Raw genomic sequence first — 1153433 nt, 5'->3', positions numbered from 1 at the left:
CTCTGATGAACAAAACGGGACCTGCTCCCTTCATCCCTGGCTAAACTGAATGAGGCCAAGGGCCAGTTGACTGATCCCTGTTCTGAGCTACAGGGACACAAGTTCCAGAGGTCTCCCCGCAACTGCCCAGCTGACCTGCTGTAACTGGACCTGCAACTGGACTTACGGGCTTGAGCCCTTATGACCTGTTAGAGGGAGTCCCTTACCACAAGAGGTGGCTCTCCAGGTCCTGGACCCTTGGCTGGCATCAGAGTTCACTCCTCCACAAGACAAGGAGAACTTTCCAACATTTTGGGCTCTTTGAGATTGCAAATGGGGCAGTTCATGCCGAGACTGGTGTGAAGCTCTGGTGAACCCTAATCTTCATGCTACAGCGCCCACCAGCGATGAGTGGCAATGTGACATTTGCAATTTGCTGTACAGCAATGACAACCAGAGGTGATTGCCAACGCAAAGCTTTAGCAATAGCTGTCTGGAACGGCTGACCCGATCTTCGTCCTACAGCGGCAAACTGTCTTCAATGCCAGTCCTGCTCTTCACGCTCTAGCAATGACCATGCTCCTCGTGGCCTCATCCACAGTAGTTTGAGAAGGTAACTATTTCTTTATTTTTCTAAATTGATTTGGGATTTTTCTTGTGTTGTTTTTTTTTGCTTTATCACTTTTGATGTGCTCCGTAAATACTTTACACCTTCCCTCTAAGTTAAGCCTGACTGATTTTTTGCTGATCTACCAGAGGGTTAAGCACAGGTTAATTTAGTGATGTTTGTGGTTTACCCTGACTTGGATTGTGCTTGTTGTTTGAATAGGGGTCATCCTCCTCAGCCAACAACCCAGTTTCTCACATACAGACCTATAATTGATGATGCCTTTGCATAGAGAAACTCCTGGTTGTAGTTGCAAAGCATTTTTGGAGGGTGGAATACGAAAATTCTCAAAGTTAACTTGGTCATTATTCATCCGAGTCTGTCATCTCAAATATTTCTATAGTCAAAGGTGCCTCATGGTGATGACAATGATTAAGGTGTTGATCAAAAGTTTGATAATGGTTCATTCAAGAAGTCGTGAAGAGGGTGGAAGGCAAGAAGTGTTTCAATTAATTAATGTGCAGCTGTCATAGTTGGGCAATAAATAGCACTAGAAACAGGAATTCAACAAGAATTTAAATGCATTTGTCTGTCTTAGCGTAACTAAACCAAGTTACTGCCTTATTTTCTACCTCATGCTAACTTGGCATTACCGGATGTGCCTGTCCTCCTGCCACAGATGTACTGCATCTTGACAACTGAGACATGAACGTTTGAAAACAAGCTTGCTTCACTAAAACTGTTTACATATCTTTTGCATATAAAAGCCATATACTAATTCTCGTGAGCTCAACCAGGCACCTGCTTGTTCTTTTGATGCAACTTATGTCACATGATTGTTACCAAAACTGTGTATGCAGTGAGGTATATATTTGAGCTCAGCCTTGTATCAGAGATCCATGCTCCACTGTTGATTTATGGGTTAATACATTCTCCGTGCTATCACACAAGCTATTGATGTTTCTCAATACACAATTTGGTCTTTATACAGGTCTTTACCTAAAGTTATTTTAAAATTTATTTTATTTTTTGTTATTTTCATGCATCAGAGATAAAAAGCAAATAAAAACAGTTAGTCGTGCACGATAACATCACCATGTCGAACCATGGAACAGTGGCATTTCTCAATAGTAGATTGGTAACAAAATGGCATGCTGGCAAGAGAATAGAGCACAGCTAGCAGGTCAGTAGGGATAAGCCTTATTGACATATTGGAGCCATCTGTAACCAAATATTGAAAAAGTGTGAGCTATGAGGCTCCATGAGGGTGGATCCAACTGTGGTGTAGCTACAGGGAAGGTGTTGAGAGAACATATGCCCTTACTATACCCTAGGTTTCACGCGGGCAGGATTAAAATAGTCGCAGTTCTGCTCATTCATGTGACGGAGTCTGTCAGCCAGGCTTTATCTCTTGGTGGGGAAACCTGCATCCAGCAGCGGTACAGACATTTGCTGGCCAATAATAGCAGAACTCCTATCAGCCTTCCAGTCAGTTGTGGGAGGTTTTTGGGCTATCCCAGTAATGAAAATAAGGGAGTGTTTTCTATAGGGATATATCTTCAATGATATGGAAGACTTCCTCCTAATAGGATATTGTAGGTGGACACCCCCAAGCAAAATAAAAGATACCGGGAGGGCTCACATGGGCATCTAGTGCTTGCGCGGGTTTTCCTGGGTCAACTCAGTGGGGAGTTATATTATCTGTAAAGGGATTTAAAGTGAAGGAGTTTGTGCCTGTAATTGATGGAAATCAGTTTGGTCTGACCACAGCAGTATTTTCAAATGTCTGGAGTATTGTCACAGTTTAGATTTAGCTGACATTTTCACAAGGCTCTATGGTTCGTGTATAGGCTAATCTCAGTGTATTCTTTGTACAATATAGAGACCCAGCCTTGTTGCCCCAATTTTTGGATTAGTTGGGTAAGAGGTGTGAATTCTGTTGGCTCCTCTGGGAATTATGGCTAAATCGACTTAGCTGCGTGGCACAGCTGCATATGATCAAATGTGTCCAAATGAGCAAGGATCCAGTCTTCACCAAAGGGTTCTAGGGTGAAGAACTCTCTGTCTACAAACAACTGCCTTCCTGAGGTTGGGGGCAGAGTAGGAATTCAGGAGAGGAATAAGTGGCAAGTATGCCTGCCTGAGCCCAGCTAGAGACAGCTCATGCCATAGAGTTCAGATTGAACAGTGGATGGTTTGGATGGAATGTTTCAGTTTTAGGGGTTTGATTGTTATGTCAGTACAAAGATCCCCTGGGAGCAACAGATTTTTTTCTATGGCGTTAGGATGGGCACCACCCGTTAGACCGTGCCAAAATGAAATGTAGCTGGATTGTGGAGCATAGCAGTGTTGTTCCATGTTGGGGACCGCAAAGCCTCCCCGTCAAAGGGCAGTGTGAATATCTCCCAATTGAGTCTGGAGTTGCGTCCTGTATAAATTAACTTGATAAGCAGGGATCATAGTAGAAAATAAAGGTATGGTTTGGCGGAATTTGAATGTTATAAAAGGGTATCAACATTTTGTCTGGGCTACCATTTTTATTAGAGATATTCATCACGCCTTGGAGAGGGGTAACAGTATCCATCTCTCCACTTGGTCTTGCGTCTTGGTCAGGGCCGTGCCGTAGTTATCCAGTGTAGCTTGGGATCTATGCCTATCCAGCTGTCGCACCAATGCAATGGAAACGCCATCCCTGGATTACTTGCAGGGTCCGTCAGTAGAAGAATTCCAGATTTGGATCAGTTTATTCGAACCCCAGACATATCACCATATTACATTTTGTATGCCATCAGTGGGGTGATTCATGATATCATCCACGTATAATGAAAACAATATTTTCTTATTCAGAAATGTCAGTCCTCTAGGAGAGGTGGCATCCCTGTCGTGCACCCCTATATATTTGAAATGGTTTGGATAGGCAGCCATTGATACAGATTAAAGCCATCAGATACGTGTAAAGTAACTTAATAATATTCAGCATTTTAAATGGTAGGCCGTTGTTACATAAAACTGCAAACGGAGAGGGCCATTTAGGAGACTCAAATGCCTTCTCAGCATCCAGAAGGACCGCTATGGCATTTTGGTCTGATTTGTGGAATGCGCAAATTGTTCGACGTGGCCCTCCATGGGTTGAATCCTGAATGCTCAGATAGCACCAACCCAATCATTAAGGGTACCAACCTATTTGTAATGACACGCACTAAGATCATATTGTCTATATTGAAGAGCGACAATGGCCTGTATGATTAACAAAGTTGGTCATCCTTGCCTGGCTAGCAGTCGGAGGGTGCTTACGACTCTCAATGGCCTACTGGTAGTGGGAGCCAGATGCAGTGCCAGCAGTAGTTTGCGTGTTATATAAAATGTGACTGTTAGGCCATCACTGCCCAGAGATTTTTCCCCCACCAGTCCATCAATTGCCTCGAGTAGTTCTTCTATGGTGATGGGTTTAAGTAGGTACTCCCTGGGTCCACCCTCTATCCAGGCCAGGGCAACATCCCCCAAATATTGATGTATGTCAGTGCCTGGGGGTGTGTAGTTTACTAGTGTATTGGTGGTATAATGGGATTGGAACTCCTGGAGGACTCTTGCTCTCCCCCAGTCATTTCCGCTGCATCCTGTTTAAAGGAGTGAATAGTGTCATTGGTACGCACCTTCTTTACCAGTCAGGTCAGGATATGGCTTGGCCGTTTGCCCTCTCCATCATGTTTGTCTTCTGCATCTTTAGCTAAGAAACTGGCTTCGCTATCTGGGAGATCCCTTCACTTCCTCATGGCATCTCTCAGTTGGGAAAGTGTGTGAGTGTCATGCGTCGAAGCATGTCTTTTCTCTAGCTGAGTTATATTTTCCTCCAAATGGATTAACTGTGTTTATATTGGTTTCAAAATTGTGACAAAATAACTCAGTATGTACCCCTGATGTATAATTTGAAGGTCTCCCATATGATTGAAAAGCGGGGGACTTAGCCAATGTTACTCTCAAAGAATTTGTAGATGGTCTCTCGTAACTCTTTGGCAAAAGCCTCATCTCTCAGAGTTCCATTTGGGAAGCTCCAAGGACCATAATGGAAATGTCCACATTTGTAACAGGAGTGACTCTGCGTAATAACAGTACACACACTATGAAAGAATGATTAAAAAGTGTATGGGGCAGGTGTTTGAGCTCTGTGATCCATGAGAGAACCTCCTCAGAGGAAAGCCAGAAGTCTGTGGGAGTTTGAATCATGTACTGTTGTGTAACACGAGTAAACCCTATCTCCCCTGTATTTTGCCCTCCATACATCACTTAAGCTATTCATGTCTAGGACATGTCTGAGCACCTTGATGGATCTTGGCTGATCCACACATGTGGGATTGACGCTGTCGACTGTGGAGTTTAGAGCCAGTTAAAAATCCCCACCCCAAAGTATATTGCGAGCAGCTCGACATTTGCATAATGTGAGTACGTTTTCAAAGAATTCAAGGGTATCAACATTGGGGGCATAGCAATGAATCAGGGTGAACTGCATCCCATTAAGTAGGCTCTCTTAATATATGTATATCTACCTTCAGGTTTGCTATGGAAGAATATAAGGTGAAAATGTAAAGATTTCTTAAGGATGTAGCTACACTTCTGCCATATATACTGTAGGATGCATAGGAGACAGAATGTCCCCACGTTCGAGCGCACAGGTTAACGGCTGTTGACCCAAGGTTTGTCTCATGTAGGTATCATCTTTCCACATTATGGCTGTCCATATACATCAACATTTGGTGATTCTCTTTAGTGTTACCAAGTCCTCAAATGTTCTATGTGATTGCTTTAATCCTACCCATCAATAGTGTTACAAAATGTGGGCGATATGAGTCGATGTATGTCAGCTGGTGCCCATGTCATCAGTAGGTATGTCATATTTATCTCTGTCAACAAATGATAATTTAACAAAAAGATCACTCTACCCCTCACCCCCACCCCACACTGAGGTCCTCGACTATCAGTGTAACATCATTTAACCCAAAAACAACTCCCAGAAAAAAACATGAAGCACGTTGCTCTGGGGGTGTACAGTGCCAACCATCCCCCGCTCCTTATCTGATAAAGTATACCTCGAGTCAATAACAGACAATGGTAGTGTTGCAGGAAGTGGGGGACATTCAAGAGAGTGAGGGACCACCAAAAGATCAACAAAGTATACAGTGCATACAAAGGGAAGGCCAGAACAGTGCCCTGAGATGGGCTGACATTTCAGAGACAGCACTGTAAAGGATATGACTTGGTCCATGAAGTCCAATGAGGTTGAGTCGCCCAAGGTGGGGTCCATATTAGGGCTTCGACTAGTATTGGCAAAATTGTCACGGACCGTCACCCAGGGATTCCTTGTGCCTTTCAGTTGAGTGTTTTTAGCGCCTTCTTATAGTTGGTGAAAAAAAATGTTGATCCACCAGTCAAACTGGACAGAGCATTGCGTATTTAATGTTTTTAGGACATAAGATCTGTTTGTATCCCGAAATGCTCTTCAAGCCTCCTGCTAGGTCAAGGTGATGTCAGGGTAGATGGATATAGTAGAGCCCTAGTAGCGCAAAGCGCCCTTCTCATGTGCTAAGCTAGCGCAGCATTTCAGTTGTGGTCATTGAACAATCTAGCAATGAGTGTCCTTGGTGGAGCCCCCACCGGGGGAGCAAGGGCCTAGAGATCTGTGGGACCTTTACACAAAAAAGATATCAGAGAAGCTCTTCCTGCCCAGAAGCTCAGACAGAAAGGATTCAATGAAATGTTCAGGCTTACCCATGGCAGGGGTCTCTTGGAGGCAAATAATGCGTATATTGTTTATGCATAATCTGTATTCCAAATCCTCATTTTTTACCATCACCTTCAGAAGGTCTCGTGTCTTTGATGTTGAGATTCTCATTGTAAGAAATTGGGTTATTGGTTGATGGAAGTGAAACCCTACTCAAGCAGGAACCACAATCCTTGTCAAGGTGACGTCACAAGCAAACCCTAAATTAACCTGCGCTCAACCCTTGAGTAGCTTGGCACAGAGCAGTCAGACTTAACTCAGTGGCAATGTGTAAAGTATTTATGCAACACTGCAAAGAGTATCACAGTTAAAACACACCACAAAAGGATCCCACACAACATTAGAAAAATTGAGTCAATTTTCATAAATAAAATAAGACCAAAATTCCAAAATCCAATCAGTAGAACTCTGGATATGCAATTTTATATATTTCAGTAAAAATAGTAACAAAAAGCACAGAGAGCCAACTGTCGATGTCTGGTTGCGCTGGACTGGGACAAAGTTAAAAATTCAATCCAATCACAATGGAGCGGGGACTGGCAAAAGGGACCCAGTATGACCTGCTGAAAAAGAGTGCCTTAAATTCTGGTTGCTGATTGTTGTGAGGTCCTGTGTCAAGGATATGTTGAGTAGCCAAGGTGACGCGTTGTTCCTGATGAGCTGTGAAACTACGATGCGAGATCCTGCATCGTTGTCGAGGACCCCGTTGATGAGGGCTTGCGATGCGAAGTCTGGCATTGAGGATGTGTCACGTATACGAGGCGATGCGTCAATTCTGAAGAGCTGTGAGGCGAGAACCTGTGTCATCATCAAGGCTGTGGGGTGGAAGCGGAGTCCTTACACTGGAAGAATCCTCGTAGTAGAGGTGATGCGTCGGTTCTGCTCCGGGTTGCGCCACGCAGCAGAAGAGATGTATTGGTTCTGCTGGATCCTCAGATGGGCTGACAAGCCCCTTCAGGCCCACTTTCAAGGGTCCAGGAGTTGAGTGGCACCACTTGGTAGGGTATAACTCACAGTTGCAGGGTCCATGTGCTGGTTACAAGAGACTAGCCCTTGGAGTCACACTGGTGCTCCTGGGTACAGGCTGCAGGTCCCGTCCTCACTCAGGCAAGAGGGCAGCAAGCAGCAGCTCAGCACAGCAGGCAACAGTCCTTCAGGGCAGTAGTGTGGCAGTCCTTTCAGCAGCACATCAGTCCTTCTGGCTGAGTCTTCCACAGGTCCAGAAGTAAACTGAAGAGTTGGTGTCTGAGGTCCAATATTTATAACAGATGCCTCCTTTGAAGTGGGAGTAGGTTCTAGAGGTTTCCCTATGAAGTTTACACGTTTCCTGCCTACCCTGCCCAGGCGCCAATCTAAGTACAGGGGGTATTCAGCCCTTTGTGCGGAGGCAGGGCACAGTCTATTCAAGTGTAAGTAGGGCTGTGTCCAGCTCTGCCCTCCCATCCTCCCAGTGGTGGCCCACCAGGAAAACCTAAGCTATCTATTGTGTGTGGATGTCTAGGGAGAATAAACAACACCCACCTGTCAGCTACACACAGTCATGTGACCCAGAGACAGTCTGCAAGCAGTAAATGGCTAAGGTAAGAAAATGCCAACTTTCTTAAAGTTGCTTTTCCAAAATTGCAATTTAAAATTCGACTTTACCATGAGAGAGGGTTTTTCTTACATTTCCAAAGACACCTAACATGAACTGGTTATCTATTCCCATTTTGAAGTTACAGCTTATTAGCTGTAATAAGGTCATTTCAATGTGATCCTACGGGAGAGGTGGGCCTTGCAGTAATGAAACATGACTTTAAGAGTTTTTCACTACCAGAACATGTAAAACTTAGAAGCACATGTCCAACTTTTTAAATGCTCTGCACCCTGCCCCCTGGGCTGTCCAGGCCCTACCATCGGGGTGACTTATATGTATTAAAAAGGATTGTTTGGGTCTGGTAAAAGATTTATTTTGTTAGGTTGACATGGTAGTTTAAAACTGCAAATGCAGGCTGCAATGGTAGGTTTGTGACATGTTTAAAGGGCTACTGAAGTGGGTGGTAAAATAAGTAATGCAGACCCACTTGTAACATTGAATTTACGGGCCCTGGGTACATGTACTATCAATTTACTAGGGACTTATATGTAAACCAAATATGCCTATTGCGATAAGCGAATATTACCATGTTTTGAATGGTGAACACATGCACTTTAGCACTGGTTAGCAGTGTAGAGTGCACAGAGTCCTATGGTAAACAAAAACAAGATCAGCAAAATTGGTGGAGGAAGACAAAGTGTGGGGGTTGACCACCCTAAGGCTGACAGGTCTAGAACACACCCAGTGTTAAGATCCTGGTTTCTGCTGAATTTAGGCATTCGCCATGTTTGTCCAGTCTGTTCTTTATGAATTCCATCCTTGCATTTAGCGGGCCCCTTTTTGTGTCTATTCCCTTAGACTGAATCTCATTTCCAGTGGAAGTGCTTTAATATATCGCCCTCATCGACTATCGCTATTATCAGGTGGCCTGTCGGGATCATGTCTCAGTCTGTTGCCTCTGCTCAAATGGCAGTTTGCCTTGTCTGAGAATCGACTTCCCCATATAGGCAATGGTGTGACACAAGCAGAGTTTGGCAGGTGGAAGGGGTGTATAAGCTCTTGGCGTGTCCTCTTAGGGAAGTGCGTGTGAATCGCCGTTCAGGTGGCCACAATGCGACCAGGAAAGGGGCCGGCTGGGTCTTGCTGTCAGTCTCCACACAATATTCAATGAGCAATGCCACTGTGGTCTCAGAGTTCAGGTTATATCCAAACGAGCACTCCGGGTGGGTCAGCGATTAGTTAGCACCCTCAGTTGTAACGCTCTCAAGGCATCCAGTATGCTCCCCGCATCACAGGCAGGCTAGAGGTCTCCCAAGAGATGTACCAGCAAAGTGGGGGGCACCACCACAGGCGAAAACACATACCTCAGACAGTTCAAACCTCAGTATGGACCCCATTGCCTCCATCAAGCAGCAGTAGGTCTTGGTGCTGATTGGGCAATGCCTCCCCTCTTCGTTTTTTGTGGCCTCCCAGGTCATCCAGGCCTCCATGAAGCATTCTAGACCCCATCAAGAGTGTGTTGCCAGCCATCAGTGTCCTCTGAGTGAGCGTGACACGTCACTGCTCCTACGGCGTCAATCAAGGGATCTGGTGGCTCGACAGTGCAGATGTAGTCTGGGTGTGGCATGAACCTCATCCGAGCAGTACCGGTATCATGGGGAGCAATGGGCAGTAGGTTGCGCAGTGTCTGGAGCCCTGGTGTGTGTGCTAACTAGGGGCATCACCACAGGAGCGTCCCAGAGCAGGAAACAGCTGTGTAATCCAACAAATGGAATGAGTGGGAGAGAGCTCCACTCCATACGGCTATCTTGGCCAGCGGCTGGTCCTACTCCCACTCCTTCCCCAGCATTGCAAATATATATTACTGCACTGATGCGACTTCAGCAGGAATCTTGGGATGATGACACAGCTTGTCCTTTGCTAACCATCTTAGGGAAGGCCTCAATTAATCAATCAATCAGGGGTTTATAAAGCACGCTACTCAAGGCGCTGGGGGGGGGGAGTGGGGAGAGGCTCCGGATCAGTCTAAAAGCCTGGTCTTGAGGTCCATCCTGAACATGTGCAGGGTCGGGGATCGTCTGATTTTCACAAAGAGCTTGTTCCAGGTCTTGGCTACGATGTAGGTGAAGGCTCTCCCACCTGTCCTGTTTCTGCGGATGCGGGGGACCTCTGCCAGGGTGAGGTCGGCGGAGCAGAGGTCCCTCTTGGTATGTGGAAGGATACTATCTCGTTGAGGTATTTGGGTCTGATGATGTTGAGGGATTTTTAGACGTGGGTGAGGAGTTTGAAGGTGACCCTCTTCTCGACGGGGAGCCAGTGGAGGTTACGTCGGTGTTGGGTCATGTGCCCAACACAGTGTCCCGAGGAAGATTCTGGCTGCGGTGTTCTGGATGGTTTGCAGTCTGTGTAGAAGAGTTCTGTTGATTCCAGTGTATAGGGTGTGTCCGTAGTCCAGTCTGCTGGTTATGAGCGCGTCGGTGATGGTTCTTCTGCAGTCGGGTGGATCCATTTGTAGGTCTTACGGAGGATGCGCAGGCAGGTTAAACTAGTGGACACGACGGCGTTGATCTGGAGCTTCATGGAGAGGGAGGAGTCGAGGATGATGCCGAGGTTTTGTGCGTAGTCTATAGGGGTGGGTGTGTTTCCAAGGGCGGGGGGCCACCAGGTGTTATCCCAGGCGGAGGTGCAGGTTCCAAGGATGAGGACCTCGGTCTTTTCTGAGCTGAGCTTCAAGCAGCTGTCTTTCATCTAGGTTGCTACGTTCTTCATTCCTTCCTGGAAGCAGAGTCTGGTGTCTTCGGGATTCTTCGTGAGTGAGAGGATGAGCTGGGTGTCATTGGCGTAGGATACAATGCTGAACCCATGCTGTCAGACGATGGTGGCGATTGGGGCCAGGTAGATGTTGAAGAGCATGGGGCTGAGCGATAATCCTTGGGGTACTCCGCAGTTGATATCGGTGGGTTCGGAGAGGAAAGGAGGGAGTCTGATCCTCTGGGTTTTGCCGGATAGAAAGTATTGGGTCCAGTCGAGCGCAGTTCCTAGTATCCCTGCATTGTGAAGTCTGGCTGCGAGAGTGCAATGTGAAACAGCGTTGAAGGCTGCGGAGAGGTCTAGAAGGATGAGGGCCGCAGTGTGTCCGTGGTCGAGTAGCATGCGGATGTCGTCAGTGGCGGCGAGAAGGGCAGTCTCGGTGCTGTGGTTGCTGTGGAATACAGACTGAGAGGCGTCTAGGATGGAGTTCTCTTCGATGAAGGTGGTAGGCTGGACATTTACGAGTCTCTAGGTGACTGACAGTAAACTCCTCTTTTTCAACCGGTCACTTTTCAGTGTTAAGAATCTTCACATGAAGACTACTGCCGGTTATGACTGAACCTCAAATCACTCCAATATACTGGTGATTTGAGTTTGAGCGAATTGTGTTTTTCCTATCGTGGTGACCAGTGTTTTCAGAGATGGAGCTATAGAAATAAACAAGGCTTTTTCTCCAATAATTATTAGTCAATAATTATTTTTTTGCCGTAGGCGTAGAATATGGTGATAGGGTACTATCAGATCCCGTCTATCAAGGAATCCGTTGCCCGCCTCAGTCACATTGATCCAGTCGCCATTCCGGCATTCCTCTCCAACCACACTAGACCTGCCTTGGCATTGTGAACCGGATCCAAATTTGCCCCCAGCTGGTAGTTTCCAGCGATTGTGAGATTATCTGCTCAGCGGGACTCCGCCGGAATGGAGAGCGAAGCCGACAGAATTAGCTATTACCACGAAAGGGCATTTTAAAAGAAGCGATTGTAGGGCTCCCGACGGGCCAGCGCGCGGTGCTGGCCCGTGACTGAGTCCATTACCAGCCAGCTAGGCCTCGCGCGCATTACTACGGGCTGCGTCCCTGGTGCCGGTCCTCGGCACAATAGCCTGCAGTGGAGAATTAAAAGCGACATAAACAGAGCAATATGCCAATAACAAATTACCGAGTGCTATAGGACAATGCGAACTATATGAGTCTCCTGTGGCAGATGAGGAAAAGACGTTGCAATTGAAAGAGAAATGGCTGAGTTTCTGCAAAGACGAGACAGCGGGGAGACGGACTGGCGTCGGCGAGGGATGCTGCAGAGATGAGTGATGGGGAATTCACTGAGAGGGCGCCTTTCAGTGCACACGGGATGCATTATTATCATATCCCCAATGCAACAGAGAGATAAATCCAACTACACAGTGGATAGTCTGACAAGGAGCTAATTAGCAAAGCAATAATACATTTGCATGCATAGACCCCGGAAGGAACACACTGTACACAGCCAGGTTATGAGTCTGTTCCGGTTTTCCACTTGAATCGTTGTAGGGCAGGCTGACTCCCTGCGTAGCTTAGTTTGTGCTTTAAAAAAACATAACAATCACAAATTTAAATATGATGCTAAATAGACACCACTGCAATCACAGGGAGATGAGCGCATCCAATCCCGAGCACGACTTGCCCCATAGCACAAACTCAGAGACAACAATTTACCTGCATGTCAGTCCACCTTCACTGGACATCGGAGTATTGTCTTGTAAATAAATAAAAAATGGAGCCATACACGAAGAGACATGGTTATGAGTGATTAATAAATGGGAAGAAGACTCCTACACTGCTATGAACATATTCTAGGCTGTGTTAAGACAAGCAGCTTTAGTTACAAAAGGAACGCCTCTAAAAATGGTCACATGCGGTTTCTAGGCTAGTTATGTTACTCAGGGCTTAATTAGCAAGGATATAGCGCACCCCATAACATACTGATACCCCAGGGATTAGAATTTGTTGCGGGCTACACAAATTTCCCATTTTTATAACTTATGCAATGCAAAAATGGGGCATAACATGCAGATTTTGTTACATTCCAAACAAAAATCAGCATATCACACTATGTACAGTGCCCCCCTCCCCCACCATTAAATTGCAGTCGGCGTGACCTACCTACAGAAATGTATTGAAGGTGAAAATCCGAAGATGCGTCATAATAGCGCATGGTAATTATGACGTATGGCCAGTACATGGGGGCACCGCAGAGGTAGCGTACTGACTTCTATGAGTGGGAGGCGACAGTGCAGCAAAAGCTTCACTTTTACATCACATCAAAGACGCTTTTTTCTGCCCACACGCCCCCACCGAGCTAAGGCCAGTTGGTTCAAAAAATCCAGTGTAGCTCGTCATTCATGTTACAGCGTCATTCAGACGAAATAACCAAACCACGTCGTGCCTGTGGCAGCCATTGCTTCAGTGTAAATTATGTTTTATTTCTGTAGCATTCACCTAATACAGAACCTTACAGATACCCGCTTTCCAGGAACCCGACAGCCTCCTGTATATTCAACCTGTGTTTTTTTATTTTGCTTATTTTTTGGTTTTGGAGCATGACAGCTCCTCCTGTAAATCCTGCAGCCTCCGTCAGGGGCTAAAATCTCCCTTCGCTGCCAAGGTTACCCCCCTGGCCGGTGACAGATCTGAAGGATTAGATGCACAACAATTTTGGTCCCCAATCAAACCGGCAGCTGTAATTCAATCAGTGGACGCGGCCGATGTGATAAATTTGCAGGAAAGTGCAGCCGCAGCGTTTGTGAACAACAGCTGAGCAGCACAATTGAATTACAGCGGTAGGGTATTGTTATTAATGACATCAAGTGAACGATCACTTACGGTCTTAATGAAATTGAATTTTAATTTATAGCGCTGCCCGAGAAAGAGTCGGCCCGTGACACCATAGATGGGAACTTTGACCCGGGGCCGGAAGTGGAAGGCGGAAATGCGTCGCTCGCTGCCTGGGCTCTCGATGGAGGCGCGAGACAGGCCGATAAATAACTATCTCTGATGCTTGGGCTGTCCAAGAGGTACCTGCAAAGCAGACGAGTGTGGGGATTAAAGCCGAGTTCTAGGAGAGAGGTACTCCCAGTGGCCACGGATGAGCGAGTGGAACACAACATTTCTAGACATGGGGTTAGGAGAGATGTGATAAAATGGTACTTTACGCGCGGGGTAATTGGATTGTAGAGGCCTAGTGATGTGAAGTGTGTAAGAGCCGAGCATTAAGGGCTGCTCTGAGGGACAAGGCGGAGACATAAAAACGACCTACCAAAGCTGCAGCTATTGGAATGGCTTTTTTACCCATTTTATTTTGCAGATTCCAATTTTTGCAGAAAGTGCTTCAGGTGAATATTTGACAATTGATTGGGACAGTGGATGAGGCCCCAATGCTGAGAGGTTTCCCGGGAGTAGAAGTAGGATTTTGCAAAAAAAACAAAACCGATTTTCAAGGTTTCTATTCTGATTGCACCCACCTGTGTATGCAGAGTTGCGCTTTCATGTGCAATACAGTCAATTTGATATTCTTTTTTAATTTACCCTTATATGCACTGAAACCCCCTAGGGTCGTTTTCCAGCCGGCAGTAGGATTTCTCCTCACGAGCCCCTTTAACAGGATTACTCCACCCCTTTGCCTGCCCTACTTAAGAATTTCCATCGAGTAATGGCACAATGGTAGTTTATACACCCCTCATCTTTCTTTGCAGTATTTAGGGCCTTGGAAACAATAAAACTATGAGTTCAGCATTCAAATTGAAAACTATGGGAAATTGACTAAAATATGAGGCAAAGCTGCTCAGCAACAAGTTGCTGTGATACGTTGTGTCAAAGAGGGAGTGAAAAACAGCACTCTATATGCTGAAACATGGCAAACCTCCTCTCTCGACCAGCAGTAGAGCACATTATTCTGTTATGCTCCAGTGCTCCCACCCTTTCACCACAGTGCACGTGCATGCGCCAGTGGCGTAACAAAACCTTGAGTGGCACCCCTGCAAGGTACGTTTAAGGGTCCTATAGTGAGCCACCCATCTCGTTCGTACCGTAGATTGTCACAGCCTGTATCATTCCTCTGGGCGGGCTCGCCCCAACGAGATAAAGGGGCGCATGACTGCTCTGGGTCTTCTTCCGCACATACCACTACTGTGTGCTTGAATCAATTATTGGAAGGCTGGGTAGGTCCCAAGCACTGCACCTCCATGCTCATGCCCTACGACCTGGGGCACCACACTGGCGACGAGGTGGTTCTTACCTGCACCGTCCACGGCTCGACTCTGCTGCTGATGAGCCCAGCTCATTCAAGGGTGCGGTTAGTGTTATTGCGCCGGCTAATTCTCAGAAAGCTGGGGATGTCACTCAACGACATCCTCATACTTGCAATGTCTCATGAACTATCAAAAGCACGAGATGGAAGCAGCCCTCAATAAGCACTCAACCACATCTAGAGCTCCTTGTCAAACCCAAATCATAGAGTAGAGGGTGGACGCCATCCAGAGGCATCCAAACCCAACCCAGGCCACCCCGAAAATGCCAGTGGGTGGACCATGCGGAAACTGAGGCTCGAGCACCCACCAACTGGCCTCTACTACTCAAAAGGAAAAACATGCCCCCATTGTGGCAAACAGAACCATTTAGCAAAGGTCTGCAGGAGCACCAGATCCATAGCTACTTTCAACAGGCCGCGCGGAATGCCAGACAACATCAAGCAGTTGTCCCTCGACGACCTGCTGGGGCAGGAAGACGTCACCCCACAAGACCCGGGTTTCAACATGGAAGGGGATGATGACAATGTATTCATGGTGTCTTTTGCCAGCTGCAATGATCGGCGCCAGCGACCGCTTCCCCCATGTGTTCAATCCTAGTTGCCGGCTCCACGGTGTTGGTGCTCGTCAACACAGGAGCGTCCGTAAACTTCTGAACAGTATAAGCGTCCCTCACCTTTCCCCCCCCTCTCTCTCCCACCAAGGCAAAGATCTACACCTAAGGCGGGACAGGGCCACTCCTTCTACGAGGAGTGATCGAGGGGGAGAAGTGGCCAGCGAGAGACATGTTACTCAAGCAAAGTTCCATGTGACAGATGGGAAGAAAGACACCCTCCTCAGCTGGCACACGACGGAAGACCTGGATCTAGTCTTCTTAGCCAACCAAATCCATGACTCTCACGCAGATGCCATCCCTCACGAATTCCTAAAGCTTTTTGAGGGTCGCAGAAACAAACAATTCAAGACAAAAGACAAACAATTCAAGCTGAACATTGACTCCTCGATCCGGCTGACAGCACTGAGGCACAGAATGGTGCCCTTCCACTTGCGCCTGCAAGTGGAGGAAGAGTAAAGGAAACTGAAAGAATTGGGTGTCATCGAAAGAGTCACAGGCCCGACCCTGTGGGTGTCACTACTGGTCATCGCTCCAAAGCCTAAACAGCCGGGAACCATCAGGCTGTGCATTGACATGCACCTCCCCAACCAGTCAGTGAAGAGGGAGCGCCATCTAACGCTCACTATGGACAATATCGTGGCAGAACTCAATGGGGTTAAGTGGTTTTGAACTTGCAACCGAGAGCAGGTACATCACCACTTTCTCCACTCATGTGGGCTTGAGAAGATACAAGCAGCTGAGTTTTGGAGTGTCATCAGTCATGGGAGTCTTCAAGAACACGATCCGAGAGACGTTGTTGGGCCTGCAGGGAGTCATAAACCTCAGCGACAACATCCTAATATTCTCTGGCAGCCTGGAGGAACATCATGTGCACCTGGGGAATACTCTCTAGCGCTTGACAAGTAGTGGCCTCACCCTCAACAAAACAAAATGCTTGCTCTACTGAGAGTCGGGTGACTTATTTCGGGTACATTTCCCCCCGCATGGGTTCCAGGTAGATCCAAAGAAAGTTATCGCAAACCGCACAGTGCAAATCCCCACCACCTCGACAGAAGTCAGCAGGTTTCTGGGGATGGCCACTTCCTGTGGCCACTTCATAACAAACCTCGCCTCGCTGTCAGAACCTCTGCGAGCTCTCATGAAAAACGGGGCACCCTGGGACTGGACTGGGGAGGCTAATGCATCATTCCATGCCATCAAGGCGCTGATGGACAAGACAGTCATGGCATACTTTCATCCAGGGTGGTGCACCGAGTTGGTCGTAGATACAACCCCGATCAGTCTCGGGGCTGTCCTCCTCCAAGAGAGAATTCAAATACAGACTGGACACCAGTGGCGTACACCAGCAGGGCGCTTTCCGAGACAGAGACGAGGTATGCCCAGATTAAGAGAGAGCCCCTTGCTATCAAATGGCCCTGCCCGCACTTCCACCTCTATCAGTATGGACATGAATTCCAAGTAGAGACTGATCATAAGCCGCTGACCCCCCTCTTCACAGGAACCACGTGGTTAACCCCTCCTAGGATAGAATGTTGGGCAGTGCAACTCCAGGCGTATTGTTTTGAGGTGGGTTTTTGGCAAGGGGCCAGCAACCCTCTCGACTATCTGTCACACTACTCCATCACGACAGACACACCACATTCACACACTGATGAAGAACACACTGAGGAGTTTGTGAAAATGGCCACCCAAGAGGCATCCCCGAAGCACTGATGCTGGAGGAGATAGAGGCAGTGACTGCCCAAGATGGAAACCTGACAAAGGTTAAGGAGGTGCTGGCTCACCAGATGTGGCAACATTTCTTAGACAATGCTCGCTCACTGAATACAGAGGACAAAGCATGGGACAACTGTGGAGAGTTTGCAGCGAAATCATTGTAGGCATTTGCGAGGTGGTGCTTCAAGGCCAAGCAATCGTGATCCCAAGCAGGCTACAGCATCAGGTCATTTTCTAAGCCCATGTCAGACACCAGGGGTATCCTAGATAAAGGCCTACCTCCGCAGCAAGGTGTGGTTCCCTGGAATGGACACCATGGTAGATGAAATGATTCATCAGTGCCACTCTTGCATGATTACTGTGAGCGACCCAGCACCAGCACCCATCCTCACAGAAGAGCCATGCGGCGAACCGTGGTAGAAGGTCAGCATCGAATTTGAGTGTTTTCCCGACGGCCGCAACACCATGATCATTATGGATTTACACTCAAAGTTTCCTATCATGGAGGTCATCTCATCAAGGGCATTCCCTCACATCAAGGCTGTCTTTGACAGGACATTTGCGATTATGAGCCTCCCTGATGAAATGAAGTCTGACAACGGACCCGTTTCAAGGGTCGAGAATTCCTAGAATATCTGGTGGCTCATGCTATTCAACACCAGAAAATCACCACGCAATGGCCGCAGGCCACTGGTGAGGTGGAGCGCTTCATGTGGACCCTCAACCAGGTGTTGAGGATTGGAGTGGAGAAAGGAGAAGATGCAGAGGTGTGCCTCCACCTGTTTCTGATTGTGCACTGCCAGACCCAACATAATATCACTCACTGTGCCTCATCTCATCTGCTCTTATGATGCGCGACGCGGAACAACATCCCTGCGGATCCTGCCTGGCAATCAGCTGCATTGGACACCAAAGCCACCCAAGCCAGCAGAGAGGCCAACAACCGGAAAGCAAGCGTTGTTTGAAGAGCGAAGTCATCCTTGTGCGTGTGGGACTACGCTGTAATCAAAGACAGACTCACGGGGTGGAAGTTCCGGACACCCTACGAGCCAGAAGAGTGGAAGGTCATTGACATGCACCGTACCATGATCTCCTTCAGGAGGGCTGCGCGAGTGGTGACCAGAAATGTATCTTGGTTCAAAAAAGTGGTCGGACCCCAGTCTGGGCAGGAGTGGGGTGCAAATTAACAGATGGAGGATGACACAGCTGAGGATTTAGTGCATTCTCCTGCGGCAGGCAGAGACTATCGCGTGCCAATGGAAACAAGCAGAGTGGTCCCAACAGAGGTTCTGTAACCCCTGGCCTAGTGAAGTGTACCTCTCTCAAACAGCCCGGCTGGAGCAGGACTCCGCTCCAACTCCTGGAGCCAGAAGTATGGTCTCCGGCCAAATCCTTCCCCCAGCCAACGACTCCGAGACTTTATATGTTCCGTGCCTCAGGGGCGGCTGATAAGTGGAAAGCAAGCACCTAAAGAAAAGGAGGGATGTAGTGAGCTATCCGGCTTGTACCGTACATTGTCTCACCCTGTACCACTCCTCTGGGCGGGCTTGCCTGAGGAGATACATAAAGGGGCGCATGACTGCTCGTGATCATCACCCGCGCATACCAATACTGTGCTGTCAGGCCTCTGCCCTATGACCCGGCACACCATATGCCCCATTACATTCTCAACATATCAAATATCATGTCAGCTTCTGTTTGAGTAGGGCCGGTGGTCCCGGGTGATAGCGCAACAAACTCGGCCTGATTACGAATTTATCGGAAGGACCGCCAGCTGCTACCAGGGCAGTTGGAATACGCCACCAAGCTGGCGACATCCAGACATCCGCATTATGATACTAGAGAGGGGCTGGCGGTGTGTTGGTGGCACACCCATGGCGGCGGCATGCTTTGGCTCTAGGAGAGAGACTGAAGCCAATGCCGCCCACGCTGCTGTGCCTCATACAAGTCAGATGCACTTTTTCCATGCACCATGTTGTGCGTGGCAAAGAGTGAGAGCACCAACAGTGTAGGCATTGGGGGGCACATCATGGGCCCCGGCCACAGTCCACATGGGCTTATGCCCCAGGGGCCTTTTTGTGGCCTTTTACCTGCCTTTCCGCCAACCTTTTCATGGCAGTGTCACCTCCATTAAAAGGTCGGTGATAAGGCAGGTCATATTTTCCATGATAGTGCCCATGCCGGCACTGCCAACATTGACTGTCGCTGTCCCCACCGCTGCGGGAGCTCGGTTCTTAGCGGTGGCAGCGGTCTGGGGCGGTCCCCACACTCAAAACTGGCAGTCGGACCATCAGGTAGGCAGGCGGACCACCAAAAAGCAATGGCGGTTCTCCGACCCCCAGCGTTGTAATCAGGCCCCAAGTTTTTACAATGCAACTTGGTAGTAGTGGTTTACAATCGCACCTCTGTTTACATATGTATATGTGGGTATTGTGTGATATTTAACACATTGAGATATTTTGGGTTGGTGGTCTGTAGGTATCCAACACTACCAGGCTTGCAAGATCTCTTTGGACCGCAGGATCCACTGTGTATACTGAACAACAAAAGATACCACAGCACTCAATCGGAAGTGCAGGAATATTGAAAGTCCATAAAGTAAGGATTCGTATTGATGATTCAATTGTACAGCTTATTGAAGAGAGAAGGAGTCAGTAGGCTTCAGTACATTTATTATTGGACAACAGCCAATCTTCGGTATATAATCTTTATTTAACAACAGCCAACATGCGTTTCATCAAAAAGTGACTTTTTCAAAGCTAACACTGAGTTAGGATGGTTATAAATGTGAAGGCTCCAATGATAGAAGACCTATAGTCAGATGATGTATCTAAGATGAGCCAAGCAGGAAATAACTGCTGGTTGTGATGTCCATCTAAATATATTGATGCATTAGTAGTAAAATATGTAGTGAGTAAAGCAGTGAGCTTATCGTACGTTAGGGTCTGCTATTCAAAGTATATGTCGACATCTTTTTGTAAGAGATCCAGAGAGTAAAATCTCTAGCCTGCATATCCGCTGGAGGGTGAATAATCAATATGTCATATGAGGGAACATCTTGTGTATGGAGAAGGATTCCTATCAATGAGCTGTATCTTTAGTTTGGAAGGTAAAGAGGATTCCAGCAGGGTGGTGCAGCACCCCACTGCAGGTGGTGAAAGTATAAACAGGTAGTAAGACACTGAATAGCTATCCCAAGTTTTCTGTGTTAGTTGGAGATAGAAAAACACTGTCAGGTGTCGAACTCTTGATTTGAACAACAGTATTTATGTTGGCGGCTATGGACTGCGGGAGATGTTTCTCATTTCTGGGGCACCGTGTTGCTGCATTGAAGACTGCTTAACAGGTGGAGCTTATTAAGGTCTGCACACAATAACCATTTGATACTTTGACTCATACCTGTGCACGGTCCTTTAGCAGTGGCATACCGTAACTTGAGGGGGCCACTCTGCAAAGTGCAGGGAGGGCCCCCACTCCGGAGTCAGTCAGGAGCTCTGAGGCCAGGGTACTGTGCTGAGGGGGCCCCCTGGAGCTTGGTCCAGGGGCCTATGTCTCCTCTAGGTAGGAACTTGACTAAGTTTCCACCAATAACTACTAGACGTGGTACGTCCTGGACCATTTAACTTTACTCCACGGTACTTAGACACCTTTTCTTTACTGCTCCATCCCTCTCCTATTCCCCACACTCCATATCTCTGCCCTCATCCCACACAGAGGCCCCTGTATACATGAAACCCTATGGAATTGGTAATTCTGTTAGATTTTATATCTAGTAAATCTGGTTCCATAAAGTAATTCCTCATTCCATGGGGTTCAACTTGTAACTGCATGGAACTGGTGCAGTGTTACCTCAAGGTAATATAAATTGTGTATGCAGATTTACCACCCGGCAGTGCTGTGTAACTCATAAAAAACCTTACTGTGTAAGTGAAAGGCAACCTATTTGAGATCAACATGTTCTGCAGTCAAAGTGAAAATATGACACGTAAAACATTTTTGGTGTTTTTATTTAAAAAATAAAGCATATTGTGTATGTTCGTGCATCTACTTACTGCAATACAAAGCATGATTGCTTTGAAAGGCCAAATTTAATGCAGTTATTCTCTGATGGATGGCTCTATTTTTGAAACTGTATGAGCTAACCAAATAAGTTCTGATCATTGACCATACCTAGTGCTTGGCTATCTGCAGCACTGAATATGTCTGTTTTAAAAGTTTTTGAACATATATTTATAAGTTTTTTTAATCTTTATGGTGCACATTGGTATTCGGAACTGGGGTCTGGAAAGTTGCTTCAGTGGTTGCAATTCATTGAAATAAAGTAAAAAAATCAGACCTTACTGAAGGTGTACTGTCAGGATCTTCATGGACATTGTACAGCTGAACCGGAGGGCAGTCCACGAAGGTCTCCCTTCCAGTGGTAGTGGTGGTTGGTGGCCCACAAAAATGGTGAGTCGACGTCAATACAATTAAAACAACACAAATACAATAAAAAAATGCAAAAAAACATTTAAAAATGAGAAAAAAATGTTCACTTCCCTTAGACTGCAGCACGTCATTGGTGTTCTTTGGCCCCGGCTCCAGACTCCTCCAAGCGCGATTTCCCATGGGTCCTTATCCAATCCAGACACTGCTCTCATGCTGCATGAGAGAAGTGTCTGAATTGGCTGGAGCAGGCTGCCTCAGTGCTCCAAAGAGCTCTTAATGCCTGTACCGCTCTCCAACCCAGCTGTGTATGACAGCCTGGTTGGAGAGGTTAAATTGTGCGCATGTCTGTTTGGCTGTAATAATGTAGCTGGGCAAACGGCTGTGCGCAATTCATACTGAAGGTGCCTCTCATCATTGCTGCCAATCACTGGCCCCGCCCTGCCCTCACCGGCAGAAAGTTGGAATCATAAAGTGGTAATAAAATCCTTTTTTTATTTTTCCAGCTTCCTGTACTGCACTGTGGGGGTTTGGGGGGTGGCGCTCCTCCGCTCCCATGGAGGAACCACCACTGACTCAAGGTAGAAGGGCAAGCGGGGGAAATTGATGGAGAGACAATTGCACAGGGCCCACTGGGAGGCATGGTGGAGCCACAGCAAAGAAACCCAACAGAGTGGGGCAATATTATTTTCCATTATTGTGTTGGTGCTCATGGCAACTATGCAGGGGGCCCCACACCTTCCCCCTGCAAAGCAAATTATATCGGTGAAGGGGCCCAACCTACCCTGCCTTCTTAAGCAGACTCAGCTGAACCCTGCTTCCATTTGAAGTGCTCTTATTTTGATTTCAATTAAGGCCTATCCCCTCTACCCCCAGGTACTGTGGGATTGGAGGGGTGTTTATTAAGCCCCTGCACCTCTTCCTCTTGTCCCTTTCTTCTCACTTGGTTACACTGAGAGACACAGGTAAACCTTTTGACCATGGGCCTCTCTCCAGCTGCAACAATAAAGCAATAACTTTGAAAGTTTGTTGCTTTATGTTCCGCCAAGGCCCTGCATTAGCACTTTCAAAGCAGCACGCTCTGTCTAACAGCGGATGCTACTTGTTGCCTAGAACAGTGCTTCCTAAACGTTTTAGAACCACAACCCAGTTTTTAAAACAACAAACTATAACAACGCAACTTGCATTATCGGACATCCGGGTTTTTTTTTTAATGTAGCTAAAGCATCGTGCGGTAGCCACTGTCATTTCCAGACAGTACTTGTTTCATTAAAATAGCTACTAAATTTGCACAGGCAAACAAGTTTACTGCTAAAACTATATTGCACACACATGATAATGTATAGAAATCGGGTTTCAGTGAATATTTATCATTTGTGCATCACCAAGTAAAGTGTTTTGATTTGTTTTGCTCCTGTTAACACCTTTGTTACTGTCACACTTCAGAATGACTAAAAATGTTCTTTGTTTTCCTAATTGCTGCATATGAACAGGTCATTTACAGGTATTTACATTGTCTTGGGTGTTATAAAGAAAAAAGACACCATACAGCCTTTCCTTCCATACTCCCTGTACTAAAGCAAGATTGTCACATCATTCACTTTACATTTCTTTCTTTGACTGCAAAGTGAGAAGAGTTTGTAAACACCAATCCCCATGTTAAGAAACTTAAGCATCAGTTTGTCAGAAGACATAGCCTGATATTTGACTTTCGTCTTTGAAGCGCAGCAAATGTGACAAGATAAATACAGAATTTAGAGGTATCTTTATTTCTTGGACTTTTGCGACCAACCAATAATAGGCTTGTGACAACCTGCAGTTTGGGAAACACTGGCGTAACATCCATGCCAGGATTCCAATCACAATGCTAAGGTCGATAATGGGGACCCATATTAGGATGAGGAAACCTCGGGACCCCACACACTGCGGGGGCTGTGAGGACTTGTATTATACCCTAGTATTTATGTTCTGTTAAGCATATGCCTTGTACTAGAAAGGGATCCTTCCAGTTCAAAAATTAAGCTTTAATACTTTTCCAACTTTAATAATAAGCAGCAAACAATGGCGGACCATAATAGCCACACCCCACTGCTATGTTCCTCTTGTAATTATCCGAAAGAGATGAGAGCTGGTGTGCACATACAACACCTGCACCTGCCGTTGTTAGGTGCCACCTGCCAAGCAGAATAGAAACTGTATGAGCGTGGAAAGGCGCACTCCCTAAGTGTCTTTTCCAATAAGGAAGACTGACCAATTCCTTTATGTAAGGCAAACCTTTATTTTAAACGCCATCAGACAACAGGAGCTGATTCAATCACCCGTCTGCAAACAAGAGCCCTGAAGAAGTTAATTCCTAAAAGAACGAAACGCGTTGGCTGGAGCTCATGTTGTCTGATGACTTTTAAAATAAAGGATTGCCTTACATAAAGAAATTGGTCAGTCTTACTTATTGGAAGAAACACTTTGGGAGTGTGCCTATCCACGTTCGTACTTTTCCAACTTTGCATATGTGCCTACAATGCAGCAAACATGGCAAGTTTAAAAAGTATGGAGAAATTAAAACAGATCTCCATTATGCCCAATGGTGGCTGGTATTGGGACGCAAGACCAAAAAATGTATGTATATACACATGAGAGAAGTGAGCAAGCCTGACGTTTCTCAGGGGGTTTCGGGAGGGTTCTCTCACTGAGAAAATGTTAAAAAAAAATTAAAAGTGGAGTTTATAGATGCAATTTTCAGCACTTTTGTCTGTGAGAAATGCACCAAAATACTGTTGTTAGAGGCATTTATGAAGGAAACCTCATAATGTTTTTTACCTTTTGTTTGAGTAGCATATTACTCTTGCAAGTGTTTATAACCTGCCATGACTGAGAGCTGTGGAGTTGAGGCTGAAGGCAGTGTGAGGTTCTCACAATGCCTGTGAGTGTCAGAAAAGTGTTCAGAATACTCGTTCATCCAATCCTTGGACTCTTTTTTAGAGTGCACAGAGCAGTGGTCACACATTCCAGTTTCAATTGTGTTTCTGTGAAAATGCGCATAAAGGAAGTATACAGCTGCCAAAAATATTAATAAGGTGAAAGTAAAAGCCAAAGTAGGGCTTCAATTCAGTCAATATTAATACTTTATTCGTTCAGATATACGACCATAAAAGCTCATAAAAAAAGACAATGTATATACCGCAGAGTATAGAAATATAAGACGTTCGATTAAATATCAGATAAAATCATAACATTTCACACCACTAGTTTAAATTTATAATACATACATGTTTCTCAGACTCAGCAACTTAAAATAAAAGGATAGAAAAAATACAATTACATATCCAATCAAAGCAAATCATGTGAACTCACATCTCCAATTTAGCTTTATGACAGGTACCTTTTTTTCAGGCTCAAGGCCTGAATAATAAAATGTAAAACAGCGAAACAGATCAATGGGGACTCTAAGCACTGCAAGAAAGTCAAGCCTTCAAGATATGATTTAAAAGACCTAGCTTCAAGGATTGGCCGTAAGAATCAGGCTCTATAGGCTGCGTAAAATTGGTAGAATAATATAAAGTGCTTAGTAGTTTGGCAGGAAATTCCTTCACAATGACAAGGTGGCGAGCCATGAACCTGTGGTCTGGAAAGTGGAGTGTCAAATTTATAATTACGCCGATGACACACAGATTATCATACAAATTGAGGAGTCATCTGATACCCAGGCTAGGTTACATAACATCTTAAAATACATGACTAACTGGATGTCTTCCAACTCCTTGAAGATTAATCCAGAGAAGACCGAAGTATTGCCCATTACCATCTCGAGCAATCCCTGGAACGATCTTCTCTGGCCTCAGGAGTTGGGTAGGACTCCGATACCTGCAAGAGTGGTGAAAAGCCTGGGCATCCATATTGATGGTAATCTATCCATGAAAAATCAAGTGTCATCGGTGGTTGGCACATGCGTTGGCCTCCTAAGGCAACTCCGGAAAATCTTCCCAAGGCTCTCATTCTCTACATGAAGGACGGTGGTGTCTGCAATGATTTTAGGACATCTCGACTATGGGAATGCCCTCTATGTTGGGCTTCCCCAGCAGCAACTTTCGAGACTGCAAATAGTGATGAACGATGCAGCTAGACTGATTTTTGGAAAACCTAGAAACACCCATGCCTCTCCTCTTTTACGCCAATTACATTGGCTTCCTATTAGGCAGAGGATTTTATTTAAAGGTCTGTGCATCGCTCATAAAGCGGTTTACGGCAATGCACCCAACTATATTAAAGCTAGGTTGGTGCAGTACACCCCTAGAAGGAGCCTGCGCTCAACTGAGGACGCTCTTCTGGTAAATCTGCGCCATCGTTTGACCACCTTAGGTGGACGGGCTTTCTCAACCACTGTTCCCGCAGCCTGGAACAAGCTACCATCAAGTCTCAGGAAGGAACCAAATGTAATGCCCTTTAGGCGATCTTTAAAAACAGTGCTCTTTCGAGAAGCGTGGGGTGTGATATAACTGGGTTGTCCGCTCTCTGAAAGGACTAGTTTCTCAATTACAAGCGCTTAGAGACCAATCGGTGATAATGCGCTATACAAATGTAATAAATAAATAAATAAATAAAAACCCCTAAATGATGAATCATATTCCTGTGAAAACGTGAAAGATAAAATCAACATTTGGGAGTTCTAATCCACAAAAGATGGGGCTCCAGACCAATGCACGTGGAAAGAGCTATATTCCTGGACTATTATCAAGCCAATAGCTTTTTCCATTCTTAGATTTTCCTTGCGTTCTAAGAATTTCAACTTAATCTGCGCGTTGGTAAGAATGCTAACGTTTCCTGTATTTGACCACAGATCTGCCAGCCCCAATTCTTGCAAGGATAACTTGACATAATTTAACCTTGGAATGGCCTGTGCATTCCTCTGTTTTAAACAATATCACACATGAATTTCAAATCCGGAGACAGACATATTTTTACCCATAGCATGATAGGAGCTAGTCTCACTAAATCTTCCAGGAAACCTAGCCACATTTAATTATGTGTAATCAGGCACGTTATGGATCTTAGGAGTCCTAAATGTTTGGACAGAAATGTATTCTCTGCGTTTGTAAGGACAACACAGGCACATATCCCCATACTCCCGCTCCATACCCAACCATTGACAGACATTTGCTTTTACATAACATCACTATTTCTTTCTGGGATTTATGTCCCAATTTTTTAGCGAATATATAAAGTGCCTCGCCTGCTGCTTCAGTTTTCATTTTTGGCATACCTCCCACAAAAACCTCCTAGAGTGGATGTTTTTGGGGCCACCAATCAGAAAATACTCTTTTTCCTTTTTTTTTTTGATAAACATATTCATATTGTTTTATACAAAAAACTGGTGCGACACGTCATATTGAACTGACACAGAGCCTCAATTGAGGTAGACATTTGAGGATTACAGTAGCAACAATTTGCATCATCTCGACATATGTATAACAATATTCACATATCCCCACTTCAAAGCAGGTCTACGTCCATCGCCCCGTACCATTTTCGCTATAATTTTGCATGCTTAGCCAGGCATCCCCATGCTTCATAGATTGGCTTCTTCTGTTGGACAAAACCAGCCACCCAGCACTTCAACTGTGCCAGCGTTAGGGGCTTGGAGTTCTTCCAGTGGGTGGCGATATTGCATTTGTCTACCAGCATGCCGCTCGATCTGAACAGGTCCCTCCCTCACCCTCAATACTCCCAATAGGATTAATAGTGGGGAGAGGTCTATGTCAAGGGTTAAAACATCAGAGAGATCAGATACCACCTTCTCCGAGTAGCGGATGATCACTGGACAGGACCACACCACGGCAAAAAAAATTAACTGGAGTTTGGGAGCAGCGGAAACATGATGTGTTGGAAAGTAACCCAGCTCTGTGTAGCCTTTCTGGGGAGAGATAAGCGGTATGTAGGTAATATATTTGCACTAGACGTAATCGTGAGGATATGGTAAGTACCTTGGGGGCCATCAACGTATCTTGCCAGTATGAGTCATACAACAGGGCCATCCAACCCTCCCAACGCGTCCCCCCACAGGATTTAAACATGTGGCCATGAGATCAAAATCAGATAACTGGAGTGGATGCAATAATCCTCTGAACCGCTGCACCCAGCATTAGTTTGCTTTCCAGAAAACAGAGACATGCTTGAGATCAAGTTAAGGAAGTGGAACACTGAATGGTTAGCCAGGGTATTAGATGGGAAACCCAGGTTTGTTCGGCGTTGACCTTTTGACTAACACTGCATCTGTAACACTGATACATCAGGAGTTTTTCAGGTTGAGGGAGTCACATGAGCATCACTTGTTGCTTCTGCTTATCTTACTTACCTTGCTTATGGTATTGCCCAGACACCACCAGGGCTACATGGATCGTACTGCCAAGTTGCTGAGTAAACTCAAAGAGCTAAAAAAAAAAATCAGCCACTCACCTTATCATTGGTCTGAGGCACATGTAGACCCGATAAAACAAGTCCAAAATGCATCCGCGTTTTCGGATGTTCCTATTGGGACGGGATATACTTTGCAGTTTGGGCTGCAATGCTTGTTTTAGGATGGGCAGGCTGATTTGCATATGGTTGGTGCACTTCTGCAATGCTGCAGAAAAGTTGAAAATGATAGAATGCTGCCCAGTGGGATTTACATTGTTTAAGTATTTCAGTCCATCACGGTTTGTCTGCCTAAGTGAGCCTGTCCCCCTCCCTTTGTTTGTCTCCCCTCACTCCTTTGTCTCCCCCCACATGCAGACTTTACAACTCACACCAAATATTCAGATTCACAAGCAGTACTGGAAAGTAGGGGATCCTGTCGGATCTAGTTTCCAGCAGCTATTTTTGGCTAAGGGAAACAGCTAATTCTGACACAGAGACAGATGCTGAATTTGTCCTGATGTAGTTTTCCGACACAGGGACATGATTTAGCAACATTGTCTGTTCTGACCCGCAGGCAGTGAGGGGGGCTTTATTTGAACACCCAACCTAGCACAAACAAAGGTCTGATTTAAAGTGCCATCAGCCATCCTTTTATTCGACCATCATCCTGGCTGGAAGCCATCTGGAACCGAACACCTAAATGTCAATGTAATGGAGGGGAGCAAAGATGCACAGCTTGTTACCATTTCACAAGTACTTAAGGGAAACTATTGGAGGCAGTTTTTTTTTAACTTTGTTCAGCTCCCTCTGTAATAAGTGTGTTTGAACTGTAGGAATGCAAGATTTACCTGTCTGTATGAGTAATTACACAAATATCAATTTAAATGGCACCAAATATTTTTATTTAATTATTTTATAGCGCTACCCTTCCCAGTGTACGGTGCCAGAGTTCTTTATATCACACACAGATGAGCAATAAATCATACAAATGTTTAAATCAATGTAAAGGAAATGTTAGATAAGGCAATGAGGGATATAAGGTGTAGGAATCACATGTCATCTATACTTGGAGACATTATATCTTTCCGACCTACATTGTAGGTTTAAAATCCGACCACCGTATTACAATGACGGTGGCCAGAGTTTAAACCAGCCGGGGACTCTGACTCTGTTCCGATGGGCTCAAGAAGCCCGTCCGCCAGCCGGAAAGACCTCATAATCACTAGACGGCAGCGTTTCAAACACCGGGAATATGATGGCACTTTCCGACAGCAGTTCCATGTCGGGTTACTGCCACGGAACTGCTGTAAGAAAGGGTCTTTATGAGCCCCTAGCAGGGCCCCTTCCCTCCTGGCCCTCCGCATGTGGCCCTGGGGGCACCTACGGAGCCCCCCTTCACATACACCTGTATAAAACTTCCATTTTTCAATGGGAGCTTGTGCTCTGTTTTCGGCCCGCTGCACAAGCTCTTATTGAAAAATGGAAGTTTGCAACCGCACCATGTGCGGCTGCATCCTAATTGTAGTGTCGGAACTGCCAACCTGAGGCGGTCGGTCCCCCATTCGCAGCAATGTCGGTCAGAGGCAACTCCGACCAACATCGTAATCAGGGCCTATATGTTAGAAAAGAATGGTCAGGAGAAACACAATCAGGGTATAATATGTAAGCGATTGTTGTTGTCTTTACTAACAATACTTCAGTACTTCTCCAAAAATCCTTTCTTTGCAATCTAAGAATAACTATAGATTGACAAAAAATAAGGGTCTTAACCCATAATTGACAGTTTGCATGTAGCACTTTGATTAAGGTTGAATAGATCACTGTGCTAAAGAAGGCTTACTGTTTTGAAATGAAATTAGCCAAATTATCCCAGTGTCAAAAGCAGTAGCCCACTTACCTCCCCAAATAAAATACAAATGCATGATCTGCATGTTACACAATTATCAGGCACATTAACTCTCTATGTTACTTTGAGTCAAAACTGTGACTGGACAAAACACAGAACCGAGTTAACCCCCAGAGTTATCTAACCACTAATATAATCCCTTTAAAATAGCGAGTACACAATGATATGTATTGCAGGTATCTTAACCCTGCACAATATTTTAAAATGCAGCCTCTTGCTGCCCAAATATGTAATCTAGAGCAGATTTACTGTCACACATGTCCTGGTTGCAAATTTCTTTGCAGTAGATTTTTGCACTTTCCTTCCAGGATTCCGCGCCAGGATACTCCGGCAGTAATTGAGCGCGTTATAAAACTGCATATAACATAACATAACATTACATAGTCTGTTTTTCAAACTCTTACCCTCGTGACTCCACTCCCTTTCCTCTGCCATACTTTGACACCCAATTTATGGGTTCCTGGAGTACTTTTTTCCAATTCCAGCACTGTTCCCAAGCTACTCAGCTAGCACCGGATGTTGACTCACTTCCTCTTAAGGTCTTCCTTTCTTGATCTTTTTTTCCTCTCTTCTGTACCATTCCTCCTTACTTCTCTATTCACCCCAATCCAGCAGCAACCTCAATCTAGCTTGCCAGACTCCTAATAACACTCACTGCTGTCTCAGACTTCTTTTGGCTACGTCTGCTTTTTCCCCACCTCCCTGCATGCGCGAAATTTCCAAAACGCTGGCTCAATTTGTGCAGATTCACTTTACTCACTTAGATAAAATATTAGAACTCCAGCATGGCATTTCTCTGCGGTTGACTGAATTGAGCAGAAACTGTTTCGTAACAGACAGATTCAAGCACAAAACGTGTTGTGAGAAACATTTTCTCCCCAAATCAGTCCCCTTGTTGCCCCTCGTGTGACTTTCGAAAGAGAGGCACGCTCTTTCATTCAGTTTTCATGCGTTATATTTTCTATTTGCATAATTTACACATCATTTCACTTACTTTTCCTGACATTTTTCTAATTTAAAAAATAAAATGTGCATGATTTCACACACACATACTCCCTACGCCCTCCCGTTGCAGGTTTCAGTGGTAGACTTGGGTAAGGCCCCTATAATCTTAGCCTCCGTCTTTGGAAGAATAACCTAAAATAGTTTATTATGCAATTTATTTGTTATTAAAGCCTGTGATGTTTTGATAGTTATTCTGTATCACTATTGATCCTTTGTTAGCAATAGAATGGCAAACAGAATTCATATCCCTGCATTGTGCCTCACACCTGCAGGGATGTGGAATTCCTATAGCCAGACACCTGGGCCCTTATTTATGAGGCCTTGCGTCAGTTTTGCGCCGCCGGTGCGTAAAAAATGCGCCTTGTTGCGCCATATTTAAAAAGTGACGCATCTAGGTAGATGCGTCACTTTTTAAACCCCTGCGCCACATTATACCTGCGTCTGGTATAATGTATGCAGAAGGGGCGTTCCCCCGCAAAAAGCCTCGTAATAGTGACGCAGTGAAATCTATGAGATTTCACTGCGTCACTTTTAGGATGCTGTTGCGTCAAAATCTTGCGCCTGCCTCACAGCAGGCGTAAGACTGACGCAAGCCCTTTCACATGGGGCTTTCCCCATGTGAAAGGACGCATTGCTGGAGTTGCGTCACTTTTGTGACACACTCCAGCAATGCGTCACTTTTGCGCTTACAGATACGTCAGAAATACTGACGTATCTGTAAGTCCTTGCGACATGATGCGTCATACATTAAATAGGACGCATCATTGGTGTCGCAAGGAGTGCGCAGTGAAAAGTGACGCATCGCTGTTTTCACGCAGCGATGCGTCACTTTTCATAAATGAGGCCCCTAGGACATATTGTTTGGGGTAAAGGGCAACACATATATGTATTGTATTCTCGGGACAAGTATGCCCAACCCCCTGCAGCCCAAACCCTTTGGCTGCCAGTTTGCAGTACCACATTATGGATCATAAAAGGGAACTGGCTGCTGTTAAGGTAATATTTTTGTCCAATGATGTTCAAATTTGTATTTATGGTTCATTAATTGAGGGCCTTTATTATTAGGGTGAGCACTCTAAGTAAATGTTGTAAGCTCTGACGGCACTACTGAGAGTGGTTCCAGTATAAAAATGTGTACACACGTTTTCAAAGTTTAGCAATATGAGGCTATGTATAATTCTCTCAGAATGCTCTCTAATTTGATGCAAATATTTGCAGAAGCCGGAAAGCAAGATTGATGATTCTATTCTTTCAAAATAAAATGTTCAAAAAAAATGAAAGCAGGAAAAAAACATTTTCATAACTGTAAAATTTCACGTACCATTTCTTTGCAGCATCATTTAGTAGCATGTGTTGATGCATGCTAGTATTTCCCAAAAATATTTATAATGGAAAATCAGTGTAACCAGTTTCAATATGATTATGGGAAACACAAATAAACAAGCATTGGCAAAGCCAGTAGGTCTAAAATTGGTGGTTCAGCTTTTAGTTTTGCCAATGTGTGACTTGTTTTGGCTTGGTTTTTGTAAAACCTTATTAGTGTGGGAGCTGCCGGGTCCTCACCATTATCACAAACATTGGCAAAAGCAAAAATTGTTTTTGGTCTCAAAAAGCACACACGGCCACAGTAGTTACGTGCACCACCACTGCTGCTGCTGCCTTCGCAAGAGGGGGCTACACGGGGACTACACACCCCAGAATCCAATGCTCCCAGGAGGAAGGGGCAGCAAAGTGCTCAAAAGCACCAACTGACTCCTGCAACGTGGGACACCACCACTGCTGCTGCTACCTTCACAAGAGGGTGCTACATGGGGACTAGATGCCACATAATCCAATGCTCCCAGGAGGGAGGGGCCGCAAATGTGCTCAAAACCGCCAACTGACTCCCACGACGCAGGACGCACCCGGGAGAAGCCTGGACCAAGGGGTGGGCCCGTCCTTGCCCGGAAGAGGCAGGGCAGGACCAACCCCTTTCGTTTGGTTGTCTGCAGTCTTGCGCAGGTCTATCCTTGGCTTCCGAGTTACTGTGCTCTTTCGATTTTCTACATTCACCGGCCCCGGCCAAGGGTTGGGGTCGGATTATTTGTTCAGCAAGCAAGCTGGTACTGTCCATTGACTCATTTTACAATATTTTTAAGGACCCCTGATACTGGCTACCTGCTTCTGCCAAGACCCTGGACCTTGCACGTCAAATTAGTTACCTCTTCTTGCGGCAGTTGTTCCCTGGAGTTTGCATTGGTTTTACCCACCGTTCTTGTTGCAGGGGGAAAGTCACCTAGACAGCCTATGTTTTGTGTTGCCTGGAGAGCACCTCCCTTCACCTTGTTCGAATTATTTTGCGGGTTGGGTTACAGTCCTTTATTGTTTAGGCCAATTGTCAGGCTGGGTGCCATTATCATCACCCCTCTGCTCTAACATCTTGTTATAATGAGTGGAAAAAGGTTTAGATCATAGTCGTTTTTTTATCCATCAAGGGCTGTGTCATCCGAGGTCTTTGGGATTGAGAAAATCTATGGAGGACACGGGTGGCGGGCAAGCTGGGAAAGGGAAAACGGTCAGGAAATCTCTTAAACATCCAGTCACCAGTTGCGTATTAGATCGCATTGATAGCCTGATTAGTATGTGAAAATATTTTAGATGTAGAATCATCCGTTTCTCCAAGCACTCTCACCGGCAAACCCTCTCCCAGAACTACTGGCTCCAGCTGCCTACCCGCCATCCCAGCTATGTTTAAAAAGTCACTTCTTAAGGAGGACATTGCACATATCCAGGAGGCCTCATTCAAAACTGCGAGGGCTCACTCTCACTCTCACTCGCCCCCTTCTAATTTCCCTAATTCCCCTAATCCCCCCTGTAGCACACCACCTCTGTTAGAACCTATCATCTCTTGTGCCAACAGGTTCCCCCTTCTCCTGGACCTGCCCGATGAGCCTAAGGAAGATTGTCTCCAACAGTCTCCTGAGCTTTCAGATGTGACTACACCCTCTCCAAACCCAGAGCCTCTGAACTCGAACACCCACCAGCTTATCATTGATCTCAGGACCAAATTTGGGTCACTGAGAGTAATGATTGATAGTCTCACCACACTAGTCAAATCATTACTACAGAATGGCTTACCTTCTGCATTGTCCGCCAAACCCACATCGGGAGACGACTCACAATCCAATTGTAATCGTCCCATGCCCTTCCAGTTAAATTCACGCCAAAGGGACACTCCCATCCGTGGGCCCCTCCAATTACATCCTGTTACTATTTCCTGTACACAAACACTCTCTAACCCCATTGCCAATCGAGTCAACTATCCCTTTAATTCATGGTTGTGTGCGGCCCCTGTGATCAACCAGGGACTAGCAACATCAACCTGCCTCAGGGGCAACCATTGCCTCATTATGGCTGGAACCATTCAACACAACCAGTCTTCTCTTGCTTACCATCCGCCCAGAAAATCTTTATGGTTAACGTCCCTAAACTTGGCACAGGGAAGTTACAGGAGGGGGAAGACTCCTTGATTAATAAAGCGATCCAATGGATCCGCCACGTTGGGGACTGCCGCTCGGTGATTTGTGATGACATCATCAGGGTGCGTAGACGCACATTAACAGCTCAACCATCGGACTGTATGGAACTCACATTAAAAGGGCTAGATTTGGCCGAAAATCTCCTCACCCTAAAATACCGAACCTGCTCCCCTGACGCCTCTTCTATTCAGTTCAAGCGCTCTATACCCCTCAAGCTAACCCCATCTCCATCTCTGGGCGGAAGACCTAGTGGTTCCACCTTAGAACTTAATGTTTGACTCCTGAAGGAAGATTACCCGCCCCCTAGGTCATGCCCCACACCCTCTCTCCACATAGATACCCGCCCTAGCAACAAGACCCCACAGAAGGTGCCACACCGAAGAGAGGACGGCCCTCTGGAAGTAGGTGCAAGCAGTGCCTCTACCAAATCTAGTGGGACGGAGGGTGCATTCTCCCTATAGATTTCAATGCTCAATTACCAACTCAGGCCCTGACTACCCATTGCCCCTTCATCCGAAACGCTGTGCTGTCTTCTAGCTTGGATTCCCATCGGCAGCTTAGGGTAATATCATGGAATGTGGCTGGGCTAAACAGTAAAATGTCACTCCCTCATTGGAATGCTCTAATTGAGGGATATGACATTTGAATTTTTCAAGAGACTTGGAGTTTGGTTCCACTATTCAAACCAGGCTATGTGTGCTACTGTTCACCAGCAACAACAATAGGGAGAGGGCATCCAGCAGAGGGGTTGATCATGGGGGGGAGGGGGGGGGGGCATTGCACTGGGGTGCCAGATTACCCTCCATTCTAGCTCCAGCCGAGATATTTTAAGGATTGGCATTAAGGGACCCATGGGCGGAGACCCCATTGATTTGTTCAATTTTTATGTTGGGAACTAAAGGGGGCAGAGTTTCACCTACTCTCATCCTATTGGAAGAAAGCCTATCTAGCTGTTCATCTTGCTCAAGAGTAATAGTAGCAGGCAATTTCAATAGCACTTTTGAGCCCCTTGATAGAGAAGACCCACTAGGCAACAAGGACGACAACCACAAATGACTGTCCCCCGTCTAAACTTATCCCCAGTCAAAAGATGGACCCAGATGGTGCTCCACCTTAATGCCCTTAATGTTGAGTTTGGGTTAAAGTCAGCGAATGGTAGAACCCCATCGAACAGGCATGGCGCACACACGTACAACAGAGTTAGTTATTCATCCCGCATCGATTACATCCTTCTCGATGTGAGGCTTCGGAGAGGTGTGGTTGACATGAAAGTGGGTACAACAACAGAGAGTGACTACAATCCACTTTCCCTAAGCTTGAACTCTTTGTGGAAAGTATCTTATCACTCTGAGAGCAATCTACCCCTGGCCTACACTAAAGAGGTCCTCCCCGCAAACGACAGGAGATCCTTAAAATGGCAAAAGATGGCTCTTCAAGAAAACAAGTTTAAAGGCCTAATGCACAACCTATTAATAGGAACCTCCGAGCTCTAGTCCCTGGTTGCTAGCAAACGTGGAATGGTCAATATCTGGCTCACTCGCAAACTTTCGACGACTTAGCTCACATTGTTTAGTTCCTAGGTCTGATTGAAAATCTAGCATCTCTCCAGGGGGAACATACACGTGGTATACAAAGGACTCTAGGCCCGAGCTACTTCTTCTAGCATCAGCAACCAAAGCCAAGAACGACCCTCTGATCAAAGCATCTAGGAAGCGTTACAAGGCTACTTTGCACTCAGCAAAAATAGCTTGGGATGAATCCCGCTGGCAGCAGCTTAAGGAGGCCAGCACAGTGAAGGACCCTAAGTCATTCTAGCCCCCAGTCACCTGGGTAAATAGTTTGGTAACCCCAATCCCCCCCCCTAACTTTATCACAGGCCAGGATTGGTATGAGTATTTCCAGAAGCTCTATACAATCCCTGGAGACACGCCCAGAGTCAAGGCGGTTGATTTCTACAGCGTCCCTGCAGATGATGTTTTTTTTACCCTGGGAGAAATAGAGGCCGCAATAGGTAGAATAGTGCAGTTCAAAGCTGCAGGCCAATATGGAATCCCGGGGGGTCTATGTATAGCTGACATTCCAAACTGGGCCCGCTACATTCTAATCCTGTCTAATGCAATAGCTAGCGGTGCCCCAGTCTCAGAGTCTTGGAAGGGCGCAGAGGTGGTCCCAATTTATAAGAAAGGAGCTAGAGATGAACCCTCCACTATAGGCCCATTAGCCTGATCAACTTCCTACAGAAGGTCTTCTGTAGAGCTGTGCTGCAGAAGATCCAACTATGGGCGGCTGAGAATGCAATCTTATCCCAGTACCAGGCTGGTTTTAGGGTAAAGACGGGGACTATTGATCAGGCATTTTGGCTTCTGCTCCTTTTTTGGAAAGTGGTAACAATCGGCAAGGGCAGTCTTTATTTAGCTTTCACCGATTTAAAGACATCCTTTGATCTAGTCCCCAGGGGCAAACTATGGCTGGTGCTACAAGATATGGACATTCCACCACCTATTCCTAATTTGGTAATTCAGTTACACAATGGGAACTACACACAAAGCAGATGGGGAGCAGGGGCAACTGGCCAATAACATCCCAGGAAGGAATATGCAATGTTGCAACGCATGCGATACAACGCATGGCATTACAATGCGGTCATTACAGCTACCGCGTTGTTACATCGCATACCCTTACAATGCAAGTCATTACAACAACTTGCTGTAGAGGATGCTGGATGTTGGAATAGTATAATTTATTATTCCAACTCCAGCCTGTGCAACAGTAGGGAAGGCGTTGGATTTTAAATCCAACACCTTCTGCCCCCTACAGTAAGTCATTGTAACGACTTGCGTTGTAATTGTTTGCGATGTAACAATGCGGTCGTTGCAGCAACTGCGTTGTAATGGCATGCGATGTATAGTGTAGAAAGACAAACCTTTTTAGGTGTTCACTGATGTACCTGGTCCTTAAACCAACAAAGAAGAGATTGGCACGGAAGCTGGAATATCAAAATAACAATTTTATTAACCTCACATGAGGGAAACTGCGTCAATACAGTACCCTCAGGCCACTGTATGAGGCAGTCCAAAGAGTAGAGAAACCAATGGCCTTTTATGGCCAGTTTATTGCTGAGTTAGCATGAAGACTCAAAAATAGGCAGTACAAGTGTGCACACAAATAGTTATTACACATATAAGGACTAGCAGAAAATACTTAGTGTACAAAGTAGGAGGAGTAACAGAGTTGTTGACATCAGGTAAAATAGCCTGACAGTTATACACTAAGCAAACAAAACAGGTGATGGACCGAATGTGGATCAATGTCACACACTCAACCCAGTCCAAAGATCTGGGCCCAAATCCATCGTTTTTTTGCACTCCACACCACCCTGGGTTAGACAATGGCGATATGCAAATCAGCTCTGACCCTGTGCCCCATGGGAACAGTCCAGTCCGAACTACAAAAGCCATGTCCTTCCCAGAACGGAATCAAGCATCCGAGGACCGGACCGGTTTCGAGGTAACACCTCTCATCAGCCCGGCTAGCTTGACTCCAGTGGTGTGGAGTGCCTGGGACCCACGTCTGGGCATCCCCAGCGCACTTAGGGCGGAATATGCAAACAAAACAGGTGATGGACCGAATGTGGATCAATGTCACACACTCAACCCAGTCCAAAGATCTGGGCCCAAATCCATCGTTTTTTTGCACTCCACACCACCCTGGGTTAGACAATGGCGATATGCAAATCAGCTCTGACCCTGTGCCCCATGGGAATAGTCCAGTCCGAACTACAAAAGTCATGTCCTTCCCAGAACGGAATCAAGCATCCGAGGACCGGACCGGTTTCGAGGTAACACCTCTCATCAGCCCGGCTAGCTTGACTCCAGTGGTGTGGAGTGCCTGGGACCCACGTCTGGGCATCCCCAGCGCACTTAGGGCGGAATATGCAAACAAAACAGGTGATGGACCGAATGTGGATCAATGTCACACACTCAACCCAGTCCAAAGATCTGGGCCCAAATCCATCGTTTTTTTGCACTCCACACCACCCTGGGTTAGACAATGGCGATATGCAAATCAGCTCTGACCCTGTACCCCATGGGAACAGCCCAGTCCGAACTACAAAAGCCATGTCCTTCCCAGAACGGAATGCCATTATCTGACCCAGGGTGGTCTGGAGTGCAAAAAACGATGGATTTAGGCCCAGATCCTTGTACTGGGGTGAATGTAAGACATTGATCTACATTCTGCCCATCAAATTGTTTTTTGTAATTTTCTCCCTGAGTGTACTGGGGTAGCTCAGACGTGGGTCCCAGAGCCTCCACACCACTGGAGTCAAGCTAGCCGGGCTGATGAGAGGTGTTACCTCGAAACCGGTCCGGTCCTCGGATGCTTGATTCCGGTCTGGGAAAGATATGGCTGTTGTAGTTCTGACTGGACTGTTCCCATGGGGCACAGGGTCAGAGCTGATTTGCATAAAGCCATTATCTGACCCAGGGTGGTGTGGAGTGCAAAAAACGATGGATTTAGGCCCAGATCCTTGTACTGGGGTGAATGTAAGACATTGATCTACATTCTGTCCATCAAATTGTTTTTTGTAAAGTTATACACTAAGATCAGGTGCATTCTACCAGCTAGGCCTTTCTGAGCACATGCAGTGCTCTGGCTCAGTACTGAAGGAGGAGTTAACTGTAACTGATAACTTAAGCAGAATACAAGGGCAGGCAATAGTGAAGAGGGAGAAAGCACATGGTGAGCACATGGCTAAAATGGCTGTCAAAAAGCAAAATGGCTTCAGCTGATGCTAACAGCCATTTCAGCTAGCTTCCACAGAAGGCCGTTTTAACACCTTCAGCGCGGCGCAAATTTTCGCGCTGTGCTGAAGGTTCTAAGAAACTGGCGTGGCCGTGACGGAACGGTTCCGTCATAAGCACAGCCCAACCGGCGCTTGTGACGGATCAATTCCGTCACAAGCATCGAAGGGGTTAACATTAGCTGAAGACATCCACTATGAATTAATAGAAACATGGAAGTTATCCTGCACATCTATCTTCATAATCCATTAATATCCTGATCCATTGCTAGGTAGGCATTTACATTTGAACATTTTGTTTAACTGGTGAGATACAAGTAGGAATACATGGGGAACAGAGCATTGGGTCATAATGAACACACAGATAGCAGGAGAGAATAATGACTATTATTACAAACAGAACTATTAATATTTTCCAACTACAAGCAGAAAATAAATCCCCAAACCATCCAGTCCAATTCTCATCTAACAGCCATTTCAGCTAGTTTCCAAAATCGCATGCGATGTAAAGGATGTCTCCCCCAGTAAGTAGGGGCATTCGACAAGGCTGTGTCCTGGCTCCTACTCTATTCCCTCTTCATATGAACGGAGGGGTGAGCTTCCTGCAAGAAGAACCTGTAAATGTATGACCTTGCATGGCCAATAGGTCTGACCCTCTTGTTCTCAGATGACATCCTGCTGGTGTCGAAGACCTCAGCGGGTTTTGCTGTGGTTACTTAACAGATTCCACTCCTTCTGCGATACTAGGGGGTCGGTTATCAACACGTCTTAAACCAAATTCATAGCCCCATATGACCTATAAAGGCTGCCCCTTGCTAGATGGGACTCCCCTCGAAGGAGTTGGCACATTTGACTATCTCGGTGTCTGACTCTCAGACAAAATGTTGTGGAAGCCCCACCCAAACAAGATGCTGCTGGGTCACAAGAGTAATGGGTTCACTAGGAAAGGAGCATCACGCTTCACATAGCAGAATGGTAGCTCAAGTGCTTCCGGTGTATGACACAAAGGCTGTTAGCACAGCTCTGTGCGGTGCAGAGCTGTGGGGATTTGACAAGATCCATGATCTGTGCAGATCCGAGCATAAATTCTTAAGGGATTTAGTGATGCTGCCCTCTAACATTCCGCTCACTCCCTTAATGTTCGATATGGGTAGGCGTTCCATTAGTGATATAGCGAGACTTCACCAGCTGCTTTTTTGGGGCCTCATTAGGCGGTCCCCAGAACTCCTACCCTACGTGGAAGCCCTGTCTGAGGTTATACTCCTAGATACAAGTAACAAGGTAGGCTGTTTCACCAATGCCTGAAAGTTGATGTCCGCACTAGGACTCCAAACGCAGTGGGCTAACCAGAATCCACCAAGGAAAGATGTGCTCAAATGACACTACTGAGAATGGGTGGATCAACAAGAGTCTAGCAAACCTACTTTGGGGAGGCTAACCACAGAATTCCATCTCCACAAACAGAACAGACACCTGGAAACCTACCTAGATATAATCCAGGTCCCTCGGGACAGGATGTTGTACATCCATTTTAGGTTTGAAACACTTTGTGGTTGTGAAGTAACTTCTAATTGGCACCCACGCAACTCAACATTAAAGGATTATCCATGCTGCAAGAACCCGGTGGAAAGTGTTGCCCATGTTATGTTTGCATGTCCGGCATTTGCGAAACTGAGGTTGAGATCGCTTACACCCATTTGCGGCAACTGGGCACATGGAACCATCGGATTGCCTTGCGTATTTTAAGGTCTGATTATAGACCACTTTTTGCTTGTGGAGTGGCCAAATTCTCAAGCCACACATGGCTTATAATACGTGAGGCTCAAATAGGAACGTCATAGCACCCTCCAGGTTTGGGACCATACACAGCCGCACAAGGACTAACTGGACGGCATTTTATGCTTTTACCCATATGCACTTGCACTTTGGCTCTTCTAGCCTCCTTGCAATACTGTCCCGAGGAGGGTCAGAAAAACCAATATTTAGGCAGCCTGTGTTTTTGGAACTGGGACCAGTTGTGAAGGACTAAATTGCGAAAACCCCTTGTTGTTCCTTTCCCTCCTTCATATTGTTTCAACATACATTTTTATTACCATATTGTTATTTTTAAATTGCATTTTATTATTGACGTGTTAAATTTCACATTGCTCCTCTGTTGCAGCCATGCAAAAGATTCATTGTTTGTATGTTCTTACATGTAATAAGCTGTTGCAAGAGCTGTCTACTCTTTTATATTGTTTTTACTATTATATTTGGTGTTTTTACAGCTTTTATGACACGAGTTGTCAAAATAAAGCGTATACAACAAGTTACTGGCACTGAACAAAACTACTTTGGGGGGCGATAGGCTCCTTGTGAAAGAGCAGAATGCTATCACTCACAGTGAAACCAGCAGATACAGAGAGAGACAGAATTTTAATAAACACAAAAGGTCACGGTCAGCACCAGATAAAATTAGGGGCCCAATTATTTAAAAAAGTATAAAAAGTACACCCATGGTATATGTCATTGCATTAAGTGCAACTATATGGTTTTTGTGAATTCCCAAGAATTTACAGAAGTTGGACAAGAAATACCTAACCCAGGCAGACAGCGCCCCAGGAGGGCCACCTGGTTTACTGCTTACCTCCAAGAATCCAGACTCACCTGCAGACGTCTCGAGAAGAACTGGGAAAACAGCAAAACGCCAGAATATCGCACCACCTACAAGAACACCATGACAAAATACCACCACTGCATCAGATCCCCCATAGGAACCTTCATCTGAAAACAAGATCCTCTCCAACTCCAGCAACTTCAAGGAACTCTTCAGCATCATCCAGGAATTCACCAAGTCCCCCAGCGAAACCCCGGACATCACCTCTTCCCAGGACCTCTGCAACAAGCTCAGAGCCTACTTCCATCGGAAAATCAAGGGCCTCTACGACAACTGCAACGACCAGACACCTGACTCCGAAACAACTTCCTTCTCCAGCAACACCAGACAGCCCACCATCTCCTCATGGACCCCAGTCACCACCGAAGACACCACTTCAACCACGAAAGGCATCCAGTCAGGAGCCCCACGGACCCCTGCCCACTGCACATCTTCCACAGAGCTGCCACTGCCATAGTTCCAGAACTACGAAGCACCATCAACGCCACTTTCAATATGGGCATCTTTCCTGACGACTGGAAAGGCACAGAAGCCAAACCCCTGCTCAAGAAGCCCTCAGCAGATCCCACGGACCTCAACAACTACTGACCCCTCTCCCTCCTCCCCTTCGTGGCCAAATTCACTGAGAAGACCGTGAATGCCCAACTAACAACATTTATCGAAGAAAACCCCATCCCGCAGCAACCACAGTAACGAGACCTCTCTACTTGCCACCACAGACAATATCCGCACCCTCCTCGACCAAGAACACATCGCAGCCCTGATCCTACTAGACCTCTCTGCAGTGTTTGACACCGTCTCCCACCGCACACTTAACGCCAGACTCCATGACGCCGGCAAATAGGGAACCGCCCTCGACTGGATCTGCTCCTTCTTCACCGGCAGATCCCAAAGAATCAGACTACCACCCTTCTTCTCCGAACCCACGGAAATCTACTGCGGAGTACCCCAAGGATCATCGCTCTACCCCACACTCTTCAACATCTACAAGGTCTCCCTTGGTGCCATTGTCAGACAGCACTGATTCCACATAATAACCTACGCCGACAACACCCAACTCATCCTCTCCCTTACCAAGGACCCCATCACCACCAGACTTAACTTCCAGGAAGGAATGAAGGACGTCACATCCTGGATGAGCAGCAGCTGCCTGAAGCTCAACTCGGAGAAGACAGAGGTCCTCATCCTTGGACCCTCCCCCTCTGCATGGGACAACACCTAGTGGCCCACGGCCTTCTGCAGTCCTCCCACCCCCACGGACCAAACCCAAAACCTAGGCATTATACCCGACTCATCCCTCTCCATGACCCGAGAGGTCAACGCCGTCTGCATCCTCCAAAAGACCTTGAAATGGATCCCCCCCAAATCAAGGAAGACCGTCACCCAAACACTCATAACCAGCAGACTGGACTACGGAATCGCTCTCTACGCAGGGATCAACAAGTCTCTGCTCTGCAAACTCCAACCTTTCAGAACACAGCAGCCCGACTCGTTCTCAGCATCCCTCTACACAAACACATCACCCAACACCTGCAGAACCTCCACTGGCTCCCAATTGAGAATAGTTACTTTCAAGATACTCACCCACGCCTTCAAATGCCTCCACAACACCTGTCCTCAATACCTCAATGAGAGAATCTCCTTCCACGTACCCAAGAGGATAATCCTATCCACCGACCTCACCCTCGCCAAAACCCCACGCATCCGCAGAGCCAGAACAGGTGGAAGAACCTTCTCGTACATCGCAGCCAAAACCTGGAACGAGCTCCCGTTCGACATCAGACGTGCCCCTCCCTGAACATCTTCAGGAAGACACTCAAGACCTGGCTCTTCGACCGAACGGAGCTGCTTACCCCTCGCCCCCCTCCCCCAGCACCTTGAGACCCTCACGGGTGAGTAGCACGCTTACAATTCCTCTGATTGATTGATTGATTAGTACTGCTAGAAAATATTTATGAACTGCATTTTATCATGAGCAAATAGGCACATGTAGATTTGCTCATAGGATAATCTAAGTGTTTGCAGGTTCACTTTCCCTTCAACCACTTTTTTCCCCAACTCTGGAAGAAGGTTTACATCTGCCATTGTCAGGCGTAAATTTCCAACATTTCTCAGTATGGGAAAAGATTAGGGAAAAGTTGTTGACAACCCTTAAAACATGCAAGTTAGTAGGTTTGCTCAGACCCAAAAGGGCATTCTAATCCTGAAACTATTGCTTACCACTACTTTCAGCCCCAGTATGTAGATCTGTGGAAACGTGGCAACATAAAGGGATTGCAAGTGTTCAAACACTACTGTGGTATGAGCCCTGGCATAATCAGAGAGGCTATATCAGAGCTCTTATATAATGAGACTGCTGCCATAATTTGTCACCCCCTACATGGCACCAAAAGGACAAGTAGATTTTGTTACTGGACAAGTCGATTTATTAAGCAACCTGCCCTATGGACAAGTCGATATTTTTATTAAATTCCACACCGCTGTACCTGTATCATTTTCATGCTTAATTCCCTCGAACATCCTAGAAATGAATACTGACTCTTCACATGTTTTTATTATTCACTGTAATTTAATATAAAAATGAAAATTCCAGTCGCCGAGTGACATTCTGAAGGATGAGCACCAGATGCCTTTGCTGTGGAACAGTTGCGAGGATGTCAGTCACACACTGCAGGATATGCGGAGCTGGTCACATTTCCTCAGAACTGCAGCAAATAATGCAGGATTTTTTTCAAAAGATGTCAGGTATTTTCTTTATTGTATTTTTTTTATTTTTTCACCTATGCTAATGCTCTAATACTAATTGCACTGTTCTCTTGACATTATACTACAGTAAAGCAGTGCATAATAAAGATGGGCCCCTACCATATCGTCATGTTCCTTGACTTTTCAGAAGTAAAGTGTAAGGTCCCACTTAATAATACTCCGCTAGGTTTTCTGCAGATGTGTGCAGTATCCTTACTGACATTAACTTATCTAATATTGCACAGGTAAGTCAGTGAGACACATTTCTGCCTGCCACAGGCTCACAAGGTATGGACACAGGTTTGGGGGTAAAAAGAGGGCTACCAGGAGGGCTAAAATCTTTGGCTCAACTCTTACATCAGACAGTAAATCTGAGCTCTTGACTCATCCCATCACAAGGCTTGTCCTTTGCCTTTCCTGTACCCCATTTCCTTTGTACTTACCCACCAATTTTCAAAGTCACTCCGATGTTCTGTCTAACAACAAAGTCCGGCCAGTCAGCCCCAAATATTCACTCAAACCCTCTGACAATTTACTCCACCGAGGCGTTCCATTCAACTTACTACCCAATTGGTAATTTGCATGAGCATCATGCAGGCAAAATTGTTGGCCCTATATCTCAAGGCTCGTCCTCTTTGCTGCTACAGAAATATCAAAATTGGAAGGATGTGGCAAAACATGGTTCTTCAGCTTGCTGTTCCATAGGGACTCTAAATGCATCTCACTGATAACGATCAACAAGGCTGAAACTCAACGGGTTGCTTGTGTTCGGGTTCAGAGGGTAAGTGGCCTAGTACTAAAATAGTTAAAGATAGTTTTATTTGGAGTACAGGTCCAGGCCCAACCCTTCAGATCGCCACACAGGTCACAGACAGCAAGTCCAGTCAACTTCTGTATCACCACAGGTCCAGAAAAAGTGTTGAGGTGCTGCTTTTGTTCAGTAAACTAGCCGATGTGTGGTGGTGACTCCTCGACACACCATGGATAATGGCAGAAACGTTCCCAAGAGCAAACCTTCTCACTTTTGCAGCACATCCTGTTTGCCTCAATGCAGACTACCTCATAGTGCACCATTCTCTGTAAAATCCAGCATGGCAGAACCTTTCTACCTCTTGTACAAGTTTGTGGTACACCTAGAGGGGTGTCCAAGGTAATGAGCAGCCTCTCCAACCAAACCACTCAAAACTAGTTCTGGGGCCAGCTGTCTCCTCCACTGAGAGTAAAGCAAAAGGCTAAAGTGTATTTTGGGATCAAAATAGGCATCTTCTTCATGTTTCTGTTATCATTAAACTATACAAAAAATATATAGATCTCCCACTGGTCTCTTTCAAGGTACCATTCAACTGCTCATTAAATACAGCACTGATTTTTTATAAGTTACTTTTCCCTGTATATTTACCAAAAATTCTACTCTAGGATTGAATTTTATTTGTAATAAATACATAACTGGTTGAATCTTTTCTGGAGCTTATCTCTAACCTAAAAATAGCAAAGTTAGTATCTTAATTGCACTTTATACTCATAGGAACAGCTTTATCCAAATACAGTGAAAATAGCTTTTGAAGTCTACATCATATCCAACTTCGCAGGTTGATTAGTATTTCAAAGTTGAACATAGGAGAGTTTATTGTTGGCAGATTCCCACAATGACTAATCCTCAAAAACTATTTTCTCTGTAAAGGTTTCTTATGAAAAAAGCTAAAGTACAATTAAAATGCAATTTTTGTAACTTTGCTTTGGAAAAAGTTCTGAGTTTCTTCAACCAGTGTAACAACAAGAATGGCAACCAGGTATAGATTTGGGCGCTCTACTGCCTTATCTAGGCTCGTTTTTAAGGATTTTTAAAGTCATTACGTGCTACCAAGGGTGGAGCGATCGGTTACCAGACAATCCCACAAGTCCCCACATAATGGGCTCTACCAAACTATATGACACTTCCTCCCTGAGCACTGTAAATAAAATCATCAAACATTCAAGTGTACAATTTTAACAATGCAGGTCATCCAAATAAATTTGCTTCAAAGTGCCAAAATAAACATCAAAATATTAGATTATCAATTCAAATTACAAGTCTTGTGGGTGTCTATTGGTTATTTACCGATTCTCGACAGATACCACTCCGTATCAAGTTCTGCTCGTAATCCGCGTACTCGGATTACGAGCAGAACTTGATACGGAGTGGTATCTGTCGAGAATCGGTCATGTACTCGTGGACTGAATAATTACTCACAGATAAAGATTTGCAGAATTATACTTACTAAGGAACTTTCGTAAAGACAGTTCCCTCAGAAATTTACACAGAACGAGATCAAGATTTACAGAACTATATTTACTACAGAGTGGTATCCGAATGTGGGACATTGTTGACCAGGGAATTCAGACCTGAGGAGTAAATAATACAATAACAACGGTGGAATAGATTTTTGAGATGGTTGAATTGATTGAGCATTTACACAGATGATTATACAAGTACCATATAGCATGGTGAAGCAGTGTTAAAGCCCTGATGAAGTCATGATGCAATAGGATTTGCATGATGAAACACGTGTTGGCTGCCCTTCTGGAGTTTTCAGTATCACCCTGATTTGGACAATAAATCCTTGTAAAGAAGATTTTGTTAAAATTGGAGAAATTTTTGACTTGTGATTAATAAATGGTTTTGCGACCAACGGACACCCACAAGACTTGTAATTTGAATTGATAATCTAATATTTTTATATTTTTTGGGGGGACTTTGAAGCAAATATATTTGGATGACCTGCAATTTGAATAATACTGCATTGTTAAAATTGTACACTTGAATGTTTGATGATTGTATTTATAGTGCTCAGGGAGGAAGTGTCATATAGTTTCTTCAAGCAGTGCTTTTAACATTTAAGAAACAAATAATTCAATAGTACAGTGGGAGTTTTGATGAATATACAGGAACCCTGACCTTAGAAAGTTATACTTTTCCTTCTTGAAGCAGCGCAAGGCTAATTAGCATTGGCCTGCTCGGTCTGCCCTCACTGCAAGTGCTTCACCTTTGAGTAGGTGTGAAAACTGCTACTAAAGCTGGGACATTGGCTTGGACCTTTTGACATGATAGCCTGGGTTTAGGTATGTGAATCCGCTTATCTCAGGAAGGGCCTTGGGAGGGTATAGGAACATCATTAACTTGAATGGGACTAGAGTGAGGCCTGCTCATTCATAGTTTAGTGTAAAGTGAGCCCTTAGCAAGAGAGGCATTTTGATTCCAAGGTACTCTCCAGTTTTCCTAACTCAATTTACAGGGGAATGGAATCTGGTTCCAGAACAAGCCCTGGGTGGACCACACGCCCTGCTATGGAAAGAAAATATCTGCCATCTTGATTTTCCCTGTGAATGGTGCACTGTGGGATAGTTTACAGGAAGGCAAACAGGGTGCTATTCAAAAGGGGAAAGGTTTACCTTTGAGAAAATTTTACCCTTTAATTACAGAGTGGACAGGAGTCATCCCCACCCACTGGCTAGTGAATAGCACAAACGTGGAACATCAGCCTCAGCTCCTCGGAACACATATGTACCTAAGGAACATCAGAAGTGGAAGAATTCTGCTGGGGCAGATTTACAAGCCCCTTGCACCAAATTTGCGTCACTTTTCCCAAGTTAAAAGTGATGCAAAAGTGGCGCAAGGGACTTGTAAATCTGCCCCCAGGAATCCTCCATGCACACCGACTCTGAGGCCTTCTCCAGGTGAGGCAAAGTACACAAGAGATACAGTGCCATCCGGTCTGTTGATGCAGGACCAGTTGACCATCCTGCCGCCGGTGAGTTGTTTGCAGGTGGAACACAGTACTTGTTAAAAGACAATGCAGAATTATTTTGCGACAAGTATACTGTGGTTGTGTTGAAAGGGTGTGCAACACTGTCACTCACCCATGATTCCAAGGGGTTTAGATATCGAAGTGCTCCCAGTTCTCTGTCATTTAGAATATCAAATAGATACATGTAAAAGACGTATGGTTACTTACAATCTAGTTTACAAATTAAGCATATGTAGGGATGCTCATCTTTCTTCAACTTTACTCACAGAGGCCAACCTGCACTTTATGCATTTAGGACTATATTTATGACATTGCCTTGGGATCATTTAGAGTTTGGCAGAGGGCGTGCCACAGTAAAACAATGTGAAAAAACAGAGAACCCCCTGAAAATGATGATGATTCCAAGAGCAAGGGAAACAAGCAATAAATGTAAATAAAGACCCCTTGGCAACCTGAATTGAATAAATAATAATCAACACACCTGCAGAACATGTGAAAACAATAAATATGTACTTTTATTAAGTTGATACAAACATGTAATATTAAATTAATGGGGTTTGGAACCCTAACAATTACAAATAATCATACATATATCAGTAAAAGCACAATATTAAAAAAAGGGAAACAACGTAAAAAGACAAAATACAAGACAAAAATGTGAAAAATGAATGAAAAGACAATATATACAAGTTAAGAAATGTGCAAATATAGTGCACAACAGAGAAGTGTGGACTCCCTGAATGATCTATTACTCAACTTTATATTAGTATTGCGCCAAGTGGCACATGATACAGAATGTTACATAATCTATAGACGTGGCAACAAATTCATCTTGTTCTACTCGCGTTTCGGCGAACTGGGGCGCCTTCTTCAGGAAAAGAGCCGCAACAGACTTTGTACCTGTAAAGTTTCACATGTTCAACGGGAGAACGTACTGCAGTAAAACTGCAGTACTCCGGCTCTGCCTAACTTGATGCTCCTATGTCTTACATAGAGAGAAGAGCTCGTTTACACAGGGTTTTTTTCTTTAGACCTCTCTGGCACGCTGAAAAAAATTGATTATGATTCCCCAAATTGTTTAATTGTGGAAAGGCAAATTTGCCCATCAAAAAGCATTCTGTTTATCAATTTCTACAACTCTGTCAATAAGGAGTTTGGGGGCAATAACATCACCCAACTGGATGCATTTTTAACTGCTTTTATCCAAAATTCCCCCTCCAGTCATGAACTAGTGTTAATGGGAGATTTTAATATTCACCCCTGTAATCTGGGTTGCACCACTTTAGGAGTCACGGAGGCCTGGGAACAGGAGGGCCCACACTTCGAACATACCAGGCGTGGTGAGGATCTGGAGGATTTTCTGGCCAAATTTAACCTCCTTGAATTTATACCAGGAGAAGGGGTACCTAGAGCATCAACGTTCAAGGGCTCCCCCATGGGTTCTATTATTGACTATATTTTTGTGACCTCTGCCATTTTTAACTGTATTATTTCCTATTGTACTGTGTTTTCACCTTTTAGCGATCATAATCCTGTTTTCCTGTTCATCCGTTGGGGGGGTGCTTTGGGTCCCATGCCAGGGCATCCTAAACAGGGCTTTACCCTTCGTACAACAGACCAAGGCAGGCGCTTGAAATGGGGGAATGTGGTAGCAGATGAGTTTTACACTAATATCGGCCAAAAGATTGAAGAGCACATTAAAATCTGTCAAGATTCGACTGTGCCAGGTAATGACACCATGGCCGCCTTTCAATCCATATGCCATATAGTGGCTGAGAATCTTACGGTATCAAGGGGCAGGGGTGAACAAAAGCTGCATAAATGGTTTGATCCTGCTTGCACCAGGGCCCTTAGAGACTTAAAAATGGCCCTTAAAGCACAACCGAGGGACAGGGCTTTGGTTTCAGCATTAAGAAAAGAGTATAGGGCCGCTACTAAGTCCACAAGGGATAGTATCAAGCAGGAGGCATGGGACCAACTAAATGATATTAACATCTTGAGAGACAGCAGGCAATTCTGGGCTGTAGTAAATCACCCTTATTTTTCAGATTCTCCAAATCTAGATACCGATTGTGTAATACCCGATGAGAAGTGGCTGGCCCACTTCAGCTCTGTTTATGGTGAGTCTAGTGCCTGTTCGCCGCCAAAAAAGGGTGCAGGTTCTGTGGCCACACCTATACAATTTAACAGCGGGGAAGTGGAAAACGCAATCTGTGCCACATCAAAGAATAAAGCCCCCGGCCCAGACGGGGTACCAGCCGATTTTTATTTACACTCCCCCAAACTCTGGGCTGGTATCCTGGCTAAAGTGTTCACAGCCGCAAACACCACGTCCCCCCCAAATACATGGGCTACGTCCACCATAGTGCCTATATTTAAAAAGGGCAGAAGGGATGATCCAGGGTGCTACCGGCCCATTTCTCTCCTGGACTCTGCTATTAAGATCCTGGGCAGAGTCCTTTTAGTGAGATTAAGAGATAGCCTGGAGGATTGCGGTGGCCTGGCTGACATACAGTATGGTTTTAGGGAAAAAAGGGGCACGATAGAGCAGTGCTCAAACCTGCACCTTCTGATTTCCAAATATACTGTGGCCAAGGAGGGGACCTTGTACTTAGCATTTATGGACCTCTCCTCGGCCTTCGACTTGGTCAACAGATCGAAACTGTGGGAAATCCTAACTAATATGGGAATTGACGCCGACTTGGTGGCTTTTATAGCTTCTTTGCATCAGGATTTATTCGCTGCTGTAAGAGTAACCAAAGAGGGAAGATGCACGTCGAGTTTTAGATCTCTTCGGGGCGTTAGGCAGGGATGCATATTGGCCCCCCTGTTGTTCACTATCTATATAAATGATCTAGGCAACCATTTACTTGAGGCAGCATGTGACGTACCGCGTGTAGGAGAAGTTAAGATCCCTGCTCTCCTATACGCGGACGATGCTGTACTCATTGCACGTACAGGGGTATGTCTCCAAAAATTGCTGGATGCTTTTGGGACTTTTATGGACCGACTGGACCTGAAGGTTAATGCATCCAAATCGCATACCATGGTTGTAGGGACACAAGGGAAAAGTGGCAAGAGAGGATCTAAAACCTTCTTTTGTAAAGGGGAGATTGTGTCAGGAGTCCCTGTGTTTCCATACCTGGGAGTGCTTTTCGATAGCAGGGGTACCTGGGGCCCACAGATACGTGCAAAAAGCCTAGCGGTTACAAGAACATCTAGGGCCATCTTAAGTTTTGCTAAAAGGCTGGGACATCGACCCATGAAGGCAATCATCCAGGTCTATAACAGTAAATCCCTTCCCGTGGCTCTGTATGGTGCGTCCCTATGGGGGTACGCACGACTAGAAGAAATCCAGGTAGCCGAAAATAGTTTTTTACGTTCAGTCCTGTCCCTCCCCCAATCCTCCCCGGTTTTCTCCATTCACACAGAACTTGGTTTGGATTACATTCAGGACAAACTGAGATTGGCCCCATTAATATATTGGCTTAAGACCTGGTTAAACCCTGAACTTCTGTTAAATCACACGATCATGAGGGACGTGATGAGTTTAGAGTACAGTCACAAGATACCATGGATGGCGTATTTGCACAAATCTTTTAATGAACTAGGACGTCCAGATTTATTCGCCTCCCCCTCGTGTATCACAAAGCAGGATGTGAGTCTTATAAAAAAACAGTTTTTGTCTAGGGCATATATGTTGCGAGAAGAAGTCGAATTATCAAAACCATCTGTTCGAATGCATTATTTGTCACTCCAGTCATCTGCAATTGAACCCTATTTATGTTTTGTTACTAAACCGTTCCATAGATTTTTGTTAACAAAATTTAGATTTAACATTATTCATTTTTATTTGGGCCATTTTAATACCTGGATGAAACCTGAGTTAGCTCCCCCATGCACTTGTGACAATTTTTCTGTTCAGGACAGTTTACATTTTGTTATGTTTTGCGATTTCTTCTCCGACCAAAGGAAAAAATACCTGCTACCAGTCTTAAGAGAAGCGGGCTTCTCCCAGGTCAGACCAGCCATGTTATATTTAAAATCAATGGGTAACATCTGTATCACCTTCGCCATGGCCAATTTCCTTGTGGCAGCAACCAGAGCCAGAAGGGGCATGAATTTGGAAATTGGATGTACATAATGTGTTTCTTAAAATATCTTAACGTACTGATTTTTCGTCTCATTAACTTGCTCATAAATGAAATTGTTTAATTCCTTTTTAAATTGCACATAATACTGTTTTTATGTACTTTGTATGATTTTAACAAATCGAATAAAGTTAATTTGACTGACTGACTGACTGACACAGGGGTGTGGGCTGCATCAGCCATCTTAAATCTTTAAACTACTGGACTGTCTACCAAGACATAGTGACAGTTGCCCTACTGCCTTTACAACAGGGTGATATCACTAGATTTCTCTGTGCTGTACAATTTTGCAAGGCATGGCAGTCCCAGGAAGAGAAATCGTTCAAGAACCCATGGCGCAGGGAGAACGCTCGCCACATTAGGCCACTTCTTTTTTGTTTTGCAGGACAAAGTTTGGTCTTTGGGAGTTAATTCTTGACCAACAAAGAGGTTTACACAATGAGGGGAACAAACCTGGCTTTCGCTCCTTTAACTCTTTAGCCATCACAGCAACTTGCGCACCAGCACTCCACTCTGAAGGCTTTAGAAATCCCTAGCAGGTAGACAGGGATGATTTGCTCCCTTAGACTTTGCCTTACCAATGGTGAACATTAGAGGTGACCTTCTGCAGCCGTACTGCACATCTTCTGTGTTGCAGTGCCTCTATCGTGCCGTGTGAAGATTGCCCTGCTGCTGTAATGCTGTACCTGTTCTTTGTATAGCCGAAGCTTGCACTGCTGCTGCCGTACTGTACATCTTCTGTGAGGTAGGAGAGTTTGCATCTCTTCCACTGTGCTGTGGGACGGTTGCCCTGCTGCTGTAATGCTGTACCTGTTCTTTGTATGACTGAAGCTTGCACTACTGCTGCCGTACTGCACATCTTCTGTGCGGTGGGAGAGTTTGCACTGCCGCTACCGTGCCGTGTGAAGGTTGCCCTGCTGCTGTAATGCTGTACCTGTTCTTTGTATGACTGAAGCTTGCACTGCTGCTGCCGTACTGTACATCTTCTGTGAGGTAGGGGAGTTCGCACTGTTTCTATTGTGCCATGTGAAGGTTGCCCTGCTGCTGTAATGCTGTACCTGTTCTTTGTATGACCAAAGCTTGCACTGCTGCTGCCATACTGTATATCTTCTATGAGGTACAGGAGTTCGCACAGCTTCTACCGTGCGGTGTGAAGGTTGCCCTGCTGCTGTAATGCTGTACCTGTTCTTTGTATGACCGAAGCTTGTACTGCTGCTGCCGTACTGTACATCTTTTGTGAGGTAGGGGAGTTCGCACTGCTTCTACCGAGCCATGTGAAGGTTGCCCTGCTGCTGTAATGCTGTACCTGTTCTTTGTATGATGAAGCTTGCACTGCTGCTCCCATACTGTACATCTTCTATAAGGTACAGGAGTTCGCACAGCTTCTACCGTGCGGTGTGAAGGTTGCCCTGCTGCTGTAATGCTGTACCTGTTCTTTGTCTGACTGATGGTTGCACTGTGCGGCAGTACTGTACATTTTCTGTGAGATTGGGGAGTTTGCACTGCTTCTGCCGTGCTGTGTGAAGGTTGCCCTGTTGCTATAATGCTGTACCTTTTCTTTGAAGGACGAAGCTTGTACTTTTGCCACCACACTGCTGATCTTCTGCGAGGAGTGGCGTTTGCACAGTTAGTGCCCTGCTAAGCCAATTCATTAAGTAGGGAAGCTTGCACTTCTGTTGCTGTTCTTTGCATTTTTTGGGTGGTTGAGGAGTTTGCCCAGTTAGCATCATGCTATGCCAGTTCTGTGAGGAGGGAAACTTGCACTGCTTCTGCTGTGTTTTACGTGCTGTGAGGTAGGGGCGTTTGCACTGCTTCTGCTGTGCTTTACTCACTGTGAGGATGGCAGCTTGCCACTGTCTGACATGCTGCGCTATTCTTTGAGTGAGAGAAACCTACACTTCTACTGCTATACTGTGCATCCTCTGTGAGGAGTGGAGTTTGAAATGCTAGGGCCCTGCTAAGCCTCTTCTTTAAGTGAAGGAAGCTTGCACTTCTGCTGCAGTTCTGTACATCTTTTCAGTGAACTGCTTCCCATCCCGCACAGCTCCGCCTAGGTAGCTGCTGCCCCTGACCCTTGCTGATCCTAGTTTAATGCCCTCCTCCATCTGCAGGCACCCGCCTGAGCCTCAGCCCTGGTGGTCCAGTGGGAGCTTCTCTGCTCTGCCGCTGCTTTGCCCTCTGTCTCTTTTTCTCTCCTTTCATTTTTCTTAGCTTTTTTCTCTTTTTTCACTTTTCTCCTCTCTTGACTTTTTCCTCTTTGATGCCTTTTCCCTCCATGTCCCTGCCACTGCTTGTCCCGCATGGCCCTGCCCCCCTGCAGTGCCTCTTCCCACTTTCCCACCTCCCAGCTGTCCAGCCCTCCACTCCTTCTACTTATGGCAGCTGCTGCACTGTGAAGGGAGCAATCTCACTGACCTTGCCAGTGAACTGCTTCCCTTCCAGCACAGCTCCTCCTAGGTAGCTGCTGCACCTGACTCTTGCTGGTCTGAGTTCAAGATCCTTCTCCACCCTCAGGTACCCACCTGCACCTCATCCCTGCTGGTCCAGTGGGGAGCTTCCCTGCTCTGCCCCTTTAATTTTTCTTTGCTTTTTTCACTTTTCTCCTCTCTTGCCTCTTTCCTTTTTTTGCACTTTTTCCCTCTGTGTCCCTGCCACTGCTCGGCCCCGCCCTCCTTCAGCGCCACTTCCTGCCTTCCCGTCTCCTAGCTGTCTAGCCCTGCCCTTCACACTACTTATGGTAGCATCCCCAACATCCCCCACCACAGCCACATCACTTGCTCCCAGTCAACAAAAGAATCACCTTCAAGCTCCTCACACACACCTACAAAGCCCTACACGATATAGGACCTGCCTACCTTAACCACTGCCTTGCATTTCACGCACCCACCAGAGACCTCAGCTCTGCCCATCTGGCCCTGACTACCGTCCCAAGCATCTGCAAGACCATGGCCGGAAGAGGGTCCTTCTCCTACCTTGCAGCAAAGACCTGGAACACCCTGCCTCTTCACCTCAGGCAATCACCGACACTACCTCAATTCGGAAGGACCTCAAGACCGGGTTATTTGACTGAACCACAGCGCCTACGATAGACCAGCAGTCTCCACCCCTCCCAAACTCCCTCAGGGCCTTTAGACCCTTACGGGTGAGTAGTCGGCTTTATAAGCCACCTGATTGTTTGATCTCTTTCACCATGCATACCAAGGAATGTGTCTAAGAAATTGTATGTTCTCCTGCACACTGCATTCTAAGGAGTACATGTAGTGGTTGATGCACATCAAGGGGACATTTCAGAGCAAACTTAGCACCTTGCCCACCAAGAAGTACTAAACCCATTTGCTAAGCTCGTGCACACAAAGAGCTAAGTCACAGAGGATCGGCTGTCCTGCAGCTTGCACTGCTATTTTGTAATTGCTAGGGCTGGACTGACCATTTATCTCATTGGTATTTCCCTAGAAATGGAGGGGTGGGGTGGGAACTAGATCTACCAGAGGCTGGTTATCGTCTGGCTTGACAGAGCAGCAGTTATCAGACAATTATGTGAGCAGCACCAAGGGAGGAGTATTAGCTTCACTCAAATGATGGGAGCCACAGCGAGTAAATTTTTGATTGGGCAGAAGTTGTGTGCTTCCGCAAAAAAAGCGCTTGCTCTTTACACAGCTGTGATGATTTCATTTATTCATCCAGCTGCCTGAGATTGAACTTTCAGGGGCACACACGTGACTGTCAGGCCCGGTATCTCAGAAGCAATGCTCTCAAGATGCCCTCCTTCTGGCAGCGGCCCTGAATTTTATATTCCACCAGAGTATTTATATGGCCAAACGGGGTAAAGTGAAGTTAGAGTAGGAACTGCAGGAAAAGAGACCGGGAAAGAAAAAGGTTATAGTCAACAATTTTTAGTTTTACTTTCAATAATGATTGTTTTTACATTTCACACAAGGAAACGCTGGTTGTTTCCACTAAGAGAGCAATGTCCAGAATTACAGTTTATGATGTTAAATAATACAAAGTTCTTGATATTCCTGAATCAAAAACCCTAACAGCTATTTTCACGGTCAATTGTAATGTAATGTAATGTAAATGTAATGTAAAAAGGATTTGTAGAGCGCTGCGTTCACCGGACGGTTTCTTGGCGCTGAGAGGTGGCATTTCTTATAGGGGTTAAGAAGTGTCTAAAATTGGAAGTACAGGGTCTTCTGAAAATGTTTGTACAAATCTGCATGGCACAAGGCGTGTGCGGTTTCATGTGCGGTTTCATGCTTTGAAAGTAAAGAAAATGCGGCATGAAGTCCAGGCTCTATATCCAACCAGGAAGTGCATGCCTGGTTACACACACAGCATGGAAAGTATTGCAAGTTGTTTTTACATGCAGACTGATAACCCCAAATCGCTCCAACCAAACTGTCTACAAAAGGAATTTAAGCAGAGAGGAGTCTCTTTAAATGTCTCTTTGATCGACTATAAGATGCATCAGCCCTGGTTAGAACAACTGCACCAAAATGCTTGGATCCAGTGCCTCCTTCAGTCGATGTCGTTGTATGTCTAGATGCCACCTATCCTGACTACCCTTTTGCTGGGGTCCAGCCCCAACGGGCTGCAAGTAATCCTATAGCATCACACCAACCAAAGTATGCACACCGAGAGAAGCAAAATCCTTCCAGAAAATCAATAAAGAGAACTCGAACACAAAGAAGAGACTGCAACCAAGACTGACGAGCAAATGAAACATGCATGATCTGCCAAAAACACTTTGAAACTGCCTTCACATAATTCTAACCTGTGCTTACAAGGCTAAAAATACCTGAAGGGCGGGAGTGGGTGATTGAAATGTTAGGAGAGGTGTCATCATTGGTCAAAAGAAAGTTTTGATGACTTGGACTACGTCACAGTGTGAATATTGTGTCCACTTCCGGAGATCACAATTGAGGAGGCACTATTCAACAGTGCCTGCCTACCCTAAATTAGCTCCATCGAGAAATCAAAGTAGATGGTTTACAAACTGAGTTTTTAATTCGACTTATCTGACATTTTGATGCCATGGGCTGTGACTGCAGAGTCGCCCCAAAGTATTGGTAATCAAGTTATGGTTTTAGTTTTTGAGGACTAAAGAATGTCAGTCAAACTCACAACCTAGATTCACACTGGTCGTTTTATTTTGGACTGGGCGAAAAATCAAACCCGAGTATAAATACAGTGAAGGGATTTGAAGACTTTCAGGTGGTAGATAAGTGTGCTTATTTGTTGTGCTGTCTTCTATTTGGTTTTGTTTTACATGAAACAAAACCTATCACAAAGCATTTTCCCAAACAACAATGATATTTAGAACATGCCCTATGGCTTACAGACTGACATCAACTAACAGCCACTAAGAGACCTACTGCCAGCAGTAGATGTCATTGCCAGCAGTAATTGCAAGAGCTACGAAGAGTGACTAAACCACTCAGGCTGCTCCACCTCTTTATGTAGTCCATTTCAATCCACACACGTTGGATGGTGGTGTCACTCTATAAAAGCGACAATAAATGGTGCATCCTTCCCAGCTATCCAGTATGAAATTATTAGGTAATATTTATCCAGCAAGGAACTAAATGAAAAGTCTCCGGATTTATTTCAACTGCACTCTATCCCTTGCCAAAATTGATTGTCAATGTCTGCATGAGTGACCCTAGGGCAGAGAATACCTTCATTTCTCCAACTACTCCAGACTGTGGACAGTGACACAATTGTATATGGTCACAATATTCAATAAGTGATCGTCTCCCAATGAAGACGAAAAATGGGTCTCTACTACAATACAGAGAAAGCAACCACTGGTTGAGAATACAGAGTTCGCTTCATTTGATTGTTAGTGGTCTCAGCTGTTTCCCAGTTTGGGAGTGAGTAAATACATTGGACACGATTTCATAGTCGATGCTGGAGAGGGCGCTCAAATCACAGTCAATTGCCAATCAGACAGTCCTGATCCTTTAGTACATGAATGCTAGTGACATTAAGGGCTGTGTATGACCGGTGTTCACTAAACATCCGTACATACAGAACCTTCTTCTATGCCACTACAACCATACCTGCCTTAAACAGACATTGCCTAATCATATTCTCTCAAATTGTGAGGTCACAAAAAAAGCCACTATGTTTCCAAAGACAATTCTCTGCTGAGGTGGGAACAAGGAGTTAGTTCCCAATGTGTCTCTCATGGTATGGTTGGTTGATCCCCACTCACCAACCTCTGGTGCAGACCTAAATGCACCCCCTAACTCGCCACCTTGCCGGAGTGCTGTTTTTTCCCAATTTGCCAGAAGAATTTCTGCTTAGGCGCCAGAAGGCGTTACCACATCAGAACGTCTACAGAGGGTGAGAAGGGACTGAAAATTCGCAGTTAGAGAGCAGGATGTGTCAGGAAACACGCGCACCCTTGATATGCAGGAAGACCAGAACAGCTCTCTGAAATCAAGAAAAACCTCTTGGGTGTTTGACTCTTAGCTGTTATAAATGTGTGTACACAACCTGTGTACACATCCCAGTATTTGGGCACTCCCTCTGGTTCATCAAGTATGAATAGACTCCATTGGGTTTTCAAAATTTCTTTAATTTGAATATGCTGTTTTAGCCTTTCATTAGTAGATTGGTTTCATCGACTTTAAATGGCTTTATTATAGATCATGGTCGCTCCAATGCATTTCGGGCCAGGTGCCCTTTCTCAAGGAGCTCTGAAAATAAGAACGATCTGCATTTGTATCAAATTGCAAAAGAATAGCTATGTACAATGTAAAGGTCATAACAACTATTTCCCAGTGATGGTGACGGAAACAAAGTAACAATATAAACGGTGTGTGTGTTGTGGGTTGAAATACCAGGAGGATAGATTGGATAGATAGTGCAGGGCTGTTAAGGGGTGCACCCAGGGGGAGTGAAAGCGGGTCGTTTATCTGGTCAGAGGACGAGGGATAAAAGAAAGAACAATAGAAAGCGCTCACGTGTAGTTTCAGCTGTCATTGAAAGCTGAAAAAAACAAGATGCAAAAAGTCAGCGTTTAACATAACGGTAAACGCGGTGAGTTTTGAACAAAAAAATCGACTAGCAAGGATGGAGTTACGCGCTTACCGAAAGGGGTTTGGAGGTGGGACCGCCGAGGTCTCCGTGTCCGCTCGCTGCTCAGCGACGCTGCCGAGCCGGTGAGTGTGTAGGTCGCGGTGAAGTCAATGGGTAAAGATAAACTAAGGACTTGCCAGCGTTTGGAGGGGAAAATCAAAAATCGAAAAAGGACAAACCTGAAGCAAAACTGAAGGGGCCATCTTGGAATGGGCAAAGTGAAAAACGGGATGAAGGAGAAAGAAAGGGAAAAGACGTATGGAACAGAGAGCAAAGACTTGGAAATTAGTGAAAACCTAAAATGATAAGTGTTAGCATAAATATGAAATGCAAAAAATAAACATGGATAATAAATGACATTATCATGGAAGTAGTATATGACATTATCATGAATGCGCACAAGAGGTATGTGTCCTTAGATACCACAGTGGGTATTTATAGAAAGCAACTTAGTTCAATACGGTCATTGAGACCAAATGGTTTGCAAGATTGCAAACGATAAATCCATGCAGTTTCTCTTTGTAGAAGGAACTTATTGTTGTCCCTTCCTTCTTTCTTCTCGACGGTTTCCAGGACCATGAACTTCAGCTGTGCCACGGTGTGATTGTGTTCCATAAAGTGTGTGGCCACACTGGATTTTGTTTGTTTAGTCCTGATGTTAGATTTATGTTCATTCAACCTGACTTTTATTTTTCTCTCTGTTTTTCCTACGTAGATTTTTCCACAAGGACATTTAAGTAAGTATATGAGGTTGGATGAATCACACGTTGCGTTGACTTTCACTTTAATTTCTGTGCCTCTCATTGGATGGTTGACTTTATTGCCAGTGATGATGTTATTGCAATTATTGCAGTTGAAGCAAGGTTTCGTGCCTTTGTATATGATTGGACTTGGTGTTTCTCTAGATAGAATCTCCTTTAGATTGTTTGCTCTGGTGTAGGCGAATATAGGGGGATTCTTAAACATGTCTTTGAAATCAGGTTCGGATGCTAGGATTCTCCAATGTCCTAGAATGATTTTTTTGTATCTCCCACTCAATGTGGAATATTTAGAAACGACTACCATCCTGTTTTCTTCATTCTTAGTTGTTTTTTTCAAGGCCGTTTCGCGTTGGATTAGGGAGACTTTCTTCATTGCTTCATTTGTCGTTTCTGGCGGATATCCTCTCTCGATGAATCTTAAGTTCATTTCATCTATTCTTTGTGTGCAAGTTTTTGGATTGGAAACTATGCGCTTGACTCGCAGCATCTGACTGAAAGGGAGATGACGTTTAAGTGAATGTTGGTGGAAGCTTGCAAAGTGCAACGTGTTGTTGCGGTCAGTGGGTTTCTTGTAGAGGTCCGTTACAAGGCCAGTGCTTGACCTGGTGATGGATACATCCAAGAAGTTGATATGAAACTCATTCAGATTCCACATGAATTGGATTCGATGGTCTTTTGTGTTTAAGATATTCAGTTCTTTTCCAGCATCATTTTTGTACCCTTCCACAAGAAGAATAAATCGTCAATGTACCTTACGTACATCAACAGGTTGTTGGTCCAGTCAGGATTGTCATAAATGTGGATTTGTTCAAAGTCAGACATGTAAATATTAGCGTACGCTGGCGCGGCGCAATTGCCCATGGACATGCCAGATAATTGTTGAAACCATTTGTTTTTGTGGCAGAAATAACTGTGGTAGAGAGTAAAAATCATAAGCTCCATAAGGAAAATTTGCATTGGTTCAGGGATATCACTGTGTGACAAGGTTTTTTCGATGGCTTCAATGCCTCCTCCATGTGGTATTGATGTGTATAAGCTATTTACATCTGCTGCTCGGCGGTCCCACCCCCAAACCCCTTTCGGTAAGCGCGTAACTCCATCCTTGCTAGTCGATTTTTTTGTTCAAAACTCACCGCGTTTACCGTTATGTTAAACGCTGACTTTTTGCATCTTGTTTTTTTCAGCTTTCAATGACAGCTGAAACTACACGTGAGCGCTTTCTATTGTTCTTTCTTTTATCCCTCGTCCTCTGACCAGATAAACGACCCGCTTTCACTCCCCCTGGGTGCACCCCCTAACAGCCCTGCACTATCTATCCAATCTATCCTCCTGGTATTTCAACCCGCAACACACGCACCGTTTATAGTGTTACTTTGTTTCCGTCACCATCACTGGGAAATAGTTGTTATGACCTTTACATTGTACATAGCTATTCTTTTGCAATTTGATACAAATGCAGATCGTTCTTATTTTCAGAGCTCCTTGAGAAAGGGCACCTGGCCCGAAATGCATTGGAGCGACCATGATCTATAATAAAGCCATTTAAAGTTGATGAAACCAATCTACTAATGAAAGGCTAAAACAGCATATTCAAATTAAAGAAATTTTGAAAACCCAATGGAGTCTATTCATACTTGATGAACCAGAGGGAGTGCCCAAATACTGGGATGTGTACACAGGTTGTGTACACACATTTATAAGGTCTACATTTTGGCGCAAACGGACGGTTACGCCACCAGTTGGTGCACCTTTAAAAATAACTACCGATTAAAACGTTCCACCAAAAACCTCCTTATCAAAACGCAGTGCATTGCCTACACCATTTTTTTTTTGACTCTTAGCTGTGGCAGCTCCTTTCAAAACCAACGATGAATAGCAAGCGCAACTGAAAGGACACAATCTCTTTAAAAAAAGGTGCCATTTCTGAAGGTGGTGCCCTCAAGCATGTTCCAGAGCTTAGACCTGCTGCCAAATGGAAATAACAATGAAGTCTTCAGAGTCAGTACAAACAAAAGAGTAATCGGGGTCAGCGGGTCATTTGAGCATGAACCAGAACGTACACCTGCTGCCAAAGGGACACCACAATGAAGTCACCAGAGTCAGCACAAACAAATAAGTCATCAGTATCAGCAGGTTATTTGAGCATGTTCCAGAACTGATACCTGCTGCCAAAGGGAAACAAAGAATGAGTCAACAGAATCAGCACAGACAAATGAGTCATATAGGGAAGCCCCTTACTGGCATGAGTGTTCAAGCACATAAAATAATAACAACAAATATATTACAGTAATGCAACATATCAGGCTGTTTAAGCATTGGAAGCTACTGGTTCAAACATGCTATTGAGGTGGCCTTTTAATACTTGTTTTAATTCGTGCGGCAAGGAGTTTGTGACAGTGACACTGTAATTATATAAAAGTGTCTTAACTAAATAGAAGATGCATGCCTTTTATCTCTGGCAGCAGCACAGATAGGAGTAGGTAGTCATTAACGTAAATGAATTTTTAGGTCTGACTTAACAGTACATTCATAAGAACTATTGGCATTGCTAATACTTGTTTTTGACAATAAAGGGACACTGCTGGTACTTTCTTCACTTTCTCAAACTGCCTGAGGTTAATTACAGCAGGCACAGTGGGCATGAGAGATCAGGCAGAGTGAAGAGAGAGATGAGAGACACAGAAAATGTATTAAAAAAAACAGAGGGAGAAGGAAGGAAGGGGGCAGGTCTAGTTTGGGCATTTTTGCCAAGTTTGCTTTTGATTTCCAGTCCAGCCCTGGTATCTCCATATTTATAATGGGTATTTAGTAGCCTTGTACAACGTATGCCAGTCCATACATCAAAATGGTGCCCGTCTCTCTCTGAGCTTAGCAGAACCCACTAGCTGGAGCATTCAGCGTTCCTGAACCTGGTACCACGCGTGCATACATAAACACCGCCTGGGTCCCTGTGCACCTTTACATCTTCATACTTTGTCAGCCTCTCCTAGATTGGCGTGGACTGTTTATCTCTTTACAATTTTTCCCTGACAGCATGTTACCAAATGGAATAGGCTGGATTATACTGTTTGACCCCACAAGCATTTTTTTTTAACAAACTATATGTGCCCTGTCTTCCAAGTTCTCCCTTCTGAGAATCGTAAATGGGATAATAAAACATTCCTTGCCTCTCATTAATTGCCCCTTCCATAAACTATGCTGACAGCTTCCCTTAGTGCAGCCACTCTCTGAGCTCTCTCGTTCCAGGGTGGCAGGCAAAGGCTGGGCGGGAACGCTTGAGCCTGTCTCACCGCAGTTCCTACCACGTTGCCACATCTTAGAGGCTGGAGACAGCTTGTAGGAAATACGGGCGGAAAACAGCTCAGCTTGAAAGGCAGTGACAGAACGTGTCCATAAACAAGTAAATCGAAGGCCCTCATTATACATTAAGAAATGTAATTCCTTGTAAGCCTAAGTGAATGTTGCTATGTTAACACAGCATTAACAGCATAAGACGTGCTGTGAATATACTCCAACCAGGGTTCTTCAGAATAGTTTCCTTACACAATGATTTTTTTTTTTTAACTCTCTTAAAATACTTTTATGAACCATTATCTCGTGACAGCTAGAGAAGAAGGATTGCTGGAAAAGAACTGTGTATTTTCAATCCTTTCTACAGAGTTTTGATTAAGGCATTTCTCAATGCCATGCACCAGGTAGGGTAAAAACTAGTGTTCTGAGTATTCTGGGGTGCAGATATTTAAGCAACAATAGCAACGAGATGCCTTTTATGTCCCCTCCATTTCTACGGTTTTCTACGACCCATCCCTTAAAGTAAGGTGACTGCATCTCCCGAGGTGGTGGCAGTGCTTGCCTTGCAATCAAATAAGTATACTATACAAATAACTTCAGTACTCTCTCCTCAGTGGATATCAGTAAACCCACGCACCCAACTTTCCTTATGTGTATAAGACAGCTTTTCGGGCCATATGTACAAAAGCAGTTTGTGCAGCCAGAAAATGCCTGTTTCGCAGTATCGTGCCGCTTCCAACCGCAAAAATGCTTTTGTACATATGTACTGACCACCAGTCACAATTCTGTAACATGTTAACAAATTGCAATTTGTGTTTAGCGATTTGGTATTTGGAAGAGGCTTAATTTGTAAAATATGAAGTCCAGGTGCTCAAATGTTTGTTGGAGGCCACACCTACTTTTCTCTGGCTCCACCCAGTTCCTCCACTGGCCCCACCCACTTCCTCTATTGACTCCACCTACATCGTCAAATAGCACAGCAAAAAGTCAGATGGAATTTCCGATCTGAATTTCAACAAGGGAGCATTCCTTATAGTAAGGTTATGAGAGAGGGTTACCCTGCCCTGTGAAAATTTTGAAAAAGATTACATCGCAAGTGCATTTAAAGCACAATTTTGAAATAAATTAGCTAAAATTACTAATGCATTGAAAAGGGACACTTGAAATATTCCAGTGCTCTATGTGCCGATTTGGGGTCAATAGGGTATGCCATCTTTAATGAGTTCAAAGATACAACTTTTACATAGCTTATGTGACAAAATAACCCAAAATGTACATTGCATACAACTTTGTACATAAATACTGCTGCACTAAACAACACTTCAGCGTTCTATTTACAGACTACAAACACACTCATGCTTGGCTGATGCCACCAGGATAGAATTACATTAACTCATCAACTGGGCTGGAGTGGGAATTTGTATTCTTTGAAGAAAGGATTACAACTTTGTATACGTAATTGGGGTGGTTACTTGCTTCTATTTTTCTCTCTAAATCTCTCTCCCCGCCCCCTGTCTACCTCTAACTCTGATTGTCTTTCTCTACCTATCTCTCCCCTCAAAACGCTGTCTTTCTATATATCTTCCCTTCTCTCCTATCTCTTGCTCTGTCATCTCTCTCGGTATCTGACCTCACCCCTCTTTACCCCCGTCTCTCTCTGCTTCCTTCCTACCCTTCCTCCCTACCCTCTTCTAAGTTATTCTTCACCTCCTCACCTCCCTCTTGCTACCATGCTTTGGCCTCTCCTTCTGCCCCACCTTTCTCTATGCACAACCTCAATCTTTAACTCTGGCTTGTTCTACTTCACAAATCAAATTAGTAAATACTCACCCTTCTCTCAGCTCATTTCTCTATTGCGGTCTCTGACTGCTTCCAGTTCTATGGCACTTTTCTGTACCACCCTCCACCTTTTTGTGCCCTGCTGCTGCTTTATGTATCATGTATGTATCCTTTCTTCCCTTCACCTTTCACTTTTCTTCTCTAGGTTTGTATGTACCCGAGTAACTCCCTCCTCTCTTAGCTCAACTCTCTCAGCCTCACTCCTCTCTCGCAGACACATCTTTCAAGCGAGCCTCTCTCACGTGCTCACTTCTCGGCCAGTCTCTGTGCCCATCTCTTCTCTCTTCCTCACCTGTCACCTCCCTCTCTGTTCTCCACCCTTCAGTGTGCACCACACTGCACTCTCGCCATCATCTCCCTATCTAGTATCCACTTTCCATCAACCTCACCCCTTTCTCTCAACTGTATATCGCTCTTTTCCACACCTATCTTTACCTTTCTGTACCTCAACTCTTAAATGTTCTCACTTATCTAGCTACCCACTCTTACTCACCATTGCCCCTACCTCATTTCTCTATGTCACATCTCACTCACTCATTTATTTCTACACAGTCTACTCTACTCTCTCTTTCTCCTATCCTCTTGATTTACATCACCTTTCATTGTGTACCTCTCCTCTCCCATCTCTCACGGTCTTACTTCTTTCTTACTACACCTCTCCTTCTATACCTCTTTTTTTCTGTCCCTCTCTCATCTTTCTGTGCTCTTTTCCCAGTATCAACCCACTCTCCCTTCCTCACCGACACAACACCCATTCCCTCTACTTCTCCCCAGTACTCTCTCTCTCTACTTATGAACCTTTGCATATCACCTTTTACACTCTTCCTCTTTACCTCAACCGAGTATTCTCTAGCTTTTTTTCACAGGCTTCAGATCTCTTTCACTACCTCACCTGCGTTTTTTTTTCTGCACCTCTTTTCTCTCAACATCTTCTCTTTCTGCCCTTGCCTTGCTCTAACTTTCTTTCTACCTCTCTTCTATTGAGGGCACTCTTTTACATGTTCCAGACCCTAATCATACAGGCAACCTATGAAACATACAGCATTTAATGGCAGCACATTCATGATTTCGTTTTGGAACCTCATGCGATCACTGCTCGTCACTCTGTGATGAACTGTGAAGTGAATCACAGAGTGACGATTCCAAGGCCTGCCCTGAGCAATCATGCCTGCGGCGTCGGGCACCATGTGCAAAAGTTGTACAATGGCATTGATTTGTTGGCAACTTGCCCATGCTGCTAAAGTCTGGGGTTAAGTTAAAGGCCCGGCACGATCCCTGCCCTTCTTCCAGCCTTCTCCTGGCACGGGCAATGGCACTGTAACCCAAGCATTAGAAGTTGGTATCTGCAGCTACGATCTGTGTGACGTTATGCTTTAAGTGTGTGTTTTAAATAACATTTCTATGTAAGTAAAACACTGATTTGGGCATTTTGTTATTGCACTGCTGGGTTGGTGGTGATTTCAGAGTTAATGCACCCTAATCTACATCATTCAGTGGGAAGACTGTGACTGCAAGGACAACTGAGACTCAAATTCTGGAGGAGTTGAACTTGGCACATATTACTGAACCACAGTACAAAGGATCTTGGGACATCAGAAGCAATGGACCGCAGCTCCCACTGCTGAGCTCAGCAGTCTCCTGCATGCCCGTGCTACCCCCCAAATGGAGTATTAAGTTACAAAGTACCTCTCAAAACCCTTGCTGACGTAAGGGCCGATCTAAAGCATCTGAAGTGTAGGCAGCTGCTCAGGGTCCCACCCTAAGATAAACACCATGGGGCCTCACCCCAATGTGCCATAGATTCTCTCTTTTTCACTCTTCCATCAGCTGGGAGGCCCAGCAGAGTGAGTGGAAAAGAGGCTTTCTTCGGGACTTCAATGCGCTAGATCATGAATGCGAGGGCCAGGGGAGGGGATCCCTCTTCACTGGGTCTCACAGTGCTAAACCTAGTAGGACGGCTCCACTAGGCTTGACAAAACTTTGTTATAGCTGTGTGACTCGTGGCAGGGGGCTCTCAACCCCTGTGCCTCAAAGTTCTAGCCCATGGCTGTGAGGCACAGGGTAAGGGGTTGTGTGCCTCACAGCACAAGCCCATCACTGAGAGGAGCAGGATAGGAAATCCCTCTCCCCTGAGCATTAAAGCATCCAAACATGGCTCCTTCCCTTCACTTGCTCTCCTCTCCCCTGGACCTGGCAGCACTCACTGAGTTATAGCTACCAGGTCCTGGCTCAGCAAAGAAAGCAGGGTCTCATAGGGCTTGCCTTCGGCTGCAAGGCCCAGTGTAGGGTAGGGCTTACGCAAATCTAAACCCGCTCCTGTAATATAAGACTGTGTGAACTGTGTGTTTGCTCCGAAGGGTCGAAATGAGGGCCTTTTAGGGAGAAATGAAAGTGACACTTTGCACAATCTCCTCTGCTGACTATTAATGAGTCTTTAGCATTGTCAGCCCCCAAAGAGCCGAAATGGGGATGAGCTAGGGAATGATTGCAAATATATTTTTTTAATCTACTCTACCTATATGCCTCGCAACCAGGTTTTACTTTTACTGCGGTACCGCTGAAAAGTCCGGGAGGAGGGGCCCTAGCCTCGCAGACATGACATAACGCTGGGAGGCCCAGGTCAGGTGAGGGAAACATGCCAAATTCTACGGCCACTGCCCGGAGAAGGCTGGATGAAGGGCAGCAGTGGCCGGTGCAGCGCCTTTAAACTTTAATCCGGTTACTAGACTTCATCGCTCAGCGGGGGCCGGAGCAAACCTACCACGCCAGAGACTGTCTCAGACAGTGTCACGTCACCCACCACGCTAAAATAAAATAAAAAAGCAGCGCTGCTGGTACTTACAGTTACTGCTGGGGGTGGGCGGCCGGGCACTGGCCTGCCTGCCTTTATTCAATAGGCTGCCGCCCTAGGCCTGATGATGCATGCATTCGCCGGGGCGTGGCATTTTTGAAACAAATTCTACCCACGCTGCCTGCCGCACAGCAAAGCCCTACCCCCGCAGAACCATCTCCAGGCCCCTGTCCAATCAGTGGTCCACGGCCCGCCTATCAGCAGCTAGTCTGAAAGGCACAGCCCGCCACGTACAGCAAATTTGAAATGCCCATTGTAAATAAATAAAATGAGTCTGACGGTCTGCACTAGACATTCAGTAATACATCATATTTGATGTGCGCGCCGAGTCTGAGCTAATTAAATTGTATATACTTAGTGTATTAGTCTGTAGTCTACACCACATTCACATCGCCGGATATATAACATGCAGGGTCAAAGTTGCACACGGCTGGTGTTATGTAGACCCGGCCCTGATAAATAAGTGCCGGTGCTAAGCACCGGAAAGCACCGGCACAAATTAAGCACTTAGGGTGTTCCTTCCAAATACCGGATTGCATTGCTATATATGAATGTTTTGTGATCGAATTATGGTTGCAAAACATTCACATTTTACTGACACCTGAAAGGTGGTGGTAACAATTTGCAAATGGAAAGGGGTCTCCATGGGACTACTTCCCCCTCGGTGATTGTTGAAAAATATATTTTTTAAATGCAGGCATCAGTCCAAAGAACCAAGGCCTGCTCTTAAAAAACATACAGCTTAAATGTTTTTGAAACGCACCCCATTTACGCATCCCATTTTGCTCAAGGAAATCGAGCTGCATTAAAAAAATTAAATAAAAAAAATAAAACAAAAAGATTGCTTTATTAAAAAACAATCACAGACATGGTGGTCTGCTGATCCCTGTAGGCCACCGTCCTTGTGATGGATGTAACTCCTAATGGGTCGCAAATTTCGACCTACCTCATTAATATTCAAGAGGAAGGTCTATTTGTGACCCCATTGAGAATAGCTATTAACTTGTACATTTTTGCTCATTAGGAATTGCAATTTCTAAATCGCAATTAGGATTTGCAATCCCTAAATCATGTACCTATAGCCATGTGTTATCTGTTTTCGAAAATACCTATTCTGGATATTATGAAAACTTGCAGTGGGCATTGGCTCTGCCCATTGCTTAAAATTATTTGGCCTTCGCATTAATTTACTTGCTTCTTACTTAATGTCCTTCCTTCCTGTACTCATGATTGTCCCTCCCTTCTTGCGTAGCTTCCAGATCATCCTTTTGATTGGATGACTTGTATCCTTCTACTTCTCATATTCATGGAACTATTCTTTTCTTTTCATTACTGCACTCCCCTAGAGTGCATGTTTTCTTGCTGTCTTCCTCATGTGCTGCTTCTCCCGCAAATTTCTGTTCTCCGCACTTCATGTTGCTTCCTTCTCCCCCCTCCAGCTCATAGTTTGCTTTCCTCAAATCTGCTTTGATTTTTTATTTCCTTTATTACGTTGCTCCCCAACCCTTCCTTTTTACTTATCCAGAAATACATTTTCCCCCAACCGCTCCCCCATCCACACCTTTGTTGCTCCAATACTCCCCTTTTTTCCATTTTATTTGGTTTGTCTGCACCGTTTGCTATCAGACCTCTCTGTTTTTACTAAGTGCTTTTGCGCATGTTGCATTCATTTTTTCCCCTTTATCATTCCAAATAGCATTCACCATCTTACAACAGGTGAGCTAAAAAAATACACAAAATGGCAGCTACTTATGCGTGGCGATGCTGCCTACCCATACATCATCATGCCCGGCTAACCGGTCAAGACATGTATGCATGCATTCCAAAAAGACACAATTGTGCTTTTTTACTTTCTTTTTTATTTTATTTTTCTGGTGCTTCACATTGGCAAAGCATTGTCTTGTTTCTCCCCCTGTACCAAGGCAGCCAACTTTATTTTGTTTATTCATGTTTTTGACATAGATAGCCCCTCTGAAAAGGTCCCTCACTTCAGGTGTGGTCCAACTCTCCTTCTGGCTCCTGGTTGTGCCAAGGAATAGTGGCCTTTGCCAGATTTGGCTGATAGCAGAAGAAGATTTGGCAGCTAGCCAGAGATGTCCCCACAGCGCCACATAATATGACTCTCAGAAGGCATTCGGCTGAAATTCTATTAGTACCACTATGTTATGTTCTACATCATACATTATCTTTGTATTGGTTGTTCTATGTTCCCCTGGTCTTGTGCCTGCCTTGCGCTGCTTCTCCTGCCGCGTGCCCATGCCCTCTATGACGTTTGATGGTTCCACAGTAGAATCTTGGGCATGGGTGACGGTTGGAGTGGGAGTTGCCGTTACCTGCAGCCCTTTTGAAGACGTGCTCTCTGGTGTCAGTGGCATTCTTACAATAAAGACTTTTGAACTTACCTCCTGCCTCCGGTGAGTCTTTATAGACTACCACTACCTTCAGGAGGGCTGAGTGGAGGGGACAGAGCTGTTGCTGTGTTCGGCGGGTGGGAGGTTTGACAGAGGAACACAGAAGAGATGTAGCTTTGTGGATGTTTTTTGCCAGTGACCCAGATTCTAGAGAAGGTGAGCTTTGAGTGTTAGTGTTACAATTGAAGATCCCTTCTTGATAAGCAGTAGTCAGGTAGCCAGTTCTTGTATAGGTTAACAAGTTGTGGGTTTATTGAAGAGGAAACTGGTTACTTAGTAGAACACCCCACCATGAGCAGAATCCTCTCTGCTCAGCCCACTCTCTCTAACTCCATCCATACTTCCAGTCACCCACCAGCATTCTATGACATCATAAGCTTGGCTGAGCAGAGCGGGGAAACAGAAGAGTGGAGCAGGGAACGCATTACAAACACAGCAGGTCATAACACATCTCCTTCAATTAGAAATAATAAAAATACAAGCAGAACTGTAAAAGACTCTAGGTTGGATAAGACAGATACATTAGTCACACAGAGGTTGCATCCAACGCCATCCACACAAATCTGAAATCACACCTGTACACATGTCACAGAGAACCAATCCAAACGAAACCTCCACCATGTACGGTCCCAGGGAAACAATATTTTCACACCAAGGAGATACATACACAGCACTTCTACTATGTACTCTTGCAGGCCCAGGGACACTTTCTTCACATACCCTCTATTGCGTACTCTTACAGAAACAGGGACATAAATCATTCACTTTCCTTCTACTCCTCGTTTGTACAAGACTAGGGACATAGGTAGCTTACCCTGTACTGGGCACTCTCAAAGGACTTGGGAAATCTGCTATATACTCACGCTTTACTGCACACTCTTGCAGGGTTAGGGACAAACACATACACACACACTCTATGGCAAATTTTTGCAGGACTAGGGACAAACACTACACTAACCCTCTACTGCATACTTTTACCGGACTAGGGCCGTATACTCAATATATACGCTACTGCGTAGTCTCGATGGACTGAAAACACCTGCAGCACACACCCTCTACTTTGCACTCTCACAGGACCATGAACTTAAATGGGACAATACATCTATTGTATGAGTACCAAACTTCCTCTGAGAAGAGGGGTAAGAACATTACTTTCCCCAATAAAAAACTATTTGTAGCTCCTGCTATAACTGCTAACTCCTATCAGGACTCTTGCATGCACAACAATTATAAAATAACTTTTCCTGGCCATTCCACTCAACATAAGATTCAAATGAACAGGAATGTTCGATACAACTGACATCACATGTAAAAATGCAGCACAGCGTTGAAAAATATGTTTGGGCAGCAAACCCAAATGTGGTCGTCCTCCTCTCCGGTGAGAGACATCTCACCCGAACATTCACATAATACAGTACCTGTAGATCCAAAATCATACAGTACCTTCAAAATGCTGTTCAGCATGTCCCATACAAACTGTCCAACAGTTTATAAACAAACAGTGGATCGTCACGCCAACCTGTCAGCAACCGAACTCTTCTGTAAAAACAATTCACTCTTCTACTTCGTAACAACTGCCCCTCTTTACTTTTGGTGCACAGATCGATTGAAAACGAGGCATGAAACGCATGTGCAAGTCCTTTCTCTTTTTCTCTCATGATATATCTTGATGGTTACAACACTTTGTATTTGTTATATCAGCAGCCACGCACTTCAGAAAAGGTAAGCACTCCCCATCTTTATATGGCAGCTACCAAGGAATGTTCTAAAAGTGAATGTTTGTTTAACAGGTCACTGCACACTGCCAAGGCCAAAGATAAATAATATGTATGCTGCACTTATCCATTGTTGAAAACACTTATTTTTTTCAAAATTGATTTGTGTGGATTGCTGCAAACACATCACAGTCTGATTTACCACATTGATTATGAATTCCTGAAGCAGCAGCAGACTCTTCTCTCTTTTGTTTGGTCACATAAATCCACAGGGTTCAAACTTCATTTACAAACAGCTCCAACAAGGCTCCTTTTCTCAAGTTATTTTCCTGCTGTAGGAATAATATGACTAATCATTAACCTATGACTGCCTTTCCGTGCATCCAAATAAATCTGCTTTTGGCATAATTCCAATAGCGTCTTCCCAGCCTGGGCACCCGCCAATGACCACACCACACACAAAACTTAGTATTACGCGTCTTTATACTGCTGCATGTAACTGAGAACTCAACATTCTAAAACAAACGTTCATGGCATTGTGCTCTGACACCTACGTCACAGCTCTACGGAGCCTCTTAGGAGCCAAAAGGGTTCCGTCATAAAATATTGCAACACACTACAGTTCCTACCAGCCACAGAAGGTCTGATCCAAAAGTCAAGTCAAGTCAAGTCAAAGGATTTATATAGCGCGCTAACATACCCGGAGGGTCTCAAGGCGCTTGAAGAGGGTGGGGAATTACTTGTCGAATATCCAAGTTTTAAGTTGCTTTCTGAATGCTAGGTGGTTCTGAGTGAGACGAAGGTGAGTGGGGAGTGAGTTCCAGGTTTTAGCTGCGAGGTAGGAGAAGGATCTACCTCCCATGGTGGTTCTGTTGATGCGATGTACGGTAGCAAGGGCTTGGTTGGAGGATCGTAGGTGGCGGGAGGGGGTGTAGAAGGAAAGTCGTGTGTTGAGGCATTCGGGTCCAAGTTCGTAAAGTGCACAGCTCTCCAGTCTAAAAGATGGTAGCCAGCATTTGATATGAATTTGAAGCCATAAAACTCTATTATTGGCAGTGGTTAGACGATCATCTTTGTTCATCACATTAATAGTTCAGTAGTCCACCCTCTTCAGCTGTCAATTTGTGGGTTCTTTTTCTGCAAGCTATCTGTTGGAAGAGAAACTGGTGAGGTGATCACGGATTCTCTTTTTCTCTTCTTATGTCTTTAATCTACCTTTCTCTTTTTTGTTTTGGTTAGTTCCTCATCACATATAGGTATGCATCCCATCCTGGTCGCCAGTGTTATAATTGAAGACTCCTGCTTTGTAAGTTCATGTAGGGTAACAGGTTTATTGAAGAGAAAACAAGTTACTTAGTAGAACACCCCACCAGGAGCAGAATCCTCTGCTCAGCCCACTCTCTCTAACACCATCCATTCTTCAGGTCACTAACCAACATTCTATGATAGAAAAAGTTTTGCTGAGTAGAGCGAGGAAACAGAGAAGTGTGGCTCAGGGGTTAGAGGCGGCAGACCCAGAAGCTGAGATCGGTCCTGGACCAGGGTTCAATTCCCCGCCTCGGCGGGTCTTGGGCTAAAAATTCCACGGACTCGATAATTCTCGCTCCGGTGCCTTCTCGACTCACGGGTTCACACTCTGCAACTCTGGGCAATAGCTTGCTTAATCTCCACAACGGCCCCTCGCGGCGGGATGCCTGACTTTCACCTTGTGGATACCCACTGGGGCTATCACACAGGGGAATATCAGGACGGGTTCCCTAAGCAAGCGCTGGGACACCCACTGCAGGTAGCTGTGCGCTATATAAGCTCAACTACATTTACAGGGAAGTGGAGTAGGGAACGCATTACAAACACAGCAGAGTATAAAAGTTAGCTTATGGGCAGTATCAACTCAGTCACAGACTGTGATGCTGCCTAGCGACTTCTCAGGTCTGGGTATTTACTTTTTGGACAATTCCTATGTCCTTTGACTCTGTCCTGGAAACATATATTGTGTGTGACTGACAGAGCATACAAATGAACCAGGAAGGGAATAATCAATTAGTCTGATTATGGATTGGCAAAAGCTCAAAAATGTCAGCTCCACCCCAAACTTGAATTAAGAAGTGATATATTTCTGACCTACACTCCATTGATACGTGGTTGAGGGGAATATAGGTAGGTATAGAATCATCCAGGTCCTTTGACTCCCCGCTCATACGTGAAATGTCCCAGTCCTGATTAAAAAGACCAAGAAAGGCTACTCTGACTGTCATTGTGAAAAAGCAACAGCCCTCTGGGAAAAGGGCTTGATATAAGAGACGAAAGAGGGACTCTCGATGTGATATTTCACTGTATGGTCTTTTCATGACATCTGCTTGTGAATAATGACCAGAGTAAAGAAGCCACATTGCAGAAGCATTTTAAGCTGGCAGTGAAATCTGCCATAGTGCCGGAGGACAGCCAATTCATTTACTCTGCTGACAGAAATGGGAAGGTTGCTCTGAACAAAAGCATGCTCTGGCTGTATCCTGATTTCGTGGCTGGCAGGTACTTCATAAATCCTTTAAGCCCTTGGTGAAAGATTTCCAAGCCCTTTCTAGTGTCTTGAAAGAAGTAATAGGTTCAAAACTGCTGCTCTGCTGAGATGGATCTTGTAATCCAGGTCTCATCAGGCAGTTGGCTTCATGTTATTAGTGGATCTACCCTTGCAGCAAGTGCTTCTGTATTGGCTTGTCAGCAGGTCCTGATAAGAGAGATCTAGGTAGAAAGGCTACATATGACCAACCTGATGAATCTGCCTTTCATGAGAAAGCAAGTGCATAGACCGAACTGCTGGAAGGCCATTCACTTTGCTTTGTAGGATAGAAACCGTGTTCTTCCATGTCTGGATAAACTATAATCCTCTTTGTGCAAATGGACTTTTTTTCCTACCTGTCATCACTGTGTTGTTTTTGGTGAGACAGTTCTGAATAATACAAAAGAAGGTTTTTATGCCAGATGGTTTAAATTTGCTAAGGGAAACCCCATTGTGTAGCTTGCGGCATATCCGCTCACCCATCGTGACTATGTTCAGCGGATCTTTCCGAAATACTGGAAAGCTTGGGAACGCTAATTTGAGTTACCTGGGTGCTGGTGTTCCTGTAGGATGGCTGCACGGTAAATATCTGCTTGCTGCTCATCTCTTCAGACATATTGGCCACTCCTGGGCTCCAAACAAACCAACCAATGGATTCTTTGAGAGTATCAGTTTGTCTTAAAGAAGTGAGCTATTTCCTGGGTGCCAGTTTAGGAACAGGTGGGGACTTTCCTCTCACATCTACCTAGTTCATAGCTTCACAGGGGTTTTTAGATTGCTCATCAATCCGTAAAGGACCATGCTATTTGTCCAAATATTAGAATTCAACTTAAGAGAAAATGATGTCCCTTGTCTGCCCAGGATAGTTTATGTGCCATTAGATTTAAATGACATATACCTGTACATTCCATGTTGAATGTCCATCCACCCTTCCTGAGGTGTTCCATCTGGAACTACTACTTTCAGTTTTGTTTCCTCATATTATGGTTGCAGTCTCTGTCTTAAATGGCACTTCACTTGCCAGGGATAGTTTGAATCCCTACTGAAAAATGGATAATGAATGCCCCTTCCTTTGAGAAGATACAGTCAGACTGGGATGCTGGTGCACTATTTCATCATCATATTGAACAAGTCCCACCTCCATCTCAGGGAAAAGAAGTTCGGCTGAGGCTGAAACTTTTTGCCCCTTTTGTTGGCCTGCTCCATCAGGCAAGGCCCTGCTTCAAGTCTCCCCTTCATGGCATTCATGGAAAAAGAGTTATACACTTAAGCTGGTGGTCTCTTGGGTATGCAACGGTTACCACGCATTTTTTACAACGCAGTACCGTTAGCACGCTACTTTTACCACGCAGGTCACTACAACAAAATGCGCTGGGGGGCGCTCCAGGATAGTAAATACTTTAATTTACTATCCAACTCCTTTCCCTAGAGTCCACGGGGACTGGAGTTGGAATAGTAAATTAAATAATTTACTATCCAGCGCCCCTCCACGCAAGTCGTTGTAACGACTTGCGTGGTAAAAGTAGCGTGGTAACGGTACGCGTTGTAAAAGTATGCGTGGTACCGTCATACATCCGGTCTCTTGTTGTTTGTGTCTTTTCTGCTTGTGCTGCAGATCTTTGTATTGACTTGGGCGACACTTAATTTGGGCCTCTACTGATTCATTGGCTAAGTTCTAGGAACCCAAGTTTCAAGCAGTACAGGACTCAGATCATGATGTCCCCATCTGTTCTGGAGGTTCTTCAACAAAGGCTGGCATCTGCATATCTGGTACAGCTGTGCCGGTAATGTTCAGTTCTGGTTGTATTTTCAGAGAAGGCCTCAGACTGTCGCCGAAGAGCATCTCTGTGACTCGTTCATGTTTCTTGCCCTAAACTGTGCCCTCAGGGCAGCAGTGGGCATGGAGGATGCTGGAAGGCTAACATTACTTTTCTAACTCCAGTCCTAGAATATTTGGGGAAAGAACAACTGCCCCCCCAAACATTCCAGGTGGCTTTTTTAGTGTCCCAACTCCAGTCCTGTAATATTTTGAGTAAAGTTATACAGTCCCCAAGTATTTTTAGGAATGGTTGAAAAGTAGTAATTTCGAATGGCAGAAAGTGTTGTCCTGAGGGTGCAGCTAGGGGCAAAAAACGAGGAATGCCATCTCTATGGCCCTCGCCACGCAGGTTGTGCGATGTCAGTTAAAGAAGAAAACTTGTCAAGTTGGAACAAAGTCAGTAGTGAACCTTGCGCCTCAACATTTTATCAGTAGGCCCAATGCCAAGGCAGTGGTTGGCAACGTGGACTGCATCATTGATTGGAAGGGAGCACCTGAACAAGCAGAGTGGGTGTGCTCAAGAGCATTACCAGAATTGGTTATTGAGATGTGGTGTGAGCAGAGGAGAACCTTCTGTTACCAGCAACTATCCACTCCAGTGTGGAACATCCATGAATGCACAGACATGGCTCCCCTCAAACTCTTAAAGCATCTGTCTGTTTAAAACACTTGCTTGACTTGACATATTTACATTCATGTTGAAAGTGTTGCATTTGTTCTAGAGGCAACAGAGTTCTGTTCTGACTTTGTTCTGCTTCTATTTCCCCGACAGGGGCAAGTGAAACTCACGCACTACTCTTGTCTCCTTGCTCCTTTTCACCACTTCAAGTATAAAGCTATGCTCTCAAGGGGTTCACATTTAAAAAAAAAATTAAATCAGGTTTATTTAAGTAAATTTGTGTTCATTTTTCTTAACTATCTGGAGTTGTTTTGTTATTTTCGAGTAATCTCTATTTCTACTCACTTATCTTTTCCCTTGATTCTTTGATGTCCTAGAAATGAATTTCTGTAATTTCGGTTATTTATGAATATCGATAGATCAAAAATGTAGGACTGTGGTGTCAAGCGTGGGTCCATGAGAGACAGAGACAAGCCGCCTTCTCAGGATAAATACTGTTTATGTATTGTGTTGCATTTCGATTCCTTGGTGTGTGGTTATCCTGAAAACATGACTTGAATCTGGTGCTGCTGGACCCTTTATCTGACATGCCTGATTTAGGATCTTTGGTGGTCTTAAGGGTTTTCCTGGAAGGAGTATTCTCAGCTGATGCTCAAGGTTTGGCCCTAGAGAAGGAGCCTCCTTCCATTGAGACCAGGAGATTGTCTATTTTGGATGGTGTAGCCAAAGATCACTATTCTGTGGTGGTAAATGAAGTGAAATGTATACAGCTGAGGAAGGCAATGAAGTATGCAGGACTCGCCAGTTTAAACTGGCCAACTGGGGAGGCAGGAGTTTCATTGGCTGTACCGCTAAGGTATGGAACAGCCTTCCACTATATGTAAAATCCCAGACCGCCCTGCTTAGGTTTGGGAAAGACGTAAAAACTTGTTTTTTTTTTCAAATTCATCTCAGCACTGATCTCTGTAATTTCATTTTTTTTTTTTTTTACAGCAATGCAAGTCCAATGGCTCTGGATCGTCAAGATGCCTTATGGCATTTGCATGCTTTACAAAATTAACAAAAAAACAAATGTGAAATCAGGTGTGCCGGAGAAAAACATTGAAATGAAGGAGTGCACATCAGTCGATGCTTCTACAACAGAATGTTTAACTTTAGTACACGGCCCAATGTAAGCGGAGATATCTCCTTATGCATCCTCAATCATGCAAATTTGGGAGAAAAAAAACCAAAGGTTTCTGGATAAATGCTGGTTGGGCAGGGGCAGTGAACACCGTATTACATGAATTTATATATGTATATCAGGGCCGGACTGGGATACCCGTGGGGGGTGGTTGCATTGGCGGGACCACTGCTGCTGCACTTTTGTTACAAGGGGCAGATTTTGCGTTGCAAAACCTGCCTCCAGTTACAAAAACGGCCCCCACTGGTCAAAACCGCCATCGCTTCCCTTTGGCCCACCGTGGAAACGCTCGGTGCCCGCTACGGCCAGTCGGGCCCTGAGTATGTGTCATTTGCATAGTGCATACCTAGCCAGATGGCAGAGCAGTGCTGTACAGGATGAAAGGAAAAGATTCATCCAACAAACTATTGAAGAGATAGCTGTGTTCCAAGAGAGTTAGTAGATAAAGACCCTGGATTAACTGCATGGTCAGCCATCGAATTTGTCTATGCCCGGAAGGCTTGCAGAAGACACTGTCTGCTTCTTCCGGGATCAACCAGTGCAGAAGACCGTGGTATGTAAATCACTATGCCAGCACTAAAAGTTGATTTCACTTGCCCCTATTGTATTCATTTCCACATCAAATGTAAATCTAACATAGTTCCACATTTTCTCAAGATGACCCCCCTGTTAACACCCTTGTGTACTGACATCACTGTTGTTAACCTGCTCCAGCAAATGCCGACCACCCCCCCATTCTCCTAGCCTGCATCTCCATGTCAGCATTTGCCCAAACAACTCTACTTAGCGGGTCTCATTTATGAAAAGTGACGCATCGCAGCGTGAAAACAGCAATGCCTCAATTTTCAATGCGCCGTCCTTGCGACCTGCTGGATGCGTCATATTCACAGTATGGCACGTCATGTCACAAGGAGTTGCAGATACGTCAGTATTTCTGACGTATCTGAAGGTGCAAAAATTATGCATTCCTGGAGTATGTCACAAAAGTAACGCAACTCCAGCAATGGGTCATTTCAAATGGGCAAGTCCCATTTCAAATGTGCTTGTGTCAGTCTTACGCCTGCTGTGAGGCAGGCATAAGATATTGACGATTTGCGTCCTAAAAGTGGGGCAGTGAAATCTCGTAGATTTCACTGCATCACATCTACGACCATTTCTTGCGACAGAACGCCCACCGTGCATACATTTTACCTGACGCAGGTATAATGTGGTGCAGGGGTTTACAAAATAACGCATCTCGGCTGAAAGTAAAAAAGCGATGTGCATGGAAAACCTTAAAAAAATAGTTCCACAACAGCGGGTGGAATACTTTGCCAATGGGAAACTAATACGAGAAGCACACGAATAACAAGCATTGGTAAATGCAGGGAAAATATGCTAAGGCTAATAGAAATGAAGGAAGAGTAAGTGGCAAGCACAGGAACCAATTAAAAGCAAGGAAAGCATGGAGGCGGTATGTAAATCAGAAACCGGTCCTAGGATGCTTGATTCCTGTCCAGGTAGGACCCGGCTTGGCAGTTCGGACTGGACTGTTCCCATGAGGCACAAGGTCAAGACTTATTTGCATATGGCCAGGTCTAAACTGGGGTGGCATGATGAGCAAAAAAATGAGAGATTTAACCCAGATCTATTGACTGGGGGTGAATGTTTTGATTTGTTCTGCATTCCGTCCATTAACTGTGTGTCTTACGAAATAGAGGTAGGGCAGATCAAGCATCCGGCGCCATCTAGTGGTATTAGCAGTGTCATGGACAACTCGAAGGGACAGGTTTGCTTTTACTATGTGTTTCATAACGAGTGCGGGGCCCTGAAAAAGTGCAGGGCATGTGGATTATGCCCCGCCTGTCTCCCTTTTTGACGTGCTGCTCATACCAACAAGTGCTTAAAGCTGAAACACGTTTGTCTTTGCAATGTTAAGATTCATCGGTGACTAAAGTTGTATAGATTCATGACAAGCTGAAAAGTACTAATAGGATAGTGCAGTGAAGCATGCAAGATCATTCGAATTACACTACTCCAAAATACCGCCACGCTGCAGAAAGCATTAACTAAATCCTATAGCTATCAAGGAGCTTAACTTAGAAGCCGTTTCAGCTTCTTTCTCTCGTTGCAGTGCGGATGCGACCCGTCTTCCTGTGGTACAACTCCCCATGGCGCGGGGGCGGGGTGAGTTTGCCAGAAACGACCTCTACGCCTCGTCTAATAGAGCGGGTGCAGCAGTTCACAGTGCGTACCTGAAGGTGGCGCTGTCCCATTTTAATAGTCTGGAAGCTACGGTGAAACATACGGTTTCACCGTATACAGCAACTGTACTGTATAAATTAAATTTTCTCACATTTGGGAACAATACTAAAGCAGAACCAATTAAAAAAAATTCCAATTGCTTTATTCAAGGACCTTGTCCATAATAATTCCTTTCTAGCACACCTATGCACAATTATTGAACCGTTCCTTATTATGGTCGGTCACATTACAGCATTGTGTATCCGCATGGCAAGAGAATTGCATCCCACTCATTCAAATAATTAAACGGTCAAGGGTTTTAATTTTTTTCTTAACAAAGTAGAAAGGTCAAAAACGTAGCAGGTATTCATAAGTGTCAAATAGAAAGACGTTTAGGTTCAAATATACATGCAAAGAGGACCAAAATCAAGAAAAAGCCTTTTAATTGTGTCAAATTGTTGATAGCGTTAGGGCATTAATTGAGTGCATGTTCAAATATGATTAACGTGTGAGTATGAATAGTCTGGAACATGGGGGGACCCAGGGGGAGCTGTGCGCAAGCCGGTCTCCCCCTGGCTTGTTCGCGCAAGGGAAAATGGCCACCAGGTGCGGGCGGGGGGGGGAAATTAGGTGATTGAGGAGGCGCGTGGACGCGAAGTTATATATAGGAGTTAGAAGGGCGGGAAGGTCACTGTGCCCGGGGGTAGGGGGAGGCGGAGGTCGTGCATTTTGTCCCACCCATCCTTCTCTCTTTTTTTGTTTTCCTTTTTCTAAGGCCCTGTTTTTTCCGGTTTTGTTGGTTTGCTTTGGTTAATGCCAGGGCTGTTTTTTTTTTTCACTGTTTGCCACTCTAAGACAGGTCTAGCCTTCTAGTGTATTTTGGTAGGTGGGTTTTTCTGGGGGTTGGGCAGCCTGGAGTGGGTTTGTCCATCCTCAAAGGGGGGGTGGGGTACTCAGTAAAAGGAAATGAGGGGGATATCAACAGGAGTCAGTTCCTTCTAGGTTGGTTGGGTTAACTTTGCTAGGGATCAGCTTTCATAGGGATGCTAACCTAAGATGTGGGGATTTTGGTTTATTTAAATGAATGGTAAAATGTTTTGGAAAAAGATTGTATTTAGCACTGTCTTAATAAAGTGGCCTTTCTTGCTAATAAAGAAGTTGTGGACAGTGAGTTATTGCGCGAGTTATGCACACGAACTGTAAAACACGTGTGCTCTTTCTCACGGTTTTAAGTGGGATGAAAAAAGTGGGGGGTGTCTAAGAGAGATTTGGCCTAAGAAGGGTAAAGAGGAATTCTTTACGAGAGGCATAGGCTCTATGATTAAGGATCTGACTTAAAACATGTAAATTTATATCCCATAGCGAAACACCGGAACAGTGGTGCCTCTGTCAGCTTTCATTCTGACATATCACGCCGTAGCCAACATCAGAGGCGCAACTAGTGATAAATTTCGAAGGGGTCTACTAAAAATTTCGGCAGAAGCTAATTCTTACAGCAATAGGTAGAGTAGAGATGCAGGGGCTCTAAGAAGGGGTAAAAAACAACAAAGCCTCATTAACAAGGAAATGGTCTTTTAAAGATTTGTAAAGTACTCGGGTGCGGCTGCATTAAGACGGACGCCAGCGAGGCTACAGCAGCTCAAAAACTGTCTGTGTGTGTGCCCAGGAACCTTATTCAGCCTGGGCAGACACTCACAACGGGGGACGGGGGTGAGGGGGAGAGAACCCCCTTTGAGCCCTATGGGTGTTGCACACCTGGCCAACATACACCTAAACAAAACCGATTGGCTTTGCCAATGCTTGATACCAGTGTCAGATAAAGGAGTAACAGTGATTTGTAGTGAGAATTTAGAATTGAAAATTCTTTAAATTTTGAAAATATGAGACTGGGAACTAAGTACTATAAGGGAGAGGATGTGGCCTTATGGCTAGTGCGGTCAACCTAAAATCTGGGGAACCGGGTTTGAGTCTCGGCAACAACGCTCAACATCCTGTGATTCAGGACAAATCACTTAATCGCCCCATGCTGAACAAAAAAATAAATGAATGTGTCCTTATGTAACGCAACTGGTGCTCATGTAAAGCGCTCTGATACCTGATATCTTCGCGTCAAGTTCACGCTATATAAAACTCCATCAAAAAAGGTCTCTGGGAGGGAGTACTACTTTTCGAAGTGTCCCTCACTCCAGTATTTGCCATCCCATGACTTTCCTCTGTGGTCTCTCTTAGACAATAATGCCCTTTTCCACCACATCTTTCTTAAATCCTCTATCACCTTATCTCACACCTCATCCGCTTCTTTCCACAGCCCCCTCACACAGACGACGCACTGTTAGAGATGACCAATATATTTAAAGTCATATATTGTCTGGGCTTAGTACATAAGAACATTCAGACCAAATACACACTATGGACAATGTTTTGTGACATATATTTACATATGTAGGAATGTGCCTCAAAATGATACAGGTGCTATGACAATAGACAATAAAAGACAATCAACACAATCAACATATATACACATAAGTTTGTCTTAGTGTCCAAATACAGTTGATGCCCTTAAAAAAGACATGTATATTCCATCCTGTCTTATGTATGTCTGGTTAGGTATAGTACACTTTTTTTCACATCACGTCGACATGTCGACCCCCCAGAAAAGGGTGTAAGTGGGTAACATCACAATGGGGTCTTCCTCAGGACTAATAACACGTTGGTGCACAGCCTGTAAGGTTAACTTCTCAGGATAAGGAAAACGCAAATGATCCCTTCTCATAAATTCGATCCTTAAAATACGGATGCAAACTTCCAAATCCGTTATTGTAAATAAGCCAGTTAATGTGCTTCCTCATGGATAGAGTAAGTACATAAATGGACCTTCCAGGTAAGGTAACTCGAAGTGCTTCCCAAATACCACTGGGAGCTGAAAAATCAGTGTTGCTCGGTCTTGAAGAACATTGAAGCCCAACTGGCGTACGCTACCTGTGGTTCCAGTTTGAAGTGGAGTATGAATTTTCTTAATGCCAAAGATTGTTGGAAATCATTAATCAAAGCTAAGCAATCTGAGTTTATCAAAACCGGGGAAGAGGTTTCCAGCTTTGTACATGGACTAGGTTTGCGAGTGCCAAGGGACCTTTAAAAAAATTATCAAGCTAAATGCGTATCACAACTTCGGTATGGTAGTGAGGTTTCGGGATATGTAAACTTGCATAAGATTCAAGGGGCAGAGAATAAATTCCTTAGACAGATGGTACAGGTTCCACCTTCTACACCACCATTTTTGGTGCAGGCGGGGCTAGGCCTTGGACAAGTGACATATTTGGTGTCCTTAAGTCCTTTCTTGTGCTGGATAAAGAAATGGAGAAGGGAAGATTTAAAACCAAATCAGCTGATCCTTGTGGACTGCCTGAGTCTTGATAGTTGCAAAAATAACAGATGGACAGAATGCTGAATAAATCAAACATTCACCCCCAGTCACAGTTATGGATATAATTCAGAGTTTGTTTGTACCCCATGCCATTCCAGTTTAGATCCAGTTATATGCAAATCAGTCTTGACTCTGCTTCCCATGGTAATAGTCCAGCCAAAACTGCCAAGCCAGGTCCTCGCCCTACCTGAAACAAGCATCCTGAGACTGGTTTCAGGGTATCACCCCACATAAGCCAAGCTAGCTGGAATCTGGTGGTGTAGAGAGCACGGGACCTGCGACTGGTCAAACCCTTCCCACTTAGGGCGATAAATGCAAAAAAGAACAGGTGATGGACAGAATGCTAAACAAATCAAACATCCACCCCCAGTCGCAGATCTGAGTTAAATCCATCTTTGTTTGCATGCCACACCATTCCAGTTGAGACCCAACCATATGCAAATAAGTCTTGACCCTGCTCCCCATAGAAACAGTCCAGCAAGAACTGCGAGGCTAGGTCCTCTCTGGACCAGAAACAAGCATCCTGGGACCATTTCGAGGTATCACCCCAGCTAGATTCAATATGTTGGCATAGTGAGCACAAGTCCCACGTCTGGGCATTCCCTTCCCACTTTGCACCCCATGCCATTCCAGTTTAAATCCAGTTATATGCAAATCAGTCTTGACTCTGCTTCCCATGGTAATAGTCCAGCTCAAACTGCCAAGCCAGGTCCTTGCCCTACCAGAACCAAGCATCCTGGTACCGGTTTCAGGATATCACCCCTCATCAGCCAGCCCAGCTTGAATCTCGTGGTATAGCGAGCACAGGACCCACATCTGGGCCTATCCTTCCCACTTAGGGCTACAAATGCAACAAAAAAACAACAGATGATGGACAGAATGCTGAACAAATCAAACATTCACCCTCATTCTCAGATCTGGATTAAATCCATTGAATATTTGCACTGCATGCCATTCCAGTTTAGACCCAGCCATATGCAAATCAGTCAGGACCCTGCTCCCCATGGGAATGGTCCAGCCCGAACTGCCAGGCCAAGTACCCTCTGGACCAGAAGCAAGCATCTTGGAAACAGTTTTGGGAAATCGCTTCCCTTCTCCATCAATGTCTTTGCTAACTTTAAAGTAGTTAAGGCAACAAATCAAAATGCACAACTGTTGTATTTGCTTGTGTTTATTAGGTTCCTTCTCTGGAACCTCCCTGTTGTCATGGGGCTCATGATGTTCTAGTTCTGTAATATGCCAGTTGGTGTCTCTCTGAGCCAGTGTATGGTGCGGTGGCTCGTTGCTCTTACAATAAACTCACCAACCAACTTATATCCTGTTTCCAGTGAATTATTTGACACCCACAACATAGTTTTGGCGACGAGGACTTCGGGTAAATTGAAAACGAGCCACTGCTTCGAGATTTATCTTCTTTTTGCTGTCTTTTGTGAAAAAAGAAGTTTCACTGGGGCTCTGATTATTTCTTCTGACCCTACCACCTTCTCCAGCGGCTGTAAGTTCAAAAAGGGAATTTATTTCTCCAGCGGCAGTTTGTCAACATCATTTTCTAAAGGTGAGGAGGTCGTAGGGTGGGTCGTGTCAAAGAAAGTGGAGTGGAATAACTGAGCTGATGAATTACATTTATCTGCGATAAAGTATGCTGAAAAACTTTATGTTTTGAACTTAAAACACTTCAAATGCTGTTATTACTGACCTCTTGGCGCTGATCTCTACCGTGTACCAACGGTCCAGTGAGATTGTTTCCTCTTGAGCGCTTGCTGCAACTGATGATGTTGTGGAATGTGCATTGGCACTCAGTGATTTTCAGCACGTCATTATTGCAAGTCAGGAGATTCCAATAGCAAAATTCTAGCAGCGTTCTGCGCAGCGGCGTTCTTCCGGCATTCTATGTTTTAATACAGAGAGTCGGCGTGTGTGCAGATCATCGAGACTCAGCGTGAATGCAGAGCGTCGTCTCACTACCAACGAGTTGGTGCAGAGTGTTGTCTCAGTATCAACGAGTCTCACGGAGTTGGCTCATCTCTACAGTGTCTTTTGTTTATCGGAAAATCTTTCTAGTCAGAGTGCCATCGCATGTCACGGTCTTTCAGTTTCTTATTGATTTTATGTAAGACTTTACATTTTTCTTGTTTTACATGTACGCTGGCAACTCAAGGAAGCATCTGAAGAAATTGATCCGGAGCAAATGACCTATCAGCTATAATTTTGTTTTGGAGATCAAAGCAAAGTCTACTTCAGTGGTAGTAAGATTACTTTTTTTTGCTACACTGGTATTTCTACGATTATTTCTACCAAGAAACTTTCTCATTTTATTCTGCTTGTATATTTAGACCTTAAATTGTGTTTTATCTTTAGGTTGACTATTGTTATTTTTCTTTTAAAATGCAATCTGTCAATCAACCTCCCCCTTTCTTGGAAAGCCCTGGTACGCCACAAATTCAGTGGAGGCAGTGGTTTGATGCCTTTGAGACATACATTGGTGCCATTGGTGCTTCCAGATACAGAGCAGAAAGAAAGAAATTCTTACTTTTAAACTGTTTGGGATTTGAGGGAAGGGAGGTTTACAAGCACTTACCTGATTTGGTCCTTGCTGAGGGGGAGGTAATCGATGAATACCAAGAAACAATCAAAAAACTTGTTATCAAATTCGATGTACAACCTAGTCTAGTTGTTTTAAGACACAAGTTTTTTAAAAGAGCGCAACTCCAGAGTGAGGATGTTGATTCCTATCTAAGTGCCTTACGAAAACTTTGTGCTGAGTGCCAGTTTGGTGATTTTAGGGACCAACTGGTTAGGGATCAGTTCATCGCACACTGTATCGATAAACATATTTAGCAGAAGTTACTTACAATGGGAAACCCAACTTTGGAGGAAATTATAAAAGTAGCAAAAAGTCTAGAGCTGGCTCAAACTTCTATTAAAGAATTGAGCAAAACTGAGGTGCAAAAACAAAGTGTAAATGTTGTTGTTGCTCAAACCAACAAGTCTAGTTTTCCAAGGGAAGATAAGTCCAACGAAAAAGGTCCTTTAAAAAAAAAATATGTGTTATAGATGTGGTTATCCTCCACACTCTAAAGAAAATAGTTTTTGTCCTGGGAAAAATGCAAAGTGTTATAAGTGTGGAAAATTTGGCCATTTGGCCAAAGTTTGTCAAGCCACTTTGAGTAAAACTGAAAAAGTCAGTTGTGTGTTGGAAGATGAACATCTTTCAGAGTGTGAAATGGTGAAAGAATTCAAAGATATGATTGTCACTGTTACTGATGATGGTGTTGTGACTGGAGATCCTGCAGAATGTGTAGATCCATATGTGGATATTCTTGTGGGGGATGTTTGTTTAAAGCTTCTTGCGGACTCTGGGGAGAGAATAACCATGATTTCTTTGGATTTGTTCAAGCAATCTTGTGCAGACAGGGAGTTATTTACGCCTGACAGGGCACCTGTTTCCTATGAGGGGCGCAAGATAGTTTTGGAGGGTTATATTGAAGACATCTTGCATTTCAAAGACAGGAGGATACAAGGTAAAATTTATGTTGCTGTACGGGGCCTGAACATTTTAAGTTGGTACCATCAGGGTTTATTTGGTATGTTACTGAGACCAGGTGCAAAAGAACAAGTACTGGTTGTGCTGGATATGCCTGATTCCTTGTCTCTTGAGAAAGAATTTCTAAGAGTTTTTGCTGGTTCACTTGGTGAAATTTCTGGGTTCAAGCATAGAATCAAAGTTAAAAGTGATGCTGTACCGGTGAAACATAAAGTAAGATCTGTACCTTTCAGTTTGAGATCGGATCTCAAAGCTTAACTCGAGAGACTAGAGAAAAATGGTATTATAGAGCCCATTGAATCTAGTTTGTGGCTTAGTCCTTTAGTGGTTGCACGCAAACGGAATGGGGAGATTCGTCTCTGTTGTGATCTCAGGAGTCTCAATAAGGAGATCTGGGTGAATGCCCATCCACTTCCTAAGATTGGGGATTTACTGGAAGATGAGTCCAGACACTACACTGCTTTTAATTCTCCCTCTGGGACTTTTCAATTTTGTAGAATGCCGTTTGGGCTAGCCTCTGCGGCTTCAGTATTTCAAAGGATTATGCAGAGTGTGCTCAAAGATGTCAAGGGTGTAGTCATTTTTCAGGATGATGTTTTGATTTTTGATAATTTCTTAGATCAACATGATCATATTCTCAGGTCTGTTCTGAAGAGGTTTGATGAAAAAGGGATTGTTGTCAAAAAGACCAAATGTGAATTTTGGAAGAAGGAAGTTGAATTTCTGGGTCATTAGGATTCATGTTTGGGAGTTTCTCCTAGGCCTGGTTCGGTTAAAGCTGTTGTTGATTGTCCTGCACCCAAGAACAAAGATGAATTGCGTTCATTTTTGGGCTTATGTGAATTCTTTCCACGTTTTATCCCAGATTATGCCAGTAAAATGAAGTCTCTTTCAAACATGCTTAGATCCAGTGTTACCTTTGTATGGGATCAGGTTTGTCAGTCCACCTTTGATTTGGTTAAATCCGAATTGGTGAATGCTAAGGTTTTGAAGGCGTATGACCCAAGTCTCAGTTGTATTATTACAGTTGACGCAAGCAATTATGGTCTAGGAGCTGTGCTCAATCAGGTAGTTGATGGAAAGGAAGTAACTATTAGCTATGCTTCAAGGGTTCTCAGGGATCCTGAAATCAATTACTCTGTCATGAGAAAGAGTTACTAGCATGCTATTGGGCACGTGAAAAGTTTCGGACATATGTTTGGGGAAGAAAGTTTATTATTCAGACAGATCATAAGCCGTTGATCTACATTTTGTCTGGTGATCGTATTAAGTATGCCACACCTCGCATTGCTTGTCTCACTACCAAGCTGTTGCAATATCAGTTTGTTGCAAAACAAATCCATTGAAAAGACAATTGTACAGCAGACATGCTCTCTAGACTACCTTTGGTGGATAACGATGGTCCTGATTTGGAGGAGGATAGAGAAGATTGTTTTATCGCCTCTTTGGATGCTGTTGACAATGTTGCTTGTTCTGAAAGAGAATGGTTTGACGCCATGATTGCTGATGTAACTTTGTCAAAAGTTAAAGATTACATTGTTGCTGGTTGGCCTAAGGACAAAAGTTTGCCTCATCATATTCAACCTTTTTGGAAGGTTTCTGATGAACTTTCTATAGAAGATGGGGTTGTTATGAGGGATGACAGATGTATTCCTCCTCTGAAATTACGTGTGAATCTGATAGACAAAGAGACGGTTGAGGTTGCATTACTGGTGGCCTTCAATGGATGGTGATATGGAAGAAAGGGTCAAGCTATGTTGTGTATGTGCTACCGCTGAGAAAGGTTTGAAGGTTGTTGTTCCTCCTTTGCACCCCATTACCTTTCCTTCTAAACCATGGCTGAAAATTGGTATTGATCTTGTTGGACCTTTTAATTTTCTCCCATCTCATCTTAGATTTGCCTTTGTGCTGATGGATTTTCATAGCAAATGGCCTGAGGTTAAATTTTGTGCCAATCCTACTACTAGTTGTGCCATTCTTTTTCTAAGGGAAATTTTCATGAGGGAAGGTTTTCCTCGGAGTCTTGTCTCTGACAATGGCGTGCAATTTGTTAATGCTGACATGCGTGTCTTTTTGGAAGAATCTGGAGTTAAGCACTTAAAAAGTTCTGTTGGGCATCCTCAAACTAATGGTCAGGTTGAGAAAATGAACCGTGTGCTTGTGGAGTGTATAAAGTGGGCCAAGGGGAATAGTTTCAATGTGGAGAACGCTGTGAGATCTATGATTTGGTTTTATCGCACCACACCGCACTCTGTCACAAAAGTTGCTCCGTTTGTTTCTCTCAGAGGAAGATTACCCACTTCTACTCTTTACCCTGCCTGGCTTTTGAGAACTGTGGGCCACAAGTTTTCTTTTCACACTACTAATAATGATGAAGTGCAGGTGCGTGTTAAATGTGCTCAAGAAAAAATGGCAAACAGGTACAATGACAAGAAATGTGTTAAATCTTTAAATATTTCTCCTGGTGACAGGGTGCGTGTAAAGAATTACAGGACGGTTAAGAAAGATTGTGAATCTTTCGGTGAGCCTGTTCGTGTTGAGAAAGTGTGTGGGAATGCTGTCATGGTGGAGGGTGGACATTGGTGGAATCTTTGCAAAGTTATCAAAGCAAAAATGGGTGACCTTGGCGCTTGTTCTGCGCAGTCTCAACTTGTGTCCTCTGATTCTGCACAAAAAAATTTACTTTCTTCCCCGAGTTCTTCATCTGCATTGTGTCCCTTGGATGGTGGTTCTGTCAGAAAATCTTCTCGTCTTCCTTGGACACTTCGTTAATAGTTATTTTATTTTGCTTGCTTCACTTTTGTTTTTTTGTTTGTTGTTTTCTTTTTCTTTTCTTTGGAAAAAAAGAGATAATGTTGTATTTCCTTGTATTTATTAGGTTCCTTCTCCGGAACCTCCCTGTTGTCATGGGGCTCATGATGTTCTAGTTCTGTAATATGCCAGTTGGTGTCTCTCTGAGCCAGTGTATGGTGCGGTGGCTCGTTGCTCTTACAATAAACTCACCAACCAACTTATATCCTGTTTCCAGTGGATTATTTGACACCCACAACAACAACCTTGGAGTTGCCGTCGCTAGATATGTAAGTTTGCTGAAGGTTTGTTGGTGGTTGCTGTAGGAAATTTGGTTTTTGGTTGAGAAGGTGTTAACCATTCTCAGGCAACAGCCATAATCCCTGTCAGGGGAAACACAAACAGTCACTAAATGAACCTGTGCTTAACCCTCTGATAATTTTGCACAAAGCAGTCAGGCAATTTGTAAAGTATTTGTGCTGCCCACAAACAGTGATGAAGTGAAAACACAAGAAAAATATGACATCAATTTAGAAAAATAGAGAAAAGTATAATATATAAAAGGACATCAACATGAATGAAATCCAATAAGTAGAATTTCAGTTCTGAATGCTGAAAAATAGAGCCTAAAAATTATAACTGCAGGCATCTAGTTGCGAGAAACCAGGGAAAAGTCAAAAGCTATGGCCGACCTTGATGGACTGCAGTCAGCATGCACAAAGTGGGTTGAGCCCTGTCTCGGCTTACCTTCTGACTTAAAAGAAATTTTGAAGAAAAATGTCTGAGAAGGTAAAGTTCAGCAGAGCAATGTGGTTGGTGGTGTCTGAGGATGAGGATGAGGCACCCTCATCGAGGAGCTGCTGGATGAAGATTTTTACATTCAGACTTTGTCACTTTTTTGGAAGTAAAAATTTCCAGTGGGACAACGCTGTCGCGGATGCTGGAAGCCCTTCCAAAGCGACCCCAGTGAACAGGACTTGGTGCTATGGAGAAGAATGTGGCGGGGCTATGCAAAGTCAGGCCGACAGGGGATGCTCCTTGGGCAGATCGGTGAGCAGGTAGGTCCTGGTCTCTTATTGTTTCTCAGTCTTAAGTTTTGATTGTTGGCAGTTTGGGCACCTTTAGCGCCCCTTCCAAGGACACAGGACTGGTTGGGTACCAATTGGAGGATAGGACTCGTTTTAGTTAGGGTTCAGATGCAGGGTTCAAGTTGTTTGGAGCTTTTTATGTCCCTGTAGATCAGAACAGGAGGTCAGCTATCTAGCCCTTGAAGTCACTATGGAAGTCCTGAGTTTAAGCAGCAAGTCTGGCCTCAAGCCACAGGGCAGGCCTCTAAATGTGCAAGGTAGGCTTCAATCAGCAGGACAGTCCTCGAAAGTACGTAGCATGCCTCAAGTTGCTGGGCAGTCTTCTGCAGCAAAAGCATGAGTGTCCTCCTCAGGTCCAGTACTGTACTGAATAATTAGTCTGAGGGTCTAATATTTATACCTTTGCCAACATTTAAAGTGGGAGAAACTTCTAGACCTCCTCCACATCATGTTCTGGAATTTTACCTTTCTCCCATGCCCTGGCTCCAAGAGGTCTATCGTGACAAAGGACTGGTGTCAAGTTGTTTGCTAGTGCATTGAGGCAGCCCCTTTAAAATGTAAGTGAGGCAGGGAATAGATTCATCCCTCCAATCCAGCCATCACCAAGTCCCCCTTTACCTCACTGTCTGGGAGGGATACACAAAGGCCAACTGCCAACTATTTACAGTCATGTGACCCAGAACACAGGCACCAAAAGGTTAGAACAAGAAAATGGCAACTTTCCAAAAGTGACTTTACCATTAAAGCGGATTTTAAATTACAATTCTTTTGAGATCAAACATGATATTGATATTTGTTTCCAAATAAAAGTTATCACTTATTAAATGCAATATGGTAACCCAATGTTATTCTATGGGAGAGGTTGGCCTCACAGTAGTGAAAAACGAATTTGGGAGTTTTTTTACTTCTATGACATGCAAAACATAAAAGTGCATGCCCAACTTTTAAAATACACTGCACCCTGCCCTATGGGCTCTTTAGGGCCTACCTTGGCTGTGACATATGTATTAAAAAGGTAGGTTTAGGCATGGCAAAAGGTTTACTATACGAGGTTGAATTTGAAGCTCAACACTGCAAACAGGCTGCAATGGCCTGAGACTTTTTAAGGTTTACTTAAGTGGGTGGCATAAAAAGTGCTGCAGGCTCATTACTAGCGTTTAATTTACAGGTCTTGGGTACATGCTATTCCACTTTAAAGGGTCTTATAAGTAAATTAAATGTGCCAATCAGGTATAGGTCAATTTTACCATGTTTTAAGGAGTGAGCACAAGCATGTTTGCACTGGTTAGCAGTGGTAAAGTCCTAAAGCCAACAAAAACAAATTTCAGGAACAGGAGGGAAGAACGCAAAAAGTTGGGGGAAGATTACCCTAACGTCTGTCAGGTCTAACAGTTGGCAAGTCCCCCCAATGGATTGTAGAACACCTCCTGATTACAGCAGAGGTGTGTCTGCACCTGTTGGGTTAGCCCGTTAATGGTTGGTGGACAAATCTGGTTCATTATCTTTCATTTTAGTTGTGTGTTTTTCTGATACTGGGTATTGGTAGTTTCCTGCACTGACTTGAGTTTTATATTGTGGGAGTTAGTGGGCATAATGCGTGTATGTGACCTTTTGTGGTCCACTCGGTATGCTCCCTCTTTGTCCCCTTTTTTTAAATATATATATGTGTGTGCACTTATTTTGTGGGATGAATTATTTTTTCTCCTCTCTTTTAGAATTGTCCACTGTTGCTATTATTCTTTTTTTATGATTTGAGTTGAGTCGCTGTGCCTCTTGAAATTCATTGTTTCTTTCTCTCAAGGGACCAGGTATTTTGAGCAGCGGAGAGTGTGCGTTTCTTAACAGGTGTTACTCTAAGGTGAGCAGTGAGAGATAACAGTGCCCCCTAGCTGCTGAACACAGGCACTATTCTGTGTGTGTGCTTCTTTTTTTAAATGTAACCCACTGAGGGGGATGGAGCAGTGATGATCGCAGGCGCCACCCAGCTATTTTGTACTATCATAAATATGTTCTAGAGTTGTGGCCTGTTTCACAGGAGCACCTTTGTGAGCACCGATGGAGTAGGAAAGGCCATTGGCCCAATTACTTTTTGGGCCTCGATGCTACAGTGAATGATCCAGTCAACCACGACAGTATTGTTGGGGGTGGCGCAGTCTGGACAGAGACATCAGTACTCTGTTGGAGAGTATGTGGAGTCCAGTTTTTATAGTCTGGCTTGACAGCACAGCTGTCACCAGACAATTGTGTAAGAATCACCAAGAAATTAACTTTGGCTCTACCCACACATTGAGAGTCAGGAGTAAATGTTTTGATTGGGCAGAAGTTGTGTGATCCAACAAAAAATTGCTTGCCCTCCACATAGCTGTGATCATTTTGTTTATTTATCCACCTGCTGGGTTTCAGGGGCACACACACATGACATTGCAATGCTATTAAAATGTCTTAGATAACTAGATAATGTATGGTGTTTTTCTCTGACTGCAGCACAGATGGGAGGAGGGCAGTCATTAACCTACAAGGATTTTTAGCTCCGGCTAGTGCAACTCTCACCTGACTTTAAATCTACTACAATATCTTTCTACAATTCTTTTCTTCCACAAAATACATATCAATTCCCATGATATCTACTTATAATGCTGCACATTACTATGCAACATTCCGAAAAGCCACACCAATTGCTATCGCCAATGCTTGTTCCACTCCGTATGCCCGGATGTATAGATGTGTGGCAGACAAACGTACAAATAGAGTGGCTCATCAGTGACCTTTGACCCCAATAACACAAAAGTAGTGAACATATAAAGGACAACTGTGTATTACATCCCAATAATGCCATCAAGGGCCACTGTAATTCACCACCAGGCCGAAGGTTTAGTTGTCGGAAAATATAACCAAAATCCATTGAATGCTTTGTTGAGTGATAATTGACATTACCAGTTAGGGATTTTTTTTGTATTATGTGATTTGCCGCAGTTAGCATGAAAAGTGAGATTTTTTTTTCAAACAGGTGAAATGCTATTGAAAACATTAAGTGAAATACTTGACCCTAACTCAGCATCATTTCTGCTGGGATTTATCCAGATGTTCGCTTGTAGACGACGCTACACGCTCTTAGAAATTAATTTCTCTAGTCTCCCCTGATGATAGAGAGCAATACTAGATTTGATGGAGGCTTGTTTCCAAATGCGTCGCTTCAGCATCAGGGAGGATCCTGTGGTTTTTCAGTATATCTGGTTCTCATTGCTAACACTGGGCTGCTGACTGCGCCTCGGGTAAGGCCATTGGAGCCGAAAGAACAGTGCTGAATATTTCAGGTCTTTTCCAGCAGGGCTAGAAAAAAATGTCTACACCTTCAAACTCAGAATATTGTCATTTCTGGAGGACTGGCGCAAGGTGCCAAGTCTACCCCAAAAAGATGCAATCTTAATAGCTTCTTCCTTGCAGTTTTTCCTTCTTTGAGGTTTTTTTGAGTGAAGTTCAAAGGAGAGAGCAGGACCACATAACAAAGGTGCACAACTACATGTAAATGGGAAACAGCCTTTACAACCTGGTCATTACCACGCGATACTTTTACAATGCTTTCATTTCAACACATATCCCTTTACCTCGCAAATTTTTACCACGCATGCCTTTACAACTAAGTGTATATATATATATATTCACTGAAAAAACCATAGGTTTCACACCAGTTATAGTTAGGAATTAGCATTTAAAAAACCTATTAAATTCACTGAAAAAACCATAGGTTTCACACCAGTTATAGTTAGCTGGAAATTTTACTGATATAAAACCATTGAAATTCCCACGTTATAGTTAGATGGACTCACTATAACTTGCGCGTGCAATGCACTGCTGCTGATGTCACATATTACATCACTCATGACATGGTCAGTGACATCACTCATGACATCACTGATGACACCATCCAGTGAATGTGTGTCTTTCTGAAAAATAAATATATTTTATATATGTATATGTAAAAGTTGATGGAAGAATAAATGTTTAAATAAGTGTCTAAATGGATGGTTTTTAAAAATTGATTGGTTAACTGGCTTAATAAGACATCATCAGCAGTGCATTGCACGCGCAAGTTATAGTGAGTCCATCTAACTATAACGTGGGAATTTCAATGGTTTTATATCAGTAAAATTTCCAGCTAACTATAACTGGTGTGAAACCTATGGTTTTTTCAGTGAATTTAATAGGTTTTTTAAATGCTAATTCCTAACTATAACTGGTGTGAAACCTATGGTTTTTTCAGTGAATTTCATAGGTTTTTTAAATGCTAATTCCTAACTATAACTGGTGTGAAACCTATGGTTTTTTCAGTGAATTTCATAGTTATTTAAATGCTAATTCCTTTGTATATCGAGTTTCTAACCTTTTTTTTTTTTACAATTTGCTGTTTTTTTTTAAGTATTCATTTTTTTAATAATTTTTTTCTTTTGCGCTCTGGGTGCGCGCTCCGGGAAGCTTTCAGCTAAGCTCTCCTGTAAGCTTCTCCGAGAGCTCATCTGAAAGCGCACCCAGAGCGCAACTGTCGTTCGTGAAAAAAAAATATGAATGAAAAGTTAATAATAATGCAAAACATTTCGTACCATACAAATAAAATTTGTTTTTTTTAATATGGAAAATGATTATGCATTTCTATTAAAGATTGATGACGTCACTTCGGCGCGCAACGTACGTGCCCTCGGAAGCGCCTACGTGCGCGGCGCCTAAACGCACGCAAAAGCGCCTACGATCGCGCCACGTTTGCGCCCCGGAAGCGCCTACGATCGCGCTGCGTAAACGCACCCGGAAGTGCACCGGAGCGCGCAGCGTAAACGCGTCGGGTCATGTGACCCTATAATAACACTTTTCATTGGTTGCTAACAGTTTTTTTTTACAATGAATGAAATCCCCACCCATTTCCTTCACTTCTTCTTTCACTTTTGTGACTGAAAGACCTGCCTTTTTTGCTGCTCCATATTCCTGGATTCATCATGGCTGCCAGACCATCCAGCAGTGAAGATGACTCCAATGATTTCATTGATGAAGAGCCTCCTACCCCAAAGGTGAAGGAACATTTCATCTGGAAATTTTTTACGTTTCCAGCAGACCAGAAGAAGGTGAATGCACCAAAAGTAGAGTGCAGGATCTGCAAAAAGGTCCTGTCACGGGGTAACCCCCTAAAAAAATACTCTTTTGGCAACTTCACCATGATTCGCCATGTGGAGACCAGGCACCCCCAGAATTTTGCCCGGGAAAGTGTCAGGGCTCTGGCACAGGAGGTTCCCAGAGATGGGGCCTCTACATCAACAGGAGGAGCAACTTCTTCCAGAAGAGAACAATCTCAGGGGCAGGTAGCAAACATTCAACCTGCATTCAACCATGGGGTCGTCAGATGCAGATACTGCAATCAACTCCTCACCTATGGGGAGCAAAGTGTCCTGCTCATGGTTCGGGCATTAGAGAACCATCACTGCCCTTCCCACCCCTAATTTTTTTCTTTTCTTTTTGCTCCTGTTGAGCAGTTTCTATTCCCTGTTTTTGTTCCTCTTCAGTTAAAAGAAGAAAACCAAAAGTTCTTTTCAGAACTACCTCCAATTCTCATCAAAGAGCTATAATCTTAAAAAATGAAGAGTAAGTGAAATATAGTGCATTGATAATTGAAAGGAGAATGAGTAAGAAAGAACAGAAAGGTATGAGAGGTGAAAGGAAGTGAAGTAGGAGGACTGAAAGAAGGTGAGTGTTAGAAAAGAAAGTTATGACACAGTGAATAAACTGGAGGCCTCATTTCTGAAAAGTGACGCATCGCTACGTGAAAATAGCGATGCGTCACTTATCTGGACGCACTCCTTATGACATTCCACATATGTCATATTTAATATATGACTAATCAATTCGCAAGGAGTTACAGATATGTCAGTATTTCTGACATATCTGTAAACACAAAAGTAACGCATTGCAGGAGTGCGTCACAAAAGTGACGCAACTCCAGTAATGTGTCCTTTCACATGGAAAAAGCACCATGTGAAAGGTTTGCTGTGAAGCAGGCGCAAGATTTTGGCGCAACTGCATCCTAAAAGTGACGCACTGCGTCATTATTACCAAGCTTTTTGCAAGGAACACCCCCTCTGCATGCATTATACCTGACACTATTTTTTAAAAAGTGACGCATCTAGGTACATGGGTCACTTTTTAAAACTCTGCGCCATATTGTATCTGCATCAGGTATAATGTATGCAGAGGGGGCAATCCCTCGCAAAAAGCTTGGTAATAACAACGTACTGAAATCTATGAGATTTCCCTGCGTCACTTTTAGGATGCTATTGCGTCAAAATTTTGCGCCGGCCTCGCATCACTTTTATGTTTACACATATGTCAGAAATACTGACGTATCTGTAACTCCTTGCAACATGATTCGTCATACATTAAATATGACACATCTGGAATGTCATAAGGACTGTGTACAGAAAAGTGACGCATCACACCAGCAGTGTAATAAAATGTGCCTCGTTGCACTATATTTAAAGGATGCAACAGCATCCTAAAAGTGACGCAGTGAAATCTCAAACATTTCACTGCGTCGCTATTACAAAGCTTTTTGTGGGGGAACACCCCCTCTGCATGCATTATACCTCACGCAGATATAATGTGGCGCTTGATTTTAAAAAGTGACCCATCTACCTAGATACCTCACTTTTTAAATATAACGCAACGCAACACATTTTTTTACACTACTGGTGCAATGCGTCACTTTTCTGTGCGCACTCCTTATGACATTCCAAGTAACGCATTGCTGGAGTGCGTCACAAAAGTGACGCAACTCCAGTAATGTGTCCTTTCAAATGGGGAAAGCAGCATATGAAAGGTCTTGCCTCAGTCTAACACCTGCTGTAAAGCAGGCACAAGATTTTGACGCAACAGCATCCTAAAACTGACGCAGTGAAATCTCAAAGATTTCACTGCGTCGCTATTACAAAGCTTTTTGCGGGAGAACACCCCCTCTGCATACATTATACCTGACGCTATTTTTAAAAAGTGACGCATCTAGGTACATGGGTCACTTTTTAAAACTCTGCGCCATATTGTATCTGCAACATGATTCGTCATACATTAAATATGACACATCTGGAATGTCATAAGGAGTACGCACAGAAAAGTGACGCATAACACCAGCAGTGTAATAAAATGTACCTCGTTGCACTATATTTAAAAAGTGACGCATCTAGATAGATGCGTCACTTTTTAAATATTGCATAACAATGCGCATTTTTTTACACCGCTGGTGCGTCACAAAAATTGACGCACAGGAAGCGCAAAACTAACAGCGCAAGGCCTTCATAAATATGGTCCTGGATTTTCCCCGTGCTTCCGGTGCGCGTACCATGCGCTTCCCCCGCGCAAAACGAAAAAAATTTTTTAATGCCCTGCAGGACCCTATTTTAGTCCCTACATCAAACCTAGGGGGTCAGAGGGGGTCTACTCTTCCCCCTTATGGTCATTTGCCCCTTTTTTTTTCAAACCCCTTGTGTCTCGATTTTACCGAGACACAAGATGGCGGCCGCTCCGCACTGTTTAGAATGTTTACAGACAACTGAGATCCAATCAGCTTCCTGCGCGCAAGTCGCGTGTCGCGCCTGGAGCGCACTCCGGTGCGCGCACGGGAGAGCGCCTATAGATATATATATTTTTTTGAACCTAAATTACTCAAAATCCACTGGAGCACATATCTTGAGACATAGCAAAGGCACATCGGGCTACCAGTCCCTACAATTTTGCCAAGTTTGGTGGAAATCCATTCAGCCGTTCGGGCTAAAAGTGAAATCGACCGCCCTATGGAAATTAACATGGGGAAAACGCGTTTTGGGACCCCCCTTTTATCTCGGCCCCCGCTTGACGAATCCCCCCCAAACTTTCAGGGAAGGACCGGACCGCCATGAGACCATTTTCCTGAAAATTTCAGGCAGATTCGTCAACCGGCGCCAAAGTTATTCAAAATAGAATGTTGAGATTTAACATTGAAAATTATCCTAACTATAACTACCTACTGGCGACCGCCAGTAGGTAATATAGATATATATATATATATATATAGATATATATCTCTATCTATAAATCCATATATATATATATAGGAAGAGGTGTATACCTCAAAACGTGTCGGTCACAAGACTTTTGAAAGAGCTGGAATAATTCTGTTGGTCTGCCGTACAAATAAACCGGACGGTTTTCAACAGCTGTGTGTGCATCCAGAAATGCATTGGGGCGTTTTGTGTTGAAATACTTATGCGGCTGCCCTTGCCGCGCTGGATGGCACTATCCCATACTTGAAGGAGAGGCTGCATGGTGGGAACTATACCACACCCGATGTGCAGTACAGCTGCTGTGGCACAAAGGGACCAACGTCTCGTCTGGAGTCCTATTTAGGAATTAAAACAAGCTGCAAAGAATGCCTGCAGAACCCACTGAGGGCCGAAATACTTTCATAAACGGACTACATACCCCAGCATGCACAAAGGGCAAAGCACTAAGCAATGCCCACTGGGGCCGGTTAAAATACAAGCATGCCTAATTGAAAGCCTTCTGCAATGGCATTCGTTAAGCCGCCCATGAGGAAGGGGTGTATACCTCGAAACGCGTCGGGCACAAGACTTTTGAAAGAGCTGGAATGATTCTGTTGGTCTGCCGTACAAATAAACCGGATGGTTTTCAACAGCTGTGTATGCATCCAGAAATGCTTTGGGGCGTTTTGTGTTGATATATATATTTATATACATATATATATCTCGTTATAGGGCATTATAATTAGGAAATATAATTTTTTAAAAACATAGAAACTCACTGAAAAAAGCAAAGGTTACAGAAACTTTATAGTTAGGTTGATATTTCACTCATACAAACCCAGAGAAATTCAGCAGTTATAGTTAGTTGAGCTAACTATAACTCGCGCCCTGCAATGCACTGCTTAAAACCTCACATATTACATCACACATGAAATGGTCAGTGACATCACATGCTTTTTAAAAGCTAATTCCTAACTCGTTCTACTCATGAGGACAACATTGCCCCCTTTGTCTGACGACTGCCAATAGGTAATAAATATATTATGTATACGTACTGGTGGTCTCCAGTAGGTAGTAAGAGTTATGATCAGGTTTACATAGGAAAAACATTTTATGTTTTGATAATCACTTTGGTGCTGTTTGATGAATCTTCAGAAAATGTTCAAAACAGGTTTGCCTCTCACTTCAGCTGCCGTTTGGAAAGTTTTGGGGTGATTCGTCAAGCGGAGGCCAACAAAAAGGAGGGGTCCAAAATGAAGTTTTCCCCATGCAATGTCCCGTAGGGATTTTGAACGTGACTACAGCCCGAACAACTGAGCAGAATTACACCAAATTTGCCAGAAAGCTAGCTCTCAGTCCAGAAAAAGCTCTTTTTGTAATTTGGTGTAAATCCGAACAGTAGTTTTAGAGTTATTAAAGAAAAGAGATTTCTAGATATCTAGGGTTCCGGACCTGACAGATCTCTTGGTGAGATCTGATCGGCTGCCAACACTTTAACCAGGAAGTGTTGGCAGCCATTTTGGGACTTGGACTTGTCAGAATCCCAAGGCAAAACAACAACAAACATAAGGGGCAGAGAAGGGATACCCTTACCCCTAGTTCCACAGGGACCCTGCTCAGGGGTAAGAATCCCACAAATTCGAGGATTTGAGAGAAAATGAAACATTTGAAAAGCAAGCACATTTAGTCGGCGGGGATTACCGCCAATGAAGGAATGACAGAGGGCTAGTCGGGGCTACAGTTAACCGGGGGACACGCGCAGCGGACACCACACTTGAAATCTTGCCGAGTGCAATTCACGATTCTGCAAAGCAGGGGAATGACAAGAGATGGAGACATGTGGGGACGGGGGAGGACACCAGTGTGGGAGGAGAGAGGGGGAGAGGGAGGCCGGGGGGGATTCCGGAAGCGAGGGGGGGACAACATTGACTGTATGCTCAGGAACTTGTCATACTGTGCTTGGTTGCATTAGCAAAGTTAAGAGTTTACTGTTTGAAATATAACTCATTTCTGTACCTGGAGCTGGGTCGCATAGACCCCCCTTTTCGAATTTGGATGCACTCGGGCACAATTGCTAACTACGGGAATATTTGCACAATGCAATGCAGTACCTAAGAGACATAATGTATTCACATATTTGACAGTCGAAATGTACCTGCAGTATGTATTGGATGAATATTTATGTGCATTGTACTGTTTGTGAAAAATTAAAATGCCAATAAACAAATTTGACAAAAAAAAAAGCAAGCACATTTGCCTGTTGCCTGCACTTGCCTTTTCTTGCCCCCTCAGGTGGGCTAGGTCCCAGGGGGAATGTATCTATTTATGGGGGGGTTCAGATAGCCCCTCTCCCCAGGCCAAATATTGCCCCGTGGATCCCATCCCTGGGGTCCAGCTGCATGTATAAATGGGCAGGGGACCCGTGTGGCCCTGGGGACCCCACCCCCTGGGTCTGGCTGATTTTGGCCCCATGGACCCCATCCCCCAAGGCCCAGCTTTAAATGGAATGAGGTCCCCGGGCCAAAGTCCTTCACTAATTTTAGTCAGGCCTGGGGGGATGGGGTCCTTTGGGCTGAAATTGGCCCAGGGATGGCAGCTACGTGCCCCCATTCCCCTTTTTACTTGACCAGGATCTGGGGGTGGGGCCTCCGGGCCAATATTGGTGCCCCTATCAGCTGAACATGAGCACCACATTTCCAGGAGGCTGTGTGGTGCACTCTTCTGTGTCTGTTCTTCTTTTTTTTAAATGTAACCGACTGCAGGGGATTGCGCAGTGATGATCACAGGCACCACCCAGCTATTTTTTACCATTACAAATGTGTTCTGGATTCAGGGCCTGTTTCGCAGGAGCACGTTTGTGAGCACAGATGGAGTAGGAGAGGCCATTTACATTACCATCACTAAACAATTATGTAAGAATCCCCAGGAAATTAACTTTGGCTCTACCCACATGTTGGGAGTCAGGGGTCCATGTTTTGAATGGGCAGAAGTTGTGTGATTCCACAAAAAAGTGCTTGCCCTCCACATAGCTGCCATCATTTTGTTTATTTATTCACCAGCTTGGCTGTTCAGGGGCACACACATGACATTGCAATGCTATTAAAGTGTCTTAGATAACTAGATAATTCATGGTGTTTTTCTCTGGCAGCAGCACAGATGGGAGGAGGGCAGTCATTAACCTACATGGATTTTTAGCTCCGCTTGACGGTAAAACTGTCACCTGACTTTAAATCTACTCCAATATCACTCCACAGTTCTTTTCTTCTGAAAAATACATATCCATTTCCAGGATATCTACTTTATAATGCTGCACATTACAGAACAACATTACGTTAAAGCCACACCTATTGCCATCGCCAATGCTTGTTTCACTCTGTATGCACAGAGTCTGGATGCATAGATGCGTGTCAGATGAACGTACAAAGTGGCTTATCAGTGACCTTCGACCCCAGTAACACAACATGAGCAGTCTAAACATAAAGGACAACTGTATATTACATTCCAACAAGCCTTGTGACATAATTAACCACGAGGCCGAAGGCTGAGTTGTCGGAAAACATAACCAAAATCCCTTGAAGACTTTGTTGAGCCATAATTGACATTACCAGTTAGGGTTTTTTTTCTATACATTATATGATTTCCTGCAGGTAGCATGAAAAGGGAGATTTTTTTCAAACAGGTGAAATGCTATTGAAAACATTAAGTGAAATACTTGACCCTAGCTCAGCATCAACTCTGCGGGGGTTTCTCCAGATGTTCGCTTGTAGACGAAGTTGCAAGCTCTTAGAAATTAATTTCTCTAGTCTCCCCTGGTGATAGAGAACAATATTATATTTGATTGAGGCATGTTTCCAAATGCTTCGCTTCAGCATCACGGAAGGCCCTTTGCTTTTTCAGTGTATCTGGTTCTCATTGCTAACACTTGGCTGCTGACTGCGCCTCGGGTAAGGCCATTGGAGTCTGAAAGAACAGTGCTGAATATTTCAGGTCTTTTCCAGCAGGGCTAGAAAATAAACAATTCTACACGTTCGAACGCAGAATTTTGTCATTTCTGGAGGACTGACTCAAAGCGCCAAGTCTACCCCGAAATTATGCAATCTTAATAGCTTCTTCTTTGCAGTTTTTCATGCTCTGAGTTTTTTTTGAGTGAAGTTCAAGGAGACAGTAGGACCACATAACAAAGATGCACAGCTACATGTAAATGGGAAACAGCCTTTACAACCTGGTCATTACCACGCAATACTTTTACAATGCATCCATTTCCACAAACATTCCTTTACCAAGTACATCTTTACCTCGTTTCACTTTACAATGAAAGTTTAGGTATTTCACAGGTAAGTGTGTGTGTATATATATATATATATATATATATATATATATATATATATATATATATATATATATATATATATATATATATATATATATATATATTACCTACTGGCTGTCGCCAGTAGGTATATATAGTTAGGATTATTTGTCTATGGAACTTTTGAAAATTCTATGTCTAATAACTTTGGCGTTTGTGGACGGAATCGGCTGAAATTTTCAGGAAAATGGCACATTTTGTTTCTGAGCAGCCCCCGAAAATTTGGGGGGGTTTCATCAAGGGGGGGCCGAGAAAAAAGGGGGGTCCCAAAACGCGTTTTTCCCATGTTAATTTCCATAGGGCCTTTGGCCTCACTTTTAGCTCGAACGGCTGAATGGATTTGCACGAAACTTGGCAAAATTGTAGGGACTGTTAGCCCGATGTGCCTTTGCTAGGTCTCAATATATGTGCTCCAGTGGATTTTGAGAAATTAACGTTCAAAACAAGATATATATCTGTAACAGCGCTCCGGGCTGCGCTCCGGTCCGCTTACTTTTCGCGAAACGGAACTTTGCGCGCAGAAAGCTGATTGGCTCTCCGGTGTCTGTCAACATTCTAAACAGTCCGGAGAGGCCGCCATCTTATCTCTCAGTAGGATCGAGAGAGAAGAAGAGGTGAAAAACGAAGGGGGAATTTAATGAAAGGGGGCAAGGTATACCTCTCTTGACCCCCTAGGAATGATGTTGGGGTTATTAAAGGTGTGTTTTGATGAACAAGGGAACCCCACTCAGTAGAACCTGGGGTGGAATGATGTTTTTTAAGTCACAATGGTTCAGTTTTTGGCCTGATTAGGTCCTGGAGAAAAAGGTATATGAAGCGAGTATTTAATAAACGCTGGGGAGCAGAGACTGTAGGTGTAGGTAGAAAAATTACTTTAATCTTTTCTTTTTTATATACATAAATATTTATACTGTATTTCAGGTGCTCAGGTGAGTGATACGGTGCAGGACGTGACAAAAGTGAACAAAGTGAACGAACTGTCACACAACAACAACAAGGTTAAAAAACAATTATATACAATAGAATGAGTAAAAAATCCTTGGTTATGTCGACGGCGTTTCGATCTATATTGCTTTAGATCATCATCAGGACTGATGAGCTTCCTGAAACTGTAAGAGTTGGTATTTTAGTTACATATTTTTAACCTACATATTTATTTGTTTAGGCTTGTATTTAATAGTGCTCCCCGGGAGTGATAAAATAACATGCACATGTTTGTGTTTCATCACATGCGCATTGAAGATGAATTATCAAAGGTGAAGGGGTATAATTTCTTCACCTAGGAGTGTAGCATTTATATCATATATACAACCAAGGCTAAGTTGTGGCTGTACATGGACGCATATTCGGATGCATGCATTTACTAAGATCATTGCAAACATTTAATGATTAATTTATTTTAGTTACCTTGCCAAGGCATTCGCAGGCAAGGATGATATTTTGATGTTGAAACTGATTTGGAGGTTGCTTTCTAGAGAGAATATGATGATAATATAAAATTTCACAAAAGTTTATGACTTTGTCCATATTTTTGCAAGCATAGAGTTGAGAGTAAATGCTGTAGTAGGGCTTAGATATATTCGAAGGCAGCGTCAGCAAGTCAAGCTGTTTGTCAAAAGATGAGGTGGGCATTTTATTAAAACCAAGGATACATAATTAGAGCTACATAAGTAAGGAGTGGAGGAACTTACATAATAATTAATCAAAAGTGCCTCTCAATTTGGATGATCCAGGTAGCGCTCTGTCACTGTAAATTAGAAGAGGGTCCTACTTGGACTTGATTTTAAAGAAAACATAAAACATGATGATTAGAGCCTGTATCATAATTTGGTAAATAATTCTACTTAGTTATGCCAGCTGGATGGGCACGCGCCGCCCTAGCCACGCTATTGTGGACCTGCGCGCGCATAAACAACACGCTATTAATGGCGGCTGCCCCTTCCAGTAAGCTGTGAGCACCGGCTGGTGATCTACTCGGACCCCGTTCGTGCTTCGCCCTAACGCCAGAATTAAGGTAAGCGCAACCGCTAGACCTAGACTTCCCCCTCGAAACATGTTATTTTATCGCCTCACTAAAAACACGCTACTTTGTAGTTCCAGGCACAAGTAACTCTAACGCTGATAGCGACGAACACGCTTAATCAGACGTGCTGAATCAGACCCCCTACCCACATTCAAGAAAGTGACAGATCCCACGTAAGTGTACCACTTAGAAAGAGGTCTCACTAGTGCACCGCTTTATTGTAACTGTTTAAATGTTGAATTTTACCGCCTTACTAAATACATGCCTTACAGTTTTAGGCGCCCGAAATTTTCACAGCGAGGAACACGCACAAGCAGATCCCCTCGCTCTGTGTAAAAAAACTCTTCAAGTAAGTTCTTCTGCCCCATCCAGCTGGCATAACTAAGTAGAATTATTTACCAAATTATGATACAGGCTCTAATCATCATGTTTTATGTTTTCTTTAAAATCAAGTCCAAGTAGGACCCTCTTCTAATTTACAGTGACAGAGCGCTACCTGGATCATCCAAATTGAGAGGCACTTTTGATTAATTATTATGTAAGTTCCTCCACTCCTTACTTATGTAGCTCTAATTATGTATCCTTGGTTTTAATAAAATGCCCACCTCATCTTTTGACAAACAGCTTGACTTGCTGACGCTGCCTTCGAATATATCTAAGCCCTACTACAGCATTTACTCTCAACTCTATGCTTGCAAAAATATGGACAAAGTCATAAACTTTTGTGAAATTTTATATTATCATCATATTCTCTCTAGAAAGCAACCTCCAAATCAGTTTCAACATCAAAATATCATCCTTGCCTGCGAATGCCTTGGCAAGGTAACTAAAATAAATTAATCATTAAATGTTTGCAATGATCTTAGTAAATGCATGCATCCGAATATGCGTCCATGTACAGCCACAACTTAGCCTTGGTTGTATATATGATATAAATGCTACACTCCTAGGTGAAGAAATTATACCCCTTCACCTTTGATAATTCATCTTCAATGCGCATGTGATGAAACACAAACATGTGCATGTTATTTTATCACTCCCGGGGAGCACTATTAAATACAAGCCTAAACAAATAAATATGTAGGTTAAAAATATGTAACTAAAATACCAACTCTTACAGTTTCAGGAAGCTCATCAGTCCTGATGATGATCCAAAGCAATATAGATCGAAACGCCGTCGACATAACCAAGGATTTTTTACTCATTCTATTGTATATAATTGTTTTTTAACCTTGTTGTTGTTGTGTGACAGTTCGTTCACTTTGTTCACTTTTGTCACGTCCTGCACCGTATCACTCACCTGAGCACCTGAAATACAGTATAAATATTTATGTATATAAAAAAGAAAAGATTAAAGTAATTTTTCTACCTACACCTACAGTCTCTGCTCCCCAGCGTTTATTAAATACTCGCTTCATATACCTTTTTCTCCAGGACCTAATCAGGCCAAAAACTGAACCATTGTGACTTAAAAAACATCATTCCACCCCAGGTTCTACTGAGTGGGGTTCCCTTGTTCATCAAAACATTCCATGCGCAGTGGCTACACTGCAAGGGTATCACTCATTGAGTGTTTTTTTTCTTTCCCAACACCTAGAAACTCGGTGCTCTCCTCTAGATAATGTCTACAAATACAGCCATTACCTACACAGAGGAATATATTGCCACTAAACTTGCCGGCCCATCGCTGTTTAAAGGTCCTGTAACCAACCCTGGGGCTACCACAGACACAGCTAGTGATAAACTTGCTCAATTAGAACACCTCAAGAAAAAACATATACGAACAGAACTTCATGCTCGCATGCTAACAGATTATCTGAGAGCAGAGGTCATCCCAATAGGTCTCCAGGTGCGTAACGTACCTGCAATCTTTATTCAAGACCCCAAATTCAAACTAGGCTTCTCCCACATCGGTACAACGTGCTCACGCCACTGGATGGTCTTGGGTATCGATACCGCACTTGAACATAGCAAAAAAGAACTAGAAGAGATCGCAGCTTTAGAACAAGCAATCCGAGACTTAGACAGCTTAGCGGATGCAAAATCAGCATTAGAGAAAATAGACCGCACCATAAAGGACTTCGAGAATTTTGAGCACCATAAGAAAACCACAAAAGTCTCTAAAGACATTAACCAGTATAATAAAGAAAAAACCTACCCATACCTTAGGGAAGATTATTTCACTGCAGGTCCCCCCGACCAACAAAGAGCCCCAACTGGATCGTGGGGTCGGTTCAGAAACCGAGCACCTGTAACATTCTCAGAATCCTCTGCAGAATCAGAGGGCTCAGAGGGATCAGAAGGCCCCAGTACTTCCACTGGCAACAATACCCATTTTTTAGGAAGAGGCCAACAGAGGAACACAGACCCTCCTCGGGGGAGGGGGAGAGGGAGAGGGAACACACAACCCAAACCCAGGTACAACTTCCCCCCAGGAGAACGTCAAACCAGGAACAGATATTACCAATGGGGATACCAATATTAGACCCTGAACCCATAACCAATACTGACCAGGAAACAATACCAATTTTCAATCTATCCCAACATCAACTGAATTCAACAGATGTAGCACTTCTTAGCAGAGGTCTATCGTTTGTAATTGCTGAGAAACCGAACTGGTTCAACATCCAAGCTGAGATCATGCAATTTTTTAGAAAAGTACGTCTACAGACGTTCTTCAAAAACCGGGAAGGCCCAAATAAAACTGATACCACAGGCCTACGCCCCCCTTCCACATTCAATCCCTCTAGTGGAACCATGCCACCAGAAGTGCTCACTTTCGAACACCTGGTGTTACGTGATCTAGGTAAAATAAAAGAGGAATACAGATTCACACCCTACAACATCAGCAAAGAGGAGAAAAACAGCCTTCTAGAATTAAAACAAAACGATGACATTGTCATAAAACCATGCGGCAAGGGTGGCGGTATAGCCATCCAAGACCGCATCTCCTATGAAAATGAAATCATGCGTCAGATCAACAACAAAGACCATTATGAGCAATTAAGAGGCAACCCCATCAAGAATATAAGTGAAACAATTCTCTCTGTAACACAGGAAGCACTCGAATTAGGTTTTCTAAGTAAAAACGAATTCCTATTCCTGAATAATAAAAACGCTCGCACCCCAGTACTCTACACATTGCCTAAAGTTCACAAGGACACAGAACGTCCTCCTGGAAGACCAATACTCTCAGGCTGTGGGTCGGTTGTAGAACCCCTAGGCAAATATATAGATTTTTTCATCCGTGACCTGGTCCAAGACACTGCTACATATGTCAAAGACACCACACACCTCATCAATCTCATTGAGTCACATCCGTTCCATCCAGATAGTGAAATCTTGGTGACTCTAGACATCGAATCACTTTACACCAACATCCCCCAGGCTAAAGGAATCAATGTAATAAAGAAACACCTAAACAACCGTCCTGCACCACATCAAGTTCCTACAGAATTCATAATAAACCTTCTGGAAATAGCCCTAACCAAGAACTATTTCCTATTCAAAGACACCTACTATAGACAATGTAAGGGGACTTCTATGGGGGCGATTTTTGCCCCCAACTTTGCGATTCTTTTTGTGGACGACATGGAAACAAACGTCATCCTCAACACAACAAATCCCTTCTGCAACCAAATAAAATCATGGCACAGGTACATCGACGATGTCCTGATGATCTGGAACGGTGATGAAGAAGCACTTAACAATTTCTGTACATGGTTGAACTCCAATCAAACAGACCTGAGATTTACCTACTCACATAACAGACACCAAATTGACTACCTAGACGTGACCATTAAATGTGAAGAAAATAAACTTTACACCACACTGTTCCGAAAACCCACGGAACGCAATACTCTTTTACAATACCAAAGTGCACACCCCAGGGCTCTGAGGGATGGCTTACCCTATGGTCAATTTCTAAGAATTAGAAGAAATTGCAAATATAAGAATGATTTCTTTACCGAAGCAGAGGTTCTCTGCAAAAAACTAACTGCCAGAGGCTATCCTCGAAAATTGGTAAGAAGGGCCATGAAAAGGGCGTGGTATACACACAGAGAATACTTGCTTGAACCCCGGCCCAAAAAAACTCTATCCAAAATTACATGTGTCACCACTTTCAATACAGCTAGCAACAAACTAACAAAAATGATCAAAAAACATTGGAATGTACTAGACCCTCTAGAACTAAATACCGGGCTTCCCTTATTTTCATTCAAAAGAGGTCGTAACTTAAAGGACCACCTTGTGAGAGCAGCAAGCCGTCCAACCGACCATAATACTATTGAAACAAGACTGAATATGCCTCGTGTTTTAGGGCACTTTAAATGTAATAAGTGCATGGCATGCGAATTCACCACGAACACCAAAATATTCGAGTATGGAAGTTGTAAACACACTCTACACTTTTTCACAAATTGTAATTCAAAAAATGTTATTTATTGTATTGAGTGCCCTTGCAAATTGCTCTACATCGGACAGACGACTCAACAAATAAAGACAAGGATATCCCAACACAGAAGCAGGATACGATGTAAAGTGACGACGGCACCCTTGGTTGAACACTTCCTCGAACTAGGTCACACTGAAAATGACCTGAAGTGGCAAGTAATAGACAAACTAGTGCCAAATGCCAGAGGTGGCAATCAACAGACAATTCTAAATCGCCTGGAATGTAAATGGATTTTCTACTGTAAAACCATTGAGCATGGACTCAACTCACTTGACGAATGGAATATGTGCATATGAACTACCTCGAAAGTTTCTTTGACTGAAGCCTTATGTAGTCATGTGCTTTCCTGACAAATATTCAAAGCTCGAATATATTGGCTACAATAGTGCTACCTAAAGACAATAATACTGCTTTCCAGAATAGGCAGCAGAAAATGGACCCTGGAAAATGTTGTATGATTTATATGGCTGTCTGTATACATGTTTATAATTAAGAAATTGTGCAGATTGTTATATACCAATTATTGTACCAAAACACCTTGGCCGATAAAATCATTTAGATGTCCAGTAGGGCTTCATAAACCTTCCCTGCATATAAAATAATGCCTTCCATTTCTTAATCCGCCCTTTCCTGGCCGCGCTCCAACATCTATTAGCGCTTGTGCCACTCAGTAACGCTAATCCCCGTGAGAGACCAGCAGGATTTCTCTGCGCACGCGCCGCCCTAGCCACGCTATTGTGGACCTGCGCGCGCATAAACAACACGCTATTAATGGCGGCTGCCCCTTCCAGTAAGCTGTGAGCACCGGCTGGTGATCTACTCGGACCCCGTTCGTGCTTCGCCCTAACGCCAGAATTAAGGTAAGCGCAACCGCTAGACCTAGACTTCCCCCTCGAAACATGTTATTTTATCGCCTCACTAAAAACACGCTACTTTGTAGTTCCAGGCACAAGTAACTCTAACGCTGATAGCGACGAACGCGCTTAATCAGACGCGCTGAATCAGACCCCCTACCCACATTCAAGAAAGTGACAGATCCCACGTAAGTGTACCACTTAGAAAGAGGTCTCACTAGTGCACCGCTTTATTGTAACTGTTTAAATGTTGAATTTTACCGCCTTACTAAATACATGCCTTACAGTTTTAGGCGCCCGAAATTTTCACAGCGAGGAACACGCACAAGCAGATCCCCTCGCTCTGTGTAAAAAACTCTTCAAGTAAGTTCTTCTGCCCCATCCAGCTGGCATAACTAAGTAGAATTATTTACCAAATTATGATACAGGCTCTAATCATCATGTTTTATGTTTTCTTTAAAATCAAGTCCAAGTAGGACCCTCTTCTAATTTACAGTGACAGAGCGCTACCTGGATCATCCAAATTGAGAGGCACTTTTGATTAATTATTATGTAAGTTCCTCCACTCCTTACTTATGTAGCTCTAATTATGTATCCTTGGTTTTAATAAAATGCCCACCTCATCTTTTGACAAACAGCTTGACTTGCTGACGCTGCCTTCGAATATATCTAAGCCCTACTACAGCATTTACTCTCAACTCTATGCTTGCAAAAATATGGACAAAGTCATAAACTTTTGTGAAATTTTATATTATCATCATATTCTCTCTAGAAAGCAACCTCCAAATCAGTTTCAACATCAAAATATCATCCTTGCCTGCGAATGCCTTGGCAAGGTAACTAAAATAAATTAATCATTAAATGTTTGCAATGATCTTAGTAAATGCATGCATCCGAATATGCGTCCATGTACAGCCACAACTTAGCCTTGGTTGTATATATGATATAAATGCTACACTCCTAGGTGAAGAAATTATACCCCTTCACCTTTGATAATTCATCTTCAATGCGCATGTGATGAAACACAAACATGTGCATGTTATTTTATCACTCCCGGGGAGCACTATTAAATACAAGCCTAAACAAATAAATATGTAGGTTAAAAATATGTAACTAAAATACCAACTCTTACAGTTTCAGGAAGCTCATCAGTCCTGATGATGATCTAAAGCAATATAGATCGAAACGCCGTCGACATAACCAAGGATTTTTTACTCATTCTATTGTATATAATTGTTTTTTAACCTTGTTGTTGTTGTGTGACAGTTCGTTCACTTTGTTCACTTTTGTCACGTCCTGCACCGTATCACTCACCTGAGCACCTGAAATACAGTATAAATATTTATGTATATAAAAAAGAAAAGATTAAAGTAATTTTTCTACCTACACCTACAGTCTCTGCTCCCCAGCGTTTATTAAATACTCGCTTCATATACCTTTTTCTCCAGGACCTAATCAGGCCAAAAACTGAACCATTGTGACTTAAAAAACAGGGGTTATTAAAGGGTCCCGTGGGGAAAATAAAAAAATATATATTTTTCACGGTAGAAGCGCTTCCCGGGCCGCGAACTGGGCCGCAAACTGGTAGCGAAACGGGAATTCGCCATTTTGTGTTTCGTTTTAATTAAATTACTAGGTATAAGGGGGTGCGGGAGACGTATCCTGACCCCTTATGTTTTCTGAGGGTGGCTGAGGAGGCTCATATATGTTGATACATGTCTTCCAGCGGCTGTGCGTGAGCTTTATTTTTTTTTTTTGCTGCGTGACGTCTGTTAACGTTCGATTCGATGGAAATCAGGAAGTGTTGACCGCCATTTTGACACTGCGAGTAAATATATTGTTAAAAATAATTGTTATAAATTAATTCGTATTGATAAACATTGTGTGCGCCATCTTGCTTTTTTTCCAATGCCACACTTTTGTCGTGCACGGCAGCCATTTTAGATGCCTTGACCAGACCCACTCTCTGCACGCTGTCGATTCTCAGCACGGCTCCCCAGCCTCGCAAGCATCTCCCCCACGCACTGGTCACCCACGCTCTCTCTCTCATGCATGAGCCATATACTTCTCCCCATCTGCGCTGCTCTTCCCTGAGAATCACACCCTGTGCCCGCCCGACACCTCCCTTTCACCCTATTCACTACCGCACCCTCTGACACTCCTCTTCCTCTGTGTCCGATTGTCCAGGCCGGACCCAGGCTATCACCTAGCCCTGCGGATGTAGTTTATGGCCCCAGCTGTAGAGAATCCAGACATACCAACCCTCCCGATTCAGGCGTGAGACTACTGATTTCAGTGCTAGTCTCCCGCCTCCCGATTTCTGCAAGCAAAAACCCGGGGGCATATTACCAACAACTAGCGATCATTTTTGTCTCTAACTTGTTTAGAGACAAAAATTATCGCCGCACATCGGCGATTTTTATCGCAGATAAACCTTGCTATTAGCAAGGTTTATCGCAAATGCGATAAAAAACGGCCGCAATGCATGAATATCGCTGAAAAGTCAGCGATATTCATGCATTATCGAGCAAATGCTCTTAGCCATGTTATCCACCTCCCATTGGATAACTAGGCTAAGAACTGCTCAGGTCAGGTGTTAGCTTTTGGAGATATTCGCGCTTAGCGCGAATATCTCCAAAAGTTGGTAATAGGAGATAGCAATGTTAGGGACTGTTTCCAGTCGGTAACATCTTGGCACGCCCACTTTGCATGTCATTAGTGATAAATATCACTGACATGCAAAGCGGGGCCCAAGATGGTCGCTATCTCCTTTTAGCTGTCACTAACTGGTGTTAGCGACAGCTTGGTAATAGGGAGATAATTTTATCTCCGCTTTCTTGGCTTTTAAAGCCAAAAAAGCGGAGATAAACCCCCTTGATAATATGCCCCACGATTCCTCGGGGGTTTCAGCTGACAGGGCTTGGTATTGTGTTACGTGGTAATTTTTCCAGGAAACGTCAGAGGGTCGATGCAGGGGTTCTAGAAGGGGTGATAAACCATTTAAGCCTCATGAACAAGCGCATGGTCTTTTAATGATCTGTGAAGTACTCGGGGCGGCGGTGTGTGTGTGTCCTCTTTCAGGAGCGGGCGGGGGGGGGGGGGCACTGCCAGCAACTTCCAGGCCAGGCAGTGTTCAACACTTGCATCACCCTTTCTCTGCCTGCTATTGCGCTCCATGCTTCGGAAAGGTAAGAAAAAGAACGTGCATTTGAGTTTGAAATGTCCGATCCTGTAGCAGTACACTTGCAAAGCCCACACATGACAATAACCCGATTCAAGGCCCCATTCACCCGATTTTTTAAAAATATATAGCACTCCAACAAAGTGGGATTATAAAACTTTATTAACTTTTAAATATAACGAACGGAACAAAAACTGTAACAAACATTTAAACATTTTTGACAAAAAAAGCAACAATGGTCAGAAGCTGTCTTTTGTGCGAATAGTCCCAAGGCAGCACAACGTGCTGAGTTCTGGACGGCACCCAGGTGATGTCACCTGGGTGCCGCACTGGTTTTTGGGATCCTACAATGCAGCAAAGAAAAACAGCGTGGGGCGTCCCGGGTGGTGCGGAGGAGGCCTCGTCAGTAGCGGTCTGTTGTGCGAATAGTTCCAAGGCAGCAGAACGCGCTGAGATGTTGATGGCACCCAGGTGATGTCCAGTAAACTGCTGCACTGGTTTTGGTATCCTACAATGCTGCTCCGAAAATTGGCGTGGGGCGGCCCGGGGGGGGGGGCGTGGGGGAGGCGGCGTGAACGGGCCTCCCCAGGTGGCGGCCATCCAGCTGAGTTGCGCCCGCTCTTGCGGCTACAGCGTCTCGCTCACCATGTTGTTGAGTTGCTCCCACTCTTGCAGTGCAGCGATAGGCGGCTGCCACATGACTCTTAAAATGGCGGACGGCTCTTCGGTTTTGGGCCTGGTCCACTAAAATGGCCCTGGGACACCTTGGAACTCGGACGCTTGCCTGCTAGGGCTTGGGCTCCATTCTCGAAAGCGTCCCCTCAGCCGTGAAGATTCTACAAAAGTCTTGGGGGCCCTCGACTCCTGCAGGCTTCCGGTGGGGAGCGGCTGCCATGATTGCTCGCGGAATGACCACGACGGAGCCACGAGATGGTGGTGCTCTCATGCTGATGCCAGCTTCAGTCTGAATCATCCAGAAACAAGGTGGGGCTTTCATCGTTTGGGAAAAAAAAATGTTCTAAACCAATGAAAAGTGTTATTTTTAGGTCATATGACCAAGCCTTCCATCTTTAGGAAGCCAAAAGTAAAATGAACCAATGAAAAGTTTTATAAACAAGTCACATGACCTGTTATGCGGCATAGGGCTACAAAAAGTGTAGAAAATCCGTTGGCACGTGAGGCGGCGTCAGTAGCGGACCGATGTGCGAATAGGCCGAAGGCAGCACAACGCGCCGAGATCCGGATGGCACCGAGTTAGTGTCCAGCAAGTTGCTGCACTGGTGTGGCTATCCTACAATGCTGCGCCGAAAGTCGGCATGGGGCGCCCCGTTGGCCTGTGAGGTCGCGTCAGTCAGTGGGGGCTGTGCGTCTCCCCCAAGATGGAGGCTCCTCGGCTGCAGTGCGGCGCCCCTTAGCGTTTCACTCGCCGTCCAACTGAGTTGCGTCCGCACTTGCGGCTACAGTAGGCCAAAGGCAGCACAACGCGCCGAGATCCGGATGGCACCGAGGTGGTGTCCAGCAAATTGCCGCACTGGTGTGGCCATCCTACAATGCTGCGCCGAAAGACGGCGTGTCCAGCTGAGTTGCGGTCACTCTTGCGGTACAGTGACTCGAACGCGCAGAGATCCGGATGGCACCGAGGTGGTGTCCAGCAAATTGCCGCACTGGTGTGGCCATCCTACAATGCTGCGCCGAAAGACGGCGTGTCCAGCTGAGTTGCGGTCACTCTTGCGGTACAGTGACTCGAACGCGCCGAGATCCGGATGGCACCGAGGTGGTGTCCAGCAAGTTGCCGCACTGGTGTGGCCATCCTACAATGCTGCGCCGAAAGTCGGCGCGGGGTGCCCCGTTGGCTTATGAGGTGATGTCAATAGTGGACCGATGTGTGAATAGGTCGGAACCAGCACAAGGCGCCAAGATCCGAATGGCAAGTCCTGGATGTTCAGTGCCATAGTTGAGAGTTCTGAGCAGTGCTTGTAAGACTGTCTGAAGCTTATTTGCACCTGCTGCAGCTTCACTATTGCCCTGGTGTGGCCAAAGGTCGCATATGACATAGGCGGCCGGCTCCCGAGGTCCGACTGAACTTTTTTCCTTTTCCTTTTTGTTTCTTGTCCCACAATCCGTTTCATCTGAAGACATGACCAGGTCCCTGAATGTGTGCAGGGGGACGTTATTGATTGAATCAAAATGGCGGCTTGACACAAAGCTGACTCAAGCGTTGCTGTTGATGCTATACAGACAAAAATTGGTTTTCAGTTTGTACATTCTTCAGGATTTTTTTTTCCATCCAAGGCTGATTGAGAGTTTGTAGAAAAATGGCTTCAGATTTTCCACATACTACTCTTCAACATTCTTCCTAAATGTAACAATGTGAGACTCACTAGGAGAACGGCTGTTTATGTTTCCTTTCAAAATGCTGCCAACAATATTTTCTGAATGGAAGACACCATCTTGTAGCATAAAGGGCCGAAAGGGGTTCTGGTCTGGCCGATGGTTGGTGGAGACATTTTGACTATATCTTGGACCTGCCCGGCCTCGCCCAAAATGGCGCCGGTATAAATGGGACTCGTAACTCATTGTTGTGTACTGGTTGAACAACCTTGATATCACGAGATATGAATGCAGTTTTGATGCTCATGGCGGGCGGGGACGAGAATTGATTGAATATTTCGACATCCCTATTGATATTAAGTTCTGATGTGTTATTGATTACTGTACTATTGAAAGTTCGAATTAACGTCACCCATGGTTTTTGCACGCAAATGTATATCTAGATAACTTTTTTGTAAGTGGCCCTGTCGTATTTTAATTACAAAATGTACGTCCACCGATTCCGCAACTGTTATACACCTTAGTTCTTGCAACCTAATGGCTCGTTCATTACGTTCCTCTATAATGTAAATGTCTCCTCATCATATACGATTTCAGTTTGCTCCGTGGCCGGTCCACGTGGTTATAGGCCCGTATTTGTATACTGACATTTTCACAATAAAGGTTTTTAAAACAAAACATGGTAGTAGTATTTACATTGGTAAAGTTTTTACTTTTAGTCACTGTTTTCGAATCAGTAAAAGGCAAGTGAAATAAAGCAGTCCAATTACATGACGGATAAAAGGTATAATATGTAGGAACGCAGTAAAGATAAATGGTCAAGGGCAGTTGTGTTTTCCACTCCTGCAACATAAAGTGATCGATAAGAATCTGATAATCAGGCGTATCGGCGACTAAGACAGCAGGCCGAGTCTCTTTTACTCAACGGCTCCGTCATGGAACGAAGAAACGCCCTTTTTCTCGAAAAAGGAATATATTTTACTTGCAGGACAGTTGTAAAATTTCGGGGAAAGTACATTAGCCTGGAATATTATAACATATATGTTTTTAAAAAAAAAGTTCGAAATCAATAAAAAGCGTATTTTTTAGGTCATATGACCAAGCTTTTCATTATTAAAATAACAAAAGTAAAATGAACCAATAAAAAGTTTTATTAACAAGTCACATGACCTGTTATGCTTACGTTACGCGCTGCGCGCCGCGCCCCGGATCACTTCCGGGTGCGCTAACGCGGCGTGTCATATAACGCATTACGCGACAACGTAGGTCAAGAATATAGTCAAAATGTCTCCACCAACGTTCGGAACACAACCCCTTTCAGCAGTCCAAAAAGTTCTGTAAAATGACAACAGAGGGGACAGGCAACAAGAACCATCAGTCAAAGAGGGGAGGGCAAGTTCTTCTCTACCGGGTCATGTTGGGGCGCTACCGGAACTGATCGAATTGGTAGTCTACAGTGTTTCTGGATGTTTCAGACTAAAGCTGGCGTCAGCATGAGAGCACTACCATCTCGTAGGTCCGTCGTGGCCATTCCACGAGCAAACATGGCAGCCGCTCCCCACCAGAAGCCTGCGGGAGTCGGGGGCCCCCAAGACTTTTGTAAATCTTCACGGCTGAGGGGACGCTTTCGAGAATGGGACCCAAGCCCTATCAGGGAAGCGTCCGAGTTCCAAGGTGTCCCAGGGCCATTTTAGTGGACCACGCCCAAATCTGAAGAGCCGGCCGCCATTTTGAGAGTCCTGTGGCAGTCGCTTATCGTTGCATCGCAAGAGCGGGAGCAACTCAACTACATGGTGAGCGAGACGCTGTAGTTGCAAGAGCGGGCGGTAAACAGCTGAATGGCGGAAGAGGCACAGTGTAGCAAAAGCGGGCGGAATGGCAACTAAAACGGTAAAGGGGCGCCCCACTACAGCGTGTCTTCAGGTCAACCGGATTGTGGGACAAGGTCCAGAATAGAAGAGTCATCAAAAGGCAAAAAGTTCCGCCGGACCCCGGGTGCCGGCCGCCTATTTCGGGGGCGATCTCAGGCTACACCGGTGCTATAAGACTTGGGGAGGGGGTCGGAGCCAAGCGTCTTCTCCGAGTCCATGGCCATCACACCGCCCCTCGGGGGCCTCCGTCAAGCGGTTTAGGAAGGTAACATATCACATTGTTTTCAAATGCAGTCAGGTCCACAAACGACACTCACTTACTTTGAGAATAGTGAAGCTGCAGTAGGTGGAAATAAGCTTCAGACAGTGTTACAAGCGCTGCTCAGAACTCTGAACTATGGCACCCAACATCCAGAACTTATGCCATTTGAGAATGGCAGTGACATTGAAGCAACTCAGGGACCAAAACCATTAACGTACTTTCACGTATGAAAATCTTACTTGGGGAGGGGGCAGGAGCGAAGCGCCCCCTCCCAGTCCGCGCCACCACACCGTATGTTGAAAATCTGAAGCCATCGTTCTACAAAGTCAACCAACCTTGGATGGAAAAATCTAGAAAAATGTACAAACTGAAAACCAGTTTTGGTCTGCATAGCATCAGTAGCAACGCTTGCTATCAGAGTGCATGAGTTTCATGCTCGATCGATTGAGCTAGCCGGATCGGGCAATAAAAAGTATAAAATAGTTATGTAAATAGTTATTTAATAAAATGTTTTACCCTGTTTCTTTGCTGGTGTGAGTGTCTATATTTTTAATATTTGCATAGGGTTTGTCGTTATTTTGGGCGGGGTGGGTGACGGAGCCGAGCTGTCTTGCAGCCCTCATGGTGTGGAGCTCAGTTCATCTCACTATTTTCGTATTTCTCATGAAGGGTTGTTCCTAATATTTCTATTTTAGCGAGGTCAAAAAGAGATCCAATTAGTGGCCTACTGATTTTGCTCGATTACTTTTATTTTTTTACACGATTTTTCACGATTTTTCACTATCTGCAAAGACTAAACAGAGTATTGCGACTTTGTGCTTGTTTGTAAATAGAGAATGAACCAAAGAGAATCAATTGTAAAACAGTAAATGCTTGGATAACAATCAATCAAATGGAGAGACAAGCAGGCACGACGGATTACAACGGGGGTAAAGGCCTGCGTTAACTACTCTTCACTATCTGCAAAGAGAGAGTACTACTAAGAGAAAAGAGGGGAGGGGGGCAGCGTTCAAAGCACATCAGCGTGCATAAACACGAAAACGTTTTTACCTATCACGTACTTGACATTTTACAGCTTTTGATATTTGCTATTAAAAAACCAATGAAATTCACTGAAAAACCCATAGGTTATAGGCCATATATAGTTAGGAATTTGCATTTACAAAACCTTGAAAATTCAATGAAAAAACCATTGGTTATAGAACATATATAGTTAGGAATTTGCATTTACAAAACCTTATTTTACTCGCATAAAACCATTGAAATTCCATATATAGTTAGATGCGCTAACTATATATCGCGCACCCGCAATCCACTGCTGATGATGTCACATATTACATCATTCATGACATGGTCAGTGACATCACTGATGACATCACTGATGACATCTCAAATGACATCACTGATGACAACATCCAGTGACTGTATGTTTCTGTAAAGTTAAAATATGTCTTACATATTGAAGAATGAGTGGATGTTTAAAATGTCTGAATGAAGGATTTAGTAGGTGCATGACTGATTGTATGAGGGAGTGATTAAATGTGTCTCACTGAGTGCATGGGTTAGTGATTAAACTGTATTAATTTGTGCATCATTATATCTGTTGTTCTGTAAACTGCTGCATGTGTTGATCAGTAGCTATATGAGTAACTATATGGGTTATTGATTGGTTGCCCAAGTATTTGTATGGGAGACTGAGTATGTGTGTGAGTGGCTGGGAGGTTGTGGGACTCTGTGCATAGATGTGTGAACAGCTGATTCACTAGATGTATGGGTTCAAAATTGCATGTGGAAACAGCTGTATGGGTTGTTGACTGTGTGCATGAGTGTATTGGTGAGTGAATGGATATCTCAGTGCTACATGTCAAAGTAAGTACATATGTAAAACACAGTACATGTGAGAGTTGACATATATAAATAACTGTATAAGAGCTAGTGAATGTGTCAGTGGTTGCATGGATCATTGACAACTTGTATCAGTGATTGTATAAGAGAGAAAATATGTGTTAGTATATGTTTGAATAAGTAAAGTTTGTATAACTGTATAGTTAAGGAAATGGAGGTGTGATTGATTGTTTGCATGACTGACTAGTTGTGTGAGTAACTCCATAAATGAGTGACAGTCTGTGAGTGTCTGTTTACACTGATTGTATCTAAGGTTATATTAGAGTCTGAAGAGGTTCATCGTATTATCACATGAATGATATCATCAGTGATGTCATTTGATATGTCATCAGTGATGTCATCAGTGATGTCATTTGAGATGTCATCAGTGATGTCATCAGTGATGTCACTGACCATGTCATGAATGATGTAATATGTGACATCATCAGCAGTGGATTGCGGGTGCGCGATATATAGTTAGCGCATCTAACTATATATGGAATTTCAATGGTTTTATGCGAGTAAAATAAGGTTTTGTAAATGCAAATTCCTAACTATATATGTTCTATAACCAATGGTTTTTTCATTGTATATATATACATGTATCGAACACCATTCAGGAATTGAAGGAATCAAACATTTCCTGGGACATAAGTCTTGTGCCTACTACAGCCACAACAAAATGATTTGCAATTTAGTATTGTGGTGTTTGAACAATAACTTTTTCTTGTTTGGCAAGGATATATGGAAGCAAATACGTGGTGTAGCCATGGGTTCCTGCTTCTCTCCCAGCTACGCGTGCTTGCACGTGGGGCTGTGGGAGGAGCAGGAACTTCCTGGCATTGCAGGATTTGAAAATGTCAAATATTGGATGCGGTTCATTGATGACATTTTTTGTGTGTGGGAGGGCGATATCAGCAGTGCTCAGATTTTTGTTAATGCACTCAACAAAAATCGATTTAACCTATTTTTCACTTCTAGCATTAGTGAATGCGCTGCTGAATTTCTCGATGTGTCGATCAATGTTATCAATGATCAAATCATTACTGCCCTCCACAGAAAGTCCACTGCTGGAAACAGTATCCTTCATGCCAGCAGTGGCCACCCCAAACATGTCATTATGAGCATCCCATTGGGGGAACTGCTACGCCTTAAACGAATATGTAACACCCAGGCGAAATTTGAAGAAGGGGCGTCTGCAATGCTCGCGAGACTAGAAGCAAGAGGTTACAGTAAATCTTGTCTTGCTACTGCATTGAGAAAGAGTGGGGAAAGAACCAGAGACTCTTTGTTAGTACCCAAACCCCCCGAGAGTTATACAACCTCTAATCCTAGCAGGCTTATAACAACCTACAGCCAACAGCACCGCAAAATTAAAGCCATTATAAACAAACATTGGGCAGTCCTTAAAACTGATGCAGTGCTACGTGAGTTAACTCCTGATAAGCCTACCATTACATTTAGGCCCGCTTTCAGCATGCGTAGCAAATTATCACGATCCAGTCCTGAACTACCTATAATGGATCAGTGGTTTGGGAGAAAGGGCTTTCATAAATGTTCCTCCTGTCGGGCATGCAAGTTCGGCCAAAATACCACCCATTACCGCACTCCGTTTTCTGACACCGATTTTTCCATCCAAGGCAACTACAATTGCCGCACGGAGTTTGCGGTATATGTCCTAACTTGCACATGTGGCCTACGTTATGTGGGCAGCACCGGTGCACAGGTGCATGTCAGAATACTGCAGCACCTCAGAGCTATAGTTAACCACGATGGAGCATATCCAGTGGCGCGTCACTTTAACAGCAGGCACAATAGGCACAATAGGGATTTGGCATGTCTTACCTATTATGTCATTGACGCCGTGGCGTCCCTCAGACGAGGAGGTGACCGTGAAAAACCATTGCGCAGGTTGGAAACACAATACATTATTAAGCTCGACAGCAAACAACCAAATGGGTTGAATGCAACGGAGGACCTGCATAACTTCCTGTAGGAATGTACAATTTGCACACACATTCTGTATGATTATGTACATAGTGGTTAGAACGTGAGCATAACAAATACAATTGTATATAGGGTGTATATATATGAAATCCTGAATAACAGCACCTACTTTTAGGTATCCTGTAGCCCTGTTTCCTAAAAGGTCTGGCTGTTGTAATTTGTTTGAACAGCACAGTTTTTTAAACAAACACTTGAAACTTTTTTCTTTTTTGGTGATTTCTTTTGACACTGGTTATTCATTCGAGCACTCTTATTCTTTTTGTCGATACACAACATTTGATGTAAATAGTTCCTATATAAATATGATTTTGGACATATAAATAATGTATAAATGTATATACACTTTGTCTTATATAGGAAATAGGGACGACATTATGTTTATATATTGTATAGTACACTTAGGTGCTGTTTTGGTGTTTTTAGTTAACATGTGTGATGGTTACCACATCAAACTGCAGTGCAGTGCTGTGATTTAATGAAACATTATATGTTGCTTTGATACATTTTCTTGTGAAGTTACATGTATTTCAAACTGCATTTGTACATATTATTATTTTCTGGTTATCCCCAGTACAATGGTTTGTAACGCATTCATGCGGCAATACCTGAATCCGCAGATACAATGATGCGGTTTTCACATAATACCTATATAACACAAAACATTGCAACAGATGCGCACATTATCAAGCATTCATGCAGATTATGTTTGTCAGTTAACTTTCATAAGAAAATGTTCACGCATTCATGCGGTTATTTAAAATGTTCAGTTAAATTGCTACTGCATATTTAACGATTTAAACAGAGCGAGCCATGTAAATATGTCGATAGACTAATACAAATAGTTGTACTCTGTATTGCAACATTGTTACATCAATATGGCGCTGCATTGCACTGTGCCTTTAATCAAGGCTCCGTTGTTTAATGCTTTACCATGTGACTCACGTGTGGAGGTGGGACCCAGATGGGTGGGTCTTCACTGCAAATGATATAAAAAAAGTTTCCACTTTGTGCAATGTGGTGTGTGAACAAGACTACGTCAGTAGTCGAAATGTTGCATTTGGAAGGCACAAGAACAAAATAAAACATCTTGCCTGGAAAGCGTGGGGTCTGTCTCTTCTCTCGCCGCTGTGCAGTGGAGGTTTGAAGATTTGTGCTGATATATATATATATATATATATATATATATATATATATATATATATATATATATATATAAAGATGCTCGCGCCCCCGCGATGCACTGCTTATGACCTGACATATTACATCAATGGGCAGTGACATCACATGTTTTTTAAATGCTAATTCCTAACTAAAACGTTCCTGTAACCTTAGTTTTTTCAGTGAATTTCTATTGTTTTTAAAATAGTAGTCACATTTGCAGAGTGGTGGAAAAAGGAGGCTGGGTCTCTGACCACCTCTCAGGAATGTCACTGTGTAGGACTTACATGAGCCACTATGAGGACCTCTTGGCCCCCAAGGTCTCTAAGGAGTATAGTGGGCTTCATCCCGTAACCAGAAATGCTCCACTAGCCGCGTTTGCAGAGTGGTGGAGAAAGGGGGCGTGGCCTCCAAAGACCTCCTAGGAATCCCACTGAGTGGGACTTATGGGAGATAACAGGAGGCATAGTTGACCCCAAAGGACGTCCTTGGGGGCCAACTACCGCTTACCTCCAGAAAGTCCCACACAGCAGGATAGCTTAGACCTGTTAGGAAGCCACACCCCATTTCTCCAACACTCTGCAAATGCACCTTCTGGTGCACTACTAGTAGTGGGATGAAGTCCCCTTGGCTATTGAGGGTCCTCTGGGGCCAACTACCCCTTCTGTTACCTCTAGCAAGTCCCACACAGTGGGTTTGCTAAGAGGTTTTTGGTCGCTACCCTAGTTTCTCCACCACTCTGCAAACACGTCTCCTGTCGCACTACTTGTTGGGGGATGAAGTCCCCTTGGCTCTTGAGGTTCCTTGGGGACCAACTAGCCCTCTTGGTACCTCCAGTATCACCCACACAGCAGGATTGCTGGGAGGTCATCAGAGCCACGCCCCCTTTCTTCACCACCCTGAAAACGTGCCTCCTGGCACTCTCCTACTTGGAGGATGAAGTCCAAACAAAGCAGAGTTTGCAATGATGGGGAGGGAGCCGCGTGGCTCCCGCCCTGTCATTGCAAATGGCTATGTACTGGGGGTAGGCACCCCAGGACATTGCAGGAGCCAGCCCTGGGAAGTGGCGGTTCCCAGGGCCATCAAGGGCTCCAGGAGGGGGGTAGCGCGGCCCCCCTCCCAATGTTTGTAAAGCCACGGGGAGGTGATGGTCCCCCGGGCCCGGGGGTCAATAACGGACCACCATATTTAAATATAGAGTTCCCCGGGGCAGTGTGGGGGGCTTGAGCCCCTCCCCCACATTAAATTACTTATTAGAGCTCTGGGGAGGTGGCGGTCCCCGGGCCTTATGGGGGCCCGCAAGGCCACCCACCCTTATTTAAATGAAGCCCCGGGAAGGTGTTGGTCCCCAGGGCTCCAGGAGGGAGGTAGCACAGCCCCCTCCCAACGTTTGTAAAGCCCCGGGGAGGTGGTGGTCGTCGGGGCCCAGGAGCCCATAATGGACCCTCGTATTTAAATATTTAGTGCCATGGGGCAGTCTGGGGGGGCTCGAGCCCCCCACACTAATTACTTATTAGAGCTCCGGGGAGGTGGTGGTCCCCAGGGCTGCAAGGGGGCCGTGTGCCCCCATGAATAAATTATCAAGTGCCAGGGAGGTGGTGGTCCCCAGGGCTGCAGGGGCCCCACGGGCCCCAGCTACATAAATTAAAAAAACATTTTATTTTTATTTTTGGGCCTGGGGGTCAGGATGTTTTTACCCTGCCCCCTTTTCTTGTTTTGAATGTATCTCTCACCTTTTTCCATCTCCCTCCATACTGAGTCACAAGATGGCTGCAAACACTTCCTGGTTTGAAGTGTTGGCAGCCAATCAGAGGCAAGCTCATGCTCAGGAGGCCTCAGCCAATCAGATCTCACAATTTTCAAATATCGATATCTGTAACTCTTTACGTCTCTATAAAACTACTGAACAGATTTACACTATTTAAAATAAAGCGTGCTTTCTGGACTAAGAGCTATCTCTCTGCCAAATTAGGTGTAATTCCGTTCAGCAGTTTAGGCTGTAGCCGTGTCTAAACCGGTTTTGGGACCCCCCTTTTTTCTCAGCCCACCCTTGATGAATCACTCCCAATCTTTCAACACAGGAGCTGGCCTGAGTGAACAAATAATTTTGAAAATTTAGGGAAGATTCGTCAAACGGTGCCAAAGTTATTTGTAAATCAAAAAAGGCTTTTACTATGGAAATTAGGTTCTAACTATGACTACCTACTGGCGAGCTCCAATAGGTAATATATATATATATAAATATTCACTGAAAAAACCATAGGTTTCAGACACGTTATTGTTACAAATTAGCATTTAAAAAACCTTAGAAATTCACTGAAAAAACCATAGGTTTCAGGGGAGTTATAGTTAGTTGGACATTTCAATCATACAAAACCATAGAAATTCCTCCGTTATAGTTAGTCCTGCTAACTATAACTCGTGCCCCCGCAATGCACTGCTGATGACGTAACATATTACATCACTCATGACATGGTCAGTGACATCACTGATGACATCACCGATGACATCTCAAATGACATCACTGATGACATCATCCATGTGATAAATTGAGGCATCTTCTCACACCCTAATATAACCTTTGATATACCCACTCTAAATGACAGACTGCCACCTCCAGTAAGCGCCATTGCAGAGAGGTGTAAAAAGGGACACGTCCTGGACCACCTCTCTACAACGCAGCGCAGTGGCACTTACTGAAAGCACCTGGTGGCTTAGTTGGCCCCCAGGGGCCCTCAGGATTGAAGGGGAATTATTTCCCCAACTTAAAACACGCCACAGGGCATGTTTGCACATGTCACCTCAGGCCCGCCCCCTCCCTTCACCACTGTGTAAACACACCCTGTGGCCGTTTTAAGTTGTAAGATTCAGTCCCCTTGACTCCGGAGGGTCGCTAGGGTCCAACTAGCCCTCCTCCCACTTAATGCAAAGCCCCGGGCGGGTGGCGGTCCTTGGGGCGTGTGGGGGGCTCGAGCCCCCCCACACAGGTTAGATTAATTTTTTTAAAAAGGCCCAAGGGTGGCGGTCCCCAGGGCTTGGGGGGTCTTAGAGGCCCCCCCAACTATAACCTAACAAGCCCTGGGGGTGGCGGTGCCCGGGGCTGCGGGGGGCCGTGTGCCTCCCGTATATATTCATGCTTTGCCCCCGGGGGTGGTGGTCCCCAGGGCAGTGTGGGGGGATTGGGCCCCCCACACTTTTTTTCACATGCCCCCGGGACCTGGCCGACTCGGGGGCTTCAATTAAACAAAGCGCAGGAGCCCCCGCTTCATTTTTTTAAATTTTCATCTGGATCTGCGGATCCTCCGCGGATTTGGCCAATTTAAAAAAAATAACATTGTTTTGGGACCCCATAAGCAGGCCTAGGGGATCAGGGTGTTTCTACCCAAACTTTCAGGATAGGAGCTGACCTGGATAGACTGTTTTTTGGGAGAATTTCGCAAACATTCGTCAAACGACGCCAAAGTTATTAGCAAATCAAAAAATGCTTTTCCTATGGAAACTAGATTCTAACCATAACTACCTACTGGCGATCGCCAGTAGGTAATATTTTTTTTTTAAGGGGAGTGGTCTCTCCTGCATTAATAATGCAAAAGTGCCCTGGGGAGGTGGCAGTCCCCAGGACATTGATGTTACCTAGCAAGGGGGCCCCTTCGGCCCCTCGACTATATTTATTACATACCCCTGGGACCTGGCCCACCTGGGGGTTATTTAAAAGTAAGCGCGGGAGCCCGCACTTGCTTTTAAAAAAATAATTGCAGCGAATTCGCAAATATTGCAATTTTGCAGCAAATTGATTTTTTTTATTGCTTTTATTCTGTTGCGAGGACCCAGGAGGACCCCAAGACCATTGTTTGGGGGTTAGGGTATTCCTACCCTGCCCCTTTTCTTTATTTCCACTTATTTTGGGTGGCTGCCCACACTTTCTGGTTGAAGTGTTGGCAGCCAATCAGAGCAGTGTACTTCCCTGCACAAGCTCATCTGTGTTCACGAAGGCTTTGCAACCAGAGATATCACTATAATTTTCAGCTTAAATTTCTCAAAATCTACTAAACAGAATTGTTTAAAGGGACATAAAAAGATTTATGCAGAAAAAGGGTGGCTGGAGGCATTTATATTGTTAAAGATGTGAATGTAATTCCTTGTCATTATTCATTGCTTACAGGAAAGTGGAGTCCACTTGCAAAATTAATTGAGATTCTAGTCTCTGTAAGGTGGAGAGACGGTCACCTCCTCAGGGGTGTTTTTGTTTCGAGTCCAGGCCAAAACTACATGGCCTTGGTCTAGTCGCTCTAGTAAGTTTCCTGAAAGTGTCTGGCTGGGTTGTATGTACGGTAATTGCTAGTAATGACTCTCCAGTGTTCTAGGATCCGCTTCTTTACTGGAAACGTTGTTCATCCAATATACCATTTGCAGCATGGGCATGTGATGTTGTAGTCCACCAAATGCGTATTGTAGTTAATTAACTTTGGAATCCGCCATTTCTTGCTAGCGGGTTCTAGGGTAACGTCTTTAATGTTCTCACTATGCATGCAGGCTTTGCTTCCTCCACATTTAAAAAGAAGCCCTTACTTGATCTCAACCAGTTTGATTTACTGGGTGTTAAGTGGCTGTTAACCAGCATGTCTTTGAACAACACATTCTTTTGGAATATGATGGAGGGTGCCTGTCCATTCTTGTCTTTTAGGATAGGCTCTTGTTTCAAAATGCCCCATCTACGGTTAAGAATTCTTCTGAGATCATTGTCCTGACTGCTGAATTTTTTCATCAGATTTTTGATAAATCTGATGGGATTGTTAGCACCTTTGATTTTCTCGTTCTTATGATGTCAAGGTTGGAAAAGGGTGTCTACTCTGTTTATGTTATATATCCTTTGTTCTGCTTGTTTTAACACCTTCCCTGGGTACTTCCTTCTCTTTAATCTCTCAGTCATTCTTCCTTTGGTTTTCTGATACGATTCCTCAGAGCTGCAATTTCTTTTAGACCTGAGGAATTCGCTGAAGGCAATGCTCCATTTAAGGTTGGTAACTGGCTGAATTACCTGTGTAGCTCAGAAGTAAGGATTCCATTCACTACAGTAAGCCTAAAACTAGAAATTCTATATTCTTCTGACTTCGTTGCATAGTGAATTTGAGATTTAAGTTATTTTTATTCAGCTCAGAAAAAAAAAATCTTTCTCACTGCCTTGCCACACAAAAAAAATATTGTCAACATACTTCAGCCATTGACTTATTTGGTTAGTCCATTGTTCAAATTTACTACTCCAGAGTACTTGCTTTTCCCACCAGCCCACCAGGATATTGGCATAACTGGGTCAAAACAAGTACCCAAGGAAGTCCCTTGAATTTGTTTGTAATATTGATTATCAAACATTTGCAGAACCATATGTGTATGTTCCTATTTATGGATGTTTCTTGCTTCAAGGAAATGTTTAACTGCCATTTATCCATCAGTCTGTCTTATGCATGTGTGTAGACTCTCTACATCTAAGGTGACCATCCATGATTCACTCCCCCAAAACAGATTCTCAATTTTTTGTAAGGAATCTTTAGTATCTTTGATGTACAAATTTAGGGTTTGCACATAAGTAAACAAGAAATGATCAACAAAGATGGAGGTACTCTCAAATAAGCTGTTTCAGACAATACAATTGGTCGCCCTGGTGGATCGGTGGGGTTTTGATGTATCTTAGGTACGAGGTAGAATGTCGGTTTCATGGGGGGTCTCATTTGTGAGAAATTGTTGTTTGTCCCAATTTAAAAGTTGTTTATCATACCAACTTTGTAGTAGGCTACAATAATTCTCTTCTAGACTTTTGAGATACAACACTTCTACTCTCATGTAACATGCTCTGTCATTGAGTTGGCGGAGTGCTTCTTTGACATAATTCATTCTACACATGAGGACAACATTGCCCCCTTTGTCTGACGACTGCCAGTAGGTAATAAATATATTATGTTAGCCTATTGGTCGTCTCCAGTAGGTAGTTACAGTTAGGATCAGGTTTCCATCGGAAAAGCATTTTTTTTTATTTTGCTAATCACTTTGGAGCCGTTTGTTGAATCTTCAGAAAATTTTCAAAACAAGTTTGCCACTCACTTCAGCTGCCATTTGGAAAGTTTTGGGGTGATTTGTCAAGTGGAAGTCAACAAAAAAGGGGGTCCGAAAACAAGTTTTCCTCATTCAGTTTCCCGTAGGGATTTGGCACATGACTGCAGCCCGAACCACTGAACGGAATTACACCAAATTTGCCAGAAAGCTAGCTCTCACCCCAGAAAAAGCCCTTTTTGTAATTTAGTGTAAATAGGTTCAGTAGTTTGGGAGTTATTAAAGACAAAAGATTTCTAGCTATCTAGTGTTCCGGACCTGACAGATCTCTTGGTGAGATCTGATCAGCTTCGAACACTTTAACCAGGAAGTGTAGACAGCCATTTTGGGTACTTGGACAGAATCCCAAGGCAAAACAACTACAAACATAAGGGGCAGAGTAAGGATACTCTTACCCCTAGTCCCACAGTGAACTTGCTGGGGGGGCAACATTAAAAAAAAAATTAATAATAACTTGCCATACATTCAAGGAGGATTTGAGAGGAAATAAAAGAATAAAAAAGCAAGCACATTTGCCTGCACTTGCCTTTTCTTGCGCTCCCGGTTGGGCCAGGTCACAGGGGGGATTTATTTATATATTCAGGGAGGGGGGGGGTCCCACATGGCCCCTGTTGCCAGACCGAATATTGCCGCAGTGACCCCATCCCCCGGGCTCCAGCAGCATGTATAAATGGGCAGGGGGGCCGTGTGGTGATGTGACCCTCCGCCCCAGGAACCCCATCCAATGGCCCAGCTTTAATTGAAATGGGTCCCCAGTGCTGAAATCCTTCACTAATTTTGGGGGATGGGGTCCTTGGGGCTGAAATCGGTCCAGGGAGGGGTGTCATGCGCCCTCTTCCCCATCCTGCAGAGGGGTCTCAGGGGCCAATATTAGCACACGGAGTGGGGCTACATGCCCCCTCCACTTCAAAATGTGGCTGGACCTCTGGAGATGGGGTTCCCGGGGCCACAATCAGCCCGGGCAGGAGGGGCTGCATGCCCCCTACCCTTTCTTAATATGTCCCAGCACCACGAAATGGGGTCTCCGGGGCCAGAAATTGGTCTGGGGAGAGGGCTGTATTTGTGGTCTGGCACTAGATCATGGGAACCCCTGGGTCTGAAATTGATCCGGGGAGGGGGGGGGGCTACGTAGCCCTCCTCTAAAGAAATATGGTGGGGCCCAGGGGATGGAATTTCCGGACCAAAAACTGCCCGGGGAGGGGGACTGCATGTCCCCCTACCCAGATGGGGGACTTTGGGGGGTGGCCAAGCCTGTGACCCTGTGGCCAACCCCCTGCCTGCACTGCCGAGTTATTGCTCAAGTAAGTAACTATAACTTGTGCTCTAAGGTAACTATAACTCTTGCCCTCGCCATGCGCTGCTAATTACCCTATGTATTACATCACTCATTAGATCTTCTATGACATCATTGATAATATCAGTGCAACATTTGCTGTAAAATTATTGATGAGAAAACTGCATGTTGGGGGCACTAGTTATAGTTACCTTAGGGCATGAGTTATAGCTACTTGAGCTAACTCTAACTATAACTGCTAAATTTCTCTGTTTTTGTGGGTGTAAAATCTGAATCTAACTATAATGGCCTTGTAACCTATTTTTTAGTGAAAACAAATAATACATATTCCTTAAAAAAAAGAAGATATTAAGGTAAGGTTTTTTTTAGGGTTTAGGGGTGGGTGAGGTTATTAGGTGGCTAGGATATTTAATAGGGTTTTTGGTAGGTGAGGGTGTTTGGGTGGTAAGAGTATTTTTAGGATGTAGGGTAGATAAAGTCATTTGGGTGGCAAGGGTATTTTTAGGGTTTAGGGTGTATTAGGGTATTGGGGTGACTAAGGTGTTTTTAGGGTTTTCGTTGGATGGGGTCCTTGGGTGTCAAGAGTATCTTTAGAGTTTAGTGTGGGTAAGGGAATTTGGGTGGCAAGATTGATATTCGGGTTTAGGGTGGGAAATTGGGTGGCAAGAGTGATGTTAGGGTTTAGGGTGGGTACTGGTGTTTTGGTGATAAGGGTGTTTTAGGGGTTAGGTTAGGTAAGGGTATTTTGGTGGCAAGTCATTTTAAGAGTTTAGGGTGGGTAGGAGTATTGGGTGCTAAGGGTATATTTAGGGTTTAGAGTGGGTAAGAGAATTTGGGCGGCAAGGTTTTTATGGTTTATGGTGGGTAAGAATATTTGGGTGGCAAGGGTGTTTTTAGGGTAGGTAAAGTCATTTGGGTGGCAAATGAGTTTTTAGGGTTTAAGGGTATTTGTGTGTGTGTATATATATATATATCCGCACACATATACACATATATATATCCCTACATATGTATCCACACACACACACACAGTAGTGGACATGTGGTAATGGACATGTGGTGATGGTAGGCATGGTTCCACCATACATCCCATGAAAATGCTCTCGCTACTGCTTCCTAGCTTGTCCTGCTGTAGATTTTTGATCTGCATTGAAGTATTTTAGTATGGAAGATAAAACTTTTGATTAGGAAACATCCTGAGTTTTTTCCTGGCCGTTCTTGAGTCTGCTGTAAAAAGTGCGTCAGTCCCAGTTTATAAAACTTCAAAGTCTATTCCAGGATTTTTGAGTTTGTATTGTTATTAGCTTTTAGTTTGGCTCCAGATTGGTTTAGCTCTTAATATTTCCTCATGTCAGCATATAAAATATAGACTGGGGCATAGGACCGGACCGCTTGAGGAATTGATTGGATGGGCTGTCCATCAGGTTTTGGATCAGGCCATATATACAAAAATAACAAGATTCCCCCATGGTCTACTCTTAGTCTTTTTTTGGCATTGCTCTCAAAATTTTAGCAGTCAACTTTTAGTTTGGTACAGGAAACGACAATGTTTTTACTTTCATTAAATATCTTTTATTTCTTTTTTGAGTGATTTTATCAAAATTATTTAAAACAACTTTTTTCTTATTTTAAGTCCTTTTTTTTAATGTAGTGAACATCAATTAATTAGCATTGGTTTAAATCCAAGTGGTTTTAAAAGTGCAAAAATGAATGACATGATTTGTACAAAATATCGTAATAACTTTCCAAATTAAGTGAAAACAACAACAATTACCCTATTGCACACACTACATACACACCACACATACCATACCACATGGTGGTATGGTATGTGTGGTGTGTATGTAGTGTGTGCAATAGGGTAATTGTTGTTGTTTTCACTTAATTTGGAAAGTTATTACGATATTTTGTACAAATCATGTCATTCATTTTTGCACTTTTAAAACCACTTGGATTTAAACCAATGCTAATTAATTGATGTTCACTACATTAAAAAAAAGGACTTAAAATAAGAAAAAAGTTGTTTTAAATAATTTTGATAAAATCACTCAAAAAAGAAATAAAAGATATTTAATGAAAGTAAAAACATTGTCGTTTCCTGTACCAAACTAAAAGTTGACTGCTAAAATTTTGAGAGCAATGCCAAAAAAAGACTAAGAGTAGACCATGGGGGAATCTTGTTATTTTTGTATATATGTGTAGTCCCCTCTTTTCCCTGGTCACATAAGCAATTATAGAGGGGGTCCCAAACTTTATGCTAATACATTTTGGATCAGGCCATGCCATTTAGAGAATGTGGACGTTTGTTTCCTACGCTTGTAACTTGAAGGTGATGATGCAATTAAATTATTCCTTCATGTATTTTTTTATTGTACTTTTGCAGCATGACTCATTTTATTTTTTTGGGGCTCACAAACAGTCCTTTTCTTATACTGCCACTTGCTTGATGTTGTTGGCAGTAGTAGCATGGTATATTTTCAGACACGCTTTTGCAAAGTGTTAAGGGCTGAGGTTTTTTCAGCAGCATTGAAATTTCGAAGGCATCTTCCACTATGATGAGGTCAACTGGTTGACCAAACTAAACACAGCTCATTTCCCTGTGATGCTGATGGCCTGCACTAGCTTTCTCGCCCACTGCATGACTGGAATATAATGCTTGATGAGATGCCAGGGTCCCTCTAGGCAGTACACATCCTTAGTGGCTGGGGAGGAGTGCACGCTGAGATGTAACAGCAGTGGTGGCTGCTGCCAATTGAAACTGGTAGGGAGGGGTGGGGAGGAGGGGTTGGTAAATAAAAAAAATCACTTACCTGCCGCTCCGTTCCGGATCCGGTCCCACTGCTGGCCAACTCGTTTCTCTTGCTCCTCTCCTCCTCCGCAAGTGGATGGGCCTAAAAGCACAGACTCCCCACCCAATCCAGAAGCTGCATAAGAGCATCGCCAGGATTGGTCTGAGCAGCCTCGTTTTCCACTCAAACAGTGAGTGGGAGCCTGTGACATTTCTCCAACCCGGCTGAGGAACACAGCCGGATTGGAGACACATAAGTGGGCATGTCAGTTTGGCCGGCTTAAGACGGCTGGCCAAACTGACACGCACACTTATAAGTGCACACTATTCATTCCTGCCATGGCTGGGCCCCACCCACCCAACTCCTCCCACTCTCACATAAGCAGCAAAGACAGAAATAAATAAAATGATAATACAAATGTTTTATTATCATTTTATTTACCATCAGCTGGCAGTGGGGCAACGCTCCTCCGCCATAACGGAGGAGCCGCCCCTGTGTAACAGGGGTATACTTACAGGGACTTCAGGGGCTGTGCTCCTACTATGGGCATTCTTGGCTGTGTCAGACCATAATACTTAGCTGGGACCCACCTGACTTGCACCACTGATTTCTCTTTGCTACATGACATCACACAAGGCACACTTTCTCTTGGAGAGCTCCTAAATGTAAAATAAAGTGACTCCAACTTTATAACTAAAGCATTTTAAGATGGTCGGGGAGGGGGCGGCACCATGAGGGAGCTCAGTATAGGCGAATACCTGCAAGCGCAAAGCCAGAGTCAGCCTGTGTCATGAGGGGTCTCTCCGGCCAGTGAACTGAGCAAAGACATTCAAATGAAAGCAACAGTGTTTCATCCAGCTGCCAAGCTGGTGGGGTGTGCTGTTTCCCATGCAGATCCTGCGTGGATGTTGAAGTTGTCAACACTGAAGATCTGCTTCAAATCCTGCATGAAGGGTGCAACTTCAGAAGCCAAGCACCCATCAGTACCTGGCCTGCCAAAGAAGAGCATCCACTATGTAGACATGCCACCTTGATCCCTGTCCAGTGATCCATGACCACAGTGAGGCTGCGGTCCTGCTCATGCCTAATCATAGTTTCTGGTGCAGGAATGGGTTCACAGAATGCACCCACCAGTGTTTCAACAGCTCCATCTCCACCTAGCAGGTAAAACAAGGCTTAGCTGTGGAAGGCTGAAACCCAGAACGTCCACATGTACATATGCCATAGGAACACTAGTCCTACCCCAGTCTGACTTCATTGTGGCAAAAACTGTTGAACTGATCTATGCATTGACCAGGGAGTAACCCATAGTTTCTTACACCTGTGCCTAATTAATTTAGACCCTAGTTCTTCGTAGCAGTCACTGCAGGCAGTAGGAGAAGAAGGCAGTGGGAGAAGTCCTAAAATGGCGAGAGGGTGGTGTAGCACTTCATTGAGGAGGAAAGAGGAGTGTGCACCCCTGAAACTATATCCCTATTGAACTGAGTAGTATGTCTTTTTTGCTGTGAGATTAATGTACTTTCTTTTCACTGAGATAGGCACCGGCTTGAACTATACGGTATTGTCTCTGTTGTCTGACTTTCGATATCTGAGCTGCTGAAACAGCATTATGCCCTCAGGAGCCTTTGACTACTCACCCTAATTACCCTGAGAGTTGGGTGTGGAATGGGAGAAGGATGGACTCCCAGGATTCCAGAGGTAAATTACCACAGCCACTCCAGTGTGTACTAGCAGTCCCTTTCTGCTCCGTGGCACCCCAAATAGTGTCCGACACGTACCATTTCTAGTTCCTCTAATGACAATCCTCATTGCTTATGCTGATAGACCAAGGGTAAGGCAGGGATTCCTTGCAGACCTAAGGACATTTCTTGGGTGGCAGACAGTGTGGGCATTTCCCAGGGCAAAGACACAGTTCACATTGAGCTTTCCCTCCCATAGCTGAGCTCTCTGATTTCCTTCTGTAGGGCGTTGAAAGTTGAAGGTCTGTCACTGCTTGTGCACTATGGCTCCATGACTCCCCTCTTCTTACATGTTTTCGTAAAGCCTTGAAAACATGACTTTTTCCCTAGCAGGGTGCTTCCTGTTTTTTGTTTCGATGCTCGCTCTGTTTTTGTCTTTTCTTAGCCGGTTCTTATGCTGCAAGCGCCTTGAGACCTTGCGGTGACAAGTTGCGCTCTATAAAAACCTATGACATTGACATTGACATGTCACAGTGAACAAATCCTTCCTATTTCCCTTGCAGTTAGTGCTTCCACAGATCTTGCTTTGCATCCTTGGAACTGTGATACAAGGGTTGGGATACGTCGTTTGTACTTCTCCATCTATGACAGAATCAGACTGTGCGCATGTCAGGTGAATACCACCTTGCGGTGTTGCTGTTTTTTAGCATCCTCTGTTGCCTAGTTGCAACTACCATAATGCAACAACATAAAGAGCAGTCCTCCCACCCTTCCACCTAGAGAGCAGTGTCCTCCTATGCCTCACCACTCATACCATGGTTCATCACCTCCTGAGGCTGGGACAAGGGCACATCATGCTGCAAGCCAACTGTTTTCCAAACTGTTGCTGAATTCTAGGAATAGTCCTTTTTCCATTGTCCTCCTATTTTCGAAACAGATCATTTATGTTTTTCGTGCAAATAAAAGGTCATTTACATGGTGCTATCCCCATTTGTTCCAAAATCATATTATTATTCCCGTGTTGCTCCTGACTGAGAAGTGTCTGTCTCTCCCTTGCGTTGCTGAGCAACTGCCTCTGTGACAGTGGAGCTGATTCACTCATTCACATGGCATGAACACACCCTCAGGGACTGCTGCAGGACAAGGCTGAGTTCCATTGTGCCTAGAGCGTGCACAGCTTCCCGCCTGCAATCTGTGTCTTAGCCCCCACAATATCACAGAGAGCTGCGTCAGCCCCCTTTTCACTTCCAACACTGGATCACTACAGAACACGTCACAGAACACCTGCTTGGGTGTATGCCAAGGCTTGCCCCTTCTCTAGATTAACATCAACCACACAAAAGAGCAAACTCTCTTTTTTTTGTCCTCATTTGTCAGTGTATGCTAGGAGGTCAAAGAAGATCTTTTTTGACTATGACATGGAGTACCCGGTCTCTCCACAAGGAGGGGATGTAGTGAACATCCCTGGCTAGCCACAAAAACTCCTGCCCAGTCAAAAGAACTGACTCCTCTGAACAGGTGCAAGTAGGTGACCCCGGAAACCAATGCAACCTGTATAGAATATTGCTAATCATTGGACCGTGGTTTTCCCCGATGTAAACAGGAGACGAGAAAAAGAAGAGAAGAGGAAAGGACAGGAGAAAAGGAAAAGGCAGTGCAAGAGGAATATTTCAAAACTAGGGAATTAGATCAATAGAAACCAGTCGTCTCACAGTTCCCAAAAGCAGTTTAAAAATAGTGAAGGGGGAATATTTTAAAACTGAGGGGTTGGATAGATAACGTGTGCCTGAAACCAGTCATCCCACAATTCCCCAAATTTTGTTCTCTTAACTGGCTCAGTAGCCCGATCAAGAGTTGCTATTTTTGTATTGATCGGATCCATTCTCCCTCTATGGGGGGGGGGGGGGGGGCAGGGGAGGATTCACTTAATGCACAACTCCCTCCGTGCAAGGAGAATAAAACAAATATTATGTCTTTGTGATTTTTAAGAAGGCTCGCATTTTCCTCCCCTCCCCACACCACCATAAAAATACCAAAGCAGTTGAGTTTTCTCGACCCAGGACTCCCGAAATGGTCTTACCCACTTTGTGCCAAAAGAGATGGGTCAAGGGACACTGCCAGGACATATGGACATTGCTCTCATTTTCTTCTCCACACTTGGGACATTTCTTCGCTGCCCGATTTACCATCTTTGATAATTTCCATGGCGTCCAGTAGACCTTATGGGCAGTAAAAAGATGGTTCTTCCTCGGTGGAGCAGATTTCACATACGACCATAAGTAAGACATAGATACTTGCCATAACGATTCAAGATCCTGGTCTGGCAGCTCCCTCTTCCAAATCTCCATTGGCACATTTTGTACTTCTTCCTCAACCTGGATTAACATCAGTACCATTCTGTGACTTCTTTCCGCAGAACGGGTCGTAAGCGTATTATAGCCTCCAATTCCGGGTTCCCTTTACCCTCTTTGCCCAGTATGTTTGCCCAGCTTGCCAGTTGGTAATATTTAAATTTAGAGACCAAGTCCCTGGTGATCTCCGACAGTCAATGCCATGAGATTAGCTCGGTATCTTCTAAAAGCTGTCCCCAGTGATAGATACAGCACTCTTGCAAAGGGATTGCTAGTGAATCCAGAAGCTAGTCCGGGGTACCAGGGGAATCCCAGATGGGGGCAGAGTCGCTATAATATGGTATTTGCAAAGAAAGTCTTACTTGATGCCAGATCTTAGCTGCGCCTAAAAGAATCTTTAACCTAACTTTAAAAGAAAATAGAAATTTGGGAAGACCAAATTTGAGAAGGAAAGATTCTGCGTAGACTGGGGGGTCTGCAATAAGAGCCCTAAAGAACGGGGACAAACAAGCGCTACCCATTAGAAGCTGAGGAAGTTTTTAAGGTGAAAGGCACATTAGTATTCATAAAGATCTGGGGTGGCAATACCGCCATGTTCTTTCTTTCTTCGTAGCTTTTTCCAGGAAATTCTAGGTCTTTTATTTCCCCAGCTAAAGCTAGTAAACTCCCCTTGCACTCTCTTGAACCAAACTTTCTTTAATTCTAGTGGGATAGCATTAAACAGAAAAGTGAACTTCGGAACAATCAACATTTTTAAAAGGTTAGATCTGCCTAGGAACGACAGTGGAATTGCTCCCAAGCCTGTAGTTGTTTTTTGACCGCTATAACTAACTTATCGATGTTCACCTGAGCAAGCTTCTCCAGTTTATGAACTATTTGGACTCCCAAATATTTTATTTCTTGTTTTATTAGGTTGCTCCTATAATAGGTGTTCCATTTCATTGACTCCGTTTTTTGGTGGAGTACCCAGATACTTTTCCAAATCGTCCCAGAATCTCCCAGATTGCTGAAAGAGAGTTGGGCAAGTCTCCAGTAAAAATCATCAGATCGTCGGCGTGCAACCCAATTTTTTTTGACCAGCCATTGCAAGTAAAGGGATAGATGTTCCGATTTGTCCTTAATTTGTAGGCCAAAGGCTCAATATAGATGTTAAACAGGAGGGGGAGAAGGGAGATCCCTGTCTGACCCCCCTATCAATATTTATTCGTTTAGTGGGGTTCCCATTGCCCATGACCTTCGCCGATGGATTTTTATTTACTGCTTTAATTTCTGCCAAGAAAACCTCTCCTAGGTTGAAACGTTCGATCGTCTTATACAGGAACGGCCAACTAACCCTATCAAAGGCCTTGGCAGCGTCTAGGGTCATTCTTTGTCGAAGGATTTCCATATTCCCTCATTAGGTCAGACCGATTAATTCATGAGTTAACTCATGAAGTTGTCTCCCCTTCATAAAGCCTTTTTGGTCAGTGTAAATTAAAGTTCCCACCACCTTGTCCAGTCGTTTTGTTTAGATCAGAATATATATTTTCTAATCACTCTTAAGGAGGGAGATGGGTCTGTATGATTCACGGGCCCTCGGATTCTTATTTTGTTAAGAAGTATAGTTATGTTGGCTACATCCCAAGACAACAGGAGATTCTGCCCGCAGATAAAAGTAGAGTTAAGGAGTTGTAATAGTATTGGGGCAAGCTCGTCCCTCTGTATGGTGTAAATCTCGTTTGGGAGGGAATCCGGCCAGCAGCTTTATCATTTGTTAGACCCCTAATAATTTGAGGAGTTTCTTCAAGACTAATGGGGCCATTTAGATTGTCTTTATCCATCCCCTGGAGGGATGGAAGCTCTAAGTCCTGAAGTAAGTCCTCAATTTGTTCAGCACCAACCCTCACATCCTCTGTATAAAGGTCTTGGAAAAACTGGGCAAACGCATTCTCCATCTCACCATCATCGTGAAGATTATACCTCCCGAGTTTTGGCATCTAAGATCTTTAATCTGATTTCTTGTTTGATTGGCTTTGGTTTTCCAAGCAAGCAGTTTGCCACACCCCTCTATATTTGTGGTGCCACAGCCTGCTGGACTCCCATTTTTGCCTAATAATTACTTTCAAAATAATCAGTAAGCTCAGATTTTGCTGTTTGCAACGTTTGCTTAGTTTGTGACACATTTGGGCCTCCAGGGTTTTGTTCAAGTTCTAGCTGGTGATTATGTACTATAGCTTCCAGCTTTTTAGTATCATCCCTGACTTTCCTGTTTTGTGCAACAGAGAGGCCTGTTAGAATGCCTCTTAAATAGGCCTTAAATCTTTTGTGGCGGTTTTCAGTTTATCCACTACCTGAGGCTCTAAAAGCGGAGAGCGATTCAAGGTCCACCTGTGAGAGAGAGGCCTACTTCTTAAGAGCAATCTCTAAAGTGACTACAAAGTAGTGGGAAAGATGTTCTGGGTCATGGGTGACTTTAGTGGTGCTTTTGCTAATAAATGAGTCCACAATGAAGAAATCGATCCTAGATCGGTGGCCGCATTTTTTTATTATGAAAGGCAAAGTTTCCTCCTACCATCCCTGCATACTCTCTTTATGTGGACGCATACTTCTGTAGGGTCCGTCCCACCCAGGAACATGTAATAGACCATGGCACACATGGAGCTCTGGCTTGCACGCCGCTGCAGTCCGTGCAGGTAACAGCAGTCGGGCGGCGGAGCCGCGTTGGGGGAGATTTTGAGGGACGATGCAGAGGGAAAATTAATTATTTATTTGATTTTCCCTCAGCATCTTCCCTCAAAATTTCCCCTCATGCGGCCTAACTGCTATTACCTGCACAGACCGCGGCAGCTTGCACGTCTTTATTCTTCACTGTGCAACCGTTAACTGAACACACTGCTTCACAACCCTTATTAATCTTTCCCAGTTACACCCACCAGATTACGTAACACTTGTAAGGAGTCTGCAGGGGGCCACTAGAGGCATCATATACACAAACACAGGACACAACATCTCCCCCTTTATTAAATAAAAAATACAAACAAATATATACAAATATACACATTATAACTCCTCAATGAGTTGTGAAGGTGAATAGTCTTCCAAATCTAGTTGTATTAAATAGAAGAGGGGCGCCTTTATCTGGCGTCTCTGGAGAAGAGACGGATGCTTGACTTGGGCACTCAGGTGGACTTGCCTCACTCATGAGGTGTGGAGTCAATGAATATCGAGCAAAGGCTTAAAGTGTGACGAGTCTCTGGATATGGATTTTCCAGGTCGTTGGGCATTTATCATACGTCCTTTGCTCTCCACAACCCTTAGCAGTTCAGCATCAAACGGAGCGTCAGTCTTTCGTGTTCGCTGTTGGTTGACAAGAACTTGGTCTCCTTTCTCAAAGGTTGTGTCTCAAACGCATTGGCGCTTATCAGCGTGAGCCCTCATTTTGCATTTTGCAAGAGGTATCAGTGACACGAGTCTTATCAGTGTCCATTGATGATCTGGTGTTCTATTGTAAGACCTTCATTCCAAGAGCTCTCCCAAACCGCAAGGTGGCAGGACTTTCTCCTGTCGTGGAAAGAGGAGTGGAACACAGGCCACGGAGGGCTGTGCATAAAGCTGATTTGAGGTCGATTCCTTCCAGTGCAGCACGCTGAACCACCCTTTTTAAAGTACTCATAAATCATTCAAAAAGACCATTTGACTGTGACCTAAGAGTTGTGCTTTTCTGATGATTGATGTTCAAATGATTAATAAAGTCTTTGAAAGGTGGACCAGTGTCAGATTTAAGAATGGAAGGAACACCCATGCTGCAAAAATGTCATCCAATCTCTTGATGACTTTGTCAGGTGTGGTTGATGATAAGACTTCCACCAGAGGAAAACGTGAGTACTCATCGAGAACTACCATGAAACGATGTCCATTACTGAGGGGTCCAAGGAAGTCAACCCCAATCCTCTTCTGCGTAGGAAGACCAGACATGTTCAGTGGGTGCTGAGTCATTTTGAGAGAAAGACAGTTGGACAGATGACAATATTTCAATTGCATTTCAACTCCCTAATTAATGTGGAGGAACCACACTCCACACCTGAGGGCTCTTTTAGTTGCAGCAATGCCACAATGTCCTTCATGTGCCAGTTTAATAACTTGCTGCCTCAGGCTTGCAGGGATCACTTATCTTGCCCCAATTAGTATGACACCATCATGTGTAACAGAACGTTCTTCCCGAACATTCTGGAATTTGTCGTCCTCAAAATCATCTGCAAGAGGGCTAGTGCGTTTCCTCCATGATGACTTTGTCAGTATTAATAGCTGTCAGAATCTGTTCAATAGAAAGAGATGCAGGTGCACTTGACTTTGCTTTGAAATTGATATCAGCCTCAGCCACTTTGGACGTTGTACGATGACCCTGAGGAGGCACACATGAAAACACGTTTTCAGGGTTTTGATCCTTCTTTGGTTTGTGCACAGGAGTGTAATCATACTCCTGCAGATGCCGCCCCACCTCTCATTGTAAGAGGGCATCATGGCTTTCGGATTTCCAAAAATAGTGAGCAACGTCTGATAATTGGTGACAAGGGTGAAATGCTTTCCATACAGAAACACATGGACATGTTCACACGCCCATACTACAGCTAAGCTCTCTCTCTCAGGTTGAGTATAAGCATGTTCAGTCTGAGATGGACTCTGGTTAGCATAGGCCACAATGTGTCTCTGAGCATCGGGCTGTCCATTGTGTTGAACAAGGATCATTCCCAACCCTACCGGGCTTGCATCTACCACAATCTCTGTATGCAATTTTAGATCAAAGTAAGCCATTTCAGTTGCAAGTTCAATTGAATGTTTTACTTTCTCGAAACGTTGGTCACATTCAGATGACCATTCAAATGGAACATCTCTTATAGGGGCACTCAAAGTAGCTGACTATGCATAAGAAGGTTTGCAGCATTGTCACGTCTTATGGAGGGCAAGTAGACGACAATGCTTGTACCTTTTCAGGGTCAGCAGCCATTCCTATTTTGGAGAAAATATGCCCAAAGAATGTGTGTGTTTTTGTGAAACTCACACTTTTTTGCATTTAGTGTGAGACCTGCAACAACAAGCATTCAGCATACTTGTGGGAATTTGAATTTGAATAGAATTTGTTGGGCGCCCAGCTACCCCGAGGGGTTTTCCTGCATGCGAGTGCTTTATCATGTTCCTTTTGTGTAGCCCCAAACCTCAGTATATCATCAACGTAATTAAACGGGTGTGTGACAGGCTGAATTATTCGACGAATCACATCTTGAAAGATTTCTGCTGCTGATGAAACACCACAACTAAGTCTTTTATATCTGAACAAACCAAGATGAGTTGAAAAAGTAGTAATGTACCTACAATTTTCTTCCCTTTCAAGTTGGTGGTAGTCTTTTTTCAAATCAAGGCAGGCGGAAGCATGTGGCGCCATTCAGCTTGGTGATAATCTTTGCAACCTTGATGTCTTTCTCTTTTGCTTGCTTTGTTGGCATGTCGCATATCAACACAAATGCGCACTGAGCCTGTAATGTCCTTTATTGGCACCACCACAATGAGGGAAGCCCATAGCGTCGAACCAGTAGAGCACTAAATGATGTCCTCCTTTAACCGTGTTTCTAGTTCTTTCTCAACAGCTTCCTGTAAGTGAAAAGCAATTTGACAGTGTCCCTGTGCAGCAGGGTGAATATCTTCATTTATGTGAAGCTGCACCTTCATTTTCTTAAGATTCCCAAGCCCATGAATTAACGTCTGGAATTGACTCACTATTTCAGAATGGGCATTCAAGAAGTAGTTAATAGAGATCAGTCCCATGTCAGCAGCCATATCAAAACAAAATAGGCATGCATTTGACAGCGTACCTTGGAGGACATGAAGTGGCGCTTGCCGTGTTGTTTTCTTGTGCCGCATGGTTGCTACAAAGGATCCTTTATTCTACAAGGGCTTAGAAGCTGCCCAAGTAAACACCTTTGTTGTCGGGGGTGTGAGACATGGTATCGGAGATAGTTCTTTGTAGTTTCTTGCTAGTATGATGTTTATCAACGCACCACTGTCTATAGTAAAGGTTGTACAGCAATCATTCTCCCTGAGTCTGATTTTAGGACAATATCCAAATAAACTTTGTTTTTCGTGTGGCGATTCTCTTTAGATTTGTACATGCGCACGTCCGTTTGTGACTGACATCACTATCTCACATCCATCTTTCTCACTGTCACTCTGTCACTCTGTCACAATGATGACATTAACAAACCTTTGGAAGAGGAATTTGATAAGATTGACTTTGTTTTGTTTCCAATTGCCTTAGTTGATGTTGCTGTATGGCCTTGTGGAAGTGGCTAGAGTGCTACTGGAACTTTTTGGCGTCTATCTTATTGGCTGACCATGAAACACTTAATTTCTCTTTCACTTTACAAACCATTGCAAACCATTAGGAAATGGCTGTCTTTCATATCTTTTTGAGAGTGTCAGAGCTTGAAGATATTTTGAGTTGCGTTGAGTGCTACCAGCCACCTTTGTGATTGCTTCTGAGCAAACCAATGACTTTGTAAGTGCAAACCCAGTGCCTACGCCTGGGTTGTCATGGATGCCATGTGAGAGCATCGCCATCTGTCCAAATTTGGATTGTAGGTCAAGTGGCGCTTTTCCTATTCTCTCCGGTGGGCACCGTTGTACTTTCTGTACCTGGTTATCTTTGCCTTTAGCGTTTCGCTGTGCCTGGTAATCTTTTGTCTTTATTGCTTTCCTGCTCCTGGCTGTCACTGCCTCTAGCACGTCTTCGTATCTGATTGTCATTGTCTTTAGAAGTATGCTTTGTATCCGTGCTGGCTCTGTATTATGCTGTGGTGCAGTATCTATTCTTTCTGCCATACCAGTAGTTTATTGGCAGGCTAACTGACTCTGCTCCTCCGTAGGGCCTTCACCTTCTTTGAGGGCTCTCAAAAGTTAAAGTTGCGCTTTGATTTTGCATGCACCAACTGCTTCTTGGGGCACACATGGCATGCACAAGCAGGTTGCTGGACCACAGCAAACTCTCAGGGAGAGCAGTCTTGTGTCCTTGGGGGCACGTTTCCCTTATCTCGTCGCCAGTTGTAGGGTCTTCCTCAGCCCGGGAGCATGTAACAGCCCACGCCACATACAGAGCTCTGGTTTGCATGTGTTTCTTTATTCTTCAGCATGCAACCATTAACTGAATGCATTGCATCACAAACTTTATTAACCACACCCAGCCACACCCATCAGATTACATAATACTTGTCAGTAGTCTGCTAAGGGCCTCTAGAGGCCTCATATATAAATACACAGGACATGACAACTGCTGCTATGCCAACGAAATGGCTGGTTACAAAGAAAACTCGAAAAGTCACGAATGACAACCAATGGATTTAGTGTACACTGAACAATATGTAACAAACACATTAGCCATTGATTTTCATGACTATCTACTGTTTTGTATGTTGATGGTTTAAAATGTGAGATACTGAAATTAAAACTTTAAAAGGGTCCAAATGGGTTCTTATCTTAATAATGTATTGCTCTTCATCCATTCACAACATTTGTAGCAGAGACATTTAAGCTTGTCTGAATCGGGGGTGACTTCCAGTTACCTCAAAATAAAATTGGGTGCCTGAGTAGAAATTTGTTGACCCATTTTCAGATGATTTAATATTAAAGTATAAACTGACCAACATTTTAAAACAGAAGAGAATACCTAAACGTTTACAAAATAAGCTTTTGAATTTTAATTCAGAAGTTAGGACTAGATGTAGAAACCGATTTTATGGTTGCAAAATCTCTCATTCAGAGTTTGCAATTGGTAAATTGATTTTTCCTATGTGTCAATCTCATTTTAGAACTCATATCTTTTTTCTAACCCCTAAAATGGGATTGAGATTTTACATCAGTTTGCTATTAGGACGGTGCATGTTGTAGGTGTCCCTTCCAAATACCAAATAGGTATCAATGTTTTGCAAATGTAATCCATTTGCAAAACATTGAAAAGTTACTGACAGGCAATTTCGGGTGGCGTCCCATTGCCAATACTGTAACATCAATACCCTGGAGATTAACATCGCCAAAACGAAGGTTATGACAGTCTCATCCTTGAAAACAAGAAAAAGCACTTGGTTCATCGAGGGCAAGGCACTGTAATCAGTCTCTACATACAAATATTTGGGTGTCTGGATAGACCATAAGGGGAGATCGGCCGCTCACATTACTGCAATGCAGAGTGTCTCCCGAAGTTTGGAGGGAGCCTTCATTAGAACAAAGAGCGCGCTCCACTCTCCAGATCTCACCCCACTAATAAGACTGATAGGCACAATACTTCTGCCGACGATAGCTTTCGGTGCTATAACCTATAAAGACAAAATGTCCTGCTGGCTAGATAGAGCTCAATCAGCATGCTACCGCAGAGTGTTTTTATTACCAAATTCAACCTCTCATGCTCAAATCCGAATGGAATTTTCTTTGTCCTCCCAACACGGGGTCATGAGTGCAAGGTTTATTGCATATAGCCTAAAGACAAAACTAGCTCGCCACCATACTTTAAAGAGCACTATATGGTCATTATTCTGCAATCCGGATACATCTTGGAACAAATATCTGTCATACTGCTTAAATTTGCTAAAAGCCCAAGACATATGGTCAGCATTGCTACCCTTAGAGACGACATTAAAACTTCCGACTAAGCAAGCAAAAATGTTGTCCTATGAAAACGATGCCCTATCAGTATCAAAGCTCTTCCACGGCAGTTGGGCCTCTAAACTCTACGCTCTAAACACTACCGCTCTACCTTTCATCATCAATGAAACCATACATTTAGCACCAATTAATGCGGTTCCGGTTTGGCCTAATCCCACTAACGGCGTACAAATATGGACACAAATATAAAAAAGGAATTTCTACAAATTGTCGTTTTTGCAACCTAGCGGTGAAAATCTACTTTACATTCTATGCATTTGCCGATCTGTGATTGCCCTACGAGTCTTCTGGCTTCGTCCGATCTGGCTTTCTTTCAACATTAGGACATGTCATGAAGCTTTAGAACTGTGTATAAGGGGCGACTCACCTCAGATGGCCACCCGCTTTGTAAAATGTATGTTAGGAATCAAAAATTTACTACCCCAAGAAGGAACTTTATTCCCTAAAATTATCTCCCTTTTCTTTTATGTGCTGCTTACAGGTTTCTTTTTTTAATCGCAATTACTGTCTGTACAAATTGCAATGATTTTAAATAATTATGCAAATAAAAATATTTGCTTAGTTACTTACTTTGTACAAACAAAAATAAAAAATCTTATGGTGTAGGCAGTGGTAACGGGGACCGCTGCCAACTCTCAGACATTTTGAGAGAAAAAACTTTTTTTTAATGGAAAGTAGGCTGAACGTGAAAAAAAGTTTACTTTTTTCAAAGGTGATCACAGACATGGTGGTCTGCTGACCTTAGAAACCTTATCTCTCTGACGTCCACTGTGGGAAATTGCACTTTTTAGCATGCTCACCACCATTTTGTTTGGACTGATTCTTCTTGTTTTTTGGCATGCCTAGTGAGGCCCAGTGCATGTATTCTGACCCCTAAAAACGGATAAATTTGTCTTAATACCTAATGGGCTTGTTTAACCTCCCTATAAGGGTAAAAACGCCCATGGCAGGGAATGTTAAATATCGCATGTGGATTGCAACACTATTGTGTCATTCATTAGGGTGACAAAGAAAAGAATGGCTTGAGACCTGCTGTTGTAGACTGACTGCTAAAGTTTAAACCTGCAGCCCGAATTACGAACTATCCATTGTGAAAAGAATTCTCATGCGTGCTGATGTTAGCATTCCACCATTGAGTATTCATGACAAACTTATTGAAGCTGCTCACGAAGGCCATTTAGGAGTGGGTGGAACTTGCAGAAATAAAAAAAAAAAATTGGTGGCATTCAATGAATGCTCAGGTTTCAAATTGGTTAGACAGCTGTAATATCTGTCTACTTCTGACAAACATTGAAAAACCAGCCACACTCCATTGCAAGTTGTGTCCCCACCAAATGATGCTTGATGTAAGGTCGCAATAGATTTTGCTGGGCCCTTCAATCTCTTACCCACTGACAAATAATATCTAATTGTAATGATTGATTACTCTTCCATGTGGGTTTAATTTAAATTCACATCAGCTCCCACCACATTGGCGGTTATACCATTTTTTAGCAAAATGTTTAGTATTGAAGGCACTCCCAAAGAATTAGGGACCGATAACGGCACACACTTTTCATCTGCACAAATGAATAATGTTCTTGTGCCACATCACATCAAACATCCCGGAGCAGCTCTTTATTTCCAGTCTTTAAATTGTCTTGTGGAACATATGAATACATTTTTGAATGAGGGAATACAAACAGCTTTGGCCATCAATACTCCAGTGGAAGATTTTTTTAAAAGGAAATTATGGTCTTATTTGATCACCCCACATTCTACCACAGGAATCTCTCCATTTCACACGTTGCGGAAAAGGAATCCTATGTCCAATGTGTGTTCAGATTGGATCAAAACTTGATTTAGTAGGTGATCCTGGTGGGCTGTGTGCTTCCTGCTGCTGGAGATGAGAAGAGGATGGCGTTATGTTTCTTATAGGTACCCCAATATAGGCTCAGGTAGTCACCTAACCTTCCACCTATATTCTCCCCTACCATTACACTACGTACCGGTTCTTGGGACTGACCTTGTACCTAGTCAAGGTGCTGCTTAGAGGACATAGGGTTTTCCCAGGAAACTGGCCTAATCCATTATGCATGAGGATTCTTGGAAACTCAGTAGGACTACCATCTCCTGCATAATAAATATGTTTGAGGGTCATTCCTTCTGGCATCCTAGGTCCGACATGCCACAGCAAGGTAGAACCCCTGAGGGTATCACTTTGGGTATATAAACACCATATCTTGCTGGTGTAAGGCAGAGGAGAAAAGGACTTCCATGCTGACACACTGACGTGAGACGCTGAGGTTCCTGCACGCAGACACTCCAGCTCGCAGTGGTCTGACATCCCTTGCGGGGTGTCCATCTCAAGGCCAGGATGGGGTCTCACAGTCTCTCACTTCAGGTAATGGGGATGACTTTATCCTTGAGGGATTCTTGTCTACACACCTACATACATGCTAGGTACACTTAGGTACATCTAGTTAGGGTTGCATCGTTGGAGTATGCATTTTATTGTCATGTATTTTAATACCTGCCTGTATTTATTGTTTTAGCACTATGGTTGAAATCTACCATCCTTTTATTCTGTTGGTGCTTATAATGATTTATATATTTTTCTGTCTAATGGTTGTTTCAGCACACCTATTTTACACTAGAATGAGGCTGGTTCAACAAATGCGTATTGGAAATATCCCCACTGTTTATTCGGTGTACCTCTCTGAGACAAAGTGAGCACGAGTGACTGTGCGAAAAGTATCGCACTGTTTCCAAGATCCCTGATGGGACAGAGTTGTCATGTTCGGTAATTGCCAAGAACTATTCTCTCCTTGGTAAAAGGGGTTTCTAGTGGCACTGTGTAGCTGGTATACCGACTAACATACCTGGTGGGGGTGTCTAGAATCAGTCTGGACACCAACCCCACAGTGGATGTTGTCTAAACGCGCAGATCCTATATAGGACTACACAACAACAGAATTGAGGCGGCAGACAGCGGTATCCAGGTAAATGCTTTTCATTTAATTTATTCCCCCCTACGCACCCCCCTTCCCCACCATCCTCATCCGGTAGCAGCTGCTACTGCACGCAATGCCTCTATACCTGCAAAGTGCAAAGACTTTTTTCTTCAAATGGTATGTGTGCAAAGTTTCTTCTTTTATAAAGGGGAAAAAGATGTAATTGTTTTTACATTCAACATAATTACTTGTGTTTGTAAGCCCTCACATGCAATGCCCGATGTAGAATGTTTTCCCTTGATGTATGGCCCGTGGCTGCTCCCTCGATCTGTGGGTTTCAAATGCGACTGCTAGTCAGTTGTGCCTGGAAACCATAGGACGTGGAAGCAACGTGTGGGCTCTTGCTATTTATAATAAATCTCTAACAGAAAAGAAACTCTTTTGTTTCTGTGAGTTTATTCAACATTACAGGAGTGTTAGTATATTTTCCTCAACATTCTTTCATTGCAGATATCTACGTGGGCCAAAGTATACAGATTGCACTTTATCAGCACAAATCTGTATCAAAATTTCCGGGTGCTATAGATTGGCGCTAAAGCCAGTGCATTTTTGCATGCACTTTAAAAGATCCTACAGGTCTTATTTATGAAGGCCTTACACCATTGTTGCCTCATATTTTGTGACGCTGCGGCAGCATAAAATATGTGCAACACTGCATCATATTTACAAAGTGACACATCTAGGCCGATGCATCACTTTATAAACCCCTGTGCCACATAATACCTGTGGCAGGTACAATGTATGCAGGGCGGGCATTCCCCCGTAAAAATGGCTCGTAGAAGTGGCGTAGCCAAATCTATGAGAGTTCACTGCAACACTTCTAGGAGCTCACAGCGTCAAATGCTTTCGCCTGCTTCACAGCAGGTGTAAGGACTGACGCAGGCCCTTTTACAGGGAGCTCGCCCATGTGTAATAACATTGCTGGAGTTGCGTCTGTTTTGCGACACACTCCAGACATGTGTCATTACTATGCCATCAGATACGCCAGGATTCCTGACATATCTGGTCAATCCTTGCAATATGGAGCGCCATACTGTAAATACGGCGCATCGAAGGTGTCGCAAGGAGGGTGCAATGAAAAGTGTTGCATCGATGTCTTTACCCAGCGATGCAACACTTTTCATTAAAGAGGCCTCTATATGTTTTAAGTGCACTGGTCAGTGAGGATGAATGTTGCACAAATGTAGCGCAAACCTTGACTAGCATCAGTGCAATTAATGTAATTGAGAAATATCACTTCAAAACTGTATAAGTGCAAGTTAGTATTGGTTCGATCGGTAACAATTGAGCAGCAACCGAAACCTATTTAATTTATTTAATGTAGTTTTATTCGAAGTGGTCAACTCTCGGGCCTCATTTATGAGGCTGTGCGTCACTTGTACGCCACCGGTGCGTCACTTTTTGTGACGCACCAGTGGCGTAAAAAATGTGCCTTGTTGCGCAATATTTACAAAGTGACGCATCTAGGTAGATGCGTCACTTTGTAAACCCCTGCGCCATATTATACCTGCGCCAGGTATAATGTATGCAAGGGGGGCGTATTGACGCAAGGAAGGGTCGTAGAAGTGACGCAGTGAAATCTATGAGATTTCACTGCGTCACTTCAAGGACGCCGTTGCGTCAAAATCTTGCGCCTGCCTCACAGCAGGCAGAAGACTGACGCAGACCCTTTCACATGGGGCTTGCCCCATGTGAAAGGACGCATTGCTGGAGTTGCGTCACTTTTGTGACACACTCCAGCAATGCGTCACTTTTGCGCTTACAGATACGTCAGAAATACTGACGTATCTGAAACTCCTTGCGACATGATGCGTCATACATTAAATATGACGCATCAGGAATGTCGCAAGGAGTGCGCACTGAGAAGTGACGCATCGCTGCTTTCACGCAGCGATGCGTCATTTCTCATAAATGAGGCCCTATTTGCTTACTCGAGCTCGGCGGGGACGGGTAGGTCACGTAACCTGGATACAGGCAGGATGAGCCTCACCTAAGGGCCCTCCTGATATCTTTTCCCGCCGACCCTCATGTGGCATGTAGTCCCCAACCTAATGGCATAGGATACTCCACAGAGGTAACACACATTACATACATGACATGAGCATGTTCCCTCTTTTGACACTCCTTTCACTTGTTATATGGTCCTGAAGAATCGCGGGTAACTTGTCCCACTGCGAGAAACATGTCGACCACTTATGACCTCTAGTCTTTACCAGCGTCACTCAACCTAATTGTGTTGACACCTAGTAAGCTAGTTCCACGTTTTAATTGTAGCCAGGGGACCCCCAGAATAAAGTAAATTCCGGTACCCCCAGTTACATTTTAGCTCTCAGCTTATCACCTTACACCTTCTTGCCCACATACCCCCACTTCACCATAAGGCTGTTGGATAAAAGATCTCCGCCAAAGAGCCCCTCTTGAGGTGAGCCCGTCGGGGATTGCACCGCCTCCCCGACGAGGAGCAAACGCCGATGATGAAGCATGACATCCCTCGGGGTGAGTGAGGCAAAAACATCCAACACAATGGATGCCCCAAGGTGCCACTTTTACACCTTTGGTCATGCCAGCTAAACCTCCCTCGATTCTACATAGGAACAGTACAGCAATCCCCCTCTTGTAGCCCTATTTGCTTACTCATTAACCAAGGACTAGAACAGTATCTTATTTTTTTCACTTCTCTGCCTGTAATACTGTGGTAGAAAGCCCGTAATGCTGAACTCCATCTCAAGACGAGATAAACATAAAGAAAACTGCCTCCAACTTTGAGATGTCTGATACACATCGCTGGAATTTCTCTCCACTTCCCCTGTCCCTGGGGCGTCAGTAATTAATTGAGGTGGCATTGGCCTTCCTTTTAATCTGGGGTTCTTGGCGCGCTCCGCCGCGACCGCCTGGCTCCTCCATGCAAAATCGGAAATTGAAAATCTCCCGCTCCATTAGTCCAGGGGCAGAGCGCGTGGCCGGATGTATAAACTGGATTAGCCTCGAGCTCCCGCAGTGCGCTTCCTGACAGAGTCCGTCAGGTTTTAAGATGTTTGTGGCTGCCTCTCCCTCCCTCGGGGCCCAGAACTGTCTTCTGCTGGTCTGAGATGCTGCAGCCTTGTTCTGGGTCGCTGTCGGTAAATGTATAATTAGTAACATATGCAATTTACTAAACCGTAACAGAGCATGCATCTTTTCCCTGTTAGGATTTCCGTTCCATGCTTGAGTATTAATGTACATATTGTGGTTTGGAACATGGGGACAGATGTACTAAGACATGTCACACACCCTGTGATTTGCTGAATCACAAGATTTGTCTTTTTACTGGGTACTAAACTCAAATATTTGTATTCGGTAAATGGTTACCGAATTGGAAAATGGGTATAGAGGATCATTCCGAATTAAATGTTTGAAAGGGATTTGTTAAGGGGTATTTTCAACATTGTGGGGCATATTTACAAGCCCCTATTGTCACAGGAACGTCACTTTTAAAGGGCGTTCCTGTGGCGATAAGGGATTTGTCTTATTTACAAGGCACCCTTTCAAGCTACACATAGGGGCCGATTCTGATGTCGGACGGACCTGAGTCCGTCCGACATCGGCCAGGAGCTGTAACCGACCGGCCTGCTGTAGTCGGTTACAGCCTGCTACTTTGCAATACAAGCATGCATTCCGAGCGGAATGCATGCCTGCATTGCTGAAAGCAGGGGTGCAGTTCATCCCTGCACCCTGTGGCTGGCACCTCAAGGTGCCTGCCACCGGGTGCAGGGATCAACTGAGGGGCACCATAGCTGCCCCAGGCTGCCATCGAACAGCCTCACACCCATGGGGCCCTGCTGGGGGCCCCCAAAGACAGCTTCCGACTTCCTTTTCGTGCCGGACACACCGGCACGAAAAGGCAGTGAAAAGCTGCCATCGTACTCCCTCGGTCGTAAAGAGGCGACCGGGGGAGTACTGAGGGATTTCCGGACTGCGGACAGGCTGCCTGTCGTCTGCAATCTGGAAATCCAAGTCAGATTCCTTTCCGACTGAGCCCATCAGAATGGATCGGTCGGAAAGGATTTCGGCCCACACATTCTGGGTTAGTCGGAAGGGCTCCGACCGTCATTCGGAGCCCTTCCGGACAAAATCGGAATTGGCCCCTTAGTGTGAAAGGGGTAGGCAATGGGTATTGCGGTGGGCGTTCCATGGCAACACACATTGATTTCTATGCTGCCCCCTATTTACAAGGGTGGTGTAAATAGGAGGCAGCGCCAAAATTAGGACCAAAAAAAAACCTGGCCTTAACATGGTAAAACGAGGAGAATTGCTTTATTTCTCCTTGCTTTTCTGTTTCTATGTGTTCTGCATTGTGCAGCACACACAGTAACAGCAAAACACTATTGATTATCTACGTACAGGAAGGTGTCCCTTCCTGGACATAAACAATCATTTTAAAAATGACGATTTGCAACTTCTGTGTCCTGACAAAGCAGCACACATAGAAGTTACAAATCACCATTTACGATTCTTTATGTGCAGGAAGGGACACCCTCCTGCACATAAACAATCATTCCCCCCAATGCAGGTACCCTTGCACTATGGTTCAAAGGTGCCTGGCCTTGCGCTATGGTGCAAGGGTGCCTGTGTTGTCGCTAGGCAGCTTCAATTAGCCCATGAACAGGGAGAAACACAGGGCTGCACCGTATAGTTGTAAATATGGTGCAGCCCTGCCTTTCAGATGTGGCAGAGCGTGGCGGTAAGCCAAGGAGGCTAACGTTACGCCACGCGCTGTCCCTTCTTTGTAAATATGCCCCTGTGATTCCTAATGCAATGTAGCAGTGGTTTGTGACACCAATTTCGGGCACAAACCATTGATAAGTAGCAGAATGATCAAAGGAAGTTGTGACCCATTCACAAAGGGGAAAGTGTGGGATTAGGCATCTGTCCAGAGGGCCACAACCAACATTTAAGCATACTTCTTAAAATATATAATTATGGAGCCAGATGTACTAGTGCATTTTCTTGTTGCAAACCCTGTGATTCAGTAAATTGCAGTGTTTGACAAGAAAATGTGTTTTCGATTGTACTAAACCCATTTAGCGATTCAGTAACTTGTCACAGAATCACTAAATGGGTTTAAGACATCATCAGGAATCACTATTTGAAAGGAGCGTGTTTAGGGGTTCCCGTCCAAAAGAGTGTTACCTTATGGTATGTGTTAATGCATTACGACTGAAATGTGGCTGCAAGCATTCATATTTTACTGACACCTCAGAGGTGGTAGCCCAATCAGAAATGGGAAGGGGGCCCCAGGTGGCCCCTCTCTGAATTGTAAAAAATTTTTTTTAGGAGTAGGCATTTGCCCATTACAAACTTTTCTCTTTTCTATTGTAAATGCATCCAGTTTTCCCTTGAGTCACAGACTTGGTGGTCTGCTGAACATAGCAGGCCACAATTTCTGTGATGGCAGCAAATGATAATGGGTCTCAATTTGAGTCCCACCTAATTAATATTAATACATTTGGTTCAATTGCAATCCACTGCCGTTTCGAATTTTATGATCCGATCTATAAATACCCAGGCCATGTTGCAAAATATGGGTGGATTCACTAAAAGTTGGTGCAGAAATTGCGACCACTTGTAGCGCATCCATGTAGGTACCTCTAGCCCATATTCTTTTAAACTCTATGGAGTCCATTAGGATGACGGGCGGACTTTGCCCGCCCGCCATCCCATCGTAAATCGGGACCGCCCGCCATAAGGGTGGGGGTCCCGGGGGTGCAATTAGGATGTGCCCGCCACAGTGGCGGGCACATCCTGTATTTTCAGCATTGTGGCGGGCGGTGCTCTCTGCACTGCCCGCCACAATGCTGAAAATGCACTTTAACATTGTCATTTGCAAAGCGGCAGGCACCGCGCGGGGGCCCCCAGAGGGAAGACCGCATGCCTTTCCGTGGCGGCATCGCTGCCGCGGAAAGGCACTGCACACCACACATCATAATATATCTGGCGGTGTCTATTAGACACCGCCACCATATTATTCCTTTTCCGCCCCGGCCGCAAGGCGACCGGGGCGGAAAAGTGGCGGGAGGTGTTTCCCTCCGTTGCGGCCCCCCCCGCCATTGTAATGTTGCGGGGGGAAAGGGTGGCGGGCGGGCATTACTGTCGGGTGGATCGCCACCGCCACCATGGCGGTGGCGATCTGCCCGACATCGTAATGGAGCCCTGAGTGTGTCCTTTAAGGAAAACTTGCTGCATTTAAAAAACAAAACGTTTTCTTATTCAAATGCCATTGCAGACATGGTGGTCTGCTAGCCCCAGCAGGTCACTCTCCCTGTGAAGGCCTCAAATCACATGGAGCCATAATTTTCCAGTACCTCATGAATAATCATGAGGTAGGCCAGATTGCAACCCACTTCGAAACATGATTTGGTGAACTAACCGAATTGTACATAGGTTGGTTCGCAAAATCTAATTGATTTGTAAAAAAGTCTTTGCACAATTTCTGACCACTCTTTGCAAATCCAATGTTAGACTTTCGAATTCGGCCTGATTGATCCTCCTGTAAAATGACTCACACGTATTTGTAACTTTAACCTGCAAACATGTGGGTTGTCTGCAAATATTTGCAAATACATTTTGGTTTTCAAGTTCCACCACGTTTTTGATGGAATTGAAAGCCCATTCAAAACTCCTGTGCAAGCTCCTGAGCATTTGCCAGAAAAGTTTTTGAAAAATGCTGCTAAATTGTGCACTTTACTAAGTAATTTTCCTGAGAAAATGGCTTAATGGGGAGAAATCAGAAGTATAATGAGGACATCTTTTAGAAGGTGGGTGCCGCTGAAAGGCCAGAAGTACTGTGGTAGCTGTGTGCTAGGTTCTGAATGACTGTCCCAGACCAGCTACCACACGTTTGAAGGACATGGCTACCATGTCAGTAAATGAACTGATTTGGGCCAGCCCACACCTCACATTATGCTGTAAATGCTCAGTGAGCCACATATGCTGAATGAATACTGAAAACAACACACAGAGGCAGGCTGATGTACAGGTAAAGCCACTGAATTTCACTGTTACCATTAATATCGCCATCATTAACATAATTCCACCACCCTTACCACTACCATTATTATTATCATTATCACCACCGCTACAATTACTGCCACCACCATTCTCACCACCACTCTCCCCATTGACACCACCACAAAAACACTGCCACAGTTACCGCCACCATCATAATAAATAAGCACTTGAGTTGCAAGTAACTCTAGTGATTCCCGTCTTCAACATTATCATCACAAACATGCTCCACCAAAAACACCACCTCCATAATCACCATCAATAAAATTACCGCCATTAACATCACCACCATCATCTTTACACCAACTATAATGCGACCACCAGCACCACCATTACATACATAATTATATCATGATCACCACTATTACCACCCCCCCATTGCCACTGTTACCACCAGAATCATCACCACTACCAACATAACCACAAAAACACCACATTAATGACCACTGCCACCATCACATCCGAATCGAGTGAATAAGCGCCGGAGATACATTCAAGACAAATGTGATGGCAATAAAATAGATTCAAAAATGAAAACCAACTGTTAGATGTTTTCAGGAAGGAGGACACAACATATATTTTGCCAAAATCCTGGCTATTTAGAGCCATTGAGCAATGTTGTAAGCAAACATGCACTTTTTTTCCTTTAATCACAAACTCTGATTTATACCATATAGATGATCAATAAACTTCCAATGCAGTGCAAAGCTACGTTATTGTGGCAGCATTGTATCCATTCTTGCTAAATGAATCTCTATTTTTACTGTCTTTCTGGTTGCATTCGTTTGCAGAGAAAGACTGCCACAATCGTGGGCCAGTTCTCAGCTTTGAGTGAAGCAGCTGCTCCTCTTATGCCTTTCTGAGGTACAGCTCCTCCTCTCACCAGCCAGATCTAATCCTGAAAATGAGTACATTGTTACGATTGGTAACACTTCATTCGGAAGTGGGTTTGGTTTGGATCTGCTTCCTTCAGCCATTGTACCGTTGCCATGTCATTGACTTTTATTCAGCCTGCAGAACAGCTGCTCAGAGTGGGAAGACAGTGCCAGGCCCTTTCAGCCATTGGCTGGCAGGCATTGTCAATCAAATCTTTTATTTGGCTCGTGCGCAGTGTGAGAGAGGGTAGGCAGTTGCCTGTTTACTGTCTGCTTTCGCATCCAGAAAGACCAGCCAGAAACAGACAAAACCAGTTCTCATCAATATCTCTTGATGTGTCAGAACACTTTCTTCTGAATTTGTACAGCTGTGTTTTCCCTGCATGGGTATGTTATTGGATGCATTGTATGTGTGAGTGCTTTACACTGCAAAACAGTACCTCAAGTAGCCAGCTCTGGGTTGTTTGTATCTACTACGCATTGCAATGTTACATCCAAATGTACGGGTCCAAGTTAGTGTAAGTTCATTTTTAACCTCTTCAAAAGCTTTCTCTGTCATATACCACAGATATGGCACAGTCGTATGTCATATATCAACGTTGTTAATAACGACCTAAAATGATATCACATCCACTGCATTCACCTACCACTATATGGTCAGGTGAGTATTTATTTATTTTTCGCAACTGTACTCCAAAGTACCTGTTTAAGGTAAGATTAAGTTAAAAATAGCAAACATATTATTAAAATGCAATCGCCGGTCAATGACTAGCGATATTACTGCCATGCAGTGTCGGACTCGGACAAAAAATAGGACCTGGCACCGAAATAAAAGTGGCCCCCATTAGAGGATTAGAAAGCTAAAAAAAAGTGCCCCATGTTTCCAAGTTGAGGAAGTTTTGAGCTTGTGAAGACACACTGTATAGGTATTTTCAAGGCATGGAAGACTTTATGAATTTGATCTTGCGGCAGGCAATGTTTGTTTTAATATCAAGGAAATCCACAAGAAAAAGCGGCCCAGCAGACCATAAAACAGGCCCACAAACAGCCAGAAAGCAAGCATTTGCAATGCAATAGGTCTTGCATTTACGAGAGTTTGAGCTATTGGCATTGTAAATGACAATAGCTTAAGTTCTCGGAAATGCGAGACCTATTGCATTGCAAATATTTTGTTTCTAAGTGCCCCATGCCACTCTTGCACGTAGATAGAGGCCTTTTACCATAAAGCATTTGTTTGAAAAACAAATACTTTTTTATTAAAAAATGCCCCTAACAGATCTTTTATTTTAAAAGTGGCTGCTCCCCTTTCTTTAGGCGTGCCTTGTCTAAAGAAAGGGACGTGGCCTCTATTAACATGCAAGTGTGGATTGGGGCGCTTGGAAACAACCCCAAAAAAAGTTAAGAAATATATTTCTTTTTAATCTTGCGGCTGCGTTCGGCATTGCAAATAAACCAAAGGCATGGCCGCATCTGTGGCGTGCCGTGCGTGCCATAACAAAATAAAGCATTAGTAGCTAGCGTGTACTGCCTGCAAGAGAAGGTAGGCGAAAACAATTTAAACCAAATAGTGCTAGAAGGTTGTAATTAAAGCCTAACGAGTAACAAAACATGTAAGATGGCCAGTGTTTATGGGAGGTTACAAGATGAAACAAGACGGTACTAAGCCTATTGACCAATGAAGAGCCAGAGTTTACAAAGGACAATGACACATGCCAATGAAAAGTATGGGTGGTGAGTGGGCGGAGCTTCAAGTCCATACCTGAATACACCATGCCTTGCAGGGCAGCGCATGCGCTGCCCAGGCTCGACCTAATAAACCGTTTCACACTCTGACCTGACAGATCAACCTTTTGGACGCTGTCTGTTTGTCCTAAGCAAGTCCGAACCTGCTGCCATACAAGATATGTTAGATATTGGGAGACCTAACAAATGACACTACTTTCCTGTTTAGTCTGGTGAATGGATACATATTACCTGATAAATGAAGCACTAATTAATGTTAATTCGCTTTATTTTTGCCAGTTTAATGACCCATTTACTTGTTAACGGGGCCTTATGTCTATTGTTTATTTAGTTTATATGAAAATATATAAATATATTCATATCAATCAAGGTCGGTGTGTAGTATCAATGCGTATTTCCGGTACTCAATACATTTTCTATTTCCTTGCACAAAATGTAAATAAGCTAATAGTCATTATTAATACATCAGTGCTAAACTAATGACTGCATTAATCAAGGCAAAATTACCAAACTCCCTCCATAAAATGTAATTTACTGTAAAACAAAATTTAAAAATCTAAATCAAATGATAAATAGGTTTACATTCATTAACAAACATATCATTCATTAACTTGCGTTAGCATTTGGGACTTCATTCGTCCTGCCAAGCATCCTGTGATCGAAACAGTTAAACAGAGATTCAGTATAAATCCCTAACGAAAATAAACAGCACAGTTTTGCAAGCTTTATTACAAAGTGGCACAAACTCTCAAGTAATTGAGGTTCACATAAGAGTCAGATGAAAGTTTTAAATAAGGCTACTCATCTCCAAGTACAGAACAACCAGCGTTAAAGCAACTCTCTTTTCTTTTAGTTAAAAACAAGACACCAAGAGACACATACTTTCACCAGCTCCTTTGGAGAAGATCTATTCACACGTCTATGCAGGCACAAAAGGATCAAAAAGATACAATTAAGTAAAGAACCATGAAACACAGTTTAAACAGGCTTTAGCAAATGCAACTTGTCTAGCTTGCATTCTGAATGTATACCTGTAATACAATTAGTTGGCCAAACAGATGTGCTATCACTTTATGCAAATTGTAGGAACTACTTTATGTCATGAAAAAGCTATAATGTTAAGTCAATTTCACACTGTGTAACCATTCGTGATGTGCCCACGCGCTGATGGATGACTTTAGCTGTCTGTAGCAAGATGATAAAAATTATCACAAGACAAGACTTGTGTAAGCATCACTTTGGACCCAGTTAGTTCTAAGATATCTGCTGCAGCCTGATGCAAGTCAAATAACCAAAGAATTAGTATGGGAATGAGCAGAAAGCACTTCACAAGTTGATTAGAGAGCCAGCTCCAATCTGATCAGTTCAAAAGGGATGGTGTTCCAGAAAAAAGACAATGTCTCCAAAAAGAGGCTATAATTTAATCAACATGGACAGCACCTCCATTAAGGCGGAGGAGTGTCGCCCGGCGGCTTTCTCACAGTGTGAGAAGCAGAAACATAAAAATTGTAAAACTACCATTTTATGTTTCTGCTTCTCGCACTGCGAGAAAGAAGAAGGGTTTGTTTGGGGGTTGGCAGTTCTGCTCTAGGGCAGGGGAGGAGTGTCTTGCCCAAAGCTGTGGGCCCTGGCTGTTTTGTCGGCCCTCTGGGGCCGCCCAAACCAGTCATGCACACTCTACCTTTTCTCCATGTAGGCTGCATGCAGCCTACATGGAGAAAATGGCCTCCCAATTGACGCCTGGCTGGTCGGCGTCCCTACCAATCACAACTCTGCCATTACATTGTTGTGATTGATTTAGGGAAGGGGAGGGAGGTTGCCTGTTTCCTGTTCCTACCGGAGGCAGGAGAGTAGGAAAACGCCAGACCCGGCCAGGATCTGAGACGGCGCAGCACCCTGGAAGGTAAGTTTATTTTTTTAAATCAACCCCCTGTGCGAAACCCCGCTCGAATCAAGGGAGTTCTCTCTATATCCTAAAAACATATATCTACTGGTATACACCCACTGTGTCGTACATCAGCAATATTGCATCCTTACATTAATTCAACCTCTACATAACAAAGTAATTATAGGTGGGCGCATTCCTTAGGCACTGACATTGGGGGTGCAAGTCTGCAATTGTCCGACAAGCAATGTGATGTACCCAACTGAAAAGGATGAGGGTTCGCCAATCGAGTGGTGATGGGTTGATGTGTAGTTGTATTATGGAAAACCAGGGAAAAGGAACCCAGCAGTAACCTGGGTCAAAGCAAAATAAGACCACAAGAGCAAGGTGAGCAGACCTAATACTATCTCAAGTCTAGCAACAGAAGACCTATAATTACTAACGTCCAATGGCATAACAGGCTAGGGTGAGGGAGTAAAGATCAGGGCAAGAATGGGAACAAAAAGCGGTGCAGCAAAATGCTTATCAGAGCCTCCCTTTGAACTGTGTGAGTAAGCAAAATGATCTAGTCTGAGTTTGTACATGAGCAAAGTACTTTTGAGAAAACTGAGGACAAATGGTGAGTTTTGCAATGTAGCGTTTCAAATAGATGAGCTAAAAATCCCAAGGTTGTCCAAGCTGTTCAGAAGTAGAACTCCTTATATATTCCAATTCGGTACTGTATAAGCAGCAGCAGAGCAAAAACACATATTTAGGGGAGGGAGTTGTGGCCTCTAAGTGGCCCGAGGACCCTATTGCCTGTCCCCAAACTTTAATCAAAGGGGAGAAGAGGCGCACAAGCCCCCCCTCACCTGAAAAGACCCCGGAGACCACATCCCCTGGGGAGGTTTAAAATATAGCGGAGGGAGTGCGCTGTCCCCCTCTTTGAGTCTCAATAAGCCCCAGGGACGCCATCCCTGGGGCCAAACTTTAATTAAAGGAGAGTGTGATGCGCGGCTGCCCTCCCTAAGCCTGAAAAAGCCCAGAGGACCCCATCCTCCAGGGTCAAGCTTAAATTAGAGAATAAAAGGTGCGTGGTGCCCCTCCCCAAGCCTTGAAAGCCCCCTGGGACCCACACCCATTCTTGGGGCCGGTTTATTGGCTTTCTTGTAGAGCCCACCCTTGGAACACAGTAGTTTCTCATGTCTACTCCCACATGGCATGAGCTGTAAAAATGCTCCAGCTGGGTGAGAGCCTAAACATGTTTCCCTGCCTAACTCATATTGCTCCTGCCTGGTGGGAGTATGAACTGCATGCAGGGAACTGGCTGGGCTGTGGTGGCCCTGGGGCAACCCGTGGGCTCCAATATCGTGTTTTGATGGGTGCCCTGGGTGGGCACCCACCCTAAGGCTCTGGGAAGGGAGAACCCAGGGTCACTATTGGCTCAAGGAGTGGGGCTGCATGCACCCACCTCTTAAAAAACATCCCCCAAGGCATGGCGTCCCCATGACCATTATTGGCTCATGGGAGAGGTGCGCGCGCCACTCTCCAGTTAATAAATAAGAAAGGCCCAGAGGGATGCGGGCCTTGGGGCCCATAGTGGATCGGGGATGGGGGGTGAACTCCCCTGTTAGACCTGACCTCCTTAGGGTGGTGTTTCTCCAGACATTTGGCCTTTTACCTGCTGTTTTTGCTGATTCTTATTGCTGTCCTTAGGACTCTGAGCACTTTACCACTGCTAATCAGTGCTAAAGTGAATGTGCTTCTTCCCTAAACATTTGTGTAATTTGTGTATACATGATTGGCATATTAAATTTATTGGTACGTCCCTTGTTAAGTGGTATACCATATACCCAGAACCTTTAATTTAAATGCTACTAGTGGGCTGCAGCACTGATTGGGCCACCTTCAGAAGTAGCCTTTCAAACCTGTCTCAGGCCTGCCACTGCAGGCCTGTATGTGCAGTTTACTGCCACTTCGACTTGCCATTTAAAACAACTTGCCAAGCCTTAAACTCCGCTTTTATTACATTTAAGTTAGCCCTTAGATAAGTCCAAAGTTACCATAAGGGCAGGGTGCTATGTAAGTAAAAGATTGGACATGTACCATTATATTTTACATTTCCTGGTAGTGACAAACAGCCTATTTCGTGTTTTCACTACTGTACCCCTCTCATAGGTTAGCATTGGGAAATCCCTTATACCTTTTTAAGTGGTCAGTCCTGATCAGAGAGGAGTTGCTGTTTCGTGCCTTTTGTCATGGATTATAATGACACATCCTCCTTACTGGTGTAGTTACTTTTAACCCTACTATTTTAGAATTGCCACTTTTAGAAAGAGGACATTTCTCTGCACTTACTGCTCTATGTGCCTGACTGCCTGTCTCCAACACACGTTTGTGCTGGGCTGGGTGACAGCTACATTTGTGCATTCTTTCTAGACTGCCACACCACAGGACACTCAACTGCATCTGCATTCATCTGCATTCTGATGGGTCTCCCTGGGCAGGGAAGAATGGGAGGGGCTGACACTTATACTTCAATATGTAGTGTCCTGTCCGCAAACAAAGGGCTGATTACCCCCACAGATAGCCTGGCAGACAGGACTGGGTTGAAAGGGATCCTTGTTCACTTTGAAGTCTCCCCTATATCAAAGGAACTTTTGATTATAAGTACTGCGTCTCTGACCCCTTAAAATCAGTCACTCTTTGGACCTGTAACCAAATACTGTTGGGTGTACTTCTGCACATTGCCAGAAGGACTGCTGTGATGCTCATTTGCCGATCCCCGACTGGGATTGTTACAACTGCGCTCAATTTGCCGTAAAGAGCCTCATCAAAGTGTATGTGTACAGATCTGTATTTACCTTTATACAGCATGCACTCGAAAAGTACTTAATTGGATCTTTATTGTTTTTGGTCTTGTTTGGTTATGATATACTAAGTTATTTTTATAAACCTGTGTGGAGGGGCATGGGACTGCAAGGCTCTAAGACTCTCCCCTGCAGCCCCTTGTGGTTAGTTGTGGGCAGGCCCTGTGTCCAGCCCCATCCCAGAAATGGACGTTATATTTAGGTGGAAATGTCAGTTAAAAAATACAGTTTTAAACAAAACCACTGAAACTCATCAGTTAAAAACTATAGCTCATGCCCTAAGGTAACTATAACTCATGCCCTCCCCACGCACATGTTCTATGACATCATTGATAATATCACTGCAACATTTGCAGTACCATTATTTAGGTGAAAACTGTGCATGGTGGGTGCAACAGTTATGGTTACCTAGGGAACGAGTTATAATTAATGAGATAACTATAACCGCTGAATTTCCGTGATTTTGTTTGTTTAAAAATGCATATTTTAAGTCACACAATTTTGTTGACTTTAAGATCATAACTACACTGCAAATAAAACAAGCATTTGCAAAGGTCGAGCCACTGTGATGTTTGTTTTGCCTGAGCATGTTTGTTTTGCAGTTCCAAGATAGCCAATGCATTAAGGAGCAATGTGTCTTTCACGATGGATCAGTAATAAATAATATAACATGCAAAAGCATACCAAGATTGACTGTCTTTGTCCTGAAAGGGATTTTATAAAGTATTTCGAAAGCAAGCACACATATCGGTGAGCATCTTGAAATGGTGTTTGCATTTTTCAATACCAATAAGAATTGCGGAAGCCCATTTCAAGATGGCTGCCACTATCAGTGGTTTAGTGGGATGTGGTGTGCTGCAAGTGGGAGCAGAGGTCAAGTAAAAAAAAAATTATGTTGGAACCAAATAATTTGTTTTCTTTCTAAAGCACACCTTGATCGAAGAGCTCTGCCAGTGAACAGGAAAAGATTTTTTGTGGCAGATGGGCACTTTGTCAACAAGCACAATGCCGTCACACAAGTAGGCTGACCCATTTTCCCATGCTGCATCTGGTGGGTAGAACCAAAGGGTGAATAACAATGTAACAGACCAATGCATGAAGACTGTGAGCATAAGCCACTGTATGTAAGTATAGTATTTTCTTAAGAACTATAGTCAGACAAGCTAAAGCTGTTTTAGAGTTCAGACTTAAAAAGACTACACTGTTCAAAGCCTCAAAAGTATCACAGGGATAACACTGAAATAAGGGATTAGATTTTGTCACAAGCGAACAGAGGGCTAGTAACTTGAATAGGGTCTTGCATCTTGCAGGTCTCCTAAAATTTGGTATAATTTCTCCAACAGCAGTCTCAAAGGATCCAGATGCTATAACTTTTACAACATACGACTAGTAAATAAAAGGAATATTTTTTATACAATTTAGCAGCCAATGATTACTATTTTAAAACTAAACTAAATTATGTATAGCATAAGCAACACAAACACAACAAGATGATGGACGGGGTCCGGAACCTTTCAACCACTCACCCCCAATCAAGAGATCTTGGTGTAATTCATTGTTCTTTTGCTCACTATGCCACCCCAGTGAAGACCCAGCCATATGCAAATCAGTCTTGGCCCTGCTCCTCATGGAAACAGTCCAGCCCAAACTGCCAGGCCAGGTCCTCCCTGGACCGAAAAAAAGCTTCCTTGGACCGGTTTCGGAGTATCACCCCTCATCAGCCAGACTAGCTTTGATCCAGTGGCACAGCAAGCAAGGGACCCATGTCTGGGCATACCCTTGGCCACTTAGGGCAAACATAGCAAACACCACAAGATGATTGACAGAGTGCGAAACATTTCAACCCCTCTCCCCCAGTCAAGAGATCGGGGTTTAACCCATCATTCTTTTTCTCAGTATGCACCCCAATTTGGACCCAACCGTATGCAAATCAGTCTTGACTTAGAATTTGAGTTAGAAATGTATAGAGCGCACAATCACCTGAGGGCATCAAGGCGCTGAAGATCAGCCGTCCAGAAGAGGTCCACCATACACCCACACCAGATAGGGAATTACCTGGAGAATAGCCATGTCTTACGAGACTTCCTAAAGGGCAGGAGCTGAGGGATGGCCCTAAAATTTAGAGGAAGGGAATTCCAGAGTTTGCCTGCCGCCACAGAAAATGCTCTATTGGGCCATTTCTTATTTTTGGTTCTTGGCACTGCGAGCAGCAGTTGGAGAGATGAGTGGAGGGGTCAGCCAGGGGAGTGCCAACTGAACATGGTTTTTAATCTTGTATGATAAGGAAGATGAAGCGCCTTATGTACCACACAGAGTGATTTAAAGCTAATTCGTTTATTGATAGGGAGCCAGTGCAAGGCTTCTAATCCCTTCCCAGCAGACTGTCTTCTGGGAATGTCCAGAACAAGCCTTGCTAATGCATTCTACACCATCTGGAGTTTGTGCTGCATATTCTTGTTCGAGTCCAGGTACAGCGAGTTACAGTTGTCCAGTCTAGATATTACATGGGCAAGAGCTACATGCTTACGTGCCCGCCTCTGGATGAGATGGAAGTGGAACAGGCCAGCCGAAACTGCCAGGCCAGGTCCGCCCTCAACTCGCTCACCAACCAGGCTAGCTTGAATCAAGTGGCACATCAAACAAGGGACCCACGTCAGGGCATGGCCTTGGACACTTAGGGCAAACATAGCAAACACAACAAGATGATGGACGGAGGGCTGAAACTTTTAAACCCCTCACACCCAGTCAAGAGATTCGGGTTTAATCCATTGTTCTTTTGCTCACTATGTCACCCCACTTTGGACCTATCCATATGCAAATTAGTCCTGACCCTGCTTCTCATGGGAACAGTCCATCCTGAACTGCAAGGCCAGGTCCCCCCTGGACCGGAAACAAGCATCCTGGGACCGGTTTCGAAGTATCACCCATCATCAGCTAGGCTAGCTTGAATCCAGTGGCACGACCTATGTGCATATGGCTGGGTCCAAACTGGGGTGGCTTAGTGGGGCAAAAAATGATGGATTAAACCCAGATCTGTTGGTTGGGGGTCAATGTTTGCATTGTTCAGCATTCCGTTCATCATCTGTTCTTTTGGCGAAAGCAATACCTAAAAACATTTTATTTAAGTGCTTATTTGATAGACATATTTGATCCTAAGTGCCACTGAACTGGTTCAAAGCATCAATGAGAAAGTAATACCAAAAGAGTGTCTGATGCAGTAGGCAAGAGAAGGATAGATGGAAGGGGAGATCCGGAATGGTGAACAAAGAAATAAAGCAGTTCTATACATTGCAGTTACATGCTAGGCAAATTTAATAAGTAAATATTATTTATAACATCCAAAAATGTTTTTTATGTAATTTTTCAGGCTTTAATCTAGAAAATCAATTTTTTTGTGATTTAGCTCTTTGCAATTTTCATAAGTTAAGAATGTAACCAATGAAAAAATTATAATGATATTTGCGAATTTTGTTGAGCTAGTTCCTGAAATTTGGGATGCAATGTTGCAGATTTGGTATGTTAACCCTATCTCCTTCTGTTTTAGGAAAATGTGCAACCTTCTTAAATTTCAAATGTCGGGACCAAGCAATTGCAGCTTGATGGGCAGATATCTGGAGCTGAATAGCCACTAAGTTTGTCTTACATTGAATTTTTTTTTTACATATTGCTAAGTATCACTTCTTCAGTCACATGTGTAGCATTAAATCCTAAAGTGACGGAATAGCTGTTCCTCAAACTTGCATATGATAGGGATCCATATGTTCACATTGCAGGGACATGCCGTCAATGTCCGGATTGGATGCAAGTGTGAACTCTATGGATGATCTCAAAACAAGTAAAAAGCAGGAAAGATTGTTCACACTCCACTTACCAACATTGATGTCAAAACACTTGTGAGGCGGTTGAGAATCACTACATGAACAAAGGTAGGCACAAAGAATTGATGCCGCTCTGCTGATCAAAGAGACCTGGATAACCTGTGTTTTATGGAGGTAATTTGAGTTTTGGTCAGTGGCGTCACTAGGGGGGTGCGGGGGGTGCGGACCGCACCGGGTGTCACCCCATCATGGGGTGACACCAAACTGTTTAATTATGCTGCCTGGCTCCAGCGCTGACTTGGTGTGGGGGCACCATGTTCAACGCTTTAAAAGCACCGGATGCCGCATACTTAGTTTGTCCCTGCAATAAAAATGACGACTCCAGTGATTAATGTTCTTCCTGGAGAGAGTCCGGAGCCTTTTCTACTGAAAGTATTTACAGATCGTAGGGCAGAGGTTTAACATGCCTGCTGCAAAGTGCGTATTCCATTAACATCACAAAGTGCATATAATAAAAAAAATAGGTCAATGGGTTACCAGTTTGGTCTGAGATCCTTTTCTTACTTTCAGTTTATAAGTTAAAATCTTAATATAGAGCAGTGAGCTATTAGCTGCCATCACAACCTGCAGGCAAACGGCATGGAAAATATTAAAGCAATATCATTTTTGCCCAGACTTTCTTTGTCATAATATTGCAAAAGGGTGTCATTTGGGTAAAAATCACTACTTTTTATTAATGAAAACCCCTAAATGGTTTTAAATTTTAAATTCTGAATTTGTGCTTTTCCAGTCCAAGGACTCTTAAACTATACTGCCTACCAGTATAGATGACATGTGACTCCTACCCCTTGCAGGTCTCTGTCTTATGTAACATTTCCTATATACTGATTTTCACAGTGATGATTGTCCCTGTGCAATGCATGTGTGATGTAAAAATTTTTGACATCTTAAACTGGCATGAGTGGTGCGTGCCATAAAACGAAATTAATCTAAGAGATAGTGGTTATGGAGAGTTGAGAGGCACTATCAAATGGTGGTATTATTATTATTATTATTATTAATAAGTAATTTTATAGAGCGCACAGCTGCCCCAGCAAAGGGGCGTCCTGGCGCTGGAGGCAAAAAGCAGCGGCAGCAAGACTATCATATTTGGAACAGAAACGTTTTGATGGCCCTACTGAAGGGAAGAAGCCCATCCAGACGGCGAATCTGTGCAGAAAGAGAGTTCCACAGCTTGGCGGCCAAAAGGCCAAAAGACCTCCCCCCAGCTCTAGCGCGTTTTACACGAGGGACCACAGCCAACAGCTGCTCCACAGAACGTAATTGGCAGTTGGGAACATATGGGATCAGTAGCTTAGATAAAATTTCAGGGGATGATAGTTTAAATATTTTAAAAGCTAAGCAAAGCGCTTTAAACTCAATCCTTCTCGGCACGGGCAGCCAATGGAGTCGATTAATGGCGTCCGACGTAGGGCAAGATCTAGGGAGCCTAAGCAAGACCCGTGCAGCAGCATTTTGGACTCTCTGCAAGCGGTTCACATCCGCCTTGATAGCCCCTAACAAAAGTGAGTTATCGTAGTCTATGCGAGACAGAATGGTGGCCTAAACGATCAGCTGGCGTGTGGCCGGATCAAAAAACCCCAGGATAGGTCTAAGGCCGTGTAGGGGCCCGAAACAGGTGCCAGCCACAGAAATATTTGTAGAAATAAGTCCTTGGTGTGTTTATGAAGGGGTACATTTTTCAGAAAAGGTAGTGATATCTGGACCGTTATGCACTAAAAATTAAAAATTACTTGCTGAGGGAGCATTTTTTCCAGTCATTCAATGGGGTACTGCAAAACCTGGTATGGTACTGCTGTAATTGACATTCTGATTGGCCAGCCATAACTTTTTATGAAAATGCTGTGGTGGTCATGTCAGTACTCTGGGAATTTGCCATCTGTGTCCACTGGCGGACTCGGAGCGGAGGAGGTCCATGCGATAAGTCGTGAGGGGGTGACACCATGAGTTACCCGCACCGGGTGACACCAACCCTAGTGACGCCACTGGTTTTGGTTACAGGGATCGAAGACTAACCAGTAAATTCAACAGCACTAACGGACTGAGATGCTGGCATCTACATACAGGACAATATGGTTTTATATTCATCCGGCAAAGGACCAGGTGAACATCAATTTTGGAGGGTGAGGCCAGGCAATAAAGAGTTGAATTGCATTGAGATGTTGAGGTGGTGTCAGAAACACCTATTTGAGCATGAAAGGTCACATTGTGATACATTTTAATCCAGGAGAAGGAAAAAGGACAGTGTCCTCAACAAAATCTGTTGTATAGGAGCTCATCAGGTAAAAGCTTGCCAAAGGGCGGTGGCAATGGTGAATTCTCTCATCCTCGCATACATTTGTTGAGCAGATTGATGTCAGGTTTGTAACCACAAGCAAATGGCAAGGTAGGACAGAATCTCAAGTCACAGGGAGCGGTTGAGCATCACTGATTATAGACCGCCCCCTTTCATTCTTCCCAATGACCTAATCAGAGCTGCCATTTGAGTCTAAAAGTCTCCCTCTCTCTCTCTTGCTCTTCTTCATAGGGGCCGGTTTGTGACCCAGAGGATGAATTCTGAGTCTGTGTCGTCCCCTGGTGGAAAGAAAACGCTGGAGCAGTCTTGATGATACAGTGCAGAGACCTTGGGAGATTATTTGAAAACCTGAGCAGTAATGAGCAGGCGTAAGGATGCACGTGACGTGGCCCTAGTATGACGCTATCACCAGAGCATGTCTCACAAGTTGTCCCACCTGAATGTACTGCTCAGTGGTTTGGGGAGATGTGGAAATCTCTGTCTGGCGCCCAGGAGGTGTGGCAAATCTCTTCTACTTGATAAGGAGACTTAAGCAGGATATCTCAGAGGCCGCCCCGAAGGGGGTCTAGAAGGCCGGCGCCATAACCGACGCGAGCCCTACAAGGAACCGGTTCTGGGCAGCCGTGAGTGCCAGGAAGCGGAAAAGAGGTAGCCCCGCACCCTCCTCACAGGCGACAAAGTGGCACCAGGCTCCCGTCCAATGGGGGGCCTGGCAAGATACAAACCCTCCAATGGGGGAGCACCAACGGTTTGGCCGGAAAGTGTGGGGGGATATAAGCTGCCACTCCCCTAGGTAGCTCCTATCATTGGGGAGCAGGGGAGCGGCGCACCAAGGAAATTTTATGCTGAGGAACCCAAACACAGCTGAGGCAGGGCAGCAGAGAGAAGGGGAATAGAGCTAGTTGTGCTATATAAGTGCATTTTGTCAAATGAAGCAAAGAGAAGGAGGGTTGACCTTCACTTGTAAAGATGTTCATTAAGAATTTGTAAACTCTTATTCCTGGTTTTTAGAAGCCATTCAGGGCAAGATTCACACAAGCCGTAGCTCACATCCCTGCTGTACTTTTTTCACAGATCTGACGTGTGCTCGTTCCATATTAACAAACGGGGCCTGCACATTGGCTCCCACCTGTGAGATGGTAACCAAGGAAACACACCAGTGACCATGCATAAAATGCGCTGTGCCTTTGTTGAAAAAAAAAAAATACTATGAATGGGTCCTCCTGCGAACGAGGCCGGCTGATGTTCAGGGCCCACCCCTCCCATGAAAGGTGCACATTTCAGATGCCTTGCTTCAGAGGCCCTTAGTTAGACAACTCTGTGCAGCAAAGCCCCTGCATGACATGTTTGATGGTGTTCGATGCTCGAGAAAAGTTAACATAAACATTATCCTGTCGCTTAACCCCTTCTATGCTCGTGACGGAACCACTCTGTCACCAGCCACGGGCGAGCTGTGCTAATGACGGAGCGGTTCCGTCACGGCCCGGCCGACATACCTGCGCGGCAGCGATTTCGCGCTTGCGCTCAGCGTCCTATTGAGCGGGCGGGGCCGTGATGGAACCACTCCGTCTCAAGCACAGCGCGCCCGAGGCTCGTGATGGAGCGGTTCCGTCACAAGCATGGGAGCGCCGCGCGGCCCCCCTCCCCCCTAGCGCTGCGGCCAAATTACCGCCGCAGCCAAGGGGTTAAGTAACGCTCTAGTCTAAATAGTATTACCCAATATATATCTCATTTTACTGACCTTGGAAGGTTCGAAGGCTGAGTCATCTCTGCTTAGATTCCGCCCTGTGATCTGCATTTCATACACAAATCTCAAAAGCGAGCGCTCAACTCACTGAGCTATCTCACCGACAAGGGTACCCTGGCACCTATCCTGCACAGTCGAAGGGGAAGTGTGACAGTGGGCCTACTGAAATGGAAACGCATCCTATGGAAAGTAGGGGAAGTTCTGCCACATGGGATAGACTTCCAACTTAGCCCACCTTAACATGGACAGCAGTGCTTGCTCTCACGATTGCACACATGGTTATCCTTTGTGGATTGGGAAATCCTTGCACACTATTTTCAGTGTGCTTTGTGCAAGAACAAGCACAAACCTATGTACAACCCTCAAAGAATTTAAGTAAGTTTGCTTCTGTCCCTTTCCTTGGGTATCCGAATCAATAAAAACTTCAGAGTTCTTTGTGTTCTGCATTCTACCCTGCTTGCAAAGCTTTTATAACTTTTACTTTTAAATGTGCGCCCTGCCTTTGAAGCTTGATTCCCTTTGACATTAGTTTACCTGCAGTATTGACTTGGATATGTAATTTACTTTTAAATAGGCTCCGAGGTAATGCAGATCTCTCTGCAGAATGTAATCTTAAATTGGGCCGGGTTTCTTGAATGCCAATAAGTTGGTCTCATATTGAGGCTGTTGATATCTGTCTTAACATCTAATCCATTTTTTATTTAACTCGTGTTTTCACCAAGAAGTTTTCTTTTTGCCTATAGCATACAAGACTATACATCTTCTAGAGAAGGCCTTTGCTGTTTCCTATTTTTTTTCTGATTTTGGTAATATGCCTTATTTACTTTCAGGTTACAATTACAAAATAGTCCCTGACAGGGGAGATTCACACAGAAAACAATGAATATAGGCCTGAAATCAGTGCTATATTAAAGCTGTCCAGCCGGACAGAATATTTAATAATGTATCAAATCACATAAAAAACACAAGAATAAAGTGGGACATAGTCCTGTGTCCAACGCAACATATACAACAAAGACACAAATGAACAGAAATTCACAAATTCAGAAAAAGGCTCAGGCAGGACAAAAATGCTTGTAATTTGTATAAAGAAATGCAACAAGCAAACAATATGTAGAGACACCGTTCCACATCAGTAATTAATTAAATTGCATTTGCGGTGCATACAAGGTCGACAACGCTTCAATCCTGTTGAAACAATATTGGGATTATCATCAGGACGTTAAAATTACATGCCTGAGGGAATTTTAGCCAAGCGTAATAGTGGGGGGCAAGCAATGAGGCAATTGCGAAAATGCCAGGAAGGGATTACTGCGGTCGCACGGAGGTACGTTAGATCACTCAGGCGTCTTGGCGCATAGCAAAGGAGGTAGGGGGAGATTGGGGCAATTCCCAATTGAGGGTACTGGTATGGAGGGGCTCGGTAACCTAATTACATGAATAGCGGCAACTAATCCAATTTGGAAATATATGAAAGGTGCTGTGAGTCACTCAACAATGATACGAGTACTCATGAGCCGGTACAATGACCTGTGTGTTTTTCGGTATTCCGGTGTGTCAGGAGCACACCAGAATACCGAAGGACACACAGGTTATTGTACCGGCTCAGAAGTACTCCACACCAGTTTAGAAACATAGTCAAAATTATCTGAGTAAAACAAGAACAAAAAAACAACATAGACAAGTCAAGATAACAAGTCAAGATATGCATTTTCAAAGATTAAATCAAAGTGCAGTGCTTAGAAGTTTATAGTTCCAACTGGGGCTCTCTGGTCACGCACGACCGGGGCAAATCCAAATGTTCAGTCTGACCACAATGGAGCACAGGTCGGGTGCAGGAGTCACACAGACACCCTTACAGTACCGAGAATAAGTCAGAAATCAAACATGATGCGTCACGCAGTAGTACAGCGCCCAGAGTCCTAAAACCAGCGAAAGCGAAGTTCCGCACACAGTCAAAAGCAGGAGGTCAGAAGCAAAAAGATGTCAGGTCTAACAGTATGGCAACTGTCCAGTGGTGAGCCACTGGTAGGCATAGATGACACAATCCTCTTCATCAGGCAGAGGAGGAAGAGGAGTCACTGGACCCACCAACTCCTTTATAGGAAGTAAGTGACCAATATGCTGTAGATCACCACTGGCAGGGCTACCAACCTCATTGGGTGAGATTTAGGGCACAAGATGGGTGGATTCCAACTTCACTGCCTGCAGGTAGGGCCCGCTTCAGGTACTGGCCCACAGTCACATCAACATTTTGTGATCAGCCAACAATTGTCTGTATTTTAGATGTTCATTTAGAGGGCCCAGGAGGAATAGACATCCCACTGGCAGGCCTGTTCCCATGAATAAACTATTTCTATAGTATGCATCTGTCAAAAAGATGTCCTGTGCCATCTCAGATTGTTCTACTATGGACCAGGGTAGGATGCCCTCTCCTTCATGGGTTAGCACTAAACCTAGATAAGCTGGCTAGGAAAGTGGGCGTATCACATAAGGGTAAACCAGGCACATAAGGGTAAACCAGGGATAAATATGATATGGCAAATACTATTTACATTTTTTACATTGGCTGTGCAGGTTAAGAAGCTTCTGCTGCCCCAGTTAGATCTTTTGAATTTGGGTACCACAAGGTTCAGAGCTGCGGATGATCAAAGTACTCTATTGGGGGTGTACCATTGGAAGCGTTGTTTAAAATACTTAAGTCCTACATCGTGCATAGTTTTGAGGGCAATGCAGAGGGCTTTGAAGTGTATACTTTTTCTATGCGAAGCCGACGGAGCTGGGAGAGGCCGTGTGAGGCAGACTGACATTTGGGAATTCCCAAAAGTAACCGGGCAGCAGCATTTTGTAGGATTTGCAGTTTATGTAAGCATCTTTTTTTAATGTTGATGAATAGACCATTACAGTAATCAATTTTGGAGATGATAAGAGTGGAGATAACATTTTTCCATAGATTGCATCGGTTGAAGGGAAGAACTTTCCTAAGCCGTGTTTTAGCAGGTAAAAGGAGGAGAAGGTGATCGCGTTGACATGGCCATCCAAAGACATATTAGTGTAGAAGAGAACACCTATGTTCTTGGCTTTGGAGACAGGACAAGGGAGCGCCCCAAAATAATGTGGCCACCCTGTGTGAGACAAAAATTACATGTTCAGGCTGAAGAATAGCACTTCGGTTGTATCCGAGTTAAGTTTCAGATCGCTAAGGGCTATTTAATTTCCAATCTGAAGTATACAGTCATGGGACAGTTACTACCAACTGATAGTTGCCACTATCTGGGTGTCGCCGGCGTAGGACACCTGAGCGAATCTGAACAATTTGATCCATTGGGCCAGGGGGGTCACATAGAGGTTGAAAAGAGTAGGCCTCAACAAAAGTCCAATGGGACCCCACCTGGTAAAGAGAAAGAGGGGGACTTGAACTCATTCAAGGCAACAAACTGCTCTCGATCTGAGAGTAAGGACTTCAGTTGAATCGCTTTTCCCCTGATTCTTAGCATAGCAAGATGGTTGATTAGCAAGTCATGGTTAACCGTGTCGAATACTGCTGAGTGGTCTAATAGAATCAGGGCAGCATTTCTACCTGCATCTAGTGTTTGTCTGAGTACGTCTATGGCAGTGATCAGAGCGAGTCCAGTACTATGCTGGCTTCTGAAGCAAAATTGGGTTTCATCAAGATGCCCATTGTTACTGATGAAAGAGGAGAGTTCCACAATTATGGCCTTCTCCATGATCTTTGCCAGAAAGGGAAGACGAGAAATGGGTTGGTAGTTGTTAGGATCGTTAACATTCAAGGTAGGTGTTTTAGAAGGGGGAAGATGGAGACTATTTTCCACTCTTTTGGAAAGTTGTCAGTCATAAATATCCAATTGAAGATGTGAGTGAGGTGTTTCGATATAATATCAGGTGCAAGATGAAGAATTCTGTCCGGGCAAGGGTCAGGGGTGAGCCTTACTGAATCCAGCTGAGAAGAGACTGGACAACAGAGGTGGATTAAGTAGAAAATGAGGTTAGAACTACATTGCTTTACGGCCGGAGTTCCTGCAATTGAGGTAGAATGCGGGGAGGAGATATTGTCTGACTGGGTAGTGGTGCTGACTGAATTCGCTACATTTGAATCCAAAAGACTCGAAGTGTTCATTTTATCTGCAGGACAGGTGGATGGCGAGTTCAACGAGAGCAGATTGTAGATAAGTTCTACCTTCTTGTTGAAGAACGGGGCTAGGGAGTTACAGAATGCTTTATCGGCAGGACAATTTTTGGAATTTGGAAGCTTTGTTAATTGTTTCATTACATCAAAACATTCTTTGGAACAGTTAAGCGTGGATTGAATTTTAGATGGGAAATAAGTGGATTTTACTTTCAGAATCATTTCCTTATAGGCTGAGATAGCGGATCTTTATTTTCTAAAGGATCATATGCGGTGCACCATTTCCTTTCCAGTTTATGAAAGGCTTGTTTTTGTAACCTAAGTTTGTTGTTAAGCCAAGTTTCTGATGGTGATGTTCTCTGGTTTTTATATATTTTAACTTGGGCAAGAAAATTTGGAGCGGAATTAATCCACAGATGGTAATTGCTTGAAGCGGTGTCGATATCCATACAGGTTGTTGGCATTGAAAAGGCTACAGTTCTATTTAGAGTGTTAGGGCTAATTTTATGCCAAGGACAGCATAACAAACAAGAAGGTCTGTGTCAGGCGCTTGAGTTTTTTGCTTCTGGTTTTAGGTAAAACATGACCCAGAGTGGTCAAACCAGACATGAGGAATAGAAGCCAATATAGAAAGTTTGGGGTTGTCTGAACAAATGCCATCTAGGGAATGGCCTGCTGAGTACGTGGGTCCCATTAAAGGTTGGGCTAAGCTCAGGCTCACCAGAAAATCAAATAGATAAGATGTGCCATTATCTAGGGTGTTTTCAAGCTGGAAATTAAAATCACCAAGAGAGCTGTGACTGGATCCAGGTGCGTATGTGTACACCGAGGATGAGATCCCTGTGTTCAAAATTCGTACCCTATATAGGCACAGGTAGCACTGCAACGTTTCACCTATATCCTTCCCTACATTACATACATAAGAGTTCATAGGGACAGACCTTTAACCTACATACAACACTGCATTCAGAACACATGTTTTCCCTAGTTCATTATGCATGAGGCTTCTTGGAAGCACAGCAGGACTGACAGCAGGACTAACATCTCCTGTATAATATCTATGTATATAGTGTAAGCCCAATGTCATCCTTTAGCCCGACACTGTAACACAGCAAGGTAGGACCCCTGGGGAGACTTGTGGATATATATACATAATGTCTTGCTTAGACAGACAGAGGAGACCGTGACTTCCCGGCTGACACACTGACCAGAGACGCTGAGGTTCTTGCATGCAGAACCTCCAGCTCGCAGTGGTCTAATATCCCTCGTGAGGTGTCAAACTCGAGACCAGGAAGGGGTCCCATATTCTCTCTTTCTCAGGTAATGGGGTTGACTAGACCTTAGAGGGATTCTTGGCATAACATCTACACAGATGGTAGGTACATTTAGGTACATCTAGTTAGGGAGGCATCGTAGGAGTAGGCACTCTCTTATCATGTGTTTTATGTACTTGTATATATTCATGATTACTGCAAAATGGTAGAACTGTACCATCCCTTTACTTTTGTAGTACTGCTCATCATATATCTCTGTTAATGTCTGATGGTTGTTACACCACATCAATTTTACACTAGAATAACAACTGTTCAATAAATCTTTATTGAAACCCTCAGACTGTTTATTCTGTGTATCTCTGAGACAAACTAAGTGAGCACGAGAGACTGAGCGAAAAGTATTATATTGTTTCCAGGATCCTGGGGGATCAGGGTTGTCATGTTCTAAGGTTGCCAGAAATTATTCTCTTCCCGATAAGAGGAGAGAATAAAGTAGCTTATGCAAACAGGCTAACATATCCGGTGGGGGTGCTCGGAACCAGTCTGCCACCAAACCCACAGTTTATGTTATCCGAACGCATAGATCCTGTATAGGATATATAGGAACTACACAACACCACCATGCATCATAAGATCAAATGGTCCTGAGCTCGGACCATTTGATCTTATGATGCATGGTGGTTCCATGTAGTGCTTAATTTGTGATGGTGGTTGCAGTGCAGGAGGGGGTACAGTCCTTCTGGGCCCCACTCAACTCTTCAGGGGGTCCCAGATTAATCCAAGGTCCATGAATACCTGTGAGTTAAGGGACACTCAGGGGCCACTTCATACATTCTGGAGGGCCCGCCGTTTTACTGTAGGCCACTAAGTTAAACGGCTGCTTTTTGTTTTTTCATAAACTTTAGGAGATCTCCTTGACAACTGAGCAATGAGTGTTTGTTTGTAATTGTCATCTGTGCCTGATTGGAGACTGATTACAGACAGCTACAGCTGAGTGGCTACATACATCCTTTAATTTTCCAACTCTGTTGCACAGTTTCTGCCGGTGCTTTACGACTGTGCTGCATTATAACTGTCTGGTCTGTTCTATTCCTCAAGTCAAACTGTGCTCTAATTGGTTAATACAGGTCATTTTAAATAAAATTAGGTATTGATTAACAAAAAGCCGAATGAAACAACATTTTACATTGTTCTTACATGCAAACCACTCTCATACAAGACCAAATCAATTTTACAATTAAAATAAATAAAATAATTTTCTGTTGCACTTTAAGTGCAGTTAGTAAGGATAAACATTGCCTGCTCGCATTTAAGTGCTCCGGTATGCTAACAACATCACTTCAACTAATAAACTAATAAAGAAGGAAACATTTCATGAAACAATTTACTAAGTAGTTGCTAAAGAGCTCTGTAGGCAGACAAAAATTGAAGCAAATTTGTTTTTCTTGCCATGTAATGTAAAAGTTCATTTGGCCCTTTACTGCAGGCGTGTTTACCTTCAGAAATTAAGTGTATTCGTAGCAAATTAAAAGCTTCTGCATAAATAAACCTAGTATGAATACATGAGTTGACTTGACTTTTACAAAGCTTGCATATTCCTTTGTCTTTAGGGCCTTTGGCTGCACAAGAATCCACGGTTTCCTCTACAAGTAGATGTATTAACCAAAGGCCCAAGAAAGCAGCCTGTATCAGATAAAGCTAACACTTTAAGGGCTCGTTTAAGACAGGTCTCTGCCAAGGTTTTAGGCTGACTCGTGCTTAAGTAGTTGATTGTTTGATGGGCTGTATTTTACTACCTTAGATAGAAATACATGTTTGTTTGTAATTGGAACTATAATGGCATGTGCTGCTCTAGCATCGAAAAGTAGAACCACTTTGGCATATCCACGGTTATTATATAAACAGATCAACTTAACTCAAATCCAAAACCAGCACATTATATACATAAGATGGCACCATATAACAAAGGAGAACTTAACACAACAAGCAGAGAACACAACAATAATGTAATGCAAAAATAGAGTCCAAAAACATAACAGTACAAAAAAAACACACCACCAACACAATAAAATACAAGTTACCACTGCAACAAATCTGCTTTCATGACATGGTAAAGGCTATTTTGTTCAAAGTGCTATCCTACTTACTGCATAGGACACGCCATAGGGCCAGTCGAAAATGTTTTGGGGTTTGGCCTAGGATGTCTGATATTTCACTCTACAGCTTTAGTTAAAATGTCTTTGTGGAATCAAGATCACCACACGTTTTCCAGCTTAACCCCTTCACTGCGGCGGCTATTCCGCCGCAGTGCTAAGGGGGCGGGGCGGAAGAGCGGAGGGCGCTTGCTGGTGATGGAACCGCTCCGTCACCAGCGTCGGTTGCGCTTTGCTTATGACGGAGCGGTTCCGTCATGGCCCTGCCCGCTCAATAGAACGCTCAGCGCAGGCGCGGAATTCGCGCCCGCATGAGCGGCGGGCGGGCCATGATGGAACCGCTCCGTCATCAGCACAGCGCCACCGCAGCTGATGACGGAGCGGTTCCGTCATCAGCACACAAGGGGTTAATAGCAAGTGTTCAATGATTGTTAAAACTGATCTTGATTGTCAATTTTCACACAGATTTACTGCATGATCTAGTGGCAAAAAAAAGTTGGAAAAAGTGTTACATCTTAAATAAAATCCCCTGGTGGAATTCTCCATTGGGGATAGGATGGTGGGCGGAATGTCATCGGTGGCATATCCTCCACATTTAGAACGTCATCCGGAAAAAGAGATTATTATCTCACCCCTGTGGATTGACTATTGAAATGTTGAATGCACTACATTCTTTTGCAGCAATGCAGAACTTTAGAATGAAACATAATTATAGGTTGCTTGAGGTTGATGAGTCTAATTAATTGAATAGATGCACTGTTATACAGACGAATCCTAAAAATAAATCCCAGGTGTTGGCTCTATTGAAGATGCTGCTGTTGATATTTGGTAGAATTGTTCTTGTGTCTTGATTACATGTTATAGTTATACAAACTTTTCTCAGCCTTTATAAGTGTTCATTTGTGGATATATGGTTAGTTTCAACAATGAATACTTAAGAAGTTTTCATAAATATAGTTGGTTTGATTGCATCCCATATTTAACAACTTTTATTCCAGAACTCTTATACACACACTTCTAATTTAAGATTAAAATACATACAAAGGGAGAACAGGCTGTTCCAGTGCACAGGTAATGCAGTTAGAAAGAAACCAAAAAAAGATGATGGCCAATCAAAGAAAGAATCATGCATTCTAAAAGTAAAGACATGAAAACTAGGGGCCTTGTTATGAGTTTCGCGGTCCTAGAGCGTGCGGCATGCCACTGTTCTGCTCCAGGACAGTCGAAACTCACCGATGCCCGTCCGCCAGATTACAATTCATTTTGTGGTCTGGTGGGTGGGCAGCAGGGCGGTCCTGCAGCAGTGTTGTTTAAAGGCTCATTGTGAAGGAATGCACCATGTTGTACATTCCTTCCCGTGCAGGAACTGGGGATGCAAAACTACCCGGGGGCACAACATGTGCCACCTTGCATGCACCCCCTGTGCAGAGAGGAACAAGGGGGCCCTGCAGGCCCCCTTAGTTGCCTCACTACCACCCTTTTCTTGACTGTGCGACTGCCATAAAAAGGGTGTTGGTGAGGCAACTCAAAATATGCTCTGCGGCACCGCCAGCATATTTTGTTCTCGAACCGCTGCTAGACTGCGACAGGATCCTTGATCCGCACCAGTAGCAGCGGTTCAGTGTCAGTTGGACCCCAACACTTGTAAAACCGCGGGCGGTCCCACAGTATGGTGGTGGTCGGGCTGCCACCATGACTATGGTGATCCCATAGTCTTAATAAGGCCCTGACACTTTCCAGTGGGTCACTGGTGCAGGAAAGGCAGCAAACTCAGGCCATAGTGGCACCACCAAGCCATGTACAGAAGAAAGACTGTCTGTAGACCCCAGAAGACAAAGAACTGTTTCATTTTCCAATTTCTTCAGGGAACCCAAAAGTATTGTGCCAAATAATCTGCCCCTTAGTCCAGTGACCTATGTTTCTTGTTGATAAAACATGCTGTGATTTGGTAGCACATACCTATAATAATTAAAGCAAAACTGCAAATTCCAAAATGCAAATGTATTTCTCTAACAACATGGAGCTATCTGAATATGTTACATATGACGTTGAGAAATAACAGCTATGCACATGGACCGATATATACATGATAAGAAAAAGAAAAGCCCTTCACCACACCCGATAATATAACTTGTTATACATTTTCAGAAATGCACATCAACTTTATAACAGTTTGCAGTTTTTTGCAGCTCTAGAGTCTTCTCCTGGTTTTTAGTGTCCCACATTCGTAACAAAAAAGTGTATTATTGGTAACACGTTCACATATTTTCATTGCCTCAATCCACACACAAATAATCCGATGCAACAACCTGTTGATGTGTGAAAGGTAATGGGCCTGCTGAATATAACTCGTTTCCACTGAGCAAAATCCTGCTTTGCAAGAAAGATTTTTTGAAGACCATATTTCTTTTGCATCAGTGCACAACCAATCAGAACAGAAAATGCTGTTAAACTAATACAGTGAAGAAGCAAATATCTATTCCTGAAGAATAACAGTGGAAGGTCGACCAACCACAAGGGTATACTTTTCATGTCTTGCAGCCTGGCCTGTCGACGTAGAAATCGCTTCCTTTAGGGGGCGTGGCTTGGCACCCATCAAAGATGGCCACTTGCTGACGGAGCTCTATGGTGGTCAACAAGGAAAGGCGGACCTCATTTATTGCCTCACTACAGTACACCTAAAACTTCATAAACCTGATGTGGGAGACAGATCTTCTTCATTGGTGGCGATTTTTACTGCAGTAGAACTGGTAGCAGAGTTATTATTTATCATAGAGGGTAAGTATCTGTGTAGAATCGCGGCCGCCATTTTGGACTCTTTGTTGTGAGGTACTTCTTTCACACACAACAGCAGAATTGTGCCAAAGTTTTTAACAATTATAATAATACTTTAAAAAAAAATGTTTTATTGATTTTCAGAAGAACTTCTACATCATACAATGCATTGTAGTCAAAAGAGAACAAATTGAACAGAGTATCAAAAGTACATCTCCATGCACTGCATCCTCATCTAGATAGTCTCTAATCAAACAAAACCGTCTAATCTATTGACACGTGACTGCTTCCGAATTACACACCAGGGAAAAAAAAAGTTAAAAGAATAAGCCCACATAAATCAGCATTACTACATATTGTTATGTTATGTTATTTTATGTTATGTTATTTTATTTTGTAAAGCGCACGGATGCCGCAGCCAAGAGGCGTCCCGGCGCTTGGGAGAAGGTAAAAAACACAACACGGGAGCTAGTGGCTAAAAAAGACTAAGCAGTAGAAAATAAAAAGGTCTTCAAGGCTTTTCTGAACGGGAGCAGATCAGGAATGGAGCGAAGAGAGGCAGGCAGGGAATTCCAGAGAGCTGCTGCCATCACAGCAAAAGAGCGTCCGCCCATCCTTGCTTTTTTAAAACGTGGCACTACAGCAAGGTTGGTCCCTGAGGATCGGAGGGTTCTGGATGGCTCATAATGACCGATTAATTGGGACAGAATAGGGGGGGAAGCCAACTTCAAGATTTTAAAAGTTAGGCAAAGAGTTTTAAATTTAATTCTTTGCCCCACAGGCAGCCAGTGAAGATCCTGAATAGTGCGACGCACAGAAACAAACTTCGGAAGACCAACCAACATCCTGGCGGCCGCATTTTGCACCCGCTGGAGGCGCACTAGTTCTGCTTGATTGACGCCTAGGAATAAAGAGCTGGCGTAATCTAGTCTAGCCAAGACTGTGGCCTGGACAATGATCTGTCTCGTGTCAGCATCAAAAAACTTAAAAATGGGTCGCAGACACCTCAGGGCACCAAAACAGGTTCCAGCAACCCGTTTGGTGTGGGCGGTGAATGAAAGTTTATCGTCCAACCACATGACATATTTGCTTATATAGAAACAGAAAACAATAATATGGGGCTCCCTTATATCGCTAGGCCTGGACGTTGGAGGTAGTTTCTCCATGTATAGTACTACATTTTCTCTACAGAGGAACAGATCCTTCAGCCACTGTTCCACCTTAGGGCTTAGTTTGCTGTCCCACACCATTGCCACTCGCCGCTTGGTTACAAGTAGTGCTACTCGTACCAGCCTCTACACAGCGCCTTTCAGAAATGGCACAAAACCCAATAAACATATCTGTGGAGTGCACTGCAATGGAGCTCCAATAATCTTTGCTAGATAATTGATCACAGCTATCACATGTCCACGCCAAGTGCCAGAAATCTGCCCCCCTCGCCCCACATCTCCTACAGACATCCGTGTCTCGGAGCCCATATTTAAAAAGTTTATGTGGAGTATATTACATGTGATGCAGATATTTAAAATGTATAATTCATAAATTCCAGTTAGATGTTGTGGCACTAGTGAGTTGGAAGCAGATCGCCCATTCTCGCTGTGTAAGTGGTAGGTCAAGGTATTCATTCAAGCCGCCTAGGCTCTTGCTATATGTGAGTGGTCTGTCTTCCTGCACAGCGCAAAATAACTTTGTAATCATCTTGTGATGAGTGGGGGCCAAAGTAAGTGTGCGCAGCGCCAATGTCTCCTGCGGTTCCGCAGGGAATGTAGGATAGTGAATCTGCAACACATATAGAACACAAAAAGTGGTGTCTTATTCTGAATGTAATCCATCTCCGTATCTGTCAGAAAAGTTGCAATTTTAATAATACTTTGTGGTTGAGTCAATATTTGGAGTTGAGTGACATTACCATTAAACTCTAGTAGTAATTTGCTAAGACTCTGAGGCTGTATCGGTGTGGACTTGGGTGTCATTCCAACCAATTCAAAGGAATTGTTGGAGGAGAACAAAGAGTCGCCCGTTATCATATTAGGCGATTGAGGAACTTTCCTCCTACAGAGCTTCCACTACATTGGGATAGTAAGTAAGAATTCTTTAATGCTTCATTAATTAAAATCATTGCAATATACATAATCACAAGTTTTGATGACCACGATTTCAACTAAAATAACCGACGAATTCAAAGCATAAAGTGCAAGGGCATAGACATAAACGACTTATACGGTTGCGCTCTATTTCTCATTATACACAAAGTGCAATACTTCGAAATTTACATATTCGCTCACAAGTGCAAGCATGATGAAAAATATAGTGTAAAAGGCCATAATGAATCATAAAAATGGTAAAGTGAGAATGGAAAGGGAAGACCACTTGGTCCCCCCGAACGTATGGATGGGTGCCCCGATCCCCCCGGGAAACCGTTGTGGGCGGGGGGCGTGTCTCGGCTGGTATGCCCAAAGCGGCGTAGCCAGAGCACGCCCTTCCCGCCCAGAAGGGGCTGTCCTAGACACCTGCCCGGAAGTCCGTGCACGGATGGGCTTACCTGAGGCGGGCCCCCGCCCTCCCGCAGATGGATAAATGGAGCGGGAATTCAACAAAGCTTCCTCTTGTTCCAGTGCTCTGAAGGCTGCACCACTCGTCGCTCGTGAGCCCTCGAAGGAACAAGCGGCAATTTTGAGAACTTGTAATCTTTCTTGTTTCTTTTTCAGTGTCAGGCGTGTGGAAGATCTAGACCGAGGGCATGTCTGGCAAGAAAGCGGGAAAGAGCTCCGAGATGGAGAAGATGCTATGCACCTTGGTAAACTTGGTAGCGGGGATCGACCGAAAAATGGGTAAAGTGGACATAATCGGTCGAGGCTTAGCGGACGTCAAGAAGCAGTTGGCAGCCCAGAACACCCCCTCGGGACGGCCAAAAAAGGTAATAGGGCCGGCCTTGCCGGATGTCGCCCCGAAGGGTATGGGTAAGAAAAGTAAGGGGAGGGCAGGTTCTAGGGAGGCCCCAGTCCCAGAGATGCCTCCACCGAGCCCAGTCGCGCCGGTGGATAGCCCGGTACCAGGTCCGGATGTGGGTTTACCAATTCCCCTTTAGTAATAACGCCAGTCGGGGATGACCAAATGCCCCCAGAATTGGCCCTTCAGTTAGCGGCAGTACTACCTTGGCTAAAGAAGGGAGCAGGGGGAACAGTGGCTGCGGGTGATCCGACTGAGGAAGCCAGACTAATAATTGAGCAGTTGCGGCAGTCAAGGGATGCCGGAACAGCGAATGTACCTTGTATTTCCCCACAGGTGGCGACGGGGGTCACGACGGATGATGGTCGAACGAAGACAACGGACACGGCGGCCGAACCCGGTAAGAGACCATTGCCATTGGCAGGGGAGAGTTCAGTGCCTTCGAGGCGGGAACGTTTGTCTCAGCACATTCCGGCGGCCACGAAGGAAATGATATGGGGGGACAAATACATCAATATGTTTTCCCTTTTGACTGACCATCGAGAGATGGAATATGCAAAGACCCAGAAGGATTTATGGCACCCCAGCGTATGGCGGGCCAAGATGGCGGAATTCAGGGTCGACGTGACCATGGTGAACTGGGTCAGGGCCTTTTCTGTTTTCACTGCAGTTATGGGGGAGCGTAGACCTGAAGTATCAGAACAGGATCATGAATTTCTATGCAATGTACGGGGGATGACGTTAATTTTAGAAAGGCGAAGGAGTTTAACGAGGCTTTAACATGGGATTGTCTGGACACGGTGTCCTGGCATAATCAACTGTTGCCGGGACCCGCGGGGACGTCAGTGCAGAGCATGAGCGTCTCTGGGACATTCCAACAGAAGCCGGCACACTCCTTTCGGACGAACGCCGGGGGGGAGCCGCATCCCAGGTCCGGCGGGAATGGAGGCAAGCGGGGGGTTTGTTGGGGATTCAACAAAGGAACCTGTACCAGGCCTCAAGGAACGTGTAGGTTCCGGCACGCTTGTTCGGGCTGTGGGAATTCCTCACACCCTGAAAATGGCTGCCGCTCCAAGTCCAATGGGGCGGAAGGAAGGGGGGATCCAAGCAGGATTGAGGTGGTGCCTTGGAAGCAAACATCTTCGCCCATCGATATCTTGGCTTTGACCCCCTGGCTGAACCGATACCCAGATAATGTATCCGCCGGGATTTTGAGGAATGGCTTTCTGTATGGCTTCAGAATCCCGGCGGGAAATTTTTGGGGGAGCCCCGTCTGTAAGAACCAACTGTCTATTCAACATAACCCGGCGGTGGCCGCCAAGAAAATAGCGAAAGAGGTCAGCTTGGGACGGGTGGCAGGGCCATTTGCAAGCCCACCAGTGGCCGAATTTGTGTGTTCACCTCTAGGAGTGGTCCCGAAGAAGGACCCGGGGGAGTATAGACTCATTCACAATCTGTCGGCCCCGAAGGGGGCCTCGGTGAATGAGGCCATTGACCCTGAAGTGTGCTCAGTTCGATACGCATCGTTCGATGATGTCGTCGTTCTGCTGAATCGCCTGGGCCCCGGTGCACTGTTGGCAAAATCAGACATCGAATCGGCATTCAGGTTGCTCCCGGTACATCCTCAGGACCAGCTCTTGTTGGGATTCACGTTTCAAGGGAAGTATTTCATGGATACATGTATGCCCATGGGTTGTTCAATTTCATGTGCCTATTTTGAGATGTTCAGCTCCTTTTTGGAATGGGCGTTCATCGAGGCCATGGGGCATAGACGGGTGATGCATTATCTTGATGACTTCCTTTTTATAGGTCCGGCGGACACTGCGGAATGTGCGCAAACACTACGGGACTTCTGCACGCTCATGCGTGAGTTTGGGGTCCCATTAGCGCCAGGTAAGACGGTGGGGCCATCTACCTCACTAGAGTTTTTGGGGATTGAGCTCGACTCAGTGGAAGGATGTTTCCGTCTGCCAATTGAAAAGGTGGCCAAGTTCAGGGCTTCCTTGATACACTGTCTCAGTAAGGACAAGGTGACCCTACACCAGTTGCAACAGACAGTGGGCCAGCTTAATTTTGCCTTGAAAGTGATACCGATGGCTCGCCCGTTCTCACGTTCCATTGCGCAAGCTATGGTAGGCCTCAAGGAGGGTCACCACTGCACTAGACTGTCGGCAGAGTTTCGCCAGGACATGCGCATTTGGTTGGCATTCCTGGCGGATTTCAACGGTCGAGTGGCATGGAACAAACCCCCGGCATCGTCTGATGAATTGGGTTTGTGGACCGACTCGGCTGGGAGCGTGGGATTTGGCGCAATTTTTGGTAACCGGTGGTCGGCGCAAACATGGCCGTCGTGGTGGCACTCAAGTGGCCTAACAGGTAACATTGGGTTCTTGGAGCTATTCCCCATCTGGGTGGCTCTGCTGGCATGGCCGGAAGACTTTAGGAACCGCTCAGTGGTGTTCTGGTCGGACAACATGACGGTGGTCGAGTGCATTAATCACCAGGCAGCACGCTGCGAGTGGATATTGAGATTGTTGAAGGAAATTGTATTGCGATGCATGAGATTGAATGTACAGTTCAGGGCAAAACATGTGCCGGGTGTACTGAATAATGCAGCTGATGCACTCTCTCGTTCACACATGCAGGCTTTCAGGGGTTATCTACCCACAGCGGAACTAGTAGCGGCACCATTCCCCGAAGCACTATGGCAGATCGGTGCCCCGGATTACAAGACCTCGTGGCAGCCAGCTTAGCGCCCAGGACGAGGAAAGCTTATGAGGGAGCGTTTCGTTCATACTGCGCCTCTGGGCCGGTGGGGAGCCATAGCTGGGGGCGGGAAGAATCCTTCCTCGCGTTTTTGGTGGCACTTCATAAGGAAGGCCGATCGGCGGCAACTGCCAACAGATATAGGGCAGCCATATCATTCATGGCGCAACTCCATGGGATACGGGACCCAACAGGTTCCTTCTTAGTCAGGAAAGCGGTCCGCGGTTGGCAGCGCCTGGAGGGTCGCAGACAAGATACAAGGCACCCGATTGGGCTAGACAGGTTGTCCCTGCTTCTAGCAAAGCTGGATGAAACATGCTCCTAGCCCTGCGAGGTAATTCTGTTCCGAGCGGCTTTCGCATTGGCATTCCACGGGGCCATGCGGGTAAGTGAACTCGTAGCAAGGAACAAGAAGGATGTTGAGGGAGGTCTATGCAGGGATCATGTTCAAGTACGAGGTGATTCTCTGCTGATCTCGATAGCCAGGTCCAAGACAGACCAGGAGGCATTGGGGAATAGTGTGGTTTTGCAGCGCGCCCAAAGGAGCTCCTGTTGTCCCATAATGTACTTAGAGGACTACCTGGCTCAGAGGTCGACAACATGGGGGGGGACTCTGCTTAGACAGAAGGATGGCACCCCACTGACGAGATTTCAGTTCCGGAGGGTGCTGGCAATGAAGATTGCTGCGGCGGGCTTGAACCCGTGCAATTTTGGGACCCACGCATTCAGAATAGGGGCCGCTACTGAGGCTACGGCTCGGGGTCTGGGTGCTGAGGAAGTGAAGCAGTTAGGCCGTTGGTCCTCGAACTGTTTCAAGAGGTATATGCGACTGCACATGTTGTAAAAGACTGATGAAATGCACTCACGCTTGTTGTCTTTTGTTTGGATTACAGTTTCGCGAGCCTGTGACGCGGGCGGAAATTGGGATCGACCCAACATCAGAGGACCAGCGGTCAAGGATCACCGACTGGAGATCAAGTGGTATGGGTCATGGGCCACTCATATGTGAGGCGTGCCGGGGACGTATTCAAGGCAGGTGACGCGATTCACGCATCTGGGGAATACGGGTTCAGAGTGACATTCCATGGGAAGGGAGGCCTCTGTTTTGACCAATTTCAAACCTTTGTGGAGGAACTCTTAGGGCGGCAAAGGTCACCGCCATCTGTAATCATAGTGCACCTGGGGGGCAATGACTTGGTAAGACTGGGAAGACGGGTGTTAGTTGAACACATCTTGTCGGCAGTCAGCTGGTTGGCTAGGAGGCTCCCGGGGTGTACGATTGCATGGTCCCACATGATCCCCAGAAGAATCTGGTGGGGGGGTATCTCTGTGACGGCGTTGAACCACTCGGTAAAGAGGGTCAACAACAAAATTGAGAAATTGTTTCGCTCCACGTATTTGCGAAGCATTCCCCATGGGTGCATTCGGGGTGATCACTGTTACTTGAATGATGGAGTTCACCTGTCCAGGGCTGGGAATGATTTACTCATAGGAGACTTCATAGCATGGCTAGTGGCATTGAGGAGACATGACCTTTAGGAGGTGTGGGGGGGCCGGATAGTCGGTCAACTATCCGGCCTGTGGCGGTAAGGTCATGATCGGTGAGCAGTGATTTCAAGGTCCCTAGGGGGGGCGCCACCCAGTACGGATGGGAGTGCTCGGGGGGAGGCGGCCATTGGCCCCTCCCACGGGGAGGGGGCACCCACTACGGATGGGTCGCCTAGGGGGAGACGGCCATAGGCCCCTCCCAGGGGGAGACAGCTATATGCCCCTCCTACGAATTTCCCGGGGGCCGGATATCCGGGAAACCGTTGTGGGCGGGGGGCGTGTCTCGGCTGGTATGCCCAAAGCGGCGTAGCCGGAGCACGCCCTTCCCGCGCAGAAGGGGTTGTCCTAGACACCTGCCCGGAAGTCCGTGCACGGATGGGCGTACCTGAGGCGGGCCCCCGCCCTCCCGCAGATGGATAAATGGAGCGGGAATTCAACGAAGCTTCCTCTTGTTCCAGTGCTCTGAAGGCTGCACCACTCGTCGCTCGTGAGCCCTCGAAGGAACAAGCGGCAATTTTGACCCACCCACCAGCCCCTTTTTGCAATGTTTTTGAATAAAGTAATTGTTGGTGATATTCGAATGTATTAAAAAGGTACAGTCACTTTTGCATCATGGATGTATGCCTTTGATTGAATAAATGTTTGTAGGACTTTTTTCCTTTGTAGAAACGTAGTGGAATGGATCAAATAATAAAAATTGTCTTGTTCTTTAGGACTTTTTTCCCTTTGTAGCAATGTCAAAGTGATGAATTGTCAAGCTATTGCTGGTTAGGCGTATTTTCTTTCCTTTTAGTAGGTAAAACAACTGTCGTATTTATTCTGGTCGGGCGGTAAGGTCATGATCGGTGAGCAGTGATTTCAAGGTCCCCAGGGGGGGCGCCACCCAGTACGGATGGGAGCGCCCGGGGGGAGGCGGCCATTGGCCCCTCCCACGGGGAGGCGGCACCCACTACGGATGGGTCGCCTAGGGGGAGACGGCCATAGGCCCCTCCCAGGGGGAGACAGCTATATGCCCCTCCTACGAATTTCCCGGGGGCCGGATATCCGCTCCGGCAGAAGAGAGTGTGGGGAAGGGGGGAGTCCACGCTGTCCTTCTTACGGATACCTCGCACGAGAACTCGGACGACCTTTAAGATGGCGTCGAGTGAAAGGGGGCCCCCACGACAAGGGAAGTTACAGTTGGCAGCGAGGGTAAAGTCCTCTGCGCATGCGCCACTCACACCGTGAGGGCGGGAATTTGGTAGTAGGGATCTGACACCGGTTAAGACCTTGCCGTTGGCCCTTAATGCTAGGATGTACAATTTTATTTTAGAATGTTATGCATTTTCAGGATGCTAGACTCGGCTAGGAAACCTTTGTATTAGAGATTTGTTAAGGTTAGCCAAAGAACTTGTCTTCATCAAAATGTAATGGAAGTAAAATTGTACATGATTCATGAAACGTTTTTAATTTAAAGTTTTAAATTTTGTTTCATATTTTAATAAATACGGCCGGGGGGGTAACTCCCCCCCGCCTTCCAAAAGTTCAAACCTGTGTCTGTCTCCTCCCATGGGGAATTGGTGTTGGGAGGGGGTGGCGGGCATCCCGGCCCATATGCATGTCAGGTGAAGACACAACCAACAAAGTCATAGAAAGTGCTAATGCAAGAATATGCAGATCAGGGTATATTTCATGTCTGCACAAATGTGAGCAGTCAAATATGGTTGTGGCCACAAACGGCATATGATGAGAAGAACGCATGATGTTTGTGTGCAAATTCTGCTCTAACAAGTGTTCGTGGTGAAAGCTTGAAGGCTCTATTAGCAACACTCTTAAAGGCAGTGTAATCCATGGGTGTGTTCCCAGGCGTCCTCTGGTTTTAAAGCTTTGATCGATTTTTGTAAAACAGAGAGCCAAGAGGCCTCTTGATTGGGCTGTTTTCCCATCACAACACAAGCGAGCCACTGTGTCAGGTTGTGAAGATCTCAGCCTCGAGTATAATTTTACTAGGGCCCCTTTTCTTGCCTGGCCATGGTTTCGCAGGCCAAACTCTAGCCTGACTTGGACTTGCGAGACATGCTGTGGTATCCCAAACGTGGTACAAAAGGGGGTGGTGATGGACCACCCCCTTTTGTACCGTGGTATCCCAAAGAGCTTTTTGAAAAGGCTCAACGGAAGTCAATTTAGTGTAGCCACGTCTTTACCCTGTGGCAGTTTTAAACTATAGGTGAGAGATGCCATGAACCTTGCATTGATGACATGTAGTAAATGATCAGTCGCTGTATTACATGTCTTTGTGTGTATTGTTTTGAAAGCAAACAGAAGTTTAGTTGCTCTTGTTGTTTGGTTGGCAAGATGATCCTTAAATGCAAGATGGGAATCCATATTGACGCTGAGGTACTTATAAACTTTACAGCACTTGGCCATTTACCCGCCAAGTAAATCTAGACTTTGGTTTAGTGGAAGAACTCAAAAAACAAAACACCTTAGTTTTATGGTAATTAAGTTCTAAGCACTGGTTTTGAATATATCCACCCAATTGGTCAATTAGGAGCTGCAGTCCTATCAGCGTTTGGCTGAGCAGGACGATGCCGCCTGCATATTTGAGACAACTTAGTTGTTCTTGACCTAACTAGAATGGTCGCACATCACTTGGGCCAGGTGACTGTCGAGTCCGGCCATGTAGCTGTTGAATACAGATGGGGCTAAGACACATCCCTGTTTCAGGTCTACTTTGGCACTAATCTTGGGTGAAGTCCTCTGAACATCACCAACCTTGAGTTGTACCCTAGTGTGAAGGTATAAGGTAATAATAGCATCCAATAGTTTCATAGACACCTCCAACTGGCATTATGTCCACAAGTCTTTCTCTCAGGACCTTGTCGCAGGTGGACTTCAGATTGATGAAGCAGGCAAACAGCTTGTGTGATCTCACCTTTACTTGTTCTACAAGCAGAGTAACTGACAAAAGATTTGTTATGGTGCTCATACCTACTCTGAAGCCGGCCTTTGCAATGATATTGCCTGGTCAACCCAGACCTCCAGGTCTAAGAGCAATTTTGAGGCATATAATATAGAGTCTATGTCAGTTCAAGCATTTAGACTATAATTTGCTGGTTTTGAATGAGCACCTGATTTATAAATAGGGTGGAGAATACTGCTGCGCCAAGATTTTGAGATGGAATTTGTTAAATATGGATAGTTGAAAAGCAGTGTTAAGTGAGTGACCAAAAATTAAGGATCTTTTTTGAATAAGGCGTTCGGGAGGCCCTGGTACCCCCTCAGACCTGAGCTTTTTTAGCAAGAGTAGTGTCTGAATAATTCAGTGTGGAGTGAGGAGTCTCTAAGATTGGTGAAATAGGGGAAATGTAGCATTTGGGGCTATTATGCACCGAGTGATTAAGATGATGATGTTCTGCTTGAAAAGTAGCTAGCTGGTTCTGTTCTGCTAAAAGATATACTGGCGCTATGGGCATTGACCACTCAGATTCTGTAATATCAGCATTATGATGTCGCTAAGTTCCGTTGACTAATTTATTTATTTTCGCCCAAAACGGTTTGGAGTTTTTTTATTTACTCGCATGCAGCAGTCCAGATGCCCATCAGAAAATTAGATTTGTCTGACCGGATTGCTTTTTTATAAGCTTGCCTAATTTTAGTGATTTTAATTTTGGTTTCTTTGTTGGGCTGAGGAGCTGAGGTTAATATCCGTCTGATCTCTCTGTTGAGTTGCCTTTTCATTATTAAAAACTGAGTGGAGAACTATTCAGCTCCTTGGGGTCCTCAGCTAGTCTTAGAACAAGGTTTGGTTGGGAATGCCAAGGTAAGGGCATAGACAAAGACCTCCCACAATTGTATGGGGCATCGGATGGCAGTCATTCTTGTTTTCAGGTAGAAAGTAGCAAAGTCTATGATCTTTGTAACTGCTGAGTTTTTCCAAAAGAGGTGTCTTAGATTGAACTAATGAGACAATGAAGATAGGGAATAGCCACTGGTGCCATCGGGATGACGATGTTAACTACAAACATTTGGAAAGAGTGATTACTCTCCATTCTGCGATTTATACAGAAGTTGTTAATCCAGGGAAATAGATCCCAATCTACCAGAGTGTAATTGAAAATGAAGTTTGCTCTGTTTGTCATTCTAGCGAATGTAGCGTGCTGATCCCAAGAAAACCACCCATTTAACGTGTACAGTCCTATGGCTTCCAGTAATCTATTGCACTCCTTTTCATTGTGATCTGTTCTGACATACTTTGGATTGTTTGTGGGATATGACGAAGAAGAGTTATCTAATGTGAGGCTTGTAATAGATCCATATTGAAGTCTCCAGACAGCACTATGTGAGCGTGTGGATGGATGCATTGGAGATTATTGAGCAAGCCTGTCAGGCAGTGGCAGCTGCTCACAGGACAAAGTGGTGAGTTAGCTCGGGGGACATAAAAAATATATGAAAATAAAACTTGCCCGCCGCATTGTCGCGTTTTCAGTGCCCGAAGATACACACACAGGGTCCAAGACTCCCCGGCGCCAATCCAGATGCTGCTCACATGCTGGTATTCCCCAGCATGAGAGAAGTGTGGGGATTGGGTGGAGCGGGCTGGGTTCATGCTCCAGCAGGGACTGGGAGTCTTTGCTCCTGAGCCCTGCTGGTATCTCCAAGCAACAGCCTGGAAATATCCAAGTGCGCATGTCAGTTTGGCAGGCCTCAGACAGCAAGCACAACTGCAACGTGGACTTGCAGTGTCCTGTGCCCACCACTCCTCCTGCTGCTGTGCTTCAGAGGATGGCCCCACCCACAAGATTCGGCTCTCGCCCCGGTGTAAAATAAAACAATAATAAATCAGTTTTATTAATTGCTATTTTTTTGTTTTTGTTTACATGCAACTGCTGGTTCCAGAAGTGGGGAAACACTCCTCTGTCATAAAGGTGGAACCGCCCCTGCTGTCCGGATCACAACTTTAGAGGTATTCTCTTCTGCATGGGTGAATATATAAATTTAGAATTAACAATGTGAAATTCTGCTCTTTGGGGGGGGGGGGATAAGAGTTTCACACATTGAATCCAGGATGAACCCATGATTATAGGTTCTTGGTCCCACTGCAGGTCCATGGCGATGTAAAGAGAAATACCCCCTTGCACTCTTCCCAAGTTGCTAACTTTGCTAGCTTAATTTTGATATTCTTTAAAATCCACTGGGGAGTCTTGTCTGCTTCCACGTTTCCTGTAGAAGCATGACATCAAAGTGTTGTAGAACGGTAATAAATCCACTCCCCCCCTCCTCCCCAACTTGCTACTGAGGCCATTCACATTGACATTGGGATAATGACATAATGTCTACTGTCCAGGCCCTAGTATTTATAACAAGCCTGTCTTATTGACAGGATTTGATTGATGCCAAACAGTATATCTAATGTGAAGTCACGTTGTTCCTGATCCATTTCTGTGATTAACACCCTCTTATTTGTGCATTTTCAGTGGTCCATTGGCCCTTATAGGAGGTAGCGTTATTGATGCCTTTTCTTCAACTCTCCAAGGTATATAATTTGTGCATATAAATAAGCTATTCGTATACTGGACTGCAGGCATTTTATTTTCTGGCATATAATAATAAGAACATGCACTTGCATATGTATATGTTCATCCTTATATGGGAAGAACCAAAAAGCTCAGGATAAAGTATAAATCCAATGCTAAAGTTTCAACACCCATAGTCCACTCCTTAACTAATATGGCACATAAGGTAGACATGATTCCCACTCAGCACAATTCTAATGCTGAAAATGTGGCATTATCAAAAACACCTACAACTAAGGGAGGATCCTAAACTGGTATGAAGAGCAATGCATCTCATCACTTCAAATCATAAAAGAGTTAAAAAGCTCCACCTTTACCAGCAAAATTCTCTTCTCCAATTTCAATGGAGATTCTACAGGATGAAAGTAGGGTTCTTAAACCATACATGATGTTACATTATTTAAGTACACGTTCTCTACAATCTTTTAGCAATTGCTATACGCACTATTAGCATATTTCTTTATATATTGATGGCATCCATTTTCTTGCCATTTGGTCTGGTTTCCCTTGAGACCTGCCCTGGACCCTGATGGTGTCCTCATCCTGTGGTTCCACCATCCCTACTTATTTGTTTGTTAGTAGGTGTGTTTTATCTGTATTTCTGTTTTCATATGTTTTATTCTATACCTTTCTCTTTTCTACTTTTTGTTATATCAGTTTTCATTCTTTCTATATTATCTCTTTTCCTCTACGATCTTTACTACCTTTCCGTCCCTACTCATTATCTACATAGCCTTTTGAATTATCTAAAATCACACAATTTTTCCTTTATCTTTATATAACTTTTAATTGTATCATCAACAGTGTGCATACATGGCAATGTCTTTACAAATAACTACTCAGAATGATAGGGGGCTAGGTTCTCCTATTAAAAGACAGAGAGTTGTATCACCTTTGGGTACATTTAAAAATGATGTGGCTCTCTTACAAGAAACCCAATATGTTACAATCTGAAATTAACAAGCCGGTATGAAAATAGGTGGGATATGTGTTTTCTTATCTAACCTTTGTAGAAAGATGTTCACTGAATATCTCAGGATTGTGATACAAAAGGGAGGTGGCTTACTATAAAATTGATAATTAATAACATCCTTTTTACTAGTTTCAGTATTAATGCATCTATTAATCCTGATAAATACTTTTGGCCTGACATTTCACATGAATTAATGTCCATTGCAGATGACTATTTGACTCTTGGAGTGGACTGCAATCTTTTAATGGACCCTTTAATTGATCATAACTCTAAGGTTACATTTATTCCATCCACTGGTCACAAACAATTTAGCTCAGCCATAGGACATATATGTCGGGTGGATGCATGGAAGCTTTGTATTCTGACATTATGGGAATATACTTTCTATTCTCTGGTACACTCTTTTCAGTCTGGATAGATCATTTATTTATTTCTAAATCTTTATCTCCACAACTCTTGAAATTCAGTGATAGGCTCAAAATTGATCTTTGACCATGTGCCAGTCATTACAGGTTTGGATCTTCTTCCTGTTTCCCGAGGAAATAGAAAGTGGCGGTTTAAGAACTCTCTCCAAACAAGATAAGCAGTTTACTCGCAGTTTTAAAACTTTTGTTCAAGCATCTTTTCTTTTCAATGATACTTCATATATATTTCATCAAATTCCTTGGGATTCGTTTAATGGGACAGCCAGGGACTTTATAATCTCACATGTTTAAAAAAAACGAAAGATTAATAAACAAAAATCAGCTGAAATCAAGAAAAAATTATTAAAAAAACTAGAACACATACTATATAATGAAGCCCACGTCTAGTCATGATGAGTTTATTAAGGCAAAATTTTGAATTAATAAGCTTTCTACTGAAGATGTGCCTGAAATTTGCATAAATCTAGTGCTGAATATTATGGAGGTCAAAGTAAGGCATGTAAATGTTAGTCAACTATTTTAATATTAAAACAGTAAGGAATACAATTGAAACTATTGCAAAGGTTAAACATATGTCTCTTTTTAAAGATACTGAGCTCTTGTAAAAATTATTAATCTAATTTGTACACACCAAATTGAATTTCTACTTCTGATTTTTTACACAGTATTTTGCTGACACTAAAAAACAACATGATACCTCTGTTGATTTATATTCTCTGGGGAATTGGATTATCACACATTCGAACTTCTAAAGTCAATGACATTGGTTCATTGGAGTATAACATTTTTGCAAAATATATTAATGTTTGTCATGGCCCATTATTACCCAAACTGATAGGATGTGAACAGCCAGGGTTTTTAGAGGCAGGAACCTGTCAGGCAATACAAGACTTTTCTTTAATTCATTAAGTATGTCTAATACAAATAAGCATCCCTTAGCTGCTATTTCCCTGGACGCTAAGAATGCATTTGATCGCATGAGTTGCTCTTTTATCTTTCAAGCAATTAAATGCTCTGGCTCTGGTCTGAGTTTTCTTAGTTAAGTTTCTCTTTTATATTTCTCACTGTCAACATCTATATATGTAAATGGTCTGACATCAATCTTCTTATCACACAAAGGAGTTAGACGTGGTTGCCCTCTGTCACCTCTACTCTTTTTTCTAGCATTAGAATCTTCCTTACATAAAATTCAGCAAAACTCACCCATCAAGGGATTTCATTATGGTGAAAGGCAGGTAAAATAGGTTGCATATGCGTGAACTGTTTTGATGTTTATATCTAACCCAATCTCTTCTCTACCGACAATCCTTAATGAAGTAGATAACCTTTCTATGGCCTCAGGATATAAACATAATGCAGATAAATGTGAAATCCTACCACTTAATACATTTTGCTTCAGACAGCATTTTGTTTGCACCAGAGAAAGAGAAGAAGAAGAAACTTTATTGTATAGTTAATTAAAACCATTACAAAAATACAGATATGATAATATACTAAAAACACACTGATGTGAGAATAATAAAATTTAGAATTGGTAATAAAAACAAGTGTCTTTCTAGAGTAAAGAATAACAATTTCCATGTTCAAGATTTTGCCTATAATCTTTGTTTTTTCTCAAAATGTTCGATAAATTTGATTGATCTACAAATAAATTGGGGGTCTGTGGTGCATAATGTTTTTATAATCGCAGATCTACAGGTACGTGTTCCAAACTGGTTGAACTTGGCTTTCAACCAATTCCGACGTTCCTCTATGAGAGCCGGGCAGATGCAAATTAGGTGGATAAAGTCTTGCCTTGCTGCACCGCATAGACCACACCCTTCACTTTCTTGGGGCTTCCACTTAGGACGCTCGGCGTTGGTTGGCAAACTACCCAGCCTTATATTAAGATATTTATGTTTGATATAAGGCGAGAAGGTCAGGTCCAGGTAGTGTGCCGGCACTAGTTTTTTGTATGATTGGATAGTCATCCAGGCATGTGACCTGAGACTGAAAGCTATTTTGTCATCCAACAATGAGTGTTTGATGGCTGCCTTCCTGACCACCTGTTTGAATAAAGGTACTTGGAGCTTGGTTTCTCAGAGTTCAATCAGGTTTGTTGTTTCCAATGAAGTTTTGAGGTACTTGGCGTAATTTGAGTTTGGACATTTGATGATGGTTTCCCACATAGCACGATAGATCATGATCTCTTGGTGCATCCAGACATTATACCAGAATTTTATGGTCTCATACTTCCTCAGTAGCACTTGAGATTTCAGGCCCAGTTCCAGTCTTACCTGGGCCGGGGATGCTTCACTTGGTAGCGCAAAGATGCGCTTGTAAATTCTCATTTGCACCTTATCCAAAAGTTGTGCACTCTTGCCATGGTGCAGTATGCTCCCGTAAGCTATCGTGGGAATAAGTTTGGCTTTCATTATTGTTAGCAGTGGCGAGACCAAAGGACCCTTGAGTTCAGTAGCTAAGCTCGTGAAGGCGTGCATTAGGGCCATGCCCTTCTTTTCCATGCTGGTGAACTGTGCCTGGAAGTTAAGACGCTTATCCAGCAGTATTCCGAGATACTTGTAACTTCCCACCGCTTCAAGTTTGACATTGTCTATGGTAAATGTTTGTGGCGGTTTATGGCGTCGGGTTATGACCATGATTTTTGTTTTTGCGCAATTTATTTCCATCATATTCTGTTTTGTGTAGCGGGTCAGCTCCTGTAGTAGCCGATGCAGGCCTATTCGTGTCTGGCTTAATAGGACCACATCATCGGCGTAAGATAGGTGGGTTACACGAAGCGTGCCCAGCCGAGGCGGATGGGCATTGACCAAATCGAGCCTTGATGTTAAATCGGCCATGAATAAATTAAAAAGGTGGGGAGCCAGCACACAACCTTGCTTCAACCCGTCAAAGGTGTGTATCTTCCTGGTTAGCCTTTGCCCATTGTTGATTTTTACCTGCATCCAGGTGTTGCTATACAGGTCGATAATCGGCATTAGGATTGACTCCGGCAGGCCCTGCTTTTTCAGTTTGGCCCATAGCAAATTCCTATTGACACGGTCGAATGCCGCTTTAAAGTCAACAAAACAGGTATACAGTTCCCGATGGTTAAGTAGACTGCTTTCGCCAATCATGCACAGCGCCATTGCATTAGCCATTGTACCAGTTCCGCGACGGAACCCGGTCTGATTTAACGGAACCTTGCTATTCATATCAGACCACTGTACCAGATCGGCTAGCACCAGGGATGCATAGTATTTTGCCTCTGCATCAATCAGGGCAATTAAGCGGTAATTTGATGGATTTTTCCGATCTCCGCCTTTATAGATGGGGTTGATGATGGCACCCCTCCAACTTTCAGGCACCCGACCTGAGTTTGCACCAATTTTGCATGGACACCCCAAAAACAAATATCTGGGGTTATGGTTTTCAAACAGCATCAAAGAGACAGTTTCCCTCAACATGAATTCAGTAGCTACTAAATTCACCTCTCTAACATCTAGATGGAATCCACTGTTCTGATCATGGTGGGACAGATAGGATTCAATTAAAATGCTGATTGTACCTATTATTCTTATTACTGTAACTAATATACCTGTTCAAATTCCAGGACATTATTTTAAATCCATATACTGTGCCTCATGGAATAATAAAACAAACTCGTGGAGTTAAGTTTTCCACTTGTACATCCTATCACACTGTTTTTTTCTTAAATCACCTCAAATATTTGATTATGAAAGACATGACTGAGCTCCCCCTTAATGAACAGAACTTAAACTTTCTTTTATAGTTCCATGTTTAGTTGATGAATTTTTGGCCTGTACTCACAAACCTCTGAGCCTTTCTTTTCCTAAATTTTAAACACATTATCAAACATGTGTCCAATCTTAGATCTACATTTAACCGACAAAGACACATTTTTAGAATCATCCTTGTGGTAGAATACATTGATTTAGAATAAAGGCAGAACTATTCTGTGGAAATCCTGAAGATACAAGGGACTCTTGTGTGTTATATTTGTAGATAATGATGAGTGTATATCCTTCCAAAAAGCAAAACTTCTCTTTCACTTATCAGACTCTTTTGGTCATACCATGCAATAATAAATATATAATTTCACAAATATTGCAGTCCCTTACTTCCACAAATGGATTTGAAGCCTCTAAAGTGCAAATACACAAGTCATATCATTCTCTTCATCAGCATCCACAATTTACAGGGCCCTCAATGCATCCAGTGAGTTAAGAGAAAGTCCTTCAATTGACCTCCAACAGGAGTTGGAATTTCATATTTCATGGCCAATACAATACAGAATACAATTTATACCTAACCACACAAATATTCTAGATTAGCAAACATTATCGAAACACTATTGTTTATATATATTAGACTCCTCTTCATGCCCATTTCTTTAAATAGATGAATTCCGCCACCTCCCCTGATTGCTGGTCCTGGACCTTTGTCATAATCTTTTCTCCTGCCCTCATACACCTCAGTTGCGGTTGAATGTATGGAAACAAATTAATGATATTTTTCATATAATTGATCTTTTTCCATACGCAAATGTATTTTTGGTAGTTTATTAGAAGACTGGAACATTTCTGCTTGCACTTTTGATATTAACAAAAAACAAAAAACTGGAAAGCATCATCATCTATTTCCTTTCAAGCATGGTGGTATGGTATTTGCTAAAGTCATTGACTAGACAGAGTATATGTTCAACCTATTACTTTAGCTATACAATGAGAAACTTTCTGTTCACTAACTACAGTTTTTGTAGACTAATCGTCTCAAATCTCTCAAACGCATCAGCCATCAGTTGAAGAAGTCAAGAAGCCTCCTTGAATATTCCTGTACAATATTTTAAATCTTACCTTACAGAAATGTATTGCATTGCTCCTGTTATAGTTTATGATGTTTAGTAATTGTAGCTAGTTATAGATGTCTCATTTAATATTCTTGCTTTTCTTGTACGGCTAACTTCATACATTATCTACTTATATATTATTTCTTAATTTCTTGTTTCTTTCATTCGTTCTCTTTTTCATTTGCTCCAATATTTTTAAATATTAACTATTGTTTTGTCATAATTTTATAATCTATTGGCAATCATTTAACTGTTTAATGAGATGGCTTATTATTTATTGCTTTTTATTCTTTAATAAAATATTTTAAACTTAAATAAATTAATTAAAAAAAGATATTGCCTCCTTCATGCTTTATGCTTTAGGATATTCATGGCACCATGAATCCAATCATAACTATAAGGTCTGTTTTGTAGAACGTGCAGCCTTGCACTGCTTTGTTTTATGTTTTAATGGTTCCTACTTAGATGAAGCTGGTGGCTAGACTGCAGGGTGAAATGTTAATGTATAAACTATATGGCACTATGGCCCAGGCAAAGAGAAGCACCATTTCAACAGCCATCAATACATCTTGGTAATTGTAGGGCATTATTTCCTTAAATCATAACGGATAGATAGAATTTAGCCTCTGTCTCATATCCACGGTTGGTCATCCGCTTTAGTATCACGTATGCCATATTTTTAAACTTAGTTAATGGAGTTTTTTAGTTCGAGTCTTTTCTTATCATGTCATCAGGGGAAAAGGTTGCATAACTGATCCTGTGGTGTAGTCAGTGGCCAAAGGCTATGCAACGATTATGTCATGTTAGCACTTCCTATGATGTCATCAGCGGTGAAAGGGCATATTATGTCACTTCCTCTACCATTTATTTTGGTGACCGGATGCCCATGCACTGGGGTATTGGTATCTACAATCAGGGCCTAATCCACAATATTTCAGTCACACATTTGGAAGAAGCATTTTTCTCCACACAAATGATTGGGTACATTTTCTCTGCACAAAAGTCCTTATTCATAACTAAACTTTCATGAACACCCTTCTTCCCTTCCTGTACCTTGGTATTGCATCACATTTCAGCCATTTCTAGCCACTTCATAGAAGTTGGAAATATGACAGTCTCAATCAGTGAGGGATTTAGATAGCTCAGCGCTTTTTCTTTTGCCTTATTTTTTGTGGTATAACTCCTTCAATCATTTTGTTGGTTTTAGCGCCTCGACTTCCAGTTTGAAGTTGTTAACACACACCTTGTCCTATACATTGTCCTGTTCACTCAGCAACTTGTTTCACTTGATTCCTATAAACGCGCAAACCTCTCATAGGATTGTCTGTCATTTCATAATAATGCATTGGTGTACCTATATTTCTGTGATAGCTCAACATAAGGATCAATATATTGGGTCCTATGGGAGCGGTATTACCCCGAGTGACTCAGCATGGTAGTCCTTAAATGGTTATGCTTTATTAGCCACACACCAAAACTTCAATGTTCCATGTGATTGAAATCTTTCTGCTCTCAAATGTGTAGTACATTCATCTCATCTGTGTAATAAAAGTACTTTTCCTTTTTAAAAGAAAAAGCACTGACTGGACCACAACTTAAGAGCGTTGTTGCGAGCCAGCGAATTGGAATTGCTAGCCCACATCACCCCCCCTGAGTAGGCCTTTGACTACTCTGCTTCGGTACCCTGTAAAAAGACATTGCAGACTTATTACTTGAGCAGGACTCACATCTTTTGCAACTAATCACTATGGGGCATATTATCAAGGGGGTTTATCTCCGCTTTTTTAGCTATAAAAGCCAAGAAAGCGGAGATAAAATTATCTCCCTATTACCTAGCTGTCGCTAACACCAGTTAGCGACAGCTAGTAGGAGAAAGCGACCATCTTGGGCCCCGCTTTGCATGCCAGTGATATTTATCACTAATGACATGCAAAGTGGGCGTGCCAAGATGTTAGCGACTGGAAACAGTCGCTTACATTGCTATCTCCTATTACCAACTTTTGGAGATATTCGCGCTAAGTGCGAATATCTCCAAAAGCTAACACCTGCCCTGAGCAGTTCTTAGCCATGTTATCCAATGGGAGGTGGATAACATGGCTAAGAGCATTAGCTCGATAATGCATGAATATCGCTGACTTTTCAGCGATATTCATGCATTGCGGACGATTTTTATCGCATTTGCGATAAACCTTGGTAATACCAAGGTTTATCTGCGATAAAAATCGCCGGAGCTCAGCGGTAATATATTGTCTCTAACCAAGCAATAGCGATAATTATCGCTATTGCTTGGTAATATGCCCCCCAATTTCTTACAACTATCCTTCTGGATTTACTCTGAGAAACCATGATGTATGCCACTTCTCACACTCACCAGCCAGTCATGTAAAGTAATCTGTTCAGTCCAAAATGTGACATGTAGCATGATTCTAAAAGTTTAATGGATCTTGGTAGACCCACCAACGTGTGGCTACTCCAGGGTCTGCCTCTTAGCCATTTGAGGTATCATGAGAAGTGACCGCATATTGTAGTATGCTGGGAGGCCAGGGGATCCCCACACAGAGGGGACATTGGGAACTCTAGGAGTACTTTATTGTTAATAAAAGTCTAACTTTATTGGTAAGCATCCTCTTCTGTGGCCTGAGTGACTTTTGTCCTGTTATGTTCAATTGCATTTGTCAACTCCTACTTCCAATTACCACTATACACAGCTCTCGTTATACTTAACTACATCATCCAATCAGAACTGTTAGTTTTCAGGCATTGCAACATGGTCCACCTAAGTTATTACCCCAGCTTATCAATAACTACAAACAGTGCAGACTCTGGTACCAAACCAAGCAAAGTCTTCATCATATCTCCAGTAATATTGGGTTCCCATAATGCATCTGCAACAGCTACTCCTAACTAGTCACCACACACTGCATCATGGAAGCTACAAAGAGAGCACAGTGTCTACTGCCTTTTCATGATGTGCACTCCATAAATAGTAGAACACTTGGAATGTGCCGCTTGTTTGCTATTCATTGTGTTCCATGTGCGGGGTGGTGACATTTTTCTGGTGATGAGAGCATTCTTCATATATCCATGTTAATCATCATGAGCTCATTCAGTACTCAAATTTTAAGAGCCTGACAGCCAGCGGTGGTTGGTGCAAGTAAGCGCAGTGGGGGCGGTGGGGTGGGAGGGGCGAGGGCGGATGTCGACAGGTGACAGAATAGGATTTATTTATTTCTTTTATATATTTAATTGGTTTATTTAATTTTCCCTACCAGCACCGACCGCCTGTGCTGGCAGCGTTAATACACTTGTTGAGAATGCATTTTTCCTGAATCAGGCCCAGTCTGTCTCCCTTGAGGCTTTGAGCGAACGCTATCTGGCAAAAACTATGAGTCCTATTTACAAAGAAATTGTGCAGCCCTACAAGCAATTTCGCAGCCCTGCGCCATTTAGAAAATGCAGGGATGCGTCGTATTCACAAGAATATGGTGCACCCATGTTTTCTCTTCCTCAGGCGCTAAAAAAAGCTGCCTAGCGCCAGCACAGACACTTTTGCGCAATGGTGCAAGGGTGCCTGCGTTGGAGGAATGATTGTTTATGAGCAGCAAAGGACACCTACCTGCACATAAACAATCATTAAAGGTACTTTTCTCCTTCGATTTGTGCTGCAGAATGCATCACACATAGAAAGAGCAAAATCAAGGAGAAATAAAAGAATTTCTCCTCGTTGCGCGAAGCTAACGCCTGATTTTAAGTGGCGTTAGTTTTTGGACTGCCTCAGATTTACAGATCCTTGTAAATCTGAGGCAGCTTCAAAAAGCAATGGGTGTTGCAGTGGAATGCCAACAGCAGCACCCATTGCACGCCCCTTCCACGCAGATTCCTGCATGAAACTGTATGATATTTATAAAGCAGCGTTAACCCACACAAAGTGGCTTAGTGCTGCTTTGTAAATATGCGCCGGGCATTGTGCCACCAGAGTATCGTAAGAAGTGATGCTTCAGTGGTGCAATGCCCTTGTAAATATGCCCCTCAGTTTGACTAGTAAATGCATGAACACACAAAGAAAAAACCCTACCAGTAGTAAAGGCTATATTTTCCCAAGTACATCCAATGAAAGAACAGAACTGCACCAAAAAGATAAATAATGCTGTTTTATGCAGGAAAACCTGTTGTTTTTTACATGTTATCCGTGATCTTCTAAGGATAGTCAATTTATTGTCCAGTTGAAAGAGTGATCAGCTTAGCCATCTGGGCTTTTCTAACACCTCTGCTCCTTAGAGCAAAACAAGGAGCTAGCTGTAGGTAATTGTAAATTACCGATTCGAAAATACCGAATTTTACCTATTCGGTATTTTCAAATCAGTAACTGCAATGTAGATAATAATTCGGTAAAAAATACCGAAACGGTAAGATTCGGTATTTACCGATTCGGTATTTGCCATTGATTCCTATGGGCCTTGAGGCCCATAGGAATGAATGAATGTCAATTACCAAATCGGTAATAACGAATTCTTAAAGCCCAGAAGCTCTTTTAAGTGCTTCCTACATCTCATTTACCGATTCGGTAAATACTGGATCAGTAAATTATGATTCGGTAAATACCGACCGATTTTGGCCGTTACCGACCGGTAAAAGCCTACCTACATCTGGCCCAAGGTCTCCACATCTCTTTGCATGCACTATCATGCCCTGCATTTCCAGTTGAGAGGAGCAAGCAAAATCAGGTCAGATTGCCTCAGTTCAGCGATTGACTGAAGAGCAAATACTAGCAGTTCAGTTCATCTAAAGCAGAGTTCTCCAAAGTTGGTCCTGGAAGACCACATCCATGCCAGATTTTTAGCATATCCCCATTTAGATAAATGTAGTGATCTTACAATTCTGGCATGGATCCGGCCCTCCTTGACCGACTTTGGAGAACTCTAATCTACAAAAAAAGATTTGTGTGTAATGCTGAACAGGTGTTTTTGGTGATCAGAAATTATGGATATGTCCTCCTCATCTAAGCCTTCATTACAATTCTCAAAAAAGCTTTCTGATGCCATTATGACATTGATGGAAGTCGAAATTCTGCAACAGCAAATAAGAAATATGCCTACTGTCAAACCATCCATATCCCTGGTCAACTTTCTTGATCATCATAACTAAAAAATAGTGGCTTGATGCCATTGGACATTGGTCTAAAAAGATCAGTACTGGGAGTCTTTCAAGTGCAGTGGTACTGAAGCCGAAACCATTTGTCATTGTTATGCGACTTCACAGTGAATTATACTCTGCGCTTTTGGCGACACGGTACAAGGAAAGGTTGCATTTGAAATACAGTAATTTATACCGTTGTCAATCCTCCGGGGCGCCATTATAAAGAAGCTACTTGCCAGCTGCACATTTTTGATTCATTATTTTTTCCACAAGCCTTTTTCCTCTTGGGTATTTATTTAACGGAGATTTGCACGAATCTGAAACATGGCCCAGAGACAATCATAGGGCATATATTATGCTGTATGCAAAGGTATCACACTTACTATAAATTGTTTATACTGCTAAAAAATGCACCTTTTCTTTTTGTTACTCAGCTACATTATAGAGATCTGAGCATTAAACTGGGGTCTAGAATATCATATATGCGCATTATGACCGACTCTCCCTCCTTAAAAACAAAGCTTATATTATAACAATACGGGGGCATATTACCAAGCAATAGCGATAACTATCGCTATTGTTTGGTTTGAGACAAAAATTTAACGCAGAGCTGAGGCGATTTTTATCGCAAATAAACCTTGGTATTACCAAGGTTTATCGCAAATGCGATAAAAATCGGCCGCAATGCATGAATATCACAGAAAAGTCAGCGATATTCATGCATTACCGAGCTAATGCTCTTAGCCATGTTATCCACCTCCCATTGGATAACATGGCTAAGAACTGCTCAGGGCAGGTGTTAGCTTTTGGAGATATTCGCGCTTAGCGCAAATATCTCCAAAAGTTGGTAATAGGAGATAGCGATGTTAGCGACTGTTTCCAGTCGCTAACATCTTGGCACGCCCACTTTGCATGTCATTAGTGATAAATATCACTGACATGCAAAGTGGGGCCCAAGATGGTCTCTATCTCCTACTAGCTGTCGCTAACTGGTGTTAGCGACAGCTAGGTAATAGGGAGATAATTTTATCTCCGCTGTCTTGGCTTTTAAAGCCAAAAAAGCGGAGATAAACCCCCTTGATAATATGCCCCACGATTCGGCTCACTACCTTCTAATGCAGATCAACCTAGCTGGAAATACAATCGCCCCAAATCATGTGGCCTCTGTGGTGCATTAAAGCAGGACTTTATTTACCTAACAAGCATCTGGCGAGGTTTAAAACAATATTGATGTTTATTGTTAAAAAACCTTTTTAACATTAGGGGTATCCGTACCTGCAGTTCTGCAATACTAAGATGTCTCGATCCTGGATGACCCACAGCTTAATTGTAATCTGGCGAAATTTCTACTTTAATGCGAAAAACTAGTAGGAAATAGATTGAAGGGGAAACCACAATAGAACTTTAAGGGGCAGATGTACGACCATGCCATTTTGCGAGTGTAAAATGACATGTACAACAGTGTCAGAGACACTGTTAGCGATTCTCAATGGGGTTGCGACTGCATTACCACCCTCTTGAAGAGGACGATAAATTGCGAGTGTTTGGCGAGCGCAATTGCAGTCGCAAAACTTTCATACATAGGGCTGCGAGTCGCAATTAGGAAGGGACGCCCTTGGAAAGCCCCTCCTAATTGCGAGTCGCTAAACACCATATTTTGCGAGTAGCAATTTTTTTGTGTTATTACATGACCCACAGTGATTTTGCATGCGCAAACGGGTCGCAAACCCGTTTGCGCATGCAAAATCCCATAGTACATCTGGCCCTAAGTCAATGCCGCACTAAATGGATGCTGCACAATTTTTTTAACTTATAGACTTTCGGGATCTTAAACCGTTTTTTTAATAAGTATATTAAGTAGGTATAACTCACTTCGTTTAATTGGTATATTGATATGGTTTTAATTAATTTAAACAATAAAGATTAAATCTGAATCTATATGTGTATTAAAACTAAGATTCAATATATTATTGATGGAGAGACCAATGGTTGCCATTCTTATAATACCGCGTGCGTGCAGTAGAGTGATGCTTTGCCATAGGTGTCATTTAGATGCACCCCGGGCAGCGGTTACCTCCACTACGTTGCTACTGGTAACCCCTGTACACATTGAGATTTGGCACATCTATTTTCTAATTTGGTGTCTGATTTATCAGGAAAGACTGGCTTTAAAAGATGGTTTATTATGGCCAGTCCCGGTATATCTTTTCACATCCAGGACCAGCCAGGAACTTACTCCATGAGAACCTACCCTGCAAGAATCCGTTGGAATGGAGTTAAAGGAAAGGTTCTACGAGGGAACCTACCACATATGTGCAGATCCACTGGAATTGGGAGGACCAGTTTATGCAGAAGGGTTGACTAAATTATGTGGACAGTAAAAGACAAATTATGTGGCCTAATTTTCCACATTTTATAGCAGCCTTACTTCACTATTTCACCAGTTTATATTTTAACACTATTTAACCCCTTGCATGCTGATGACGGAGCGGTTCCGTCATCAGCTACGGGTGAGCTGTGCTGATGACGGAACCGTTCCGTCATGACTCCGCCCGCGCAAGGCGGAGTCAGCATGGGCGGGGAATTCCCGCCGCACGCAAGGGGTTAAGCAAACGCTGTGGGTCATTTGAACCAGTTTACCCCCTAAATACAGCAATCATCAACTGATAGATCACCAGATAACTTTTATAACTTTTTCAAAGGATCTGCCTCTCTGTGCCAACACATGTTGAAGACATTGTAATAATTTTTGATCAGTTTGAGCGAGAAACTAGGTTTTGTTAAAATCTGCAAATTATACAGCACATGATGCATTATGTGGCAAGTGCAGCAAATGCATTACTATGAGGCAAACGCTGTCGCCACAGAATCCCAAACTTCCTGTGGCTCTGCGTATATGCATTATGCACGTACTTCTAAATAATAAAACCTATTGAATATAAACAATATCAGTCATATTCTCTCACATTTTCTCCTTTCTACTATCACGTTCTGGTGAAAAAACTCTGTTGCATTCCTTCCTCTCTTATATCCCTTCTACTCATTCAGTGTTCCTCTTCTACATCTTAGTGCTCCATCAACAAGTCATTCTGTATCAATGAATCATTACTAACTTGTTTTTGCTTCATCACGTTAACTTCATCATCCATCTCTTATATGCCAACCTCTTCATCTTCCCTCACAGTGACTTTTGCCTTCCCCAACCTTTCTTTGAATCTCGTTTACCCCTACCCAGGGATCGTATTATTAAAAGGTGCGCCCAGTACAAACAATGAAAATGTGCCACAATCTGGTGAATTTTGTGAATTTTTGTGAAAAATGGAGCGACTGCTTTGAAGCCGCTCTGTGTTTTCACAGTGCTGGCCGCAACCCGCTGCACTTTTATAGGGGGATTGGAGATCCGCTTGTGGGTGTAGTGAGTGACAGCACCCGCCTGCAAGCAGATGTCTGGGGGGCCCAAGGGACCCCCTTCCTCCCCCTCCAGATGGCTGCCATCCACTGAGTGTGCCACCTTCTAGGTGGCGCACTGTCAATGCGCCTCCTGATAGCTTTTTTGCCTCTGCGTCTGTAATACGACGCGAGTGCAGAGGCAAAGGGATTCTCTCATTTGCATGGGGCCACGCCCCCATGCAAATGAGGGAACACCCTCAGAAGATAGCGCTGGCACTTTATGTGTGCCAGCACTATCAGTATTACAGAAGGGGACGCACAACCGTCGACAGCACCTTATTTAATACCGGCGCAAATGACATTGTGCCCCCGGGGCACTTCTATATTAGGACCCCAAGTTGCGCCCATCAGTACAAGAAATGAATGGCACAAGTGCCAACACTACCACTGCAACTTGACTGAGGTGAAACTTATCTCTGTTATCTATATGGTGTCAGTAAACTGTGCTTCTCCTTTTTGTAACATAAAGCTTATCTTAGGACCAGATGTAGAAAGCCATTGGAAAAGGTCTGAGCTAGAGAAATATGTATTTCCCACCTGCCAAGGTCCAGCCGTCGACTGGATACTTTTTGAGCCTTCAACTGGTCAAGATTTTCTCGTTGGGGCTTAGTCACTGAAAAGAAAGTCCTAATGTTCAAGCAGGATGAGAAAGCAGGCTGTGTGCGATGAGGGTTCTCAGCGACAGTCCGCTAAAACAAATTTGTTGCTGCAGAGAAGCTCTAAGCGGGATGAACCTGTTTCTTCAGTCCAGTGAAGTCCCCCGCCACACTGGATCAGCTCTGGTGTTTGGTTTAGGTCTCTTGAGGGTAGAAGTTAGAATTTCTCCTTAACCTCTTTATCCAAGGCTCCCATACTTTGGGGAAGAGTCTTAAGACTTTAGTGCTTAATACAGTAAAAGTTTTGAACAGTATCCAGTGCAGGTCCAGTTTTGACTGGGTAACTGGGAATCCAGAAAAAGTGTTTTTTTCCAGTTTTTGTGTCTGTAAACTACACTAGATATCGACCCATTGAACATTGGAGTTTAGTTCTTTATTCTGGGCTCAAGAGGGAGCAGACCCAGCCCTTTTGGCTTCTTCCTTTTATACCTTGAAGCTTCTCAAAAAAGATTATTCCCAAGGATGTTCTAGAGTTCTTTTTTTCTCTTGTGCACAGATCCCACTCTAGAATAGATTACATATTTTGCACACTACCCACTCTTCAATATTTGACGCACGCTAAAATGTGTTCAATACTTATCTCAGATCACACTCTGGTCATAGTCGATCTGGATTATCCTACTCCTATTCTCACTTCACGCAGATGGAGATTTAATATTGCTCGATAATCAGTTTGCAGAGCAGTTTACAGCATTTTTTCAAGAATTTTAAAATAATAACCTTGCCTCGGACTCACAGATGAATTTTATTTGGGATGTATTTAAGGCAACTGGCAGGGGTTTCATAATTGATTTTGTTGCAACAAAAAGAAGAAGTCACTCAAGGAATCAAGGCTACTCATTAAAAAAATGAAATCTTTAAAACATGAATATTTTTCTCTAAATCACAATTACGCTCTGTCTAAACTCATCAAGGCGAAAATGCAATATAATAAACAGGCCTGGGAAAACGCTTGTGACAGCCTGCTTAAGTTCAATGCGAAAATGTATGGGGGTCGGTTTAAGGCTGGCAAATCTCTGGCTAACTATCTTAAAATTAAAAAGCAAAAGTCTAGGATTGTTGCTATAACAGATATAGCTGGGATCAAGCAAGTTAGTAACGCCAAAATATTAGAATGCTTCACAGATTACTACACCAATTTATATGTCACTGAATCCTCTCCTTCTGTGGACAGATAGATGTTTTCTTTCAATCTATCCCTAAGTCCCCTGAAAATACAACTGATCTATCCTCTTTGGATATTTCAATTTCTGAGCAAGAGATTTCAAATGCCTTCAATCACCTCCCAAAAGATAAAACCCCTGGGTCTGATGGATTTTCTGTGTACTTCTTTTTACATTTTAAACAACTTTTGGTTCCTAAGCTGCTGCTTCTTATTACTCCTTTTTTAACTATGGGAAAGACACAGGGCTCAATTTATCAGGCAATGCTTTGTCTGATCCCTAAGAAAGGTAAAGATCTCTCTTAATGCAGGATTTACAGACCTATCTCACTGCTTAACACAGATTGTAAGATTTTTGTCAAATTATAGGCACTTCATGGTACTCAGGTTGTCACTGACCTAACTGCTATACATCAATCAGGGTTCGTAAAGGGTCGTTCCATCACGGATAACTCCAGAACCTTCCTTAATATTATTCATTTGACTTCCTAGTTGAATTTCCCTGTGGAAGCCATATCTCTGGATGCAGAACAGGCATTAGATCGTGTGAATTGGGAGTTCATTTTTGGAGCATTGAAATGTCATGGTTTCAGTCCGCATATCTTTCAATAATTATGTTAATATATTCTGATCCCTCGACCTCTGTCTGGGTCAATGGTCTTCAATCTAGCTATTTTTTCCTCCACAGGGGGCATAGACAAGGTTGTCCTTTATCTCCACTTTTATTAATTGTTTTGTAGTTACATCTTAGTAAGTTCCAATGTAAGTCTTAACGTAAGCCCCACCAGGAGCACCAGTGACCCTGACAACGGTCGCCCTAAATAATTTTAGGTGCCAGATCCACCTGTGTATGAAACTGTAAAGTGTATCTGCAGTCCTGTTTTGAAACTGTGAAGCCCAATGAAGAGGTATGTGCTAAATCAAACTCAAAGTGTTGAAATGCACTGTGATGTAGTGATGTCGGGGGCACACATCGAGCCCCGGTAGGGGCGAAGGTCATGCCACGGTGTTGAATACTGACAAGGCTCTGGTGTGCCCTGATGAGAAGTGGCTGCACATGCTAGAAAATAATTGGGGGCAGATGCTTTTAAAGAATCATCAAGCCCCACTGTTAAAAATGTGACAGAGAACAAATGTGGAGAAAACTGCAGTCAACAACAATTTACAGTTTTATACACAGGTGGATCTGGCACCGAAAATTATTTAGGACGACCATTGTCAGGGTCACTGGTGGGGCAGGTGCCAGAAAGGTTAAATAGTTCAATGTCTTTAGTAATATTAGTACCTTAAGTTCCAGTAGCCATCAAATAGCCTTCTTTTCTCCACGCGTAAGTTCTTTTCCTTTTAAATCGTCGCCAATGTAGAAATCAATAAAGTCTGGTAGACAGCTCTTGTAGTTGTAGTTTATTCTTCAAGTTACAGCTTAGTAAGTTCCAATGTAAGTCTTAATATAAGCCCCACCAGGAGCAGCCTCCTGGCTGCTCAGCCCATCTTCTCCAACAGCTCCACCTTCAAGTACAAACATCCATAACATTCCAAATGACATCATATAGCTAGAGCATCAGGCAGAAAACCAGGGCCAGGGAGATGCATACATGAGAAGCAGATTACTACACTTATCTCTAGAAACCTTCTTGGAAAAAAATTGTCATTCCTCACAATTCACAGTCTTCCAATTTAAAGATATAGCCATTAAATGTACTGCTTATGCAGATGATATCTTACTTAATTTAATTAACCCAAGCACGTCTATACCTGAGTTTTTCTCATTATTACACAAATATTCTAAAGTTTTTGGGTATAAACTCAAAGTAGACAAATCAGTGGTCCTACCCTTAATTAAATATTGTCTTCCAGATATGTTTACGGACACGGTGTTTACAAGGAATTCAACAAGTATAACATGTTTAGGTATCTTATCTACAAACAACATTAAAGAAACCATTCAAATGAACCTTAAGGAAATCATTACAAAAATGACAGCGTTGATCGAGGGATGGTCCCAGTTATTTCTGTCGTGGTGGGGTAGATTATCAACTATTAAAATGATGTTGCACCCAATAATTAATTTTTACTCATCAGTGTTGACAGTTTCCCTCCCACTTTCTTTCTTAAAAATTATTAACCGTTCTTTGATCAAATTTTTGGGGAATAATTGCAAGCCCAGAATTTCACTAATTTGTCTTCAACAGTCAAAGGATACTGAAGGGTTTAATTTCCCTAATCTTAGGCAATATCACTCTGCCTTTACACTGAAACAAATTTGGACTTCCCTTTTGGCAAACTCGCAAGTAGCATCAACAACTTGGCGTCAACTGGAACTGGCCCAATGTACACCATTCTCTTTAAACGTGGCGGTTCATATCTCTCAACCCCAAGGGCCTTTTTCTCTCCAATTCTTACCCATTCCGTAGCTGTTGCTAAACCTTTAATTGCCTCCTCTAACTCCTGTATGGACATTATTTCACAAACCCCTATTTGGTACAACAGGCACCTACAATTGAATATTAGAGTTCTCTCATGGAGAGGGTGGATTAACAAAGGAATTATTACCATTGGCCATATACTCATAGATGGCTCTTTTATTGATTTTTCTGAGATTCAGGAAAAATATGACATATCTTCTTATCATGCTACTCATTACTTACATCTCAAGACTCTTCTTCATTCTCTTCTCTCTCAGTACTCCACCTCTGTCCCAGCAGGTCACCCACCTCCCTCACATTAGATTTCTCCTCTCAAATGAAAGCATCTGGTTTTTACAAAATGCTGCTCCATCCCTCCGGTTTGAGAACTAAGTCCAAGGTGGAGCTCTTGTGGGAATCAGACCTTCACCAAGAGTTCTCTTTTCAAACATTTGGGCTAAAATTCATACTTCATCTCGCTCAGAAAGTACAACGCAAACTTTATATTATTTTTACAATAGGCTATTCCTGACCCCTACGGGCCTTCACAGATTTAAGCTGACCAATAATACAAAATGCTGGTCTTGCTAGCATGAGAAGAGTGATTTTCTACACATGTTTTTCCTTTGCCCTTTGGTAAGAAGCTTTGGCTGCTCATATGGGAGAAGCTGAATGACATTTTGTCCATAACTTTTTCTTTTGATATTTTGCACATTATTTTAGGAGGTTCCTCCCCCATTAGTCACTCTCAGGGTGTGGTAGGAAAGTTTATAGATTTGAATATTGCTAGAACCCTGCAGATCATCACCACGGACTGGAAGGATACCATTAATATTTCCTTTACGGGTTGGTGAAATCTAGTATGTCATCATCATAGATTGGACCGGGCACATGCTTCTTCTTTAATCAAAAAAGATTTATTATGGTCACCACTTCTCATCCAGGCAATCTGTTCAATCTACATCCATTGTTATCAGTTATGAACCACCATAAATGTTGGATAAGACTTTAATAGGCTTAAACCATTATTTATACAATGCTGCTGTTATTGCTTGTTATATGCTCTCCCTCTTTTCCCCTCTCTTCCCCTTCTTCACTTTTTCTCTCTATCCTTCTTCTTCTTTTCACAAAAATATTAAAATGCATTTAGTTTGGTAAATTGAATATATTTTTCAATTCAAGCTCTCTATTTGTTTTATTTATCAGTTTATGCATTATTAATTTCTGCAGTTTTTTCTTTCTGAAACTTGTACTTTTCTTGTTTATAGAACTGAGGAGTGTTCTTATTTCATTTTTCCATTCATTTTGCTTGGATTGACTTGTTTGAGTATTATGTTTAATTGTTGTATCTATATAATCTTAATAAAGCATTCTAAACTAAAACCAAAGATTTTCCCCTTTATCCAGCTGAATCTACAGAAAACGTGATATCAGCCCCCATTCTTTAAAAAATCGATTATTGCAGTGCCTTATTTGATGAGATCCGAAAAAAGTGTCCCAATAAAATTCAGATTCCCCAAAACACGGCTGCTCACCTACTCTTAGACTTTTCTAAGCATGAATCCACATCCTCTGCACTCCCCCATCTCCATTGGCTTCCTGCCAAGAAGCACGTCGATTTTAAGGCCCTGTGTAATCCTTTCAGGGCACTCCACTGCACTGGCCCCGCCTACCTCAAGCAAAGTTTCCATTGGTACACCCTGCTGAAGTTGCTCTGCTCTGCTGCAGCCTACAATCCTGTAGTCCCCAAATTTTAAAAATCCCAGTGAGGCGGAAGGAGCTTTGTGGGAGGCACAACCAGACTCTGGAACTCCTTCCCCCTTGAACTGAATAGTAGGCCTGGTCGGGAAATTCTGTTCCGCTCGCGGAATTCGCAGAATTTGCGCAATTTGGCGTTCCGCGGAGAACACGAAATTGCCCAAAATTCTGCATTCCGCTGCTTCGCGGATTTTTTTGCTTGTTCGCGTTCTCAAAATGTGTGTTCGCGAACAAGCTATTCCGTGTGTTCGCAGAATTTCTGCGTGTCCGCGGAGATTTTTTACCATTTCACTGAACTTTGCGTAGCACGATTACGCAAATTCCACCCACCCCTACTGAATAGAAAGACTGATCTGCTAGCTTTTTGGAGGTCCCTCAAAACCTGGCTTTTTGCTTTATTGTTCCTTCTTTCCCCGTAGGCCCCTCCACTCCAGTAGGCTACCTTTCTTCAGAGCTTAGTGCCTAGACACGCCAGGATATTAGTGCGCTCTATAAATCACATTTTCATTTCATTTAATCTCAGATTACAGCAAGCATGACCCTGTTCTGAACTACGACAGATCTAAAATGTTCTGCGGAGGGTTCCTTGATGCCACATTTATGGGTTGCACTGGACAGTGGGTGTTGGTGACTTCTTGCTCCTCCCTAACCTATGGGGTAAATGTTCCCAGGGATAACCGTGTAACAAATGTCAGCAGTTAATTTTTGTCTTATTATAATCAATCACAAAGTGCACCTATTTGTAAAATCCAAGATGGGAGAACCCTTCCTCCCTTGAGCAGAGACTCCCGGGGTGTGGCCAACAAAATGAGCAGTCTGATCTCCTGTGTCCTCTCCATGTCAGTTTTGGGGGCAGCTTCCCTCACACTGGATTTGGAACAGCCTGGCAGGTGTGGTCCTGGGGAAGAAAGGCTTGGCTTCACCTTACATATCCTTGTGAAAAGACGTATCTCACCTTGGTCCTTTCATGACAATGACATCTTGGGCAAACAACAGCTGTCCTTCCTGAAAAGAAAGAAAAACAGCACCCCACATCCAGGCTATTGTCGCTGTGGTGGGAGCAGTATTAACACCTCATTGTCAGGGAGGCACTGCCAGGCCTGCTGTACATGGGTAATGCTGAGCCTAACTGGGGCTCAGGGAGGAAAAGTATAATTTTGTAACAGTTACTTTTCTTACGTATTCAATAGAAATCTGACTGCACTAAGGAATTTGATTTTTTAATAAATATGAAGAATAGACTTTGAATGAATATTCTATCTGCCTACTGTCAATAGTTAGATGTTAAAGTCTATAATCTCTACTTTAACATTTTACACAACCCAGATACAGCCCAGCCAGTGAAAGTAGCTTATTGGGCCTAGCTACTGGAGGAATACATGACAACTTTGGGCCGATTCATGAAGGAACTTACGTGTAGTAAAGTTATGAGTGTGGAGTTTTCACACTCGGGTGGAATCTCTGCATTGCAGTTCATTGCGGAGATTCGTCCATGAGTGCGGAGACGCCATGCTTGTAACTTTACTACCCGGAAGTACCTTTGTGAACCGAGCCCTGTAATTTCACAAATTTCCATTTTTGAATAACAGGCACCCTCCTCTGTTGGCAATAAGGGGTGGCTTATTAACATTTAATATTAGGGTTTTCAACCTGTGAGAAAGTGGCATTTCTGACAGGTTTGACTGAATGCTTTTAGTCTGATTCCTGAAGCCATGTTTTGCTACCCAACTATATGAATGGCACAATAGGTGCTGCGGCCCGCTGGTGGCATTTAACGTCTCGGCCTAGGATGCATTTTCTACACAAAATGCTAGGGGCTAGCAGGCAAGTTAGATATGTCAATCAGTGGTAAGCCAATTTAAGGATGTTTGAAGTGGGCGCAAAACCACTTTACTCTCGTCTAACAGGGGTAAAGTGCACATGGTTTGAAGTCCAGCAAAACAGATATGGCAACAATTGGGGGAAATCACTTCTTACAGCCAGCAAGAGGTTAAAAGTCACAAAATGACCATTTCTTATTAGTTGGCCAGCCCAGAAATGTGCTCTAGAAGGACAAATATTGCTGAAAATGTATCTCTTAGCTGAATTCTGTATCAGCCTAGGCTCTTTCAATTCACTTTCCAACCACAAAAGTGTACGGAAGCTGTGTTGCTTGGAATCCTCCATAGCTACTCGAATAAAGTATGTGTGTCATAAACACAAATCTCTCTGTTTGTTTGATTATTGCACATTAAGTCATTATGCCATTTATTTTTTTAATAAAGCAGTATTTCACTGGGGCCAATGCAAGTGCAAATTTAAATTAGTGGAATGTTTCAATTTCGATTTTCAAATGTCTCCAGCGCATTCGTTTACTAAGCATTGAAAAATACTGTTATAGGAACCATTGTTCAGATAAGTGCATTTAAAATCGATTTCCCGGCATCTCCTATTCAAGTGCTGTTTTCTGTGCCATGTCAAATACTTTCTGTATCCATACAGTTGTTCAAAATAATTATTTCCCCGAACGTTTAAAGAACTATTAATAAAAATGCATTTGACATACTTCTATTTCCCTCAAGAAAAACATACGTTCTAATGTAATTTGGTCCCATTTGCAGTAATTGTCATACCATAATTAAGGATAAATTGAGGGCATATTAAGTGGTATTTTTATACTATTAGCCTAATTTTGTTAAAAATGCACACTCCTCGGTAAACTTTAAGTACAAAACCTGCTATCTGTGCTTCTCGTGTTGTGAGCTAGGGGCGAATTCTCCAATTTCTGAAACGCAGATGGAGAATAACTTTTGTACCTGCTCACTAAGAATCCTTTGCTCACCGCTACATCTGTCCTTTATTGTGGCGTAGCAAGAGGGGGGTGCCCCCCACCCCTGCGCGCTCTTACCTTTGGCTGTCTTGGGGCAGCAAAGTGCAGGGACCGCTGCAGCAGTCATTTTACTTAATGTAACATTTGTGTACTGTCAATTCAGGAAATGTGAAATTTCTCCACAAGTATTTTCCCTACTGCAATCCTGTGTTTCAGTCAGAAAGTCCAGCATTATTCTGGGTGTTGGATGAGTTTAGTCATAGCTAGGGTCTTCCATGGCAGACGATTCCTATTAATTATTTAAACATCTGTTGTACTTTTTATCTAATGTATCCATTGATTCATTTTTGCTGCTTAATTATGCATAGAAGAAAAATGTTGCCAATGTTGGGCCTCGATTATCCGATCTACAATTTAAAACCAAGGGGCATATTATCAAGAACAGGCGATAAAATTATCGCCGCTTTATTGGCAGGACACTGCTGCTAAAGCGGCGATAATGGGCTTGATAATATGTCCTTTGTGAATTCCCATAGCAGCCCAGGTTAACACCTGAACCTGGGCTGCTATGGGAATTCACAAGGGCATATTGTCAAGCCCATTATTGCCGCTTTAGCGGCAGTTTCCTGCCGATAAAGCGGCAATAATTTTATCGCCTGTTCTTGTTAATATGCCCCTAAATTTATAAATAATAAGCAATCTGAAGCAAAGCAGCAGTGGTTACTTTGCATCCATTTTTAGAAGCAGTTTATATTCTATTGTGATAAATAACGTTGGCATATTTACACAATGGAAAATATCAAGGGGCCGATTATGATAGCGGTTTTCCCGAATCCTCCGGGCCGGCGGCAGCCACCGCCAGCCCGGAGGAAGCGGGAAAACCGCTGCGGAGCCTTGAAAGACCCACCGCCATTTTAGGATGGCGATGGGTCTTGAAATCCGTCTGCAGCCTTTCCGCAGCGGTCGCCTTCCGACCGCGGCGGAAAAGCTTTAACATGGCTGGCGGTGTCTATCAGACACCGCCAGCCATATTAGGATGGTGTAAAATTTATGCTTTTCCGCGGCGGCTTTTCCGTTGCGGGCCCCCTGGGTGAAGGGGGGGTGGGGGGTGCACATGGGGGGTACCTATGGTACCCCCCTGCATATGCGTGAACAAAGCAGCAGGCACCACGCAGTGCCTGCCGCTTTGTGCACGTAATTGCGGTGCATGCATTTTTAACATTGCGGGGGGGGTGCAGCTTGAAGCTGCACCGGCCGCAATGTTAAAGATAGAGGATGTGACCGCCACCCTGGTGGTCACATCCTAATCTGCACGGAGGGAACGCCGCAGCCCATGCGGATGTTCCCTCCTATTCTGGGGTCGCGGATGGACTCAAGTCCGTCCGCGATCCTAATGACCCCCTAAGTCGTACTGCATAAACATCCTCACCAGGACAACATTAGCCAATGCCTTATTTACACCAACAGAACCTTAACGTATCTAACAACATAATCAGATTTCAGGTAATAATATAATTTAGCCTCTAATCCCGAAATAATGACGGATGCAATTCTTTATTCATTCCTGTGCGGGAAACTGCAGATAGACCCATATAGACTTTTCCGGCTAACTTGCAGTTTCTTGTTAAAATCCTGATTTTATGTGAAACCATTCCCTAATCCAGCAATACCAGACTTTTTCTACTCCCAGCATGCTATTTGACACAATGCTGGGCAGTTGCATATGTAAGTACACTTTTTCAAAAGCTCTAAATTGTTGACTAATGCGTTTTATAGTATTGACCATATGTAGATTTTTTACAATGGAATCCAGTAATATATATCACAAAGTGTGAAAAATGGTTCAAGAAACCCATACTATAATATTTATTGTTCAATTATCCATCATAGTTGAAATACTATTGTAAAATTAAATGTAAGATTGCAGGCCTAGCAATGACCACAACTGAAGAAGCTATTACGTAATCAGTAAGGCAGGGTATCTTATTTTCCACTTTTGTGGTTACTTTTGAGCACTTCACCCAAGTTGGATGTATTCTTTGTTGTAATATTTGCCTAGTGTAATATGTTTACCTGTAAATCTGGATGCTGGTGTTCAGTCGAAGAGCCAGGTCTTGAGATCCTTTCTGAATTGGGTCACTGGCGGGTATTGCCTGAGGTGGAGAGGCAGGGTGTTCCAGGTCTTGGCGGCGAGGTAGGAGAAGAATCTTCCTCTTGTTCTAATCTTTTGAATCCAAGGGACAGTGGCCTGGGCCAGTTGGGCAGAGCGGAGCGGCGGTATCTGGTGGGTATGTGGAATGAGAGGCGGTGGTTCAGATATGCTGGTCCGGCATCGTGGAGGGCTTTGTAGGCGTGTGTGAGGGGCTTTAAAGTGATTCTTTTGTTGCCAGGAAGCCAGTGAAGTTCTTGAAGGTGTTTGGTTGTGTTGCTGCGGCAGGAGATGTTGAGAACCAGTCTGGCTGCTCCATTTTGAACGTTCTGTAGCTTCCTGAGGAGTTTCTGGATGACACCAGCATAGAGTGCATTTCCATAGTCGAGTCTGCTGCTGATGAGTGTGTGGGTGACCGTCTTTCTGGATGTGGTGGGGATCCATCTGAATGTCTTTCACAGCAGGCAAAGCGTGTGGAAGAATGATGAGGACATGGCGTTGATCTGGGGGCCTGATTACAAGTTTAGGTGTTATTTAACACACCTGATAAATAACAATACAACGTGGTATATTATTTGTCAGGTGCTGTAAATAACACCTATTACGAGGCTGTGGGGAATAACATGTGGTGTTTAATGCTGCAAAATCTGCATGACACAGTAAATACCTCCAAGTTTGATCTGTCGAAATTTTACGGAGGTTGAGTTATTTAACGCATTAGATGATTATCAGATGCCTAATATATCATCAAACTTGTAATTCCGAAACATACATAAACAAGGGTTTACGCATGGGTCGGAATAAGCAAACCCACTCATAATCAGGTCCTCAGGGCCTCATTTACGAGATTTTGGCGCAGGGCAGCACCATAAGGAATCTTGTTGTGCTGCCCTGCGTCAAAAGAAAAGGGCAGGAATGTGCTGTATCTCTGAGATACAGTGCCTTCCTGTCCTTTTCCCCTGCACTGGCACACAATGGACTGCCATGCGGCAATGCAGGCGTCATGTTGCAAGGGTGCTTGCATTGCGGGAATGATTGTTTTTGTGCAGGAAGGGGCAACTTCCTGCACAAAAGCAATCATTGATGGCACTTTCCTATTTCTATGCATGCTGCAAAATGCAGCATGCATAGAAATAGGAAAAATGAGGAGAAATAAAAGTATTTCTCCTTGTTGTGCCACTGGGGAGGCATAGGATTCCAATGCATGCCCAGCTTTACAAAACATTGTAAACCGGGGAATGTGTCAGGATCTATGAATGTTACGTGGGAACACCCACACCAACACCCATGGAACGCCCTTCCACATTGAGTAATGCGTGAAAGGGGCCCATATTTACAAGACCTTGAAAAGTCAGGTTGAGTGACTTTACGTGGCCTAGTAAATATGGGCAAGTCCATTGCAGTGCCGATGCGTAAAAAAAAGTGACAACTGGCAACGCAATGGGCTTGTAAATGAGGCCATTTGGTTTTATTGAAGTGTATTGTGTGGTTAAAAACTCTGAACAGCAGCAGAGTAAGTGGAGCACAGACTCTCTCCTGTAATCACAAAATATGCAAACGCCAATGCCAGTTTTTGTTGCCCAATGAAAATGAAAATCATTAATGGGAAGTACCATGAGTCTGACTCAAAGAAGAGAAAGCCTCGTCTCCTTACCCAATGCTGCCTTTTGAGAGGATTGTATTTTTGTTTCTCCATATAATTTTAGAATTGGGGCAGCATAAGTGATTGTGTGAACAATTTCAAGGTCAGCTTTCCTTGAGAGTAACACAAAGTGTTTCTTCAAGATGGTTTTTATGCTTAAGTATGGGACTGTAGGGGCAGCTAAGGTGTCCATATGAATGTTTATGTCTTTGTCTGCCTTTCTTAGGTACTAAGTCCATGGATTGCAAAAATCTCCTGAAGGGCCTTTTTTAGTGTGTTTCGTTTGGCTTGTTGAATTTAGTGATAGTATTTGAGAAAGGAGGACTTGCAACCAAACTCTGAGCTAAAGCAGCGAGTGACTGGTGCATTTTGGGAGAAGGAACAGTGATGTTCATCTAGTAGAGGGGAACATTTCCATGGGTAGTGGTGTTGCCCGTATACGAGATTTAGAAGTACCTTGGCTCACATGAGTCGAAGAATAGCCTCACCTGGTGGCAAGTATATTTGGGAATTTAATTTACACAAGGCAAATGTGACTGACAAAGACTTTGTGGTAACATGTTTTAAATGTAAGCAGAACTTGCCTTTTTCAGGGAATCATACTTTTAAATAGTTGTATTTAAATGTTTGGGAAATGGTTAAGTGCCCCAGCCTCCGGCTTAGTTTTGACTTGTTCTTGTATGTACCAAGTGTAATCATGTTAGTGTTTTCGGTGTTGGCCACCAGCTTATTCTCCTTGATGTATCTGTTTAGCTCGATAAGGGCGTGCCGAAAGCCATTTTTGTGTGGTCAAGAATAAGCAAATTGGCAGCCCAGTTTACAACGGTGAATCACTGGGTCCACCTCCCCTAGGATGAAACCGTCTATCAGCTGTATCGGCTAAATATGCAGCCGGGGGGTAACCATAGAGCTCTCTACGGGGGGGTGGGGGGGGGGGGGGGGGGGAGCAAAATAAATTATTGCCCAATCCAACTTCTCTGCCATTTCATCATCCACTGTGTGAAGGGCCAGCTGGGCCAAAAAAGCACAGAGCTCCTCCTGTGAGGTACCCTGTGGGATGGTGTATAAGTGTTCATACCTCTGGAAGAGACCATTAATCTTACTCGGGTCAAATTCAGTTGTGCCTGTGTCAGTCTTGATGTCAGTTATTTGGGAACCACAGGACTCTGGCCTGATTAGCCACGCCAGTAGACGTCTAGCCTTCCTTTCTCATTCTGCACTCTGTCCATATACGCCCTATAGTCGTGGGAGCGAAGTCGCTCCAGAGCCTCTTCATATTGTTTCTGAGTGGCCAACAACCGTGCATGTGCCTGTATCCCCTGACCCTACATATTAACCAGTGTGCGCAGTTCTCCCTCCATGGCCAGAAGCTCCCGGTTCAAACCCCTCTGTATTCCAGTCGTCTGCCCCATGCAGTGCCCCCTCACAACCACCTTGAATGCCTACCATTCCACTAATGCTGAAGACGCTGAATTTGCGATCTCTGTAAAATATGTATCTACTAAGGAGTGCAGAGATTCCGCAAATGGTGCTTCCTCCAACGATATGGGGTTAAGCCTCCACCTAGGAATTGGGGGTCTTTCCCCATAGGGCTCTGTTAGATCTGGTGGTCTCTAGTTGGCAGAGGTAGGTACCAATGTCCAAATGGGGCCCTTGCTTCTAGTCAGGGCAAGGGGGATACACTCTTTAGATAACCCCTGCTCACCCCCTTGGTAGCTTGGCACGAGCAGACAGGCTTATCAAAGGCAATGTGTAAAGTATTTGTACCAACACTCACAGTAACACTGTGAAAACACCACAAATGGACTCCACACCAGTTTAGAAAAATAAAGTATCTTTATCTAAACTACACAAGACAAAAACAACAAAAATCCAACAGACAGTTCAAGAATATGATTTTAAAAGAGTTCTAGGGTTTGCATTAAAATAATCAGCAGTTGCGTCACGTTTAGCCCAAAGTAACTGAGTATGCAACAAAAGTTCCAAATGGAAACTGCAGCGTTGAAAAACAAGCGATGCGTCTCTCCTGAGACCCTGGGAGGTGATGCGATAGCCCCGCTGGACGCATTCGGCGATTTGCGACGAATCCGATCTGTATGGGGAGGAATGTGATACCTTGTTTGGATTCCTGTGCTCAGGTTCGTTAGGATTCGTGAAATCTCCAATGGGGTCAACCCAGTATCCCTAAGAACCTGGGCCGTGAATCAATAATATAACAATTGGTTCCTTCGGGTGTACCACATTTCTTTTTACTTACTCATAATTGTATGTAGTATATAAGGTAAAGATCAGAATCCGACACCAATCATGTATTTATGCACTATTTTATGAATTATAGTCATTCATAAATACTCTTTGTAAATTTCAAGATAGGCTGTACAATAAGTGATAAAAAGTGCAAGTTTGTGACATTTAGTGCTCAGTGCTGGCGGTGCAAAGGTGAATAAAGAACTATACAATAATTATATACAAGAAAAAATGCACAGTAATTCAACTTGGTCTGCACAGTTTCAAATATACCACTGTATACTACATTTGTCAGTTTTCGGTACAGGATATTGATAAGACAGATCCAACTATTCGTCGACGTTTCGACCCTCTACAAGCGCACATGCGGCGTCAGGTTCGTTAGGAAGCGTCTCGCACAGGCACGATGCTCCGATGTTCGGGACGGCGATGATCTCAGGTGCGGCGGCCATGAACAGCGTCTCTCTTCTCTTGCAGCCCCTAGATGCGATGGTTCTGCGACGATGTTCGTAGCGACGTGATGCGGTCCGCAAGCAAGCGTTGTGGCAATCTTACCCAGCGATGACTGGCGCTGCAACGATCTCAATCCTCGCGGCGGCAGAAATTTCCTCGCACTGTCGGGGATGCGCTCCGCAAGCGAGCAATGCGTGAAAATTGCAGATTGTCTTAGTTTCTCCTTGTCCAGCTTTCCAAACAGCAGGCACAACTTCCAGAGGCCCCACAATTGGATCAAGCACTCTAGGAAGGGCAGAACTCTCTCAGCAAAGTTCAGGGGGAAAGCTGGGGGTGAAGTCCTTTTGTTCCTGGGACTTCTTAACAGGAGGCCAGCTTTAAGGCAATGCAGAACCGGGCAGGGAACATAAGAGAGTACTGGAGGCCCTCCTCTCCAAGGGCTCTCTCTACTTCCAGGAAAGAGGCACATTTCCGTTGGACCTCCAGGGTGTAATCAGGGAGCATCAAGACTTTGGCATTGTCTACCACAAAGGGGCCATTTGTACAAGCTTTCTGTAGCAGGATATCTCTGTCTCTGTAATGCAATATTCTGGCAACCACCGGCCGCGGGGGCCCAGCACTGGGTGCGGGTTGGCGCCCAGTGTGCTCTTTCCAGAGTATAGAATGGTGTCAGGGCCCCCGGGGCCACCACCTACCTGAGCCACTGCTCCAAGTATGCCATCATGTTCCATTCTCGATCCCTTCTGGTAGGCTCTGGATCCGTATGTTATTATGACGACTACGTCCTTCTCCATCCTCCGCTCGACGTTTTAGGATCCATACCCTGTCAGTGAGTTCCTCTACCTGTAGCGTGAATGGCTTTTACGAAGGGAATAGCTCCTCAATTTCTCACTCCCCTACCTTCACTCTTTCATTTAACTGTTGATGTTCCGCTCGGAGGAGCCCGAGACCCACCGACACCGTGCTGATGTCCTGATGGATTGTACCTTTTGTGTCCGAGATAGCCTCTAATATCTTAGACAATTGCTGTTAAATAGGTCTATGTTTTGGTGGGTTTCAAGGCTGCCCCATGCCTGTTCATGAAGATCCTCCTTGTGCTCTGGGATATTCCCTGTGTGCGTCACCTGTGCTTTGCCCATTGCCATGACTGCAGAGGAACTCAGCTCACCTGGGGCCGCCCGACAGAACTCTATGTGCGCACTCCAACCAGGTCCAGGGGTCTGCTCGGGGAGCTGGAGTGGCTAACACAGCTGCTTCAGCTCCCCGAGGCCTGCCCCACTGACTCAGACCGTCCAGGATATTCTGTGCCCCGATAATGGACAGATAAGTGGCAGGCTACTGCGGAGCTCGTTGCTCATGAACACGCCATCTTTGGTTAGCACGCTACGCCCCTGGGGGTAAGATCTATTGTGGTAGGAAACCAAAAGTCTATAGAACTCTCACTGAGTAGTCATGAGCTGATTGATGTATGGAGGGAACATTTCACCCTCGGTTCACTTTTTTTCTGCTCCTTATAGGGTCTATGTTAGATTAGATCATTTTTTTGCTTCAAAACGTCTGGTGCCAAAGTCACAAATCTCAAAGTTTCTCCGGGTAATGTCTGATCACAATCCTTTTGTGCTCAAGATCGAAATGACCCCGCATTCTAAAGTGGACCGGTCTTGGTCATTTGAAAGGATACTCCTTTTGGACGCACAGTATTAGAGTCATATCCAGGCTTAGATCCTTCAGTTTATGTTGTACAACCATGGCAGTGCTTTAATCAGTAGGGCCCATTAGGATGTCGGGCAGATCGCCACCGCCATGCAGGCGGTGGCGATCTGCCTGACATCCTTGCCCGCCTGCCACCCATTTCCCCCTGCCATATTACTATGGCGGGGGGCCACGGCGGACAGAAACACCATTCGCCGCTTTTCCGCCCCAGTCACCTTGCGTTTATATGTTGGTGGTGTCTGCTAGACACCGCCATCCATATATGGATGCAGGCGGGAGGGTGCCTTTCCGTGGCGGCAACGGGCATGCGGTCTTTCAGTTTGGGGGCCCGTTGTGGGCCCCCAGGATGAAGGGGGTGGGGGAGGCACAATGGGGGTAACTATGGTACCCCTCTACATGTGCATTCACAACATGGCAGGCACCGCGTGGTGCCTGCCACGTTGTGCATGCACATGCACAACATGCATTTTTAGCATTGTGGCAGGCGGTGCTGAGAGCACCGCCCGCCACAATGTTAAAAATGCAGCATGCGCCCGCCCCATGTGCGGCGGGCGCATCCTAATACCCCCCATGGGACCCCCGCCCTTATGGCGGGCGGTCCCGTTATCCGATGGGATGGCGGGTGGACAAAGTCCGCCTGTCATCGATTCATTCAAGGCTTGTTTGCAGGGCGAGACATTGAGGTATAGCCTAGAGAAGCAGAAAAGAGAAAAACTGCTAATCGAGGGGTTATATGCAAACTTAGCCAGAGCTGAGTTAAAATTGATAGATATGATCTCATCGGGGTGTGGAGCTGAGGTTGCTCTTTTGGAAATAGCCACTACTAAGGCAAAGATTATCGATATATCTGTCAAAAAAGTCGAGTACAATGAGAAGGTGGGGAGACAACTCGCTTTTAGAGCAAGGCGGACGGCAGTGGGGTGGGATTAGGGAAATTGGGGATCCACTATTTGGCGTGAAATCTGACCCAGCTGATTTGAGGTCTGCATTACAGCGTTTTACCAGAAAATTTATTCCAAAGCGAGAAATGATTTAACTACAATAATGGGAGAATTTCTAGTGGATATATGTGGAGAAGCCCTTGAGGTAGATGATAGGCAGGTGCTGGAGCAGCCCATCTCAGCAGAAGAAATAGGATTGCCTATTAGAATTTAAAATCAGGGAAAGCCACTGGTAGGGATTTTAATCCTGGAGAATTTTATAAAGTCTTCTCCGGTGTGCTCAAAGAGTATTTGGCTGAGCTGTTTCAGGTGTTTCAAAAAGGGAGCACCTACCCCCCCCCCCCCCCCCCCCCCCTAAGGGGCTGGGCTATGGCTAAGATAGCGGTTTTTCAAAAGAAGAATAAATCACCTGAGGAACTGGGCTCATATTGGCCATTCACGCTTATCAATAGCGACTCTAAGATTTACTCAAAAAATTTGGCCACACGTCTCTTGGTGGTTATCAGTTGGCTTACGTCCCCTGTTCAGCATGGTTTTCTCCCGGGTAAGGGAACTACTGATCATGTTCGTCGAGTCATCACCCTCTTAGATGCAGGCAGAATAACACAAGATCCTATGGCATTAATTTTGTTGGACGTGGAAAAAGCTTTCACTAAGGTCTCATTGCCGTATCTCTGGGCTGTGATGTTGAAGAAGGGGTTCTGACAGGGATTCATTAGCTCAGTGAAGGCCCTCTACATTAATCCCAGAGCAAAGATCTCTTTAATGGGAGGCATGTCAGATGAAGTAGTTATAGAGCGGGGTCCCAGGCAGGGCTCCCCATGCTCCCCCCTTTTATTCGTGTTATGTTGTATTGACCCGCTAATCAGGCAAATTCAATGAAATGTGGCAATTATACCAATGAAGTCGGTGGGGGGAGGCAAAAATCCTGGCTTATGCCAATGATTTGGCTATCATTACCCCCGAACCCAGTAGTGCCCTTCTGGAAATTGAAAGGAAGCTAAGCTATTTGGGTTATTTTCTGGTTTTCTATTAAACCAAGAGAAAACTCAGATCCTAATTATCGAAGAGAAGCTCATCTTGGATGGGCGGGTTACTGAAGAAGCATTATACGTCGGTGTGATTATTAAGTCAGAGGTCGGAAAAATAGAAAAAAACAACCTGATACCCTTAATACAGAAGACTAAGCAGGACTTTGGGAGATGGAATAACCTGAGACTCTCGCTGATTGGGTAGAGTAATTTGATTAAAATGATATTTCTACCCAAGTACTGTATCTCTTTAGGGCTATCTTGTTGGAGTTTAGTAATAATTGGTTCAAAATACTCGATGTGATATTAACGTGATTTCCTTTGGCTTATGCTAACCCTAGGAGAGCTTTAAGATATATGACCCTACCAAGAGAAAGCGGTGGGTTAGCAGTGTCCAGTCTTAAACTATACTGCTGGGCTACTGCCCTACAGCAATTTGCTGACTTTTATATAAGAAGGAGGCCACTTCTGGACAGGATATTCTGATCCCATCTATTTATGAGCTTTTGTTTGGAGAAAAAAGCCAGGGATGCCTGCTTCGGAAAATTGAATTTGGGTACTGCAAGAGTTCGGTTTAAGGTTTTTATGGCGGCATTTAGTACATGGTGTAAACTCCGCAAAAAAGACTAGGCCTGAGAAGACTTAACCACTATACTCTAATACAGAATTATAGTCTCTTACCTGAATTTTATCAATATTTATATATTAGTAAATGGGTGACGCACAGAGTTTCTACACTGGGTGACTTTTTCTGTACAAGTTCGATAAAGACATTTGATATCATTCGTCAAAACCTTCGGCTTGACCATAAGGATTTTTTTTTAAATATCTACAGATAAGGGATTTTTTAAGGGAGACAGGTTGGGGGGGGGGGGGATCACTGAAACAATATCGAGGACAAAAATATAGAACTACCATAATATCGAGTAAAAAATATAGAATGCCAAAATATCGACTTCCTATCTCCAAACAGGTAAGTACAAAAATATCGAATCAAAAATATTGTTGTAAAAAATATAGAGGCCGATTAGGATTGTGGTGATTCCGCATCCTCCGGCCCGGAGGATGCGGAATCACCGCAGCAGTGCCTCCAAACACCCCCCGCCAGATTAGGACGGCTGAGGGGTCATCGGCGGACGGGAAAACCGCCTGCCGCTTTTCTGCCTCGGTCGCCTTCTGACCGTGGCGGAAAAGCTCTAATATGGTGGCGGTGTCTATCAGACACTGCCAGCCATATTAGGAGGGGGCAGGAAACATGCTTTTCCACAGCGGCTTTTGCGCCGTGGAAAAGCATGTGGTATTTTCAGTTTGGGGGCCCGTTGCGGGCTCCCAGGGTGTCAGGGGTGGGGGGTGCACATGGCGGGTACCTATGGTACTCCCCTGCATTTACATGAACAAAGCGGCAGGCACCGCGCGGTGCCTGCCGCTTTGTGCATGTAGATGCAATACATGCATTTTTAACCTTGCTTGAAGCAGCACCCGCCGCAAGGTTAAAGATATGGGATGTGACCGCCAGGGTGGCGGTCACATCCTAATTTGCATGGAGGGACCGCCGCTGCCCATGCGGACGGTCCCTCTACCTCTGGGGTGGCGGACGGACGCAGGTCTGTCCGCCATCCTAATGACCCAAATAGTAGTCAAAATATCGAATTTTTTTAAATGCTTAAAAGTAATTAAAAATTCATTAAATAATAAAAATAATTAACTTAAACATACTTAAAATACTTAAATAACCTTAAAATTAATAAATAATTAATGTAAGTTAAAAAATCCATACAAATTGATTTATAAATAAAAAAAAAATATATATATATATATATATATATGTATATGAATGTAATATTAATAAAAAATATAAAATATTTTTACCGTAGGATAGCGGAAAGGGTAAAATTTACTATTACCACTCCAGTGAGTGCAACAGTAGAGAAAGCATTGGATAGCGTAGGTGTAAAAATTATTATTCACACTCCAGTGAGTGCAACAGTAGGGAAAACGTTGGATAGCGGGAGGGTAAAAATTACTATTCCCACTCCAGAGAGTGCAACAGTAGGGTAAGCGTTGGATAGCGTAGGGGAAAAAATTACTATTCCCACTCCTGAGAGGGCAACAGTAGGTAAAGCATTGGATAGCGGGAGGGTAAAAATTACTATTCCCACTCCAGTGAGTGCAACAGTAGGAAAAGCGTTGGGTAGCGTAGGGGTAAACAGAGAGTGCAACAGTAGGGAAAGCGTTGGATAGCGCTGGGGTAAAAATTGCTATACCCACTCCAGAGAGTGCAACCGTAGGGAAAGCATTGGATAGCGGGAGGGCAAAAATTACTATTCCCACTCCAGAGAGTGCAACAGTAGTAGGGAAAGCATTGGATAGCGTAGAGGTCAAAATTACTATTCCCACTCCAGAGAGTGCAATAGTAGGGAAAGCGTTGGATAGCGGGAGGGTAAAAATTACTATTCCCACTCCAGCGAGTGCAACAGAAGGGAAAACGTTGGATAGCGTAGGGGTAAAAATTACTATTCCCACTCCAGAGAGTGCAACAGTAGGGAAAGCGTTGGATAGCGTAGGGGTAAAAATTATTATTCCCACTCCAGTGAGTGCAACAGTAGGGAAAGCGTTGGATAGCGTAGGGGTCAAAATTACTATTCCCACTCCAGAGAGTGCAACAGTAGGGAAAGCGTTGGATAGCGTAGGGGTAAAAATTACTATTCCCATCCCAGAGAGTGCATCAGTAGGGAAAGCGTTGGATAGCGTAGGGGTAAAAATTACTATTCCCACTCCAGAGAGTACAACAGTAGGGAAGGCGTTGGATAGTGGGAGGGTAAAAATGACTATTCCCACTCCAGTGAGTGCAACAGTAGGGAAAGCGTTGGATAGCGTAGAGGTAAAAATTACTATTCCCACTCCAGAGAGTGCAACAGTAGGGAAAGCGTTGGATAGCATAGGGGTAAAAATTACTATTCCCACTCCAGAGAGTGCAACAGTAGGGAAGGCGTTGGATAGTGGGAGGGTAAAAATTACTATTCCCACTCCAGTGAGTGCAACAGTAGGGAAAGCGTTGGATAGCGTAGGGGTAAAAATTACTAATCCAACTCCAGAGAGTGCAACAGTAGGGAAAGCGTTGGATAGCGTAGGGGTAAAAATTACTATTCCCACTCCAGTAGGGAAAGTAAATACTTCATATATTAATTTAAAATATATATATATCAATACCAATTACAAATTAATGACAAATAATTACCAATTTAATAGAATATAATAATTAATCAATTAAAAACACAAATACAAAAATATTTATTAAAAATCACTACCTATTATTACAAATTAATTACCAATTTACAATGAATTAATTAGCAATTGGAAAATAATTAACAATTAATTAAAAATAAATACCAATAAATATATTTAAAAATTGAATTAATTAAAATTAACTTACTTCCCACCCTATTCCCCTATAAACCCACAACCCACTACAGAAAATAAATTAATAAAATTAACATAATTATCAATTAGTCAATTAATAAAAATGTATTACCAATTATAATATAATTAATTACCAATTAAAAAGTAATTAACAATTAATTCAAGATAAATACCAATAAATAAAATAAATCATTTAATAAATTATAGTTGAATTACTTCCCACCCTATTCCCCTATAAACCCACAACCCGCTACAGAATTAAATTACACAAAAATTAAATACCATAAAATTCATTGCTTAAAATAAATTATAAAATAAATATACACTTTTCACACATATACTAACATAAAAAACACTTATTAAAAAATCGATATATTTAACATCTATATTATATACGTCAATATTTTGACTTTCTATATTTATGTAAATCGATATTAACTTACTTACCTCAAAATCGATATTTTTGTTGTCTATATTCTGTCCATTCGATATTTTGTCCAATCTATTCGATAGTTTTGTTGTCTATATTCTGTCCATTCGATATTCTGTCCATTCTATATTTTTTACTCAATATTAACGCAATTCTATATTTTTTACTTGATATTTTGACCGTATAACGGGGGGTTGCGTGGGATTTGAAAAGATAGAGGCTATTGAGTTGATGGTCGCAGATAATTCCCCAATAGGCGCTTTATATAGAGTTATGAATAAAACAGTGCCAAATGATTTGTCTAAACACTCAAAGGGCTGGGAAGATAAAATTAATGCTTAACCTAGAGACTTGGCTAGGTCACTAGAAAGTGTTCAGATATATTTAATATCGGCTAACCTACAGGCTCAACATTTTAAAACCTGTTTTAATCTATATATAACCTCGGGGAAAATAGCTAAATGGGGCGGGACCACAGGGACAAGACGCCCAAAGTGCAAGGAATTTGGGTGGACATAGTTCACATGCTGGCCCCCTGTCCAGCATTAAACTGGCTTGAAGCTGGGATTATTGAGTTTTGAGTAAACAAATTAATTTAGGCTACAGAGGCCAGCATTTTTTCAGCAATTGTTAATAATTTTATCATTTGACAAATCAATGGTATCGACACACCCGATAAACATAGAATAAGGGCCTGACGAGCAGATCTTACCCCAGCATTAAGAAATAAAGGTTTTAGTAACGCACAAAGTGGTTTAAGTAATTTTGGACACACACTCACATTGTGTAGTAAAGTTTCACGTGGCCACCGGCACAATCTACATTCACTAGTTAGCCATTGTTGTATCCAAGTTGGCTTGCCCTCCTTAGTGGGGTATCTGCCAAGTCTTAATTGAAAATTGTATCAGTCATATGGGCCGAAAAAAAGCAGTCGAATAGCGCTGAATTTGCAAAGAGTGATGGGACCTAATCACAGACCAAGTATGTATTTTTGCCACTAAAGCCTCCTTATCCGCAATGAGTGAACTAATTTTAATCTTTTTATTTAAGAAATGTCTGAAGCTGTGCTTCATCATTTCTGGAAACCCTGATTGCAAATAATCAAAACTCTTAAAGCATGTTGAAATATGAGATCTTCAAGCGTCTGGCGGTGGCGATTCGCCTGAGATCCTTTCCCATCCGCCACCCATTTCCCCCGCCATATTACTATGGTGGGGGGGACAGCGGCGGAGGGAAAGACCGTCCGGCGCTTTTTCACCCCGTCAACAAGTTGACCGGGCGGAAAAGAGTTTAATATGGTGGCGTTATTAGGATGGGGGCGGATACATTTCTTTCTGTGGTGGCAATGAGGCATGCAGGGATTGCTTGCAGGGGCCCGTTGCGGGCCCCCAGGGACTCTGGGGGTTTGGGTGCACATGGGGGGTACCTATGGTACCTCCCTGCAGTTCCATGCACAACATGGCAGGCTCTGTGCGGTGCCTGCCATGTTGTGCATTGAAGTGCACGACATGCCTTCCTGGCATTGTGGCGGGCGGGGCTTAGTGCACCGCCCACCACAATGACAGGAATGCAGGATGCACCGCCACTGTGGCGGGCGCATCCTAATGGCCCCCACCGGACCCCCGCCCTTATGGCGGGCGGTCCCATTTCACAATATGATGGCGGACGGACAAAGTCCATCTGCCATCCTAATGGGCCCCTTAGTGCAGCCAGATGTATATTAAAATCTCCAGAGATATTCAAGCCAGCTGTTGGATACCAGAGTGCTAATGTTCTTATAATATCGCCACAAGGTAAATAGCTGAGGTGTCTTATTATTTTTCCTTGTACTTAAATAGACATTCAACATTAGAATTTGAGAGTTGATACAGAGCATTCAGATTTGGGGTACATTGGATAAATGGGAGGACAAGTGTTCAAGGAAGAAGAATCCCAAAAAGTTCATGGGGGAACTGCCTCCGGTAGGAGAAAAGGGAGCGAGTAACACAGGTTTCCTCCTACGGGAAGTGCCTAGCAAAAGTTATGTTCATGTGCATTGGTGTAGAAGTGATCTTGTGTCATTTAAAAATGACTTTCCACAGTTGAGAAAGAAGCCTGTGGAGTGGTACAAAAAAGTTGATAGATTTCTGAAAATTTCTATGGTGTGGACTGATATGAATACCTTGTTTGACATTGTTGTTCCAAGTGATTTGTGGTCTGCATGCAAGATAGCTAAAGATTGGTTCGAGAGGGAGATGGATAGAAATGCAGTGACACATGATCCATCAGCTATTGCAATGAAAAGGTATGATCAGGTGATGACTTGGCTAAAAGCTAAGGTGCCGCCACAGGATATTGATTAGGTTAAACTTGATAGGATGACTCAGAAACCTAAAGAGATGGTTCATGCTTTAAATGAGAGATTGTTACACGCTATTAGCAGTATAGCGGGATGGAAATGTTGGAACTGGAACAGTTTGTGTGCAGGTTTGTGACAGGAATTTGTTGGTAGTCATAAGTCCATTAATGAGATTTTGTGTTATGCCAAGTACTGTCATCACGAGACTGAGATGAAACAGAGGAGGATTAAGGAGAAGTTGACGACTGTGCAGATGAAGGCTGCTCAGAGGGGTAACCTGAATCAGCCCTACACGGGAAATGTGGCCCCCTGTGCAGGGTGTTTCTCAGCAGTGAGCACCTATTATGCAAGGTGAAGGAGGCTTCCAGTTGCAGGGTCGAGGTTGAGGTATTCCTATTGACCTGAGTATTGGCATTGATGGAGCCACCTCGAAAAAGTCTAATCTATGTCTATACTGTAATAGGTTGGGGCATTGGAACCGAGAATGCCATCTTAATCCAGCTAATCAAGGACAAAATGTATGGTTTGCTCAGCCTTCAAATAATAACCCCTTGCAATTGCCAAATAGACCAAGGCTGAAGTCCCAAAATTTCATTGCGCAACCAGGGTCAGATGATGCAAGTCCCACAACCCCTATGCAACAGCAGAATTCTAATAATCCTAGGTACAATTCAAATGAGATCCCAAACATGAAATTATTTCCAGAACCAAACTGTAGCTCAGCAGTTTCCTGTGTTCAAGCCAGCAGAAAGCTATGGTTCAGACCAGTCCTTCTGACTTACAGTGCCTGAGAAGGGAGGAAGATTGCACACTTGGCGTAGTCCTAGACGTAGACCAGAGTGGACCATTTGTAGATGCTGAAGTAGATGGCCACCCGTCCAATTTTCAATTGACACATGTGCTACCCGCTCTACTGTGAGAATAGTGGAGGTTCAAAACCTACCCCTCTCAGGAAGACAAATCCAAGTTGTAGGAGTAGTCAATAAGCAAATATTGAGTCTCTTGACAGAAGCAGTTCTAGTAAAAATTGGATTTTTGCTGAAAATCATCAATTTGTGTTCTGTGATACCAGCCCTGTGTGTTTGTTGGGACTTGATTTGTTGTGCAAGTTAAATTGCATAATTACGTGCAAGCCATAGGGCATAGAAATCCAGACTAATGATGGCGATATTGCATTTAAGATAGCAAATCAGAATTTATTGTTACAGTGTTCCCCGTGATGACAGTTGAGGAGTTGCCCTTAGATCTCAGTGATGCTGTAAGCATGGAAGTTTCTCTGGGAACGACATTGGTCTCATCAAAGGAGTTAAGCCTGACCATTTACAAGTAAAGTCGAATGATGAGTACCCAGACACACAACAGTACAATTTGACCGCAAAACGGTTGCTGGTATAACTCCGGTAATTGCAAACATGATCCAGCAGAGGCTCTTGAAAGAAATAATGGGGAGTGCCTGTAATTCACCCATTATGGAACTGCAGAAACCAAGCGGTAAGTACTGCATTGTGTAGGACTTGAGGAACATAAATAGCACTGTAGTTCCTTGTTCCTTGGTTCTGAATCCAGCTGTGATATTATTTCAAATTGAAGCAGAATAGTTCACCGTCACTGATCTTTGTCAGGCATTTTTCTCCATACCAAAGCACGAGCGCAGCCAGTTCCTTTTCACTTTCCGGCTCAGCAGCTGTTGTTTGGGCAATGTGCTGAGTTCCTCAAGGGTATATGGAGAGTCCTTCCATCTTCAACCAGATCTTGAAATAGAATCTAGGAGCCAGATGTATGAATCCCATTGGGCCATTGGAGACTGGTAAAATGTATTTTTTTAAGTACAAACCCTATTTTGCGAGTGAGTAACCTATTACTGACTCACAAAATAGGGTTTGCGAGTCACTATTTGGAAGGCCCCTGGAGAAGGGAGAATGCTGGAACAATGAATATAGACTCAGTCGTTACTATATTGAATTGACATGTCCAGCCGGACACAGAACAATACAAGAAGTGGGACACAAGCCTGTGCCCTACTTAACACATAGAAAACAATACCAAGCAGGGGAGAACGACAAACAGGGGGCTTTAGGCAAAGCTTTACTGTTTGTTGTACTTGGGAAATAAGCAATGTCAAAAGACAACAAGGGTGCCCCTTCTTAATAGCGAGTAACAGTGGGGATGTACAATTATTTTGCGAACAGAATCTGGTCACAAAACAATCACAGTTTACCACCCACTTCAAGTAGGTGGTAAGCGAGTCACAAACAGGAATGAGTCTCCAAGGTACCCCCTTCACCTTTGTGAATGGTTGCGAAAGCATTTTTTTAAAGCAGGCAGCGGTGCCATGGACCATTGCCTACACTTAAAAAATTAAACAGAAACATTTCATTTTTCTTTTTGAAATGTGGGCTGCATTTAAAATGAAAAAGCTGCTTTATTTAAAAGCAAGCAAAGACATGGTGGTCTGCAGCCCCCATGAGGCCACCACCCCTGTGGGTGCACAGACAGAATATCGAGTTTTAAATGTCGACATACAAAAATATCGAATTGGAAATATCGTGATGCAGAAATATCGACAGCAAGAATATTGTGGTCAAGAATATTGACTTGGAGGTAAGAAATATAGTTTTTGAAAATATATTAATATTGTTTGTAAAAATATAGTTTTTCAAAGTATTGATGTTTAAATTAGTGTTATGTATTTTAGTATGTACTTTAAAAGTATGTGAACTATTTTTTTGAATAAATATTGCTTTTATTTTTTAATACATGTGTTAAATTTTTAGGAGTTATTAATTTTATTTTAATCAAATTTTGCGTTTTTTAGTTCTGTAGCAGGTTGTGGGTTTATAGGGGAATAGGGAGGGAAGTAATTTAATTTTAATAATATTTTTTTCTTTTTCTTTATTAGTATTTATTGAATTTAGATTTTAAAGTGTTAATTGTGGAAATTAATTTATTATTAATCAATTAATAATTGTCTGTTAATTATTATGAATCAATTGGTAATTATGTTAATTGTGTCATTTTTTTAGAAGTTGGTTGTGGGTTTATAGGAGAAATGAGTTGGAAGTAATTTAATTATAATACATTTATTAACATTTCTTACTTATTTATATATTTTTTATATTTTATAGTGTTAATCGTGGGAATTCATTTATTATTTATTATTTATTAATTGCTTGCTAATTATTAATAATTAATTAATTGGTAAATATTTATGTTAATTGTGTTATGTTGTTTAAGAGCGGGTGGTGGGGTTGATAGGGAAAGTCATTTTTTTATAACTAATTAGTAATTATGTGTTAATTAATGCTAATTGATTAATTAAAATATAAATATGGCATTTGTGTAATTCTTTTTGGATATGAGTTCTGGGGTTTATAGTGGTAAAGGGTGGGAAGTATTATCATTTTAATTATTTAATACGTTGTTAATTGATATTAATTTATTAATGTTAAATTAGTTATGGAAATTGTGAAATGATTTTTAGGTGTGCATTGTGATGTTTATTGAGTAAGAGGGTGGAAAGTTATTTATGTTTAATTAATTAATAATTTGTGGATCATTAATATTAATTAATCAATTCATACATATTTATGGTAATTGTTTATTTTTAATTTTTGGGGGGGTTTCTGTTTTATAGGGGTAACAATTGGGGAGTAAATTCATTTTTTTTAAATTAATTATATTTCTTTAATTGATAATTAATTATGTTAATCATGGACGTACTTTTTTTAAATTTAGTTGTGTGTTGTGAATTGTATGGTGTTATAGGGAATGAAATAAAAAAGATTACATTTATGTAATAAAATAATTTCTATTAAAATAGTTATTTGTTTGTACATTATTTTTAAATAAAAAAACATCTTTCTAGGTATTTTTTTAGATCTTTTTAACATTATATGTTTTTATGCTATGTAATTTTTTTTATATTTTCATATGTTTTATTTTTTTGTTTTTTAAAATCTTTTGTGTTGTAGTTGAGATTTTGTATGTTTTGAATTTTGAACTGACTCCAAATGGGATTATTAATTTTTACCCCTCTGCTATCCAATACTTTCCCTACCATTGCACTCACTGGAGTGGGAATAGTATTTTTAGCCCTCCGCTATCCAACACTTTCCCTACTGTTGCACTCACTGGAGTAGGAATAGTAATTTTTACCTCTCTGCTATCCAAAACTTTCCCTACTGTTGCACTCACTGGAGTGGGAATAGTAAGTTTTACCTCTCCACTATCCCTCACTTTCCCTGCTGTTTCACTCACTGGAGTGGGAATATTAAGTTTACCCCTCCACTATCCAACACTTTCCCTACTGTTGCACTCACTGGAGATGGAATAGGAATTTTTACCCCTCTGATATCCAAGATTTTCCCTACTATTGCACTCACTGGAGTGGGAATAATAAATTGTTACCCCTCAGTTATCCACCACTTTCTCTACTGTTGCACTCACTGGAGCAAGAATAGTAATTTTTACCTCTCCGCTATCCAACACTTTTCCTACTGTTGCACTCACTGGAGTGGGAACAGTACTTTTTACCCCTCCGTTATCCAACACTTTCTGCACTGTTGCACTCACTGGAGTGGGAATAGTATTTTATACCCCTTCGCAATCCAACACTTTCCCTAGTGTTGCACTCAATAGAGTGCAAAATTTAAGTTTAAAGATTATTAAATATTTTATTGTTTTAATTTATAATATAATGTATTGTTTATTAGATTTTATGTTATAGGTGTATATATATATATATATATATATAGATATATATATATATATATCTATATATATATATATATATATATATATATTTATATGAAATGCAAAACGGCGTTCCAAGCGCGCACTCAGGTACAGCAATAATCCACACCAGAATTGCAGGTCTGTCAAACAAGTAGGGTTTATTCACGCCATAAGCCCTACGTGACGTGCTTTGAGATTAAGACAAAGAGAGTCGAGATATATTATTGGTCTCTGCACCCGCTTTCCGAAAGGACATAACCTCGATGAGGAATATAATGTACATTTACATCATGAATGATTTTTGTTATGATTTGACTTCAAAGGTACATTAGTCCTCATATGTTTTTTCAACAGGTTGAAAGGGTGGGACTCAGTCTCAGGCCTGTGATATCAGCACCCCAGTCCTTTCAACGCTGGCCTTCTCCATTCTTCGCTACAAGTATGTCTCTTATTTGTTGAATCACAGTGCACTTTATCACTTTCTGGTATTTGGAACTGGGTTTTTTCACTGCAGATCCTCAACGTAGTGCTCTAATCTGCTGTTTTCGTGTGTATGCTCAACCATTGTGTTAGTTGAAATGGCCAGGACACTCATGACTATTTATTTTCTGTTACCTCCCCCACTAACAAGGGGACTGCAAGTACGCGATCCTGACTAAACAGTTGTAGCTTTACTGGTTAGTCCTCACATACCCACTATTCAGGGGATATTCGTGTATCTGTGAGCTTTACCTCAGGGTGCCCAGCGGGCAAACGAGACTACAATGCACTTGTATTTGTTTACAGTTAAGCCATTTTGTCACCAAGGGAACCGCAAGGCGTTCCATTGGCCAATCACGTGCTAACAGACCAAGTAAGTGATTGGATGACTAAGACACATGGCCCACAATATATGTCGGCGTGGGCCAGCTTAATAATAGTACTATCTAGGGCAGTACCCCTCGTATCAACTTTTTATATACACAAGATACGATACAAGTCCAGGTCGATGTACAATATCAATTACCAATGTTTAAGTTGTCTGACGATATTATTTTGTGAATTTTTGCACATGTATATTAATTTGGCTATACATACTAGGTAATTGATTTATGTTATGATTACAGAGGATAATCTGTACAATTGTCGTGATTACCATTCTGTCAGACCCACTCTAAGATGGCGCCTTTAATATTGTGTTTAGGCGTGTTAGTCCATCATTGATGTTTAGCATGAACACACGGTAAATACAGCAAATGTTAGGAGCACTATTGTGTGAACAAGCACTCACGGAGTGCGAAACGCGTCACGTAGGGCTTATGGCGTGAATAAACCCTACTTGTTTAACAGACCTGCAATTCTGGTGTGGATTATTGCTGTACCTGAGTGCGCGCTTGGAACGCCGTTTTGCATTTCATATTGAATACCGGATACCTCACCGGCAGCGCGCCACCCCCACTGGACGAAGGATGTCCCACTGAGGTGATCTTTGGACTAATATATATATATATATACATATTTATTTGTAATTTTTTATATATAAATCAAATTTTAAAATACATTAAAATGAATTGTTTATTATTTATTTTAAAGTATATATATATATATACATATATATTACGTATTACATTTTGGGGCTGATTCTGATGTTGGACGGACCTGAGTCCGTCCAACATCGGTCAGGAGCCGTAACAGACCGTCCTGCTGTGGTCGGTTACGGCCCTGCTAGTACGATGCAACCGAACCCTGTTCGGTCGCATTTGTATGGTTCACAATGCAAGCATGCTTTCTGACCAGAAGGCATGCTTACAATGTGAAATATAGGGGTGCAGTTCATCCCTGCACTCTGTGGCGGGCACCCCAAGAGGCCTGCCACTGGGTGCAGGGATCCACGGAGGGGCACCATAGGTGCCCCCAGGCCTCCATTCGGCAGCCTCACACCCATGGGGCCCTCCTGGGGGCTGCCAGAGACAGTTTCCGACTGCCTTTTCAAAACACTGGCACAAAAAGGACTCAGCTTCCGCACACCCTCCTGCCAGCTCTGCTCTGCCAGCCTCGCCACCATCCCCCGCATACAGCGTACTACCTCCGGCGGCAGATACTTCCCCCACCTCGCCGCCAAAACCTGGAACACCCTACCTACCCACCTACGTCAGACTGAAGACCTACTCGCCTTCAGAAAACGCTCAAGACCTGGCTGTTCGAGCAGTAACGGCCCCCCCTCTCCTCCTCCCCCCAGCGCCTTGAGACCCTCACGGGTATGTAGCACACTATACAAGTCCTCTGATTGATTGATTGATTGAAAAGGCAGTGAAAAACTGCCATTGTACTCCCTCGGTCGTAAAAAAGGCAACCGGGGGAGTACTGGAGGATTTCCGGATGGCAGACGGGCTCTCCGAGCCTGTCGTAAGCCATCCGGAAATCCGAGTTGGATTCCTTTCCGACCTAGTCCATCGGAATGGCTCAGTCGGAAAGAAATCTGTCCAACACGTACCGATTTGGTCGGAGCCCTTCCGACCCGAATCGGAATCGCACCTAAATGTATGTATGTTAAAAAAAAAAAATTAAATTACATTGATTTCTTAAATTTGTTAAAATGTATATTAAATCCAAATCATTTTTTTAAGTTAATTTTATTATTTAATATATTTAACATTATTTTTTACATATATGAAAAAATCGATGTTTTGTACATCAATATTATTTACATCTATATTTATGACTTGATATTTGTGTATGGGGATATATTGGGCGTCAAAATTCTAGCAGTGAACCATCCCTGTGTTATTTTCCATTCTCAATGGGTCACAAATGCGACCTGCCTCATTAATTTTAATGAGGCAGGTCAATTGTGGCTCCATTGGGAATTGCTAATGTGTCAGAGATACATTAATACATTTCATGAAGTGAGTCTCGAATTGTGAGTCGCAAAAAAACGCAATTAGAGACTTAGAAAATAAAATGGTTGTACATCTGGCCCTTGAACCTTTGCCCTGCAATTTAGTGTTGGTGCAGTATTTTGATGATCTACTGATTGAGTCAAAAACTCGAGAAGCTGGTCAAAATTGATACTATTGCTTTGATGAACCATTTAGCAGATAAAGGACATAAATGAATGAAATGAAAACGGGAATTTGATAAAGCGCACAGCTACTCATACAAGAGTGTCCTGACACTTGTGAAGCGATAAGAGAAAAGTGAAGGGCCGGTTACTGAAACAACCATGTCTTAAGGTTCTTTCTAAAATAAAGTAATTTAGGGTCAAGCCTCAAAGATTCCGGCAGGTTGTTCTATCATTTTGCCCCCAGAAAACCAAAAGATCTGCCATGTGTACAAGTGAGACTTATTTTGGGAAGAGTGGCCAAATTAGTATTGGAGGACCATAAGGGTCTGGACGTAGAATACCAGTTGACACGTTTATTGAGATAAACCACACCAACCCTGTGAAAAGCTTTAAAAAAGATGGTCAAGGCCTTAAAGTCAAACCGCTCTTTAATGTGGAGCCAGTCCAAAGATTTAAGAACCGGAGTTATACAGGTTTGAAGACTCGGTCGTGTGATAGCTCTGGCAGCTGCATTTTGGACTACTTGCAGACACTGGGTCAGAGATTTTGGGATACCAAGGTACAGACAATTGACGTAATCGAGCTTAGAAGCCTGCACAATGATGAGCGGCAAGAATTTTTTCAGCATTCTGAGTACACCGAAAGTGTCCCCAGACTAATTGCAGTACTGTTTGACAGTGGTCCTGTGTTTAGGACCTCACATTGTGAGACGTGCAAGGAAAATGTCACAGGAAAGAATATCGGCGATCATGCAGATGAATCCGCCAACAAATCAGAAAAAAGTCAGGATGTTTTGGGGAATGGTTGGCTACTGTTGCCAGTGGATACCTAACTTTTAACGAGTGGCTAAGTCTTTATAGAGACTGACATCCAAGGATGTGTCGGATCTAGTGCCCTAGGACAATGACTGTTTGGTTGCATTCCTAGCATTGAGAGAAAGCCTCTGATGTGCCCCGGCACTTGGAATGCCAGATTACAACAAAGTGTTTTTGCTTTTCTGCAGCGAAAGGGAGGATTGCACTTTCTCAGTGCTGACACGGAACCATGGGGACACTAGGAGACCTGTTGCCTATTTTTCAGCTACATTAGACCCCATAGTCGCAGCGTTGCCTGTATGTTTGACACAGGTGTCAGTATTGAAAGGTATAAAAACATTGTGTAAAAACATTGTGATGGGTCACCAGTTGACTGTCTACGTTCTTCATTTTGTTGAAATTTTGTTGACTAGAACATGTACACAGCACCTGACGAATAGCCGCCTCACTAGTCGTGAGCAAGTTATCCAAGTTACGGAGAACGTCACATTAAAATGGTGTGCTGTTTTGAACCCTGACACTTTGATGCCTCTCCTTGATAGTGATGTTGATTGTGACGAAGTACATCATGACTTTCTCGATATTACTGAACTGTGCACCAAACCAAGACTAGATATACAAGATGAACCACTACCTGAATCTGACTATGCACTGTTTGTGTATGTCTTATGTTTGCAAGACCAAGAGGGAACTCCAAAGCTGCTTATGCATTCTTTACTGTCTCTGGGGTAGTGGAAGCTGCCTGGTTACATGGAGTATTCTCCACCCAGGTAGCTGAACTGATTGCCCTTACTATAGCATATTGCGTTTCGGGTCAACTGAAGGTGCCAATTTTTACAGATAGAATGGGGTTGGTGTGGTGCACAACTTCAGACAGTTATGGTCTCAGAGGGTGTTCATGACCTCGTCAGTTTTCCCATTCAGAATGGAGAACAAGTATGTAAGCTCTTAGAGGCTTTGCAGTTGCCTGCCCTAGTTGTGGTCGTGAAATGCTCTGCACATTGCAAGGGAGATGATTATGTGACTGTTCGCAACAGGTATGCTGATGATGTCGCAAAATATTGTGCTCATAAGGCATGTACCTTTAATGGAGAGTATACCAATGAGGGAACAGACAAAACTGAATACAACCCTTTGCAAACAGTTGCAGATACTTGGGAAGAGATTAAGAGGTTGCAAGAGGAAGTGACAGAGACTGAAGAGCAGAGTTGGGTAAGGGCAGTTTGTGTAAAAAGAGAGGATGACATTTTGGTTTCTAGAGATGGAAGACCTGTGTTGCCTAATAGCTTGTTGCCACCCATGGCTAGGCACTACAATGGACCGAAACATGTAGGAAGAGATGACATGGTTAAGTTGTTTGGTAGACGTGGTTCAATCCCAAGTTCAGGTTGAAGGCTGATGTGTCATAGGTGTGTTATTTGCCAACAGATGAATGTGGGGGAAAGGACTGCATTACACTGAGTCACACAGGGAGGTCCCTTAAACAGGTTGCAGCTGTACTTTATTGAGATTGCCTGTGTGCAATGGGCTGGGATACGTCTTGGTGGTGTTGTGCATTTTTTCCTGTTGGGTTGCAGATTACCCTGCTAGGAGGTATGATAGTCTCACTGAATCTAAGCTCTAAGTGAGGGAACTCTTCCCCAGGTTTGGATTTCTGACTTCTTTGGAGTCAGACTGAGGAACTCATTATAATAATGAAGTCCTGAAAATGCTGTGCGTAGCAGAGACAACACTGCAGTTATCAGCCTGAGGCCTCTGGCATTGTGGAGCATATCAATAGAATGCTGAAGTCCAGATTGGCTGAAGTGTGTGCTTCAACATCTCTGAAATGGCCTGATGCTTTGCCCCTTGTGTTGATGAGACTTTGCGGGGCCCCTGATCGGAGAACAGGATTGTCACCTCATAAAAATTATTATGGGGAGGGCTATGCGATTAAAAGCTGTGTCTGCAAATGTTCTTGTGCATATCACAGATGATCTGATCTTAGACTACTGTAAGGGATTGGTTGATGTGGGGCGTTCTGTGTCTCATCAGATTGAAGCAGCCACAGTCTCTCCTCATCAGGAGCAGTGCCATGACCTCCGTCCCGGTGACTGGGTCTTGGGGAAGAAACATGTTCTGAGGAGTTGACTGGAACCTCATTGGCGTGGCCTCTACCAGGTGATTCTTGTCACCACAGCTGCAGTGGTCTCCCTAAGTTCAGTGTCCCCATCATAAAATTACAGCACCTCTCCCAGAAGCGCCAGTGGTGGTCAAGAAGTCACAGGAGCAGGTTAGTCAAGCTGTAGGTAACAGCCAGAGCTTAACACAATACTTGATCAGTCTGATGGGTGTCTTGATGAGTCAACAGGTGGTGTTGGTGTTGAAGGAGCCTCTCCTGTGGTGGTGAACGAGGCAGAGTTAGACACTAACGAAGGACCTAGTGTTGTAGAACCATCAGTGGCATCAAAGGAACATTGGCCCACAAGGCAAGAAAGAGAGAGGCTGAGTTTTTCACTGAACGTCGACTCCCAGTTATTTCTGAAACTTCTGAAGAATCTGACCTGAGTGGTGAGGAAGATGGAGGGCCTGCTTTGAGGAGGTCGAAGAGATTTAGGGTGCATTGTTGGAAATATTATTTTCCCGTGTGGACATAGCTTGCTGCAAATGATCAAGAGAGAGAGTTTGGAGAATTCTGGGACAGTATTGGAGGCACAGCTGCTATTGCCTGACTTTCTGTATCAATTATACCTACTAATAGACCTTGCTATTCTGACAAGAGCTGGCCATGTGAGACATGTTGTCCTGGATATGATCGACTTTTTCGATGTTAGATCCAAGAGAACTTCTTGTGGAATTGAATGAGCTGTGTCGTTCCCTTTTGGAAATAATTTCTAATAGACTGTTTGTCACTGGAACATTTTGGGACTAAATGCTAGTGATAAGAGACTTTTATAGGTTGTTTGAAAGAAAAAAAAGATTACCTAGGCCTGAGAGGAAGAAGAATAAAAATAGGGTTTTTCTGAGGAGAATGTGGTGTAGGGCTCGGGAAGTCTCATGAAGATTTGTATACAGCGCTGTTGCATATTACAAACTTGATTTTCCTTTTGCACAGGTGAAGACTCTGCTGCTGCTATTCTCTAACCATTAGTCTGACTTTAGTGAAGGTATGGAAACTAACTCATATCATCATAGGCGTAGGTACATACAAGGGGTTACCTTGATTATTGAAGTTGTAGTATTAATTCAGTTACTCGTAGGGTTTTATTCCTCTGTATCTAATGCTGTAGAGGATCACTAGGCACCATCCCATGGATCCACAGGACCAGAACCAGAGGAAGATCCTTCTCTTGCCTCACTACCAAAACCTGGAACACCCCCCTCCACCTCAGGCAATCCGCATCGCTGTCCCAATTAAGAAAGGACCTCAAGACCTGGATCTTCACATGAACCCAGCTCCCAGACAGATCTGCAGCACCCCCCTCCCTTTGCCTTGAGAACCTCATGGGTGAATAGAGATGCTTTACAAACCCCTGATTGATTGATTGATTGATTGAGGATAAAAGTCAGTCTAAACCCAAATCATAGCATGTAAAAACTTTTATTTATTAGGTGATTCAGACTTACATACTGTCTTATCTAGAGGAGATTACACATTAAACACATACACTAGATTGCTTTATGAATATATCAACACCATGGATGCAAAGGATTGCTATGCGTCTATACAATTGCTGGTGTCAGTGACTGAAGGCATCACTTGCCACAGTATACCTTTATTGTATGGTGTTTCTTGTAGTATGATACTGAGTCTTTTCTATAGACAGAGCCATTTCCAGTATTAATATTCAAATTATGATTTAGTTCTTTCAGAAGTCCCTATGTTTGAACAGTTGAATCAAAATGCATATTCCTAAGTGATATTGTTGGAAGATTTTTTGTCCCTGTCAAAACCTTAGACACAGCTTATGCCCATTGACATAATTTAACTTGTTTGTTGATGGATTTGGAGAAGAAGTTTATAGATTTAGTAAAAGATAGGTTCCGAGCGGTATTAGCTAATATCACTGGATTAACAAGAATACCCAATTGGTCACAAGAGAAGGTGGATCGTCAAATGGCAGGAAGTACAGGAGCATTATCCTTAGATTGGCAGCATACAGGGAACTTATGTATAAAGAATGATAAGAATGAGTTGGACTCTTTGTTTGTGGAGAAGAGTGACTGTGACCATACTTTTGAAACTAGAGCACAATGGGAATTATACCTAGATGGAGACGATCCAGCAATTCCTGGAGTTTACTAAATTTGTGGCAAAAAATACATATTTCAAATTCCTTAGAAAAGGGTATGCTAGGTGTAGTTTTCCCTAAGATATGTAATGTAGAGAATGTTGATCATCCTGTGTAGGAAAAGAAAAAAAAGACTCAAAAGAGAAGGAGCTAGTGCTGGAGAAAATGTTGGCGGCATATGTGGTACAATCATTTCCAATGTAAGGGTGATATTGAATGATATTAAGATTAGAAAGTTGTCTACTGTCGTTGTTAAGCTGTCTACTAGTATGGCAGGAGCTTTGTTGCTCATAGATACTTAAATGATTGCTGTTAGGCCCATGGTTTTGAAGAATAGACTTAGACATCCTACTTGCGAAGGAAAGCAGAGTCTGCAGAATGTTGAAAGTTCAGCAATGTTGTACTTATATCCATGATAATAGCAAGAATTTACAGAAATATATTAGGAATATTACTGATTTACTGTGAGATTTGACTGCATTGACAGTGACGGGTGCCTGGGAGAAATTGACAATGGCTTGAGTGCATTAGGAAACTGGGTTGGAAATTTTGGAAGCGGAATAGTGGGTTCTATCTTGAAGTCTATTGTGATTATTGCACTTTGTGGAATAGTTGTAGTGGTGTCTTTTAAGGCGTATACGAGGGTGGGGGCACACTAACTATTAAAAAACAAGGGGGATTTTGAATGAATTACTGAAATGCTCCATGATAACCCTTAATAAAATCATTTAATGATTGCATATTAATGTTGAAGATTTTTTTTAGAAATGTAGCTCTAACTCTCAAGCTTACGGATTATTTTAATGTAACACACAATTATATGTAACCGTGATTTAGTCTGCTTCATATTTAATGCATGTATTCATTTGAATACGCGTTCACATTTATTCAAACTTCAGCGTGCACTCTAATTGCAGTCGTAACTTAGCGTAACCAAATGCCCCAAGCTTCTGAATATCAATGTTTAAATTTCACATGAGAATTGTTCTGCTTGAATGTTCTCTACTCTGCAGGTGTAGATACAAGACTTCAATAGTTAGAGCAAGCCATTGTTTATTTATAGTGATATTAAGGTATGGGGAATGTCTTGGCAAGAAGAAGATGTGTCATTGTAGTGGGAGATGACTTCTTATGGCAGAGAAAGGATGTTAAAGAACAATCAAATGTGCTCCATTGAGGGTATGGGAGAAGAGTTGGATATTGCAAATTTCTACATCAGATGGTGGAAATATACATGAAAATGCCTGGAGGGACTACGGCTTTGTCTGATTATACTTGTGCCCCCAACACTGTGTAACTACAAGGGTCACCCCCACTGAGCTTCCATGTTATGGGGGAGTACCGCATAACAAGTATGTAGTTCAAGATAATCACTAGCCTTAATGCACTCATAACGCTAAGGCAATGCTATGGTTCTCCAAACCACCATTATTGTAGACCTGTTCATGTAAACTTTAAGCCTGAACGTTTTCATGAGAATCATGTTTCACACATCTCACTGCCAATAAGAGTTTTGCATATTGACTTAATGTGCAAACACGCCTGCATTCTGCATTGTCAGTATTATATAATTAAACTCACTACATGAAATTTATTGTGGTGGGGAAGTAAGAAAGTCTATGAGATACTTCTCAAAGGAACGCAGATATTCCAGCATGTCGGGAATGCAGTGCATGATTTAAACACGTTGCAAGTGCATGGGCCATACTCCACATATCAAACGACTACCATATAACTACGTCTTTTTCATTTACCACATAAACTCTAGAAAAGTGACACAACAATCGTAATTTACAAACTTTCATTTAAATATGGCATGCCTTAGTCTGCATGCGTTAATGGTCCTGAAGAAAGTCATACACGACCTACTGGCATTCAAACTAAAATGGCTGAAACATGTAGACCTGGGAAGTGAGAGATCATCACCGTCCCTAACCACATCCACCACAGTTTTTATACCTTGCCCTAGGTTACCATCATTAAAATTACCTTCATTGGTGGGTAACCTAGAGGCAATTTCAAAAACACTTTTCTCCCTCAATTGAGACTCACCAAACAAAATCAGCTCTGCTTTAATCAGGCGTTGCAGCACACCCAGACACACTAGGCATCTAGGGTGGGAACCCTATGATAAAGCATGCCGCTAACTAGAGTTAGTGGGTGAAGGTTCTTTTAAAAAACCTAAGAGTTTTTTTCCAAACACAGATGTGAGACGGGCAACTAAAATAAGGCATGGATCATGCTAGTGAGCTTGTTTTTCATTGTTATTGTAAGATCTCATCAACACACAGGCTTGCTCTGTGAGCAGAAGACACCCTGTGTGATTTGGTTGCTAATCTCTGGTCTTATTCCATACATAAAGGATGTAAGGATCCTTCCCATGTTGTCACCCAGCGGATCATTCATCCCACTATGTTCTCTATACGCCTGCATCAGTCTTTCAAAATATGCATGTACTGATTCCTTTGGTTCTTGAGACATTTGGAAAATCTTAGGTCACTTCATTCCCTACTGGGGAACCTTGGTCTTCTGGTCTTTTTGACCTAATCCTACTTGGTTTTGACAATGGGTGAAGGGGCATCGGTCCCTGCCACCTGGGGCAGTTTCTGTGTAGGCCAATCGATTGCCCTCTTACACTCTGCCCACATATCTTTTGGGACTGCCACCTCAAATAACATATTCAGGTCTTCCACAAAACCTTGGAAATAGTCACAATCTGTTCCATCTGAGTGCACCATTTATCAGAATTCTCTCTAAGCTTTGGAAGAATGTTTGCAAAACAGAAAAGTTCTGATCATGACCACAGGACATGTATGTAGGCTCCTCCCTGCACTTCATGCAAGGGGAATTCTTTCAGCACTTTTCCCTGTATATCCTGCCTCCTTCTCTTTTGACCCTTCTTCCTTTTGTTTTAATTTGACCTTCTCTTTCAGCAACCATAATTCCCCAAAAATATCTCGATCATTCAATTCTCTGATGTTTTTAATCAGTTCACACACATGGGTCCTCAGCACTCCCAACATCAACAATTGTAGCTCCTTTTCAGTCACTGCTATTCTAGCATTTTTCCCCAACTTCTTCCTTAGGGTTAGGTCCATTTCACATTCATCCGCTACCTTCACCATCCTTGCTTGCGCTTCTCTTGCCACTCTTGTGGCTTCCCTGCTCCCCATAATATCCTAGAAAATCCATTCCCACATTTCCCTTCAGCATTTCTTCAAATTCTGTCTTCAGCTGCACCAGTATTATTCGCTGTGAGTACTGCCCTACGCCTGGCGAAAGCTAGCAGTTTGGTGCACATATTTTGATCCTCTATCCTGCCACAAACTGAGTTATCTTCTTGTAGAGGAACGAATGCCATTCCTCCAGGCCTTTGTGCTGAGTCCTGAGGTATACTTGAGATAGTTCAACTTGGGATGGTACTAATAAATGCCTCAGCAGGGGGAGTGATCAGAGAAGGTGACAAAGGCAGGGTGCTTACTGCGATAGACACAGGGATCCGGGTAACAGGAGAAACAGCACTTTCCAAATAATTTGCGGTGCGCTAGCCTCAGTTGAGGGTTCCGCAACCATTCCAGTCTCGATCGATACCAGGACAGTGGCACATGGTACAGGGGCTGCCATATTATATGGTGGTGGTCTCATGCTATGCTAAGGAGCTCATCTATGAAGGCGTCTTCCTTGTCAGTCTCTGTTTCTGTCTCCTTTGACTTTTACTTTTCCTTCTCTTTACTTTCTAGTGGGGGGTAGACCCACAACGGTCTCTATAACTTCCTCTGCCTTTTCTCAACCTGTGCACTTCTCTAAGAATGAGCTCTACTCTGAATTTGTAGTTCAAACTTATTTATTTTCTTTTCTTTTCAAGTGAAATCTGTTCCCAAAGGTTAAGGGCTTCAAATTGACTGGGCCTAGGCTGTGGTTTCAAATCGTACATCCTCCTTCTCAAATTCTCTATTCAGGAGATGAGGAAAGCACCATTCAATGGAATTCGTTGTTCCTCATCTTTTGATGTATGTGTGTGCCTTTGGTTAAGGCACATATACGTGTGTAACCCTTTCTTTGCCGGCATTACCCTACCTGGAATGCCTTCAGGAGTATATTTTTCTTTCTTACTAATGTCTTTCAACCTTCTTTGACAAGGAATTCTGTATTCTAGCATCATCTCACTCACTCCTCACTTCAATCTCTTGCTCTGTCCACACTAACAAGCTTGTGATCAATCCACCAATACTAGCGCATCTCTGTTAAAGGTCACCCTATCACAGCCCTATAAGGGTGTCTACCAGCCACCCTGTGCAGCACCTTAGTGATGCAACACTCTAATACCTCAAGATCGCTTCTGAACCACTTTTAAGATTGTTTTTATTGTTGGCTTGCTTTGACTACACAATGGTTTCCATACTAATAAGAAAGCTACCTACTTTTATGCAAAATGAGCTCTTCTTGACCTGTGAAAGTTACTATACTCTACCTGCCTACTCCCTGTGCACTAAGGAACAAACCTTACAATGCTCAATTCATGCACCCAGGAAAGAAGATTTTCATCTCTAATTTGGTGTAACTGATAACTCCTCACAGTACACCTCACCGAGCAGGCAAGTTCAGCAACTGACCGTTCTGAGGGTCCTTGCTTCAAAATTCCACAAATACCATCAGGAATGCAATAATTATTACATCAACAAATCTGACTATCAAAGAGGTATAAGAATTGCTCTCAAATATCGTCCACTGCATCTCACCTCGACACCCCTACTACAACTCCCAACATGCACCGTTCCTGGACAGCTTCATTTTTGTGTGCAAACTCTATTTATACTCATGTCGTCATTTTACTTCTGCCCCCTTGACTCTCCATGACCTGGATCAGTTTGGGGCTGAGTCAGTTTAGCTCTCAGGCAAACAAGCTGGACCATTAAGGTGCAGTACTTGGTTCTATGGCCAATTAGTTTGTAAATGTTGTTGGCTCCCATGGGAACCATCACCTCTGCTACCAGATCTGTCATGCAGAATATATTACTTGAAACCCAGCACGTGGGAGCACCAACAACTAGGACCAGGAGCGGTGCTGCGGTTCAATCCATTTAGTGTAGTAGTAGATGTTAAACATTCTTTTAAGAATGGCAGATGAGGATTGAAGTTTCAAAGTTTTATATAAGAAATTATAGGCAGATTAAAGAGCATGTGCCATTTGCGAATCTAGTGGTAAAGCATATAAATCAGAAGTACAAAGAATTCAGTACAGTTCTACGTGAAATCTGGCATAGATTAGCCTTCTAAGAGTGGGGAAAGGGGTCTCTTCCATAGAACTCTTCGTGACCTTTTATAGGACTTTAGACAAGGCATTCATACATTCTACATGGGTACATGATTCTCATGAAATGCACCAATAGGGAACAAGCAATAAGACATTTACCACAGAATACAATTGAAAATTCTCTCATAGACGTACTACAGTACAGTTCCAGACATTCTCACAGTTAGTTCGATAATCCAATTGATACTTTCCATGATGATAGCCTGGAACAGTGGAACGTTCTTGGTTGGGTACAGAGAGAAAAAGGCCCCTGGAAACATCTCTCAGTTGGTTAATGGGGGCTTTACAGTTCTTTATTTGGAACACGAAGAACAAGAACAATTACCAAGTGATATTGATGACATTAATATAAAATAGACATTGTAAACACAAATCTAATTAGTGTAAGCATTAATTTGCAATGCGTTTTAGGTGAAAGCAAATCAGTTATCGCAGAATTCAATATTCAAGCATATTACTAAGTTAGCATAAAAGAGAAAGAAGGGTCAAGGCACATAGGGGCACATGCATCAATGGAAATTGCATTCGCAAATGGTGCGAATCGCAAAATTCAACCGTTTGCGAATGCAATTCCAATTTTTGGGATGTATTATCATTTTTGTAATTTCACAATTTAAGAAATCGCAAAATTGCGATTTCTTAAATTGTGATTGCATTTAAGGAATCTCAAATTGAGATTCCTTAAATGCAATGCATCAAACTTTAAAAATTTGCGAATTCGCAAATAAGGGGAGCAAATTACCATGAAGTTGACCTTCATGGTAATTTGCGAAAACTTTGAAAAATGTACTAAAATGCATTTTTCAAAGTTCCATTTTACACACACACATGCCCTTGGGGCATGTGTGTGTGCAAAATGTACTAATAGGCAGATTTCAGGGGTGCAACAGGGTGTTCTTTGGACACCCCTGCACCCTTGAAATTGCATTCTCAATTTGCAAATTTCTATTGGTGAATCGCAAATTAAGAATGTTTTCCCATACATTCCTATGGGCCTCTAGGCCCATAGGAATGGATGGGGAGGTATTCCTTAATTGCGATTCTCAATTAGAGAATCGCAATTAAGGAATTTTAAGACATCGCTATTTTTTTAGCGATGTCTTGATGCATTGCAGTTTGCAATTCCTTAATTGCGATTCCTTATTTTTTGCAATTAAGGAATTGCAAAATGCAATATTGATGCATGTGCTCCTAAATTCCCGCACCTTGCAACAGAGGTAAAAAAAAAAAATGTTCTTGGTTGTGCAATGAACCAAGAGTACAACCCTTCTATAGTCTTAAATAGAAAGAACTTTCCAAAACAGACTAACAGAGTAGTGGTTCAGCACCCAAAAATTAGTGGAGACATGTGTTGAAATGCATCTATTTTATGCATAAGTTTCTATGTTAGACAAGATTACTATGTTAAGCTACAGTCATAAATGAGGACTTTCACCTGTTTCACTAGCTGTGTAGAAGAGAGTTTGTTGTACTGAAGAACAGTGAGAGAAAAAAAATAGTCATGACATTTTACCTCGTGTAAACTAATCTATGGTACTTTCTCCTGTGCTGTTTGTCACCACCTTTGGCCCAATTTATCCTGAGAGTACATGGCAGCCACTCGGACCACCTACGCCCTGCACTCACAAGGCACTTAATATAAATTGCCCCTCATTCTGAAAAGGTTAGACACCGTTGGCATTTAATTTTTCAATCACAGCATCATTTTAGGTGATTTGAGTTTACAAAACTGCAGAATTCACAGTCAGCACCTGTATTCTTTCAACTTAACAATGATGAATAAATTAAAACTATGAAAAACACAGGCATTGGTAAAACTTTGATTGATGAAGGTTTTCCTTTTACATTTTGATGTTCTTCAAGATAATAAAGGGTACATGGGTCAAATGTTGCCAACTTCAGAGTTACTACAAACGTGAGGATTTGTAATGTTTTATATGACCTACAAGTCCTTTCCTTTAGCTCTGACACAATAAACTCCCACACTTAGAGACACAAAGGGGCATATATACAAGGGGATTGTCACTTTTTAACGACGTTCTGTTGGCGCAATGCCCTGCACCATATTTACAAAGTGGCGTTAAGCCACTCAGGGCCAGATGTAGGTAGGCAAACACCGGTCGGTAACGGCCGAAATTCGTTAATTTCGGCCGTTACCAACCGGTATTTGGAAAATGAGATGCAGGTGGGCATTTTACTGATTCGGTAATTTACCGAATCTGTATTTTAAGGAATCAGTAAATTACCGATTCCTTAAAATTCCCGAATTCAAATGAGTGCTTTTCCCATTTTAGGATTCGATATTTACCACCAACTACAAGTTGGTGGTAAATAATGAAAACCTTGGAAAAAGCATTTTTTTTTTGCTTTTCCAACAGTGCCATGTTGCAGACATACATGCCCTTAGGGCATGTATGTATGCAACATGTGCACCCATACACAATTGAGGGGTGCAACAGGGTGTCAAAGTGACACCCTGCCACCCTTCAATGTTTCCCCCTTTTACTGAATCAGTAAATACGATTTGGTAATTGCCATTCATTCCTATGGGCCTCCAGGCCAGGCCCATAGGAATGAATGGCAATTACCAAATCGGTATTTACCGATTCGGTAATTACCGAAATTTACCGATTCGGTAATTTTTTTGGTAAAAATACCTACATCCCATTTGCCTGTTCTTAAATACCGAATCGGTATGATTCGGTATTTAAGAATCGGTAATCTGGAATTACCTACATCGGGCCCTCAGTGTGGCATAACGCCTCTTTGTAAATATGGTACCCTTTCACGCAGTTTTTTGCATGAAAGGGGCGTGCAATGGGTGTTGCTGTGGGTGTTTCTGTGAAACACCCATTGCTTTTTGATGCTGCCCTAGGCTTACAAGGGTCTGTAAGTCTGAGGGATCGCCAAAAGCTGGCATTAGATTGTTGCAACGAGGAGAAATACTATTATCTCCCTATGTTTATGTTTTTTTTATGTGTGTTGCATTCTGCAACACACATAAAAAGCGCAAAACGCCTTTCATATGCAGGAGTTGTGCCTTCATGCACATAAACACTCATTCCCTGCAACGCAGTTACTCTTGCACTTTGGCGCAAGGGCGTCTGTGTTGGCGCTAGGCAGCTATTTTTGGCAGAAGAGTAAACACAGGAGTGCACCGTATTGTTATAAATACAGCGCAGCCCTGTGTTTTATAATTGACGCAATGCAGCGCTGCAAAATTTGCTGCGTGCCGCGCCATTTCCTTGTAGACATGCCCCATTAAGACCTAAAACGTGGCTCAAAGTTGCTGTTATTTCTGAATCTGACTGGGAGGGTTTCAATGGAGAATATTTGAAACCAGTGCTATATTTTGATGTATTTTAACCCCTCCCCTGCTGGTGACGGAACCGCGCCGTCATCAGCCGCGGTTCTGCTGTGCTGATGACGGAGCGGTCCGTCAAGGCCCGCTCGGCAAGCCTGCGCGGCGCGGATTCCGCGCCTGCGCTGAGCGTTCCATTAAGCAGTCGGGCCGTGACGGAATCGCACCGTCATGAGCACAGGGCGACCATGGCTGGTGACAGAGCGGTCCCGTCACCAGCATGGGGGCGCCGCACGCCCCCCCGCCCGCTGCGGCAGAATAGCCGCCGCAGCGAAGGTATTAAACACCCTCATAACTTGCTGAGATAAGAGAGACAGTATATGGGCTCGTGTGAATGCTTTTGTGGGACGTTTTTAAAATCAAATTGAAGACCAACTAGCATTTTGGTCAAGATATTTATTTCCTTGTGCACTTGACAAATAGAATTCAGAACTTAAAAAAAAAACAAAAAAACTTCTCCTTTAATAAATAAAAATACCGCGCCTGATTTTAATCTTTTACAACCGCAAGGGACAAAACTAAGGCCACAAACCACCATGCTGGTTAACATATGTGTGCCCGCATGCTCAAGTTTACATAAGCTTGCCATTTTGCATCCCATTTTAAATTTAAAGGGACGTTTGACAGTGCGTCTTTGAACATAATTAAACATGCAGCAATTACATGCATTTTGAAGATTTGTAAGGCTTTCTTACTAAGAAAATATTCAGTGGGATGGGGCATCTACTATACGACATAGCACAATTCTGGGTAGCACAGTCCTCAATCGGTGCATCAGCCTGTGTCGCCATCTCGCAGGAGGCTCGTCTCCCTCACATCCTCCTGTTCATCGCCCCGCCCCTTCACTACGTCACCCCAGGCCTCGCGGACCTTACCTAAGCAGCCTGTTCGCTGAGCCCATTATTAATACCATATTAGACGGAGTCACAGTCGGCAGAGGTGAGCAGCTCGGGGATAGTTCAGATGAATATTAATTTAAACGCTGACACTTAGCGCCGGTGAAATAAAGAGCCTCTGTTCCCCCAGGACCCGGCCATCTGGTCGCAGCGTCCGCGAGCCACACGCAGCGCGAGCCCGTCCATCCTTTCCTCCTTGAGAGGACGCTGAACCTCCGCCAGGTGCTGTCAGAAGATAGCGTGCTGTTCAATCCCCTGCTGCCGTCTGATTTAGAGATTTCTGAAAGGCCAGTTTTAATGGCTGCCCACGGCTTGGTGAGCTTTCCACCTGACATATCGAACGCGACTGCAGCTCAGTTTACCGAGCTACAAAGGAGACATTTCAGATTGAAACCAGTCAGGCAAGACCTGGGGAGAGGATGCGCGCCGGAGCTCAGCGCTGCCGAATTTGGATTCGAGTCTTGGGGTGGGCTCAACAGCCTGTGATTCTGGGCAAATCACGTAATCTCCTCGTGCCTACCAAAAAATGATAGTGCTCTTCTGTAATGTAACTGGTGCTCATGTAAAGCGCTCCAATACCTTCTGGTCGAGTTTGCGCTAGATAAAACTGGAAAAATATAACAAAAAAAAAAACCCACTATGCAGAGGATTATTAACGGGGAGCATCCTTTACAACGCAACTTTTACCACGCAGTGCTGTTACAACGCAGGTTTTACAACGAAAACCATTACAACGCATTACACTGGGGGGCGCTCTGGGATAAGGAATACATTTAATTTACTATCTAACACCTTCCCTAGTGTCCACGGGGCCTGGAGTTGGAATAGTAAATCAAACTATTCACTATCCAGCACCCCCAAGTGTAATGCGTTGTAATGGTATGCGTGGTAAAACCTGCGTTGTAACAGCATGCGTGGTAAAAACATGTGTTGTAACATCATACATCCATTATTGACGACTAAGGGGCTCCTTCAACCCAGATAGACTTTCAGGGCAAAGCTCAGGGGGCGGGGCTCTGTGATACGACAGAGGCGTAGTGAACAGAATCAACAAAAGTACAAACAGCACACCCATAGAGCACTCCTGTAAACAACGGAGGAAATTTAGGGGCAGATTTACAAGAAAGTGATGCATCAGTAGAGATGCGTCACCTTCCCTGCGCCACCCTGAGAAACCCTTGTGCCACCATGGATGCGCGTTATTTACAGCACAGCGCACCATGGCGCAAGGATTGACAGATGCGTCACAAATTCTGACGCATTTGTTGGTGCAAAAGTCACGCATTGCTGGAATCGTGTCGCAAGCGCAACGCAACTCCAGCAATTCATGTTGAGGCCTATCCTCATTGTGCTGCGTCAGTCCTTATGCCTGCTTGAAGCAGGTGTAAGGTTTTGACGCAGTGGCGTAGTGAAATCTTGCAGATTTTACTGCATCACTTTCACAAGGCTTTCCTACGTGGGAACACCCACCCTGCATTCATTATACCTTACGGAAGTATAATGTGACGCAGGGCTTTACAACGTGACGCATCTCCCTAGATGTGTTACTTTGTAAATGGTCTGTATTTTTACGCTGCTGCTGTGTCACAAAAAGTGACGCAACTGGGCTTGTAAATCTGCCCCTTAGTAATCAAGAGGAAGTGCATTCCTGTTACCAACACAGTGTGCCCTGTTGTAATTATAAGGGGGTCCTTTAATGAGACAGCTGTGGGTTCCATAAAGGATCTTCCTATCCGAGTGCCATTGGACTTCCGCTTTCCTTGTGGACTGCATTGTTGGGAATTCCCCTAGCTCTGTAGAGACTGATTGAACGTAGGTGGTTGACCCCATCGTGAAGTCTGAACCTTGTACCTCTTGCCTGAGTAAGATGAAAAAGGGAATAAGAGTAACCCAGGGCAGAGTTTGAGGAGTAGAGCTACACAAAATACCGCAAAGTGGAAAAAAAACTCGGCCGCGCCACGCGGAGCTCCGCAAGCAGCGGAGTCTGATAGAAAAATGCAGTTTGCAGTGATTTTCAGTGCTGGATGCTTGTCCCCACTGTGCAATTATCGTGAACGAGTAGATTTTTACTCGAGCTGCAGCTTTCTCGATGCGAGAATACGCGACCACTCGCAATGAGAAATCTGACCCCCCGCATTGAAAAATCTTGTCGGGAGGTTTATTTTCCATGCATGCACTCACCAACTTGATGTTGAAGATCGCGAACAAGGAAAAATCTTGCCGGGTGGTGGATTTTCCTCACTCGTGCTCACCAACTTGCAATTGACGAACACGAGCGAGGAAAAAAACTCCGCTTTGCTATGCGCAGCTGAGTTTTTCGGAACTCCACGAGCTCCGTATAACGAAGAGTGCAGAAAAGTCCGCAAACTTTGCGAGCAGAGTGGAGCTCATCACCCAGGCTAATATGATTCTGACCACAATACCAGAGGGCAGGTCAGGCCGGCTGGTCATTTTGAGCTTCCATGGGACCAGTAAGTGACTACCTTAGGGGGTAGCACCAGGGTTTTAAGTGGGATGAAAAAACTGGAGGGGCTCTTAAAGGGACGTGGCCGATTTAATTAAGGGCGTGGCTTAATACACGTCAGCTAAAAATCTGTGCTTTCTCATAGTGTGCTGCCCCACTGATATCCTGCTGCTTCTGTAATTGCAGCCAGATATATAATGTAACAAGTAACATTATACTGACAATGAGCCCGGACTCTTGGCTTTGTCAATGGTTGTTAGTTGCATAAGGTAACAAAGCAACATCTATGGCTTTGTTGTATAGAATAATGAAATGCTTCAGATTTGAAATGATTCCGAAAAAACTATAGCGAGTCTCTTTGAAGTTACATCACATGCAGCAAAGGGTGGTACTGCTGCAGTTTAAGATTTTTTTTCTACCCTGATGGTGAAGGCAAAAACGGAGACCCCGATAGGAACCCATCTCAGCATCTACTTTTTAGAACTGCTGGTGCTAAGCACCGCCAGGACCCAGCCAACTTAAAGCCATGGGTAGCCCTATGGATGGTTTGAAAGATCAACTTGAAGTGGCTTCCTGGAAGGCCCAACAAAGGGCAGGCTTCACCTGGACCTAAGCACAGAAAAAAAGACAGGGCTGTGTTGAAAGTGAGCTAAAGACTGTTGTTCATGTTGAACACGTAGAATTGAGGAAACCTCCTACTACATGACCCACACAGGGCCCACTGCTGTAATGAAACCAAGCGCACTGTGCATCTCATGCAACACATTTGTAATCAAGAGAAGGGACATTGCTCTTAGGACCCAGTAGGCACTTCTATATTTAGGACACACACACATGGAGGTAATGCACATTGCCCTGCATAATACACCTCCTTATTCTGCACGTTTTTAATAGCGCCAGCCCGGGGGCCCATTAAAATTGTTTCTGACCCCACGAGCCAGGCTCTTTTTAAACATCACTTGCCGTATAACCCCACCACTCACACACAAGTAACCCTCACATACACCACACATAGTCATCAGTTGAAAGTGCTCCCGCGTACTCGTAGGTCGAAGCACGCCGCATTCCGTAGAGGGGTGCGAAGACCCCAATGATGAAGCATGACACCAAGGGTCCTTTTGGTGTGTGAGGGGTATTTTACAAACATAGGGTGCTCCCAACCAGAGTAGGGAAACCCTTCCATTGTAACAGTGGATTCTTTTTGTTTATATACGACTGACTAGGGAGAACGAATCCATCTATATACTCTCTCTCCCCCCTTTGTTATTTTTGTTATATTTAAGACCAGACACCCTTCTTGTCAACACTAGACTGTCCTATAACAGATGCAATATACTTAGTGGTGGATTCCAGCGAAGACGCTGTTGCAACCAACCCTCGCGGAGCTCAACACCAGTGACGCCACCACTGTAATCGTCAAGTTGCCACTGTCTTAAACAACCCATATAATCCACACAGGCATTACTTCTGCGACCGCCCCAATAAGAGACTCTCTTGATATCGCAGGGGTGTCCTCTGAAGTCATCATAAAAGGCAGAGATAGGAAGCACAGATGGGATTGCTGTATTCAGCAGTGTAAGCAAACATCTGGACAAACATGTGGGGGGAATGCTTTATTCAACACAGAAGACTTAACTGGTACCGACCCAGAGTCACTGATGTAAGCAACAGAAATATCCCATTTATTTTTTTGTATTTATTGCCAAGTATTATAGACCACTACAAATCATCCAGGCCATATGAGAGGCTGCTTTAGAGTATGTTACTTTTCAGATGGACAGAGGCTGATATATATATATATTTTTAATAATCTCTTACAAAAAAACTCACGCTGATACTAGTAAATTGGCAAACTAACATATTTTTCCTTATTGTTTGCCTCAAAATGTTGGTGTGTATGTATCAGAGATGCACTGTTTTAAATAACACAGTGGTTACTGTTGTAATCAAACCAAAGGGAACTATAAAGAAACCAGCATTGGCAAAACCAATAGGTCACATGTAAATGTGTGTGTCTTGTAAAGCGCACTGCTACACGGAGGCGTCCTGGCGCTATAGACCACTGGGGAACCCGTCCTGGCTTTCCCTGTGAGATGTTCCCTCCTGGGTATCTCCAAGGTGAAACCAGGCATCCCCGGCGTTTGTGGGGGGCCGTTGTGGAGATGAGGCAAGCTAATGCCCAGAGTTGCCGAGTGTGATCCCTGGTTAGAGTAGGCACCGAGGCGAGAATTATCGAGTCCGCTGACCCTGGTTCACGACCCTGCCGCGTCGGGAATTGAACCCTGGTCCCGGGCCGTCCTCTGCTTCCGGGTCTGCCGCCTCTAACCAGTGAGCCACACCACTCCGATTTCCAATGCCTGTTTGTAAAGCATTGCTAAGAAAAAGTAAAAAAAAAAGCATTTTAAAGTGTCCTCCAGTGCGTATTGATACGTACACATAAAGTGGGCCAAAAACATTAAACAAAACACGTGCACAAATAAAAGAGAAGAAAAAACACATGCAGTCCCGTAGAATGCTGAAATAAAGAAAACTTAGTTCCCTGATTGTAAGCGGTGAAAGGATGCAAATCATACAATCAGAAATGCTGTAAAACAGTTTTGATCCAGGGGAGCGACAAATACAAGAAAGTCATAGAATGTAGGGGTGACTCCTCCGTTAAGGTGGAGGAGCGTCGCCCCACTAATTTAAATGCACCCAGATGAAAAATAAAATGGTAAAAAACATTATTACCATTTTATTTTTCATTAACTTTGCAAACTTGCATCACAAGCCGAGTGTCTGGATGAGATGGGGCCACTGCTGAGCGGCAGCAGTAGAGGGGAGTGATGGGCTACGCACTTACATTTTAAAATGCGCATGTCTCTTTGGCCGGCTCTCTTGTGATGGCCAGCCAGACATGTGCACTTTAAACATTTCAACCCAGCTGTCTTGGACAGCTCGGTTGAGAACAAGCACGGGTCTCACTCTCCAGTGCCCTTGGGAATGCTCAGAGAACACGCTCTATCCAAACCTGGCGCTTCTCTCATACTGGTTAACAGCAGGATTGGTTAGAGGACTTTGCTGGGCCGGTGCTGGAGGAGAGAAGAACACTGGTACCGGAGCGGGAATGTGCAGCAAGGTAAGTGACTTATATCCTTTATGTATTTTTTGTGTGTGTATGCATGCCCTAAATAGCCGACATGCATTACATTACCGTTTTAAAGTTAAACATTTTATCTTTAAAACAGTAATGTAATGCATGTCAGCATGAATTTGGTTAATATAGTTTTGTGCGTGCTTGCACCCACCACCCATTTACCCTACCCCACAACTCTCCATAGCTGGGAGCCACCACTCATAGAAACATGAAAGCCAACCAATGATAAGCGGTATACTGCCCCAGAGCCCCCTCTTAGTATTGGTATTGTACACAGTAGGGGGCCACATCAGTAGCGGTCGGTAGTAGGAGTGCTGTCGGGCGGTGACGTGGGGAGGGGCAAGGTGGGGGTTAGAAAACTATGGAATCTGGACAAACGCAGGTAAGTAAACATTAAAAAAAAATGAAGTTAGTTGTGTGCACTGCTTTGCCAAATGCAATGCAGTGCACACAACAAAATTCGTTTTATTTCTTTTTAATGTTTACTCACCTATATTTATCCATATTCCGTAGTTTACTACCCCCCACTCTGCCCCTCCCCCTCCCCACGTCATCGCCTGGCAGCACTCCTACTACCAACTGCTACTGGGCCACATTTATCATGTGGTTGTGTTGAGCAAGCACCATGCAACAGGGTGCATTTACGACCCAACTATTAAGCGCAATTTATCAAGCAACACAACCTTGCGTGTTCCTGAGCGGCTCGATCAATCTGGAGAACGAAGCGCAAATCACGTCATTGCGGTACTCTGCCGCAGAGAGGCGTTCCACGGGTGGCACATGGGTGTTCCCTGGCAACACCCATGGATTTAGATGCATTCCCAGATTTACCATTACTGGTAGACCTGGGAATGTGCCAACATTCTATGCCTCCCCAGGTGAGGCGTAACGAGGAGAAATATATTTATTTCTTCTTGTTTCTTCCTCTTTCTATGCGTGCTGCATTGTGCAGCTCACATAGAATGTGGAAAATGCCTCAAGGGATTTTTTTTTTGGGCAGGAAGATGTCCCTTCCTGCACAAAAACAATCCTGCCTACAAAGTGAAATGAAATGATGAAATGATTACGCACTTGTATAGAGCTCGACTACCCGTAGGCATCTCGGCGCTTGTACGAATACCACTGAGAAACCCTTCCTGACCTTTCCCTGTGAGGAGCCCACTCCTGGGCACCCCCAAGGTGAAGTCGGTCATCCTCAGTGTTGTTGGGGCCGTTGTGGAGATTAAGCAAGCTATTGCCCAGAGGTGCAGAGTAGGACCCATGATTAGATTAGGCGCCGAGGCGAGATTTATCAGGTCCGAGGAAATTGATCCTGAGACCCGCTGAGGCGGGAATTGAACCCTGGTCCCGGCCAGACTACTGCATCAGGGTCTGCCGCTCTAACCATTGAGCCATCCTGCATCATGGTGCGAGGGTGCATGGGTTGGCACTAGGCCAGGTGGCTTGCTGCGCTGCATGACTATTTCATAAATATGCCCCTAGGACTTTCGACAGCTGGGGTCAGATCTAAAAAAAATGACACTGCTGTAACCAACACAATGCCCCAGATGGATCAACTCAGGGGTACCCCTGTAATGACCGTATGAGGGTTTTTGTAAAGACGGCAGGAGGCAACGCTGTGATCAACTTAAACAATACTGCTATGGACACTACAAGATGCTGCTACAATGACCAAAGGCTGACAGGTGAAATCAACACACAAACACTGATATAATCAACACAATATGCAGCACCACGGTAATAACTACTAGGTGATAGGGAGCACTGCTGAAATCACACAAAAGACATTCATAGCAAGCTACTTTGGGTCACATATGTTTTTCAATTTGGACTGTTAGATTTTGAAATTCGGGGATGTTTTGAGGAATCCATATCCCTTCACTAACAGTACAGCTTCTTATGTGTGAAATGGCAGAGTCAGGACATTGTGTTGACACCTGGAGTGGCAAAATATTCAAAACTAGCATATTGTGAGTTACAGCAGCCCTTAATCATCCATTGATCCATAACCAGAGAAGTACCTGGATTGCTTGATTGTCTCTGAAAAAACAGAGATTGATGGAACACAGTATTGATCATCAATCAATACAATGCATATATTTAACTGATTTGTATTGACCGTGTTAAAACAGTGCAACATCTATGGTAGCCTTAGACAAAATGCCATAATATGTGCCATGCACAGAGTTAAAGAAGTTTTGGAAAATAAATATGGGGTACAGGTGGGACTATGCTATGCTTTATTGACATAAAATGAATGCACCATAGTTGACATCAAAACAGAATGCTGAGTGAGCGGGTCTCAAGTCAATTTTATGTCAGAATATCAATCATAAAATTATTGTGCTACCAAAATACTTTCATTTGAATATTGACTTTGAAAATATTGAGAAAGTAAGTATATATAGGCCATTTTACTATTATTATCTCCACTGCGTCCCTTAGAATTAAGGGGCGGCCCTCTGGGTGCAACTTTTATAAAAGATCGCCTCTGCGATACTTTAGAAAGGTTATACTTTTAAATCCAGTCTTTGTATTCCATAAAATTACACCATCTGGTATCAGTTGCACGATAGATTATAAACTGGGGGAGGTCTATTCATGGGCTGAAGTATATGCTAGGAGACGCCAAAATAAACCTCAAACGAATACCTCTGAGACTGAAACATCATCATCTGAAGGCGATACACGCCCTATTCAACCAAGATCAACCATAGCAACATCAGCCACACGCTCGACTACTCAAACTCCTACAACCGAGCCTTTTTTAGAATCAGGCCAAAAAGACACCGCACACCCAGGCGGGGCAAAAGGAGACAAACCTTCAACATCTGTAACAAAGGAACCAACAACCAAGCCCAAACGAAAGAACAGATAATGGAAGAAAACGATTTGGTGATTAATATTTCCACATATCAGCTCACTAAACAAGAGAAACAGGTATTACAGAAAGGAACATCTTTTGTCCCTACATACAACGTTAATAAACTGGAGCTACATATCAGTCTTTTTAAATTGACACGCAACTTGAAATTACGACACTTCTTCGAAAATGTGCTTACACCTAATACTGAGAAAGAACTTGACACTCAATTGAAACATTTGAGACCTAAAAGCACTTACCAGGCACCTATAAGCCACAAGTCAATCGATACGTTTAAGACTTTGGTTAAACAGGAAATTAATCGAATTGATTACAAACATGGTACTAAATTCCACAAATTGTGTAAGAAAGAACTTAATGTCCTTAAGAATATTGTCAATAATCCTAAAATCACAGTGCAGAGTGCTGATACTGATGTTTATATAACTGAAGTAGACGCTCATGTTACGGACCAATCTACATATGCTCCTTTAGGGTTTAATCCCACAACTAAATTTCAGGAGTTCCTGCAATCTATTTTGGAGAAAGCATGTAACGATGGCGTCATCACAGAGAAAACAAAACAATTTCTAACAGTTACCTTTCCTAGGACACCTACAATTTACATGCTTCCCAAAGTTCATAAAAATTTGTTACATCCACCTCTTCGCCCCATTGTCAACACCAGAGAGAGTATACATGAACTGATAGGACAGTTTTTAGACTTGCATTTGAAAGACTTTGTAACCAAAGCCCCATCGTACGTAAAGGACACTACAGACACTTTGAAAAAATGGCTCAAATCACGCTCCAGGAAGGTCAAGAAGTATGGCTATGCACCATAGAAGCGAAAACCCTTTATACGTCCATTCCACACTACTTAGGCATTGAAGCAGTAGAATCTATGTTATTACAATCTGACAATGATCATGACTTTCAAGTGTTTTTGATACAATTATTGAATTTTTCATTATATCAGAGTTACTTCAAATGGAAAGAAGAGTACTATTTACAACTCAGTGGTACTTCAATGGGGAATTGCATGGCTCCCAGCTATGCAAATATATTTATGAATAACTTTGAAACCAATCACATACTGAATGGAGAACAGTGGAAAAAATACGCACAGACTTATCTACGATTCATCGATGATATTTTCGTACTATGGCAGGGTCCTTACGTTGTTTTGATTCAGGAATTGGATAATCTAAATAAAATCAATGATCGGATACAATTTACATACCAGGCTGATAAAACAACGATAGCCTATCTGGATGTTCTATTGAAGATGAACAGAATGAAATTACTACCACGTTGTACAAGAAGGCCACTGACCGCAATAATCTGCTACACTATCGAAGCTTCCATCAATAATCGTTGAAAAATAATCTTCCTATTTCACAAATATATAGGACCAAAAGGATTGTTTCAGATTCAACAGAATCAGACAGACAAATAAAGATAATGTTGGAAAGATTCCATGACCGAGGGTACCCTCCTGAAATTCTACAAAAAGCAGAAACCAAATGTGCAACAAAAACACGGAGTGATCGCCTACAACCTGTTCATAAAGTGGAAACCAAAAGGATGGTGGTGGTCTCAAAATATTCCACAAAGAGTCATGTGTACAAAAAACAATATTGAAACATTGGCAGATTCTGGCGAATGAACCAGACTTTAAAGGCATTTTTGAAGAGAACCCCAGATTTGCTTTTTCCAGAAGCAGAAACATTCTAGATCTTCTAAAGAATCCAAACATAAGTGAACCCATTATTCAATTTAAAGGCACACAGCCTTGTTTGAACTGTAACAATTGTAACGCTATTATCAAAGGAACTAAAATAAACCACCCAAGGAGTGGGAAAGCCATAGATCTGAAAGTGACAGCCACGTGTGACTCCAAAAACTTAATTTATCTGTTGAAGTGCCCATGTGGCTTAGTCTATGTTGGGAAAACTATTAGAAAGATCAAAACCAGACTATTCGAACATAAGAGCAGTATCAGAAGGAATGATGAAAAATCCACAGTGGCATTACACTTCAACGAACGGAGACACAATGTCTCACAATTGAAATTCTTAGTGTTAGAGACACTTGATAAAGATTTCCATTTTGATCTGAATCGTAAATTACTGCAGAAAGAAAATGAGTGGATTTTTAAATTGGACGCTTTAAAGCCTCATGGGCTAAATGACCGCACGGAATTCTCGTGCTATCTGTGACATGCATTTATCATCTAACAATGGTTAAAAATAGTAAACACTGCATGATGAATCGTGAAATTGTTTAATTTAAGTCACATGTATGTTTTAATCCAGTTTAATGAAGCACGGTTATTTACAAATGTCACTTATTCATGAGTATGAATATAATGATGTCTTTGATTCATATGTTTATTGATTTATACTTTGATTATGAACCGTTTTTCATATTATAATAGTTTGTTCCTTATACCTTCCAATATGGCCGCTACAGTTACACCTTTTCACATTGATTAGCATGACATCGTTTATTTCTAAATTTTAAGTCTAAACGCTTATAATGGCGGAAAGCTAACACCACGCTTCGGCGTTGCGAGACACTTTTGGCATCTACGCAACAGTTTTGCGGCACTATCGGTAAGCGTTAAGCGTCTTTGTGGTTTCGTCATGAAACCGTGGCATGATTTGAGAAAATACACACCACCCTTCAGCGCTCTAAGAAACTCCTGATATTTATGCGGTGGACCTGCGGGTTCAGCAGTGAGGTTAAACGTGTTTGTGGTTTCGCTATGAAACCTAGGTATGCTTTGAAAAATAAAACGTAGGTGACACTATTTTATTTTTCACATTAGATAGTTTGATTGTTGTTTTAGAACAGCTTGATATTTGCGTAATGCATCCATTTTAAGGAAACATTAATTTTGTTTTTTCTGGAACACTATCAGGATTTAGCAACTAGAAAGCCTCATTATTGCTGTCGATCATGTATTATACCTAACTTTGAAGATAGTTTGACTATTTCACGAATAGAGATTTTATTTTTAAGATTTTGGCATGCAGACAAAACGCATTTATTTGAAAAGGTTTACTATTACCCCTCTGGTTGGTTTGTAAACATACCATATATTGATGACATGCATTATTGTAAACATACTTATAAGAAGGGCTTCCATGATGACTGAAATGAATTGTTCTAGCTTCTGTTACATATGATGTTTAAGTGTGGATCCTCATCTTATATATTAATTTACAGATTCCCCATATGAAGTGCCAGATGGCACAAAATGCATTGGGACCTTGTGAAAATTTAATTTATGGATATAAATTGTATGTGATGTACAACATATTAATTTTAAATTTAAGAAGATGGAATAAATTAACCATATGCAACTGATACCGGATGGTGTAGTTTTATGGAATACAAAGACTGGATTTAAAAGTATAACCTTTCTAAAGTATCGCAGAGGCGATCTTATATAAAAGTTGCGCCCAGAAGGCCGCCCCTTAATTCTAAGGGATGCAGTGGTGATTGTTTATACTTAACACCTCAAGGACGACGAGGTGATACCTCCGTGGCACACTACACTATATTCAATTGAAATCAACCCTTGTGCGCAGTCCAAAAAGTTTTTTGACTATTATTATCTCCACATCTACCTACCTTGATTGGTGACCATGATGGTGCTAGGGAGGATGCTGATTGTGAGAGATCCACTCTGAGTCAGGAGATGGTTTTAAAAGTGTATTCAGTTCATCACTTTGATTGATGGTAGTGACAACTGATAAGTACCTGCAACTTGGTCATCCAGGAGGTTGCCAGTAAAAGAAAGTGCAGTACCTCATCCGAGCTCAGTAAGACCATGAAGGTAATTTGGACAGGTAGGGTCCTATGAATGGTTAATGGCAGAGTGCCACATTTGTAGAATGCTCTCCTAGATGCCCAGGTAACAATGGAACCACCAAAGCCAGCTTGCATGCTGGAGGCATGTGACAAGCATAAGACGCAGACCGGGATAAGCCTAAAAGATGGTAAGACTGTCAACAATGTGAGGAAAATTCTGCACATGTCAAAGGGCATGTGCATGGCTTTTAATAAGCTGAATTATTATGCCAAAGTTTGAAGGGCTGAAGGGGGATTGTGAGCAGCAGATAATATGTGTAATACCCAGGGCACAAGTCCTAAAGAAAGAAGTGGGGGACTGACCAAGTTAGGCGGTATGCACGTGACATCATGACGCATGCCATCACAGCACATGACGTCATGACGTGTGATATTCCACGTGGCATCACAGTATGTGACCTCACTGGAAGTGACATCACAAGAAGTGACATCAGATACAAAGATATTTAACAAATTACATTTTGAGTCGGGGTTGTGCCAAAAAAGTGTCGCAATCCTGACGTAAAATCTGGGCCTCAACTAATATATTTATTTTTTAAACCCTACCACAAAGAAATTGGCAACAAGGAGAAGCATGGCAGTAGATCTGTTCTGCTTAATTGGTTGCAAAGTCTGCATAAAAAAATATTTTATTGGGCTTAGGCACCTGCTGCAAAGGTGCTCAGTAAATCTCAGAGAATACTAATAATGGTGAGATAACTCTGTAGGTTAACACATTTGTTGGAGAGATCTGTGTTTTTTGTGTAGTCCCAGATTTTCATCAAAGTAGTACAGAAGATTAAGTTGTCCCCTGCAAACCATAATTATCCACTGATCTTGGGAGGTGGGACGGGGCGTTTGGGGATTGTTGAGCCTCTATTTTGTTGCTTCCTTCTTCGGGTTTGTTATTCATGATATCGCAACACACATGGTGTTCATCTTATACAATGTTGGGAGCATAAATGTACCACTTAATTATGCAATAGTGCTCCTATACATGTATGTTATATCATAAGCCTACTGAAAAAGCAATAAAATACGTTTAAAAAGTTGTCTCCTGCAAAGCACATCATGTAACATGCAAATCACAGATTTTTATTTTATGTAGATAGGTAAGCGTATAACTGCTTTGATCACAAAGATCCTTTTGTTACTTGCAGTTCATAAATTGTAATTCTTGTAGTAGACCACAGAGAGCTATGAAAGGCATTTGACTCCTATGCCTTGTAACCCTGTCTCATGTAACACATCTTGTATGCTGATTTGCACAATTACATGATTTATTTTGAATAGATAATGTGTATGTTATGTAAAGCTCTCTAACACTGCGTTAGGTTGAGTAGTGCTATACAAGAAATAAAATAGTGCTATTTAAATTGTTATTTGTGTAATTACTGGGACAGAAAAAACCCATCAGACATTCTTACGGTGCTTGCATGCACTTATATACAGGGACTGAACAAAGTAAAAGGCATGCACCTCTTAAGTACCTGTGAAGAGGTAACACGCTGTGTGATTTTATTTCCTCTCAGTTGCATTTGCATGTAAGTGTGAGGTTCTAGGCCGCCTCTAGACTGATACTCGATCAAAACGAGGCCTCATGGCCCTTCAACTACTGCCTTTATCTTTGGCCCAGCTGTCAGAAAATTACATTGGGACAAGTTCAACATATTTCTGTGGGGCCTAACTTCTTGGGGTAATCAAAAGGGGGAGGAGGAATACATGTCCATTTATTTCCCCAAATAATGTCAAGGTTAATCAAGTGAAAAAATGGACACTAGTTACAATTCTAGACCATTGGTTAGAAAAACTATGGTATCCTCAAAAGACCCAATGTGAACAGGTATTGCGGTATATTTCGATTCATCCGCCCCTACATTGTGGTTAGTTGGCAGTTATCATTGGATACCATAGAGAGTGTGGGTGCCTGCCTCATCCAGAGGCTCCTCTGGTCTAGGTTGCAGTGTCCAGAGATGAAAAAATTAGTGCAAAGATAAGATCCAAAAAAGCTGTTAAAAATAAGGTCTACACCAATAATAATTTTAATGGAATGGTGGGGAACTTATAGTAAAAACAAGTGGGTACTTGTCCTAGATCAAGTTATGAGATCTAGAAGTACAAATTTGCAAGAGTGTCGACATGTTTCAGCCCCCTTTGGCTCAACGGAGTCTATGGGGCTTTCGTCAGGACATAAAGACAGACAAACATAGAATTTACTCACACTCTTTTTGTGGAGTTCATTAGAAGTAGTGAGGGTCAACTTTAAGCCTCTCAAATCTTAATAACCTGAAAAAGACAATACACACAAGCGCATTGTGCAGGGTGGTATACATTCTCACAGTATTGCTGGAATGAAGGTAGGCACATATAGTAAGCATTAGTCTCAGTTATCACATAGATGTAAATTTTACACGTATAGTAAGCATTAGTCTCAACTATCACATAGATGCAAATTTTACACATGAATTCTAAACAGTGGAGCCTCCCCTTGTAGAGTAGAGGAGAGAGGGAAAGGGTAAGAGCGAGTAAGAAGGCTGCATTGTTGTGTATACTGCCAATTTAAAGTAATTCATGCAAAAAAGGAGGGGGGGGCGGGGGAAAAGCCCCTAGGGTACCGGTCATTCGACAGGGTTGTGAACTCTATGATAACTTAAGAGTGCTCCCTAAGTATGGTCAGGATGGGCTGATAAGTCCAGATAAATTAGGATACATGCAAAACATTGTAGCGCTCCAAAGGGAACAAGCGGAGTCATTGACTTCAACGCGGTAAATAGCGTGAGCTATGACAGTCAGCAGTCGGACTTACCCCTATTGCGGAGTCTCCAGGAGTCATCGGGTAGGCCCCAGAGCTGAGGGGAAGAGGTAAAAAAGGTCAGAGAGACCTTACCTCGCGGCGAGTGAAAGATTCCCAAAGGACTAACTTCTTGGCAGGGTGGAGAGCGTCACTCTGTGAAAATAGTATGTGGACGCCGTGTACCTGTGTGCAGGCCCGGACTGGCCGTTGAGGGCACCGGGCAATCCCCCGGTGGGCCGCATGGTTGGGGGCCGGTTTTGGGCCCCTGGGGCCGTTTTTGTTACAGGGCCGTTATGCTGCAAAAACGGCCCTGTAACAAAAACGGCCGAAAACCGGCCCTGTCACAGAGCGCGGTCGCACCTCTCCCCCCTCCCCTCTCCTCCCGGAGGGGGAGAGGGGGGCCGGCCGAGCACTTTGCCAGGGCCGGTTCTGGTTCCCAGTCTGGCCCTGCCTGTGTGTACCCCCAACTCGTGCCCTGGAAATACCCCAAAGCATGAGCGGGCCCCCAATGAAGGTGAAATAATGACAGCTCCCAATATCAATGATGAAGAGGAGCCAGGGGAGAACCTGGTACGATCTATAGCAGGGACAGAGGTGGAAAGGCACCCATCCTAACCTAAGTGCTGGGCAAAGGTTATGTATCACAAAAGGTTCACTCACCAGGGTTTACAGTGCCTTCCAGTGCTCAAAGGCGAAGACACACATATAAGTATAAAATATGTTGTGTGGTTATGTCACTCCCCCAACAAGAAAGTCTTGCAAAGCCCACAACCAAACAAAAAAACAAGCATTGACAAAGTCCAAAGGCTGACAGCCAGTGCCAACCTATTGAGTTTGCAAATGCTTGTTTTGGTTTAGTAATGACGCACCTGGTCTTCTTCTGCGCTGTGAGGGTGTGAGGTGGAACAAACCATAGTCTTGCACAGCTGTGGCAATTAGGACCCTGAAGGTTTTTGGCTGCTGGCGGAATATGGCACTTTCATCTTTCGACAGACGTCACACTAGAGGGTATCACCCTGCATTCAGTTAACCCCTTCGCAATTCTGCCGCAGCGCTAGGGGGGAGGGGGGGGCCGAGCGGCACTCACATGCTCGTGACGGAACCGCTCCGTCACGAACCTCGGTTGAGCTGTGCTCATGACGGAGCAGTTCCGTCATGGCCCCGCCCGCTCAATAGAACGCGCCGCGCAGGCGCGAAATCAGCACCGCGCAGGCGCGCCGAGCGGGCCATGACGGAACCGCTCTGTCATGAGCACAGCTCAACCGAGGCTCGGGACGGAGCTGTTCCGTCACGAGCATGGAAGCGGTTGAATCATAAGATCCGCAATGCCCGTTAGAGTATACTGACAGACTTTACTGAATTTTAATTATAGTTCTGCAACAGTATCCAGTGTGGGATATCGACTTCCACTATAGTGTGAAAACTATATAGGTTTTGTTCATATAGATTTATTAGTCATTAGCTTCACTTCAAATTCCCCTGACAATATGTACATCTTTAAGGTATGTAGATGTGTAGTTAGGAATAGTAAATCTGTCTCCACCTGCACATACTCTCCTTCCCAGTACCAAGATAGTCAATATTCTGCATCTTTCGGATATTTCAGATGTGTGTCAGAATATCAACACCAATTTTCTGACACATCTACATGTGACAAAGAAAGAACTTCATAATTTAGGAGTATCACTATAACATCTGGACACAATTCCTGGGTACATAAAAAAATAGAATGGCCTTTGGAGGAAGAAGTGGACTATAGGACCTTCCCTATACAGAAGATTGATCCTACTGAGGCCTCCCCTGCGAACTCTGGGGAAGGCCCCTGAAATGCCACTTAGAGTGGTCACCTCACAGATATTCATGAGCCTTAGTCAGAAGAGGATGGTGTGAGGGTTAGAGTTCACCCTCGACGATGGAGTGGCTAAAAATAATCAGCTAGCCCCCCTAAACTTCTCAGCAAGCACTGCATGGAACAAAAACCTCCACTACAGAAGGCTTACATGTTTTCATTTGATACCACTCTTGGTGGTCTCAAAAGCAAACAATTATCAACTGTATCCTCCAAGTGTTTTAATTTGAGCCGGCGGTTGCAGGTGGGGACCACTGACACTCATTTTTTTGGGGACCGGAATGTTTTTTCATCATCAGACTTTGATCGAGAACGGGAGGGAAGAAGGACAAATAGAAAGGCTGGAAGAAGTGATAAAGGGAGAAAACAGGCATTAAAAGGAACTTGCATGAGTGAGATAAAGTGACATGGGGTTGAATCAAGACTAGAGCGCCCTGGTATTTGGCAACTCCGACCTTCGGCAGCAGATGTGGCGGGCTTCTCCGGAAAACTTTAGTGCTTATTTACAAGCAGCTGCGGCCCGTGCAGGTAAGAAGAGCGTGGGGTGGTGGGGCCGGGTGGGGGGATTTCGACAGACGACTATGAAGAAAAATCTATTTTTTATTTAGTTTTCCCTCACGATCTGTCGAATCCCCCCAACCCGGCCCCACCGCTCTCACCTGCATGAGCCACGGCTGTTTACAAGTCACTTGCGCCACTGATGCGTCACATTTGATATGAGAAAATGTAGGGGCAAATTTACAATTACTGGTGCATCCCTGCATATCGGCAGGGATGCAACAGTAATTGTGCGCCGCAGCTCTGCCACCCTTGATGCGCCGCATTTACAATGCGGCGCATGCACTAAGGGGCAAAAACGGCACAGATGCGTCACGCACGCACTATGGGGCAAAAACGGCACAGATACGGCACAGATTGCTGGAGTTGCTTCGCAAGCGCGACGCAGCTCCAGCAATGATCAGGGGGGGCCCTATGTGCACAATGCTGCATCAATCCTTACGCCTGCTTCAAGCAGGTGCAGGGTTTTGATGCAGCATGGACCCAAAAGTGACTGAGTGATGGGAGGCGTTCCTGCGCCGGAACGCCTCCCTCTGCGATGGTACGCCTCTTCTGGCGCAGGGCTTTACAACGTGACGCGTCTGGGAGATGAGTCACGTTGTAAATATCCTGCACCATGGCGCATCTTTTGCGCCTCCGCTGCATCACAAAAGTGACGCAACGGCGGCGTAAAAGCGGCGCACGGGGCTTGTAAATCTGCCCCGTAGTATACCTGTGGCGCAAGTGTCTTGTAAATAAGCCCCTGTGTCCCCAGCACTTGTCCTGTCACAAATTAAGAATTGTGGATACCTAAGGGTCAGATTTCTCTGGATAGCCCCTATCGATCTGCAGGCAGTAGCCTTCAGGGTTGGTGATAAAATAGGTGCAAAAGAGTTTAGTTTACCGAGCAATTTCACACTGGCAGATAAGCCTCTGGACAGGCCTGCTGGGGACGTACAAGACGGCCGCTTCCTTGACATGTTTGCAACCTTGCCTCTTCCCACCACAGTGCTTATTTGTGCATCAAGTGTCTAAAAGAAGGAGAAAACAAAAGGCAGAAACTGGCTGCCATGAAAATAGATATCCTGCGATAACATCCAATCTGTTTCACATTGGCTGTTTAATGTTTTCCAACTCGCCTCTGAACGGTGTCCTGAAAAAATACAGGTAATAACAAAGTGGGAGAAAAACAGAATTCATCTGTCCTTCAAGAGAGCCGCTCTCAAAGAAAAGCAATCAGCAAAAGAACAAAGAAGAGACAGGAAGAAAGCAGTGGTGTGACACTTAGACAGCAGGACAAGTGTTTGAGCAGCTATTGTTTAAAGAAGTAACTTGAGGCCACAGCACAATGTTAAGAAGAAGAACAGTTTGTAAAGCAATGTTGGCAATCTCATCCAGACAAGGAAATGACTCTTTTTCATGTTAACACACAAACACATTACATGAAACAATCTCTAGTGTGGATGTTCAAGCAAATACGTACAATAACTCATCCTGCAATGTGCTTGCACAAACACACACATACAGACACACAACCTTTATCTAAAGTTAATGCGAGAGCAATCATATACAGACACAGGTGTACACACACCAACACACGCGTGTCAACACACACACGACAACACACACACAAGCACACACTGGCACCATTACACACACACACGTCAACACACACACACACACACCCACACACACACACCCATAATGCCCATGACACTGATTGGCCTTCTACCATGACTGGCATACTCAAAAGTGTCAGAATAGTAGGACTTCTCATCCTTAGATTGCGTTGTCTCTCCGGTTTGCACAATTCGAGTCAAAGTGAGCAGAATAAATAGGTTAATTTCCAGTTGACTGTAAAGTTTATTTTCCCTCATATATTGGCTTTGATTTGATGTCTGGTCAGCCATACAGATTGCAAGCTTTCTACATGAACCACTGTTTGGCTTGAGGGAAGCGGCACCACTGTCCGCTCCGGATCCACATCTTGAGCACATTCTGCCGTCAGTTTGTATTTCACCAACATGTATGGCTTTTTGTGAGTACCATGGACCTACCATACTGGAATAGTCAAAAGCCTACACAGGTAGCGGCAATTTTACACCTCTGTCTTCTCTCTGTGGTTCACTGGTCCTGAGTACTAGGACAGTCCATAGTTTTTTTGTTTTTTAAACCCCAGACTGGCAGCTCTATTACTGCTTACTGTTACTGCTGCTCTTGATTGTCCGCATTATTTACTCATTCACTTTGCCTCACAGTTGGTCTTCATCTATCCAGACGATCTTACGCTGCTCTTCCCCTATCTTCTCCTTGATAATTCTTATAAGATCGTCAATATTGCCCCAAGACTCCACTTCCACTGAAGCGTAAAGACATGGTAGAGCCTCCAACTCCTTTTCCTTCTGTCGGCACAGACGTAGTAACTCGTCCTCGCTATCCATCTTAGGTAAAAGCCTCCTACGATAGAACATAGATACACATTAGACAGGTCCATACATTACTCCATTATTACGGCACTCGATGATTGTTGAACAGTAGGCCAGAAATTTGGGTGTGAAGCAGCAACTACACCTTGGAGGCATGGAATGTTTAGTAGGGAATATCGAGGTAGAAGAATATCGGGCAAAATTATATAATATATGTAATATATATATATATATATATATATATATATATATATATATATATATATATATATATATATATATATATATATATATATATATATATATATATATATATATATATATATATATATATATATATATATATATATATATGCAAAACACTCGATATCCTTCTTCGCTTGCTCTGCGCTCGGGACCCACGCCTCCACGCCAACAAAGAAAAGGAACGGACCACAGGAAATCAGCAAGATGTAGTTTTATTTAGTCTCTCACGGAACCATCAGCGACGCGTTTCGAGTACAAGTACCCTTGATCACGCTGCGACTAACTAAACATTCACTGTCTTTTTTTATGCATTACTACTCCTCCGTTACCACCCCCTGGTGGTAACCTCCAGTATTGTGTCAAGAATAAAAAGTGAGGAAAGTCTATTGCTGACACATAAGAAAATAAGCATAATGCACATGAAAAATACAGTTTTTGGTTAAAAATCCAACAATGATGAGAGTAATGACTAAAAACACTCTTACCACACTACAATACAACTAGGTTAAAATCCAGAAGTAAAATTAGGTCAATAAATCCTAGTAGTGCAAAATAGCATAATGCCTGAAGGTTGGAGTGATTTAAGATCAAAAAACCATCATATCACAATAGAAGGAATTAAGTTATCATGTGCAAAATAGCAAAATTGAAATAGCAGCAATAGATCGAAAAAGTGCAAATAATTATATAAAGTGCAAAAAGTGAATACGAGGAATTATATTTCTCTTATGCAGGAAGAAGCGCATTATCATATGGTTAGAATATACTAAACAGAATATAAATGCATCCTAAACTCAGATCCCTGAGCTAGTAAGCAATATATATCATAAATAGTAACGATGTAAAAATCCCATATAATAAAAACTAGTATCAAAAAGAATTGCTATGTAAACATTAAAAATGGGTATATATCTAAAAAGCATTATATCCCATATGTAAATTCATATATGGCACCATACAAAAAACACACGAAACATACAAAACATTTAGAGCAAAATTGATAAAGGACAGCAAGATACAATATACTATGAAAATATACTATCAGCATAAACTCCTAAGACCAAAGCATTGTAATGATGCAGATCGCAAATAGGGAACCTAACTTGCGAACTGCTGCTGTGGTACAAATACATATTAATGTAATGAAGGTAGACCGGTGGCTTTGCGTTGGAAGGGCTCTAATGTGTTACTCTAGGAAATGATGTAACTCTTCAATGTTGTTGAGCCCGTTGGGCCAACGACTATCGAGCTCTAAAATGAACCGTGATTCCAACTTTCTAAGTGCCAACTCTCTATTGCCACCTTTTCTCAACACTGGAACAGATCCGATCACGAAATAATTAAGGCAAGATAAGTCTTTGTTATGGAATAAATTAAAATGCCTTGCGACTGGATAAGTTGAATCATTATGCAGTATAGCCCGCAAATGTTGTAAAATGCGGACATGCACCTGGAGCTTGGTACTGCCCACGTACCTAAGCCCACAGGTGCAAGTTAAAACATAAACTGCATAATCAGTTTTACATGAAAAATTACCTTGGATGGTTTTAGGTAAAGTGCTGAAAGGAGTGTTGTAACGTGTCGTGGAAATGCCAAAGTTACAAGCCCTACAACTCGAACATTTGAAGAAACCTCTGGTGGGTCTTAACCAGGGTACTTTGGCTTTCAGCTCAGGGGCAGGTGTGTCAAGTGAGTTCCCCATTGTTTTAGCTCTCCTGAAGGTAACAGATGGGGCTACAGGTAATTTAGTACTCAACACGTGATCACTCAGCACAATGGGCCAATTTTTGTTGAGGATGGCTCTAATCTTCCTTTCCTCCTTGCTGTAAGTAGTGATCATGCGTGGACAAGTAGTGGGGAGCTCAGATGTAGGAGTGATCAATGTTTCATGAATGTTGTCTGTGAACAGACTCTCCCTCGGCCGAGAGAGAGATTTAGTGTAGGCAGATTTAATGACCGCTTCAGAATAGCCCCTAGCTTTTAAGCGTGTAGTAAGTTCCCTAAGGCAAGATTCAAAATCAGATGCAGAGCTGCAGATTCTTTTTAATCTCAACATCTCGCCATAGGGAATACCTGCTATTGTGTGTCTGGGATGCATACTAGTAGCATGCAAAGTGGCATTGCCTGACGTGGGTTTTCTATGCAAGGTGGTATTAATTTTGTTGTTCTCAATATAAAGTTCAACAACATATATATATAATACAAGTTTAGCTTTACTATTCTTAACTCCATATCTGCATACTTTGAAGATATATCTATATATCTACTGTCAAGGTGCATACATATGGAGGTATTCTTTACTTCACATCTTCATCCATTGAAAATATACTATACATATATATATATATATATATATATATATATATATATATATATATATATATATATATATATATACATATATATATACACATTTATATATATATCACACTTGAGGTAAGTATATATAGGTAAGTATAGATTTACTATTCTTAACTCCACATCCACATACTTTGAAAATATATATTTTAGCAAGGTACATACATCTCGAAGTAAGTATGTATAGGTAAGTATAGCTTTACTATTCTTAACTCCACATCTGCATATTTAAAAAAATATATCTATATATCTATATCTATATCTATATATATATATATATATATATATATATATCTATATCTATATCTATATATATATATATATATATATCTATATATATATATATATATATATATATATATATATATTGTCAAGGTACAAACATGAGGAGCTAAGTATAGGAAGCCTATCCTACTATCTCAGTATTCCCTACTTTGATATTCCAGGCTACAACCAACAACACACCACACTGTGTTATCTCATCAGCACACTCCTTAAGGAATGGGTTTCTTCAGCTGCTCATTAAAGTGAGCAAGCGCATACTGAATAGATGCCATTGTAATATGTCTCTCACACAAATTTAACATTTTGATGTACAGCAGAACCATGCAGTCATTCACATGCAATGCCTTAACAACATAAGTCTTTACCACACTTATTCCTTCCACGGACACCTTTACAACAAAAATAGAAGTATACATCAAGTAAGTGAAACACTTTTTTTATTATAAGTGTATATATTAAATATCTATTTATAAATGTGTGTATATAAATTACTCACTGATGGTCGCCAATAGCTAGTTATAGTGACAACCTAGTTTCTTTAGGAAAAGCATTTTTTGTTTTGCTAATACCCTTAGCTCCGTTTGATGCACCTTCACAACATTTTCAAAACTAGTTTGCCACTCATTGCAGCTGCTGTCTGGAAACTGTGATTAGTCAAGCATGGGCTTAGAAAAATTCTACATATATCTTATCACCCACTACTCTTACCCTCATAAACCTTAAAAACACCTTCGCCAACCACCCCAAACCATAAAAATAACCTTATCACCCAATATCCCTACCACCCCAAAACTCAAAAAATACCCTTACCACCCAATACCCTCACCCCCAAACCCTAAAAAAAACCTTACCACCCAATGCCCTCGCCCACCCAATAAACCCAAAATCCCTTACCATCCAATTCCCTTACCCAACTCTAAACCCTAAAAACATCCTTACCAAACAATACCCCAACCAACCGTAATACACCATCCAGTACCCTTACCCACACCTAAACCCTAGAAATATGCTTACCACCCAATACCCTTACCCAACCTAAACCTTAAAAATACCCTTACCACCCAATACTCTTACATATCCCTAAACCATAAGAACAGCCTCACCACCCAACACCTTTACTCACCCCCAGACCCGTAAAATATCCGTACTACCCAGTACTCTTACCCACCCCTAAACTCTAAAAACACCCTTACCCCTGTACCCTTACCCACCCTAAACTCTAAAGATCCCCTACCACTCACTGCCCTTACTGACTCATAAATTCTAAAATACCCTTACCACCCAATGCCCTTACCTACTCCTAAAAATAACCTCACTACCCATAACCACCGCTAAACCTTAACAACACCCTTACCACTTAATACCTCTATCCACCCTAAACACTAAAATACCCTTACCAACTAATACTCTTACCCATCCCTAAACCCTAAAAATACCCTTACCACCCAATACTCTATTCCACCCCACTCCTTAAAAACATCCATCCCACCCAATGTCCCTTCCACACTAAACCCTAAAAACACCCTTACTGCCCAATACCCCTACCCACCTAAGCCCTAAAAATACCCTTACCACACCATACCTTTACCCACCCTTAAACCCTAAAAAACACTTACCACCCAATACCCTTACCCACCCTTTCTCTAAAAACATACTTACCTCCCAATACCCCTACTCACCTTTAACCCTAAAAATACCATTACCACCCAATATTCTAATCCACCCTAAACCCTAAAAACACCCTTATCACCCAATACCCACCCTAAACTCTAAAAACACCCTTACCATCCAATACTCTTACCCACTCCGAAACCCTAAAAATCCCCTTACCACCCAATACCCTTACCCACCCGTGAACCCTAAAAGTACCCTTACCATCCAGTATTCGTACCCACCCTATACCCCTACCAACAGTAAACCCTAAAAACTCCCTTACCACCCAATACCCCAACACACCATTAGCTTTAAAAGTACCCTTACCACCCAATACCCTTACCCAAAACTAAACCTTAAAAATACACTTACCTCCCAATACCCGAACCAACCTTAACCTAAAAATAGCCTTAACGTCCAATACCCTTACCCACTCAAACCCTATAATTACCCTTACCAGCTTGTTCCCTTACCAACCCCTAAACCCTTAAAATGCCCGTACCCTAATAGAACAAATCTTTTACCAACTGGCGGTCGCCAGTAGGTAGTTATAGTTAGGACCTAGTTTCCATAGAAAAAGCGTTTTTTGATTTGCCAATAACTTTGGCATAGTTTGGCGAATCTTCACGAAATGTTCAAAACTAATGGCCTGCTCAGGTCAGCTGCTGTCTTGAAAGTTTCAGGGTGATTCATGAAGCGGAGGGCTGAGAAAAAAGGGGGGTCCCAAAACATGTTTTCTCCATGTTAATTTTCATAGGAAACTTTAGACACAGCTACAGTCCGTACTGCTGAACGGAATTACACCAAATGTGTCCAAAAAGTAGCTTTTAACCCAGAACACACGCTTTTTTTAAATGGTGTAAATGCACTCAGTAGTTTTTGAGATATTTAAATATTTACAGATATCAATATTTGAGAATTGTGAAATCTGATTGGCTGAACCCTCCAGATCACGAGCTTGTTTCTGATTGGCTGCCAACAATCAAACCAAAGAGTGTTGACAGACATCTTGTGACTCAGTAGAACCAAGTCACAAGAAAAAAGGTTAAAAAAAAGAAAAGGTGGCAGGGTAGAAACACACCGACCCCCTAGGCCTATGGGACCCCAGGGCCAAAAAAAGCATTTTTGTAAAAAATATTTCGGTAGGATTCCGGAATCCTGCTGAAAAACAAATGAAGCGGGGTCTTCCACTCTTTATTTTAATGAGCCACTGGGTTGGCCAGGTCCTGGGGGCAATATGCCAAATATATGCGTCGGCCACCGCAGCCTCAGGGACCGCCACCTCCTTGGGGCTTTTAATAAAATGCATGGTGGAGGCTCCTGCCTCCCCCAAGTTACCCCGGGGAAGGCCACCTCCCCGGGGCATTCAGTTATTGTGGGGGCCTCATGGGCCCTTCCAAGCCCAGGGACCGTTATCTTCCCGGTGCTTCAAATATTAATATTAAGTGTGGGGGGATCCTACCCCTCCACACTGCCCCGGGGACCACCACCTCCCCGGGCTTTAAATAAGTTGGGAAAGGGCAGCGTGGTCCCACTCCAGGAGCCCTAGATGGCCCTGGGGACCGCCACTTCCAGAGCCGGCTCCAGCAATGTCACAGGGGGAGCTGCATGTCATGAGCTCCCCTTGTCCAAAGGCAATGCCGGCTCCCGCAGGAGACTAGGAGCCGTCTGGAGCCGCGGGGTCATTAAGGCTCCCCCCGCAGTCCTCAAAATGGGGCCAGACCCCGGGGGATGGGTCCCCGGGGGAACAATTGGCCCAGGGAAGGGGGGCCATGTGGCCCCCTCCCGTGTAAATAAAAGAAAAAGAGGCAATGCCCCAGATGATGGGGTCCCTGGGGCCAATAATGGCCTCAGGAGGGAGGCCGACCGGCCCGGCCCTAAAAATATTTTTTTAAATAAAAAACCCAATATGTGGCAATGCCCCAGGGGATGGGGTCCCCAGGGCCAAAATTGGCCTCGGGAGTGGGGCAGTTCGGCCTCCTTCCAGTTTTTTTTCCATAAATGTCATACACCCTGGGGGATGGGGTCCCCAGGGCCCACAAAATATTGAAAGAAGGGTGGCCACACAGCCCCCTTCTAACAAAAAAAGCTGCCATCTCGCTGAGGCTCCGCCCCCTCCCTGCACCACTCTACAAACACACCTCCTGGCACATTCTGGGCTGGGGGATTAAGTCCCCTTGAATTCTAAGGGTCCTTAGGGGCCAACTAGCCCACTAGGTACCTCCAGTAAGCCCCACACAGTGGGATTGCTGAGAGGTGGTCCTAGGCCATGCCCCTTTTTACACCACTCTGCAAACGGGCCTCTTGGCACACTGCTAGTGGGGCGAAGAGGTCCTCTTTTGTCCTGAGGACCTTAGGACTAATGTGGACTTTATCTCTCAAGCACCAGTGCGCCAGGAGGCGCGTTTGCACAGTGGTGTAAAAAGGGGGTATGGCCTCAGACCACTCTCATCAATCCAGCTGTGTGAAGCTTACTGGAGGTACATGGTGGGCTAGTTGGCCCCCAAAGACCCTCAGGGTTCAAGGGGACTTAATTCCCCACCCAAGAACGTGTCAGGAGGTGTGTTTGCAGAGTGGTGGAGAAAGGGGACGTGGCATGGTGCCAAATCATTTATATTATGGAAAGGGGAACACACAGCTGCCTCTTGACTCCTAATTGGCCCTGGGGATGCCATCCTCTGGAGCCAGTTTCAATAAAAAGGGGAGTGTGCAACATCCCTCCTTTCGAAGCCTTCTTGGGCCCGGAGATCTTATCCACCGAATACAAAATCTAAGGGGTGAGGTAGTGCAGCCTCCTTCCCAAGCCTTAGTAGGACCCCGGTACCCCATCTCCTGAGGGCAAATATAATTAAAAAAGGGAGGGGCTGCACTCCCCGAGCCTTCATAGGCATCTGGGACCTTGACCCTGGAACTGTTTTCTATATAAAAGGGGATGGGGTGCATGGCCCCCACCCCAAGACTTATCGAGCCCCGGGGACCTCCTCCCCGATCCAAAGCCAATTAAAAAGGGAAGGGGGAATGTATCACCCCTCTGCAATCCTTTTTGGGCCCCGGAAATCTTATTCATCCCCGCGGACCAAATTTGATTTTTAAAAAGGGAAAGATTGTGCAGCTGCCCCCCCAAGCCTTACTAGGACCCGGAAACCCCATTATCTAGGGCGGAGTAATTGACAAACAGAGGGGGGCCACTTCCCCCTCACTCTGCCTAATTAGGATCCTGGGACACTGGGGCTGCAATTTAAATAAAAGGGGAGGGAGGCTGTGGGCACCTCACCCCAAGTCTTTATAGGCCCTGGGACCCCATACTCTGGGGTCGTACCTTTTTTAAAACGATAGGGGGCTTGCCAGCCCCCCTCCTCAAGCCTTCTCAGGACCTTGAGACCCCATCCCCAGGTCTGGCCTTTTTTGAAAGGGGACGGGAGCCTCGCGCTAGTTATCCCTTGGCTGGAGTATGGAAGTGCATCTCTGTGTGGCCTTCCTAAAGCTACAACAGCACCCCTAAGTGCCTCAATAAATGCAGCAGCGAGATTCATCACTGGTTCGAAAAGAAGTTCACATATCTCCCCAGACTTAAAAGCCTTGAACTGGCTACCACTTGAAGCCAGAATTCACCTAAAAATAGCGTGCATGACCCATAAGGCCTCACACCACAAAGCACCCAGCTACCTTGCACAGAAATTGACGATCTCTGGTGGGACAAGAGCCTCAAGAAGTGCTGAGAACCTGCTACTGAAACCTCAAATATTCAACAGGAAGAACACATATAAACAAACCTTCTCTGGGATGGCACCTAGGATATGGAATTCACTTCCCCCAGAAACCAGACTGAATGCTTTCCTCATGGCAAAAATCACTTAATCATAGACTAATGAATCTTGGAGACTAATCATTCCCTTACCATTAACCCATACTTCGACAAGGGGCCTTCTAGACTTTCTAGGCACGCTATCTGACCGCAACCTAACTCAACGGTTATATGTTGTTCCTGTACTCTACTGCCTCACTTTGCACTATTTGTCATGTATTTTTGAGGTGCCTACATTTATTCGTTTGGATATCCAGCCTGACGTAATGTAAAGCGCTCTGATATCCGCAAGGATCTTGTTCACGCTATATAAGACCTTCAAAATAAATACATATTTTTGGCCCGATTACCACATCCCCAGGTCCTGCATTTTAAATAGGTGGATGCATCGGTGCCCACCTGGGGCACCCCCCACGCTCTACATTGGGAGCCATGGTGGGAGCCCCAGGGCACCCACAGCCCCATCCGACTCCCTGCAGGGTGCACGACCCGGAGGGAGCAGTTATTTAAGCTGCTCCCTCTAGGAAAGAGCAATATATGGTTCTGTTTACCTGCCTGCATCATTGCAAGCAGGAAAACAGGTCACAAGTTTGTTGCCAAGCAGCAGGAGCATTTGTAAATCTCATTAAACTTCTGTAGTATCTTAATATATATCTTTAACACTCAGAAACGTTTGGGAAAAAGCCACAATCACTGGATGATGTCATCAGTGATGTCATTTGAGATGTTATCAGTGATATCACTGACCATGTCATGAGTGATGTAATATGTGAGGTCAAAAGCAGTGCATTACAGGGGCGCAAGATATAGTTAGATCAGGTAAATATAACTGCTGAATTTCTATTGTTTTGTATGAGTGAAATCTGGGCTTAACTATAACATCCCTCTAACCTTTGTTTTTTCAGTGAATTTCTAAGGTTGTTTTAATTCTATTTCCTAACTGTAACGTCCCTGTAACCTTTGGTTTTTCCAGTGAATTTCAATGGAGTTTTAATGTTATTTGATAACTATAATGCCCCTGTGACCTTAGGCTTTTTGTACAGAATTTCTATGGTTTTTAAATGTTATTTTCTAACTATAAAGTCCCTGTAACATTTGCTTCTTTAAGTAAATTTCAAAGTTTTTTAAATGTTATGTTGTAACTGTAACCTCTAACCTTTGTGAGTGAGTGTCTCAGTGGGTGTGTGAGTAAGTGTCTGAGTGTCTCAATGGGTGTGTGATTGTCTGATTGTATCTGGGAGTGGCTGTTTAAGTGCCTCACTGGGTGGGTGTGTGAGTGAGTGCGTGAGTCTGTGAGTGGGCGTCTGAGCATTTTAGTGGGTTTGAAAGTGCCTTCATGAATATGTAAGTGAGTGCATGAGTGAGTCTGTGAGTGGGTGTGTGAGTCTCTGAATGGGTCTGTGAGTGGGTGCATGAATCTCTGAGTGGGTCTGTTAGTAGGTGTGTGAGTTTCTGAGTGGGTCTGTGAGTGGGTGTGTGAGTGTCTGATTTAGTCTGTGAGTGAGTTGAGTGCATGAGTCTATGAGTGGTTGTATGAGTGTTCTAGTGGGTCTGTGAGTGGGTGCGTGAGTCTCTGAGTGGATCTGTGAGTGGGTGTGTAAGTGTCTGAATGTCGTCTGTTTTGTCCTCTTCTGCTCTGTTTTGCTTTTCTGCTAGTTTTTCTGCCCTCTGTTTTGCCTTTACTGCTAGTTTTTCTGCACGCCGTTTTGCCTTTCTGCTTGTTTTTCTTCCCACTCTTTTAGCCTCTTCTGCTCTGTTTTGCCCTTTGTGTTCTTATTTTTCTGCCTTCTGTTTTGCTTTTTTCTGGTCGCTCTTGTGCCCTACATTTTTACTTTTCTGCATGTTTTTTTGCTCCCTCTTTGGCCTTTTCAGCTAGTTTTTCTGCCCTCTGTTTTGTCTTTCATGCTTATTTTTCTGCCCTCTGTTTTGCCTTTCCTGCTTGTTTTTCTACTATCCGTTTTGCCTTTTCTGCTAGTTCTTCTGCCATCTGTTTCCCCATTTTTACAATGAAGAAGGGATACCTTGCATACCCCCTCCCTGGGCAGCCCTGCCAAGTACTACGCATCTTGTATTAATCTAACACATTTTAATATGGTGTCCGGATCCCCACAGGGTGTGACATTTCTAAACGTACATCACCTTACCAGTCCAACTGAAAGCATGCTGCATAGTGGAAGGAAAACAAAGCGTGCACTCACTGACACTTCTGTATTAATCTGACTACTGTGAGTATTGCTGTAGTAGGTTTAAGAAGGGGCAGACTTTCCGTCAGCTTTCACTTGCAGTATAGTCTTCCACATTTCTTTGGAGATCTGGGGGCAGATTTACAAGCCCCTTGCGCCACTTTTGCGTCACTTTTCCCATGTTAAAAGTGACGCAAAAGTGGCGCAAGGGGCTTGTAAATCTGCCTTGTGGTGTTTAGACTGATTGTGCATATATCGTCCCGATATCACAATTTGACACTTTATATGCATTGTAGTATGCATGACCATGAGTGCGCCCACCCGCCCCCGCCACTACTTTTGTCCTGGGTTTCAAGAAATTCCATGGTTTGTACAGTACACATTGCATGTAAACTGCCTCTGATGTATCAGGCTTACCTCCTCAGCTGCCAAGTGCCTGTTACTGGACTTGAGTTTGCATACGCTGAGGAAGCCACCAAAGCTATATGGTTTTTAAGCAATTACTTTTTGCTATATGCCGAGGTGTTCAAAGAGATTGTGGGGTTGGTTTCCTGATACAGCAGAAATAACACCCATAGCATTGAAGTAGGCTTTTCTTTCCACCTGAGAAGGAGCAGTAAGCTGCAAGAACCAGGTAGGAGGGTAGGGCGATTAAACTCTTTTATAACTATTGACTGCCACCTATGGAACCTCTCCCTATTTCCTGTCGCTAGACTGGTGACATTTCTCTCTGATCACTGGGCGGTTTGGTGGTTCTGATTCAGGTGTCATTTAACACAAAGCAGCATCACTAAATAATTGATACTTTCCTCCAAAAAGAACTAGTGCTGCAGCTAGTCAGAGTGATTCAATCAACACTTTGGACTTGGTGTAGGGAGGCCCTTTAGGAGACATCATGGCAGTGCATTATTGCATATTATCAGCGCGTTCAATCCCTGAAGAGGTCCTGAAGGGCTTTTAGTAAATCCTGGTGTACCTCCCAGCTCTAGCACTTCTGCTGGGCGTGGGTGTCGTGGCAAGGACTAGTGGATATGCACAATTAGACATGTCATATACACCCGCTGGCGGGCCTCTCCCAGTGACACCACTGCCACGAGTGGTGTTGGGAGTCGCAGTGTTAGCGGTTTGGCCTCTGTGGATCCTGGATGATGAGGTCTCCTTGTAGGCCCTATAGATTGTCGTAATCCTGCTCAGCTTTGATGCAGTTGTGGACCCTGGTGAGCCTGGTGAAGCAAGCACTGATGGTTTGTGAGACACCTTCTTCTGCAAGCATTAAAAATGTTAACTCGCCTAATGACTAGAGCGGTCAACCTTGAAGCTGGGAAACCGGGTTTGAGTGTCAGCAGGGAAGCTCAATATCCTGTGAGTCTAGGCAAATCACTTAGGGCCAGATGTAGGAAAATAGTATTTACTGATTCTAAAATACCAAATGTTATTGATTCGGTATTTTAGGATCGGAAAATGCTATGTGGAAAACAATTCTGTAAAAATTACCGAATCAGTAAGATTCAGTATTTACCAAATCGGTATTTACGCCTGGAGGCCCATAGGAATGAATGGCAATTACCGAATCAGTAAATACCGATTCAGTAAAATGGGAGACACATTCTAGGGTGCCAGGGTGTCACTTTGACACCCTGTTGCACCCCTGAATCGTGCTTGTGTGCAGATGTGGCACACATACATGCCCTAAGGGCATATATGTCTGCCACATGGCACAGTTGAAAATGCACTGATTTGCATTTTCAAAGGTATTCCTTATTTACCACCAACTTATAGTTGGTGGTAAATAACGAATCCTAAAATGGGAAAAACACTCATTTAAGTGCTCCCTACATTGCAAATTCGGTAATTTACCGATTCGGTATTTTAGGGAATCGGTAATTTACAGATTCCTTAAAATACCGATTCGGTTAATTACTGATTTTGCAATTTAGGCCACCTACATCCCAAGTGCCCAATACCGATCGGTCACGGCCGAAATTCGGTAATTTCGGCTGTTACCGACCGGAATTAAGCTTCCTACATCTGGCCCTTAATCTCATTGTGAATAGCAAAATTAATGTGTCTGTATGTAACTCAAATGGTGTTCATGTAAAGCGCTCTGATACCTTCGGGTCGAGTTTGAGCTATTTACGCCCCCCAATGGAAATGATCACATAAAGTGAATTTATTAAAAAACGATGCATATGTTATGATGCATTTCTAGAGAGGAGACATAATCTTGTTTTTGAAAATCATTAGCAGGTGCTGGCTCACTCCCAGCACCCCCCACCATTGTTGTTTCGCTAAACAAGTTCGTTTTATATATGCTGAGGAAAATGTGACAATTTCAGCAGATGCTGGTGTTTAAGTCTGCAGCTCCTATTAAACCCGGTAATAAGCACCAGAATGAAATGTACACAGTGTTCCTGGAAGCTATCCCACATTATGACGTGGACTAGTGTTTTACTGGGCAGCCAGGCAGGACAGCAACATATCCCAGTCCTGCACAGACCTGTCATAATGCAACAGACAGCCGTTTTAACTGCATGCAATGCAGTGGAAGAGGTGAATTGTACATGTTATGACAATGGTCATATAATGATATGATTGCAATACAGAGTGAATATAAATGGCTGCAGGTTCAATGTATTATAACATCTTTGTGCAGAATGCAGTATCTGTATTTCTGGAGGGTGGTGGCCTCATGAGGTGTGTGTTAAGTGGCATTTTCTTGTCTGACCAACACCTTTGGCCTGTCCTGGATCATTAACCACGATTCTTGTGCTTTCTAGGACTTGTAGTAGCATTTTATCACTGGCAGGCTGTTTCTTAACCTTACCAGGATAGTTACCATTTGGTAAGTTTCAAGATAGCTGCCTGCTGGTTAAGGGCGGCCCCACTAAATGTCATTACATTCCTTATTAGCATCAACAAAATGAATGTTTCTAAAGATGGACTATGCTTTACACTTTCTGTGCTGCAGCTCTTGCCTGTAATACCCTGTACTATCCCAAATACATACATGATGACCGTTCATATGCATTTATGCACACATTCTGTACAAAGTGTGAACTGGAATTGCTTGTGCCACCCAACTCGATGCCTGGCTTTTTCCATTAATAAATAACGTATGGGTTTAAAAGTCCCAGAATAGGGGGGGCGTGGCTAGCAGCCGATCATGGCGGCAGCATAAGGGACGAGCTCCGCGGCTGAAGCGGCCTCTTCGTCGATCCGACACAAAATCCGTTACAACTTCAAGCCCCAAAGGCAGGCACCGGATCCCAGGACCGGGCGGAGTGAGCAGCGACAAGCAGCAAGAAAATCCGACGTCAGTAGCCAAAGATACGTCGAAGCCTCCGACCGGCCTGCCAACACCTCCAGAGCCGGGACCTTCCTTGGCTTTTCACCCCGCCGGAAGTGCATCCTGACCGGAGAACTTGGACCGGAAGTGCCCGCGCGGTGGTGGCCTCAACAATTCGACCAAACCTCAGGAGGTCGGAGACGGCGGCTCAGGCAAATCAAGGAAGCAGTGCCCAAGGGGGGGACCGCTGGAATCCTGACAGCATCGGAGGTTGTCTCCTAAAGTGCCGGGAGCCTGGGCATCGACAACGGAGTGAGTACCCGCCATCTTGTGACCTGATCGTCGCTACGCACTTGGCGACCTACGGAGCACCTCCCGCCCCGAAGAAGCTCGCCCGACCTGTTCGCTGCTGTATCGGACTGGTCCCTACATCCTGGCGCGTAGGGGCACGAGGAGCACAACCTTCGGCGGCATGGCGGGGAAGGGCCCTAAGGGCGGCGTCACACAGACTCGCATAGATCGCTTCACCTCCGACAAGCCCACCGGATCCCCGGCAGGGAAGGAACAGACCGGTAAAACAGCCGACTCCCCTGGGGGGAAAAAGGCCACGCTGGACGACGTCATGGTAGCATTGGCACAACTGCAAACAACTGTTGGTGGAATCTCCACGGACGTCACCCTACTTAGAGCAGACCTCCACAAAATGTCGGAGAAGGTCAAGAGTATGGAGGTGATCACAAAATCACTGGTGGAAGACGTCGCGGAACTCCAGCGAGAAATGGGGAAGATGGCGCAGGACAATAGAATGCTCAGGGAGAAGCTGGATGAGCAGGAGGGGCGTTCCAGGCGCAACAATATCCGCATTATAGGGGTACCGGAATCGGAAGGCGTGAAGGCGATGGATCTCTTTGTAGAGAACCTGATCACCAACGAACTAAAGCCAAAGGGACTGTCCAACTTCTTTTCGGTGGAGAGGGCCCATCGAGTCCCGGGTGGCCAACCGAAGCCAGGGGCTAACCCGCGACCCATAGTGGCACGTCTGTTTAACTTCCGTGACCGGGACACAATCCTACAGGCAGCCAGGTCCTCCCCTCCCCTCAAGATCCAGAACGCCACCATTGCCATCTTCCCCGACTACACCGCGGAAGTCGCCCGTCGGCGACGCACGTTTTTCGACGTGAAAAAGGAACTGAGGTCCAGGGAATTGCCGTATTCCATGTTATTCCCCGCAAGACTACGGGTGGTAGCGGAGAACAAAACCTGGTTCTTCGACTGCCCCGAAAACGTGCAAGAATGGCTCGAGGGATGGAGACCGGGTCAGAACCGCAGACGGACGAATCGCTCCAGAAAGGATCGGGCCGACGGCCATCGCAGAGACTCGCAGGCCTCCGGCGGGAGGCCGGACAACAGTGACTCTTTGGGAGCTGAGGGCGGCGTGGACGAGACTGAGGAACAATGAAAGCTTGGGGACAATTCATTCATACTTCAGTATTGAGACTATTAAGCTGTGAAGCGCTTCCCGCCATTGGACACTGGGTGAAGGGCCTCCGGGGGTGTGAATGAGAGACTGCCGGCTGCGGAGAGTCCCTCACCCCAACGCTCAAGTACACTGGTTTGGGGATGGGATATGCACTCTGCTAAGTTGGGGGGGCGGGCAGTTTTGAGTCCGTGTAGCAGGGGGGCAGGGAGGGGGGAAGAGTTGAAAAAGTTTTTTCTATGGGACTTTTTGGTCCTACAAGTTTATGTTCTATGCACACTTAAGTATCTAGGCATGTTCTATGTAACCAAGAAATACTGGCACACTCGGGGCGCAGGGAGGTCTGATTGGGAGACTAGCAATGGCTGCAACAGATAGCCCAACCACGAAGAACTCACTGATTGTCATGTCCTGGAACGTGAGGGGCCTGGGGGATAAGATCAAGCGAGGGCTAGTGCTACAGGGGATAAGGAGACGGGGCCCGGCTCTCATTCTCCTGCAGGAGACACACTTGTCGGGAGCGGCCACGAAGGCCCTGGATAGGAGAGGCTATCATATGGTAGTGCATGCGGAGTTCACCTCGGGGTCCCGTGGTACCGGCATCCTGCAGAAAAAATCTTCCAAGTTCATCGTCAAGTCTACAGCAACGGATGACCATGGCAGATTCGCGGCAGTGCATGGCCAGTGGGAGGGGAAGCTCTTTAATATAGTTTCTGTCTATATCCCACCAGCACTACACTCTGAGGCCTTGCCGGATCTGGGCAAATTCCTGCTAACACTCCCTGATGGGGAACTACTACTAGGTGGGGATTTCAACATGGCACTCACAAACTCAGAAGACCGCTTTCCCCCACGTGCGCACGCAGGTGGGCCCAACAGGCTCCAGACATTCTTGACTGCACAGGGGTTGGTGGATGTCTGGCGCGCTCTGCACCCTACTCAGCAACAATACACATACTACTCGGCCACACACAATAGCCTGTCCAGGATAGACTACATCTTCACTTTGATTAATGGTCACCTTACGATAGCCGAAGCCGAGATACTACCACGGGGGGTCTCCGATCACTCGCCACTCACATTGACACTCACCACCTCGACCATGGCGCGGCGCAGATTATTCCCGATTTTCCCGGGCTACCTCAAAGTGCCCCGGATTAACAGGGATCTTAAGAAGGTAACCCAACAGTACTTCGAAGAAAACCAATCCTCGGTGGCCTCCCCCTCCATACTGTGGGAGGCGTATAAAACAGTGTTCCGGGGTCAGGCCATAGCAGTGATAGCGAATCACAAAAAGACGCACAGGCGGGAGGCCCTCGAGATAGAACTAGGCCTAGAGCGGGCCAACACGGCCCATATGGCGAACCCCTCTGACGACACGCTTCACGAACTCCAGATCCACCAGCACCGCCTCACAGATCACATGCGCAGGGTCACGATGTCGGACATTGCGGCTACACAGCACAGGGTATACGATATTGGAGACAAGGCCAGTAAATTGCTGGCATGGTTAGACAAAAGACAGGGGAGGGGGAAGAACATCTTGCAGATTATGGACCCACAGGGCAACAACCACACCCGCCCCGATGAGATAGTAAACGTCCTCGCCGATTATTTCACCTCAGTCTACACCCCAGAGATAGTGGTAGAGGAGGGGGAGGTGCAGACTGCCCTTGACCATGTTCCCTTGCCAGAGCTGACACCTGAGATGTCCGAGGACATAGACGCACCTCTCACGGTGGAGGAGATCCAGATGGCCATAGGCGCCCTTCATCCAGGCAAAGCGATGGGCCCCAGCGGGATACCCATTGAGTGGTTGAAAGTCATGGCCGAATCCTTAAGCACACCCCTACTCAATATGTACGAGGAATCTAGAACACAGGGAACGCTGCCGCTCGATCAGCGGATGGCTACTATTGTGGCGATACCGAAGCCAGGTAAGCCCCCCAACGAATGCACCTCATATAGGCCGATCTCCCTTTTGAACCCGGAGGCCAAAATTATTGCCAAAGTGTTGGCGAACAGGATCTTGCCAACTCTGTCACACCTGATCCACCCGGACCAGTCCGGATTCATGCCACACCGCAGCACTGCTTTAAATCTCCGCAGGGTGCATGGCGTGTTGGCGCGAGTTCCACTACTGCAAGAACCGGCTGCCATCCTCTCCTTGGACGCCAAGATGGCGTTTGATATGGTGGAATGGAGCTACCTCTTTGCAGTACTCACGCGTATGGGTTTTGGCCCGGTGTTCCTTTCCTGGATCCGAATGCTGTACAAGGACCCGGTGGCGCAGGTGACGGCCAACGGCCATATTTCAAACACCTTCCCCCTAGGCAGAGGCACTCGACAGGGCTGCCCGCTTTCACCCCTGCTCTTCGCCTTAGTTTTAGAACCACTGGCGGTTACGATTCGTACCACCCAACTCCTGAAAGGGATACAATGGACCCCGTTATGGGAGGACAGAGTGTCCCTCTACGCAGACGACATGCTGATCTATCTCACAGACCTGGAAGAGAGTCTCCCTAACCTCCTGGCTCTATGTACGGCTCATGGGCGAATCTCGGGTTACACCATCAACTGGGCTAAGTCCACCATTTTTGAACTGCGAGGCCCACTCCCGCCTCTCCCGGATTCCTGCCCACTGGAACTGGCCCACACGTCGTTTAAATACCTGGGGATTCATATCACCCGTAAAGAGGCAGATTTCTCACGCCTCAACCTACTACCCCCCTTAGCTCGTCTCCGAGGAGACGTGCGACATTGGAAGGATCTCCCCCTAACACTCCTTGGCCGTGCAGCACTATTTAAAATGATGGCTCTGCCGCGCTTCCTATATGTGCTGGAGAACGCCCCGTATCTGGTGCCGGATGGCTACCTCCAGAAAATAACGGCGCAAATCTCGGGCCTGTTATGGGGCAACCAGCCAGCCCGCATTTCCCACACTAAACTGAACAGGGGGTGGTACGACGGGGGCATCGCCCTCCCGAATGTACAGTTGTACTACTGGGCGGCCCAACTCAAAATCCTTAACCAATGGATACATGCCCCGCAGGAAGACCCAGCGTACAAGGCCGACAGGGCACAACTGGGTGCCAACACCTTATTGGCCCCACTGTATCACCGTGGAGTGGCGGCAAAACTCACGGGGCCTACGAAACACACAGTCCGCATATGGTACAAGGCGCAGGCAAAGTTGAAGTGGGATGGAGTCATAACGAAACTTACACCCCTGTGGGACACAAAGGCGTTGGGCCATTTGCGGCGCTCCAAGGGCTTCGCACAATGGGACAGCATCGGCATCTCCACGGTGGGGGACATGTGGACGAGGGAAGGAGTGATCTCATTTGCCACTTTGCAGGACCAATATGAGTTGGGGAACACAGAGCTCTACAGATACATCCAGGTCCGACACGCACTACAGGCAGCGATCTCACCAGACGCACCCCTGCCCGAATCCTCCCCTCTGGAGGATCGGCTACTTACTGACTTCATGCAAGAAGGGGCGACATCGCTGACATACCGCAAGCTGATTAACAATATGCCTGATCCACTGGGGAAACTGAAGGACAAATGGATGGCGGAAGTGGGTAACCTGGATGACAATGACTGGAACGCAGCCATGGCATCCCCCCGTGAAGCAGGCATATCATCTAAATTTCGCCTAGTGCAGCTAAAATTTCTTCACAGAATCTACTACACCCGTACATTACTTCACAAGCTGCACAGGGCGGATCATCCATATTGCCTTAGGGGCTGCGGGGCAGAAGGGACCTTCATACACACGGTGTGGGAATGTCCATTGTTAGTCGGCTACTGGCAACGGGTAATACGCACGATGGCCCAAGCTCTTCATACCACCCTCACCCTAGACGCACGGCTCTGTCTGCTAAACATCTGGGAGCCGACAGACCTCACCTTTCATGCAAGAACCTGGGTCACAGTGGGGATGGTAACAGCGAAACGGGACATAGCACAGAAGTGGGGGTCGGCTGATCTCCCCACGCTACCCCAATGGCTCCGCAACATGGACATGCTCATGTTGACTGAAAGGGCGGTGTACAAATTGAGGGGTAACCCACGTAAATGGAACGGGGTGTGGCAATCCTGGAACGCATACAGGGGGGATATCTGCGAACCATTGGAGGAAGATGATGACGGAGGGTCAGAGAGTGACGAGGAGCGTTGATTGGGTTGTAACTAGGTGAACGGGGCGAGCGCAACGGAGGTGGGTGGGTGCAGCCGTGGGAGGTGGCATGGGAGGGAGTGGGAACTAGGGGGCTATGCAACAATACACTGCTCTCTTTACAGATGGACTGTGCCACGAGTGCCGAAAGCTACTACTTCAAATACGTGCCGGACTAAAGTGTGCTGTTTTTACTGTTTTATGTTTATTGCAAGGTGCGAACGGCAAGACTCAGACGGATAGTAGCCAACAAAACACAAAATTGCAAACTGTATTTTTTCGACACAAGTATTTTCCTATTCATCACATCGTCAACGAAACTCGCAATGCTATATACTACTGTGGATGTTATAAGTTTTGCCTTTGTGAATACTGTATCACCTCATTCACCTAGTAACTTATGTATGGAAATGCGATGGATGACAATGTACCTACTATCTTTGTTTTGCACCAAAAATAAAAATTTAAAAAAAAAAAAAGTCCCAGAATAAAAGGATTAGTTAAACTCTGTGCTGGTTGAAGCACCACACTTGTGACATGGATCCACTTGATAGATATAATGTGCAAATCCTAAATATTGGTCTTTAATTATTTCACAGTGCTCTGGGGGTGTGAAGTTTCTCATCTGACTTTGGTTAACCGAGGCGACTCTGCTGTAAATTTGATTGGATGTCCTGTGTTTCTGCCCCTGGAGGAAACCAGACAGAGTTGCATTTATTATAAAGTTACATATATAGCCTTGCGTTACACATAAGGGGCCGTTTTAAATCCTATCTTGTTACATGAGCATGATTTCTTGACTCTCCTTACAAGAAAGTGTCACTGAGTGTGTCACACATAAGACAATGTAATGTCACACATAAGCAAACTGAAAACATGGACGTGTCACGCTTAGGAACTTGGCAGCTTTGCCTGGGCCATTTTCCTGCCTACTTGACTGTTGGCAGGGAAACAGACTAAAACTCCACACCCAGCAAGTGGGAGCAGTTTCACAGCATCTGCTTGCTGAGTGCAGACTTGGGCCCCAATAGGATGGCGGGCGGATCGCCCCCGCCGGGCTGGCATAGCCACCGCCGGTCCGGCAGGGGCGATTCACCCGCCATCCAAGCAGAAATGACCCCTCGCCATATTATAATGGCTGGGCGATAAAGACCGTCCGCCACTTTTCCGCCCGGTCGACATGTCGACCGGGCGGAAAAGGGTTCTATATGGTGGCGGTGTCTAATAGACACCACCAGCCATATTAGAATGTGTCTTAACAAATGCCTTTCCGTAGCGGCATTGCCGCCACGGAAAGGCGTGCAGAGTCTGCTTGTGGGGCCCGTTGCCGGCTCCCAGGGACTCCGGGGAGTGGGGGTGCACATGGGGGGTACCTATGGTACCCCCTGCAGTTCCATGAACAACGGCAGGCACCGTGCGGTGCCTGCCATGTTGTACATGGAAGTGCACAACATGCCTCCCTGGCATTGTGGCAACCTGTGCTGAGTGCACCGACCGCCACAATGTTAGGGATGCAGGATGCGCCCGCCACAGTGGCGGGCGCATCCTAATGGCACACACGGGACCCCCGCCCTTATGGCGGGCGGTCCCTTGTTACGACAGTGTCCGCCCACCATCCTTATGTGCCCCTTAGTGTTTGCTTCGACTTGGCAGGAGCTGTTACAGCTCCTGCCAAGTCAGAGAAAACAGCTATGTCCTGGGGTGGGCAACTCAGGACCTAGCAGGAGCCGGCCATGGGGGGTGGTGGTCCCCAGGGCCATTATTGGCTCTAGAAGGGGGGCTGTGCAGCCCCCATCCTTCTGTATTGATGGGTTGGCCCCAGGGAGGTGGTGGTCCACTGGGCCTTATATGGCCCAGGAGGGGGACGGAGCGCCCCCTCCCATTGTTTAATATGTTTTTGGCCCCAGGGAGGTTGTAGTCCCCGGGGTCTGGGGTGGTCAGTGCAGCCCCCTCAAATTGTTTTAACTGCCCTAGGGGAGTGGTGGCTTCTAGAAGCCCAGGAGGGGGGTGCACACGGCCCCCTCCATTATTAAAAACATAACCCAGGGAGGTAGTGGTCTCCGGGGCTTCTAGGATGCCCAGGAAGGGGGTCTGACCAGCCCCACTCCATTATGTATAATAACGCCCCGGGGAGGTGGTGGTCCCCAGGGCTCAAAAAGCCTCAGGAGGGGGGGCCCTCCTTTCATTATAAAATGCCCCCAGGTCCTGGCCCACACAGAGGCTTCTTGATAAACAGGCACGGGAGACAGCACTTTTTTTTCTTACATTTTTGGCCATGAATTGGCAAACTCCGTGAATTTTCTGCAATTTTTAAGAAAAAAGGATTCGCTTTTTTGCCCGGGCGGGGTCCCTCTGGGATGCCAGCACCAGAGCTGGAGAGTTAGGATATTCCTACCATTCCCCCTTTTCTTTTTTAGTGGCTATTTTGAGGACTCGGCTGAAGCAGAGTCCCAAGATGGCTGCCTAGACATTCTGGTTGAAGTGTTGGCAGCCAATTAGAGCTCTGCAGATTTCTACACAAGCTCGTTAGTATTCGAGAATTATTCGAGGTCACTCACAGATAACCAAATTTGGTTTCCTTAGATCTCTTGACAACTACTAAACAGATTTACACCAAATAACTGAAAGTATGATCTGCAGAACAAAATCTTCATTTTGCCATGTTTGGTATAGTTCTGTCCAATGATTTGGGCTGTAGTTGTGTTCAAAATTACTATGGAAATAAACATGGGTAACACACTTTTTTTGACCCCCCCCTTTTTCTAGTCTCCCGCTTGACAGATCACCCCGAAACTTTCCATGCACAGCAAGAATCACCAGCCCACTTTATTTGGAAAATGTCATGAACATACGTCAAGCGGCACGAAAGTTATTGGCAAAACAAAAAACGCTTTTCCTATGGAAACGTTGATCCTAACTATATATATACTTATTTATGTGCCACTAGATGGTGCCAAATGTTATGTTTACATAGAACATAGAAACAACTGCTTTGGGGGCACATGGTAAAAATGGAAGTGTCTTGAGGGACTGCATTAAGTTTTGGCCCATGCCTCACAAACTGTTCTGAGAAGCCAGTGTACATCAGCAATCTGGGACAAGACGACTCAAAAGGCACTGCCACAGCTATGAATCTAAGGATATGGAAAAATGCTATACATAAAGGTACCGCAATAAACACGCAAAGTCAGCAAATAGGAAGTTTGGCACACGCACAGTTTACATTTTTCCCACATTCGGGCACATGTCCATGTGACTCAAGCAAAATGCACTTCAAGGAATTTTCAGATGTTTCCGGCAATCACATGCAATGCTGTCTCACACCCTTTTGTTTGTAACATATGTGTAGTGTATATTATCAGTGTATTACAAATGTGAAGGATTAGGATTTTGGCAAACGTTGAACTGTTTCTGAATGCATTGTGCATATTCAGGCTAAATCACTATTTTTAGTGTGCTTAACAAGATTTTATACACTCTTAGGGGCTGATTATGATGGAGGATTTTCCGCATCCTCCGGGCCGGCGGAAGCCACCGCCGACCCGGAGGATGCGGGAAATCCTGTGCGGACCCACCAAAGACCCACCACTACATTAGGATGGCTGGTAGGTCCTGGTTTCAGTCCGCCGCTTTTCCGCTGCGGTTGGCTTACAACCGCGGCGGAAAAGGCCTAATATGGTGGCGGTGTCTCTCACACACTGCCAGACATATTAGGATGGCTGTGAAAAGATGCTTTTCCGCGGCGGCTTCTCTGCCGAGGAAAAGCACGTGGATCTTCACCTCGGGGGCCCGTAGCGGACCCCCTGGGTGAAGGGGGGGAGGGGGTGCACATGCGGGGTACCCATGGTACCCCCTCTGCATTTGTATGCAGAAATCGGCAGGCACCGCACAGTGCCTGCCGCTTTCTGCATACAAATGAAATGTATGCATTTTTAACATTGCGGCGGGTGCAGCTTGAAGCCGCACCCGCTGCAATGTTAAATATAGAGGATGTGACCGCCAGGGTGGTGGTCACATCCTAATTGCACAGGAGGGAATGCCGCAGCACATGCGGACGTGCCCTCCTACTCAGGGCTCGCGGACGGACGCAAGTCCGTCCGCGATCGTAATGAGCCCCTTATTTCGGGAACTGGACTAATCATTTCACTTCACTACTCCTCCAGGATATTTTGCCAGACATCCATTGAAATGTGAATAAAGTGCACAGGAAAGAATAGTAAGTGTATAGGCATATGTAAGTTAATGCCCTAAAACATTACTACCTTGAACTGCATGTCCTTAGCAACTTCTCTGACATTCTCTTAAATATACCCAACCTCCTAAAGCCAGTCAGAATTTACACCTACTGTACGTGTGCATGCATTACATACTCTAATATTCCATTGTTTTGAAACATTGTAATAACTTTTAGTGACCCATTGGCACTGTTGGGTCTTAAATTATGCTCAGACATGTGTAGACTACATTCTAGTTCATTTAAGTGGATAATGTATAATGTATTGATGTACATATTATAGCTTTTCTATCTTTAATTTTTCATTTTATGCAGTGGTTAATTTATAAAACAAAAATTAAGTGCCAGGATTCAAACACTTTGCAGGGGTCCACTGCAGCTGGCAATACCAATAGCTGCAGACACTGGTGCAGAAAGTCAGTGCCAGCATCATCCATGTGCTAGATCCATCATTTAAAATAAATGCTACACTGATGAATTCTGCTAAAAAATACACAAACAGTGCCATAATGTGGTATAATCCATTAAATATGTGCCGGTATTTGGAAATAAGTGGCAGTGCTGAGCACCGGCAAACACTGGCACTAATTAAGCACTGGTTTTATGCCTCAACAATACTCCACCTTGCAGCAACTTTGGTGTGACAAACAAACAATAGTGCAAATTTATGGAGGAAGCTGTTGGGTGGCCATACCCTGTTAGTGACAAAAGTATGGCATACCTACCAATTCACAAGGTGCCACTGTGTGACACAATACAACATCAATATCCAAGGCCCAGTCTCCTCCTCACATGGTAAGATATTTGTTCAGGTTGACAGGAAGGGTATGGTCATAGTAGAAGCTAGTGATATCTCATACCTTTATCTGAATTTCACCATCAATACGCTTGGTAATTCGGACCCCTGAGTTTGTATAGGATCATTACCTGAATCTCTTGATGTTTTTCTCTGTGACCTTAACAAAAATCACAATAGGGTAGATCTTCAATTTGATTAAGTCCTTTGCAATGCTCAGTTCAGCTTCCAGCAGACAGTGCTTATTCTGAAAAAATACAAGCATGAAAACAGATTACAATCCTGAGAGTGTGCATCTGAAGCATCCGAGATGACGCATGCGCGGATGGTTCATGTAAGGAGCATCCATTGATGTGAAGCAGGCAATGGAACATGGAGGTCCAATTACATGCGCACATTCCTAAGGGGAACAAATAGCATCCCAGAGGCATTAAGCACTGCTAACAAGAGTGCAGAATGGATACTGCAGTGAATTTGAAAGAAAATGCATATGTTTTCACATTATAATGTATATTTATTGTAAGCTACAAGGTAGCTACAGGAGCATGTAATTTACACATTTTTTCAGTTTTTTTTATGCAGGCTTTCTCTCTCTGAACTAACATGGCATTTAGATAGACCTTAGACAAAGGAGGGGAAAGGAGCATATTAGGAGTAATGCAAAACTGAAAATAAAAAAAACGTTTTGGTGCTATGGAGACATTTTCACAGACCTTGCCACACACATTGGTATTGAGAAATACATGCGAGTGGAGTTGAGTTTTAATCATTCTCTCATCACTCCATTGCACTGTAGCCTTCTTAGTGGTGGGGCTGGATGCTGAATCATGTGAGGATCCTCTTTACAAAAAAGTTAGGGGCAGATTTACTAGCACCTCATTTACGCCGCCGTTGCGTCACTTTTGTGACACAGCGGTGGCGCAAATCCAGCGCCATGGTGCGGGATACTTACAACTTGACGCATTTGGGAGATGCATCGTGTTGTAAAGCCCTGCGCCACCTGTAGGCGTTCCTGCGCAGGGGGGGGGGGGCGTTCCGGCGCAGGAATGCCTCCTAAAAGTGGCTGAGTGAAATATACAAGATTTCACTCAGTAACTTTTAGGCCCATGCTGCGTCAAAACCCTACGCCTGCCTAAAGCAGGCGTAAGGATTGACGCAGCATTAACTAGATAGGGCCCCCAGAGCATTGCTTGAAGCAGGCGTAAGGCTTGACGCAGCATTGGACAGTTAGGGCACCCCTGAGCATTGCTGGAGCTGCGTCGCGCTTGCGACGCTACTCCAGCAATGCACCACTTATACGGCACAGATGCATCACGCATCTTTGCCAGTTTTCCCCTATGGTGCGCCACATTGTAAATGCGGCGCATCCATGATGGCGGAGCTGTGGCGCACAATAACTGGCGCATCCCTGCTGATATGCAGGGATTCGCCTGTTATTGTAAATCTGCCCCTTATTTTTCCAACGGGCCACCCTACATGAGAACGTACAATATAGCATTATGCTTTTGATTTAGGAGTCTGTTTTGCTGTTGTTTAAAAATGTTCTCATGGGGCAGGAATTGCATTTTTAAAAATGTAAAATCATTAAACCATATACACATTCTTATAATCCACACTCACTGCAGAAAATGTGTCTTCAGAAATCAAATCATGTTCCACTGCTAATTTCAGTCGCCTCATGCATATTTCAGACTTATCACAGTACTGTGATTTCATAAAAATGCTTTTGCTGATGCAAAAATAATATCACAGTGAATACTTATATTTTTGAATCTATTATTATTTTGTTCACATTTTAACAGTGGTGGTATTGATGTGGGTTTTCCTTTCCTTACTGCTGTGGTACCTCTACTTTTTCACTGTCCACTCCTGTGGGGGAGGCACTGTGGAAGGGGGGCTAGGTAAGAGAACACTTTTGTGTCTGGGTGACAGACTCCTGGCAGCTTCCCACACTGAAGCAGGAGGAGGCTTAGCAGAGGCAGAACTGTGGAGTAAAGCTTCCCTTCTCTCTCCCTTGTCAGTATCCACACCCACAGGCTCAAAACCATTGACCACTTATGCATTAGTAAAGAGAAAATCGAGACAGTGAGAAGGGCAGCGGTATTTGGGCTAAGTATGGGCGGAAAATCCGTTTCGCTCGCGGATTTTGCGGATTTTCGGTAAATTCGCAATCCGCGAGATTCGCGAATCTCCCGCAAAATCCGCAAATCCGCGAGCAGCGGATTTTATGGCTTGCTCGCACTGTTCGCGTGAGTTCGCGGCTTCCCAGTACAACTTCGCGCCCCGCGAATAAGCGCTAAATTGCAGAAATACGATCTTAGCAAAACTGAAACTACTTACCAGGTTCAAAAGTTCAGGCTCATCATTAGTAGCCATTTCCTGTAGTGCTTCCTGAGGGGCCCCTCCAGAGTTCAGTTGCCTACTTGCAACTATTATGTGACCCTGCTCTGAACCTCAGAATAGTTACACATATGCCACAAAGGTCCTGAATTACAGCTAAGGGAGACAAGCAGGAGCCAGGCTGGAAGTTCAAATCCATTAATCAGCCCCTAATTCATTATTGTCAGTTGGGGCAGGGCAGGTGTTGTAACTAATTTTGCAACAATGAAAGCACTTAGCAAGTGCAAAAGATCACTAATCAGGAAGCACTAAGGAAGCAGGTGCCAGCTAAAAAAATATTCTGTGACACATTAATCAGCCCCAAATTAATTCAGGTCACTTGAGGCAGGGAAGGTGTGCTTTGCTTTGCCACAATAATGTACACTGACTGGACAACCAGAGGGTGCTGTGATGAAACAGAGGGTGGCATGGGTGGGCCAGAGGGTGGCATGAGTAGTCAGAGAGTGGCAGTGGTGACAGAGAGTGGCAGTGATGAAGAAGAGTGTCCCAAACAGGCTGGACACGTAGAAACAACAAGTTCGCAAAACTTGCGACCCGACAGGTAAGTTCGCGTTTGCGAAATTGTACAAAACCCTCGCGAACTGGCAGAAACCCGCGCGAACACAAAAAAAAAATCCGCAAATTCGCGAGAATTCGCGGATTTTGCGGATTGCGAGTTCGCAAATCTGCAAAATTCGCGAACGCGAGATTCGCAAAATTCACCCATGGCAAAATATCGGAAACACAAATATCGTGGGAGAGAAAATCATGTAAAAAATATGGAGGACAAGAATATTGTGTAGGTAATTTTCTATGGGTAAGTTAAGTTTTACTATATATAACAAAAGAGTGTCAGAGGGTCTGGCTAATCTATGTGTGGGTCATTAAACTAACATAACCGTGTCAAATCATCTAACCAAAACAGAATTGTTGGATACCAGTGATCACTTACAGGTTATCCATCAGTCACCACACGGAACCGCCCTTCATCATTTGGCATTCCTGTTGTTCACAATCATTGGTACGTCACTGGCTCAGGCAAGGGGAGGTCAGTTGGTATAACCTCCTGAGAGCCAAGTGGCGGCCAAATAGTGGTAGAGTGTCACAAACTACCCATCAATTCGTTTGGTGGGTGACTGATTTGCAGTGCTGTGAAAAGGGGTGTGTGGATAGGGTGAGTGAAGATGTATAAAATTGGGTGAGTGAGCAATAATAAGAAAACTTTATTAGGTCATATGCTCGCTCCGCCAACATTAAAAAGCAGCATAGGTAGTTTTAACAAATATCTACCTTGATATTAAATTGGTCGACATGTTTCAGCAAACTTCTGGGGACTAACGAGTCCATTGCTTTCATCATGACCGAAAAACGTATAAATGCTACTGCAAAAAGTGAAGTGAAGTGAAAGAATTAAATTAAACGTGACTTAATACTTATATTTCTTCCAACATGAAAAAAGATCACCTGATATGTGAGGTGTATTCTTTAGTTTGTAGAAAGTATGTTCGTCACTGTGAGGGAGAGAAAAAATGACACAGAGTAATTCATGGATAATGACCACTTACATACAAATCAAGCATCATGTTATATTGTACATTGAGCTAATGAGCAAGTGTGAAATTCACACATTGATCTCCTCGATATTACAATATAAGTAGAAGGCTCCACCCCACAAAATCGTCTGTTTGTTTGTTTTTTGTTTCCTATATTAGTGCAGTGCTTCCCTCGACCCCTGAGCCGTTGCCAGGCGGGGTGGAGCCTTCTACTCCTACTACCATGGTAAAAGGGAGTTATTGAACGATATACTTCTATGTCTCATATCGTAATATCGAGGAGATCAATGTGTGAATTTCACACTTGCTCATTAGCTCAATGTACAATAAACATGATGCTTGATTTGTATGTAAGTGGTCATTATCCATGAATTAGTCTGTGTCATTTTTTCTCTCCCTCACAGTGACGAACATACTTTCTACAAACTAAAGAATACACCTCACATATCAGGTGATCTTTTTTCATGTTGGAAGAAATATAAGTATTAAGTCACGTTTAATTTAATTCTTTCACTTCACTTCACTTTTTGCAGTAGCATTTATACGTTTTTCGGTCCTGATGAAAGCAATGGACTCGTTAGTCCCCAGAAGTTTGCTGAAACATGTCGACCAATTTAATATCAAGGTAGATATTTGTTAAAACTACCTATGCTGCTTTGTAATGTTGGCGGAGCGAGCATATGACCTAATAAAGTTTTCTTATTATTGCTCACTCACCCAATTTTATACATCTTCACTCACCCTATCCACACACCCCTTTTCACAGCACTGCAAATCAGTCACCCACCAAACGAATTGATGGGTAGTTTGTGACACTCTACCACTATTTGGCCGCCACTTGGCTCTCAGGAGGTTATACCAACTGACCTCCCCTTGCCTGAGCCAGTGACGTACCAATGATTGTGAACAACAGGAATGTCAAATGATGAAGGGCGGTTCCGTGTGGTGACTGATGGATAACCTGTAAGTGATCACTGGTATCCAACAATTCTGTTTTGGTTAGATGATTTGACACGGTTATGTTAGTTTAATGACCCACACATAGATTAGCCAGACCCTCTGACACTCTTTTGTTTTTCTACATGTAGCTAGGGAATGTGTCTTGGTCTTTAAAATCCCTCAGGCCCTCCTCCTACCTTTCTGTGTCCGTTTTACTATATATAACTCCACATATATGTAACTTGACGATATATATATCTTCAAGTAATGTAAATCCGGAGTCAAGAATATTAAAGTTAAACTTCCCTATTTGCACTCACCGTCTCGATATTTTTTTCCTCAATATTTTTGACACGATAATCTGTCCACTTGATATTTATGTTTCCGATATTCTGTCACTAATCCAGGGGCAGCAGATGTTGTAGTGTGCTGAACGTTATGAGGCCAGATGTTTGGTTAATGAGAGTGTACTGGGGTTGGTCATATGAGGCAATTCATGTAAACATGCGACTACACTGTCCATATGATGCTGCACTGTCATACAAGGCGCTCACTGGATATTTTAGACTGCACTAAGCACTTGAAGCTGCAATGGGCATCAAAGGCACCATATGTCATATGATTCTATACTTAGCATGAGAGGATGTTTCTGGATGGGAGAATGGACTTTGCATATGCAAGCTGTAGGAAGAGGCAGTTGGCATGTGTGGCTGTAGCTGAACATAAAGGATAGTGTTAGACCTGGCATCCTTGCCATGGTTTTCACCCTAATATATTGCCTTAAACCCTCATGTTTGATTATTTCATTTTTGCTGGCTTGAGGATTCTGCACACTTTACCACTGCTAACCAGAACTTAAGGTCTTATGGTCTCTCCTTAAAACATGCTAAAATTGGCTCATAGCCTATTGGTATCTTTAATTCACTTGTAAGCCCCTAGTAAAGTAGCCAAGGGCCTGTCAATTCGATGCTACTAGTGGGCATGCAGCCCAGATTGTGTCACCCACCGAAGTAGCCCTTCACAGATGTCTAGGTCTGGTATTTCGACCTGGAAAAATAAACCTTCCTTTTTCAAACATATAATCATCCCTAGGGTAGGCCTTGGATAGCCTATACGGCAGAGGACAATGTTTTTTAAAAGCAGGACATGTACGTTTAAGTTGTACATGTCCTGGTAGTGAAACACTCTACTGTAAGGCTTGCCTCTCCTATAGAATAAATTTGGAGTTGCCTTATTACATTTGACAATCTATAACAACCAAATGGCAACAGGTAGCTCATTCATGTTTGGTGTCTTTGGAATTTTAATGAAAAAAATCCTTCCTTGTGGTAAACCCAGATTTTAAAATACCATTCTGAAAATGCAATGAAATTCAGAAAGTTTGTATTTTTCTGCCTTTGTGCCTACTGCCTGTCTCTGGATCACGTGACTGGGTTCAGATAACATTTGGGCTTTGTTTATTCCTCCTAGACAGCCTCACACAATATAGAGCATAGGTGTGCCTGGATGGGCCATCACTGGTAGGATGGGAGGGTGGAGCTGGGCACATCCCCAGTTATACTTCAATATGGTGTGTCCTGCTTCCACAGAAAAGGCAAAAAGAAAAAAAGAACTATTATTGGACAGAATGCAGAACAATGTCATACATTCACCCCAGTACTGAGATCTGGGCCTAAATCCATTGTTTTTTTGCTCAGCATGCCATTCCAATCTGGACCCAGCCATATGCAAATCAGTCTTGACCCTGCACCCAATGGGAACAGTCCAGCCCGAACTGCCAGGCCAGGTCTTCCCTGGACTGTAAACAAGCATCCTAGGGCCGTTTTCGGGGTTTCACCCCTCTTCAGCCAGGATAGCTTGATTCCAGTGGCATGGAGAGCACGGGGCCCACGTCTGAGCATACCCATCCCACTTGGGCTGACAAATGCAAAAAGAACTATTGATGAATAGAATGCAGAACAATGTCATACATTCCGTCCAACAATTGCGTGTCTTTTCCACACAAAAGTCAGCATACTCCCTTGTAGTTAGCCTGGAGCCAGGACAGGGAAGGCAGAATGCCTGCCGACTTCAATGGAAAACCTCTAAAAGCTGCTCCCACTTCAAAAGAAGGCCCAGGGATAAACAGTAGACTTCAGACACCAACTCTTCAATACACTTCTGGACCTGTGGATACCTTGACAATGAAGAAGGACTGCGGTGCTGCTGAAATGATGCCACTCTGCTGCACTGCTGCTTCGAAGGACTGCGGCCCTGCTTTGCTGACCTGCTGCCTGCTGTTCTCTTACCTGGGTGAGGACGGAACCTGTATCTGTTGATCCAAGGTCCACAGAGTAATTTCAAGGGCTAGTTGGCTGGCCTCCTGACTTGAGCCTCAGCGATAGAAGCCTCCATCAGCTTTGACCTCATCACCTGAACTCTGCCATCTGTGAGTCTACTCTGCCAAGTGAAGCCATCCCAGTCCAGAACCCTTGAAAGTGGGCCTAAGATGTTCTGCCAGCCTCAGTGCATCCAGGAGAACCTACGCTTCTCGTCTGTTTACGTCGCAACCCCAAGCAGAACCGACTCATTGTCACTGCTGCATCTTCCCTATCGCAAAGACCTGCATCGCATTGCAGCCCGCCGTCTCATCGGAACCACCGCTGCACACACATCCTCGGTACAGGCCCCTGCATCCCTTGTTGATGGCAGTCTTGACAATGACATCGGGCTCCACATCGCACCTCCTCAGAACTGACGCACTGCCCTGACTGGGCGACGCATCCTTGATAGCGGACTTTTGAGCGCCGTCCCTCATTGATAGGGTCCTTTATGACGATGCAGGACTTCGCATCACATCAGAACTGATGCATAGCTGTGGCTGCGCAATCAACTTTGACATAGACTCTCACATCGCTCCACAATCCAGGATTTATGGCACTTTGTTCAGCTAACCGAACTGGGTCTTTGTTGCTGGTCTGCACTCCATCACGGGCAGCCTAAACTTGTGACTTTGTCCCGAGCCAGTGAGACCATATATTCACAGTTGCTCTTCATGTTTTTTGATGCTTTTTTCACTGAAATATTTAAACCTGCATTTCTCTGGTTCAATATATTGAATTTATGTTGTTTTGGTCTTGTTTTAGCTATTAACAGTTACTCAATTGCTCTAATCTGGTGTGGGATCCTTTTTGTGTGGTGTCTTCACTTTATTACTGTTTGGAGTCTTGAACAAAACTTTACACATTGCCTCTTTAAGCCAGACTGTTCTGTGCTAAGCCACCAGAGATTTTGAGCACAGGTTAAATTAGGGTTGGCTAGTGCCTCACCCTGACAAGAATTGTGGTTGCTGCTTGACCAGGGTTCACACCCCAGTCAACAAACAACCTAATTTCTTGCAGATGTGAAGGATAATTGAGGCACCGCTGTACATTGGAGGTTGAGGCACTTATAGGGTGTTTCTGAAATTATAAGGCTGTTACTGGTCATGTGAGGCTGGACTAGGTAAATAAGACAGTTGATGCATATATTACACACAGCAGCTAAACACATAAGGAAGCAGCTGGACATCTGAATTGCTACTGGGGATCTGAAGCCACCGTACACAGGTATTTGTACATATGGGCTGTAATGTGATTAGGATGATGTAGATTGGGATTCATTTAAATTGTACTCAGCCAGGGCAAATTCGTCTATAGGAGCGCTTGTGATATTGGAGCTGTATACTGGGAACAGAAGGTGACTCTTTGAGATGGTAGGATCTTCTAGGGCATAGCCATTTGTTTCTCAGCAAAACAGTCTGTACCTATGTGTAATGTATACCAGTATTTCCATTGCATACATTTACGTCAGGATCCTACAATGGAACCACTGTTGGCGATTTACTGAAATGTACTTTAAAATATGTAATTAAATATAGAGTTTTATAGAGAACTTGCGCAGGACTGAGTAAAGGCGTAACTCTCCAAGCCCTGTCACACATCAAGGGCCTTGTTCAGAGTTTGGGGAGCAGGATCTCATAATAGAACTCCAGCACCTTGCCAATTTGTGTTCTGCTGCCTCATTTAAAGTTGAGGAAGTGCTGGATTCCCGATGGTGGCGCCTGAGTTGGCTCTGCCATCAGAGACCCTTCATCGATCTGCTTGCTCACCACAGGGCCACCAGCTCACAGCAGCAGTAGCACCATCCTAGTGAGTGGGGGCTGCCACATTGATATTCTTGGCATGTGTCTGACAAGTAAAGTATAGCAGAAGAGGCTGTGAAAAGGCCTAAAACACAGGAAGAAAAATCACTGCATTTCAGGGCCCTTAATGTTTGTTTTTTCTCAAACAACAATTCCTCTTTAGGGGCTTGTGTCAGAAAAACAAATATACCCTCTGCCTGGAATTCATCTGTGTCTTTAGTACATCTGATGTACTGGGAGAAGCATGAATGCACAGACTGGCTATCAGGCATAAACAAGACAAGTGTCATCCTTTGGAGCAAAGATGTGAGGCAGGGCTTCAGTTGACTGGCCGCCAAACAGTAAATAAACCTCTAAGTATCCTTTGGAGAGATTTACTTGGAACAGCTATTGTCAGAAAGCCATGTTTATGTAGAGTGCCAAATGTGCACCTATTCAAATTCCTGGAAATGACCATGGATCATTAGCAAATGACAAATTAATACTGACGTTCCTAGATAAAAGTTCAGCCACACACTGGGCTTTTGAAAGTCTATGTGGCTGTTCAGGTATTCTGGTCCTGTGTTGTGTAAGGCTTTGTATGTGTGTGAGAAGTTCACGTTGGCTGCGTTTGTAAATGGGGAGCCAGTGAAGCTACCTGATGAGTGGTGTGATGTTGTGCGGCATGGGAGGTCAAGTATGAATCTTGCAGCTGCTTTTTGGATGGTCTGCGTAGGAGATTAGAGAGTGCCGCCATAGTCCAGCCTGCTAGTGATGGGTGCTTGTGTGATGGTCCATCAGGTGTTTGGAGGCAACCATTTGAAGATCGTTCGCAGCATTCATAGGATGTGGAAGCAGGAGGTCCACACTGCATATACAGGATGGGTCCAACGGATGTATGACGTTACAACGCATACTTTTACAACGCATACCTTTACAACACATTTTTTACAACTCAACATCCATTACAACGCATTCCATTACAACGCATGCCATTACAACGAATTTTAAAAAACTACCTTTACAACGCATTCCATTACAATGCATACAACCTTTACAGCGCATACCATTACAACGCATAACATTACATTGCATGTATGGTAAGTATTGGATAGTGTAGGGGTAAAAATTACTATTCTAACTCCAGGGGGGTGCAACAGTAGGGTAAGTGTTGGATAGTGTAGGGGTAAAATTTACTATTCTAACTCCAGGGGGTGCAACTGTAGGGTAAGTGTTGGATAGTGTAGGGGTAAAAATTACTATTCTAACTCCAGGGGTGCAACAGTAGGGTAAGTGTTGGATAGTGTAAGGGTACTATGTGTTGTAATGGTATACGTTGTAATGGTATGTGTTGTAATGACTGCGTTGTAATGACATGCGTTGTAGTGGTACGCGTTGTAGTGTCATGCATTGTAATAGTTGCCTTGTAATGGCATGCGATGTAATGGATGTTGTGTTGTAAAATTTTCGTTGTAATGGTAGTGCGTTGTAAAGGTTGTTTCCCGGTCCGACAGGACTATAAGCTCCAGAATACAAAGAACTAGATAACCTATTCCGCAAGAGCAATTTCCTATTGTGATAACCAAAATTATTCTTTTGTTGTCTTATATATTTAAATCAGGATTTTGATGCCATTGTGTATGTAATTGTCTTTTATTTCAAGGTACATGAATGCTGTAAGAGGCAATCTCAGTGGCATGTGGTGGCCAAACAAGAACAGGATGATTTCTCTAACTAAAGTGCTTTAGTGTGTAATAATTAATAAAAAAGCATACCCAGTGTATATGTTCATGGCAAATGCTCTGTGATATGTTGATCACTGCTATATTTAAACAATACAGTGATGGAATATTCAGAAAATGCAATGTTTTGACACAGATTTGTGGCGGGAGAGATGCAAGTCCAGCTGCACTCATATAATCAGGGCAATCTTTCTCTTGTTCTGCCTTCGCACCAAAGACATGGCACAACCTCCCTCAACACATCAGAGCCTCCTCCTCACTTACTGAGTTCTGCAAGAAGCTGAAGACCTTCATATAAGCAACTTGAGACCACACACCTACACACCTTGCCCAGTACCTGGATACTCTCTTGGGTGCTTAGTGCACTATACAAATCAAAAACCCAGACTGAATGAACAGCAAATGTATGGACATGTGTAGCTTGAGAGCTTTAAAACTCTATGTACAACGTGTGCTGCAGGGTAGGTTATACAAAGGGCTGCAAGTCTTGTTTTCCATGCAGTAAGAAATTGGGTTGTTTATTAATTGGGGTGGGAGCCCTGGTCAAGCAGAAACCACATTTCTTCTCAGGGTGAAGTCACAAGCAACCCTAAAGTAACCTGTGTTTAATCTCAGGTAAAATGGCACAGAGCAGTCAAGCTTAACTCAGAAGCAATGTGTAAAGTATTTGTGCAACACCTCAAACAGTAACACAGTGAAAACACAACACAAAAGGATCTCACACCAGTTTAGAAAAATAGAGCAACATTTAATAAATAAAACTAGACCTAAAGGACAAAAATCAAACCAGTAGAACCAGAGTTATGAATATTTAAAGATGTTATGTGAAAATAGTGCCGAAAAGTACAAAGCACCAACTATGGATATGTGGTCGCACTGGACCGAGTCAAAATAACACGTTCAGGCCGACCACAATGGAGTGCAGATTGGCTACAGTCACCCGGTTAATCCAGCTGAAGTTTACCTTCTCAAATCCATGCGAAGAGTTCCATTAGCGGTGGAGGGTACAGCGAGGAGCAGGAAGAGTGTAAGAGGAGGCTGCCGAAGAAGCGCGAATAGCAAGCCATGTATCATGGATGGATGTTGTTTGAGCTTCGCTTTGGCAACCCCCGCCAAGAGGTTGATGCTGTTGCGTGAAGAGGTTACCGCCAGATCTTCACAGAGATTCGCAGTACGAGTAGTGAGGTCTCAGTGTGAACAGCCCCATCGTGGTCACGAAGAGCCCATACATGTGAATAGAGCTCCCTGAGTTACACCAAGGGTCCAGGACCTGAGATGTATATTCCAGGGGTTTGAAATTCACATCAGTTAGGTCCAGGGGCTGGTGCAGGATGTTGGGAGCCTTTTATGTCCCTGAGGCTCAGATCAGGAGGCCAGCAGACTAGCCCCTGGAGTCACTCTGTTGTCTTGGGTTCTAGGGTGAAGTTGCAAGTCCAGTTCTCTTCTCACCCAGGTAAGAGAGCAGAAGACAGAAAGTCAGCACAGCAGGGCTGACGTTCCTTCAGAGCAGCAGTCCAGCAAAGTGTCAGCCCTACCAGCAGCACAGCAGTCCTTCTTTCTGGCAGAGTATCCACAGGCCCGGGAGTATACTGAAGAGTTGGTGTCTGAAGTCAAATATTTATAATAATGCTACTAGTGGGGCTGATGCACGAATTGTGCCACCCACATGAGTAGCCTTTCAGGCATGTCTCAGACTACCACTGCAGAGGCGGTGTGTGCACTTTTAAACTGCCAGGTTGACCTGGCAAGTAAACTTACTTGCCATTGCCAAACCTTCCCTTTTAGTACATATAAGGTACCCCTAAGGTAGGCCCAAGGTAGACTCATGGGCAGAGTGCAGTGTATTTAAATTTTCTTTTTAGTGAAGTTGGGTTTTCAAATGCAGGTCTGAAAATGCCACTTTTAAAAAGTTGGAATTTTCTTACTTTAACCATTCTGTGCCTCTGTCTGTCTTTAGAATACATGTCTTGGTTGGATAACAGTTGGGCTTTGTGACTTTACTCTAGAGAGGCACACACAAAGGGAACTGAGTGGTACCCTGCATATCCTGATGGCCCATCACCAGGCTGATGGGCCTTCCTAAGCTAGAATGGTGGGAGAAGTTGACACTTGCACCTGAATAGGGCTTTGCCTGTCCCAACACACAGAGCTGTAGTGTATATGGACCCAGGGCAAGGAAGGGCAGGGTCTTGTGCACTGCAAAGACCTTTCTTTTATGTCTCCCCTTTTCAAAGGCTACAATAGGTATAAGTACTGTCCCTCTGACACCATACACTCAGAACAGTTTTTGGACTGACGACTTTCTGTTAGGAAGGAGTGCTGCTGTATTGCCAGGAGGGACTGCCACTTTGCCGCTTGCTTTGCTGTGTTTGCCTGCTGTCTGCTGCTTCTTGCCTGGCAGTAAGAGGACTGGACATTGGTCTCTGCCTCCTGCTTTCTAAAGTTTCTCCAAGGGCTTGATTTGAGCTTGCCTCCTGTTGGAAGTCTCAGGCCATCAAAAACATCAACTGCATCGTGCTATCAGCACCTGGGTTTCTCTGCTGTGAGTCCTACTTTTTCAAGTGGAGCCAAACCTAGTTCCGGGCCATTGGAGGTGGTTCTGGTTTTGCAACCAAGAAATTGATGTATTGACTCCAAGTATTACTTTGGAACCGGTGCATCCTGCGAAATCGCTACATTCTGCACCGATGCCGTAATACCCACTCACCAAGGGCGCGGCGCAATGGAATGACATTCACGTTCAATGCAAGCCCCAACTTTGCCGCATTGCGTCCAAAGTACCTCTGCTGCATGAGTCTCGAATCCCGCTTCACTGAAGTCTGTGACGCACCGCTTCAACTCCGACGCAGCACATGTGGTCTGGTGGTTCGACATCAACACTGTGATATCGATACACCACACTGTGACATTACTTCATCATTGACACGCCGTTGCATTAAGGACACGAGGTCTTGATCCTGCAACCAACACCTCACCTTCTCTGCTTCCGCATTGCATTATCCCCGGGCGTTAGTGGCTCAATGTCCCTGCACTGCCTCCAGGAACCGATGCATCACTTTTCTACAGTGACCTCTCACCTCTTTTACACAATGCAACATCCCGAGCACCAACGTCTCAACGACCTGCTTAGCAGTAAGGAGCCGGCGCATCACCTGCCTTAGCGACGCCTCACCACCTCTGCGCATCACACTGTCTTTGACTTTTGACACATTCAAGGTATGTTAGAGTATGTGTGACTCCTGTAATCGGCCTGCGCTCTATCGCAGTCAGACTGAACTTGTGGATTTGTTCTAGTCAAGTGCAACGAGATAGCCCTAGTTGGAGCTATTGTTCTCTAAGCACTGTGTTCTGATTTAATCTTTAAAAATTCAAACCTTAACTTGTGTACGCAGTATTTTTGTCATTTTGGTCTTGTTTTACTCAGAAATATAATGTCTATTTTTCTAAAGTGGTATGGAGTAATTTTGTTACTGTGGGTGTGTGCACAAATACTTTACACATAGCCTCTTTAGTTTAGCCTGACTGCTCTGAGCCAAGCTACCAGAGGGTGAACAAAGGTAAACGTGGTGTGTACTACACTTACCCTGTGTCGAGCGTGGGTCCCTACTTGAACAGGGTGTAAACCACTGTCAACTAGAGACCCCATTTCTTACTACCATCCTAAGGCTGACAGGTCTAACACACGCCCACAACCCTTGAACCATTGGAGGTTTTCAAGGCAGTTTCACTGTCTGATGGGAAACAAAGCACAGACATATTTGTGCAGCAGGGGTAAGATTACAAATGGTCTGTTTATGCTTCTGGTGACATTGGTTGGTTTGACACACATAAAGTATCCCAAATGATAGATTATGGAAAAATAAATATTTAATCGCATCACTGAGGAATTCTGCATAAAACAATAGACACATAACACCTCCATGTGGTGGATAAATATGTGCTGGTGTATAGAAAAATGTGCTGGTGCTGAACACTAGCAAAAACCAGCACAAAATTAAGCGCTAGCAGTCCTTAATTTGTTTAACAATAAGTGCTGGGTTCCAAAATTTTCTTCAGAAGCACCTCTCTGGTGCTGCTGATTGTTGGGATTTGCGAATACCAAGACTATCTCGTCTGGATTTTCCTCATGTCTCTTTTTTGCCACCACTATTCACTCCCTGCCCTTTTATATCACTCTTTCAGATTCTTTCTCATCTACGGTTTCCCCATTTGTCACTGTTTTCTTATATTTCCCTTGTTCCGTCTTCCTCTCTTTTCTGGCTTTCTCGTTCTTGTCCTGCGCCAGTCTGAATATGAAAAATAAGCCCCAGTCCCCAAAAATGGGCGCCCGTGGGCCACTTTAGCAACCACCAGCTCAAATTTAGCACTGGAGACAAGTGGTGGGGGTTTTGACCCCTTGTTCCACCATTTTCCTCTCAACACCCCTTATTTGCTGCTGAGAGCTACCAGTAGACCTAGGAGTTGGAACTCACAGAAGACAAGCATGGCTCAAGAAGATGTTTACCTCCTGTTTGTTCGGCTTCCTTACATTTTCTCAACAAAGAGAAATTGAATGATTCAACAAAATAAATATGGCCCTTCGAATTTTGGAGACATTGCGCATGCCCTAAAATATAAGCAGTATTCACTAGGACTCGAGCAATGACTGTAAACAGTGGATGAGGGTAGGTAAGGTATAGAAAGAAATGTCTATGTGGGGAAGGTATCAATAACACCTTAACTATTCAATATGCTTGAAAATGTTTCCTAAACTCTGCTTCAGACTCCAGCCTGCCTTTGAAGTGCTTTACAAGTTTCCTTTCAGATTTTTTTACTGTGACCATCAGCTTTTTTAATCTTGGAAAGTGAATAAGTAGTTGACAGATATGTGGACATCATGAGTCTTAAATCAGCAGCCTGAGCGGGAGCCAAGGTCTGAGAACTCATCACTAAGAAGCAGGTAAGACAAGGTACCTCTGGCATACACTTCCAGAGCCGGACGTGGTGGATAATTTATATTGCAGCTGGGGACAAAGTTTCAAGAGAGCTTTTTGTCTTACAGTCTAACTAAAAAAAGAGTCAATCTAACTCCGCCCAATGACGTACGAATGTCCGTCTCCGGAGAATGATTTAGAGTTCAGTGGTACAAGCGTAATCCTCCAATTTCTGGAAAAAAACAGGCGTGACTGGCACAGGTAAGAGCAGTGGGGCGGTGGGGTGGGGCAGCTGGGGGGGGGCAAGTGGACAGACAACAGGATAGGTAAAATTGAATAATAAAATAAATAAAACCACTGACCTTCGCTAGTAGCATCGCCGAATCGGCTATGCGGCGAGCGCAAGATAAGTGGTTTTATTTATTTGTTTTATTTAATTTTACCTATCACATCTTCTGTCCATTTCCCCTGATGGAGCAAGGTTTTATACGCAAAGAAACTTGCTTGGATTCAATCCTCTCAAAATAACATGTAACTTATTAATCAACATGTTTGTATTACTAATAATTGCACTACACAACATTTTTATTATCTAGGGGAAGCTTTCCTATGTGCTTTTACTAACAGTAAAATGGTCGCTGAAAATGCGGGGACTCATCTGCGCATGCGTCTATCACATCTACGTGGTGTGACGTCTTTCTGCTTTTGGTGGGAAATCTTTGCAGTTGCGCACTAGTGCCAAAATGGTCGCTTCATGTTTCACACCCTAATGCACCTGCTACTGCTTGAACTAAACTTTGTACGTTCTGCTTAACTATTAATGCTATAGGTAAAATAAAGTAATGGGGCTAGAGTAGAAATAAGTGGTATACAGTGCATTCATTTATTTTCGCATTCTAATGTGTTTCTCTTTGACTTTATTAATAGCTCGTCATTTGGGCCTGAAAGATGACTTGTAATGCCATATTGAAACTGCACTGTGCACGAACCAAAAGTGATGAGAAACATCGAGCAGTGGCTTTGAACTAATGCCAATGACAGTCTTGCCTGCGATGTACCTGGGAATTCGACCCCATGAACTGCCAAGAGAGAGAGACTAAATAATTTGTTATACTTTGTATATGATTTTACAACACTAATGCTGGGTGGAATAAACTCATGGGAAAATAATTTGTGGGCGAGAACATTGATCAACTTTATTGAATAGAAGTGACTTCATACTGATATGGTGTGATGACCCCTCCTCACCTTTCTAACCAATCAAATGAAGAAAATACTCAATTTTGCAACACTGGGGGGGTGGTACATTGCCCTGGAAAATAGTATAACTAAAGTAGGCTTAGTCAGTTAGATTGTCCGACTTGTCACAGACCTGTCACTGACCCAGCGTATGCTGAAGGAGAACCGAGAGCAGGGTCTAAGTCGAGCACTCTGTCAGAAAAATCGGGAGTTCGCTGGGGGAGAAGAATCAGTGACCCAGTCGGGGTCAGAGTGTTATCCGCAGAGAGGGGTGTGACGCTGACGTTGCACTTAGCCGAGGGTACCTGTCCTGACCTGCACCTGTCCTGTCCTGTTGGCACCTGACTGTTAGGAGCCCTATTTCTCTTTGTCCCAGCCCATGGCCAGGGTTGGTCTCTTCACACCATTCTAGGTAAATATAATCTGTGTGGGTATGTCCTTGTGCCGTTTTCCTTTCTCACCCTTCCCAGGTACCAATGTCTAAAGGTTCATCTCTAAAGTCTTGTAGACTATTGCTTTGATAATTATTTTCTTACTTGAAAGAATTTTTATCTCATTTGTATGATTCAGGATTTACAAAATATTGCATAGATAAAGTGTTTTAAACTTTTCTCCTGAGTCAGTGGTTATTTCATGAAGGTAAATGTTATTTGCTACCTATTATGCTAAATCCCTTTGATCCCTTAGGACTTTAAACACAGCGGACAAGGATTGGTAAGTCAAGGTGTACAGGTAAAAGTCCTAAAGTAAAATAAAATTCTGACAGGCAGGAAGTTAAGCCAGGATTACCGGTTCAAAGTGTGAATTTTTTATGGACCTAGGTGAGTATGGTAAACTGAGCTGGTAATTCTGTGTGCGCCATCCCCCCCACCTGCCCCCCGCCGCCCCACCACTCTTACCTGTGCTGGCCGTGCCTGGACAAAACCCCAAATGTGGAGTACAATTCAACGATTTACTTTACTCAACAGAATATTCCTTTGATGGAGAGAATTCAATTGGTGTATTCTCCTAGGTATGTAACATTTCCTCCAGAAATAGGAGGATTTTCAAGTACCATCAGACACTAAATTAGACTAAAATTATAATTGGGGCACGAGGATATTGGGGATGTAGAAGAGGGGCTGTTCTAAAAAATACATGTTTCAGTACACAAAAAAACAAAGAACAAGGGATAGTATGATGAACAGCACATAAATGCAATGCCACTGAGAGGCAAATTGCTTTTTCAGCTTCATTCTGCGGTTTACAGATTCCAGGATATCACAGAAGGACTTTCAACCAACTTAGGTGCGACTTTCACTCTGCACAAGTTGTCCTTGAGCTGCCATTAGTCTTGTCAGTATGCTAACACCACCAGGGATGCAAATTGCTTTGAGATGTAAACAGTCCCAGGCAGTGTTACCGTTTGCACAAAGACTTCAGGTACAACTGCATTACAAGGCAAAGAAAGCTCTGTGTGGGGGAAACATAGGAACATTTAAAAAATATGCACTATGGAGCCTACCTACAAAGGCATTTATGAGTATGTGAAGTAGTGCTACAAGAGTACTACTTTACCTGTAGTATAGTGGTTACAGGGTTTTCCTAAATGCATCGGTGGCTAAGGCGGGGGCAGGGTCAGACTGGCCGTAGCGTGCACCGGTTGTTTCCCGAGGGGGCAGATAGGGTGGGGGCCGTGTTGGACCCCTGGGGGGCAGTTTTTGTTACTGGGGGCTGGTGGTGCAGCATTGCTGAAACATCGGTCTTCTGCAACAAAAGCAGCAGCGGTGTGTGGTTCTGAAAATTATGGACCCTGCTATAATGTGGTACCGAAGCCCAACACTCGTGTCACAGAATATCATCGAATCATGACGAATTTGGTATCGGCAGACCGGTAATGATCAGGACATTATGCCTGTGCATTTGTGTCACGATTGAGTGACGCAAACACCCTTAAATAGTAGTTTCTGTATTGAACCCTCGGGTTCCATTTTGTGAGCGGCATCCATCTTGTGGTTGCCCTTACATAGTCAATTGACCAAGGCCAAATTCGAGCTGAAAGGACACGTCCGCCTTTCCTGACTCCTCTCTGACCTAGGCGAGCTGCCTTCACTGCCTCCAGCCAAACCTGTTCGGGCAGTCCCCAACCCACTGGCCGAGCGAGATTAGCATCAAGGCACAACATGTCATAAACCATTTACCGCATACAAACCGCGCTTTATCATACACACACCTGTCTCTGTTTCTTCTTTATGGCTAGTTTTACAAGGAGGAGGTGCCCGATTTTATTGGGGTTTCATCGATATCTGATGGAAGTTCTGGGCCTGGCCGGGTAATCAATCATGAACCGGACATACGAAAATGTGGGCTTGCCATCATGACTTTGCTTTTTCTTTATTGTGAAAATATGTTTATGGTCGAATTGTAAAACCAAGAATTTTGCCTGAAGTGTAATATCATGCATAAAAGGAGAAGGCTGGCTCCTGAGAATATACACACCGTGCTGTTGTACTTCTAGGACGCTTGTTACTTGGTTGCAGCCAATAAAACTCTATCCTTGACATCACCTAGAAGACTCTGTGTTTCTGTGGTCCAGAACAGGAAGAACTCAAGAGGTCTCTGGGTGTTCCCCCTGGCACCACCGGGTTCCTAAAAACCCGGCACCTCAGGTGAGACGGGAGTGGTGCTTTCCATTAGCACTCCCCACCCCCCTGGGGGCCGGCCAAGCTATTTGCCAGGGGCGGTTTCGGTTCCCGGTCTGGCCCTGGGTGGAGAAGCATTTCCCCTCTGCTCTAAGAGCTGTGCAAGGGAACAATAAAATTATAACAGAACATTATTTTCACTTTACATTTAGTCTGGCTGCAAGCTCCATGCTGGGGTGGGGCGAGGCTGTGCTCGTGTGATGTTAAAGGGAGGACGAGTGGTTTCTGCACCATAAGTGCGCATCATGGTTTGGACCATCATGCACACTTAGAGCTCTCCACCGGCTATAGTGCACAGCCTGGGTGGAGAACATGCACAGTCTCCCACTCCCTGTCTGAGTGCCGAACCACAGCACCCAGACCAATCACAGCGCTGCTGTCATGCTGATGAAAGCAGCGTTGTGATTGCCGAGGGGCGTCTGGGTGCTTCTGGGAGGCAGGTAAACAGCAAGGAAAGAGGAGAACCGCCGCTACTGCATGCCTTTGTATTTTGGCCTGAAACTTCCAACTCCCTATTATTCAAGTATAGAGGGCACATTTCTTTCTATTAGTACTAACTGTATTTAAATGATCCCAGCATAAGTACATGAAATAGTTATACAGGAGTATAAACTGAACCAGCCACTGCCCGTGGAGGGAGTTGCCGTGGGGCAGAGAGGCGGGACGGGGGAGGGGCAGGGTGGGGGGTGCTAAAAACCGGCATGTGGATAATTGGAGGTAAGTAAACAATTTAATTAATAAAACGAATTTCGTAGTGTGCCCTGCATCACAAAATGCGATGCAGCGTGCGCTACGAAATTACCCTGCCCCTCCCCCGCCCCGCCTCTCTGCCCCACCCCAACTCCCTCCACGGGCCGCGGCTGAACTGAACATACCTATCAATGCCTTTGGGAATTAGTTCTACAAGGAGAGAGAGAGGGAGAGAGAGAGAGAGGGAGAGAGAGAGAGAGAGAGAGAAATTCACGGAAGAAAGTTCAAAAGTGACCAGGATTACTCGGGGAAATGGCAAGTCTGTTTAGGAGATGGTTATATTAAATTAAGACTATTTAACTGGAATTATTAATAATTTGGGTGTCTCTAGGCCAGAATGGAAACCTGAGCCTCTAAGTCAACAGGTATAAAACTAGACTAAGGTGTGCCCATGAAATATTAGACACAGGGAAATATACTACAAGAACAGCAAATACCACAATTGCTGCTTGGTGCTAAGGGTGGGTCAAGTGGTCAACCATGTGATGTCATGGTGACGTTACAGGCATTTTGATGCTACATACCTAGTTCTGGAAGTTCGGTGAAAGCATTGCCATGCATCGGCTGTAGGATTCATGGCATAGTAAATAAAAGCTGCCCTGTGGATTAAAGGGTGTAACGATTTTTAATAATATGAGCTTGTCTGGTGTATGTCCCACCAGCCTGCAGAGTTGTATACGACATGGTGGAAAAATTCAGTGTGCAATTTTGCTGGATACAAAGCACTATCTCAGAGAGTGGGAGAAGCATCTCCCAGTATTCAGGCAGCCATGTTCAGCAAACACTGGACATCCTATACTAGGCCTTGAGTAACATCTGTAGAAAGGCTGTATCATAAGCCACATGTGCCAAAACAGGCTTTACATCTAAAATATTTCATTTGCAATTACCCTTGGCTTAGTGGCCCTTCTGCATTCCTGCTGACCACTGACTGGCCTTGTGGCAATCAGTAGGATGTTTTTTTTTGAGCTTGTAAAGCGCACTGCTACCCGTAGGTTTCCTAGCGCTGTATATCGCTGGGGAACCCATCCTGGCTTTCCCTGTGGAATGGTCCCTGCTGGGAGTCCCCAAGGTGGAGCCAGGCATCCCCGACATTGATGGGGCCGTTGTGGAGATTAGGCAAGCTGATGCCCAGAGTTGCAGAGTGGGACCCCTGATTAGAGTAGGCACCGAAGCAAGAATTAGAGTCCGCTGACCCAGGTCCACGACCCTGCCGCGTCGGGAATTGAACCCTTGTCGACTTCTGCTCCCGGGTTTGCCGCCTCTAACCAGTGAGCCACACCACTCCACTACATTGGAAATTATAATCCAATGTACGGATACCATTCTGTGAGGAGCAGTGTATACTACATACAAAACAAATATTTATAATACTATATGATGCCATCAGCAGGATAAATGGTGCTTTTTCAAATGTGGAGCCAGATTAAATGCTCCCTCACTATGCTGAATGTTATTATAGAATGTGGACAATAGGGTGCATTTTGACTCTGATAGCAGGTGTTGTGATGCGTTTCCTTTATCATCAGAATTCTGAGCAAGGGAGGGAGATTTTTTTTTAAACAGGCCTAAATGAACTATACGCCAACAGGATGTTGTGCTGCAATGAAAATGGCCCATAATTATACAATTACACATTTATGTAATTATATCATTATACATAAACAAGGCCTCTTGAAAGAATGTTACAGGGCAAGTACCACTAATCCCAATATTTTACAATTAACAATTAGTTGAGATGCTACTACCACTGCTTCTGCTGGCCTATGATGTGGCACTTCTTAGCTTAAAAGAGGTGGGTGTGTGAAGGAGAGATCTTTGCCTGAACCACATAGCTCAGCCCCACATTATCTTCTAATATCTAAAAGCTACAGATATTTAACTTCCTCCATAAGGACTTTTTTGAAAATTTGCCAAATATGTCCTGATGTCTTTCTGATGCATGCTCAAGGCTTGGCAGCCCAATGCCTACCTCTTAGCAGCGTTTATCTAGAGAACCTAGATCAGTTCTCATCAATATGCAATGCTCTGTAATTGCCGTCAGTCAGTATATTTTGGTCCACGTTCTTACTTCTACAACTCAATTAGAAAATGAGGACCTTGAAGGAGGTGGATTGGAGTAGATTGTGAATCCCTTGCCTATGTTGATCTAAACGACTTAGGTGTAAATCCTTTGAAGAAGTGGGAGGGCAAAAGGGGGCAACATGCCTGGACCACAGGTGGTATCCTAGTGGTGTCACACATCACTAACAACACTGTATCCCACTTGAAAATGTTTTCCCAAAAGAGTGTAATTCTAAGGCATGTAGGTGTATATTCATGTGTGAAGTGTAAATCTATGAACACAACCAATGGGAAATGATTTGAATGCAGATGAAAAATGTTTATAAGTTATGTTTGTAATGTGATAGTTGGGAATTTGACCGTTGTGGTTTTATCAATATGACGTTGGGTAAAATAATGTAATTTTCATGTGTCTTGGTTGAGGTATGTATCATTAAGTGCGTGTGTATATAATTGGGACATGTAATATGCCACACAGTCAGTGTAAACTTGTTTATTTCTTTGATTTTTAAAGACATATATATGTTCTTTTCTAACCATTTGCATATGTTATATATACATTTTTAGGACATACTTTGTATTGGTGTCTGGTGTATGTAAAGAAACGAATATTTAATTAATATATATTTTAATGTGCTCTGTATGGGTGTCTGCAATGTGCATGTGTTTAAGTATTTGTGCTGGTAATGTTATTTCGGGCCCATATTTATTTCTGTGGGATTTTACTGCAGAACTTGTGAGTTGTGTTGTATGCGACTTACTCCAAGGCATGGCTGGAGTACATTTGAGACTTGCGCTGGCTGTACCACTACCAGGGTATATGTGGGTGTAGCTCTGCTAAATCTTTCTTAAATTGTAACCTTCCAGACCTACTCTTTTATAGATGAGTTTTTATATTTGCATGTCCCTCTGTGCCCCTCAATAATAATTTTCTACTTGCTCCTCACTTGTAGTAAATATCACTCATCTCCTGCGATTATCCCTTGCTAATCCCACATTTGTACCTGAATTCTAGAGCTACATTTGTAAGGTTCCAAGCATTTTTGGCAGAGAACTCCACATGTATTGTACAAGACTGGCGTAAACTGGAATTCTTATCTGTACCTATATGAATTGTAATTATGTGTACATGAAGTAGTACTATATGAGTGCTATTACACATGTTGGTAAATGTTTTAGTGAATTGAACCCAGAGTATCCATACCCATTTAAAGTAATTTAGGTACTGCAGTGTGGGCTAGGCCTGGTTTGCACACATTGCTATGTTAGCATGGCTTATTGGAAGCCTAAACACCATTTTACCTTTTGCTGCCTTTTGCACACAACACTGCATATAGCTGTTTTAGTAAGTTAGGCTGTGCGAATATCTTCACATGAGAAAGGCTTGTTTTCGAAATCCCTGGACTTACATCGTGACCCTAGTCTGCACAGTGAGTGCTGAAGCCGTCAAGGTTATCATAACAAGGTAGCTGTTGTTTGAACTGATTGGCTAACGTTTTTAGACACAACAAATGACAGCTGCGAGCCAACTGAGATTCTTGCGCCTTTATTATTGCACAGTAGTCATGATTTCACACACTTGGAAGATTTTCCGTTTCCAGGGATGCAGAGAGTTTTTGCTGATCCTGATGTGATTCCCTCTTGCTGAGCTGAGAGGTTATGGGGTCCACCGTACAAGCCTAAGCGACCTTCTTTAGTTTATAAAATGTAGTTCCTAGATAGGGAGGGTGTTGTAACTAGGCGCTATAAGACCTGTTTTCACCATCATTGTAAGATGCTTTCTCCCTTTGTATTTTATGGAATTGTAACAATGCTGATCATATTATTTCTAATCATATGTCTGCTTATGTTGGCAAGGAAACTGCACCTGAGAGCACCTCGTTAAAATACATATGTTAACCTTGCCCGTGTCTCTTATTTACTCCTGTTGTGGACTGATATGAATGTATAGCAAAAGAGTGTTCTCCCTTTCCACCATTCCTGAGTTTGTCCTAAGTCGCTTGTTCTAGGTTGTCTAATCATTGGTTACTTTGCTATGGGACGAAGAGCTAATGTGACACTGATGCTAGCTGGTTGGGGTTTGACGTAAATAATTAATTTACTCTCTTAATTTCTATGCAAGGTAAGTACTTAATCAATAATAACTCAGATCGGAAGAAAAAGACAGAGTCCGTGGTGTTAGAGTTCTTAGGGGTTTTATTCCTTAAAAAGGAATGGTCATGACTAGGATATCATGTTCTGACCACCACAGGGGTGTCAGAAGGGATAGAGCGCTACATTTTATTAACAGTACATAGCTTATATACTTAATTCATGCCATAAGCAACAGTGCAGAAGGCGTAACAGCTGAGAGAAGACAAGATAACAGTATACACGTGGTACAAGTGCGTAATCAAGAGGCGTGAACTAGAGGTGTGTGCTAGAAACGTCACTGATAGGTGTCACAAAAGGGGTGGCACTAACAGAAATGTTGTAATGTCAGCAGAAATCGGAAGCTTGGATGCGCGCGCAGCTGCATGACGTGTGATTGACGTGAAGCTGGAGGGTGCAGGGGACTTGACATTTACACTGACGGAAAGAGACAGAAGTCTGGCATGTCAGATCAACTTGTGCTTCTATCATATCTGGTATCTGATGTTTAGGAACTAAGCTATCTGGACGGAAAGGTCTCTAGGGCAGAAGCTATTCTATACTTGCTGTGAGTGCGTGTATAAGCGCCTGAGTGTCTGTATGAGAAGCGTGGGGGCATGGGCCTTCCATGGGAGCATGGCAACAAGGGTTATGAATTACTTGAATTAATTGCATAGAGACAGGCCGGCCCTTTGGCTCTGCAGCTGAGGGGAATGTTTACTGAAACTGGCAGGCAGGAATGTATTTTCGGGGGGCGGAACAGATAACTCGAAGGTTATAGTCAATCTTGGCAGGCAGCAGGCTGAGCTGAGCGCGAGGGGCCGCGCTGAAAGTAAGTCAGAGTTCACGAGTACAGGGGCAGCCTGGGCAGAGGCCCTTGGAGTCAGAAGCCAGAAAAGAGGCTCGGTGGCAGAAATTCAGGGCCTACTCAGCCAGAGCTGAAAAACGTAGAAGTACACTACAAAAAGACGTTGGCATAGCATACTTAGGAACGGACCATTCAACCCATTCATGGTGGGTCTGAAAGAGGACATGTTAACGTTGGACGCAAATGTATTTGCGTCTTCATAGCTGGTACAGGAGGGAAGTTACATGCACTTTAACTCGTACATGGAGACGGTGGGGTACGCGCTAGGGAACACATCTTGACCATAAAATTTATATTTCCTCATTCCCTCCTTGTTCCCTACGGACCCTTCATGATATATTAATCATCATAAATTGATCAGTTTGTTCTTGCAACATCATTTGCTCATCTTTCTTTCTTTGACGGTTTGAGAGGAAACTGGAATGTTCAATGCATGATGTGGCACACAGTCCACATATCGCCGGCCCACACTGTAGGCACAGGCAGCAGCTGAATACTATGACAAGGCCGAAACCTAGGAAGGATAGGATCTTCCATCCCCAGGCAGTTAACGTTGTCCAGAACCAACCGGACCAAGTCCAGGTGCCTGGATTCTGATGTATCTGGCAATATAACAGGTACCATCCCAATCTGGAGGCAAACGTATGTATGCGGTATGACCACAAACAAAATAGGAATGATTGATAGCTTTAAAGGACGATTTACCATGATCACTGAATTCGACCACAGTAGTGCATTTACTATGACCTAAGTGTACTGAACCTTTCTTGCTAACACATAGTTCACCGGTGACTGGTAATACTGACATATGGGGCAGAGCTGGTGCGGCTTCGGATTCTACAGTAAGAATCATAAGGCTAATTGTGTAATTACCTAATCCATATACTTCATTTTCTAGATCAGTTCCTATTCGAGTGGGGAGTCCCTCTTTATCAGGGTAACAGACGTTGAGCAGAACTAAGTTCAGGTTTCCCCAAACCCAGCTCCCATCGAAAACAGCAATATCAGGATCTAAGGAATTAATTATTTTAAACCATGCCCCACAGGAGCCATTGTGAGTGAACGGGTACGGAAAGAGGGGCAGAGCTCCCTTGTAATTCTGGTAGGGAGGGAGTCGGCCACATATCCAGCAGTCTGTAGCATTGTTCGTCTGATGGGAGTGGTGTAACATACTAATGAATGTATTGTTGCGCAGCGCAAGTCTGTAAGAGAGTTCGTGTGCAGGTAATTCACTAAAAGTGTGTTCAGCAGAGACATTGTAAACAGATTGTTCACGCTTGAAAATAGGCCATTAGATAGGTAGCAGAAGGCTAGCAACAATAACTAAAATACTTAGAATAAACATGATTAATAGTGTCACTATACAGTGACTACGGAGTGATTTACAATATGCACCTTTTTTAACTTGTCTCTCTCTCTCTCTATCTCGATCTAGGGGATACATGTCAGAAACTATTTAACCGATTCACCTAGGGGAGGACTTAAACAATTAAACTGTCTGACTTGCTAGATCGGAGTTTCATACGGTACTCTTCTTGGGGAGTTTTTTCTCGTTCGGATACTGTAAAGTCTTTTTTCTCAACACAGTCTTTGGTGGGGGTGGACGAGTCTCGATCAGGTTTCAGTCCACAACATTTTTTCACATGACTCGTGTGGACCCACCCCTTTCTCCCCTCAATCTTCACGGCGGTCCTCGTGGTGAGAAGGACGGTCTTCGGAGATTTCCAGCGGGGCTCCAGCGGACTTTTCCGGTCGAAATTCCGGACGAGAACTATGTCCCCCGGACGGACCTCATGTGGCTTTACATCAGTGTTGTCAGGAAAGGCTGCGGCAACCTGTGAACGACATGATTGGAGTGCAGACATCAAGGAGGCAAGGTAATCTGTCAACATGTTACAATCAACATCAGTAATTTTTTTCGGAATGGGCGTCCCCCACATATTCGGTGGTCTGCCAAAGACCACTTCGTACGGGGATAGCCCTGATCTCGAGTGGGCGACCATCCTCATGTAGAATAGTGCCACTGGCAGGGCGACTATCCAGTCGACCCCTTTCTCCTGACATATCTTTGCAAGGCGGATTTTTAGTGTCTGGTTATGCCTTTCTACAAGGCCTGCTGCTTCAGGATGTCGGACACAATGGAATTTCCACTGGTAACCTAACAGTAAAGAAACCTGCTTCATTAACTCGGACGAGAAGGGTTGTCCATTATCTGAGTATACGACACGAGGCAAACCGTATCGTGGGAAGAATTCACGAACCAACTGCCTGGCAGTGGTCGGAGCAGTGTAGTCTGGAACTGGGTATGCTTCGGTCCAACGGGACAGAGCACAAACAATTACAAGGACATACTTGAATCCTCGACAACTGTTCATCTGGATATAATCCATCTGGAGGACTTCAAAAGGGTGATCGGGAGGATGAAATCCACCTTGCTCTACAGGGACGCTTTTACCTGGATTGAACTGACAACAGATCATGCAAGTACGCACTTTCTGTTTCGCTGCTGCTCGTAAGTGTTTGTTGTACCAGAGATTCTGCAAACAATCTATCATGGCTTTCTCTCCTAGATGTGCAGGACTATGTGCTGTATTTATCATGCTTTGGACCATTGAGTCGGGGAGAAACCATGTAGATTTTCCCTTCGTCATCCAACCTTGATCTGTCTGAATCCCTCCTAGTTCAGTCCATTTCTTTATTTCATCTGGAGTAGCGTGTGTCTGGATATCGATTACGTCTAGGGTGGGATCTCTAACTGCCATACACTTTGTCGGTACTATTGTCTTTGTCACATCAGTAATCTGGGTGTGAGTCAGTGCTGTATGTTTTGCTGTCTGGTCTGCCAGGTCGTTACCCTGGGAAACAGAATCTGTAACTTTAGTATGTGCTTTACACTTCATGACTGATATGCCCGAGGGCAAATGTATTGCTTCTAGCAGGGCTTGAATGAGGGGACCATGTTGTATCTTGGCCCCATGAGAGGTCAGGAAACCTCGTTCTTGCCAGAGGACTCCGAAGTCGTGTACAACTCCGAATGCATAACGGGAATCAGTGTATATGTTAACATTTCTGTTCTTGGCTAGAATACAGGCTCGGGTCAGAGCGATAAGCTCTGCTGCTTGAGCAGACAGTGTGTCAATACGATGTGTTTCTTTAACTTCAGTGTCAGTGGTCACGGCATACGCAGCCACTAATTCTCCTGTACTTGTTCTCATGCATGAACCGTCCACATAAAGTGTTAGGTCTGGATTTGTCAATGGGACATCTGTTAAGTCTCGTCGTGGCTTTGTTACTGCATTAATGATTTCTATACAATCATGCTGGACTGAATCTGTCATAATTGTAGGTAACAGTGTTGCGGGGTTCAGAATACTGCAACGTCTGATTTCTATGTGTGGCTGGAATAGCGTTAATTCATAACCTGTCAGTCGTGCTATAGTCAAGTGCTGAGTCTGGGTTCTGTTTAACAGAACCTCTACAGAGTGTGGAACTTGTACTGTTAATTGATGACCTAAAACAATTGAATCACTTTGTCTTATTGCTAACGCTGTTGCTGCTACTGACTTCAAGCACGCAGGGAGTGCCTGGGCTACTGAATCCAATGTACTTGAGAAATAAGCGCAAGGCTTATGTGAACCTGCTTGATCTTGGGTGAGGACAGACAACGCTGTACCATCACGTTCTGTAACAAAAAGTGTAAACGGTTTGCTGTAACATGGTGTCGCTAAAACTGGTGCTTGGCATAATGCTTTCTTTAATTCTTCAAAAGCTTGTGTGTGTTCCTGAGTCCAAGGGAGGGCAGTCGAAGTCGCTGCCTCCTGTGTCGTTAACTGGATGAGTGGTTTAGCTAGAAATGCATATTGAGGAATCCATTGTCTGCAGTACGAGGTGAGGCCTATGAAGGCCCGCACTTCCTTTTGTGTCTGGGGTTGCGGCATATTTACAATTAACTGAATGCGATCGGGAGTGAGCTGTCTCCCCACTTTGGACAGCAAGTGACCCAAGTACACAACTTGCTGAACACAGAATTGTAACTTCGAAGGGGACACCTTGTGTCCCTTGTCGGCCAGGAAATGTAAAACTGTCAGCGATGCTCGTTCACATTCGGGCTCACTTCGTGCGGTGATCAGTAGATCATCGACGTATTGCAGTAAAGCGGTGTTAACTGGCATTTGAATACAATCTAGTTGTCTTTTCAGTGCTTGACTGTAGATGCTGGGGCTTTCTGTGAATCCTTGAGGTGCGCGTGAAAATTTGAAGCTGCGTCCATTTAAACTGAATCCGAAGAGATATTGGCTCTCTGGATCAATAGGCACGCTGAAGAAGGCGTTCTTGAGATCAATTACGGTAAAGAACGTTGCTTCTGAATCAATGGCAGTCAATAAGGAAGAGATGTCGGGGACCACAGGGAACTGTGGTATAATGCATTTATTTAATTCTCGAAGATCAATCACCAGCCGATATACTGGCGGTGCATTGGGATCAGTACGTTTAAGAATCGGAATGATGGGTGAATTACAGACATTGGAGTCGGTCTCGACGACCACTCCTTGGGCAATGAGCTCGTCAATGATTTTCAGTAAAGCCACTACAGCATCGGGTGGTAACTTGTATTGTCTGATTCGGGGTAATACAACACCTGCCTTGAGTGTAACGCGGTATGGTGTAATGTGCATGCAACCTACATCAGTTGGGCCTTTTGCCCACAAGTAATCTGGTACATTTTTCAATCTGACATCGAATTCTCGCAAAACATAATGACCCTTGAAATCCCGTAGAAAGAGTCTAACTCCCTCCGGGGAACAGCATATTATAGCTCCTAGAGCTTTCAATGTTTTAATTCCTAACAGATTTTCTGGACACGATTTTGTAAGTAACAAGTCTGTAACACGTGATAATGGACCCACAGCCAGGGGGACTGGTTCTGATACCTCATTTACAATAGGCTGTCCTGAAAAACCCAAGGAAACATTTTGTGAGCCTGAGAGGGGTGCCCCTGGGACTTCATCATGGCTGATCGTAGTGCGACTTGCCCCTGTGTCAATTAAAAACTTTCTGTCTTTTCCCAATACTTGACTGTGTACATAAGGACCTTCTTGATCTACAGGAATCTCAATAAGAGGCAAGCCACCTTCCCTCTCTAGGCTGTTTCATGTATATCGGGGATAATCTGGATATGCGGACTGGGCATACTGATACATCTGCTGTGAAACTTGCTGAGACGCGGCAATGGGCTGTGGCTGTGGTACCGCTACTGTCTGTGCTGGAGTCGAAGAAGCATGCATAGGCTGTGTATTCTGTGTATTCTGTGAAGACTGATGCTGGTTATGGTCTTGTCTAGGCGGATGCGGTCTTTCTTTTGTTTTACCTGTCGCTATATTATGTTTCAGGACCGGGCATTCATGTACGTAATGACCTGGCTGCTTGCAGTAATTACATGTCCCTTTAACGGGAGCTGTAGGGTGACTTGTCTGGGCCCCACCTTTTCTCTGACCATCGGCTGGGACCGTCTGTGCTACTAACATTTTCATCTTCGTGTCTTTCATACGTTTCTGTTCCTGATCTTGTTCTTCTCTAATTCTGTTCTGGTGATATTGTAACATTTGTAACATCTGGGATGGCGTATTTGCCTGCCATGTACTCTCGACCTTGTACACTCTGTTTTTAACTAATGGTAGAGAATTCTCGACTAGTTTTGATACAAAAAGATGCGGATATGACTCGCTACTTGGTTTGAGGCCGCTATTAATAATAAAACATTTCTCGAATCTTGAATAGAAGTCACTAGTATCTTCATCATGTTTCTGTTTACAGGACGAGATGGCGTCCCAATCTTCCTTTCTAGTCGTCAATAATCTTGGCAGGACCTGTACTATCAAACCTGGTAATGCTTTAGTTTTGTCCCCAAGGCCTACCCCTGGGACCCGTTTTCTCTCTTCGTCCTCTATTTCTGCCCATGCAATCTTTGTGTCCCCCACCTCCCATTCCTTTTCCTTCAATTTCTCGAAGATACCCGTGGGCAACAGTACCTTTAACATTTTCATAATGTCATCATATGTGTAATCCCCCATCAGTAACATGTCTTTAAGCTCTCTGTGAAAACCTGCAGGGTCTTTATCATGGCACGGGACTAATTTCTTCATTTCTAACAGTTCTAATTTAGTCAGAGGCGTGTGTACATACACGCGTTTCAAGACACGATCCTCACCCATAACAGGGTGCACTTCTCGTAAGGGGTTCTGACTTTCAACGCCACTCAGGCGTTGCATGTGATACATTTTCCTTTCTGGGGGCGGGGCGGGAACATATTCGGAGCTGATGAACGTGTCATATCTACGGCGTTGTTCTAGAATTATTTGTATTAACTTGGTACTTAAGCCTCTCCATCTATCCATGAGTAGTGCTTCTAGTGTTTCGTGTAAGGGACCTGGATCAGAATAATGTTTTCTGTATTTGATGAGAAGGTGCTGAATCATGTATACACCTGCTAATTTCTGTTCGTCGGGGGAGAGGTTCAGAAATGTCTGCGCCACCGTGTCATCATTATATATGTCTGCATTTTCGGCCCATGATACAGCTGATCGGGCTAGTTCTTGTTCATCCATAGAATTGAGTACGTGGTACCCAACTCGATCTCGAAGCCTTTTATCAGTTTCCTGGAACTGATGCTCAGCAGAATTCGGATTTGTCAAGGCAGAGAAGAAAACTCTCTTGCTTTCTGGACGGATGCCCTTCCTAAGGTAAGTTCCCTTACCTACATATGCGATAGTATCTGCAGTCTTTTCTGGTTCTTCAGATTCTTCTTCCTCCTCGGAGGAAGCTTTGTCTTTCTCTTTTTGGTGTACCTCTAGCACTGCTTTCCTAATTTTCCTATACATTGTGGCTATGCAGGTCCCTTTGTCATGTTTTCCTTCAGCTATATTTTGACCCCACTTGTTCAGTGCATCTAATTCACTCTGATCTGTTCCAGGCCTATCTCGTTCTCTTATTAGACAATTTATGAAAAATCGTAGTATCTGTGCTTGAATGTCAACTTTCTGTTTCTCCATGGCATCCATGATGCTGTCAGGGTCTTTTCCTGTCTGAACAAACTCATATATTCTATCTAGACGATCCTTCATACCTACATAACATAGCAACATATCAGTAGCAGATCTTAACCGTAGTGATGCCAATATCATTAGATCGTCCTTTCCGGGTACTGGATCGTATCTGCAAACTGAAATGTTTTCTTTAAATGCGTCGAAGCGGGGTGACCTGAAAGTGAGAGGACTCTGTATATCCCTGAGATTTAATCTATGAGTCAATGGCGGGGTCCGAGGACCCGCGGTCGCACCTCCTGACGCGGATGCTTGTCCGTTATCTCCCTGTGGAGTCTGTTTTTGAACTTGAATTTGTCGTTTTGTTAGATCAGGTAAACGTGGTTTCGGTAGATCTGTTTTGAGTGCAGGAAGTGGCGGGGCTGGCGGAACGGGGGAGGTCTGTCGTGGTACTGGCGAAGCATGATCTGGGGGCGGGGTGCCACCCCCGTCCCTGTCAGTAGGCAGGGCACGAACAGGCAGATTGGTGTAAGCTGGCGCTACATCTTCTAGATAGGAATTCAGGAATATATCTTTAGTGGCCCTATGAGTTACTTTAGTTGGAACCAGTGGTGGCGGCAGATTTTTCGGTATTTCTGAAATGGCGTCAGGTGTACCCTCGGCCATAAGATACATGCCGTTTACTTGGCTATTTCGGATGCGATCTATTTGTTCTGTTTTTACTCGGATTCCTTCGGTAACTAGTTCGTTTTCTTGAGCTTTATCTGATTCTTTAAGTCTGTCTTCTCTACGGAGTGCTCTTTCAGCACGTTTATGTGATTCCTTACACCAAAATTCTATGGCGTCTTTCTGAGATTGTCTGGCTTTCTTTTTCCGTAGTGCTTCCTCGACCTTCATGATGCACTCGGCATCCCATGTTCCATTAACTGGCCATCTGTGTCTTTCGTCTAGGTGTTTAGTATAGTCAGTCCATAAGTCTAGATACAATATGGCGTCTATGCCATGTTTATGGTACATAAAGTTACCTGGAGTGTCCCTAGGGGGGATAGGAATTTCTTCCTCTAGTATCTCTTTCCTAGTTCCTATCTGCTTTAACTTGTTGAAAAACGGCATTTTGCCTACTTGATACTGAATGCGCGATCCTTGATACTTAATTCTGAATATAACTAGTTATACAAGAAAACACAATAATGCACATAAAACGGTCACATTCATACCACAACATTAATCACATGAAAAGACATTGGAGACATAGATGACTACCCCCTATACCGGATGTACTGCTAAACAGTACAGATACACTGGTGTAACAGTGCAGAAATTCAGAAATTCAGAATACTAGATATACTGCTAAACAGTACAGATACACTGCCTAAAAACAGTGCAGACCGGACTTGTGTACCCAAACCCGTCTAGATACGTCCCAGCAATGGTACTCACCGGGAAGCACGGAAAACAGAAGGCCTCGGAAAACTCGACTGGACTCGACTCGAAACTTCGGAAAACTTCGGGAAATTTCGGAAAACTTCGGAAACCTGGTGGGCCTCTTGACACCTCGGACCTTGTTTCTTTCGGCTAGGCTCTGGTCGGGATCCTCCGCACTCCTCACCGCCTCGTCTGGGCACTGATCGCAGTCTTCGTCACCTCCGTGGGTCAGAGGGAGATGCAGGAAATCCTGCCGGTACGCGTATGGTCCATCTAACTGATGGCAGGGGACAGAGCTTGCAATGCGCCAACCGGCGCGTGAGGTGGGGGAGGGGTTCCTGTTCGGGCGCCAAATGACGTAAATAATTAATTTACTCTCTTAATTTCTATGCAAGGTAAGTACTTAATCAATAATAACTCAGATCGGAAGAAAAAGACAGAGTCCGTGGTGTTAGAGTTCTTAGGGGTTTTATTCCTTAAAAAGGAATGGTCATGACTAGGATATCATGTTCTGACCACCACAGGGGTGTCAGAAGGGATAGAGCGCTACATTTTATTAACAGTACATAGCTTATATACTTAATTCATGCCATAAGCAACAGTGCAGAAGGCGTAACAGCTGAGAGAAGACAAGATAACAGTATACACGTGGTACAAGTGCGTAATCAAGAGGCGTGAACTAGAGGTGTGTGCTAGAAACGTCACTGATAGGTGTCACAAAAGGGGTGGCACTAACAGAAATGTTGTAATGTCAGCAGAAATCGGAAGCTTGGATGCGCGCGCAGCTGCATGACGTGTGATTGACGTGAAGCTGGAGGGTGCAGGGGACTTGACATTTACACTGACGGAAAGAGACAGAAGTCTGGCATGTCAGATCAACTTGTGCTTCTATCATATCTGGTATCTGATGTTTAGGAACTAAGCTATCTGGACGGAAAGGTCTCTAGGGCAGAAGCTATTCTATACTTGCTGTGAGTGCGTGTATAAGCACCTGAGTGTCTGTATGAGAAGCGTGGGGGCATGGGCCTTCCATGGGAGCAATGCAACAAGGGTTATGAATTACTTGAATTAATTGCATAGAGACAGGCCGGCCCTTTGGCTCTGCAGCTGAGGGGAATGTTTACTGAAACTGGCAGGCAGGAATGTATTTTCGGGGGGCGGAACAGATAACTCGAAGGTTATAGTCAATCTTGGCAGGCAGCAGGCTGAGCTGAGCGCGAGGGGCCGCGCTGAAAGTAAGTCAGAGTTCACGAGTACAGGGGCAGCATGGGCAGAGGCCCTTGGAGTCAGAAGCCAGAAAAGAGGCTCGGTGGCAGAAATTCAGGGCCTACTCAGCCAGAGCTGAAAAACGTATAAGTACACTACAAAAAGACGTTGGCATAGCATACTTAGGAACGGACCATTCAACCCATTCATGGTGGGTCTGAAAGAGGACATGTTAACGTTGGACGCAAATGTATTTGCGTCTTCATAGCTGGTACAGGAGGGAAGTTACATGCACTTTAACTCGTACATGGAGACGGTGGGGTACGCGCTAGGGAACACATCTTGACCATAAAATTTATATTTCCTCAGGTTTTCTAGGTACTGAGGTAAGTTTCTGGTACACCACAATTCACTGATGTCCTGGGTCTCTGTGCACAATTCTGTGTAGGAGCAGGATGCTTGCAACAGTACTTTATGTCCCAATATTAGTGAGGGCTTTTAATATTCTAAAATGATCCTCACTTATTGTATTGGTAGGTCAGATTTCAAAATGCCTAAGCTTTGCTGCAGTCAATATCAACTCATCTTCTCCACTGACTGAAAGTTCACTTTTAACTTGGAAATAACATTCACATACTATTAATTCATAATCTACAAACCATATGATCATTTTCATAGCAGCCTTGTGAATGAACTCTAGTTTTGCATGAGTTACACATTACCTTTTCAGCGATAGACTCAATATTTGCTGACGTAATGCATTCATAGGTTTTTGCATTTTGTTCTCGAAAGGAGATAATGACTTCTGCTTTCTGCTTTCGTTGGAACTCTTCTTTACTTACAATGTCTAAAGAGGAAACAAACTTTTTTTCATAAAACTGCATGCCAAATTCTTTGTATGAATACGAATATGAATATTGAACAAGTTTGAAAAAACAACCTACTGATATATTGAAGGAACATTTAGCTGTATTTGGTACTGCATAGTAACAAATGGATTACCAAGAGAAAACACCACACAAAAAGATGTACATTCCCCAATGCAATTTCTGCAGGAAAACTCAAACCCTTTTCTTCTTCAAAAGCACCTCGGGGAAATGTCTTGAGTGGGCTTTAAAAGGTTAAAAAAGTTAAAGATATGTTGATGGCTGAAACATTTGTTTTCATTGACCCATAACTTTAGTGCTGTTTGATTAATTTGCTTACAATTTGGCTGATACTTAGCATGTTTAGTTTTCTTTTTGTAGTTTGAAATTTGTGAGAATATGTCAAGGGGTGCACAGTTGAAAGAGGTGCCAACAAAGTGTTAATTTGCTAATAAATGTGGCATCATTTAACAAATCAGCATGAAACTGGTAGGCATTTAGTATGTTTAATATTTTATGTGTGTAGCCAGTTTCGGGCAAATCAATGAAAGGGGGGAGGGGCAAAGTAACAAAGAAGCAAAAAGTTTCTTTTGATGTGCTACGTTTGGTGCGGTTTAAGAAATCCAGATAAAGGTTTTCAGTCTATTAAGTCCCAAACATTTCACTGGTTACTCTCTTTTAAGAAGAAAACTAATTATATTAAGGTGTTCCACTAACATGGTCTGGATTTAACTGGGAGCTTAGGAGAGGATGTGGTCCGTCAGCTAGACTGTCGACTTTGGTGCTGGAAACCAGGGTTTGAGCCTCGGGGTCGCGTCCACGTCCTGTGATTCTCGGCAAAATCACTTCATCTCCCCGTGCCTGAATGTGTACTGTAAATAAGGTGCTCATGTAAACCGCTCCAATACCTTCGGGTTGAGATTGTGCTATATAAATATGCAACACAAAAACAACTATCTAAAGTCTCATCTTTGGCTGTGCACAAGCCGCGGGCATACCACAAAGTAAAATAAGAGGGTTTTTTTAGATGATCTGGAAGAAGCCTGGTTGGCATTTAATTTTATGGTGGAAAAGGTAGAAGATCTAACTGAACTACGCAATACCTGGATTAGTAGGGCTTTGGATGTAATCGCCTCAATGAGAAAGCTATAGCCATTGCAGGCCAGACTTCCGGCAGCTTGCCTTTCTGAGGATCTTTTGCAACCCAAGAGAAGTTGCAAAAGATTTGAGAGGGTTTGGAGGAAAGGCTACAATGGTGAAGATAAAATGAAGCACTCAAATTCTCTGCATTGCTATAGACAATTGATCAGAGCAGCCAAGATAAATTATTGGGCAGCAGGGATCACAGCATCAAATAATGATTCAAAGAAGATTTTTAATATTGTGAATTATTTCATGAATCCTTAGTGCCTCTCATTGATTATTGCAGATTCCAAGAAAATCAATAGCTAGCTGGCATCCTTCTTCTTTCAGAAAATAATAAACCTCACTCCACCCTGGTGGAGTCTTTTGTCAATGTGACTTGGGCAAACATATTCTAGTACGGCCCCAGATCAGATTCTGCTGTTGGAGCCAATATCTTTCAGCTCTGTAAACAAGTTGTATCTAACCATTAAATTAGACTCCCCTCTAAATCTCTGTTTAGCGAAAATGAGACATTTGATAGTTAGTAAGTTTGGACCCATTTTCACTAGGTTATGTAACGCCACACTGAGTTCAGCGGCATTTCCATGTAGCTGGAAAGAGGTGGTTTCTGCACCAACTTTAAAGAAACCTTTGGTGAGTCCTATTGTTCTAGACAATTCTCAGCCTGTTTTATAATCACTTGTCCCCTTTAAGATTCTAGATAAATATGTGAATGTCACTTTGTCATCACTTTTGGGATCCATGTAGGCTTCCGGCCTGGCTCAATCGGACTTCAAACCGACCCATAATATGAAGTCGGCTTTGTTAGCCGTGGCTGATGAGTTGAGATGGGTCCTAGATCTGGGTGACTGTGCAGCCGTGATCCTGTTAGACCCACTGACCACTTACACCATCATCTTCCTTCTCTCCAATAACATTGGGGGCTTGGCCTTACAAGAGCTAGCTTCCTTTCTCAATGACCACCATTAGAAAGATACAATCACTTCCTTGATGCAGGATGAGTTTCCCGTAGGGTCTGGAGATCATCAGAGCTCACCTCTGATTCCTGCTCTTTTTAATGTTCATGTTACTCCTTTGGCTAAACTTATTTGAGCTTATGGGTTTCATTTTATGATAAATGCTGATAACACCCAAATCATTATCTGCCTTTGCAGAAAACAAAATCAAAACTGCACCGCATTTAATGCCTGCTATTTGTGATGGCCAATGAATGAAGCAGAATGCCTTGATGCTTAACACCGAGAAGACCGAGGTCCTGGTATTAGGTAAAGAACAAAGCTAGCTCGTCAGATGCCTGGGGGCAGATTTAAGTTGGACTTGCGTCACGTTTGCATCATGCAACGGCGACGTAAACGTGGTGCATCCCTGCGACCTATTTACAACGTGACGCATCTAGGCAGATGCGTCACGTTGTAAAGCCCTGCGCCACATGTGGGCGTTCCGGCGCAGGATGGGCGTTCAGGGACAGGTGCGCCTCGCAAAAATGGCTGAGTGAAATCTACAAGATTTCACTCAGTCACTTTTAGGCCAATGCTGCGTCAAAATCCTGCGCCTGCTTGAAGCAGGCGTAAGGCTTGACGCAGCATTGGACAGTTAGGGCACCCCTGAGCCTTGCTGGAGCTGCGTCGCGCTTGCGACGCAACTCCATCAATGCGTCACCTTTATGGCACAGATGCGTCACGCATCTGTGCCGTTTTTGCCCCATGGTACGCCGCATTGTAAATGCGGCGCACCATGGGTGGCGGAGCTGCGGCGCAGAATAACTGGCGCATCCCTGGGGATGCGCCAGTTATTGTAAATCTGCCCCCTGGTATCTATTGGATTTGTCCCCACCCCTGCACCTACAATGGGATTCACGAATTTAGGGGTGTGTTTGGAATCTGTCATTTGTATAGCAAATCAGCAGGGAGGTAGTTTCCTATTTTTTAATTATAAATTGCTGAAGGGAATCTTTCCCTTTCTCTCTTTTGAGGGTCCCAGGCTATCAGCACAAGTTCTTCTTTCATTCAGGATAAACTACTGTAGCAATTTATGTTTAAGGGCTCCCAAGTCTGGTCCTCAGAAGCTCTAACTGCTTCAGAACCTAATAGTGCGTTTGATTTTCAACCTTAAAAGGCAGATGTACATTTCCCCTTAGTACTTACACTTGCTACAGAACAGATACTTCTGTTCAGATCTCTCTGCGTGGTTTACTATTCCGTGTACAAAAGAGGCCTTCCCTGTCTTCAAGATAAGTTTCATGAATACTGTTTAGCTCATTGTCTTCGTTCAGCTAAAGAGCATAACCTAAGGTCACCCCATTCAGGAAATCCCACTGTGGAGGCAGAGCTATTTGCTTCTTTTAATATCAAGTTATGAAATAACCTCCCTCACTCCCTATAATAAATGTATCTGCATGCTCCTTTTAAGAGGGCTTAAAAACAGTCCTATTTAAATAGCATGCACCATTGGGCAACATATGCTCTTTACAAATAATTGAAGATAACATAACATAACAAGTTAAACACATTGAAGAAATTCAGATTTCACCCAGATGAGACAGTTCTTTGATTTGCTAATATCTTTGGCAAATTTTTATGGATCTGCACCACACTTGACAGACATTTACTCTTTTAGATTGCTTTTAATGTTTCCAGTTTCATGCAAATCTGTGATGGGTATTAAAAAACAGAAGTGTTTTCAGTAGTGGGTGGCAGGGAATGAGGGTGGAGGGGCAGGAGGGGGAAGGGGTGAGTTGCAGGGGGGACAAAATAAACAATAAATTCACTTACCTCTTCCGACGGCCGCGTCTCTCCTCCGCTTCTTGCGAGTCCCGGAACAAGGAGGCACTCAGGCTCCCCATAGCCAATCACAACGCTGCAATGCAGCATTGTGGTTGGTCTGAGCTTCGTCGATTGGCGCTCAGGTGTCGACTGGTGGTCTGGGCATGTTCCCCAACAGGCTGTATAATGTAGCCTGGTGGAGAACATGCAAAGTGCGTAGGACTTTTTGGCCAGGCCAAGACGGCCGGCCAATCAGTCATTGGTACTTGGAGTGTGCAAAGCTCTTAACCCTTTCGATGCTGATGACGAGCTCAGCTCGTCATCACCCACGGGTGTCGTGTGCTGATGACGAGCTGAGCTCGTCATGGTGCCACTAAAATGGCATTTTCCAGCACAGGGGGGGAAAACGCCCAGCAGCCATGTGGTTAAACTACTGAATAGGATTAGACTAAACTTGGCATATAACTAGAACTTTACTCAGGGAAAAGTCTTTGCTTGGTTAGGTGTAAATCTATTCAGTACTTTGCAATAAATTAGCATTATAAAAATTAAAAATTAGACCACAGCCAGAACCCACGTTTGTGGAATGTTCGCAGGACTAACATTTAAAAAAACTCATAAAAGGCTACATTTGGACGAGGGAGCTTTTTGCTCCCATTGTCTATTTTGAGTACACAGTCTAAAGTCTGGTCTGCAGACCTGGAGCCTCTCATTGGCTTGCCACAACAGAAACTTTTCAGTTGAAATGGCCATCACAGGGCGCACACATGGCCGGATTTTAATCTGTTTATTGAATTATCTAAAGCTACACAAGCCAGTTACTTGCAAGTGAAAATGTTAGCATCAAAGGTTCACACTATTTAGAAAAAAAAGCTTTGTATCTCAGCAAATTTCTCTGTATTGATTTAGACATTTTCTACTTTTTATTAGAAATCATATTTGTTATTCTTTCACTGTGTGTACATTTTAGTGATACATCCAATTTCTTTCCTCCATTTGTTCCTCTGGATATTTTATATACAATATAAAGTATACATTAAAAAAGCTTGACATTTTTACTTTGAATGTTCTTTGTATTTTGTACTCTCAAACATTTTTTAAATTGTGATAAATGCCTGTAAACTGAAATCTACATATGGCAATTCAAATTAAAACATACCAGCTATTTTATACATAAAATTTAAACAAAACATTTCACCCACCTATAGCAGTGTTGACTGCAGGGCATGTGCGGCGATACATTGCATAACACCGGTTGCCCTACACTCAGTAGCGGCCAATGCTGGTAAGAGCGGTGGGCGTCGGGTGGGGTGTGTAATTTCGACAGACGACGACTAGGGAAAATGAATCATTTATATCATTTTCCCTCATTGTCGTCGGTCAAATTCCCCCCCCCCGCCCCCAACCCTGCCCACCGTTCTTACCTGAACAGGCCGCTGCTGCCTACACTTATTTCAAAGAAAGAAGTACTTTTCTGTATTCTGTCAGTCCTATCAGTTTTTGGGGAGCCTGATATTCAAGACTGATATTTATTCAAATAGTGCAATACAGCAGTTCATCTTTTACTTTTAATTGTCTTGCCAGGTTTTTGTTCTGAGCATACTGGACATCACAATGGTTGGAGGAGGTGAGGGAATCAGAGATAATAAATATTGTTTGGAAAATAAAAGAGAATGTATGCTCCATATTGTGCCAGTGGTGGGGCACCTCCCCCTAAGTGTTTTATTAAGGAGAGGAATACGAAAAGCATCTGAGGGATGACAACACACTTCTTCTCTGATAAAGGCATTGATGTAGTTTCTAGCATCCTAGACCCCAAAGGGGATCAAAAGCCTTGTTTTAATTTCTTGACCTGGTAGCTAGATGTATTTAGGCATATCGGCCTATACCCTCTCCTCTGATGGATGGCAAACAGTGATAATTATCTACATATCTGTCTATCTCTCACCCTCTTGTCCCCTGGGGTATTTGGTAGTGGAATAGTAGGAAAACTTAAGGGGCACTGCAGCCTGTCAAGAATTATGGAACTGGTATATCTCATTGGTAAGGGAACACTGTATTTTCTCTACCTATCTAGAATGATATTTGATGTGCCTGAGAATGCCTTCATTCTTTCCATTAGGGGCCGAGCACCAGCATGCTTTGCAATTTCCAAATCTATAAATGGTTACCTTGTCTAGTTACCCACACAAACCATATAGTTATGTGCCTTTTAGCACTTAAAATTCCTTTTAATATAAAACCATGAAAAGAAAAATGAAACCCCATAAAATTGCAGATTACTGGGATAGGAACAGTTAGCTCATTCTTCTTTTCACAGAATCTAGGACTAATCTGTGACTCATTGCTCCCACCTTCTTACTATCCCCAGTGCATACAGGTATCATCTGAATATAAATTGGAAAATATGTTCTATGATCAAATTTTAGGCAATGAAAACTCTTCTTACATTTAAATGTGCTTATTTCACCTCTGGGATCTTTCAATCTATTTTCACTAACCACATTTGTCCCTCTATTACACCTAATCAGACTTATAGCCAGCATACCATTATTAGCCCACATACCTCCCTCATCAGTTTTTCTACCTAAGCTTTCCTTTCGTTTTCTCAACCAATACTACTTCTTATATTATTTAAAAGTAAGCATGGCTTCTAAACCCTTTTCTTCATTTTCTTCTCAAATGATATGACCTTTCTCATATTCCCAAATTCTTTCATCCTACCCCTGAGCTCCTCATATTTTAGATCTATGTCTTTAAATGGCCATCATAATTGGAACAAATTTCCTTTTCTAGCTGCTCTACTTCCATCCTTTTCTCCTCACACTTGTCCTAAAGTCATCACCTCATCTTAGTGACCCCTTCTAGCAAACTAGCCCTACATCTACACAACCTACACAAAGTACTTTTTTGCTTTCTTATTGCAAACTCTTTCAGCCACCTGATTTTTTTGCAAAGCATTTTGAGAAAAGACCTATATGAACAATATAAAATAAGTGCAATATACACCATCCAACAGGGACCAAAAAACATATTGTGATCTTTACATCTCATCATTACCTATCCGAAACAGCAATGCCCGCTCTAAGGTACTCTTCCCTTATGATGGACTGAACATTACATGATAGAAGAAACAAAATCGCTATATAACTGGCTCTGTGTTATGTCTTATTCATACATATATACATTGGTATAGCAAATAACTGCATGTATATCAAAGGATGCCGTAAAGTATGTACAGTTCTCTCCTCCCTTACCCGGCTTGCAAATGTTAAACTCCTGAGCACCAACAGAATTGAGTAGTTTCTGTATTACGGTCTTCGTCAGCATGCAAGGTGTGAAGATGATGGGTCGCCGGCGTGCTGAATGGAATGGGTGTACCAGACTATAAGGTATGAGATTCAGGCTCCTATTGATGTCACTGTCTGGGTCAAGATCTGCAAGGACAATATGGATATGAGAGAGCAGGACCATGAATTAGAAATCAATCAATTCCTCCACAATAGGAAGGAAGCTTATGTTACATTTGGTGCAATACGGGCAGGGCGAAACTGTAGTTTTTTCTATGAAGGTTTATGAAGGTGTCAAACTTTGCATCATTATCTAGCTGCACAGTTTGGCAGCTCTACAAAATGCCACTGGTGGGAGAATTTCCAGAAAAAGCAATTATGATTTAGGTTGCTCCTGCAAAGAAAGTTAGATTGAGGGTGGCATTTTGTCCCTCTAATTCTACCTTTTGCATGATATTTCACATGCTATTTATATTTTAAAACTTATCATGACATTTTCAAAGTGGGCATAGTTTAAAAAAATAAGTTACACATTTGTTAAAGTCTAATTTCTCGATCATTGCACATTCCTAATAGTGACACTTGAGGCAACCTATACTGTAGTAAAATGGGAGTGAACCTAAACTAGGAACAAGCAACTCATTATTATTCTTAACTGGAAGTATAAACTGATTATGTGAGATTTCAAAGATGCCCAAAAACATATCGAATGGGATTGAAATTGGGAATAATTATAAAAAGTAAACTGTGATTGTAGTTAACTCTCAGCATGGGGTCGGAGCTTCAGAAAATTGCAGAAGTTTTTAATACCTCCACATAGAGAGTCTTTAACATTTCTTTCCACCCTTAACTGTTAACCTGAAAGGGGTAGAAATGCTGGACAGACACTGTGCCAGCGTGGAAAGCTCTTCTTGATGGATGGGGAAGGCTGTTTTGGTAGGTAAGATTCTTCCTGCTGCAATCAATTCTGATGATTTAGGAATAGAAGTAGAAAGTGATTAGCAAAGAGAGTGAGAAATGAGACTTCAATATTTAAAAAGGGAATTGGAATGCATATATTATTCTTCACATCAAACTGAAATTGAAATTTGGAACATAAATATTCAGAATTTTGTAACAGACAAAATCTCAGTAGCAGAATTCCATATGCTATTTTTTTTAGAATAATACCATTTACCTGCCTAAATCACAATCCTTCTTTTTAACTTTCTGAGTAATAAATACTTATAATTGGATTTTAAATTTCTTTATGGATAATTTTGATATTTTTCCAAACCTTTTATATATTGACTATTTAAGGTTGTATCCACCAACCAAAACTTTGAAACTCCACTGCATTCTGCAGTAGGTTGAATTTATCGTAGATTATTATGCATAATCTTAAATTGGAGCTCGGTCGCCAACCTATGATATTTAAAATTTGTTTCTTTTCTTCCTCACTTCTTTTCCCCTCAACAAACAAGATGGGTATTTTATAGTGGACTGTATGAGTACTGTCAAATGACCCTTGTGTTACTTAACCTAAAAGGTATTTTTGTACAGCATAAGCTCAACCAAGAGGAAGGGATATCTATGCATTATTGAGAGTTAATTGGTATTTATTGTTACTCAACCATATTGTATTCATGTTATCTATCTTGGAAGTACTAAAGCTCGGGGGTCCCACTAAGGTCAAACACAGATGCCTACAGTCAATACATTTTTACTCAACTAAACCACCAGACCCGGCCTTACAGCCATTCTTGACCCATCGATCAACTGCTGTCATTGGATCCTGATATTCATCTGACAAAAAAGGACAATGATTCCCATCATTTATCTGAAAGGCACTTCAAGAACAGACCTACTCTCATTGTTTATTCTACTTCCTCAATCACATTTGGCTTTTTTGGACGACACAATTTAGCCAATGAATCGGAAGTTTTGAAAACTTATGGTTGTCTAAAAGTTGCATAAAATATGTTCTGAGCAACCAACACTCTTTAGAATTTAGACTTTCTAAGAAATCCAGTAAATGTCTTTTCTTCTAATAGTGCATTCTACAGTCATATAATGATATATTCTATGTTTAATTTAGGATTAGTTGTTCTTTTCAGAACTCCAGTAATTAATTAACAGTCGGGAATTAGTTAACAGTGATCCTTTAATCCTCAGGTCCTGGGGAAGCCTGTGCTTCATCTATGGCATCCATGTTTGACCTATTCTAGTCAGTGCTTTGATTTAAAAAAAAAAGTGACTGTCTACAAATTCCACATTATGACTCTCCACTAAATTGGATATAGATGAGCCATACTGGATGACATGGCCCATTACTAAATCAAGCTTTGACAATACCACTTCTATATCTAACTTGAGTTCCACCCACAACTATATGGCCTTACAAGATTGTAAACATGTGTCTTTGGGAAAAGGGCTGACTATCTTAAGCACCTTTAGAAACATTACTGTTTATTCTTTCAGAGGTGTGACATTCAGTGGAGCAGTCTTTTGCTTTGCTATCATACAAGTTGGCCAGGCAATAACTTCAGAATTTGTTCACAGGAAGACCTTAAAGGTTCAAAAAAGAAAACAAAATGGCGTCTGGAAAGTCCACAATCAAGTACCTCCACAAGTAGCAACAAATGTTTCTCTGAAATTTTAAACCAGTATTTTTCTGGATCATTTTATATTCCAGATGAAACTATGGAAAAATCTAAAAGGGATTATCAATGCCTTTCTTTCAGATAAATTTAGAGTGCATTAATAAATGCTCTAGATTATCATGAGGTAAATGCCCACCTCCCCTGTTATGCATAGTGAGCCAAAGGTGAAGGAATATAACTGGGTACAAGGGAAATGATCAAAATGTCAATGTCTTTAAAGAAGTTCATTAATCTCATTAGAACATGTGCACTGGGACCGCTGGTGCTTAGAAAATTCCTTAAGGTTACAAAAGCTAGTATGAACTTTTCAATGCCAATTGCCAAGCAGCATCAGAATAGCTCCAAGCCACATTCTGACTGAGTAATTGAGAATTCAAATCAAATCAAATACACTTTTTTCGGTTTCACAGAAATAATACCATAAAAGTTACAAAACATCCAAATTACATCAAAATATATGATTCCACGAAATAACAAGCCTAATAAAACATAATTAAAATACATAGCACAACCTCCCATGACAATCTCTGACAATAAAGTGCAAAGTTCAAAGTCAAATAGTATCCCCTTTTAATCTGTACTTCCCCGTAAAATGATCCTAACCCTCTGAAACATTTATCCCATCTGTGTGGACTAAAATCTTCATCCTAAGTGAATATTAGTCAAGACAAGCCCTGGTCTTCCCCTTGGATTTCAGATAGCCAACAATAAAAAAAGTACAATCATCCTTCAGCAGTTGGAGGTACAGGAGAGCTGGATGAGCCTGTTTAAAATTAATTTCTTTAAAATGGGGACTAAAAACTACTTCCGGGGAACCTCATAAAATCTACATAAAATGTAGCAGATCCTGTGTGGACTCTCTGTCGCAGACACAGGGTGCTAACAACTGACCTCTATTGCTCCTCTGTGAAGGACAAGCAGGAGGTGAAAAATATCCAGGCCAAACCTGGTCAATAAAAACCGCTCATACGTGGATACAAAATCCAGAAGATAAGGCTCAGCTGATGGAATTGTCTTTAACATTAATAATTTGCGGACACTAGGGGCTCGATTCTGATCTGGTAAAAAAATCCACCGTACGATTCGTATTCGTAGCCCTTTCCGTACGAATCGTACCCGTCCGTCCGAGTCGCGTAGTACGATCCGCATTCCGTGAATCCGTCCGAATCGCCGCGATCCGTACGTATTGCAAGGCTGAGACTGTGAACCGTACGACTCGTACACATGCCGTACGACCCGACGAGTACGATCCGGACCGGGGTATCAGGACGCGATTCGTACGGTCCACGTCAGGTAAGGGCGATTAGTACGGAAAAGCGCACGATTACATACACCCTGTACAGTGCGTACCCCCCCATGATTGCAGGGGTACGGCACGTACCCCTGCGATCATGGGGTGTACGAGCCGTACCCCCATTGTACCATCGGTGTACGAGCTGTACCCCCATTGTACGATCGGTGTACGAGCTGTACCCCCATCGTACATGGGGTACGGCTCGTACACCGATCGTACAATTGGGGTACGGCTCGTACACCGATCACCGATCGTACAATGGGGGTACGGCTCGTACACCGATCGTACAATGGGGGTACGGCTCGTACACCGATCGTACAATGGGGGTACGGCACGTACACCGATCGTACAATGGGGGTACGGCTCGTATACCGATCGTACAATGGGGGTACGGCTCGTACACCGATCGTACACCGATCACCGATCGTACAATTGGGGTACGGCTCGTACACTCCATGATCGCAGGGGTACGGTGCATACCCCTGCGATCATGGGGGGTACGCACCGTACCCGGGGGGGACGTTCCGTACCTGTTTCGGCACGAACTCTGCTTTTACGGCTGTTTTTAGCTCTCGTAGAAAAAGGGTCGTACGGTGTGTACCCGACACGTATCGTACTTGCTGGGTCGTAAAAACCAGCCGCGAACTGTACAGATGTCGCGTACAGCAGGTTCCGAGGGAGAATCGTACAGAGATTAGAGTCATACGGTGTCTTGTACAACTCGTACGGAGTACGGCTCCTGGTACGAATCGTACTTCGTCGTACGTACGGGGGACGTTGCAGGGTACGATTCGTACGAGAAAAACGCTCCGAACAGCTATTCGGAGCGGTTTTTCCCGAATCGGAATCGACCCCTTAATGTATCTAAGCCAAGGTATGCTGAGCGCGTTGTCAAGGTTCATGCACTCTTTTAAAATCAGCTGATTAAGAGTTAATTCTTTGTTCAGCCAACTGTTTAGCCAAAACATAAGGGTCGAAGTGCCACAATATCACTTAGGTAGGGCACCCCCAGTTCCTTGTGAACCACCAAATTAGACAGACCACAGGGAAGACCTAACAGGCGCTTCAAAAAAGTGTTCTCAACCACCTGTAAAACATCTGGGGAGACATGCCCCCATATTTCGCGCCCATAGCAGGCGAGAGCTACACTTTTTGCTTGATAAACCTTCAGCAGGGCGGCAAAAGGTCTCTTACCTAGTTTAGAAACAAAATAAAAAATGGCTGCAGAAAAGTTGGAAAAGGCATCTAGCAGAGATTGGAGACCCCTAGCAGTCCTGGATATAAGGACTGCGTCATCTGCATATAGTAGGACGGGGGGACCACGTCGCCCTGCATACGGATAATCTACCCCTGTAGCTGTTAAAGCTCTATCTAGATCGTTGATGTAGAGGTTAATCAGAAATGGGGCCAAAATGCAACCTTGGCGTACGCCCCTCTTTATATCAAAGTTCCATGACCTGCGAAGGTCCTGTGAAAATCTCACGTTGGCCTTGGTTGCCCTGTGAAGGTCCTCTAGGAAATTGACGATGTTACTGTCAACCCCAATGTCCTTCATGGACTGCCACAGTTTTGCCCTGTACACGCAATCAAACGCGGAGGACAAGGTCATGAAGGCTAGGTAGATGGTACCAGAACGCGCAACCGTATATTTTTACCTGATTAGCATGGTTAATTTAAGGCATTGGGCCCTGGTTGACCCGCCTGGACAAAATCCAAACTCAACGTCAGAAATTATATTGTGTTCCTCTGCCCAGGTGGAAAATTTTCCAGTAAGAAATGTCCCACTACCTTGACCACCGAGTCCAGGAGTGAAATCGGCCTGTAGCAGTGTGTGCTGTCCCGATCACCCTTTTTAAAAACGGGTGCTCAGGACTCAGGGCATCCATTCCTGGCTGCTGTATTGAATACTGCCACAAGGACCGGGGCCCAAAAAAGTGGGTCAGATTTAAAGCAATCCAGGGGAATACCGTCCGGTCCCGGTGCTTTGTTGCTAGTTAACCCGGCAATACTATCTAAATTTGCTCAAGCGGGATTTCGAACATGGTTTTAAAATGGAACACCCTTTCATCCTCAGTGATGTGCATACCTAGCTCACTACCTTCTTATTGATGCTCCAAAATGGTCTATTACCAATACTCCAAAACCTAGAGCTATTCCTCAGGGTACTTGACTCAATCAGCTCCCTCCAAGCCTCCTCCTTCAGGACACACTTGCGTTTTGCCAATATCAGTTTATACTCTTTACAGCAAGCTCTAGCCAAGGTTTGATCTCTCGGGTTACCATTAAGGGCTTCACTCAACTTTATCGCCGTCTGTGAACAGGTCGAGTCAAACCATATAGGGGTCGTGATGGCAGTTTTACATGTCGGGGCACTTAAAAGTTCACCCACTTTAGTGGAAATAGTGTTAAAAGGGCTGATAACCTCCCTCGGGGATAAACCTGAAGAGGTACGCAGCGCTAATTCAGTGGCACAGGATTCTTTTACTGCAATATAAAAAGCATCTGGGGAGAACTGCGTGCATCTGAGCCATCGTCTGCCATTTTTTGGTCTTATCGTCCCATTATGCTCCACTCTTCTTTTTTTGTCATTAATGGTCCACACATTTGGACACAGAACGGGTTATGGTCGCTGTAGGTACTTTCCAGAATAGTAAAACCACAGAATAAAGAATAAAGACTGTAAAAAAGATGAAATTATAAAAGAATCTATAAAAGAACCACTACCTCTCCCTTTGAAGGAGGAGACAGGTGCCTTGCTGTATGGGTCAGATAATGACATGAGGGACATTAAGTCAAATTCATGTAGTAGATTATTCAATACTTACCCCTGGGCAGAATGTTCGAAAAGGATCCTCCTCACCCAAGGGCAGCCTAAGTGCGCTGTGCGGTGGTCCTTGGGTCTCCGCAAGGATGTATGTTAAAATCCGCCAAGACCATGAGATTTTGTAATTTGACAGTACAAAACTGCCTTATGAAAAAACCCAACAATGTGATATTACAACCATCTGGGGCACATGCCACAGAGTTATAAAATTTGTTTAGCCCCCTGTATTAAAACTAAAGACTGTAGACCTGGGCTTGATGAAGGCAAAACCTGGATCTGGCAGTCTATTGCCAGGGATATATATATATATGTATATAACAAGGCCTCCCTTAGGTCTACCAACCATAGAAGGAGAGGCTGGAACAAAGAAAGCCTTATAACCTTCCAGAAATAAGCTACAATCCACCAACCATGTTTCTTGCAAACAGATCACACTATATTGTTTCACAAATTGCATCCAAATAGGATCAGAGAACTAGTTAGCCAGACCTGCAATATTCCACAATATTATATTATTATTAGAGAATTACTAAATCTCAAGTTTCAGAGTTATGCAAAGTGGGCCTTTATTGTCAGTTTATGCTCTACTATATACAAATTGACAGGTTAACACTGCCTGATCATTCCATTGCACATTCTAATTTAAGTTATTTAAGTCTGGAAAAGCCAGATTTAATAACTGTCTTTCACATTGATGATGCTCATATAATACAAAATACAACTCCTAGCACTCACATAATACATCTGTCACTTCTTGATGTTCGGAATGATGCTTCATGTCTATTACTCACACAGGGCCAGATTTCCAAAGCTATTTGTTAACCAAAAAGTAACTTAGGTGCACGAAGAGCGGCACTGCAGAGGGTCCAATCGAGCTTCCTATTGAGATTGACCCCCTATAAATAGATTTACTCACACTCAAAATTCTGCAAGTATGGCAAACTTTTATACATGGGTAAATCTGCTAACAGGGTAGGTTGTGGATGTACGATGGTGTGGTCAATTAAAAGAAATGAACACCCAAACACCTCCCACATTTGGGGGCATTCACAAATTTTTTTGCAGAACAATTCTCGCCCAGGAAATTGGTTGAGATTTACTTATGTCAGGGGCAGGAGTAACTCAATTTCCAAGAAGGGGCAAATGTTGACAGCAAAGGTAGTGGAAAGGGTTTCTAAATGAGAAAAAATATATCCAAGGTGACAAAGAAAACAAAAGTTGAGCGTGATACTTTGGTATACCAACATGCTGACAAGGTTAAGTGCTTAAGCACATCTGCAACAGTTGGCGAATTTTAGAGCTAATCCTGACAATACTTAAGAATTCCAAGCAAGTCAAAGATGTGAGTAACCCAGCAGAAGCATATTTCAAATGTTCTCAGCAACCTCTTCAATCTAGTCTTGTTTTGTCTTCCCATCTTGACAAGATTAAGCCTTTTCTTTAATTACATTTGACATACTGATTTTATGACACCTATGTACAGCGTTTTAACTTAATTAATTGGAAGTTGATATAGAGGGGATATATGTGTACCGCCAGTTGCCGAGGTCCTTGTTGTCCCACTCTCCCCCTGACCCTCTCACTTTATTGTGTATTTTTGATGTTCCTCTGTGTCCTCTCCCCCCCTTAATGTTTCGTTCACTTGTACCATTTGAAGATATAATGCTCTACCCTCGTACAGTCTTCACTTTCCTATGTATCGTATTTGCCTTGCTTGTTTTTCTTAAATAAAAAGAAATATAAAAAAAAAAATTTGAAAGTTCACTGATGAAAGAACCTCTGAGAAACAATGCATTCCATGAAGTGCACATGACACGTACCTTCCTGCTTGTCTGGTAAATTCCGTGCAGCCTCGCTGGGTGATCTCACAGGCCCGAAAGCACCACTTGTGACAATGCGGACTCGCTCGTTGCTGTTCATGCGCTTGTACTTATTCTCAGCACGGCTGACGAACTGTAAGGGAACACAGGTTTTAAACACCGCTTTGAACTGTATGCTGAGGTTTACCAAAAGTAGTATGTGCAGTGCTTAATTTGATATGGTGATTTTGGTGCTCGGCATCAGCACTTAATTGTCAACACCGGCGCTTGTGACTGTCTGCCGCAAGGTGGCGCTGTTTGGCTAATTTAGTGATGACCATATCAACAGTCAATTATTAATTCAATATACATAAAAGAAAATACTATTACCATCTGCCCAAGCCATCCTTATAGCTTTAGGGGCTGCAAATAGTCTGAATTGTCACACTTGTAGGATGTGTGATAATTAGTAGTTGTGTTTGTACTGGCATTGGCAGCGCTAGCAGGGGCAATGAGTGGTGCAAGCTGCAGTGGCCTCCTGACGAGAGCCCTGGTACTTATTTGTTTGCAAATTAAGCACTGGCTGGTGTGTGCACTGTCAAGGGATGAGACCAGTGTCTTTGGAGACCTTTCATTCTATTGTACACAACATTGGCAGATGTACTATTCAATCCTAAAAAACCCAATCTATATCAGAAATCAATGATTGACTATTGAAGCCAATTTAATGTAGCAAGAATTGGTATAGCATTTCAGTGACTGGTTGCAGGATGTGGCTGCTCTGGGTCTCTCTCCTTTTACACTCCTTGGATACTGACTGTAGCACATGCCCCCCCCTTGAACTCCTGTTACACTCTTCCCATACTAACTGCAGAATGTGGCAACTCTGGCTCTTTTGTTACACTCCTCTTATACTGCTCCAATAACATGGCCACTTCAGCTCTCTCCGCTCTTGCACTGCTCTTACAGTTACTGAAGAGTGTAGCCGCTGACTCACTCACTCACTCAGTTCAGTTCAGTTCATACGTCTTTATTACGAAATGTTCCATCATAAAAGACATTCATAAAACACTCTACTCTAACTAATTACAGCGTGTATCCTACATAATAAAAAGCATTAAGACTTAGCTAAAAAAGTTGATTTCTGAACACAATTCTCACCAAATGATGGATTAGACCTGTCATACAGTCTAATTAAATAAGATACATAAAACATATTTAAATTTACAATTAAAGACGTACCAGAAGTATATTACAATTTAAAACAATCAATAGATCAACTAACAGGTGTCAAGTGGGTGCCTTGCTCTAATAATCCATGTCCAACCCAAAAATGTTGCTACAGCTATGGCCACAGGATCAGATGTGTTTGTCCTCAAAAGCCATAGAGCCTCCTGACCCACCCGTGTTCTCAGGTTGTTACAGATTGGTTTTAACTATTTTCTCCGGGGGGCTAGGTAAGCAGGGCAGACAAAGAAAACATGGCCAAATGACTCTTTCTGGTCCCTACACCAGGGACAAAACTCTTTGGACTGACCCCGCCACTTATTTGTAAAAGATCTTAATGGTAGCGACCTGACCCTAAACTGGTGATATAGCTTCCTATCGCTACTCACTCACTCTCGTTACATTCTATATACCGAAATCAGGACATGGACGCTCTGGCTCTCCTGTTACATTCCTCGTATACCGAATGCAGAACATGGACAATCTACCTAGTCCTCCTGTTGCACTATTCTTACACTGATTGCAGAACGTGGCCACTCTAACTCTTTGCCTCTTACGCTCCTGTCATACACACTGCAGAACCATAGTCATTCTGACTCTCTCTTTTGTTACATTGCTGCAGAATGTAGTCACTCTGACTACCTCTCCTCTTCTGCTGGCTGCAGAACATTGTAGTTCTACCTCTCCCTTTACACTCCTCTAACAATACCTACAGAACAAAGGCACTGTGGCTCACTCTCCTCTTACACTACACACTACTAGCTGCACATGGCGGCCACTCAGGGCCTGATTCATAAAGAGTCCTCGCTCTTGTTGGGGAGTCTCCTCACTCAGACGAAGTCCCTGCAAAGATTGTGGAGTATCTGCCCTGAGTGCAGAGGCTCCCGCACGACTGCGTGACCTGCGCCGCGAGTATGGACGCCGTTTGTGAATCAGACCCTCAGTCTCTTTCCTGTAAAACTCCTCTTATAGTGGCTGCCGAACATGACAACAAGTGGCGGATGGTAAGTACAACTTAGAGTTGAGCGGGAGGGCCCACATACATGCATACTCACATACACTGATGCATTCATATGCAGACATGTGCACACACATACCCATTCACAACACTCACTCACAAATACACATACGTTCATATATACACGCATGGACCAAACAGTCAGTAAAAACACTACACTTACCTGCTGCAGCCCTTGGTGAGGGAGGCCTCTGAGGTGCCAGGAGGGTTGGGACTGCTGCCTCCCCGCTTTAGGTTATATAGTGGGGTGAGTGTGGCAAGAAGCCGGGTTGAGTGTAGCTTACAGAGAGTGAATGAGGCAAGTGGCAAAGATAAATGCAGTGGTAATTGAGTGAGTGAGGCATGCAGCAGGGATAAATGAACACATCAAGAAAATGCCTCTTGGACATTATATAAATTCATTAGTTGTTTGAACAAATACACTTATCTTTTTTCAATGCAGGAAAACAACTCCCAAAAATATTTTATATTTTACATACAGAAAAAGAAAATATCAACATACCCCGGAAATACCTTAAATGCACCCCACAAAGGGAGTCACAGTAACCCCATTACACATCCTTTTTAAAAAACATTATAGAGTACATATAACACCATTTAAAAACAAGGAAAGCATGCTCAGGGGCAAAGGGTCCAAACTGTAGGGAGAAACATCCTCCTCGTGTTTCAATATAATGACCCACTTTGCTTTTGATAATAACTGTAAAATGCCCCAGGGAGCTTCTAAACTGTCTACATTTCGATCCCACTCATATTTCAAGGGCCATCCTCAGGACTTGATGAGGGTTATGTATTTAGAGGGTACTGTGAAAGAACACAGCAACAAATTATTCATAGAGCTCTCTTAGATCATCATCTGATTTTCTCTTCAAGTATCAATATTTCAATTCATTATGCTCATCTCTGCAACACACACTAAAGCTACTTTGACTTCTAATCAATAGACATTTCACAATTGAAACCTCTTGACTGACAGCTTACAAGGTTTACAGATCAAGTTGAAATGTGTGTGAATGCCATACATTTACAAAGCAGGCTCCTGTGGCTTAGTGGGCTAATGTGCCCATTGTAGGGTACTGTGTTTGAACTCATAGTCACAGGTTCACATAATGGTGGGTCCACTCAGCCTTTCATCCTTCTGAGGTCGATACAATGAGTACCTTTGGGCTGCAATAAAAATCTGTTATTCAGCGCCAATATACACTTCTGGGTGAACGTGTGCTTTACAAATACACATTATGTTAAGCTTCTGCTGATTTGAGAAGTTTGATATATTTGATGCTTACAAATAAACATAAAGCCTCTTTGTTTACATCCAATACTCCTGTTTAAGATGTATGCGTCGGAGTAACAGTCTGGGAACAGTACCTGTGTGTAAACATGTGTAAACACGCACACTCGGTTGGGCTTAACAAGATGCATTGCGTTAACTAAATGCCATTGGAAGTGACATTTTCATTCTGGATGTATCGTTTGGTTGTTTTGGGTTATAATTGGTTTATTTTCATCTTTATTGCTATTTTCAATTTAGTTTTTCCATTTTTTTTTGTAAATTAGGTTCGTTGCGTGGTGGCAGCTTTATCGATCGGTGTTTTTTCCCCTTTTTTCAGTCACTCACCCCTCTGTAGACTTTTGCCAGTGGTAAGCATTTCTCAGGTGGTTTAGTTGTAGGTAGGCCAACCTGATAGGTCACCGGTTGCTTGAAAAACAATGTTTTTGGGTCTAGTGTGGTATCCTTCGTTCAGTGTGTGGATGGGGTTGTGGTAACGCGCAAACCAGTTGGAGCACTGGGGGAATAGGTATCCATAGAGGTCTTGGGCAGTCATGATCATGCTGGTTTAACCCTACCTTGTTTGCTCACGAGTTGGTTTTGCTGTTTTGGTTAGGTTCCTAGGGGCCATATTATCAAGAAAGGGTGATACATTATCGCCACTTTTATCTTCAGGAAATTGCAACTAAAGCGTCGATAATGGGCTTGATAATATGCCCTTGTGAACTCCCATAGAAGCTCAGGTTCTGGTATTACAAAAGTTAAAGAATTCGCGAATCAGAACCTTTGTTACCGAGCACGGGACATTTTGATTCATTCGCCTTTAAGAATATGGCTTGGAATGAGGCTTCCTGGAACAAGTCGCACTTGAAAGTTTTAGTTCTATATAGTTTGAGTGCATTGATAAATTGTGGATGTGTAATGATGTGTTTGCTATTGACTTACACAGAATACTGCCGCTGACGACTCTCTTGGGCTATTTTTGCCATTGACCCCATTGAGCTACTGTGTGCGTTCCTGAATAAATCATGATTGATTATTCCAGGTCACATCATGATTTAGGTAGTGCTTTGAACTGATCCATATGACTAGTCAGGGAGTTTCGACAAAACTGTGATGTGTAGCCTTGTGTGTAGTGATTGATGACGTGTTACATGACTTTTGGTATAGATATTTTTTTCCTTTTTTTTCTATTCTTTTCTTTTTCCTTCATTTGCATAAAATGTTTGGCTTGAGGCTCGTTGTTGGTTGCCAACTATTCAAAGGTCCTTGATTATGTAATTTGTGAGAATATAGTTTTATGGTTGCTAAATGGGTACAACAATCTTAAAGTCACTGTGATTAGTTTTCACTGAGAAAATTAGAAATTTGATTTTTTTTCCAAATATAATCAAGATATGATAACATGATGACTAACTTCTTGTCATAGGTTGAATTGGTCCTGTAGAAATGATGGTGCCAAATGTTGTTTGTTTTTTGATTCACGCAATGGGTGTTTAATAGGTTGTATACTGTTAATAGTCAGGATTTGTTTTGGTCTCACAAATGTTAACTCCCATTGAAATGATATATAATCCATCTAAATGTAGCCAACGAATGACAGTATAATTATTGTATCTATTACATTTTCGGACTTATGCCTGAAATAGGGGATATATGTGCTCCCTAGAAATTAAGGTTTAAATTTAGAAATGTATATTTATTACAAGTCAAAGTAACTTTAGTGTGAGTTGTAGAGATTTGCATATTGAATTGAAATATTGATAATTGAAGATAAAATAAGATGACAAATAATGTATTGCTATGTTCTTTTACAGACCCCATAAATACATAACCCTCATCAAGTCCTGAAGATGGCCCTTGAAATATGAGTGGGACCGAAACGCAGGAGTTTTAGAAGCTCCATGGGGCATTGCACAGTTGTTAATTAACCCCTTAAGTGCGGGGAACGTTCAGCGGTCGTCGCGCGCACTACCTCGCTAGTGCTGTGCACGTCCGCTGAATGTTCCATTCCCGTTAGCGCAATCGAACGTCCGCACTGGGGCGGAATTTTCGGCGCGCTTAACGGGTTAAAGCAGAGTGGGTCATTATATTGAAACTCAAGGATGGCTTTTCTACATCCTCTTTGGACCTTTCGGACCTTGAGCTTACTTCCCTTGTTTTCAAATAGTGTTATGTGTACTGTATGAAGGGATGTGAGATAGGTTTACATTGACCTTCTATGTCTCCTTTTGACTTTGGCTCATATAGGCCTCGTTCTGGGTGTTTTTGGTATTTTTTTGTATATAAAATAAAAAAAGTTTTTTTGTATTAAGTTGCACTTTTCTGATCGTGCCTCGAAAAAAAATATTCAGTGTGATTGTTCAACCCACTAATGAATTTATGTAATGTCCAAGGGGCATTTTCATGATGTGTTGATTTCACTGGTCAACCCAGAATCTTTGCAATAATATTGAGCAGGGTACACCCTACTAAGCGTGTGTATTCAAAGCAGCGGTAAATGTGGAATAAATGGTGAGAAGCAGTAGTAAGGCTTAATTTATCATAAAGGGAGTGAATGGGATGTGCATAAGAGATGGGTGTTGTGGGCTGCGAGTGAGCTTATGTCACAGTCACAGAGGCAAATGTGCCATAAATGGAGATAGTGAGGTACATAGCTATAGTATAGTATGTAGCAGGAAGGGAGTAAGGCATGAAGTACGGATGAATATGGCATAAAGGGGTTGAGTGAGGCGTGCAGCATGAATAATTGAGGGTGTTTCTACATTCTTCTCTTTGTGCTCTGAAACCCGTCCTTCCCGACAAGCTCTGAACACTCTTTTGTTGTTGTTAATGATGATCAGTGGGGAATAAGAGTGTTCCCTTCTCCCTACCTCTCTCCTTGTTGATATGCATGAATAATTGTGCCATAAAGAGGATGAGTTAAATGTGCATCCAGGAAGTGGGAGAGACATGCTGCAGGGCTGAATGTGGCATCCTGGGAGTCGGGCGGGGCTCTCAACAGGGCCGAATATGGCGTAAAGAGAGTGAGTGAGGCATGCATCAGGGGTGAATATGGCAGGAAGAGAGTGAGGCGTGCAGCAGGAGACAATGTAACAAGAAGGAAGTGAATGAGGTGTGCATTACTGATGAATGTGATGGGATAAGTGTGAGTGAGTGAGGCCTGCCGCAAGGGTCGGAGGGGGCATAAGGGGAGCTGGAGAGGCACGCAGCAGTGGTAAATGTGCAGGGAGGGAGTGGGGCATTCATCAGTGGTGAATGTGACATAAAAAGAGGGTCGCGAGATCAGCAGCAGGAGTGAATGTTGAAAAAAGGGAGATAGTGAGGCATGCAGCAGCGGTGATTGTGGCCAGGTGAGTGTAGGGATGGAGAAGGAGTGAATGTGGTATGAGGGGAGTGATTGAAACATGCTGCATAAAGAGAGTGGTGTGCAGCAAGAGTGAACTGGGCATAAAGGGAGCGATCCATGAATGGAGTCCCCAATGGGTTAGTAGGGCATAGAGTGGGCCATGATGTAGGTGGAGTAAAGGGAGTGAGTAAGGTGGGCAGCATTAATGAATGTGGTATACAGAAAATGAATGAGTCAGCCAGCAAGGGTAACTATGGTGGGAAGGAAGGAGATGGACTCCACTGATGAATGTGGTGTAAAGTGTATGAGCGAGGGTTCCAGAAGGGTTGACTGTAACATGAAGGGGGTGATGCTCACAGCAGGGTTGAATGTGACAGGAATGGGATGAGTGAGGTGTGCAGCAGTGATTAACCGCTTCGCTGCAGCCAGAATTCCTCTGCGGTACTGAGGAATTTGACACGTGGGCAGTTCGGAAGGGCCCGGCTGTCCTCCGCACACGCCCACCGTGACGTTAGACGGGCAGAGGCTGTCCGACACAGGGAAGAGGTTAATGAGATGTGAAGGGAACCAGGTGTGCAGCAGAGATGAAGGCATCAGAAAAGAAGAGAGTGGGCCACTAATAAGGTTTGCAGTTGGTGTGTAGGGTATAGAGAGGAGTACTGCATGCAGAATTGGGTAAATGCAGTCTATCCCCCAGATGCATCAAAGTTATGTTTTGCGAGTCCTTAATAGTGAATTTTAAGGAATCGCTATTAAAGACTCGCAAAACGGGATGCATGTAGGAATCGCAATGTTATTTGCGATTCCTACTGATTCCTTATTTGCGATTCGCTAATTGCTAATCGCAAATAAGGAATGGCTTTCCCATTCATTCCTATGGGCCTAAAAGGCCGATAATAAATAATTCTGGACTGATGCTACCCCCATTCCGGATCTAACTGCATTAAACTTAAAATTGGTGTAGTAATACCACAACTTGCCCTCAAGTGAGCTTGCTTTGTGGAATTTGTGCTGCAAAAATACTGTGCATTCCAAGATGGAACAAGTAAAACACTTTGTATTATCAGCTTAACCCAATTCCAAAGTGCGGAATTCAGAATAGAGATATGATCGCGCACGCTGCAGTTGTCCGCATTGGTATTTACTGGGTATGAGATTACCTGGAATGAAGCCCTACATTGGAAGGGAATGCAATAAAAAGCAAATAAACTCAAGTGAACAAGCCAACATCTACACATTTTGCCATTAACTGTGAGCTGCAAAGATTAAAGCAAACATATACACGTCTATACCATAACGTTAAGTCGAAATATATTCACGTATCCACTGCAGGGAAATAGCTATTTCGACAATTATCTGCTGTGGCACAGATGGGAGATTTGACTACATGACTGAAATACATCTAAGCGGCTCTGGCTCCCTGCAGTAAGTCATGCAGGAAAAAAGCAATACCATTATTCATGAAAAAAAGTGAAGGGAAGGGGAAATTTGTGCAGCAAAGAATAAATTCAGTGACCTCTGCTGCCTATGAATATTTAAAAAGAGTCTGTTAATTCCTACTTTGCGGGCAACCACTTAATCTTCATTATGAGTTTAATGTCCTAGTTTGGGCCCGACAACAAATCCTTTTGGGACGATAATTTAGGGTAATTTAAATAAATGAATGATAAAAGCTTTACTCCTATGACCCATTTACTAATTTTGCCAATTCACATACATTTCCTTGTGGTGTATGGAATGCTTGAACTAATCTCAGCCACCGGCATTTACTCGGGGTTGCATCAGTCCACTGATGTTTATGCCATTTCAGAGTAGAACATTGGATTGTTGAGAGCTCCACTGAAGACAATGGAGTGCTCTAGGGATTTCAACTACCTCGGGCTCTGTGAAGCCTTTGTTTTACAATTTAGAACATTCTGCATTCTAGTGTCAGAATGTTCTAATAGCCTTATAACCCTTCGTGGCTGGGCTATACCACCTATTAAAATCCCGCTCCCTTGTTAAGGGAGCGAGTCTTCAATATAGCCTTATAGCCACCGTAGCAGGCTATACCGGCTATTAAAGCGAACCGAAGGCGAGGGCCTTTAACAAGGGAGTGGGACTTTATTAGTCGTATAGCCCAGCTACGAAGGGCTTTAATGCTATTAGAACATTCTGCCACTAGAGGGCAGAATGTTCTAACAAATAAAAACAAAAGCCCCTCGGAGCCCGAGGCCTCAGAGAGGCCTTTGTTTAAACAACATTGGAATGTTGGTCTGCGGGACTTTACCGGCCCGTAGAAGCACGGAGCACTCCATTGTATTCAATGAAGTGCTCTACATTCCAATATTCTAATAGCCAGTACAGCCCACAATGGTGGCTCTAAAGCTATATTAGATCCGGCGCTATGCGGTGCAGTATTGCCACTACAGCCCCAATTACCAAGCCAGATCCTCTCTAAACCAAAGCACAAGCAACCCATGACCAGGTTTACCCCGATTGGGGCTCTTCAGTCTGGTGCAGTTTATTCCAGTGACAAATTCAGCATCAGACCCATGTATGGGCATACACGTTTCACATTGGGCGTCACATTGAGGTAAACAAAGAAAGTGATGGGTGGCATGCTTGAATTAGTCTCAGCCACTGTTAATCACTCAGGCTTCATTGCCAGTCCATTTCTTTTTTGCCCACACTGCCATCTCAGATTAGACTCAGCCATATGCAAATCAGACGTGACCCTGCTCCAATCCGAACCATCCCACCCAAAACGCCAGGCCAGGTCCTCACTGAACCGGAGCACAACCAACCCAAGACCGATTTTCTGTCACATCCACATAGGTTTTGGCGAAGTACACATAGGAGTAAATTCTCTTTTTGAGAATCGGCCACATGAACAATGTAACTATCTAAGTGCTTTTATCCACAGTGCTTTACATAGGGCTTCTCTTTATTTCCCTTATAGCTTTAAAATTCATAGACGGCAGAAAAGCATTTGCAACACAGGCCCCTGGCAGCTGAGGTCAAACTAATGCATGCTAAGTGCCCAGACTGAAAGTGGCACTTTAAAATCAAAAACAGAGATGTGCTGTTCTGGTGGCGCTGCTGTCTTATTCCACTGCAACACTGCAGCATCCAGCCTGCTGCAGGGCACCCGAGGAGATGAAGACGAGGGGAGACTCGCAGTGTAGCTGTCCGGCCCCACTCTGCTCATTTAAGATTTGCCCTTTTTGATTCGACAGGAGTGAATGTCAGTCAGATTACCTGCATGATCTGTACAAACAAGAAGCTTGCGCGCGAGAGGCGGGGACTCAGCTTGGGGTCAGTCTGCGGCGATGCCTCCTCCGGCTGCAGCGTGTTCTGAAATGAATTACAGAAGACTTCGTATTACTCTTCCAAACGCTTATAGTCAACTTTCAAATAGGCAAACAAAATGGTACACGAGTGCCTTATTTAAAATAACAAAAGCTTGTGTAGAATGTTGAGATTCCTCGGCCAATTGGAAGTCTGAGAATTATTAATTTTAGTACTGTTAACAACCGCATTCGCGGGCAATAACACTTAATAATGCTCTGAATGGAATTTTCAAACTGGCTCAGATAATCAAAAATGTCTACAAGGCAGGCAGGCACAGATCTCCATTTCTCTTAGGGTACCCAGCACGCTGCCATGCCGCCAACCCCTCCACCCCCAATCCCGTAGAGATATGTTAACCATAACATCTGATTGCCAGAGAAAGTCACCAACCTGCATGCACCGATTTTCACCATTGTACGAGTGTAGATTTATGTCTTTCTAGAATTCACAAAATATTCCCAAGAATTCACATGGGAAGCTGTCCCATATGCAGGGTACCATGCATATTCCCGAGAAGGTCATGTGACATTCCCAGGGACATCAATCATATTCCCACTATGCAAAGTTCTCCATGGTGGAGAACTCCACATAGGGGGAAAAAGGAACTCCTGTGCAAATGTTATTGTTCTTTTTACCACAGCAAACATATTTTTCCCGTACACCCCCACCGAATCTTGGAGTGGTCTGTTCCCCTTTCCACCCTGGAACTGGAAATACACCAGCCCTTGGATGCAGTAAAACTCTGACTCTTTCTACAGATGGAAGGAGTAAAAGAGAGGTTTATGAAGGCCAATAAACAGTCAGGTGTGTTGGCGATCACAAATGTCCATGGCAGACCATGCCTTGGAATGCAGAGTCAGATTAACCAGTGTCTGGAACAATGCCCCCATAGTGAGGATTGCTGAGCATCAGCACATGTAAATGGACGTATACCTATCAGGAGTTCCCTTTGGGCATTTTGTTGTAAATGTTATATGTACAGTCAAATTAGCATATTAATAGGGAACATAGGGGCTGATTCACTGAACAAACTTAAGACAACATCCTAAATTTACTACTTTTGGTATTCACAGAAGTTAGGATTTTGTCTTAAGACAGATTTAAGACAAACTTAAGACAGAATCCTAACTTAAGTCTGTCTTAAGTCTTTCTTAAGACAAAATCCTAACTTCTGTGAATACCAAAAGTAGTAAGTTTAGGATTTTGTCAAGTTAGTTCTGTGAATCGGACCCACAAAGTCTGTCTAAGGTGCAGACAGTCCTAAATAATCAGATGCCAGGCTCTGAACATGCCCTCTCATAGAAGTGATCACGGAAGTACCCCATTGGAGGTACCATGCCTCTCTTTTATGCTTCACTGTGTGTATTTAGAAAGAGTTGTAATGTCTGTCTAAAGAACAGGGGCATCTTCCTGATCTGAAAACCACAGGCAAAACTATATTTAGTGCTACTGGTGCGGTGAGCCACACACTTAGGGTGTGGGGGGCCCTCTGCACCTCAAGGGATGTATGACGTTACAACGCATACATTCACAACGCATACCATTACAACAAAACTTTTACAACGCAGGATCCATTACAACGCATGCCATTACAACGCAGCTGCTATTACAAAGCATGCCATTACAACGTAAGTATGGTTAAGTATTTTTTTTTATTAATTTGAATGCAATAATAGTGTAAGTGTTGGATAGTGTAGGGGTTAAAATTACTATTCTAACTCCAGGGGGGTGTAATAGTAGGGTAAGTGTTGGATAGTGTAGGGGTTAAAATTACTATTCTAACTCCAGGGGGTGTAATAGTAGGGTAAGTGTTGGATAGTGTAGGGGTTAAAATTACTATTCTAACTCCAGGGGGTGTAATAGTAGGGTAAGTGTTGGATAGTGTAGGGGTTAAAATTACTATTCTAACTCCAGGGGGTGTAATAGTAGGGTAAGTGTTGGATAGTGTAGGGGTTAAAATTACTATTCTAACTCCAGGGGGGTGTAATAGTAGGGTAAGTGTTGGATAGTGTACGGGTTAAAATTACTATTCTAACTCCAGGGGGTGTAATAGTAGGGTAAGTGTTGGATAGTGTAGGGGTTAAAATTACTATTCTAACTCCAGGGGGCGTAATAGTAGGGTAAGTGTTGGATGGTGTAGGTGTTCAAATTTAATTAAATACTTACCTATACTTACGTTGTAATGGCATGCGTTGTAATAGCAGCTGCGTTGTAATGGCATGCATTGTAATGGATCCTGTGTTGTAAAAGTTTCGTTGTAATGGTAGTGCGTTGTTTTAGTTGCGTTGTAATGGCTTTTACCTCCCAGCTCTGAGGTTCCGTGACGATTTGAACCCGTGTTTTCAAGTTTGTCGGAAATACATAATATTAGTATCAGCGAACCGCAAATGATCCATTTAGCATATCCTGGTGTTTTCGCTACGATACGAGCAAGAGTACTCCTGTTATAAACACATTTCTGATCTACCCACGGCATCCATCTTAGATCATGGCCGCCATTTTGTGTTTCCTTGCCCTCACATATGCAATAGCCTCTGATCACTTCATTCACTCCACTTTGATTAAGGACACGTAGCCTTAGCCGGAGATTCACCTCTTACATGACACGTACACCTTAAACCAGATCACGCTGAAGCTGCATGACTCAACAAAGGCTGCCTCCTCTGCCCGAGGCCAGCCCACCTGAACTGGTTTTCCTGTCCATTGTCCTGATCAGGATTAGGCGGCCGAAGCTGGTAGCCTTGCCCATTTACAACCCACAAACATCTCTTATCCCGTTTTTCTATCTTCTGCACCTGGCTCTGCTCCTTTCCTTCTGGGCCTTTATTAGGGGGAGGTAACGAACTTTACGATGAGGCGGTCCGGCTCTTGAATGCAATATTGACAAGGGATTGTGATGGACTAGTGGGAACCCCTCTTCGTGATGTTTGGCATCAGATATTATCGACAGTTCCTGTGTAACGCCAAATATTTATTGTTTAAGACACAAAGGTTTGGGAATGTACTGACATGTGAAATATTTGCCTGAAGCACAAGTTTTGGTATATAAGGAGCAACCCTCAATGTACAAATCGAACAGTCTCCTAGTCTCTGCCCGTGTGTAGATTCTGTGATTTCTGTGTCCCTGCAGTAATAAACCTTTGGTCTTTGACGCCACCATCGAGAAGCCCGTGTTTCTGTTCATTTGCGCACCAAGGCAGGTGGAACTCCGGGGTCTTTGGGTGTTGTTCCCTGACACCTCTGGACGGAACCAAAAAGTCCAGAACTCCAATTGGCGCCCAACGTTGGGCGACGTCATTCGGTACCGGTCCAAAAGCCTGAAGAGTTCGAGAAGCTTCGTGTGAAGATTCCTGAGGGAGGCGCCCCACTTCATCGATCCCGGCATATCGCAAAAGTGGCCCTGAAGTTCTCTTCCACGAGGGTTCCCGTTCAGGACGGCTGCAGTGGGCCGTTGCCTTGACCGTCGCCCTGTCTTGGACCCGAGGTGCAGCCTTAGTACAGCGAAACGTGACGGGTTTCTCCTTGGTGACGTCTTCAGTGCCTCAGTTAAGTATTTAGTGATAGCTAGCTGGTTACTTTGTGAGGATTGTTAAAAATCCTTGATCGGTTCTTGGTTTGGTTTGGTTTCGTAAGATTATCACTAGTTGTTCTGGTTACGATAATCTATTTGGTTCAGTTTGGGTATCGATACATTAGTTTGGTTTTGGTAGGCCTAAGTTCTTTGTTCAAGTGCACATATCTGTTTCGTGTTTTGTTTGTTTTGTGTTCCAGACTGATAATGGTAAGTCGGAAAATGTTGTCTTGTTTCGGTTGCAACCATGACTCACGATTGGAGGATTCTTGTCTGGTTCCTCCAATTGGGACTCCCCTTTATGACCTATATTGCAAGTATGGAGTGGGTCCTATATCTTATAATGAGATATGGGTCCGTTATTGTAAGAAAGATGGTGTCCTTAGTTGGCCACTACATGGTAGTTTTGAACCCGAGATCCTTGATAATTTAGAAACGAAATTGTTTAGTAAGAAAGCCCGGCCGGCAATGTTTGATTCTTTCCGTTATTGGCGAAAAGAATCTAAACAGAGAGAAATGAAAAGGTTGAAGAAAGAACAAAAAGAGCAAGAAGAGTTAACTCTAGAGCAAGCAACTAAACAACTACAAGATAATGAGTGCGAAAAGGCTATAGACGTAGCAATTAGAGAGCATAATTTAGCGATTGACAAGTGCTACCCTGCCTTGCCATCGAAAACAGCTAAGATACTGGAGGATCCCGAAAACGATCCTCTGTTGTCTTATCTGTTACGTTCACCTCCACCGTACGCACAAGGTGCTGCGGCTCAACTTGTACCGAATGTTCAATTGCCGGTTGCTGGACAACCTGGTGTTCTTGTTCCTCAGAATCTAGTTCCTGTACCTCCTATGGTTAATGTGAATGTTCCTACGGCTCCTCCTTTTCCTGGGTTGCCGACTTCTATACCTGTATCTGTCTCGCTTACACCTACTACTTCACAAACTATTTTCATCGATACTCCTACTGCTTCGCAATCTGTTCCTACCTCTACTGTGTTCTCTACGTCTGCAAGTGTATTAACTCCACTTTCTGTACGTCGAAAAATAACTGATTCTGTTGCTAATATTCTGTCTCCTTTATATAAATCCTTAATTAAGACTCCTACTTCTGATTCAGTTCAGAGACGTAGTCAGCTACCAAGTACTGAAGAACGGGGAGTTTTAGATTCCACGGCTCTCAGATGGATTACGAAAGTTAGAAGATATAATACGAGAGATGTATTAGATACGTTTATGCAGTGGAAGGAACCAACACAACGATACGTCTTTGATGAGATGTGCTCGTTGTTACGTGAGGAAATAGAGGAAGATGATGTTGAATCAGACTTGGAGGATTTAATTAAGGTGCAAAAAGAGTTTGCTGCAGGAATGATAGTGGGTGATAATATAAAAGAAGCGATGGAACTTATTTTGAGTTTTAGGAATGATCCATCTCTTCGTTCGCCGAGAGAATTAGAGAAAGGTAATATGAAGCGAAGTCGCCAATATCCTATGAGGGAGGTTCCTCCAATCTGGCGCGAAGCAATACAACGTGATGATAATGCAGGTATTGCAGCTGCTCCAGCACAGTTCCAACGAGTGTGGATACACATTCCATGGAAGCGAGCAGAAGTACTAGCAGTGAAACAGGCCTTACCAGATCCGCGTAAGAATCCGGCCGGATATTACAAGGAATTGACACAGACAGTTGAAGCTTGTATAATGAATTTGGCAGACATTGACATGCTATTTGGCAATGTAGTTCCACAACCAGTGTGGGCTAAAATCCGTAGAGAGGATCATCAGGCAGCTTTAGGTGGTGATTGGGCAGCTATCACTGCAGCGGATGGTCAGCAAACGGGTGGTGCAAAACCCGAACCCCTAATTGCTAATCTTCCTGGTAGAATAATTGACTTAATGAAGACTCTGATGCCTGCGTTGCGTGTTAATTGGGATAAATTATCCGCATGCAAGCAAAAGAAAGACGAAAGTGTCTCCGACTTCTTCACGAGGTTCGAAGAGACTTTTGTAGACCATAGTGGTCAGGATATGAGCACTGAAGGAGGACAGAGATTGTTTGTCGATAAATTTGTGCATAATTTGTTACCTGAATTATGCAATAAATTAAAGGATTCAGAGAGTGCGTGGGCTGTTTCCACGACTGCGCAAATACTTGCGACTGCGCAGTACTACGAAAATAGGGACAAAGAGGAAAAGGAGAAATCAGAGAAGAAAACGAAAGATTTAAAGACTAAAGTTCTTTTACAGCAGGCGTATCCGCCTCGCACGAACCAGACTAATATGCAACAGAATTCATATCAGAGGACAGATTATAGTTCAACCAGGCCTCAATATCAGTGGAATCAGTGTGCGTACTGTAAGAAAGAGGGTCACTACAAGAATGAATGTCCGATTTTAGCACAAAATAATGCGGCAGCAGCTCAGAGAGGTCGTGGTGGTTTTGCGCAGAATTCTAGAGGTCGAGGGCGAGGTGCTATGCCTCCGCAAACGAATGATCGTCCCTCTAATCACTTTGATCAACGAAACGTACAGTCAGCTCAACAGAATAGATCTCAGCAATATCTTGTTGAGGATTATTGTGAAGTTGATGAGGGATTCCAGCAAAATGGGTACTAGGACAGCCATGGACAGAGAGAGGGAGTAGTATCAGTTCCAGTGGATCAGAGTGGGCCTTATGTCGCCGTAGCAACATCAGGTGTAGTCGAACCGTTTCTGTTGGATACTGGTGCCGCAAAAAGTTCTATAATTCATGCGAAACTCCCTGGCGCACCTTTGTCTGGCTCAACAAATGTTTCCGTAGGTTTTTCAGGCGCCCCTGTTTACAACCCGATATCTAATCCTTTGTCTATTTCTGTTGGACCATGCCAATTGAAAGCACCCTTGATTTTGACGACAGGTTGTAATGAAAATCTGCTTGGTTTAGATTTGTTAAAACGACTATATGCGACATTGTACTGTTCTCCGGATGGAGTACAGCTTACTTTGGGTAAAAGACTCACTTCTCCGATGTACTTGTCAATGGACGCACTCCCGCCAGAGCTGCGCTCACTCCCTAATTCTCTTTGGGCGACTGGTCCTAATGATGTAGGCCTTTTGGAAATACCACCGTATGTAGTAACTTTGAAAGCAAATGTAAAATTTCCCAGAATTCCCCAATATAAAATATCGAGTGAAGGAGAACGTGCACTTTTATTGATTGTGCAAGATTTGATTAAGAAAGGTGTGGTTGAAGAAACTCGAGGAAATGTTTGTAATAGTCCTGTATTGCCAATTCTGAAACGAACTGATCCTACGAAGCCTCCAGTATATAGGTTTGTCATAGATCTTAGAGAAGTTAATAAGATTGTGGTTCCGCAGTTTCCTGTGGTTCCAGACATTACTGCCTTGTTAACATTGATTCCTGCTACAGCCAATTGGTTCTCAGTCATCGACTTGAAGAATGCCTTTTTCAGCATTCCGATAGCCGAGGAAAGCAGGGATATTTTTGGCTTCTGTCTAGGAGGTCGAAGCTTCAGATTTAAACGCGCTCCACAAGGCTACTGTGAGAGTCCATCTATTTACAGTCAAGCATTAAAAAGTCAGCTAGATTCTTTTGTCCTTCCTCCAGGTTCTGCCCTAGTACAGTACGTAGATGATCTTTTAGTGGCTGCCGATGACAAGGAAACTTGCAAAGCAGCTACAGTATCGTTGTTATATCATTTGTCTGATTTGAATCACAAAGTATCACCTTCCAAGATGCAATACTGCTGCCAAGAAGTGACCTACCTAGGTCATCTCTTGTCAAAGGAGGGAAGGAAGTTGACCCCAGAAAGAATAAAAGCAATTACGCAAATGAGTGTTCCAGGCACACAGAGAGAAGTACGTGCCTTTTTAGGTATTACCTCCTACTGTAGGCAGTGGATCCCAAATTTTTCTCTTTTAGCGAAACCATTGGTAGCTTTGACTAGGAAAAATGTTCCGAGTCCGGTGCCATGGTCTGATGAATGTCAAGAGAGTTTTACTGAATTACGAAAAGCCTTGTGTTCAGCTCCTGTATTGGGTACACCTGATTACAGTAAACCATTCACGCTCTACGTTCACGAGAGAGAAGGTTGCGCGTTGAGTGTCCTGACACAGAAGTTTGGTGATAAACAACGCCCTTGTGCGTATTTCTCATCAACATTAGATCCGGTAGCCAGAGCGTTGCCTAGTTGTTTGAGGGCTACAGCGGCAGCTGCGGCTTCCATTCGGCAATCTGCTGGTTTGGTGATGAACAACATGCTAGTGGTCATGGTTCCTCATGCAGTGGATACACTCATGAACCAAACGAAGACACAACACCTTACCAGTGCGAGATTATCTGGTTACGAACTGACACTACTAGCGAGTCATATTCAGATCAAAAGGTGTAATGTATTGAATCCAGCAACGCTGTTGCCGACTGATCAAGAGTCGAGTGATTCTGAGCCACATGACTGCTATTTTAAAACGGAGGAAGAGACAAAAGGACGCATTGACCTGAAAGATACTCCGTTACCCGATCCGGATGGTACGCTATATGTGGACGGGTCATGTTTTAAATTGGAGAATGGTGATGTGACTGCTGCTTACGCGGTGACGACTTTGAAGACGATTGTGGAGACTGCAAGAGTGAGTCAGAATTCTGCCCAAGCTGCAGAATTAATAGCTCTAACGAGAGCATGTGTTTTAGCTGAGGGAAAGAGAGTGAATGTGTTCACAGATAGTCAGTACGCATTTGGCGTGGCCCATAGTTTTGGCCGGTTGTGGAGAGAAAGAGGTTTCATTACGTCCCATGGGACTAAGATTCAACATGGTCAGCTAGTTAACGACTTGTTGGAATCTTTAACCTTGCCGACTGAAGTTGCGATTGTGAAGTGCAGTGCTCATAAAGCAATCACGGATGATGTTGGGCGTGGGAATGCTTTTGCTGATGAAATTGCTAAACAGACAGCTAGAGATGTGATGAGTAGAATGTATGTTGCAACATCTGCAAGATGGATCGCTGAGTCTGGGATGTGTGAAGATACAATGGAAAGTGTGAAAGAGATTCAGAGAGAAGCGACTGAGGAAGAGAAACGTGTATGGAGAGAGGGTACGGGCAAGTTGGACTCGAATGGATGTTGGATTGATTTGACAGAGCAGCAACGTTGGATGTTGCCGGATGCGTATGTGCTTGCAGTAGTGACAATGGCGCACGGAGTAGCGCATATAAGTTCTAAAGGGATATGTAAGATGTTGGCTCCGGTCTGGAAGAATGATGGGATCAGTAAATGTGCAGAGAGAGTGGTGAAAAATTGTATGGTGTGCTTGATGCATAACCCTGGCAAGGGAACTCCAACTCCAGCTGGTCATTTCGCTCCTCCTTCCTGTCCCTTTGAAGTGATTCAGTTAGATTTCATTCACATGGAACGCTGTAATAATTTGAAATACGTCTTGGTGGTGGTTTGTGCTTTTTCCAGGTGGATAGAAGCATACCCACTGAAGGACAATACCGCCTTATCAACTGCCAAAATTCTTCTCAAAGAATATTTCCCTAGATTTGGAATGCCACGGATTGTATGGTCAGATAACGGAAGTGAGTTTATAGGGAAAGTTATGCAGAGTGTATGTGCAGGCCTAGGTTTGAAACAAAAATTTCATAGTGCGAACCATCCCCAGTCAGCTGGTCTAGTGGAGGGTTATAATGGTACCCTCAAGCTGAAGATAGCCTAAATTCAAGCATCCACAGGTTTGGCTTGGCCAGACGCACTTCCTTTGGCCTTGTTATCAACGAGAGCAACAGTGCATTCTAGAATAGGGCTTTCTCCATACGAGATTGTGTTTGGCCGCCCGGCAAATGTCTGGGGTGTGCCAAGGCCTAAACAATTTTGCTCCATTGAATATCCTATGTTGATAGACTACCTTTACGACTTGACTGCTAAATTGAGTCTTATTCATCAACAGGTTTTCGATGCACTACCAAAGCCTCCGGAGAGTCCAGGGCATCAACTGAAACCCGGCGACCAAGTGGTGGTCAGAAACTTCGCAAGGACAAAGAATCTTCAGCCTCGCTACATCGGCCCCTTCCAGGTCCTGCTGGCAACGAGGACAGCCGTACGTGTTGCTGGCCGCAAGCACTGGATTCACGCTTCTCACGTAAAGCGTGTTCCGTTGCCGCTGCCTTACGACGACTGGGTGAAGAAGGGAATTGGTGCCTCCGAATCTGAAATCACCCCGAAATTTATCCCTTTCAGTGATGCCGATTTGATTACTGACACTTTGAAACCTGACTCTCCTCCTGAGAAAACTCCTTCGAACATTGAACATTTGTCTCCAGCATCAGAAGAAACTTTGTTATCTGCGAACTTAAACTCTGCAACAGCTGCTAGTGATACACTATTTTCCGATCAGACAGTACCAGCGAAGAAGAGATACAACCTTAGAAGCCATAAAAAGGACTAATAAAGCAGGCAACTGCATATTGTGATTTTGATATATATATATATATATTGAACTTTTGCTTTTCAGCCAGGAAGTTTGCTATTGTTTATTGTTTTTAAATTGCCTTGCCGTCTGGGTAGCCGTAGGGTCGTGGCTGTGTGCCTAGTTTGAATTTGCAGGGGTCTGACACAAGGTCGATCTTTCTGTTGGTTCTGGGAACTCCCAGGGCTGACAGAGGCATTTTCATCTACGTACACATCATCAGTGGTCGCGAGCGGATTGTAGAAGATGGAGCTTCCTGCGCTGCAACGAGAAAATGTGATTTATGTTCGCAGAAACAGACTGTACAAAATTCTTCGTAGCAAATGCTTTTTGATGCAATGTGCCGTTACATTTTTGATTATTTTAGCAACATTGGTGGGTGGAATAGTCTTTAGTATAAATCTGATTTTTGTGCCAGTTACTACAGTACCTCCCCTTGATCCTGTTACTTCTACTGTTTCTTCTATACACTCTTTTCACTCGTTTCCTGAACATGAGCAAGCACGACGTACAGAGTTCATTAACAACACTTTTGTACAGCTCTTGCACCAACACCAACTGGTAGTTAACACTACAGACTGCTGGGTGTGTGGCTTGATACCCCACACTATGGATAAAGGTATTCCCTATCTGGTTTTGCCTTTCAGCTACAATGGATCATTTCAGGCCCTTCAAACCATCTTTGCTTATGCCCTTGAGACCTATCCTCCGCGTCCACCACGTTCCACTAAATATAACTCTGCCAACAAAGCTTTAGTCCAGGGAATTATTGACATGATCAAGGATGTCAATAATACTCCATCATACCCTAGAGACGAACTACGAGTGTATTTAAGTTGGAATACTTCAGAGTATCGCCTTAGTTTAGGAGAAAGCAAGCGTAAAAGCTCAACTCCAATCTGGGTCGTACCTCACCGAGGTCAGGTCTGTTTGCAAGGTAATGGGAGAAATCCGAGAGCTCAGCTAGGGAGGAGTGAGTGCGTTGAGACTTATGTGTTTCCGGCTAACTCTTCCCCTGCCTTCCTTACTGCTAGGGGTACCTATTTCATTTGTCGAGACCGAGCTTATACATGGTTGCCTGCTGACTTTTCAGGTTCATGTTATATTGCTCGATTGTTGCCTCCAACATACACTGCTTCATCTGATTACCACAGAACAAGAGTAGCGAGAGGTGTCTTCAGCAAAGAAGATACCGCTGGTCAGGAAGCTGGAGACTTTTTCAAAGGCTTCCTTCCGTTCTGGGGACCTATGGCCAATAGTAGAAACATACGTCAGCTAACACGGGTAGTTGAATCTACTATTACCGAAACTGCTGGTGCCCTTAGCAATCTAACAGCTGAGCTTCAGGCGGATAGACTCATGACGTTGCAAAACCGTATGGTTTTAGACGTTATCCTTGCAGACCGAGGTGGGGTATGCAGAATGATCCAATCGAGCTGCTGTGTCTTTATTCCTAATAATGCTCCAACAGTCTATGAGGCGATCTCTAAGCTACACAAGATTTCCGACTCTATACATGTAGACAAGGGAAACTGGTCCTTTATGGAGTGGGTTTGGACTCTGATCTCAGCGTGGGGATGGAAGGTTCTAATGGTCATTGGTGTCATCTTAGTATTCCTCTTATCATGCTGCCTGATTATCCAGTGTGGTCCAGCCCTGTGTGGCCTTTGTGCTGCAACCTGTTTTAGGAAACCACCTGCGTTTGGAGAAAAGGCACGAGAAAGGATGATGATACAACAACATGTCACTGACCTGATGAGTATAGAACTAGACTCTGATATAGACTGAGTAATTGCCTATGTAAGGGCAAAAGGAGGGTCTGAGGTTCCGTGACGATTTGAACCCGTGTTTTCAAGTTTGTCGGAAATACATAATATTAGTATCAGCGAACCGCAAATGATCCATTTAGCATATCCTGGTGTTTTCGCTACGATACGAGCAAGAGTACTCCTGTTATAAACACATTTCTGATCTACCCACGGCATCCATCTTAGATCATGGCCGCCATTTTGTGTTTCCTTGCCCTCACATATGCAATAGCCTCTGATCACTTCATTCACTCCACTTTGATTAAGGACACGTAGCCTTAGCCGGAGATTCACCTCTTACATGACACGTACACCTTAAACCAGATCACGCTGAAGCTGCATGACTCAACAAAGGCTGCCTCCTCTGCCCGAGGCCAGCCCACCTGAACTGGTTTTCCTGTCCATTGTCCTGATCAGGATTAGGCGGCCGAAGCTGGTAGCCTTGCCCATTTACAACCCACAAACATCTCTTATCCCGTTTTTCTATCTTCTGCACCTGGCTCTGCTCCTTTCCTTCTGGGCCTTTATTAGGGGGAGGTAACGAACTTTACGATGAGGCGGTCCGGCTCTTGAATGCAATATTGACAAGGGATTGTGATGGACTAGTGGGAACCCCTCTTCGTGATGTTTGGCATCAGATATTATCGACAGTTCCTGTGTAACGCCAAATATTTATTGTTTAAGACACAAAGGTTTGGGAATGTACTGACATGTGAAATATTTGCCTGAAGCACAAGTTTTGGTATATAAGGAGCAACCCTCAATGTACAAATCGAACAGTCTCCTAGTCTCTGCCCGTGTGTAGATTCTGTGATTTCTGTGTCCCTGCAGTAATAAACCTTTGGTCTTTGACGCCACCATCGAGAAGCCCGTGTTTCTGTTCATTTGCGCACCAAGGCAGGTGGAACTCCGGGGTCTTTGGGTGTTGTTCCCTGACACCTCTGGACGGAACCAAAAAGTCCAGAACTCCAGCTCGATGGAGGGACCCATTTTCCATGTTTACACTGGTTCCTATTGCACTTTTTCTACCTCACTCCTGAGAATGTTGGGATGGGGATGTGATCACAGAAGAAGCCCTGTGCTACAGGCAGGCCCTCCATTTCTCCAACATGTACTCCATGCATTTTAGTGAGTCAGCAGACAGATGTGATGTCAGAGTAGGTTTGGGCAGATGGATGGGGGTGTGTTCAATATAGATTGAGGTTGAATATATATCGTCAATTTGCAGGGGTATAAGTGCAAATTCCTCCTGGGTGTATGCCTGGGGTAAAATTTCCATGGAGCGAGTGTATGAGAGTGTGTCTGGGTGTGAATATGTGGGTGCCATTTTCAGTTTTTTTGTTAGTGTTTTCATTTCATTCAGTGGGTCCCTTTGATATGGGTATGGGGCACCATGTTCACATTTGCATTTAGATGACAATGGTTTCCTACATGTGCATTAATTTCCTCGACTTTAGAAGATCATTGTCTTTTGTAGCTGATTTCCCAGTGAAAGTGGTCAATTTTATTCAATGGCGCTCAGATGCAGCAGGAGATGTGAGCATGGTGCTGGATAATACATTCTTATGATAATGTATATGTGTGTGCCTTGGTGTCCTTATGTATTTGTATGTGCATGTTAAGCACAAACCCAGTTAGGGAAAAACTGGAGCACTGAATATATGCAAGAGCCCAGAGATGTGGTTTAAAAGGATGTAGAATATTCGTGGGTGGTGAAACCCATCATGTGAAGCGGCTTTAATTAGAGTTTTGTGGGACAGGATCTCTGCCATACATTGGCAAGGCTTCAGCTTCACCAAACATGTTGTCCTGCCCCTCCCCCTCAGTAACAATGACTACTGGAATTATAGGGGAAAGGGAGGACCAATTTACGCTCTGGGTTTTCTAAATTATGACTCATGAAAAGGCAAATTTTAAGTGTCGAAATGCATCACATTTTGTGATAGTAATACAATTATTATTTTACATTTCTACACATGCAAACTCCATCTGGTCAAATGTTTCACCCAAATACAGCAATAAGCAACAGAAAGATGACCAGTCAAGCTGAGCACAGGGTCTTACATTTTGCAATTACACTTGTTACTGAGTTTTAGTAACTTTTGATTAGGCCTGGGCGGTGAAATTTGCTCTGTTGGCGGAGTTTGCAGAGTTTGCTGCACTCCGCGAAGTTCGCTGAGTGCAGAAAACTCTGCTTCGCGTTGTACAGCAAAGTTTTTTCCCTGCTCGCGAATGGTATGTTTGCAATTGCGAGCGGTAAGTTTGCAAGTGCGAGCTGCCACTCAGGTAGAATGGCTCTACCTTTGAAAACACCTAGCCAGTGACACAACAGGGAACCACTGTGGCACAAGTCATGACCTTTTCAGTGCATGGACTGCACCACTGACTATTTTCCGCATGGGACCACTGTGCAAGCTATGCAGAATGCAGTCAGAATAAGAGAAAAATGTCACCTAGAAACACTCCTTGACTTTCTTCTGTAGGAAGAAACCCAACTTTAAGGTTTCTTTCAGTAGAACAAAAAGTAACGCACAGGAGGCCTCCATTACATGGTAGCTCACTCTGCATGCATTTCGTTTTGTTCTGAAACATTATTATGAATATTTTCAGTAAACCCCGGGTGACTCGGCTCTGGGCTGACTGCTACCTCTGTCATCCCAGCAGAATCGAAGAACTGAAAAGTAAAAATCGCCTTCATAATGTAATCTAAAGAAGTGAGTCTTAAGACATGCTTCCCGAAGTGCTGGATGGATGGGTGCATTCTGATCATAATGTTCTTCATTCTGAGAGTGTAGATGGAAAAGGTCTGCCTTTTTTTGTAGTTGCTAGTCTAGTGAAGACCAGGTTGCAGTGTTAGTGCTTAATTTGAGCCAGTGGTTTCTGGTGCTCGGCACCGGCACTTAATTGTCGGCTCTGGCCCTTAGTTTTCGACACTGACACTCATGGCAGCTGCCACATGGTGGTGCTGTTTGTATAATCTAGAGATGAGCAGAACAGCAATTGTTTATTGATTCAGTTGGCATTAAAAACAACTAGTACATGCTGCCCAAGCTATTTTTATATAGCTTTGGGGGCCTGGAATAGTCTGAGTTGTCACACTTGTAGCAGCGTGCTGGTTAGCCGTTGTGTAGGTACTGTCATTAGCAACGCTGGCAGTGGCAATGGGTGATGCAAGCTGCAGAGGCCTCCTGGCTAGAGAACTGGCACTTATTTTTTCAGAAATTAAGCACTGTCAGGGTGTCTTTTCTGGTGGCGTTGTATGTGATACAATGACAAATGAAGTGGGCTTCAAGAGATAGCCAGCCTGATTCCATTTGAGTTGGGGTGATGTAGTCAAAGTTCTTTGTTGAGATGTGTTGCAGTGTGAAAGATGCCTTTCAGGGGAGTCAGTGCGGTTTTAGGGAGACCATGGATCCTGGCACTCCTTTCTGCAGGTGTAATGTTCCATCTTCACCTGGATTTGTTTTTAGTTTCTTCATTCTACTTGTCATGAGTGTTCATACACCTGCTTATTCACTTATTTATTAAACATTTTCAGGAATGATGTGCAATGCTTTGTGTTAACTTCAGAGCACTTTTTGCTTCACTCCATGGCCTAAAGGGCAATCAGGCAATGCCTGAAACGCTGGTCTGACAGGTCTGTCTCTGGGCCATTTTTATGGTCTGGCTCGACGGCGCAGCTGTTGCCAGACAATTTTGTGAGTACTGAGTACCACTGGAGAGAGACTTTGGCTCCACCCACATGTTGGGAGCCAGGAATATCTGTTTTCATTGGGTACAAGTTGTGTGCTTCTCCAAAAAAGTGCTTGCCCTCCACCAGCTGTTTGAGCTTAAACTTTCAGGGGCATCCATAACAGTCTAGATAATTTATGGTGTGTGTCTTTCTCTGGCAGCAGCACAGATGGAAGGAGGGCAGTCAATAACCCACATACATTTTCAGGTCTGGCTTGCCAGTACAACTATTACCTGACCTTTTAACCTACAGCAATATTGTTCTACAGTCCAACGATTCCACATATGCTAATTACCTGCAATGCTTCGCATTACCATACAAATAGGATCGGCACATTGACTTTTTTTCGCCTTACCATACATCTTTAAAGCCGGACCTATAGGCTTTGCCTAAGCTTGTAGTGGCTGTTTGTGGGCCTGTATTATGGTTTGATGGGCCAGGTTTTATGGTCTGGCTTGACAGCGCAGTTGAAGTGTGATTTTAACTAGGAATGGGCATTGGCTCCGCCCACATGTTGAGAGTCAGGAGTACATGTTTCCATTGGGCAGTAGTTGTGTGCTTCCAAAAAAAAGGGCTTGGCCTCCACACAGCTGTGATTATTTTACGTATTTTTCCAGTTCCCTGAGGTTCAACTTTCAGGGCCACACACATGACACTGTAATGCTATTAAAGATCCTTAGGTAACTAGATAATTTATGGTGGTTTTCTCTAGCAGCAGCAGAGATGGGCAGAAGGCAGTAATTAACCCGTATGGATTTTTAGGTCTGGCTTGACAGTGCATTCATATATCAGACCTATAGGCATTGCCAATGGTTTTTACAGTTGATTTCCCTGATATTACTACAAACCTTGGCACAAATCCATGTAGTCTTACATACCTTGTAAGTTGTAAGGCACTTATAGAGCGCGTCTTAACAAGTTCAAAACTACCCCAATTTGCAAACATGGGCCACTTTTTAGTAGATGTGGGTGGAATTTCAATTACGCAGGAGTAATTTCGGTAATTCCGTGTTCATCTATGACGCTGAATTATAAATCATTATGCGATTACTTCTTGCATAATAAGGAGTAATTTGAGGAAAAAAAATACTACTGCGAAGACACATTTAGCACAATTTGTGTTCTGCTGCATTTAGCACTGCTTCTTAGTGTAAAATGCATCCTTGCTTCCGTTTTGGACGCAAGGGAGCATTTTGTGCTAAGAAATAGCACTACAAGCAGAATTACTCTTCTTGCGTGATCTAGCAGAATTTCTGGGTAACACACAGAATTACGCGAGTTATGCCTAACCCTACTTTTTAGCTATCTGATTTGCTAGGGGGCCACTTTTATTTTAGTGCCTGGGCCTATTTTCTGTCCCAGTCCAGCAATCACTGACTCAAGTGTGTTTTTTTTCTTTTCCCATGCTTTCATAATTGGTCCTCAAACCTTGTTAATCATCTGCTGTATTGAAAAGTAGACCCTGTTGTAACTGGAGGACAGAACCTTAACAGGGATAATGACTTGTCAGTACTAGCTGTAAAGTTAGAACTGGGAAGAAAATCGTTTGTGAGATGTGATTGATTTCAGACGTACTCACCCTGAGCGCTTTCAAAGTGTTACTCGAGCTGTCCGTCTCATCCCGGCTGCCTCTGTGCATTAACCGGTTCAGCTTGACCAACAAAAGCTGCTGGGCCCTGCAGTAAATAGGACAAGACAAGATAGACATGTTGTTTTTCAGCTGGTCCCTGCCCCATGTGTGCAGTTCTTGCAAACAAGATCAGAGACACAGGGTTAGTCAATATCAATTCAGGATTTCATATTCTGGTGTTCGATAAACTCTCTGAGAGCCAACTGGGCATTATCAGCTTAATAACGGCCCTTTTACAGAAGAAGTGCACAAGGGAAGGATAGATGGAAGACGCAGGGAGAACACAAGTCAGATGTTAAAGAAAACTGATGGCGTTGTTTGCATTTTACCAAGAACTGGACAATAGCACAACACAGGCAGCATAAATATCACGCAATTGAGAAACTGACCAAGCCACATCATAGCGAAGAAACAAAAATTAGCAAAGCCAACTGCTCTAGCTTTTAACTTTATGTGTTAACTTTTGACTTGGTGTATTTGCTCGGGTTTATTTGTTGTTTTTTTGTATGGGTTTTGAGGGTTTACTCATGTTTGGATGTATGAATAAATGTATGCATGGCACAAGTGATTGTATGTACCATTCGCCAGCGTTGCTGTTTAAATATGTTGCCAGATGTCAAGAAACTCCCATCACAAGGACGGAAATTCTAATCATGTGCCAAATAGTAACTTAATTTACCCATGCACTCCAACTCCTCACATTATGTGCTATGCATTGCTCAAGCCCAGGCAGGACAGTGATGCCTCTGCTGGCAGGAGCTGGCTCCTTCAGGGAAATGTGGGGATATTTTCTTATTACATACTCCTTCCAGTGAAGACAGCTCCCCATAAGGGAATGCTAGTTAAGTCTGAATGCTGTGAATGGGAGGGAATCCCTTGCCCTTTTTACAGGTCTAGTTGAGGTTGCAGATTTTGGGATTTCACAATTGATCCATACTGTCTCTGTGGCTGTAGCTAGACTGTCATTATATTAAGCTTAAATAGAACACAAACAATCAAAGTACTGTTTAAGGAACATTCTAAGGCAACAGCTTTGAATAGATGAAGAGCTTAGGAGAGGGGAGTGAGTGAGACCAGAGACCATGAGGCGGAAACTGCAGGGCAATGCCAGACCAGAGGGTATGGGGAGAATAGTGTTCAGAGGAAGAGTGGTGCAGAGGCAAGAGGAAAGCAAGGGGGGATGGATCAGGCCGGACATGAGATCAGGAGTCACATGACTGATGACAGGTGGGAGGGGTCAATGCCTTGCCTAGGGATAGAGTAGTATAGATGGCCCGAGTTGTCACGCCAACTTCTAGTGCACACCACTGGACATCAGATATGTGCCAAACTCCTCTCTTGCTCAGCAAATAATGTCCAAGGTGTCTCTCAAGAGCAAGAGTAGGAATAGCAGAAGTGATGATCCACAGGAACGAAAAGGGTCACAAAACTAGGAGGAGTGTAGGCTGGAGTTTGAAAATAAGGATGGCAGGGGTGCAGTGGAGAAACCAAAGGTAAATGGATGGGAAAGTGATCAAGCTGACGCTCCCCAGGGAGTTTGGGGGTTGGGGGGAGGGAGGGCAAGTGACATAGAACAGAGCAGACCAAAAGTAACATTGCCTAATTTAAAAAAGTGTCAGGAGTTAATGATTTTGTTGGGAAGATATAACTTATATAAATATAAATGTCACTCTCTCAGAGCTCGGTACCTTGTGGTACTACCTCATCTGAATCACTAGTTCGACTACAACTACTTTGACAAGGTAGTTTTTAAATAATTTATCACTTCCTCAAGCCACAACCTAGGCCCTACATTACTGTCGACCCAACATTAAAGCTGATCCTACATTAAAGGTAAATGAATTACATTACATTGTATTACCCTCAACGTAACCTTGACCCTAAACCAAATCAAATTAGATTTACCTGCTTCCCATTCACAAACCCTTATGTTCACCCTCACCATATTCTCAAATTATGTTTATTTCAAGAAAATGAAACAATAAACCTAACCAAAACCTAATCCTAATGCCGACAATAAACAATAATTAATTTAAAATAAATTAAAGGAGTAAGAAGCCTTAATCTAATTCTGTTGAAAGCCCTAACTCGCTTCTTAAATTCATTTTATCTCAGTTACATTAATTAGAAACTAACCTTACTCTAACGCCAATCCGTACAATTAAATTAATTAAATTCCCTTGAATTAATTTAAATTAACTTGAATTGAATTACATGCCTCTGAACCTATTTTATTCAAAATAGTGTTAGTGTAGTGTTAATTATGTTGTAGTGAACCTGAAGTAGTGGGGTTGAACATTCAGTAATTCCCAGGTTAGCCCATCCCATTGTGCAGCCCCCCCCCCCATTGGCCCCTACTAGATTTTCACAGCAATATTAAAATACCAGTCTATGTATTCCTTCTTGCCATATGTTTCAAATGAAGAGTCTTCCACATCTATGAAGCGATAGATTGATCAAGGGATGGTCCATGTCTGGTGTCAATGGAGGGCCCAGTGCTGTTTTCCTTTACATTGCATTTTTGGGAAATATAATGGAAAGAGTGAGATAATCACTGGAGAGAGCGAGGGTTTAGGGGGCAAGTCCTCTCCCCGAATATATGATAATGAAAACAACTTGGACTGGCCCACTGTGTGGAAGTAGTGGAATATTGATTGATATTCCAGGTCACTTGTAGCATGAGCTTGTGAGCTGGGCACAATAAAGTTTGTTTATAAACCCCTCACACACCAACCTGGTTGGTGTCATGCTTCATCATTGGGGTCCAACCAGGCAGCCGAATGCCGCCTGGTTGTGCGTCAACGCCTGACTACAGCGGAGCGGGTGTGGTGCAGTAGTGTGATGAGGATGAAGGTGAGTAGTAAAATACGGAAAAGATAACTGTGGGTCTAGAATTATGAGAAAGCTATGTGTGTGGAAATGGCTGTATATAGGCTTCCAAATGTAAGCAGACTACTGGACAATTACCGTTTGTGAGTAAGTGTCCATCAGTTACTCTTCCTATACCGCCCAATTCATCATGTGGTCTACTTCACAGTAGGTAGTCCAGGTTAACCAACTCCAGGGTTGTTATTAGGAGATGGTTGATGATGTTGAAGTAATATGCAGGGTGATAGGTGAATGTTTTAGGTAACTGGCTACCAGATTAACAAATCATTTCATAGAAGTGGGACACAAACCAACTGCATTCGAATGGACTGTTTTGGAGCAACCTAATATCCCGGCACACATAACTGATGTGTCCAAACACCTGTTTATGATAGAGAAAAAATGGGTGTACAAGTTGAACTGTGACAAGGCTGGCCTTAATGAAGATATCCCCTGGATGTCATTATGAAACAACTGTTCCTTGGATTCTGCCCCTTTAATTGAACATAACATAACCCAAATGCCTATGCTAGCCTCTGGCCTCATGATCGTAAAATGTCAGACCCCCACGGGCATCAACTTAGCTGCCATCTCCCCGAACTGTTAAACCTGTCTACTACTTCATACAATAATAGATATTGGCTAAATTACTGTACACAACTTTTTCTGCACCATCAATATATGCATATGCCATATCCTTTTTTGACATATGCATAATCTGCAATTTAATTTGAACTTTCTACTCTTTAATTCATAATTTATTTATGTGCTGAGTAGCTATAGGGCATTAATATAATCTGAGGTACTAGTCACTCCTGATTATGTAATTAATTCAACACATAGATGGCTCTTCTTAATTCAAGTGGGGTATAACTAGGGACTACATTCCCATAACCAACAGTGGTGGGATCACGTGGTCCACTCCATCCAATAGGAACTGAGTTACAGTCAACTAGGAAGTAGCAAGCCACCCCCGCGGTACCTCCCCAAACAGCCCAGAAGGCTGCTAGGAGTACCGACGGAGAGGTAAGGGTGAGAATATATGTAGAGGGTAGTGGTGGTACATATGTAAATAAGATGAGCGCTAGCACTTTCTGAACGGAGGTCTTAATGTAATCTTTACTTTAACTATTGTCATGAACCACCGGTAGGTGAATCAAAGGATGCACGATTCGTGTTACGATTTAACCACAACAGTAATGACATACACGATGAGGTAATGCGCGCTCAAGCCTAAGAAACTGTGATCAGGGTAACGCGCGTAAAAGATAAACAACGGCTGCGTGTTTTTAATATGCGAGCTGGTACTATGGCCGTAAACACCGAGGTCTGTCTGGAATAAGGCGCTAAATTGATGAATATGCAAAAACTACCACGATGACCGAAATGCGTGAAAGAAAAAAACAACTGCATCGGGTCTTTAATATCCATGGTATTCAACACAGAGGATTTGTTTTGTTTTGAGCAAAGTAAATGAAACTTGAGTCTGAACAAACGTGTTAAACGTGCTAGCCTTAATTGAGGAATAGAACAACTGCACCGCGCACAAGGTCATAATAATGAGACGAATGCACTAAACTAATTAATTGAACAGTCGTGTGAATTGTGCTACCGTACAAGTGAGAATATCGCACATTAAGTTTCAACTAGGATATGCGCGTATTAACATGTTAGTAAACTGGCCCTCCTGACGAATATTAACCATTCTATTGGGTGAAGAGAGAGCTTTGTTCACCTACAGGATGTTTGCCATTATACTCTATCAGCCTGATTCATGAACGGGCCGTTTTGCGAGGCTCAAATAGCGAATCATAAGGAATCGCTATTTGAGACTCGCAAAACGGTATTCATGTAGGAATCGAAATAGTAATTGCGATTCCCACTGATTCCTTATTTGCGATTAGCTAATTGCTAATCGCAAATAAGGAATAACTCCCCATGCATTCCTATGAGCCAAAAGGCCCATAGGAATACATGGGGAGTCATTCCTCATTTGCGATTAGCAATTAGCTAATCGCAAATGAGATTGCGAGTACAGGGGTGCCAGGGGTGTCCAAAGGACACCCTGTAGCACCCCTGCATGGAAATTAACACAGGTGTTGCACACACACATGTCCAAAGGACATGTGTGTGTGTAACGTGCAACTCAGAAAAATGCATTTAAATGCATGTTTCTGAGTTTTCGCAATTTACCGCGAGGTTTGACCTCGCGGTAAATTGCGGGCCGAAATTGCGATTTCGCAATTGTAAAATGGATGATGAATTACATTTAAGGAATCTCAAATAGAGATTCCTTAAATGTAAATCCTCGCAAATATGCGAATTAGCAAATAGCGATTTTTGCATTTGGGATGTTGAATCCCAAATGCAAAAATCGCACTCGCAAAGGGCCAGATTCTGAGAATCTGGCCCTTTGCGAGCCGATTCGGCCTTGATGAATAAGGCTGTATATTTCTTTTAAATAACAGGCACCTGTTTTAATTAAGATCTAAATGAATCAACTACAGGCTGAATTTTGTAATTCTGTTGAAGTATTTGACCTGAATAAGTATCTAGCTGCTGAGTGGTCGCACAGGTTATCACAAGCTGTTTAAATTTTCTGCACTATAGAGCGGTGCTCCATTGTCCTGAGCTGCTTGCCAGGTGAGGAGAAACACTTTCCCCTTTAATTGAAGGTGAGCGAAAGACATTTTTGTTAATTATTTAAAATGCTGTATAAGAACAACATTCCTGTAATTATGGTGGTAACCCATACTAACGATGGCATGTTATCCTATTTTTGTTCTTATGTCTGTCTATGTGTGATTGTTATGGCGATACAACATCTGGGACTCTTCCACTTTCCTAGGAGGAAAACCAGAAGTGAACAGGTGACATTTACCAATTTTGTTCACTCATGTTTGTTTTATTTTTTCACAAGAGCAGTAGCAATTAAGTTTATGGGTCCTGAGGAAGCGGCAGGTACCAACGTGGACCTTTGAATGTCCGCAGAAACATGTCGACCAGATAACCCAGTCAGTAGTTATTTGTTTAAACCATCTGACTTTTTTGCACTCTAGTTGTTTTTATAGTTGGAAGTGCACGACTCCAGAATAAAGTTATATTGCGTTCACTATCCAATTTTATTACAAACACATTTCTTTATCACGATTCACATCTCACTTTTGCACTGCTTTCAGTTACCTAAAACATTCACCTATCACCCTGCATATTACTTCAACATCATCAACCATCTCCTAATAACAACTCTGGAGTTGGTTAACCTGGACTACCTACTGTGAAGTAGACCACATGATGAATTGGGCGGTATAGGAAGAGTAACTGATGGACACTTACTCACAAACGGTAATTATCCAGTAGTCTGCTTACATTTGAAAGCCTACATACAGCCATTTCCACACACATAGCTTTCTCATAATTCTAGACCCACAGTTACCTTTTCTGTTTTTCATAGTTTGCAAGGGGGGGTCATAACTGTGCTGAGGTCGGTAAATATTCCCCCGGACCCTCTTCCCATCCTTTTGTTTGTTGGAGTAGTAAAATACACCTCTGGGGATCCTTGCCCAATGTTTTATTCGTGGCGGCCCAGGGTGTGAGATAAAAGTATGTGATGCAACTACAAGTAGAAAAATTATGACTACTTATTTGGCTTAAGTGTTGGCGGGCTACATGTTTCAGTGCCACGTGTGATTATTATCCTACACACGCGCTAAGGTGTGTGGAAAAGGGTAAAAGCACAGTTGTTCAACTTACAAATACTGCAGGAAAGCGAGAAAAATCTTCGCTAGGGGTTCTAGTCCAGAGGATCGGGGCGCGGGGAGAGGTTCTCCCGTGTAATATTTGGTTGTGTGGTGTCCTCTGCGGCAAACCTAGTCTGATTTTTCTCGCTTTCCTGCAGGATTTGTAAGTTGAACAACTGCACTTTTACCCTTTTCCACACACCTTAGCGCGTGTGTAGGATAATAATCACACGTGGCACTATTTTTTGCCACTCACTACCTGGTCCTGACGAAAGTCCTGCACACTTTTTCCTGGGACTGAAACATGTAGACCGCCAACACTTAAGCCAACTAAGTAGTCATAATTTTTCTACTTGTAGTTGCATCACATACTTTTATCTCACACCCTGGGCCGCCACGAATAAAACATTGGGCAAGGATCCCCAGAGGTGTATTTTACTACTCACCTTCATCCTCATAACACTATTGCACCACACCCGCTCCGCTGTAGTCAGGCGTTGAAGCACAAACAGGCGGCATTCGGCTGCCTGGTTGGACCCCAATGATGAAGCATGACACCAACCAGGTTGGTGTGTGAGGGGTTTATAAACAAACTTTATTGTGCCCAGCTCACAAGCTCATGCTACAAGTGACCTGGAATATCAATCAATATTCCACTACTTCCACACAGTGGGCCAGTCCAAATATAATGGAAAACAGTCTAATTGTACCAGAATTGAATGAAAATGCGACTTGATAAGCTATTAGCCTGCCATAGGAGCAGATTAAGAGCTCCTTTTTGTTTGAGCATGGTAACTAGATCAAACCTTTTCTGTGCGAGACCAGCCATGGCATGATATGATGGCATGGTTTAGGGGGAGGTACACAGGAAGTATAGGACTGGCCTTGACCTCCCAGGAGCGAATCAGATAATGAGCTGCACACCATTGGCTCCTAGCCATTGAGCCTCTTGATCAAAGGTGTGGCATAGCTTTGGAAAGGTCTTCTAGGCCTTTGAGTTCACTGTCTTTTTTTTTGTGGTAAGAATGCCACTCCTGAAATAAAGAAGTACGTGTGTCTCTCACAATTATAAATGCTGCAGAAACATCACTGATCCCTTTGTGCAAAATGTACAACTTTCTGACCACTGCATACACAGTACAATCTTTAATTTGAGTACCTCAATTAAGTAACAACGTTCTAAGATGATTTCAGGTGCTGAGCTCTGGCAAACACCAGCTCAAAATAAGCATTGGTAGTGTTCTTTACTAGGCTATGGGGCATGTAGAAGTATCAAGCAAGAAAGGGGCTTAATGTGAGACCAAGCAGGTGCAGGGCACAGGATGAAAAAGCAGGGATCCAGCATATTATTTGGGGTTGACTAAGAAGTATGGCTGTAGTACCATCTGGGAGAGATAAGGTGATCTTCAAATGAATGGAGTAGGAAAATGATCCTAAGAATGTATGAACGACACACAGAACAGGTCAGCAGATACAAATTCTCAAACATTGTGCATTAACTGGATTGCATTGCAACAAACGTCACTGACATCTCCCTTTGCAAAAGGCTGTGTTCTAAAATATTGGACCTGGCCCTCTCTGCAGGGTCACCCTCAAACATTTTGCCTTTTACCCTCAACTTTTTGCTGAATTAGTTTTTGCTGGTCTTAGGACGCTGTGCACGTTATCACTCTTTGGCTCACTCCCCTAAAACATGGTTACATTGCTTTATAATCAATTGGCATATCACATTTACTTATAAGTCCCTTGTAAACTGATTTACCATATACCCAAGGCCTGTAAACTAAATGCGTCCAGTGGTCCTGCATATCTGCATAACAATGGCTCAGACATTGGAAAATAATTATAAATGACAACATAGACATACAGTGACATCTATTCTTGTATGACAAAAGGTATTATTTATATTTCAATACATACAATTTAACAAAAACATCAAAATATATACAGTGGGGCAATTTTCAACACACAAAAAGAAACAAGAATTGCCAAACTCAGGCATTAAGAAAGTTGGCTGAAGAACAACTGAGCAAGGTAGGCCACGTAATATACATATTAACACTGTTGGACTGTGAAATGGCTGTACATTTTTGGGAGTGTCAAGGGCCTTTGGTCAACACCGCTTCGATCCCTTTAGCTGGATAACCCTCTGACATCTATTTCTTGTGATTTGATTCACGTGCCTCTCGTTAGTGCATGCTCTATCTTGATAAACATGTCACTCACCACTGCACATGTTACCATGCTATGTCTTGCCCTTTCTTTGCTGCCTTTGTTGAATTTTGGTTCACCCTTTTTGTCTTTTTACTTTCTTGCCTTTTAGCGGATATTATTCTCAGGCATCTATCACAAATGTTCTGAAGATGATACAGTTATCTAGCTAAAGGGATTGAAAAGTCATCAACCTAATCACCTTGACACTCCCAAAATTGTACAGTCATTTCAAAGTGTAACAGTGTTGATATGTATGTTACACAGCCTACTTTGCTCAGTTGCACTTCCGCCAACTTGCTTAATGCCCGAGTCTGGAAATTCTTGTTTGTGTGTGTTGAAATTTGTCCCACTATATATGTTTTGATGCTTTTGTTAAATTATATGTTGTAATTTATCATTATTTTCCAATTGGGGACCTTTGTTCCTAGATAGATACTCAGACCCAAGTTCCCTTCCATATACTTGGGTAACCTTGTCTCTTCATAGTACGAACAGTGGCCCTGCAGCACTTAATGCGCCTCCCACTTCCGTAGTACCTTAAAATATGTACCAGGCCTGCCACTGCAGCCTGAAAGCATGTCAACTTAGCAATACATCCACATTGGCAAGAAATAAATGCCCCCTTTATTACATATAAGCCACCACTAAGGTAGGCCCTGGGTAGATCATAGGGCAGGGTGCATTGTAATTAAAAGGTTGGACAGGTACTTTTAAGTTTTATATGTCCTGGAAGTGAAACACTATAAATCAGTTTTTCCACTACTGTGAGGCCTACCCCTTCAATATGATAATATTGGGGATTCCTTGTTACATTTATTAACCTGTAAATTCCAATTGGGACCAGGTGGCTTTATCAGGTTTGGTGCCTTATTGGAAATGTAATGTAAACCCCTATTTAATGATAAAGTTGGGTTTTGGATTACAATTTTGAAAAGGCCACTTTTGGAAAGTTGTCATTGTTCTTGCCCTTAGCCCATTTGTGCCTGATTCCTGTCTTGGGTCACATGACTGGGTGTAAATTACAGACTTTGCGAATTCTTCCCATGTAGTCACACAATAGAGGGTCTTTCCTAATGGGCACAGCTCCACTTGCCACTGAGAAGGGAGTGCTTTGCTCTCACACAAAGGACCTATCACCTTCACATTGTCACTGCAGCCCGCTTGGAGCCAGGGCAGGGTGTCATGACATTCCAAGCAATTCAAAGCCTCTGTCTAGAAGCTTATCCCACCATCCAGGTGGAGGGCATCAGAATTTAACAAAGGGGACCACAGCCACCTAATCATCAGTATACTTCTAGACCTGTGGACTCTGCCAGGAAGAAGGAGTGTTGTGCTGCTGAAATGACTGCTACTCTGCTGGACTGCTGGTCTACTGACTGCTGCCCTGCTGTATTCTTCCCTGGGAGAGGAGAACTTGATCTGCAACTTCATCTTGAACCCAGGGCTACCAGAATGACTCCTGAGGCGAGTCTGCTGGCCTCCTGATCTGAGCCTCATGGACATAAAAAGGCTCTCCAACATGCTGCAACAGCACCTGGACCAGGCTGGAGTACGCTTCTAATCCTAAATTGTGCCCCTCAGGTACTGGACCCTTGATGTTGCCTCGGAGAGCTGTAATGAAGTTTGTGGGCTCTTTGCGATCGCACACCGGCCTGTTCATGCCAAGACCTTGCCTTCCGTACTGACAGGCAACACAAAGTTCCGGCACCTGACTCTCCATGGTAGAGCATTGACAGCTCGAGAGGACCACCAACGTAAAGCTACAGCAACTTTGCACTACTCTGTCGGCCTCATCAAAGCTCTCCCTACACCTTGTGGGCCCCCCAACTACGAAAAGGACTCTTGGCCCTGATTTGAGAAGGTAAAAAGTTCAATTGTACTAATCTGGTGACTGCAGCCGACCTGTGCCCCATTGCGGTTGGCCTGAACTTGTGACTTTGACCTGGTACGGATATCCATAGCTGGCACTTTGTTTTTTGGCGCTATTTTCGAAGAACAGTTTTAAAAACTCATAACGTCGGTGCTACTGATTGGATTTTTGTCATATTGGTGTCTAATAATTTATTAAAATGTACTATATTTTACTAATTTGGTGTGGTATTTTTCATGTAGTGTTTTTCTACTTTATTACTGTTTGTGTGCTGCATACATATTTTACACATATCCTCTAAATTAAGCCTGACCCTTTTGTGCCATGCTACTCAGCGTTAACCACAGGTTTATTTAGTAACTTTTTGTGGTTCACCCTGCAAAGGGTTGTGGCTGTTGCTTGACCATGGCTCACACCATAGTCAACCAACAACCCAACTTCTCACAAAAAAAAAGTTTCTGTTTCCGGTGTGGCCAACAACTAAAACCAACAGCTTTCTCATCAAAATACTACCAGGAGGAAACTGTAGCTGACAGAAATGAGCTCTGAAACAAATGTTTATTTTTTTGCCTATTTGTTTTGCCTGTGACCTGCAGCATGTAAATCGAGGCAAAGGGCTTGAGAGAGAGAATTAGTGATGATTTTTCAGTTAAACCAATAAGTTCTTGAGTTCTATTTCAAATAGGAAACAACACTTACAACGCAACTTTTACAACGCACTACCTTTACAACAAAACCTTTACAACTCAACATCCATTACAACGCATGCCATTACAACGCAACCATTACAACGCATGTCACTACAACGCATACCACTACAACGCATGTCATTACAATGCAGTCATTACAACGCATACCATTACAACACATACCTACACTATTCAACACTTACCCTACTGTTGCACCCCTTGGAGTTAGAATAATAATGTTTACCCCCACACTATCCAATACTTACCCTACTGTTGCACCCCCTTGAGTTAGAATAGTAATTTTTACCCCTACACTATCCAACACTTACCCTAATGTTGCACCCCCTGGAGTCAGAATAGTAATTTTTACCCCTACACTATCCAGTACTTACCATACATGCAATGTAATGGTATGCGTTGTAATGGTATGCGTTGTAAATGTAGTATGCGTTGTAGTGAAATGTGTTGTAAAGGTAGTTTCATAGAATTTGTTGTAAGGGCATGCGTTGTAATGGAATGCGTTGTAATGGATGTTGCGGTGTAAAAAATGCGTTGTAAAGGTATGCCTTGTAAAAGTATCCGTTGTAACAACATACATCCATTTCAAATAGTTATTTGCATTTTTAATTTAACTTACATCTGCAAATACCCCTTTTCCAAGCGTAAAACGCTTGGAATTCTCAAAGTTTTGCCTTATATTCTTAAAAGGATTTCCTCTCATGAAGATTTTCATGTGAAAAAATCTACTCCTTTAAGTAGGAAATAGGAGTTCAAGGGCGTGACTAGCTCATGAGTTTGTGAACACCCACAAACTTGCACGTTTATGGAGTTTGGTGTTGATGTGGGGTATTCACAAGGTCTTAACTGGCTCCAACAATGGAAAAGGCTTGACATTTTCTTTACTTCTTACTTCTGACATTAGTAGGAGTAAATCCATTTCCTGGGCGGGAAGGAGAATGTAATACCTTGCCAAAATTGTCTGGAGCATAGAGAAAGGGAAAAAAGTATTCTCTAGAGGGGAAAATAATAGGAAAAAGTAATTGCACAAATGTTATGGCAAGTCACTAGAAAATGCCTCCACACAGTAGCAACTGCAAATTCTCAAATGTATTCCAAAAGTAAGGCAGAAAATTTGCAACCTTGCATAATTTCCAGGCATGGCCCGGGAAAACTTTCCTATACAAAGTTGTACATATTCAATTGTAGATGTACGCTTATTTGATTTCAGATTTCAGTAATTGATGCCTAGTCTTACACCTACATATGGGGGTCTTTTCCAACTTGGTGTGAACCAATCAGCTCATCTTCTGCTGTCTACACAAGAAGATATGTAATTTTGTGAATTATGATATTGGCTCAGCACAGGGTTTATCTTTTGCGCTTTAATTTAGACCTCAGTACACAGAAAAAAACTGAGAATGTGGCAGAGCCAGGAGTGTCTTAGGTGATACCACATCAGTAATCATATTCTATTATCGTAAACATATGCACCAAATCATTACTGAAGCATCTTTAGGATTCATGTGAACAAATCCATGATTTGTGTTTACACAAAACCATATCAAGGATGCCCTATGCGTCTGCTAGGGTACCCTTGTATAAAACCCTGTGAATACGTTCAAATATGATTGTTATAAATTAGGGTTGATGGCTAAAGTCTAGCAAGCCGCAAAGGTGGGCCAATTTGGATAGATTTGCACTGTGTGAAAAAAATGAACCCGTACTTGTTTTTCCTGACCATTCCAGGCAGTTGGATCCCCCTCCCAACACTGACAGGACATCAGCCTATCAGCTCTGCCAAGGTTCCCAGGTTCATTTGTCATGTGCTGCTCCAGTTCAGGCTTTTTCATTGAATTCTGGGTCTTGAGGTTTTGCTTACTCCTTTACATAACAAAACTACAAGTCCCAGAATTCAAAGAAAAACACATGGATTGGAGTAGCACATCACGCATGGACCTGGGAAACATGGCAGCTTTGGATATGGAATTGTGTTTTCCAGCTTCCACATAGGGCTTCTTTTCCCTCGGTGAGAGACGGAAACATAACAGGAGTCACTCATCAGCCCTGCCCTATCCTTTCCCTGCTGCCGGAAGTCCTGCCCTGACTTCTCCTTTTAAACATTGTGAGAAGAAGAGATAAACACATCAGCTGCTGAACATAATTTAGATGGTGCTTCATCCCTTAATCAAAATCTGTGTGACTTACAGTTACACCTGCAGGTTTTATCTATGCCCTCCACTAAGGAAACCTCTGTTTTAATTTATTTTGTGGTCAACATTGTACTTACCTGCTGTAGCTGGGGATGGTTCCTTTATCCAGGTCCTTGTCGCTGAATGGATCCACCCGGGCACAGAACCACTCATACTTCCCTTGATGCATGGTGTCCAAGACGTGCACGATCTCATCACACCTCAGCGACAGGGAGCAGCAGTCCAGCTGGCTGGAGATATTCAGATTCAGACGGATGTAGAACGAGTCCCCGGAGACCACTTGTCCAGTCTCCATTTCCTTCAGGAGCCTACTGTAACCTGCAGAGAGTAAGGCATGTATGTGACGAAATGGGAGAAGAAAATTGATCATTTGCCTGGGTTGTTGCCTACCTGGAGTAATCTGTATGGGGGTATGAAGTAATATGTATCTATGAAGAAGTAACTCTATAGTGCAAATATAGCTAGAGAGAATGTTAATTTAAGAACTCTGGCTCAGATTTACTAAGATTTTGACACAGGGTGCACCACTTTTGTGGCATAGCCCTGTCACAAATCAATTTTAGGATTTTCCATACATGGCAAATCAAGATTTGCGTGACTTTGCGTGGGATTTTATAGCAAATGTAATGCAAGGCAGCACAAGCCACCGCCTTGGATACCTTGTGTCGGGTAGGCATTAAATAGGTGAAGCATGGGCGGTCCTTTCCATCCACCCATGTATTTTGACACAATCCCATATTTTCTAAAGCCAGTAAATATGGGTTTGTGTCAAAATGGTGGGCCTGCCCGAAGCTGCCAGACAAGGAGAAATATCTTTATTTCTCATTGTTACTTCCTCTTTGCATTCTGCTGTAAACATAATAGGTTTGGTGGTTTTCGAGCGGGGCGCTGGTACGGTGGCCCACTCCAAGTCCGCCAAACTCATAATAAGCCCCCAAGTGTCTTATAATGGACGGAGCTTGCCCACAATGCCACTTAACATGACCTTGCCTACCCATTAACAATGCCACAGGCTCCCTTTGCCAGCCCACATCATATTCAAAGTAGTAAACCCTGAAATTCTATCATATCTGGCAAGCGGGCTTAAGACGGAATGTGTGCTTCGTAACACTCACAGGAGCAAAATAATCATGCTCCTGATAAAAATGCAGGAAGATGAGACCAAGCATCTAAACTTTCCCCACTAAAATCTGATAAGCTTTGTCACACTGCTTTTCAGAAAGGAATGGAAGACTGGATTCTTCAAACAACATCTCACTTCTGTGTAGCGCCCAGGAATGATTCATCCCTGCTGGTAATAAACCTAAGTAATTTTAGAAGGTTAAAGACTACTGAACAGCCAAGTTGTTCTATTGCAGCAAGGTGAGATTTGCATCCAAGCTTAATCAGAGCTTCTTCAGAATTGAAACAAATACTAAGGGGCATATTATCAAGGGATTTATCTCCGCTTTTTGGCTTTAAAAGCCAAGAAAGCGGAGATAAAATTATCTCCCTATTACCTAGCTGTCGCTAACACCAGTTAGCGACAGCTAGTAGGAGATAGCGACCATCTTGGGCCCCGCTTTGCATGTCAGAAAAATGTATCACTAATGACATGCAAAGTGGGCGTGCCAAGATGTCAGCGACTGGAAACAGTCGCTAACATCGCTATCTCCTATTACCAACTTTTGGAGATATTCGCGCTAAGCGCGAATATCTCCAAAAGCTAACACCTGCCCAGGAGCAGTTCTTAGCCATGTTATCCAATGGGAGGTGGATAACATGGCTAAAAGCATTAGCTCGGTAATGCCTGAATATCGCTGATTTTTCAGCGATATTCATGCATTATTGCCGATTTTTATCACATTTGCGATAAACCTTGGTAATACCAAGGTTTATCTGCGATAAAAATTGCTGCGGCTCGGCGATAATTTTTTCTCGCTAACCAAGCAATAGCCATAATTATCGCTATTGCTTGGTAATATGCCCCTAAGTTCTAATGGGAGCTGACGAGTGGGATTAAAAGGTGAATGACCAAAAAGCGGGATAAAAAATATTGTATGACATGAATGTCATATCATGTCAAAAATAATGTAATTTATTTGTTATATTGTTTTTAAGACTATCAATGCATCTTGTAGTGTTTACTTTTATGTAGTTGATATGAATATTTACTTTTATTATTTTTATATATGTATATATCTTAATTTTAACTGGTATCATGCTAGTACAATCGGTATTCATTTTTTAAAAATATGGCTTGTAATTCTAAATGTGTCATTTATTTAAATATAATTAGTAATTTATGTACTAGTAGGTTATATGATTTGTAGTGGAATTGGATGAAAAGTTAATGAAATTATATTTTATCTAATTTTAATGTAATCTATTTTTACTGTTAATTAAATAGCTAATTGATTATAAATGATTTAAATTGTTTATTTGCTCTTTTATTTGATTGTTTAATATGTTCTTTTTAAAAATGTATGTTAGTGATTTATATTTTAGAATTTTTGGGCGGATTTGTAGGACAACAGGGTAGAATGTTTATTGAATTATAATTAATTAAATGTATATGTACATTTGTATTGCAAATTACATATTTAATTGGTAATAATTTTAAAATTGTTTAACTATTTCATTATTTTGTTTATTTGGTGACATTTGTAAATTACAATCCATATTTTAATTATTATAGGTTTGCAATTTATATTTTATAAGCAGGTTGTTGGTTGTATGGGAATAGGATGGGAAATTATTAAAATGATATTTTTTTTATTCATTTTTAAATTTTTATTTATTTATAATGAATTAGGTATATTTTAAATTGTTTATAAATGTTATTTGTTTTTTTTATTTATTAATTTATTGTTACATGTTTTCAATATTAATATTTGTACATTTTAATTTGAAACTTTAATTGATTCAGTTATGTAATATTTTTATTTAAAAAAATGTATTTCAATTTGTTTGGGTGTATGCAGTTTTTGTAGGTTGTGGGGGTGAATTTAATTTCAATTGTATGCAATTTTTTATCAAATATGATTTAAAAAGGCAGTATTTCAATGTTTTCTAGAAACTAATTATGAGTTTTAATGGTATATCTAGTCCTTATCAATTTCAACCCTTTCCCTAATGTTGCCTACATTGGAGTGGGAATAGTCAATGTAACCCCTCAAAGTCCAACACTTTCCTTACTATTGCTTGGATTGGAGAGTAAATAGTAAATCTAACTCCTCTGAAGTCCAACACTTTCCCTACTGTTGTGTAGACTGGAGTGGGAATAGTAAGTTCAAAACTTCCGAAGTCCAAAACTTTCCCTACCTTTGCTTGGACTAGAATAGGAATAGTAAATCTAACCCCTCTGAAGATCAACACTATCCATACTGTTGCTTACACTAGAGTGAGAATCGTAAATCTAAAAATGCATAGTTCAACATTTCACTACTGTTTCTTTAGACTGTAATGGGAATAGTAAATCTTACCCTTCCAAAGTTCAAAACTTTCCCTACTGTTGTTTAAAGTAGAGTGGGTATAGTAAATGTAATCCCTCCAAAGTCCAACACTTTCTCTACTGTTACTTAGACTGGAGTGAGATTAGTAAATTGAACCCCTCAGAAGTCCAACAGTTTCTCTACTATTGCTAAGACTGGAGTGAGTCAAGTATGTTTAACCCCTCTGAAGTCCAAAGCGTTACCTACTGCTAGGTGAATTGTAATAGGAATAGAAAATCAAGCCCTCCAAATTTGATAGTTTTCCTAATGTCCGTTTGAGTGAATTTATGTAATTTGTAGTATTGTTGTTTAATTTTTCTTTTTTTATATTTTATTTAAAAAAAATTTATATCACTTCTAAAAAAAGTCTTTAGTTTTTCTATTTTTTTTTCTTTTAATAGTTTTGTCAACTTTTTAAATTGTTGAAGTATTGTTATATTTTAAATATATGGGAATATTATTTCTAAATGTAGTATATAGTATTAAATAAAAGTATTTTATATGTTTATTTTAATATTTAAACTAGGTTACATATTGTGTTGTTTGTACATATTGTTAATTTTCATTTCATTTTACTGTGTATGTGTGTTATATATGTGTTTTATGTATTCATAATTTATATATATATATATAATACGTTCATCCTGAGGGACGGTGGCAGAACGACCGGGGACCCGAGGAAGACTCCAATAATTTTAATTTGCACGAACTCACCAAGGACTTTCCAAAACCCCACTCCACCTCGGTACTTACCGAACTGTTGCACTATGGGAGCTGTGGTCATCACACACGGAACCACAGCTGCATGCGATTTGGAGGAGTAGCTGACTTCCTGACTACAAAGGCTGCAGCGTGAATCATGAAGGGGTGGTGCAGTTCTTAACTTTGGCATGGACGTCTGAGGAAGGCACGCTGGTGCCGAAATGCATTATGTCCACATACAATTAAATGGAAGCTTCCAACAGACCCCGCTGTGTCCTCTGATCCTTCCTTACCTGGAGTGGTCGTTCTTCGATGTTTTCACGCGGTAGCTGGCAACCGCGTTTGGAGGACCCGTTCTATAAGCAGGGCTGCGTCTTTGCTGGTTCCAGTGGCAACGCTGGGCTCTTTCCTTGCACCGAGTTATCGGTACGCCGCAGTCCCGCCACAAGACTTCAGGCTGACCTGTGTCCACCGCACGAGCGGCTCGTGACTGCACGGGGCAGCAGGGTCACAGTATCCGAAGCTGCATGGCTACGTTCATCCTGAGGGACGGTGGCAGAACGACCGGGGACCCGAGGAAGACTCCAATAATTTTAATTTGCACGAACTCACCAAGGACTTTCCAAAACCCCACTCCACCTCGGTACTTACCGAACTGTTGCACTATGGGAGCTGTGGTCATCACACACGGAACCACAGCTGCATGCGATTTGGAGGAGTAGCTGACTTCCTGACTACAAAGGCTGCAGCGTGAATCATGAAGGGGTGGTGCAGTTCTTAACTTTGGCATGGACGTCTGAGGAAGGCACGCTGGTGCCGAAATGCATTATGTCCACATACAATTAAATGGAAGCTTCCAACAGACCCCGCTGTGTCCTCTGATCCTTCCTTACCTGGAGTGGTCGTTCTTCGATATATATATATATATATATATATATATATACATATCTTTATTACTTACTGGCGGTCGCCAGTAGGTATATATAGTTAGGACCTAGTTACCATAGGAAATTCCGAACATTCTATTGGGAATAACTTTGGCGCCGATTGAGGGATCTGCCTGTAATGTTCCTTAAATTTGCCTCGCTGCGCTCCGCCCCTGAAAGTTTCAGGGGCATTCGTCAAGCTGGGGCTGAGAAAAAAGGGGGTCCCAAAAACGTGTTTTCCCCATGTTAATTTCCATAGGGACATTCTGACAAGGCTACACCTCGAACGGCTGAACGGAATTACACCAGATTTGGAAAAATGGTAGGGACTGGTATGCAGCAGTGCCTTTTGTATGTTTGGTGTAAATCCCTGCAGTAGTTTTTGAAAAAATTGAATGTGAAATGTAGCCCAATGCAATTTTCCATAGGACCTTTAGACACGGCTACAGCCCGAATGGCTGAATGGAATTACACCAAACTTGGCAAAATGGTAGGGACTGGTATGCAGTAGTGCCTTTTTTATATTTGGTGAAAATCGCTCCAGTAGTTAAGAAAATTGAATTTTCCCAAATTATATATCTATATGTTGGACACCGTGAGTGCACGTATGCTTACCGTACTCTGTCCCTTCCCGAGTATGAGCTGCATGCTGATTGGCTGCCACTGTCTGTCAACACTCCAAAACAGAAATTGTTGGCAGCCATCTTGTGCCTCGGTAGACTGATAGACTGAGGCACAGGAAAGCAGAAAAACAAACGTGTAGAACTCAAAAAGGGGGCAGGGTAGAAGCACCCTGACCCCCTAGGCCTGCTCAGGGGGTCCCACAAGGCCCCCCCCAATTTTATTTTCCGGAAAATCGCAGGGGTACGTGCACCATACAGAGTACAGTAAGCTCACAGTAAGCTTACTGTAAACTTACTGTACTCTGTACGGTGCGCGTACCCCCGCGATTTTCTGAAAAAAGAATTTGGGGGGCCGGAGGGGCCTTGTGGGACCCCCTGAGCAGGCCTAGGGGGGTCAGGATGCTTCTACCCTGCCCCCTTTTTGAGTTCTACACGTTTGTTTTTCTGCTTTCCTGTGCCTCAGTACTTACTTGGAAATGCAGCACTGAGATATCCATTCACTCACCAACACACACATGCACACAGTCAACCGCCCATACACCTGTTTCCACATGCACTCTTGAACCCATACAACTAGTGAATCAACTGCTCAACTGCTTTTATTCTTTTAGGGACCTCGCCAGCGCCATGAAACTCACTCAGTGTACGTGCGCTCTATAAGTTCTTTTTAAATTAAATTAAATTAAAAAAAAAAAACTGCTCACACATCTATGCACAGTCACACACCTCCCAGCCACCCACACACACACACTCAGTCTCCCATACAAATACTTGGGCAACCAATCAATAACCCATATAGCCACTCATATAGCTACTGATCAACACATGCAGCAGCTTACACAACAACAGACATACTGATGCACACATTCAGAGAGTTTAGTCACTAACCCATGCATTCAGTAAGACAAAATTAATCACTCACTCATACAGTCAGTCACGCACCTACTAAATCCTTCATCCAGACACTTATACATCCACTCATTCTTCAATATGTAAAACATATTTAAACTTTACAGAAACATACAGTCACTCGATGATGTCATCAGTGATGTCATCAGTGATGTCATTTGAGATGTCATCAGTGATGTCATCAGTGATGTCACTGACCATGTCATGAATGATGTAATATGTGACATCATCAGCAGTGGATTGCGGGTGCGCAAAATATAGTTAGTACAACTAACTATATAGGAGCAATTTCAATGTTTTTTTAAATGCTAATTCCTAACTATATAAGGCCTGAAACCTATGGCTTTTCAGTGAATTTCAAAGGTTTTTTATATGCTAATTCCTAACTATATAAGGCCTGAAACCTATGGTTTTTTCAGTGAATATATATATATATATGATTATAACTATTTGACATTATTTAATTTTTAAATAATTTGCTTCTTTAAATAAACTACTTTAATATCGATATTTATTGAAAAACAATATTCTTAACTATTTCCTGGTTGATGTTCTGTTCCAGGATATTTGTGGCTAAGTATTTTGGCTGTTTCCGATATAAGTGTGGGGACACCATATTATAGTAAAAGATATTTTTGACAAAATATTTGTCTCTCTCAGTACTTTTGTTCAGGATATTCTGTCAGACAACCAACTGGACAACTTCCAGGACTTTGGTTTTGTTGATATTTAGCTTTAGACAGGACTTGGACACCCATTAATTAGCTGCATTACAAAATGCTGAGGTATAGTGTGCAGGCATTTGAATGAATTGTTGTTCTGCTATCAGGTTGACCTGTTTGACATCTATGTACTTTTAGTAGATCAATACAAAGAAATGAATCAAGTTGGGAAGGGGGCTGATGTAGATGTTGAGCAGTAGAGGTACTACAGTGATCCGATGAGTTACACAATAAAGAACAGGGTGATTGAGAGAAAGGTAAGAGGAACAAGAGATCTAGTCCATTGTTCTATCTTGAAGAACCTTGTCTCAGAGATCCATTGAAGGAGATTTGGATGATGTACCATGCTGAAGAATAAGAGTGGCAGTACAATTTCTATTTGCCTGTTTTTTATCAATAAGAAATTAATCTGTCCTGTAACGAAGTTGGACACCACTGCTCTTAAAGCAGTGAAAAAGGGAAAAATGAAATGATAATAACACCGTTATAATCAATTTATTTATCGCTAAAGCGAGGCTGTGTTAGGGCAGGTGGGACTGGTGGCTCAGCGAGGAGGAGGAGTTTGTGCACACTTAAGTGGCCCGGCCAAACAGTCATGCGCACTTTGCATATTCCCCACCAGGTTATAATGCGCAGCCTGGTGGGGAATATGCACAGGCTCCCTGTCCCAGTCTGAGCGCTTATCCATGGTGCGCAGACCAATCAAAACGCTGCATTGCAGTGTTGTGATTGGCTCAGAGGAGACTGTGTGCCTGGGTGCTTCCTACAGCTTCTTCCGGACTGGTGTCAGGAAGCGAAGAGAAGCGGAGATGGAGGAGAGGCGGCGGAAAACGTAAGTGTTTTTTAAAATCCTCTCTGCCTCACCTCCCCTGTTCCCTACAAGCCGCCACTACAGCTTTGGAAGTCATCTGTATTGATGTACTCCGTTAAGTTACTGATATGATATTCATTCAATTAGTATGGTCATTCGGTAACTGTTTCTGATAAATCTATAATTGTTGTGGTCCCTAATGGAATATTTCAGACTTCTTAAGTGAAACTTTGATATAAGACACTTTGAAGTCATTGGGGAAGGTTCCAGAGTCAAATTCTGCATTGAGAATTGTTTTAGACAATGGGAAAGTATAGGCAGAGTTTAGGTTATTGGGGCTTCATTTATAAAAAGTGACGCATCGCTGCGTGAAAACAGCGATGCCTCACTTTTCATTACGCCCTCCTTGCGACATACTGGATGCGTCATATTTACTGTATGACTCATCATGTCGCAAGGAGTTACAGATACCTCAGTATTTCTGACGTATCTGTATGGCGCAAAAGTGACGCATTGCTGGAGTGTGTTGCAAAAGTAACGCAACTCCAGCAATGTGTCCTTTCACATGGGGCAAGCCCTTGAAGTGACGCAGTGAAATTTCATAGATTTCACTGCATCACTTTTACAAGGCTTACTTGCATGGGACTGCCCCCCCTGCATACATTATACCTGACGTAGGTATAATGTGACGCAGGGTTTTACAAAGTGACACAGGTACCTAGATGCGTCACTTTGTAAATACGGTGCAACAAGGCACTTTTTTTAGTCCGCTGGCGCGTCACAAAAAGTGACGCACCGGCGGCATGAAAGTGACACAAGGGCTCATAAATAAGCCACCTAGTGTTTCCAATTAGAGGGGATTCTGCGTTTTACCCTGGGCACATTCAATTTCAGCCATGTGTTTGCTGCCTTTTAACAATCTGTGTGTGATCTCCCAATTGTTGAAGAATCTGTGGTAAGGTAAAACAAGTCCTAGCCCATATAGATGTTTGGCAGCTACTGACTGTGCATTTCTCCTGAGAAGTGTCGGTATTTTTCAGAGCACTAGCGTATTGAGTTTATGGTGTGACGTAAACTTTGATAGTCCTTGACATAACTGTTTATTTCTTATCAACTACTTGACATAGGTAAAAAATGTTGTCTGACAATTTCTTCGCACCTATCATCCAATATCTTTTTGACAACATTAGTTCAACAGGCCCTCCTCACCTTTGACAAAAAATCCCATGTGTTATTTGATTCCACTATTTCTATGAGATTCCCTTCTACATTTACCTTTTATGCCTTGCTGGGAGCATTATGGTCAATTTCTTGCTCCAGGCCATACCGACATTATCAAATGTGTGCAATCTACTGCTCTCAGCAAAATGTAATCAATCACTGGCAAACATCCTCACGCATCATATGTCAGGGTATTGTGATCTTGGGTGTCATAAGAACTGCAGCAGACAATTAGGCCTTCATTTAGATACAAGGAACTCAGACATTTACCACGAGGTTCAATTTTGTGAAAATTATCCATTAATGCGGGGATACCAAGGGCATTTTTCCACTTGAGCAGGGCTCCCTCTGCCCTCCCCATTTGCCACGTTTGAGTTCGAAATCCCCGGAAATCAGAATCGTTGGGTTTATATTCTGCTGGCAGTTTTATTGTGCCACTGATATTCTGAAGCACAGATGCAAAACCTGTCACTGGGCAGAAGTATTTACTAACAAGCCTTAATAGTGAAACATTCAAAAGTTTGCTGACATGTGAATATAGATGTAGGAGAGCTGGTTCCAGTTACATGCTGTTAGGGACAGTGTATTGTTCTTTTTCTCCCCTCTTGCATATAATAAACAAACCTAGAAAAGGGCCAGTTAGTGGTAAAGAATAACAGCCAGTTAGAGCTAAAGACCTGAAGAATGCAAATTACCTTTTTAGGAAAAAAAGTGTCAGAAACATGTCGACTCTTTATTTAGACATGTAGGGGAAGAGAATAAGACCCTTTTTGTTTCGTTTTTACCATGTGAGAGGGCATAAAGAGTAGAAATAAAGAGGAATATAGTTACCCACCATTAACCTAATTTATTTTACCTACAACTCAGCCCTAAAAAGTATAAAGCAATCATACGTTGCTTACATTGCTCTTGACCCTCCATACAAGAGCCTTATTTTTTAAAGTCAGCTGCAAACAAAATGTCAGCAGCGAAGAGCAGACCGAGCGTCCTTTCTAGGAAAGACCAAGCAAGCAATTTAAACACAAAATTAGTAAGTCCTGGACACAGGCATAACATCGCTTTTGATAGATTCACCTCAGAGAATCTATCTATTTGTATTTAAACATTCACAGGCAGAAATGTACTCTGGTATTTGGTCTCTTGCTTGGCAATGAGCTGTACTTAGACTGGGAGGTGCTATTCTTTGGTGTTCTTTCATACAAAAGTGAGCAATCTCCTACTTCTTCTTGGAACATGGCACTTCTGACACAGATTTTTCGTAAAGTGGTGAATTTGTTTTGATAGATGTTCATGCTGAAACATTCTCATTCGTCTAGTTATTGTGAGAAAATGCCTTGATGCTGGGTTCCTCCATAAACATGCTCTATCCAAGATTTTCTGACTCTCTTGGTGATCAAATCAAGTTGGTCCAAAATGCTGCAATGTGCAAGATGTTCAATCTAAAGAAAATCAGCATATAAATAAGTCTGTCTTAAGTCTGTTTTAAGAATAACTTAAGACAAAACCCTAACTTCTGTGAATACCAAAAGTAGTAAGTTCATTCTGTGAATGCCAAAAAGTAGTAAGTGCATTCTGTGAATACCAAAATAGTAGTAAATTTAGGATTGAGTCTTAAGTTCATTCTGTGAATCGGGCCTTTAGTCATCCAAAGCTTTGTCAGAAAACTGAAATGATGTGTGCACATAAGTGTTTTACATTCAAATTGCCAAACATAATATTAATGCCAATTAGACCAAATATGCTGGAGGGAAATTGTAGGCAAGATGTGTGGAAAGGAATGGGACACCAACGAGAGAAAGTTGATAAGCAATGGTGGTTGGTGCAATTACATGTGGAAAAGCCAACATCATACGAAAGTTTGTCAGTCATTTTTATTAATGGCATTTATTTAGTGTAGTTCTAGACCTGGAGGCCAAATATTTGCTTTACATTTGGGAAGAACATATGTGCCACAGTGTGTGAAGTTCTGAAATCTGCTGACTGGCAACTCTGAAAAGTTCTTTGTAAACTTCTTAGTATTTGTGAACCATGCATAATCAAAAAGGGGGTAGTTCAGTGATTCCCCACCACCAAGAGCTCTACACTGGGAGAACCTCAGAGTTTGGCGAACCACTGAGCAAGTCTGCCAAGTGGAAACTGTATTAGCCCAGCGGCAGCCCCCTCATTAGGTCAGAGGTGCGTTGTCCCCTCCTGCTGCCAGTGCATCAAAATTGAAAAATAAAACGGTAATGAAATTAATTATCATTTTATTTGTCACTGGTCCCAGCCTGAGCAGTGTTTGGGGGCGGGGCTGCTGCTGACTGGCAAGTCACTTTGGCCGGCTGTCTTGTGACAGCCAGCTGACTAGCGAAGTGTAAACCTCTCCACATAGCTGTCTCAGACAGCTGGGTGGAGAGCAGGAAGAGGCCTCCTGTGCCCACTAGAGCGTTGAGGCAGCCTGCTCCAGCCAATCCTGGCACTTCTCTCATGCTGCTCATCTGCAGCATGAGGGCAGCGTTGAGATTTTCAGAAGGGGGTTGCCTGAGGATCCATGAATTGCCATGGAGCTGACTTCAGACGATAGGAGAAAACGTAGAGCACAACGCATCTTTGCCCCCCACTGGGTTTGTCTCTCTGTCCCCCGACACCCGTCAAGTGTTGAGGGTCATGACCCGCCACTGCTTTAGCCACTATCGCTTAGGAGTATAGGACTTCCTAAGCTACAGTGGTTAAATAAAATTCCAATGGTAAGTGCCCCTCCAGACTCCTCTCAGCCCCTGGAACCATTGACATCTGGTGTATTCTGACTGGCCACAATTTCCTGACTCTCCTCTTCATGGACTCAGGTTCCCCCAAAATACTGCAATGTACAAGATTTTCAACCTAAGAAAAGAGAACACCAGCTCTACAAGTGAATCTACAACGAGTCCATGCGACTGCCATGGGAGAGGATTTGTTCTAGGGTAGCCACAATAGCATTCCCATTATTTCATTATTTTGCACCACAGAATGTTCAATGAAAATCTTTCTCAAAAAACGTTTTTGTGAGTCATATTATAACCCCCCTTCGAAAAAGCGTAAATGGCTTCAGGGTTAGGAAGTTAGCGAGAGAGTTGGCAGTATGGTAGATTATTTCGACTTTTTGGGATGCTTGTGATGAGGTCAAGTGTCATTGCGTTTTAGTTTTTGTATTTTTGCCTGGAGGTAGTGGTCGAGGTTTGCTTTGTCTTTCATTGTGTCAGGGTTTTAAGTGCGATGTTTGAGGATAGTGGGTAGTGGTTGGTCCATTTAAGATGGACAGGCTGGAGGAATGAAGAGGGAAACATGATATACAGGATGATAGGGGAAACATCCATTACAACGCAACTGTCCTTACATCCATGCCATTACACGCATGTTATTACAATGCATATCACTACAATGCATGCCATTACAATGCATGGCACTACAATGCATGCCCTTACAACGCATTATAAGGTAAGTATTGGAGTATGTTAAGTTTTAGGGGGGTATGGGTTTTTGGGTATTTGAAAATAGTAATTTTTACCCCAGTGCTATCCAACACTTTCCCTACTGTTGCACTCACTGGAGTGGGAATAGTAATTTTAACCCCTATGCTATCCAACACTTTCCCTACTGTTGCACTCACTGGAGAGGGAATAGTAGTTTTTACCCCTATGCTATCCAACACTTTCCCTACTCTTGCAATCACTGGAGGGGGAATAGTAATTTTTACCCCTACGCTATCCAACACTTACCCTACTGTTGCACTACAAGTATTATGCATTGTAATGGTATGCGTTGTAATAAAATGCATTGTAATGGTGGTTTAAAAAAATGCTTTGTAATGGCATGCGTTGTAAAATCATGCGCTGTAATGGTAGTTGCCATGTAAAAACCACGTTGTAAAAGCATGCGTTGTAATTGTTTGCGTTGTAACGTCATATATTCGGATGATATTCATGTTTCTCCCAAGACTTAAGGTGGGTGCAGAGATGTGGGAGTTGAGGGAGGAGGAAAGGTCCATGTAGATCTTATCATTAGTAGTGGTGAAAGTGGATGGAATGAGATTAGCAAAGCTATCCAGGACGTTTGCTACAGTGTCCAGGTAGTCAGTAAATTAAGTATGGTTGGATGGGTGGGTGGAGATGAAAAGTGCTCAGAGACTTTTTGAATGTGGATGGGAGAAAGTGAAAAGACCAGGGACAATGTGGTATGTTTTTGGATGATAAAACTGGTGAATGGTACTGCGGTCATTAGAGATCAGCTGATGTGAATGTTCAAATGTGAATAGAGGTGGTGTGAGCCTTGTCTGTGTGCTGATGAAGTTGTCCTAATTGTGTAGGTAACAGATGCCAGAAATATGGGTGTTTGCAAAACATATGTTTGTGAGTATGAGAGAGGGGGCAAGGAAGGTGGTGTTTGTGTTAAGAGTGGATAAGTTTGGAGTAAGTGTGTTTGTGGAGTGTGAGGTTGAGGAATTGGTATGCGGTATTACCATGCAGTATTGTTAATTCTGGGTTCAGTATTACCACATAATTGTACTGGCACAATTGGTATGACCTCCTCAAGCAACAAACCTGCCTTTAGTGCAGGGTGTAACCGGTAGCTTTACCTTCATAGTTGAATTTGTAGTGCAGAATGACCCATCCGCTGCACCTCTGGATTGTCCAGTGGGCCTCTTCCTTTGTGCAGGAGTCCAGGGGGACGGTTTGCTTCTCACCTTTGATGCAACCTTCCAGCTGCGGGGATGAAAGGCATGGTGTATTTTATCACATTTTCAGGAAGACATGCAGCACCATGATTAGGGCACATTAGAAGGGCCTGCGGGGCATGGGCTAATCAGACCATTGCTCTTGCAATGAACCCTTCACTTTAGCTGAAGTAATTTGCCTATTTGCATTTCTTCTGTGTTTTTTGTGCCTATTAAAGTACCAGAGCTCTGCAAGATTCCATTTCAAGCTGAAAAAAATAATGAAAGAGAAGAGGGATTGAAGGAGCTTTAGATGTAGCATGTGTGGTGTATATTCACCAGCATGGGTGCACATGGAACGTGACAGCATCAAGGGCTACCTGTATCAAAATTCTACATTGCGAATACCTAGTTGCGCATTTCTGAGAATCGCAATTAGGTAATCGCGATATACAATGTATGGAACTGAAAGAGTTTCATATAGCGATTCCTACGGGGGTACCAAATCACCATACCTCATTAACATTAAAGAGGTAGATCGCAATTTGCGACTCCCTAGGAATCGCTAAAATCACCAGTATGGTGGCCTGCTTGCCCATGATTGCTTTTAAATAAAGCAATCTTTTTTTTCTTTAAATACAAATGGGTTTCCTTAAAGGAAAATGGGATGCGTTTCAAAAACAAAAATGAAAAGTTTTTTTTTAATTTTCTAAGAGTAGGCAGTGGTCCTTGGTACCACTGCCTGCTCATAAGAAATGCTGTAACAAACATTCACAAAGGGGAAGGGGTCCCTTGGGGACCTCTTCCCATTTGCGAATAGGTTACCAGCTACTTGCAGCAGGTGGTAAAATGCAAATGTCTTGCAACTGCATTTCGGTCACAAAACATTCCTACATAGTGATGCGATTCAGTATTAGGGAGGGATGCCCTAAACACGCTCCTTCCTAATAGCCAATCGCAAACCCATTTTGCGATTCAGAAACAGGTTACCAAATCGCAGAATGGGTTTTGATACATGTAAAAAGCCTTTTTTGCGTTCGCGAACACAAAATACTTTGATACATGAAGCCCTTTATATTTTAGTTTGCACATGTAGGCCACACAAATGTATATTTTTGCTCTTCTGTCCACCCCCCAAGCCAGCCTCTCTGTCCCTCCATCCTTCTACTTGGTTTCTAACTTTAGAGCATTGGGAATGTATTCCAATTGCAGATTTTAATGCTTCAACAAACATTGGATAGATGCATACATACAGATTATAAACTTTTTTTCCTTGCTGTTTTTATATAGCGCAAACTCAATGCTTTACATGAGCACCAGTTGCATTATAGACGGACACATTTATTTCTAGGCATGGAGGGCCCGATTCACATAATGAACTTAAGACTCAATCCTAAACTTACTACTATTTTGATATTCACAGAATGCACTTACTACTTTTGGCATTCACAGAATGCACTTACTACTTTTGGTATTCACAGAATGAACTTACTACTTTTGGTATTCACAGAAGTTAGGATTTTGTCTTAAGTTTGTCTTAAGACAAACTTAAGACAGACTTAAGACAGACTTAAGTTAAGATTTTGTCTTAAGTCTATCTTGTCTGTCTTAAGTCTGTCTTAAGTTTGTCTTAAGTCTGTCTTAAGTTTGTCTTAAGTTTGTCTTAAGACAAACTTAAGACAAAATCCTAACTTCTGTGAATACCAAAAGTAGTAAGTTCATTCTGTGAATGCCAAAAGTAGTAAGTGCATTTTGTGAATACCAAAATAGTAGTAAGTTTAGGATTGAGTCTAAAATTCATTCCGTGAATCGGGCCCGGAGAGATTAAGTGATTTTCCCAGAATCACAGGATGTTTGAGCCTACCACCAGACTCGAACCTAGCTTCCCAGCTTCAAAGTCGGCCGCTCTAGCCAATTAGCCACATCCTCTCTGGTTGACGGGCACATCGAGTGCTCACAGAGAAGGATTACCCAAACTGTAATCCGTAATTGTGTATTTACATTTTAATGGTGGTTTTCCACAGGTTGGTGGATGTCAATAATTGGAATTTCCATTTAGTCAGTTTGAGGAGATCCCTCCATGTTTGACTTGGATTAGTGATCTTTTTTGGCATTTAAGGGTCTATTTAGTCCTGGGTGGTAGTTTAACCTTCACCTAGACCTAATTCTTGGCACTACTCTGCCAGGCTCCTGCTCGGCTGGTGGCAGAAGTTTGTCCGGCCATGACAGGGCAGTGGTATAGCCATGCCCACGTCCCATTTGTGTCTGGTAGACCAGCTGCCTCATTGAAGCCATAGATGTGCAAATCTTGAAGAATCTCCAGGACTCCCCACACACACTGCTGTGCTTGCAAGGCAGTGTGTGGGGGATCCCTGCACTGTCACCAAGACTCTGGTTACCACACTAATCCTTAGGACTAACTTCAGTGGAATACACAAGTACCTCTGGGCAAACTGCAAGTCCAGAGATACAAGCTGGATAGTTCCTTGGATTCTTCTATTGTCAAGGGGTGTTTTTACACTCAAGGAAGGTAACCCTAAGAATCACCGTGGTCAATTGATGGTATGGTCTCCTTGTGTCGGGATTAGTCTCACGAACGTTGCCAAAAAGAAAAAACACATTTGAGATTTAGAACCAATAAAAATGAGAGGGTCATCAAAGTCATTTGCATGCTCCTAAATATTTGTCCCTATAATAATATTAATAAACAAACCATCACAAGGTTTTGCAATGTCATAAAGTACAGATTTCAGTAATTGAAATGCATACAAATGTTCCATTTACATGTAATACAATACTAAATATTGGGCACTGTGAATTATTATGCAGTAAACCCATTCAGGGATTCTAATAGCACGATAACAAATATTCACGGTATGTAAATCTTAAGAGTACTTCATGGTAAGCTGAAAAATAGCTTGATTTTTTTCTAATGTATATATCGTGTAGATAGTGTGCACAATTTTTTTTTTTAATAGAAACGTATAGTAAATTATTGGCCTGTCTGTAGTTTACAGAGCTTCCTACTTTTTCTACTTCTATACAAGTGCATAGCAAGTGCATAGTTTTGCTTTCAATTTTGTACTGTTTTCTTGCTGGTGCCAATATTTCTACTTCGGGCTCAGCTGCGGCCCATACGTTCAGGTGGAGGAACTCATCTTTCTCCAGAAAAGAAGACTGTCAGTGAGGCTGAGCAAAGGTTAGCCTGGCAGGCCCTCTTCTTGTTCCGGTCGGGCAGCTAGGAGCTGGACATGTGCTGAATGCGCATGCATTGACCTGCCGGAGCTAAACTTTGCCAGTCTGAGGATTTCACAGCTCTGTGGGCGTGACCTCCTCAGCCTGGAAAAAGTGCCTCAAGGCCCTCCCCTCCTGACGAGCAGGATCATCCCTGATTGCCTCGGACCCCGGCACTGGTTTTAAGCCACCCTGGGCTGTGTGTCATTCAGTAACACCTTGTCACAGAGTGTGGTGGTGTCAACAGTCTCGCTGACGCCCCCATCCAACTCTTTGGCGAATGAGCAACTGCTGCCTCTTCTCATTGGCCAATGAGAAGAGGCAGCAGTTCCAACTCTCCTCGGATCTCCGCGGATTTCCTCCCTGGGAAGTGTAGGGCGGGTAAGTTTTATGTTTTGAATGTTTGATGCATGTGTGTGTGTACATATAAATGTATGAATTTGTTGTCAATGGGTGTGTGTGTGTGCGCGTTTGTGAATGCATGGGTGTGAGTGAGTGAGTGCATATGTGTGCGTATGTGGCCCGCTCAACCCCCTCCCTGGCAAAATCTCCAGCCGCCACTATTAGGGCTTAACATGGATGTACCGTATTCTTGCAAGTCATCATTAGCACCGTTTTCATTGCACCTGTAAAACTGGCTGAAGTTTACCACTTTAAATTGGTGTGAAAGTCCAGTATCTGAGTAATTGCAGTATTCATAAGAATTGTGGGAAGTTCATGTAATTATAACTGTAAATTGTATTTATATAGTGCTTACCACCCCATACAAGGCATTGAAGTGCTTTGATGCGAGTGGCTTTAACCAAAGATTAGAGATAAAAGTTAACAGATTAGTGGCCATTTTTTTTCCTGAGTGGATTCATTGTGGAGTGTGGGTTAAATTCTTAAAATCTCATACGTTTACTGTATAATTTTGAGATGGGTAGATTAATGGTAGTGGATTAGTAAAGGGAAGAAGTAAGTAGCTATTGGGAGATGTGGTTATGTGTGCCTGTTAGCTGGATAATTTGGATAAAGTAGGGAAGAGTTTGGAAAGGGAATTTTAGAGGCCAGTGAAGTCTGAGATGTTTGGTATGAGTCAGAGAGTGGTGGTATGGGCAGAAATTGAAGGGGGAGCTTTTTATCTACATGAATTGTTAAACCCTTAGACATGCCTTCCCTATAATCACATTTACGTACTGTGATATATATGTACTATCATAGAAAAAACACAAAGCTAACAGCCCCCAGTTCTCATTTAGTGGTGATCTTTACCACTGGACAAGTACTCACTGGTCCTGCTTTGAGACAGAGGCGAGCAACAAGTAGAAGATTTAGGGAACGACTCACCTGTAAGAGCTGATGTCCCTCCTGCAGACCAGCCTTTTCTGCCATTGATTCTTGCTTCACAGAGTTGATAAAGATTCCTTTTTCATTGCCACCCACCAGGGTGATATCCTGTATTAGTATGTCTCCATTCAGTGTGGTGTGCTGTACAGGGTGACTGGTGCTTCTAATGCGTCCGACGGATGTAACAGAGAGCCGGAAAGGTCTGATGGGAGAATTGGACATAGAAGAACATGACACCCTCATACATGTGGCCAAACCAAACACTGCAATTTGCAAAAATCACCAACTTTTCTTAAAAGTGTACAATGGTAACCTATAGTAGTGTGTTGACTGAAATGCAAATTATATTCTTTTTGTGTTATCTATATTCTTACATCTGTTATATGGAATCCTAAAGGATTTACTATTATTTTTTTCCAAGCCATCTTTATCGAATTGTATTGTCAATGGAACAACGGTTATATCACTGCATACAATCTTTTCAGTACCATCTTTACAGACAGTAACAAGAGCCCCATATCCTTGGCAGTAATCAGCAAATACATGTTCTACAGATTCAATAAACATTTCAAACAATGAGCCAGTTCAATTTCAGGCGTGAAGAATAAAAAGGAAGATGGAGAAGATATTCAACATACAGCCATAGTAGGCAGGCCGCCCATGGCGCCCATCCAGATGTGGCGGGCCCTGCATCAAATCCCAACGTTAAAGCTTCATCCTTATTCCACTTAACTGTTGCTGCCTGCCAATGCCCCCCCCCCCCGGGCATTGAACTAGTCTTCCAGGGCATAGCGAGCAATCTATGCAACAGTAGTAGTAGTGCCAAATCGATAAAGTGGTTCATGGGTTCCATGCACTTCTGCATCTCTAAAGCCCTAGCACACTGCTAGTCACACAGTTGAGTTCAGTTCGGATCTTTTTTCTGGCAAGGGTGTCTGTTCCACCTAGCCAGAGGTTGCTGACCAGTGGGCAGCTCCAAAACATGTGCAACATGTCCACTCTGGCCATGTTGCAACGAGGGCAGTATGATGGAGACACAGGGAAGATGTTGTGGTGCCTGGCTGGGGTGAAAAATGCCCTATGTAGGATTTTGTGGTGTATTTACTGGAACCGAGAATTGCAGGAGACCTTCCACGGGAACTCTGTCCCACATCTTCTGGGTTAACCTGTGGCCTCTGTCACCCTCCCAGGACCTTCTAAGGGAGACTAAGTGGTCTTGCAATGTGGGGGAGAGGGCCCTAGTCAGCAAAGGTTATCAGTTGGTGACCATCCCCCAACCCCTCCCCACTGGTCCGCTCTCTAAATGCTTGTATGGCACTCAGTCGGATCCCAGGGGCCTATTGAGTCATGTCCATCATGAGCTGCAGGCTCCTCCCAAAGCTATCATTGGCCATCCGCAACAAGCCACAAATCGGCGGGGGTGTTCCTTGAGGGAGAAACACCTCCGACACCATCCGCTGTGCTCTGTGCCTGGGGGCAATCCCCAGCTCCTCGGTGTCCCACAAGCCAGCAGGTGGGCTATTGCTCTGCCAAGCAGTGATGCTCAATGTTTGGGGCACCAAGCCCATCTTTCTCCGCAGGGGGTTGCAACTTGTTCAGGGCTACTCTTCCTCTACACTTGTGCCATAGAAAGCATTGTGTGCAGAATGTGCTAGAGGGAATGTTCACCAGAAAATTATGAAAATAATAAAATAGACGCTGGAGTATCACCATCTTTGATAGGGACACTAAAAGAATTAACTACTAATGTAGTGTATGGAAAGCTATAACCCAACTTGTGCGAGCCAACAATACTGAGCAAAAATACCCTGTAACCAAAAAGTAATGCTGTACCCAGAAGATTCAGCTGTGGTGGACCTCTTCACTGTCCCAGCAAAAGGCTATCATTAACTTACCATCTCCTACTAGTACCTGCACATTTCAGAAAATGGTCATGGAATTTTATGAAATGTTGCAAAGTTTGTGCAAAGGAATCAATTCTCCTGGCTGATTTTTAGTAAATTGTGTCCCAGATTACATTTTTGTAGCAAACATTTTGCAGATAACTTTTAATGTAAGAAAAGGTTTAGTGAGAATTTGTTGAGATTAATTTGCTGCATATATTTTTTCCAGGTATGCCCTCCCATTTAAACTTCAAAAACTACTATCCCCCTTTAGATCAGTGCACAAATACTCTACAAAACTGAAAAACAATAACTTTAAAACTGCGGTGGCATAGCACTGATCCAAAGCAGTCAAAGGTAATTCTAAATTATCTGCCTATATCACAGGACTTTCGTGCTCAATGCTTGCTTTTTCGTCAAACCAAGCACACTGTGTAAACATATTGAACAAGTCCCCAATTCTGCTGTGTGGAATGTTTGGCATTGGTATACTGAAGGAATCTCGCAAAATAGATGGGGAACTTTACGCATATGGTCAGCCTCTTTTTGGGTGGTTGCTTTGAACCAACCTTTTTATTTATATAGAATATAGGGGCATATTTCCAACAACTAGCGATATTTATCGCTAAATGGGCTTAACAAGTTTTTTTTATCGCCAAGCATCGCCGGATATTATCGCAGAGATAACGTGCTATTAGCAACGTTTATCTCTAAAGCGATAAAATATCCGGCGATAGCGGCGAAATGCGTGAATATCGCTGAGAATACAGCGATATTCACGCATTAACGCCAATAGGGTGTTAGCAATAATATCCACCTCCCATTGCATATAATGGATAAGAACTGGTCTGAGCAGACGTTAGCTTTTGGAGATATTCGCGCTTAGCGCGAATATTTCCATCTAAGCACGAATATCTCCTTCGCTACGCCTGAGTTGATAATAGGTGATAGCGATGTTAGCAACAGTTTTTAGTTGCGAACAGGTTGGGGACGCCCACTTTGCAAGTCATTAGCGATAAATATCGCTGATATGCAAAGCGGGGCTAAACCCCTCGCTATCGCCTACAAGCTGTCGCTAACTGCTGTTAGACAGCTTGCTAATAGGGCGATAGAATATTCGCCGATTAGTGGCCGAAAACGGCCGCTAAAGCGGCGATAATCTCTTATCGCCCTCCTTGATAATATGCCCCATAGATTTTTAGTTTGCATGTTAATTTTATAATTGTTTTTTTTTTTACTTTATAGCTTCCTCTTTCTCGCTGAGCAGAGAATAAACCACTTCTCACCTTGCAACTTTAGCCCTGCTCAGTTTCTATTTTGTTCGAAAGGGGAGTAGCCAATGCAACTCAGCACGGAGGACCTAATTATTACTATGTAAGAAAGATCTCCCCACCTTGTTGTGAATCAATGTAATTTGCTAATTTGTCAAATTGTATGTCTATCTGACCCTGTTTTCCCAAAGTTACATTTCTTTCGCACATTTATCTTTGTGTGTAATTGTCTTCAACGTTATCTTTCAGAAACAGAACAGGAAGTCGAAAAAAATAGTAACACAGCTAATTATTTCTCATTCACATATGGATATCTATCGCATATTACATGTCATCTTAGACTTAAATTCGACCCTTACGTGAGGGAAAGTAACAACACCTCGTGAGATGTATTATGAATACTTTCATGTTAACATTCATAATGTAGTTGCTTTCAATGCAGTCCCACTGGTGTGAACTGAGGCTACTCTCTTTATATAATGCTAAAGTCAATACCTCAATGTGTGCATATGATATATCAAGCATGGGGGGGGAGGCTTGATGTCCCCTGTTTCTTACATATAATATCCTATCGATTTCCCCCCCTTAGAATGTGTACGTGTTTTGACCCATGGTCAGCATTTTTGGGTCATCATCAGGATTATGGATGTTGTGGGTTCACACTCTTAATTTATGTTTGGAAGGGAAAGTTGCTTTCTCTTTATTACTACCCATTCTCGTTAATCTAACATTGCAGTATGTCATTAGTGTACAGATTAGGCTCCCTCACACAGTTTAAATTTGCCCTCCTTCATTAGCTTGCCCAGTGTTTGGTGTAAGATTGCTCTTCTTGTGTGTGTTGGCAGCATTTTATTTTTATTATGATTAAAACCGTTCTCGTGGCAGTGTAGCGTCAGTCTTTTGAGGCGCCAGAAGGCATTGTCTAGCCAGCTTCTGGAATGAGCAGAGAATGAGCCCCTTCTTACCTTGCAATTTTAGCCCTGTTGATTTTAAGATTTGTAACAAAGCGATGTAGACAATGTAACCCGGCATCGAAGATCTAGTTACTTGTATGTAAGAAAGATCTCCCCACCTTGTTGTGAATCAATATTATTTGCTCATTAGTCAAAGATAGAGCTTGTCTGTCTGATCCTTTGTTCCTTAACCCCTTGCGTGCTGCGGTTGGCCGTTGCCCGACGGGAGCACTACCTCGCTAGTGCTGCCGTCAGCCAATGGCCGACGCAGCCCCGCCCACCTAATAGAACGTCCGCACCGCAACAGAAAAACCACTGCGGTTAAGGCGTTAAATTGAATTTCTTTAACACATTAATAATTTCTGTATCATTGTCTTCAACAATATCTTTCAGAAACAGAACATGAAATAGAAGAAAATAGTAACATTACTTATTATTTCCCTTTCACATACGGATTTCTTTTATACATTACGTTATCTTACATATAAATTAGACTTTTGTTTGAGTGAAAGTGGCAACATCTTGTGAGAGCTATTATGAATAATTTCATAAAAAACACTGTTAAAATTAAAAATGTAGCTGCATTTAAGGCAGCCCCCTTGGAGTGCATTGAGGCCAGTGTCTTTAAAAAACTCTTAATTCAATACCCTAAAGTATGCATATAATAGTTAGGGGTGGGCGTAACTCACAGAGTTTTTCTCTGTGGATTTCCATGGAGTTACCTAAAAACTCTGCAGGTTTCTACTGAGTCCCGTGATTTTTTTGCACCAGGAGCTTGCCCCGTGCTGTAAAATCAGCTCGAACAGCCTCATGCAGCACACCAGAGGGTGCTGCTTATTTCTACCGCTCGAGAAGATTTCCTACTCGAGTGACAGCTTTCGCAACGTGAGCGGCAACTTTCACAATGCGAGTGGTAGCGACCTGCCATGACTGCCAGCATGGAGAAATCTTGCCAGGAGGTAGTCTAGCAATGTTTTTTTCTCACTTGCGAACTTAATGTCGGTGAGCCGTGTGCAACAAAAACTCCATAACGCATGGTTGGCGGAGTTTTTGCCAAACTCTGCGCTCTGGGCAATTCTCTGCAAACTCAGCCAGAGGAGCGAAGTTTACCGCCCTGTCCTAAAAATAATATAGCAGGCATCAGTAGGAGATAATCTTGGTGTCTCCTATTTCTCATATACATTGTCCTATTTATCCCTCTCTCTCTGTTTAGAATATCCACATGTTTTGACCCTTGGTCGCCATTCTTGTGGTCATCATCAGGACTCTAGCTGTTGCAGGTTCACACTCTTAATTTATGTTTGGAAGGGAAAGTTGCCTTCTCTGTGTTACTCCCCATTTTCTTTAATCTGACATTACAGTATGTCATTACTGTACAGGTTGGGGTCCCTCCCACATTCAAGGTTTTCCCTACTTTATTAGTTTGCCCAGTACAAAATATTAGATTGTTCTCCTTTAGTGTGTTGGGGGTATTTTTATTAAGAATAAAACCGTTCTTGTGGCAATGTAGCTTCTGTCTTTTGGGGAGGCAGAAGGCTTTTTCTAGCCAGCTCAGGGAAGAGTGTGTGGCCACATGTTTAAGGAATAAGCAGCGTCTTATATATGCACCGGCCTCAATACACTTTCCTATGGAACTACAATGACCCACACTCAGCTAGACGCGTGTGATGATGAAATTGAGATGAACTAGTGAATTCTTGATGGTGTCTCAGAAGATAGATGATACACTGCCCCGTTGACCAATAGAAACAGAAACCACTCTAGTCTTGTCCTGATTATGACCCCCTACATAACATGACAGGGTCAAAACATCAACATAGTTCCCTTTTTCGCACTGAAATTCTTGGAATGGAATTGCCCTTCCCAAGAACTTTTATTGTACTTAGCACAAGCTACGTCTCAATTTACACATTACCTCTGCGTCGCGTGCCCGAAGCACAACTGTTGCTATAATACAATGTATCCCACAATTTGCCCCTCAACGATATCCAATGCTCCTATAGTACACTGAATGCCTTGCTCTCACATGTGCCTCAGTTATCTCATTTCAAATATGCATTCATATCTTATTGACATGAGAAAGTGTGTGTTTGACCTACTGAGGCAACGAGGAGCTCGTTGGGTGCAATTATCTAAACAAAAACATTATTTTCTTCTAAAAGAATTGTTGTGGAAGCCATATTCGCAAGGGTTCTAGGATTATGAATACACCTTAACACTATGTTTGCCCTGAATCAATTGTAAACATGTATTTATTAGCAGGGACATTAGCGTTACCAGTTGATAAAGTTGTATTATCAGTAGTCAGTTCATTCTCCTACTTTTCTTAAAGTCATAAGCATGATCGTTTCATGCAGCAGCATCAGCTAAAACAACTTTTCCCCCAGACCTGTGCACCTTGGGCACACTAAAATAAGGTATAGCTTAGATACTTTGATCTGTTTATTGCAGTGGCATGCACATTATTTCAAACATCTCTGCAGCCACCCACACCAGTTCATAACTTAAATTGATAAAAAAAATACTCGATGATCCAATTTGCTCCCATGATTAAAATAATATTTCCACTCCTCTGGAGTTAGACCAGGGAAATAATGTTGACATTTGCATTCTCGACCCTGGTTTCCTTTTCCTGCTTTTTACATGAGCCATAAACTTATGTTTCTCCAGAACATGGTCATTCTTTACCTTTGATCCAAGCCATTTTATCAGTTTGCTGGGCCACACGTTAATAGCGAGTTTTATGTCTAGCCACTGTCTCACCAGCCTCGTTATTTCCATAACATTTATAATAAAACTGCAAACATGTAGACATACAGGGACTTTGTGTTAGACCTCTTTGTGCACTGGGCTCTTTGCTTCAACACAGAGTAAACAGCATGTGACACGTCTTGAACTGTGATTGACTGTACTTTGCCTGATCACATCTGCACAGCTGCCTGAAAAAGGAGTTCTCCTTTATTTTTTTGAAATTTTGTTAGTTTAGATTTTTTTTGCAATATCGTATGTGTTTATTTAAAAAAAAAACACATTGCTTGTATGCCAAGGCCAGGCCGATTGACTTTGCCAATGCTTGTTTTAACAGTGGAAGATCAAAGGGCCTCATGTATGAGAAATGACTCACCGCAGCGATGCGTCACTTCTCAGTGCGCACTCTTTGCGACATTCCTGATGCGTCATATTTAATGTATGACGCATCATGTCGCAAGGAGTTACAGATACGTCAGTATTTCTGACGTATCTGTAAGCGCAAAAGTGACGCATTGCTGGAGTGTGTCACAAAAGTGACGCAACTCCAGCAATGCGTCCTTTCACATGGGGAAAGCCCCATGTGAAAGGGCCTGCGTCAGTCTTTGGCCTGCTGTGAGGCAGGCGCAAGATTTTGACGCAACGGCGTCCTAAAAGTGACGCAGTGAAATCTCATAGATTTCACTGCGTCACTTCTACGACCCTTCCTTGCGTCAATACGCCCCCCTTGCATACATTATACCTGGCGCAGGTATAATGTGGCGCAGGGGTTTACAAAGTGACGCATCTACCTAGATGCGTCACTTTGTAAATATGTGAAGAGAGGGGGGGCAACCCAATAAACCCTTGCGAGCTTGGGCGGATAATGTATCAAAAACAAATTGCCAGCAAGGGATTTGTTTCACACTTTACTAAGCAGCGTTAAGAATCTCTGTTGAAAAGAGTTTTGTATCCTAGCTGTAAACATCAGTTGCTGTGTTATTTAGACAAGTCCAACTACTCGGGACAGTTTCGAAAATCACAATATAAGGCTACCACACTAGCCAAACAAATAAAGAAAAGCAACACAAGGAGATTATGTATCAAAAATTGTTATAATTCAGAAACAGTTCATAAGAGTTATTCATCAGTTAATAGAATCAAACATAAAAATTCTGATGTACAAGGAAAACATTCATTGGTCCAACAGTACATGAGAATACGTCCCAGCTATTAAATAAAGTACAATGGCTACTGCTAAATTCACAGTAAGGCACTGAACGCAAGATGTCGGCAATAGCAGAAGTGGACGTGAAGGTCGACGTTTCGGTCTTATCAAAATTAATTACAAGACCATCATCAGGACAAATTGTTGGGTATGAGCCGATGACCCCTAGAAAGTAACATAATACATCAGTCAATGACAATGTTCGATATGTGTTGCAACATAATTAACAGGAAAGGCATTCTAATTTGATTACTGTTTATGTTTCCAGAAATGGTTTAAGCCAGGAGAGATACTGGCCAATACTCAGCTCTCAATTTTGACAAGGACGGTGTGGCGTCGCTTATATGTATGGAATTCACAAAACATTTTCTTTCAAAGACATTTGAATTACAGTTTACTATTCATGTTCACTTTAGCATGCCTACAAATACATATTACCTCCTAATTGTACAGTATAATGCATGGACTCTAGGGTAACTCAAATAAATACCATAGGGTTTCTCTGGCATTCCAGTGTTTGACTATACACATGGTCAGACTTACTTGGAAAGAGAAGAGGGAAAGCCTGCTGTATCCCACATTCACATTTGGGGGAATTCCTTAATTTGATATCCTAGATGACAGGTTTTCACTATGAGAGACAGAGTAATCGAAATTGGAAATCCTCCAAAAAACAACATAGTGCAAAAACAGTTGTCTGAAACCAAGATGTTATTTACCTGATTGATTTCAAGTAAGTATTCGGGATCAAGTTATTTCATTTCTAGGATGCCCTTTAAATTCATAAAGAACTTCCAGAATATCTGTGGGTGCAAAAAGGAGGATGGCTTACTATGAATGTATGAACACGGTAGTGAGCATTACTCTGTGAGATAACCTAGTCAGATTTGGGTTTTAACCAAGCAGAGCACTAGGTACATCGTGCATGTCGAAGGAAGCCGTTATCCTTCGTCCCATGACAAGAAATACACTGTGCGATACCTTGACGCACTTTCCGTTCATTGAACGCTAAGGACAAATAGTAAGACTAAGTCATGCCAATGACGGACTACGTTTTACATATCATAAGTTCTATTCTGTTCCGTCACGAAAATTGCAGTGTACAGATTCTTAATTAAACGATACAGGCAGCTTATTGGACTAAATCACATCGTTAAATAGTGCACTGCACGGCATAAATGCACTGCATAATTGCAAGTGATTACTCGAGTTGTTTGGCGGCTGGGTATAAATGGAGCCGAGTTTAGTGGTAAAGTTACACCAGCTTCCTCGTTATTACTAACATGTATAGACTACCAGATTATGGAGACATAGTTTTCAGATGGCCGTGTACTCATACTAGCAAAATAACATCATCGCGTTATTACCAAATAGATAGATGTCGATATTCCCGACGTGCAGGTACTTACTCGTATATCTGTACCCAGGGGTCACAGGAAACGTGCTTATGCCGGTCAAATCACGGAAAAGCGATCAAGCCGATATGCCCCGGGACATTTCTTTTAAAAAGGGTCAAGACTGGCCATTGGTCAACTAAATCACCTGACTTTGTAGTCGAAATAGAAGGCGCATCAAAGCGACGCCATTTTAGGAGTAAAGTTCAACATGCCGCATAATAAGCAAACACGGATGAGTAGTAAATGTCAGTTTAAAAATAAAGGAGTTCCCATGTTATGGTAAAACGCCTTATTCATACTCCATGAATTGCAACCAATAGATAATGGTGCTCTATACTCGTCACCTTATCAATCTTCAATGAAACTGCAATACGTCCAGATGGATCATAGAGTCGCATGACCTGCGAAATATAACGTGCGCCGTTGGCGCCATGTTGGAGATGTAAAAACGAAATTGTGCGCAATGGTCGTATGTAGGTATAATGGTGTCCTGCATGAATACTAAGGGCACACAGTAGTTTAAACAATAATCTCAACGAGTCACTGCGAGTTAATCTATATACACGCTAATAGACGTGGTTGGATTACAAAGACTGCGTATTGAAGCACTTGATCGGTAACATATAAAGTGTATTACATCGTTGTGCTCTTCATCGCCAGGTGTGTTTATACCACCTCCGTCCTGGAATTACAAATCATCAGACAATCATATTGAGCACATACATCATAATTCAATTGATATAGATTTTTTTCTTGGAAACCTGTCGCCTGCTTGGGCGCGCACATTCTGATACAGAACTCATCAACGAGAACATGTCACGTTCTCAGTGCAGTGGTTAATACATATCAATGCAATAAATGGTCACAACTAGCATAGCTAAACAGTGTCAACATTCATGTTGGTATACATAGATCAAAATGCAAGTCATACATATTGCAATGAGATGAACAATCATATATCTGAGCCCAGATCAATGAAGACAAGCAATACTTCTACTGACAGTGAAACAGCATTGTTTAAACCTAGCTAATGAAATTCTCCTGAAGCGCCAGTCTAGTTAAGGCATGCTAAAGAATGCCATTCAGTAGAGGAGTTCAATCCCTTCTTAACACTGTTGACTGTTTCTATCCACCTATTTTTTTTCATCGTCAACGCTTTATCAGTGTTTTTTTGCCTAATAGTGGGTTTAACCACCCCTAGGACCCACCATTTCATGTCTTTCTCAGTATGTTTGAATTCCACATAATGGTCAACTAGAGGAGCATTCTCCACCTTACATCTGATCCTGGATTGGTGTTGCAGAATTCTCTGCTTCACCATCTGTGTAGTCTTACCTATATATAATAGGTTGCATGGGCACTGAATGCAGTACACCACATTGTGGGTTCTGCAATTGGAGAAGTGTCTCATCTGGATTTTTCTTCCATTTATGGTGTAGTCTTTCATGTTGGAAGTTGAGCCACACGCAGCACAGTTATTACTTCTATAGTGGGCAGTGATAGGTACATATTGTCTCATGTTGTCAACCAGAGTAGACTCCTGTTTTTCATACGTATGGACCAGCTTGTCTCTTAAGTTAGGGCCACGTTTGAAAGCAAAAAGCGGCTTATCTCTGAGTTCCGGGCAACCTGAAAGCAATGGCCAATGCTTGATAATCATTTTCTTCAATTGATTACGGATTGTGCCGTATGTCGTAACACAAACCAGGGGATTATTATCCTGTTTAGATCTCCTTTTAAGGAGTAGTTCACGGTTATTGTACCAGGCTCTTTTCAAAGAGACTTTAAGTAATTTGTTCGGATAGCCTCTATCACTCAGTTTGTTTTTGAGGATTCGTGCTTCCCTGAAATAGTCTGTGCGTTTGGAACAATTCCTCCTCAGGCGGAGGAATCGACCGAAAGGCAATCCCTCTCGTAACGCTCTGGGATGATGGCTGTTAAATTTCAAGAGAGTATTCCTTGCTGTGGGCTTGGTATATAACGTTGTGTAGAGCAGGTTGTCATCATCCACTTTAATGGTGATATCAAGAAAGTTAATTGCACAATTGTTACTCTCCAAAGTGAATTTAAGGTTGTTATTCAGACCATTGAGCCAACCATGAAATTCACAGAGTAACTCGTTACTGCCTCTCCAGATTAAAAAGATATCATCAATATATCTTAGCCAACAGGAAATGTTGGCCAGATATGGGTTGAGATGGTGATAGATATATTGTTGCTCAAAGTCAGAGACATAGATATTAGCTATGTCTGGGGCGTATACTGCCCCCATAGCAACTCCTTTCAGTTGCTGATAGTAGTTTTTTTCAAACAGAAAGAAATTCTCACATAAAGAAATGCGTATACAATCAATAATGAAGTCTGTGGGTACATTATCAGGCCTGATGCGTGAATCTAATAAATCCTCAATTATTAGTAATTTTTGGGGGATGTTCGTATAGAGACTTTCAATGTCCATTGAAACTAAAAGTTCTTCCTCTGGGTCAAAGTGATGATTTTCAAGTTTGTTGATTACAGAAGTGGTGTCTCTAATATATGTTTCTGATTCAACTACAAAAGGTCTAATGAAGAAGTCCGAATATTGAGCCAAAGGCTTAAGAATGGAATTACAGCCTGACACTATAGGCCTCCCTGGTGGTACTGTGGCATGTTTGTGCATCTTTGGAAGGATGTAGATAGCTGGCACAGTTGGCGATTTATTGATGAGAAAGAGTGCCTCCTTGTCGCTGAGCCAGCCACCTATATGTCCTTTTTGACTCAGGGATAGTATCTCTGATTCAAGTCTAAAGGTGGGATTACTAGATAGTTGTCTTTGAAAGAAAATGTTTTGTGAATTCCATACATATAAGCGACGCCACACCGTCCTGGTCAAAATTGAGAGCTGAGTATTGGCCAGTATCTCTTCTGGCGTAAACCATTTCTGGAAACATAAACAGTAATCAAATTAGAATGCCTTTCCTGTTAATTATGTTGCAACACATATCGAACATTGTCATTGACTGATATATTATGTTACTTTCTAGGGGTCATCAGCTCATACCCAACAATTTGTCCTGATGATGGTCTTGTAATTAATTTTGATAAGACCAAAACGTCGGCCTTCACGTCCACTTCTGCTATTGCCGACATCTTGCGTTCAGTGCCTTACTGTGAATTTAGCAGTAGCCATTGTACTTTATTTAATAGCTGGGACGTATTCTCGTGTACTTTTGGACCAATTAATGTTTTCCTTGTACATCAGAATTTTTATGTTTGATTCTATTAACTGATGAATAACCCTTATGAACTGTTTCTAAATAATAACAATTTTTGCAACATAATCTCCTTGTGTTGCTTTTCTTTATTTGTTTGGCTAGTGTGGTAGCCTTACATTGTGATTTTGTATACTGTCCCGAGTAGTTGGACTTGTCTAAATAACACAGCAACTGATGTTTGCAGCTAGGATACAAAACTCTTTTCAATAGAGATCCTTAACGCTGCTTAGTAAAGTGTGAAACAAATCCCTTGCTGGCAATTTGTTTTTGATACTTTGTAAATATGGCGCAACAAGGCACATTGTTTACACCACTGGTGCGTCACGAAAAGTGACGCGCCGGCAGCGTAACAGTGACGCGCAGCCTCATAAATGAGGCCCATAGTGTCTAGTGGCAAATCCCTCAACATAAGGCAACAACAACATTTGAATGTACATTATTTGAATCTCAGAAACTGAGCAATCAAGGGACTATTTACAATCTGCTGTAAATTAATTTAATCTTTATCTTTCACTGTTTATGAAAGAAGAAATGACAAGCATACATTTTAATCAGATAAAGTATTCGGATCATTTTATAGGGAGCGTTTCCTATTTACTGTTCCATTTCACTGCGATGAATGTGTGTGCACCGTTGAATAGAAGCTCTGCATTGAAGTTTTATGGCTTAAGACTATTTTTGCATGTTTTGAGGATAAATAGTTGAACTATTTCTCAAAACAGGCTACCTCTGCTATCACGGATTTGTAATAATAGGCATGGAAGCTTTTACCACGGTGTTAAGCGAGGCACCGTCGAGTCCATGGTTCAGACATGACATTGCGCCACTCGTTTGGATTGAGAACAACTCGGGGCATATTTACAAGGAAACTGTCGGAGCATGACGTTAAACTAGATTGCTAATGCCCCGGTCTGACAGTTTCCAAACTCAGGGATACTAAGGGGCAGATTTACAATTACTGGCGCATCCCTGCATATCGGCAGGGATGCGCCAGTAATTGTGCGCCGCAACTCCGTCACCCTGGATGCGCCACATTTACAATGCGGTGCACCATGGGGCAAAAATGGCACAGATGCGTCACGCATCTGTGCCATAAAAGCGGCGCATTGCTGGAGATGCGTCTCAAGCACGACGCAGCTCCAGCAATGCTGTGGGGGGCTCTATCTCCACAATGCTGTGACAAACGCCAAAACGCCTTTCCCCCCCCTGCGATGGAACGCCTCCTTCTGGCGCAGGGCTTTACAAAGTGACGCATCTGGGAGGTGCGTAATGTTGTAAATACCCCGCACCATGGCGCATCTTTTGTGCCACCGCTGCGTCACAAAAGTGACGCACCGGCAGCGTAAAAGAGGCGGAAAGGGCTTGCAAATGTGCCCCGTAGTATTTACAACAATGCGGCGAACCCCTGCATTTCCCCTAGCGCTGGCGCTAAATTGTGCCGCTTAGCGCCAATGCAGGCACCCTTGCACCATAGTGAAAGGGTGCCTGCGTAGCGGGGAATGGTTGTTCATGTGCAGGAAGGTGTCCCTTCCTGCACATAAACAATGACAAATGGCAATTTCAAACTTCTATGTGTGCTGTTTTGTGCAGCACTCATAGAAGTTGCAACTCAGCATGTTTTAATGATTGTTTATGTGCAGGAAGGGACACCTTCCTGCACATGAAACAATTGATTGGCGATATCCTATAAAGATGAGTGACTGTGCCTCTACTCTGTATTCGAAGTGATATGTTAATTGATATTTTCACATGATTTACACTCATCTTTATAGGATATCGCCCCTGATGAAGGGACTAGCTCCCGAAATGCATTGGGCATCGGCCTCAGAATAGGATCCTCATGAAGATAAAGATTCTTCTGGAATCGTCTTTTTGTAAATAGGTCTATTGAGAAAACAACGTGACATGCTATGAAATGTAATAGCGTTAATTAGAACACATTTACGAACATAGAAAATGTTAAAATGTATGTTGAACTATTATGAAATATGAATGAAATATGGAACTATGTAACATACATAGGATTTATGTAAAGTTTGAAATAAATGTTAACGATGTGTTAAAACTTTAAAAATCATTAAAATACTGTGGAAATAATCTTCTTTCCAAGGGAACAGTGCTCATTACTTGCAGAATTGTCTGCGTCTTTAAGTTTCACACCAATGTTACACCCATTTAACGTCTTCCCAGTGCAAAGTATGTGCTGTCTTGAGTGACTTTGCATTAACTAAACTAAGCAAAACCACTAAAGTGGCTTTGCGAGGCTTAGTAAATGCCGAAAATAATCTTGCGTCAGAGCAGCGCCATAAAAGTGGCACAGCCCTGATGCTGGTTTTTTCCGGTTTCTGCTGAAAGTACATTTTCGTTTTGGGGTGTTTTATCAGTTGTTAATTATTTTTAAAAGCATACCAGAAACCCTGCCCATGATTTTGAACATTTCATGTATGCACTTATGCCCCTTGGCATTATGTTGTTTCATTGAAGATGTGGCTTGATGTTTAAACCTGCAAAACACATTTCAAATGAGAAGCCCACAGTTGCATTCTGATCTGATCAGAGTTGTTTTGAGGCCACAGTTTGGTAACCTTGGAGTTCTAACAGAGGTAGTACCGTGTCTCACGCAGGCGGCATGCACCTTTGAGGCCTACTACATTCCAAGTAACAAGTCTCATTGTGGAGTAAGAGAATGATCGTAGTTAAAAAAAACGAGTCCTTGGCCTATCATTGGCTTCCCCATCTGGGGACAAGAACCTCTTTGCCCCATGCCTTGGAAATCACACGGGACTCAGCAATACAACTGCTTCTGTCACTGGGATGCAGAATAGATCTCTGCAGAGTTTGTGTAGAAACTCTATCTTTCAGTGATGCAATTCATCTTCACAGCTAGTGGGACTAGTTAGTCCAGATACAATAGTGATTAACCAATTTGGAATGCACAACCTAACGCACTGCCAATGCAGGGACTGATTATTAGCCGTATGGACTACGGCAATTCTTTACTTGCCTCCATAAATGTAGGACTCCTAGCTAAGCTCCAAGTCGTGCAAAATTAAATACGGCAGCCAGGCTGGTCCTCAACCTGCCCGCGTGCTCCCCATCCGGACCTAGTCTGAAGACACTACACTGGCTCCCAATCAAAAAAAGAATCCATTTTAAATTGTGCTGCCTGGTGCATAAGACACTCACTATATAAAGGACCCCTCTACCTAGCTAAAAAACTCACTATATACCAACAGGCTAGATCTCTCAGGTCCAACAGCAAATTTCTTCTGACAGTGCCAAAGATCTGGACCACCAGAAATGGGGGTAGATCCTTCTCCTGGGTGGCACCAGAAACCTGGAACACCTTGCGTCTGGAGACGGATCACAAGACGTTTCGTAAACAACTCAAAACTTGGCTGCTTAGCTCAGTCAAGTAAATGTCCTGCCGTGAACACTGGCAAGCGCTATGAGATCTTCTGGTGATATATGCGCTTTACAAATACCAAATACAAATACAAATACAAATACAATGTGAATTCACTCTGCCCTTCTATTGACTCTGATATGACCTTCAAAGCTAATGTTACCAAGAAAACTAAAAAAGGTTGAGATCAACTGCTCAGCTACTAAAAAGTTAAACCTTTACTGCCAGGAAGCAAAAAACAAAGTCTCTTTTTTTTTTAACTAGTAATCGCGATTGCAGTGTGGTGGAGAAAGGAGGTGGGGCTTCCGACCAACTTGCAGCAATCACGCATTCAAGCTGTGTGGGACATACTGGATGTAACAGGAGGGGTTCTTGGCTCCGAAGGACCCTCAACATCGAAAAGGACTTCATCCCCTAACTAGAGCATCCTCGTGTGTTGTTTTTACCATTCTATTTTTTATGTGTATTTGTTTATACAAAAGATATTTAAACATACCAGGATACCAGAGATTAAAATATGTGCAGCAAGTTAAAACTGCATTGAAAGGGCTTCCTGACTATAAGAAGAGTTGTTTCTCCATGTAAAGTAATTGTTACCTTTGTCAATGTAAATTAAGAATTAACAAATAAAGTTTGTTCAGTTAACATGAATTGGTTGTAAATGACATAATGAAACTGTATTTAACATAGAAAAGTGTTCAAGCTGCTATGACCAGGCCTCAAATCCATTTCATTTGTTGTACTTTGCACATTGGACATGGTTTCTCGCCCCTCTGTGCAGCTCTACTTAAAAATGCGTCCTTCAGCATTTTGCACAGTACACTAAATTCAAGTACTTTTACAGTCTTGTTTTTGCTGCATCTTTAAAAATAAGCTTTCTTCCTGTACCTGAGGTCCTGTGGGAAGTAGCAAAGCTTAGCTGTATCTTTACAAGTCCACTTTGTGTGGTTAGTGGAGGCTTTCTCTATAACTTTAAATGTGCCCTTGCCTTCTTTCAGATGCATGGCACAAGGACTTTCAACCTTGTCTTGTGTAAGTTTGATTTGACTTGGATTATCTCTATTTTAGGGGTCATGTACTTTTGGACTCACACATGGCCCCCAATCCCGAAAATTTGCATTTAAGAATAATAATTGTATATCAACAGTTTTTGGGAGAACAAACGAGAGTCAAAAGATATAATCTGTGAGGCACTAGACAGTTGTTTTCTCATGTCAGTTTTGCTGCATTGTGGTAATACAATGGAGTTTGTAGTAATAAGTGTGTGAATGTACCTTTATTAGAGCTCTAAATATCATGTGCTATGGAGCCATATTTATTGTAATAACCATGACGTGTATATGCATAACCATCTGCTCCGATAACATTCTTTCCCAGGTAATAGCAGTATGAACAACCCGCAGAACTAAGAGGGGCAGGTTTACAAGCCCCTTGTGCTGCCAGTGCGTCACTTTTTGTGACGCACCGGCAGCGCTTTTCGTGCCCCATATTTACAAGGACAGGAAAAGCCACCCTGCGTGGCTTTTCCTGTCCTTGTAAATACAGCCACTTTGCACGCAGCACTTTGTGTGAAGGGGCGTTCCATGGGTGTTGCTGGGGCTGTTCCTACACAACACCCATGGAACCAGACACATTTCCAGATTTACGAGAAATTGTAAATCTAAAAATGTGTCTGAATGCTACGCCTCCCCAAGGGACGCGTAGGGAGGCGCAACAAGGAGAAATGTATTCTTTTCTCCTCGTTGTTTTCCTCTTCCTATGCGTGCTGCATTCTGCAGCACCCATAGAAAGAGGAAATCCCCTCTGGTGATTGTTTATGTACTGGAAGGTCTCCCTTCGTGCACATAAACAATCCGTTAAATAAAGACGTTTTAAAAGTTCCATGTGTGCTAGTGCAGCGCACATAGAAGTTGTAAAACACAAATTTCTGATTGTTTATGTGCAGGAAGGGAACCCTTCCTGCACATAAACAATCATCCCAGTGACGCAGGGATCCTTGCACCATGGTGCAAGTGTGCCTGCGTGGGTGCACGGCAGCAGTTTGTGCGCCAGCCCAGAGTGAAACATCGAGATAAAATATATTGTTGTAAATATGTCGCATCCCTGTGCTTCCAAACTAACGCAGCGTGGCGCAGCACAATGACTTGCGGTACCGCATTGTGTTAGTTTGTTGTAAATCTGCCCCTTAACCCCTTCGATGCTGATGAAGAGCTCAGCTCGTCATCAGCTACGGCGCTCGTATGCTGCTGACGAGCTGAGCTCGTCATGTAACGCAGTATTTTAAAAAACGCCGCACACAGCGGGAAAAGCCTCCGCAGCGATGCGGTTAAAGTGCTCAACCTGCATTCTGAGATCATAAGAGTGAGGCTAGGACAGAATCCTTCAGTTGACAATACCCTTATAGTTTGAAGCGTTTGGTGCATATAAGAAATACCTTTGCAGAGAGAACTTCTTGACCATGAAGTTAAATTGATCAATATCAAAGCTGTCCAAGCTCTCCGACTGATGAGAAGATGAGGAAGAGTTCAGCGACGGGGGTCCGCAAGAGTAACTATCATCTAAAGAAAAAGCACAGAGAATAAATCAATAAACACTGCAAAGGGCGTGATGGTTCAATAGAAACAGAAGATCTTTATGATCAATACTGTACACTGCTGATTATGGGTGGTAGGGAGCAACCACTGTCACTCAATTGGAAAGCCCCACATCATCTTCACCACTCATGTTCTCTCTCCCAACACAGCAAAAGCCTCACACATCAAAAGGTGAGACAGCAAAGTAGAACCTCTTTTAGTAGAGCTAAAACAACTGTCTGCAGATAATCAATAAGATCATGGTGCCCGATTCACAGAACTAACTTAAGACAAAATCCTAAACTTACTACTTTTGGTATTCACAGAAGGTAGAATTTTGTCTTAAATTTGTCTTAAGACAGACTTAAGACAGACTCAAGACAAAATCCTAACTTAAGTCTGTCTTACGTCTGTCTTAAAACAAACTTGAGACAAAATCCTAACTTCTGTGAATACCAAAAGTAGTAAGTTTAGGATTTTGTCTTAAGTTAGTTCTGTGAATCGGGCCCATGGTGTTTACTCATCCAAACAGCCGTCAAATACCTCCATCCCTTCTCCGCCTATAGAAACAAGCATTTGCAATGCAATAGGTCTCGCATTAGGAAAGTTTGAGCTCTTGGTATTGAAAATGACATTTTTTATTTAGGTGTTGGTTTTGAAAATAGCGGAATTAATAGCTTTGTCATTTACAATGCCAATAGTTATAACTTTCGCAAATGTGACACCTACAGCATTTGTAATGCAATATGTGTTGTTTCTACGTGAGTTAGATGTATTAATATTACAAATAACAATGTCTTTTCTTTTAATTTTTCTAAATTATTAATACTTAAATAAAAGTTATTGTTATTTATAATGGCAATAGCTTAATCTTCACAAAAGTTATTTACAAAAGTTTGTTCAGTGTATTTTATTGTGATGAAAATCCAAGAACAGAAGTGAAATATTAACATCTTTTTGTGACATTTGTAATAAAGTTGAAACATTGATAGAACATATTTGAACCAGTTGTTGTTGAATGGATGCATAGATTGATACTGTGGTAGCACATAGTGATGCTGCGGTGCCCCGAAGTGATGCTGTGGTGCCCCTGAGTGATGCTGTGGTGCCCCTGAGTGATGCTGTGGTGATGCGATAGATAGATAGATAGAGTGAGTGCGGGCGATAGATAGATAAAGTGAGGGCGATAGATAGAGTGATGGCGATAGATAGAGTGAGTGCGATAGATAGACAGATAGAGTGAAGTCAACAGATAGATAGAGTGAGGGGGCGATAGATAGCTAGATAGATAGAGGGCGATAGAGTGAGGGTGATAGATAGATTAATAGAGTGAGGGATGATAGATAGATAGTTTGAGGGTATAGATAGAATGAGGGCAATAGAGGTAGGGCTATAGATAGAGTGAGGGCGATAGAGTGAGGGGGCGATAGATAGCTAGATAGAGGGCGATAGAGTGAGGGTGATAGATAGATTAATAGAGTGAGGGATGATAGATAGATTGATAGAGTGAGGGTATAGATAGAGTGAGGGCGATAGATAGATATAGTAATTATTTGGCATGTAAATATGTGGCACTTAGTGGTATTTGCAGTGTATGTTGCGTTGAGCGCAGTGTAATTATGAGCATATAATTATGTGGCACTGAGGGGTATTATGAAGAGTGTATGTTGTATTCAGTTGAGTGTAATTGTGTGCCGTTTAATTATAATTATGTGACATTGAGTGGTATTTGCAGTGTATGTTGCATTGAGCGCAGTGTAATTATGTAGCTTATAATTAGGTGGCACTGAGGGGTATTATGAGGAGTGTATGTTGTATTCAGTAGAGTGTAATTGTGTGGCATGTAATTATGTGGCACAGAGTGGTATTTGGGGTGTATGTTGCATTGTAATTATGTAGCATATAATTATGAGGCACTGAGTGGTATTGTGTGGAGTGTGTGTTGCATTCAGTAGGGTGTAATTATGTGGTGTGTAATTATGTGTCACAGAGTGGCATTTGGAGTGTATGTTGCATTGAGCGCAGTGTAATTATGTAGCATATAATTATGTGGCACTGAGTGGTACTGTGTGGAGTGTATGTTGGATTCAATAGAGTGCAATTGTGTGGTTGGGTGTAATTATGTGGCACTGAGTGGTATTTGGAGTGTATGTTGCATTGAGTGCAGTGCAGTTATGTAGCATATACTTATGTGGCAATGAGTGGCATTGCGCGGAGTGTGTGTTGCATTCAGTAGAGTGTAATTATGTGGCATGTAACTATGTGTCACTGTGTGGTATTTGGAGTGTATATTGCATTGAGTGCAGTGTAATTATGTGGCGTGTAGTAATGTGGCACTGATCGGTATTTGGAGAGTATGTTGCATTGAGTGCAGTGTAAATATGTGGCGTGTAATTATGTGGCACTGAGTGCTATTTGGAGTGTATGTTGCGTTGAGCGCATTGTAATTATGTAGCATATAATTATGTGGCACTGAGTGGTATTGTCTGGAGTGTATGTTGTATTCAGTAGAGTGTAATTATTTGGTGTGTAATTATGTGGCACTGAGTGGTATTGTTTAGAGTGTATGTTGCATGGAGTGCAGTGTAATTATGTAGCATATAATTATGTGGCACTGAGTGGTATTGTGTGTAGTGTGTGTTGCCCACTTCTCAACAATAACTTTAATCAGCGAGTCTAGGTCTGTAAGAACAGCTAGTACCAACTCAGTGAATGTTATTATCACCTCAATTAATAAAATACAAACTATCTACCAGATTACATCACAAATGTTTCTTATTCAGAATGTCATACGAGCAGTTGGATAATTCTCATGAGCAGTGCTTTAAATGGGCCTGTACTGCCCGGTACGGAGTTTAATTGGAGAGTACCAGCGCTTCTCAGAAACAAACAGGTACTCTGGTTCAGAGTACCTGCACTTCTATTTCTCTATTTCAAGCACTGCTCACTAGTCAGATATGCTCATTGGCTCATTGAAGTGTTTTGACATAGATCCAAAGAGTTCTTAAGATGTAGCTGCAAAGCGACGCGTTAGAGAGCTAAATACATTTCGGATACATTAACAAGTGGCAAAAAAGAGTAAATGGTTATGCGTGTTGCATAAATGCGCCAGTGCCGAGTAAATGATGCACCACCATTTGCACTGACCAGTGGGAGCACTAACGAATTGGCACGGGTTTGCCACTTAAAAAAAACGCCTGCATCCATCGTCGGAACCAAACGCATTTACGCACCGGCTGGTCGACGAGTGTCGTTCTTGCACTGTTCAGTTGGTGTAAAAATCGGTGCAAACTTCCTACGACAGTTGTGCAAATATTTGTATTCTTGCCCATTCAGGGTCTGAAGTTGGCGGCATGTCCACTATTTTGCATATAAACATCCTAGAACCAATACACATATTTTCACAACGGTATTTTAAGAGCAAGCTAATCATTATATCACCTGTGCACTTAGTGTGTGATCATAATGAAAATATGTGAATGTGCGCCCGCGCTCTCTCTCTAGGAAGGAAACACACGCAACAGTAAGTAGGCATGCGCTGTGGCTCTCTAAATATCAGCCATGCACGGTGCAGTTTGAGTGTGGGGAGGTTTCGCTGGCTTCCCCCGGGGCAAAGAGTGCAGCTACAAAGATAGGAAATAACCAATATTATGTCGCAAACTTTACGGGCAGAGTTCCTGGCCAAATACATATATAATACACACAATAATTCCACTTAACGCATCAAAATGTACCCATTTCTAAAAGTAGCAACACATAATTAAAAGTTAACAACTGCACACAAAGTGTTAAACAAAAGTTGCGAGAGAGATTGAAATCTGCAGAAGGCACTATATATTCAATCGTTCCCTTGTTCAAATAAGGTACCACCATTACTGCTTCTAACTCAGGGCCACCGCAAAGCGCACGCTGGGCAAAAACGAGAGTTTCCATCAATAGAGGCATCGGACAGAGACTTCTGCCAGTGATGGACAATTGCTGCGCCTTTGTCACAACATACTGACCTGTTGCTGAAAGCTTGGGCGCTCTTTGCTGAATGCAAGAAAGTGATCTGGAGAAAGTGAGCGATAACAGGGCCGTCTCGTACGTCATTACTTGGGCGCTGAGCACCAAAGATACACTTGTTGGTTGGGCCTGTGTATTTTACACTGACTCAGAAGCTACATTATTTGTATCTTAAGATAGTCAGGTAACGACGAAAGCTCACTGTGCTCACACGAGTATCTCAAGCTTCAAAAGCATCACGTTCTCCACACTCAGCAAGCAGGGTCCGTTGCACAGACTTTGCTCAGTGAGGCGGAGAAGGACGGTTGACGAAATAGATAACGTGTTAGACTTACCCGCGAGCAGATCCCCTAGTCTTATTGCCTGAGAAGATTTAACTCCCCCTACTGTTTGCCTTTGAGGCTCGTGCACAGCAAGCAAGCTACTGAATGTCCTGAGCTGCGCCTGTGGCTCTGAGATAAAGATAGCTGTAAACTCTGGAAATAAAAAAATGTGAAGCATTGCTGTGGGGAGGTTGGGGGGGAGGAGAAATGTGAGACATGGCCTGGCGGCCGTGAAGTGTGAAGCAGGGGGCGGGGGACTGGATGCCTTTGAAGTGAAGCTCTTGGAGGCAGGCGGGAGCAAATGGCAAGCGTGTGCAGGAGCACATGCACTCAACAAAATCCACGATGGTTTAGACCTTGGTTTGCTCCCAATACTCTCGTCTATTTATTCCTTGCGGAATATAATAGACGAGACCTAAGAACACCATATAGAATGGTAGTAGTCTTTGATTGCGTGCAGTCAGTTGACACCTGGCACGTTTGACAACGCTAATGCTAATCAGTGCCCTGTAGCCACCGTGAGGAATAGAAACCGGTCTTTTTTTCGCCAGCCATTTCTCAGCACTTCGTGAAACGAAAGTAGATCTCGGGCTAGACACCGCCCACAGATGTTTCCTGTTACCAGTGAAAGAGCGTTGGGTCTGGGAACGTAATTCCCCAGTCAGTGGTCCTATGGACTTGTTGTTGGTTGACATGAAGCATGGAAAGGGAGAAGATCTCAAAACTGCCTTCTAACCTGGGAAGCCAATGTGACGCCACAATAAAAACAAGCACCGCCTCTCCCCTACCTGCTCCACCGCCGAGGAAACAGGATACTGAATCCCGCCCCTCCAGGACTCCCTGCCCTGCCTCATGGTTGCCAAGGCAATATTTCTGAAAATATTGTCGTGCTACCGTAAGGCAGGTCATGGAGTCCTCGAGAGGTGGGATCCAGAGCAGACAAATCTGCTAAACAGGAGCTTTTTCCAATGGCAGGCCTCCATTTCGAGAGGCCTGCCAATAGAAAAAGGGGGCGTGGTTTGACGCTGTACTGAAATTCTCCTTTTCACAATAGGTCTTTGCCTTCAGCAGGGCCATGCCCTGCAATGGAGGCTTCGACCTAAAAAGGGACCCTTCTATAAAAAGAGTAGATGGACTATGTTAACGTGAATTCACTCCTCTCTGGTGCCCAGATTTTACTTCACTCCTCATCAATTTTAAGCCAATTAAGGCAAATTTGTGCCACTGATAATGCATCTTTTGGTAATCTGTATGTATCCTACTGGTGTACAGAACCGACTGTATTTAGCCTATATCTTCCAGGTATATAGATGCGGAGTGAGGAATAGTGGGCCTGATTCACAGAACTAACTTAAGCCAAAATCCTAAACTTACTACTTTTGGTATTCACAGAAGTTAGGATTTTGTCTTAAGTTTGTCTTAAAACAGACTTAAGTTAGGATTTTGTCTTAAGTCTGTCTTAAGACAAACTTAAGACAAAATCCTAACTTCTGTGAATACCAAAAGTAGTAAGTTTAGGATTTTGTCTTAAGTTAGTTCTGTGACTCGGGCCCACAATATCGATACAAACTTATAAATACTTACCCTCATGATGTTATTGTGATCCATAATCTGGACATGATATTTTGGCAGGATATTATTAAGCACGATATCCTGACATACAACCACTTGACATGTGCTAACAACCTGAATCTGGCCTACTCCACTCTCTCCTCAAACACCAGTAGGAAGCACTTACGGATCCCAGATAAATTTGGGGGATTCAGGGCTAGAAGCTCGACATTGTCCACCCCGGCTATCTGAGCATGCTCTAATGGGGCACTTTCAAAATCAAAGATTACATTTGTTTTCTAATAAGATCTGTAAATGCTGCCTTTCCAATGGGTATTACAAGCTGATGCAGCCCATTCTTCATGATTTTGGACTATATTTCATGAAAGGTTTTTTTTGTCCGTCGCTGTAATATCATGTAGAAGAATTTGAGTTTCTTTTAGCAATTTCTATGGGATTATGGGAACAATTCAGCAAATTAGAAGAACATTAACTTGGGTCATACATTTTGTGAAAATGTGGCGAGGTGTGGCGCAGCGGCCAGAGTGGCTGATTCCAGAGCATGGGGCTCACGGTTCGATCCCCAGCTGCAGCTCAACATCATGTGACTCTGGACAATAGCTCACTTAATCTCCCCGACAACTCAAAGCGCCTTGAAACCCTTAAGTGGGTGATATGTTTGCACTTTACAACTAAGAATTATTATTATTATTAAAATGTGGAGTTGGATCACAAGGGAAACCATGGCAGTCAGAATGTGTGCCCGTATGCAGAGATGAGGTTGGAGAACAGATGCAAATAGCCTCATTATACATCTTTTAGCCAGCAACACCTGCCCTTCACCAATGTGTGCCCTCACTTTAGGCAGGGTCCATAAATTCAGTGCAGGCAATTAACAGCACTTAACACCCTGAGCAGAATAGAAAAATACTTCTTAAGGATCAGAGCCAACAGGGTGAGGATATTCAGTAAATTACTGGCACAAATTCTCTACCAGATAAAAAGTAGAACAGCAAAGACTTTCCTAAAAGGACCTGCACCTGAAATGAAGTTGGGTGTCACAGAACATTTCCCAAGTAAGCAGCCGAAGAAGTGCTCTGTTTTAGCAAGGTCAACCTGACACCCGCTGGCCCACTGGCTCCCGTGCGAGGATGCCTCATTAAATCACATTTGTTGTGCAGTCATCAGAACTAGATCGGCGCCATCATCGCCCATTACAACCGAGGCACGTCTGCTGACTCAGCATTCCCTTGGAAGCTTCCTGTGACCTGTGCTCTTGACAGATTTATCGAGAATGAGATTCTTAAACAAGATCAGTAATTCAAAATCCATTGGTGCTGTAATGGGGTATTGGTTTTAGTAAAGTGTTCTTCAATTCCATTAACACCTTGTCAAGGTGATGTCCTTTCCCATTCAGGGGAAACAGGCAGATTTCATTCAGCAGAGAATTTCCTACAGGGCATGGAAACAGGTGTAATCTCAATGCAGAATGAGGCTGTGCATTTAGGGCGCAGGTACGAGGGAACTTGATACTAAAGTACTTCAGCACAGGCTAAGCAATATAGCAATGCATGCCATCGTTCCATTCGTCCTTGGCCTCTCTGCTGAGACTGTCAACTATGTGCTATTTCAGCTAGGAGGGAGGTGATTGTTTGCAGGCTGGGGTCCCTAAATAACTTGGAAGCGTTCTGAGTTAGCCTATATTAAATAGATAGGCTTCCAGCAAAAGATGTAGGTAGGGCCTGATTCACAAAGGCAACTTACACTTTGGAGTAAGTTTACACTTCTGAGTAAGTTTACTGCTCTTCGGTATTCACAAACTGCACGTCTGGAGTAACTTGCACTTTTGGAGTGAGTCCAGCAATACACAAAGCCAATCACCTGTGCTGCAATACCCTCCCATAGAAAATAATAGAGGTAGAAACTTGCTACATGAAGGGCAGAGGCTCACACCCAAGGAGGGCATAGAGGGGCCAGTGGAGTAAACCATGCCAAGGCCCGGAATGTGGTGGGTCCGGAGGGGGCAGAAAAAGAGGCCAGATATGACACTCCTCAGGGGCGGCTCTAGGCTCATGGTGGCCTTGGGCAGGGAGCGTAGGTAGGGGGCCCCAGAAGTGGGGGTCCAGGCGGGGCGGCGGGGGGTCAGGGTGTTTGGAAGTGTAATAGAGCCGGAGGCCGCCATATCCCTGCCTGGGGCCACCACACAAATATGTATCCGTCCTCACAGGATTATTATATTAAGGATATATATTGGCGTGGTGGCCCCTGGGGTATGGTGGCCCTGTGCAGGTGCACTGCTTGCACATGCCTAAGGCCGCCCCTGCACCCCTACCCACAACAAGGGGGAGGCATGGGGTAAAGATGTTCCAAAAAGTACGAAAAAGGCAAGAATCCTGCCAGCCAATGGTAGGGTGGAGCGGAATTCAAAATTACCCCTGAGGGTAAGTGAAGCCCGTTCAAGATGCCCCCGTGTCCGGAGTCCCTCACTGTTGGAATGAGTGGCACGGTGACGAGAAGGAAGAGGAGCATCGAACAAGGCAGGCCAAGACCAGAGCTGCACACCTGGAGCACCGGACAGAGCAAGCAGGTCAGGGGATGGGAGCATGCTGCAGAGGGGGCAAGAAAGCTATCGACAGGAAGGAGGCCAAGGAGCCTAGGACAGCTGCCTTGATGGTGATACCTAGTACCAGCAAGAGAAACAAAACGGCAAAAAGTGAGCAGATAAGTGCGATTATACCGTCATGGTTGAAATCGCTTGTGCCACTGCTGTTCTCCAATTCTGGGGAGGCAGACGCAAATGGAGGGAGCAGGTCCATGGGTTCCGGAGGAACGGGAACTGAATTAGGGGGCCAGGCAAGCGCAGCAAGCACACCCCTGCAGGACCCACTCAGAAGGCGGCCCACACCTGTCCTATTAGAAACACCAACCACAAGCAATACAACCTCTGCCCCCACTAAAGCATGGGAAGCACGCCGGAGTGGCCGGTGCAGGTAAGCGTGGTGGGATGAGGGCGGGGCGGGGGAGTCGACAGACAACGATGTGGGAAAATGACATTTTTGGCCTACCGGGTCATCATTGTGAGGAAACGTGGTGTGTTTAACCCCTTCGTTGCGGCCGCAATTTTTCCGCTGTGCAGTAGACAAAAGAACAGGGCGGGGCCGTGACGAACCCCAGCCGTCATCCGCACAAGAGCACTGCGGAGCGTGACGGCTGGGGTTCGTCACCAGCATGGGTGTGTTTAAAGGCATTGACATGTTTGCCTAGGATTCTCAGAAATTACATAATTCTGATGGTGAAAGAGTGTGTGAACCAGACGCGGCATGTAGTAATGCACGAGGAGCCAGAGGCAGTGTGCTGGCATCACTGGGCCGCCCCTACATGTGCATGAATCATGCGATTCAGTTTTTGACAGCCAAACATCTTCTTTTGTACCTTGGTGGTCAATCAGCTTAGAGAGACTAATAGGCATCACCCAGGGACATTCTAGACAGGTCGCCGAGAAGCCTAAAATTGCTACTGTGCTATACATATGATAAAATGACAATACATATCACAACGTTGTGGACACAAGGAAAAAAGAGAACCGTTCCATAGTAAAAAGGTGATGAATATGACCAATTTAGTTGTGCATCTTACCTCACTGCTCCACTGCATAAGCAAAGAGTAAATGCTACACGTACGCTTGAAAGAAATCCGGAGCAGCAAGCACATGACTCAGTTGCACTTGCTGGGACATTACAACCAATGAACTACTGGCAAGTCTTCTCCGAGTCAATGGAAAACTATTGTGGTAGTTACTGATGGCCCAATAAACCAATAAAGATGGAGAATTCCCATAGCCAATTCCATGCTAAGACTAAGAGATCCTCCCACTTATCCAAGTTTATCTCGCTCTCCCACCACTGATAGAATCTAGTTTCTCTTGAGTGATTGGTTGTGACCAAGGGGGTGTGTGCCCTGTGCTCGGGGGTTTCTCGCCCTGTGACGGGACTGAACCCACTTGGTAAACAGTAATAAGTAATAACAGTAGTGCGCCTGTAAACTCTGCTCTGTCAGCGGTTGGTGAGGTTTTTGCCAAACTCCGCACTCCAAGCAAAGCATGGAGTGGCTAAACTCTGTGAACTACATAGGCAAAGAGGATTTTACCTCCCACCTTTACTTAATATTCCGTGGGAGTGGGGGCAGTAAATGATGGGATCAACCAAGAAGATTGCACAGTAGGGTATGCCTCAGTGGATGATGCAATCGATCTATTGCACACGTCAAGGTGGGGGGCCTGGATTGCAAAGAAGGAAATTGAATCTGCGTTCAGGCTCCTACTAGTGTGCCCAGAATGCTACCACCTTCAGGGTTTCATGTTTGAAGGAGAAAGATATTTTGACAAGGCCCTCCCAATGAGGTGCTACATATTATGCATATACTTTGAACGATTCAGTACATTCTTCGAATGCACACTTCACAAGAGGAACCCTGAAGGGGGCAAGCTCCATTACCTGGACGATTTCTTCTTAGAGGGTAGGCTGAGGGGTGGAGTGGAGAAGTCTTCTATACCCCTTCCAGCGACTACCGGACAAGCTGAGTGTCCCACTGGCCGCATACAAACACTGGGGTTCGCAACACAGATGGTTTTCCTGGGCATAGAGTTAAATTCCACTGCCAGCACATGGCTAATACTGGAGGACAAGGTTTAGGACATATCAAGAGGGATCAAGGCGCTGGTAGGCAAAGAGAAAGCTATGGTGGGGGAGCTACAAGAGCTTATAGGAAGGTTGAATTTTGCAGCAGAGGTGATCCCAGCGGGCAGACTATTTGCCAGGCACCTCACCCAACTGACTAGGGGGTTACAGAAGAAGCACCACCATACAAAATTACGGTCCGGGGCAAAGCAGGACCTCAAAACCTGGTTGACCTTCCTAGAAGACTACAATGGTGTGCTCATATAGAAGGAAGTTTGGGTGTCAGACAGGCAAATCTCACTGTGCATGGACGCATCAGGCAGCTTTGACGTTGGGGTAATCTTTGGGGACAGCTGGTGCACCAAGAAGTGGCCCCAGGAATGAGCCACAATGAGACTAACCAGGAACATACCATTCCTAGAACTATTCCCCATATTAGTGGCAAGACATGAAGCTGATGCTATGGTCAGATAACCAGGCTGTGGTACACACAACTGTAGTGTAGTTCCTATTTTCCCAATAGGCTCTGCGCATTGGAATAACATAAACGATAGTTTAGACGTAGGACTGAGGTCGACTAGGTCTCTATTGAATATGTTAGACTTAATTAGGTTTGCCAGCTAGCTCAGATGTCACTGGAAACTTTCTCGAATGAACAGGGAGGAGTGAACTTCCCTGATTAGACAAGAAGGGATTCAGCTTCTGACAACAGCATAAACATGACAACTTTGCTCCCCCAGAATAAGGAGTATATCTCCAGAGTCGTGTGAAAACAATAGATAGCTATTTAACTCAGTCAATCGTGCATACTTAGTTTCATCAGTGGGGAAGCTATGTGCCTGAAGGTGCTGAAGTTCTTAAGGTACATGGTAAAGCTGCAGTTAACAATCAACCTGGAGTTGAAGGTGAGGCATTTCCAGGTGGCCAATATTTCTCAAGCAGATGGGCTCTCTCAAATTCAAGAGGCTGTCCACAATGGAAGACTGTTACCCTTTCCCAGACAAACTCTGGTGCCTGGCAGATGTGACCTGTCTTAGCTGATAGAGCACACTGTAGCCCCCAAAATAGCACAGTGGTATGCAACATACGCAAAAACAATGCAGAGGATCACCGGGCTAGAATCTTTCATGGACCCCAGAAGAACTGCAGGGGCAGCAGAACTGTTTGTGAGATGGCCTTTTGAAAAGAAAAAGACAAAATCATGGCCTCAGGCCCCCCCCCCCCCCCTAGGAACAATGGCACATGTTTTTTCAAAGCTTGCCACCGGGGAGGAACCCACTGGCTCTCTTTACCTTAGTGCAGCGTTGAAATGTTGGCAGTGACCAGAAGGTAAAAGGCAAGAAAAAATGCTGCCAGTGAATTCAACACACTAGCATGACTGGTAGGGGTCCTGGCTGCAACTTGTGCAGATACCTTCGAACTTACAATATTTAAATCAGCATTTACATTGGCATTTTTGGGGCATTGAGGGTTAGCGAGCTGGTAGCCCCATCCAAAAACGAGGCACAGGAGGACTGCCTTCAGGCGCAGGACATGCGGCTAGGCGCATGGCAAGTCGAGATACTACTGAGGAGGTCCAAGACAGACCAGCAAACCAGGGGAACCTGGATAAAGCTTCAGTGCCTGTCCAACCAGAGCCTATGTACGGTACGCTGGATGCGTGAGTACTAGGCAATACGCCCGCAGGGGAAGGCCCACCTTTCAGTCACAGCAATGGGGAATGCTTAAGCAAATTTCGATTCTGGAAAGTGATGAAGAATGCGCTGGGCAAGGCAGAGCTGCCAGATCAAAGTTCAGCACACATTCCTTCCCCATTGGGGCAGCGACGACAGCAGCAAGTCTGGGTGTCCCAATAGAGAGCATCCAGGGGCTAGGGAGTTGGCATTCCATGGCATACAAAAGCTATGTAAGGATCCCACAAGAAAGAGGCTCTTAACACACCCCTCTACCACCCCACCTGGGCGCCGGGAACCAACAAACATGCAAGGGACAGTGGAGCAGCAAAACAAGCTGACATTGTTTGTCTTAGCAGGAGCCAAGCACACAATGGTGTTGGCTGTAGGACATTTGTTTGTTCAGAGGACCCAAGCCTGGTGGAGCCAAGGGGGGTGCCGACCTCCCCAGGCTGGACAGGTAGGATATTATGAGTTGCCTGGAATGCGTCGGGACCAGGAGGGGGCTACATTGGAGAAGCTGCACAAAGAATGGGGCGCATCAGAAGAAACCTAACAATGGTTACAGATTATTCAGCAGCACCAGTCTGATATGGTCAGAAAATATTCCCAGGCAAAGATGGAGGGGAGCCTGGTCAACCAGGACCCTGGGCAAATCCTGCAAAAAGCTCAACATAGTAGTTGCCATGTTCTGCAGTGCTAATGGGTGGGAAGCCATCTGGCAGGCCTGATTAACCTGAGGCACCCCGAATACTTTAGCAGCAATGGGGTGCACCTACCAGGTGCCAGACCAGAGGTTTTTTGGGCCAACCTATAGGCTGCTATGGCACTGGCGGTGTGCAATTGACAGCAACATAACATATCTAGGAGTTATCCAAGGACATAAACCCGCGGACAGTGTGGCAGTAAAGGAGCTAAAAGAGATGAGCTTAAGGAGGATTTAAAAGGCCACACCCGACCTGGGCAGGGTGGCAGACCAGGTTACGTACCTTAGGATGCCTTGTGGCTGGATAAGGCAGTCTGGGGGGTACATGAAACACTGTACTCACAGCCCAGGTCTGCAGGATAGCAGACCACACCAAGCAGGTAAAGGTAGCGAGTTAAGTCTAAAATAGGCTGTGGCATTACCCCCACACTGAAAACAAACTCCAACTCAAAGGCTCCAATCTCATTGGTAAACATCACAATGATTTACAACATGACTTATGACTGCATGACAAGCCAGCAATGTTCCTGCCTACCTGATTTATGGCATGGTTTATGTTGACATGATTAGCTTTATGGCGTGATTTATGCTGATGCTTAAACATTGATGACATTTTCAATGACAGTGATTGATTTATGATACACAAACAGGCTGAATGATTTATGACCCCAAACAAAGCTTTTGTGGGGCTTATGTTGTTAATCCAGTGGAACAATAAAGCTGTGGACAATTACTTCCAACCGCATACAAAGGGTGTAGTCCTTGTGGGAGTGGCAGCGTGCGAGGTTTAGTGTAAGTCACTACAAACGTGCAGTTTGTGAATACATAAAAGTAGTAAACTCACTCAAAAGTGCAAAACCAACTAAACTGACCCCACATTCAGGAAAACAGAGCAAAGGCAGTGTGATATCCGTGGGCTCCAGGCCTACATGCTGAGGAAAGGAGCAGACACCAACACCGTGATCGTAGTTACTGGTAATGTCCGCGAGTACATGCGCTCGGACTCCTTTATTAGCAGGGCCCCTAATAGGTAGCACCTGTGTTGGATGGTTGTAGGTGAGTGTGTAGGCCAGCCCTCGAGGGAGTGGCTAGCAAAGCATTCAACTGTGTCCAACAGGACACAATATTCCTCCTAAATCATATGAAAAACAAAAACAACAAACGAAAGCCCAACCTATGGGAAGGAATGGAAAAACAAGTAAAAACAACTAAATGTCTCACAGTGCAAGACAGCGGTGGAATGCTGCAGCTGTAAGCACCCGGGCATCTTGGCACGTGTCCTTATTTTAACCAAGTACATCTGGACACAGACCGTGCTGATGAAGTCCGGCCCTCCAGCTTTGCATCAGTTAACTGACAGTTCCCCAACATTATGTTAGTCAGTCCAGCGTACTCTTGCTGTGAGACGATTGATGTTGTCAAGTTCTTACATCGGTGCATCGAGAGGCTGAGTGAAACTTATTGTAAGCACATGAATCCATTGATGACAACCTCGGAAATCCGCCGGTGGGGCAAAGTAAAATCCATCACTCACGCTTGGGGAGGCCCTTGCAATGAGTTGCCACGGGACTGCCTATGGGCTGCACTGGGTCTGCACCTGTCCGCATCTAGACAGCCGCAAGACCACCTCAGAGCCTCCGCCTAGTCACTCGCACAACTTCAAGGGTAGATGTAACCTGGACAAACATGCACACACCACCAGGACAGGATGTATGCCAGCTAGACAACTGGATCGGTACATGGTGCAGGATTCCACTCATGTCATTTAACAACCCCTAGATGATATTGATGCACATGGCCAATGATGGGATGGCAGCCATGAAGTAACTCGTAAAAAGGGGCGACAGGCCACGCAATGCATTCCCTTCATATACATGCCCTAAAATGTGGCGACAGGCCACGGAAACTCACAGGGGACTCCTGCTCACTCCGTCACATCCTCAGGACTCCGCATCTTCTCCCGTCACAGACCACTCCCCGGTCTGGTCCTGTCAATAGGACTGGGAGGCTTCCAAGATGCGCCAGCCAGCTCAAAGAAGACAGTGCAAATAGGATCCATTCTGTAGTGCCGTCCATACCCATCATCCCATCGATAAAGTATCCCGGCAACTCGGGACCAGGACTCGCTTCTCATTTACAGGTGTGGCAAACTGCCACCAAGATCATGGGAATCTCCATGGCTCTCTTTCAGCGGTGGCCACGTGCCACCAGAGGCATATGCCCACATCCTCAACAATCCGGCGATGTCAGAAAGTAAATGAATTAATTCCGCATGCACCAATCCAGGCCCTTGTGTACCTTACTATGTACTCATAAAGTGAAAACCCCATCAGAAGTAATCCATTCTTTTCCAGGCACGAGCTGATTGGTTGAATCACGTAATACAAGGAACTGGCATCCCTTTTAAACAGTCCTCAAACAAAACATTCTTTTCCAGCCTTTCCCCTCCTGGAGTCACTTTGCCAATATATAATCTCCACAATTCCCACCTACATCTGAACCATATGCCAGGCAGCTTTCACCTAGACCAGCAAGCTGTGTATCTCCTTGAAATTGGAGGCTGTAACAAATGGTCTTTACCATTGTGCCTTTCTCAGCAGCCTTTCACAACACCCTTCTCATCCGTTAGTGGCTGTGTAGGACCTCTCAGTAGTAATACATACAGATTACAAACGGTGTACAGAAACATGCGCCACTCACTACTAGGTGGCGCCGCTCGTACTGCCGTAGGCCACAACATCATTTGGGAGGAGTAAATGGTCACGGCAGTAAAAAAACATTCCAACAGTCATGTAAGAGTGTACTGACAGGTACACAAAGGGTGTGGCTCACACAGAATGTAGCAGGGGATCGTCCTCCTCTGCAGGTAGCCAACACACCTGTTGGCACTTGTTGTCTCTTCATCTACTACTCATGCACAAGTCCATAGGCGCAAGATTAAAGCTAGTCCCTTCAGCCTGTTCCCTTAACACTACTGCCATCACAGGTATGCAAAGCTTCTGGGGACAAGTATGTATATCTCACAGAAAGACATTGATGATCATATAGAAAACAGCATGGCACCGTCACCTCCAGCTGACATAATGGCATTGTTCTACGAGCTGCACATTACTGCCCCCACTCCATGAACTTTAAACATGCTGCACCTTGCTTTGCATGAATGGCCAGCATAAAACATTTCCAGAAACTAGTGCCAGAGCTGGACATGTTGGAAGTGAAGGCTCTTCTAAGAGCAGTTCTTCATCGAAGCACAACACAGAGACTGGCTGTGGTGCAGAGTGGACACATATAGGTACGTGGCTCATGCTAGGGATGCTCCGTAGCTTTTGGTGCAACGGTGCAGTGCGAGCGGATCAAAGTCTGCTTCAACTGTTCAACCTCTCATCGAGCTCATTGACATTGTTGATGAAACTCAGGCTACTGCATTTTTTTGATTCGAGATTTCCCCCCAGCATATATATCATCAAGTTTGCCAATAAAATACAAAAAACTGTTCAGTCCGTTGACATGTTTTCTTAATCCACTACCCGGATGCCATCTCAACGCCGATAGACGCACTTATTTCGTGCGCTCTTCCTCCATAACCCAGCCGCCTTCCCAGGACGCCACTTGGCCCTGCTAATTTTGGCCAACCCGGCAACCACTCTTTGGCGTTTCATCGCCCTTTTTGCTCAGGCGGACGGGCCACTTCGCCGCCGCTCCTTAGCCACATGCCCTGATGAGTCACATCTCCCTCACGGTGTGACGAAACACGTGTCGGCTGGCTACTTCCTTACTGTACTGTCCATTGTTTGACTTATAATAAATGTATTCACACGAATCTTGACATTTCACGCTTCTTATTTCAAGCATTTACTCTGCATGAGTAGAAAACTTAGTCCTTACACTCAGGACTATCAATCCAGTCATTTGTCTACGAGCACTTACGGGGAGTGTAGCAAAGTAAAACAGCAACTAGGTGGAACTTCAATCACCTCTCCGTTGTCCGGGCTACAGCAGCTCTCATCCTGCCACGGTCCCATCCCCTCATCACCGCACCCAGCACGCGGCCCTAGCCCTGCCACCTCAGCACCGCCCAGGAGACTCGAACCACAGCAAGAGGGTGGGGCTCGAACAACTGAGGGTGTGGTGCAAAGAGGAACAGCCGGCAAGTCTTCACAGGTAGCCACCGGCATACAAGATAGAAATGAGGGTGCAGGAGTGATTGGTGCTCTTGGTAACCACACACTACCAGAACACGCAGTCCTCACGAGACAAGGTAACAATACTGGACACTGCAGTTCATACACCGATGCAGGGACAATTGGTAGCTCTCTCGGGCCGCTTCACACCCTACAGCGGCATGGCTTGCACAGGTGAGGCTGCTTTCTCCGGCATGGGCGAATAGGTGCACCAGCTGTCAGTGCCTGGTATGGCAGCCACGTTACAAGTGCACTAACTTCACCGCACACAAAGCAGGGCCCTCAGAGAAGTCGGCACAGGGACGGCAACCACTCACACATTCATGGCAGGCAGAAAGACATGACCCCTGCACGGCGACCGCCGGAAGCAAGGCTGTGGAGGCGCTTCAAGCCATCGTGCATCGGCGCCAGCCAGTACTCTGAGCTGCACTTTACAGGTGGCACGGCAGCTCCACTGCACATGACGCAGGGACAGCACGCCTCTCCTCCACGGCAGAGGTCCGCAGTGGCAGCACAGAGCCCACGATCACCTCGGGGCCGGCCCCGCGAGCCGTCACTCCGCTCCCGCCAGCAGAAAAACCGCCAGCTGCAGGCAATCACAGGCACCCTCCCCAGCAGCAGACCGCCGCAGGCAGCATGGTGGAAGCACGGCCACAGACCGCCCAGCAGGAATGCCGCAGGCCCCCACAGCAGGCACACGGGGACAGACCCGCTTCGTCGCCAGTGTGATATCCGTGGGCTCTAGGCCCACATGCTGAGGAAATGAGCAGACACCAACACCGTGATCGTAGTTACTGGTAATGGCCACGAGTACATGCACTCAGACTCCTTTATTAGCCGGGCCCCTAATTGGTAGCACCTGTGTTGGATGGGTGTAGGTGAGTGTGTGGGCCAGCCCTCGAGGGAGTGGCTAGCAAAGCATTCAACTGTGTCCAACAGGACACAACAGGCAGTTTGCCAACTTTCTATCAAAAATATGTCTAGTTTAAGAACATTAAAGCGAAACAGGTAATGAATTCCATAAGCGTATGACACAGGGTAGCTTCTTCCCTCCAATTATCCTTCCCAGCTGTGACAAGTGGCAGGTCTGAGCACTCGTTTTGTGTGTGAAAATGAGCTGTAAAGACTGACATCTCAAGGCCGAAGACCGCTATGAGGTGTCAGTCAATGGAAGTACAGGTGCAGGTCTCCTTGGAGGGCGCCACATGTATCGGATTTCAGCTGAGGTGGCGGAGTTCAGGTCGGAGGAGCTCTGCTTCACAGCCCGTCCCTGTCACATCAGAGCCGCGTCACCTCAGATGGCGTAGCCGTCTAACGGGAGGGCTTGAGGGCAGCAGGCATGAGTCAGCCATCGCTGCTGTGCCCCTGGGACCCGGCCTGACCTGAGCATTATACAGGAGCACTGACACGCTTTCATCCGCTTGGCTTCACCCTCCGGTGACGCGCTCAGCGGGACTTCCGGTAATGAGTCCTACGCAGACTGCCTTTCGGCACGTCTGAGGAAACTCACCGCTGTCACCCTTCACTCTCTTTTAAATCTGTTTTTACATTAGCACCCTCAAGGGAAAGGGTAAAAAGAGCAAAAATAGAATACTGGAAAGAAATATACCGAACACTACTTCTTTAAAACAAAAAAAAAATATTCCACATCCCTCTTTCGCCACTAACTGGCACATGCATCAAGGTAGGCTTTTGCGATTCCTTAATTGCGATTATTAAGGAATCCCCTTTAAGGAATTGCAAAAGTCTATGCATGTAGGAATCGCTATACAAATAGCTATTCCTAAACATTACTTAATTACGACTCCCAAATTGCGAGTGCCTTGACCCTTCATGCATCTCAAATGCCCTTTTTGCGGGCGCAAACGGCCGATTTCTGCGAATGGCACAGCTTGCGCTTGCAAAAATTATTGATGCATGTACCTGTAAAGGATTACATACATCCAGCTATGGGTGCACCAAGACTGACTGTACCTCTGGAGCCATAGGGACCTGAGAATATTTAAAGAAACATACATTAGACAGGCAGAAAGGGATTGCCACATATCTTTTTCTTTCTTTCATACGCTTCCAACGGGACTGTTTTCCATAATGTATTATTCTGTGAATTAAACCTTGGGAAAAGTTAATTTAAACAGATAAAGAACCCGCACAATTCTTTTTCTGACACATTATAACTGCAGTTAGCAACCCACTGTTAGCATGCAATATGTGTCAGCTCAGTGGGAGAGAAACAAAATTCATTAGCATGGAATCTGGAAATAATCTTCCACAGAACAGAAGAGAAAAGAGTTGATATGCTTGGTGCTATATCTACGCTGAACAGCACGTTTATTGTTAACCAACCCTGAGCGGCGTTGTATCATTCGCCAATGAGGATATTTATGGGCAGAGCGCTTCACTAACGCCTCAAGGCGCTTGGAAAAGCGAGACAAACCAATGTTTCAAATGACTAACAGCCTGATTCATCAAGCTGAAATCGGCTCGCAAAGGGTCAGATTCTGAGAATCTGGCCCTTTGCGAGCGCTATTTTTGCATTTGGGATTCATCATCCCAAATGCAAAAATCGGTAATTGCTAATTCGCTAAATTGCGAGGAATTACATTTAAGGAATCTCTATTTGAGATTCCTTAAATGAAATTCATCAACCATTTTTAAATTGCTAATTCGCAATTTCGGGCCGCTATTTACCGAGAGGTCAGACCTCTCGGTAAATAGCAAAAACTTAGAAAAATGCTTTTAAATGCATTTTTCTAAGTTGCATGTTGCGCACACACATGTCCTATGTCCTTTGGACATGTGTGTGTGCAACACCTGTGTGAAATTTCATTTGAGGGGTGCTACAGGGTGTCCTGTGGACACCCCTGGCACCCTTCAAATCGCAATCTTATTTGCGATTAGCTAATTGCTAATCGCAAATAAGGAATACTCCCCATTCATTCCTATGGGCCTTTTGGCCCATAGGAATGAATGGCGAGTTATTCCTTATTTGCGATTAGCAATTAGCTAATCGCAAATAAGGAATTGTAAGGAATCGCATTTTTATTGCATATTCCTACATGAATACCGTTTTGCGAGTCCTTAATAGTGATTCGCTATGAATCGCTATTAGGGCCTCGCAAAACGGAGCATGATGAATCAGGCGGTAAGTATCCAGGTAGAGAATATTTCTTTATTTTGGGATTTTTTTTTAAAAAAGCGCTTGCAATCACCAGACGGTTTCTTTGTGCTGGCTTTCAGGTTGCAGATGAAACAGGAGTACCAGGATGCATAGCACCACGCCTATACAGTGACAGGGAAAAGCCACGTTTTCAAGAGTTTGGTAAAATTAGGAATATTGTTAATGCTTTTTAGTTTTAGAGGTAGGACATTTTAATGTTTAGCAGTGAATATAGAGACAACCCCGCAGCAGATAGTGACATATTGAAGCACAAAAGAATCTCTGTGCTGATGCCACAGAAAAAGTCTTGTTACAACAGAGGACCGAACATCATATAAAGCCTTATAAACAAGGCAGACAGCGATTCACCAAAACACCAGGGGTGACGGAAGTGACATTACATACCGGTTCACTTTAATGACATCACAGGAAGTGACATCACCCGACCACAGGCCATGATTTTTTTTCCAGGAAGGCCTGAGGATTTGCATTGGATAGTATCACAAAGTAACACAAGGTTGCATTTGGAAACCATCAAAAAAGAAAAACAAAGTTTCACTTTGCGCTGCTTTACATTCTTTTTTTTATCAAGGGGGTGTTCCAGGCATGGTGCTTGGAAGCCTTAAAAGTGAAGAGATTTTAAAAATTGAATTTATTCGGCAACTTTCTCTTTTTACGATCAATTTTCTGGTCATTGCATTCTAATTTTATTTTGTGCTCTGTTATGTTCTACTGTGGTTATGTTGCATTAAATGCTGTGCTATAACAAACTATTTACAGTATGACATGTAATGCAACATTAATCTCTGGCATATTCAGCTATGCTAGTCTATGTTTTGCTGCTGTGCTATGTTATTTTACATGTAATACTAGGCTATTTTATGTAATATTATGCCACCAGGCACAATACTCTGCTACGCTATTCTACGCAGTGCTATTTGTTATGGTACAATGCACGTTTATGCCTTATCATGCTAACTTATGCTGTGCTAGTAGAAATGTGGAAAAATTGCATAAATCTTGTTTTGCAAAATTGACAAAATTATGCAAACTTACATGAATAAGACAAAATATAATTTGCCAGTAACGTGCATTAAAGCTTCATGTTAGGGCATATTTTGCTTAAATGCCTTATCTGGGATGGCAGGGGACATGTTTCAACCAGTTTCCAGCAAGTAAAAAATTCACATCGTGCGAAATTACGTGAAGCTTGCAAAGTGACAAATTTGTAAATTTCGAAAATAGCATCATTAAAATGTAGCCCTGCTTATCGCTATGGTATAATATACATCACTGTGTTTATATTTCTCAAGTGTGGTACTAGAATGGCTATGTTAGAACTCCTCACTGTAAATAAGAGAAAAAAATTCGTAGGCGTTTACATAGTACAAATAAACACAAAACATTACGTTGAGTTACTTGCCATTAAAAAATTGCGAAATTCTCATGGCCACGCGAGTGTCCACCATACTTACTAAATCTAGGCCTTCAGGGTGAATGAATATCTAGAGAGAACACACGCAGCCTCATGGAATCTGCGATTAAGCCTGTTTTGTCTTTTTTTTACCTCTACTTGTTGGCAATTGTGTATTTATGTACTTCCTTCATCCTATTGTAAAGCCCTCTGATATCCTTCAGGTTCTTGTTCGCGCTATATAAAACTTTATAAAGAAATGAATGCATCACACTTCTATTTACTCCTAAGATTACTGACATCAGACAGCAAAAGACAAGCTGGAAACCAACATACCATCAAACTCCAAGCCATCACAATACGTGCTGGTGTTGTCCTCTTCGGTTAGGCTGCACAAAAAGTGAGAAAATATTAGCAATTCTACTGCTCTTGCTTGAAAGCGAACTGTCAAGCATCACTGTGTTAGCAAATCAAATGTACTGTTATTACATTTTAACCCCTCCCCTGCTGATGACGGAACCGCTCCGTCATCAGACGCGGTCGCGCTGTGCTGATGAGGGAGGGGTTCCGTCACGGTCCACTCGGCACGCCTGCACGGCGCGGATTCCGAGCCTGCTCTGAGCATTCTATTGAGCGGGCGGGGCCGTGACGGAACCGCTCTGTCATGAGCGCAGCGCAACCGACGCTGGTGACGGAGCGGTTCCGTCACCAGCATGCGCCCGCCACTCGGAATAGCCGCCACAGTGAAGGGGTTAAAGACACTCTCTGATGTGATAGAACATTGACAGATACACAAGCATATATTACAGGAACGAGGTCATCTGCACGACTAGGAGCCACAGCTCTAGAGCGGGCTTCTAGGTGCCCTTGAAATGTGGGGCCACTTCATTAAAAAAGTAGTAGATCTGCGCATGTAAAACCACTTGTACGATCGAGAGCAGATTTTCTACTTTCGAGAATTCACAACTATTCCCAGTGTTGCTCACCTGCAAAGCTGGCCCAGACTCAATATACAGACCTACTAATGGAGATGTCATGGGACATCTTTTAAGGGATCCTAGTCTAGCTATAAGCAATTTTATATAGAATAAAAACCAGTTGAAGCTAGTGCAGGGCAGAGTAGCGGGATGGGCGACGAGAAAATAGGACAAGCATTTACAATGCAATAGGTCTCGCAGCATTAAAGTTTGAATTACTGGCATTGTGTGTGACAATGCGTTGCATCAATTTTTTTTCAAACTTTGAATTGGTGTATAAATGAACACCTGGTGGTGCATAGCATGGCGAGAAGGGACAATATGATGTTACTTGGTGTGCTAATATAGCTTGCATAAGTCCTAAATCCGCCTTTGGGCGCTAAGTGACAACAATATGTGGAGGAAAGGAATGACAAGTTTTAGCTATTGGCATTGTAATTGTCCATGCTTTTTATTTAAAATTTAAAAACCAATACATAAATAAAAGGCATTGTCATTTACAATGGCAACAGCTCAAACTTGCATAAATGCGAGATCTATTGCATTGGAAATGCTTGTTTCGAGTTGGGTGAGCTGTGTGTCTCATTAAGCGGGCCAGCCATTATTAAGCATGTAAATAAAAAAATTAAAAAACAACGACCCGTCTGCTTCCTTAACATATTTCCGACATTGGACAATGGGAACCACTTTTGTGGCTACGGCCTACCTCCTTGACATCTGTCCATCCGGCAAAAATGTCCCTCGTGTGCTGAAAGACGCTGTTCAGATCTTCTGCGAGAGTGTGCAGGCATTTTCGTGTACTTATGTGCATCAAAAAAAAAAGTCAGTATAAACTGACTTTTTTGTGGGTATTTACATGAAATGAATTTTAAAAATGGGGGAAATCCTAAGGTGTCAATACCATCACGTTTTCAACATCTAAATATCACAACTGCACGCCACGAGTTTTAATCCCGACTGGCTTGAGTCAGACTTTCATCCTTCTGTGCTCGGTGAGCCTTTCATGGTGGCAAACAAACACCATAGGATAAACTGGAGGAGGCACAATATTGAGACTGCCAGGAATGGATAGAGGAGCATCAAGAAATACAGGAGATCACATTATTGCCAAAATAGAGGGTATCGGGGCGAGACAAGCAGCGCATGGAGTCGGACATGTGGGTCTATTGCTCCGGCGCTGGCCCGTATTTTCCCTGCTCCGCGGCGGCTATTGATGACAGGTCATCATCGCTGAAAGCTGCCAGCGACTGTAGGCCCTGTGGAGTAGTGGGAGCCCGTATTTAAAGACCAAAGAGGCGACCGCGTTGCAAGATGAAGGGGCCCATCGGATTGTAGAGGTCCAGCTGTGGTGATTGCCCCCAGAACTGCCAAATTTGGGCAGCGGTGCATTTTTCTTCGGTTCAGTTCAGCGGCGTGAAGTATGATCACCGGGGGACACAGCACCTGTACGAGGCCGAGACAGCGCACCCGCTCACCGCGCCCCAAATAACAGCAAATATGTTGGAAGCCGCCTGAGCATTGTATCCGCGAATGTATTCCTGTGTCTCTCAGACATCACTGAGAAATCAATGCAGGGTCTTGCTTCAAAAGCACTTCTTTACACCACAGAACAACAGAAGTAATGGAAACTGTGCAGACTAGAAACTCCCCCCAGCAATATGCGTAGTGACTCAAACCAATAAAAGTAAATAAATAGCAAAAAACGTAAGTTTTCAACATACGCTCGGCCTGAAATTCGGTAAAAAATTTAAAGCATGTGACATTCAGAATGGCTCACACACACCTAATCCGAAAAAGAAAAGAACAAGCAACGACAAGGAAAGCTAGATGTCGGCCAAAGAACAAGCAGGACGAGTGGACACATCGGAATATATATGAAATTAAAGCAAAGTCCAAACTTCACACCATCACAAAAAAAAGCCGGAGTATGTTTATCATGAGCCTGGTCCGTCTTCGTCAGCTTCTTGCTGGAAGGCTCCTAGAAGAACAAGCCGTGAGCGAAACCAAAACCTTCCGTGGGGCGGGACTTCCGTCTTCAGAAGCCCGCGCACGCGCCCACGGAGAGAAGCAGTGCTGGTGATGCAGGGCTCCCATGCCCGAGGGAGAGCCCCGCGGTGGCGGCTGAAATCCGGAGTGGCGGTAAGTGGGCCTTTCATGTGGGGGGGGTGCGCTTGTGTGTGTGTGTGTACGCGCTCGTGTGTGGGGGGGCTCTGTATGTGTGTGTGCGTGTGTGTAGGTGCGCTTGTGTGTGTGTCTCTGTGTGTGCGGCGGGGGGTGGGCGGGGGTCTCTGTATGTGTGTGTGCGTGTGCCTAGGTGCGCTTGTGTGTGTGTGTCTCTGTTTAACGCACATGCAGGCAGGGGGAGGTGTGGCTGTGTGGCAGCTTTCCAGGAGAGGAGACAGGAGCTGGCCACAGCGAGCGCGTTCACGTGCGCGTGGCCCGCTCAATTCCGAGTGCGCGGCCAGCTCCTGTCCCCTCTCCTGGAAAGCAGAATCCCTAACAATAGATCTCTGGTGAAACAGCGCTTTGCGCGGTTCAATGCCACGAGACCTAAAAACAAACAAACAAAAGTAAGTTACCTGCTGCATCGCCACTCTTTTGCTCCTCTCTGGCTCCACTGCAGCACGGGCTCCCAGACTCCCCTGCACGCACTGCATCACATTTGGTAATGCAGTGCACTCAACGCAATTCGTCTTATTTATATATATGTTTACTTACCTGTTAAGGTCTGTAATCCATACATTAATAACCCCCACCCTGCCCCTCCCCGTCCCCACGTCACCGCCTGGCCGGCCGGTGCTCCCACTACCGGCAGCGGCTGCATGCGCACTGACAGCAGTGCCCGCCACTCCCCCTCTGTGAGTGGCCCCACGATGGCCCCGCCCCCAAGACTCGACCCTTAGAACTTGAAAATAAAAAAATGATAATAAACCTGTTTTATTTTCATTTTATTTTTCACCTTTTGAGGCTGCTGGCAGGGGAAAGGGTGACGCCATAGCAGAGGAGCTGCCACTGATAGAAACACATGAGTAATGAAGCCCGCTGTGTAAATGCACATTTTGGGGCAAAAATATCAAGGGGGGCAATAGGCAATTTTCGCCGCTTTAGCAGCCGTTTTTGGCCATTAAGCGGCGAAAATTCTATCGCCCTATTAGCAAGCTGTCGCTAACAGCAGTTAGCGATAGCTTGTAGGCGATAGCCAGCGGTGTGGGGCCCGCTTTGCATGGTAGCGATAATTATCGCTAATGACATGCAAAGTGGGCGTTTCCAACCCGTTAGCGACTGAAAGCAGTCGCTAACGCCTATTTGCAAGGCAGGCATAGCGATGGCAATATTCGCGCTAAGCGCGAATATCGCCAAAAACTAACACCTGCCCAGACCAGTTCTTAGCCATGTTATTCAATGGGAGGTGGATAACATGGCTAAGAACATTTAGTCGCTAATGCGTGAATATCACTGTATTCTCAGCGATATTCACGCTATCGCCGGAAAAATTATCGCTTTGGAGATAATTGTAGCTAATAGCACGTTATCTCAGCGATAATTTCAGGCGATGCTTAGCGATAAAAAAATTGTTGCTAAGCCTAGTTAGCGATAAATATCGCTAATCGTTGGTAATATGCCCCTTTGTTTTTGGTTTTTTTATGTATTATTTTTCCCTGTGAAGAAATCCCTTCCTCTACACGCTCAGTAAACCTTGGGGTGATCTGTCCCCCAGTCCATCTGGGAAGAAGAGCTAGTACACCTATGACTATTTTCAGGGTTGTAACGACAGGAGTTTTTGAGAATACCAAAAATTGCCCTAGTTTCTTCACTCGCCTCCCAGCCCTTGCCAGGACTTACCACTATGGCTTTATCTGCACTCCTGGGAAATGTAAGTCACAAAAGCAGTTAAGCCTGCCAGGAAACCCTTTGTGAATTCCTGGCTGGTGTAAATACTGTCATTTTTCAGATGTAAACAGACAGGACACATGGTGTTTCTTTTCTGTTTATATATTTTTTTTAAAGAAAAAAAAATACATAAAATAAGTCTTCTTTTGAGCGTCGCCCCACGTTGCCTTTCATGACTGCCAGAGCAATGTCTGTGCCTGGGGAGTTAAATAGCGATGGGATTTTTTTTTAACAATAACTACTGTATTGGAAATGTGATTATACTGTAATGCTAATGTTCTTGTGTAAGTATTGCTGCATTATACGTGGCTGCCTTTAATGTGCGCCTCAACAGGCGTCCAAGCAAGTGACCATTTAGTGGGTTGGTAAAGTATTTACTCTTTCTTATAGCGTTTTTATGGAAAGCACTGAACAGAACAAAACAAAGTGATCAACAGCAAGGGGTCAGCTTTGCTTATATGGCGCCAGGAGAAGTTCTCTCAGATGTCTATTAAAAGAAGATAATGCAAAGGCACTTTACACAGCAAGAGGAGGTTTTTTCGACAATTTTGGGGCATAGGGCAGACGCACAACTCAGAAAAACTGGGACACAGCACATGGAGCATGAGGAACAGGCACTTTAAACACATGTGCATTAAAGAAGGAGTCCAGAAACCAATAAGTGAGCAAAACACAACAAGCATTGGCCAAGCCTATAGGTCTCGCCTATTCTTTTTAGTCATTCAGCGCGGCATTCCCAATGCCCTGCAGCATGGTTAAAATAAGAGAAAAAAAGTTGTTTAATAAATGCACGCACCAAATGTGCTCACACCTGCAAATTAAAACAAGTGTTTTTTGGCTTTTTGTTTAAAGAAACTATTTGGATCAGTGAATTAAAAAAAAAAAGTAGCATGAGCGTATGGGGATGCAACATGAGTGGGGGAAGCAACACAGATGTGGGTTGTGATCGCAGAGGGAGAGGTGGTGAAGCAGCAGCAGAGTGGAGGAATCAGCATTGGAGGCAGGCGGAAGCAACATGCAGGAAGCTGGTGAGGAAGCAACACAGAGGGTGAGGGAAAGGACACAAACAGAGAGAGAGGAACATGGAGCTGGAAACCAACAGACCAGAGAGAGAGCAATGTAGAGCTTTCGCAGGGGAAGCGTATGTGCAAAAAAGCAACCCATGGGAGGAGAAGCAGATGAAGGCGAGTGCACATGGGGACGGGGAAAAACACAGACAGGGAAAGAGCAGCATGAGTGCAGCAGAGAAGGAGAGTACTTGAGGGATACTGCTGGAAAACTCATGCACTCAGGAGGAGTGCTGAAAAAAAACTGTAGCATCAAAAAGGTGAGCATGGAAGGAATGAGTGATAACCTTGGGGAGTGACAAACACATGAAGGTGAAATAAAGGTCACTCAAGTTGACAAATAAGAAGCAAGCAAAAGAGAATGACTACGAGACCAACCAGTATTAAGCAAAGGGTGGGCTCTAAACTCACTTTAAGATGACAATAGATTTTTCAACCGACAGCGCATGCATGGTCTAGTATGCAAGACCTAAAACGAAGAATCTGCATTGGGAAGGTATGGGTAGGCAGTGAATGAAAATTAGGAAAGATATAGAGAAGTATGCCTGATCTCGACGGGTGATCTTGGGTTGCAATCACAAGGACCAATGAACAATGAGGTAAACTAAGAGGAAGCTATTGTCATGGGGAATCAGAAAGGCAGAAAACAACAAGGTGCACATGGGAATAAATGAGTGCAAACTAAAAGTAACCATGGAAGCGCTCAGCCTTACCTGGAAATGGGGATGCCAAGTGAAATCTGTCCTGGTCAGTGTGGTACCTGCATGATCCCAGTCTCCCATACTTTATATGTCTTCCCAACCCTGTGAGTGATTCAATGTCTATTATATTTCAGAATATTGGCAAAGGTATAGATTCCAAGTGTCTACTTCAGTCTCTTCCATTTGGAGTAGGGCTTCTTTCAACAACTGAATTGCATAACATATTTTTGGGAAACGTCCAAGATTCCAAAAAACTCTGCTTCCTTTTTGAAAATGGGACGTGAGCTCTTCTTGATTTTGACATTTTTATGTGTAAGTATTTGCACATGCTGTTCAAATTGGAATCACTGAGATGAATCAGTTTAACATAACTTGTGTGTCAGAAGTGATGCAACAAGTTGGTCTTCAGGCCTATGGTGCAAACTTCAACCTGCCAACATATTTCATGAAATTTAAATCTTGAATATGATGAGAAGATCCTCCACTCAGGGGTACACTTTATCACTAAAAAGATCTAAAATCAAAACGGGATAAGTCCATTTTACCACTATTGAGAACTCTGAGGCTCCAACAAGAGATAATAACAGTCGCGCGGAAAAAGGACGAAAAAGGGTTTCGCAAGCTAGCTCATTCATACAGATCAGGGGCGTTTGATACATTTGAGAAGCTTGAGAGAAAATGCACAATGACGTTTTGGGGGTGTGTTTTAACCTCTTGCATGCCCATGACGAGCTCAGCTCGTCATGAGCTACAGTGCTCCGGTGCTCATGACGAGCTGAGCTCGTCATGGCCATTAGAACGCTCGCATGCTGGGATAATTCCCCTGCTGTGCTGAACGTTCTATTAAAACGGGTGTGGACGTGACAAGCTCAGCCCGTCATGAGCACAGGAGCACTGTAGCTCATGACGAGCTGAGCTCGTCATGAGCACCGGGGCGCTGTGCGTGCCGCCCCTCAGCACAGCAGGAAATTTTCCCCAGCAGCCAAGGGGTTAACATTCCTACATCTCACAAGTCATCTTGTAGGCTATTCATGTGGGGAAAAGTTAAGGTTGCTCGAGGAGGCATTTTGCCACCAGCCTAGCATTTAATAGTTAGTTTAAAAAACACGGTTGAATGAGTCCCACTATTTGGCAAGCGTAGACAGACATTAATGGGGGCCTTGGGGTTTGAACAATCGAAATGACACTAGGAAGCTATTAATAAAGATATTCCAAAATTATTGATTCCCATCTGCGTCCCAGGCTTGCGCAATATGTGCTCTGTTTCCCTGCCTGCATCAGTATGGGCAGGGAAACAGAATACAAGTCTGCTCCCAACTGACTGGAGCAATTTCGTAGCTCCTGTTTAAAAAAACAAAATCCTTTAAAAAAACAGACAGTCTTGGGGGATAGGTTCCTTGGGGCTAAATGAGGCTCATGGAGGGAGGCTGCGTGGCCCCCTCCCTTTTTAAAAGTGGATGACCCTGGGAGGTTGGGGGCCCCGGCGCCCGAGAAAGCTCGGGAAGGGAGGTCACCCAGCCATTTTCTTCTTTTAATAGAATGAACAGCTCCAGGGATGGGGTACCCTGGGCCTATAAAGGCTGGGGAGTGGGTTGCACACCCTCCTCCCCTGTTTTATTGTATTTGCTCCCAGGGCCCTTTAAGTCTTTGGGAGGGAGGCCACACCGCCCCGCTTCCTTTTTTAATAAACTGGCCCGGGGCTGGGCTCCCCAGGGCCAATTAGGGGTCGAGGAGGAGGCTGCCCACCCTTCTCCTTAATATATATGTTTTGCTCCAGGGGTTGCGGTCGTCAGGGCCCGAAGGCCAACTCTCTACTGTGCACGCCAAAGGCTGTGCATGGTGTGGGGTAAGCAGCCTGCTAGAGGTTTGGCAACAGAGCCTGGCAACAGGTCAAGCCCTGTGGCAAACACCCACGGCACTGAAGAGTCTGTGCAGCATGCTGTTGGATGCCTTTGGGAAGTCGGACACAGCTGGCAGGCCCTGTGGCCAATCCCACTCTGCATGTGACAAACCGCTGTGCGCAGTGTCAGGTTGGCTGTCTGTAGGGAGGTTGGCTGCTTTCGGGTAGGGTGGCCACAGGGCCTGGGCAAAGGCTATGAGCAGCGTGGTGTTGTCTGCCTGTGGTGAAGGGTTTGCCGCAGGGCCTGGACTGTGGTCAGGCCCTGTGCCCAACCCTTCGCTGCACATGAGCGAAGGCCGAGCGCTGCAGGTGTTGACTTTACATATAGTAGTAAAATTTGAGATTACATTAAAAAAAACTAGAAATTCAAAGTTAACAACTATGGATAAAGAGATGTTATAGTTAGGTCTGATAAATAGATCTGTTTGTGCTTAAAAAAAAACTTATAATTTCCCCGCAATAAACAAAGGTTAAAGTACCATTATAGTTAGGTGAATATGCCAGTGATAATATTAACATTTTGAACTACAAAAAACACAGAAAGTCTTCAGTTATACTTCGAACAGATAACTATAACTTGCACCCCGCCATGCACTTCTTATGATCTCACATATTACATCACTCATGACATATCCTATGACATAATTTATGACATCACTCATGACATCACAAATGACATAATTGATGACATCACTGATGATATTATCCATACTTCATTTGTACACATTGCTCTATAAACCGGTATAGCATTAGAGCTATGACAGTTTAAGTGCAAAATAGCTCAGAATAATGTGAAGCATCACTACTGCTATCATACATATAACCCGCATAGGTAAAGCAAGCTTGTTTTATGTGCAGCATTGACCCTACATCATATTTTCATGGGTAGCCGAGGTCATGTTCACTATGAACCATAACCTATCCTGCACACGGTGTTCAATTTGTATACAACTGTTCAGAAAAAACCAAGGGGCTCATTGCGATGGCGGACGGACTTCCGTCTGTCCGCCATCATACCGGGTCATGGGACCGGCCAACTGTAATACGGCAGTCCTGCACATGAGATTACGATGTAACCACCACCGTGGCGGTCACATTGTGTATCTCTGACATTGCGGCGGGTGCTGCTGGCTGCAGCACCCGCCACAATGTCCGAAATGCACTGTTTGCATTTCCCTGAACTACGTGGCAGACACCATGCGGTGCCTGCCACCTGGACCCCCAGTGCACACCTTCCTCCCCAAGACAAGGGGGGCCCTCAACAGGCCCCAAAGGCAGTCCCCGGTAGACTGTGAATGGCAGTTGAACCACCATACACAGGCTGGCGGGGATGCAGCATCCTAATCTGGGGGACGGTGCCTGCTAGGCATCCCCACCATTTTAGAGATGCTTGGTGGGTCCACCAAGCAATCGTAATGATTTCCTGTGGCGGACCCTTGGCAGACGGATTTTGTGTCTGCTAGCACACCGCCTGCCATCGTAATATGGCAGGTGGAGAAGTGCTTTGAGATGACAGTGAAACAGCCACCTACAGGCTGCGGGCGCCATCGTAATCACCCCCCAAGTTCCTCCAGATACCGAGGGGAGAGTGCAGCAGGAGGACGGGAGCCCACCCTGCCTCCACCCGACGCGGCAAGAGCCTCGCCAGCAACTCGGTGAACTCCTGCCCGGTCCCAGAAGAGGGACCGGGTGAAAGAGGAGCTGCCGGCAAACTGCGAGCTAAGACGGAGGTGGGGCCCGAGGTACATTGTCGGTACCTGCCCCGCCAACAGTGAGTGCAGTTTGTTTATTTAGAGCCCACGAGGCTCAGGGGACATTTTTGTTATTTAGAGCCCCCAAGGCTCAGGGGGCATTTTTGTATTTCGAGTCCCCAGAGGGGGACTCCAACGATCCTGGGGCACAGTTATTTCGAGCCCCTGATGCTCTGGAGGCCCCCAGTTGTTCCCTCACAGCCTAGGAGGCACGAGCATCGTCAGGGGTATCTTTGTCATTTGGGAGCTCACAGAGGAGGCTCAGAAGGCACGCTGGTGCCCATACGCAGTCCAACAGCTGCCCAGCACTTGGTGGGCCGCTGCTATGTTTAGGCCCCCCAAGGAACCCTTGCACAACCTTCTTTGGCTGCCTGCGCAGCCTTCCCTGACTTTTCTGGACACAGGGCGTTTCAGCCCCTGAGAGGCCAGTTGGCCTGGGGGACAGTTCTGGTGTTGTGCCCTTGCGTGGAGTACATGTTTTTGGCCCTTTGTGATCTCTGCACAATTTGTGACTACCTGCTTTTTTGTAATGCCTTCTTACCTACACCTTTAAAATGTATGTTTATGCTTAGGAGGTTGTTTTTCCTAGTATAGTTATACTAGTGAGTTCATGGTTCCCTGCGTGATATTTTCCTGAGGTGATTAGGGTTGCGTAGGTGGTACTTACCTCTTACCAGTGGTTACTGGTTGCATGCTACATTTGTTATTGGTGCTTTAGTTATTATATGTTCTATGTTCTAAGCGTTATTCCTACAAAGTGCTAATTCTACCAAGTGCTAGTTCTAAAAGTACTTATTCCTGACTGTGGTCCCTGTGGCCCTGTCCTGTATATATAATCCCCTGTAAATTCTGCCCGTGCCTATGGCACATTGTAAAGTGTGTATTTATTACCTAATGTGCTTGGTATAATTCAAAGGCTATTTTTATATATAACCTTGTGTGGAGTTTCCTTTGTGGTGGGCCTTTGGTGTTGTTGGGTGCGCACGCAAGCGCTTTACACCTTGCCTCCGGGATAAGCCTGACTGCTCGTGCCAAGCTACCAAGGGGGTGAGCAGGGGTTATTTTGGCGGGTGACTTCCTTACCCTGACTTAGAATGGTGGTTTCTGCCTGGCTTTGGCGTAAGCCTTAGCCAACCGGATATCGCCATTTCTAACAACACTGTAAATATGGCGGATGGGGTGTCTGCTGCTATGTAACGAATGTTCTGTATCTGCCAAGCTCTCAACAGGAACCTTAGTCACCAGCACTCACTGGAAATTAATTTAACCTGGGGAGAGTAAAAAGAAATTTGCCTTTGTTAGGGCGGATCTAAGTCTTTTATTTATTAGCTATGGTCTAATATGGCTTAACAAGGCCGAACAGTCCTCAGTCAGTTTGACTTCATATATTCTCCTACTTTGCTCAACAATATCTGCTGGAGGGGTAGTCTTTTTGTATCTCCTACTGTATTAATTATTAAACTGCCTGATGGTTTAATGGTACTTCTAATAAGTAGGGTGTAAACACTGCTGGGAAGAATCCATATATACCACCACACTCCACCAATACACATGAACAGACTCATTGCTTAATTTGTTAAAAGAATTAATGCCGGGGCTCTCGTCGGAAGACCACTGCCGCTTGCACCACACATTGTCCCTGCCAACTGCCAATGACAGTACAAACACAGCTACTAACCATCACACTCTTATAAGGGTGACAATTCACACTATTCCAGGCCCCCAGAGGTATAAGAATGGCCTAGGAAGGAGGTATTAGTCATTGTAAATGTAAACAGAGCTAATAAACAGCTGTGTTTGTGCTCATAACTAAATTAGCCAGACAGCACCATTATGTGGCAGGCTGTCATAAGCCCCGGTGCTGGCAATTTGGTACCAGTGTCGAGCACCGGAAACCACCGGCTTACATTAAGCACTGTGAACAGCGCTTTTAGCATACATGTCCAATCTGTAGATGACATGTACCTGCATGTAAAACTGCCTCTGTTTCCTACACACGTTGCATATCTCACGCTCATGCGCAGGTGCAGCATGCTTCCACTACATTGATCGAATCGCATGTGCCTTACCAACATGTTCCATACAGGCCACTCTACAAACAACAACCTTTCAACCACAGACTCCGAAGAGTACTGTGGAATACAGTACAAACTGGAATACTTCACAACCTTATCAGGAAAATTAAGTGCTATATAAATAATAAAAACGAGTGCGAATGGACGGCTGCTCTTTCGCTCAGCTGGCTCCGGCCTTATGGAATTCGCTCCCTCTTCCACTGTGGCTGGAACCGAGCTATATAAAATTCTGAAAAGGCATCAAGACCTGGTTATTCAATCAGTAAGCCCTTACTGGATTCAACAGTCTAGTGTCCCTTCCTAATTGAGTGCAGATCGAAGGCGCTGGGAAACCCTCTGGGTAGCTGTTGCGCCATATAAATTCAATAAATAAATAAACAAAGCATAGCACTGAGAATCCATGTTATGCCTCGGAGAGGGTCGCTGAAAGTACTATACTGATATCAGTAGAATACAGTCAGGCCCAGACTGGCCATAGTGGGCACCGGGCAATCCCCCGGTGCGCCGCAAGGGTGGGGGCCGGTTTTGATCCTCTGGGGGCCGATTTTGTTGCAGGGCCCTAGCAAAGCACTCGGCGGCACCTCCAACCCCCCCGAGTGGGGAGGGGGGGCCAGCCGAGCACTTTGCCTGGGCCGGTTTTGGTTCCCAGTCCGGCCCTGAATACAGTACAGTACCATCCCATATTCATTGAGACCAGTACAGTCCATTGATCACCCAACCATTTTAGAGACCCTGGCTTCATCATGTAGCTTTTTTCACAGTCTTTGAATGGAGTAATTGCTCTCTTGTTTATAACCTGTAAGTTGAACCTTGGGTCGAGACTGCCCTTCTGATGAACCACACATATAAGTCATGCCTGTGATTTAGGTGCTCTGTTCCCTTTGCGGTGTCCTACCTGCGTGGGGTGGCATATTCCATGTGACGCCGAAGAATGGAATCACTTCCTGGAGGCTCTGGGTTTGTAGACCTGACGCTGATGTTGCGGCTTTTTCCAGACTGCATGGAAATAAAAATGTAAATATATAAGGAAAATAGGGAGCCTAGCCTAAAGACATTTTACCGTATGTAAAGTAGTATTCTTTTACGTACTCTTACACAGTGTTTAGCTTCTGAAAGAAAAAATGCTGGTGCCCGAAGTTCTGCTCGGAAGCCTACAGGAATGGCACTAAAACATTGGTGGGTCATATATAAAGGCTGGTAGCTCTAAATCCAGCTCATGCCTTTATAGACCTACATGGACACTCTCTGCCCCTTTATCTCACTCTTGCAGGTTCCTGCTTTCTCCGTTTTTGATGGTTTTGCTGTCTTTCTCTTCCTCCATCTTTCCAATCTTTGTGTTTTTCCCTCTCTTGCACTCGGTAAACCTCAGATGTGGAAAAATAAGTGCTGGTGGCCTCCACCGGCAACAACTGGCTCAAATTAAGCACTGCACTTACATGTCTGTGTGAATTAGCTCCACAACATTTAACAGGAGAATAAAATTGGTATATTCTGGGAAGATTCCTATATAACTAGAGCAAATCGAAAGGACTTTGCGCTGTTTTCACTCTTACTAATAGGGAGTTGAAAGTTTGAGGACTGATTCACAAATGTATATATCAGTACGTAGAAGAATGGTTCTCTAGAACTATTTCCTATACTCAGAAATGCTCTTGTGAATCTACTCCACAGACTTCTATTTTGTGCAATGTGAGGCAAAATACATTGTCAATTTACTAGCCATCATAAAGACCTGGGCCTCATTTATGAGGCTGTGCGTCACTTTTACGCCGCCGGTGCGTCACTTTTTGTGACGCACCAGTGGCGTAAAAATTGTGCCTCGTTGCGCCATATTTACAAAGTAACGCATCTAGGTAGATGTGTCACTTTGTAAACCCCTGCGCCACATTATACCTGCGCCAGGTATAATGTATGCAAGGTGGGCGTATTGACGCAAGGAAGGGTCGTAGAAGTGATGCAGTGAAATCTATGAGATTTCTCTGCGTCACTTTTAGGACGCAGTTGCGTCAAAATCTTGCGCCTGCCTCACAGCAGGCGTAAGACTGATGCAGGCCCTTTCACATGGGGCTTGCCCCATGTGAAAGGACGCATTGCAGGAGTTGCGTCACTTTTGTGACACACTCCAGCAATGCGTCACTTTTGCGCTTACAGATACGTCAGAAATACTGACGTATCCGTAACTCCTTGCGACATGATGCGTTATACATTAAATATGACGCATCAGGAATGTCGCAAGGAGTACGCACTGAGAAGTGACGCATCGCTGCTTTCACGCAGCGATGCGTCATTTCTCATAAATGAGGCCCCTGGTGAATCCTGTGGGCCAAAAATGGCTAGTAAACAGATGCAGTATTTTGCCTCATATTGGGTTTCATTAGTGCCCACATCAATCTTTATTAAATAAGTGCCTATGTTGTGTATGTTTCCCTTCCACTGTTGATGCCCCTAAGAGCAAGTGTGGGCACGTGCCATCTTCTGCATCATTGTGTTCACCAGCATCCGCACAACCTTAATTAAATAGGGACCTTTATTCCCAGTGGTATTTAGAGATCCCCAGCTACCATGGAAATAGCGCAGGCCCTCTGCCAGCTTCAGCACCACTGCGATTGTGCACCCTGTGCAAAACCAAACATTCCACTCTCTCCTTTTATTATTATTATTATGTTTCTTATATAGTGCCTGAATCAACCCCCGAAGGGGTATCTCCGCGCTTGCCTTGGGAACCCATCCTGGCTTTTCCCTGTGAGATAGCCCCTACAGGGCATCCCCAAGGTGAAAGCCAGGCATTCCGCCGTGGGGGGGCCGTTGTGGAGATTAAGCAAGCTTAATGCCCAGAGTTGCAGAGTATGAACCCATGATTAGGTCAGGCACCGAAGCGAGAATTATCGAGTCCATGGACATTTAAGCTCAAGACCCTGCCGTGTCGGGAATTGAACCCTGGTCCCGGGTCTGACCTTTGCTTCAGGGTCTGCGTGCTCTAACCAGTGAGCCACACTTCTCCACTTCTTTTAGATCCTAAACAGTGGCTAATGCGCCTCGACCATCAAATGGAGCCAAGTCGCTGAATGCCGCAAGAGTGCAGGAATGGAGATGATAAAACAAGTTCTCAACATCTTATTAATGCAACATGAAAAGAGGTTTTCCAGAAACATACAAAAATCACAAACTGCCCATATCCAATCTTGGAGCATTAGAGGATCAGGCGCAGCTTAAGGTCTGGTCCCTCTAGTGCAGTGATGCTCAAAGTACGGCCCGGGGGCCGCATGCGGCCTTCCTGACCTTTTCATGCGGCCCCCTGGTCATCAGAAGCACTGGACTGCTGTTTCTTTACTCAGCACTAGCATTGAGAAATATTTACAGCTTAACTGAAGTTAAAGGAAGTAATTATGCTGTTTTGCACCACTTAATTTTATGAACACCTCCATTTGTAAAGACATGTTGCAACTGCAAACATCTGATAGTCTTTACAAAACTAAAAAAGTGCATTTCATTACCATCCAGAAGCATTTGGTCTTGGAACATTTGATTATATCAGTGCATTGAGATTTTTTTATCTTTAAATTGATAGTTTGCAAAGATGAATTTAGAAATATGCATGCTTCCCCTCCACCCTAGCAACATCGCAAATAGTAAACTAAGAGGCAAGTCAGTTGCTATGTTTACCATCTGAGTTGTCAGGGTTCCTATTGTACATGGATAACATTATAGTTTAGCAAATAAAACACAAGAGAAGCTTTCTTACAGTGCTTACCCTCAGGCCCTGTAGCTCGATGCTCTCTTATATGTGATAATAAAGAAAAAGAAAGTAAAGTGAAATAAAACAATTGCCTAGGATCACACAATTTGGTCAAGTGGGGAAGCCGGGATTGATCCCAGGATTTCTTGCTTCACAATGTGCAATTCAGCCTTTTATGTACAGGCTTTGCTTCCCTTATGCCCACCTTACACCCCCCCCCCCCACACACACACTCCACCTGCCATCAATGCCACCCTCGATCACACTACAGGCAAACTTTTTGGCCCCCTGGAAAATGTTTGCGAGAACCAATGCTCTAGAGAGACATCTAAGGGCATAGGTCAAGAGGCCAGCAAGCCTCTATAACTCGGGTACTCATAGTACGGCCCGCGGGCCTCCAGCGGCCCGGCAAGCCTTCCCTGGCGGTCCGCGGACCAAGCAGACATCGTACCCGTGTTTGAATTTTTTTTTTCAAAAGAGTGTCAGCAAGCACCTTGGCAGAGTGACTCAGAGAATCTGCTGCTCTGTGGGGGCCGTGCGATTCCTGCCATAGTCAGAGTGGGGCTGCAGGGGTGCTAAGAGGTGAAAAAAGCCTCATTAACATGTGAATGGTCTTTTAAAGACCTGCGAAGTGCTGGGATGTGGCAGTGTAAGTATGCCTGGAAGCTGCACACACAGGCAGGGTAAAATGAAGAGGGTGACAGAGGAAGAGGGATGGAGGTAGAGGGAAGGAAAGGGAGGGAGACAGAGTCAGACAGAGGGAGAGCGAGGCAGAGAGAGGGAGGCAGACAGAGTCAGAGCGAGGGATGCAGGCAGAGCGAGGGAGAGCGAGGGAGGGAGACAGAGGCAGAGCGAGGGAGAGCGAGGGAGACAGAGGCAGACAGAGGGAGAGCGAGGGAGAGGGAGAGAGGGAGACAGAAGCAGACAGAGGGAGAGCGAGGGAGGGAGACAGAGCGAGGGCGGAGACCTCAGAGTGAGGGAGACCGCAGTGTGTGGGAGACCTCTGAGTGAGGGAGGGGGAAGGAGAGAGAGGGAGACAGAGGAAAGGAGGGAGAGGGAAGGAGAGAGAGGGAGAGGGAAACAGTGAGTGAGAGGGAGACAGAGAGAGTTTGAGACAGTCAGAGTGAGTGAGACAGAGGGAGTGAGACAGTTAGAGTGAGTGAGACAGAGAGACAGAGGGAGAGAGAGGTAGAGAGAGGTAGAAAGAGGGAGGGAGAGGGAGAGAGAGAGAGAGAGACAGATAGAGAGAGAGAGAGAGAGAGAGAGAGAGAGAGAGAGAGAGAGAGAGAGAGAGAGAGAGAGAAAGAACAAGAGAGAGAGAGAGAGAGACAGAGAAAGAACGAGAGAGAGAGAGATATGTGTGTATGCCGGGTCTGGTGGCTCAGCGGACGAAGGCGTCCGCTGCAGGGACCTGTGATCAACTTCATGGTCACAGTTTTTTTTGTTGCTCTACCCCCGTCCCCTCCCCCAGATACCCTGCCCCCAACGGTGTGGCCCTCGGACACAAACCACACTGTAAATTTGCCCCCCGAGAGAAAGTTTGTGAGTACCCATGCTCTAGAACAAGGACCCCACAGGTCACAAAATAAGGAGCCAGCGAGTCTTTCCAATGCCAGGCAGCAAGGCACTGACCGCATCATTACGCCTACGTTGGTCGATGCATATTGAGAAATTACGTAAACAGGCCAATCCATTGTTTCGATGTCAAAGATAGGGCCAAGTCTGCGCAGCAGACCGTTTTCCCTGTTCTCTCGTCGCCAAACATTTACAAAAATAGGGCAATGCCCAGATGGCAGAATCTAAGCCAATACTTGGCAAGCAGCCTGCTTCCTCCATCTGAAACTTCTCTTCCGCTTTAAGTCAGCCCACAGCCCCTGGGCCCAATTGACACCGGCCTCTGCCCGCAGGAAGCCTCTGCATTGACCGGAAGGATACTTACACACTTGGTGACGTCCCCGCTGCCGTCGGAGGTTCCGGAGTTATTGACCGACACTGTGTGGGAGGAGGTGGTGTCCGTGTGGCTGCTGCTGACTTCGACCCTGTCCTCTTCATGCTCCCGGACAGCTGCAGACACAAGAGAGAGAGAAATGCTATTTATTTTTCTAAAGGATCATTTTTCTCCTGTACTACATCTGAGGGAGATATATGAAACATTGGAATTAGGGGCTTGACTAGCACAGAACCAGGGTACATCAATGATACACAGCATGTATTACAAGTGAAATATTGGCCCTGAAATAGATATCATGGTACAGATTTACAAGCCCTGTACGGCACATTTGCGTCGCTGTTGCATCACTTTTGTGATGCAGCGGCAATGAAAAGCCAGCGTCTTGCAGTAGGGTATTTACAACGTGACGCGTCTGGGAGATGCATCATGTTGTAAAGCCCTGCGCCACTTGTGGGCTTTCCGGCACAAAGGGGGGGGGCGTTCCGGCGCAGGAACGCCTCGGAAAAGTGGCGGAGTGAAATGTATAAGATTTCACTGAGTCACTTTTACTGCCATGCTGCGTCAAAACCCTGCGCCTGCTTGAAGAGGGCATAAGGATTGATGCAGCATGTTAAACACAGGGGCACCCCGAGCCTTGATGGAGCTGCATCGCGCTAGCAACGCAACTCCAGGTATGCACCGCCTTTCCGCTGGGGAATGCGACACGCATCTACCCCTCCGTGCGTCACGGTGCGCCGCATTATAAATGCAAAAACCACAGTTGATGGACAGAATGCAGAACAATGTCATGCATTCACCCCAGTACAGAGATCTGGGCCTAAATCCATGTTTTTTTTTGCACTCCATACCACCCCAGTTCAGACATGGCCATATGCAAATCAGGCTGACCCTGTGCCTCATGGGAACAGTCCAGCCCGAACTGCCAAGCCATGCCTTCCCTGGACTGGAAACAAGCTTCCGAGGACCGGTTTCTGGCATTCCAGCCGTCTTCAGCCCGACTTGCTTGAATCCAGTGGTGTGGAGAGCATGGGACTCACGTCTGAGCATACCCATCCCACTCGGGGTGACAAATGCAAAAACCACAGTTGATGGACAGAATGCAGAACAATGTCAAACATTGGATTTAGGCCCAGATCTCTGTACTGGGGTGAATGTATGACATTGTTCTGCATTCTGTCCATCAACTGTGGTTTTTGCATTATAAATGCGGCGCATCAGTGGTGGGGCACGGGTGGTTTGGCGTGTCGCAACTGTTCTGGCGCATCCCTGCTGATTAGCAGAGATGCACCAGCAGTTGTAAATCTGCCCCTATGGACTCAGTGCCAATTTTGTCTTTAGGAGTGATTCTTAGGAGGGGGAACATAAAACAGGTGGGCCCACCCATAACTGACTGCACGCTATTTCTTTACAGATATATTGCTAGAATCACATATACGCATACATATGAAGCCATATTTAAGCATTATTAATTTTGTAAGCTGCTATTGCCTCAAACAATGAATGCTTTGGAGTCAAAGGTTCTTGTGCCCGTGATTGTGTGTGGCTTGGTTAGTTTCTTCCACTGACATGGTTGTGAAGGCCAAGCCATGCACGTGAGCACAGGCCCCATCTGCATCGCCCCAAACCCCTAGGAAAGCCAGTGGGTAGAGCTTAACTTGTACTGGTGGGTAGCAACACTCATTTTTTGAGGACTGGCACTTCATCATCACTCTGACCCAGAGCAAGATAGAGAAAGAGAGAAAGAAGAGAAAGATTGGAAAATACAGGCAAAGTGATGAACTAGACACCAGAGTATGAGAGAAAACAAGCATTAGCATAGCCAAAAGGTTTCGCCTTTGGGACCTTATAAGTGTTTAGCCAGAGCTATTGGCTTTGCCAGTGTCTTTTTCTTTGATAAACAGACTTTAATGAAGTTTTTCACAGAAAGTACAAGACACACACATTGGTTCAGTCGAAAGTGATACAGCATTTAACCATGGTACAGGTCATGAAGTTGCATGATATCTTAGTACAAAGGAAACACCAACAGACTTATCGATGGGCGTGGCCGCAAGGTAATTGTCCCAGCTACTTCCCCCATACTCAACCATGCTTCAAGAGACAACCCGGACCTTGTAGATCGGCCTTTCTTGCTGTGCACACCAGTCCACCCGCCCAAGCAGGGGAAGCGGGTTTTTGCCAATGTCTTTAAACTATGTTGTAAAGCAGTGTGGCTGCTTTTCAGCATGTTGAAAAGTTATAATAGAAAAGTGTTATAAGCATTTTTGTTACCTTATTTATAACCAAGAAGACATTATGCACAACTGAACTAACCAATTAAAAAAATGATTAACATAAAAAATGACTTCTAGTTTTTTTGTCTTTGTAATGCTGCCAACTTCTTCCTGCCTGTTCTATGGCTTGTTTGTTATAGCTGTTTTTGTTATGGAGGGACATAAACAACAGGAGGGTGAAGGTTGGGAAATAGTACCTGAATTACAACACAAGCAGCGGATACACACTAGGGGAGAATCAAATGATGCCAGATTCCTAGTGCACACTGAGAAGGTGCTGAGTGATACGGAGGTGGTGCTGAGTAATGGTGTGCTGGTGCAGAGGCGATGCTCAGGTGACACTGAATGATACTCAGGTTGTGCTGAGTAATGCAGCGGTGGTGCTGAGGTGATGCTTTGCTAGTGCGAAGGTTATGCCTAAGTGATGCTGAGTGATACTGAGGTGGGCCTGAGTGCTGCTGTGGTGCTCAGGTGGGCTGCGCTGGTGCTAGGTGGGTCTGAGCTGATGCTCAGGTGACGCTGAGTGATGCTGAGTTGGTGCTGTGCTGAAGTGATGCTTAAATGATGCTGAGGTGGTGCTGCACTGAAGCTGAATTAGTTCTGTGTGTGTGCTGAATTGCTGTTGAAGTGGGGCTGTGCTGGTGCGGAGGTGGGGCTGCAATTGTGGAGGCACACTGGTGCGAAGGTGGTGCTGCGCTGATGCTGAGATGGTGCTGCGCTGATGTTGAGGTGGTGCATGCTGGTGCTGATGTGATGCTGTGCTGGTGTCGAGGGGTTGCTGTGCTGATGCTGAAGTGGTGTTGAACTGGTGGTGGTGCACCAATGAGGAGGTGGTGCTGTGCTGAGGCTGAGGTGGTTCTGTGGTGGCGCTCAGGTGATGCTGAGTGATTTTGAGGTGGTGCTGAGTGATGCTGAGGTGATGGTGCTCTGCTGGTGCTCAGGTGATGCTGAGTGATATTGATTTGGTGCTGAGTGATGCTGAGGTGGTGCTGCATCATGCTGAGGTGTGATGAGACATGCTGTGGTGATGGTGCTGCGCTGGTGCTCAGGTGGTACTGGGTTGGTGTTGTGCTGAGGTGATGATGTTCTAATTCTGAGGTGGTGCTGTGTTGGTGCTGCATTGGTCCTGAATTGTTGCTGAGGTGGGGTTCTGCTGGTGCTGAGGTGGGTCAGTGCTGGTGGTGGTGCACTGATGCAGAGGTGGTGCTGTGCCGATACTGAGGTGGTGCTGTGCTGATGCTGAGTTGGTGCTGCACTGGTAACAGTGTACTGATAAGGAGGTGGTGCTGTGCTGATGCTGAGATGTTGCTGTTCTGATGCTGAGGTGGTGCTGCGCAAATGCTCATGTGGTGCTTCACTGATGCTGTGACCATGCTGAGGTGGTGCTGCACTGGTGCTGATGTGGCGCTGACTGATACTGAGGTGGTGCTGAGGTGGTGGTGTGCTTGTGCGGAGGTGGTGCTGAGGTGGTGCTGAGTGATACTGAGGTGATGCTTTGGTGGTGCTCAAGTGGTGCTGTGCTGGTGCTCAGCTGGTGCTGAGTGATGCTGAGTTGGTGCTTCACTGGTGCAGAGGTGATGCTGCACTGGTGCTGAGGTGGTTCTGTGCTAATGCTGAAGAGGTACTGTGATGGTGCTGAGTTGCTGTGAGGTGGCGCTATGCTAGTGCTGAGGTGGAGCTGCACTGATGCTGTGGTGGGGCTGTTCTGGTGCTGAGGTGGGGTTGTGCTGGTGCACTGAAGGGGAGATGGTGCTGTGCTGATGTTGATATTCTGTGCTGATGCGGAGGTGGAGCTGCGCTGATGCGCAGGTGGTGCTGCGCTGATGCTCAGATGGTGGTGCGCTGATGCTCAGATGGTGCTGAGGTGGTGCTGCACTGGTGCTGAGGTGGCACTGAATGAAACTGAGGTGGTGGTGTGCTTCTGCAGAGGTGGTGCTCAGGTGGTGCTGACTGATTCCGAGGTGGTGCTGAGGCAGTGGTGTGCTTGTGCTGAGGTGGTTCTGAGTGATACTGAGGTGGTGCTGAGCCATGCTGAGGTGGGGCAGAGTCATGCTGAGGTGATGGCCCTGCGCTGTGCTCAGGTGATGCTGAGTGATATTGAGGTGGCGCTGAGCCATGCTGTGGTGGTGCTGAGTCATTCTGAGGTGATGGTGCTGCTGAGCCGGTGCTCAGGTGGTACTGAGTATGTGCTGTGCGCTGATGCTGAGGTGGTGCTGTGTTGATGCTGAAGTGGTGCTTCAATGGTCCTGAATTGTTGCTGAGGTGGGGTTGTGCTGGTGCTGAGGTGGGGCTGAGTGATGCTGAGTTGATGCTTCACTGGTGGAGAGGTGATGCTGCACTGGTGCTGAGGTGGTTCTGTGCTAATGATGTAGAGGTACTGTGCTGGTGCTGAGTTGCTGTGAGTTAGCGCTGTGCTAGTGCTGAGGTGGTGCTGCACTGATGCTGTGGTGAGGATGTGCTGGTGCTGAGGTGGGGCAGTGCTGGTGGTTGTGCCTGATGTGGAGGTGGTGCTGTGCTGATGTTGAGGTGGTTATTCACGGGTGCTGAGGTGGTGCTTCGCGGGTGCTGAGATGATGTTGCGCTGATGCTGAGTTGGTGCTGCACTGGTGGTGGTGCACTGATAAGGAGGTGGTGCTGTGCTGATGTTGATATGGTGCTTTGCTGATGCTGAGGTGGTGCTGTGCTGTTGCTCAGATGGTGGTGCGCTGATGCTGTGCTGGTGCTGAGGTGGCACTGAATGATACTGAAGTGGTGGTGTGCTTGTGTGAAGGTGGTGCTCAGGTGGTGCTGACTGATACTGAGGTGGTGGTGTGCTTGTGCTGAGTGGTTCTGAGTGATACTGAGGTGGTGCTGAGTCATTCTGAGGTGGTGCTGAGTCATGCTGAGGTGGCGCACAGTGATACTGAGGTGGTGCTCATGTGGTGAAGTGTTTGAGCAGAGGTGGTGCTGAGTGATACTGAGGTGATGCTGAGTGATGCTTTCGTGGTAAATACGTGGTGCTGAGTGATGCTGAGTTGGTGCTGCGCTGGTGCTGAGGTGGTGCTGTGTTGATGCTGAAGTGGTGCTTCAATGGTCCTGAATTGTAGCTGAGGTGGGGTTGTGCTGGTGCTGAGGTGGGGCTGAGTGATGCTGAGTTGATGCTTCACTGGTGGAGAGGTGATGCTGCACTGGTGCTGAGGTGGTTCTGTGCTAATGATGTAGAGGTACTGTGCTGGTGCTGAGTTGCTGTGAGTTAGCGCTGTGCTAGTGCTGAGGTGGTGCTGCACTGATGCTGTGGTGGGGATGTGCTGGTGCTGAGGTGGGGCAGTGCTGGTGGTTGTGCCTGATGTGGAGGTGGTGCTGTGCTGATGTTGAGGTGGTTATTCACGGGTGCTGAGGTGGTGCTTCGTGGGTGCTGAGATGATGTTGCGCTGATGCTGAGTTGGTGCTGCACTGGTGGTGGTGCACTGATAAGGAGGTGGTGCTGTGCTGATGTTGATATGGTGCTTTGCTGATGCTGAGGTGGTGCTGTGCTGTTGCTCAGATGGTGGTGCGCTGATGCTGTGTTGGTGCTGAGGTGGCACTGAATGATACTGAAGTGGTGGTGTGCTTGTGTGAAGGTGGTGCTCAGGTGGTGCTGACTGATACTGAGGTGGTGGTGTGCTTGTGCTGAGGTGGTTCTGAGTGATACTGAGGTGGTGCTGAGACATTCTGAGGTGGTGCTGAGTCATGCTGAGGTGGCGCACAGTGATACTGAGGTGGTCCTCATGTGGTGAAGTGTTTGAGCAGAGGTGGTGCTGAGTGATGCTGAGTGATGCTTTCGTGGTAAATACGTGGTGCTGAGTGATGCTGAGTTGGTGCTGCACTGGTGCTGAGGTGGCACTGCACTAGCGCTGAGGTGGTTCTTTGCTAATGCTGTAGAGGTGCTACATTGGTGCTGAGTTGCTACTTAGGCAGTGCTGTACTGATGCTGAAGAGGTACTGTGATGGTGCTGAGTTGCTGTGAGGTGGCGCTGTGCTAGTGCTGAGGTGGAGCTGCACTGATGCTGTGGTGGGGCTGTTCTGGTGCTGAGGTGGGGTTGTGCTGGTGCACTGAAGGGGAGATGGTGCTGTGCTGATGTTGATATTCTGTGCTGATGCGGAGGTGGAGCTGCGCTGATGCGCAGGTGGTGCTGCGCTGATGCTCAGATGGTGGTGCGCTGATGCTGTGCTGGTGCTGAGGTGGTGCTGCACTGGTGCTGAGGTGGCACTGAATGAAACTGAGGTGGTGGTGTGCTTCTGCAGAGGTGGTGCTCAGGTGGTGCTGACTGATTCCGAGGTGGTGCTGAGGCGGTGGTGTGCTTGTGCTGAGGTGGTTCTGAGTGATACTGAGGTGGTGCTGAGCCATGCTGAGGTGGGGCAGAGTCATGCTGAGGTGATGGCCCTGCGCTGTGCTCAGGTGATGCTGAGTGATATTGAGGTGGCGCTGAGCCAAGCTGTGGTGGTGCTGAGTCATTCTGAGGTGATGGTGCTGCTGAGCCGGTGCTCAGGTGGTACTGAGTATGTGCTGTGCGCTGATGCTGAGGTGGTGCTGTGTTGATGCTGAAGTGGTGCTTCAATGGTCCTGAATTGTTGCTGAGGTGGGGTTGTGCTGGTGCTGAGGTGGGGCTGAGTGATGCTGAGTTGATGCTTCACTGGTGGAGAGGTGATGCTGCACTGGTGCTGAGGTGGTTCTGTGCTAATGATGTAGAGGTACTGTGCTGGTGCTGAGTTGCTGTGAGTTAGCGCTGTGCTAGTGCTGAGGTGGTGCTGCACTGATGCTGTGGTGGGGATGTGCTGGTGCTGAGGTGGGGCAGTGCTGGTGGTTGTGCCTGATGTGGAGGTGGTGCTGTGCTGATGTTGAGGTGGTTATTCACGGGTGCTGAGGTGGTGCTTCGCGGGTGCTGAGATGATGTTGCGCTGATGCTGAGTTGGTGCTGCACTGGTGGTGGTGCACTGATAAGGAGGTGGTGCTGTGCTGATGTTGATATGGTGCTTTGCTGATGCTGAGGTGGTGCTGTGCTGTTGCTCAGATGGTGGTGCGCTGATGCTGTGCTGGTGCTGAGGTGGCACTGAATGATACTGAAGTGGTGGTGTGCTTGTGTGAAGGTGGTGCTCAGGTGGTGCTGACTGATACTGAGGTGGTGGTGTGCTTGTGCTGAGGTGGTTCTGAGTGATACTGAGGTGGTGCTGAGTCATTCTGAGGTGGTGCTGAGTCATGCTGAGGTGGCGCACAGTGATACTGAGGTGGTCCTCATGTGGTGAAGTGTTTGAGCAGAGGTGGTGCTGAGTGATGCCTGGTGATGCTTTCGTGGTAAATACGTGGTGCTGAGTGATGCTGAGTTGGTGCTGCACTGGTGCTGAGGTGGCACTGCACTAGCGCTGAGGTGGTTCTTTGCTAATGCTGTAGAGGTGCTACATTGGTGCTGAGTTGCTACTTAGGCAGTGCTGTACTGATGCTGAAGAGGTACTCTACTGGTGCTGAGTTGCTGTGAGGCAGTGCTGTGCTAGTGCAGAGGTGGTGCTCACTGATGCTGTGGTGGGGCTGTGCTCGTGCTGAGGTGGGGCTGTGCTGGTGGTGGTGCACTGATGTGGAGGTGATGCTGTTGCTGAGATGGTGATGTGTTGAGGTGGTGCTGCATAGGTGCTGAAGTGGTGCTTCGCTGATGCAGAGTTGGTGTTGCACTGGTAGGGGTGCACTGATAAGGAGGTGGTGCTTGTCTGATGTTGATATGGTGCTTTGCTGATGCTGAGTGCTGTTTCTGAGTCATGCTGTGGTGGTGCTATGTTATGCTAAGGTGGTGCTGCTGCGTTGGAGCTCAGATTGTGTTGAGCTGGTGTTCAGGTGGTGCTGAGTGATGCTGAGTTGCTTCTATGCTGAGGTGATGCTGAGCTGATGCTGAGAAGGTGCTGTGCTGGTGCTGATGCAGGGCTGCACTGGTGGTGGTGCACTGACGAGGGGGAGGTGCTGTGCCAATTCTGAGATGGTGCTCTGCTGATGTTGAAGTGGTGCTGTGATGATGCTGAGGTGGTGCTGCGTAGGTGCTGAGGTGGCGCCTAGTTGATGCCTAGTTGGTCTGTCACTGGTGGTGGTGCACTGATGAGGAGGTGGTGCTGTGCTAAGGTGGTGCTGAGCGATGCTGAGGTGGTGCTGAGTCGTGCTGAGATGGCTGCACTGCACTGGTGCTCAGGTGGTGCTGAACTGGTGCTCAGTTGGTGCTGAGTGATGCTGAGTTGGTGCTGTGCTGAGTAGAATCTGCACTGATGCTGAGGTGGTGCTGCTTTGGTGTTGAGGAGGTGCAGCACTGATGCTGAGGTGGTGCTGTGCTGGTGCTGGGGCTGAGGTGGTGCTGCACTGGTGCTGAGGTGGTATTGAACGATACTGAGGTGATGGTGAAGTGGTGGTGTGATTATGCAGAGGTGGCGCTCAGGCGTTGTTGAGTGACTCCTAGGGGTGCTGAGTGATGCTGAGTTGGTGGTAAGTGATGCTTTGGTGGTTTTCCGGTGGTGCTGTGCTGGTGCGCAGGTAATGCTGAGTGATGCTGTATTGGTGCTGCACTGGTGCTGAGGCAGTACTGCGCTAATGCTGATGTGGTGTTGTGTTGATGCTGCACTGGTGGGTTTGCGCAGGTGCTGAGGTGGGGCTGCACTGATGCAGAGGTGGTGCTGTGCTGATGTCGAGATGTTACTGTGTTGATGTTGAGGTGGTGCTGTACTGGTGCTGAGGTGGTGCTGAGTTGTTGCTACACTGGTGGCAGTGCACTGATAAGGAGGTGGTGCTGTGCTGAGATGGTGCTGTGTTGATGCTAAGGTGCTGCTGTGCTGAGTACTGGTGCTCCTCTAATGCTCAGGTGGTACTTCGCTCATGCTGTGACCATGCTGAGGTGGTGCTGCACTGGTGCTGAAGTGGCGCTGAGTGATACTGAGGTGGGGATGTGCTTGTGTGGATGTGGTGACCATGTGGTGCTGAGGGATACTGAGGTGGCGCTCAGGTCGTGAAGTGCTTGAGCAGAGGTGGTGCTCAGTGATACTGAGGTGGTGCTCATGTGGTGAAGTGCTTGAGCGGAGGTGGTGCTCAGGTGGTGCTGAGGGATACTGAGGTGATGCTGAGTGATGCTTTCGTGGTGAACATGTGGTGCTGTGCTCAGGTGATGCTGAGTGATGCTGAGTTGGTGCTACACTGGTGCTGAGGTGGTACTGCACTAGTGCTGAGGTGGTTCTGTGCTAATGCTGAAGAGGTGCTACATTGGTGCTGAGTTGCTACTGAGGCATGCTGCACTGGTGCTGAGGTGGTGCTGGGCTGATGCTGAAGAGGTACTGTGCTGGTGCTGAGCTGCTGTGAGGCAGTGTTGTGCTAGTGCAGAGGTGGTGCTGCACTGATGCTGTGGTGGGGCTGTGCTGAGGTGGGGCTGTGCTGGTGGGGGTACCCTGATGTGGAGGTGGTGCTGATGCTGTTGCTGAGATGGTGGTGTGCTGATGTTGTGGTGGTGCTGCGCAGGTGCTGAGTTGGTGCTTCGCTCCTGCAGAGGTGATGTCACGCTGATGCTGAGTTGGAGGTGCACTGGTAGTGGTGCACTGATAAGGAGGTGGTGCTGTGCTGATGTTGATATGGTGCTTTGCTGATGCTGAGGTGGTCATGTTGTGGTGCTCAGGTGCTGTGCTGGTGCTGAGGTGGTGCTGCACTGGTGCTGAGGTGGTGCTGAATGATACTCAGGGGGTGGTGTGCTTGTGCGGAGGTGGTACTCATGGGGTGCAGACTGATACTGAGGTAGTGCTGAGGTTATGCTGCGCTAATGCTGAAGTGGTGTTGCGTTTGTGCTGCACTGATGGGTTTGCTCAGGTGCTGAGGTGGGGCTCCACTGATGCGAAGGTGGTGCTGTGCTAATGTTGAGATGGTGCTGTGTTGATGTTGAGGTGGTGCTGTACTGGTGCTGAGGTGGTGCTGCGCTGGTGCTCATGTGGTGCTGAGTGATGCTGAGTTGTTGCTTGCTAAGGTGATGCTGCACTGATGCTGAGGTGGAGTTGCCCTGATGCTAAAGTGATGCTGCGTTGGTGCTGCGGTGGTGCTGCTCTGGTGGTGGTGCACTCATGCGGAGGTGGTGCCGTGCTGAGATGGTGCTGTGCTGAATTTGAGGTGGTGCAGCAGTGGTGGTGCAGTGATGAGGTGGTGCTGTGCTGAGGTGGTGCTATGCTGGTGCTCAAGTGGTGCTGTGCTGATGCTGAGGTGGTGCCGTGCTGATGCTGAGGTGGTGTTGCACTGATGCTGTGCTGGTGGTGAGGTGGTGCTGCACTGGTGCTGAGGTGATGAGTGATACTGAGGTGGTGCTGAGGTAGGGGTGTGCTTGTGTGGAGGTGGTGCTCAGATGATGCTGTGCTGGTGCTCAGGTGGTGTTGAGTGATGCTGAGTTGGTGCACCACTGGTGCACAGGTGATGCTGCACTGGTGCTAGGGTAGTGGTGCACTAATGCTGAAGTAATGCTGTATTGGTGTTGATGTGCTGCTGAGTTTGTGCTGCACTGCTGCTGAGGTGGTGCCCTTATGTTGTGGTAAGGCTGGGCTGGTGCTGATTTGGTGCTGCGCTGGTGGTGGTGCACTGATGCTGAGGTGGTGCTGTGGTGGTGTTGAGTGATGCTGACGAGGTGCTGCACTGGTGCTGATTGATAATGTGATGGTGCTGAGTGATGCTGTGATGGTGCTGCGCTGATGCTGAGGTGGTAGTGTTGCACTGATTCCGAGGTAGTGCTGCGCTGGTAGTGAGGTGATGCTGCACTGGTGCATAGGAGGTGTTGTGCTGGTGCTGAGATGGTGTACATGTGCTGAGGTGGTGCTGCACTGGTGTTGAGGTGGTGCTGTGCTGGGGCTGAGTGATGCTGAGGTGATGCTGTGCTGTTGTGGTGGTTCTCAGGTGCTGCTGAGTCATGCTCCGGTGGTGATGCTGAAGTTGTGCTGAGTCACGCTGACCGGTAGTGAAGTGGTGCTGCACTGATGCTGAGGTGGGGCTGAGGTGGTGTTGTACTGTCTACTTGCAGGATATATTGTTAAGTAACCTGGCATTACATACAGGAGAGCACGGAGAGGCATCTCTTGATATTGGCTTTATTTCATCAACAATTGAAACCTAAAAGAAAGCATCCCAATTTGAGAGCGCGCAACTTAAAGCTGCTTTCAATTTCATAAAATGGAGCAATACCAACATGTGTACCCTCTTTAATCGTATCCAAATAATCACGCTGTCAATTGTAATTAGGTTGATCCTACTGTCAGCAATCGTCTCCAGCTACACTTCCATTAAATAAGTATATTATTTAAGGTTTATACATTTGAACTAATAAAACCAAAAATGTTCTAGGATGAAAAACAACATAGCCTTGGCTGAAAAAGTGCTTGTGAAACGAAAGAAAGTGGAAAACAAGATAAGGACATGATTTGCAGTCATCAGCTGAGCGTATTTGGAAAGCCAAACAAGCCCAGGCAAAAGTAGTGCGTAGTGCGCCGAAACTAACATATATGGGCAATAATGAAATGATCAATGTAACTGGGCCAGTCTCCATGGCATGCCCATAAAAGTAAAAGGAGGGACAAATGTAAACTTTTCACCAACGAAAGAAATGTCAAAAGGCACATGAACAAACAAATGAAAATGGATGGGCATGCTGAAAGCCCATACAGTAGATAGAGCATGCCTCGACAGACAGTGCATGTGCTGTCTAGGTGAGACCTAAAAAGATTGAAAGTGTAAGATAGTGAAAGAAGGAACTCACACTGAAATTGAGACTAGACAGCCTGTGTATTCGATGAAGTGCCAGTGGTGGACTTCCAAAAAAACAATTCCCCAGCACATATATGATTTTTTACACAAATTAGGCATTGTACATAGAGCGTATGAAGGTAAAAATAATATATTCTATTGTGTTCTTCTGTCGCTAGTTCCAAGGGCCAGTCTTCCACTCAGTGGCACATGGCACATTCAACATTCTACCATGCATCACACATTCCAGGCCAAGGAGAAGAGACAGGGAAGACAAAAAAGAAGATAAGGTAAAATACATCAACATCTTGTGGGAAAACAAGAAATACATGGCATGACAAGAAACACAGAGGAAGACAAGTTCAACACCTCTCACTTTAAACTATATTAAGAAAGCAGTAGATGCATCTAAGTCAATACATTCACACAGCAACCGGGTTGCACACAAGCACGGAGACACACCATTCAATATGAACACGATAAAGACTCATAAAAAGGCATAATCAGCATTACCAGGGTATCTTTCCAACTGCAGACTCAAGCCACATACACATCATGGTAATATTGGATATTTGGAACATAAGGGCTTCTTCCAATATAATGTTCAATAATGTGAAAACTGTAGTTGTTGGTTGAATGGTGGAGGGGTGACCCCTGTTCAAGCACCAGCCACAATCCCTGTCATGGTGAACCACAAAATTTCATTAAATCAACCAGTGCCTAACACTCTGGTAGTTTGGCACAAAAATAATCAGGCTTAACTTAAGAGGCAATGTATAAAGTATTTATGCTGCACACAAACAATAATAAAGTGAAAACACAACACAACAAAAATCTCACACCAATTTAGAAAACTAGAGTAAAATTTAATAAATTATTTGACACCAAAACGCCCCAAATCCAATCAGTAGAACTAGAGTTATGAAATGTTAAAGTTTTTTGCTAAATTTAGTGCTAAAAGATCAAAGCGCCAACCGTGGACATCTAGTCATGCGAGACCGGGTCAAAGTTGAAAAATATGGGTGACCACGATGGACCATGGGTCAGATACAAGAAGTGGATTGGGCCCGGTCGGTGAATGAAGGTTTGGAGAAACATTTGTGAGAAGGTAAAGTTCAGCAGGGCCAAGCTGCAGGTGGGGTCTCTGGAGGAGGCATCATCATCAGCGAGCTGCCGGACGAAGATGGAGAGAACATTTCTACATTTGGAATTAGTCTCTTTATTGGAAGTCAAAAATCTCCAGCAAGGACGGCTTCACAGGATTTGTTGCTGAGTAGAAGAACCTAGCAGAAGCTACCTCAAAGTCAGGCCAACCGGCAATGCACTGTGGGCAGATAGACGAGCAGGTTGGCCCCAGTCTTCCATCAGTTCTTAGATCAGTTTTTACCCCAAAAGTGTTTAGTCCCAAGAAATGTTCCCTCTAAATATTTTCCTGTGTGCAGCAGTTTAAGGTGTCTGTGCACTACAGCCAATGTTATGTGTGCCAAGAAACCAACAATGCATGTGATAGGTACATGGGGTTGTAGTTTAGGCCTAAGAGGTATGTTCTCACATGTTTCCTTATTAGCATTCAATAAATTGGTTTAACCTGCACAGCACGCCTGTCTCTCCAGTGGTTTATAAGCAATGTGAAAATTATGCATGAAGAGTTAAAAACAAAGCATTAACAAATTAGGATAAAGGGAGAGAATAAAAGATACTCGTTTATTGACTGGTTTTTTGAAAGGGAGACCTAAAAAGCTGAGATTATTCCTGTCCTCCCCCTTAACCAAACAGTGTGACATTAGGCAAATATTGCATTACAGCAATCCTCCATTTTCTTCATTATCGCATATAAAGCACTTTCAAATAGGTTAGTTCGGAATACGAGGCAGCCATTTTGTTTGATTTAATAGACAGTAATGCAGATGCGGTTGCTCCGTTTCAGTGCAGAAGAGTCACCCCACTAACCAATATTCCCAAAAATGCCCCCTCCCGAACCGAGTGTCAGGATGGGGCGAGGCTTGCTTCATGGTAGCAGCAGGGAGGAGGGTGTGCTGCCTGATCACTTTTCAAAGTGCGCATGTCCCTTTAGCCGGCCATCTTTTAATTGCTAACCAGACATGCACACTTTGAAAGCTCTAACCCAGCTGTCTTAAGACAGCTGGATTTGAGCAATTGCAGGGCTCCAGTGTCCTTGGGAGCGGCGAGAGAGGCCGCCCCTCCAACCCTGGTGCTGCTCTCATGCAGAATTGGTTAGGGGAGTTGTTGAGGGTCCCGCGCTGGTAGAGAAAATGACAAGATGACAAACGGACCAGAGCCCGGAGGATGTTCGAGCAGGTAAGTATTTTTTTCAATATTTCTTATTTTCTTTATTTAGTGTGTCCCCCACCCACCACACATTTGCCCGCATCACCACTCTCTAGTGGCGCCAGCCTTGACTGCTATAATGTTGCTCTATTTATAAGAATGTGGGCCACATACAGGGTGCATATGACAAATTATTTTCCTCTCAGTTCACAAACACGTTGCCAGGGTGAGGGAGAGGCAAGAATGCTTCTACGTTCACATTTAAAAACTCACTTTTGTAGTGAAATGCTTTAATGTACCATATTCTTTTCAAACTTCTGCATGCTAAAGAAAGGTACATTTTTTATATTTTGAAGGGACTGCATCATATGTTAGGTGATGTTTGCTGCATGATTTAGATGGCACACATTTCAGGGCTCAGTGTGTACAAGGACTAAAATTGCAGAGACAGAGGGGCATGGGCACTGATGCAAGAAGAGTAAGCTAGCTGGCTCATCTTTATCTTTTTAATTATCACCCCAGAAGTGGAATAGTAGGCCAAGAATAGCAGAAGCAATCTCTGCGGCATTACCTATCCGCTGTTAAACATTACCAATGTCTATAGCAGACTTTAAAGGAAAGATTAGTACAAGTTATACTCAGTCGAACAATTGAATGAAGCAAACCGCACACCATGCCCTTGGACGCCAAGTAATACTAATTAGTGCAAGGACCTAAAAAAATACATTCATCAGAGACACCGCTGATGTTCACACCGCTCCTGCTACCTAGGCAGCAAGCGGCCTGTACGAGAGCCACTTGCTACCTCTTTGTGACTCTCTGCAACCCCCAGGCAGGGCTGTGGAAGAGGAATTCATAACTGCTTCTCCCATCTTTCAAGGTGGCCTGCTTCTTCACATGAGATCACCGAAGCTGCTCTTTTGTTGGTGCTACTCCCTTTTTATGGAATAAAATTATGCGAACAGTCTTGCGTGTGATATGTAAAGCATGCACACTTCACACTCATGATTGTGCACTCGGAGAAGTTACGGTGCACACGTGCGCACCCTGCAGGGACCACTAATTTGCCTATCTGGGAACTTTTACCACTACCACTTAGGGTCTAGGACTGTAGGGGCACAACTTGAGGGTTTAGGACTCACTGAGGCTGGGTCCAGGTGTGGGTTCATGATGATGGGCACTGTTATGTCCCTTTGGTTCTGAATAGGAGGCCAGAAAACTAGTCCTTGGAGTCACTTTAGTAGCCCTGGGTTTGAGTGCTGAAACAGGGCTCCAGCAGCAGGACTGGCCTCTGAGGTTTCAAAACTGGCTCCAGGCATCAAAGTCCTGCCAGGTGCAGCAAAGCAGTCTTGTGGAAACCACAGTAGCAACAGGCTGGCAGCTGAGAGTTCTTCAGCAGGTCCAGAAACTGAACTGAAGAGTGGGTCTGCAAGTCTCTTTATTCATGGTGCCTTCTTTGAGGTAGGAGAAGTTTCTAGAGGATTCCCTTCGAAGTCGTTGACGTTTCCTGACTTCCCTACCCTGGCTCCAAGCTGCATGCATGAACAAAGCAGTGATGACAAGAACTTTGTGTGAAGGCAGGGCACAACCTATTTAGTTGCAAGTGGGGCTATGCCCAGCTCAGCCACCCATCTCTCTATTGTGTGACTGTCATGGAGGAATTAACAAAGTCCAACTACACCCAGTCACTACGCCCAGTCATGTGACCTAGAATAGGCTACAAGCACCAAATAGCAAGAAAATGGCAACTTTCCAAAGTTACAATTTCAAAATTGTAATTTAGAATTCAACTTTACCATTAAAGAGGATTTCTAACTACAATTTCATAGATAACAAACATGAAATGCCTATCTGTCTCCAATCAAAAGTTAACACATATTAAATGGAATAAGCCCATCCAATGTTATCCTATGGGACAGGTAGGACTCACAGTAGTAAAAAAAGAATTTTAGGAGTGTTTCACTACTAGGACATATAAAACTTCAGAGGACATGCCCAACCTTTTAATTCCAATGCGCCCTGTCCTATTTGCTATCTAGGGCCTGCCTTGGGGGTGTTTAAGGCTTGGCAAAGGAGTAATTTTGCCAAGTCAAATAGCTTTTGTAAAACTGCCTTCAGGCTGCAATAGCAGGTATAGAACATTTTTTAAGGGGCAAGTTAAGTGAGTGGCACAATAAGTGCAGCAGGACCACTAGAAGCATTTAATTTACAGGCCCTGGGTATATGGTATACCACTCTACAAGAGACTCATAAGTAAATTAAATATGTGAATTGGATCTATGCCAATTATATCATGTTGAGGGGAGTGAACCCAAGCATTTTAGTGCTGGTTAGCTGTAGTAAAGTGCACAGAGTTCTAAGGCCAACAAAACAACAAAAACAAATTCTTCAAAAATGGATGGAAAAAAGCAAAACATTAGGCTGACCGTAGAGACAGATCCAGGTCCAACAAACATCTATTCTTCGGTATGCACCAATGACAAACCAAAGAACTGACAGGAAAAAACATCATGCCCCTTTGTTTCCACACTGGGATACTCAAGCTGTAACTCAACAAGCTCTAACCACATAACCTTACATAAAACATATACAGCTGCCTGCGTTGCACCAGGGCAACAACATGGACAAGCAGTAGTTTAGTGCAGAATTCCCCTTTCAGGTTGGACACCTTCACCATTTGCTTCTTCCCCTTCATGGCGTGATGGGGTTGGGGGAGCAAAGCTACATGACTCCAATTATGTCACTTCCAGGGAGAGGGTCTTTCAATAAATATCCAGTGGGTCCAAGCTTTATCCTCATTAAGAGATCCTCTCCAGTTAAACTCACCCTAACACTTGCCCTTATTAAAATGTTGGTGATTCCCAATGTAATGCAAGAATTGTACTGGCTTATTTTCTCTTATTATGTGTTTCATGTTGACTTACAGGTCGATCTAAAAGACGTTGATGCGAAAAGCACCCACAAGAAAGAGCCCATAGGGGCTTCATGCCAATACCCGAGGAGTCATATTGGCATGGCCCCGGGATGAAAATAACAGTGCCCCATTATTTCCATGGGCAGTTGTAAGACTAAGCTACTGGTGCCTTGCCTGGTAATGCTCCACCTATGCGCATGAGTTCTGTTCCTGGACTATGAGACCCAGATATGGGGTGAACTCCCTTTGTTCAGGAACAGATGTTTTGTATTCCTGGCCCTTATTGGCTAATCAGGCAGGCAGTCAGCTTGGGTCATATGATCACTGGCTGCCCTGAGATCACCCATAAGTTAACCCATTACCTTTCCAAATAAATCTGCAACAAAACTTTCTCCAAACTCAAATGGTGAGGGCTCAGTCATTTTGCTTGTGGACTTTATCTATTCTTACAAGCATTCTTTGTGATCCAATTCGGATGTGTGTACACCTGGCTATGGGACATTGGCTTTAAGACTTCTTTCTCCCCTCAAAGCAGAAAGGCACCGCAGAGTGGAGTAAGAGCTTTGGAAACTCTTGTCCCTGGCAAACTGACACAGAAACGCCAATGTATCCACTGATCAAAAGCTCTTACCCTTTTCCCACATAGTCTATCCCAGTCCCTTACCCACACAGCACATACACCTAAAACTTGAAAAGTGAGAACATGTGAAACCAGGTAATACACCCATCCAAACAGAGATACCACTGAAAATAACCTCTAGGTGCCAGATGTAGGTGGCCCAATACCGGTCGGTAATGGCCGAAATTACCGAATTTCGGCCGTTACTGACCGGTATTGGGCATTTGGGATGTAGGTAGGGAGCACTCAAATGAGTGCTTTTCCCAATCGCTTCTCGGCCTTTTGGCCAAGATCAAGTGTAGTATCTGTTCTTATCAGTTTAATGAGTGCTTTTCCCATTTTGGGATTCGTTATTTACCACCAACTAAATTGGCAGTAAATAAGGAATACCTTTGAAAATGCTAATCAGTGCATTTTCAACTGTGCCATGTGGCAGACATACATGCAGGGCATGTATGTGTGCCACATCTGCACACAAGCACGATTCATGGGTGCAACAGGGTGTCAAAGTGACACCCTTGCACCCTTGAATGTGTCCCCCATTTTATTGACTCAATATTTACCGATTCGGAAATTGCCATTCATTCTTATGGGATTCCAGGCCCATAGGAATGAATGGGAATTACCGAATCGGTAAATGCCGATTCTGTAAATACCGAATCTTACCGATTCTGTAATTTTTACAGAATTTTTTGCTACCTAGCATTTACCGATTCTAAAATACCGAATCGGTAAAATTCGGTATTTTAGAATCGGTAAATACTATTTACCTACATCTGGCACTAGGTGTGATCAGGTACCCTGCTCAAACAACAGTGTTAATTCTACATACAGAAATGTGTTCCTCGCCAACCCTCGAAAGGTCTGGTTGGCAACTTTACCAAATGTGTGTGCATCTTTGTGATTGTGCATGTGAGGATACATGCAAACACAATTAGGCTGAACCATTGTACCCTCTTTCTGTTTCTTTTCGGAAGATTTGGGTGACTTTTGTCGTGATGAAGTGTGAAAAAAGGATATGAACAAGATTTAAGTTATGCCATTGAGTCTTGCTCGAGCACACTTATTTCAACGGCATACGCGGTCCTTTTTTGACAGCGGACTTGCATTTATTACTGAAATAAACTTTGAACGGCTTTCATGTTCCTAGTAAATTTATTTTAGTTTAAAGACTACTAAAACAAGAAATCATTCCTTGTTTTGCAAAATTAAAACACAAAGTATATATATATATCATACATAACATCACTTTTGTAAAGCAAATGAGTGAGGGGGCATGCAATTAAGACAAATAAAATATGTAATTTCAGGAATTATAGGAAATAAAAGTATCGGTGTGAAAACTGATTGTTTGAACAAAACTGTAATTAAATTAATTGTGTTAGAGAATGCTCACCCTTAACAATCACATCATTAATGGGGGTGTGTGAAATTTGTGTAATTTGCAATTAATTTCAGGACAATAACATGTTCTTAAGTATAATTATGCAAATTGCAAATCCATCATTTAACAGGAGTTACCGGATTCATCAGCATTATGTGCTTGATTCACAAAGGTAACTTATACTTTTGAGTTATTTACACTTTTGAGTATGTTTACTACTTTTTGCTTATTCTCAAAATCTGAGTCTGGGCAGGGTTTCCGGTACTCTCTTAGGTTGTCAACTGCCCCATTATTTAATCATCAGGTAAGAGCGCATTGTTTCTATGTAGTTACCAACAAGCTCACATATTTGTGAGAATATCTTAATATATGTTATCTGTGCTTCATTTAAGAGTACTACTCTTGAGAACCATAGTATTGACCTGGGGTTGAGAGTTGAATATGCACTGATAAAAGACCAGAATGGTGGAACCAACACTAGTGTTTTTCTCTGTCACTTGCTTTCCTCCTTAACCCCATTTTTCCTGGGCTGAGAACAAACGTGGATGTTACCAGTCTGCTTGCACGACTTTTCTTCAGTCAGGCAGGTGGTGGATTAGCATCAGAGATAAGTGCCACAATCTTGCCCCACAACAGTAGGCTCCTGACATTGTTCTTCAACAAAAGGTTTTCATTAACATTAGTCTTTTTAGAATAAATATTTTAAAATCTTTGTAAATGTAAGTATTTGAGCTCAGTTGGTGGATACTTCTATGATGTGATTTTCTGGATTTTATTTACATTTAAAAAAAACTAAATAATGTAACACAAAAAAATCATTATAGTTTCTCCTAAGTGTGAAGAATATTTATTAGGCAAAGTGTTGTATAGAAAATATGAAATTACTCTGAAATAATTTACCCGAACTCAATCCTAGACACAGACTTGAAGGCCCATTTTGGGCTTGCAAAGTAGCATGTCAGCCTGCAAGTTGAGTATCGGTTTTGACCTAGACTCCACTAGGACACCGGCAGAGGACAGCCTGCCGTTATCTCACTGCCTTCAAGCCGCCACAATTGTGGAAGTTGCTCGGAAGACAGAAGAGTTTGCCAACCTAGAGTCTGTTTTTGAAAAATGAACAGCCCTAAACAATAGTGAAATTACTCCCTGTGTATCGCGAGTCATTGTTTGATTTCCCTGCCTGGGGCTGTGGGACCGCCTGGCATGCCGGTAGGCAATCGGATGCTAGGTCAAGGGTCTCCTCTAGGGATGGTCCCGCCAATGGAAGCCTTGCAGCCCCCCGCACCTGTAAATAAGGCAGTGGAAGTGCAAATGTTCTGGGGCAGCTAAAATGCCAATTAATGGCAATTCTCCAACTTAATAAAACTCTTAATGACCCTATAATTGTTATTATTTCCACTCATAGATTTTTCATGTATAGCAAGACAGAGGACCTCAGACAACTTTTATATGAAATGAACCAAAAAAACCTTCAGTCAAGTTATGAAATATCAATTGGAGGAGGTGCCATTGGTGGAGGTGTAATTGCAAAGGCTGTTCTTGAGTGATTTGCATATCACATGAAATGGTGACTCCAGTGACCCCAGTGGGTGAGTTCTTTGGTGTTATCAGACAAGCAACATCGGATTGACTCTTCGGGGCAATGAATGATCAGAATGTAAATTGGGAAAAGATGGAAGTAACATTCAACACCAATGGGAGTTTGTCAAATCTCATAGCAGCCCAGTAAATATATCAATGTCATAACATCCTCACAACCTCTGATGCCTCTAATGATTTATCTTTTGTATATTCTAAATGTCAAAGACATTGGTAAAGTCAAATACCATCAGTTCTTGAAGAAATGCTTGCAGGAGCCTATGTTAGGTTATAGTAAGTACATTTCTTAAGTGCACAATTACCAAGGATGGTGCCAAAGAATTATCTGCTGCAACACACTTTGACACAAGTTTAAGTATCCTTCACAAATTTAGTAGTATCTTTCGGATAAGCCTAGTCTTCAATCGTCTCATAAAAATAATGTTATCTTAGGTGGCATACATTTACATCGTTGAGGGTTCCCCCAGTATGAACCATCTTTGTCTTTGGAATTTTTAGTAGCAAATAGTTGGAGGATCCAATAACTCTGTTGAGATCCATTTTTACTCCATCTGCCACTGAAGTCTCCAAGAATATAACAAATTGCAGGTGATAAATAACAAGAAATTTCTTAGGTTGATCCATCTAGCACATAATAGAGGATATCAGTTACTTTGTTGCCCTTCTTTTATTGCATGTAAAATTGACCCTTAAAGAAATCTACACAATCATACCTTCTGAAAGAACTGGGAACTAAATGGGAACAGAATTACTGCTTGCACTTATAGGGGTGTACAGTGTTTCTACTTCAGGACTTTTTTTCAAACTTCACAAGCTTTGCCAGTTTTGCATAGGATGCAAAATGTACATTTCAAGAAAAGAAAGTCTGAAAGTATGTTTTATGTGAAAAACCTTAGTAAAATCCACTTTCAGTCCAAGAAATCTCTCGCACTAAGGTTTGTGTGGAACAATTTCTTAGCAGAAATTCATTTGTGTGAGTTTTGACACAAGTAAAAGCTTCAAGTGCGGACATTGATATAGTACTCGTAAATGCTCTTTGTGTATTCCATAACTCATAAACTTAGACGTCTAAGTTTACCTTTGTGAATCGGGCCCATTGTATCACATCCTACTTACTGTTATGAAACAGCAGATGCATGTATGTTTTCAGATATGCATCATGCTGTTTTGTTTGCATGCATGTATATGGGTATCTCTATAGCGTACACCCAGCCGAAAGGCAACATACAGTTCCATAGCTAGAATTTGGACACCAGATGTCAACTTTAGGGGGCATCCTTTTTCAACATTTTAAGTAATGGGTGTGCAAGATTGTTGATTTCATATGTGTTCTATAAAGTTTTAATATTATCTACCTCTTGATGGTTTTCATACAAAGTCAGGAAGGACCGTCTGTCGATTTCTCTCAGAGTTTCACATCCTGGCATGTGTGACAGAACAAGCAAATAGGAGACCCATAAAGATGCTCTTAAAAGGGTCCTATGAAAGAGTGATGATTCACAGCATGTTTAAATTGGCCCAGAGAGCATTATCTCAGCACAGAAGATCAATGAAATTGAAAGGCTCACTGTCAGCCTCATCTGCCCCAGCGGTAAGTGCTCTTCTTAGGATGAAATGTGGTTTACTTGACTTGACCGGTGCATTGCCATTAGTTCAGGCTCCAAGGCTTTCATGCAATATTTCAAGGCGGTTCTGGCATGGACACCCTCTTGCATCCAAGAGCACCCGCATGTCTGCAGCACCATGGACACGGTCTCAATGATGTGCCAAAATTAATGTCAATTCCCTGAGGTGTACCTCACCTGCTTGATGTTTGCAAGTCCAAACCATTTGAACTAAATCCATGTTTTTCTGCCACAAACCAAGTCAAATGTGGCTCCTTTTGCTCCTATGTAACTGATTATTGTGGACATGGACTTCATAAGGCATGTACAGAATCAGTTTTTTTCCAGAGCTTTATAGGGCAGACGACCGACAAAGAGGTCGCATGCTGGGCTGCAGGGGCATAAGTACCCGGCCCGCCCCCAATGCGCCCTCCCCCGGATGCACGACACTGGTGCACCCGGCCGGGGGAGGGGCAGGTGAACTGCCCGAGCCTCCCCCTCTACAAGGACTGACGGAGGGCGAGGGGCTCTGACTAATGGGACTAAGGGGGCTGCCCTGCTGATGTCCCCCTGTGGGGGACGCGGGCAGCGGCATTACACAAGGGCGTATTTAGATTTCTGTTAGGCACAAGAAGATTAAGAGATTTGCCTAGAATCACAGGATGTTGTGCGTCGTTGCCGAGACTCGAGCCCGGCTCCCCAGATTTGAGGTCGACCACCCTAGTTGTTAGGCCACATCCTCTACCCTTACGTGTATGTAATACATATAGCGTGCTATTGTAAGTAACGAAGGGACATGCAAAGGGCCAGTAAAGAATGGCGCCTGGAATGCACAGTACCATATGACATATGGCATAGCTGCCAAGCCATGGAGCTTGACACGGATCATAGTACACCACATGGTCAGCAAGGCCTGAAGCACGACATGGATCACAGTACATGAAATATGACCTGGTTAATAATGTAGGCAGCATTTCATGGGCCAGTCAATTTCGAAGCATTCGATGGTCAGAGATATATGAATCATGCTATTGTCAGAAACCTCTGAGTGATGGCAGCTTTCTCCCAACTTCTGCACCTTAGCTGCTGGAAAATGAAACCGTCGACAGAGGATGAATAGAGCATTTCAAAGCTCTTCTTAAACGTGGCTTCAATTGCTGGAAGCAAAAGGGGCTTGGGAATAAAAAGGAAATTCGCATCACACTGAGATATTGAAAGCAGCATGCTTAAAAATAAAATCCAGATTAAAGAGCAATCGCCTTAAAGACTCTGCAACGAGCAAGGATATATTCAAAAAGCCTGGAAGGAGGTTAGGTATTAATATAGATATATCATTTGGTTTACATGGCATGCTAAAGAGAATAAAAAGGCTTTACTTGGAGTGGAATGTTTTAGGATTACATTGTCAGAATGTAACCTTAAATGGCTTGCGCAACTTTCAAACAGGCGCTGTACATAAGACCATCATACCTAACACCCATTTCCTAAACGAGCTCAAACGGGCAACAGAAAAATGTTACTCCATAAATATTGCAGTGGGTGTTTTTATTGGGTAAAATAAAGTGGGATAAAGACTCTATATTTCACAGCGAACAGAGAAATATGAGTTTTTATAGTTGCCCTTTGAAATATCGTTTATATAACAAGTAACCAAGGGCCATATGTATCAAGGCAAAATGGGTTCGCAAACGCCGAAATTCGCAGAATTCCGGCGTTTGCAAACCCTTTTCCGCTAAATGGTATGTATGAAACATTTTTGGTGCAAAATAAGGAATCGCTAAATTTGCCATTTCTTATTTTGCGATTGCATTTAAGGAATTGCAAATTTTGCGATTCCTTAAATGCAATGTATCAAGAAAAAAACATTCCAAAATGCCATTAAGGAATCGCAAATTACCACCAACTTCTAGTTGGTGGTAAGTTGCAAATTCTTTTAAAAAAGCATTTTTTTTTAAATCAAAAGGTGCCATGTGACGCTCATACATGCCCTTAGGGCATGTATGTGCGCCATATGCGCACACATGTCATTTTCAGGGGTGCAGCAGGGTGTTCTTGAGACACCCCTGCACCCTTGAAAATATTCACAATTTGAGATCAACAAATTGCGATTCGCAATTTCCCCTTCATTCCTATGGGCCTCCTGGCCCATAGAAATGAATGGGAAATTATTTCTTAATTGCGATTAGCAATTTGCTAATCGCAATGATGGAATTTTAAGGAATCGCTAAAAAGAAGCGATTTTCTACATGCATACCATTTTGCGATTTCTAAATAGCAATTCCATAAAAATCGCTATTTAGGAATCGCAAAACGGAATGTTGATACATATGGCCCCAAGAGTCCCCCAAACCTCTGTGCACACTTTAGAGGCCATGAAAATGGAGAGGTCCCAGAGTTACCATTATGCCTTCTAAATCCAATAGGATAGTTTGCTCTTTGATACAGAAAAAAACAGCTGAACGGAATCACCCCAAATTTAGCGAGAAAATCAAGGAATGTGTTTTTCTTTGGTTGGTCTAAATCTGTTTAAACGAGTGTGCGGGTTAGGCATGAAGAGGTTAACATTTAGTACTATCTGGCCTTTTAAATCACAGAGGATTTGTGGTACTGGAACAATCTCATTGGCTGGCCACAGTATTGGGAAAAATATTGGGGTCGCCATTACAGGACATGGGGACTGTGTCCCACCCCATCCTGAAAATCAGTGAAAATGGGCAGATAAGGGGGCACAGTGAGCACATCCAGACCCTAAGGGACTTGTGGGGGGATCCCAAAGAAACCTCCTCATAGCAGAAATTTTGAAAAAATCAGACTTCGGTATTCGCAGATCCGCTGTAGGTTCCAGCACGCCACCCGCCAGTCGAGCCAATCGAGCCATAAATGCACAAAACCAACAAGCTTCATCAGTCTTGTGCTGCAAAATGAGGGCAAGCTTCACTGTTGCATGTTAGCCTGTAATATGAATCTGTGGCTTTGGTCCCAGAGCCATGAATCCTGTATTAGTCGTTCAAAACGTACCCAAGGCCTGATCCCTCAGTGTCCTCGATGGCAAGGAGCACTGGGTATCGAGCACCCGTGGAAGGTGGTGTGCAAACCCACACTAGCCATGCACAGTCGGGGTAAGATGTTTGCAAGGATTGGTGGGCAGGGCCTGGCTCCATCCTCATTTTGCATGCCAAGGGGTTGGCTCTTGCTGCTTGTGGGATTGGTAAAAGACTAAATTTCTTTGGCGTTTGTATGATCTATGGTTACTTTGTGAACCTATAATGCAAGTGACGGGAAACCCATGCGGTAAATTGGTGGTTTGAATCTGTACCACAGAGGATTACAATTAAAAAAAAAGTTTGGAAAAAAAACAAAATACATTGGCGACTCTGAAAATAACCTTTATATTTTCTCCAGAATTATAGAAAGAATTGCATAGATTCTCTCACGTTTCTAAGGAAGATCCAACTTCCTTTGTCTAGCAAATGTACTATGAAATGTTTTGTGTGCAGCAAATCCAGTTGAGCAAAACTAATGGCCATACAAATCCGAGGCCCTGCGGCTCAACTTTACTGCGCACACCTGAAGGTCAGATGCCTGTCAATGGTGAGGCACAGCCCACCACTTATATATATATATATATATATATATATATATGGATATATGGACAAACACGGTGTGCAGTTGGGGGTAGGGCCCGCCAAGAGTGGGTTGCTGGGACAGGCTGGAAGCCAGCTGTGCAATGTACAAGGGTTGTGCAGATGAGGTTGGATGCCAGGAACCTGCCCCACCTTCACTGCACATGGCTGGGGAGCAGGCAGGACACGTATGGAGGGTTGGGGGGCAAGGTTTGTCCGAAGGACATGCACAGTGGCGTTTGGCTACAACAGCGGTTAAGGAACAGGGTCTGGCTACGCAACCACAAGTACAGCCAGGGTACAGGGCCTGACTATAGTCATGATCTGCAGCCACTTCCAGCTTCACATGGCTAAACCCAATGTGCAGTATGGGTAAGCTGCCTTCTACAGGTTATGCGCAGGTGTAGCCATTCCCTACTATGCACAGTCAAAATGTCTAACTTAAGTGAGGATTAGCTGTGAACAGAGATTGAGCTCTAAAAAAACAGGTTCATGTGGAATATGGTTGGAAAAACAAAATATTCACTGAAAAAAACAAAAGGTTAAAGTGAAATCATGGTTATGTTTGCTTACGGCACCATCATTTAGGCTTCAATAATCTCTAAAATGTACTGAAATAAACAAATTTAAAGTGCAACTAAGTTCACAGAACAAAACCTAGAAAACACTGACATTTTTCAGTTATGGTTCAGTAAGCTAACCATAATTTGCGTGTCAGTTTTTACTGCTTAAGGTCTCACATATTACATCACGCATGACATGTTAAATGACATCATTGATGGTGTAAATTCATTCAGGGTTTTCAAGAAATTATTGCTAGAAAAGTGACTTCTATGGGCCCCATATTTAGACAACCATTCAGTTAAACTGTTGAATTACGTATTACGAATGCGATCGTATTACGAATGCGGTGCACTTTCATTGTTCGAGCTAGGAAGCACCTTTCAAAAGGGGCGTCCTGCGCAAACAAGTAAAGTATGCCATATTAGAATGAATGCACTGACCCCAGGGCAGTCATGGGCTTGCACTGCCCTGGGTGGAGCACATTCAAGTGAAATATAGAGCAGCTTCTCAAAAGCTGTTCCATTATTTAGTGTGCAAGCAGCAACCCTCCTGCACTTTTAAGGAGGATTAGTGAACTCTTTGCTGAAGGGTGTAGTGAATACCTTCACCAGCCTTCAGGGAGATATCTGACATCAACCCTCTGTGTTTCTCCACGCATAGGGCTGCCTTTAGGATGTGCACTGAAAGTGCGCCAACTTTTGTGGTGCACTTTCAGTGGGCTCCTAAAGGCACGCTGGTCTCTGTAGCAAATGCAACAAGATGATGGATGGAGTGCTGAAAACAACATTTCAACCACTCACCCCAGTCGCAGATCTGGGTTTAATCAATTATTTTTTTGTTCACTATTCCACCCCAGTTCGGTCCCAGCCATATTCAAATCAATCTTGACCCTGTTCCTCATGAATACAGTCCAGCCCGCACTGCCAGGCCAGGTCCTCACAGGACCAGAAACAGGAATCCTGGGACCGGTTTCTGGGTTTCATCCCTCACCAGCCAGGCTATCTTGAATCCAGTGGCACAGCGATTAAGGGACCCACGTCTGGGCATACCCAGCAAAGAGGTGGAGGTGTGTGGTGCAGCAGCCAGGACAGCTGACTTCAGAGCACAGGGCTCAACTCAGCACCATGTGACTCTGGGCAATAACGGACTTAATTTCCACAACAGCTCCCAGCACCATAAGACCCATAAGGGTGAGTAGTTCGCGCTTTACAAATACGGATTTACATTTACTTAGGGCGAAGGCAGCAAACACAACAAGATGATGGACGGAGTGCTGGGACTATTCTTGGCGCACATGCCCTTTGTGCCCCAGGGGCACAATGTATAAGACGGGCCCTGAATTTTAGTTCACTAATGAGTGTGGGCCATCTGCAAACCCCAATTTAAATTAAAAAAATTTGAATTTTAAACGAGAAGAGGGAGTTTTTTCTCCCATTGACTATTTCAAGCCTGCAGACCTAGGCCAGGTTTGCAGGTATGAAGCTTCCTGAGTGGCTCAACAAATCTGAACAAAAAATGGACTTTATTACAATACATGGGTTTGATTCCTTAATTTAGAAAAACAATGAAGGAGTGAGAATGCAGGGGGAGTATCCTTGACCCAGTGGCTCAGGTGAGGTGGCCCCAATGTTACAATTTGAAACAAAAAAAGGCAGATTTACTGCAGGGTTCAGGGACAGTGAGGCTGGTTTTCTGGTTGACAAAGCAGCTCCTCAAGGCCTGGGAACCTAAGTGAAGGGTCTGCGAATACCTATCAACGGATTTTGGACTCTTTTCCGACCTGCAGCTGGTTTATGGATCTGCTCCAGTGTCCAAGGAACAGTAGAAAAATAATTAAAAAAACACACAAGATCTGGCCATAAGTCGGGTCTTGTGGCTCAACCCTTGCTCTGCAAGTGCAAGAAGTATTTTGTGGCCGACAGCAATAGCAGCACGCGGGGGCTAGTTGCCCACTGTGGTGAGGCAAAAAGCATGTCCAAAGGCCAAGCCTGCGGCCAACTCCCCTTTAGCTACCCGAGATGGGTTGAGCACAGGGAACTGTTGCATGTTGTACATTAAAAAAAGAAATCACTAGAAAAACACAAAGGTTAACGTGAAGTATAGCTAGCTAAAAATCCACAGTTCATATTGAGTTGTGGTTGTGAATCAAAAACATAGACCCACTGAAACTAGCAATTTATGTTTAGTTACATAATCCATAACTCGCACGACCACCTTGCAAACCATGTATTGCACAGCAAGCAGTCTCTATCTATATATTTATCTGTCTGTCTGTCTAGCTCTCTATCAATCTATCAGCATAGTGGCGAGCTGGTGCTATTGGCAGCCCCAGCAGTCTCTTATGTTCTGACATTGATGGCAAATAAATTAATAGGGCAACCATTGCCCCAAGTGCTTGCCATCATTTAAGTTTAGTTTAGTAAGGTAATTGTGCAAAAATTATTACCCAAAGCTCTTTTTGTTTTTGTTTGATTTTGTGGGGAACAACAAGAAAAAGAACAGCGAAACAATGACTACATATTTAACATAGTAATAATGAGGGAAAAAGAATATACAAAGGTTCTAACTGTCAAGCTGTGTATAAAGAGAAAAACATGCGTACTATATAAACAAGAAAAGGTAAGGGATAAAGGGGGGCTATATATAATTACTCTATTATGTAAAAATTAGAACATGAGTAATAAACTACTAATAAAGTAAGAACCTGAATGATAAATTATCTATACTGTAAGCATAACAATCAGGAAAGAATAATACACTTGGAAGAGATGTGAGTGTACAATGTATACTAAGCATCTAGAAAAAAGACAAAGGGTGAGGTTAAGGTGGTTTATGTATATCATCAGAAACAGTAATAACTTTAAGAACAGAAGAGGCTGATAAAGATTAGTATCTGGTTTTTGGAAGCCATAAAAATCTCTTTTAATCGCTAAACATGTGGGAAAGACATCATTAGTGAAAACATACAGCATTCCACCAGGATCTAAAAGTAACTTTATCAACTTGTTTCCAATGTGAAGTTATTAAATGAAAAGCAACAGCTAACAATAGATCTAGCAACTTAAAATGTGATGGTGACTGTGGCCATTGGGGTGACAAGGTGCCTAAAAATATATTGATTAAAGAAAAGGGGACATTAACTTTGAAAATGTTCTTAATTTGTATCCAAACTAGCAGCCAAAAATGATGAATAGGGGGGCATTCAAATAACATGTGTTTTAAATCAGCTTTAGAGCAGGGACAGGACCAACAAGTAGAGGAAGTTTTTGAGGAAAATGATGCTAACGTCATTGGAGTAAATAACACTTGTTGGTAAACAAAATAAAGAGTTTGTGTGGTCTTAGCATCTCAAGACGTTTTGGGAAGCTTAGACCATAAGTCTAACTTATCCCAAGTTTCAGTTGGCCAACATTGCGAGAAAACGTTTCCCAGGCTAGTTTGGTCTTTGATTTTAGTCTATCTGAGGGTAATTGTAAAGTCTTATAAATAATGCAGAAGGGGAGGTATCTAATAGTGAAGAAAGCGCACAACATTTTGCAGGGGGATTGGAAATATTTGGTAGCATAAGCAAGTTTTGATTGAGAGAGGGTTATAAAAGATCGTACTGTGATATAAATTAACTGGTAAGGAAAATCTTTTTTGAAGGTCAGTAAACGAAAGGGGTTCATTGTCGAGTAGAAGTTGAGAGATCCATTGAGAACCCCAATAATGCAATTTTTTCCAATAAATGTTGCGAATCTTGATTCGGAATGATTTATTGTGCTAAATGGGTTGTCGTTGATAGGAATTAAGTGAGGGATATGATAATGGTAGGAGAGGAACCACAAGTTTACACAGTGAGAAATAGTAGGAGAAGGAAATAATGAGATATTAGTAGTGAGAGCAAGAATCTCCTGAAAATCAAAGGGGGAAATAAAAGATTTTTCTATTTGTATCCACAAGGGGATGTGGAGAGATCAGAGGAGAGCCAGCGGTTAGCTTGTTTTAAGGAAAAGGCAGAATGGTATGTTATGAAATCTGGGAATCTAAGATCTCCGTTGGATTTATCCTTTTCTAAGGAGGTTAAAGCAATGTGAGGGTTTTTTTTCCATAGAAATTTTGTTTAGCACCCCCAGCTCTTCAACACACACACAGCGTGCACACACACACACACACACACACACACACACACACACACACACACACACACATACACGTGTTACCATCCTTGTGGGGACTATGTGTTTTCACCAGCCTTGTGGGGACTAACCCTTCCCAATGTTTTAAAAATATACCAATAACAGAAAAATGTTAAGAAAAAATTCATAATACAGGATCCTGCTTCAATTTTACAAATATGTTGTTATTTAGTCACGCGCACAGAACCATCATTGTGGGGACTTGGACATGTGTTACCATCCTTGTGGGGACCTACTCAATAATTCTCATTTCTGATTGAATACACTCATTATCTAATAGATGAATGCTATTTTTCAGTGCCATACATACACAACATGATACTTTAGTCAGATTTGAATAGGTCACTATGTCCTAGGTGCACCTAGAACAGAGATTTGTCTAATAATGCAATAAACAGTGGAAAATGATCTTATATATAAAGTGCATGGACAGGGATTCACAGATGTTTAGCCTATTACTGAGTGCACACAAACATTAAGGAATATGAAAACAACACATAGTTAAATAAATTTAGAGGCTTAAGATCCTGCAATGGGGTCAGATGGCAAAACCAAGTTGCCATTTGACCACCTAGTTGTTTTTCATCAACCTCACCAATTGGCACCATCTACGTATGGCTGTGCATTAATAGTCCCCAAAGAGATGGCATGATATTAAAATAATATTCTAGAGCTGACAGAGTAAGTGTATGATGATGATAATTTTCAAGCCCCCACAGAGTTATTGCATGATTAGATTGATGCCTAAGTCCCTACAGATATTGTGGTTTTGGTGTACGATGATAGTCATGCTGCAGTTCATGCAGAAATAACACTATTACAGTAATGCACACATCCCACAGAGATAGTTTCTGATTATAGGAATGCCCAGGTCTCCACAGAGATAGTGTGGTATTATAGCCATGTTCAAGTCCCCACAAAGATAGTGTGTGATCATATTCACGTTCAAGTCCCCACAGAGATAGTGTGTGATCATAGTAATGTTCAAGTCCCCACAGAGATAGTGTGTGATCATAGTAATGTTCAAGTCCCCACAGAGATAGTGTGTGATCATAGTAATGTTCAAGTCCCCACAGAGATAGTGTGTGATCATAGTAATGTTCAAGTCCCCACAGAGATAGTGTGTGATCATAGTAATGTTCAAGGCCCCACAGAGATAGTGTGTGATAATAGTCATGTTCCAGTCCCCACTGAGATAGTGTGTTACTATAGGAATGCCCGGACCCCCACAGAGATAGTGTGTGATTATAACCATATTAAAGTCCCACATAGAGAGCATTACGATAGTGTTGTTCAAGTGTTGTAGAGAAAGTGTACGATGAGTCATTCTGACATTCATTCAGAATTCGTATAGCGCTTAATTATAGTCACTCTCATGACCCCGTTGACAAAATGTGTGATTATATTCATGTTCAAGTCCCATCAGAGATAGTGTGTGATTATTGTTATGTTACATCTCCGCAGAGATAGTATGTGATTACAGTCATGTTCAGGGCCCCACATAGAGAGTGTTATAACAATGATGCTGAGGTGCTTGCTGTTATAACAGTCATGCTGAGGCTCCTGCAGAGGTAGTATGTGATTATAATGATGCCTAGGTGCCTGCTCAGGTAGTGTGTAGTTACAGTCATGTTCAAGTGATGTTGAGATATGTTGTGATTATACTGAAGCTTAGGTCCCCAAAGCGATAGTGCATGATTAGGGAATCCCACTAAGATGGTGATTATTGACCTATAGAGAAAGTGTGTGATGCATGTAAAGTTCCAGTCCCTCTAAAGACAGTCTGTTATGATATACATGTTGATGTCCCTGAAGAGATAGTATGTGATGACAGTCATATTCAAGTCCCACAAAGTTAAAGTATATGAACCCCCGTCCCCACAGAGATAGAGTGTAATTATAGACATGCCAGGTCCCCATAGAGATATGTGTGATGAAATTCATGTTCAATTACTAAAATATAGCACTTGATTGATTATATTGATGCCCAGGTCCCCACAGATATAGTGTGTGATTATAGTGATGTGCAGGTCCCCACAGAGATAGTGTGTAATTATAGGGATGCCCAGGTCCTCACAGAGATAGTGTGTGACTACAGGGATGCCGGGTCCCCACAGAGATAGTGTGTGTTTATAGGGATGGCAGTTCCCCAACGAGATAGTGTGTGATTATAGGGGTGCCAGGCCCCCACAGAGATAGTGTGTGATTATAAGGGAGCCAGGCCCCCACAGAGATAGTGTGTGTTTATAGGGGTTCCAGGCCCCCACAGAGATAGTGTGTGTTTATAGGGGTGCCAGGCCCCCACAGAGATAGTGTGTGTTTATAGGGGTGCCAGGCCCCCACAGAGATAGTGTGTGTTTATAGGGATGGCAGGTCCCCATGGAGATATGTGTGATGATAGTCATGTTCAATTACTCAAAGATAGCATTTGATTGGTTATATTGATGCCCAGGTCCCCACAGAGATAGTGTGTGATTATAGGGGTGCTAGGTCCCCACAGAAATAGTCTATAATTATAGAGATGTCAAGCTCCCCACAGTGGTAGTGTGTAATTATAGAAATATCCAGGTCCTCACAGAGTTGGTGTGTGATTATAGCGTTACCACAGTCCCCGCAGAAATAGTGTGTGATGACAGTCATGTTCAATTCCCCACAAAGGTAGTGTTTGATTGATTATATTGATACCCAATGACCCCACTGAGATAGTGTGTGATTATAGACTTGTTCAAGTCCCCACAGAGATAGCATGTCTCCACAGTGATGTTTGTGATTATAGCCCACACATGGCACTTATCTCTGAAACCCATATTGGGTTTCAAGATCGTAAACTTTTATCTCAAATGGGCTACGATCTTGTCGTTTGTTCAACACTAGGGGCATCAATCCGGGGAGTAGCCATTTTGAAACAGAAGCATATAAGAATGGTTATTACTAAAACCGCTGCTGACGATAGGGGAAGGTGGGTAATTGCTCAGGTGCAAATTGCAGAAAAATACTATATATTTTGTTTGGTTTATGGCCCTAATGTTGACGAACCCAAACTATATGAGAAACTAAGCATCAAATTACTTGAGTGGGAGGGGGAACTACTTATAATGGGAGATTTCAACTGCGTTATGAATTATAAGAAGGATTCCACAAGTAAAATTAACACGATAAGGATGCGCAGAGTTAGAGCAGCTATAGTAGAATTGGGTAGGCTACATAATTTGAAAGATGTTTGGCGCATTAAACATCCTACCATAGCAGGATATACATATTATTCGGCCCCCCACAGAGTTTGCTCCAGAATCGATATGGTATGGGCAACAGATAGAATTGTGGATAATTGTAATATAGAACTCTGCCCGAGAGTCACATCAGACCATAATCCCATACTATTCGAATTCAAAACCCTTACCAAAGAGCAATCCCCCCGACAGTTTACATTCCCTAGGTATCTATTTACAGACGCCGAATTTATCATGGGTATCAAAGGACATATAAATGAATTTATAACACTTGTCACTCAACCTCAGTTAATTTCGTGTGGGACGCATGTAAATGCAGCATCAGAGGCTATGTGCAACAATACATTCTAAGGAAAAATGCTGAAAGACGGAGGGCAGATAAGCTAACTTTATCTAATATTCTTTTAGCTGAACAACAATTGATCGATGCTGCTACAGAAGGGAGGACAAATATAGAAGAACTGAGATTAGGATTGGTCTCATTGAGGTCGGCATTAAAAAAGACTCTCAGGGAGAAATTTAGCTCTAAAATTCATAGATATAAACTAGCCCAATATGAAGGGGGCGATAGAATCGGTAAAATTTTGGCCTAAAAGGTAGCAGATAAAAAAGCTAAAACAATTATAAAATCAATAAAAGGGTCAGACTCAACTGAATATAATAAACCAGAGCAATTTGCTAAATACTATAGTCACTTATATACTCCAGATCACCTACCCTCTCAAGAAGAAATTATAAACTATTTAAGTACATTTTTGCCCAATCGATTTCCAATGGAAACAATCGAGCAACTTGGTGTTAAGATCTCCACTACTGAAATAAAAGCAACCATCCAAGCACTGCCCTCAGGCAAGGCAGCGGGAGAAGACTGTTTGCCTATAGAACTATACAAAATATGCGAGAAAGATCTTATACCGCTATTTCACTTGGTGATAGATTCTGTAGGTCAAACAGGAAGTGCTCCAATATCTTGGACAACTGCTAAAATAATTTTTTTTCTAAAAAAAGGTAAACCACCAGATGACCGAGGTTCATACAGGCCCATCTCATTAATAAACACTGATGCCAAGATTTTTGCCAAAATTCTCGCTAATCGTCTAGCCCCTATTATGCCTGATTTAGTGAACTGCCAACAACATGGGTTTGTGGTGGGGAGAGACACCACTACTCACATTAATACTGCTGTGACTGCATTTGATGTAGCCTCGACTGCCCCCACCCCACTCGGAATGGTTATGCTAGACGCGGAGAAAGCGTTCAATTCCCCACAAAGGTAGTGTTTGATTGATTATATTGATACCCATGACCCCACTGAGACAGTGTGTGATTATAGACTTGTTCAAGTCCCCACAGAGATAGCATGTCTCCACAGTGATGTTTGTGATTATAGGTATTATGAAGACTTAAACAGATAGTCTTAGTCTGGTGGCTTAGAAAACTAGTGTAGCCACTTCAACAGTGGCAGCTGCTCCGCTAAGGCATCATCGGCATCATAAATCTGAAGCACTGGTGCTAAGGTTAAGTGTCAGTAGTTCCACCTGGGGTTTCCGTGAGAGGTTGGAAGATAGAGTATCACTTAAATAATTGATAACATCTACCCTCTCGAGTGGTAAACCCCACAGCTCTAATCTGCCTCTGAATGACTTATGTTTTTTAAAGGACAAATAAATAGTCTTAACAGAATTGATCTCTAGATATGAGCAGAGAAAAAATTCCTTGAAACTGGATAATGTGTGCTGGAGTGTCTCAGAGATCAATAAGGTGTTGTCCACAAATGGCAGTATAGCTGTCTTTGTACCAGCCAGAGAAGGGGCATCAATTTGTGAACTAGAAATAAAAATTAACAATATCATTAAGAAATAGAGAAAACAAGGTGGCACCAGAACGCAGCCTTGCAGACTCTTTTATTAATGAGGAGCCAGTCAGATACTTGGCCCTGGCTACCCCTGGGCATAATTTTCCTCATGTATACGAATCAGTAAACTCAGGTGGTTCTTAGGAATACCCATGTCAGCCAGCACTTGCCATAGCTTTTGTGCGTGGGACCAAGTCAAAAGATGATTTAAGATCGACAAAAGCAACATAAATACTTCCCTCACCGATCTCCACAGTCCTCCAATACAGAAGGAGAAAGCAAAAAACCTGGTCCATCATGGATATTTTTTTCGAAAACCTGCCTCGAATTATGATGTCATTTTCTATAGCCCACTCCTGTATTTTGCCCAAAACTAACAAGCAAAAATATTTGTATGCAGTTGATCAGACTGATTGGCCTGTAATTACACTGGAGCGATCTATCACCTTTCTATTGGGATGACCTCCGCTTCTTTTCAGGAGTCAGGTATTGGGGCTCTGTGTGCAATAGAGATTGACAGAGAGAGGCTATACCAGCACCAGTTTGCTCTTTCCTGATTAAATTTGTCTGCAGGAATGCCATCTGGTCCTGGTGCCCTGCTTCTGGCAACTGCATCCAAAGCAAGGGAAACATCAGCTAGATCAAATCAAAGGTCAGATATGTCTGTACTCACAGTAAAAAACTAAAACTAAAGTGATGTTATTAACTCTAAAAACACTGAAATTCAAACTGAAATAGTTAACTAAAGAAACTGTAACTCACATTTCATCATGCAGAATTTTGGCACCAATTATGTCATTTCACATGTCATCCATCATTGATTTTATCAAGGATGTCACAGAACATTTCATAAGTGATATAATATGTGAGGTACGTAACACATGACGAGGGAACTATTAATTCCAAATTAAGTTGATAGCGATATGAGTTTTTTATATTGCTCTAAATTTAAAAAATATAAATAAATTTAATGTATATTAATTTCTAACAAAGATATGTTATACATTTTTTTAAACCTTGATAAACTTTTTACATGTTCATTATATACTTTACCACAGGGAGAGCACCGCCCCATTTCATCCTCAAACAAAAGTGATGCAGATGTGGTGCAAAGTGTTGTGTTGGAATTTACTTTCCAGTTCAAACCCAATTTCTGTTGAAAAGTTGCCAAAAGTAATGAAAATTAGCGCTCCCTGCCAATTTGCGCTACCTTGTGGTAAGGTAGCATTCCATGGGTGATATAGTGGCATTCCCATGGAACCACCCATGGGTTTTGGTGCAAATCCATATCTAATATCATTTGTAGATAGTGTTTCGGGTGTGTATGAGATAAACATGGACTTTTCCTGCATGTACTGTGAGAGACAGAGAGAAAAGCTTTCTCTGCTGAGTATAACTAAGCTTGCACTGCCACTGCCCAAGCTTTATATTTGTTTTGTGCGTGAAAGAAGTAACAATTCTTTAACCTGTGCTGTACATATTCTGTCTATACAAGAAAGAAGTTTGCAGTTCTACCAATGGTGGTACAACCTTTCAGTGTGTTTGGAGCATGCATTGGTGTAAACTGAATAGTACCTATTGTATATGTGTGAGAGAAATGTACAGTTTATTTACAATCCCCTGTTCTGTACACGAATATATGACATTACAATGCAAACAATTACAACGCATGCTTTTACAACGCGGTTTTTACAGCAAAACTACCATTTCATCACATGATTGTACAATGCATGCCAATAAACGCATTTTTAAAACTACCATTACAATGAATTCCATTACAACGCATACCTTTACAACGCATACGGTTACAACACATAATACTTTTAGGGCAACAGTAGGGTAAGTGTTGGATAGTGTGGGGGTAAAAATGTATATTCCCACTCCAGTGAGTGCAACAGTCGGGTAAGTGTTGGATAGTGTCAGGGTAAACATTGCTATTCCCACTCCAGAGTGCAACAGTACTGAAAGTGTTAGATAGTGTAGGGTTAAATATTACAATTCCCATCTTCCCCAAAACCTATACCCACCCTAAAACAAAAAAAATCTCCATTACTTACCTTATATTGGGTTGTAATGCATGAGTTGTAGCGACATGCGTTGTAATGGATGTTTCCCGTGAGAGAATACTGCATTGTGTTGTACCTGTCCTGTAAGTGAAGTGACACTTGCAACACTAATGTCTAAAATGTTCTTTCTCTGTATTTTTGGAAGCTTGTTCTATACCTGTTAAAATAACTAAGATTATCTAGGACTCTTGATGATCTATGCTGCACCTATTGTATAGCCCTTAATATAGGTTCAGCAGTGAGGGTAAAATACTGTTCTACCTAATCGCAACTGGCCTCGTGTTCTCAGACTCAGATTTCCTTGCTGCAGGAACACAAGTATAGGAACACAAGACCCAAATTTACCCGTAGTGAATTAACCCACCAGAATGTCTGTCTGGTACAAAGAAAACTGAGGCTGAGCTGCAAGACTATCCTCACCTCACCCCTAAATCCCCACCCAAATTAGCACATCCTATTGTACTTAGGGGGAGCAGGTAATGTTGACAACATATTTGTTCCCTTTCCCTTGCCCCATTCCCTTCCCGAATTCCTCACTGGCCCTGCATGCCGCATCAGAGCAGGTGCTAAATGTGAGTATTATTCCACATAGAACTTGAAATTCTATGTAGAATTTCCACCTGACTAAATGGGTTTACAAATTATTCGCCATACTGTAGTCATGAACTTGTAATTGAATGGTATTGGCAGCTTGTAGCTTCACTGTGCTTACAGGTGCAGAGTATCCACTCCATGAGTACAGTGCAATATGTAACCAGGCACTATGTGTTAAAGAAGATTCAGAAAACCCATATAATTCCTTTAAAAGCCAAGAAAACTCACTTTGTCAGTGTAGCATATCTTTGTTTGTACAACACCATGTGCAGTGTTGAAGGTGGAAAAGACATAGGAACAAACATATTCCTACGAACTATCTATGCATTGGAAAAATATATGTTTATATTTGCATATTTTGTTGTTGTGGATATGCATGGAATTATAACAAAACCATGTGAAAATATCCAAAGTTTTGCATTATATTTTAGCATGTAATGCATCCTTCCATCAATTTTTGGACCAGGATAGATAGCATTTAAACATAAGCTCCGCAAACAACACCCAATTGTGTTCTGCTGTTCTTGTCCTTAGGTAATAGTTTTTTACAACAAATTGCGCCATTTGCAGTAAATGCTTACCACGAACGGTGTATAATTATGCAAAGTGGCTTTTGGCCGCCATAAGTGTGGCAGGGTATGCTCAGAAGTGAGTCCCTTGCTCACTTTGCCCCTGGATTCAAGCAAGCCGGGGTGAAGACGGCTGGAATGCCAGAAACCGGTCCTCGGAAGCTTGTTTCCGGTCCAGGGAATGCATGGCTTGGCAGTTCGGGCTGGACTGTTCCCATGAGGCACAGGGTCAGACTGTATGCATAGAGCCATGTCTGAACTGGGGAGGCAGAGTGGGCTAAAGAACGGTGATGGATTAAACCCAGATCTTTTGACTGGGTGTGAGTGTTTGATTGGTTCAGATGCTCCGTCCATTACCACCCCCTTTTGTACCGCTTTTGGCCGCCATAAGTGTGGCATGGTATGCTCAGACGTGAGTCCCTTGCTCACTTTGCCACTGGATTCAAGCAAGCCGGGCTGAAGACGGCTGGAATGCCAGAGACCGGTCCTCGGAAGCTTGTTTCCGGTCCAGAGAAGGCATGGTTTGGCAGTTCGGGCTGGACTGTTCCCATGAGGCACAGGGTCAGACTGATTTGCATATAGCCATGTCTGAACTGGGGTGGCTGAGTGAGCTAAAGAACGGTGATGGATTAAACCCAGATCTTTTGACTGGGTGTGAGTGTTTGATTGGTTCAGATGCTCCGTCCATTACCACCCCCTTTTGTACCGCAAGTGGCGTAATGGCATCATTTTGGGAATCTCAAGCAAGAAATGTGGCCCGAAATTCCCAAATTTATGTGAATTATGCCAGTGTAATTTAAATTTCACCCTGGTGAATGCTTTATGGCAGAGTAGCTGCATCAAAAAGACACTGTTTTCTCTGTGAAAAAAAAATAGTTTTAGTAATGATAATATTCCTTACCATGACGTGCACAGCCCAAGTTAAACAGATCACGTTTAGGGGCCATCATTACCTAATTACATTGTACGGATCAGGATTTTACCCATCAGTGATCCCCCAGTGTAGTCTGGCTCTCAGCCTAGTAAGTTATCTTTTTGGCCTATCCCCACTGCAGGATAAAGCAAAGCATCATTTCAAACTAATTTGCCTCATGCTTATATAGAGCTGGTGTTTTAGTTACTGTCATATTTGTGTGTGCTATTTTTTCACAGTGTGCCTTTTTGGGAGCTACACTATGCTAGTCCAGGAATGAGATACAGACAGTGCTCTGCAGCGATACTCTAGTATCGTGGCCTGCAGACATCATCAAATAATTTGAATACGATGCACTTGTATCATAATTAAAGTTTTTGCCAGTTTCCCTAGACTTTGGCCCCCAGTGGAATGAGTGTGTGCTCAGTGCACTTCATGGGGGTTGAAGGCTGCCCGAGTGCCCCAAACCATGGCGTTTTTTTTATTGTCTTGAGATTCTTGTGGTTGTGTCACTTATTTCACACTAAGCACTGTCCCACCCGAACGGAATGCAGCATTCCCCCTTCTATCTCTTCCCGGCTAAAAAATGAGAAAGGCTTTAGCTGCCCAGATCAGAAAAACGTAAAGAAAACATTTCAGAATGTTAGGAACTCCCCTCGTTTCTTATTTTGTCTGTAATACGACAAAAAACAAAGCTGTGAGACACGAAGGACAAACAAGTTACTTTTACTAAACAAGGACATAGGCAGGTCCTGCAAGTTGGCTTTTACAAAAGAAAGACATTCAAAGTCCCACTGCCGTCAGTAGCTGTTGGAGCAGAAGCGCCGCATTAACAATACAAAGGTTTCTATGGAAGCACCTTAAGTGACCGGCATTCAGGTGTGAATGTATGCAGATTGCATCCTTTGACTTCTCGGCCTGGAGGCAGAGGTCACATTCAAAGCGCTGAACTACGAGCTGTGGAATGAAAGGAGCACCTCTCCCCTCCCCCACCCCCATCCCTTAAAAGCACGTTTTGGTTTTGGACTTGAAAGTGCAACGGAAAGGAACATTCAGCAAAAAAAAAAAAGAAAGATGGGGTTCTACATATGTTTCACATTATGTCTGCACTGTATTTATTTCAGCGTCCACGGAATTTACATGTATGTGACAATTGTACACACCCAATGATCAGCCAAAACTTACGATTTCAAATTGCAAAGTGCTAATTTCATTGCAACCTGTAAATGAATACATGAAATATGTAACACATTCTACTACCGTTAATTATTGCCATTCTAAGTTGAATATTTTTAAACAAATAGGATTAGGGAAAGAAACCAAACGATTTGGTACTATTAACCAAATCATTTCTTTAAAGTATGTTCTATGAAGAGACACGGCACCAGCATATTACATGTTGCTACATATTTGGGGTGCACTGCAGCTACTTACCAGTGCAGGAAAAGGGTTTCTAGACCGGAATAAGTGTTTCTGATCTCTCTAGAAGAAAATGTAGTAGCTATAGGCAGATTCACACTTGCTGTATATGCTGGCTTGAACTTTACATTGAATATATATATTGGGAACGCAGTGTTTAAAGCAAAATAATTGAACCTGGAGTGTAATGAAGCCAGAAATGTAGTTTATGTTGGCAGTAGAAAGCTTTTTGGATTCTTAAAGAAACACACAGGACTTACTATCAATAATGCAGCAGGTGAAGTGACCTAATGGACCAGGGGCTTACTAGACTCATTGTTACTATTATTCTACCACCATTGCAATGATTGGCAGACCTATTTTCTCTGCTTACATTAGGGCTCAGCACAACCTTGCTACTTTAATTAAACACTATCACTGGTGGGGCCTACAGCTCAAAACAGCACGGAAATCAGGCTAGCTTTGGGCAAAAGTTAAATTACAGTGGCATAATTCCTGTAATTTCTGGATTTTCACATTATGCTTGTTGTGCAAATTTGCCAAAATGACACCATTATTTCACTTTGCATATTTAAACATCATATGTCTATGAGGACATATTTCAAACTAAAATATAGCATGAAATGACAGATTTGCATTTTGCGAAATACATTTTCTATGTACAATTTTGGGGGACAGAATCATAATGAAGGCAATTTATCATACCTAATGAATTCCAAATCTGAGGTACTGAATTTACTGGTGGGGAAGGCTATAAATAGCACCCCACCTTCCAGGACACTCATCTAACTTAAATGGATAGGAGGAAGTGTGATTCTGTAATGTGACTAAAGCATCTTACAGTAGCATGGTGTCATTTACAGACAGCCCATTTTCCATTGAAATGACCACTAAATTTGCACACACATACAGTTTTACTGATAAAACCATATGCACACAAATGATACTGTGCGGGAATTGGGTATATGTGAATCATTTGAGAATGGCCAATTAAGTGTCTTGGTTTGTTTTAATCCTATTAAAATCTCTGTTTCCCGCACACTTCATAATTACAATACAGTGCTTAATTTCTGCTTTCCTAACTGCAAGATGTATACAGTTAATTTACAGGTATTTACATGTTGTTGTGTATTGCAAAAAACAACATTCTACATTGTCACATAATTCACTTTAAAAACTCCTTTTACTGTCCAGTCAGAGCAAACACAAGGAGATGATGGACGGAGCGCTGAAACTTTTCAGACACTCACCCCAGTCACATATCTGGGTTGAATCCATCATGGTTCTTTAACTCACTTCGCCACCAAAGTTCAGACATAGCTATCTGCAAATTAGTCTTGACCCTGCCCCTCATGGGAACAGTACAGCCTGAACTGCCAAGCCATGTCTTCCCTGGACCGGAAACAAGCATCCTGGGACCGGTGTCGGGCTAACACCCCTCATCAGCCAGGCTAGCTTGAATCCAGTGGTAAAGTGAGCAAGGGACCCATGTCTGGGCATACCCTGCCACACTTAGGGCAAACAAAGCAAACACAAGGAGATGATCGACGGAGCGCTGAAACGTTTCAGACGCTCCCCCCCAGTTACAGATCAGGGTTGAATCCATCATCGTTCTTTAGCTCACTTTGCCACCACACTTCAGAATCAGCTATATGCAATTCAATCTTAACTCTATGCCTCATGGCACCCCCTGCTGCTTCAAGTCGAAACAGCTTGCGTTTGATTACAGGAATGCTCGAGTCCACAGAGAGATATGTTTTTATAATGATGTTCAAGTCCCCACAAAGATAATGTTTTATTATAGTTTTGTTCAAGCCCCCGCAAAGATAGCGTGTTATTATAGCGTTTAAGTCCCCACAGATATACTGCATGAAGATGATTGAGTTTAAGTCCTCATTAAAATAGGGCCCGATTCACAATGGTAAACTTAAATTAAAAATCTAACTTTTCTGCTTTTCAGTTTCAACAATGTAAACTTAGACAAAAGTCTAACTTTACTACTTATCAGTATTCACAAAGACCCATATAGAGAATGCAAAGCTAATGATGCTCAAGCATGTAATTACAGGAATGCTCAAGTCCCCACAGAGATGGTGTGTGACTATGGTATTACCACGTTTGCCAAAGAGAATGTGCGTGATTATAGCCATGCCTAGGTCCCCACAGAAATAGTGTGATTATAGAGATCTTGAGGTCCCCACAGAGATGGCATGTGACTATAGAATTACCATGGTTGCCTAAAACTGTACGATTATATGTTGTTGACTTGGGGAAGAACAACATGATGTGGAAAGACTGATGCTCAGAAAGACTTTTAACTGCTGCTCATACGATGATCTTATAAAGAGTAGGGCATGTTATAAGAAAAAGAAGGCAATAGCACTATAAAGGACCTGCTTTTAAATATATCTTTTTTCTAAAACACAAACATTGGCATGCAGTCAACATTTGTACCTGAATGTAACTACAAGTTAAAGCTATTGGCTTTCTTACTGTTTCTGGAAAAAGGTTATGCCATCAAATTACAATAGAAATGTGTTTTTAGGTGATATAGGCATCTTTTAGGGTTTAGAGTGCGTACTGGTTTTTGGGTGGCAAGGTACTTTCTAGCGTTTACGGTGGATATGGCTTTTTGGGTGGTAAGGTATTTTTTAGGGTTTAGGGGGAGTATAGGTTTTTAGGTGATAAGGGCTTTTTTAGGGTTTAGGGTGGTTATGGGTTTTTGGGTGGAAAGGTATTTTTCAGGGTTTAGGGTGAGTATAGGTTTTTAGGTGAGAAGGGCTTTTTTAGGGTTTAGGGTGGGTATGTGTTTTTGGGCGGCAAGGGAATTTTTAGGGTTCAGGATGGGTATGGATTTTTGAATGCTAAGGTATTTTTCAGGGTTTATGTGGGTATGGGTTTTGGGTGGCAGCTGAATTTGTTAGATTTAGGATGGGTATAGGTATTTGGGTGGAAAGTGTTTTTTTGGAGTTTAGGGTGGGTATAGGTTTTGGGTTGGTAAGAGCTATTTTAGGGTTTAGGATGGGTATGAATAATGGGTGACAAGTTAATTTTTAGGGTTTAGGGTGGGTATAGGTTTTTGGGTGTTGAGGGATTTTTTAGGGTTTAGGATGGGTATGGGTTTTATGGGTGACGTGGGGAATTTTTATCATTTAAAATGGGTGTGGGATTTTTGGGGGCAAGAGATTTTGTAGGATATACAGTTGGTATGGGTTTTTGGGTGGTAAGGGAATTTTTATGGTTTAGGGTGGGTATGTGTTTTTGGGCGGCAAGGGAATTTTTAGGGTTCAGGATGGGTATGGATTTTTGAATGGTAAGGTATTTTTCAGGGTTTATGGTGTGTATGGGTTTTGGGTGGCAACTGAATTTGTTAGATTTATGATTGAAATAGGTATTTGGGTGGAAAGTGATTTTTTGGGGTTTAGGGTGGGTATAGGTTGAGGGTTGGTAAGAGCTATTTTATTTATTTATTTATTACATTTGTATAGCGCAACAGCTACCCTGAGGGTTTCCCGGAGCCTTGGATCTGTTTAACTGAACAAAGAGTACTGTGGACGCTACTGATTAAAAAGCCAGGCTTTGACTCCCCTCCGGTATTGGAGGTAACTAGGTTCCAGACGTAGTTTGAGTGGAAGAGAATTCCACAGAACTGGGGCCAAATAAGTGAATGAGCGTCCGCCCAAGCGTGCTCGTTTGAACCTGGGGACAACAAATTTGGCTTGTGACATAGACCGAAGAGTGCGGGAGGGCAAGTATTTCTGGACCAGTTTACATAAATAGGTAGGTGCTTCCCTATTTTAGGGTTTAGGATGGGTATGATTTTTGGGTGTCAAGTGCATTTTTAGGGTTTAGGGTGGGTGTAGGGTTTTGGGTGTTCAGGGATTTTTTAGGGTTTAGGATGGGTATGGGTTTTATGGGTGACGTGGGGAATTGTTATCATTTAAAACGGGTGTGGGATTTTTGGTGGCAAGAGATTTTGTAGGATTTATAGTTGGTATGAGTTTTTGAGTGGCAAGGAAAATTTTATGGTTTTGGGTGGTGGTTTGTTTTTGTGGGGCAAGGGAAATTTTATGGTTTAGATTGGGTATGGGTTTTTGGGTGATAATGATTTTATTAGGGTTTAGCATTTCTATGGGTTTTTGGGTGGCAAGGGATTTTTAGGGTTTAGCATTTCTATGGGTTTTTGGGTGGTAAGAGATTTTTAAGGGTTTGGGGTGGGTATGGGTTTTTGAATGGAATGGGAACTCTAAGGGATTTGGGTGGGTATGTGTTTTTACGTGGTTAGGGAATTTCTAGGGTTTAGGGTGATGATAGGTGTTTGGGAGGTATGGGATTTTTTACAGTTTAGGTATGTATGGGTATTTTGGGTGGTAAGGGATTTTTTAGGGTTTATGGTGGGCATAGGTTTTGGGTGGAAAGGGAACCTTTATGGTTTGGGATGGGTATGGGTTTTTGCGTGGTAATTAATCTTTTAGGGGTTTGTGTTTGTGTGGGTATTTGGGTGGCAAGAATATTTTTTAGGGTGCGTATGGGTTTTGGGTGGCAATTGATTTTTTAGGGTTTAGGATCGGTGTAGGTTTTTGAGTGTTAAGTGATTGTTTAGGGTTTAGGATAGATATGGGTTTTTTCGGTGGCAGGGGTATTTATATTGTTTAGGAGGTGTGTGCGATGTTTTGGTGGCAAGGAATTTTGTAAGGTTTATTGCTTGTATTGGTTTTTGGATGGCAAGAGGTTTTTTAAGGTTTATGGTGGGTGTGGGTTTTTGAGGGGCAATAGAAATTTTATGGTATAGGGTGTGTATGGGTTTTCCGATGATAAGGAAGTTTTAGGGTTTAGGGTGGTTATGGTTTTTTAGTTGTGAGGTTTGTCTTAGGGTTTATGGTGTAAATGTGTTTTTGGGTGGCAAGGGAATTTCTGGGGTTTAGGGTGGGCCTGGGTTTTTGTGTTAAGGTATTTTTTAGGGTTTAGGTTGAGTATAGGTTTATAGGTGATAAGGTTTTTTTTAGGGTGGGTATGGGTTTTTGGGCAGCACAGAAATTATTAGGGTTTAGGATGGGTATGACTTTTTGGGTGGCAAGGGAATTTTGTAGGTTTAGGGTGGGTATGGGTTTTTGGGTGGTAAGGGATTTATTAGGTTTTAGGCTGGCTATGGGTCTTTAGGTGATGGTTTTTTTTAGGTTTTAGGGTGTGAATGGGTTTCAGGATGGCAAGGGAAATTCTAGGGTTTAGGGTGGGTACGGGGTTTTTGGGTAGTAATGTATTTTTTAGGGTTTAGGGATTTTTTAGGGTTTATAGTGGGCATGGGTTTTTTGGTGTCAACAGACTTTTTAAGGTTTAGAGTGGGTGTGGGTTTTTGGGGGGCAAGGGAAACTATGGTTTAGGTTGGGTATGGTTTTTTTGGTGATACCGAATTTTTTAGGGTATAGTGTAGTTATGGGTTTTAGGGCTGTGAGGTTTGTCTTGGGTTTTGTTTTTTGAGTGGTAATGATTCTTTTAGGGCTTAGTGTTTGTATGGGTTTTTGGGTGGCAAGGAATTTTTTTGTTTGGGTATTGGTTTTAGAGTGGCATGGGAATTATTAGGGTTTAGGGCGAGTATGGGTTTTTGAATGGTTAGGGATATATTAGGGTTTATGGTGGATATTAGTTTTTGGGTGGCAGTTGAATTTTTAGGGTTTATAATGGGTGTAGGCTTTGGGTGCCAAGGGTACCTTTAGGGTTTAGGATGGGTATGGGTTGTTGGGTGGTGATTCATCTTTTAGGGTTTTGTGTTTGTGTGGGTATTTGGGTGGCAAGTCTCTGTAGAGATCATGTGTGATGTCAGCCATGTCCATGTCCCACAAACCTAGTGTCTGATGATAGTGATGCCCAGGTCTCCAAAGAGAATATGAGTGATAATAGCAATACCCAAGACCCCACAGAAATGTGTTAGTATATTCATGTTCAAGTTCATAGAGATAGTGTGTGATGCTAATCATGTTGCAGTCACTAAGATTCCTTACCTTACAACAGATACCAAAGCAATCTCTCCCCAAAGGTGGGTCTGCGTTTTAAGATGCATTAAGAAGTCATGGACAACCGACAGGTGAAATGCCGATCTTGTGATGGTGTTTCTAAGTAATATGGAATGACTATACTGAAGTTGATCGGTGTGGGCTTCTGTACAGTGAGTTTGCTGAAGATGGGGTCCAGTAGTTGTCTGATGGGCATGTGTAGGGGTTCCATGCACTGAGAAAGTCCGAGGTTGTACAGGTCCTCGAAGATGTTGGCCGTATTGAGATTGGCGAGGTCATCCAGTTGGTATTTGAGGTCACTGAGGACGATAAAGGCAGTTGAGTTGAAGATCATGGAGCTGACAATATTTGCTATGGTGCTATTGAAATTGGCGCATGGTGGTAGACGACAGTGCCACTCAGGATGTAGTTCATGATGTAGAGGAGTTTGAAGTGGAGATACACAGTATTTTGCATCCACGTCAAGAAGATCAGTTAGTCTATCATAGTCAGGGTTTCCTGTTGCCACTTTTTTTGTGAGCTGGGTGCAGAATTGAGCTTGTCCAATATGCTGGGGCAGTTCAGTTGGTATAACAGGTATAATAGGTCATGCCATTAACTTCCATCACCATTTGGGTCTCTTGAGTTCCCTTATCTGTCCATCATTCCTCTACAGTTTCTTCATCCTGTGTTTGCCTTAAGTCTTACATTTCCTCTGCAGTTTTAGGTACCATTAAGCTGTTAGTTATTAGGCAGAGAAAGCTTATCCAGCCCTGTTATTTTTCTTTACATCATTTTATTGTTCACTATGTTTTCTCCATTAAAAATGCAGCAAGTACCAATATGCAAAGAAAAAAAATCAGCACTAGATTAGATACTAGTATCTGGTACAGAACACTTTGACTGTGTCGTTGTGCTCCCTATGTTTTCTCCTTATCTGTCCATTTCCCCTTATTTACTTCTGTTCTCCCTGTATTTTCTTTATCTGCATGCCTTTCCCCAGTTATTTACTCTCTCTCTGCATTTGCTGTACCTGTCCATCTCTTCTTGACTGTTCCTGCCATCCTGTCTGTTTCTGTAGTTTTTGCTCTTCCTGCATATCCATCTATCACCATGTCAGTTCTTCAAAACCCTGCAGGTTTCATAGAGGTGGTCAAGTCTATAAAGGCTCGAGCCATATGACCAGCTCTGCCTCAACTCGAGGTCCTCATGTACCCTCAAACCCACAACCAGCTGAGCCACCACGTGGCTTCTGCCTCCCACCTAAACTCTAACATCATGTGCTAGGTATTAGAGACAAACATTAAACGTTGATGTAAAAAACAGGAGAGAGAAAGAGATACCCACCTGGTGGCTGCATTGCAAAAAGTTTATCCCAAAACGTGGGATAAATCCAAGCTGTCTTCTTTGAGCAAATTGTGTGAGAATAGACAAATATTTTATTTAGACAAGCCTCCTTTTTCCTAAATATTGCATATGTAGCATTCTGCACCTTAGTTTATTGCCTTCGTTTATTGCCCTCCTGGCCCAAAGAAAGAGTTCAGTCAAAAACTAGAGAAACGATTAGCACCTTACGTTCCATCTACACATAATTTCCTCCTAATCGGGGACTTTAACTATCACACCGACACAGTCACCAACCCTGACATACTCACATTGGTATCTGACCTTGAATTGCTAGACCGTCACCTGACCAAGAGCGGTCCTACCTATTCAGCAGGACACACATTGGATCTAATGTTTTTACTCTCAGGTCTCTTCAAGCTGATCCTCCACTTTCCCTAACCCTAACCTGGACTGACCATTTCCTAATAAGTGTTCAGGTTCCTACCATGATCATGTATGCCAAAACTACACCTCGGGTTATTTGTTCGAGAACATGGAAACAGATTACTGTGTAAACTTTCCAATCTGTTTTTTCTGCTCACATCTTAGACCATTTGCAGAATATAAACTCAGCATCAGCTCAATTTAATGACACCATTTTACATGCACTTAATATTGTTTGCCCTCATGAGCCACTTTCTGCCAAAATATCCAGGCTCAACGCTTTGTGGTACACAGCTGATTTGAAAAACGACAAAAAAAGTTGCAGGAGACTAGAACGTAAATGGAGCGCTACTAAAACAAATACAGAGAAACAAACACATAAATCAGCCCCTCATGCCTACCACTGTAAAATAAGATCAGCCGGAAGGCATTTCCCTGTCAACCAGATAGAGCAAGCAAGCAATTCCTCTAAGGAATTATTTAAAATCTTATACTTTGCCAAACCACAAGCCTGTTCAATGGCCATACTTACTTCACAACTAGCTACAATAGCTTTCATTCAGTGACTAATAAACTAGATATTTTCCAAACCAATGAACCACCTCAAATAACTGCATCAGTAATATTAGAAGGATTTGAGCCTATCTCTAAATCCAAGACGCATGACCTGCTGATTTATACAAAATCAGATTTTCCTTCTGATCTCTGTCTATCCCCTGCATATCGCTGCCATTCTCTCCTCTTTTCTCGCACCAGTTATCACAGTTCTAGGCAACCAGTCCCTGACTCTAGCCTCTATTCCGCGACTTTGGAAAGCAGTCCAGGTTACAGCAATCCTGAAAAAAATAAATGCAGATACGAGTGACCAAGCTAACTTTCGCCCGCCCCATATCCCATCATCCTCTATTGGGCAAAGATCAGGCAACTCATGTCAACAAAGAACTCTTCTCATATTTGGAGACTTAAGGTTTGTTGGATGCCTCTCAATCAGGCTTCAGTCCTTCCCACAGTATAGAGACTGTCCTTCTTGCAGTCGCAGATACTATCAGGCTATCCCTTGATGATGGAAATCCTGCCATGTTGGTTTTGCTTGATGTGTTGGTGGCATTCGATTTAATGTCTTATTCTACTCTAATACAAAAGTGTAAACAGATTCTTATCCAGGGCACCGCCCTTGATTGGCTCAAGGACTTTTACAGAAAGGGTCCAGAATGTCTCTGTAGGTTACTATCACTCTAAAACCATCCACTTGGACAAGGGGGTTCCTTAGGGATCCTTGTTGAGGCCCACATTCTTTAACATATATGTGGCATCCTAGCCCAATTGGTGAAGTCCAGTGGGTTTGAAATACTCTCCTATGCTGATGACACCAAACTGGTTATCCCATTCGTGCATGACATTGAGAATGTCAAACAGCGATTTGTCGCTTGTGAGGAAAATAGGCATTTGGATGTCCCATAACTGTCTTCAACTGAATGGAGGCAAAACAGAGATTACTTTGTTTGGTATTGCCCAACTCTATTGGTTGAATGACTGGTGGCCAGCCAAACTCCATCTAGCCCCTGTGACCAGCAGAACAGCTAGGAACTTGGGTATACTTCTGGACGACACTTGTCCATGAAAGACCAGATCATTTCCGCCTGCAATACTATCTTTGGGACACTGAGCCTTCTTAGAAAAGTCTTTCAATGGCTCCCTCTGTGTTCCTGGAAGACACTAATCTAAGCATTATTCATCAGCCTCTGGGATTATGGCAATGCTCTGTTCCTTGCCGTAAATAAATCTCTGGTAGCTAAAATACAGACTGTTCAAAACACCGCTGTCCAAATGGTTTACAATATGCCTCCACGCACTCTGCTACCCGCCACACTTCGAGCACTCCAATGGCTCCTCGCAAAAAGACAGAATTGTTCAAACTCCTTTGCCTCACTTACAAATCTAGGTTCGGACTAGGCCCAAACTATATTCAGGACAGACTTACCCCATACCTCACTTACAGGAATTTAAGATAAAAAAGCAGCATCTGCTGCATCCTCGATGCCTTCACATGTCAAAATATGGATGCCAGGCATTTTCTTAGCTTGCACCGCTTCACTGGAATAAACTCACTCAGTTTATTCATGCATGTTCTAGCTTTTCCAGTTTTAAAAAACAACTCAAAGCATGACTGTTCTGTACAAGCAGCTCTCATGATGCTCTCTCATCTCCTGCCTGCTAATGCACCGAGATGTCCCTTTGGGGATGAGCTGTGCGCTATTTCAAAATTCAATTAACATAACATATGAGAGCACCTTGAAATACAGGAGTTCAGAATGCGCACTGTACAAAAACTTCTCTTGTCCTTGGTGTAATAGACTATAATGTTTATTCATATATAATTCAAATAAGTCATATATAGGTGGTGCACATGGCAACTGTCTTGCCTCATAGTTCACTAACCCCATTGACGTCAGGTTGGAGGGCAAGAATGTTTATAATTTCAAGTTAAAAAATTATCATTTTTAATAAATGTCTCTCTGTTTGGTGAAATTATCTAATGTAAAATGAAACACTCAGTATGTTAAAAAGCACATTTTGAAGAGACTTTATTATATTTTTATTGTTGTTTCATGATTCGCATGTCAAATATTTTCATGGCTCAACTAATGCATGGGCTCTTACAGGTAGATTCATCAAGTCGAAATCGGCTCGCAAAGGGTCAGATTCTGAGAATCTGGCATTTTGCGAACGCTATTTTCGCATTTGGGATTCATCATCCCAAATGCAAAAATCGCAATTCTAGAAATCGCTAAATTGCGATTAATTGCATTTAAGGAATCTCAATTTGAGATTCCTTAAATGCAATTCAAGAACCATTTTAAAATTGCAAATTTGCAATCTGGGGCCGCTATTTACCACGAAGTCTAACTACGTGGTAAATAGCAAAAACCTAGAAAAATGCACTTTAGTGCATTTTTCTAAGTTGTATGTTACACACACACATGTCCTTTGGACATGTGTGTGCGCAACACCAGTGTAGATTACCATTTATGGGGTACTACAGGGTGACACCCTGGCACCCTTGAAATTGCTTCCTTATTTGCGATTCGCTAATTGCTAATCGCAAATAAGGAATGACTCCCCATTCATTCCTATAGGCCTTTAGGCCCATAGGAATGAATGGCAAAGCCATTCCTTATTTGCGATTAGCAATTAGCGAATCGCAAATAAGGAAGCTGAGGAATTGCATGAAATATTGCGATTTCTACATGCATCCCGTTTGCGAGTCTTTAATAGCGAATCCTTAAAATTCGCTATTAAGGACTCGCAAAACATGACCATGATGAATCTGATGAATCTGGGGGTTAGTGCCAGAGCTGACCCTTGGCACGGATCTTCCTGTTAGTTTGTTGGATCGCACACATCTATTGTTTCCTGTCTTTCCTTCTTTCTCCCTGAAGTAGCTCCTTCCCTTTCCTTTAATGTGCACCTACCTCTTTACTCACCAGGTCCTGGTTTTCACTATCTGTGCCATCACTGTGTGTGTGTGAAATTTGCTGTCATGTACCTATGTGAAATTTCAGTAAAATGATGTGAAATTATACAAAATTACTTGAAGTGCAAATATGTTATCTGATGCTATATTTAAGCTCAAAATGTGTCCAAAACATCAATTTTTGATGTGAAGTGCATTTCGTGCAAAAAATAGTGCAAAAAAACGATAGCACCATGAAAAGCAGCTACCCACGTGCGATAACCTTTTCCCACAAATGGTGTGTAAATATGCAAAGTGGCATAACGGAGTAATTTGGGGAATTTGACATAAAAAGTGTAATGCGAATATCTCAAAATGATGTAAATTACGTAAGTGTAAAATACACTTTGTTCATGCCTAACTATCAAGTCTCTTCTTAGGATCTAAGTTTTTCACGTCTTTACAATTCCTCCTTCTTTGTCTTTCCCCTCTATATGGATCTTAATTTTCATATTCTATTTTCCACCTCGACTTCTCCTGCTTCTCTTTCTTCCCTACATGGCTTTCTCTGTAACCCATTTCACTCCATCTATACTTTTGTTTAAATGTGAAAAATGCCAAGGGAATCTATTGTAATTAGGACAACCTCCACTCCCAATTCCACCACCCCACGCAGGTATTTTGGTAAATAATAATTCACCAGCGCTCTTGGCCCCTTGAAGAGAAAAGGAGCAGGTGGGAAAGGCTAGGCGCTCTCTCCAGGGGGATTTAGTAAAGCCAATATAGAAAATCAACCGCTACAGCTATGATAGTTATTCGAAAATCATCAAAAATGTACCCATTTCAAAACAATGAAATATCTCCATTAAACCATTGCCAAGTCGTTTTCCTGTCTCTGAGCCTTACTACAAACACAGCTGCTGCTTGCGCACGAGGGAAGCTTTGTTTATTTACTAGGTAGTGTTAAAATTACAAATAAGTGACCTGGTGAATATAATGTTTGGCAGGCCACTTGAAATTTTTACTTTCTCTACTTCTTGAGAGCATAAAAAGGTCCCAGCGCGACTTGGGAGAGCCTATTGACTCGGCCCCATCATTGCTGTTGTCAGATTCACCAGACAATCAGACACCATGCTGCTGCACTGCCTGCCCGCTTTGTAAAGTAAAGGTGTGCTCAGTGGCAGCCGGACCCTTCCCCCAGCCGGTGTTCAGCAAGTTCAGGGACTTTCAGAGCCTTGGCCTCTGCTCGTGCTAATCAGTCTTTTGTTATGCGCGATCGTGCATTGCACGTCGCTGGCTGGGCTGGGCTGGCTGGTCTAACTTAAGCGCTGCTTGGGGTTCTCACTGTCAATAGGAACAGTTGCATTGGTCGGGACTTGTTTCCTCTAAGCTATTCTCATTCCTACACGTTTATGTCCTGGATCTTTATTTTAAACAAGTAGAAGAAAATACAAATAATGGCGCGATACTCCGGCGAGAAGCTAAAGAGTCTGCATTACATTAAAATCAGTTTTCATTCTGGCATACCCAATTCATAAAATATTGTGAGTGAACAACTCTCCATGTTGCATGAAATTGGAACACTAAAATTCATGACCTAATGTACATAACATGGAGCAACTAAGGAGCACATTTAGTTGTCCGCATAACATTTTTTCTCGTTTTTGTACCCTCATCGCAATGAATACATATGCACACAGGTTAATAGTGGCTCACACCTATATTGTGCACCCACTTTTTTGATTCATATGCACACAAAAACCTGCAGCATTGCATTGTACAAACATTATGTATGCTGATGCTAAAAGGACAGTGGTTTCATGATGCTAAAGATAATGGGCTTGATAATATGCCCTTTCCTGCCGCTAAAGAGGCGATAATGTTAAAGCCCCCAAGCACTTTAACTTTTTTCGCCATTCCCGTTCCGAAATCCAAGTGCTTAACATAATTGTTTTTTCGACTTGCACATCAGCAAAAAAGTGTTGAAGCAGACAGTAGAACTTCCTTCTGTCTCATAGAGTGCATAGTTTGCGAGGCCACACATGACTGGCCAGGTAGCATGGTTGATGTTTGTTGAAGGTGCTGCACCTGCATCTATTTCAGCGCTTAGAAGTTGCTAAGTATGTAACAAAGAACTATATATATGATCTAATATTTGTCAGCCTATTCCGATATCCAGTAATTGAGATCAGTGTCCACAATCAGACACATTCTGACTGGCGATGTTTTTACGTTTATTGGTCTGGTCTGAGGCCGAGGACTGCATTTACTCCCTCTGCCTGGAGAGTTGAAGTGAGTTTCGGGCATAGAACACTGGCATGGGACAAACGTAAGGGCCTTTAAACTTTCCCCACTTATCAGCTTCCCATGCTTCTTGAGTGAAGTACAGGAAGAATGTATGTGCACACTGGGATATATGTACGGGACATCATCCGACTGAGATAAAAGGATCATCGTTTTGTGAAGTATACATTACCAGAGTCAAAATTGATGATCACTCTATTTGCATATCCCCCTGATAACGACACATCTCACAAATAGCTCACACATAACATGTATCCAACATACCATGACATAATTAAGGTAAAAAAGCCAGCCTTTCGACAGTCTCCCCAGAAGGAAATAAGAATGAAAAGCCATCATCACTCGCACAACTGCATATACTAGTCCTGGGTGAAATTTTACTTACGTCAGGGTAATCAGAGTAGTTTCAGTAATTTTGCATTACTACTGTGATGTGAAACTACCAAACATTATGTGATTAAACCCACTTAATCCACTTGCATAATTTAGAGTCATTTGGGCCAAAAATGCCTATCGCGAACTGCTGCTGGCTGTTCCTTTTCTGTTGCAATTAGCGCTATTTTCATAGCTCAAAATGCATCCTGTGGTCCATTTTGGACACACGAGTGCATTTTGCACTAGGAAAATAGCACTAAATGAATGGTTAAACTCATCACGTCATTCTGTGTGATGTTGGATAATTTAGCTGGAATTTGGGGTAATTATGCAACAGCAAATTATGCAAGTTATGCCTACCTCTATTATAAACTCATTGCATGTTGCATGATGGCATATTTAAAAACTAGGACAAAAATTTTTTTTTAGTTTCATTATACTAGTACCTAAATGTATAGATAGTTGCGAGAAACTGTCTCTCAAAGTCATTGAAATTTTACTCATAATTACACTGAAATTATGAACATGTCATACATATTCTGAAACCTTGGCAGCTATAGTATATGATTATGGGATTGTTCAAAACGGCATATACATAGTGTGTGATAATGATGTTCAAGTCCTTTAGGAAAGTGGCTCTATATATACTGCACCAAAGTGAGGTACAGTGTGCACAGAGTCCACAGTCCCCAGAGGTTTTGCAGAGGCTAAAGTTAGATATACTAACAAAAAACAACTATGTGGGAGGGTCTATAGGGGAAACTAGATTAAAGACCTACAAGGTATCCTATCCCCCAATCCAACTATAACAAACACACAAGGGATACTAGAGGTCTATCATGGGCTCAATATTGTGTGTCGATTCCAAAATGACGCATGTACGAACAAGTGTCTAATCGCAAAAAAAGAAGAAATGTGAGAACAAGACAGAAAATACTCCGATCAGCCCACCATTTGGCGGAAAATCGTCATCTGGGATTTTTTGTACATAAACTGGTATCTGTTAGGTCTCTCACCTGATGATATTGTGAGGAGACCTAAAAACAGATCCTCCAGTGACGAAAAGAGTGTATGAATAACATGGCTAAATGGGAGAGGTTGCAGTGAAAACAAATGGTGAAAAACAGAAAGTGAAATAAAATTACCTAGTGTGATGCCAAGGCAAAGTACTTTATTGGGGGGGGGGGGGTCATCAGAGAGGTAATGCTAAAAGCAACAGTATGTGGGTAGTATTCAAATATTACTATCAATCAGATGGATCTGGTCGACATGTTTCAGCCTGTAAAGGCTTTCTTCAGGACCTATGATATGAGATACTACTGCAACAAATACTATACAAGTTGACAATCACGTGATAGAAAAACCACAATGTGGGTGCCTACTGTGTACCATCTAGTAGGTCAATGAATTCTCACCCAAAGTATTTATGGGGAAAGGCCTCGCCTCGGCTCAGTTAAAGCCCGGGGTACCGACGGACAGAGCGGGGCCTCTTTTTAGACCTGAGCGAGTGCCAGGCGAGGTGAGGCCTTTCCCCATAAATACTTTGGGTGAGAATTCATTGACCTACTAGATGGTACACGGTAGGCACCCACATTGTGGTTTTTCTATCAAGTGATTGTCAACTTGTATAGTATTTGTTGCAGTAGTATCTCATATCATAGGTCCTGAAGAAAGCCTTTACAGGCTGAAACATGTCGACCAGATCCATCTGATTGATAGTAATATTTGAATACTATCCACATACTGTTGCTTTTAACATTACCTCTGTGATGACCCCCCCAATAAAGTAGTTTGCCTTGGCATCACACTAGGTAATTTTATTTCACTTTCTGTTTTTCACCATTTGTTTTCACTGCAACCTCTCCCATCTAGCCATGTTATTCATACACTCTTTCCGTCACTGGAGGATCTGTTTTTAGGTCTCCTCACAATATCATCAGGTCAGAGACCTAATGGATACCAGTTTATGTACAAAAAATCCCAGATGACGATTTTCCGCCAAATGGTGGGCTGATGGGAGTATTTTCTGTCTTGTTCTCACATTTCATCTTTTTTTGCGATTAGACACTTGTTCGTACATGCGTCATTTTGGAATCGACACACAATATTGAGCCCATGATAGACCTCTAGTATCCCTTGTGTGTTTGTTAAAGTTAGATATAACCTTATTCTCTAAAATGGTAGCTTGGTCGAGCAGTAAGGCAGTATCAGGGGACAGTGTAAAGCATTTGTTGTACACACCCAGTCAGCAAATGGTCTCACACACTCAATTACTGTACTCTAGGCCAATTGTTTTATATCAAAATATATAGTTGTTTTATTTTAGAACCAACAGGTATCAAAATATACTTTCTCGGGATGAGTTACTTCAGTTAAATACTTTTCAAATAGGCAATATACTTTTTGAATGCAATAGTTACAGTTTGTTGCAATAGGCAACACAATTTCAAACACAATGCAACATTCAGCTCAAGGGGAATTTCTAGTTAAAAGCAATTATTTACTTTGTGGATTACTTTTCTAACCACAGGACTGGATCCTTGATTCAGTCCCGTGACATGAGCTGTAAACAGTTAAGTAAAAGTGTTTTGGTTACAGTAGTGATTTTTAAGGAATCATATGTATTTTAAAAGTTGACACAAAAATCTTTTCAGTTGAAATTACCAATGTTTTCCTATGGAAGGAAATTCAATTTGCAGGTAAAGTATGTTCACGTTACTTTTGTAATCCAGTGCTGGACTCCTAGGTTCAGCATTGGGACCTCTATCTAAAAAAGGCAAGTAATTAAATTTTTATCGTTGGCACGATTTTTAGAGAATATTTGTAAGTTTCAAAAATCGACTCTTCGAAACTTTTTCAGCAAAAAGCAGGCAATGATATCCTATGGAAGGAAATTTAAGTTACTGGTAAGTACGGTTAGAATTATTTTTCAGGGTCAGTACTGGACTTAAAGATGCAGCTCTAAGGTCTCTCCTGATAACAGGTGAGTAAATCTGAATTCGTAGTTCGGCTGATTTTAGATGAATATTTTAAAGTTCCAAAACTCCACACTTTAAAGAATTTCCAAGTTTAACCAGTCAATGTTAGCCTATGGAAGAAAAGTGAGTTATCAGCTTTTAGGTAAGTACTCGACTGGCAGAGTTAAGGTTCTGGGCATAGACTCAGGGGTCTCCCAGGTTCAGGTAGGTTCAGTTGGAAACCCTTAGTGGCACAGGGGCAGCCGGATGCAGAGGTAGTTAGGCCAAATGTTATCCAAAAAAGGCAGGGGGCCTTCGGTTGGTGGCTGCTGGCTAGCAGGCCACCCACCCGGCTGTGGGAGCTGGGCTCCTGGTCACTTGCTCAGGGCAAAGGGGGAAGTAGGATAGGACAAAGGTTGCACTACCAGGGGCACTCGGGCAGTTGGGTTCAGGGTGGTTTTGAGCCATCGGGCGCTCAATGCTATTCAATGGAGATTTTAAAAAGGGAACAAAGGATGCAGGCTCAGGAATGGAGGATCTTCTGGAGCGACCAACACTTTAAGGGGTAAGTTGGGATCTTGGAGGATAGGTAGGCACCCCGGAGTTGGGCACAGGAGGCCGGGGGGCACCGGGGTGTCTTTGGACGTCAGGAAATCTTACCCTCTGCTGGTCGCGGTCGGAGGGGTCCCTGGTTCTGAGACTGCAGGCATCGTCTGGGTCATTGAGGAGGGTCTTTGGGCACTGGATTCCAGGTCAGAATCGCCAGGGGGTCGTCCTCAGGGTCTTTGTCCACTTGGGCACAGGCTGGGCTCGGTGGATGCAGAGTGAGTTGGATTCGCGGGTCCTGGCTTGAGAAGTTCACAAAGGCGGCATGCCTTTGAAGCTTCCCCCTGCCCATCTTGGGGGAGGAGACCTAGCACCTCGCCCAGGATATGCATTTTTGCAGGCCCAGGAGTGCGGGGGCTCTCCACCCAGGAGTCCAGCAAAATGTCTGCTGTGTGGCAGCCTAGGCAGCCTCTTAGACAAGACGTGGATTGTAGGTTAGGTTTCCGGGGCATCTCTAAGATGCCCTCTGTAGTGCATTTTACATTAAATCCCACACTGGCATCAGTGTGGGTTTAATGTGCTGAGAAGTTTGATATCAAACTTGTCAGTCTTCAGTGTAGCCATTATGGTGCTGTGGAGTTCATAATGACAACCTCCCAGCACCATATACTCTTAATGGCATCACTGCACTTACAGTGCCCAGGAATGGCCCTGGGTACTGTAGGGGCACAGGGCTTGTGCACCTGTGCCCACACCACTGGCATAGAGCACCCAGCTAGAGGGGTGACTGATGTATGCCGGGGCAGTGGGTTTGTGGGCATGGCACACAGAGATGTGCGCCATGTAGACTCTTTGTTTAGTTCTGCACCAGGACACTCAGTCTGCAAAGGCAGTGTGTGGGTGTCAGGGTGCAGGGCCCCTAATGGTGGTACAATAAGTGCTGCAGCCCTTACGGGTCTTCCCTGGTCAAAATTGGACGGTATAATTGGAAGGGTTGGCGTGGGTGCGTCACTCTATATGCTCCTGAGGCTTGAGCCGGGAGAAAAACGTTGCTACTGTCTTTTTAGAAAGTGTACTTTTACCTTTGTTTCATAAATTACCTCGTGTCCACGAGTTTTTTAGCCTTTACGTGATGTTTTTATGTCCGTTCTGACTGCTGCTAAAATTTGCTACCTTGCACTCATGCTGCTAGAGCCTGTTTTAATACTTAAAAACAGTACTTACTATTAAATTTGGGCAGGCACTCTGGGATCCGGGTGCTCGATTCCGGCTGAGGCCGGGGGCTGTACTGGGCAAAGCGGGCCGCCGTTTTGGGGGAAGTACGGTCAGCGGGCTAGTCTTTTTCGCCCCTGACGGTATAATTGGAAGGGCTGGTGCGGGTGCGTCACTCTATATGCTCCTGAGGCTTGAGCCAGGAGAAAAACGATGCTGCAATGTTTTTAGAAAGTTTTCTTTTACCATTGTTACTTTTACCATTGTTTTATAAATTACCTCGTGTCCATGAGTTTTTTAGCCTTTACGTGATGTTTTTATGTCCGTTTTGACTGCTGCTAAAATTTGCTACCTTGCACACATGCTGCTAGAGACTGTTTTAATACTTAAAAACAGTACTTACTATTAAATTTGGGAAGGCACTCTGGGATCCTGGTGCTCGATTCCGGCTGAGACCGGGGGGCTGTACTGGGCAAAGCGGGCCGCCATTTTGGGAGAAGTACGGTCAGCGGGCTAGTCTTTTTTGCCCCTGACGGTATAATTGGAAAGGATGGCTCGTGCGTGCAGCGGGCGCACCGCTGGTGCGCTGAAGGCGCGCCAAGGGCAAGACCGTTTGCGCCCGACCGTGCACGACCAGCACTCAGCGCCAGTACCCCTGTAGGTTACGGAGCTGATGAGCCAATTATACAACAATACTCTGGTGTTTACTTAAGCAGTGTTAATGGCAGGGCTGGAGAGGTGGGGTGCCCACATATAAGTCTTGATAAGGAGGTTCCCTCCTGCTCTACTACATGCCCTAAGTGTAATGTGGTGCTACCTGCCCTACTTTACATACCTGCTAACTCCTGTAATCATACAAGAAGGAATAAGAAAGACACCTTACAATTGCATGGGCTGAAGTGCATTCTGTTGAGTGCTAGATCCTTGGTAAAGCACAGTCTGGAGTGCGCCAGACTAATTGAGGATGAGGCAATAATGGTAGCCTTTTTCACAGAATCTTGGACTGATGAGGAATCGGGGCCAGATTTAGTGAAGTCTACGCCCCCAGGTTATGCTTGCTATACCTTAAATAGGCCTTTGAGGAAAGGGGGGGGGGGGGGTCTGGCGGTTATCTACCACACCTCTATCAATGTGACTTTTGGAACAGCATCCATCCCAGATTGTGAGGCATTGGAGTTCTGCCTATAATACTCCTATCAGGCCACTTTCAAAGGTACTCTCCTCTATAGACCTCCTGGCCTTAAGAGGCTTTTTTTTGAACATTGGTGGGAAATCTGGTGGAAAAATGGCTTCGTTCCAGCTCCTACACCATACTGGAAGATTTTAACTTCCACTTAGAGGCACACACAGACCCAGATACAGTGAATCTTTTGGACTTCATGAAAAGCGTTGAGTTTAAACAGCATGTAGTGGGGCCTACTCATACGGCAGGGCACACGTTGGATGGGATCTTTTCCAACAACCAGCAATTTACTTTTACAGGTCTGCTGCCCCTGGTCTGGTTAGACCTTGCGGCAGTATGCTTTGAGCTTATTGGTTCCAATCATCATGAGATGGGTAAACTAACTAAGAAGCAAAGGATCTCAAGAGCATGGAATACAATTGAGGCTAAAGAATTAGAAGATCTGCTGAACTCTACCCTATTCTGTTCGTCTGTAGACATTGAAGAGGCGACTACTCAATATTCTAACTGGATCGATGTAGCTAGCAATAAGTTAGCATCTAAAAAAGTCTTACTCTAATAGAGCACGGCGCCTCGCCCCATGGTACTCTCAGGAGCTGAAAGATCAAAAACTAAAGTGTAAACTGCTTGAGAGGAAATGGAGGAGGGGATACAACATCGCAGAAAAAGAGGCATATAAACTAAGCCTGGTGGCCTATAAAGTTCTACTTTTTACAACTAAGAAAGATTTCTTTGCCAACCAAATAATTCTGCAATAAACTCAGCTAAAGAACTCTTCAAAATAGTCACCAACCTAGCGTACCCTGGCACACCTAGTGTCTCTCCAAGTCAAGGGCTTTGTGAGGAAATAGCCATTTTTTTTCTGTAGTAAAGTAGAGGCTATTTTTACCACATTTAAATTGCCAAGGACAGATGGAACACTTGGTGTCAGGGAGAAATATAAAGCTTGGTTGGGTCTCTATCTGAGTTTTGAAGAGTTCACACCTCTGTCCATCAAGGACATTTGTAAATCACTGATGTCAGTCAAATCGGGTTTCCCCTATGACCCATGCCCGGTGGCGGTGTTAAAACTAGCCCCTGAACCCATTGTTATAACGCTCACTGCCATGATGAACTCAATGTTTAAGGAAGGATATTTTCCTAAAGCCTGAAAAACTGCTTCAATACTTTCTCTACTCAAGAAGTCGAATCTGGACCCAAAGGATCCCAATAACCTCCGGCCGATCTCGCACATCCCCCTTCCAGCTAAATTGATAGAGAAAGGCATGAATGCACAACTAAGTACATTCTTACGAGAGGCACAAATATTGGATCCAACGCAATACGGGTTCAGAGAGGGACACAGTATTAAGTCCGCTGTCTTAAAATCAACAGAGGAAATTATGGCCGCTCTCGATCAGGGAGGCAAAGCTGCAATGATTATGTTGGACCGGTCTGCGACTTTTGACACGGTCCACCATGACTTGTTGCTGGACCATTTGTGGGATTGTGGAATCCAAGGTAAAGCTTGGGATCTCCTGAAGTCCTTCCTCTCCGACAGAGTGCAAACAGTTTTGCTCGGCGCATTCTGGTCCAAACTGGGCATGAGCGGTAAATTCGGTTCCGCTCACGGAATTTACTGAATTTGGGTAATTTTGCGTTCCGCGTAGAACGCGAAATTGCCCAAAATTCTGCTGGTCCGCGACTTCACTAATTTATTTTGCTTGTTCGCGGTCTCAAATGCGTGTTTGCAAGATATTTTTTACCATTTCGCAGAGATTTGCGTAACGCGATTACGCAAATTCCACCCACCCCTATTCTAAACCCTTCTCTCTGCCCTGCGGAGTTCCGCAGGGGTCCTCACTTAACCCCACGCTTTCTAATGTCTACGTGTCCCTGCTGGCCCCCCTGATCAAATCCTTTTCTCTGACATTGTATGCAGACGACACTCAGATTGTGGTGCCCCTGCTGCCTGGGCAAGAGACGGTGACTGCAAAAGATTTCATGACTGTATGGAAGCAGTGGGTAAATGGATGACCCAAAATTGTTTAAAACCTAATTCGGGTAAGACAGAAGTTATTCTGTTTGGCAATGACCCAACGCTCTGGACCCCAAGTTGGTGGCCAGATTCGCTGGGGGTACTTCCGACTCCTATGAGGAAAGTAAAGAACTTGGTTGTCCTGATTGATGACAAACTCAACTTTGAGGACCAGGTCAATGCAGTTGTCTCAGCGACTACATTTGCTCTTAGAACATGCAAGAAAATCTTGAAGTTTCTACCTAAGGAAAACCAACGAACAGTAGTGACGGCATTAACTATGTCGCGGTTGGACTACTGCAACAGCCTTTACCTAAACATTCAGGAACGTTTACTGCATAGACTCCAACTTTTACAAAATTCGGCCACCAGACTGCTCACAGGGACAGCTAAATATGCTTCAGTCTCCGGAGATATCAGAAGACTTCACTGGTTGCCCGTTAAGAAACGGGTGTAGTTTAAATCACTCTGTACAGCTTACAAAGCTCTTCATGGTTTTGGGCCAGAACATCTGAAGCAACAGTTTCAGTGGTATGTCCCCAATAGACCACTTCACTCTCTGGGAGCAATATTGGTATCTGCCCCCATCTCTAAAAAAGCTAGCCTGGGAGGTCGATGCTTCTTAACAGGTGCAGCCAAGGCTAGGAATACCCTACCACTTCATCTTAGAAACATTCTGGATTTACTGGCAGTCAGGAAAGCCTTAAAAACTTGGCCTTTTGACGCTTAATGCCGGGCTCTTCATCTATATCTCTTTGGGTTGCGTATAGACAGTGCAAGGACACCTTCGGGTAGCAGTTTGCGCTTTAAAAATACTATAACATAACATAACAATGCCCTGGGTACCTAGGGTACCATTTACCAGGGGCTGACATGTGGCCAGAGATGCCAATTGGGTTTTAGCTTCAATACAGTTTTAGGGAAGGAACACAGACCTTGGGCACCTGATTGGCAGGAGCCCAGGGCACACTTAGTCAAAGCACATCAGCAATTCAGCAAAAAGTGGGGGCATACCATGCAAGAAAAATAAATGGTACTTTCTCACAGTTCCCACAGACATAGTGTGAGATTATAGGTATGATCAAGACCTTGTATAGATGGTGTGAGAAGGTAATAATGATCAAGTTCCCACAGAGACAGTGTATGAAGACGATATTCAGGTCTCCACACAAATATGTAGATAATGATGTTCTAATCCGCATAGAGATCGAAACTATTACAGGAATGTTCAAGACCTTACTGATTTTGTGTGGAGGTAATCATGTTCAAGTCACCAAAAAAATAGTAGTTGAAAATAATGTTCAAGTCGCCATAAAGAGTGTGTGACTGTAATGCTGTTTTAGTATCAGAGAGATACTGTGGTGCTGATTCAAAATGGTATACTTACACCTTTGAGTAAGTTTGTGATTTTTCGAAATTCCCATGGAATTTTACTAGTAGTATCTTTATGACTGAGGAGTCTCTGCACTCGGGGCAGAGACTCCCTACATAAAAAGGTAGAGAGTCTTAAAAATACTGCTCAATAAATTGCTTTGTGAATTACAAAATGTCATAAACTTTCACCAATGTTTAAGTTTACCTTTGTGAATCAGGCCCTGTGTGATTATGGGAATGTTAAAGATCTTCCACAGATTATGCGTGAAGTTAATCATATTCAAGTCCCCGGAAAGATAGTGTGTGGATATAATAGTCGAATCTCCCCACAGATAGTATATGGTTAGTGATATGTTTGAGTCCCTACAGAGACAGCATGTGGTTATTGGGATGTTCAAGCTGCCACAAAGATAGTGTGTGTTTATTATGATCATGTACCCCCAGAGATAGTGTGCAACTATAGTAGTGTTCAAGTCCCAAAAGTGATAGTGTTTAAATAATCTTCATGTCCTTACACAGATAGCATGTAAAGGTAAGATTGTTCACATTCAAACAGGGATTACAGGCATATATAACCCTGCACATATATAGTGTTATTATAGTGATGTTCAAGTTTCAAAAAGATTGCATGTGAAGTAAATGATGTTCAGGTCACCACACAGATAGTGCATGATTATAGGACTGTTCAAGAATTGACGTAGATTGTGTGTGAATATGATGTACAAATCTCCCCATAAAAATGGAGAGAATTTAAACATGTTCAAGTCCCCACAAAGATAGTGTGTGAATATGATGTTCAAATATCTCCATAAGAATTGTATGATTATAAACATGTTCAAGTCCCCACAAAGATAGTGTGGGGTTACAGGAATGCTTAAGTCCCCACAGTGATAGTATGTGGTTACTGGGATGTTTAAGCTGCCACAAAGATAGTGTGTGTTAGGATATTCAAGTCCCCACAAAGATAGTGTGTGGTTACAGGGATGTTCAAGTCCCCGCAGTGATAGTGTGTGGTTACTGAGATGTTCAAGCTGCCGCAAAGATAGTGTGTGTTTATTAGGATTTTCAAGTCCCCACAAAGATAGTGTGTGGTTACAGGGATGCTTAACTCCCCACAGAGACAGCATGCGGTTATTGGGATGTTCAAGCTGCTACAAAGATAGTGTGTGTTTATTATGATTATTATGTTCAAGTACCCACAGAGATAGTGTGCAACTATAGAACTGTTCAAGTACCAACAGTGATAGTGTTTAAATAATCTTCATGTCCTTACACAGATAGCATGTAAAGGCAAGATTGTTCACATTCAAACCGGGATTATAGGCATGTTCAACCCTGCACATACATAGTGTGTAATTATAGGGATGTTCAAGTTTCAAAAGGATTGCATGTGAAGTAAATGATGTTCAGGTCCCACACAGACAGCGCGTGATTATAGGACTGTTTAAGAACTCACACAGATTGTGTGTGACATTAATCTTAGTCAAGTCCCCACGAAGATAGTAGTGTGTGAATATATTGTTCAAATCTCCCCCCAAAAATTGTGTGATTACTAACAAGTTCAAGTCCCCACAAAGATAGTGTGTGGTTACAGGGATGCTCATGTCCCAGTAGTGATAGTGTGGGGTTACTGGGATGTTCAAGCTACCACAAAGATAGTGTATGTTTATTAGGATGTTCAAGTCCCCACAAAGATAGTGTGCAAAGATAATAGTGTTCAAGGGCCTGATATAGATTTCGGTGGAAGGGCTACTCTGTCACAACAGTGACAAATATTGCATCCGCCGAAATATAAATCCCATAGAATATTATGGGATTTACATTTCGGTGGACGGGATATCCATCAATGTTGTGAAATCTAAATCAGGACCTACTTCTCTATAGTGGTAGTGTTTAAATACAAACTTCAAGTATTCTCACATATAGTGTGTGAAGGTAATGATGTTCACATTTAAACTGGATTACTATCTGATTATAGGCATGTTCAAATCTGGGTGCAGAGACTAAGGGGCTTATTATGAAGGTGGGTGGACATCAGTCTGTCCGCCATCATAATGGTGATGGGACCGCCGCACGCACCCAGCCCAATTAGGATGTGTCCGCTACACTGGGGGGCGCTTCCTGGTCATTTAACATTGCGGACGGTGCTGCTGGCTGCAGCACTGTGCACAGTTTCAAAATGCCACGATGTGCATTTCCATGCACAACATGGCAGGCACCACGCAGTGCCTGCCACTTTGTGCATGGAAATGTAGGGGGGTACCATGGATACCCCCCAGTGCACCTCCCCACAAAAGGGGCCCACAACGGGCCCCCAAAGCCAGTTTCCACCTGTCTTTTTGCGGCGGGATATCCGCCGCAAAAAGACAGGTGGAAGGGCTCATGTTAATCACTACGGCGGTGCCTGCATGGTACCACCGCAATGATGTCCTGGTTCCGGGTTCTGCAAGGCGGGCGGAAAAGGACTGCCTTGCGGAACCATGGCGGTTCCCTTTTTTTCCACCACACATAGGGATAAACTTGGACTTTGAATTTTGGTCCTTTATCCTTCACTGTTTTTATACCGTCCAATTGGCAAACTAATAAAATACTTTTTTGACCTAATTGTGCCATTTTAAACCCTTCCCTTCCCCTTCACGAACCAGCTCCGCAGTATTTCTGGCGTTGTAGCACACTGGGGTGGCATTCGGCCACTCCCGGTGGGGCCCAATGATGAAGAATGTCACCAACTAGTGGTGAGTGAGGGCCTTTTTAAGAACCGAACATGGTTTCTTTTGTACTTGTACACTTGCTGACAAACTAATCAGTTTTGTCCTAAAGTCACTTCAGTAGTGACGCTCCTTTGTTGTTTGATGTATGATTATTCAAGGGGTATAGGAGCGTCTCTTTTCCTTCCCTGACTCTCTTGTTGTTACAAGTACTCCCTTGTTTAGAAACATAGAGCTGTGGTGCCACCCAGTGATCTAGATAAACTAAACATGGGACAGTGCTATATAAACATTTGTAAAATTCCGTTGCACTCCCTTGGACAAACAGGAAAAATAGTAAAGCACCATATTTTCAAAGAGTCGCATGCCAATCATGTCTGTTTTGTGCGATTCTAAGCATTGCACGACAGTGCCAAGGCAAGCTAATAGTGTCTTTTGTGAAATTTATATACGACGAAGCCCTCCAGTACAAACTTCAACATAATGTCAAGAGACTAAGGGTAAGCTGTGTCAAGTGGATATTTTTGCAGAAATGATGTGTGTCAGGAAATATCCTAGGCTTTACCGTATACCCATTGTTTGCTCCTGGTTTCATTTGGTGGTATCACTTCATGCAAATGCAGGATACATTAGTTAAGTAGATCTGGCTTTGTGTGGATTCCAGTTGTCTTTGAACTGTTCCCACCCTGATAGTGGGTTTGTGACCACAGAGCAGAGAATGTGGTGCTGCACTCACATCAATGTTTGACACATAAATCATTTTATATGGCAAAGTTGATTGAATCCCCCTCAATGTCACACGAGTATATGATCAAAATGTGAGCAAATTATGTCTGTATTTATAATAGATATAATATTTATAATATAATGTCTACAGCTTAGCCACTAACTTAGACTATTTCTATGCTAGGGTATGAGCTGTAGGTAATGAAGCACAATTACATTCCAAAACAGACACACATCTACTGTTTTCTGCCCGCACCCATATCCATACCTATGGCTCTTTCTTCTTAGATGTATACCAATAATTTTCTAGGCTTACCCAAAATATTAAGTGTAGTCCCTCGTTTTAAAAAGTACTGCCCTCCTTAAATGACAGTCTATTTACTGCAACATTCATGCGTCAATTCCAATATACGTATGCTAGATTCCTTGCTAAAGATAGGCCTCCAAAACCTATAAACACTCTTTATAGTCTGCAGTTAAGCAAACCCCACAATCTCTTCTCCCAACTACTGACCAATATGATCATAGACAACATATTATGGCAAATACATTTTTCACTTCTAATCAAGACACTTTTCACCCCCTTAATGTGATATACTTGTCCATACTTTATGCATCCTATGTCTGCAGTAAAAGCCTTTCGTCTCTTGGGTGGAGTATGAGGCTCTCCAAGATTGAGTCATTTTTATACAGAATAAGTGTATAGTCATAGTAAGGGCTTTGAGTAGTTAAAATAGTTCAGTTGTGTACAGCAATTATGTTGTCCAGACATTTTGATATTGAAGTATGTTATGTCGTGAGCAAATGTTTTTGATCAGTGAGGCCCTCTGTTTTGGATGCTTCATTCCCTGACTAGTTGCTTTCAAGGTCCTAGGTCAGACACAATACACACTGCTTCTCTTTCCAGAGGTGTGCTGTTACCAGCAGGGCCCATCTCCCACTATGGGAGTGGAATCAACTTCAGAAGGTTCAGGTGCACCGGCCTATTCACTTGTTAATGGGAAATGTGTTATGTGCAAGGGTCATTGTCCTGAAGCCCTGCCTGGGTTTCTTCTCCAGACACATGATAGTAACATTCCCAATTGAAGGAAAGAGGAAGGAATATAAACACACATGCAGTTCATCTTCTCAGTAGGTCTAGTACTGATGTGTAACAGGCTGCAGCTACCTCATGACAGATCTCAAGACCTGATCAGTAGTCTATATCATCCTCACCCATGGCTGTGGTTGCTTTAATAGACTTAACCAACACAAAAGTTCTCATGGTGAAGCAACAGAAGCCACTTCTCACATACTTCTGTAAATGCCTCATTCCCACCAGTGCTGTGCTTGTGTCACTCCACTTTGAAGCACTTTACATGAGCACCAGTTAAGTCATGTACAATTTCTTTAGGCACAGGGAAATTAAGTGATTTTGACCAGAATCACAGGATGTCAAGCTAATGTCAAGAATTGAGTTTGAAGTTTGCCGCTCTAGCATAACGCCACATCGTTTCCACTCTTCCGACTTGATCACCTTCTCACCTATAAGGCAGGTGGTTGAGCACAGCCTATGCTACTGCAGTATGTTGTAGTTAAACTAGTATGATCTTGGAAGGCAAACTATATTTGAATACAAAGGAAGGGCAAATTGAAGTGGACATCAACACAAGGGTGCCCATTTTACAGCAGAACTTTGCACCTTAGCTGAAGCACTAAGTCCAAACAGTAATAAGTGTGGGTGCCAATGCAGTAGTAAGGGCACTGTGAGCCCAAATGCAAGCGGGGGATTTGGTCTCCTATCCACCTCCCCTTTGTTGGCTTTTAAAACATACCCACTAGTTAGGGTGAACCAGGAGTCTGAGCCTCTGCACCTACTTCACTACGGTTGATAGATAGCAGAGTCTCATAGGTGACACCTGTTGGCTTTGCCAATGCTTGTTATATGACTGTTCTTCACCCATCTATGGGAATGAAGCTGATTTAATTTGTAAAGCATTAGGAACAGTTTTAAAATTAAGCAATTCAATTAAATGTAATTTCAACTTATGGCAATATTTGAATATATTTTTTAGGAATGTCACTAATGTTCTAAGAACATGCTTTTCTGTTAAAATTAAACTTCCCATTGCTGTAGGCATGACATTACTGCAGTTCGGCATCTGAGAGAACATAGCTGTTCGCACAATGCAACTCTAGGCACTCACTCATCTAGCCATCATCTTAAGAACGTATTCCAAAGTGCATATTATAATGTAATCAAATTTGTAAAAAACGTTCAATCAGTTATATTGTATCATGTTTTAATGCACCATCATTATTTAATTGCAGATAAGGATCATACCACAATAGTGATGTAATCTGGGATTCAAATTGTATCCAACTTGCTTGTAACAATGTTTAACAATTTTTAAACTCAAATAGTCTGAATTCAGAGTTTTCATGTAAATAAAGTTTTACTTTATTAAATGGGGAAAATTTTACTTTGCATGAAAAATGTTTTAACCCCGGGTTTTGCAGCTTTTCCTTTCAAACATCTGTGCTTTCTGCTGCTAACTTGTGTTCCTGGTGAACAAAGTGTGTTTAAATGCAAAGTGTGTTTAAGACTGCAGTACCGCCTCCTGTCTATGGGGGCAGAGGGAGCAAAAATATAAACACACTTTCTGAAACACAGGTCCCCACAAGACAATTTTTTAAAAAGTTGTAAAAATTGACACAGATGTTCCTGAAGCCATTTTTTATCATTTAAAGGTCATTACCTTGTGGGGACCTGAGTTCAGGTCCCCACAGTGCAATCAAGTCCCCACAGCGTGAGTGTGTTATCATACCCAAGTCCCCACAAGGATAGTAACACAAACCCACACACACACACACACACACACACACACACACACCCATACACACACACACACACACACACACACACACACCCACGCACGCACACACACACACACACACACACACACACACACACACACACACACCCATACACACACACACACACCCACGCACGCACACACGCACACACACTCTCTCTATGTTTGGATGTTTTTATTGCAGCTATTATTCTCTATTTTTTCACAGGAAATTATAAAACATGAATAATATTTCATGAGTCCCTGTGAAATACTAATTCCACTCTATCAAAATGACAGCCCTATATCACTCTGCCGAACTTTGCCATTGTTAGGAACACAATGATTATGTGGCGATGGAGAAAATGTGACACAGTTATCTAGATTTCGCAACAAGAACAGTCAAATTCTTGTGCAAATTCTTTGGTGAGATTATTTCAATCCATCGGACCAAAAACCTGCATTTTTGGTAAAATCCCTAAACTTTTTCTTGTGCTGTAAATATACAATTATATGGTAAATCCATAGCCACTGAATTGCACAATTCCACTAGACCTGACCATATTCCACTATTCTTATTTCCAGTCAAGTCATATTGTTACTTATACTCTGAAGAGAATACCTACTACAATCTCTACTTTTTACCAAAAGGTGTATTTTTTAAAAAGGATTTGTTTGCAGACATTAAAACAATATTGTGCATTATTCTACTTTTTTAAGCCAAGTATCCCAAAATAAGCACTAAACATAAATATACAAAATATACATGCTATATAAATATAAAGTGTACGAAATATAGTTTACGTGTAGATAGCCTTGTGGTTAACAATGTCATCAGAGCCCCTCGATGGCAATATTCATCCTCGCTACATTGTTAGCTGTTATGTATCCTCCATCACTCTGTACATATCTATGCAAATCAGTTAATAATAAAAGCATTTTTCAATGGTAGCGCTGGTTTCTAACCTAAGTCCATATTTATCCCCAACTTTCCAACTAATGCAATTGATGTGTTTCAAAAAGCGGTGACTGAGACCTGAAAACTCTGAGAAGCAAGGTAATCAAATGCATTAATAACCTCACTAATGACCAGAGATTAGCAATTCAAAATCTATAAGAAGATCCCCATATTAATGTAAAAAAACTCAGACAACGGGGGAAATATATTATTATAGTGAAATATTGATATATACAAATGAAAAGAAATGAAAAAGTATGTTTTGAACCGTTTTTAAAGGATCAACATGTAGGGGTGACTACACAACTCTACGATCTATTGGTATATAAGAAAGATTAGAACATTGGAATGTTGGGAGCTCCATTGAAAATAATGGAGTGCTCCGGGCTTATAATGGCTGATATAAGCCTGGAGCTCCAACATTCCAATGTTTCTTTGTCCACAGCTCTGGCTGTGAACAAAGGCTTCAAGGAGCCTGAGGGGATTCCAATCAGCTCAAGCTCCCATAAGGCTTTGTTGGCTTTGTTTTTTTTTGTAGGAACATTCTGTCCTCTGGTGGCAGAATGTTCTAATAGCCTTATAGCCCTTCGTAGCTTGGCTATACCGGCTATTAAAGTCCCTCTCCCTTGTTAAAGGACCTCGCCTTCGGCTCGGGCCTTTAACGCTAGAGAGGCCCTTTAATAGCCAGTATAGCCCTCTACGGCGGGCTATAAGGCTATATAAAGGAGACCTGGAGTTTAAAGAATATTTATATTTGAATGTAATAGCTCAAGTCCCTCTCTGTATGAAGAGGTACCTAAAATTCTCAGGTCGCCATGAGGCATGCCAATAGTTTGCTTTACGGGTAGCCTGTTTGAAAGAACATCCATTTATATTGACTACTTCTTATTATCTTATGCAATAAATGTAGAGGATAATTTAGTGTTTGGTGTGCGCACACCCATCCATTGGGGCAATGGTGGACATTATGTTTGTCACTCTGGAGGTCTACCATCCATCACTGGTGACACAGTGGTGTTCTCTGTGCTTTCAGAGGAACTGCTGCAGTGAAGCAAACACTCACACATATACCTATATTCCATATGAAATCGATTTTTTGGTTTGCTAATAACTTTGGTGTCATTTGATGAATCTTCACAAAACTTTCCACAGAAAAGGTTAAGCCAAATCAGCTCCTTTGTGAACTGTTTCAGGCGGTCCGTTAAGCGGGGGCCGAGAAAAAGAGGGTCCCCAAATCTCGTTTCCCAATTCAATTTCCCACAAGAAAATTAAACATCGCTACAGCCAAAACAGCAGAACGGGATTACTCCAAATTTGGCAGAAAACTGGGGGCAGATCTTCAAGGAAGTGCCTCAGCACGGCAATGCAAGATCTGTGGCTGCGCCATGCTGCGGCACTTCCGAAGCACAGAAATGCAACATATTTACAATAATATGTCGCATTCCTGTGCTCTCCCCTGCACTGGTGTACAAACTGCAGCCATGCACCAGCACAGGCACTCTTGCACCATGGTACAAGGATGTCTGCGTCATGGGGAGATTGTTTTTGTGCAGGACGGGGCACCTTTCTACACAAAAGCAATCACTACAGGCATTTTCCTCTTTCAATGAGTGCTGTAGAATGCAGCATGCTTTGAAAGAGGAATAAACGAGGAGAAATTAAAAATGTATCTTCATTGCGCCTCGCCAAGCCTCCCTTGGGGAGGCGTAGCATTAACAAGCATTTCCAGATTCCTGATTCCTCGTAAATCTGAGAATGTGTCTCGTTCCATGGGTGTTGCTTAGGAACACCCATTGAACGCCCCTTCAACACAAAGTGCTGCGTGCGAAGGGGCCATATTTACAAGGAGAGGAAAAGTCATGCAGGGTGGCTTTTCCTCTTCTTGTTAATATGGAGAAGTGAAGCGCGCCTCCAGTACGTCACAAAAAGTGATGTACTGGTGGCGCAGGGGGGTTGTAAATCTGCTCCTGGATCTTTACTTTGAAAGCATGCGTTTTATGATTTACTGTTAATTTGTTCAGAATTTTTATATGCTGTTGCAGTACTTCTTCCTTACCTACTGAGGTACCACAAGGTCAAACATGCAATCTGATTGGTTGTCCATAAGAAAGTTGAGGCATAAGGAATAGGGGGACAGGGACAGGTTAGGGTACCCTCTGCAGTTAAATACGAAGGAATTGCTGTCAGAGGAATACCCCCTGGGGTAAAATAAAAAATTGTTGTTCTGTGGTACCGCTGTAGTACCGCGGGCTCATCGCGACCCTGTGTAATTTACCAGAAGTACTGCAGCTCCGAGAACAAAAAAAGGGTTGGGCCATGGGGCTCTGGAAGACCATGGTTGTTGGCCAGCAAAGATGTCTTGGCCACTCATGGTGGTGTTTGGTGCAGGGAATGGAGGAAGGCTAGGCCCTGCAGCCAACCTCTCGCTCTGCATGACCAATGGCCATGCGCAGCAGAGGGTTGCCACCTGCGACTCAGGGTAGTTCTACTAAGGTTTGGTGAAAAAATATTACTTACGTTAAAAAAAAAGTAAAAATTCACTGAAAACAACAAAGTTAAAGTGAAGTTATAGTTGGGTATATTATATCCAATTTTTCATTAAAAAATATGAGAAATTCACTGAAAAAAACAAAGGCTAAGACATCACATATTACATCACTCATGACATGTTCTATAACATCATTGATAAGTGTGGGTGGAAAATCCGTTCCGCTCCCGGATTTTGCGGATTTTCTGCAAATTCGCAATCCGCGAGATTCGCGAATTTCCCGCAAAATCCGCGAGTGGAACGGATTGGGTCAAAAGTTGAAGCTGACTTTTGTAACTATTTTAGAATGGCGCCGGCAAGCTGCCAGCAAGCTGCCAGAGCCATTCTAAAATAGTTACAAAAGTCATCTTCAACAGGAAGCACTAATAGATAAAGTAAAGCAGGGGTGATTAATGATTGTGTAACTTAATTTGACCTTCAACTCGAGCACCTGCTTTACTTTATCTATTAGTGCTTCCTGTTGAAGCTGACTTTGTAGCTATTTTAGAATGGCGCTGGCAGCTTGCCGGCGCCATTCTAAGTGGGGCTGAGGGCAGAAGGGCACAAAGTTGGACAGAGGGCAGGAGGGGACAAAAAACGAGTGGGGCAGAGGGCAGAAGGGCACAGAAACGTGTGGGGCAGAGGGCAGAAGGGGACGAAAACGAGTGGGGCAGAGGGCAGAAGAGCACAAAAACAAGTTGGGCAGAGGGCAGAAGAGCACAAAAACGAGTGGGGCAGAGGGCAAAAGGGCACAAACACGAGTGGGGCAGAGGGCAGAAAGGCACAAAAACGAGTGGTACAGAGGGCAGAAGGGCATAAAAAACGAGAGGGTTGCAGTAATGAACCAGAGGGCGCATCACGGTCTCGCCCAAAAAAAAAACAGCGAACACGTGCAAACATGCCAAAACTACCCGCGAACACGCAAAGCACCCCGCGAACACGCAAAAATAAAAAAATCCACAAATTCGCGAATTTTGCGGATCGCGAATTCGCAAATCCGCAAATACACGAATCGCAAATTCGCAAAATTTGCCCATGCTTAATCATTGATAACAGTAATGCAACATCTGAAATTGCATCACTGATGCCAACACAGTGCATGGCAGGGGCTCGAGTTATAGTTACTTGACTATAACTGGTAAATGTCAGTGTTTTTTAGGTTCATTAATGTTTTAACTGATATTTTCTCCTAACTCTAATGTCACTTTAACCTTTGTAGAACCTTAGCTCAACCCTGGGTAGCTGTGGTTTCAAGCAGCCAGGCTTTAACAAAGGAACAAATGCCAAGCACTTAGAAGTACCAAAAGAATTGAATACGAAAGAAACACCAACACAAAGAAACTCCAAAACCAATTTATGAAAATAGATCTTATTTTTATACATTTTTAGTCACCAAAATGAACAAAATCCGTTAGAGGGTCCTAAAGATATAAATTACTAAGCAAATTTTAAATCAATGCTTCTCACCCAAAATGAAAACAAGCATTGGTAGCTATCGCAGTTAGCAGTTACTTTGGAAACATTTGAAATCTTTTTACAAAGTTCTGTTCGGGTACTCTGGTCCACCTTGGGCACCCAACTCAGGCAGGGAGCAAGTTAAAGGAGCCAGTAAGGATTATCAGGAAGGTTACCTTCCAGTCCAAGCAGCCTCCAGTCCAGTTTCAGGCTCTATGGGCAAACCGTCATACACATCACTGAAGTGGCCCTGATGCAAAGGATACAAGATGCTGAAAATGCTAAGGACCCTAGTGATGCTGATGCAGATGATGGGGGCCATTCTGGGGCCACCATCCGGTCCATAAATGCAGTGTGGTGACTTTGGCCACAGAGGTCGATGTCCCTTAAACTCCAGGTAAAGTCTAGCCAAAAACCAGTTGCCACTGACTCCGGTGACAGTGAAACCAGCGATTCCCTTTAAGTGAGGATAGTGTCGGTCAAACTGCACTTTGATGACTCTCCCAGACCCAACAGACTTGGATGCAACTGACTATTGGAGTTCACCTCTTCTGTCTGGGGCTCGGGAATGACAGCACCATAGGCACATTCCTTTCTTTGCTACTTAAGGATCAGCAGGTACAGCCAAGTCTTGGGTGCAGGAGTACTTTGCGGGGTCCTGGGAACAGAACAGCAGTTCTTCAGTCTTCTCTCCAGTGCAGATGTGATCTGAGGTCTGGCTGTGAAGGGTGCTACTTTTGTGCCACCCAGCTTGTCATCTAGGACAAGGTGACTAATAGCCAATGGCTTACCAGGTTCCTTCTCACCTGATGATGACTTCTAGGAAAGTGGGACATCTAGTTATCCCAGAGTGCAATATTTTGCCCACACCCAAGAAGGCAGAACCCTTGCTCAGTGTTAGGAGCTTAAAAGCCAACCGTAGATGTTTGGCTACCTGAGAGCTAGGCGCCCATGGGAAAACTGGTTTGGCAATTGTTTACCCCTTTCTTTTCCCAATGCCAACCTGTCTACTAGAACAAAAGAGCAGCCCCTTGCGTGTTGTCCACCATTTGCCCATCGAAGCTCACCCTTTGGGCTCTCACCCTGTTTGGCTTCCTGCAAGGGTGAGGTAATGCCTCTTCCAACCTCAGGCCTCTATTGTGCCCTTTCAATGAGTCCTTCACATATCTCCCCAGAGGGGCATAAAACTGTCTCATGGCCGGCAATCGCAAATGGTCACTAGAAAACATGGGAAACAGAGTAGCAAGCAATCACAAATGGTCGCAAGAAAACTTTGGCAACAGAGTGGCAACTTTCTAAAGTTATGACACAAAATACATTGGTAAACGTGACAATGTGCCCAAACGCACTCCTTTGTGTGACAAAACTGTCTTCAATGGTTTAAAGGAAATTTGATGCTCTGTGTTCTGAATAAATCCATACACATCCAAATAATCTATACGTGTTTAATCTTCATCAGTTATTCATTAATTATTCATTTGTCTGGTTCAACGGTTGCATCACAGTCAGATATCCAGTAACATGGTTAATATGATTCAATGTACAATCCAGAAGATTTTTCAATGTAAATTCAATCCCAATCCCTATGCATTTCGTGCTAGAGCACTTCGTCAGGGGAAATACATTTGGTCTATAATGAAACATAAATAGAAATGTATGAGTGATACGGAAGTAAACTGGCACTATTTTAAAAGCAGAAAACGATATGTGTATATGCGTAACACGGGTGAGTTGAAGATGTGCAAGTATAGCTCTTGCCGTGGTGAATGGTTAACCTGTGTGTCAAAACCAAAAAAAACAGTGAAAGTGAGTTATAATGGTGAACATCAGTCATAATCCGGTGGTATTCCGCAGCACGGAAAATTAGAAGTGGGTGAAAAAATAAAACTGTGCATGAAGAAAACATAGCGTGTAGTAATCTGGTCCACGGTTAAAATATATGCAAATCCGCGATGGTGACCCAGTCGAACACCTGTGAATTAATGTGAAGTGTTAAGTCGTCATTAAAGTCTTACCGATTGGTAATAATACATGCCGGGTAAAAGTACTTGTATCGCTTTGTTCGCCCTAAATTGGCAGGGTATGCTCAGACGTGAGTCCCTTGCTCACTTGGCCACTGGATTCAAGATAGCCTGGCTGATGAGGATTATGAATCCGAAACCGGTCCCAGGATGCTTGTTTCCGGTCCAGGGAAGACATGGCTTGGCAGTTCGGGCTGGACTGTTCCCATGAGGCACAGGGTCAGACTGATTTGCATATGGCCATGTCTGAACTGGGGTGGCTGGGTGAGCTAAAGAATGGTGATGGATTAAACCCAGATCAGTTGACTGGGGGTGAGTGTTTGATTGGCTCAAACGCTCCGTCCATTATCCCCTTTTGTATCGGCTGGGAACCAAAACAGGCCCTGGCAAAGTGCTTGGCTGGCCCCCCTGGGGGTTGGGGGTGCGGCCGAGCTGTTTGCGAGGACCGATTTCGGTCGATTTTGTTACAGGCGCCGATATTCAGGCCTGTAGTGAAAAAAGTCCCCCAGGGGCCCAAAACCGGCCCCCACCCTGGCAGCCCACTGGGGAAATGCCCGTAGCCCCCTACGGTCAGTTCAGCCCTGGACATTCTCAACAGGGAGTTAAGAGCTCAGTGGTTAAAACAACTTTAGTGAATACATTAAACACAATCTATTATTTTAACACAAAGATTTTTTTTAACTTGGACCTAAAGGGCCCAGTGTTCACGCAATCACACAGTGTGTAGAAATGAAACCATTCAAAAGCTAGAGTGATTCCCAGAAAAGTAACGCACCGTGGCTCAGATGTACAAAGCTTCTGGCTTGAATTTCTTAAATAGCGATTCCATATTTCTTAAATATCGACTCAGTAGGAATTGCCATTTAAGAAATGCAAAAGGATATGTACTAAATTTGCTATTCCCTAATAGCGATTCCTACAAAGTAGAAATCACAATTAGGGAGTCACAAATAGGAAATGCTGTCGCATTCTTGTCTATGGGCAAAATAGGAAATGGTTTGTATTTCCTGAATTTGTATTTCCTAATAAAAAGCAGAATATAAGAAATTAAAAGCCAAGGGTGTCTCTTGGCTTAAGGACCCCGTGGAGGAACCCCAACATTCCTAGTGTGCATGTAAATGCACCTATTCCCTAGGGGCATATGCGTGCTTCATGTCACTTTAAAAAATCATTTTTAAAGCAATTTTTACATTTTGCACATGGTTACCATCGACTTCAAGTCGATGGTAATAGCAGTCCCTAAATGCCTGATTCGCATTTTGGAAATACTACGTACATGGGCTTTAGGAATCACAAATAGGTAATCCCTATTTGCGATTGCAAAATCGTGATCGCAATTTGCGATTCCTATTAGGTAGAAATCGCACATTGCAACCGGTTTTGGCCCTTTATACATCTGAAAAGGCCATTCAGCATTTATTAACAGGCGAAATAGTGATTCGACCTGTTAAGAAATGCTAAATGGTTTCATACATCTGGGCCCTTGTGTGTACAGACTGTAAACATTTTCACATTCCTAAAATGTAGGTGAACATAACAACATGAAAGAACATAATTTTGCAACAACAGGTGCCACAAAACCATTCTTTCAGACAAAATGCTTAAGACAAGATTTGATTGAGTGACTGATTGGGCACATCACCCTTATAGTCCCTCTGTGGAAATGAGGAAAATATGAGGAAGAAACAAGAATAACAAAATAATATTTAAGAAATGTGACAAGAAAAGTTGTTTATTTTGAGTAAAAGAAAAGAAAGAAAATGCATGAAAAAGTTTCATTTTTAATGATATAGCGTTGTAGTCTTTGGTCTATGTTTAGAAAAAGGGATAGTTAGGATCTTTAAGGTCAGAGCTAAACTTAATTTGGTTGATTGTGAATATGACTATATTTAACTTTTATATTTTGATTAGGGTACAGTTATGGTTTGGGTTAGGGTCAAAGTTAGGTTAAACTTAGTAGCTATGGGTAAGTGGTCTGCCAGGGTCATGGCTAATTTTAGAGTCAGGTTTAACAGTAAGGTTTAGTTTAAAGTCATGGATGAGTTACACTCTGATTGGTGTTATGCCTGGGGTCAGCCACGACTTCTGCAGGTAGGCGTGGTGAGGCGGTGCGGGGTGGGGGGGAGTCGACAAATGACGGAATAGGATTTATTTATTTATTTTCCCTATTCCGTCATCTGTTGACTCCCCACCCCCCTGCGCACTACCCCGCCCGCCCCACCGCGCTTGCCTGCCGGAGCCGCGGCAGCCTATGGTGTGTCCTCAGATTAGTATGAGGGTTACATCTTTTAAGATTTTTTTTAGAGTTCATTATAAGGGTTCTTCAAAATTGTCACTGCGAATGCTTTTTAAGATTAGCTATAGACAGATTTAGCTGTCTGGGAGACCTCATCTCACCAGAGAGTGTGGGCTTTGGGTCCACTCCTTTCAGACATTGGTTTTTATGTGTGTATCGTGGTCTGCCATTGCTTGAATGGGCTGTTCATCAAGGACATGGCTACATTGTGGCTAGCTAAATTGCCCTATTAGTGTTTCCATTGGGTTGAGTTTTGGTACTCAAGTAGTTCTTTTGTTAGATTAGAGCTGCTTACAATGTAAACAGTATCATCAGACTCCTTTTGGTAACACTCTTCTTTGAGGGAAGAGCTTAACTCTGCAAATGCAGACTGTTCAGGACAAAGGCCTTACTCCTACATTGCAAATTGTTGATGCCGAATATGTTGTTTCCCCACATTTCCCACGCCCGCCGGCTTCGATCAGAAGCCCTTGGCCCCCGAGCGACGCCGGGTAGTCGGGCTTCTGTACGCCACATTTTCCGCGCCCGCCGGCCTCAATCAGATGTTGTTTTATTATGGGATTTCCTTTCTAAGACAGAAGGAGGCATCACACACAGTTGCCGAACTATTGCCAAATACTACTAACACGCAGCCAGACGTATGGGCTTTGCCAATGCTTTTCTATTCATCGTTTGGTCTTCATGGTCGCTTCTTATTACCTGCATTGCCTTGGTCTTGCATTCTCTATTATCATATCGATCCCATGTAACACACAGCATTTCCAGGGAAGGACATAACAAGGGAAATAGAATCGGCACACACACATGAACATGCCCAGGGATGCATATGTGCCTGAAAACAAAGACATGCACGCACGGGTAAGCACATGAAGACAAACACATGCACACAGAGACACAGATGGATATATATGAACTCATAGAGGCACATGTATGCAGTGACATACATTTAAATACACAAACACATGCACAGGCTATGCACACACACACTCTCAAATATACAGGCAGACACACGTGTGTAGAAACATACAAAAACAGGTACAAATGTACAAACAAATTCAGGCATTCCAATACACATAACATGTGTATTTGAAAGTGCACATTAACCAAAGGGTATCTTGGCACTGAATAACAGATGTTTATTGTCATCCACCTCATTGGTACTCATTTTATCAACCTCAGAAGGATGAAAGGCTCATTCGACCTGCCGGAATTTGAACCTGTAACCACGAGGTCAACCACAGGCCCCTACAGTGGATGCATTAGTCCACTAAGCCACCAGATCCGGCTTTAAGCTACCAGACCCGGTACACATAAATGCATATAAAACCACAGACAGATACCAACACACAAACTTGTATATAGACACAGAAAGACAGATGCACTCATGGAGGCAAACATATGCAGATCATGCCCTAAACACATGCCAGAGGGCCACAAACAGCGACATGCACAGCTGCCCAGGACAGCCACTCTTAGGGTATGAGCAAGTAGCACTAAGGAGTGTAACTTCCCACCTTTCCTCTTTTGGTGCACACTTGTAACTTCCCTTGCAAGGCCTGTGCACCAGTTCATAACAAAGAGCAGTCAGGTTTAACTAGTATGAGTTTGGAAAGAGGTGCCACAGAAAATTGCTAGACCACAGTGTAGACCTTTTCATGATCCTACAGAGACTCTTCTACAAGATGTGGGGCACCCCACGGCACCCACCGTATTGTGAGCTCTCTGCCTGAATGGCAGAGATCTAATTACCTTGTGAGCAACCAGGGGTACGGTGGTTGCTCTGAAAGCCGAGCCAATTGCCAAGGAGGTGTCATTTTTATTTTGGCCCCAGTTGTCAACATTTCTTGTTTTTTGAGAAACAAACTGTCCAGGCATGCTAAAGGTTTTTTGCTCTGTGCACATCTATTATTTGCCTCAGTTTCTTTACTAGACCACCAGGATTCCGTGGTATAAACTGTAAATCAGAAGGACCAGCTTAGATAGGCAAGGCCTTCAGATGTGCATTGATCGATGGCCCTGTGGTGTGTGGGCCACCAGTCAAAAGTTTCTGAGAGCAAAGGCAGCTAAAACTCTACCACCCAAGACCTGCTGCTACGACCACCTCTAAATGAGGCAGGTGAGGCGTGAGTTTGCTGATTTACAGTGAGCTCCTGCTCGGCCAAAATTCTGTTTTAGGCAGCGCTAGCACGAGAAATGGGCTGGCTCCTGACGAGAGCCCCGGCAGTTATTTTATTTACAAATTAACCACTGGATGGTGTAGTACTGTAGTGCAAAGGCGTGGGGCGTGTGTGTTGAGGATGCCTGTATTTTGTGCTTGGAGCGTTGTATACCATGGGGCATATTATACCAGTCAGTCAATTGAGTCCACGCGTAACCTATCTTAATTAAGAATTTCAGGTCTGCTGTTGGACAGATAGCAGTGGTGTAGTCTGTTTTCTGTACTTGGTAACTTCCACTCACTTGTGGCACGTTCCACCTGTAGGCTAATTTGTGTGTCCACTTTTGATGTGAGAGTGATTGGCAGGTGTGAGGGGCGCTGTTAATCCAAGGCCCTTTCCGGTAAATGCCCAAGGCCCGGTCACTGGATCCACACAAAGGCTCGAGATCGCAGGTGCACATGGTGTTGGGGTGCCAGTGCTCTGTATTTGTATACTCTGTGCCCCTGATAAGAGGCATGGGTGTGCCCTGTTGGCACGTGGGTGGGCTCCACGGTGGCCTTGTCTTTGTCTTGATCTGCAGAGCAGGGGAGGTGAGCTAACAGTGACGTTGAGAGATGTGTTTATGATAGAGATTCCAGTGTTTGTGATGGGCATATCTCTCATGTGTATCGTAGCGCTTTCAAATTCTGATTCTGTTTTTTGCACTATGTTGGACGTTTCTATGTATGTTTTGGCCTGAATAGCTCCAGTTCTGTCCTTTTGCTTTCCACTGTCTGCATTTTATCTCACCCTATACCTCTCACAATACATCCTCTACATTTGTCACTCCGAGTGGGATGGGTATGCTCAGACGTGAGTCCCAGGCTCTCCACACCACTGGAGTCAAGCTATTCTGGCTGAAGACGGCTGATAGCCAGAAACCGGTCCTAGGATGCTTGATTCCGGTCCAGGAAAGACATGGCTTGGCAGTTCGGGCTGGACTGTTCCCATGAGGCACAGGGTCAAGGCTGATTTGCATATGGCCATGTCTGAACTGGGGTGATGTGGAGTGCAAATAAATGATGGATTTAGGCCCAGATCTCTATACTGGGGTGAATGTATGACATTGTTCTGCATTCTGTCCATCAACTGTTGTTTTGCATCTTATCTCACCCTATACCTCTCACAATACATCCTCTACCTCCACTCTCTGACTCATCCCAAACCTCATTCTACTACTTTCTAAAATGCACTACCCTATTTCTCACCCTATGCCTCTCTATATATCCTCTACCTCCACTCTGACTCATTCCAAACCTTATTCTACTACTCTCTCTTGTGCTCTAGCCTATTTATCACCTTATACCTCTCTCAATATATCCTCTACCACCACTCTCTGACGTACCCCAAACCTCATTCTACTACTCTCTCTAATGCACCATCCTATTTCTCACCCTATACCTGCCTCAACATATCCTCCAACTCCACTCTCTGACTCATCCCAAGCCCCATTCTACTATGATCCCCAAAATAACCCTTTCTAGACTCTTCCCTCCTCTACCCCTCATTGCATCAACTCAGACCTCCTTTACTATTCAGATCACCCAAACAAGCCTTTCTAAACCCTTCTCTCTGACTATTTCCTCCAACACCTCCTCTTTACTCATCCCAAACCTCCTCCTACTGCTATATTCTCCAGACACACCTTCTAGACCCTTCCCTCTTCTATCCTTCCACTATCCTTTGCAATCCAATAAACAGACTCACATGTCGACCATTGAAATTAATTTCATATTTCCCTATACTAATTCTCTACTAGTCCTGCTTGGGTTCTGGAGTAGCGTTCTACCTGCCGAAAAGCGCTCCGACGCCTTATCAGGGGTAGCGAGGTCTATATAAATACAAACCCTTACCTTTTCTATCCCTCCACTATACTTTTTCAATCTAAATAACAAACTCACATGTCCACCACTCAAATTAATTCCAAATCTCCCTATACTAATTCACCACTAATCCTATTTGGATTCCAGAGTAGCGTGCTAACGCTGAAAGGCGATTCAACGTCTCGTCAGGGAGAGTAAGCGCTATATAAATGCAATTACAATTACATATTCCACATGGCAACTTGAGCAGTCTGTGGTGGAAAGCATTTTACAAATAGCCAAATACAATCAAAAGAAACTACCAGCCCAGAATGTTCTTTTTAGTTTTTATGCTCTAGAACTACCCACCAATACACATTCTGGGGCTATTCACAAAATGCATTTTCTAGTATGTTGAGTAGTAAAGTAACACAAAATGCTATTCACAAACATTTGAGTGTAAATTTCCACCTTCACCTCTCCTATCTTTTCTATGGGGAGATCTTCACATATGTAAATATACAACTTAAGGGTCAATTACGATGCCGTCCGGAAAGGCTCCGAATGGGATTCGGATTTGGCAAATCCGATTCGGAACATATGTTTTGGACCGAATTGGGCACCTTTCAGGATGACCAATTATGATGCAAGAAAACCGTTTCCGCTGTCCGAGTCGGTTCTGAATGGCATTCGGACATCCCGAGTCATTCAGAGCTGATTCATACAAATCTATGGTCACGGGTTCCGAATGAGCAATCACGATGAACAATTCGTACAGCTGTTCCAATTCGGTCTGCCCGACAATAAACGGATGTCAGAATAGGGGCCTGTAGCATTCCCCCTTCACCCTGAGGTCTCCGGTTGGGGTCCATGGGGGTACCCAAGGGACCCCCCCGGTTAAACAACGCACAGGGTGGCAGGCACCATAGGGTGTCTGTCACAGGGTGCATGGTTTTCCCTAACAACGCTTTTTTTTTTATTGGGAGCCTGTGTTCTGGTTCGTAACACAGGCTCCCATCAAAGCCAAAGGTAGTCCGACCGAACGATGTACAGTCGGACTTGTAGAACCTGATTTATTCGGAAACAGTTCCGGAACCGATTTGGTCCGAAGCCTTTCCTAACGAGATCGTAATCAGCCCCTTAGTTGCAAATGGGGGAGAACCATGAGGAGAGGCATATTGACTGCTTAATGGGAGAGGTTTACGGAGGAACTAGGTGGGGTTTAGAGAGGGTTAGCAAGGGTTTTATGGAGGGATACACACCCACCAAAGATTAAGCTAAATGCATTTACAAACTGTATTTCTTCAATTACTACAGGCAAAAAGGGACTTGAAAACAGTAGCAAATTACTCCAACTCAGAACTGGAGTAAATCCAGCACCACACATGGCCACAACTGCTACTGTAACACTCTCCATTGGAAAATAATGCTGGAAGGGACAATAAATAAAGCCCATGTTAAATTTAAAACAGTGAAAAATATTTCACTTAAAAAAAAAAGCTAAAATGAAAACAAATGTATTATTTAATTACAAAAGATTTTAACAACCTTTTTGAGTTCATAAACTAATGTAATATTAACTTTTAGTAAAATATATTTACATTACTTGTAATTGCTATTAAACATCAATTTTAATAGTTAATAATGCATAATACAAAAGTTATAGTTTATTAAATGTATGTGCAAATGTATCTTTTAATTTAAACTTCAAACAATATCTTTTATTTAATTTAAAATTATTATATTTAAAATAATTAAATATTTAATTTAAAATTAAGTTTATAGAGTTGTAGCTTTTGTGTATTTTGTTCTACATTTAAAATAAACATCTAAAATTAATTGAAATTAAAATCAGCATAAAATTATTTTTACTACATTGTTTTTGGAGTTGAATAAACTTTTTTTTAAAACTGTTTTCCTATACCTTCGACAGGACGATTCAACAGTCAGGGTAGAGTTCTCTCGATGGTAATGTATGAGTAAAATTTAAAATGTTTAATAAACTTTAGAATGAATTAGTAGAAATAATGTTATGTTAAATATATATATATTTATTTTAAATGTAGAACAAAATAACAAACCTACAATACTTATAACTTATTTTTTAATTGAATCTTTAATTAATTTAAATATAATAAATTAAATAAAAATATATTTTTCTGAAGTTTAATTAAAAAAAATATTTTCCACCTAAAGTAATATTTTTACTATGGTAATACTGTTTATTGAAACTTATGTGTACAATTAATTAAAAGTAATTTAATGACAGTTAATAAAAAATAATGTTAGTTTCATTTATAAATTAAAAACAGATTGTTAAAATAGTTTATAATGAAAGAATTTTTTTAAAACATAACATTTTACATATATTAACGTTGATTAAGTGCAATAATGCCCCATGGTATAATGAGACTTGTAGGCAATTTAGGATAGAACTTACAGCAGCAGTAAAAGCAGGGTTTCAGCTTGACGTAATTAATAAAAGAAAGCTCTACAAGAGAACGCAAGCCGAGGCTAAACGTGGTTGGGAAATAGATAACCGGCTTACTCTAGTTGAGGCATTCAGGCAGAAGGACAGTCGGTTATTCTGGCAACTTTTTTCTAAAGGAGTAACCCATCAGGTTAGCAAAGAAGCTTTTCATATTCAACCACATCTCTGGGAAGAGTACTTTCAGGCATTATATTCTGAGAAGGACTGTGACCCCGCGGGTGAGGTAGTGGAGCAAGTTGAGGCCAGCAATAAAAAGCTCAATGTTTTAGAGGCAGTAATTTTTTCTTTGAAGGAAACTATGTATGCAATCATCCCACTACAAAATGGGAAAGCTCATGGGTTAGATAGCTTACTAGGAGATCTTTATAAATCTGAACCCAACATATGGGGCGCCTTGCACCACATAGTATTTAATACCATCACACGTCGTGGAGGTGATATCCCAGCAACGTGGAAGGGAGCCAAAATATTCCCAATATTTAAAAAAGGGGCACAAGGGGACCCTGCAAGCTCTAGGCCTATTAGTCTTATTGATGTGTCCCAGAAAATCTTTAACTAAATGATTCTTTTACATCTTCAAAGCTGGATAGAGGACAATAGCACACTCTCGAATTTGCAGGTGGGTTTTAGAGCCTCTAAAAGCACCCTTGGTCTGGTGTTTCGTTTTCTTTTGCTTGTATGGAAGGATGTTAACTGCAGAGGAGTCACCAATATGTAGTGTTTGTTGACCTTCAAACAGCGTTTGATTCCATAGACCATGCTAAACTCGGGGCCACCCTTAGGGATTTGGGACTCCCCCCTAGCTTGCTTCAACTTCTACTTCTGTTACATCAGGATAATTATGCTAAGGTCAGATGGAACCCTGATGACAGTCTAACCATCAATATACCCATCATGAAAGGAGTGTGTCAGGGTTGTGTGCTGGCCCCAACCATGTTTACATTGTTTATGAGTGGGCTAATAATTGAGCTGTATGACTGTGGAGGTGACCCACACAAATTAGGAGGCAGGTCAATACCATCCTTATTATTTGCAGATGGCAAGGTGCTCATATCTAAAATTCCAATGGGCTTCCAAAATGTGTTAGCCAAGTTTACAACAACCTGTAAAGTTTGCAGCCTTGAAATTAATTGTTCAAAAACAAAGTTTATGGTTTTCAATCCCTATAAATCCACCAAAGTGAGGCTCCTCACTCAATTATCAGAACAGGTCAATGCTTTTGATTATTTGGGTGCAAGAATTAGTGACAATCTGGCGTGTTCCCCCCAAATCCAGAAAAGCGTGCTGACTCTTCAGCATTGTTTGATTGTGCTATTGTAAAGAGAGTCAAACGCTCAACCTTTCGTCCAATCTCTCATACATAGAGCTAAAGGGTTGGGTGAGGCTCTCTACGGGGAATTATTAATCCTCCAAAGCAAATCAGGCTGCCTGCTTTGGTTTGGGCAAACTAAAGAATGGCTTTTTAGACTGGGGATGGGAAATATGTGGGGCGACCCATAGTCTTTCACAAATAATATAATACCACAGTTTAAAGCAACCTATTGGAATTGTATTGATTCTTCTTGCACTGAGCCCAGGGCAAATGACACTCTAACATCATGTTTTTTAAATGTCAAAAGTTGTTTTAATTTTGATATTTACATGGATGATATTGAACCACCCCAAGTACAAACACTTTATATACAATTTAGACTTGGCACCTTACCTTTGAAAGCTATGAAAAGTAAGTGGGAAAATGCCACTGTAACTTCTATGTGCCCGTCTTGTAACTCCTCCTTAGAAACTATGGAGCATTCTGTTTTTTTCCGTCCGGCATATGCCAACTTGAGGAAAACATGGATTATTCCCGCTTGTATGCGGCTGTCATTTACTCGCCCCTCAGATGCCCTCTGCGTATTTAGCACTGATACAACAAGGTGGCTTGTTTTTACCTTATCCAGATATATTCTTTACGCCTGGTGGTAGAGATCTAAAGTGGTTAAATAAGTTCCACTTTAGATGCTCGGGCATAAATGCAGTGTGTAGTTAGAAGGGGTTTCCAGATCCAGAAATGATGGAGAAATAATGGTACTGATTTGCTTTACCTAAATTAATTTTTATTCTATTTTATATTGTTATATCACAACTTTTAAATGTGGATGATGTGACTAATTTGTAATTCATCTTTTGGATGTTAGTTATGATTGATGGAATATTGTCTACATTATACTATTGTGCATGTATTTTATTGATGGAATTTTATATGTAATGTGATTTCTGTTTTGTGTATGATCATGTTATTGGTCGAACCAATAAGTAAATTAAAAAGATAAAAATAAAATATACATATATTATATTTTTAATGATTTAAATAATTAAATATTATTCCTAGTGGGTTTCCATAACTCTATTTTTTTTCTATGGAGGAGCGTTGGCCTAGTGTGGTACGGGACTTAGTGCTGTTTTTTTTTTATATATCACTCAGCAAAAAGGCTTAATCTTCGTCAATTAATTTACGAGAGTTAAACAAACTTCTGAACCAAAGTATTGCTATTCGAACTCCATCCCCTGCTTAGACGTCCCATATTTGATCAATACACAGCTACTTTGCCCCCCCCCCCGTTATGTTGCGTAGGGCCCACGCCCAGCTCCGGAACTTTGTTACACCAATTACGACAAGGTTTGAACTGTCGGATTTCAATATTCTCTTAGCAACCATCGCCGCTATATATTTAAAACAGCTAAGTTTCTGATCCTTGGGGATATCACCTTCAATCTGGAAAGCAATAATTTTCCTGAAACAACTAATCTGCTTGAAGCCCTGAGACTTTTGTATTCAAGTAATTAGTTAACGTAAGCACCCACAGAGCAGGCCATAAATTAGACCTTGCTTTCATCCATCATACATGGCTCTAGGTGTCACTGCCAATTATCTGGCTGATCAATGCACAATTTCCATTCAACTTACACAACCTCTCAACATTGTGACTCAGAGTCCTTCGGCCACTATACACACATCCCACCAAAGAGACCATGCCTCCCAAACCACTCTTTCCAAGGCCATGATATGAGCACCTCAGCCCACCGCTAAAGACATTGGGACAGATGTATGAAGCATTTTGCCATCAGGCTCTTTACAAAAATGTTTTTTGGCATATACCAAACATATTAGTAAAGGGCATTTTATGGGCGTCCCTTCCTAACAGTGAGTCGCGCTGGTATGAAGGAATGGTTTGCGACCGGGAATGCGGTTGCAAAACATTTGCCACTACCATCATCTTCAAGTTGGTGGTAACCCATTCGCAAACAGTAAGGAGTCCCCTAGGGACCCCTTTGCTTTGTGAATGTGGGTGCCAACATTTTTTAAGAGCAGACAGTAGTCCCACGACCACTGAATACCCTTAAAAAATGAAAATGTAGCTTTTTATTTTTAATTTTGAAATGCATCCCGTTTTCCTTCCAGGAAATCAGGCTGCATTACAACATTTTTATTTTATTTTAAAACAATCACATACATGGTGGTCTGCTGTCCCCAGCATGCCACCATCCCTGTAAGTGCAGCCCATTGCCAATGGGTTGCAAAGCGACACCTACCTCATGAATATTAATGAGGTAGGTCTATTTGTGACCCACTGTGACTAAGACACATTTATACATGGATGTTTGTGATTTTCTAATTGCAAATCACAAAAAATCCCAATTAGAAAGCAGCAAACTGACTTTTTTGTGCATTTGGCCTCAGAATCCTATGCATGGATAACCACAGCTCTCTATACTATAGCTCCTTCTAGACTTAGCACATTCCATTGCAAACATACTTCTGGACCATGGTACAACAATCAATTAAGAGAGGTAAAATGTTCCTGGAAACCCATAAAAACACATCTGGAGGCAAGAGTATAAAAACTCAGACAAAATTGTTTCCAATCACTTCTTAGCTACGTAAATCTTATTATTCCTGCATAAACATTCTCCACAAAAAGCGTTGCTATCACGAAGAAATATATCAATCCTTCATCTGGCATTATTCCAATTGAACCATTACAAAATATTTGTGGTGAGCATTCAGTGAGAAAATTCTAAAATCTATGATGACCTTGTCACAGCACCCCCCCCCCCTACAAGACATAGCACTAAGCACCTAGGGGCAGATTTACAAGCCCCTTGCGCCTCTTTGCGCTGCCATTGCGTCACTTTTTTCTACGCAACGGCGGCGCAAACAATGCGCCCTATTTACAACGTGATGCATCTAGGGAGATGCGTCACGTTGTACAGCCCTGCGTCACATTATACCTGCGTAAGGTATAATGTATGCAGGGGGGCGTTCCCACGCAAGAAAGCCTTGTAAAAGTGACGCAGTGAAATCTACAAGATTTCACTGCGTCACTTTTAGGACGCCACTGCGTCAAAACCTTACGCCTGCTTGAAGCAGGTGTAAGGAGTGACGCAGTGTAGTGGGAATAGGCCACAAAATGCATTGCTGGAGTTGTGTCGTTTTTGCGACACGAATCCAGCAATGCTTGACTTTTGCCCCAACAGATGCGTCAGAATTTCTGACGCATCTGTCAATCCTTCCGCCATGGTGCGCTGTATTGTAAATACGGAGCATCCATGGTGGAGCAAGCATTTTTTAGGGTGGCACAAGGAAAGGGACGCATCTCTATAGATGCGTCACTTTCTTGTACATCTGCCCCCTAGTCTTCTGTTCAGGCCCCATCTTGGTTCATCTACCAAGCCAAGATCACATTCAGACTATTACGCGCACCATCACTTCTCAGTCCTTGCCTGATCTGTGCCCATCTTCTATTCTTAAGCTCATTACTGAGCAAGCTGCTGGTCAAAATTGGACTTTGCCAATTGGGAGCACACCCTCCAAAACACTAAACCTAAGATAAAGGGCTAAATATCCGAGGTGAGTCCGATTTTTAATGACTGGATTAAGTCCTCGTTAGATAAGCTTATACCGCTCAGAATTCATAAGCGGGACCGGTCGTGTGGACATCCCCCCTGGTTCAATACCTATTTACCTGAACTTCAGAAAGTGTGCAAAATGATGGAAATGAAGCTTGAGGAAAGCATTTGACGCAAGCAGTCAATTAAACTAATAAAGCAGTGAAAAAACAACACTATGCTATCAGAAGGAGCGCGCACTACCTATTATGCCAGACAAATTTATAGTGCATCCAATTGAGCTAAGGAGGTATTTAAGATAGTCAAATCGCTCATGAATCCCACAAACATGCTCATTACGCCTCCTCCTGAGTTTTGTTGTAATGAACTGGCCAGGTTCGTTCTAAATAAAGTCACAGCTATATATGCTACTTTCACAGATAAAGCAGAACAGTTTGAGATTTCTGCTTCACTCTGCCTGGTAACTCAGCCAATAAAACCTTAACTGCCTTCCCCTCCATTAGGAAAGAAAATGTGTTAGGGTCTAATGAAAGTAGTTAAGTAGGGCTCCCCACTGGACTGCGCTCTATTCTTCTTATTCAATCAAGGAAAATTTGGTATCTACCCTTTTCTGATAGACATGTTCAATTTATAACTCCAGAGCGATATAGTGCCACTTTCTTGAAAGTGGCACAATATCACACCTTTACTATAGAAGCCATCATTGGACCCCGCACTCACTGAATGCTACGGGCGGATGTCCGTGCTGCCTGGGGCAAGTAAGGTCCTTGAAAAGATTGTCAACCAACAGCTATCGCCATTTTTGAAAAATATAATAGGCTTCACTTTACTCAAACAGGCTTTCAGCCAGGATGCGCACACTTAGCTGGTATGGAAGAATTGTGAAAAATCCTTCATAAAGGTACAGGGCCGGCTTTAGTCCTGGTGCCGCCCCCTAATAAAAAATGTAAATTGATACTTGTATAGCGCACTACTGACCCTCAAGGGTCTCAAGGCGCTTATACGAATACCGCTGTGGAACCCATCCTGGCTTTCCCTGTGAGGCGTCCACTCCTCGGCACCCCCCAGGATGGAGGCCCGGCATCCTTAGCGTTGTGGGGGCTGTTGTGGAGATTAAGCAAGCTATTGCCCAGAGTTGCAGAGTGGGACTCCATGATTGGAATAGGCACCGAGGCGAGAATTATCAGGTCCGTGAAATTTTGAGCCCAAGACCCACCAAGGCGGGGAATTGAACCCTGGTCTTGGGCTAGACCTCTGCATCAGGGTCTGCCACTCTAATCATTGAGCCACACTTCTCCAGAATAACCACCTCCACCAAGGATTCCCTCACTACCACCTTTTAACAGTGCCCCTCGAGTCTCCCTAACCACTCCCTCTCTCAGATGCATTTAATTTGTTTTATAGCTCCACTCATACCAGTGTAGGGTGTCAGAGAACTTTGCATCAAACACACTTTACACAGAGACAAACAATCATATGTGTGTGAATCAGTGTGTAGGAAATATCACATAAGCCGGAGGACTACAAGGTTTAGACGTGACATGTCATCCATACTAGTAAGCAGTATATTTTAGGAGTGCTTGGTTGGAGGTTCTGTTTAATAATAAGAATCAATTTCTACCCAAATGAACACTTTTTGAAACAATAGGATAATGAAAAACTGGGGGGGATTTCATTACGCTTACCATGCAGTTTTCATGCAGTTCTTAGATGACAGCTAATAGCTCACTGTTCTAGATCAGGATTTTAACTTATAAACTGCAAGTAACAAAAGACTCTCTCTGACAAAAGCAGTAACCCACTGGCCTATTTACATTATATGCACTTTATGATCCGCATGATGCACGTTCTTTAGAGCAGGCATTGTAACCCTCTGCGCTACTTTATGAGCAGTCAAAACTTCCAGTAGATAAAACTCTGGTCTCTCTACAGCAGGTCCATTAATCACAAGAGTTCTCTTGACATTTTTATTGTTGCCTGGAAATTGCTGGAGGCAAGGTATGCATCAGCAGGTGCTTTTAAAACCATAATAAACTTGCAAGTATGGCACCCCCCAAAATTAAGCACCCAGAGCGGTGGCACCGTTCGCACCGCTCTGTTAAGGTAGGTAGGTCGGTTGAGGTGATACTGTTGGATCTTAGCGCAGCGTACGATACCGTATCACATCCAACTTTATTACAGAGGTCGGAGCAGGCAAGAGTTGTTAGCCAGGTCCAGAAAGGGTTTGAATTATTTCTTAATGGCAGTGACTTCCAGGCCTACAAGGAGCATTTTTTTATCAGAACCTCACTCTTTAAAGTGGCTCTTGGCTAAGCTCCGCATTATTTATTTTGTATGTTTGCCCTTTGGCTAAGCTTGCACATTCACATGGCCTTTCGGTAGTGCCAAATGTGAATGACACTCAGAGGGTCACCTCCCTCACCTCTGAAACCGACGCAGACTCCACTCAGCTGTGTTTGAATGATGTTTCAGAATGGATGTCAGTTAGCTGCCTGAATTCTAATGGAGATAAAACTGAGTTGCTGGTGGTTTCCAATGATCTTAACCTTTTTGCAACGGCACGAATTCGGCTGCGGCGCCAGCGGGGCTAGGGGGTGAGACCGGTGCTCGGGTACTGATGACGGCTCCACGCCTTCAAGAGTCATGAGGGGTGTGTGCTCATGACGGCGTGGAGCCGTCATGACCCCGCTCACTCAATAATTCGCACGCACAGGCGGGGAATTAGTTCCGCTTAGGCTGAGCTTGGGCGGAGCGGCAGTTGCATGACGGCTCCACGCGGTCATGAGCACACGCCGCCCGTGACTCATGACGGCGTGGAGCCGTCATGAGCACGGAAAGGGTTAATCGTTGGTCTGCGATGCACTGATCAGAATCCCTAGGTAGCCATCCTACTCCCAAAACAGCAGATAACAAACCTACCTTGGAGGTACAAGTGCAAAAGCTAGCAACCAAATATTTTGGCATACTGAGAATGCTTAGTAAGAGTTTAGAGTTGTTACCTCTGCCTTCACAAACACTTGTGGTACAAGCACTAGTTATGTCAACTTTGGACTATGTTAACTTTCTTTGTGGCATATGTATCAACCGTTTTTTTAGTCGCAAACGCTGCGATTGGAAAAAAAGCAGCGTTTCTGACTAAAAATTCACAAAACGCGATGTATAAGTAAAATTGCATCGCAAATTTAATGAATCGCAAAATTTGCGATTCCTTAATTTTGAGTAAGCATTTAAGGAATCACAAATTGCAATTCCTTAAATGCTATGTATCAAGCACCCAAGTTGTGCGATTTCTCATTAAGAAATCGCAAATTACCACCAACTTCAAGTTGGTGGTAATTTGCAATTTCTTTTACAAATGCACTTTTTGGCATTTGTAAAGGTGCCATGTGGCGCACATACATGCCCTTAGGGCATGTATGTGCGCCATATGCGCACACATGTTCATTTCAGGGGTGCATCAGGGTGTCCTTATGACACCCTTGCACCCTTGAAATTATTCTCAATTTGCGATTCTCAAATTGCGAATTGCAATCACTCCTATGGGCCTCCTGGCCCATAGAAATGAATGGGAAGGTATTCCTTAATTGCGAATTCGCAGTATGCTAATCGCAATTAAGGAATAGTAAGAATTCGCAAACAAATAGCGAATTTTTAAATACATCCCATTTTGCAATTCTCAAATAGCGATTCTCAAAAAATCGCTATTTGAGAATCGCAAACACGGATGTTGATACATCTGCCCCTTTATCTTAGAAGCTCTCACAAGACTTCAAGTTGTACAAAATGCTGCAGCTCACATTTTATTAAAGATCCCTGTACACAGGCGTAGTGAACCATCCGCTTTAGCAGCTATGACAGAGGTGGAGTTATTGATGGGCCTATCCGGTCTGCAACTCAGCAGACAAGGCTCGGAAATAACGTGAAAGGGTGGGTGAGTGGGTGTATGAGTGAGTGAAAGTCTGGATCGGTGTGTGACTGAAAGGGTGGGTAGATGGATGAGTGGAAGGGTGGATAAGTAGATGGATGAATGAGATCAGAATGGGTGAGAGAAAGAATGGGTGGATCAGTGAAAGGTGGTGGATGGAGGAATGACTGACAGGATGGATGGATGAAAGGATGGATGGATAAATGGATAGATGGATTGGATGGATATGTTTGGAGATGTATGGACAGGTTGGATATGCATGGGCGCAAAGACAGAATGGTGAAAGACTAAATGAGGGATGAAAGAATGAATTAATTGCAAAATGAAATTATGGATATCAGCAGGTGGATGGAAGGATGAAAAGATAAATGGATAGATGCTTTGAAAGAGAAAACAAGAGAACTCTTCTGGGAACCGTGGTGATGACTTGTTTTGTTTGCTTGGTGCCATAATAGCTTTGGTTCGAAGTGGGGGGTATTTTTTTTTCTGGCTACTCCCTTGTCCCTAAATAATAATTCTGTATTAAGCGCACTGGCCTCTCTACATTAGCTACCTGTCGAAACAGAGTATACAGTTCAAGGCGCTCTGTATGGCTCATTGAGCTCTTCATAATAAGGGCCCGCGGCTACTACAACATCTGGTATGGCCCTATATCCCCAATACGATCATGCAATCTACTGTCTTTGGTTATTCGGCAATTCCCAAAATCCATAAGTCAAGAAGTGGTGGTCGGTCCTTTGCTTCTTTGGCTTCTGAAATATGGAACTCACTGCCTATTAAGATATGTAACACCAAAGACGAGCTGAGTTTTAGGAAGCTACTGAAAACGTTGCTATTTATCTAATTGCTGTTATGGATAATGGTATATTCACCAGGGCTGGGAGGCCCGTTGTGGATTACCATGCACTTTACAAATGCCAAGAATAGTATAGAATAGAATAGAATAGCTTAACGCATGTGTTGAATCTCTCACTAACACAAACATTCATACCTAGCTCCTAGAAAACAGCCCAAGCTATCCCGTTATTGAAAGAGTCCACTGTGGTTGTTAACTACTGGACAACTGCTCAGCTTCCTTACCCCTCAACAATTTTGGAAAAGGTAGATAATCTTCAATTATCCTACTTGTTGGAAAAGAGCAAAATCCTAGATTTTTCCCAACTTGGTTTCTTTTCTATGCATAGTATGTAATCAGTTCTTCTTACGATTCCTGATGATACTGGACCAGGGTGTACCTGCCGCTTTGATCCTAATGGGTCTCTCTGCAGACTTGACACCATCTCACACCCTACTCTTATTTCAAGAATTCAGCACATTGGCATTGGTAAGCAGGCTTTCAAATGGCTATATTCTTTTCTCATAGACCTCTCTTCTGCAGTTTAACCCCTTCCACACTCATGACGAGCTGGGCTCGTCATGGTGTAGCCTCCTCGTACACTGATGACGAGCCCAGCTCGTCATGAAATAAAGTAAAATAGCGATTCCCAGCACAGGAGGGGAAAACGCATAGCAGCCATGTGGTTAAATTGCTCCATTCTCCTCCTCAGTCACCCCACTGAAAGGGTCATCCCTTAGCCCCACATTTTTGACATCTATTTTTATCCCTTATCTTCGCCCATTAGGAGTTTGGATTGTGAGGTCAACTTGTATGCAGGTGACATGCAACATTTTAATTCCCATCTCCTCCAGCATTCTTGACACCCAAAACAAATTTGAAGGCTGCATGGAAACCGTCGCTGATTGGATGAGGGCCAGTTGCTTTAATCTAAACTGGGACAAGACAGAGGTTCTCTTCTTCAGCCACGACGCTTTATCCTGGCCACCAGCTTGGTGACCAGAGGACTAGGCTACACCCTACACTGTTTAACTCAGCCAGAAACACAGGTGTACTCATGAATAACAAACTTTTGTTCACAAACCATGTCAACCATATAGCAGCAACAGGTTTTTATTTCCTGCGCATGTTGCACAAGATGCTTGGTGTGATCAGTATTGAATCTCGATATTCATGGTACACGTTCTCATTATTTCCTGCCTTGACTACGCCAATCACCTTTAGTTGGGCTGCCAAATAAATCATCCACTGCCTCCAAATAGTCCAAAATGCTGCAGCCAGATTGTTACCTGACATTCCTTCCTGTTTCTCTGTCATGACACATTCAAAAGACCTTCAGTGGCTCCCCAGCCATCCAAAAGGGTATATATTATTCAAATCTCTGTTGCTTTGCCTACAAAACCGTGAACAATCTTGGCCCCTTCTACCCAGTAGAGAAGTTCATTGTATTGTCCATCTCACACACTCAGGTCATCTGCTAACAAAAATCTTCTACTTCCCAAGGTGGGAGAAAGGATGTAGCCTAACGGCTAAGGCGGTTGACCTCAAATCTGGGGCACCAGATTCGAGTCTCAGCAACAACGTTCGACATACTGTGATTCTGGGCAAATCACTTAATCCCCCTGTGCCTAACAAAAATGATTGGGTCCTTATGTAATGCAACTGGTGCTCATGTGAAGCGCTCTGATACCTGATATCTTCAGATCAAGTTTGCGCTATATAAAACTCCGAATAAAAAAGGGTCCGTAGCAGCAGATCAGAAGAATGAGTATTCTCTTTTTTAGCAGCTAAGTGTTGGAACTCTCTTCCTGTAGAGTGGACAGTGGCCCCCACAATCGAACTCTTCCAGAAAAGGTTGAAAACATGGCTTGTTTAACCCCTCCCATGCTCATGACGGAGCCGCTCCGTCATGAGCATCGGCTGAGCTGTGCTCATGACGGAGCGGTTCCGTCATGGCCCTGCCGCCGCGACTGCGCGGCGCTGATTACGCGCCTGCGCGGCGCGTCCTATTGAGCGGGCGGGGCCATGACGGAACCGCTCCGTCACGAGCACAGCTCAACCGCGGCTCGTGACGGAGCGGCTACGTCACGAGCATGCGGCCGCCGCTCGCCCCCCACCCCCTAGCGCTGCGGCGGAATTTCCGCCGCAGCGAAGGGGTTAAAGTATACTTCTGATCAGGCTGCATTCTTAGCGCCAGGAATAGATGGTATATCAGGGCGCTTAACAAATATAACTGGGTCAATCAATCAAAGCACGTCAATCCTTTTAGAACCCTGTCTGTTTGGGGAAGGGGTGGTAAAAGCTCAACAAGCCACATCTTGGATTATCTACAGGGTTCTCCGAGTGTGTCTGACTGTGGCCCGCAGGGAGCTCTGTTACATCTGCTTTCTGCTCTTATGAGGGTCGCTTTTTATGGAACGACACATGACGCAAGTTTATCGCGTCAGCAGTGGGCTCCAGGACTGTTCCACCAGGGGTGTAGCTACCATTGGTGCAGCAAGTGTAGGGACACCGGGGCCTATTAGCCCTACTAATTACTGCACTTTACGTGCTAAAAGGCAGTGACAGGCTTGAACCAGAGCCCTTGGCATCCTCGCTACCTACGCTATTGGTTGCCAGGTTATTGCTATTTATTGACTGACAGCTGTTCCAGCTGTGCCTGGAGGCCCACGAGACACCATCACTCCACATTGTCTCTGCCCCCCCCCCCTGCTTCACACCGGATAGCTTCTTAAATGTTTATTAAAGCGAGGCGCAAGGCCAGGGGATAACGCCTGCCACGGCGGAGGGATTATTTTGCGCAACCCTTCTCACAGGCTTCTCATAAAACTCCTCAGGAGCACCCGGTATTGCTCCTGCCACTCCAGCGCGGCCCCGCGTCAGAGGCCTGACAGCACCACCGAACTGTGTCACGACGACTGATGGATTGAGACCACCGAACTAATTTCTCATGGGGATTGCGGCAGGACAGGGCTTGAAATAGAGGCGCATTAAGCCGCAGCACCAATCTTTTTCAAACATTTACCCTGCGACCGCCGCTTGTCAGTGAGGTCAAAGGGGAGCCGGGAGAAAGGCGGAAAAGATTAAAAGAAAGATGGGGGCACGGCTACCACTTTAAAGACGAACGCGTGAGCATTTAAAAAGCTGGAACGAATGTGAGAACCGTCGTTAAAGGGGACCAGAGAGGTTAAAGAGCCCGCGGCCTCATTTTGGAATAGTGATAGCGGGTCACTGTGTGTTAAAGGTATTCATGGCATGACATTTTCCTTTAGTTGTTACTGCGGGGATGAGGGGTCTAATGCATGCTTCAGAACACATTTAGCGCACTGTGGTCCACTCAGGAACCATATTAACAAGAATGCCAGACAATGAAGAATTTAAGTCACCGATGTAGTGGAATGTATTTAAATGTTACCGAGGCGTGAGCTGGTACTGTGTGAGGGAGTTGACTCTTAGCCGGACCTGCTGAATATTCATAAGCTTGACCAGTGCTTAAATGGGCCCGTACTGTCCGGTATGGAGTACCAGCACTTTTATATTTTGAGAGCGTGAGTACAGGCACTTCTCAAGACAGACGTAATACTTTTCATTGGAGAGTACCAGCACTTCTCAGAAACAAGCAGGTACTCTGATACGGAGTACCTGCACTTCTACTTTCCCATTTTTAGCACTGAGCTTGACGGCACTTGTAGGTCCATACTTAAATAGGAGAAAAGTCCCAGCATGCGGCGCACTATTCCATGGAAAACCAGGAAAGGCTGGAAACCACTGTGATGACACTGGGCAAGGTAATAGCTATGGCAACTAATCTCACTTCAGTGGCATCAACAGTTGGCAACTAGCCACACGTTATGGCCAAGCCTTGCAGCATGGTACATTCATTGTTAGACTGTTAATTCTATACTTACAATAGGACTCACAATCCTACAAGCCCATGGCCCGTTTTACTATGTACGCGAGGGCGTCGGTAATGCAGAATGGGGATACAGGACTCAAAGTGATGGAGATAGCTGTAAATGTACATGTACATGTACAGGAATTTATATAGCGCAAATCACCGAGCGGTTTCTAAGCGCTTGCTTAGGGAACCCGTCCTGGTATTCCCCTGTGAGATAACCCCGGCAGGGTATCCGCAAGGTGAAATCCAGGCATCCCGCCGCGAGGGGCCGTTGTGGAGATTAAGCAAGCTATTGCCCAGAGTCGCAGAGTGTGAACCCGTGAATTGAGTAGGCACCGGAGCGAGAATTGTCGAGTCCATGGACATTTTAGGACTGAAGACCCCGCCGAGCCGGGAATTGAACCCTGGTCCCAGGCTGACCTCTGCTTCCAGGTCTGCCTCCTCTAACCAGTGAGCCACACTTCTCCACTGCGATAATGAACTTTCCCATGCAAATTACATTTTGATTAGAGACGTGGATGAGTGTGCAATGGCAAACGACCTCGCGTCACGTAGCACCAAACCTATGACTAAGATCTGCACAGCTCCTTTAAAGTAGCAAGACTTTACTTTGCATGGCATATGGCCGTCAAATGAAACCAGGATTAAATAAATGGGTATTGGCACAAGCTTATAGTCTTTCAGGCCACTTATTCAGGTGACATAGCAGGCCCACCCTACAGCATGGTCCCCAAATATCAAAATACAGAAACAAAACAAATTAGAAAGGTGTTTGGTTTCTGACCTCTGCTGGAAGAAGGGGGAGCACTCCAGAAGGCTCGATTCTTTATGGAAGGCAGAAAAAAATGTAGGATTTGATCATGGAGGGTGACACTGTCATAACCTGTCCCAGTCGAAGGTAAGTAGTCCCTTTTGAAACGTTTTTAGGAGGTAACAAAAGGAGGGCTGTGCCATAAGGTAGATCAGCCTCAGCTGGGACTTCACCCTACAGGTTTAGGGCTATGACAAGAAAGAGGAACAATGTGATAATGCATCAGTTAGAGGATGCCCAAGTGCCCAATTGTCACTGGAGAGAAGAGGGTATTGACGGAGGTTCAATGAATGGTGTGCAACGTTTACGTTGCAGGTAAGTACATCACAATTGTTACATTGTAGGCATGTACATTGAAGATCGATTTTAGTAACTTTACATGATGATACTTTACATTGCAGGTAAGTAATTACTAAAACTTGCACCCCCATCATACACTGCTTATGAACTCACATATTACAACCCTCATGACATATTAAACAACATCATTGATGAAATTATTGATTATATTTAAATAACAATATTGTCAAAAATAAATTACTAATGAGATCAACCAGTGGAGAGGATGTAGCCTTGCAGCTAGAGTGGTCGACCTCGGAGCTGGGGAACTGGGTTTGAGTCTCGGCAACGACGCTCAACATCCTGTGATTCTGGGCAAATTATTTAATCTCCCTGTGCCTAACAAAAATGAATGTGTCCTTCTGTAACAAAGTTGGTGCTTATGTAAAGCGCTCTGATACCTGATTTCTCGGGTCTAGTTTGCGCTATATAAAAAACAAAAAAACAATGAATAATATGCTATGTGTGCAGCAAGTGGCCAAAGAATATTCCATTGTAATGTGATTGGTGGTAGAAAAATGGTCATAGATGTAGCATGTTCCAGTGGCAGCTGGTGAACTTTCAAAGTGGTGGGCATAAAACTGAATCATTAATTTGCATGTGTGAGTGTAGTTAGCAAGCACAACTGTCCCAAGGGAGCACAAACGGTTCTACCACATGGAATTTTTCTTAAAAATGCCCAAAAGATGCATCTATATCACACCAAATCTCAGATGTTATTTTAACGTACTGCAGCAGATCTCTTAAATCTTCATAAAATACATGTATGTGACCTCAGTTTCACTGAAACAATTGAAAAAGCCTCTTCCATCAAAAATTTAGGATATTGATTCAAGCTTCAGAAAGGATGAAAGAAAACAATATGTTTTTCTATTTGATTTCACACCAGCACGTATGCATTTTTGGAGTGGCGGGCTAAATTAATTTTGGCTTAGAGAAGTGAAAGAGGTAACTGGTGAAGGGGGAGTGTTCACTAGGTTTTATTGTAAGGTCATGATCAGACAAAAGTTTGTGCGATGTAATTTCGGTTGTCACCATCATGAAAATCAGTGACTTAAAAATGTGCACATTTTTGATCATAAAAAGCAAAACCGGCAAGTAGGCTGAGGAAGTAAGTAACTCATATGATACCGTACATCCCATACCAATAATAATAAAATTACTTGTACAGACACATGCCATCCTGTTCGAGCTGGACAACTTCCACCTAAGCAGACAGTGAGTTAACATTAAAAGCACAGTGAAGCACCGATTGATTTATCCCCAAAAATGGGTTCTCTCCTGCAGTGGGTAGGGCTTCCCAGTGCTTCCTGACCATGCTGGCTATGTCCAGAGTGGCAGTGCTTTCATCTCAACTATATGTTTTACAAAGTGTTTATAAAACATTTAACCCTCATAACTAATTTTACAAATGTTAGGCATTTCGTATATATTTCATAAAGCTGAAAGTTAAGCACACTTTCAAGCAGCCCTTTCATATTTTTGCACAAATGGCTCAGTTACCAACACTGCTAAATGTGAATGATATGCACACTTTATGCCAACAAGGGCAGTAAGACTTCAGCAAACACAACCGACAGACAACTCAAAAAACCTCACCACCTCACCCCCACAGTGGCGGCTCCTCCGCTAAGGTGGAGGAGAGTCGCCTCACTGCTTTTAGAGCAGTGAAAAGGGGTAAAATAAAACGATAATAACAAGGTTATTATTGTTTTATTTTTGGTTTCTGCGGCTGGGTTAGGGTGGGGCAGGGCGGGAGAGGAGTGGATTATGCACCCTTAGGGGCCGATTACGATGTCATTCGCAAAAGCACCAAATCGGATTCGGGTCTGCCGAATCCAATTCAGAACCCGTCTTTCCGACCGATTTGAAAAGCTTTCTGAACAAGTGATTACGATGTTCGGACAGCGTTCGGACTTTCCAAGCCGGTTCCGACTCGGTTCCAGATGGCATTTGGAGGAACCGAGTCATCCGAAACCGACTCGTACTGGTCTATGGACCGCATTTCCGACCAAGCGATGACAATGTCGGATTCGGACAGGCTTTCCAAATTGGTTGTTCCGACACTGATCGGCTGTCGGAACTTGACTTTGGAGGCCTGTAGCAGGCCCCCTTCACCGGGAAACCTTAGGAATGGGGCCCGTGGGGGTACCCAAGGGACCCACCTTTCAGACCATGCACAGTGTGGTAGGCACCATGGGGTGCCCACAACAGGGTGCAAGATTTTCCACAACCACCCCTTTCTTCAATGCAAGCCTGTCTATTCGGTCAGAACACAGGCTCCCATTGAAGTCAATGGGAGTTCGACCGAATGGTTTCTGGAACGGATGTATGACGTTACAATGCATACTTTTACAACACATACCTTTACAACGCATTTTTTACAACGCAACATCCATTACAATGCATACCATTACAAAGCATGCCATTACAACAAATTTTTTAAAACTACCTTTATAACGCATTCCATTCCATCGCATACTACCTTTACAACGCATATCATTACAAAGCATAACATTACATTGCATATAAGGTAAGTATTGGATAGTGTAGGGGTAAAAATTACTATTCTAACTCCAGGGGGGTGTAATAGTAGGGTAAGTGCTGGATAGTGTAGGGGTAAAAAATACTATTCTAACTCCAGGGGTGTGTAATAGTAGGGTAAGTGCTGGATAGTGTAGGGGTAAAAATTACTATTCTAACTCCAGGGGGGTGTAATAGTAGGGTAAGTGCTGGATAGTAGGGTAAGTGTTGGATAGTGTAGGGGTAAAAATTACTATTCTAACTCCAGGGGGTGTAATAGTAGGGTAAGTGCTGGATTGTGCAGGGGTAAAAATTACTAATCTAACTCCAGGGGGGTGTAATAGTAGGGTAAGTGCTGGATAGCGTAGGGGTAAAAATTACTATTCTAACTCCAGGGGGGTGTATTAGTAGGGTAAGTGCTGGATAGTGTAAGGGTACTATGTGTTGTAATGCTATGTGTTGTAATGGTATGCGTTGTAATGACTGCGTTGTACTGACATGCGTTGTCATGGTATGCGTTGTAGTGTCATGCGTTGTAATGGTTGCGTTGTAATGGCATGCGTTGTAATGGATGTTGCGTTGTAAAAGTTTCGTTGTAATGGTAGTGCGTTGTAAAAGTTGCGTTGTAAAGGTTGTTTCCCTTCTGGAACCATGGTAATCAGTCGGACTCCCCGAATCTGAATCGGTCGAAAACCATTCTGATTTAGTCAGAATGCCTTCCGACTGACATCGTAATCGAGCCCTAAGTTCGCACGACTGCTCGGTCAGCCATTTTGGCCGGCCAAGCAGTCATGTGCACTTTGCATATTTCCTACTAGGCTGTAATGGACAGCCTAGTAGGGAATATGCACAGGCTCCTTGTCCTGATCTGAGTGCCGATCCACGGCACTCAGCCTCCCCCACCCTCATTCCCTATTAGCTACCATTGCACTTACACACAAAGAGAGCCTCTGTCTTGCCGTACATTCTACCTCCCATTGGCTAATTTGATCTATAGAGGCCAATGCCAGCCCTCCCCTGCAACCTCCTGTACATTCGTTCAGTGGCAGGTATGTGACCCGCTAGTTAAGGTGGCAACATTTAGAAATCTTTCCAAAAATTTATAAGAACTGTCCAGTTGTATTTACTTTCCATTTTGGTACATTCTAATTTAATTATACGTTAGACTCCAAATACCGGAAAGCAATGGAAAATCGGCGTGGGACAAACTACTTAAACCAAACAAGGTACAACTCAGGGTAAATCCATCACTGAAATAAAATATATATGGCATATTATATCACACACACTGATATTTATACATTGCTTCATCAATAGCTCATATGTGGAGCACTGTACTTTCCATTGGCATTGAGATAGAGGCTATGTCTGAGGAATGGTCATAAAATAGGTCATTATTGTTGCTGGCAGAGGGAAGTGCCGGGCTGCAGCAACATACTATTTAAGCCCTGGTGCTGATTCATTTTTTAAATACAAATTAAATAGTGGTGTGTGGCTTATAACAGGAGTTCCCGATCATCCATCTCAAGCAGATACCTTTGAAGCTCAGTTACCTACATTGCATTGTCTTATGAATGTACAAGGAAGGCCTTTAGTGGTTTGCACACACCCTAACCACAACATCCTGATGTGTGCGCGTATTGTTTGCCACTTTTCTTGTTTAGGTCAGTGCTCTACACATAATGTTGATTGATGTTAGCTGTGGTGTCACTTAAGGTGTAAGTAGTCTAACCCCAAATAAAAAAGGCAATTTAACCTATGTTTTGTTTACATACCGATGGTGGATATGAAATGGAATTCTCGAAGGCAACTCCTTGCTGTTTAGTTCAGACTGCCCTCACCATCCCATCACCACATCCTCCGCATTCTATTTTCCAGTGGTCAGCAGCCCAGGCATCCCTGGAGCCTGCCTCATGATGTCTGCCCTATTGACACCCAGCACTACATTTAAAATTGAGCAAATCAACACCAAGCATCATGTTCTTGCTGTCAGAAAGGATTTTCTAGGATTCAAGCACCACATTACCCATACAATGAGGGTCACATTTGCAGCCAAGCAGATGCAGCATTTTGTCACCATATGAAGCCACAGCTGTACACTAGTCCTTCCTCATGTGAAAATGAGTGCTGAAAAGCAAATTGGAGTGCATCTGCTGTGACTCATTGTTTTTTGCATAATTAGTCACTGTTTAGGTAATGTTTGCTCCTACGCTAATTGTGCTTCATAGCAGTGTAGATAAATCTTTGTGCTATTAAGCAGTGTAGAGAAATCTTTGTATTATTATGACATTCAGTTTTTGATGCTCAGGTAGGTGGAAGGCTAAGGCGTTTACAGACTGATTTCATACTTTCCACCTGTAATTTGCACTATGGGGCCAATTACAATGTCTGGCGGAAAGGCTTCGACCGACAGTCGGATTCTCCTAGAACATGTCGGAACCCATCCGCCCAACTCCATCAGTAACAATTCTGACCAACCGATTACGATGCTCGCGGTCGGAAGGGGAACTGTTCATCATTCTGATTCGGTTTAGACCGGCAATTGGAGAATCCGAGTCAGTCAGAGGTGATTCTACAGCTCTTCAGACAGCGTTTCTGACCGACCAATTACGATGTCAGATTCTGACAGCCTTTCCAAATCGGTCGGTCCAACACAAAAAGGCTGTCGGAAACTGACTTTGAGGGCCCCTAGCATGCCCCTCTTCAGCCTGAGGCCTCTGGTTGGGGGCAGTAGAGGTACCCAAGGGACCCCCTGTAAAACCATGCACTGTGTGGCTGGCACCATGGGGTGCCTGCCACAGGGTGCAAGGTTTTCTTCACATACCCTGTTTTGTCGGTCGGTACACAGGCTCCCATAGGAGTCAATGAGAGTCCTTCCGGAACAGTTTTCGGAAGCATCATAATCGGTCGGGAGGAACCGCCAATCGCGAGTCGGTTGGAACCGAATCCGACAAGGAATCAGGCGGATAGTTTCTGCACGACATCGTAATCGGGCCCTATGTGCTTTGGAGCAGTTGCTTTAAAACGTTGGGTTCTGATGACATATTAATTACTACTAACATGCACCTTTCAGTGAAGGATTTCACATGTCCTGTCAATTTGGCTGCTGTTAGGAAACTAAATGTTACAGTTTACAGCCCGTTAAGGTTGAGCGGAGCTATCACACACTTCGGGATTCCAGCCACAAACTACAAACTAATGTCTGGCAGGAGGGCACAGACACAGTTAAACACAGCTAATCGCTTTAATGGCCTGCTGAGAGATGAAACAGGCACATGCATTTTGAACACTTTATTCTGGAAATATATATGTTTACATTTCCTTTACAGGAGGTATGAGGAAGCATGGCACAGCTTCTTTCTTTTAACTTTAATCTCACCTTGTTTGGTTGGTCACAGGACTGGGTAGGGTGGGGTTAACAGTGAAGCTTACTGAACTGTGATTGACGTGTCGCCATTGCCTCTGCAGATATGAAGCCGACAACGCCCAGGGCTAACTTTGTTGGCAGAGAAGATCCTTCAGCAAGGAATACAACGGCTTTGCCGAGCTGGTGATGTCATGAGCCTCAAGGCTGTTAGCTCCTCAGGATTGCTGGCACATGCACAGAGTGCATGATTTGTGCCTGCCTTAAACCTGACTTGCGAGTTGTATTCGCTGCCTGAAGTCAATGTCTGCATAGCAGAGAGCCTGAGGCAGTTGCTGGCAGAGAGAATTTTTGACTCTTAATTATAGAATATAAAGCACAACTAGGGGGCAGAAAAAGAACAAAGGTGTGCCCCCTCTGCTCATATAAATGAACCACCACTGGCATGTTGCATTACTCCAAGTGGACAAACACTATATGGAGCTATCTCAATGACTGGATGATGTTATCAGTGATGTAATCAATTATATAATTTGAGAAGTCATCAATGACGTCATCAATTATATCATTTAACATGTCATCAATGATGTGGTATGCGAGATCATAAGCAGTGCATGGCGGGGGCACAAGTTACAGTTAGCTCAGTAAACTATATGTTGTGAATTTCAGTTACTTTTATTTTTAAACATTAGTTTTTATCTCAGTTAAACACCTAACTATGATGACACTTTAACCTTTTCTTTTTTTAATGAATATATATATATATATATATATATATATATATATATATATATTTTACCTTTCTTTTCTCTGAGCAAGTCATATATCTAACAAAAGAATTACATGGGGTTTCCCCGTTGTTTTTAATTGCACGAGCACTTTATCAATCGCCATTCTCCGTGTAGTAATGTGAAAAAACATATACTTATACATTACAAGATGTCTGCCACAATTCCAACTAGCTTTTGGTTTAGTCCTCTTTTGATGATAATGAAGAGGTGGAGATATAATGGCGTGTTTTGTTATTCACCTTGACACTGAGGAAGCCGTTTCACGGCGAAACGCGTTTGTCTTTTTATGGGGTAGGGGGTCTGCCAAAAAATTGAACGAAATACCACCAGCTTGGAGTGCCGTCTGCTTTCTTCTGAAAAAGCGAGCGTGTATCGATATATATATATATATATATATATATATATATATATATATATATATTACCTACTGGCGGTCGCCAGTAGGTAGTTATAGTTAGGATAATTTTCAATGTTAAATCTCAACATTCTATTTTGAATAACTTTGGCGCCGGTTGACGAATCTGCCTGAAATTTTCAGGAAAATGGTCTCATGGCGGTCCGGTCCTTCCCTGAAAGTTTGGGGGGGATTCGTCAAGCGGGGGCCGAGATAAAAGGGGGGTCCCAAAACGCGTTTTCCCCATGTTAATTTCCATAGGGCGGTCGATTTCACTTTTAGCCCGAACGGCTGAATGGATTTCCACCAAACTTGGCAAAATTGTAGGGACTGGTAGCCCGATGTGCCTTTGCTATGTCTCAAGATATGTGCTTCAGTGGATTTTGAGAAATTAACGTTCAAAAAAATATATATATCTATAGGCGCTCTCGGGTGCGCGCACCGGGGAGCGCACCGGGCGCGACACGCGACTTGCGCGCAGAAAGCTGGTTGGCTCTCAGTTGTCTGTAAACATTCTAAACAGTCCGGAGCGGCCGCCATCTTGTCTATCGGTAAAATCTAGTCATAAGAGGTGGCAAAAACAAAGGGTGGAATTGACCATAAGGGGGCAGGGTAGACCCCCCCTGACCCCCTAGGTTTGATATGGGGGCCATTAAAGGGCCCCGCGGGGCCTCAAAATTTTTTTTTTTTTTTTCGATTTTCGCGGGGGAAGCGCCTGGTGCGCGCACCGGGGAGCGTATCGGGGAGGGTACTATGGAAAAATAATCACTTCAAAAATTGTATGTTTATGAATTGTTTTTTTTTTTTATTTTTTTATTTTATGTAAGTACCTACATGTAGGTACTAATGAAGAGACTTAAATTTAATGTTCACCATCTTCTTTGTAGACATCTTGCATGTTGTTATTGTATTTTTTGTGGTATATGGAATTCATAATATAGTCTGTCTGGAAAGGAGAAACAGATCTTTTAAGCACTCCCTGAGAATTTCTAGGGGATCATGAGTAGTCTGTCCTGTTCACTTATGAAAATGAGGTGTAAAATATTCATATGAGATAATATAGTGGGAGAAAGGTAGTAACTATGAGTAAACTTACTATGTAACAGAAAAATAGTTGAACAGTATACTATAAGTCTCACTTTATATTTTAAACATTTTTGGTAATACTTCATGAATTACATATAAAAAAGAATATTGTCTGAAACAATTGAAATTATTAAAGATAAATTTATTCCTCTGATTCTTTTTCATAATTTAATAAAATTTCTAACATAATATTGTCCGGAATTTCCTCATAATTATATGTACATGATTCAATTTCTTCCAAACATTCTATAAACTGTTCATCCAAAGAGTCATCCATGAAATCAACTTCTTTTTTTTCATCTTCTGGTTTTTCCACCTTTACTTTGATAGCAGTATCATTTGCCTTATTTTCTCCTTCCATTTTCTTTCTGAAAATTGCATATAAATTAACTATATTAGTAGAGCTAGTATACCAGAGAAGCCTAACTCAATCCATAACTATTACAGAGAAGTCTATCTCTATCTCTAACTATTAAAGAGGGATAGCATATCACTAACAGAATATTTTTTAAGAAATAAATTTAACGTGTACAATATACTTCCATAATTAGAAGTTACCTTAGAGAAATTAGTTGAAGTTGTCAGTGAAATTTGTTTTCAAGTGTACTTCAGGAAGCAGTAGTCAAAATGGCTGTGTTTCCCTCTCTTCTTTTATATATATTGTTGTACTTAACCAATCAAACGTCAGGAAATAATCGTAGAAAATGAGAGATACTTTTTAATTGGTTGTAAATTCTAACATTACAAGTGTGTTTTTGTCATGTAATTTACCTCAGGATATTTAGACAGGCCTGTAGCCTAAATGTCTCAATGGAATTTCACCAAATTTGGGCAAATGGTAGGGACTGCTATGTAGTAGGGCGTATTCTATATTTCATGAAAGTGTCTCCATTGGGTTTTCCGTAAATTACTTTCCCACCTTTTTTTAACGAGCGCTTAGGGGTGCGCGCTCCTTTACGCGCACTGGCAGCGTTACGGGAGTCCTCCATTTTGTGTTTCGGAACAATCGAGACACAAGATGGAGGGTAAACAATGTTCGGAATGGATAGAAGGGGGAACTGTAGAGACTTCTTGACCCTCTAGGTTTTCTGAGGGGGGCTTAGGAGGCTCATAAACGTAAAAAAAAAAAAAAAAATTCTTTAATTTTTCGCGGGGGTAGCGCCTGGTGCGCGCACCTTTAAGCGTACCCGAAAGCGTACTTTGGTGAAAAATAGTGAAAAAAGTTAGAAAAAATAAACGCTTTGAATGATCAGAGTTAGGGTAGCTCTGAAAAGAGCTTTTGGGTTCTGTGGTTGATTTAGGTACCTACAAGTAGGTTCCAATACACATTCTTAAATTCAGGAGGAATATTCTATTCCCCTCATCTGAGAAGTGCACTCCATCTCCTCTGTAGATGTCTTGCATGTTGTAACGCAAGTTATTATTGTATAATGAACCCATTCCATAGTCTCTCATGTAAGCAGAAACAGATTTATTTACATGTTTCCGTGCTTTCTCAAATTGTGGACCAAATTGGTTGGACCAGTTCCATTTCTGTCTTTGGCATATATTGGAATATACCAAGGCAGTGTGGGGAAAAAGTATCATCAATTGATGAAAGGTGTCCTTTAATAGCATTTCCAGACCTACCCCAGTTAATGTGCCTAGATCGTTTCCACCACAGTGCACAATTATAAGGTCAGGTTCTGGCAGATGCAAAAAGGTTTTCACCAATGGTATCAATTGGTGACATTTTAATCCTCTGTGGCCAATCCACTTGATTTCCACATTTGATAAATCAAGGTTATGAAAATTTCTGCTAGCTGCATACCTTTGAGCCCAGTGGATGTAGCTATGTCCAATAACCCAAACAGAGTACATGATGTGAGAAGGTTCTGGTCCAGTCAGATGAAGTGTGGGAATGAAATGGCAGTTGGAACAGTAGGAGTTCACAAAAAAATAATTGTGGAGTTTCTGTGCTCTTGAATCACTAGCAATGATTGGTGGATTCAGATAGTTGAAAACTGAAAGTTAGGGTGTATGGTTATGTTGTGTGAAAGAAGCAATTTGAATGGTTTAAAAAAAGTCACCAAAAGCAAAAATACCCTGTATAGGCTGCTGTATTGACAGGTCAAACATCCTTGCTGAGTTAATTTGCAACATTGTAAGATAAACTTTTGAACCTTACAGTTCAGTTAGGAGGGAGTTGCTATGGTAACAGATAGAAAGGTTTGAGAGGGGGATGGGTGTTGGTTTGAAAATAGTGAGGGAAGAGTTTTCATTGGTTGAATTAAGGCATATGTGTACAAAGATAGAGATTTTCTATGCCAGTCTTGGTTTCAGTGTATTGAGAGCACACCTTTTCCTCTGCTAAAGAAAAATTGGTGTGTGTGTCTGACACTGTTTTCAATCTCCAAAAGCATTTCTAAAGGTAAGTAATGATTCATTTAATTTAGATAGAGATTTATTTTCTCTATGGAGAATATTTGGAAGCAGATAGTTATGTTTTAGAAGTGAAATTGTATGTTAGTATATAAGTCCTGCGCAGTGTTTTTTACATGTTATTTAAAAATCGATTTTGGGTGCAAATGAATGGTATTTTTATTTGGCCTTTTTTATGATTGCCATGTGCAGTTGATGCATGACTTTAAACATGGGTAATAAGTGATGCACTGGTGGCGCCAGGCTTTTATAAATGAGGCCCTGACTTTGTTTGATGATATTGAGTGGTTGTAGTTAGGTTCTGTGCAGTGTTCCTTACATGTTATTCAAAAATCGATTTTTGGGTGCAATTGATTGGTATATGTATTTGGCCCTTATTTATGAATGCCATGTGCAGCTGATGCATTACTTTAAACATGGGTAATAAGTGATGCACTGGTGGCGCAAGGCCTTTATAAATCAGACCCTGACTTTGTTTGATGATATTGAGTGGTTGTACATAGGTTCTGCCCAGTGTTTCTTATATGTTATTCAAAAATCGATTTTTGGGTGCAATTGATTGGTATATGCATTTGGCCCTTATTTATGAATGCCATGTGGAGCTGATGTATCACTTTAAACATGGGTAATAAGTGATGCACTGGTGGCGCAAGGCCTTTATAAATCAGACCCTGACTTTGTTTGATGATATTGAGTGGTTGTACATAGGTTCTGCCCAGTGTTTCTTATATGTTATTCAAAAATCGATTTTTGGGTGCAATTGATTGGTATATGTATTTGGCCCTTATTTATGAATGCCATGTGCAGCTGATGCATGACTTTAAACATGGGTAATAAGTGACGCACTGGTGGCGCAAGGCTTTCATAAATAAGGCCCTGACTTTGTTTGATGATATTGAGTGGTTGTACTTAGGTTCTGTGCAGTGTTCCTTACATGTTATTCAAAAATCGATTTTTGGGTGCAATTGATTGGTATATGTATTTGGCCCTTATTTATGAATGCCATGTGCAGCTGATGCATGACTTTAAACATGGGTAATAAGTGACGCACTGGTGGCGCAAGGCTTTCATAAATAAGGCCCTGACTTTCTTTGATGATATTGAGTGGTTGTACATAGGTTCTGCCCAGTGTTTCTTATATGTTATTTAAAAATCGATTTTTGGGTGCAATTGATTGGTATGTGCATTTGGTTCTTTTTTATGATTGCCATGTGCAGCTGATGCATGACTTTAACCATGGGTAATAAGTGATGCACTGGTTGTGCAAGGTCTTTATAAATCAGGCCCTGACTTTGTTTGATGATATTGAGTGGTTGTACATAGGTTCTGCCCAGTGTTTCTTACATGTTATTCAAAAATCGATTTTTGGGTGCAATTGATTGGTATATGCATTTGGCCCTTATTTATGAATGCCATGTGCAGCTGATGCATCCCTTTAAACATGGGTAATAAGTGATGCACTGGTGGCGCAAGGCTTTCATAAATAAGGCCCTGACTTTCTTTGATGATATTGAGTGGTTGTACATAGGTTCTGCCCAGTGTTTCTTATATGTTATTCAAAAATCGATTTTTGGGTGCAATTGATTGGTATATGCATTTGGCCCTTATTTATGAATGCCATGTGGAGCTGATGTATCACTTTAAACATGGGTAATAAGTGATGCACTGGTGGCGCAAGGCCTTTATAAATCAGACCCTGACTTTGTTTGATGATATTGAGTAGTTGTACATAGGTTCTGCCCAGTGTTTCTTATATGTTATTCAAAAATCGATTTTTGGGTGCAATTGATTGGTATATGCATTTGGCCCTTATTTATGAATGCCATGTGGAGCTGATGTATCACTTTAAACATGGGTAATAAGTGATGCACTGGTGGCGCAAGGCCTTTATAAATCAGACCCTGACTTTGTTTGATGATATTGAGTGGTTGTACATAGGTTCTGCCCAGTGTTTCTTATATGTTATTCAAAAATCGATTTTTGGGTGCAATTGATTGGTATATGTATTTGGCCCTTATTTATGAATGCCATGTGCAGCTGATGCATGACTTTAAACATGGGTAATAAGTGACGCCCTGGTGGCGCAAGGCTTTCATAAATAAGGCCCTGACTTTGTTTGATGATATTGAGTGGTTGTACTTAGGTTCTGTGCAGTGTTCCTTACATGTTATTCAAAAATCGATTTTTGGGTGCAATTGATTGGTATATGTATTTGGCCCTTATTTATGAATGCCATGTGCAGCTGATGCATTACTTTAAACATGGGTAATAAGTGACGCACTGGTGGCGCAAGGCTTTCATAAATAAGGCCCTGACTTTGTTTGATGATATTGATTGGTTGTACTTAGGTTCTGCGCCGTGTTTCTTACATGTTATTGAAAAATCGATTTTTGGGTGCAATTGATTAGTATATGTATTTTGCCCTAATTTATGATTGCCATGTGCAACTGATGCATGACTTTAAACATGGGTAATAAGTGACGCACTGGTGGCGCAAGGCTTTCATAAATAAGGCCTGACTTTGTTTGATGATATTGAGTGGTTGTACTTAGGTTCTGTGCAGTGTTCCTTACATGTTATTCAAAAATCGATTTTTGGGTGCAATTGATTGGTATATGTATTTGGCCCTTATTTATGATTGCCATGTGCAGCTGATGCATGACTTTAAACATGGGTAATAAGTGACGCACTGGTGGCGCAAGGCTTTCATAAATAAGGCTCTGACTTTGTTTGATGATATTGATTGGTTGTACATAGGTTCTGCACAGTGTTTCTTACATGTTATTCAAAAATCGATTTTTGGGTGCAATTGATTGGTATATGTATTTGGCCCTTATTTATGAATGCCATGTGCAGCTGATGCATGACTTTAAACATGGGTAATAAGTGACGCACTGGTGGCGCAAGGCTTTCATAAATAAGGCCCTGACTTTGTTTGATGATATTGATTGGTTGTACTTAGGTTCTGCGCCGTGTTTCTTACATGTTATTGAAAAATCGATTTTTGGGTGCAATTGATTGGTATATGTATTTGGCCCTTATTTATGATTGCCATGTGCAGCTGATGCATGACTTTAAACATGGGTAATAAGTGACGCACTGGTGGCGCAAGGGTTTCATAAATAAGGCCCTGACTTTGTTTGATGATATTGAGTGGTTGTACTTAGGTTTTGCGCAGTGTTTCTTACATGTTATTGAAAAATCGATTTTTGGGTGCAATTGATTGGTATATGTATTTTGCCCTAATTTATGATTGCCATGTGCAACTGATGCATGACTCTAAACATGGGTAATAAGTGACGCACTGGTGGCGCAAGGCTTTCATAAATAAGGCCCTGACTTTGTTTGATGATATTGAGTGGTTGTACTTAGGTTCAGCGCCGTGTTTCTTACATGTTATTGAAAAATCGATTTTTGGGTGCAATTGATTGGTATATGTATTTGGCCCTTATTTATGATTGCCATGTGCAGCTGATGCATGACTTTAAACATGGGTAATAAGTGACGCACTGGTGGCGCAAGGCTTTCATAAATAAGGCCCTGACTTTGTTTGATGATATTGAGTGGTTGTACTTAGGTTCAGCGCCGTGTTTCTTACATGTTATTGAAAAATCGATTTTTGGGTGCAATTGATTGGTATATGTATTTGGCCCTTATTTATGATTGCCATGTGCAGCTGATGCATGATTTTAAACATGGGTAATAAGTGACCCACTGGTGGCGCAAGGCTTTCATAAATAAGGCCCTGACTTTGTTTGATGATATTGAGTGGTTGTACTTAGGTTCAGCGCCGTGTTTCTTACATGTTATTGAAAAATCGATTTTTGGGTGCAATTGATTGGTATATGTATTTGGCCCTTATTTATGATTGCCATGTGCAGCTGATGCATGACTTTAAACATGGGTAATAAGTGACGCACTGGTGGCGCAAGGCTTTCATAAATAAGGCCCTGACTTTGTTTGATGATATTGAGTGGTTGTACTTAGGTTCAGCGCCGTGTTTCTTACATGTTATTGAAAAATCGATTTTTGGGTGCAATTGATTGGTATATGTATTTGGCCCTTATTTATGATTGCCATGTGCAGCTGATGCATGATTTTAAACATGGGTAATAAGTGACCCACTGGTGGCGCAAGGCTTTCATAAATAAGGCCCTGACTTTGTTTGATGATATTGATTGGTTGTACATAGGTTCTGCGCCGTGTTTCTTACATGTTATTGAAAAATCGATTTTGGGGTGCAATTGATTGGTATATGTATTTGGCCCTTATTTATGATTGCCATGTGCAACTGATGCATGACTTTAAACATGGGTAATAAGTGACACACTGGTGGCGCAAGGCTTTCATAAATAAGGCCCTGACTTTGTTTGATGATATTGATTGGTTGTACATAGGTTCTGCACAGTGTTTCTTACATGTTATTCAAAAATCGATTTTTGGGTGCAATTGATTGGTATATGTATTTGGCCCTTATTTATGATTGCCATGTGCAGCCGATGCAAGACTTTAAACATGGGTAATAAGTGACGCACTGGTGGCGCAAGGCCTTTATAAATCAGACCCTGACTTTGTTTGATGATATTGAGTGGTTGTACTTAGGTTTTGCGCAGTGTTTCTTACATGTTATTGAAAAATCGATTTTTGGGTGCAATTGATTGGTATTTGCATTTGGCCCTTATTTATGAATGCCATGTGCAGCTGATGCTTGACTTTAAACATGGGTAATAAGTGACGCACTGGTGGCGCAAGGCCTTTAAAAATAAAGCCATGAGTTGCTATTGTATAAACTTAAATATGTTGCAATTTATTGTTTATATTGTTTGCTTTTTAACATTACTTTGTTGTTTGCTAATAGTGGTCTTTCATGTGTTTTTTTAACAGAACAACAGATTCAAATCAACTTCTGAAAAGGAAGCAAAAATGCCTTCAAGGCAAAGAAATATCAAAAATACCATACGGAAAAGGAGAACATCAACAACAGAGTTTATGGAATCCTCTTCAACAACTACTTCAAAAAACACCAGAAAAGCTTCTGGTAAGCCAATTAAGTCTTTTCTTCGCAACATATGTCGTAGGAAAAAAAATGAAATTGCTAATGTGAATATACAGAAAAAGTCAACAAATCTAAAAAGGAAAGAGAAGCCCACAAAAAATGTTTCCATTGGACCAGGAGAGAAGAGAATGGTTAGCAATAGAAGGGTAAATGTTTTTAGGGACATTCGTAGGCGAATGTTTCGCAATAGGGTAGTTTTAAATTTGCTAAAAAATGAAAAGAAAAGTAAACTAAAAGCTGCTTTTTACAAGAAAAAGAAAAGTGTAGAAAAGATTGTTGATCAGGCTTTTGAAGTTAAGAAAAAATTATTTATTTTAATAATCAATAGAATTAGGATACTTAATAAGGCAATGGATGTTTTCAAATCGAACAGTAGATGGAAAAGAATTATTAATCGGAGTAATTTTTGTGAAGTATTTTCTGGTGAATGGATGCATAGTTCAAGTTCTGAGCCTTTTTTTAATGAGGAGAGTTACTTTCAGGAAAATGATTTGGTGCATGCGGTTGACACCAGTGGTCGTGCATATGAGGTGAAAGATAGTTGTGTGATGGAAAAAGAGAAACTTGTATCTAGAGATGCAGAAGAGGTGTTAGCTGATGAAGTTTTAGGGAGACGTACTAAGGGTCCAGTGTACACATGGAAATGCAGTAGTATTTGTAGTGTGCGACAGGAATCAATTGATTTGCTTCGAAATTTCTTACGTACATATAGTAAAAAAAGTCTCAAACAAAAAATGAAGATCCTGCAAGAGTTAGATCCTTGCAGAGTGAGAGAAAGCACAGGTTTGCAAGGGCATTCACTAGCATGTCTTTCTAGAAAAGTTTGTCGGAGTGTTTTTCATCATTTTAGGATGTTAGCAGTGCATCATAATAACGTAAGGAAATTAGTGAGGAAGTTGTATTATGCAAAAAGTCCTGCACTTAAGCTTAAACAGTTAAATAGTGCTCTTTTGCATGGATCTGAAGTGGATGTGAAGACTATTTGTGAAGAAATTGAGTTTTGTTATTTTGGGAACAAAGAGGACAGTGTAGAAATAGATATAGTAATGGATGGTAATGCAGAAGATAATGGACAAATTTCAAGTATTGAAAAGTTTGATGAGGAAATTATCAAGTTTAAGGTGAAATCAAGTGAGAGGCCTAATGTAACTTGTGTGTGTTGTCGACGGACTCATTATAAAATTCAGACTAGGTTAGTTGATTTATATGCAAAAAGTGAATTGGAAAATAATAGTGAATGGGAGGATTTTGTAAGTTATTTGTTGGTGGAGAATTCTTTTGATTTGAGTTTGGATCAGCGTATTTGCACTTATTGTTTGAAAAAATTAAATGAAAATAGAATGCCTGCAAGAGCAGTTTATAATAATCTTCAGTTGATAGATATTCCTTCTGAATTGATGGATCTAAATACTTATGAATCTATTTTGATTCAATGTGTCCATCCTTTTCAGGCTATTGTACGCATGGAGCCTAAGACAGGGAAATTGCCTCCATCAGATTTACTGAGAGGATTAAAGGGAAGAGTTGTTTATTTGCCTCTAGATGTAAAGAAAAATATTAATACAATTGGTGTAGAAAGAGTAGAAGAAGATCCTTTAGTTATTCTAGTTAATGGGGTTCCAACAAAGAGTAAGAAAATTTGGCAAGATTTAGTGGATGTTAAAAAAGTCAAGAAGGCAACGTTGTATTTAGTTAAAAACAATGAGTACTACAAACATGTAAGTGTTGGAGTAGAGGAAACAGCTACAGAAGAAGATAGTGATTCTTCAGTTGGTCAAATTGAAAAAGTTGATGTGTCTAGAACTGAAGAAATATATGAACATTATACTGTTCATCCTTTGCATTCCAAAGAAGTAATGGGAAATGCAATTGACTTGTTTCAAATGAAGGCAGCAAAAGGAAGTCCCATTAGTGTATGGGAAGAAAGTTTGGAAGCTCGTTGTTTTCCACAATTATTTCCAACAGGTTGTGGTGGACGATATGATGATCGACCAGTTCAAATTCCTGCAGCTGAATACCGGACTCTAAGATTATATGCAGAAGATCCAAGGTTTCGTCAATGCATTCCATATTTATTTCATCTACTGTTTGAAAGTGATTTGTCTGGGCTTTCTTATGCAGTTAATCATATATTAAAAAGTGGACCTCATTTGCAAAATGTATGTGCAAGGGACTTTATGGAGAAAGTTAATCTGCAAGACAGTATTTTGGAATCTCAGCTAATCAATCTCATGGCATGTCAACGTGGAACCAATGAGTATTGGTTTCGTCGTCATGGAGAATTGAAATGTATGCTAAGAAACTTAGGAACTCCTACATGGTTCCTCACTCTTAGCTGTGCTGAGTATGCATGGGACGATTTACTTCAATTTCTACGAGAGGCAAATGAAAACATACCAAATATAGAATTGAAAACACCAGGAGAACTGTGTTCTTTAGATCCAGTGAATGTTTGCAGATATTTTAATCATAGATTTGAAGCTATGATGTCTTTTATTACCAACAAAAAAAATCCTCCCCTTGGAGAGGTTTTGGATTTCTTTTGGAGGAAGGAATATCAAGCGAGAGGTGCTCCTCATATACATATGTTGTTGTGGATTAAAGATGCACCCAAATTTGGATCAGATTCAGATGAAACAGTGATGAGTTTCATTGAAGAGTATTCAACATGTGCTGTTCCAAAATCTACTGAAGAAAACAATTTAAGGCAACAAGTTTTACGTTTTCAATCTCATCGTTGTGGAAAGTACTGTCGTCGAAAATTTAAAAACAAGGAAAAGTACTACACGAAATGTCGTTTTGCATTTCCTCGACCAGTGATTTCTAAGGGAAGAGTAAATAATTTGATGTCATCTCTACGACATACTGTGACGAGAAAATCTCCCAAAAACACATATAATTTGAAAAGAAATGAAGAATCTAAGTACATCAACGATTACAACCCAGTGATTTTGTCCATGTGGAATGCTAACATGGATATTCAGTTCGTTGCTGACAACTCTATTGCTGTGGCTCGATATGTGACATCTTACATCACCAAAAAAGAAAAGACAGAACTGAAGGAAATGTGGGAGGACATTTCACATGAAAAGAGTCTAAGCAAGAAATTATACAGTTTCAGTCTGAAGATGTTGTCGCATCGAGAAATTGGAGCATATGAATGTTCTGATCGGTTATCATCAGCAAGTCTCTATGCCAAATCAAGAACAATCATTTGGGTGAGTCTTGGTCTTGCTGCAACACGAAACCGAGTTTTGAAATCTGTACAAGAAATTGAATATTTGGCGGAAAAAGAACCAAACAGTACAGATATTTTGAAGACAAATATGTTGGATACATACTATCCAAATAGAAGTACTCACCTTGAGAACACATGTTTGTATGAAGTTCTTCAAAACTACAGTTATAAGAGGAACATCACAGAAGATATCAATAATGGAAAATATGCACTCATTGGCTATGAAGGATGTCTAGTGAAGCAGAAAAAAGGCCATTTGATTAATCATCGAAAATTGAGTTGTGAAGTTCCAGACAAAAGAGAATTTTACTATTTAGCTCTTTTGCAACTCTTTAAGCCATGGCGTACAGAAGAGGAACTACTTGGAGATTTTCTCTGTTATGAAGACTCTTTTAATGCAACTAAGGATACCATAGAATGTCCTATTTTTCTAAATTATCTGCAAATGTTGAATGAAGAAATGGAGCAAGAAACCACAATTGCTGAAGAGATAGCTAGAAACAGTTCTCAAGATAGTCAGAGTTCTACTTCATTGAGCCAGGATCCACTAGGAGGACCAATTATCCAAAATGAAGCTGCCACTGCCATGGATGAGGTGGAAAGAGCTATGGAACAAGCTCAAGAGGATGGAGTTAACTTAGAAGATTTGGTAACGCAACTAAACATTGAGCAGAAAAAGATATATGATGAAGTCACAGAGCAGATTGAACATGGATTCAGACATGAGAAAAAAGAGTGCTCATGTATATTATTTGACCCTGTCCGACTGTATGTAAGTGGAGAAGCGGGGACAGGAAAAAGTTTTCTAATTAAAGCCGTTGCAAGTTATCTGCAGAAAAGGACTGATTCACCACTGTCTTGTGTTGTAACTGCTCCAACTGGTCTGGCAGCACATAACATTAAAGGGATTACTCTACATCGTTTATTGATGCTGCCAGTTGAACATGATAATAAATTGCATTACAACAAGCTATCTGGAGATGCGTGTTCTGAAGTTTCAAGAGTCTTGAAGAAAATGAAACTTCTTATCATAGATGAAGTAAGCATGGTCTCAAATCTAATGCTTGCTTTTGTGCATTTGAGAATGCAAGAAATTCTTAAAACAGACTATGATGTGTTATTTGGAGGAAAACACATTATTGTTTTTGGAGATCTATTGCAGTTGACTCCAGTAAAAGGACAACCAGTGTTTAAAATGCTCACGCATGAAGATACCAGGAAGTCCCTTGGAAGCATTGGAAATGTTAATATATGGCTAAATTTTAAATATGCTGAACTGCTTCAAAATATGCGACAGGCCAAGGATGAAGATTATAAAAATATTCTACAAGATGTAAGAATTGGAAAAATGACTGAGAAAGGGAAAAAAGCTTTGCATAGTCTATTAATTTCAAATTTGTATCCAAATGAAAACATTCTTCCAGAGAATATTTTTAAAAAAATGACTGAGAAGAAATCTGGGATATGTTTGATGCCAACTCTGCAAGAATGTTCCATCTTCAACCAAAAAATGTTAGACTTAGAAAATGAAGAGATTGTGAAACTGGAAGCAATAGATAAAATAGAGCATATGGGTGCAACAATTGTTTTGTCAGAAAATTTGAAAACTAAATTGCATTCATTGGAGAAAAGTATTTCAAAAACAGCTGGTTTTGAAAAGACTCTGAATGTGTGTTTAAATTGTCGTATCATTTTGAGAAGGAATTTAAATGTTGAAAGCGGTCTGGTAAATGGAGCAATGGGTTATGTTGTTGATTTTGTGAATTACAGAAATAGAGATGGAATTGAATTTTTAAAAATAAAATTTGATGGCATTGAACAAGTACAACAAATAAGTCGTTGTTCTGCTAGATTTTTACTTGTAAAAGACTTATATGTTCGCCGAAAACAGTTTCCTGTTTGTTTGGCGTATGCAGTGACAATTCATAAATCTCAAGGTTTAAGTGTAGATAGTGCATTGGTGAACATTGGAAGATCTGTGTTTAAAGAGGGTATGGCATATGTGGCATTATCTCGAGTCAGAACTTTATCAGGATTGTACTTGATTGCGTGTGATGAGACAAAGATTTCTGCCGATCTAGATTGTGTTAAAGAATACAATAGGTTAAGAAGAGAGTATGCTCCACATTTGCCTCAATATCCTCTGTTTGAAAAACGTGTGGTAGGCCGAAAAAGAAGAAATGAGGATAATTGTAGTGAGGTAGTTGCAAAAAGACAAAAAGTAGAGAAAACTGTAATTGAAAACAGGAAGAAAAAGAATTGTGGAGAAAATGTTGTTGGATTTCAGTTTGAAAACAGTTCTGGTGTCAACTGCTATGCTAATGTAGTGGTTAATGTTGTTTTTTTTCTTAAAAGTTTACAAGAACAGATTGTTGAAAATCGGGATCAAAGATTGTGTGGTTTATTGAATTCTGTGTTTCAGAAATGTAGCAGTGTTACAGCACAAATAGAAAGTGTAACAGAAATTCGAAATATTTTAGATTTGTGTTCTGGTCAAGATAAATTTTCACAGAACATTCAGCAGGATTGTCAGGAATTTTTAATGTATATGTTTGGTGTTTTGGAAGATGAAGGTGTAGATGTAGATAATCTTTTCAGTCTTTCTTATCAATGGCAGCATGACTGCCACAATTGTAGTTTATCAAGTACTACTACAATAGACACTGAAAGATTTATATATTTGACTTTACCAGACTGTAAATCAGTGTCTTTTAAAAATCTAGTTAAAGCAGCAGATCATAATATGGTGTGTACCCAATGTAACTGTACAATGCTGTCCACATTATTTATACAAAGGTATGGGCAGTATATTATTTTAGTTTTCCAACGATGTAGACCTGATGGAACTAAATTGACAACTTCTATCAAAAATTTTGTGGCTTCTCAGTTATCAATTTCTGGAAGGACCTTTACAACTGAAGCTATTATTTATCATGATGGATCTTCGACCACCTCAGGACATTATACATGCTACTTAAAATCTGAAAATGGATGGAGTTACTGCAATGATTCTCATTTAACTTATAAACAACGTTTGCCTTATGACTCTACAAATTCTTATCTAGTGTTTTTAAAACCAAAGTTTTAGTAAAGGGAATTGGCCTTTGAAGACGGGAATAGTTAATAAAAGTTAGTTAGTTAGTTAGTTAATCTAATATTTGAAATTATTTATCTGATGTAGATACTTTAAGTGGATCTCAAAGTAAAAAATACTGATATATCTGACACAAATTGGCCGTGAGGAAAATGTAAGATATGATGTTGTTAGATCTTTTTTCATAGGAAGTTGATGAAATCGAAGTTATAGAGCACAGCAGACTTTTTTCACCAAAAGGACCTTCACTATCTGCAATCTCATGTAGATACTTTAAGTGGATCTCAAAGTAAAAAATACTGATATATGTGACACAAATTGGCCGTGAGGAAAGTGTAACATATGATGTTGTTAGATCTTTTTTCATAGGAAGTCGATGAAATGGAAGTTATAGAGCACAGCAGACTTTTTTCCACCAAAAGGACCTTCACTATCTGCAATTTGGTCTCACGGAAAAGTAAGTGAATCAAAGATTAGTGTACTTATATGAGATGTATGTTTGAATGGGTTTTTTTAAACACAATCTTTTAGATTGTGTTTTTTTTTCCCGCTGTTATATGATGAAGACTTTGATCTCACTAATTTAAGTGAAATTCAATATATTCTGAGAACAGCAAAAATAAATAATGTAACATATTGTAGAAGTTATTGTGTAGTTTGCATTGTGTAATTTATATTGTGTTCACATTGTCTTATACTCATTTTCTTTTTCACCCTTATTTACCTCTCTTTACTAATTTACACTCTTTTTTCATCGCTGTTTCTTTAGTGCACTTCATTCACAACTTCTTAATCTAATAGGAACTGTCTGCATTTCCTCTGTTCCTTCCACCACTTTTTATCTTTTTCATATTCTCACAGTACCACTGCTTTAGTTTCCTAACCTTCTCTTTCTTTTTCTCCTTTTTTTTTCTTTCGCATCCATTGTACTGTAGTTCACTTAGTTCTTCCTTTTGTCTTTCTGTGTACTTACTCTCTCACTCCTGTTTTATCCATCGTTCTATACTAACTTCATTCCTTTCATCCCTTCACTCTGTTACTTTACTTCACTCACTCTCAATCATCTTCTATTCCTCTTTTTTATTTATAGTTTCTCAATCAGACTTCTCTCCTTTTCACTCATTTTTCTTTTATTTTCTTATCTTTACTGATTTTGATTTGATATCTTACATTCTTTTAGTATCTTATTTACCTTTAGGAATTTGTTCTCTTTCTATTTCTTTTTCCTTTTTTTTTCTCTTTCTACATTACTTTCTTTCTGTTTTTGTATCCTTCACTATTGCATCATTTCTTAGTAAACTTTTGTAGATTTTTAAACCTCATGAACTGTTGCTTCTATTTTATTATATATTTTTAAGAAATTATAACGTGTTTTTTCTTTTATCTTTCATAGATACAAGTTTGCATTGATTATATGGTAAGTGTGTTTACAAAATCTTTTTTGTTATCACCTTTTGTTTTATTTTCACTATTTTTCTGTCACCCTACCGCACCCCTATTTCCTTACTTTGCTTCCCTCACTTATTCTTTTGTTCCATGTTTACTTCCGACCACATTCAATTTCTTTCAGTACTTCTGCCTATGCACACTCCTTCACTTACCTTTTTTACTGGTTCACTTAGTCCCTTTGTGACAGTCCTACTTTTACTCTCTCTCTTGTTTGTCTCTATTACTCCCCATGTGTTACCCTTATTCACTTACATGTACCCTCTTTCACCCCTCTTTACTTATATTCACTGATATTTACTTTCCCTCAATCACTGCTATTCTTTTCCTCTGATTCCGTCACTACCTGACATTCCCATACTTAACTGTCCTTCTTTTTACTTTCAACATCCATTTACAATCTCCCTTAACCTCTGCTTTAGTCTTCTTCCTATTTCTTCTTTCTTTTGCTCCCTTATTCATTTTTCTTTTCTCAGTTACTTCCTTTTACACTTTTTATCTGTCTTACTATCTATTACACAGTCCCTCCTTCATTTTTTTTTTCTTTTTTTTTGTTAGTGCGCTGACGGTACGCGCACCGGTGCGCGCACCGAAAGCGAAATATAAAAAAAAATATTTTAAATTAAAAATATTATCTCAATATACATTATAGTGTTCATTTTTACAAAAACATACTTTAGCAATTCACTAAAAAACACATAGGTATGAGTATGAATAAAAAGTTAGGAATTAGCTTTTAAAAAACCTATGAAATTCACTGAAAAAACCATAGGTTTCACACCAGTTATAGTTAGGAATTAGCATTTAAAAAACCTATGAAATTCACTGAAAAAACCATAGGTTTCACACCAGTTATAGTTAGGAATTAGCATTTAAAAAACCTATTAAATTCACTGAAAAAACCATAGGTTTCACACCAGTTATAGTTAGCTGGAAATTTTACTGATATAAAACCATTGAAATTCCCACGTTATAGTTAGTCGGACTCACTATAACTTGCGCGTGCAATGCACTGCTGATGACATCACATATTACATCACTCATGACATGGTCAGTGACATCACTCATGACACCATCCTTGTGACATAGTGACAGACCTCCTTTCACTATAATGTAACCCTTGAGACACATATTCAAAAATAGAAACTGAAATTTTTAATAAAATGGAGATACCTATATCAGTTACAACAAGCAATTCAGTAATTCCACTATCTATATACACATCCACTCATTCACCAACAGTTCTATATAGTCACTCATACATATACTCACTCATCATATGAAGTGATACACCTATACATCCTGTTACACACCGACATTCATCCAAAAGTTACTCACACACATATTCACACGTGCAAATAAACTATTGAACATCCATTTATTTGAATATAGAGTTATACACACACTTCCACCTTACTTCTATTTAAAATTACACATATTTATTCTCTTAAACAATCACTTATAGAAACACATACTTATTTAAACAGGAACTCTTACAATCTCTTACTCTCACATATACTCACTTATATACATCAATATTCATATATACTAGATTAAAACATATGTAGTTACTGATAAAGACACTAGTGAGACAGTCATTCACTCACTAACAAACACATATAGACACTCATCCACCCATACAGTCCTGTACATATGCTGTCTTCAAAACACATACAAACAAAGAGTCAGTCACTCATGCATCTATGTGCTAAGTAATACCCCCACCAAACCATATAGACACTCATACTGATACTAATAAAAATATCTAATAACCCATATACATACACATGAGTGGATGTGTATTAGATGGTGGTATTACTGAATTGGTTGTTGTAACTGGTATGGGTATATCCACTTTTTTGAAAATATTAGTTTCTATTTTTGAATATGTGTTTCAAGGGTTACATTATAGTGAAAGGAGGTCTGTCACTCTGTCGCAAGGATGATGTCATCAGTGATGTCATGAGTGATGTCACTGACCATGTCATGAGTGATGTAATATGTGATGTCATCAGCAGTGCATTGCACGCGCAAGTTATAGTGAGTCCGACTAACTATAACGTGGGAATTTCAATGGTTTTATATCAGTAAAATTTCCAGCTAACTATAACTGGTGTGAAACCTATGGTTTTTTCAGTGAATTTAATAGGTTTTTTAAATGCTAATTCCTAACTATAACTGGTGTGAAACCTATGGTTTTTTCAGTGAATATATATATATATATATATATATATATACATATATATATATATATATATATATATATATGGGCATTTGTGTGTGTTATAAATACTACTTACAGTGTACAATCCAATGTGAAGCTAGATTCAATATAAAGTACAGCTTGGTGATACATCACGATCAATGACCACAATGTAAGCTACCAACTGATGCTTAAGCAACTGAGATTCACAATGAATTTGTTAATTCACTTTGGATATATGTGGGGGTACAAGGCCTTCAGCAAACAGCTTGTAAATTCAAACTGATGCTTAAAATAGCTGGTACGTACCAAAATACAATCACATTCAGTTTAATGACTTAATGAAATGGACATTAAATCTTACGTTGAAAATCTGCAGCTCGGCTTTCACCAACAACTGGGGACTTTGACCGTTGAATCTAAAAACAAAGCGATAGCATATACAGACATGAATAAAAGGATTCTGGGCACACCATTCCCTCTTGACATTCCAGACCATCCCCACTCACCTATGTTTTGAAGTAATTTTTAGAGTGCATTCTGTATGGAGTGAAAAGCTACTTGAAGCTCTGTTTAAATTGGGCCACATAGTCTTATCAACGTCCAATCCCTGCCGGGAAGAGTGATTGCCCATGAATGTCCTTCAGGTACTCATGTTGTCCATGTCTACGGCTAGCACTATAAGATGTGCAGACCAGTTGCCTTTTATACAGATGATCCAAACCTGTCATGCTGAATTATTTTATAAGACAATTAACATAACTAAACGTTTAAGAGATCCATGGTTGACTGAGGTCACTGAATATAATGTTTAACCCCTTCGCTGCGGGGGATAATCCCCCGCTGTGCTGGGGGGGGAGGGGACGCGCACAGCGCTCACATGCTCATGACGAGCTGAGCTCGTCATGAGGCACGGCGCTCGTGTGCTCATGACGAGCTGAGCTCGTCACGGCCACACCCGTTCCCGTGGAACGCTCAGCACAGCAGGGGAATTATCCCCGAATGCGTGCGTTCTACGGCTCATGACGAGCTGAAGTTGTCATGAGCACCGGAGCGCCGTGGCTCATGACGAGCTCAGCTCGTCATGAGCATTCAAGGGTGCTGCTTTTTCACATAATACCACCTCGGTTTGGATAAAGTTAGCAAGTGATACAAAAGAAGGTGGCTGACAAAGAACATGGCCTCACAGTGTTCTGTTCAGACATCATACAATGACACCAGTTCTTTCTTTGAATCCAGTCAAAGACAACATTACTTTACTTTATCTCTCTTTGATCTCCTGTTGGAAGAGTGTTAAACCTTACTGTTGTGTTCAGTAGGTTTGTTCATTTAAAGAATGCCAGCTTCTGCATTTCTTGCAAGTAATAGGTTTCTGTTTCCAGGGAAAATGAACTGCATTCTAAGTGGGATTGTAGATGCTGGTCTGCCTGTGGTTGGTCGTGTGTACCTATTTATCTCAAATTAAACCATTAGCAACTCTACTGTGTGGTCTCAAATCTTACAACCCTCAAGCTTACCACTAATAGGACTGCTATTAAATAGAAACTTCATTCATCATCTGCTCAGCAAGAAACCCAAGGGATTGTTACATGTGTTGGGAGGGAAGGTCCTGGGGATGCAGGATGATTTCAAAAATCATAATACACAACATGTTTATACACAGAAGACACGAAAGGTTGAAAGTACACATTGCACATGCTAGACACAGTGACGCATGATACAGAGACATGTGTAGTAACAGTACCGTAAAAGCGTACTTGAAAACATGAAATAAAGAAAACACATTTATAAGGCAACACATATGAATATAAATGAGCTGTGATAATGAATGTAATGCTTATGCTGTTTTTTAACATGTCTTGAAAATTGTGATGCTTAGTGTAGTGACCTAGGGGCATATGTAGGTCCTTTCCATTTTGCGATTCTCAAATAGCGATATTTAAGTAATCGCTGTTTGAGAATTGCAAAATGGAATGTAGGTAATAAATCGCAATTTTTTTGCGAATCTCTAAAATTCCTTAATTGCGATTAGAAAATTGTGAATCGCAATTAAGGAATGAGTGTCCCATTCATCCTATGGGCCCCTGGAATGTGCCTGTAAGTACATGTGGCGCACATACATGCCCTAAGGGCATGTCTGTGCGCCACATGGCACTTTGAATTTAAAAAAAAATGCATTTTGACAGGAAATCGCAAAATACTATCTACTTGGAGTAGGTGGTATTTTGCGATTCCTTAAGCAAAAATCGCAATTTGCGAGGCACCCCTACAAAGCTTTTAAGGAATCGCGAAAATTGCGATTCCTTAAATGCTTGAGCAAAATAAGGAATCACAATTTTTGTGATTCTTTATTTTGCTTTGTGGCCCATACATACCAAAACGCCGTTTGCGATTCGCTAAAGCCAAAATTCTGCGAATTCCGGCGTTTGCGAGTTGCAAACGGCTTCCTACATATGCCCCCTAGGGTTTTCCATGCTTTTTGCAGAGAATGCACCAGTTAGAAAAGTCGGTGCAAAAATGTGTAGCAATCAATTACAAGCTTCATATTTTCTAATATGATACTAGAGACTCTATACTGTATGAAATATTAAAAATGAATTTTGTAGGATGAAACTAGAAAAACATGCATGTATATGAATATTGTAAAAAATGTGGTAGTAGGCTATTTCTAACGTTAGCCATTTCCATGTAATAATAATTTGTGAAAAAATACATATTCATTATTTGAATTCATTTAATTTCACTATATTTGATGCTGGTTTAAAGCTCTTTTCATTTAAACGTGCGATTCTAACTTAAAGGCCTTCTCGAAATGTATTTTCTCTAGTGCTAACCTTTCCCCTGATTTAATATAATGCATCATTCTTTTCAAGTGAAATGTTACTTATTTGTCCAGTACACGTGTTCCCCCTGACATTCCTAAATGTTTCTTTAACTTTCACAGTGAAATATACCTGTGTGAATTGAATTTCAGATATGCCTATGGGCAGACTACTTTGTATCTTTTATTAGACACTAGGTTAGTGTGGACTCACTATTTTCCATTTTTCTTGACTAGCATGGGAAATCAGGTTGATGTTTCAACCATCTCAGGTGAAACAATGTGAACATGGACATGTGCAAGTCTTTTGATGGTTGTGTGATGCTAAAAACTCTAAACTCCAAAGTCGTGGGAAAGAACTGCTTTGATTTTTGCTTCACAACAACTTCCATTCGTTCCTACTTGAGATTCGGATGCTATGCTGATTGATATTTTACTTTGGACTGTTTGTCGATGCCACAATCAGTAGCTGATGGACTAAGACCTTCTTGGCCGAACCCTTTCTATTTTTCATTATATCTTTAGCTCTAGGCTAATGGAATTGCCCCATATGGACTTTAAGTCGGAACCTTTCCCCATTTGTAGGACTTGAGCTGTTAGAAAATTGAACCATCCTTCTACCTTAAATGATAGTGTGACTCTGTAACTCTGCAAACTAAGGGGAATATTTACAAGGAAGTGGTGGAGTGCAGCGTTAGCTTCCTTGGCTTAATGCTGCTCTCCGCCACTTATGAAACTCAGGGCTCCACTGTATTTACAAGAATACGGTTCAGCCTGGCGCTAATTTACCTGCCTAGCGCCAACGCAGGCACCCTTGCACCATAGTGCAAGGGTGCCTGCATTGAGGGGAATTAATTTTTATGTGCAGGAAGGTGAACCTTCCTGCACATAAACATTCCGAAATAGCATTTTGAAACCTCTATGTGCGCTGCTTAATGCAGCACACAAAGAAGTTTCAAAAAGTAATTTTTTAATGATAGTTTTTGTGCAGGAAGGGACAGGCTGCAAATCTTCGTGGACACATCAGAATGTACATCTTTCAAGTCCTGTTATTGGAGACATTAGGTCTGGATCTTTAAGAGGCATAAAGGGCTTATCTTAGTGCATTTCATCCAACAGTGAACAAGATTCTGGAAACAGTGGCTATGAGATAGCTTCAGAGTCCATATCACCCAGAGGATCACATGATCGAGGTACATAGTAAATACAACATGATTTAGCTATTTGTGCACAATCGCCGTGAGTAAGGGCACATTATAGATTTGATAGCTGGAAGCTGAGAATGACTCTCATCTGCTTCATTGTTGGAATTTTGCCATATTTAATGGACCTGTCTCGGGAAACATCCTTTACAAAGCAACTTTTACCACGCAGTGCCTTTACGGCGCAACTTTTACAACGCAAACCATTACAACGCATTGCGCTGGGGTGCCCTCTAGGCTAGGGAATAAGTTTAATTTACTATCCAACACCTTCCCTAGTGTTCACGGGGACTGGAGTTGGAATAGTAAATTAAACTATTCACTATCCAGCACCCCAAAGCGCTATGCGTTGTAAAGGTTTTCGTTGTAAAAACCGCGTTGTAAAGGCATGCGTGGTAAAAGCATGCGTTGTAATGTCATACATCCACCTGTCTCAGAATGGTGGTGGTATGATATGAAGAGTGCAATATATTGCATGACAGTTGCATTGTATCCTTGACAGCGACCTACCAATACATTGTAAGGTAAGTATATAAAGGTAAGTATATAAAGATTGTTCTTAACAGCACTTATACTTACCTGCCAAGGGTGAATAGCCAATAGATATTTACATTACAACATAGTGGTTAGTTGATGAAGTAGATGCAATATTATTCCAGCTCGTCATTGTTGACCTCGGTGTAGTGGCATACAATCCTAAGAACCTAAAATGATTTTTTCTTTAAAAAAATGGCTTAGCGATGCCAACTAGTGTAACTTGTCACATGCAGTAGATAATGTGAAAAACTATAATCCTCGATGACTAACTCTAAAAAGCTGAAAAATAATGTTGAATTGAAAGTCATAAAACAAACACTCTTTAACAACGAAGAAACCTGCGGAGGCTGTGATGTGAAGTAGTTGAAAATTACAGAAATCCAGAGTAGAAAATAATGTATCTCCACATCTGGCCTTAGAAAAATGACAGCTAGCCCTCCAACTACTTAGTATTAGACTGGAAAAATAAAGCAGTTTCAGATATTCTAAAAATACTGACTTGGCTATGAAGTTTGGACTTTCGCGGAGAGTCTATAGTTAGTGGTCATCTGAAGCACTCGTCTTCCTACCCTTCGGCTGCGTGGCCATTTGATTACCACCAATAGAGCAAACTATATAATAGGTACACCTTGCCATACTAAGATTCCTGCAGGGGAACCCTCAGGAAACCTGTAGGTACTCTCACCTGTAGTCCTTTAATGTTCATTAATCTTTGTCTTTTTGTTTGATCTGTGAGGAAGAATTCGTTGTCTTCTGGTGACTCCTCTGAGGTGGAGGAGTACTCTGCCTCTTGCCCATTAATTCTGGGACTCATCCGTCCAGTGTTCTGAAGGTTGTAGGGTATGGCCAGATTCCTGGGTAAGCTCTGAACACAGAATATAGGAAGAGAAAGAAGAGTACATGAAGTCAGAGGCCGACGAAGACCGAATAATACTCCACATCCATTGCCTTCCCCTCACTGTCTGCTTCTCTTGCACACATTATTGTTATTTACAGGCTATTGGTAGATAAAGCATTAAACCAAGTGGGATCAATGAAATAGCTCAACTAGGCATATAGTGACACTGTTTCCATAATTCTGTGCATCCCAAGCATTCTTGAAGGCTCAACATTCTTTTCTAAGTAGCTACTGGGACTTCTGTCTTTCCCTACCTTCTGTGTATTTCCTTCTAACTCCTCTATTGGAACTGCCTCTTACTCTTCAGCTCTGACTGTTATTTTTCAGACTCATCTGTTTTAATTCCAACATTATTCTACTATCTTTCTGTCTCTCCCCCTTTTCTCTTTGTACTTATATTTTCATTTCATCCCTTGACCATTGCGGTTTCCAAATATTTGTTTTGCTCTATACTCCATTACTGTGCTTTTCCTGTGTTTACCTTGCCTTCACTTTTTCACCTTGTATGAATACGTTTTTGGGTGTCTTTCGGGGCCTTGCCTTGAGCCCAAGTGAATAACATGCACTTTTAGTTGTTCTCCCCGCTGGTTTCCTAAGGCAGCATGAGCCCAGAAGTGTACAAAGATATCCGAGCTATCAGAGTACATCAACATTAGCAAGGGGTGAGCTTCAGTTGAATTGCTAAAAAGCATTTGCTAGAATGAACTGGGAGGTACTAATTTGGTGATCTACCAAGCACAAGAAAGACAACTTGGTGGCCATCTCCTTTGCACAAGGGGCATCCTGCTGCAGATATGCTGAAGGGATGACAAACTGCCCCGCTGGGTTCCCAAATGAGTGTCTGGTAGAGGAGAGAAAAGTAGACAGCTCTGCTGGATGTGACCTGGAGCACATACGCCCCTTCAAGGCAAGCTCTGGAGAATCAATTACAATCTCAGCAGGCGCGTTGAGATGAGGTGTCAAGGCACATGCCTAGTGATGGGGCCAGAATGCAGAGGGGAGGCAGCAGCAGGGGCCCCTTGAGCAAACCGAGAATATGGACAAAACTGTAACTGGAAAAGTATAACAGAGTTGGTGGGTCTGGCTTGAGCAGGGTGAGGCCTGATGGTGCATAGTCTCCTTGCCAAACGAGAAGACACTGCCTGCTCTATTAGACTCAAGTGAAAAGCTATAACCGTGGTGGCATGGTGGGAGGCTCTACCACCTAATAAGCTGAAATTGGGATGCATCCATCTATCTCCCCACAAGTGACCACCTAAGAACGCAAGAATGGACTGCCTATGGCCTCGGGCAAAACTCTTTACACTAACCTGGGAGGATGGTGACTGGAAGAAGGCAGCCACCCCATGTTGCCTGCAAGCAAGCTAAGGGCCTGTGAAGCAACAAGGGAGTGAAAACATTCTGTGGGTGGGCATGTCTTGCTAGACAGTGAGGCACAGTGCAAAGCTGGGCTCGCCATCCTTAAGCATCCACCCTGTGGTCACACAGCATACAAATAAAGTCTTTGAGAGCCAACAATGGGGCAAAGCAACAGCATTAAGGATTAAGGGCCAGATGCACACCCGTTTTTGCATGCGCAAATGGGTTTGCGAACCCGTTTGCTCATGCCAAAACAGCACGGTCCATGTACAAAGCCTATTTTGCGACTCACAATTTTTTGCAACTCGCAAATTAGTCTTATGAGAATGGCCATTAAGAAGGGGCGCACCCTTCCTAATAGCAAGTGCAACCCCATGTATGAATGTTTTGCGTCCGCAATTGCGGGTGCAAAACACTCGCAAATTACCACCCTCTTCTAGGGGGTGGTAATGCACTCCAAAAGGAAAGGGGTCCCCAGGGGACCCCCTTCCCCATTGCAAATTCAGGGAAAAACATGTTTTAAGGGCAGGCAGTTGTCCCAGGGACCTCTACCTGCCCTTAAAAAACACAAACGAAAACGTTTCACTCTTTTTTTTAATGCATCCCGTTTTCCTTTGAGGAAAAATGGCTCCAATAAAAAACTTCTTTATTTAAAAGCAGTCCCAGACATGGTGGTCTGCTGAGCCCCGTAGGCCACCATAACCGGGAGGGCCTGCCATTCCCAATGGGGTCGCAAATTGCGAGAGGCTCATTAATATTCATAAGCCTCTCAATTTGCGACACCTTTGGCAATCACAAACAGTGTGAAATACACTGTTGTACATAGGAAATAGCACCTCGCAATTTGCGAGTCGCAAAAAACTAGCAATTTGCGAGGTGCTATTTTCTTGGTCGTACATCTGGCCCTAAATGCAAGCTGATGGATGACCAACAGCAGCTTCAAGCCAGGATGGTCAGCACAAGATCACTTCTTGCTTCACCTGAGACTGCCTACACTCTTCCCAAAGAGGAATATGCCCCATAGGAGCATATTTTCCTTTGTGATTCAGGGCCATATTATCAAGCCCTAGCGATAATTATCGCTAAGCGCACTTAGCGCTAGGATAATTATCGCCGGGTAGCATGGATTTTTATCACTGAGATAGCGTGCTATTAGCAATGCTTATCTCAGAAGTGATAAAAATCCTCGTGCTAACTGCCAAATGAGAGATTATCGCTTGAAAACCAAAGATAATCTCTCGAAGTTTGGCGTTAGCTTGATGATAGGGGCTCACAAACTTAGCCATGATATCCACCTTCCATAGGATATCATGGCTAAGTCAGGAAAATACCAGGTGTAAAAAAAGCAGCGGTAACCGCGGTTAGCGCTGCTTTTTTTATCACTAACAGGGTTAGCGATATCCTTGCTAATAGGAGAAATGTCGCTAAACAACATTTCTCCTATTATTTTTCTCTGGAACGCGAATTTGCATGTTAGCACTCTGTTGCTGATAGGGAGATACTTTTATCTCTGCTTTCTAGGCTTTTAAAGCCAAGAAAGCAGAGATAAATCCCTTGATAATATGCCCCTCAGTTACTTGAGACTCAGTAACTGATTAATGGTTTGCAACCGCAACTTTGGTTACAAAACAGTGATACACCTCATTGTAAATTACAAATATAAGAGGGACTCCTCTTTCACAACCCCCACCATATTTATAATTCGAAATGAATCACAAAAGCCCTTTCACTAGTTGAAAAGGTTTTTCCATTTCGTGAAAGGGTTTAGATACATTTTAACTCCTTCGACGCTGATGACGAGCTAGGCTCGTCATGGCGTAGCCTCCTCGCACGCTGATGACGAGCCCAGATCGTCACGTAACATGCGATTTAAAAAATCTCAGCGTACGAGCGGAATTGCGCTCGCACGCATGAGGTTAAAAAAGTATTTTGCAATCACCTAGCTTTTGATTCTGCGAGATGCATGTCTCTTGACCACGAAACACCTTTGTACATGAAGTCCATTGTTCCTCCTTGATTTCTTTATTTGTTTCAGCCCTTAATTTGTAAAACAATAAGTTACAAAAGCTTTTCTTGGGCCTTCACAATGGGTGGTGTGTTCAATGCCAGTATGTGCAGTAACTCCTGCTACCACACTTAGAATAATTATTCTTTTTGGGGATTCTATCGCACTCCACAAATGTCCATCAATAAACTTCTTCAGTCCAAACCTGCCAACATTTACCATGGATAAAAGGCCTTCTAATTACTAGATGAATGCTACCAGAAAGGTCGTAACACTGCGCACTGTTCACAAGTGGTCACTAGGTGACCCTCTAGGTCATTGAGTACAATTTAAAGACTCTATGTCCAAAATAAACCACATAAAAGCAAATATACTTGTAAATGTAAATCTTAACATGTAATTTGTGGAATCAAAAGTTAATTTAACATCACTTTTTGATTGAATTCACGTGTAGAACAAAGTTAGTCATAGCACATTTGTCTTCAAAGAATTCACATATATACAGATGATCAATTCTTTACAATGAATTATGTAGGGGCCCGATGCATTTCGGGACCTGAGAGTCCCTTCTTCAGGGGCCAATCTATAAGGAAAGCAATAAGCAAATGTCACTTGACATAATTGCGTGAACACACAGCGGGATAAAAAACAGCAGGAAGTTACACGGAGGTACACAGGAGATCATGATTAGGTAATAAGGTCACCATCAATCATTGCAATAAGAGTCAAACAACCGGGTATAGCCCATGTAGATAACACCTGTAGACTTAGCGTGTCCAGGACCGTGGTGATAATAATGCAAAAAAGGAAAGTCAATAGAACCCTTCACCTCATGCGTAACAAAAAGTAAACAGCAACATGTGTAAAGCTAGACCCCAAATTAACTCCAATAGTAACCCTGTGCTATTAAGCGTACCTGACAGTCCAGTGGAATGAACTTCTGTAACGTAAATACAAATGCCACTGGTCATGAATAAACAGCGCTATACAATGGCTGTGTAATGATGAACACCTACACGTCAATATTCTATTCTATGTACGCACCTGAATAGCCTCCGGAGAGGAAGACAGTCGAGTCTTTTAATTCTTTGTCAACAAAAGTCTGTTCTGGTTTAATGCTGTGAGGGGCATAAAGGATTTGAGTCACGCTGGAAATATAAACGTGTAGTGGAGCTGGTAAGCTCGTGGTATCTGCTGGGGTTAGGTAATGCACTCACCTAAAAGGAAATCCTCAGCTGCGAACACCTCGCTATATTATGGTTCTGTTGTTTGCGCAAGTCCCCTGTGGAAAGGGAATAACCATCACTATGGAGCGTTCTTGAAAAAGGCATTGGATTAGAGCTACAGTAAAAAGAAGGTGAATCCTCGGTCTGAAACATAACTCACCGGTAAATCCGCAGGGAAGAGAAACAGCCTTAGTGTCGCCTGTATGGAGAACGCTACCGGTCCCGCGTTGCTCATTATCAAGCCGGCACTGCCGGGAACTACATGAAAAGTGAAAAGGGACTCGTGCTGCTATTATCCAGCGCCATCTTAGAGTGGTGTCTGAACTGGTGTAGTAATGCCATATTGAGTTGTAAGGAAAACTAGGAGTTCGCCTCAGAGAACTGGTGATCATGATAGCATACCAGTGATCAAAAACTATCTAAGTGGTAGCGCACCATTCAACTATGTGGCGCATTGATAGGAAACAAATATCACATTGTGGGAGATGGATTCTTTTACAGGAAAGTGACTGATGGAGAAGGTGAAAAGCACGAGCGAACATATAAACAGTGTGTTGTAGGAGAAAGTGATAATAAATTCACTGAATGAGTGATTAAGAAATGAAGAAAAATGAGTTATGAAAGAGATGACGCATAAACATGGTAAATTTCTAATAAGGTGCTGTGGTTACAAGATGTCAGCCTATGACCTGCAAAAACCCATGCAGGGACAGAAAGATAATCAAAACATTACAATACATTCCAATACATACAAAATACACAGTAATATACAAACTAGACACAAAGGATAAGGTGCATTAACATACGGACAATGATCATGTAGAAAAGGATCACAAACATGATGAGCGAATGATACTTATGATCCTTAGTATAAGGCCTGACACATTTCTGGAAATAGTCATGAGGGTCAGGCAGAAAAATGTACATACTTTACAGAAAACAGATCATATCTAGCCGGTCATTAAGACCCACTGGATGCATGGTTCCCAGTGATTGAATCCAGTGTATCTCTCTCTGTAATAATAGCTTATTGATATCTAAATGTAAATGTAAATGTAAATGTACAGGAATTTATATAGCGCAAATCACCGAGCGGTTTCTAAGCGCTTGCTTAGGGAACCCGTCCTGGTATTCCCCTGTGAGATAACCCCAGCAGGGTATCCGCAAGGTGAAAGCCAGGCATCCCGCCGCGAGGGGCCGTTGTGGAGATTAAGCAAGCTATTGCCCAGAGTCGCAGAGTGTGAACCCGTGAATCGAGTAGGCACCGGAGCAAGAATTGTCGATCTAGGCCAGATCTAACCCTAATTTGTTCAACTACTTGTACACGCAGCTGGGAAATCATGTGGTGAGCTTCATCCCAATGTCTTGCCAGACTTGAGGTGGTACTGTTGGTTCGAATCCGACTCTTGTGTTCAGTAATTTGTACCTTGAGTTTGTGTGTGGTCTTACCTATATAGGCTTTGTCACAAGGGCATTTAATGCAGTATATTATATTGGCCGAATTGCAATCTGTATTGTGCTTTAGGTGTATTTTCTTGCCTGGTGTGGGGTGTGTTAAAGTATTCCCAATGGTCACATTATTACAATGGGTATAGTTGTTACAGCTTTTGGTTCCTATAAAAGGCTGAGTCGTTTCTGTGATGGTGGGTCTCGCTAAAAGTGAGCGTAAGTTAGGCCCTTTAGTATAGGCAAACAAAGGTCTCTCCTTAAATATACCCTGAAAGTCTTCCTCGGTCTGCAATAGGTCCCAACCCTTAACAATGATCTGTTTGACAGACTTGGAAACAGTAGAGTATTTAGAAACATAAACCATGCGTTTATTGTCCTTCTTAATGGTAGGTTGTAACAACTCATCGCGTGTTTTCAGGAGGGATTTTTGAAAACTCTCCTGCACAGTCTGCTCGGGATAACCTCGATTGAGGAATCTCTGTGAGTATTCTTGCATTTTCACCTGGCTAACCAAAGCATCTGAACAGATCCTGCGAATTCTGATAAATTGGGAGTATGGTAAATTCTTGATTAGGCCCCTTGGGTGAAAGCTGGTATGCGAAAGGGTGCTATTGCGGTCTGTCGGTTTGGAATTGGTTCAGGTGTGTTTTGATCACTTGAACATCCAAATAATGGATGGAATCCGTGCTGATATTGAAGGTTAAACGTATATGTGGATTCGAATCATTAAGAGTGTTGATCATGTTGGTGAGTGATTGCTCAGTGTCCTGCCATAACAAAAAGATATCATCAATATATCTGCAGTAGAGGGGAAGTTTTTCCCACCATGTTTTATTGGAAATGATGTGGTCAAACTCATACTGAGACATATATGTATTGGCATATGCCGGGGCTCCAGAAAAGCCCATCGATGTGCCCGTCAATTGAACAAAAAACTTTTGTTGCCATTGGAAATAGCTGTTGTGTAAACAGATCTGTTTTCTGTAAAGTATGTACATTTTTCTGCCTGACCCTCATGACTATTTCCAGAAATGTGTCAGGACTTATACTAAGGATCCTAAGTATCCTTCGCTCATCATGTTTGTGATCCTTTTCTACATGATCATTGTCCGTATGTTAATGCACCTTGTCCTTTGTGTCTAGTTTGTATATTACTGTGTATTTTGTATGTACTGGAATGTATTGTAATGTTTTGATTATCTTTCTGTCCCTGCATGGGTTTTTGCAGGCCATAGGCTGACATCTTGTAACCACAGCACCTTATTGGAAATTTACCATGTTTATGCGTCATTTATTTCATAACTAATTTTTCTTCATTTCTTAATCACTCATTCGGTGAATTTATTATCACTTTCTCCTACAACACACTGCTTATATGTTCGCTCGTGCTTTTCACCTTCTCCATCAGTCACTTTCCTGTAAAATAATCCATCTCCCACAATGTGATATTTGTTTCCTATCAACGCGCCACATAGTTGGTTCGTGTGCTACCACTTAGATAGTTTTTGATCACTGGTTTGCTATCATGATCACCAGTTCTCTAAGTCGAACTCCTAGTTTTCCTTACAACTCAATGCGGCATTACTACACCAGTTCAGACACCACTCTAAGATGGCGTTGGCTTAATAGCAGCGCAAGTCCTTTTTCACTTTTCATGTAGTTGCCAGCAGCGCCGGCTTGATAATGAGCAACGCGGGACTGGTAGCGTTCTCCATACAGGCGACACTAAGGCTGTTTCTCTTCCCTGCGGGTTTACCAGTGAGTTAAGTTTCAGACCGAGGATTCACCTTCTTTTTACTGTAGCTCTAATCCAATGCCTTTTTCAAGAAGGCTCCATAGTGATGGTTATTCCCTTTCCACTGGGGACTTGCGCAAACAACAGAACCATAATATAGCGAGGTGTTCGCCGCTGAGGATTTCCTTTTAGGTGAGTGCATTACCTAACCCCAGCAGATACCACGAGCTTACCAGCTCCGCTACACGTTTATATTTCCAGCGTGACTCAAATCCTTTATACCCTTCATAGCATTAAACCAGAACAGACTTTTGTTGACAAAGAATTGAAAGACTCGATTGTCTGCCTCTCCGGAGGCCATTCAGGTGCGTACATAGAATAGAATATTGATGTGTAGGTGTTCATCATTACACAGCCATTGTATAGCGCTGTTTATTCATGACCAGTGGCATTTGTATTTACGTTACAGAAGTTCATTCCACTGGACTGTCAGGTACGCTTAATAGCACAGGGTTACTATTGGAGTTGATTTGGGGTCTAGATTTACACATGATGCTGTTTACTTTTTGTTACGCATGAGGTGAAGGGTTCTATTGACTTTCCTTTTTTGCATTATTATCACCACGGTCCTGGACATGCTGAGTCTACAGGTGTTATCTACATGGGCTATACGCGGTTGTTTGACTCTTATAGCAATGATTGATGGTGACATTATTACCTAATCGTGATCTCCTGTGTACCTCCGTGTAACTTCCTGCTGTTTTTTATCCCGCTGTGTGTTCATGCAATTATGTCAAGTGACATTTGCTTATTGCTTTCCTTATAGATTGACCCCTGAAGAAGGGACTCTCAGGTCCCATAATGCATTGGGCCCCTAGAAAATTCATTGTAAAGAATTGATCATCTGTATATATGTGAATTCTTTGAAGACAAATGTGCTATGAATCTAACTTTGTTCTACACATGAATTCAATCAAAAAGTGATGTTAAATTAACTTTTGATTCCACAAATTACATGTAAAGATTTACACTTACAAGTATGTTTGCTTTTATGTGGTTTATTTTGGACATGGAGTCTTTAAATTGTACTCAATGACCTAGAGGGTCACCTAGTGACCACTTGTGAACAGTGCGCAGTGTTACGACCTTTCTGGTAGCATTCATCTTGTATGACTATTGGCCCTTGTTAGACAGTGAGGGTTGCACTGCTGCACCATTGTGCTGATTTTTAAAAATTCTTTTGCTGTAAATACTTGATTACTTCACAAAAACAAAGGTGTGTGCTTCCAACCCCATTACATTTTCTTCTAATTACTAGAACATGCAAATTTTGATGCACTAAGCACCCAAATCTACTTGTTAGCCGTCAAAACCTCGTAATAGGGGAAAATTATCACAGTAAAAAAATTCCGAACACCTGAGTGTCAGATTTTATTTATCCAATATGATAATAGGGCACGTTTAATGCTGGCCTTAAGAGACTGCTACAGATGCTGCCAAATGCCATGAGTGTTGCTGAATATCTAGGCTGACTGGTATTGATTCCACCTCCTGCCTCCTTCTTTTGCCATGGTACTGACTTTTCTACTCACTTTTGCATTTTTCTCATCCTTATTGTCTCCTTTTGTCACTGTTCTCCTAAGTTTGTGTTCCTCATACTTTCTCCCTTTTGCTCCCCTTCTCTCTCTTTGTCTGGGTAAAAGTCGAATGATAAAAAATAAGTCCCTCTCCCAAAAACATGTGTCATAGCCTATCACCAACTATCTAGATGTGTGAAGTTTAGCCCCAACGACCTCTCCAATGAGTGGACAGCTAAGAGTTGTATTGTGCTGTTCACACCCTGACCTTCTAACCTTTGTCAAACTGAACCAGAAAATAGGCCCAGACACCATAATAAAAATGGCCCCATTAGTTAATCAGAGAGCTTAATAAATGGCCCAAATTGGGCAGTTGTGAACTTGCAAACACAATGTGTATTGGTGTTTGGAAAGGTATGGGAGGCTGCGTACATTTGTGCTTGCTACAGCCAATGTTTGTGATAATATTAGGAAAATCAACAGTAAAAACCGGTCCACCAGACAATAAAACAGGCTGACAAACCTCCAAAAACAGGCCCACACACTGAACTATTAGTCCCTTCCCTGGGGCACTGCCTGGTTTCCCTATAAGCCAGTCCAACCCTGCTTCCAACATGCAGAAGGCATTACCTGGCATATGCAACTAACTGGTAATGCTCTGGAAAGGAGTTAACTGACCCCATATGATTATTTTCCTGCCACTTTCGAAAGATGCAGGCTTCAGTTGAAGCAGCTTACTCCGACACTCTCTATGGTAGGCAATAACATTGAAGCCTTTGAAAGAGCGGTCGAGAGTGATATCCACAATATCCTAGATAGACCCAACAAACCAAATAGTTATAATATCAGTAAAGACGAAAGACTGGCCCTTAACTCCATGAAGAATGACACAGCACTCACTATTAAGCCTGCAGACAAGGGCGGTGGTGTGGTTGTTTTTAATACTGAAGATTACAACAGGAGGATGACTGATCTTCTTGAAGTAAAGGAACACTATATACGTGTCCAAGCCAGCAGTATCTCCAAGGTATCCAAGAATTGTCTGGATCTTCTTAATGAGGCCAAAGACAACAATTGGATATGTGATGAAGAATTTAAGTTCCTCAGAAACAATGATCCTAGGACCCCAGCCATTTATGGACTTCCAAAGGTCCATAAGAACTTAGAAGATCCCCCGATGAGGCCAATAGTAAGCAGCATTGATTCTCTGCTTGAACCTATTAGCAAATATGTGGATTACTTTTTGGGGCCTATTGTGTGCAATCTGAAATCATATGTTAGAGATTCAGCTCACATGATTTCACTCATTGAAGGAAGGGAATTTTGTGGCGAGACTCAGTGTCTGGTTACACTAGACATTGAGTCTCTCTATACTAATATTCCCCAGCTGGACACTGTCCATGTGATTAGTAATATTCTGGAAGCACAGGACCTAGGTGGAGCAAATAAGGAATTCATTGTAAAATGTATTAAACTTATCCTTATGAATAACATCTTTTTATTTAGGAATGATTACTTTAAACAACTCAAGGGGACCAACATGGGGGCTACCTGTGCCCCTAGTCTGGCCTGCCTCTATGTTGGTAATTTTGAAATAAGACACATCTACAATGAACTAGCCCCATTTTTCGAAAATGTAGCGGGCTGGTACCGCTACATTGACGATATCTTTTTTATTTGGGAAGGTTCTGTTGAGCTTCTGGAAGAATTTATATCATGGCTGAATTTGGGTGATCCTAATTTAAGGTTCACGTCCTGCTATAGTACCTCAAAGGTAGATTTTTTTGGACATAACAATCAAAGCTTGCAAAGGGATACTTGAAGTGGAACTTCTTACTAAACCTACAGCAAAAAATATGCTCCTTCATTTTTCTAGCTTTCACCCTAAGACCCAGAGAGAAAGCATCCCCTTCAGCCAATTCCTCCGACTGAGGAGGAATTGTTCTGACCTTAAGGATTTTTATAGACACTCGGAAGCCCTAAAAAACTAATTCAAGGATAGAGGATATCCACGTAAACTTCTCTCACATTCTATGAAGAGGGCCAGGTTTTATAATCGTGAAGCTTTATTGAACAAAGAAACCTGTGAGAAAGAACCTCTAAACAAAGTGGTTTTTGTAAGCCAATTCTCCACTCTTAGTAATCAGATCAAGAATGTGGTCAATAGGAATTGGCACATTCTTAATCACGATGAAGAGATTAAACTTGAAAAGCCGATTTTTGCCTTTAATGAAAATAAAAATCTACGAGATCTGTTGGTCCATAAATATAGAGAAGAAGCCCACATTACCCAAAGAACTTTGGACAATAGTGTAGTAGTAGGTAACTTCAGATGCGGAGGATGTAATGTTTGCCCTCAATGTCTACAGATGAATGAACTTAAATATAACAATCAAACACTGAAATCCAAAAGCCTCAACAGTTGCAGGAGTAGCAATATTGTGTATCTTCTTCTATGCCCGTGTGGTCTAGGCTACGTGGGGGAGACAGAGAGAGAGGCGAGAATTAGATTTCAAGAGCACAGATCTGCCATAAAAACAAAAAAGGTGACAGCACCCTTGGTAGAACATTATCTGGAAGCTGGCCACAGTGAGAATGATTTCTCATGGTTCATCTTGGAAAAAATTAAAATTGGCAATAGAGGTGGCAACATAACCTCCAAACGAAAAGCCTGAGAACAATGGTACATTTCACTTTTAGACACAGTAAGGAAGGGTTTGAACTCTAAAGAGCAATAAGAACATCTTAGTAAATTGTTGTTACTGTATACAATATCAAGTGATGAACATGCATTAGATACAGTCCTCTGTCTATGTATGTAACATGTCCCATAGGACTGCTAACGAATAGGAAAAAATAGAGAGATCACATATATGTGACATTATGATATTATGATACTGTGATGCGATGAAGCGTTATTGATATATAGTTATATATACCATACTGTACGTATATTATCATGATGTTGTTTTCTATTCATAAAAAATGTATATTTAATATATGGAATGCATTGTATTTTTGGACATGTCAAAACTATGTTATTAGTTTTCATATAGCAACCTATGTGCAGTGAATATGTTCATCTATTATGTTTATCTATTGCAATGTTGTATCAGTACAACTTCAATTTAATAGAGAATATTTGTACTGTTGATCGTTTTTTAAAAGAAAAAAAAGTTTCTTTTGTAAATGTCATTATTAATTGTTTCTTTAAATTGAGGTTTGAAATAGTGTTTTGCAAAATTACGCGATTGCGTTAAAGTCATATGCAGGAAGACTTAATGTGGAATGAAATAACATACGTATACGCTAAATGGGTCATTACTAGTTCGGCTGTAAACTTTGCCGTCTAGGTAGACAAGGTTTAGTCCTACCTTTAGGTCTAGTTCTGACTGTCGGACTAGGTGGAGGGTAACCCGGAAGTAATTAACCTGGATCCAGAACCTAGAACATAGAGCCGTTACCTTGTTTAACGCGGGAACGTTTACTATATAAATAGAAGAATGGCGTCTTTGGAGTCGGCATTCTGTTACGAGAGCGTCAGACGAGTATCCCGTCCGTGAGAAAATAGCAGGTATGATGGGTGATAGAAATACGATCTATGCCCGACTACATAGAGAATGCGACGTATACTAATAATCGTCCCTTTAAATTTGTCTAATTTTTCAGGCTGCAGGCAGCCTAGCTGGAAGTGAAGGAGGATTATGACAAGTAGAGAACCTCGTGTTAACTTGAGTTAAGAAGCACTATTGTTACTCTCAACTACGACTGTGTAGCATATTTTTATGCAAGGACCTAGTCGATACTAGGTACTGATTTGCTAATTGGTGGGTTCTTTAAAGGTCCCTGACTACTATAGACAACCCTTATATAGTTCCACGGCTATTTTGTTTGTTTTTGCAAGCCTTATAGAATCCCCATACACTGTGACTCTAGTCATGTAACTAGAACAGAGCACAGAGATGTATTGCATAACATATGACAGATATTGTGGCTATATATCAGGAAAATTTAAACGTCACAATGGAATAAGAATGTAGAGTATTCGAAAAGATCAAGCTATACCTCTTTAACCTGTGAAATATTATGAAAATCCGGGTGAGGATTCCTTAGATACCCAATTTAAAATAATGACACTTATTTGGTTGTCTGCTTATTTTTGATGGCTTAAATACCCATTGAAAATGCTAATATTTCTGTTGTCTTTTCCATAGAAAGCCGAGGAACGTGTGTGGTCATTTGACCTTCTATTGATGTTTTTATCCTATTGATCACACATTTGTGACAGATAAGAAGCACTGTTGAGGGCTATTTATATCGCCTGATAAGGTAATTATAACATACCTTAGATATAAGATTGTTTACCATCATCGATTGATACCTGATACAAATTGCTATAAGTATGTACATAGCAATGAGTAATCTTAGTATCAGGCGTATAAGAGGATGCAAATTTGACAACTAAAATATATACATACCCGCCATTTAATTCAGACCGGGATGATACAGTGTCTATACCTATTAAAGGAATGATCTTGGATAGACGATCAATGTTTAAGATGATATATGACTAATGTGATGAGAAATGAACAAATGAATTTTTGTTGTGTAATGGATATAGGACTATAGGTGATTATGGAAAGATACATTGTTTATGTATAAGGTATTTATGGAAATGTACTTTTTTCTATTTCAGATTTGAAAAAAATATATATTGTGTGGGAAGTATAAATAATTTTATCCTGAAGAAGGTGTTGGCTATATAAATACAAGTGCCATAACCGAAACGCGTCGATGCTTACAATGAGTGTGGATACGCTAAGTTAATTGGACAGAACTACTCCTTTTTTCGACAATACCACTTACTGGAGTTTGATTTACATCGTTCCAACTAGCGTTTCTTATTACTCTTTTAATTGGAATTATTTTCCTTTCTGTATATTTCCCTTTATTATATGTAATTTTGTGTATAAATTGTTTTTATTGATAATGCACTGTTTTTAATGATTTGGAATAAAATGTATATTTTTTGGTAAATACCTATCACCTATTGTTTTTGTCTATTGGTCTAGACTATATCCATATATGAAATTGAGTGGGTAATAACTGTTGTTGTGTGACTAATCTACCCAAAGGGGAAACGTTTCTGACAAAGTTCAGTTGAAGCAGAAAAGCCTTTGCAAGACCATTCCACAACTCTTTGATTGTCCTTTTTCTGGCCTATAGACTTAAAATGCAGGGGGGAGAGCAGAGGAGTTATTTTAGATAAATGTCTTATAGCCTGCCAGCCATATTTTATTGCTAAAAATATGTACTTTCAGATTTCTCTGCTGAGGAAGGTTAGCCACTTCACATAATATCAATTGAGAAGTTTGGTGGTAGAGGCACCGCACCGGCCATCTCAACGCATCATTGCACACAGTTCTGGGCTGGAGTTCCCAACAAATCTATTTGTGAAGCTCCTGGTACCCCACAGTTCCTGGGTTTGGGATATTACTGGACTCAAGAAATGGGACCATGTTTTAGGGGCAAGAGGGTCACTGCAGGGGTTGCAAGCGGAACACTGTATCAAATTTAGGCCTTGTTTGGTTAATAAAAGTGTATAAGTAGTGGCGCCTCTATAACTCCCTGGCAAGATGAAGTTGCTCCAAGCCTCAAGATCAATGCACACCTTCCACTCTTGCCAGTTAGGTAGCAACATTCAAGTTTGGGTGAGCGTAGGGCTCTTCCACATTGTGACACAACTGCAGTAGCCACTTTGCATGTCAGTGATATTTATCACTAATGACATGCAAAGTGGGCATGCCAAGATGTTAGCGACTGAAAACAGTCGCTAACATCGCTATCTCCTATTACCAACTTTTGGAGATATTCGCGCTAAGCGCGAATATCTCCAAAAGCTAACACCTGCCCTGAGCAGTTCTTAGCCATGTTATCCAATGGGAGGTGGATAACATGGCTAAGAGCATTAGCTCTGTAATGCATGAATATCGCTGACTTTTCAGCGATATTCATGCATTGCGGCTATTTTTATCGCATTTGCGATAAACCTTGGTAATACCAAGGTTTATTTGCGGTAAAAATCGCCACAGCTCAGCGGTAAAATTTTGTCTCTAACCAAGCAATAGCAATAATTATCGCTATTGCTTGGTAATATGCCCCGTAATCTTCACAAAACCAATTGAGCAAGGCGTGTGCCTTTTCGTACTACCTGTAGTACAGCGACTAGTGGTGACAGCTCATTAGTTTCAAAGTGCTCATAAACTTAAATTCGATCCTGTCCTTTAACAAAGTTTTATGGCATGAGACCTATAATGTGACGAAATGTAAACACAGGCCAATGAAGATGGTCTGCTTGTCATTCAAAGTAAGATAATAAAAAAAAAACATGTATATCCATATTATCCCCATGTACTTGGTTGCAAAATGCGAAAACATATTTAATTCCTTTTCAAGCAAGGAAACAAACAAAAAAGGTCAAAATGTTAATACTCAAGAGACCTCTGTTGTATTTTTGATCAAGCCCTCCATGTATTTGTTGACGAACGTTATAGTGGCGATGCGATACGTATCAAGGTACCATCTGGGAGATACTATTGCCTAACATCTTGTTTGAACAGTACAGGATGAATATACCTAATTGATGGATGTGATTCATGACTATGAGGGCCACCTGCTGATAACCATTTCTTGAAGTACCTAAAGAATTTGTGAGATTGAATCTACAAGAACTCCAGTTTGGAAGTATAAAGGATATGAACAAATTTGAGCCCTGATGAAGTTAAAAAAAACGTTTGGGAACGAAACACGTTGGCTGGATGTTACTATGTATGGAAAATGATTTTATCAATCACATGGAAGAATAAAAAGAATTCGGAATACAATTGGAAATGTCTGGACTACAATATCTTCGGGTGCACCATTTCGCTTTTACACATCCATGTATTTATTTGTGTTTGTCCATACCGGTCAAATGGTGCATTTCATATTCGACACATTCAGCTACTTCGGGGGGTTAAGCCACCAGAACTTTGCATTTGTGATCTTACAGTTTTATTGTTACTTTAATAGATATGGACTTTAAAATCCTGGTATTTAAAATACATTTGAGCCAAAAGCCACACTAGCTGAAGGTAGACTGCATTGTTTGGAGCCAACTGACAGCCATGCAGGCCGGCGTGCATGTGTGCCTGTGAGTTTTTTCAACCTGTGTGAAGTACCTTGCGTGTTCTCAGCATACGTGTGAATCTGCACATGTGATGTTCCTATGCATGATTGTTTGTATAAGTGCTCTCTGTCTACATCCGTGTATGCATATGTTTTGGTCTTTGTGAGCATAGAGTGTTATAAACATCTTGGTCTGCCAGTATGCATGCATATATATTTGCACTTTATGTACCTATATGAAAATACACTCTATCAAGAAAATTGGCTTTGCCAATGCTTTTTTAGTGTTCTTCTGCCTGAGTAAGTTGTATACCTAAAGTTACCTTAACATAGGTATTCAGCTGAAAGATCTGTTCAGACGTGAATAGCTAAACCTGACCTTTCTTCAAATGCTGAATCACATAACAAATCACTTTCATTAAGAAATGAGCATTTTGCTAATTGGAATCAAACTGTTGCTCGCTAATCATTTGTTATTCTCTGCCATTAATGAAGTAATTACGCAAGTTGTGCTGAATCTGAAAATAAAAGAAACACGGGAACAGCCAAACAGAGAGTATAATAAACCAAATAAATTAGGAAGACAGATGTAAGAAAGGGCGTAATGTGGCTCTTACGTACATGCGCCTTCTCTAGTGGATTGCATTCTGTGTGACCTCTGGTTTCCTTTTACTTGTTTTTCATGCTATAATAAAGTGTATCTGACAGGCTTTGAAATTTTAGTATAGGGAAATGATTTCACTTCTGATCAGGCTTCAGAAAAATACATGAGTAAATTACCACTGACTTCTTTTGCTGAATGTAAATTAAAACCCATGATTCAGCTCATGCCTTCTTGTTTGGGGAGCACAAAAGCACTTAGACATGATGCTCCTGCTTCAGACCTTTAAACCTTACACAAAGGAGTTGATCGAAATGCATTTTCCTCTTTTGCAATATCGATAATCTAATTGAAAATGGCATTGAAATTACACTTTAGGAAAAATGTACTTGGTGTCTCAAGTGGCAACTTGCGAATAAAAATGAAGTGGCGTGAGCCTTTTTTTAAGCAAAAGGTGGTTTGTGGACGTGCAGTGATAAGTTTCACGTTTGTCACAGGTCATTTTCAACTCAGACCGGTTTTCTGTGGGAAGAAACATATACGGAAAAGTGTAACCGCAAGAAAAAAATATGCGAAATGCACGAACATCTGTAATGCTGAACTACACGCAGTCAGGCTCAATGTATAATTTTTTCCCCCTAATTTTGCAATTGTTTATTTTTTAGGGAAAGGCAGCATGGGCAGTGTAATGCATTCAGCTGTTTGTAAATATGGTGGGAAATGTTGGCTAGAAGTATCTGATGATTTCAGTAACTAGTTGGATAGCATTGGACGCATTGCACCAGGGCTGGGATCATCCACCCAGCAAACCCTACAATCCAGTCTGGTCTGAAGATATCCTCGAGAAATATGTATGAGGAAAGTTAATACATAGTAACAATAACTTAGGGGCATATTATCAAGGGGGTTTATCTCCGCTTTTTTGGCTTTAAAAGCCAAGAAAGTGGAGATAAAATGATCTCCCTATTACCTAGCTGTCGCTAACACCAGTTAGCGACAGCCAGTAGGAGATAGCGACCATCTTGGGCCCCGCTTTGCATGTCAGTGAAATTTATCACTAATGACATGCAAAGTGAGCATGCCAAGATGTTAGCGACTGGAAACAGTCGCTAACATCGCTATCTCCTATTACCTACTATTGGATATATTCGCGCTAAGCGCGAATATCTCCAAAAGCTAACACCTGCCCCTGACCAGTTCTTAGCCATGTTATCCAATGGAGGTGGATAACATGGCTAAGAGCATTCGCTCGGTAATGCATGAATATCGCGGACTTTATAGCGATATTCATGCATTTCGGCCGATTTTTATCGCTTAGGAGATAAACCTTGATAATAGCAAGGTTCCTAAGCGATAAAAATCGCCGCAGCTCGGCGATAAAAATATTGCCGCTAAGCCAACATAGCGATAATTATCGCTAGTTGTTGGTAATATGCCCCTAAGTTTCCATATAATGCTCCATACTGCGCTCATGTTGTTTCTAAGCAGTGTAAATGTCAGGGAAGATTTACTGACATTTCACGCACTACAGGACAGCGCAGCAAAGTTGCTGCGCTGCGTGAAAGGGATTCAGCAGAAATGCGCCACATCGACTGAGATATGACCCATTTCTACTGTCGCTCAGAGCTGGTGCAATGGGCCTGTGTGCTGCCTTGCACCAGCGCGCGATGACTAGTGCCTGGGTTACAGGCAGGATTATTTTTGTGCAGGAAGGGGGACCTTCCTGCACAAAAAACAATCCTTAAAGGCATTTACCTCTTTCTATGTGTGCCTCAGAATGCAACATGCCTAGACGCATAGAAAGAAGAAGAAACAAGGAGAAACAAACACATTTCTCCTCGTTACACCTGTGTTGGGTTGGCGCAGCATGTTAAGCCATTCCTTAGATTACTAGCTTTAGTAAATTTGGAAAAGCGCCAAAATCTACGGATCAATGCATGGGAAAGTCCATGCTCCACCTATGGAACGCCTCCCTAATGCAGCATTAGGTGCTGCCTTGTGTTACTTATTGGGAAAAATCCCAAACAAGGTCACTCAGTTCCAATTTGCATGGCTTTGTACCTCACAAATAAAATAGTTTGTTGTGGTTGCTCAAAAAAAGTGGCGCACCCAGGATGCAAAATGTTAGTAAATCTGTCCTCAAATGTTATGTTTATATTACCAAAATTTAGGCACTCAAATGTATCTTGCTTGGGAGAATGGAAAACTGAGTCTGCCTTGCCAGGTTTTGCATTCTTGACCTCCTGAGTACCAGCACCTTCACCTCTTAGCTGCAATTCTTTCCCTCATCTTGTCACCGGCACATCTCACATTCTCAATCCTTTCTCCCTGTACCTTCCATCTTTTTTATGAGATTCTCTCTCTTATTTCATCTCTCCCTTATACCCTAGCCATCTCCTATCAATGTTTCTAATGATAAACCTCTTTTATCTCCGCTGTACATGCTGGAACATAAGAGCAGCAAGAGTCAGTGCAACATAGCTGCCTACTAGCCTGATGTCATGGTTGTCAATTTCAGCCAGTCCTACTTTTTGGCCTTAGACACCAAATGTCTGAACCTGCGGTTCCTCTCGTACAGAGCAGGATTACTATTGCAACAACACATCATCAGTAGGGTAAAACTAACCTGTCTCACGACGGTCTAAGCCCAGCTCACGTTCCCTATTAGTGGGTGAACAATCCAACACTTGGTGAATTCTGCTTCACAATGATAGGGACTTGTATTTCCACTTAACTCACTGTATAGTATTGACCAACAAGAGACAGAATACACACTACTGTTAGCTACAATAAGGGTCACTGAAAATGCCCGTGACAAACATTCCACTGACAGCTATAGCACCACCTTGCAAAGACACCAGTAAAATGGAGACATTTACCTAGAGTATATGAGAATCTCCTCAAAGGATACAGTTTTTGCTACTATGCGATTACATTTAGCCCCACGATGACTGCTTTTATCGATTCTCCAAATTCTGTGATATTTTTTATTAGCTAGTGCATGGTTCCCCAAAGTCAGTCCTGGAGGGCCGGATCCATGCCAGATTTTAAGATAACTACATTTATCTAAATGGGGATATGCAAAAAATCTGGAATGGATCCAGCCCTCCAGGACCGACTTTGGAGAGCCTTGATCTAGCGAGTACTGTTTCCTTGCAAGTGCCCTAAATCTCTGTCAGTATCTATTACATTAAAAAAGGGCTCTGCTGGTCCCTGTTTGAAGCTACATGCTTTGTGACATCATCTCCAGCTCCTTTTTAGTGCAAGGAACCACAACTTCTCTGCCAATGCACCTCTACTATGGGAATGCTCCACTTCTGTATATTTCCTGACTGTACACCATATTCATCTCTGCTAGTGCACCTCAACATCAATCTACAGGCCACATTCATTATTTCCCTACTTTCCCTTCCCTACATCGCCATCTTAAACTACAGCATCCTTTGCTGTAGTCTGCAAGCTTAGGACCTACACACAGTTTTTCCTTCTGAGCCTAAACACTCTCCTTGAACAAAATTACAGCCCCTCAAACAACTCGTCCAGTGCATCCCAATACCAAAATACCGTCTACGGGCAATCCCAGCAATGAATCACAAAGGCCTTCCAATGCACTTCCATCCAGACCTGCATTACTCATTGCTACTGAGATACTGAAACCCATGTACAGTTCAGCCAACCCTCCTGAATTCTGATCTGAACCGCCCCACTACCTGTTCCAGCACTGACAGAAATACACAGTGCACCTTAATCAAGCACCCCCTGCTACTGTCTTACATAGATTAGAACATCGGAATGCTGAGAGCTCCATTGTAGACAATAGATTAACCCCGGGTTTATAATGGCTGGTAGAAGCCCGGAGCTCTAACATTTCAATGTTTCTCTTAATGTTGTCCCTTTTCATTTCACAACATTCTACCCTTAGTGTGTGGGATGTTCTAATAGCCTTTAACCCCCCGCCCTGCTGTGCACTAATCGATTGTTAAAGGCCCTCTCCCTCGTTATAGGACCTCGCCTGCGGTTTGGGACTATAACTCAGTTTCAGGGTCTTTAACAAACGGTATAGACCTTGTCAGTGGGCTGATAGGCTACATTAACAAACCACTGTGACTCTTATAGTTGTACCAACTGCAGCAAGCTTGCTATTCCATCATGGTCACTCACAGAGGCAGTTTCGACAACACCTCAATCATAATCCACAGAAGCTAATGCCACTTCAGTGACAACATCCAGACTCAGTAACCTTCTCAACTTTAATCACCTTCCCCAGGAGCTCCCCCTGCCATTCCTTAGTGTGAAAACATACAACACTGCCAATGCATCTCAGCCTTTATTTACAGAGATCCCTACAATCCTAGCACTGAGAAAAACACAGTTCTTCAAAAGCACCTCAGCCATACCCATAGCCTGTCTCCCTATTCTATAAGATAACAGATGTACAGTTGCCCCTTAATCCAGCAGCACCCACTGTTGTTCCGGAACTTGCATCCTCCTATATGAGCTGAATGCATTCCAGATATCACCTCCACCTCCTCTATTATTCCATCTGAGGAAACACACAAATACATCAATGCAAGTCAATTCTGAGCTTAGCAACCCCAGCTCTGCCTCTACTGAAAAAATACACAGCTTACAATGATGCACCCCAGTCAGTAACTGCAGCATCTCAGCAGTTCTAATGTCAGGCTCCACATATAGTATCCCCACTGCACCTCACCACTGAACTTCAGCAACACTTCACATTAACAAATCTGCTATCATGTGTGGTAGGGTTTTGTAAGAGAACGGTGCAAGTTATATGTAAGACTGGCCTGATTACATGCAAACCTGACTGCTTGTTTACCTTTAACATTAGAAAATGTGCATAATTGGCATGGGGCATTGGGAATCAGTCTGTTTGGTTGGCAATGCTCACAAACATGTGCTCTATTTTGATGTTTTCAGTATAGAAACTCCTATTTTCTGGCACCGTCCAAGCTAAGAGGTCCGCGAAGGAACATTTTCTATTTTCTGGTGCTGGCGTTGGAACTGTGGCTGCACCAGGAGATGATAAAATATCATTAAAAATAAAATTATATATGGCGCCAGTGCAGGGCTGGGTTAGACACATGGAGTGGTTGCTGAGTGGAGTTGTTGAAAGGGTGGATTCTGACAGCTAAGTGACCAAAAGTATAAAGATAAACTACACATGTCTTGGCATAATTTAAGCTTAGTTATTTTAAATGCCCATAAATGTTAGATGAATGACAACATTTAGGCACTTCATGTAGGGCACAGACATACAGGATAGGCCAGGGACATTTGATTACATGGGATTTGGCCTATTTGACAATCTCCCCTATTTGCAGACCATCTGCTGAGTTATTTATAAAAATTATGATCATTCTAATACACACGATTTGTAGAAAAATTATGCAAAACAGTCATATGACAGAAAAATACCGATTGTGTGAGTACTTGTTTGGGGTAAAAGTGCTGAGCTCTATTTTATCATCACCTTCAAAAAAAAGATTTTCAGCGAGATTTTTCTGACTCCTAACACTCCCTGTCTAACAGAGAAAAATCACTCACTGGTTGGGGAGTGAGAGACAACAGCCAATTCTCCTTTTCTCTGAAAAGAACATATTTCCTTTTGGATTTGATGGGCTAAACCAGGGGTAAACACTGATATTGTAGGGAACATGATATAGCGATTATCGAAGGGCCTGGCACCTGAGGATGCCTGAGGACCAGGGATGCCTGAAAAAAAGGTAACACACACAAGCCCAATGGGTGACATGCAGAGAGATTTTAAGATGCTGCTCTGCAAAGGGAAAACCATGCACCTTGTCTAACAGATTTGTTAAGGGCTTAACAAATACAAAGGATCTGCCTTAATCCCTATTAGAACATTGGAATGTTGGGAGCTCCATTGCAGACAATGGAGTGCTCCCTGCTTCTACGGGCCGGTAAAGGCCCGCAGAGCAACATTCCAATGTTCTACAAAGGCTTCTCGATGCTCGAGGGGATTTATATCCCCTCGAGCTTCGAGAACCCTTTGTTTAATTTGTTAGAACATTCTGCCCTCTAGTGGCAGAATTTTTCTAATAGCCTTATAGCCCTTCGTAGCAGGGCTATACCGGCTATTAAAGTCCCGCTGTCTCGTTAAAGTCCCTTGCCTTCGGCTCGGGCCTTTAACGCTGCAGCGGGCCTTTAATAGCCAGTATAGCTCGCTACGGCGGGCTATAGGCTATATTAAAGTCCCACTGCCTTGTTAAAGTTCCTCGCCTTCGGCTCAGGCCTTTAACTCTGCAGCGGGCCTTTAATAGCCAGTATAGCCCGCTACGGCGGGCTATAAGGCTATATTAGAACATTTGAATGTGGAACATTCCATTGCAGACAATGGAGTGCTACGTGCTTTTACGGGCCGGTAAAGGCCCGCAGAGCAACATTCCAATGTTGTTTATACAAAGGCCTCTCGGAGCTTGAGGCTATTAAAGCTATGAAAGCCCCGCTCCCTTGTGAAAGGCCCTCGCCGAATGCTGGAGCGGGCCTTTAATAGCCGGTATAGCCCGCTACGGCGGGCTATAAGGCTATAGTAGAGAATTTGGACTCTTTGTGAGAAATGTTGTGAGATATTTCTTTAGAGATACATTCAGGTGTTATAACCGAAGCTATCCTAACTTCCTCATATCCTTAGTTCTCCTCTGTGTGGTTAAGATTCGGCTGCACTTTCCATTGAAAAGGATTTTTCTGGTATAAACTTGGCATTCCCTTGGTCACAGTTTGCCCATTCGAGAAAAAGGTTAGGGGAGGTCAGAATGTGTTTTCCGTTTTCAGCTCCCACAGGAAATTTTGCTCACTGCTACAGCAAAAACTGCTGAACCTATTTACACCATACTTTATACGATTGTGTGCTTATTGAGGTTTGGTGTAAATCTGATCAGTATTTTGGAGATGTTGGTGTTTTAAAAGGCAATAGATAGGCTTGAAAGGTTAATCCTTTGCATAGGTTGGCCATTTAAAATCACAGTTTCCATAATCATGATTTCGGGTTATCAAATTTTTTAAGGAATGTGATTGGCTGATGAAGAGAATCTGGCTTTCTGTGGACCTGAGACTATTGAAAGGTTGGTTATTAATTCTCTAAATAAATTGATTTGAGGATTCTATCATTCCTTCCACATATAGGCAACACTATGGAAGGGTTGAAACAGAGAAACATGAGAAGCAACTGGAAATTAGGTTTTATCGAGTGGGTAGAGACACTGAGAGGTACAGGAAAGCTGCAGGTCACCCTCTGCTGCTATCACAAGGAACTAAGGGGATGAAATAAACTAGTGGTGCTGGTTATTCAGCAGCTAAATGTCCTACAAAATAGAAGTTGGATTTGGCATTAAGTAAGAAGAAAGGTGAGTACAATGTAACTCATTTTAATATGATATCATTTTATTTATTAATAACACTGGCTCATTGTTGGAATGCCACTTCATTTTTTGCTTAATTGTTTTCAAGTTTTTAATGAATGTCCTGTGATAACTGTTGTAAACCTACATCTTCAGGAAGAAGACTACACCCTTGAAAGTCCTTTCCTGAAAGCCTTTTCAGGTTGTGTTTTGCTGATCCTTAGTGACGTACATTTGGAAAAGTGAATTATATTTTAAAGATGTGCTTGCTAGACTGTTTAAATTGTAGACCCATCTGAAGTTGCATAGTTCATTACAACTAAAACTGAACAATTATAGACCACTAAGACTGGATAGTTCAAGAAGGGGAGGAGCTGTCAATTTGGAGCTGAGGAACCATCGCTCGAGTTTTGTCCTCCACTCAGCATCCTGCGATTCGGGGCAAATCACTTAACCTCCCTGCGCCATATAAACATCTGTACTAGTGTAATGTAATCTGGTTCTCATGTAAAGAGGACTAAAACCTTTTGGCCATGCTGGGCTACATAAAAACTGCAAAAAACACCAAAACAGTAAGTTCAGACAATTCAGGATGCCTAAAATTGAATAATTCAAGAACACTAAGGTTGAATAATTCAAATTTACAAATATTGATTAATTTAAGATACCTAAGGTTGGATAATTCAAGGTCAATAAGCCTGGATGATTCAAGACCACTGAGGTTGGCAATTCAAGACCATAATAGATAGTTTGAGGTAAGTCCTCTCCCATCCCAGTTCATCCAAATTAATTTTTACCTGATCAAGACAGCTGTCCTTGGACATGCGTCTCAGCTTGCAGTCAAGGTTGACAATGCGAGCCTCTTTCCTGACCATCTCTATTCTCAGCTCGTCGTTCTTTTCTTCCAGTTCTCGAATCTGCTTCCTGTATTTGTCCTTGTCTATCAAGCACTGAGAGTACTGAGTCTGGGCCTCATCTCTAGAGCGAAAGGCCTGCGGTGAGGTGGGAAAAACAAAAGTCATGATCACAATCGTTAAGATAAACAATAAATATACACCTACTTCATCAAATGAAATACAAGGACGTTTTGGCAGGTGAAATAAAAGACTTGGCTAATGCTAGTCAGTGTTGTGTGAAAAGCTTGATATTGGCAAATGTGAAGCAGTAGCAATTTAAACAAAATTATTGCACACTAAGTTGTACCTAACAGCCTTAAAGTCAGTGACATGCTCTATCATTAAAACAATAATTAGTCAAACAAAGGAGCATTTTTTAGTAGCCACATCTCTGTTTCTTGTAAAGCACATTCATTTGTACACATATTATATCACATCTATATTACATCTAAGTTCTTTCATTATTTTTTTGACATAAAAGATTTTAAAAGTTAAATGATCCGCCATGATTTTGTGTGGGTCGGGCAAGACAAGAATTTACACAGATAAGGGATAAAAATGAGAATTCATGATCATGAAAAAAATCCTTTCTCTCAATACAACAGGTTCTACATAATGTTTAAGGAAATTATTTCAGATTTTGCCAAAACCTTTCTTCATTCTTTATTCTAGTCTAAGCAAAATACAATTTCATAATTACCTCTATCTCTGAGTCATTTGACAGACCATTCTCGAACATCCATCAAGAAAGTACTGTCTGTAGAATCATCATTAATGATCTGACACTCCTTTGCCTTGTATCTTTCACCTTGGCTGCAATGCAGGAATATCATTCTGTTTTTAGTGATTATTTTTGACAGAATTTCAGTAGATATTTTTCGGTGTTTTACCTAATTCTGCAAAGTATGATTATCAGGGGGTCATCGTCAAACGATGGTACTTACCCGCGGGGGCCGCTGCTGCAGGATTATCGTATCTTGCTGGCAGACTGCGGGGGACTGCTTTGCTCCGTGTTGGGCTCCGCACAGCCGGTTCCCTGCATTTGGGTCGGTCTCTCCCCGCCGCCATTAGGCTCCTGACATCTGGCGCGGCTGCTGAGTGGGGGGGACTAAAGGTCCCAGCAGCACTTGCGGTAGGAAGCCGCTGACGCCCTGTGCGCGCCCGGAGGCGCTCATAACCAGCGGGGGCCCTTGACAGAGCGGAGGTCATCATAAAACGCTGGTACTTACCCGCGGGGGCCGCTGCTGCAGGATTATTGTATCTTGCTGGCAGACTGCGGGGGACTGCTTTGCTCCTTGTTGGGCTCCGGGCAGCCGGTTCCCTGCATTTGGATCGGTCTCTCCCCGCCGCCGTTAGCCTCCTGACATCTGGCGCGGCCGCTGAGTGGGGGGGGGTCTACAGGTCCCAGCAGCACTTGCGGCAGGAAGCTGCCGACGCCCTGTCCGCGCCCGGAGGCGCTCATAACCAGCGGGGGCCCTTGACAGAGCGGGGGTCATCATCAAAAGCTGGTACTTACCCGCGGGGGCTGCTGCTGCAGGATTATCGTATCTTGCTGGCAGACTGCGGGGGACTGCTTTGCTCCGTGCTGGGCTCCGCGCAGCCGGTTCCCTGCATTTGGATCGGTCTCTCCCCGCCGCCGTTAGCCTCCTGACATCTGGCGCGGCCGCTGAGTGGGGGGACTACAGGTCCCAGCAGCACTTGCGGTAGGAAGCCGCCGACGCCCTGTCCGCGCCCGGAGGCGCTCATAACCAGCGGGGGCCCTTGACAGAGCGGGGGTCATCATCAAACGCTGGTACTTACCCGCGGGGGCCACTGCTGCAGGATTATCGTATCTTGCTGGCAGACTGCGGGGGACTGCTTTTCTCCGTGTTGGGCTCCGCGCAGCCGGTTCCCTGCATTTGGATCGGTCTCTCCCCGCCGCCGTTAGCCTCCTGACATCTGGTGCTGCCGCTGAGTGGGGGGGGCTACAGGTCCCAGCAGCACTTGCGGCAGGAAGCCGCCGACGCCCTGTCCGCGCCCGGAGGCGCTCATAACCAGCGGGGGCCCTCGCATCGCGGGACACGCGCGGGCTTCGCCGGGCTAAGCCCGGGCAAAGGGCGGGCCCTCTGTGGCCCTAGACTTTGGCTCCGCTATGAAGGACATTAATCATAGAAGTAAGCTTTAATGTTGTAACTCTGGGTGTTTTTGCTTAAAGTGCATTGTATCAATTCAGTTTGGAGTTTGTACTATTTAATTGTTTTTTGAGATTTAAAGTGAGCAAACGTGATGTCTAGAGGTAAAGTAGATAAACCTACCTCTGGGATGGGTACCATGGACAATTTTCTTGTGAAAAAGGTTAACCAGATTAACAATTAAAGAAGGGCTTCTCTGGGACGGGGTAGTGCTCCCCTACTACAGGATGAGGCGCCTAAGGGTGGGCGTAAAAGCCGTTTCGCGGGCAAATTTGTGGATTTTCCGCAATTTCGCGATCCGCGAATCTCGCGAAATCGCGGTAAAATCCGCGAATCAGCGGGGACGAATTTTCCGCCAACCAAGGGTTACAGCAGCAGGTGCAAAAGTTGAACCTAATTTCTTTGTAACCTTTTACAAAAGGGTTACAAACAAATTAACTTCAACTTGGACACCTGCTGCTAATTTCTTCCTGGTGCCTCGTTGCCTACTTGCAACTATTCTCTGACCCTGCTCTGACCCTTGAAGCAGGGTCAGAGAATAGTTACAAGTAGGCAATGAGGCACCTGTCCAAGGAATTAAACCTCATCAGGAAGCACTTACAGATATAAAAAACAGGAAGAAGGGAGAGGATGGCAAATGCACCCATTTTGAGTTGTCAGGAGGGGTTAAACTAAAAGAGACCTTTACAGCACAATTTTCATATGCATTTTGCTAAAAATAAAAAGCTGTATGTTCTGTAGGGGCAACTCAGGAATCTGGCCCTTCAGAGATCCGGCCTCTCTTTCTTTCTCTCGTTCTCTCTCTCCCTCTCTCTTTCCCTCTCTTTCTCTCTCTTTCCATCTATCTATCTATCTATCTATCTATCTATCTATCTATCTATCTATCTATCTATCTATCTATCTATCTCTCGCTCCCTCTCCCATAAACGACTGCATGGGTAACTTCGCTATGCAAGCGGCTCGCGAAGACGCAAAAAGCCCCGCGAACACGGAAAAAGCCAAACATTCGCACAAATTCGCGAATTTGCGGATCGCGAATTTGCAAATCCGCAAATTCGCGGATCGCGAATTCGCAAAATTCGCCCATGCTTAGAGGCGCCTTTTGCTGCAGTGGATATACCTATGCCTGATAATTATAATACCCCTGATTTTTAGGAATAGGGATCTTGTATTAACTACAGCTCAGGTTCATGTATTTGTATTTGTATTTGTATTTGGTGGATTTATAAAGCGCAATTGTTGCCCGTGGGCGTCCAAGCGCTGAGGAACCAGCTAAGGGAAACCTTGGAGGAGGTTTGGACCGCATAGAATTACAGAGGGGAGTGGAATAGGAATGTTTTTAGCTGTTTAGGAAAGGATGAAAGGTTGGGTTCAGCTCTGAGGTGGAGGGGGAGGGAATTCCAAGTCCTTGTGGCATTATAGGCGAACGTCCTTCCGCCAGATCTAGCTTTTTTTATTCTGGGGGTCGAGGCCAAAAAGGTCTGGCTAGAACGAAGATTTCTGCTGGGCTGATAATGGGTGATTAGGTCGTGGGTGATCATGGGACCTGAGTCCCAGAATGCCTGATGGGCGATACACATCGCTTTAAAAAGAATTCGCTGACGTACTGGCAGCCAATGCAGGCTGATCAGTCCAGACTTTACTGATTGCCTGCGGGGAAGCTGAAGCAGAGTGCGAGCCGCGCAATTCTGTACCGTCTGCAGTCTGTGTAGGGTATACTCAGGAGCGCCAAGGTAAAGAACATTATTAAAATCCAGGCGTGACTGTATGAGGGCTTGGACAACCACTTGCTTGGCCTTGAAAGGAAGAACTGGCAAGATGTTTTTTAGCATTCTGAGGAGACCGAAGCAGGTGGCCGAGAGTTTTGTGGCCTGGGTATTGAAGGAGAGAGCGCTGTCTAGCCACACCCCAAGGCTTTTGATGTTGTCCTTAGGTGCTGGAGGGGTGCCTAGACATGGGGGCCATAATGATTTAAAGAGGCTGGGATCGGAGGGTCCCAAGAGCATCAGCTCCGTTTTGTCTCCGTTTAATTTTAGAGAGGATGAAGACATCCAACTCTTGACCTCTATCAGGCAATCCCTGAGTCCGCCTGATGTTGGCGTGCCGGCTTCCTGCGCCAATGAGACCACCAGCTGAGTATCGTCGGCATCATATAGACATTGAAAAGTGCCGGGCTTAACGAGGACCCCGCACCTTAGTGGTCTACTAGAGGATACAGACTCCCCATCAAAGACTTGAAAGGATCGGTCCGTCAAAAAGGACTTAAGCCAAAGCCAGGCCTTGTCTTTGATTCCAACATTAGACAAACGGTCCAGCAAGGTGTTGTGGCTGACCGTATCGAATGCCGCACTGAGATCAAGGAGGATCACTGCCACTGATCCTCCTTGATCCAGGATTTTTCTAGATTCCTCCGTGACCATAAGTAGGGCGGATTCGGTTCCATGTTTAGGTCGGAAACCTGTCTGGGTGGGGTCTAGTAGTTGGTTACTTTCTAGGAAGTTTATCAGATGGAAGTTGATAAATCTCTCCAAGATTTTACTCACCCATGGGAGTAGGGAGATGGGCCGATAGTTGCCAGTCCAGGGGATCCAAATTGGGCTTTTTTAGCAGCGCTCGGACCATGGCCCATTTCCAACCCGGGGGGACCGTGCCAGAGGTAATGGATGCATTGAGGACATCCATGATTGTTGGCAGAATAATCTGAGAAGCTGACATTAAGACCTCTGGCGGGGCTGGGTCTTCCGGAGACCCAGATTTCACTTTCCGAGCTGTGGTTTCTATAGATACCGAATGAAAAAGGGGAAAATGGGTCAGGGTTGGAGATGATTGAGAGGTGAAATTTGTTATGGTTGTATTGAGATTGTTGAGGGAAGCGGTGGTGGAGGAGGGGAAAGATGAATAAATTTTGTTTACTTTTTGATGAAAGAACACTGCTACATCATTTTAATGATCTATAGATTTGGTTTCGTACAGGCTGGTTGGGGGTTTGGAAAGTTTTTTTATAATCTGAAAGATTTCCTTGGGTTTTGATTTGGCCAGAGTGATTCTGTTCGAGATGTATACGGTTTGGGAGGCTTTGATCTCCGCTTTATAATCATTGATTGAGTTACGATAGAGAGTTTTGCTTGCAGGGGAGTAGTCTAGGCGCCAACGTCTTTCTGTTCTTCTACATTGGCGTTTCTTTTCCCTGAGAACCGCTGAGTACCAGGGGGGAGATTTTTGAGGCCGTTTGAGCGTGATTTTGCTTTTAGGGAGGGTGGCATCTAAAGTTTGGGTGATCCAAGTTTCATAGGCCTGATTGGCTAAACAGGGGTCCTCTATCTGGGGGGACTGGTTGTTAGCAAGTTTAAGCGTCCAGTCATCAATTGGAAGGCGGGGCCAGGCTCTGGCGAATCTTGTCGTAAGGCCAATTGGAGGGGGCTTAGGAACGGTCCAGGTGAAAGGCACCAGAAAGTGGTCCGTCCAAGGGAGGGGAATTGGGGGCCCAGTAACCAAGTTTGCACAGTTACTGAAGATGGGGTCCAGCAGATGGCCTTTGACATGAGTCGACGATTTGACGTGTTGCTTAAGTTGCAGGGCGGCTAGGTCGTCTGAAAGAGTGGAGACAGTATGATCTAATACAGCCTCAAAATGAAAGTTAAAATCTCCTAGCAAAGTGAAGTTAGCACAAGTGCTAACACGGTCGGCCATAATAGGAGGGAGCTGGTTATGGAACTGTTTGGGCGGACCAGGGGGACGGTAAATTAGCGTTCCCGAGAAGCAGAGATTGGGGGAAAGTTCGATACTGAAGGCTATACTTTCACAGTCAGGGATGGTTTCAGTGATTATTCGGCAGTGGAATTGGTCGCTGTATATAATTGCGACGCCTCCTCCTCTCCCCACAGGGCGGTCCTGACGAATGATTTGAAAACCTGGGGGGAGGGCGGAGGCTAGAACAGGGTCCGAATCAGAAGCAAGCCACGTTTCTGTCAGAAACGCTATGTCCGGCTTGCGTTCTTCAAGAAGCAGGGCAAGTTCCGTTCTATGTTTAGGCAGGGATCTGCAATTTAGCAGGAACATAGAGTACTCGTGAGTTGGAGGTGGGGACGGTTTTGGTTTAAGGGACAAATTACATTTTGGACAGGTTTGTGGCATGTCTTCCGCATAGTAGGGGTGTTCCGAACAGTCTCTAGTAGGGGGTCTGAGACTGTGTAAAGTTTCAGCATTACAGTACCTGGGTTCCAGCCGCTGGGAGTTAGGGGGTATAGCCCTTAGCCCGGTCTCGGCGCGGACGAGCGCAGACGAGCTTGCCTTAAGCGCGCCTTCGGCGCGCAAACGTCGCGCCCGCTGCGCTCGTCCGCTGTGCTTCCGCTAAATGCACATATTTATGGGTGGCGAAGGGAACGGGTACGGGGGGCGTGGCCTCGCAAGTGGGCGTGTCCCGTGGCTTGGCGAGGGGAATGGCGGCCGAAATTCGCAGAAAGTCTCCATTTGCAGCGCTAATTCCGCTGTGTGTGGAGTGCCTGCCCAAGAAGATCTGGTGCCAGGAAGCGAGTGAGTGCTTTAAAATTCAAGTTCAGTGCAGTTTTAAAAAAGAAATGCTGCGATCAGTTTCACTACTCCCGGCTGAGCCTCAGGAGGTTCCACAAATTAACATGCGACGCTATTAGGTCAGCGCGCTTTAAATACTTGTTGCGGGGGGGCCTGGCCTCGCAAGTGGGCGTGTCCCGTGGCTTGGCGAGGGGAATGGCGGCCGAAATTGGCAGAAAGTCTCCGTTTGCAGCGCTATTTCCGCTGTGTGATGTAGAGATACATGAAGACTGCCCTGATACTTCCACTGAGGAAATTGAACTGGTACAGCCAGTGACGAGACCGGTGAGAAATTGTAGAAAACTACAGCTTAAAAGGGGGGGAAGCATAATAAAAAAAGAGCCGATTCAGCTACATCAGTTAGTAATGGCCCTATCACAGGCTCTTGTCCTTCTGAGGGAAACAATGAGGGTGGTCTTAAAATACAAATTGAACAACTTCCTCTCTTGTTAAGTACCCTAGAAGGGAGAATGATGGTAAAAATTGAAGAGCTGCTTAGACCCCTGTCAAGTAAGCTTGATACCTTAGCCCTATAGGTAGATAGACTAGGTGGCCTATTATCAATACACCAGCCTGTGGCCCCGTCTGTCAGTTCTAGGGCTGTGGTAACAGGGCACGGCCCTTTGAGGGAGCTGGCACAGGAGATCTGTCAGCAAGTTACTGTAGCAGAGAACACTCCACTTAAACCCCCTCCAAAAACTGACCTGACTGTGATAACATCTGTAGAACAGAATGGTAGGTCAGATTTTAGGCAAATAAGAAGAAGCCGTTTTATCAATCTTCCACCTGACTGCGCACCTTATGTGGCTGTCTTGACTAATGTTCCAACTATAGAAGATCATCCTGTCCAGCCGCGCGGGGAAACTCATGATTCATTAAAAAATAAAGCAGTAGCCTGGTTGAATTATAATTGTGGATTTCCAACAGCATATTCAGATACTCTCAGTGAGAAGGGTAAACTAGATTGGCCCATCTAAAAAGTTAAACAATGGGGATTGTATTGTTATCAATTTTAGGCATCCCCAACATGTGGCAACAGTTTTACTGAGAGCATCATCTTTATTGTCCGATGCAAATAGCATTAGTGTCCGTCCACTTGGATATTTTTATACTCACTTGATTAAAGCCCCTGCTAGACACAGGAATTTTAGGCCACTGTTTCAACCTCAGCCCTTGGCTCCAACACCACCATACCTATACAATGTTGTTAATCAAAACAGGAATGGGTTCATGGTGGAAACACAGAATAGATTTGACTTGCTCTCAGGCTAGAGGCATGTGATTGACGGGAGGAGTCTTTGGGCCAAGGGAATGGTAATTCTGGCAATGTGGATCAAATGACAAATATCTAGGCGAAACCGCAGGGAAACAATGTATGTAAATATTATGAATATCCCCGTAAAAGCTATCTTGTCAATCTTTTAAAGAAACTCAATTTTAATCAAATCAGACCAGCATTATTGTACTTGCAGCTTTTGCACAGTGACAGTATTCTTCAAGTTACTGAATTTTTAAAATTGTCCATTAAGATGAGAAATTGTTTGGACCAATGATGGTATCTCTGTTGATTTTTCTATCTGTACTAAATGAACTTACTTTTTATGAAATTTGTTGTACCCTGCACTTTTGCACTAATTGCTCATGTATTTTAATTATTGTGTGTTTTAATATGTTTTAAATTTGTTAACACTGTAAATGCACTTTTATGGTTTGAATCAAAACCGAATAAAGTCTTGTTGACTTGACTTGACTTGACTTGATTATCAGTGTCTCTACTTTTCAGTGTACTAAGCATTTGCCAGAGACAGTGTTTTTCTAAGGTTTACAAAATGTATTGAAGCGAACTGACCAAAATATGGCTCAGTAAGGGAGTTTTAGCCATGAAGCTTTGAGGCTTGATATTGTATCTCAGCTTTACCACTTTACAAAAATCTACTGGTAATACACACCTCATTCAAAATCTAAGCAGGGCTCCCAAGACACTCCCAGGGAAAGAGTATTTCTGGCCTTGCTGGGGAAAACGCCCTCCCAACCCTGTTATGCTGCGGTCATCAAGTTGGAAACTATGGAATCAGGAAACAAGGCTTTTACTCCTAGCATCCGCATGTAACCAATTTTATATGCATTTGGTCAGTTCCTTTATGAATCCATTCTTCGGATAGTCTTTTGGAATAGATTTAAAGTTCACAGAATCAGGCTAAATACTGGTAGTAAGCAGGTGGTTAGAAATCTGGACTTGCAACCCAATACACATTGAACCTTGACCCAGGGAAGGAAGCGTTCCCCCCAACATCTTCACTACCTGGTAATTTCTGCCTTTGGCATTTGCACTGCCTGTATAAGCCACGTTGTTTATTTAAGCCTTGCACTTCAGGAGGTGAAACGTTAGGTGGTCCAGAGATTGCAACCCAAAAGTTGCTTACCTATTTGAGCTCGACACCATCCAGTGATTAATTATGTTTTTCTTGTCTCTGCCATCAGTTAATTAAAGGAACTGCAAATGGAAGTTATGCAATGCTGAATGGTACACCATACCTCAATTTTGCTTGGGTTTTTATAGTTATTTTCAGATTGAACTTAACTCTGGAAAACACAGACATGTGGCTTGGAGAGTGCTATTCCTGTTGCCCTCCTCTGAGTTATTTACATCTGAGCTGTGTGCAAGAGCCTCTAACGATAAAATTAACATTTATCATCTGGTAATGCCCCCTGGCTATGGACTACAATGCTGTTGGAACAGTCTACCCATGGAATGCAGAAGTTTCTAACTTAAATAGCTAGAAGAGAAATAGAAAGATTGAACTGCTGGAACAGAGGTCTGTTACCACTGATTGGTTGCCTTCTACAACATCCTTTCACCTTCAAAGGAGTTTCCAACATTCCAATGTTTAAAACTTATTTCCAATCATATTGTGAATAATTTTTTACCTTCTCCCATATGTAGAGTTTTTGTGGATTTATATTTTTGTGCATTATTAACAATAAGCCCACAATTTAGGTAAGAACGTCATCTTTCCCCAAATGAGGTCACCTCTCTCACTCATGTTTTCCCCTACCCCCACCCACCTCCCACTACCTGCAGTGAAGCTGAAATGTAATGACTTTTTTATAATGTTATTGGTTTGCTGCTCTTGGTGATCTTTCCCCAGCTCAGTTACAACCACAACGTTTCCAAGGTCCTTCCGCTGGTTCACTGTGCCTATTCGTTCATACCAGATGCAATTGGAGAAGGTATCTAGTTTTGTTCTAGCATCAACGGATATTAGCACAGAGGGTGCTGAATAAGTATTCATGTGGTGAGACAGTGCTTAGTTGTTAAGATCATATCATGTTTGTTTTCATGTGGTATGGTGTGCTGTTGAAATGATGCATTTACTCACACCCACCATGAGTCTGCAGATCCTGTAGTTACATAAGTGAAAATAATGTATAAAAGCCCTTGATTTTGGTGGTGAGCCAGAAGCCTTTAATGTTCTGCTGGGATGCCTTGAATCTCTATATTTTGCTGCCCATTCGGAACTTATATTAATTTCTGATCTTGCATTCTCTGTCTAACTTTATATTGAGAGACTTCATGGCATTGACTCTGTGTCACCTATTTTTGAATTTGTAATAAAACCCCTTAATTTTTATTTGATCTATAACTAAGTTATTGAGATGGGCCCATTTACTTAATAATTTGTATTTCCCAGATTGTTAGCCTTTTGGGAGGTACCTTGATGCATAGACACAATGGCTCATGCAATTGATGTTTAGCATTGTCTCTTATCCTGCAAAATTTGGGCATTCTGATTGAGGTACATTTTGGGGTGTCTAAAATTTTAAGGTAGTCCGTGCCCAGACCTGTTATCCTGGAGAACTTGCCCAAGCACCAGCACACAATTTTGGGGGGAATTTTATGAACATAGTTGCCTATTCCACTTGTCATTCGATGCACTTTTTTACCAAGGCCTAAGTTTGCAGGGGGGATGTTGTGCATTTTTTAAACAGTCAGAAATATATTTTTTGCAAACCCTTTGATGAACTTACCTAAGTCCCTGCCACATTGAATTGACATTTACGAGTAATTGTTAGAATTTGCTCAAAGACAATACACCCCATAGTAGATTCCCAGTCCTTAAAACACTTTTTATTTCCTCATTTTGTACATGAAGGATATATTGGGTGCAGTCTAATTTTTAGATGTAAGTAATGCCATCAGGTGACTTGAAATTATTACTCCACTCATGTATTACAAAATTTGTTAGAAATAGAAATAGTGGAGAATACCACACTTCTTTGTAATGTCCAGATTTCTGGAATCTTAAAACTGCCAAAGAGAGGATGTAAAAATGCTGGGTAGTACCAATGTTAACGGATGTTATTTTCAAAAGTAATGGTATCTAAGATGATAACAGCTGATATAGAAACAGCTATACTCGGTGGCATTAATGCAGTTTTTAGTATGGTGGTAACAACTTACAGCTTTGCTATAACTTCTTACCCGTAAACGGGCAGGTTCATTATCGCGTCTCAAGGGTTCTGTCTGTGAAAGTCTAGTTACACTGCTCTTTTTGGAGCTTTTCTTGAAAGATGACATAACAATAAATAGATTCAGGGACTTTTATGCCTCATAGCAAAATAGTTACGTTATAAGAACAAAGAAAAACACAGAAAAGGGGAATGGAAGGCCGATGTGGGGCCATAATATGGCAGTCAAAATGTCAGCCTACAGATGTACTGTGATCAGGGGGTGGCTTCTCCATTGGAGCGAAAGAGGGTCACCTCACCTAAAATCCCCCCAATACCCCATGAAAAATAAAATAGTAATTTATAACCCTTTTAAGTTTCATCCCCGTCTTGTGCCAAGCATCAGGATGAGGTCGGGGTCGCTGCTGAGTGACAACAGCATGGAGGAGGGTGGGCTGTCTATGCACTTATGCACTCATGTATAAAGTGCGCATGTCTTTTTGGCCAGCCGTTTTGAGATGGCCAGCTTCACATAAGCATTTCAAACATCTCTAACCCAGCTATCTTAAGACAGATGGGTTAGAATAGGAACAGGCCTCCAGGGTGCTGTGGAGCTCTGAGTTAGGGCGCTCCCTCCAATCAGGGCACTGCTCTCACAGCATGGGAGCAGTGGCCTGATTGGTCAAGGGAGTTTCGCCCCCCCCCCCCAGATGCTAGGCGCTACTGGTGACCATAATATTGACTCCAACGATATCATCACAGTGGACTTAGTAACAGTACATCTACACTTATCCTGACTCTTACACTTATCTTGAGAGAGTCAATATTGTGGTCATGTTATATCAGCAGGTGGATATTTCAACACTGATGTGACATACAACCGCAAGGGCATATAGCAAATCAAAAAGAGTGCCGGTAAGTAAGCAGCCATTTTGTGGAATTCTGTGTAATACTGTACTGATACAATGGGCCAGAGGAGAAATAGACAACAGGCCACAATCTAAAGCCAATAGTATAGTATAACGATTAACGATACCTGGTCTCGCTCCTTTTCGACTTCTTCCAGCTGTATCATGATGGTGGTCATGCGGTGCTTGTACATTTCACAGTCTTTGACTAGCGTTGAGCACTTCAACTCCAGGTCCTCCTTCTCCTCCAAATACTGGAAAAGAGTGTAAATTATCAATGAGACGCCTAGATTGATGTAAGAAATCCCTGTCCAATTCTTTAAAAGGACCTCTTATTTTCTTTTCCGTAATGTCTATTGTAAATTACAATATCATGGTGGCCCTGAATGTGCAAAACAAGACAGATGCAGTGCATGGCTAAAACAAACATGCTAGTATTTTTCTACAAGGACTAAAATTGGCAGGGTGTCCTCAGAATTAAAAAAAGATATGTGGATGATGTAATTGCACCTGGCTAGAAATACCTAACAAAGAACCAGCCAAGAATGAGACCACATTGTAAGGAGGACACAAGCGTACAAATTATAAAAAAAGAAGAGAGATTGGTACTAAGTTGGATCAATAAATAAGTGACACGAAATACCATGAACTTCTCTTGGCTAGATCAACAGAGTGTTTAGATACAGGGTAACATTGAGGAAATCATCACTGAATAGGGTCTAATAAACTGGCAGTCAGTATAGAACTACCCGAATGAAAGCACTGGTGTGGATCCTTTAGGGCCGGGGTCTCCAAACGGGTCCTGGAGGGCCGGATCCATGCCAGATTTTTTAAATAGCTACATGTATCTCAATGGGGATGTCCAAAAAATCTGGCATGGATCCGGCCCTCTAGGACCGGTTTGGAGACACCAGCTTTAGGGCAAGGATATTAATTCAAATGCTGTACCAGATGTGCCACTAATTCTGGGTAGATTAAACTATCAGTGATGTGCGTAACCACTAAACCGTGGATGTTAGACAAAAAGAAAAAAAAGAAGACTTACCTGCTGGTCGCCGGTCGCCAACCACGCCTCTCCCTGTTTTCTGGCTCCCGGCAGCACCCAGGCTCCGCTAGTCTATCACGATGCTGCTGTCACCAGCATGACAGCTGCGTCATGATTGGTCTGAGCGGCCTCAGACAGGGAGTGGGAGACTCTGCATGTTCTCCACTGAGGCTGTGCAATACAGTCGGGAGGAGAACATGCTAAGTGTGCATGACGGTTTGGCCATCCAAACCGTCATGCGCTCTTATGGTGCACCAACCACTCCTCCCTCTGATATGCGCCCAGCACGCCCGGCCCTAACCTAGCTCCAAGCTCCATGCTAAAAACAAAATGATAATAGCATTCTGTCATTATAATTTTATTTTTCCTTTGCACTGCTCAGAGAGCAGTGGGGTGAAGCTTCGCTGCATTAGCGGAGGAGCTGCCGCTGTCTGGATTGTTGCTTGTGCTCTAACTGTGTCATCCGAACTAGAGCTGTATTTGTTCTGTTAATACGCTCAGAGGCGGCTCATCCACTATGGCAGAGGAGTGTCGCCACCCTCCCCGCCAGCAGCTTCAAACACTTTAAAAATAAAATTATAATAAACCAAGTTTATTGTCATTTTATTTTTCTCTCCTGGTTGAGTCTTGGTTGCATTGGAGTGGGGTGGAAGGGGCAGTCATGGACGGAAAGTGGTGAGCACCATGATTCAGTGAAAATGATGGTTTGGCCAGCCGTCTTGGGCAGGCCAAGGAGTAATGTGCACTGAAGCTCTCTCAACCCCCAACTGCATTGCTGGGTTGGAGACAGCAGTCACAGGCTCCCAGTCTCCCTGGGAGCGCAAATCGAAGTCGCTCAGGCCAATCCTGATGCTGGGCCTTTAACACTGGAGCGGGCCTTTAATGGCCGGTAGAGCCTGCTAGGTCAGGCTCTAGGGCTATATTAGAACAATGGAATGTTGGGAGCTCTATTGAAAAAATGAAGTGCTCCTGGCTTCAAATTCTTAGCCCGGAGCTCCAACATTCCAATTTTTGTTCACAGCTTTTGCAGTGAACAAAAGGCCTCACAGGGTCCCTGAGGCTTTTGGTTTACAAATTAAAATATTCTGCCCTCTAGGGGCGGAATGTTCTAAGAGCCTTAGAGCCCTCCATGGTAGTCTCTACTGGCTAGTAACGACCTGCTCCCTTGATAAAGGCCCTTACCTTCGGCTCAGGCCTGTAATGCTGGCGTGGGCCTATAATGGCCAGTAGAGCCCACTATGACAGGCTCTAAGGCTATAGTAGCTACATTCTCATTCCTTCTAATTCGGTTCGTACTGTTCTCACTCTTGGTTTCTCCTTTCCATCTATTTCACCATTCAGCGCTTTAAGGCAGTCTTAGAGTGGCATAAAGCACTTTGAAGGGTCCATTGCTCTTTTTTCTGCCAGCATCATCAATGCATTTATATTAGTTGGAAGTGTATCTCCAAAATGCACACAGAACTTTCCAATTTTACCAGGTCCCTTATCCAATCCAGGCTTTTTCTTTGACTTCTGGGAATTGTAGTCTTGTTTATTCCATTACAAAACAGTCCTCCTGGTCCAAGAATTCGAAGAAAAAAACATGGGCAGGAGCACCCCATCAAGCATGGACCAGGAACACTTGGCACCTGTGCACCCAAACTGCACATTATGATGCCCTTCACCCTCACCATAAAAGATGCCACACCCATGCCTGGCCTTCTTGCAAGATTGGTGGGGTGTACATATACAAAACAGGATTGCTTGCAGTAGTGCCTTAGACAAACACCAACTACATTACTCTTTCGATCCTTTTATATATAGAATTTCGAACAGTCTACCAGTGCTTTTGTGATATTTTGTTTTTGCACTTAATGTGTTATTGTGCCTCGCCTGCTGGCTCTGTTCTCGAACTCCACGCTGTGGCCATTAGACTCCCTCGGAGTGAATTGCTACCTTGCTGCCCCTGACTTTTAGGCCCACGGTGTCCTCTGCAGCTCTCTCCCACTCACCAGCTCCGGTGGGAGCCTTGGGGCCGAGAGCTTTCCAAGCCTGATTACAGTCTGTTTCTAGCTTGCTAAAAGCCCTTCGTGGGGTCTCTGCACGGGACACAGATCGTGCTAAAACAGGTCTGTGGAAGGATGCACCCGCAGCAGCGATCAATGTGCAACCTGTGTGCCACAGGGTACAATGTGCAGGGTTTAATCAGAGGACACCATGATAAGTAAAACCGACTTGTGCAAACAAATGGCATCTGCTGTTGTTTTGGGAGTTGTTTTTGTGTAGAGATGAAATGGCTTCTTCACAGGGCTTCATGGCACTAAGCAGCAGGGGGCACTGAAATCAAATGTTCCACAAAAACGAAATACATTGAATCCCACTAGGAGCTACTGAGCAAAACTTGGAAGTGATGGACTTTGGGGAAAACACAATAAATTCAAATCACAAGACAGAAGTGGTGCAGATCAAAACAACTTTTACTTGAAATAGTTCCGAACGTGTGACACATATCACTGGAGTATTCTTAACGTACAAAAGCTCCTTATACTATTCAGAGAATTATGTAAACTTAATACTCAGCTTCTGAAACAAGTGTGTACCATGTAGGACATCGATTCAAACTCTAACAGGACTAAAATAGTATTTCATTCTTCCAAGGTCGGTATGCCGAGTGCAATTCAGCCAAGAAATGGTAATAATAATAAATAATATCCCAGCATTTGTAAAGCGCGAACTAATTACCCCTAAGGGTCTCTAGGCGCTGGGGGCCGTCAGGAAGATTAAGCGAGCTATTGCCCAGAGTTACATAGTGCTGGGCTGAGCTACCACCAGCTCCGGGGATCGAAACGTGAGCCCGGTGCTTCGGAGTCAGCCGTCCTGGCCACTGCGCCACACCTCTCTCATGTTGTGAACATGACTACAACATACAGAAAAAAAGACCTTGCAAGTACCACATTAAAATGCAAAATATTATATACTACCATTGTTAAGAAAATATCTGGGGTTGTGTTGCAGACTGTACTTCTGGGGCAAGGTGGGTATTTGCTAGGGCTGGGCGACGTTTGCTGGATTTTTCTCTGCGGAAGTCTGCCAAATGCCGTAAAAACTCCACCACCACGCTCTGTGGATTTTCACTACATGTCGTGAATGCCCGCATTGAGAATTCTTACCGAGAGGTCTAGTGTGCGTTTTTTTTCTTGTGAGGGCTCGCCAACTTACCGTTACTCTGTGCAGCGTCACTTCGCTGAGTTTTTGGGAACTCCGCATGAAGTGGGCAAAACTCAGCAAACTTCGCCAATGGAGCGGAATTCTTTGCCCACCCTTAGTATTTGCGCTCGCTTTTTGTGGTCTAAGGTTACTTTGGTATTACAGAAGGTGCAGCAGATGCTCATTCAGTCTTTTCTGTGTAATGATCACCCAACACAAAAAAATTCACAAGCACCATCCAAAGGCAACAGAAACTCATTTGCATGGAAGCACGGCCCATTTACCTTTGCGCCCGAGCTGTATTATAGAGGCAGGCGCAGGGCAAAGAAGCTGTCAAGATGCACACTGAATGTGCTCAACATATGAGGTGGTGCACAGCTAATACGTCCCTTAGGAAGGAAGCACGGGCAGCCCATGGACTCCTCAGATGGCACCCGCAGATGGGTTGTCACCCATTGCACCTTCTTGCAGGGTTCCCTGCTTCCTCTGGAAACTTTGGGCCTCAATAGGATGGCGGACGGACCTGCGGAGGTGGAGGGGCCGTCCACAGGGGCAGCAGCGGTCCCTCCATGCAAATTAGGAGATGACCGCCACCCTGGCGGTCACATCCCGTATCTGTAACCTTGCGGCGGGTGCTGCTTGAAGCAGCGCCAGCCGCAAGGTTAAAATTGCATGCTTTGCATATGCATGCACAAAGCGGCAGGCACCGCGCGGTGCCTGCCGCTTTGTGCATGCATATGCAGGGGGGTACCATAGGTACCCCCCATGTGCACCCCCCACCCCACAACACCCTGGGGGCCCCAACGGGCCCCCAGAAGCATTGGTACACATACTTTTCCACTGCCGCAGAAAAGCATGTTTCCTCACCCTTCGTAATTTGGCTGGCGGTGTCTTGCAGACTCCGCCACCAAATTGCGGACAACATCCCGCGGATCAGCGGCAGATGGACTTGCCGTCCGCTGCTGATCCCGCCGCAATCCTAATGTGGCTGGTGGTGTTTTGGAGGTCCGCAGCGGTGAATCCGCATCCTCTGGGCCGGCGGTGGCTTCCGCCGGCCCGGAGGATGCGGATTCACCGCCATCCAATCGACCCCTGAGCCCGGATCTGCCTCAGGCAGTGAAAGGTGGATCACAAGGTTCAAACAGTTAGTCCACTGTCGCTAAGGCTGTGTTGCCGGTGCAAGCACAAGTTCGCACCTGCCAGATGCAAATATTTAACAGCGCATTATGGGCCAGATCGGGACTGTGCGCCTAATATGTGACGCCCCCTGTGGACACCTTATTCAAGGGAAAATTCTGGGAGAAAAGCCCTGTTTTACTTCCATATTAATGTTTCTATATTTCACACACCATGGACTGGTGCAGGACTTATTCCCAGTGTGTCACATGGAATTTAAGCAGAAAACAGGTATTTGCAGCTTTCCTGAAGGTGGGAACAGACGAGACCTGAAGCAGGGACAGAGGAAGGGTAATTAGATGCTTTATATTTGGGGGCTACTAGCAGAAGCCGATCACCTTACTGGAGATCGCAAAGTGTTTGGTACCAGATAAATGTATCCATCAAGAAGTGAGAACCAAACCCATAAAGACATCTAATGGTAAAGACCAATGAACAGAGTGGTTCCGTCTAGACACAGAATCCTTTTTCTTTACTCTGTAGATCAAGCAGAGTACTTCTTTTTGTAGACAGCTGGGGTTCGGAAAGTCAGCGATGAAGACCGATCTTATGCATCTCAGCGATGAAGACCTATCTTAATCATCTCAGCGATGAAGACCTATCTTATGCATCTCAGGGATGAAGACCCATCTTATGCATCTCAGCGATGAAGACACATCTTATGCATATGATAAGATGCTGGAGGGTGTGTGTTTAACTCTTCTTTTTGAAATCCACCCATCCAAGAAAACTGCTTTTTGGACAGATAGCTGGAGTGACGGATGCCAACGACGAAGACAAATCTTATGCAGAAGATGATATGCTGGAGGGTTTGTGTATCACTCTTCTTTTTAACCATCCAAGAAATCAAGACCCTAGCAGCTTCCTACACCAGAATGCATGACTCAATCTGCCAGCTCTATAGCTGCCTAGGGTTAGCTGTCCAGGAAGACACTGCAAAAACAGTACTCGAAACGAAGTAAACCCGAGGAATATGATGGAGATAGTCATCAGGCAAAGGATGATGGAGGTTGAGCTGGGGATTTATGGAGGCAAAATTAATGATATTTAGCAAAAATGCTACAAAAAGTTCTCCTGGAATTAATTCACAGGGGACATTTCCCAGCCAACTCTGCTGAGACTTAAAGATTTGAAAACCCCACAAACACTATAAAAATTGGTAACTTGCGTGAATCCAAAACTCCTTCACGATAGAGGCTGAGAAACTTTACCAGAGTGCCCATGCTGACAAACCTGACAAAAACACCAACTAACCAAAAACGAAAAAAGTCCCACCACTAGAAAAACACTTCTTAAAATGGAAATAGGAAACAAGGAGCAACAGGTCCTAAGAAAAAGTGCTAACAAAATCAGATGGCATCCAAACCGACCGAACCCCCAAGCAATGTCTTCCCTGGACCGGAATCAAGCATCCTAGGACCGGTTTCCATAATCTTGTGTGTTTTGCTGTTTACCCTATGTGGGAAGGGTCTGCCCAGATGTGGGTCCCGTGCTCACTACGCCACTGGAGTCAAGCTATCCTGGCTGATGACGGCTGATAGCCAGAAACCGGTCCTAGGATGCTTGATTCCGGTCCAGGGAAGACATGGCTTGGCAGTTCGGGCAGGACTGTTCCCATGAGGCACAGTGTCAAGACTGATTTGCATATTGCCATGTCTGAACTGGGGTGGCGTGGTGAGCAAAATAACGATGGATTAAACCCAGATCTGTGACTGGGGGTGAATGTTTTGCCAATGTGCAACATTCCGTCCATCATCGTGTGTGTTTTGCTATCCAAACACGAAATATCTTAATTTGAAGATATTAAGCAATATCTTAATTGAAATAGCTAAGGCTATAATATTTTTATTTTACAATAATGGCTTGTGAAAACCCCTGTCTATGTTTAAAAATAGTGACAACCTTGTTTTATATGTTTCTAATTAACTTCTTTCTATTAGGAAGCAGTATTTTATATGTATTTGCACTTGCTCTTTCAAATTATAGCTAAAAAATAAGTCATTATTGTAAGAGCTGTTGGTGGGGCTGGTCCCAAAAAGTACCTGTCTTGGAGGGGAAATTATATTTAATTTTTTTTTATGTGTGTGTGTTTGTATTTATATGATATTTGTTTTGTGCAATGTATGTTGCTTTTTTGATCCTAAAGATCGAAGTAAAGCGTTTCAAATATGAAGATATTAAGATACACAAGAGGGGTGACTAACAGGGGAAACTGGTCCAGGCACAGTCAGATTTGAAGACCAAGGGATGCTCAAAAAAAGCAAGTGCAGGAGGGATGGGCAGCAATAGGCCGTGATAGAAGTAAAGGTTTTAAAAGGTATTCATTTACAGAGTCCTTGCCTGCCTGGGCCGCAGTTGGAGGTTGAGCTAAAGAAAGGACCTGTGCTCAGGTCTGACGTCAACATTCTGCAGTCCTTAAATTAAAACTAATTGCATTTTTGGCAGTCTGAATGCGAAACCATTTGCATCAATGAGCTATGCAACGATGAAAGTGTCCTGCAGCGGGTATCCGTCCTCTCACCTTTAAACAGCAAAATGCATCACAAAGGTTTTAATAAGAACTTCGTCCGACAGGCCTAGTCTTGCAGGGCTGCCTCCAGGGGAATGCAGTACTCTTAAATATGTAAGAGATATTCACTTTATTACTATAAATCGAAAGGATGCGTCCAAGTCTGTGATGCCTGTTACAAGTCATTGCTCACTGTTGGTAAGTAAGTAATAAGTTTATTGTGCAGTTAATTAAAACCATTACAATGATTGACCCACTATTATAAACAATAAAACCTCAATTTTCTTTATAAAAAAAGCTGATAGCCATAGTTAAACAAAAACATGCGTTAAGATTGGGAAGAAGATCCACACCCCCGGCCTCGGTAATCCATAATCTTGTTTCTTCACTTCGGCCGGCGAATATTAGTGGCAGTCCGTGAGATAAAAGTACCCCCCTTATTAAAGTCTTGGCTTCAGAATGATGACAGACCGAGATGCGCCGATTTAAAGTGCATAGTGCTGCCTCGGCTTCCGTTGGATTGTGCAAAGTATGTCGCATAGTTAACCTTTCAGTAGTTTCCTTTGAGGCTTGGGTGTGGAGAAAAAAAAACTTTACATTATATGCTTAAAACACTGTTACGGGTGTGTGCACTTTTTTTTAAAATGTAGGTCAGCTGCAATTAAAAAGTTTACCAGACAGCAGCTTAGTTGAGTATCTTGGACAGAGAACCTTGCAAGCACCGCTTGTCTGCACAACCGTATTTGGTTTTTGTTGAAAATTGGTCTGAGTAGTTGCCGGCGCTCCTGCATCAGCTCGCGGCAAATGGTTATAATGTGGACTATGTATTGCTCACTGTTGGGGTTACCTTAAGTGTCAAACCTGCCGAAACGTATCGGAGGGAAATGCCCAGTAATTATCGGTACATCTGAATGTGGCACGGTAAGCATCAAATTTGCAAGTTATTCCCCATTATTGGGGGCAAACTCGTGATTGAGTGTTATTTTTTGCACCCTAAAGATTTTGAGAGTGGTTAGGGTTTATTGTGCCTCATAAATACTGGTCCAAAACACCAGAACCCGTATTATACAAAGTGCCCCGGGGGTGCAACATGCATTTGCTCCTGCTTTACCACGCCCCCGGTATTGCAGAAGGGGCCGCAGACACTTGTGTGGATCTACTGACATATAAATAGTGCTTGCGCACATATAGCCCTGTGCAACCATCGGGTGCGTAGCTTGAGGATTGGGGGTGTTTAAGGTGTTAAACTCTCCCCAATAAATGCATTTTCTAATTAACAGTTGGGTACATGTGCATTCAGTTGGGTACTGTGAAATGCCAGTCGGATTTGACCAGCAAGTCTTCATATACACACACTCTCTCCCTCTCTGTTTTGAAAGTCCAAAAAAGTATTGGCTATTTTACAAAATATTGTATTTTTTCTCTTAGTACTCCTACTAATTTGCATTCCTCTCCTTTACCACTGCCCCTCAGGCCCCTCTCATGTATCATGTACTCTACTTGTCCTATAATGTATTCAAACATTATATGCCAGACTGATTGTCTGAAAATATGAAGCTCACATCCACTCAATCTTACTGAACAAGCTATGCCCCTAGCTTTCATCAGAGGGCATTCCCTCATTTGCATGGGGTGTGTGATACCATGCAAATTAGGGAATGTCTTTGGCTCGGCGCCCACGCCCTAATAAAGATGTGGGTGCAGAGGCAAAGAAGCTATCAGGAGGCGCACAGATAGTGTGCCACCTAAAACGTGGTGCACTGTCAGAAAGCGCCCTGATGGCAGCCCTTTCAAGAGGGTGAAGGGGGTCCTTTGGACTCCTAGACATTCCGTTGCAGGTGAGTGCAGTCACTCACTGCAACCTCCTGGTAGGATCTCTCAACCATCTTTAAAGTGAAGGCGGGTTGCCGCCTGTACAGTAAAACTCTGAGCGGCTGCTTCAAAACCACTCCGCATTTCACTGGAATCCCCTGCCTTCAGGGCAGCATGACTTTGCGGCTACCCTGGTAGCAAAGTATTCAATGGTACACTCTCCTTGTTTGCTCAGGGACCCCCTTTTGAATGGAGCGCTTGGCGCAAACAATGAAAACGCGCAACATAGTGTAATACAGCTCCAGGTCACTCGTATTGAGGTCATTGGTGGAAAGAATTGGGTGTTTTGCATGAATGGGGACATGTGCTTCAGAATTGTAACTGTGGACTTAGGCATGCCTGTGGGAATAAATATATTTAGGTTGATATGTTTGTTTTATTAAGATTTGGCTCTGTGTGGTAACGGTTAATACAAAAAGGGGAGAATAATTGTGTTTTCAAAGTTTGTTGAATGTAGGCTTATACTCAGTTTGAGCGGGGGATCATTGCCCCACCTAATTGCCCCAGAAATGCCCCAGCAGAAGTTAATTCATTACCATTTTATTTTCCGTCAACCTGTCCTGAACCGAGTGTCAGGACGGGGCGGGGTCTGCTGAGTGGCAGCGGTGGTGGGTTGGTTGACTGTGCACAAGTTTAGAGTGTGCATGTCCCTTTGGCCGGCCATCTTGAGACGGCCAGCCTCACATGCACACTATAAACCCCTCAACTCAGCTGTCCTAGGCAGCTGTTTGGAGAGCCTACACAAGCCTACCGTGTGTTTAGGAACGGCGAGAGGGGCTGCTCCCTCCAATCCTGGCACTGCTCTCATCCAGCACCAAGATTGGTTTAGCCACGCTGGACGTGATGTCAGGAGAAGAAGACGACGGGAGCAAGGAGGATGTGTCTCCGGAAATCACAGTAAGTTAAAAAAAATATATATATTTTGTGTATTTCATTGTAATTATGTATTTTTTTTAATGTATTAACCCTTTTTCCCCACCTCTCTAATTGCCGTACTTTCCAACCGCCACTGGTGATGGAATATATTGGATAGTAGACAGCTATATCCTGGCTTGAAACTGTGTAGAGTGTTATTTGAATGGGCACTTGAATACTTATGTGGAAAGCAATTTGGTACTCCCTTAAAGAATTAAGGTTGCCACTCTTATTTTCCTACACCCATCCACTCTGTGCTGTTGAGTACACTACAGAGAGACAGGAGGGCTTCCTTTTGGATGGAACAGGGGCTAAAAGTGTGTTGAGGATTTTTACAATGAAACTAGGCTCAATATCATGGCAGATACAGGATTATGTGGTAAACCCCTAATTCTTCAGAAGTGCCACAACTGCGCAATGGTATGATTTAAGTGGCACTTAGGATGATATCTGCAAAGACAAATTGTGAATGAAAGACCATCATTTATATTTTACGCTTTAAGTTTAGATGTGTACACATGAAGAGCATACATGCAAAAATACACATTAGAACCTAAGTACAAATTTGACTAATTATAAAAAAGCCTCCTAGTAAGAGAGTATCACCACTGTCACTTTGACATGACTGAAGGGGGGCCAATATGAATTGTCATTTAACGCCACCGCATCAGTCTTATACATTGACGCAAAACACATGAAGCCTTTTCAGGAAGGCTACTAAATGACCCAATATCCCTAAGAACACAATGTTCCACTCCTTGGCTTTCCTTTTACAAACCATTGTAATCTAGTACTTTAGTCAGTTTGATTTCAAGTATCAGAAAAACCCCTGAGTTTAGCAGAATACTTTAGGTGGTTGGATCAAAGGCAGGCCTGCAAAATTGAGTCCCTACTGATATAGCGCCCTCTGGTAACCTTCCTTTATGGACCCTTTTGTGCTGGTTAATGCTGATTTCACATGGACCAGCATGGCACGGTGCAGTTTCCCAGGGCATGTAAAGATTGTGTTTTCGTTACTTGAAGGAAGTTATTACACTAGAATGGGCCTTCCAGGTCTACACTCATACAGGTAGAACACTAAAACTTGCATGGTGGACTGGTATTCCTCACTGCCCCCACTCCGGTGTTATGGAAAGAAAAAACAAATAAGGCCACAGAAAACCGGAATATGATTTAGTGTGCAGGGGAAGCTTAGCACATACTTGTTTGCACTCAGGAAAAGTAAATCTATGGCAAAGGAGCAGAAAATACATACCTAAAAAGTGTCTGGATTCAGGATTTAAGAAGGCTTCTGGGTCCTAACAACCAGACAAACACACCCACACACATTCGAGTTCTGAACTGAAAATAGATTATTGCGTCTCTGCCGGATCAGCATGAAGTATTTGCATGAGAAAACTTTTGTGGCTGTGCAGATCATCAGAAAAAAGGGCTAAATTGGCAAAGATTTTAATTTCAAGACAAAGCAAGGTTATGGGAAGGGTTGCTCAATAAAGTGTTGTTGTAAAGATTCTATATAGGGACAATGTTGCGGCTTTGTGGTTAGGGAACTTCATTTTCAACACTGCGAGTGGATTTCACAAGTCACAATTGCACAACAGGGGATGTGAAATGACAACTTCTATATTCCCCCGCGGCATGATTATAAATTGGAAGCATTTGAGCGCGAATATTCCAGAATGTATTACTATGTAAATGATACGATAATATGCTTTACTTGCATCACATTAATAAACGTCTAATGATAGTGGCAACCATACTCTCCTTCATCTGTTCAGCGTGGATCCATCTGTAAGGGCGTCGGGGCTCCCACTCCCACTTTTTTTTAAAGCATCATCAGTTTCTGGCAGACTGACAAAAGGACAGCCTCCTGATACTCATGTGAGGATCAGGCAGCCAGGTGCTTTACATGTGCTAAGGTGAAGGTTGCTGGCACCCTAAGCCAAGGATTGCAGGGCTAAACATGTCACTGAATTATCAGCCACAAAAAAGCTTTGCCAGTTTACCCTCAAACTCATGATGAGGGCGAGATTCACTGATTGAGTCTGCCCTCTGAGCTTCAGGTTTGAATCCTGAATTGCCCAGGGCAATCAATGGTGCCTCAGACCACCCTTTCCTAACCTCTCACACAGTAGGTGGGATCCGCAAATCGCACAAACCCATTCAAGTATATCGGGAGTTTGGGAAGGTTCTTCTCTCATTGCCTGAGGTTAGCCAATGAGAGGAGGCGTTGGGATCTTCAGTTCTTTTATCTCCCCAGAGTCCCAAGCTCCTTCCTGGGCCATTGTCCTTCTCCCTCCTGCCACCGAGTGGTCCTGCATTCACTGCCACAGCCCGATAAGTTCTTTATTGAATGTTTGGGTGCATCTGCGCATATATTATTATGTGTGTATTTGCGCATGTGGGTTGTCAATGGGCCAGTGTGTATTTGTGAATGGGTTGGTCTGAGTGTGTGTGCACATGTGTGTTTGTGAATGGTTGAGTGTGTGTGCACAAGTGTGTGCTTGTGAATGAATGGCTGGATGTCAGTTTGTGGGAGGATGTGTGCTTGTGAATCATTACATTCATTTGTAAGTGTTTGTGAATGGATGGTATGTATAAGCTGTGGATTGGTGGAAGGAAGTGTGTTTGTACTTTTGACTACCACTGTTTTCCAGCAACAAATGGCATTCTGAAACCTTGTTACGTCTCTCTGAGGGTCAGAGATATGAAATTCAGAGAAACATTTTTTCTTAAACTCCAAACAGACCAGTTTTTGCAGTACAAATGAACTTTGGCCAAAATATGTCAAAATGGTGTGAAATCTGCTCTGCCATTTTATTTAGAGAATTTCTGGACATTATTTTCAAGTTTTCAATCATTCTATGGTCGTGTTACTGTATTGTACTGAAATTGTACATAGCACTTGGCATCCCTGAAGTGCCAGAGAAACGCATTTATGGACGGGTGGCACTGTACCCTGTGGGAGTGCTTTGGAGAGGACAACATGTCGATCATGTGCCTACATGGGTAGTGCTTCAGTGTGCATAAGGACCAGAGCTGTACTTCGATAGTTTTTTGACTCTGAACCAAGGTGTGAAGTTGACGAAACAAGGAGTGAGGTACAGGACATGAAGAGCATTTAAAGCTGGGGTATGGATGGGAACAGAGTGCATGAGAGCAGTAGCCAATTTGGGAAGTGTATTTGTGTCAAGAAAGTATGACAGCTACTGCTATATAATAGACAGCATGATGCAAGCATGTGGATAGTTAATCTATTTGGAACAATCTGTATCATGCATTTTAACCACATGGAGTATGAAGCATAGGAAGAGTCCAGAAGTGAAATGAGGTAACACCGGTGTGCTTACTTCCATTCACTCTATGGCAATCCCTGAAGTCCACACATGAGCACCACTGGCTCAACACAAAGGAATGGCCATTACACAACTAGCCGTAGTCTATGCTCAGCAGCAGCCAACAAAGGAAAATGTTCTTTATAGCTTCTAAGCTTCCTCTGCTGATACATAAGATCCTTTTAGATGCGGTTCTCCCCCTCCCGGAGGGATCGCTCGTGTGTATAATTCCTGTTTTTCCTCGATAGTTATTTACATTTTTCTTCCTTATTTACTTTGTTTGTTTCCTTTTATAAAACAAAAAAGAAAAAACCTTATTGCTCCTGTGTCTAAAAATGCATAGATGTGACATGTTTGCCCAATCGCCGCCGGACCCTCGGGTTGCCGGCTGAAGCGCTGTGTAACTGAATTATCCTATGCACTTGTCAATATTGGTGTCAGCCGGCCCTGGAGGTTGTATGCTTGCTACTGTATAATCATAACTGTCAATAAAGGTTTTAAAAAATAAAAAAACCAAAAAAAAACAAAGGGAAATGTTTTGGGATGGGCAAATGAGATCCCTGATTAGAGGTTCATTATGTGGATCTCTGAGATTGCAATGTCCAGCTGTTAAGCCAGGCAGATATACCTGCACATGTAGAGAAAACACAGTTTGATAAAAAAGAAATGTATGTTTTTTAAAGTAGGGTGGTAGACTGTCACTGGCTGATGTCAATTACTGAATCTTTGCAGAGAAGTATATTCCAATGCTTTGTTATCCCAGTGCAATGACTCTGATTGTGTCCTCTTTTAAGGGTGCTATTGCCCAGTCCATCTGTTTGCTTTCGCAGGAGATTGCCCTTGAGGGAATAGCTTGTAAAAAGCTAGAGAGAGCTTGGCGATGCCACTATAGGGAGGCAGACAAAGCACGCTACAAACAATCACATCAGAAAAACATGAAGCAAACTCGCACCGCTTTCTATTCCCAATGCATTGAAGAGGCCGATAAGAATGGGAAGGAGATTTTTAAGGTCGTAGCAAGTTTAATGGATCCAAAGATGAAGGCCCCCTCCTCTTGAGACTAATCAAGTCCTCTGCACAAGACTAAGTGACTTTTTTGACGAAAAGATCACCAAAGTTCAGAACAACTTGCTGTCCCTTAACAGTCTGCATCCCGACATGAGGTCTCGAGACATTTGAGGGCCAACAACAAAGATGAATTTGACTCTCTTCCAATCTCCCAAAATAGAGGAACTGAAGGCCCAATTCTCAAGCTGTAGATCTGGATCCCCCATGATCCATTTCCCCTGCATGTTTTGAAAGTAATTGCTGATGCTATTGGCCCATCTTACCATAAGCTATTTTCAGCTTCCCTTCAATTTGGTGTTGTACCAGGCTTATGGAAGAGGGCAAATGTAAGCCCCCTACTTAAAAAGGCCATTGCCGACCCTGAAGTTCCAGCGAACCTCAGACAGGTTTCACTATTACCCGCAGCTGCCAAGATTCTGGAAAAGATGGTGAACCGCTAGCTCACAGCTTTTCTCGCAGTTAGGCAATCATTTGCACAGTTCCAAATCTGGGTTCAGGGCACAACATTGCACAGAAACAGCATTACTGGAGACTTCTGAATCCATCTCTGCGGGCCTGGATTAGGATTCAATGTTGCCTTGGTACTATTAGACTTGTCAGCAGCATTTGACACAGTGGATCACAATATCCTGTTACATAGGTTGGAGACCTTGGGGGTTACTGGTTCAGCCCCAGGCTCGCTGGGCTCCTTTTTGGAAAATAGAGAGCATGTAGCTTACTCCAGCACAAAAACTTTGAAATGGGGAGTTCCTAAGGGCTGCTTCCTGAGCCTCACTCTTTTTTAAGGTATATATATGACACCACTAGCGTTTTTGGCCAAGTTTTTCGTCACTCTGCATGGCTGGCTTAGGTCAAACAAGCTGCAATGCAACCCAGACAAAACAGAGATCTTGTTGTTTGGGTTGAACTCCCTTCCACGGTGGATAGGTGCCTGGTCCAGTAGTAACTTGCTTCCGTCTCTCTTAATGGAGATGGCAAGAAATCTGGGCGTTTGCGTAGATTGCGGCAGTAGTGAAATCCTGCATCTGGATACTATGAATGCTTAACTTTCTTCAACAAGAAGGGCAGGTCGCAGTGGTCAGGGCTCTGATTTTGTGAGGACTGGACTATGTCAGTGTTCTGTACCTGGGAATTCCGACTAGCTAGTATAATGTCTGCAAGTTGTACAGAACATGGCAACCCATCCAAACATTTCTTTGTCTCTCATTTTAGAGAGAATCTACACTGGTCTGCAAGCGCATTATGTTCAAACCGCTTACACTGACTCTTCAAGCCCTTGACAATGCTGGACTCGTCTACTTGAAGGAGAAGATCAATGAGTACCTACCTGGAAGGTCAGACACAAATGGTTCTGCACTCAACTATATAAGTAGATTAACCACATGGCTGCTGCGGGGATTTTTGCGCTGTGCTGCAAATTGCGATTCTGGTGCAGATATGACGAGCTCAGCTCGTCATCAGCACACGACACCCGTGGGTGATGACGAGCTGAGCTCGTCATCAGCAGCGAAAGGGTTAATAGTCAATGGATATTAATGTCCATAGTCCATAGTCCATCACAAATAAGACCGAAATGGTATCCCCCAAATAAATCACGTTGCGAGTTGTTGCTCTGGAAAAAAAAGTCTTTGTATTTTTTATTCTTTTATTCAATGGTTGTTTCTTAAACTCACAGCACACAATTGGCAGCCGACGCGTTTCGTCTCACCAGGGAATTCTTCAGGGCTTAGCATGTCAGAGACATGTTTCACAAGTTCTCCATGTCAGGATAAGAAAATGGTACGAAGAGTAAATGGGGTAGGTGTCTCCCAAGTGTATGGGCGTGACGTCCGACCATACACTTGGGAGACACCTACCCCATTTACACTTCGCACCAACGGAGAGGGGGCTCATCCTTCATGGTCATGACCACAAAGATGTGGAATCAGATGCCTGTCCATCTGAAATTCACTACAGATGCAGTAACTTTGAAAAAATCCTTGAAATCGTACTTGGTCAAACTTTAAGGGAATGTATTGTACCTGACTGTTCGGCCACCCTTCGGCCTGTTCTTTATTGCCAAACATTAGAACACTCAATGAGCAGCTGCACGCTATATGAAAGGTAATCGTTCATTCATTCATTCAAATGTATGTTCATGGATGCAAAATTTAATAAATAAAATAAGTTTACTACTTACCATCAAATAAGGTTCTAGGGCCAGATGTATGATCGTTTTTTGCATGCGCAAACAGGTTTGCGAACCCATTTGTGCATGCAAAAACAGCAAGGCACATGTACAAAGCCTATTTAGCTAGTCTGCATTTATTTGCGACTCGATAAATAGGTTTTGCGACTCGCTATTAGGAAGGGGCATTACCTTCCTAAAAGCGAGCGCAAACCCATGCATGAATGTTTTGTGTCCGCATTTGCGGGCGCAAAACACCCGCAAATTACCACCCTCTTCAAGAGGGTGGTAATGCACTCACAAAAGGCAGATGCAGGGGAAAATATTTTTTAAGGACAGGCAGTGTTCCCAGGGACCACTACCTGCACTTAAAAAATGAAACAACATTTTTTTTTTCTTTTTTAAATGCATCCCGTTTTCTTTTCAAGAAAACGGGCTGCATTTCCCAATGGGGTCGTAAATGGCGAGAGGCTCATTAATATTCATGAGCCTCTCAATTAGCGACCCCATTGGGAACCGCAAACAGTATGATACACACTGTTGTACATTCAAAAAAGCGCCTCGCAAATTGCAAGTCGCAAAAAACTCGCAATTTGCGAGGCGCTATTTTGCATGTCATACATCTGGCCCATAGTGACAATTGTTAGTTACAATGCTTAGAAACTGCAAAAACTGAGCTATGGCATGCTAACTAAAACAAATATTCTTACTTATGTATGGGTTAGCCAGTACACAGAATATTAAAGACGATTATACTGAGAATAAATAGATGTATAACTGAATAGTGAAACTTCATGTTACTACACTGGCCACTGTTACACATTTACTAATTATTGCAAGTCCACATATAGAGCACAGACAAGTGAGAGGTGCATATTATTGCGTAGTATTTCTTTACTACTAAAGAAAGGCGTTTGCTATGGTGTTAACATGAATGTGTCAGCCTCTTACGTTACAAAAACATTCTGAACTAGAACCACTCTGCTAGATGCACTGTATTTCTTTTCATGTTCCTACAGTCAGTAATCTTCTTTCTGCAAGGAGACACTTCACATGTGTGATATATTGAAGAGTGTGAAAAGCAAATGCAGTGCAAACCTTCTGTTTGCTGACAAACTGTCATTATTTTTGAGGGAAGCTTTCCCTGATGATGCTGATTCTAAACCTATTTCATGCTTGCATGGCTGCTGCCTGAAATTGATCTTATCAGTATGTGATGGAAGGTGTCAGAGTTGCTTCCTGTGCAAAGGATTAGTTAAATAAAATATACCCATGCTTACCCTTATCCTGAATAACGCTGTGCGAGCAAAGGAGCAAAGCAAACTATCACAATGCTTCCTTGCAAGATCTGAGTGATTGTCCCCCTGTTATGAAATTTTGAACCAATGGGACCAAATGTTCCATTTCACATTCAAACTTTCAAAGACTTTCGCCCCATTATGAGGTACCCTGATTTATGTGCGGGGAAATCAGAGAACCAGATCCCCAATTTCTGGTTGCATCCGTGCAAATAAATCTGAGGATTACATGTGATTTACTTCATAATGGGCAATAACATGTGAACCCTGACATTCTGGGCACAAATCTGTATGGTTTCACCTCTTCTGTGGGAAATAAAGGACCCAAATAAATTAGATCAGGTGGCACATTTGTGGAAGGCTATGCTTAAGACTTTGAGAAAAGGGGAACAGAGCAGGTGAGGCTAAAGAGTTTCCCTCTCTCTTACGCTATCTTTAGAGCACAGGTGGGGGTTCGGCCCAGAAGATGCCGGCGGTCCCCACGGCTCTGCTCCAAATGTCAGACCTGGTGTCTCCAGGTCCAGTGTCTCCGGTCCAGGAATTATCGGGTCTCGAGTTTATGGACCCAGTTATTCTGGACCCGGAGATACCATAAATGTTAGAAAGACCCAAAGCGACACCAAAACATAGAGATACTGCTCCATGCCACTTATAATGGGCCCCAATGAATGTCGAAAATGCTAGAGGTTTCACAGGAAGATTTGAGTGGAAATATTCTAAAACATCAATGTCTGCTTCTGGAAACTGAGCATTCCTAGAGAGGTGTGGGAGTCAATCCTGCTCAATGAAAGTTTGGAAAAATTGAGTCACATTATTCATTTTACAAAACAATGTTTAAACCATCTGATTAAAAAGCCATGTTTTTGATAGCCAGTTCTGATGGGTGTCTCATGAAATATTTGAAAATTTCTATTTTGTACCCGAAAAGGTTGCAAAATGACTATTGAGCCATAGGGCTTACAAGCACCTCAGATAGCCTGCTTTGTAATTTGACATGGTCTCTTAGAATTCCAGGATGGGACCATTTTAATCTTTCTTGATTTCTTTCTTTCTTTTCGGGTGCTTTTGTTGATTAGGTGAGAGAGTTGACAAAACCACATCCCTCAGGAAGCAGTACGACTGTCAATGCAGTGGTCATCTTGGGAGTGCCTTCTTATATAATACCCATGCTCCATACAACATTCACTTGCCAAAAGGCACTTTCAGCTGCAAGAAACTTTATTGGGGCTTTGTTGCCACAATACTTTCGGTTTGATGATGATGCCATATCTTTGACTTCCTTTGAGGTGAGACCACTCTTTAGAGGGAACTCTTCATTGAATCAGGAGAGCATTACACTAAACTATTTAGGCACCATTGTTGATACTTTGAGACATTCAGAGAGCTTTTCCATTTCATATCCACTTCATAAATTCATTATCAATCAACTAGATGCCTTTTAGGATTTATGGTTTAGCTATCTGCATATCTTCGGAAAATTATTGTTAATCAAGAGTATCATTGTATCTTAGTTTTTTTCAATGATTTGGATGTCAGGATTAACAATACTATTAGATCAATCTATATCTCTCTAGGACAACTTAATGAGACTGACTAATACACTCTGATCGAAAGAAGATTGATTATAAAATTTTGATTAGTACATTGTTAGACGTGTGTCTAGTGTTCCCAACAGCTCTACACTGCTGTACACAGTAGAATATAACAGCCCTGCATGGTGGTGGATGGTTGCACTGTTGTATCTTTCATTCCAGATAAACATTGTTGTAAACATTGTGATGACCTTTAAACAAAGATTAGTAATTGTTTGTATGCGTATCTGCATTATTTCGTACAAGTATTGCATTGTAGAGTCAAGGCCTGAGGTAATATAAAAATCTTGATATCTGAGGATAATATCCGATTAGGATGTAGACTTCAAAAATCCTTGAGTTTCTTTACCCTGACAAATGCACCTGCTGGGTGTAACTGCTGACATTTGTTCCCCCTTGACCTTGGGGACTCAACACTACTGCAAGTACTGAAAGGAAACACTGTGCCTCAGGGTTTCCAGCATCTGCTCCATTAGGTCATTCAAGGACTTAGAGACCTTTGATAGCAACATAGGATAGGCAGATGGGATCCGAAAGAAATCTTCAATCTGTTAGTACCTTTTTGGCAAGCATGATATAACTTCAACAATAACTGGTGAAAAATAAAGATGATCAGTGAGTATACAGGTTACCCCCAAAACTAATTGATTGCTTTTCAAGTCTCTAAATCAAAAATATTAATATCCTTGTTATGGTACTCACATTCTTCCACTTTATAGTAATTTCAATGAACTCAAATGGTGTATACTTGCCTTACTGTAGAGCAAAATCTCATCCACAGAAAATGTTGCCTGAAAAACATAGTTGACATAAGTTTGGGTCAAGACTGCTAATTGCAGGGGGTGTGGCTTGCGCGCCGAAGCGTCATGGCTGACCCGGTGTGGGCTCCGCATCGACGCTGGACTTCGTTTCTCTAAAGAGCCTCGTTTGGTTGCTATTCCTGCCTCCAGACGGGGGTCATGGCTCGGTGAAGGTGCGGTGAGTCTCGGTACCGCTTTGTGTGCATCTTCTATCATTGTGCAAGCCCATACGCCGTGGCAGTGATTTCACCACAGCGAGTCGCGGGCACCCGCCATTTTGTACCGCGGCGCTCGCATTCTCCTTTTTCCGCCCGTTCTCTCAAGAACCATGCGTCTGAGCTTCAGATAACAACTTACAAATGCTCAACACTGCAAAAGGATTTACAATGCTAGCCCCGGTCTAAGAATAGACACTTTTTTATTGTGCCACAAGTGTTACTCTTATTTGTATTACAGTAAAGGCGTTTTGTTTACTTGCAATGGCAGGTGATATCTGTAGACTGTCAGAAGCGAGAAATATCACAGAGCACTTTTCTGAATAGTGGTTGGTGTGGCAACCCATAACAGAAGGAACCAGACCACAGGAACATCACCACAGTCACTAACATCACTCAGTGCTCCCGCCATTTTGTATCACAGCAAATTCTTCTTTTTCTGCCTGTTTACATCTACACGTCCGGGCTCAAATAATGTTTCTTTTGTTTCCTTCACCTGGAGCAACATTTGGGCATTGACTTTCGTATAAAGGTGCATTTAATGACCATGTGTCAATATTTTTTGTGGCAACAGAGTAATTTCTTCTCCTCAGTATATACCTGCTGGGATATTTTTGTTATGATATCTAGGAGGTTCTTATGTCACCAATGCTCAATATTTTTATTCTAATATGTGACACATGTTGAGAACTATGATACTATAACTTCCTTATCAATATAACAAATATTTTCCTCACTATATTTTTGAGACAAATTCATCTAACGCTGTGCATTATAAGTCAATTTTTTTCAGTATCTTCACAATGGCTAGTGACATTCATATTGCTAGATCTTCCTTCTCTGGTACAAAGCCGAAAAGACATACAAATGATCCGCTTTCTCCTATTCTCTCCTCTCAAAATCCAGTTCTGCACTCTATATTAGAAGAGGTATGTGGTCTTCAAACTTCTATGTCCACGACTAATGAAAAGTTAAAGCAAATTGAGGAGAGATGGATTGTTATGGAGGGAGACATTTTGGAACTTGAACAGCGTGTCAGCAACTTACAAGATGTTTCTTCAAAGATTCCAACATTAGAACAAGAAATCCACAAGCTTAAAATCCACACAGAGGATCTTGAAAATCACAATCGTAGAAATAATCTGCGCCTTTATGGACTTCTGGAGAAAATTGAAGGACCTGACATGGTAGCATTTCTACAGAAATTCCTTCCAGAGCTACTGGATCTTCAGTCATCGTCAAACCCCCTCAATATACAAAGAGCACACCGGCTGGGCCGCCTTCATCCAACTGCTAACAAACCACATGGAATCATAATGCTTTTCTAGGAATTCACTGAGTTTATGCACCTTTTGAAGGCTGTAAGACTTAAACTTCGTCTTATCTGGTCAGGCCATATTATCTTCATATCTCAAGATATTTCCAAAGCAACAAATGCCAGATGCAAAGAATTTCTTGCTCTACGCCCTCAGATGAGACAGCTTAACATCCAATATGGAATTCGCCATCCGTGCCTTTGTAAAATTACACGTGATGGTTGGTCACGTTCCTTTGATGCTGCGGATAAACTTAAACTTTTTCTTCATAATCTCTCGTCCCATGGCATGGATTCAAATGTTTCACTTCTCTTATATTTCAGGATCATCATTTTGATTCCAAAAGTTTGCTTATTTGATATTCTCTGACTATTTGTTCTCTTTTTATTCACAAGGCTCTCATTTTCTCTATTCCTTTGTATCTATTACTGTGGTCCATGTCCTTCGGTGTCCCTATGCTCCACTTTTTTCGGTCTTCCTTCTCTTTACAGATCTGGATGTTAATCCTTGATCTGTTCACTTGCTCTTCCCCTCTGTTTCTTCTCTTTCATTTCTCCTTTTTTCCTTTCCATTCTTATTGTTTCTTCTCACTTTCAGTTATGTTTTATAGTAATTGTCTTACTTCTAACAATGCTTTTTCCTCACCACATATCAAACGATGTTTTCTTTCCCTTTTTTTGTTGATTATGGAATTTTGTGTTCCTGTTTCCTTATGTACCTCCCAATCCAACAACATGGTTAATGTGGTCTTGTGGAATGTGCGTGGTCTTGGTCATCCTGTCAAACGTCCAAAGGTATTGTCTCATTTAGCTAAACGTAACGCCCACATAGCTTTTTTTACAGGAAACCCATTGTAATGATGTAGAATCTCTTAAGCTCAAACACCAATGGGTTAAAGTAATCGTTTTTTCTCCTGCTACTGAACGTCATGGTGGTGTTGCTATATTGTTTCATAAGTCTACCATTGCCCAAATATTATCGTCAGAATGTGATTCTAATGGTCGTTGGGCACTGGTTGACGCTATCATCAACAAATTACAAATGCTCTTTTTTAATATTTATGATCCTGTTGAACCTGATCCGAAATTTTGGCATTCTATAAAAATTAAACTATTATCTATATCTAATTCTAATGTGGTGCTTGGTGGTGATTTCAATAATTGCTTAGATCCTTTTTCAAACAGAAAATCCAAATGTAAATTTAAACCAGATAAAACCAACAAATCATTCCAATCTGTCATTTCATCTCGTTCTTTATTCGATGCATGGAAAACATGTAACCCAGATGCCTCAGAATTTACTTTTGTTTCTCCTGTACACCACACAAGGTCTCGTATTGACTATATTTTAATTTCCAAATCACTAATACCTTGCCTCTACTCATCTGAAATTGGTTCTATTTTTATTTCTGACCATGCTCCCGTTTCTACCTCTATTGATATATCCATCACTACGTGCAAACAAGGTCACTGGCGTTTTAACAGTCACCTTTTATCAGATCGTACTTTTATTTCAGAAGCGACATATTTTATTAATGAATTTTTTTGTACTTAACAACTTTTTAGATACATCAATTCACAATAATTGGGATGCATTTAAAGCATTGTTTAGAGCCTTCACTATTGCTTTTTCCTCCAAGAAAAAAAAAGCTAATGAGTGCTATATATAAAGAAACCCTAACACTAATCAAAACCTTGGAACATAAATATTTTTCATCCAAATCCTCCTCTTCACTACGAGTTATTTAAAGCTAAATCCACCCTAAACAAAATTGCCACTGTGGATGCTTGTAACATTCTTCTTAAGGTTAAATCGAAATTTCACGGACGCCTAAACCTTCTTGGGTCACTGTTGAATGTTCATTGTTAAATTAATTTTCATTACAGGATGTTGTATTCATGACCAATTGTACTTTTATTTTGAAATATCCAATTTTTTAATACTCTCATTACCTTTTACATACACTTTTCTTTAAATATTTTGACACATATCAATCTTTCCTAACCTCCTCACCATGGTATACCGAATACATCAAATTTCATCATACATCATTTTATTACAAACATTGGAAAGAAAAGGGCCTTTTTATGTCAATCAAATGATTGTTGATAATGTGATTCTGCCTTTCCATCAATTGCAAGAGAACTTTAATCTACCCGATTCATGTATTCAACAATATAACATTTTAGTTCCAGTACTCCAGAGTTGTTACCAGAATTTCATCTCTCAGCCAGTTCCAATTTCATTCACATCAGATACACCCTTATACCAAGTATCTCATGACATTATTCCAAGTGCCTCATTCATATATAAGACTTTATCTACACCCACTTGCACACTGAATAAATCTAATATTGAGCTAGAATGGGAACAGGATTTATCCCAAACACTGTCTATCTCTTACTGGGAGAAATTATGGCAAAAACTCTTCTTCAAGACATCCAAAGCTGCAAATATCACACAATTCCTATATTTTATTTATAATAGAGTTGGTATTACTCCTTTTCTTCTACATAAATTCAACAAATCACTCTCACCGTCTTGTTGGTCATGTCTTACTGCTGAAGGTTCTTTCATACACTTACTTTACTACTGCCCTAGGGTTCATGCTTTTTGAAAAGCTGCTGGGTCAAAATGTCTATTGATTTTTTTCGTATAGAAATCAACTTAAGATCCATATTGTATTTTTAGGTACTTTGTCTGAGGATTTTGAACAAATTTCCTCCAAGCCAATTTTATTTGACTTATTTATTGCTGTTGCTTTGAAGGTTATATTAACATCCAGGAAAGACAACTCAAAGTTATCTTTTTACTCTGGTGGAATTTAATCTGTGATGAGCATAGAATTGCTTCGGTATCCCATGTTGCAATTCATATACAGCTTAAATCTGATCTACTATGGCTACTGTTCACTACTTATCTGTCATCGAACTCACCATCTCTATAATTTCATCTTTTATATTCAATACTTTCTCTTTCTTTTCTTTTTCTTTTTCTTTTCTTCTCCCTATCTTCGTCTCTTTCTATTCCTATCTTTTTCATACCCCTTCCCTTCTTTCTTTCTTTTTTATAATAAAATCTTCTAAATATAGTTTACCCTCCCATATTTTCACAGGTACACAGTATTTTTTAGTTAAAAGTTCAGTCTTATAATACTTATGTGCTATTTATTAGTCGTTTTTTAAGAGTGTTACTACAAATTCATGCAATCTTCTGTTATCATATCTTTAGCTCACTTGTTCACAGATGTTATTATTATATAACTGTATACTCATATATTTATCAGAACGAAAACTTATATTTGTATTTCTGTGTTCTTTATCTTCAATAAAAATTATTTAACAAAAAACGAAAAAAACACGGCATTTGCTGTTGCTTTATCAAATGCTCAGCTAACAAATATGTATCAATAGCCGAGCCAGGCCCTAATCGGGTTGCATTCTTTTTTTTGTGGTGGGGAACTTGACAGGAGTTTCTCTGTGAAATTGAGCGTCACTAACCTACACGTAACATTTAATTATCACTAGTGTTTTTTCCATCAAAGTACAACTAATCTCCATGTGTAGAATTCTTCTATTACATTAACAGTCTGGTGAAACATCCACAACATCCGTCACTGCTGGCAGAATGTCCACCATCAAATGAAGCTACTGCAAATGTACACCCAAAATGAGGGAACTTTGTAGTACCAATCAATCTGGCCTCTGGTATTTGCTCAATGGTTTAAAAACATGTTGTGAAGGCCACACCGGTCTTCCAATGAATGTTCCAGCACCAATCTCAGTGTGGTCTTCAGGAAGACCATTGGTCCTAAAGAGAAGTGCACCTATGGACATGCCTGCAGAATTAACTCCGACACATGGCTGAGCTTATGGTACAGCAGCGCTATGAGGAATAACCGTTTGAGTACTGTTACCTGGGGAACATAGTTGGATTTTCCAACATACTAAAATAAACCTCAAGTTTGTTGTTTTGTACATAAAAAAACTAAAATCTTCAAATTTGGTTTGGCACGGTATACTGTTATGCACACACTCGATTACTTATAAAGGTCCACCTACACAAATGGCTAGGTGTGACGTTGAATTTTGTCCCTACATAGCAGGGCCCCCTTCCCTGAGCTGTTGCCAGGTAGAGGTGAGGTGATTTATCCTACTTTTGAGGGTAAGTGTGAATTGCTTAAATATAAAATTATTGGCTTCTGACAATATGATATTTAGTAATATGTTAGTAGCAGATGTACAACAAAATGTGTGATGTTTTTGTTTTTCTCTCTTTCCCTGTTTTCTCTCATATTTACAGATATTCCCAGTAATACCTGATATCGGCGCGCATGATTACTGGTGTTGTATTATCTTTATATTTTACTCACTACAGCTTATGTAGCAGCAGCACTAGTTTAAATATCGTATTTTGGTCCTGAAGGAAGCCAATGATACATAATGTTGATCGGATGGCTGAAACATGTTGACCTGAACCCTGAGTAGTTTTAAATCTATACTACTCATTGCACTGCTCTTTTTAATCCTGCCAGTGAGAGCAAGCCAATAAAAAAAGTTTTTTGCATCCTCTAGGCAGTTTTATACTCACCCTTATAGTTTTATCTTTTTTCCTTAGTTGTGCTACTAGTGTGCATGCAGCTCTTACTATGACACTCACTTAGGTAACCCTGTAAAACATGTCTCAGTCCTGCCAGTGTAGCTTGCCTGCAGTTTTAAACTGCTAATTCGACTTGGCAATATAACCATTTGCCAAGCCTAAAATTCCCTTTTAATACATATAAGTCTCCTCTAAGGTAGGCCCTAAACAGCCCATAGGGCAAGGTGCATTGTAATTAAAAAGCTGGACATGTACTTCTATGTTTTACATGTCTTGGTAGTGTAAAACTCCCAAATACATTTTTCACTACTATGAGACCTACAGTTCCCATAGGATACCTGGGTTACTTTTTACATGTATTAAGTGCTAACGTTTAATTGAGAGCAGGAAGGAAAGTCAAGTTTAGTGTCTGAGGAATTGTAATTTAAAATCCTCTTGGTAAAGTTGAATTTTAAGTCATAATTCTGAAAATGCCATATTTAGAATGCTGAAATTCCTTGCACTAACTATTTGCAACCTGTTCCTGGGTCACATGAGTGTAGGTGGCATTTTGTGTATTCCTCCTAGACAGCATCTCAATAGAGGGTATGGTGTTGGCAGGATGGGTCGTCATTGACTTGATAGAGGTAGCTGAAGCTGTCACCTACCCCACTTGCACTTCAAAAGCACTGGCTCAACTCACACACAAAGGACTTCACACTAGTCTATTGTGCCCCAGACAGACTGGGTCCAGGGCAGGGAGGCAGGAACTTCCTCTGCTGGGGGAAACTCCTGAAACTTCTCCTTCAAAGTGGGTAGCAGCTATAAATATTGGACCCGCAGACCCACTCTTCAGATCACTCTGGACCTGTGGAGGACTCAGAAGAAGGACTGATCTGTTGCCCTGCTGCTCTGCTGCAAGAAGGGCTGACCAGCTGCTCTGCTACCTGCTGCTCTTCTACAAGAAGGACTGTTCTGCTGCCCTGAGGCCTGATTAAGAAGGATTGGGGCTGCACCTTAAACCCAGGACCATCGGGCTGACTCCAAGGCTAGATGGATGACCACTTGATCAGAGCCTCAAGACAAAAAAGGCTCCAACCACCTTGTACCCTGCACCTGGACTCTGCCTGCTGTAAGTCCTGACCTCTTCAAGTGGTGCCTCCCCAGTCCTGGACACTTGGAAGTTGGATTAAAGGTGGTCTGCCAGTCCAGCTGTGGCCCCACCAGAATCAGGGCATCATGAAGCAACCTGAAGCAGGAAATCACATTGCAGCTTTTCATTGAACTGGTGCAGCATGGAGCAGCTTGGCATGGACCTGGCCTCACAGCCCTTCATCAGGACTAACGCATTGCAACGCAAACTGACGCAGGACTGCACATCACTCATTGGAACTGATGCTGCACAGTGTATCTATACTCAGGGCCTCCCTTCACATCTCAGAACTGCTGCTGTATGGCGCACCGCCCCGCATCAAGGATGCAAGATGCAATTCTCAGCTGGCTTATCTTGGTCCCTATATCCTGCCCACACTCCATCACTGTCAGCCTGACCTTGTGACTTCGTCCCAGTCCGGCGCAACCAGATAACCACAGTTGGTGCATTGTGCTTTTAAGCACTATTTTTACCTAAATCGTTAAAATTGCATATCTCTCGATTAATTGGATTTTTGTCGTTTTGGTGAAAAAATGATTTACTAAAATGTACTCCATTTTTCTAAATTGGTATGGGATTTGTCTTGTGTTGTGCTTTCACTTTATTACTGTTTTGTGTGCTGCATGAATACTTTACACATTGCCTCTAAATAAAGCCTGACTGCTTTTGTGCCAAGCTACCAGTGGGTTAAGCACAAGTTAAATTTGTGATTTTACCATGGCAGGGATTGTGGCTGTTGCCTGAGAACCGCTCACACCCTCCTCAAACAACAGCCCAATTTCTCACACGCCTCTCATCTACTCCAGAGTCTGTCCTCTAAATCTTAAACCATATTTGTGGTACTGTGCTGCGTGCCATTAAAGGAAGATAACAAAACATATTAATTTCTGCTAAAATGGGGCACTGTATCACTCTTGTCCTGTGCTGGGGCAACTTAGGCAGCCTTGCGCCAGACACACAAAATTGCACCATAGTTCCAGCGTGTATGTGTAAACTCTAGCATACGTTTTGTACTGAAAGGATAGCCTCCTAGCACAGAATACTATGCTTAAACATAGTTTAAAAGTTTTTCAACTTTGTACGTGTGCGTACAGTAGAGCACATGAAATGTTGGAAAAGTTTGAAGAAAAGAAAGTGTTTCTCCAAGATAAGTTTGCCTCGAGGAAGCATAAATGTTTGATGCAAAGCTCTCTGTTCAGTTTTTTTAGATATGAATTTGTGCCAAAAACCATAGGTAGATGCATGGGAATGATGATGTACAGATGGAGGGTTCTGAGTGACATCAAGTTTCGCTCTCGTTATCTACTTAATTTTCACTTAGAAACACTCAGTGAAATATAGCCTTATTTATCTATCAATAAGTCTATATATTTATGCATATGCCCCTTGATGCAAAGTAGCACAAAATAACACATAGCACTATATTATTTTAATTTAGGCAAACTTTCCAGAGCAAAGAAGGTTTTGCGCTGGAAAGTAAATCCTAATTCAATTCTTTGCACCTGTTTTCATCACTTTCGTGGCACAAAATGTTCATAAATTCGGGCCATAGTTTAAATCAGAGTTCAAGGGGGTTGGAGATATGAAATTCAGAGAAAACTTTTTATCTTGAACTTCAAACAGAGCAGTTTTTGCAGTACAAATTATCTTTGGCCAAAATATGTCAAAATGGTGTGAAATCTGCTCAGCCATTTTAGTTAGAGAATTTCCTGAAGTGCCAGAGAAACGCATTTATGGATGGCTGGCACTGTACTCTGTGGGAGGGCTTAGGATAGGTCATGTGCCTACATGGGTAGTGCTTCAGTGTGCATAAGGACCAGAGCTGTACTTTGATAGTTTTTTACTGTGTCCCAAGGTGTGAAGTTGACGAAACAAGGAGTGAGGTACAGGACATGAAGAACATTTAAAGCTGGGGTATGGATGGGAACAGAGTGCATGAGAGCAGTAGCCAATTTGGGAAGTGTATTTGTGTCAAGAATGTATGACAGCTACTGCTATATAATAGACAGCATGATGCAAGCATGTGGATAGTTAATCTATTTGGAACAATCTGTATCATGCATTTTAACCACATGGAGTATGAAGCATAGGAAGAGTCCAGAAGTGAAATGAGGTAACTCCGGTGTGTTTACTTCCATTCACTCTATGGCAATCCCTGAAATCCACACATGAGCACCACTGGCTCAACACAAAGGACTGGCCATTACACAACCAGCTGTAGTCTATGCCCTGGAGAAGCTAACAAAGGGAAATGTTCTTTATATCTTCTAAGCTTCATCTGCTGATACATAAGATCCTTTTAGATGCGGTTCTCCCCCTCCCGGAGGGATCGCTCGTGTGTATAATTCCTGTTTTTCCTCGATAGTTATTTACATTTTTCTTCCTTATTTATTTTGTTTGTTTCCTTTTTTAAAACAAAAAAGAAAAAACCTTATTTCTCCTGTGTCTAAAAATGCATAGATGTGACATGTTTGCTCAATCGCCGCCGGACCCTCGGGTTGCCGGCTGAAGCGCTGTGTAACTGAATTATCCTATGCACTTGTCAATATTGGTGTCAGCCGGCCCTGGCGGTTGTATGCTTGCTACTGTATAATCATAACTGTCAATAAAGGTTTTTAAAAATAAAAAAAATAAAAAAAAAACAAAGGGAAATGTTTTGGGATGGGCAAATGAGATCCCTGATTAGAGGTTCATTATGTGGATCTCTGAGATTGCAATGTCCGGCTGTTAAGCCAGGCAGATATACCTGCACATGTAGAGAAAACACAGTTTGATAAAAAAGAAATGTATGTTTTTTAAAGCAGGGTGGTAGACTGTCACTGGCTGATGTCAATTACTGAATCTTTGCAGAGAAGAATATTCCAATGCTTTGTTATCCCAGTGCAATGACTCCGATTGTGTCCTCTTTTAAGGGTGCTATTGCCCAGTCCATCTGTTTGCTTTCGCAGGAGATTGCCCTTGCGGGAATAGCATGTAAAAAGCTAGAGAGCTTGGCGATGCCACTATAGGGAGGCAGACAAAGCACGCTACAAACATTCACATCAGAAAAACATGAAGCGAACTCGCACCGCTTTCTATTCCCAATGCATTGAAGAGGCCAATAAGAATGGGAAGGAGATTTTTAAGGTCGTAGCAAGTTTAATGGATCCAAAGATGAAGGCCCCCTCCTCTTGAGACAAATCAAGTCCTCTGCACAAGACTAAGTGACTTTTTTGACGAAAAGATCATCAAAGTTCAGAACAACTTGCTGTCCCTTAACAGTCTGCATCCCGACATGAGGTCTCGAGACATTTGAGGGCCAACAACAAAGATGAATTGGACTCTCTTCCAACCTCCCAAAATAGAGGAACTGAAGGCCCAATTCTCAAGCTGTAGATCTGGATCCCCCATGATCCATTTCCCCTGCATGTTTTGAAAGTAATTGCTGATGCTATTGCCCCATCTTACCATAAGCTATTTTCAGCTTCCCTTCAATTTGGTGTCGTACCAGGCTTATGGAAGAGGGCAAATGTAAGCCCCCTACTTAAAAAGGCCAATGCCGACCCTGAAGTTCCAGTGAACCTCAGACAGGTTTCACTATTACCCGCAGCTGCCAAGATTCTGGAAAAGATGGTGAACCGCTAGCTCACAGCTTTTCTCGCAGTGAGGCAATCATTTGCACAGTTCCAAATCTGGTTCAGGGCACAACATTGCACAGAAACAGCATTACTGGAGACCTATGAATCCATCTCTGCGGGCCTGGATTAGGATTCAATGTTGCCTTGGTACTATTAGACTCATCAGCAGCATTTGACACAGTGAATCACAATATCCTGTTACATAGGTTGGAGACCTTGGGGGTTACTGGTTCAGCTCTAGGCTCGCTGGGCTCCTTTTTGGAAAATAGAGAGCATGTAGTTTGGATGAAGCCCTTTTACTCCAGCACAAAAACTTTGAAATGGGGGGCTTCTAAGGGCTGCTTCCTGAGCCCCACTCTTTTTTAAGGTATATATGACACCACTAGCGTTTTTGGTCAAGTTTTTCGTCACTCTGCATGAAGGCGTTATATGGCTGGCTTAGGTCAAAGAAGCTGCAATGCAACCCAGACAAAACAGAGATCTTGTTGTTTGGGTTGTACTCCCTTCCACGGTGGATAGGTGCCTGGTCCAGTAGTAACTTGCTTCAGTCTCTCGCAATGGAGATGGCAAGAAATCTAGGCGTTTATGCGTAGATTGCGGCAGTAGTGAAATCCTGCATTTGGATACTACGAATGCTTAAATTTCTTCAACAAGAAGGGCAGGTCGCAGTGGTCAGGGCTCGGATTTTGTCAGGACTGGACTGTGTCAGTGTTCTGTACCTGGGAATTCCGACTAGCTAGTACAATGTCTGTAAGTTGTACAGAACATGGCGGCCCATCCAAACATTTCTTTGACTCTCATTTTTGAGAGAATCTACACTGGTCTGCAAGCGCATTATGTTCAAAACGCTTACACTGACTCTTCAAGCCCTTCACAATGCTGGACTCGTCTACTTGAAGGAGAAGATCAATGAGTACCTACCTGGAAGGTCAGACACAAATGGTTCTGCACTCAACTATATAAGTGGATTAATAGTCAATGGATATTAATGTCCATAGTCCATCACAAATAAGATCGAAATGGTATCCCCCAGATAAATAACGTTGCAAGTTGTTTTTCTGGAAAAAAAGTCTTTGTATTTTTTATTCTTTTATTCAATGGTTGTTTCTTAAACTCACAGCACACAATTGACAGCCGACGCGTTTCGTCCCACAGGGGAATTCTTCAGGGCTTAGCATGTCAGAGACATGTTTCACAAGTTCTCCATGTCAGGCTAAGAAAATGGTACGAAGAGTAAATGGGGTAGGTGTCTCCCAAGTGTATGGGCGTGACGTCCGACCAAACACTTGGGAGACACCTACCCCATTTACACTTCGCACCAACGGAGAGGGGGCTCATCCTTCATGGTCATGACCACAAAGATGTGGAATCAGATGCCTGTCCATCTGAGATCCACTACAGATGGAGTAACTTTGAAAAAATCCTTGAAATCGTACTTGTTCAAACTTTAAGGGAATGTATTGTACCTGACTGTTCGGCCACCCTTCGGCCTGTTCTTTATTGCCAAACATTAGAATACTCAATGAGCAGCTGCACGCTATATGAAAGGTAATCGTTCATTCATTCATTCAAATGTATGTTCAAGGATGGGAAATTTAATAAATAAAATAAGTTTACTGCTTACCATCAAATAAGGTTCTAGGGCCAGATGTATGATCGTTTTTTGCATGCGCAAACAGGTTTGCGAAACCGTTTGTGCATGCAAAAACAGCATGGAGCATGTACAAAGCCAATTTAGTTAGTCGGCATTTATTTGCGACTCGATAAATAGGTTTTGTGACTCGCTATTAGGAAGGGGCATTCTCTTCCTGAAAGCGAGCACAAACCCACGCATGAATGTTTTGTGACCGCATTTGCGGGTGCAAAACACCCGCAAATTACCATCCTCTTCAAGAGGGTGGTAATGCACTCACAAAAGGCAGATGCAAGGGAAAATATTTTTTAAGGGCAGGCAGTGGTCCCAGGGACCACTACCTGCACTTAAAAAATGAAACAACATTTTTTTAAATTTTTTTAAATGCATCCCGTTTTCTTTTCAAGAAAACAGGCTGCATTTCCCAATGGGGTCGCAAATTGCGAGAGGCTCATTAATATTCATGAGCCTCTCAATTAGCGACCCCATGGGGAACCGCAAACAGCATGATACACACTGTTGTACATCCAAAAACGCGCCTCGCAAATTGCAAGTCGCAAAAAACTCGCAATTTGCGAGGCGCTATTTTGCATTTCATACATCCGGCCCATAGTGACAATTGTTAGTTACAATGCTTAGAAACTGCAAAAACTGAGGTATGGCATGATAATTAAAACAAATATTCTTACTTATATATGGGTTAGCCAGTACACAGAATATTAAAGACGATTATACTGAGAATAAATAGATGCATAACTGAATAGTGAAACTTCATGTTACTACACTGGCCACTGTTACACATTTACTAATTATTGCAAGTCCACATATAGAGCACAGACAAGTGAGAGAAGCATATTATTGTGTAGTATTTCTTTACTACTAAAGAAAGGCGTTTGCTATGGTGTTAACATGAATGTGTCAGCCTCTTACGTTACAAAAACATTCTGAACTAGAACCACTCTGCTAGATGCACTGTATTTCTTTTCATGTTCCTACAGTCAGTAATCTTCTTTCTGCAAGGAGACACTTCACATGTGTGATATATTGAATAGTGTGGAAAGCAAATGCAGTGCAAACCTTCTGTTTGCTGACAAACTGTCATTATTTTTGAGGGAAGCTTTCCCTGATGATGCTGATTCTAAACCTATTTCATGCTTGCATGGCTGCTGGCTGAAATTGATCTTATCAGTATGTGATGGAAGGTGTCAGAGTTGTTCCCTGTGCAAAGGATTAGTTAAATAAAATATACCCATGCTTACCCTTATCCTGAATAACGCTGAGCGAGCGAAGGAGCAAAGCAAATTAGCACAATGCTTCCTTGCAAGATATGAGTGATTGTCCCCCTGTGATGAAATTTTGAACCAATGGGACCAAATGTTCCATTTCACATTTAAACTTTCAAACACTTTCGCCCCATTATGAGGTACCCTGATTTATGTGCGGGGAAATCAGAGAACTAGATCCCCTATTTCTGGTTGCATCCATGCAAATAAATCTGAGGATTACATGTGATTTACTTCAGAATGAGCAATAACATGTGAACCCTGACTTTCCGTGCACAAATCTGTATGGTTTCACCTCTTCTGTGGGAAATAAAGGACCCAAATAAATTAGATCAGGTGGCAAATGTTTGGAAGGCTATGCTTAAGACTTTGAGAAGAGGAGAACAGAGCAGGTGAGGCTAAAGAGTTTCCCCCTCTCTTATGCTATCTTTAAAACACAGGTGGGGGCTCGGCCCAGAAGATGCCGGCGGTCCCCACAGCTCTGCTCCAAATGACAGACCTGGTGTCTCCAGGTCCAGTGTCTCCGGTCCAGGAATTATCGGGTCTCGAGTTTATGGACCCAGTTATTCTGGACCCGGAGATACCAGAAATGTTAGAAAGACCCAAAGCGGCACCAAAACATAGAGATACTGCTCCAGGCCACTTATAATGGGCCCCAATGAATGTCGAAAATGCTAGAGGTTTCACAGGAAGATTTGAGTGGAAATTCATAGAATATTCTAAAACATTAATGTCTGCTTCTAGAAACTGAGCATTCCTAGAGAGGTGTGGGAGTCAATCCTGCTCAATGAAAGTTTGGAAAAATTGAGTCACATTATTCATTTTACAAAACAATGTTTAAATCAACTGATTAAAAAGCCATGTTTTTGATAGCCAGTTCTGATGGGTGTATCATGAAATATTTGAACATTTCTATTTTGTACCCGAAAAGGTTGCAAAATGGCTATTAAGCCATAGGGTTTACAAGCACCTCAGATAGCCTGGTTTGTGATTTGACATGGCCTCTTAGAATTCCAGGTTGGGACCATTTTAATCTTTCTTGATTTCTTTCTTTCTTTTCGGGTGCTTTTGTTGATTAGGTGAGAGAGTTGACAAAACCACAACCCTCAGGAAGCAGTACGACTGTCAATGCAGTGGTCATCTTGGGAGTGCCTTCTTATATAATGCCCATGCTCCATACAACATTCACTTGCCAAAAGGCACTTTCAGCTGCAAGAAACTTTATTGTGGCTTTGTTGCCACAATACTTTCGGTTTGATGATCATGCCATATCTTTGACTTCCTTTGAGGTGATACCACTCTTTAGAGGGAACTCTTCATTGAATCAGGAGAGCATTACACTAAACTATTTAGGCACAATTGTTGATACTTTGAGACATTCTGAGAGCTTTTCCATTTCATATCCACTTCATAAATTCATTATCAATCAACTACATGCCTTTTATGATTTATGGTTTAGCTATCTGCATATCTTCAGAAAATTATTGTTAATCAAGAGTATCATTGTATCTTTGTTTTTTTTTTCAATGATTTGGATGTCAGGATAAACAATACTATTAGATCAATCTATATCTCTCTAGGACAACTTAATGAGACTGACTAATACACTCTGATCGATGAAAGAAGATTGATTATAGAATTTTGATTAGTACATTGTTAGACGTGTGTCTAGTGTTCCAAACAGCTCTACACTGCTGTACACAGTAGAATATAACAGCCCTGCATGGTGGTGGATGGTTGCACTGTTGTATCTTCCATTCCAGATAAACATTGTTGTAAACATTTTGATGACCTTTAAACAAAGATTAGTAATTGTTTGTATGCGTATTATTTCGCACAATTATTGCATTGTAGAGTCAAGGCCTGAGGTATTATAAAAATCTTGATATCTGAGGATAATATCTGATTAGGATGTAGACTTCAAAAATCCTTGAGTTTCTTTACCCTGACAAATGCACCTGCTGGGTGTAAATGCTGACATTTGTTCCCCCTTGACTTTGGGGACTCGACACTACTGCAAGTACTGAAAGGAAACACTATGCCTCAGGGTTTCCAGCACCTGCTCCATTTGTAGGTCTAAGGACTTAGAGACCTTTGAAACCCTAAAACATTTTCGACCAATTTCTCTGCTGCCTGCCCCAGCAAAAATGCTTGAATCCCATCTTAATCAGCATTTGACTACCTTCCTCGATGCGTCTGGGTTCCTGAATCAATCTCAGCATGGGTTCCGGAAATTTCACAGCACCGAGTCGGCTCTTATGGTAGTGGTAGACAACATCCGATCTAAGGTCGACCGAGGCTAGACTACTTTTCTGGTCCTGCTCGATCTGACCGCAGCCTTTGATTCCCTATCTCCCTCAACTTTAACAGCTCGTCTGAGGGAGATGGGGGTGGAGGGCCTAGCATTGAGCCTTCTGACCTCTTTCCTTAACCAAAGAGAGCAGAGGATCAAGCTAGGAGAGTACCTCTCCCCTGCCACACCTGTGCAATGTGGAGTCCCACAGGGGTCGGCCTTGAGTCCGACCCTCTTTAACATCTATGTGGCCCCACTTGCCAGGCTAGTAAGATTGCATGGGTGGAGGTGGTGTCATACGCTGATGACACCCAGATCATGGTGTCCCTCTCCCACTCGGTGAGTACCTCTGCGTTCAGCTTCAGGAACTGCATGCAAGCAGTCTCTGATTGGATGATCTTAAATTCACTGAAGCTGAACGGAGAGAAAACCGAGGTCCTGATCTCCGGTAAGGATCAAGACACATGGTCAAGCGACTGGTGGCCCCCTTCTCTTGGAGCCTGACCTCTGCCTTCGAAATCCGCCCGAAATCTGGGCGTGATTATCGACACCTCGCTTGCCATGACACAGCAGGTCAATAGAACTGTGTCCACCTGCTAGGGAGTTATTAAGATTCTTAGAAAAATCTCCCATTTCCTCTCCCCCCAAGCCCGTAAACAGACTGTGGTTGCTTTAGTTACATCTAGGCTGGATTACTGCAACTCGCTTTATGCAGACATTAATAAAGGCCTTATCCAACGTTTTCAGACCATCCAGAACGCGGCTGCTAGATTTGTCCTGGATGTTTCTAACACCTCCTCAGCCACTCTTGCCAGGAAGAGCTTGCATTGGCTCCCGATCCAGGCCAGGATCTCTTTCAAAATCTTGTGCCTGGTTTTCAGGGCTCTGTCTGGTGGCTGTGCTGAAGCTATAAGTTCCCTTCTGGTTCCTTACACCCCCAGTAGAGACTTACGCTCCGCTAGCAAGAACCTTCTATCTATCCCTCAGACAAACAGAGTCAGATGGGGTGGAAGGGCCTTTTTCTCTGTGGCCCCTAAACTGTGGAATGCCCTCCCCTCTGGGCTTAAAACACAATCTTCCTTAGCACTATTTAAGAAATCCTTAAAGACGTGGCTCTTCATCGAGGCCTACCCATAGACACGCTCTCGGACCTAGGATTATGTTTTTGGTTAGGCGCCTTGACGCCCGATGGGCTAAGTTGCGCTATATAAGTTTATTTTCATTCATTCATTCATAGCATCATAGGATAGGCAGATGGGATCCGAAAGAAATCTTCAATCTCTTAGTACCTTTTTGGCAAGCATGATATAACTTCAACAATAACTGGTGAAAAATAAAGATGATCAGTGAGTATACAGGTTACCCCCCAAAGCTAATTGATTGCTTTTCAAGCATCTAAATCAAAAATATTAATTTCCTTGTTTTGGTACTCACATTCTTCCACTTTATAGTAATTTCAATGAACTCAAATGGTGTATACTTGCCTTACTGTAAAGCAAAATCTCATCCAGAGAAAATGTTGCCTGAAAAACATAGTTGAAATAAGTTTGGGTCCCCCTTTTGCAGGGGGTGTGGCTTGCGCGCCGAAGCGTCATGGCTGACCCGGTGTAGGCTCTGCATCGACGCTGGACTTCGTTTCTCTAAAGAGCCTCATTTAGTTGCTATTCCTGCCTCTGGACGGCGGTCATGGCTCGGTGAAGGTGCGGTGAGTCTCGGTACCACTTTGTGTGCATCTTCTATCATTGTGCGAGCCCTTACGCCTTGGCAGTGATTTCACCACAGCGAGTCGCCATTTTGTACCGCGGCGCTCACATTCTCCTTTTTTCGCCCGTTCTCTCAAGAACCATGCGTCTGAGCTTCAGATAACAACTTACAAATGCTCAAAACTGCAAAAGGATTTACAATGCTAGCCCCGGTCTAAGAATAGACACTTTTTTATTGTGCCACAAGTGTTACTCTTATTTGCATTACAGTAAAGGCGTTTTGTTTACTTGCAATGCCAGGTGATATCTGTAGACTGTCAGAAGCGAGACATATCACAGAGCACTTTTCTGAATAGTGGTTGGTGTGACAACCCATAACAGAAGGAACCAGACCACAGAAACATCACCATAGTCACTAACATCACTCAGTGCTCCCGCCATTTTGTATCACAGCAAATTCTTCTTTTTCTGCCTGTTTACATCTAAGCGTCCGGGCTCAAATAATGTTTCTTTTGTATCCTTCACCTGGAGCAACATTTGGCCGTTGACTTTCGTATAAAGGTGCATTTAATGACCATGTGTCAATATTTTTTGTGGCAACGGGGTAATTTCTTCTCCTCAGTATATACCTGCTGGGATATTTTTGTTATGATATCTAGGAGGTTCCTATCATGTCACCAATGCTCAATATTTTTATTCTAATATGTGACACATGTTGAGAACTATGATACTATAACTTCCTTATCAATATAACAAATATTTTCCTCACTATATTTTTGAGACAAATTCATCTAACGCTGTGCATTATAAGTCGATTTTTTCAGTATCTTCACAATGGCTAGTAACATTCATATTGCTAGATCTTCCTCCTCTGGTACAAAGCCGAAAAGACATAAAAATGATCCGCCTTCTCCTATTCTCTCCTCTCAAAATCCAGTTCTGGACTCTATATTAGAAGAGGTATGTGGTCTTCAACCTTCTATGTCCACGACTAATGAAAAGTTAAAGCAATTTGAGGAGAGATGGATTGTTATGGAGGGAGACATTCTGGAACTTGAACAGCATGTCAGCAACTTACAAGATGTTTCTTCAAAGATTCCAACATTAGAACAAGAAATTCACAAGCTTAAAATCCACACAGAGGATCTTGAAAATCGCAATCGTAGAAATAATCTGCGCCTTTATGGACTTCTGGAGAATATTGAAGGTACTGACATGGTAGCATTTCTACAGACATTCCTTCCAGAGCTACTGGATCTTCAGTCATCGTCAAACCCCCTCAATATACAAAGAGCACACCGGCTGGGTCGTCTTTATCCAACTGCTAACAAACCACATGGAATCATAATGCTTTTCTAGGAATTCACTGAGTTTATGCACGTTTTGAAGGCTGTAAGACTTAAACGTCATCTTATTTGGTCAGGCCAGAATATCTTTATATCTCAAGATATTTCCAAAGCAACAAACGCCAGACGCAAAGAATTTCTTGTTCTACGCCCTCAGATGAGACAACTTAACATCCAATATGGAATTCTCCATCAGTGCCTTTGTAAAATTACATGTGATGTTCGGTCACGTTCCTTTGATGCTGCAGATAAACTTAAACTTTTTCTTCATAATCTCTTGTCCCAAGGCATGGATTTAAATGTTTGACTTCTCTTATATTTCAGGATCACCATTTTGATTCCAAAAGTTTGCTTATTTGATATTCTCTGACTATTTGTTCTCTTTTTATTCACAAGGTTCTCATTTTATTTTCTCTATTCCTTTGTATCTATAACTGTGGTCCATGCCCTTCGGTGTCCCTATGCTCCACTTTTTTCGGTCTTCCTTCTCTTTACAGATCTGGATGTTAATCCTTGATCTGTTCACTTGCTCTTCTCGTCTGTTTCTTCTCTTTCTTTTCTCCTTTTTTCCTTTCCATTCTTATCGTTTCTTCTCACTTTCAGTTATGTTTTATAGTAATTGTCTTACTTCTAACAATGCTTTTTCCTCACCACATATCAAACAACTTTCTCTTTTTTTGTTGATTATGCAATTTTGTGTTCCTGTTTCCTTATGTACCCCCCAATCCAACAACATGGTTAATGTGGTCTCGTGGAATGTGCGTGGTCTTGGTCATCCTGTCAAACGTCAAAAGGTATTGTCTCATTTAGCTAAACGTAATGCCCACATTGCTTTTTTACAGGAAACCCATTGTAATGATGTAGAAGCTCTTAAGCTGAAACACCAATGGGTTAAAGTAATCGTTTTTTCTCCTGCTACTGAAAGTCATGGTGGTGTTGCTATATTGTCTCATAAGTCTACCAATGCCCAAATATTATCGTCAGAATGTGATTCTAATGGTCGTTGGGCACTGGTTGACACTCTCATCAACAAATTACAAATTATCTTTTTTAATATTTATTATCCTGTTGAACCGGATCCGGAATTTTGGCATTCTATAAAAATTAAACTATTATTTATATCTAACTCTAATGTGGTGCTTGGTGGTGATTTCAATAATTGGTTAGATCCTTTTTCAAACAGAAAATCCAAATGTAAATTTAAACCAGATAAAACCAACAAATCATTCCAATCTGCCATTTCATCTCGTTCTTTATTCGATGCATGGAAAACATGTAACCCAGATGCCTCAGAATTTACTTTTGTTTCTCCTGTACACCATACAAGGTCTCGTATTGACTATATTTTAATTTCCAAATCACTATTACCTTGCCTCCACTCATCTGAAATCGGTTCTATTTTTATTTTTGGCCATGCTCCCGTTTCTACCTCTATTGATATATCCATCACTACATGCAAACAAGGTCACTGGCATTTTAACAGTCACCTTTTATCAGATCGTACTTTTATTTCAGAAGCAACATATTTTATTAATGCATTTTTTGTACTTAACGACTTTTTAGATACCTCAATTCACAATAATTGAGATGCATTTAAAGCATTGTTTAGAGCCTTCACTATTGCTTTTTCCTCCAAGAAAAAAAAGCTAATGAGTGCTATATATAAAGAAACCCTAACACTAATCAAAACCTTGCAACATAAATATTTTTCATCCAAATCCTCCTCTTCACTACGAGAGTTAATTAAAGCTAAATCCACCCTAAACAAAATTGCCACGGTGGATGCTTGTAACATTCTTCTTAAGGTTAAATCGAAATTTCACGGACGCCAAAACAAAGCAGGAAAAATGTTAGCGAATTATTTAAAAATTAAATCAGAACGTAAAAATATTGGCCCTCTCCACTCAGAAACGTACAATAAACTCCTCACATGTGATTCTGATATTATTGATACATTACAATCATATTATAATCTCTTATACACAGAAACTACTAATTCCTCCTTGGAAGATTTTGTATCTTTCTTCCAAAATATTCCTAAACCTAAAGCTCTCCCAGATATCTTCTCACCACTGGAGGAGGATATCTCTCTGCAAGAAATATCTGATGCTCTCAAATCCTTGAAAAAATCCAAGGGTCCTGGCCCTGATGGCTTCTCAGTTGCATTATTTTCAGCCTTTTCTTCAATTTTTGCCCCTAAATTATTAGAACTGTTTAATTCATTCCTATTCAATTCTAAGGCCTGTGGTTCTTTTTCAGAAGCCCTTATTATTGTCATCCCTAAACCAGACAAAGACCCCTCTTTAAAAATGTTCGTCCCATATCACTAATCAATTATGATTGTAAAATGTTTGCAAAGATTTTGGCTACCCCATTAGAGAAAGCTATTCCTCTTTTCATTAACCCAGATCAGGCTGGTTTTGTCAATGGAAGTTTAGCTTCTGATAATGCCAGAATGTTTTCCAATATTCTCACTCTTAGTGGAAAATATCCCTCTCCCTTAGCCGCATTATCCTTGGATGCGGAAAAAGCTTGTGATCGAATAAATTGGGAATTCATGATTCACACTTTACAAGGGTTTGGATTTGGACCAAAGTTTATTTCATGTGTCAAATTATTATATAAAGATCCAAAAGCATGCGTTTTTGTTAATGGTCTTTTTTCCCCATATATTTTTGTCTGCAAAGAGGTACACGTCAGGGATGCCCTCTGTCCCCATTACTTTTTTTGTTATGTTTGGAACCCCTCCTTTGAATGAATTAGAAATAACCCCCTTATTACTGGTTTTACAATGAAATCCCACCAAATTAAACGTTCTGCATATGCAGATGATATTCTTATTTATATGTCCAAATCTGTTTCTTCTATAACCCCCTTTTTACATGAAATTTCATCATTCTCTAGTGTTTCTGGCTATAAATGAAATTTTTCCTAGACTTAGATATTACCTTTAAATTCTTCATGTTATTGACATATGTTTGATTCCACCATGCCCTCATAAAATTAAATATTTAGGAACATGGTTTTCATCTAATATCCGTGATACATTATCCCATAACTTTACTGCTCTAAAACTTACAATTACCAATTTTTTGACCTCTTGTTCTCCTTTATTTTTATCTTGGTGGGGCAGACTAGATACGATTAAAATGATGATTGTTCCCCAGGTATTTTTCACATTGTCAATGTTACCATTCAAAATCCCCAACTATTATTTTACACGGAATAAATCTATATGTACTAAGTTTTTATGGAATAATAAACGTGCACGCAATGCCCTATCCAAATTAATTTGTCCCAAAACCGAGGAGGGGGTTTGATTCCCTAATTTTAGACTGTATCTTAATGCTTTTTTGATTCGTCAATTTTATGCTATGTCCAAAGATTGTCAAGATTTACCTTAACCTTCTTGGGTCACTGTTGAATGTTCATTGTTAAATTAATTTTCATTACAGGATGTTGTATTCATGGCCAATTGTACTTTTATTTCGAAATATCCAATTTTGAAATACTCTCATTACCTTTTACATACACTTTTCTTTAAATATTTTGACACATATCAATCTTTCCTAACCTCCTCACCATGGTATAACAAATACATCAAATTTCATCATACATCATTTTATTTCAAACATTGGAAAGAAAAGGGCCTTTTTATGTCCATCAAATGATGGTTGATAATGTGATTCTGCCTTTCCATCAATTGCAAGAGAACTTTAATCTACTCGATTCATGTATTCAACTCCAGAGTTGTTACCAGAATTTTATCCCTCAGCCAGTTCCAATTTAATTCACATCAGATACACCCTTATACTAAGTATCTCATGACATTATTGCAAGTGCCTCATTCATATATAAGACTTTATCTACACCCTGAATAAATCTAATATTGAGCTAGAATGGGAACAGGATTTATCCCAAAAACTGTCTATCTCTCACTGGGATAAATTATGGCAAAAAATCTTCAAGACATCCAAAGCTGCAAATATCACACAATCCCTATATTTTATTTATAATAGTGTTGGTATTACTCCCCTTCTTCTACATAAATTCAACAAATCACTCTCACCGTCTTGTTGGTCATGTTTTACTGCTGAAGGTTCTTTAATACACTTACTTTACTACTGTCCTAAGGTTCATGCTTTTTGAAAAACTGTTGGGTCAAAATATCTATTGATTTTTTCGTATAGAATTCAACTTAAGATCCATATTGTATTTTTAGGTACTCTGTCTGAGGATTTTGAACAAATTTCCTCCAAGTCAATTTTATTTGACACATTTATTGCTGTTGCTTTTAAGGTTATATTAACATCCAGGAAAGACAACTCTAAGTTATTTTTTTTACTCTGGTGGAATTTAATCTGTGATGAGCATAGAATTGCTTCGGTATCCCATGCTGCAATTCATTTACAGATTAAATCTGATCTACTATGGCTACCGTTCACTACTTATCTGTCATCAAACTCACCATCTCTATAATTTCATCTTTTATATTCAATACTTTCTCTTTCTTTTCTTTTTCTTTTCTTCTCCCTATCTTCGTCTCTTTCTATTCCTAACTTTTTCATACCCCTTCTCTTTTTTCTTTCTTTTTTTATAATAAAATCTTCTAAATATAGTTTACCCTCCCATATTTTCACAGGTACACAGTATTTTTTAAGTTAAAAGTTCAGTCCTATAATACTTATGTGCTATTTATTAGTCGTTTTTTAAGAGTGTTGCTACAAATGTATGCAATCTTCTGTTCTCATATCTTTAGCTCACTTGTTCACAGATTTTATTATTATATAACTGTATACTCATATATTTATCAGAACGAAATATTATATTTGTATTTCTGTGTTCTTTATCTTCAATAAAAATTATGTAACAAAAAATAAAATAAAAAAACACGGCAATTGCTGTTGCTTTATCAAATGCTCAGCTAACAAATATGTATCAATAGCCGAGCCAGGCCCTAATCGGGTTGCATTCTTTTTTTTGTGGTGGGGAACTTGACAGGAGTTTCTCTGTGAAATTGAGCGTCACTCACCTACACATAACATTTAATTATCACTAGTGTTTTTTTCCATCAAAGTACAACTAATCTCCATGTGTAGAATTCTTCTATTACATTAACAGTCTGGTAAAACATCCACAATATCCGTCACTGCTGGCAGAATGTCCACCATCAAATGACGCTACTGCAAATGTACACCCAAAATGAGGAAACTTTGTAGTACCAATCAATCTGGCCTCTGGTATTTGCTCAATGGTTTAAAAACATGTTGTGAAGGCCACACCAGTCTTCCAATGAATGTTCCACCACCAATCTCAGTGTGGTCTTCAGGAAGACCATTGGTCCTAAAGAGGAGTGCACCCATGGACATGCCTGCAGAATTAACTCCGACACATGGCTGAGCTTATGGTACAGCAGCACTATGAGGAATAACCGTTTGAGTACTGTTAGCTGGGGAACATAGTTGGATTTTCCAACATACTAAATTAAACCTTAAGTTTGTTGTTTTGTACATAAAAAAACTAAAATCTTCAAATTTGGTTGGGCACAGTATACTATTATGCACACACTTGAATACTTATAAAGGTCCACCTACACAATGGCTAGGTGTGACGTTGAATTTTGTCCCTACAGAGCAGGGCCCCCTTCCCTGAGCTGTTGCCAGGTAGAGGTGAGGTGATTTATCCTACTTTTGAGGGTAAGTGTGAATTGCTTAAATATAATATTATTGGCTTCTGACAATATGATATTTAGTAATATGTTAGTAGCAGATGTACAACAAAATGTGTGATGTTTTTGTTTTTCTCTCTTTCCCTGTTTTCTCTCATATTTACATATATTCCCAGTGATACCTGATATCGGCGCGCAGGATTACTGGTGTTGTATTATCTTTATATTTTACTCACTACAGCTTATGTAGCAGCAGCACTAGTTTAAATATCATATTTTGGTCCTGAAGGAAGCCAATGCTACATAATATTGATCGGATGGCTGAAACATGTTGACCTGAACTCTGAGTAGTTTTACATCTATACTACTCATTGTACTGCTCTTTTTAATCCTGCCAGTGAGAGCAAGCCAATAAAAAAAGTTTTTTGCATCCTCTAGGCAGTTCTATACTCACCCTTATAGTTTTATCTTTTTTCCTTAGTTGTGCTACTAGTGTGCATGCAGCTCTTACTGTGACACTCACTTAGGTAACCCTGTAAAACATGTCTCAGTCCTGCCAGTGTAGCTTGCCTGCAGTTTTAAACTGCTAATTCGACTTTGCAATATAACCATTTGCCAAGCCTAAAATTCCCTTTTAATACATATAAGTCTCCTCTAAGGTAGGCCCTAAACAGCCCATAGGGCAAGGTGCATTGTAATTAAAAAGCTGGACATGTACTTCTATGTTTTACATGTCTTGGTAGTGTAAAACTCCCAAATACATTTTTCACTACTATGAGACCTACAGTTCCCATAGGATACCTGGGTTACTTTTTACATGTATTAAGTGCTAACGTTTAATTGAGAGCAGGAAGGAAAGTCAAGTTTAGTGTCTGAGGAATTGTAATTTAAAATCCTCTTGGTAAAGTTGAATTTTAAGTCATAATTCTGAAAATGCCATATTTAGAATGCTGAAATTCCTTGCCCTAACTATTTGCAACCTGTTCCTGGGTCACATGAGTGTAGGTGGCATTTTGTGTATTCCTCCTAGACAGCATCTCAATAGAGGGTATGGTGTTGGCAGGATGGGTCGTCATTGACTTGATAGAGGTAGCTGAAGCTGTCACCTACCCCACTTGCACTTCAAAAGCACTGGCTCAACTCACACACAAAGGACTTCACACTAGTCTATTGTGTACCAGACAGACTGGGTCCAGTGCAGGGAGGCAGGAACTTCCTCTGCTGGGGGAAACTCCTGAAACTTCTCCTTCAAAGTGGGTAGCAGCTATAAATATTGGACCCGCAGACCCACTCTTCAGATCACTCTGGACCTGTGGAGGACTCAGAAGAAGGACTGATCTGTTGCCCTGCTGCTCTGCTGCAAGAAGGGATGACCAGCTGCTCTGCTACCTGCTGCTCTTCTACAAGAAGGACTGTTCTGCTGCCCTGAGGCCTGATTAAGAAGGATTGGGGCTGCACCTTAAACCCAGGACCATCGGGCTGACTCCAAGGCTAGATGGATGACCACTTGATCAGAGCCTCAAGACAAAAAAGGCTCCAACCACCTTGTACCCTGCACCTGGACTCTGCCTGCTGTAAGTCCTGACCTCTTCAAGTGGTGCCTCCCCAGTCCTGGACACTTGGAAGTTGGATTAAAGGTGGTCTGCCAGTCCAGCTGTGGCCCCACCAGAATCAGGGCATCATGAAGCAACCTGAAGCAGGAAATCACATTGCAGCTTTTCATTGAACTGGTGCAGCATGGAGCAGCTTGGCATGGACCTGGCCTCACAGCCCCTCATCAGGACCGACGCAGTGCAACGCAAACTGACGCAGGACTGCACATCACTCATTGGAACTGATGCTGCACAATGTATCTATACTCAGGGCCTCCCTTCACATCTCAGAACTGCTGCTGTATGGCGCACCGCCCCGCATCAAGGATGCAAGATGCAATTCTCAGCTGGCTTATCTTGGTCCCTATATCCTGCCCACACTCCATCACGGTCAGCCTGACCTTGTGACTTCGTCCCAGTCCGGCGCAACCAGATAACCACAGTTGGTGCATTGTGCTTTTAAGCACTATTTTTACCTCAATCGTTAAAATTGCATATCTCTCGATTAATTGGATTTTTGTCGTTTTGGTGAAAAAATGATTTACTAAAATGTACTCCATTTTTCTAAATTGGTATGGGATTTGTCTTGTGTTGTGCTTTCACTTTATTACTGTTTTGTGTGCTGCATGAATACTTTACACATTGCCTCTAAATAAAGCCTGACTGCTTTTGTGCCAAGCTACCAGTGGGTTAAGCACAAGTTAAATTTGTGATTTTACCATGGCAGGGATTGTGGCTGTTGCCTGAGAACCGCTCACACCCTCCTCAAACAACAGCCCAATTTCTCACACGCCTCTCATCTACTCCAGAGTCTGTCCTCTAAATCTTAAACCATATTTGTGGTACTGTGCTGCGTGCCATTAAAGGAAGATAACAAAACATATTAATTTCTGCTAAAATGGGGCACTGTATCACTCTTGTCCTGTGCTGGGGCAACTTAGGCAGCCTTGCGCCAGACACACAAAATTGCACCATAGTTCCAGCGTGTATGTGTAAACTCTAGCATACGTTTTGTACTGAAAGGATAGCCTCCTAGCACAGAATACTATGCTTAAACATAGTTTAAAAGTTTTTCAACTTTGTACGTGTGCGTACAGTAGAGCACATGAAATGTTGGAAAAGTTTGAAGAAAAGAAAGTGTTTCTCCAAGATAAGTTTGCCTCGAGGAAGCATAAATATTTGATGCAAAGCTCTCTGTTCAGTTTTTTTAGATATGAATTTGTGCAAAAAACCATAGGTAGATGCATGGGAATGATGATGTACAGATGGAGGGTTCTGAGTGACATCAAGTTTCGCTCTCGTTATCTACTTAATTTTCACTTAGAAACACTCAGTGAAATATAGCCCTATTTATCTATCAATAAGTCTATATATTTATGCATATGCCCCTTGATGCAAAAAGTAGCACAAAATAACACATAGCACTATATTACTTTAATTTAGGCAAACTTTCCAGAGCAAAGAAGGTTTTGCGCTGGAAAGTAAATCCTAATTCAATTCTTTGCACCTGTTTTCATCACTTTCGTGGCACAAAATGTTCATAAATTCGGGCCATAGTTTAAATCAGAGTTCAACATATGTAGCCCATTAATGGCCCATTCATACTAGGTTTTATTTCTGCTTCCAATAAACTCAGTAGTGTAACATTCAACTTGAAAGACACAAAAGCCAGATAAATGCTACACATGTCAAACCCACAGTGGAGGTTCCAAACTGATATATCGGCATGATATAATCTTATGTAGCCTGGAAGGGGCAGCTAGATCACCTTACATTTTGAGAATAAGCGTAACATAAAGTAAACAAATTATCAATATATAGACCTAATAATTCTTTGAATTGAGGTTTCCTTTTATTTAAAAAAAAAACTGTTACAATAGATCACACATCAAAGAAGACATACTCACACACACACACCCACACATACATATATTTCCGCTGTATCTTTAAGAGGATTTGATCTAGGAAAGTAACATCAATTTTCATCAGTGCAGTGAGCTAGAAGATGAGCTAAAGTTCAGAGTATGGCCTTTCTGCTTTTAGCATGCTTCTGACAAGTTATGCTTCAACTGTAAATATGCTTTATCTATTGCGTGCTTTATCTATCGCGTGCTTCAGCACGCGCACTGTCTTGTGGAAGACCTATCTATTTGTTATCTTCAATCTCATAGCAGAGATTGTTATTTTAATATGAGTCTTCTAGAGAAAGCCTTTTTCCTGAACGTACGTAGAGGGTGGTGGAAATGGGTGGGAGTAGACAAGGTTTTTTAAGCATATAGTCGGAAGCAGGAGCTGATGATTTTGGCAGAGGGCATACATAACATGAAGCTATACTTGGCTAAAATGAGAGTAACAGGGATATAACTATATATAACTCCACTATAACTCAATATATTATTATCACTAAATAAAATCTCTTGGGATTTCTGAGAATTAGTCAGTGTGCATTATGGAACATGGAGTTCAAGCTGCTTCCGTTCTTGTGTCCTATTGGAGGAACTGCCGCTTTGAACTGATTGAAGCCCCGCCAATGAGGTGCTTAGAAGTATGTCAAATTTGGGGGCTGAGCAGAGGACTAACTAGAGGCTTGGCACTGAAGAAGGTACAATTAACCGAAATGCATTTGCCGAAATAAAGCCATCATGTTGACTTGTCCCGAAGTGCTCCGTGTGTTTACTGTGCTAGCGAGGCAAGAAGGTTTCACCCACCTGACGGAGGCACCCACTGCTGTGTTCGAACGACCGGTGAATGGAGTTGTGGATAACTCCACTATAACTCAATATATTATTATCACTAAATAAAATCTCTTGGGATTTCTGAGAATTAGTCAGTGTGAGGCCCCCCTTCCTAAAAAATGGAAGAAAAAAAAGCGGCAACTCGCAACCAGACCCTGCCTCCTTTCTCCACCACTCTGCAAATGCGCCTTCTGACTAAGGGTGGGCGTAAAATCCGTATCGCGGGCGAATTTGTGGATTTTCCGTGATTTCGCGATCCGTGAATCTTGCGAAATCGCGGTAAAATCCGCGAATCAGCGGGGACGAATTTTCAGCCAAGCAAGGGTTACAGCAGCAGGTGCAAAAGTTGAACCTAATTTCTTTGTAACCTTTTACAAAAGGGTTACAAACAAATTAAATTCAACTTGGACACCTGCTGCTAATTGCTTCCTGGCGCCTCGTTGCCTACTTGCAACTATTCTCTGACCCTGCTCTGACCCTTGAAGCAGGGTCAGAGAATAGTTACAAGTAGGCAACGAGGCACCTGTCCAAGGAATTAAACCTCATCAGGAAGCACTTACATATATAAAAAACAGGAAGAAGGGAAAGGATGGCAAATACACCCATTTTGAGTTGTCAGGAGGGGTTAAATTAAAAGAGACCTTTACAGCACAATTTTCATATGCATTTTGCTAAAAATAAAAAGCTGTATGTTCTGTAGGGGCAACTCAGGAATCTGGCCCTTCAGAGATGCGGCCTCTCTTTCTTTCTCTCGTTCTCTCTCTCCCTCTCTCTTTCCCTCTCTTTCTCTCTCTATCTATCTATCTATCTATCCATCTCTCTCTCTCTCCCTCTCCCATAAACGACTGCATGGGTAACTTCGCTATGCAAGCAGCTCGCGAAGACGCAAAAATCCCCGCGAACACGCAAAAAACCCCGCGAACACGCAAAAAAACCCAGCGAACACGCAAAAATCCAAAGATCCGCAAATTCGTGAATTTTGCAGATCTCAAATTCGCAAAACCGCAAATTCGCGGATCGCAAATTCGCAAAATTCGCCCATGCTTACTTCTGAAGAGCTGTTGTATAGGGGATAAAGTCCCCTTCGCTGGTGAGGGTCCTTAGGGGCCAACAAGGTCCCCTTTTACCTCCAGTAAGCCCCACACAGTGGGATTGCTGAGAGGTGGTCTGAGGCCACTGCCCCTTTCTCCACCACTCTGCAAAGGCACCTCTCCTTTTTAACTTCACTAACACGCACTGCACAACAAATTCTATTGCTCAAAAAATCCATCATCCACTGTTGATGTTTATTAATATGTGAAAAAGTGGTCTCTTCTTTACTTGCTCCCGTTGTGATCTTTGTGACCTGGCCCAAAACCGATCCACATGACTCTCCTCTGTGGTCTAGAGGTGTAGTGGTGGAAAGGAAGGATATCCAAATGATGACACTGACCACTCTGATCATTGATGGAAATCCTACTGTTCGCAAAGGTCTTTGCTTTTTGCGTCTAGGGTCTTTGTAGTACTCTTTGTGTGATTTGGTAATTTAGTCTCATCTCCCCCATGTAGACCACCAAATTTATTTGTTGAAAAGAGTGTTGTATATGGGAAAGAGTCTGTGGCTTGGTCTTTAAACATTCCCTAGGACCCTCCCCCACGTTAATCGTTTAAGATGAATCTATACATAAACATGCATTGAGATATCTAGCTATTATATTAAATTCAAATTCAAATACTTGCACAACAGCAAAGGAAGCAGAACACCAATGTTGTTCCGTTCAACCACAACCAGGTGAACACTGACTCACAGACATAGTCATAGACAGAAATACTTTATTTGGTTAATAAAAACCATAAAAGCATCACACGTATACAATTCAGAGGCAATAAATAAGTTTAAAACTATTGCAATAAACAACTTTAATTAATCTTAAAATCCAAATTAAAAAACTTCTCGAATTCACTACTGACTTCCACATCTCAGACTTGTTTTCCTACATCTAAGGGCACCTGACAGAAAGCTAGCCATGTTGAAACAAACATAAGGATTCACTAGCGTTTGAAGATAGATCAGGGCTGGCCTTACTTGCCAGAATCCCTTTCCTTTAAACTAGCAGCCCGTCCCGACCTTGCCCGGGAGCAATCAGGCTTCAGGGCCCCCGCCCGCCCCGTGAGCGCACCCGTGGCTGCTTCACTTACCTCCGCCTGTCCGCCGGTCCTCACCGCCTGTACTCCGCTGCTCCTCACCGCTCCTCCCCGCCTGTCCGCCGCTCCTCACCGCCTGTCCGCTGCTCCTCACCGCCTGTCCGCTGCTCCTCACCGCCTGTCCTCCGCTGCTCCTCACCACTCCTGTCCGCCGCTCCTCACCGCCTGTCCGCTGCTCCTCACCACCTGTCCACCGCTCCTCACTGCCTGTCCGCCGCTCCTCACCGCCTGTCCGCTGCTCTTCACCGCCTGTCCGCTGCTCTTCACCGCCTGTCCGCTGCTCTTCACCGCCTGTCCTCCGCTGCTCCTCACCACTCCTGTCCGCCACTCCTCACCGCCTGTCCGCTGCTCCTCACCACCTGTCCACCGCTCCTCACCGCCTGTCCGCCGCTCCTCACCGCCTGTCCGCTGCTCTTCACCGCCTGTCCGCTGCTCTTCACCGCCTGTCCGCTGCTCCTCACCGCCTATCCTCAGCTGCTCCTCCCCGCCTGTACGCCGCTCCTCCTGTCGCTCCTCCTCCTGGTTGTCTGCAGAGTGTACCTCTGGTTGTGTGTGCCTGCCTGGTTCTCTGCAGTGAGTACCTCTAGCTGTGTGTGCCTGCCTGTCTGGTTGTCTGCAGTGTGTACCTCTGTCTGTGTGTGCCTGCCTGCCTGCCTGGTTGTCTGCAGTGTGTACCTCTGGCTGTGTGCGCCTGCCTGTCTAGTTGTCTGCAGTGTGTACCTCTGGCTGTGTGTGCCTGCCTGGTTGTCTGCAGTGTGTACCTCTGGCTGTGTGTGCCTGCCTGCCTGGTTGTCTGCAGTGTGTACCTTTGGCTGTGCGTGTCTGCCTGGTTGTCTGCAGTGTGTACCTCTGGCTGTGTTTGCCTGCCTGCCTGTCTGCAGTGTTTACCTCTGGCTGTGTGTGCCTCCCTGGTTCTCTGCAGTGTGTACCTCTGGCTGTGTGTGCCTGCCTGCCTGTCTGCAGTGTGTACCTCTGGCTGTGTGTGCCTGCCTGCCTGTCTGCAGTGTGTACCTCTGGCTGTGTGTGCCTGCCTGGTTCTCTGCAGTGAGTACCTCTGGCTGTGTGTGCCTGCCTGGTTGTCTGCAGTGTGTACCTCTGGCTGTGTGTGCCTGCCTGTCTGGTTGTCTGCAGTGTGTACCTCTGGCTGTGTGTGCCTGTCTGGCCTGCAGTGTGTACCTCTGGCTGTGTGTGCCTGCCTGTCTGGTTGTCTGCAGTGTGTACCTCTGGCTGTGTGTGCCTGCCTGGTTGTCTGCAGTGTGTACCTCTGGCTGTGTGTGCCTGCATGTGTGGTTGTCTGCAGTGTGTACCTCTGGCTGTGTGTGCCTGCCTGCCTGGTTGTCTGCAGTGTGTACCTCTGGCTGTGTGTGTCTGCCTGGTTGTCTGCAGTGTGTACCTCTGGCTGTGTGTGCCTGCCTGCCTGTCTGCAGTGTGTACCTCTGGCTGTGTGTGCCTGCCTGGTTCTCTGCAGTGAGTACCTCTGGCTGTGTGTGCCTGCCTGGTTGTCTGCAGTGTGTACCTCTGGCTGTGTGTGCCTGCCTGTCTGGGTGTCTGCAGTGTGTACCTCTGGCTGTGTGTGCCTGTCTGGCCTGCAGTGTGTACCTCTGGCTGTGTGTGCCTGCCTGTCTGGTTGTCTGCAGTGTGTACCTCTGGCTGTGTGTGCCTGCCTGGTTGTCTGCAGTGTGTACCTCTGGCTGTGTGTGCCTGCTGTCTGGTTGTCTGCAGTGTGTACCTCTGGCTGTGTGTGCCTGCCTGTCTGGTTGTCAGCAGTGTGTACCTCTGGCTGTGTGTGCCTGCCTGTCTGGTTGTCTGCAGTGTTTACCTCTTCTCTGGCTGTGTGCGTCTGCCTGGCTGGCCTGTAGCATGTACCTCTGGTTGTGTGTACTTTCTTAGGGCCGCCCTGGCACTCACCCCACGGGGAGCTATCCGGGTATTGGTCATGAGCTTCCCTCCCTCGGTTGTCACCCGAGCCAGTCTGACTGACTGGGCATTCATCCTGCCAGCAGGCTGTGTATCCGAGCCCCGAACCACCGAGCTCCAGCAGGTGCATGAGAGGAGGGGGTGTCGGGCGCGGGGAGGGAAGGGGGGCCACGGGGGGAGCCCCTCGCCTCCATTTATTTATTTACGAGGTGCCCGCCTGATGCCATCCGAGCCACATGCCCCCTGGCCTTGCTACTGGCGAGGGGGCATGTATCAGGTTTAAATCAGGTACTTTGTATGTTTGTTGCAGCTTTACATAGCGCTAACTCCACCCGAAGGGATTGTAGCGCTTTACGTGAGCACCAGTCACATTACAGAAGGTCACCCCACGTCCTCCACTTCCGTCCTCCTCAGCGAGCCTTCATCCTCAAGGTCATGACCTTGGAGACAGGCCACCCCTCGGCTTCAGGTGGGTGGGCATCTCTTGCACTATGGTTGTGCAATGAACCCCCTTAAGAATGCTGGAACCCCTCGTTAGCGTGGTGCACACACTGGTTCATTTACATGTTCATGTGTGTCCATTAACACATTCATTCACGCAGGCAATTATTTCAATCATTAGCGCACAGATTGATACATGCAGACACTCGCATGTTGCTTCATTCATTCATATGTATTCATTCAGATGTTCATTAAAACATTCCTTCACACACTCGTTGCTCCATCCGTTCACTTCTCCACGGGTTCCTTCATCCACCCACCCTGGGTATTTCTAGTAATAGTTATGTTCTGCAATAGCGCTGCAATTGGTGCCGATAGCTGCACTGACTCGTCATCCACACATCGAGAGAAATGATAAGTGCAGCTATCGCCCGGCCCGTTCCCCGCCTGCCCCGGCCCCCGCCTGCCCCGACCCCTGCCCCCTGCCCCAGCTGCTTTACCTTTGCCTCCGCTCCTCAGTCCAACGCTCCCTGCTCCTGACGTGACCACGCACGTCGTGGTCGGCGCTACTTTGGGGGACTACTTTTTAAAAAAATATATCTTTTTAAATAACGTTTATTTTGAAAATGTTTATAGCCTATACTCATCTACACACCCTGACGTTTTCTATGATGTATCGGGTGTGTAGATTGGCGCTGTGGTTGCCGAGTTTACCTGGCCAAAAGGTGCAAGTTCTCTCTTTATAATAGTAGTATAGATAATGGTAAAATATAGTTGTGTCGCAGGGGACTGTAATGATCACAAAATGTAACAAAATGCATTGTGTCCTGGATCGAAAAATTATCACAGGAACGATGCCCCATGGTCTTCCAGATTATGTATGCCTTGTCGCTCCCCAATGAGCCAATGTAATACATGTAATCTAAAGCGGGTTAACAGAAAGCAATCATGGGGAATAGTAACCACATTCAGATAAGGCTTCAAGCGAGTACCAGTTATTAACAAACGGTGGGCCCTAACAGAGGGGTTCAGAAGTTCTCTAGCTTCTCTATAAGCGTTGCCTCTTAATATGAAATGTTTTTTAATCCAGGATAAATCTTTTTTAATAATCCTTTTTGGTGATCCATATATGGCTGACCACCCCAGTTTCTCAAAAGAGTCTTTAATATAATGAAGCCAAGGGATAGTGTGGCCTTTTTCCAAGGAAAGACCGTCCCTGATAATAGAGTGATTCAACCCTAACTCTGAGCTTGACCAGATTTTTTACCATCTGACTAAAGGAGTGAGGGACAGCGTTTCAGAGATATACTCCAGCCCCAATTCTTCGTGAATTTTTCCAGTGGCTATCGACTGTGGGTTTGACAACAATCTTCTAATGAAGTAGTTTTCCACATGCTAATCTCTCCATATTCCTGGTGGCCCCATAAGTCAATCCCGTAGCCAGCGATGAACAATTTGTAATAAACTTTAACCATAGCCTGTATGGGCTTTCCTCCCAGTCATTTCGAAATATCAAAGACAGAGGCTATTGATCTGGCTAATAGATTTCTTTCGATAGTTCTTTGCGGGTTCCACAAACCCTGGTGCCTTATTCTTTGCCATGGTTTCCATAACTTCTTGCTCGGTAAAACATATAGAGTGATGCCCCCTCACAAAGCCTGTGGGTGGTGTTGAAGGAACCTCCGCTAAACTACCAAAGATCCTTAAGAAATGCTTAACCCATACTTATGGGTATATTTGCTCATGTTACTATGCTGTTTGCTACACCCGAAAAAAGGGGCGATTAATAATTTGCCAAAACTTTCCACTGTTACTTAGTATGTAAGGGTCCAAGAGTTCCTCCCATACTCTTTCTTTAATTTGACTTTTCCGAGATAACAAGGCCTGCTTATATTCCTTTCTTCTGCTTACGTTCTTATCCCTATCTCAAGGGAAACTCTTTATTGTCATTAGTAGATTTTGATGGGCTTGGAACAGCAGGAATAAAACCACCTCTCCCCTGTGCTTACCCTCTTACTACCCTCTTACTACCAGTATCCCTAAGGGTATTTACAATCCATTGGCTAATCCTACTGAAAGGACTCAGGAGAAGTTAATCATTCATGGAGTCCTTCATACAGAAATAAATATTGAAGCCACAAGTTGGATATAGGTTATTAAAAAATTAGTGAAGTAGGGTCTTACTCTATCTTAATCTGTGCCTGGTCTTGTGGTACAATGTCAGTGTTCATAGTGCCCATGTTTATGCTGGAATCAAATGACTTACCCCACTCCAGAAATAATCTAAGCCGGTTATGGTCACTAAACTCAGAGCAATGAACCTTAAAACTATGCACAAACTGAGCTAAGTGAGCTGAAATTAACATATAATCAATCAAGCACAGTATCAGCACCCCTACCCTTAAAAGTAGGAATAATGTCTCCTTCTAAGCGATTTGTAGTAGACATCAAGTTAAAGTCTGCAAGCATGTCATCAAGCATACTTCCTTCAACAGAGTGCTCAAAATGAATGCCCCAGCTCTGGTCTACATCGAAGTGGGTCTCACAATTATAACTACCCAAACTGAATAAGGTAACTTAAATTTCTGCTCAAATGCTTGTAGAAAGGATCTTAGCACCTGCAAATGCTCAGTGGCGGGTTCCTTCCCAAAAGCGTTATAAAAATGTGTTAACTAAATACTCTGTAAACCCTCAAAATCTAACTGAGCAACCAGTAGCTTACCATGACTGGATTCTACCCTAAGAGGATATCCTTCAAGCTCCTCACCCACGCATACAAGGCACTCCACAAGACCGGCCCAGCCAACCTCAACAGACAGCTATCCTTCTACATCCCCAACCGCCAGCTCCGCTCCGCCGACCTCTTACTCGCCACCGTCCCATGCATCCGAAGAACAAACACCGGTGGGAGATCCTGCTCCCACTTTGCCGCGAAGACATGGAACAGCCTCCCACTAAGCCTACGACAGACCCAGGACCTGCTGACCTTCAGGAGGATACTCAAGACCTGGCTGTTCTATCAGTAGAGCCCCCCCCCAGCGCCTTGAGACTCTCGCGGGTATGTAGTGCGCTTTACAAATGAGGGATATTACAGTGAGCAAACCGCCCTTTGCTCTACCTATGGCTATAGGTGTAGTTGATCCAGGTAAAACAAATGGTCTGGATCCCACAACTCCTGTAAACCCACAATCTGGATGTCTGAGATTTATTTTATTCAGGCCCCATTATCCCTTTTTTTACCCAGTCCAGTGATAATCCACTCACTAATTTCTATGAGGTCAGGACCATCTTCAGTAACTGAGACCATGTTTGCCCCCCATCACTGACAGACCACTCAGTGAACCGCACAGGAGTCCCAGCAACTGAGCTACGTCAATCATTACAACCCAGATCTTCCAGGGCTGAAATTTATTACTCAACTGTAATGACAACATGGGAATCCTAATAGGGGAGTGAAGCCTTCAAAACAGAGAGAAGAGGACCCCATCTCACTTGTACAACTCTAAGAGGGTAAATAAAGCCAAGTTGTAGCACCTTAATTCCTAAACCCTGTACATCTATTGAAGGCAAGCCTCGGATCAAACGCTTTGCGATATCACGAGAACTGAAATTTAACTTAACCATCCCACCCATCAAACCATAATATTATTATCACATTCATGACCACCCAGCCCCCCTTTAGAAGAGTACCAATATTTAACATAGAGAATAAGTACATGAGTTGATTCTTCTACCCCTGGGGTCAGAGGTCGAGATGCAGCCTTTGGGCGGAGGGAAGTGACTCTCTATGGTCCTGAGGAGGAGGGGCACAGAGCTTGTGTAATACATTGGGTGGGAGGAGAGCTTAACAGGGTAGGAGTCTGTGCCTGAGGGTCAGATATACATGATGGACTTACAGCTGCAGAACAGTCCCCCCCATATGCTTTACTCCCAAATGCTTTGTAGGCCACTCACACCAGGGCAGATGATAAGACACAGGCTGTAAGATTACTAGTTCCTGACGATGATTAACCACCATACTATTAGGTCGCCTCACTGTGGCATCCAGCACAATTAGATTTGCAGGGCAAATAGTCTCAGTGTCAAGTGGGGTGTACGTTTTGAGCGTAGATGCAAGGTGAGATTCTATTAAATCCAGACGGTCTCTGATCAGGCTTATATGACTTTGATGGGTATGTATGATTACTGAAAGTCTAATATATACCTCCTCAAAATCAACAGACCCCAAGGCGTTTGCCTCTCTTCCTGGGCCAGGTGTGCCCGATTGCGGTTTTGCCCTGCCAATATGGGCACTTGACTTTTTCTGTTTGGTGGTCTGTTCAGAGGGGGAAGTGGGGTTGTGGGGCCACTCAAATGTCCAAAGAAATCCTCCGCTGTCTGAGACAGATTTGGTACTTAACATGGGAATAGGGCTGCATGAGAATACTACATCCCCAGTGTCTCATGGCACTCCCTCCTCTGTGGCATTACAGTATTGAACAGAGTCAATACAATATGCCCCCTTGGCAATTCATCTTCCCAAGGGATAACCTGTGCTCCGTCAAATCAATTTAATTTGACATCACCCTGATAGTATGCTCCAGCATAGAAGGCCCCGTTCGCCAATTCGTCGCCAGTGTTGCAATAAAGAAGTGCTCTGAAGCATGGTGAGTACAAGCGCCTTTATTCTGTCATCCACTTTCCGCAACTCACAGGCTATCCAACATTCTACAGTGAACTCTAGGGGAACGTTACAAGAGGGAGGAAGAGGCAGGGGAGAGAAGAAAGTACCAAAGGGGGAAGAGAGGAAGATTACAACACCACTCCACCTTGCAAATGTGGGTAACCCACTAAGTATCTACATCTCCAAGTCAGGAATGAATGTACAAAAGCAACCAAAAACACATATATTTGTAGGAAATGGGACATGGTGATATTACCTAAAAATCGGAATACGTGTGAGTTCATTAAACCTTCAAATGCAGGTGATTCGATTTCAAGGCGGCTTGGTGTGTCACGATGCAGGAAAACTCCCATTCTAATGATATTCCTTCTAAGTCAGACAAATGTGCTAGAAGTACCTTTTTTTATTCCCACCTGTTGACACATTGATCCTAGAGTTACACCTAAATCAGGCTGGGTAATGATGCTGTCCATCATCCTGATACCACTCACCTTTATCCTAAATTCCTTCTAATTATTGATATATATAGGGCTCCTTTTAGTGAATCCTTGACAGCCGACTGAGGGAACTGCAGGAAATCATATTCCTGAAATCCCTCCTGTTGCAGAGGCCAACAGATGAAGAGCAGCAAAGCAAGGAAATGAAGATCTGCAGAAAATTCTGAATAAAGATAACCCCCTGCAGGAAAGGCAGAGGTCGCCACTGACTTAGTCAGGGCTATTGAGAAAGGCATCAACCTTCTCAGCTTGTGACTGTAAATGTGACTGATCCTTAATAGAATGTTTCTGAATTTGGATCATTCAAGTTAGCTATAAAAAGACAATCTCAGGGATACAGAAACATGAAATCCGGATTGTTATTTATCCCTTTCACTGAAAGGCCTGACATTATACCAAATGTTCCAGTTTCTCACACATCAGGTATGAAATAAACTGAATCGAGAAATAAATCCAATGTCAACTTTATCAAGGCAGCATTGCAATAAAAACGAAAATACTCCTTCTGGTATTTGCCTGTATTCAATTCATCAAAACTACATCGAGAAAAAGGAACACATTTTATAATTATTACAACAACAACATTTGAGTGATGCCTACAAAATTAAATCAAATACTTGAACTAAATTTTAACACAACCAGGAATTAAGCTTTGGGAAAATCTAGAATAACATAACCAATTTTATGTGTCACCATGACATCTGAGCAGATTCCCTTAACTGTTTTTACTAGTCGTTCTCCCAGTGCATGAGTAGACAGTAACTTGTCCTATGACCTACAGTCCACAGGCACTTTATGCACTGTTTTGCACATTTAAACTACTTTGCACAGGGTTGAGTTAAAAGCTAGCTTAAGTATGTATGACTCCCAAACCTTCATGTAATTTATTTAAAATCAATTTTACCTAGGCTCGCGTTTAAGACTATATGCATTACATGCACTGTTTGCACAGCTGTGCTTTTGGACGCCAATGATCTGGCTTCTAGCCATAGGCATTGGTCACAAATCTGAAATTTGTATGTTATTTATTAGAATTTTGCCTATACATGTGCTATATCCTTGAGCCTGCTCATACTCGTGACTGCAATTTTTACAGTTTGCTCGCTCCTTTGATAAAACGTGATTTATATTTAAGCTTATGTACATATATTGTCATGATTTTAATTAATTATGCAATAAAGGAATATTGACTGACTGATCTGAGCAGATTCTTGAAAGTTTGAAGGTTTTATTCAATTAGCGCAGTTAATTAAAACCATTGCTATAGAGTATCAACATTAGCGCAATTATCACGTTAAAAAGTAAAACTAAGAAAACCATCAAGGTTTGAGTTCCTATACATATAACTAAAAAGGCAATCATGTAGTTACCATTGTAATCACATACAGAATTCAAAAGCCTAAAATAAAATTAATTAATACGGGAATACTAGGCAAGGGGATGAAAAAAGTCTTTGATGAGTTTTTGGGGGGGAGGAACTGGAAGAGCAGGGGCCAAGGAGGGTAAAAAAAGATTGTCCAGTAGATTCTTGAGACTTGCAGCACAAAATGTGACAGTATGGCGTTGTATAACATATAGTGGTCCGGGGGCACTGTAGTATTACAGAAGGGGCCGCAGATGCTTGTATAATCCCTTCTGTAATACAATTTAATGGGAGCAGGGGCGGCTCTAGGCTCATGGCGGCCCTGGGCAGGGAGCGTAGGTAGGGGGCCCGGAAGAGGAGGTCCAGGTGGGGTGGAGCCCCCCGGATCTCAGGAGGGGGGGGGTCAGGATGTTAGGAAGTGGAACAGAGCCGGAGTCCGCCCAATCCCTGTCAGGGGCTGCCACGCAAATATGTATCCATCCTCAGAGGATTATTATATTAAGGATATATATTGGCGTGGAGGCCCCTGGGGTTTGGTGGCCCTGTGCAGGTGCACAGCGTGCACATGCCTAAAGCTGCCCCTGATGGGAGAATTTCTTATCTGCATAGTCGTCATGACCCAGTTCAAATAAGGGAATCGCTTTGACTTTTCACCTGCACCATGTTATGTGTATGGTTGCAGAGGCAAAGAGGCCATCAGGAGGCGCACTGGCAAAGAGGTGGCAAATCGTGAGTGAGCCACCAACAAGGGCTCCATCTGAAAGGCGGAAAAGGGGGGGGTCCATAGATCTCTCGTACATCTCTCAGCAATCGAGTACAGTCACTTGAAGTGCAGGTCAGGTGGCACATGCGCTGTCAAAGACAGAACGGTTACTTCAGCAGCCATTCTGCCGTTCACTAATGCGCTGTTAATTTTTTAGTGAACACATCCCTCCTGCATCTTTGGTGCGCAGCAAAAACAGGAATGTCTTATTTCACTACAGGAGCATTAGAGTGAAGGGAGCATAGAAACCACAGGGCTCCAAAGTCAGTAGGGCCAGTGTCCTGCAAAGTGGCGGGCAGACGGAAGGGAGGATGGACAACCCCAATAAAAAGAACTTACCTGCCCACCGACGCTCCTCTCTGTATCCACGCACAACTGGCTCCCAGAACCCCCTGCAGCCAATCCTGACACTGCTCTCATGCTGACAGCAGCATCAAGATTGGCTGAAGCATTTGCACTTCTAGGTAGACTGGAAGCCTAACCCTGCTGTTATCCAACCCAGTAACACAGCTTGATTTGGAGGCAGCTTCGGGGCGCATGACGGTTTGGCCGTCCTGAGAAACCATCATGCACACTGACAACAGTGCACCATCCACTTCTCCTCTGCCTTTCATCCCATGGCCCTGCACCCTAGACACGATGTTCTGGAGAAAAATAAAAAGATAATAAACACGGTTTATTAATGTTTTATTTTTAATTTTTTGGGCTGCTGCTGGTGGGGGGGGGGGGGGATGCTCCTTCACCATGGCGGAGGAGCTGCCGCAGCCTGAAATTAAGCAGTGATCGCTCATCAGATTATCGCTGTTAGGGTCCAATTTAAAAGCAATTGATAATTGTTTTTCAATTTAATTCAGTACTTCATTTGAATTTGCCGTTTTTAATAATACTTGCTCACTGGCCGGCAACACCTGCAAGGTAGATTTCACACAAATCCCAAAAGCATGTGCAATGCATAAACAAATACATTAAAAAAAATCTATATACTAATCAACAGGCCCTCAGCAAGCCCTAGCAACAACATGAGTATGGCAACCTCCTCACTCCAAGCGATGTTCTCCAAGCCTGAACTTTTCACATGCAAACCATTGTTTTCAAGTGTCTTTGTCTAAGTAGTTCAAAGGAAGCAAAACAAGACTACAACATCCAAAATGCATTGAGTTATCAACGAAAAACCTAGGACTTTAAACTGAGTCCGGAATGACCTGGAGTGTAGTGGTCCTCCTAAACATATATCACACAATGGGCTTTCACTTATTGATCATTAAAAAAATTTGAGAAAAAAAATCAACATCATACGTTTCTTTAAAGTGATATTCCAGCCTCTTGGGACCAACGGCCAGATTCATGGAAGCCCCGTTTTGCGAGTCTGAAATAGCGATTCATAAGGAATCGCTATTACAGACTCGCAAAACGGGATTTATGTAGGAATCGCAAAATTAAATGCGATTTCTACAGATTCCTTATTTGCGATTAGCAAATTGCTAATCGCAAATAAGGAATAACTCCCCATTCATTCCTATGGGCCAAAAGGCCCATAGGAATGAATGGGGAGTATTCCTTATTTGCGATTAGCAATTTGTTAATCGCAAATAAGATAGCGATTTGAAGGGTGCCAGGGGTGTCCAAAGGACACCCTGTAGCACCCCTTAAATGCACATTTCAACAAGTGTTGCGCACACACATGTCCTAAAGACATGTGTGTGTGTAACATGCAACTTAGAAAAATGCTTTTAAAAGCATTTTTCTAAGTTTTCGCTATTTACCACGAGGTTTGACCTCGCGGTAAATAGCGGCCGAAATTTGCGAATTCGCAATTTTAAAATGTTTCAAGAATAGCATTTAAGGAATCTCTAATAGAGATTCCTTAAATGCTATTCCTCGCAAATTTGCGAGTTTCTAAATAGCGATTTTTGCATTTTGGATGATGAATCCCAAATGCAAAAATTGCACTCGCAAAGGGCCAGATTCTCAGAATCTGGCCCTTTGCGAGCGCAAATAGGGTTGATGAATCAGGCTGCAAGTGAGTTATTGGAACATTAAGATAATAAAGGCTATTATGATTTTTAAGCAGATGTTTTGTCTCACCTTGTCTCGTAGCTCCTCCACCTGGCGGAGTTCCTCCTGCAGGTTAAAGATCTTGTTCACCAGCTCGTGGCGGTCCTCGAGCGCCTCCTGGCGGTCGTGTTCAAGGATGTCGAGAATGGCTTTGTCGCTGTCTGGCAGACTGCGCTTCCCAGCCTGCAGCGAGTGACGCCAGACCAGAAATACAGGAGAAAGGTGGAGGTAAAGTGGAGAGACAAGAGAAGAAACCTTGGTTAGTGTTGGAAAGCAAGTCTTTGATTCAAAGGGAGTGCAGTACCATACAGCATCACTAACAGGGGCAATTTATTGATTTTTTTCAACTCAAACAGGCTCCGTAAAGTTCCCCAAAAGATTGGAGCAAGACAGGAAAAAGCTATAAAGAAACTGCAGGTCTTCGTAGAAGTTCAGGGGTTGGGGCAATGATTAGTAGAAAAGAACTGTAAAACAATAGCTCAAAAGTATAGAAGAGAGGTCCTCAGCCTTTTCTTTAATAAGAGCTACATATGTTCAATAAAAATCATCCCGAGCAGGGGCGGCTCCTCCACTAAGGTGCAAGAGAATCGCCACACAGGAAAAATAAAATGATAATAACAGCATCTTTTTAGCATTTTTTCAGTACTCACAGTGCACACAGAGCAGGGTGGAGTGGTGGGCACTCTCTAAGTGCGCATGACGGTTTGGCCGTCAGTCTTGGGTTGGCCAAACCGTCATGTCCACTTGGCATGTTCTCCACCGGTCTGTGTGGCACTGCTTGTCTAATTTTATAAATGAACAGTTATGCATTCATTCAATATACTTTAGAAATGATTACTACCTGCAGACGAAGTCATTCTTATAGTTTTGGGGACTTTGAATATTCTTAATTGTCACAATTGTAGGAGTGTGAGGGTTAGTATTGCATTGGTACTGCTATTGGCAGTGCTGGCAGGTGTTATGGGTGATGCAAGGTGCAGTGGCCTACAATGAGGGCCCTGGAATTTAGTTTTTTATAAATTAGGGACAGCATAGATCGCGAGGCTGGAGGCTGAAGGCTGGGAAAAGGGAAGATCTGCAAGGGGATGATCAGAAAGCTAGACGCAATTTATATGTGATATGTTATAACAAGAGCCAGGGTTTTAGTCTCTAAAATGAAATCCCATTAGACTGTGTTGTGATTAGTTTACTATTTGACGAAGTTGAGTTATGGATCACTGACGTTATGAGTCACTGATGTTAGGTCAGTGGCCTTAGGTTTCAGTGGAGACTATTAACAGTGATGCATGTAGAAGGGGAGTCAGTCAAGTTAGTAGAGAGTAGAGTCTGGAGTCAATAAGCTGAAGACAGAGGAGTCTGGTGGAAGAGCCCATTTTCAAACAAATAGCTTACTTTGCAAATATATTTTATCAGTTTGTAATCTACAAAGTAAACAAACTGTACCCTAAAATCAGGAGAACATTTATTTATAGAATATTGAAAGCAGATTTTGTTGTAAGCAAGGATATCCCTCATGGCACAATCTTGAGAGTTTGAAATAATGTTGTCCCTAAGTCCCCACAATTGACTTGGACCATGCCATAAGGACCTTGTTAGCCCGAAAGAGGACCTTATGTCATGCAAACAGCAGGTCATATTTTGCTATGTTTTTGTGTGAAGTTTCAAGTTTATTGTTATTGCTAGGTTAATTAAAAACATTGCAAAGTTTAAACATTAAGAAACATAATTAAAAAGACAGATACTTTATCAAAGAACACCATGTTTCATGTGAGCATATCAACTGCAACAAATGTAAATAAGATCAAACAAAGGTGTCTATCAAATAGGTAAAATGCATATAAAACCTTAACAGGCATACTAAACAGATCTGCATTACTTGACTATCCTAGACAACAATAGGTTCATTATAATATGTGGAAACCTACTGGAGTAACCATGGACTCACAATAAAGTGCAGTCTACCAGCAAACAGATAGGATGTGTATAAGACTCTACCACATGGACTTTGTTCAAAATGGGGAGCATGCGTGATCACATGATAAAGTATAGCCGCCCAAAGGGTAAAAATGAACTTGTTAAAACAAACAAAGTGCACGCAAGTGCCAATCTGCCCTCTGCTTCAATGTGATTTTTAACAAAATGTGTAAAGTTGCAAGAGGGGTCAGAAGGAGGGGTGTGCTTGGGCTCAATAAGATACATCATCCCAGGCAAGCAAGTACAGTGCTAGGGAAAGCTAGCCTAAGATCTTTCTGAGGGTTTTCCAAATAACCTTAGAGAAAGGCAGGCATCTTCTATTGTGGAAGTGACAGAACAAGTTTGTCACTGTGGTATTTTAATGTGTTTTCACAGTATCAGCGAGATTGACATCCACATTATCCTATTGTAAAGTTTTTCCTCCACGGCTGCACATCAATGTTTGTAGGACCTAGTGGCAAAGTCCCTTTCAGAAGCATATCCACCTATCCCAGTCATGATCTCAATCACCTTTGACACGCCCTAGAATGGTAAATCTGTTTAAACCCTGAATTTTCTTAGATTTTGCATGTAGCAAATCAGTTCATCCTCCCTAGTGGCATTTTTCATATTCACAAGAGCAATGTGTGGACAAATGCTGTAGCGATTGTGAGACAGAGACTTTAGCGAATGTGAGACAGAGACTATATGAATTAAGAGGTTTAAAATTTACCGGCACAGCTTGTCAAAAGCACCAGACTGACTGTAAGGAAATTCCTATTTTTGCATGATCCCACCCAAAGTTTTGGGACTCATGCTGCTTGTTTTTTTGACTCTGATTGTGCACTGAGGTCTGCTAGCCAGTCCTCAGTGCCAGAGACCTAACCCCTTACAAAATATACTTGAATCAGCCACCCCCAATCGGCATAAGCTGCCTTACTTAAAAGTCCCTAGTGTATGTAGGGCAGCGTGTCCCCCCAGGGCTGCAGCACTGGTTGTGCCACCCTGTGTGTGACAAAGTACAAAATGACTCCCAGCCTGCCACTGCAAAGTGGAAGGTCAGTGGTAACACTCCTAGTTCGACTTTGCCATTCAAACCTATGGCAAAGCCCCGACTTCCCTTAACAATATATGTAAGACTCCCCTAAGGAAGGCCTACCGAGCCCTATGACAGGGATCTGTTTATCATTAAGTAGTACATATAATTTTAATATGTCCTAACACCAAAACATCCAAATTGCCAATTTTGCTGTGGAAATGTTAGTAGCTCCATTGGCTAATACAGAGCTACCGGCTGAGTTTCAGTCTGGCTAACTTTTGCATGGGACCACTAAAAGGGGACTTTATTTATTGTGGCATTAAACCCGATTTGATGCCCAAGTCAAATTTAATGTCACTTTTGAGGAAGGGCAGCTTTTAGAAAGTTGCCACTCTGTTGACCAGTTTGTCCGGTGGCTGGCCACTAGACAACTTTCTTCCCTCCTGGTGAATGACTCCCAGGCTCAGGAACAATAGAAGCCTACTACAGAGAGAGGTTTTACCTGACCCTTGGAGGAAGTCACTCGGGTTTTGGTCCAGAAGGCGAACTTCAAAGGTGAATCTGCCTTTGGTGGGCAAATGGCATTCACACTTCTGAAGGGTTGCCCCTTTGTTCAGGTAGACAGGCCGGCAGTGGTAACAGAGAGGAGACACAGGTTATCAAACTGCTTTTCCCATGGGTGTGTAGCCCACAGGTAGCCAAACCTCTATGGCGGCTACCAAGCTCCTAACATCCAAAGAAGCGTTCAGACATCTTGAGGGTGGACAGAATATTGCATTCTGGGATTTCTAGATGCAACACATAGCCGGAAGTCATTAAAGGGTGGAGGTAATGGTAGCCCATTGGCTAGTGATCGCATATATATGCCACTCCTGGCACCCTGAACCTCAGATCACGATGGAACTGGAGGAGGGACAGAAGAAGGACTGACCTGGTGACCCCTGGACCCGACAAGAGAGACTGCAAAGACTGCTGGGCTGCAGCTGCCGCACCCTGGGCTAGCAAAGAGAGAACTGTACCTATGGCCCTGACTCCTCGAAAAGTAATTCCTAAGCCCCATACAAAAGAAGTGACTCTAAGGGTCAGTCAGCTGACCCCCTTGAAAACCGCACCATGGCCGGTAAAACTGAAGAAGCCCATTCCAGCAAGTCAGTTGCCACATTATTCAAATCACTGCTGCTGGGTGACCCAAGAGATGATCCTTGACAGCAGAAAGTTAGACCCAAGTCTGCTAGATCCAGGAATGTCATCTGAGCCCAAATTGTTTACCGAAATGAACACCAGCTGTCACCAAAGGATACTGCGGGACTCGCTGTGTATGGAGATCGGTGGCCCAGCCACAACTACCCTTCTACTGGCTCAAAGAGGACTTTGAAGGACATCAACCCCAGTGGCCAAAGTCACCCCAACTTACCCATGAACTAAGGACCGTAACAAACCCCATCGACCCGCACAGCAACCAGAGAATTTTTCCTCATCCACAGCATCCTGTATCCTTAGTATCAGGACCTCTCCATTGAATTCTATTACGGTCTTGATGTACAGTGTGGAACTTGACTTGAGACTGATTTGATAACCAGGTAACATTACAACTACTACTTATTGTCCCCCTGACTGCTTCCCTGTTGGAATTGTACCCCCCACTCAGGCTGGAGTTGCCAAACACAAGTCTTTCAAACTTTTCAAAAGTTTCTAAATTTTACAGTTACCAATGCTCCTTTGGTACTTCTAAATGCTTCCCACTAGATCCTTTGTTTGAGCCTTGCTGCTTGAATCCATAGCTACCCAGGGTTAAGCTAAAGGTTTTTACATACAAACCTGACTGGACCCTAGAGAGTTTTGCGAGTGTATATACATGGTAAGGTCGCACAACCATACCATATAATACATCACAATTATCACACTAACACAATTTTATTGCGGTATCTTTTGAAGGCTTCACTATCAAGGGACACATTTGAGACAATGGAAGTCTGGTCACTTCAGGAGATGCCTAAAAGTGCCAATCTTTTGACACAGCGCAAAACACATATTTGCTGCATTGCGTAGTGCAAGTGAGAGAAAGGAGCTCAGAAGCATTTTTAATTAAAATGACCTGCTGCTTCTGTCATCACCTGCACTGGAACAGTATAATGGCTGCCTACCCTCATGCACAACATCTGCACAATGGAGCAGAAGTGTGAGCATGCCATCTATCGTAGGATTTGTAGGGGAAGGATGCCCTTCCAGTACAAAACACACCCTATGTTTACACAAACTCTGAAAGATTCCACACTTTGTATGTATGCTGTGCAGCACATGTGCAATATAGGAAATGTTTGGAGAAATGAAATAATTTCTACATGTAAGCAGCTGCTTCATGGAGGCATTCTTTTTTTCAAACAAAGCATGGTGTGGCTATCATTGCAGTTCAGGATGTGTGTCAAAAAAGATGGGTGCTCATAGGGCGCTATATACGAGGTCTCTTGATAGGCGGATGTCTGGGCCAACGAAAACTGCTGTACACATCTGGAGAGCGATCACAAAGGCGCAGGGGTGGAAAGACAGGCTTACAAAGGTGACCCCACTCTATGATTCTGATATACTGGGTAAACTATGGCACACTAAAGGCTTTGATAGGTGGGACTTGATCGATATTTCCAGGGTGGAGGACATGATGTTGCGAGGGGAGGTAAAGTCTTTTGCCCAACTACAGTCGGAGTTTCAGCTGGGTGGGACGGAATATTTTCGGTACGCTCAGCTGAGACACGCACTATTATCCGCCATGCCGGAGGGTGAGGTGATTCCAGACAGTTCTCCCTTGGAGGATCGAGTACTGGATGGCCACATGCCGGACAGTGCTATCTCCTTGACATACAAGAAGCTGATCAATGTTCGCACGGATCTTCTCCTGGGGGTGAGAGATCAGTGGGTGCGGGACGGGATAAAGATCGACGACGAGGACTGGCAATGTGCTGTGTCATCTCCCAAGGAGTATTTACAACAAGGGGTGGTGAGGGACAGAGTCTCTGAATTAAGCAGAAAGCTCTCACCCAGTCAAGAGATCAGGGCTAGATCCAACACCGTTTTTTAGCTCACTGCACCATCCCAGTTTCAGAACCTGGCTGTATGCAAATTAGTCTGTTCCTGTCCCAGTGCATGATGGGAACAGGGCAAACCAAACTACAAAAGCCAATTCTTACACTGGGAAGGAAACAAGCTCCCGGGCCAGGGACAGACTGATTTGCATATAGCCAGGTTCTGAGCTGGGATGGGGCAGTGAGATAAATAACGGTGATGGATCAAGCCCTGATCTTTGGACTGGGTAATAGTGGTCTGCTCAATTCAGACACTCTGTTCATCACCACCCCCTTTTCTGAATCGATTTTGACCACTATAGGTGTGGCAGGGTATACTCAGACATGAGTCCCTTTCTCACTGCTCCATCAGGATTCAAGCAAGCCGGGCCGAAGACGGCTGAAATGCCAGAAACCGGTCCCCGGTAGCTTGTTTCCTTTCTGGTGAAGAATTGGCTTGGTAGTTTAGTCTGCCCTGTTCCCATGATGCACTGGGCCAGGGACAGACTGATTTGCATATAGCCAGGTTCTGAGCTGGGATGGGGCAGTGAGATAAATAACGGTGATGGATCAAGCCCTGATCTTTGGACTGGGTAATAGTGGTCTGCTCAATTCAGACACTCTGTTCATCACCACCCCCTTTTCTGAATCGATTTTGGCCACTATAGGTGTGGCAGGGTATACTCAGACATGAGTCCCTTTCTCACTGCTCCATCAGGATTCAAGCAAGCCGGGCCGAAGACGGCTGAAATGCCAGAAACCGGTCCCCGGTAGCTTGTTTCCTTTCTGGTGAAGAATTGGCTTGGTAGTTTAGTCTGCCCTGTTCCCATGATGCACTGGGCCAGGGACAGACTGATTTGCATATAGCCAGGTTCTGAGCTGGGATGGGGCAGTGAGATAAATAACGGTGATGGATCAAGCCCTGATCTTTGGACTGGGTAATAGTGGTCTGTTCAATTCAGACACTCTGTTCATCACCACCCCCTTTTCTGAATCGATCTCCCAAGGAGGTCGCTATCCCCTCCCGTCTTCGATTGGTGCAGCTAAAGATCTTGCATAGAGTCTATGTCACTGGCCCCAGGCTTATACATATGGGACATTCTGCTGATGGTCTCTGTAGGCGTGGTTGTGGTGCTCTCGCCACCTTCATGCACATCATTTGGGAATGCAACGTGATAGCTTCCTATTGGCGGCGAGTGCACATGATCATGAGCGAGGTGACCGGGGTGGAAGTACACGCAGAGGCCCGAAGATGCCTCTTAAATATCTGGGGCCGACAGATTACAACACTGCCCAGACCCAATGGGTGACCCTTGGGAATATGGTTGGGAAGCGGGACATTGCACAGATGTGGGGAGCAACAACAGCCCCGAAGGTGGTACAGTGGAAGGCCAATATGGATTGGTGTATGTTCCGGGAAAAGACTGTATATGTTGCCAGGGGTAAACCTAATAAATGGCAGAAATTGTGGGGGGCTTGCAATGAGTATAGGGGTGACATTTGCATACCTCCAGAACCCGCTCCACAGGAAGAACACTTGTCCCCATAGCCCATGATTCCAACTGACGGTTAGATATCTCTATTATCCTGTGTTTCCTTCTCCCACCGTTCTTAGTATCTCTATTGTTCTGATTATAACTGTGGTCATTGTGCTTGACCGACTCCTCGTCTAGGCCTCACTGCACATTGGTTTCGTTGCCTTCTTTCTTAGTGCCCGTTTCGGCGCCTCTTTCTGTACCTTTCCTCCCTTTTTTCTTCTGATACAAATAACTGAAAAACTTAACCTTCATTCGTTCTGATATTCTGTTTCTTGCACTCTGATTTACTGCTTTTCGCATTGCTGCCTAGCCTCCGGGATGTAAGGCTGAATAGCTGTGTGCACTAGTTGAAAATAAAGGTTTTAAAAATTTTAAAAAAAAAAAAAAAGATGGGTGCTTCTGCAGATTCACCTAAATTACACCTGCATAACACCTCCATGACACTGATTGGCATGAAGCTGCACAAAGCGGCATTTGGATGGAAAAAAAGCACCTTCTATGCAAAATACATTTTGCCTTGGAAAGTAAATATCCCTTGTAAGACTTTGAGTTGCTTTGCATTACTTTGTGCAGGTGCAAAACCTTTGTAAATGTGGAACTTGCTATAACATGGCTCGCGCAAACCTTACTCGAATGGCCCTGGTGCTCTGGGGAAGCAAAATGTGGGAACTCTACGGTTTCACAGAAGGGCATCGATAAACATAAATATGTTATTGTAGAAGAGAATAATACAATTGTATTTGGATGTTTGTCTGCAAAACACCCCCTCTATTCCCGATTTCTGTGATTGGGTCTTAACCAGAGCACACACACACACAAATGCACACTAGCAAGTACACTCACACTTCTTTGCTCCTATGTTTTTGTACAAACCTACCGGCTCTCTTAAACCCCTGGTGCTTCTTGGAGATCAGTCCATCCTATTTCAAGAACGAAAAAAAGATCCTTTCAGTGCTGTGGCACTCCATATACTGGAGAGGGGGGGAGGATGTGGCATAACGGCTGGAGCCGGTGGGAGTCAGGTACAAGTCTCTGCGTCAATATCCTGTGATTCTGGGCAAATCACTTAGTCTTCCCTGCCTATAACTCAGCGCCTTGAGGCCCTCATGGGTGATTTGCCATGCTTTACAAATCCTGGATTATTATTAATATTTATATACTAGACCAGGGGTCTTCAAGCTTTTTAATGCCATGCCCCCCCAAGTGTATAAAACAAAAATCATTGGGGCCGCCCAGAATTTTTCACAATTATTCTATTAAATAGTCAATGTTTAAATAAACATTGCAGTTAAGTTCTGTTGCCCCAAATACAGTCAGATACATGATTGCCAATCATAATATTCTGGTTAGCTATGCCTTCCTAACATGTTGAAGTATCCTCAGTGTGATAATCAGAAATGGAAGGTAGGGGTGTTGAGGAATATTTGAGTTCCTTACCTTTTGGCACATACTTCCAGCCAGATATAAATGACAACATTTTTTATTGATGGCCCATTACACAGTGCCTTACTGCTACTCATCTGTTTCAGCTTAAAACAAAGCACTGTTATCAGCATTATGCTTCTTTTGGCCAGAGCTAGTGCCCGCCCTGCGATCAATTAAGGCCTCCCTAAGGGGTCCTGCCCCCTTGTTTGAAGACCCTTGTACTGGACTGAATTTCACTGAGGTTACTGAAATCAGACATGAGGCACCACTGCCTCATTCTGTAAGTGATGGTCACTTTGCATTTTTTTTAAGGGATCACAACAGTACAACTCCATGGCAACCCTGAAGCTCAGATAATATTCTTCATTCACTGTAAGATTAGCAGCACCCTTTTTTGCCCCCATGTGTGGATCCTCACCCAACGAAAACTGTGCTGAAGTACATACCCGGCACAACTTACTCACTGTGGCTATAAATCGTGTTGTGTTTAATTGAAATACTTAAACATATGCAGAAGTTAATTTTACCTTTTATTTAATTTATTGAATTTATTTAAATGTACTGATATGAGTTAGAGAAATAGTCATATATAAAAAAAATATATAAATAGATGTACTGACATATTAAATTATATGTAGAATAAAAGTAAAGGAAAGATAGGAATGGAAGTACAGGGGTGGGGAATGGGTATAGTTTAAGGAGTATAGGAAAAGGGGCAAGGAAATCGAATATAATACTGAGTATAAGACTTATTTCAATAAACATATAACTGTACATGTGTAAACTAGTGAAACAATTCAAAAGTAAGATACAATTTTAAAATAAGGAAGTGAAGATGATATCAATGTGGCGTGGACTCTGCTTTGGTACGTGGTCGATTGAAAAGAAAGCTTGACCAAAATTTGGTGAGAAAAAAGGTTATAAGGTCCCACAAACGTTCTGTTTGACTGCATATGAACTGAGGGATACAAATGCCCTATCTAGACCTTGGCTTTAAAAACGCTATCACCATAGTTGAAAAGTAACATTCAAAGTATTTTCCAGTTTTTCAAAATTTGTTGACAAGCTACCACCAATAAATGGTCAAATATGATAACATTGTAAGAACGGCAATTCCATTCTTCTGATAAGCTTCTTTGGAAGATGTGTTAGTGAAGTTGAATGGTACATTAGTTTTAAAGATACAGTTTATTTGGGGAGAAACTCTGTGCCAAAAGATAGAAGAATTATGGCAAGAAATGAGCATATGATCAAATCAGCAATAGGTTCAAACTAACTTAGAATGTACATCCGGATTCATTTTATGTAAACTTTCTGGTGTTAGAAATAACCTAATAACATTTCAATATTACTATGAAAAAATAGAAGAAAGCAGAGCAAATGAAAGTTACACCAAGCTCTTTCGAAATGTGGGCCTTAGCATCAGCAGTGAACAAAAGTTCAACTAGGAAGAAGTGAAAACGATTTATTACCCCTCTAAACTGCACATAAATTGCAGTAGATGGTCTGACAGATTATGCATTTTTAAAACAGTCCTTAGCTCATCAAACTTAGTTTTATGTCTGAGAAGATGATTAACTGCAGAGCTGTGGGTGATGTGAATGATGTGCCCCTTGGAAACTAGCCAGATCTTAAAGAACTTGAGCCTGTTTGAACACTGGGAAAATGCAGAAGTGACCAAACTACAAGAGCCTGCACTTCAATAAGTTACCTGAAGAGAGTAAAAAAACTCAACAGATGCACACAATGATTCGCAAAGTCATTTTCGGCCTTAAATGAACATTAACACCTGAACATGGCCCCAATTGCACCTCTAAGGAATTTACAGATGGGTTTACATGTACAGCTGTGCCTGGCACAGCTTTCCAGGTGTTCTACTTGGAAAAACTAGTAAATCTTCACTCATTCATAGGTCTGCACGTTTACATTGTCTGACTATTTGCTTTGCGAATTGAATCTGACCAATTGTGTTTTCGTTCTCAAGTACTTTAGGAAGAAACCTGCGAAAGACTTAAAACATTTAGATTAACAAATATAGTCTACCTTGGCTACAAGGCAAACAACATTTTCAAACAGCTATTTGCACATGAAATAACATATTTCAATCTATTTGTGTGTGTGTCTGTGTCTGTGTCTGTGTGTGTGTGTGTGCTCGTGTGTGTGTATTATTTATAATTTACCGGGCAGTAGTAGCTCCTTAGATAAGGGTACTTGCTGTACACCATGGCAGAGGGCTTTTGTGCAAAGTGGGCACTATTGTTAGACTGACTGCTTTCTGGGAAAAATCAAAGTCCATTCCTTCTTTCCCACAACCATTGGGGCAACGTTTTGATTGTACGGATGGTAGATAATCACAACCAGAGCTCTTTACCAGCTGTGTAAGACTGAAAGGTGGTGTCCAGACGATACTAGGGTGATGAGAATGCCCAGAGGCCATGGAGGTGGGAGTATAGCTGGGGACAGTGATGGGGCATGAGTTACAGTGTGGCAAAAGTTCACATCGGGTGACTGGACTGTGCATTTCTGAAGGTCAGGTCTGTTTACTCAGTGGCTAAACAAAAGTGAGGAGCACAAATTTGGAATTTTTAGTGAGTCCAGAGAAGTCTTTTGCACATCCAGGTACTCTTAACACAATGTATTGTTTACACAACTCAATTCTTGACAGCAAACCAACATATACTGCAAAATACTCTTTCAAATTTGCTTTTCATTAATTTTATTAACAATCTTTAAATATGACAAGACGACATGTCCGAGATGAACAGCCTAAGCGTTTCGTCCCTATTTTCTTGGGACTTCTTCAGGGCTGACGAAGTCCCAAGATCCAGAAGAGTGAGCACAGTTTATAATATTTGGGACAAATGGTGTATAGGCGGGGGTATACCATAACCGTGTGCTGTTGTATTATTGTTTACTCAATGGGTTTTGGCACCAAGTAGACTGGGTTTGAAGGGCATGTCCGGTGCCAAAGCCCAAATGATTATTGCCCTAACTCATGCTCACTAGGTTCTGGGGGCCGGGAACTAAATGCGTAGCTTGAGTCCACTCGATGTAGCCTTTCACTATATCGTGTGGGTTCTGGTGTCTGGGGCAGCTGGGTCCAGGGCAATTCAAGTAGAAAATAAAATGCCCATTCACCCAGTGTCTACTACTGGGCACTGCTGATGTTTTACGCTGTGGGTTCTGGCTACTGGGAAACTGTGAAACATCTTGTGCTAAAAGCCTGCTGCCCACATCTGTAGGCCATGTGCAGAAATATATTGGATTCAGCCTATGGCTGAGCTCTATAGTGAAGGAGAGATGATAAGCCTCAGTGATGTCATAATATGAGATGTCATAGATGTAATTTGTGATGTATTAGTGATATCATATATGTGGTCACCATTAGTTCATGACAATAGTTGTGGCGGTGAAATGGAATATATTCTTCCTAGTTTAATTAATCTGAAAATCTCTGCATTCATCCACCATATAAGCACTTTATTTTTATTAATGGAGCCACCAATTTTCCAATTGCTTGAGGAACAGCTTGTTTATGCACTTTGTATGAATACAGGTTGTTATCAGATTAATGTCAAGATCAATAGACTTTTCATATCTGTCCTTTCTGTGCCGTGATCATTATGTTTTACAAGTATCATCTCTCAATACTACATCACTGTTTTCACAATGAGTCCCTTCAATCTTGTAAGGTAGGAAATGTTATTTGATTTAGAATTTCCACCTATGTGGGTTCCTGTTCTGCACTTACCTGGATGATGGATTGCAGCTCTTGAATTTTAGTCTTCATAATCTCATTTTCCCGCTCCAACTCCAACACTTGTTCCTTTTTGGGTCTGTTCTCAATGTCATTTTTCAGTTTTAAGGACTGGTTTCGCTCCAGTTTACACTCTTCCTCCATTTTATTGAGACGGTGCTTTAGCTGGTCAATCTACAATTCAAAAACACGGAAAAGAAACAGAACAATATAAAAGTATTTGCAAAAGTACTTGGACCACCCACACTCAAAACTTAGTTGAATAGACAGATCTAAAAATTCCAACTGAAAAATAGGCATATTCTGTAGGCAATGCAATCTGTCTGTCCTTGTCCATTTGCTAAATTGAGAGATAGGATTAATTGTCACCATCATACTCATTGGTTCATTGTGTAGAGAATACTTTGCAGGTATGTGCAGTATTCAAAAGTATTAGAAACGTGTGGCTTCCATAATATGTGAAACTAAACTTTGATACTAGGCTGAGTATCACAAATTTCTGTGTCACATTCTGTACCTCTATTTTATCAAAAGGCCTATATGGATAGGCTGTGCTAATCAGTGAGGCAGGGGTACATGGTGATGTCCAGATTTGTGGAGCATCCATGCTTTGTCATCCCTTGATCAAGGATCAGGAATGCCAGAAATTGAAGGTAGTGAATGTGGTGCTTGATATATCTGCAAATAACATACAAAGCCCAGAGTGCTGCCTCTAAAAATTGAGTTACAATCTGTTTTAGGCCAACACTATTTTCTGTTTCCACTAAAATTCCTTAGTTGTTCTCAAAGTCTGGGCATGATAAATTTGATCTCTTGTTAGTGGATGTTTAAAATGATGTTCTATCACAAAATCCCCCATCTAAAATCATCCTACAATACTATCATATCCAGGATATTGATTACGGCTAGATAGCTAAGGTAAGTGTTGATAGGTAAGTATATATCTACTATTCTTTAATCTACATCTATGTACCATGACTATATATTCATCTTCATGATGATTAGATTTGTTTTTTATAATAAATTTACATATTTAGCTTGATAATACAGCGGTAGTCAATATCCAGCACTCAATAGTGTTGCAGGATAATATTTTTGTTTCTTGATATAGCAAAATATGCAACTGTTTAAGACTTCAAACGACTCTAAACTTTCTCTTTCTAGGTAGTGTTCAAGGCTTGTATTCTGAGCCATCTGCAGCTGTATTTTACCTAACTGGATTCTAAGTGACCCGATGTTTCTGCACTTTAAATTACTGGGTGCGAAAATACTCGGCCAGGTTTTGTTGAATCAAATCAAATCAAATAAGACTTTATTTCGGTTAATATTTCAAACCATAAAAAGTACATGCATTGATTACATTATCAAAATTGCAACAATACATTATTTAAAAAAAAAAACACGTTATACACAAATATCGTTAAAAATCATCATGATTGTTGGGTAGCAAAAGTGTCCTACTGGTCCTGATCATAGATCTAAGCAAGTTCTTATTCTCAGTGCAAGTTTTAAAAACGACAAAATATGGAGTACACAATCCTGGTGTAGGAGCTGCAAATACATGAGGGCAGGTCTAATTTGTTTAAAATCCAATGTTCTCAGCAAATCAACAAGAAAGTAACGTCTGGGATAGTCATAAAACCTACATAAAAATATAAAATGTAGCATATCCTGAGGAGACTTCCCGTCGCAGCCACAGGGAGCTACATGTTTGCTAAAAATGTCTGATTTAGGTCTTATTAAAAGCTGCTGAAAAGTGTTGAATCTGAACCTAGTCAGTAGGAACTTTTCATGTGAGCTAAAGGCGCAAGCCAGATAGGGCTCCATTCCACCACACGACTTTAGCATGATAAACTTTCTGACACTTGGTTTCAGCAGTTCCACATTTTCTCTGTCCGCCAGTTTAAACTTTAAAAAAGCTCTTTTGACCGCTGTTATGTCCCCCTTCACAATGCCACTCGGGTGGGAGAACAGTTTAGGGCACCCCAACATTTCAAAGCAGAATTTCAAGTATTTTAACCAGGGGATGCGCATACAACTATCCTGAGATGTTACATCCCGTACAATCTGGTGGGTGAGTGGTATCTCTGTGTTAAGCCAAAGCGAGACCCAGCAGATCAGGGGCTTCAGTGCTAGGTTATCGCATAAAAACGGTGTCCCTAACTCCTCATGCACAACAAGGTTCGGGGTACTCGAAGGAACACATAGTAACCGTTTAAAAAAGGTGTTTTCGATAACCTGTAATTGAGTATTTGACACATAGCCCCACAATTCACTGCCGTATACCGCCGTCGCTACAGACTTGGCATTATATAACTTAATCATTGCAGATATTGGTTTCTTTCCTATCTTTTTCGCAAGATTAAGGATAGTTCCATTAACCCTCAACATATCATTTTTCTTCTTCGCCAGATGAGGGGCCCAACTTAACTTCGAGTCAAATAGCACACCCAGATAGGAAAAAGTCTCTGTTACCGGAATGGGGCTGTCATCAAGCTTAAATACAAAGTTCTTTCTTGGGCGTTGGCCAACCCGCATTATATAGGACTTGGAGTTATTAACCATTAAATCCCTATCAGACATGAAGAGATTAAAAGCAGTTAAAAGTGCCTGAAGCCCCTTCTCCGTACGCGAGATTAAAACCGCGTCATCCGCGTATAACAGCACAGGGATGCCCCTTCTTCCTACTCTGGGGCAGTCAGCCTGTATAGATTGTAGAGCTGCATCCAAATCGTTAATATAAAAATTAAAAAGAAAAGGGGCAAGAATACATCCCTGACGTACTCCTTTATTTATCATAAACTTGTCAGGCCAGGTTTTGTTGAATCATTACTGCACCCTGATAGACCACAGGCACGTCTAGGGATATTTTCCACAAGGTGTAAAATGCCTACGGGAATGTTCCCAAAATCAGGTATGCAGGTACGGTGAAGGGCCCAGTACTTCGGAACCAGCAGTATAATCCCTAATCTGGGAATTTAAACTCATGTTGCCTGGCATTGGGATGGAGAAAAAGCCCACAATCTGTAAATCCGGTCCCAGTATATTTCCCCCTTTAATTCCATGTATCTCATAAAGGGACCTCAATTGCTTCTCTGACATTTCTGTCTGTTTGTGTATGGTAACTGACCAAAACACAACTACTGTTCAGAGCATTTCTACTGCATACAACAGTTCTTTGGGATCTACCATGTGTTCATCTGGTATTTGGGATATCTTGGAGACACAAACATCTCTTGTTATTCTTCACCCTTTTCCTGCATCCCCATTCCAATGCCGCTCACCTCCAATTGCAGGTCTCGACTTCTTATGACCGCCATGTTCTTCTCCTCGCTCAGCTGGGCATACCGCATGGCCAGGTTGTAATTGTCATCCTTGACTTTAATCAGCTCATCGTTGTAGATGTTCTTCTCTTCCTTCATCTTGTTGTACCTCTCCTGGAAAGTAAGCAGCTCCACATTGACAAGCTTCTGCTGCTTCCTCTCCTCCTCCAGCTTTTGTGTCTTGGCCAGGAGCTCACACCGCTGCACATCTTTGGCCTTCACTTGTTGCTGCAGCTTAATGACCTCGTTCATGAGGAAATGGGTGAGACCCTCATGTCCTTCCTCAACTGGAAACAAAAAAAAACATTCTTTAATTTTTTTAAAGTGCAGGCATCCAATGGTTTCTTTGAAGCCAAACACAGGTGCTGCTGATTGCAAATGCTGTCGAATACCAAGGTTGCCAACTCTTGTTTACATCTCCTCACTCTTTCTTCTACCACTTCACACTTTGAGTCTCCATATCTCAATCTGTTTTTGTCTCATCCCAGCTTTCTCCCTTTGTCACAGTTTTTCTATTTATCTCTTCCTCCTTCATCTCTTGTTATGTCTTCCTTCCTCTTGCTCCTGGTGATTAAAATATTAGCCCCTGTCCCTAAATATTAGTGCCAGTGCCCACCCTGCAACCAGAGGCACACATCAGGCACTGAAGAAAAACCAAATTAGCCATTTATATAGAGGAGGGCAAAGGAAGTAAAACAGCTTTCCAATCCACACATATTCATGCTTACATTGACACATAACCTGAAGGGATGTCACTACTGAATAGAAAATGCATGTAGAGGGATTGAAGGAGGGTGTTGAGAATTTATTATGAGGCTAGTCTTTCTTCACCCTTTGCTCCAACCCACACCTTCCGATATTGCGAGTTATTCATCTAATTGAAGGATTAGCTTCCTTCTTGTCTTTTTTGCCACTTAACCCTAGTTTCTCTCTTACATAAAAAGTCTATTTCGTTGTGCGATGCAGGGCGCAACAAAATTAATTTTATTTATTTAAATGTTTACTTACCTCCGTTCATCCATATTCCGGTGTATACTACCCCCCACCCTGCCCCTCCCCTGCCCCGCCTCACCGCCCCATGGAACTCCCTCCATGGGCCGCTACTGGTCTGTTGTAAGATCTAGAAAAACTTCGGATGGTAGGTATCTGGGAGAACGGATATAATATGATGATTCACATAGCACCTAAGCTGATGAATTAACCCCATGGCTGCTAAGGCAATTCCCCTCCTGTGCTGGGAATCGCTGTATTCCTTTATTTCATGACGAGCTGGGCTCGTCATCAGTGTTTGAGGAGGCTACACCATGACGAGCCCAGCTCGTCATGAGTGTGGAAGGGGTTAAGCCACCATGACAAGAGCAGAGAATATAGGTGGGACTAAAACAGACTGGTGTGAGAGAAGAAAAGTGACTGTGTGCCTACAAGTAGAGATTTAATGGGAGAAGTAAAATCAAACCATTCTCCGCATTTGTTTTAGATGCCTCTACTTTCTAGAGAACAAATTTGTAATATAAAAGATCTTTTAATAATGCTGAGCTTTTACCTATGGTAAATACATTTTATGGTATTTTTATTTTTTAAACTGTTTAAACCAGGTGAATTATATTGTGTAACTAATTGATTATAAGGAAGTGATCAATTAATACATTTTATGATAATTTAGTACTTGAGGGTACACAGGCTTTTTAATATTCTGAAAACAGTTTCCATACTTGACATCATTTTGAGACATTTTTTGAAAACCATTTGTCAGAATAAAAAGGCATGTATATGTGCCATGTTATCAGTGCATATCGGCAGCTATCATACCAGGCAAGGAAATAGGACACTCACCCCTTATGAAGACAGAGGAACCTGAAGATTTGGCAATCATAGCTCTGAGTAATCAGGTGGAACCATTGGTCATCCTAGGGCCCAAAGGTCCAAGTGACCATATACGTATTATAGACGTATAGTTGGTATCTGCAGAGGACAGCACCACTGTGAAAAAATCAATTAACAATGCCAATAGGTCTGCCTTTCAACTTAAAAAGCAGATCTGAAAAAGAAGAGCAGTCAGGCACCTTGGGGCTTATTTACAAGCCCCTTGCGCTACTGGTGCATTAATTTGTGTGATGCACCAGAGCCACATTTTGCTTCCCATAATTACAAGGGCAGGAAAAGCCACTCTGTGTGACACATTTCCAGATTTACGAGAAATTGTAAACCTGGAAATACGTCTGAATGCCAGGGGGCTTAGGGAGGCGCAACAAGGAGAAATGTATTAATTTCTCCTCGTTTCTTTTCCTCTTTCTATGCGTGCTGCATTCCGCAGCACACATAGAACGAGGAAATCACCTCTTATGATTGTTTATGTGCAGGAACGTGTCCTTCCTGCACATACATTTTTTTTAAAATTAAGTTTTACAAGTTCTATGTGTGCTAATGCAGCACACATAGACGTTTAACGACGCCATTTCAGATTGTTTATGTGCAGGAAGCCACCTTCCTGCACATAAACAATCATCCCCTTTGCTGCAGGCATCCTTGCACCATGGTGCAATGGTGCCTGCATTGGCACATGGCAGCTAATTGTGTGTCAGCACTGGGGAGAGCAAAGGGATCCGTCATATCCTTGTAGACATGACGCGTCCCTGCGCTTTGAAAGTGCTGCAGCGTGGCGCAGCCAAAGGGCTTGCGGTTCCGTGCTGCGGCATTTTCTTGTAAATGAGGCCCTCTGATTTTATTCTGAGTGCCTGGCAGGAGCCAGGGGTGGCCTTAGGCATGTGCGAGCTGGGCGCCTGCACAGGGCCACCAAACCCCGGGGGCCACCACGCCAATATATATCCTTAATATAATAATCCTCTGAGGATGGATACATATTTGCGTGGCGCCCCCTGGCAGGTATTTGGCGGCCTCCGGCTCTGTTCCACTTCCAAACACCCTGACCCCCCTTCTACACTGGCCTCCGCGCTCCGCCCCGCCCGGACCCCCTCTTCAGGGGCCCCCCGACCTACGCTCCCAGCCCAGGGCCACCATGAGCCTAGAGCCGCCCCTGCAGGAGCTGGCACAACAGCATCACAGGAGCCACTAGTGATGCTCGATATGTGACTTGTAGCTTGGAAGCAGCAGAAGGCGAGCCATGAGCATGCTGCTGGGTGTTCTAAGCAGGCAGGAGCAGCACTATGGGATTACGCCACGTTGCAGGGTGACATCCACTGTCTACTGTAAGAGTGGTGCCAAAGAAGAACTACTTTTTCTCCTCCTCCTCCTCCCTAATGAAAAATGTACAACAAATGTAAACATCTAAATAAAAAAAAAACAGGGGCTGTGATCGACAACCCACAGAGCCACTTCCTGCAGGCAGTGCCCCCAAACAAGCCAACGACTGAAGGGAGTTGAACCCACGTCCACTTTTTTTTTTACTTTTCATTGTAGAGAATTAATGACATGAGGTCTTCCAGAAAGCTAATGTCTATACCCAGACCTAAAAATGAGCCCCATTTCTGGACAAAACAATACCCCAAATTCAAATATTATTAAGCAAGGGAATTTACAAAGGCATTTTTCAAATTGAGTTATGACACGCGAGCAGTTGTTTATTTTCATTTTGCACATTTGAGGTGTGCTGCATCATGTTGTTTTGAAATGATAAGTTCTAATATCTTTTCACTTCTGAAAACGGCACAAGGAATGGGTGGTCCACGCACGTGCTGTCCGCTGCAAACAACCGTTCTGTGATTTCAAGAGGGGACTGTGTGCGCGTGCTATCGCACATGCTGCCTCCATTCACAGGGTGTATTATACTTAAATAAAGCCGCGAGCAAATACCACAAAGCACGTCTCGCTTTGTCGAGGAGCGAGGCAAACACTGGAAGGTCGCGAAAGCTCATTCTGATAGTCTAAGGTTTTCTTTAGAATTCTGCTACCTGCTGCAAACAAAAGTATCACCTAATGTAACACAGAGTCTTGGAATCTACAGTAGCCAATGGGAAATCGATATGCAAAAAGCATTTCTCTTATTGACGTACACAAGGAGCGAAGGTCTAGTGAGGCTCTGCAGTCCACTCCTTGTTCTTGCCCATCAGGTCAATCTGAACTTCCAGATGCTTCTTTTTACAAGCATGAAACATATGGGAAGATGAGAAGAAAGGTCTTCTTCTTTTTGGCCTTACCCTACCCTACATCTCTATATTCTCTATATTTTTTTATTATTATTTTCAATCTAGACATAAAACAGAAACCGCAGTTGATCAATCAATGCATATAATAAATTGGCTATAAATAATAATGTAGAGTTAAAATGACAATTACGCGTATGCATTGATAAATAATAAAAAAAAAAAAACAAGCACATACAATAAATACAATCATGGTATCACATCTCTCCCTTCTAGATCTGATTGACCTCGTGTCTCCTGACCTGAAGAGGAGAATTCAGGATACTCTTTTTTTTCTATCAAACTCCCCATTTCATGGTCCCCTAGAAGCCCCCCAACATTTTTTCCAAGACCTGTGGGCATGTTTATTGTTGTTGGCACAGCGCCGCAACCAAAGTTACTGCTTTAAATTGCACAAAGGGACGTAAGCGGCTCAGAGCCATATTCATTAAAATACCCTGCTGCTGCTTTCATCCCATGTCCTGGTGCAAAAACAGGCTGCCTAGCCCCACCAACAACCTTTGCGTCATGGTCTTCACGTTAGCACCTGCTTCAAGGAACCTTTATTTTAGATGGAAACCAAGTATAACTATATTAGGAGATCAGGCTTGCATGAAGACCTATTGATGCATGCGGTGTAACGTCCAAGTTCCACCCACATAATGCCCCAGAGATGCAAAATGCTGCAAAGCAGCACAATTTTTTTTTTTGAGCCAGGAAGTAAATATCCTACCAAGAACACCGTCTGCCTTAAATTACTTTGCACAACTTGCACTAGCACACACAATGTCGACACAAACCCTTAATAAATCTCCCTACTGTTGTGAGTATAATGTGTACTCCATCTGCCTCTGCAGCTGTAACCCACACATGTTCTTATGTAAATCCTTGCCCCAAGTCAAATGTTCTGTATCCCAATGGTGGGAGGTTCATGCTGCATAAATAGTGCACGTAAAATAAAATAAATGAAAAAAGAGCTACTGAACTCACCGACGATTGTTGAAAATCTTCGTGTGGGCTCCTTTCCAGTGACAAGCTTATAAAGCTCTGGGTAGTAAAATTCGAGGCTCTCCAAGAACACAACGTAGCCCCGGTGGCCTTTTGTGTGCAGGATGTCCAGCAGGCGACCTGCAGCAATGCAGAAACAGCACAAAAATTATGAACATAATTTGGAGAACAACAGGTAACCTCAACAGACCAATGAGGTGCACCTCGGGTACCTTGATACTACACGGCTGACTATGACATCTACCAAGACCATAATCGTGATGTAACAGTGCCTCGACTTGGCACTTGTGTTCAAATTTGCTCATTTGGCTTCTGTTGTGTTTTCCGCACAGTGCGTATTTTTTAAAAATATACGTGAAGAACACTGCAGCTTGCACCACCCATTGCCCCTGCCAGCGCTGCCAATGTCCGTATCAACACAACCCTTAACCATTCCACTCCTACAAGAGTGACAATTGAGATTATTACAGGACCCCAAAGCTATAAGAATGGCATAGGCGGTAAGGATTATTTACTTTCAATGTATATTGAATCGATAAACAATTGTGATTGTGCGAATCCCTAACGTAGACAAACAGTGCCACCATGTTGCAGACTGTCATAAGTGCGATGTTGACAATTAAGTGCCGGTTCCAAGCACTGGAAACCACTGGCTCAAATTAATCACTGTTTCCACATAATTATGAATTTACTACAATTGTGCCATGATCCACCACCTGCTGAAAAGATTGAAGATGTCAACAAAAACAATTGTTTTTGGCTTAAAAGGACCAAAATATACCCAAAATATTGCCAACTGTGAAGTTGTACTGCACAGTGGAATACCAGTTAACCTTTGCAAAGGTTAACTGGTCCTCATTCAATTGCTTATTGCTGCATTCAGGTGTTAAACTGGTTTGAGTGACGCTTGTCCAGGTGGTATCGATGAGTGTTATAATGACAAAATACCAAACTAATACTCCCATAAAAAGCTGAAATATACTGCAAAATTAAATTTCACAAAAGCGCTCCAGGGTCAGAACTATAGTGCCCAGCACAGATTTTCACTATTGGTAAGTGCCTATTTAGCAGATGATTCCTTGTGTGACACGGTCGAGGATGCGACCCATATACACCCCCTAAAAGTGACAAAGTCACTAAAACATATATCATGGAATGTCCAGGACGTTTGGAGTTTCACCTATACTCAGACTAGCGCCGGCCACGAGACACTAATCTTTTAGCCCGAATAAAAGAACACGAGGTACTTTCCCTATGTTGCACTGAATGTCGTGAGGGGTACACGCCGGATAAATCAATGTGAATATATCAGACCAGAACACGTAGAGATTAAAAGGTGGCTGACGCTAACTAGGAATTCTGTCAGAAACAATAACTGTGAGCCCTGAAGAAGTCGCGGATGTGAAAACGCGTTGGCAACAAGCAATTCTGTGAATTTTAACTAAGAACTTGAATAAAGAAAACGGAAAAATCTACGATCAACTCTTTTTCGAAATTCATATGTGTGGGAAGTTTCTGTCTAAATATCTATTATTACTGTGAAATATAGAAATTGGATAAATCAAATACGTGTGTATAAACCTTGGTGGGGGTCAACTGTCCATGAAATATACTGCAAAATTAGCATTTTCTTTCTACATAATTAACACTTCCCTGCAGCATAATCTATTCCCCATTGCTGCATAATTAAAAAGTCCATAGTCATAGGGGATGTTCTGGTTAGTTGCTGAAATAGGGGTCAACGTTGTGACCTGTTTACTTAACCAGTCATTTTTTGAAACAGTTGAGGAATGTGTGCATCTTTTTCTTATATAGCTAAAGTGTATTTACTCTGCAGTGAGGGGTTTACAAGGGCAATGTAGTTTTTAAGTTCAAAATATTTTATTGAAAATGTATCATAATAAACAATAAGCAAGACATACAGAAAAAACTAACATTGCAAAAGATCTAGTAAAATACTAAAGATACAACAATTGCTAATTTATTATCAATAAAAGAAGGTAAAGTTATGCATAGAGAAGTTAAAAGGTGGAAGGAAGGGGAGGGAAACATATAATATCAAATGCTTAATAGTTGATAAAAAGAGCTACTATACAATATCAATATATATAGTAATAGAACAATAAAGGGGAGAAGCCAAGAAGATATTATTAATTTGATAAATATATATCAATAGGAGTCCAAAATAGATAATAAGAAATAGAATTCTGACAAACCCCAGACAAGGATAAATGCGCACCTCTTCTTGTAAAAATAACCCTGGACCACCAAGCATGAACTAATAACTTTGAAACATCTTTCCAACAAAAGGTAATTGATTTTAATGCAGCTGAAATTAAGAAATTAAAAAGTTTACATTCAAGATCAATTAAATCTTGGGACAAGGTTACAGATTTGCAAATTAACATTCTATATCATACGTCTTCTTGAATATTAAGAATCTTCTTAAGAATGTCCCATACTTCTGTCCAGAATTTGGATAATAATGGACAAGTAAAAAGCATATGTTGTAGTGATCCGGGGTATAAATTGCTATGCCAACATGTATCAGATTGAAGAAGTTTAGCATGAAATAATCATGATGGAGTCCATAAGCAATTACATAAAATATAAGAATTAGTTTGAAAAAGTGAGACAGGTAACCATCCAGATATATTAGAAATGCCTATATTTTCCCACCTATCAATAGATAATGAAAGTGATAATTCATTGTTCTAAAACGTTGCAATCATATTTATGTTACTGCCTAGATTATTGGACAATTTTTGATATAAAATAGAAACACCATGAGCATTGGATGATATAGTTTGAATATAAATAGATAAATCAGCATGAATATTAGATGGAATAGCTTAGGAAAAGGAATCCAAAATCGAATTACTTAAATATTCATATTTTATAAGGTCAGAATCAGCTAAACCAAACTTTGTTTGTAACATTTGAAATAAAATAAAAGTATTATTAGAATAAACATCTTTAAGATAAAAAATAGCAGCTTTAATCCATGAAGACCAAAAACTAATATTTATATTTAGTTTATTAACTTTGCTATACCATAGAGATAATTCATCAGTAATGGACATGGGATGTTCAAAAATTGAATCAATATCATTGAAAATCATTTTGGTGGATTTAAGGATAGGATATTTATGAAAAATGATGATTTGTTAGACATTGTTAAAAGTGTGGGAAGTGGAAAAGGATTCACAATGGATTTTTTAATGGGGAACCAGGTAGGAGGATTATGTAGACAGGAATGATTAAACCAAATAGCACTTTGTTTTAGAATAAACGCTTTATGTTAAAGAAGAAAATCTGGAATACCAAAACCAGCATTACATTTAGACATTTTTAATTTTTTATGACTAATACGTTGCACTTTATTATTCCAAAGAAATTTGGAAAGGAGTTTATCAATATCTTTATAAAATGTTAATGAAAATTGAATGGGGATCAAGGCGAGAGTGTAAAATATTTTAGGGGCAACATTCATTTTAATAGATTCCATTCTTCCCCACCATGAAAGATGCAATGAAGACCATTTAGATGTTTTATCTTTGATATAATTTAAAACAAAATCAGTTTAAAGTTAATGTTGATTTTATAGATTAAAAGAGTAAAATACCCAGATATTTTAATTTATTTTTTTTCCAAATAATTTCATGCTTGGGAATCATATCAGGAGTACAAAAAACATTTAAAGGGAAAAAATAAATGTTTTATTAGTATTCAATTTATACCCAGATACCAAAGAGTATTTTGCAATTATGTCTATTAAGGAAGGGAAAGAGGATAATGGATAACTGATGAATAAAAGTACATCATCAGCATATGCTAAGGTTTCAATATTAACATCCTTAACCTTAATTCCTGTAATAGTATCACATTTTCTGATAGAGGCAAGAAAGGGTTCAATACCTATTAAAAACAATAGTGGAGAAAGGAGACATCCTTGACGTGTACCTCTGAAAAGGGAGAATTGAGTGGAAACTTGGCCATTAATAAATAGGCGGCCAGTAGGAGCAAAATATAAAGCTGAAATCATACGGATAAAAGTATCACCAAAATTAAAAGACGCTAAAGTATGAAATAAAAATTGCCAATGAAGTTTGTCAAAGGCTTTTTCAGCATCCAAAGCCATGAGTCCTGAAGAGCTAACTAATGTCTGACCTTGTTCAATAACATGTAGCAGAGTTCTTGTATTATAAGCTGAGTATCTATTCTTCATAAACCCTGACTGATCAGGATGAATAATATAGTCTAATATAGGCGATAAACATGTGGCCAATATTTTAGCATATAATTTACAGTCTTGATTTATTAAAGAAATAGGACGATAATTAGAAAACAAGAGTGGGGCCCTTGTCTGGTTTAGGAAGAACAATAATTAAAGCTTCTGTAAAAGAACCTGATGTACTTCCTGATGAAGCAAATGATGTAAAAAGTTAAAGCAAAAAAGGGGAGAGTTGGGATTGGAATTCTTTATAAAACTCTGCCAGCAAACCACCAGGACCAGGAGATTTATTTTGTTTGAGAGATTTTATAGCAGATAGAATTTTGTCCTTAGTAATGGGTAGGTCTAATCCAAGTTTATCTGATTTAGAAATCTTAGGTAAATCACATGAGGATAGGAATGAGTCTACTAAAAAATCACATGAGGATAGGAATGAGTCTACTAAAAAATCTTCATTAAATTCAGGTTTATTATATAATTTAGAATAACAGTCAAAAATTTCATTAACAATATCTTTATGAGATAAGGCAAGTTTACCAGTGGGGCTATGAATGGAAGTGATTTGGGTTTTGTCTTTTTTAATACGAAGGTAATTCGCTAAAAGTCTCCAGATTTATTTGCATTGAAACTACATTTAGCTTTAGCTTTAGAAAGTTGGATACCCGCTTTTGTACTAAGAATAGTATTAAACTCATTTTTTTTTGTAAATATATTTTTATTGCAGAATTAGAAACAAGACCACAAAATAGACCAACCAGTACACTTTTGGCATCTCGACAGTTAAAATGATAGAAATACATTACACAGCCAATTAGCCCACATCCCGGAGGCTGGGCGGCGCGCCAAATTTCCGTTCCCCGGCAGATGCCTCAGTGTGTGCCCTTTTCGGGCGTCAGGTCAGTTGTACCGTGTAGTATCTGCTTTTAACCCTCAAAAACCCGCCCCCCCCCCCAGCACCGTCGAGCCCTAGGCTGCATCCTTGTTCATTCCCAACAATTCCTGTCCACCTCCTTCCAGACCCATCTGGGTCTAACAGACTGCTCAGCGGTGCTGAACCACCTACCCCATGAACACCCCCCCCACCCTCCTCCCCCCTCAACTGCTGCTAATGCGGGCACCCACAATCCTTCCTAACGCTGAGGTACGCCACCCATCAGGATCCACACTCAAACATTCGATCCACATGGAATTCTATCCTATCTCTACTCTCCCTCTGCATCGTCCGTCATATAGTCCCGCAGCGCTTGAACCACTATCTCCCAGGACCTCGCCAGCTCCAGGCATTTCTCATTGCCAGTCCTAGTTGCCTGTCGCATCCTGATCACGCTCTCGCAGCCCGACCACTTCAACAGCTCATTCCGCCATCTCCTCACTGACGGGCCTTCTCTGGACTTCCAATGCCAAGTTATTTCTCGTTGTGCCAGCATGATCCCCAAGTCAATAAATTTGCTCGTTATTTTAGTCTTCCTAGTATGCGGGAACCAGAGGAGCAGGCATGCCGCCATATCAAAGTCTACCTCCCTATCCGTGACAGCATTTAGGAGTTCCCCCACTTCCGGCCAGTACTACCCCAACTTCGGGCATCCCCACAGTAGATGATCCAGATCTACCTCTGGCGCCAAACATCTCGGGCACATGGCGTCAAGCACCTGGAAGTGCTGTCTCAACCTCTCCGGGGTCAGGTACGCCCTATGGACAATGAAAAAATGCACCTGCTGAAATCGTGCGTTCCTCGTTCCCTTCCAGGTCCGTCGCAACACCTGGCTCCAGATGGTATCCGGTATGGGTTTGCCTATGCTGACCTCCCATCGCGACTTTAGTGCCAACAGGGGCGCCTGTCCCTCATTCAGCATTCTGGTATGGAGGCAAGTCACTGCTTTGACGGTGCCCGCTGCCATCACCACATATTGACATGCCATGGTCACCTCCGGCTCTGTCAGCCCTCCCCCCCAGTATTGCTGCATCGCTGCCACCACCGCCGCGTGCAGTAGGAAGGTTCCGTCCGGCAAGCCAAATTGCTCCTGTAACGTCTGATACGGGACTAACGTCCCACCAATATAGAGGTCTCCCACCACCTGCAAGCCCAGCTCCTCCCACGTCAACAATTGGGACCAATCGCCCCCATGTGGTAGCGCGGTCAACATTCCCAGCGGTATCTCCGGTGCATATGGCCGGTCCCTTTTTGCTCTCTTTAAGCTACTATTCCAACACAAGTTAAGCGTCCTTTCCTCTATCGTAAGCTCCTTCACATCCAGTTTCTGTTGCATTATGATATAAGACAAAACATATCTCTTGATGCCAATCCCCCGTTCATGGTCAGGACCCCTAAATTCTCTGGCCACATTCTGTGTTAATACCTGGAGTTGTGCCGCCAGATAATATAACTCAAAGTCAGGGACGGCCATCCCCCCTTCGGTCTTGGGCCTAGTCAGAGTATTCAGTGCTACCCTGCGTCGTCCGTGGCCCCAGAGTAAGCCGGTCACCAATGTCTTCAACTCTTTAAAGAACCTCTGCGGGATCCATACCGGTAGCGTTCGAAAATAATAGAGTAGCCGCGGGAGTGCCGCCATCTTCAACAGTGCCACCCGACCCAACACAGACAGAGGGAGGGAGGGCCAGAAGTCCATGCAACCCTTCAGCGCGCGAATACAACGTTCCACGTTCCCCTCCAAGAGGTCCGCCGCCTCATGATAGATGCGCACCCCTAAGAAGTGAAACAGGAGGGTTCCCACACCACCTCTCTTGTAAGCTGTGAGCAGAGCGTACTCTTCCGCAATGGGAATATACAGGTCTTAGTCCAGTTCACCCTGAGGCCTGACAGCCGCCCGAATCTGCTCAGCATGTCCACTGCACCCTCTAGAGATCGCCCCGGATCTGCCAGGTACAATAACAGATCATCAGCGTATTAGTGATATGAAGTGCGACTCAGGCCCTTGCGCTATCCCGTCATACACGGCGCCCGATCGTGCCTGTGCTGCCAACGGCTCCATCGCCAAAGCAAATAGCAGAGGAGACAGCGAACAGCCCTGTCGCTTTCCCCTACAAACCGGATATGCCGAAGATATTATAGGCCCCAGTCGTACTCGCGCCTTTGCCGACGAATAAAGCACCCTCGTCCAACTCGGAAACCCCTCCCCAACCCCAAACTTCAACAGCACTCCATCCAGGTATTCCCATTCGAGGCTATTGAACGCCTTTTCGATATCAACTGCCAATACCACATGATCCTGGGCTAATGCTTCAGCGCCATCTATGACTTGGATCAAACGTCGAATGTTCATCGAAGTGCTCCTGGTCGGGATGAATCCCGCTTGATCCCTATGCACCAGGGTGGTCATATGCGGCAGGAGCCTGGTAGCCAGGATGCGACTCAAGATCTTATAGTCCACCTTTAGCATAGACAACGGGCGCTAAGAGGTCACGTCTAACGCGTCCCTGCCCGGCTTCAGCAGCGGCACCACTAGTGCCTCTCTCATGGACTCAGGTAAACACCCCACCTGTTTCGCTTCCGCGTATACCGTCTACAGTCTGGGTGCCAGTATATCTATGAATTTGGCATAGAATTCTATCTTTAACCCGTCTACCCCTGGTGTTTTGTTCCGTGCCATGTGTTTACTTGCCCCCCTTATCTCGGCTAAAGTGATGGGGCCCCCTAGTTCCTTTGCCTCATCGTTATCCATCATCGGTAAGGGGATCGGATCCGAATAGTATTAAACTCATAACATAACTTTGGTAATTTATGCCTGTATTTCGGATCATTAGAAGTAATAAAGAGCCGTTCATATTTTGCTATTCGTTTTTCCAAACGTTTAATATTTGCATTGAAGGTTTTATTTTCATGGGCCATATTAGAAATAGTAGCTCCTCTAATATAAGCTTTAAGAGAATCCCATCGATTAACCAAAGAAGTAGAACCTTCAGGATTCAATTGAAAGTAATCATTAATGGTAGTTAAATGTAAATGTAGTGTATTTTGTAAAGCGCACAGCTGCCCCAACTGGGCGTCCCAGCGCTGTATAACGCTGTGGAACCCTTCCTGGCTCTCCCTGTGAGATGCCCCTCCTGGGCACCCCCAAGGTGAAGCCAGGCATCCCAGTGTTGTAGGGGCCATTGTGGAGATTAAGCAAGCTCTTACCCAGAGTTGCAGCGTGGGACCCATGATTAGAGTAGGCGCTGAGGTGAGAATTATCGAGTCCACGGACATTGAGCTTAAGACCCTGCCGGGTCGGGACTTGAACCCTGGTCCCAGGCCTGATCTCTGCTTCAGAGTCTGCCGCTCTAACCAGTGAGCCACACATCTCCAGTTAAGAGTTTTAGTTTGTTATGCTCATTCAGCGCTATGCCAGAATTCATTCTCCATCTAGATTGTTTAGGAAATGTCGAATTGAGATTTAAAATACAAGAAATCATGGCATGATCAGAAACATCAATATTTCCCATCATAGGGGTTTTTATAGAGTTAATAAGTTGTCTTGTAACTAAAATATAATCAAGTCTAGAGTGTGAATTGTGTGGATTAGAAAAGAAAGTAAAAATGTTATCCATAGGGAAATGAAGACGCCATATATCTACTAACTTAGTAGTTTGAAGAAACGTTTTTAAAGCAAAATAAAACTTGGAGGGATGACTTTCGTTTGAGACAAACTATCCAGTAAAAGATCAGAGATAACGTTAAAGTCACCAGCCACAATCAAAGGGACATTCCAATTTTTAGTACCTCTGTTGTAAGGTTGAACCAAAAAGTAGGGTCATCCGCAATGATAGGTTTCATTTTCCGATGCCCCGCCCACTTACATTTACATTTGAGTTAGCATAATGTGTCTAACTAATGATGTATTCATTTATGCATTTACGTTTGCATTCTCCATATCATTATTCATTTATGCGTGTGATGTTATTCAGTTTTCTTAGCTTAGCTTGTGTGCCACCATTTTGGGTGCTTCTCTCTGCGTGCGAGTCGCACTTGCTCATTCCCCCCTCCCGTAGGAATAGGAAAAACCCTGAATGCAGCAGTTTTCATTTCTTAGCTAACTGTGACTGAAACTAATAACAAGGACCTAATCAGTAATGTTCCCATGCGCTGGAGATGCTGAGGCCCGGCTCTGCGGCCTTGGGCAGAGATAACCAAATGTTGCTATTGCAGGTGCAGATGCCTCTTGTGTGAGGCCATTGTTCACCCTCTCCGGGGTCCAGCACTTTTCCAGTATGGGCGTGTTTTACTTTGCTGTACCATGTTATAATGTATTGCTGTGATGAGATGAGTCAGTTCTCTCGGCGCACTCCTAGGGGTGAGGTCGGACAGGGCCCTCTCATATGGGAGTTTGTGGCCTAATAAAATACTTTGTTTATTCTTCTCCACTGTCCGTCTGACTTCTTAAGGAAAGGATCTTTCTCACCCGTAAGTGGGTAGCAGAAGACCAGGGACCCTCTGGTCGGCACGGTGGGTCTGGGTACCCACTTTGATGCTTAGCTTGGTTCTCGCAGCGCTGCCCCACCCTGCTGATCGGGAGTGGTCCCGGTTCATGATCCTGCGCCGGGGTCCGGAAGGCGGACCTTTGGAGCTGACCGTGTTGGTCCCAGCAGCCGGCGGTGGAGAACGGTAGAGGTCGGTACCGTGTATAGAAGGTAAGTGGTCCAACTGTTGATTGAGGGAGCTGGGACGCTCCATGTGCGCAAGGCCACACGTACTGCACCCCCTCCCATAGAAACCCAACCAGCACTGAATTAACCTGCTGGAACCAGCGGGGCGAAATCTGGTAGGGGTGGTTTTGCAATTGATATAGAAGGCGGGGAAGCGCTACAATTTTGAAAATGGCCGTCCTGCCATAAATCGTCAGGGGCATGCGGGACCACATATTCAAATCCTCGCGTGTACGCTCCCACACCGGGGCCAGATTACGGTCTTTAGATGCGACTGATATATCTGACAGGTATAACCCTAGATACCTCATCCCCCCCGACGCCAGTCGGAGGGCCGAGGCCCAGTCCCCCACCTGCCGTCCACCGCCCAGGACCCACAATGTAGATTTACCCGGATTCATATAGAACCTGGAGGTTTCACCAAACATCTGCAAGATACGGAGCAGTCTCGGCCCGACCTATCTAAATCAGTAAGAAAGAACAGGACATCATCCGCCTAGAGTGCTGTCTTATCAGTGAGACCCAGCACCCATCTGAACCCCTTGAGCTGAGCATCAATGCGCACCTATGGCGCCAGGGGTTTCATGGCGAGCACGAAAAGGTAAGGGGAGAGGGGCCAGCCCTGCCGCGTGCCCCACTGGTTCCGTAAGGAGAGAGAAATTGCCACCCCCACTCGCACCGATGCCATGAGGTCTGTATACAACAGCTGCAGGTAGGCCAGAAAACGCGGGCAGAGATAAAGGCGCCGCAGCAAGGCAAACAAGTACGCCCAACTCAGGGAATCGAAGGCCCTATCCATATCTGCTAACAGTAATGCTGCCGGCTCCCCCAGCTGCTCCCAGGCCGATATTGCGACATGCGCACATCTAATGTTATGGCAGGGCGCCCTCTGGGGCATGAATCGGGCCTGGTCCGGATGAACCAAGTCTGTGATGTGCAACTTAAGCCTGTTGGCCAAGGCCTTGGACAGATCCTTGGCTTCTACATTGAGCAGGGATATAGGACGGTAGGACGCATGCCTCTCTGGGGGTCTGCCCGGCTTGTGAAATACCACCACCTCCGCGTGTCTCCAATCCGAGGGAAGTGAGCGACTCTCACGCGCCTCCTCTACTACCGGTCGAAAATGTGGGCCCAGCTGCATGAAAAACCGTAAAAAAAAATTCACATGGAAAGCCATTTGGGCCTGGAGCCTTCCCGGGATTTAGCCCCCCCCCAGGTCCGTGCCCATTTCGTCATCTGACAGGGGTCTATCTAGCAGCTCCCACACTACGTCCGAAATGCTCCTGGGGGGAAGGTCATCGATAACCCGCTGAATAGTCTCCTCCGTGTGACATTCCTTGGGCGCATAGATCTCCTCGTAATACGCCGCAAAACTCTCCGCAAGTGCTGGAGGCTCAAGGATAAGTGCCCCCTCCGGGTCCAGTACTCGGGACAATGGCTGGGCGTGCAGGGTACCTTGGCACAGGCGGTGGAGCAACTTGCTTGATTTATCCCCTCACTGATATACCCGACTACGCCTGGCCAGCCAGGCCTGTCGTGCTTCGTCCATCAGTATCGGGGTGTATTGCTGCTGAGCCAGCACCAGCTGTCTTCTAGCGGAGCCGCCGTCTGCCTCCCGACCCCTGTGCTCCAGCGCCTCCATGTCAGCCTCCCGAACGCACCAAGTCTTGTTGCCGCTCCCTCCGCGCCGCCACGCACCAAGAGATGTCTACGCCTCGCAGCTTGGGTTTTTGTGCCTCCCAGAGGGTCGCTGGAGATTCTACTGACCCTACATTAATCACTAGGAAGTTATATATTTCCTTGGTCAAGTGCTCCCTGTACTCCTCCTCCTGCATTTGCCATCCCGACATTCGCCACCTAAGTGGCTGCCTGCCCGGGCCTATCCGGAACGTAAGGGCCACTGGCGAGTGATTTGACAAGGCTCCTGGCAGAATGGTTGCCGACATTATCCTATGCGTGAGCTCCATTGGAACAAAAGTGTAATCTAACCTGGAAAACAAGTTGTGTACTGTTGAGAAGTAGGTGTACTCCCGACGAGGGCCATGCATGTGTCTCCACACATCTATCCTGTCAAGTTGTGTAGCTAAGGAGTGGAGTTTAGTAGAGGGGCCACCCGCCACGCCAGTCTTCCCGCTCCTCCACCTGTTGTGTCCCAGCTCCATCAGGTCGTTCCAGTCCCCTCCCACGACAGAAAGAGTATCCGGCATGTCTCCCCAGAGCGTTAAGAGCTGTTCCACCAGGGACCTCTGCAGCGGCGGTGGAGCATAAACACTGCCTAGCGTCAACATGTCACCCCCAACCCTACCTTGTAATATAATATACCTGCCCTGTGTATCCGACCATGTACATTTGGAACCCTACATTGATACAGAATCGCAACACCCCGCGAGACCAGTGTGAACCCCGAGTGGAATACTTGATGATACCCAAACCGCTGCAGACATAAAGCTTTTGTGCCTAGCAAGTGTGTTTCCTGGAGCAGGGGCACGTCGGCTCTAGCCCTCTTGGCAAACTGAAGGAACGCCCCTCGCTTCACTTTATCCAGCGCCCCGCACACATTCCAGCTAACTATGCTAAGGAAGCCAGGGGCTATCCAGATACAAAATGCAAAGTCCCATATTCCGTTGGGCCCAAGGGTCATTCTACCAATGTTTGCTTCTCCGGCGACGGACCCTTCTGCCGGAGAGTGGAGCCAGAGCAAGATCTGCACCTGGACCGTGACCTCCTATTACTTCCTCGCTGGCCCCGGAGGCCTCATCGGACCACCTCACTCGATGAGGAATCAGAATCCCTGCCCGGTGGTGTGTGGACTCGCACCCTCACAGTTTTATCCATCCAATTAAAGACTTCCTCTGGAGAGTCAAAGAACAGCGTACGAGACCTGTAGATGACCCTCAGCCAGGCTGGGTACAGCAACGCATATTGGAGCATGAGGTCCCGGAGGAGCGCTTTAGCTGCCAGGAAGGATTGTCGCTGATGCTGCACCAGGCGTGTGTAGTCTGGGCAGATAAGGATATTTGCATAATCACAGGTGAGAGAGGTCTTGGCCCCACCTGCTTCAGGATGGTGTCTCGGTCCTTATAGTTCAGGAATTTGGCGATGATTGGCTGCGGGCGAGCTCCCTGAGGAGGTTTCTGCATGAGAGCTCTGTGGGCCTGCTCTACCACAAAGCTGTGAGAGAGCGCATCCGGGGGTAGCCAACCCTCCAGCCACCGAGTCAGGAATCGCTCCACGTTGTCTCCCTCGCATCCTTCCGGGAATCCCACGAAGTGTAGGTTGTTCCGCCGGGTCCGCCCTTCGGCATCCTTGACGCGTATGGCCAGACCTTTCTGTATCTTCGCCATGGCTGCAACTTGCTTTTTTAGGGTCGTGATGTCGTCTTCTACTTCTGAAATTCGAGTCTCCGTCCCGGTGATGCGCTCAACTGCATTCCTCAAGTCCTGTCGCAACAACATGACGTCCGATCCCACGGCCCCGATATTGGCGTCCAGCATGTCCCTGGACCGGGTAATGGCCGTCATGAGCGCAGCGTTGTCAGGGACCTGGTTCTGCGGCCCTGCTATTCTGGCCGCAGCGCTCGCCCCCGTGAACTTGTCGATGGTGCCCTACTTGGTGTGACCTCCACCTCCTTTATCCTGTGTCATCTTAATACAGTGGGTGCCCCCGAGCTCTGGGGCCCATCCCTCAGTGGGCCAAACGTGGAAAGCGGCGCGGGTCCAATCAGCATGTCTTCTAGACCAGTAGTTGTTGTCCCAAGAGCCTCAGGTGGGCCGAGTCTGTCGCGGGAGGCCCCCTAGGCTATAACCAAATTGCCTCTGCCTCAGTCCTGGAGGGCCACTCCCCACTCCACTATAGCCACCGACGTGTGGGAATGGCCCCAGCAAGGACCAAAGCAAGGCTCGTGGCCCCTAGCACACTGTTGAGAGGCCTGGCTGCGACTAGAAGGAGGGCTGCATCAACCTCGGGCCCCACCAGAGTTGCTACCCCACAGTAGGTACAGCTATGACCAGGCCGCCTGGATGTCCGCCGCAAGACAACTTGAGGGGCCAACCGACCGTGGGATCAAGGGACCCCTCCACTCCCTATCGCCACTGCGGCCCGACCCGGACGCCAAGCTCATCCAGGGCCACGGCCGATGCCCTCCAGGAAAGGATAACCACAGGGGAAAGGGAGGGCACCCCCCACTCCGCGCCTGCTCACTCCTGTCTGCCACACCAAACCTGGGTCCAGGTAGGTCACGGCGGCCGCCCGGAGCTCCACAAAATTCCGGCCGCTCTGCCGAGGCCTCCCAGCCCAGAGAGGCAGTCACAGCAACCTGCCGTCACCAGTCCCTTCGTTTTCTGCCCGCTGGCCCCTGCAGCTCAGCCTCCTCCAGGGCCGCCATCATGAGGGGGGGAACACACAAGCATTGGCGCCGGAAAACCGAGAGCTCCGCCCCCACCGGCCACACAACACCAGTCGCGCAGACCCCCAGGCACACGCTGCCGGACAGAAAAAATCCCGGGAGGCCCCCACTCAATCCCCACCGTCTCCCGCTAGGCCCCACTTATCACCAGACTTCCACCAGCACTGCCGTTGCAGATTCCAGGCTCCGACTGATATTGGAGAGTCACCCAGAGGAACAGTGAACTTTCTGGGATTAGAGTCACCACTAGGGAAGTCTAGAGGCAAGATAAATTGACAGGATTTTAGTTGGTTGGTCGGAGTGCACCTACAACACGACCGTCATCATCGCTGGCCAAGCCATGCCCCCGAAAATTAGCTTATTTTGAAGTAAAATGAGTGAATAGTTAATGTCAGAATAAATGAGAAAAATAATGTAAAGCACTCCACAAAGAAAGGACTGGTGCAGCAGCTAAACAGGACTGTGAGTGTGGCTAGGCCCAAGCCAGGCCCTTTCCTGAAGTATACTCCACCCCCCTGACAGACAATCCAGGCAGTACCTCTGTGGAAAGCAGGGAGAAGGAACCATGAAGCTGGAAGCACCACCTCCATCGATCAAAAAAGCACAAACACCTCCACAGGTAAGTGGAAGCATAACTAAGCCAGCGACAACATTTGTGCCAATTTTTGGACAGGGAATCGTTGTTTTTTGTCAAAAACGGGCGAAAAAATGAGAGAGCTCACAGTGCGGCGGCCATTTGGAATCGCGCACTCGCGCAAATCCCAGGGCAATATACTTTTTAATGTAAGCTGGATTACTGATTATGCTTACTTCATAACATTGAACAATAAACTGATTATTTAGAACCTGGATACCTCTCAGAGTGAAAGTATGTTCTCCATGTTATGTTATGCTAATAATGTCTTTGTACGTCATTGTAGGTTACTACATCCCAACCAGGCCTAGAAGATGCTGTAGTAATTCACATAATTTTGTGAATTCCACATTTTGCTTGTTTTTGTTTTGTGGGTGTGTGAGTCACTGTATCGGTCTGTGAGTGGGTGTGTGAGTGACTGTGGATGTTTATATAGCTGTGTGAGTGGGTGTAGGAGTGCCTGTGGCTCTGTGAGTGGGTGCAGGAGTGTCTGAGTGGGTCTGTGAATGGATGCATGAGTGTCTACGTTGATCTGTCAGTAGGTGCATGAGTGTCTGAGTGGGTATGTGAGTCGGTGCTTGGGTATGTGAGTGGGTGCATAAGTCTCTGAGGATAGGTGTGATTGGATACGTGAGTCTCTGTGTGTGCCTGTGAGTGGGCACAGAAGCGTCTGACTTGGTCCGTGAGCATGTGCATGAGTCTGTGTGTGGGTCTGTGAGCGGGTGCATCAGTGTCTGAATGCCTCTTTCTGCTCATTCCTGATCTTTATTTTGCCTCTTTCTGCTAGTTTGTGACCTTTATTCTGCCGTTGCTGCTCATTTCTCATCTTTATTTTGCCCTTTTCTGTTAAATGCTGACCTTTATTCTGCCTCTTTCTGCTCGTTTCTGATCTTTATTTTGCCTCTTTCTACTCATTTCTCACAGTTATCTTGCCTCTCTCTGCTCGTTGCTGACCTTTACTCTGCCTATTTCTGCTCGTTTCTCACCTTTATCTTGTCTCTCTCTGCTCGTTGCTGACCTTTATTCTGCCTCTTTCTGCTTGTTGTTGTCCTTTATTCTACCTCTTTCTGCTTGTTTCTCAGCTTTATTTAGCATCTTTCTGCTCTTTTTCCCCAGGTCCACACAGGGGAGTCTGAAGGCCCTGAGGACCCTGCCGACTCCCGTCTAGTCCTGCCAGAGCTGGCATTGCTCTCACAGCCAGGGAGCTGCTAAACATGCAGCTCCCTGTTTGAAAGCAAACATTTTGGCTGTTTCCAAAACAGACAAAACCTTCAATTCTAGCAAACGAGAGGATTTTGTCAGTTCCTGTTTAATGGGAGTGGAGTGTTTGCTCTGACTTGGTGGGAGCAATTCAAAGCAAACAGCTATGTCCGTGGGGTGGCCACACTGGGACATAGCAGGAGCCGGCCCTGGGGGGTAGCTGTCTCCAGGGCCATTATTGGCTCCCGGAGGGGAGCGGCGTGTCCCCTCTCCTTTTTCTTTTACAGACCTGCCCCTTGGAGGTGGTAGTTCCCGGGGCCGAGAACAACCCAGGAGGGGGACCCTTCCTTCTTTAAGAAAAAATCCCTGGGGAGGTAGTAGTCCTCAGGGCTCGGGCGTCCATGAGGCCCCCAAGCATTCAATAAGTAGCCCATGCAGGTGGTGGTCCCCGGGGCCCAGGGGTATCCGTCCAGGCCCCCCACTTCTTAATATAATTAGCCCCGGCTGGTGGTGGTCCCAGGGGCATATTTAAACCCTTGAAGGGTAGCCCAGTGTTCCACTTCCACTTTTTTAACAATCCACGCATGCCCCTGAGACCTGGCCCACCCGGAGGCTAAATTAGAACAAGAGCAGGAGCTCCTGCTTGTTTTGTTTTTACTAATTCACTGAGATATTCGTGAATATTTTGTGAAAATCACTGTGAATTTTTAAAAAAATGCGTTTATGCTGCGGTGGGTTTTCAGGGAAATCCCAAGATCAAGGCATGGAGGTAGAGTATTCCTACCCTGTCCCCTTTTATTTTTTCCCCTGTCTTTTTGTGGGACTTGGTTGAAGCCAAGTTCCAAGACAGCTGTCAACACTTTCTGGCTGAAATGTTGGCAGCCAATCAGAGCGCTGCATTTCCCTGCACAAGCTCATTAGTATACGCGAAATAGTTTTCTTTAAATTTCTCACCAACTACTGAACGCATTTACAACAAATGAGTGGAAGCATGATCTGGTAGCCAAATCTACCTTTCTGACAAATTCGGTGTAATTCCATCCAACCCCTATGAGAATTAACATGGGAAATGCACTTTTTTTACCCTCCCCCTTTGTTGGCCTCCGCTTGACGGATTGCCCCAAAACTTTCCATGCACAACAAGAATCAAAATTTTGTAAAGATTCGTCAAATTATGCCAAAGATATAGGTGGGTCAAAAAACATTTTTTCTATGGAAACACGGTCCTACCTATAACTACCTACTGGCAACTGCCAGTAGGTTTTAAATACATATAGTTTTGATTTACCTAGAACTTTTGATTCCGAGTAGGAATGTGCACACAGTTTGGCAGATCACTATCCTAGGCAGCTAAGGTTAGGTCAGACAAATTTCATGTAGATGTGTGCAGGTTAAAAAATGTAAGAGGGTGAAAAAGAAGCATCCTCTAATTTTAGTGCCCATGGAAAATTTTGTTCAGGCCTAGAGACTTTATCGGTATGAGAATAGAATTTTAGCCATAGTATGATATTGGATGTAATATAAATCAATACAATAGTTTATAAGATATTAGCATTTACAAATATTGCTCAATGGCCTAAAAGTGTTAACACTTTTGTATAACAATGCCTTAGGGAGTTTGGAAATAAAAAAAAGAATATCTGATTGAATGAGATAGTCTTTTGTCCAATCATTCCTTTCAGAACCACGAAGGTTGCAGTTGTTCAATTCCTGAACGATCCTTTGTGCTCATAGTTGTTTCATGTAATGTTCTGCCAGAGGCAGGTGGGTATATGATTTATGTATGTTACGGTAGGGTTCCTGGTTTTTGAGTGGTCTTATTGAGCTTCCATGTAGTATACGTTACAAGGTCATTGAATAGCATATAGTTTATGAACGTACAGTTGCAGTTATTCCATTATGTAATTCAGTGTTTGTATCCATTACTGAATGTTATGGTGGTCTTTGGTTTGCCCATCATTTACAGACAGAGCAATTGTGACACATGTAGAAGCCTTTTGGTTTATTAAAAAACACATTCTTGAGTCTACCGTTTGTCTTTGAAATTAGATTGACAGCATTTTTGGTTCAAGTTGCTTCCACTTCTGAAACAGATTTGGGGATAACCTAGAATGTACTCTTTGATTAATGCGTTGTTCTCCAAGAGGAATCAATGTTTTTTACGAATTTCTGAATACCATATATGTAAATTGAATTACATAGAATTATTAAATTATATTATTATTTTAAAAGTTAATGTAACACTTAATCAAAAAAATAAATTTACGTTTCAATGCATTTAAACATTAAAAATAAATTATAGTAATTAAACAAATACAATTCTACATATTAAATAAGTGAAAGTTAGTGGAGTGAATTTTTTTGTTTAAATGGTTGTTATTAATACTCATAAATTAAATGAATACATTTAAATTACTTAAATATTTTACACATACTTAATCCGATGGGTTAATGCATTGTAACATGGCATTTTTATTAGTTCTAGGTTAAAATTAAATATGTATTTAGATTTATTTTTTACACGAAATAATTTACCTAATTTAACAATGCTAAATTGAATCATAGTTCTCCCTACACTTTCCCAAAACGGAGATAGAGCTGTATTCCTAGCCCTGAAATAGTAGGAATTAACCATTTCACATTTCCATTGGCGGGCACTTTAAGACCCTTGCAGGAAAATGCGCTGATAAAAGCACTGGTGAGCCAGGGCACTGCTGATGTCCTCTCGTCCTGTCCCTCCCCCAACATAGGAATTAATTCATATTAAAGCAGTAGGCATATGGTCGCTGTTTCCTTCTTATTGAATCGCACAGATGTGCTACATTTGCTCTGGCATGGAGCTTGATACTCTGCCGACATGTATTTCCTGTTTGGAAATTGAGGCTTGCATGTTGGGAAAGTGCACATGCTCATTTGGGGTTGATAGTATTATATCACTTTGAACCAACTATTTGAAACTAATTTGCTTCTTGAAAATGAAGTCATGAATAGATTTAGGTAATTTGAGTTATTGAAGGGTAAGCAGTGTATTGCTCATTGAGAACAGGTAGTCAAAAGTGGTAGCTATCTTTCAAAACTAAAAGGAATGCTGAGAAAATAATTGTACTGATGTGCCATTCTCATTAATGTTTCCGTTTGCTAGTGTTCTGCTTTCTTTCATCATTAATAATGTTGCTATTGTTATAAGTTAATAGTAATTTCGTTCTGTTTGCCTTTCAGCGTAATTGTGATTGAAAACTGATATATTTATCTAAAATAAATGATATTTGTTGTAATGTACACTTGAGAATACTGCAAGATTTTATGACTAGTATTAATAACTATGTGCCATCTGTCTTTGAAGGGTGCATTACATAAATTAATGGCGTGTTGAGTGAAAAAAATTAAGTAGGGTGTTAAGCTGGTTCTACAAGATAATGTTGAAAATAATGTTTTTATTCCTTGATCAAAAGCTGCATAATGAAGTGTCTAAAAGAACACATTATACTACATGACACTGTATCCGGAAGGCAGATCGAGCGAAAAACAAGGGCTAAAAGGTCTAAGCAAAGAATGGGGTTGGGTATATTCAAAAGGGAACTGAAAGTACATATTTTATCTGCCATTATCATATGTGTGCAGTGTCGGATTATACCCTGGGGAGGTCCCTAGGCAGATGAAATTTCAGGCCCCCCTCGGAAATTATCTCCTAATACCCAATGCAGCGGGTTTGTTTACAAACTGACAACTGCCAGAAGATGAGCTTTTAAGAGACAAACTGTTATGCGAATCTGATGTCTCTGGTTTATGTACTTTGTTGTTAATGGGTACATTACATTAATACAGTATTTTCTCTATAGAGTCTTTTTTTGTAAAGTTTTCGTTTCTTTGAACTGACTCATTTTTTTCTTTCTTTTGGAAACAATAATTAAGAAAGCTTGATTGTATTTTTCTTTCAAGATCAATATTATTTTGATCAGTTGTCTCAGGGTCCTAAAAAAGGAGTGGGGCCCAGAGGTCGATGCCTACTTGTTAGATAATCCAGAACTGTATGTTTGTGGTCATGATAAAGACACAGATGGTGGATGCCCCACAGAACTGAAACATTGGCAGACGTGTTTCAGTGTAGGCCATTGAAGAAAAGAACATATACCATGTGATCACTAGAATAATTGCAAAATTGCACTTCCTGCACTCTGGAATATATTTTTCCTCTCTCCATTATTCATCTTTCTGCGTTCTCATAAGGGTGCACTGTTACGTGCTTATATGAATCTATCTGTTAAACCAATGTGTAACAAAAATAATTTTCTATCTACCATTTTTAAAAAATATTTCCAAGTAGAAAGCTAAAATGTTTTTTTTTTACCATTCCTTCTGTTTGCTCATGTTATACTATTTACCCTGAACAGGAGGCTTAGGAGGGGGTGAGAAAATCTATCGTATTTTAATTCATTCATACAGATGTATGACATTACAACGCATGCTTTTACATCTCATGCTTTTACATCGCAGGTTTTACAACGCATGCTGTTACAACGCATAGTGTTGAGGGGTGCTGGATAGTGAATAGTTTAATTTACTATTCCAACTCCAGTCCCCGTGGATAGTAGGGAAGGTGTTGGATAGTAAATTAAATCTATTCCCTATCCTACTGCACCCCCCCAGCGCAATGCGTTGTAATGGCATGCGTTGTAAGGCTTGTGATGTAAAGGTATGCGTTGTAAAAGGTGCGTTGAAAAGGATATTCCCCGATTCATACAAGTGTAGGACTGGGAAGTATATATTTTACTTCTTCACTTTTTGTTTTTCCCTTCAACAAGTTTCATCACATTTTTGCATTTCTGTTGATAAGGCCTGTTGCCTGCTTTTCACTTCAGTTAATGGGCAAGCTCCACTGATTTTTGTTTTATTTATTAGAAGCCAACCAGTATGCAAATGTTTTAAAAAGTTCAAATAAATGGAATAAAAAATGCAAAAAATAAAGTTGCTATGTTTGTTGTTACCATTATAACTATTAGAGCGTTTATTACCATAATTATTGTCATTGTTTATTTATCTTTTCATTGTGTTATAGAAATTTAGGCTCCCTGTTTTCCATTTTTACTGATTTGTAAAGAAAGCTAGAGACAGAAAACCATTTATTTACCTGTCTATATTTATTTTAAACGCAAATAAAGATGAAAAATGGGTTGGTTTTTGAGTGATTCTAAAAGACTGCCAGGTGAAATCGATGTGAGTATTCAAGAGGTAAGGGGGATTGAAAAGAAAGACATTTTAGTAATGAGGCTTAAACAGCAGCAGATAAGCACACGATCGATACTAAAATTTTCATTTTTTCATATGTGTACTGATTCATCAATTGTGGGGTGTTCATATCATTGAAACCTGTCAGGCATTCAAGTAATAGAATACATTTATTGGTTAAATAACTGTGGAAATATAGTTTCAGCTTCGTTTTCTCACAAAACCTTAAATAGATATGGATAAAATTAGCAAAACCAAAATATGGATAAAGACAGATGGAAATGTCAAAAAAGTAAATACCATAAACCCGTGATCCCTAATTTTAACTTTGTGCTAAGAGCCACACCAATTGTTAAAGGGTCTCTCGATGACTTACAGTCATGAGCCACGACTGATAGCTTTAATGAGGGAGGTACCTTTATAGACCAAGGCAGAAAGCTATGATGCTTGTAAACATTCCACTCACTGAGGTCAAAATGTATTAATTTAAACAGAAAGTAAAAGAACTACAAGGATTTGAATGTTGGAACGGAAGTCCTACAGCACTGCCAAATGCCTGCACGTATCTATGGTTGTACCAGGAACCCGTGAAAATTGATACATTGTTCAGTAGTCTCCATATGTTGGTGAGCTCCCTTTAAATTTAACATCTGACCATTTTCTGTGGAGTTTTTTATATAGCGCGAACTAGACCCGAAGGTATAAGAGCACTTCACATTTCGAGAAGGAACAACAGTGGGCCCACACCCAGGGACTTAATGACACTATCCCTTGGAGTTCTGTATTACACCATTAAAAATGCAGAGTGTGGAAGGGGTGTGGCTTGCAGCTGAAGAATATGGCCGCAGCTTAAAGAGGCTCCTAATCCCTCTATTTTGCCCTGTCAATCAGTTCACTGATACCGCAGCCCTCCCGCCTTTTATTGACGGCTCAGGTGGCGGAAAGCCCGGAGTGTCAGGCGGCCGAGTCCAAGCTCGACGAAGAGGCTCACTAAGGAGCTGGCGGCGATGTTTGCAGCAGCGGCAGAGAACGGAGGAGTGAGCCGGGGCCCAAAGTTGTGAGTATCTCCGGCGGTGGCGAATCGGCTTTTGAGGAGGGCGGAACTGCGGACGGAGAGCGGCTTGAGGCAGATGGTGTGGGAGCGGGCATACCGGGGGGGAGCGCGCACAACATCCTCCAGGCTCCAACTCTCTTGGGACAAAGACCCGGTAAGAGCAGTGAACTTGACTTGCACCGCTGCCCCGCAGGCCGCAGATGCCTCGTGCTGCTGCCGGGAGCGGACGGAAGCTGACAACATCGTCGGCCGCTTTCCCCCCTGTTGTGACTCCTCGCACTTTTACCTGCTAATTGATAGCACCCTGATTCGCCGTGTTACGAGATTTTAAACCGGCAAGGAGTAAACAATGACATTGCATGTCTCCTCCTAAGTAGGGTGTCAGGGAGACACGCTGATCAGCGCCATTTTGGTGGACAGTAAGAGGCCATGGAACGCGGAGTCCCAATAGTGTATTACCTGCTGCAGTGGCACTCATGAGTTACTTTTCTGGGGACAGCGCTGGTTTGAAGAGAGAGTAAGGAGAGGTTGTGGGGTTAGTGCGAGGGTGAGAAACCCGACAGGCCGCATGGGCTTCTATCGCCCGCAAGCAGACGGCGGTGATTGGCGCTCCTGGGGCCCCCTTACAGCCTTTGGAATCGTGTAACCAGGCACCACGATGAGCACCAGAAATCTGAAGGGCCTTAACCAGTCTAAGTTGGACAAATACGCATATGCGAAAGCACAGGTAGATCCATCATCCAAGGATACTCCTTCTCCAGATGGGGCAAGTGTCGAGGACAAACAGGAGGTGACTTGGCAAGACATTATGACTATTCTAAACAAAGTGGACTCACGCATTGGCACTTTGGCAGTGGATCTTACCCTAATTCGCGCTGACTTCAATAAAATGTCCGCAAAGTAACGGAGGTTGAAAATACTACGGCATCACTGACGACTGATACAACCACCCTTAAAAAACAAGTGCAGCAGCTCATGACGGACAATAAATTAATGATTCAGAAAAGGGGGTGGTGATGAACAGAGTGTCTGAATTAGGCAGACCACTCTTACCCAGTCCAAAGATCAGGGCTTGATCCATCACCGTTATTTATCTCACTGCACCATCCCAGCTCAGAACCTGGCTATATGCAAATCAGTCTGTCCCTGGCCCAGTGCATCATGGGAACAGGGCAGACTAAACTACCAAGCCAATTCTTCACCAGAAAGGAGACAAGCTACCGGGGACCGGTTTCTGGCATTTCAGCCTTCTTCGGCCCGGCTTGCTTGAATCCTGATGGTGCAGTGAGAAAGAGACTCATGTCTGAGTATACCCTGCCACACCTATAGTGGCCAAATACGATTCAGAAAAGGGGGTGGTGATGAACAGAGTGTCTGAATTAAGCAGACCACTCTTACCCAGTCCAAAGATCAGGGCTTGATCCATCACGTTATTTATCTCACTGCACCATCCCAGCTCAGAACCTGGCTATATGCAAATCAGTCTGTCCCTGGCCCAGTGCATCATGGGAACAGGGCATACTAAACTACCAAGCCAATTCTTCACCAGAAAGGAGACAAGCTACCGGGGACCGGTTTCTGGCATTTCAGCCTTCTTCAGCCCGGCTTGCTTGAATCCTGATGGTGCAGTGAGAAAGGGACTCATGTCTGAGTATACCCTGCCACACCTATAGTGGCCAAAAACGATTCAGATAAGGGGGTGGTGATGAACAGAGTGTATGAATTAAGCAGACCACTCTTACCCAGTCCAAAGATCAGGGCTTCTCAGGGTATCAGGGTATACTCAGATGTGAGTCCCTTGCTCATTGCACCATCAGGATTCAAGCAAGCCGGGCCGAAGACGGCTGTAATGCCAGAAACCGGTCCCCGGAAGCTTGTTTCCTTCCCAGTGAAAGAATTGGCTTTGTAGTTCGGTTTGCCCTGTTCCCATCATGCACTGGGACAGGCCAGACTAATTTGCATATAGCCAGGTTCTGAGCTGGGATGGTGCATTGAGCTAAAAAACGGTGTTGGATCTAGCCCTGATCTCTTGACTGGGTGAGAGTATTCTGCTTAATTCAGAAACTCTGTCCATCACCACCCCTTGTTGTTTAATTATTTTGTCCACCTTAAGCGTGGAAGGGTATACTCAGATGTGAGTCCCTTGCTCATTGCACCATCAGGATTCAAGCAAGCCGGGCCGAAGACGGCTGTAATGCCAGAAACCGGTCCCCGGAAGCTTGTTTCCTTCCCAGTGAAAGAATTGGCTTTGTAGTTTGGTTTGCCCTGTTCCCATCATGCACTGGGACAGGAACAGACTAATTTGCATATAGCCAGGTTCTGAGCTGGGATGGTGCAGTGAGCTAAAAAACGGTGTTGGATCTAGCCCTGATCTCTTGACTGGGTGAGAGTATTCTGCTTAATTCAGAAACTCTGTCCATCACCACCCCTTATTGTTTAATTATTTTGTCCACCATAAGCGTGGAAGGGTATACTCAGATGTGAGTCCCTTGCTCATTGCACCATCAGGATTCAAGCAAGCCGGGCCGAAGACGGCTGTAATGCCAGAAACCGGTCCACGGAAGCTTGTTTCCTTCCCAGTGAAAGAATTGGCTTTGTAGTTTGGTTTGCCCTGTTCCCATCATGCACTGGGACAGGAACAGACTAATTTGCATATAGCCAGGTTCTGAGCTGGGATGGTGCAGTGAGCTAAAAAACGGTGTTGGATCTAGCCCTGATCTCTTGACTGGGTGAGAGTATTCTGCTTAATTCAGAAACTCTGTCCATCACCACCCCTTGTTGTTCAATTATTTTGTCCACCATAAGCGTGGAAGGGTATACTCAGATGTGAGTCCCTTGCTCATTGCACCATCAGGATTCAAGCAAGCCGGGCCGAAGACGGCTGTAATGCCAGAAACCGGTCCCCGGAAGCTTGTTTCCTTCCCAGTGAAAGAATTGGCTTTGTAGTTTGGTTTGCCCTGTTCCCATCATGCACTGGGACAGGAACAGACTAATTTGCATATAGCCAGGTTCTGAGCTGGGATGGTGCAGTGAGCTAAAAAACGGTGTTGGATCTAGCCCTGATCTCTTGACTGGGTGAGAGTATTCTGCTTAATTCAGAAACTCTGTCCATCACCACCCCTTGTTGTTTAATTATTTTGTCCACCATAAGCGTGGAAGGGTATACTCAGATGTGAGTCCCTTGCTCATTGCACCATCAGGATTCAAGCAAGCCGGGCCGAAGACGGCTGTAATGCCAGAAACCGGTCCCCGGAAGCTTGTTTCCTTCCCAGTGAAAGAATTGGCTTTGTAGTTTGGTTTGCCCTGTTCCCATCATGCACTGGGACAGGAACAAACTAATTTGCATATAGCCAGGTTCTGAGCTGGGATGGTGCAGTGAGCTAAAAAACGGTGTTGGATCTAGCCCTGATCTCTTGACTAGGTGAGAGTATTCTGCTTAATTCAGAAACTCTGTCCATCACCACCCCTTGTTGTTTAATTATTTTGTCCACCATAAGCGTGGAAGGGTATACTCAGATGTGAGTCCCTTGCTCATTGCACATCAGGATTCAAGCAACCCGGGCCGAAGACGGCTGTAATGCCAGAAACCAGTCCCCGGAAGCTTGTTTCCTTCCCAGTGAAAGAATTGGCTTTGTAGTTTGGTTTGCCCTGTTCCCATCATGCACTGGGACAGGAACAGACTAATTTGCATATAGCCAGGTTCTGAGCTGGGATGGTGCAGTGAGCTAAAAAACGGTGTTGGATCTAGCCCTGATCTCTTGACTGGGTGAGAGTATTCTGCTTAATTCAGAAACTCTGTCCATCACCACCCCTTGTTGGACAATAAATTAATGGCGGCGAAGCTGAGTACCAGGAAGGGCTGTCGCATAAAAAATAACATTCGCATTATTGGTGTGCCAGAACGGGCAGGTGGCCCAGCCCTTGACCTGTTTGTTGAGGATTTAATCACAATTCACCTTCAGTCATGTGGTCTGTCCAAATATTTCTCTGTTGAAAGGGCGCACTAGGTCCCAGGGGGCAGGCCGAAACCCAGGGCCCGCCACGCCAGATACTCGCACGCATTTTCACCTTCAGGGACAGGGATGCAATATTGCAAGCTGCTCGCACTGCTCCTCCGTTACGGATAGATAATGCAATCATTACCATATTTCCAGACTATACTGCGACAGTCAAAAAACAACGCAGAGGATTTCTTGAAGTTAAAAAAATTCTCCATCATTGGAGTATCAAGTACTCCATGCTGTATCCGCCAAACTTAGGGTAGAAGCTGAAGGCAATGAGTCGTTCTTCATGTTGCCGGAGGATGTTCAGGACTGGCTGGAGGGATGGCGAAAGGCCACCCGAATGGGAAGATCTGGAGGTGGTGACGAGCGAGGTGGACACCATGAGATGGGGGATGAACAAGAATAGACTACCCAACTGAACGTGAAGTAACTTCAAGGGACGCAGAGAAGAAATGGAACATAACAATGACACTGTAGGCATCTGACTGTGTTACTGACCTTATGGGACTTACACACTGTTACTGATGGAGACTGCTGTGGTGCTGATATGCAGGTCCACTAATGGACAAGACCTTCTCTAACTGTCTACGGTGGTTTGGACCAACCATGATAAACACAATGTATCCTTACTTAATATGACCGTCTTGGTCGCATGGATATTGGGGGAGACTGCAGTTGTTACAGGTTTGGGGGGGCTATGGGGGGAGAAGGAAGTCTGCTCTCACCCCTGCCAAATGGTTAATGGGAAGGGTACTAAGCACTCTTCACAGTTGGGGTGGCAGGTAGTTTTGAGTCCATCAAGCAGGGAGGCAGGGTGGGGGGAGGATAGGGGGGAATGTTATTTTGGAATTTCATGTTTCTAGTTCTGATGTTCACAAGGGCAAATATGACAAACTACTTATTCATGATTGTCTTTTGGATAAGCTATAGCAGTAATCCTTTGACAAAGTATGTTGCCCATGGCATAGGAGATGATACAGGCACAACACGAGTCTAGCGCACAGACGTCCCTGGTATCCCCGATAGCTCCATTGTCTCTGCTTTCATGGAATGTGCACGGGTTAGGAGATAAGATAAAGAGGGGTTTGGTTCTGCAATATTTGAAGAGGTGTGCCCCTGCAGTGGCCCTGCTGCAAGAGACACATTTGGTAGGCTCGGCCTGCAAGGCAATGAACCGCTGGGGGTTCGAAATGGTGGTGCAGTCTGAATTCTCTTCCGGTTCAAGGGGTGTGGGTATTTTAGTACGTAAACACTTTCCCCTAATAATACCGCAGACTCGGACAGATGACCAGGGTCGATTTGCAGCTATACATGTCAGTGGGAAGGGAAACAGTTCAATATAGTATCAGTGTACATCCCTCCAGCCCTCCACACGGTGGCCCTCCAAGCACTTAGCACATTTCTGTTAGATCTTTCAGCAGGGGAAGTACTAATTGGTGGGGACTTTAATGCTATAATTGATAGAACCCAGGAGCGACCCCCCCTCAAATTGAACACGACAGGCACTACTCGTTTGAAGGGATTTTTAGACACCCTTGGGCTCACGGATGTGTGGAGATATAGACATCCGGAGCGCACAACAAAACACTTTTCAGTTCAGGGTACACAATAGCCTCTCCCGAATCGATTATTTTTTTGAAGTTGCAGATAGCCTTACAAACGTGGTAAATTTTGAAATCCGTCCTAGAGGTATTTCGTATCACTCTCCGCTACCATTAACTCACACAACCCATCGCAAGGCAAGACAACAGTGTCTACCCTGTGTACCCAGGGTATCTGCGTGTCCCTGAAATTTCAAAAGACATTGCTACGGCAACGCGTCATTACTTTCAGGAAAACGCCTCCTCAGTTCAATCCAGCAATACTCTTTGGGAGGCGTATTAAATGGTAATCCGTGGTCGGCCATCTCCTTTTTTGAAACAAGCAGAGTTGTACGCTATAGAATGTGAACTAAGTAGAGTTACGGCTCAGCACGCACAAGACCCGTCACCAGAAACATCCAGAACCTTGCGTAATAAACAATGTGAATTTAGGGAATACCAGAGGGAAATGGCTAAGGCTCAGATCACAGAGGCTCCCATTAAATACCTAGGCATTCATGCAACACCCAAGCCTGATGAGTTTTTGCAGAAAAATCTTAGGCCCCCCATGGAGCGGTTTCGGCGTGACACAACGGTCTGGTGCAATTTATCGCTGACACTGATGGGTAAGGCAGCGCTGTTTAAATTGATGGCGCTTCCGCGCTTTTTATATTTTTGGGAGAAAACCGCGTTTAGAGTGCCACTGAGCTACTTCAAAACGATAGCAACAGAAGTCTCCAGGCTGCTATGGGGAAAAAAACAGTGCGCATTGCACAAGATAAGTTGGTCAGGAGCTGGTACGATGGCGGTATAGCCCTTCCAAATATACAGTTGTACTATTGGGCAGCTCAATTGAAAGTAGTGAATTACTGGATACATGCTCCCCAGACAGACCCGGCTTTCCAGGCGAATAGGCAAGGACTGGGAGAGGATGGGGTCATGTCAGTGCTTTATAATATACGCAGATCCAAACTATCAATTGGGCCAACAGCACACACAGTTAGCATATGATATGCAGCACATGCCAAGTTAGGATGGCGGGGGTCATCACGCAAATGACACCACTCTGGGAATCGCAACGGCTTGGGCGACTCAGAAATAGTAAAGGATTGATCAAATGGGATCCGATAGGCTTATCAGTGGTAGGTAATCTCTGGAAACAGGGCGAGATGGTCTTGTTTGAACACCTAAGGCCCCAATACGAGCTGGCAGCCTCAGAAAGTTTTCAGATACATACAGATCAAATATGCACTGCAGGAAGTTTTATCTTCGGTCACCATCTTACCGGAAACTACTCCTCTAGAAGATAGATTGTTGACTGAGTATATGCAAAAAAGGGCCACCTCCTTCACCTAGTGTAAGTTGGTTAACAACTTACCTGACCCCATGTTAGCGCTTAGGCAAAAATGGTCCATGGATTTGGCGGAATTCGATGACTCAGATTGGTAGGGGGCATTATCGTCCCCTTGTGAGGTTGCAATACCTTCAAGACTAAGGTTGGTACAACTCAAGATACTTCACCGTACATATTATACTAGAATGACCCTCTACAAAATAGGGACGGCTTCACATCAGTTTTGTCTGCGAGACTGTGGGGAAGAGGGTACTTTCTATCATACTATTTGGGAGTGCCTGAAGATTATGACTTACTGGGTTAAGGTAATGAGGACTGTATCACAAACTGTGGAGGTGTCATTGATTCCAGAACCAAAGAGATGCTTGCTAAATATGTGGGAGCAACATGATCTGAGTCATCCTGCGCAAGATTGGGTAACATTGGGGCTGATGTTTGCTAAGCAAAATATTGCGAGGAGATGGGGTTCAGGAGAGTCGCCTACATTGCAAGCATGGTGTAAAGATATGGATAAAGCTATGTTGACGGAGAGGGCGGTGTATGTACATCGGGGTGTCCTCAAAAATGGGGAAGAGTTTGAGGAGACAGGAACAAATTCAGAGGGTATATCTGCGAACCACCAAGAGAACCACCAAGCGTGGAGACTGAGCAGATGTCAGATTGAAGGGGGAGGAATGAAATTGTTGTATTGTCCGTGGAATCATTCATGCTGTCACTGGTAGTAATGGTGTAAGTGCTGTTAAAGCTTATTGTGCCAATGGTTGTTGCAGGGTGTGAATTCATACACCCTTAACAATACTGTGAACATCTTTGATAGCAGTCTGTCTAATTACAGACAGATTGACCGTACTATTGGGCATTGCCACCTATTCCCTGGTCCCCCCCTTTTTTCCTGCTTATTTTCTTGTAGATACAAACCACTGAATTGTCTGATCTCTAATTGTTCTGGGAAGAATCACAGTAAATGAATGAAACTTGGGATTTTCAATTCATCAAGTTTTAATCTTTGCACAGTGATGCTGGTAGTACTCTTGGTGCATAGAGGGAATTTTCTACCTCTAGCATCCAAGGATTGTCCTGGTGTATCAATAATGTAGTTGTGTGGGACTTGAACTTCTTCGCCTGTAAGCTGGGATGTTATTTGATTGGCTTTAAAGAACCCCGGCTTTCGAAACATATTCATTTTGTGCGGCATGATAATGGCGATTCTCTATAATTTATGCAGTAAGAAGTAGTGTTAGTAAATAAGTCCTTCCTGTTTGGCAAAATAATTATTAATAGTGATTGCTATACCGACATTCGTGCTACTCACGAGCGCACAATAAAGTGTGAATTATTCAATTCAAGGTCCAAGATTCAAAACGTACAGGTCTAGTTGCCAAATAGGTGTCAAGCGTCGCAACATTATGACGACACCACGCTTGAGGCCCGGTACTGGGATGCAACGTGAGATGTGTTACTTAAACCTCAGGAATTCCACAAGGCACTATCTTCGGGGTCCTGAGTCTGGGAACATATAGGTCCACTATGGGTGACGGACTTTGGTGTAGTAATTAGCGGTTGCTTTATGTTCACGCGACATGCTAGTGCGATTAATGCGGCTTTACACTAACCTGTTGTATTCTATTTTTAACGGGAACAGAGTGTGACTATAAGTCCCCGCCCCTCACCAGGACCCATGGGATAATCTTGCTGGAGATCCTAAGTAAGCCTTCTCTCTCACTTTTCCTGCATTTCTCTGTAATTTTGAGCTTGCGTCGTCATGAACCTTCGATATTAGCAAGCGGTATGCTTTGTTCAGTCAAGTTCTATAAGTCATGTTTTTAAACCTTTGGCATTGGCCGGGTTGGCACATCTGACTAAGGCACCTTTGTCTACGCACAATATGTGGCTAAGAAACAGAGCTAGGTACTCAATAAACATAATATTCACTTAGTGCTTAGTCCTCCCTACTCTTAAGTATGTGGTATATCAATCTGTATTGTTAAGTATATTGTCCTACTGCACTCGAAATTATCCCGGTTGATTCTGAAATTTTTCTTTTTCAAGTAAGGCGCTAGGTCTGTTGCACGGTGCCTACCGTGCCTTATCAATTACAGTACTATGTGTAAAGAGGAACAAACTCTTCACAGAAGGCCTGCGCTCTTCTTTTACATAAAACTCTAAGGTTTTTCTTCTTATTTCAACATGTTTAAATCACATCATTTAATCCATGAGGCTGATGTTCAGTTGTAATCACTGTTTATTTATATCATGATTCTTATTATTTTTCTTCATAAGTAGTATTTCGTTCAACATACAATCTTTTCTTTCATCACATTGCCCAATGCATTTCGGGTCAAAACGAGCTGATAAAGGGGGAGCATTGATCGTAATGGACACAGCCGTTTATAACAACAAAGTAAATCAACATGTTCAAGCTGTACTTACATATAGTCCACTAGAAAATGACCCAACTAAAGAATATCAAAAAAATTTACAAGACATTATCAATCAAGCATTGGAAATGAAGTGGATCAATCAAAAGACTCATGCATTTCTTGAAACCAAATTTCCACGATGACCAAAGTTATATATGCTTCCTAAAATTCATAAGGACAGCACAAATCCACCATTCAGGCCTATCGTCTCAGCCTGCGGATCCATTTCCGAACCTATAGGCAAATACATTGACAGGTTCTTACAACCTATAGTTCAAAAAGGCAGCACATACTTGAAAGACACTACAACCTTCCTCAATCTATTGGAAGAAATAACACTTGATCATGGAGCAGAATACTGGTTATGTATGATTGATGTAACTGCTCTATACACCTCAATCCCTCACCAGGAAGGTTTGGAAGCGTTAGAATGGGGACTGCTCCAAGAAGATCTAGAAGACTCTCAAAAAAATTTCATATTGGAACTAATGTAATTCGCCTTATTTCATAGCTATTTTCAATGGCAAGGAAACTTTTTTAACCAATGCAATGGCACATCCATGGGCTTTGGAGGAGCACCATCATATGCATGTATATACATGTCCAAATTTGAAACAGATCATATTTTAAACAATCCTAACTGGACAGAGAATGTTATCATGTTTAAACGATATATCGACGATATCTTCGTCATATGGAAAGGTACAAAAGAAAAACTGGAAATGAACATAAACATAAACATCATCAATACCATTAATCCTAGGATTAAATTCACATACAGTATTGATAATCAAACCATGCCATTCCTTGATGTAAGAGTCAATATAATCGATTGGAGACTGGACACTGAAGTACATACAAAAATCACAGATAGAAATTCAAGTTTACTTTTTCAAAGCCTCCATCCTGAGACCTTAAAGAAACATCTACCAACATCACAACATCAGACTCAAAAGGATAACATCTGATAGTAATAAACTGGATCAAATATTCACATCACAAATTCAGAAATATCAACAAAGAGGGTACCCTCAAAGTGTTCTTGAAAAATCAATCAAGAGAGTCACTAAAATTCCTAGGAATAAACTATTGACCACAAGTTCAACCATTCTTGAGAATAAACCAGTATGTGTCCTAAAATATTTCAACGACGCATTGAAAATCAAAAGAATTGTCAATAAACATTGGGTCTTGATAAACACAGAACCTGACTTGAACGATTTATACAGTGAACATGTAACATTTGCCTATCAAAGATCTAAAAATTTGAAAGAGATTTTAACCACGCCAAGAAGATCAAAAACAACCTTCAAAGGGATGTCAAGGTGACTAAATTGTGTACACTGCAACAATGTTATAGAGGGTAACATACTATTGCACCCAACAAAGGGCTACAAAATCAATCTATATCACAACAGCACTTGTGATACTAAAAATACTATATATGCTATCAAATGCCCCTGTGGAAAATGATATGTTGGACAGACAGAACGCAAAATAAAAGTGCGAATTCCTGAACATAAGAGCAATATTCGGGCACAAAGTAAAACATCAACAGTGGCAACACACTGGCTTGAAGCAAGACACCAAATCTCACAACTAAAATTCACGGTATTGGAAGTGGTGAAACAACGCTGCGACATAGATCCAGTAAAACTGAGATAGCAAACAGAGTTCTTTTGGATCAAAAAACTTCACAGTTTACAGCCTCGGGGCTTAATGACAGGATTGAATATGCATGTTTCCTATAAATGCATAACATCTAATAACAGGGTATACGTCTTTCCCGACTTTATATAATGTGAAAACCACGATACACTTTTTTGAAATGATGATGAGGTATTTAACCCTTGTTGTGGTGAATTATGAGCATTTTACAAAAATTGAAATTCCATCTTTAAGTATTCAAATGTACATGATTTCATGTCATATAGAATTTGTTTTTGAGATGTATTAATTTAATTAACATTGGTGTATTCAAAGTAATCGTCAATCGTATTACTTCATTATTCACAACTGCACAACTTTATTGTTCGAACACGCCACACAACAGAACTTGCCGGCCCTTCACTTCTGTATAACACCACGTTACTCACGCCACGTGACTACCATCACATGACTACTGCTGTCGAAGGTAACACACATTCACAGCTAATATTTTCGTAATCTTCTTTGTTAATACCATTTGATTATACTTTTAGCTGCCTATTACTTAGGAACCACTATTTAGCGCTAGCCGCTACGGTAAACTCTACATTTTACGTAAATCACGTGACCGTGTACACGGTCGCTTTAAGAACTGCCTACACGCCGCATTTGATCGCGGCAGCTTAATCAACACCGGAGGACACCTACACTCTACTCTTTTTTCTCACGAGTAAGTAAAACCGGAGATTCTTAAGCATTTTTCCGGTAACTCCAGCACTTTATCACGATCTCTTCGTTACAAGTCACCTCGCACTTGAGCACTTTTGCATGACGGTCTTTATGCACAATTCTTTCGAGTATTGAGCACCAAATTCCATTACAAATCATCTCACATTTGAGCACTTTTGTATCATGATCTTTATGCACAATCCTCTCAAGTATTGAACACCGAATTTCTTAAACCTTTTGCACTTTAAGTGACTATAATCGTGTAACCTTTGTTCTTTCCGAATTTCTTCACTTTTACAAATGTTTATCCATATTATTTGACGATGAATTGAAATGCTAAGGTCCTGTTTTTTGCTATTTTTAGGCCCCTGACAAAGGGTCACTACTTTTTTTTGACCCGAAATGCATTGGGCAATGTGATGAAAGAAAATATTGTATATTGAACGAAATACTACTTATGAAGAAAAATAATAAGAATCATGATATAAATAAACAGTGTTCACAACTGAACGTCAGCCTCATGGATTAAATGATGTGATTTAAAAATGTTGAAATATGAAGAAAAACCTTAGAGTTTTATGTAAAAGAAGAGCGCAGGCCTTCCGTGAAGAGTTTGTTCCTCTTTACACATAGTACTATATATCAATCTGTCACATTATAGTTCTAGTGGCATACTAAAGAACACTATTTACTATATAATAGATTGCGCTTGATCACTCCTATGAATATTCAAGTACCGCTAACTTAATATATGTTTGTTTGTGCAACTTGATTTTTTTCTGTGTGTTTGTTTTCTTTCCTTGACTACAGATACACGTGGCTTTCAAAAACGTTGAAGGTTTGACTAAAAACCGTAAGTCTTTACTGGTTTCTGACACCGCAGATTAGGGTGCACCTTAGCCAGTGCATATCGCCCTGGTGGTTTTGATTTTTGGTCCTGACAAAGCCTCGCAAACAGCGAATGGAGGCAGAAACATGTTGACCACAACTTCTTTTATTTGCACCATGGATGTGTCTGGTCAATTTAGCCGGACTCTTTAACATCTTTAATAGTGCCCAGTTCACTGTGAATAAAGTTAGTTTTGGTTGAACTGGCCACCTTTTAAATTAGATTTTACCTATAATCATACTTGGATTACACAAAATACCTGCTCCACTGTAACCAGGCGTCGTAGCACACCAGGGAGGCATTCGGCCTTTCTGGTGGGAACCCGATGATGAAGCATGACACCAACTAGGTTGGTGAGTGAGGGTTCTTTTAACTCACAAGTGATTATTTTCCTGATTCTTTTTCTGTGTTATTGTCCCCACACTTTTGTTGTTTAACTAAGATTATTACTAGGGGGTCTAAGAGTGACTCAGTATCTCTCTCTCTCTTGTTGATTATATATAGAAATACCACATACATACATAAATATGTTTGGCAATTTTTAAATTTCAATTTGAGGTTTACGCATACAGAAACGTTGAGAGGACAGTGTTTTCTTTAAATGTAGCTCAACTTCTCTTTCATCTGATCTCCCTGTTACTCATAGACCCAAAGATGCATTCAAATTCATACAAAGATTAGGTATGTCTATTGAAAGACTAATGTAAATGTTAATCCGTATTTGTAAAACGCGAACTACTCACCCTTACGGGTCTCAAGGTACTGGGGGCTGTCGTGGAAATTAAGTGAGCTATTGTCCAGAGTCACATGGTCCTGAGCTACACCGGGGATCGAGCCATGAACCCTGTGCTCCGAAGTCAGCTGCCCTGGCCGCTGCACCACACCTCTCCACCCAGGCCCTTTACTTCTGATAGGCTTGACTTTCGTATGATCATGTTATTGATGTTGGTACTAAAGACATTTCCTTAGGAGCTTCTACCGAGGTGCTCAACAGTGTCCAGTGACACATTTTGTGGCAATCAGTGCTTGAGAAGTGAACAAAAAATGATTGTTTTCCTTCAGATCCTGTGTTCTCATCCAAATATTCCATGATCATTGATAATGAGGTAGCAATGCATCTAACACCAAGGAAATGGCTTGATGAGTTAAACACTTGCTGCTGTCTGTCCAGATCTGCTAGTCATAGGTTTGCACTCTGCCAGGAACAGCTCTGCCTCTTATCCTTCCGAGGTACATATAACTGGAGAACTATTATATGGGTTTATAGGCAGGTAACAATTATTATGGTGCTTAGGAATATTTTCAGTTGTATTAAGCACTAAATAAAAATCTAATTGTTATTATTAGGAAGCTAACATCAAATAAATTTAATTCAAGCCGTGACATTTTTCAGGCCCCCAAGCGAGTATCTCAGCATCAACAAAAAACAGCAAAGTTATCTGCAAACTGGAAAAGGCATACCCGAAGGCTTTCTGTCTGCTCTATTTTAATTAGTTTTGAACAATTACTAGCTCAAATGCAAGGGTGACAGCATTTCTCAAATCTAGAGGTCTCTTCCAATAGCACTTTTATTGTTATTAAATAATAGAGTCTGTGCAAGGGAAATCACTAGCATTAATTGAACATTATCTCAAATAAAGATACATATTTTGTTACAAATGGACCAATGTTGGGTAACTTGCAGTAGTGACGTACTGATCTCCCGTAACAACCCTTCAAATGGCAATCAGTGAAATCACATATAGTGGTCTTGCTCTTTATGGGCCATGACATCATAAAATATGAAACGTCATAAACACGCCCTATGTAAGGATGCACAGCAGCGTAAACATGACTTTTTAAAGACATTTTTATTGAGATTTAAAGATATAGAAGGAATGAAACGTTTACATAAGTTTGATACCAGGGTCAGGGGGGGGGGGGCCTGGGCAAGAAATACTTTAGGCGGCCCTGTTTGAAACTGCATTATATTTTATTACCCATTCAGTTAAGTCAAGCTCCATGATGACAAACAAAATTGAATAGGCTGAATTAGAGACATAGCCGGAGGTTAGATGGGACAGAGAAAGTTCACTTGCCAAGCAGGCCCAACCTGTCTGTTTTGTTGACTGTGAATATTACAGCGATCCTCTTGTTTTGCTGACTTTGTTTTTGCTGGCCCTAGGATTCCGAGCACTTTACCCCAGCCAACCAGTGCTAACGGGCTCTCTCTTTAAAACATGTTGAATTTGTTTTTGGTGGCAATTGCAATCAGATTTTAGATCCTATCCTGGACCGTCATTCCAAGGTTAAGTTCTCACCCTCGAGGATGCACTCCCAATTCGCCAAATCCATTCAAAACAATGCTTTAGTGGATATTTGGAGACTTTGTAACCCTGATCCTAGAGAATATAGTTTTTACTCCCATGCCCACAACTCCCAATCCTGTATTGATTATCTTTTCCTTAGTAAATACCTCACTCAACATGCTATTCACTCTGATATTGGTTCTATTCTGATCTCTGACCATGCCCCAGTACTCGTTGATATTGACCTCATTCCCTTTTCTCCTCATTCTGGCAGATGGAGATTTAATAACTCTTTGCTCCTTGACTCCACTTTCTGTACAGAATTTTCTAAGTTTGCTTCTGAGTTCTTTATACTTAATCAAACTCCGGAATCTTCTTTTGTCACGATCTGGGATTCTTTTAAGGCAGCTTCTAGGGGTTTTATTATTAATTTCGTCTCACGAAAGAAGAGAGCTAATGAGGCTAAATCATCTCTCTTACTAGCTAAAATTAAACAGCTTGAACTTACCTATCATTCCTTGAATACCGAATCCTCCCTTAAGGATCTTATTGAAGCTAAAACCTCTTTTAATAAATTCCCCACAGATGCTGCTTCGAACTTATTACTGAAATGTAATGCACGCTATTATGGTGGTCAAAACAAAATGGGGAAATTACTTGCCAATTATTTAAAAATTCGGGAAGAACGAACGAGGATTGAACTGATTAAGTCATCAACTGGGGATTCCTTATTTAAAGATAAAGACATTCCTAATGAATTCTTGCTTTTCTATATAAACCTGTACACTCCGGAAATCGTTCCCTCCTCGGCTGAAAATTCTTCAGTTCTAACATGATGAGACTCTGAAAGAACTATAACGAGTCTCTTTGAAGTTACATCAAAGGCAGTGAAGGGTGGTACTGCTGTAGAGTTAAGATTTTTTTCACCCTGAGTGTGAGGGCAAAAATGGAATGCCTGATAGGGACCCATTTCAGCACCTGCTTTACCCACTTTAAGCCCTGGTTCCACCCTATGATAATGTCTCTTCACCGGGAGCAGATATTTTGTGACACAAGGTGGCACCTTGTGAGTTTGTAAGTCTGGATGTCCATCACAAAGAGCAATAAGAACACAAAATGGTTTATTTTCATATTCATGGACCAGGTAATAGAAATGTTTTTCAGTGGCACCTGCCACAGATCGGGGGTGGGAGGGTGGAGGGCAGGGGGGAAGGTGGTAAAGAAAAAGAAAAACGTACATCCTCGCCGGATCTCGCCACTCTCTCCACCGTCGTCTCTCCTGGAACAGGAACAGAGCAACAAGGAAGCACCCAGACTCCCATGAGCCAATCACAATAATGGAATGTAGTGTTGGGATTGGTCTGAGCACCATTATTCGGTGCTCAGATGAGGACTGGGGGCCTCTGCATGTTCTCCACCCAGGTTGAGAACATGCAAAGTGCGCATGACTGTTTGGTCGGCCCTAGACAGATCACCACTCGTCCTCCTGCTCTTTTAGCAGAGCAGTTCAGCCCCGCCCGCAAAGCTGGCGCATCAAAGAAAAAATAAAATGATAATAAAGTTCAGTTATTATCATTTTACTTTTAGTTTTTTATGCTACTTAAAAGCAGTGGGGCGATGCTCCTCCGCCTTAGCGGAAGCGCCGCCACTTATGTTTTCAGTGGTGGGTCCACACGCACCATTGGATTTCACATGAGTACTAAAGAAATGTCCTTGCCAGAGTACTGCCATCCTCAGCTTTCTCACCAATGCAGATCCTACACAATCTCGTCCCATCATGTCAATGCTCCACTGATGGGAGTTCCATCTCTTCCATCAATAGAACACTTAACAATTATAAGAATGTATTTTCATGTTGCACACTTGTGCTGATTTTATGTATTGCTAATAATATGTTCCTGTGGCCCATTCTGATGGTAGCCTGTTTGCAGTAGCGGTCGGTGGTGGGAGTAACTGCCAGGCGGTGACGTGGGGAGGGGGTGTAGGGTGGGGGGTAGTAATCTATGGATTATGGAGGATTACAGGTAAGTAAACATATAAATAAATAAAACGAATTTCATTGCGTGCACTGCATCGCACATCCCACCACCTTGCCGCTACTGCCTGTTTGCCGACCTTGGGAGTACAAAGTGCTTGCTCAGCATTGCTGGGATTCGAACTTGTGGCCGCCAGAAATTTTCAAGCCTAACAGCTTTCAACTTTTTTTTAACGTAGTCAATTTTGCTAAGTGCAAAACTGCTTTTTTTGTTTAAATCTGATGAAAGGGACTCTAAGCTGCAGCAGGTACCTTTTCACATGCCGCGATTGTTTCTGGACAAGCAGAGTTTTACACCTTTTCTGGTGCCGGAAGTCCAAGGGGGGGTCTTCCAGCAACAAGGAAGGAGAAAGACTTGATGTATCCGGTGGCAGCAAGCATGAACGGGTCAGGAAACCAAAAGCAGCCATGGCAAAAATGCTCAAATCACTTCATCTCCTCCTGAAATTTCTCTCTTTCCATCCATCCGTTCTCTCTCTCTCTCTCTCTTGCCTCTCTATCTCTCTCTCGCCTCATCTCCTTTCTCACCTGTCTGTCTGATTGCTTTTTCTCTATCTTTCCCCGCTCTACCTTTCTCTCTCTCTCTCTCTTGAAGTCTCCCTCTGCCTGCTACAATTAACCTTGGGCTTTGAAAATCAGCCTCCATGTGCTGCAGTCCACTGGAAAAATGCCTGGAGGAATAAATGGCCTGTCCGGCCTTGTGGCAAGCTAAGGCCATAGAGTGGAGTGACAGCTCCCTGCAGCTGGATGCCATCCAGGACTTCAAGCTACAGGAAAAACACCAGGGAAAGTGGGATTCCATCCAAAGGTTGAAACGATTTGGCTAGGTAAGCAAAATAAAAAGTTCCCACTCCCCTAGCAGAGTATATCCTTCACGATCTCTCACTTGTTTGCTGCTAGTGCCGGAAGCCTGTATATGGGTAGCTGTGCGCTCTACAAATATTCTGTAATATTAATAATAAGGCATTCAACTCACTGAGCTATCCCACTTTCTTAAGCAAGATTTCATTATAAGGAACCGAGTACCAGTCTTTTGCCTCTTCTTGGAGCTTCTTATAAGGGCACCAACCCCACGGCAGCTTCTTGGCCTCGTTATAGGCTTTCAAAAAAGGTTTCTGTTGTTTAGGAACCCCACTGAAAGGTAGTGAGTTTCTTCTCCTACCCGTGACTCTTCTCCTGCCCCTGCAGCCTCCCCTTCTCGCCATACCATCTCACCCTTCTCACTGTACCCTCAACCCTACTCCTTTCTTCTCCCACTCCCTTCTAGCAAAGAGCCTCTTCTGAGTGTCTCTTGTATCCCTGTCTTGTGTAAGGTCTCTTCTCTGGTTTCTTCAAAAACAGAAGCAGCAGCAGGTGTGTGTGTGGGGGGGGTACCACTTTTGTAATCTGGACAAAAACAAGAGGCGTCCAAGGAAAAGAAGGACATGAGCCAAGATGTCCGCTTGGGCTACTGAACCAAAACATCACAGACAAGGATTCAGATGTGGGCTTTATTGAGCCTCCTACCATCTCACTTAATCAAAACGTATTCAAAGATATTGTCTGGACTAGCCTTCTATAGGGATGGCTCTCAGTAGTGTTAGGGTTTCCTTTATTTTCATGCTAAGCTCTTGCCTATGGGCACCCCAACTTAGAGGAGAGAACATCACATGTGAATCTAGCTTTGCAAAGATATCTCTAATCATAGTATCTCCCTCATTGGCAAACATTTATCTAATCATCCATCTAATCACTCACAATCATGAATTCATCTATCACAGTCCTTCAATGTGTGCATCACCCACCCACTTGTGTATGCAGATGTGCCTTTGTGCATACAACCAGTGATTGAATGTGTGTCTGCATGTGTTCTCTGTATTTCCATTTGTTCCTCTATATATGTTGCTTGCAGGTAAGTGAGTGTCTGAATATTGGGCTGGTCTAGGAATGCCTGACTGTTGTATTTTGACAATACTATGCTGTGCGGTGCACTTTTGTTTCCGTACTCACCTGTTTTCTTACTGCTTCCTTGCCACATCAAGAGCTATGCTCTGATAACTTCTTAGGTTGCACAATTTTGTGCTGTGTTCCTGGTGTTTCTTCTCTAATACAGGCGAATAGGCCTCCCTTGACATAACACCCCCATGCATGCAGTGGGGCACAGGTTTGATGGCTAGTATGGTATTGCCAAATGTAGGATGCACCACAAACCTCCCAAACTATGCACATCATAAAGACATTATCAGATCCACCAAGCACAGAAGGGAGGGCGTCAGATCTCTTCACGGCTGGTCCTTCAGACAGGTGGTCAGTCTTAGATGAGGAATGAATGCTTATGGAGAGAGGCCCTCCTCATGTAAGAGGAGCATGGATGGATCCTGGTTGTTCCAGACTTGGACAACATCCAGATCCTAGGAGCACAGCCGGGGAATGCCTGGCGGCTCATCTTCTCCTTTCCTGCATTTTCCGATACCTACCTGGGGATGCTGCTGCTGTGTACACTACTTACAGTACTATAGCCAACATACCATTCCACTAATTGCTAATAAAATGCAGGCTCATAGCTCCTTTCCCATGGCTGTGACTTCATAAAATGTGGGTGCCCCCCCCCCGCGTGTCGACAGATTAAATCATTTACCAAGAAAAACTGGATCCCTTTTTGAATGAAGTCATCTTGAAGTTTTCAATTTCAATGCTCTTTCACTTTCTTTTAAGTAATTCCCTCGTAATTACACATGTAGTCAGTCAGCTTCAAACAGCCGGCATGATGCCAAAGCTTAGGATAAAGGGAATTTTGAAAAGCGCTGAACTGTTCGCGAATGGGTCAATTCTCACTCAGCAATTCCACCTGATCATCAACTCCCAGATTATACAAATCAATGTACTTTTTAATGGAAATATCCAATATATATGCAAATTGGTCCACACCTGCTACGCCCCGCCTGCGGAGAGTGGTGCTGCTGCAGCGTACGGGCAGCAGTGTGAAGCTGAGTGCTTGTGACACCCTATGAATTCATGTGAAACCGCATTAGCCCAACAGGAACAGCCTCTAACTTGAAGAATTGAGATAGGGCACATCCATCACCGCGCATGCTTGAGTTCACCCCGCTGCACAACAGCGCAGGATTACAGCGACCGCCCCTGGAAAATATGATTCCAGTGCTGCTTACGGATAATCAGTATGGTCAGGTACCAAATGCAATATATGCCCTGTGATTTTTTTGTTTTTAATAAAATACCTCTGAAATACCATCTTGAAGGAAGTCCCCTCCTACATGAAAATAGGGAGTTAAGACATTAGATGCAGGACAGAATCGCCCACAAAAGCATTCCAGTCAATCATTTTAGACTTTCCTGGGTCTCCCTTGACAGGGGATGCACTGAAAACAGTATTTACAGATTTCATGCAAACATAGCGGAAGGAGTAGACCAAATAAATTGCTTGACGTGTGCATAGACTTCGGATAACATAATTGAGACATGTTCGGGGCTGCTTATTATGCAGACAGATGTTTTTTAAACCAGAAAGCACACTGAATGTTGGCGTTTGTGGAGAAATATAGAGATATATGCATTTGTATATTTTTTTATATGCCTCTTTTTATATTCGATCTTAAATGGGGGAAGGGGGTAAACTGTGATGTGTTGTGTAGTGTCTTAAAATGCCCATGTGGGCAGCCCACTAAATGACATGTGGTACCCAGTGTCCAGATATTGACGAGGGAAGAATATGCAGTTGCCAGGGGTACTGCCAGGAAGATAACAGAGGAGCATTTTGTGAGGCAGGGCTGAAGGTAAATAATTGCTTTGGTCTACAGCAAGACTGAAGCTAGCAACGAGCCATCAATCAAACTGTCCCCTAAGTTGTATATAACAGCCATACTGTAACGTGTAACCAGCAATCATGTGTTCGCCTCTGAGACCATTTGTTTCGTACTTGGACAGCATTCGTGAGCCACAGACACATCCTAGGAGTAAAGTAGTATGGGTTTTAAATGTAAAAATTTGTCAGTATCATAAGTATGACTTTATTTAAATGTGATCTAAATTGAACATTTTCTTTAGCTGTTGAGACTTAAGTTTAGTTTAGAAATGCTCACTTGAAAGGGCCCTTGTATTGTGATGCTTTCCTTGTGTAACTGGGCCCTCTCATGAATATCTAGTGGTGCTATTTGGTTTTTCTCATGCCAGACACATCTTGGAAATTTCTGCCATGCACAGCAGGGAGAAGCATAGCACGCCATCAAGGGAGGCAACCATATCGTTTATGAATGAGCTTCCTTAGCGCTTGAAATGAAAAAAATACTCTCCAATTAAAAGCATTGTATTTCTCTTGAGAAGTTCAGGTACTCTCCTCTATAAATAAAAAAAGTGCCGGGACTCAGTATTGGACAGTACCGGCCCATTTAAAGCACTGAGCTTCCTTGAAAGTTAACTCTGTTGCGCTCCTTGGGGTTTCCACCGCAGTCCAGTGAGCAGCTGCATTGCTTGAAGGGCAGCCAGGCTGGCTTCAGGCACTGGGCAACTCCACAGATGTGCTGCTGTCATCAAGGTCTGTATTGGGTATGTGGAACATGTCTGGACTCAACACCTCCCAGCGGCCTGAACGCCAGCCTCATCGCTACATAGGTCGTCGGTGTGCAGGAGGGCTGAGTTCAGAGGTCACCCAGCATCTTCACCAGCTCATCACTCACCCCTTTGAACTTGCAGAGCTCAGGAGGCAGTGATGCAGAGCACGCTTCATGGCACACACACTTGGGGTGGCACTCAGACAGTGGTTCATTTGTAAAAAAAAAAAAAAAGTGCCAGGGCTCTCGTCAGGAGGCAGCTTGCACCAGTCCATTCCTCCTGTTAGCGCCGCCTAAAACAACCCAACCCCCAACTACTAACCATGCAAGCGGGGAGAGGATGTGGCATAATGGAAAGAGCTACAGGCTTCAGAGCTGGGGAGCCACGTTCGAGTCTCAGCATCTGCTCAACATCCTGAGATTCTGGGCAAATCACTTAATCGCCCCGTAAATGAATGTGTCCTTATCTGGTGATCATGAAAAGTGCTGGTGTTGTTGATTAAGTGCCGGTGCTGAGCACAGGAAACCACTGGCTCAAATTAAGCACTGCACTTAGAACTGGAGAGCACCAAAGATGCGGCTCCCGTCTCTATCTTTGTGAAGAGGCCATTCTTTGTTTCTGTGTGTTAGGGTAGCGACATATCTTGGTCCCTATATGCCAATCTCACAGCTCCATGCAGAGTTTATGGTAGTGGGCAGAGACAGATTGTTTTGCCGGTGACTGTACCAGTACATAGACGCACACAAAGGGCTTTAAGTGGGTTGAAAAAACTGGGGGGGAGGTCACTGAAAGGGGCGTAACCTATGTAATAAAAGGTATGGCTTATACATGTAAGATAAAAAATCTCTGCTTCCTGACTGGTATGTTGCTGCCTCCTTTTCTGTTATTGCATCCAGAGATATACTTGACCAACTGGATTGCACTTAAAACAAGCCCAGACTATTGGCTTTATTAATGGTTGTTATCTGCAGAAGATGAATGAGTAACAGCAATGACTTTGTGGCAAATAATAGTGAAGATGCTTCAATTCTGTAAAAATGATAGTGTGAAATAACTATACCACCCCATTAGAAACGTTAAATAAAACTCTTTGCAAAATAAGTACTTTTATTTATTGTGGGCTTGAAAAAATGTCTAGAGGCTTGGCAGCAGCTGCCTGTGCAGCAGCCTTATCACTTCAGACCTGTTAAATTTAGAGCCTGCTCTCTGCGCTTCACCCCTCCTACCCCGCCGCGGATCCCGCCTGCGTGCACTTTCATATCACTAGCCTGTGATGGTATCTTCTGATTAGCTCCTTCGTGGCAGCATGCATAACAAAGGAGTCTACCCAAGGAAGCATCAAAGGCTGGTGATGGCTGGGAGTAGCCCTGAGTGAAGATTTATTTTCAAGCCCAGGGTGAAGGCAAAAATGAAGAGCTGGATAGGAACCCGTCCTCACACCTGATTAGGGCGAGCATTCGAGACCTCTTTGATATACTTTAGTATATACTTATTATTATATACTTATAGGTGTATATACTTTGTGGGCTCTGGAGATCAGCCCTAGGACTTGCCGGTTTCCGCTTAGGAACTTTTTTTTCTGTTCAACTGCCTCTGTTCAACTTTTTCTGTTCAACTGCCTCTGTTTACCTGTCTTGATAGAAAAAGACCAGCAGAGGTCAGTTAAGTACCAGAATTGATTTCTGCTGATAGACTTTCTTTTTTTAATGTTTCTGGCAACTGCCTCTATTTACTTTCTTGATAGAAAACGACCAGCAGAGGTCAGTAAAATACTAGAATCACTTTAGCATTCTCTTGATTCCAGTCCATATAAATTATCTTCTTCGAGCACCCATAGACAATAATATTTTTTTCAAATCTTGTATTTTCGGTGATATGACCACCAAAAGCCCTGATTTTATATTAAAAACAGAGCTTTGGACTATACCATTTCCAGCTGAAAGGTAATATTTCTCTCCATGTGTTCTCATACCTGGTGTGTCATGCCGCTTGGTGTTTACTTTCCCTCCATGTTAAAGAACAGTAGATGTTTCAGCACCGAGGCTAATGTGCTGCATAGCTGAATACATATAAAGTCTCAAAGACGAGACCGATTGCATTGCAAATGCTTGTTTTTAGAACTGCTCATGCTTAGCACCTGCAGGGCCCAGCACCAGAAGCATCCAGCCCAGTTAAAGCCCTGCGCATACACGTAGCGCATACACGTGCTCTCCCAATGAAATGACCAGATGTCACACACAGTTACTGACAGTTGCTACCTGCAAATGGCTGAAGCATGGATTGATCAAAAATATGAATAACACCTGCAATTAACAATGGCTAAGGGTGGATCCCCTACTGCGACTCTCTCTTTCTCTTCATATATAATTGATATGAGCTCTAGCAGCAGTGCTTATTTCGGACCAGTGCATGCAGCTGGGAACCACCAGCACTCATCTTGGTAGACCAGAACTTATTTTTCATCATCAGAATTTGACCCAGAACAAGAGAGGAAGGAAGAAAATGTTGAAAGAGGGGCGAAGAGTAAGATGAGCAAACAGTAACAAATGGAGAAAATAGGGATGAAAAAGAACCCATAAGAGTGAGATAAAAGAACAGTGAGCTTATGGTGGTGGATGAAAGAGGAATAAGGTGAAATCAGGACTGGACATCCTTGGTATTCACATCCCAACATTCACCAGTGCCATTCGCTGGCTCTTGAGAAAAGGTTTAGACCCTGCATTTATTCTTTAACAAATTAAGGAGGTGTCAGAGCTAGAGCTTAATAAAACACCACTCTCACTGCACATGCATCGCAGAGTTTACGGATCCTGAAATTTCCGAGAGGGATCTTGTGGCCTACCCTTCAGCTGGGGCACGGTGCACACTAGGCCTGTTATGCAAAAGACAAGAGGTTCCCTGGATCCTAGCATGTAAGGAGAGGAAAGCAGGGTACAATAGATAAACAACATGGAAACTCTCCTTAACATATAATCATTTAGCAGGTGATACCTCAACCATCAAAAAATACGTTGTCCCACTAGACATGGATTCATATTTTTCTTACTTTTTTTTATTTATCAATAATATTTTTATATATTAATTTTTTGAGGTGTGATATAAGAGCCCAAAAAATAAATTCACAAATAAATTCAAAACATGCACTCAAACATCATCAAACACACAACTCCTGTCATACCATACACTATCATGCTCTCAGATATAACTAGACAATTCAATACATATGAAAAACACATGACTTGAATACATAAGCTAAAAACAGAAGGAAAGCGCCTAGACCTGGCACTGAAAAATACCTGACTGGCCCTTGCTGCTGGCATTGAGCGAAAGCCCTGATGTCCTGGGGAGCCGCTCAAGGTGGTGGTGGCTCTGGACTGCTGGTGATGCCTCTGCTGCCCAGATACATTGCAAAACACAAGGAATGATAGGTGGAGCACTGAAACTTTTCAGACACTCACCCCTAGTGACAGATCTGGGTTCAATCCATCATCGTTCTTTAGCTCACTCTGCCACCCTAGTTCAGATCCAGCCATATGCAAATCAGTCTTGACCCTGTTCTCTGCCCAGATACATTGGGCCCGATGTCTGTGCCTTGCTAGGGGCCAGGTCATGTGGGATGCAAGATTCTGCGGCGCTAGGCGGCGCAGGAGGCTTGCAAAATTGTCACGGGCTGTGGCATGGCCTAGAGCCCGTCTGCTAGTGGTGAAGCACTGTTCTAAACCCCAGGTACTGTGGTTATTTTGATGCCTGCAGCTTGCTGCCTACAATCAGGGCTGTATCGGCCCCACACTGCTGGTGGCGTTGGGTGGAGCAGGACAGGAGACCTGGCCTACATTGACTTCTGGGGCAGAGATTGTCACCCTACCACGAGTTGCTGGGGGCACCAGGAGCTGTCTGTCCTTCTGACTGGGGCTGATCACTGCCAGGCTTAGCTGCGGCCATTTGTCTATGCAATACTCATAGATGGAGCTCCTGAATGGGTGAGGTATCAAGCCTGGTGGGACAGTGAGCTGAGTGGGGACTGCTGTGCCACCAGCTGCCAGAAGCTTGAGAGAGGGCACAAAACCTGGAATACATTGCACATTGTGGAGCCTTAGGTAGCAACGTTGGGGGGGCATCCCTAGTTCAAGGTGACAACTGTCATCTTCCCCTGGTGGGTGCATTCGCCGAGTGTGATTCGTAGAGTCCTTGACTGTTTAATCTGTTGACCTGATACCCAGTGGCACACATACTCAAGACATTACCACCGCTAGGGTCCACAGAACACTGCCCACAATAGGGAAAACTGATAAAAGCCAATTCAAATTCCAGTTTGAGCAGCGCAAAATGTCCAGGCTCTGTGAAGAGGGGCCGCAGCACCCCAGACTGGTGCGGATTCTGCGGGCCGTAGATAAGGAATGAGTCGCACCAAATCCTAATGACTATGCAACTAAGCCACACCAAGATCGACGGGAAGATAGATGCCCTCTCCTACAGAATAGACAAGATGTCAGAGCACATCAACAAACAAGGGGATGGCCTTGATATGGTAGAGAGGGGAATATTGTGAAGCCAAAGACAAGCAGGCCACAGCGACGGGGGCACAGAAGCAGCTAGAGATGGCATTATTGACCTTGCAGGCCAAGACAGAGGACTTAGAGGCCTGTTCACAGTGGAATAAACGTCACATAGTAGGTCTGGCAGAATCTACGAATGTTGGCAACACGGAGACCTTTGTTGGGCGCCTTCTCACCGAACTGCTAGGATGTCAGACTTTTTCAGATATGTTCATGGTGGAGCATGCTTACTGTTCATTGTCTCTGTGGCTAGTGCAGAGGGCCCAACCTCGCCCCATTATAGTGAGATTGCTCAACTATAGAGACCACGATGCATCGCTGGGCCAATCTCTACACTCTCTCAGATATGAGGGCACTGAACTTTCTGTTTTCCCGTATTGTACGCAGGAAGTGAGAAGACAATTCCTCCCAGTAAAACATAAGCTGCAGGAACTGAAACTTGACTAAGCAATCCTTTATCCTGCACGCCTGTGAGTGTCTGTGGAGGGGAAGACTACGATTTTTAGTGACCCCCAAATGGGTGCAGCAGTTCCTCAAGCAACATGAATCAGTGAGTGGTAGACGGCGTTCCCCGAGTTGGAGGAGGATGAGCAGGGATCCTCCCATGAACTTGATAAACAAGGCTGATCTTTACTGTCCCATTGATCCTGTGGCATTTTCAAGGCTAAGTGCCATTTTCTTTCAAGGTATACTATGTTTAAGTGTGCTGTCTATGTCTTTGTCATATCCTACTTGAGACTGATGCTGTGGATTGGTCCCATGTGGGAAGCTTCCTTGGTGAATGGATGGGGTGTTCCTCTACCAGTTCTTGTGTGGGGCTCGGGCACATTCAATGGAATACAAAGCGAGTGAGTGGACGTGGTGTACAGGTATATACTTACGATTGCCTGCCACACGATGGGTGCAATTCATTTCCTGAAACAGCCCTCCTGTGATCATCTGCTGAGTGAGTGCTTGGCTGGCATTATCTGCCTCCATGTGTGTACCACATTGGTATTGTTGGGGTATAATATTTAAGATTATGGGAGGGGTATGGGTGGGTTGTGTCTTGTTGTGTCAGTTGTTGGGGGGCATGGGGTGGTTGGAGGTAGGTGGGCAAAGTATTCAAATATTCGCATGGCAAGGACTAGAACAGAACCAGGTGCATGTATGTATTGGATTGGGGTTTTGGTTTTCCATGATCAGGTATGATAATTCTTAGTGGGGAGGAAAGTATTAATGCGCCTGCTGGGCAAATGTCGCGATTGAGTTTCTTGATGTGGAATGGTATACACCTGAATAATTGTTGAAAAATTCACAAAGTGGTATTATATCTTCAAAGGCATCAGGAAGATGTTGCTGTGCTTCAAGATACACATCTGGCTACCAACAATGGGCTGCTCACATTAAGACATATGAGAGGAGAATGCTATGCCACGGGGTTCACCACGCACACGCGTGGAGTTTTAGTTTGGGTCAGCCGATGCTCCGGGATTACATTGTGGTGGTGTGTGTGGACACTGGGGGTCAATTTGTGGTGACAAGGTGGTGCAAAGACCATTTTGACATACTGCTAGCGGTGGCCTATGGACCCAACTACGAAGATTCACAGTTTCATTACACTCTGCACACTAAGCTTGCCACTTATGGCACTGTGCCACAGATATGGGGTGGAGTTTCCCCTTACTGCTGTTACGACTCGAATACAAGCAGAGTTCTGACTTGCGTGGACCACTGAGCCCGTTCTCTACTTGGGAATGCGGGTCCATACGGACCCAGAGGTAGTGATAAGCGAACATTATGAGAAGGCCATGCATCGCCTTACTGAGGCAGTGCATTGCTAGATTTGCCTCCCCTTCTCTCTCTGCGGTCGCATAGCCATCATGAAGATTATAGCACTTCCTAGCTACTTGTTCGCAAACATTCCGATACTATTGCAGAGTGCCATGTTTTGGTTCTTTGTTGGTACGTTGGCGTGGGCTGGCAAACAGCCTTCTGTGCAGTGGAAGACACTCGCTCTTCCTTAATGCAGCAGGCGGCCTAAACGCACAAGACCTGGAGGCTTACTATGGGGCAGCACAGAGCATGTTTCCTTATTACGGGCTGTACAGACAATTGGATTTACTGCATCTCTGGCTGTAACTAGATAGAGCGTCCCCTTAATTGCAGCCCCTCTTCTTACTTAGCAAACCAGTCAGCTGATTTCACATAATAGATCCAGTGGACACCACGCGTTACCTTTTGAAGAAATTAGCGGCTCTACAACAAACAACCTCTCTTTACTCCCCGCGGCTTCCCCTGGAGTGCCGCAGGTGGTTCCTGCTGAGGGCGGGCAGCGGCGGAGGCTCTGCAGTGGAAGAGGTGTGGCGCAGCGGCCAGGGCGACTGACGTTAGAATGTGGGGCTCACGGTTCGATCACTGGCACCGGCGGCAGGTCAGCCCGGCACCATGTATACGTAATAACTCGCTTAATCTTCCGGAGGGCCCCCAGCACCGGGACACCACTTCGGATACTGGTATTTAATTTCAGCGGTGGTGGCTCTACGTGAACTTCGGATACAGAAAATAGGATTTTTTTTTATAATTAAATGATCCGTGACTGGGTCAAGATTAGTGGGCAGAGTGATACGCATGCTACACTAGCACAATTCCATTAGCACATGGCGCAACAAGCGATGAGGAGCTTGCTGGATGACACCTTGGTGGACCCAGAGGAAGTGCCTGCCTATTCCTATCTCTTACAGGTGATGACGCCCATATGGGCTGTGGCAACATTATAAGCTTTCTCGCAGGGCGGCCTGGAATCCCTAAGGTTCACTGAGACTGGTAGAATGAACTTGGTATAGTTATCACTGATAAACAGTAGGGTAACTGCGGTTATGTAGTGAGCACTATATCGCTGAATGGCCGTCAATGACTTGTGCATTTTAAATATCTTCACCGGGTATATTGTACACCGGGCCGATTATTCAGATATGGTCTGAGGAAGGACTCTCGCTACCCAAGTTGTGGCCTGGAGGACTCGGGCTTTGCTCACATAGCATGGCACTGCCCTGGAGTGCACCGCTTTTGGCTTATGATATTCAAGGTGTGGGTAGAGATTGCAGGGGAGGCATTGGTGTGCACACCACTGGTGGCTCTCCTGGGTTATGAACGGGCAGGGCGACGGTTGGTGGCGCCAGGCCGCTTGTTGGTGGGGTGCCGGATCGCAATGCGATGGATGAAGGGGCCTCTCCTAGCATTAACAGAATGGCATACTGGTATGGCATATTGAAATACACAATCTGATGCGTGGACGCCCATGAGATATATAGGCCCGTATCAGGAGTATTTGACTCACCTGCGGTATTAAGGGGAGGGCATGGAAGAACCGGGAGGTGATGGGTGAGGACTCCAAGCCAGTTGAAATACTTGGCTCCTTATTAGACGTGCAAGGCCAGGGTTGAGGGATACGGAGTACGATGTGGGTATGGATGACAGTCCCTATCTTCCTGTGTTGAGTGACATGTGTGCATGGTTGTTGTCAGAGGACTCTCCCGGGAGCCTGTGCATAATGCATACTCATCGGAATTTATTGGAGACAACATTGCTTATGTTAATTTTTTACATCCACACTGCTGCTATGTTAACCCGCTCTATATTCTTATTATGCCTGACATGTACCTTAAAAATGTGTATGTTTATCTGATGTATCTAGTCTGTGCCAGAAATGTGCTACTCTTGATGTCAAATTGTTAACTTTTTAAAAATGAAAATAAAGTTTAAAAAAATGCTGTTTCAGGCCAGACATAAATTCAGCTTTCATAAAATTTGCTTGGCCAGTTTCTTCTCTTCAAACTTAGGGAAGGCATCCAAACAACTTTAGAAAACTGTGATAATCAAGTCAGGAACTGTAAAAAACAAAAGCTGCTGTTGCCCCAAAATATGGCTCAGTAAGGCTCTTAAAATTTTAAGACTGAGAACAACTAAGGGAGACCAGAAAGGTTCAGGGGGATCCAGTTGTGCAGCGATTGCTCAGTATTTGACATTTGAAGATTTTTGAAAATTCAGATTTTGACAAAGGTGGAACGTCACCTTCCACAACATATTTTTCCACCTCAGCATCTCAACTCAGCCCCTTTCTCACACATTTGAGGCCCTACCTTCAACATATTTTAAGACTGAGATCTAAAATATAAACACCATGTTGGAGTAAAACAAAAAAAGAAAGATACGAGTACGACAAAGGACACAATCTAGAGGAGGGCAGTAAAATGATTTCGGGGAAAAAATTAAGGAACTCCTTTTTCTACACTCCCAATCCTATTTTAAGGGAGGGAAAATGTGGCCTTCCACCAGGTAAAGCTACTACAGTACCAGCCTTGACATCCGGAACACCATTATATATTGCAGACACTGCCAACAATGGTAACACATTGGACACCGAATTTAGGATTGCCGAACCACCAGATCGCCACCATTTTTAGTGGTGCATCTTATAACCATGGCGCTTGTGAGCCAGACTTTAGACAGGTGTCCTCGACATCCCATGAGAAAACATTCAGCATGTCAGGAAATGTGTTTTGTGGATCATAGCATTGTTCCCCAAATTTTAGGAGTACATTTCTTGTGGGTATACATTTCCAGTACATAAATTTTTTTGCGACAGTTCCACCATGCTAGGCAAGCATGGTTGCCTTGCACTCACATAGTATTTCCACTATGACAGTGGAAGCCAGCTTGGAGAAAAAAATCTGCTGGTACCTGTAAATGAGGGAATCTTCTTTCACTAGTGAGGCAGACAGGTTTTTCCGCCAAAGTTTTAACTGGGGTAATAAACACGAGAGAAATTAAAATCTTTGGCTTGTCCTTGGCGAAATTTTAATTATCCTAGCAGAATTCGCAAAATTCCCTGAAATATTGCAAAAGGCGACTTTCGATAATTTGCAGCATTGGGAGACTGGTTTGCACAGACAATGTGCTCAGTGTATGACATGTATGTTGCTTTACTTTCTTACTTTTTACACAAATTTAATTTTTGTATACAAGGTATTCCCTGGGGTGATTTTTTTCACTTGAAGTTCTGGCAAATCATATTTTGCAAGATTTTTAAACTGTTATTTTACACAAACCTGTGTGAATTTCCAAACATTTCAAGAAATTGTGGATACAATTAGGAGATTCTACAGCTCCAGGCAATATTCTGATGCTTCTGATATCTTAGGCTGCAGGTAGTCCCACACAATGTGCCACCGCTAACAGTGCTCGCCTACAACGTGCACCAGAACACATGGTCGCGACATCTCACTTAAATGCAACAACGAATTGTGGTTGAGGCTATTGGTTCATGATCATGGTCTCTTTTAAAATGGTATCTTGATTCAAAGCTGTATATGATGGATGCTAGATCATTGGTTGTAATATTACTGTGCAGCCTAACAGTATATACTGTAAAAAAAAATGTCACTGATGGAGACAAACCTCTTCCTCCAAGCTCAAAGTAGGCGTCATGGGTACTGACCACAAGAACATTTCTATTTTTCATTATTCCATTTTTTCATTACAGACAACATAAAACGGTCCTTGAGCTCATAATGCGATTCCAGCCTGCAATATATTTTTTAAGAGACAAAATTATTTATGTTTTTTTCCCTTTTCATCTAATCTAACCTGCTATGCCTCCCTCCCTCCCTTACTCTGTGTGCTCCTCTCCAACTCCTCCATTAGACATGGAGACCAGTTTTTGCTGCAATCTCTGCTTGGTGATGATTACAGAGCCAGATAGCCATAGAATCAGAAGAAACCCCATGGATCATCGTGTCCAGCCCCTGCTGTGGTGCTGGGACCATCACAACACTAATGCAGTCATTACTTTAGCAAGGTTTGTTTGAAGTATGGAACTGAAGAGCTTCCATTCTCTTCAGTGGGAGGCAGCACTAGGAGTGAACTTTATGGCTGCTTTGCTGTTCTGGAGTTATGGTTTCTTTTTCTACCCTTAAAAATTACCTCTTGTCTGAGTGAATGGCAAGTTGTGCTAGGGGTTTGCCTTATCCAGAATTGTCAGACTCCCTCCCACTTCTCCAGTACGTAATGTCGAAGTTCAAAAACCACCGTGATTGCATTTTTCTTAATTGCATGTAATGTTTTTAATTGCATCTACTGTTTCTTGCATATCACTTATACGTTTTATTATTCAGGCTGTTCCTTCATTCCCCTATGTTCATGAGCATTTATTGTATACCCTATTTTTCTGTATAGATATTTTAATCAGTTTCACCATTTTGTAAGAGAGATTTCTTGTTTTTCATAACTTCTGACTGTTTCTTCATTTTCTGTCTTTGCTTCTTTATACTTTAATAAACTTCAAACTTAAAAAAAAAAAAATTACCTCTTGTCTATATACTTGCTATCTTTTTTTATTTTTAGGTTTATATAGCGCAAACTCGACCCAGGGGTATTAGAGCGCTTTGCATGAGCACCAGCTGCGGTACAGACTAACGCATTCATTTGGGTAGGCACGGGGAGTTGAAATGAATTGCCCAGAATCACAGGATTTTCAGCATCCCTGCCGAGATTCGAACCCATTTCCTCGGCCGACCGTGCCAGCCCTTAAGCCACATCCGCTTATTGTTAGCCACTCCCCGTACATCGTCACAGTAACATCACACCCTATCAAATCCTCTCTTCTGAAGATTAAATATTTTACTTTATTGTTAAATTATTTTAAATTCAGAATTACAATGTCATTTTACTGTAGTGTATTATTTTATTACCAGTTTGCTTACCAGATGATTTTACTATTGTTGAGCTAAGGAGGAAACTTTGGACATTTTCTGAAGTATACATCACAATATTAATTGTTGAGTACATTTTCCAGTCAGTGCTGGAGCAATTCTATTAATGGTGTGTGGCTCTCTGAATTGTGTCCACTCTGTGTTCATACCTTATTTGAGTGTAATTATTGTTTAAAAAAAAATATTTAGAGGGTGCGCATGCATCTCTGGCCCTTTCTGTGTTCCCATGACAATTATGTATGACAGAATGCAGAGCAGTTGTATATGTGGTCTGTTTTGTAATAGAACAAACAATGATAAATGGAATGTTCAATTAATCCTAGCCACTGATACTTAACTCTGGGGCATCTTCTAATCCAGGTGTTTTTTAACTTGTCAATACAGGGACCAACCATATGCCCCCAGCCCACATGAGACACTTCTCAGGTTTGCCCAAATGTGGGTCGAGAGCTTCTCTTTGTGGTAGGACTCAGTTGCACCTCACTGGTTTGAGTCGCAACATGGGCGATCCTGGTCTGGGGGTGTTTCTGCTCCCTTTCCTGAGTGAGTGAGATTCACATGTGGGGGTGAGTCTCCACTTCTCATTAATGACACCCCATGCACCGCAGGTATAATGCAACAACCTTGACAGTCCATACAGTATATACTCACATTCCTAGCCCTTTGTTACGTCACAAGCAGAACATTTTGATTTCTCTCCTCTCCCTAGGAATCCTCAATATTTTGAGTCCAAATACTAGGGTACCTAAATGCTTCAACAGGCCCCTCCTTGGAGCTCTGGAGACTGAGCTTGGCTGGTGGAATGTCATTGGACACCAAAGCAGCTTAAGTGAAATCACCTACCAGGACAGACCCGTGGGGACATGGGAGGATGTCTAGGGACATTTCATGTGATGTAGTTTGGTCCCCGTCGTGCCTCAACCCATAAGGATCTACCTAGCATGGGCAACCTGGCAGAGCGATTCCCTCACATTAGCGACTGGGTTCCCGTAATCTCAAGGTATTTTTGATGTCCCTAGGGGTTGCACTGATGCTGTCCTGTGCACCATAGAGCTTAGCACCATCTGGATTGGAACAGGAGCACCATCTGTGGCGAGCCATCACTTGCACATGATCAAGCGGCGGCCGCCTTCAATCCGTGGTGACTGGATGAGCAATGAGAGGCAGCGGAGAACTCACACAGGAAGTCCTCGGAAAACTGATGTGCTGATGGGGAGCGGAGCAGGAAGCAGAAGCAGTCTTCACCCGTCGGCAGCTGCGAGGGGTGGAGATAACTTTCTAGAGTGGTCTGCTTCCGGGACATTGGGCCTTAGAGAAAAAATCACACCACAGACCAACATGACTGAGACTCCGTGTTGAGCGGCCCACCGGTTATAGGACCACCCTATCTTTCTGCAATGGAGATTGGGTTCGGAGATGGCTCAGCCCCACCTATCACTCAGAGACAATGCCTTGCCTTGTGCGCCCTAACACTAACTAGACCGATAACCCTGTAGCAGTATTCATAAGAAAAACTGTGCCTGCTTGTCCATCTTACTCTCCGTTTTGACAGTCACCATATATCCACTTGGCAGCAATCTCTAAGGGCCCGATTCACAGAACTAACAAGACAAAATCCTTCACTTACTACTTTTGGTATTCACAGAAGTTAGGATTTTGTCTTAAAACAGACTTAAGACAGACTTAAGTTAGGATTCTGTCTTAAGTCTGTCTTAAGACAAACTTAAGACAAAATCCTAACTTCCGTGAATACCAAAAGTAGTAAGTTTAGGATTTTGTCTTAAGTTAGTTCTGTGAATCGGGCCTTATCTTTCTGCAAGTTTTTTTTATTGTGTGTGACAGTTGGATAAAATCTATATAGATGTGTATAACACTTTTATGTTTCTTAACACCTGACTGCTTTGTAAATTGCTTGCTTGAAGAATGAACTGGTCCTTTGTAAAGCACTTTGATACTCTTTTGGGTCTTGTTCAGCGCCTTGACACCTTCGGGTGAATGTTTTGCGCTCTGTAAATTTCCATTTTATTTCATTCATTTCATTTCATTTCATTTCATTAATTTCATTTCATATAAAGTTGCAAATAAACAAATAAATACAAGTATAGCGAGGAAAGTCATTGATTCTTGAGTAGGGAATTTAGAAAGTCAACATGGCTATCCAATCACGAGGAAGGGGTCGACCAAATTTCCCTCTAAAGCATATGCAATGTAATGGATACAACGGATCTGGCTAACCGGCGTGTTAAAATGGCATTTGCAGATCGGTGCAAAATTAGATTTGCACCAGATGCAAATTCCGTTTTTGTCAGTGCAAACGTTGGTGCAAACTTGCAATGTAGCAGTCAGTGCTGTCAAAAATGTTCATTGACCCTTTGGACATTGCTTTGCTACTGCAGCATTAATCAACAAGCGGTCATTGGCATTGATTTTGGACATTCACGTTTTTTACTCCGTCTCATGGCTATATGCTCAGTTCTGTATCAATTATTTCTAGCCCTCTGCCGGACTGGCCCCCATGCATGGGCATCCCGCCCCAACCTAAAACCCAAATAAAGAGCTTGGCCATTTGGTTGGACGCAAATTTAAACTTCACACATCAAGCAACCATTTTGTCCACCACCTGCTTTGGCCTTATGCGCATGCTTAGGAAGGTGCTGCCACTCCTTCCTTCTCAAGCCCGTAGAATAATGGTGCAAGCCATTATCTTGTCCCGCCTGGACTACGGGAATTCCTTATACCTCGGGGCTCCTCCCTCTACAACAAGGAAGCTCCAGGTTACTCAAAATGCGGCAGCCCGCCTTTTGCTGGGCCTTAACCGGCGAGAATCAGGCACAGCGGCGCTGAAGAAACTTCACTGGCTTCCCATTAAGGCCAGAGTATTGTTCAAATCTATGTGCATTATGCACAAGGCCATGTGCAAGACCGCACCAGCAATGATCTGCTCTTTAGCGACCCCTTACCTCCCGCACAGATCACTGCGATCTAGCACAGCATTCCTGGCCACCATGAACAAAATCAAACGTACCAGATGGGGCGGGCGCTCTTTCTCCTGGAACGCCGCTAAGGCTTGGAACTCCTTGCCTACTACCCTTCGCAGTGAATCTAAACTTCTGAAATTCCGGAAGGAACTGAAAACTCTTCTTTTTATCTAATCTTTGTTTTTTTCAGCTCACACTAGTCAGACTATACTCAGCGCTACGAGGCCTCCGGGTTGTTTGCGCTTAACAAAACACAATTATTAATAATAATAATAATAATAATAATAATGTATTTGCCATTTTGGGGCACTTACAGTTAGTTTCAAAGTGTATCTCCTTTTGAATGACACTATTTGTACCTTCTTTGCTGACTACATTTTTGCTCAATCGGGCCAGTTAGCATTACGTTTTTCGTTATATGTTATGCTCTTGTGCCATTTACTCAATTTTTTCATCATTCTGTGAATTTTGTCAGGGTTGGTATTGTCTGTTTTGCTCGTGGTGATTAAAATGAGCAAAGCGTTCTAAATACGGATGTGCCAATTTCCTGTTAGATGGAAGCAATGCTTCTCTAGCTCTGCTTCCAAGACCTGCATTTCATATATTTTATTTTTATTTTAGAAGCTTGTTTTGTACTAAAAGAGCCAGATGCATTCAAAGTATCTCCCCCAGCAGCTATCTCCTACCGTCTTTATAATTATATTTAAATTGCTGTACTGTCGGTGCATGACTTTACATATATCTGGGTTAATTTGTGAAACTAGAAGCTGACTGAATTTGTAACAGCCCTAGCATAGCATATGAAAGGAGGCTCCTTTTTGGAAATGTATTTTTGGCCCATTTTAAAGAAACAAAACAAATAACAAAAGACAATGAATCTACTAATACTAATTAAATAATCTAAGGGCAAACGATAAAGACAAAGGTGGGACAAATAAGACTATGTGTCAATAATTAGTTTCAATAGGAGTAACTCTTAAAATGGAAACCCATGAAAATATTAGTAAGACTCAGTGAAAGTAAGAAAATGGTGGAAAAAGGACTCATTTTTGAGTGGGACCATACTGAAAAGAATTCTTCTAACCTGCCACTGCATGTGGTATGATGAGGTTGGTGGGTTAGGCTTGGCACGGAAAGTTACATTTGGACTTTGTCACTTTTCTGTACAACCAAGTTCATCAGCATGACAGGTGGAGCTGCATTCTTCGATGACAGAACACCGAGAGTGCTGAAGAGGTAAACTAAAGTAAAAAAACCTCCATGCCATCAAAGGTTTCAGATGCCGCTCATGGGGGCATGACATATTCTGTTTGACTTTTCGTGTTTGGTGATCTGTTTTTCGCCCCCCCAGGCTTCAGGTCAGCAAAATTAGCTTTACCTGGCTCCATGAACTTGGTTTTAGGTGGCTGTAGCTCATAGAAGATGAAAACGCCGCCGCAAGACTGATTCTCAACCTGTCAAGACACTGCCACATCTCCCAGCATTGGCGCACACTCCACTGGCTCCCCATCTTCAAGATGCTAACCTATGCTCAAAAGGCCCTCCACAACACCGGACCAGCATACCTGAACAGCTGACTCAAATTCCACGCACCCCAAAAAACCCTACGATCAGCCCAGCTCTCCTACGCCGTGGTCCCCTGCACCAGAAAGACCAGATTGGGAGGCCGCTCCTCCTTCCTCACGGCCAGAGCCTGGAAAGACCTTCCCCTCCACCTCAGACAGATAACATCATTCCCCATCTTCGCAAGAAACCTCAAAACCTGGCTCTTCGACAGACCCCCTCCTTGATGGACTGGAAGCTGCAAACCCCCCCTGGCCCCAGCGCCTTGAGACCCTTACGGGTGAGTAGTCACGCTTAACAAACACCTGATTGATTGTAAAGAGAACTAAAAAACTCCGGCCCAGGGGAATTGCTGGAGCTAGCTAATGCACATCCCTTCAATTAGGTCTTCTGACTGAAGTCAGAAGTGTGGAAGTTATTTTGCTGCTGATTTTGGGTGGCACCAAAATACTGCTCAGAAACATCTACAGTTGGGGTTGTGTTGACTTTGATTCCGACAAGTCAGGAAGGAAAAAGCAAGTAGTCTTTGCCTCTTCTTAGAACGGACTATAAAATAGTAGCAAAAATCACAGGCTTCCCAGGTTCCCAAGCATCCACTGCAGTCAATGTGCCCTCTTGGGTTGGGTCTCACAGGCTTTAGGATACTACAGGGCTTCCATTTCCAGGTTCTTGATCATCCTTTAGCAAGGAAGCAGTGGAGGCAGATTACCCAACTTGTCTCAGGGATAAGCTGAGGAGGGAGCTGGTCCAACTTTCACAGCCAATGGTCAGTCCAAATAGGCTTCCGATGCTGCAGACAGGCCTCTTCTCCATGAAGGGTCTTCACGTTTTAGAACTTCTGCAACACTAGTCTAACTGACCGTTTCCAGCCAATACCTAAGTGACAAATGGGCTTCAATTGTTTCATTTTCTGAACTTACAGGTAACACCATTTGGACTATCCCTAATCTTAACAATTGTTTTTCCCAGTGTTGTATAAAAAATGTATGTTTTAGGTTTAGGTACAGTGAAGTTATTTACGGTGCCCCATGGTTGCTGCCTGCAACCCCACTGGAGTGTTTGCCACTTATTTGGCTTATTCATACTAAATAGTGATGATTTAATAGTAAATATGGCCTTAGCGATTGCTTCTTGTAGTGGTTGGGTGTTCGTGCTTTCTGTACACATGCTTCAGGATTACACATTTATTCTCATTTTTTTGAACAAAAGATCCATGCCACATTATTGCCCATTGCAAAGAATGTCACAACATGTGATGCCAAGGTGGTGGTGGGGGTTTGCAGAGAGTCTGTGGGTTCTTCTGGGCTACAATATGATTTTAATGAAATTGCACCACTGAAAAATCAGAGGTGAGTTAAACTGCATGAACAATAATTCATGTAAGCAGTGCTTAATTTGTAGAATAATAAGTGCTGGTGCCCAAAGTTCTGCTCAGATGCCCGCGTGCTGAATGCCAAGGCTGCATAGTCTGGAATCCACCTCATGCCTCTTTAACCGACAACCACACATTCCCTGCCCATTTATCTCACTCTTGCAGGCTCATGCTTTCCCTCTTTGTGATGTTTTTCCCGTCTTTCACTTTCTCTTTCATTCACCTTTGTCCATTTTCCATCTCTTGCTCTCTGGACATTTCAGCTGAGGAAAACTAAGTGCTAGTTGCCAAAACTGAGTGCCAGTGTGCCCCACCAGCAACCACCAGCTCAGATTAGATGTATGTAACTTACAGGAATCCTCAAGCTGACAGGATCCAATGGCCCAACATTTGGGCAAAGAAAACCCACGTAGAGGCTTAAGAAACAGTTTTGTTGAAACTAATTAGAGGGAAGGAGGTAGTAGAAAGACGAGAACATGCATAGTGTCCTTCAGTGCTTTTAGATCAGAAGCCACATTGCTTAAGATAAGAACCAGGTACTAGCCATACCTCATTCTTGGATAAATCTCTCTTGCCTGTGACCAAAACATAACTTATTTTGCTGATGTGTTTAAACCGTCCTTTCTTCAACACTCACCATTTTGTCTTTGTGTTGAGGGTGTCAAGAATAAATTGGTTCTATGATTTTCACAGCTTGTGACCATCTTGTTTTATTAGTTCCATGGTTGTAACTAAAAATCGAAATCAGTTTTTTCATCGTGGATCCTTGCGGCTCTCTAATACCGCCAAGGTGTACACGTCTCCAGCTGTCAAACTGCTCATCAGATTGACATTGCCATTCCATAGAGCACAGATACGGCCCTGTTGTACTGTAACCTTATCGTGACATGACACCAACATGCCATATTTTGATATGTCCCTTTCTTAAAACAAAAAAAAATGGAGAATAGATACAATACTGGGAAAAAAAGTATACAACACCTTTTTTGTGACAAAAGGGTATACAAATAGCAACAGACAAGATTTGCCAGCAGCACAGAACTGTACCCTCTTCCCATGTCTCTCTGGGGCATATGTAGGTAGGCGTTTGCGAATCGCAAACGCCCCTTTGGTATGTAGGTGGCACTTAGCAAAAAAAGGAATCACAAAAATTGCGATTCCTTATTTTGCTTATAGCATTTAAGGAATCGCAATTTTGCGATTCCTTAAATGCTATGTAGGGGTGCCTTCAAAATTGTGATTTTGGCATAAGGAATCGTAAAATACCATCTCAATACCACCTACTTCAAGTAGATGGTATTTTGCGATTTCCTTTAAAAATGCTATTTTTTTTTAATTCAAAGTGCCATGTGGTGCACAGACATGCCCTCAGGGCATGTATATGCGCCACATGTACTTACAGGCACATTCCAGGGGTGCAACAGGTGTCCTTTGGACACCCTGGCACCCTTTGAATTGCGATTCTCAAATTGCGATTTTCTCACATAAAATCGCAATTTGAGAATGTATCCACATTCATTCCTACGGCCCATAGGAATGAATGGGACACTCATTCCTTAATTGCGATTTGCAATTTGCTAATCGCAAATAAGGAATGTTAGAGATTCACAAAAAAATTGCGAATTATTACCTACATTCCAGTTTGCTATTCTCAAATAGCGATTCCTTAAAAATCGCTATTTGAGAATCACAAAATGGAAATTACCTACATATACCCTTCTGTTTGCAATGTAAAAAAGATGATTCACTTGCATTATCCAAATCCAAATATTTTGCTCACATTTACTTGCAAAAAGTTGTCTGCAATGCACACATTTTGTTATTGATCTTCAATGTGATCGACAGGCGAAAATATTTTATCCCACTCGCTGAAAATAATGAAAATGTGGGTGCATTACGAGATTAGGCATTGGCCTTCTCCCATGATATCCCAGGCATCAATTTCCGAAAATGTACTTGCTTATATTTAGTAAATATTGGATTTTGTACTTAGGTTACTACTAACTTCATCTACTAAATACTTGATTCGATAAACTCAATGGAATTCAATGGTGCACAGCTTTCTATCGCATAGCAGTATACAACAGCATTGTATCAAAGTCCCTGGATGGAGCCCATCTATGTATCCCACTCAACCATTGGCAACAGGAATATTTAAAAACTATTGTAAGGTAATGCATTTACACTGCTTTCATGGTGTAAGTTGCTGTTGAGTTTCTAGAAATTTTATTTTCTGTCCTCCTTGAAATTATATATAATGTGCTAGGATCCTTCAACCAATTGTAACTAAGTACCCATGTCTCCCGAGGTTGTATGTTATAGCAAAGAGGTCCATTTAATTGATCACACCTGTCTACTCCACAATATCGACTCTCTCCATAGGTCAAGCTGAGTATACAAAGAGAAGTTTAGATTTAGTAATCAACACTCCTTGACTATATGTTAGTAGCCGATATTGTAAAGTCCCTATAAGTGGTGATTGATACTAAAATTTTGATATTATGGTGAACAGTGGCTCTACATATCCGTCTCGCAACCTTTATTTTCTATTGCCGGTAGCATCATAACTGTGGCTCAGAGAAGGGCTTACTCTGTAACCAGTGAAGAGATTCTGTGAAATAGTAGCAGCTATCAATTTCTGGTTGAATATTTTATGCCTGTAGTAATGCGAAATCAACCAGAAAAATGATAACATAGCTACCATGCTAAAAACACCATGGTTATGTGCTTCAACAGAGAAGATCCATACTCCCGGAGCTTCTGTAGACCTGATCCTGATTATGTCACAAATTGTACTTGTGTACAAATCATTCCTATATCATGGGCCCTTCATGTACTGTTTATCAGATATTACCAAAAGTGACTGTTACCTGATCGGTTAATCTTGGAGAGCAGCATGTGGGAGTTGAGAACCTCATCTTCATCCTGTTCATCGATGACCTTACACTGCCGCAGATATGGAGTCAATTTGGCTGGATTAATATAGCGGGTGAGCATATGCCGGTTGCACTCCACATTCTCCCACAGAGCCTCCTCCTCCTCATCTTTCAAAGTCTCAATGCCGTCGTCCATCTTTTATTCTCCTCCTGAAAATCAAACCAGGGGTAGATGAGTACAATTCATGGCAAACTATGGGATGTCGAATACCTGAAATTCTTCAGGCTTACAGCAAACAGCAGCTACCGACACACCAGAAGCTGTTTCATGCCAACACATAAAACCCATTTTACCTCCACATTTTTAAGAAATAAATTAACTATACCGATACTTGGGATTTACATGAAAATTCATGAATGAATGACAAATGAGCAAAGAAAAAAGTATAAAACTGAAGCTAAAGATTAAATATACTAATTTTGGGTGGAACAAGTTTTCCCTTTTATTCCTCACTCTTTCTTGATGAGCAACCTACTCTCAAGGGGTGCCAACTTGTTCCTCTTTTCGTCCCTCTACCTCTCCACAAAGCACCAACCACAATTTTCCAATGTGCTTTGCCCTATTTTGTTCACTTTATTTAATAGTTTTTAATATGATGTTTCATCGCCCCAGCTGGGGTGGTAGAGTGCTATAACTAGAGGGATAACATGGGAACAGTGAAGTTTGGCAGACGGATCAAGTATAAAATTGTGTAAGCGCAACAATAGACATCGTAAATGTGAAAAGGCTCACAGCAATCAGAATAGTGTCCAGGTTATGAAACTGAAAGAAACAACGTCTATAGACAACATCTCTGTGCATCATATTGCAGGAAGAGTCTGTGAAGATAGTCCGTATGTCAAGCACTAAGGAGTATTAGAACACTGGAATGTTGGGAGGTCCATTGAAAACAATTGAGTTCTCCTGGCTTCTTATGGCTGGTAGAAGTCCATAGAGCAACATCCCAATGTTTTTTAATTTCAAAGCTGTTACTGTGAACAAAGGCCTCTTAAAGCCTGAGGGGATTGAAATCCCCTTGGGCTCTGTGAGGCCTTTGTTAATACAAATTAGAACATTCTGCCCTCTAGGGGCGGACTGTTCTAATAGCCTTTGAGCCCTCCATAGCGGGCTCTACTGGCCATTAAAGGCCCACTCCCTTGCTAAAGGCCCTCACCTTTGGCACGGCCCTTTAACGCTGGAGCAGGCCTTTAATGGCCGTAAGAGCCCACTATGTCGGGCTCTAAGGCTATAATAGACAAGGAGAAGGAAATCATCTTAATTATGGAATTAGGACCTAAGCTTATTCAGTAGGTGTTCCTTTAGGTTCAGTTTGAATGTTTGCAAGGAAGAAGCAAATCTGATGCGGGTGGATGTCTTCTTGGGAGCATTTCATGAAAGTGACCTATTGAGAGTCGAGACCATTCTGAAATATGGCGGAGAAGAGATTGGCTTCTTAGGGTTCTGCTCTTGTAAATGCAGATTGGGTTTTTTTGAACGATAAGGAGATGTTTCTTCAGGCAATCTTCAGGCCATTTGTTAATTCTGGTAGGTTTCTTTGATGCTCTAAGTGGGAATCTAGCGCAGGGACATTCAAAATGGAGTAATTAGGCGCTCTATAAGCTTCTAACACAACATAACAACATGAGGTGGAAAGTACTGGTGTCTATACGTAACAGGTCGGGTATATAAGGAGTGTATTTTCAGCGGAAGCCATTGAATGGACTTAAGTGCAAGTGTGATCAGATCAAATATCTTTGGGTTCATGATTAGTCTAACATGGAATGGGAGTGGAGGACATTTTGGATAAGTCAGCAAGGCCAATTTACATCCTTGCACAAGGGTCCATGGCATCCGTACTGCGTAAATGAACCACTCATTTGCGAGGCAGTGCCAATGTACGATCTAAGGCCCAAATGTACCAACACATTTTCCCATAGACACAGAATGGGTAAAACCTTTTCATACATCAGGCCCTGAATTCTGTGAATCTGGGCCTATGCATTAGTTCCTGTCCCAAAACAAAAGTGAAAGTGTCACACAAACTAGTATCATTTGCACATGCATGGTATTTTTGGAAATGGTAAAGGAAAGAAAATGAGGCAATTTGATAACCTTACCAGTCTGTAAATTAACACGTTCTTCTTCACTTACTTGAACTTATTATGGAATGAAAAGTGTGGTGCTTATAAACACGCTGGGAAGGCATAGTGATGCTCAAAATCCACATTAATTAAAAACACATAAACTGTCAGCCGAGAAAAATTTCCAAAGAGGTAAAATGTTAATTACTGGTAAATGTAATTAGTAAGCAAAAACGTAAGATCTAAAACAGTAAAGAAACAGCATATGCCGGTGTGTTTACATGTTCACATGTGGATAGACTGTAATTAGCAATCAGAACATCTTTTCAGCTATCCAAAATGCTTTTGCTTTTCGGGAACATTATTCTAATCTACATAAACTGTGATTATTTTTCCATCCAGATGTGGAGGTGAAAAAGGCAATCTCAGACATGTAGCAATCAAAGGATTTTTGCTGCACAAGGCGAAGTTAACTTCTCGTCCTCCCCTCCCCCACTCATGGGGACAGACATTGATGCCTGTAGTGAAATGTGGTGTTCTTCCTGCTGGCGCTATAGCTGTAATGCTTAATTTTTTTAATAAATAAATAAAAACATAAATAAATAAAAATAAGTGCAAGCCCCCAAAACATTTCTTAAAAGCCCACCACGGGCCTGCCAAATGCTCCAGTTGTTTGATACCAGTGCTGCCTAGCATTGATTCCACTTCGTGTCTCATTCTTCAACACTAAACATTTTATTTTGTGACTTTTTATCTCACCCTTTCGGGATCTTTTTATGATTGCTTTCTTTGTCACTGTTATCCTTTCTTTCTCTTCATCCTTATGCCTTCTTGTTATGCCTCTATCTCCCTTTATCTTGACCAAAGTCTGATGACAAAAATTGGCCCTTAATAATGAGTGCAGGTGCTCACCACATATAAATACAGGCAGATAGTAGGCACTGCGTGACAGGCCTTAGCTTCAATCACTTTACCCCCGTGAACCACTTTGTTTGAATGATTAATAGAAAAACAACAGTTTTGCTCTAGCTGGCAATAGGGCGAGTCCCCGGGATCATCGTATTTAAAATCTAGATGTTTATTACTAGTGAAAAAGGTGAACAGGTACTCCAAGGATAGGGCGCAGAACACAAAACAGAATGCCACTGCATTCTTTGACTCCCACAAGAAGAGAAAAGATTATAGGAATATATATATATATATATATATATATACACACACACACATATATTACCTACTGGCTATCGCCAGTAGGTATATATAGTTAGAATTTTTTCTCTATGGGACTTTTGAAAATTCTATGTCTAATAACTTTGGCGTTTGTGGACGGAATCGGCTGAAATTTTCAGGAAAATGGCACATTTTGATTCTGAGCAGCCCCTGAAAATTTAGGGGGGTTTCGTCAAGGGGGGGCTGAGAAAAAAGGGGGGTCCCAAAACGAGTTTTTCCCATTCATTTTTCCATAGGGCGGTTGGACTCACTTTTAGCTCGAACGGCTGAATGGATTTGCACGAAACTTGGCAAAATTGTAGGGACTGTTAGCCCGATGTGCCTTTGCTAGGTCTCAATATATGTGCTCCAGTAGTTTTTGAGAAATTAACGTTCAAACCAAGATATATATCTGTAACAGCGCTCTGGGCAGCGATCCGGTCCGCTTACTTTTCGCTTATCGGAACTTTGCGCGCAGAAAGCTGATTGGCTCTCCGGTGTCTGTCAACATTCTAAACAGTCCGGAGCGGCCGCCATCTTGTCTCTCGGTAGGATCGAGAGAGAAGAAGAGGTGAAAAACGAAAGGGGAATTTAATGAAAGGGGGCAAGGTATCCCCCTCTTGACCCCCTAGGAATGTTGTTGGGGTTATTAAAGCGTCCCGTGGGGAAAATAAAAAAAAAATGATTTTTCACGGTAGAAGCGCGGCCGCGAACTGGTAGCGAAACGGGAATTCGCCATTTTGTGCTTCGTTAATTAAATTACTAGTTATAAGTGGGTGCGGGAGACGTATCCTAATCCCCTATGTTTCCTGAGGGTGGCTGAGGAGGCTGATATATGTTGATACATCTCTTCCAGCGGCTGTGCGTGAGCTTTTTTTTTTTTTTGCTGCGTGACAGTCCGGAGCGGCCGCCATCTTGTCTCTCGGTAGGATCGAGAGAGAAGAAAAGGTGAAAAACTAAGGGGGAATTTAATGAAAGGGGGCAAGGTATCCCCCTCTTGACCCCCTAGGAATGTTGTTGGGGTTATTAAAGGGTCCCGTGGGGAAAATAAAAAAAAAATGATTTTTCACGGTAGAAGCGCTTCACGGGCCGCGAACTGGGCCGCAAACTGGTAGCGAAACGGGAATTCGCCATTTTGTGCTTCGTTAATTAAAGTACTAGGTATAAGGGGGTGCGGGAGACGTATCCTAATCCCCTATGTTTCCTGAGGGTGGCTGAGGAGGCTGATATATGTTGATACATCTCTTCCAGCGGCTGCGCCATCTTGCCTTTTTTCGAATGCCACAATTTTGTCGTGCACGGCAGCCATTTTAGATGCCAGGCTGGTCCCAGGCTATCACCTAACCCTGCGGATGTAGTTTATGGCCCCAGCTGTAGAGAATTCAGACATGCCAATCCTCCTGATTCAGGCGTGTGAGTACTGATTTCAGTGCTAGTCTCCCGCCTCCCGATTTCTGCAAGCAAAAACCCGGGGGCATATTACGAACAACTAGCGATAATTTTTGTCTCTAACTTGTTTAGAGACAAAAATTATCGCCGCACATCGGCGATTTTTATCGCAGATAAACCTTGCTATTATCGCAGAAAAGTCAGCGATATTCATGTATTATCGAGCAAATGCTCTTAGCCATGTTATCCACCTCCCATTGGATAACATGGCTAAGAACTGCTCAGGGCAGGTGAAAAGTCAGCGATATTCATGTATTATCGATCTAATGCTCTTAGCCATGTTATCCACCTCCCATTGGATAACATGGCTAAGAACTGCTCAGGGCAGGTGTTAGATTTTGGAGATATTCGCGCTTAGCGCGAATATCTCCAAAAGTTGGTAATAGAAGGTAGCGATGTTAGGGACTGTTTCCAGTCGCTAACATCTTGGCACGCCACTTTGCATGTCATTAGTGATAAGTATCACTGACATGCAAAGCGGGGCCCAAGATGGTCGCTATCTCCTTTTAGCTGTCACTAACTGGTGTTAGCGACAGCTTGGTAATAGGGAAATAATTTTATCTCCGCTTTCATGGCTTTTAAAGCCAAAAAAGCGGAGATAAACCCCCTTGATAATATGCCCCACGATTCCTTGGGGGTTTCAGCTGACAGGGCTTGGTATTGTGTTACATGGTAATTTTTCCATGAAACGTCAGAGGGTCGATGCAGGGGTTCTAGAAGAGGTGATAAACCATTTAAGCCTCATGAACAAGCGCATGGTCTTTTAAAGATTTGTGAAGTGCTCGGGGCGGCGGTGTGTGTGTGCCCTCTTTCAGGAGCGGGCGGGGGGGCACTGCCAGCAAGTTGCCAGGTCAGGTAGTGTTCAACACGTGCATCACCCTTTCTCTGCCTGCTATTGCGCTCCATGCTTCGGAAAGGTAAGAAAAAGAACGTGCATTTGAGTTTGAAATGTCCGATCCTGCAGCAGCACACTTCCAAAGCCCACACATGACAATAACCCGATTCAAGGCCCCATTCACCCGTTTTTAAAAAAATAGATAACACTCCAACAAAGTAAGGTTATAAAACTTTATTAACAACTAACTTTAACGAACGGAACAAAAACTAAAAACATTTAAACATTTCTCAACACAAAAAGCAACAATGGTTAGAAGCTGTCTTTTGTGCGAATAGTCCCAAGGCAGCACAACGTGCAGAGTTCTGGACGGCACCCAGGTGATGTCGCCTGGGTGCCGCACTGGTTTAGGGATCCTACAATGCTGCTCCAAAAATTGGCGTGGGGCGTCCCGGGTGGGGCGGGGGGAAGCCTCGTCAGTAGCGGTCTGTTGTGCGAATAGTCCCAAGGCAGCACAACGTGCAGAGTTCTGGACGGCACCCAGGTGATGTCGCCTGGGTGCCGCACTGGTTTAGGGATCCTACAATGCAGCACAGAAAAACAGCGTGGGGCGTCCCGGGTGGTGCGGGGGGAGGCCTCGTCAGTAGCGGTCTGTGTCCAGTGTCACATGGCTGACACAACATGTACGACAGGCACCCAGGTGATGTCCAGTAAACTGCCGCACTGGTTTTGGTATCCTACAATGCTGCTCCGAAAATTGGCGTGCGGCGGCCCGGGGGGGGGGGGCGTGGGGGAGCCGGCGTGAACGGGCCTCCCCAGGTGGCGGCCATCTAGCTGAGTTGCGCTCGCTCTTGCGGCCACAGCGTCTCGCTCACCATGTTGTTGAGTTGCTCCCACTCTTGCAGTGCAGCGATAGGCGGCTGCCACATGGCTCTTAAAATGGCGGACAGCTCCTCGGTTTTAGGCCTGGTCCACTGAAATGGTCCTGGGACACTTTGGAACTCGGACGCTTGCCTGCTAGGGCTTGGGCTCCATTCTCGAAAAGCGTCCCCTCAGCCGTGAAGATTGTATAAAAGTCTTGGGGGCCCCCGACTCCCGCAGGCTTCCGGTGGGGAGCGGCTGCCATGATTGCTCGCGGAATGACCACGACGGAGCCACGAGATGGTGGTGCTCTCATGCTGACGCCAGCTTCAGTCTGAATGATCCAGAAACAAGGTGGGGCTTTCATCGTTTGGGAAAAAAAAATGTTCTAAACCAATGAAAAGTGTTATTTTTAGGTCATATGACCAAGCCTTCCATCTTTAGGAAACCAAAAGTAAAATGAACCAATGAAAAGTTTTATAAACAAGTCACATGACCTGTTATGCGGCATAGGGCTACAAAAAGCGTAGAAAATCCGTTGGCACGTGAGGCGGCGTCAGTAGCGGACCGATGTGCGAATAGGCCGAAGGCAGCACAACGCGCCGAGATCCGGATGGCACCGAGGTGGTGTCCAGCAAATTGCCGCACTGGTGTGGCCATCCTACAATGCTGCGCCGAAAGACGGCGTGTCCAGATGAGTTGCGGTCACTGTTGCGGTACAGTGACTCGAACGCGCCGAGATCCGGATGGCACCGAGGTGGTGTCCAGCAAATTGCCACACTGGTGTGGCCATCCTACAATGCTGCGCCGAAAGACGGCGTGTCCAGCTGAATTGCGGTCACTGTTGCGGTACAGTGACTCGAACGCGCCGAGATCCGGATGGCACCGAGGTGGTGTCCAGCAAATTGCCGCACTGGTGTGGCCATCCTACAATGCTGCGCCGAAAGACGGCGTGTCCAGCTGAATTGCGGTCACTGTTGCGGTACAGTGACTCGAACGCGCCGAGATCCGGATGGTACCGAGGTGGTGTCCAGCAAATTGCCGCACTGGTGTGGCCATCCTACAATGCTGCGCCGAAAGACGGCGTGTCCAGCTGAGTTGCGGTCACTGTTGCGGTACAGTGAGTCGAACGCGCCGAGATCTGGATGGCCCCGATGTTGTGTCCAGCAAGTTGCCGCACTGGTGTGGCCATCCTACAATGCTGCGCCGAAAGTCGGCGTGGGGTGCCCCGTTGGCTCATGAGGTGATGTCAGTAGTGGACCGATGTGTGAATAGGTCGGAACCAGCACAAGGCACCAAGATCCGAATGGCAAGTCCTGGATGTTGAGTGCCTCAGTTGAGAGTTCTGAGCAGTGCTTGTAAGACTATCTGAAGTTTATTATAAGAATCAGAGTAAGTTGAAGACTGTCTGAAGCTTATTTGCACCTGCTGCAGCTTCACTAGGTCCGGCGGAACTTTTTTCCTTTTCCTTTCTGCTTCTTTTCCTACAATGCGTTTCATCTGAAGACACGACCAGGTCCCTGAATGTGTGCAGGGGGACGCTATTGATTGAATGAAAATGGCGGCTTGACACAAAGCTGACTCAAGCGTTACTGTTGGTGCTATACAGACAAAAATTGGTTTTCAGTTTGTACATTCTTCAGGTTTTTTTTTCCATCCAAGTCTGATTGAGAGTTTGTAGAAAAATGGCTTCAGATTTTCCACATACTACTCTTCAACATTCTTCCTAAATGTAACAATGTGAAACTCACTAGGAGAACGGCTGTTTCTGTTTCCTTTCAAAATGCTGCCACCAATATTTTCTGAATGGAAGACACCATCTTGTAGCATAAAGGGCCGAAAGGGGTTCTGGTCTGGCCGATGGTTGGTGGAGACATTTTGACTATATCTTGGACCTGCCCGGCCTCGCCCAAAATGGCGCCGGTATAAATGGGACTCGTAACTCCTTGCCCGCAAATGTATATCTAGAAAATGTTATTGTAAGTGGCCCTGTCGTATTTTAATTACAAAATGTACGTCCACCGATTCCGCAACTGTTAGACACCTTTGTTCTTGTCACCTAATGGCCCGCTCATTACGTTCTTCTACAATGTAAATGTCTCCTCATCATATACAATTTCAGTTTGCTCCGTGGCCGGCCCACGTGGTTATAGGCCCGTATTTGTATACTGACATTTTCACAATAAAGGTTTTTAAAACAAAACACGGTAGTAGTATTTACATTTGTAAAGTTTTTACTTTTAGTGACTGTTTTCGAATCAGTAAAAGGCAAGTGAAATAAAGCAGTCCAATTACACGACGGATAAAAGGTATAATATGTAGGAACGCAGTAAAGATAAATGGTCAAGGGCAGTTGTGTTTTTCATGTCTGCAACATAAAGTGATCGATAAGAATCTGATAATCAGGCGTATCGGCGACTAAGACAGCAGGCCGAATCTCTTTTACTCAACGGCTCCGTCATGGAAGGAAGAAACGCCCTTTTTCTCGAAAAAGGAATATATTTTACTTGCAAGACAGTTGTAAATTTTCCGGGAAAGTACATTAGCCTGGAATATTATAACATGTGTTTGAAAAAAAAATATTGTTCGAAAATAATAAAAAGCGTAATTTTTAGGTCATATGACCAAGCTTTTCATCATTAAATTAACAAAAGTAAAATGAACCAATGAAAAGTTTTATTAACAAGTCACATGACCTGTTATGCTTTCGTTACGCGCTGCGCGCCGCGCCTCGGATCACTTCCGGGTGCGCTAACGCGGCGTGTCATAAAACGCATTACGCGACAACGTAGGTCAACAATATAGTCTAAATGTCTCCACCAACCAGCGTTCAGAACACAACCCCTTTCAGCAGTCCAAAAAGTTCTGTTAAATGACAACAGAGGGGACAGGCAACAAGAACCATCAGTCAAAGAGGGGAGGGCAAGTTCTTCTCTTCCGGGTCATGTTGGGGCGCTACCGGAACTGATCGAATTGGTAGTCTATAGTGTTTCTGGATGTTTCAGACTAAAGCTGGCGTCAGCATGAGACCACTACCATCTCGTAGCTCCGTCGTGGCCATTCCACGAGCAATCATGGCAGCCGGTCCCCACCAGAAGCCTGCGGGAGTCGGAGGCCCCCAAGACTTTTGTAGAATCTTCACGGCTGAGGGGACGCTTTTCGAGAATGGGACCCAAGCCCTAGCAGACAAGCGTCCGAGTTCCAAGGTGTCCCAGGGCCATTTTAGTGGACCAGGCCCAAAACCGAAGAGCCGGCCGCCATTTTGAGAGTCCTGTGGCAGCCGCCTATCGCTGCAGCGCAAGAGCGGGCGCATCTCAACTACATGGTGAGCGAGACGCTGTAGTCGCAAGAGCGGGCGGTAAACAGCTGAATGGCGGAAGAGGCACAGTGTAGCAAAAGCGGGCGGAATGGCAACTAAAACGATAAAGGGGCGCCCCACTACAGCTTGTCTTCAGGTCAAACGGATTGTGGGGCAAGGTCCAGAATTGAAGAGTCATCAAAAGGCAAAAAGTTCCGCCGGACCCCGGGAGCCGGCCGCCTATGTCGGGGGCGATCTCAGGCTACACCAGTGCTATAAGACTTGGGGAGGGTGTCGGAGCCAAGCGTCTTCTCCGAGTCCATGGCCATCACACCGCCCCTCAGGGGCCTCCGTCAAGCTGTTTAGGAAGGTAACATATCACATTGTTTTCTAATGCAGTCAGGTCCACAAACGACACTCACTTACTTTGAGAATAGTGAAGCTGCAGTAGGTGGAAATAAGCTTCAGACAGTGTTACAAGCACTGCTCAGAACTCTTAACTATGGCACCCAACATCCAGAACTTATGCTATTTGAGAATGGTAGTGACATCGAAGCATCTCAGGGACCAAAACCATTAACGTACTTTCACGTATGAAAATCTTACTTGGGGAGGGGGCAGGAGCGAAGCGCCCCCTCCCAGTCAGCGCCACCACACCGTATGTTGAAAATCTGAAGCCATCGTTCTACAAAGTCAACCAAACTTGGATTGAAAAATCTAGAAAAATGTACAAACTGAAAACCAGTTTTGGTCTGCATAGCATCAGTAGCAACGCTTGAGTCAGCTTTGTGTCAAGCCGCCATTTTGATTCAACAAAGCACAGGCATTGAAAAAGGCTGAAATTCAGAACTCTAAACTATGGCACCCAACATCCAGGAGCTTGCCATCCGGATCTTGGAGCCTTGTGCTGTTTTCGATCTATTCACACATCGGTCCACTACTGACATCATCTTATAAACCAACGTTATGTAAATAGTTTTTTAATAAAATGTTTTACCCTGTTTCTTTGCTGGTGTGTTGTCTATATTTTTAATATTTGCATAGGGCTTGTCGTTATTTTGTGCGGGATGGGTGATGGAGCCGAGCTGTCTTGCAGCCCTCATGGTGTGGAGCTCAGTTCATCTCACTATTTTCGTATTTCTCATGAAGGGTTGTTCCTAATATTTCTATTTTAGCGAGGTCAAAAAGAGATCCAATTAGTGGCCTACTGATTTTGCTCGATTACTTTTATTTTTTTACACGATTTTTCACTATCTGCAAAGACTAAACAGAGTATTGCGACTTTGTGCTTGTTTGTAAATAGAGAATGATCCAAAGAGAACCAATTCTAAAACAGTAAATGCTTGGACAACAATCAATCAAATGGAGAGACAAGCAGGCACGACGGATTACAACGGTGGTAAAGGCCTGCGTTAACTACCCTTCAGTATCTGCAAAGAGAGAGTACTACTAAGACAAAAGAGGGGAGGGGGGGGGGTGCAGCGTTCAAAGCACATCAGCGTGCATAAATACGAAAATGTTTTTATCTATCACGTACTTGACATTTTAAAGCTTTTCATATTTGCTATTAAAAAACCAATGAAATTCACAGAAAAAACCATAGGTTATAGTGGATATATAGTTAGGAATTTGCATTTAGAAAACCTTGAAAATTCAATGAAAAAACCATTGGTTTTAGGCCATATATAGTTAGGAATTAGCATTTACAAAACCTTATTTTACTCGCATAAAACCATTGAAATTCCATATATAGTTAGAAGCGCTAACTATATATCGCGCACCCGCAATCCACTGCTGATGATGTCACATATTACATCATTCATGACATGGTCAGTGACATCACTGATGACATCACTGATGACATCTCAAATGACATCACTGATGACAACTCAAATGACATCACTGATGACATCTCAAATGACATCACTGATGACATCACTGATGACAACTCAAATGACATCACTGATGACATCTCATTTGTCATCACTGATCACATCACTTATGTGATAATACAATGAACCTCTTCAGACTCTAATATAACCTTACATACACTCAGTATAAACAGACACTCACAGACTGTCACTCATCCATGGAGTTACTCACACACCTAGTCAGTCATGCAAAGAATCAATCACACCTCCATTTCCTCAACTATAAAGTTATACACATCTTACTTATTCAAACATATAATAACACATATTTATTCTCTTATATAATCCCTGATACAAGCTCACAGTGATCGATACAGCCACTCACACATTCACTGGCTCTTATGTTCAGTTATTTATATATCTCAACTCTCACATGTATTGTGTTTTACATACGTACTTACTTGCACATGTAGCAATGAGAAATCCATTCACTCACCAACACACCCATGCATAGTCAACCGCCCATATAGCTGTTTCCACATGCACTCTTGAACTCATACTCCTAGTGAATCAACTGCTTACACATCTATGCACAGAGTCACGCACCTCCCAGCCACCCACACACACACTCAGCCTCCCATTCAAATACTTGGGCAACCAATCAATAACCCATATCGCCACTCTTATAGCTACTGATCAACACATGCAGCAGCTTACACAACAACAAACATACTGATGCACAAATTAAGACAGTTTAGTCACTAACCCATGCACTCAGTGAGACACATTTAATCACTCACTCATACAGTCAGTCATGCACCTACTAAATTCTTCATCCAGACACTTATACATCCACTCATTCTTCAATATGTGAAACATATTTAAACTTTACAGACACATACAATCACTGGATGTTGTGATCAGTGATGTCATCAGTGATGTCATTTGAGATGTCATCAGTGATGTCATCAGTGATGTCACTGACCATGTCATGAATGATGTAATATGTGACATCATCAGCAGTGGATTGCGGGTGCGCGATATATAGTTAGCGCTTCTAACTATATATGGAATTTCAATGGTTTTATGCGAGTAAAATAAGGTTTTGTAAATGCTAATTCCTAACTATATATGGCCTAAAACCAATGGTTTTTTCATTGAATATATATATATATATTGTATTGTATATATATATATATTGTATATATATATATATATATATATATACAATGTGAGCCAAACCAGCCACATTATTATTAACAGTCCTTTGGACAAATAATTTGCGCACTGGTATTCACCTTCATCAATACTTAATAGAGTGGGGGCGTGGCTTGGGCGCCGATGGCGATGGTCGCCTGAGAGCTCGGCTCCGGGACTAAGCCCGAAATTATCCTGAACATCGGTGGCTGAGGGGCACCCCAGACCCCGAATTCGGTTGAGCGAGGCGACGACACCCTGCCGAGGGCCCTAGTGGAGTTTGGACGGGGGTGGCTTTGAAGAAATGCCGAAGTTTGCGGAGTGACGGAGGACGACCCAATATGGCGCCCGGACCCCTTTGTCCCCTTGAACGGACCTACGGAGTTGAGGAGGTCTCGCGGATGTCGCCCGACACCCGGCTTCACCAGCCTCAGTGGCTTTAGGCATTGGACATTGGTTGGATCGGACCCTCCACAGCGGGACCATACTCGTTTGGACGACCGGGCGGGTGCCCACGCGTTAGAGGGCGCCGGGCACGGGTGCCCTCAGGTCCAGGCGGTGGACTGCACCACGACTCCGCAACTAGCTGCGAGTTCCTGGCCACCCCGACTACATGGATGGCGCGACACTCGGGCGCCACAGGACAACCGGGGGAGTTGGTGGCCCTTGCCCCAGAGCTGTAGTGGGTGAACGGGCCTGCCCGACTCGGAGACGGGTGTCTCCGCCCCCTTATCGGTGCCCTCAGACGCTGTGGCGGTGGCGTGAGCCGAAACGGCGGAGTCTCCACAGGCTCTGGAGAAGGAGGTCGCCCATTCCGGACTGGAGGGCGAAATCCCGGGAAAGTCGTGCTGGACACTTGCACACGGAGACGCCTACTCCGGGACCTTTGCAGAGAACCCCTGGCAGCATGGGGAAACCTAAAGGAGCCAAGGGATCCAGCCAGGCCGCCTCGGACTCTGAGGCCCAGGACAAGGAAGAGCATGGAGATCCTAAACGATCTGGTGGCGCACCACTCCAGCAACAATTCGACCGTGTACTGGAAGCCATAGAGGCAACTCGGTCGGCTCTACAACAGGACATTGCCCAGGTAGCGACTGGCCTGGGCCTCCTTAGGGCAGACCATGGTAAACTCTCAGACCGGGTCAAGGAGGTGGAGAGCACGGTGAAGACTATCGAACCGGCGCAGAGGACCCTGGCTGCGACGATCAAGGATGCCATGTCCCGAATCGAGACCCTCGAACGGAGGGCGGAGGATGCGGAAGGCCGAAACAGGAGGAATAACATTCGGGTAGTGGGCCTGCCGGAAAAGATCGAGGAAGGCGATATGGTGCGCTACTTGGAGACCTGGCTCCGAGACACGGTGGTCCCGGAGGGCCTGTCCTCCTTTTACACTCTAGAACGGGCCCACAGAGTTCCAGCGCGGCCCCCACAGCTGGGACGAGCCCCGAGGCCGGTGGTGGCGCGGTTGCTCCATTTCCGGGACAGAGATCTGATCCTAAATGCCGCCAGACACAATGGCCCATTCCAGGTTGCAAACAGTCAGGTGAATATCTTCCCTGACTATACCTACGAGACGCAGCGCAAGCGGTTCTCCTTCCTGGCGGTTAAGCGTGAACTCAGGAGTGAGGGCATCCAATATTCACTCCTATTTCCCGCGAGGCTCCGAGTCATTGTCGACGACAAAACCCAGTTCTTCGACACCCCGGAGGAGGTCTGTGACTGGCTCGAACTGTACCGAACGGGGAAGGATGGTTATAACGCCTCGACCCATCAGGCGGAGGAGCCGGAACAAAGGAGGCGCTCTAAAAGGGTCAGGAACCGCCGCGGCCGCACGGGAGGGCCCTCGACAGCGGAGACATCATCTGAGCGGAGGGGAGTGTTGGAAGTTCTGTCGGAACTGTCGGGAGCGAGGGGCGAAGACATCGAAGAGGAGGAAGACAACCCGGGTGCTCAGGGGGCACCATCGGACTCGGAAGACTCAGTGGCAGACAGTACCCACACACCGGTGATCACACCGAAATCGGTGGAGGACCTTTTGGACGGACAAGGGTAATGGGATAGGTTGCCTTGTTTTGGGTGGGGGCCCGGCAGGGGGGAGGCGGCTGCCGTTCTCTATTGCTGACAATGGGAGAGGGAGGGTTGGGAGGCTTCTGCTCTTGCCCCGAAAGATTTTGACACAGGGGGGGGCTTATTATAGTCCTGGTGGCCTGGGCGACGAGGGCCCACTGCCTCCGCTCAGCCCGCACCTGGCCCATAAGGCCTTCCGACGGTGGCGACCGTGGGACTAGTGGGGTTTTTGGGGTTGTTCCTCATAGAAGTTTGGATGGGATCTAGATGGCGCAGTTTGGGTCCTGTTCTGGGGTGGTTGGGAGGGGATTTTGTTGGTTTTTGGGGGGTTTGGATCTGGTTGGGGAAAATGGCCGCCGTCAGCGCTGGGAGAATTGATGTCCTTTTTTTTGTGGGGACCCGGACGGGGAGACTGTGCAAGACCACTCTGGGACAATGGCTGATGTTGCTAACTTGAAATGTATTACTTGGAACGTGAGGGGGCTTCACACTATGTCCAGGCGTCACAGGGTCCACGCTTATTTAGTGCGTAGGGGAGTGCAAATGGCGCTGCTGCAGGAGACGCATCTGAACAAGGCGGAAGGGGCGGCGCTTCAGCGTAGGTGGCGAGGGCAGGTCTTTTCCACAGCGTACTCTGCTTATGCCAGGGGGGCGCTAATATGGATCAGGGCAGGAGTCCCCTTCCAGGTCACGAGGACAGTGTTGGACCCGGAGGGGCGCTTCGTGGCCATATCAGGCACGCTGGGAGGGAGGGACTTGAATGTTTGTTGTGTGTATGCCCCTAATGTAGACCAGACTGCCTTCCTTTCCAGGTTATCGGGCTCGTTGGCTCACTTTTTCGCCGGTCCCCTCCTGCTGGGGGGAGACTTTAACTCCGTGGTAGATGTAGACATAGACCGCTCGCATCCCCCGCTCCCCGATTCCCCGGTCCGGCGGACGGCTAAGGGCCGTCAAGATTGGCAGACCCGCTGGGGTTTGACGGACATCTGGAGGGCGCAGCACCCCGCGTCTAGAGATTATTCGTACTTTTCGAGCCTTCATGAGCTGCATGTCAGACTGGATGGCTTTCTTGGTTCGTCCGAATTAGTCTCGGCAGCGGCCCGATCGGAGTATTTATCGCGGACCATCTCGGACCATAACCCCCTCCTGCTGGACATTCGCTGGTTCCCTGGGACGCCGGCGGTACCCACCTGGAAGATGCGCCCCGAGATCCTCGAGGACGGTGTCTTCAAGGCAGACCTAGGGGAGAGAATCACGGATTATTTTGCATCCAACGGCGGCTCCGCGAGTACTAGGGCGTTCGAATGGGACGCTTTCAAGGTGGTGGTGAGGGGGTACTGTATCTCTAAGAGGGTGGGCATGCGGCGTGTTATCCTGGCTGATCTAGACGCAGCGGACCGAACGCTCCGCGAGCTCGAAACTAGCCGACCCGGACACCCGGAATTGCAAACACAAACGGTAGAGGCGAGGGAGAAGGTGGCGGTGGAGGTCGAACGGCTCCGCTGTTTCGATTATAAGGCCTACACGGTCCGATCTATAGCGGAGGGCGACAGATCGAGCGCGTTACTGGCGTGGTTGGCCAACCCTGCGCGCCAGTCCCAAACGACGACTAGGATGCGTAGGGCGGATGGGACTGAGGTGTGCGCCCAACCGGAGATTCTTAATTGCTTCCGGCATTATTACGAATGCTTATACCGCAGTCGCTCCGCGCGTGACCCAGACCGGCTTGATAACTATCTTAGCCCGCTGGAACTCCGCACAGTGGAACAAGAAGTGGCAGACGCCCTGGGATCTGACATCGGCTTGGGGGAGATCCGCGGGGCCATCAAACGGATGGCGAGGAACAAGACCCCGGGCCTAGATGGCCTGCCGGTGGAGTTCTATGCAGCTTATGCTGACCTCCTGGCCCCTCGTTTACTGGTGGTCTACAGAGAGGCGAAGAGGCTGGGTCGCCTCCCCGGCTCGATGTGTGAGGCGTTGGTGGTTCCTCTCCTCAAGCCAGGCCGAGACTCGTCTGACCCGGGGTCCTACCGTCCCCTCTCAATGCTGACGGTGGACTACAAAATATTGAGCAGCATCTTGGCCTCGAGGCTGTTAGGACATATGAGCTCCCTAGTACACGAGGACCAGGCCGGTTTCATCCCACGGCGAAATACGACCATGAACATCCGAAGGTTGTTTCGCTTGCTTGGGGAACCATTCGTGGATGCCCCGTCCCCGGTAGTTTTGTCGGTGGACCTGGAGAATGCTTTTGATAGCCTGGAGTGGGACTACTTAAGCGCGGTATTGCGGAAATTCGGCCTCGGGGAAGGATTTATCAAATGGACAGCAGTTCTCTACGCTTCCGCTTCAGCCAGGGTTAGAGCGGGCCCTTTGATTTCATCGCGGTATCCGGTGGAGCGTGGCACGCGGCAAGGGTGCTCCTTATCCCCGCTTCTCTTTGCACTAGCGGTGGAGCCACTAGCGATGCATCTACGCTCGGGAGCCAACTATATGGGCTTACGGACAACGGCGGGCCCGCATTATGTCTCGCTCTATGCGGACGACCTGTTGCTCTTCCTGGAGGATCCGGTCGACGCATTACGGGGAGCGGAATTAGCGCTTACGGAGTTCGGAGACGTCTCTGGCCTACGTGTGAACTGGTCTAAGACCTGCCTCTTCCCGATGCGTAGGGGTGTCCCCACTCCGGCGCTAAGTAAGGAGATCAGATGGGAACCCGACTGCTTTAAATACCTTGGGGTATTTGTGTACCACGACCAGCCCGACCTCCTAGACGGAAACATTGCCCGGTGCATACGAGCACTCCGAGGCAGCATGGACTTTTGGGCTACGCTGCCGCTCTCCGTGGCAGGACGCGTCGCCCTGCTCAAAATGGTGGCGCTCCCCCGATTATTGTATTACTTTCGGACTTTGCCGATCTGGGTCCCACCGGCTACGTTTCGCCGCTTGCGTTCCATGGTGGTCGGGTTCCTTTGGGGCACGGGCCGGCGGCGGGTGGCCCTCAATACCCTGATGAGGCCGAAGGACGAGGGGGGGCTCGCTGTGCCGGACTTCGAGAAGTATTACCTAGCGGCGCAGCTCCAGACATACACCCGGGAGATAGCCAGGGAGTTCAGAGGCCCGGAAGACGGTAGAGGGACGGGTATGGCCAGGCACGTCCTCTCCTTTATCGCGCTGCGACAGCGTTTGGTCCTTCGGGACCTGTCGATGGAGGAGCGAACTATCCGACTCTGTTGGAATCGGGCTCATAACAGAGGTCACCTGCGGACCCCATATGCACCTGAAATTCCATTGGGGATGCTGACGGCCCTCCCCCACGGAGGAGACTGGTCACGACTGGCGGACTGGGAGGATTCGGGTTTACAGCTCGTCGGGGACCTGTATGAGGACGGAGTGCTCCTGTCCTTTCAGGATCTCATTGACCGCTTTGGGATCTCCCGGGGCGACTTTTTGCTGCACTCGGCCATTGTGCGAGTGATCCAGGCGCACTGGCAAAACGGACTAGTGGAACCTCAATTGTCCCAGGTGTGCCAGTATGTAATGATGTCGGCGGGCACAGTGAAGGTGGTCACTTGCCTTTACGGCAGGCTGATTACCGAGGGGTTGGTCCCTCTCACCGCACTGAAGTCCCGCTGGGAAGAGGACATCGGTAGGGAGATCCCGGAGACGACCTGGTCCCAGCTGGTGAGGCGAGCATGGAAGGGTACACGTAGGGCCCGTTTCCAACTGGTCCACTATTATGTTCTCCATAGGGCGTACCTGACCCCGGTTAAGATCAGGCGTTATTTTGCCACGGCTTCGGCGGAATGCCCTAGGTGCCCGGCTCAGGAGGCGGACCTCCTACACATGTTATGGGCCTGTCCAAGATTGACGTCCTACTGGCAGGAGGTGGCGGCGACTTTGGAAGAGGTGACGGGGAGGCACTTATCGTTCGATGCGGCGGTGGGGCTATTGCACTGGTTCCCCCATACCCCCCGGAATAAAATCACCAGTAAATTTATCGACCTGGGGCTCCTACTTGCTAAACGAGAGGTGACCAGGAACTGGAAGGCACGTGCTGGTCCTGCGGGCGGCAGATGGCACAGTGAACTTTTGAAATGGGCGGCGGGGGAGAGCGCGCTGCGATATCAGTTGGCTTGGAGGCAAAGCAATGAGAAGGCGCAGGAGGCCGCGTTAGAATGGGAAACGCTGGTGCAGGCCCTCAGGGATTATTGTGCCCCCAGCGACTCCGAAAGCGAAGAAGCAACTAGACCCGAGTCCCATTAGACACTAGCATTAACAGCACTATTACCTTCCCCGTGGGTCAAGCAGTGGATCCTAAAGTGATAAGCTCCCTGGCGCTGATGGTGGGGGGGGGGGGGAGGGGGGAGTTTCACAATGACTGGGAGTTTGAGGGGGGGGTACCTTTTGGGGGTTGGGGTTTGTTTAGAAAAGCAGAGGACGAACAGTGTATTATCCGGACCAGCTTCCGCATCCTACTGACCCCAGCTACATTCGCCGCCCAACCCCAGGGAAATGGGCTGCTTGGCTGTATAGCAATGCTATGGAAGGGGGTCGGTGGGCTATATCTGGTAAAAGTTGGCTATAATATGATGCTGGTCGTTACTGTATTGTTGTACTGATTCCTGCAATAAAAATATATTTAAAAAAAAAAAAAAAAAATCAATACTTAATAGAGTTTAAGTTGTGTCGCATTAATGCTTGGATCCGGAAACTCACATTGCATGGTTTGGAATTCTACTGATCCATAGAACTACTGAGCCCACAATGCATCATAATCGCCAAGTGGTGTCTACAGGTATTTAATGTAAACAGCAATGATGGACTATTGTTTGTACCGTGATCAGGGACAGCTTCATGTCCGAAACGCGTAGGTGGGGAACCTACAGAAAATAAACCAATAATTCAACAAACGGAGTAGTGTGCGGCGTGTTTCTCTTTTGAGACGTTTTTGCTAAAAGGTATTACTGCGAGGGTGTCCCGAACCTTGCCGCCGGCACCAGCTATTGACGCTCCTCTCATTTGTGGGACATTTGCTTGTAAAATATATATAATTCTTCTAGTTAGGTTCCCTATTAGAAGTTTCTTGTACCTGTCTTTATATCTTGTCCCATAATCTGCTGTAACAACTGGTGAAGTTTATATCAATACTCACCTATGGTGACACAATCCATGCACTTTATTTGGCAATTTTCAAGCATATGGCATCAATATTTTTATACAACCCTATTTCTAGATCATGTACAATAGTTCTATGATACCTTGAGGCAATTTTTAATTGTACAGGGATTTCATTATATGGGAAATTTGTATAAATTTTGTTACTATATTGAATTCAAAACTTGAGACTGCACAATGGAATGTATATATGGAGTTGCACAGATACCAACATTTGTAAATAGAAATGGGAGTGTTTGGAATTTTTGTACGTTTATATGGGTGTGTAAATAGCTACTGTTAGGTTTGTATATATAGTTTCTGGTTGACATATTTTGCTCCGCAATCCAATCAGATTCACTGTACGGTTACAACGGGCTGGTTGTGTGGGGTGGTGGGTGAGAGTGTATGTGTGTGTATATATATGAAATATGGTCTTATTTATACATATTGTCATTTTTAGCTTCTTGGAAAAAAGGTTCTTGTTTTTTTTATTTTGAACTTTTCAATAGAACTTATTACGGAATAGGATTACTTTGATGAATTTATTTATGCAAACATCTAGATATGGTGCTTAATTGCTGATTACTATTCCATGGGTAGTTCCATATGTTTCCGCTAACCTCTGCACTTTATCACATCTTCATCACTTATGCACTTTTTCTCTACGCACTTTATATTTCTGCTGCTATACACACGAAATTGCTCATTTGCACAGAATTGATACATTTTTCATTCGTATTTTAACATGAAAAAATATGTTTAAATATTAATATAATTGAATATATTTTTATTGACTCGGATGAATTCCTGGATTTAACCAGATATGACTTTCTGTATATTAGACAGCAATGGCAACAAAGTATCAGCGATAGTGCGTTTTCACTGTTTATTATGTGTCACATGATCATGGTGGGCGCCACCAGGGGGCGGGGTCAATATCACTGCATACACTTACAAAACAGCATAGTGATTGTAAACATGTTGCAGCGTGATCAAGGGCTTTCCGCCCGAAACGCGTTGCTGGTTCTGTTTTAAATCAATAAATTTACCATCTGCTGACTTCGCTGATCCGGTCCTCATTCTATGCTGGCGTGGAGGCGGTGTCTGCGAGCGCAGAGCAAGCTGGGGAGGAATCTCTTGTATATATATATATATATATATATATATATATATATATATATATATATATATATATATATATATATATATATATATATATATATATATATATATATATATATATATATATATATATATATATATATATATATATATATATATATATATATATATATATATATATATATATATATATATACCTGTTGGTCTAGCATACAGCAAAATGCAATTTATATCGATTGATTTGGCACTATAAACAATAATATTGTACCCAGAAATGTGAAAATATTGAATTTTTACAGTCTATAAACATAAGGTATTTAACTGTGACACCTCATTTTAACCACAATGTTATAAATGTCGACAGTCTAATTCAATGCATTTTTGGACTGTCAATTGTTGCTAATTTGGTATTTTACTGCAATTTGCAAATAGCATCAAATTAATGCTTTTATACATCACAACTGCCATAGTAAAATAGTATGTTGTCTATGTCCATACATAGCCCCCTCATGTGACGACAATGAACCTATCACTGGCACTTTATAAGGGCCAACCATATACGAGAATATTGTCATGTGAAGAAGGCTCTTGGATCCGAAACGTCATGAGACTACCTGCACTAGAAAATAAATAACGAAATCACCTAACTGGTCCGTGTCCGTGTACTTGGTATCCTGGCTGGTGTGACTCCAGAGCGCGAAACGAGTGACGGAGTGTTGGATATATACATATATATATATATATCACAGAAAAGAAGCAAATCAGCTCACTCTCAGGAATGTCAGACACAGCGATGTTCAGATACCTGTTGTTTATTCACAACGCGTTTCACCTCAGCTGAGGCTTGATCAACTGAAACAGCCAAGTAGAAAACGACAACTATTCGTAGTGCAGATACATGGGTATCAAAAGAGGACTGTCATACCTCTTACTGGCAGGCATTGATAGAGTGCGCAGGTCACCCATCTATAATTTTACCAATACTCACGTGGGCCCATAATCAATAACTCATTTATCTTATCAGGTAACCTTCGCTTTACTACCAGATATTTTTCCTACAAGGTCCTATACCATAGACTTACCAATTATTGTCGCTGGTGCCTGTAACCTATTGGATCAGGGAGTTCGTTTAAAGATAGTTGAAGCTCGAATTCAGTTAAACTCGAGCACCTGCTTCATTTTATCAATTAGTGCTTCCTGTTGAAGCTAACTCAGTAACTATTTTAGAATGGCGCTGGCAGCTTGCCAGCGCCATTCTAAAATAGTTACAAGCTTGAAGCTTGAACTTTTGCCCCCCGGATCCGTTCCGCTCGCGGATTTGCGAATTTTCAGCAAATTTGCGGAAATTCGCGGATCGCGAATTTGCCGAAAATCTGCAAAATCCGCGAGCGGAACGGATTTTGCGCCCATGCTTACAAAAGACACCAAATATACCTTCTACAGAAGTCACAAGGCCACTGCTTCTAACTGTAAAAAAGTAAGGTAACCCCGTGGTCAAGGACACATTAAAGATACTCTAAATTAACTCCCCAAAATTCAAGAGCACATCTGTATTTAATAAATCATGCACTTCTGTGCGGGTGTTTGCTACATAAAGGACAAATGTTTCTGTACCAGATATAAGAGTGGCCTCTTTTTGAGACAATAGCGCTCGTATACGACTCATTTGGTTGACTCTGCTTTCAAGGTCGAAATCGACAGCTAGATGGAAACATCCAGCTTCCCATGCAGAGGAGTTAACACAACTTTTTTTTAATCAAACCACACGCTCAGTTACCGTAATCATGTAAATGATGCCTGCTAACATTGCACAAAAATCTCCATTATTTCAAAGTAAATAACTCCCGTTTCCAGTAAACTGAATGTTGTTATGATAGCAGGTGTCGAACTACCTTTCAAAACTCAGCCCAACTTAGGCGCATCTTGTTTACAAGAGCCATGCAATTGTATGTGTCTACAAATTAAGGAGTGATCTGGTACTATTGTGCAATCCTCGCCATTCACATAGACTTCTTTTCCCTCCCTCAGACACCTATATGAAATGATAATAACCAAGCTTAATGGAGATAACCGCTACCTAAACATCCATATCTGCCTATAGCACAGTATTTCATGCAAACCTCAAACTTAACCAGGTTAATAAATAACGTTATGATACTGTGGATAAGCCACACACCTGAATTGGATCTCTAATGAGTGACCACTTCTAACCATTCTCTTAGCGCGCTCTGTGCTCTGATTTGACAGTGAGAGAGTGAAAACACCATAGTTTGTACTGCTAATCATTCTCAGCATACGCTACGAATACGCTTTGAGGTTACGCGTTGCATCAAAGCTTCAATGTGACGTCATGTACAGCGCCCCGCACAAAAAAGACGCGAATATTTTTAGTTGTTTAACAACCTATATTCATGTATTTAATGAACATACTAACAGAAGACTTAATCTAGGATAATTGTGGAATATTTTTTTTTTAAGTTTAAAAAATCCAATATTACTTCTATATTGTATGAGTGCAGCCGCGTGCCCCTCCTCCTGGTATCCTAGAATCCACCACGCCCAGACCTGGTACATAAGCACGCGTGATCGTCACCACAAAACCATTAGAACACATATCACTTTTCCACACATGCTTTTACAACTAGTATGCATTTACCACACATGATAAATGCATAATCTTAATAATGTTTTTTTGTTGACCACCAATATATATATATTTATATACCTGTTGGTCTAGCATACAGCAAAATGCAATTTATATCGATTGATTTGGCACTATAAACAATAATATTGTACCCAGAAATGTGAAAATATTGAATTTTTACAGTCTATAAACATAAGGTATTTAACTGTGACACCTCATTTTAACCACAATGTTATAAATGTCGACAGTCTAATTCAATGCATTTTTGGACTGTCAATTGTTGCTAATTTGGTATTTTACTGCAATTTGCAAATAGCATCAAATTAATGCTTTTATACATCACAACTGCCATAGTAAAATAGTATGTTGTCTATGTCCATACATAGCCCCCTCATGTGACGACAATGAACCTATCACTGGCACTTTATAAGGGCCAACCATATACGAGAATATTGTCATGTGAAGAAGGCTCTTGGATCCGAAACGTCATGAGACTACCTGCACTAGAAAATAAATAACGAAATCACCTAACTGGTCCGTGTCCGTGTACTTGGTATCCTGGCTGGTGTGACTCCAGAGCGCGAAACGAGTGACGGAGTGTTGGATATATACATATGTATATATATATATCACAGAAAAGAAGCAAATCAGCTCACTCTCAGGAATGTCAGACACAGCGATGTTCAGATACCTGTTGTTTATTCACAACGCGTTTCACCTCAGCTGAGGCTTGATCAACTGAAACAGCCAAGTAGAAAACGACAACTATTCGTAGTGCAGATACATGGGTATCAAAAGAGGACTGTCATACCTCTTACTGGCAGGCATTGATAGAGTGCGCAGGTCACCCATCTATAATTTTACCAATACTCACGTGGGCCCATAATCAATAACTCATTTATCTTATCAGGTAACCTTCGCTTTACTACCAGATATTTTTCCTACAAGGTCCTATACCATAGACTTACCAATTATTGTCGCTGGTGCCTGTAACCTATTGGATCAGGGAGTTCGTTTAAAGATAGTTGAAGCTCGAATTCAGTTAAACTCGAGCACCTGCTTCATTTTATCAATTAGTGCTTCCTGTTGAAGCTAACTCAGTAACTATTTTAGAATGGCGCTGGCAGCTTGCCAGCGCCATTCTAAAATAGTTACAAGCTTGAAGCTTGAACTTTTGCCCCCCGGATCCGTTCCGCTCGCGGATTTGCGAATTTTCAGCAAATTTGCGGAAATTCGCGGATCGCGAATTTGCCGAAAATCTGCAAAATCCGCGAGCGGAACGGATTTTGCGCCCATGCTTACAAAAGACACCAAATATACCTTCTACAGAAGTCACAAGGCCACTGCTTCTAACTGTAAAAAAGTAAGGTAACCCCGTGGTCAAGGACACATTAAAGATACTCTAAATTAACTCCCCAAAATTCAAGAGCACATCTGTATTTAATAAATCATGCACTTCTGTGCGGGTGTTTGCTACATAAAGGACAAATGTTTCTGTACCAGATATAAGAGTGGCCTCTTTTTGAGACAATAGCGCTCGTATACGACTCATTTGGTTGACTCTGCTTTCAAGGTCGAAATCGACAGCTAGATGGAAACATCCAGCTTCCCATGCAGAGGAGTTAACACAACTTTTTTTTAATCAAACCACACGCTCAGTTACCGTAATCATGTAAATGATGCCTGCTAACATTGCACAAAAATCTCCATTATTTCAAAGTAAATAACTCCCGTTTCCAGTAAACTGAACGTTGTTATGATAGCAGGTGTCGAACTACCTTTCAAAACTCAGCCCAACTTAGGCGCATCTTGTATACAAGAGCCATGCAATTGTATGTGTCTACAAATTAAGGAGTGATCTGGTACTATTGTGCAATCCTCGCCATTCACATAGACTTCTTTTCCCTCCCTCAGACACCTATATGAAATGATAATAACCAAGCTTAATGGAGATAACCGCTACCTAAACATCCATATCTGCCTATAGCACAGTATTTCATGCAAACCTCAAACTTAACCAGGTTAATAAATAACGTTATGATACTGTGGATAAGCCACACACCTGAATTGGATCTCTAATGAGTGACCACTTCTAACCATTCTCTTAGCGCGCTCTGTGCTCTGATTTGACAGTGAGAGAGTGAAAGCACCATAGTTTGTACTGCTAATCATTCTCAGCATACGCTACGAATACGCTTTGAGGTTACGCGTTGCATCAAAGCTTCAATGTGACGTCATGTACAGCGCCCCGCACAAAAAAGACGCGAATATTTTTAGTTGTTTAACAACCTATATTCATGTATTTAATGAACATACTAACAGAAGACTTAATCTAGGATAATTGTGGAATATTTTTTTTTTAAGTTTAAAAAATCCAATATTACTTCTATATTGTATGAGTGCCGCCGCGTGCCCCTCCTCCTGGTATCCTAGAATCCACCACGCCCAGACCTGGTACATAAGCACGCGTGATCGTCACCACAAAACCATTAGAACACATATCACTTTTCCACACATGCTTTTACAACTAGTATGCATTTACCACACATGATAAATGCATAATCTTAATAATGTTTTTTTGTTGACCAACACGTGTTTTAATTCCTGTGCCTTACGTCCTTCAAATTAGTTTCTAGGTATATGTGTGACCAAGTCTGATAAGATCGGAGGCCAAGGACAAACACCGTGGTATCTGTGGCACGAAATCTCATTGATCACAAAGAAAATATGCTCAGGGTAAAATGAAAGTAACAGGTATAATAAAAATAATGGAGGAAAACTACTAAAATGGCGGTTGAACGGTATGTAATCAACGTTTGGCGCCTCTACACTACATTTCAAATAAATATACATACAATATGTTTATTAATATATTACAAAAGTATTGCACCGGATAACACAAATGACCCGGGAAAAGACAGCGGCAAATTTAATACCTAAAATCAGGAGAGGTTTGCTTGGCGAACTTGAAGAAAAAGAAAAAAAAGTGCACTTGCAAACGGCAGCGCATGGTAAAGAGTACAACTGATGCAGCAAAAAAAAAACGGAAAGTTTTACATACTGTCATAGAAATATAGCTCTAAAAATTGCCCCTGTAATTTGCCCCCCCGAGACCTAATAAACAAAACTGACTTCTAGGGGCATATTATCAAGGGGGTTTATCTCTGCTTTTTTGGCTTTAAAAGCCAAGGAAGCGGAGATAAAATTATCTCCCTATTACCTAGCTGTCGCTAACACCAGTTAGCGACAGCTAGTAGGAGATAGCACCATCTCGGGCCCCGCTTTGCATGTCAGCGAAATTTATCACTAATGACATGCAAAGTGGGCGTGCCAAGATGTTAGCGACTGTAAACAGTCACTAACATCGCTATCTCATATTACCAACTTTTGGAGATATTCGCCCCTGAGCAGTTCTTAGCCATGTTATCCAATGGTAGGTGGATAACATGGCTAAGAGCATTAGCTCGGTAATGCATGAATATCACTGACTTTTCAGCGATATGCATGCATTTCGGCCGATTTTTATTGCTTAGGAGGTAAACCTTGATAATAGCAAGGTTCCTAAGTGATAAAAATCGCCGCAGCTCGGCGATAAAAATATTGCCGCTAAGCCAACATAGCGATAATTATCGCTAGTTGTTGGTAATATGCCCCCTAGTTTTTTTTCACCTTTTCCACCGCACACAAGTACTGCACGAGTACCCCGCCATTTTTTATTTTTTTTTTAAATAAAAATTGAGCCTAAAGATCCATATACCACCCCCCGACCAAGACTATAGGGTCAGAATGTTTCTACCCTGCCCCCTTTCCTTATTTCTCAACTTTGTTTTACTGTTTTCTTGTGACTTGGCTCTCGCGACAAACAAGATGGCTGCCAACATTTCCTGTTTTGGAGTATTGACAACCAATCAGCATGCAGCTTTTGCTCGTAATTGTACGTATTTCCATACGCATACGCCTCGATTTTCCCTTAAAAAAATAAAAATAAAAAATAGAGCCTAAACATCAATGTACGACCCCCTGAGCAAGCCTACAGGGTCAGACTTTTTTTTGCCTACCCCCTTCCCTTATTTCTCAACTTTGCTTTACTGTTTTCTTGTGACTCGGTTATAGCGAGGCACAAGATGGCCGCCAACACTTCCTGGTTTCGAGTGTTGACAGACAGTTCACAGCCAATCAGCATGCAGCTCGCGCTCGTAGTTGAAGAGATTTCTGTACGCGTGCTGAACTCCGTCTCTAGATATCACTATGATTTTACTTGCAATTTTCTCAGAAACTACTTAACGGATTTACACCATTTAACAAAAAGCACAATCTGCAAACAGACCTCTACCTCTCTGCCAAATTCCGTGTAATTCCGTTCAGCCGTTCGGGCAGTAGCTCTGGTGAAAAGGTCCCTATGGAAAATTGCATGGGGAAAACACGTTTTGGGACCCCCCTTTTTTCTCGGCCCCCACTTGGCGAATCACCCCCAACTTTCAGGAAAGGAGCGGAACCAAGCAGGCCATTTTCTTGGAGAAATTCATGAAGATTCGTCCACCGGTGCCAAAGTTATTCCAAATAGAATGTTGTGGATTTCCTATGGAAAGTAGGTCCTAACTATAACTACCTACACACACACACACACACACACACACACATACCAACAAGTATCCCTTAAGTACAGGTTAAAGGTTGTTTCAGAAAGTCAGAAAGGAAAGGGATACTAGTGGGCCTTGTTATCCTTTTTATCACTTATGGTTTCAAATTTAAGTAGGATTTGATGATGAAAAATTGTGGAAATTTTGAAAACGACTTTCAATCCTTGATGAGTTGCTTATAAGGGGGTTCAAAAGCATCAATAATTATAGAGAAAGCGAGTGCAGGAGACGCACTATCACATGCACCAGCTGATGAGTCGACGTGTACAAAGATGGAAGACACATCATCCACCGTCTTTTGGTCCTGTCAGTCTGATGTATTGTTAACTCAGAGATTCACTCATTGACATAGTGGTCTCCCAAACACAAGCCATGGCAATACATGCCTGGATGGAATCCTTCAACTGTCTCTGCACCTACGAACACTGCCGGAGAAAATTATGTCAATAGAAGGCCTCAGCTATTGGACAGATATGTAGAAGTAGAAATGCAAGACCTCTGAGTCGTTTATCCCAATACCATGAGTTTAGCCTTCCCTTTGGATCCATGCCTACTGGTCCTTTTTTAGTTCTTGTGGATCATAGCATACTACCTGGCAAGTATTTGCAGTAATTAAACAAGCACTGGTAAAGCAACTTATCCCACTTGCAATTGAAAGTTTTCGGATGCTTCTATCTATGCAGTCACTCATCAAAAGGTCAATGCACTCGGTCAATTACTATCCATGCAACCAGTCACTCATTCTTGCACCCATGAATCTAATAATCCACCTATTTACTCATTCTTGCATTCTTCCCTTCCCTTCGCTGAGCCAGAACGCCACACAAACTCACTAATTAAAGAATATGCACCTTCAGTTATCAGCCAGACCTACTGGCTTTCCTGCTAGTTTGTGAGCCGTGTGAAAGTGGTTCCAGAAATGTGGGACTGCTAGTCTGTGAGGGGTATGATTGAGATGTTGGTAGTGTGTGACTGGTAGTCTATGATGGGTATGAGTTTGCTGTTGGTGGAGTGAGACTGCTTCACTTGTATGATCACATTTTCCCATACTGATTAAACTAAATTTGCTCCCCTTGATGGACCACACCATCTTTAAAACCAGATGGATTTTTTTACAAAACCTTCATAACCAGCACCCCATCTTATCTTACAGCGAAGCCCACCATCTCCGGTGGTTCTCGGCACACCAGCAACTAGGACACCGTCACGTTGCAGACTAAGAAGTGTAAGTTAACAAGAAGGCGGGTCTTTCCCATCTATTCATCCAGGACCTAAAACAACATCCCTCTATCCACCAGGACCGCCCCAACTCTTTGACAACTTGGAGAAGAGTTTTAGACACACGCCTTTAAAGAACACTACATCACAATGCCTTAACTATGGACAAGCCAGCTACCTCTCCTATCACTCGTTGACAAATGTCTAAATATGATCCTATATAGAGCTCTGCTTCTTTTTGTCTAAGTTTTCACTATAAGAATGCCATATACATACTCTGTGGAGGGTGCGGAAATACTGTCTCTTGGGTGTGACTGCCTGTGGGTGAGGGGTAGAGTGATTCTGGTAATGTGTGGCTGCTACATTAATGGTTGATGGAATGCTGCCATTGGTGAGATTTTTTTGTGTGTTTTGAGTTGCAAGACTGTGTCTGGTAATGTGTGATTGGTACTTTGTGAGAGGTGTCATACTGCTTCCAGTAGTATGCAACTGTGAGTCTTGCAGGTGTGTGAGAATGCTATTGATATTTAGGGTGTTTGCTTTTCCACCCCAAGGGCTTTAGCAGTTTACCTTGTGTTTTATTTGAGCCATGTCCACAGCAGACTGTGCACATATTTAATGAGTTACTCTTGAAACAACACTGTAGCAGTTGTTCCACGTGGAATTCACTTCTTCTGTTAATGAGCATCATCCCCTAATGAGGCTGTGCAAAGATCAAGGAGACATTAATGAAACAAGCTGGTGACGTATTTCCTTTCAAGATCCCTTGCCCAGTGACCACTGGCTGGTCACCACACCCGCTAACCTCCAGCAAGAATCACTGGTCCTCATAGGATTTGCATAACTGGTTATTGTCTAGCATCACCTAGCACCAGCTATACAGTGACTAGAGTCCTAATCAACTTCACCTGGACTCCTTGGAATTTGCAGACACAAACCTTCTGCTCTGGGACTCTGCCTCCATCCCCACATGAACAGCTCTGTGGCTGTTTCTACTAGCGGCTGCCCTCTGGTGATCCCAATCACAGTGCGCTGACCTGAAGGCACTCCGGCTTCAATCAATCAATCAATCAATCAATCAATCAGTATTTGTAGAATGTGACTAATCACCTGTGAGGGTATCCAGGCGCTTGCCTGTGTTGGCATGTAAATTGTGCCGATGTGCAGCTAATTACCCTCTCCATGCAGGACTCATGTGCCCTACACTGAGCTTGACTGGAGCAGCCAGATCACAACAAGGGAAGATCTCTATACTACACATTTGGCTGAAGAGCACATATTCATGCATGCACCCAAGAGCACTGTATCTTCCCTAGATAAACCAGGTCAGCATAGACGCAAGCAAAACTGTCATTGTTCAGTGGAATGAAACGTCGCATCTCTAGGGACACCCTGACCGCCGTCAACGCAATACATGATGTTCCCACCATTAGTGGTGAAAAAAGGAACATACCACAATGGCATGGCTGGTTTAATGGAATACGCACCTCTCTCAGGTATACTCAGTGTGCCCCTATGTCATTAGGCCCAGAGATACAGCTACCCCAGGAGTAGGAATCATTGAATTTACCCTGCTGCTGTTGGCACGTGTAGAGTGATGGTCTGTTGCTGGTGCTTTCAGCGTTGAATAGGACTGAACCTGCTGGAGTTTGAGGGGCCACAACAGGGAGTCCTCTAGGAGGACTGCTTTCCTCTGGCAGAAATGGGAATTAGAAATGCACCTTTACTGCTTTTCATTTGGAAATGGGAGCTCTGGTTTGGGGAATAGGGGCCCTGGGGTGGTCTATGGCTACTGGGCTGCTCTAGTGACAACTTGAGTCTTCTACCTGTAACCCAAACTGAGCAACAAGTTAAGCCCTTTAACACTGGACTCACATGTACAATGGCACATTAGGCTAAAAATTATTCAGGGAGAAGGTTGAGTTATAACTTAAAAAAGAACATACGTACACTACATAAATCAGCGTCCAGCTAGTGTTTGAACTTTTAAAGGTAAAGCACCATCCTAATTCACTGGCTGCTAAAGACTAAACATAAAAATTAAAATGTACACAATGAAAAATAGCGTTCTCTAGTCCCTCCTGGAATAGAGGTCTAAGGGAGGTGGTCCCTCGGTTTTCAAACAGGAAAAGTTCCTTCCTTGTCACGTCGTAAAGCCCCTTCCTATTGCCTTTCTAACAGAATTGTCAATGAAGACCCCATTCTACAGTATTTATACCAGGGTTACACTATGCATTGCCCCTTCCAACTGTATTTGAAACTGTATGCTGCCCAATCAGAAGCCTGTATAGAAGATAGATAAGGAAGGGCGGAGCCAAAACCTGATTTTCTATAGTGCCGTTTACATTTTTGGCAGGGGCGGCTCCTCCACAATGGCGGAGGATGGTCGCCCCACTGGCTGAGCCAGCAGGTGAAAAATAAAATGATACTCTATCATTGTTTTATTTTTCACCTGCTGGCTGAGCCAGCATGCTTAGCTAGGGGTGGGGGCGGTCCATGGAAGGGGGATGAGGACTGTTTTGTGCACAACTGAGTGCGCATGTCTATTTGGCCAGCCGTCTCAGGCTGACCAAACAAACATGCGCACTTAGGTTTTCCAACCTGGCTGAATTGAACAGCCCTATCGGAGAAACAGCACAGACTCACTGTCTTGAGCAGGGCGTCAAAGCAGCCCACTCAGGCCAATCCCTGTTCTGCTCTCAATGCACAAAAGCACTACAGGGATTGCACAGGGAGTCTGTGATGCAATCAGGAAGAAGAACACCAAGGCATGACACAGGAGGGGGCCTGGAGCTTCAAGTCAGTGTTCCTTTTTTCAAAGTTATTATTAAACTACCCCCTCGTGTTCCCACTCTTGCGCCCCCGCACCCCATCCACCCGCACCACCACTTTTTGTTTGTGGCAGGCGCCACTGATTTTTGGTTGTATTCATATAAGCTCGGGCAAATACCTAAAGCAGTCTAGCCAGACGTAAAATATACGCGCAGTGTTCTTGCTCCACGCTGCTTTTTTTTAAGAGATTGAGAGTAACCTGTGATCTTTTATTGTGTGCGGTGCTAGTGTTTTTTCTAGACTGGAGTGGTAATAGAGGTCTGACCAAGACCCACTTAACATAAACAATGCAACCTGTTTATTGTACCTTTTGATACAGCACATGACTTCTGTGTTTTTGTTTAGGAATGCTGCAAATGTTTTCTACTATTCATCTTTGTATGAGCTAACACTTAACCCAAACAATCTAACCCTAGCAATGCCATACAGGATTCATGCGCGCTTTGTTCTCAATGAATGCTGGTGATGTATCCTCCTGCTAACTTTTGTGCAAGGCAAACAATAAACATAAACGTTGCAAAATCTTTGTCAGACCCTCTGAATGCAGCATGTTGGCTTTCTGCATTTATTCTTTGAATGGCTGAAGATGTACATATTGTGCTAGATCTATGTATAAGCTGGCACTTTGGCCCACCGCTGCACCTCCTATGGCACTTCCAAGGACCTATATAAATATATTTACTTCTCTATTTTTATGTGCATAAGTGTTATAAACTCTTATATTTTGCCTGCCCCAGATCGCACGTGTCACCCACAGTGTTGTAACATTCAACTAAAATGTACAATCTATGATTGATAAAGAAAAAGATACAAGAGGGCAGAAAGAAAAATATATGCAGGGTGTGGACTGGGTAATTGAACACAAGCCACAAGAAGATTTGCTAAAAAGAAATCCATCCAACAGAGTAACACCTTGATTGTCTCACCAATTGCTCACAAAATCAAATATATTTCTTTGTATGACATCCCGCTGATATACATATTTCGTATGTACTCTGCTTCTTAAGTGTGGGTGGTTTTGAATAAATGCAGATACGAAAGTAGTATATTGTGTATTGCAAAGCTTTGAGGTTATACAACATTATATATTGTCTTGAAAGGTTTTTCTGTTAATATTTTTGTTATATAGAATAATGAGAAACTAAATGTTAAATAAATATTAAAATATTTGGTGTTACACACCCTGCATGTATTTTTCTGTCTGCCCTCTTGTATCTTTTTGTCTGTCAATCATAGATTGTAAATATTGCAGTTGCCTCAGGTTTTTGTACATTGATGTTCTTTTCCCTGCCGCAGGAACTCGAATTATTAGCAGCGTGTCCCTCTTTCTTTACATGATTAAAATTCAAATAAGCCATACTATTATTCATTTCTTCAAAAATAATGTTTTTCTTAAAGCCTATCACCACTAGATCTGACATGCCCTTTCCATACAAAACAAATTAAACTGATCCAAAACAAATAGTTTTTGTGTCTGTAAGCTCTAAACGCTAAACTAGTTTTATGTGATCTCATTAACACCTGCTTTGAAGAGCATCTTGTTTCTTAACCGGGACTTTGCAAGTGTCTGGTTTATATTTTAATGTTCACAATCGCTACACTAACAATTTGTAGTTAAAACTATTCTAGTCTTTGTGTTCATCTCTTGTTGGATCGAAATCTCAAACCCACCCCCTTCCCCTATCCCTTCCCTTCTTTCAAATATTCGCCACCTCAGGCTCAAACATTACTTTATCAAGGTATCACTATATGAAAAACAGGCTAACAAAATTCATGTACAACATTATTTTTCCTCCGATTCTTTCGCTGAAACTGACAAACATTTCAAGCACAATACTCATAAAGACACCAGAATACCGTTTAAGTAGTGCCTAGAAAGCTTAAAGATAGGATGCTCCTTTGGAAGTGATTCACGCGCGACACAAATTGACTAAATAAATAAATAAATGACACGCTACTCCATTTTCTTGTCTAACATTGAACAGTGGACGACAGTTTTTCTTTTGTCATTACCCTTAAAACAGGGAAGAACAAAGTATTACAGGAAATAAAAATGTATGTATTCCTATCAGATTCCTTAGTGCTGTCTGCATTTAAGTTTTCATATACGTCAACTGCCCCAGTGTAAAACACTGTTCATTGTGGTTGCATTCTTGTTTTCTGCTAACCGTGAGGGATCAGTCAAATTTGTTCCAAGTGCCATGGAACAACTTTTACCACCATGGCAATTCCACCCTGTAGGTGTACTTTCGGGGTGGCCTGTACAGAGAACCTAGTTTTGCTAATTTATTCACAAAATCCTCTTCGATGTAGTAGCATTTGCCACAAATTCTGTCAATTTACCTCCAGAATCTGTCTTAAATATTTTAAGCATGTCCACATGATTAGCTTCTGATGTTCATCATTATCCTACCTTGATGAAGAACCATAAAATGCAACTGCAAATGCCTTGAAAGGGAATGGTGCGCCAGCAAGAAGTCCTCAGACTGAGCTGCATTCAAGACATTCCTCAACAAATACCACCAACTCCTGGAAGAGACGACTTTGCAGACCACATTGAAGCCAGCTCTATCCACAGCAAAGAATCCTTCAACATTGTCAGGGAGTTCTCCAACACATCCGTCACTGAAAACATCATCACTCCTTCCCAGGATCTCTGCACCACCATGGCAGATTTTTTCTACCAGAAGATCTTCACATCTACAAAAACTTTGAACCCCAACCGACTGCTGCTGATATCCTAAGCATCCTCGCCCCCACAGATGCAAACCCCAACCACCTGCTCACCACATGGGACCAACTCACCATACAAAACGCAAAGCCATCATGAGCTTCGTCCACTCAGGAGCACCCAAGGACCCCTGTCCCTACCACATCTTCAACCTTGGGAGCAAGATTATCAGCAACAAGCTCACTACCATCTTCAATTAATCCATCAACACGACTGCCTTCCTTGAAAAATAGAAACATGCAGAAGTCTCAAGAAACCATCCACCAACCCTAGCGATCTCAAGAAATACCATCTTTTCTCTCTGCTCCCCTTTCCCGCCAAAGTTCTTGAAAAGGTCATCAACCACCAACTCACTGAACACCTGGAGAATAAAAATCTTCTGGACACCTTTCATTCCGGATTCCGCACTAACCACAGCACTGAAACCACCCTGATCACTGCCACTGTTGACATCAGACCAAATGGCGACCCTGATTCTCCTTGAGCTCTCAGTAGCTTTCGAAGCCATATCTCACCACACCCTTATCAAGAGGCTTCACTACATTGGAATACAAAGGGATGCCCTCAAATGGATTGCCTGATTGCTCACTGGAGGAACCCAAAGAATTCACCTAACAACTTTCACCTTAGATCCTAAGAACATCATTGCAGTGTCCCTCAAGGCTCGTCCCTTAGCCCTACACTGTTCAACACCTACATGATCCCCTTGGACAACATGGTCAGAACCCATGGACTAAACATTATATCCTATGCCAAAGACATCCAGCTCATCCTCTCACTATTGAAAGACCCCTCTACCACAATGGCCAACTTCCACAAGTGCATGACAAACGTTGCTGACTAGATGAAAGAAAACTGCCTAAAACTCAACATAGACAAAACAGAAATGCTGATCTGCAGAAACAACACCTTCCAGTGGAACAACTCCTGGTGGCCTTCTGAACTAGGACCCTCACCCAATCCAACAGACCATGCCTGCAACCTTGGTATCATCCAGGACAACAAGCTCACCTTCAAAACTCAGATCAATGTAGTTTCCTACACCTGCTTTCTCACTCTTTGCATACTCCTTAAGATCTTCAAGTGGCTCTCGGCCAACACTAGATGAGCCGTCACTCAAGCTATAGTCACAAGGGGGCTGGACTATGGCAATGCACTCTATGTAGGAATCACCTCACCCCCCCCTGAAGAGTCTGAAGACCATATAGAACGCAGTGGCCAGACTCATCCTCGACCTCCCAAAGCAGAACCACATCATCCCCACCTCAAGAAGCTCCACTAGCTCCCCATTCAGAAGAGATGTCAGTTCAAGATGCTGATCCACAGCTACAAATCCCTATACAAAGAAGGACCAGAATTAACCACTACTTGAACTTCCACCAATCCTCCAGACAACTGTGCTGCACCTCCCTCTCCCTTGCTTGCACCCCCACATCCACCTAAGCATTTGTGCATGAAGCTACTTTTCACCCCAATGTGAATTCTGGAACGACGATTTATTCCTACAGCTAAGCTGTGTTGTTAAAAAACAATTTTGGTGGACATCTGCTGCTTTGTCAATATGATATATCTATAATTTTTCATGTGTTACCTCAAGTTTCAGACTGCAGAGAATATTCACTCTGCAGAAGATGTTCCTTCTGCCACTTCAGACTAAAAATTGTAATTTAACCAACTAACTCAGATAGCTCTGCCTTGAGAAAGACCTGGCCTACTGGCCCCTGGGCGAAACATGTGTCGGCTGTTCTTTGTCCCTGCACATGTCTTCAAATATACAAGAAAAGACTACCGCAAACGAGTAATATACTTTTTCTGCATATATGACGGCCAGAATATAATTTGGGGATTCATTCACCCTATAAATATATACGAACAAATTGAGCACAAAACCAATCACACATGTCAATACTTACTTTGGACCAGGTGGTCTCTGGGTGAAACCACCGTTTTTGGTTTGTACCATAGTCCATATTGGGTCCTGACAAATTGTGTGTGAACCCTGGTAACACACACCAGGTATAACGAATAGTTACCTCAAGTTAGACTATAGGCACACAAGGATGAATAAGGAATGTCCAAGCATGCTTTGAAATTGCCAGGTTTACAAAAGTCAACTTCTATGTCCTCAAGGTTTGATTTAGTAGGATAAAGTTCATGATGTCAGAATTGTCAGGTTCACCACCACAAGTAAACATCTTCTTTGCCTGCATTCCAAACAATATCTGTGGTTCCTCTGCCTGCTCACTTATGATTTCCTAGACTGCCTTTCACTGTATGTAGTGCCTCTTTATGTTTTACATTAGTATCACTTTTTCCCTTGTGAAATAACTGACTTTATGGGTTCTACTACCAATCACTTACAAAGACATTCTCTCCACTTTACTGCACATGGCCCTTGTAGGCCCTCTTCGCGAACAGAACCATGCCACTGGTATCAGTGCCTCCTATTGCTCCCTTTGCACTTTCACCTCACCATTGCTACCCATTCTGGTGCCCAGTGTTCTCTATGTAGCTATGCTAACTGCTGAATTACTTTTATTGGCAGTGTCTCATCTGCACACTTTATATTTGGTTACATCTTCTGACAGCTTCCAACTCAACCTTAGCTGAAGATGGGTCATCTCTAAGGTTTCTTGGTAAAAGATTTGTTTATCCTTAGGGATGAAAGAGATAACACATCATCTCCAGGGCAATTAACAGAAGTAGAATGTAGTCCAATCCCTTTTGATTTTGGTCATCACATTGATACCTTCTAATGCCATCAGTACTGTGACACAGAACCAAGAGAATTGTCATAGAAGGGTACTTTAAGGAAGAGAAACTGAAAAGGGTACAAAAAATAATATTACACTTGCAAAAGCTAACAAAGCCTCATCATCTGGTCTTTCTGGACATGTCACCAGCAGTTTGTAAGGAGTTTATGTAATTTAAGTAGTTTTTTCAGTAATCTTTAGTGTAGGTCACAGCATACGGGGTTGCAAACATTTTGTATAAGATGTGTCCATGTGTTTTGGCTGTTTCCTGTTGTTCGTCTTTAGATGGCATAAGGTGCTCTGAAGTGTGCAAGATGATACACGCGAAGCACCATAGAAAGCAAATAAAATTCATATATAATCATTTTATGGATAGATTCTGTGCCATTACAGACATATAATTTATTATAAAACCCCGCTTACCTAGAGAGACGAGCCAGATTATTAATAACACTTTCCAATATTGGACTATTTTGTCCCTGAACTTAAAAATATTTTTTATCATTGATATTGGTGTGTAGATTTATTAATTAAAAACTTGTATATCTCATCCATTAATTCCTACATGGACTTTTAAAACATTGTTTAGGGATAGCTAAGACAACATTGGGAAGTGACTCAATCTTAGTGCTGAAGCTAAAGATACCCTCCTATTTCAACCATTTAATTTAGTCCTTAATATCATCAATCATTGATTTCTACATTATCTTTATCAATTTCATTTCCCAGAATAAAATACCTATATTGTTCAAGTTATCCTGTATGCAACAGAATCTCAAACGTTATCCCTAAGACTAAGGTCTGTAGAGGCGCAACCTGTTTTCAATATTTCTTAATTTGACTGCACAGTTTAGTACCTTGGTGTAGCCATAAGGCTATGTGGAGCCGTATACCAAGAGCCCACACACATAAATACATAAGTAAATAAATAAAAAAAAATACTAAAATGTGATTGTAAGAATAAAAGCATGCACTGTGTGTTGTTTACCGCTGTCTCAGTTACTCGTACCCAAAACACCTTAGGTCCACCATTCTGATCTCAACCGAGCCACACATCCTATATTGTTCCATGGCCATCACTTCACATTCACAATACTTTTGCTACTGTGAAAATGATCTGTGTAAGTATCTCCTCTTCTTCTGGGAGCCTGGTGTGCGCTATATAAAATGGCCAGGAGAAGAAAAAACTATTGTAATTTATCATTATCCACAGTTCATTGGTGCTGGTGAATTAACAAACTAAACTATCTTAGTTAATGCTGCGGGTGCATTAACCATCTAACTTTCTGACCATGTTTTCAAAATGTGGTCTACTCATTTCATACACCTCAACCCCTTAATTGTTTTACGTGACCAGCAGAATACATACATTATTCTGCTCCTGATGAAAGCTCAACCTAATTGGCACATATGAGCAGAAACATGTCGATCTTCTTGCACATTTAGGATACAGTTGGTTCCGTTTTATAACCAACCCATGTCCGCCTCACTTGCTTTTAATGATCGCTTACTGTTCCTTTATTAAAGTTAGTTTTGGAACTAGTTTGCTTTCTTTTAAAACACCATTCACAATCACCTCATAACTACACAATCGAAAAAAAACAGCTCCACTGTAAATACAGGTGTTGCAGCACACCGGGGAGACATTCGGTCTTCCCGGTGGGAATCCTATGATGAAGCATGTCACCAACCAGGTTGGTGAGTGAGGGTTCTTTTTTAAAAACAAAAGAGGTTTTCCACTAAAGCACACACTTTTCTTATTTTCTTATTGTTGGTTGCAATCACTAGCCCTCCCTTTTGAGTTGCGCCAACAGTCACTTCTTTGTTGTTGAACTGTGTTTGTAAGGGGACAAGGAGTGCCTCCTAACCCTGCCTCTCATATTGTTAGAATGTATTAAACCTACAGCCATCTTACTGGGGTTTTTGAACCAGTGATAACCAGTTTTTTCACAGGTGTTTTGAAGGAGGAGTTTAATCTTTTGAACTATTTTACCAGAGTGGAGATTGCCTGCCTCAGGGGTAGTGTATGCCTGAGACGGGGACACACCCTGACTTTGGTGATGGAAAAGAGTAATAATCAAGTCAATTTTGTAAACGATGATGAAAACCAGCAGAAGGATTGCAAGAGAACATTTTAGTCTTTTATAGCCTAGTCCATATTGTATTACTATGCTATACTTTGATCAATGTTAATGTTTGCCGGTACTAAGGAGCAAATACAAGTAGAGCTGCCAGTTTTCAGTTTTTACTGATTTTTACAGATACATTCAGACAGTAAACTACAGAAAATAGGCTTTCTTGGATGGCTTTCACTCCTGTTACTACACAGCTTCATTAATACAGTAAACACAATAAAAATGGATAAATACAGAAAAAAATTAGCAAAAAATAAACATAAATATAGACGGAATTGTTGAAAACATACCGTATATTTCGATGTATAAGACGACTGGGCGTATAAGACAACCTCCCTACTTTTCTTGTTAAAATATAGGGTTTGTGCTATACTCGCCGTATAAGACTACCCCTCTTCCAACGCGCACCCTTCTGTCATGTTGCAAAGGGTTAGGGTATTGATAACAGGGATTTTACCAGAGATATTACAGTTATCTTATGGACATGGCAGGAGTAGCTGATTCCCACAATCTAATTTATGTAATTGAGTGAACCCTTAGCTCCAAGGATCAGATCAACATTGGAACCAAGATTACTCCAAGTGATAATGAGGCAGCCCAAACTACTGTTTAAGGGCAGATTAACTCAAGTAATTCATTATGTTTAAGATGACCTAAAAGAGAGATATAATTCATGTATAGAAAGTACCATAGCCAATAATATTAGAATTTGATTAGCATTTTGAAATTTTATAACTGTAAATGCAATTACGATTTTGCCAAAATCTCTATTTTTTTTCAATCTAACTAAAACATGTTTTCATCACATCAGTGATTGGATAAACTGCTTTTATCTCATCTAGAAATGGGGAATAGAAAAAAACATCCTGCTGAAGCTTAAAAAGGGAAGGTCGTTTTTACCGAACTAGCAACTGTAATAACCGGTGACTGCTATTTAGGATCAATTGTGGACTGCTCTGTATAGACTATTTAGCTAACCACTATGGACCTATCACAACGGATCCTCCGTAATCAAACTGCTATTGTTTTCATTTCAAGTCACCTACATTTTGCAAAAATGTGTGCTAAAAATGTCTTAAATAAGTTCAAAGCTAAGAAAATCTACGATTCTATAAAGTATCAGCCTTAAATGTTGTAGCAATAATTTCTGAAAATCTGACACAGCGGAAGGAAAGGGCAGAATGCCATGTGAGGCTCACTTCTCTCACCGCTTATGGCGCAGTAAAAGTGCGGGCACAATCTATGTGCGCAGCTCCTCACAACGTTAAGTTGCATGAGACGACACCTGGCGTATAAGACGACCCCCGACTTTTGAGAAGATATTCAAGGGTTAAAAAATTGTCTTATACGCCGCAAAATATGGTAAGTACCATAACAGATTTGCGAGCTCTCCAAAAAAGGCTCTTTTTCTCCAGCACAAATCTAGAAGCCACTGAAGAACCCACACATGAGTGACGTTGCTGCAAAATCACCATAAAATACCTCACCGATTCCCATATAACATGAAGAGGCAGACTCTCTAACATTTTGAGTGGGATTTGGGTCAACAAAGTGGTGCAAACCGGCGCAAATTGTTGCTTTGGGGTTTGCTTTAGTGTAAATCAAGTCTATGGTTTGCCTTAAGGGTTACCCTCTGCCAACAGTGACCAGGTGACTCCTTGTCAACAAGTTTCCAAACACCTTGGCCTGTTTTTTCATTAAACAACCTAATGCATGCTGGGAGTATAGTCCTGGATTTTAATCAGTTGATAAATTAAAGCAATGCGCCTGAAATAAATGGTCTGTAAAATAATTGTCCAGGACTGGAAAACTTGGGGGCCTATTAGCAAGAAATAGAGATATTTATGGCTTAACGTGGTTAGCGACTATTTTTTTATCGCTGGATATTTTAGCGGAGAAAACATGCTATTAGCAACGTTTTTCTCCATTGTGCTAAAATATCCAGTGATAGCGGGGAAATGCGAGAATATCACCGGAAATACAGCGATATTCTCGCATTAACGCCAATGGGGGCTTAATCTGATAGTCCACCCCCCCATTGACTATTCAGTTAAATCAACTTTTTAGCAGGCGTTAGTTTATAGTGATAATCGTGTTTAGCGCGATTTTTTTATCACGTCGCCTGCCTTGCTGATAGGCGATCGCTGTGTTAGCGACTGTTTTCAGTCGCTAGCAGTTTGGGTTCGCCCACTTTGCATGTCATTAGCGATAAATATCGCTGACATGCAAAGCGGGCCCCAAACCTGTAGCTATTGCCTAAAAGCTGTCGCTAACTGCTGTTAGCGACAGCTTGCTAATAAGGCGATAAAAACATCGCTGCTTTAGCAGGAAAAAGTCCCGCTAAAGCGGCGATATTGCTCTTGCTAATATGCCCCTCGATCCTTATTAATAAAGTGATGCTGAGTAATCCCACATCTAGGACCAAGTCTTCAGGAAACCATGCTTCCTGGGCTCGTCTAGTCTCGATCATTGGTTTCAGGTGTGACAGTCCAATTGAGATGATAAAAACAACCAATAACTACAGTCCCAGAACAACAGAAGCTAGCAGTACAAAGACATTTTGTGATCACAAACTCTGCAAATTGTGAGATCCCAGGGTTTGCAGCACCCATTTAATGCTTTGCAACTCGTAAAATGGGTTTTGCAATTCATTGCAAATCGTAGTTAGGAGAGGACATGAAAGGGGCATCTCCTCCTACTTATGGACCACCAGGGTATGCATCAATGGTGTGCCACTACAATTGTGGTTATAAATTATTGATCAGTGACTGACACCTCACAGGAGGTTACAAGTGAGTCATTAAAAGGACAGTGTCCACTTGAGTCAATTTTTCCTTAGTAGCCCCCTTGGGGGACCTATGGAATCAGGTCCAAGGGATCATTGCCTGCTTGAAGCAGGGCTAGTGTCTTAAAAAAACAAAAAAAAATGTGTTGCATTAAAAATGCAAAGTTTACCATTTGTGAATGAAAATACATGGGAGGTTTTCTGCTATTCCTTGCTGGCCACCATCCCTGTGTTTATAGGTAGTCACAAGTAGGCTTCTGCCTAATCAATATTCATTAGGGAGTCATTCTGCGAACCTCCACTGACTGAGAGTTTTTGTAATGTGATCCATTAGTACAGGGTCATATCACACATCAAAGACAGGTCACAAAAAGTAAGACAGTTTGCAACTATCTTTTGTGACCTCCCCCTTAGTGCATTGAGCACTAGGGGACAGATGTAGGTGGCCCAATACCGGTCGGTGACAGACGAAATTACTGAATTTCGAACGTTACCGACCGGTATTGGGTATTTGGGATGTAGTGGAGGATTTGGTAAATAATGAATCGGTATTTACCCAATCATCATTTACCGATTCGGTATTTACCGAATCGGTAAATGAAATGTAGGAAGCACTTTGAAGAGTGCTTCTGTGCTTTAAGGATTCGTTATTTACCACCAACTATTAGTTGGTGGTAAATAACTAATACCTCTGTAAATGCAAATCTGTGCATTTACACCTGTGCCAGGTGACAAACATACATGCCCTTAGGGCATGTATGTGTGCCACATGTGCACAAAAGCACTATTCAGGGGTGCAACAGGGTGTCAAAGTGACACCCTGCCACCCTTGACTCTTTCCCTTTTTTACCGAATCGGTAATTGACGTTCATTCCTATGGGCCACCAGGCACATAGGAATAAATGGCAATGATTCGGTAAATACCGAATCTTAACGATTTGGTAATTTGTACCGAATTATTACCTACATAGCATTTACCGATTCTAAAATACCGAATCGGTAAAATTTGGTATTTTAGAATCTGTAAATCCTATTTACCTACATCTAGCCCTAGGTTGTGAAATTCCTTGTGTCCAGAGCTCTCAAGTTTGCTAGGGCTGTGCATGAGTAGCTCATCCAGCATAGGCTATCTGCTTTGCATTTTGGGGCTTGTAGTTCTGTTTATTCAACTATATAATCAGGAACACAAGCACCAGTTGGCAAAGTAAAACAAGCATTTACAATGCAATGGTCTCGGCAGCATTAAAGGTAGAGCTATTGGCATTGCTCATAATTTTTTTTAAATCATAAATAAATGGCATTGTCATTTACATTGCCAATAGCTTCATCGCTTGCATTTGCGAGACCTATTGCATTAGCACCCACACACAGAGTAAGTAGTAGAGTGAGAAGTTGATAGTGAGTAGGAGAGAGTTTTTAGTAAAGAGTATTAGAGAGCGCATAAGAGCTGTGTGAAAAATAACAGCTGTGAGCCCATGCCTGAGGTGCATCATCAGAGCTATGTGAATAATAACTGCGTCAGCCCCGTGCCTGAGGTGCATCATCAGAGCTGTGTGAATAATAACTGGGTATACCATTACTCATCACATTTGAATATGTCAAGAATCGAACCACTCAGCACAGCTTCCTGTCAGAGCCACCCGTCTTAACCACTGCACAATAGGCATCATATCTTGTCAAATGTAAAACCTCACCTGGGAATATCTCTGAAATTCCATAAAATCACCAACACAACTGGCACTTATTGTCTTACAAATTAACTACTGCTCTCCGGTGTGAACCTCAACTGCTTGTCTCCAAAGCCACCCCCTGCACCAAATCTCTTGGCTTCAGAATGAACTACAAGCTTTCTTTCAAAGACCAGATGAAATGAACATCTCTCAATGGTGCTGAGCCTCTTCCCCCAGAACCATTGCATTCCTCCCACTGGAGGACTTCCATTCACCATTCAAGCTTTTACTCCATCCCACAGTGACATGGGCAACGCGTTGCACTACTATTACTTTTACACATAGCACACTCTCCCCTGAAAGCTCCTGAATGATCGATCAAAGGAAATGTGTGTTCATTAGCCTCCTTTAAAGCATGATTATTGGCTCCTTCCTACCATCTCACTTCACACTCAAGTTCAACTACGTAACTTACAGATTACATCACAGGTTATGTCACAGGTAAGCATCATCCGATCTACGGTGGTCTCCACACTACGCGTTGCACATCCCAACAATGAGATAAGTTTGCATTGAACAAGTCAACTATGGGGGGCTGTTAAAAGAGGCCCTGGTTGGACCTCAATGAGCAGTGAAAAGGAAATGTTTGTGCAACCCCTTTTTGACCAGGAGATTCTACCAGATAACTTCATGTACTACAGAAAGTGCCCCACTGCTTTCTGGAGTCCACACTAATTAAATACCACCAAGAAATTACATAAACCGGCCATCTTTTTTAATTTCTCTGGATTAGTTTTAAAAAGACTATCTGGGTCATTAATTGTATAATTTTCTTTTTTAACCCATAACTAAAAAATAATAATTCCTCTGGGTGTGAGACTTTCTGATACTGGAATCCAAGACTCTATCGAGTCCAATGAGATGATGCTGTTAGGGTTTGGACTGTCCGGTTAGAAGTACAGTAAGCTATAAGTGAAAAGACAGCTGTAAAACAGGCAACTGGTGTGTCAATAATTCAGCCAAGGCATGTAAAGGTCAGGAGGTCAACATTTTAAATAGGCCATTTTGGCTAGAACTGTTTTCCAGGTAGGCTCAAAGAGGGTTACGATCACCTTTGACATATGGTGTGAACTGGAAGGTCAAATATGTGAATACCAGCTTGTAAACTCAGCTCCCCATAGGTCAGTTCGAGAAATATAGTATCACCTAATTTAACTATTTACAGCACTTGAAGATGGCAGAACAGCGAAAAGAAACTACTTTAAAAATGTCTCAGATATATTATTTGTGGAAATCTTTTTGGAAACAATAATTACATTCTACCAGTAATACAAACTCATGGGTGCAAGTTAGAATAGATGTTTCCACCTGTTGACCACGACTGGCCCGTTTCCTTTTTTGTGTGTAGCAAGAGGTCAGGCAGCTGCCGTTTGCAAGGCTAGTGAATGCCCAACACTGGCCACAGCAAGAAGCCCAGTCAGTACTGGTGGCATGGGCAGAGAACAGGCCCAGTGCTGTTTAATGTGAAAGCCCACCACATGGCAGTCTGTAGGAAGAACGCCTACTCCCATAATGTTCCTGCAATAACTAAAAAATGCCATGCCAGTGACGAGAAATGTGCTCCAATAACACATTATAGAAATAATAAATACACATGTATTACTGCAGAGCACACGTAAAACCGCATGATATTACTTTAGGAGAGCGACATTGAAATGGCCGGTTACTGTCTCCCAGCCTTCATGTTCCAATCATTTTAGACTGGAAGCACACGTTTGCTAAAGTCAAGACGACGCATGTATATGCAGACTTATAAGATGTGCATGCAGGGGTGAGACTGGGTGGGCACTGCAGGTGGCACAGGTGCAGCCATAAGGCTGACACCTTTAGGAGCGCAACTGACCTCTGCAGGAACCAAGTGCACAAAAAAACTTACATGAAAGAAAAAACTGCTCCAGCACTAATGCTAATACCACATTAGCCAGCTTGAAGTAAAGCAGAGCATGCACCATGAATGCTCCCTGGGGTTGACTGACACTGCAAAATGGAACTTGTGTACAAGTAGACTGACAGTTGTGAGAAGTGAAAAAAAGAGGGGGTCAATACAGCAGAGTGCCGAAAATTAGAAGGTAAAGCAACTATCAAAAACACTGTCAAAATCAGTCATTTCAAAGAAAAGCAATGTTAAAAAAAAAGAAAAATAAATCAACCACACACTTGGCTGTGGATGCAACATGGGTTTCAAAAAGTCGCAACAGAAAAAGAAACCTCAGAACAAAAATAAAATCATGACCTACATGCATCTACAAATAAAACAGGAATATTTCGCTAATATTCTCAGATTTTCCGTGCTAATTTACTAAAGACCACGATGCCTCATTTAATAAAGTTTGGGTCATGTGCTGTGGCTGTCCTATTTTCAAACAACTAATTTAAACAAATGAATAATCAGTAAAATGTTTTAAGGTATCCCTTTTTAGTGAGGTTCATAAAATCTTGTGGCACATTTGGAAATGTAAACATTCGCATGACTCGAAGCTGGTTAGAGTAAAGCACTGCTGCAAAATCCTTGTATTGCCTTGTTCTCACATGTAAATGAGCGCAAGCCTTTGGAATTCTCCCGGGGACGGCGGCTCACGTGCACCACCAAAGTGAACTTGCTAACAAAGAATATAAATGAAAGTTAAAGTCTGCACCTGCACTTAACAAACCATACAAAAAAGACTAGAAAATAAGGGTAACATGAACTTCCTTCAAAACACACCTTTCTGCAGTCTTGTGTCTCCGTTGGCGCACGCACCGGAAGTCAGGCAATGTTGCCTGTGACGGGGGTGGGGCCGTGTCCGGACCGGAAGAGGAGGCAGGCGGACTAAATGCGTATCGCGTCCCGGGGCTCCTGTGAGCGGTGGAGAGCCCCGGGGCCGCCAGCAGGAGGTTACGCAAGTGTTGCGGGGCTCCCTTGACCAAGAGGGAGCCCCGTGAAAGGAGCTGGCAAGAGCAGCAACGGTGGAGTCCCCCGAGATTGGCCCGGTAAGTTAAAAAGGGCTGGCGGGGTCTTGGTGAACTTGTGTGTGTGTCTGTGTGCGAGGGGGGGGGGAGCACTCGTGTGTGTGTGCACGTGTGTATTTGTGGGGGTGTCTGTATGTGCGTGCGTGCATGGGCGCTCGTGTGTGTGTGTGTGTGTCTGTGTGAATGCGCGACAGCAGCAGCCCATAGCGAGCGCGTTCGCGTTCGCGTGCGCGTGCGCGTGCGCGTTTCAATTCGCCTCCAAGGCGATGCGCGCGGCCAGGATTGTCTCCTGGGAAGCACACACGCCGACAATAGGTTCTTGGCGAGAACGCGCTTCAGCGCGCTTAGCCGAGACCTAAAAACTGGACCAGCTGAGCTACTCATGCACGAATCAGGGGAACTGAAGATCGCTGCAAATATACTCACTTATTGCACACAAAAAAATGTAGCAATATCTTAAAGTGTTCTTCCAACAGATATTTCAATGGGGACTACCTTGCATCAAATCACGACCTTGTAAAGACACACATGAGAAGTACTTACCTGGTGGCTATATTTTACTGTACGCAGTCACAGAACTAAAGACAACCCTGGCTAACAGCTAATGTGTGTGATTTGAAAAGGTTGTCTAAAGTTGCTTGAAAGTTCTTTCTTATTTCCATTCACATTTGGGAAATCGCCCTTTGCTTACAGTACACCACTCCTGAGGGAGTCCACCTAGCCAAGGGCTGCTTTGCATAAACTAAAAACACTGAGCAAATTGTACTTTGTGCAGTTTCTGCTGCACATAACTGGAAAATGTTCGTAGGCACACGTGATACATCCAGGAAGCCCTTGCTTCTTACCCGTGTTGTTTTTAATGAGTCTACACACATTGTTAAAAACAAACTACACATCCCGAAATGCAATGTTCTGCTGAGTAGGCCACCGACTGGGCCGAACTGGCTGAAGCGGGCATTGGGCGTTTCCCAGGGGCCTGGAAGGGTGAAGCCGGGTTTCCAGAGTTGGGGGCACTTTTGTTTCTGGGGACGGTTTTGCTGCGGTGCTGCTATATTGGCCCCCAGTAACAAAAGCGGCAGTGCAAACCCCCTCCCCCCATCCGTCCTCTGGCTGGTTCGACCAAATTGGCAGAGCTGCTTTGGATTCCCAGTCTAGCCCTGGACGCCGATACCTTCTGAAGCTGCTACACCTGACTTGGAGTCACTATGGTTGCAGGGGCTTTAAGACCCTGCCCACATTAGCAAACCGATGGGTGCTGGACCTCAAAATAGGACACAATCTGATTTGCATATGGGTGTGCCCCATCCGGATGCCAGTTGAGACCGTTTCAGCACCAAAACACTTCTTCCAGCCTAGAGGTTTTGTTACACACACCATTCATTTCAACTATGACAGCCAGGTTTAGTTCATTGAAATCAAAATAAGACTGCACTACACCAAGGATGTAAAATGTTGGAAAATAATTCCCTGGCATGGAAGTGCTGTTCTAATGGCAAGAAATAATTTGGAAATTCTAGTCCCCTGTTAAAAGCACAATATGCCACTTAGCCCCAAACATGTTTCTATTAAAGAACATGCTGCTGACCAGAAAGCTGCACAAGGGAGGACAACAAAATGTTGATCACACAGGAGGTGATATATGTTTTGTGCATGACAAAACTCCTGGAGCACAGGGAAGGTTTGATTTTATATTGTTACTTTGGAAATTACATGTTTGGAACATTTTCATTTGTCTGCCTAAACCTGAAAGGCGTTATTGCTAGTGTTCAATGTCAATAGACCCCTGAAACTCCCCTGAATTATTATGTGTATTGCTCCCAGACAGTAGACAAAGGACCTCGAGAGTGGGGAGGGCTGTTCCTCTCCTGAGCAGGATAGCCTGGGGCTCTACTCAGCCCCTTCCTGACTTCAAAGGATGCCTATCATGAGACTGGCAGATGCAGTTCACACCTGAACCTACCCATCCTTTGTCCTTGTAGCCAGCCAGGCTCCAAGCTCAGAGTGGAGTTGAATGACCCAACCAGAACTAGTTTGGGGTAGACAAAGGACTATCCTCCACCCACAGGCAGACACTGGGCAAAACCGTGGAGCCCACAGACCTGTCCTCATACAGTTCCTGAACATGTAAAGAACAAGGACAGCCCTGCTGTCTAAAGAAGCTGAAGGAAAACATGGCCCACTTGCCTTGAACCCAGGACCCCAGGAGTGAATCCAAGGGTCAACCTTCTGTTTGAGCACCTGAGACACATCGCACTTCCAGGGGTCTCTCCTTGCAACTGCCCAGCTGACCATTTCCAGCTGGATCTGCCCAGCTGAAGTGAGTCCTAACCACCCCTCCCCTCACCCCAGTAGCCCCTCCAAGATCCAGGACTCTTCCTGACCAAACTGCAAAAGCTGGGACTTCAAAACTTTTTGCCAACTTTTCCTCAGGAGAAATGACGGGAGAGTGGGACCGCTGTGGAACTGAAGATTTCGACATCAAATCGTCGGTCAGATTTAACTTGCTGGTTTGCCCCACAGAGGGAGAAAAGTTTCTTAGTCCAAACATAGAGAGCTTTATCGAAACTGATACCAAGCAGCATCCAATATGAAGTTGATGCCTCCACCAGCACAGACGTTGTGTGCCCGGAGCTTTCCCACCTTTGTTGATGACCGCACCAGAACCATGCTCTTCAGCAACCCACTGTTGTCGAGCCTCGCTCCGAATCCAGTTTGCAGCTTGCCCCCGCAGTCTTTTCAACAGCCACTTTCTCTCCATAAATATTTCTAAGTCAGAAGATAAGCTTTCAAGCCTTATCCCTGTATCCAACCCAGGCTCCATGTGGTTGGCCTTAACGTTTGACTTGAACCCAGTCTAACATGACTAGATAACCGCGGCAGCCAGGGCCGGCAGTGGGAGTACCAGCAGGGCGGTGACGTGGGGAGGGGGAGGGGCTGGGTGGGGGGTAGTAATGTATGGATTACGGAGTTTTACAGGTACGCAAATGTTTAAATAAATAAAACAAATTTCGTTGAGTGCACTGCATCACCAAATGCGATGCAGTGCGTGCAACGAAATTCGTTTTATTTATTTAAATGTTTACTTACCTGCAAAACTCCGCAATCCATACCTTACTAAACCCACCCTGCCCCTCCCCCTCCCCACGTCACCGCCTTGCAGGTACTCCCATTGCCGGCCGTGGTTGAACCGCGGTTGTTGCTTTTGGCTCTAACTTTAAATATTTTACATATCCAAGTCTACTTATTGGATTTTTCTTGTTTTGTTGTCCCTTTATTTACTCTAGTTATTTGGGATTTTTATTTTGTGGTGTTTTCACGTTATTACTGTTTTAGAACTGCATGAATACTTTGCACTATGCCTCTAAATTAAGCCTGACAACAGCCGACAGATTTGAGCCAGGCTACCAGAGGGTTAATCACTGGTTTCTTTAGTGACTTTTGCGGTTCACTCTGGCATGGATTATGATTAATATTTGAAGTGGGTCCTCACCTCCTTCAACAAATAATTGAATTTCTCATATTGTATATTGCCTTAGTACAAAAACTCCTGACAAAAAAATGGCTTAACCCTTTTTTCCATTAGGCGATCAATCTATTTCCCAACTTGATTTCCTTTCTAAAGTTATGGAGCACCTGGGGACCAACAGATTTATTTGCTTCCTATCAGATCATAATTTACTATATCTGCCCCTGTTCAGTTTTCAGGCTTTTCACTTCAGGGAGTCTGCTCTCTATTACTTCTGACTACATTATTACCCCACACCACTTAATCTATTATCTATGCTTCTCCTCCTCGGTTTATAGGCTGCAATTTATAGAGTGGACTACATTATCCTACATAACACTTATATAATGTTTTGAATTATGCTGTATCTGCTCTGGACAGGTTCTATTGTTGCTCTCTTTGCCGCATAGTGCATTGCACGATTCCCACTCACCCATCTTTCAGTGGGTCTCTAACATGGCTCAGTTTTGGGCTCTTTCCTTTTCTCACTGTTCTCTTCCTCAATGGGTAACTTCATTTACTCCCTTTGATTATTCTACTTATTATACTTATATTAAATGGCTCTCCAGCAGAAGTCATATATTTTCCAGCGGCTTCCAGCCGACCCTCTTCTACCTTTACTCCCTCCGCTGATATACTTACTGCTTCATCAATTGGCAGAAACCCTGGAGTACTACGCGACACAAAACTGCGCTTACACTTGCTATTTCCACCACTGCTACTGCAGATAGATATGAACTACTTAATGTCTGGAAGATCCACTGTTTCCTCCCAATCAATACTGGCAGTCCAATCCCAAGTTATGTTGTCATGAGCAAATTTGAATACTGCAGCACTTTGCTTGTGGATCTCACAAGAAATGTCCTCTTTCCCTCAGTAAAGTCATTGACTTTGCAAACACCAGTCTCTTTGTTCTTCATCAACTAGAACCTACATCCTCCCAACAACAGACTTTCTCTCTCCTGCCAAGCCCATAAAAACGCTTAATCTTGATTCTAAATTGATCACAGACTATCCACCTGGCTTGTCTGAAACTCTCTCTCAACAGGAATGACCTCTCCCCTTTGCAAGCTACCCCTTCCTCGCTGATTCTAATTCCACATGAACATATTCTTGTGATCACTCCTTTCACCATACTGCCTTGCTTTACTGGTGTGCCCTCCTGAAATAGTCTCATGCTTGCCTTTAATTAGCTCTCAGAACTTACCTGCTCAGCTCTGAGCCTCATGCACTCTGACATGTTCAGTCTAAAGCTGCCTCAATCTGTCCCAGGGCCGGACTGGCCGTAGTGTGCACCGGGCATTTCCCCGGTGGGCCGGAGGGGTGGGGACCGGTTTTGTCACTGGGGGCTGGTTTTGCAGCTTTGTTGCAGCATTGGCCCCCTGTATCAAAAGCAGGAGTGGTGCTCCTTGCTAGCACCCCCCACTGCCAGGGCCGGTCGAGCAGCAATCTGCCATGGGTGGTTGCTGTTCCCAGTCCAGTCCTGATCTCTTCCATAATCCTATGTCTTTCTACCCTCCTCCTTTACTCCCTATCCCATTGCCCACTCCACCTAGGTCTCCACTCCCTCTAATCCTGCCCACTAAGAGTTTCATATACCCCTTCAAAATATGTATCATATTAATATTTACACTGTTTCATCCATAATCTTGGCACATCTTTTTCACTACCCTCAATGTCACAGTATTGCACTGAAATATCGTGGTCAAAATATTGTCTGGCATTAATATCCTCTCCTCAAAAATTGTTTACAAAAATAGTGCCCCACTGGAGTTAATAATAGAAAGTCTTTTGACCCTGCACATTTGTTCACTGACTTTTGACTAAGTTTGTGCTACACTATTTACACATGCAAAACACACATCTACACCCACTGCAATGAGGTTATTGCAAATTATATTTCAAACAGAGTACTTACTCCAGATTATATTTTTGGATAGCTGTTCTTGATTTTCTGTACAGAAGAGTAACAGAAGCACCTCCTTTCCCATGATGTGATTGGGGGTTACACCCTATGCCTCACAGTGGGTCTTCACTGCTCCACCTAAAATTATACATTGCAGCGTTGGCTCAACAGGGAAAGGGAAGCACCGTGGCTTGAACCCGGGGATAGTAGGGCGAGCATGTAAGCCAATATATTGATCCTGCCATCCTGGCTGCTCTTGTGTTTGGTCCTTGAGCCTGCCCCATTCGTCCGACCATAATGGCTTCATCTTTTCTTAAAATGTTATCTTGAGGAAATTTGCAACTTGTATATATGTAACTCTAACCACTAGTATCTATAGTAGACGTATGTACTTACTAACATTCTTAGTGAGTTTAGAGTTTCTGTTTCACATCAAGTCCTTATGTAATGTAACTGGTTCTATTGTAAAGCGCTTCGACACCTTCGGGTGAAGTTTGCGCTATATAAAAATGCATAAATAACTCTCTAAAGCCAATGAAAACAGACACAGGCTTATGCTGGCTCCTTCCATCCCTTAAAGGAGCCGCAAGAGCAAAGCATACATTAAATTGACTCACTTGCTACCGGATCATGCAGTATTTGTCAACCAGCCTGAGCTATCAAAGTGCTAAGGATGACCCGGGAGAAAAGAGAAAGGGTCAGTCATCCATCGATAGTTGTAAGGTACAAAACTTACTGCCGTGGTACAGTATTTGCCCATCACTGCTAACTTGATTCCTGCGTACAGACACGTTTAAACCAAAAACACATTGAAAGTAAATAGGTATATGTGCTTTCTCATTCTCTTTGGTTGTCAAGTCTCAGTGGTGTCTTGGGCAAAATTCTAGCTCTTCTTTCCTCCAGCCCAAGATAATAAATAAATCAGTTTTTGTTGGGCAGCTCTTATCCCTGCCAAGTGGCCCCAGGTCAATGTATCTGGAGGCAGATTTGATGTATTAGTTAATAGGTCTGACTATCCACCTATTTTTCAGCCCAACACACAATACTAAATGTGAAACTACAAGTCCCAGAAGGCAAAGTGGTGTTGATTTAAAAGTCATAACTGACTGTACATGGAACATGACATGGGTAGTAAATACGGTAATGCTTTCCTTATGATAAGTCAGTGATAGGGTCAAGGGGGCACATGCATCAAGCTATTTAGGAATCGCAAACGGTGCGATTCGGTAAAATCGGCCGTTTGCGATTCCTAAATACCTTTTTACTATGCATCAAGCATTTTTGGAAAAATCGCTATTTTTAGCGATTTCCAAAAATGCGATTGCTTTTAAGGAATCGCAAATTTGCGATTCCTTAAAAGCAATGCATGATTGTTTTAAAAAATGCGAATTCGCAATTATGGGGGGCAAATTACCACGAGGGTGAACCTCGTGGTAATTTGCGAAAAATGTTTAAAATGCTCAAATTAGCATTTTAAACACTGTCATGTTACACACACACATGTCCTTAGGACATGTGTGAGTGAAACATCCATTTTAAAATACATTTCAGGGGTGCAGGGGAGGGTCCTTTGGACCTCCCCCTGCACCCATGGAATTCATTAACATTTTGCGAATTCCAATTTGCGAATTCGCAATTCCCATTGATTCCTATGGGCCTTTTGGCCCATAGGAATCAATGGGAATTGCGAAATCGCAAATTAGAATTCGCATAATTTTTGCGATTCAGTAAAAATTGAGATTTTTTACCCAATCTCAAAAATTATGCGCATAAATTGATGCATCCCGTTTTGCGAATCCATATTTGCGATTCCCTATTTTTCGCAAATAAGGAATCGCAAAACCTTACATTGATGCATGCGCCCCATAGTGAAATGATTTTGCTAGCAGGGGGAATTCATTCCCTGCAGACTCAGGGAGGAACGCCGTGATCCCAATGACCTGGTACATGACAGCACAAGACAGGCTTTTTAAAATGGCGGTGCCCACCCCGGTGACACGGTAGACGCCTGTCCCCCCGCAGGCCGCAATGTAGATAATTAACCCGCCATTTTATGGCGCCCACAAAATACTGTGTTGTAGGGAAAGAAAGCTGTAAGATCCAAGACAGGCTTCCCCTCGTTTGAGTGCATGCAAGAGCCCAAGAGAGAAAACCTATGTAAGTGTCAGAATGTCTGTCAAAAAGGAATGTGTGTGACGTGCAATAAATGTCTTTTTTTAAATTATATATATGTTTGTTCCTTTTATATAATGCGGACATGTCCCGAAGGCATCAAAGCACTTTACAAGAGTACAAAACAAAACACTTATAGCAGGAGTACATTAGAGATACAGCTTGGGAGAAGTAAGAGCAGTTAATCGATGTAAGTGGGAATTAAGGTGCACACAAGTACAGTTCACAAACAAACAACACAGAAGTACATTTGAGGGCATGGGAAAAATTAAAAGTAGTCAAGTGCTGGTGGGAGAAAAATAATTGAATACAAGTTTCTTTCAAAGAGAAGAGTTTTGAGATATTTTTTGCGGTTAGCATGGCAAGTGGCCATACAGAGGGCTGTATGACAGTGTGTGTGAGAGATAGTGTGTGTGCTTGTAGTGAGAGAGACAGCGACAGTGAGAAAGTGTGTGGAATATCTGGCATTGTGTGTGCATACATGCACATGTGTGATTGCCGTTCCAATTCCCATGCAGGTACTTTGGGCGAGGGTATTGTAGGACACCACAATGGAATGGCCTATTCACCCCGTCAATGTTAACCAATGTTACTGTTCTAGAGTACTATATGAAATAATCTATGCACATTTCACACTTCTGACCTATTGGAAACTCCAGTGTCAAATGTGTTTACATTGCGGAAATCTGGCGAGTGTAATATTTTTTCAGCAGTAAAGATTCCGGGCTCACCTTCCTCTGAACAAAGTTTTTTAGGCATTGTCAAATATTTTTTCATTGCCTATTGAAATAATTTTCTATCTGTGCAAACCAGTGCTTAATTTGATACGGTGGATTCAAGTGCTCGGCATCAGCACTTAATTGCAGCCTTGACACTTTATGACAGTGTGCCACATGGTGGTGCTGTTCGTTTAGTTTAGACATGAACACAACAACAGCTGTTTATTAACCCCTAGTCTGCTGCTTCCCCTCCCCTTCATGCCCCCACAGGCCTAGCTGAGCCCTTTTTTTTGTCTAATTTGTGTATTTCGCTCTTAGGGCTCCACATCTTTTTTTCCACATAAGGTATCCACGCCACATTTGTGTCTGTTTTATCCATCATCAAGGGGATTCTAAAAGTACTCAGGTTTGTGGATTCCCCTGGAGGGGACAGAGAAAATATGCAAAATATATCCTTTAAATGGCATCAACAGTTTGCTGTGCTAAAGTCACTATCTTCCTAGCTTTCAGGTACATGCAGAGCTGAATACAAAAAGCAATTTTTTTAGGTTGAGCAATCAAGACCTCTTGTATATACTTTAGTATATACTTATTATATACCTAGTACATACTTATTATATACTTATATGTGTATGTACTTTGTGGACTCTGGAGACCAGCCCTAGGACTTGTCTGCTTCCGCTTAGGGACTTTTTTTCTGTTCAACTGCCTCTATTTAACTGTCTTGATAGAAAACAACCAGCAGAGGTCAGTAAAATACCAGAATTGCTTTCAGCTGAGAGACTTTCTTTTTTTAAATTTTTCTGGCAACTGCCTCTATTTAACTTTCTTGATATAAAACGGCCAGCAGAGGTCAGTAAACCAGAATCACTTTAGCATTCTCTAGATTCCGACCCATAGAAATTGTCTTCCACGAGCACCCGTAGACAATAATATTTTTTTCAAATCTTGTATTTTCAGTGATATGACCACCGAAGTCACTGATTTTATATTAAAAACAGAGCTTTGGACTATACCATTTCCAGCTGAAAGGCAATATTTCTCTCGATGTGTTCCCATACCTGGCGTGTCAAGCAGTTTGGTGCTCACTTTCCCTCCATGTTAAAGAAAAGTAGATGTTTCAGCACCCAGGCTAAAGTGCTGCATAGCTCAATACATATAAGGTCCCAAAGGTGAGACCGATGGCATTGCAAATGCTTGCTTACCACCGTTTTGGTATTGTTCAGAGGTGGCCCGTTTATCTTATTTTTTGTGCTCTCAATCTACTTCCAGTTTGTGGTGAAAACCATTGTGAACCCTTTGGTTGATGCAAAAAAGCTATAGATTTCTGAAAGTAAGACATTATTCTGAATTCAGCAAAAAGTCATATGTGTAGATCCCTCAAGGTTTTCTCAAATAGACTAACTGTTATAAAGGAATACTGAAAATGAGTAAGTAAAACTACCTTTAGTGACTTCGGTTTCATGTGTAACTTTTTGTCACAATGGTTGATTTACAAAAAGCAATATTCCATTACGTCTTGTAGACCCTTCTGGTTGCAAGGATCTAGAGGGTTTGTAGGTTCTCTAAGAACCAAAGGTACCCAGAGCCAACAACTGAGCTGCACTGAACAATGTTTTTTTGTTGTGTACCAAGTTTAGATCGATTCCTATTATGAAATATGTAGAGTGAAAAATGGGTATCAAGGAAACGTAAGTATTTCTGAAATGGGCAAAATATATGGACTTTAGCAACAGTTGTTAATTGTACATCTCTGAATTTGTGGGTGCCCTACTAACATATGATTTAGAGGGTATTTAAAAAAAATATATATATTCTTGCTTACACACTGGCTTACATTTGGAAGGCACAAATGCAGCAACATCCAAATTCCACCCAGCATTCCCCCAAGCCTCTCGATACAAATGGTACCTCACTTGTGTGGGTAGGCCTAGTGCCCATGACATTTTTCCACTCAAAACTGACCCTTTGTTTGCAAATTGGGTAGATGTGGAGTTTAGGCCCTAGCTCAGCTGGCCCCTTAAAAACCTAGCAAACCTGCACATTTTTGAAAACTAGACTCCTGGGTAATCCAGGGTGAGGTGATTTGCATGGCTCTAACCATGTTGTTTTTACCCAGAATTGTTTGCAAACGGCAAACTTTGGTAAAAATACACATTTCCTTACATTTCTGTGATAGAAAGATCTGGAATCTGTGGAGACACACATATTTCCTACCACTCTGAATTATTACTTGCCCCCAAGAAGAAAGGCACCCCACTCGTCTGGGTGGGCCACAAGACTATGACCCAAAAAGGCAATAAAGTGCTACATTGTCAGATAAGCAATCAGGGTAGCCCCAGTATTTGTGGCTGTGCTGTGGGGCCACCCATACAAACCTAAGAACCACAGACATTTTTTTAAAGTAGACAACTGGCTGATTCCAGGGTAGTGTGCCTTTCATAGGTCCCTGAAATCACACATTTTCCTTATATTTCTGCGATAGAAACTTCCATAATCCAGAAGAATCCTACCACCTAGCCTTACCCTACTTGTGCCAATAAAAACATTGCACTTGGGACAAGTGTCTGTAGCAGGAATGGATCAAACCAAGGTCAATAGAAGTCCCCCATTGACCGCAATAATAAATGAATCCCTCTGGTGCAGAGGGGCCTTTATTTCCTCCCCAGTGTCGGTCAATGCCCAACAGACACACTGGGAAGGTAGTGCAGGAGTCAGCCATTGGCCCACACCCGCATTAAAGGGATTAAATCAATGCACATTAGAAATGACTAATACCTGCCGCCAAAGCAATTCTCATAGCTTTGGAAGCTAGGAATATACTGAATTGTCACACTTGTAGGACTGTGATTAGTGGTTGTATTGGTACTGTCACTAGCAGTGCTGGCAGGGGCAATGGGTGGTGCAAGCTGCAGTGGCCTCCTGACAAGGGCTCTGGCACTTATTTTTTTTTACAAATTAAGCACTGATTCTAACACATCCAATCTGGAAAATTGAAATATATTTTGTTTCCCTGCAACTTTGCCCTTAGTTAAGTTTTTCTGCACTGTGGAATTGTTCAGTACTTGAGCACTAGGGGGGTCATTAGGATGGCGGGTGGACCTTGTAAGCCCGTCGATGCTGCGGGGGTCCCGTCGTTGTCATTAGGATGCGCCGGCCACACTGGCGGGCGCATCCTGCATTCCTGACATTGTGGTGGGCGGTGCACTCAGCACCGCCCGCACAATGCCAGGAAGGCATGTTGTGCACTTCCATGCACAACATGGCAGGCACCACGCAGTGCCTGCTATGTTGTGCATGGACCTGCAGGGAGGTACCCCCCATGTACACCCCCCACTCCCGTAAAACCGCCTGCCTTTCTGTGGCGGCATTGCCGCCACAGAAAGGCACAACCCTGCAGACATGCTAATATAGATGGTGGTGTCTCCCAGACACCGCCACCATGTTAGCAGAGTTTCTGCCCGGTCGACTCTGCGATCAAGCGGAAAACCGCTGGACGGTCTTTCCGTCCGCCGGGGTCCCCCCTGCATGGTAATGTGGCAGTGGGGAAATGCAGAGCAGGCAGAGGTTTTTCGCAGACAGATCGCCACGCCAACCGGTCGGTGGCGATACACCCCCAACCCTAATGGACCCCTACGTTCCTGATTTCCAGCAATTTCCAGTAATTTAGAAAAACCATGCACAAAAATGATAAAAGACCATTATCACTGGGTTGGTTTTTACATACGTTTCCCTGTGCAGTAGGCAATATCATGCAATAGCAGTCTACCCAGCTAGTGATGCCACTGAATCAATGCTTAATTTGAGCCGGTTGTTTCAGATGCTCAGGACCAGCACTTAATTGGTTTCCAGTGCATGGTCATCATATCACTTATGACAGTCTGCCACATGGTGGCGCTGCATGTCGAATTTAGAAATAAACTGAACAACAGCTTTTTATGAATACAATATTCTTTATAAATTACTAGTATCTGCTCCCCCCCTCAGCCAATCCTTTAGCTTTAGGGACCGGTAATATTCTGAACTGTACCACTTGCAGGCGATAGAGATGGTTAGAAGTAACGTCATTGGCAGTGATGGCATAGGCAACAGTTGGGGTATGCTGCAGTGGCCTCCTGGTCAGGTCCCTGGCACTTATTATTTTAGAAATTAAGCACTGCACTCAATAGTCCTCTATATGCACTATTATGCTCTAGAAATTTTTCTAATTTGAGAAGTAAGAAACCTTGATCAAAGTGCGCATTCTGCATCGCTTCGATATGATGGCACATGCAACATTGTCATCCTTTACAACCTGTGATACGGCGGCACAAAACCTCATTAGACACCGTCCTCTTTAAGTTTCACCCTTTTATTAATTTTTCATTTTTCACATATTTTCAAAAGTGACCTTCATTTGAAGAGCAAGGTGCACATACAAAGTCATCTCCCAGGCCAACACATATCGGTTTCCGCCCTTCACTGGGCCTAAAGTTGCTATCTATATATATTCACTAAAAAAAAAAAAAAAGGTTACAGGAATGATATAGTAAGGTCAATGTTTTACCCACACAACACCATAGAAATTCAGCGATTTTAGTTATACTGACAGGTACACTTATGTTAAGAAATTAAAACTTGTGGCCTAAAGTAACTTAACCCACAAGTTATAGTTTCTTCAGATAAGTAATACTATATGTATAACTATAACTGTTGAATTTCCACGGATTTGTTTGGGTAAAACGTGAACGTAACTATAACGTCCCTGTAACCTTTTTTTTTTTTCTGTGAATTTGTATGACTTTTTTTTAAATTAAAGTAATATATAATTGAGTCTGTGGGTACATGCAGATCCACTGAGGATACATGTCTCAAGATATGCAAAGTTTTATTTCTTTAATAACTACAAAACAACAGAACATACTCCCACCACATTACAAACAGGGAATTTCTGGACCAAAAGCTGCTTTCTCACAAATTTGGTGTAAATCAGTTCAGCGGTTTAGCCTGTAGCCATGTCTAAAAATAGGAAAAATCGATTTCGGACCCCCCCCCCTTTTTGTTTTCTTGGCCAGCACTAGACGAACCACTCCAAAACGTTCCATGCAGAACTCTGCATAGTAGGTCACTTTTAAAAAAATGTCATGAAAAGTTGTCTAATGGTGCCACAGTTATTAGCAAAACAAAAAAACCTTTTTCTGTGGAAAAAGGTGGTTCTAACTGTAAGTACCTAAATAAATACATATATATATATATATATATATATATATATATATATATATATATATATATATATATATATATATATATATATATATATATATATATATATATATATATATATATTCCAATTCTGAATCGTACTGTAAAAAGACAGGTGCTGACTCCGTGGGATAAGTTGATCAAAGAGAAATTTTATTCCATGAAATGGACTTTTTACGCGTTTTGTCAGCACTCAACCGCCTTCCTCACAACATCTGTCCTCACAAAGTGAAGTGCTTTATATACAAACATGTGGTTTACTTGGTACAGTGAACGTGAGTTGTCATGGATACCATTTCCACTACAAAGGACATAGAAGAGGTCTGTTGCATGTGAAGTGATTAGTCATGCTTAAACATCAAGTGTTGTCGTCACACCAGACATAAAAAAAATGTTCATTTTAAAACAGCGTACAAAAATAAATTTAAGAGTTCGAATCAACTTCATTGTACCCCCAATCGTTATATGCCACAATTAAGTATCTCCTAAACATAATGATACGATGGATTGGCCCGTATATGGATGGTACATCCATGTTTAACCAAAATTAAACAGGGAAAGTGTTCGTGTGGGAAAAAAATTATTTGTGTAGACCAAGTTGTGTTAATCCGTGTTTCTTTCTTCGTCACCCCACTCCTATTCTGGACCCTATATCAGCATGGTTGCCGTTGGCCGCCAGTGTATGTGTTCCTACCTTGTGGTGTATGCACTTAGTCCTTACTGGGCTACTCAGCTCCTGTTGATTATATTGTGCGTAATGTCTCAACAGGTGCTACCTTGGATGTACCGCTAGTGCGGTGTGATCGCAGGCTGCATACTAAGTACTTGTTTACCATTGTATGTTTTGCTGTCATAGTGAGTTGTAGAACTTGCTGTGCGGTCCCTAATTTTGGATGTTGTAGGGTGTATGACGGGTGAATGGCGCTCTAAGTGTCAATGCTATGGTTATGTGTGAGTGGGAGATCGGGGGCATGAAACACTGTAGTATAACTAGGTGGTCCTATGTCATTGTAGTCATACCAAGTAAAGCATATATATATATAAATGATTAAATGTGCAGTGCACTTGCCTTAACGAACTGTGAGTCTTCAGGCATATCAGGACTACGGTTACCAGTATGCCTGTGGTAACGCCCACAAGGGCAGGACTCATGAATTTAATAAATGAGTTCACAACGTCCTGGCTCACTTCTCATCTTTTTGCCAGCGAACAAGAGCTTTTGAGCTCGAAACGTGTATGGCTGCTATAAAGGACTGTGACATGCTGACAGCCGACTACCTGTGGCTTTGAGTGCGGTAAGCCTTCCTTGTATGGCGGCTTCGTTAGGGCAACCTTTCTGTATAGAATATATATGTATACAGACAACACACATACATACAGCTCAAAAATAAATCTTTTGACCGGGAGGGGGCGAAGTGAAAAAAACTTTGCAACATTGCACAGCCGCCTTTGCCCCCGCAGAAAACCCCCATCATCATACAATACACTAATGGTTGTGTATCATTAGCTTGTTTTATGCAGCAAGCCTTTTGAAAATGCTTAAGTTCCTCCTTAAATAAATATATAAAGAGGCAACATTACTGGTTGTTCAAATTAGAGAAAAACAAGGAAATCCCCAAATGGGTCCAGACACACATTGTCTCACTAGCAATGAAATATACAATAACCTGCAAGCCTAAAGTCATATAATACACCAAATTAAATAATTTTGTGCCTGAACACACCTCAGACAAAACTGTAGGAAATCTGAAGTTTCTGTAAGGTCCCCTTAGATTTTCTCCTCTATTGTTGCAGGACTTGAAACTCTACATAATTTACCCCTGCTAAACAGTAATAAAGTGCTTGCACTCCTAAACATGAATATCACTAATTAACTTATTTGATGTGCCTATTACCCAGGGTTGGAAGTTAAAGGCCACCTGTTGACTGCAGCACCTATTCTTCTGTCTACTACAGTGGCGGGGAAAGCATTGCTTCAGGCCTACCCTAGGTAGCCTGAGAGAAGCAACTTGAATCCTGCTGTAAAGACCTGTTAAAATCCATATTTTAACAACTAGTAAATCTGGAGTTAGAATATTAATCAGTCACCTGAAGTGCAAATTGTTGCCCACAAGGTAGGGTGCATAATATTTAAGAGTGGAACATGTGTGACACTTAAAAGACATTGTCCCACAGTGGTTAGGCCCAAAATGACATTGCCACTGGTTACACTGTAACTGGCATTGAGAAAAGTTGCAATATAGATTATACTAGTGTTTCCCAAACTGTAGGTTACGAGCAATGATTTTTAGTAGACCGATGAAACTCCAAACAGGCGCTTCAGTGACACAAGTCAAATGTGAGGCCTGCCCGCATTAATAATAATAATAGCCTCGGGGAGGGGCTGTCCCTGGGGCTTTAATAACCCCTAGCAGAAGGCCCAGTGCGCACCCTCCTATATAGATTATATACCCCCGCAACTTGGCCCACCCGGAGGTTATTTTTTTAAACAAGCACGGGAGCCCTCACTTGCTTTTTTAATTTTTTCTTTTTTTTATGCTTTATGCCTTTTGATAAACTGTTATAAACCTCTGCTTTTTAAAATGTGGATTGGTGTTTACAAAATCCTCTCACTTTGCAGTCAGAAAAGGAAAAGCAGAGTGCATTATGTGACACTTTTGCTGGGGTATAGAGTGTGTTAAAGTAAAGGCTGTAGGATGTACTTTTGTGCAACACACAGCAAAGTATAAATACCTGTAAATGAACTGTACACATTGAGCTGTTCAGAAAGCAAAATGAAACACATGTTCTGAAGTGTGATGGAAACAAAGATTTTAATATGATCAAAATAAATCAGGACACATTTACTTGGTGATGCGTGAATGAACAAATTTGCCGAGACACGATTTCTACATATTACCATTTGTGTGCAATATGGTTTTATCAGTAAAACTGTATGTCTGTGCAAACTTAGTGGCCATTTCAATGGAAAATGTGTTGTCTGTAAATGACCCTGCACTACCACGCTTTAGTTGCATGAAAAAATTGCCCGCCTCATGCCCATTACAGTTTATTTGTGTTTTTGACATTATTACTGTTTTGTAATACATAAAAACTTCACACATTGCTTTAAGTTGAGACTGACTGTCTGCTCTATGCCATAGCTGCCATGGGACTGAGCTCAGGTTAATTTAGTGACTTTGAGGTTTCACCTGGGCAGGAGTGCTACTATTCCTTGAGGTGGACATTCGCAAACCCCAAATAAAAATGCCCTTTCTTACAGAAACACTTGGCAAAAAATAGAAAGGAGTCTTATTTGAGTTTTTATTGTGTAAAACATGGGGCTGATGTCCAAAACCCTTTTGTGTTCACAAATCCAGCGATTCACAGAATCCCAAGGTTTTCAACTGCAATATTTTTACCAGTTACCAATCCCCTTTTTGCAAGCCAGAAATGCCTTTCCAGCTCACAAATTGGGTTTAGCGGCTCAGCCAAAATCGCAATTAGGAGGATTTATAGTAGCGTCTTTCCGTCCTAATTGCAATTTGCAATGGCACGTATAAGTGATTTACAATTCACACAAAAAAAGTCACAAAACATTGATCAGAAATAGACATAAGAGTTTGGCTGGTATCTGATAATCAAAAGGGAAACTGTCCCAAGACTGCTACTCCTTGAGGAATCATGTCAGAGCCTGGTGGAGAGCAGAGAGCGGCCAGGGACCAGGGCAATCTAGCCTCGATTTATTTTCAAACCGTAAAATATTTTTCTAAAAGCAGAACTTGTCCAGTTAAGGGTTCCTGATTGATCAAGAAAAATGTTTCCCATTTAGGCACAGATGTCAGTGGTCCTTTGCACATCACCCTCTGGGTGTCAGTAGCCAATCACAGGGCTTGAGAATAGTAACCTACCTAATGATTATTCTTTAGGCAGGTCGTTTTGAATCCTAGTCCGAATGGACATTTTGTGACTCAACCTATTAGTATATTAGGTCAAATCCCAAGATGAGAGTCAGGTGACAAAAGGTCATTGAACAATTTGCACCCACTATTGGAGACCTGTTTGTAAGTATGTTAGAGACAGTTGGCACTATACACTACCGAATAAGGTCAGAGACAATGAATATATTTAAAATGCTGAAGAAGTGAGTAATTAGATCAAAAGGTTTAATAGAATCTTGTAGCAAAGCTTCAACAGAGGTACAAAATTGAGCTGCATTTTGTTTAGGGACCCAAGGAAGTAGGACTATGGTAGAGATATAGATTGATCTGAAGAAAAACTATAACATTTTCAGAAGGAACTTCTAAGTTATGGTAAGGTAAAACTTTTTTTTCAGTTAATTAAAACTTACAACGTGACACAATATAATCACCAAATGGAACATCATCAATAAATAGCATCATAAGAACCATCTTTAGTCAATTGAAACCCCCAAGGTTCACTTCATTGGCCTCAAAATAAGAGATTGTTAACCTAAGTCCAATGTACTGCAATAATGATCCCCAGCTACAAACCACCAACTATGAATATAATCCAAATACATTTTCCCAAGTCGAGGTGAGTGAAAAGAGCCGCTATCTACAGTTCTTACAGTTAATGGGCATTGTTGCACTAACTTACTATAACTGCTAATTTATATATATTGAGCGGAGGCGGAGGTGGGGGTCAAAGGACAGGAGTAGTAAGAGGTGGAGAGTAAGGCCAGTTGTGTAGGAAGAATGCCAGAGGCCCTAATTCAAGGAAAGATGTAAGCCTCATTCACCACTTCTTCAGTAGTAAAACTAAGGCATAATTGGAGTATAGTTAGCTTCCAGTATCCCTGAACCCTGGCACTTATGCACCTGCTGTGAACATGCTAGCTACACCCTGATCAGGGATGAGGTGTAAGGGAGATACAAGGAAAGCACGCCTCAGAATGAAGGAGGAGCATTCTGCACTACAAGAATAGACAGGGAACATCACGTTCAATATGATGACGTTCAATATGATATGGAAAATAATTTGCAGCTCTCAATACCATAGGGTTAAAGAGGTCTTAGTAATTATTTGTTAATGTATTACAGAAGGAGGTGCATCCTAAGTCTATTTTATGAAAGAGAGAAACAAACATGGGCTCTGCTTCCATTGGTGCAGCAGGTGCAGCGGCACCAGGGCACACATGACTAAGGGGCCCAATGAGCCCTTATAATTTCCGTATTTTGCAATTCAAACTGCAGCCAGGTGGCCCATTTCCTTGGACTAAGACCCATGACACATTGGCTACGCCACTGGGAACCAAGGGTCTTGGCTAATAAGGTGGCGGTAAAGTGATATTTTGCTATTATAAGGCAGAGTGTCTTGGAGCTACTGTGCTTTTTAGAGCCGAATGAGGTTTTGAGTATGTTTTAGACATACACTAGAGTGTTCCATTCCAGGGCCTCAAAAGTGACACACATTGGTCCACAGTGCATCAGGCTTGCAAAAGGAGTCATATAAGTTGGGTTAGAGTCAATTTTGCAAATTTAAGATATGTTTGTGTGCTACCAGAGAAGGGCACTTAGGCACTATTCAGACATTTTGGAACATGTAAAATAGTAGTCCTGTGGTTCTTCTTTTAGTACTCTTTTGTGCTTTTGTAAATTAGCTCCAAAACATCTAAAACGGGAATACAGTGGGCATGTGCAGGGAATGTTCATGTATAAATACAGGAAACAGAAAGTAGTGAGCCTGTTCTTCACTTTTCATAAATAAGGCGTTTGACATTTCCGACTGATTCCCAATGGCATGTAAGAGTACATACAGTGCTTAATTTGTTTTTAAAAAATTACCGGAGCTCTCATGAGGAGTCAGCTTGCAGCAGCCAATTTCAACTGTAAGCACTGCATAAAACAGAACTCATGTGCCTACCAAAAGTGAATGTGTCCGCAGTCCAATACCTTTGGATCGAGTTTGTTCTATAAGCCCCAATGTTCATGATTAAGTGCTGGTGCTGAGCTCCGGAAACCACTGGATCAAATTAAGCACTGATTACTTAAAAGAGTACTCTTGTAATACTACTTCCTGTATTCATAAATGCTTTTGTGAATCAGCGCCTTTATGCTTATGTGTGAGAGCTATGTCAAAAATAAATTGACATATCTGTATTCAAGTACAGTATTTCCTATCAGAATTTGTCCCTCAGCACATTTCCAAAATCAATCATTGCAATCCACGTACCCGCCAGACAACTCCATTCTGCCCAACTTGCCCTTGCCTCCGTCCCCAGGATCCACAAGACCAGAACCGGTGGAAGATCATTCTCCTACCACACCACCAAGACCTGGAACTCCCTGCCACTCCACCTCAGGCAATCCCCGTTGCGTGCCCAATTCGAGAAGGACCTTAACCTCTTGAGCGCTCATGATGAGGTCAGCTCGTCATGAGCCACGGCGCTCCGGTGCTCATGACGAGCTGAGCTCATCATGACCACTCCCGTTAGATGGAACGCTCACACGCTGGGTTGATTCCCCTGCTGTGCTGAACGTTCCATTGGAACGGGCGCGGTCATAACGAGCTCAGCTCGTCATGACCACCGGAGCGCCATAGCTCATGACGAGCTGACCTCATCATGAGCATGGGGGCACTGTACGCGCCCCCCAGCACAAGGGGGGAATCCCGCCAGTGGCGAAGGGGTTAAGATCTGGCTCTTCGAATGATCCTACACTGAGAGGGACCAAAAGCCCCTCCACCCCCAGCGCCTTGACACTCTCACATGTGAGTAGCCACGCTATACCAGCACCTGATTGATAGATTGATTGAATCCTCTGCTTCTAATTTGCCAATGAGTGGGCAATTGGGTTGAATATTTGGTGGTCTCTGGTTATTAGTTTACAATGGTAACCTAAGCAATTAATACAAATAAAATAAAAGTGCCTGAATTTTGAACGTATTTCCCAGTGCCTTCCTGCAAATTGTGCTATCTCTGAGTGATAAGGGGAAGTTGTGAACCTCAGAGGCACAAGGCTAACAGTATCTGCTTACAATGTTGAGAAATTATGGAAAATAGTTTAAAAAGAGCTGATTTTGCTACCAGGGTCTACCCCTGGCTTCCCTATTGGACCAAAACATCCACGATGTGTAATCTTGGGCAAACCTTGATGCTCATGTTTGTAATAGCTGTACAAAACAAGCAATTGCAATAGGTCTAGCATTTGCAAGAGTTTAAGCTATTGACATTGTAAATAACAATGTCTCTTATTTATGTGTTTTTAAAAGCAGCACACATATAAAAGGCCTTGTGATTTCTGATGCCGATACCTCAAACTCTTGTAAATGCGACACCACTTTTATAGTGGCCGCGCCCCTTTCTTTAGACGCTGCTCACCATATTCAGGGTACAGTGAGCAGCGTCTAAAGAAAGGGGCGCAGCCAACATTAAAGTGAAAGGGCGGTATGGGGAGCTTTCACTTACAAAAAAACCCAATAAAGAAAGCCTGTTTCTGTACCGCTAAAGTGAAAGTGGACCGCACTGCAATTTAATTAAATAAAGAAGCGCGGCCACTAAAGTGAAAGCGGACCGTGCTGTAAGTTATAATAAATTAAAAGGCACGGCCGGTAAAGTGAATACGACCGCACTGCAAATTACATAAATAAAGAAGCGCGACCGAAAGCGGACCGAGCTGCAAATTACAAAAATAAATACATTAATATGAACAATGTAAAAGCAGACGCCATGCTGCGACTTCGTGGGTGGAATAGGGAAAGACCATTAAAAGAAAATAGTGCTCACTGACTAAATAACGCAGACCGTGTAACAACACAAGTAAAAAGTCCAGCCATTATGGGAGGTTACAAATGCAGACAAGGCAGTACCAAGTAGGAGACTAATAAGCCTATTCATGAATGAAAAGCAACGATTTTGAAAGGACTGTAACAGGAGCCAATTGAAAAAGGTGGGCGGGGAAATGGGTGGAGCTTCTATTCCATACAGCAGTGTTTCCCAAACTGGGGTCCGCGGACCCCCAGGGGTCTGTGACACATTCGCAGGGGGTCCGTAGGCAGCAGTTTTAAAAGCACAGCAAAGTTTCTTGTAATAATTAGCAGCTTTAGAGCAACAATAAAAGTGTCAAAATAATGCCAGTGATTAATGTATCTGCTGGAGAGAGATAAGAGTTTTGTTTAGTGGCAGCTTTGACTTAACTAATGTAGCACAGAGGGTTAATGTGCCTACTGCAAAGAACGTGTAACATGCATTTTAAAAAGCAGTCTTTTATGTGCATAGGTCCTTGGTTACTGCTTTTGTCACAGAGACTATTTTCTTACTGTGCACTTCATAAGTGTCATCAAAGAGCTGCTTGCAATCTGATTGGTACCAGTTAGTTGCTAATGTTTTTTCCCAGTCATTCATTATCCTGATGCTTCTAAAAAGCCTTGTACTGAGAAATAAAACCAACAATTAAAAAGTTAGTCACGAAGATGCAGGACCAACCTTCCCATTAATTTATTTTCTTTTTTGCAAATTCCTTCAATATAAAATCCAACGGGCCAGATGTACTACCCGCTTTTATATGCGCAACAAGTTTGCAAACCCGTTTGCGCATGCAAAAACCTATTGGGCCATGTACATAGCCTAATTCACGAATTTCAATTTTTTTGCGACTTGCTAAATAGGTTTTGCGATTTGATATTTGGAAGGGGCATTCGCTTTCAAATAGCGAGTCTCAAAACCATGTACAAATGTTTTGCGACCACAATTGCGGTCACAAAATACCCGCAATTACCATATACTTCAAGTAGATAGTAATGCATTTCCAAATGGGAAGGGGTCCACAGGGAACTCCTACCCCTTTGCAAATGCATGCAAAATTAAACGAAAACGTTTCATTTTTTTTTTTTTTTAACTGCACGGAAAACGGACTGCATTAAAAAAAAACTGATTTATTTAAAAGTGGTCCCAGACATGGTGGTCTGCTGAGCCCAGAAGGCCACCATCCCTGGGAGGGCTGGCATTCCCTATAGATTTTCAAATTGCGAGAGGCTCATTAAAATTAATGAGCCTCGCAATTTGCGACCCCTTTGGGAATCCCAAACACACTGTTGCATTTCATTTAGCGACTCAAAATTTGCCACTCGCAATGTGTCACCCATTACGAGGCGCTAAATGAAATGGTCGTACATCTGCCCCCAAAATCCTTAGTATTTGGGTATTTATTTTGTGTGCACACGTGTGTTTTTTTTCGAGTTACTGTTTTAATATTTGAAATTTAAATCATATAAATTGCTTGGGGGTCCCCGGCTTCCAGTAGTGACTCAGTGGGGGTCCTCAGGAGCCAAAAGTTTGGTAACCACTGCCATACAGCATACCTCCCAGCACAGTGCATGCGCTGTCCAGCCTCGACCTATAAAAGGTGCTTACAAGCATGCAAACCTCTGATGTTAGGCTAATTGTGAAAACAAGAGTGGGCCATCTATTCCAAATGGCAGTCCCAAAACGTTGTTTATTTGCGATGCAAGTGTCTCTCTCCTGGCAGCAGGAGATGAAGCCTAACTTCAGTTTCAAAGATTTCTACACAAAACAGCACTTCTCGAAGTTTTTTATGTGGGTGGGCCACGGCTTTGTGCGAGCACATCAAAGTTCTTACCTGGTGGGGATAAATGTTCGTGTGCCGCATCACACAAACAGAAAACGCGGGGTCTGTGCAGCTGGAAAGCTCGCGCGCGCTGCTTCCAAGTTCCTGCTTCTCTTCCCACTTGAAGATCACACGCTGTGACTTTGCCCCTCCCGACTTTTTGGCTGCGAACCGGCAGCCCATAATATTCTGGGACTGGTGCCAGGCGGAGATATCTCTCGGCTGCCAGATGTTACGTGAGAAATGTCGCTGGTTTCGGGATTGCGACGGAGTCCTGCAGGTGGCGGGAGACGCGACACGTGTGCTTGACAAGGACTGCAGCCATTCTGGTCAGGGTGAAACATACCGGCGTAGACCATCGGCGAGGGGCCAGTGCTTTATAGAGAAACGTTCACTTGTTTATTTATTTCTGGGTTATTGCAAAGCCTGAATTTGCACCAATGGCACTAGAGCGATTTATCTGGGAACCAGTTTTTTTTATTTACATGAGAACAGGGGTGGACATAAAATAGGTCCCGCACCAAAATAAAAGCGGCCCTGCCTCGTTAGTGAATTAAATAGCTAAAAAAAAGTGCCTCCCGTTTGCAAATTGGAGCCGTCTTGAACTTGTAAAGAAAAGTTGAACAGGTGTTTTGCATTTTATGAGAGTCACTCTATATTTGTATGAGAGTCACTCTATATTTGTGCTTTCTGCGGACAAAGTTTGTGGTTGAAAGAAATAGTAAAAAAACGACCGAACAGCCCACAAACAGATTTAAAAAAAACTGGCCACACACTGGCTGTCAGACCAGCCCTTCTGTCATTGCCTGGTATGCAGCAGCAGAAAAGCTAATTATGTGGATGGGTTTCCTAAATTATGTGGCAAGACAGTCGAATTATGTTGCACAATGAGGAACCTTTTGTGACAGTATTACTTCATCAGTTGTCATTTTAGGATATGCTACCATTGTCACAAACATTGGAATAAGGAAAGAAACAACAATACAAGGGCAACAAAAGTATCACCGGTACTTGCAAGGCAAGCATACAAAGTTTGAAGGTCATACATGGGTGTTGGGGTAGGATGCAGGGTAGTTCTTGATTGTAAAAAACATGTGCCGGGGCCCTCATTAGGAGGCCACTGCAGCTTGTACTATCCATTGCCCCTGCCAGTGCTGTCAATAACAGTATCAACACAACTGCTAACCAGCACTACTAAAAGTGTGAACATTCACACTATTCCAGGTGCTCAACACTATAAGAATGGTGTCGGCAGCAGGTATTTTTAATGTATATTGACTAAATAAACAAAGGTTGTTGAGTGGAAGTGGTGTGGCTCACTGGTTAGAGGTGGCAGACCCAGAAGCAGAGGACGGCCTGGACCAGGGTTCAATTCCTGATGTGGCAGGGTCGTGAACCAGAGTCAGCGGAGTTGATAATTCTCGCCTCGGTGCCTACTCTTACCAGGGATCACACTTGGCAACTCTGGGCATTAGCTTGCCTCATCTCCACAACAGCCCCCCACAAACGCCAGGGATGCCTGGTTTCACCTTGGAGATACCCAGGAGGGAACATCTCACAGGGAAAGCCAGGACGGGTTCCCCAGCGGTCTATAGCGCCAGGACGCCTCCGGGTAGCAGTGCGCTTTACAAGACATACACATTTACAGTGCACTCATTTTTTAATTAGACTGTGGCACCATGTGGTACAATGTCAAAAGTGCTGGTGTTGACCGTTAAGTGCTGGTGCTAAGCACCGGAAACCACTGGCTCAAATTAAACACTGATGGAGGGATGCTGGCCTCAGTGGTGAGAACTGACCAATAGCACGGGAGGCTGAGTCAATATAGACCACAAAGATCCTGAGAGGCATCTAGCTTGCTTGCCAACAGTGTGCCAGGCCTCCATGCTCGGCAGGGCCAATAGGGCACTGGAGATGATGCTAAAAATGACAAAAGGTGGTAAATCAAGGGGCATACTGGGCCGTCTGTTTCACCACCATTTTTACCACCTAATGTTAATCTCTTTGACAGCACTTCACCCTTGTGGGTGCAGGGGTGGTGGGGTTCAGCAGATGTTCATGAGCATTGGGTCCTGAAACAGTTGAACTCTCACCAGGCTGCTTCCATTTTGAAGTGAAGGATACAGTGGGCTCAGGATACTTGAAAGATTGTACCACAGAATATCGAGCATAGAAATATTGTGATATGGGAATATCGTGGACAGACAGCATCTTAAGGGACAAAATATTGAAAGGTAAGTGTATATTGAGGAAGTATAGATATACTATTCCCAACACCACATCTTCGCACCATGAAAACAATTTGTAACCTATGTACTTTAGTTTAGGTTTGGTTTGCATGGACAGAATAAATAAAGTATTCCTACTATAAAAAAGGTTTAACGTTTGTTTATTTAAATGAATAAAAATAATTTTGTATATATATATATATATATATATATATATATATATTCACTGGAAAAAACCAAGGTTACAGCCAGCGACATTATAGTTAGGTGAATATCTTAGTGACAGCATTAACATTTTGAACTAAAAAAAGATATTAGAAGATTAGTTATGTAACAGGGCTTGAGTATCTGGAGGAACTTGGGGGCATATTTTTGAGGCCATTGCACCACCCTAGTGTCATTTTTTGTAATTCTCTGGTGGGGCAAACCTTGAAATCATATCTATAAAGCTTTGAATCACCCCATAGATATGGAGTACGGCAAGGCAGCACAAATCGCAGCGTTGCCTTACTCTGTGCTGCAGAGGCATTCCATGGGCGTTGCAGTAGGTGTTCCCCTGCAAAAACAATGGAATTTGAGGATTCCCCAGATTCACAAGACCATGTAAACCCGGGGTAGCGCCAAATCCTTATAGCTCCTGAGATGAGGGGTAATGAGGAGAAATAACTTTATTTCTCCATGTTTATTCCTCTTTCTATGTGTGTTGCATTTTGCTGCACACTTAAAAAGAGGAACATGCCTCTTTGTATTATTTCTGTTCAGGATGATGTCCCTTTCTGCACTTAGCCTCTTTGCTGCGTCGAACGTTCAGCACCGAGTGCTGAACGTTCGAATAATGAGCGCTGGCCCGTCGGCCAACGGTCGTGCGCAGCACTGGCAAGGTAGTGCTCGAGACGACCGTTGGCCGACGGCAGTGCTTAAGGGGTTAAACAATCCTGCCGACAACACAGGCATCCTTGCACCAGGATGCCCGGCTGCCTGCGTTTGCACTAGGCTGTCCAGACGTCGTCAGGACAGAGGGAAAGTGCAGGAATGCACCATATTGGATTAATACAGTGCATTCCTGCCCTTTCACTTTGGCGTAGGGCAGCACAGCAAGGTGACCTGCTGCACTGCCTATGCCAAACCCCCATAAATGAGGCCCTTGGTTTACTCTGAACAGTTCATACAGATTGAACACCGTGTGCAGTTGAGGTTGTCCTTTTATCTGTGGTTGTTAGTCAACATGAACTCGGCTACCCATGAAGTGTATGGTATAAGGTCAATGTTGCACATAACAGAAGCTCGCTTTACCCATATGGATTGTATTTATGATAGCATTAATAGTGCTTTATATTATTCTGAGCTATTTTGCACTTGCTTTCATTGTAGCTGCTTTATTCATGCTCTCTCCAGGCGGGGCGATATGTGTTCTGTTTCCCTGCTGCATCAGTACGGGCATGGGAACAGAGCACAACTCTGCTCCCAGCCAGCCAGCGGGAGCATCTATAAATCTGCCTCCAGCTGGGAGTAAATGTGAATGTTTGGATCCCATTTGGCAGGAGATTTAGAAAATGCTCCTGCCAAACCAAAGCAAACCTATATTTCACTGCCCGCACTGGTGTGGGCATGGAAACTACTATATCCCATGGGTGGGCGTGCCCCACAACACAGTCACTGAGCCAGCCCTTGGGGATGGGGTCCCTGTGCCCATAAAAGGCACACATAGGGGGGTTGTGTGGCTCCCTCCCTTTGAAGTTATTTTCACCCCTGGGGGATGGGGCCTTTAAGGCTCAAGGAGGGAGCCTGCAAGGTCCATCTCTACTTTTTTATAGATTTCGGCCCAGGGGATGGGGTCTCGAGTCCTAAGATAGCTGCCGTCACTTCCTTGTTGAAGTGGCAGCCAATCAGATCTCACTATGAGATCTGTTGGCCTTGTAGATCATCCACAACGTGATATATACAAAGTATTTGAGCCTTAATTGCTAAAAAAAATACTAAACAGATTTACACCAAATCAAAAAAGCACTCTTCCCTAGACGAAGATCTAGCTTTCTGCCAACATTGTTATAAATTCATTTAGCAGTATGGGTTGTAGCTGTGTCTAAAGTTCCTACGGGACAATGAATGGGAAAAACGTGTTTTGTGGACCCCTCCCTTTTTCTCAGCCACCGTTTGATGGACCCCACTTTCCCACAACCCTGCAGTTTCCTTCCTGCCCAGTTTAGTGGTACATAACTGCACAGGAAGAAAACTGCAGCAAATAGTCTCCTTCATGCCCTCAGTGCTCATCCGGATACATTCAAAGGGAGCATACCATGCGGAGAGCTACTGAGGGCAAGAAGAAACTGTAGCACAGATGAACTGTTTGAGCTAGAACAGACTAAAATGCTTTCCAGATTCAGAAAGCGGGGGTACCCAGAGTGGGTCTTAACTAAAGCAAGGAACAAAGTCAAGGATAAGTCAAGATCAAGTATGCTTGAGAACAAAGCTAAACCACCCGAAGTAGAACCCAAAACTAGAATTATCAGCACATTAAGGGGCACATTACGATCGCGGACGGACTTGCGTCCGTCCGCGAGCCCTGAGTAGGAGGGAACGTCCGCATGGGCTGCGGCGTTCCCTCCTGTGCAATTAGGATGAATCCCTCACAGCGAGGCCTATCTGTAGGATTGAAAGGTTGCCAGCTGAACATTTGCGCGACGTGAGGCACTGCAAGTCCCATTAATCCCATCCAGGGCGTGCATCAATGCAATTAAGGGGGTGGTGCCTCACGCGCTCTTTCGAAACTGCCAAAGCCTCTGAAGAGAAGTGGGGACACTCCGAAACGCGACAGGAATCCAGGGCAGTTTGAACAGTGAAAGGAATCGTTGTCCTGGAGGCGTGCTTACCATTTAAAGCTCCTTGTGTGCAGCTGAGGTCCGGGTGCTCCTAGTACGTTTGGGTACTTGGTAGCTTGGATATATTTATATATATATATATATATATATATATATATATATATATATATATATATATATATATATATATATATATATATATATATATATATATATATATATATATATATATATATATATATATATATATATATATATATATATATATATATGTATATATATATATATATATGTATATATATATATATATATATATATATATATATATATATATATATATATATATATATATATATATATATATATATATTACCTACTGGCGGTCGCCAGTAGGTAGTTATAGTTAGGATAATTTTCAATGTTAAATCTCAACATTCTATTTTGAATAACTTTGGCGCCGGTTGACGAATCTGCCTGAAATTTTCAGGAAAATGGTCTCATGGCGGTCCGGTCCTTCCCTGAAAGTTTGGGGGGGATTCGTCAAGCGGGGGCCGAGATAAAAGGGGGGTCCCAAAACGCGTTTTCCCCATGTTAATTTCCATAGGGCGGTCGATTTCACTTTTAGCCCGAACGGCTGAATGGATTTCCACCAAACTTGGCAAAATTGTAGGGACTGGTAGCCCGATGTGCCTTTGCTATGTCTCAAGATATGTGCTCCAGTGGATTTTGAGTAATTAAGGTTCAAAAAAATATATATATCTATAGCAGCGCACGGGTACGCGCACGGGTGCGCGTACCGTGCGCGCCACGCGACTTGCGCGAGGAAAGCTGATTGGCTCTCGGGTGTCTGTAAACATTCTAAACAGTCCGGAGCGGCCGCCATCTTGTGTCTCGGTAAAATCGAGACACAAGAGGTGGCCAAAACAAAGAGGGAAATGAACATAAGGGGGCAGAGTAGACCCCCCCTGACCCCCTAGGTTTGATGTGGGGGCCATAAAAGGGCCCCGCAAGGCAAAAAAAAAAATTTTTTTTTTTTGATTTTCGCGGGGGGAGCGCCCGGTACGCGCACGGGTGAGCGTACCCGGGAGCGTACCATGGGAAAAAAGAATGACAGTTTTAAAAGTAGCTGTTTAGAAAAAAAAATGTTTAGTTGTTTTTTTTATACATACACATACATATATATAAATGCATATGCACATATATATATGCATATATGTCTATATGTGTGCGTGTAGAGAGAGGTAGAGAGGTAGAGGTGTAGAGGTAGAGAGGTAGAGAGGTAGCGGTAGAGAGGTCGAGATTAGTAGAGAGAGAAGAAGAGAGAGGTAGAGAGGTAGAGAGTAGAGAGTGAGTAATAGAGAGTAGAGAGTGAGTAGTAGAGAGTAGTAGAGAGCAGTAGAGAGAGTAGCAGAGTGAGTAGTAGAGAGTAGTAGAGTGAATAGTAGAGTGAGTAGTAGAGAGTAGTAGAGAGTGAGTAGTAGAGAGTAGTAGAGAGTAAGTAGTAGAGTGAGTAGTAGAGAGCAGTAGAGAGTGAGTAGTAGAGAGTAGGAGAGAGTAAGTAGTAGAGAGTAGTGGAGAATATTCCAAAGTTTGGCACAGCACCACTTTCACAATGAGTCCAATCAAATCATATCACTTAGAGTACTTATTGAAGCGCTGAATCTTGGTGTATATTCAAATGCTTTTATTTTCCTTAAGTTTATGTACCACCGCCAGCCGAAACGTTTCGTTCTGTACAACAGAACTTCTTCAGGGCGTTCTTATTTCCTTCAAGTTATGTCGGTATCCCGTTGTCATATAACTAGATATTTCTTCCAAATGTTAGACGAGACATAAGTATATTCTTATTAAAAGTGACTAGGTATCAATTTTACCCACACAATTCGGGCAGACTTGAGTAATTTATAGCATCCTCAAAGTCAGTCTTTCAAAAATTCCAAAGTATAGGACATGATAATCCAAATCCAAATGTTTCTCAAGAAAAGTCATTTACAATCGTTCGGAATATCGGTGTTTGGGCAGATATGATCCAGGGACCCCCAGTATGCAAGGGGAATTAGTCCCCCCTCTACAAACATGCACGGGGGCTGCGTTGCAGAGAGGTGTAAAAAGGGTTGTGGCTTCATTACACCTCTCTGCAATGCAGTCCCCTGGCGCATACTGGAGATTCCTGGTGGGCTTTCAGGTCTTATATAGTTAGGAATTAGCATTAAAAAAACCTTTGAAATTCACTGAAAAAACCAAAGGTTTCACACCAGTTATAGTTAGGAATTAGCATTTAAAAAACCTTTGAAATTCACTGAAAAAACCATAGGTTTCACACCAGTTATAGTTAGGAATTAGCATTTAAAAAACCTATTAAATTCACTGACAAAACCAGTTATAGTTAGCTGGAAATTTTACTGACATAAAACCATTGAAATTCCCACGTTATAGTTAGTTGGACTCACTATAACTTGCGCGCCTGCAATGCACTGCTGATGACGTCACATATTACATCACTCATGACATGGTCAGTGACATCACTCATGACATCACTGATGACACCATCCAGTGAATGTGTGTCTTTCTGAAAAATAAATTTGTTTTATATATGTATTTGTAAAGGTCGATGGAAGAATAAATGTTTAAATAAGTGTGTAAATGGATGTTTTTTTTAACAAAAATTGGTTGGTTAACTGGCTTATTAAGTGTATCTTAGTGAATACATATATTAGCGAGTATTGTTTAAATATTTAAATGTTTGTATCAGTGTTTCTCTTTGTGTATAAGTGGCTGCAGGGGTTGGTGACTGACTCACTGTTTGTATGTGTTTTGAAGACAGAATATGTGCAGGACTGTATGGGTGGACGAGTGTGTATATGTGTGTGTTAGTGAGTGAATGACTGTCTCACTAGTGTCTTCATTACTAACGACATATGTTTTAATCTAGTATATGTGAGTATTGATGTATATAAGTGAGTATAGTATATATAGTGAGAGATTGTAGGAGTTCCTGTTTAAATAAGTATGTGTTTCTATAAGTGATTGTTTAAGAGAGTAAGTATGTGTAAGTTTCCTTAGAAGTAAGGTGGTAGTGTGTGTATAAATGTATATGCAAATAAATGGATGTTCAATAGTTTATGTGCATGTGTGAGTATGTGTGTGAGTAACTTTTGGATGACTGCTGATGTGTAACAGGATGTATAGGTGTATCACTACATATGATGAGTGAGTATATATATGAGTGACTATATAGAACTGTTGGTGAATGAGTGGATGAGTATATAGATGGTGGAATTACTGAATTTGTTGTTTTTACTGGTTTGGGTATCTCCATTTTTTTGAAAATGTTTGTTTCTATTTTTGAATATTTGTTTCAAGCGTTACATTACACTGAAATTAGGTCTGTCACTCTGTCACAAGGATGGTGTCATCAGTGATGTCATGAGTGATGTCACTGACCATGTCATGAGTGATGTAATATGTGACGTCATCAGCAGTGCATTGCAGGCGCGCAAGTTATAGTGAGTCCAACTAACTATAACGTGGGAATTTCAATGGTTTTATGTCAGTAAAATTTCCAGCTAACTATAACTGGTTTTGTCAGTGAATTTAATAGGTTTTTTAAATGCTAATTCCTAACTATAACTGGTGTGAAACCTATGGTTTTTTCAGTGAATATATATATTTATATATATATATATATATATATATATATGTATATATATATATATATATATATATATAGTCATGATGCATATAAGTGGAGTGATGTATAGAAAATTTGGACTTACTTACCTTTCGATACTCAGCCTCGATATTCTGTGGAGAAGGGTGGCTCACTGGTTAGAGGAGGCAGACCTGGAAGCAGAGGTCAGCCCGGGACCAGGGTTCAATTCCCGGCTCGGCTGGGTCTTGAGTCCAAAATGTCTTCTGACTCGACAATTCTCACTCCAGTGCCTACTCGAACCATGGGTTCACACTCTGCGACTCTGGGCAATAGCTTGCTTAATCTCCACAACGGCCCCTCGCGGCGGGATGCCTGGCTTTCACCCTGCGGATGCCCTGCTGGGTATCTCACAGGGGAATACCAGGACGGGTTCCCTAAGCAAGCGCCGGGATGCCCTGTTGGGGCAGCTGTGCGCTATACAAGATACACTACATTTACACTACATATTTTGTTGAATCTCAGTATTCCGTGAGACACCAACTTGAAGGTCTCTGTTGGAGTTTTGGAGCTAGACTCCATATGATTCATGTTCTTGTTGGTTGCCTCCAGTCTGGGCAAAGGTATCAGAAGCAAGGAATACGAGTAAAGTTTCAGCAGCGTCTTGGCTTACTTCAAGCCAAGACAAAGTAGACTACAAAAAGTCTTCACAGTTTCAATACAGTTCTTCTGCCTGAGGTCCCTGTAGGTTCAAGGATTGTTATAGTAACAAAGGTGGGCGGTTGGCAGAGGGGCATTGATTAGTCATCAACCAGTGCATTGTACAATTGCAAAGAGTCGGCCAATCAGGGTATAGAGTTAATCTTCTATCCTCAAAGAGGGTTTGGAGTCGCTGGATCCTCTGCTCTAGTGCAGGTGACACTTCATTGAGCTTTTCTAGTAGGAAACTATGCATATTCACTCCTGACAAACTGGAACATTGAGAACTGACAAAAGACATATGAGATGGGATAACCCTCACAAATATCAGTTTTAAATTATTAAAAAATGTTGGTGATTATATATATGTAACTGTTAGACCTGGCACCATTGATGTGGGTCTCCCTTCCATTCTTTCACTGTTGCCTCCTATATTTTGCTATGTTTTTGCTGCTGTCTACATGTTTTGGGCACTTTACCACTGATATTCAGTGCCAAAGTGCAAGTGCTCCCTATTGTAAATTGTTGTAATGGATTAGTGACTCCACGATTGGCTTATTTGATTTACTTGTCAGACCCTAGAACAGTGCACCATGTGTGCCAAGGGTCAGTAAATCAAATGCTGCTGGTGGGCTTGCAGCACGGGTTGTGCCACCCACAGAAGCAGCTTGTAATGTGTGGCTCAGGCCTGCCATTGCAGAGCGCCTGTGTGCAGTCTGGGACTGCCATATCGACTTGGCAAGTGCACTTATTTGCCAGCCCCTAAACCGTCTTTTTTCTACATATTAGTTACCCCTAAGGTAGGCCCAAGGCAGGGTGCATTGTATGTAAAAGGTAGGACATGCCCTGATGTGTGTGGCATGTCCTGATAGTGAATTACAGCCAATTCCGTTTTTCACTATTGCATTGTATCTGTTCCTATAGGCCAGAATGGGCAGTTTGATTATATCATCTTATAATCATAACTGACCAAGGGAACAAGAGGGGAAAATAATGTTTAGTATTCCTGAACTCAGAATGTTAAAATACATCTACAGTTTTTGTGATTTTTACATTCTGAGTTTGGAAATGCCACTTTTAGAAAGTAGGTATTTTCTTGCCTAACCATCTAGCATGCCTCTGCTAGGTTTGTGTATTCCATGTCTGGTTTGTGAGTGACAGGGGCAGGAGAGGGCTTTGGCTCCAGCAGTCTAATGGACCAGGGCTGGGCTGAATAGGACCTGCAGTGAATAGAGAGTAGGGGGAGGAGATTTCCTTTCACTGACCTGAACCTTCATAGAACAGAGAGTAGGGGGTGAGTTTTCCTTTCAGCTACATGGGCCAGGTCTGCTTTCACCAATGCTGTCTCTACCTCCTGCCAGGAATCTGCACCAGGGAGGACAGAACTGGTTTTGGCTGGGCACAGACACTTTCTGACTTCAGAGAACAAAGGATTTTGCAGTAAAAATATTGAGGCCCAGACCCCAGAACTTTAGATCACTTCTGGGAATCAAGACAAACCCTTTGCCAAGGAGAAGAACCGGAGAAGCTGAAGAAAGATTACTGCCCCTGAGCTGTTGCTGTTTGGGGTTGGCCTGCAGTGGTTACTTTATTGCCAAGGAAGGGAGAAAAAGAACTTTGTGTGGACTTTTACTATATTGAGGAAGATCTCCAAGGGCTTGAGCTGAGCTTGCCTCCTGTTCTGAAGTCTCAGGATCACAAAGACTCCACCACCAGCTCCCCCTGAATTTCCTTGTTGGGAATTCTACCTGCAGTGAGGTGCCTGCTGTTGTTTTGGGCCCTCTGGAGACTGCATGTCCCTGGGACCTGGAAACTCGACACAACGAAGAGGAAGCATGTCACCGCCGTAGCAATAGCTGTCGCATTACCAACGAAGCATGTTGCATCACCGGAGAAGCTTGTCACCGCCGCAGAGGTCCAATCGCATCACCAGAGAAGCCTGTCGCAGGGCCTATCACGGCTCAAGAGTCTACCGAGTTCGCCACACGGCCGTCGGGCATGCATGCATCGCATCCACATAGTTGCATCGCATCAAAGGCGCCATTTTGTCACATCGCACCGGATAGTCGCATCACATCGAGGCGCCATCTTGTTGCATCGCACCGGATCACAGTAAGGAACCGACGCATCACCTCCCCCGAAGCAAGGAACCAACGCATCACCTTCCCTGCGAACCTTTTATTTGTATTGCGTGACGCATTGAAGGTACTTTGAGAGTAAAGTGTCACATTTACCATCTTCATTGAACTAAGCTATTTCTACTATTTTAAAGTCATATTTTTGATTACTGTATTGTGGATTTTTGTTGTTTGGTCTTTTGTTAAGTCTAGTAAAGATTACTTTTTATATAAACTGCTGTGGTGTCTATTTGTAGTGTTTTCACTGTATTACTGTATGTGTTCACACAGGCTTTACACACTGCCTCTGAGATAAGCCTGCCTGCCCGTGCCAAGCTACCAAGGGGGTGAGCAGGGGTTATTTTAGGAGTGTAGCCCGCTTACCCTGACTAGAAGCAAAGGTCCCTACTAGGTCAAAGGTACCTACCTCCGCCAATTAAAGACCCCCATTTCTAACAGTAACCCTTTGTAAGAGTGACAGGTACAGTTAGCAAGCATGTATCATCATTCCAAAAAGACTAATGTCTGCAAAGGATGACTTAGGTTAAGAGTGGCCAGTAAATGGCTCTTTTGGAAGTATCTTGACACCCAAACACTATACATTAACTTCCTCCAGCCAGGTGTAAGGTGGGTAAGGAAGGATACCCCATTTGGGCAAATGTGAGCTCCCTTCTCAGGGCTCACCCAAAGAGCGACCTTAATTCACCTAATCTGCAAGCTGGGGGGAAGGAGCCTCTCAAACTGTCACCAAAAACAAATATCACTGACAATCTTCAGCAAATAAGGTTAAAAAAAACATCCAGCTTGTTTGGAGTTTTTATCCTTTTTACCAATGGTAACCCTGTTCAGCATAATTTACTAGCCCTCTTCCCAGCTCTTTACCTTGCCATGCTGTTCCTGTGGGGACGGATTGCTGGAACTGGCTTCAAAATGCTAATCTCCATGGGGAGCTGCAGGCAAATTTGATCGAATGCAGTTATGAGCAGCCAGATGGAAATCACTTACTGGAACTGTACCCAAAGTAGAAACAGGTGACACACACTGGTTATTCTACAGAGCTGCATGCTCTGTACACTATCCCTGTAGCACTTTTATCATCTGGTTTGACAGCACATCTCTCGCCAAACAAGTATGTGTGCATTACTAGAGAGGGGCTTTGGCTCTGATCACTTGTTGGTGGCCAGGAGTACTTGTTTTGATTGGTCAGATGTTGAGTGCATCCACAAAAAAGTGCTTGCTCTGCACATAGCTGTAATTACTTTCATTATTTATCCAGCTGGCAGAGGTTGAACTTTCAGGGGCACACACATATGACATTGAAATGCTATTAAAGCGTCTTAGATAACTAGATAATTTATGTTGTTTTTCTCTGGCAGCAGTACAGATGGTAAGAGGGCAGCCATTAACATGCATTGATTTTTAGGTCAGGCTTGCTAGTGTAACTGTTACCTGACCTTTAACCCACACCAATATTATTCTACAGTCCTTTGCTTCCACACAAATATGTATTCTTTCCTATGATACTTACTTGTAATTCTTCAAATTACCATGCAACATTCTTTTAAAGGGCATTTAAAATTCTTGTTTATTATTTTTTAGCACATGTGTGGACAGGCCGGAAGGCCCTGGATAACAGGTAGGTTACAGAGGTTTAACATCATTATAAGCTGTACAAGGAAGAAGCCTGGGCTAGGGGGAGTGTTCGTCAAAGACAGCTTTTCACCATGCTTGCATCAATAGCACAATGCAAAGAAACACAGACACTTTTCTGTAGGAGGGCCGGAAGTACTGAGGCAAGGTTATAGTCATGCATCCTCCAAACTCTTTCTTTTTGAAACACATATTCAATACGCTGCCCATAGTTGTGTTATACCACCACTGCATGCAAAAATATAACAAGCATTGGCAAAGCTATTAGGTCTTGCCTATACAAGAGCTATTGGCTTTGGCAATGTGGTTTTCCCATGTTCTTCACCAGTATGGCTGCTGTTCAGCATGGCTACAAATGAGTGGTGTGGAGCATCCTTGAGTGGAGCGAGGGGAGTAGAGTGTTGTAGACTGGATTTCTTGAAGTAGTGTGTCGTAGAATGGAATAGGAAGAGTAGAGTGTTGCAGAGTTGAGTAGAGTTCAGTGCAGAGAGTGTGGCAGAGAGTGTTGTAGAGTGCAGTGTCGTAGAGCGCAGTGTCATAGAGTGCAGTGTCGTAGAGTGGAGTGACGTGCAGTGGACTGGAGCGGAGAGGGGTGGAACAGGGTGCAGTGGGTTGGAGTGGATTGAAGTAGTTGGGTGGATTGGAGTGGAGTAGATTGGAGTGGATTGAATTGGGGTAGAGTGAGCTGGATTGAGAGGAGTGGGCTGGATTGGAGAGAGTAGACCTGATGTGGATTGGATTGAGGTTGATTGAAATGGGGTGAGGTGGACTAGATTGGGGAGGGTGGATTGAAATAGAGTAGGGTGATTAGGACTGGGGTGAATTAGAGTGCAGTGTAGGTAGTGGATTGTACCAAACTGGAGAGGGTGGGTTGGAGCAGGGTGGATTGGAATGGGTGGACTAGAGAGGGGTGGATTGGAGTGTGGTGGGCTGTAGTGTAGCAGGCTGGATGGATTGGATTGAGTGGTCTGGTGTGATGTGGATTGGTTTGGGGCATAGCGAGGTGGGATGATTTGACTGCAGTGGAGAGGGGTGGATTGGAGTGGGGTCGACTGGATGGGGTGACTCAGAATGGAGTAGGGTGGATTGAAATGGGTCGGGGTGGATTATATTGGGGTGGGGTGGACTTGGATCGGTGTGTGGTAGATTGGAGTAGATTGGATTGTAGTGGGTGGATTGGATGGGGTGGGGTGAGGTGGATTGGATTGGAGTGGGGTGTACCGGTCTGGGGTTGGATTGGATTTGGGTGGGGTGGATTGAAATGGGGTAGATTGTATTTGGCTGGATTTGGGTGAATTGGATTGAGTTGGAGTGGGGTGAGGAGGGATGGATTGGAGTGGGGCGGATTGGATTTGACTGGATTGGGATTGGATTGGGGTGGACTATAATGGAGTGGGGCAGATTGGAGTGAGACAGATTATTTTGGATAGAGTGGGACAGAATTGAGTATTGCTGATTGAAGTGGGGCAGGTTGTTTTGGATTAGAGCAGGGCAGATTGTTTTAGAATGGAATGGGATAGATTGTTTTGGATTGGAATGGGCAGATTGGAGTTCGGCAGGTTGTTTTGGATTGGAGTGGGGCAGATTTGTTTTGGAATGTAGTGGGGTAGACTGGATTGTAGTGGGGTGGATTTTGGAGGATTGGATTTGGGTGAGGTGGATTTGATTGGATTGAGGTCGTTTGGATTGGCCTAGTTTGGGGAGCATTAGTTTGGTGTGGGGTGGATTGGATTGAAGTGGGGTGGAATGTGGTGGATTGGAGTGGAGTGAATTAGGATGGAGTGGGTGGATTAGGGTGAGGTGGATTGGACTGGAGTGGGGCAAATGGAGTGGGTGAATTGGAGTGGGGCGGATTGGAGTGGGCAGATTGCAGTCGGGCAGATTGAATGGGTCTGACTACAGTCGGGCAAATTGGTTTGGATTGGAGTGGGGAAGATTTGAGTGGGATGGATTGGAGTGGGCTCATTGTTTTGCATTGGAGTGGGCAGATTGTAGTGGGAAGATTGTTTTAGATTGGAGTGTGGCCGATTGGAGTGGGGCAGACTAAAGTGGGTCAGAATGGAGTTGGGCAGATTCTTTTGGATTGGAGTGGGGACAATTGTTTCTGATTGCATGGAGTAAATTGTTTTGGATTGGAGTGGGGCAGATTGGTGTGAAGCACACTGTTTTGGATTGGAGTGGGGTGATTGGGTTGGGTGGATTGGAATGGAGTGGGTTCAGTTGGGTTGGCTTGGATCGGAGTGGATTGGATTGGAGTGGGGAAGATTTGAGTGGTAGGCATTAGAGTGGGATAGATTGGAGTGGGGCAGATTGTTTTGGGTTGGAGGAGGGCAGAATGGAGTGAGAAGATTGGAGTGGGCAGATTGTTTTGGATTGGAGTGGGGCAGACTGTTTTGGATATGAGTGGGGTTGATTGGAGTGGGGCAGATTATTTTGGATTGGAGTGGGGCAGATTGTTTTGGATTACAGTGAGGTGGATTAGAATAGGAAGATTATTTTAGATTGGAGTGGAGCAGATTAGAGTGGGGCAAGTTAGAGTGGGGCTGATTGGAGTGGGCAGATTAGTTTGGATTGAGTGGGAACATTTTATTTTGTATTGGAGTGGGGCAGATTGTTTTGGATTGGAGTAGGGCAAATTGGAGTGAGAAAGATTAGATTGAGGCAGATTTGAGTGGGGTGGATTTGGAGGATTGGGTTGTGGTTGATTGGAGTGGGTTGGAGTAAGTAGTTTGGATTTGAGAGGGATGGCCTGGATTGGACTGGGGCAGATTGGAGTGGTGCATATTGTTTTGGATTGAGTGGGAAACATTTGTTTTGGATTGGAGTGGGGCAGATTGGTGTGGGGCAGATGGTTTTGGATTGGAATCTGGTTGATTAGAGTGGGGTGGATTAGATTGGGGAGAGATGGTTTGAATATTATTTTGGATTGGAGTGGGGAAGACTGTTTTGGATTTGAGAAGGGCAGACTGGAGTGGGCGGATTATTTTGGATTAGAGTTGGGCAGATTGGAGTGGGGTAGATTGGTTTGGATTGGAGTGGGGCAGTTTGGTTTGGATTGGAGTAGGGCAGATTGGAGTGGAGCAGACTGTTCTGGATTAGAGTGGGGCAGATTAAAGTGAGGCAGATTGTTTTGGATTGGAGTGGTTAGAGAGGACAAGGGGAACCCATTTAATCACTCGGGACCATGGGTAGCAAGTATTTATCAAAACAACAAGTGGTCCTGAGCATACAAGAATAAGGGAAAAATGATATATATAGATCACAATGGAATCATATATAGTCTAAGATTCCTTGACCAGCCGGCCAAGGAATGTTTATTGGTTCAATTGTTTATGATGTCAAAGATACAGCAATTAACCCAAGCGGTAAGGGTTAAATTGGGGCACAGTCATGTGCCATACAGAAAAAAGGGGAGAGCAAGAGGGTAAAGGTAAGTGAGGAAAGTTATCAGGCAAACAAAGTGAGCTAGCAGGTCACTGACATTAAATATACATTAGCAGTGTATCCTGGAGTCATTCATACACACAATAGTATTATATAAGTACATGTATGAATTACTTTAAGATCGACGTTTCGATCCCTAGCTCAGATATCATGGGATCATCATCAGGACAAGAAATTAATATTGCCTGAACATAATTATTTATAACACCAAGGTGGTGGTCCGGGAAGGTATTGGCTTCAGTTAGGGAGGCCCTTCTAGCTGGGGCGCGCGAGCCCACGTGATTCTTAGTGGGGTCACTGTGCTTCAAGATGAGGTTGGTTTAAGATTCTGTGGAAGCGCTGGTAAGCACAATCTTCAGGGTTTGTAAAGTCGAGTTTTAATGAAGTCCCAAGTCTTGGGATTACTCAGTATAGGCAAGTCTGTATCTCTGCAATTATTTGCATGGTTTGGAGTAGAATAACATAAATATGGCATAGGTCCAAGGCAGTGAATCAAGGTGCAATCTGCTGGATCTGAATAGAGCCCAACAATATGGCCAACCGGATGCCTTCAAGGCGGGTGCACTAACATCACGCGTCTTGAAATGGAACCGGGAGCGCGAGTGCGGCCAGGCAAATAACTGGTCCGCGGTGGGAGACAACTGTTCTCCGAAAATGCCGGTCACTGGGGCTGCTCTCTGGAGAGCATCCGGTTGGCCATATTGTTGGGCTCTACCACAATCGCATCTGGAGCAGAGGACGGGCACTGATTAAGTTGAATCAATCAGTGCTTGTTCCCTGCTCCATAGAGAAGAACGAAAATTATGTTATGCCTGCCTTGATAAATTACGAGGCTGCAAAGAAGAGTGCCACGCAAGCCAAACAATGGTAGGCAACTGGCGGGCTCCAAGCACTCTTTGTTAACAACAGTGTCTCGCAAACGAGATACATGCGCTAACACACGCTCTCGAAGGCTCAACCCTAGGAACGGGGGATAGCAAATGTGCAAAGTTCTGCCTTTACTTCCCTGTTTTATCTCCTTTTGTCACGTTTTTTGCTCAGATCAGGAATTATCTTCTGTAATATGCCTTGCAATGCTAACGAAAAGTGTGGTGAATGAAATTTAGACATGATTGTGCCAAGTAAAAACCGTCAGCACTTTTTTTTGAGACGCAACGTTAGTTCCTCACTTTTGAATAAAAATAACATGACGTGTCTGCTGGGACCAAGGGCCAGATGTCTGAAGCTCAAATGGATTCGCAAACGCCGAAATTCTGCGAATGGTATGTATGTAGCAAATTATAGTGCAAAATAAGGAATCGCAAATTTGCGATTCCTTATTTTGCGATTGCATGTAAGGAATCGCAACATTTGCGATTCCTTAAATGCAATGTATGATGCAAAAAAAATTGCTAATTGTCCCTAAGGAATAGCAAATTACCACCAACTTCAAGTTGGTGGTAATTTGCGAATTTCTTGAAAAATGCTAATTTTTGAATTTTTCAAAGTGTCATGTGATGCACATACATGCCCTTAGGGCATGTATGTGCACCACATGTGCACCCATGCTTATTTCAGGGGTGCAACAGGGTGTCCTTTGGACACCCTTGCACCCTTGAAATTATTCTCAATATGCGATTAGCAAATTGCGAATTGCAAATTGAGAATAATTTCACATTCATTCCTAAATGAATGGGAAATTATACCTTAATTGCGATTAGCAATTTGCTAATCGCAATTAAGGAATTTTAAGAAATCGCTAAAATATAGCGAATTTCTGCATACATACCATTTTGCAATTCTCAAATAGCGATTCCTTTAAAATCGCTATTTGAGAGTCGCAAAAGTGTATCTTGATACATCTGGCCCCAAATGTCTTTGGCATGTGCAAACAGCGGAAATATGACGTTAAACATGAAATAACACATTCAGGCCTGAGTGCACCTATTACCACGCGCAATATGTTTCAAAGGCTTCGTTGTGCATTGAGACGTACAGCGGGAAGAGACAACCTCAATTAGCGAGACAGAAGTTCCTGGGCGGGTACCAAAAGCAGGCTCAGGAGACTTGTTAATACCAGTCCCACGTTGCAAAATACCAGCCCTTACGTCCCACGGGAGTTTTTTAGGGTGTGGAAACGAGTGCAATAAATATACAAATATAACTACACAGTTTGCCTTCCCATGCGTGCTTCTTCCAAATATATCTGCAAAACAAATGAGAGCGCAGAAATGCGAGGAAGGGTACAGTGATGTGGCTTGTCACTTTCATCACCCCTGCTCGCCTTTCTTTGGGAGTGTACATAAAATGTAATAATACTTTAAGGTCTGCTGCGGTTGTGGAATGGAATATTTTTGTGAATGATTTTCCTTAAATGAAGGCTGAAAAGACATGGCTTTCAGATTCGAGGTTAAAGGGGAACTTTTAGCTAACCCTCTAAGATGGCCCCAGGGACGCAAGCACATTGTTCCTCTACCTCAGTCAACACATTTTTGTGCCAGGGACACTGGGAGCAAAACAAGAAAAATATTAATGTTACAAGAGAAACCGTGCCTGTCTAGAACACTGTGCGACAGCAGAAAATATCCTGCATAAATCTGGCGCTAGGAGAATAACAACAATTTTAAACAAGGTGCAGCAAATGCCATTTCCATCATCTTCCATTTCCAAGTAAACAAACCATTAAAATTAATGTTCTAGGACATAAAAAAAACAATCGGGTATGCTGCTGGAATGCCACTTAAACACTCCAAGGAACTGAATAAGGTTGTGGGTCAGGCATTCCTGCGTGAGGCCGGTGTAATCTAGTGGTGCTCCCCAGTGGCCCAGGCAGTCACAGATGTTGATTTCATAGGTCATGGCTGTCGATAGGTCCAGTGATGCTGCTCCAGCAGGCCTCGGCTGCTCTGTTTGTCATCCACCTGCCTTATGCCATGGGGACTGACCGCTGCGCCACAGCTAGGGGTCATTGTGCCAGTTCGGCTACTTGGCTGTTCTCATAGTGCCAGACATCTGAGTAAATGGAGGTCTGCAGGCCATGAGCCACCCGGCAGCACTATGTGCCAGAGTGCTATGAGCAATGCATGCTGTTTGTGGTCCACCTTGTGCTGGAGCAGCAGACAATCGGCCAGGGCTGCTGCTCTGTGTATCAAGATCAAGCAAGGCAGCTGGTCTTTATGTGCCACGGTGGCAGCTGTCAGTCCCAGAGATACCTCTCTTGTACCAGCGTCACTGCTCAACATTCTAGCTCTGCTACTTAATGTGAGAAGGATGTCACCCGAGTGTCTGGGATGCTTCACTCTGCGGCACACGCTGTTTATTATGTACACATTACTATATAGTCAGCCATGATTGTTTCTCATCCCGTTTTCTGGCTGTGCTAATTTTGACAGGGCTGCTGGTCATTGTGCCAGGCCTCTTTCTCATTTTGCCAGGGCGGCTGTTGCTCACTTTGCCAGGGCTGTTACACATATTGCTAGGCCTGTGGCTCGTTTTGCCAGGCCTGTTGCTCATTTTGCCAGGCTTCATTCTGCCAAGGCTGTTGTCAATTTTGCCATGCCTGTTACGTATTTTGCCAGGCGTGTTGTTAATTTTGCCAGGCCTGTTGCTCATTTTGCCAGACCTCATTTTGTTAGGGCTGTGGCTCATTTTGCCAGGGCCATTGTCCATTTGCCATACCTGTTGCTCATCTTGCCAGGGCTTTTGTCCATTTTGCCATTCCTGTTGCTCACTTTGCCTGGACTGTTGTCCATTTTGCCAGGCCTGTGGCTCACTTTGCCAGGGCTGTTGCCAATTTTTCTAGATACGCTGCTCATTCTGCCAGACCAGTTGCTCATTTTACGAGGCCTGTTGCTCATTTTTCCAGGCCTGTTGCCAATTTTGCCAGGCTTGTTGCTCATTTTGCCAGGCCTGTTGCTCATTTTGTTTGGACTGTTGCTCATTTTGCCATGCCTGTTGCCCACTTTGCCAGGGCTGTTGCTCACTTGTCAAGGCTGTTGCCCCTTTTACCAGGCCAGTTGCTCATTTTGCCATGACTGTTGCTCATTTTGCCAGGCCTGCTGCTCATTTTGCCTGGACTGTTGCACATTTTGCCATGCCTGTTGCTCACTTTGCCAGGGCTGTTGCTCACTTTGCCAAGGCTGTTGCCCCTTTTACAAGGCCAGTTGCTCATATTGCCAGGCCAGTTGCTCGTTTTGCCAGACCTGTTGCTCATTTTGATAGGCCTGTTACTCATTTGCCTAGGTTCTTGCTCGTTCTGTCAAGGCTGATGTGCAGTATGACATGAGTGCAGCTGCTCATTATGCTGTGGCTTACTGCTCATGATCCAGGGCTTATGCGTATGTATCAGGGATACTGCTCACCTTCCAATGTGCTGCCAGAGTTTCTGGCAGGTTCTGCCGTAATGGTATCTTTAGGACTTCAGGAGCAGTGTCATGTGTGCTGCAAGATAGTGACATAAGTGATCCAAGAGAGCAAGTAAGTGTAGACTATACCTTCAAAGTAATGCCATTGGTATTGCCAGGTTGTGCCAGAGACCTTGCCTTCGTGGGCACATAGACGTTGCAGAGGTTCTTCCCGAGGAAAATTAAATGTATTCTCAATTTAATGCCGTTATAGTGCCATGGGTATTTCCAGAGTAGAATAGTGGATGATGTTGGCGTAGTGTCTAAAATTTCACAAAAACTTTGCGAAATTGAGCGTATACTTTCATATGTGGTTTGCTGGTGCCTCATTTTACTTTTGTACCCTAAAGTTTAAACTTGATTACAAAATTCTTGCAAGATAGTAGCAGGGTGCTGGTTTGAAGAGAAAATGTATTTTGACCACCATTTACCACTCCATACACCCGCCCTGGAACTATGCAACAACCTTGCTGACTTCTTCCACGACAAGATCTCGGCCATCTTCGAAAACTTCAAACATCAACCCTCCGCCGCCGAGAGCATCAAACAGATCACATCCACGAGCACAAACCCCGAAATCCTGCTCACCCACTGGGATCTCCTCACCACGCAAGACACCACCTCTTTCATGAACTTCATGAACTCTGGAGCACCCACGGACGCTTGTCCCCGCTACATCTTCAACCTTCAGATTCAAGACAAACAGCAATGACCTCGGGAAGGTCATGAACATCCCCATCACCGCGGCCTCCTTCCCGGAGGACTGGAAACACTTGGAAGTGAACCCTTCCAAAAACAAAATATCCGCCGACCCTGCCGATCTTAAGAACTACCAGCCCATCTCTCTGCTCCCCTATCCAACCAAAGTCCTTGAGAATGCAATCAACCAGCAACTCACCCAACACCTAGAAGACCACAACCTCTTGGACCCCTTCCAATCCAGATTTTGAGCTAACCACAGCATGAGAAGGCCCTGATCACAGCCACTGATGACATCAGAGCCTTCCTGGATGCACTGAATGCACTCATCCTGCTGGACTTGTTCCCAGCATTCAACACCATCTTCCATCACATCCTGATCAACAAACTCCACCACTTTGGGATCCAGGGAGATGCCCTCAATTGGATCACCTCGTACCTCACCCTCTAACACAAAGGATCTGTCTCCCACCATTCACCTCGGAGCCCAAGAAGATCATCTGCGAAGTCCCCCAAGGATCGTCCCTCAGCCCCTCTCTTTTCAACACCTACATGACCCCACTGGCTGACACTGTCAGATCGCACGGACTCAACATCATCTCTGTCGCCGACGACATCCAGCTCCTCTCACTGTCCGACGACCCCTTCGCCACCAACGCCAACTTCCTAAGATGCATGATGAACATCATGGACTGGATGAAGGACAACTGTCTCAAACTCAACATGGACAATACCAAAGTCCTCATGTTTGGGAATAACACCTCACCATGGAACAACACGTGGTGGTCTGCAGAACTCAGCTGACCCCCCGCCCCAACAGACGATGCCCACTACATCGGCATCGTCCTGGATAGCAAGCTATGCATGAAGAAACAAGTCAGATTCAGAAAATGCTTTATTCGATTTTAAGTACTAGATAAAATCATAAAAGGCAAAAATACCAAAAACAATTCAGATGTACATTGTATCTTTTAAAAGTGCATTACAAAACCAGCTGCCCCCATAAATCACAGATTGTTACAATTATTAAAACAGTTAAAAATGTATGCTTCTCCTTTTTCTTAATATACATTTCAAAAAAACAGTCATGATTCCAATACCATACACATGTTCAAGTATTTGTAAGAATAAAAAGGCCGGACGACATTGCCGCCATGCTCCTTGCTTTAAAAAAGGGATAATCCATCTTGCACGTTCATTAGCATAACATTTAAAAAAAAAATCACATGCATTGTAGTTTGAGGAGATAGATTATCACACGGACTTGGGCAGAGCTGCCTAGACTAATCGTTTGTGGCTGGGAAAGATACTAGACGATGAAAACAGTCGAACCTGAACCTGGTCAGGACATATCTATCGTAACCACCTAGGCACCATACTAAGTATGGTTGGATAGAGCTTCAGGCCAATGTCATTTGGTGCCGAAGCACTGTGCATTTATTAATTTCCAGCCCAATTCTTAGAGACTCAAAGTGATTTAAACAAAAAGCTTTGAGCTCTTTTCTAGATATTGTGCACATTGAATCCGGGTTAGTATAAATATCTGATCTCCCTAGATCATTAGACAGCTTTCTTATATAATTCAACCAGGGAATTTTTCCAGATAGTTCTAATCCCACGGAGTCTTTTATAATGTCTCTATTGAACACTAAATAGGGCGACGTCCAGACTCTGTGCTAAAGTAACATGGGTTGCATTTTAATCACATCGGCAATATGGGATATCCCCAGTTCGTGTGACAGTTAAAAACCGACGAACTTTGAGGGACAGCTAATATTAATCTCAAAAAAGCATTTTCTATTACCTGGATAGAGGGAACGTCATAAACCCCCAGATTCCCACCCCATACGTAGCTATGCTTAAACATTTAGCTTGATACATTCTTAATAGGATTCCCGGGGGCCTTCTTCTTCGCGGAAAGTTTCACAGATGCAGTTGATCTCTTATAAAGGAGGGTCCTATTTTTAATCACAGATCTCCAAGATCCTGTATCCTCTAACAGGATACCTAGATAGGAATTTTTTTTGTAGATTAAATTTTACCATTTTCTACTATTAGGCTACACTGTTTATTCCTTCCCTTACCACAATACATTACATAGGTCTTCTTAGCATTGAGCTTCAAACCCCTGTTATCCATAAAGTCAATGTAGGTGGTAAGGGCCCTTTGTAAGCCAAGTTGGGTTCTTGACATCAAAACCCTGTCGTCGGCGTAGAGAAGGGAGACAATCTGTTTGTTATTAACCTGTGGAGAATCTCTCGCCCTAGCCACCAGTTCCTCTTCCAAGACGTTAGTATATAATGAGAAGAGGAACGGGGCCAGTACACAACCTTGTCTGACACCCCTCTCCACGCGGAACGGCTTGGTACATTCTCCCTCTAGGCCGTACCTCACCCTGGCTGGGGCTCATGCATATAATTGCCTCAAAAATGACACCAGGGAGGACTCGACCTTCAGGCCCCCCAAAATTTGCCATAGCCTGCTATTGACAACACAGTCAAAAGCTGCTGTAAGATCAACAAATACCACGAACAATTTCCCCTCTTTTGCATGAGTATATTTCCCCTGTAATAAAGACAAATTTAAAACTTGTTCAACGGTTCCCCTACCCTCCCTAAATCCATACTGGACTGGATTTAAGATATTATTGTCCTCGGCCCACTGTTGGAGTCTATTAAGAATGACCCTTCCAGCAACTTTCATAAATGAGTCTAGGAGGGATATAGGCTGGTAACAAGCGGGGTTTTCCCTATCCCCCTTTTTAAAAATTGGTATAATAACAGACTCCGACCACGTTTTAATAAAGCCCTCGGCACAACAGGCTGCGAGCACTCGGATTAGCAATGGAGATCAAACTTCCGTTGTAAGTTTATACAGGTCTATCGGAGTCCCATCAGGGCCCGGGTCTTTTCTGCCTTTGCTCTCATTTATGGCCATCAAAACTTTGCCATGAGTGAAGTGAATATCAATCGGGAGAAAAGGGGTAACAATATCCGAGGTTAATGGGTCTTGTGAAATTATAACGTTTTTACCCTCTTTACCGTAGACCTAGGAGAAAAAGGTCTACCCAGCAGTTCTCACTAATTGCAACCTCTACTCTAGCTCTCCCATTGTTAGCAGAGAACGGTGCCTTTACTGCCTGCCAGAAATAAGAGTAATCCCTGCGAAGAGAGGCTTCGTAGAGATTCTGCCAAGGCTGATCTTTAATATCCTTCTTTCGTTTGTTCCTGGCACAATTATATGCCTTCCTATACCCCCTGATTTCCTCATAATCCCTATCTGTTTTATTTAAAGCAGCCTTTAGTGCAGAATAAGCCTTGGTACATGCTGTATCAAACCAACCGTTCTTATTATTGGGTAACGCCTTATGGGGACGACTCAGCATTTCTTGTATCAACAATACAATCTGCGAATACGTAGTCAGTATATCCTTATACGCGATCCTTTCGCGTAGGCACTCTAAAATGTGGTCTCTAGCCTTGGACATAATCTTTAGATTCAGGACCTCGAGATCTTTTCCACCTCGCCTCAGAGAGTATCCGTTTTGGCGATCCACTACGCTATCTTGTGTCCATGTCAAACTTTCAACCACCGAAACAGTGCTCTTAATGGGGAGCGTGATCCTCAACCCAGTCAACTACAGTAGCTTGATGTCCATCACTATCCTGGAGTCAATTGACCTACTCCAGTGAATGTAGAGGCTCATACCTCAGTCAAAATACCTCATTCGATTTTAAATAAAATCATAAAAAGACATACGAGGCTCATACCTATTTGATACTTCTAAATTGTAACTCCAGTTGTTATTCTGGTGGGGGCTACTATGCCTACCAGTGTTTCTCGCCAACATTCTTGGCCAATAAAAATACCCCGGGGGAAAAACTTTTATGCCCTCAGCCGTAAATTCATTTGCACCTCCTCGAGGTAATATTTCTTGAACTAATGGAGGTGATCCTAGGGACAAAACAACACAATCCCCTTTTTAAGTTTTTCTATGGGGGCCCACCCACGGAACGCGTTTCACCATTTTAAATGCTGAAAACATCTCCCTGTCAATCCTGTTTTAACACCTAAGCATGGAATCGTTCTATTCCTCAAGGAGACCCAGGATTCCTTATCGACCCCAGGGGACGAGGGAACATTAGTCAGGACTAGGGTGTAAGGAACAGCGGCTGGTGGAAGATTCAGACTAGTGAGGTTGGAAAAAGGTTCCTGGGCATTAGACACATTGTTTCTTAACTTAGGACCATTATCAGATGGGGGTAAACCACCCTCTTTCATATCACTAGCCTCCTTTACTCCCCCATTCACCTCGATGGCCTTGAAAGAGGCTGTAGTAAATGTAAATGTAAATGTATTTGAGCTTATATAGCGCACAGCTACCCACAAAGGGTTTCCCGGCGCTTGCTTAGGGAACCCGTCCTGGTATTCCCCTGTGAGATAACCCCGGCAGGGTATCCACAAGGTGAAAGCCAGGCATCCCGCCGCGAGGGGCCGTTGTGGAGATTAAGCAAGCTATTGCCCAGAGTCGCAGAGTGTGAACCCATGAGTTGAGAAGGCACCGGAGCGAGAATTATCGAGTCCGTGGAATTTTTTGAGCCCAAGACCCGCCGAGGTGGGGAATTGAACCCTGGTCCAGGGCCGATCTCAGCTTCCGGGTCTGCCGCCTCTAACCCCTGAGCCACACTTCTCCACAAGGGGCGGTTGGTGTCATTGACATGGGATCTGAAAATGAGCTGACTCTCTCTCTCTGTCAGTAATCTGCACTCTGCGTGTGGTAATACCAGTGCCCTTTTTCTGGTTACAGTTATTATCTAAACCCTCCATAAGGGACTTCGAGATTGATGCCAAGTCTGATTCAATTTTTTCTAATCTCGAAACCAGGGTGCCAATGGACTCTTTAACAAAAGAAGTTAACTGGGTAAGCATATTTGTTATCCCTGGCATACTGTTAGAATTTTGACCTTTGCTTTTGTTTTTATTTTTATTTTTGGAGCAAGATGTGCGCTCTTTAGCTTTGATAGCAACAGTGGAATCCTATCCCACGTTTAACCCAGGATTAAAAATTGGGGTTTTTGGTGTAATCGAAACCTCATGTATCAGTGGAGGTAATTCTATAGGGGTCTCTTTTTTCTTAAATTTGCATGGTCGTTTTGGTGGGGGTAATGTTGCGACGTCAAGATCGATTAAAGAAATTTCGTCACTCACTGACTGGACACAACCATTAGAACCATTAGAAAGACCCACATTTGTTGCTAGGGATACTATCCCCCCTTTCTGCTGGTCATGTGTGGGTGTCCTAGCATTCCGGTTAATTGTCAGGGTTTGCAACTCTTTGTTTAAGGCCTCCTCCACATTAGTAATTTGTTTCTCTAGAACGCCCAGCGCACCCGTCAGGTATTTCATTAAAGATGTACTTGGGATCAGGAACCTTTTTTGATTTTTGACCAGGGACGGAGGTATGAAGTTTTCCTTTCGCCATATTAATATCCACAGTTAACCCCCTTGCTCCGTTTTTATTAAACAGCTATTAGTCAAAGAGTTTCATAAACAAAGCACCACTGGTGTTAGTTTTAAGCTCCTAGGCGAACTTATAAAACAACTAGCTACTCTAGCCCAACACTTCAGAGCAAACGGCAGAGCACGATGGACATAAGCAATATGGCTCTTAGCAGTTCCAATGTATACCCTGCTACAAATAAACTAATTAACAATCGCGACACTAATCAAAATTTCATAAATTACCATGAGTATACATGTTAGGATGTCCTGCTGGAAGTCCAAGAGCCGCGGCCCAGCCCAGCCTCCTCCGGGCGTTGACGGGCAAGTACGGAAGCTCGTGCGTGACTTCTTCCCTGCACAATGCCCCCCTGGGAGTTGTAGTCTCTGGGGCAGTCCTCTATGTCAGGGCGTCAGGCTCCTACTGGGCAAGAGAAAAGGTAAAGTCCTTTAGCAGTGGCTTGTGGTTTTTTCTCCGGCGTCTCGCGCCGCGGTAGGCCTGCCGGATTTGTAAGCGCCGGGTGGCCCGAAGCTGGTGCGTGACAGCCTCGTTGCCGCAATGCCCCCTGGGAGTTGTAGTCTCTGGGGCTGTCCGCTATGTCAGGGCGTCAGGCTCCTACCAGGCAAGAGAAAAGTAAAGTCCTTTAGCAGTGGCTTGTGGTTTTTTCTCCGGCGTCCCGCTCCGCGGTAAGCCCGCCGGATTTTTAAGCGCCGGGTGGCGCGAATCTGGTGTGTGACTGTCTCCCTGCCGCAATGCCCCCTGGGAGTTGTAGTCTCTGGGGCTGTCCGCTATGTCAGGGCGTCAGGCTCCTACTGGGCAAGAGAAAAGGTAAAGTCCTTTAGCAGTGGCTTTCGGCTTGTGGCTTTTTCTCGGGAGTCAATGCAATCTCATCCACCTGCTTCTACACCCTTTGCATGCTCCGAAAATGATTAAGGTGGCTCCAGTTCAACACCAGAAGGACAGTCCTACAGGCACTTATCGCCAGCAGGCTGGACTACGGAAACATACTCTATGTAGGAATTACTGCCACCTTCTGAAGAGACTCCAGACAATAGAAAACTCCGAGGCAAGATGCATCCCTGACCTCCCTAGAAAAACCCACATCACACCTGTTCTCAAGAAACTAAACTGGCTCCCGATTCAGAAGAGATGCCTGTTCAAGACTTGGCTGTTTGAATGATCAAACCAACATGCAGCAGGCAGCATCTCCAGCGCCTCAAGACCCTCACGGGTGATTTGCTGTGCTATATAAATGTGTGATTGATTGATTGAGAAATTTCCAACTTAAACCACTCATCCACAAGTGAAAAGTATGCAAAACTGCAGTATTTAAATCTTCAAGAAATTTCACAAATGTCGTATAAAATGAAATTAACCTATTGTGCAAAATGTTGCCGGAGTAAGTAAAATCCCACCCCTACCTGGTACAGCCAGAGGTTCTTTACTTTGAAACAACTAGACATGCTATACATTGCTACACATAATACCCATTGATGCATTCATCAGGCTCTGATCTGTCGTAAACCCTACTAGTGGGAGAAGACAAGGAAGTAGTGTAAAGTTGTGCAGGGCCAGACCAATGAGAGATGTGCTCTGGTCGAGAAACTGTCAACATAACATGGCATGGTGGAACACTGCACAAGATAACATTACATGCCATAACCCTGAAACTGAAATTGAATGCCTTTTCAAAACCATAAATGTGTACTTACTGGGTCCTCATTGAAAATATGTGCATGTCATACTGTGGTGTCTTCGAAAATGTGTGCATGAAACACTGGGGCATCATGGAAAATGTGTGCATTCCTCACTGGGGCATCATGGAAGTTGCAGCTGTGTTATATACCTGAGTCATTTAAGAAACTGCCTATGTGTGTTAAATGGGCATTTCAGAAATTCATTTTATGTGAATAGCGTTTTATTTTTCAGTTTTATATAGCAAGAACTGGAAGATATTGGAGAGCTTTACATGAGCATCTATTATATTACACAAGGATAAATTAGTTTTTTTTTCAGGCACAGGGAAATTGTTATTTGCCCAGAAACACAAGATGTTGAGTAGACGCTGAGACTCAAACCTGGCTTGCCACTTCAAAAGTCGGAAGTTCTGGCCCTTACTCCATCCACATCCTCTTCCGTTGTGTAATGTTAGAACTGTGTGATGTATGCTAACTGGGAACTTTGTAAGACTATACACAGGAGTTCCTTAAGCACTGGCTGTGCGTGTGGAAACCGTGGGCGTTTCCTGAGGCACAATGTAAGCTGTGAATATGAAACTGCATGTAAAGGCATGGTAAAAAGCATTTACAATGCAAATTAGCCTCTTATTTGTGAGAGTTAGAGGGATTAGCATTGTAAATGACAATGGGTTTACCTGTGTGTTTTAGATTGGAGTGGATTGGATGTATATGGTGTGGAGTTATGTGGGTTTGATTGGAATTGTTAGCTGTAAAATTGTGTGGTGGAATTGTGAGGTGTGGAGTGGATTTGTGTAGTGGAATTATGTGGCATGGGGTGCAGTGGAAATATGGAAATATGTGGATAGTAGTTATGTGATATTGAGTGTACTTGAATAATGTGTAGTAGAATTGTATGTGATGTAGTGGAATTATGTGGAATGGTATTTTGTGTTGTGGAGTGGTATGTTGTGTAGTTTAATTATGTGGTGTGCTGTTGATTTTTGTGACATTATGTGGAATTTGTGGTGTGAATTGCATGTATATGGTGTGTTGTATAATTGTGTTGTTGAGTTGAAATATGTGGTTTGTTGTCGAATTATGTGGTGTGGAATGGAAATGTGTGGAGTTGAATTTTGTGGCGTCGAAGTGTGTGGCGTAGATGAAATTACGCTGATAGTAATTATGTGGTATGGTGTATCTGTCTAGATTGTGTTACTAAGTTAGCCCAAAGAGAAAGTGAAGAGTTCCCCAAGGAGAGATGTTATGCTATGTCTGTGTGTGTCATGTAGAGATGGACACATTACAGATGCTCTGCAGGGGACAGTGGAGGACTGGGAGAGTTTGCTAGCAGTCACGATTCACGAACCAAGATGGAAGCCGTCTGCACTATTATGGACATATAGCAGACATCATCTTAGGATGTCCCATCACAGCACCTGGGCGAGGCCACGTGTGGCTGGTCGATTAATTCAGGACATGGCGTGGTAGGGAAACAGAGCTGATCCGTGATGAGCGCTGAATTAAAATAAAGTATGGGTGTATTGCTTATACCCGTGGCTCGCTATAGAAAGAGGACTGCGCTTCCTATATCCACTTTAGGTATATTTGAATATTAGCTAAGTAATTCACTTTTTGTTCCATAAACCGGAGAAGCAGCCTTCAAACATTCCACTGATGCACTCTATAGCAGTAGATGAGAAGAGCGAGATAACCATGCTCTACCAAGAGGTGCCCGCTAACTGCAGGGCAAATGCTACGTCTTATGGTACATAAATATATGGGACAAGTGCATGGGTAAACCCAGACTCCGCTCATCTTGATCCGCTCCTCCCCTGCCTCCATCTTGAGCTCCTTCACCAGCCTCTGCATGGTGCCCAAGCTAGAGTTGGACATGTTGCCACCAAGACTGGCACAGAGAGAATGGAGGTGAAAGACAAGACTGGAGCGATGCCTGGTGAGGGCAGTAGCAGCCAGCGGCACAAGGGCCACAAGAACTGCCAGACGCGGTGGACGATCTGAGAGAGCAACATAAAATGGCCTGCAGCCAATCACGTCTCTCCCTCAGGACCGGGCCTGAAAGGGTGGGAGGACATATGGAGGTAGAAAAGGGACTCCATATCCAATGTATGTACTGAAAACAAAAAACAACTCGAATGTGAAAGTCACAGCAGACCTGAAAAGGGTTCCAGAGCTTTCATTACAGTGCGAGGAAGGGCACTCTGTGCTGTACCCCAGCAGCAAGAAAAAGGCCAACATAAGTGTTCACTATACGTGGCGCAAATGTCAACGGCTGGTGCACTGTTCATTTCCTAAAGCGTGAATGATCACTAGAGGTCTAACGTTCACAACTTGACCTTCCTATCTGCAGGAAGCGGATTGGATCTTAATGGATTGAATTAATTTAGTCAGTCTACCCTGAGACAAAGAGAAGGCTGTAGCGGGCCAACCTGGGTCTGGTCGCTTGGTAAGACCTGATCCCACGAGCCCTGACAAACACGAACGCACACAGTGGGACGATAAAAACAAGCGTGGGGACAAGTGAGTTCCTGATCAGCATGAGCAAAGCGAATGCCGGCCACGCGCCTGTGTTCGATCCGCGGAGTAAACTTTAAAAAAGAGGTGGGACGTGCACCAACCATTAGCCATTTGGAGGCTACGATATTTAAATGACACTGACAAAAGCCAATCCAAAGAAATGGAATGAGTCAGACCCCACAAAGTACATACAACAGATCATCTGACAGCACAAGCGCTGTCAAGGCTCGACCTAAAAAGGGAGAGCACTTTCATTTTCCATACAAAGCTCAACACACATGGTCTGCTCGTGCACTGACAACTGCCCCGTGGTTCACAGGTAACTATGTAGGTCAAACCAGTGTTCAATAAAAAAAAAACTTAATGGCCAGGGCCCAAGATAGTTCTCAGAAGGCCACTACAGCTTGCAGTATCCACTGTCCTAGATAGAGCTGAGAAATGCAGTAATGACTCAACACGAGAGCCGCCACACTCCTACAAATGCCACAAATGTGACAATTGAGACTATTTGTAAGAACAACCTTGGTGTATTGGTATCATATGTTCTTTTTAATGTTAAGAATTGATAAATACCTTAATTTTGTGCTGTGCTTAGCATTAAAGTGACAGCATCATCATGTGGAGGAATGTCAGAAAAATGTTCCCGTCTTGAGAAATAAGTTCCAGGGCCGAACACTGCAAACACCGGCACAAATTAAGCACAGGATGAAACCATCACCTTTGAAGGTTCTCAGGAACTCACCACCTCTTGTTAGACTGTGCCATTTATCCACTGTTTATAATGCCAATAATTCTTGAATGTGGTTTAACTGTTACCTACCCGTGAAGTACAAATAAAGAGAATAGAATAAATAACATTTATGTATTTAAAAATGATTTGCTGCTTTTCAGATCTACTAGAACACTGTCAGTTATATAAGTAAAGACTTTCATAAACATCCTGCTTAGAGCAGGCATTGTTAATGTATGCATTATGTGCATGGATTACTGTATACCTGTAATAGCTTTACTGAACAATAACTATGTAAATGTGTAGCTTTTCAGACTGTCTGAAAGCTTTGCACTGTGGTGGAGAGGACAGCGAGTTTCAACATTGCCATTTAGGTTACATTTAATGAGGCAATTTTGGGTACTGAATTGAAGCTTTTAAAACCACATCAGAGGCACATATATCCTGTTATATTGAAGGTTTTTAATGTCAATAAAGTTGTGGTGTGCCCACATTTGGTTTGATAATGCTCTAATGGGGTTTGTTTGATGCCTTATGACTCATGGACCTTGCTGTAGGGATGTTTGTTGGGGGGAATCTGAGTCAGATGCAGTTGTTTTCGGTAAACTCAAGGGGGACCCTTAACATTTTCAAATAATATTTCACCTGTGGTTAGTATAAGTCTTAATATAATACATGGAATTCTGTATTCTCTATATATAAAAATGTAACTGTTCGTTTGTTCAAAATCTCAAATCTCCGAAAGTTCTTCACCGATTGCTTTGAAATTTTGACACAATGTTGCATTCAAATATGCGCATTTTTTATGTACATAACGTTGAATTTGAATATGCGCGTGTTGAATACGCGCGTGTTTTTAATTGAAAGCACAAACAGACACAAAAAAATGTTGACACAACGTTGAAATCGAATAAGCGCGTGTTTATATATACACAACATATGGATTTGAATACGCGCGTGTCAAATACGCGCGTGTTTTTAATCTAAAGGACGAACAGACCCTATCGATTGGGTTGCTGCGCAACAACTACAATAGATGCATAGAGACAATAGTCTACATATATTAGGATGGACAGTTGGTGTCAGAATGGCAGACCGGGAAGTGGGTGGAGGGAGGGGGGAGGAGTTGGTTCACTTGGCAACATTAAGAAAGGACGCATAGCGATTGGGTTGCTGCGCAGCAACTACAATAGACACACAGAGACAATAGTCTACATATGTTAGGATGGACAGTTGGTGTCAGGATGGCAGACCGGAAAGTGGGTGGAGGGAGGGGGGAGGAGTTGGTTCACTTGGCAACATTAAGGAGGACGCATAGAGACAATAGTCTACATATATTAGGATGGACAGTTGGTGTCAGGATGGCAGACCGGGAAGTGGGTGGAGGGGGGAGGAGTTGGTTCACTTTGCAACATTAGCACGTGTTTATATATACACACAACGTTGGATTCGATTACGCACGTGGCCAATACACGCGTGTTTTTAATCGAAAGGCCAAACAGACCCTATCGATTTGGTTGCTGCGCAACAAATGCAAGGGACGCATATAGACAGTAGTCTACATATTTTAGGATGGACAGTTAGTGTCAGGATGGCAGACCGGGAAGTGGGTGAAGGGAGGGGTTGGTTCACTTTGCAACATTAAGGAAGGACGCATAGAGACAATAGTCTAAATAGATTAGGATGGGCAGTTGGTGTCAGGATGGCAGACCGGGAAGTGGGTGGAGGGAAGGGGGGGGGGGAATTTGTTCACTTTGCAACATTAGCACGTCATACCGGGAAGTGGGTGGAGGGGGGCGGGAAGAGTTGGACAAAACATATTATATACCCATAAGCATTGTGAAATTAAACATATTAGAAATGTGCGCTTACTCTTTTCTTTCTCTTCCATTTAACCAGACTGAGCCACAGGAAAGCGTGGCCGGGTACAGCTAGTACCTGTATAAACAGCAGTCTCTCATTTTTTTTTATAACACATGGGATTATGTAATCCCTGTATAAATGGCATTCACTGATTTCTTTTTATTCAGCGACCACAGAGATGTCAGAGCTCGACTATTATAAGGTTATTATAGTTGAGTTCTGATGTCACAGTGCATGAGCCAGCAGCCAGGGTGACAGGCAGGTCATGTCATGGAGCATAATGAAATCAACTGTTTAAAGGATCAAATTTCACATTGATTTTCTTCTGCTCTATTTTAATAGCTTATTACGTCAATCAGAGAGAATACATTTATTTTTTGCATTCCTTAGCTAGAGAAAAGCTAGAATCTTTCTGCAAGTTTCTACAGACTTCAAACTGCCTCAGCTTTTTTGTTATAAACTTACTTGTATTAAACTGTTTCTAATATCTGTTTGCAACAAGTATCTAACAGGTTTTGAATGTATTTAATTTTGCACTAAAGGTTGTATTTGTATTCTTCATGTTTGCAAACATGCTTGCTCTTTTATTTGAAAGAAAGAGGCACCAAGCTTTTAAGTGGTTTGTGGGAAAGGTGATGTTGTTTTGCATTTGTCACCCCGAGTGGGATGGGTATGCTCAGACGTGAGTCCCATGCTCTCCACACCACTGGAGTCAAGCTATCCTGGCTGAAGACGGCTGATAGCCAGAAACTGGTCCTAGGATGCTTGATTCCGGTCCAGGAAAGACCTGGCTTGGCAGTTCGGGCTGGACTGTTCCCATGAGGCACAGAGTCAAGGCTGATTTGCATATGGCCATGTCTGAACTGGGGTGGTGTGGAGGGCAAAAAAACGATGGATTTAGGCCCAGATCTCTGTACTGGGGTGAATGTATGACATTGTTCTGCATTCTGTCCATCAATTGTTGTTTTGCAATTGTCTCCCCGAGTGGGATGGGTATGCTCAGACGTGAGTCCCATGTTCTCCACACCACTGGAGTCAAGCTATCCTGGCTGACGTCGGCAGATAGCCAGAAACTGGTCCTAGGATGCTTGATTCCGGTCCAGGAAAGACATTGTTTGGCAGTTCGGGCTGTACTGTTCCCATGAGGCACAGGGTCAAGGGTGATTTGCATATGGCCATGTCTGAACTGGGGTGATGTGAAGAGCAAAAAAATGATGGATTTAGGCCCAGATCTCTGTACTGGGGTGAATGTATGACATTGTTCTGCTTTCTGTCCATCAATTGTTGTTTTGCATTTGTCACCCCGAGTGGGATGGGTATGCTCAGACGTGAGTCCCTGCTCTCCACACCACTGGAGTCAAGCTATCCTGGCTGAAGACGGCCGATAGCCAGAAACTGGTCCTAGGATGCTTGATTCCGGTCCAGGAAAGACATGGCTTGGCAGTTCGGGCTGGACAGTTCCCATGAGGCACAGGGTCAAGGCTGATTTGCATATGGCCATGTCTGAACTGGGTTAGTGTGGAGTGCAAAAAAACGATGGCTTTAGGCCAAGATCTCTGTACTGGGGTGAATGTATGACATTGTTCTGCATTCTGTCCATCAATTGTTGTTTTGCAAAGGTGATGGTGTGACCATGTATTATATGGGATAAAGTGCCCCCTGGCGTACATGATAAGGATATTGCAAGTCACCTCAGAGTTCCATAACCGTATAAAGGATCTCAGCCTTTGACCTTGATCCTATATAAGCTTTTGGAACACCTCTGTGGCTTGCAATATCCTTATAATGTATGACATAGGGTACTTTATCTCTTTTATAAACGGCAACTTGTGATGCACCCAGTCACTGATTATCAAGAAAAGATGTCAGAACTCAACTATTATTAGTTATTACAGTTGTTGAGTTCAGACATCACAATGCCTGCTGTCAAAGCCAGCAGCTGAGGTGAAAGGCAGGTCAGATCACGTAGCATAATTGAAGCAGCTGTTTAAAGCAACAGAAATAGAACATTGCTTTTCTTTCTCCTTATCTCTTTTAATAGTTTACAATGACAAGCAGAGAGAATGGCCCCGATTCACAAAGGGACTTACGATTCTCTTATAGTTACAAGGGCAGAGTTTCTGCACTCGAGGCACAATCGCCACACCGCAGTACTCTGTGCGTAGATTCCATCACAAGCGCGGAGAGTCGTAAGTCCCTTTGTGAATCAGGCCAGCTTTGTTTATTTTTTGCACTCCTTACACAGAGAAACGCTGGAGTCTTTCTACATGCTTCCATACATTTTGAGCTACTAATACTTGCATGGACTGTTTCTAATATCTATTTGCAGCATAAATCTAACAGGATTTTGATTTGTTTAATTTTGCACTAGAGGTTTTATTTTTGTTCTTCATGTTTGCAAACCTGCTCACTCTTTCATATGAAAGGTTTTAAGTGGTTTGCGGGAAAGGTGATTGTGTGAACATGTATTACATGGAATTAAGTATCCCTGGTGTACATGATAAGGGTATTGCTAGTCACCTCAGAGTTCCATAACTCTAAAAAGGAAGTCTGCCTTCAGCCTCATTCCATTACATGGTCATGGAACTCCTCAGTGACATGAAGTATCCTTATAATTTTTGTCAGGGGTACTTTATCTCTTATATAGCTAAGATCTTGTCGCAGAGGAAAGTACTACACAGACAACTAAAAGAAAACAAAATCCCCAAATGGAAGTACTTGGGACATAATTCTACATCCAGAAGTAGGAATGCAAAATGAGTAATAATTCGCCATCCCTCATGACTCCAACAAAGATAACCTGTCCCACAAGCCACTTTAATGTGTCACCCTCAAAGCAACATGGTACAGCACCTGCTGAGGAACACAGACTCACCCACCTTGACTTCTTCAAAACTCCAAAATGCACGCTCCGCTCTGGATCCTTTTGGAATGAAGATCATTCCATCCTAGCTTTGTCCAATTGTTTACAAACAAGAAACACAAATAAAGCTCCTCTCTCCAGCCCAACTAGGAATGGTTAAACCACAGCAAAAGTCCTCCACACACTTTCTTCAGGAACAAGGGAGGCTCCATCACATAAAAGCAAAGCTAAAATGAAACGTGAGCCAAACCGTCCACTGTCCCAGAATGCACTAGTGGGCGATGACACATAGGGGCATATTCATCAAGGGTTTGCATCACCCTTACGCCACGTAAGGGAACGCAAGAGTAGCGCAAAACGTAAATGGCATTTATAAAGTCACTCAAGGCCACTTTGCTTGGCCTTGAGTGCCTTGATATCCCTTGAGTTACGCAAGGCAGCTAAAATAGCTGCCTTTCGTTACTCAGTGGCAGGGAGGCGTGCCATGGGTGAAGCGTGAGTATTACAACGCATCAACCCATAGATTCTGACACATTCCCAGTTTTACCAACATTGGTACACCTGGGAATATGTCAGAATTGTACACCTCCCCACCAGAGGCGCAATGAGGAGAACCATCTTTGTTTTTTCCTCGTTGTTTCCTCTTTCTAAGTGAGCTGCATTCTGCAGTAGACATAACAAGAGGAAAATTATGCCTCTGAGGATTGTTTTTGTGCAGGAAGGTGTCCCTCCCTGCATAAAAACTATCCTGCCTGAAACGCAGCCACCCTTGCAGCATAATGCAATGGGGCCTGTTTTGGTGACAGGCAGCCAAAAGTGCACCAACACTAGGAAATGATACAAATATGCTGTATAATGGTAAATATGGTGCATTCCTGACCTTTCCTTTTCACACAGCACAGCAAGGTGACTTGCTGTGTTGTGTGATCTGTTTTATAAATATGGCCCAGAGTCTCCAACCCTATGAACCCCAAACCACATTTTTCACCAAAGCTGTTCATCCATCTGCTCTCTGTGCCCCATTACAACTGGCCCAGTTACAAGGCACAGTAATATCAGAATCACTATTAATGAAACCAGACACTATTACTTGTAATTGCATTCATATAATGCTCATTACCCCTGATGAGGCATTGAAGAGCTTTTATAGTGGGCAGCATACTCCTTCAGAAACTAAGGTTAGAGGTTAGTTAGTTTTTTTTTATAACTGGTTATTGGTGGCTACTAGGATTAGTCTTTGTGTGCTCAAGCAAACTATTCCATACATTCACTCCAGTTTCTTTGTGGTGGATGAAATTATTCGGAGTTAGTTGTAATAATTAGTTTGTAGAGGAGGACATGTGAGCTCATACAGGCGGCTTGTGGAATTAATAGATAAGATATGAGATTAGGAATTGTTTGGTTGTGGGGGTTTCACTTTCAGAGGCAGGAGGAGAGGCTGTTAATGAATTGTGGGTAATTTGAAGAACTACAATAATAGAGATTAAGGCGAACAAGTATGTGACAGAGTAGGTTGTGCTCAGAGAGATGAGTCATGCTAAAGATTGAAAAGTAGGAAAGGGCCATTTGAAAGAAAAAAAGGAGAGAAGACAATCAGACATTTTAAGAGAAGGTCAGTATTTATTTTTAGAGACAGAGGATGTTTCTGAGATAGCATGCAGTTTGAGGATACAAAGCAGTAGAAAGAAACATTATGTTCATGTGAAGATTGGACTATATTAGATATTTTGATGGGCACTAGAATCAGGCAAACAGTCTGTCCACTGCTAGGGTACTTCTAGACCATCACTCTCTAGCGAGGTCAGCTGATCATATCAGGGGATGGAAGCAAAAAGTAGTGCTTGGATACATATGTCGAGAAATAAAAAGAGTTTTAGGCTGCACTCCAAGGAGGCAGTAAGCAAAAGACCTAGCAATTCCACACCTTACTGGCAAAACAAGTTTTTCCACTCGCGTGACCCTAACATTTCTTTCCTTTCACTCAAAAGGGACCCTATGTCCTTGGGGACCCTTGCTAAAGCTGGGGAGAGTTTGGAGGGTGCAGCACCAGCTAAAGACCGCCTGGAAACGTTCAGATTATACTTTATTCCCCACCCTAGGCAACCACACTCATTTCCTAATGGTTTGTTTATCTTGATTTTTTCTGCATTTATTTGTTTTATTGTTATGTCTTTTTGATGGTATTTTCAGAGCTCATTTATGCCTCAGGAATGTGGCCAGTATATGTTCGGGGAGCCCATGCATCATAGCTGTGGAAGCAGGAAGCTAACTATGCTGAGGTTCAGTAGGTGAATGAGAATTAAAGATGCCCATATATTTTGTTTCATTTGCTGTGTGTTCAAAGACAGAGGTCAAATCCCACACTGTCTTCTAACAAATTGATGCTTATTCATTAAAATTGGAGAGTCTGAAAGGAAAGGCGGTAGAATGTCAGTTTGTTCCTAGCAAACAAGAAAGTGTAAATAACTGCAATTGAACTGTTTTATATACTTTAAACTATATCAACAGGTAGAAAAGCAGAAATGAAGCTAATTGTTTTGTAATTCTGAAGTGTGACAACACAGATTTTCATAGGATCAAAACAAAAACACTTGAGCCGCGGCAGCAAGATGGCCGCACTCTGAGGAAGCTCCGTCGGACCGAGACTTAGCGGCCCGCGAAGGGACACTTTATTGGTGTCGCAGCCGTCCTAAAACTCATACACTTTGGTCGGAATTGGCCGGGAGCTGGTGGACGAATTTCCGACTTCTTCTAATGACTCTGTGACCCGTTTTCAGTAGGATTATCTTGCCTGCAGATCCTCGATGTTGCGGCCGCCATTTTGTTTCCGTTGATGCACGGAGCTCTGCAAATAGCGTCAAAATGACCCGCATCGTGTCTGGCATTGGCTGGAATCTTTATACCACAAGTAACTGTATTTAATTTCTTGTTTGCCTGGGGACTATTTTCTAACTGCTGCACCTCTTTCTCCTATTTGGCTGAGGGATTTCCTATTTTGCTGAGGTATTTCTTCTATATACTCTGTTGTTCCTAAAGCGCATTATCTTTGCCTCAGACTGTCACCTTTGTTATTTGTGCACTTGGAGATTTCCTTCAGAGATGGATGTGTGTACAAATTTTATATGGCCTTGCATCTTCTTTTTGCATAGCTTCTCAAATTGGGTGAATAATACCAGGAGATGTTCTGCAAATCTCTGAATGGTATTAATGCTACACTACCTAATCTCCTAGGAATTTGTTTGCCCTGCTGCTACTTTATACTGTCACCATTTTGTTCTTGCTCAACACAGTTAATTTTTGTTGCATGAACCTTTACATTACATATATGTGCGCCTGATTTTTCTTTGGCGGTTCGTATCAGGGAGACATTTTTTCAGCCTATTTTCATTACTGCCTATTCAAGGCGTGTGGACTCCTGACAGTTATCTTACTTTTACCTCAACTGTGACTCGTTTTTTTTTTTTTTTCTTCTGTGCCTCTCTTTTGCTTACCACTTCAACATGGACCCTTTGCTTTCCAATAAGTTGCATGGTAATGCTAGGACTTCTTCTGGTGGTCGGAAGGATTCTTCTGCAAATACTAGTAAATGTCTCAAAAAAATCCTTCCTCTCCATACAAGTCCCCTCTTCCTATTACCTTGGAGGACATCATGGATGAACTGTGACCCTTCCGCCCCTTTATGACTGACACTACCACCACCCTTCAACGCATTGAGGTCCGGTTTGGATATGAGACTTTCTGATGTAGAACACAAACTGGGTGACGCACAGGATGTCATAGCTAAAGTGGAGACCCTTACCAAGGAGGTTCATCAACTCAAGAAATCTACTGAGGATTTGGAAAATCGGAACCGGCGCAATAATCTTCGAATTTATGGTATTCCGGAGGGTTCCGAAGGCTCTGACATGATCACTTTCCAGAAAACTCAGGTCTTGCAGATAGTTGGTCTATTAAAACTAGTAGACTTTAATATTCAAAGAGCACAGAGACTTGGTCTGCAAAATGCATCTTCATCCACCAAACCAAGAGGCATCATTGCCTATTTTTGCTTTATTCTTATCTGATGGAAATCCTATCGGCTTCCAAGAAACACAAACAAATGTACTGGTCAGGTCACAAAGTTTTTTTTGTCAGGATGTATTCAAACCAACTGCCAGCAGGCGTAAAGAATTTCTTGACCTCAGACCGGCCTTAAAATCTATGAACGACCGCTATGGTCTCATACATCCCTGTTTCTTTAAGGTGACTTATAAAGACAGAACTTTCTCTTTTGATGATCCAGCTGATCTCCGGAAGTTTATTCACACACATCGAGAGGAGCACATGGAACTTGGGAAACAATGACTGATTTAATATGCTTTCTTTTTATTCCTTAGGTTTTGCATTTGATGTCCATTTTTGTTAACTTCTCCTTTCATCCGTCTTTTAGGTCTCCCTGTGTTTCTGCCGAAGACTTGTGCATATACCATCCATTTGTCTATTTGTTTGATGTTTCCAGTCGAATTATCCCTCTGTTTCTGGTAAGAATTAGTTTTTTCTTGTTTCTCCTGGTGTTATTGTCTTTCCTCCCCATGTTTTGGACTGTTTCATCCCTTCCTTTTCATTTGACTTTGTATTGCGACTTATGTTTCTCAGTGCCCTTCCTCAGTGGTGTGGTTGTTATGGTGTTGCCGTCCCCCCTCTCTTCAATAATGTCATTTACGCCTTTTTGGTTCCTTGTCATGACTAAGGCCCCTTGGCTTGTTGTCATCTCTTCAGTTTTAACTCTCTTCACTTTCTTTTTTCTCCCTCTTTTGCCTCTCTGGCAACATTATCCTTTTCTTCCCTTTACATTTCTTTGCATTTTACCTTCCTTTTCAACTTATTAATTTTATCATGTTTCTGAGGTGGGTATTCATTCTTCTCCTTCTTCTCTTCGGCATCACTCTCCTTCTCCACTCTTTGCAACACTCTTTTATCTCTTTCCTATATAACCTATGAATTCTATAGTTCTCTTGCTCTGTTCTGGTTCCTTTTCTTAGTAGAGCTTATACGGATTATCCGTCCTTTCATTCGCTACTCTATGTACCTTCTACTCTTTCTTATCATTTCTTTAAACTTTTTCACTTTTTTCCTGATCTTTTCTGAAGGTTCTACATTTTTTTGCCTACTCTCATTCTACTTTCATAAATGACTGGTCTTCGAATTATTTCATGGAACGTTAAAGGTATTCCAAATCCTATCAAAAAACAACGTGTTCTATCCCATCTAGCGAGATTGAAATGTCAAGTTGCTTTATTGCAAGAAACGCATTTAATTGTAGAGGACCTGTCTTCACTGCGTAAACAATAGGTGGGAGCAGCTTTTTGCTCCCCAGCTGTTAACAACAAAAATGGTGTTATTATTTTGTTTCACAAATCGTTGACTGTTCAGTTACTTAATGAGTTTCCTGATACTACTGGTAGATGGCTGTTTTTAGATTGCATTGTTAACAATGTACAGCTTTCCTTTTGTAATGTTTACGGCCCTAACGGTATTGATTCTACTTTTTGGAATGACTTTTCTTCACTTCTTTCCTCCCATGTAACAGAAGATTTAATTGTGGGTGGTGATTGTAATCAGCTAATGGATCCCTTTTTGGACAGAAAATCACAAACCAAGTATATTCCCAATAAGATGCAAAAATCATTTTATAAAGTAATCTCTTCCAGGGGCCTTATAGACTCCTGGAGAATATCCCACCCTGACTCTCTTAAATTTTCTTTTTTTTCTCCAGTGCATGCCTCATATTTCCTTATTGACTACATCTTTCTCACCCAGCATGCCTTTCAGTTTATGACTAACTCAGAAATAGGCTCCATCCTTATCTCTGACCACTCCGCCGTTATCTTGGACATGGATTACCCCTCGCCTATTCCTGCTTCTTGGCACTGGCGCTTTAACAACTCTCTCCTTATAGATTCCTAGTTTGTCAATCACTTTACGCTTTTCATGAAATAATTTTTTCACACTAACCTTCACTCTACTTCTGAATTTCATTTTATCTGGGACACCTTTAAGGCTGCTGCTAGAGGTTGTATTATTGATTTTTTATCCTGACAGAAGAAAAAAGCCCTCTTTTAATCATCTCAAATCCTTAAACAAATTAAAGATCTTTAACACCTCTATTTTACTACTAACTCCTCTGATACATTCTCTTCTCTTATTAAGCCAAAATGCAATACAACAAGCACTCTTGGAACTCTGCTTCCAGTAACCTTCTCAAATGAAATGCCAAAATGTATGGCGGGCGTAATAAGCCAGGCAAATCACTTGCGAACTATCTTAAAATTAAAAAGCAAAAATCTAAAATTGTAGCCATTACTGATTCCCAGGGAATTTCAAGTCCGCCGATGTTAAAATCCTTGACTGTTTTGTTCAGTACTACTCTTCCCTCTATATCCCAGAATCCAGTCCCTCCCCTGCACACATTGATTCATTCTTTCAGTCCATCCCCAAATCCATTGATAACCCTGTGGATCTTTCATCCCTGGACATTCCTATTTTGGAAAAGGAAATTCTTAACGCCATTACTCTTCTGCCCAAAGACAAAACACCTGGTCCAGATGGTTTTACGGTGCGCTTCTATCTTCATTTTAAAAATGTTTTGATACCGCACTTACTCTCCTTGATTAACTACTTTCTTGCCAAGGGCGAATCTAGGGGATCCTTTATACAAGCAATGTTTTGCCTCATTCCTAAAAAATATAAAGATCCCTCCCTCTGCAAAAATTATCGGCCCATTTCCCTTATTAATACAGATTGTTAAATATATGCCAGAATCCTAGCCATTCGTATCAATAATGTCATTCCTCGTCTTGTAAATATTTATCAGTCTGGATTTGTTAAAGGTAGATCTATTACTGACAACTCGAGAACCCTACTTAACATTACACACCTTGCGTCTAAGATGCACTCCTCTATTGCAGCCATTACATTAGACGCTGAAAAGGCCTTTGATCGAGTAAACTGGGATTTTATGTTTGGAGCGTTGAGATGGCATGGTTTCAGTCCCCACATTATTCATTATATTCAATTGCTGTATTCTGATCCTTCTACTTCATTTTGGGTTAATGGCTCACAATCTAACTACTTCTCCCTTTATATAGGTACCCGGCAAGGTTGCCCCCTCTCACCCCTTCTTTTTGTCCTTGCTGTAGAACCTTTTTTAGAAAAGATACAGCTTTCATCTTCTTATACTGGCTTCACTTAAAAGAATGTTGAGATTAAGTTTACTGCTTATGCAGAAGATATTTTACTTTATATCTCTAATCCGGTTACTTCTTTGCCTGCACTTTTTTCTTAATTACAGGAATACTCTTTAGTTTCTGGATATAATTTGAACATAGATAAATCCGAAGTTTTACCCCTTAATAAATTCTGTCTCTCTCATTTGTTTCAGGGTTCTGGCTTTGAATGGAATCCCAGCAATATTAAATGTCTAGGTATTCTTTATGCTAAAAAAAATTAGTGAAACTATCAAAATTAAGCACAAAGATATACTTAAGAAAGTCTCTTCACTCATAGACGGTTGGTCCCCTCTTTTCTTATCTTGGTGGGCGAGGTTTGCAACTGTCAAGATGATGTTACTTCCTATTGTTAATTTCTAACTTTCAATGCTCCCCATCTCTCTTCCGCACTATTTCTTCAAATCCATTAATCCCCTTTTAACAAAATTCTTATGGAATAATCGTAAGGCTAGGATTTCTCTTTCTCGCCTCCAACAACCCAAAGACTTGGGTGGGGGCAATTTTCCTAATATTTCTCGTTTTCACTCTGCCTTTACTCTTAAACAAATCTGGTCTTTTTTAATAGATACTTTTTCACCTTCCCGAACGGCCTGGAGTTCTTTAGAACCTGCGCAGCTTGCTCCTTTTTCCTTCCTTACTGCTACTCGTTTATCTCAACCTCCGAAACGATTACTTACCCCCACTTTTAAACACTCCAAAGCACTAGCCGTTTCATTGTTTCGCTCTTTCTTCTCACAAGCTGGTCTTCACTCTCTTACTCCGATCTGGTATAATAAATTCCTAAAGATCAACAACAGAGCGCTTTTCTGGAAAGAATGGATTGATAAAGGTATTATAACTTACAAACATTTTACTATTGATAATTCCTTGAAAACTTTCTCTAACATCTGTGACACCTTCTATCTCTCCAATGCATACTCTTCCCAATATCCCCTGCTCAAGCATATTCTAACTTGTATCATCTCCCAAAATAATTCCCTAACCACCATTCCCCCAACTTTCTCATCCCCACCAGACTTTACTGCCCCTCTCAGAGCTGCTGCTATCTATAAAATACTTTCCCAGCACACTACTGATAGGATTAAATCTAATCTTGAGCTATTATGGGAACAAGACCTAGCTCAAGAATTTTCTTTTCAGGGGGTAATAATATTTTGTCCAACATACATAGAGTTTCCCGATCTGCCAATACCAAACACACTTTTTACTTCTTTTACAATAGGCTCTTGTTTACCCCTTCTGATTTATATAAATTCAAGTTACTTGATTCTAAAAAATGCTGGTCTTGCTCTCATGAGACTAGTGATTTTTTACGCATGTTTTTTCATTGCCCGTAAGTTAAGTTATTTTGGTCTCACATTTGGTTAGAATTAAATACTATTTTAACCACTGATTTTCCCTTTGAGATTGCACACATTTTCTTGGGTGGTTCTTCATCTATATGGAATGTACATTGCAATGTTCGTAAATTTATAGATCTTTCTATAGCAATTTTTTTTCAGATAATTTCTACCAACTGGAAGGATACATCCAAGATTTCATATAATGCTTGGTGGAACCTGTTATGTCATCATCATAGGCTTGATCGTGCCTTCGCCACCACTGTTCCTTTATTAATCAACAGAGACTTGTTGTGGGTGCTGTTGACTGATTTACTTTCCAGAAATGTCTCTTGATTTTTTATATTTTATTTCTTTCTTCCAATGATGTTTTCTGCTGTTTTGCATTTACAGAAATGTTAAGTATTGGTTTATATTCTAGCTTCCCCTTTTTTTTCTTCTCCCCCCCTTTTCTTTCCTTCTTTTCTCTCCCCCCCCCTCCCTCATAACAAAATACCTATAAAAAGGTTGTTGTTTAAATGATCTCATTTTAATACTTTTCTAATTCTTTTTGCTGCCATTCTTTTCTGTAATGATGTTTTACTTTGAATTTCTTATTCAATAAAGCTTTCTAAACTAAAAAAAACAAACACTTTACCTCGCTGTTACATTTGATGGGGCCCAATTTCCACACAGTGTCATTAGAGTGCTATATAGTTTTTTTAATAAAATTGCTCATGTGCAAATTTAGCAGCCATTCCGATGGAAAATGTGCTGTCACATCAATGTTTTTGGAATAGATCTGCAACAGTGTGCTCCAAATGCACCACCAGCTTCATACCACACCTGAACGGCTCTCTGAATGTCTAGGCGTGGCTCATTTGCTACATCTGTTTTTTTGTGTGATGCTTGGATTTCACAATCCCTATGAGGTCAGTGATGTAATATTGATCCAGCATCACTGTCATGCATTGATCTGAAATGTTCCCCCCTTTATCTTCGGATGGTACTGGTTTTGCTATCTTGAATGGGAATAACATGCAAAAATCAGAGCTGCTGCATCAATTTTTACAGCTTTTCCCTATTTCCCGTCCATTTTCCAGGAATATTTCGGACTGTTTTTTGAAATTGGGTATGTGACCTGAAATACCGGACCACATGTAATCCTGTTTCGGGGAAAGCGAGAAGTTTTAGACCAGGGGTATCCAACCTAAGGGGTGTAACACAGGCCCACGCAGCCCTCGCGGTCGGGGGCCCCGGGCTGCAGGGGGCTTCCATGTACTCCGCAGGAGGGCCCCCTCAACTGTCGTTACGCCACTGTCCAACCTTTTTTGTATTAAGAGCTACTAATGCTCAATGAAAATCACCCAGAGCTACTAATATTGTTAGTATTGTAATAATGACTGCACCAGATAGGATTACATTGGTGGCCACCTTATGGAAGAATACTGGTAGTGGTCACCTCAGCACAGAGTTGCCAGTAATGATCACTTCAATGCATCACATAAGGCAGGGTTGCCAGGAGCAAAATAAAAAGGTTTTGCAATTTGGAATGCCTTTATATGGGTAATACATAGCCGCCATAGCAACCCCTGCCACAAACATTAGTATTATTTCCCTCAGTGACACATGATTTATCACTTAAATATGAGCTCTATATATATTTTGGAAAATCAACCAGTTATCTCCAGACAAACTTACAAGTTCAGAAAAAAACACACTTTTTTGTGCCAAGTGAACGCATTTCAATTTTGGTATACATATATTAAGTCAGTCAAGTAAAACCTTAAAATGTAGTAAACTGGACTGCACACAGGAGAGCTACTTTTAGGTAGCCGGAGAGCAACCTGTAGCTCAGGAGCTACTCATTGGAGAAGTCAGTTTCAGCTATGGTCCGAGCAGGTAACAGCTGTGGGGCCGGGTAAGGGGGGATTTCGTGGGACGATGCAGAGGGAAAGTTAAATAAATAATTAATTTTCCCTCTGCATTGTCCCTCGAAATCCCCCCTTACACTATTGAACAGCTGTTACCTGCACGGACAGCGGCTGGTCCGTTTTTGACTACTTGGGATTAACGGCCGATTGGTAATGGGGCCGCTGGTGTGTTTTTTTTGCCTTTCAAAGAATGGGAATGCCAACATTCCAGTGGGACATTCAGTGCACTTGTTCTGCTTTTCTGCGAAAAATTTAAAATAATTCAGAAAGGCTGCATTTTGGTGTTTTTAGAGCATAATATAAAGTGACAATGTAAGGAAAGGTAGGACTTAACTGAACTTTAACAGGTAGATTCAGCAAGCCAAAATCGGCTCGCAAAGGGCCAGATTCAGAGAATCTGGCCCTTTGCGAGCGCTATTTTTGCATTTGGGATTCATCATCCCAAATGCAAAAATCGCAATTCTAGAAATCTCTAAATTGCGATTAATTGCATTTAAGGAATCTCAATTTGAGATTCCTTAAATGCAATTCATGAACCATTTAAAAATTGCGAATTCGCAATCTGGGGCCGCTATTTACAGCGAAGTCTAACTACATGGTAAATAGCAAAAACGTAGAAAAATGCACTTTAGTGCATTTTTCTAAGTTGTATGTTACACACACAGATGTCCTTTGGACATGTGTGTGCGCAACACCAGTGTACATTACCATTTCAGGGGTGCTACAGGGTGTCCTTTGGAAACCCTGGCACCCTTGAAATTGCTTCCTTATTTGCGATTCGCTAATTGCGAATCGCAAATAAGGAATGGCTCCCCATTCATTCCTATGGGCCTTTAGGCCAATAGGAATGAATGGGAAAGCCATTCCTTATTTGCGATTCGCAATTAGCAAATCGCAAATAAGGAAGCAGTAGAAATCGCATAAAATATTGTGATTTCTACATGCATCCCGTTTTGCGAGTCTTTAATAGCTAATCCTTAAAATTCGCTATTAAGGACTCGTAAAACATGACCATGATGAATCTGTGGGTAAGTCATTTATTTGTTTGGTGCTAAATTTAGTGCCCATGGCCAAAGGAGTCTTGTCAAGGGAGAAGGTTAAATGATACATTTTGACCTAGCTCACCCAAGCAAACCTCGTTCCACGAGGCACTACATAAAACAATATCATTGTATGGATATTGACAGTCATCGCTGCGAAAAACATCAATCGTAAAAATTGAAACTGTCACTCAAAAATGGTACAAGAAAAATGTACTTACCAACCTATGCTTTTTGTGTCATGCTGGATATATTCGCATACTAATCTTTTTTTTTTGTTTTAATTTAAAATGGACAGCCTTCAAAGTAATGAATCAAGGGGATTTGAAATGTGACAGGTAGCTATCAAATCGAGTTCACTTGGGGTGTTAAATATTGAGGAGGTCCAAAGTCCCCTCCCGCTTTACCCACCCCGATGGGCTAATCTGCATATGGTTAACCCCGGCTGCATCGAAAGGTCACTTCTGCTCTCTAAGCCTTTGCTAATATTTCTTTGCACAGCTATTCTTTCTAAGAACGGATATCTCATGGTGTGTATTGCACACCAAATAAATTGGCTCCATGCACAGCATCCGTTGAAGAATGACCAAGTTACATTTTATAATCTGGGCTTGACATAGGATATTAAAATCCCTTTTTATTTCAACATTTTATTGTTTTGTAGTCAAGGCATAACTAAAGAGGAGGCAGATGTAAGGTGCAAGATACCTGCACACTACAGGATGAAAAACAGAGCGAGGTGCAGGTACATTTTGGATCAAATGTGAAGATTGTCAGCCCTACAATGAATAATTCCATTACACAATTTCCATGAATGCTGCAGCATTGCATTCTAGATCAAAGGATCAGGAGTGTAGGCATACAGATGTAGACCTTTAAGAAGTTAGACACAGGCCCATTAACAAGACTACATAATTCTACATTAGAATATTAAGGTTAAAGTGATTTTGTACAGTTTTTATTTACAAATGGGCCACAAAAAGCGCCTGAATTTGACCCTAAAAAGACACAACAGTGGGAGGGAGGAGTGGCGCTGCGGCCAGAGTGGCTGACTCCGGAAAGCCGGATTTACGGTTCACGGCAGCTCTGCTCAGCATCATGTGACTTTAAGCAATAGCTCACTTAATCTTCATGATGGCCCCCAGCGCCTTGAAACCTTGAGGGGTGATATGTTTGCGCTTTACAAACAGGATTTTTTTTTATTACAAATAGGAATTAATATAATAGTTCAGAGAACCCTTCAGCATTCCTCACCTCTCATTCAGGTAACTGACTTGCGAATTTGGACTTGTAAAAGGAACAGTAGATGTTGTTTAGAAGGAAAAAACGGCATGACCCGCCTTATATTACTGCGTGCATGTGTTTTTTGGCTGCAAAAATGTACATTCCTAATCCACATTTAAAAAAGAAATCAGGATACATTAAAGAAACCTGCACTACTTTATTTACTGAAAGAAGATTAAGCAAATGCTGGTATTGCATTTCGACTGAGATTAGCAAAACTGGGAACCTGGAACCATGGAATGAATGAATTAATGATACTTTTACAGAGCGCAACAGTCACCCTGATGGGCAGCTTGGTCCTCTATGAAAAGGCTGATGGATACTAAAAAGGCTTGAGTTCATAAAGACATTTAAATGGTGAATTGTTTCAATGTCTTGTATGTGGTACTATTGATTGGCCTCTATTAATATAAAATGTAAGTTTAACCATTGAACATGTATGTTTCATTTTTTAATCTGAGAACCAGGTGATGGAATTTCTAACCTGAACTGAATGAACTGTCATTTTCCACTAGTTCAGGAAACAAGCAGTTTTATCAATAGGTGTCCATGTTCCTGCCACCAAAATACTTGACTCCAGATCTGTTGACTGGGTGTGAGTGTTTGATTGGTTCACATGCTCCGTCCATCACCACCCCCTTTTGTACCGCTTTGCTCGCCATAAGTTGGCAGGGTATGCTCAGACGTGAGTCCCCTGCTCACTTTGCCACTGGATTCAAGCAAGCGGGGCTGAAGACGGCTGGAATGCCAGAAACCGGTCCTAGGAAGCTTGTTTCTGGTCCAGGGAAGGCATGGCTTGGCAGTTCGGCCTGGACTGTTCCCATGAGGCACAGGGTCAGACTGATTTGCATATGGCCATGTCTGAACTGGTGTGGCAGAGTGGGCTAAAGAACGGTGATGGATTAAACTCAGATCTGTTGACTGGGTGTGAGTGTTTGATTGGTTCAGATGCTCCGTCCATCACCACCCTCTTTTTTACCAAAATACTAGAGGTAGCAGAAGTCAAATCACGTGTCCTTTGACCACAGTGAAATCATGGGAAAAGATGTCATATGACCTTTGACGCATTGTCTGTTTCTCAGCTGTCTGTCTTCTTTGTTACTAGCCCTCCCAGGTGTACAAGTTCACCCCTTCCTTCTTGGCCATACAATGCATCATCCCCCCTTTCAAATCATTCAGGGAACAACAGTTTGTAGTGCATAAAGGCTGCAGTTTATTTTCAAAGCATGGATCATACATTTTGCAACTTACTGGTTGGTCATTCGAAACCCATGTTTGTTATTTGCATCTCACACTTATCAATCAAACCATTGTCCCAATAGTTTTACGTCTATTTCTGGCTGACAGCATTGATTCTGCGTGATGGCACCTTTTGCAGGTGTCTAAGGTTCGGCGGGTTCTAGGCTTCCCTTGCTACCGAGCTTGTGGGTGGCCATCAGACCCAGCCCGGGCCAGAAGCGCCATTCCCCTTCCATGGACCCTTGCTGACCACTCACCTGCGCCCCATGCCCCTGCCTTGGCATCCCAAGGACAATGTCTGAGCATCTCTTCTATTCTGGCTTTCATTGTCTGCTGTCGCCTTCTCCACCAAGGATACTGTTTGAGCAGCTCTTCTACCATGGTTACTCTTTCCTCTGGGTATCTTTCTGGCCTCGCCCTTCTCCACTGTCCTTACGGCTGCAACAACTGCATTCTTTTGGTGTGGGTGGGTGAATTACAATGTGCTGCTCAGTTGTGGTCTTTTGACCTCCTTGGTTGCCCCACCCTCCTTCTCGATTTTCAAAAGACGCAACCAATCGTCGCGCATCTTTTTTCACTGGCTTTGTCTGTGGTGCTTCTGGTGTTCCCGCCGCCGGTAGGGGTTCCCTGCGGTCTTCTCTCCAGTCTGACTTTGACTCCTCGGCCCGCGTCACATCTTGCTCATCTGTCTTTCTCACCTGATGCTGTCTCTTCCTCACCACTCCCGTCTCTTTTTCTCTGTTAACTGTGCCTCCCTCCCTGAATTCCTTATAGTTTGCATGTGTCCCACTCTCTCACCTGATTTTTTCACCGGTTCTGTCTCTTTTTCTTCTCTCTTTCACCTGTTTTGCTCCTTTGACTCTCTTTCTCACCTGTCTGTCTCAATATCACCATCACCACTGTATCTCTCACCTTTTCTCCTGCCTACTTGTCCCTCAGCTGTTCTTTCCAAACTGCCACAATGTCTCTTGCTGAACTGTATAACGCCCCTGTCTCCCTTTCAGCTCTGCCAGTCTATCACCACTCTTTCAATTGTCTCCCTTCTTTCAGCCATTACATTCATACCTGCCCAGCTCCCCACATTTCCTCCTGCCTAACAAACCTATCTCTGTATTACACCTCACTCTAACACCCATCTTCTCATCTCCTTCCTTAAGCTGTCTCTCGCATCATTGTCTCAATGACCTCTCAACTGTCTCCACACCCTCTGCCTAGCCTTCTCTTTTAACCAACTGTTCTCAGTAGCCTCTTACCTTTCATGGCACTGTACTGATGTTATTGAACATCGATTTTAATGATTTGTAATAAATTGCTCAATTTTTAAACAACACACAAAGCTTTTTCAATTTTTAATTTTTGTTATTCCTGTGTTTTCACTACATGTCTAATATAGTTAAAGATTGTATATTTTTCTACGAATTTGGCATTTCGAGTTGTTAGGGCTATACACTAAAGGGTTTCTTCAAGAGTTGAACTTTGGGACTTGTTAAGTTCTTTGCCTCTTACCTTTCACCTTTCTCCCCACTCTCTCTCAGCTGCCTCTTTATAACCGACCTTACCTATCCATCTCCGAGCCGCATCTTTCTTACAAGTCTCACCTACCTACATCTGCCTCTCAGTTGTCTATCACCAACTGTCCCTTTATTACTATTGCCTCCCCTGTCTCTCCCCCTCTTGTCATCTCTTTCAGCTATCTCTTTTTCATCTGTCTCTGTCTATTCTAATTGTATAATACTGTCAGTCCCTTTCTCAGGTCTTGCCTCTCTCTGCCTGAGGTCTCTCTTTGTCACCTTTGTGTCTATCTGCGATTGTTCACCTGTTTCATACTCTGATATCTCGTTTTACCCCTCTTTACTTTATCTGATGCCAAGGGCCCAAAGGTCAGTGCTGGGAGTTGCAGGAGGCAAGCCAGGAGTAGCAGGTTGGACGCCTGGCGACCCTAAATGATGTCCATTGTTCCTCCCAAAATATTGTGAAGTTGTGTTTTCTACACACTAAGATTGAGCTGGTGAAAGAGCTTAGCATCTTGAGTGGTGGAAAAGCTAGGAAAGACTGACCACAATAGCAGGCTCCACTCAACCAGCACTTTATGTTCGCCGTCTTCAAAATCTTAGCCCACAGACTTCCCAGAGACACCATAAAGCAGGTAGCTGTCATGGAGACAAGGCCTAAAGATGGTGGTTCCTTCATGCCACAAAGCGTGGATTCACAGGCATCCAGGACTGCCTTTGCTTCCTTTTCAATATGTAAAATTCCATGACCTTAGTTAGGTCCAAGAGTGGGTAGCATCGACAATGGATGGAGTGGACCATTGCCACAATGCTGCTGGTGTGCGGCTCCATCACTGTCTATGTTCCATCAGACTCTACCACAGAAATATGGCCTGGGATGCATTGCTAAATCGAAGGCTACCATCTGGCTGAAACCCAGCCATGGCGACTAAGTCTTAGTTCTCTTAGCCTTTGAGGCCAGTGGGTTGAAGAAGAAGGCCTGTAATCTGACTGGAGGTCTCAGGTGAGTTGTAAAGAGGGGGCCGTAGAGAATGATGGCACAGAAAATGTTGAGAGACATTTGATAACTCCTTCCTGTCTCATGAATTATTGGTAACAGAATTGCATACAAAGGTATTTCAATTCTCATTTTAGACTTACTTGCAAACAAGTTAATAAATATGATTAATTTAGATTACACCATTGCAGTAAAAACATTCACCATTTCGCTGATTCATGCAAAACACTACAATTATAGTTTAAAAAATCCCCTGGTCAGCTGAGCTCGGAGGGGGAGTTGAGCAGAGAACTTACATCGAAGGAATGGAAGGCTATTTATTACCTGGCCTGTCACACGGCCCGCAATGTCGTATCTATCGAATCGGCCACTAAGTTGGCCACCTAATGGTACTTAACTCCGGTGAGGCTTCACAGGGGTAACCCTTCACATAGCTCATTGTGCTGGCAAGCCTGTGGCTCACCAGGCACTCTTACCCACTTACTGTGGGACTGCCCAGTCCGTTCAGACATGGCATATGGTCATGTCTGAACTGGGGGGCGTGGTGAGCAAAATAACGATGGATTACATCCAGATCTGTAACTGGGGGTGAATGTTATGCCAATGTGCAACAATCCGTTCATCACCATGTAAGTTTTGCTGTTCGCCCTATGTTGGAAGGGTATGCCCAGATGTGAGTCCTGTGCTCACTACACCACTGGAGTCAAGCTATCCTGGCTGATGACGGCTGATAGCAAGAAACCGGTCCTAGGATGCTTGATTCTGATCCAGGGAAGACATGGCTTGGCAGTTCGAGCTGGACTGTTCCCATGAGGCACAGGGTCAAGACTGATTTGCATATGGCCATGTCTGAACTAGGGTGGAGTAGTGAGCAAAATAACAATGGATTAAACCCAGATCTGTGACTGAGAGTGAATGTTTAGCCAATGTGCAACATTCCGTCCATCATCTTGTGCATTTTGCCCCATCCTGGGGACATATTGGCAACAAATCCTGGATGAGGTCGACTCCCACTTTGATACTCAGATCCCGAGATTTCTCCTGGGCCTCCCCAACACCATCACCTTCCTGCTTACATCTAGGAGAGGCAAACTGATAGTGCTAACCTTAGGTGGGCCAGTCCAAACTGTCCTGACGTACTGGGGTACCACGACAGTCCCTACGTGCCTAGGCTGGCTTCATAAATTATGGTCCATTCTAGGGATGGAGAAGATTTCTCTTTCTTTAACCAACCCCGGGGCTTCCTTTCAGGACCTGTGGGCACACTTTCTCGTGCTTTTGTCATCGAATTTACGGAGCTCACCTGTCCCAAATATTTTACATTGTTAAGATTGGCGGATCCTCCCTCAACACTTGCCTCGGTTACACCCGCCACTCAGTAAACTGTGGGGGATTGGGCTTTCGTCCGGCGTACTTTCCTTTATTTTGTCGGGTTGACTTTCCTTTGAGGAGGAGGAGGGGGTTGGGGGGAGGGGGGTATGTTTTCCTTTTCGTTATTTGTTCACGCCTGAAATACATGACAGCAATATGCCGGATTGTCACCCGATGACTGTTGAGCACAATGGTTCGTTCGTTCTCTTCTTGTGTAAAATCAATAAAAGAAATTTAAACCAAAACATGTACTTCTGGCTCAAAACAAGTGGGTGGAGCCAAATCCCCTCTCTCAGTGATTCTGACATAATTGTCTGGTGACAACTGTGCTGTAAAAAGGTACACAGTGCCTTAAACGTGCTATCAGAGGATCTGGTGAAACATTTCACTGAAAAAATAAGGCAGTCTGTTCTGCTGATTGTCTGTTCCTGCCATGTCGACAGAGCAGATTTGATTCAGATACACACTGGCATTTGTAATATCAGACTTGCTGCATAGTGGAGAGCCTTGCTCTATTTTTTAATTCACTATGGTCTGATGATCCCCCTTCTTGTTCCACAGCGAATGCTCTTTTGCCTTTGTAATTGCTTGTTCCTGCAGGTTACATGTTTATACCTATACCCACTTTTCAGTCTCTTTTTTTTTGGTTTATGGTTTTTGTGCCCCCCATGCTCATTTTTTGGTGGGATGCCACATTCTTCCTTAAGACATGGATACTGGCAATATCAGGGTTGCGAGTGGCACTGCACTAAACCACGAAACAACGCTAATGGGTGCAGTACTATAGGTCAAATATCTACTTTACTAAAGAATACCCAAAGGTGACCATGGGGTGAAATTCAGTCGACATTATCGGCAATTAGACGAGATAACTTATTGCCTGAAATAACCCTGTTTTACCGGGTCTGGTGGCTTAGTGGGCTAATGCGTTCATCGTAGGGGCCAGTGTTTGACCTAATGGTCACAGGTTCAAATCCCGGCAGGTCTACTCAGCCTCTCATCCTTCTGAGGCCGATACATGAGTGCCATTCAGTTCAGTAACAATAAAAATCTGTTATTCAGCACCAAGATACCCGCGGGTGAACGTGTGCATTACAAATACACATCTTAAGTTATGGGCAGAATTCCATTTGTCACACCACAATTGCTTCTTTTTTTCATTTTTGATTATTTCATATACACATGTCCGTTCTTTACATTTATTCGCTGCGAGAGCGCATGAGCACTGCAGGTCAGATGCATTAAACATTTGTCTCAAAATACTGGTCAGGAGACTCGCGACCGGTATTTTTGTGATCAGTTTGGGATTTTGCTAACTGACCTATGTACTAATAGGTCAGTTTACCAAGTACCGAAAAGTAGTGGGTTGCACTTTGACCTACCTCCTGAATATTATTACGGTAGGCTGCAAATTATAGTCCACTATGATTCGCTCACAGGTATAGGGGACGGCTGGGTTCAGCAGACCACTATGTCTGTGATTGCTTTATATAAAGATTTTTTTTTGTTTAAGTGCAGCCCGTTTTCCTTACAGGATTACGGAAGGCATCTAAAAAAAATTGAAAAGTTTTACACACATTTTTAAGCCTAGGCAGTGGTCCATGCCATGCCTACCTTTAAGAAATGTTTTTTTGTCAACATTCACAAAGGGGAAGAGGTGCTGAGGGGACTTATTCCCGTTTGAAAATGGTTTACAGCTACTATTGTGTAGTCAGTGCAGCATCAATGTTTTGCACCCAGATTTCGGTCGCAAAACATGAATATATTCCATTTTTTATTGCTATTTGGAAAGGACGCCCTAAACATGTCACTTTCAAATGATGGTTCACGATGTAGTTGCAAACATAATGAATTACCCAATTACAATTTGAGTTTGGTGCATACAAAAAGCCAATTTTGTAGTCCCAGTCTGATCTTGCGAATCCCACCCTTTCTGACTGCATAATTACTTTCAATGCATTGTGATTGAGAATTAATAGCTAGCTTGTTAATTCTTTGGAAAGCTTCTGTCGAGTACATCTATTATTAGAAAATGTGACACTGGTTGCTTAGTTGCAATAAATATGTAACACAAATTTTTAGATAATTCCTTTTTGGGCATATAACATAAAGTGCATTTGTAAAGTGCAAGTCCACCCAAGGGTACCTTGAGGTTGAATAACAGATGTTTATTTCTGCTCAACTCAATGGTATTCATTTTATTGACCTCAGATGGATGAAAGGCTGAGTGGACCCGCTAAGAATTGAATTTGTGACCAGGAGGTTGAACATAGGCCTCTACAGTGGATGCATTAGTCCACTAAGCCACCAGATACACCCTTTAGTTTTGCAACTGCTGTTCCCTGGTCCTATGTCCTTCTCCCTGTTCCTCAGTGGATAGGCCTCATGACGAAAGCAGCCTAACTTCTGAATCAAATATGGCTGCGACAAAATAGACATGTCTGTATCAGAGTGCACCTTCACTGCCTACTCCCACATTTATAACACAAGAGTGTTGCTGTCCCAACTTTGCCGAAATGAAGTCCCTATTACCCGGTAGCTTTGATTCATGGCTAATCACAATACCCTGGTAAGAAGAAGCATTGGCAAAGTCAATAATCCTGGCTAAAACATTAAACAACTGTTGCATTGAAAAACAATACAGAAACCATCGTTTTTTCCTGTAATGCATCTATGAGATAAAACATTCAATGTATGACAAGTCAGTGTACTTTTGAACTTTAAAATATTACTTCATACTTTGCAAAGGTGGGACTCCTTAGGAGGTGGAATCATACATCAGAACCAATAGCACTGGGGGCGTGGCTTGAGCGCCGCACAAGATGGCGGCTTGATGTCGGAGCTCCGCTGACCGAGCATCGGCGCCGGCAGTTATCTCCGCTTGTACCGGACAACTACGGACACCACACACAGATTTTGGTGTCGGAACATGAGGTGAGCAGGAGGATCTGTGCCGTTTTCCTCTACTCCAGCGACATGCGCCCCTTTCCACAGTGACGCGGTTTGCTATTACGGCGGCCGCCATTTTCTTTCTGCCGCGATTTTTCCTCGAGCGGCAATTGCCGCTTTTATGCCTCATTGTCTTCTCTACAAGACTTTTTACTGTCTGCCTCATGCCTCAATAGTCTGAACACATTGCAGAATGCCTCTCCAGCCGCAGCTTTCCTCTTTTATATTTTGACGTGCAAGCGCCGTTTACCTTAACTCTGCCTCAGCACTTCACGTTTCGTCCTCCTGAATGGCGCCTCTTTCCACCGTAGTTCAACATGCGCAACACTTGCAAGTCTACCACAGAGTTTCTCACTGCGCATTGACACTGCAGTAATCTTCCTCACGAACATTGATTCCATTAACATATTGACTTGCTGGATATACTGCGTATCCTCTTCATTGCTCTCCTTGTCCATGCGCTTGGATTTACTGTTTCTTGACTTACTGAGATGTTCTATTTGCGCACAATATTTATGGAAGTTCTCCTGAGGAGGAGCAGTGTGTTGTACAACTACCAATCTGCATAATTCAACATTTTCTCAGCATTGTTGGGCGCATTTCCTGAACGCATTCAATAGTGCCGCACCACAGGGCTTATCCCTCGCATATTATTTATAAAATCTTTCTCCTGGGGTCTGTGGTGGCACTGATATTTTCCCCCCTGCCTTTTATGGGGAAACTGCGTACCCTCAAGCTTACTGCTTCTAAGACCAAACCACGTCATTCCTCAGATTCTGACTCCACGACTCAGAACATGGATGATCCTGTTCCCCTTAAGCCGGACTTAACCCCTGGGGCAATTCCTAAAGCTACTCCCTCAAGTAAGCTTTTACAACCTGCTTCAACAAAACGTCTAAAAAAGGATCCTCCCTCCCCAGGCTCTTCGTCGCATTCGGCATCTATGGATCTTATTCTTGAGGAAATTCGTGCGCTCAAACCCTTCATGGCTGAGACTACTAAGACTTTACAATTTCTTCACGACAAATGGTCCACTCTTGAATCGCGGGTTCTTCTGGTGGAACAAACCACGGAGTCTCTTCAGACCTCATGTTCTAAGATTTCGCTGCTGGAGAAGGATGTCTCTCTTCTGAGAAGGCAGACAGAGGAGTTGGAAAATCGTAATCATAGAAATAACCTACGCCTTTATGGACTTCCTGAACTTACAGAAGGATCCAATCCAACTGCTTTTTTCCAAACCTTTCTACCGAAAATGTTGGATCTTCCTCCTTCCTCTTCACTTAACATTCAGCGTGCACATAGACTTGGTCCTAAAGTTTCCACCAAACCCCACGGAGTCATCATGCTGTTCTTACAATATACTGACCTCCTTCAAGTACTTTCAGCAGCAAAAGCTAAAAAACAAGTTATATGGGAAGGTCACCGATTATTTCTTTCTCAGGATGTAGCTAAAGTGACAGCTGATCGTCGGAAACAATTCCTTGATTTGAGACCACGACTGCGAGCTCTCGATGCCAGGTTTGGACTGCTTCACCCATGTCTCTTCAAGGTGACCTATAAAGATAAGACAACAACTTTCGAAGACCCACAAGTCCTTCAAGAGTTTCTTCGTCATCATGAGACCGACAGCATGGACACTGCAAGAGCTGTTTAAACACCCATGTTTCACCATGCTAGACTAACTTGTTTGCCTTTCTGTTACCCTACCGTATCTTGTTTTTGTTTCTTCTTCCCTGCTGAATATATCTTGCCCTAGTATTGTGCAGTTTATATTTTATATTTCATATATCTCTTTAACATCCCTCTTAATTTTTGTCTTCTTACAGATCCCCTTCCCCTTTTCTTCACCCCGGTGTATTTATGCATCCCTTCAATTCGGTCCTCTGCTGGTTCCTCAGGTGTTCGGTGGCGTGTGTTCCGTTGTCGATGTCGTCTTCTTCTGGCGTCGTCACCCCTCATTCTTCGTTCTGTATCTGTTGGTATGTTTCTACATTCTTCTTACATTTTTCTATTTTTTCTACTGTTCTCTTTTACTATCTCCTTTCTTTGCTCTTTTCTCTCCCTTTTCCTTACTATATTCTCACTATTTTCTCTTGATTTATTTCTCTTACATACTCTATTTTTACATTCCTGCTACTACTCTCTTATCTTCTCGACTCACTTTTTTTTATTCCATCTTTTCTTTCATATCATTCTATTGTTGATTCATATTCCGCGTAGTTACTTGGAATGTTAAGGGGTTAAATAACCCCATTAAACGTCAACGAGTTCTAACACATTTGACTAGGCTTAAAGCTGATGTAGCCCTCCTCCAAGAATCCCACCTTTCGGAAAAGGAGGCTGTCAAACTCAAACGTTGCTGGGTGGGACATGGTTTTCACTCTCCTGCCTTGGGTAAGAAAAATGGTTCTGTTATATTGTGTCATAAAAAGTTAACAGTTTCTGTTATATCTCAAGAATGTGATGTTAATGGTTGTTGGGTTCTTGTAAATCTTCTTATAGATAAAATACCTATAGTTAATTTCAATGTTTATGCTCCTACAGGGGTTGATAAATTATTTTGGCCTGCTATTTCTGACAAACTTGTTACACTTGATGAACAATATGTTATTTTCGGTGGTGATTGCAATCAAGTCCTAGACCCCTTTTTAGACAGGAATTCTAGAGTTAAGTTTGTTTCCTCCAAAATGCATTCCCAATTTACTGCATCTATTCGAAATAACGCTTTAGTTGACATTTGGAGATTATGTAATCCTGACCTTAGAGAATACACATTTTATTCCCCCACCCATCACTCCCAATCTCGTATTGATTACCTCTTTCTTAGCAAACCCCTAGCACAACTTGCCCTTCACTCAGACATCGGTTCATTCTTAATTTCAGACCACGCTCCCATCTTTGTTGATATTGATCTTATTCCCTTCTCTCCTCACTCAGGACGTTGGAGATTTAATAACTCTTCACTCCTTGACTCCAATTTCTGCACTCAATTTACAGCTTTTACCACTGAATTTTTTACACTTAATCATCTCCCTGAATCTTCCTTTGTCATGGTGTGGGATTCATTTAAAGCGGCTGCTAGGGGATTCATCATTAATTTCGTTTCTCAAAAGAAAAAGCAATCAATTTCTAAGTCAACTCAACTTTTGGATAAAATTAAGAAGTTAGAATATGCTTATTATAATTTTAACTCTGAATCTTCCCTTCGCGAGCTTATATCAGCCAAATTTGATTTTAATAAATTTACCACAAATGCAGCGTCAAATTCTCTCCTTAAATGCAACTTTCGTTATTATGGTGGTCAAAACAAAATGGGCAAACTTCTAGCCAATTATCTCAAGATACGAAAAGAAAGAACAAAAATTGAATCTCTGCAAGGTCCGGCTGGAGTTTCTCTGTTTAAAGATAAGGACATATTAACTCAATTTGTTTCCTTCTACCAAACTTTATACACTCCTGAATCTAGTCCTGATCCTATTGATCTTCTTACTTATTTTCAAGACATCCCTTCCCCTCTCTCCTCTCATGTTGATTTTCAATCACTCGATTTGGATATTTCCCTCTCTGAAATTTCGCATGCTGTTTCTGTCCTTCGTCGTGGTAAAGCGCCTGGGCCTGACGGTTTCACTATTGAATTCTACAATCACTTTTCCTCCCTTCTCCTCCCTAAACTACTCCTGTTATTTCAATCTTTTGTGGATTCCGGATCTTCCCAGGGAACTTTTCAAGAAGCATTAATTTGTTTAATTCCCAAACCAGACAAAGATCATACCTTATATAAAAACTATCGCCCCATCTCCCTGGTAAACACTGATTATAAAATTTTCGCCAAAATTATAGCTCTTAGATCCTCTGTTACCAGAAATTATTGGCCCTGAACAATCAGGCTTTGTTAAAGGCCGTTTATCGTCAGATAACTCTCGTGTTTTCTTTAACATTTTGAGTAAGGCCCCCTCCCTTTCTAGTCCATTAGCTGCCATCTCTCTTGACGCCGAGAAGGCTTTTGATAGAATAGGATGGGACTTTATGTTTCAAGCTCTTCGTTGGTTCGGTTTCTCACCTAAATTCATTTCTCTTATTTCTTTACTTTATTCTAGTCCCCATGCTTCAATTTTTGCAAATGGTATGACTTCCGATTACTTTCCCCTTCAAAGGGGTGTACGTCAAGGTTGCCCTCTATCTCCTCTTTTGTTTGTTTTAGCTTTAGAACCCTTTTTAACTAAGATTAGACTTGATGAAAATATTTCTGGTTTTCATTATGGCTCTCAACAGCAAGTTAAACTATCTGTATATGCGAATGATATTTTATTCTATTGTTCAGACCCTCAATCAACTTTACCTTTCTTTTTAAATCAAGTTTCCTCCTTCTCTAATGTTTCTGGTTACCGTCTTAATATTGATAAATGCGAAATCTTGCCCTTGAACCCTCTCTGTCAAAAACATCTCTTTGATACTTCTGGCTTTTCCTGGCAGCCCTCTAAGATTAAATATCTTGGTGTTGGATTCGCTCCTCGTCTCTCAGACACTCTTAAGTTCAATTTCGAATCTCTTTCTAGTAAACTTACTGCATCTATCAATCGTTGGAATCCTCTCTTCCTCTCCTGGTGGGGTCGTCTTGACTCCATCAAAATGATGCTGGCACCTCTAGTACTTTACTCCATTTCCATGATTCCCATTCGCATCCCAGACCATTACTTCAAGTCGATAGATTCTATTCTGCTAAAATTTCTGTGGAAAGGTAAGAAATCTCGAATAGCCCTTTCTGCTTTGAAAAAAGATAAATCCCTGGGTGGAGTCAAATTTCCTAGTTTTAAATCTTATCATAACGCTTTTTCCTTAAAGCAAGCCTTGTGTTGGCTCTCTTCAGATCTTCCTTATTATCCCCCTCTTTGGCTAACGTTAGAATCTTCTTTCCTTCATCCTTTTGACTTTAGTGAGGTTCTTTCCTTTTCCTCTAATGTAACGTCTCTTTGTTCCCCCATTATCTCTCGTTCCCGCTCTCTTCTTCAACCTTACTTACTATCCTCTTACCCTTCTGCTTCCTCTACTCATACCCAACCTATTTGGCATAATAAACACCTCAAAATTCGTAATCGCTCATTATATTGGAAAACCTGGCATTCTCTTGGTTTAAAATGGATCTCTCAACTTCTTTCCGGTAATCAACCTCTTCCTTTTCAAGACCTCCAAACACAATTTTCGTTGCCACCCTCTTCTCGTACACAATATTTATCACTGATTCCTTCCCTTACCCAATACCTTTCTTCACTCCCTGCTACCAACACTATCCCTATAACATATCTTCCTGTTTCTAATGCCCTCGATCAGTCCCCTTCTGCTTCTTTTCTCTATAAGTCTATTCAATCTTTTACTGAGCGTACTAAATCTAGAGTTGAGTTGGCTTGGGAAAAGATTTGTCTCAAATTTGGTCCTTCACTCTATGGGATAAAATTTGGTCTAAGATTCACAGTACCTCCAGAGCTGCTAACACTACCCAAACCTTATTTTTTGTTTATAACCGTACACTATTTACTCCATTAATTCTGTCATCGTTCTCCTCAGACACTCCCTCCACTTGTTGGTCCTGTCCCTGCCCTTCAGCTGATTTGATACATATGCTGTTCGATTGTCCTCCCATTTTTCATTTCTGGCAATTGGTATGGTCCCAATTTCAAAAGATTTTCAAATTTCATTTTTCCTTCTCCACTGTTCATATTTTTCTAGGTTCTCTTTCCCCCATTTTTACCGATTCGTCCCACAAACATAAATTACTTGACCTTTTGATAGCCATTGCCTTACACCATATTACATCGCATTGGAAACAGGCTAAAGATGTATCCTTTAATGCTTGGTGGAATGCAGTCTGTTTTAATCATCGTCTAGACACTAACTTTGTTTCCCCCGTTTCCCTAGCAATCAAACGTGATCTTTTATGGCTTCCCCTTACCGAGTATTTATCCAGAGTTGTCAGAATCCCTCCCACTTCTCAAGTCCGCAATGTTGAAGTCCAAAAACCACTGTGATTGCATTTTCTTAATTGCTTGTAATGTTTTTTCATATCACTTATGTGTTTTATTATACAGGTTATATCTCAATTCCCCTATGTTCATGAGCATTATTGTGTACCCTATTTTTCTGTATAGATATGTTAATCAGTTCTACTTTTTTGTAAGAGAGATTTTTTGTTTTTTATAACTTATGACTGTTTCTTCATTTTCTGTCTTTGCTTCTTTATACTTTAATAAACTTCAAACTTAAAAAAAAAAAAAAAAAAAAACCAATAGCACTGGAAGAGAAGGAAATGCTTGTCTTGGAGACAAAGACTGCCCTATGTATTCTTTAACCCAATCACCGTGGTGCGAATTCCGCCGCAGTGCGGGTGATTTATGATGGGGCATGGGTCGGAAGGCCCCCCGGCCGTCTTCCGCACACGCCCACCGTAGCAGCTGTCCGATGCACGCAAAGGGTTAAAGAACTGGTAACAATAGATAAGGCAGACAGCTGTGTTGTCAAGCTAGACCTAAACATGGATGACAGGTCACGTTAACGGAAGCTTGAGCTGCCTATCCAGCCTGCTAGTAAGAGTGATTTATAGATTTTCTAATGCGCACTAGAAGAACCACTATGTGGGTAGTGTTGGAGCACTGGTGGGACCAAGTGAATTGTTGGCTTGTATTTGCATTACACTGGGCAAAAGGCTTAAACCTGTTAAAATAAGATTTTTGAGGGCACCATAAAGTTAATAATTTTGCCATACATTCAGTCCCTGAACTTAGGGGGCTCGGTTTTTGGTCCTAATTCACAAAGATAAACGTCCACTTCTGTGTTAGTTTACTATATTTTTGCTATTCACAAACTATGTGCTAATAGTACTTTTTCACAGGCGGAGAATCCCGGTCTGGTGGGGAACTCTGCACATAAAAAGATAGGACGGGCTTATCTATTCATGTATGGCGTATCCACCACAAGTGCGGAGTCGCCGCAGTTGTGAAGTTACTATTAACTCGCAGTTGGTGATGGAGTGAGTGACAGAGAGGAAGGACAGTCTATTGTGGAAAGGGGTTTGCCCTCTTAAGCTGTGCCTTGTCATAGGTTTAACAACAGATGAAATCTACAAGTTGATGTTGATGAACAGCAATGTGGAGGTTTATGTTGTTATAAACATATATACATGATTAAAAACTCAATTTAGATACCTGAAGAGGTGAGGCCTACTTAGGTATTTATCAAGGTCCCTGCTTCTTAGTCTGCACCTATTTCTTCCAACTTAAAGCCATACAAAAGTGTGCAACGGCAACATACCTTCCCCGGCAATATACCTTCCCCTACATGGAATCTGTGTCATATTCCTGTCTGTAAAAATACAGATTTTTTGAGGAGCTGAGGGAGGGCTTGGCAGCCAGTGTTTGGAAATCAATGCCAGCGTTCCATTCACATAGCTTGAAAAAATTATTTGATTTATTTCAGTTTATACAAGGCATTACAAGAGGTGGACATCTTTCCTTGTCACATTGGATTGTTACTTTCAGAGAGAAGGCTCCTTCCCCTGCATCCGACTTCCTTACGCGTTGCTATGGAAACAGTCACCTGCATCAAGCAAGCTCCTCCTTTCTGGTACTGCTGGGCTTGTGTCCAAGGCCATCTCAGTGAAGCGTGGCTTTTTAAACGTCATTAAAAGTATATTTTCAAAGTCCTCAGCCTCATCCGCCAGCGCAAATGCAGCAGCTTCTAGCGTGGGCAGAGGAAACATTGCAAAGTAAAGAGCTATAATTTACTGGACGGCTGTAAATGCAAAGCACTTGACAGGAAGTAACATCTCACTGTCCTTTTTTTAGAGTTAAAATAACCACTTCCTCTCATACTAAATGAAGTGTGTTTTCTATTCGGTGTCTCAGCCTACGTGCCTCGAAGAGGTTCTGTGCCAACAAGTATTTCCACAGGGATCGGGGAAAAACGAGTCACTTATATAATTAAGGGTCTATGGGGCAGATTTACAATTACTGGCGCATCCCTGCATATCGGCAGGGATGCACCAGTAATTGTGCGCCGCAGCTCCGCCACCCATGATGCACCGCATTTACAATGCGGCGCACCATGGGGCAAAAATGGCACGCATCTGTGCCGTAAAAGCGGCGCATTGCTGGAGTTGCGTCAGGGGGACCCTATGTGCACAATGCTGCATCAATCCATACGCCTAATTCAAGCAGACGCAGGGTTTTGACGCAGCATGGGCCCAAAAGTGACTGAGTGAAATCTTGTAGATTTCACTCAGCCACTTTTGGGAGGCGTTCCTGCGCCGGAACGCCTCCCCCTGCGATGGTACTCCTCTTCTGGCATAGGGCTTTACAACGTGACGCATCTGGGAGATGCGTCAAGTTGTAAATACCCCGCACCATGGCGCATCTTTTTCACCGCCGCTGCGCCACAAAAGTGACGCAACGGCGCCGTAAAAGCAGCGCAAGGGGCTTGTAAATCTGCCCCTTTGAATCTACAGACGAGAGGGCCGGGTTAAGAGGCATGCTCAAGAACCCCTGCTGAAGCATCCGCCTGCCTCGGTTGTGGGGTGTGCCCAAGAACCCCTGCTGAAGAAACAGCCTGCCTCTGAGTGGTGCCAACCGTTTCTGGATTCCAATTCTGTGAGAGGTGGGCCTTGTAAGGTTACCTGGCCCTGTGGGACTGTGGTGGCACCCAGCACCCCTATATGGGTCCATGGGACCAGTACTTTGACGGTCTATTTCACTCGCCCATATCTGTCCATGTGCCAGGAGACTCCTCAGGTGTGCGAATGCACTTGAAAAATATTTCTGTGATTATGTACTCTGGTAAATGTAAATGTATTTGAGCTTATATAGCGCACAGCTACCCGCAGTGGGTGTCCCGGCGCTTGCTTAGGGAACCCGTCCTGGTATTCCCCTGTGAGATAACCCCGGCAGGGTATCCACAAGGTGAAAGCCAGGCATCCCGCCGTGAGGGGCCATTGTGGAGATTAAGCAAGCTATTGCCCAGAGTCGCAGAGTGTGAACCCGTGAGTTGAGAAGGCACCGGAGCGAGAATTATCAAGTCCGTGGAATTTTTAGCCCAAGACCCACCAAGGCAGGGAATTGAACCCTGGTCCAGGGCCGATCTCAGCTTCCAGGTCTGCCGCCTCTAACCCCTGAGCCACACTTCTCCACAGTAGAGGTGGGTGATCAAAAGCCATGGATACATGTTTTCATTTTGAGTATTGCACTTCTGCTATTTGGATGGTCCTCTGTTGCAGTTACTGAGGCTTGTTATCATCACCTCTTCTTCAGATCCCGACAGAGATACAGTGGATGGGCATTTAAGGGGAGGGGCAATCAGAGCAATCTAAACAGGGGGCGCACCAACGTAACATATTCACCAAAGGCTGAGGGTGGGGGTATTACACATGTCGACCTGGGACAGGGTAATCTTCATGCCAGGAGCAACGCCATGTTTCAGTTCCTGCAATCATTTTACAACTCAGTGCATCCCGGGATATGCAGAAAAAAGGAATTATGTTGTTTGCGGGAAAAGATTACACCATCAATTTCAATAACCTGAATTTTCAAAACTGTAATTAGTCCTATATGCATTGCAATTGGATATCCAACCTTCCTGTCCACAAACCACCAAGGGGCAGATTTATGAGGCCCATTCGCCACGTTTACGCCGCTGTTGCGTCACGCAAGGCGGCGTAAACGTGGCGCATCCCTACGAGGCATTTATAACGTGACGCATCTATGGAGATGCGTCACGGTGTAAGGCCATGCGCCACATGAATCCTGCGTCAGGTTTCATGTAGGCGTTGCGGTGCAGGGGGGGGGGTTCCGTCGCAGGAACGCCCCTGGAAAGTGACTCCGTGAAATCTACAAGATTTCACTGAGTCACTTTCTACGTCAATTCCTTATGCCTGCTTGAAGCAGGCGTAAAGGTAATGCACAAAGCAATGTAGGGGTGGCCCCTGTGCATTGCAGGAGTCATGTCGCACTTGCGACATGACTCCAGCAATGCGCCGCCCGTACGCCGAAAGATGCGTCACGCATCTTCCCTGCCTTGCACCATGGGTGGCGGAGCTGTCGCGCACTGTGGCGCACATTAACTGGCGCATCCCTGGGGATGCGCCAGTTAACGTAAATCTGCCCCCTAGAGTTACTGCATCACTGCTCCTGTGGGAACCTTTGGACCTATGTATGAGTGCCTGGTGTCTGCACTGCCACTGGAGCTTGAGGTATTGGATCTGCGGAATTTCTGAATGACATCATTGTTGCTGCTGGGTGGCCCTGGGACCCTTGCACATGTAGTGGCTGTTCCTTTCATTAGGGGTGCTGCCTCCCCATGGGCTAGGCTACTAAGCCACACCTACTTACCAAACACAATCTGAAGGATACCTTCTTACTCAACCATCATATAATAATAATGGTAAATATGGTAAGTATAGAAAGGCAACTCAAAGTTTCTAACATCTCTCCACTTGCTTAGGGGCAGCCATAAGTTTGCTGCAAAATGAATGGAGCCCGCTTCTGAACCTCATGGCGACCACTCTACAGAACTTAAAATTTACCAAGCACGAACAACAAAACCAGTAGCTGGTTATTCATTCACCCAGAATATGTCTGGAGACCTTACTAGGGCTTGAAAAGCATTATACAAAAGTTACAATAAAATAAGAAAGCACATTAGGATCATAATGCAGAACTATTTTGATTCATCTTTAAGGTGGTGAGCCAACGTGATGGAACCTGCTTCTTCCATTCTACCACACATCCCAGCTACCCAATGCCAAGCTCTATAGAGTAGCATGCTTTCAAAATGCAGGTACAGAAGGAAAAAAGACCCACCATGCTGTAAATTTGCAGAGCAATGGTTTCCTTCATTCCCAGCTGAATCCTCAGCTGATATTGACATGAAATAGCGTGATTAGAAACCATAAGGCCAATCATACCGTCCAGCCCATTGCCAATGACACAATTCCCTTACCGCGTCCAAAATGCCAAACTGAGGTTGCTTGAGACCAACTGCAGCACCAAACCCACCGAGAAAAGACACTACTAACATGTTTCACCCCAGAGCTCCAAGGCTGGTTCACACTTGCACTAGCCTGTAAAGGCATAGGAGATGGAGGAGAAGAAGTTCAAATGGGTGAAGAAGAAGAGATAAAGACTAATATCAAGAAGTAGAAGATGGCAGGGAAGAAAAATGCAAAGGAGAAACAGGAGGAAAACCACTAAAATGAGAAAAAGAAGACAGAACAGAAGGCAGGGAAGAAGGTGGTAAAGAGGCTGGATAAGGAAAAAGAGAAATTGAGGAAATACGAGATAATTAAGACCAGAAAGAGGAGCAATAAAAAGAACAAGAATAAAAGAGAAGAGGGAGACGAATTTGATTTTACTAATCCTTTGCTGTCTTCCCATCATTGACGCCCTGTCAAGATTCCTCCCCTCTTTAAAGTCAGATACTAGACGGTGCCCCTCCTGATTAAATTAGATGTTGTTTGCGATCCTTATCAAACATTTATAGCCTTTGGATCCAATCTTCTCCATATTCCGCACTTAGAAAAAAGCCTTGATAAAAGTGATTCCATTTCCACTAGGACCATGGGCTATGGAACTAGTGCCTTCATCCTTAGGACTGACTCTTTTCCCTCTGCCCTCTCGTCATATATTGGGATCATATTAAACCTTCAGTTCTGTAACCTCATGAAACCCTCTGATACATGTGTGCTTAATCAGAACCACCTATAATTAACATCAACCTTAACCCAACCCTTTAGTTAGCAGTTTGGATAAGAGACTGATCCAAAACTTTGCTAAGCACATTTGATCAGATTGCTATATAAGTTTTGGATTTATTGCACATTTTCGAAATTACAAGTAGTAAAGTCCAAGACCTACACCGGGGAGGTGCTGTTGGCTAGTACCCCAGTCTGCATGCACACACCAAACAACCCGAAACATTATATTCCAGCCAGTGTGTTTACTTATAAAAAGGAAAAGTATGCATACACTACTAAGTACTACACATTAATCTCCAAATATACATAAAATGCCAAGTGATAATGCTAATAGTGAAGCCCTCCTAACAGGCCACACCTCTAGCAAGCCCTGAATCCTATGACCACAATGCCCCCTCCTATACTAGACACCACATGAAAACCCCCCGAAATTGTTCATAATAAAAAATGAAATACAATTAACCCCTCTGATGCTGATGACGAGCTCAGCTCGTCATCAGCCACGGGGGGCGTGTGCGGATGATGAGTTGAGCTCGTCATCTAACGCGGCTTTTGCAAAAAAGCCGCGTAGCGCAAAAATAACCGCTGCAGCGATGTGGTTAAAATCACTAAGGATGATACCTTCTTACAATGACACTCATTGGCATGTAATGATTCCCTGTTAACTTTGTGATTGCTAATAAAGCAGTTTAAAGCATTTCAATGCATCTGTTACAACATATAATGATGCACTCTTAACTTTGTGATTCCTAATAAAATATTTGAATGAATGGAAGGACTGACTGTTAACTTTTTATCATTGTCAGCAAAGCATTTCAATTTGAATAAACTGTGTGCCTGAGTCTTTCTTCTGCTCTTATCATGTTGCATTACAACCCCTGAGCCCATTAATAGGGAGCTTCCCACACTCCAGAGACCATATGCATTAAGATCCAGGAGTGCTTGAAGGTTAGCCAGGAGCACCAATACCACCTGCTGGGAGACTTATGTGATGGCCAAACTTTGTGACCAAGGCCCTTTGGGTCATAAGAGGGGCCCCCTTCTATCCAGGCTGGCCCGCTGACTCTGCCCCCTTAGCAGTGATGAACCCTTGCCCTCCTGGGCACCACACACTTATTATACAAATTAAGCAGCCCAAGTTCCACTGGGTCATGCCTTTAGATGATCGTTTGCTTTGTTTAGACAGGCAATCTCCTCTCACAGCAAATACAATGGCTTTTCTTCTAATTTTTATGTTAAAAAAAGGAGACATCGTCCCAGGAGCCTTTGCTCCTCCATGGAGCGCCCAAGTTCTTGGCAGCCCTGGCCCGTCTTAGGAGCCAAAGCCAGTATGAACCCTGCTGGCTCCTCTCCCGGCCTACATAGCACCATATGGTGCGGGGCAAGTTTTCGCTTTTTCCCGCCTGTATCAGTGTTGGAGGACTGCTGACTGCTGTGTGCCCCACCCCACCTCCAGACACAGTCATAGTGGGCTGAGGTAGCACACTGCTTTTCTCCCAGGGGCTTGGCTGCCCTGGGAGCAAATCCAATTAAAGTGCAGTGGCACTCATCTTCGTGTTTTTTAAAAGGTTCCTGCCCTTGAGTTGGTCCTGGTTGCCGTTGCGTCACATCCATCATACTTGCGCCAACCCTCAGGAACCTTGGCCTTACACGAGGGTATATATTTGGCGATCTGGGTGGAAGATATTCATGTCTCAGACTAACACGGTCCGTTGAGGGACTGCTCTTTTTCTATTGGTTTTTCAGGCCCCATTGGACTTTGTTTGATGGGGTGAAGTGCGTTTTACTACTGGTGGCCCGTTCCAGCCACTGGGAGTATGTATTTTAGCCTTCCTAGCTTCTAAAATCTTCCCTTTATTCAGGGCTTGATTTATACTGCACTCCCTCTGGGTACAGAATCTGTCCCCTTACCTGGGTGTGTGACACTTTTACTAGGCCTAGGGCCTTCTTCAGAAGCACCCCAATGAGAACACCCCTGACTGCATGAATCCTCCAGGTAGCAAGCCTCCTTTCGTCAATTACAGACCACCTGGTTAAGAGGAAGTCAGGGTCACCCTCATTCTGGAGGTCACACTCCTGCACACACAGTCCACAAAAGATCCATGAGAGCTCTACAGGATACCCCAGAGCAGGTCCACCTTAGGGATTCTAGGGGGAGCATCACCACTGGCCTTGGATAAACAAATCTTAGTCCCGGTGCACCAACTGAAGTCAGAAGCCCTTGAGTCGGACCTGCAGCTGGGGTCTGGTGTTTTCCCACTTTCAGCTGGGCATTCATCCAGCATAGCTTTCTCCAGGACCAGACTGTTCTTTAAATACTCTCCTTTGTGCAGAGGTTCTTAACCTTATGGGTGCTGGTGACGAGCTGAGCTCGTCATGAGGCACAGCGGAGCTGCACTCATGTCGAGCTGAGCTCGTCACGGCCGTTGGAACGTTCGCACGCGGGGATAATTACCCCGCTGTGCTGAACGTTCCAAAAATGGGTGTGGCCATGACGAGCTCAGCTCGTCATGTTTGCAGCTCCGCTGTGCCTCATGACGAGGTGAGTTCGCCACCAGCATGGCGGCGCCGCGTGCCGCCCCCCACGCCCCCGCACAGCGGGGGGAAAACACCCCGCAGCAAAGGGGTTACCAACTGGTGGGGAGTCTTGAAGGTAGTCACCCTTCCCAATTTTACAGTGACAAATCATCTCTCCAAGCCAGCCCTCCTGCGCATTTTGGGAATTTCCAAGAAAGTGGCCATCAAGTGGTATCTTAAAAGGCCTTCTCTGGGAAGTAGCCCTGCCTGTAACTGTCACAGCTGCCTGGTCCTCTCCCCACAAAACTACAAAGGACAGCGACTGGCTGACTCCAGAGGTCAGCTATTCTCTTTTGTTTCTGTGGGGTGGAGATTTCCCAGCCCTTTTGCATTGTGAAACACAATTAGAACATGCAGAATCCTTCCCCACTTTATCCTAGGAGCAAGCCTAATTACTCACTAAAAGTGCAATATGTGAGCAGGCTTTTGATCCTCCAGCTGGCCACCAAAGTAATGACTTGGCCCAGCAGAGTGATTCCATGTTCTGAACTTCAATAGCAACTGTGTCAGAGAAAATTTAATTAATCATGAAGAGAACCAAAGAGTGCAGATATGTGGAAAGTAATGTCAGATCTGCAATTCATGGAAGACTGGTTTGTTGATCGAGTCTCTAAGCCTAGCTATGAGGAAACTGTAGTTTGGTGCAGTTTTTGGCTATATTATTTAATACAATAAAGCATACATACTTTTCAGTTATCGCTACTGATAGACGGACTCACACTATTAATGCCCAGATTATAATGTCTACACAAGGTCAGCACCAATCCCCACAATGTCCCTTTTGCAACCAGCTGCATATTGGAAGATTCTGAGTTAAGGGAGGACCTGGCTTGGCAGTTCTGGCTGGACTGCTCCCATGAGGCGCAGGTTTAAAACTGATTTGCATATGGGTGGGTCTAAACTAGGGTGACATAGTGACCAAAAGCAGAATGGATTTAACCCAGATCTCTTGACAGGGGGTGAATGTTTGATTTATTCAGCATTCTGTCCATCATTTGTTTGCATTGCATTTATAGTCTGAAGTTGTCACATTTCTGATATGAGCTGGGACTGAGACCCAGCATGACAAAAACATAAACAAGAATAGAAGGAAACAGTTTCCATCAGAATTGAGTGATGAAGTTTCTTTACAGGCCAGCTTCAAAGATGTCTTCTGGAAAAATCAAATTCAAATTCAAATTCAAAAAGTCTTTATTTCGATTTTTTTCAATCATAAAAGACAGTTGCAGCCTTGGGCATTTTCAATTTTTTTTACAATTTAAAATTTAAAATTACCCTTCATGGAAAAATCAAAATGATGTAAGGAACTTTCATTAGGAACAAGTCCCATGAAAAGCGTATTCTATCTCTCATCCAAACATATAAACAGATTTAAAGAATTCGTTGATGGATTAGCACAATAGAGAAACACCCTTACAGGCTATTTACAGTAGAGTGTGCTCGAATTCGATGTGGTGCAATCACCGGATGTAAGCACTTGACCTTTTTTTTTTAACATTTTGCAATAAGGTTACAGAGACTATTTTTACTCTTTTTTTAATCATTTTGCAATAGAGTTACAATGACTCATTCTGCGTGAAGAGAAATTAAATCTCAAAAACGAAATTATTCTTGTGTGGTTATGAATATTTGATAATATGTTATCAATTGAGGTATAGCAAGGATGCATTGAAAGGAAAGTTATTAACGTATAAAGCGAAAGAAATAGAATTGTTATGTTGCCAGCAATGATTCATGCTATATTGTGATTAATTGCCATTAAGCTGAACCAGTTCCTAAGGGAACCACTACTGGATGCATATTAGCAAGCTGGGTCCTCCCTGGGTGAATGATGAATACATTATGGTTGATTCCAAACTTGACTTTTAGATGATAAATTGTGTCGCCCGGTGTTTCTACAGAAGAAACCCAGGGGCAGATTTACAAGCCCCTTGCACCTCTTTTACGCTGCAGTTGCGTCACTTTTGTGACGCAACGGCGGCGCAAAAGATGCGCCATGGCGTGGGGTATTTACAACGTGACGCAATCTCCCAGATGCATCACGTTGTAAAGCCCTGCACCAGAAGGAGCCGTTCTATCGCAGGGGGGGGGGGTCCGGCGTAGGAACGCCTCCCAAAAGTGGCTGAGTCAAATCTACAAGATTTCACTCAGTCACTTTGGGGTCCATGCTGCCTCAAACCCCTGGGCCTGCTTGAAGCAGGCGTAAGGATTGACGCAGCATTGTCGAGATAGAGCCCCCCAGAGCATTGCTGGAGCTGCGTCGCGCTTGCGACGCAGCTCCAGCAATGAGCCGCTTTTACGGCACAGATGCGTGACGCATCTGTGCCGTTTTTGCCTCATGGTGCGCCGCATTATAAATGCGGCACATCCAGGGTGGCAAACTGCGGCGCACAATTACTGGTGCATCCCTGCCGATATGCAGGGATGCGCCAGTAATTGTAAATCTGCCCCCTAGAGTGGAGCGGTGTGCTTGCACCCAGTAATTCCACATGGGTTTTTATTCACAAATTTTACCTTCTGAAGCTGCTGAAGGCAGGGTAAATTTGTGTGCAGTAACTGGCTCATAATAAGGGAATTACAAGCAGGAAAGGGCCCGGTATAATGGGACTTGCCTGTATTTCCCAATTATGGGCAGGACATTTGTAAACCTGCTCAGGAATTTAATAATAATCCGATGCTCTAATTGCACCCTGTAGTGTGCAACTCGTAATCTTGCCAAATGGTGACACTAAAACAAGGAGTTGAAATGCTGCTTGCTAGAAACAGTGCACAAGACAGGAAAATCTAGACATATGGTTGAGTGATTTCCAGTAGAAGCTCTACGTCCACAATGCTTTGCGCTACTCTCCATGAAATACCAATTTCTATCACTGTGCCAAATTATACACTGACTTTTTCCTGAAAGATCTCAAAGTTTTATGGTAAATTGCTAATTTTACAGGTTCCAGGAAATCTTTGTTTCTCCAAATACACTCAAAGCTGACAAGGCGGATCAGGTAGTTCAACACTCAACACTGGCACCAGCAGTTGCACAGCAGAGGGCTTTCAATACATGAAGTATGTAAAGGGAATTTAAAATGGCGTCTATCAAATAGCGTTGCATTTAAACAAAATGTTGCTAATGCACATCGCTATATTTGGGGAAAGTACTGTTTTCCTACAAAGCTTAGTCAAACTATACTGCTTAGCAAGAAATCTGAGATCCTCACAAAAGGAAGCTGCCTGAGATACACCCCTTTACATTAAGTTTGTGTGACATTATAAATCCGAAGGCAAAACTTTTTCAAGGTAAAAATAACTTCTGCAAATTCTCAATGTTGCAGTTTGTCATCCATGCACAACTTCACATGTGAGTGAATTTTCCAGTCACTTAACATTTCTTTGCAGACAGATTTCTCTGAAAAAGTTGCTTTTTCTTTTGCAGAATTTTTTTTTTTAATTTGTTTTGGAACCTATCAACTTTGTGCAGTGGGCAAAGTCCTAAAAAAAAAACTTCACACACCTATATATTTTAAAGAAAAACCTAAAAGGGGACATCTTCTATAGCCGGTGGTCTGAGTAACAGAACTGCTTTGCCACAAGACCGAAACATTTCAGACCAGCTTCCCTTTAAAGAAGCAACAAAAACCTCACTTTACTAGAAAGCTATTAGGAAAGGGCAAGCTTCTAGAAAGACTAGTAACTACAACGTGCCGCGATCTGGATAACTATGCATTTTTTAACTGGCATGCACCTGGTGCGCTAGGTGAGAAGGACCATAGAAAAATAATTTCTCTCCCTCTCTGTTTATATATATATATAATATAGATAGATAGATAGATAGATAGATAGATAGATAGATAGATAGATAGATAGATAGATAGATAGATAGATAGATAGAGTGAGGGCGATAGATAGAAAGATAGATAGATAGATAGATAGATAGATAGATAGATAGATAGATAGATAGATAGATAGATAGGTAGATAGATAGATAGATAGATAGATAGATAGATAGATAGATAGATAGATAGATAGATAGATAGATAGATAGATAGATAGATAGATAGATAGATAGATAGATAGATAGATAGATAGATAATCACAGTGCTCACACAGGGGTAGATGAATATGAAGTGTTTAATCATCACCGCAGACACGTTTCGGCCCAGTCGAGTTGTGACCAAGTTCCGGCTGGGTCGAAACGTGTCTGGTGTGGTGATTAAACAGCCTACTTTCACTTACCACCATGAGAGCGCTGTGATTTTCTCTTTGTCTGGATTCTACTGGCTGGTTTGCTCCTCCAGCTAATATATATATTTGCAATCCAGACACACCAGCCTTAACGTCTGGACTATGTGAAAGGTGATCGGACTATTGATGCCCAGTGGCCATACAACCAGAAACATTTTGGCAAATTTAAGACAAATTCAAATCTTACCTTTAAATTAGGCAGAGCACTAATCACTTTCAGAATGTTGACTAAGTTAAAAGTCACTGTGTTCCTCGTTGTGAAGCCTACAGACCTCTGGAGAAACCTTTTGCTCCCAAGCAGCATCAGATCACTGGTTCCTGACCCGAAGACTTGACATAGCCTTGATCCCAGCGCAGCTGTGAATGACCCTCAGTGCGGCGCAGCACTGTGTGACACTCGCCAGAAGATGCTGCGCCCCATCTTTCACACATTCAACGTCTATTTTTAGCTGGCAGGGAGGTAATGGAAGCCACTTCACTTCCCTTTTTATGTTTTCAGATACTGAAGGAGATTGTGTGTTTTTTTCAGAGTAACAGATATGCAAAGGAAACCCAAAGAGGAAATGGCTGCTCCGTTTCTGGCTCAATGGGTGGCGCGAGCAACAACGAAAATTTGCTGCCAGACACTCTATAATTGCTTTTCTATTTTTTCCCTCTCTTTTCTTTAACTATTCACTTATAATATGGACGGAAAATGCAAGAGACAATTAAAACACCATAGGAGGCTTGGAATGGATTTGATATATTTCATGTCTTTAAGACTGTCATTGGTCCTTGGAAAAATGTATCCATTGATTCATACATTTCTAAATGTAAGGATATTTTCAGTTCTTCCATCTTTCCATTCACCTCTCTAAGTTAGTGCATTCCTACAGAATTATAAACTAGACAATTAAAAACTCTTTTTTTTAAAATGGTGGAGCCATATTGACATGGACGATCAGGAGAAAAGAACAGGGTGAATCTTCTATGGAGGAGAAACAAAACCTCTTCACCAAGGAATGCACAGTCCTCCACAAAACACTCACACACACCACATTTACCTGCTCATAGAAATACTCTGCACAGACAGCTCACAGCACAGCAAATAATCAGGGTATTTTTTTGAAGGGTGAGTTACTAGAGGAGTTAAACACACGGTAATCACAAGGCTCTTACTGGCTTTGTAAGATCTAAATTAGTGTCCCCACGAGGGCCAGATGCCAGTCAAATTTTGAGGACATTCAGCTGGATAAAGTTTGCTGCCTTGAAAATAAATGGAATTCATTTACATGGTCTGTGGATATCCTAAAATAAATCCTGGAATGTGGCCGTCCAGGGTCAGTGTTGAACACTCTGATGTAGATAATGATACATGTTATGTAAATAATATTAAATAAATGGGAACATGTATTAACTTTCGAGCCCAAATAGGTCTCTTTATCCACTGTGACAGTTTGTAGATAAAGGATAACCGGTACGTCAAAAAGGCATTCTCAAAGACATCGAATGGATGAGAACAGAGTCTTGTTGTCACAAATGGCTACAGTTCCACAAGAGTTTCAGGCAATTATGGACCCATTGGTGGGGACAGATGGGCTCTCCCTTTACAGATCTGACTAAAGGACTTGCTGGCTATCTAAAGTTTCACTTACACATTAAGTGCCCTCCATTGCCTTGAAAAAGACATCTGAATTCTCTCCATGGTTGAAACTCCTGTCAAATGCTTCAGGCTGCACTACCGCAGGAATAAAGCCATTAATATTGTTTACAATGACTCAGGGCCCGATTCACAGAACTAACTTAAGACAAAATCCTAAACTTACTACTTTTGGTATTCACAGAAGTTAGGATTTGGTCTTAAGTTTGTCTAAAAAGACAGACTGAAGACAGACTTAAGACAGTCTTAAGTTAGGATTTTGTCTTAAGTCTGTCTTATGTCTGTCTTAAGACAAACTTAAGACAAAATCCTAACTTCTGTGAATACCAAAAGTAGTAAGTTTAGGATTTTGTCTTAAGTTGGTTCTGTGAATCAGGCCCTCCAAATTTGCTTGCTCATTCAATTGATTTGTTTGCAAGTGGTAAGATGCTTACTGGCATTTTCTCTGCTCATTAATGGCTGGTTGTTGAAGTTTTTCCACAGAAAACCAAGCAGTACCTTCTTATTCACACTGAACTCTTCTAGGCTCGGCTTCTATAGTTCTCCACCGGCATGTTCAAGTGCAGCAAGTCGAAATAAATGTATTGCAACCTATAGAACACAAAATATGTATTTCCTGAACTGAGATAGTGATAGACAACATTTCTGACATGATGTTCCTGGGTGAATATGTTTCAATAAGGGTGGTACATAATGGAGCATATATTTCCTTTTAAAATATCACATAAGAAATTTAAAGATGGATGACATCTGGAAAGCTTAAACATCTTTTCCTGATAGGTGTGACCTGTGCCAAGTCCAAGATGGCAGCTTGGTGAAGAGCTCCTATGAGCTTTCTATGAAACACCACCCTCTGTATTACTCTGCTAGATGAATGCCTTTTTGAAGCATGAACCCAAAGTCAGACCAGAAGAGGCCAAAGAGGTATCGCGGACTGCTAGGGTGATGCTGCGAAGTCACTGACCAACTTGAAATTAGCCAGCAAATCGCCTACAAGGGATCAGCACCTATTCAAACAATGGTGGTGAAAAAAGCAACCTCCCTGGCTCCACTGGCCAAGGATGACCTCCAGAGCTGCCTCTAAGACTTTCATCAAAACATTTCTGAAATGGTCTTGAAGAAATTACAGTCTCTTAAATCTGAAGTCGGTGCCACTCTAGTTAACATAAATAAGGACATTCAAGCAATGGGGGACAAAGTGGGTGCAAATGAAAAAGACATAAGTGTGCTAAGCAAATAAATGGAGACCACCCAAGATTCATGTGCCAAGATGGAAACGGAAATTAACGACCTGAGAGAAAAATGTTTGGTTTTGGAAAGACTGATCCAGAAGAGATAATGTCAGACTGTGCAATGTGAGATAACATAGAGAAGGAACGGATGTAGAGAAATACTGTCCAGGCCGGTTCAGACCGATTCTGCAAAAAGATGAATCCTTTCACATCCTGATACTAATATCTCATTGAGTGTGTACTCTCAAATTGAGCCAGGGATGAGGGCTAGAGATACCCTAGCCAAATGTGTGTTTTTAGCACTCAAAGACAGGATATTTAGAGAAGTCAGGAGAACCAACACAGTTGCATTTGAAGGATGCTCTGTTACTCTCTTTCAGAATTTATCCCAAAGAAACCTAACCAGGTGGTGCTCATTACTAATAATAACTTTGGAACTTCTCAAGGGATAAGTCAGATACAGATGGATTTAAACCGTTGACCTCTAGTTTCACAACAACACCAAAAGTCCCTCAATGCACACCGTTGAGGAAAGCAATGAAGCATTATACCTGTCAGAGTCAAATAAAGAAGTTGCTTGGATCTCTAAACAAGATGAAAGATGGACTCCAAGGGGAAAATGGCAATGCATGGCACCCCACAAGACAACTGTTTGAACTGACAGCTTTAAGGTGGACTTTGCAGAAACCTTTTGCCTTACTCCTCCATTTTTGCTTATCTCGTTTTTCTTGTCCTTAGGACTCTATGCACTTTACCACTCCTAACAAGTAATAAAATGCTTGTGCTGTCTCCTTTAAACATGGTAAAATTGGCTTACACCCAACAGGCACATTTAATTTACTAGTAAATCCCTACTAGAAGTGTACTACATGTACCCAGGGCTTGTAAATGAAATGCTACTAGTGGGGGGCTTTCCTCAGACACGGGCCCTCCAAATCAGTGTCTGGATTTACTCCTCCTTGGAATGATTGTTATTGGAAACTCTGATACATGCTCGGATCAAAGCTGCAATAATTGAAAAGGAACCTGCCTTACTGGTTCCCAACTAAGATTCACTGCAGCATCTACCGTGTTCCTAATTCCAGGATTGCCAGACCCCGTGGGCACCCTAAATGAACTGTTTTTCACATGTTTCCCTTCATTGGAAACCTTGCCACTTGACTGGTCCGACCGTAGTTAAAATATTAGGGGGCTCATTAGTATGGCGGGCGGACAAAGTCCGCCAGCCATACCAGCAGGAAATGGCACCACCCGCTAAGGGTGCAGCGGTACCACACATCCCATTAGGATGCGCCCGCCACACTGGCGGGCGCATCCCGCATTTCCGACATTGTGGTGTGCTCTGCCAGAGCACACTCACAAAAGGTGAAATACTGGTATATTGTGACCCCAGTACAACTGGTGCTATGACAGGGAGCCAGGAAACTCCCAACACCTCTGGAGGATGTAAATATACAAAATCTTCTCCTACTTCAAAGTGGGCCGCAGGTATAAATGTTGGGCCCCCAGACTAAACTCTTCAATACACCCGTGGACCTGTCAAAGACTCTCTGCCAGAGGGACTTCTGCTCTGCTGCCTGAGTAAGAAGGATTGAACCTACGTCTTGATTCCAGGACCACCAGGGTGATTCCAAGGGCCAGTTAGCTAGCCTTCTACTCAGAAGCTTCAGGGACAGAATATGCTCCAACAACCTTGAACCCAGCACCAGGACTTTGCTAGCTGTGAGTTTTGTCCCTCCAAGTGTTGGACCTTGGAGAGTGGACCTAAATATGCTTTGTCAGCCCAGCTGTGGTCCTGAGGGCAGAACCGATGCAGCAGAGGCATCTCGGAGTCTGCATTCTCCTCGGAACCACCACTGTACGATACATCCTCAACTCAGGCCTTCACATCACAAGCCCCTCGTAGAGCTAGACTCCACATTGCAGCCCCAGGGCTTCTTAAGAGCTGCCTGTGTGTGATGTATCTTCGCCGCAGGACTTTACATCTTAAGCCACACATTGAGGGCATACTCGATGACAGCGCAGGACCTCGCATCACAGCCTCCCAGCTCCTCAGGACTACCGCTGCGCGATGCATCCTTGACACAAGATCTCACAACGCTTCACAACCAGAATTTAAGGTACTCTTGTTCAGCGTGCCTATCTTGATCCCTGTATCTAACCCACGCTCCATTGTTTCCAGCTGAATGTTCCCTATGATATAAGCGATCTTCAAAATACAAATATGTAGAATAAATGTGTGAATCTGGTCAGTGGAATTACACACACCAATATGTAGTTTATATTTTATTGTAAAACTGTAAGCATTGTGGGACGAATTTACAAAAAAGTGAAAAGAAATGGGCATGCAGAGATCCCCTCCTCCAGGAGTAATCCTCAGTAGGTTATATGGCCTTTGGAGCAAGATCCTATTTCTTCTAAGTTATCAATAAGACAAATGTCTGCACAGGGAGTAGGAAAACTCATGCAAATGCCCTTTTTCTTTTTTTTATCCTTGGGTAAAATTACTTTGCTGTGGAGAAAACATTTTCCCTCCCACCTAGAAAAGTAATTCCCCTTTCCACACTAGAAAAGAACTTATGAGCTCAACACTGACAGGCAAATCATTGAGTTCAAGCCCAGCCCCCAGTATGACTCATATTGGGATGTTATATCCAAGCCAAGAGATAGACCAAGAGATTGAAGACTCTTTTTCCAATTTCGGACGGGCTCACTACCAATAAAATAATTTACTCATAAATGGCACAACACCAATGACAACGGATGCCATGTCTGTGTACAACATGCAGAGACTTGTTCACATATTTTGTTTGTTTGCCCCTCTTACAAGGCTCCCCGAGAAAAATGGCTAAAACCATTATCCAGAAATTTGGGTACCTGGTCTAGTGCTACAGCATTAAGAATATTGCACACAAATACTAATGAACTGTGTGTTATTGCAACTGCTAAATTTCTGAGTTGGATGCGGGCAATTTGAGAATTCTTTTTTAAAAATGGATACAGCCGCACACAATAGTAGTCAACAAAATGAGTACATTTTTCTCATTGATTTCTTTGTTATTGTAATTTATTCCCAGTGATATTTCTTTAGTGTACATTCCCCCTTGCAATTGCAATTGTTTTCTCTGTATGATGTATACTGTTCTCATATCCCATTTCCTGTTTCTTCTCCCCCTTCCTTTCTGATTTTCTTTTTTCTCAAATAAAATCAAACTTAAAAAATTATGAATGAATGAATGAATGCCTGATCTTATAGTGCACAAGGCTACTCGGAAAGTGTCCCAGGACTATAGGTAGGTAGAGATCAGGGACACTATTGTTACAAGCTAAACAAGTGGGTCTTTACCAATTTATGGAAACAAGACCACATTACTCAAACGGAAAGATGAATTCTAAATTAATTTATTGGATTGGCTTTGTAAATAGAATAAGAAGTGAGATTGGAGAAGTTAAGTTGGGCTTGACATACAAAACAATATGCCTTCCCAAAATATAATAAATAAAATTACATTTTTAGTTGCTGACACTGGTGGTAAAGATGGTCTAGCGGAAAACTAATGTATTTGTCCCTATGTACCCTTTGAATTGCCAGGAATCTTATCAATGAAAATATGACATCAGGTAGATGTTGATAAAAGAATATTTTGAGGATTAGTGATCCAAAATCACAAATAGTTACTATCCTGAAGAAGATGTTTGATAATAACCAATTAATGAATGGTTTTTTAGTCTAAATGGAGGTGGAAATACTGTAAACCTGTCCATAACACCGTAGGCAAAATTAACTGAACTCCGGCTAATTGTAGGAAAATCACAAATGTGAAATATCTGTGGTTGGAAATAAGATGATACAACAAGAATGACATTGAAGAGAATTTCGCTCAGCCCGATTTCTAAATTGTATTTGCTGCAAAAAAATGCCTTGGTCATCAAACTTTGTGAATACATTACGAGCCTTATGAATAAGCATAATACTTTTTTTGCAAATTAGGTAGTCATGTAAAGTATGTTAAAATATACATTTCTGATTCTTAGGGAGGTGCACTTAAATGAATGGAGCTTGCTGCACACAAGCATTTATGGGTGAAGGAAGTAGTACTGGAGGAGTACTCTTACGTACCGTCACATACCTTGGTGAATCAGCCCGAAACGTCATACTCCCTATTAATAAAAGTGCAAAGAGTGCACAGCCCTTTTTAATTTCACTAAGTGTACATGGATAATCATCCCTTGAATATTCACATTTATTTCTGTTTTAGATGTTTAGAGGGATGTATGACATCACAACGCATGCTTTTACATCGCAAGTTTTACAACGCATGCCTTTACAACGCATAGTGTTGAGGGGTGCTGGATAGTGAATAGTTTAATTTACTATTCCAACTCCAGTCCCCGTGGATAGTAGGGAAGGTGTTGGATAGTAAATTAAATCTATTCCCCATCCTAGAGCGCCCCCCAGCGCAATGCGTTGTAATGGTTTGCGTTGTAAAAGTTGCGATGTAAAAGCACTGCGTGGTAAAAGTTGCGTTGTAAAGGATGTTTCCCGTTTAGAGGATATGTCAGAAAGGCATGAAACAGTATGAGTACTAGAGGACATTACTTTACGTTACGTGCTCCAAAAGGCCTTTGAAAATAGCACCCAACATATCTGAAAAGCATACCTGGTATTGCATTGCACACATTTAAACTCACGAACACTCAAAGTTTATGTGTGTAACAGTGTTAGTCACACACACTCAAAATGTGTGTTTGTCTAACAGTGTTAGTATGTGCTTTCAGGTGCAAAACCGGGGACTATTACCAAGCAAATAATGTAAGAGAAGCTTATCTCTGCAACAGGGTTATTAACTGCAGGGAGCTAGGAAAAGCAGCATAAAAGACTGAGCCCATTGTGCTCAAGTTTACTTTGCCTGGATAAGGCCCACACCATCAGTTGCATGATACTCATTTGCATTTTTGAAAGATTACTGTACCATATCGAGAGGCTTTGTCTGCTCGAGTGGCTGCGACCGGTCTCCTCGGCTTCTAATCTACACATGTGTTTATTTTATCTCTGGAATTTACTCTTATCTGGGTTGAAATGCTCCCCATCAGCTAGTTCGACAATGTGAAACATTCAGGGCTGAATCTGGAAGACTGATAGAAAATGCTTTGAAGGAATAATAAAACAAGCATTATAACATCAATGACGCTGTAAGGCCACGAAGCAAAAAAAAAAAAGTTAGATGCTTCGAGAGCATGGAGATGGCTTGAAGACTGAATGCTACACACATCCTTTTATTTCCTAAAACAATTCTGAAGTCTCGAAGTTGAAGAGGACAAGTTTATTTTAGGGATATGAAAAAGACAGTTGTCTAGCCTTTTTCTAAAAAGCCGTTCATTGGTTGCCAAAAAGATATTGGGGCATATTACCAACGATTAGCGATATTTATCGCTAACTAGGCTTAGCAACGAATTTTTTATTGCTAAGCATCCCTGGAAATTATCGCTGAGATAACGTGCTACTAGCAACTTTTTTCTCCAAAGCGATGAATTTTCCGGCGATAGCGTGAATATCGCTGAGAATACAGCGGTATTCACACATTAGCGACAAAATGCTCTTAGCCATGTTATCGCCCTCTGGATAACATGGCTAAGAAATGGTCAGAGCAGGCGTTAGTTTTTGGCGATAGCGGGAATATTTCCATCGCTACGCCTGCCTTGCTAATAGGCGATAGCGACGTTAGCGACTGCTTTCAGTCGCTAACAGGTTGGGTACGCCCACTTTGCATGTCATTAGCGACAAATATCCCTGACATGAAAAGCGGGACCCAAACCGCTCGCTATCGCCTAAAGCTGTCGCTAACTGCTGTTAGCGACAGCTTGCTAATAGAGCGATAGAATTTTCGCCGCTTAGCGGCCGAAAACGGCTGCAAAAGCGGCGATAATTGCCTATCGCCCTGCTTGGTAATATGCCCCATTGTTTCTAAAACAGCAGTCTAGCATGGGTTGCCAGCGCCTAGGGGCAAGGCAAGTATCCTTCCACTTTTCTTTTAAAATGTTGCACCCCTATTAAAAGCGTACGCCCCTAAAAATGTCCCTAAGAAATTTGCGCCTGGGGCAACCGCCTCTGTGGTCCCCCACGCTATGCCGTTGCTCCAAATCAAAGAGATGGTGGCTGCCCATTGAACATACCAATAGTGAATTTCAAAATGATGTTCATTGTACAGCTGCCACTTTGTCGACCCAAGCCCGATGTTGTAAGTGAGTGTGATCTGTCAGTAAACTGGCGTGCTTTTGAGGCTGCGCGGATCTTAATGGAGTATATCTGTTCTACTGGGAGTGGTAAACCTTAAACCTACCTGCCCCAGCTAGGCAACCGACAGGCTGTGGTCGGGAGTTCACTCATGCTTCCAAGAATGCACAGGCAGTCCGGTGAGTGGCAAGAAGATGGGCAGCCACGGCCGGCAGTGGGAGTACCTGCAGGGCGGTGACATGGGGAGGGGGAGGAGCAGGGTGGGGGCTAGTAATGAATGGATTGCGGAGTTTTACAGGTACGCAAACGTTTAAATAAATAAAACTAATTTTGTTGAGTGCACTGCATCACCAAATTTGATGCAGTGCACGCAACAAAATTAGTTTTATTTATTTAAATGTTTACTTACCTGTAAAACTCCGTAATCCACACCTTACTAACCCCCACCCTGCCCCGCCCCCTCCCCACGTCAGGCACTCCCACTGCCAGCCGTGGCTGAAGATGAGTAGACACAGGGAAAGGCACTCACACAAATAGGTGAGATGTGCACTATGAGAGAAATGTTAGGCGCAGAGGCCTCAACAGTATCTTTTACGAGACGCAGAGGCTCTCAATAGGATCAACATTAACAGAGAAGCAGAGTGGATGTATTGACTAAACCCTCACCCAAAGTGAACAAAATAAACCTTGAGACATTGAAAATATGACTCATTTCTTCAAATCTGATGGTTGCACACCTGGATTCAAGAAGTCAAGATGAGACCAGATGTTATATCGACCATGTAGAAAGAAGAAATATCACTCAATCTCTCTCTGGAGGCCTTGCATAAGGACACTATGCAGCAACAATGACAGCCACAGTGGGTTCTTTGAAAAGGAGAGTGGGAGCACACTACCTTATATCCCAGCACTCAGTTTGCAACAATGCATCATGGTAAATGCAGTACATGATAAACCTTACTTCAGTACAGTCTTTAGTTTTTTACCCATGTTGGTGTAGCCTGTTTATCTCCAGACACATGTTTCACTGATGAAATAGACAGCAACACATAATTTTGGGCGTGCTGGAAATGCTTCCCAGCCCAACTCTCTGAGCACAGGTGCATCAACCAGAGCTCGTCAGCTCATTAGCTCAAGGGAGCCTTTTCAAACTATGGAGTGTAGGAGCACACTGCCCTCAAAGCGAAGTGCTGCTGTTTGGTGAAGAAGGACAACTATCCGAAACACGTCTAGGGATACACAACACTGGCTGCACTAACAAGGGTGAAAAACTAAAGACTGTCACTGAAGTTATCATGCACTGCATTTACCATAATGCATTGAGGTGAACTGAGCGCTGGGATGTGAGGCAGTGTGCTCCCACCCTCTTTTTGTTTGAGAAGGCTACCTGAGCTAATGAGCTAACGAGCTAACGAGATGACGAGCTCTGGTTGATGCACCTGCACCTAGGGTATGGTACTGAGACCTGAGAAGGCTTTGGCAAGCATTTGCAGAACCCCAAAATAATTTGTTACTCTCTACTACAGAAGGACAACTGTTCTGAAACATGTGTCTAGAGAAACACAGCACTGGCTGCACAAACAAGGGTGAAAAATTAAAGACTATCACTGAAGTAAGTGTTACTATGCACTGCATTTACCATACCGCATTGGGACGAACAGAGTGCTGGGCAGTGCTTAATTTGAGCCACTGGTTTTCAGTGCTCAGCACCAGCACTTAATCATCAACACAAGCACTTTTCATGAGCACCAGTTAAAGACACATTAATTTACAGGGAGATTAATTGATTTGCCCAGAATCACAGGATGTTGAGGCAATGCTGAGACTCAAACCTGATTCCCTAGCTCTGAAGTCTGCAGCTCTGGCCATTGCACCACATAGTCGCTGGCGTTTGAGAAAGTGAAACCAGGAGGAAGCTGTAAAGCCCTTCAGCTCTGTGGGGAACTACTATTCCCACCAACCACTGCCGTTCAACTGCGCTCTTAAGCACGTCACCGCAACACGGCCAGTGTAGGCGTTGGCGTTGGAGGAGGTGAAATCAGGAGGAAGCTGTGAAGCCCTGCTGCTCAATATGAAACTATTATTCCCACCAACCACTGCGCTCTTAAGCGTGTAACTGCAACGTGGCACGGGAAGCGCGCGGGGACGTGCTCGGGTGGCGCCTGGGCCAAGGGCGGAGCCGCCCACCTGTCCTCGCCTGGAAGAGGCTGGGCCACCTCTAAAGCCTGGTGCCCGAGCCTCTTCCATCCTTCTCCAGTAATAATGGTAAATTGGAAAGCAAAGCCTATGGAGGCAGGGCGCAAAGTCATTAACACCTTGGACTCTTTCCTGGTGAGGGCACTGGATGTGCTGTGCAAAGAAATTGAGATAGCCGAACGACGCCTTTCGTTGGAGGAGGTAAGATCCACCCCTGATTTAAGTGGATCCTTGCTAACTGTGTTAGCTCATAAATCAACCATTAAGCCCAGCTATCCTACTGATATTGCCTTGGACACCTTCCTGAAGGAAGCCCATTGACTTAACCCCTGGACAAAATAAAAAGGGGAAGGGCAAGGAAGGCACCCATATTAAATTCGGGAAAACCGCAATAAGTACTGCTCAATCTACCCACGAAGTTAATCTTTGATCTTCTGGCCTGGGGGTTTCAATTATGTCAGTCAACAAACTGTACTAGAAACTGGAATAAGCTTTGGGGCACATGCATCAATCCCGCATTTTGCGATTTCTAAATAGCAAATTTTACTGATTCACTCTTTAGAAATCACAAATTGCAATGCATGTAGGATTCGCATAAAAAATGTGATTCCTTAAAATTCCTTAATTGCGACTCGCAAATTGTGAGTCACAATCAAGGCATTGATTCCCATTCATTCCTATGGGCCGAGAGGCCCATAGGAATCAATTTGTGAGTACTCCATAGGTACTGGCAAATTGTGCATGTACTTTCAAGGGTGCAAGGGCTCCAAAAGGATACCCTGTTGCACCCCTGAAATTTTTAGACATATTGCTCACACACATGCCCCAGGGGCATGTGTGTGTGTAAAATGTGACTTTAAAAAATGCACTTCTGTGCATTTTTCAAAGAAATAGAAAATTACCATCAACCTTAGTTTGAAGGTAGTTTCGGATTCTGAAGAGAGAAATTACAATATTATTTTTAGTAATGCATTGCATTTAAGGAATCACAATTTGCGATTCCTTTAATGCAATCGCAAAAATTGTAGCCGCAAAGGGGCAGATTCTGCAAATCTGCCCATTTGCAAGCGCCAACAACAATGATGCATGCCTCTCTTTGTCCCTTGCTGTGCAACCACTCATTACTACACTTTCAAAAATTGAGGAGTCACTGACTTTTCTTTCTAATAACTTCTTGAGTTCTAACATAGGGAGGGAACAGGGCCCAGGGGGTTCAGGGGGTCACATGCCTAGCACTGAACAATGGGAGCTACTACAGGCGGGACCAAACTATTCTGCCCCCTCCATTGCTTCGCTTCAGGATTCTCCACCCTTACATTTAAGACCTCCAAGATTATCCCCTGTTTCTATTCTTAATTCTGACCACCCTACAGAAAAAGCTTTCTGCCCTGTGAATATGCCTGGTTTGAGGTTACCTCCAGAGGCATCACACCCATCACAAATACCCAATATGCCAACTATTTCAAGCATAATGCAGTCCCAAACAGGGGAGAGGGCCATTTACACTGCTCCAGCTGCAAGAAGTGGCCCACTGGGTAGGAGGTGTATTGGTGATTTTGATAGAAGGCAATCAAATTATCAAGAGGAGCATCCTTATAAACAAAAAGTGAGGCTAGATCTCCCTCCAGCAGCATGCTCATGTGTAATAGTGATAACCAATACACCAAAACTTAGATCTGACCAATAGGAATCCATTGAGCAGCTAATGCGTACAGTCCTTCACTGGCTTGTCAAAACCTAGGGTGCCAGATTTAAATTATACTAATATCTCATAATGGCTAGAAGAGTAAATTGGGTGAACCTGGCCCGAAAGTTACAGAAGGGTATTGTATTGTTTTTAACTTTAATGACCAGTATTTGGTGGGCGATTTGATGAGATCATTGCCATGGGATGCCGGTAAGTTTTGGAGGGAGGGCGGTGGACGGAACACACACACACACACAAAATGCTCACAACCATGCATCCGCAAACGTGGTCACACACACACAAACACATTAATTCACAACACTCTGTCCCAAATATTCATACATACATGCACCAAACAATAATTTAAAAATGAAACAAAGCACACACTTACCTGGGTGGGGTCAGTGAGACTACTGACCCCACTCCACTATGTGATGAAGTGTAACTGATTGACACTCGACCCCGGGCGCTTCAGGGCTTAAAACTGAAGAACCCAGGTGCGAGGCAATCAGTGACACTACCTCTCATCACTGAGGGGAGGGCGTCAAGAACCTTTGCTGAGCTGAGAACGTCACACCTACAGGAGTTGTGACTTTCTCAGCCCAGCAAAGTTTAGTTCAGGCAGCCAGGAGCCTGCACTAAATGTGCATGCCTAGCTCCTGGCTGCCTGAACTGAAAGTGAACAGTGTCTGTCAGGGTGACCTTTGTTCAGCCTGACAGACACTGTTCGTACGGGGCACAGGGTGGAGAGGTGTGGCCCCTCCGCCCAAATGGACCGGCAGCGCATGATCATTGCCATCCACTCCATCGTGTGACTCTGAGATCCGTGCCCTTCCGTTGGGCTTTTTTTTATAAACCCCCCGGTCTACCCTCAACTAGACACTACAAGACTAAATCTACACCTCCCATATGTAAATCCTCTAGTATCCCTTAATAATAGATTTTCAGTACTGGGGGATTTGGTTGATTGTGATTGACATGCTGAGCCTGATATAAAACTACCTAACGGATCAGTCATGGTACCCATGTCTCATCATATATAACAAGTATTACCGTGTGTCCGGAGTGATAGGGCGTGCATGACACAGAGTTTACCACAACCGGTACATGACAGGGAGCATGTTAAAATCATCTTATGGAACATACCAGCAAATAAGCAAAAAAAAGAGTAATGCTGAGTGGTTGACCATGATAACTCAATATGATATACTTTGTATTCAAGAAACCTTGGAGGATGACCAGATTCATGTAAATGGCTGCCGCTCATTCCTGACTCCGGCTATACCATTGTCTGCAGGTCGCTCTAGAGGTGGATTAGCAACATTTATCTCTAATATACTTACTTTAAAGGTAATAACCTTTATAAATAACTCGCCGTACTATCACATCCTTCTCTGTGAGTTGCATAAAGGTAGTAATTGGATTGTCATAAATTTCTACTATAACAATTAACAGTAACAGAGCAGTGATTCTGGACCCGCTGGAAAAAGATATTAGTAATTTGATGAATGACTCCCATTACCCATGTGATATTCTAACGCTGGGTGATTTCAATGCATATTCTTGTACTAGGGCCAATTCACTAGTATGTGCACTGACCAATGAGGATGGGACCCTTTTCCCCATTTTTGTCATAATAACCTTGGTAATACGCTTAATAGGTTATTAATAAGCAATGGCCTAGTGATAATAAATCCATGTTCCAATAGCACAGGCCAATTGGAATCCACACTGGCTCCTATTTTTCAACTCTTGATTACATCATAGTCTCAGAATCATGTAGAGACCATCTCACTAATGTAAGGATATATTTTAATGCTTTTAGTGACCATGCTGCAATCACTTTTAACATTCTTTCGGATTAAAGTCAGGAACCCCATAGGAACCTAGTCTCGGAACCTATGATTGCGAAGAAAAATGAGGTTGTTTCAAAGTGGGAAAAAGTGGACCCTATGAAGTTCACCGGGATTATTGTAGGCAAAATGGCACCAGAGATCCTAACTTGTCTTGATCCAAATTTAAACAATAATGATATTCCACTGGCCTTTGAGCGGATCCTACTGGAAATTAATAATAATCTGCGCCATTCTATTCCTACTGGAAAATGTAAAGAGGCCACCTGGTTTGATGAGAACTGTGTAAATGCACTTAAAAACCTCCATGTGGCCTTGAAGGCCAATCCTAGAGATGTGAATCTTGTGAATGCCCTGAGGCAGCCTTATAAGAAATCAAGGACAGCTAGACTAACAGCATTAAAGGAAGACTTGTAGGACAAGTTACAAATTGCTGCCACCTTAAATAAGTCAGAATTTCTGTCTTTAATTAATGCTCCCTTCCTTCTTTAGATACTCAGGTAAATGAAGAGGCCTGTATAGCTAACATTGAAGGTGTCTTTGAGAAACCGGAGGTGGCAACCGATTCTTTAACATTGTTGCCAACCTGAAAGGGTGGAGAACATCTGCATTTTACTCAAGGAGAAGTAACGTACCACCTAAACGAGTTTATAAGATTGATGGTCCCAGGACCAGAAGGTGTCCCGATTGATTTATTTTTAAATACCCTAGTTCTGTGGGCCCCATTGCTGTTATGTTATGTTCAAATTCTAGTAGAGCGCACATACACTGATTGAGTTCTTGGCGCTAACCTAGGATATTGCCGGAGCCCCATGTGTTTGATCAGCTACTGGGTTTTAGGTATAAGCTTGGATATATAACCAAGTCTTGAGAAGCCTCCTGAATCTAGAGAATTCAGTGGAGGTTCTAATGTCCAAGGCAAGAGTATTCCAGAAGCTAGGTGCCAATGCTGCATTGCTAAAAAATGTTTTTAATGTAATTGCACAAAGAAGCGTTCCAGCTTCGTGGAAAAATCGGTTTTAATCCCCATGTATAAAAAGGTGATAGGGCAGTCCCAAAAAATTACAGGCCCACTCCTACTGGATTCCACAGCTAAATTGATGGGCTGGTTACTCTTAAATAGATTGGAGGCTTGGGCGGAGGAAAAGAGTATAATAATTCTTAGCCAATATGGCTTCAGGAAAGGAAAGGGAACTGTGGACCAGTGCCTTCATTTAAATCCAATAATAACAAAGCATAGAGTGGCAAAGCATGGCCACCTGTACATGGCATTTGTGGATTTGACAGCGACCTTCGATTATGTAACGCATTCCAAGTTATGGCCAATTTTGGAGTCCTTGGAAGTTGAGTCCCAGATGATAAACTGTATCCAAGATATGTATTCTGAGGCTGAGGGTTGTGCTTGATTGGAAAGAATGTTGAATGCAATAGACACTTTAGAATTACACTGGGTGAGGCAAGGGCCCCTTTTTTATTTTCCCTTTACACAAACGCTGTTGAATCCGCCTTATAAGGGTCTACTACAGATGTTCAATCCATTAATTTAAGCCTAGTTCCAATACTCCTCTATGCAGATGACACGGTGCTGCGGGCACGTACCCCCAACTCACTCCAGCAACTCATAGAGGAGTATGTAGAATTTATGAAAAATTTGGACTTGAAAATGAATCATAACAAGTCGTTTGTTCTTGTGGCAGGACCGAGACTACAGAAGAAAACTAGAATGCACATTAAAAGCCTAAAATTAGAGGTGGTGGATTATTTTAATTATCTAGGGATTATGATCGATAGGGAAAGTAATTGACGAAATATGATAGCAAACAGAGAAAATCTAATGCAAAAAAAATATGAGGCCTCTTTAGATGTGTAAAAAAAGGGAACTAAACCACTAGAGGTTATTAAAAAACATATATGCTGCAAAACAGTATCTGTTGCCTCCTATGGGGCATCCATTTAGGCCACATCTGACATCTCTAAACTCCAGTGTATGGAGGACAGCTTTCTGAAACATTTGGTAACTTTACCACAATCTTGTGCCAACTACATTTGTCACCTTGAGCGGAACGTCCAATACATTACAGACAAGATCCGTATTGCCCCAATCCTTTTGTGGCATTCAGTGTGGCGAAAGGAAACCTTAGCCTTAACTAGACACATTATAATGGACTGCCTGAACCTGGATGGCGTAGGAAAAATAAAATGACTTAAATATATTGAGACTACACTACACATTATAGGTTTACATAACCTATACAGGCACCCAAGTTCATGCATAATAATAACAAAAATAGATCTAAAGGCTCGGCTATTAGCCCACTTTGATGAGAAGATATCTGATACTAATTTTAAACTCTGTACTGTCAGACAATATCATATGGTACCTAGCATGAACAATATGAATTCTTCTTACCTATCACTTGTTACATATCTACAACATAGATACATAATGTTGAGATTTTGTTTAAATTACATCCCTTTGATGCTAGGTCATCCATCGAAAACATATGTGATTGATACACTCCTACTTTGTCCTTGTGACATGCAGTCTATGCAGAATGACCTGCATTTTATATTTTTCTGTAAATTTTATATTTATGAAAGAAAGAGATACATTCACCCTCTTCTGTGTAAGCTGAATTTTAGACAATGTCTCCCAGCCCTACATTTTCTGAAGACATTACCGGATCCTTTTACATGCTTTTGCTTGGCTTTGTTTTACTTCTGTGCTTTAAATAAGAGGAGAATAACTGCTTAAATTTGATCTCTCACGTACAAGCAGACGTTTTTTTTTCTATAAACTAGGAGCAACTCTTTATGAACCAAGGGCTACTATCTTATAATTGTATCCTTATATTGTCAATTGCTTTTTAAATCGTATTTTATATAACAGACCGTGTTAATTATTGATGAATTTGTTTGTGTATAATACTTTTTATGCCAGTTGTTTTTTACCCTCGAAATAAAGTTATGTGTGACTGACACCACATCCTTTCTTGACTTTTATGGTTAATAGTTGGTTCTGTCTTAGGCGGCGCGAACAGGAGAAATGGGCATCTGCAAGCTGCCTCTGTGCGAGAGCCCCGGCACTTACTTTTTAAAAATTAACCACTGGTGCTGGGATAGGAGGCAGTGTGCTTCCACCCTCTTTTTGACAGAGGTTTCTTTGTCAAATCTAAAACATAGATCCAGAAACATTAAACTAGGATCAATGATGTGAAGACCAGCCATAGGCTGAACTCTGTCAAAAAGGTTATAAAGAGTTCGGGTATCTGACGCAGCAGCAGTGATCCAAAGTGGATCCAAATCTGAATAATTTAAGAAGAGCCCCTGATGTCGGAGATGAAGGGCTCCAAGGCATGCCTCATGGAAGGACCAGCAGGAACCCACTGATGCCTTCCTGCTTGCCCAGGTAAACTCTAAGGGGCCGATTCCGATCTCGGTCGGTAGGGTACCGAATAGGGTTCAGAATCAGCGGATCCGACTCGGAGCCTGAATTTACGAACAAATCGTACATGTGTCTGGATGCCGTAGTACGAGGCGAACAAGCGCAAGATCTCCGTCCGAATCGTCTCCGCGTCCGACCGGGTCCGAGCCGCTCCGACCGACTTGGTCGCAAGCACACCGTGGCGCGCAATGAAGACGAACCCCAACCAAGCCAGTATGATGCTCGATTCGGACAGCCGGATTTAGTCAGAGCGTCCGGCTCCCAATAGCTCCCGGAGGCTGACTTTGGGGGTCCGCTTCGGACCTCCTGCGACCCACAGCCTTACGTTTCGGACACAGGGGGAGACCAATGGGTCTCCACAACATAGGCATGTACGGTGCGGATGGCACCAACACGTACCCACTGTAGGGGGCGCACTTGTTTGCGACATACCCATTCAGTCAATGGGAGCCCATGTACACGTTGTACGACCGGCTCCCCTTGACTTCTATGGGAGTCCGACCGAACCGAGTCCGACAGCATCCGGCCGCATCATACCTGCTCGGTCGGACTGCCGGAGTCCGGATCGGTAGGAAAACACTCCGGTTCCGGATCGGACGGAGTGCTTTCCGACCCAGATCGGAATCGGCCCCTAAGAGAAAAGGAGTGAGTGGGGACTTGCAGCTGCTTCCATAAAGAAAATCATCAAGCTTTAAGGCAAAGGGTTCTTTATCCCCAGACCTAATCCCCAGATCCTAGAATGTTTCAGGAAAACTTTAATGGGAATGCACTCTGGCAATTGGCTAAATTGATAATTACCTAGCTAGGGAAGAGTCCCAAGTCTTGGCAGTGTAGCCTAGGAGAGAATTTGGTGTGGGAGAAAAAGCTGAGAAAAAGCATCAAGAGGAACCTGATGCTCTGTTTCCTCTATTCTAGGTTTCTGAATAGTGTTTCAATGTATAGATTGTATTGATAAAATTATGTTTTGTATTAAATACAAGTTTACCGGGGTGTTTGACAACTCGGCAGGGCCTAGCTAATAAAGTGGAAGATGAATTGGTGCAAAATAGATAAGGGCTTCATTCAGAATATGTAAAATTCTAACATATGTAATATTATGTAAAATTATTAGGCAGTTAGGTAGTTGAAGGGCGGGAATCAGCACATGAACGGGGCTAAGTACAACTGTGTTACGGATTATGTTTGTCACTACTTGCGACTCACTTAGATTGGATAAAAATGCAGGGATGGTGGCTTGCAAGTTAGAGCAGACCACCATCCCTGTGTTTGCTTTCTAAAATACGTAACTTTTTTTTTAAACAGCTAATTTTCTTTGAAGGAACTTGTGTTGCTTTAAAAAAAGTTTCTTGTTTGAGAAAACAGGGGGAAGAGTCATGGGTCACTGTCTGCTCCCACTGAGGCTGCCAAGATAATAATCAAAGTCGAATGTTTTCCTGGAGGGCATTTCCCCTTTGCAAATCAGTTATTTCCCCAACTGGGGGCTAGGGGTGGTACTTGAAAAGAGGAGGGTGACTCCTCTTTGAAGTCAACTTCTTTTGCGATTTGGAATGGATGACGAAAGCCATTTACTGCGTCAGAATTACTAATCCAACTTGAAAAGGGCTTTCTACATTTTACATTCAGCCTTTTTAGCGATTGCAAACCCTTTGATTTTGCGAAAAGTAGGGTTTGCAACCGCAAAATGACTTTGTAAATCTGTTCCCAAATGACTTCCCTTCTTCTTCAAACACTCTGCGTACATCTGGTTAAAAGAACGATTGTGGAATACTGTGATGCATGCTACCCAGCTCATTGAGACAAACGACCTTGTAGTCATTAAAACGTTGAAAACTGACCATCAACGAGACACACTACAAAATGGCAGGAAAACTGAACCAACGCTTTCCAATGCATGCCCTAAGATTGCCATTTGGTGGCTATCTTTGCCCTATATTTGTTATCCATGCGCTGTGTCGACTCTCACAGTTATGCAGTGGCCATCCACCTTAAATAGTGGCCATCCATGGCAAATGATGACCATCCCTGACAGGGGGCCTGCAAACCTAGCATAAGAAAGCTCATTCCTTAAATATGAATCCATATATGGTATATGGTGACCATTACAAATGTGTGTTGCCCATCACTGGCATCTGGTGGACATTCCTGGCAATGGGGACCACTCATGGTTTGAGATAGGCATCTCTGTCATGTGGCTGGCAACCATGCCATATGGTGAACATTTCTAGAATGTGATGGGCTCCTTTCCATCTGATAACCATTCTTGACATCTAGTGCTCATAAATGAAATAAGGAGAACATACATGAAATATGGCAACAGCCTCTCGTGTATATTGATTCTCAATGACATTTAGTGACCATCCAGTCAATGTGGGCTAGAGTGGGCATACCAAGGACATAGCAAAATTTCCCAGGCACAATGGTTATTCCGTGTAAATGCCCACCATGAGCTAGGCATGCCTGGTTTTGGGTGGACATTTATACAAAATGCTGAACTTCCCAGACATGGTGTCTGCATCTTACATATGGTGCACATTCTCGCATGTGGTGGTTAGTCCTGGCATATTGCGAAGTCCACCCAAGGTATATTGTGGCCATCCCTTGCGTTAGGTGTGCATTCCATGCATATATGACTTTACACTGATATGCCAGAAAGTGCATGAGTGATCTACAGCTGGAACTGGATAAGTGGTGCTGAACCTGGATAGATGAGGATGTTCCTCTGATAAAATTTTGGTACAAGAGTAATTTAGTTGCATATATTCCGCAATGTCATTAATTCTTTAATTCCGAGTTCACTTCAAAATCCATAAAAGAGCTTAGTCATGCAAAAAACACAATTCCATAAAATCACCTATTAAACGACTGTCTAAGAACCATAGCAGAAAATAAAAAACAGGCAACAGAGTCAGTGGTTAATTTATTATTTAACATTTGAGAAAACATCACGGCTGATCGCACTTGATTAAAATGTTGTCCTTTAAAAGGAGGATGATAAAATCCTTCTAGGCTTAACATAAAAGCAGCAAAATAAGTGAGGAATATCTTGTGAAGACACATAGATCTAAATATTTTAGACCAATTCCACATTTTGGGACTGACACACATAGATGTGCTAAATTCAACCTGCACCATGTCAAGAAAAAGCGATGACTGATGTTGGATACCAGGGTAAGAAAGGGCTCACCACAAGGAACTATTTTCAGGGGTAAATATGCTTGGACTGAGGGCTTAGGAACATCTTTCTCTTTCAGCCTCATGCCTAGACAGGAAGGCTTTCTATATCAAGACAAAATCAGACTTGGTAATTGTTTCGGGATTGGCAAAAAAATCAAGGTGCCCATTTAAGGTAAACATTTTATTGATATACTTCAACCAAGGAACCACCACCTCACATTCCACATACACACCAGACAACTCCGTTACCACCCAACTCGCCCTAGCCTCTGTCCCCAGGATCCACAAGACCGCAACGGGTAGAAGTTCATTTTCCTACCTCGCCACCAAGACCTCCATCTCAGGCAATCCAAGTCACAAAGGACCGCAAGACCTGGCTCTTTGAATGATCCTACACCCAGAGGGACCAGCAGCCCTCCCAGCACCTTGAGACCCTCACAAGTCCCTGATTGTTTGAAGTAATGAACTCAGTCTTTTTGGGGGAGAGACAATGATGACATATATCTTGTTTCCGGGGCGTGATGTAGATGGTGGTGGATCAGTTACTCTGTCACAACAGTGACGGATATCCCATCCACCAAATTTTAAATCTCACGGGATATATTGGGATTTATATTTTGGCGGACTGGATATCCGTCACCGCTGTGACGGAGTAGCCCAAACATCTAAATCAGGCACTCAGTTTTGTCTCAGACATCGGGCATATGGTTACCTACCTTGAAAGAGGACCAAAGGCCAATACATCAGATAAGTAACTAAGGCCACATTCTTGCTAGACAATGTATGCAGGAAGGGGCCAAGGGACATTCAAGAGGCGCAGTATCCGTTCAGGTGGAGTAAAGTAAATTAAAGTAGCAATATTAAAGAACCAGGCAACTAATTGTTGCAGACAAAATTTGTTTATTTTCCTTAAAATACAAGTAGGTGTTTGAAGGCCAGATTAGTGTATTTTCAGAAGAATACAAGGTGCTATTGATGAGAAAATGTGTGAATTACCAAAGCTTGGAGAACTGGTACTTAAAAGAAAAGCACTTGTATTTTTAGTCATAGAAAAACTTTCACTTGTAAAATAATGAGTCTATTTACTAGAAATAACTTGTTTGCACTTGCACGAAAAATGTGTTTTAACGAGCTGTTATTTCAGGACGAAATCAGTAATTTGTTTGTAGAAAATTGCAAGTTGCTGTTTCTGGACAAAATGAGCTCACTGCAAATATATTTAAATGTGATATTTAGGAGAACGTTCAGGCTGAGTGAGGACATATTTTGCTGACGCCATTGCATGATATCCATGGTGTTAGAAAGGATTTTTTCTGCTGCTAGGATGATTATTTGCGAATAAAGCAGAGGCAGTTTATAATATAAATAGATACATTTTTAATATATAATTTTAATGATGTATAATTGCAGTATGATTGCTATACTCATAAGGTCAATGCAGCTTAAAGGGCATTGAAACTGTAGGCGTATATATTATGTAGGAGTCATATACCTGCCATGTATTACACGGGTGTCTGCTATCCCTGCATAAAACCCTGTTTCTAATGTCCTTAATACAGGCGACTGGTGATGGCTCTAGCCACCTGCAATAATGAAATCACATAACTGCTCACCCCTAGTAAACATATCACCGTTTAGTTGTGATCTCATAATGCCTCCTGCTAGAACCAACAACTAAGGTGAAAAGCAGTCCCATAACATATTTACAGCTGCAGTTTAAATTATGATCTGTAGTTCTAAAACAAACAGTGATGAACAGAAAGGAGAGATTTATTGGTCGCACATTAAAGGTTTTTATACGAAAAATAGTATCTCGTTGCTTATTCTGCACATTCACTTTTTGGAATCTCATTTACAATAAATTGATTTAATATATTTTTGCAACAAGTTACAAACTGCTTTTGGTTGTTTAATTTTGTTATTTAATTTCATACTAGGTTCTGCTTTCATTCTTCATGCCTGCAACCAAACTACTGTTTTATATGAAAGACCAAGACACAAAGGAGCTATGTGGTTTGCGTTATGAGTGATGGTATGATCATATTATTTAAGATTTAAAATACCCTCTGCCAAACCAAAGAGTAGCATGACCTTATAAAGAACAAGGGGCCTCATTTATGAGGCAGTGCGTCACTTTTACTCCGCCGGTGCGTCACTTTTTGTGACGCACAAGTGGTGTAAAAAAATGTGCCTTGTTGCGCCATATTTACAAAGATGCGTCACTTTGTTAACCCCTGCGCCACATTATACCTGCGCCAGGTATAATGTATGCAAGGGGGGCGTTTTGACGCAAGAAAGGGTCATGGAAATGACGCAGTGAAATCTATAAGATTTCACTGCGCCACTTCTAGTTCACAGCAGGCGTAAGACTGACGCAGGCCCTTTCACATGGGGCTTGCCCGATGTGAAAGGACACATTGCTGGAGTTGCGTCACTTTTGTGACACACTCAAGCAATGCGTCACTTTTGCGCCATACAGATACGTCAGAAATACTGACGTATCTGTACCTCCTTGTGCCATGATGCATCATACTGTAAATATGACGCATCATTGGTGTCGCAAGGAGGGCGCAGTGAAAAGTGACGCATCACTGTTTTCACGCAGCGATGCGTCACTGTTCATAAATGAGGACCTAGGCCTTCAAGCGTGTATTGTCACAGAACTCCTAGATGACCTGCAATACCCTCATCATGTATGGCAGTTATTTTATCCCATAAGTCATGCTAGATTTGTCTAACCTCAGTGACAGCTACACAGTTTGTAACCCTTCGTCTGGGTGCATTGCTGATTCTATTGTGGAAACATTGCATAGAAATGTATCATTACTGTGGGTATCTGTATGTTGAAGATAAGCTATAAAGCCCACATTGTAACCTGAGAAATAGGGAATGAAAATGGATATGGGTTTTAATGCACTTAATGTAGTTCTGCAGGTAAGTCCCCATTATTGGGACTGTTCCTGGGGGCATATTTAGCATGGCTTCATATGATACATGTGGCCCTAGAAAAGCCAAAGGATGTCCTCACAAAAGAATACAGTGAAGATGGAAAGCTGCAGTTGCGTTATTCTACCAAGAGAGGACCTCACAGAACAGTACAATGTTGATAGAGATGGAAAGCTGCAGTTGCACTATACTACCAACAGGTGTCCTCACAGAAGTATACAATGGAGATGAAGAGATGCAGTTGCTCTATACTGTCACTAGCGGCCATCACAGAAATTCACAATGGAGATGAAAAGCAGCACTTGTGCAATGCTACCAATAGAATTCCTTGCAGAAAAGGGCAATGGAGAATGGAAGCTTTTTGCACTATACAAACAATAGCGGTCCTCGTAGAAGAGAACAATGGCATTATAGCCCTTTCTGGGTGTCCACTTACACTTTGCAGAAGGTAGTTATGCAAAGGGCACACAACATTCACTTCTTGAGAAAATACATATAACACTGCTTCACAGCTAGGTTCATGTTTCCCTCAAACAAGGCCAATCACAAACAAATTAACTTCCGCAAGATCACATTTGCTATGAACACCATTAGACCTTTCCTTTTAGGAATTAGAGTGTGCAGCCCAATAGAGAATGACAACTGCACAACTATTCATGGATAACTCTAACATCCTTGATTATTTGTACAGAATAAATATATGCTAGGCCTGGACAGAACTTGTAGAATTACACTCCTTGGAATCACACAGTGTTACATAAATACCCCTTGAGATTCTTGGAGTACCACCACCGGGCAGAAAATTCATGTCACACAGGAAAAAGGAAAAAAGTACTTTAACTCCAGGTCCTCAGCCTTCCCAAAAATGTAAAAACCTTTTCCCTTAGAAAAAACTAAAAAAAGTTAATTTAAAATAGGCCCCTACAGCAACTTCAGTCCACCCACAATCAATTTAAGAATGTGAGAAAAAACTAAAAAGGTAAAAAAAAATACTAGGGCATGCCCATCATCATACAACAACTTTTTTTTGTTTTTTCAAAAATTTTGCTTCCGCTCAAGTAGAAAATCTACTCAGGGAGCAGCCCTTTGACTGCAACCGCTCTTGAACACCCAAACTCATAAAATCTCACCGGAAGTCCTCCTAGAGCCCAGAAATCACGCTTGGGGATACCAAATCTTGCTCATGCTCACCATCTTGCATTCTGAAGCCTCACATAGTTCCCTTTATCATTGCGTTGCTCACACAGGAAAAAAATTACACTACACAGTTGCCAGATTTTGGTGAGAAATCTATGTAACATGAGTTTTGTGAAGTCGCCAAAATTTCCAATTCAGCTTGCGGAATTAAAACCTCACCTGCCACTAAATATATGCAATGTCAACACCAGTCTGCGGTAAAGAAGTGCATGGGTTGCAAACCTGCTGGATTTCCTCAAGTTGTTACAAGAAGTCCCTCTCAAGGCAGTTACAATTGCTTGAAATCAATCATAATAGCTGTGGTGGTGTAGGTTCAACCTTGAAATTTGGATACACTCTCTTGCTACTCTAATGCCTTGTGCTCATTTGTCTAAAGGGAAAATAAATATACCAAAGCTGTTTGAACGTGATGAGTCAACATTCCAACCTAAAGTAAATGTCTTAAGTGTTATGAAAAAGCTGATGATGCCCTACTAAACTTTAAAATTAGCAGTCCATGGGCACTACAGGTGCCTAAACAATTTTATGGAGAATTGTTAATTAAATGTGCGTGGCATCAACCTAGAAATCTCCTTATATATTCTTGCTTCTTATTTAATATCATTTTTGTTTAATAATAAAGAAATACACCAAAGTTGGCTAATAATTATGAGTCAGAGTGTGCAGCATGTTTCAGTCTGGGAATTAGGGGAATTTGGCAACTTTGCATTGCTGTTGTAACATACAGTTATGGACAAATTCCACCAATAGCCACATGGAAGAATGTTTTTCCCCTGAGGTTCCAGAAATGCAAGCCGGCGAATGAGATTGAGCATCTCCTTGCATGATTTTCTAACATGGGCGGTCGCAGTCTGATGGCTTCTTCTTGAGTAGATTTGCTGCCGCTGGAGTACATTTTTTACTCAAGTTGCAGCAAAAGCAACATGAATGACTGCGCTGTTGCACACCACATGATGCTGTTTAGGTTGATTTTTCACTGCTGCTCGCGCTACTGGCGCTAAATTGCAACATGAGCAGCGCAACATGCTTATTTTCTGCACGTTGGCGGAATCTATCTGTGTTTTTATAAAACTTTGAGGAGTGAAACACCACAAGTTCAGCCCAGCCTTGGGTATTGGACTAGTTAATGACATTCTAATACAAATAGAAACTAGCAGTCACTGGGGAGTTATAGTGATAAAATGTTTTATTCCTATGGAGATATCTTTTAATGTATGTAAAAATGTTGCACTATACTATCAAAAGAGGTCTTCAAATAAGGTAGTACAAAATAGATGAAAGTGTGTTCACTCTACTACAAATAAAGGTCCTCAAGGAAGAGTACAATGGATATATGAAGCTATCATTTCACTATATTACAAATAGAAGTTCTCACAGAAAAGTACAATTTATTTAATATATTTATGTATAAAGTTTTATAAATCGCAAATATGATCCGTGCGTGTATCAGAGCGCTTTACAAATGATCGGAAGAAAGAAACAGGAAGAGCAAGCAACAACATAATTAAGAAAGGTACAGAATGCAGTGGCTCACTAACTGAGAAAAGATACCTCCACAGGACCATGCCGAGAAGAGATTAGACACGATCCAATATTCAAATATTAATCATGGGTGTAGACACTGAGTCTATTGTGTGAACTACAGCAGAAATGTGTTCATAAGTAGTACTTTAACTTTTTTTATGATGCAGTTGAGGGGATTAGTCAGATACTGTGTAGTGATAGAAAGTTGCAGTCGCTCAATACTACCAATATAAGCCCTCACAGAAGAGCGAAATGGATATGGAAAGCTGAAGAGATGTGGCTTCAACCTAAACATCTGCATTTCTACTATTACTGCTCTAAAGAATTGTGCTCAATTTTTATAAAGAATAAATTAACATACCAAATCTGTTTGATAGTGATGGGTCCAACATTCCAACCTAAAATACACTTGTTGAATGTTGTGAAAGTAGTTGTTGACACCCTACTATTCACAGGGACTACCAGTGACTGGGAAGACGTTTGAATATACATACTTGCTATTTTCTTTCCTTATTGTTTTATTTTGAAGGATATAGAAATATACTACATTTGATGCATAAGTTTAACTCACCATTGCAACTTAATATGTTATATGTTATGGAAATGGTTAATAATGTTCTCTAATTATCTTACTGTGTTTAAATTCATATATACATTTTATTTGTTATTATTATTTGTCTAATTAACAATATTCTTAATTTTAGTTTGTAATTTTAAGTGATTTATACTTTTTTTGTTTAATTGCTACTAGTAATTTATAGCATCAAAGTAGGTTTATAGGTTTGTAGGGGTATAGGATGGGAAGCTAATTAAGTAATAATTAATTAACAATTCTTTATTATTAGTAATTTAATTGATTATTCATTATGTAAAGTGTGTAATAATTATATTTGTACCTATATTTTTCAAGTTTTGGCTGCTGGGTTTGTAGGGGTATGGGGGAGTTAGGTAAGTAACAGTTCATGAACAATTAATTATTAATTTATTATCAATTATTTAATTGATTATTACTGTTAGTTGTGTAATACCTTTACATCGGAGTTATATTTTAGGTGTGGGCTAGGATATAGGGTAGGAAGTTAATAAAGTAATAATTAATGATCAATTGTTTATGTATTAATAAATATTTAATTGATATCATTTATGTACATTATGTAATACTGATTCATTTTACTTATATTTTAGTTGTGGTTTGCTCGCTTTGTAGTGGTATACGGTGAGAAGTCAATTAAGTAAAAATGGTTCTTTTCCTGCATTTTATCTGGTTGGAGGAGCTTGAGGGGTTGGTCTCCTGCCTTGTAACACTGATCAGATTGGAGGCCTGGTCCTTAGTTCTAACTTTTACCCCTTCCTTTTCTGCCTACCTAATAAGCCCTTATCTTCTGTTGCACAGGATGTAGTGATGGGGGGGTGTTCACTTGAATTTAGTGTCTGCCACCTTTTCAATGCCTCAGCTCTGTTCCATCCACCCTTCCATCTGTAAGCACATTGCGTCATCCCGTCATATGCCTGCATCATTGTCAGTAGGTGAGGAGACACAACTCATGTGGCCGTTATTCAAATAAATCATCTCCCAGTGTTTTGTAACTCATCAAAACATCTAGCTCAAGCAATATTTACACATCACTCTACATCAGTACATGTAATGAGATGTCATGTCCTTTGGCACACAAATCCACGCAAGTAATCTTCATATCTTTGAATCTGTGATATCATTTTTATAATTTCTATTATGAAGATAGAAGGAAAGAGGGGTCATTGGCTCCTTGATGTGCAGACCACCTCAGTTTACAAGGAAATTATGATAGGGACAGTTTCAAAATTTCCTTTCATGGAGTTTTGGTGCCTTCCGTCGTTTTTTCAGTGCTGGGTAACTTTTTCTATTTTACCTCTTTCCCCTAGCTGCCCTCCTTTGGTCTAGTCTACTGATGCTAGGTCTGGACTGGCGCCAAGCCTGCTCTTCTGGGATCCCTGCCCTACCTTGCTGTGGGGAGGAAATAGACTGGTGTGGAAAGCACGTTCCAGACTAGCTCACTCCTCTGACGGATCTTACATTACGAAATGAAACCAACTGCTTGTGTCTATTATTTCCTCAAGGAGATGAGCTTCATTATTCATCAGGTATCACAGGGGCACGTCTCAGATCACTTGATTTTCAGGACTTGTCCTGACGTAATGGAAAATGTTGGCAGTCCATGGGCACGCAATCCACTTGTGGGCCATATAGGCCAACAGCGGACACCCATCCCAGCATCAGCATGACTATTAATCAGGCACATTGATCCCAGTGTAGTGGTAGCTAAGAAGGTGAAAAATGACAAAGATTGCACTGACTGGACAAGCAGCACCACAATTCCTTCAACGAAGCTGCTTAGCGAGTCCTTTTTGGGCAGATCCTACACCCGGATCAATTATGGCACACCGTTCCATGTTTAGCTCCTCCTGATGGGTTGGACCTTTCTTCTCTCGCTCATAGGCAGGATGTTGTGTTACCTAGGACAGTCCAGTAATTCCATCTTCAGATCGGACTCCATGCGATGCACGCTCACCTCTGGGGCGACACCAACCCCTGTCTGCCTTGTAGTCCCTGAATATTCTGTGGATTAACCTCTCCTCAGTAGAAGAGACTACAACAACAAACACTAGTGAGTCTATGGCTCCTATCGTTATATTTGTAACCAGGATGTGCAGTCTAGGTCTGCTTTCTCGGAACCAGTTTAGCATGTTTCCCCTGTCATGTGTTCAGGTCAGACAACCTTGTAGACCATGCCTTTTTGCTGCAATGCTATGCTCCCCAGCAGGACAGTCTGAAGGTGGGGTGCCCCCCACAAACGTACAAAAGGTATGAGCAGGCTGCATCCAGCTACTTATGGCCCCTCCTCATTGAGATCAGGAAGAAAAACACAAGTCTAAGTCATTCCCCTGACAAAATATACTGCAGACCTCACCTTTCCCCGCGGCCATGTACAGAACAGCAGCTGAAGTCAAAGTTATTTACAGTTCAATGTATTAGGAAGAGCCCTGGCACTTCCAAAGAAAGGCTTTCTCCTCTTTCTTCACTATAGCTCCTTGTGTTCTCCCTCCTATGTTAGAGATGCCATTGATATACATATGCTGTCTAGGGAAAGCAACCTCTCCTCTCATCTTGTAATCTGGTTGAGGCTGAAATGTGTCCAAAATGGAACTTGCAGGCCTGTGTCACTTAGGGATGGTATGCTATCAAAACTGAGCACACACACATATGTGCAACACACAGAATGTAGGCATTTAGGATTCTGTGATCATCATGATCAGCACAGCTTTCCATGAATGAGCATGTAAGCAAGCATTCATGTCTCACAGGTCAAAAGGTGTGTCACTATAATTCACCAAACCATGGTTTTCAGCCACCACAATGCCCTCTGTAAGAAACTCACGACAGGAATGGTAGCCCTTAGTCACTAGGAGAGTGATCTTCTTGGTGCACTCTTCTCAGTTCAGGACAAGGTCTAGTACCTATCATAGTGAAAAACCAGGGCCTAGGCCTGCCAGCGCACACATGATTAGTGTACGGCATAACCAAAAATCAGGAAAACAAGTATTTGTAATTCTGGCACGCAGGGCAAGCAACATAGCCATACATCAGGCCAGCGACATTCCAATTCCATTACCTTCAAAAAAAATGTTGTTTCCATTTCTCAGAGACTATGAGGCTGATTACGAGTTTGGCAGTCCATCGGACTGCCAAACTCATGGTATCATGATGGGAGCAGCTGCACTGGTGGTCCGACTACCGCATTACGAGTGCCGCGGTCCTACCACCACAGGATCACCACAACCGCCGGGGATCTGTGAACCCCTTGGCGGAGGTGTGGCGTTCTGGCCCAGAAATATTCTGGGGGTGCCACTGTGACACCGCCAAGTATGTTATAAGGTTCCTCACAGCCACAGTTTTCATGGTGGTGAACCAGCCAGGAAAACTGTGCTGGTGATGAAACTTAGAGGGCCCTACAGGGCCCTCTGATGCCTCTGGGCCAAGGAATGCATGCAGGGGGCATATGGTGTGGCCCATTGTCTGCATGCAGCCCTATTTCCTGCGCTGCATAGACTTCATAGTCAATGCCATGCAGGAATGTGCTTTGGCTCTCCCATCGTGGTGCTTTTCTAACAGGTAAAGCCGTATGACCGCCGAAGCATCGCTTGTCAGACCACAAATAACTCGTTATCTGGCAGGTGTTGTGGTGATGAGATTGGCAGTCTGGGAGCAGGGCAGTGGCATGGCAACCCTCTCCCACTCTGTCAATCTCATAATCTGGCCCTAAATCCATTTAATGTCCTCTATTATGCTTGTGGAGAATTATGTGTTGGGTAAATTCCAGAAGGGACCAACTATTGATCACCTCTTGGCATTGTTAACAATATGACCATCAACATCAAGTTTAAAGTCAAGGGATTATGGCAAGCTCTAAAATTGGTTTGCGTTGTTGCTGCTTGCAGTCACTGGGCTGTTCTTTGTACCCCTGTGACCTGGGTACTGATCCTTTAAACAAAAGTATCTCTCTAGCTGTTGCTAATTTTAGTAGTCAATTGTTGGTGCTACTGTAAATCACTGTTTATTACTGCATTGCTTGAAGTTTTAATACAATTTATAAAGAAGAAAAATGAGGTGTAATGTGTGATGTTGTTTTCTGTGATTTTATAGGAGGATAGTTCGCATGTGATGACACGTGTGCTGCCTCTGTTACATGGACAATTTGACCCTCATGTCTCTATGAGACTCCATCAGTTAACACAGTCTAGCAAAGTCTGTGCATTTCAAGAGCATCGTGTTCTATAGCAAGACTTATAACTCTCTGTGGCCTTCACCTGTCACTGTGCTATTTCTTGTGATAAAAAACAAACTTAATACTGGAAATAGGGCAGACTTTAAATTAAACCAATAGTGCATCACGTGGGGTGAAGCCTAAAAGGTGTGATAAGCAGTTACGGCGGGAAGTGAGGAGAACCATAACAAAATGATATTGCTTCCAATGACTAAAGATTCAACAATGCCTTCTAATGAACCTAAGGGCAACAAACAGGAGCACACAACAGGGGTGGCCTTAGGCATGTGCAAGCTGTGCACCTGCACAGGGCCACCAAACCCCAGGGGCCACCACGCCAATATATATCCTTAATATATTAATCCTCTGAGGATGGATACATATTTGTGTGCCGCCCCCTGGCAGGGATTTGGCGGCCTCCAGCTCTGTTCCACTTCCAAACACCCTGACCCCCCATTCACTGGCCTCCACGCTCCGCCCTGCCAGGACCCCCTCTTCTGAAGCATCAACCTATGCTCCCTGCCCAGGGCCGCCATAAGCCTAGAGCCGCCCCTGCACACATTGCCGTATGAAGGTAACTAAACCTGTAACGGGTTGGGTATGCTGCCTGAGATCTGTAAGGCACGTTTTGAACACCATGATGTCCACACAGGGACGCGCCACAAAAACGACCTTAAATAAATCAGATGAAACCAACCAACAGACCTACATTATCATACAGGTATACTAACAAGGAGGCTTCAAAAGCTATAAGTAATGTACGCGGTTATCTCTTTAGCTGCTGAAAATGAATGGGTTGTAAGCAAAACATCTGGGCAATGTCAACAAGCAGCTCACATTATAATATTACTAGGTGATTAGGTTTCACAATTACAATGGCTAAAGAATGTGGCTGATTGTGCTAATGAAAGAGGCATCGAGTACACAGAAGACCGAAATGTTGAGGAATATGCCTATCTTGGCCGCAGAAACGTTTTGAAGTTATATTGTCTTCCCTGTATGAATGATCAAATTAGGGTACTGCTTGCTTGTAACCCAGAAATAACTGCACAGATTCGCACATTGCACTGTGATGTGCATGCATTTTTAGTTAATATTTTTTTAAGTGCTTTGATTATTCTTTTTGTTAATCTTTGACATTTTATTGAAAAATAATGACATAATAAATGTGTATATTTTTTCATTTTTCTGTGGGCTCCCACATACAGAACATGTGTGCACCCTCATAGAAATTTTAGGAAACGTAATTGTTTTCATGGTTGCAGAAGCCCATTTCAATGTCTAGTTATTACTCCAATAAGTAATTTCATGTAATGGAAGATACTGCATTTAACACACAAATGTGTACTATCAATGGGCAGATCACAATCCGTCAAGAGAGTAAATGAGCCATTTGGCTCTGGTGATCTGTATATTGTTTGCATGCATTTGCTTCGATCAAACAGCGCTCAATGTAATTTTCAATCAGTGCAATGTGTTTCAGTGATTAGCCAGTGAAAATGCAACGTTATGCTTCGCGGTTAGTGTAAATGTCAGTGCAAAATTAGTCTCTCACCACTACAAATTTGCTCACACACTGGTACTATTAATGTAATCTGGCCATTAATGGTTCAGTGCACTAAATCCTGCCCAGAAATTCTGTTTCTTGTCATACAGTTAAAAGCCACATCCATGCAGCATGATACAGAAGCCAGCCATTGTCACTAAGCCAACCATTAGCCAAGGGAAGACATGCATTAGTCTTTCCAGATCCAGTGCCCCCTGCTTAAAAGCATCTAATGTTGAAATAGGAATTGCAGGGACTTTACAATCACAGATAGGTCCTGAAGAATGAGCTGATGATAATCTTTATGTGATTTCTTTTTGAAGTTTTATATAGCGCTAACTCGATCCGAAGTTATCAGAGCGCTTTACATGAGCACCAATTGCATTACAGACGGACACATTAATTTTTTTAATTCTTTTTGTTAGTCACGGGGAGACTACGGGCCATATGTATCAAGGTACCAATTTGCGAATCTGTAATAGCGATTTTTAAGAAATCGCTAATTCAGAATCGCAAATTGGTATGTATCAAGAAAATCGAATTTTTTTAGCGATTTCCTAATATTCCTTAATTGCGAATTCGCAAATTGCGAATTCGCAATTAAGTAATACTTTCCCATTCATTTCAAATGGAAAATTTGCGATTCGCAATTTGCTAATCGCAAATTGAGAAGAATTTCAAGGGTGCAGGGGTGTCTCAAAAACACCATGCTGCACCCCTGAAAATGACATGTGTGCGCATATGGCGCACATACATGCCCTAAGGGCATGTATGAGCGTCACATGGCACCATTGGATTTTTTAAAAAAAGGCTTTTTAAAAAGAATTCGCAACTTACCACCAACTAGAAGTTGGTGGTAATTTGCGATTCCTTAGGGGCATTTTGGATTTTTTTTTTCTTGATACATTGCATTTAAGGAATCGCAAAATTTGCGATTCGTTAAATGCAATCGCAAAATAAGGAATGTCAAATTTTGCGATTCCTTATTTTGCACCCAAATTGTTTGATACATACCATTTTGCAAAAAAAAAGGGTTCGCAAACGCCGAAATTCTGCAAATTTTGGCGTTTGCGAACCCATTTGGCCTTGATACATATGGCCCGTAGTGATTTGCCCAGGATCAAAGGATGCTTGAGCCTCCCGGAAGATTCGAGCCCGGTTCCCCATTGAATTCAATGGGGTGTCATGGACACAATACTAATCACACAAGTCAATGACACAACATTCGGTGGGTAGCATGAAACGTGACTGCACACATCTCCTACACCAGAAACTGCAGACACAAACAAGTGCGAGATCCTAGCCCATGATACACCGTCTTGGTAGTGCATGCAGCTACAGGCTCTTGCAACTTATTATGCACGGTATATTCCCAAAGGCATCTGTCCATTGGCAGAAAACTGCAGTAATTATAGATGTTGCTAATGCTCCATTTATTGCTCCATTTGTATTGCGCCCCCAGAGTCCTCTTTCCACAAAAAAGAACAGGGAATGCAGAAGTGCAATAAATAATGCATGCTTGGAAATTGCAAGTTGCCTGCAGCCTAGGGAGCAGAAGAATGTTAGGGGCTTATTTACAAGCCACTTGCGCAGATCGTACGTCACTTTTTCCCACGTTAAAAGTGACGCACAAGGGGCACAAGGGGTTGGTAAATAAGCCCCTTCGTTGTCATGTAAGCTATGCTGCCCCTGGTGGGATCCTCATGAACTGCGAGTGATATTCCTGCCACAGCCTTGATGTTTTCTGATATTACTACAATCACACAGTTTACAGTGAGGTCAGAGATGGATAGCAGGGCTCAGTGATTTGTTTTGTCAACGAAGAAAGGGCCTTGTATTTAATCAGTCCAGGAGCCAGCAGTGTAGATTGTGTATTTTTATTCAGTTACAGGTAAGATGGTAGAGGTACCGCCGGGAACAGCATCCTTCTGCTCAACCCTAATCATTCCAACTGACCACTCAGCCAAACCATGCACTCATGAAAATTCTATTACATCACACTCACACAAGCTGAACAGCAAGGAACTAGGAGAAACAGGATATAACACATCTCCTTCCTTCAGGAAGCAAAAGTAACCACAAGAAGCATTGTGAAAGAACATAAAGATTCCACACCTCCTGTAAAGGTAAGTACCCAAACCTACATCACAAGGAAAAGATCACATTACCTTACATAACTTGCTCCACTCCTTAGATGTAAGGAAAATCCCATCATAAAAATAAAATCATGTCAACCACATTTTGAGAATAATTACAATCCTAAATTGTAAGATAGGATCACATAAGATTACTTTTCATGAATAACAACAATCATAAAATTGCAAAGAAAGATGACATAAGATTATAAAAAATGATTTACAATATATTATTATTTCCTGCAAGAGAACACAAGATATATATGTATAGTAGGATGCCTTCTATAACCCACAATTGTATGCACTGCAGAACCACTACAGCACACTACATCTCGCTATGCAAAGGAACGCACATGTTCCAGGCAGGATGCAACCTCCACACCTCACAACTGTGCATACTGCAGAACCCTACAGCACACCACATCTCGCTATGCAAAGGAACGCACATGTTCCAGGCAGGATGCAACCTCCACACCCCACCACTGTACGCCCTGCAGAACCCTACAGCGCACCACATCTCGCTCTGCAAAGGAACGCACATGTTCCAGGCAGGATGCAACCTCCACACCCCACCACTGTATGCACTGCAGAACCGTTTATATAATGTACAATTGTGTGAATTATACAATTTATGTGAGTGTAATTTCTCACAAGCACATTTTCATTCCGTTTACCAGTTTTTACTTTCTTTGCCACACTACTTACAACTTGCTTGTGCATACACCATTATTCTTCATTTACAGGACAGCTGTCTGTCAGACAAATGTTTTGTTAGTGATTCCTATAAATATACATACAGTGGGCTCAAGGAGTTGTGCACTCATTCCACATGTGATAGGCTGTGTGGTGTATTATTCCGCTTTTGTTTTTAGTGCTTCCATGGCAATTCATGAGGAACTACCGCCATTACAGCCTTTACCATTACTACCATCATCCTCATTATCACCAACACCATTACTACCACCATCAATACAAGCAGCATTACTGCAACCCTTACCATTGCTACCAAAACCACCATCTTTACAAGCACCATCACCACCACCTTCATTACCACCACAAGTATTAACATTACCACATAACCATTAACATTACCACTGTAAGACCTGGCATCCTTGGTGTGTTTTTTACCTAACGTTTTGTCTTCAGGCCGCCTGTTTTTGCTGACTTCATTATTTGCTGGTCTTAGAACTCTGTGCACTTTAGCACTGATAACCAGTGCTAAAGTGCTTATGTTCTTTCCCTAAAAAACATGGTGACATTGGCTTGTAAACGATTGGCATTTTTAATTTACTTGTAACTCCCTAGTGAAGTGGCACTATCTGTGCCCAGGGCCTGTACATTAAATGCTACTGGTAGGCCTGCAGCAGTGATTGTGCCCCCCACTCAGTAGCCCTCTAAGCATATCTCAGGCCTGCCATCGCACAGCCTGTGTGTGCAGTTTCAAATTGCCATTTCTGCCTGAAAAAGTAAAGCTTTTTCCAGGCCTAAACCTTCCAGTTAAATATCTATAAGTCACCCCTAGGGTAGGCCCTGGACAGCCCAGTGGGCAGGGTGCAATGTATTTAAAAAGTTGTATATTGTACTTTTAAATTTGACATGTTCTGTTAGTGAACAACTGTTACATTTGTTTTCCACTACTGCAAGGCCTACGTTTCCCATAGATTAACATTGGAATTACTTTATTACATTTTTGAAGGGTACTTTCCAAATGGTAACAGGTAATTCCTTCATGTTTTTAAATCCTAACTTATGGTGAGGTTGTTTTAAAATTGCAATTCTGAAAATGCCACTTTTAAAAAGTTGGCATTCTCTTGCCTTAGCCATTTGGTGCTTGCAGTTTGTCTCTCGGTCAAATGACTGGGTATGAATAAAATGTTGGCTTTGTGTATTTCTCATAGACAACCACACACAATGGGAGCTTAGGTCTGAATGGACGGCCATCACTGGCAGGATAATAGAGAGAAACAATACCCAGCCCTACTTTCACTTGAATAGGCTGTGCCTTGTCTCCCTAAAAAAGGCTGACTATCCCCTGTAGTTAGACTGGATCCAGGATAGGAAGGATGGGCACCTGTGAACTTCAGGGGCAAGCCTCTAGAAGCTTCTACCCTCTTCAGAGGCACAACTGTGTATAAATACTGGACCTCAGACACCATTGCTTCAGTACGCTTCTGGCTCTGTGGATACTATGCCAGGAAGAAGGACTGCTGTGCTACTAAAAGGACTGTCACTCTGCTGGACTCCTGCTGTGAAGGAAGTGCTGCTGTGCTGGCCTGCTGTCTACTGCCCGCTTGCCTGGGTGATTAGGGCTGGACCTGCATCTCTTGAACCAAGAAACCAGAGTGACTCCAAGGGCTAGTTGGCTGGCCTTGTGATCTGAAGCCTCAGGGGCATAACAGGCTTCCAACCATCTTGCATCTGCAACTGGACTCTGTCATCTGTGAGTCTACCATGCCAAGTGGTGCCACCCCAGTCCTGGACCCTTGAAGTGGATTTAAAGTGCTATGCCAGTTTCTGTGAATCCAGCTGAACCAATGCATCTCCTCGGCTGCACGGCACAACCCCAAGCAGAGCCGAAGCGTCTCAATTGCTCCATGTACTTAACATGTCGCAAAGACTCGCCTTGCATCTGCATCCCACATTGCATTCAGAACCACCACTGAGCAATGCATCCTCGGCACAGGACCTCACATCCCTTGTCAACGGCAGCTTCGACGATGGAGGCAAATTTTGCATTGCAGCTCTTCAAAACCAATGGTTCTTCCTGACTGCACGCTGCATCATTGATACTGGACTTTGTATTGGACGGCCCATTTACAGGATCCTCTAATACAACGCAGGCCCTCCTATCGCAGCCTCGCTGCATCTCAGAACCAGCACATTGCTTCGGCTGCTCTATGCATATTCGATGTGGATCCTCCCTATGCTCCTTAAACCAGGATTTAAGTTGCTATATTCAGTATCCCTAACTGGGCCCCTGTAGCAGGCCCGCGCTTCTTGCAGTCAGCCTGAACTTGTAACTTTGTCCTGGTATGGCATAACCAGATATCCACAGTTGACGTTTTGTGCTTTTGTGTGCTAATTTCACTGAAACCTTTAAATTTAAATATCTCTGGCTCTACCTTTTTAATTTTTGTTGTTTTGATCTTGCTTTATTTATTAAAGAAAAATCTATTTTTCTAACGTAGTGTGGGATTTTTTGTGTGTGGTGTTTTCACTTTATTACTGCTTGAAGTGTTGCACTAATACCTTATATATTGTCTCAAAGTTAAGCCTGACTGCTCTGTGCCAAGCTACCAGAGGGTAGAGCACAGGTTAACTTAGGGTTGGCTTGTGCTTCACCCTGGCAAGGATTGTGGTTGCTATTTGACCAGGGCTCACACGCCAGTCAACCACCACCCCAATTTCTCACAACCACCATTACAACTTACAATACACCACTATCAGCACTGTAACCAACATAATTATGGCCACCACCAAAACAATCACTATTTCTGCCACCACCGGCATTATGTCGGTGATGATACTCTGATGATACACAGCTCCTTTTCACCTGTGACAATGGGAGGAGTTTTGAGGGACCCAAGATCAAAATCAGTCTCTCAAAAGTGTTTGCATAGCTAAGATCGAACCTGCTTAAATGCAATCAGGAAAAGTGAGAAATCATCTTTTTCGGTACTCAACCACCAGACGATTAGAGACTCTGGTGGCCAGAAGATATGTCGCCACCTCCCGCTGCACAACAAATGGTAAAAAATCTGGGCATCTTGATAGATGATCACTTATCTATGAAGGTCCAAGTCCAATCTATGGTGGGAACGTGCTTTGGTCTCCTCAGGATGCTGAGGAAGTTCCTTACACTCTTGACTTTAGACTGCAGGAGATCTGTGGTACAGGCACTGATTACTTCAAGATTGGACTATGTGAATATACTCTATCTCGGCCTCCCAGAATATCTTCTCAAGGGTCTGCAGGTGGCACAAAATGCCGCCACCAGAACCATTCTCAGGCTTAAAACTAAGACTCATATGTCCCCCCACCTCAGAGCGCTCCATTGGCTCCTGGTAAAGAATAGAATCAGATTTAAACTAAAGCCATGGTGCTTTTCTTTAAAACCTTTCATGGAATGGGGGTCAGGTACCTTTGTAGAAGGATTGCCCACTATGTTCCTTCAAGAACTCTGAGATCCTCCTCGATTAATCTGGCTACGGTCCCTAGAATTACTCGTGTCCGGGCTGGGGATCCTCGTTTGGATTCTCAGTGCTCAGGCCTGGAATGCGCTTCCCGCTTCTTTGAGAGCGATGACAGAATTAGAAACTTTTAGGAAGCTTCTGAAAACTTTGCTTTTTAATCAATAATGTGAGTTGACCATAGCTCTCTGTTTTTCCCTCTTCCCTTTTCTGCAATTGTAGTTGGGGTCGGAGGTTTATTCCAGGGGCCTTTGATGCGCCGGAACACTCTTCTGAGTAGCTGTGCGCTATATATTATTCATTAATTAATTACCATTTCCACCATTATTACCACCACCACCCCCATTATTCCAACAATCATCACTGCTAACATCGTTACCACAACTATAATTGCACCATTTATCAACATTGACACCACCACAATTCCCACTCCATCCATTACCCCAATTATTACTCCTACTACCACCACCATCAAAACTGCCACCAGTATTTCCACCACCACTAATACCATTTACACCGCCATTGCCACCACCACTACTATCACAAATACTAGTATTACCACTATTATTTTCACTATAACCAACCAGAATCACCGTTACAATTGTACGACAATAGTCACTACCAACCCCATTATAACAACCACAGTTACCCACATCATTAACACCAACACAATTGCCACCATTACCATCTCAATTACCAACACCAATACCACCATAATTACTACCATTACCAACAATACACTAGAACACAATCAATACCACTACATCTACATAGCCACTATTATCACCATAACCTTTACAAGCACCCCTGATTACCACCACTACCAACATTACCATCACCTTTACAACCATTACAGCTGCCACCATTACCATCACCACCATTATCACCAAAGCCAGTAATCTTGGCTTTAGTGAGCTAACACAAGTAGACAGAAGCATACATAAATGTTGTTCAAATAGTTAGCTCACTAAAACTAGCCCTGCAGACTTTGGTGTCTGATTACCTTGCACACAATCTTGCATGATGAAATGTAATTAACACTGCGTACATCCTGGATGTGACTTTTATTCTATTGGAACACTGAGTCTCACTGCACTCAGAAACTACCACAATCATATGGAACACGTAGCAAACAAAATTTGCAGATCGCAAGGAGATCTTCACCATCCTAAAATATTTCACTGTGCCTCCTACTGCCTCCAGCAAAATCACTCTCTTGCAAGACATTTGCAACATGCTCTTAGAATTCTTCTGCAACAAAATCTCCTCCATTTCTGGCAACTTCAACCCTCAAGCAGACCTGATCAGCGTCGTAACTCAACTTCCCATCATGGTTGAAGAGCGAACCCTGACCTCATGAAGTGCCATCATCACCATCAAAATTGCTGCTACGATGAAGATCATTCACTCTGGGGGCCCCATCATACACTTGCCCCCATAATACCTTCACGAAAGGACTCCTCCCAATCAGCAAAGCACTAACACCCATCCTAAACGACTCCACCGACTCAGCCACATTCCTGGACACCTGGAAGAATGCCACCGTCAAGCCCCAGCTCACCCAGCTAAGCTTTCCATGAACTACAGACTCATCTTCTTCCTAACATACCCGGCAAAGATCTTAGAGAAATTAATCAACGAGTGCCTCAACAATAACTAGCTGCTTAACGCCACGCAGTCCGGATTCAGCCCAATCCACAGTACAGAAACAGAACCTATTGGTTCCACAGACCACGGATAAGACACAAGAAACAAATTTACCACCTGCATGACTGAATTCACGAACTAGTTGAAAGTCAATTGTCTCACGCTCAACACAGGTTTTCAGACATATTGATCTTCGGCAAGAACACCTCACCCTGGGACTCCAACTGGTGGCTGGCCGTATTCGGACCCACACATAGCACACACTCCATAAACCTTAGAATAATCATTACCAACAAACTCAACATGACCGCACAAGTCAACACCATCGCTGCATCCTGCTTCCACACCTTGAAGACGCTGAGGAAGCTCTTCAAATGGCTCTCAAGCAACACTAGAAAAACTATAATTCCCACCCTAGTCACCAGTAAGTTGGACTACAGAAACACCCTCTACATCAGGATCACAAAGCAATCACTAGAAGACTACAAGCCATCCAGAGCTCGCCAGCCAGACTCATACCCAACCTCTCGCACAGAACCCACATCACACCACACCTCAATGAATTCCACTGACTCCTGACACACAAACCCATTCATTACAAATGCCTCACGCATCCATTCAAGGAACTACACAACTTAGAGCCCACCTACCTGAGCAGTCGCATATCCTTCCACCAACCACCGAGTCACGTCTGCGCAGCAGAACTCCAACTTACACACCCAAGCATATACAGAAGCAGAAAGGAGGACAGATGTTCTCTTACACCACACCTAAAACATGGAACTCCCTCCCACAATACATTAGAGTCTCCACCTCTCTTCTTGAATTTCGCAAGCAGCTGAAGACCTGGCTTTTTGGCTTTTTAATTGACCTTTTTTATATTTCTCAGGTGTCTGCCACTTGCTCTCTGCTTTTCAGAATGCATTCATTCTAGCTCACTTGGACACTTGAGCATAGGTTTGTATCATTTAGGATTTAGAGGCCTTTTCGCCTTGCCCTGAATACATTTTAAATGAGAGGCCTGTAGCTTCAGGCAGCACCATACTGGGTTAGAAATATTTCATAATCTACTCTTAGGGCGTGCAGCATTTCATTTATTTCAACATATGACATACCAAAGCTATGGCCTCATTCAGTGTTTAGTGACAGGATACTCTGTTACAAAAGTGGTGGATATCCCCTTCACCGTATTACAAGTACATTGGAGCCTACTGCCTGATTTGTAAAGGAGTATCCCGTCTGCCAAACTCTAAATACAAATTCTTAATTACAGCAGCGGATTCTGGCATAGGACATCAAGGCCACGCCCACCCAGTTTTTTTAGGTTATGTGGATGGTAATTGCTAACAGCAATTGCCATCCACTTAACACTTAATAAAATATTTAAAGACCTCGCCGCCCTGAGTGTCCGGCTGGCTCTTGTGACTCATCATTCCTGACAGGAGAGTCAGGCAGCCAGGGACATTCCAGACAGACAAGTGTGCAAGCGTGAATGTGACAAATTGAATTTCCTTTTTTTAATATAATCATTGAAGTCTATTTATTTATTTTTATTTATGGGGATTTATAGTGCACACAGCTACTCAAAAGAGTGTCCCGGCGCAAGCTTCTTTGAGCTGACCTACCTTCAGCCCTGGTCTACAGTACCCAGGGGTCTCAAAAGACCACCCACTTATGACACGAAGCAGGGTGGTATTTTCCAATCAGCCCCAGATGTGTAGGGCACCAGCCCTCTACTGACAGGGCTGCTTGTCGATGACTTCCCAGGGCAGCAACACCCTTTTCAAACTCTTCACAGAAGGACGAGCTTGAAATGGGTGGGGTTACAACATACTGCCTGCGAGGGATTTTGTGGCGGTGCAAAGTCACCGTTGCTGCCTGTTACTTAGCTTCAGCGTTAGCACCTAAAAGGTAATTGGTTGGTCATCTTGAAATGGAAGCAGAGGGAGCATTTTAAAATAAGAGGCAGATTTACAAGGCACTTGCGCCACGTTTACGCCGCCGTTGCGCCACATTTACTCCGCCGTTGCGTCACGCAGCGGCGGTGTAACATGGTGCATCCCTGCGACCCATTTACAACGTGACGCATCTAGGCAGATGCGTCACGTTGTAAAGCCCTGCGCCACACGTGGGCGTTCTGGCGCAGGGTGGGCATTCCGGGGCAGGTGAGCCTCGCAAAAGTGCCTGCGTGAAATCTACAAGATTTCACGCAGGCACTTGTGCGACGCTGCTACGTCAATTTCTTGACGCAGCACGTTAAGTATAGGGCACAACCAAGCATTGCTGGAGTCGCGTCGCGACTCCAGCGATGCGCCGCCCTTATGTCATGAGATGCATCACGCATCTGCCTACCCTTGCGCCACGGTGCGCTGCATTGTAAATGCGGTGCATCCGCCGTGACGCAAGGGTAGTTTTGCGTGACGCATTTGTTCTGGCGCATCCCTGCTGATTTGCAGAGATGCGCCAGAACTCATAAATATGCCCCTCAGTGTTTTACATGTGCAAGAACGTCACAGTCCACTTCGAATTAATGGGTCTGTCCATCGGTAATTGAGAGTGACTGCTACTGTAGAGTACCAAAGGAAGCCCGGGTGACAAGGGTTAATGTCCTATTAATGTCCACCTGGGAGGAGCCGCATTGTTTTAGGCTTTGATTAGAACGGAAGAGAAAAAGCTGGGTCAGCAAGATTTCCTGAGCTTGAACACATAAAATACATTTCTGTGATTTCCAAAGTGTGCCAACCAACCAATATTCCGTTGCCTCTCTGAGCTTTGTTTATTGCACCGAGATATATAACACGACAACTGACATACACCAAAAATCAGCCAGCACTATTGGCTTTGCCAGAGGTTGATAAATGCGTAGGATGAATAAGTAACAACAAATTTGTTGTGGATCATTAATACTCAAAATGTTTTCTGAAAAAGACAGTCTGTGAAATAAATATTACTGAGGTCCGTGGGATGGGTAGTGGTCTACAGTGGCTCAATCACTCTTATATGTTCACTCTGTATGACGCCCTTTTTCTCGCCACATGTCATCCGTCTTCATGTCTTACAGGTCATCTCTGTGCTCTTCGGTACCCTTGTTTCACTCTCTTGTGAATGCACTTCCTCACATGTCCTTCACTTTACTACTTCTCAGACATACAATGCACCCACTCACCTCTAAGCACTACACCGGTGTTTACCTTATTAATATTTTGGCAGCTGTACACTTCCTTCATGCACATTTTCACAGACACACAATTGAAACGGGAGTGTGTGACCACTGCTCTGTGCACTCTGCAAAGAGGCTAAGGATTGGATTGGCGAGTATTCCGAACACTTTTCTAACCCACTCACAGGCACTGTGAGAACCTCGCACTGTCTTCAGCCTCAACTCCAAAGCTCTCAATCAAGGCAGGTTATAAACAACTGAAAAATAATATGCTACACAAACAAAAGGTAAAACATATTATAAGGTTTCCTACATAAACGCCTATAAGAACAGTGTTTTGATCCATTTATCATGGAAACAGTGCTGAAAATTGCACCTGTATACACCACTTAAAATAAAAAAAAACAATTCTTGGAAATAGAACCCCACCAAAACCTCCTGTGAAACGTCATGCTTGCTCGCTTTGCTTGTATAAATAAATTTTTGGGTCTTACGCCCCACAACTTTCAAATTTCACCAGCCACCACTGCTTAATTATGAAGGTACATGTAGTTAGTTTCTCAACAAAACCACATTACAAAAATTACAGCTGACCCACATGAATCAGACCTGCACTTGCAGCTCAGCACAAGTTCATCACATGGTATTTGTTTCCAAAATGAAACCTGGAAATGACCTGGTTACAGTGAAGCCTATAGTAATTGACAAAATAAGGGCCTAGTGTGTATATCCAAATAAGAAAATGTGACTAAAGCCTAAATTACCTCCGTACCTATCGAACATATGTGCCACATTTGCAGCATTTTAACCTGTGCTATTATGTGGCAAAGTCACACACTGAGAATGTACCACCCAGGCGCAACTAGTAGACATCTTCAAGACCCTAGAATTCCCGCATATCATCACTGACGCAGCTGTCACACGCATTTGTTACTCTGCCACATTAAACACATTTTCCAAAGTAGCACTTTTTGTCTTTTGTGATTTCATTTTTAAAGGCTGCTACCCGCACATTCAGCCATTCTGGTGCCTTTTTTGCAAATGTAGTTCTGCTATGAATACGCCTTGCTGATACATATTAATCACTGCACCACTCCCTCAATTCACTTTCTAGCCTCAGTCTCTTTCTATGCAACTTGTGAAAATAAAAATCAAGCTAGTGTCGAGATGGACATGTGCCATGCACCATCATGTCCACTAAATTTGTAAAATTGATCTGAGTTAATATCACTGCTTTCTAATTTACTCTGTTCTGTAACTTGTCAACCATGCTTACTACATTCTGTTCTACTTCCAATTCTTTCATTACCACCATTTAACACTCTCCCTTTTGCCACCACCAGAACTCTTTGTATTCAGCTGTGTTTTTTCTTTACGTCTTCCAAGAAATGATCTATAGAATTCAGATCAGGGAGTGTCTAAAAAATAATGTTTCCTGATTTCAATAGCTTGTTGTTGATTTTCTTAGAATTCTGCATACCATTAGATTGTCCCTCATGAACTGATCATGAAAACGACCTACATTTCATATGAAACCAAAGTGTGTTAAAATACTCTGCCTCCAGTTCATTTCACTTTGATTTGTATTGAATTATTTGCATTGCATTTAAACGTTTATAGTAAAATGTCGAGGTCATCCTGTGACGTCTTCAACCTAATGCTAGACTTTCTTTTTTACGTAATTGATCATACACTTTACAATCCAAAACAAATCTCAGGACAGGGCTCAAATTGCAAATTTGCAAAGAATAAAGTATATTCTTAAACTTCCCTGTGTAACCTTTAGATCCTAATCCTACCTTCTTCAGTGAAAAAATAATGGTTAGATTTTCAAGTGAACCATGTAATTTTCATCTCCGGGGGCATGATATAAATTTCTAAAGTCCTTTATTGACTTCTAATCTGGACATTTTGAAACTAATCTTCATACCTATCCCTCTACTGACTTTAGTCTTCTTGATGCCCTCAGTCGCAACTTAAAGTAATTAAAGGGATTATAACATATACCCCCAGATGCATCAAGCACCCACTCTACGAATTCCAATTTGCGAAAAATACCGAATCGCTAATTGGAATTTGCAGAATTGGATGTATCAAAAAAATCACATAAAAAATGCGATTCGCAATCGGCCGCAATCGCCATATGCGAATATCAAAAAATCGCAAAAAAATCGCGGAATCAGCTGTTTTCCCAACCCGAAATTGCGATTAGCGAAATCGCAAATAGTGATCTTGCAAATTGCGAGATCGCAAAAACGGGAAGTCGCATTTTGAGCACAATGATGACATCACAACCAAGAAGTAGGCAGTTCCCTTACTCATTTGGAACACAGAGCTGGAGAGAGGAGGAGGCACAGCACTGAGCTCTAGGAGACACACCCTGCAGCCCCACAACAGTACAAACATTGAACCCACAATGTCCCAGGATGCAGCAGGATCCAGTGAAATGGGCAGGAAGAGGAAAATCAAGTTCTCCGAACAAGAGCTGGAGTACCTGATTGAGGGAGTCAGCAGGGACCATGACAAGCTTTTTGGGAAGCTTTCCAGGAAGGTGCCCGAGGCTGACAAAAAGGCGCATTTGGCTGCGCATCAGGGTGAAGGTCAACGCAGTACGAGTGACACAACGGTCAATCGATGACCTTAAGAAGATGTGGTATGACCTCAGAGGCCGTGCCAAGGAGCGCATAGTGGAGAGGCTGGGTGAGAGACTGGCCTCGGGAGGAGGAGACTTTACAGTTGCCGCCAACACACCACTGGAGGACTTGGTTGAGGACACATCAACCCTGAAGCCTGCGTGGGGGTCACTCAGCTGGACACCTCCAGACCCACACAACAATCACAAGGTAAGAGCCATGCAGCTACGACCCCGTCCCCAAACAATGCCCATGCCCCCAGAGCTGGCCATTTGATAACCCTAGTAATGCAGTCCCTGTGCATCATAAACGCCCCATTGCATTGTGGGACCAGTAGTGTGACAATGTTCCCTGATATCCACACACAGCCAGAACTGTCAAGTGAAACATATCCCTAAATCCAGTCAGGGAATGCAAACCTGCATGCATGTTGCAACATCCCATGTGCAAGATTCATATCATTAATCATGCACCCATTCGCATCACAGGTGCTGCAGATGCTGAGACCTCAGATAGCGAGGCACTCCATATTGAGGAGACTCCAGATGAGACGGAGGGAGAGAGCCATCCAGACCGTCACATATACCTGCACCTGCATCAGTACCACCACCTTCCCAAATGGACAGGACCACCCCTGCAGCCACAGGAGGAGTGCAACCACCCCAGGCATCACGCAGGGCAGTCGAACAGGCCCCACCACCACCCAGGAGGCAGAAACGCTGCACAGCCACTCTGCGGTCACAGGGAAGCAGCAGGTTGAGACAGCAGCACACCGTGGCCACACAAGCAGACAGGGAGCAACAGGCCTAAGAACTAGGGCTCGGAATCGAAGCCCGGATGCTAGCTGCGCACCGCAAGCAGGCACAGCACATGGCAGTCATGTAGCTGCAGCTGTACAAGACTGCACGCAATATAAATCAGCTGACAGAAAGTGTGCAGGAGCTAACAGCTGCAGTGAAGGAGAACAGATAACTGATGGTGGCGCAGTAGGACATCACCCGCCGACACCAACGCCAGCTGCTGACCCGGCTATCTGCATATAACTGGTCGAACCACCTGATAGGAAACGCAACATCCCAACTGTCGCGCAGGTCACTGGCAATGCAAATTCAAATGGTGCAATGCTGCCAAGATGTAGTAAGGGCCCTGGACCAGGTCACCACCGCAGTTCAAAACCAACAGGTGTGTGGCCATGGCCATGCAAGGGGGGGTGATGATGCCAGTGAGTGCACATCGAGCCTGAGCAGCCTGTCTGTGCCAGTGCTACCAGAAAGGCACCGCAGTACCAGGCCCAGTGCAGCATCACGGTCGGACACTCCCAAAGTGTAGTTGGAGAGGCGACAGGGTGCATCCGGCAGGAGGCGCCAGTGACTGACTGAACATTAGCAGCAGTGCCATGCTGATGTAGCAAGCACGCCTGCTCTGCATACAAGAGGCTGTATGACACAATACAGTTGTTATGTTGTTTGAAAAATCAAAAAACATCTAGATCTTGTTCAACATAGGAATAAGAATTTATTTTGAACACAAATCTTCCTCATGTCATTATTTCATGTGGCATGCATGAGTGCAGTGTTGTGTGAGGGGTATGGGTGCACTAGAAATAGTTCGGTGTGATGTTGTTGCAGCGCCTGAGTCCTTCTGCAGGATTCTCCCCGCGTGCATGATGCACATGTGTAGGTGGCAGGTTGTCCCCCTCCGACTCACTACCAGACACCTCCACAGGTATCCTCTGCTTGGTGGCAATATTGTGGAGTATGGCACACACGGCCATGATGCGGCAGCAGACCTCAGGCTGGTATTTGAGGGCCCCACCAGTCTTGTGTAGGATGTGGAATCGGCTCTTTAACATCCCAAATGTCCGCTCAATTACATTTCTTGTGTGAATGTGCACAGCATTGTAACGCCGTTCCTGTGGTGTAGCAGGGTTCAGGTATGGGGTGAGGAGGTACTCATGGAAGCCATACGCGCTGTCACCTGAAGGATAGGAGCAGAGGGTCAGTACCTGTTATGTGCAGCTACATGGTCTTGACATACTGTATGTGAGCATGTGTACTTACCTAGGAGATGTCCTTCGCCAAAGTCACCCCTGGCCAAGAGGGTGTGTTTGCCGCTGTGCCGGAAGATGAACAAATCATGCGTGCTCCCCAGGTATTGGGCCACAATGTCGGTGATGATGGTCTTCGCATTGCGGACCATCTGGATGTTGAGTGAGTGGTAGGACTTGCGGTTCCGGTACATGTATTCTGTCTCTGCGGGTGGACAGATGTGGATGTGGGTAGAGTCAATGCAGCCAATTACATGGGGGAATTGGGCGGTGTCATAGAAGTCCAGTTTTGTTTGGGTTAAGTCCTGTTAGGTTGTTGGGAAGGTTATGTAGTGGTGTATCCGGCTCAGCATGGCGTCCAGGAAACTCCGTAGGCAGCGTGACAGTGTGCTCTGGGATATCCCCCCTGCATATGCAACTATCCCCTGGAAGCTTCCGGAGGCCAGGAGGTGCAGGCAGCACAGGACCTGGACATGGGTGGGCACGGCATTGGTCCTCCTTGTTGGTGCTGCATCAGGGGGTCAAGTTCTCTGATGAGCTTAGTTATCATTGTCCCATTCAGCCTGTATTTGAAGTAGACCTTCTCTTCAGTCTGGCCCAGGATTGTGATCCGCAGCCGTAAGATGCGCTCCTGGATCCTGCGTCGGTTCCGGTCTGCAGCCTGGAGCCTCAGCCGCCTTGCCACGATGTAGAGACCTAGCATTGTGAATGTCCTCATGCTCCTACTGTGTCTCCTTAAATGTGTTTGATTTACCCCGCACCTGTTTCTTGTTTGAGATTTTTATTTTCCCCAATTGTACTTCATGGTTACCACCTGGTTTGACTTCTCCTTAAATTGCGACTCGCATTTTGAGATTTTGGTGTTTTTCGCAATTTGCGATTTTTGATGCATTGGATTTGCGATTTATTTGGGAATTTGCAAAATAATTCGCAAAAAATGTGAGTAATCGCTGTTACAGATTTGCAAGGGGGGGTTCCACATTGATTTTGCGAATTTATGTTTGCAAATTCGCAATTTGATGGTTTTTTGGTTAATGAATTGCGGGAGCTGAAATTGCGATCCCAATAGCTGTTTCGCACCTTTTGCGATCGCAATTGCGGTTGATGAATCTATGCCATAGTTTCTATTACAGAGATATCCGAGGCTTGGATATCTCAGGTGCAGTCTCAAAAAGAAATTCAGTGCTGACAAAACAGAGTGAAACAGGCATTGTTAGATTCATTACGACCTGTAATAACCAGCCACCAAACGTACATGGAATGCTATTCATACATTAGAGTATTTCCAAAAGTGATCATGTAATAGGACATACTACTACTAGAACCCTATGAATTATGCAATGAAAAGCAAATTCTCTTAGAGATGAGTTGGTTTCAAGGCGTTTTTCAAATAAATTTGGAAATGTCTGGTTGCGAGTAAAAGGTTTCTTGACATGCATCCGTTGCAAAGGTTGTCTCAACCATCACAATGTCACTAAGTAGTAAGTTCCTTAAGATTCAAATCAGAGAATTACCGATAAACATGTCTCATGTCATTCCGTCTTTATATGTTTACACACCTATGTCAAAAAAGTTATTAGAGCCCATTATTCACCCAGTGAAGAAAATAATATTAGAAGATTTACCAGCTATTAACAAAAGTGACAAAACATATCCAATGACTTGGTATTTGCATGAGGTTCATCAGGATTGTTATGGTATATTGATTTACACAGCACACTAATCACCCGAACGGGTATTCAGGAGCTTGGGTAGGTGAGGTGGATTGTGGTCCCCATGATGCTTATACGAAGCGTCAGGTCTTCAGCTTCATGCAGAATTCAAGAAGTGAGTGAGCAGCAGCGGCCTGACCATTAGGGCGGAGCAGCGCCGCCCCCGCCACCACCCTCAAATAAAAAGATAGCAAAACGTGTTATAAACCCATTTTATTATCATTTCATTTTAATCCCCCTGGACCTGCCCCCAGGACTCAAATGAGTCTTGGGGGTGGGTCCAGGAGGGTGACACTGCTGGTGGGGAGTGGTAGAGCACTCCCTTCACTGTGCATGAGGGTTTCGCCAGCCGTTTCAGGCCGGCCAAACCTTCAGGTGCAGTAAAGCTCTCTCCAGCCCATTTGCGTTGCTGGGGCTAGAGAGAGCGGGCACAGGGCCCCTGTCTGCCTGGGAGTGCTAGTTGACACCGCTAAGGCCAATCCTGATGCTACTTTCAGCCAGGATTGGCTGCAGTGCAGTCTGGAAGACTGTGTCTAGAAAAAGAGCACGGTGCGGCGGGCGGTGGCAGTATTGTTGTTCAGGTAAGTTAATTTTTTTAATGTCCCAGAACGCCCTTCCCCACTCCCTCCTCCAGCCCTCTCCACCACTTTGGCAGGGAACGGGCTGCTACTGTGAGAGAAGTCAGTCCATGTCTTTGGGGCGATGTAGGAGAATGAGTAAAGGATTCAAGTGATTTATTGGAATTCTGTGAGGTGAGCAATGAGAAATCCTTGTGAAGGGGATAGGGTGTTCCACCTAAGGCATCTTAATAATAATAAAATAATTTAGCTTGTAGTCAGATCGGTCTGAGTACTGAAGGCCTTGGCAATGGGATGCCTTCATAAGTCTCGAATGTTATAATCAATTTGCTGTTTCCCTTTATTGTAGCTTCTTTCTGTAATGATTTTTTTGTTGATGTTTTGGGATTTAATTGTTTTCTTCTATTTTATTAATTCACATTTTAGGGGACAACTCAGAAAATTATGAGACTAGCCATACAGTGGCATAGCTGCACATATGACCTGCCCACTTGGATGTTACTAATCTTTGATCTACAATAGAGTCATGTCACTAGACTTAATGTGTTCGGCCACTTAGGTTATACATTGTAAAATTTTTATTGTACAATAGGAGTAATATAAAATATAACTTGGGTTAACTAATGTTTCATTCTCTATGCTCAACAAAGGTCCCACTTGTTCAAAAGTCAAACATGTATGTATTAATAAAAGTCATGAATGATTTACAACACATCCTAGTTTCCATTGTGGCTTTTCCTTTTTATTGTACATGTCTCTCCTAAGTATTTCCACATGTTTTCTGAGCACTTTTGAACAAGGTTCAGGATGTTTGCAAACTTTTCTGTGATCAAGGCCATATAGGTAGAAAATGCTGCTTTCGGACAGTAAACCCCTTTGAACTCAACACATGAGTGCAGGTCATTTTCCTTTCAACATTCTTGGGACTGCTGGGTTGGGTCGCTTGCTCCCATTGGGGTGCACCAGGACCTCCAGGGCTCTCTTGTGCAAACATACGAGTGAGTCTGTAAACAGAAGTACAAACGATTGGTTCCAAACCTCATTCGTTTATCTAAATGGTGGTATTTTCGATCAGGAGTACTCAACTTGTGTAGTGCAGACTTAGATTTGTTTAGCATCAGTTTAAGTGGAATTTACTGCTACATGTTGGATACATTTGTACACTCTTTGGAGCCAAATTTGCAAGAATTTAGTTAAACATTTAGATTACTTTAGGAACAAATTAATAATGTTTCAGGGCTGGATTCACAACAACTTCTTCATAGATTTGCGGATTGTTGTGAACAGAATCAAGAGCAGATTCAACGCAGATTTTGAACGTTTGGTGACTGCTTTCCAAGTGTATTAAGCATGTCCAATGTGAGGCAGCCAAACATCAAAAGCCTGTGGGAGGAAAGGTCACAGGGAGCTGCAAATACTGATCTTTTGCTTGGTGGGGACCGAGTGGGCAAGTTAAAAATGTCTTTTTGTCTTCAGTGGCGATAATCCTTGTTCTGAGGTCTTTCTTTTAACCTTTTTGCAGTCCATGAGCTGCCTTTTCAGATTCAAATGAGATAGATCAGTGTTGTAAGGAAGATAAGGAACTTGTTGGCTGCAGGTGTGGGTTTGTGGGCTGGAAGAGATACAGCCCAGTTTGTAGCATCTATGTGTATAATTAGCTCCTGAGATGTAAAAGGGCCATGTAGAAAGTGATGCAGGTGAAAAATAAAAGGCAAGCTAGTGTCAAGATGGTCCTCTCTGTGGAGAACATGTGGCATGCGTCATCATGTCCGTTGAAAATATATAATTAATCTGAGTTAATTACTGCTTTGTAGTTTATTCTAAGTGTGTGCGTGCCTGTGTGTCAACCTTGCATTGTGAACGTTTAGGGCCCGATTCACAGAATTAACTTAAGACAAAATCCTAAACTTACTACTTTTGGTATTCATAGAAGTTAGGATTTTGTCTTAAGTTTGTCTTAAGACAGACTTAAGACAGACTTAAGTTAGGATTTTGTCTTAAGTTTGTCTTAAGACAGACTTAAAACAGATTTAAGTTAGGATTTTGTCTTAAATCTGCCTTGTCTGTTTTAAGACAAAATCCTAACTTCTGTGAATACCATAAGAAGTAAGTTTATGATTTTGTCTTAGGTTAGTTCTGTGAATCTGGCCCACAGAAACCAACCTCCTTATGTTGGATTATACAAAGGGAGCTGTTATATCTTTCTATCTTTTTGTTTTAAACTTAGAATTTTTATAGCTGCCAAGAAGTTAATGCTTTACATTTAGATTGTTAAACATGCTCAAAATTACTCTACTGGAATGGCAAGACCACCTCTTTTGTCGGTTATTGCGGACACCGTTTCTAGTCCGGAACTCTTGTGCGATCATCAAATGCATCCTGGGTGATGTAGTCTTACATTGCTTTTATGGAACACACCTGAAAACAATGATTCGTAGGTAAAAGGTTCATGATATGGGCCCTGGTGTTCACCCTACCTGGAAAATATTTGTGCACAACCATCAAATGTATATAGTGCATGGAAAAATCTATTGCATATGCAGTTATTTTATATTATCACCAGCAAAAATAACGATGTGCTAACATTTTGTGATTAAAATATTGTGAATGTATATGTGAGAAAGTACCCATGCCGTAAATAATGAAGATATTGCACGTCACCGAGGAGTTCCATGACCACATAGAGATATGAGCCCGAAGGCCAAGTTCCTTATAACTCCGAGGTGGCTTGCGATATCCTTATCATGTACAGCAGGTGGTACTTTATTCCTTATAATAAATGGTCACACCATCAAGCTTCCCACAAATAACTTAATTCCTTGGTGCATAGCCCTTTCATATGAAAGAGAGAGCATGTTTGCAAACATGAAGATTAAAAACGAAAAATCTCTAGGGCAAAATTAAACACATCAAATAATCAGTTATAAAGTTGCTGCCGAATGATATTAGACGGTACAAAAGGGGGTGGTGATGGACGGAGCATCTGAATCAATCAAACACTCACACCCAGTCAAAAGATCTGGGTTTAATCCATCACCGTTCTTTAGCCCACTCTGCCACCCCAGTTCAAACATGGCTATATGCAAATCAGTCTGACCCCCTGCCTCATGGGAACAGCCCAGCCCGAACTGCCAAGCCATGTCTTCCCTGAACCGGAAACAAGCTTCCGAGGACCGGTTTCTGGCATTCCAGCCGTCTTCAGCCCGGCTTGCTTGAATCCAATGGCAAAGTGAGCAAGGGACTCACGTCTGAGCATACCCTGCCACACTTATGGCGGCCAAAAGCGGTACAAAAGGGGATGGTGATGGACGGAGCATCTGAATCAATCAAACACTCACACCCAGTCAAAAGATCTGGGTTTAATCCATCACGTTCTTTATCCCAATGATATTAGGAGCGGTTAAATACAAGTCAGTTTTTAAAAAAAGGCGCAGTAGCAGCATGCAGAAAGATTCTAACTCTTCTATTATTATCCAGGGATTGCTAAAAATAAGCATTTTGTCATAAAATCTACTTTCTGTATGTTAGTGTGCACAGTAGAGTAGACTGCAGTCAGCTATATTGAGTAGTAGGAGGTCTTTTTTTCCTTTAGCTCAACGGATGTGCACCGAAGCACTATTGGAGGGAGCGCAGTGAGACGCGCAGTCGGAACCTGAAGTCCTTGGAACCCTCGGCGTCTTCCGCACCTGTGGCTGCCCCACTCTCTATTTATCTCCGTCTACTGCTAGTCGCTAACCACTGCAGCCTGTCCGGATCCTTAACCCCATTCGGTTTGCACTTGGAGCAGGGTGGCGAGTGCAGGAGTGATGGGGAGGGGAGCGCGCAAGGTGTGTACAGCATAGGCTGCCAGCAGCAGGCCTGCTTCGGTGCGAGGGAGAAATTTGCTCTCTGTGAATGCAGTGGAGTTCCGGCAAGGGAGACTGACGGACTGAAAGTTTCTTTGGGCGCCCTGACCCCTTGATATCCCTCCCCCTCCCAGATGGCAAGAGAATCACGCTAAGCCAAGGGCAGCTGCATTGTTGGGCAGCAAATAAGAAGGAGCGAAGACGGCTGTGTAAGCGGCTAGGTGCTCATGCAGTGACGAGTAACACCCAAATGTCACCACTCCACCCAGTTGCACCACCGGGTGTGCTTCCTGCTTCTGCTCTCCTGGTCTCCTCTGTGTGGGTTCATTGTTGGCGATGGTGAGTGAGGCCACAGGGATTTGAGGGAGGATAGCGGCTGTGATAGGGTTGCAACTTCTTCTTGGGAGGTTGTGGTGTTGGTGCGCTGTGCTGCTCTTGTCGGCTGGTGACTTGGTGCGGTTTGAAGGGCCGAGTCAGTCCTTATGCCCCTACACCTCACATATTGCTTGGCCTTTATAGTAGGTGCTTCCCAGAGTACCCAACTAGTAACTGAACTATTCAGGTTGAATATGACAATAAGGAAGCTTCAGTCTGGGAAAATGATTTCTAAAAGAGCATGTAAAAAACAAAATCTAACTCCTTGTGAAACAATTCAGTGTATCTAATACTGTCAAAGACTGTAATTCCATTTTCGCCTTTTTTCAGAAAAAGGACATGAAGGGTAGTGGTACTGCCCAGCAAGTGGCTAAACTAGAAGACTCTCATTCTAATCCCTCTATTAACTCCAATCTCCCAGAACACAGCCTTGTAAGAGATGCTTCAGACACTCTCAAGTAACAGTATCAAGGAGTGCCCTCACTTGAGGGAGAGGAAATTTTTCCTCCCAGTGGAGATTCCACATTAGCAGATGTGAATTTTGATAGGATAAATAATTTGCGAGAACAGCAATACTCCCCTGATCACTTGCAACCCACACATGTAATATTATCAAATCCATGCTGAATCTCTTTAGTAGCACTTCTAACAAAAAGTAATTTATGGTGTCAGAACGTCTGCTACCCCAGACCTAAAGTTCCCTCTAATTTTCCAGGAACCTTGTCCAATACTCTGAATCACTTAAATCCCTGAAAGGATTCAGTCATCAATTCTTGCATTGATGGAATGATTAGTAAATAACTCGGACCATGTACAAGATTTTCTCTAGGGATTTCTCAACTCAGTGGAGGATAACAAAGAAGAGGAGAGTACGAAAAACACATTTGTGCACTTTGATATTCAGAAGAGGGATTTGGAGAGCCCCTGTGCCTGTGGAGCTTGCTTTTTGAATTAAAACATGCTTCCAAGCTTTTACTTACAGATGTTGGCACTCAAGTGGTAAAACCTCAATTCAAGGTATTCAATGAGTGCAATAACTCTTTTTTTTAAAAAGTGGCAGACATATTCTCTGAAAAATCCTTTAGAACCTCTTTGTTTGGATACATCATTGCCAACCACACTAGGAGTGGCTTCCAGTTCAAACAATGACGTATTTCCGAATTTTAAGGGTAAAGAGACTAGAATGAGCATCACCTATGGAGAATAAAGAGAAGTACGTGGGACATTTTGATCATCTATGAATATCAATGGGGGAAGGTAGGAGACGGGTCTCTGCTAGAGACTGAGGAGAAAGGGTACCCACCAAAAATAGAAGATGGGCTGAGTAGTTGGAGTTGGCTGCCGGGTATCCTCAACAGTAATGGTCGGCTGCGACCCATGATTATTAGACACATTTAATAACAGCTTAAAAGTGGTTTCCTGGTATGCTGCCTGTTTTGTTGAAATACCCTGACAAAATATTTTTGTTAATAACTTAAGAGCTGATGTGATCTACATACAGAAAACCTGGTATTTGAATGATTGTTATCTGGATGGGTATTTTGTCCTCAGTTGCAAAGCTACCCCCTCTAGAAGGGGGCATGCCAAGGGCGGTGTAGCTATTTTAAGCAATCATATTGTAGTTTCTCAGATTCCTCAAATCTGTCACAAGCAGTAAAACTCCCTCCGGTGCAGGGTAAGATCATGGAAGAGCCAGTTTTATTAGTAAATTCTGTTTTAGAGGGACAAGGGAAACCCAAAAGGATTAGCACTAGGGTCCTTGGGCAGTAATCTATTGTACAGAACAGAGGACCCTAGTAATTAAGGATCGTGTGAGAAATAGACATACACTAAATAGTATGTATGACCTCTGTCCAGCCGGACAGGATTTTATTTATCAGCTTTTTTGAGTTCCAGACTGGTGTTCGGCGGTATTAGGTTAATACGGACTGCATGGATATGCAAAAACAACTTTGCCGGCAGGAAGAAATTACAGGGAGTTAGATAAGTGGCTCCATGCGTGCTGCTGCGGCAGTCCGATGATCCCAAGAACGGGATATATAAGCGTCTCGCTTGATGGCAGGACGGTGGGGTTCTGGCGGGGAGTCCGTATTAACCTAATACCGCCGAACACCAGTCTGGAACTCATAACTATACACAAAGTTGCTTTGATAATGTTGAAATACTTTTCAAGACAAACATGATACATTGTTTTTGTCCTGATGATGATGCATGTATTCTCAAGCTGCATCGAAACGTCGTCGACCTTAATGCACCATATGTTTATTTGAATTCAAGAAATGTCTAGAACAATGGATTGCTACAAAAGTATTCTAGTCTGTAAAACTGAATAATAGTACAGACCGCTTTGTGCGCTTTTTTCATAACTTTTTGTCACTTGTTTTGTCTTGTCTCCTGTGGGTCACAGGTTGTGCCCACTTTTGTATTAATGTTGTATATATGAATTAATATAAAAAAGCTGATAAATAAAATCCTGTCCGGCTGGACAGAGGTCATACATACTATTTAGTGTATGTCTATTTCTCACACGATCCTTAATTACTAGGGTCCTCTGTTCTGTACAATAGTTTTATTAGTAAAGGCATACATTTCACCTGACCCAATGCATAATACTCTCATTCCTGCTTGGTTTTCATTCATAAATGAGGTGGTAGACCAGGTAGATGTTAGACAGATTCTACTAGTTGGGGATTCGACTTGCAAAGTATCCAACCACATGTTTAGCCTATTTTCTGATTTAGAGAAAGAAAATGCTTTAAATGTTGCCCCAGCTTGTTTCCACCAAATATAAAAACAGATAAAAGAGGACTCTTACTACAAGATTTACTACGAAAATAAATAGTTCATGATAGTAAATGGTAGATATCACCAATGTTCCCTCTAATTTTTTTCCTCTATGTGCGGCAGTGTAAGGTCTCTGTGCGCTGCAACCAGAGCTATGTGCACTGAGAACCAGACTGCGCGTGTGCGCTGCAATTAACATGAATACTCCAGCCCTGCCAAGTAGCACGCATTAGGCGTGGCCCGCAACACCACACTGAAATGCTTTAAAGACGTATTGTTATCACCATGAAAAATGCCTGTGTAATAGGAGTCAGTGAGCGTGAGTGTTAGGGGTGAATTTACAGCAGTGCAGCAAGTGTTGGGCATACAGTGCTAGAGGTGGGACACTGGAGAATGGAACGAGGGGCTTCCTGCTTGCATCATTGTTTCAAGCAAGCATTTTACGTCCTGTCCGTTTACTCAGCTCTGAGGTTGTGAGGCAGAGCGTGGGAAGCGCTGTACTGCCCATGTCTGCCTTCGAGAGGGTTCCTGGGGAACGCTGTACGCACTCATAGATAAAAGCATGTGACTTGTGCACAAGCCCCCAGTAGCCCTGTCTGGCGTCAGGCACTGACGGGTGTGCGTTTATGCATGCGCATCACAATCCCAGGTCCAACGTAAGAAGAGGGAGGGCGCAGCTCGCGCCCACAGGCAGTGCACCGTCAGCAGCTCAGGTGTGAACAGGTGACCTCGGAAAGCAGGATTCCACCTGGGAGGGCCCAATGTAAGGACTCCTAGGTGCACAGGAACGATGAGAGGAATGCAGGTTTGTAAAGAAAGGTTCAACTTTAAATACAAAAATGTGCGCATCCACAGGAATGCTGAGGGAGATATGCAGATTTGTAGAGCGTTGCACTTTAAATGCAACGATATGTGTATGCAGAGGAATATCTGAATGTCGGGTTTCGTCTATGCACAGTATGATGTAATAGCAGACCGGGGAAGGGGATACACAGCAGAACTGAAGCATTGCACATGTGCAGCTTGTTTGTTGCTGTGTGTCTTCTTCATGCCGAAGGCCCAGAGCTGCCCTGCTCAGGGATGCTGCATGTGACTCCTCACTATGGCCGAGGCTGTTAGCAACACCGGTGTGTCGCATTGAGACAATAGGAATTTATAGGATTAAAGCAGAGGAGGACTGATGTCTCTTGTTCCCACTCACAGATCCCAGGCAAGGCGCTTTCAGCCTGCCACTCCACTGCACTTGTGGTGTGTGTGAGTCTGTCAGTCTCAGTGCTGTGTGTGCTCCCCACCTCCTTTTGGCTGGGCATTCTTTGTTGCCTTGTCTCGGCAGGGTGCACAGTCACAGGTGACGCCGAGATATGCACAAGAAGGTGTGCCGGGGCCCCAATGTAAAGAATAAAATAGCACCCACAGCTGGCGCTGAGCCCTTCCCACCCCGGTGTGCTGGTGTCACTGCACCTGCTGCACCTCTGGTAGCTCCGCCCCTGACATAAATACAGTTAATATTCCCTTTTCCGGGACATCAAGTAAGCAAATTATTCTCCCCCATTCATGGGGAAGTGACTTAAAATGCCCCAACACACATGAGGGCGTATTTACAAGACCCTTGCACCACTTTTGCATCACTTTTAACATGGGGAAAATAACGTGAAAGTGGCTCAAAGGCCTTGTAAATATGCCCCATGCTGGCTATGAAACTCTAGCAGTACATATCAAGAAACCTAAATGACTTCAAGAAACGTTTTTAAACACATCAAGTAAGCAAATTATTCTCTCTGAATCATGGGGCAAGTGAAATATTTGTTTAAAGAAGCAGACACCATTTTTTCCTTCTCTTAAATTTGAAAAGCATTGCTTTTCCATAAAAACGTTTTTCAAGTCATAATTTGAAAACACAGCACAGCTCCTATGTACAAGCACACCCTGTCAGTACTAATACTTCACATTATCTCCAATTACAATTTCTCAAAGAAACAAAATCTTGTTGTAAAACATTTGACACAAAGAAACATTTTAAATACACAACTTTCTTCCTAATTTTCTCCCTAAAGCATACTAGTCTCTATCTAAATTAAATTAATCTTTTCTCACCTTAGCAAATGCTTTTTGAATTTCAAAATAGTCTCAGACACACACCAATTTTTCTTTAGCAGAGCAAAGGGTATGCACTCCAGAGGCTGCAACCAACAATGGCACAGAAATGCTGTAATATCTCTCATGTCACCCAATCAAAACTCTTCCCTCACTTTTTTCAAATCAACACCCTTCCCCTCTCTGCCCTTTCTGCCTTTTTTCCATAGCAACTACCTCCTGAAAGACCTCTCATGTTTACAAGTTCACACAACAATGTTTCAAATGAGCTCTGAACTCTCAGTACACCTGCTTATCCAGTGCAATGTTTCTTAAAATGATTTTTTCTTAACCATTCGAATTACATCTTTCAAAGAGCACATCCATGCACCCTAACTTTCTGTTTTCAGCAATCAAAAAACACCAATCACTGCTCCTGAATCATTAGCACTAAAACTCCACAATTTTTTTCATTACAAACTCCTACTGTTCCAACTGCCATTTCATTCCCACACTTCATCTGACTACAGCAGAACCTCCTTTCACCATGTTTTCTGTCTGGATTCTTGGACATAGCTAGATCCACTGGGCTCACAGGTATGCTGATAACAGAAATTTACACAACCTCAATTTACAAAATGTGGAAATCAAATGGATTGGCCAAAGAGGATTGAAATGTCACCAATTGATACCATTGGTGAAAACCTTTTTGCATTTGCTAAACCCTGACCTCATAATAGTGCACTGTGGAGGAAATGATTTGGGCACTTTGACTGGGGTTGGTATGGAAATGCTTTTAAAGGACACCTTTGAGCAATTGATGGCACTTTTTCCTCAAACTGCCTTGGTATATTCCAATATATGCCAAAGACAGAAATGGAGGTGGTCCAATCAATTTTGTCCACAAATTGAGAAAGCGAGGAAGCATGTAAATAAGTCTGTTTCAGCTTACATGAGAGACCATGGAATGGGCGCCATCTACAACAATAACTTGCGTTACCACATGCAAGATATCTACAGAGGAGATGGTGTGCACTTCACAGATGAGGGGAACAGAGTTTTCATCCAGAGTTTTAGACTGTGTATTGGTACCTACTTATAAGTACCTAAATCTTCCACAGACCCAAAAGCTCATTTCAGAGCTACCCTAACTATGATTACTCTATATACATTTTAAATGTAACTTTTTCTTTACTAATTTTCACGATTTACTCTTTCCGGAGCGCTACCCGGTTCGCGCACCGGAGGCTAACCGCGTGAAAATGTAAATTTTTTTTTTAGACATATATAGGCCTCTCCATCCCCCCTCACAAAACCTAGGGGGTCAAGATAAGTCTCCCTTGCCCCCTTTTACACAAACTCAGCATTGTTTATCATCCATCTTGTGTCCAAATTAGACCTTAATGGCGGACTCCCGTTACGCTAGCGGTAAGCTACCGGTAACGCTCCCACCGCGAAAAATCAAATTTTTAAATTGTTTTATTTTTTTGCCGGCGGGGCCCTTTAATAGCCCCCATCATCAATCCTAGGGATTCAAGAGGGGTCTAACTTGCACCCTTTCATTCATTTCCCCCTTCGTTTATTTCCACCTCTTGTCTCTCGATCCTACCGAGAGGCAAAATGGCGGCCGCTCCGAACTGTTTAGAATGTTCACAGTCACCAGGGAGCCAATCCGCTTCTCCACGCAAAGTTCCGTTATGCGTCTGGTACGCGAACCGGGGCGCTAACCGGGACGCTGTCACAGATATATATTTTTTTTTGAACGTTAATTTCTCAAAATCCACTGGAGCACATATCTTGAGACCTAGAAAAGGCACATCGGGCTACCAGTCCCTACAATTTTGCCAAGTTTCATAAAAATCCATTCAGCCGTTCGAGCTAAAAGTGAGTCCAACCGCCCTATGGAAATTAACATGGGGAAAACACGTTTTGGGACCCCCCTTTTTACTCGGCCCCCACTTCACGAAACCCCCCCCAAACTTTCAGGGGACGCTCAGAAACAAAATGTGCCATTTTCCTGAAAATTTCAGCCAATTCCGTCCTTCAACGCCAAAGTTATTCAACATAGAATTTTCGGAAATCCCTATTCAAAAAAATCCTAACTATATATACCTACTGGCGACCGCCAGTAGGTAATATATATATATATATATATATATATATATATATATATATATATATAGTCTGTCTTCTGTCTTCTAGTATAGAGAGCATTAGTCACTATGCAGTATTTTCAGACAGACCATATATATATATATATATATATATATATATATATATATATATATATATATATATATATATATATATATATATATATATATATATATATATATATATATACATATATATATATATATATATATGCCCCTGTCGTGCTCTTGCTTAATGATTGGAACAACGTAGAGGCAAACACAGTCACCTTAGATAATGTTGATCTGTCTACGCAAGATAGATTGCGCAAAATAGATTGCGCGCAGAAAGGTGCAGGTCTTAGTCCTTTTAAATCCAAGTCTGTGTTCATACCTACCAGGCCCAAAGATTCGGTAGACACATACCACGATATGGTTGTTTCGGACATAAAGAAATTGAATCATACTGTAAAGAAAAACAAATGGCAAAGAAGTATGTTTTTTAAGAACTTGACATACATAAATCTAATGAAGAGACTGGGTAACAACTGTGACATAATAGTTAAGAAGTCTGACAAAGGCGGTAACGTAGTATTATGGCCTAAATCAGACTACATTGCTGAAGCTAACAGGCAGCTTGATGATACCGCTTGCTACAAGAAAACTATTCCCAAAGAATTTGATAAGGCTAAAGAAAACATTTACAAATTGTTATGTCAGTGGAAAAGAGAAAGCCTCGTTTCCAATGAGGAGTTTAAATTTTTATATAATGAAGTTCCTAAACTCCCCATCTTGTATCTTATCCCTAAGATACATAAAGGTAGAACGCCTGTTCCTGGGAGGCCCATTATCTCTGCTATAGGAAGTATGGGAGAACATCTTGGTCAATATATTGACTATTTTTTGCAAGAGTTAGTGGTCACCCTTCCCAGTTATGTAAAAGATACTGGCGACTTCCTTTTGAAAATAGATAAGGCAGTATGGTCGGACGATCTTTTGTTAATTACACTTGACTTAGAATCGCTGTATACCAGCATTGACCACTGCCAAGGACTTGAGGCCATCAAATACTATTTATCCAAGCTTTCAATTGAATATTATGGACATAGTAAAGTCATTATTGCATTAATTGACTGGTGCTTACATAACAATTTCTTTCTTTTTAATGATGCCTTATACAAACAACTAAGAGGAGTCGCTATGGGGGCCTGTTTCTCCCACAGCTATGCATGTTTACATGTCGGCTGGTGGGAGGAACAGGTCCTCAGGTGCACACATAAAGCCACATTTGAAGCGCATGTCACTGCATATTATCGGTATATCGATGATGTGTTCTAATGTGGAAAGTTGACTAAAAACTCTCTTTTCTTCCTGGTGTCCCATCATGCACCCTATCCACCCTAACACCGACCAGGCAAGCCGTTTTTTTCTTCTACTTCAAGCTCGAATCCTAATATACCCCCTCTTGCCTGTCTTCTTCTCGTTGTACTGACACATGCAAAGAATGATGGCCAGCCATCATGTATCTTACGGGTTTCCGTCCTGTTCGATATTTTCCCTTAAACAGAACGGAGTCAGCTAGGTGGTTGCCTCGTCAAATTCCCCCCCTCCCTAACTCTATCAAAGAACGAGCAGCTCTCGCTCATCAACGATCCCTCAGCTTGCGGGGGCAGCCACAGGTTAGGTCAACAATAAAGAGTAAAACTGATCAAGCACACTAGACAGACACGAAGAGAATAGTTAACCACGGCCCATTCTCCTTCTTCCCAGCTGCACACACATACCATTGTGAAACATCACCGCCCCTGTGTGGAAGTAAGGAGCACACAATGCCTCGTTCTCTTTACCCTTCCGACAGAAATAACCCTGTAACAATGCCTCGATTCTCTATCCCCAGACACTAGTAACTCTGTAACTTGTCACCACAATCACATTGATGCCATATGTTTGTCTATGTCTAACAAATGTGATTCAAGTTATTCTTTAAACGAGAACAAGCCTGCAATGTTTTCTGTATGATTGCATCATGGATAATCGAATCAAGCCCAGGGAACTCCTTCCTTTGATTGTGCTGTCATGTTTCAAGTAAAGCAGACTACTCCTGAACCCGCTCGGTGAAGGAATTCTCCCTTAACTCGAGTTCTGGAATTAAGCCCTCTAAAACTCGAAGACCACGGACTCTGCTCCTCATTTTAAGTATTACCTTTCTTTGATAACTATAGAAATTCCAGCAGCGTAAATAATAAGTTTTTATTTACCACATTAATTGGCGCCGGAAGAGGGACGCTCCCTCTTCCCTACGCGCCGGCGATATAAGTTAGGTCCTTGTCCCTTCCATACTTTCGACGGACTTCAAGTGCACAACAGCGGGGTGTTCCCGCTAACTTCCTCGAGACGAGGAGGAGACGGACTGCGACTGATCATCCACACGAGGTGGTAAAGAAGCTAGCGGAGCGTCCCAACCCAGAGCCCGACCAGTGAGAGCGCCGAGTCCGAGGTCTTTGGAGCCCCGACATTCCTGGGCAAGCGTCAAGAGTCCGATGACCAGGTCTTCAAGTTTTGCTTCTCGGTGAGTACAACTGGGAATGTATAAAGACGGGTTCCCTTTGGGAACACGGTAAAGACGAGTCTCATTCGTGGGACCGGTATGGTTGCACTATGCTTTAGTGTATAAAGTATTTTTGTATATTTCAAGTTTTTAACCATAATTGGTTGAGTTTAAAAATGCCTCTGTTTTCCAAATTATGTACGATAGGCACCAAAAAGAATGTATTAGAGAAACCAGTTAAAGTCCCGCCTAGAGACACGCCTGGACATTTCATGTATAACAAACATGGACTGGGTGCCATATTGTTCTTAGACCTTTGGGTAGACTATACCGAGAAATTAGAAATGATGTATAGGTGGCCTGCCACAGGTACATGGGACATGGAATGTATTATGAGAGTGGAAGAAGAGTTATGGAAAAGAAAGGCGAGGCCCTCACAGATAGAAGCCATTGAGTTATGGCATAAGGAGGCACATAGGAGGGCTCAGGAAGAACTTGGGAAAGTTGAGAAAAGTAAGAGAATGTCGAAGCAGGCTAAAGAAAAGCAATTACAGGAAGAAGGCGAGAAGGTCTTAGCTGAACAGGCAGATTGAGAGAGAAGCGCCCTTGTTACTGGCATTTATCCCGTTTTGTCAGAAGAAATTATAGAAGAACATCCCAAATCACCAGTAAAAATATCTCCCACTGTCCCTGACAATTTTCTCCCTGCCTATCTGTCAGAACCACCCCCGATTATGTTACTACGCCTAGAACACGCCCGTCTACACGTGCACCTGAACTAGTAGCCGGTGGTTCCACCTCTGATTTAGGAGTGCCCGGGAACGGGACTGAGGATAAAGATGATGTCCTTACAACCCCGAACCTGGTAATGGCCCAATGGCCACGATATCAGAGAGATTAAGACAAGCCCTGGGTCAACTTTAAAAGGTCTTTGATATAACAAAACATTTGGATAGAGTTTATGAATTCATACGAACAGGGCAAGGTCCGGATACTCTGGCCCAGGTCATGAAGAACAGAAAAGTTCCTATCAGGGGATTTCTCCTGCGGTTCATCATAAATTGTTTGATCCGGGAACTAGACCCGGGTAATGGGAGCGTAGACTCTGAGTTAATAGACCTTAGTGATCAGATACACAGAGGGGCACATGAATCAGATCTGGGACATCAGATCGACAAAATAACTAAAAGATTGGTTAAGAAAATTGTCACTATTCGCTCTGAGAAAGTTACACAGGAAGACAACTCAGAGGAAGATGAGGGTCCGACACTAGGTAGGATGAATTTCCGGGGTGTAGCGCGGCATTGTCATGGCTCCAAGTGGCGAACCCCGCAAGTGTCACAGAAAGTTAAAAGATTAGATCCTTCCTCGGAAGACATTTTCCAGTCCACAGAAAGAGCCCTAGATGAATGGATTGACAATGAGCCTCCCCTTACCCAACACGAAAAAGAATTGGCCCGGTCTGCCACCCATTGGATATCACAGCACCGGGTATATGGCCCAGATATAGTAGCACAAATGTTTCTGGCTCTTCCCCGAACAGAACAATGGCTAGCAGGTATTTATATGGTCCAACACCTGGCTACCTTATATGAGAATAACTCTCACCGACCAGATAAGCTATACAAATTGTTACAAGAAGTAGTGACAGATAGATGGAGGTCTCAGGGACCGGAATTGATCAACACTATTCTGGACCTGCGCCTCCGTTACCTGCAACTTACCTTAGCTACATCAGATCATGAACCTTACAGTATAGGCCAATACCCCTTACGAGAAGTCCACCCCATACCACAGCCAGATGGCACATTGCAACGAATACATGTGTATACTCCCCTCACCAAGTTAGAAATATTAGAAATGAAAAAAATGGTGCCCTCTCACGAAAAAGATCTTGGAGGATTTCATAGAGAGTTGAAGGATATCCTCCAAATGGGTAGTTTCACATATCCAGATATAATAATACTCCTTAAAGTAATTCTACCTACAGGCATATTCGACAAACTAAAGGAAAAGGACTGGGAGGTGGGTGGTAAAAAGATTACGTGGACTGCCCTAGAAAAAGAAGAGACAGACAGAAAGCCAGGTGAAGGTCTTGGTGAATGCGTAAAGGAATTACCCAGTCTCCTCATACAGGTCTTGCCTCTATTATTGACAACGAAAAAGGAAGATTGGGATGCCATTTCTGCCTGTAAACAAAAGCCAGACAAGGATACGGGTGATTATTATACCAGGTTGGAGAAATGTTTCTCTATAAACAGTGGACTCGCACATAGTAGCGAGGCATATCCCCATCTTTTTGTATCTAAATTGGTGGACAACGCCTTACCCCCCATCAGAAATAGGGTGTTAAAAATTGAGAGTACCTGGCAAGCAAATAGTCCTTCACAAATGTTACAAATGTTACAGTACCACCACAGCAGAATAAGGGAAGAATAGGAACAAGAAAAGAAAAGAGTAAAAGACACGAAAATGAAGGTATTGGTTGCACAGACGGCACCAGTAAACACGGGCCCCAAAGGTAATGTGTGGGCCAATAAAGGTACTTGCAACTACTGCAAGCAGCAGGGCCATTTTGTGAGGGAATGTCCAGTCCTGAAACACAACATAGCGACAGGAAAGATGAAAGAACGCCCTCACACTCCCAGACCAGGTAACACTCAGCAGCCTCAGACTATTACGCCTCCGCAGGTTCAGACGCCTGCTGCCGCTGCCACGCAGATGTACCAGTACGCACAGTCAGATTACCCCGAATTTGAACTATATTCATGAGACAGCCTTGAGAGAGAAAGTGACTTGCCCCTTATCCCAGTTCCAGTGGATCAAAAGGGTCCATATGTAGAAGCCCACTTACTGGGACAAGACAGAAAATTCCTCATAGACACGGGGGCAAGTAGAACTACCATAAGTCATAAGGAAGTCCCAGAGGTTCCTCTCTCTGGCTCACATAATATATCTCTGGGCTTTTCAGGAAAACCCATAATAAACAAAGTATCTGAACAAGTCTCTTTAGGAGTGGGTCCTCTGACACGTACTACTGACCTAGTCCTTACAGAAACATGCCCAGAGAATTTACTAGGAATTAAGACACTTAAAGAACTAGGAGCAGTAATATGCTGCCCACCGGAAGGAATAAAATCATTTCTACGAGATTTCAAAGGACATTTCACAGTCAAAGAATTCGACCCCCAGACTAAATGACATCCCACAACATCTGTGGGCAAAAAGCTCGACTGATGTAGGATACATGGACATTACCCCACACCAAGTCACACTCAAGGAGGGAGTAGTCCTACCCCGTATACGACAGTATAAGATTCCACCCAAGGCTGGCCAAGCCTTACTAAAAATAATTCAAGAACTCATAGACCATGGAGTGGTGGTGGAGACGGATTCAAATGTTTGCAATTCTCCAGTTCTTCCAGTCCTCAAAAGGACTGACCCCCGAACTACCGACTGGTGGTTGATCTTCGAGAACTGAACAAATGTGTGATCCCACAATATCCAGTGGTCCCAGATATCTCCTCACTATTGACTGCCATAGACCCCGAAGCTGCATTTTTCACAGTCATCGACTTGAAGAATGCGTTTTTCAGCATCCCTATACATCCCGTCAGTCAATATCTTTTCGGGTTCAGTTTAAAAGGACAGAGTTTTAGGTTCACTAGAGCTCCCCAAGGCTATACAGAAAGTCCAAGCATTTACAGCCAAGCACTAAAAAGACAACTTGACAGTATCAATATGCCTACCAACACAGCATTGATACAGTATGTAGATGACATTCTCATCACAGCAAGGACAGAACAAGATTGTGAAAAGGCATCTCTCACAGTTCTACATTTCCTGACAGACAAAGGTCACAAGGTGTCTCCCTCTGTGCACAGCAAGTGGCTTACTTAGGACATTTGCTGTCCAAGGAGGGTAGACAACTGACACAAGAACGAATCCAATTGATTTCAACGATTTCACAGCCAAAGACACAAAAAGAAGTGCGTGCATTCATTGGTCTCACCTCATATTGTAGACAATGGATCCCTCAGTATGCCCACATAGTCAAGCCACTCATACAGTTAACTACAGTGGAAGCAGCCACTCCTACAACTCTCCCTTGGACATCAGAACACTCCCAAGCATTTGAAGCTCTAAAATTAGCTCTGTGTCAAGCACCAGTTTTGGCCACCCCAAATTACAGCAAGCATTTTACCCTGTTCGTGACAGAACGTGACGGAACAGCACTATCCGTCCTCACACAAGACCAAGCGGGAGGAAACAGGCCCTTTGCTTATTTTTCTAGCACATTGGACCCCGTAGCACAAGCTTTACCTGCATGCCTGAAATCCATTGCGGCTATAGCCTGGCCATAAGACAAAGTGATTCAATAGTGCTAGGACATCCCCTGATAGTACAAGTGCCACATGCCGTGGAAGTCCTTCTAAACAGAGCACAGACACAACACCTGACTGTAGCAAGACTGACAGGATACGAACTAACGCTATTCCAGCCACACATAGAGATAAGGCGATGCGACATATTGAATCCCGCTACCCTTTTGCCCTCAAGCTCAGATGACACGACACAACATGACTGTGTGGAGATGATCGATGTAGTGACAAAACCAAGACAAGACCTAACAGATCATGAGTGATGTCACTGACCATGTCATGAGTGATGTAATATGTGACGTCATCAGCAGTGCATTGCAGGAGCGCAAGTTATAGTGAGTCCAACTAACTATAACGTGTGAATTTCAATGGTTTTATGTCAGTAAAATTTCCAGCTAACTATAACTGGTCAGTGGCGGTCGGTCCATTATGGGCGTTCGGGCGTTGCCCCCCCCCCTCAGCCCGTTTTTGAACTTTTGAAGTGATTCAGTTCAAAGATGCCGAGGGCTCGGAGAAGAAGAACGAACTCAACTCAACTGTCTGCATGACGCCAGACCGCCCTGAAGGGGGTGGGCGGTCTGTCGTCATTTGTCAGACGTCACCAGGCCAGGCCAAGGGGCATGCAGCACCAGTCCACAAGTGCGCATGAGTGGGGACGGAAGGTCAATTTTCGCACCGTGTCCACTCATGCGCACCTGTGTTTTAGCTTGGTTGCGCATGCCCATTAGGAGCCCTTCGGCCTCCTAATGGGCGTGCTGCGGGCGAGAAGGCCTGTGCCCCCCCTGGCGCCAGGATTGGCAGAGAGGGGCTGTGAGCCTGTGACGTGATGTGAGGAGAGCAGAGCCCAGAGGTGGCGCGGACCGGAACCGGCAGCAAGGTAAGGTAAGAGAGTGTGTGTGTGTTTTTCTTTTATTCTAAAGTGTTTTGTGCGAGCGTGGGTGTATGCATGAATGTGAGCGTGCGTGTATGCATGAATGTTTGGTGGAGAGTGTTGTTGTGAATGGATGTGTTTGTTAAGGTTACATCTGAGCACTTCTTCTGTCGTGTAGAAAGATAGTGAGATATTGTAAAGACTTAGGGCCTTTTGTAAACTGTATGTATGTACACTCGAAATATGGAGGACAGGAAGTGTCGTTTTTTCGAGGAATTCAGAACCAGCGGCCAAAAGTCAGAGGATGCCCCTTCAGTATTATTTAAAGTGTACAACATGCACTCCAAATAGGCCAGATGGAGCATTTCCGCTTTTTAAGCAGACGGCCAGCATCTGCTAAACTCTAAATTAGGCCCTTGGAATAGAAGGAGAAGGTTGAACAGGCTAAACATTAAGGTACATTTTAAACAGGTATTTCTTTAAATCATTCCGATTATCGGAAAGATTGTTACAGAGCCGTGGTGACTGGCATCAAAAGAATTCTCTCCATGTCTGGTAAATTGTTTGTTTTCTTTTCTCGCGCATGCAGCACACTGGTTCCCGCCATTTACTCCTGAATAATTACTATTTCATGATGTAAACTCGGTGTCATATTTTATTCACAGTGCAAGTTGCGAGACCGCTGTTTCTACTACGTAATTCCTGTTGCAGCAACATTGTCAGATTCCCTCATGTGTGTGCCTACGTCACTCTAAGAAAAGGACGTCTCTTTCATGACAAATATTTGGCATTTTCTCAAAGTTGCATTATACTGCTTGGAATATGAAGTCCAGGTAATTACCATTGCTTGGTAGCAGTCGCGTTTCACAATGTGTGTTGGGTTCTCTCAAATGTGACCCTACGCTTTACATTTCTTTGAAATCCAGTCTGAAAATGCCACCGTTTACCAGATAGAATATGCAACATGATGTTGTGCGCTCTCTTTAAGTGGCAGTTTTACGCGTCCACCTCCCTTGAGCTGCCGTCACATGGAACTTTGTGTGTATGCGTGTGTGAAATTGAATACATTTCTTTGAGTGTTGTCTGTTGTGTATGTGTGTGTGTTGTCTTCCATGCGAGAGCACTTTACTCATTCACGCTGCAAAATCGGTAACGGTAATAAAAAATACATATGCATCATGATTTATAACTTTTAGCGCAGGCGGCTTGAACAATCTGCCCCCAGAGAAAACAACAGATAACCATGGTCTGGCGTGCCTAGAACATGCCTAAGAGGAACCCGGGATTGTCTACAACGCGATGGTAGGAGTGAGGGGTCCAATTAAAATGGCACTCTGAGCCCACAGTTAAATTAAACACTGCCTGGCGTCAACGATGCCAGCTCTTTGCCTGCGCTTGGCTGAAGGGACGTCTGGTTATTTCCTGAGTCATTGAACTTTTGGCTGTCATACTGTCAGTCTTTAGTGTGCAACATTATGCGTCCCACTGCGCTCGCTCGCAACGGTGCAGTATGCCCATCATTTTACGCCCGCCCCACTACTTTCAAATGCCACCAGCCGCCACTGTAACTGGTGTGAAACCTATGGTTTTTTCAGTGAATATATATATATATATATATATATATATATATATATATATATATATATATATATATATATATATATACGAAACAGGAAGGGTCCTTCCGAGATCCTTCTTCCCTTGGTCAGGTGGCGCGTAATTTTGTCGGACCTTACAGCCGAAAATTTCAATAAATCCACAAGTTGCTCGTAAGCAGGACGTGCACTCAGGAATTTGCAGCAAGCTTTCTTTTATTCCTAGTTCAACCTACGCGTTTCGACACAAACTGTGCCTTGATCACACGTTTACATATATATATATATATGAGGATAAGGGCGGTAGAGAGACTTTGGGAACCCTGATATGAAGAACTGATTGTACAGCTACTTTTTAGTTACATTGATCATTATCACTTTAGGGCACTTCAGGAATTGGATTGACTGTACGGGTCTTAATTCACGATCAGTCAACTCAGTTTACCTTTTAAAAGACACTTATATCACTTGTATCACAATGCATGTACATATTATGAATTTCTGCTAGGTTTTCAAAGGGCTGATATCACTATGGCTCCCAAAACCAATATATTCATTAGACAGCTACTGGGTGTTCTATAATTGACTATCTTATAGCCTCATATCCAGTTTTCAAGTCTAGCTTGGAAATTAACATTATTGACAACTCCCTTAGTGATCATAATGCCTTATCTAAGCTTTGGGAACATATCCGGTAGAATCCATTAGAGACCAGCTTTGATCAAAAGATTAAAAGGGTTGTTGGAAGAGATTTTTACTAGTGGAGAATCTTGGAACATGAATATACTATTTCAATAAACCCAGGTTTTGAAACAGTTAGTCAGTCTGGATGCTCAAAGAGAGAAGCCCGCCCATATCAAAGCCTTGCAGCAGCCAGTTTTAGTCTTGAATAAATAAATAAATAAGTTAATTAAAATGCAATTTATCTGTTTTTCATTAGAAAGAGGGAAATTAATAATTCTCCCAAAGAGTGAAAGAAGACGATTAAAAGAGAGGCTGAAAAAAGATGAGTATGATTGGAAACGGATAGAACTTAGAGAGGCAGCCTTTCGTCAGGACATGAGAAAATATTGGAAAATTATTTCTAATTGCTGTGGGATATGAGTGAGGTCTCGCCCCATTCCTATTAAGGAAAGGCACTGGAGGAGCCACATTATAAAGCTTTATGTGTAAAATGATGAGAACACTCCACATATTTAATATGTATTTCCTAGTTTGAAATAGGAACTAGTAGCTTTTAGCCACATTCAATCGATCAGATTTAGGACTTCATTTAATCAATGAGAAACCCGGGGGCGATGGGCTTGGATGAAGTCCCAAGCTTTATTACAAAAACAAAGTTAAACATTGGGCGAAATTTTTGCCTCCTATTTTTGAACACTGATACTCCCTTACAATAATTTCCCCATCATGGTTGGGGGGTGTCATAGTCTTATTATTTAAAAAGGGGTGCTGTAATTTATCAAATACTTACAGACAAATTTCTCTCCTGGATACGCTAGTTAAAATCTTTGTGAAAACTATTCTGAGCCATTTACACTCTTCGGAGGATGCTGAAAGGTTAATTCCTGTAGAGCAATCTGGCTTTAGGGAAAGCCATCCCACGATGGATAATATATCTGCTCTTCAACTTTTAATTGATAAATATGTTACAATTAGAGGCACACGATTATATGCAGCTTTCATTGATGTCTCTACAGCATTCAATAAAGTTGATCAGCCCATGATGTAGACGAAATATCATGATCTTCGTATGCCGGGTACTCTGTTACATTGAATTACCATTCTATGTTCGGCCACCTGGTGCCAAGTCCTGGTAGGGGTGGCCAAAAGGTTATCGTCTGTAATCCCTATAAAAAGTGGCTTGAAACAAGGCTGTCTCCTGGTCCCAATGTTGGTCTCTCTCTACATTTCTGGCTTAAGTCTTCATCTAGACAATTGTTCTGGCGATTTGTCAAAATTTAGGGGCCAACTGGTGCTTTGCCTGCTATACGCAGGTGACATTGTGACTTAGATCTAACACCCAAGGGCTTGAATAGTCGAATGACACTTCATAAATTTGTGATTGCACATTTTCTGAGAATTAAAATATCTAAAAGTAAGAGCCTGATATTTATGGACCCAAATCTTTGGAAATATCCTAATCATAATTGGCCCCTTACTGAAGAAAAACTAGAGGTAGTCTAGTCCTATCGTTTTTGGGGCAAATTATGTTGAGTCAATTGAATGACTCCAACTATATTTTCCATAGCATCAGTAAGGGTAAATCACAGGCCAATGGGCTAAGAATTTATTTTATAATGCAGTAGGGAGAAGACATTTTGTGCATCCACTTTCTGTGTATAGGGTGAAAATGCCCTCAACCTTATTGTACACAACTGAACTAATGGATGAAAGGAAATTGTATTTTTCAGATAAGACAGAAAGGTTCATTCTAAGGAAACTTTATGCTTTTAATACACATGTGGCTACCCATGCAATCTGATTAGAATTTGGGTTAAAGAGTTCCCTTGCACAAGGCCTCGTAGCAGTTATACATTGGGGTTATTGTCTTTTGAGAAGTGACGTGACATCATTAAGGAGCTTTATGAGATCTATAAAGTAGGAAAAGAAAGTCTGTGTGTTACTGAAATGGTATTTATGCTTTAAGCAGGTTTGACTTGGCCTCCAGCTATTGCTAGATCACATTGCATCATTCTGCCTCCATAGGGGACGTGAAAATAAATACCACCAAGTTGAAATTTATGGCATGAACCCTCACTGCTCCTTTAGAGGTAGGATGTGCATAGAGAGGGCGCCTCTGGAGCAAGTAAAAGGTTTTGATTATCTTGGTGTATGGTTTGCAGATAATATGTCCTGGGTACCACAATTGGGGAAAAGTAGAAGTATCCTGATGCATAGGGTGTCAGCCCTAGGAAGGAAATACAAAGCCACTTCCTGTGGAGCTGTAACACCAGCCCTAGAAGTATACAGGGCCACAGCTACGTCAAGGGCAACATATGGTTCTTTACTTTGGAGATGTGTAGATGTGTCCATGCTTACTCATACCGAACGTCAATTTATTAGGACGCTTTTTAATTTGCCTTCAAGTATGTCTCTTTGCCTTGACTTATCGCTAAAGAGAATTGACTAAGTGATACTACCAAATCTCGTGATATTCTGGGTACGGCTCTGGACGACCTTGAACTGGAGTCCTATAGCAAAGCTCTTGTGGAGTTGGTTACGGTCAATAAAGGAGTTTGCACCCCAAGGCTTAGGAAAATAAAATCTCGGTGTGAACTTTTTAAAATGGAGGAAGTTTAGCATTCTCCTGCCCAAATGACAAAAGGCATCACCTCTAGACTCAATCAAGCCTGTTGGGATTTTATGCTGGCAGAAATTTGGTAAGACCAAAAAGCAGGGAGTATCACTGGAAAACTCCTTACTCATAAATGTTCTTTTAGTTTTGAATCCTATCTGGTTAGGATTCGGCCCCCTCAGGCAAGAAGTCTGTATCTAAAGTTTAGGATTGGTACTCTTCCGCTAAAATCCTTCACTAGCTAATGGGATAAAAGTGGCTCTGTGCCTTCCCACTGTCCATTTTGGTTGCAGTTGGAAGAGTCAGCAAATCATTTCCTTTTTTCTACCCAATGTATATCCTGCCTCGAAAAAATTGGATCATTCTGGGGTGCAATGTAATAGGTACAGTACATTATTGGGATGCCGCCAAGATACTTAGGTGTGACACAAAGGAGCATATTGTGTTTGTGATTTCCAGATTTCTTATATAGGCTTGGAGTATTAGATCAAATAAGCTTCTCGTTTAACATAGCCGGCAGATTCTTTGGTTGTGCAGTGTGTGAGTATAACACAAGTCATATTTGCACCCCCTATATTATGGTTGGAAGTTACTTTTTAAAATATAAAAGAAACTGTGTACTGTATTGTTTTAATATGAGAAGTCATTTTAATGTTTTAGCGTATTTATGTATGTACATATTATGATTGCACATTGCAAGGCGGCTGCACCCCTGTTGCTTTCAAATGCTTGCGATTGCTTTGTGTAATAGGCCTCGCGTTGAACCTGAATATAGCTCTTGCTCATTTTTAATAATTATGGGGCATATTACCAAGCAATAGCGATAATTATCGCTATTGCTTGGTTAGAGACAAAAATTTACCGCTGAGCTGCGGCGATTTTTATCGCAGATAAACCTTGGTATTACCAAGGTTTATCCAAATGCGATAAAAATCGGCCGCAATGCATGAATATCGCTGAAAAGTCAGCGATATTCATGCATTATCGAGCTAATGCTCTTAGCCATGTTATCCACCTCCAATTGGATAACATGGCTAAGAACTGCTCAGGGCAGGTGTTAGCTTTTGGAGATATTCGCGCTCAACGCGAATATCTCCAAAAGTTGGTAATAGGAGATGGCGATGTTATCGACTGTTTCCAGTCGCTAACATCTTGGCACGCCCACTTTGCATGTCATTAGTGATAAATATCACTGACATGCAAAGTGGGGCCCAAGATGGCCGCTATTTCCTAGTAGCTGTCGCTAACTGGTGTTAGCGACAGCTAGGTAATAGAGAGATAATTTTATCTCCGCTTTCTTGGCTTTTAAAGCCAAAAAAGCGGAGATAAACCCCCTTGATAATATCTTGCACTCTGGAAATTATGTTTGTATCACCTTTTAGTCATGTAGCATTTTGATCTTTTAGGTCTAAGTGAATATGCATCACAGAATTAGTCTTCATGTGACTGCAGCATGTGTCACAATGTACAATTGTTGGACACTCAACAGACATTCATAATGAGGTTGTGTTCGGAACTTGTTCTGTGAATCTTTTTATTGTACTTTTATGGTTATATATTTTTAAACCAAAATAAAGTACATTTTATATAACTTAAATCAGAAGTAATTATGCTCCCGGTCTCAGCAGCAGTTAAAATCTTGTATTAAGCGTGCCTCCTCTAACCTAAGTTTTCGCTTAGATTCCGAATATTGTGGGGAAAAAGAAAATTTAAAGTGATAATCATCTCTTCCCTTCCAAGAGAGCTACTGCAATATTTATCATGGAATATTGACCATGGGGTTAAATGTTGCTGGTCTCTGTTCCACTTGGATATTCTACTGCTAAAAGCTATAACTGACAGTTGGTCTCATTCCGCTAACAACGATAAGACATGTAATTTCCGTAATTATGGTGTTCAAGATTTAAAACATGTATTATTTATCTGTCCTGCACTGCTTCTCTATGGCTGTAAATTATTGAGAGCTTGGTTTTTAAATTATCATGTCTGAACAGCTGCTGAAGCCATAAACTTGTTGATTCCCTCCACCTAATGAAATATTTTGCATGGGATATTTTACATTTCTAAATGTTTTTTTTACATTTGTATCGAAAATGATGTCACATCTATTTGTGTTTTAATGTTGTTTTATATAATGACATATGTGAACTGCATAGTTATTCATTTTTTTATTTTTTATATACTGTTGCAAATGACTTTTTAGTTGTGATGTCTGTCTTTTTCATCTTGTGGACCTCGTTTGAGTTCCAGATCGTGAAATAAAACCTAAATTCAACTTGACCTGAACAGTGTACAGCTAAAAAGTAAAGTTGTTAAAATCTAGGTTGCGGCGTAAACATTATCGGCGCCACCTTGTCCCTTTTCCAGGCTCCTACGTGTGCGTAAGCAGCAGCCATTTTGAGCAGCATGGCCTCTCTGCCCACTGCCGATCGCCAGCGCCTCTCTCTCTGACCTCGCAAGCATCCCCCGTGCACTGACAGCCCCCGCTCTCACATGCTTGGGCCATAAACCACCCCTTCAGCGCGACCCCGCCTCAGAGCCACATCCCGTACCTGGCTAACACCTCCCTCCATCCCTTTCATGATCGCACATCCTTTGATAAACCCCCTTCCTCTGTGCCCGATTGTCCGATCCGATCCCAGGCCATCACCTAGTCCTGCGGATGCAGTTTATTGCCCCCTACTGTAAAAAGTCGCCCCTCTTCAAAGGAGCTACAATTGATCAAAGACTTCCACCCCATGAGATCCGATCAGCCGCACACATTCCGGGAACCGGCGGAATGTCCAGCTGCGCGACAGTCATCACCTACTGAGATCGGGGTGGGGACTTCTACTGTAGATATGTGTGGGAATGAGCCTGAAGCGGAGGTTCCGAGGATGTCTTTCCATACATCAAAGTATTAACAAGAATGTGTTTCATGCAATAAAGTCATAAACCTGTGTAGGAGAGGCCAGGCCTCAGAGATACGGTTAGAGCACCTCGAGACGATACCCTGTTGTCTGATCTGATTTGTTCTGCACCGATAGAATAAACTTCTGTTTCCTGCCTTCCAGTCTCCAGTGCCTGCCTCTTTGCTTGATAATTATCGAATGGTATGAGAGGCGACTAACGCCGGGCAATACTGAAAGGTTATCGATTGAATCTGCCCCCTTTTACAATTGGCGTCCCAAGTGTGGGGCCCATCAGCGACACGTGGATCCAGTGGGAGAGGTCCTGACAACAGAGTGAACGGCTGCAACAATTGGGAAGAGCTCTTGCTCGATAGACCCTCGTCTGGCAGCCGATCATCTGAACTTCACCGGTTCCGAGCAGACCTCTCTCGAGTGATCTACGGTCCTGACTGGGAACCATCAGGAGTGCCACGGCAATAACGGAGAATTGAGGACGATCGGGCGCTGGAAGCGGAAGACGAGAAACTGCCCATGCGGTCCGGGTAAGGTTGTGCAACACGACGAATTGCGAAACGATTGTTTGATTGTCTGAAAATACTAGTATTGCTCATTGGTTGCTTTTTGAGATATTCTCTGCCTGCAAACGGGGAAGAATAGAAATATTCTCTCTCCCTTTGCAGATAGTGAAGGGTAGGTAACGCAGACCTTTGTCCACCCTTTGTAATCTGTCGTGCCTATTTTTCTCCCCACTGATTGATTGTCCGAACATTGATTGTTCGAAATTGGTTCTTTTTGAGATATTCTCTGTTTGAAAATAACGTAGAATAGAAATATTCTGTCTAGTCTTTGCAAGTAGTGAAGGATAGGTAGTGCGGACCTTTGTCCACCCTTTGTAATGTGTTATGCCTATCTTCTCCCCACTGATTGGTAGTTGGTTCAGCCCGGACCGCTTATTAGAAATGAACCATCCAGCTCCACTGGAAAGCACCCCTAATAAGGACATGTTCACTAAATACGGATTAGTCGAGGTAGCCTATAGCAAGCTATGGCATAAATATACTAAGAAGGATCAGGGAAGTCAGTGGCCACTGATAGGATCCTTTGATGATAATAAAATAGACGTTCTAGAAACAGCCCTTCGTAACAATAAGACAACGCCCACTATGCTTGATAGTCTCGCCATGTGGCGCAAAGAAGCAGCGCAACGGAAAAAGAGAGATGAAGTAAAAGCAAAGAAAGAGCTACGAAAGGCAGCTCACCTTGCAGCGAAAAAGTTAGAGGAAGAGATAAAGGAGAGAGAGGAAGCTAAACAGAAACAAGAGTCCGAAAACTCGGGCCAGTGTTTCGTTAGAACACCCTCTACGCTCTACCCTGAGTTACCTTCAAAACAACGAACGAACGACGATTTATTACTAGGTTCCCCAATCATCTATATGCCCCCTCATATGCTCTCTCCCAACCTCCAGTACAGCACCCGCAAACCCCTAATGAGATTGAGAATGGTACTAGGATCGCGGTCGTCACGGCCTCTGCGCCGGCCGAGCCCCTTGTTCCGAATACAGCACTAACAGTATCATTAGGTGACCTTGAGACTTGAAAGAAAGATACCACAAGAATGAACCGGTTGAGTAAAGATGAACGAGCAGGGATCGATAAGATAGTGAAAACACTGGTGGAACGGAAGGAGAGCGAAGAATACGTAAGGGATATGTACAATTCATATGCCGATAGCCACAGACGGCATTTTGTTGTGCGATTTTGTTATCACACCCTCAATGCCTATGAAGACAGATACCAAGATAAAGGTCCTGAGAGCCTAACGACTCTATATAGGAAAGTCAACATTGGAGACGAAGGCGAGTGTGATGTGACGGACCTCTTTACGCGTACGCTTGAAGTTTTCCGCCACCTCACTGAACAGAGACTAGAAACTAAGACTACAACTCCTGTAGCGACTGAACCCCGAACAGAAAAAACTGACACAATGATGCCTATAAAGGAGGCCGCTCCCTACTGGGTTCCCCCACGAGGACAGGGAACACATGATGACATTAATCACCAAGATGCGAGAGGAAGGGTAGTTTATAACTGGGTCTACCAACCATGGGATCGACAAGACATCCAGACTTTCCGAAAATCCTTACCTGATTTACGAAAGAACCCCACTGCCTTTTATACTGAACTAGGTACAGCCTTGGGTTCGACGATTATGACCCTAGTGGACATCGATTTGTTTTTGGGGCTATGTCTGCCAGCTGATGTGTGGAAGCAAATCCGGAAAGTCGACCACCTTGAGCTGTTCGGACATACCTGGTCACAACTCGATGGCATAGATAGACAACGAGAGCCCGGACAGAAACCCTTAAAAGCCATTTTAGACCTCCCGGACAAGATCGTCCAGAAACTGAAAACCCTGATCCCAGAAAAGAAGGTGGACTGGTCGATAGTAACGGCCTGCCGCCAGGATCCCCAGGAAGACGTATCAGAATACTTCCCCCGGTTCGAGACGGTGTTTTCTGATTACAGGGGCCAGGACATGACCACTGCAACCGGACATCATCTGTTTGTCCAGAATTATGTCAAAGGTCTGTCGCAGGAAGTCTCACAGAAACTACAGACTAGTGAGAGCAGTTGGGCGGCCTTCAAACCAGTGGCTATCCTTCAGATGGCCCAGTACTATGAACATCAAAAGAACGAGAACGATAGGGCGACTGAGAAAAAGAAAAAGGACCTGAAGGAAAGGGTGATGATCGCACTGTTGCAAGGGGTGACTATAGGAAAGGAACCGTACAAAGGAAATTACCAATCAAATTCTCCTAGAAATCCACCCCCTAAAGACCGTACATCCACACCCTACGCTGGACGTAAAGACATAGATGAGAACCAGTGTGCGTTTTGTAAAGGGTTTGGTCATTGGAAGTCCCAGTGTCCAGTCCTGCTAGAAATGAACAAAAACAGGGAAACAAGAGATGCAGCGGGCGGGCCAAAAAATAGAGGACAGGGACGAGGGTACACGAACGACACCAACAACGACAGGCCAGGCGGACCGAACACATTTGATCGTCCCCGACAGAACCAGTGCCAACAGTCTGACTGCGAAAAGACCCATGACTTTGCATAGAATTGCCAAGGGCAAGGGAGAGATCCAGTCGAGCTCTATGTTGACCAGCAAGGTCCTTACATCACCGCTAAGGTCCTGGGTACGAAGTCTCCATTTTTGGTAGACACTGGAGCGACACAAAGTGCGTTATCTAAACGACTGATTCCAAGGGCACCCTTGTCTGGCTCACACATAATATCAATAGGTTTTGATGGAACGCCCTCCACTAATCCCTTGTCCACACCGATCTCCTTTGACTTGGAAAATAACACCACTGACACAACGTTTTTGCTCTCCTCCAACACCCCCGACGCCATTATGGGACTTGACTTATTGAAACATTTCCGAGCTACCATTAGATGTTCACAGGACGGAGTTCGAGTCATCCTGTACGACAACCCGACTCTGCTCAGACCTTGTACCACACGACGCATGTTTTCCATAACTGATGCTGACCTGTCCCTACTCGACACTCTACCTCTGTACCTGTGGGCCAAAACTGACTTGGACGTAGGACGCATGATGATTGACCCTGTGCATATAACTGTTTGACAGGACGCAGTACTCCCAAAACTTCCACAGTATCGGATATCGCCCGAGGGCGAGAAGGCATTGGTAAAGATCATCGAGTCCCTAGTAGATGCAGGAGTGGTAGAGGAAATAGTTAGCAATGTTTGCAACAGCCCTATCCTACCCATTGTAAAGAAGCAGGGTGAAGGAGATGATAAAGCGTACCGTTTCATCATTGACCTACGAGAGGTTAACAAAGTAGTTGTACCTCAGTACCCCGTAGTTTCAGACATCACCACCATTCTGACTTTGATTCCTTCCACTGCCACCACCTTCACTGTAATTGATCTCAAGAATGCATTCTTTTCCATCCCCATCCACCCAGACAGCCGCTACCTCTTCGGCTTCACCTTAAATGCCTGTTCATATAGATTTTGTAGAGCACCCCAAGGCTACACTGAAAGTCCCAGCATCTATAGCCAGGCCCTCAAGAGACAGCTGGATGCAGTCCAGTTACCGGATGGAGTGGTGTTGATACAGTACGTCGATGATATCCTTTTGGCGGCCGACACCACCCCACTTGCAGTTACAGCCACCATCTAACTCCTACACTTCCTCGCAGAAAATGGCAACAAGGTCTCAAAGAAGAAGTTGCAATTCTGCCAACCCCAAGTGACCTACCTAGGCCACCTCTTGTCCAAAGACGGGAGAAAGCTTACACCCGACCGAATTCAGACCATTCTAGAAACCCCTGTCCCTAAGACCCAGAAACAAGTCCGCTCTCTGGTAGGTCCCACCTCCTTCTGTCGACAATGGTTGCCAAATTTCAGCCTCATTGTAAAACCACTACTTTCCCTGCTGGCTAAAGATGTCCCCTTCCCACTCCCTTGGACCCCCGAATGCCAATCCTCCTTCAAAGAGTTACGAGATGCCCTTTGTTCAGCACCAGTCCTAGGAACCCCAAATTACACATAGCCCTTCTCCCTCTACACTCACGAAAGGGAGGGGTGCGCTTTGTCTGTCTTGACTCAGTCCATCGGCCCCAAGCAACGCCCATGTGCCTACTTCTCTGCCACTCTTGACCCCGTAGCCAGAGCTTTGCCTGCTTGCCTTCGAGCTGTAGCTGCCGCTGCTGTCTCTACCCGACAAAGTGAGGGAATCGTGCTCTCGAACTCCCTTACAGTGTTAGTGCCCTGTGCGGTTGACACCCTCCTGAACCAGACTAAGAGGCAGTATCTGACTAGTGCACGACTGACTGGGTACGAACTGACTCTGCTTGCACCCCACATCACACTAAAAAGATGCACAACGCTGAATCCAGCCACTCTGTTACCCTTACCTGAAAACAACCCCAATGTGTCGCCTATACATGACTGTGTGACCCTCAAGGACGAACAGACTAGGAGTAGGGTTGACCTCCGAGACACCTCCTTCCCAGATCCTGACGGAGAGCTATGGGTGGACGGCTCTTGCATCAAACTCCCCGACGGCACCACCTCAGCTGCCTATGCAGTTACCACAGCCCGAACTGTAGTTGAGACAGCCCGCATCACACAACGATCTGCACAGGCAGCAGAAGAACTGATTGCCCTCACACGAGCTTGTATCCTAGCAGCAGGGACAACAGCAAATATATACACAGACAGCCAGTATGCCTTCGGGGTGGTTCATCATTTCGGGCTCTTGTGGAATTAGAGGGGATTCCTGACCTCACACGGCACACCCATCCTACATGGAGATCTAATCTCCGCTCTGACTGAAGCAGTCCTCCTTCCCAAACAACTTGCTGTAATCAAATGCCAGGCACACAAAAAGGTGACGAACATCATTGGGCAGGGGAATGCACTGGCCGACATCACTGCCCGGACCACAGCCGAGAATAGGACGACGACACGCATGTATGTGACCAGGTCACAAGCAGAAAAATGGAAAGACGCTAGGGAAACTATTAGAGACATCCAACTGGCCAGCTCACCACACGAATTGACTGAATGGGCACGGGTGGGACTGAAAGACGATGAAGGCTGCTGACGGACGAAAGACACGAACAAATGGTTACTACCCAACTCATACCTGATCCCCATACTGACCATGGCACACTTCCCTGCACACATAGGATCTGCCCCCATGGCCGAACTCATTTCGAGAGATTGGCACAATGACAAGATCACAGACTCAGCTAAACGTCTGGTCCAACAATGTCTGATATGCCTGCAACACAACCCTGGGAAAGGAACTGTCGTACCCCGGGGAGGGTTTGGGGTCCCCGATCATCCCTTTGAAGTCCTACAGATGGACTACATCCAGTTAGAAAGGTTCCAAGGTCTAAAGTATGTACTTGTGGTCGTATGCACATTTAGCAAACGGGTAGAAGCCTATCCAACCCGAGACAATACTGCCATCGCCACTGCGAAAGTACTACTGAAAGAATTCTTCCCTCGTTACGGCCTTTGCCGAATTTTGTGGAGTGACAATGGCCCCCAGTTCGTAGCCGAAGTTATCCAACTCATCTTGAAGGGGTTGGGTGTAAAACAAAAGTTTCATGTGGTCTTTCACCCCCAATCTGCAGGCTTGGTTGAAAGACACAATGCCACACTGAAATTAAAACTAGCAAAGATAGTGGCTACCACAGGACTGAAATGGCCAGACGCTCTCCCACTAGCATTGCAATCAATGCGTTCCACCTCCACCAAACACCACTTGACCCCCAACGAGGTCGTTTTCGGTCGGCCTATGAGCGTTTGGTCCGCACCAAAACCGACATCCATTCACGATGTCCTGGACGTCCTAATGTCTGACTATTTGTCTAATCTGACTAAAACACTGTCTGTTATCCATCAACAGGTGCTGCAGACCATCCCCGATGCTTCCAGGGGCCTTGGACACGACATCCAACCAGGTGACTTCGTCCTAATCCGGAATTTCCAGCGTGCAAAGAGTCTGGAACCACGGTGGATGGGCCCCTGGCAAGTCTTGATCACCACCCGAACAGCTCTTCGAGTGGAGTGGAAACAAAATTGGCTGCAAGCACACCACTGCAAGAAAATATCCTCGACCCTGACAATGACCGAAGTCGTGGCCACCCAAGAAGAACTCCTGAACAAAGACCGACCATCCCTGAGCTGTTACCCTGATACAGAGACACTTGAATTGGTAAAATTTCCTGATCCCACTGTGCCGGCCAGAGAAGAGTATAACCTGCGTCGAAAGGAGGGAGCTTCGGCAAAGCAGACCACTGACTAAGTTACAAATCTCAGAACGGTGGCCTAACACTACTAAGGCTACCAGGAGAGAGGCTAAATGAAGTTTGTGGCTCTGCCCGCTACCGAGCCCCTTGAAGATGATTGAAGCGCCCGATACGAAGATGATGGAAGTGCCCGATACGAAGATGATGGAAGCAACCGAACGTCCGAAGATCCACTACAAAAACCCAAAGACTGACAAAATACACAGCTCAAAGACTATTGCCCTTTTCATTGCCCTTCTCTTTTGCCTCCTCCTCATGGCCACTTTCTGGATTGTGGAAGAGAGCGCACCAGCTCATAAGACATTTCTAACTACTGCACAGCCTACCACCATGAAAGAACACTACCTGATCTCCCTTTCACCCCAACTCCGAGAAAGGCGTAAGGAGTTCTGGAACAACTCCTTTGTGCAGTTGCTGCACCAACACAACCTTGCCGCCAATGTCACGAATTGCTGGATCTGTGGGTTGCTACCACATGCCACTGGACATTCCATCCCCTTCATCCTTTCACCTTTCTCCGTTCATGGTTCCTGCCTTGCTTGGCTGATCCTCTTGCAAGAGAGTTACAGGGATAATGCCACTTCCAGCAAAACTGTGTCGCACTTCTATCATGGGTTGTGGCTGAACAAAACTGGAAGAACCGCTGCTCCCTTTTGCCCTGTGACATCCAACGCCTCTTTTCACATGGACATCCCTGCCAAAGAACGGGTTGAAATGCAGGTGTTCAACATCCCAGCCAGACCCACCTTCTCCTACCTCCAGAAACGAACAGCTGCCACCCTGACTGTGGCCCTGTCTGTCGTCAACGTCTCAGGCCTTGTATGCATCGATGGCCTCGGGACACAGTTGGTGGGCCACAGCGCTTGCCACATCACCAGAACTTTGGACTCAGCTGATCCACCCTCTTTTGTCACCTCCCCGAACATGTACTTCATCTGCAGTACCAAAGCCTACACCTGGCTCCCAAAGGGCTGGGGAGGTACCTGCTACATCGCCTTCATCCTCCCTCCGACTTATGTGGCTCCAGCAAACCACCACCGACAAAAAAGAGCAAGAGACATTGAACAAGCCGACTCCACCGGAGCACAGTTCCTGGCCGCAGTGAAGGGACTTCGACATTTGACCCAGGCAGTTGAAACGACTATGAACATTACAGCTGGCATCCTCACGAACAACACAGCCGAGCTTCAGGCGGTCCGCCTGGTGGCCCTTCAGAACCGCCTTGTTCTAGATGTGGTTCTAGCGGATCGTGGAGGAGCATGCCACATCATTGGATCCAGCTGCTGCACCTACATAACGGACAATTCGCCTTCAGTCTATAAGGCCATTGAACACCTCCACAGACTTTCCTCAGAGGTTCATCAGGTACAAGAAGGATGGTCGCTTGGGAGCTGGTTCTGGAGTGCTGTAAAAGACTGGGGGTGGAGGTTGTTTATGATCATATTGATAATGATTGTAATAATATGTGGATTCTGCCTGGGTGTTCAATGCTTGCCGCCCCTGTGCTCACTTTTTGCGAACTGTATCTGCCCTAAGACTCTGAACGAATGAAAGCTTCCATGAAAAAGTGCAAGCCATCTATCGCACTTTTCCAATGGGTTCCCTGATGCTAGAGCAGGTTGGTCGCACCTTGGGTGAGGGGGAATGTCTTTCTATCTTACCCCCCTTATCTTTGGAGGTCTTTGACTCTCTCAGCGCCAAAATCAAGTCTGGATCTCCGGCAGACCCGCTGAAACCGGCCCAACTTAAGACCCTGGCGCCGGTTTGCCGCACCCCGGTGCTGTCCTTGATCAACCTGTCCCTCTCTTCTGGAGTGGTTCCCGTCAGATGGAAGCAGGCAGTAGTCACGCCAATTCTGAAGAAGGCGACCCTTGACCCCCTTAAACCTGAAAGCTACCGCCCTATCTCCCTTCTCCCTTGGGCCACGAAAATAGCGGAGGCCCATGTGAATGCCACTCTTACAGACCATCTTGGTAGGCTTAACATTCTCGACCCTACCCAGAACGCGTTCCGTGCGGGTCACAGCACGGAGACGGCCCTTCTCTCGATGGTCGAGCATCTGCGTTCCGTGCTGGATTCCGGTCGGACGGCGGCACTATTGTTATTAGATCTCAGTGCCGCCTTCGACACGGTCTCGCACGGGATTCTGATTCGGCGTCTTGAGGAGGTGGGCGTTTCTGGCTCCGCCTTGCACTGGTTTCGATCCTTCCTTACGGATAGGTCATTCCAGGTGGCGATCCCGCCCGGTAAGTCGTCATCCTACTCGTTAGACCAGGGAGTCCCACAGGGGTCATCACTGAGTCCCACCCTTTTCAATCTGTATGTGAGACCGTTGGCTGCGGTCGTCAAGCGGTGGGGCATGACCATGGTCTCTTACGTAGATGACACGCAGCTGGCGGTCACACTGAGTGGGGACTCAGACCTGGAGGCTCCCAGGTTCTGTGATGGTCTGCGGGAAGTGGCTAACTGGATGAACTTCAACTGTCTCCAGTTAAACACCAAGAAGACGGAGAGTATGGTGGTTGGTAAACAGGTGGCTTTGTGGGGTGACAAATGGTGGCCTTCGGAGTTGAGTGTGACTCCCCTCCCAGCGGCAGAGATAAAAAACCTGGGGGTGTGGCTTGATCTTTCTCTGAGTTTCATCTGTCATACCAAGAAGGTGGCGGCTTCTTGCTATGGCATCATCAGAGGACTTCGACCCATCCTCAAATTCTTTGATGCACCCACAAGACAGCTGGTGGTCCAAGCATATTAGTGCTGTCCAGGCTGGACTATGCCAGCTCCCTACTGGCGGGCGTTAACCAGAAAGAATTTCTGCGGCTCCAGCGGGTTCAAAACGCTGCGGCCCGACTGATGACAGGTCTGCCTAGGCGGTGCTCGGTGTCCAATGCCCTGCGCTCTCTCCACTGGCTCCCTGTGCAGCAGAGGATTAGATTCAAGGTTCTCTGCCTTGCATTTAAAATCCTCAAGGGTACTTCCCCACAAATCTTGGAGAAACTGCTGATCCCCTATGTCCCCTCTCACACTCTTAGATCGCTAGGCCAGTACTTAGCAGTGGTCCCGCGTTTTAAGTTGAGCAGAATTGGTGGCCGCTCCTTTCGAGTCCTGGCAGCGAGCTGGTGGAATTCTCTTCCTCCACAAATCCGGGCCATCGATGAGCTCCTTCAGTTTAGACGGGCTATCAAGACCTTTTTATTTGTTTAGCTCATCTGTTGTGCCTCTTCTCCTTTCTGCCCGCTTTTAATGCTGTGTTATGTTTACCTTCTCAAAGCGCCAGGACGCCCCTTTGCTGGGGCAGCTGTGCGCGGTACAAATAAAAATAACATAACATAACATAACATAACATATGAAGTGGAAATCCGTAACATAATGGGGATAGATATAGATTGACAAGCTGGCTAGATATGTTTAAAAGGGAGGACTGCTAAAATCTAGGTTGCGGCGTAAACATTATCGGCACCATCTTGTCCCTTTTCCAGGCTCCTACGTGTGTGTAAGCAGCAGCCATTTTGAGTATCATGGCCTCTCTGCCCACTGCCGATCACCAGCCCCTCTCTCTCTGACTTCACAAGCATCCCCTGCGCACTGACAGCCCCCGATCTCACATGCTTGGGCCATAAACCACCCCTTCAGCGCAACCCCGCCTCAGAGCCAAATCCCGTACCTGGCTAACACCTCCCTCCATCCCTTTCATGATCGCACATCCTTTGATAAACCCCCTTCCTCTGTGCCCGATTGTCCGATCTGATCCCAGGCCATCACCTAGTCCTGCGGATGCAGTTTATTGCCCCCTACTGTAAGAAGTCGCCCCTCTTCAAAGGAGCTACAATTGATCAAAGACTATGAGATTTTATCAGCCGCACACATTCCGGGAACCGGCGGAATGTCCCGCTGCGCGACAGTCATCACCTACTGAGATCGGGGTGGGGACTTCTCCTGTAGATATGTGTGGGAACGAGCCTGAAGCGGGGATTCCGAGGATGTCTTTCCGTACATCAAAGTATTAACAAGAATGTGTTTCATGCAATAAAGTTATAAACCTGTGTATAAGAGGCCAGGCCTCAGAGATACGGTTAGAGCACCTCGAGACGATACCCTGTTGTCTGATCTGATGTGTTCTGCTCCGACGGAATAAACTTCTGTTTCCTGCCTTCCAGTCTCCAGCGCCTGCCTCTTTGCTTGATAATTATCGAATGGTATGAGAGGCGACTAACGCCGGGCAATACTGAAAGGTTATCGATTGAATCTGCCCCCTTTTACAAAGTGTATAGGAAAAAAAAGTTTTATTAGCCTTCATTAAGCAGCTGCTTTAATTCTGTTGAGTTATGATGTCATTTCTTTATAATAGCTGACCGGGTGCATCAAAAGTTGCTGATTATAAAGAAAGTAAACACAGGTTTATATACAGGGATTGCAGAACCTTATGTATTATAAGTATATAGGGTTAATTATAGATGTTCTACTTTTAACACCCATTCTACGTATCTTAAATTGCATATGTATATAATATATATAAACCCATTGGTGGTTGCCACTGGGAAGTTATAGCTAGGTCAGCTGTTCTCTCGCTGGTGCCCCAATTAAACAAGCATTTGCATTGCAATAGGTCTAGCATTATTAAAAGTTTGAGCTTTTGGCATTGTAAATGATATTGTTTTTTTTATTTTTTGTATTTGTACGTGCATTAACACAAACAACAAGTTTAAGCTATTAGCATTGTAAATGCCACTGCCTTTTATTTATGTTTTAAAAACGAAAACAAAAAAAAGTCATTGTTATTTGCAACGTCAATAGGTCAAACTCACGTAAATGCGAGACCTATTGCATTGCACATGCTTGTTTATTCTGCTAGAGAACTGCGGAGACTTTGAAAAGCGCAGCATCAAGTTTGCTGTACAGCATTTTTGAGTTGCTTGTTGGTGGACATATACATATATTTTAATACAGAGAGTACCGCGTTCATTTTATCAGAAGTTGTATCTGTAAATCACATCTGAACCCGATAATTACAGTGACTGTGGATGGAATGCCTGGCATTTGTAAGTGTTCGAGCGTCAAGACGGATGTCGATTATATAGCAAAGTACTGAAACGGGCTCATAAGCCTCTTGCGGTGGCCCCCTTCTGAAGAGGCTCAGGTAAAGGTGCAAAATGTTGTCACTCAATGAGGGGACCCAATCGATGGTTAAAGTGGGTTGACTGATTACTCTATGGTGTATCCAGTGGTGGGCGGAAGCAAAATGTCAACAATAGTCCAACAACACAATGGGATGAAGTAGCCCAATTTAAAGGCCCTCTATATATAGGTTCATATTTATGCACCAAAAGACACTGGTTAGTAACAAATCTAACAATAGAGTGCCTAAATCATAATACCAATATTGATCATCAATAAAATTATGCTGAGATACTTCATTCTCATGTTACCCGGGCCACATTGAAAGAATATGTTGCACTGTTTCAACATCCAACGTGCACATTTTCTAGCATTCCAATTGCTCCTTAACGAAGGCAGTTATGAGAGCAATGGTAACTACCCAAATGAAATCTCACATTGCCTATCTTTGCTCTATGTCTTGCAGGTTGAATTAGGTATCTTGCCTGTTTTAAAGCTGTGTCTCTGCCACAAGATCTGACAGTAACCCAAATCTTTAAGAGTCTCAGGGTCTGGAGTAAAACTCAGTTCATTTGTTATGAATTGTAATTGAACGTATAATGCTCTCCTAAGGAGAGCGCACTGATCTTCCAAGAAATTCATCCTAAGTAGATTTTAGAATTCCATTGTATGAGGTAATAACCCACCGAGAGAAAAAAGATGAGGACTGTTGTACTTCTTTCCGGAGCAGTAAGTCCAGTAATGGAATCAGATTTAGCATTTTTCAATGTCAGCCAATAAGGGGCCATCCTGGCTACTCTGAGGGCAATTGAGGTCCTACCGAGCTCCATTCTGAGCAACGTTGTAGGAATTAATTTTTACACATTCATAAACTACTTCAATCCACGGCATCCAATTAAGTTAAACCGAACATTAGTGTGCCCCATGCCCGCTGCAACTGAACTAAAAACTAGAGGATTAGCACTATTTTTGATTGAAAAAGTACTCATAACCAGATGCCAGGATATTCCTATGTACTGGATGTTAAAAGGTTTTAATATTGTGAACCCAGCCTGAACTTTGTGGGCAACTGCTGTCAGTTGCTGATCCCATCAAGTACAGGGAGTAAAAAGTATCTCCAAATAATTATATCATGTAACTCCGTTAAGGCTCCCTACATCTTTTTATTTTTTCTTCTGACCAAATTTCGAAATGCTTGTGTATTCCAGTTCATCGATTTGTTACCTAATACAATGATACTTTATTAGTAAATTGTTGCATATCAACCATAGCTTGATTCATCATCACAAAGATCATCAGCAAATAATAACAATGTAAACTGGGCCTAAAGATTCAAGAGCAGAACTTACTGATTTCAAATACTCCTGGAGATGAGCCAGATAGCGATAACAAGAAATCAGCGCTTCGTAAATTCTCTGTGAAATGGATAAAAAAAAACACAAGTGAAAGTGAAAGGCACGCCGTGAGCGTGCACATCGGCGTGCCCTGCGGCTCATGCCCAGTGGCGGCACATGTGGGGTTCGCCGCTGTGCTGGAGAAGTGCTGCGCGGCTCGCGAAGCCGTGGGAGGAGGCCGCCAAAGCAACAACAAGCTTGCGACAGAAAGCAGATGGGAGCCTGTGAAGGAAGCCAGCCGACGCAAGCGTGTGGGCCAGTGGGGCTCCGAGGAGAGCCCCGCTTGCTGACGAGCCTGACCCGCTGGAGGAGGAAAGACGTGCTTGGAGTGAAGCGGGGAAGTCCCGCCCGGTGAGTGAGGGCGCAGCCACATTTGTTTATAGTTACGCCACAGACACTTCGGTACAATAGCTTTAACGGGAAAAGTAAACTGTTAGTCAAACACAATATTTCGCGGATCAGGGCTGAAATAATCTGACACACAATTTGATTGTATGCAACTTAACATTATTTTGCCAGAGAGCAATTTCAGACATCAGAAGATTTGGAAGGGGGACTTTGGTGTGTGTGTGTACGCTTGTGTGTGTGTGTGTGTGTGCATGCGTGTGTGTAACGCAAAGCGAAAGCAGGGGGGGGAGTGCCTATGTGTGTGTTGGCCATTACTGCATGCGAGAAGTGCATGAGGCTTGCAAGAGAGACAGGAGGTGGGCACAGTGAGCACATGTTCAAGCGCGCAACCTGATCTGATACCAGCATGCTGCACGTGCCCATCTCCTGTCTCCTGGGAAGCAGAGCCGGTGACTATAGGTCTCGCAGGCGAGACAGCGCTTTCGCGCTGTAATAGCCAGGTGGGAGACCTAAAAATCGAGTAGTCTGATTTGCCCAGTGAGCTTTATTTCCCTTGGATTATCTTGCTCCTATGGGAGTCGGACTCACACTGGAAGGAACACTTTGATTGGCCGCCAGCAACATGAGAAAAATGTTGCTGGCTGCCAGTACAGGACTCAGGGGCTTAGTCGCTTAGTCCCCTGTTCTGAAAAAGTAAAAGAAAAATATATAACAAGGCACAGAAGGGATACCCTTTACCCCCCACATCAGCGGGACCCCCATCCTGGGGTCAACGTAAAAGTACTGTGGTAAATAAAAAAAAGAAATTAATTATTTGATAAGTTAAAAAGTCACCGCACTACACTATATTTCACTAATATAGTGTACTAAAGTGTATTTTCAATTTTTTACACATTTTTTAATGTTTATGAAGTACCACAGTACTATCTAGAAAGTACTGTGGTACTTCCAACAATTAAAAAATATATATTACATTTGTGAAAAAAATAGGCTGTTATACATTATATTTCACAGATGTAGTGTACTACAGTGGTTTTTAAATTTGTACATATTTAATTTGTTTTTCCTGTAACTATCACAGAACTTTTCAAGTACTAGCATGCTAAAGTAATAAAACTACTTTTCCTTACCTGTCCATAATTAACTAAACTGCTTCAGTCCTTCATTTATAATGCAGTAGTACACTATATTTCTATTTAAAACTGAGGACTCAGACTAATTTGTGGTCTAAACCATATGGCTACCTTTTAATTTTATAAGAGCTTTTTTTACCAAGTCATATACTGATCTCTCATTGCAATGTACCTTATAACTTGAATACTACTGGACCAAATTCGATCTACTACTAAAAATGACCCTTTCCACACCATAATCTATATTCCTGCAAAGTTTCAACTATACCAATTCAGTCATTTTTTCACTAGGTCTCTTTAAACTATAGTCAATAACATAACACACCATTCTCCTCCACTGTATGACATGCCACCCCACTCTGTGATATGCCACTCCACTCTACAGCAGTCCACTCCACTCTATCGAACTTGATGCCACTCTTCTCTAACAGATGCCATTCCACTCTATGGCACTCTATGTCACTCCACTTTACTCCACTCTACACCACTCCAATATGCCACCTCACTGTAGGCTCTTCCACTTTACGCTAATCCACTGTAAGCCACTCTATGCTACTGCACTCTACACTATGCGATTTCACTGTACGCCACTCCACTCTAAGCTATTCTACTCTACGCTACTCTATACCACTCTAATGTCAATCGACTCTATACCACTGCACTCTTTGCCACTATACCCTATGGCACCAGCTCCATGCCATGCCACACCACTCCACTTCAATCTATGCTATCCGACTCTATGCCACTCCACGCCACTTCACTTAATGCCACTCCACTCCACACCAGCCCACCTTGTGCTATTCCACTCTACGCCACTCCACTCTATTCCACTTCACTCTACCTATGGCACCAGCTCCACGCCATGCCACACCACTCCACTTCAATCTATGCTATTCGACTCTATGCCACTCCACGCCACTTCACTTAATGCCACTCCACTCCACACCAGCCCACCTTATGCTATTCCACTCTACGCCACTCCACTCTATTCCACTTCACTCTACAACACTCCTATATAAACCACTTCACTTTACGCCACTCCACTCTCCGCCATTCCACACTATGCCACTCGACTCTATCCCACTTTACTCTATACTATTTCACTCTGCACCCCTCGACTCTACAACACTCTACACCATTGCACTTGACGCCACTCCATTCTACTCTATTCCACTTCACTCTACTGCAGTTGGCTCTTTGCCACTCTAGGCTACTCCACTCTATGCTATTCAGCTTTACACCACTCCACTCAACTCTATGCTATCCCACTCTACACCCTCCACTCTATGTCACTCCACTCTATGCAACTTCACTCTATGCCACTCCACTCTGCGCCACTCCATGCCACTTCATGCCACTCCATTGTAAGGTATTCCACTCTACTCCACTCCACTCTTGTCCATTCCACTAAATGCCACTCCACTCTACGTTATTCCACTAGATGCCACTCCACTCTACACTACCGTACACCACTCCACTCCATGTCACACCGCTCTTATTCTATTTGACTCTATGCCACTCCACTCTATGTGACTACACTCTAAACCACTCTACTATACTCCACTTCACTCTATGCCACTCCACTCTATGATATTCCACTGTACACCCCTCCACTATACGCAATTTCACTCTTTGCGACTCCACTTTATTCCACTATACATTATTCCACTCTACACCACTCCACTCTACAGCAATTCACTCTATGCCACTACAACCTACACCACTACTATCAATTCCCCTCTAGTCTACTTCACTCCACACTATACCACTCTAAGACAGTTGACTCTATGCCGCTCTATGCCACTCCATTCTACGCTATTTCACTCTACACCACTCCACTGTACCCCACTCCACGACACTCCACTGTACAACACTACACTCTATGTCACTGTCCTCCACTGTACTCTATAACACTCTACTTAATGACACTCCACTGTACGATTATAAACACTTTTTTTATTAAAAACTAAAAACCATTGAAATTCAATTAAAAAACTAAAGGTTAAAGCTTAGCTATTGTTAGGAAACTTACATATTCTGTCTGTATAAACCAAACTTAAACTACACAAACATTGGAAATTCTAAAGTTATAGTTCTACTTTAAATTTATAATTTAGGCACGAGCTTGAAATTACTGTAACTTTATTTATTCTTTCTATACAAACCAAACTTAAACTACACATACATTAGATATTTCAAAGTTGTAGTAATACAGGTAAATTTATACGTTCATCAACACCTTCAAATTACTAGAAATCCCACACCTCCGTACACAGCATTGTCAACTCACTAGCCAGAGTACATTAACTTGATTTTGATTTGATTTGATTGGGTATTTATAAAGGGCAACTGCCACTCCGAAATGAGCATCCTGGTGCTATGCGGAAGATAGTTAAGGTGGACAAGGACAACCTCTATATAAGTGATAAGCAAAGTTCGTCTGAGGATCCAAAGATCCAGGCCTTCAAGGCCTCTCTAAACTGGGTTTCTGTTTTCATCAATCTTAAGTGCGTGGGTATAAGGTTCCAGGCTCTGGTTCCCAATGCTGCTACGGATTTACTGCCTTTGGTTTGCAGTGGGCGGTGGGGTGGGGGAGGGGAAGGGTGGGGGTAGTAAACTCTGGAATTGTGCGAATGGAGTTGTGTATATAAATGAATAAATAAAACGAATTACATTGCAAGCGCTGCTACGTCAAACCGGCGATGCAGCGCGCAATGTAATTTGTTTTATTTATTTACTCCATTCAATTCGGCCACATTCCAGAGTTTACTACCCCCGACCCTGCTCCTCACCTGCCCCGCCCCACCGCCCGCAGCACTCCCTCGAGGAGTCGCCACTGTTGGTTTTGCACCTAAAGGGTTAAGAAGATTTGCAGATGAGGATCTGAGTGTCCTAGCTGTGGTGTAGGGGGTGAACCTGGCTGAAAGCTGTGTTGGCCCTGGATTCTTAGATGCACTGAAGGTTATTAAAAGTACATTGAATAAGATTCTCTTGTGCATGGGTAGCCAGTGAAGGGTTTTAAGGCCTGCTGAAACAGGAGATTTGCGGGGTAGTTTTAGCACTAAATGAGCTGCAGCATACTGTACTACTTGTAGTCTCTTGAGTACGTGTTTATTTACTCCTGCAAGTAGGCTGTTGCAGTAATCTGGTCTTGACAGGATGAATGCCACTGCTACTGTCTTCCTCGCAGGGTGTGGAATAAAATCAAAGAATTATTTGAGAGTTTTAATTATGTTGAAGCATGACCCTGCCACCATCAGGGCATGAGATCGAAAGGAGAGTGAGGCATCAAATTTAACTCCCAGGTTTTTTGCTACTTCAACTGTGTTCGGTGGTGCTGGTGCGACTTCGGGCCACCATTGACTCAGCTTGAAGGGATTGTCCTTTCCTATTAGCACGGGCCATTTTTGGCCTCCACGGGCGAGCCAGTACCTCTGGCCTCCTGCAGTCACTCCATTGGCTACCTATCCGGAAGCAGATAGTTTTTAGGCCTTGACCTTGGCTCATAAGGCTTTCTATGCTTCTGGAGCGAAATATCTTCAAAAGAGGCTAGCCTTCTACCATCCTGCCCGATCCTTGAGATCCGAGTCTTTGTTCCTTGCCGTGGTTCCTCTGGTAAAAAGGGCACGCATTGGGGCCGGTCTTTCAGGCTGTTGGCACCACAGCTTTGGAACACTCTGCCCGTGTCACTGTGTAGCACTTCCAACCTGTTAGCTTTTAGGAAGGGCCTTAAAACTTGACTTTTTGCTCTCTAGATTTCTTCTCTTTTTTATTTCTGGTCTCTTTTCTTTTGCCCTGTTGTGTTTTCTGTTACAGGTTAAAAATAAAAGTGCCGGGACACTCCTCGGAGTAGCCGAGCGCTATAAAAGACACATAACATAACATAACATAACATTAGCAGGATCTCAGTTTTATCTGTGTTGCGTTTGAGATGGTTAAGCTTAGATTATTCTGTGGAATTTTGTCTAGGTCCTGACTCACTAAAATACCCAGGTATTTTATCTCTTGCCTGACGTTTGGGCTGTTGAAGTGTGTGTTCCATGTCATGATTTCTGTTTTGGTGTGGTTAACTAAATATCCTGAGACCTCTCCAAAGTTGCTTAAGATGTTTTCTATGGCTAGCTTAGAGTTGGCATAGTTATCTGTGAATAGCATCAGGTCATCTGCGTAAAGTGCAATCTTTTTTTCCCATCCCTGATGTTTAAAGGGGGTTATTTCCTTGCTGTTTCTAAGTTTGTTTGCTAATGGCTCGATGTATAGATTAAAAAGCAGGGGAGAAAGGGGGCATCCCTGTCTGGTGCCTCTTTCTATTCTGATGTGATTTGTAAGATTGCCATTAACTAGAATTTTGGATCTTGGAGTTTTATAAACTTCTCCTATGGCATGTAAAAAGGAGTTACCTAGATTATTTTTGGTCATTATTTTATTCAGAAATGCCCAGTTTACTCTGTCAAATGCCTTAGCGGCATCGACAGTCAGTATCGTAAGAGGGATCTTCGTTAGTATGGCAATATCTATGGCGTTTCTAAGCCTTTCTGGTCTGGGTGTATAAGCTGGGGCATGAGTCTTCGCAGTCTAGCTGCCATTATCTTTGTAAATATTTTATAGTCTGCGTTGAGCAGAGATATCGGGCGGTAGGATTTGCATTTTGTAGGGTCTTTCCCTGGTTTTAAGATGATAGTTATTACCGCGTCGTTCCAAGAATCAGGCAGCTTGTCATGTTGTTTGAAAGACCGATTTACCAGCTCCGTTATATATGGGGATAGAGTTTCCATTAAAATCATGTAAAGCTCATTTGGTAAAGCATCTGGACCTGCGGCTTTACCTGTCTTCAAGGTTCTTATTACATCCTTTACCTCAGTGATTGTGATTTCTTTATTTAACTCACCTTTCTCATCTTCAGATAAGGCTAAAAACGACATGTCTCCTAAGTAATGTTGGTCAACATTAAAATCAGCAGCCTTGAAAATAAATCATCTTTACACACTACACAGGGCATACTGGACACCGAAAAGACTATCAAAATTTAAAATACAGGAGTGAAAAAGTGCCCTAAATGTGGAGAAGAGAGGGCAGACGATGTCCACATGTTCTGGAATTGCCCATCCCTGGAAAAGTTTTGGGAAGAAGTTGGTAAGACTCTAAGCTCGATTTTCCAAAGACAACTAAACGTAAGTACAAGTCTTATTCTCTTTGGGATCGGTAACACAGCAGAAGGGCATAAATTAACAGTAAGTGAGGCAAATCTACTCTTCGTATTAATGGTTATAGCAAGGAGGGAGATTTGTATTAGGTGGATCGGGCCATTGCCTCCAACACATGGAGAGTGGATGAATTCAGCCTTCAAGATAAACAGACTAGATAGAAGAGGGAAAGCTAGCAAGAGATATAAATACTGGGAAATCATGGAAAACTACCTGACCTCCAATGTAAGGGCAGAACACACGGTCCTATGATTAATGCGAAAGCATCATCTGGTTGATGAGTACAATACTCATAGAGTAGCCAAGGTGGCTAGCTCCCCCTCCTCCCGACAGCAGAAATGTTAATATGTAAATGGCTTAAAGGGACTCCTCTGATACAGCGAAATAAGGGAAACTCCCCAACTAAGAGAGACCAAGGGGCAGTGACGGTACAAAAGTTCAGAGGCAGAGACCTGAAATTCCATACACATAGAATTTTCGCAATATGAGGACTTTAAAAAAAAAAAAAAAGATGGTTAAGCTTCATTCAATGGATGACCTCTGTCAGACATAACTTAAAATTAAGTTCTGCCCTATTGAAGTCTTTGTCCAGGGATAAGTTCAATTGCATATCATCAGCATATGATGTAGTTTCCATGCCAAAACAGGCTATCAGAGATATGAGAGGGGCATTAACTATAACTTGCACCTTTACGATGCACTGCCTTTACCCTTTCATATTGCTTCACTTATACCATGTGAAAACATAGGGGCCAATTATGATGTCGGGCGGATTGCCCCCGCCAGGCTGGCAGTAGCCACGCTAGCCTGGCGGGGGCAATCCGCCCGACATCCACACTTGTTCCCCATACTAAAATGGCGGGGGGACCTCGGCGGACGGAAAGACCGTCCGCCGCTTTTCCGCCCCGGTTGCCTTGTGGCCGGTGCGGAAAAGGAATAATATGGTGGCGGTGTCTATCAGACACCGCCAGCCATATTATGATGGGTGTCTGTAGGTGTCTTTCCGCGGCGGCGATGCCGCCACGGAAAGGCATGGGGTCTTCACTCTGGGGGCCCCCCTATTAGAGGGGGCCCCCAGAGTCAATTAGAGTCAATTAGGGGAAGCTGTTGTAAACGATGCCACCTTTGGCTTGCCTGATGGTTCCTCACCCACTGCCCAGGCTACCCCTGATCTCAGGGGTCAAGAAGGCACCTTCAGGACAAAAGATAGAAAGGATCCTGAGAGCCTTGTTGTTGACTAGCTGCCATTTGATAGTCTAAAACAAAGAACTAGTAACCTATCAAGGGGCTAAACCTTGTATAAGGGAGGTCAATCCTCTGATATCTTCCGTGGTCATAGGGCGATTTATGTTTGTTCAGCAAGCCCTGATATTTTGGTGCAGCAACTCTCATGAACAAATTACAGCAACCGAATATTTTATTAACATCTGTTAGATTAATACAGATGAATACATACAGGCACGCTTCCAATCACGTTTCTCCTCATGTATTTATGAATAGAGTGTAGCAATACAGGCAAAGAACATGTGTTAAAATTATCAGAACATGGATCTTAAGTTACAGAATGGATGTTAGTCATTAAAAACTAGCAGCCAACTTTTTATATCTTTACATTCAATGTGCGTGCAATTTACGTAGAAGTGTAATTTTATGCATTTTAGGGAACTCCTAAACATATCAACAAGAAAACACAATTGGAAAGAAAGCAGGCCAATGACATGGGTGCGAGAAGGCAGAGGATCTTTTTGGGTAGCTGCATTGTCTACAACCCACATTCTTAATGCCCATTGTAATACTTCCTGATACAATACAAAGTGAGACAAAGTATCCTGAAAGGATATAACTACATCCTACACGACTCACAGGGGATTTCTGTTCCAGAAAAGTGGAAGACTATAAAACACAAGAGCAAGTCTGGTGGAGTAGGTTACTTATGCACGAATTAGCTCGTTTTTCTTCTGGTTACATATTAAACCATATAGCGAAGTATTGAAAAGTGACAGCAAGAATCTCATTCCTCATAACTAAATGCTGAGTTCAATTCACAACACCATTTATGAGTACAGGACGTAGTATAACAGGATTACTCTTTTGCATACTTTTACATGCTTTTGAGAACTGGCCTCTAAATATCCAATTCCCAATTAATAAACTTGCACACAGCCTTTCTATTTGTAGTAATTATTTATGAATGTTACCTAAATATTTCAATTTTTAGATGTTTTGGGGCTAATTCATACATTCATGAGCCCTAAAATGTTTAAGCTTATGATCTTAGGAGAGATGAGTATAACCAATAACAGTGCTCCCCAAGAAAAATTGATTAAAAGGGTCACAAGAAAAAATCCTTCTGAGCAAAATCCAAACAAATAAAGTGATTCACAAAACTTTACAGGGCAATTTTCATGCTGAGGGAAGCAAAATGTAAAAAAGTGCTCACATGCTCTTATCACTTATCGCTTCCTTCTGCTTTCATATTTCTACTAAATTTGCTCTTTGTCTCTGTTTCTTCCCCTTTCAATCCTCTGAGTCTTCCTTTCTAATTTAGAATACTGCCTGCTTTTGTCTTTTGCTACATTTGACGCTAATAACATTTTAGAGTTGGAGACCATTTGGGCCATTTTGCAATTTTAGCTAAATAATCCTCTAAAGAGAGTTTAGAATATATATGTGAAAATCAGTCAAATAATAAGGTGTTATTCAACAAGAAAAGTAACCATCAATTCCAGTTATATCAGGTTGCACAAACCTTGTGCATATGATCCAATTGAAGCAATGTTCTATTCCATCTCTTACAGGGCTAACTAGGGACCACATATGCTATAATATGAGGGCAAGTGGTAGAATCATGGAAAAGGATAAGAAAGAAAACAGAGACACAAGACTTCACTACTCTGCTTTGTCACTTCAGGGTCCAGGAGGTCTGGAGGTTGCAGTGGATTTCTACAAAACAAGAGGGGCCTTATTTATGAAAACTGTTGCATCGCTGCATGAAAACAGCAATGCAACAGCCTTCACTGCGCCTTCCTTGCGACATGATGGGTGCGTCATATTTACTGTATGACTCATCATGTCACAAGGAGTTACAGATACGTCAGTATTGCTGACGTATCTGTAGGAGCAGTAATGATGCATTGCTGGAGTGTGTCACAAAAGTGATGTAACTCCAGCAATGTGACTTTTCACATGGGGCAAGCCCCATGTGAAAGGTCACGGCTGATTTGCATATAGCTGGGTCTGAACTGGGGTGGCGAAGTGAGCTAAAGAACGATGATGGATTCAATCCAGATCTGTGACTGAGGGTGAGTGTCTGAAAAGTTTCAGCGCTCCGTCCGTCATCTCTTTGTGTTTGCTTTGTTCGCCCTAAGTTGGCAGGGAATGCCCAGACCTGGGTCCCTTGCTCACTTTGCCACTGGATTCAAGCTAGCCTGGCTGATGAGGGGTATTACCCCGGAACCGGTCCCAGGATACTTGTTTACAGTCCAGGGAAGCCCTAGCTTGGCAGGTCAGGCTTAACTGTTCCCATGAGGAACAGGGTTAAGAGTGATTTGCATATGGCTGGGTTCGAACTGGGGTGGTGAAGTGGGCTTAAGTACAATGATGAATTCAACCCAGATCTGTGACTGGGGGTGGGTTTCTAAAACGTTTCAGTGTTCCGCCCATCATCTCCTTGTGTTCAGCCTTGACCTTTCATATGGGGCTTGCCCCATGTGAAAGGCCACATTGCTTGAGTTGCATCACTTTTGTGACACACTCCAGCAATGCGTCATTTCTGCGCCTACAGATACGTTAGCAATACTGACACATCTGTAACTCCTTATGACATGATACGTCAATCAGTAAATATATATATATACTCTACACTACTATTATAAAGAGAGAACTTGCACCTTTTGGCCAGGTAAACTCGGGAACCACAGCCCCAATCTACACACCCGATACACCTATGAAAATGTCAGGGTGTGTAGATGGACATAGGCTATATAAATTTAAAAAAAAGTAAATTAAAAAAATTACGTTTGTAAACAAAGTAGTCCCCTGAAAGTAGTGCCGGCCGGGACCTAGCGCTGGCCACGACACGACGTGCATGATGACAACAAGGAGGAGGGCGGTGCAGTGACGAGCGGCTGTGCAGTGAGTAGCGGCTGCACAGGTAAGGAAAGGGAAAGTGAGACTGTGATGCAGGGGAGGAAAGAAGGAGGCAGCAGTAAATGAAAATGTCGGGGTGGGAGGGGGGCGCGAGTGAGTCTGGGCGGGAGGGGGGCGAGAGTGAGTCAGGCGGGAGGGAGTCGGTACGAGATGGGGTCGGGCAGGAGCGGGTGTACTGCCCCCAGCCACTTTCTGCCCCAGGCAAAGCTGGGGCGGGCTGCTAGTACTATTATAAAGAGAGAACAGACATCTTTTGGCAAGGTAAACTCTGGAACCACAGCGCCAATCCACACACCCAATACATTGTTGTAATCCTCAGGGTGTGTAGATGGACATAGGCTGCATAAAATAAAAAAAAACGTAAATTAAAAAATTAAAGTTTAAAAACAAAGTAGTTCCCTAAAACAAGCGGCGGCTGCGACGTAGCGCTGACCATGACCTACACCTGCGTGATGACGACAGGCGGGAGGAGCGGTGACTTGCCTTCAGTGATTAAACAATATAGCACGCCACCGCGTTCTGTCGTCACAAACCAGTTCACAGGCAAGGATTGATTCACAAGCTATCTAGTCAGTAGTTTTTCTCGCAAATCCAAAAACGAGTAATACACCGTTAACAGCACGGTGCAGGCAGCCTTCCTAGAATCCAGAAGAACACGCAAACATAAGCTCTTACAAGAGAGTACTTCAGCACAGACCACGTCTCTCAGCTCAATCAAACTTCATGTTGCAAAGACACTCCGCTTCCACCAGCTCCGCTTCCTGCCTCTGCTACACAGCTTCTCTCCTGCTCCCGTGCCCCCTGCCTTCTGTCTCCCGGTTCACTCCGGCAGCCCCCGGCTGCACAGTCTCTCCTTATCCTCTGTGCTGCTCCGGCGAAGCTCCGGCAATTTCCCGGTTTCCCGCAGTCTCTCGTGGCTCCCTTAGCTCCGGTGGCGTCCCGCGGCTCCCCACAGCTCTTCAGCGGTTGTATTTCACTCCCCGCTGGTCACCCTCCTCGTAGAGATTCCGACGGAACAGGTTGGGGCTCCGGAGGCGTTTGTCCCTCCCCTTCCAAGGCTCTCACCACAGTCCGAGGCTCTCACCGGGGTCCGATGCTCTCACCACTGCCGGGGCTCTCACCCCTGCTCGAGGCTCTCAGCTGGCTCCGTTCTATCGAGGGTCTCAGAGTTTGAGGCTCCCACCTCGAAACAGCCTGGCACATCAAAGGACATCTTGCTCTCTCTCTTATACCGGTTCACTAGACTAACTTTACAAGTATAAAATACGAAAAAACCAAGAATTACTACCTGCATTTTACAACTTTTTAAAGGATAAGGATCACCGTGCAAGTGCAGATTAAAATTCAAAAGTAATAAGACCCATGTGCAAATAAGCAGAATATGATCTCCACACCTAGCATACGGTAGAAGTTTAAAAAAGACATCCTGTTCAAAGTGCTATTGTAATTAAGATGGAACTCAGTGAAGGCAACCACTAATGGCCTAGTTTGTTATGTAAGGTCATTACAGTTATAAAAAAAACGCAATTGAACAATTTATGCTTCGTTGTTCCTATCCCAGACAAAAAGTATAACATTTATATTTTATGTAAGGTCATTACAGTTATCAAAAAACCGCAATTGAACAATTTATGCTTCGTTGTTCCTATCCCAGACAAAAAGTATAACATTTATATATCTATATCTATACTACTATTATAAAGAGAGAACTTTTGGCCAGGTAAACTCGGGAACCACAGCGCCAATCTAGACACCCGATACATCTATGAAAATGTGAGGGTGTGTAGATGGACATAGGCTATATAAATAAAATAAAAAAGTAAATTTAAAAAATTCAGTTTAAAAACAAAGTAGTCCCCTGAAACTAGCGCCGGCCGGGACCTAGCGCTGGCCGCGACGCGACGTGCGTGATGACCGCGACGCGACGTGCGTGATGACGACGAAGGAGGAGCGGCGGTGTAGTGACGAGCGGGTGTGCAGTGAGGAGCGGCGGCACAGGTAAGGATAGGGAAAGTTCAGTACGAGACTGTGTGATGCAGGGGGAGGCAAGAAGGACCTTTGCAGTGCTATCAGTTGGAAGAGGCAACAGTAAAGGAAAATGTCGGAGCGCGAGTGAGTCGGGGCGGTAGGGGGCGCGAGTGAGTCGGGCGGGAGGGGGGCGGGAGTGAGTCGGGGCGGGAGGTAGTCGGGGCGGGAGGGGGGCCTGGTCCGTGTCCGTGCATGGGCATGCACGGACAATGTCGGGGCGGGCGGGGGCCTGGGCGGGCGGTTGGCCCTGAAGCCTCATTGCCCCAGGCAATGCTGGGGCGGGCTGCTAGTATATATATATATACATAAATATATATATATATATATAGAGAGAGAGAGAGAGAGAGAGAGAGAGAGAGAGAGAGACAATACCCTTTTAGACTTACAGTGCCACATAAGTTATGCAAAAAGGAAACAGGGAACTATGGGTAGTTCCCAAGACTAAAGTGTAGAGCAGCTCCTTTATATGGAGCACCCTACCAGACCACAGACACTCTGAATCTACTCACCTTAAATGTTTGTTTTTCTAGCAGAGAATTTGAAACAAAGTATTAGTACAATACCTTGCATGCTGAGCTACAAAGTGACAACGCCTTTTGGAATTTTTACTGCAAAGTCTTTAAGTATAAGATTAGGTAGTGCCATCCACACTGAGCTGAACAATGACAAAAGCCTTTTACCACTCCATGCACAGTATTACATCTTTGATTGGTAAAATACCATCCAAACCACCCTGGAATTAATAAAAGCAACCCACATGTTTTGATCTTACTAGAGCTCTTCACAGAGGTATAGCTTTGTCCAGACACAAGAGAGCACCCAGTATAAGTCAAGACAATACCCTTCAGCCTTAGCATGCAATATAATCCTGAAAGGGTACTTCCTGTGACATTATATTTAGCTTTGGTAATCAGATCTTGGCATACATTAAATAAACAGAAAATCACTGAAATATCAAAGCTTAAAGAGTTGTTATAGTTAGGTGTTCAAAAGCAATAAGCATTAACGGTTCGAAAGCAAACAAAAAAACAGAAATGTGCCAATTATAGTTCAGTGACCTAAGTAGAAAATGCATGTAACCTCACATATTACATCATTCATGACTTGTGGTCTGCAGTCTTAACCATCACCACAATACCTGTCCTATACTAGAAAAAGAGCTTAAAGGAGAAGTAACCCTGGAGTGGACTAATAAGAATGGCACACAGCGGCCATATTTGTTTAGAGGAAGCTGTAACATATAAATAATAGAAGAGGCTATTTTTATCTAAATACTACAGTGTGTGGTGATTTTGTCAAAAGTCAAAGAGCTCAAAATGTTGACTGCTCCATTGCTTTGTGTTTTCATCGTTTGAATGCAATGCCTTTAGCTGATTGCCCTATTTTAGGCTTCTCCAGCTAGTCGCTCGGGAGCTGCTGGTAGCTATCCAGGTACCTGTAAGTATTTCTCCAGAATACAGCTCAGTCTGTTAAATTAGAAGCTTTTGTTTGATTGAATTCATATATGTATTCCAAAAATAAAAGTCATTAATTTGTGATGGGAATGTGTGCATTTTCAGAATGCATATGCTGAAGTGTGGAGAAAAATGGGTTTTAAAATATATTTAAAGCGGATATTAGAGAGATAAATCCTGTAATATTACCAATATTCTTACCTAGGTGCCAGTGGCATTGCAGGTGTGGCTGACATGTATTACCTATGTAGAGACATTCCAAGTCGACAACACGGTTTCACATTGCTACTGGCAACCCTGTCTGATGCAGTGAGGTGATCTCTACAGGTAATCTTACATAGGGTGTCCACTATTGTAATCTTGCATGATGTGGTCTCTGTTACAAAACTAATAATATTAGCAGCTCAGAACCATTTTCAGTGAACATGAGTAGCTCTATTTATAGAAAAGTTTGGAAACCTGTACCCTATTTCATTTCACTTTAAGTTACTATTTCATACTACACAATGTCTGTAGCTGCATAGCCTGTTTTGCTTTGCACCCTTATGCCTAAGGCATAGTTGCTCTGACGTATTGCTCTGTTTCATGTTGTCTATTTACCATAAGTACACAGTTGTTTTATCTGATTTCCCTATTTTGCTTTCTGTTCTTATTAGCACACAGGTGCTATGGATGATTGTCATGTTCTGCTTTAGGTTCTTATCCTTAAAACACTGCATCTTGATCCAAGTGCCTGATTTCAATTTGACTAATTTTCATTAGTACTCATTAGCTAATTGTCGTGTTTATCTTTGTCTTCTTATCACCAACACAGAGGATTTGCTAATTGTCTATTTCATGTCTGTTGTTATCATTAGTACACAGTGGTTCTGCTGATTGCCTCATTTCACCTTGTTTATTATCAGAAGTACACAATTCTTCTGGTTGCCTTATTTCACCTGGAGTTGTTATAATTTACACACAGTAGTTCTGCTGATTGGCTCATTTCACCTTGTTTGTTATCATTAGTACAGAGGGGCTCTGCTGGTTGCTTTATTTCACCCGGAGTTGTTATCAATAGGACACGGGCTCTGCTGATTGCCCCATTTCACCTTGTTTTGTTATCATTAGTCAACAGTGGCTCTGCTGAGTGCCTTATTTCACTTTGAGTTGTTATCATTAGTACACAGTGCTGCAGATTGCCTTATTTCACCTTGAATTGTTATCATTAGTATACAGTGGTGCTGATTGCCTTATTTCAGATTGAGCTGTTATCATTAGTACACAGTACTGCTGATTGCCTTATTTCACCTTGAATTGTTATCATTAGTACACAGTGCTGCTGATTGCCTTATTTCAGATTGAGCTGTTATCATTAGTACACAGTACTGCTGATTGCCTTATTTCACCTTGAATTGTTATCATTAGTACACAGTGCTGCTGATTGCCTTATTTCAGATTGAGCTGTTATCATTAGTACACAGTACTGCTGATTGCCTTATTTCACCTTGAATTGTTATCATTAGTATACAGTGCTGCTGATTGCCTTATTTCAGATTGAGCTGTTATCATTAGTACACAGTGCTGCTGATTGCCTTATTTCACCTTGAATTGTTATCATTAGTACACAGTGCTGCTGATTGCCTTATTTCACCTTGAATTGTTATCATTAGTACACAGTGCTGCTGATTGCCTTATTTCAGATTGAGCTGTTATCATTAGTACACAGTACTGCTGATTGCCTTATTTCACCTTGAATTGTTATCATTAGTACACAGTGCTGCTGATTGCCTTATTTCAGATTGAGCTGTTATCATTAGTACACAGTACTGCTGATTGCCTTATTTCACCTTGAATTGTTATCATTAGTATACAGTGCTGCTGATTGCCTTATTTCACCTTGAGTTGTTATCATTAGTACACTGTGCTGCTGATTGCCTTATTTCACCTTGAGTTGTTATCATTAGTACACAGTGCTGCTGATTGCCTTATTTCACCTTGAGTTGTTATCATTAGTACACAGTGCTGCTGATTGCCTTATTTCAGATTGAGCTGTTATCATTAGTACACAGTACTGCTGATTGCCTTATTTCACCTTGAATTGTTATCATTAGTATACAGTGCTGCTGATTGCCTTATTTCAGATTGAGCTGTTATCATTAGTACACAGTGCTGCTGATTGCCTTATTTCACCTTGAAATGTTATCATTAGTACACAGTGCTGCTGATTGCCTTATTTCACCTTGAATTGTTATCATTAGTACACAGTGCTGCTGATTGCCTTATTTCAGATTGAGCTGTTATCATTAGTACACAGTACTGCTGATTGCCTTATTTCACCTTGAATTGTTATCATTAGTACACAGTGCTGCTGATTGCCTTATTTCACCTTGAATTGTTATCATTAGTATACAGTGCTGCTGATTGCCTTATTTCAGATTGAGCTGTTATCATTAGTACACAGTGCTGCTGATTGCCTTATTTCACCTTGAATTGTTATCATTAGTACACAGTGCTGCTGATTGCCTTATTTCACCTTGAATTGTTATCATTAGTACACAGTGCTGCTGATTGCCTTATTTCAGATTGAGCTGTTATCATTAGTACACAGTACTGTCTATTGCCTTATTTCACCTTGAATTGTTATCATTAGTACACAGTGCTGCTGATTGCCTTATTTCAGATTGAGCTGTTATCATTAGTACACAGTACTGCTGATTGCCTTATTTCACCTTGAATTGTTATCATTAGTACACAGTGCTGCTGATTGCCTTATTTCACCTTGAATTGTTATCATTAGTACACAGTGCTGCTGATTGCCTTATTTCAGATTGAGCTGTTATCATTAGTACACAGTACTGCTGATTGCCTTATTTCACCTTGAATTGTTATCATTAGTACACAGTGCTGCTGATTGCCTTATTTCAGATTGAGCTGTTATCATTAGTACACAGTACTGCTGATTGCCTTATTTCACCTTGAATTGTTATCATTAGTATACAGTGCTGCTGATTGCCTTATTTCAGATTGAGCTGTTATCATTAGTACACAGTGCTGCTGATTGCCTTATTTCACCTTGAATTGTTATCATTAGTACACAGTGCTGCTGATTGCCTTATTTCACCTTGAATTGTTATCATTAGTACACAGTGCTGCTGATTGCCTTATTTCAGATTGAGCTGTTATCATTAGTACACAGTACTGCTGATTGCCTTATTTCACCTTGAATTGTTATCATTAGTACACAGTGCTGCTGATTGCCTTATTTCAGATTGAGCTGTTATCATTAGTACACAGTACTGCTGATTGCCTTATTTCACCTTGAATTGTTATCATTAGTATACAGTGCTGCTGATTGCCTTATTTCACCTTGAATTGTTATCATTAGTACACTGTGCTGCTGATTGCCTTATTTCACCTTGAGTTGTTATCATTAGTACACAGTGCTGCTGATTGCCTTATTTCACCTTGAGTTGTTATCATTAGTACACAGTGCTGCTGATTGCCTTATTTCAGATTGAGCTGTTATCATTAGTACACAGTACTGCTGATTGCCTTATTTCACCTTGAATTGTTATCATTAGTATACAGTGCTGCTGATTGCCTTATTTCAGATTGAGCTGTTATCATTAGTACACAGTGCTGCTGATTGCCTTATTTCACCTTGAATTGTTATCATTAGTACACAGTGCTGCTGATTGCCTTATTTCACCTTGAATTGTTATCATTAGTACACAGTGCTGCTGATTGCCTTATTTCAGATTGAGCTGTTATCATTAGTACACAGTACTGCTGATTGCCTTATTTCACCTTGAATTGTTATCATTAGTACACAGTGCTGCTGATTGCCTTATTTCAGATTGAGCTGTTATCATTAGTACACAGTACTGCTGATTGCCTTATTTCACCTTGAATTGTTATCATTAGTACACAGTGCTGCTGATTGCCTTATTTCACCTTGAATTGTTATCATTAGTATACAGTGGTGCTGATTGCCTTATTTCAGATTGAGCTGTTATCATTAGTACACAGTACTGCTGATTGCCTTATTTCACCTTGAATTGTTATCATTAGTACACAGTGCTGCTGATTGCCTTATTTCAGATTGAGCTGTTATCATTAGTACACAGTACTGCTGATTGCCTTATTTCACCTTGAATTGTTATCATTAGTACACAGTGCTGCTGATTGCCTTATTTCAGATTGAGCTGTTATCATTAGTACACAGTACTGCTGATTGCCTTATTTCACCTTGAATTGTTATCATTAGTACACAGTGCTGCTGATTGCCTTATTTCAGATTGAGCTGTTATCATTAGTACACAGTACTGCTGATTGCCTTATTTCACCTTGAATTGTTATCATTAGTATACAGTGCTGCTGATTGCCTTATTTCAGATTGAGCTGTTATCATTAGTACACAGTACTGCTGATTGCCTTATTTCACCTTGAATTGTTATCATTAGTATACAGTGCTGCTGATTGCCTTATTTCAGATTGAGCTGTTATCATTAGTACACAGTGCTGCTGATTGCCTTATTTCACCTTGAATTGTTATCATTAGTACACAGTGCTGCTGATTGCCTTATTTCACCTTGAATTGTTATCATTAGTACACAGTGCTGCTGATTGCCTTATTTCAGATTGAGCTGTTATCATTAGTACACAGTACTGCTGATTGCCTTATTTCACCTTGAATTGTTATCATTAGTATACAGTGCTGCTGATTGCCTTATTTCACCTTGAGTTGTTATCATTAGTACACTGTGCTGCTGATTGCCTTATTTCACCTTGAGTTGTTATCATTAGTACACAGTGCTGCTGATTGCCTTATTTCACCTTGAGTTGTTATCATTAGTACACAGTGCTGCTGATTGCCTTATTTCACCTTGAGTTGTTATCATTGTTACCGCTTTGTTCGCCATAAGTTGGCAGGGTATGCTCAGACGTGAGTCCCTTGCTCACTTTGCCACTGGATTCAAGCAAGCCTGGCTGAAGACGGCTGTAATGGCAGAAACCGGTCCTAGGAAGCTTGTTTCCGGTCCAGGGAAGGCATGGCTTGGCAGTTCGGGCTGGACTGTTCCCATGAGGCACAGGGTCAGACTGATCTGCATATGGCCATGTCTAAACTGGGGTGGCAGAGTGGGCTAAAGAACGGTGATGGATTAAACCCAGATCTGTTGACTGGGTGTGAGTATTTGATTGGTTCAGATGCTCCGTCCATCACCATCCCCTTTTGTACCGCCACGGCGCCATGCCCATGTCCTGGGCTGTTTTCACACCCCTTAATAGATATTGGCAGTTCAAAGCCTCTGAAAACGAGCTGGAAAACCACTATTTACTGTGTTTTTTTAGCTTGTTTTCCCTGGCACCATGTGATATCGGGTTCTCACCAGGAGACCGTGTGATATGAGCCAAAATTGTGTGTCACACAGTAATACTGTGTGAGTTGGCAGGTATGTGATGCTACTTTTTTTTTTTTAACAGTTTATGTAGCGCAAACTTGACCTGTAGGAATCGGGTATCAGAGCACTTTACATAGCACCAGTTGCCTTACACAAGTACACATTCATTTTTTTTGTTAGGCATAGGGAGATTAAGTGATTTGCCCAGAATCACAGGATGTTCAGCGTCGTTGCCAAGACTCAAACCCAGTTCCCCAGATTTGGGGTTGACCGCCTTAGCAATTAGGCCAACTCCTCTCCTCTCCACTTGCCTAAGACAGGCACTACAAAGTGGTGAGGGGTTGCAGCTGTGGTGCTTATCGATTTCCTGCCACAAGCAGAGAGAGACGTGTAAAACCCTGGACAAAGTGGGCAATTCCGAGGACCACCATCTTTTTTCTATCACCTCTTTTTCGCTATCTCAAACTACTCCCTTTGACTAGGTCTACCACAGTTGTTAATTTGTAAAAAAAATACGTGCTGGGGCTCTCGTCAGGAGGCAGCTTCGATCAGCCGATGTCTCCTGTTAGTGCTACCCAGCAAAGACCCAACACACCCTACAAGTGGGGAGAGGATGTTGTGTAATGGCCAGAACTGACTTCAGAGCTGGGGATCCAGGTTTATCTCGCCGTCAGCTCAACATCCTGTGATTCTACGGCGAATCACTTAAGCTCCCTGTACCTACCAAAAATGAATGTGTCCTTAACTGGTGCTCAGGCGCTAGTGTTGATGATTAAGTGCCAGTGCTGAGCACCGGAAACCACTGGCTCAAATTAAGCACTGGTCTACCTCAAACCATGTCTTTCTCTACCAAATGTCAAGGATTTTGGGCTCTCGGCAAAGACATGTTTTGGCTGTTTTTGTGTTTCTGATAGTTATGGTAGGATTTAATATCGTTTGGCATCTTGCCTAAAATTAGCAGAAAATGGGTAAAAAAAAATTATAGTTGTTCAAGACAGGTGCCCCAAAAACATGTCTTGTCTGAGGCCACAAAATACTTAAGTTGACACTGGAAGCAGGTACTACGCTCTGGCGCTGCACTACCTAATGCCTGCTTCGAAGTGCTTTGATAGGTTGCTGTTTCTTCTACACTCTTGTCCAAAGTGAGGCTCGTGAATTAAACGACCCCGGAGAAATATATTGCTGGCTGCCTGTGATCCTTAGAGAGTCAATCTCGCAGTGCCTGGCTCATATAATACCAAAGGAGAAAAATTTACCTATGCCTCTATACACATAATTGCAACATTTAATGTAATTAAAGAGTAAACCACACTGTTAGTCAACTCAGACAATTGATTTATGTCAGTTATTTATCGAAAATCATGAATTATTCATACTTTGTGGCAAGAGAAAAATACATAGTCAACTTTACATTGAACACACAAAAAGAGATTTTTGCAAGGGAAAAAGCAAAACAAACAACATATGAACCATGATTGTATGAATTATAGTGAACAAATCATCAACAAGTGCATATACATTGTACACAGTGAATAAATTGTGTCAAAACAGTAAACAACAGTTTTTCAGAAGTTATGATGAGATCAAAAAGAAGCTTTGGGGGTACGTCTTATTCAATGCTTGCCCCACTACCTGTAACACTATTAATTATGAATACTATTTGTGTACAGGACTAAAGGTAGAGCCCAACATGAGTTGGGACATGCCAAGAAATTTGGGCAAAACAATGATGTTGAATGCGTGGCTCATATAATAGCACATAATGATTGTAATACCTGTGGGCGGTGAAGCTGTAGTGGGAAAAAAAAATCCTGTCATGTTTGTTTCAGTAAAATGGATGCACAGCTTGTACCTTTTTTTATGTTTTATTAATGATTAAAAACCATAGACATTCCATATCTAGAGTAAAACTGCCAACTTATTTCCATGAATTAATGAACCATAATGGCACATAAACCCGTATGGCAAACATGAATAAACTAAAGTGCTGGCGAGACATAGCTCGTGTATTGTTTATTTTGGCAGTAGAACAGGGAAGTAAGTTAGGGGCTTTTCACTGGGCCTTCAGATTCACGGCCCCTGTTGTAAGGTTGTTCCTAGACCATTATGCTGCACACATGTACAACTTCAGGGCGGTGCGACCGGTGCAGCCGCACCAGGCGCAGAGCTAGGAGGAGCTATGTTTTGAAATATTTTATGGTTTTAAATTAACGTGCTGCAACGTTTCTTGTATGTACAGCAATTTTCAGACAATAAAAATGTCAAGATATTTCTAATGATTAATGTACTTGCTGGAGTGAGTGTGTTTTCTCTAGTGGCAGTTTTGAATCCTCATTAGGTAGCACACCTATGCCTATGCCTGCTACAAAGAATGTGCCATGCCAATCACAGAATTGTATTTTATGTGGATAGCTCAGTGCGTTTCTGTTTTTGTCACAGAGATCCTTTTGTTACTTGTCCATCATAAGTTAAAATCTTAATATAATACTGTGAGCTCTGACCTGTCATCAAAGAGCTGCATGCAAATTGCAAGATATAGTTTAGAATGTTATGTTTTTTCCACCGTCTTTCATTATCCTAATGTTGCTAAATAGGGTTCATTTGGGCAGAAATACATTTTTATCAGTATAGCAAACCGTAACCACAGTGTTACGTTTTAAATCTTGAGTTCTGCTTCTCCAGAACAAGCACTCTTAAATATACTGCCTACTGGTATGGATGACATGTGACTCCTACACCTTGTAGTCCTCTTTGTCATATGTAAAATTTCCTGTATGCTGATTTACACACATATAATTCATTGATTCTGTATTCTGTATAATGTGTGTCTGATTTAACGTGCTCTGATCACCCGCAGCTGAGACAAATGAAAGAAGTGAGTTTTAAAAAAATCATTAAAAACCTACCTCTTCAGCCTTTAGGGTATAGGCTGAGGTGTGCTCTACTGTGTGAGCCGTTGATGCTGAGTGCCGGGACACTCTCGGAGTAGCCAAGCATAATGAAAATCATTTTCATTCATTCATTCATTCATACTTCGCATGCCGGGATTACCCTCACCTCCGGACGGAACTGGGGTGGCGGAGTGAGCTAAAGAATGATGATGGATTAAACCCAGATCAGTTGACTACGAGTGAGTGCTTGCAATGTTTAACACTCCGTCCATTATCCCCTTTCTCTTTGCCTCACCTCTGGGAGCTTACCCGTGACCTGTTATTGCATAACTTCTTCGCTTCAGAAACAGGGACTTGATATTACAGATGTTCAGAACAAAAGGCCCTTGGCGCTTTGAAAATAATGTAGAACGGTAGCGTATCCTATATTAGGAGACCTCCCCCCTGAGCACAGCTTGATGACCACTTAGCGCGATATAATAAGTCTATTTTGCATTTGTGCAAAAATTTGTACTGTAGTCTTAATATGAGTTGATAAGGTTTTTATTCATAAAACGATATTCAATGTTTCATGTCGAAACTCGATGGTGTCTATTTAAAAGCATATGTTAAATATTTCCACAACTTCTCCCAATGCATTTTTGGCAGTCATTGTCCTTCCTCAGGGGAATTTCTGTAAAGAATTGAGCAGTGATACATTGAGTAAACCAGCAATAGGTCAGCATCTCTTCACCTGTACCCAGGTGGAATAAAGAGGTGTGACTGAATTGTAGTGTATGGAACAGTCGTGCCATGATAACTCTCATGTCGACGTTGCGTGATCATTAGGCCTGGGCGGTAAATTCTGTTCCGCTCGCGGAATTTGGGTAATTTCGCATTCTGCGGAGAAGGCGGAATTGCCCAAAATTCTGTGATCCACGGCTTCACAAAATGTTTTGCTTGTTCAAGCTTTCAAAAAGCGTGTTCGCAAGATATTTCTCCCCGAGCACGCAAACAGCGTTCGCGAACAAGAAAAAAGCATTGCAAAGGTGGAATAAGCAATTCTGCATGTTCGCAGAACTTTTGCTTGCTCGTGGAGTTTTTTTACCGTTTCATGGAACTATGCGTAGCGCGACTACACAAATTCCGCCCACCCCTAGTGATCATACATCTGTAGACCCAGGTGCATGTAGACATTAGGCAAATACTGTGGCCGATAAGTGATTAACAGACGATGAATGTTTGAAAGAAAAGAAATGGGAAAGCGGAATAAAACAAAAAAGTGCAGTGATAAAGTGCATATGCAGGACGGTGAGCTTGAACAGTTGTGATCAGTAAGCTAAAACAAAGAAACAGGTGATAGGTGAACTATTTCGCGTTCACTGAGAGTGACCTTTAAAAGATAACGAGCGCAAGTACGGCGCTCTGCAGCGTAGAGAGTGTGAGAATCACGAGTGGCTTCGGTGGATAAAAAATAATGCATAATGAACGCGAATGCAGCGCTATGCATCATAAGAGGTGAGAACAATACCTTCACTGCTTACCCGGACTTCACTGCTGAAGTCTAGTGGCTTCGCAAATCTTACACTGCAGTCAAATAACAACTCCGGGAGTCGAACTTGAAGTATGCCCTGTTACATTCTGTGAACTTAAGGTGGTGGACGGGGATACCTCCCATTTTTTCTCTTCTCCGGAAGATGTATGACATGGCTTTATGTGAAAGGACTAGCACCTACTACCGCTGACAAACCATTCATAGGTGGATGGCTGACACACCGACCACAGCGCAGGAGACATAGAGGCAGGGCCGGCTTTAGAGCTGGAGCCGCCTGGTGTGACAATCATTTTTGACACCCCCAGACCCCAGGACTGCCTCCTCAGATTCTCTCACTACCGCCAGGCAAAGGTGGCCCTCTTCTCTCCAATCATAAGTTATTGATAAAGACAACGCTCCCTCCTGAGGTCACCGCGCTCTCCACAGGTCAACGCCAAGAGCGACTGCACCAGTCGCACTGCCCTAAAGCCAGCCCTGCATTGAGGGGTGGTCATCCCACCCAAGAACAGGTGGCCCTACACCATAGTCAAAACCCTTACAATGCTTTACGATCTGACCAAGCCCCGGAGGCGAGCTCAGACACTTGGAACTCTGAGACTTAGATCACAAAGACGCTCGGAGGCCCGGAACTGGCTCCAAGATTGTCAGATGATATCTTGTGAACTCGTATGATATCTATTGCGAGAGGAGGATGGCTGGTGTCATTCATGTGACGCAGGCTGACTCATTGTGTCCTGTGGCCATCCAGGGCCGAATGCTCAGACATCCGATGCGGGCCCTCCCCCTCTGCTGGACTCCTCTACAATCCGGTGTACCACACCCCAAGTGTACACTGAACAGAAATAGGGTTTATATCATAATTTGTATTTATGTTTGTTGCAGCTGGATGTGTAGTTTTAGCCGGGGACATGTGGTCCTTCTGAACTGGGATTGGGTGGGGTGGGTCTGTTCAGTTAAGTTATTGATTAGCTTGTGGAGTCTCATACATCTTTTATCAGGCCATGGCCCAGATAAACAACAGGCATCTCGATACAGTTGGGATTCATGGGGGGATCGCACATAGAGTTGGGGTCGGAATGATATGCTAGGCCACGGCACGCTGCTACCTGACACTTTACGCCATGAGGCCATGAGAACACCGCTACACACCTCTACCCCATGTTATAACTTGCTGGCATGGAACGTGCAGCATGGCTATCCCCACAAAACAATACTGAGTAAATGCTAACCTCAGGCTCTGCAACACCTACTTAGAACTTTTACAAGAAGCGCACCTGACATGAAGGGAGGCACGCAAACTTCAGGCGAAATGGAGGCGCAGGTCTATGGCACAATGGTATCAGTGAATGTGCGAGGGGTGTTAATCTGGATGGCCCCGGGGGTCCCCTTTGTGGAGGATATGCATCAGGCTAATGGAGTGGGGGGGATACGTGTTTGTTGAGGGCCATTTAGACGGGATGCTACTAACACTAGTGGGCATTTATGCACCCAACACTAATCAGACCACCTCCTTTGACACACTGGCCCTAGCACTCTTCAAAGACCCTCCTGCCCCGTGTATCTGCGTAGTTAACTTTAACTGTGTCCCAGATGTCAATCATGATAGGTCTGTCCCACCCTTTAACCACTCTCCCAGCATCCGTACTTCTCCTTCTCACACACGAGTAAGCCTCATACTCATGGCGCCTCAGACACCCCCATGACACTCAACTTTTATATATTCCTCCCCGGTACATGGAATACACACTAGATTAGTTCACCCCTAGACACGCACATTGTCCATACGGAATATTTGGCCAGAACCCTATCAGATCATTGGTCATTGTTAGTGACACTCGGTTGGGGCAAACAACGCCCTACCATACCAACCAACCTGGAGGTTTCAAACAGAAACAATGGGAGATACCCCCCTTTAGGGAAACAACAGCAGCATCTATTTTTTAATACTTTGACATTAACAAAGGCACCAACCCCTCCAGGGCACTGGAATGTGACGCCCACAAAGTGGTCGTATGGAGGTAATGTATTCCTACCACATGGGGGTTTGCCAGGTTCTGCTTCATGAGCTACTGACATTGGAACAGGAGTTATGTCTCCTTATGATGGAGGTGGTTTGACAGGCCACTGATGTTGAACGGCTTCAACATCAATGATCCAAGAATAGAGAGACTGAAGAAAGGCTGGGGAGGCACGACTTCAAGCAGCAGACTGTGCCCCTCCATGTGGAAGGGGATCAGTCGGGCAGGTTACTGGCTTGGCTGGTGAAGGAGGATCAACAGAGATCGCCATTAGGTGCTCTCAAATTGGGCCATTAATAATGCGTTCCAAAACTACTACCAGACTTTGCACCCGACCTGAAAGAACCCTCTCCATGTCCACATAGAGGGATTCCTTCGGGATCACCCTCTACCCAAGTTAACTCCATTACAAAAACTTGATGACTTAGAGGCACCCCCTAACTGAAAGAAGTGTGAGCGGCCATCTCTCAGATTGCTGGAATAAAACACCTGGCACTTAGGGCCTTCGATTGAGTATCATGCCACTTTCAATGCCCACCTCCCTCAACGTCTTCTGGAAATGTTCAATGAGGAAAGGACGCTGGTCCTACTCCTGGACTCGCTCCGTCATGGTCCTGCTTAAGCCAAGCCATGCTCCCCTAGATGTCTAATTGTATCACCCACTGTTGCTCCTCAACTTAGACTAAAAGATTTGTTGCAACTGTGGATTTCACCACCAAGGTCAGATTCAAAAGTAATTAGGTCCGTTCAATATTTGTTATTATTAAGTTTCTTTATTCTTCTTTTGTAAAAAAAAAAACAGCTAAGCAGCCAACGCGTTTCAGCCATGTTGGACAACGAGGCAGCATCTGTGAGGCCTGCACAAAGAACATGACTACATTTGTCCTTCACTAGGAACCAAACACCCAATTGTAGCGCCTGACTCTCAGAGGGTAGCGTTGCAGAGCAGTCTGAGGCTTACTCAAGGGAGGTGGTGTGGGCTAATATTCGCCATTTCCAAGTGCGCAGAAATAACACTCAATAATTGATTATCCAGTCTGTACTTTGCTTTATAAAAGTAAGGGTACATTTATTAAACGAACACACTACTCAATACTATGCAGCAATTTACAAATATACATAAGCTGTTGGAATTACTTTGTGACATTGCATAACATCTTCACCCCTTCCGGAGGGGGGTGGGGTCTAGTACCACCACTCCCATGTATGTACATCATCTTGCCCCAATGCAATTAGTTGAAAATTACCTGGAGCGAGGGCCCTGCACACTGGCACCATCCCAGTGGCGTCCCCCCATTACCTCAACAAGCATTAGCAAGCATTTACAATGCAATGGTTTTGCCTTTGTTGAAAGTTAGAGCTAATGGCATTGCTCTTGACATTATTTTTATTTATGTTTTTTTTTTAACATAAATAAATGGCATTGTCATTTACAATGCCACTAGCTTTATCTCGCAAATGACACACACAAACACCCACAGAGAGCCCCCCCAAACACACACAGAGCCCCCCCACACACACACCCACACAGAGCCCCCCACACACACAGCCAAACATCGCATTATATTACACCATCTTTTCCCTTTTGATCCGAAATAAAACTAAAGCAAGAAACTAAAACGACACGTGTGAATGCTCAGGAAAGCACTAAATCCTCAAACTGCTTTGACATTCTCCTGGCACGTGAACCCACCGAGCTCATAGGTGGACGCCAACAGGAGAAACTCACTTACACAAGAGCTTCCCTGAGTGGAATTCAAACAAGTATTTCTTTCACCTGAGGTTTAAACAGAGGGTTGTAGCCAGTGTGCCCAATCAGCACTCATGACTCCATCTCTCCTTTTAGACATAATCTCAACCTGTTCTGAAGTTAACTTAACCAATTGTCGCTTGTTCCAGTAATCCTCAGATCCCAACGGCTTACTGGCTTCAGTCACAGGAAACAAATTAACTGCACACAAAGCGCACGTGGAGAACATTTCAAAGTAAACACTGCACTATGCCAACATGACAAGCATAGATTCAAAGATAAATATAGCGCTATACAATAATACCATGAGGGCATGCAAAGACCGCCCACGCTGCATTCATAGCTCATGCTGTGGACATACCAAAAGGAGCATCATAGAAATCTTAAAGAAACATCGCATTATATTAAAAATCATATAAAGCCTGGTCAATGATGTCAGTCAGTCAGTCAGTCAGTCAAAAAACTTTATTCGGTTAATTAAAACCATAAAAGCAATACATGATAGAGAGGAAAAATGTTTTTAAAAAACAATTAAATAAGTAAAGAGAGTTGATTGCATTCCTACTTAAAACAAAGGAAAGGGGACGTAATAAGAAGGGATTTGGTAGATACAGGGAACACCTAAGGATAACAGCATATAAATCTCACCAGAGTATATACTAACAGTCAATTTTCATAAGTTAATAATGCGGCAGTTCTTACTTTTTTCTGTCTGGTGGCAGCTACTAAAAAACAGGCTACGCCATAAGCAACTGGCACTGAGTTCAACATCTGTAAATATAGTAATGCTGGCCGTACCTGAACGAAATTTAAAGGTTTTAAAATGGGCACAAGAAATTTTTTCCACGGGGCCAGATAGTGCTCGCACAGCATAACCAAATGCAGAGTGTCCTGTGTTGAGAAACAGTCGCATGTACAAGGGGGAAAATTTTCTGGGGTACCCCAATCTGTATGCGTACCAAGGATGAGATGGATCAAATTAAATCTAAACCTTATGAGCAGAAATCGATGGTAGGGCTTTGTAACATATTTTAAGTAGGGTTCCATCTCTGTAGTGGTGGAGAGTTGAAAAAGTAATCTGACTGTAGGTTTACTGATTTCAGCCGATTCTCTTTCGCATTCCAACAAAGATCGAAAATGTTGCTTCACCCACTTTGCATCCTCTTTTTTGAGATGTTGCGGAAGAGAGTACATTTCCGGACGCCCTAGCCTCGCACATGCCGCTCTAACATATGCCAGCCATGGGATAGTATGAGCTTTGTCAAGAGATATACAATCCTTAAGGATGCAGTGATTCAGGCTGATTTCTTCATTGGTCCAGGTTTTGATCCAGCAAAGTACTGGGGACATTTTTAGAAGATCAGTAACGTACCCCATACCTAGTTCATTATGCGTTGAATGTGTGGGGGAAGATTTTGGGAGAGTCAACAGGGCCCGTATGAAGTTATTTTCGGCAATTTGTATTCCTGAGACTGGAACATAGCCCCAAATGTCTGCCCCGTAGGAAGCAATTGCCAAGCATTTGGCTCTATAAATCCTGGTCATTGCTTCCATAGGTTTCGAGCCCAATTTTTTCGAAAAGCTCAGGAGTGCTGTTGTTGATCTAATTACTCCATTTTCCTTGAGTTTCATTTGTGGCTTCCAGGTTCCTCTCTCGTCAAAAGTGAGTGACACCCAGATAGCAAAAGGAGGGCACCCTTGAAATTGGTGAATTATTGGAGCTGAAAGATCTAATCTTCATATTTTTCTTTCGCGAGCCAACGACCATAACATGGGACTTGGCTGTATTAATTTTTAAGTCAAGCGCTTCCATGAACTGGCCGAAATGGTCCAAAAGTTTTTGAAGCCCTATGCCAGTCCGCGCTATGAGGACAGCGTCATCCGCGTATAGGAGGACCGGAATAGGTAGGCCCCCCATACGCGGAATATCCAAGGTGGCTGGGTTCAGAAATTTCCCCAAGGCATTGATGTACAGTTTGAAGAGTAGAGGGGCCAGGATGCACCCTTGTCTGACCCCTCTCCCTGATCTAAACTTTGCTGTACACCTACCGTCCCTTGATGTCCTAACCGTCGCAAACAAATTAGAGTGAAGATCATGTAAAAAACTAACCAAAGTAGTGTCCAATCCTGAGTTGTGTAAGATGGTCCATAATTTTGAACGATTTACCAAATCAAACGCCGAGGATAGGTCCATAAATCCCAAATAAAGAAACCCCCCCTTCACCACAGTGTATTTACTAATAATTAAATGAAGGTTCAGGCATTGGTCAATTGTCCCTCTGTGTGCCCTGAACCCGTACTGCAGGTCTGAAAGGATCCCGCTCTCCTCCAGCCAATCCTCCATTCTGTGCAAAATGACTCTGCCTAAGATCTTGACGGCAGAGTCCAGCAAGGAGATTGGTCTGTAGCAGGCCGGGTCCGCCCTGTTCCCTTTCTTAAATATAGGCACAATTATGGAGGTAGACCAGGAGGATGGGAAGCCAGCTGTCGGGATAGCATTGAAAACGTTAGATAGAATTTTGGACCAGAATTGTGGGTACTGTATATAGAGGTCTGCTGGTACCCCATCAGGGCCCGGGGCCTTATGTTTGTTGGTCTCTCTAATCGCCCTTTCAACTTCCATGGTGTTAAAGTCCATGACCAGATTGGTATGGTCGTTGGTTTTGTCAATTGAGGCAGGGGCTGTAGACTCATAGATTTTGCCAAAATGGGCTAGCCATCTGTTGTCTTCTATGACACAGTCTAAATCCGTTTGCCCATTGTCGGAAAAAAAGGGCTGATTTACAATGGCCCAAAACTTTTTGCTGTCTCTCAGGACTTCCACAGATAGTAGGCTATTCCATGCTTCCTCCTTAATTTGACTTTTACGATTTTGGGTTGTGGTTTTATAATCCCTCCTTAACTTGGCCACTAAGGACTTATCTCTGGGTTTTTGTTTAATGGCTTTCATCAGAGCACTATGGACCCTCGAACATTCCTTGTTGAACCATTTATGGGTCTTTGTATTCCCTTGCCCAACCGACCTTCGTTCCAAGTTCTTACTAATCCTGGAACAGATGTCTTCAAAGGCTATCAAGACCTTGGGGCCCTCTGCAGTTGGGTCCAAGCATACTGCCATGCTGTCCTCCGTCTCTTGGGCAATTGCTTGAAAGAAATCCTCTGGGACGATCAATGATGTCATTGTTGCATCAGTATCTCCCCCTTCTGTGATCACTGCCCGTGTTACACTGGGACAACTCACTCTCTACTACGCCTGTGTCCGTCTTCTCTTTCTACGTTAATATTATATACTAGCCACTGGTATCCGTACTGCATACCAACATACTTTGACTGTTCACTGTTGCACCATTGTCTTCACCTTCCAGGACATCAATATATATACAGAAACCGACATATAGTGACTAGTCATGAGTGATTATATTTCTTTTCTCCTCCGTAAGTACCCTAGTTCTACTGCCCGCAGTACTTCAGCTACAGATACAGTCTGACCACTAGATGTTATTGTTGCACTATTCGCTGGCTCTCGTTCGTCAAATTGCTCTACTTCTCCGTAAGCCAATACTCCATATTATAATGCTCTTCCACACATGTATTCACTTCCTCTGAAACTCGCAGGTCCTCATCCGCTGAACTCTGTCTCATTACGCTATAGTTACCATAACCTGCCATTCAAACGTCTGCTGTCGCGTGCACCTAGAAATCATCCTAAGTCATTCCGATCCTTACGACTCGGGGGGGGGGACTCACGTGGGGGGGGACAGGACACGCGCGGGGTGAGGGGGGGGACGGGACTTGGGGGTGCGGGGGGGACTTGGGGGTGGGGGGGGCTCGCGCGGGGGTTAAAAAGTAAAATTTTTAAAAATAAGAAAACTTACCTGACTGCCCGTGTCCGCGTCAGAGCAGAGGAAGCAGCTCTAGTGTGGGTGGAAAGCGGCAGGAGCCGATAGCCTCTGAATCAGCACAGCGTGCCAAGTGGTGGAACAGAGCCTGCGGCCTAGCCAGCAGCAAGCTGGGTTGCATCAGCCAGTAGAGTTTGAAGAGTTGGAGGGTGGAGTGGCTAGGGGCGGAGCGCAGAGGAAAGGACCCATAGCAAGGGGGGGACACGGCAGATTGGGGGGCATGCATATGCTTGCGCACTGGGTGGAGGCTTACAGGGAGGGAAGGTTGGACAGGGTGGACGCCTACATAGGAAGTGGTGGATCACACCGATGGGTGCAAGCACATAAAAAAGCATTTACAATGCAACGGAGGGGGGGCGGAAAGGCACGGAGAGCGGGAGGGGGTCGGGAACGGCCACACACTGACAGCAGGAGGGGGGGCGGGAACAGACACACACGGACATAAAGCAACAAACAAAAAAACAAAGCACTCACCTGGACATCTTCCGGCAGATCTCTTGCTTCCTGCTCTCCACTCCTCCTCCCGATGACGCGGCGGAGGCTCGGCCGGCTGGGCCAATCCCATCGCGGCCCTGGCTGGAGGCGGGTGGCTGCTTCCTTCGGTTGGGGAACTCGGCTTCGGGGGCCGCGGCGGGGAGACAAAGGGACAATGCCAGGTGGGCACCGGCTTTAGAGGTCAGCAAAAGCGCTCCACGCCATGTAAGTGAGGCTCTTTCTCCTTCAGGCGGGTGCCGGCAATGCCGGACCAGATTCGGGGGCGTTCCCGAGAACAGGCTTTCGGCTGACGTAGACAAAAGCCAAAAAATCTCGGGAACGCCCCCGAATCTGGTCCGGCATTGACGGACAGATGTGTCTTCCAATGGCTAGCCTCCATTTATGGAGCTAGCCAATGGAAGACAGGGGCGGATTCCCAGCTCCATACTATACTCATTAGGTTTTTCCTAGCACATGCGTACTTCGTACGCATTGGCTAGGCAAAACCTAAAAATGGGTACGCTTGCCTTGGTGACACATTACCCTGACTGAGCATTTCCTACTGACCATAAAGTATGCACCTCTACATCTTAAGGGCTAACAGTCTTGGTTCTTCACCTAAGAGCAGCAGCAAGAATACATGTTTAAGCATCACTTTGGAGTGACAGTACTCATAACATTTGGATATCATTAGAATGCATTGCAAATACAGCCCCTAAAGGCATCACAGATAAAATCACAGGTTTAAGTAAATACAGTAAGATACCCCAGCAGGAATGTCTAGCCACTTAAATCCACTTTGCTTATGACTCCACCTTAATCATGTACTTCACATTAAACAGATGAACTCCAGTCTCTCTATAAAGAATAACATTAGTAAAAGCCTTTGTGGGCAATTACACTTCTTCACCTCCAGGGGATGTCCGTCTCCAGACATCCACCACCTCAGCCCTTCACTCCATGAAGCACTTTTCAATTCACCCTCAGCTGAAGAACAAAAGTTACAGCCCAGAAGGTGTTAAATGCAGGCTGAGCCCTTGAGGGGTTATTCTTTCCAATCCCCAAGACACTTAGGATTGGACTTTTCTCTTTGTGCAGGGGGAGACTGCGCTTCTCCAGCACCTCCCCCAGCACCTGCACATTCATGTGGTGGTGACCCCGTCCTCTTGGGGCCACCACAAGCAAAGAATGCGCTGTTTTGACCCTGCGGGCCATATCTCAGCACCTGGGGGTCCAATCTGCCCCATTCTTGCGTCTTCTCGCTCCTGGTGGCGCCCCCAGCCACTGGGAGCACTCTCCTTCGTCCTCCGGGTCTCCAAGAGAATGCATTCTGCAGGGAGCGGTCTTCACTGACTCCCTGCGCCTCTCTTCTCCCTGCCCAGAGGCCTCTTCTTCTGTGCACCGGTCCTGGGCTCTTCTTCTGGCGCTGTTAGGGGCCTGGGGAGCAGTCAGGGGTGTCCTCCTTCCAACTGTCCAATGCGCTGAGCTCCAGCACCTTCCGCCTCAGCTGACCACACCCTAGAGAGAGCGTCTCTTCTTGTGCAAGTACTTTTTAAAAGTTGAGTAGGGGTCTGGCAGGAAGTCTCGATGTGTCCTATCAAACAGCGACACGTCACTTCCCTGCCCCTGCTCCCTCCTTCTTGTCCATTCTCCAGGTTATTCAAAATGGAGCCGTCCAGTGTCTCTGGCAACATGGCCTCTGAAACCCAACTCCTTCCTCCCTCACTGCCCTCACTGTGGTTCAGCTTGGCGCCTGGCACCCAGCGACAGCAGTTGATGGATTGGCTTGTAGCTCCACCTATCTTTTCTCCTTGGAGGAAAGATCTTTGCTCTGGGAATAAAGGTCAGTAATCTAACCTGCCAGGGCCAGACCCCAGCCAGGGACTCAGAGAAATATGACATTTCTGGAGAAACCATAAGCAGTACAAATATGACTTTGGACTCTGCGGAATACTCATTTTCACATCCGCTACACTGGACTTTACTGCATGTCTGTAATCTGTAGGCCTTGTGGAAGTTACCCTAGCATGGATTCCACCTTTCCATAAGGGAATAATGAAGTCAAAAACACAGTAAAACACACTGACTTTTCCTGGCATGTTTCCTTCCAGTGTATAAAGCCTATTCCATGTCACCACCCAATTCTGCAGAAGTCCTGCCACACCATTCTCTCTGTAGCTGCTCCTGAATTGCGCACGCTAGGAATCTCCCCTGCGCAGTGCCTACATGTGTGCACACGCATGTACACCCGTGTCTGCATGTAACCAGCACGGTGCCCCATACTCCAGCTGCTGCGCCGCAGCCTAGTCACGCCAGGGGGCACCAGTAAAATCTGGATGTATGACGTTAGCACGCATACTATTACAACGCATACCTTTACAACGCGGTATTTACAACGAGTACCGTTACAACGCATAGCGCTTTGAGGTGCTGGATAGTGGTAAGTATAATTTTATATTCCAACTCCAGTCCCCGTGGACACTAGGGAAGGTGTTGGATATAAAATTAAACTTATTCCCTATCCAAGAGCGCCCCCCAGCGCAATGCGTTGTAATGGTATGCGTGGTAATGCCTGCGTTGTAATGGTAGTGCGTTGTAACAAATGCGTGCTAAACGTTGTATACCGTAAAATCTCCATGCAGTCTCCTTCATTATGAGTTCCCTGTGGGTGAGTCCCAGATTATGAGGCTCCCCCACAGTAAAAGCTCAACAATTAGGTGCTCAAAAAGCGAAAAATCTGTGCGGCCCCTAGTGTCAGAACCACCTTCTAACAGTCCAGCTATAGTGGACTTCATCAGGGCTCGTTTTTGCCATTCGATCAATTTTCTATGGATGTAAGGAATTATAATCACGCTGTACTGTTCAGTATATCTCCCATGTTAGAACTGTTCCCTCGTGAATCCAGCGTAGTTCATTAATGCTCGGCGCCTGTGCCATAACTGATACTATTTCGGGACGCTAATCCACAGTTGCGACAAATCGAACTTTGGTCTTGGAGACTGCTTTCTGGAGACAGCGGGAGCGGTGGAGGTGCACACCAATGGAGCATAATACTCTAAGTATTGGACTCTCTTTGTGGGACTTTTGTTTTTTCCTTCGGGCGAGGTGCGACACATGTATACAGAAGTGTATATGTACAGGCCTGCTGTTTTACTTTGGTATTGTGCTAGACTAAAAGATATTGGGGAAGTTGCAATCCAATACGCTCCTCCCTGTGGTTGGCGCCCTTGCACACACTCACCAATCCAGGTTCATAGTGCCCTCCTAAATATTTGTCGGCTACTTCGCTTGATAGAGATCAACCCAGTAGTGGCTCGGACCCAGGTGACGGTATCATTAGATATTGAAATAGCATTTGATACCTTGGGCTGGGAATACCCGATGACTATGCTGGAGAGTAAGGGTATAGCGTATATGACCCAGGTATCTTGGATGTATTTCGAAGAAGCACAAGCAAAGAAGCCCCTTGTCGCCCCTGATTTTTCCCTTGGCCATGGAGCTATTGGCTTGTAGCTTGCTCCTGCAGGCACAGGGATGGGGGATGCTGGCACATGGTGAGTGTCACTTTATCTTGGTATATGTTGAAAAAGTGTTGATCTTTCTCTGGGATATCACCACTTCACTCCCTGCATTGATGAAGCTATTAGAGGCTCCCTAGTTACCCCTTCCAGTTTGTAAATGTAAAAGAATGTTTGTTGAGGTGTTGGTAGTGGTAGGGGAATTCACTGCAAAATCTTAAACAATTAGAAAAATTAACTTTTCTCTTTAAACACAGTCCTGTTTCCTTTAAGAAAAATGGGGTGCATTTTGGTCTGATGGCCCCAGCAGGCGACTATCCCTGTGATTACCTTCAACCATAATTAGTCGCAATTTGCAAACGACTTCATTAATATTCATGAGGTAGGTGATGTGACCCACTTTGATTTGTATTTTTAAGACCCAACCTATTAGTACATAGGTCAGTTCTTAAAAACCTTTACTGCTCGCAAACATATTTGTGAACGGATATTCGTACAGCTGCCTCTGAACGTTGTTAGATTATTTTACAGCAACTTTGCAACCATGTCTTGAAACGTGTGAAACTTTCCAACCATGTCTTGAAACTTGTGAAAAGTTTTGGTCAAAAACCCCTGTCAGTTTTCCTGAGGAACCTCAAACAGGATTATAGAGATCACGCTCGACAAATACCCAACTAGGAGGCTCTGATTTAGGATGACTCCAGTGGCGTAAAAGGGAAGTTATGCCCCCTACCCTGGCGGCGCAAGGGCTGATGGGACGCGCACTATGCCCACCACTTTCGAGAAAAAAACACTTCTAAAGGACTAGAGACCGCCCCGCACGCCTTCGGTTTCATAATCCGTTCCTCTCCCGCTCAGTTTTTAAAGCGACATGCGCGCGACGGGTGGGTCTAAAGATAGGATGCGATGAACACCAAAAGAAATCATTTGCATAAATTGATTCTTTGCCCCACGCTGAGAAGGCCTCACAGTCAGCGGCGAATACAAAGCTGCGCCTTTTTTGAAAAGATCAGATATTAAGCAACAGCTGTTAAGAGTTTAAATTAACATTGCCCATAATGTAAACAGCTAACCAAGGATGCATGGCACGCGCGGAATTGACATAAAAGAGGCAGCTATACTGAGCCAAACATGGAGAGAAGTGATATGACCAAGATTGTGTTTTTTCTATAACTTCCATAACAGGCTAGGCACTGTTCATTATGCATTCTCAATTTAAATGACTTTATAATAGAAATATTATTTACATCGTGGTTGTTTTTCATTAGAACTCCCTGCACGGTTCAAGAATCGCCTCTGAGTTGTTTGTTAGTTTGTTAGTTTATTCTTTTATGCACGTGCATTCTTACTAAAGTAATTTGGGGCCGGTGTGCTGCAAATTCGGGGACGGAGGTCTGCGAGGGACTACAGACCTCTCCATCCATGACATTCGCATTCACTGAATGGAGACTATTTTTTTAAGACAGTTCCTGCCCTTCAAAGAGACAGGGGCTTCTTTAAAGATAAGAAATATAGGGGCAGATTTACAAGCCCCTTGCGACTCGTTTGTGCCGCCGTTGCGTCACTTCTGTGACGCAGAGGCGGCGTACACTATGCGCCACGTTGCGCCCTATTTATAACTTGACGCATCTAGGGAGATGCGTCACGTTGTAAAGCCCTGCACCACATGAAACCTGCGTCAGGTTTCATGTGGGCGTTCCAGCACAGGGGGACCGTTCCGGCGCAGGAACGCCTCGGAAAAGTGCCTGAGTGAAATCTACAAGATTTCACCCAGGCACTTTTCCGATGACGCTGCATCAAAACCTTGCGCCTGCTTGAAGCAGGCGTAAGGCTTGACACACCATGTTGTACATGGGCAGGGTTGGAACAGTGCTGGAGTTGCGTCGCGCCCGCGTCACAACTCCAGCACTGCGCCAACCTTACGCCGGCAGATGCGACTCACATCTGTTTATCCTTGCGCCATGATGCGCCACATTGTAAATGCGGCGCATCTGTGGTGGCGCAAGGGTAAACTTGTGTCACGCATTTTTCCTGGTGCATCCCTGCTGATATGTAGGGATGCGCCAGGAAACGTAAATCTGCCCCATAGCATTCAGTGAATGACTTCGGGAGTCTCGTCGGCCACATTTTTTTCTCCATCCCAGAAAGACACACATATTCACAGAGGTAACTACCTCTTTGTTAATGAGATGCCAACCTTTTGAGGGATTGGCATTGTATTGTGTTGTATTCAGATCCACTAACATTTTGCGATTCTACTGCTGCATAAACCAGAATTATCATTTTACTGCATTTTGCCAAATAATTCATCATCCATTGAATAATCTGCAGACTTAAACAAAAATGGGTTTATCTCAAATGGACTAAGGTTACAGAAAAAGCACCAGCACAGGGTACCACGTAGAAGAAGGCCCTTCATAGAGGTTGACGAGTCACCTTTCAGTTCCTTATTGATATGTTTTGGTGTTAAACTGAAAGTGCTTGCCTACATGGGTAACGATTTACACCATGTAGGATAAGTTGTTGGAAGGGTGTTTTCTCAGTTTATGATTCTATGTGGGGAGTGCTTCCATGTCATGTGTGATATCCACCAAGGTGCAGAAATCAAGGTATTGTTCATAGCGCTTAGCGGTGTGATGGATAAAAGGTGCGATATATAGATGCACACTTTATGGTTTTCAGGAGGGTGGCAGCTTATAGCAGATCTGTAGTTCCCTTTATTGTATTTGTTATTATCATAGTCTTTTTAGCGGATTACTGCACTGGGTTGTCCAGGACCGGCACTGGCAAAGTGCTCGGCCGGCCCCCTGGGGGTGCGACCGAGCTCTTTGGAGGGGCCGGTTTTCGGCCGATTTTGTTACAGGGCCGCTTTTGCAGCTATGCTATGCTGCAAAAAACGGCCCTGTAACAAAACGGCCCTCTGGGCCCAAAACCGGCCACCATCCTTGCGGCGTACCGGGGGATTGCCCGCAACGGCCAGTCCCGCCCTGGGGTTGTCTCACATGATGTTCTCTTTAAAGTTGTTGGTCCTGAGCAGGCATGGTTGGAGAGAGAAACGGTAAAGAGATATCTTCTGGGATAATCTTTGCTACTATCTCTCCAGTGTGGATGTCATTGTGAGACATAAAGAAGTGTTAAGTGTGTAGCTTGTTTGGGACATTCAGTTATGGATTAGATTAGAGTCTTCCGATTTGCCCGCAGTATGTGACAGATTTCTTCAGTCATTGCATGCCAGTTTGTTTGGTGATGACTGGTAAAGTACTGGGTGATGGACAAGACACATAGCACATATATCTTATGTGAGTGTAAGATGATTAAGCTATAGTTGGCTGCCAAACTTTGAGTGCTATGGTATTAGTATGGGCCAGAAGGGTTATATATAACATAACATGTGTAATTGTAAAGCACCTCTTCACCCAGAAACGTGTCTTGGCACTGAATAACAGACGTTTATTGTTACCCAACAGCACACGTTTTATTGAGCTCAGAAGGAGGAAAGGCTGAGTGGACTTGCTGGGATTTGAACCTGTGAGCATGAAGTTGACCACAGGCCCCTACAGTGGATGCATTTGTCCACTACGTCACCGGACCCAGCTATATATGAATTGATATTAATGTTAATACCCAGGATACCCATAGGTCAGCCATTCTTATCTTAACTGGATATAGAAAGTAATGTGTTGGTTGAGGTTTTACATTTCTGAGGGCTGCAAACTGTATATTGAACTTGAACCTTCAATTATCTTTCTGGAATCAATTCCAGAGTTGTAAGACTATGTAATTATCTTGCAAATAACCATGTTTTCAACTGTCTTCTGAAGTGTATATGTTTGTGGATGCTTTGAATCTTGACTGTTAGTGAGTTCCTGAGCTTTGCAGTTTGAACTGAGAAAGCAGAGCCTCCTATGGATTCCTTATGGTAAAGTGGTATGAGGATTTGTGGTTTAAACCTGGAGCTCAATTTTCTGTTCTGTTTGCATTGCTTGGATTTAACTTGTAGGTATAGTAGTCCTTACCCAGGGAGGTGCTGTGGACAATGCAGAGTGCCTGGAATACTGTCCTTCCAGCTATAGGAAGTCAGTTGAGTGATTCCAGGACTGGAGACCTAGGTTCTCTTAGGTGAAAACAGAGAAGGAATCTTGCACAGCACTTTGGATTAGTTGTATTTTGTGTAGGATGGATCTGGTTGCCCCAAGGTATAGACTATTGTCATAGTCAAGCCTGGAGCTTATGTGGGTAAGGATGGCTATAGTTTATGTTGGTATCCAAGATATGAGAATATACAGTGTTTTTATTGTGTAGACGGCACTCTTTGTGCTGTGTTGACATGTGGTAACAAGGATAGGTCTCAATCCATGGTTACCCCTAGGTTTTTGACTAAACTTGATGCTGTTTTAAGGGCCTCAAGATCCACGTGCCATATGGTGGTAAGTTTGCATTTTTGCCATTGTCCACAGGTCTTAATTTCTGTCTTTGTGGTGATGAACTTTAGGTGGTTTCTCATCATCCACATGTTTATAGAACAAAGGCAGTTGTCAAGTTTTGAGTTGTAGAGGTCTTCTGGGCTACCTATTCTTCAAATAATTTGTCTGTCATCCGCATACTTATAACAAGTGGTGTTGAATGATTGAAACAGGTTTGGTAAGGGTGTCAGGTAGATATTGAATAATATAAGGAATATGATGTACCCCGGAGGGACACCACATTGTTGGGTGTAAGGAGCTGATGTGGAAGATGGTACGTAAACTACACTTTGTCTGTCTCTGAGGTAAGAAGCAATCTATTTTAGAACATTTTCACATATTCTAAGATGATGAAGTTTTGCAGTATCATGTGGTTGAGTTAGTGTAAAATGCAGCTGTTAATCCAGAAGCAATAGTGCAGCCACTCTGTTCTTGTCCGTGTAAGTTTGAGGTCATCCCACATGGATATAATGTCTGACTCTGCACCTCTGCCTGGTCTGAGACAGAAAGGTTTGACATTAAGTAATTTTTTTTGATGTTGTCAATAATCCATGTGGTGTTCTTTTTGTGTGTAACCACAGATGTGGTCTTTATTTGAATCTGTTTGTCCAGTGCAGCAGCAATCCAGTTGTAGAAGGTGTGTGTGTGTTGATCTTGAAGATGATAATGTTGCGGTCGCTCCAGGTTATGGAGCAGTTGTATGTTACTGTGGCCTGTCCCGAGGGAGTAGATATGGCATCTAGAGTATGTCCAGGCAAGTGAGTTGGGCCGGAAAGCTATGGTTGTGGTTAGATTCTTCTTCTCAACCCCTATTTTAAGATCTCATAGAATGTATACGCCTTGGTCACTGTATCCACTGAGACAACTTTAAAGTGTGCATTGCTGGATGGTGGACTGTATATTAGGAGAAAGGAATATGAGTGATAGTTGGATGGTGGTTACATCTTAATATTAAGGATTCGCAGCCGTTATTTTTAGAGAATTTTTTTATTGACGACGGCCAGACCTCCCCCATTTTTGCCAATACAATTTTTGTTGCAGATGCCAAACTCTTGCGGTGATGGCTTCATGGAATGTGGGTGCAAAATCTTCACTGAGCCATGTTTCTGTAATGAAGATGAGTTTGGGTGTGGTTTTTGAGAGTAGATCAAAAATGTTGAAGATTTTTTTGTTCATGGATCTTGCACTGATGTGTAAGGTTTTTAGTTGTTGCGTTTCTTTCCTCTTCATATCATGGTGCGTTGAAGGGATTGTGTGGTGTATTTTGGAGGAGGAACAGTGGCAAAAGGGGTTTTGATGTGGAAAGGTTGGAGGTTAGATTAGTTGCAAACATGGGTGGAGAGGAGTTTGTTGGGTTAGAGAATTTTAAGGTTTGAGAGATGTATGCATGTACGTGGACTTTGGTGTAACATAGCTGTGTTATAGCTGCTTTATTGTTTAGTGGTTTGAATGGCGTGTAGAGATTTCAAGGCGAAAGGTCCGACCAGTGAACCTAATAATCATACTCTTGCACCTTTCCTTGGTTTTTGGTTTTCTCTTAACAAGAGGCATGGAGCCTTGTTCACAGGGGTAAACACACTTTTGGTGTAAGTTTACTATTTTTTTTAGAAACTACGAATGCAGTTTTACATGTAGTATCCTTACGACTGTGGAGAACTCCGCACATTACCAGATAGGACAGTGTTGGGATGGAAAAGTCTTCTACATGGTGAAGATACGCCCAGAGCCTTGAACTGAATGCGCTTCCAATCAGAAGCCAATGCAGCTTACACAGTAGCTTAGAGACTGAACAAGATTTCGGTAGGTGAAATAATAATCTATCCACTACCATGTTTCGAACAATTTGCAGCCAGTTTTTTACGTGCCAGTGGCACCCAAGTACCGACTGTTACAACATGACAGTAGTTGAGGTCAGAGGTAATTGAGGACTGAACCTGGGGATGGATGAAGCCAATGACAAGTTTGAGGCTTTTAAGGGTGCCAAAGTAAGCAGAAGTGAGCGCTTTAACTTATGGCTTTAAAGATAACGAGTCCTTGAACCAGATACCCAGATTTTTAACAGCAGGTTTGGGTTTGGGAGGAGACCATAGCACATTAGGCCACCAGTTATCTCCCCACTTTAGCGAATGTTTCCCTAGCAAGAAAAGTCTGGTTTTGTTGGCATTCAACTTTAAACAGTTAGACTGCATCCACTAGGCAACAGCTATCATACAATTCTGGAAATTTACAGCACCATCTACAGGCCCCTCAGACAATGATATAATAAGCTGAGAATCATTTGCGTATGATACCAGAGAAAAACCCAAAAGAGTTCGCCATATCAGCCAATGGCTTTGCATAAATATTAAAAAGGGTGGGACTTAGGGCAGAACCTTGAGGGAAGCAATTTTATAAGATTCTCTTAATAAATATAAAAGGTGGAAAGTCATTTCGACCTTCAAGGATTCATTGTAAAATGCCTTCTTGTAGTTGGGATTTTTTGCTTGGCAGACTTAACACCATTATTTTTCTTACATTATCCTAAAAGTGGAAAAATATACCCAAATATGTTTTTCAGTTTATTTTTAAAGAAACTCACTTGCATAGATCATGCTCTTTTGAATTAAAGCATACATTTGAATCAACTGACTGCAAGTGGTGAACAAGAGTATACAAAAATGTGATTTATATTCTCTACCATTAAGGAACCAGTTAATTAAGATCAGTGTATGTTAGGGGATGATGGCTGTGTGGTCCCCCTGCTTAAGCCATTAAAGGCCCAGGGAGCCCAACTCTAAGGGCCAAAATGTACATGCTAGGGGAGGGGGCCATTCAGTCCCCTCTCCATGCCTCCTTAGACCCCAGGGAGCCCACTCTGGCGCCTAAATTAGTTTAGATGAGGAGGGGGCCACATGGTCCCACTCCCTGAGCTATTAAAGGCTCTGGCAAGCCCATACCCAGAGCTTAAATGTTACAAAAGTGGAAGGGAGGCCATGGAGTCTCCCTCCCGAGCCTCAAAAGTCCCCAGAGAGCCTACCAAAATTATTTAAAATGGGGAGGGCGGTCGTGTGGCCGCTCTCTCCAAGCCATTAGAGGCCTGAGGGGGTCCACCCCTGGGACCAATTCTTGTAAGGAAGTGGGGTCGCATAGCTTCCTCCCTGAGCCATTAATGGCCCCAGGGACCCCAATTCCTGGGAAAGGCTCACAGGGGTACCTCACCTCTCCTGGAACCCAGCTCAGGAAAAAGGAGGCCCCGCTCTTTCCGGCGTTGTCTCATTGCAGGACCCGGGCTTCGTGGGAGGTTCCAGGAGAGGTGAGGTACACTCCCTGTACTATTCAGATGTAAGAGACACCGTTTGGTACAGAGGAACACGATTTTGGACTATTTATGTATATCTTTTACAGACTGTCGTTACGTTCACTTTATGTATGCAGTAGCTAATGCTTAGAACTCTGGCCCTGAAGAAAGCCATGGGATCTTGTCCCTACCGGCTGAAACATGTTGGCCTTGTAAATGCAGTTATATGTTTAGACTGCTTCCTCTGCATTGTTCTTGTTTGTTTGAGGGAAAGGACAAATTACATTAGAGTTTTTCGCCTATTGATCCTTTTACCCCTTGTTTTTAACTCACACATCTTTTGATTTTTGCACTGCACTCGATCCCATCTTTATCATTTGTTCATGGGTACCTTAGCGATTGATGGTGCGACCCAATTGAGTAAGGGCGATGGATGGGTCTCATTGATCAAGAGACATACCACCCCATTTTTGGATGACCAAATGAGAACACTTGATCTACATACCTATTTGATGGGAATCCAACACATCTCTGTACGGGTCTTACCAACAATCTCAGTAGGTCCTTCGACAGGTTTGTCCTGGCACACATTCTGATATAGAGACTTGTATAGCTCTATTAGCGCCTAACTCACTTATGTAGGAGTTTTGCCGCAGCTCGGAGTACTTGAAGCTCCGTTATAGACCCCTGGTTCTTTTTGTTGTTAGGATTATAGTTAGGGGGATACGAACTGGGCAGGTCTTTAAATTTCCCTCAGACCCTTCTTCAATTGTTTGTGTTTTACGGTCATAGCCAGTGTGCCATGCTTTATAAGCCAATGCAAATGAATGGTGTAGCATTTAGTTCACTACGTGATTAAAGGGCTTTGTTTCACATAAACACAAGCACTGGGCTAAACATTAAGTTATTATGGCTGTTGGTTGACTGCTGAGTTCTGAGCACTACCTCCCTGAGAAGACTGACTACTTGCACTCACTACCCTCAGAGTCAAGTGCAGACAGGATTTTGCTTAGCCCAGTTTATCACTTTGGAGTCATTTGCTATAGCTGTATGAAACATTCTCAAATAAGTACATCCAGTTCGGATTCTTCTTCTCAAGTTTTGTGCCGATTTCCAAAAATTACATTTCCCATAGGATTGAGTGGTCTTCAAAACTGAAAAAATGTCTGTACAGAATTATATCAAATTTGTCACGTAGTTAGAACATTACTCAAGGAGGTGCCTTTGCTTGATTTTGTATACATTAATTCAGTAGTTTTTAAGAAGATAGAGTTTAAAAAGTGTTTTGGTTGGACAGGAACAGGTTACATTTTAAAGATATCTGAATCACTACTTCGAGTAGCTCAAAAATAAATAAAATATTCATATTCAGTTTGGTGACCTCAGTTTTTTTCTCCCGCCATCCATTTTTGTACAGCAAACCTGGGTTCACAAAACCAAAGTAATTTGATTGGCTGGCCGCAACATGGGGAGAAAATTTGCGGCTGCCATTGTAGGTAGTGGGGACTCGGTCCTCGCTTCCTGAAAAAATATATGAAAGGCCATGTAAGGGGGCATGGTGAGTACATGCTAATTACCATGTGGGGAGAATCCCCCAATTTAAAAAAAATCAAACCAACTCAAATTGTGCCATTGGTATTCTCAGATTCAGTGGCTGGATTCACAGATTCCAGTGCTACCGGAATCTGTGAGTCTCAGCAATCCCAGCGGGAGACCATAGATCCAGTATGTGTATCACAGCCTGATACTGACAACCCATGGTATGGACCCAAGCTCACTCTATCAGGATCCTATTGTGGATACCGCATTGGTTCACGAAGTTTGCCCTTAGTCAGAGCTACAAACCCAGTTCTTGTATCCGCAACCCTAAAATGAAAAAAAGATAAACAAATCATTGCCTGGCTGTAGACCAGTGGGGATTGGCATTGCCATAGTGCAGGGTCTGTGGCTTATGGTCAAAGGACGTGGGCCATGCCCAGCAGCAGCTAGCTGCCAATGGCAGGTTTGCCGTAAGGACCGTTGAAGACAAGGTCATGTGGTGAATCCTGCTGTGTCGACCAATTATGCACCAAGTGCAGTAAATCCATAATTATGTGGTAAATTTAGCAGCCAAATAATTACGTAATGGCACTGACATTGATCTTTGCCATTATTTTTCAATAATTTATGCATGAAAGGTAAACTTAACCAGAACATTCTAATTCCAATCAGGCCCATTATTATATGCACCTGCAAGATTACAACTTCAACAATCTCTCCATTGTAGAGCCCAAATGTGTTTAAAAGAACCGAGAGTCTCCCTTTTTAATTCCTACATTCTTTGCTACAACATTATATAGATAACCAAACAGTATTGTTTAGTATTTAATTTGCTATTTCAATGAACTGTCTCTAAAATAGCACCATTTTCAAACTTAATACTGCACATAAAACTACCCCAAAAATGAGGATGAAGATAGCACCGTAACGTTGGAAGTTCTACAATTTAAATTTTTTACTGCAAAGCCACTTAAAACATGTTCATCAAACAAACTCCCTTCCATCCTAAATTTTCCCTATACTTTACTGTAGGGACATCACCACCCGACTGTAGAATCTCCCTATCATTAAGTATAGGGAAAAGAAAAATAAGTTTATTTAACTAAAGAAATCAACAAATATTTTGTTACCTATTATTGTAAATGAATTATGTGTATATTTACTTTGAATATAGAATACAATAAAACAATTCCTATCCTTTTTTATTTTTGCGGTTGAACATTTTTATTAGTTTCCAGGCAAGATTAACAAACAAACATAACATGTTAAAAAATCCTCCCCACCACAGTAAATACCACATTTGTTCAGGAAACAACAAAAAACCAGTTCCACAGCAAAGCTTTACAGTATCTTCTCCATATATCTGGCACTCCTGACCCAGGGTTCTCACCTATGTTCTTCCCTTGTATTGCACACTAGAATGGCACGACAATACATTCCCACACCATTCAATCAAGCCCAGAGAACCAACCCCCCAGACTTTCTCATATTTCTGACTTCATCCCCTGCCATGATACATTTCCCTTTCGATCACTCTTCAATGTTCCGTACCGACCACCCAGTCTTGGTGTTGGGAAAATGTCCCTGAGACCCAATTCCTAGCTATGTCACATTTCGCCACCATACATCCTGAGTTCACTAAGAGCTTGTGAAAGTGTGTGTGGTCCATATATATTCATATTTCCAGCAGTGTAAGCCCAGGCTGGAGCTCCAATGGTGTCCCTGTTGTGTCCTCCAAGCTCCCTAGGGCAGCTCCAGAGCATGTTATAAAACGTGTCCTCCTGATAGCATCCTCTAAGCCAATCGGGATCCCCAGCCCTGCCCATTCTATGAAGCAGTGTGAGTGTATAATAGACTATGTAAGATTTTAAATTGGATCAATCAGAGAGTCACCGGGATGGTCACCTTCACTGTAAACATTAATGCCTCTCACCAATCATCCTCATTCAAGTCCCAATAATCCCATGACCATCTAGCCTATAGACTGCTCTGGGGGGTTTGTGTGTTTCTCATCAGAGTCCCATATGTTAGCAAAATCAACTCCCCCCCCATTGGTTCATCCAGTAACCTAATTTCCAATGGTTAGTCTTGCTCCGTCTCCTCATTCTGGGGGACAGTGTGAAGGAGGCAGCTCGCAACTGAGCGTATTTCAACCATTGCGCTGTAGGCATCAGGGGCAGATTTACAAGCCCCTTGCGCCGCTTTTACGCCGCCGTTGCGTGACTTTTGTGACGCAGCGGCGGCGCAAAAGATGCGCCATGGTGTGGGGTATTTACAACGTGACGCATCTCCCAGATGCGTCACGTTGTAAAGCCCTGCGCCAGAAGAGGCGTACCATCGCAGGGGGAGGCGTTCCGGCACAGGAACGCCTCCCAAAAGTGGCTGAGTGAAATCTACAAGATTTCACTCAGTCACTTTTGGGCCCATGCTGCGTCGAAAGCCTGCGCCTGCTTAAAGCAGGCGTAAGGATTGACGCAGCATTGCGCACATAGGGCACCCCTGATCATTGCTGGAGCTGCATCGTGCTTGCGACGCAACTCCAGCAATTGGCCGCTTTTACGACACAGATGCGTGACGCATCTGTTCCGTTTTTGTAAATGCGGCGCATCAAGGGTGGCGGAGCTGCAGCGCACAATTACTGGCGCATCCCTGCCAATATGCAGGGATGCGCCAGTAATAGTAAATCTGCCCCCTGGTATTCTGTCTGCATGGGAGCAAATGGGACCACCTCATTGGATTCCCAGACCTCTGCTAGGTTCAAAAATCCTATTTTCTCTCACACTTGTTAACTTGTCAGGGCTGCCACACGTAGAAGCATTGTGCCTTCTCACAGTGGTGTACCCAGGGTCAGTCTTTTTCCCAACCCTATCTCTTTGGGTAGTATCCTCCGAGTCCTAACCATCTTTTCCATAACGCCTGATTCAGTTTGCCACCATACAACCAGTGTAACTTCTGTTTCCCAGAGCCTGTCAGTCCAATCGGAAAGCTTAAACCCCCCCCCCCCAGAGGTGATAGGCTTGGTGGGTAACCACACAGATCTGTTCAGCTTCATAATATTTCCGAATATTCTGGAAAGCTATTCCACCCTCATACTTAGACCTCCGAAGGGTACACTAGGCAACTCTAGGTTGCTTGCCTGCCCACAACAAGGTGAGGACCAACACATCAATCCATGTAAAGAAAGTGTCAGGAAGTCTATAATGCGAATTCTGGAGAATGTAAAGGAAGCGGGAGAGAGAAAACATTTTTAACATTGCCGCATTCCTGAAATTCCACAGCATTATTAACTTAATTTGGAATTACATCTTTAATTAATTTAAATGTATTAAATTAAATCAAAAATATTTTTCTGAAGTTTAAATTAAGGAATACATTTCCACCCAAACTAAAAAATACATGTTTTATTAGACAATAATAACGATTAAAGGTGTTGTACTGAAATTATTAAAAGTTATTTAATTGTATTTTAATAATAACAATGTTGCATTCATCATCATCAAAGTTACTTTATTTGGCTTTTTAGGCCATACAAGTACATCAACAAGAATGAAATTCAAATAAAAAATATAGAGTAAAACATAGCAGAATAAAATACACATAACGATACAACTATAAAAATGCTCTGCAAAAAACACTAAAACAAATAAATCACAGAGCAATGACAAAGTGCAATGAAAAACAGCGTAGAAAATACATTTATCTGGTGCTAAATTCAAAAGTTAATTAGGACAAGTATGGTAGATTGCGACGTCCAAGTATAGACAGTAAAATTAATTTGCTAAACATATTTCTTAGTCTAACGCAGCTGAAATATATTTATGGACCATTAAATAAATCGTTTCAGTTTGAAAGAGTTGTATGAATAGCAACGCAAATCTACATTGAGAGTCCTTAGTAAGGGTGATAACAATATTTTCATAGGGACTGTGTAAAGTTTACAGAAAAACATAAAAGGAAGTGAAGACTGTGGGTTAACCGAATCTCAGGGACACAGCCCCATATACGATTCTCTGAACACCGCTGGTAAAGAGACTAAAAAATGAGCTGTTTTAAATTAAACCTCCCCTAAACAAAATGTAGGAATGATATAAAGGGAAAGAGAAATGAAAGGGTGAATATGGTCTGTGATGGTGAGTAGGTGATAGGCTGCCATTTTCTGCTTTTTTACATTCTGCCACCCCCCCCATATGTCTTTTTAACAGGGCAAGATATCTGAGTTAAAGTTCACTTCGCTAGAAGAGTTGATACTCGAGGAGTTCCCATTTCTCTATAAGAGCAAGATGATCTTTGATGTACCATTATCACAAATGGGGTTACCCTATAAAGCTAAAAGGACCTGGGTTTCGTTTAGTACAGAAAAACAGTGGTCCTAGACTATTGTAACTTGAAATTGAACCCCTTAAGTGCTGCCGTCGGCCAACGGTCGTCGCGAGCACTACCTTGCCAGTGCTGCGCACGACCGTTGGCCGACGGGCCAGCATTCGTTCTTCGAACGTTCAGCACTGGGCACTGAACGTTCGACGCTCCTATGAGGTTAAATCATTATCGTAAATATCAGCGACGGCCCGTGGAGGGAGTTACGGTGGGGCAGGAGGGCGGGGAAGGGGAGGGGCAGGGTGGAGGTTGCTAAAAACCGGCATATGGATAATTGCAGGTAAGTAAACAATTTAATTAATAAAACGAATTTCGTAGCTCGCACTGCATTGCATTTTGCGATGCAAGGCGCACTACGAAATTCGTTTTATTAATTAAATTGTTTACTTACCTGCAATTATCCATATGCCGGTTTTTAGCAACCTCCACCCTGCCCCTCCCCTTCCCCGCCCTCCTGCCCCACCGTAACTCCCTCCACGGGCCGTCGCTGGTAAATATACTTGTTTTTGGCACATGAAGACATAGGCACACATTAACAATTATAAGCAATATAAAGGCCACTTCCAAAAGAAGGTTGGTAACTCAAATGTAATCATTCAACCATTGAGTTACGTTGTAGAAACACACTTCGGTTATTTCTGATATACAATGTTATATCCACACAGTATTTGCCAGCTGGTCCCTCCCTACACCCCTCCTTACTTCTCCCTAAACATCTCCCATTAGTAGTAAGTTTGTCCCTTTTACCAGCCATTTCCTCTGCTCCCTCCAACATTTAGTACCAAGTAATAAACTTATATGTGTGTTTATCTCCCCATAGAAAAGATAGGAGAGGTGGAGATGGAGATCTACACTTGTAGGTTTTTGTAGTACTTTGCTACTAAATGTACTACAAAATACATTGTGTTAACAGGCCCCATAGTGAATATTACCCAGTTGCGGTTGAAGGAGAAAAATCACTCCCTCAGAACATTGTCAAAGTACTTGTACACTGAGAATATGATTGCCTTCTGATTAAAACTGCCCCCCACTCAAGCCCCACTTTGGAATACACTATCCAACAGGTGAAACACAACTATAAAAAAGAGCTAAACTGCATTCCTTAAGTAGTACTCTAAAATTCTGTAATCTGTTTGAAAACATTTTTTTTTAATCTGCAGATTATGCAGCCGATGATGGATTATTTGGCAAATATGTTTTATTCACAATTAAGAAACATGACATAAATACTGTATACTGCAGAATGCATCACAAAAAGTAGGTCCTTTCTTTCTTTTGTTCATTTATTCATCCCTCTGTGCCCTTCCTCCTCACACTCCCACCTTATCCTTTCCGTTCCCCCTGCCGTACAAATAGGGAACAGCTTACTTAAAGCATAATTGTGTTTTTTATGTGTAAATAACTGTTTGAGTTAATACATCCCAAAAAGAAGCATTCTTTCGGTTGAAAACATCATAATTTCACTGGAATCACTTGTGTACAGATAATCCTAATTAGATAATGTTCTTGCTAAAATAAGTAACTCCAAAATGCATTTTACATATCTTTGCAGAATATCCAAACTATGGGGCTCATTATGATCGCGGACGGACTTGAGTCCGTCCGCGACCATCGAGGAGGAGGGAACCTCTGCATGGCCTGTGGAGTTCCCTCCTGTCCAATTAGGATGTGACCGCCACCCTGGCGGTCACATCCTCTATTTTTAACATTGCGGCGGGCGCGGCTTCAAGCTGCACCCGCCGCAATGTTAAAAATGCATACATTGCATTTGTATGCAGAAAGCGGCACGCACCGCACGGTGCCTTCCGATTACTGCATACAAATGCATAGGTACCCCCATGTGCACCCCCACTCCCCCTTCACCCAGGGGGCCCGCAACGGGCCCCCGCAGTGAAGCTCCATATGCTTTTCCACGGCGGAAAACCCGTTGTGGAAAAGCATTTCTCTTTGGGCATCCTAATATGTCTGGCGGTGTCTGAGAGACACCGCCACCATATTAGGGCTTTTCCGCCGTGGTTGTAAGCCAACCGCGGCGGAAAAGCTGCGGACGGAAACCAGGACCCACCAGCCACCCTAATGTGGCGGTGGGTCTTTGGTTGATCCGCTGCGGTTTTTCTGTATCCTCCGGGCCGGCGGTGGCTTCCGCCGGCCAGGAGGATGCGGAAAAACCGCTATCCTAATCTGCCCCTAAGTGCCTGATTTAGATCTTGGCGATCTGACCGCTAGCCAGCCGTGGACTCCAGTACTCCGGGTAGACGTAAACCAGCCCGCATTATTTAGATGTATACGCGAAACACCGAACACCACCACAGCGGCGGACTTCTGTGCTGCCAACCCGCCTTCCATCGCCATCCTGACGAGCCAATTTGGATGCTCCTGTTGGGCTTGCGGTGCTCTGTTGGCGGAGTGAAGATGGGAGCGACCTTGGTGGTGGGGTGACGTTTTATTTTTTACATACATGTGTTGTGTATGTGTCCCATATGTGTATGTAGGTTATGTTGAGTGACCCCATGTTGTACATTCTTCACTGGACCCTGCCAACTTTACACACCATTCCCTGTACACCTGCACACACCACATACACTTACCTTTGAGTCTGTCAAAACAGGGTGCTGGTCGGTCATGGCCAAGGTGCGTCAGGAAAGGGGGGACCTGGACAAAGGTGAAGGGGAGGAAACCACAGCCTGTACCCCAAAAAAGGTGAATTTTCACCCCCTTTCAGCGCTTTCTGCCTGCTGCAGCCCACCCCACCAAAGGGGCAGGGAGCAAAGTCTTCTCACCCATTGTACCCCAGCATCCAAATCAGGCTGGCAGACCACCAAGTAGGCAGGCGGGAAGACTGCTAAAAAAGCCCACTTCGTTGCTGTCCCGCCAAGATCTAAATCAGGCCCTAAGGACCTGAATACAAGTGTAGGTACTATTTAATGCAACTGATATCACAGGGTATCTTATTTATTGGTGGCCAAAAATAATACCTAATACAAGTTTTTGGGGCATAATATGTGGATTTTGATGTTTAATGTACCATAATCCACATGATACAGTACATACATTTGTCCCAGATTTTTGGTGTCCACATTGTGCCATGCAAGGCAACACAAACAATGAGATTTAACATGCCATGCAGAGGCACCCTGTGTGGCTTGGAAAATCTGGTGTAAGGCAAGGCAGTGCAAGTCACTGCGCCGGGAAGGCGTTCCATGGGTGGAGCGTGGGTATTCGTACACATCCACCCATGTATTCTGAAGCATTCCCAGATTTACCAGCACTGGTAGACCTGGGAATGCATTCAAATTGTTGGCCTTCCCAATAGAGGGAATTCGCCTCACCAGCTGCGAACGCTGCAGGCAACCCGAAATAAATAACATGGCATAATAATGCCATTTTATTTTGCCTCTAGTGTGTGCTGTGTACAGTGCGAGAGTGAGGGTAGGGAGCGGGCTGAAGCAATCCTAGGGCTGTGGAACTGCTATCCCCATCATGTCCGAATTCGATCGGAGTTCCTCAAGGATCTACACTATGCCCTTCACTTTTTAACCTATACGTCCAACCTCTGACAGAAATTCTCTGAGACGCAAATATATCCTATCACATGTACGCGGACGACACGCAGAGTTACATCAAGGTCGCATCTCTGGAAGACATCAAATTAATGAATGAGGCCTTAAAAGTGTCATTAAGCTGGTTAACCAGTAATCACCTGAAGCTACATGCACACAAAACTGAATTCCTATTAATCTCACCACCAAAGAACCACACAGAGGCAAAGGAATGGACCAAATTGATCACAGCACTAAACTGCACCGCTACGCTAGTGGACTCAGCGAAATCATTAGGAATCACATTGGATAAGAATCTAGACATGAAAGCCCACATCAAATCAATGGCAAAAATGCCCGCTTTCACTTGAACTACTTAAGGAAAGTGAAACCATTCATCTCTTCAGCAGATCTCTTACTGGCAGTACAATCATTAGTTATCTCAAGGATTGAATACGGATGTACAACCTTAGCAGGTCTACCAAAAATTTCCACGGCACCACTAAAAGCATGCCTCAATGCAGGAGCAAGGCTCATTGCCGGATCGGGGAAATGCGAACATATCTCGCCACACCTAAAAGCGTTAAACTAGCTGCCATACGAAGCCAGAATCCAACTTAAAATGGCATGTATTATCCACAAAGTCTCCACTACAAAACACCAAGATACCTGGCCCAGAAGATTGAGCTATCTGGAGGAGGCAGACCAGCCAGGATTGCCAAGGAGCTGCTGCTGAAGCCATCCATCTTCCGGAAGAAGAAGGCATACGACAGAGCTTTCTCGGGCGCAGCCCCCAGAATATGGAACTCACTCCCTCCAAATATCAGGAAAATTACAAACATGGCAACATTCAAAAGGGAAGCTAAGATCTTCCTAATGAGTAAATTCCTTACATTGTCAAGAAAGGACTTCACCGCCACTGCGTCATAGTTGTGCCAAAACGGAACATCGAAGGGAAGAAAGAGAAAGTCTCTAGTTAGACTGGGGACAACCTAGCGGCACTATACCTACCCTGAACCTGGAGAAAGAATGTACAGATGAAGGCAATTCAGAACTATTTGTACATGAATACAATATACAATACAGTAGGCAATTAGAATGACTTATATGATAACCTGGGAGATAGACGCAGACTGAAATTATATAGAAATATGTAATCCCGATGTCAAGTACTAGCCTAATTTTACCACACCACTGTACATATTCTTAGGATATATACCTTATAGACGTATACCTAACCTACCTCATATCAGTGTGAAACGTTTACTATATAGCTCTATACTTTCCTACCTCATTCACTGTATGATTATGTTATGCGAGTTGTATCTATCTCTAACCTACCTCATGTGTATGTATCTGTGAAGCGCTCTGATACCCAAGGGTCACGTTCGCGTTATATAAAACTCTCTAAATAAATAAAAATAAAAATAAATAAAATAAATTGCTGCCACAGGCCCATCCTCCAAATGAGCGCTAGGTTACTGGAAACAGCTTGAGAGCAGATGCTGAAAACAGCATGAGAGCAACTCCAGGATTGATTGGATTTGTGTTCCACTGAGCAGGAAGTCCATCCATTCTTGCTCCTGGACACTGTGGGAAAAGTGCTGCACCGGAGGTGCCGTTTATATAGTGAGTTTGGCGTCATCGTGTCCCACCATATTTTAGTCCTGCTAGCCACCACTGGGTGCAACGAGGAGAAATATCTTTATTTCTACTTGTTGTTTCATCTTTCTAAGTGTGCTGCAGAACAGCACACTTCGAAAGAGGAAAATGCGTCTAAGGATTGTTATCGTGCAGGAAGGTGTCCCTTCCTGCTCAAAAACAATCTTGCCTGTAACATAGGGACCTTAGCATCATGGCGCGAGGAAGCCTGGATTGGCTCTAATCTGCACTTTATGCACCAGCAGAGCAGAGGACAAGAATATGCATTCCTGCCCTCTCACACAGCGGAGCAAAGTGTCTTTTTGCATTTTTTGGAAAAAATCATAAATCTGGGCCCATGATCTTTTCCCCGCTAAATTTCGGCATGTTTAACCTGCCAAAATGTAACAAAAGTTATGTTATTTAACTCATTGGATAATTATCAGATGTGTTAAATACATTTAAATTTGTATTTCAGACCCATGAGTAAACACAGGTTTAAGCATGAGTCCAAATTAACTGACCCGCTCGTAATCAGACCCTTTGGGGGCAAAGACGATGTCAGTTTGCCTGACACCATCTCAAAATGGGCCCGACCAACCTCCGGGCTGCGGTCCCACCCATCCAATTAGGATGTGACCGAGCACTGTTCGGTTGCATGCCGACATTTCCTTATGGGAGCATGCATTACGGGCATAAACCGGCTGTAATATCTGCTCCCTTAGGGAAATTGGAGGTGTTGTTCATTCCTGCACCCCGTGGCAGGCACCCCATCCTGAGGCCGCACACACAAGGGGACCTGCTGGTCCGCTTTCTGACATGGTTTCCATGTTGGGCAAAACCATGCATCGTAATCCCAATGAAGGAATGGCCCACCTTTTGTGATTACGAGCTAGTTCCGACTGGTGCCCGTCGGAAGCCAGTCGGAATGACCGGCCTGATTCAATTCTCACCGCTGATACATAATCAGCTGGTCGGAATTGAAACCAGCGATAGGGGTCGGAAAGCCTCCGACCAAAGGACGGAAGTTTTCTGACCTCCATCATTATAGGCCCCTTAGTGTCAACATCACAAAGAGGAAGTGGTATTGAGTAAAATGTGGTCCGGTGTCTAAATTGCTGAGTGTGCAATCAATGGTTTCCTCTTTTAACCACAATGTGTGCCACTGGATAAGTCAGTCCAAATATTTTTAACCAAGTCTCCTCATCTCATACATCGTAAGCAAATAAGAACCAGTTAACTGTTAGGTGTAAATGGGATCAGCGGATCTTCTTATCTCTAAAGCAAACCAGTCCAAATTTAAGAACAAAACAAAATTAAAGATAAATTAACCATGTGCAAATCCCACACACAAGCTCAATACACTGTTACAGATTAGGTTATGAAAACAAAGCTATTCCCTAATGAGATTTAATATTTTGTCAATTAATAAATATGCACTTAAGTAGGCCTTCAAGACTGCAATAAACATTTCTTACCTGTTTCTTATTAACTTTTTATACCGATGTTTCATGTGGCTGATATGTATAATTATTGTTGGTAACCGTACATTCGCTATTGCAAAGTCTTTCATTCTTACAATACTAGACAATTTTTTTATTGGAGTTTCTTTTTAAAGATGGTTGTCTTTTATCTTCTTTAATAATATATTTAAACTTAAAAATCTGCAATGAAGGTAAAATAAATCAGTGGGTTGAGTACTGGTTACTGAAGTTTGCATTTTAATTGTAGTTAAGGGTTTGAGTGACACCAGCATCAAATCAGCTTTTTATTCTTTAAAGGTCAGAAAATGGAATAATGTATTTGTTATACTAATATATGCAAGTTAGCGATACCTTCCCACAAAAGACCTGAAGGGTAGCTGATGAAAACTGAGGACATGCCCCAGGTGCTGACCCCATTAGTGGGTGCAGTGAAGCTAGGAAAACTGAGGGAACAGACGCTGTGGCAGACAAGATGTCAAACCAGGTCAGGCTTTGGGGGGGGGGTACCTTATAATGAGGCCTTTGAAATATAGGAGAAAGTGCTTTATTATAGCTGTGTAGTAAGTGAAAGGTTGGGTTATGGACTGAACTTACCAGTCCTTCTTCTTCTTGCTGGTGCAACCTGTTCCTGAAGAGGTGACCCGGTGAAGGCCATCAGCAACGTGACGTTATAGCCCATCAAGTGACTCAACCGCAAACTACAGAAACGGCGGTAAGGAGACATGCACTGCTCAGAGGACGAAAGTCTTTGACAAGGGAAGTTACTACTGACAAAAGAGCTGTGCCTCTCCGTGCCCTATATCCCACAAAGACCACCATATCCAAGGTTATGAAACACTCCAAACTCCAGCAGGATAAAATTGATAACTGCATCAAACCAGTGATAAGTCCTTGCCTCCACTCAATGGGCCCCCAACTCACTGGGCATAAACATAAATTAAGATGGACAAAACATCAGCAGCAGCTATGATCCAAGCAATTCTTGAAATCCGGTCATCGCTAGAGTGTAAAATTAAGTGCTGTGGAACTGGATGTCAACCACTTTCTCTACGATCGGAAACACTTAGTTGATTAAGTAACTGAAGCAGAAGCAAGATTCTCATGAGGGGAGAATACAATCCAGGTCCTTCAGGTTCATGGAAAAATAATTCAACCACAAAAAACTCAACAAACTACTAGAAGATAAAGTTGAAGATGATGAGTTCAAGTTACAGGCACAACAATGACAGGATTGTAGGCAGTATAGAGGGTTTTGAGGGACTTCAACTTGATTGTTTCATACTCAAATAGCTCCACTCCTAGGTTCCAGAAGAAGACGTCCCCCTGTTTCACAGCGTAGAGACCCCGGCGATCTCTGACCCCACAGCTTTCTCCTGGTGCTCTTATTAAGACCCTCTCACAGCCTACCTTCACAATCATATGGACAGGGACACAATCATAAGGATTGTTCACCGTAAAGGTGCGATTTACTACAACTCCTTTAAGTCATGATCTTCATGCACCAAACAATCAGAGTGCAGCAATAATGTAAGTTCCTTTCAGAATCCGAACAAACCTTGAAGGTGGTGCAGCTGGAATATTAGTTGTGCTCCCATCTAGGCTGAAGGTTGACTGTGGAAAAGCAGGCTTCTGCAACACATCTGATTGCACCTTGGATTGGGTTGAGGGGAGGAATGAGCCAATGGAGCAGTGGAAATGTCCCCTGCCAATGACCGGTCCAAGAAGAATGGGATTCGATCAAATGGAGGAATCCTTGCAGGTGCCACTGCAACGGAATGAACCACTCACACAAGAACTAGAAGTCACAGCCTTCGCCTTCTACTGGAGAAGAGGAAGACACCGAATATAATCATAAATGCAGCAAATTACATACACCTAATTTCCAAGTAACTCTGGCCCTGGTATCAGCTGTAGTCATAAGTATTGTGAAATAACTCAATATTGACCTTTTGCCCTCATAAGCCATGCACTCCAATGTCTGGTGTACCCCTATTGATCTATTTAAAGATCTCTCCCATCCAGTACTTCAATAGGAACAGGTAAATGGAAGTCTGCTGGGCAGTGGCGTAACGAAACTTGAGGGGCAATGTGCATGGAGGGCACCCCCTCTTTACTCACTCAGGAGCTCTCAGGCAAGGGTGCTGTTCTGCGGGCCCCCCTGGAGCTTGGGCCCCCACCGCACTGCTGGGGGCTTTGTTATGCCACTGCTGCTGAGCCACTCCCCAAATTCACTGGGGTCAAAATGGCTTCATGTCAAGTTGCAGCGCAAGGTATTGCCTCGGTTGTGAACAACTGGCCTTGGCTCATGTGCACAAACTCACTGGACCAAGTGCCATGGTCTTAGTGGATTTTAAGGAAGCGTTTGATTTCATGAGTTGGGAGTTCTTATTTTGGAAATCTCCGGCCATATTGTCACACTTATTTTCGTGAATAGGCCCCAGAAAGCATAGTGATTCTCTTTTAAATTCACAAGGACTTTTTCAAGCGGTGATGCATTGCTAGGGGAGTACGCATGACCTCTGTCGCAGCAATGGGGGCAGAAGCTTGCCCATGACTGCTGGAAAATGTGCCTGTACAAAGAACTCTGGGGCATATTACCAACAACTAGTGATATTTATCGCTAAATGGGCTTAGCGAGTATTTTTTTAACGCCAAGCATCGCCGAATAATATCGCAGAGATAACGTGCTATTAGCAACGTCTATCTCTAAAGCAATAAAATATCCGGCGTTAGCGGCGAAATGCGTGAATATCGCTGGTAATCCAGTGATATTCACGCATTATCGCTAATGAGGACTTAGCCATAAGATCGAACTCCCATTGGATATAATGGCTAAGAACTGGTCTGAGCAGGCGTTAGTTTTTGGAGATATTCGCGCTTAGCACAAATATTTCCATCGCTACGCCTGCCTTGCTAATCGGCGATAGCGACGTTAGCGACTGCTTTCAGTCGCTAACAGGTTGGGTACGCCCATTTTGCATGTCATTAGCAAAAAATATCGCTGACATGCAAAGCGGGCCCCAAACCGCTCGCTATCGCCTACAAGCTGTTGCTAACTGCTGTTAGCGACAGCTTGCTAATAGGGCGATAGAATTATCGCCGCTTAGCAGCCAAAAACGGCCGCTAAAGCGATAATCACATTGTTAATATGCCCCTCTGGTTTTGCCACTATGGTCTAAAAAAATATATATAAAATCAATGTTATTCAGGAAGCACCAAGAAAGTATTTCTGACATGAAGGCAAAAGGGGAGTTTTTCAAATAAGTGACTTATACAGAAATGCAGTCTTCTTCAAAGAGGAAAAAAAAAGAATTTCACAAAATTATCCTATGGCAAGGGCATGGGTAAATCTTTAACAATAAGAGTCTCCCTCCTGAATTTATGGATGAATTAACAGGAGGCCAGTCTCAGTAGAACTTCATTATAATATGGGTAAAATGTTAACTGGGTACTTAGGCAACCACCTCAAGAAATAACAGTATAAAGTTTATGAAACTCATCCGGAAATTTACAACAGGTATACCAGCACTCCAGCCTATCACAATCCTAACATTTTTGATAAAAACATTTACTTTAAGGGGTTCACCTAGATTTTGTGTCAACAGGTTTAATGCTAACCAGTGTAGCAGATACTGGCAACCTCAGCAAGGCGGAAGAGATGAGCAAAACATTATGAAAGACAACAACAATAAGTAAGGTTTAGGGAAGAGACCAGAAACGAGGACAATAATGCTTTCTACAAAGAACTCAATTGCATTCCCAGTGGTAACTTAATGTTAACTTTTATTTTCTGAGTATGAATTGAATGTACGCTGTCAAACACATACATTTTACCCAATGCCGATTCCTGAATTTACCCATAAACATATTTTCTTTTTAGATGTATAATAAAACTATAATAATATTTTAATAGGTACTAGGTCTATTTAATTATTCTGTTGTTGATCATTACGTTTATTTAATGTTTGTAGAAGCGGTACTTGATAGTTACAGAATAATGTCTTTAACAGAAGGCATGAACAACCCTGATCCCTCAGCGAGATAGTGAAGGAATCAGATTTGCAGGTGGGGAGTGTCTTGCAGCAAAAATGGTCCTTCACCACCAACATACCACAAAGGTATAATATAGCTACTTTATGTGCTGCAGTAGAGAGTAAGTCATACTGAAAGTCAAATTTCAAGATTTCGTAATCCGTTTTGTCTTGGCGTGTGTTATTATTATTTTTTTTTTATTGGAAACTCTGGCATTTTGAGCTCTGTTCTGAAATGTTAAGAATGTATGACGTTACAACTCATACTTTTACAACGCATACCTTTACAACGCATTCCAACACAATGCATACTACCTTTACAATGCATACCATTAAAACGCATACCATTACATGCATGCATAGTAAGTATTGGATAGTGTAGGGGTAAAAATTACTATTCTAACTCCAGGGGGCGCAACAGTAGGGTAAGTGTTGGATACGTTGTAATGGTATGCTTTGTAATGACTGCGTTGTAATGAAATGCGTTGTAGTGGTATGTGTTGTAGTGTCATGCGATGTAATGGTTGCGTTGTAATGGCATGCGTTGTAATGGATGTTGCATTATAAAAGTTTTGTTGTAATGGTAGTGCGTTGTAAATGTTGCGTTGTAAAGGTCGTTTCCCACTGTTAAACATGCATGAGTCCCATGTGCTCTGCTGGAATGGTGTTCTGTGGCCTCCCCCATACAGCCCCTTACCACAATCCAGACTGACTGCAGGGGCGTAACGCAAAGCCCTGCAGCCCCTGTGGTGCAGGGGGGGGGCAGCCCTTCAAGGGGTCCCCAATCATGGACAAGGGGCAGCCCTGTCAGCTGCCTCATTCAATTTGAAACAGCTCAGAGATGACATTGTCTGTCTTCACCTGAACAAGGGGGTGTGTTATATAATAGGGCGACCCATATCAAAAACTTTGGTTGTATTCAAAATCTCTTGAGGACCTCTAGTAGACAGTCTCATCCCAGGGTGTCAAATACCTTCTCTATGTCTAGGGAGGCAACCCATCGATTGGTACCCAACGTGTTTACCCAGGCCAGAACCATGAAGAGGCGGCATAGATTTAGGAAGGAATTCCTGACAGGCATAAACCATTCTGGTCAGGGTCTACAACTTTACCAAAGATTTTATAATCAGTGTTCAGGAGGGATGGGGGGGTGGGACCCCAACAGAAATGGGTACTTGTCTGGTTTGGTAGGACCACCAACACCGCTTCTCGTACGGATCGTGGGAGCATGCCGGCTGAGTATGCTGAACAGAAAATCCTGTGGAGGTATGGAGTAAGCTGAGTTGCAAAAGCAGAAAAAAATTAACACAAGAAATTCAGAGAAAAAAAATAGGTAGCAATGACAACTTGACTGGTCTATTCCTTTTATTCGTGTGTCACCAATAAAATATACTTTGTCTATATGTGCCTTTGACTTTTAGATGTGTCCTGATATTTGTACCTTTAGGTTTGTTATCCAGCTCTTTAATGGTGGGCGTGCCAACATTAAACAATTTTTTCAAAGCGCGCTGCATTTTTTGTTCCTGCAGTACAATCCAGAAGTTGAAACAAATGCTTTGATGAGGCGTTTCCATTGACTCGGTTTTGAAAAATATTCCCAGAGCACCTCTGATTTCAGTACAAGACAGGTGGGTACAAAAGCTTTTGTCTGGTTTCTTTGACCCTAGGGATTGCGTGGCCCTTGTACATTATCCTGTCTACCAAGTCGCACAGTAATCCTGCCATTTGGGAGGTTCCTGACTGCCTCCTTTGTCAAAGACAGTGGGATTGTTTCTGAGCTATTTGCAGTGGCACCTTTCTATTCTTTGCTTTCGGTTGCTTTCTCTTTAGCCCAACCTTTCTCAGAAAACAGTCTACAGTACTCCCCTGGTGTACATCGACATGGCACAATGCAAAAATAAATATTTCATAGCATGTTAGTTTACAGGTTACTTTTTTTACTGCAAAAAGAATTTGGCCCCAAAAAATGTGGATTTCAACACATTTTGTGTTTTTTTTGCATAATTTGTTAAATTGCATGACTTAGATTTTACAGAAATGTTTTCTGTTGTATTTGTTCCTTTATCTTCAAAGTTGCTCGGATTATTGAGCAAGAGTTTATTTGTCATATGATGTTGGGAGGAAGGTCCCTGGCTGCTGGGAAGGCTGCGGGGGTCGATGGTAACCCTGCTGATTTTTCCAGGGTATTGGCTCCAGAATAAAAGGACTGCCTAATCAGGCTGTTCATTCATATTTTTGAAGGAAACAACCCTCCACCCTCGTGGTCACAAGCCAAGATTGTGGTCTTTCTTAAAAAAAATAAACTGGCAACGGAACTGGGATCTTATAGACCAATTACCCTGATCAATGGGGACTCTAAAATATATTCAAAGATTCTCGCTTCTCGACTATCCCCCGTGATCAGCAATGTCGTAATCAGATGGCAACATGGGTTTATACCCGGAAGAAGCATCACTGACCACATCATGTGTAATCACTCTATTTGATGCAGCCCAGGTAACAGGAGACCATATGGCTTTGATCCTGTTGGATGCGGTGAAAGCTTTTGATAGGGCCTCCTGGTACTATCTGTAGGTGGTGCTAAAGAGGGTAAACATAGGACCCTAGTTTTGGCTAGCTATTAAGGCCCTATATTTTAAACCAGAAGCGAGGGTGTTAGTGGCAGGAGACCTGTCGGAACCATTCGAGATCTCAAAGGGGGCAAGACAGGGGTGACATGCTCCCCTCTCCTATGCGCCCTCTACATTGATCTATTTATTTGCGGGTTCGAACTTGCAATCAGCATTCAGCAATCAGCATTCTCCCCATGGTCTGTAGTGGCTTGCAGACAAAAACACTTGGTCATGCTGATGATATAGCCCGAGCCATCGACAGCACTCGTCGAGATAGAGAAGGAGGCCGGTGAGTTCGGGGGTATCTCGGTCTATTCGCTAAATAAGGAAAAACTGTAATTTTGGTTAATAATAGGATCTCTCTGGTGGACACCATAGTAGACATATGTGCAGTATATCTAGGAATTTCTATCACCCCAGACTTGGACGGCATCATTATAGAAAATCTTGATCCTTTTATTAAAAAATCTAAAATAGAATTATACAGGTTAAATAACCTGCATTTGTATTTGGTTGGCCGCTGTAATGTTATTAAATTGACTTTTTCCCAAAATCCTCTCTTTTTTTCAGGCTATCCCTTTAGAGATTGGACATTTTTGGTTTTAAAAAGTCTTGATGAATTGATCTCCTGATTTGTTTGGGCATATGCAAAACCGAGGATAGCCAATCCCTGACCCTTCCTAAAGGTAGAGGTGGACTGGGGCTACCAAACTTAAAGCTATGTTATTGGGCCTCTATGCTACAGAATTTAGGGCCTCTGCTCCAAGAGAAACCATCCTCCCAACTAGGATGTGAGCACTTGCCCTCCCCAGTTGAGCTGTTGATAGGTGAAGGGGTGTGGGAAACCTATGGGGGCAAATCGATCTCAATTACTTCAAGAGAGTTTGTTTTAAGACATTACTGAACACTTTTAGAGGGTGGTTAATAGTTTGTAACCAAATGGGTTGGGGAGATAACATTTGTACACCATGTTCAATAACAATAAGTACCTCCCAGAAATTTTCAGGGATCAATACATCTTACGGTGGGTGAAATGTGGCCTAAATAAGGTGGGCTGGGGCGTGGCCAAGATGGCGGGCTGAGAGGTCGCACTTGCCGAGAGCTCCCGGGCCCCTGAAACCCTGCACCGCTCGTAACCGCTGATTCCCCCCCGGATCATGCGGTGATTGAGCCTGGAGACCCCGGTGGCGGTGCGGAGCGATCGTTGAGCCTTGATTGCCCCTTCGGAGGTGCGATTCAGACCGAAACAGCTTGGGGCGGAGCCCGCTGGGCGGCCTGTGTGTGAGCCGGGAGCCGCGAGACCTCCGGGCCTGGGACCCTGACGGTGTGCCCTGCCGCCTGTGAATGGCCCGCTGAAGTACCTGTGCCTTGGTGTCGGAGTAGGAGTCGAAGGGGACTTCACGAGCGGAGCGGAGCTGACCGAAGGTGGTTGATGAGAGCGGAGCTGTACGGAGGAGTAAACGGAGGCGGAGCCGGCATCGAGTTGCTACGCAGGTCCGAGGCTTGAGGGTGCTCGCCCCGTGAGGCCGCTACGGTCCGACACTGGTTGTGGAGGAATGGTGTTGTGCACCCAGGGCAGATATTCCCCCAGGATTGCCGGCCCCGGTGGCCCCTGCCCCGCGAGATTGCCCTCCGGCTGTGTCTCTCGCCACTGGACTTGAGACGGAGGTAGGCCTCACTCCTTGGGCGTTGGCCTATTGATAGTAACGGGCGGCCATTTTGTGGACTCCGGCCCGGCTGCTCGGCCCTGCTCGGGATCTCTGTGTGGCGGTGTTCCCTGACCGGTGTGTAGCTGCTCTGGCCCTGTTGATCTCTTTTGCCGAGCGTCGTCCACCGACGCCCCCTGTGCAGCCAAGATGTCGAACGCTAGGGGACAAAGAAGGGGTGATCTGACTTTGCCGGACATGTTGGGGCGCGGTGCCTTGCGTAGCGGAGGGAATCAACCCACCACGACCTCCCCGGCCCCGACCAGGGACGCTGAAGGCGGAGAACCCCCGGTGACACGATCATTCCTTGAGACGCTCTTCAGCTCCTTGCGGGAGGACTTTCAAACGTTGAAGCAAGAGGTGGCCGGGGAGGTCCGCGAGGTACGGAGAGAGGTGGACTCCCTGGGGGAGCGGGTCAACACCGTGGAGGAGGCTGGTCACTCCAGAGACGAGGAGATCACCCATCTGCAGCAGGAGGTCCTGCGGCTACGGGAACAACAGATTGAGCTGCAGGCCCACGCCGAGGACCTCGAAAATCGATCCAGGCGGAATAACATCAGGGTCCGTGGCGTTCCGTCCAGCGAGGAGGGTGAGAACGTGACGGCTTACTTGGAGGGCCTCTTCCGTGCAATTCTAGGGGAGTCGGAAGACTTTCAGGTCCGCATCGACAGGGCGCCCTGGGTGGGTCGCCCCCGCAGAGCCACAGCACCCCCCCCGGACATCCTGGCCTTCTTGCCGGACTTCCCCCTGAAGGAGCGGATCCTCCGCGAGGCGCGGAGACAGCAGCCTTTCCGATTCCGAGACCACCCGGTGGCCCTGTATCAGGATTTATCTACGGTCACGCTGCAGAAGAGAAAATCCTTCAAAATCGCCACGGACTTCCTCCGGGAGCAGGGGACGCAGTACTCTTGGGGTCACCCTTTCCGCCTGATTTTTAGGTGGAACGGGACACTGCACCAGCTCCGGTCCCTCCAGGACGTTTGCGCGGTGTTGGGCCTCACTGCATCTGATACGGACACCCCGGCGCCCCGCCGCAGGCGAAGCACTCGAGACGGCTGGCAGCAAGCAGGGGGAAGGCGCTCCCCAACGCCGGAGCGACCGGGATCGCCCACGATTCGGGCGGACATGGCGGCCGCCATCCAGGAGGCCTCCAGAGTGGCGGCGACTGGCGAAGTGGCCCTGAGGGCCTGAATTTACTCCGGGGGGAGTCTGCACTAGCCTTTCTTATTGCAGGTGCGGGGGTTCTGCGGGAGGGTGGGGCAGGATGGCGAGTGCAGGAGGTGGTGGCTGGACGTCCACTAGACTGCCTTTCCACGGCCTTGTCCGATACGGACCGGACTGGGACAATGTCTTCTTTGCAAAGTTTGAGAAGCGGGGAGTGGGAACGGGAACGGCGGGGGGATGTTTTGAGTTTGGGGGCTAGTGAGGGGATTGGTAGTTGGGGGTGGTATGGATTCGAGCGGTTGGGGCTCCAAGGGGAGGGGGGGGTTCTTCTAGTTGTGGGGTGTTGGGGCCGGGGGACTGTACTGTGCCATAGAGATATCCGTGGTTGCTGTGCATTGAGGCTTCGTGAGATGGCCTCTATGTTTGCTTGCTGGGCTTTGCCTATCTGTGTGTGCTCCAATGATTCCCCTCCTTGATGGCTCTTAAAGTGGTCACTCTAAATGTGAAAGGGTTGAATAATCCGGTTAAAAGGCGGGCGGTATTGTCTCTGTTGGAGAACTCCCAGGCCGATGTTTGCCTGCTGCAAGAGACCCATCTGCTGGCTAAAGACTGTTCCAGAATGCGTACCCCCAAATTCCCTACGCAGCTTTTCTCCTCTAGCGCCTCTAAAACGGCAGGGGTGGCGCTCCTGTTCTCTAAGGGGTTCAGGGGGGAGATCTTACACAAAGTGGCGGAGCAGAAAGGGAGGCTTTTGGCATATAGGATCAGGGTGGGGGGTTTAGTACTGACTGTCGGCTCTATCTACGGCCCCAATGACCACCAGGATCAATTTTTGCATAGGGCACTGGAAGATGTAGTGTCCACCTCTGATAGGCACATAGTGCTGGGAGGAGATTTGAATCTAGTTTTCGACGCGGCTATGGACAGGTCTGTGCAGCGGCGCCACCAGTTGGGTGAGCTCTCGGGCTCAATTCGCACTCGACTTGAGGAGCTGGACATGCATGACATGTGGTGCCACCTCCACCCCACTACCCGCGCGTACTCCTACTTCTCACATGCACACAAGTCCTATGCGCGACTGGACCATCTACTTGTGTCGGGTCCGATGCTCGCTTTGGCCTCGAACGCTGATATGGGGGTCCTCTCTCTTTCCGACCACGCGCCGGTGGAGGGTACTTTCAATCTGCCCCCGGTGGCTCGGCCGAGAGGGGTCTGGCGGCTTCGGGACACGCTATTGCACAGACGGTCGACAGTGGACCAGATCCGCGCGGCCATTGTGGACTTCCAACGCGTGAACGATAATGACGATACCTCTCGCGCGACGCAGTGGGCAGCCCTGAAGGCTGTGCTCCGGGGCGAATTCATAGCTATCTCCTCGGCGGAGAACAAGGATCGACAGCTCAAGAGGGATGAGCTCACCCGGCAGGTGCGGGAGCTGGAGCAGGTTCATCATAGAACGGGGGCCCCCAGGGTCTGGAGACAGCTGAAAGCTGCCAGGAAACTCTTGGCGGCCCTGGACACGGACCGGGCGGAGTACGCGATGCTTCGTCTGAAGCACAAGTATTACACCGGTGGCGATAGATGCGGGCGGCTCTTGGCCAATAAGCTTAGGGTGCATCACCAACAGCACCGAGTGAAGGAGCTGGCTGACCCGACCGGAGGTTCTGTCACGGCAGATGAGCAAATAGCGGACGTCTTCCGTAGATTCTACGCAGACCTCTACACTGGTGAGGCCCCCTCCGCCCAAGCGGAGGCGGAATATCTGGAGTCGGTACCGCTCCCGTCGTTAACGCCGGATCAGGCTCGGTATCTGGAACGAGACATTCGTATCGAGGAGGTGGTCACTGCGATATCCCGGCTCAAACCGGGCAAGGCTCCGGGACCGGATGGCTTTATCCCTCTGTTTTATAAGACCTTCTGTCAGGAGCTGGCGCCTTTGCTGACCCGCCTTTTCAACACCTTCGCGGAGCCGGGTGCCATTCCCCCCGAATTTCTTCAGGCCACGGTCTCAGTGATCCCGAAACAGGGCAAGGACAGGACCGCCTGTGGATCCTACCGTCCTATCTCGTTGCTGAACACGGACTTGAAAGTGTTCACCAGTATATTAGCAGCACGCCTGGCACTTCATCTCCCGGGCATGGTTGACTCGGATCAAGCGGGCTTCGTGCCTGGCAGGCAAACAGTGGACAACACAAAGAGGGTGACTAATATTCTTGAGAAGGCCTCCAGGATCCCCGGGGAAAGGATGCTCCTCTCCATAGACGCGGAGAAGGCTTTCGACAGGGTGCACTGGCCCTACCTAGAGAAGGTCTTGGGCAAGTTCGGGATAGGCGAGAAGTTCCGTCATCTGATTTTCAACTGCTACCGGTCCCCGTCCGCGGTGGTCCGAGTGAACGGAGGTAGCTCCCGGCCCTTTGCCATAGAACGGGGTACGCGACAGGGGTGCCCACTGTCTCCTTTGCTCTTTGCCCTTTACATGGAGCCGTTTGCTCAAAGGGTTCGGCAGAACCCCGACATCGTTGGTGTCAAGATGGGCGAATTTCATCATGCGATTAGCCTGTACGCAGATGACGTCATTCTGACGCTCGATGACCCGCGGAGGTCACTGCCGGCTTGCATTGCAGAACTGGACCTCTTTGCCGAGGTGGCGGGCTTTAAGTGAACCTCGGGAAATCTGCCGCCCTCGACATTTCGCTCGCTAGTGCCACCAGAGCGGAACTACAGAGACTTTACCCTCTGAGCTGGTCCAAGGACCGGATTCCGTATTTAGGGATCCTGTTGGCGCCCTCCCTCCCGGCGATGGTCACGGCCAATTATGCAGTTTTGAGCACGAAAATCAGAGAGGAACTAGGTCGGTGGGATAAGGGCACGTTGTCGTTGCTAGTTGGGTGGCCGCAGTGAAGATGACCCTCCTGCCTCAGGTGCTATACCTGTTTAGGGCGTTGCCGCTCCAGCCCCCCACAGGGTGGCTTGCGGAGACCCAGGCGGCCATTGCACGTTTCGTGTGGCAGGGCCGTAGACCACGGATCAAGAGGAGCATTGCGACGCTGGCGCCCGAATCTGGGGGGCTGGGGATACCGGACTTACGGAAATATTTCCAGGCCGCCCAACTCCGCTATCTGGTGGAATGGAGCCGATGGGAGTCAGACAAACACTGGCTGTTCCAGGATCAAGCGGTGGCGGGCAGGACATTACAGGAGGTCCCATTCTTGAAGCGGGCTCATCGACCCCCTAACCTTTACGCATCTTTCGTGACGCGTGTCCCGCTTCGGGCGTGGGACTCAGTGGCTGTTAGGAATGAGCTTACTACTTTTCCCTCTCCCTTTACGCCGCTCATTGGCAATCCGGACTTCGGTCCCGGCACGGAGCACGGTGCTTACGATCGCTGGCGGGCGGCCCGCTGCTGCACTTTGTATCATCTATACGGCCCCGAGGGGGTCGTCCCCTTCCAGGACTTGCAGCGGGACTACGGCCTCCCAGAGGCGGAGCGTATGAGATATATGCAGGCGTGCCACTGGGCGTTGCAACCCCAAGTGCGCGACACGGCAGATCGGGAGATCACGGTGTATGAGCGTTGGTTAATCACCCGCACATCGGACGCTAAACTGATCTCAGATTTGTATAAAATGTTGCAGCCCACCCCCTTTCATATTCACAATCCCGGTCGGGAGCGATGGGAACGGGAGCTCGGACGAGTGTTGAGTCACACGGAATGGGACCATATCTCCTACCGCTCACGCCACTCGGCCTATCACACGGGGCTCACGGAGACCTTCACCAAAATCTCGACCTACTGTTACCGCACTCCGGAGAAGTTACATGAGATGGATAGGGCTATACCAGGGACATGCTGGCGCAACTGTGGCAATAATGGCACGCTAACACACATACTGTGGGAATGCCCCCTTTTGGCTTCTTACTGGGAGGAGGTCCTGAGTGAGGTAGATAAATGTTTTGAGATAGAGCTGTCGAGGTTCCCTGCTTACGTTTTACTGGGTTTACCGAATGGGTTGATGTATCCCCTCAGGTCTAGGAGGGGCAGACAGATTGCGATTGCTCTGGGGTCGGCAGTGCAAAACATTCTCATACACTGGCGCTCCACCACACTCCCCACTGTTGTCGGCTGGCTGCATAGATTGTGGCATGTCCTTGGCATGGAAAAGATGTCCTTAGTGGCCCTGGGGGATACTGATGCTTTTGAGGAACTGTGGGTGCCCTTCCATAGTCTGTTGTGTTCTGAGTTTCGGGAGATCACCTGTCCTAGATATCTTAGGTTGTTACGGCTGACGCCGCCACCGGATCCGCCTGTCTGATTGGTCGGGGTTGGCATTGCATAGCGGTGGATTGCTGGAGGGTCGCTATGAGGGGAGAGCAGAAGGTTATGGCACAGTACAGGGGGTGGGTTGGGGTGTGGTAGTTTTGGGGGTTTTGATGGTTAAGTAGTTTTTTTGGAGCGGGGATGATTCCCCACCCTTCCCTTTTCCCCCCTTTCTTTTCCCCCCCCTCTTTCTTTTTTCTTCCTCTCCCCTCCCTCTATTCCTCTTTCCATCTCCCCCTCCCACCCCCCTCCCCCCGTTATTTGTTTGTGACCACAGGCGCACAAGCTGTGTTCCTGAGTCGAATGGTGCCTATTGAAGAGATGTAACTGCTTTGCTGTATCTACTGTATTGTACGCATTGAATGTGCGGCTCCTGTGGTTTATCTTTTTCTTGCCCTGTTGTTTCCTATCTTACCCTGCTTCAATAAAATACTTTAAACCTAAATAAGGTGGGCTTCTTTTTTTCTCCCATGGGTGTACAGAAGTTCCAAGAGATCAGGAATAAATTCGATATCAGTCAGAAGGAATTTTTTTAATACCTCCAGGTCAGGGACTTCTTAAAACGCAAGGGAGCGGGCCCAATTGGTTTCCAAAGGTCTGATCTGGTTGATGCCCTGGTAGCTGGGCATAAAACCTCCATCGGTTTTATTTATTCCCTTCTCAGTAAACGAATGATGGATGATATAGATAAACACTCTCTGAAGTGGCAAGAGCGATTGGCTATCCCTGAATCCAGTTTTCGGAATCCTTTTCTTTGGCTTAACCGACGTATTTATCTTTCAAAGTTGTTTGTACAGTATTATAAAACCTGTTTTAATCTTTATTACACACCCAGTAGGATTATTAAATGGGGGATGGCAAAGGCATTCAATGCCCTGGGTGTTAACTAAGGGGGCAGATATTGTACATATTTTTGCTACCTGCATGTCGTTAACATCCATCAAAAGCCAGATTACAGAATTTATTAGCACTAAATTAAATATTCAAGTATCTCTGACCCCAGCTGTGATACTTTTGGGAGTTGCAGCAGGAGAAAGATTGTCAAGAAGAAGGGAGCTGGTTTTTAATGCCATGACCATTTTTTGATTATGCATTGCTTCGGCATAGCTAGATAAGAACCCAGCAGTTTTTCAACACTGGTTAACCCGGGTGCTAGCAACTTGCAACCTGGAAAATGCAATCTTTTTAAGAAAAGGGGTCCATAGTAAAAGGAAGGGTCTTGGGAGGTAGAGGCCACTTATTGACTGGATAGAATCTAGAAACTGAGATAGTCATGCACTATGCACTTTGAAGTATTCTGTTTTTTACCTATTTATGTCCCAAGGTCTTACTCTCCACCTTATATTTAGTGTTTTATTAAGTCAGTAATTTGATCTGCACCACTGTTATGAAATTACTGTTTGTAAATGTGTAGCATCGGTGGGTTGGGGTTGGGGGGGGTGGAAACCGAGGTAAAATGATGAGCTTTTTTTTTTTTGTATCATGAATTATTGCAATGAAATTGTCAATAAAAATATATAAAAAAGAAACCCTACAAGGAGGCACGATCTGGTATGATCAAATGGCAATCATTTGCCCTGTCATCATAAACAATATATCCACTCACTGTACCACAAACTTTGTAAGCATCCTTTTGATCAACTGTTAAGCAATAATTTAAATGAAACAGAAGTATTTGCCTATGCCTCCATGCTATTTCGAAGTACACACTGGTTTATGTACAAGTAAACCACACACTGTTAGTTTACAAAAAACAATTTATGTTTTTCAATTTTGTACTTAGTTTACAGAAACAATTCGCAAAAAAGAGTCAGAACTAAGACCACTATCAACCGCACGTCTTAGCCATGCAAAATTACAAAACATTTACTGTACATGTGAAAAAAACCCAAACATATGATGAATGAATAAGAAAACATTGATTTTAAACATTTAAAACATTGAACATGAATACATGGACCATACAATCTTGTGCATTACTGAAAAAAAGGTGCTTTCACAAACACTTTGAAACACAGGGAGAAGGTAAAACACAACTTTCTATAGACGTGCGGTTGATAGTGGTCTTAGTTCTGACTCTTTTTTGCGAATTGTTTCTGTAAACTAAGTACAAAATTGAAAAACATAAATTGTTTTTTGTAAACTAACAGTGTGTGGTTTACTTGTACATAAACCAGTGTGTACTTCGAAATAGCATGGAGGCATAGGCAAATACTTCTGTTTCATATTGTGTGGCCCTGCCTACCCTCCTTCCCCTCGGGCCCAGCCACCCTTCTTCTTTGAAGCAATAATTTAAAGCATAGGTACTCACAAACATTTTCCTAGGGGCCACACATGTGGTATGTGATTTGACCAAGGACCTATTTGATTACAGCAAGGTGGAGGTCAGGGTTTGGGGAGGGGTTTGTAGTTAGGTGGGTGTAAGGGAATCTAGGTGTACACATCAAGTGTCTGAATTGCAGATTGTGAAATCCCAGCTTCTATGCTTAACCAAACTGTGTGATCCTAGGCAATTATTTTATATCACTTTCCCTCCTTTTTAGGTCGTGCATTCAAGACCTCTTGTATATATTTTAGTATATAGTTATATCTGTATGTATTTTGTGGGCACTGTAGATCAGCCCTAGGACTTGTCTGCTTCCGCTTAGGGATTTTTTTCTGTTCAACTGCCTCTATTTAACTGTCTTAATTGAAAACGACCAGCAGAGGTCAGTAAAATACCAGAATTGCTTTCTGCTTAGGAACTTTCATTTTTGTATTTTTCTGGCAACTGACTCTAATTAACTTTCTTGATAGAAAATAACCAGCAGGGGTCAGTAAAATACGGGAATCACTTTAGCATTCTCTAGATTCCAGTCGATAGAAATTGTCTTCCATGAGCATGGTAGACAATAACATTTTGATCAAATCTTGTATTTTCAGTGATATGACCACCGAAGGCCTTGATTTTATATTAAAAACAGAGCTTTGAACTATACCATTTCCAGCTGAAAGGCAATATTTCTCTCCATCTGTTCCCATACCTGGCGTGTCACGCAGTTTGGTGCTTATTTTCCCTCCATGTTAAAGAACGGTAGATATTTCAGCACCCAGGCTAATGTGCTGCCCAGCTAAATACAGATAAGGTCCCAAAGGTGAGACTGATTGCATTGCAATGCTTTTTCTTTAATATCACATTTGAGGAATTCAAAATACATGACTTTTGGATGTGTGCTATACAAAGCATAGGTTAGAGGCGGCAGACCCGGAAGCTGAGATCGGCCCTGGACCAGGGTTCAATTCCCCGCCTCGGCGGGTCTTGGGCTAAAAATTCCACGGACTCGATAATTCTCGCTCCGATAATTCTCGCTCCGATAATTCTCGCTCCGGTGCCTTCTCGACTCACGGGTTCACAATCTGCGACTCTGGGCAATAGCTTGCTTAATCTCCACAACGGCCCCTCGCGGCGGGATGCCTGGCTTTCACCTTGTGGATACCCTGCCGGGGTTATCTCACAGGGGAATACCAGGACGGGTTCCCTAAGCAAGCGCCGGGAAACCCACTGCGGGTAACTGTGCGCTATATAAGCTCAAATACATTTACATTTACATTTACAAAGCCTTCTACAGTGTTTAATTTAATAAACTATATGTTATTCATGAATAATAGAAACCCTTGCCCCCAAACAGTGCACATGACAACTGACATGCATATTCATACTCTATTGGCATTGTTATTAGGGTGTAGGGAAGAATTAATGTTTCTCAATTCATGTTTGAAAATGAACACTTTAAAAAAAAAGTACTTCTCAATGCACTTATAATCTGCTGGTCTAAGTGAAACGGTTCTGCATGTTACTGAATTATTAAAAGACTTTGTCATACTTTTACTGCAAAATGTCTTTACAAATGAAGAGAACCATTCAGTTAAGTGGTTTAGGACACCCTAGAAACGTAATTTGTTTAATTTTGATTAACCTATAAATTAATGCTTGCCGGTTTATTTAACATATTTTAGTGCTGAATCACTGCTGCTCTTGACCAGGGGGTGCATGTAAAGGTCAGGAGGGCCGCAAATGCCCCCCGGGCCATACTTTGAGTATCACTGATTTACCGGTAACACTGCACCCATGAATGTGGTCAATGAATGATCACATAGGAGTTCTACCCAAACTCTAAAGGACTTAAACCGGACCAGTTCCAGAAATTTCTACCCCAGATTTGACCTATTTACGGGGAACTGATAAATCTGTCCTTGTCATCAGCAGTGGTACCTGCTTCGTGGAAACACGCCAAGGTTATCCCACTGCTAAAATAATTACCCTTGATGGCTCCAAGCCTGAAAATGTTCTCCCCATCTCCTTACTTCCCTTTGGGGAAAAAATGACAGAATCGTACATGAACTCTATTCCAACTGAATTCATGGAGTTAGTGAAATCTTGGACTCCTCGCAGAATGGCTTTAGACCCTGCCATAGCACCGAATCCACCCTGCTGGCGGTCATCGAAAACTTGAGGGGCTCCGTGGATAAGGAAAATACCTCAGCTCTGATCCTTTTCTACCTTAGCGCCACATTTGACATTGTATCACATAAGATTATGCTGTGACGCCTACAGGAGGTAGGTAATGGAGGTGCCGCCCTAACTTGGTTCACACCATTCTTGTCGGAAAGATCCTTCCAAGTGGTCCCCTCCCTACTGCTCTCAGGTACATACCGTACACCTTGGGGTGCCGCAGGGATCAGGTTTGACCCCTACGCTATTTAGTGTTTATATATACAACCCCTAGCTGTGGTAGCTACAGGGAGCAGCCTCTCCCTGGTTTCTTATGCTGATGATACTCAGATTGTGATCTCTATGTCAAACCGCCATGACCAAAACATGGTCAAGTTCCAGGATGAAAGGAAGGCCATCGCAGATTGTATGGCGGCCAACTGCTTCCAGTTAAATGCTAACAAACCAGAGATCCTTCTCCTTGGAAGAGACACCCATTTATGGAGCGATCGATGGTGGCCTGCTGCATTGGGGGTACCCCCACCACCTAAGGAGACCGTTAAAAATCTAGGTGTCTGGGTTGATAGTATTTCCACCTTTCTGGCACAGAAAAAAATCAGTGGCTGGTGTCTGTTTTGGGCTTTTACAAGGACTTAAGCCTTTGCTTGGGCTCTTCACTGCCCAAACACGCCAGATCATTACCCAGTCTACCATACTCTCTAGACAGGATTATTGTAACTTTCTGTAACTGTGCGTCACCAAAGCAGGGATCAATCGCTTTCAGAGGGTGCAAAATGCTGCGGTGTAAACTCTATTTGCCCTCCATAAATCCTGCTCAGCCTCCAAATATATTCGCAAGCTGCCCTGGCTTCCGGTTTGAGAAGAGAATCCACTTTAAGACATTGTGCATCTCACACAAAATTCCTAACGCTCAAGCTCCCCCCTCCTATCTAATCTTCTTATCCCTTAGCCGCACGCCGCTCCCTTCAGATCAACACCTGGCATGCGTCCCTCGAGTCAGAAGCGCACGGGCGGGCAGTCATCGTTTCGAGTCTTGCCTGGCTTCTGCCCTTTAGAACTCCCTCTCAGGTACCATCAGGAGCATTCAGAATCACGAGGCATTCAGGAAGGCTATTCCTGGATTAACCCACCCACCTCAGACTCCTTCCTTGTCATTTCGAACTGGAATTAGAGCTGGGAAACCCCGTCGCTGGGTCAGCCATGTGCTTCATACATTTGGTAACATAACATAACATAGGATGGTGTCTCCAGACTCCATCCCACTGTGAAACCATAGAACCCATATTTTATAAGGGAGAATATTCTTATAGATCAAGGTTTGCACCAAGATAGCATTGATTATTTTATAGTTTTATTATTTGATTAAATCTGAGTTTGTGATCGCATGGGTAAAGAGTTTGTATTTTGCACAGTATTGCATTTGTAAGCACTTTATCAATTGTATAGAAGCTATTGTCAATTGACATGGAGGACTCTGACTAAATAAAATTGCCTATTTGTGGGGAAACATAGCTTGGAGCAGAATGTTTTTTGGAAGCGTTTGAGCTGTTGCAAGACTGACAGACTGCAAGGAAGGTTTGAGATCTGCTAAAGAGATGCAACTGTAATCAATACAAGATATTTGTATACTGACCCTGAAGCTGATGAAAACTAAGCTGTAAGCATCTACAACATTAGCTATGTTTTTTTTTAAATTACAATAGTGCCATAACTGTGTAACTTTAGGTACATACATAGCTTTGGTTAGGCTAGCAAAGAAGAATTGATTTGTATGCCCAGAATCACTGAGAAATTACTCAAAATGACTTCCTAAGTCAGGATCTTTGAAACATTTACCTTATTGCAGCAAGCACCTGAGTCATCTCCAAAGTATGGATTCTGGCAATGTCTGGGAAGGGTAGAGGCAAAGTCAACAGTTGCCTATAGACATCACCTGCTGACAGTGATGTATCGCATGCACCATTGCGGTGGCATGACCAATGCTGTAGACTGATCCAATGGCATTGGAGTAATGCTGTGCTGGTGGCTACTACAGTGGATCTCTTAACAGGGCAGCATGGATTCCAGACCAACTGGACTTGGGTGTAGGGTAAAGGCCTCATAATACAGACACGCAGCAACAATTTCTATGTCTCCTGCTTAAGATCCAAGTTATTTAATGCACAAGGGGGCATATTTACAAGACAAAGGCACAGTGCGGTGTCGCAAGCAGTTTTGCTGCGCCAAGCTGCGTCATTGTCTAAGTGCAGGAATGCATCATATTTACAAGAATATCGCACATTTCTGTACTAACCCCTGCGCCGGTGCCCAAACAGCAGCCATGCGCCAACACAGACACCCTTACACCGCAGTGCAAGTGTGCCGGTGTTGCTGGGATGATTGTTGTTGTGGAGGAAGGGATACCTTCTTGCACAAAAACAATAATTAATGGTGTTTTGCTCCTTCTATGTGCACTGCAGAATTCTGCGCACATAGAAAGAGCAAAAAACGAGAAGAAATAAAAGTATTTGTAAATGTAAATGTTTTTGGCACTGCCTCAGATTTACAATTCCTTGTAAATCCGGGATAGTGTCAAAAAGCCATGGGTGGTGGTAAACATGCCCACAGCATCACCCATTGCACGTCCCTCTAATGCAGAAAACTGCATCAAAGGGAATGATATTTACAAGGCCGCATTAAGCCACGCAAAGGGGCGCTCGGGTGGCCCAGGGGACTTATAAATGAGGACCAAGGTGTTAGTCAGCTGAAATGGCCTGACCTTGCAGAATAACCCAGATTTCTAACACAGCATAGTGTTGAAGGAAAATAATACTTTTTGCTTTTGACTTCACAAATAAGAGGATGTTGCTGAAGGAAAACAAAGGTGTTAGTTACTATGCCCTCCAGCTTTCTCTTTTTCCAGCATGACCTGAATGTCTGATTTACATATGGCAGTTCCTTGCTCTCAGTGGAAAACAACATGATTCAATGCGAAAAAGGAAACACAAAAAAAATTAAATCAGGTTGCACGTCATACAATAAATTGTTCACTTTGAAAACACAAGGAAAGGAACCCAGTAGGTTGGACAACCCTGTAGAGCTGATTTTCACAGGTAATCCTCTCAAATTCCTTAGGCTTAGAATTCAGAAATTGTCTGGGGAATTGGTAATAATAATATGTCTGACTCCACTGGTAATTCCTCATTTTGCCCTTGAGTTTCACTCCGACATTTCGGCTGCTTTCCGCAGTTGAAATCCTAGGGCGAAATCCAACATGGATGCTGCTATAGAAACTACCACTATTGACCCCCATCGGAATTGAATTGGACCTCGCAATGAATGCCTATATGCTTTAGGGAACTTAAGATCAAATGTACCTGCTAAGTGTGAGACATATCAGATAATCAAGTGCTGGCAGTAGGTCTCACCTACATTAGCACATAGGCAGGTTTCCTCTCCAACAAAAAGTTTTGCTGACCAAGAATTTCTGGCAATTGAAGATATGCTTCTCATTAATTGATACCCCTCACAGAGATGGCTCCATGCTTCGGCTCAGAATAAGAGAATCCTCTTTGGCTGAAATGGATGGATGGCTGCCATTAAAATGCAGAACGCAAAGCAGCGGCGACTGCAAGCTGCATCAGCTTTTAAAAACTGTGACAAAATCCTTAATGAGCAGATCATTTTCATTCTCATCATGCTAATGAATTCAGGGCTGGATGCCAATCGTACATGTATCCTACCCACTTAAAATATGCAAATGATAGCAAATATATTTGGGATTGTATTTCGAATGCCTAAACATGATTGTTGACAATCTTGGAGAAGAGATTGACATTGGCTCAATTTCCACCAGAGTTTTCTTTGCCAAGTGGATCTTTCCACAGCAGACTCTGGCAATTTAACCCTTTCGATGCTGATGAGGAGCTCAGCTCGTCATCACCCACGGGTGTCGTGTGCTGATGACGAGCTGAGCTCGTCATGGTGCCACTAAAATGGCATTTTCCAGCACAGGGGGGGGGGGAAACGCCCAGCAGCCATGTGGTTAAGAGAAAGCTCTGCTGCCCTGCAGAGAACTAGAATAACCACTGCATAAGCTCAAATTCAGGCTACAATTACTAAACTTATTTGGGAGAGTGGGTGTACCGTCACTCTTTTTTATATATATATATATATGTGTGTGTATATATATATATATATATATATGTGTGTATATATATATATATAGATATGTGTGTATATATATATATATATATATATATATATATATATATATATAGATATGTGTGTATATATATATATATATATATATATATATATATATATATATATTGAAAACCAGTCCAAACTCTCAATTAGGAAAGGCACTGACTCTGTGAATCATAATCCAAAGAAAATGTTTATTCCCTCCGTTGCTGCTTAGATGCGTTTTGGCGGCTTGTTCCCGCCTTGTTCACTACATCTGCATAAACTTTTAGCCACTGTATATATACAGGATTACATGTAACATGATTGACTGACAAGTTTCAACTCGTTCTGGTTGTCATGGTGATGTTGTCATGACATAATTGACAGACATAGAAGAGTTCTTGAACAACAAATTTCTCATTAGTCATCGCTCAGTCTGTTTACACTTTAAGTGAAGAAATATATATTTACAGTGCAATATTAGTGGAGAAGTGTGGCTCAATGATTAGAGCGGCAGACCCTGATGCAGAGGTCCAGCCCGGGACCAGGGTTCAATTCCCTGCCTCGGTGGGTCTTGGGCTCAAAAATTCCACGGACCTGATAATTCTCGCCTCTGTGCCTATTCCAATCATGGAGTCCCACTCTGCAACTCTGGGCAATAGCTTGCTTAATTTCCACAACGGCCCCCACAATGCTAAGGATGCCTGGCCTCCACCTTGGGGGTGCCCAGGAGTGGACGCCTCACAGGGAAAGCCAAGATGGGTTCCACAGTGGTATTCATACAAGCGCCTTGAGACCCTTGCGGGTGAGTAGTGCGCTATACAAGTATCAATTTACATTATCATTCGACATATTTCGCATACGTTGAAAATCACATACGCGCATTCTGTAAATAATAGTGAATAAAACAATTAAACTAAAATTGAAATAAATGTGTGTACACAAAATCGACCTTATTTACTTTTGTACTTCTTGTTACTTGCTAATGCATGTGAGGCAAACGGGTTTTACTGATAATTTCATATTAAACACCCCAGTGCTTGTAGGGCCTCGGAAATATCTGCACGCTAGGATTACTATTGCGTTATTAATAAATAAATCAATGCTCTGTTAGGACTGTACTCTGGGCCTATGTCTGCTTAGTGCTCCGAGCCCTGACAGTAACTGTTAATGCATTAACCCCGGTTATGCCGGTCATCCCGGTCAGCCTATTAATGCACGTGTAGCCTCGTCTCCAAGTGGAGTAAGGTATGTAGAGTCGATATGTGTAAGAATTCTAAGTGTCTCAAAGAAATTACGTGTCGAATTGGTTAATTTCAAAATTGTATTTAAATAAAGTAGTGCAGTGCACATATGTACATGTGATGATTGAGTTTAAAGTAGGTGAACTGCAGATGTTTCATAGGAATGGTACTCAGGTCTGAAACAGTACAGACTGGACTACAGATGAACATTTAGGTCTTCGTCTGCATTTAAACCATAGGGGATCTTGGAATTTAGTAGGATTATATATCTGGACTCTAAACGTCGTAGAGCCAGTTTGCGATTTCCTCCCCTGATGTTTTTTGGTACACTGTCGATGACGAAATATGACAGGTTTCGGGTGTCCCCTGCATGAAGCTGGTTTATGTGTCTAGCTACAGGGTAAGCCTGATCGTCATTGGCTATTGCCCGCAGGTGTTGAAGTATTCTGACTTGTACTGGGTGGATGGTGCTCCCCCCGTACCTTTTACCACATATGCAAACCAACACGTACACCGCGTACTCAGTTTTGCATGAGGCAGATCTCTGATTTTGTAAGGTTTCTGTCTGAAGGGTACCATGACATTGGTTGTGTTAGTCCCATGGTTGCACACCTTCCATTTGGTGCATTTTTTAAAACCTTTTTGGGTCTGTAACCAGTTGTTAGGTTTTTTGATGGCTGGGGCATTGCACACCAATTGGCTACGCATCGATTTCGCTTTCCTAAAAGTTATCAGAGGCGTTTTCCCACACATTTTCCCAATGGTCAGATCATTCCGTACCAGAGGCCAAAGGATTTTTCGGAGGTTCGTGTGGTACCTATTATAACCTGTGATCAATCTAGGTGGCTGACGCTCCTTTTGTTCAGTCCCTGTGGCTGGTTGAGGGGGAAAAAGGAGATCTTTCCTAGCTTTATTCTTACATTTCTGCTCTGCATTGTGACAGGTTTTGTCGGTGTACCCTCTCTTTTTAAGTCTGGAGAATAAATTATTTTTAGCTACTGTCAGTCCTTTATCGGTGCTGCAGTTGCGAGTCATCCTCAAACATTCTGCATATGGGATTGATTACTTGAGTGATTTGGGGTGGAAGCTCTGTGCGTGCAGCAGTGCGTTGCCAGCTGTTGGTTGCGGTATGTGCGTGTCTGTATCTTACTATTTTCAACAAACAGTTCTAAATCTAGGAATTGTATCGATGTGGTACTGGTATTACACGTAAACTTCAAATTTAAATCATTTTCATTGATATCACAAGTACATTTTTCAGCACTTTCAACACTGCCCTGCCACAGGATAAAAATTTCATCAATAAAACGTTTGTATATAATAACATTGGTGTTCATTATTTCCGACTGTGGGACATTTAGTACCTGCTCCTCCCACCAGCCCATATGCAAATTTGCATAACTGGGGGAGAAGCAAGTTCCCATGGCTGATCATTGCATTTGTTTGTAATGGAGTCTGTCAAATAGAAAAGTGTTATTGGTTAAACACCACTCTGTCATCTCCAATAACATACACGTGTGCTTCTGCAAGGTGATTGGTCTCTTTCCCAGGTAATGTTTTAGTGCTTGTAAACCATCTTTGTGCCGTATGCTGGTGTACAAAGATTGTACATCCAAAGTCATGAATACATAGTCCTTTTTCCATTCCACATCAAATATTTTACACAAGAAATCTCCAGTGTCTTTAATGTATATATAAATATATTTTAATATATAACTCTTTATTGTTTGGTTAATTAAACCGTAACAATGTTACGTAAAGTATATTCTTTCAAAACATAGTAAAATACAGTAAATTCATATGGTTTTTGTTCGGTGGGGGTTCAAATGTCCATTCTATATAGTACTACAGTTCCATTATATTGTCCGTTAAACTGGCGTACTTTTTTTAGGCTAATTCATAGTGATTTAAGAACTTTAACAGTTTACAGTTCTATGGGGTCTAATGGATTAAGGCATTGGGTAATGGCAGTCCTACATGTCCTGATTTTCCTTATATTAAGGTCTGACTTCAGTAAAGTGACTCGTGCTGAATAAAAGCATGGGTAAATGCAGGTCAGATGAATGAAATCTTTTGCTTGTCCATGAAATCTGCATGTTATGGGACCTTTGTGTTTCCAACTAGGTTGATCTGCTATTGTTGGCAAGTTACCGAACCGGAGTGCCCTAAGTCGTTTATTGTGAAAGATAGAAAATGTGGTACTTAGGTAGGGTGCTTGCTTTTATAGAGTCGTAAATATTGATTACCATCCATGCATATTTCCGTTTGCTTAGTGCTACTTTATTTTCCAATAGTGATTGGAGTCTCGCCGTTTTGTTGACTATGGGTCTAAATTCTGAGAAGGACAGAATTTCTACCGTCACTCATTTTCCCTGTCCATGCCTGCCATGAATTACGAGGACGGAAAGTGTTAAATGGCCACCATATGTAGCAAAATAGCTCACTGCTTGTCAGGACATATACTTTTTGATCACAGTAAGCAAACTCTTGCTTTGGGAGTTTGTTTTCTCTGAAGAAACACAGTTGTCAAACTGCCCTTTAAACATGGCACCCATTCGACAGACCTTCATCGCTCATAAGGAAGTAGCTGGGGAGGGGGTTTTTCATAGTTTAGAGATCACCACAAGGCAGGCAGGCTTCTATAAATACACTGGACAGTCTTCCACCCCTTTGGAGGGCTGAAGGACCATTCTCCAAAGCCTAAACGAGTCCTTAAATCTTTAAGTTAGTATGTAGTGCAACTTTTTTGTGGGCTGTGGCAGCAGTGCACGGATGTATGACGGTACAATGCGTACCGTTACAAAGCGTACCTTTACGACGCAGGTTTAACAACGCAAGTCGTTACAACAACTTGCGTTGGGGGGCGCTGAATAGTGAATAGTTTAATTTACTATTCCAACTCCAGTCCCCGTGGATAGTAGGGAAGGTGTTGGATATTAAATTGAACTATCCCCTATCCTAGACTTTTGTTGTAAATCCTGCGTTGTAATGGTACCACGTTGTAACGGTTCTGTTGAAAAGGATGTTTCCCGCAGTGCACAGTGTTTTCTAGAATGGACTCCAAGAAGACACAGTATAACATTCAAATGGTTTAAATAAATATGAACAGGGACAATAAAGTTGGCAAAATTCAACACATTCAGGACAAAAAAGCAATCTTTGTTAAGATGTTATAATGGTTGAACAGTGAACGTAGCTAGCAACTGGAAAGTTTTTTAGGGGTATGTTACCTTTTCCCATCAGTTTTTTACCTTGCATGACATTTATCAAGCAGTCTGTACCACACGGGTAAGTGATGCTAATGGGTTTTTACTTTCACCCTGCATCCGTTATCGTACAATACTTTATAATCCTGACAAGTATATATGCATTCCTTGACAAAACCAAAGGTTATAGATAAGTTTTAGTTAGGAAAACTTAGTTATTTGTTCCATACAAACCATACTTAAACTACACAAACATTAGAAATTCTAAAGTTATACTTATGACTTTAAATTTACGCATCATTTTCACATTAATCTGTCACCCACCTACATACACAGTATTATTCATAATTTACATTTTGACTTATCACACCACCTTCAAATGACTACAAGTCGGGTAGCTTCGTACACAGTATTCTCACCCCACTCGTCATACTGCATTAACTATAACTCACACCTTCTCAATGCACTGGTTATACCCTTGCATATGACATTATTTATAACATGTGAAATCATAGCTTTCATAACAACTCTTACGACATGTCAATTAAGATTATTTTTCAGAACACAGTGCACGTTAGAGTTGTGAGTTATAGCTAATGTCACTGATGTCATCAATGATGTCATTTGAGATGTCATCAGTGATGTAATAAATGATGTCATAGAACATGTCATGAGTGATGTCATATGTGAGGTCATAAGCAGTGCATGGTGGGTGCGCAATTTAAAGTTAGCTCTACTAAATATAACGGCTGAATTTCAATTTTTTTTTGTTCAAAATATTAAGGTTGTCATTGAGAAATTCATCTAACTATAATGTTACATTAAGCTATGTTTTTTCCATTGAATTTCTAAGGTTTTTTTTAATTGAAAATACATTTTTATTGTACCTAACTATTATGCTACTTTAACCTTGTTTTTTTCAGTGAATTTCGACTGTTTCGTATAGCGAAAATTCATGATTTTTTTAGTGCATGCATGGTAGACTGACTTCATAATATATGTTGTGTTCTGACATTATTTTAGTAAAGGAATTTTTTTTATTGTAACAAAACAGGATATGGGTCACACTTTGCAAAGTTTTTGTAAAATGTATGTGAGTATTAAACAGATAAATAATCAATAGACATTGTTTATTTGCTCAGTTATTGTAACTCTGAGATCAAGACATTTCACCATCAATCTTTTTTTGGGTTGTCATTGCTCTCGTAATGATGGGTTTGCATAAAAGGGTATGTAGTGGGACTGCCCTCTCTTTAATGAGGGGTGTGCATAGTAGGATGTGGAGATGGACTGGCCTCTCCTTTCATACTCCTCTCCTAGATGACCGGTGTGTGTATTAGGGTGCAGGAGGGACTGGCCTCTCCTTTCAGACCTCTCTCTCAGATGATGGGTTTGCACAGTAGCGTGTATACAAGGACTGGCCTCTCTGCTGAGGCCTCTGTCTCAGATGACAGGTGTGGATAGTAGGCTGTGTGGAGAGAGACTGGCCTCTCTGCTGATTTCTCTCTAAAGGATAACAGGTGTGCACAGTATACTCAGTCCAGGGACACTCCTCCCTTCTAACACAGTTTCTCCAATAGTGGGTGTGCATAGTAGGGTGTGGGAAGATACTTTACTCTACTCACAACTCTTACAAAGCCAAATAGTAGACTCTGATAAACACCATCTCCAGAAAGCCGCTTCCTATAGTGACACGCGTGCATACCAGAGTGTATTCAAAGACCAACTATTCCTTTCTACTGTAGTTAGCCATCACTCATCACAGTACTTATCTCTTACAAACCTCCTCTCAAAAACAATTACCACAATATGCATTTCCAATAATGGAGTGTATTCCAAAACTCATCTCCCCCTTTTTACTATTTGCTATCAACAAGATTGTAAAAATTAGTTTAAAACAATATACATTTATTTTCTTCACAGTAGCTATTCCCTAGACACCTTCCCTTTATACGTAGGGGGGAAGCATGCCATTCTGCTGCCCTTATATAGCTTTTTTATTTCATTTCCACAACACCTCGAATTCTGTACAGTAAACAGTAATTGTGCAGGAGACTCTCACTTCCGCAAGAGCTTGAAGGCTCACAGGAAATTGGCCCTTGACCAATCACAGGGTTCCATTTTTGATTGTGCACTCTCGCTGGATGCTCATGGGCCTCCCACAAGCTGAATTGTCAAAATATACAATTATTTTTGGCTCGTAATTTCTCAAAAACTACTAAACAGATTTACACCAAATCATAAGAAGCACAACTTGCAGACCAAGATCTAGCTTCCTGCTGAATTTGGTGCAATTCTTTTTAGCAATTTTTATTGTGGCCTTGTCTAAAGAAGTCATTGCATTGAGACTTTGCGCTTTGGGACCCCATTTTTCTCAGCCCCCATTATACAAATTACTCTGAAACTTTCCCGGAAGGAGTTGAGGTGGATGAACTTGTTTTGAAAGTTTTGTGGGGATTCATCAAATGGCGCCAAAGTTATTAGCAAACCAAATAACGCTGTCAATGGAAAACCAGACCTCACTGGATTTTATATATATATATATGTATGTATGTATGTATATATATATATATATATATATATATATATATATATATATATATATATATATATATATATATATATATATATATATATATATATATATATATATATATATATATATATTACTGCTCAAATTCCTTCGTTACTCCAACAAAGAATTTTCCGCACTCCCGGGTAGATTTTAACAGGTTGCTTTTATTCAGACAAGACAGACGCCCTCGCGTTTCGGCATTCAGCCTTTCTCGATGTCATTGACCCTAAGACATCGTCATGTTTTTAAACATATCTTAGGTAAAGGAAGGACTACTGGCCAGCTGACTATAACCAGCGCCATCTTTAAGTGGTGAATATTTACAGTGATGAATCAAGTTTGTAAACACATTCACTATTTTAAACGCGCTTTTACCACCTTTTGCATAAGTATTATCAAACCAAATAACGCTGTCAATGGAAAACCAGACCGCACTGTAACTATCTACTGGCGACTGCCAGTAGATTTTATATATATATATATTCACTGAAAAAACCATAGGTTATAGACCATATATAGTTAGGAATTTGCATTTACAAAACCTTGAAAATTCACTGAAAAAACCATAGGTTAGAGACCATATATAGTTAGCTGGACATTTTATTGACAAAAAACCAATGAAATTCCATATATAGTTAGTTGCACTAACTATATATCGCGCACCCGCAATCCACTGCTGATGATGTCACATATTACATCATTCATGACATGGTCAGTGACATCACTGATGACATCACTGATGACATCTCAAATGACATCACTGATGACATCACTGATGACATCTCAAATGACATCACTGATGACATCATCTAGTGTCTGTGTGTTTTTGTAAAGTTTAAATATGTTTTACATATTGAAGAATGAGTGGATGTATGGAAGACTGAGTGTGTGTGTGGCTGGCTGGGAGGTGTGTGACTCTGTGCATATCAATGTGTACTTGTATCAGTGATTGTATAAGAGAGTAAGTATGTGTTAGTATATGTGTGAAAAGTATGGTGTTCTGTGTTTAACTGTATAGATGAGGAAATCGAAGTGTGATTGATTCTTCACAGGACTGACTAGGTGTATGATTGCATATGATAGTGTTGTAATAATGAGTGACTGTATGTATGAGTGATTGTATGGGTGAATGAGTGAATGTGTGTGTAGACGTAGGAATCAGTGAGTGCGTATGTAGTAACTGGTATTGGTGTGTCATGATGTCATCAGTGATGTCATTTGAGATGTCATCAGTGATGTCATTTGAGATGTCATCAGTGATGTCATCAGTGATGTCACTGAAGTATGGTGTTCTGTGTTTAACTGTATAGATGAGGAAATGGAAGTGTGATTGATTCTTTACAGGACTGACTAGGTGTGTGAGTAACTCCATGGATGAGTGGCAGTGTGTGAGTGTCTGCATAGGTGTATGAGTGCATATGATAGTGTAATAATGAGTGACTGTATGTATGAGTGATTGTATGGGTGAATGGGTGAATGTGTGTGTAGACGTAGGAATCAGTGAGTGCGTATGTAGTAACTGGTATTGGTGTGTCATGATGTCATCACTGATGTCATTTGAGATGTCATCAGTGATGTCATCAGTGACATCACTGATGACATCATCAGTGATGTCATCAGTGATGTCACTGACCATGTCATGAATGATGTAATATGTGACATCATCAGCAGTGGATTGCGGGTGCGCGATATATAGTTAGTGCAACTAACTATATATGGAATTTCATTGGTTTTTTGTCAATAAAATGTCCAGCTAACTATATATGGTCTCTAACCTATGGTTTTTTCAGTGAATTTTCAAGGTTTTGTAAATGCAAATTCCTAACTATATATGGTCTATAACCTATGGTTTTTTCAGTGAATTTCATTGGTTTTTTAAAAGCTAATATCTATAGCTGTAAAATATATTCTTTATTACGTGACGTATCACGTAGCCACGTGAGACGCCTCATGACGCGTCGCATAACCGTGACGTATCGGTTCTGCAGCGCAAACAAAACCCGTAACGTAAGCGTGCCAGAGCACGCTTACAGATATATATATTTTTTTTAACATTAATTAGACAAAATCCACACGTGCACATATCTTGAGGCCTTGCAAAGGCACATCAAACAAACAGTCCCTACAATTTTGCCAAGTTTGCTGGAAATCTATTCCCTTAATTTTTTTTTTACTGTTTCTCTTGGTTTTCCCCTTGTTACGCTTACCGGGACGCTACCCGGTACGCGAACCGGACGCTCCAAAAACACAAGATGGTGGACTCCCGTTACGCTGCCGGTTAGCTGCCCGGTTCGCGTACCGGGAAGCGCCTCTACCGCGAAAAATCGCGGGGGACTTTAATATCCCCCTCATAAATCCTAGGGGGTCAGGAGGGGTTTACCTTGCCCCCTTTCCTTCATTTCCCCCTTCTTTTTTCACCACATCTTGTCTCTCGAACCTACCGAGAGACAAGATGGCGGCCGCTCCGGACTGTTTACAATGTTGACAGCTACGCTGCCGGTTAGCTGCCCGGTTAGCTGCCCGGTGAGCTGCCCGGTTCGCGTACCGGGACGCGCCTCTACGGCGTAAAATCGCAAAATTTTTTGCCCCGCGGGGCACTTTAATATCCCCCTCATCAATCCTAGGGGGTCAGGAGTGGTCTACCTTGCCCCCTTTCCTTCATTTACCCCTTCGTTTTTCACCACATCTTGTCTCTCGATCGTACCGAGAGACAAGATGGCGGCCGCTCCGGTTTGTTTAGAATGTTGACAGACACCGGAGAGCCAATCAGATTCGCTTCGCGAAGTTCCGTTACGCGTCAGGTACGCGAACCGGGGCGCTAACCGGAGCGCTGTCACAGATATATATATTTTTTTAAACGTTAATTTCTCAAAATCCACTGGAGCACATATATTGAGACATAGCAAAGGCACGTCGGGCAAACCATATCTACAATTTTGCCAAGTTTCATGTAAATCTATTCAGCCGTTCGAGCTAAAAGTGAGTCCAACCGCCCTATGGAAAAATGAATGGGAAAAATGCGTTTTGGGACCCCCCTTTGTTCTCGGCCCCCCCTTGACGAAACCCCACCAAATTTTCAGGGGCTGCTCAGAAAAAAAATGTGCCATTTTCCTGAAAATTTCAGCCAATTCCGTCCACAAACGCCAAAGTTATTAGACATAGAATTTTCAGAAATCCCATAGAGAAAAAATCCTAACTATATATACCCACTGGCTATCGCCAGTAGGTAATATACATATATAAACATATGTAATCTGCATATCTATATAAATATAAATGCATGCATACATATACATATATGCATACATATGCATGTTATTTACATGAAAGTTTTAAAAACACTAATAAAAGCAAAGCTAAAAAGCCACTTCATTACAAACAGAATGGCTTTAACTTAAACGAGGGCGAGATCTATTGCATTTTCAATGCTTGTTTACTTTGGTTCTATCAAGAAGGCATTCAGATGTGTCACACATTTGCCATAAATTCTGAATGTTAGCACTCTAGTTGCTCATTAGATCACTGTAGTAAAGCTAGTGCTCACCAGGGAAGTCTGCTGCTAATCATGGTTTGCAGCCATTTTCCCGCATTTTTTATCCCGCAGACTTTCAGTCCGCATACCATTATCCCGCAAGGTCATTGAGCTCGCATACCATTATCCCGCATTTTTTCAAAACGCATGTGCATTTATCGCGCATGCCTTTACAAAGAATTACGTTTTAAAGGCATGTATGGTAAATGCATTTGCGTTGTGAAAACCACGATGACGAGAGAGGTAAGTGGGTTTGTGTTAATTTTTTCGTGGGTTAGTGATTGTGTAGTGTAGTGTAGTGTTGTGTAGTGTAGTGTTGTGTTAGTGTAGTGTAGAGTTGTGGTGGTTGTTTAGTGTAGGGTCATGCTGGGGGTAGTGTTTTAGGGTTTAGGGTTGTGTTGTAGTGTTTGCGTAGTGTAGGGTCATGCTGGGGGTAGTGTTTTAGGGTTCAGGGTAGTGTTGTAGTGTTTGCGTAGTGTAGGGTCATGCTGGGGGTAGTGTTTTAGGGTTTAGGGTTGTGTTGTAGTGTTTGCGTAGTGTAGGGTCATGCTGGGGCTAGTGTTTTAGGGTTTAGGGTAGTGTTGTAGTGTTTGCGTAGTGTAGGGTCATGCTGGGCGTAGTGTTTTAGGGTTTAGGATAGTGTTGTAGTGTTTGCGTAGTGTAGGGTCATGCTGGGGGTAGTGTTTTAGGGTTTTGGGTAGTGTTGTAGTGTTTGCGTAGTGTAGGGTCATGCTGGGGTGTAGTGTTTTAGGGTTTAGGGTAGTGTTGTAGTGTTTGCGTAGTGTAGGGTCATGCTGGGGGTAGTGTTTTAGGGTTTTTGGTAGTGTTGTAGTGTTTGCGTAGTGTAGGGTCATGCTGGGGTGTAGTGTTTTAGGGTTTTGGGTAGTGTTGTAGTGTTTGCGTAGTGTAGGGTCATGCTGGGGGTAGTGTTTTAGGGTTTTGGGTAGTGTTGTAGTGTTTGCGTAGTGTAGGGTCATGCTGGGGGTAGTGTTTTAGGGTTTAGGGTAGTGTTGTAGTGTTTGCGTAGTGTAGGGTCATGCTGGGGGTAGTGTTTTAGGGTTTAGGGTAGTGTTGTAGTGTTTGCGTAGTGTAGGGTCATGCTGGGGGTAGTGTTTTAGGGTTTAGGGTAGTGTTGTAGTGTTTGCGTAGTGTAGGGTCATGCTGGGGTGTAGTGTTTTAGGGTTTTGGGTAGTGTTGTAGTGTTTGCGTAGTGTAGGGTCATGCTGGGGGTAGTGTTTTAGGGTTTAGGGTAGTGTTGTAGTGTTTGCGTAGTGTAGGGTCATGCTGGGGTGTAGTGTTTTAGGGTTTTGGGTAGTGTTGTAGTGTTTGCGTAGTGTAGGGTCATGCTGGGGGTAGTGTTTTAGGATTTAGGGTAGTGTTGTAGTGTTTGCGTAGTGTAGGGTCATGCTGGGGGTAGTGTTTTAGGGTTTTGGGTAGTGTTGTAGTGTTTGCGTAGTGTAGGGTCATGCTGGGGGGTAGTGTTTTAGGGTTTTGGGTAGTGTTGTAGTGTTTGCGTAGTGTAGGGTCATGCTGAGGGTAGTGTTTTAGGGTTTAGGGTAGTGTTGTAGTGTTTGCGTAGTGTAGGTCATGCTGGGGGTAGTGTTTTAGGGTTTAGGGTAGTGTTGTAGTGTTTGCGTAGTGTAGGGTCATGCTGGGGGTAGTGTTTTAGGGTTTAGGGTAGTGTTGTAGTGTTTGCGTAGTGTAGGGTCATGCTGGGGGTAGTGTTTTAGGGTTTAGGGTAGTGTTGTAGTGTTTGCGTAGTGTAGGATCATGCTGGGGGTAGTGTTTTAGGGTTTAGGGTAGTGTTGTAGTGTTTGCGTAGTGTAGGGTCATGCTGGGGTGTAGTGTTTTAGGGTTTTGGGTAGTGTTGTAGTGTTTGCGTAGTGTAGGGTCATGCTGGGGGTAGTGTTTTAGGGTTTAGGGTAGTGTTGTAGTGTTTGCGTAGTGTAGGGTCATGCTGGGGTGTAGTGTTGTAGGGTTTTGGGTAGTGTTGTAGTGTTTGCGTAGTGCAGGGTCATGCTGGGGGTAGTGTTTTAGGATTTAGGTTAGTGTTGTAGTGTTTGTGTAGTGTAGGGTCATGCTGGGGGTAGTGTTTTAGGGTTTAGGGTAGTGTTGTAGTGTTTGCGTAGTGTAGGGTCATGCTGGGGTGTAGTGTTTTAGGGTTTTAGGTAGTGTTGTAGTGTTTGCGTAGTGTAGGGTCATGCTGGGGGTAGTGTTTTAGGGTTTAGGGTAGTGTTGTAGTGTTTGTGTAGTGTAGGGTCATGCTGGGGGTAGTGTTTTAGGGTTTAGGGTAGTGTTGTAGTGTTTGTGTAGTGTAGGGTCATGCTGGGGGTAGTGTTTTAGGGTTTAGGGTAGTGTTGTAGTGTTTGTGTAGTGTAGGGTCATGCTGGGGGTAGTGTTTTAGGGTTTAGGGTAGTGTTGTACTGTTTGTGTAGTGTAGGGTCATGCTGGGGGTAGTGTTTTAGGGTTTAGGGTAGTTTAGTTGTTTAGTGTATGCTAAAGGCATATTCGTTCTAAAAGTTTTCGTTATTTTAATTTGCGGCCTAATAGTACATGCGGGATTTTTTTTGCGGACTGATGGTATGCGGGATTTCGTCATATATTCGCTAATCATACTTTCTATGGCAAAATGAACCCCCTCATTTTGTTCCTTTTTAAATTAAATGTTTTAAGAGTTACCACTTTATTCCAATCAAGATGGCTTCAGGTGTGCCATACCTTTGTAATAAGTAGGACTGTTAGCACTCTAGTTGTTCTTTAGAACACTCTGGGACAATCTGTCATTGGGCTATAGTTGGGCTACATCTGGCTGATATTTGGGCTACATTTGGTTTTTTGTCTCTGGTGGCCATCTTTGGGCTACATTGGGCTACATTGGGCTACATTGGGCTACATTTGGGCTCCAACATATATATAGCCCAATGTAGCCCAATTTATATTTTTCAAAGTTAATTTTCGTAAAAACCACTGGAGCCTATATCTTGAGACATAGCAAAGGCACATCGGGCTACCAGTCCCTACAATTTTGCCAAGTTTGGTGTAAATCCATTCAGCCGTTCAGGCTAAAAGTGAGGCCAACCGCCCTATGGAAAATTGCATGGGAAAAACACGTTTTGGGACCCCCCTTTTTTCTCGGCCCCCCCTTGACGAAAACCCCCCAAATTTTCAGGGGCTGCTCAGAAACAAAATGTTCCATTTTCCTGAAAATTTCAGCCAATTCTGTCCTCATAAGCCAAAGTTATTCGACATAGAATTTTCAAAAATCCCATAGGAAAAAAATCCTAACTATATATACCTACTGGCTATCGCCAGTAGGTAATATGTATGTATGTATATATATATATATGTATATATATATATATATATATATATATATATATATATATATATATATATATATATATATATAAATATATATATATCAAACCAAGTTTCCTCATCAAAGAAGACGCCGCACACCACTTCAATCTTGGTTAGTTGTGTTTTATTCAGCGCGTCTCTGATCCTGTGGTTTACTAATGTTGTTCCCATGTAACTTTTTTTATGGCACTATGTCATGATTCCCATGGTATCTTACATGTCACTCAACCGCAACTAGCTTTCATTGAATAACGCTGTTTCTGTTTTGTTTGAAATTCACTGCCAAGATTCTATTCCTTATCATATTGCACTGATTTACCTTCAACATGCTAATTTCATGTGGTACATGCTGCTTCTCATGTGTTCTTAACATGTAGGATAATGTAGACACTGTTGCTTTATTTATTTTTCTGTTTTTTTTAATTTTTGGGCGTTTCCTTTCCCCAATCAAGCCCCTCCCACACGCTGTATATATATCCTCACTTTTAAGAGTGCTTTTGTGTGATCAAGCTCCCCAGTGGAGTGAAACGCGTTACCTCTTAATAAATGTTTTGAACCTGCTACTCACTCGAGTTTTGATTATTGGTGAGCTTTACCTTTAACTGTCTGCTGTGACGTTGTGAGGTCTGCACCCTGCTGCTGCCTGTCATTTATTGACAGGCTGGGACTCCTTTACATCTGTTTGCCGGAATTAGCTGCTTCTGGCTTGTGGACCCTCCCGCTGATTGAGGCACAGCGCCGGCGCGGCTGCCTGCGTTCGTCTGGAACGCATATCTTCTTGGATTCGAAGAATCAGCTCTGCTGTGCCCCCCCGCTGGACTACACGGCTCTGACAGCGATCATCGCCGGCTTCTACGAGGTGAGTGTGTCTGATCAGGCGTGGTGCTTGTGCGTTCGGCTGATTGATTTTCTCGGCTGGACCACGAGGCGCCGATTCCTGCGGACCGTCACTGGCGTGTTGCCGCTTTTCTGTCAGTTACTTCTTGTCCATTTCATGCGGGGCGTGGGATTTGTCACATACTTTAAAGACAGTTTGCTCCACTTCCACAAGCAGGATCGGGCTGCATATTCAGCTCCTTAAACAAAACGTGACTGTGCATTTAACCCTATTATTATGCTATCGAGTGACGCACTCAGAACGAGGGAAGCCACTGCTGAGGCTCGATTTGAAAGACTCTCAACTAACATTCCCAAAACCAATGAGGCAACACCAGTTACAGCTAACAGTGATGCTAAGACTCTGCTGAAGAGTCTGGAAAAGCTATTAAGAAGTGAACTCGCCAAGTGGTGGGAGAAGAAATCTCTGGAAAAATACCGGGATGCTAACAGAGTTCCAAGAGGCTTAAGAATCCTTACAGTTCCAACCTATGAAAACCCTGACCCCCAGATGCTACAGGAATGGGCGGACAACAGCCTGCAAAGTTCTATGAATATGGTGAATATTCTAATTAAGTACGCTGAATCAGACCGTGACAAATTACTAGTGGAAATAGACAAAACATTGGCACTGTTGGAGGCTACTGGAGAAACAGAATTCATAGCCAAAAGTAAAGCGGAGATCGATATCCGCACAAAAAAATTGGAAGACAGCATAATAGAGCGCAAAGTAACCAAATTTGCGAGAGACAAGAACGACTACGCTACTGGAAGGATTTTTACCTTCTCAAGAAAATACGATAATTTGAAGCGCAAAGCACTATCTAAAAGTAGCAAAACTGCGAGCAGCAAAACGATTACAACCAACCAAAGCTCTGGCATTCCAATTGACAACAGTGACACCATATCAATCAACTCCTTAACTTCGAACAGTGAAGACGAAGGCACCTCTACATCTGCAGCCCTAGACCCAGACATCAATTACACTGTAGTAGAGGAATTGGGTTTTGTCAACGAGGACCGGCGCTACTCCCTGCGCTCCCGGAACCCTCCAAACCAAGCCGGCAATCAGCCAGCCAGCGCAGGCGCTCAAGGCGGAAACACCATAAAAAGAAATACCTCGCAGGCAAAAACAAACAAGAACTGGCGCAGATAATTTCCACTGTGGACAATACCGTCATCAACCTGTCAGACACTATCCTCACTAAGGCAGAAGAACAGCTTTTGTCTCTTGGTCTCTCTTATTGCCCGCCTAACAAATTTTCTTATAATCAAACCCGAATCGATCTATACAAGTTTGTCAGAAAAATCAAACTCATCAAATATTTCAAATTGGAGGCCAAACGCAAACAAAGTGGGGCTGTAGCAACTCCTTCCAACATGGAATCCAACCTCCAAGTCAATGATAATGCTGGTTTGCAAGACCTGTATGACCTAGCATTTGAAGGTACGTCTCAAACTACGCCCACTGTCAGTCAAGTGTTCAATGTCAACAGATCAGTAACTACACACTTCAGACCCAAGTCAACCTTTTTTCCCCTCATGCCTCGTGATGCTGTTGATATCTTCAGCGACCGTGTTATTATTGAACTAAAGGCTCTTAACAGGTCCATCATGATGCAACGGAAACAACTCAAGTACAATGACCGGCAATACAATTTACTCATAAATAAACTACAGTCTGATAACAATGTCGTTATAAAAAGTGCTGATAAGGGTGGCAACACTGTTCTCTGGAAAACCACGGACTACATCTTGGAAGCAGAAAGACACTTGTCTGACACTACTTGCTATACCCTCTCATCACAGTTTGCAATGGTCCAGAATCAAAACCTAATACGCAAACAGCTGACCTCATGGAAAAGACTGAGCCTCCTAACTAAGGATGAATGTAACTTTTTATCCAAAGATCATCCTGTAACACCGTACTTGTACTTCCTACCTAAAGTGCACAAACTTGTTACCCTCACACCAGGTCGACCCATAATATCAGCTATTGGGAGTATGACGGAAAATATTTCCAAATACGTTGATTTCTTTCTCCAGCCCCATGTGGCGAGTCTTCCTTCTTTTCTAAAAGATACCACCGACTTTTTGACCAAGATTGGTAATATTGTTTGGTGCAGTGACTATTTGTTTTTGATCCTTGATATCGAATCCCTCTACACCTCTATCAACCATCAGCATGGTGTAAATGCATGTCAATATTTTCTCAATTCACGTGCCATTTGTTTTAGAGAGCATAATTCTATGTTGATTGCTATGATCAAACTGTGCCTGACCTCCAACTATTTCCGCTTCAAGAACAACATCTACCAGTAATTACGCGGTGTGGCTATGGGCTCGTGTTTTTCCCCCAGCTATTCATGTCTTCATGTTGGTTGGTGGGAGGAGCACGAGCTCAGAGCCACACATGCGCACTGGTCGCCTTGTATCGCGCATTACTGGTGTTACATAGATGACATCTGTATCATCTGGAAGGGCACCCAAGACCAAGCCCTCTCATTTGTATCAGATTGTAACAACAACACCCTGAATCTTAAATTCACTGCTAACCTTAGCAGTACTGAAGCTGAATTCTTGGATGTACAACTGTTCATCAGGGACAACACCCTCATGTCCAAATTACATCGAAAAAGTACGGCGGGAAATTCTATCCTGCACGCACATAGCTCCCATCCTGCCCATACTATCCGCAGTATCCCTTTTGGCGAATGTATTCGCATTCGCAGAATCTGTAGTGAGCCTGATTCTTCTGCTACATGCCTCGAGGAATCTAAACAACGCTTTTTGCAAAGGGGTTACTCAAGAGCCATACTGGATCAAGCTTTGGCCAAAGCTTCATCACTAGATAGGGCCACATTACTTAAGCCCAGAGAGCTCCGCACTACTGGCACTAATGAGAACCAGGATGATTCCCAACGCACTGTCAGGCTCATAACTACCTTCAGCTCACAAGAGCGTAAAATCAGACGCATCATAGGCACTGAATGGCCTATTATTCTGACTGACCCAGTCTTAGGCCCATTACTGAGTGAAACTCCTACCATTACTTTCCGACGTGCACCATGCATGCGTGATGCGCTCGATAGAATTGCACCTGAAAATCTTCCAAAACCTAACAAAACCACCAAAATGGGCTTTTTTAAATGCACCTCCTGCCGTGCTTGCAATTTTGCCACCAATGCCACTCACTACGTTACTGCTTTCAGTAACACTCCTATTCCCATCAAGGAACACCTCACCTGCAGATCAGAGTTCGTGGTCTATAAACTTAAGTGCACATGCAACTTAGAATACATTGGCAGTACCAAACTGCCAGTACATCAAAGAATACTGCAGCACATAAGGGCCATTGTCAACAGTGACAGCAGCTACCCCGTTGCCCGACACTTTGGGGTGGTCCACAACAAGAAACTTAAAGACCTCCAATACACAGTTCTCTGTTCAGTGCCCCCACCTAGCCGGGGAGGTGACCGTGAGAAAATGCTCAGGCAGCGTGAAACCCAACTCATTTTGTCCCTCGACACCAAAGCCCCTAATGGTCTCAACTTGACTGAAGATTTGAAAAGCTTCCTGTAATGCTTTTTCTTCTCTATAATTTGGTGGTCTGGTCTCTGTAGACTTATTCACGCTCTAGCTTTCCTCTCTTTCGCTCAGTTTAGGCGTAACTGTTTGTCTGTTGGCCTATTTGCCAAATGTCTAGCATGGCGTAACCTTAGAATCAAGATTCTTGCTACATTTTTACTTGACTAGGATTTGTCGCTATGTTTTCCACCTTCATATGACGCCGCCATATATTATTTTTGTTTATCTGTTCTGTTGTCTTCCCTCTCCTCTCACTTGCTATTTCTCACATCTGTGGTTGGGCTCTTTTATTCTCCTTTTACTTTTTTCACTTATTTTTTAGCAATTTGTATTCTCCTCATTTGCCCCTATCTTGGCTCACATGTCTCATGCAGCATGTTATTTTATGCCACGTTTACCTCATTCGTATGACCGTTCATTGCTTTGTGATGAGTTTTCTCTATGTTCCAATGATTAATATGTGCAGATAGTTTTTTCGGGCACTATGCCGTAATTGTCTTCAGCGCGTCTCTGATCCTGTGGTTTACTAATGTTGTTCCCATGTAACTTTTTTTATGGCACTATGTCATGATTCCCATGGTATCTTACATGTCACTCAACCGCAACTAGCTTTCATTGAATAGCGCTGTTTCTGTTTTGTTTGAAATTCACTGCCAAGATTCTATTCCTTATCATATTGCACTGATTTACCTTCAACATACTAGTTTCATGTGGTACATGCTGCTTCTCATGTGTTCTTAACATGTAGGATAATGTAGACACTGTTGCTTTATTTATTTTTCTGTTTTTTTTAATTTTTGGGCGTTTCCTTTCCCCAATCAAGCCCCTCCCACACGCTGTATATATATCCTCACTTTTAAGAGTGCTTTTGTGTGATCAAGCTCCCCAGTGGAGTGAAACGCGTTACCTCTTAATAAATGTTTTGAACCTGCTACTCACTCGAGTTTTGATTATTGGTGAGCTTTACCTTTAACTGTCTGCTGTGACGTTGTGAGGTCTGCACCCTGCTGCTGCCTGTCATTTATTGACAGGCTGGGACTCCTTTACATATATATATATATATATATATATATATATATATATATATATATATATATATATATATATATATATGCTTCCAGTTTGGCTCCAGTTTGGCAGACCCCTGGCGCTGCTTCTCTTCGGTGCGTGCTCCTCGGCTGAGCCCAGCCTTAATTAATTGTAACACAACTCTCCTTCAAGGAAGGAGAAATGAACACGCACTCACGGTGTCAGTATAGTTTCCTTCCGATTTTATTTACCAAATGGCATGTCAGTCTTTCAGCAAAAGCACCGACGCGTTTCGCTGTGTACACACAGCTTTCTCACGGTCAATACGTATTGACCGTGAGAAAGCTGTGTGTACACAGCGAAACGCGTCGGTGCTTTTGCTGAAAGACTGACATGCCATTTGGTAAATAAAATCGGAAGGAAACTATACTGACACCGTGAGTGCGTGTTCATTTCTCCTTCCTTGAAGGAGAGTTGTGTTACAATATATATATATATATATATATATATATATATATATATATAAATATATATATATATATATATATATATATATCAAACCAAGTTTCCTCATCAAAGAAGACGCCGCACACCACTTCAATCTTGGTTAGTTGTGTTTTATTTTCGTGTAGGTTTCTCCCACCTACGCGTTTCGGACTATACAAGTCCCTGATCACGGTTTACAAACAGTAGTCCTTTGTTTGTGTTGCGTATTTATACTGAAAATCCCACATGGCAAGTTACGGTGCATTGTGGGAACAGTAGGCAATTGCAGTTTTATGTTATTTCTCAACTTTATCGCCGTGTTACTTGTCTGCAAGTTTTTTGCTTAACATTAAATTAAATTAAGGAATGACATTGGTATCAAATCACCAAATGTGGGTGTTTTTAACTTATAGTATGTAAAAACAATTTATGAGAAACATGGTATATTCTCTCATTTATGACCGGTAGTCATTCAGTGTATCATGGCTGAGTGCCTGGTTTAACCTTACCTGTTATGTGTTTTACTTGCAAGCCCTTAGCACTTTGATAAGAAAAAAGGTTTTAACTATACTGCTTAAATTACACGTCTTTATAATGTATCATTTGAGAAATTACTTAGAATACTGCATCTTATACTTACTTAGACTTTCAGACACTCCCAGATAGATATGTAAATTGTCCAAATATGCAAGAATTTAGCTTTCATGTCCATTGTATCATATAGTTCATATTTACAAATGCACGTACATCTCATCATCCCCATTCAAGCCCATCGGGGTTTTAGTTTTGAATCTGATTATTATTTTGAATCGAGACGTCGCAGTTTTGTAATTCGATCACCGCCTCGCTCATTTTCATTAATTACAGCTATGCCCGCATATGTGATATCCTTCCAAGTTTTTCCAGGATGCGTTTTCAAATGTTTGGCTATCGCATAGCTGAAGTCATCATTTGTTATTGAGCGAATGTGGTCTAGTATCCGCTTCTTGAGAGCACACGTTGTTGATCCAATATACTTTTTCCCACAGAAGTATTGTAGTTGGTAAACAACGAATTGTGATTCACACGTGATTTTCTCTTTAATTTCAAATTTGCTTCCCTTGGGATCTTTTAAACTTTTGAGATTTTGGCTAATTTTACATTGCTTACATGTTAGACATTTTGTAAATCCCAACTGTCTTTTTTCCAGCCAAGTCAGAGGCTTTATTATTCGGAAGTGGCAGTTGACCACGGTGTCTTGTATCGACGGAGCTTTACGAAATGTGATCAATGGTCTTTCTCCTATTAAGGATCCAATTTCAGTGTCTTTTTTGGGCACACTCCAATATTTGGTCAGGATTTGTCTTATCTTAAAGCTTTCTTTCGAATAGGTAAGAATCATTCGTGGTTTATCATCGTCTGGTATGAGTGTTTCTGTTCTTGTTTTGTTTCTCGCTCTTTGTTCTCCATGTATGATATCTGAGTGTTTGTATCCACGGGCAGTAAATCGGTCTTTTGTTTCAATGAACTTTTTCTCCATTTCCTCATCCTCAGAACAGTTTCGTCTCATTCAGAGAAACTCTCCGTACGGGATACTTCGCTTTAGGGAGGTGGGATGAAAGCTAGTACCAAACAGGACGCTGTTGGTAGAGGTCTTTTTTCTAAAGACTGTTGTCTCAAGCTTGTTGTTTTTGGTATAGAGCTTGGTGTCTAAAAAGTCTATTTCTTGCTTCTGAATATTGTAGGTAAACTTCAATCCTACTTCGTTGTTGTTCAGAGCATCAATGCATTCAATTAATTTCTGTTTTGGGCCTTTCCAGAGGACGAAGAGATTGTCAATAAATCTCAGCCATAACACCACATCTGTGGTGTATTGTTCATATCCTTCCCCCCAAGCTATGTGTTTCTCCCACCACCCCATGGTGAGATTGGCATAGCTTGGGGAAAATGAAACACCCATCGCACAACCACAGACTTGGACATAAAGGTTCTTGTTGAAAAGGAAAATGTTATTGGTTAGGCAAAATATTATCATGTCGATCAACATTTTTGTGTGTCTAATTTCTGATATTGGGCGTTGTTGTAAAAAGTATTTTATTGCTTTAAGCCCAACATCATGTTGTATCGACGTGTATAAAGATACCACATCTATTGTTGCCAGCCAATATTCCGAATTCCAATTGGTGTTCATTATGTTTCTGAGGAAGTCCCCAGTATCTTTAATATATGAGCTGAGAGAAGGGACGATGGGTGCCAAGAAGTAGTCAACATAAGACGCAACGTTTTCACATAAAGATCCACAACTTGAAATTATTGGTCTAGCGGGCGCATTATGCAAAGTCTTGTGGATCTAGGGTAAGAAGTACATTGTGGGTGTTATGGGGTATAGTACTGTCAGGTAATCTTTTTCTTCCCTGTTTAGTAATCCCCTTTCATACCATTCACTGATGCATGTTATTTACATGAAAGTTTAAAAACACTAGTAAAAGAAAAGCTAAAAAGCCACCTCATTACCAGCAGAATGGCATTAACTTAAACAAGGGCGAGATCTATTGCATTTTCAATGCTTGTTTACTTTGGTTCCATCAAGAAGGCATTCAGATGTGTCACACATTTGCCATAAATTCTGAATGTTAGCACTCTAGTTGCTCATTAGATCACTGTAGTAAAGCTACTGCTCACCAGGGAAGTCTGCTGCTGGTATTCAAAGGGCATGTTTCAGTCTGCATGTCAGAATTTTTTTAATGAAATAGAAGAGGATTTGAGAAGTCACTCAAAATGATCTCTAATTTTTCTTTCTGAAGCACTAATCATACTTTCTATGGCAAAATGAACCCCCTCTTTTTGTTCCTTTTTAAATTAAATGTTTTCAGACTTACCACTTCATTCCAATCAAGATGGATTCTGGTGTGCCATACTTTTGTCATAAGTAAGACTGTTAGCGCTCTAGTTGTTCTTTAGAACACTCTGGGACATTCTGTCATTGGGCTATACTTGGGCTACATCTGGGTGATATTTGGGCTACATTTAGGCTCTTTTGTCTCTGGTGGCCATCTTGGGAGACTGTATGTCAGAATTTTTTAATGAAATTGAAGAGGATTTGAGAAGTCACTCAAAATGTCCCCTAATTTTTCTTTCTGCAGCACTAATCATACTTTCTATGGCAAAATATACCCCCTCATTTTGTTCCTTTTTAAATTAAATGTTTTAAGAGTTACCACTTTATTCCAATCAAGATGGCTTCAGGTGTGCCATACGTTTGTAATAGCAAACAATGGTCCGAGACCTATAGCTTAGTACAAAAGAAATGAATCAAACCTTATTTGATTTTAGAGCATAAATTATTTGTCACTGCTCAAACCAACCAATGGAGAACATAAGAATTGGCAACAACAACGAGGTCCGAAATTATATGCAATATTTTAATCTATTGTCATATATAGCATTAGTATTGCAATTTACAAATTTTTATATATTTTTTGTATACATCTAGAATAGTAATTGTAATTGCCCCGTATATAGCGTGCAGTAGAAAAGGGGTGTCAAAGAAAGTGCAAGTGATAGGGTGAAAGGAAAAAGAAATCACACAAAATTTATAAAAACAACAATTTCTACTATTCCGAAGGAATACCAGCCAATAAATGCTGGACCAGAGTACCTGACCACATTCAATTAGTCCAAGGGGACTTCTTATTCTTGTTATCAGACATAAGATGTAACAATTATCTGCACTATATCACAAAAAGAGGGGGGATATAGGTAGTGGTCCAGGTATTAGATAGAGTGTCGACGTTTCGACTCGTCTTGCGGCCTTGCGGTTAGTTGTGCCTGGGCCATGCGAGTCTTCATCAGGACATATTAGACGTGGCAGCGCAGGGTTATCTTGGTGACCCTGTGGAAAGTATAAATGGACCGTAAGAATTTGGGTTGTTGCCTAATGGGTGAGGTGAGAACAGGGGTATAGAAATGCTTACCCTGTTAATGAAGCAGTAGTCGTTATCTACTTAAGTTGGGTTTGGTCCATGCAGTCCACTGGCTCCTAATCTATGCACAGTTGCCAGAACCTGGTTTTTTTAAAAATATAATGAAGGACCCATGTAATAAATATATATATATATGTGGTCCTTTAGACACAGTCATATCCAGGCAAAACATTAAAGTTACCTGCACAATGAATCTGATGGGCGTATGTTCCCAGGTAAATTTCTTGTAACCACGAGGCTGTAACAATTCATAACATTACCCATTTAGTAAGGCTCAGTTAAGTGAGAGTAAAGGTTTGTAACAATTATTAAATGAAATGGGCTCACCAGTTGGTCAGAGTCAAGAAATCAATCTGGTGGTTGCTGTATACAACTCTGCAATTATTTGAAATCCTCACACTGTGGGAAATAATAAATATGAAGCAATTGGTACCATGGCTTCCAAAGGATTTTTTTATCTACAACTATATAAAAAATAAAAAATACACACAAGGCATAATGATTACCTTGTTCCATGTTATTTGTCCTGTATATAATCCCAAATCGGTGTTTGAAAGTCACTGTGATAGGATCGCAGTAGTCAACTCCCATTCGTTTAACTGCAAAAGCAAAATTGGGAAAAAAGGTTGTCTAACCATTTATCCTGAGCCTAGCGGTGGTGCGCTAAGAGTAAAGACTAAGCGCGCTTACCGGTATTGAAGTAAAGGCTTCCCAATGCCATGCGTCTCCAGACGATTAGAGTGGCAACAGCTCACTCCAGAGTTAGCGTCTACCGAGGCGCCAAGGTCTCGGCCACGTCAGTAACCAAATTTCCCTCAACAGCGACAAAGGACTACGGCGGTCCCTCGACGTTTGTAGGGATTAAATGGATCATAGGCGCCCATGAAAGACCTGCATAATTAATCAATAGTCACGTCTAATTTAGGCATTACATGGGCCATTTAATCGCGATTGTAAACCATCAAGATAATTCCTTAATTTGGTGGTTATAAAGAGGGAAGGCACGCATAATTAATTAAACAAGTGTGCTATACAAATAATAATGCGTTTTGGTCCTAGGAGCAGTTCACAAAGTAGCTATGTCGAAGAAGGTGTCGGCCATCTTGGATTGGGAGTATAATTCCAGGAGGATAGTTCCATTGATGTGTATGGTAAAAACATTTATACAATATATACATATTTACACATTGCATGATGCAAAAAACCACAATTAATTAATCACATTTGCATATTCAAATTAACAGAAAATCTACAGAAAAAAATTGCACAGAAAAAAATGCAAACGTGTGTTAGCAGTAGTAGTCATTGAACAGACATTAGTGACTATTTGACAGGAGGTTAGAGAACTGCAATCTGTCTATTTATTTCCTCCAACTCATTTAAACCCTTCCTGGCCGTGTCAAGGAGATATATCCAGCGGCATTCCCTTCTACTCAGAGTACCTTGGAAGTCACCTCCTCGTTGGTTTTTTTGTACCTTTTCTATCACCCACCATTTAATGCTCTCAGGTTGGTGGTCAAATGTAATGAAGTGTTGGACGAGGGGTGCTCCGACCGTTTTGCAACGTACCCGGCTTACATGTTGCAGAATCCTACACTTTATTTTCTGTATTGTTTGTCTCACGTACAAAAACCCACAGGGGCACATGATGGCGTAAATCACCCCTGAGGTGTTACAGTTACTGTGTACTTTCAATGTGTGGACTTGGTCATTGTGTGAAAAGGTGGTACATTCCAGAGTCAGAGGACAAGCTTTACAGTTACCGCATTTCTTGTGGCCCATTACCGGGGGTAGACCCCATAGTGTAGTCTGAGAGGGAACTGTCATTACTGGGAGTAGTGATTTTACGAGATGATCCCTGATACTCCTGCCTTTTCTAAAGGCGTGTAGGGGAGTCTGAAGTCCACCTACCTCATCTTTTACCAGATGCCAGTGACGGTTTATGGCTGATTTTATCTGGTTACTTTTGGTATTAAAGGTTGTTACACACACCAACCTTTCTTCGCTTACGCCTTTCTCCTGTATGCTGAGAAGTTGATCACGATGGTTATGCCAAGCCCTCTTCCGTGCTTTTTTTAGCAAGCGTAAGGGGTAGCCTCTCTCACTCAGTCTGGCAATTAGGAGGGATGATTCATCAAAGAAATCCTCTTTTTTAGTACAATTTCTGCGGAGTCTCAGAAATTGCCCAAAGGGCAGATTATCCCTGAGATTCCGAGGGTGGTGACTGGAATACCTGAGGAGCGTGTTCCGCTCGCTGCTTTTTCTGTAGAGAGTAGTATACAAGCAACCACCCTCAGCTTTAATTTTAATGTCCAGGAAATTTATAGAATGGTTATCACACTCCAAAGTAAATTGGATGTCGTTTAGCTGTAAATTGAGCCACTTATGGAATTCAGTTAGGGATAGTTTATTGCCACACCAAATCAGAAGGACATCATCGATGTACCTGGCCCAAAGTTGGAGTTGATCTCTAAATGGGTTATTGTCACTCAACACAAACCTGTGTTCATACTCGCTCATGAAGATAATCGCTAGATTGGGTGCAAAGCTAGCACCCATAGCCACGCCTTTTGTCTGTACATAGAATTTGCCTTGAAAGGTAAAAAAATTCTGCGTCATGGCTATGTCCAAGAGTTTAATAATGAACTCCGTCGGGACCCTATGTGGGGCAGGTCTACGGTTCAAAACCGTTTCCATGCACATCAATGCAGCTTGTTGGGGGATGTTTGTGTATAAAGCAGTAATGTCCATTGTGGCAAGCAAACATGTGTCTGGATCATACGGACGGCCATCAACTAATTGTATAGTTGCCATCGTTCTGATCTCGCCATGGGAGTCCGACTGGTATGTTTTCTTCCCTCTGCCTGTCCCTCGATTCCATGTCACTCCCCGTGTTCCCCTGGGTCGTCCCCAGGGACGGCCTCTGCCGCGTGGTTCCCACCATTGGTCCTCGGCTAAAAAAGGCTGTTGGTCCTGAAAATTCTGAGCCGAGGAATTGGACCCTGTACTGGTTCCTGGACGATCAAATTCAATATCCCATGGCGAGATCAGAACGAGGCGCCAACACTACAGATGGTAGTGCATAGTCCAGAGAACCCTGTCATCAATCTGTCCAATTACGTTCTTAATCAAGCTTAACAAAGTGTGCTTTCTAAGGGATTGTCCTTTGTCCCGACAGCTATGCCCAATGATTTTAACCTGAAGATGGAGTTACAACAATTTTTCAGAAAGGTTCGACTGAAACACTATTTTCAGAAGGTCCCCCACAATCCTACTTTTTCAGCCAGTGGACTGAGACCCCCTTCTAAGTTTAATCCACCCTCACATTTGGTGGACAGTAAAATATTAGCTTATGAACAGGTGGTCACACGGGATGTGGAACAGATTCTAACAACAAGACAGTATGTTCCATACAACATGAGTAAAGAAGAAAAAACGGCACTTTACAATCTAAGAAGTAATACTGACATTGTAGTGAAACCTGCAGATAAGGGGGGGCAATTGTAATACAAAATGTTGAGAATTACAAGAGTGAGATACTATCCCAACTTCAAGTGGAAGGTAACTACAAACTTCTAAAAAGGGATCCGTCCAAAGTGATCAGTCAAACTATTAGTGTTGTTACCAACATCGCACTACAGGAGGGTTACATCACCAAACATGAGTTTGATTTCTTAAACAACACTCACCCACGTATGCCCACAATTTACACGCTCCCCAAGGTACATAAACGCCTTGAGGATCCACCAGGGAGACCCATCATTTCGGGATGTGGTTCCATTCTGGAACCCTTGTGTAAGTACATCGATATATTTCTTAAACCCATAGCAATTTCCACCCCCACCTATCTACGTGACACCATGGCAACTATACAATTAGTTGATGGCCGTCAGTATGATCCAGACACATGTTTGCTTGCCACAATGGACATTACTGCTTTATACACAAACATCCCCCAACAAGCTGCATTGATGTGCATGGAAACGGTTTTGAACCGTAGACCTGCCCCACATAGGGTCCCGACGGAGTTCATTATTAAACTCTTGGACATAGCCATGACGCAGAATTTTTTTACCTTTCAAGGCAAATTCTATGTACAGACAAAAGGCGTGGCTATGGGTGCTAGCTTTGCACCCAATCTAGCGATTATCTTCATGAGCGAGTATGAACACAGGTTTGTGTTGAGTGACAATAACCCATTTAGAGATCAACTCCAACTTTGGGCCAGGTACATCGATGATGTCCTTCTGATTTGGTGTGGCAATAAACTATCCCTAACTGAATTCCATAAGTGGCTCAATTTACAGCTAAACGACATCCAATTTACTTTGGAGTGTGATAACCATTCTATAAATTTCCTGGACATTAAAATTAAAGCTGAGGGTGGTTGCTTGTATACTACTCTCTACAGAAAAAGCAGCGAGCGGAACACGCTCCTCAGGTATTCCAGTCACCACCCTCGGAATCTCAGGGATAATCTGCCCTTTGGGCAATTTCTGAGACTCCGCAGAAATTGTACTAAGAAAGAGGATTTCTTTGATGAATCATCCCTCCTAATTGCCAGACTGAGTGAGAGAGGCTACCCCTTACGCTTGCTAAAAAAAGCGCGGAAGAGGGCTTGGCATAACCATCGTGATCAACTTCTCAGCATACAGGAGAAAGGTGTAAGCGAAGAAAGGTTGGTGTGTGTAACAACCTTTAATACCAAAAGTAACCAGATAAAATCAGCCATAAACCGTCACTGGCATTTGGTAAAAGATGAGGTAGGTGGACTTCAGACTCCCCTACACGCCTTTAGAAAAGGCAGGAGTATCAGGGATCATCTCGTAAAATCACTACTCCCAGTAATGACAGTTCCCTCTCAGACTACACTATGGGGTCTACCCCCGGTAATGGGCCACAAGAAATGCGGTAACTGTAAAGCTTGTCCTCTGACTCTGGAATGTACCACCTTTTCACACAATGACCAAGTCCACACATTGAAAGTACACAGTAACTGTAACACCTCAGGGGTGATTTACGTCATCATGTGCCCCTGTGGGTTTTTGTACGTGGGACAAACAATACAGAAAATAAAGTGTAGGATTCTGCAACATGTAAGCCGGGTACGCTGCAAAACGATGGGAGCACCCCTCGTCCAACACTTCATTACATTTGACCACCAACCTGAGAGCATTAAATGGTGGGTGATAGAAAAGGTACAAAAAAAACAACGAGGAGGTGACTTCCAAGGTACTCTGAGTAGAAGGGAATGCCGCTGGATATATCTCCTTGACACGGCCAGGAAGGGTTTAAATGAGTTGGAGGAAATAAATAGACAGATTGCAGTTCTCTAACCTCCTGTCAAATAGTCACTAATGTCTGTTCAATGATTACTACTGCTAACACACGTTTGCATTTTTTTCTGTGCAATTTTTTTCTGTAGATTTTTTGTTAATTTGAATATGCAAATGTGATTAATTAATTGTGGTTTTTTGCATCATGCAATGTGTAAATATGTATATATTGTATAAATGTTTTTACCATACACATCAATGGAACTATCCTCCTGGAATTATACTCCCAATCCAAGATGGCCGACACCTTCTTCGACATAGCTACTTTGTAAACTGCTCCTAGGACCAAAACGCATTATTATTTGTATAGCACACTTGTTTAATTAATTATGCGTGCCTTCCCTCTTTATAACCACCAAATTAAGGAATTATCTTGATGGTTTACAATCGCGATTAAACGGCCCATGTGATGCCTAAATTAGACGTGACTATTGATTAATTATGCAGGTCTTTCATGGGCGCCTATGATCCATTTAATCCCCACAAACGTCGAGGGACCGCCGTAGTCCTTTGTCGCTGTTGAGGGAAATTCGGTTACTGACGTAGCCGAGACCTTGGCGCCTCGGTAGACGCTAACTCGGGAGTGAGCTGTTGCCACTCTAATCGTCTGGAGACGCATGGCATTGGGAAGCCTTTACTTCAATACCGGTAAGCGCGCTTAGTCTTTACTCTTAGCGCACCACCGCTAGGCTCAGGATAAATGGTTAGACAACCTTTTTTCCCAATTTTGCTTTTGCAGTTAAACGAATGGGAGTTGACTACTGCGATCCTATCACAGTGACTTTCAAACACCAATTTGGGATTATATACAGGACAAATAACATGGAACAAGGTAATCATTATGCCTTGTGTGTATTTTTTATTTTTTATATAGTTGTAGATAAAAAATCCTTTGGAAGCCATGGTACCAATTGCTTCATATTTATTATTTCCCACAGTGTGAGGATTTCAAATAATTGCAGAGTTGTATACAGCAACCACCAGATTGATTTCTTGACTCTGACCAACTGGTGAGCCCATTTCATTTAATAATTGTTACAAACCTTTACTCTCACTTAACTGAGCCTTACTAAATGGGTAATGTTATGAATTGTTACAGCCTCGTGGTTACAAGAAATTTACCTGGGAACATATACCCATCAGATTCATTGTGCAGGTAACTTTTATGTTTTGCCTGGATATGACTGTGTCTAAAGGACCACATATATATATATATTTATTACATGGGTCCTTCATTATATTTTTTAAAAAACCAGGTTCTGGCAACTGTGCATAGATTAGGAGCCAGTGGACTGCATGGACCAAACCCAACTTAAGTAGATAACGACTACTGCTTCATTAACAGGGTAAGCCTTTCTATACCCCTGTTCTCACCTCACCCATTAGGCAACAACCCAAATTCTTACGGTCCATTTATACTTTCCACAGGGTCACCAAGATAACCCTGCGCTGCCCCGTCTAATATGTCCTGATGAAGACTCGCATGGCCCAGGCACAACTAACCGCAAGGCCGCAAGACGAGTCAAAACGTCGACACTCTATCTAATACCTGGACCACTACCTATATCCCCCCTCTTTTTGTGATATAGTGCAGATAATTGTTACATCTTATGTCTGATAACAAGAATAAGAAGTCCCCTTGGACTAATTGAATGTGGTCAGGTACTCTGGTCCAGCATTTATTGGCTGGTATTCCTTCGGAATAGTAGAAATTGTTGTTTTTATAAATTTTGTGTGATTTCTTTTTCCTTTCACCCTATCACTTGCACTTTCTTTGACACCCCTTTTCTACTGCACGCTATATACGGGGCAATTTCAATTACTATTCTAGATGTATACAAAAAATATATAAAAATTTGTAAATTGCAATACTAATGCTATATATGACAATAGATTAAAATATTGCATATAATTTCGGACCTCGTTGTTGTTGCCAATTCTTATGTTCTCCATTGGTTGGTTTGAGCAGTGACAAATAATTTATGCTCTAAAATCAAATAAGGTTTGATTCATTTCTTTTGTACTAAGCTATAGGTCTCGGACCATTGTTTGCTAATATCAATTTGATACCCAGGTCCAGTACTTTTGGGTTACCCCATTTCTTTAATGGATACGTTTGTAATAAGTAGGACTGTTAGCGCTCTAGTTGTTCTTTAGAACACTCTGGGACATTCTATCATTGGGCTATACTTGGGCTACATCTGGGTGATATTTGGCTACATTTGGGCTCTTTTGTCTCTGGTGGCCATCTTGGGAGACTGCATGTCAGAATTTTTTAATGAAATAGAAGAGGATTTGAGAAGTCACTCAAAATGTGCCCTAATTATTCTTTCTGCAGCACTAATAATACTTTCTATGGCATGATATACCCCCTCATTTTGTTCCTTTTTAAATTAAATGTTTTAAGAGTTACCACTTTATTCCCATCACAATGGCTTCAGGTGTGCTATACCTTTGTAATAAGTAGGACTGTTAGCGCTCTAGTTGTTCTTTAGAACACTCTAGGAGGCTGCAGTAGAACACAAAGGAATCAACTGACAGTATGTGTCCTTGTTGTATGTACATGTTTTACTGAGAATGTCAGACTTCATTCTCACATGACTGAGAAAGATAATGTGAATTTACAGAAAATATTCTTTCAGTTTAGCTTATAGATCCCCTTCCAAACCACTGTGGGAAAATCATGAGATATTAGTTTTCTTTCAAACATGATTCATGATATCACAGCAGAAGGCTTTTTCATATGGTAAAATCACCTTAGAACACACCACAATTCCTAAAATGAGTATGGTACCATCAACAAATGATTTATAATGTAACTAAAGTCCTAAAACCCTCTATTAACTACAATGCTTTTTAATGAGGTGCTATCATGTATATTGGTCCCACGATGGCTGCCAACACTCCTTGGATGAAGTGCTGACAGCCAATCAGTTCAGATGTGTGGGTAGGCTCCGCCCAGATATATGTATTTTTTTGAACCTAAATTACTCAAAATCCACTGGAGCACATATCTTGAGACATAGCAAAGGCACATCGGGCTACCAGTCTCTACAATTTTGCCAAGTTTTGTGGAAATCCATTCAGCCGTTCGGGCTAAAAGTGAGTCCAACTGCCCTATGGAAATTAACATGGGGAAAACACGTTTTGGGACCCCCCTTTTATCTCGGCCCCCGCTTGATGAATCCCCCCCAAACTTACAGGGAAGGAGCGAGCGCAGTGAGGCAAATTTAAGGAAAAGCACAGGCAGATTCCTCAACCAGCGCCAAAGTTATTCCCAATAGAATGTTGCGGATTTCCTATTGAAAACAATCCTAACTATAACTACCTACTGGCGACTGCCAGTAGGTAATATTTATTTATATATATATATATATATATATATATATATATATATATATATGTGTGTGTGTGTGTGTGTGTAAATATATTCATTTGTATTTTATATACATTCATTTATATTTTTATAACATATATATTTTTTGTTGTAACAACTAATATTCGTTTTAGGTCTTGGTTATCAGTCAGCACAAGCTGTCTGGTTGTGTAAGAGTGTGAGCCTTTCAGTGCTCTCGGGGTTCGTAGTGAAGGGCAAGAGGCGGGTCTTAGTTAGAACGGGCTTTATTGAGAATAACAGGTGGTCGGAACAAGTCTTTCTCAATACGGGGGTTCTCCTGGGGGAGCGGCTCCTAGATCTTCTCCTTCGACGAGTCTCCAGATATGCCGTCCTCCGATGGCCCGTCAGGCTCCGTCGGGCAGGGGATTCTTCGGAGTCCGTCGTGATCACGTCTCCTCAGCGGTTTCGGGAGGAAACAAACAGAAAGGGAACTCGTGAGAGTACTGTCCGGCAATCCACCGGGTTTAGGGGAAAGGGTGTGAGGATTTCAAACCACTCGTGAACCCAATCAACCTACACACAGTGAAGGGCGTGAGGGGAAAGGGCTCGGTGCTCAGGAAGGGGGAAAACCGGGACCCAGTGAAGGCGTAGGTACCGCCGTACCTCCCTTACGTCCCACCCAACCCCTGAGCCGGTTACGCACCTGCACAAGCCACGCACCTCCCCCGGGTTAGTGGCTGGGCGACACGTGGGGTCGTTGGCCTCCAGGCGTCTCCCAGTCCGGCAAGGCTCCTCGTCCACGTCCTGATGATTCCTCCGTCTCCTTCTCTTCTCTCACTCGCCGTTCTCTCTCCTCCTCGTCTCTCCGGGTGTACAAGCACACCTCTGTGTTCCGGACGTCCTCTTTTGACTGCCTCCGGTCACTCCGTGACTCCGCCCACTCAGTATCTCCTGGGCAGTTAAAGGGCCAGTCGCTCTCCTCCTCCTGAATCACGGCAAAGTCTTCCCCCGAGCTCTGATAGTCTGACTGCTGCGGGATAGAAGAGGGGTTATTGCAAACAGCATCCCGGCCTCCCGGCACATGTGGCAACAGTTCGGAGCCCGACCTGGACACGGGGAGCCACGCCTCGGGCGCCCCGTTACAAAGAGCTACTGCTAACTTTCAGTGGGCTTACATGCCACACATTGCTTACCATTGGTTGACTTTGTTATCACTCTAATTGAGTTGCTTCTTATTCAATGGTTTGTATTCCTCTCCCTGATGCTTTTGATTGCCTCACTTGTTTCCTTCCACTGCTCTAATTTAAGGACCTATTTTTTCTTTTTCAATCTGCACTCCATAATATTTCTTGTGTTTTCTACCTATCTCCAGCTTGTGCTGCTTCCCTCCCTCAAATACCCACACCCCTCCTAGCATGTACGTACAAGCAAAGTAACAGGATTATTTTTGATGGGGTGTGGCTGAAGAGTAGAAATTAAGGGTTACTTTTGCTTTAGCATTCTACATATTCCATGAAAGTACAAGATGGTACTTGGGGAAGTACCATCTGTCACACTCAGTTAACTGGCCTCTGAAGCAGAGGGTGTACTTAGCATGACACTTCTCTTGGAGCCCCATAAATCTACTCCCTGACCTTCTACTGAAGACTGAATGGCTGAATCTTGTAAAAGTAAAATTAGGCCTTGGGAAGCGATTCCTTTTATATTCTAACACTACCTTACTCTTTGTAAATTATATCAAGAGTTTCCTGAGTGGAACATATTCTAAAAATAATCCATCCCATTTCTAAAGATTGAAAACATTGAATTCATTGTACTGTTTTGAAATGCAATAAGATTTGTGTTTGCTTTTGCTCCAGTATGTAAAAAAAATATATATTATTTTTACTTTAAAAAAATACTTTACTGAATAAAATATTGGCAAAGTCAGCAGCTCAGTATTCGCATTAGATTGGCGAGACCAGTGCTTCATTTGTTTCAGTGGTTCCCAGTGCTCGCCAATGGCAAGTGATTGTCAGCACCGGCCCAAGTGACATACCACCACATGGTGGCACTGTCTTTTTAATTTTAAAATGAGCACAACAACCGTGTTCAATGAGTCAATATACATTGAAAATTAATAATACCACCCTCTCAGGCCATAATTATAGCTTTGTGTGGCCTGACATAGTCTGAATTGTCGTACTTGTAGGAGTGTGATGGTTAGGTGTTTTGTTGGAACTGCCACTGGCAGTGCTGGCAGTGTGGGTGATGTAAGCTGCAGCGGCCCTCTGAGAAGGGCCGGTGCACTTAATTTTTTACAAATTAACCAAGAGACTTGCTAACTTTGCTATTGCTTGTTCATGGGTGTGTTACTCTGCGGTTGTTTGGAGGTAGGAATGATAGCAGATTTGAGTATGCTTTTCTCCATAGGGGAATGGGGTTCAAAAAAGAAAGGTAGTAAAAACTAAAAGATGTGCCTCTTAGTTTTTTGGGATCATTGGTCGCACTGAAACGGTGGTCCTTGTGCAGCATTGCTTGGAGAATGTGTTTGCGCTGATTAAAATTAAATGCAGATCCTTGCATGTAAGTCCATGGTGTCTGCACAGCACAATAATACTTAGGTGTCTGTTTCACACAGGTAAACTTACACTTTTGTGCTTAGTGCTTCATGGACGTCAAATCATCAAACCAGGGGTAGCGGAAGTCACATCGCATGCCATTTGACCTTTACTTTGACTCACACACACATGCTTACACATACTAACACATTCACACATTCTTTTGCACATAAACACACGTTCACCCGTGAGCATGCATACAACATACATTTAACAGCATTTTTTACTTATTCTAGCTTCCAGGTAGGGTCATATTCCAGCTAATGTACTCCATTTTGTATTACACTAATAGTAGCTAATATTATTCACAATTTGTATAATAAACAAATTGACAGAAACCAGGCAAGTGGAAGTACAACCAGCTTTCACTAGGCAGAGCTACCCCTGTGTTCCAGTTACTGATTTTGCCACTACTAAGGCCAGGGTTACAAAAGTAGTGCAAGAGATAGCAATGGGCAAGCCAGAGGTCACAGCTTAGACAGATGGCGACCCCTAAATGACACCCATGAGTAATGTCTTGTCTTTTTATGTGAGAAGACTCTGCAGTTGTAAAGATTCTACTTGTAAAAGATTTATAGCAAACAAAAGTAAACTTGCACAAATGTTTCCTTTGTGAGTCAGGCCCATAATGTTACAAGAAGGAGAAAACATCTGGAGCATACCCACTGTTTACACACAGGGCCGGACTGGGAACAGAAACCAGCTCTGGCACACTGTTCAGCTGCCCCCCTGGGGTGAGGGGGAGTGCAGCTGAGCAGTTTGCGACTGCCAGTTTCGGCCGATTTTGTTACATGGGGCCGATATTGCTGATCCCCGGTAACAAAAACGGTCCCTCAGGGGCCCAAAACCGGCCCCAATCCTAGCGGCCTACCGGGGAAACGCCCGGTGTCCGCTATGGCCAGTCCGGCCCTGTTTACACAGATTAGGTGTGCATTTCTTCTAAATAAATAGCACAATATACACATGATAAGAAACTGTATTGAGGCCTGCCACAAACAAATAGATAAAACAAGCCTGAAAACTGCGTACAAACGGCAAAGAGTAACTTTTTAAACTTTTTTCCCTTTTAAACCTTGCTTTCAATATTGCCATATTGATTATCTTGGGTGTTTGCATTCCAAAGTTTGAGTCCTGTAATGCTGACTTAGCCTCCTGAACAAAAAAACTCATCAAAATCCACTTTCATGAAGCTCCAGCGGTTTTATTTACAATTCAGAAATATGAAATCCAATTAGCAGCTCCCTGCTAATGAAGTCAAAGTAAAGGGCAGAAAAGACAAGCAGTGAAAGGGAACCTAATGTATGTGTGAGAGGCGCGTGACAGCCTGGGTAATGATGCAAGGAATTTAAGGAAACAGTCATTATTTATTTCTCCACTCGCAGTTATTAAGATGCGTTACAATCACAGAAAACAGACTGTAAAATTTCGACACAGATGAGATGCCATTTAAATCATCTGAATGTGAACATTTAATACCACTTCTTAAGGTGCTTATTACCAGTCTGAGAGTAGAAACTGCTAGCAATTCTCCACAATGGCGGTCGCAAACATAGATTTCAGGGTGAATTTCCATATTATGAGTTTGAGTATCCAGAATGAGGAATAAATATGGAAATCAAGGTTTGTGCAGCGGCGGACGGTGGAGGTAAGTGTGGTGGGGTGGTGAGGCAGGGTGGGTGGGTAGGATGTCGACAGATGACGGAATAGGGGAAATTAAATAAATAAATAACTCCTATTCCATAGTCTGTCGACATCCCCCACAGGACCTTGCCCCACCCCACTGCACTTACCTGCACTGACTTTTGCTGGGTTTGTGCCTGTATTCCCACTCATTTTGTGCACTTTTGCCTTACAAAATCCATTACATTATGAGTCAGATTGAGGAGCTCCGCCTGATCATGAGCATGCCGGCGCCTCTGCACCCAGTTTTCCCGGATCCTGGAATACCTGATTGAATTTTACTGAGCAGTAAATACACCCAGTAAAATGGCATGAAACCTTGACTCCCACAACAACCAAGCCTCACCGTTATGTTTGTTTTTCTTTTGTGTTCAAAATATTTTATTACGTTTTTCCCAGACAGGACAAAACAGAAAATTATACATTGTTGGTGTATATATAATAAAATAATGCAAACAATAAAATGATTTTCATAACTATGTCTAAATGCCAAGAGTACACAATTGTCATAAAAGCAATCCAATTATAAGAATTGAAAAACGGAACGCGCGGGGCTAATTCTCAGAACATTAAATATACAATACTGTTAATGAGAATAAATAGTATTACTAAATCTTTTATAGGCAAGTATTAATGTAATTATCATTTGGTTTCCATAACTGTTGAAATGACAATGTATTTTTCAATGGTCCTTTGTAAGATAATTGTGCACCAGATCTAATAAAAGTGACATAAGACCACCATGCTTGAATTGATATTGCTTTAGCTGATTTCCAATTGGAAGTAATGGATTTAATAGTGATAGAAATAAGGGGATTAAAACATTCAGAATGGGACTCCAATAAGGTGGATGATAAGACATAAGATATACCAATAAGCATTTTGTAAGTGAGGGTCTCAGAAATAGGAAGTATTTTAACAATGATATCCCAAACATTCTTCCAGATTTGAGATATTACATTACATTAAAAAAGCATATGCTTTAAAGTACCATCATAACATTTGCAATTCCAACAAAGTGAGGAGTCTATACATTTTGCCTTAAATAATTCTAGGGAGTCCGTAGATAATCGAATAAAATAAAAGTGTTAGTTTGAGATAATGATACAGGAAACCATCCTGAAATATTGATGGTCCAAATTAGTCTCCATTCATTTAACAAGAAATTCAAGGAGATTTCTGCATTCCAGAAAGTGGATAAGTAGTTAAGGTTTGTAGCAGTTGTACAATTAAGTTGTTTATAAAATTTGGAAACAGTATGTAGAGAGGCAGAAAAAACATGAATACAACTTACAGAGTCCGATGTTTCAACTTGGGGTATCACATTTGGAAAGGTGTTGAGCAGTGTATTACAGAGAATGACATATTTGGTATTTGGTAACATGAATCTGGTTTGTAGTTCGGTAAAAGATAATAAAGCATAATTTTCATAAATATCTTGGAGAAAGAAAATGCCCGCTGATATCCAATGTTTCCAAAATGCAATTGTACAATTAAACTTTAATGTAGGATTGTGCCAAAGAGAGATCATTGTAGAATATGAAATGCGTGATGAAAGGGAGGAGCTACGCCAGCAAACAAGATGGCCGCGTAAGCTCCCGGCTCCGCCGACCTCCGACTCCTGCCAGAAGATCCTGTTATTTATCCTGTTTTTGCACCCTGCCTCCGTGTGTATGAACCGGACTGGAGCTTAACGGTGCAATCCCGAGATTTCTACCAGTTTGGTAGACAAAGATACGTCGTGTGGCAGTTTGCGGCCTAGACCAGCCTGGTAGCCGGGGTCTCGAGTACTGGCCCTGCCGGATTTCAGTTAAACAACATCAGCTGTAGTTGTGTGACAGGGTCCGGTCTACCGAGGTGAATTTTTTTTTCCTTTGACCGAAGTTGACGATGGCTGGCTGAATTGGTGAATATCGAAGGAGGGGTGACGACGTACAATTGGAGCGGCGGACGGGGGTGCCTGGCCCGGTGGCCCGGTTAGGGCCCCGCTGGTGTTCGCTGGGTTGGGAACTCCGCCGGCGGTGGTTAAGTTTGGATTGTTATAGTCCCCAACGATAAGTCCCCCTCTGAAGCCGTCCGTTCCGCATCCACCTATTCCACCTGGGGAGACCGGGCTCTCTGGGGACGTGAATTTGACCGAAACTGAGCGAGACGTTGTGGGGCGGACTGAGAGTGACCCGTCACTACGAACGGTGTTGGCAGCCATAAGGTCACTTCATGTTTGTGTTGAAGCCCGCATCCATAAAATGATAGTGTTTTTGTCTGGAACTGGGCAGGTGTGTCCCAACCCTGGTCCACTACAAGAAACGAAACGACTCGAGATACCCAAGATGGCCACTTCGATGGAGGAAGCAGACCCTGTACTATGGGAGACGTTGGAGCCTTTGACCAGTGTGTTGGGTGCTGAAAGCAAGCTTGATGCCGCAATTGGATTGTCAGGCCTACGATCGTTGCCGACTATGGAAGGACTACCTGATGCTCACTTTCCAGAGACTTTTGATGGGAACTGTTGTTGGTTTGGAACTGCGTCACTCCCCTATACATCGGCACCGCTAAGATGGCGTACGAAACAACTTTGGGAATCCATGACGGTGTGGGGAGTCTTTGGACTCAGCGGAGTTCTCAACACTTTCATCTCTCTGCTTCGTCTCGGTTTGAACTTTGCTGCAGCTTTTCTGTACATTGACTATCCTGCGGAAGCGACAGTTTGTCCGGAAGGGGCGCACATGTTTGATCGGAAGGGTCAAGGATGAGACTGTGTGATTGAGTTTGCCATCGGGTATTACTGGACACGGGGTTTGCAACCACGATGCGTTCGGGAGGTGGGGCGGTGTTTGGAGTTTCCCCTGTTGCTCTACGTATTTGCAGCTTAATAGATTTCGAGACCTTAGTCTGGCCATTCTTGGCTTTGGCTGGGGGGAGCGGAGGCCGGGGGCATGTATGAAGATGCCCTCCTCCATTTTTCTACTTTTAGTATTTAGTTAATTGGGGTGACAGGCACACTGCTAGTTGGGGTTATGCGACATCCATATGCAGGGGTGCAGAGTGAGGGGATGGGTTTATTGTTTTGTCTTCTTTTTTGTTTTGATGGTTTCTTTTCTTCACACTCTCTTTCACTTTCCTTTTATAAGTATAGTTGGTGGAACATCCTGACTTTGTTGGTATTCCAGTATCAGGTGCTCATGCTTCTCCTATTATCCTGATTTTATGGGTGGGCAGACTCTGGGAGCTTGCGCTTAATGTGAATTGTATATTGTACTGTGGCACATCCTGTTTCTCATACATTGGCGTAGGCATCTCAGCCATTTCCTCACTGCTTAGTATCCATCCTGTATCTACATCGGTTCGCCGTTTTATTATGCCTGAATGTATGGCACCTGATATGTCTATTATTTTCTTTGTTTTATAACTAATAAAAAGATTTTTTTTAAAAACAGTAATAATCAATTTAGTGGATGCAATGATGGGGGAGTATTTAAAAAATGTATTTGAATTGGACATTGTCAGAAGTGATGGGAGAGGAAATGTTAGTGCTAAGGTGTGTTCAAACATTAACCATGTAGGGGAATAGCTAGGTTCTATGCAAGTACACCAAAGTGAGTCTTGTTTTAAGATAAATGCTTTATGGTACTTGAAAAAATCAGGTATGCCAAACCCTCCATTTAGTTTAAACAGTTTAAGCTTAGTGTAAGCAATACGAGGGGGGTTGTGATTCCAGATAAGTTTTGAAAGATGCTTATCAATTTTTTTGTAAACTGATAGAGGCAATTGTATGGGGATCATAGACAAGGTATATAAAACAATTGGGGCTAGTACCATTTTAATGTGTCAAGTTTCCCCCACCATGACAAATGTAGTGTGGACCATTGATGAATTTTAGCCATAATTTTTGTAAACAAAAAAATCACAGTTGATGGTAATGGAATGTTTTAAGGGAAGTGAAAATAATATACCTAAATACTTAGGGCCCCATTACAGTTGCCGGCGGCCCGTAACAGAAAACGGGAATGGCCGCCAGAGGTACGGCAGTCCTGCAAGGCCAATTAGAGAGGAGAATGGTTATCCAGAAAATCTTGGAGGTCCGCCGGGCGGTGAAAGGATTTGGAGATGTCGTCTTTCCAAATACGCATGGTGGACGGATCAAAGAGTCCATATTTGAAGCCAGCGTTTCTCAATCGAAGTCTCAAAGCTTGTCGTATTGCAACCGTGTCCTTGGCCAAGTCTTGCTGAAGGAAAATCTTTGAGCCATTAACCAGAAGAGAGGGAATTTCTTGAGCTGCTTTCCTGATAAGGACGATGTGATGATGACGCAGAACCTTGAAGATGATGTGTCTGCGTTTGGTTTGACATGGTTTTTGATGACATGGAATAAGATGTGCTTTGTCTATCTCAAATGGTTCTGGGAACGTAAGATTCAATAAATTAGGTAGCAAATTTTCTAGATATTGTCTGCAATCATTCCCTTCAATATCTTCAGGCAAAGGTTATAGTGCCTATTTTCTGTTTTCTAACTCAAGCAATCTCGTACTAATGAAGGGGATTTTGGTAATCACTAGAATCAGTTTATCAGTTGTGGTTATACCATTGTGCAGCTTGATCTCATTATCTGCAACATTCATTGAAAGTCTGGCCATGTCTCTATGCATATTTTTAATTTCCATGGCAATATTATCTGTATTTGATCAGACAGCCTTCAATACCTCCAAAATAGTCATAAGGGAAGGTTCCGATGAATCTACAATTTTTTACTTTACAGGTGGAGGTGAAACTGGTTATTTGAGTTTATTTGCTGAAGATTTGCTTTCCATACTGAACACAATTATTAAATACAGGCAAGAGTTATTAATAATAAGATGAAAATATAAATAAAGATGCCAAACCAGTGCAGCAGCTATGTCCAGCTGTGAGAGGAAACCCAGGCCGAAGCTGCATCCTCTCCTGATGTATACCTCTGCCTCCCTGACAGGATCTCCAGAGCTAAGCTGAGGAAAGCCTCTGTGTAGGAGAGCTGGGGGCCAAGGGCATCCAAATGTGGTTACAATTGCTGGAAACCCAAGGCAATACTCCTGAATGGTCAGGTAAGGACGTCTGACAACAAGAACTAAATTATTCCTGCATTCTTGGCATGAAAAAAGTCGTTGGTTGGCTGGGTGAGCCAAAGCTTCAGTGGCGAACCGCCAACTTGAATCGTGCACTCGGGCGTCTCATTATGTTTTTTGAAATCTGGCAGCGGGGGGCACTTAATGACCCTCACTGCCAGATTTCTCCTGCTTTTATTCTCCCCTACTCCCTGCGCCCCCTGCTTCCACCACTACCCACAGAGAGGCCCCTGCACATATTTACCACCTGCTTGGAGCAGAAGATAAATGTATGCATTAAACCCCACAGAATTTTAAATTCCTTGTGGTTTTCCGACCACAGTGTAATTCCCCATTCAGTCTGGTTCAACGTGTAACTGCATAGTACTAGTGGGGGGTTATTGCACAGTAATGTAAATTTCTTTGGCAGAGTTAACCCCATGCCAGCAAAGTGCAATTTATAATTGGGTCATCAGAGTTTTCTTACAAGTTGCTCTGTACAGTCACCATTATATCCCCTGTGCCTCTGTAATTGTTACCGTGAATCTCAGTAATGTTGGGGGAATTAGGCGTAACAGCAATTAGAAGTGTCTAGAGAATAACATGCATGAATCTGTGTTTCTATGATGATTCCCGCATGTGTTGTGTCACAAACGGGGATTTCAGCTGCTTTCATTAATGGTAAAACCCATCTGTAGATTGCACACTAGTTTTGAGGCCGAACCTAGACAGTGCTTGAGCTGTCTGAAAGATCTGTTGTATGTACTTTATAGGCTCTGGAGCATTGCCGCTGGACTTTTCTGCTTCCACTTTTGTTTAGGGCCTTTTTTCTCTAGAAACTGCCTCCATTTAACTCTCTTGATAGAAAACGACCAGTAGAGGTCAGTAAAATACCCAAATCACTTTGCATTCCCTACATTTCAGGCCGTACAAACTTGTCTTCTGCAAGCACCCGTAGATAATAATATTTTTTTGTATTTTGTATTTTCCACGAAACCACCATCGAAGGCCCAGATTGTATATTAAAAGCAGAGCTTTGGACAATACCATTTCCTGCTAATAGGCAGTATTTCTCTCCATGTGTTCCCATACCCTAGCATGAGCTGCAGTTTGGTGCCTACTTTCTCTCTGCCCCGTATCTAATGCTCGTACTCAGCCTCTGTGGGCCACCTTCTGCCATCTCCGTTGTGTTTAGAGCTGTGGCATAATGCAAAATGATGCCCTTCCCTCACCCACTCACTGAATGTGATTAGGTGAGTCTCTCATATATCACAGATACGTTAGCCTTGGATGATTGGGGCCCCTATAAAGGGCCGGCCCTCCTGAAGAATTGCGGGAACCCATGTGCCACAGAGGGTGCAGGGGCCTGTGATACGCCCCTGGTTTAGAGGTCAACATCTTGCTGTTGTGCCCAGCAAATCTCTGCCACCTGCTGTCGCTTTCAACACCCTCACAGCTTCACATGGTCTGCCCCAAGGCCACACACTCTGATATCATCTCTCATCCCACCCACTCATACACTTTTTACGGCATCTTAAAGCAAGAGACCTTGGCATTTTACTAAAATTATAAAAGTTTTGTCTGTGTACAACTGTAAATCAAGAGTAAGGGTTTTCCTACCAGCTCATAGGTTCAACTTCTTCCAAGACTTAGTCAGCCTTGCACTCTTCTGAGTCTCAGGTTTAAATGGTGATAAAGCAAATGTATCCTTCTGAATTCTCTAAAGAAAGTACTGTCGTGTTGGGTTATTCTTCTACCTCATGTTTACAGGACCATAAATGGTAAATCGACAGTAGGAATCACTATATAAATACAAGCACTGGTAGTGCCAACAGGCTTCGATTTTTTTGTGCCTTTTTACCAATGTAGTTCAGAAACAGAAAACTCAACAGGCCACTACGCGTCATGTTCTGGAGCCATCCCAAAATGATCGAGTTGGACTCTTTACTTCTATGTTTACTAAAAACAACTGCAGCGATATGACCATCCGTTGAGTTATTTCGAAGTAGGGGAAATTTTTTACCCTTTTTTGCAAGATAATTGCAACGGCATAACGAATTCAAAAAATTAATTCCAGTGCATGTTCACGCATCACCGCACTGAAAGCCAAGTAGAGATTCTCAGTGTATGCTTTTACTTGTGCTTCTCTGATTAAAAAAAATATTATAATAATCATCGGAAGCCATTGGTTCTTCCATGTGTGTTGGTGATTACTGTGAGCTGGGGATGTCATTGTGCCGATGATAAATGTGAGTGAGGGTACGCTGCAGTAATGTGCGATAATGTATAGTGCAATAATGTGCCTATAAGTGTCAAAACTGTTAAAGATCTGTAGATATTTCAGCACCCAGGATAATGTGCTGAATGGCTAAATACTTATAAGGTCCCAAAGGCAAGAAAACAAAACCAAAAACTCTCTTCCTTCTTTTGCTGCTGATAAGTCAATGAAACTTACTTTTATATTGGGTAACCAGGGGGTATTGTATCAGAATTGTATTTCCAAAATATTGAGAAGTGAGTGTATATAAGAAAGTGGTACATCTATATTTACCTGTATAACTTTACCTTCTCAATATTTTAGGGCATATTACCAAGCAATAGCGATAATTATAGCTATTGCTTGGTTAGAGATAAAAAATTATCGCCGAGCTGCGGCGATTTTTATCGCAGATAAATCTTGGTATTACCAATGTTTATCGCAAATGCGATAAAAATCGCCAA

At 43.3% G+C, this 1153433-nt stretch overlaps 1 protein-coding gene and 1 pseudogene across 4 annotated transcripts; one reads left to right on the top strand and one right to left on the bottom strand.

The window, feature by feature from the left end:
* Positions 1-276800: 276800 nt before the first annotated feature.
* On the bottom strand, positions 276801-940726 carry CARD11 (caspase recruitment domain family member 11). 4 transcript variants are annotated; one of them, XM_086940703.1, is made up of 24 exons: positions 940632-940726; positions 791460-791675; positions 727464-727601; positions 722296-722621; positions 719006-719185; positions 706274-706426; positions 642394-642519; positions 630070-630264; positions 604559-604738; positions 599678-599732; positions 472352-472476; positions 467572-467672; positions 454651-454703; positions 432487-432610; positions 413934-414135; positions 409293-409419; positions 395389-395629; positions 381670-381766; positions 364427-364522; positions 354344-354476; positions 345731-345910; positions 338422-338546; positions 302761-302876; positions 276801-278154 (listed from the first exon to the last, which is right to left on the bottom strand). In XM_086940703.1, the coding sequence occupies exons 2-24, from the start codon at positions 791659-791661 to the stop codon at positions 277950-277952; spliced, it is 3480 nt and encodes a 1159-aa protein (XP_086796829.1). In that variant the 5' UTR covers positions 791662-791675; positions 940632-940726; the 3' UTR covers positions 276801-277949. The 4 variants fall into 4 exon arrangements, with proteins under 4 accessions (XP_086796829.1, XP_086796828.1, XP_086796826.1 ...); XM_086940702.1 differs by having other exon boundaries at positions 940568-940676; XM_086940700.1 differs by lacking the exon at positions 940632-940726 and adding an exon at positions 938682-939008.
* Positions 490470-490676, top strand: LOC147684829 (U2 spliceosomal RNA; annotated as a pseudogene).
* Positions 940727-1153433: the final 212707 nt, after the last annotated feature.

Source organism: Lissotriton vulgaris, chromosome 10, assembly GCF_964263255.1.
Source record: "Lissotriton vulgaris chromosome 10, aLisVul1.2, whole genome shotgun sequence".
Classification (NCBI taxonomy): Eukaryota; Metazoa; Chordata; class Amphibia; order Caudata; family Salamandridae; genus Lissotriton; species Lissotriton vulgaris.
This window is presented reverse-complemented; position numbering and strand designations above follow the sequence as displayed.

What these genes read in the sequence shown, in the direction of transcription:
- CARD11 (XM_086940703.1), bottom strand. Translation starts at nt 791,661, where the DNA reads ATGGACGACGGCATTGAGACTTTGAAAGATGAGGAGGAGGAGGCTCTG. An exon ending in AAGATTTTCAACAATCGTCG is followed by an intron (nt 722,622 to 727,463) that starts GTGAGTTCAGTA and finishes TTTTGTTTCCAG; the next exon opens with TTGAGGAAGGACATGAGGGT. An exon ending in TCGAAAAGGAGCGAGACCAG is followed by an intron (nt 630,265 to 642,393) that starts GTATCGTTAATC and finishes ACCTCACCGCAG; the next exon opens with GCCTTTCGCTCTAGAGATGA.